Consider the following 1,141,725-nt stretch of genomic DNA (forward strand, 5'->3'; position numbering starts at 1 on the left):
AATAAATGAAAATAATCTAAACCAGAAAGAAAGAAGTAAAATTGTCTGTTTGCAGATGGCAGGATATTAAATATAGAAAATTCTAAATACTCCTTCAAAAACTGTTATAACTATTCAGTGACTTTAATAAATTCCAGGGTACAAAATCAGTTTGCAGAAATCAGTTGAATTTATCTCTGAAAAAGAAATCAAGAAAGCAATCTCACTTGTAATAGCATCAAAAACAATAAACAGGGGGGGAGGAGCAAGATGGCGGAAGAGTAGGGTCTCCAAATCACCTGTCTCCACCAAACTACCTAGAAAACCTTCAAATTATCCTGAAAATCTATGAATTCGGCCTGAGATTTAAAGAGAGACCAGCTGGAATGCTACAGTGAGAAGAGTTCGCGCATCTATCAAGGTAGGAAGACGGGGAAAAAGAAATAAAGGAACAAAGGCCTCCAAGGGGGAGGGGCCCCGCGAGGAGCCGGGCTGAGGCCGGGGCGAGTGTCCCCAGGACAGGAGAGCCCCGTCCCGGAGACGCAGGAGCTGCACCGACCTTCCCGGGCGGAAAGGGGCTCGCAGGGAGGTGGAGCAGGACCCAGGAGGGCGGGGATGCCCTCGGGCTCCCGGGGACAGTAACAGCAACTGCGCGCCCAGGAGAGTGCGCCGAGCTCCCTAAGGGCTGCAGCGCGCACGGCGGGACCCGGCGGGACCCGGAGCAGCTGAAGGGGCTCGGGCGGCGGCTCCGCGGAGGGGGCTGCGGGGCCCCGGGAGCAGCTCGGAGGGGCTCGGGCAGAGGAAGAGGCTCCGTGCAGAGGGGGCTGCGCGGTTCCAGGAGCAGCTCGGAGAGACTTGGGCGGCGGCTCCGCGGAGGGGGTTGCGCGGCCCGGGAGCGCGAATCCACCAGCGCAGGCTCCGGAGCACAGGGCGCCGGGACACAGCCCAGGATCCCGCCTCCCCCGGGACAGGCAGAGGCCGGGAGGGCCCAGGACAGCGAGGACGCTCCTGCCCCAGCTGAGCAGATCAGCGGCCCCGCCCCGGAGCCTCCAGGCCCTGCAGACGGAGTTCCTGCCGGAGCTGAATCCAGGTTTCCAGAGCTGCCCCGCCACTGGGGCTGTTCCTCCTGCGGCCTCACGGGGTAAACAACCCCCACTGAGCCCTGCACCAGGCAGGGGCACAGCAGCTCCCCCAACTGCTAACACCTGAAAATCAGCACAGCAGGCCCCTCCCCCAGAACACCAGCTAGACGGACAACTTCCAGGAGAAGCCAAGGGACTTAAAGAACACAGAATCAGAAGATACTCCCCGGTGGTTCTTTTTTTTGTTTGTTTGTTTTTGTTTTTGTTTTTGTTTTGTTTTGCTTTTTGATTTGTTTCCTTCCCCCACCCGCTTTTTTTCTCCTTTCTTTTTCTTTCTCTTTTTCTTCTTCTTTTTTTTTTTTTTCGTTTTTTTTTTCTTTTTCTTCCCTTTTTTTTCTCTTTCTCTTTTCTTTCCTTCTTTCTCTCCTCTCTTTTTCTCTTTTTCCCAATACAACTTGCTTTTGGCCACTCTGCACTGAGCAAAATGACTAGAAGGAAAACCTCACCTCAAAAGAAAGAATCAGAAACAGTCCTCTCTCCCACAGAGTTACAAAATCTGGATTACAATTCAATGTCAGAAAGCCAATTCAGAAGCACTATTATACAGCTACTGGTGGCTCTAGAAAAAAGTATAAAGGACTCAAGAGACTTCATGACTGCAGAATTTAGAGCTAATCAGGCAGAAATTAAAAATCAATTGAATGAGATGCAATCCAAACTAGAAGTCCTAACGACGAGGGTTAACGAGGTGGAAGAACGAGTGAGTGACCTAGAAGACAAGTTGATAGCAAAGAGGGAAACTGAGGAAAAAAGAGACAAACAATTAAAAGACCATGAGGATAGATTAAGGGAAATAAACGACAGCCTGAGGAAGAAAAACCTACGTTTAATTGGGGTTCCCGAGGGCGCCGAAAGGGACAGAGGGCCAGAATATGTATTTGAACAAATTCTAGCTGAAAACTTTCCTAATCTGGGAAGGGAAACAGGCATTCAGATCCAGGAAATAGAGAGATCCCCCCCTAAAATCAATAAAAACCGTTCAACACCTCGACATTTAATTGTGAAGCTTGCAAATTCCAAAGATAAAGAGAAGATCCTTAAAGCAGCAAGAGACAAGAAATCCCTGACTTTTATGGGGAGGAGTATTAGGGTAACAGCAGACCTCTCCACAGAGACCTGGCAGGCCAGAAAGGGCTGGCAGGATATATTCAGGGTCCTAAATGAGAAGAACATGCAACCAAGAATACTTTATCCAGCAAGGCTCTCATTCAAAATGGAAGGAGAGATAAAGAGCTTCCAAGACAGGCAGCAACTGAAAGAATATGTGACCTCCAAACCAGCTCTGCAAGAAATTTTAAGGGGGACTCTTAAAATTCCCCTTTAAGAAGAAGTTCAGTGGAACAGTCCACAAAAACAAGGACTGAATAGATATCATGATGACACTAAACTCATATCTCTCAATAGTAACTCTGAATGTGAACGGGCTTAATGACCCCATCAAAAGGCGCAGGGTTTCAGACTGGATAAAAAAGCAGGACCCATCTATTTGCTGTCTACAAGAGACTCATTTTAGACAGAAGGACACCTACAGCCTGAAAATAAAAGGTTGGAGAACCATTTACCATTCGAATGGTCCTCAAAAGAAAGCAGGGGTAGCCATCCTTATATCAGATAAACTAAAATTTACCCCAAAGACTGTAGTGAGAGATGAAGAGGGACACTATATCATACTTAAAGGATCTATTCAACAAGAGGACTTAACAATCCTCAATATATATGCTCCGAATGTGGAAGCTGCCAAATATATAAATCAATTATTAACCAAAGTGAAGAAATACTTAGATAATAATACACTTATACTTGGTGACTTCAATCTAGCTCTTTCTATACTCGATAGGTCTTCAAAGCAAAACATCTCCAAAGAAACGAGAGCTTTAAATGATACACTGGACCAGATGGATTTCACAGATATCTACAGAACTTTACATCCAAACTCAACTGAATACACATTCTTCTCAAGCGCACATGGAACTTTCTCCAGAATAGACCACATATTGGGTCACAAATCGGGTCTGAACCGATACCAAAAGATTGGGATTGTCCCCTGCATATTCTCGGACCATAATGCCTTGAAATTAGAACTAAATCACAACAAGAAGTTTGGAAGGACCTCAAACACATGGAGGTTAAGGACCATCCTGCTAAAAGATAAAAGGGTCAACCAGGAAATTAAGGAAGAATTAAAAAGATTCATGGAAACTAATGAGAATGAAGATACAACCGTTCAAAATCTTTGGGATGCAGCAAAAGCAGTCCTAAGGGGGAAATACATCGCAATACAAGCATCCATTCAAAAACTGGAAAGAACTCAAATACAAAAGCTAACCTTACACATAAAGGAGCTAGAGAAAAAACAGCAAATAGATCCTACACCCAAAAGAAGAAGGGAGTTAATAAAGATTCGAGCAGAACTCAACGAAATCGAGACCAGAAGAACTGTGGAACAGATCAACAGAACCAGGAGTTGGTTCTTTGAAAGAATTAATAAGATAGATAAACCATTAGCCAGCCTTATTAAAAAGAAGAGAGAGAAGACTCAAATTAATAAAATCATGAATGAGAAAGGAGAGATCACTACCAACACCAAGGAAATACAAACGATTTTAAAAACATATTATGAACAGCTATACGCCAATAAATTAGGCAATCTAGAAGAAATGGACGCATTCCTGGAAAGCCACAAACTACCAAAACTGGAACAGGAAGAAATAGAAAACCTGAACAGGCCAATAACCAGGGAGGAAATTGAAGCAGTCATCAAAAACCTCCCAAGACACAAGAGTCCAGGGCCAGATGGCTTCCCAGGAGAATTTTATCAAACGTTTAAAGAAGAAATCATACCTATTCTCCTAAAGCTGTTTGGAAAGATAGAAAGAGATGGAGTACTTCCAAATTCGTTCTATGAAGCCAGCATCACCTTAATTCCAAAGCCAGACAAAGACCCCGCCAAAAAGGAGAATTACAGACCAATATCCCTGATGAACATGGATGCAAAAATTCTCAACAAGATACTGGCCAATAGGATCCAACAATACATTAAGAAAATTATTCACCATGACCAAGTAGGATTTATCCCTGGGACACAAGGCTGGTTCAACACCCGTAAAACAATCAATGTGATTCATCATATCAGCAAGAGAAAAACCAAGAACCATATGATCCTCTCATTGGATGCAGAGAAAGCATTTGACAAAATACAGCATCCATTCCTGATCAAAACTCTTCAGAGTGTAGGGATAGAGGGAACATTCCTCGACATCTTAAAAGCCATCTATGAAAAGCCCACAGCAAATATCATTCTCAATGGGGAAGCACTGGGAGCCTTTCCCCTAAGATCAGGAACAAGACAGGGATGTCCACTCTCACCACTGCTATTCAACATAGTACTGGAAGTCCTAGCCTCAGCAATCAGACAACAAAAAGACATTAAAGGCATTCAAATTGGCAAAGAAGAAGTCAAACTCTCCCTCTTCGCCGATGACATGATACTCTACATAGAAAACCCAAAAGTCTCCACCCCAAGATTGCTAGAACTCATACAGCAATTCGGTAGCGTGGCAGGATACAAAATCAATGCCCAGAAGTCAGTGGCATTTCTATACACAAACAATGAGACTGAAGAAAGAGAAATTAAGGAGTCAATCCCATTTACAATTGCACCCAAAAGCATAAGATACCTAGGAATAAACCTCACCAAAGATGTAAAGGATCTATACCCTCAAAACTATAGAACACTTCTGAAAGAAATTGAGGAAGACACAAAGAGATGGAAAAATATTCCATGCTCATGGATTGGCAGAATTAATATTGTGAAAATGTCAATGTTACCCAGGGCAATATACACGTTTAATGCAATCCCTATCAAAATACCATGGACTTTCTTCAGAGAGTTAGAACAAATTATTTTAAGATTTGTGTGGAATCAGAAAAGACCCCGAATAGCCAGGGGAATTTTAAAAAAGAAAACCATATCTGGGGGCATCACAATGCCAGATTTCAGGTTGTACTACAAAGCTGTGGTCATCAAGACAGTGTGGTACTGGCACAAAAACAGACACATAGATCAGTGGAACAGAATAGAGAATCCAGAAGTGGACCCTGAACTTTATGGGCAACTAATATTCGATAAAGGAGGAAAGACTATCCATTGGAAGAAAGACAGTCTCTTCAATAAATGGTGCTGGGAAAATTGGACATCCACATGCAGAAGAATGAAACTAGACCACTCTCTTTCACCATACACAAAGATAAACTCCAAATGGATGAAAGATCTAAATGTGAGACAAGATTCCATCAAAATCCTAGAGAAGAACACAGGCAACACCCTTTTTGAACTCGGCCATAGTAACTTCTTGCAAGATACATCCACGAAGGCAAAAGAAACAAAAGCAAAAATGAACTATTGGGACTTCATCAAGATAAGAAGCTTTTGCACAGCAAAGGATACAGTCAACAAAACTCAAAGACAACCTACAGAATGGGAGAAGATATTTGCAAATGACATATCAGACAAAGGGCTAGTTTCCAAGATCTATAAAGAACTTATTAAACTCAACACCAAAGAAACAAACAATCCAATCATGAAATGGGCAAAAGACATGAACAGAAATCTCACAGAGGAAGACATAGACATGGCCAACATGCATATGAGAAAATGCTCTGCATCACTTGCCATCAGGGAAATACAAATCAAAACCACAATGAGATACCACCTCACACCAGTGAGAATGGGGAAAATTAACAAGGCAGGAAACAACAAATGTTGGAGAGGATGCGGAGAAAAGGGAACCCTCTTACACTGTTGGTGGGAATGTGAACTGGTGCAGCCACTCTGGAAAACTGTGTGGAGGTTCCTCAAACAGTTAAAAATATACCTGCCCTACGACCCAGCAATTGCACTGTTGGGGATTTACCCCAAAGATACAAATGCAATGAAACGCCGGGACACCTGCACCCCGATGTTTCTAGCAGCAATGGCCACTATAGCCAAACTGTGGAAGGAGCCTCGGTGTCCAACGAAAGATGAATGGATAAAGAAGATGTGGTTTATGTATACAATGGAATATTACTCAGCTATTAGAAATGACAAATACCCACCATTTGCTTCAACGTGGATGGAACTGGAGGGTATTATGCTGAGTGAAGTAAGTCAGTCGGAGAAGGACAAACATTATATGTTCTCATTCATTTGGGGAATATAAATAATAGTGAAAGGGAAAATAAGGGAAGGGAGAAGAAAGGGGTGGGAAATATCAGAAAGGGAGACAGAACGTAAAGACTGCTAACTCTGGGAAACGAACTAGGGGTGGTAGAAGGGGAGGAGGGCGGGGGGTGGGAGTGAATGGGTGACGGGCACTGGGTGTTATTCTGTATGTTAGTAAATTGAACACCAATAAAAAAAATAAAATAAAATAAAATAAAATAAAATAAAAAACAATAAACACAGAAAAACAATACAATAAAATAATTAAGTATAAATATAATCAAGGAGGTGACAGATCTATACACTGAACACTATACAAATTTGTTAAAGGAAACTGAAAACATAAATAAATAGAAAGTAAACTCATATTTATGGATAGTAAGAATTCATATTGTTAAAAAGTCCACACTACCCAAAGCTGCCTATAGATTCAATGCAATCCCTATCAAAATTCCATAGGTATTCTTACAGAAATAGAAAAACAATCATAAAATTCATATAGAACCACAAAAAGCTCCAAATAGCTAAAACAATACTAAAAAAGAAAAACAAAGCTGGAAGTCTCACAATTCCTGATGGTAAACTATATACTACAAAGCTATAGTAACCAAAGGATATTATACTGGCATAAAAATAGACAATGATTAATTGAACAGAATCAAGAGCCCAGAAATAAACTCTAATGTATACAGTCAACTATTATTTGGTAAGAGAACCAAGAATACTCAATGAGGAAAGGATAGTCTTTTCAATAAATAGTGCTGGGGAAACTGAATAATCATGCAGAAAAATGAAATTGGATTCCTATCCTGTACTATCCACAGAAATTAACTCTAAACAGATTAAGGATTTAAACATAAGACTTGATTGAACCCCTAAAACTTTTAGAAGAAAACATAGGGAGCAAGTTTCTTGATGATGCTCTTAGCAATGATTTCTTGGATATTATACCAAAAATACAAGCAACAAAAGCAAAAATCAATAAATGAGACTAAATCAAACTAAAAAGTTTCTGCACAGCAAAGGAAACCATTAACAAAATGAAAAGGCAATATAAAGAATGTGAGAAAACATTTGCAAACCATCTATCTGATAAGGACTTTTTAAAGAATTTATTTATTTATTCATGACAGACACAGAGAGAGAGGCAGAGACATAGGCAGAGGGAGAAGCAGGCTCCTCTCAGGGAGCCCAATGCGGGACTCAATAGCAGGAGCCATCCAGGGGTCCCTCATAAGGACTTAATAAACAAAATATATAAGGAACTCGTATAACTAAAACAACCAACATGATTAAGAAATCAGCAGAGGAACTAAGCACATATTTCTCCAAAGAAGAATACAAATAGACAATAGGTACAGGTAAGATGTTCAACATCACTAATTTTCAGGGAAGTGTAAATCAATAGCACAATGAGATACCACCTCACAACAATTAGAATGGCTGTCATCAAAAAGTCAAGAGAGAACAAGTGCTGAGAGGATGTGGAATAAAGGGAACCCTCATGCATTGTTGTTGGGAATGTAAATTGGTGTAAATAGTTTGGAGGTTTTTAAAGAAATTAAAGTGGGGCTACTATATGATCCAGCAATCCCACTTGTGGATACATATCAAAAGAAAATTTAATCAGGATTTTGAAGAAATATCTCCACTCCCGTGTTCACTGCAGAATTATTCACAATAGCCAAGTTATGGAAACAACCTAAGTGTTCATGCACCAATAAATGGATAAAGAAAAAGTAATATAAATACACAATGGAACATTATGTGACCATGAGAAAGAAGAAAATCCTGCTATTTGTGACAATATGAATGGATCTAGACAGCACAAATACTGTATAATCTTACTTACATGAGGAATCTAAAAAAGCTGAACTCCTAGAAACAGAATGGTGGTTGCCAAGGGTCAGAGGTTGGGGAAATAGAGATGTTGTCAAAAGATACAAACTCCCAGTTATAAAATAAGTAAGTTTTTGAGATGTAATGTATAGCATGGGTACTTAAGAATGATACACTTGAAAGTTGCTAGAACAGTAGATCTTAAATGTTTTCAACACACATAAGGTAATTAATTATGTGAGGTAATGGAGGTGTTCATTAAAGCTATTATGGTACACACTTTGCAATAGATATGTGTATCAAATCATCACGTATATATCTTAAACTTACACAATGTTATATGTCAATAAAACTAAAAAAATAAATAAATCTTTTTTAAAATTTTCCAAACTCTTCCCAAGCGGCTGCACTATTTTATATTCCACCTGTGATATAAGGATTCCAAAATCCCCACTTCCTTGCTAACAGTTTTTATTGTTTGTCCTTAATGATAGCCATTCTAGTGGGAATAAAGTGGTATCTCATTATGGTCTGGATTCACATCTTCCTAATGACTAACGATGTAGAGCATCTTTTCACAGGCTTGTTGGCAATTTGTATATCTTCTCTGGTGAAGTGCCTGTTCAGATCTGCATAATTCTTAAATTGGGTTATTTGTCTTACTTTTGAGCTCTAAAAGCTTTTTATTTTATTATGGATAGAAGTCCTTAATCAGATATGTGATTCAAAAAATATTTTCCCTGGGTCTATGGCTTGTCTTTTCATTTTTTTAACGATGTCTCTTGAGGCACAAAATTTTAAAACTTTAATGAAGTTCAATTCATCACTTCCTTCTTTCATGGATCTTCCTAGGGAAGTTTTTCCTTTTTATTTAAGAAGGAAGTTCCTTCTTGTGATATCCCCCAGATATCACTGACCAAAACTGCATCACATAACCAATCTTAGTGGTAAGGGAGTTTGACTAACAAAATTAGCCGTCAACAAAGTCAGGTTCTGTTATAAAAAGGACAAAACGGCTATTTGGAAGGCAATTAGCATTGTCAGAGATTCTTAAGCAAGATGATTAGATTCTACTTTAGAAAGTCTATTGGTTTTTCTATTGCCACAATAATGCTTCATAACAACAGGCAGAAAACTCTCATAGCATACACAATGAATGCCCATGTGTCCAGGGTCAACTGAACTTTGGCTAGGTGGCTGTGCTAATCTTGGCTGGCTCTCTGTCTCTCTCTGCTACATGCCTAGGACTGGGCTGGCTGTTGGTTGATCCAGGCTGGTTTCAGTGGGCTCACAGAGATAATAGCTCATCTCCATGTGTCCCTTGCCCTCCAGCAGGCTAGCCTGGCCTTGCTCTCCTGGTGATGGCAGAGGTGCAAGAGAGCAAAGTAAACAAGGCCTCTTGAGGCTTAGACTAAGAAAGGACATTCTTCCACTTGTACTACATCCCATTGTCCAATGCAAAGTCATGAAACCAGCCTGGACTTAAGTGGAGAAATAGATCGATTCCTCTCTTTAGTGAGGAGAATTGCAGTGTCATGTCAACTGTATCAAGAGGAATGAAGTTGTGGAGCCTTGAAATCAGTCAATATAACATACAAAACAATCACTGTCAGGCTAGGGCAGTGGGGAAAGGGAATGAACTAGCCCTAAGTAAGAACAAGCAAGACTATTTCAGTAACCCAGATAAGAAAATGGTAGCCCGAGCTGAAAGGGAGCTTGTGAGAATGGAGAGAAACAGACCAATGTCAGAGATATCTAGAAGCTAGTGAAGAAGACTTGGAATTGATTAAATCACAGGAAGAGGAGAACAGGTCGGGAGGCAAGGAGCAGTCAAGTACTCCCTGCAATATTTTCTCTTTTTGCTTTTCAGTGGGGCTCTAAGTCATCAAATATTTTTGTTATCAAAGAGAATGACAAAAGAGAGAAAATAGCATTATGTAAGAAACAGCATGGGGCATCTGAATTTTATTTATTACCAAAACTGACCCATTTCTATTACAGCTTTACTTTGATTTTACACTGATCTCTTGGGAGTGTTGCAAGGTACGATAACTTATGACACGTCTATCCCTAGGATCTAGTTTACTGAAGCATTATATTCTAAATGATATACCGTGGGCGAGGTGAGAAGAGAAATGTTTTCCCAGAGCCAAACGGATATGGCTTTTGGTTGATTAGCCCTGAAAATTGTCCAAAATAAATTAGTGCTTAATATAAGCCATGAAGCCAGATGTCAGCTTGAATGGGGAGTCACAAAGTAGCATGATAACAGTGACACATAAGAGCTGAAGGGGCCTGTAAATCAAATGTTGCATTTGCTGATACAAGTTCTGTGCATTCTCAGGGCTACAGACACCTGCTTTATTGAGAGTGAAAATTTCCAAGGTTCATAATCATGGAATATGGTATTCCATGGGGTTCATTTAGCCTTCAAATGCAGAAGTTGCAGCTGGAAAACCAGAGCTGGAAGCAGATATTTTGCTGGGTCTTGATGATTGCATTCTCCAGTGGAAATTTCAAATTGCATTCAAAATAAAAAATGCCAGTTTTCCATCACCCTTAACCAAAGCCCCACTAATCTCAAGAACAGGAAAGCAACAGGTTTTGACCTGATAAACCTGTCTGGGTGGCATAATCAACACATTGAAAGTTGTGCTTGCTGTTCTAGGGTACCTAGAAGGAGATTGGGAAAAAGGTAAGATTCCCTCTCCAGAGAGACCCCATACACTTCATAATTTGTCCCCCCCCAAAAAAGCAGAAGTGGGAGTGTGAATATCATACCAACCCCTATGACAAAGTCTCTAGTGGACACCACCTTCTGTTTACTTACACACTTTCTTTCATACAACGAGTTGTTATCAAACAATTAATATCAGTGACATCATGGAGGTTGAGTTCTGCTGAGTGATATGAAAATACAAAAAGTAAGAATATGGAGTGGGAATATGCCCTTCCTGAGTTGAGGTAAAATGATAGCAATCTTTACCGAGATCTATGTAGCAGGCATTTTGCATATTTATCTTATTTGTTTTTCTGAAAATTCCAAAATGTAAGTATTTGTTATCGTTATTTAAATGATAAAGAGAATGAGATTTAGAATGGTCAAGAAATATGTAGCCAAGCTCATGTATTCAACCAGAATTTGATTTTCTTCTATTCTGTTCCCAAATCCCTTCCCCTTAGCTATGCCTACCTTAGAGTCTAAAAGGAGAGATAAAACGTGGAGAAAAGTAAATAATCAGGGTAGATATAATGATCCTTATAATGCTTTCTATATGCCCAACATTTTTCTAAACACTGTACATGTTTTAATTCACTGAATCCCCACAGTGATGTCATAATGTAGGTACTAGTATTATCTCCATTTTAAGAATAGGAAAAACAGAAGCACAGAGCGATTTACCAAAAGTCATGCAACCAATAAATGACCATGCTGAAATTTGAGCACAGGGAAACTGGGGCTCCAAGAATCCATGCTGCCAACACCTTGCTTACACTGTCATTCTCAAAGGAGAAACACAGATTCAAAGCTAGAGGAGGGAATGATTTCTTGAGGCTGTAAAGTAGAATAGTATGTGGGAGAAAATAAGTTTTCAGGGGAAAATGAAACTTTCAAACTGGTTTTTGGAAAACAGGTGGACAGGTGGAAGGAGGGTGAGTTCCAAGGGGAAAATATTTTACCCAAATAGATTTCTCTCCACTACCCTGCCTTTATTCTCTATCTTTGGCATTATTTCCTTCATGGCAGTTTATGGTTTGTAATTATTCAGTTATACTGCCTTATATTAACACTACGAGGGCAGGGACTGGATTCTCTTCATCACTACATGCCTAATGCCAGGCACACAGAAGACACTCAATCATCACCAATGAGTGGGAGAAAGAAGAAAGGAAATTGGAAAAATCAGGTTGCCTGGGTGGCTCAGCAGTAGAATGTCTGCCTTTGGCCCAAGACATGATCCTGGAGTCCCGGGATTGAGTCCCACATCAGTTTCCCTGTATGGAGCCTTCTTCTCTCTCTGCCTACCTCTCTCTCTCTCTCTCTGTGTGTGTGTGTGTGTGTGTGTTTCTCATGAATAAATAAGTAAAATCTTTAAAAATAAAATAATTTTTTTTAAAAAAGTAAATTGGAAAAGTTAAGAAATTAGTAAGGAGTTGATAAATTCTGCAGGAATTCAAGAAATCTGTCCAAGATTGGTCATGGAGAGCTTCATGTGGTTGGTAGAATCTGAACCAAGCAGCAATTTTTAAATGCATTATATTGCATTGATTCTCAGATTTACATATTTCCTATGTGAAGTGAGTGACAGTGAAATTAGAATCCACTTTTAATCAATAGTATATTTTAGCTGAATTGGCATCACTTTTTCTACCTTAAGTGATGGTTTAAGATCATAGTACATTTTATAGCTGATGACATCTTAGATGTCAATACTTAATGAAATAAAGTATTGATGTAAAAATGGCTTGTCTGCCACCTATAGACAATGCCTATTAGGAAATGAATGTGGAGGACAAATCACACTATGGAGTGTCCTAGAAGCCAGTCTTATTGTAAGCCTGATATGAAAAATAGTCACAAAACAGTCAACAAAACTCAAAGACAACCTACAGAATGGGAGAAGATATTTGCAAATGACATATCAGATAAAGGGCTAGTTTCCAAGATCTATAAAGAACTTCTTAAACTCAACACCAAAGAAACAAACCATCCAATCATGAAATGGGCAAAAGACATGAACAGAAATCTCACAGAGGAAGACATAGACATGGCCAACATGCATATGAGAAAATGCTCTGCATCACTTGCCATCAGGGAAATACAAATCAAAACCACAATGAGATACCACCTCACACCAGTGAGAATGGGGAAAATTAACAAGGCAGGAAACCACAAATGTTGGAGAGGATGCAGTGAAAAGGGAACCCTCTTGCACTGTTGGTGGGAATGTGAACTGGTGCAGCCACTCTGGAAAACTGTGTGGAGGTTCCTCAAACAGTTAAAAATATACCTGCCCTACGACCCAGCAATTGCACTGTTGGGGATTTACCCCAAAGATACAGATGCAATGAAACGCCGGGACACCTGCACCCCGATGTTTATAGCAGCAATGGCCACGATAGCCAAACTGTGGAAGGAGCCTCGGTGTCCAACGAAAGATGAATGGATAAAGAAGATGTGGTTTATGTATACAATGGAATATTACTCAGCTATTAGAAATGACAAATACCCACCATTTGCTTCAACGTGGATGGAACTGGAGGGTATTATGCTGAGTGAAGTAAGTCAGTCGGAGAAGGACAAACATTATATGTTCTCATTCATTTGGGGAATATAAATAATAGTGAAAGGGAATATAAGGGAAGGGAGAAGAAATGTGTGGGAAATATCAGAAAGGGAGACAGAACGTAAAGACTCCTAACTCTGGGAAACGAACTAGGGGTGGTAGAAGGGGAGGAGGGCGGGGGGTGGGAGTGAATGGGTGACGGGCACTGGGGGTTATTCTGTATGTTAGTAAATGGAACACCAATAAAAAATAAATTAAAAAAAAAAAAAGAAAAATAATAGGGAGCCATAGTGATTTTCTGGGCACAGGAGTAACTTCACTGAAACAGTGTTTAAGAAAGAAGTGACTGGGACACTTGGGTGGCTCAGTAGTTAAGCAACAGCCTTTGGCTCAGGTCATGATCCCTGGGTCCCAGGATCCAGTCCCACATCAGGCTCTCCACAGGGAGCCTACTTCTCCCTCTGCCTATGTCTCTGTCTCTGTGTCCCTCATGAATAAATAAATAAAAATCTTTAAAAAGAAAAAAAAGAAAAAAGTGACTGGACTCCACATGAAGAAAAGCCAGGAGATGGAAGAAAATGTCATTAACAAATGCCTAGAATTAAGGAAGTAGAGAGTCACGTCCCAAAGTCAGGGGTGTTCCAAAGTCAACTGTATCACTAATACTGTGAGCTGACATGCATCATTTTGCCCTTTGGTTTTGGTGTCCTCATTAGTATGATGGAAATGTAACACAGAGCAGTTTCCAGGCTGCTGTGAGTTCTAAACCATGATTTTTGTTCCAAGTATGAGATAGTGGGACCCTGCTGTGGACTGCAGATAGGAATCTAAACCATGACTGCTTCAGGGACAATATTTTGAAGGAAGAATAGTGTATGCAAAAGCATGGGGAAAAAAAAAAAAGAAAAAAAAAAGCATGGAGATTGGACAAGAGATGGAACTGAACCCAGTACAGTGTGCTAAAGATAAAGTCAGTGATGCCGAAGCGCGCAATAGTACAAGCCTGAGCGGAGCCTTTGAAAGCCATGTTTGGCCTTATTCCAGGAGCAATAGCGAGCCATTGAAGACTTCATAAGCAAGCACAACTATCATAATCAAATATACACTTCAATAGGATGGTCATTCTGTCTGATTTGCTGAGGGAGAATCTGGTAGGGGTAAGCTCAGAGCCCTTCTACTATGAAGAATCACTTGAAAAAAAATAGAAGAGGCTAACATTAGAGAAAGAGAACTAGACAGGTTTCAAGATTCTTAAAAGACAGAAGTGGCAGGATTTACTAAGAGATTAAGTAGTGAAGGAGAAATTAAAAAAATAATTATAACAGAGGTTATATTTGTTTGCTAGGGCTGCCATAAGAAAATACCACAACTGGGTGGCTTAAATGAGAAAGATTTGTTTCTTCATAGTTCTGGAGGCTAGAGGTCCAAAGTCCATGCGTCAGCAGGTGTGGGTTCCTCTGAGGCCTGTCTCTTTGGCTTTCAGATGACCACCTTCTCACCGTGTCTTCACATGGCTGTATATCTGTGTGCATGCTTTCCTAGTGTCCCTGTATGCCCTAATCTCTTGTTATAAGGACTCAAGTCAGGTTGAATTATGACCCATCCCAACAGCCTCCTTTTACTTTAATTAGATCTTTAAAGGCCCCATCTCCAAAAACAAACCTCATATTGTGAGTTCCTAAAGGTTAAGGCTTCAACATAATAATTTGGGGGATACACAATTCAGCCCATAATGGAGTAATAAAAATAGTAATAGCTGATACCTAGAGGGCCTATGAGTTCTATTGTCTCACTTTTCACCATTCTGGACTATCTTTGTTTCCTTTTCCACCTCCCTTCTCTATCCTCAGCTATCCATCTGTTAGCCCATCTACCCTCCTACTTATTTCCCAGGGCTCTGAATTCACCACCATCACATTGGACACCAAATCCTGCCTCAGTGCCTCCCCTCCCTAGCTCCCCAGCCATTCATTAAGCCTCTTAGTTCCCATTGCCCTCCTGTGATCTTACCTCCCCTGATCAATAGAAACAAAGAAATAACTACTGAGCCTCCCCCCACCTCTTCAGCAGACACAGGGTACCCTGACCTCAACAACTCGACACACACCCTTAGCCTCCTACTGATATCCCCTGTGACTCTGCCTGAGTAGCAGTGAATGAATGCCCATCCCAGATTAGGTTCTCCAGGAAGCACCATGGAGGTGGTATTTAGTGTGCAGGATGTTTGTTAAAGAGTTGTCTTGGGATTGCTATCCACTGAGCTAGGGAAAGGAAATAGAAGTGGGCAGAGGGAAAATTCAAGTTGGCCCAGTGCACCAGCCCAGTGACAGCCTCCGCCAACCCTGTGGGGAGTTCTCGAAGCAAATTAGAGTTGTCCCAAGTTGAGTTTAGATGGCAGGCTTTTATATCCCCACTTCAATCAGCCATTGGATATGGGTCACCATGGAAGGACGTGACCTTGGCAAGGCAGGTTTCTGCACCTAAGGCAATTACTGAATGGGTAGCTGGATAGTGGAAGGCTATTCATGGGCAGACAACACACACTCACTGAAGCTAGGCAACAAGTCCTTTCCTAAAGGTGAGTCTGGGTGGTACCTCGTGGTGGCCCCCACAAGGTCCCCCAGCCAGCAGCCCTCAGCCAATGACTGATAAGGGTTGGAGAATAAGTGCCCCTTCTTCCTCATCTCTTGGGGTTGGGACTGGTGGGGAGATACCTCTATAGCATATTGCACACTGTCTCCCAGAATTCCCCAGTTGAGTTGAGCCTCAGTTGCCCAAAACAATAATCTGCTTGATAGCACACCATTTATTGGATTTCTTCCTTTCCCCATCGCACTTCCTCACCCTTTACTTGTGCTTCCTAAACAAACTATGTGCATTTAAATCCTTATCTCAGGATAAGCGGATAACCCTATACTTTGGGGATAACTCAACCAAAAATGCCTCCAAGAAGCTTCTTTACTCATTTTCTCTATATGATAAAAATAGACATTTTTTTTTAAAAAAAGGAATGACCTGTATCCCTAGGCTAAATTGCCTCCCTTTCATTGCAATTTACACTTTTTTTTCCCTGACTGAACCAGTTATTTGAAGTAGTCATGAGTGACCTTGGCATATGCTAATGCCTGTAAGGCGCAGACTGTTTGCAGAAAGTGCTGATTTCTCCAGCGTGGTGTTTATTGTTTATCAGAAGGGCCCATGCACTCAACAAGAAAACATCCTTAGCATTCTCTGTGACTTAATCAAAAGCTGGTTGGTGAAGCATATTCCTCAGTCATAAACCTAGCAGACAATAAAATCAATCTTCTCTGAATGGTTGTGTCTGGCACCCACTTATAGCAACTTGTTGGCTGCTCAAGTACCCACATCTGTATTCAGCAGCAGCTGTCCAGGGAAATGCTCTCCATCTACCTCAAGATTACCTGCTGTTAGCCTATTTGCATAGGCAGATATAACCAGAGAATTGCTCTCATGGCAAGGGATGACAGATGGGGCAAAGACCTCCAGAGGGTTTGGATGCTACGCCAGGAGTGGCAGTTCCAGGTGGTAGATGACTACACAAACACTTAACCATGAACAGCTCTCCTTTACGTGGGAAGGTTGTCTTAGATGACAGATAGATGTGGTAAGGGGCATGTTTGTATTCGGTCTTCTTTACTTCCTTTTAACCTGTGGCTCTTAACCATTTGGATCCATTTGAGTTGTCAAGAAAGAAAAGGGGAAAAATGAAAAATCTTTGGCTTTTAAGTTAAAAAGCTACAGTCCACTGTAGATGAAAAAAATAATTATAGTTGAAGGCATTTAAAGGCGTACAACTTCCTTCGCAGGAAATGTTCAAGAATACAGGCAAAGAGAATTTTGCTCCACCCATCAAAGAAATTTTTATCATCCTGAGACAATGACTTGGGTGCAAGTAGTTTATTTAGGAGGTGGTTCCAGGAAGCACAGGTGAGATGTGAGACAGAGAAGGAGGAAAGTAAATAAATGGTTGTTGATGAGCTGGTGTGCAGTGTGGGCAGTTGGAACAAAAACTGATGAGGGACCCACTGAGAAATTGTGGGAAGCGCCCCCCAGAATCTTCCCACTGAAAGACAAGCAGATGAGGCCTTTTTCTCCCAAATCCTCTCACGCATCTGGCCAACAGCTTCCCACAGAGATGTCAATATTGTATAATTCTGGGCTGTACCTGCTCAGCCAAGCAAGCTCCCATGAGAACTAGAGAGCCCTCAAGCAGAGAAACACAGAGACAGGTGCAGGTACTTTGGGGACCTGGCAATGTGGTGGCAGCGTTCTATCTGCAGCTCAGGTGGGTGAGGGGATCAGAGAAAATGGGGCAAGGCATGAACAGTGTCTGCTTTAATATGCTTGAGGGTTGAAGAGAAGACAGTAAGGGATGGAGAGAGGAAAGTAAGGCCCTGAGATACCATGTGACTCTTTGAGAAGGGCCTCAGGGCACCTGAGTGGCTCACTAGTTGAGTGTCTGCCTTTAGCTTAGGGTGTGATCCCAGAATCCCGGGATCAAGTCCCACATCAGGCTCCCTGCGGAGAGCCTGTTTCTCCCTCTGCCTGTGTCTCTGCCTCTCTCTCTCTCTCTCTCTCTCTCTCATGAATAAATAAATAAAATCTTAAAAACGGGGGAAAAAAAGAGAGAAGGGGCTCTCCCCCTTCAGTCCCTCAGCCTCCACTGATCAAATCCAGTGTAGGGAAGACTGATTGAGCCCCCACATAAGTTTTAGAATCTAAGGGCAATGAGAACCTGACTTCAAGTTCCTGGCAGGGCCCCTGAAAGCAAGCAGGGTCCTTGAGGTCCCCTATATCTCACTGGCTTAGAACAGCAACACAGAGTAAAAATGAGGTCAGCAAGGGCAATCTCAGAAAACAAAGAAATATAAGAAGGCTAGAGAGGTAAATCATAAAAGCCTCTAGGCCATGATGAAAAAGAAACAGAGTTCATGAACTGAATAAGTATTTATTACTAAATAAATAAGTCAGGTCAAGGAGAATACGGATATTTCAGCAAAGTCAGGGAGAAGGGTAGTGATGGCTAAGAAGAACACAGTTGAGACTACCGCAGCAGATGCTAGCAAAAAACAGAGACCAGAAACATTCCAGACTCCTCCCTCCAAAACCATGGCACTTTATCAATTCCCTGAAATCTTATCTGCTGCTTCAGGGAGGAGCTAGGGAGGTGATATTTCCCCTCTAAAATGCCTATGTGTCTTAGTCTGGGTTTCCCTAAAAGAAGAGCCTGAATTTGAATGTAGGTGCTTTGAGGGCGGGGGGAGGGGTGAAGTGGAAGGGAGATGATTTCAGAGAGCAGGAGTGAGGGACTGAAAGACAGAACCTGGGAAAGCAACAAAGCCAATGCGAGGGAGTGTTACTAAGGTAGCCCTTGTGAGCAAGAGGAACTCATTTACCTTGGGGACCTCCTGAGAATCAGTGGAGAACTGTCCACCTGAAGGACAGGAGGCTGAGGCATTTATCCGTTGACTCTCATCCCCAAATGGTCAAGGGACGCCCTCTGTGTTAGTCTGATTCACCAGAAAAACAGAAATAGTAGGGTGTGTGTGTGTGTGTGTGTGTGTGTGTGTGTAGAAAGAGAGAGATTCATAATAAGGAATTGACCACATGATTATAGAAAGTGACAAGTCACAAATTCTGCGGGGTGAATTGGCAAACTGGAGACCTAGGAGAGCTGAGGATATAGTTCTAGTCTGAAGGACAGGCTCGAGGCTTGGGAAGAGCCATTGATTCCATTTGAGTCTGAAAACAGGAAAAAGACAATGTACCAGTCCACTGGTCATGAGGCAGGAGGAGTTCTCTCTTACTTGAGAGACAATCAGCCTTTTTGTTCTATCCAGGCCTTCAACTGATTGGATGGGGCCCACCCACAGTATCCCAGGCAATCTGCTTTGCTCAGCCTACCAATTTAAACATTAATCTCGGGATCCCTGGGTGGCGCAGCGGTTTGGCGCCTGCCTTTGGCCCGGGGCGTGATCCTGGAGACCCGGGATCGAATCCCACATCGGGCTCCCGGTGCATGGAGCCTGCTTCTCCCTCTGCCTGTGTCTCTGCCTCTCTGTCTCTCTCTGTGTGACTATCATGAATAAATAAATAAAATCTTTAAAAAAAATAAATAAATAAATAAATAAACATTAATCTCATCTGAAAACTCTCACAGAAACACCCAGAACAACACTTACTATCCGGGAACCCTGCAGCCCCAGTCAAGTTGATACATAAAATTAACCATCACACCCTCAGAAGTGCTCATTCTTCTTCACTTCCAATCTGCCTGGACACTACAAGCCAAGCTGGCGCCTGCCAACGTTCGTGGGTTTGAACAGATCCATGGGCAAAAAAAAAAAAAAAAAAAAGACTCAGCACATAGACTTCAGTCCGGAGGCTGACAGTTGGAAGTAAGTCAAAGCCCATACAGAACTGTGCACACAGCCAAGCCTTAAATCAGAAGCAAGGCAAAGATGATGTGATTGGGGGTGCAAGGGCATCTTATCTGTTAGGTTTTTCAGAATTTATTAAGATTATTCTTTTTCTGCGATCGACAGAATAGGGATTCAGGGAAAGAGATTAGATTGAGTTACAGAAAGATTTAGAAAGCTATACTTTCTGCGCATCTGCTTTTTGTGGTCTGGGATATTCTTACCCACTTCACATACAGAAGAATCCAACCTCGATCTGATTAATCAAATCTTGGCAATCAATAGATTGCTGCCTGCTTACCTCATATCTAATGTGCCTGTAATGTATTTTTCCACATTAATTCATCCATTGAACATTTATTGAGTATATAAGCCATTTAGCTGTTTGGGAGCACAAAAAGGTGGAAAAGATGAATTTTCTGCTCGCTGATAGCTTCTCTACTACTTGCCTCCAAAGACAAAAGGTTGATTTTGTGAATACTGGCAGCTGTATCAGTTTATGACTTCAAGCCTTATTTGGGCACAGTGTCTCTGAATGGAGATTAAGAGGAGAAACAAATGTTTACCCAAACATTGGAGGTCACAGCAGTTCACATTTGAGTCGTTTCCATTCCAAAGCAAATTGTCTGACCTCAAACCTCTAGGCATGCCTGTATCTAAATTTATAAAGATTAAAAAATTCTCTTCAATTCATACCACCACCACTCTGTTTCTTTTACCATTTGGCAATAAAGAAGTCAAACCAAACCTATAATTTCTTTTTCTTTTTCTCGTTCACAAATAAGTAGAGGTATATGTCTCCACAACGTTGTTCCTCTATGGTCCTTCCTTTTTCCTTCTTATTCATTATCTTTTACCCTTCTTTAGTTTTCCTTCTCCCACTGTCTCCCCAAGTCCAGAGTAGAGGAGTAGAAAGCCAGGGTGGAAAGGAAGGAGCAGGAAAAAGGGTCATATTTAATAAAATGATTTCAGCAATATTTTCCTCCTCTTAAGCCCCAAACAAAAGTGAACTCTAGGGCAGCCCAGGTGGCTCAGCTGTTTAGCACCACCTTCAGTCCAGGGCCTGATCCTGGAGACCCAGGATTGAGTCCCACATCAGGCTCCCTGCGTGGAGCCTGCTTCTCCCTCTGCCTGTGCCTCTGCCTCTCTCTCTCTCTTCTCCTCATAAATAAATAAATAAATCTTTTGTTTTAAAAAAAAGATTGAGGATAACAATATCCCCAATTCATTCACTTGAACTAAGGAGATCCCAGTGTGGTCCACATGAATTGGTAAGCCACAAAGATTATCCTGAGAGGCCACCAAATGATCACCTCTGCAAGTTCTGTGGTTGTTACGTGGGTGATGTACCATGCTGGTGTGTATTTCACAGACTTTATTATTTTCATCCTATTCTAGCAATATGTTACCAATAGAAAATAATAATAATAGCTAGCATTTGTTGAGGGTTTATTATGTGCCAGGTACTCTCAGTAATGCTTTCTTTATATATATATATTAAGTCATTTATTTTTCACACCAAACCTAAGGGATAGATTCTTTGTCATCCCTATTTACAGGTGGCAAAACAGAAACACAAAGAGAAGTATAATTCATTGCCCAAGATCACATAGTCAGTAACCAGTAGAACCAGTCTGAATCCAGGCATTCTGGCTGGGGGCGCTGTGTTACCAAGCCTTTGTTTGAGCTATGGAGCAGTATTAAAATTGTCACTTATGAACTAAAATCAGCAGTTTGCTAGTGTTTACTAGGGACTCTCATTCAATATTCTAGTAGGCTTGTTGTTTACCATGCAACATAGCAAATCTCCTATAAGCATAAGCATAAACAGTACTTGATTCTAAATTGCTAAGTCCAATGGTCAAATTCTCAATCCTGACTGTACTTGATCAGTAGCATTTGACTCAGCCTCCCAGCTCTTCAGTATAATTTCTCTTCTTTTCTTCCAGAGTACCAGTCTCTCCTGAAAGGGGCATCCTTAGCCATTGCTTCTTGGTCTCCGTGGCTTGCTCCTCCTTTTATAGACTTGATAATTCTGGAAGCACCAGAGCACAGTCCTTCATCCTTCTTTCTTAATGTAATAGCACGTAGTTTTTGGTTAGATTATCCATTCTCACAACTTAGATACTATCTATTTACATGCCAATAACTCCTAAATGTATAACTCCAGCTCAGCCTTCTTTCTCTTTCCGGAGCTCCAAACTCTCCTACCAACTGCCTACTTCAATGCCTTCATTTAGATATCTAATAAACACTTGAATCTTAATATGACTTGAACAGGGCTTCTGATCTTTCCCCCTTACATGGCCTTCTTCATCTCCAAAAGATATTAACTTCTTTCTTCTACTTGTCCAAGATGAAAAACCTTGGAGCCCTTGACTCTTCTCTTGTTTTCACATGCTGCATAAAGTCCAAGAAGGCTCTACTTCAAAACATACACAATATGGCTGCTTCTCAACACTTCCACTGTTAGGACCCTAATATGAGCCACCATCATCTTCTACCAGGATGACTGTAATAGACTTTCTAACTGGAGTCCTTGCTTATATTCTCACCTTCCTACAATCTATTCTCAATATAGCAGCCTAATAGATTATAAGTTCTATCATATTGCTCTGCACAAAACCCGTCAACAACTTCCCATCTCACTCAGACATGAAGAACACCTCCCATCATACCAACACTTCTGACATCATTTTCCCCTGCTCACCTCCCTCCATGGACACTCTCCTGCCTAAGAGACTGTACATTGGCTGTGCCCTCTCCCTAGATGTCCTTCTCTTAGAAATTTATTTGGCAAACTTCCTCACTTGAAGTCTGTTCAATGACTCTCCTCAATGAGTCTTGCTCTTATCTCCCTATATTTAAAATTGTAACTAATCCTACACTAATACTCCTGATCTCTTTACTTGTCTCTCTATTTTTCTTCTTAGATAGTAATTGTCAACTACTGGCAGGTGATACAACTTACTTATTTTATTTACTCTTTCTTTTTAAACATTCTTTTTAAAATTTTTTTTAAAGTTTTTTTTTTTTTTTTTTTAAAGAGATAGGCAGGAGAGGGGCGCATAGAGGTAGGAGCAAAGGGAGAGGGACAAGCACACTCCATGCTGAGTGCAGAGCTGGATGTGAGGTGCAACATGGGGCTGAGTCCCACAACCCTCAGATTATGACCTGAGCCAAAATAAAATAAATCTTTATATATATGAGATCACTGATCTTAGAGTCACTGACTGTGTTTTGTAGAGTGTATGACTAGGTGATTAAGCACTCTGTCTCCTTAGGTGCCTGGCTGGCTCAGTCAAAGGAACAAATGACTCTTGATTATGAGTTTGAGGCCCCATGTCTGGTGTAGAGATTACCTAAATAAAATAAAACTTTAAAAAAGAAAAAAAAAGAACTCAGTCCCCAGAATCAGTCATGTTTAGGTATGAATTCCCAAATCACCAAGGACTAGTCATGTAAACTTGGGCAATTGATGTAACCTCTCAGCATCTCCAGAACCCACCTCTGAAAAATGGAGATAATATTAGTACTATTGAGAGGATTGAGATAATGCACTTGTCTCAGCACTTAGCACATACTTTGTGTTCAATAAGTATTAGTTATTATGAAATTATTGTTTTAAAACAACTGTGCACATAAAACTGTAGCATTTACAATGAATCATATCATGAGAAGAGGTGGAACTTTATACAGCTACAGAATCCGGGTTATGCCTTTAGGGAACAACATACACCAAATATTGGTTTCTTAGATTTTAAATGGGAAGATTAAAAAAAAAAAAAGCACGTGTTCATTTTAACATTTTTTTTCTCAAGGTCAAAATTAATTTTGCTTTGGGCTTTACAATCCCTCCTTTAATTGTCTAAACATCTTCAATTGAGAGAACTGTGTAAATAAGTTTATTTCCTCCAATGACAAAAAAAAAAAAATGAGGGCACCAAAATCATTTGCTAGTGCATAATATAAAGACCTAAATGGGGAAAATAAATCTTCAAAGACTTTATATGCAACCCCTTCATGATGGCCTTAAGATATATATTAATTTCCTAAACTAATAGAAAGAAAATTAGATCTCATCTATTCTACCTTTGATTTTTTTTCCTACCTTCTGAAGTTGCAATTTTAAATGGGCTACAAGAATCAATAAACAGTGTACATATAACTAGACAAGTATTGGGATCCCTGGGTGGCCGCAGCGGTTTAGCGCCTGCCTTTGGCCCAGGGCGCGATCCTGGATACCCAGGATCGAATCCCACGTCGGGCTCTCCCGGTGCATGGAGCCTGCTTCTCCCTCTGCCTGTGTCCTCTGCCTCTCTCTCTCACTGTGTGCCTATCATAAATAAATAATAAAAAAATAAAAATAAAAAAAAAAAACATAGACAAGTATTACAAATTTAGTATTTCTTGATTTAATGAGTACATAATTTTAAGAACTAATCTTATGCTAACACCTTCCATTTATTCTATTACAACCAAGTGATGCTAGTGAGAACAACTTTCAGCTGAGGGGACATTAACATTGCAGGCAAAGTAAAGCCACAAGTTTGACACTTTGACACTCTTCCCATTAAGAAGTGGTGCCTATATTCTCTCCCTTTGAAAATGGGTGAACTCTTAAATAGACAGTTTTCCAAATAAGACACACAGATGGCCAACACATACATGAAAAGATGTTCAACATCACTAATCATCAGGAAAATGTGAATCAAAACCAAATGAGATATTACTTCACACCAGTCAGATGGCTAGATCTAAAAGACAAGAAGAAATAACAAGTGTTTGAAAGGATGTGGAGAAAAGACAACCTTTAAACACTGCTGGTGGGATTACACTAGTGCAATCACTGTGGAAATCAGTGTGGAGGTACCTTAAAAATTAAAAACAGAGCTATCATATGATCTAGTAATTCCTACTGGATATTTACCCTAAGGAAATGAAAACACTAATTTGAAAAGTTATATGCACCCCTATATTTATTGTAGCATTATTTACAATCACCAAGACATGGAAACAACCTTAGTGTCCATCAATAGATGAGTAGATAAAGAAGATATGTTATGGGGTACCTGGGTGGCTTAGTCAGTTGAGCATCTGCCTTCAGCTCAGATCATGATCTCGGGGTCCTGGGATAGAGCCCTGCATCGGGCTTCCTGCTCAGCGGGGAGTCTGCTTCTGCCTCTTCCTCTCCCCCTCCCGCCCACTCATTCTCTCTCTCTCTCTCTTTCTCTCTCTCTCTCAAATAAATAAATAAATAAAACCTTTAAAGAAAAGAAGAAGACATGGTATATATACACAATGTAATTTTTAAGGATTTTATTTATTTATTTTCTGAGACACACAAAGAGAGACAGAGACACTCACAGAGAAGCAGGCTCCATGCAGGGAGCCCAATGTGGGACTCATGCCAGGACTCACGCCCTGGCCAAAGGCAGGCACTCACCCACGGAGCCACCCAGGTGTCCCTATACAATGGAATATTAATCAGCCAATTTTAAAAAGATATCTTTGGGCAGCCTCAGTGGCTTAGCAGTTAGTGCTGCCTTCAGCCCAGGGTGTGATCCTGGATACCTAGGATCGAGTCCCACATTCGGGCTCCCTGCTTGGGGCCTGCTTCTCCCTCTGCCTGTTTCTCTGCCTCTCTCTCTCTCTCTCTCTGTGTCTCTCATGAATAAATAAAATCCTTAAAAAAAAGATATCTTTCCATTTGCAACAACACAAATGGGCCTAGAGGCCCATTTCACCAAGTGAAATAAGTCAGACAGAGAAAGACAAATACCATATAATTCCACTTACAAAATTGGAATGTGGAATCTGAAAAACAAACAAAGAGAAAATAAAAATAGGCTCATAAATACAGAGAACAAACTGGTGGTTACTAGAGAAAATGGGAGTGGGGAGATGGAGGAAATTGATGGAGGGAATTAACAGGCACTAACTTCCAGTTATAAAATAAATAAGTCACGAAGATGAAAAGTACAGCATAAGAAATATAGTCAACAATATTGCAATAATTTTCTATGGTATAGATGGTTATTATACTTATCATGGTGAGCATTTCATAATATATATGTCAAGTCAATATATTGTATACCTGAAACTAATATGATATTGTACACCAACTATACTTCAATTAAAAATAAAAAATTGGGGAAGCCTGGGTTGCTCAGTGGTTGAGCATCTGCCTTTGACTCAGGGCATGATCCTGGGGTTCTGGGATGGAGTCCCGCATAGGGCTCCCCATGGGGAACCTGCTTCTCCCTCAGCCTGTGTCTCTGCCTCTTACTGTGTGTCTTTCATGAATAAAGAAATAAAACTCTTTAAAGAAAATACTGTTAAAAATAAATAATGAAAATAAATAAACAAACAAATATATTCCCATACTACCTCCTCTTCATACACCATAGTCAATAGTCAACTCTAGGGTTGGGTTGGATTGCTGTAATAATAGTTTCACTATCCTTTAAGGATTAATACATTCTTTTGTCTAACTAGTTTTGAATAATTCTTTTGTGAAACTTGAGAGTAGACAGTATGATGTGCAGAAACAATACCAGAACGTTAACATCCATTTAACCTGCAGTGTGGGAAAAATTGGAGTGTAATCATACTACTTTGGCTACACTGGTATCAGTTAGCCATTGTGTACTTTTGGGTGTGTATCTGAAGGACACTTGCTGCCCTAAATCTAATTGCATTTATTCATCAATAAATTGGAAATTATATTACATTTTGACTATTTTCCAAATGGAATAAGAGAGGTAGGTCTATAAAACGTAGGCCACCCATTTCCTAGTCATGTGCCTTGAACGTATGTACGTCACCTAATCTGCCCAGGCTACCTGTTTTTCCACTTAAACCTTGTTGATTCATGCGACGTCAGTCTTTATTTCACGTATAGTTTAGGGCCCATAGAACTCTTTCTTGGTGATGACACATAGCACAGATGTTTCTTGGTCTTCTTTATCAAAACTAATGCCTTTTAATTACATCAGTATTCCTATTGGAAGCACATTTGTTACAGAGACAGGTAAAATAGTAGGCATCCCTGAATGATAATGTCCAAAATGTCTTTATTCCCAAGGGAAAAGACTTAAAGCGGATTCCCCTTTCTTATATACACCTGAAATAAAAACGATGTGCATGTTTAGAGATAAATTACTTAACCCTCCATTGTCTATTTAGTATTAGAATGTTTTAACCACATATCTTTTTTATTATTTAGTATGCATTTAAGGAATCTCTACACCCCATGTGGGGCTCAAACTCATGACCCTGAGTCATATGCTTTCCCAACTGAGCCAGCCAGGTGCCCCAGCACATATCTTGTATCTTGTTTAAAATGATTATGCAAACTTCGGGGCATGAAAAATACGTAAGAGCTTCCTTGTCCAACTAGGGGCCCGGCAGAATGGCTCCCGCAAAGAAGGGGTGGCGAGAAGAAGAAGGGGCCGTTCTGCCATCAACAAGGTAGTGACCAGAGAATACACCATCAACGTTCACAAACGTATCCATGGAGTGGGTTTCAAGAAGCGTGCCCCTCGGGCACTCAAGAGATCCGGAAATTTGCCATGAAGGAGATGGGAACTCCAGATGTGCGCATTGACACCAGGCTCAACAAAGCTGTCTGGGCCAAAGGAATAAGGAATGTTCCATACCGTATCCGTGTGCGGTTGTCCAGAAAACGTAACGAGGATGAAGATTCACCAAACAAGCTCTACAACGCTGGTTACCTACGTACCTGTCACCACTTTTCAAAAATCTACAGACTGTTAATGTGGATGAGAACTAATCGCTGATTGTCAAATAAAGGTATAAAACTGCAAAAAATAAATAAATAAATAAAAATAAAAATACATAAGAGTATTTAAAAAAATAAAATAAAAATCCACAAAAAAAGAGAAAAGAAAATAGGTGCACACGCCGTGACAGTTTTCACATGGAGAACATGGCAGAAGGGACACTGTTTCAATGTCTGGGCCTAGCAGGTAAGAGACCGGTAGCCTCCAGCTCCTGTCTTTGGATCACTGTCTCTGGCAGAATTTGTTGGTTTGCAAACTTCCATGAAATATGAAACTGTCCCCTGTGCATGGAAGGCAAAGAGACTGAAGGAAGAAGCAGGGCCATTCCTGGTCAGGAGGTGGCAGGTTTAATAAGCAAGGACACTTATAAGGTTTGTCTTATGTGGCCACCCACCAGAATCCTAAGCATTTACAAGGAGGCCTTAGCTGGGCTCAGTCACAGATTCAGTCCAGATGATCCTAACAACATTCCTCGCTTTCAAGGCTGCATCTTTGAAAGTGACTCCCACTATGGGAATGGTGGGTAGAACATACATTCCAAGGATGGGGACAGAGGCAGGAGCTTCCAATTGCCCAGGTCCAGTTTCTTGGTCAACCAGAGATCACAAATCTTGATGACATCCTCCAACAAAAGTGAGGCTCCATTAAGGCTCCAGCTACCCTGAGACCACCATACAGTGAATAAACCCATGACAGCCACATGGCTAGTTTACAATGAGATACACACACACACACACACACACACACACACACACAACCAGCCTGCAGCTATTCCAGGCAGCAAATATGTGAATAACAAGTATTTAAATGACTCCACCAGCCTGAGCCACCATCTGACTTCAATCCTATGAGGGACCCTAAGCAAGAATCACCCATCTGTATCCCCAATCTCCAGATCAGTAAGAGTTTATTATTATACTGTAGATAACCTGAATACATTGTCTTTCATTTATTGATAGAAGAGTTAACTGAAAGAAAGATAAAATTTCCTTCTACTCCTGTTTTATGTATTATATAATGGTAGATCTAGAATGAGGGGTCTAATTCCACAAGCTTTATTGCAGATTCTCAAGCCAATGTCTTCCAATTAGAAATTGGTTCTCTGGGCAGCCCGGTGGCTCAGCGGTTTAGCAGCCATCTTCCGCCGGGCGTGATCCTGGTGACCTGGAATCGAGTCCCATGTCAGACTCCCTGCATGGAGCCTGTTTCTTCTCCCCCTGCCTGTGTCTCTGCCTCTCTCTGTGTCTCTCGTGAAATAAATAAAATAAAATCTTTTTTTAAAAAAAGAAATTGGTTCTTTTACTTTTAAAAGCATAACCACAGAACTACTTTTTATAGATACCATCCTCCAGTTTTCCTTTATGCAGAAGAAATGTTGTAATCTTCCTAGATCAGTTATATCTACCTAGTAGTACTTAAAAGTATTGTAAAAATACACTTTAATATTCTTACTAATGAGCAACAGATTAAATTAACCACTTCTAAGTTATGGGCTTTCATCTTTATAATTTTATATGCAAAATTCTAGAGGAGGAAAATGAACACTGTCTAGAAGGCTGAGCTGACAATGTATTGGGATGAGGATTGGACATCAGTGAAATGTAAAAAAAACAACAACAACACATGAAGTTTTCCAGGTCAAGCACGTTTCCTAGCTCAGTTCGCCATGACTTATTGAAGAAGATACACATTTTTAATAGCTTAATTAAACTTGTTCACAATTGAAGTATGGAAGGACAATATCTTCTACAATCTATTCTTACTTTCTGAGTGGAGTGTTTCAAATGAGTTGTCCATTTTTCTCATTCATTACATAAATTAGGAATTTAATATTTTCTCAAGGAGTAGCTCATTGATTGGTTGATTCATTCACTCATTCAACAAATTGGGTGCTATACTATTTGTTAGATACTATGTCAGGTCTTAATAATACCAAGGTAAATGAGACAGACTTGGTCACTACCATGGAGTTCATATTCTAGCAAAGAACATATTCAACCAATAGAAGTGTGGTAAGAGCTAAAAGGAGAAAACACAAGGAACTATACAAGCACATAGAAGAGGAATTTAACACAGTATGGAAGGTCTGAGAAGACTGCCTGTACATCATACAACTTGATCCCAATAAACAGCCCCATAGGGATGCCTGGGTGGCTCAGTGGTTAAGCGTCTGCCTTCTGCTCAGGGCGTGATCCTAGAGTCTGGGGATGGAGTCCCACATCAGGCTCCTCGCAGGGAGCCTGCTTCTTCCTCTACCTGTATCTCTACCTCTGTGTGTGTATGTGTGTGTGTGTGTGTGTGTGTCTCATGAATAAATAAAACCTTTATAAATAAACAAACAAACAAGCAAACAGCAGCATAATGCCCAGCCTTTGCACAATTTAAGGTATAAAGCAATGAAATGACAGAGGAGGCTAAAATAATCATCTTTTTTATTGCTAGAGCCTTAATTGAAGGACATTACTTATCATGAAAGCCAAAGAGACTAGAATTAAATATATTTATGCACCTACCCAGACCAAGTAGTGCTGGACCATGTTAAGCAAGAAAGGCAGAGCTGGGCTATGCATACCCAGTTATTATTTCCAATTTTACCAACCGAGCAGAGCAAATCATTCATGAACAACATCAAAAAGCAGAGAAGGATCAGAAGTGTTGCCTCAATAGAATTTCTTCCACTTGGAAGAAATCATAATGAATGGTAAGACACAGGAGCTTATTTACATAAGAAAAAGCCATTACTTCCTTCTCTAACTAGTTTCTTCTTATCCTGCTGTTCTCTTTAACAACAAAAGAAAAATTGTTTTGAAAGTCATCTCCAACTTCCTGATGGTTTCTATTAGCAGCAAAAACCCATTGCACAAACAGTTCAAAAATGTAATAAATGCCTTTGAAGTATAAATGATCCTTTTGCTGATTCGTCAATAAGAGTGAAAAATTCAGTCTGACCAGATTGGACACTTAAAATGCTTTCTATTATTACCGTAATGTTTTCCCAAGTGCAAAGCTGAGTGTCTAAGTAATTCCACTTAAAATACAGTAGATCAGTGTAATAAATGCCAATTGAAAAGCTGCCAGCAAAAGCTTCATGCTAATTTTTCTCTGTTCTATCTTCTGAAGAAGAGAATATTTATTTTAAAAAACTCAAGAAAAAAGGGATTAATAAAAATCAAGGATAAGTATTTCCAGATAGCTCACATTTCAGCCCCTGCTCTTTTACCAAACTCAATATTTTATTTTGTCCATCCTTCAGATAAGTAAATTTTGTTACCAAAATATAAGAAACTGGGCTGAACACTGGTAACTGGCAAAGTGGAAAAGTGAAATCATGCATCTAAAAGGATAAGTCGATGTAAAAAGATTTGTTGGATCTTGTGAAAGTGATAAGATCCCTTTAATAAACTAATGAGAAAATTTGTATTCAAAGAAAATCATAAAATAGAAAATGGGGATGATTTAATATTGTTTCTTTCCAGAAGTTTCCTGAAGACTTGTAGTAGTTATTAAAAAATAAAACAAAAAATATAAAATAAAATAAAATAAAATAAAATAAAATAAAATAAAATATAAAACAAAAAACTAGGTTATGGTCGGTGGTGGGCTCAGTGCAGAGAGGGCCCCAAATCTCATCATGGCTCCAAGTAATACTGCCTCTTCCCAGTCTCTGCCCGCCATCAGCATGAGTAAAAAGGAGGAGGTGGGGCTTGGGTTCTTGGCAGGTCTCTACCCTACCCGGGATACCATCACCGAACACTCACAGCCTCATCACCACTGGTCTTGGAGACCATCAACACTAGCTCCATTTTCCTCCGAATACAAAGACCCAAATCCCAGACCATCCTTCACAGTCCTTAAATCTGACTTAGCCCCAAATTCTTCCATTGCACTCTTTGGAGCTCATGATATAACATCAGTAAAACATTATTCTCCAAATACTTGCTGCTGGATGATATAGCACAGGGATTATGTACACCAAGATTCTGAGGCGGCCTACCTGAGCTCAAGTCCAAGCTCTGTCACTTACTACTACTGATCATAAGCAAGATACTTAACCTATGTTCTAATTTCCCCATCTTTAAAATAAGGCTAAAACTAGTATCCTCCTCAGACACCTTGTTTTGAGGATTAAATAATTAATATATAAACATCATAGAAGAGTTCCTGGCACCACATAGTAAGTACTTTGTAGGTTTTTTTCTCCTTTCTTTCTTTCTTTTTCTTTTCTTTCTTTCTTTTCTTTCTTTTTCTTCTTTTTTTCTTTTCTTTCTTTTTTCTTCTTTCTTTCTTTCTTTCTTCTTTTCTTTTCTTTCTTTTTCTTTCTTTTCTTTCTTTTCTTTCTTTCTTTTTCTTTCTTTTTTTTTTCTCTTTTTTTTCTTTTCTTTTTTCTTCTTTTCTTTCTTTTCTTTTTTTTCTTTTCTTTTCTTTTTTCTTTTCTTTTTTCTTTCTTTTCTTTTTCTTTCTTTCTCTTTCACCTTTATGCTCCCAATAAGCCCTTATTCTCCCCTGAGACCCTTCTTTCCCCAAATCTCTACTAAGTGGTATCTGTTTTCTCCCCCATATCCCTCATACTAACATGACTGAAGGTTAAATAGAAGTCTTTTTTACCTCTCATTTCCCCTTTCAGGCTGTTATCCTCCTCCCAATGACCCTCTCCAAATCTAAAGTTCATGCATCAAACTACATCACCCATGATTACTCCTTGTAGAATCATTTATAGAGTGGCAGACCACCTCTTTTATTCACTGAGAATTTCAATTCCTGCACCCTTACTACTCTAGCTCTACTGTTGCCATGCTTTCTGGTGATGTAAGTGTTGATCCTTTCAAATCCCTGTTTTTTGTTTTTGTTTTTTACTTTCTTCATCATTTCACCTCCAGTGATTTCTCTCCTTAACTTCAACTCAACAACTCCTCTCCCCTGGTTACATCCTGGTTATAGACCTTACCATTGCCAATAAAAATATCCCCCTCCTACAGCTTCATTCTCTGACCATTGTCTCGTATCTTTTAGCTCACGCCCTGACTCCAACAGTTATTTGCCTTACAAGTTATCTTAGTGTTTGGATTCTACAACCTATTCACTCATGTTCAGATTTCCTTGCACATTATTAAATGCCCAGTGCATGGTCTGTTATTATAGTCTCTTCTTTCCATGTGCCCTCAACTCCCTTGTGCCATTACCCTTCATTACACTCATCCGGCAAAACCCAACCCTGGTTAAATCCAGCTCTTGACATCTCTGTGCTTTCTTCCACAGAGCCTAATAGGGCCTGTAAAATACCTTCTGTGAAATCTTCACATCAGTAGAAGATTTCAAACTCATGGTGACTTATCTTATTGTACAGTCATAATTACTAACTTGGGAAAGCTCATTTGGGCCCAATAAGCATACTCTTTTTATCTACTCCTTTAACTCTCCTACATTATTCCAGAGCTGTTGAATACATCTTCTCTCTCCTCAAACCTTCAATATGTCCTCCCTAATCCTTATTTTCAGTTGGGAATGATCCCTTCTATTTCACAAGAAAATAGAAGAGGTCGGAAGCTAACATTTTCACCACCATCATGCTGGACATTTTCAATTTTTCCCTTCACATTCACTCTCCACTCTCATCCAGCCTGCTCTGTGCCTGAGAGGTTTGACCTCTATGGATTGCATCAGCTATGTTACCCTCTAGATAACAGTTGGTTCAGCCAATGAAAAGACTAGAGAATTGAAAGTAGGAGGAGAGTAAAATCCAAGACTTTATTCCCTTGACTTTCTCCCTTCTGGTCTATGGGTTGAACAGTTACTGCATTTCTTTTATTAGAGTCCCAGCTCCTATCATGAGGCTCTGGCTTCGGTTTATAGGTACAGCTAGAGCTCCACTAGGTTCCAATAACATTCCTTCCACTTGACTCTTCAGGCCTAGGGTGGTTGATACTATGGCTCACATGAGATACTTCAAAAACTCTTATTAGTTGTCCCAAACTTGCCCATTTCTTTGTAAGTAATTACTTTACTAACCTCTCATCAATTACCCCATTCAAATATGCTCTCAATTCCCTGTCAGAGTCCTTCTGACTTATTCTCATCTATTTCATCTGTGCCTTACTCTCTGCCAGCTCTCCTGTTACAAGGATGAACAGTCTGGTTCTTTTCTAGGCCAATCCCTACACTTGTCCCCAGACTCTCTCACTGATTAAAGGATAACTATCTAGCAATTAATCATTTTTGCTCCTGCTTCATCTTATTTTTTCTTTTTACTGGATCATACCAATAAGAATGCAAACATCCCCGAAGAGCTCAGTTATAAATCCTCCCTCTTCCTCATATCTCTTTCCAGCAACTGCCCCATTTCTCTGTTCCACTTTATTGGGTTTTTTTTTTGTTTTTTTGTTTTTTTGTTTTTTTTGTTTTTTATTTATGATAGTCATACAGAGAGAGAGAGAGAGAGAGAGGCAGAGACACAGGCAGAGGGAGAAGCAGGCTCCATGCACCGGGAGCCCGACGTGGGATTCGATCCCGGGTCTCCAGGATCGCGCCCTGGGCCAAAGGCAGGCACCAAACCGTTGCGCCACCCAGGGATCCCTCTCTGTTCCACTTTAAAGCAAAACCCTCCAAAGTGTGGTCTATTTTATCTTCCAGGCCTCCTTAACATTCCCTATAGATCTCATTCCAAACAAGCATCCTTCTCTAACACTTAACAAAAACAGTCATCCTCCAGTCACCAATGGCCTCCCCACTGGTAAGTCCAGTGGCTACCAACTAGTCAACACCCACAAGGACACAGCAGCAGCATTTGATGCATGTGATTACTCTCCTCCTTGAAATACTTCCTTTCCTTTCTTTCCTTGCCTCTAGGAAAACACTCTTTCTTGGTTATTTGCTACCTCACTATGTGCTCCTTTCTAGTAGATTTTGCTGGTTGACCCCCCAACTAATGATGGAATGCCCTAAGACTCAGGCTTCTACATTTGTGGATTTAAGTAACTTCATCTCACCTCATGTCTTAAATTCCATTTTTCCCTACCCTAACCTCTCCTTCAAGCTATAGGGGTGTCTAATATACCTGTATAGTCAATAAACTTTGAGGCATACGAGGCTCCTCAAATTTAGCATGTCCAAAATCAAACCACTGAACATCCCCACCCACTGTCTCTGAACCTATTCCACTAACCTGCTCCATCTCAGAAGGTAGCAACTTCATTCTTCCAGCTCCTCAGTCATCTGAGCCATCTTGACTTCTCTTTCTTGCACATCCTGTACCTTATTTTCAGCAAATCCTGTTGGTGGCACCTTCAGAATATAATCAAAACCTCACCTTTTCTTACCATCTCCACATTACTCCCCTCATCTAAACCAACATCTCTCTTGAACTTATTACTCTTTTACTCTTTTTCCCCTGCCATCCAATATAAATAGAGGAATTTCCTTATTCCCTTCACTCAGCTATGTTTTCTCACATAGCACTTATCACCATCTAACATAATCTATATTCACATATTTATTTTCTATCATTCCTTAAACTCTATGAGAGTAAGGATCTCTGTTTCCATTTGTTGCTATATTCCTAGTGCCTGCCAGAGCATGTAACCCACAGTAGTCATTCAACATGTATATTTCAAATATGAAATGAATGGCTGAATAAGAATAAGCCACAATGATATCATGATCTAAATTCATATCACTAGAAGAATGGGAGACCTGGAAGACCTGTATGACTAGGATATCATAGCTTGCACAGCCACTGTTTAATACTCATGTACTGCGTGGCCAACCTTAAACCCTTTTAAGGTATCAACTGGTGGATTGCTGTATCTTGCTTTTTCTTAAACCTGTACTACATTATACCATAACAAGCTTGGAAAACCAGTTCTTGAAGCATACACTGTTCCTTGAGGAAAGGAAAAAGACAACCTGTTCCAGCTGAGGTGAAGAGAAAATGAGGGAGAAAATGAAGGCAGAAGGTGCAGGCTGTGATAGACTGTTTGGAAAACAGGGCCACGTTGGAAGCAATGGAAGATAAACTTGTATACAGGGGAACTGACTGTGAAATGATATGCATCAAGCACTTATTAAATGCTTACTCCATGCAAGATACTGTGTTGGGTGCCAACACTGAGCTACATTTAAATATGAGTAAGACAGGTTCTTGTCTCTAGGTGTTCATAATCAAATATAGCAAATAAAACATGTGCTTAAATAACTCTAATATAAGGTACAGCATGAGGTGTCAGAAAGGAAAAGAAGGTGAGAAGAAAAAAGCTACTGGGTGGTATAATGACTGCTAATGGAAATGAAGCAGCAGGTGGAACCAAATATGATTCTAAAACTTTAAGCCTAAAGTTCCAGAAGGATTGAAAGTACATGAACAGAAATGAGAATGAGTTTGGCAAATTTATAGAGGATTCGTTTGAAACAACAGTGGACCATTGGTTGAACAATGGTCCAGGGGCTCCCAAACTAGGTGTTCTTGGGATCAAAGTATCTGAGGAATTTTCAAAAAATACTATACTCTAAGTCCCAGCCCACAACTACTTTATCAGAATCTCTAGGAGTGGGTGTATATTGGCTTATGTGTATTTTGTACATATAGATGTGGGCATTAATGTGATACACGCATGAATGTACATGTGTGCAATTTTTTAGGTAAATAATTTAATGACGATAGAACTCTGTAATTCCTTTAAACACAATATTTCAAGTTACTCTTTTTTGCCTGGAGTACACATCTGAAATGGTACAAATTGTGCCCAAATACTGAATCATAAATTAAGCAAATAGAATGAAAAAAAAATCCCCCTGATCTTAGGTAGCTCTGATACAGTCAATCCATGGACGATCATTTGGAATCACAGTTATTGAGAGCTGAAAATAAAGAACTAAAAAGAGGATGAGGAGTCATTATGGGGAAGTTATAATTCTTTAAACCGATGACCTAATTCATATGCTAGGGATTGGCACCACCTCTAAGAATGGAGGAAAATCTGGATGATTTACAGCTTTACAAGAGGAGAGTTAGATTGGCATGCAAGGGACAAAAGGAAGGCACAAATAGGCATTCTGTAAACAGACTGAAAATAGTTCTTAGGAGAAAAATAATGAATTGCCCCAACGCAATAAGCAAGTATTTCTTGTGCATAATAAAATATGGAGTCACGTCTCAGGTATAACCATCCTCACGTTCATATTTTCCCCCTTTTTTTTTTTTTGGTATTTTGAAGCCTAGGGATGTAGAATAACAGAGTAATTACTTCCTTCTCCAAATATTTTTGAAAAAGAGAATTGCCGTCTTAAAATAATTAATACTGAACTGAATGTTGCAGAACAGATGCAGCGCCCAAAAAGACAGGTCTTGCTAATTAACTCAGTACTCATTAAAGATGAACAACTCATGAAGCTAAACATAATTGTGCTCTGGCTTAAAATGTATAATTAATATGAAAGAGACTGTATTATTAAAATAAAATAATTTGTTAATGCAATGGTCAGTCTGTGGCCTTCTTGGAAATGCATAGTGTTAACTTTAACCATGTAACCTAATTTTTGTTCAACTACGTAACCAGTACTTACATGGCACTTACTGTATGCCAGGTACCCTTCTAAACACATGACAAATTTTAATCCATTTAATAATCTTATCAAACATTGTGATATATACTGTCTATTTCATATAGGAAACAGAGGCATAGTAAGGCTATGGAGCTTGCCCAAGGAACCACAACTAGAAAAGATTCAAATGCAAGCCGTCTATCCCCAGAGTCTATGTTAAGGCAAAGTAGTTGTCATAACACTGGGAATAGTTTTATGAACTTTAACTCCATTTAATTTTTATCTGAAAACAGATAACAGAAGTTAGTTTATGGTATTTTACCATTATGGCTAATGAACATATTAAAAGCTGACTGAAGTAACCAGAGTTACCCATGTATCTGATGTTGGAGTGCCTCTTATCCTATGAAAGTTACCCCAGAAGCAGATGTTGAGACAAAGATGTGAGAGCAAGCAGTTTGGGAGTGGTCTTGGGAAGCACCAGAAGGAATGCAGGTACGTGAGACAGCAAAGAGAGAAAAGCTAGTACAGTACATTCCTGAACATATGACTCCTGTGGGAAATTGTGGCTGAGTCTCACTAGGGAAATCCCGAAAGTCACAACAAAATAGTGGCTTTGAATGACACACTGGACCAGACGGATTTAACAGATATATTCAGAACATTCCATCCTAAAAGAGCAGAATACACATTTTTTCCAAGTGCACATGGAACATTCTCCAGAATAAATAACATATTAGATCATAAATAAGTCTCCACAGTTCAAAAAGATCAAAGTCATACTATGCATCTTTTCTGACTATAACCCTATAAAATCAGAAACCAACCACAAGAAAAAAACTGGAAAGAGCACAAATACATGGGGGACAAATAACATGCTCCTAAACAATGAATTAGTCAACCAAAATCAAAGAAGAAATAAAAAATTAAATGGAGAAAAAATGAAAATGAAAACACAAAAGTCAAAATCTTTGGGATATGATAACAGCACTTCTAAGAAGGAACTTTATAACATTACAGGCCTACCTCAAGAAGCAAGAAAAATCTCAAACAATCTAACCTTACACTGAAAGGAGTTAGAAAAAGATGAGCAAACAAACCTCAAAACTAGTAAAGAAAGGAAATAGAAAAGATTAGAACAGAAAAAATAATATAGAAACTAAAAAAAGAAAAAATACAATAAGACAGATCAATGAAATAGGAGAATATTATTTTAAAATTATGTCTGAACAAACTGGACAATGTAGAATAAATGGATAAATTCCCAGAAACATATAAAATACCAAACTGAAGTAGAAAGTATTAGAAAGTTTGAACAGACCAATTACCACAACAACATTGAATCACTAATCAAAAAATTCCCAAAACAAAACAGCCCATGACCAGACATCTTCACAGGTGAACTCTACCAAATAATTAAAGAGTTAATACCTGGGTCCTGGTGGCTTAGTCAGTTGAGCATATGACTCTTGATTTCAGCGCAGGTCATGATCTCAGGGTGGTGAGATTGAGCCCTGTGTCAGGCTTCATGCTCAATATGGAGTCTGTTTCTCTCTCTTCCTCTGATCCTACTCCTGTTTGTATTCTCTCATAAATAAATAAACAAACAAACAAAATCGAAGAGTTAATATCTATTTTTCCCAAACGATTCCAAAAAATACAAGAGGAAGGAAAACTTCCATCTTAATTCTATGAGGCCAGCATTACACTGACTCCAAAACCAGAGAAAGACACCACAACAAAAGGGAATTGTAGACCAATATCCCTGATGAACATAGATGCAAAAATTCTCAACAAATACTAGAAAACCAAATCCAGCAATACGTTAAAAAAATCATTACCATGATCAAGTGGGATTCATTCCCAAGAGGCAAGCATAGTTCAATATTTATAAATCAATGTGATACATCATATCAATAAAAGAAAGAATAAGAACCATCTGATCATTTCAATAGATCTAGAAGAAGGATTCAACAAAGTGCAACATCCATTCATGATAAAGCCCTCAACAAAGTAGGTTTAGAGAGCGCCGAATCCTAACCACTAGACCACCAGGGAAACAAAGTAGGTTTAAAAGGAACATAGCTCAACATAACAAAGGCTTCATATGGAAAACCTATAGCTAACATCGTATTCAATGGGGAAAAACTGTGAACTTTTCCCCTAAGGTCAGGAACAAGACAAGGATGTCCACTCTCACCACTTTTATTTAAGTCAGAGACACAGCATCAGACAACAAAAAGAAATAAAAGGCATCCAAATTGGTAAGGAAGAAGTAAAACTTGCCTTGTTTGCAGGTGACATGATACTACATATAGAAAACCCAAGGACTCCACAAAAAAAAATTACCAAAACTGATGAATGAATTCAGTTAAGGTGGGAGAATACAAAATCAATGTACAAAAAGTTATTGCACTTCTATACATTAATAATGAACCGTAGAAAGAGAAATTAAGAAAACAATCCCATTTACAACTTCAGCAAAAATAGGGCAGCCTGGGTGGCTCAGCAGTTTTGTGCCGCCTTCACTGCAAGGCCTGATCCTGGAGACCCGGGATCGAGTCTCACATCGGGCTCCCTGCATGGAGCCTGCTTCTCCCTCTGCCTGTGTCTCTGCCTCTCTCTCTCGCTCTCTCTCTCTCTCTCTTTCTCTCTCTCTCTCTCTCTTTTTCTCTCTCTCTGTGTGTCTCATGAATAAATAAATTAAATCTTTAAGAAAAATTTCAGCAAAAATAATAATATATCTAGGAATAAACTTTAAAAAGAGGTGAAAGGCATGTACTCTATGTATAAAACATAGATGAATGAAACTGAAGATACTGCAAAAAAAAAAAAGGAAAGACATTTCATGCTCATGGATTGGAAGAATAAATATTATTAAAATGTCTATACTACCCAAAGTAATCTGTACATTTAAGGCAATCCCTATCAAAATTCCAACAGCATTTTTCACAGAACTAGAACACACAATCCTAAAATTGGCATGGAACCACAAAAAACCCTGAATAGCCAAAGCAATCTTGAAAATGAAAAACAAAACTGAATGTATTGCAATTCCAGACTTCAAGTATATTATGAAACTGTGGTAATCAAAACGGTATAGTAGTAGCACAAAACATAGATACATAGATGAATGGAACTAAATAGAAAGTCCAGAGATAAGCCCACAATTACATGGGCAATTAATCTTTGACAAAGGAAGCAAGAAATTGCAATTGGAAAAAGTCTATTCAAGGATGATGTCTCTGAAAACTGGACACCTATAAGCAAAAGAATGAAACTGGACCACTTTCTTATACCATACACACACACACACACACACACACACACAAAACCACCTCAAAATGTATAGAAGACCTAATTGTGAGACCTGAAACCTTAAAAAGCTGTATAAGAGGGGATCCCTGGGTGGCTTGGCAGTTTAGAGCCTGCCTTCGGCCCAGGTCCCAGGATCAAGTCCCACATCGGGCTCCCTGCATGGAGCCTGCTTATCCCTCTGCCTGTGTCTCTGTCTCTGTCTCTGTCTCTCTATATCATAAATAAATAAATAAATCTTAAAAAAAAAAAAACTACCCTCTCTCAAAAAAAAAAAATTCTAGGAGAGCAAAAGCAGTAATTTTTCTGACATTGGTCATAGTAACATCTTTCTAGATGTTGTCTCCTGAAGCAAAGGAAATACAAGCAAAAATAAACTATTGGGTTACATCAAAAGGAAAAGCTTTTACACAGTGAAGGAAACAACCAACCAACAAAACTAAACAACCTACTGAATGGGAGAAGATATTTGCAAATGATATACCTAATGAAGAGTTAGTATACAAAATATATAAAGAGCTTATATAACTCAACATCAAAAAAAAACAAATAATTAAACTAAAAAATGAACAGAAGCATGAATGGACATTTCTCCAAAGAAGACATACAGATGGCCAACAGATAGATGAAAAGATGCTCAACATCACTTATCATCAAGAAATGCAAACAAAAACTACAATGATATATCATCTCATATCTGTCAGAGTGGCTGAAATAAAAAAATTCAAGAAATATCAAATGTTGGTGAGGATCTGGAGAAAAAGGAACCCTTTTGCACTGTTTCTGAGAATACAAATTAGTGCAGCCACTGTGGAAGACTATGTAGTGGTTCCTCAAAAAATTAAAAATAGAACTACCCTACCATCCAGGAATTCCACCATAGGGTATTTACCCCCCACAAAAAAAAAAAAATACAAAAAAAAAAAATAATTTGAAAATGTGTATATGCACACATATGTTTATTGCAGCATTATTCACAATAGCCAAATTATGAAAGCAACACAAGTGCCTATCAATCGATGAATGGATAAAGATATGGCATATACCATGAAATATTGAATATACCATGAAATACTATTCAGCCATAAAAAAGAATGAAATCTTGCCATTTGTAACAACATGGATGGAGCTAGAGAGTATAATGCTAAGTGAAATAAATCAGAGACAGACAAATACCATATGATTTCAGTTATATATGGAATTTACGAAACAAAACAAATGAGCAAAGGAAAGAAAAAGATGGGTAAAGCAAGAAACAGACTCTTAACTATAGAGAAGATACTGATGGCTAACAGAAGGGAAGTGGTGGGGTGATCAGTGAAATATGTGATGGGGATTAAAGAGTATACTATTTATGATGAGCACTGAGAATATAACACTGTATGTCAAGATCAAAAAAAAAAAAAGAATTAATGCCAATCCTTCTCAAACTTTTCCCAAAAAATGAAGAAGGAACACTCCTAAATTCAATTTACAAGATCAGTATTAATTACCCTTTATCAAAACCAGATAGAAAAACTATAAGAAAAGAAAACTATAGGCCAATATCCTTGATAAGTATACAGGCAAAAATTCTCATAATACCAGCAAACTTAATTGAACTGCACATAAAAGGATCATAGAGCATGATCAAATGAGATTTATCCCTCAGATGCAAAGATGGTTCAACCTATGCAAACCAACTGTAGCTGTGGTACACATTAATAGAATGAAAGATAAAAATCATGACCATGGAAAGCATTTGACAAAACACAACATGTTTTCATGATTAGAACTCAAAAAACTGAATATAGAAGGAATACAGTTCAACATGATAAAGGCCATATGTGACAAAGCCTGAACAATAAAAGATTAAAAGTTTCATCATACTGAAACTTTTAACATCATACTGAACAATAAAAGATTAAAAGTTTCTCCATTAAGGACAAGGATGCCCACTCTCACCACCACTCCTATTCTACGTAATACTAGAAATCTTAGCCAGAGCAATTAGGCAAGAAAAATAAATGAAAATAATCTAAACCAGAAAGAAAGAAGTAAAATTGTCTGTTTGCAGATGGCAGGATATTAAATATAGAAAATTCTAAATACTCCTTCAAAAACTGTTATAACTATTCAGTGACTTTAATAAATTCCAGGGTACAAAATCAGTTTGCAGAAATCAGTTGAATTTATCTCTGAAAAAGAAATCAAGAAAGCAATCTCACTTGTAATAGCATCAAAAACAATAAACACAGAAAAACAATACAATAAAATAATTAAGTATAAATATAATCAAGGAGGTGACAGATCTATACACTGAACACTATACAAATTTGTTAAAGGAAACTGAAAACATAAATAAATAGAAAGTAAACTCATATTTATGGATAGTAAGAATTCATATTGTTAAAAAGTCCACACTACCCAAAGCTGCCTATAGATTCAATGCAATCCCTATCAAAATTCCATAGGTATTCTTACAGAAATAGAAAAACAATCATAAAATTCATATAGAACCACAAAAAGCTCCAAATAACTAAAACAATACTGAAAAAGAAAAACAAAGCTGGAAGTCTCACAATTCCTGATGGTAAACTATATACTACAAAGCTATAGTAACCAAAGGATATTATACTGGCATAAAAATAGACAATGATTAATTGAACAGAATCAAGAGCCCAGAAATAAACTCTAATGTATACAGTCAACTATTATTTGGTAAGAGAACCAAGAATACTCAATGAGGAAAGGATAGTCTTTTCAATAAATAGTGCTGGGGAAACTGAATAATCATGCAGAAAATGAAATTGGATTCCTATCCTGTACTATCCACAGAAATTAACTCTAAACAGATTAAGGATTTAAACATAAGACTTGATTGAACCCCTAAAACTTTTAGAAGAAAACATAGGGAGCAAGTTTCTTGATGATGCTCTTAGCAATGATTTCTTGGATATTACACCAAAAATACAAGCAACAAAAGCAAAAATCAATAAATGAGACTAAATCAAACTAAAAAGTTTCTGCACAGCAAAGGAAACCATTAACAAAATGAAAAGGCAATATAAAGAATGTGAGAAAACATTTGCAAACCATCTATCTGATAAGGACTTTTTAAAGAATTTATTTATTTATTCATGACAGACACAGAGAGAGAGGCAGAGACATAGGCAGAGGGAGAAGCAGGCTCCTCTCAGGGAGCCCAATGCGGGACTCAATAGCAGGAGCCATCCAGGGGTCCCTCATAAGGACTTAATAAACAAAATATATAAGGAACTCGTATAACTAAAACAACCAACATGATTAAGAAATCAGCAGAGGAACTAAGCACATATTTCTCCAAAGAAGAATACAAATAGACAATAGGTACAGGTAAGATGTTCAACATCACTAATTTTCAGGGAAGTGTAAATCAATAGCACAATGAGATACCACCTCACAACAATTAGAATGGCTGTCATCAAAAAGTCAAGAGAGAACAAGTGCTGAGAGGATGTGGAATAAAGGGAACCCTCATGCATTGTTGTTGGGAATGTAAATTGGTGTAAATAGTTTGGAGGTTTTTAAAGAAATTAAAGTGGGGCTACTATATGATCCAGCAATCCCACTTCTGGATACATATCAAAAGAAAATTTAATCAGGATTTTGAAGCAATATCTCCACTCCCGTGTTCACTGCAGAATTATTCACAATAGCCAAGTTATGGAAACAACCTAAGTGTTCATGCACCAATAAATGGATAAAGAAAAAGTAATATAAATACACAATGGAACATTATGTGACCATGAGAAAGAAGAAAATCCTGCTATTTGTGACAATATGAATGGATCTAGACAGCACAAATACTGTATAATCTTACTTACATGAGGAATCTAAAAAAGCTGAACTCCTAGAAACAGAATGGTGGTTGCCAAGGGTCAGAGGTTGGGGAAATAGAGATGTTGTCAAAAGATACAAACTCCCAGTTATAAAATAAGTAAGTTTTTGAGATGTAATGTATAGCATGGGTACTTAAGAATGATACACTTGAAAGTTGCTAGAACAGTAGATCTTAAATGTTTTCAACACACATAAGGTAATTAATTATGTGAGGTAATGGAGGTGTTCATTAAAGCTATTATGGTACACACTTTGCAATAGATATGTGTATCAAATCATCACGTATATATCTTAAACTTACACAATGTTATATGTCAATAAAACTAAAAAAATAAATAAATCTTTTTTAAAATTTTCCAAACTCTTCCCAAGCGGCTGCACTATTTTATATTCCACCTGTGATATAAGGATTCCAAAATCCCCACTTCCTTGCTAACAGTTTTTATTGTTTGTCCTTAATGATAGCCATTCTAGTGGGAATAAAGTGGTATCTCATTATGGTCTGGATTCACATCTTCCTAATGACTAACGATGTAGAGCATCTTTTCACAGGCTTGTTGGCAATTTGTATATCTTCTCTGGTGAAGTGCCTGTTCAGATCTGCATAATTCTTAAATTGGGTTATTTGTCTTACTTTTGAGCTCTAAAAGCTTTTTATTTTATTATGGATAGAAGTCCTTAATCAGATATGTGATTCAAAAAATATTTTCCCTGGGTCTATGGCTTGTCTTTTCATTTTTTTAACGATGTCTCTTGAGGCACAAAATTTTAAAACTTTAATGAAGTTCAATTCATCACTTCCTTCTTTCATGGATCTTCCTAGGGAAGTTTTACTTTTTTATTTAAGAAGGAAGTTCCTTCTTGTGATATCCCCCAGATATCACTGACCAAAACTGCATCACATAACCAATCTTAGTGGTAAGGGAGTTTGACTAACAAAATTAGCCGTCAACAAAGTCAGGTTCTGTTATAAAAAGGACAAAACGGCTATTTGGAAGGCAATTAGCATTGTCAGAGATTCTTAAGCAAGATGATTAGATTCTACTTTAGAAAGTCTATTGGTTTTTCTATTGCCACAATAATGCTTCATAACAACAGGCAGAAAACTCTCATAGCATACACAATGAATGCCCATGTGTCCAGGGTCAACTGAACTTTGGCTAGGTGGCTGTGCTAATCTTGGCTGGCTCTCTGTCTCTCTCTGCTACATGCCTAGGACTGGGCTGGCTGTTGGTTGATCCAGGCTGGTTTCAGTGGGCTCACAGTGATAATAGCTCATCTCCATGTGTCCCTTGCCCTCCAGCAGGCTAGCCTGGCCTTGCTCTCCTGGTGATGGCAGAGGTGCAAGAGAGCAAAGTAAACAAGGCCTCTTGAGGCATAGACTAAGAAAGGACATTCTTCCACTTGTACTACATCCCATTGTCCAATGCAAAGTCATGAAACCAGCCTGGACTTAAGTGGAGAAATAGATCGATTCCTCTCTTTAGTGAGGAGAATTGCAGTGTCATGTCAACTGTATACAAGGGGAATGAAGCTGTGGAGCCTTGAAATCAGTCAATATAACATACAAAACAATCACTGTCAGGCTAGGGCAGTGGGGAAAGGGAATGAACTAGCCTTAAGTAAGAACAAGCAAGACTATTTCAGTAACCCAGATAAGAAAATGGTAGCCCGAGCTGAAAGGGAGCTTGTGAGAATGGAGAGAAACAGACCAATGTCAGAGATATCTAGAAGCTAGTGAAGAAGACTTGGAATTGATTAAATCACAGGAAGAGGAGAACAGGTCGGGAGGCAAGGAGCAGTCAAGTACTCCCTGCAATATTTTCTCTTTTTGCTTTTCAGTGGGGCTCTAAGTCATCAAATATTTTTGTTATCAAAGAGAATGACAAAAGAGAGAAAATAGCATTATGTAAGAAACAGCATGGGGCATCTGAATTTTATTTATTACCAAAACTGACCCATTTCTATTACAGCTTTACTTTGATTTTACACTGATCTCTTGGGAGTGTTGCAAGGTACGATAACTTATGACACATGTCTATCCCTAGGATCTAGTTTACTGAAGCATTATATTCTAAATGATATACCGTGGGCGAGGTGAGAAGAGAAATGTTTTCCCAGAGCCAAACGGATATGGCTTTTGGTTGATTAGCCCTGAAAATTGTCCAAAATAAATTAGTGCTTAATATAAGCCATGAAGCCAGATGTCAGCTTGAATGGGGAGTCACAAAGTAGCATGATAACAGTGACACATAAGAGCTGAAGGGGCCTGTAAATCAAATGTTGCATTTGCTGATACAAGTTCTGTGCATTCTCAGGGCTACAGACACCTGCTTTATTGAGAGTGAAAATTTCCAAGGTTCATAATCATGGAATATGGTATTCCATGGGGTTCATTTAGCCTTCAAATGCAGAAGTTGCAGCTGGAAAACCAGAGCTGGAAGCAGATATTTTGCTGGGTCTTGATGATTGCATTCTCCAGTGGAAATTTCAAATTGCATTCAAAATTAAAAAATGCCAGTTTTCCATCACCCTTAACCAAAGCCCCACTAATCTCAAGAACAGGAAAGCAACAGGTTTTGACCTGATAAACCTGTCTGGGTGGCATAATCAACACATTGAAAGTTGTGCTTGCTGTTCTAGGGTACCTAGAAGGAGATTGGGAAAAAGGTAAGATTCCCTCTCCAGAGAGACCCCATACACTTCATCATTTGTCCCCCCCCCAAAAAAGCAGAAGTGGGAGTGTGAATATCATACCAACCCCTATGACAAAGTCTCTAGTGGACACCACCTTCTGTTTACTTTCACACTTTCTTTCATACAACGAGTTGTTATCAAACAATTAATATCAGTGACATCATGGATGTTAAGTTCTGCTGAGTGATATGAAAATACAAAAAGTAAGAATATGGAGTGGGAATATGCCCTTCCTGAGTTGAGGTAAAATGATAGCAATCTTTACCGAGATCTATGTAGCAGGCATTTTGCATATTTATCTTATTTGTTTTTCTGAAAATTCCAAAATGTAAGTATTTGTTATCGTTATTTAAATGATAAAGAGAATGAGATTTAGAATGGTCAAGAAATATGTAGCCAAGCTCATGTATTCAACCAGAATTTGATTTTCTTCTATTCTGTTCCCAAATCCCTTCCCCTTAGCTATGCCTACCTTAGAGTCTAAAAGGAGAGATAAAACGTGGAGAAAAGTAAATAATCAGGGTAGATATAATGATCCTTATAATGCTTTCTATATGCCCAACATTTTTCTAAACACTGTACATGTTTTAATTCACTGAATCCCCACAGTGATGTCATAATGTAGGTACTAGTATTATCTCCATTTTAAGAATAGGAAAAACAGAAGCACAGAGCGATTTACTAAAAGTCATGCAACCAATAAATGACCATGCTGAAATTTGAGCACAGGGAAACTGGGGCTCCAAGAATATAATGCTGCCAACACCTTGCTTACACTGTCATTCTCAAAGGAGAAACACAGATTCAAAGCTAGAGGAGGGAATGATTTCTTGAGGCTGTAAAGTAGAATAGTATGTGGGAGAAAATAAGTTTTCAGGAGAAAATGAAACTTTCAAACTGGTTTTTGGAAAACAGGTGGACAGGTGGAAGGAGGGTGAGTTCCAAGGGGAAAATATTTTACCCAAATAGATTTCTCTCCACTACCTGCCTTTATTCTCTATCTTTGGCATTATTTCCTTCATGGCAGTTTATGGTTTGTAATTATTCAGTTATACTGCCTTATATTAACACTACGAGGGCAGGGACTGGATTCTCTTCATCACTACATGCCTAATGCCAGGCACACAGAAGACACTCAATCATCACCAATGAGTGGGAGAAAGAAGAAAGGAAATTGGAAAAATCAGGTTGCCTGGGTGGCTCAGCAGTAGAATGTCTGCCTTTGGCCCAAGACATGATCCTGGAGTCCCGGGATTGAGTCCCACATCAGTTTCCCTGTATGGAGCCTTCTTCTCTCTCTGCCTACGTCTCTCTCTCTCTCTCTCTCATTTCTCATGAATAAATAAGTAAAATCTTTAAAAATAAAATAATTTTTTTAAAAAAGTAAATTGGAAAAGTTAAGAAATGAGTAAGGAGTTGATAAATTCTGCAGGAATTCAAGAAATCTGTCCAAGATTGGTCATGGAGAGCTTCATGTGATTGGTAGAATCTGAACCAAGCAGCAATTTTTAAATGCATTATATTGCATTGATTCTCAGATTTACATATTTCCTATGTGAAGTGAGTGACAGTGAAATTAGAATCCACTTTTAATCAATAGTATATTTTAGCTGAATTGGCATCACTTTTTCTACCTTAAGTGATGGTTTAAGATCATAGTCCATTTTATAGCTGATGACATCTTAGATGTCAATACTTAATGAAATAAAGTATTGATGTAAAAATGGCTTGTCTGCCACCTATAGACAATGCCTATTAGGAAATGAATGTGGAGGACAAATCACACTATGGAGTGTCCTAGAAGCCAGTCTTATTGTAAGCCTGATATGAAAAATAGTCACAAAACAGTCAACAAAACTCAAAGACAACCTACAGAATGGGAGAAGATATTTGCAAATGACATATCAGATAAAGGGCTAGTTTCCAAGATCTATAAAGAATGTCTTAAACTCAACACCAAAGAAACAAACCATCCAATCATGAAATGGGCAAAAGACATGAACAGAAATCTCACAGAGGAAGACATAGACATGGCCAGCATGCATATGAGAAAATGCTCTGCATCACTTGCCATCAGGGAAATACAAATCAAAACCACAATGAGATACCACCTCACACCAGTGAGAATGGGGAAAATTAACAAGGCAGGAAACAACAAATGTTGGAGAGGATGCAGAGAAAAGGGAACCCTCTTACACTGTTGGTGGGAACGTGAACTGGTGCAGCCACTCTGGAAAACTGTGTGGAGGTTCCTCAAAGAGTTAAAAATATACCTGCCCTATGACCCAGCAATTGCACTGTTGGGGATTTACCCCAAAGATACAAATGCAATGAAACGCCGGGACACCTGCACCCCGATGTTTATAGCAGCAATGGCCACGATAGCCAAACTGTGGAAGGAGCCTCGGTGTCCAACGAAAGATGAATGGATAAAGAAGATGTGGTTTATGTATACAATGGAATATTACTCAGCTATTAGAAATGACAAATACCCACCATTTGCTTCAACGTGGATGGAACTGGAGGGTGTTATGCTGAGTGAAGTAAGTCAGTCGGAGAAGGACAAACATTATATGTTCTCATTCATTTGGGGAATATAAATAATAGTGAAAGGGAATATAAGGGAAGGGAGAAGAAATGTGTGGGAAATATCAGAAAGGGAGACAGAACGTAAAGACTGCTAACTCTGGGAAACGAACTAGGGGTGGTAGAAGGGGAGGAGGGCGAGGGGTGGGAGTGAATGGGTGACGGGCACTGGGGGTTATTCTGTATGTTAGTAAATGGAACACCAATAAAAAATAAATTAAAAAAAAAAAAGAAAAATAATAGGGAGCCATAGTGATTTTCTGGGCACAGGAGTAACTTCACTGAAACAGTGTTTAAGAAAGAAGTGACTGGGACACCTGGGTGGCTCAGTAGTTAAGCAACAGCCTTTGGCTCAGGTCATGATCCCTGGGTCCCAGGATCCAGTCCCACATCAGGCTCTCCACAGGGAGCCTACTTCTCCCTCTGCCTATGTCTCTGTCTCTCTCTGTGTCCCTCATGAATAAATAAATAAAAATCTTTAAAAAGAAAAAAAAGAAAAAAGTGACTGGACTCCACATGAAGAAAAGCCAGGAGATGGAAGAAAATGTCATTAACAAATGCCTAGAATTAAGGAAGTAGAGAGTCACGTCCCAAAGTCAGGGGTGTTCCAAAGTCAACTGTGTCACTAATACTGTGAGCTGACATGCATCATTTTGCCCTTTGGTTTTGGTGTCCTCATTAGTATGATGGAAATGTAACACAGAGCAGTTTCCAGGCTGCTGTGAGTTCTAAACCATGATTTTTGTTCCAAGTATGAGATAGTGGGACCCTGCTGTGGACTGCAGATAGGAATCTAAACCATGACTGCTTCAGGGACAGTATTTTGAAGGAAGAATAGTGTATGCAAAAGCATGGGAAAAAAAAAAAAGAAAAAAAAAAAGCATGGAGATTGGACAAGAGATGGAACTGAACCCAGTACAGTGTGCTAAAGATAAAGTCAGTGATGCCGAAGCGTGCAATAGTACAAGGCTGAGCGGAGCCTTTTGAAAGCCATGTTTGACCTTATTCCAGGAGGAATAGCGAGCCATTGAAGACTTCATAAGCAAGCACAACTATCATAATCAAATATACACTTCAATAGGATGGTCATTCTGTCTGATTTGCTGAGGGAAAATCTGGTAGGGGTAAGCTCAGAGCCCTTCTACTATGAAGAATCACTTGAAAAAAAATGGAAGAGGCTAACATTAGAGAAAGAGAACTAGACAGGTTTCAAGATTCTTAAAAGACAGAAGTGGCAGGATTTACTAAGAGATTAAGTAGTGAAGGAGAAATTAAAAAAATAATTATAACAGAGGTTATATTTGTTTGCTAGGGCTGCCATAAGAAAATACCACAACTGGGTGGCTTAAATGAGAAAGATTTGTTTCTTCATAGTTCTGGAGGCTAGAGGTCCAAAGTCCATGCGTCAGCAGGTGTGGGTTCCTCTGAGGCCTGTCTCTTTGGCTTTCAGATGACCACCTTCTCACCGTGTCTTCACATGGCTGTATATCTGTGTGCATGCTTTCCTAGTGTCCCTGTATGCCCTAATCTCTTGTTATAAGGACTCAAGTCAGGTTGAATTATGACCCATCCCAACAGCCTCCTTTTACTTTAATTAGATCTTTAAAGGCCCCATCTCCAAAAACAAACCTCATGTTGTGAGTTCCTAAAGGTTAAGGCTTCAACATAATAATTTGGGGGATACACAATTCAGCCCATAATGGAGTAATAAAAATAGTAATAGCTGATACCTAGAGGGCCTATGAGTTCTATTGTCTCACTTTTCACCATTCTGGACTATCTTTGTTTCCTTTTCCACCTCCCTTCTCTATCCTCAGCTATCCATCTGTTAGCCCATCTACCCTCCTACTTATTTCCCAGGGCTCTGAATTCACCACCATCACATTGGACACCAAATCACGCCTCAGTGCCTCCCCTCCCTAGCTCCCCAGCCATTCATTAAGCCTCTTAGTTCCCATTGCCCTCCTGTGATCTTACCTCCCCTGATCAATAGAAACAAAGAAATAACTACTGAGCCTCCCCCCACTCTTCAGCAGACACAGGGTACCCTGACCTCAACAACTCGACACACACCCTTAGCCTCCTACCGATATCCCCTGTGACTCTGCCTGAGTAGCAGTGAATGAATGCCCATCCCAGATTAGGTTCTCCAGGAAGCACCATGGAGGTGGTATTTAGTGTGCAGGATGTTTGTTAAAGAGTTGTCTTGGGATTGCTATCCACTGAGCTAGGGAAAGGAAATAGAAGTGGGCAGAGGGAAAATTCAAGTTGGCCCAGTGCACCAGCCCAGTGACAGCCTCCGCCAACCCTGTGGGGAGTTCTCGAAGCAAATTAGAGTTGTCCCAAGTTGAGTTTAGATGGCCAGGCTTTTATATCCCCACTTCAATCAGCCATTGGATATGGGTCACCATGGAAGGACGTGACCTTGGCAAGGCAGGTTTCTGCACCTAAGGCAATTACTGAATGGGTAGCTGGTTAGTGGAAGGCTATTCATGGACAGACAACACACACTCACTGAAGCTAGGCAACAAGTCCTTTCCTAAAGGTGAGTCTGGGTGGTACCTCGTGGTGGCCCCCACAAGGTCCCCCAGCCAGCAGCCCTCAGCCAATGACTGATAAGGGTTGGAGAATAAGTGCCCCTTCTTCCTCATCTCTTGGGGTTGGGACTGGTGGGGAGATACCTCTATAGCATATTGCACACTGTCTCCCAGAATTCCCCAGTTGAGTTGAGCCTCAGTTGCCCAAAACAATAATCTGCTTGATAGCACACCATTTATTGGATTTCTTCCTTTCCCCATCGCACTTCCTCACCCTTTACTTGTGCTTCCTAAACAAACTATGTGCATTTAAATCCTTATCTCAGGATAAGCGGATAACCCTATACTTTGGGGATAACTCAACCAAAAATGCCTCCAAGAAGCTTCTTTACTCATTTTCTCTATATGATAAAAATAGACATTTTTTTTTTTAAAAAAGGAATGACCTGTATCCCTAGGCTAAATTGCCTCCCTTTCATTGCAATTTACACTTTTTTTTCCCTGACTGAACCAGTTATTTGAAGTAGTCATGAGTGACCTTGGCATATGCTAATGCCTGTAAGGCGCAGACTGTTTGCAGAAAGTGCTGATTTCTCCAGCGTGGTGTTTATTGTTTATCAGAAGGGCCCATGCACTCAACAAGAAAACATCCTTAGCATTCTCTGTGACTTAATCAAAAGCTGGTTGGTGAAGCATATTCCTCAGTCATAAACCTAGCAGACAATAAAATCAATCTTCTCTGAATGGTTGTGTCTGGCACCCACTTATAGCAACTTGTTGGCTGCTCAAGTACCCACATCTGTATTCAGCAGCAGCTGTCCAGGGAAATGCTCTCCATCTACCTCAAGATTACCTGCTGTTAGCCTATTTGCATAGGCAGATATAACCAGAGAATTGCTCTCATGGCAAGGGATGACAGATGGGGCAAAGACCTCCAGAGGGTTTGGATGCTACGCCAGGAGTGGCAGTTCCAGGTGGTAGATGACTACACAAACACTTAACCATGAACAGCTCTCCTTTACGTGGGAAGGTTGTCTTAGATGACAGATAGATGTGGTAAGGGGCATGTTTGTATTCGGTCTTCTTTACTTCCTTTTAACCTGTGGCTCTTAACCATTTGGATCCATTTGAGTTGTCAAGAAAGAAAAGGGGAAAAATGAAAAATCTTTGGCTTTTAAGTTAAAAAGCTACAGTCCACTGTAGATGAAAAAAATAATTATAGTTGAAGGCATTTTAAAGGCGTACAACTTCCTTCGCAGGAAATGTTCAAGAATACAGGCAAAGAGAATTTTGCTCCACCCATCAAAGAAATTTTTATCATCCTGAGACAATGACTTGGGTGCAAGTAGTTTATTTAGGAGGTGGTTCCAGGAAGCACAGGTGAGATGTGAGACAGAGAAGGAGGAAAGTAAATAAATGGTTGTTGATGAGCTGGTGTGCAGTGTGGGCAGTTGGAACAAAAACTGATGAGGGACCCACTGAGAAATTGTGGGAAGCGCCCCCCAGAATCTTCCCACTGAAAGACAAGCAGATGAGGCCTTTTTCTCCCAAATCCTCTCACGCATCTGGCCAACAGCTTCCCACAGAGATGTCAATATTGTATAATTCTGGGCTGTACCTGCTCAGCCAAGCAAGCTCCCATGAGAACTAGAGAGCCCTCAAGCAGAGAAACACAGAGACAGGTGCAGGTACTTTGGGGACCTGGCAATGTGGTGGCAGCGTTCTATCTGCAGCTCAGGTGGGTGAGGGGATCAGAGAAAATGGGGCAAGGCATGAACAGTGTCTGCTTTAATATGCTTGAGGGTTGAAGAGAAGACAGTAAGGGATGGAGAGAGGAAAGTAAGGCCCTGAGATACCATGTGACTCTTTGAGAAGGGCCTCAGGGCACCTGAGTGGCTCACTAGTTGAGTGTCTGCCTTTAGCTTAGGGTGTGATCCCAGAATCCCGGGATCAAGTCCCACATCAGGCTCCCTGCGGAGAGCCTGTTTCTCCCTCTGCCTGTGTCTCTGCCTCTCTCTCTCTCTCTCTCATGAATAAATAAATAAAATCTTAAAAACGGGGGAAAAAAAGAGAGAAGGGGCTCTCCCCCTTCAGTCCCTCAGCCTCCACTGATCAAATCCAGTGTAGGGAAGACTGATTGAGCCCCCACATAAGTTTTAGAATCTAAGGGCAATGAGAACCTGACTTCAAGTTCCTGGCAGGGCCCCTGAAAGCAAGCAGGGTCCTTGAGGTCCCCTATATCTCACTGGCTTAGAACAGCAACACAGAGTAAAAATGAGGTCAGCAAGGGCAATCTCAGAAAACAAAGAAATATAAGAAGGCTAGAGAGGTAAATCATAAAAGCCTCTAGGCCATGATGAAAAAGAAACAGAGTTCATGAACTGAATAAGTATTTATTACTAAATAAATAAGTCAGGTCAAGGAGAATACGGATATTTCAGCAAAGTCAGGGAGAAGGGTAGTGATGGCTAAGAAGAACACAGTTGAGACTACCGCAGCAGATGCTAGCAAAAAACAGAGACCAGAAACATTCCAGACTCCTCCCTCCAAAACCATGGCACTTTATCAATTCCCTGAAATCTTATCTGCTGCTTCAGGGAGGAGCTAGGGAGGTGATATTTCCCCTCTAAAATGCCTATGTGTCTTAGTCTGGGTTTCCCTAAAAGAAGAGCCTGAATTTGAATGTAGGTGCTTTGAGGGCGGGGGAGGGGTGAAGTGGAAGGGAGATGATTTCAGAGAGCAGGAGTGAGGGACTGAAAGACAGAACCTGGGAAAGCAACAAAGCCAATGCGAGGGAGTGTTACTAAGGTAGCCCTTGTGAGCAAGAGGAACTCATTTACCTTGGGACCTCCTGAGAATCAGTGGAGAACTGTCCACCTGAAGGACAGGAGGCTGAGGCATTTATCCGTTGACTCTCATCCCCAAATGGTCAAGGGACGCCCTCTGTGTTAGTCTGATTCACCAGAAAAACAGAAATAGTAGGGTGTGTGTGTGTGTGTGTGTGTGTGTGTGTGTGTAGAAAGAGAGAGATTCATAATAAGGAATTGACCACATGATTATAGAAAGTGACAAGTCACAAATTCTGCGGGGTGAATTGGCAAACTGGAGACCTAGGAGAGCTGAGGATATAGTTCTAGTCTGAAGGACAGGCTCGAGGCTTGGGAAGAGCCATTGATTCCATTTGAGTCTGAAAACAGGAAAAAGACAATGTACCAGTCCACTGGTCATGAGGCAGGAGGAGTTCTCTCTTACTTGAGAGACAATCAGCCTTTTTGTTCTATCCAGGCCTTCAACTGATTGGATGGGGCCCACCCACAGTATCCCAGGCAATCTGCTTTGCTCAGCCTACCAATTTAAACATTAATCTCGGGATCCCTGGGTGGCGCAGCGGTTTGGCGCCTGCCTTTGGCCCGGGGCGTGATCCTGGAGACCCGGGATCGAATCCCACATCGGGCTCCCGGTGCATGGAGCCTGCTTCTCCCTCTGCCTGTGTCTCTGCCTCTCTGTCTCTCTCTGTGTGACTATCATGAATAAATAAATAAAATCTTTAAAAAAAATAAATAAATAAATAAATAAACATTAATCTCATCTGAAAACTCTCACAGAAACACCCAGAACAACACTTACTATCCGGGAACCCTGCAGCCCCAGTCAAGTTGATACATAAAATTAACCATCACACCCTCAGAAGTGCTCATTCTTCTTCACTTCCAATCTGCCTGGACACTACAAGCCAAGCTGGCGCCTGCCAACGTTCGTGGGTTTGAACAGATCCATGGGCAAAAAAAAAAAAAAAAAAAAGACTCAGCACATAGACTTCAGTCCGGAGGCTGACAGTTGGAAGTAAGTCAAAGCCCATACAGAACTGTGCACACAGCCAAGCCTTAAATCAGAAGCAAGGCAAAGATGATGTGATTGGGGGTGCAAGGGCATCTTATCTGTTAGGTTTTTCAGAATTTATTAAGATTATTCTTTTTCTGCGATCGACAGAATAGGGATTCAGGGAAGAGATTAGATTGAGTTACAGAAAGATTTAGAAAGCTATACTTTCTGCGCATCTGCTTTTTGTGGTCTGGGATATTCTTACCCACTTCACATACAGAAGAATCCAACCTCGATCTGATTAATCAAATCTTGGCAATCAATAGATTGCTGCCTGCTTACCTCATATCTAATGTGCCTGTAATGTATTTTTCCACATTAATTCATCCATTGAACATTTATTGAGTATATAAGCCATTTAGCTGTTTGGGAGCACAAAAAGGTGGAAAAGATGAATTTTCTGCTCGCTGATAGCTTCTCTACTACTTGCCTCCAAAGACAAAAGGTTGATTTTGTGAATACTGGCAGCTGTATCAGTTTATGACTTCAAGCCTTATTTGGGCACAGTGTCTCTGAATGGAGATTAAGAGGAGAAACAAATGTTTACCCAAACATTGGAGGTCACAGCAGTTCACATTTGAGTCGTTTCCATTCCAAAGCAAATTGTCTGACCTCAAACCTCTAGGCATGCCTGTATCTAAATTTATAAAGATTAAAAAATTCTCTTCAATTCATACCACCACCACTCTGTTTCTTTTTACCATTTGGCAATAAAGAAGTCAAACCAAACCTATAATTTCTTTTTCTTTTTCTCGTTCACAAATAAGTAGAGGTATATGTCTCCACAACGTTGTTCCTCTATGGTCCTTCCTTTTTCCTTCTTATTCATTATCTTTTACCCTTCTTTAGTTTTCCTTCTCCCACTGTCTCCCAAAGTCCAGAGTAGAGGAGTAGAAAGCCAGGGTGGAAGGAAGGAGCAGGAAAAAGGGTCAATATTTAATAAAATGATTTCAGCAATATTTTCCTCCTCTTAAGCCCCAAACAAAAGTGAACTCTAGGGCAGCCCAGGTGGCTCAGCTGTTTAGCACCACCTTCAGTCCAGGGCCTGATCCTGGAGACCCAGGATTGAGTCCCACATCAGGCTCCCTGCGTGGAGCCTGCTTCTCCCTCTGCCTGTGCCTCTGCCTCTCTCTCTCTCTCTCTCATAAATAAATAAATAAATCTTTTTTTTAAAAAAAAGATTGAGGATAACAATATCCCCAATTCATTCACTTGAACTAAGGAGATCCACAGTGTGGTCCACATGAAATTGGTAAGCCACAAAGATTATCCTGAGAGGCCACCAAATGATCACCTCTGCAAGTTCTGTGGTTGTTACGTGGGTGATGTACCATGCTGTGTGTATTTCACAGACTTTATTATTTTCATCCTATTCTAGCAATATGTTACCAATAGAAATAATAATAATAGCTAGCATTTGTTGAGGGTTTATTAATGTGCCAGGTACTCTCAGTAATGCTTTCTTTATATATATATATTAAGTCATTTATTTTTCACACCAAACCTAAGGGATAGATTCTTTGTCATCCCTATTTACAGGTGGCAAAACAGAAACACAAAGAGAAGTATAATTCATTGCCCAAGATCACATAGTCAGTAACCAGTAGAACCAGTCTGAATCCAGGCATTCTGGCTGGGGCGCTGTGTTACCAAGCCTTTGTTTGAGCTATGGAGCAGTATTAAAATTGTCACTTATGAACTAAAATCAGCAGTTTGCTAGTGTTTACTAGGGACTCTCATTCAATATTCTAGTAGGCTTGTTGTTTACCATGCAACATAGCAAATCTCCTATTAAGCATAAGCATAAACAGTACTTGATTCTAAATTGCTAAGTCCAATGGTCAATTCTCAATCCTGACTGTACTTGATCAGTAGCATTTGACTCAGCCTCCCAGCTCTTCAGTATAATTTCTCTTCTTTTCTTCCAGAGTACCAGTCTCTCCTGAAAGGGGCATCCTTAGCCATTGCTTCTTGGTCTCCGTGGCTTGCTCCTCCTTTTATAGACTTGATAATTCTGGAAAGCACCAGAGCACAGTCCTTCATCCTTCTTTCTTAATGTAATAGCACGTAGTTTTTTGGTTAGATTATCCATTCTCACAACTTAGATACTATCTATTTACATGCCAATAACTCCTAAATGTATAACTCCAGCTCAGCCTTCTTTCTCTTTCCGGAGCTCCAAACTCTCCTACCAACTGCCTACTTCAATGCCTTCATTTAGATATCTAATAAACACTTGAATCTTAATATGACTTGAACAGGGCTTCTGATCTTTCCCCCTTACATGGCCTTCTTCATCTCCAAAAGATATTAACTTCTTTCTTCTACTTGTCCAAGATGAAAAACCTTGGAGCCCTTGACTCTTCTCTTGTTTTCACATGCTGCATAAAGTCCAAGAAGGCTCTACTTCAAAACATACACAATATGGCTGCTTCTCAACACTTCCACTGTTAGGACCCTAATATGAGCCACCATCATCTTCTACCAGGATGACTGTAATAGACTTCTAACTGGAGTCCTTGCTTATATTCTCACCTTCCTACAATCTATTCTCAATATAGCAGCCTAATAGATTATAAGTTCTATCATATTGCTCTGCACAAAACCCGTCAACAACTTCCCATCTCACTCAGACATGAAGAACACCTCCCATCATACCAACACTTCTGACATCATTTTTCCCCTGCTCACCTCCCTCCATGGACACTCTCCTGCCTAAGAGACTGTACATTGGCTGTGCCCTCTCCCTAGATGTCCTTCTCTTAGAAATTTATTTGGCAAACTTCCTCACTTGAAGTCTGTTCAATGACTCTCCTCAATGAGTCTTGCTCTTATCTCCCTATATTTAAAATTGTAACTAATCCCTACACTTAATACTCCTGATCTCTTTACTTGTCTCTCTATTTTTCTTCTTAGATAGTAATTGTCAACTACTGGCAGGTGATACAACTTACTTATTTTATTTACTCTTTCTTTTTAAACATTCTTTTTAAAATTTTTTTTAAAGTTTTTTTTTTTTTTTTTTTTTTAAAGAGATAGGCAGGAGAGGGGCGCATAGAGGTAGGAGCAAAGGGAGAGGGACAAGCACACTCCATGCTGAGTGCAGAGCTGGATGTGAGGTGCAACATGGGGCTGAGTCCCACAACCCTCAGATTATGACCTGAGCCAAAATAAATAAAATCTTTTATATATATGAGATCACTGATCTTAGAGTCACTGACTGTGTTTGTAGAGTGTATGACTAGGTGATTAAGCACTCTGTCTCCTTAGGTGCCTGGCTGGCTCAGTCAAAGGAACAAATGACTCTTGATTATGAGTTTGAGCCCCATGTCTGGTGTAGAGATTACCTAAATAAATAAAACTTTAAAAAAGAAAAAAAAAGAACTCAGTCCCCAGAATCAGTCATGTTTAGGTATGAATTCCCAAATCACCAATGACTAGTCATGTAAACTTGGGCAATTGATGTAACCTCTCAGCATCTCCAGAACCCACCTCTGAAAAATGGAGATAATATTAGTACTATTGAGAGGATTGAGATAATGCACTTGTCTCAGCACTTAGCACATACTTTGTGTTCAATAAGTATTAGTTATTATGAAATTATTGTTTTAAACAACTGTGCACAATAAAACTGTAGCATTTACAATGAATCATATCATGAGAAGAGGTGGAACTTTATACAGCTACAGAATCCGGGTTATGCCTTTAGGGAACAACATACACCAAATATTGGTTTCTTAGATTTTAAATGGGAAGATTAAAAAAAAAAAAAAGCACGTGTTCATTTTAACATTTTTTTTCTCAAGGTCAAAATTAATTTTGCTTTGGGCTTTACAAATCCCTCCTTTAATTGTCTAAACATCTTCAATTGAGAGAACTGTGTAAATAAGTTTATTTCCTCCAATGACAAAAAAAAAAAAAATGAGGGCACCAAAATCATTTGCTAGTGCATAATATAAAGACCTAAATGGGGAAAATAAATCTTCAAAGACTTTATATGCAACCCCTTCATGATGGCCTTAAGATATATATTAATTTCCTAAACTAATAGAAAGAAAATTAGATCTCATCTATTCTACCTTTGATTTTTTTTCCTACCTTCTGAAGTTGCAATTTTAAATGGGCTACAAGAATCAATAAACAGTGTACATATAACATAGACAAGTATTGGGATCCCTGGGTGGCGCAGCGGTTTAGCGCCTGCCTTTGGCCCAGGGCGCGATCCTGGATACCCAGGATCGAATCCCACGTCGGGCTCCCGGTGCATGGAGCCTGCTTCTCCCTCTGCCTGTGTCTCTGCCTCTCTCTCTCACTGTGTGCCTATCATAAATAAATAATAAAAAAATAAAAAATAAAAAAAAAACATAGACAAGTATTACAAATTTAGTATTTCTTGATTTAATGAGTACATAATTTTTAAGAACTAATCTTATGCTAACACCTTCCATTTATTCTATTACAACCAAGTGATGCTAGTGAGAACAACTTTCAGCTGAGGGGACATTAACATTGCAGGCAAAGTAAAGCCACAAGTTTGACACTTTGACACTCTTCCCATTAAGAAGTGGTGCCTATATTCTCTCCCTTTGAAAATGGGTGAACTCTTAAATAGACAGTTTTCCAAATAAGACACACAGATGGCCAACACATACATGAAAAGATGTTCAACATCACTAATCATCAGGAAAATGTGAATCAAAACCAAATGAGATATTACTTCACACCAGTCAGATGGCTAGATCTAAAAGACAAGAAGAAATAACAAGTGTTTGAAAGGATGTGGAGAAAAGACAACCTTTAAACACTGCTGGTGGGATTACACTAGTGCAATCACTGTGGAAATCAGTGTGGAGGTACCTTAAAAAATTAAAAACAGAGCTATCATATGATCTAGTAATTCCTACTGGATATTTACCCTAAGGAAATGAAAACACTAATTTGAAAAGTTATATGCACCCCTATATTTATTGTAGCATTATTTACAATCACCAAGACATGGAAACAACCTTAGTGTCCATCAATAGATGAGTAGATAAAGAAGATATGTTATGGGAGTACCTGGGTGGCTTAGTCAGTTGAGCATCTGCCTTCAGCTCAGATCATGATCTCGGGGTCCTGGGATAGAGCCCTGCATCGGGGCTTCCTGCTCAGCGGGGAGTCTGCTTCTGCCTCTTCCTCTCCCCCTCCCGCCCACTCATTCTCTCTCTCTCTCTCTCTTTCTCTCTCTCTCTCAAATAAATAAATAAATAAAACCTTTAAAGAAAAGAAGAAGACATGGTATATATACACAATGTAATTTTTTAAGGATTTTATTTATTTATTTTCTGAGACACACAAAGAGAGACAGAGACACTCACAGAGAAGCAGGCTCCATGCAGGGAGCCCAATGTGGGACTCAATGCCAAGACTCCAGGATCACGCCCTGGGCCAAAGGCAGGCACTCACCCACGGAGCCACCCAGGTGTCCCTATACAATGGAATATTAATCAGCCAATTTTAAAAAGATATCTTTGGGCAGCCTCAGTGGCTTAGCAGTTTAGTGCTGCCTTCAGCCCAGGGTGTGATCCTGGATACCTAGGATCGAGTCCCACATCGGGCTCCCTGCTTGGGGCCTGCTTCTCCCTCTGCCTGTTTCTCTGCCTCTCTCTCTCTCTCTCTCTGTGTCTCTCATGAATAAATAAAATCCTTAAAAAAAAGATATCTTTCCATTTGCAACAACACAAATGGGCCTAGAGGCCCATTTCACCAAGTGAAATAAGTCAGACAGAGAAAGACAAATACCATATAATTCCACTTACAAAATTGGAATGTGGAATCTGAAAAACAAACAAAGAGAAAATAAAAATAGGCTCATAAATACAGAGAACAAACTGGTGGTTACTAGAGAAAATGGGAGTGGGGAGATGGAGGAAATTGATGGAGGGAATTAACAGGCACTAACTTCCAGTTATAAAATAAATAAGTCACGAAGATGAAAAGTACAGCATAAGAAATATAGTCAACAATATTGCAATAATTTTCTATGGTATAGATGGTTATTATACTTATCATGGTGAGCATTTCATAATATATATAATGTCAAGTCAATATATTGTATACCTGAAACTAATATGATATTGTACACCAACTATACTTCAATTAAAAAATAAAAAATTGGGGAAGCCTGGGTTGCTCAGTGGTTGAGCATCTGCCTTTGACTCAGGGCATGATCCTGGGGTTCTGGGATGGAGTCCCGCATAGGGCTCCCCATGGGGAACCTGCTTCTCCCTCAGCCTGTGTCTCTGCCTCTTACTGTGTGTCTTTCATGAATAAAGAAATAAAACTCTTTAAAGAAAATACTGTTAAAAATAAATAAATGAATAAATAAACAAACAAATATATTCCCATACTACCTCCTCTTCATACACCATAGTCAATAGTCAACTCTAGGGTTTGGGTTGGATTGCTGGTAAATAATAGTTTCACTATCCTTTAAGGATTAATACATTCTTTTGTCTAACTAGTTTTGAATAATTCTTTTGTGAAACTTGAGAGTAGACAGTATGATGTGCAGAAACAATACCAGACAGTTTAACATCCATTTAACCTGCAGTGTGGGAAAATTGGAGTGTAATCATACTACTTTGGCTACACTGGTATCAGTTAGCCATTGTGTACTTTTGGTGTGTATCTGAAAGGACACTTGCTGCCCTAAATCTAATTGCATTTATTCATCAATAAATGGAAATTATATTACATTTGACTATTTTCCAAATGGAATAAGAGAGTAGTCTATAAAACGTAGCCACCCATGTTCCTAGTCATGTGCCTTGAACGTATGTACGTCACCTAATCTGGCCCAGGCTACCTGTTTTTCCACTTAAACCTTTTTGATTCATGCTACGTCATTCATTTATTTCACGTATAGTTTAGGCCCACTAGAACTCTTTTCTTGGTGATGACACATAGCACAGATGTTTCTTGGTCTTCTTTATCAAAACTAATGCCTTTTAATTACATCAGTAATTCCTATTGGAAGCACATTTGTTACAGGAAAATATTAGGCATCCCTGAATGATAATTTCCAAATGTCTTTAGTCCCAAGGAAAAGACTTAAAGCGTATTCCCCTTTCTTATATACACCTGAATAAAAACGATGTGCATGTTTTAGAGATAAATTACTTAACCCTCCATTGGTCTATTTATGTATTAGAATGTTTTTAAACCACATATCTTTTTTTATTATTTATGCATTTAAGGAATCTCTACACCCCATGTGGGGCTCAAACTCATGACCCTGAGTCATATGCTTTCCCAACTGAGCCAGCCAGGTGCCCCAGCACATATCTTGTATCTTGTTTTAAATGATATGCAAACTTCGGGCATTAAAAATACGTAAGAGCTTCCTTTCCAACTAGGGCCCGGCAGAATGGCTCCCGCAAAGAAGGGTGGCGAGAAGAAGAAGGGCCGTTCTGCCATCAACAAGGTAGTGACCAGAGAATACACCATCAACGTTCACAAACGTATCCATGGAGTGGGTTTCAAGAAGCGTGCCCCTCGGGCACTCAAAGAGATCCGGAAATTTGCCATGAAGGAGATGGGAACTCCAGATGTGCGCATTGACACCAGGCTCAACAAAGCTGTCTGGGCCAAAGGAATAAGGAATGTTCCATACCGTATCCGTGTGCGGTTGTCCAGAAAACGTAACGAGGATGAAGATTCACCAAACAAGCTCTACACGCTGGTTACCTACGTACCTGTCACCACTTTCAAAAATCTACAGACTGTTAATGTGGATGAGAACTAATCGCTGATTGTCAAATAAAGGTATAAAACTGCAAAAAATAAATAAATAAATAAAAATAAAAATACATAAGAGTATTTAAAAAAATAAAATAAAAATCCACAAAAAAAGAGAAAAGAAAATAGGTGCACGCCGTGACAGTTTTCACATGGAGAACATGGCAGAAGGGACACTGTTTCAATGTCTGGGCCTAGCAGGTAAGAGACCGGTAGCCTCCAGCTCCTGTCTTTTGGATCACTGTCTCTGGCAGAATTTGTTGGTTTGCAAACTTCCATGAAATATGAAACTGTCCCCTGTGCATGGAAGGCAAAGAGACTGAAGGAAGAAGCAGGCCATTCCTGGTCAGGAGGTGGCAGGTTTAATAAGCAAGGACACTTAATAAGGTTTGTCTTATGTGGCCACCCACCAGAATCCTAAGCATTTACAAGGAGGCCTTAGCTGGGCTCAGTCACAGATTCAGTCCAGATGATCCTAACAACATTCCTCGCTTTCAAGGCTACATCTTTGAAAGTGACTCCCACTATGGGAATGGTGGGTAGAACATACATTCCAAGGATGGGGACAGAGGCAGGAGCTTCCAATTGCCCAGGTCCAGTTTCTTGGTCAACCAGAGATCACAAAATCTTGATGACATCCTCCAACAAAAGTGAGGCTCCATTAAGGCTCCAGCTACCCTGAGACCACCATACAGTGAATAAACCCATGACAGCCACATGGCTAGTTTACAATGAGATACACACACACACACATACACACACACACACACACACACACACACACACAACCAGCCTGCAGCTATTCCAGGCAGCAAATATGTGAATAACAAGTATTTAAATGACTCCAGCCTGAGCCACCATCTGACTTCAATCCTATGAGGGACCCTAAGCAAGAATCACCCATCTGTATCCCCAATCTCCAGATCAGTAAGAGTTTATTATTATACTGTAGATAACCTGAATAACATTGTCTTTCATTTATTGATAGAAGAGTTAACTGAAAGAAAGATAAAATTTCCTTCTACTCCTGTTTTATGTATTATATAATGGTAGATCTAGAATGAGGGGTCTAATTCCACAAGCTTTATTGCAGATTCTCAAGCCAATGTCTTCCAATTAGAAATTGGTTCTCTGGGCAGCCCGGTGGCTCAGCGGTTTAGCACCATCTTCCGCCGGGGCGTGATCCTGGTGACCTGGAATCGAGTCCCATGTCAGACTCCCTGCATGGAGCCTGTTTCTCCCCCTGCCTGTGTCTCTGCCTCTCTCTGTGTCTCTCGTGAATAAATAAATAAAATCTTTTTTTAAAAAAGAAATTGGTTCTTTTACTTTTAAAAGCATAACCACAGAACTACTTTTTTATACCATCCTCCAGTTTTCTTTATGCAGAAGAAATGTTGTATCTTCCTAGATCAGTTATATCTACCTAGTAGTACTTAAAAGTATTGTAAAAATACACTTTAATATTCTTACTAATGAGCAACAGATTAAATTAACCACTTTCTAAGTTATGGGCTTTCATCTTTATAATTTTATATGCAAAATTCTAGAGGAGGAAAATGAACACTGTCTAGAAGGCTGAGCTGACAATGTATTGGGATGAGGATTGGACATCAGTGAAATGTAAAAAAACAACAACAACACATGAAGTTTTCCAGGTCAAGCACAGTTTCCTAGCTCAGTTCAGCCATGACTTATTGAAGAAGATACACATTTTTAATAGCTTTAATTAAACTTGTTCACAATTGAAGTATGGAAGGACAATATCTTCTACAATCTATTCTTACTTTCTGAGTGGAGTGTTTCAAATGAGTTGTCCATTTTTCTCATTCATTACATAAATTAGGAATTTAATATTTTCTCAAGGAGTAGCTCATTGATTGGTTGATTCATTCACTCATTCAACAAATTGGGTGCTATACTATTTGTTAGATACTATGTCAGGTCTTAATAATACCAAGGTAAATGAGACAGACTTGGTCACTACCATGGAGTTCATATTCTAGCAAAGAACATATTCAACCAATAGAAGTGTGGTAAGAGCTAAAAGGAGAAAACACAAGGAACTATACAAGCACATAGAAGAGGAATTTAACACAGTATGGAAGGTCTGAGAAGACTGCCTGTACATCATACAACTTGATCCCAATAAACAGCCCCATAGGGATGCCTGGGTGGCTCAGTGGTTAAGCGTCTGCCTTCTGCTCAGGGCGTGATCCTAGAGTCTGGGGATGGAGTCCCACATCAGGCTCCTCGCAGGGAGCCTGCTTCTTCCTCTACCTGTATCTCTACCTCTGTGTGTGTATGTGTGTGTGTGTGTGTGTCTCATGAATAAATAAAATCTTTATAAATAAACAAACAAACAAGCAAACAGCAGCATAATGCCCAGCCTTTGCACAATTTAAGGTATAAAGCAATGAAATGACAGAGGAGGCCAAAATAATCATCTTTTTTATTGCTAGAGCCTTAATTGAAGGACATTACTTATCATGAAAGCCAAAGAGACTAGAATTAAATATATTTATGCACCTACCCAGACCAAGTAGTGCTGGACCATGTTAAGCAAGAAAGGCAGAGCTGGGCTATGCATACCCAGTTATTATTTCCAATTTTACCAACCGAGCAGAGCAAATCATTCATGAACAACATCAAAAAGCAGAGAAGGATCAGAAGTGTTGCCTCAATAGAATTTCTTCCACTTGGAAGAAATCATAATGAATGGTAAGACACAGGAGCTTATTTACATAAGAAAAAGCCATTACTTCCTTCTCTAACTAGTTTCTTCTTATCCTGCTGTTCTCTTTAACAACAAAAGAAAAATTGTTTTGAAAGTCATCTCCAACTTCCTGATGGTTTCTATTAGCAGCAAAAACCCATTGCACAAACAGTTCAAAATGTAATAAATGCCTTTGAAGTATAAAATGATCCTTTTGCTGATTCATCAATAAGAGTGAAAATTCAGTCTGACCAGATTGGACACTTAAAATGCTTTCTATTATTACCGTATGTTTTCCCAAGTGCAAAGCTGAGTGTCTAAGTAATTCCACTTAAAATACAGTAGATCAGTGTAATAAATGCCAATTGAAAAGCTGCCAGCAAAAGCTTCATGCTAATTTTTCTCTGTTCTATCTTCTGAAGAAGAGAATATTTTATTTTAAAAACTCAAGAAAAAAGGGATTAATAAAAATCAAGGATAAGTATTTCCAGATAGCTCACATTTCAGCCCCTGCTCTTTTACCAAACTCAATATTTTATTTTGTCCATCCTTCAGATAAGTAAATTTTTGTTACCAAAATATAAAGAAACTGGGCTGAACACTGGTAACTGGCAAAGTGGAAAAGTGAAATCATGCATCTAAAAGTATAAGTCGATGTAAAAAGATTTGTTGGATCTTGTGAAAGTGATAAGATCCCTTTAATAAACTAATGAGAAAATTTGTATTTCAAAGAAAATCATAAAATAGAAAATGGGGATGATTTTAATATTGTTTCTTTCCAGAAGTTTCCTGAAGACTTGTAGTAGTTATTAAAAAATAAAACAAAAAATATAAAATAAAATAAAATAAAATAAAATAAAATATAAAACAAAAAACTAGGTTATGGTCGGTGGTGGGCTCAGTGCAGAGAGGGCCCCAAATCTCATCATGCTCCAAGTAATACTGCCTCTTCCCAGTCTCTGCCCGCCATCAGCATGAGTAAAAAGGAGGAGGTGGGGCTTGGGTTCTTGGCAGGTCTCTACCCTACCCGGGATACCATCACCGAACACTCACAGCCTCATCACCACTGGTCTTGGAGACCATCAACACTAGCTCCATTTTCCTCCGAATACAAAGACCCAAATCCCAGACCATCCTTCACAGTCCTTAATCTGACTTAGCCCCAAATTCTTCCATTGCACTCTTTGGAGCTCATGATATAACATCAGTAAAACATTATTCTCCAAATACTTGCTGCTGGATGATATAGCACAGGGATTATGTACACCAAGATTCTGAGGCGGCCTACCTGAGCTCAAGTCCAAGCTCTGTCACTTACTACTACTGATCATAAGCAAGATACTTAACCTATGTTCTAATTTCCCCATCTTTAAAATAAGGCTAAAACTAGTATCCTCCTCAGACACCTTGTTTTGAGGATTAAATAATTAATATATAAACATCATAGAAGAGTTCCTGGCACCACATAGTAAGTACTTTGTAGGTTTTTTTCTCCTTTCTTTCTTTCTTTCTTTCTTTCTTTCTTTCTTTCTTTCTTTCTTTCTTTCTATCTTTCTTTCTTTCTTTCTTTTTCTTTCTCTTTTCTTTTCTTTTCTTTTCTTTTCTTTTCTTTTCTTTCTTTCTTTCTCTTTCACCTTTATGCTCCCAATAAGCCCTTATTCTCCCCTGAGACCCTTCTTTCCCCAAATCTCTACTAAGTGGTATCTGTTTTCTCCCCCATATCCCTCATACTAACATGACTGAAGGTTAAATAGAAGTCTTTTTTACCTCTCATTTCCCCTTTCAGGCTGTTATCCTCCTCCCAATGACCCTCTCCAAATCTAAAGTTCATGCATCAAACTACATCACCCATGATTACTCCTTGTAGAATCATTTATAGAGTGGCAGACCACCTCTTTTATTCACTGAGAATTTCAATTCCTGCACCCTTACTACTCTAGCTCTACTGTTGCCATGCTTTCTGGTGATGTAAGTGTTGATCCTTTCAAATCCCTGTTTTTTGTTTTTGTTTTTTACTTTCTTCATCATTTCACCTCCAGTGATTTCTCTCCTTAACTTCAACTCAACAACTCTCTCCCCTGGTTACATCCTGGTTATAGACCTTACCATTGCCAATAAAAACATCCCCCTCCTACAGCTTCATTCTCTGACCATTGTCTCGTATCTTTTAGCTCACGCCCTGACTCCAACAGTTATTTGCCTTACAAGTTATCTTAGTGTTTGGATTCTACAACCTATTCACTCATGTTCAGATTTCCTTGCACATTATTAAATGCCCAGTGCATGGTCTGTTATTATAGTCTCTTCTTTCCATGTGCCCTCAACTCCCTTGTGCCATTACCCTTCATTACACTCATCCGGCAAAACCCAACCCTGGTTAAATCCAGCTCTTGACATCTCTGTGCTTTCTTCCACAGAGCCTAATAGGGCCTGTAAAATACCTTCTGTGAAATCTTCACATCAGTAGAAGATTTCAAACTCATGGTGACTTATCTTATTGTACAGTCATAATTACTAACTTGGGAAAGCTCATTTGGGCCCAATAAGCATACTCTTTTTATCTACTCCTTTAACTCTCCTACATTATTCCAGAGCTGTTGAATACATCTTCTCTCTCCTCAAACCTTCAATATGTCCTCCCTAATCCTTATTTTCAGTTGGGAATGATCCCTTCTATTTCACAAGAAAATAGAAGAGGTCGGAAGCTAACATTTTCACCACCATCATGCTGGACATTTTCAATTTTTCCCTTCACATTCACTCTCCACTCTCATCCAGCCTGCTCTGTGCCTGAGAGGTTTGACCTCTATGGATTGCATCAGCTATGTTACCCTCTAGATAACAGTTGGTTCAGCCAATGAAAAGACTAGAGAATTGAAAGTAGGAGGAGAGTAAAATCCAAGACTTTATTCCCTTGACTTTCTCCCTTCTGGTCTATGGGTTGACAGTTACTGCATTTCTTTTATTAGAGTCCCCAGCTCCTATCATGAGGCTCTGGCTTCGGTTTATAGATACAGCTAGAGCTCCACTAGGTTCCAATAACATTCCTTCCACTTGACTCTTCAGGCCTAGGGTGGTTGATACTATGGCTCACATGAGATACTTCAAAAACTCTTATTAGTTGTCCCAAACTTGCCCATTTCTTTGTAAGTAATTACTTTACTAACCTCTCATCAATTACCCCATTCAAATATGCTCTCAATTCCCTGTCAGAGTCCTTCTGACTTATTCTCATCTATTTCATCTGTGCCTTACTCTCTGCCAGCTCTCCTGTTACAAGGATGAACAGTCTGGTTCTTTTCTAGGCCAATCCCTACACTTGTCCCCAGACTCTCTCACTGATTAAAGGATAACTATCTAGCAATTAATCATTTTTGCTCCTGCTTCATCTTATTTTTTCTCTTTTTACTGGATCATACCAATAAGAATGCAAACATCCCCGAAGAGCTCAGTTATAAATCCTCCCTCTTCCTCATATCTCTTTCCAGCAACTGCCCCATTTCTCTGTTCCACTTTATTGGTTTTTTTGTTTGTTTGTTTGTTTTTTTGTTTTTTTTGTTTTTTATTTATGATAGTCATACAGAGAGAGAGAGAGAGAGGCAGAGACACAGGCAGAGGGAGAAGCAGGCTCCATGCACCGGGAGCCCGACGTGGGATTCGATCCCGGGTCTCCAGGATCGCGCCCTGGGCCAAAGGCGGGCACCAAACCGTTGCGCCACCCAGGGATCCCTCTCTGTTCCACTTTAAAGCAAAACCCTCCAAAGTGTGGTCTATTTTATCTTCCAGGCCTCCTTAACATTCCCTATAGATCTCATTCCAAACAAGCATCCTTCTCTAACACTTAACAAAAACAGTCATCCTCCAGTCACCAATGGCCTCCCCACTGGTAAGTCCAGTGGCTACCAACTAGTCAACACCCACAAGGACACAGCAGCAGCATTTGATGCATGTGATCACTCTCTCCTTGAAATACTTCCTTTCCTTTCTTTCCTTGCCTCTAGGAAAACACTCTTTCTTGGTTATTTGCTACCTCACTATGTGCTCCTTTCTAGTAGATTTTGCTGGTTGACCCCCCAACTAATGATGGAATGCCCTAAGACTCAGGCTTCTACATTTGTGGATTTAAGTAACTTCATCTCACCTCATGTCTTTAAATTCCATTTTTCCCTACCCTAACCTCTCCTTCAAGCTATAGGGTGTCTAATATACCTGTATAGTCAATAAACTTTGAGGCATACGAGGCTCCTCAAATTTAGCATGTCCAAAATCAAACCACTGAACATCCCCACCCACCTGTCTCTGAACCTATTCCACTAACCTGCTCCATCTCAGAAGGTAGCAACTTCATTCTTCCAGCTCCTCAGTCATCTGAGCCATCTTTGACTTCTCTTTCTTTGCACATCCTGTACCTTATTTTTCAGCAAATCCTGTTGGTGGCACCTTCAGAATATAATCAAAACCTCACCTTTTCTTACCATCTCCACATTACTCCCCTCATCTAAACCAACATCTCTCTTGACTTATTACTCTTTTACTCTTTTTCCCCTGCCATCCAATATAATAGAGGAATTTCCTTATTCCCTTCACTCAGCTATGTTTTCTCACATAGCACTTATCACCATCTAACATAATCTATATTCACATATTTATTTTCTATCATTCCTTAAACTCTATGAGAGTAAGGATCTCTGTTTCCATTTGTTGCTATATTCCTAGTGCCTGCCAGAGCATGTAACCCACAGTAGTCATTCAACATGTATATTTCAAATATGAAATGAATGGCTGAATAAGAATAAGCCACAATGATATCATGATCTAAATTCATATCACTAGAAGAATGGGAGACCTGGAAGACCTGTATGACTAGGATATCATAGCTTGCACAGCCACTGTTTAATACTCATGTACTGCGTGGCCAACCTTAAACCCTTTTAAGGTATCAACTGGTGGATTGCTGTATCTTGCTTTTTCTTAAACCTGTACTACATTATACCATAACAAGCTTGGAAAACCAGTTCTTGAAGCATACACTGTTCCTTGAGGAAAGGAAAAAGACAACCTGTTCCAGCTGAGGTGAAGAGAAAATGAGGGAGAAAATGAAGGCAGAAGGTGCAGGCTGTGATAGACTGTTTGGAAAACAGGGCCACGTTGGAAGCAATGGAAGATAAACTTGTATACAGGGGAACTGACTGTGAAATGATATGCATCAAGCACTTATTAAATGCTTACTCCATGCAAGATACTGTGTTGGGTGCCAACACTGAGCTACATTTAAATATGAGTAAGACAGGTTCTTGTCTCTAGGTGTTCATAATCAAATATAGCAAATAAAACATGTGCTTAAATAACTCTAATATAAGGTACAGCATGAGGTGTCAGAAAGGAAAAGAAGGTGAGAAGAAAAAAGCTACTGGGTGGTATAATGACTGCTAATGGAAATGAAGCAGCAGGTGGAACCAAATATGATTCTAAAACTTTAAGCCTAAAGTTCCAGAAGGATTGAAAGTACATGAACAGAAATGAGAATGAGTTTGGCAAATTTATAGAGGATTCGTTTGAAACAACAGTGGACCATTGGTTGAACAATGGTCCAGGGGCTCCCAAACTAGGTGTTCTTGGGATCAAAGTATCTGAGGAATTTTCAAAAAATACTATACTCTAAGTCCCAGCCCACAACTACTTTATCAGAATCTCTAGGAGTGTGTGTATATTGGCTTATGTGTATTTTGTACATATAGATGTGGGCATTAATGTGATACACGCATGAATGTACGTGTGTGCAATTTTTTAGGTAAATAATTTAATGACGATAGAACTCTGTAATTCCTTTAAACACAATATTTCAAGTTACTATTTTTTGCCTGGAGTACACATCTGAAATGGTACAAATTGTGCCCAAATACTGAATCATAAATTAAGCAAATAGAATGAAAAAAAAATCCCCCTGATCTTAGGTAGCTCTGATACAGTCAATCCATGGACGATCATTTGGAATCACAGTTATTGAGAGCTGAAAATAAAGAACTAAAAAGAGGATGAGGAGTCATTACTGGGGAAGTTATAATTCTTTAAACCGATGACCTAATTCATATGCTAGGGATTGGCACCACCTCTAAGAATGGAGGAAAATCTGGATGATTTACAGCTTTACAAGAGGAGAGTTAGATTGGCATGCAAGGGACAAAAGGAAGGCACAAATAGGCATTCTGTAAACAGACTGAAAATAGTTCTTAGGAGAAAAATAATGAATTGCCCCAACGCAATAAGCAAGTATTTCTTGTGCATAATAAAATATGGAGTCACGTCTCAGGTATAACCATCCTCACGTTCATATTTTCCCCCTTTTTTTTTTTTTTTGTATTTTGAAGCCTAGGGATGTAGAATAACAGAGTAATTACTTCCTTCTCCAAATATTTTTGAAAAAGAGAATTGCCGTCTTAAAATAATTAATACTGAACTGAATGTTGCAGAACAGATGCAGCGCCCAAAAAGACAGGTCTTGCTAATTAACTCAGTACTCATTAAAGATGAACAGCTCATGAAGCTAAACATAATTGTGCTCTGGCTTAAAATGTATAATTAATATGAAAGAGACTGTATTATTAAAATAAAATAATTTGTTAATGCAATGGTCAGTCTGTGGCCTTCTTGGAAATGCATAGTGTTAACTTTAACCATGTAACCTAATTTTTTGTTCAACTACGTAACCAGTACTTACATGGCACTTACTGTATGCCAGGTACCCTTCTAAACACATGACAAATTTTAATCCATTTAATAATCTTATCAAACATTGTGATATATACTGTCTATTTCATATAGGAAACAGAGGCATAGTAAGGCTATGGAGCTTGCCCAAGGAACCACAACTAGAAAAGATTCAAATGCAAGCCGTCTATCCCCAGAGTCTATGTTAAGGCAAAGTAGTTGTCATAACACTGGGAATAGTTTTATGAACTTTAACTCCATTTAATTTTTATCTGAAAACAGATAACAGAAGTTAGTTTATGGTATTTTACCATTATGGCTAATGAACATATTAAAAGCTGACTGAAGTAACCAGAGTTACCCATGTATCTGATGTTGGAGTGCCTCTTATCCTATGAAAGTTACCCCCAGAAGCAGATGTTGAGACAAAGATGTGAGAGCAAGCAGTTTGGGAGTGGTCTTGGGAAGCACCAGAAGGAATGCAGGTACGTGAGACAGCAAAGAGAGAAAAGCTAGTACAGTACATTCCTGAACATATGACTCCTGTGGGAAATTGTGGCTGAGTCTCACTAGGGAAATCTGGGTAGCCATATGCAGATGCCTCCCCAGGGCATGAGGGAGCTGGGGTATTTACCTACCAGCTCTTGGCATTGGTGGAAAGCTAATTCTGGGGACTATTAGTATCTGACACTTCTCTGGCAGCCAGAGACAACCCTCAGGCAAAGAGTGGCATGTCTTACAGTTGGGAATCCCGGGGTCAGTTGTCACAGCAATGCTGAGAACTCAGAGGATGTAGAAAGGGCATCAGCAGTATCCTTACACATCTTGATGTGCCTGGCTCTCACTTCAAAGGATAAATGGTTTCCCATAAAGATAGCTGTAATTATATAAAACTGTAGTTCTATAAAGTTAATACTACTTTCCCATTTGTTTAAATCATACAGCCTCAGAATCAAAGCTCCTTTGAAAATATATTGCATAGTTAAGTACAAAGTACTCTGGCCATCATATTGCATTAGTAAAATTTTACCAAAGTTATAGTAAAGATAACAGTAAACTTCCATAAAATTATTCATTGCATGAACAGTTTTACATAGAGGAAAAAATAAGAGTAACATTTTAAAACCAGCTTTTTTGAGCTATGTGATTTAGGACAAGTGGCTTAACCTCTCTCCACCTATTCTATTATGTGGAAAATAGAAATGATGATATTTGACTCATGGATATTTGACTCATGACTCATGGATACTCAAGATGTGTATTCTTTACCTTTGAAGTATTTCTTTCTTTGAAAAAAATAGCCCTCCTTCATTTTGTGTGTCCATGGGGGAGCTATGACCATAGTAGCTGGTCACCCCCCAACAGAGGTGACTCAGGCAGGGCCAACTTGAGTTTTTCCTGAGGTTAAAATAATGATTCTGGTAGAGGAAATTTCTTATCTACTGCTTTGCTAAAATGACAGGATGAAGTTATGGAGAGGCCAGTAGCCATCTCAGCAGATACAAAGAGACAGCCTACCTGCAAAGACACCAAGCTGACACAAGCAATGCTTCAAGAGAGAACCAGATCCCTGGCACCATTGTTTGAGCTCCTGAATATTCATGGGTGAAGTGCACTTTATCTCAGAAAATTCCTGTTAAATTCCCTTTTATTTAAGCTAGTATGGGTTCACTCTCATACTAAAGAAGTCTCACTCCAGGCATATTAAAATCTTGCAACACAGTGTTTAATACATAACACGTGCTTGACAAATACCAGTTCATCCCTAACACTACCACTTCTAGTAGCTTCCTAATTCCTGCCTCTGACTTGAAATTTTGATTCACATATTACTCTTATGATAACAATTCCTCACTTACATTGGTATCACACTAATCCACAATGATATCCTCTAAAGAAGGTTGTATATCCCCCAATTATTAAATAATTAATAATTATAATTGGTAGATTAAATTCTATGTTTAATGTTGCTATGTTAATATGTTTCTTAATGTAATGTGCTCCTTATTACAGTTTAAAATTAAAATTCTGAAGAATTAATCTGTCCATTTTTAACCACTTTTGTTAGGAATTAATTTAAAATAAAAGTGTGCATGTGAGTGGTGGGGCAGGAGAAGGATAAAGAACTAAATATTCATCTTCTGAAATAAGGCTATGGGTGTTGTTCAAATGAAGAAAATAAAATAAAAGCCATAAAAGCAAAATATCTATTGCTACTGAGGTAAATAACACACATATATACGCATACTTAACATGTAAAATCTTACACATCTCAGTTAAAAGAGATGAAAGTGGTTGTTTCTGGAAAATCAGAAATGGGGAAATAAGCATAAGAAAAACTGCCTTAACAAACATTATATAACAGACTCTTTATGTACATTTATAACTTTGATAAAAATAAAACATAATAAAGTATAATAAAATAAAAGGTAATGGGTTACCAGTAGACTCACTTCAAGCTATTACAATACTTTACCTTCACTCACACTGCCTAGAAAATACACCACTTCTCACTCTGTTTTGTTTTTTTTTCACCAATGATGTCACTTCAATACATATCTGTAACTGAAGTACAATGTAATAGCTTCAGAAGCACAAGCTAGTTTGTGCCCACAGAACTGCACTGGGCTTCCAGGACTAACTATCCATTAGACTTAACGAACACCATATTACTTGTCTATAGAGGAAGAAGAAAATCACAAATGATATCAAAAGCCTAAAACCATAAACGTGCTTAACCATATTTTCTTACATAGTTTTTCATTTAACATATGTTACAACTAAACATTACATTTTATTCTTGATATTTGATATTTGAATATTGAGTTGCTAAATGGTGTTATAATTTTTAAAGAGTTACAACAATGGTTTTACATGCAAATATCAGAATCAGCAGGTAGCTATGTAATATTTGACAAACCACTTGAATATTCTGGACTTAATTAGCTGGTACATAAAAAATAGATATATGGATGGACTAAATAAATTCTTAATTTCCCTTCCAGCAAGACCATTATAAAATTATTTAAAAATTAGTTGCCCTATTTCAAAGAAAGAAATTCTGCTTTCTTGTAATAAAAATATAAATTTTAATATTCTAATAATGAAAGTAATATTGCCCAGATGTCATATCTCTGCAAAATAGAAATTGGTTCCCAGAGGAATGCAAAGCTTCTCACTACCACTCTACCACAACTTCCCACCCCATCTCTATCTCAAAGGTCAGAGTCAAGGAGAAATGACATCCAAAAAAAGAAATGACATCCAACCAAAGAGGAATACCAATCTTAATTGGTTGGATTCTGAAGCATCCATGTTAGATTTTCTAAATGGTTAAAAAATGGAATTGCAGGTTGCTACATGAGATCATAAATTCTTCTCTTTTCTTCTTCCTCTTAGCCTTGCACTCATACAGCTGAAGCAGTCAGTGAATTTAGGCTCCCAGCAAAATTCACACCAGGGTCTGGGACTGAGAATCTCGGCACAAGGCACTGGAAGTAGATGTGCTCTTTCCTGCCAACTGCTTCTCTTATTCCACCTCCTCTACTATTGGCCCTATGGCTTTTTGTTCAAAAGGGGCAGTAAAAACTGGCATTGAGTGTTAAGAGCAAATGAAATACTGGGACTTCAGGATATAAAGCCAGTAAAGGGTAGATCCTGGATCCAAACTCACAATTCTTGACTCAAGAGTCATGTTCCTCCTATTATATCCCAAGAATAGCAAAGGTAATTCAGAGAAAATAGATGCGATCTTGTGGTCCTCTTACAATTAAATGAAGTTAATAAAATCACATGGATCATCCTACTCTATATGTCTAACACAGTATTCATAAGAAATTCAATAATAAGTGTTGTGTCTCAGTTGGAAGCAGCAGCAATAATCTTTCAATAATTCACTGAGGAAAAAGTAGGTGGAAAGAAAATAAATTTGGTTTTAACACTTTTTAATAATGACTTAAAATGGAAAAATTATGAAAGAAGCATGAAAAATAGATGTGCTATTGTTCAGATGACTAATATTTTTGAGAGTGAAAAATCATTATACAAGAATAAAGAAGTTTTTGTTTGGTTTAGGATGGGATTTTTATTCTTGCCAAATACCTTCTAAATAGTTTGTAGAAATAAAATATGCTAAAGACATTTTATACACACCGTGTAATATTTTATACAGCACCAGTGAGTGCTACAGAAATAGGTTTTTATATGAATAATTCAGAAGGAAATTACATATTACCCCAGTAACATTCATCTACAATTACTTTCAACTTATTCAGGTGCTAAAACTCCTCAAAATGAATGCAGGATGACAGTATGGCAGGAGCAGCATGACCAATAACATAGGGATCAAGGAGAAAATAAGGAATCTGTGTTTTGTTCTAAGAAACACAGAATTAGTTCTGGGTGACATGCAGCTTTGTTAAAATTATTCAAGCCTGCTTCAGCTACATCCAAGCAACTACCACTTAAATGTATGGTGACCATAACCCAATCCACCAACTAAATGGCAGACTTTGAGCATTCAGTATAGAAAAATCTGCCTGTCAAGTCAAAAACAAAGCCAGGGAAATTCACAGACGTTAGCTGCCATTAACAGTATTCACGCTGCATGATGATAGGGCAATTACTAATTGAAATGTTGTATCATCATTCAAATTTTATCCAATCAAACTCAAGATATATAGCACCAAGACCAGAATTTTAATCTCTCTTTAACAATAAAAGGATAGGCCCACAGCTAATTTAATACATGGTAAATAACAAGCAACCAACAATTCATTCTAACAATGATAAGGCAGGAGGAGCTGAAAACGACCACTGAAAATTTATTAAATCTGTCCCACGCAGTAGCGTTGGTTAGTACATTTTTTTCTTTTTTTCTTTTATTTAAATTCAATTTGCCAACATATAGTACATCACTAGTTTCAGATGAATACCTACCATTTATATCAGTGTGGATGGAACTGGAGGTTAGTACATTTTTTAAAGTCATGCTCTAAAGTAGTATTGTGGTGGTATGGTATCCCTTGATTTTACACCTGCACTTGCATGACATAATGAGTTCAGTCAAGAAGAGTCAAATCTGAGGGCCAAGAAATTGAATAACTGTTCCAGGTGGGTCTTCAGTATCATAAATTGGCAGTGTGCTCTGAATTGAATGTCTGACTTCATACAACATTAATTCCATGATTGGTTTCTTTCTGACAGCATATTTATTAACTCATTGCCACTCCTACCTACCTCTCTCTTAATTTATAAATTAGAAGCTATAACAGAATTATTTCCTGTATCTTTTTTTAAAGATTTTATTTATTTATTCATGAGAGAGACACAGGCAGAGAGAGAACTAGGCTCCCTATGAGGAGCCTGATGCGGGACTTGATCCCGGATCCCAGGATCATGTCCTGAGCCAAAGGCAGACGTTCAACCGCTGAGCCACCCAGGTGTCCCTGATTTCCTGTATCTTAAGTTACTTTACACTTAGATTGCCAAGATTTTACCATACTGTTGGTGTAAGTGTGGTTCACAGTAATAATAATGAAATTAATTTCCTTGGGTCTTTCACTCACCTAATGCAGTATTGCACACTCCTGCAGAAATCCCTCTAAGAGAGTCATGTAGTTTCAAGAGGTATCTCACAAGGCTTACCACGAATTTTATGGTTTTTCTTCTCTGGACTCTTTTATTAATGGAAATTGCCCATAAAGCCAACTTACAACAGTACTTTACTATTTTTATTCATATTCTGGGAGGTTTTTCTATTAACACCCCCCAATACTGAAAAGCTGAATAGTCTGAACCAACTGGCAGAAAAAGGGGTCATGTTCTATGGTCAGTTCCAATTACTAAGGTGAACTTGAGGTGTAGAGGAACATAATGAAGCAAAGGGGAATATGTTTGGAACCCAGATGACTCCTTAGGATGTGCCTTGGTATTCTCTCAACCAATGTTCCTTCTTAATAGAAAACTTGAGCACCCAAGTAAAAATAGAAGTACCAAGGACTCAAATCCTTCAGGAACAAAAGTTTGATCACCCTCTAGGAAAGAACAGAGGCTAGCCAAAGTACTGGCAGAGGATTAGGAGAACAAGAAATGAGTTATAGAAAATGAAAGCTGAGGGGCAAGATGGCGGAAGAGTAGGGTCCCCAAATCACCTGTCCCCACCAAATTACCTAGAAAACCTTCAAATTATCCTGAAAATCTATGAATTCGGCCTGAGATTTAAAGAGAGAACAGCTGGAATGCTACAGTGAGAAGAGTTCGCGCTTCTATCAAGGTAGGAAGACGGGGAAAAAGAAGTAAAGAAACAAAGGCCTCCAAGGGGGAGGGGCCCCGCGAGGAGCCGGGCTGAGGCCGGGGCGAGGGTCCCCAGGACAGGAGAGCCCCGTCCCGGAGGAGCAGGAGCTGCACCGACCTTCCCGGGCGGAAAGGGGCTCGCGGGGAGTTGGAGCAGGACCCAGGAGGGCGGGGATGCCCTCGGGCTCCCGGGAACACTAACAGACACCTGCGCCCCGGGAGAGTGCGCCGAGCTCCCTAAGGGCTGCAGCACGCACGGCGGGACCCGGAGCAGCTCGGAGGGGGGAGGGGGCGGCTCCGCGGAGGGGGCTGCGGGGCGGGAGCAGCTCGGAGGGGCTCGGGTGCGGCTCCGCGGAGGGGGCTGCGGGGCGGGAGCACGAATCCAACAGCGCAGGCCCCGGAGCACAGGGCGCCGGGACACAGCCCAGGATCCGGCCTCCCCCAGGACAGGCAGAGGCCGGGAGGGCCCAGGACAGCGAGGACGCTCCTGCCCCGAGCTGAGCAGATCCGCGGCCCCGCCCTGGAGCCTCCAGGCCCTGCAGACAGAGAGCTCCGGAGTTACTGCGGAAGCTGACTCTAGGGCTGCAGAGCTGGCCGCTGCCACTGCGGTTGTTCCTCCTGGAGCCTCACGGGGTAAACAACCCCCACTGAGCCCTGCACCAGGCAGGGGGCAGAGCAGCTCCCCCAAGTGCTAACACCTGAAAATCAGCACAGCAGGCCCCTCCCCCAGAAGACCAGCTAGACGGACAAGTTCCAGAGGAAGTCAAGGGACTTAAAGTATACAGAATCAGAAGATACTCCCCCGTGGGTTTTTTGTCTTTTGTTTTGTTTTGTTTTGTTTTGTTTTGTTTTGTTTTGCTTTTTGATTTGTTTGCTTCCCCCACCCTTTTTTTCCCTTTCTTTTTCTTTCTCTTTTTCTTCTTTTTTTTTTTCTTTTTTCTTCCTTTTTTTTCTCTTTCTCTTTTCTTTCCTTCTTTCTCTCCTCTCTTTTTCTCCTTTTCCCAATACAGCTTGCTTTTTGGCCACTCTGCACTGAGCAAAATGACTAGAAGGAAAACGTCACCTCAAAAGAAAGAATCAGAAACAGTCCTCTCTCCCACAGAGTTACAAAATCTGGATTACAACTCAATGTCAGAAAGCCAATTCAGAAGCACTATTATACAGCTACTGGTGGCTCTAGAAAAAAGCATAAAGGACTCAAGAGACTTCATGACTGCAGAATTTAGAGCTAATCAGGCAGAAATTAAAAATCAATTGAATGAGATGCAATCCAAACTAGAAGTCCTAACGACGAGGGTTAACGAGGTGGAAGAACGAGTGAGTGACATAGAAGACAAGTTGATGGCAAAGAGGGAAACTGAGGAAAAAAGAGACAAACAATTAAAGACCATGAAGATAGATTAAGGGAAATAAACGACAGCCTGAGGAAGAAAAACCTACTTTTAATTGGGGTTCCCGAGGGTGCCAAAAGGGACAGAGGGCCAGAATATGTATTTGAACAAATTCTAGCTGAAAACTTTCCTAATCTGGGAAGGGAAACAGGCATTCAGATCCAGGAAATAGAGAGATCCCCCCCTAAAATCAATAAAAACCGTTCAACACCTCGACATTTAATAGTGAAGCTTGCAAATTCCAAAGATAAAGAGAAGACCCTTAAAGCAGCAAGAGACAAGAAATCCCTGACTTTTATGGGGAGGAGTATTAGGGTAACAGCAGACCTCTCCACAGAGACCTGGCAGGCCAGAAAGGGCTGGCAGGATATATTCAGGGTCCTAAATGAGAAGAACATGCAACCAAGAATACTTTATCCAGCAAGGCTCTCATTCAAAATGGAAGGAGAGATAAAGAGCTTCCAAGACAGGCAGCAACTAAAAGAATATGTGACCTCCAAACCAGCTCTGCAAGAAATTTTAAGGGGGACTCTTAAAATTCCCATTTAAGAAGAAGTTCAGTGGAACAGTCCACAAAAACAAGGACTGAATAGATATCATGATGACACTAAACTCATATCTCTCAATAGTAACTCTGAACGTGAACGGGCTTAATGACCCCATCAAAAGGCGCAGGGTTTCAGACTGGATAAAAAAGCAGGACCCATCTATTTGCTGTCTACAAGAGACTCATTTTAGACAGAAGGACACCTACAGCCTGAAAATAAAAGGTTGGAGAACCATTTACCATTCGAATGGTCCTCAAAGAAAGCAGGGGTAGCCATCCTTATATCAGATAAACTAAAATTTACCCCAAAGACCGTAGTGAGAGATGAAGAGGGACACTATCTCATACTTAAAGGATCTATCCAACAAGAGGACTTAACAATCCTCAATATATATGCCCCGAATGTGGGAGCTGCCAAATATATCAATCAATTATTAACCAAAGTGAAGAAATACTTAGATAATAATACACTTATACTTGGTGACTTCAATCTAGCTCTTTCTATACTCGATAGGTCTTCTAAGCACAACATCTCCAAAGAAATGAGAGCTTTAAATGATACACTGGACCAGATGGATTTCACAGATATCTACAGAACTTTACATCCAAACTCAACTGAATACACATTCTTCTCAAGTGCACATGGAACTTTCTCCAGAATAGACCACATACTGGGTCACAAATCGGGTCTGAACTGATACCAAAAGATTGGGATCGTCCCCTGCATATTCTCAGACCATAATGCCTTGAAATTAGAACTAAATCACAACAAGAAGTTTGGAAGGACCTCAAACACGTGGAGGTTAAGGACCATCCTGCTAAAAGATAAAAGGGTCAACCAGGAAATTAAGGAAGAATTAAAAAGATTCATGGAAACTAATGAGAATGAAGATACAACCGTTCAAAATCTTTGGGATGCAGCAAAAGCAGTCCTAAGGGGGAAATACATCGCAATACAAGCATCCATTCAAAAACTGGAGAGAACTCAAATACAAAAGCTAACCTTACACATAAAGGAGCTAGAGAAAAAACAGCAAATAGATCCTACACCCAAGAGAAGAAGGGAGTTAATAAAGATTCGAGCAGAACTCAACAAAATCGAGAGCAGAAGAACTGTGGAACAGATCAACAGAACCAGGAGTTGGTTCTTTGAAAGAATTAACAAGATAGATAAACCATTAGCCAGCCTTATTAAAAAGAAGAGAGAGAAGACTCAAATTAATAAAATCATGAATGAGAAAGGAGAGATCACTACCAACACCAAGGAAATACAAACGATTTTAAAAACATATTATGAACAGCTATACGCCAATAAATTAGGCAATCTAGAAGAAATGGACGCATTCCTGGAAAGCCACAAACTACCAAAACTGGAACAGGAAGAAATAGAAAACCTGAACAGGCCAATAACCAGGGAGGAAATTGAAGCAGTCATCAAAAACCTCCCAAGACACAAGAGTCCAGGGCCAGATGGCTTCCCAGGGGAATTTTATCAAACGTTTAAAGAAGAAACCATACCTATTCTCCTAAAGCTGTTTGGAAAGATAGAAAGAGATGGACTACTTCCAAATTCGTTCTATGAGGCCAGCATCACTTTAATTCCAAAACCAGACAAAGACCCCACCAAAAAGGAGAATTACAGACCAATATCCCTGATGAACATGGATGCAAAAATTCTCAACAAGATACTGGCCAATAGGATCCAACAGTACATTAAAAAAATTATTCACCATGACCAAGTAGGATTTATCCCTGGGACACAAGGCTGGTTCAACACCCGTAAAACAATCAATGTGATTCATCATATCAGCAAGAGAAAAACCAAGAACCATATGATCCTCTCATTGGATGCAGAGAAAGCATTTGACAAAATACAGCATCCATTCCTGATCAAAACTCTTCAGAGTGTAGGGATAGAGGGAACATTCCTCGACATCTTAAAAGCCATCTACGAAAAGCCCACAGCAAATATCATTCTCAATGGGGAAGCACTGGGAGCCTTTCCCCTAAGATCAGGAACAAGACAGGGATGTCCACTCTCACCACTGCTGTTCAACATAGTACTGGAAGTCCTAGCCTCAGCAATCAGACAACAAAAAGACATTAAAGGCATTCAAATTGGCAAAGAAGAAGTCAAACTCTCCCTCTTCGCCGATGACATGATACTCTACATAGAAAACCCAAAAGTCTCCACCCCAAGATTGCTAGAACTCATACAGCAATTCGGTAGCGTGGCAGGATACAAAATCAATGCCCAGAAATCAGTGGCATTTCTATACGCTAACAATGAGACTGAAGAAAGAGAAATTAAGGAGTCAATCCCATTTACAATTGCACCCAAAAGCATAAGATACCTAGGAATAAACCTAACCAAAGATGTAAAGGATCTATACCCTCAAAACTATAGAACACTTCTGAAAGAAATTGAGGAAGACACAAAGAGATGGAAAAATATTCCATGCTCATGGATTGGCAGGATTAATATTGCGAAAATGTCAATGTTACCCAGGGCAATATACACGTTTAATGCAATCCCTATCAAAATACCATGGACTTTCTTCAGAGAGTTAGAACAAATTATTTTAAGATTTGTGTGGAATCAGAAAAGACCCCGAATAGCCAGGGGAATTTTAAAAAAGAAAACCATATCTGGGGGCATCACAATGCCAGATTTCAGGTTGTACTACAAAGCTGTGGTCATCAAGACAGTGTGGTACTGGCACAAAAACAGACACATAGATCAGTGGAACAGAATAGAGAATCCAGAAGTGGACCCTGAACTTTATGGGCAACTAATATTCGATAAAGGAGGAAAGACTATCCATTGGAAGAAAGACAGTCTCTTCAATAAATGGTGCTGGGAAAATTGGACATCCACATGCAGAAGAATGAAACTAGACCACTCTCTTTCACCATACACAAAGATAAACTCAAAATGGATGAAAGATCTAAATGTGAGACAAGATTCCATCAAAATCCTAGAGAAGAACACAGGCAACACCCTTTTTGAACTCGGCCATAGTAACTTCTTGCAAGATACATCCACGAAGGCAAAAGAAACAAAAGCAAAAATGAACTATTGGGACTTCATCAAGATAAGAAGCTTTTGCACAGCAAAGGATACAGTCAACAAAATCAAAGACAACCTACAGAATGGGAGAAGATATTTGCAAAGGACATATCAGATAAAGGGCTAGTTTCCAAGATCTATAAAGAACTTATTAAACTCAACACCAAAGAAACAAACAATCCAATCATGAGATGGGCGAAAGACATGAACAGAAATCTCACAGAGGAAGACATAGACATGGCCAACAGCACATGAGAAAATGCTCTGCATCAGTTACCATCAGGGAAATACAAATCAAAACCACAATGAGATACCACCTCACACCAGTGAGAATGGGGAAAATTAACAAGGCAGGAAACCACAAATGTTGGAGAGGATGTGGAGAAAAGGGAACCCTCATACACTGTTGGTGGGAATGTGAACTGGTGCAGCCACTCTGGAAAACTGTGTGGAGGTTCCTCAAACAGTTAAAAATATACCTGCCCTACGACCCAGCAATTGCATTGTTGGGGATTTACCCCAAAGATACAAATGCAATGAAACGCCGGGACACCTGCACCCCGATGTTTATAGCAGCAATGGCCATGATAGCCAAACTGTGGAAGGAGCCTCGGTGTCCAACGAAAGATGAATGGATAAAGAAGATGTGGTTTATGTATACAATGGAATATTACTCAGCTATTAGAAATGACAAATACCCACCATTTGTTTCAACGTGGATGGAACTGGAGGGTATTATGCCGTTGAAGTAAGCCAGTCGGAGAAGGACAAACATTATATGTTCTCATTCATTTGGGGAATATAAATAATAGTGAAAGGGAATATAAGGGAAGGGGGAAGAAATGTGTGGGAAATATCAGAAAGGGAGACAGAACGTAAAGACTGCTAACTCTGGGAAACGAACTAAGGGTGGTAGAAGGGGAGGAGGGCGGGGGGTGGGAGTGAATGGGTGACGGGCACTGGGGGTTATTCTGTATGTTAGTAAATTGAACACCAATAAAAAATAAATAAAAAAAAAATAAAATAAAATAAGTACACTTAATAAACCCATTAATACACTCCAAAAAAAAATGTTCTTGGAAAAAACTAACAATATTGTTAGCATTGTTGTTTTTGGGTGGTAGGATTATTATTAATTTTTTCTTCATATTTTGTGTTCATTTTTCCAACTTTTCTACAGTACTCAAAATGCTAATATAATTGGAAAGAGAAAAACAAAAGTAATAAGAATAAAATAATTCCTTTGTAAATAAGCCATTAGCTCAGATGTTGTCAAGTAGAGTTTAATGGAGCTGAAAGGAAGATTGGAGAGCAATGTTCTCAGTCTTTCTTTCTACTAGTGAGGAAGTGAGACCAAGAAACATTTAATGGTTTGCTAGGAGTCATAGTGACTCAAAACAAGGTGGAGAACCCAGACTTGTCTGTATGGCTTTTCTACTGAACTTTATTCCTCTTTCAGGTAGTGCAAATTTTGTGCAAAATTTATATAACATAAACAACTAATTCTAAGAAAGTTACCTGAGCTTCCTCATTTGTTCCCAGCTTCAGGAAATGTTTAATTTCAATACAGAAATGTCTTTCATCAAAGTGACAATTTTTAGAGAACTGTGGCAAACATAGTATCCGCTCTCGAAAGTGACAGCAGATACCTTATGTATGTTGGGTTGAAATGGTCTATATGTTCTCCTCCTCCTCCATACAAATTTATATTTTATTTTTTTAAAAAAAAGATTATTTGTTGGGAGGAGAGAGAGAAAGAGAGAGCGAGCACAGGGAGTGGGGTGGGGAGGGGCAGAGGCAGAGGGAGAAGCGGACTCCGCACTGAGCTGGGAGCCCCAGGTGGGGCTTGGTCCCAGGACCCCCAAGATCATGACCTGAGCCAAAGGCAGATGCTTAACTGACTGAGGCACCTGGGCACCCTCAAATTTATATTTTCCCCATGTTCTTCTGGACATCTTGATCCATGTAGATGGCTGGAAGTTAGCAAAGTAGGCCCCTGACAGCTTTTAGGTTTTCAGCAGTAGATCCAACTCAATTCCAGGTGGAGGTGCTTTGTTGCCATTGTACCATGAAGAGGCTCTCTGGCTACATGCAGCAGTTCCCAAGGCAAGACCTCAGAAGTTCAGTGCTGAGCTGAAGTTTTCACCACCTGATTAAAATTTCCCCATTTGAGGCAATGTAATAAAAGTAAGGCTATATAGCAAGGTTTTTATGAAGCTAGGTTTATTCACTCTTTTGGTGTTAAAATGTTCATTGTTGAAATGATGCTGACAGGTTGTGTGTATGTGTGTGTATTTAATGTCTTAGAAGAATAAGTTAGTAATCTTATGTTGATCTCAGAATGTTCTTGAGATTTTACTGGTCTATGAAATTTCAAAGTCTGGGATGTACTGACTTAGTATTAGACATGAGAGTTTGAGCTTAGAAGAATCAGAGTTGAAATCCTGGGGCTGCCTCATACCTTGAGAACTTTTTAAATTTCTATGAGTCTTCCTTTCCTCAGCTGTGAACTAGCAAAGGTAATATTTCCCTCCAGAAGATTAAATATTCTCATAAAATATACAGAGAAATGGCTGGCACAGTTTCCTCCAAACACACCTGCTACCACATAAGGGCCTGAGAGAAGATAGACATGATTTGGACATTGATTGTATAAGATAACTTACAAATCAATACATGTTGGTTCCATTTCCCTTTCTTCTTACTTGGCACCATATAGCCATTTAAAAAATTTCATTAGATAGAGCTGAGCTGTCTTGAAGAAAATGATGGCTTTTACCATTTCTATAGTTTTTCTCACTATAATCATGTATCTTTAAAAAATTAGGTCTTAAAGCTTTCATTGTGGGTTTCTAGTAGTCATTTTCTAATAACTTATATTCTGAGAACTTGAGGTTTACTTCAAAAGGATTGTTGTTTAAGTTGTCATCATATTTACTCTATTACAGCTTGGCTTTCTGGCAAATGTTTCTGGAACAAACAATGGGCATTACATTGTCCTGATAGGCAAGCATAGAGCAGAAGCTGGCAACAATGTCCATATGTTTGCAGAATGATAGATAATATTAGATAGCACCCAATTTTTCCATCTTATAGCATTACTCATGGTGCTTTAACTTCCTTGTCTCTGACATTGCTTTAGTTCTCTCTCTCAATGCACTATTCAGTCTATGTTAGCTTCTTGCGTGGTTCAGCTGCTGGGGTGCTTTGCTGTCTTGACACCACATCATTCTCTCACCTTCTAGGTCTTTGAGATACTTTCCTAAGTCTTCATCAAACTTTTACTCCTAAGAAAGAAACTCTAAAGCCTCATTTATTCAAGAAATAAACCCTGACAGACTGCATGTCAAGTTATAAGGAGGGTTTTTTTTTTTTTTTGCCCATTTCTTTGTGTCCCAAAGTAAGAAAATTACACCTAAGCCCTTCAACTAGGAGCAAATTCTTTTTTATTTTACTATAGTTCAGAAACATTCTATGTTTTTGGAGGTTGTTGCTGATGGTGGCATTATGGTTTTTAGTATGATTTATTCTTCATTTTTCCTTATTTATTTTTCTCATTGGGAAAAATTCGTGTGAGAATCAGCATGTACTTGTTTGATATATAAATATAACACAAAGATATATTTATTTAATAACTCCCTTCTATGATATTAGGATAAGGTATCTCTTTAAGCAAGTATTTGTTTAGCAAGTGCTCATATCTACACTCTGTAGGGCTCCATGGTAGAAAGAGTTGAATTCAGCAGTGTTAACCAATGAGTAATATGGTATGGATGGATCCTGTCCTCAAAAAGTCAGAGTTAACAGTAAAGGAGATATTTTTCTTTTTATATTATTCATTAAGACACAAATCGCACATGGTTTTTAATACTAAACAACTGATTGTAAGTGGTAGGCAGTTAATATAGAAGAAACAGTTCTCAGGTGGGGAAGAGTCAACTCTTAACATGCACTGGGTGTAGGTACAGTAGCTAAGGTCATGAGGTCAAAGAGTACTGACACTGGGAGACAGGTGTACTTGGGAGAATATTTGAGGGTGGTCTTTTAAAAAAGAATATAAGAAAAGACTGAGGAATCAGTTAATTTATTAAGCACCCAGTCAGTATAAGTGAGGCATTCTGTTGCATATTGAGTATATAAGACAAAAATTAAGTTCCATCTCTCATATGCATAGGTGTTTTGAGGTAGAAAGAGATGTGTAAAGAAATAGAGAACTATGAGAACTTCTATAGTTGATGTCTTTATTTATACAATTTTCTTATCTAAAAAGCTGGATGCCATGTCCTGGGAAGATTTGATTGAAAAGAATCTTTCCTGACATCCATCTGTTTGGATTCCTTTCCTTCCTTCCTTCCTTCCTTCCTTCCTTCCTTCCTTCCTTCCTTCCTTCCTTCCTTCCTTCCTTCCTTCCATTTCTTTCTGGCTTTTGGATTTCTTAAACCTGATACTTTGGGCTTATTTTTGGTTTTATTGTTTGATTTTTTTTTACAAGCCTGATAAATCATGTATTTTCCACTGACATGAGCCTGAAACTATGTCCACAGGTACAGCATGAAATTTAGCAGTTCCTGACATCCAATGGTATGCTCTGATGGAGCCAGTGGACAAAGCCCAGAAAACCAGCAGGCATCCCATAAAACTTCATTCTCTGCCAGGTGGTCTAGTGCTTGCACACTATAGGTGTTACTAATTCCAGATACCCAAATTGAAGGAGCAGGACTATATTCTTTGATTCGAAGTAGGTGGGCAATTTGTTCAATCCCAGGGGCCTTTGGGCCTTGAGATGTAGGCTGAGGGAACCAGTTATTTGAAATGAAGGTGGTTGGCACAGACAGGCTAAGGGCCCAGCAGGGAGGGCAGAGAAGGAGCAGAAAGCCTTCCAAGAAGAAGCTGAAAATTGACCTAGTTATTTTGATGGCACGCTCTGTTGCATTTTCCCTTCAGGCCAAGTCCAGACTCCCTGACATGAAATTGAAGCACTCGATGCCAAGGGCTTAAAGTTTGGGGATTTTTCAAGTTTGTTTGTTTTTTGTTTTCTTTCTTTCTTTCTTTCTTTCTTTTTTTTCTTTCTTTTTCTTTCTTTCTGAATATTCTGCTCGTTTAAGAAATGTCTGTCTTTACGTTGAAATAGCAATGGTAATTAGGATTATTTGTGTCGCGTCAACAAGTCCAGAGGAGTGGACAAGCAGAGGGTGAGAGGCAAGGCCATCTGGCTTCTGTGCACAGCTCCCTTCAGGATCCGGAGAGCCTATGGGGACATATGGGAAAGAGCGTGGGTAGAATGTGGGGGCTGAAGAAATGGAGGCAGGTGTAGTTATTCTCTTGGGCTCTCTGCCAAAAGCACACCCCTCCTCCCCTCTAGTGATGAGGACTGTTTTTTTCCTATTTCCATTTTTCTTTGGGGCCCTTTCTTGGGCTTGTAGGCCAAACTATAGTGCAAGGTTTATCAACAGTAGCACTATGGACATTTTGGATCAGATAATTCTATATAGGGATGGTAGGGGGCTGTTCTGTGCATTGTAGCATGTTCAATGGCATCTCTGGCCTCTACCCACTAGATGAGGAGCCCCTGTTCCTTCTAACCTCCCCTCCTCTGATTTATGATAACCAAAAATGTCTCCAGACATTAACACATTTTTTTTCTGAGGGAGCAAAATTACGCATTTTGAGAACCACTGCTAAAGAGCTATGAAGCAATTCATCCTTTTCAAAGACTGAACATGGAGCATTGTTACCCTGCTGTCTGAAGCACAAAACCTTCCACATTCTTTCATCAGACTCTTAATGTCCTCTATATGCAGAAATGCTCAGAATGCAGAAATGTTCCAAGGACCCTTTATTATTTAGTATTGTTACTAAAGTCTCAAGAAATATACACACTTAATTTGGAGGTGACATTCTTAATAGCTTACTAATTCTGAATAATTTACCACATTATTTTGATTCTATAGAATCAAAAAGAAATAAAAGAAAATGAGACTAGAAAGTCAGGTTGGTGCTGGTCTCTGAAGGGTCTTAGCTCTTAGCTTAAGAGTTAGGACTTTATCCTGTAGACAATGGAAGACAAATCAAAGGATTCCTTAAATCTTTTGCTGCCATTACTCTGCATCAACTTTTCACTTTGGCTAAATGAATCTCCTTAAAGATATTTGACTAAGCTGTGTCTACATCTACTTTGTAGAGATTTACCAACCTCTTTGGTTCGCTGCTCAAATGCCTTGATGCTTTTGCCTCAGTACTTGCTTTAAATCCTTCTTCAGATACAACAAAGAAGTTTAACTGAAAAGGATGACACTTTTCAAGGTCTGGGGCAAGATCCGTGGAGAACAGTGGACAGGCGAGCTATTCAGAGATTACAAAATCAGAGCCAGATGAAGAAATATTCCCCACTCCAGAGTCTTGGTCACTCACTACATCTTCCTGGCTGGATTTCAGTCTCGCAATGGACCAGAGACTGCTGTGTGCTCCCATCCTTCTTCTTTGCAAATGAAAAGGTTTATTTCTGAATGAATTATTTATTGCAATTTTGTCATTCTTGTTTAACTGTTGTCTTTTAGATGTATGGTAACACGGATAATTTGTCCTTTTACTACCTGGGTCTCTGGATCAAGAAGAGGTGCCACATCTGGAAATCAGGTATCAGTTAGAGATTCTCGACTTTGGAGTTGATATCTTTCTTTCCTCTGTCTCTCTTTTTCTTCTCTTCTTCTCTCCTTCCCTCCCTTTCTCCTTCCTTCCTTCCTTCCTTCCTTCCTTCCTTGTATTTACTTCTTTATCCCCTTCCCTTTTCCTTCCTTTCTCTCTCCCCCCATTCATTCTCCCTATTTCTTTGTATTTTCTTTCCTCTTACTTTTATTTATTGATCTCTAGTCTGCTAATATGATTCTCATGATGCTTCATCTAGCTCCTAGTGTGTGCCATAACCAGAATTAATCTTTAGTTATAGTATTGATGAATTCTTGTTGACATTATTATTATTATTATTATTATTATTTTGGATCATAAACACACTTATTTTTCCTGAACCAGATTTTTAAACTTTGGTATTGTGTCTCAACTACTTTTCTCTGGCTTGAGATTTTGGGAGTTGGGACATGAAAAGAATCATTTATAGAAAACTAGGTTTTGGTCTCCTGATAATTCTGTTAAATATGCATATCACCCCTGGGGGATGCATACACAGATCATTTTCCACATTCAGCTTGCAGCCATTTCTACTTTTGCATTTTGTGCCATTAAATCAAGAACTTTTCTAATTGATTTCTGCTGATGAATTTTTTTGAGGGAAGTTGGGTTCTATTGTTTGTTGTTCATCTCATTCATATTAGAGATAGAGCCTAAGTGATTTAGATCATGTCATCATTTTTACTGAGAAGTTCAAAGCCAGCTTTTAAAATAGCCTCATTTGTTATTTTAATTAAATTTTTGAATTGAAGTGTAACATACATTTAGGAGCTTATAAGCATATAGCTCAATGAATTTTCACAACATGAACACATTTACCAGATCAAGAAGCAGGATGTTGGAGCACTCCCAAATTTCACGGCCCCTCTGGTCAGTACCCACTTTCAAGAGAACTGACTTACAACATCATTGATTTCTTTAGCCTATTTTGAAATTTATAGGAATACAGATCATATTGTATATTTTCTTTTGTTTCTGAAATTTTCCCAATGTTGTGAATTTCATGCATGTTGTTGTGTGTGTGTGGTATGTTTTAAAGATGATTAAAATTCCATACAGATCCTTCAAAAAGTATCATTGATAATAAACATTTCCTGAAAAAAATATGATGTTAAATATTGGTGATAGAAAAAAGGTGTAGGGGCGCATGCGTGGCTCATTCAGTTAAGCATCTGCCTTCCGCTCATGTCATGATCCAGGGTCCTGATATCAAGTCCCATGTCAGGCTCCCTGCTCTGAGGGGAGTCTGCTTCTCTCTTTCCCTCTGCCCCTCCCCCTGCTCATGCTCTCTCTCTTGCTCTCAAATAAATAAAAATATTTAAAAAAAGGTGTAAAATGATGAGTGTCAACCTTGACTTCATCTTTGAAAGGTCCAGGAAGCTTAAAAAATGTGGAAGCTCATCCCCCTTCCCCGAACCCCTGAAGTACTGGTTTAGTTGGAGTGTGTCCTGGACATGTTGATTTTCAGACCTTCCCAGGTGAGTCTCATTTGCAGCAAAGTTTGAGAAACACTGGTATGAAACACCATTACTGTCCTTGGAGGCATGTAGTCTGAGGAGACAGGGTTTCATGTAAAAAGATAAGTAAGGTTCTACAGAACATCCAGTGTAGAGATGAACAGTATTAAATGTGAACCAGATAGGGAAAGGCACATGGTGGTTTCCTTTATTTTGATTTTTCTTTTCCATAAAATTATAGCCTGTATTATATGGTGTATTTCTTAATTACAACATTGCTGTTGTTACAAAGCATATGTATTTTTATGATTTAGCATTTTTAGAATTGAAATACATCTTTTTTCTCTAAGAATTTATCTAAGAAATTGATGTGAGCTAAATTGATGTAAGATAATTAGTGACATCTCAGAATGGAAGACACAGCATAAGCTGTTTTCACTTGTTGCTGTTGTATGGGATGTGTTACTTTCATCCTGTCTGTTAGAATATAAGATCATTGAGGACAAGGATCAAGTGTTTTGCTATTTTTCTCTTCCCCCAAACATCTAGGACAATGCCAACATTTAAGCTCAACAAATACTTGCATATGATTGGACACTCTTTTCTACTTTTTATTACTCAACAGATAGAGATCCATGAGGCTGGGAAAGATTTATAATCCATTTGCAAAATTCTAGAGAGAGGATTGTAGGGCTTTCCACAATATACTTTTGTTGTTGTTGTTACATAAATTAATCCATTTATTATAGCTTAGCAGTGTTTCAAATGGTGGGGCTTCTATTGGTCTTTCAACTCCTTCAGTCTTCTGATGGCCGACTTTCCTGTGGTGGTAGAAGAAGCGATGGTGATGTAGGTATAGGTGCCACCAGCTATAGTGTATATGCAGGATGCACGGTACCAGATCCCCACAGCGCATCTTTTCATCTTGGTTTTGCCACAGAAGGAGCAAGTGTACTTGGCTGTGCTGGCTTATTTCAATCTTCTTAACCATTTTCCTGTGTGAGGCACATAATGGGTCTGCATTTACCTACAATTCCAACCTTCTTGGTGCTTTTGGCCATGTCACCACAAACTATATCTGAGCCCAGGAGCACGATATACATTTTAATCCATGTTAGTGTTTAATACCTTGGAACTTGTGCACAATTAAACTAAATAATTTTAAGCTTTCATCACAAGATGTTTCTTGTGTTCTGTTGTTTTTCAGGGTGGAGTAGGAAGCATCTAGATTACCTTTTCCCATAAAACTACCATATGTATTGTTGGAGCATATAAATACAGCTGCAGCACAGCATATTGTTGGCCTGAAGGATTAGGATTTTTATAAATCCTCTTTATTTAGTATGCTTTATAGCTGGAACCCACTAAATCAAGTGCTGCTCTTTCCCTTAACACATTTCTTATGAGTACTACTAGCACAGAATTATATTAATAAATTTAATCAACAAACCTCTCAATATTCCACATTCAATCAGTGGCTGGTGCATGAACCTGATAAATCCTCTTTCCTCATCGTGCATGCCACCAAGTTGTTGCTTTCTGATTATATTTGTTTTATTTAAGATAAAGAAATGGGAAGTTCTCCCATTAAGTCTTCCTCAACTCTGTGACCTGCTTTTTTAACACTCACCCTGAACAGATCCCACTTCCTTAGATTCTATGGGGGCATTTCTCACCTGATAATTTAGGCTTATGGGAGCCAGGCCTGCTATACAGAACTAGGAGGATACATGCTGAACTCCCCTGTGGCATCATACGTGGGGGGTCGGGAGGCTTCTTTTCCTTTAGTGTTGTCATATCTTTTTCTTTTTCCCTCTATAACATTTTATTTGCTGGCCAGAGGTAATATCTAGTTGCTCTCCAAGTCTGTCACTCTCTTTCCCCAGGTATCCCCTAAAGTCCAATTGCATAAATACAGGACTCATAGTTTATTCTGTTTTCCATCTGGGTTCATGACCCAGGCTGCATATTAGGATTATCTATGGATCTTGAAAATGCAGGTAGTTAGGATCTACCCAGGAAATGCTAAATCAAAACATTTGGGTATTTGGCTCAGGCATCTGTGTTTTTAAAGACAAGTCATAGGTGATCCTTGTATACAAGCCCCTTTGAAGGCCACTGTCTGAGACAACCTGAAAACGTATTTTTCAATGAAGCTTTATGTACATTGTGCAGATGGTCCTGGATTTACGATTTTTCAACTTTACGATGGTGTGAAAGCAATAGGCATTCAATAGAAACCATACTTCAGATTTTGAATTTTGATCTTTCCCCGGGCTGGGACTATGCAGCTCATCCTCTCTTGTGCTGATGATCAATGGCAGCCACAGCTGCCAGTCAGCCCCAGTCATGAGGGTAAATGACTGATACACCGACAACCACTCTAGACCCATGCAGCCATTCTTGGTTTCACTTTCAGTACAATCTTCAGCCAGTTAAATGAGATATTCAACACTTTATTATCAGATAGACTTTGTGTTGGATGGTTTTGCCCAACCGTAGGCTAATGTAAGTATTCTGAGCATGTTTGAGGCAGACGAGGCTAAGCTAGGATGTTCAGGAGGTTAGGTGTATTATGTGTATTTTCAACTTATGATGTGTGTATTGCGATATAACCCCATCATAAGTTGAGGAAGACCTGTACCTCATAAGCCTTCACTTCAGGCCAGTGTTGTTTATTCCTTTGCTCTATAAAATAAAGATTTTAAGTGTTAGCCTTTGCTCAAGTTTTTACTTTCTAACACATGAATTTTATTTTGCGTTTTCTTTTCCCAAGTTGCTTTCTTTCTGAACCAAGAGCTGTTCATTTTCTGGTGAGAGTTTAATCTGATCTGTGTACAATGAGATGATTCCTACAAACACAAAGATTCTAAGATGAAAGTAATGTCCCCCCCCATAAATAGCTGGCTACTTGAAAAAGGCAGTTTCTTGGGATTCTTGCTGTCACCTTCTCCCAGTTCCCTCTTCTCTCTTCTCACTCATGCTATTTTTCTCGACCAATTCACAGTGCATTGTTTAAGCAATCTGAAATGTCATCCCTCAAAGTCTTTACTGACTGTAGCAGAGTTGGCTTTGCTAGTATCTCCCTGACATTCACCTTTCCAGTTCCTGCAGATGGCATCCTATTGCAAGCATAGTTCATCCTCTGCCTACGGGCTTCTTCCCTCTCCTCTACAAGGTAGGCTGAAAGTGCTGGGGAATTAACACCTCCCCCCTTCCTCAGCCAAAGATGGATGGGTGCTGAGTGAGACAACTTTGTATATTTCATGATGTCTCCTGAGTTCTTAAGCAGGAAAGATCAAGTCAGTTGCCCTCAATGGTCAGCTTTGAGAGTGCCTTTCTGTTACTCATACTTCCTGATTTATGTAGTGTGCTTCCTGGGATTGCTGTTCAAATAAACTCCTTGTACTCAAAACTTTGTCTCTAGTTATATTTTTCAAGAAACCATTTAAGACACTGGCCATTTTCAGGATATCTGGGTGGCTTGGTGGTTGAGCATCTGCCTTCAGCTCAGGGTGTGATCCCAGTGTCCTTGAATCAAGTCCCACATCGGGCTCCCTACAGGGAGCCTGCATCTCCCTCTGCGTATGTCTGTGCTTTTCTCTCTGTGTCTTTCATGAATAAATAAATAAAATCTAAAAAAAAAAAAAAAAAAAGGACACTGACCATTTTCTGTTCTCTGGCAATTCAATTGAGTAACTTGATTCTCTGTGGTTTCTTATAAGTGCATCTGTTTTCCCAATCTGATCATGATGACATTCAGAGCTGGAACTGAGGTATATGACTCCTAAGAGTCAATCTGCAGAGTTTTGCACATTGCTGAGCCCTAGACTTACCTCTAAGTGTGAAGTAGGGGCAAAAGTACAGACTGGGCATATATCATCATTAAGCTCTTGATAAATGGATCCTGAAAAGAAAGCCAGAATAGGAAATAAAATCCTTTGGGGATTGTTTTTAAAAAATGTATTGAAGACTTTGAGGAGAAATAGTTCTGGCAGGTCTTAACATCATTCCATAAGAGCCAGGGGTAGAATGGAGGGGGAAGAAACAGGAAGGAAGAGGATGTAGGGACAGAGGAGGAAGGCATCCTTTGCTATGCATTTCAAAGTCATCTGTATTATATTTCATGAAGAAAGAGCTCATCTGAGTACAACAAAAAGGAAATGTTTTTATAATTCCAAAGCAGGAATATGTGAAAAATTGCTCTGAGGTTTCAAAGGAAAGGAAATGTGCTTTCATCCTAGTCTTAAGTGCAAGCCCAAAAATTACTTAGAAAATGGAGTAATTTTCAGAAAGTTGCAGTATATTTTACAGAGAGATCAATTAATGTGACCTCTTTAGGAGGGTGCTCTCAGGAAAGCATTCTTATTTGGCTTGTTCTACTGGTAAAAAGAAAAAAAATAGACATTGTTTAGAGTAGACTGACAGTTATCATACCTGGTTTGTCCAAGGATATTATGATAAGGATGGGCAACCTACCTTATGTGCCAGTATCAGCATATTGAGCAAAGTTTTATCAGCAGGCTGCCTTATTGTAGTCACTAATAATTTCTTCAGTATTTTGAAGATATGCTCCCACCATTTAAATTAATTTTGTAGTTGGGTATGAACAAATTCCACATCCTTCATAGCCCATCTTTATGAAAAAGATTAACATCTTGTCACATGATTTTGTCCCTATTTTTCACAAGGCATATTTATATACAATAAAATTCCCCACTTGTAAATGTACAATTAAATGTTTTTTAAAAGTAAATTTATAGAATTACGTAATCATCATTATAGTACAAATTTGGAACATGTCCATAACTCCAGGAAATTCTTTTTTTTTTTTTAATTTTTATTTATTTATGATAGTCACAGAGAGAGGGGCAGAGACATAGGCAGAGGGAGAAGCAGGCTCCATGCAGGGAGCCCGACGTGGGACTCGATCCCGGGTCTCCAGGATCATGCCCTGGGCCAAAGGCAGGCGCCAAACCGCTGCGCCACCCAGGGATCCCAACTCCAGGAAATTCTGTGAAGCTTATGTGCAGTCATTCTTTGTGATCACTCCTACCTCTAGGCAACTACTAATCTGCTTCCTGTCTCTAGAAATATGTATTTTCTGATCATTTCATAAAAATGGAATCATATATCTTTCTCTGATTTATTTCACTTAGCATAATAACCTTTAGATCCATTCATGCTGTTGCAAATGGCAGGATATCATTCTTTTTATGGTTGTGTAATATTCTATAAAATTCCATATATATATCTTTATATATGTATATACGGAATATATATATCTTATTTATACATTCATTTATTGATAGACACTTAGGTTGTTTTCGTATCTTGGCTATTATAAATAATACTCTGATGAATATGGAGTGTATGTAACTTTTGGATTAGTGTTTCATTTTATTTGGATAAATACCCAGTAGTGGAATTACTGAGTCATATGACATTTCTATTTTTTAATTTTTCTTTTTTTTTTTTATTTTTTATTTTTTAATTTTTCAAGGAGATTCCATACTGTTTTCCAAAATGGCTACACCAATTTACATTCCCACCAACTGTGCATGAGGCTTAATCTGCATATCCTTGCCAATCTTGTTATTTCTTGCATTTTTGTACTAGATATTCTGACCTGTGTAAGGTGACGTCTCATTGTGGTTTTGATTTGTATCTCCCTGATGATTGGTGTTGTTGATAATCTTTTCATGTGTGTTGGAGAACTCTATGTCTTCATTGGTAAAATGTCTATTCATTTCCTCTGCCCATTTTTTAAATTGGGTTATTTGCTCTTTTGGGTGTTGAATTGTATAAGTTCTGTATATAATTTGGATACTAAGCTCTTATTTGATATATCATTTGTAAATATCTTCTCTCATACAATAGGTTGCCTTTTTCATTCATGGATGGTTTCCTTTGCTGTGCAAACATTTTCTATTTTGTTTCAGTTTCAATAATTTGTTTTTGCTTTTGTTGTCCTTGCTGTAGGAAATGTATCTAGAAAAATGTTGCTATAGCTGATACCATATGATTTCATTTACATGTGATTCTAATAAACAAAACAAATGAATAAATAAGCAAACATAAAGCAGAGTCAGACCTATAAAAGGAGAGAACAAATTGATGGTTGCTAGGGGATAGGGGGATGGGCAAAATGGGTGAAAAGGAGTGGAGATACAGGCTTCCAGTTATGGAATGAATAAATCACAGGAATAAAAGGTACAGCCATAGGGAATATAGTCAGTGGTATTGTAATAACACTGTATGGTGAGAGATGGCATGTCTACACTTGTGGTGAACCTATGTAGATGTTGAATCATTATGTTGCACACCTGAAACTAATGTAACATTGTGTGTCAACTGTAGTCATTTAAAAAAAAAGGAATCACATGCAATATGTATTCTCTTGCATTTGGCTTCTTTTACTTAGTATGTTTTTTTTTCCTTTTTTTCCTATTTTCTAGTTTATTGAACTTTGCTTTTATCTTTTTTTTTAGCTTAAGTGAAGTATGATTGACAAAATTGTATATATTTAAGATGTACAGTGTGATGTTTTGATATACTAATACATTGTGAAATGATTGCTACAATTAAACTAATTGACACATCCATCACTTCACATAGTTACCGTGCATGCGTGTGTGTGTGTGTGTGTGTGTGTGTGTGGTGAGAACACTTGGGATATATTATCTTAGCAAATTTTAAGTATGTAATACATTATTAACTATATCTGCTATATTTTCTTTATTCATTTATCTGTGGATGGACACTTAAGAATGTTTCCATATCTTGCCTACTGTGAATAATGCTGAAATAAACATGGGAGTACAGATATCTCTTTGAGATAGTGGTTTTATTTTCTTTGGATATATACATCAAAGTATATATAAAGTTTTTGGATCATGTGGTAGTCTACTTTTAATTTTCTAAGAACCTTCATATTGTTTTTCATAGTGGGTACACTGATAGACATTCCCTCCACAGTATATCAGGGTTCCCATCTTGCATATCCTCACCAATACTTGTTATTTCTTGTCTCTTTGATAATAGCCATCCTAACAGGTATGAAGTGTTATCTCATTGTGATTTTGATTGCATTTCCCTGATGATTTAGAAATGTTGAGCATCTTTTTGTGTATATGTTGGCTTTTTTGTGTATATGTTGTATATATGTATATGTCTTCTTTGAAGACATATATACTTTATTGTATATATATATACTTTATTTATATATACTTTACAGTGTGTGTATATATATAATTTATTGTATATATTTATATATATGTAAACTTTATTATTTTTATGGTGTATCTATGTTGTAGAATGGATCAGGACATTTTTACTGATGAATAGCATTTCAGTATGTGAATATGTTACATTTTATTTATCCATTCATTAGTTAATGGACATTTGGATGGTTTTCAGTTTTAATACTACTATCAATGTTCATTTTCAAATCTTCATGTGTGTGTGGTATTCACTTAATTTGGGTGGGTTTTTAGAAGTGGGATTGTTGGATTATATAGTGAATTTGTGTTTAACTTCATAAGAAACTGCCAAACTGTATGCCACAAGGCTGCATCATTTTACCTTTCCACCAGCAATGAATGAGGGCTTCAGTTCCTCCAGATTTTTGTCAATATTTTAGATTATCTTTTTGATTACAGTCATTCTAGTAGGTGCATAGTAGTATCACATTGTGGTTTTAATTTTCATTTCTCTAATGTCTAATTTGCATGAATCATTAATGCTTTGCTCATTTGCATTCATATGTCTTTTTTTGTGATTTATCTATTCAAGTCTTCTGCCTATTTAAAGATTGGGTTGTTTGTCTTATAATTCTTGAATTACGAGTTTTCTTTTTGTATATTTTGGGTACATTTTTCAGGTGTATGATTTGCAAATATTTTCTCCCATTCTTTTGGCTTTTCACTTTCTAGTTGATGTTCTTTTTGTGCCAAAAAAAATTCTATTTATCTCTCTTGGCTTAAAAATCCTGTATTATTTTCTTTGTCTTTTTCCCAATCTTAGAGGAAAACCACTCAGTCTTTCACCAGTAAATATGATGTTATTTGTAGGCTTTTCTTAGATGCCGTTTATGAAGTTCAAGAAGTGCTCTCCTGGTTCCAGTGCACTGAAATTTTTAAAAATCAGGAATGAGTGTTGACTTTTATCATAAGATAATCATGGGGTTTTTGTCCTTTACTAATAGAGTGTGTCACATTAACAATTTTTAGAGGTTAACCTTGCATTCCTGGAATAAATATTGTTTGGTCATGGTCTATAATAAAATTTTGCAAAGATTTTATTTATTTATTTTAGAGAGAGAGAGAGAGAGCAGGGGGAGGGGCCAAGGGAGAGGGAGAGAGAATCTTAAGCAGACTCCTTGCTGAGCTTGGAACCTGATGCAGGGCTTGATCCCAGGACCCTGAGATCATGACCTGAGTTGAAATCAAGAGTCAGATGCCCAACTTATGAGCCACCCAGTTGCTTCTATAATCATTTTTATATGTTGCTGAATTTAGCTTGCTATTTTTTTACTAATGATATTTGCATTTATGTTCATGAGGAATATTAACTTATGGATTATTCTCTTAAGATATCTTGTCTTATGTTAGCCTCATAGAATGAGCTGAGAATTGTTTCCTCTATTTTCTGAAGGAGTTTATGAAATATTAGTATTATTTCTTTCTTGCATATTTGATAGAATTCACCAGTAAAACCTTCTGACCCTGAGCTTTTCTTTGTAGTAATTTCTCTGAAATTACTAATTCAGTTTCTTTACTTCTAAGTCAATTAAGATTGTATATTTCTTCTTGAATCAGTTTTGGTTATTGTGGCTTTTTAGGAAAATTTCCATTTCATTAAAGTTATATGAACTTTATATGTTATATGGTTTGTTGGTATATGTTTTATGGTTTGTTGGTATAACATTGTTTATAACATTACCATATAATCCTATCAATTTCTGTAGAATAAGAAATCATTCCTAATTTTGATAGGTTGTATTTCTTCTCTTACTTTCTTTGGCTAGTTTAGATAAGGGTTTGTCAGTCTTTTCAAAAAACAAGCTTTTGGTTTCATTGATGTTCTCTATTATTTTGTTTTCTTTCTCATTGGTTTCCATTATAATCATTACTGTATCTTTTATTTACTTGCATTAGTTTGGTTTGCTCTTCTGTTTCTAGTTTATTAAAGTGGGCTAATATCTTTTTTTTTAAGATTTTATTTATTTATTCATGAGAGAGAGAGAGAGAGAGAGAGAGGCAGAAGCAGGCTCCATGCAGGGAGCCTGAGGTGGGACTCAATCCTGGGTCTCCAGGATCAGGCCCTGGGCTGAAGGCAGCACTAAACCGCTGAGCCACCGGGGCTGCCCTCTTTTTCTTTGATAAGCACTTTAAGATATAAATTTTCCTCAAAACACTACATTAGCTGCATTCTGTAAATTTAGTATACTATATTTTTGTTTTCATTCATTATTTTATTTTTAGGGTATTTTACATTATTTCTGGCTCATGATTCATCTAGAAGTATTTTGTTTAATTTCCAAACATTTTGAGTTTTCCTATATTTCTTTCCATTATAGACCTTTAAGGTAATCGTATTATGATGAGAGGACAACATAATAGGATTTCAGTCCTTTGAAATTTATTAAGACTATTTTTTTCAATGACATAGATAGGGAGACTATTCCATACAGGCTTGTTCAAATGTTTTGCTCTCTCTCTCTCTCTTTTTTTTTTTTTTTTGGTTATTGCATTGTGTGCCAGTTTCAGTCCTGACAAGAAAACGTACATTCTCCATTAGGGTAGAACACATAAAAGAAGTATTTATAAAGATGTGGATATGGTAAAGATAAACCAATGAAAGATGGTATAGCATCCTAGGTCTAACAATAGTTAAAATGTTAAGAGTCATGTACTTGAAGGAGTAAGGAATGGAAGTAATTACTGGAATCTGGAGTGAGAACTATAATGTAGGAAAGGGCTACATACAGGGGCTGGGCTTTTGATAAAGACAGCTAAATTACAACAACCCACCAGATAAGTGCTGGAAGAAAAAAACCCTTGACTTTACTCGTCTTCCCTTCTAATTCTCTGCCACTGTCTCCTGTTGGTCAAACTTAATGGGAAGCCAGAGGGCAAGGGATCCCATTAATGTCTCTCCTGCAGTACATAATGGGTGGAGAAGAGTAAAGAGTAGATTTGAGAGGGCACAGAGTAAATATCCAACGTTTGCTCCTAAGCACTACCACTATTCTTTGAGTAAAAAAAAAGTATATTTCTTACATGGGGGCACACAAAATGCCATCAGATACATATGCTCACAAGATAATGTCAGTTAAGGTGCGCTTCCACCTAAAATCTAAAATATTAGCCATTACCAATACTTTATGTAAGGTAGCAGGGAATGAACATAAACACTGTTGCCAAAACTCCTGTATCTGGTCATGAAGTATAATTTGATGATCATAGCTTTCATTTTCTTTCTTTTTTTTAATTTATTTTTTATTGGTGTTAAATTTACCAACATACAGAATAACCCCCAGTGCTCGTCACCCATTCACTCCCACCCCCCGCCCTCCTCCCCTTCTACTACCCCTAGTTCATTTCCCAGAGTTAGGAGTCTTTACGTTCTGTCTCCCTTTCTGATATTTTCCACACATTTCTTCTCCCTTCCCTTGTATTCCCTTTCACTATTATTTATATTCCCCAAATGAATGAGAACATATAATGTTTGTCCTTCTCCGATTGACTTACTTCACTCAGCATAATACCCTCCAATTCCATCCACGTTGAAGCAAATGGTGGGTATTTGTCATTTCTAATAGCTGAGTAATATTCCATTGTATACATAAACCACATCTTTTTTATCCGTTCATCTTTCGATGGACACCGAGGCTCCTTCCACAGCTGGGCTATTGTGGACATTGCTGCTATAAACATTGGGGTGCAGGTGTCCCTGCGTTTCATTGCATCTGTATCTTTGGGGTAAATCCCCAACAGTGCAATTGCTGGGTCATAGGGCAGGTCTATTTTTAACTCTTTGAGGAACCTCCACACAGTTTTCCAGATTGGCTGCACCAGTTCACATTCCCACCAACAGTGTAAGAGGGTTCCCTTTTCTCCGCATCCTCTCCAACATTTGTGGTTTCCTGCCTTGTTAATTTTCCCCATTCTCACTGGTGTGAGGTGGTATCTCATTGTGGTTTTGATTTGTATTTCCCTGATGGTAACTGATGCAGAGCATTTTCTCATGTGCTGTTGGCCATGTCTATGTCTTCCTCTGTGAGATTTCTGTTCACGTCTTTTGCCCATTTCATGATTGGATTGTTTGTTTCTTTGGTGTTGAGTTTAAGAAGTTCTTTATAGATCTTGGAAACTAGCCCTTTATCTAATACGTCATTTGCAAATATCTTCTCCCATTCTGTAGGTTGTCTTTTAGTTTTGTTGACTGTATCTTTTGCTGTGCAAAAGCTTCTTATCTTGATGAAGTCCCAATAATTCATTTTTGCTTTTGTTTCTTTTGCCTTCGTGGATGTATCTTGCAAGAAGTTACTGTGGCCAAGTTCAAAAAGGGTGTTGCCTGTGTTCTTCTCTAGGATTTTGATGGAATCTTGTCTCACATTTAGATCTTTCATCCATTTTGAGTTTATCTTTGTGTATGGTGAAAGAGAGTGGTCTAGTTTCATTCTTCTGCATGTGGATGTCCAATTTTCCCAGCACCATTTATTGAAGAGACTGTCTTTCTTCCAATGGATAGTCTTTCCTCCTTTATCGAATATTAGTTGCCCATAAAGTTCAGGGTCCACTTCTGGGTTCTCTATTCTGTTCCATTGATCTATGTGTCTGTTTTTGTGCCAGTACCACACTGTCTTGATGACCACAGCTTTGTAGTACAACCTGAAATCTGGCATTGTGATGCCCCCAGATATGGTTTTCTTTTTTAAAATTCCCCTGGCTATTCGGGGTCTTTTCTGATTCCACACAAATCTCAAAATAATTTGTTCTAACTCTCTGAAGAAAGTCCATGGTATTTTGATAAGGATTGCATTAAACGTGTATATTTGTATATTGCCCTGGGTAACATTGACATTTTCACAATATTAATCCTGCCAATCCATGAGCATGGAATATTTTTCCATCTCTTTGTGTCTTCCTCAATTTCTTTCAGAAGTGTTCTATAGTTTTGAGGGTATAGATCCTTTACATCTTTGGTTAGGTTTATTCCTAGGTATCTTATGCTTTTGGGTGCAATTGTAAATGGGATTGACTCCTTAATTTCTCTTTCTTCAGTCTCATTGTTTGTGTATAGAAATGCCACTGACTTCTGGGCATTGATTTTGTATCCTGCCACGCTACCGAATTGCTGTATGAGTTCTAGCAATCTTGGGGTGGAGACTTTTGGGTTTTCTATGTAGAGTATCATGTCATCGGCGAAGAGGGAGAGTTTGACTTCTTCTTTGCCAATTTGAATGCCTTTAATGTCTTTTTGTTGTCTGATTGCTGAGGCTAGGACTTCCAGTACTATGTTGAACAGCAGTGGTGAGAGTGGACATCCCTGTCTTGTTCCTGATCTTAGGGGAAAGGCTCCCAGTGCTTCCCCATTGAGAATGATATTTGCTGTGGGCTTTTCGTAGATGGCTTTTAAGATGTCGAGGAATGTTCCCTCTATCCCTACACTCTGAAGAGTTTTGATCAGGAATGGATGCTGTATTTTGTCAAATGCTTTCTCTGCATCCAATGAGAGGATCATATGGTTCTTGGTTTTTCTCTTGCTGATATGATGAATCACATTGATTGTTTTACGGGTGTTGAACCAGCCTTGTGTCCCAGGGATAAATCCTACTTGGTCATGGTGAATAATTTTTTTAATGTACTGTTGGATCCTATTGGCCAGTATCTTGTTGAGAATTTTTGCATCCATGTTCATCAGGGATATTGGTCTGTAATTCTCCTTTTTGGTGGGGTCTTTGTCTGGTTTTGGAATTAAAGTGATGCTGGCCTCATAGAACGAATTTGGAAGTAGTCCATCTCTTTCTATCTTTCCAAACAGCTTTAGGAGAATAGGTATGGTTTCTTCTTTAAACGTTTGATAAAATTCCCCTGGGAAGCCATCTGGCCCTGGACTCTTGTGTCTTGGGAGGTTTTTGATGACTGTTTCAATTTCCTCCCTGGTTATTGGCCTGTTCAGGTTTTCTATTTCTTCCTGTTCCGGTTTTGGTAGTTTGTGGCTTTCCAGGAATGCGTCCATTTCTTCTAGATTGCCTAATTTATTGGCGTATAGCTGTTCATAATATGTTTTTAAAATCGTTTGTATTTCCTTGGTGTTGGTAGTGATCTCTCCTTTCTCATTCATGATTTTATTAATTTGAGTCTTCTCTCTCTTCTTTTTAATAAGGCTGGCTAATGGTTTATCTATCTTGTTAATTCTTTCAAAGAACCAACTCCTGGTTTTGTTGATCTGTTCCACAGTTCTTCTGCTCTCGATTTTGTTGAGTTCTGCTCGAATCTTTATTAACTCCCTTCTTCTCTTGGGTGTAGGATCTATTTGCTGTTTTTTCTCTAGCTCCTTTATGTGTAAGGTTAGCTTTTGTATTTGAGTTCTCTCCAGTTTTTGAATGGATGCTTGTATTGCGATGTATTTCCCCCTTAGGACTGCTTTTGCTGCATCCCAAAGATTTTGAACGGTTGTATCTTCATTCTCATTAGTTTCCATGAATCTTTTTAATTCTTCCTTAATTTCCTGGTTGACCCTTTTATCTTTTAGCAGGATGGTCCTTAACCTCCACGTGTTTGAGGTCCTTCCAACTTCTTGTTGTGATTTAGTTCTAATTTCAAGGCATTATGGTCTGAGAATATGCAGGGGACGATCCCAATCTTTTGGTATCAGTTCAGACCCGATTTGTGACCCAGTATGTGGTCTATTCTGGAGAAAGTTCCATGTGCACTTGAGAAGAATGTGTATTCAGTTGAGTTTGGATGTAAAGTTCTGTAGATATCTGTGAAATCCATCTGGTCCAGTGTATCATTTAAAGCTCTCATTTCTTTGGAGATGTTGTGCTTAGAAGACCTATCGAGTATAGAAAGAGCTAGATTGAAGTCACCAAGTATAAGTGTATTATTATCTAAGTATTTCTTCACTTTGGTTAATAATTGATTGATATATTTGGCAGCTCCCACATTCGGGGCATATATATTGAGGATTGTTAAGTCCTCTTGTTGGATAGATCCTTTAAGTATGAGATAGTGTCCCTCTTCATCTCTCACTACGGTCTTTGGGGTAAATTTTAGTTTATCTGATATAAGGATGGCTACCCCTGCTTTCTTTGAGGACCATTCGAATGGTAAATGGTTCTCCAACCTTTTATTTTCAGGCTGTAGGTGTCCTTCTGTCTAAAATGAGTCTCTTGTAGACAGCAAATAGATGGGTCCTGCTTTTTTATCCAGTCTGAAACCCTGCGCCTTTTGATGGGGTCATTAAGCCCGTTCACGTTCAGAGTTACTATTGAGAGATATGAGTTTAGTGTCATCATGATATCTATTCAGTCCTTGTTTTTGTGGACTGTTCCACTGAACTTCTTCTTAAATGGGAATTTTAAGAGTCCCCCTTAAAATTTCTTGCAGAGCTGGTTTGGAGGTCACATATTCTTTTAGTTGCTGCCTGTCTTGGAAGCTCTTTATCTCTCCTTCCATTTTGAATGAGAGCCTTGCTGGATAAAGTATTCTTGGTTGCATGTTCTTCTCATTTAGGACCCTGAATATATCCTGCCAGCCCTTTCTGGCCTGCCAGGTCTCTGTGGAGAGGTCTGCTGTTACCCTAATACTCCTCCCCATAAAAGTCAGGGATTTCTTGTCTCTTGCTGCTTTAAGGATCTTCTCTTTATCTCTGGAATTTGCAAGCTTCACTATTAAATGTCGAGGTGTTGAACGGTTTTTATTGATTTTAGGGGGGGATCTCTCTATTTCCTGGATCTGAATGCCTGTTTCCCTTCCCAGATTAGGAAATTTTCAGCTAGAATTTGTTCAAATACATATTCTGGCCCTCTGTCCCTTTCGGCGCCCTCGGGAACCCCAATTAAACGTAGGTTTTTCTTTCTCAGGCTGTCGTTTATTTCCCTTAATCTATCCTCATGGTCTTTTAATTGTTTGTCTCTTTTTTCCTCAGTTTCCCTCTTTGCCATCAACTTGTCTTCTATGTCACTCACTCGTTCTTCCACCTCGTTAACCCTCGTCGTTAGGACTTCTAGTTTGGATTGCATCTCATTCAATTGATTTTTAATTTCTGCCTGATTAGCTCTAAATTCTGCAGTCATGAAGTCTCTTGAGTCCTTTATACTTTTTTCTAGAGCCACCAGTAGCTGTATAATAGTGCTTCTGAATTGGCTTTCTGACATTGAATTGTAATCCAGATTTTGTAACTCTGTGGGAGAGAGGACTGTTTCTGAATCTTTCTTTTGAGGTGAGGTTTTCCTTCTAGTCATTTTGCTCAGTGCAGAGTGGCCAAAAGCAAGTTGTATTGGGAAAAGGAGAAAAAGAGAGGAGAGAAAGAAGGAAAGAAAAGAGAAAGAGAAAAAAAAGGGGAAGAAAAAAAAACGGAAAGAAAAAAAAAAGAAGAAAAAGGGAAAGAAAAAGAAAGGAGAAAAAAAGGGGGTGGGGGAAGGAAACAAATCAAAAAGCAAAACAAAACAAAACAAAACAAAACAAAAAAAAAAAAAAAAAGAACCACGGGGGAGTATCTTCTGATTCTGTGTACTTTAAGTCCCTTGGCTTCTCCTGGAAGTTGTCAGTCTAGCTGGTGTTCTGGGGGAGGGGCCTGCTGTGCTGATTTTCAGGTGTTAGCAGTTGGGGGAGCTGCTGTGCCCCCGCCTGGTGCAGGGCTCAGTGGGGGTTGTTTACCCCGTGAGGCCGCAGGAGGAACAGCCCCAGTGGCGGGGCAGCTCTGGAAACCTGGATTCAGCTCCGGCAGGAACTCCGTCTGCAGGGCCTGGAGGCTCGGGGCGGGGCCGCTGATCTGCTCAGCTGGGGCAGGAGCGTCCTCGCTGTCCTGGGCCCTCCCGGCCTCTGCCTGTCCCGGGGGAGGCCGGATCCTGGGCTGTGTCCGGGCGCCCTGTGCTCCGGGGCCTGCGCTGTTGGATTCGCGCTCCCGGGCCGCACAATCCCCTCCGCGGAGCCGCCGCCCGAGCCCCTCCGAGCTGCTCCTGGAACCGCGCAGCCCCCTCTGCACGGAGCCTCTTCCTCTGCCCGAGCCCCTCCGAGCTGCTCCTGGGGCCGCGCAGCCCCCTCGGCGGAGCCGCCCCCGAGCCCCCCGAGCTGCTCCCGCCCCGCAGCCCCCTCCGCGGAGCCGCCCCGAGCCCCCCGAGCTGCTCCGGGTCCCGCCGAGTCCCGCCGTGCGCGCTGCAGCCCTTAGGGAGCTCGGCGCACTCTCCCGGGGCGCAGGTGTCTGTTAGTGTCCCGGGGAGCCCGAGGGCATCCCCGCCCTCCTGGGTCCTGCTCCACCTTCCTGGAGCCCCTTTCCCCCGGGAAGGTCGGTGCAGCTCCTGCGTCTCCGGGACGGGGCTCTCCTGTCCTGGGGACACTCGCCCCGGCCTCAGCCCGGCTCCTCGCGGGGCCCCTCCCCCTTGGAGGCCTTTGTTTCTTTACTTCTTTTTCCCCGTCTTCCTACCTTGATAGAAGCGCGAACTCTTCTCACTGTAGCATTCCAGGTGTTCTCTCTTTAATTCTCAGGCCGAATTCGTAGATTTTCAGGATGATTGGAAGGTTTTCTAGGTAATTTGGTGGAGACAGGTGATTTGGGGACCCTACTCTTCCGCCATCTGCCCCTCCCCAGTTTTTTCCAAGAACATTTTTACATGGCTTATAAAATGTTGCACATGAAATTTTTCATCTGTTTTCTCTTAGTATTATATTAAGAATTTTTCAGGGCACCTGGGTGGCTTAGTGGGTTAAGTGTCTGCCCTGCTCAGTGGGGATCTGCTTCTCCTTCTTCTGCTCATCACCCTCAAACCTCCACCTCCCACCCCACACCCCTCACTTGTGCAGACACGTGCACATTCTCTCAAATAAATAAATAAAATCTTCTTTAAAAAAAGAAAGAATTTTTCCCAGTGTAATCAAATATTTTTCAGAAACATACATTTCAAAATAAATGGTTTTACTGATTTAAAAGTAATATGCATTTACTATAGGATGCAAACTAACAGAAAAACATAAAGAATAAAATTTTATATGTCCTAAAGGTTAATTCCTATTAATCCTTGGATGTAAATATTCCAGATATATATTATAAAAATTTTCCATACTAATTTTTTACATCAAGTAAGGGCTATGTAGTACTTGATCACAGGAAACTGCCAAACGTATTTATGTAATCTCTTATGCATGTTTAGGTTTTTAATCCAATCTGATTTTTAAAAATCAGCTGTTACTATTGCTCTTTTATTAATAATACTAGTTTTATTAATATATATTTTAACATTTCAAATTTAAAGCTGCTAGTTCACTATAATAATTACAATATTATAAAGCTGTTGACTCTGTCCCAGGCATTGTCCCAAGCATTTCAGTTAATCTTCATGACAATCCAATGTGATAAGTACTATCTTATCGCCATTTTATGATGAATAAACCAAGGCTTGGAGAGATCAATAACTTACCTCAGTTTGGTAAGATTAGTAAGTGACAGAGCCAGATTAAATCCTATCAGACATCAGAATCCAGGCTCTGAATCTGGAGAGTCCTCCAATTCCTCAGGATGCCGAATAGTGAATACTGTTTACTGACTTGTTTACATAAAGACTCACTTAGTCTTCTGAACAACGCAGGTTTTATTATTCCCATTTAGCAGACTGGATAACGGAAGCTTAACGGAGTTACAGAACAATAGTAAGAAACAAAAGTCAGCAAGTGGCAGAAACAGGAAAGAATGTAATATTAATGACACCGGATTTTTTTTTAACAATTTCACAGAGATTTTAATACCCTTTATTTATGGTTTAATGCACTCATTTAGTTTATTTAGCGTTTTTAGCTCCATTTTTAAACCTTCTTTGTTTCTATTTTTCTTGTTTTCTCTGCTTTTTGTGAAGGCACGTGGCCTATTTTTAATTTCATTAATAGTTACCTTAAGTTTTTTTCTAAGATCATCCTTGGACCTACATTCCTCAACTTCTCAGAATCAAGGGTAAAAGTGTGTCTTTTTCATTTGTTTATAAGGTGTGGAGGTACTCTTTTAACCACCCACCCACCATGAGCTCCTTCTACACGCACTTCTCAATCTTTATTGCTACAATCTAGTAATACATTCTAATCAATATTATTACATTAAGTTATTTATTAATTTGCAGTTAAACGCATTACTAATTAATAAATAAGTATGAAAAATATTAAGTTTATTAAACTAATTTTTTGTTTTTGAAGTACTCAGCTTTTCAAAAAACTAATTTAATAAAAATATTTGGTTACATAAGAAGATTTACAGTAATTATTTTTTAGATGTGTCTTGTTGAGCTAATTCCAGTGACACCACAGTCATCTTTCACACAGCATCCTCATCCATGAACTCCAAATTTCATTCATCATTCAAACGGTCACAAGGCAAATCCAGTTGTAGGGCCATCTGATTTTTATACCTTTGTAGCTCTCTCCTCCCTGGTTAGATACTCACAAGACTGTTTTTCCTTGTCATTTAATGCAATACTTATTATCTGGATAGTTTGAATATGGATCTCTTTTCACTTATTTGTCCAGAATCATTATGGAATCTTTCATATGCCTAAACCAGCCTTCTTAGCTCATTTATTACAATTACATTGTTGTCATTGTTATTATGTTCATCTTGTGAACGCAAATTATCCATTTGTTGAATTTTCTGTTTCTGCTTATATTATCTTCTTTCTTATTATTATTGTCAAATTTATCTTTTATTTCTGCATTCTGGGAGGATGTGTCTTCATATAATGCTAAATCATCACTTTTTTGCCTCCAAGGTAACTTTAGTTTTACTATTTAATTTTTAATGTACTTGTAATCCTTTTTAATATTATTATTCTCCCTTTTCATTTCACCCTCTTGTCTTTTCATCAGTGGCTTTTCTCCCTTTATTTTCTTTTTTAAGATTTTATTTATTTATTCATGAGAGACAGAGAGAGAGGCAGAAACATAGGAAGAGGGAGGAGAAGCAAGCTCCATGCAGAGAGCCTGATGCGGGACTCGATCCTGCCACTCCGGGATCACGCTCTGAGCCAAAGGCAGACACTCAACCACTGAGCCCCCCAGGCATCCCGCCTTTTTTCCCTTTATAATTTTTGGCTACTATTCCACAGAGTCCATGCTTCCTTGCATCCTATTGAGAATGTCTGCTTCTTCATAGTTTATTCTAAATCTACAGTTGGTCAGTTTTTAAAGTCGTGATCCTCTTCAAAGATTTCATGAGTCTGTTCTCTTTCCTTATTCTATGTAACTTTCCCATTAGCTCCAAATTGGTTGTGAGTTCAGTTCATGATCTTTCTTCATCCTTTCTGAGAAAATACTGCTTGTGGTAGGCTCAGTTCTTTGACCACTAAAGTAGTCGCCAAAGTTGCTAGTTTCTCACTGCCACTTGCCTGGAGCAGTGCTCTCTGTCCTCCTGAGATAATGTTCCTTTTCCCACCATCTTGCTGGTTCTCTGGTTCTCCAAGTCAAAGAAGACAAGTTACCATTTACAGAATGCACTCAATGTGCTTTTACACTCTGCTACCTTTCACATTTTTTTCCTGGAGATCCTATCACCCAGGGTGCCATTGGCCACTACCTGATACCCTGAACTACTTTGCCCTTAGTGTCTAAGAGTGGTTGCCTCTGATCTCTCAAATAAAGTTGATGAGGGAAAGGGGAGGGGGAAGAGTGACATGGCTGCCTCAAAAATCAGCACCAAGTCAGTAGACCAATGGCTCTCAAATTTTAGGTGCATCCTCCACCCTGAGTTTCTGATTCAGTAATCTGAGATGAGGCTTGTGAATCTCCATTTCTATCAAGTTATCAAATAATTTTGATGCTGCTGATCTGAGGACCATGCACTGAGATCCACTGTAGTAGAGGGATGTATGCCCTTTTTTCTGATTAAGAAGACCCCCAGAGCCAAATTAGACAGTGAGAGTGGAGAATGCCTTTTTTTCCCAGCTAGGTTCTATATCATGAAGCCAAGCTTGAATAAGTTTTCTCTCATTTGAAGAAATAAAAATTTCTAGTGTTAACTTATCTGTTGGTTTTGGCTTTCAGGAGAGGTTATTATAGATATTTTATTGAAAAAGGGTGTTTTAAGGGCTTCTAGCCAGATACCATTTTAAACTAGAAGTTTCTAAACATCATTTTTTTAAAACAACATAATATTCCTACCAATGGATGTTTCATAATTGCTTCATCATTCTCCTAATGTTGTGCTCTTGGGCTATTATCAATTTTTCAGTATTAGTATGTAAAGCCACACTGAACACCTTTATAAATGAAGTCATTTCTGATTTTTTATATTACTCCCCCTGATAAATTATGAAAAGAATAATTACAGGACCCCTCTCAGATACAAATGACCAAATTCTTTTCTCAAAAATGTACTGTAGTAATCAACATTGCATATTCTCACAGGAGGGAAAAATCACTATTTTCTTAATTTTTAAAAAATATCTATTTATTTGAGAGAGGGAGAGAAAGAAAGAGAGAGTGAGCACACAAGCAGGGGGAATGGCAGGCAAGGGAGAGGGGGAAGCAAACTCCCCTCGGAGCAGGTTGCCCAATGCGGGACTTGATCACAGGGACCTGGGATCATGACCTGAGCCAAAGGTTGACACTTAACCAGCTGAGCCATCCAGGTGCCCCATTTTGTTAATTTATTTTTTTTCATTTTGTTAATTTAATACAGGAAAAAAAGTATCTCATTATTGGTTAGGTTTGCTTTTCTTAGTTGTTGGTTTTTTGTTTTGTTTTTTCTGTTTGGTTTTATTTTTTGGTTTTGTTTTGTTTTGTTGTCAAGGAATAGTTTTCCTAATACCCTGCATACTCCAACATTTCCTGGAACCCAGGCACACACCAAAACTAGCATAACATAGGGGGTCTTTGATAATAAAATTCTGGTAGGAAGCAAGGCCAGAACATCCTTCATCATAATAATATACAGAGGAATGTAGAAAATCTGAAAGACTCCACCAAAAAAGTTACTAGAACTGATACAGGAATTCAGCAAAGTTGCAGGATATAAAATCAATGCACAGAAGTCTGTTGCATTTTTATATACTAACAATAAGGCAGCAAAAAGAGAAATCAAGGAATCGATCCCATTTACAATTGCACTGAAAACCATGATATCTAAGAATAAACCTAACCAAAGAGGTAAAAAATATGTACTCTGAAAACTATAGAACACTTATGAAAGAAATTGAGGAAGACACAAAGAAATGGAAAAACATTCCATGCTCATGGACTGGAAGAACAAATATTGTTAAAATGTTTCTGCTACCCAAAGCAATCTACACATTCAACGCAATCCCTATGAAAATATCATCAGCATTTTTCACAGAGCCAGAACAAACAATTCTAAAATTTGTATGGAACCAGAAAAATCCTAGACAAAGTAATGCTGAAAAAGAAAACCAAAGCTGGAGGCATCACAATTCTTGACTTCAAGCTGTATTACAAAGCTGTATTCATCAAGACAGTATGGTACTAGCACAAAAACAGACACATAGATCAATGGAACAGAATACAGAACCCAGAAATAAACTCTCAACTCTATGGTCAACTAATCTTTGACAAAGCAGGAAAGAATACCCAGTGGAAAAAAGCAAGTCTCTTCAACAAATGGTGTTGGGAAAATTGGACAGCCACATGCAGAAGAATGAAACTGAGCCACTTTCTTACACCATAGAAATAAACTCAAAATAGTTGAAATACCTAAATATGAGACAGGAATCCATCTAAATCCTAGAGGAAAACAAAAGCAGTAACTTCTGTGACCTCAGCTGTAACAACTTCTTGCTAGACACATCTCCAAAGGCAAGGGAAACAAAAGTGAAAATGAACTATTGAGACTTCATCAGAATGAAAAGCTTCTGCACAGCAAAGGAAATAATCAACAAAACTAAAAGGCAACCTATGGAATAGGAGAAGATATTTGCAAATAACATATCAGATAAAGGGCTAATATCCAAAATCTATAAAGAACTTATCAAACTCAACACCCAAAAAAACAAAAAATTCTGTCAATAAATGAGCAGAAGACGTGGACAGACATTTCTCCAAGGAAAACATATGAATGGCTAACAGACACATGAAAAAATGCTTAACATCACTCAGCATCAAGGAAATACAAATCAAAACCACAATGAGATGTCACCTCACACTTGTCAGAATGGCTAGAACTAACAACTCAGGAAATATCAGATGTTGGCGAGAATGCAGAAAAAGGAAAATCCTCTTGGTGGAAATGCAAACTGATGCAGCCATTCTGGAAAATTGTTCGGAAGTTCCTCAAAAGGTTAAAAATAGAACTACCCTATGACCAAGCAATTGCACTACTAGATATTTATCCAAAGGATACAAACATAGTAACTCAAAGGAGCACATACACCCAACGTTTACTGCAGCAATGTCCACAATAGCCAAAATACGGAAAGAGACCATATGTCCATGGACAGATGAATGGATAAAGAAGATGTGGTGTATATATATATATATATATCCAATGGAATATTACTCAGCTATCATAAAGAATAAAATCATGCCATTTGCAACAACATGGATGGAACTAGAGGGTATTATGTTAACTGAAATAAGTCAGAGAAAGACAATTATCACATTATTTCACTCATATGTGAAAATAAAGAAATAAAACAGATAAACATAGGGGAAGAGAAGGAAAAATAAGATAAAAACAGAGTAGGAAACAAATCATTAAGAGACTCTTTTTTAATATTTTATTTATTTATTCATAAGAGACACAGAGAGAGAGGCAGAGACATAGGCAGAGGAAGAAGCAGGCTCCCCATGGGCAGCCTGATATGGGAGTCCTTCCCAGGACCCTGGGATCATGACCTGAGCCGAAGGCAGATACTCAACCACTGAGCCACCCAAGTGCCCCTCATCAAGAGACTCTTCACTACAGGGAACAAACCAAGGGTTGCTGGAGGGAAGATGCATGGGGGGATGGAGAAATTGGGTGATGGGCATTAAGGAGAGTTCATTGATAATGAGCACTGGGTGTTGAATGCAACTGATGAATCACTAAATTCTACCCCTGAACTAATAATACAGTATATGTCCATTAAATTGAATTTAAAATAAATTTTTATAATAATAATTAATAATAATATACAGAAGATGCATTGGCAGAAAGTTCATTTCAGCATGTGAAAGGTCTTTTTTTGTATTCTATCCTAAAAGTGAGTCATGCTGAAGGCCTGATCTTCCCTATACACCTCCAATCAACCCACCTCCAGTATCCAAAGCCCTTTGATACTTCCAGGGTAGAACTGGACATAGAATAATGACCCAAACTTTCACAATGGTCTAGACATAAGAAAAGGTAGATTCCTGGACAGGAGACATAGAAGGAGGGAAGAGGAAGATTTAAAAAAACCAAAAGCTGGAAGAAAGGGGGAATAACCTATAGAGAACCAGAAGTTGCAAGATCCTTAGCTGACTTTGAAAAGGTGAACAGTAGGATGCCCTATAAGTAGGAAACTCAGACCCAGTATCTACCCTTTAGGGACCCTAAGGAGTGGAACAAATAGTTTATGGGCTCTTTCCGAATTCTTTCACAAAACACATGAAGCTACCACACTGGATATGGTAGAGAAGTGGCTCTCAACATTGGCTGCAAGTAGAATTAAAAAAAAAAAAAGCTGATTCCAGGGGCCACAGTTGGGCATTAATCTTGTTTAGAAATTCCTCAGATGATTTTAATGTAAAGCTACTAGTGATGAGAAGTTTGGGGAAAACCCTTCAAATCCAAAGTCAAGAACTGATTACCCTTCTTGTATGTTAAAGTCCTTGACCAGTGTGAATGGGAAGTTCATTTGGGAATGAACTGTGCCTCTGTGTTCCATAATAAAAGACTATAGTGTTAAGTTAGAAAGTAGATTTGAACATTTCTCCATAAGCCATTCTTCAGTCATTCAGATGGTGGGTGTACAGCTATAAATCAGGGTATTGTCTACCTATTTTCTGAGCCTCCCAGCTCAAAGCTGATTGCTGATCATTTGTAAAGTACCATGGAGCATGTCTTCTGGATGAGTTCTAAATACAGTATTATTGTCTCTCTTGTTCTACCACATGCTGGAGTGTATATTTAATGGTGTATAAACAGAATCACTGAAATGTAAACACTAACTTACAGAAGCAAAATTCCTTTTGTTTTCCCCCTCTGAACACTTAAACTTGCCTGTCCACAATAATAGCAAAGTTTATGGTGATGGACTTGAGATTAGATACTGTACTAATAAAGCTCCTTTGCTACTTTAAATTTTGAATAACTGAGGCTGTAGAATGCTAGAAGGAATCCACAAGGGCCCTTAAAAATGTCCTAAAGCTATCAAAGGACATACAAGTAGGATATATTTAAAAATTCTTCAAATCAATAGGAAAGAAGAGAACCCAATAGAAAAAAAATATATATATATGCAAGTGATTTGAACATGCCCTTCACAGATGTGGTTATCCCATAACATGTGAATAGATACTCAGCTTCACTAGTCAGCAGGGAAATGAAAATTCAGAACACAGTAAGATACCTATACACATCAACAAGGATGACTAAAATTAAATAGATAGAAAATATCAAGTATTGGTAACTGGACTCTTATACCCTGCTGGTGGGGGTGTAAACTGATACAATCACTTTGGAAAAGTATTAGAAAGCTGAAAATACATACCCTCTGTGACCTATTAATAGGTGCGCCTCTGTGACACAGCAATTTGTGATCCCTATAACCCAGCAATTTCACACCTAAATATTCCTCCAACAGAAATTTTTGTCCAAACATGAACAAAAATGTTCATAACAGCACTATTTATAATAGCAAAACCTGGAAATGGCCCAAATATCCATCAAGAGTAGGATAGATGAGTGTATTATGTATATTCATACTATGGAAAACTGTTGACAATGATAAAGAACTACTTACGACTTACTCATAACAACACAGGTAAATCTTACAAACAGAATAATGAGTGCAAGAAGCCAGATACAAAATCGTACATATGTATGACTTCAGTTATATGAAGTCCAAAAACAGGCAAAAACTTGTCTATAATATTACAAGTCAGTATAGTACTTATCCTTGGGTAATAGATCAGGAACAGTGACCACAAAAAAGGAAAGAGGACTTCTGAGATACGGCAATGTTCACTTTCTTGACATGGGGCAGAGAGGGGGCGGTTAATGGACTCATTTTGTAATAAATGCGCTATAAATGAATGATTAATATACTTTCTTCTACACATATAGAAAGTTCCCTTAAAAGTAAACTGAAGTTTAGGATAATTTTATTCCATAACTGTGAATTATAAAAAGCTAATTCATTTACAATTCAGAGAGCAGCAAGAAGAATTCTAATACCAACATTTGCTAGCAAGGTAGCTGTGGGGCAATTATTTCATGTCTCTGAGCCTCTGCTCCTTCAAGTGTATACATTAATTGTTACAATAGCTAGAGAAGCTAGAAGTAAATGGCATACAAGTTAAGTGAAAATGCCCACCATGGTGTCCAATATATAGTAGGAGTTCCATAAACATTGGTGGAATTTCTATGTGTCATACTATTCCCACGTGAAATGAACAAAGAAAAATAAGACTATAAGAAAGAGACTTAATCTACTTTCCTAGGAAACTCAACAATTTTCAATGATTCAGATTTATCTGTTTGAAATTCTTTCCACTTTCACCTTTGGTCACATGTTCTCTAGAAAATAATAGCTCTGATGAACTATTTGTTTGTTTCTTCCATTAGATGGAAGATGATAGCTCTGATGAACTATTTGTTTCTTACTAGAAAATGTAAGTCGCCATTGCAATCTTGGGAACCCCAAGTGTCTCCCATTATCTTAAGGGCTATAATGGAATTTTCTAAACAAGGCTACTTATTCTTTAATATGTAAGTAGATATTCTAAGCATAATTAGAAAGATACTTGTATAAGGTAAGGAGGTAATGTATGATATCATGAAACCAATGAAAAATCTTAAGACTTATTCATTTAAATGAGGGTTGGCAAACTTATTCTGTAAAAGACCAGATAGCAAATTTGGGGTGATACATCATCTTTGTTGTAACTACTCAATTCTGCCATGGTGCAAAAGTAGCCATAGATAATATGTAAATGGATGGACATAGCTGTGTTGTAATAAACCTTTATTTACAAAAACCTATAGTGGGCTACATTTGGCCCACAAGTTCTAGTTTGCTGACCCCCCGATTTAAATGTGAAGCCAAAAGTGAATTTTATAAATAATGATCTATCTCTCAACTCTTTCAGGCTTGTTTTAAAATAACTGGAGAAATATCCAGTCAATTGAATTCAAATCAACTTGGGACTGAGATGGAGGGCCTCTCTTCCAACCCTGAACTAATTAAGGACTTGTTTTTCTTTGACCTAAACTCACGACAACTCCACAAGGATGAGGCACCACATTTCCATTCATCTTCTAGCTTTATCACAGCTGTGCCATTCCTGTCAGCAAAACTCTGGGGCTGTCAGCATTTTCATTATAATGCTAGCATCTCAGGAGGTTATAAATCTGCCTAAGATAGCCTGAGCTAAAACTTGGCATGACAGCTTCTAGACCAAGAATTTTCTCAAGGATGAGCAAGCTGGCTCAACAAAAAGTAAGTTCATACTGAAAGCTAGGCCAAAAAAATTATCTTTTTAAAGTTCAGAACAAGTTTTGGTTGTGAAGATTCTCACACAATTCAATTTAACAAGCATTTATTGAGTTCCTACCATGGATAGTGTCTGTTATTTTATCTGCCCCACTTTACTTCCCTTGGGGGAACTACATCTCCCTTAATTTGTGGTAGCTTCTAATGGAGCTGTCAATCAAGGAGGCTTGCTTTGCCTTCCCCCAGAGAGTAATTCACATGACCCAAGTGAACCAATTATATTATTCCAACTCCCCAGGCACAGCATGAATCCCAGGACAGTTTGGGACTGTTTCCTTTTTCAAAAGCTATTACAATTTCTTGGAACAAGAGAACTTCTCTCCTTCCTTGCTATTCTAAAGGGGGCGCCAGGAACCTGCTGTGGGATGAATTTAAGGCATCCTGGGACATTCTGTTGGTGATATCCAGGAGGTGGTTAGATCCAGGTTGCAATTATGGATTTGGGAGTCATTAGTGTACTTCAAAAAACACTCTGAGGGGTGGCTGGGTGGCTCAGTCAATTAAACATCTACCTTTGGCTCAGGTCATGATCTTAGGGTCCAGGGATTGAGCCCTGAGTCAGCCTCCCTGTGCAACGGAGAGCCTGCTTCTCCCTCTCCCTCTCTGCCCAACCCCCTCCCCGTGCTCATCCTCTTTCTCTCTCTCTCAACTAAATAAATAATCATTTTTTTTAAAAAGCCACTTTGAAGAAACTTCTGGCATCCTCCAGTTCTCTGAAACGCAGCTTAAGAGTACTAAGAATGCAACAAAAAGTAAAAATAACTACTCAACATATATACTGTGCTCCTACCACATCATTCATTCCAGGCTAGGCGCTAGGGATATAAAGATGAATGACAATGATGTAGGGTACTGATAAGGAGATACAAATTTAATGCACTTATCAGTTGGGGACTCTTGGTCCCTCAAGACTTAGTTAATATGATACTCTGTCCCTATTCTATGACCCATGAAAGTTCAAAACCTTCCTGAAAGTTTCTGTGGAGTCATCACTGTCTCCAAGTTCCTACTTCCACATAATTTGCTTCTATTGAGAGCAGCCTACATTAAGAATACATTTATGAGCTCCAAGAGCATATATCATCCATCCGTTTGGCTTGTGTTTATGGTCTATTAATTTACTTCGCATTTGTGAATATCATATGCCTTCAACTACCCTATGACCTTACTGCAAACAGATGTTATATCATTATACCTCAGACTATACAATAGTGGTGCAGTGTCTTTGTGGATTAAGCTTTATTCTACTCATTCGATCTATACAACCCTTGAGAGGCCTCGCTCTTCTTTGTTTGTGTGAGTAATAGCTACCCAAGCCAACCCAAGAAAGCAGCCATAGGATTTTCTCTTGTGACATGCCAATAGAAAAGACAGGCAAGATTATATCAACTCAGAAACATAGGGTGCATTAGTTAGGTTACACTGAACCACTGTCACAAATAGATCCAAAAATGTTAACTGGTACAAACAAAATTGAAGTTTGTCTTTTGGTCACAAAACAATCCAAGTTAGGGGTTCCTGGTTGACTGTGACACCATGTAATAATTCAGGAACCCAGGCTCCTCTGTCTTGTGTTTCTAGAATACCTGTGGCCTCATCATCATCTATATCCAGCTTTCATAAAGAAAAAGAGAGTATGGAGGAGACATACACATCTTCTTAAAAGCCCTAGCCCAGAGGTAGCATGCATTTTGTCCCATGGACACACATACTACAAAGGCTGGGAAATGTAATCCATTCTATATACCTTCACAAATTCTAGTCACTATGTAGGGAGACCATAGATATTGGTGGTCAACTAGTTGACTCTAACATTCTTGGTTCATCTACTTTGGTTAAGATCACCCCAGCAGATAAAATAACAGGGCAGAGGGGCTGTGCATTCTCTTTTATCCTCTTCTACCTATTACTCAACTCTTTCTCTTACAGTATCAGGTTTATTCCTTTATATAACCTCCTCCCAAACTCCCCCTAATTCCATCTTGTCTCTTGTCAGAAAGATAAGAATTCAGTAATACTGCCATCATGATCATGGCTTTACTTCTAAGCATTGTACAAGCTAAGTCATGAATGTCGAATTTATTCATTTTCTCTAATGAAATATAACATGAAAAATAATTCCAGCCTTTAAAGACCAGGCCTAGAAACTCTTACAAGGCAACTTTTCCAAATATATTTTTTATCCTGACAAATCCTCCCTTTCTCTGAATACATCAAACTTCCCACCTGATCAAAATTCCCAGTCGCATCATATACATGTCTACATCACCAGCATCTAGCACTGCAGATGTCACTTTACCAACTGAATTATCTTTCATGATCCTTGTTATTCTAACCTGAAAATACATAGTATACATATTTAGTCAACAAATATTTATTAAGGGCCCACTGTGTGCTTAGCAATGCGAAAGACACAAGGAGATTTGAGAATAAAGAGAATATACTTGCAAGTCACCAAGAATTTACTGTGGAGTATGGAAGACAGGTTATAAACAAGTATTTATAGCCCGTTATAATAGAGCTCTGAACAGGTCATCATAGGGTAAGAAAAAAGGAAACACTCAACTCTGCTTGAAGATGTCAGGTTAGCATTATTCACCAACTCTTACTGAGTCCCCAGTCTGTACTCAGTGCTATGATAGGCAGTGTGAAGGCTACGAAAGAAATAAAATGTTCTGTCCTTGTCCTTGATGAGCATATCATCTTCATCCACAGAGCAATAATGTTCTTAGCAAGGCTGTATAGAGTGTTGCAACTCAGTTCAAAGGGATATTAATAATGCTGAAGATGAGATAAGCTTCCTGGGAGAGGTCAAGCCTTCAGTTGGACCTTAAAATTTGTTTTGATTTGGGTAGGAGTTGCATGCAAAACACTTAGCTTTCTGGGCAAAGTGTTCTTGTCCAAAGGAAAGAAATGGAGTGAGAGAGAACAGGGAAAAATATAGCCATTGTATGTCTGAAACAGCAAAGAAATTAATCTTTCTGGAATAAAAGGCATTAGCAGACAATAATGGACAAGAATGTGAGTGGCTTGCTGGAGTCAAACTTTATGAGTTGAGCAGACAAGATTTAACATATATATAAATTTTTAAGTGAAATATTCTACACAATAACATACCTCAGAGGAAAATTTCTGTAATTCCAAGTTGGGATAAACTTTGATGTAAAACATCAATCCTGAGTGAATGCAGCACTCCCTCAGATGGCAGAGCATCAGAAATTCCTATTCATGGAAGACACAAATAGTTCAACACTGTTCTTTCCCTAGTAAAGGCAGATTATTTGCCTATATTGGCAGGCATTTTAAACAACTTTGGGAAATATTTTCACCTTTCCTCCAAAAAAGAAAATCAGAATCCTAGAATCCTAAAAGGTATCTTGGGGATCAAATTTATTAATTACTCCCTTATACATTTAAAATGACCAGCTCAAAGACTGAAATCTGCAAATGGTCTTCTTTAAATTAGTTGGCACCCCATGGTTTGTAATTTTATATTTCATTGGATGCTGGTTTGTTTATATTGTAATTTTTGAAATACATTGTTCAGATGTTCCCTGAGTAATTATGTTTAAAGAAGCATTTTATTTTTTTAAAGATTGACTTATTTATTTTAGAGAGAGAGAGAGTGTGTGTGGAGGGAAGAGGAGAGGGGAAGTGAGAGAGAGTCTTAAGCAGATTTCTCAATGAGCATGGAGCCCTCCCTACGAGGGCTCAATCTCATGACTCTGGGATCATGATGTAAACCAAAACCAAGAGTCAGACACTTAACCGACTAAGCCAACCAGGTGCCCCAAGAAGCATTTCAAAATCAGATACATTAAGTAAAGTGTTATGTAACAGTAAAAAAAAAAAAAAAAAAAAAAAAAAGGATTTAATGCCTATACATTAGAGGACTATTGGAGCCTTATACAGAAGGGGACTATTTGATAGAAGCAGAGACCTTCACGCCAACAGTGGCCTGATCCATAAATACTCGTGAATTTTTAACCTATGCACATCTTCCACTATCAAGAGTTAGGAAGTAGTGGTGCTGCCATGCCATTCTGTATTGAGTGGGACAATTTCAATCCTCTGGGTTCATGAAGTCAATATGTAGATGAAAATTAGTTGGAGACATCCCAAGAATAGTGCAAGTAAATCTTCCCAACTTTGGGGGCTGCTTTCTGAACTCTTTAATGAGGTTTTCATGAGGGGATTCATTGCAGTCCTCCTGAAATCACTGTGTGTCATGTTTTTGCCTTACTGTTCTCATGTGAACAAGCTCGCTAACTCTTTTTTAAAGAAAATTTGATTGGGGGACACCTGGGTGGCTCAGCAGTAAAAACTGCCTTCACACTCTGGGCATGATCCTGGAGTCCCAAGATCGAATCCCACATCGGGCTCCCTGCATAGAGCATACTTCTCCCTCTGCCTGTGTCTCTGCCTCTCTCTGTGTGTCTGTCCTGAATAAATAAATAAAATCTTTAACAATTTTTTGATTGGGATTTATTTTGTTTCAAAAGTTGTGGGGTTTTTTTACTCCAAATCTGTCTTCTATTCTAGGTAGATGCAAATTGATTTCTCTGTCTTCTTTACCTTCTCCTGCTGGACATGACAAGTTGACATCTCAAGTCAAATGCACTACTTTTATATGATCTACAAACCTTAAGACTAAATGATCTGTTTAAAAGTTAGATTTTCCAGGAACCTGGGTGGTTCAGTTGGTTAAGCATCTGCCTTTGGCTCAGGTCATGATCCCAAGGTCCTGGGATTAAGCCCCGCATCAGGTTCCCTGCTCAGTGGAGATTCTATTTCTCCCTCTCCCTCTGCCTCTCTCCCTGCTTGTGCTCATGCTCTCTCTCTGTCAAATAAATAAATACAATTGATTAATAAATAAATAAAAATAAAAATTAGATTTCTCTTCTTTACAAGCAAAACTTTACATATGGATCCAAGGCCCAAAAACAAATCCCTCTGGGATGATTTTTTTCCTTAGTCCAACTGTTAAAGACAATTCAACTGAAATGACTACGGGGTAAACCAGACAACATGAACAAATGAAAGATTCCTCATATAGTAAAAACAACAAGGCAAACACAATGAGGAATGGCAAATAATGGAGTCTCAGTGATGGGAATAAAATGGGGAACAATGAGGCCCGTTGCAAAATCAGTTCTCATGCCCCACTCGGATGGAGCAGCTGCGACAGAGAGCTGGCTTCTGGCTTCCAAGCAAGCATCTCCAGAATTTCCAGATTTTCTCATTTTTCAAAAGGACACAATTCAGATTTTTATGTGAAATGTCTCAATTTTTTTTTTTTAATTTTGCCACCACATCAGAGATCTTACTGTTGTGGCTCAATAGTCATTTCTCATAAACATCTCCTGCTTTCCTTTCCAAAAGCTAAAAAACAAGGTACTCACTTCCCCAGACTCCCTACTTTTAGGAACTGCCGTGTAATCCAATTCTGGCCTTTTAGATGTAATGAAAATTCTTCTGAGGAGATTGGAAAGAAAAAATTTTGGAAAGAGTTTTTTTTTTTTCCTTCTCTGCAAAAAGAAGAAAACAGTGTGAAGAGAAATCATATTCACTGTTCTGGCTATTATGTAGCTTTGTGCCCTTAGTTAACAGCACTTATGTGATGAGATGCCTAGAGGTGTGGGAGCCATTTTATAAGCATGATGAGGACAAGAGAAATACAGAAATGTCAACCGAGAGCCCTGGATTAGTCTGCTCAGGCTGCCATAACAAAATACCATGGACTGGGTGCCTTAACAGAAATGTATCTCTCTGCTAGAAGCTGGAGAACCCAAGGTCAAGATGCACACAGGTAGATTTCATTCTGAAGCCTTTTCTGTTGGCCCAAAGGCAGCCATCATCTTGCTGTGTGCTCACATGATCTCTTTCTGTATGTGCCAGCAGAGAGAGCAAGCTCTTTGGTGTCATTTCTTATAAGAGCACTAATCTCATCATAAGGTTCTCACCCTCATGACTTAATCTAATCCTAAGTACCTCCCAAAGGTCCCATCACCAATATGTTAGTATTGGGGGTTAGGGCTTTGTCCCATGAATTTTGAGAAAACACAAACATTCAATCCATAACAAGTTCTGAGATTGATAAACCACTGATAGAACTCTGGGAACATCTATCTCTACTCTTTATGTCATATGAGAGAATAAAACAGGTTTATTATTTAAGCCACTATTAAGTAGGTAGTTGGTATACACCATCAAGAACTATTCCTAATTGATACAATTTTTTCATTAAATGCTGTGTAGAATTTGTTTATAATGCATTTTAGTAACAATAATCCAGAATTCCTGTGTATTCATGGGAATTGTTAGAGATTCAAAGTCTGATATCCTCCACAAAGCTCTACTACTTAGTATTGGTACTATTTGCTTAGAACTTTCTTGGTAATTGTGGGTGGTAATTATAAGCTGTTAGACAGCGAGTTTCTTCATGCCAATTTCTCTGGGAAGGAGCCATGAGTCATAGTGAGTGGAGAATCTTTAATCAGAACGTCTACGTTAAGTGATGATGGTATAACTTTGAGGGAGAAAAGTATATCCCTGGGAGAACCTAACAAGAGAATGGGAATTTTTCCTGAGAAAAATGCACTTCCACACTTTACACTGCTGTCTGGGTATACTTCCATGAGTTTCACGGGCCCCCTGATTCATGCCTTGGATTGTCCAAATTAAGAACCAATGATTTTGAGGTTGATTTAGAAGATGTATTAAAGTCAGACCCAGAAAACAGTGATTGGGAACTGACAATGGAATCAGAAATGACCATTTTGGGAATGGAAGATAACCATCCTCTGTAACCAAATAGCCCTGTGGCCATTTAAAATGAACTCCATGCTAGGTGCTATATGCTCAAGATCTGATAGCATCTCCTCTTCTGTGAGGAGCTGCTATGTCTCTGGACACAAATACAGTCTCCAAAAGGCAAACCTACATTACTTCACCTTCCCATCTGGATTATAAACATAGCACAACTGGGCAGAAATAAGCCAACATCAGATGGCATTCAGCAAGGAAGGAGGGGGAGGGGAGCTCTTGCTTTTACCCAATCTGGGCACAGACTCTTGATATATAATAACAGGTAATGTGATAATATGCGTCTATCCAGAAGGAATCTTTAACATGAACTTTTAAGGAGTGTTTTAGTGTTGCCAATTTGTCAGAACCAGTTTTCTTTCTGATTCTCTAGGTCTAAAATGTAAATTTCTATGTTGATTTGTGTCTTAAATAAATAGCAAAAATTTTACTGCAGCCCTAGTACAAGCGAGACTCTGCTCAGTAAGCCAAGGAATCTGATGGGCCAAGTTCCAAACTCATCTTGGCACAGCTGACCAGCCAAACAGTATGCAATTCTGTGAAAATTTTAACATTTTCCTTTTGAAAGCACATTATTCACAACACTGTTTTTCTTTATCTAGTTTTTATTGCTCTTGAATCTCAAATATGTTTTTAAGTGAGGAATATTTTGCAGTCCTACTAAAAAATGAGAAAGCTGGTCATCTTAAATTTTAAAAGACTAATTTACATTAGTACTAAAATTTCCTAAAGGAAAAACATATACATGCAGAAATGTCTTCTAATATCTGGAGACTACTTCTGCTTGAGTTTACCAAATTTTACTCTGAGTATTTTGAGTTTGGCTAACAATGAAAAATTGCCTCTTTTGGATAAAACCAATAAAATCTGGATCTTGTCACCTAGTGAAGAAAAAGGAGCCTTAGAGGAGCGGTGGGTACCTGGGTGGCTCAGTTGGTTAGGCATCTGCCTTCATTTCAGGTTGTGGTCTCAGGGTCCTGGGATCAGCCCCATTTAGGGCTCCCTGCTCAGTAGGGGGTCTGCTTGTCCCTTTCCCTCTGCTCTCCCCCACTTGTTCTCTCTCTCTCTCTCTCTTTCAAATAAATAAATAAAATTTTAAAAAGAAAAGAAAAAAAAGGAACCTTGGGTATAGCATTCATTTTCTATGGAAAGAAGATAATTTGCTAAGTAAGAAAAGAAATTTCAGGAAAGAAAGTACAACATCAAATTTGTTTAAATTGCTTTTAGACTTTTAGTTAAAGACTTTTTGGTGTCATGTATGGGCCAATGAGCACAGGATTAAATGCTGAGTAAATAAGAGCTGAACTATGCATTTTCAACTTTTACTTAATGCTTTTCGATTATTTGGAAGCAAAATATGACTTTTTGAAAAATAATTCATTAAAGTCACATAATTTAATGTGATATATAAGATATAACATAGAATGTTTCCCATAACCTTCACTTCAAACTTGGCCATCCCCCACCAGTGCCTTCTAACTAGTTCAGTCCTCATCTGATTTATCCTGTGTGCCCATCTTTCACAGAATCCCATGACATACAGAAGTCGCTTAGTTTGAGATCTCCTCAGCTGAAATAGTAATTGATGACATTCTGAGTTTTTTACTATGAAAGCCACTAAAGAATGTGAATCCTCAAAGATTTACCTGTCAGCGGGATCAGGTAAATACATTTGGAAGAAACATCCTTGCATACTGGATGGTTGCACTCTATTCTCATCTCTGCTTGGCTAATCATTATTATGCTTGCCTGTCATTGTTTTTCTAGTATCTAAACAATCAATTTAATATAATGTGTTTGTGGGTTTATAAAACCCAAATCAGTTAGATTTGGTGTATAGCGAACCATCCAAAAGTTTAGTTGTTTAGAACAACCCTTTATTATGACCCATGAGTTTATAGTCATCTAGATGGTTTTATTGATCTGGACTAGGTTTGACTGGTCCTAGCTAAGCTATTTTACGTCTGAAGCTTTGCCTGAAAAACTGAGATGACTCCACTGTAGTCCACAAAGGACCTCATCCTCCATCTGGCTGTCCAAGCCTATTTCCATAATGACTGGCAGTTTTCCAAAAGAAAGAGTGGAAGCCCATAAGGTTTCTTGAGCCCGGGCTCTTAATGCACACACAATCACCTGACACATTCTATTTGCCAAAGGAAGTCACAAGCCTGGCCTAGGTTCAATTTGAAGAAATGGACTTAAAAAAATTTTTTTTAATTAAAAAAAAAAAAAGAAATGGGCTTTGCCTCTTTATGGGAAAAGACATATTGCCTCCAATTGCAAAAGGAAGGGATATAGGTGGAGGTGAAGAATGGTCATTATTTTTGCCACAGAAACAAGATTCCTTCCATGTGAAAAACTGTTTCTGTATAAGGAGTTTAATTTGGAATAGGGAGAACTTTGTAACACGAAAGGGTATTCACAAATCTAACCACATTAAGCCAGGTAGAGCCAGGCCTCCAGTGCATTCAAATCCCCAGTGTGCTCCTCAGTTCTCAGTTCTGTGGCCACACACTGCCACGCCCATCAAACAATCTCTCAGTTCCCACCCAGGAAGGAGGTTTGGAGGACAATGTTAGTTGAAAAGTAATTTAAACAGCCTCTGGCCTGGAATGCATCCACTGAACTGGAAGATTCAGGAGCTACAAAAATAAAACACTTGATGGACAAATAAATGCTTGGCTCCTTCTAAAGGAGGGAGCTGGAGAGCAGAGGAACTGGCAGTAAAGGTCAGTGCAAGAACAAACATACCCCGCGGTGCTCGCCAAGGTACCATGAACTCCCAGGGAGGCTCAAAGCCCCTGGGGACAAAAGAGGGTAAGAGGGAAGACTCCTGACAGAAGAAAGCAGAATACCCGTAAAAACCAAAGACAGAGAAAATGAAAAACAACAAAGAGGCAAGAGAAATCTGGAAGACCAAAAATAAAAGGACTTGAATTCCAACAAAGTTCAAAAATACTAGTCTTTCTGGAAAATGAATCACAAACATGCATGCCAATTTCCTGAGGGCATACCTATGGTATTTGTATATACAGCAACAAATATAAATAGCTCCTTGATATTTAAAGAGTTTATTCCATGGGCACCTGGGGGGCTCAGTCAGTTAAGCATCTGCCTTTGGCTCAGGTCATGATCCCGGAGTTCTGGGATTGAGACCCACATTGGACTCCCTGCTCAACGGGGAGTCTGCTTCTTCCTCTGCTCCTCACCGCTGGTGTTCTCTCATATTCTCTCTCTCTCTCTCTTTCTCTCTCTCTCTCTTTCTCTCTCTCTCTCTTTTCTCAAATAAATAAAGTCTTTTAACAAAAATAAAGAGTTTTTTCCCAAGCTATGGATTGTCTGGTCCACTGTTTTCCCTTTTCCTATTTCCTTCAGCCTAGGCATTTGGGCAGGTAAATGGAGATTTGCAATACATGCTAATGGAAAAAGATAGCAGAAGATAATAAAAATTATTGACTACTATATAACAGAAACTTTATAAATGTTCAATGTTAGCATCCCAACAACCCAGAGAGGAAACTGTCATTTTATTCCTTTAAGAACGTCAAAATTCTAGGGATTAAGACAATAAACTAACTCACAATTTCTTACTTCTTACATGTGCCAGATTCAAACCCACTTTTGCCTAACTCTAAAGCCCAGTCACTTAACATGGTTCTTTAGAACTCTGAAACCAATTAAAGGCCTCCATTTGAGGAGTGCCTAAGTGGCTCAGTCAGTTAAGCATCTGACTTTGGCTCAAAGCATGACTCAGGGTCCTGGGATGGAGCCAGCATTATGTCAGGCTCTCCACTCAGCAGGGAGGGAGTCTACTCATCCCTCTGCCCCTCTCCCCTCTCCAATAAATAAACTGAATCTTAAAAAAAACTTCCATTTGAGTATTGGGCATCCAGACCAGTGTGATTGGTAGAGCTGCCCATATTAATTGGTGTCCTGGGTTAATGACAGATCCTGGGCTTGAAACAGTTCTAACACTTTCTGGTCCAGGGCTCTCTCTACCATCACACACCTAAGGGGGGAAAAATCAGTTAATGTATTCATTCATTTGAAGATTGCTCATTGAGCAGCTGCTGTGTTCCACGTACTGTGCCTGGGAGCACCATGTGAGCAATATACAGAGTTCCCAGCAGTTGCAAGATGAACACTGGATTATGAGGAAGCCTGGAATACAGGGCAAAGGAAAGTGTGGGGATGCAATTATGCATTGTTCCTACTTTTTTCTCCTCTCTTGTTCCTTTGATAGTTGTTCATCCTTCCCTCACTCACCGCATTCCACAGAGCTTTATCACAGCAGTACTTTATCCAGTATTAGTCAATGACTCAAAAACTGCTCCCCATATTCAGGACTTTTTTCTACAATTAAAGGATTGAAAAACAATGCAAACAAGAGCTCTGAAACTTTAGAAGTCCTAAATACCTTGACTATCTTCACAGCAGTCCCTAATCCCTCCAGGAGGGCAGTGAAACTATCAGGAGTTTTCTTCATAGGGTGCTTACTGAAATCTCTCCCTTTGCAGTAGTTTGATGTCTTTTTTTTTATCATTAGCACTGTGCTAAAAATGCCTTGAGGAAGTCAGCCCAGGGTAATATCTCCAGAAAGCGAAGTTTGAGACAAGCACCAGAGTGCGGGTGATTTTTTAGGAGTCAGTCCCTGAAAGAAGTGAGAGAGTGAGAAAAGCAATACAAGAGAGCTAGAAAAGACAATAAAATTGTGCATTAGCATGCTGGTTACAACTACCGCTCACTCCTGCTGACAATTCCCTAGGGAACTATGTGAACCATACTTGACGCTTGTCTCACCAGAAGACAAGCCTAGGATGTTAGGGTGCAGCCTTCCATCAGCCTCTGAGGCAGGATACTCCATAGGGTATTAACTTCTCTGAACTTCCAGGTCATGTCTGTATGTGCTTGATCATCCTTCTGTGACTTCAGAAAGGCCCTCTGAGGCAGCATAGTCAAAAGATGCCACTTCTTACACTTGATGAGGGATTCTGATAACTTGCATGGATCCGTCCACCTCAGTGACACTAAAATGGGCCTAACAGGATGTAGCACCTTGTATCCTAAGCATCTACTAGAAGTAACATTACTGGTTTTAAAATAGAAGTAATTACAGCACTTTTTGGGACCTTGTAATTTACAAAATGCCCTTCACATACACAGTTACATTTGGTTCTCATAGTAGACATACTATGAGACTGACCTTATTATTACCACATTTTCCTCATAAAGTTCTGAGGATCAGAAAAGCTGATAATGGTAACACTACTCCATCCTACTGAGAGTTCTAGTCTCCCTCTTCCAGTTAGAAGTGAATTAATCAAAATATCTTCATTTGAATAATCAATATACTCTACACCCCTGACTTGGAAATGCTAAACAAAATTTTTAATTTTTTTAAGATTTATTTACTTATTTGAGAGAGAAGGAGAGAGAGAGAACATGTGAGCAGGGGGAGGAGCAGAGGGAGAGAGAGAATCTCAAGCAGACTCCCCACTGAATACAGAGGCTAATGTGGGGCTCCAACTCACAAACCCAAGATCATGACCTGAGCCAAAATCAAGAGTCAGACACTTAACCAACTGAGCCACCAGGAACCTCAAAATTTTAATTTTCTAATTATTTCACAACCATGAACACCTGGCCTAATAATACTGCAGAGGACAGCTGTCAACAACTTATATTTTTCTTATCCTCCAGTACATAAATCAGAACTGTAAAGGCCAGGAAATAATTAACAGGTTTCAGTTGATCTTAAAATAGCCACCAATATAACTCATACGGCAATTCCAGCAATATGAATGTTCCTCCCTTGTGCCAAAAAATCCTCCATAGAAATCTGTTGCTGAAAACATTATGTGGCCACATTCCCATCTGCAGAGATGCTTGTTTTTCTCTGTTCTATGCCAGAGTACTTAATCCAGTCATCATAATAAATTGCTGTTTTCTCTGCCCTCTTTACACAATTATTAGTGTATGTATCTGAAAGAATCTTGAGGTCTTAAGAATAGAGGAAGCTCCACCAGAAATGTTAATAGAATCACTCCCACATTTCACTCCTCTGATCTTTTTGTTTTATCAAAAAGTAGGCAGCTAAGTATATTTTTTTTATGAAATGTCACTGTGCATTTTAACAGACTTCAAATTATATTTATTTTCATCTTTTATCTTATCTGTTTTCCAGTCTTACTCAACAAATTTTGTATTTGCTAATAAAAACAACCATATTATCATTTGCTTTTCCAACTGGCAGATAGACACAAACACTACCATATCATCTGGTTGTTATATGACACTATGACACGTAAGGTCATTGCAAATTGAGGAGATGAATTAACCTACAGAATGCAAGTTTATTGCCACGAACAATAAAATTATAATAAAATTGTTGGAAAAAAAAGAGAAAACAAATATAGTTTGTAGATCTGTCTATGTGTCATATAGTTAAAAGATAAAATTCTTCCGTTTTTCTTAATAATGAAATCTACTTATTGCAATTCCCAACTATTCCAGTCAAATGGTATGATGGTGGAAGAGTTCTACCAAAAGAAAACTATATCCATGCCACAGTTTTCTATTTCTTGCTTACAATAATTATTTCCTATTGCTGTCTTTTGACGTATTTTGCAAACCACATCAGGGCCAAAGAGCCTCCTACCAACTTCCCTTCAGTGTTTATAGAAGGGTTTACTGTGTCTCTCTCTTCATCCTTTGATATCAGAAAGGTTCATTCTACAAAACCAGAAGGATTAAAGGGTCACTTATCAAGAAATTATTAACAGCAAAATTCTGAGTAAAGTCAACACACCAAGTTTTGACAGATTTGTACATGCCTCTAATATATTTGCTCAACTACAGAGAAATGTTCCACCCAAGCAACCAAGAAAATAACTCATTAAATGTTCAAAAGACTAACTGGTTTTTATTTTAGGCTAAGCTAATAAGAAACAGGTGTTTTCTCACAGTATGTATGAAAACTCCAAGCATCACTTGAAGAAGGGCAGATTTGAATCTTCTAGTCTACCTCAAATCCTGCATGATAAAGAAGTTTCTAGCATTGTTGCAAACATCAAATATTATTCACCAAAAAAATGTTAAAGTTATTTCCTAATCATTACAAAAACAGGCATCTGAAATTGCCCTCCAGAAGGTACAACAATGGAGGCACCATAGTGTACTCTTCATGTCATTATAAAATGTTCTTCTTGAAATCATCTATTCCAGTTAGAAATTATACTTCATGCAATTGTATTTCTAAAATTTTCCGAGAAATAAAATTTCCTATAAAGGGAAAACTATAGAGCTCTATTAATAGAGTCAAAAATATCCCTACTCAATATTTTAGCTACATTTCAATAATAGATACACTTCATCTCTATTTGCATTCATTTATGTAGATATAATGAGCACCTACTCTGTGCCAGATACTCTATGATACACTGGGGAAAGGAGAATGAAAAATATACAGTTTTTGTTCTGGGAGTGGAGGGGAAATGGGATCACCTTCCAACAGTGGGAAATGTAAACAGGTAAAGAGTAAAACGTTCTATTGAAACTATATAGACTGGATGCTATGAGAGACCCAAGAAGATGATAACTCAGCCTCTGCCTAAGAGATTCTGGTTCAATAGGAGGTGACTTTTGTGCTTATTCTTACCTTAAGTGAGGGTATTTACCAGGGTAGGGATGATGGGGGTGGGAGCAAGGTGTGACTTAAGGCATATATACAAAGCTAAAGTGAAACATGTAGTCCAGGAGAATAGGGTATCTGGCTACAAAGAAGGTGGTAGCAGATGATGGAGAAAATTACATGCTATACTATGTAGGTCAGAATATAGAAGAGGTCAGAACTTCTCAGATTTGTAACAAATGTCCTAACAACACAGAATCAACAACATGTTTCCCCTAGAATTTAAAAGCTGAAGAGTAAAGGAACTTCCAGCTTGGTTCAAAATTATTTGAAATTCATATATTTCAACTTTAAAATTCATGCTAATTTATACCCTAGTCTATATGATATCCGCGTTTATTTTAACATTTTTTAATGTTTCAATTTCCATTAATGCTCCTGGAAGGGGCAGAGGAGGGGGCCTGCGTTTCTCCTACTCATCCTGGAGCTTCGCATACCAACAACCAATAAGTATTTATTGAGACCTCCCCTACCATGTGCCAGGCACTATTTGGATTGGCATACCACCATGTACTCTTGCTGAGAAGCTCTGGGGGCAAAGGGGCAACCATTTAAAGGATTAAAGATGGTGTTATAGGTTGGGTTCTCTGAAGCAGGTATTGAAACAGACTGTAAAGGGTGTAAGATGTTTATGAAGGATCAACAAATGTGAGGGGAAGAAAGAAAGATGAAGCACGAATGGGTAAAGAGTAAAGTTAACCTAAACTACAGGCCCAACCATGCCTTGGCCAACCCAGTAGGAAGCCTGGGAACAAGCATGGCTCTTTGAATTGACCAGGTTCCAACAGAAATAACCTTTATCTCTCTATCCCTCTAGCCTGGGTGTAGGCCTCCAGGGGGATGGTGTGATCTGGGTGAGCAGAGGAGGTGGGGGGAACTCTGCAGCTGAGGCAGGACCCAAAGTTGCTGAAAGCTGACGTTGCCTACTGACCACACTCTACTGTAGAGAATCAAGGAGGATCTAGGTGGCATGTCTCCATATCTAGCAGGGTGGAAAGTGATATAAGAAAATCTGCTTTAGAAGGATCAATCCAGCAACTACAAGAAGGGAGGCCCTTTTTTGATAGTATAACCCAGAGGTGATAAGTTTTCCTATTCCTCCTTTCCCTCTTCTTGGTTAGTACTTGAAATCAGAGGAAACTGGTGGAATGTAGACACGCTGGGGCATGCTGGTGGAATGGAGACATGATGCACCAACTTCTCTTTCAAAGTTTTTCTCCTGAACATTCACACACCCCTTATTAAATTACACTTCTGCTGGTTCATCTGGCACTGTCACATGAATCATCTCATTTGTTTGATACTCACAGCAAACCCACAAAAGAAGATAATAAGAGAAGTAAGTCAGAGTCCATTGGCTGGTTGCTCCCAGCTGTATGATACGGAACACCAGAGAGCCATCCAGTCCCCCCACGGAGAATCTTTGCCTAAATCCAATAAGGGGGTGGAAGTGCATAATACCATAGAGTATTATTGGAGCTATTTAGCACACAGAACAAATATCGCAGTGTTATATGTTTGGCTATTGGGTTAGTCGGGGTTCTTCAGAGACAGAACCAATAGGATGCATATACCAAAAGAAAAATGAGAAGTTTATTATAAAGAATTGGTGCATGCAGTTGCAGTGGATGGCAAGCCCAAAATCTGCAGGGTAGGGGGGCAGTTTGGAGACCTGGGGAAGAACTGCACTTGGAGTTCAAAAGCAGTCGGCTAGTAGATTATCCTCTTCATCAGAGCTGGTCAGTCTTTTTCTTAAGGCCTTCAACTGTTTGAATGGGACCCACTCACACTATGGAAAGTAATCTGCCTTAATCAAAGTTTACTGACTTAGATATTAATCTTATCTTGAAAAATACTTCACAGAAACATCTAGAATAATGTTTGAGCAAATGTCTGGGTAGTGTGGCCTAGGAAGGTGACACATAAAATTAACCATCACTACTATTAAGACATTAAAGATACTAGATGAACACAGTTCCATTAATAATTTGCACATTAATTTTCATATGATAAAAAATTAATGTCAAAGTTACACTGTTTTCATACAAAGTTTTCTTTTTGTTATGTTTTTTGTTTAGCCTTCCATCTCAGTTAAATTCTTAAATTCAATTACTCAGCTATTAGAAATGACAAATACCCACCATTTGCTTCAACGTGGATGGAACTGGAGGGTATTATGCTGAGTGAAGTAAGTCAGTCGGAGAAGGACAAACATTATATGTTCTCATTCATTTGGGGAATATAAATAATAGTGAAAGGGAAAATAAGGGAAGGGAGAAGAAATGTGTGGGAAATATCAGAAAGGGAGACAGAACGTAAAGACTGCTAACTCTGGGAAACGAACTAGGGGTGGTAGAAGGGGAGGAGGGCGGGGGGTGGGAGTGAATGGGTGACGGGCACTGGGTATTATTCTGTATGTTAGTAAATTGAACACCAATTAAAAAAAAAAAAAAAAGATGTGCTTCCTCAAAAAAATAAATAAATAAATAAAACAAATGTGTTATTTAAAAAAAAAATTCTTAAATTCAAGCAACAGAAACTGATTCTGGTTGTCTTAATCAAAGATAATTTATTGGAAGGACATGAAGAGATGATAGAATGAAGAATAACTTGGATAACCAAGCCTATAAAATGGAAAGGAACCAAGGTAACTGCGGAGGTTGGACAACCAGGAGCCCACACTACTGTAACATAGTGCAACTGCCCACTCCTCCATGTCATTGCCCCTGCCCCATGTCAATATTCCTGCTGCCTTTATTAATACTGCTGCCATTACCTTTGTGCTGTTCAACAGAGACCTAAGGTCACATGGAGACATTAGATTATCCAAGCCCGAGTCACATGCCCACTCTTTAGCCTCTGCTCCAGGTACAGAGAATATTGGATATTTTGGGCTTCCATAATGTAAGATAGCACCCTACATTCAACAAGAGAGATGGCATGATGATTCCCATAAAATGAAAAGAATGTTCAGATGGTTGTAACCAAAGAATAAGGGAAAAATATGAAGACTGAAGCATCAGATCTACTTACTCTAGCCTCAATTTATAATGCATCTTTTTTTCTGTTCTCAAAAATGGAAATTCCAAAGGGATTCCAACTGGGTGGCTGTGAGCCATACTGTCTGGCTCTCGCATCTGTTCCTTTATCCCTATCTTGAATCTTGACAGTGGTGAGGCCAGAAAATTCACTCAGGGGATGAGCAAGATTTGGACAGCAGATCTAAAGAAATTAATTTATTGTCAGTCATAACTGGTCAGCAGCTTATCTAGCAAGGAATTCGGGAAGTATCCAACATAGCTCTAGATATACAGGTTGGTCTCCAAGAGACATCATTATTTAATATGTATTTATTAAATATCTAATGTATGCCAGACACTATTCTAGATGCTGAAAATATATAGGTGAAAAGAAAAAAGGATAAGATCTCTCCACTCTACTGAAATGTACATTCTAATAGAGGAAGTTGGATAAGTAACAAACAAACAAGCAACTGTGCCAGGTGATGCTAAGGGTCATGCAAAAAAGAAAAGCAGGAGAGGGTGACAGAAAGTGAAAGAAGGTGCTGTTTAAATAGAGTGGCAGGGATGAGCTCTCTGAACTGGTGACATTTGAGTAAACAACTGAATATAGTAAGTAGCATCAAGGGATCTATAACTAGAAGAATATTCCAGCAGCAGATATGCCAAGTGCATAGGCCCAGAGTTGAAAATATTTTGCCATGTTTAATAAAAAGCAAGTAGATTTGTATAAGTGGAGCATAAGGAAGTATAGGGAAATAGTAGGAGATGAGTTTAGATGAGTAGCAGGAGTGTAGGTTGTGTCAAGAGGCTAAGAAGTTTGGGTTTCATTCTAAATTGGGATTTTACTTGAACATTTTTAGCAAAGAAGTGGTGGGATATAACATATTTTAAAGCATTACTCTGGCCACTATGTTGAGATGAAAATTCTAAGGAGAGGGCAAAAACATAATGTCTAATTACACTGGTCCATGAGAAATTATGGGGCTTGTACTAGGCTTTTACAGTAGAAGCATGTGGTGAGAAGTGGTCAGACCATGGATATGTTTTGAACATGGAACCAACGGGATTTTCTGACAGGATGTGGAACATAAAACAAAAAGAAAAGGCAATGATGGCTTCAAAGTTTTGGGCCTGAGCAATGGTAATGATAGAGTTGCTATCAACTGAGATAAGGAAGACTAGAAGGTGAGAGTCACTTGAAGAGTTTTAATTGGGGACATATTAAATTTGAGGTTTCTATTCGACATCCAGATGGAGATGTTAAGGTCATAAAGATGAAAAGGATCCAGCAAAGAGAATGGGGACTGGGTAGCCAGAGAGGTGGGTAGAAACCCAAGAGATTATGGTATCCACTGAATGCCAAGGGATGAAAGAGTTTAAAGGAGGAGAGACTGAGGAACTATGTCAATAAGATGAGGACCACTGGATTTGGATTTGATAGCATGGAAGTCATTGGCAACCTTGATCACACAGTTTCAGAAGACAAAGACTTATTGCACTAGATTCTAGAATGGCAGGCAATGGAGTAGATAAGGCAACAGACAAGTTTATTCTCAAGGAGAGCAGGGAAATGGAACAATAACTAAGTAAGTGGAGTTGAACATTGGTGAGTTGGTTAATTTGCTGGTAGAAGTATATTAATGTTCTCTTCCAATTGCTTCTAGTGTCTCAGTGATATAAACAAAATCTTAGTGGGAGGCAGGGCAGTGGGGAGAGGAAAGGTTAAAATCTGAGGAGAGAAGAAAAGGTATATAGCAATAATAATTTGCCTGATATCTATTCTCTCCATTTTCCTTAAAAGAGAACTCCTATTTTTTAAAAGGTTTTATTTATTTATTTGAGAGAGAGAGAGAGAGAGAAAGAGAGAGCAAGCAGAGGGAGAGAGAACCAGATGCCCCACTGAGCAGGGAGGCTGAAGTGGAGCTCAATTCCAGAACCAGACACTTAACCGACTGAGCCACCCAGGTACCCTCAAGAACTCCTATTTTTAGCTGGACCCTTGGTTACCCAGAAGAAAGACTATAATTTCCAAAACAAAAAACAAAAAACCCTACAATTAGGTGTGACCAACTGATAAATTCTGGCAAGAGAGAAATATGCAGAAATGTTATATGAGACTACAAGGAAGACTCTTTAAAGGAAAGAGCCTCTCTTGAGAGGTGCCTCATTTGTTTTTCACCTTCCTCCTTTCTACTTCCTGTAACTCAGATGTGATGACTGACATTCCAGCAGCCAACTCTCTTACTCACCTTGAGGATGAAAGTTAACTGCAAAGCATGAGAAAGCAAAAAAAGGGGAGTTTCTTGGACCTTTCATGTTTTTGTGTGACTGTCAAAGGAGCCAAGTACTACCTTTATGTGTTTTATATGAGAAGATCCATCAGGACTTGAGTCTAATTCCAACAATATATGGTATGAAATAATCATATGGGAGTATGAGAACGTTGAAAGGGGCAATGCCAAGAATGTGCCAAGCCAGCTAGAGCTATGCGGTTATATATTTAGAGTGATCTTAGTCATCATGGTTATATTTTTCTCAGTTGCTTGAATGCAGAGAAAGGAGATTTATCAGAGTTGGAGCCTTGCCAACCATACAAGTGGAGAGAGACACAAAAGTGTCAAGACTGTATGCAGTAGAGTGGGATCTAAATGAAGAAATAAAGAAAGTGAAGCCACAGGAGAGCTGAGTGACAGTGAAAATATGTTAACAATCTTGGATTAAAGGTACTGATGGGGTTGAAGAATTGATAAGAGCATGAGACGTTTGAAATTGAGATTACAAGAGGCTTGAAGTTATAGTCAGTATTAGCATGTAAGGTATGCCCATGAAATCAGGTAGCTGGGATGGAGTGCAGGACAAGATCAAAGCAGTTGAAGAGATCACTGAATCCCATGCACTGAACCTGGGTCCAGACCAGGATACCTTTAGAGATTGAAATTTAACTCAGTCACATGAAAATGTTGATGAATTTTCTAAATTTGTTTTTGAAAAATAGTTGATTTGGGATGCTTGGGTGACTCAGTGATTGATCGTCTGCCTTTGGCTCAAGTCATGATCCTGGGGTACTGGGATTGAGTCCCACATCAGTCTCCTCACAGGGAGCCTGCCTCTTCCTCTGCCTATGTCTCTACCTCTTTCTCTGTGTCTCTCATGAATGAATATATAAAAATCTTTAAAAAGAAAAAAAAAGAAAAATAGTTGATTTTGTACTTCATTACTATCACAACCTAATCATCATCACATTTGTGCTTACAGTCCTTTGGTTTTTTTTTTTACTTAAGATTTTACTTATTTATTTGACAGAGAGAGAGCACAACCAAGCAGAGCAGCAGGCAGAGGAAGAGGGAGAAGCAGGCTCCTGCTGAACAAGGAGTTGGATGAGGGGCTCTATCCCAGGACCCCAGGATCATGACGTGAGCTGAAAGCAAATGCTTAAACGATAAGATACCCAGGCACCCCTATAGTGCCCATCTTTTGAATATGAACTGATCGTCAGGTTATTACGATCAATTACTATTACAGAGTCCACTGTGAAAAGGGTAAGGATAAATATTAATAGCCCTCTTTTTTAAATTAACAACCTGAGGCAGAGAATGAGTAACTTGGTGAAGAACACACACACATAGTAGGTAATTTCAATGGCTTTCTATGTGGAGAAGCCTGGCTTTCTCAAGGGATAAGTGCCCCCATCAGAGTAACTTCTGAAACAGAAACTCTCTTTCCCTACTAACTTTATGACACCAAGTGAAATTCCACTCTCCACACCAATGGGAATTATACAACCCTGAAACAAAAGAACTGAAAAGAAGCCTTCCTGCTGTTAGCTTGGAGCAGACTCTTTAATCTTTTTAAAGCACTCAAGAAAACCTAGATGTACTTCTCCAACCTTGAAATCAGACTGGAATCTGGAGTTTTGTTGTTATTTCTTCATATGTACTTTTATGGATCACCAATATAGCAAACATAAAAGTATGCTTGGTTTGGTAAAGGCAAGAGTGGGAGCCAGGGCCCTGTATACTTGGGTTTTCCCCTTAGTCCTGTTGGGGGCAGGAGAGGGGATTTTTCCTACACCTTCTCAGGGTCCTTGGCTAGATCTGAAAATTAAACTGACAAAGATGGATCAACAGGAGAAGAGCATAATTTTTTAATGTAAGTTTTATTTGACATGAGAGTCTTCATAAGGAAATGGAGACCTGAAGAAACCATTAAGCCAGGGTATTTTTATGTTAAGTCTGATGAAGAGCGGACAGCCATGGGGGAACATGATAGGTCAAGGAGTAGGAGGTAAGTGTAGTACAGTGGAGGAAACTTAGCAAGGCCTGTTCCTTAGGATTCTTCTAGGCATCCCTTTGTCTTCAAAGATAAGGGAGTTCCTTCCCTCCGAGTATAGGGAAGGCATCTCTCATGTCAGGGTTCTATGACCTGTTTCAAGGGAAAGAGTTGGGAAGGGTAATGACAGGTCAGAGTAACCTTCCTACTCCTGCCATTCCCCTAAATTAAATTCCTTCCCCCTAAAATATCCAAAAAGCCAACATGCCATATTTTGGGGTAGCATTTCCTGAATCCCATCACATGTCAACCAATCATGGCAGACACCCACTCAAGGAATGACAGTTTGAAAATAGAGATCAAGTTCAGTCCCCATTTCAGAGGATGAACTGCCTGGCCCAAGTCTACACATTCAACTTATGGCATGGCTAAGACCTAAAGTAAAGTGTTTTTAAAATACCTACCTGTATGTATATATTTGTTATGACAAATACTCATTTGTTTACTAATTTCTCTATTTAATGATGTGTTTAAGAGACAAGGAAATAGAGGGAAGGCTGAAAGGTGCAAATCCTCACTGTCTTGGGCCTGTTGGTTTTTTTTATATATATTGGTTACTTTCCTTCTCTGAGAAATCTCTGAAACACAGAGGGGACTTTAAAAATAATTTAAATTATAATGATCGAAATTTGATTCAGAAACAAACATAGGAGCAATTAAAAGGAGACAAAATAAAAACAAAACAAAACTTTAAAAAGGAAAGAAAATACTTTTAAGTTAATAGTATGGCAGAAAAGAGCACTACATTTATAGAGTCAGCAGGCCTAGGTTCTATAACTGATTGCTTATTTGACCCATTTCCCCATGTGGAAAATGCAGACTGTAACTCTGCCCCTGCATGCCTCCTCTGGGTTACAGTGTCAAATAAATATTAATTTCAAAATGCTGCACAAAAAAGAGAGACTGGTAAAAGCATTCTATAATCTCTGAAAATGTTCAGATTCTCCACATTTTTTAATATGATTGTATCCACTATTACATAATAGTGGGTATAATAATAATGGATATAATAATACTCTTAATTAAGAGTACTGAACATCCCCCAATATGCCAGGCATTGTGCTAAAGTTTCACATCTATGGTCTCATAAAAATGAGTGTCAGTGAATCTGACTTGTTGAGGCCTTTGTAGGGCCTGGAATATCTTCACCAGTTTGAGGCACTATGCCATCATAAAGGCATATTACTTTCTAACAGTTTATACAAAATTTCTTTGCATCATTGCCATTTTGCAGAATAATAGAATAAACCCGGGGATACATGTGTTTTATTAAAAGGAGGCATGACAGAGCCTATAAAAATATCAGGAGCTTCAAGCTCCTAAGAAAAATCAAAGGAAACTTTGAAGGGAAGCCAAAAACAAACTTGTCCAAATGCACCAGATTCCCTAGTTTGAGGAGGTTTGAGTGGATGGTTTGCAAACTGAAAAAGCTAATGGGACCCCCAGGTTGGCCTGATTCCTTTCAACATACAGTCACTCTCTCCCTACACATTCATCACTACTCCATTTCCATTCTCGTATCTCTCCTAGGATTTCTATTTATTTTAAAGGTCAGAATTCTAAAAAAGAAAACTGAATGTATTCTTAATGAAGTCAATTAATCCTAAATATAAATTTGTAACTTGCTTTGTTGGTGTAGTTAAGAAGTTGTTCCTTTAGTTTGTGAATATACAACGGAACAGAAATACTGCATTTAAATCAGCAATATTGTGGATGTCACTCAAGTTTGGTTTTTTTTTTAAGACTTATTTCTTTCTTTTAGAGAGAGAGAGCACCAGTGGAAAGGGCACAGAGAAAGGAAAGAGCACATGAAAAAGGTGGGGCACAGGGAAAGGGTGGGGCACAGGGAGAGGGATAGAGAATCCCAAGCAGACTGTGGAAAGAGTGCAGAGGTGGATATGGGGCTCAATCTAGGACCCTGAGATCACCACGGAAGCCCAAACCAAGAGTGGGACGTCTAACCAATTGCACCACCTAGGCACCCCACATGTCACTCCGTTTGTAAGTGGGCAAACCTTTGCTTTTGAGAGTCAAGAAGAAAAAAAAATTTATTGGGTTGTTGTTAACATACGAACCACTTCTCAAGCAATTTTTCTTTTAAATTCAGGCCAAGGAAAATATAGGTGTCTATTCCTTTCTGCCGAAGGATCGCTACAATTAAATAAGACCATATACTGTCATGATGCAGGTAAGGCTGACTTTTTTTTTAGTTTAAATGTAATTATTTTATATTCAGAATAAATATGGAATTTAAACATTTCTGAGTAAAGCTCTAGATGATATATATTTTAACTTCAACATTTTAGCTAGTTGATTGGTTTACCTAGCAAAATGTAAGATGACTTATCTGGGTTACAAATGAGCTGAACTGTTGAATAATTTGAGCTTTAAAAGGATTTTATGCCTATTAAATTATGGAGAAAGCTGGGCAGAGTGTGATAATTACTGAGTAACAGTTTTATTTCCTCTACCACTGAACTGGTTATAAGAAAACACCATAATTGCTTTGTGTGTGTGTGTGTGTTGCAAAAAGTTTCATCCCCGAATCTTATGCTTAGCTCTAGGCTACAGTTAATTGGCAGTGAATGCAGGGATATTGTCTGCTGGAAATTAACTCTCATTTAGAAGTTTTTCTGACTATTCCCTGGCTTTGGAGACTAACTGGAGGAACTTTTAAATAGGACTTCAGAATCATTAATAGTCAAGGGGATCATTTAAAAGAGCCCACCTGCTTGAATACTGGAATGAGAGAAAGTCAAATGTTCCCTCTTTGTCTTTAGTGCCATAAAGTCCCATAGAATTATCATCGAGGTGTTGAAATATTTACTAAGTGCCAACAGTATGCTAGGAAAATATGAAGGAAGCAAAAGGAAAAGAAGGAAAGAGACTCTAGAATATTCTGAGGAATCTACTAGACCGCCTTCAGAATGTTATCTTTGTACTCCAGTGCCCATCATCATTGACAAGCATTTAGGCTACATATGTCATGAGCCAAAATACTAGAGCCAATATGCCCCTTTTCCACAGCGGGAAGTCATGTCTTCTTTTAAGATTCCACTTGATTCAAATTAACTTCTTCCCAATTGTCCATTCAATAATTGCCCAATATTTTGTGACTAATACCAATAGTTTCCACTTATTAAAAATGGGTGAAGACTTTTTGTTTCCTCTGCCCCCAAACTCTCTGCCAGATGCTAGGGTACAATGATATTAAGTCTCAGGCTAAATTGTGCCACTCATATAAACAGATTTCAACAAGAAGGAACACCAACAAAATCATTCAAACTGTGGTATTCAGAGCACTGTTACCCAAATACCTCAAACTATCTGCCTTCTGGATATATAATAGCTTCATATTTGCCAGTAGAAGACCCTCCAGGAGACAGCTCACCTTTTCCTTCTTCCAAGACAATGAGCCGTGTTTCAGGTTATGGCTGCTGTGTCAGACAGGCTCTCAGGATGATAGCCATGCAGAACAAACCCTCAGCAGACATGAATAATGAGTAAGAAATAGACCTTTGTTGCTTTAAGCTACTGAGATTCAAAGTGTAATTTATTCCTACAGCATCACCTAGCTATCCTGACTGATGCCCAGTTGTCATTGCAAGCCCAGTAAAGTCCCATTTTTTTGTCCAACAACTGCTTTGAGTAAAAATTTCATTCCGAAGTAATTGCAAGGTTATTACAATAGGACCACCTAGAATTTTCCATATTCAATGTGAGGGAGAGTAGGAAGTGGGGATGAGCCAGCTGTTGTGTCTAGGGAAATATGCTAAAGTTAAGTGGCTAAATTCACCAGACTTTGACCCATCCATGCAATGACAAGGTACCTGGTACCTACACAATCATCTTTGTCAACCACATATCTTAAAAGCCATTCATTTAATCAATGAAAAAGTATTTCTCTCCATTACACTAAATAGTGAACTCTGTGGTGCAGATTCAAATAGCTATCATCTATTTTGAAGTTTAGATTTCCAGTTAGGTTATCTTGAAATATTAATTAACCTCAAATATTAATTTAACCTTAGAGTACAAATTAAAGTTAATCTACATGCACATATATATCCCAGCCTAAACTAGCATATTATAGTTAATTATAGACAATACAATATCAGTAAAATAGATCAAGCTCTCATCTTACTTATCCCCCACTTTCCCCAAAAAAGTCTCTTCTATTTTCTAAGGACATATCTCCCATCAAGATCCTCAAAACTCTCTAGAATGCTCACACATAACTAAAGGATTAAATCAGATTTTTCACTGCCTTTTTGGAGGTGTTGGGACTCCACATGTGCCATCCCTGACACTGGAGAAAACTGTCATCAGAAGCAAGTTGCTTTAGAAAGAGCTATATAATTACCAAGCTGTAAAACATTTGTGTTTTTGTTGTTTTCTATATGGGTTTTTTTTTAAGATTTTATTTATTTATTCATGACAGACACAGAGAGAGAGAGGCAGAGACACAAGCTGAGGGAGAAGTAGGCTCCCTGCAAGGAGCCGGATGTGAGACTTGGTCCCGGATCCCAGGATCACGCCCTGGGCCAAAGGAAGACACCCAACCGCTGAGCCACCCAGGCATCCCAAACATCTGTTGAATATGACCCCTAAAACATCCAAAGAAAGCCAACACCTTGTGTTCTCCTTACTGACACTGTCCTTGGTTGAGACCCCTACCAAGTCTCAGATCTTCTAGATGCAAGACAAGAGGTTCTTCCCTCAACACCTTCCCACTCCTACCCCAGTCACTGCAACAATGAATCATGCTTACTTCTTGTCAACATTGGCCTGTGCTTCCAATTTCATGCCTTTAAATTCATTCATTCGACTTTTCAAAGTCCCACATATATTTTAAAACAGACAGCTATTGTTTAAAGGAGACTATTTTCAAAAGTATGGGCAACATAACAAGGAAATCTAAGGAATAGCACAATACTCCAGATAAGTAACAGTAGAGAACTGTTACTACCCCCATACCTGATGGGCCAAGGGGTTGGGGGAGTATATAATAAATCATAGATGGGACTCTGTGAAATGGGGCTAGGAAAGAGCTGTGATGTTTGGTTGAAGGACCGAACCAGCCTACAACTCCAGAGGAAGGGAATTCAAGGGAGGGGCATACCCAGCTTCACCCTTCAGCATCCTGAGTATCCTGCTAGTGTGTGCCATTGGCAAACCCAATCAGAAACAAGGGGGCAAGCGAGCCCTCATGATATAATCCAGACAGTATAGCACCCTAGACTGGGGAAGAGGAACAAGTGCATCTAGAGAGAAAAACTAAAAATATCCAGCCCTCATACAGCTACTTCACAGGACACAAGTCTGTTTCTAGCCTAGGCTAGAACCCACCACTTCAGAGATCCAGAAGAATCTTCCCCAGTGGCCCTATCACTTTCTACCTTCATAATAATTTTTTCCTGACTACCCTCTGATAGTTCATCGGTCAAGGACACTAATGTTCTCCCCCAAAAGGTTTCAAAACTCTGACCCTCAAGGTAGAGTTGGCAGTAAAGAATAAAATGTGTGTTTCAATGGAAAACTGTACATTGTCAATGTATAGCATATCTTTTTGGGTTATCAGACTGTAGCCTTTCATTTATTTGAGCTATTTTGTAACTTTTTGTAAGTTAGACATGCCAATTCTGCTTCTTCCAGTAAAGTTTCTGTTGACTTCATCCCTTTAGTTTAAAAAAAAAAATTCAGAATCCCTGGGTGGCTCAGCAATTTAGCGCCTGCTTTCAGCCCAGGGCGTGATCCTAGAGCCCCGGGATCAAGTCCCACATCAGACTCCCTGCATGGAGCCTGCTTCTCCCTCTGCCTGTGTCTCTGCCTCTCTTTCTCTCTGTGTCTCTCATGAATAGACAAATAACATTCTTTTAAAAATTAATAAATAAATAATAAAAAATTACTTCCATTTGCAATTTCAATTTCCTTATTTCATATAAATGTGTGCTTTTTAACTTTTTCTTTGAGGTGGCTTAAGATATTTTCTCATATATGAGTAAAATAAAATCTTGAACATATGTTAATTTCTGTATCTATAAGAAAAGTAAGATTTTACTTTTTCTGAAAACTATCTTTTAATGAAAGTCTCAGTCTTTTCCCTATGAGAAAGTACTTAGGATCCTGAAGCAAATTTGCCCTAGCAAACCCTAAATTTAGCATATCAGTGATTTATCTCAAAAGATTGAATAATAGATATCTGTTATGCAAGGCTTATAGAAAATAAAAAAGTTGATAGCACGCTCTGAAAATAAAGATTCTGATTATATTGTGAAATGTTAAAATACCCTGACAGTATTTTATAACTCTATCCTTCTGATTCATTTTGCAGATGTGACCATGACTCAGAACCACAATGAGATGCTGAATTTTATAGCAATAGTATTTGGTTTCACAATGTGATTACTATATTATTTTTCACTTCTCAAATATCTATTGGAGGCAGACAGGCTTCACTGTGTGTGAAAGCCATTGGGTGGGCAGTAGATGAAAAGGTGTAGTACTTCTGAGAGAATTATCAACTTGGGGTGGGTACCCTACCTTCAGTGAACACCCAGAGAAAACAAAATAACCGATTCTAGAACGAATTATTTTAAAATCACCTCCTTGCTGCAGGTTTGAGGAATTATTTCCAATTTCATTAGTCAATATGCTCTCCTTTCAAAATTGTGCCTTTCACTATTAAAATGCTAATACCAGCTGAATCGAGCTCTCACCTACTTCTCCTGCCGTAACTCCCACTACACCACAACAAAAGTCGTCCACAGTGTCAGACTTGATTGCCTTGAAGCCACATTCCTGGCTTCTCCCAGGGACTCACCATCACACCCATCAGGCCCCTCCTGACTGCCAACAATTCATTTCTGAATCCTCCTTGCACTTTTCTGCCAATGCAAATGAACTTTCCTTGCAGGATTAACTCAAATATCATCTCTTCTGCAAAGTTCTTCCTGACCATTCCAGCTGGAAGTGACATTACATCTGTATGTCTTTAACACTTACAGCTTCTCTTTGCCATCCATTCGGTGGTGCAAGGTAGGCTAACTCAGAAGGAATAAGTATTACAGGCAGACTGGATCTGCTATGAGAACAAATAACAAAATTGGCAATCACATCTCTTCCCTCTGTGAATTCTAAAACAATTAAAACAGATACAGGGGTCAGGCAGGGGTCAAAATGCCAGCTTTACTGCTTGCAAAGCTGAATTAAAAGGTACAGTTTGAACCTGAGGGTGAAACTACACTTTCTCTTGCCTCTCTCTGAGTTGGATAAATTTATTCACCTAGTATTGGGGCCAAGAAGCCCTACCAGAGCTTGTCTGCACACCGAACGGCAGCAGAAATGAAGAGAACATATAATATGCATCTCTTTAGACTGAGCTGTACATATTCAGTAACTTTCTGCCCATGAGTGTAGTTAACAAAGGAGATAGAGTAAGGGACAAAAGCCACTCATGAAGGGGTGGCCATCTCTAATTTATCAGACAATAGGAATACAAGATGAATGAGAAAGTGATCGTGCCTGCAGACGAAAAGTATAATTATGTAATTTATGTAATTTATAACGAGGAGTAGCCAGTTCATCATCACCTCCCCTCTGGGAATGTTGCCCCCCCCCCCAATAAAACCAGTACAGCCAGTTAATAAGATAAAGCAGAATTCACTGCTCAATGTTGGGGTGGGGGCGCTGCTGGTCAGGGAAGGAATTCAGAATTTATTCAGAATTGGGAGTTTGGTTTAAGGAGGATCTTTCACTGTGGGGACTTGATTGGATTGTACTACAACAGTCCAGTATTGGTGGGAACAGCAAAGGGAGGATTTTGTAGTGAGGGATTCAAAGAATCTTAGTGTGCAAATTGCCCATTGATGCTTTCCACTGAAGAGTTAGTGAGATTTGGGGACTGTTCTTATAATGAATAATCAAGTTGTGTGTCTGTAAAGAGCTTCTTAATAACATAAAGCTATGCTAATTAAAACAGCAGAATAACAAAGTCATGTTATTATAGACATTAAGTGGTGGCTTCTGTTCTAATTGTCCAGGCTGCATAGAAGTAAATGATTTTGGTTCTCACTTCATTCTGAGAAGAAAGATGAGTATTGCCAGAGCCAGACTTTAGAGACTCAAATCCCACCCCCATCTCCTTAAAATTCAAGGCATAGAAGCCATCACACACAAAAGAAACTGAAATCTGACTGTAGGTTCTGACCTTTACAAGCCGCAGCAAAACTTTCCTCAAATTTCTTGGTCTCCAATTCTCTCTACAGGCCTCTTGCAGTTGGATTAGTTAAGGTTCTACAGAGAAACGGAAAGAACAGGAGACAGAGATTAAATGAGAGAAACAAACTTAGAGAAAGAATCTATTTTAATGAACTAGCTCACATGGTCATAGAGACTGGCAAGTCTAAAATTCACAGGTGAAGCCAGAACCCTGGAAACTCAAAAGTTTGGGACATGGTGATGCAGTTGTTGACACAGAATTTCTTTTTCAAGAAACAGTTTTTGCAGGGGGATCCCTGGGTGGCTCAGCGGCTTAGCACCTGCCTTCCGCCCAGGGCATGATCCTGGAGACCCAGGATCAAGTCCCCCATCGCACTCCCTGCATGGGGCCTGCTTCTCCCTCTGCCTGTGTCTCTGCCTCTCTCTCTCTCTCTCTCTGTGTGTGTGTGTGTGTGTCTCTCTCATGAATGAATAAATAAATAAAATCTTAAAAAAAAAAAAGATACAGTTTTTGCTTTGAAAGCCTTCAATGATTGGACAAAGCCCACTCACATATTTAAGAGTTATCTCCTTATCTCCTGTCACAGAGACAAAAGGAAGATAAATGACTTGCCAGGAGCCCATAGCCACATAGTTTGTCATCTTCTGATTCCTTGAACACCATCTTCTGACTCCCTATCTCAGTGCCTCTGTCTCCATAGTTTGTGTGTTGCAATGGCCCTACCACTACATTTATGTTTGATTCTTTTCTAAGATGGGAAACAACCCCAAAATACCATAGCATCTCCATGCTAAATATTGTCTCTGCAAAATAATTCAACTTTCTAAAACAGTGATAATGTACATGTCATCCATTTAGTTCCAACAAAAACAATAAAAACGTATTTTTAATGAGAGCATTAGGAACATGGTATAAGTTGTACTTCTTTCCCTTTCCTTTGAAATCTTGTTCAATTCATTAAATAGACTGATTTTGTAATCTGGATTAGTGTTTAGGAAACGTAGGGACAGTGGTAGAGCAATTAAGGCAAAGAAATTTGTGGTTGGCAAAATAACAGGCCTCTAAATATGCCCATGTCATCATCTTTAAAATCTTGTCTATGTTGTCTTACCTGGAAAGAGGACTTTGTAGATGTGAGTAAATTAAGAATATTGAGATTGAGAGATTATCCTGGATTATGTGGGTGAGCCAATGTAATTATCAAGGTCCTTATAAATGGAAGAGGGAGGTAGAAGAAGAGTCAGTGTCAGAGTGATGCAGTGTGAGAAAAACTTAACTGACCATTGCTTGTATTGAAAATGGAAGGAAACCATAAGCAATGAATATGGGCAATCTCTAGAACCTAAAAGAGGCAAGGAAATGGGTCTCCCTGTAGTCTCCAGAATGAATGTGGCTCTGCCATCACTCTGACCTTAGCCATTGAGATGCACTTTAGACTTCTGACCTACAGGACTTCAAGGTAATAACTTTTTTGTTCTTTTAGCACAGTTTATGATAGTTTGTTACAGCAGCAATAGGAAACTAATACAAGATTCCTGTTATTCAATGTCATAACAACTAAGAAGGCCTCCTCTCTAGTAGTTGCTTCAACAACTCTTAAGGAACTTCTGCTACCTTTTCAGTTAGGATAATTTAGGTCTATCTGCTTATACCATCCTACGTGGCTAATCTCTTTAGATCAGAAGTAAGACATTCAAATGGTAGTGACAGCAGGTAATATAAATTAGAGAATTGGATGAATATAAGAAACTGGGGATCGGTGAAGACTGAGGCACACTAGAGAATGCATATACTATGTACCTCAGTGCCATGCAAGAGGTCTTCCCACTGTGATGGAAATATTCTATATCCATACTGTCCAGTAGGATAGCCAAATAGCCACCTGCAGCTATCGAGTATTTGACACATGCCAGTATGAATGAGAAGCTGAATTTTTAGTTATGTTTAATATTCATTAATTTAAATCTAAATATAAAATATACACATGTGGTATCTTGTTAGACAACACAGACATAAAGAATCCAGAAATAAAGGAGCTAGTGTGTCCAATCTTCTGGTTTTTCTTTTTTTCCCCCAGATCTTCTGGTTTTTCAAGAAAAACCAAAAACATATGTTTCCATGTGAAGTATCTTGGCTTTTATATGTTGGCTAAAATTTACTTTTTGTAAAAAAAAAAAGCAGCTTTGTTGAGCTATGATTGATATACAAAATATTGCACACATTTAACTGTATACGATATGATGAATTTGGACATATGCATCTGCTTGCAAAACCAATGTCACAATCAAGGTAATAGATATATCCATCATTTCCGAAAGTTTTCTTGTGTCCCTTTATTTTTTGTGAGTATAACACTTAACATGAGATTTACCCTCCTAACAAATTTTTAAGTGCATTATGCAAGCATTGTTGACTAAGGGTGGCTCCAAAATTCTCTTAAACAGTGTATAGACCAGGGATATAAAGGAGACTCTCTCTTGTCAGCAGACCAAACAGCATTTTCTCTGTTCTAGATTTAAACAATGTTTCTTATGGGAGTGGAGCTAGTTAGTATTAAGCTAAGCAAAATAAGTCAGTCAAAGAAAGACAAATACTATATGATTTCATTCATACGTGGAGTTTAAGAAATAAAACAGATGAACATAGGGGAAAAGTAAAATAAAGAGAGAGGCAAGACATAAAACAGACTCAACTACAGAGAACAGAGGGTTGATGAAAGGGATGTGAGTGGGTGGGTGGATGCATTAAATGCATGATGGGGATTAAGGGTGGCACTTGTGATGAGCACTGAGTGTTGTATGTAATCATGAAATCACCAGATCCTACATCTGAAACTAGTATTACACTATGTTTACTAACTGGAATTTAAATAAAAACTTGGAAGAAAAAAAAACCTTGGAAGAAAAAGTAAATAAATAAAATGTTATTTAATTGGGGAGGGGGAAGCATTTTCTACATGTAGAATTATGTTGTCTGTGAATAAAGATAACTTTACTTCTTTAAAAACATAAATAAATAATAAACAATCTTTCTTACTCTCAGATATTTACCAATTACTTCCGTAACGAACATTCCTCAGATACCAAAGAGACCTTAAAGAAGATAAATATGTCTTGCAGACTCGAGACACAAATTTTCAATCTCCTTGTCACTATTATCATCTTCTGACGTTCTTACACAGTCTCTAACCACAGAGTCTACCACAAACCAAAAATTTAAACTCCATAGGACCAGAGACCGGATCCTATACTCTTTTGAAGCTGTCATTGGTACCTGAAATAATGATTCTTTTCAAAGCCTCTTGATATTTGTTGCTATGTTATTGTATCCCAGACGGAAATTTTGTCACAGGCATGTTCCATTTAGAGTAAAATTAATGTATAAATTCCAGAATTATGACAAAAAATTAGCAGGTGATTTTGCATCTACATAGAGAAATCTTTTATTGGCAACTTTCTCTACCATTTTTAACAAATGATTCTAGAAGAAAAAGTAGTATGCAATTATTTGTGGACATATCAATTGTACCAAGCAGTGATGGTGTCTAAGTTAATGGTCTCAAAACTATTATCAATAAGACAGAAATATATTTGATAATCAAGCCTTCAATCAGAACAAAAAATAAATAACAAATTATTTTTCAAATTTCAGGTAAGAAATTAAACATTTACTACAACATTATTTTCACATGTATCATTTGGTCGACAAGATAACTCTACAATAAAGGAACTCTAACATACAGTCTAAACCAAATTAATAATTAAAAAGTAATTGCCCATTTTAAAGTTGGGTAAAGGACTTAGATAGACATTTCTCCAAAAAAAAATACAGACATGGCCAAAAAGTTCATGAAGACATGTTCAGCATCATTAGCCATTAGGAAAAAGAGTTAAAACTCAATGAAATACCACTTCAAATCCATTAGGAAAATAACCACTGTTGTCAAGGATGTAAAGAAATAGAACCCTTGTGCATTGCTGATGTGAATGTAAAACAGTGCAACCACTGTGGAAACCAGTTTGGAGTTCCTCGAGAGTTAAGCATAGAATTATCATATAATCCAGCATGCCACTTTTAGGTCTATATCTAAATTAAAAGCAGAGACTCAAACAGGTATGTACAATGTTCAATGCAGTATTATTCACAATAGCTAAAATGTAGACATGACTCAAGTTTCTATCAACAGACAAATGGATAAATAAAATGTGATTTACAAAGCTGTACTAAGCCTTAAAAAAAGCACAGTGCTAAGACCAAGGTCACAATTTCTTTGGCTATATTTTAGCAACTTAGATTTTAATGGAAATAACCACTGGATTGGCCTGATCAAAACAGAACTGATTTAGTTGATCAATGCTCAACCTCTAAGGTCCTCACAGTTCTAGTATGTTTTAATTCTATTATTGCAAAAATTGCTGAAATATTCAAACTCTTTGATCTAAAGACTATTAATTTGGGGACTATGAGTACTCACAGTCTTGAGTTTATGATTGACAGACTCACTGCTTAGGAAGACATTAGCAATTGTCAATTAAGCTTCAATGATAGTATTAAAATGCAAACCATGATAATTCATACACTTTTCTATGACTTGGAAACAGAACTTTTGTTCTACAGAACAAAATCTATTAAAACAGCCTTCATGCATAAATCGACTACAGAACAAAATCTATTAAAACAGTCTTTATGCATAAATGGAAAAAGAATAATTTGCATGAAACTGATAATAATTAACTTACACTTACATAGGGTTTTAAAATTTACAAAGTGTTTTAACATTTCCTCACTTAATCCTCATTAATATATTGTTTTGTGGACTGTAAGCTGAATATTCAAATTTCCAATTATACAATCTAAGATGAAAATAATGCAAATAGTAGTGGCTCTAAGAATGAATTGAGAACTACCTTAAATTTACAAAAGAAACCTCACAACTTTTTTCTTGATAAAACTAGCAAAAATTCCCTCAAGACTAGAATTATAATGCTTAAATAATTCTTGAGCCTAAATGACTGGTTTGAACCATTGAACAAAATTACAGTATGTGGGCAGATGAAGTTCAAATGCAAAGATAAAAATGAGTAATTAACTATAAGATTAGTCAACCCTTACTCACCACAGAAAGACAAATAAGAAAGGCTGAAAATCTGCTATTTAAAATAAATGCGAGTCCACCTTAAACTATTCTTAAAAAGATTTTAGTTTTTAAAATTAGTTTGTTCTTCTTGTCTCTTTATGTTTATGTTTTGAAGACTTTGTGTGTTTCAAACATATAACAATGGCAAGTTAAACATTTAAAAAGTATTTTAAAATGTGAATAACGTGGCAGCACCGGTGGCGCAGCGGTTTAGCGCCGCCTGCAGCCTGGGGTGTGATCCTAGGGACCGCGGATCGAGTCCCGCATCAGGCAAAAATCTTAAAAAAATAAAATAAAATAAAATGTGAATAATGTAAAACTGAGAAAAGCAACTCCAAGGAATAAATTGTACAGAGGCATTCAATATTGAGCAAAACATCAGGTTCTCTGCACATATAAGTAAGCAAAAGAGTCTTGGAATTTGGCTCCTATTGAGAAACAGGTTGGTATTGGATCCCTGTACTCTTGAAAGGAAGGGAAAGAGATTCTGCTAACCACTCTCTGTGGCTGCTACTTGTATGAGCCTCATGCCTAAAGAGGCAGATGAATATATATACCACCTGTAGCAAGACTCTGAGCCACAAACTACCCATGACTCAGTAACAAGTTCTGCAATAGTCTCATTATCACTGAAGGACAAGTGTTGGGAACCACCAATATGAGACATGGTTCTAAGTCAGAGGCCTGGGGGTAGTCAAGTGGAAAGCAGGTAGATATAACCTGAAAACTACTAATCAGGGAGAACAGAGTACAGAGCAAGAGATAGCCTTAGTACATGGTAAGCCTGCAAACCCTAAGACCAGAATACATAAATAAAACTATAGCAAAAAAAGATAGTCCATAAATCAGAAAATAGATTTATGACAAACAAATTGGTCAGCATGCTCAGAAATAAAACAGTAACACTCATAAAAACAAGCAAGAAATCCTAAATCCAAAGCAGTTGGTAATAAAATAAGAACAGATGATGGTAAATAGAAATTAGTAAGAGTGCAACTTGCACTCTTGCAAACACTAAAATACAATGAACAAATAAGATAACACCCCTAGCTGGACACAAAAGAGAAAGAAGGAAGACTTGCAAACACTAACACTAAAATACAATGCACTTGCAAACACTAAAATACAATGAACAAACAAGATAACACCCCTAGTTGGACACAAAAGAGAAAGAAGGAAGACCAAATTGGAAGGCATTCTAAAGAATTAACTCAGAATGCAGCACAGAGTGACCCAGGGGTTTTAAAGGTACCTATATCTATGTGGATAGAGAAAAGGAGCAAGAGAAACGTGAAGGCAGAGAGGCTCAAACAAATACCTAATAGTAGTGCCATAAAAATAGAATAAAGGACATGGTAGAAAAATAATATTCTCAAAGATAACTGCTCAGGTCTTCCAGAATTGATAAGAATATAAATAAGATTATGCCAATAAATATCCTTTAAGTTAAATAAAACAAATAATTTTCTAGAACAGCATAAAAACATCAAAATTGGCTCAAGGGAAAAAAAATGGAATTCCTAAATAAATAGCCATTGAAGAAGTTGAATTATTTTTTTTTAATTTTTACCAAAAGAGGATCCAAATCCCCTACAATTTTATAGACATATTTGCCCCATCTTCAAGGACAAATAACTTCTCTTCTACAATCATAAGTTAATATAAAGACTTATTAAGCTTTGGTAATTAAAATGGTGTGAGGCTCATGAAAGAATGGAACAAAGTGCTAATGAAACAGAAAAGGAAGCTCAGAAACAGACATATCTGCATAATGTTGAAACTTGGTATATGACAGAGATGTCCCTATAAACCAGAAAGGGCTAATTAATAAATGTTCTAGGATAATAACCATGGAAACAACTAGCTATCTGAGGGGCATCTGGGTGGCACGGTCAGTTAGCATCTCACTCTGAAGTTTTAGCAGAGGTCATGATCTCAGAGTCATGAGATCAAACCCCATCTCTGGCTCTGTGTTAGCAGAGTCTGTTTAAGATTTTCTCTCCCTCTCCCTCAGTCCCTCCCTGTCTCTCTCTCTCTCTCTCAAATAAAAATGAATAAGTAAAAATAAAGATAACCTAGCTAACTGAAAGTTAAAATTTTCAGAAGTAAATACAGGAAAATACTTTTATGTTGGACAGAGTACAGATCATTAGGGATAAAACTGATTTTTAAAAATCCACCAAGTTAAATCTCAATGTGCCTCTGTCTCAAACAGCATAATTTTAAAAAGTTAAAACATAAGCCTAGACTGGGAGAAGATAACATACAACCAATGAAAGATCAATATCCAGAATATCAGAGGAAATCCTCTAAATCAGTAAGAGACAAACCACCTGGAAGCAAAGGAAGTGAACAATTAATAGAAAACCACATATTTGAAAGGGTGCTCAGCCTCCCTAATAGTGGAGGCAATTCAAATTAAAACATCAACAGAAGATTATTTCACACTCATCAAACTAGCAGAAAGTAACAAGTGTGAAAATACCAGGTGCTGAAGAGCAAGAAGAAAAACAGGAATTCTGATACACACTGCTGGTAGTAGAGAAAACGGTGTGATGACTTGAAAAGTAATTTGGCAACATCAAATAGAACTGCAGATGTGATTTCTTTTATCAAGCAATTCCCTAGATATGTGCTTTGAAACTCATACATATGCACAAGAAGAGAGAAAAATAAGGTTGTGTGTCCACATATACTCTAACCTACTCCACATTTGGTCCTGAAGTTCAGCTGTTCCATACACACATACATGACCTTTCACTGCAATTTGACTCATAATAATATTTTTTAAATGAAGACAGAAACCATCTAAATATCCATAATTGGAAAGTGAACAAACAAGTCATTGTTCAGTAATACGGTATACTATAGAGCAGTACAAATGAATGAACAGGAGCTAAAGGTATTGTAATGTATAAATCTGGGAAACAAGGTTGAGAAGAAAAAGTCTGGTGGTAGAACTACATATACATATACAGTTTGATCTAACATGTTTCAAAACAGACAAAATAGTATTTTGTACAGATATACATCTTTTTGAAGAAAGCTGCATAAAAGCTAATGACTTAAGCAAAGTGTGTATCTCTGGGGAGTGAGGAAATAGTAATGCCATTAAGGAGCCACAACACATGGGACTCCTGGGTGGCTTAGTGGTTAAGTGCCTGCCTTCAGCCCAGGGCATGATCCTGGAGACCCAGGATCAAATCCCATGTCAGGCTCACTGCATGGAGCCTGCTTCTGTCTCTGCGTCTCTCTCTCTCATGAATAAATAAATAAAACCTTTAAAAAAAAAAAAAGGAGCCACAACACTTTTTTTTTTTTAAGATTTTATTTATTTAGACAGAGAGCGAGCAAGAGCATGAGCTGTGGAGAAAAGCAGAAGGAGAGGAAGAAGCAGACTGCCCTCAGAGCAGGGAGCCCAATGCAGGGCTCAGTTCCAGGACCCTGGGATCATGACCTGAGCCAAAGGCAAATGCATAAACAACTGAGCCACCCACGCACCCCAACACCTATTTCTTAAAAGAAAAGAACTAAACTAAATGCAGAAGATATTGGAGCTGAGTTGTTAATACAAGCCTCTTTTTTATGTACTTGTAAATTTCTTTGACTATTTTCTAATAAAAATGTTTTTTCAATAATTTTCATCAGAAAATTCCCCAAGAAAGCTAACTGGCTGAAAGGTAGTTGAAAGAGAACAGAACTCTTAGATTCACAAATAGTAGCAATAAAAATTGTTAGAACTTCTGGACAAGTGTCATCTTAGAAATAAAAATGAATGACATTTTATAACAAATTTAGTCTGTGTTCAGTGAAAAATGCCTATGGATGATTCTCTGAGCATTAAACTAGAAAATGCTGAGAAGAAGCACAAAATGAGATACAATCTTCTTGGAAATGTAATCAATAAATTTGTGCAACCCTCCATTAAAAAAGTGACAAATGTCCTACATAACTTCAAGTTTGATTCTTATGTTCCTTCAATAGAAATCACTCTTTGCCTTTCAAGTGTGTTCTAACATCTGTGGAACCACAGAAGGAACACCTAAGTGGCATCACAAAGCCTGGGTCCTGTATCTGCCATGTGTGGCTCCTTGCCTTAACTCATCCCACTCAGGTGCAGGGGCCCTTTGAGCCCTGCCCAGCCCTGAGTCAGTTGTAACCGAGGCATCCAGGATATTAATAGCCTAAGAAACATCATCTGGTGGGCTCTAAGTTTCATCTTACTGCCCTAAACAATCTGGCTTTCCAATCCACACCACACTTGGTCTCCCAAGTTTAGCTGTTCCTTATATACACATCACAGCCCCATTTACCCCATGAGAAGGAGCATCACATGATGCCGGCACTGTTGGCTATTTTTCTAGCCCTACCTTCCAACCAGAAGAAAGCTTCTGGTTTATCTATTCCTGTTGTGATGTTTCTGGTTCTTTACCCCCAGTGTAGGCGCTTACTTGGAGGCTCTTCCAGGATTTGACACCTTCCCCCACATTCCAGTGCTTGCTTTTTTGCCATAACCTGGTCCTGTTTCCAGTACTTCCCATTGTCTTAAGTAAACTTCCCTCTCTTGCCTCCAGCCTCTGGACAACCATACTGCAGTCCTTCCCATGCTCTACCTACTCAGCAAGTACCTTAAGCTATGGTTACAGTACACATGACACCTGGGCAGAGGGGAGCATTGAGGACCTCCCTGTCCACCAAAAATTGGGTCCACCACTCTAGTTTCTGACCTATGGCTAAACTTCCATTCTGGTTTCCACTCCACTTTACCTCTCTGGAGTAAAAGTCCTGCCTTGCAAAATTAATAATAATAAAAATAGTTACTTATATCTGTCAAGATGGAATAAGAAAAATAGAAGCTACTCTGTAGAGGTATTTTAATACAGAGATTTAGAAGTTTACACACTTGTTGGAAGAACTTCAGGAGAAAGGATCAGGCCACCAGCCACCTTGGCCTACAGCACTGATATGGCTGATTCTTTAAGGCTTGCTGGAAGGCTCTGGAAAATTCTCCGTTCATGTTTCCAAATGCACTGCCTCCAAAGGCTTCCTTCTCTTACCTTTCAAATCTCACTCAAGCGTTTCTCTTGGAAACACCCTAACAGATCTAGAGAGAGAAGGGAAGTCTGGAAGGTGCAATCCCAGCTTCTAGAGAGTGCAGAGAACTTTCAAGGGGCTAGTAATGATGCTGATTTGACAGCAGACAGGCAAGCACACTAAACATTTACTGAACGCTTGGAATGTGCCAAACACTATGCTAAATTATGTCGTGTACACTTTCTCCATTAACAGAAAGAGAAGCTAAATTCAGGAAGGTGGTGGAATATTCCCATGGTTACATAATTTAAAAGGGCTCAATTAATATTTGAATCTAGATTACCTGACTGCAAAATCCCACCACTTTACCATCATGCTATATGTCCCTGAACTCTACCCTATCAGAACCCTTCAAAGGAACTAATCCTCCTAGAATCCTCCACCTCCAGTTGGAGACTGATTCTGTATCTTCAGCCTCTGCTTGGGGTCCTATTTCAAATTGGACAAACCTACAAGGAACAAGGTGGTGCCTCCCAATTGATCCAGTTTTACTGCTGCCTGAAGTTTTCTAGAACTAAGTAAGGCTTTCTAAGACCAAGACATTCTCGACTACTTCCATTTGGTCTCTGTGGACCCTTCTCTCAATAGACCCAGCTCTATTTCCACACTAGTTCACCTAAACCTATACTTCCTCACTTCCTACCCTTTTCTACTAACCCAAGCTCCTAGCATCCTTCAATGCCACCAAGGCCAAACTATACATGCTATAATACTGCAAGATTCCAGCAAGCTAATTCTGCAACTACTCTTTGAAACTCCTGAAGCTCTCCACCACAAATGTACTGTGAACGCTCTTCCCAATATGAGTTAATTGGACAACTGGACTAACATGGCACAAAAATTTTCGGTAGCCATTACTGCTTAGAGAATAATATGGATACTCTCAAGGGATTCAAAGTCATTTTCAAATGGTTCAAATCTACCTTTCCAGCTTTACAGCCCATTATTTCCCTAAATATATCTTTTATCCTGTCAAAACTCATCTAGTTACCATCTTTCTAACAGAACCTGTGTGGCCCTGCCTCTCTACTTCTGTTAAAAACTGTTCTCTCCACTTGGAATTCCCTTTTTACTCTCTGGTCACCCCAGGCAAATTATAGCCTGGTTCTTAAAGTGCATTTCAAATGACCCCTAACAAAAATTATATTTCTCAATAACAAACATCAACTCAGTGCCTATATCCTGACTATTTGGATAAGCATATTATCTGCTCTATTGCTCTGCAAACCATCAAGGGCAAGGATTATATGTCTTAATGATGTTCCTCACCCACATTTTCACAGACTCCTACAGTACACTAAGACATGATAGATGATCAATAAAAATTTTTCAAATTTAAAAGCTGAAAAGAGGTCAAGAAAACTGTTATCTAATAAAGCAGGACATTTCTAGTTTTCCCAAATTGGAAAAGACATTCTATACAATAATTTCTGGGTAGACAAAATAGAGATTTGAGATGATGCAAGTAGAAAAAAATTTAATATGACACTACCAAAAGAAAAATTTCTGGGAGAAAAAAAAATCTAGTCTCTAGTTAACAATGGATTTTAACTATCATCCCATCCAAAAGTTGGAGACACATGAAGAGTCAGTACAGGTTATAGATTCTGACTATTTATCCAATTATGTTCCATTTGTATCAGTTATTTGCAGTCCATTGAAACACTTATTCAAACCCTTGGGATTTCCCCTACCTTCCTTCCTAAAAGTATTTCCATCAATATGTTAAAAGAGAAACAGAAGCTTTTGCTGAATCCTTGCCAAAACACACTAAATACCGAGACTAGAGAAAATATATCTTCTGCGTCATCCAAATACAGGAATATCAAACATCTGAAGAGAATAATAGCCTAAGTATATAGGAAGTGTCAAAGATTGAAGCATTAGGACGTCTTAAGGCCGTGATACCAAAGGTTGTGTAGTAAGGAATCTTTGTTTTTCAGTGAAAGGAGAACTTCAGATGATAGGCATTAGAACCTCCATCCTGAGGCATCTTCTGCCTACAGGCAGGAGCTACAGAGCCTAGGCCAGCAGTTGCCAAGTATAATCCAAAGGTCTGGAAGCCCAACATTGAAGACAGGTGTTAAGAGTCTGTTAAGAGCCATTCGTGGGAATACATAGATTCCTCTGGATACTAGGGATCAGGAGTAAGTCAAACATGTGAAACACAAAAATGCCAAAGCAAGTGAGGAACACAACAGGATTTGAATGGTCAAGATAGACATAAACACAGAATTGTGAATGTTATACTGATCAAGACACTGGCACCAAGAATAAGATTGCAAAAGTGTGATTTGTGAAATAAACATGATCATTTGTGATACGAATACCCTCTGACTCCCTCCATGCATTTTACTAATTGTGAATTATTCCATGTTCGCAGGTAAATGGAGAAAGCCATTAAAGTAGCTGGAGCCCAGGGGCATTCCCGATACAGGTGAGTTCTGTCGGCAGCTAGAACAGGAATAGATGAACTGAGTGTGGCAGATTATATTTTCCAAAGATGGCCACTGCACTGTCTCCCAACAAATGTGCTCCTCTGCCATGAGATCTGGCCATTTTGCCATCAAGAAGTCATCTCATTACTCTTCTGAGTGTGGCCTTAGTGACGTTCTTGACCTACAGAACGAAGCAGAAGTGCCGCTCTCGGACTTCTGAGATAGGATTACCAGAAGCCTTGCAGTTTCCACCTTGGCCTCTTAGAAGGGTCATTCTGGGGCCGATCCCTTTGAGAACTTGCTGCTGTCCTATGAAAACTCTAGACAACAATGAAAGTCCATGGATAGGTACCTGGGAGGCCCAGCTGAGCTCTCAGCCGTTGGCATCAACTGCTAGCCACGTGACATTCCAAATCAACAGAACCTTCAAATAAATGCAGCCTCAGCCTCTGTTTGACTTCAATTGCATGAGAGACCCCAAGCTAAGCCCAGTCAATCCACAAAACCACGAGAGATAATAATAAGTTGTTATTTTAAGCTGTATGTTTTGGAGTGGCTTGTTATGTAGCAGTAGATAATCAGTACCTGGAGTTAAAGGGATGATTTTTGAAATTACCTCTATCTATAGCTAGTAATATTGGGGCCATGTCATTTACAATTATCACCTCTAGCAGACTCAGAAATTCACCATTTCTCCCATCCACTGCCTTTGATGTTTTTACAAAAGGTTTGGTGGAGGGAGAACCTGAAAGTTAAAATTAAATTTGGTAGTATCTGGGGAGTCTGGCTTGCACTGTCTCTGTAATGGCTACTGTTGCATGTACTTGAGATTTGGCTGAAGCCTAGAACAATCAAAAATGTGGAACAGTCTCTATTAAAAATCCAGGATAGAGCATAAGCATTAGAGATAATTGAGCAATTACTGAACACCTTAGAGAATCCATACCCTGGTGATAATTGCCATTCACAGGGAGAAATTTTCCAGAGAGATAAATCAGAGCTTTCTCATACAATTAATACCAGCACTGTGCTATTTGTTATGTTGTTACATTTCCTCCTGAAATATTACAGGTGTCAGGCTATTTCGCTTACCTCTAAACCTTTAGTTATTCAGTCCCTGGTAATGCAGGAACATAATGCAGCACATAAAGTGATTCTCAGTTTACAGTTAATTCTCAATTATCCAAGGCTTATGGAACTGCAGTTCAGTCCATTAGAGCTCTGCTTAAATATTGCCTTCATTGACATTTGGGCACATCTGGAAATCCAATCTGTTTAATTATAATTTTGCTATCACAACTAAGTTCTTTCAAATCTAAATACCCAATCACTTCCCATGAAAGTTTGAGCTAGATAGAAGGAGGAAAAAAATTTTATAGATTGTCTCTTGTGTATATACTGCTTTGCCATACATTATTTAATTTAATCCCTGTAGCAATTCAATGAGGTGCTATTATCTTTCTTTTAGTGAAAAAGAAACTAAGGCTTAGGGATATCAGGTTTGGTTTGCTTCCTTCCCCTATTTTGCTGCTTGACATTAGAATTATAGACTCTAGAATCAAACAGGTTGGAATCAATCCTGTTTTCATCATGATGTGTTAACATTAGAATTGGTTTTCTAATGTAAAGTTCATCTCTGTTTTTATATATGGCCGTTTCTCTATGCCTTAGCTTTCAGAAAAGTTATATTTTTCTTAAATGACCTAACTTCTACTTTATTTAAGTCACATCTTTACTATCTAGGAGACATTTAGCCTTAGAGGTGAAACAGGGAAGCATTTAGCTCAAATAGTAGCAGCACCCTGCACTAAAACAGAATGAGAAGTGAGAAGAATATGATACATCATTTTAAAAGGTATAATGACCACATGACCTGGAATTTTTTTGATAGTTTTTCCTCCTTGTTCTCAAAACTACAATTCTACCAGGCACTGCATCCTGAGCTTTGTTTGGAAAGCACAGTCATCCTTTGTTTAGAGAGGAAAAGTAGCCCTAGACTAATAGCCTGTTAAAAGTTGGTTGGTGGCCTTGTTTTACAAATATGGGCCACTAGTGTATCCACAGTAATTAATGTGGAAACACAGATTCCTGCCACTATTGCTTCATCTTTTACATGTAACACAAGATGGACATATAAATGGTCTGCAATGCAACTTGTAATTTCGACTTATTAAAAAACCTGGTGTTGGTGACTTATCCATTAGCTAAGAGACTCCAGGCAGATGGTTCTAATTCTCTTTCAGTAGTGTGTTTGCCTGGTTCTTGGCTGACAGCTGGAATTAAAGAAAGAATTGAGTTTCCTTCTACGGTATGACAATCTTATGGGAACACTAAGAGATAAATTAAAAATTAGCCTGCAATCTCTCATATAATGAAATCATAAAAACATTTACAGGCATCACATAAGATGCTGCAATAGGATGCAGAGTGCTGTAAATCAGAAAGCACACAGACCGTGCTGAAGATTAAGTAATGACAATGCACAAAGTAATGTTAGCAGTAATCCTTGAGGAATGGGTTTTACTGGGGTAATATCAATCTTAGCACAGGCAGGCAGGAGAGGAAGAAACAAAACCAAAACTCAAAAGAGAATCTCTAGCAAGTATATATGGTTTTTGAAATGTAAGGTGAAGGAACACAATATTAGACCTAAGTTCTTTAAATAAAAGTGTAAAGAAATTAAAATTATCTATCAGTGATAACTAATCAGCCAGAATTGTATATCAACCCACAGAGACAGGTAAAAAACCAAGTGAAGGCACCCCTGCACAAAACACCCAGGATTCCCCCAGAATGCACATGCCATCACTCCAACTGCTCTGCCAAAGTACCCCTTGCTTGGAGTACAAGGATGTGCACTCTCACCACTTTTTTTCAACATAGCACTGGAAGTTCTAGCTGCAGCAATCAGACAAGAAAAAGAAATAGAAGTCATCCAAATTGGAAAGGAAAAATTAAAACTGTCACTATTTGCAGATGACATGATACTATAACAACAACAACAACAACCAAAAACCCTAAACACTTCACATCCAACAAAGTATTAGAACAATAAAATTAATTCAATGAAGTTGCAGGATACAAAACTAACATTCAGAAATCCGTTGCATTTCTATATACTAATAATGAAATAGCAGAAAGAGAAACTAAGAAAACAATCCCAGTTACAATTGCACCAAAAATAATAAAATGCCTAGGCAGAAACATACCTAAAGAAGTAAAAGACCTCTACTCTGAAGACAGTAAAACACTGATGAAAGAAATTAAAAATGACACAAATAAATGGAAAGATATTCCCAGTCATAGATTGGAAGAATTAATACTGTTAAAATATCCATACTATCCAAAGCAATCTAAATATTCAATATAATCCTTGTCAAAATACCATTTTTTCACAGAACTAGAGCAAATAATTATAAAATTTGTTTGGAATCACAAAAGACCTTGAAATGACAAAGTAATCTTGAGATAAAACAAAGCTTAGGTATCAGAATTCAGATTTCAAGACATACTATAAAGCTATTGTAATCAAAACATTGATACTGACACAGAATAGATACAGAGATCAATGGAACAGAATATAGAGTACAGAAGTAATCCCATGCTTATACAGCCAACTAATTTATGACAAACCAGGTGATATTATGCAATGGGAAAAAGACAGTCTCTTCAATAAACGGTGGTGGGAAAACTGGACAGCTACATACAAAAGATTGAAATTGGACCACTGTTTTGTATCATACAAAAAACAAACTCAAGATGGATTAAAGACCTAAATGAGGAGCACCTGGGTGGCTCAGTTGGTTAAGAGTCCAACTCTTGATTTCAGCTCAGGTCATGATCTCAGAGTTGTGAGTTGGAGCCCCATGTTGGGCTCCATGCCCAGCCTGGAGCCTCCTTCAGATTCTCTCTCTCCCTCTGCCCTTAATCCCACCTCCCCCTCTCTAAAAAGAGTGGGACCTAAATGACGCCTGAAACTATAAAACTCCTTAAAAACAATGGTAGGCAGTAATCTCTTGGGCATCAGCCTTAGTGACATTTTCTAGATATACCTCAGGCAAATTAAACAAAAGCAAAAATAAACTATTGGGTACTCAGGCAAAAGAAAAGGCTTTTGTACTGAGTAAAAGACAATCAACAAAACAAAAGGGCAGCCTACTGAATAGGAAAAGATATTTGCCAATGATATGTCTGATAAGGGGTTAATACCCAAAAATATAAAAATTACTTATACAAGTCAACACCAAAAATGAACAAATAAATAAATAATCTAATTCTAAAATGAGCAGAAGACCTGCATAGACATTTTTCCAAGGAACATACAGATGTCCAGTAGACATATGAAAAGATGCTTAACATCACTAATCATCAGGGAAATGCAAATCAAAACCATGATAAGATATCCTCACACCTATCAGATGGCTAGTATCAAAAAGACAAGAAATAACAAGTATTGGTGAGGATATAGAAAAAAGAGCACTCTTGTGCACTATTGGCAGGAATGTAAATTGGTTCAACAGGTGTGGAAAACAGTATGGAGGTTCTTCAAAAAATTAAAAATAGAAATACTATATGATCAAGTAATTCCACTACTGGGTATTTACCCCCTCCTAAAAAAATACAAACACTAATTTGAAAATATATATGCACCCTTATATTTATTGCAGCATTGTTTACAATAGCCAATATATGGAAACAATCTAAGTGTCATTGATAGGTGAATGGATAAAGATGTGGTATACCTATACAATGGAATATTACTTAGCCTTAATAAAAGAATGAGATCTTGTCATTTTTGACAACATGGAAGCACCTAGAGGGTATTATGCTAAGTGAAATGAATCAAACAGAGAAATAACATATGATTTCACTTATATGTGAAATGTAAGCAAGCAAAAAAAAAAGCCTAAACAGACCCATAAATACAGAGAATACAGTGATGACTACCAGAGGGAGGAGAAGGAGAATGGGCAAAATGGGTGAAGAGGAAAGAGACATAAAGCTTCTAGGTATGGAATGTATAAGTCATGGAAATGAAAGTCACAGCATAAGGAATATTGTCAATGGTATTGTAATAAGTATTATATGCTAAGACATGGTAGCTACACTTGTGGTGAGCACAGCATAACATATAGAGTTGTTGAACCACTATGTTGTACACCTGAAACATTGCATGTCAACTATACTCCAATTTTTAAAAAGTGAAAACAGTAGATTATTTCATATTGATAATCAAATAAACATGAAAGAAAAAGTAAGATATTTGAAAAGTTGGACAAAGCTCTTTAGAAAGGAAGATCCACTGATGAACAATTATCAGGGAAGATAATATCTAGATACCTAGTAGATTGAGCTCGTATGGGCCCCCTTCCCATTACACACTATAAAAGTTCAAGATATGGGTGAAGATACCTATACCTGGCACTCCAGCAGCCCAACGTGGTATTGGACCCAAATGTAGGCTCTAGGAGGTAACTGAACTGCATGGGGTTCAGGATAGGGATAGTGACCCTAGGACTAGGACCCCTACAGAGAACCAGAAACTAGACCCAGGCATCCAGTATATGAAATAGAAACTAGACTCTGTCCACATGGAAGACAGTGTCTGGGGAAACTTGGAAAATAAAGGAAGCCTCCTAAAAACAATTTAAAAACCCAATTGTGCCCTACATGCAGGGGTAGAGTCAAGAGATACTACTCTATGAGTGATAATAATAAATTGTTATTTTACTTCATAGCTTCTGGGATAGTTTGTTATATAGTAATAAAATCAAAACCTGGAGTTACAGGGATTCCTCCACATTATAGGAATTTCAAGCAAAGAAATTAACAAAAGAAAGCTGGTCTAGAAGTGATGAAACATGAATCACTATCAGAAGCAAACAAAATCATGGTGAAGTGACATTTCTAACTCACTGCAACTCAGGTATTAACACATGATAAAACCAAGTTAAAGATAAACTCACAATCAAAAATTGCAAATCATATAAGAAAATGAATGACCAGAGCCAACAAAAATAATGGAAAACTTTACAAACTAAAAATATTTATAGACTGTATTTAAAATTATTAAAGAAATTAAAAATAGAATAATGAGTATCTCAACTATTTCTTGATTTCTGAATTAGGTCTTCAGACATTCCTTTGGTAATGGTAGTAAACTCTGTTTTTGTTTATCTGAAAATGGGAGTTGGAAGATGTTATTAACTACAAAAGGCACTAGGGATTTTTGGAGGGATGATGGAAATATTTTATAATTTGATTATTGTGGGGTTACAAAACTGTTTTGTCAAAACTCATCAAACTGTGCATCTAAAAGAGAGAATCTTACTATATGCAAATTATAACTCAGTATCTGACATTAAAAAAAAAACAACAACAACAATCTTTTCTCTTTCAAGATCTCCACAGACAGAAAACAGAACAAAACAGACATATTCATTCGGAGAATAAGAATTTGTGCAGATACATTAAGCAATAAACTCACTCAAACAAAGCCATAGGAAAAAGCAGATTCAAATCCTACTAAGGGTTCAGTGATTTAAGTTAAGACTTAACTCAATACTGGTCCTCAAAAACAGACATGGATGAGGCAGCCTCACATGGGAAGCAGCTTCCCTGGTGAGGTTTGGTGTTAACACAAATGTGACAGCCACATCTATGGTTGAAAACTTTGTAACAGAAAATATTCACATTTTTTTAAAGATTTTATTTAAAAAAAATAGATTTTATTTATTTATTCATGAGAGACAGAGAGAGAGAGAGAGAGAGAGGCAGAGACACAGAAAAGGGAGAAGCAAGCTCCAAGCAAGGAACCCAATGTGGGTCTCAATCCTGGGACTCCATGATCCTGCCCTTAGCCAAAGGCAGACGCTCAACCGCTGAGCCACCCAGGCATCCCAATTCACATTATTTTATAGCACTGGAAAAATAGTAACTAAATCCTTAGTAAACAGGTTTGTCACTGGAAAGTCAGAATAAATTTGTTGACACAGATAATAAGGAAATTATTCAAATTCAGACTTTGCCACAAATAAGTAATATGATTTTGAGGCCAATGTCTCACTTTCCTGCTCCTCAGAGTCATTGTGGTAATAAATATGATCCCTCAGGTCCATTCATGTATTCACATTCTAAGAGTTCTATGACAATTTGGACTTGGATAAGGAGCCATTAAAACTTCAAAGTCAAAAAGCCAAATGGGAGAAAATTTTGAGGCCTGTAAAACTTAAATGCCATAGTAGATCAAGGTTGTACAGTTTCAGAGAGTAGTAAAATCATACTTTCCTCAAAAATCTCCATTGGGGGGATTTATCATAGAAACTAATTTCTCACTGATGCAAACAGGAGGAAAATGTGAATTACAAAATGTGAATTACAGTATTTGAAATTCAATACATGAAGTTTAAGAAAAATTAGCAAATCACAGCTTCATATACCGTGTCCCATTCCTTCAAAGTTCTATTTTCTCTTTCTAAGAGATTGTGGAAATAGCAGCCAACTCCAACCAGCTCAAGCAAAACCTGTAGTCTACTAGAAAAATACCAACAGATTACATGGAACTCAGGAGGAACAAGTGCTCAGAAGGTGCTAAAACAGAACATCGGGACTTGAAGTTCTTCTTCTTGATTCTCTGGGGCTATATTAGAGCTTATTCTGGCACCAACTGATAGACTGCAAATTAACTGTAGCACTAACTACCTGGAATCAGCACAGACCCCACAAGTTAAAGGCTGAGTCCTCCACAAGACTACCCTCATTTTAATGCTAGCCAGGCATCAGGGGTCCCCAGGGGCCACCTGCACTTCTGACTGACTGGCTATAAATTCAGGGGTTCCCACAAACCCCTCAAGCTTGCTAATTTGCTAGACTGACTCACAAGAACTCATAAAAGTGCTATGCTTATTATTACAGTTTTATTATTAAAGGATACAGATCAGGACGAGTCAAATGAAGAGTCACAAAGGCAAAGGTCTGGGAATTTTCTAAACACAGAGCATCCACACCCTCTTCCCATGGAATCAGGACATGCTACCCTCCTGGCACATTGATGTATTTATATATCAGGGAGCTCCACTGAGCTTCAGTGTCTAGAGTGTTTACTGGGGTTTCATTATAGAGTCAGGATTGATTAAATCATTGACCATGTGATTAAACTGCATTTCTAGCCCTTTGCTTCTTTTTTTTTTTTAATAATAAATTTATTCTTTATTGGTGTTCAATTTGCCAACATACAGAATAACACCCAGTTCTCATCCCATCAAGTGCCCCCCTCAGTGCCCGTCACCCATTCACCCCCACCCACCCGCCCTCCCCCTCTTCCACCACCCCTAATTCGTTTCCCAGAGTTAGGAGTCTATGTTCTGTCTCCCTTTCTGATATTTCCTACCCATTTCTTCTCCCTTCTATTCCCTTTCACTATTATTTATATTCCCCAAATGAATGAGAACATATAATGTTTGTCCTTCTCTGATTGACTTACTTCACTCAGCATAATACCCTCCAGGTCCATCCACGTTGAAGCAAATGGTGGGTATTTGTCATTTCTAATGGCTGAGTAATATTCCATTGTATACATAAACCACATCTTCTTTATCCATTCATCTTTCGATGGACACCGAGGCTCCTTCCACAGTTTGGCTATTGTGGCCATTGCTGCTATAAACATCAGGGTGCAGGTGTCCCAGCGTTTCATTGCATCTGCATCTTTGGGGTAATCCCCAGCAGTGCAATTGCTGGGTTGTAGTAGCCCTTTGCTTCTTCCTAGAGGTCAGACTGCTTAAGGTCCCAACCTTCTAACCATATAGTCAGTCCTTCTGCTGGCCAACCCTCACCCTAAAGCTATTTTAGAGGCTAATCTTAAGACATCTCATTTGCATAAACTCAGGTGTGATCCAAGGGGCTTGTGAATAACAAAGACACTTCTATCACTTGGGAAATTCTAAGAGTTTAGAAGCTCTGTGCCAGGACCTAGAACAAAGGCCAAATTCCTTATTATACAACATCTCATCTCAGATTCTCTCTGCATAGTCTTTTTAAATATTCTTTCTCAGCACACAGGCATTCCTGGCTCCAAGATTCTGGTCAATCACAGCTGTCCCAGCTACAGTGCTCCAGTCTGATATAACCATTCAGTTTCACTACTCAGCTCCAACTAACTGACTAATATCCCTGAGTTACCATTTTAAATCTCTAGGAGAGAAAGTCTAAATGCCACAGCTTGAGTCAAGAGATCATTGGTTTAAAAAGCTGTGATTAGAAGGACAAGCCACAGGGTGCTTCAAAATGGGCCTAACAATTCTCAGAGAGTAGAACACGGACTTGGCAGGCATCAGACAATACATCTAAATGCAAGTTCTACAATTATGAAAAGCACAGGTGCATAAAGCAAGACCCTAGGAAATATGAACAAGGATCTGCACACAGAGAACTTAAACATAATCAAGCTCCAAAATTGATGCCGTCCCTCCTATAGTCTCTTTGTAAAATAAGCACAGAAATATTTCAGTTCAACTTTACCCAAGAAGGATGTCATTAAGATCAATATTCATGGGAGGCAAACCCATGAATGGGTGTTCTTCTTGGCAAAACCATGAATGGACATTTTCTTCTTGTGTGCAAATGATTCTGTTTGGTTTTAGAGAATCATCGTAAATGAAGAAAGCAGTTTATAGGGGATGAGAGAAAGAGAGAGTCCATTTGGGAGTACTTTCTGGAATCAAAATATGGAGAGCTAATAGAAGACGTAGACAAGCCTAACCAAATAGCACATAGTTGAGCTAAAAGAGAAAAAGATAAAGGTCTCTTTAGCTACATATGAGGGAAGTTAATTAGAGCTAGATTAAGACAAATGAGACTTTGTCATAATCATGAAGGAGCAACTCATGAACTACAAATGCAAAAATGCAATCTGGCCTCCAGAAGGAACAGAGACCCAGTGTCAAAAGACCTCATGGCTTCTCTCTGTATGTTTGCCTCTCTCTCTCTGACATTCCCATTTTTTTTGTTTCTCGGGTCACACAACTATGCATGAGGGCCCCTTCACAACTCTGAGTTTACTTTCTAAAAAAGCTAGACTCTTTTAGTTCCAGGTCTTTAACTCCAAGAGACACTGTCTGATTGGCCCCCTTGAGAACAACCAGCAATGGATCACACAGTAAAAATGTGGCTGTAGGGACCCATCTTTGTGGGTCAAGGAGGCAGGTAAGGAGCCATTTGTGAGTTGAGAAGATGCCCCAAAAAGTAGCTCTGATACTGCTCCTTTTATTCAGTTTAGAGAAAAACAATAGCTGCCCTGAATAAATGACAATGTCTAAAAAAGCATCTCCCGGGGCTACGTGATAGTTTCTGCATTTAATATTTTTCTAAATTATGTGAAAAGTAAATGGGAAGAAAGAAAGAAAGAAAGAAAGAAAGAAAGAAAGAAAGAAAGAAAGAAAGAAAGAAAGAAAGAAAGAAAGAAAGAAAGAAAAATTCACATTTGCAGATAAACAAAGATCTCTGGAATATATAAGTAAGTTAAGGTGATAGGAATAAAATACCAACAGATAAATTTCATTGAGTATAAGGGTAAGGTAATAAACTCAGAGAAAAGCAAATCCAAATGATCTAAATCCATTGGTTCTAAGAAATCAAAAAAGCATAATCTTGAATGCACTGAAGAGAATTTCAAGCAGATAAAGACCTGAGATATTCTATGACCTAAAAGATGAATGGAGACTTATATTTATTGAGTAACTTTTAGTCTCAAGTATTATTTACTCATTTGCTCATGCAACAGGAATATATAAGGAAAGAAAGGGGGAAGGGAAAAATGGTGAGAGGGAAGGGAGAAGAAGAAGAGAAGGAAAGGAAAGAGAAAGGCAGACAGACAAGGAGGAAGGGAAGTAAGTCCTACCATGTCATACATACCTCATGAGGCAGGAATTATCAATCTCATTTTCAGATGAGGAAACTGGACTCAGGATTTCACAAACTCCTCAAGACCACTAATTAGTAAGTAGAACCAGGATTCCAGTTCAGGTGTGTCTGAGTCCAAAGCATATGTTCTCTCTACCACATGATTACCCCACATTTTCAAGATTTGGCATGAAATTCTTAGAAAAACATTGGAGCACATTAAAAAGCCATGAGGTACTGATTTTTTTTATACTACACATAAGTCTGAAGATGAAACAACAATACATTTGGAGGCAGAGTATGATACCAAAAAAATAAAAGTAAACATACTTTTCTCTACCCACCTACAGTTGTACCACCAAAATGCTGCCCTGTTTGCTTACTAAAGCCTAAAATTTCCAAGAGGAAAACTTTGGTGTCAAGTAAAATGAAATATTCAAATCTAAAAACAAAAAAGAAATAATGAAGGAGGGGAAATAAAGATATATCACATTACAGAAAAATTAAAAGTTATTTATAGGCAAGTAATACCAATATAAAGTTAAATTGGAAATCCTGAGTAACATTTATGATAGTAATGACTATTCTCAATATCTAAAGAGGTCATACAATAAGAAAACATTAAATGCTTCTATAGCAAAAGGGCAGAGAACTTAGGAAAAAATGTAACCCTACTATTTGTCTATCCAACTGCAAGTTTTCTCATGCTTTTTTTAGTAATAAGAACCAAGGGGACGCCTGGGTGGCTCAATGGTTGAGCATCTGCCTTTGGCTCAGGGTATGATCCCGGGGTCCTAGAATCAAGCCTGCTTCTCCCTCTCCCTATGACTCTGCCTCTCTCTCAGTGTGTCTCATGAATAAATAAATAAAATCTTTTTTAAAAAAAAAGAACCAGAGTTTTGTGGAGGATATACGGATATGGGCTTTCTTAATATTGCAAGTGAATATATAAATGGTATGCATTTTCTGAAACACATTTAGTCAATAGTATCAAAAAATTCAAACATGTGTCTGCCTTTTGGCCCAACACTTGCATATCTAGGAATATATTCTAAGACAAAAATTAGATCTCAAAGACTATAAATGGTACTGTGTTTATACACAAATATCAATAAAAACTGAAAACACGTAATATCCAAGAATAACTATTGCTTAAAGAAAGTTGATCCATCCATATATCATAATTGTTTACAACCACCAGGAGGTATGCTCTAACAAATAGTAATGCTGTGAATAATTAAGTGAAAAGGGTAAATTATGAGATTATGTTTACTTATCTATACAACTTAGGAATGCAAGTATTTAAAAAAAGGAAGGCAAGTATTATACATTATACATAACACATAATAGAAATAATTTAAAATATTCATCAGATACACACCAAACTATTAACAGTAGCTCTTTCTGCATTGGGTTTTAGGAGATTTTCACTTTGTACATATAGTTGTTGTTCTCTATTTTTCATAGTTTCCATAATAAATTAAGTTGCATTATTCTTATAATCAGAATACAATTACTTTAAAATAAAAATGCAAATTTTTCAAAGAAGGCATTATTTCCACTCATCTAGTCTATGTGCAGATTCAAATAGGTTTGAGCCTATTGAAGGAGGTCACAAAGGTGTCAGCTCATCCTGCATGACTATAAGTAAACTGTCCTATTTAGAAATTTGTGAAGCCTTTTTAAATATTCCTTCCTGGAGCAAAACACAATCGTACATTTCTAATAAGAGCAATTTGCTTTTGATGATGAATTCCTACCAAAATAATTAAGACATTATTCAGAGTCTTCAAAAGCAATAATACAAATAATAGCAACAGAATAAATACACAGTAAAAAGGATAAAATACAAAATCAAAACAAGGTCATCTCATTAAAAACAAGGGCTTACTGTTGAAAATGTCCAGGGTCTCATTGGGAGGACTTTATTTTCTTTAATAAGAGCTTTGATTTGAGAATGCCAATGCCAAAATGACTTCATTTTCCTCTCATAATGCTTTCATGACCGGAGGTAGATAGCTCTGAGAGTGTTCACATTGAGGAGTGTAATTGGTAGAAGAGGGAACATATTATTTGCAATTTTCAAAAACAAAACATACTATATGCAGATAATTACTTTTTAAATGTACTGGATTTTTTATTTCATAGAAACAGTAAAAACCGTCTTAGGGGTTTTTTTATTATTTGATTTTTTTTCAACGCGATAAGTGTACTCTTTAGTCCTCATTATCTATCAGACCCATCCCCCCACTCGCCTCCCCTTTGGTGACCATGAGTTTGCTCTCTATTACATTGAGTTAGGTTTAAGCAAATCTGGCTCCTCTCTTCCTGTTCTGCTCCCCTTCCCAAATATTTCTGCCACCTTATGCCCAAGGGACCAAAATACACCATTATTGAGTTATATCCTGGGGTCCTGTGGGGATTTACTTTATCAAGAATCATTCATTACTTGAAAGCAAATGCTCTATGAGCCAAATTCAACTAGTCCTTGGTTAGTTGCCAGTAAGAAAGTGACCAAGACAAACATAGCCGGGTGAGGAGAACGTGTACGAAGGGCATACATATGGGAAGGCATACAGTGAGCACAAGGCAAAGTGAAAAGATCATGAAAGCAAGCACTGCTAGGTATCCATATATAGATAATGCATATAATCATCTAATTCTAGAGAAAAATAACTGATACCCTTTTAAAATCAAGGAAGCATCCGCTTGATCCCATTCTATTAAGGCCCAGAAAGCAAACCACTCACTCCCTGAAATAAACTACTTCCTCTTCTAAACACAAGGTGGGGCTCTCCTTAGGATCTGCAAACTTGGATTGCGTGTTTAGAGCTGAAACAATGGGAAGCTTGCATTAGAAATCCCATCTATAAACCATGTTCCTCCAGTCAGTTCAGTGTTAAATAGGGATAGTTGCCATTGAAACACACTACGCACGTATCAGAGTTCTGTCCAATGAGGATCCCTCATTACTGATGCTGCATCTACAGGGGAAAAGTCTTCTCTAAATTTCAGCATCTACAGCCATCATTTCCTTTCCTCAAGCTGAGCTTCGTGCTAGGGAACTGAGCTCTATGCCTCCCCCTTTTTCTTCTTTCTTTTTATTTCTTAGATCTTGTTATTTTATTTTTGTGTTATGACAAGTAAAGTGAAATGTCATGCAATAGCAGATATGGAGATATGCCACCCAGATTATTCTTTAGGAAAAGCCTGGCAGCCCAGCTGTGAAGAGTGCAGTCATCAGAGTGCAGCTATCAGCTCCCTCACAGTCTCGGCTACAGAAAGCCACCCCATTCAAGCCCTGCCTTCCTAGAGCGGCCTGCCTCAGGGGTACAGGGAGGGTGGATAGGGATACGGAGACCCAACCACTTCAACCCAGTGCAGAACAATTGTGACAAACAATGCTTGTCCTAGAGCTTTGCTGGGCCTGCACTACATGTCACCTTTGTCCCCCAGTTAACGCTGCTTCCAGCCCTCCTTATTTCAAGATATCCCTGATAAAAATCTTGCACCCCAAACTATATGTCTATGACTACCTGTGGAGAACATAGTCTACAACAGTGCAAAAGCAAATTGCTCAGATCATCTGACAATGATAGGCTATTAAATAATTTGGAATACTTAACTTTTGCTTTTATATGCTTTTGTGCTTCAGATGTTTTTACTGAATCCCCATTTACTCATTTATTCAATAAATATTCAAGTGCCTTCCCTGAGCTGGGCATTGGCAAAGATAACCTGAAAAATATCTGGAATGCAACACAAACTGGAGGTGAAGCAGCCATGTTGCAAGAATGAAAATGAAAGCAACGATCCAAGGGATAGCAGAAAAGAGCCAGAAAGAGCCTTTGTGGAGCAGTAATGACTGCCCTGGATTACCTAACTCTGACCTTCTCATTGTGTGAGCAAAGGAACCTCTACTTGGCTTTCTATTATGTACAATAATAGAACCCAATTATCAACCCTAGCTGAGAAAATCTCCCCAGTTGGCACTTACTATGCCTGCTGCAAATACCACGCCTTGGCCATTGTATGTTAATTCATTGATTGAGTAAATGAACAAATGAAAGATAGTTCTTACTATTAGGTTACCCCCACATTCCCTGGTCAAATCCAGAAAGTTAGCCAGTAATAAGGCATAAAGCCCTAAAAGTAGTCTGGTCCCTGACTGCCCACTCCTTGGCTCAAATCTGCTCACTTCATCCTTCCCTTTTTCAGTTCAAAACTATATTCATGCTATTCCTTTTATAGTATTGCCACATGAAAATGAACAACAAGCAAAGCATTTCTCCAGTAAGATCATTTTTGACACTTTTTTCATCTGTGTCTCATATACAAAGGGGAGGAAAATTTGACACATAGGCTGTGGGGCTGTATAAACATATAGCATATTACTTAAAATGCTTCAGTTTCAGGGGAGCTGAGAGATAAATGGCATGTCTATAATTATCCCTCCACTATCAATAAGCTTCAAATTACTATCTATTCACAAAGGTAGAGAAAATGTTAAAGTATTTTTTATGAAACTTCAGAAGTTGTGTATTTGGCAATTTGTTATAAAATCCTAGACACAAAAGGTGTGTTGAGATTCTATTTACCTAAATGACGTTTTCACCTGTTTGATTGTGATGTAAGAAGACCCCAAGAAAAGCCTGACCTTGAAGCAAATCCACATTCGCTGAGGTTCAGGAAAACTTTCCACCAAAATCACCAGCCACTGGTGGTATGACACTCAATTCAGCTATCTCCCTATAAATTTCCTTTTTCCCAACAATGTCTCCTCCAAATTTACTGATTTATATATCTATTATATAAATAGATATAAACACCAATTACATGCAAGCGTAATAGAAATAATAAAAATAATAATAGGAAACCAAGTAGAGGTTACTTTTCTCACACAATGAGAAGGTCAGAGTTAGGCAATCCAGGCACTAGAAAGAAATAAGGCATGGTCCAGGATCTCGAACTACAGAATTCACAGACAGATACAAACACTCAATAGGGCATTTCAATACAATATCATGTGTCTAATAGAAGTAAGCATGGGCTGTTCTGAGAAATCAAAGAGAGAAACCTATCCTAGCATGATAGAACAACACAAAAAATTTTTCTCAGAGAAAATGGCCTTTGAGGTATCCTAAACAATGAACAGAAGTTACATCTACCTACTATAAATATATTCAAATCTAACTCTTCCACATACCCACCTCTACTAGCCAAGTCCATCATCCACCTACCTGGGTCACTACAAGAGCCTCCTAATAGGTCTTCCTGCTGTGAACTCATGACCCTACAGAGGCCAGAGGGGGTCTCTTAAATGGTAAATCAGACAATTCATCCCTCAAATGGCTTTCCTATATCCTTAAAATAAAAGTTTTCACCATGTCTATAAGAACCTCTATGATCTGATATCTGGCTACCTATTCAATTTCATTTCCTATAACTCTTCCCCTGGCTCACTGCTCTCCATCCGCATTTGAACCTTAGAAATTCCTCAAACACAACAAGAAAGCTACTTTAGGGTCTTTGTACTTGCTGTTCCCTCTGCTTAGAAATATTCTAATGGCCTACTCACTCCATTTGGGTCTCTGCTCAAATATCACTTCCTCAGAGAGGCCCTCCAGGACCATACCATTGAAACTACTATGTACCCTCCCCTTATTTGACTTGATTTTTCCTCCTAACACTTGTCAATATCTATCATTACATGTAATTATCCATTACCTATCTCTCCCTCCAGAATGTAAGTCCTTTAAGAGGAAGATTTTATTTAGTTCAATGCTGCAGCTATTCCTGTTATTCACAATAAACACTCAATAGACATCTGTTGAATAAATAAATCCTTTGCATATGCCCACATCACAGAAAAGAAGAAACAAAAGGATACTGTGTTTAGAAATTTTTACATGGCAGGCCCAGGCTCTCTGCTCCCATTCTAATTGAGCTAAACAGTCTGTCCAACTAACTGCATGAAACCAAACAAAGAAAAGATCAGCTTCAAAAGGGTACAAAGGTGGGGGTGGGGGGTGGGTTTGGGCAAGATGACTCCTCTGAAAAGTTTTGGAAACAGTATTGTTAGCGAATCAGAGCCATGGTGCTAAAAGCCTTAGTCCTTCAAGTCCTAAGTGACTACAGTGCCCCAAGTCCATTTGGAAACATGCTCAGTCACTTCAGCTTGGTGTCACACTCTAAAGATAGGGTTTTGTGATGAACAAGGGTTGCTGGAAAACTTTGCTGTACAATCTCAGTGGGAAGCTATGTAAGAATTTCCTACACACGGAAGTAAGAGTTCTTAAAATGGCGACCCAGAGGCCCATTCTGTATTTAGGGATCGGGGGTGGGGTCGGCAGGACATACACTGTATTTTTATGTATTTCAAACATTAGAAGATTTCATCCTAAAATCCATATTTTCTATGATCTCTTAAAAATATGAAAACTCCAGCAAAATATAATAGTCGGCTGGAGCCTAGTTACAGCAGCTGCCTTCACTCTGTAGCTTGCCACCATGCTTAACAAGACTCTTTATTACCTCAGGTGGGTTCATTCATTTATTTGACCCGCCTGGGCCAGGTAGGCATGTAAGTCTTGATTCCTGGCCTTAAACTTGATTGGTTACTTGTCCCCCAAAGTCAGGAAGATAATAAAAAGAGTAAAACATTCAATGCCATAAAGAACCACCAAGTATTAAAATGATACAAGTCCTTGTAGAAATGTAGAGTTGTACAGGGCCTCAGAAATCATCCAGTCAACTTTGTTATTACAGATGGGGGAATGGAGGCCCTGGTGGGTCAAACATTGAACAGATCAAAGACTGAATCTCCTGATGCCCAAAATGGGTCTTATACCTCCCAAAGAGTCGTTATCAGATCCTATATTTGCACGTTAGCAAACGCTGTCCTATAACCCTGGTCAGTGTCAGAGCCACCCACTGATCTTCAATCCTAATGTTTGGAAAACATTTTTAAAAATCTAAATATTAAGAAAAGACAACATTTATGTAAGGACAACTGAGAAAAATCTATGGAATAAAAATCTCATGAGGCCGGGACAAGATTTGGAGAACTGATCTGGCCTCTGTCAGAGACAAGTAAATTCTTTTGGTAAAAGGCCAGATAGTAAATATTTTAAACTTTGTGAGCCATACAGTCCCCATACAGTGGGCCCCATACAATGGGCCACAAGGTAACTCTGCTGCTGTAGTGGGAAAGCAGACATTTATTTACAATATGTAAATAAATAGGTATTACTGTGTTCCAGTAAAACTTTACTTATGGACACTGAAAGTTGGATTTCATGCAAATCTCATGGGTCATGAAACAATACTCTTTGTTGTTTGGGGTGGTGGGGAAGGTTGGAACCATTTAAAAATGTAAAAAGTACTATTAATTAGCTCAAGGGCCATACAAAAACAGGTGGTGGGCAGGATTCAATCCAGGGGCTATAGTTTGCTAATGTCTGGCATGGATGGTGAGGGCGGATAAGAAAAGCAGCTAATCCTGCTTGTCCTGGTATCCCAGGGCTTCTTTCAGTTTGAATGTAAGAGATCTCCTAACTCAGAGGTCTTGACTTTTTAATGATAGTATTTGAATTGTCTTAGAGTTTATCAAATTTATCCAGTAACTCACATTGTCTTGTTTGCTCTTCACAATCATTTTATTAGATACATAGAGCAGATACATGTGTATATTGCATTTCAAATTTGTTCACTTTTTGTACAGGTTATAATGACAATAATAGAAGAAGAATTAACCCAAAATATCACCACCTAAGGAAAATATATTTGACATTTTTCTTTATACTTCTCTATCCTTTTTTTCACATGTATGCAAACTTTTACCAAATCGGCATCATCATGTGGATAAAATGATATATTCCAATTCTTCACATAGTGGATCTGTGCATTACACCATATTACTAAATAGGCCTCATGGTGAATATTTAAGATTCTGTGTAACATGTCATTATTTATTGAATCCTTTCTGCTTTGGTGGACATTTAGGAACTTTCCAATTATTTACCATGATAAATAATGCTGCAATGAAGGTCTTTATTCAATTTACTTTTATAGGAGTATTTCCTTGATATTCCCAGAAATTAGATTACCAGATAAACAGTAACAGTCTTTGATTATTAATATGCTTTGGACCTTCCCTTCAAAGTAATTACACAAAGCAGTTTTCATTAGCACAGGGTTAAAAAAAAAATGGGCATGGAGCAGCCCAGCTCTGTCATAGACTCCAGTGTGACCTTGGGCAGTCACTTCTACTTTAAGCTTGAATTATGCCACCTGTCAAAAGAGGAACATAATCTATGCCTTCTGTGAGAATTTAAAAAAAGAAAAATCTATGTAAAGATGGCCCACAATAAGCAACTTCCAAACACCAGTGAAGATGCTATGAAATGATGATGAGATTGATAACAGTGGTGACGAAGGCGATAATGACAGTGATGCTGAGCTTCAGTTTATTTGTGAAGAACTGAGGTTCATATTTTAATGTCTTGCCTGATGCCATATATTTGGCAAAGAGCACTTCGAACTAAATTATGCCTTTTGGACTTTCACTTTGGTGGCACCCAAGGATCTCCTGGGACTTTGGGTATATAAATACTTTTGATTTCTTACTCACTCTTGGGGACATTTCATTTGCAGACTGACTTCTAAGTCCCAGATATCAGCCAATCTGTTCCTTCCAGATTCTTAGACCCTACTGGTCCATCTCTAACCCACTACACAAATCCAGAAGCAATGCTTTTTTCCTTTTTATTTTTTAAATTAAACAAGTAACAGATGAACATTATGTGGCATAATATTTGTGTCTTCAGGCCCTTATATCAGCCTGGTCACTAAATTTGCCACAGCAGTTTCCCTTCTGACAGTATTTAGATGGCTATTAAAGAAGATGTCGACAAGTTCTAACTGAGTTCATTTATATTCATAATCTTTTATGCACGTTCTGATATTTCAAGGTTAATGAAATCAGTAATCCTGAAACTGAGAATATCCATGAAGAATTCACATGAAAAAAAAATGTAATACTTCCTCGTTTTTATTTCTTCCTTTACAAAAACAATATACTCAAGAAAGAAAGGGGAACCCTCTTGCACTGTTGGTGGGAATGCAAGCTGGTATAGCCACTCTGGAAAACAATGTGGAGGTTCCTTAAGAAATTAAAAATAGAGCTACCCTACAACCCAGCAATTGTACTACTGGGTATTTATCCCAAAGATACAGATGCAGTGAAACAACAGGAGACTTGTACCCCAATGTTCATAGCAGCAATATCCACAATAGCCAAACTGTGAAAGGAGCCAAGTTGTCCTGTGACAGGTGAATGCATAAAGAAGATGTGATATACATATACAATAGAATATTACTCGCCAATCAGAAAAGATGAATACCTACCATTTACATCGATGTGGATGGAACTGGAGGGTATTATGCTGAGTGAAATAAGTCAGTTAGAGAAAGACAATTATCATATGATTTCACTCATATGTAGAACATAAGAAATAGTGAAAGGGCCCATAAGGAAAGGGGAGTAAACTAAGTGGGGAAAAATTAGAGAGGAAGACAAAACATGAGAGACTCATGACTTTGAGAAACAAACAAAGGGTTGTGGAAGGGGAGGTGGGTAGGAAGATGGGGTAACTGGGTGATGGGCACTAAGGCAGGCACTTGATGGGATGAGCACTGGGGATTATACTATATGTTGGCAAAATGAATTTATATGTTTTATATAATTTATATATTAAAATATATGTGTGTATATATTTGTCCCCAAGAAAGGTTACAATTAGAGGCAAGAATAATTAATGTCAGAATTTTGACAAACCCTATAATCTCTATTTTCTCTCTTCTATAATCTTATTCTTAATGAAATGCAAAGATAGAGTCTACAAACTTTCTAGCTGGTTCTTTTTTTTTTTTTAATTTTTTTTTTTTTTTTTTTTTTTTTTTTATGATAGTCACAGAGAGAGAGAGAGGCAGAGACACAGGCAGAGGGAGAAGCAGGCTCCATGCACCGGGAGCCCGATGTGGGATTCGATCCCGGGTCTCCAGGATCGCGCCCTGGGCCAAAGGCAGGCGCCAAACCGCTGCGCTACCCAGGGATCCCTCTAGCTGGTTCTTAATCACTCCTCCCAAAATGGTTTCTCTAAGTTTACTCATTGATGAAGCTGTGTTTCTAGGTGTTGGTTGCACAGGGTAGCAACTGTGATTTAAATTAGTTGAGGCAAATCTGGTTCTAGGAATTAAAGATACTTGTGGTTATAGATTGGGGGCATTTGTGGGTCTAGCGCATGTGTCCAGACACTTTTTTCTTAGATAGCCAGATAGTAAAGATTTTAGCCTTTGTAGGCAAAGGTCCCTGTTGCAACTATTCCACTCTGCTATTACAGCACAAAAACAGCCATAGACTTTGTTTAAAGGAATAGGTGTGGCTATGTCCCAGTGATACTTCATTTACCAAAGCAGATGGTAGGCCTGCAGGCCATAGTTTGCTAGCCTCTGGTCTAGAAGCTGATAGAACTTGCTCTTCTAGATGTTACTACCTTGGCACTTTGTAGCACTTGATAATACCTTAATGGCACATACAATCTTGATTTTGGTGTTTTCTGGTAGTTTGTGAAACTAACAAAGGATGAAGGCTTTTTGAGACTTGATGGCACTTGAGGTTTTATGCTTGATGATCCTTGTAGCTGTGAGTGCTAGTGATATTTACATTTCTAGAAGATGGTTATCTAGGAGCCTTACAGTTCACTTGCCAATCCTGAAGGCATAGGCCTCAGCCCATAGTAAACACTCAAAGAATGTTTGTTGAGTGAATAAATGACCTCTTTGGGGATCTTCAGGGTATGCTAAATATTGTATCTCTATTCCATGCCTTGTAGTCAACAAAAACTGGCTACTTAATTTGGAAAAAGTGACAGACTTTGGCCAACAGGTCCCTTGGGCTTTCATTAATTCATACTCATAGTTACCATTTTTAAAAAATATTAATTAAGAATCTACTATGTGCAGGGTATAGGACTTCCTCTAACCATTTCAAATGTTGTATCTGGGTGCACAGCTTTATAAATACCTCTTATTGAAGCTTGGTGTATCTTTCAAAGCACTATGTAGAAATTTCTGCAATCCCAAAGGAATGGGAATGGTATTATACTCAGATCCTACTGGTCTCGTTCTTAAATAAATAACTATATAAATATGGAATTTTATCTTTCTTCTGCACCACTATGAGAATGTGCTACTATGCATTAGAAAACTCCAATTTTAAGGGGCACCTGGGTGGCTCAGTGGTTGAGCTTCTGCCTTTGGCTCAGGTTGTAATCCTGGGGTCCTAGGACCGAGTCCTGCATCAGGTTCCCCTTGAGGAACTTGCTTCTCCCTCTGCTTATGTCTTTGCCTCTGTGTGTCTCTCATAAATTAATAAATAAAATCTTAAAAAAAGAAAACTCCTAATGAGAACAAAGTCAGCTTTACCTATTGACCTCAGAACATGATTAGAAATAAAACATTACTTTGAAAATTTTTCACTTATCTTCTGAATTTGCTTTTTAAAATGAAATAACTAGGCGAAGATGGCAACATTTATGCAGAAGGAGTTTGCAAGCTGATCTGAAAAGCCATACCAACTATCAAGGTTTTGGCACCATCATGTGGCCATTTAGATTTATCTGTTAAAAACTAAAACAAGTGCCACTGTAACCAGGATATTCCCATAACTCCAAACAAATCATAACCAACATCTGGAAATAGAAAGGAAACTCTTCAAAACCAGGTTTCAGTCAAACCTGTCCTCTGATAGGGGACAAAAGATTATTATAATCAAACTATTACCTGACTTAGAAAGTTAAGCCTTGTAGAATGTACTGGCTAAATGTTGCCTGAATCTTCTCTCTTGTCTCTCCCACTGCCCGCACCCTTGTCGGGTACCTACATCTGTTTCTCAGCCAGTCTGTCTCATAGGCTTCTAGACCTAGCTCCCTGCATACACTATTGATTCCCTCCGATTCATTCTCTCCTCTGCTGCCACAGTGATTTGTGTTACTACAAAACTGATCGTATAACTCCTAAACTCTACCTAAGGCCTTTCAGTAACATCCCACTTCTCCTAAGAAAAATGTCCTAATCCTAACACAGCCCACAAGCTTCATAGAGCTGTCCAAAGCAGTAGCCTCTAGCCATCTGTGGTTACTGAGCCTTTGAAATATAGCTGGTGCAAATTAAGTGTGCTGTCAGTGTAAAATGTACCCCAGACTTTGAATCCTTAAAGCATAAAAAAGAAATCTTGCTATTTGCAATGACGTAGATGGAGCTAGAGGGTATTAGGTTAAGCGAAATAAGTCAATGAGAGAAAGGCAATTAACATATGATTTCACTCATGTGGAATTTAAGAAACAAAACAGAGGAGCATAGAGGAAGGGAGAGAAAACTAAAACAAGATGAAGTCAGAGACAAACCATAAGAGACTCTTAATCATAGGAAACAAACTGAGAGTCCCTGGAGGGAAGCGTGTGTTTGGGGGGATGGGGTAACTCGGTGATGGACATTAAGAAGAGCATGTGATAGAATAAGCATTGGGTGTTATATAAGACTGATGGATCACTGACCTCTACCTCTGAAACCAATAATACACTATGTATTTAATAAATTGATTGAATTGAATTAAAATTAACTTTTAAAAAACAAGATTTTATTCATTCATTCATTCATTCATTCATTCATTCATGAGAGACATAGAGAGAGAGAGAGGGAGAGACATAGGCAGAGGGAGAAGCAGGCTCCCTGTGGGGAGCTGATGCAGGACTCCATCCCAGGACCCTGGGATCACAACTCGAGCCAAAGGCAGATGCTCAACCACTGAGCCACCCAGGTACCCCTCATTACTAATTTTTATAGTGATTACATGATTACGTTACATGAAATGATAATACTTCGGATAAAATGGGCTAAATACAATACATTTGAAACTTGTTTTCACAGGTTTCTTTTTACTTCTACAAATGTGGACCTAAAACCTGAGGCTCTGGTGAAGGCAATGGGAAAATTTCCTTCCCCTATGGTACTTATGATCTCATGGGAGAAAGAGGGCATAAACAACGTAAATCAGGGAATATGTAAGATAATGACATATGCTAACAAAAAGGGAGACATGAGGTACCCAGACCCGTGGCTGAATTTTACATAACCCATTCTAGGTAAGGCGTTATTGAGTAGGTGATTTTGAGTTGTAGGAAAAGTGAAGGAAGACACTAGGAGGAAAATCATTGTGGGCAGAGGAAACAGCAAGAGCAAAGGCAGGGGCAGACCTTGTTTATTTAAGAACTGGCAAAGAGGTCAATGTGGCTTGTGTTCAGCAAACAAGGAGAGGAGAGATCAGGGTAATACCAAGAACCAGATCATTTAGACTCTTAAAGGATGTAGTAAGGACTCTAGCTGAGGGAGTTAGGAAGCTACCAGAGATTGTCAATATCACATTTATGCTGACTCAGAAATTTTATCTCCAGGGACACCTGGAGGCATGGTCAGTCAGTTAAGCATCCAACTTGGTTTTGACTCAGGTCATGATTTCAGGGCCATGAGGTTGGACCATGTGAGGCTATGCGCTCAGCTTCAAGTCTGCTTAAGATTCTCCTCTCCCTGTAGCATGCTCTCTCACTCTTGCGGGAAAGAGAGAGCAAGAGAGAGAGAAAGGGGGGGGGGAGGAAAGAAAGAGGAGGAAAGAAAAAAAGAAGGAAACTTTATCTCCAGCCCTAGCTCTTTACCTGATTCGAACCTGTATATCCAATCACTCCACATCTTCCCTTGGTCGTCTAAAAACTCAGAGGCAGCCCGGGTGGCTCAGCGGTTTAGCGCCGCCTTCAGCCCAGGGCGTGATGCTGGAGATGAGATGCAGGATCGAGTCCCACATCGGGCTCCCTGCATGGAGCCTGCTTCTCCCTCTGCCTGTGTCTCTGCCTCTCTCTGTCTCTCATGAATAAATAAAATCTTTTTAAAAATACTCTTTCAGCTGTTACATCGACAACACTGATTCCTGATATGCCACTCCTCCCTGTCCTGCTAACACCTGCTCACCCAGGATTCCTTGTCTTGCTAAATTAGATATACACAAACCTATTTACCACTCAAACAAAAATGATTTACAATAAAAGGCCACCAATTGCAGCTCCAATCTGAAAAGACTCGAATTATCACTCTTAAATTCCAACAAGAAACAGCTGAACAAGGTGAAAAATCGATGCCTTTTCTAGGACCCATCACAGAACTGAGGTATCAAGGCAGATCACACCCTGAAATCCGGAGAGGCAGGTGCGCGCAGTGAGTTACAGCCAAGGTCTGCTTACCTGGAGGAGAAGCCGCTGGAGTGGTAAACTGGGAGCCTCAGGTTCCACATGGTTGCTATAATTACAGAGAATTTGACTCCTAGGCAACTGACAGGTGTCAAAGGCTTTTCCAAGCTGGAAATGAAACCCAGAAGTAAAATATTTACAGAAGCCATGAAATCTAAAAGACAGGTTTGACTACATAAAAATGGAGAACTTCTGTATGACAAAAGAAAAAAAGTTAAAAGATGACTAGGAAACTAGGGAATTATTTGCAGCATACGTAACAAAAGGCCAACGTCCACAATACATAAATAACACTCACAAATCTTTTTTTTTTTTTTAAAGAAAACCCAACAAATAGAAGCATAAGCAGACCTTTGGAAAAAAATAATTGTATTTGGGGAGTATATAGTAGATTGAGAAAAAAATGTTAAGAGACATATAACAGGGTCAAAGGGACACCAAAAAAGGCACTATAGAACAGCACAGGTAGGAGTGTATGTTGGAAAACCTTTCTTAGTGGACAACTTGACAACATTTGCCAAAATATTAAACGTGCAGATTTTTTGAGCCAGCTATTCCACTTCTAGAAATTAAGTGAATATACAGAAACATATGTACGAGCAACCTCTTGTTACATTGTTTTCAATGCAGAAAAATTGGAAACAATTTAACATTCACTATTAGGAACTGGTTAGGGTAGGTATATCCATTCAGTAAGGTTCTATGCATGTGATAAAGGCCTGTTGTAACTCACCTACTGTCTTAAGAAAATGTCCATGGTTTGTATTTAAATAACAAAAGCATGATAAATAGTCAGTCTTATCTCAAAAAAAAAAAAAAAGCACTTGGGACACCTGAGTAGCTCAGTGGTTGAGCCTCTGCCTTCAGCCCAGGGCGTGATCCTGGAGTCCTGGGTTCAAGTCCCACATCAGGCTCCCTGCATGGAGCCTGCTTCTCCCTCTGCCTGTGTCTCTGCCTCTTTCTTTCTCTGTGTGTCTGCTGAATAAATAAATAAAATCTTAAAAAAAAAAAAAAAGAATTACTTAATGTATTTATTCAAGACTTCTTTTATAGTACCACAGTGAAAGTTTTACAATTTCTCCTAGAAGGACCTTTACAGGTTTTGTTAAGTTAATTTCTATATAGTTTATGTTCTGTGATCCCACTATGAATGGAATATATTTTTCTATTATATTTTCTATATAAATTTCTATACGGTTGTATAAAATGTGTTGCTTTTATATAAGAAATCTGCTGATTTCATATGTTTAATTTATAATTGAACTCCTTATTGAATCATCTATTGTTTCCAGTAGTTTCATTACCTACCCCTTCTACTTTTTATATTTCCGTCTCTCCCCCCCAACAGGAGCTGTTAAATACGATTGCAGTTCAGGGGAATTTTACTGCTAAACACCTGGGGAAAGAGAGTAGGGAACCACAAAATTACACATATTTAGAAATAAAATTGTTTTGTAAAACAAGTAAGTATGTGGTTCCTGAACTAAGGTTCCTAATGTCATTCTCCATCTGGGCAGTGGTGTTGTTCACATACTTTTTAAGTTTTTTCCAAATGAAAACTTGGGGAGGAGCACAATATGTAAAATTGAGCTTGTCTGGTTGATGCTGCTCTAAAAATTACTCTTCTTCAATGTATGGGGGTCCCAAGATAACTTTTAGACACAAATAAATAGGGCATTTACTACAGTCCTAATGGAATATTCCATGACCATCATATTCTGGAATTTGATTTGGCTTTAAGGAACCAAAAAACAAAATACAGTACGTGGTGACTCTTTGCTTTAAAACCTATTTAGCTCCTTCTTGAAAATTCCTATCTCTTGACCTTAAAAACATACCACACTGAGTGATTAAAATACCAATGTTTCTGCTGATTTTATGACTTTATGAAGATTATGAATTTAACAAAAGGTCTCACTCTGTCTGCCCACAGCTGCTTAAGGAGAGACAGCTTCTCCAGAAGTCAGAAAAATTAAATCAAAAGTGGAAAGGAGGAAAAAACTTTTAAAACAATGTAGACTCAGGATGGAGCTTTACAACAATGGAGTTTTACCCGAAACTGTGCCTGGCACAAATCATTCTTTAAGTTCCATTTACATAATTGGCTAAACTGAGAGGTCTGCTGTCTGGCAAGCACTCACTTATAAATTTGGTTCTTCTAGCCCTCTGTCAGGTAGAGCTGGCAGCTGTGATTTGGAACTTCTCTTACTCTCCTGGCACACATCTATGTGTGCTTGCATAAAATTCCATCTGGTGGTATATGGAGGGATTTTAATTGCAAGACTGCATTTGGCGAGTGGATGAGATAATACATCAGAAGTTTTCCACATGATGAAATTGCATCTCCCAGCATTTTACTTTTTGAATGACTGACTAGGCTAAACTACATTGTTTTTGAGCAAAAGCCTTTCTCCCCAAACCATGTTTTACAGCAGAAGGAGCTGTCATGCTCTAAGCAATCACACTGACCAGAAGGCTTTCTTTAAAGCAAACCCTGTCAGCTGCTCAGGCTCTATAGAAAGTACAGTATGGCACAGAGATTAAATGAGTACCTTTGGTAACTGCTTTGCCACGATTGGTATAAAGAGAATAAATACACAATTGAGGAAAATTACAGCTATCCAGATGCACATTACTTAATTAGCTTAGCCACAACTGAATGCACTAATCATTTTCCCCTTAACATATCCTGCTTTTGCTTCTCTTTCTTACAAGTTAATTGTACCCTTATCCCCAGGCTTAGGCTACACTCTAGCTTTCTGTCTAGGTTTACAGAATGCAATACCTTCTCTCATAGCCAAAGGATGCATATATAAGTTCTATCTGTGTCCATTTCTTCCTGCCCAGAGAAATCTCCCATTGATCCTGAATGTACTGCACATTTGTTTTATGCATCAAGTATTGCTGATGAAAAGTCTGATATCATTCTGATTTTCTTTTCTTTGTAGGTAATCTAGTTTTTATAACTGGTAGCCTTTAGGATTTTCTTTGTATCCCTAGTGTTTATTAGAAGTTTCACTACAATGGGTTACTTTTTGTGAAAGGTATAATGCCTGTATGTAGGTTCATTATTTTTTTTTTTTTGCATATGGATTTCCAATTTTTTCAGCACCATTTGCTGAAAGATTATTCTTTCTCTATTGAAGTGCCTTTGCTCCTTTGTCAAAGATCTGTGAGGTCTATTCAGTTCCATTGGTTTACGTCAATCTATGTGTCTGTTCTTTCACCACCAAGCTATCAGTTTGCTCTCCAAGAAAGGTTTACAAATACATACTCCCACCAACACTGTTTTACATTGACCTTTTATCCATATCCCCATCAACACTAAATGTTATGTGTCTTTTTAATTATTTTTTCCAATCTACTAGACTCCCCCCTTAAAAAAAATCTTCCTTTTTTTCAAAATGCATGCTTATCCTTTAATATATTGGGTGATTAAAAAATAAAAAATAATAATTAAAAAATAATAATATATTGGGTGATATTTTTAATGTGTTTTTGGTACTGTTTACATATTATACACTGACCTTTTTACCAATTTGTAAATAGTTCCTTCCATTTTCCTACTTACCTTTTAACTTTTTGTTGTTGTTGTACAGTTCTTCATTTTTATGTAGACAAACCCATCTTTTAGATTTCACAGCTTGTAGAAGCATTTTACTTCTGAGTTTCATTTCAAACTTTAAAAAGCCTGTGACACCTGCCAGGTGCCCAGGAGTCAAATTCTCAGTTTAATTGTAGCAACCATGTGGAATCTGTGGTTTACATATTTTCATCTGAAATTTTTGCTTTCTCATCTCAGCATTCTAATTTTCTTAATATTATTTAATATTTCATTTAGCTAATATATGTAATGCTACTTCAATAAATGTTTCAGTCTTATAGGAAATTAAGTACTAGCACACAGTGGGTAAAAATAAATGTTTGTTCCTTCCTAGGTGCATACCCCAAAGAATTGAAACCAGATGTTCAAACAAAAACTCATACACAGATGTTTATAGCAGCACTGATCACAAAAGTCAAAAGGTGAGGGGTGCCTGGATGGCTAAGTCGGTTAGGCAGCTGCCTTAGTCTCAGGGAATGACCCTGGAGACCTGGATGAAGCTCCATGTCAGACTTCTTGCTCAGTGGGGAGTCTGCTTCTCCCCTCCCTCCCCTAGTTCCCTCACTCTCTCTCTCTCTCTCTCAAATAAATAAATAAATAAAATCTTAAAAAAAAAAAAAAAAGCCCAGAGGGTGGAAACAACCCAAATATCTATCACATGATGAATGAATAAATAAAATGTGGTATATCATACATTGGCAATAGTAATTCGTTCATTACTAGGCATGAAATATTGATACATACCACAACCTAATGAACTTTGAAAACATTATGTTAAGTAAAAGGAACCAGATACAAAAGTTCACATACTGTATTATTCCACTTATATGAAATCATCGAGAATAAGTGAATCCCTAGAGAAAGAAAGCAAATGAGTGTTGCCACAGACTGTGGGGAGAGAGTAATGGAGATTGATTGCATGGGTTGATGAAAATGTTTTGGAACTACATAGAGGAATGGTTGCATAACATTTGTGAATATACTAAATGCCACTGAACTGTACACTTTAAATGGTTAAGTTTTGGGGCACCTGGGTGACTCAGTGGTTGAGTGTCTGCCTTTGGCTCAGGCTGTGATCCCAGGGTCCTGAGATTGAGTTCCACATCAGGCTTCCTACTGGGAGCCTGCTTCTCCCTCTACATATGTCTCTGCCTCTCTCTCTCTCCATGTCTCTCATGAATAAGTAAGTAAAATCTTTAAAAAGCAATACATAAATAAATAAATGGTTAGATTTACATTTTGTGAATTTTACCTCAGTTTTCTTTAAATACAAATATATAATAAACATTTCTTTCTAAGGTGGGAACCTTAATCTCTACCTACTGCAAATGATTCTTAAAATTCTTAGATGATACACAGAAAGTTAGAGCATTGTACAAATACAGCATGATCCAATAGATCATAATCATGCTGTTTTCTCTTCTAGGACAGATTTTGCCTTCCTTTCAAAGCTTCTCAGCTGTGGTTTGTCATTCGTAAATCTGTTAGGACAACAAATTGCTTAGTTTCCACCCCTGCTCTGCTTGAATTTCAATAAAAGGAAGGTCATGGTTAAAATTCTAGCCCATCTCTGTCCCTGCTCCAATTAGGAACAGGCAGCTGGTGTTCCTACTGACTGGATTACAAACTGTGTGGACTCAAAAAAGCACAAAAGGCAACAACTGCAAGCCCCTTCCCTAAGGGCACAGTTCACTTTGGGGTTGCTGTTTTATTTTCTTATTCAGAAATTAAACATTGTTGAGCATCAACTATGTGTCAAGTACTTGGGATACATTTATCAACAAACCGGTCAAAAATACCAGTCCTTGTCGAGCTTGCCTTCTGTAAAGAGAGAGAGAGAAAATAATAATAAACTTAACAAGGAAGTAAATTTTATAGTATGTTAGAAGATGATGAGGTACTGTGGGAAAAGAGAAAGGTAAGGAGCATTAGAAGCGTAAGAGGGTTAACATTTCTAATAGGTGATCAAGCTAAGGCTCGTTGGAAGAGTAGCATGTGAACACAGGTGTTAAGGAAGAAAGAGGTAGATCTCCAGGAATCTGATACTTACCATGAAGAGTGCTTCAGGCGGAGCCTAGGCAAATGTCCTAAGGCTGGAGCATGTTAGAGGCTCAGCACCCAAACTGACCAGTGTGGTCAGAAAGGAGTAAGAATGGAAGAGAAGATGGAAATGAGATCAGAGGGCGCAAAGGGGGATACAGATTACATCAGGTCCTTGTGGGCAATTATAAGGACTTTGGTCACGAGCAAATAACAAGGTTCTGAGCAGAGGCCCTGCTCCGTGGCCAGCTTAACTTCTCATTATGCAAGCTGGGTTTCCCTTCAATGACTCCAGCTCAGCATAATACTTCCTGAATCACAGGCTTCTGGAGCACACTTCTGAATCTTCTTAACCCCACCTCTGACTTTAGTCACTATTGGAGTTACTAGTTTTTGACATCCTTTGTCCCCAAGCAACTAGACCATGCCCTGCTTTATGCTGCACTGCATACCACTTGCTTTCTGTCCAGGGATTCTTTTGAGGTTAAACCAAGATATCTTCCAAATCACTTGGAATTCTTCATCCAGATGTTCAGGGAAGTTAACATGAGAGAAGCCATTCATGACCATGGGGAATAGAAGTCAATGAGTAAATGCTTCCCTAATGCATCCCCACCAAGAAAACAGTTCTTAGATGCATTTCATAAGGCTTCTCATGAAGTCTCACTGGATCCAGTACAGGATGCTTCTAGCACTGGTTCAGCTCAGTAACACATCCTTCTATTGGCTTTTACTGCTCTCTAGTTTCACTCTTACATCCTGTATTCCTGCTGAGACCGTATCTCCACATAAATTGACTTCACAGAAACATATCTCAAGTTCTGTGGGAAATTAGGGGAAATACAGATTAAGACACCTCCCTACACTTTGAAACTGTCCCCTTATTCCTCCAGAATACAGCACCCTAGAATGTGGTACCTGCCTGGAATGTCACAAATTGTCATACTCACCTCGCCTTGATTGACTACCGGTTCTACTCTGGTTGCCCGTTTACTCCCTCTGTTCCTCACAGCCAGAAGGAGAAAATGAACCCAGAAAACAGGTGACCAGCAGATTGCCAAAGGGCTGGGATGCCATGCCCAGAGTTTGTAGGCAGAAGAGATTCATTAGATGTTTTTAATCAGGGGAGGAATATGATCTTATTTTAGAAAAATAACCAATGACCATGTAGATGGTAGATGGGAAGAAGAAAGTCTGGAGCCATGAAGATGAGGAGCAAAGTAAGTTGAAGAATATACCCTCTGAATGATTAGTCTCTCCTCAAAACTGATAATCTGCCAATAGTGCTGGGCCTAGGAGCGAACCAGGGCCCCAGGGGAATGGTAGACATGCCCCTCCTCAGTGAGGTCCTCATGTGGAGGGTTGGGTTGCCCTGGGTTGAGGGGCTGGCAGGATAGTTGCAGAGGAAAGATAAACAGATGAGGGAATATGGTGATGTGATGATGTGATTCAAGGGATAGATCATGGACTCATATTGAATGGGAAAGGTACAGAAGCCAGGCACAATGAATAGTCTAAAAGAATCAAGATGGTCAAAAAGTGGTGGGTTTGACAAGGGACAAAAAGGTGAAACTTTAAAATGTCCATCTTACTTCTTTAATTACAATTCTGAGTGGAAGGCTTGATATAGACTACATGGATACTAATCACTCAGATGAGGTTTAGGGATTATTGGTGGATTTCAAAGATAATTGGACTGAATATGCAATGAAATTCAATTCTGCTTAACTGATGGGAACTAATGATCTCATTTCAAAGTCTAAAGTGAGAATGGACAAAAACTTTCTATTAGTTCAGCATAAATATTAATATGGGTCCATGGATACAGAGCTAGAAAAATGAGGTCAGAGTACAGCCTTAAATTTACTTAGAATAATGGTCAGAACTAAATGCTATAGTATTTATAAGAGTTAACCACACTGATACCAATATAATAAATTAACAATCTTTTAAGCCACCTTTAAATATAAATTTGGTTTATCAATTTGGCGATTTTTCCTTTTTCTTAGTAATTTAACTTTTCCATTTTCTTTCTGTAATTGAAGAATTAATCATTCATCTTCCTTTTTACTATTAAAATGATTTTCATATACATGAAAAATAAACAGCAGAGATACATGTAAAAGCCATGATAAGAATGAGGTCTGTAAACCACCAAGGAGATTTTTGCTTGTTTGTTTGTTTGTTTTACTTTTACCTACGTTTAATGGTTATCACCTTAAGAAAAGGCCAAAGGCAAAATATATCAAGGCTTAAAAAACTACAAATCAATATATGTACCAATAAAAAAGTAAATAGCCAAATCCCACTGCATCAGTTATCTATTGCCACATTAATGCTTTGTAACAAACACCCACAAATCCTCATTGGCACACACAGACAATCATTCAGTGTTCACATCACTGTGGTATGTTTCTGCTGATCTTGCCAGGCTCATTCAAATGTCTGTGGGTTGGGTAGGTGGTTCTGATTTAGTCAGAGCTTTATGAATCCACTTAACTGAGCTAGTTCTTTTACTTTCTTGAAAACAGCAGGCTAGCAAGGAATGTCCTCATGGTGATAGCAGAAGCTCAATTGCAAAAAACGCTCTTCAAGACTCTTCTTGCACCACATTTCTTTTTTTCTTTTAATATTTTATTTATTCATGAGAGACACACAGAGAGAGGCAGAGACACAGGCAGAGGGAGAAGCAGGCTCCATGCAGGGAGCCTAATGTGGAACTTGATCCTGCAACCCCCGGATCACTACCTGAGCTGAAGGCAGACACTCAATCACTGAGCCACACTTCTAGCATCTCATTGACCAAAGCAAGTCATCTGAGCTCAAAGTTGGGACATTACATCCTGCTCACAGTGGAAGAGGCTGAAAAGTAACATGGCAAAGGGCACAGATACAGTGAGGGAAAAAACCCAGCCACTGGTGTAATCTACCATACCCATTTTTCAGAATTTACCCAAGGAAATATTTTAAAAGGATAAAAAAACAAAACTATTCATAGGACTGTCATTAGCATACTGATTACAATACGGAAAAATTAGAAATGTAAATATCCATGAATAGAAGCCTTGTGAAGCACATCGTGATATAAGAAAACGATCATTTATACTGCTATTAAAATTGATGTAGGGGGCACCTGGGTAGTTCAGTGGTTGAGTGTCTGCCTTCTGCTCAGGGTGTGATCCTGGGGTCCTGGGTTCGAGTTCCACATCAGGTTCCCACAGGGAGCCTGCTTCTCCCTCTGCCTGTGTCTCTGCTTCTCTCTCTGTGTCTCTTATGAATAAATGAAATCTTTAAAATCTTTTAAAAATAAAATAAAATCGATGTAGATCTTCTTCTTCTTCTTCTTCTTCTTCTTCTTCTTCTTCTTCTTCTTCTTCTTCTTCTTCTTCTTTAATATTTATTTATTTATTTGAGAGAGAGAGAAAGCCTGCCCAGGAGCCTGGCAGGAGCCAAGGTAGAGAATCTTCAAGTAGACTCCCTGCTGAGTGTGGAGCCCATCACTGGGCTTGATCTCATGACCCATGAGATCATGACCTAAGCCAAAATCAAGAGTCAAATGACTAAGCCATCCAAGTACCCAATTATTTTCTTTTTTAAATGGAAAGATGTCCAGGACACCTGAGTGACTCAGTTAAGTGTCTGCCTTTGTCTCAGGTCATGATCCTGGGGTCCTGGGATCAAGCCCTGCATCAGGTTCCCTGCTTGGCAGGAACCTGCTTCTCCCTCTCCCTGCACCTGCCCCAACTCATGCTCTCTCGCTATCTCTTTCTCTCTTTCTCAGATAAATAAATAAAATCTTAAAAAACAAACAAACAAATAAGTAAATGAATAAATAAATAAATAAAATCTTTTTAAAAAGTTTACTTTTTAATTAACAAGGTAGAAAGTACAAGGGTATTTGTTATATTATGCTTTGTACTCTTATGTGTCTTAAATATTTCATATTAAATATTTTTGAAAAATTCCTAAGCCAAATCTGTTTTACTACTCAGTGTATTTGTATTATAAATGCAATTTTTTATTAGTCTGAGTCTTGATGTCCAAAAAGGAAGATGTTCAAATTTGAGACTATTTTTAATAATTTGTTGGAATCCTCTAAGAAATAATCACTCATTTAATAAAACAATCATTTATTGAATTCCTACTGTATACAATATACTATATCAAGGGCTATGGGGGGCTTTTTTAACATATATGAGAAAGAGTTTACTCTCAAAGAGCTAAAAGTTTCATATTCTGAAGAATATTCTCCAAGTATAAAATGATATGAAGAATTTATACCTCTAAAATTATCTAAGTATCGAAGCTAAATTTCATGAAGAAGATACATCTCATTTATAATGTTCTCATGTTAGCATCAATGGCTTGAAATGACTACGTAGGTATTCTGGGTCCATGCTTCTACTGGCTTGAAACTGCTCCAAAAAACTGTGGGCAGTCAATAAGCAACTTTATGCCCCCAGTTACAGGCATTCTGACTACAGGGCACAAAAAAAGAATTTATGCTAAAGAAAAAGAACAAAAAGAGTGATATTAAGTAGTAAACCTAGTATGGTGATACAAAATTGGCCAATATCCCAAGGTGATTATTCACCAAAGACTACTTAAAGTTCCTGAATATAGTTTGTTGTCAAGAGAATCTAGTGTATATAACTCAGTCTGAGCTTAATATGACTGTGTAAACAAATCCAGCTGACACATTTTCAACTCATTGTCCTCCATTTTCCACCAAAAATAGGGATTCCAGCTGTCTGTATGTTAATATACATTGCAAGAGCTTTGCATCATTACCAAACATCATATTGCTGCCAGGCTTCCTAGTAGAATGCTGAATTGGTGATACACTCATTTTAGGTCTTGAATACTGAATACCAATAGAAGACAATACTTGCTTCTTTACTTTAAACTCCTATAGTTCAAAAAATAATAAATAAATAAATAAATAAATAAATAAATAAATAAATTCCCATAGTTCAGTTTTTCAGTACAATTGCATTTAGATGTTGATATGCATTTAAAGCACTTTCATTCAGGTGCTGCCATCCTTCATTGGCCATATATTCCTTCAAAGACAATAACAGTATCTATTAATCACTGAAGCCCTAGAACCCCTACCACATTGCCTGGTAGAGAGGACTCTCAATAAGTGGTTTCCAAATAAATGAATGAGTTCTAATTCTATTCTAAGCAATAAAAACAAATCTGATGAGATAAAATTAAAAGAACACTGGACTTTGAGTACAGAGATGTAGTAGATGCTGTTGGCTACCAAAGTACACATTCACTTTGCAATACTATAACCTTTTACAGCAAAATATGCCTCCAGTGAGAGAGATTAAAAATGCTAGCTATTTACTTTTCCTGCATTCCTTGTTACTAGGGATAAAAATATAACCAAGTGCTAGCCAAAGAGATATATAGATAAATGTTTGCAGAATTATTTCTTGGAAAGATGTATCTCCTAATTAAAGAAAGGAAGAAGGAAAGAATGTGAAAGATGAAAAGACAGAGAAAGAGGTAAACAAAATCAAGAAGAAGAGGGGAGAGAGAGAAACAGAATGACAGAAATAGGGAAGAAGAAAGGGAGAGATAAAAGAAGAGGCAGAAGGAGAGATTGAGAGAGAGAAAGAGGTCTGTCTCCTATCTTTCTCTTTCTGCTTAAGATTGATTCTGTAATGTGAAGATGTGATGTTTGGAGCTACTGCAATCATCTTGTGACTTTGAGGTAAAGATCAAGAGACTCGGAGACATCAGTCTAGCTCCCTGAACAATTTGCCTCCAGTCTTCTTTTAATATGAGATTATTAAATCTCTTTTCTGGGGATGCTTGGGTGGCTCAGCAGTTGAGCATCTACCTTTGGCTCAAGGCATGATGTCAGGATCCTGGAATCCAGTTCTGCATCAGGCTTCCGATAAGAAGCCTGCCTCTCCCTCTGCCTGTGTCTCTGCCTCTCTCTCTCTCTCTCTCTCTCTCTCTTTCTCTCTCTCTCTTATGAATAAATAAATAAAATCTTTTTTTAATCTTTTTTGTTTACAACACTGTTAGCTAGGTAGCCTGTCATAATGAGCCAAAAGTACCATATTTGATATAGAGAGCATAGGTTTAAGTTCCGTTCTTCCACTTACTATCTGCATGACCTTAGAAAAACTTCTTAGTATCTATGATTCTTCATTTCTTTATCCATCATGAGCTTCCTGACAAGGATGATATAATGAAAGGAGGACCACTAATAGCTATAAAAATTAATTTAACTGCAAGTTGAAACTAAAGATATTCTCATATTTTTTCAATCATTGTTGACAGACCATGTCCTCAAATTGCAAAATCAACAGGTAAAGAAAAGTATACCATAAAAACAAGATCAAAATTTGCTGACCAACAGAAGCAATTAAATTTCTTATATTTCTAGATTATCTTCCTATCAAGGAGAACTCTCAAGCCTCATTTGACCAACTCCAAGAATTAGCTTTTTCATAAAATACTACAACAATGTGATTTGAAACAATATGGATTTGATTCTTAAAATATGTTTAAAGTGGACCAAGAGAAATTTTTCTGGAACATAATTGTAGCAAATATGGACCAATTACAGGATAAATCCAAAGGCTGTTTTTCTATGACAGATTGCAAACTATAACCTGTAATGGCTCAGTCACTTACAACAGCATATAATTACTCAGCATTTACAGCTAAGTACTTTCTATGCCTTTGCCAAATGAAACCATAAAAATACTAAACAATAGATTTTAGAAGAGTACATGGATCAAGAAAAGCATAAGCATTTTACCTTCCAGTTGCCTAGTCTATGATTCAGGATGATTTGATATTCTTAGTTGCACACATTTGTATGAGTGAACTCCAGCCAGCCTAAACTCAAACAAGCAGAGGCACAGCTCAACCTGCCCCAGGTGAGAGGCTTAGGCTTGACTTCTTGCTGATCACAGCAGACCATAGGAAGTACTATTTTATCCTCTCAGCATACACACTTTCCTCTCTCTTTTCTTCTGGTAACAAACTTTCCCCACTAGTCATAGGCCTGGGCATGTGACCCAAACAAAGTCAGTTAAATGCATCACCCTCCTGTGACTGGTTCTGGAATGTGCATGTGACCCTTGTAGGGCCAAATAGAATCCTACTCTGGACTTACTATATGAACGTTAGGAAAAGGCTATCTTCACAAAATAGAACCAGCTCAGCATACAGAAATAACTAGTTTCATTGTTTGGGTCAGGCTTTTAGCTTCTGCATAACTGGCAGGTTGCCAATATAAATGACTTCTCACAAATATTCACTGGTTAACCCAAGGATGTGATTCAATTTTTCCTCCAGATGGTAGCAAGCAAAAAGTGAGCAATAAAATCAGCTGTCATCTGAATGCAGGTAGAATTCAGGAAAGACTTGGATTATCTATACCATTAGAACACTAATTAACATAACAAGCAGAAATAAAGGGTAATTAAGAGTACAGATTAATTGATCCAAGGAAGAATCTAGAGCAGCACCATCCAACAAAAACATCCTGTGAGCCAAATCTAACGTTAAATCTCCCAGTAGTAGCTATATTTTAGAAAGTAAAATAAAAGGTGAAAATAATTCTACCAATATATTTTATTTAACCTAAAGTAGCCAAAATCTTATCATTTTAACATGCAATTAGTATTTTTAAATTGTTAGTGACATATTCTTTCTTTTTTTAGTAGTATGTCTGGAAATCCTCTGTGTATTTTATACTTATAGCTCATCTCAATTCAGACTAGCCATATTTCTTTTAAGATGTACTTATTTATTTTAGAGAGAGATTCAGGAGAAGGAGAGGAAGAGAGAGTCCCAGGCAGACTCCGTGCTGAGTGCTAAGCATAGAGCCTAATGAGGAGCTTGATCCCATGACCCCAAGATCATGATCTGAGGGGAAATCAAGAGTTAGATGCTCAACCAACAGTGCCACCCAGGTACCCCAGCCATATTTCAAGTGCTCAATAGCCACATGTGGCTAGTGGCTACTATATTAGATAGTAAAGGTCTGGAGAAAAAATATCCTGGTTTTTAAGTTTCTATGGCAGCTCCCTATTACTCTTTGAGCTGGGAATCAGGGTGATTTTCCCTAATCCAAAGACTCACTTACCAATATGATAAATAAAAATTCCATCTTTGATATTTTAAAAGGAAAATTTCAAGATTACATGTGGATGTGGGTACATCCAGACATATGTGCCAAGAACTTGAAATACCCCTTGTGGACTATTATACCTCTCCAGGAGACACACAACTATAAGTCATCTACTCTGCACCTGCACCTAGATCATTGAGCTCTCTCTTGTAGAAAAATCCTGTAACTCTGAGCATTGGTATCATTACAAATTCAAGACTTCAAATCTTGAAACTTGAAACTCAATATTACCCAAAAAATCCTGTCCCTCATCCATTCCCTTTGCTCTTGTCCTCAAAAGCAATTTCATGTCTTCACCATTTTCTTTAAGTCCACTACCTTTGCACACCATCTTTTTCTGCCATTCTTCTACGGGCAACTTCAACCTTTCTTCATAGAGAAATGGAAGCTTCACATAAGAGCTCCATTTCCCTATATCTGTTTCCTCCTTCAAACTCCAGGCTTCAACCTTTATCCATCCTCTTTGGTTTCTTGTCTAATTGCAGTCACCGCTCACCTTTGTCAGGGCTTTCTCAATCAATTACACCACCCTTTGCATATTCAACCTTTCTTTTTTCCTTCCCTCTCTCTTCAGCATCTGAAGTTCAAACTTCCATTGTATTGAAATTATATAAATCTAATTATTGCTACTGCTTGCCTTCTCTGCAACCTTTTGTACAAATCTACCTTCCTTACTCTATTAAAACTGTAAACTCTAAAGTACCTCCTCTTGGAAAATCCAACACAGTATCTTCTATCTTTATATTACTGTTTCTCAGAAATATTTGGCCAACTTGAGTGTGTCCTCTACCTTGAAAATCTTTCCACACTTGACTCCATGACACCAATAACTTTCTGATTTATTCCTTTTCTGGCTTTTAACAATTTCTTTATAGTTTTTTTCCTCTTTGCCTATTATTTAAATGTTGTTCCTTAAGTGTCAATCATTTACCCCTCTTCATTTTCCAAGGGTGGCCCATGGACCAATAACATCACCACCGTCATGGAGCTTGATAGAAATTCAGAATCTTGGGCTCACCCCAGGCCTTCTGAGTCAGAACCTGCATTTTAACAAGTTCCCAGGCACAACAGGCATAACAAACTTACTATGATCCCACAGGCATATCTGATCCCATGTGTTTAGAAAAAGGAAAGATCATGAGGGGTGTAACTGTAAAAGAATATGTTGGTGTTGGAGTTGAATCTGACATGAGCCTGAAAGGATGGGGAGGACCAGGATTAATGTAAATAAAAAGTGTCAGGAGGCATAAAGCCCATTTATCTTCAAAACTGATAATGGAATCCTTTTCGCCAGGGAATATAAAGAAGAATAACTTAAACTGTTAAGTTATAAGAATAACTTATAAACTGTTCAGGGTTTCTTCAGCTGGTATGAGTATTCATTAGACCTCTCAGTCTCTATCCTCTTCAAATTTCTTTTCATTCATTGAACAGTTATTAATTGAGCTTCTTACTCAATAGTGTCAGATACTATTCCCACTGCTGGTGATAGAATAAAGAACAAAACACAGAAATTTCTGCATTCACATTCTTAGTAGTAATATTTATTTTCTCCCCTTAATGAGTTATTTTGAAAGAAGTCATCATGCAATTTGAGTCCCTTTGTGATCAACTCCACGTCAAGCTCAAAGGTTCATGAAGAATTCCAAAATACCACTTGAAACACTTTAAAGCAAAAACTTTATACTGGGAAAACTTACAAGTAAAGGTCTGTAGGCAAAGAAACCCTGGATCCTTCATGTTCCCATGGCTTCTACAAAGAGGCTTGCTGGAAGCTGACCCCCTGCTCATCCCAGAATGACTGATGCACCTACTTCATTTTTATCCATGCTGAGCTCTGATATTACAACAAAAAAAGAACATCTCTATCCTCCTGCAGGGATATGAGGTGAATGTCCATGAAGAATGGAAATCCATCACCACATCTGAGAAACTTTTTCCAAGTAGATTAATAGGCTTATCAGTCCATATAAAAAAGAAACAAAACATTCTATTGTATCCCTTAGTTTATACAAATTTCACTTGTGACATTCTCCCCTACTTTAATAGACTAATTAAAACTGCCACCATAGTTCAACTACAACAGTGCATCATAAAAATGAATATGTGACACACAGTCACAAATGTGAAAGTAAGTCTATTAGAGTTCCATATGAACAGAAAAATATTGATAACAAAACACTACACCACAGAAAATTCACAGTGGAATTATAGATTAAGTGCAGAAATAGAGCATTTCCCTGACATTTTCATAAAATAATGTGTTCTTCAAACCCCAAAGATCATGCCCTTCAATATGTTCTATAATTGTAAAAATTTCAACTGTAAGTCACCACACTTATCTCTACACATTTCTCTTTGTATACTGCATTTTAGTGCTGATAAAATAAAATAGGGGAGAAAAAATAGAGCTCTGATATCATGCCTCTTACCTTTTGATTTGACTTCAATCCCATTATCACATATTTCCAGAAATATACAATAGTGCCAAATAGCTTTCTCTATCTTGGGGTGGTTTCCCTGTATATTAGCTGTCACTGTAAAAATTATTGTGCCTCCTACATTCAGACTAAAATTCCAAACAATGGCTACTGACAAATTTCTCTATAGTTCACTGATTCCTCTAAGAAAATGGATTTTCTACCCAGCTAAAATTAATTACTATTGTTATTGAAATAGGAATGCATCTGTCAGCTTGAACACAAAACACTGTGTGTTTTGCTTTCCTTTTTATCATATCAGTAATACAGTCTCCAAAATCAATTAGCACCCCATAATCTTCCTAAAGAAATAGCTACCCCCTATACATACTTACTGCAGAAAAGTCACTGGGTTTGGGTCTCCCTCAGGCACAAGAATTTCATGACTGTGGAGACACAGTTTTGGGGAATAGGAGGTTTCAGCCAATTTTTTGTCACCTCTAGTCTGCTCCCAAGAATAGGTAGGATCTGGGAAAGTGACACTATCGTACTAGGTACCCAAGATGGAGCATGTCAGGGTGTTTAAGTTACTACTTCTGCCTACCAAGCCAGCTAAACTTCAGTGGCTCAAAACAGCAGCCATGTATTATTCCTCATACATCTATAGGTCAGCCAGGCAGGTAGTTAATTTGATTCCAATTATGTGTCTGCAGCCAGCTGGCAGGTTGCTTGTGCCTCAGCCATCGTTCCAGAAGGACAACTTGAAGGTCTCAACTCTCCTCCCTGTGGTCTTACCTTTCAGCAAGCTAGCCTGGGCTTATTCCCAGGACAGTCATAAGGAGAGAACAGAAGCATGCAAACCCTTTAGTGGGCTTGGAATGGTCATTCCGTGTAGCCCACAACATGCTGTTAGGAAGTCACCAGTCAGCCCAGATCCAAGGTGCAAGAAAGTGGATTCTACTTCTTGATGAGATTTTAAAATCACATTGCAAAGAGCTAAAATAGAGGGGTAGAACATTATTAAAGTGGTTTAGCCAGTAGCCATTAGACTAACATTCATGGACCCCTGGATGGCTCAATGGTTTAGCATCTCCCTTGGCTCAGGGCGTAATCCTGGAGTCCTGGGATCAAGTCCCAAATTGGACTCCCTGGATGGAGCCTGTTTCTCCCTCTGCCTGTGTCTCTGCCTCTCTCTCTCTCAGTGTCTCTCATGAATAAATAAATAAAATCTTAAAAAAAAAAAAACTAACATTCATAGGAAATCCCTGGATAGCCTCCTTGGGTATTACATCTCTAACTGGCACATTCTTGGGATCATGTTCATGCTAAGACTTTCTCTCACTGTGGCTTCATATTGCAGATTCTGTTACACCCTAAAGGGCAAGCCAGAGAAGAGATAGAGCCAGAGGAAAAGAAGAAGATGCTGCCTGCATCTATAAGACTTCATTGTCTCTCAACTCCTACCAGCACATCCAAAATACTTGCTATGGCTGCTAGGTGGGGGGTAGCACATGACAGAGCCACCCTTTGACTTTGGGAGACCCAATGTGCCTTGCTTTGGCCAATGACATGTGCCAACAGCAAAGGTTTAAAATGTGTTTGGAGTGCTTGGGGGTCTTAGTCAGTTGAGCAGCCAACTCTTGATTTCAGCTCAGGTCACAATCTTGGGGTCTTGGGATGGAGCCCCACGAGAGGCTCTGTGCTCATCAGTGAGCCTGTTTCAGGATTTTCTCTCTCTCCCTTTGCCCCTCCCCTTCTGCTCTCTCCCTCTCTCCCAAATAAATAAATAAATCTTTTTAAAAATATATAAATAAAAATAAAATTTGTTTATACATTGCTTATATTATTGCATTTAGGCCTGGGCCACAAAAAAAAAAAAAAAAAAAAACAGACCCGGAGTAGACACTGCCTCGTCAGCATGGAGCAAACCAGCCCAGACAATCCACAGGTGCGTGATCCAAAAACAAATTCTTTCCATTGTATGTAACTGAAATTGTGTGGCTGCTAAACAGCAAACATTGAATGAATTATTAATAAACTGAATTAAAAGAGTAAAGAAAAAAGGCAACAAGGAGACTGGAAATTCTGAAGGCAAGAAACCAGCAAAGAGGTGATGGATTCACTATCTTTAATCTGAGTTTGTTCAACACATGAATTTTCTGGAGAGAAATCATGCACAGTTTTTTTTCTTTACTGAGCATTATAATCATTGATCCAAGTACATCTTTCCTATTGTGTGTGTGTATATATAAACATATTTCTTGTTTAATTGCACATCTGGCTGTGGCCACTCATTAGGTGAGAATTTTGCATTATTTTTGTAAGTATAGCAGGATACATTTGTGTTTGTTCAAGAAGTATCTCACCTTCCCCCATCTGTGAAATGGAGATTAACATGCTAAGATGCTTCAAAGGGTTCTATTTTATGGGTTGGATTTTTTTCCAAAGAATAATGGAAAAAATAATTGAAAACATTTAAGAAATACAAAGCAATATAAACACTAAATAATAGTTACTTGTGAGAATTGAAATGAGAATTGCTTTGCCAAGAATCTTAAGTTAGATTATAGCTCCATTATTTGTGAGGAACAGCTAATGGGAATCTTCATTAAAATTTCTAATTTTCTGCTGACTGACTCTTCACCAGATCAAAACTATTAGCAAATCCGTATCAACCATTCATCATGAAACAAAATGATATTCAGGGCAACCAGCCTAATTTCCTTTGGGGATATGGTTGACCAGGGTTGTCAGAAGTCACACAACCATTGCAGAAGGATGTGGTACTTCCAGTTAAAGAGGAAAACAATTATTCCTCCTGGCAGATAAAGCTTCAAAAGAGTACCAGGCTGAGGACCCTACTTAGTTACTTGGAAGAATAACTGATGTAATATTTGTACTATTATCATTCCAAAAGACTCACTGCTGATTTAATTATGCACACTAATAATAATAACAATATTAATAGCTACCACTTACTGAACAACTACTATATGCCTGGAACTTTATATATATTATCTTATTCCCAACACCTATTATATATAGTTCTTTTTTTTAAGATTTTATTTATTAATTAATTATAAATACAAAGAGAAGAGAGAGAAGGGCAGAGACATAGGCAGAGGAAGAAGCAGGGAGCCTCATATGGGACTCATCCCAGGACCCCAGGATCATGCCCTGAGCCAAAGGCAGACACTCAACCACTGAGCAACCCAGGCATCCCCATACAGTTCTTTATATGTAATAGAAGCTAATGAATACTTAATGAATGAATATTACTTCTTACAGATAAGAAAAATGAGACTTAAAGAATTTAAATACTTTGTGTAGCATGTGACAGAGCCAGAATTGAAAGAAACTTTCTGAATCCAAACCCGAGCCTAGGACACATAGTACATTCTATTACAACTCACTCCCTCTCTAGTGTAGACACAACAGAAAGTAAACTAACAGAATCCTAGCTCTTTAGATATTTCTGATCTAAACCAAGGCAAGGGACATCTGGGTGGCTCAGTCAGTTAAGTGTCTGCCTTCAGTTCAGGTCACGATCCCAGGGTCCTGAAATGCAGCCCTGGGCTCCCTGCTCAGCAGGGAATCTGCTTCTCCCTCACTCTGCTCCTGCTCATGTTCTCTCTCTCTCTCTCTCTCTCTCTCTCTCTCATTCTCTTCCAAATAAATAAATAAAATCTTTTAAAATAAATAAATAAATAAATAAATAAATAAATAAATAAATAAATAATAAATAAGCCAAGGTGAAGTTACCCTCTGGAAGTAAGTTATCTTGGTATTTCCAAGCAGAGTGTCTACCAGTAGGGCCTCAGCTCCAGTCCTCACCTAGTTCTCTCATTGGTCAACCACCCTGCAAAACACACTGACCTGCCCTTGTACCTCTATAAAGATGACCCTGTTATCCAGCTCTAGGAAAACATATGGGCTAATTGGGGCTCCCAGGGACCCTTAATCTTCTAATTGTCCTCTTATCTACTTGGCTACTCAGAACACTCCCTGCATCCCCTTAGCTCACCATTTTCCTGTCCAGTGTTTGCTATAATATCATGTGCATAAAATTTGGAACCAGTAATCCCAGCTCTGTCATTTACTAACTGATTTTAAGAATGTCTTATAATTGGGGCACCTGGGTGGCTCAGTCAGTTGAGTGTCAGACTCTTAATTTCAGCTCAAGTCATGATCTTGGGGTAGTGAGATCCAGCCCCATGTGAGGCTGTGAGTTGAGTGTGGAGCCTGCTTAAGATTCTCTCCCTCTCAAACAAACAAACAAAAAAACTATTCTCTCCCTCTCCCCCTTCCCCTTCATTCTTGCTCTCTCTCTCTCTCTCTCTCTCTCTCTCTCTCTCCCCCTCAAAAAGAAAAAAAAGAATATCTCATAATCATCTTAAGCCTTGGCTTTATCATCTACAAAGTGAAAATGAATCTAAGCAGAGAAAAAATGTACTTTAAGTCAGGCTTTCAAATCTCACCAAAAGTACTATTACTTCAGACACTTCAGATAAAATATTATGACAAATTGAGATGAAGGACAGTGATTTTAGATGAGGGAACTTTGTCTATGACCCTAAGATCATGCTGCCTAGGAGGCTACCTGATTCCTCCTTTACATTGGCCCTGAATCACAGCTCTTAAAAGAAGTAGTTGTAATAAAAAACTTAGTGAGGGCAAAGTTTTTTGTTGGTTTATTAACATATCCCAAGGACCTGACACATAGTTGGTATTCAGTAAATATTTGTTGAATGAATGAATACAGAAATCACCATAAATGGCCAATTACCAAGGAAGTAATTGGTCTAGTGGTTTACAGCAGTGATTTAGGGGTCTGACAGATTGAGTTTTGAGTTCCATTTCTAGCTCTGCATCTTACAAACTATGTGAGCTTGGGCAGGATCTAAACTCCTAGGCTTGAATTTCATCATCTGGAAATGAAAATAATTATAGTATATACTTTCTTAGGATTGTTTGAAGGATTACATGAGATAACACATGGAAAACATTTAACACAGTACCTGGCACATAGACCAATTGCCGGGAGGAAGAAAAGCTATGAGTATTGCAAGGGTGGTCATGTAAATCAGAGGTCCTTCAGTTTATGTACTGCATTTGTGTTCTCTTTACAGGTATAAGTGACAGCAATCCATTCATTCACTCAGCAAATATGTTGTAGGCACTTTCTATGCACCAGACATTGATGTATACATATGGGATGCTTCAGCGAACAAAACAAAGAACGCTACTGTCAGAAAGCTTATAAGCTTTTAGCAGAAACAAATGTATAAGCAACAGATGAAATATATAAATAAAGTATAAGATACGTTAGAAGGTGGCTATTGTCTTGGTGGTAACATTTGAGCAATGACTTGAAGGAGGTGAGAGAATTGGTCATGTAGGTATCTGGGAGAAGAGCACTGGAATTAAAATGGAACAGCCAGTGCAATGCCAGGTGCATGATGGGTCTGAAAAGAGATAATCAGGGCCAGAGTAGAGTGAGCAGAAGTGGGTGCAGATTATTTAGAAGCTGGTAAGCCATTGTAAGGACTTCAATACTTATTTTGAGTAGTACAGGTATGATAGGAAGGGTTTAAACAGAGAGGAGTCATTTGACATGGCCTGGGCCCATTTTAAAGGGGTTATTCTGGCTGCTGAGTTGAGAATATGTCATAGGAAAGCAAGTACACAAACAGGGACACTTGTGAAGAAGCTATTGCAGTGATATGTACAGGAGATGATGGTCACATGGACCATGGTAAGCAGGGGCCTGGGAAATGGCAAGAAACAGATAGATTCCAGCTATATTTTAAGGCAATAGAGGTCAGAGATTTGCCCCAGTGAAGGTCTGCTCACCTCCACCCATTTACAAATGCCATGATGTCCAATTGGTAAAGATAAATTTGAATAATTTTGTAAAATTACAGGGGGTGGGCCTTGCCCTATTCAAAGAAGCATTGCCTCTACTGCTGATTTTTATTCAGAATTACAAAATTTGGCCTGTCTGTTAAGATGACCAAAATATAGTTGTTATGTGCTGACCCATGAAGGTACATACTACCCTTAAACAGTGTGTGTTATGAGCTTGGATCAAGTCAAGCCCTCAGTTCTAACCACTAATTTTTAGGCAAAACAGAGGATACAGGAACATGTTAAATAAAACCATAGATCTGCAACCAGAAGAATACAAATGCATAAAATTCTATAAAACAAATGATCTGTTTCTTTAACAGATAAATTGCAAGGGGAAAAGAGAGGAAAGAGACTGACTCCTTTAGATTGAAAATGACTTAAGAGCCACATCTTCTAAATGTATTAACCTCATTTGGATATCGTTTTTCAATAAATCTTATTTTTAAAAGTTTATGACTTATTCTGGAAAATTTTAACACCAATTTGATATTTGATAATATTAACACACTATTGTTAATGCTTTTAGGTGTGAAAAATGGATCGTTATGTTCTTAAAAGAAAAAGAGAGTATCCTTGTTTTTAGAGTAGAAGTTGACAGTTTCTAAAAAGAGTCAGATAGAAAATATTTTAAGTTTGTGTATCAAACAGTCTGTCACAACTACTGAACTCCACTATTTAGCACAAAAACAACCATTCACAATAAGTAAATGAATAGGCATCACTCTTGTTGAGGAGGAAAATCTTTTCCTCTACCCTCTTAGATTCACTTGTTGGGGGAGTGTGAGCTAAACTGATTGAAAAACAGATCAGGAAAGACAGATTTTTATTCATGTACATGCATAAGAGTTCACACACATAAAAAGTGATTAGAAATGGGGACTTCTATACCACCTTAATAAGAGAAGGAGGGGACAAAGGACACTTATGGGAAACCAAATGACTTTTAGGGAAGATAAATGGGCCCTTAGGAAAATAGATGACAGATATGATGGTTTTGTGACAATGTCTGTTTAGATGTGGTTCCAACTTCTTTGTGATAAGAATCAATCTTTCAAAGTCCTGAAATTCCTTTGGGAAGGGATTTATGACAATTGAGTTCTTTTGGGAAACTCTGCTCTTAGGCAGATAAGGGAGTAGATAGAAGAAAAGCCTATTCTCAAATGACTTCAGCTCAAAATAATCTTTATGCCACAAAATAACTTTTCACTATATTCCAATTAAACTTTACTGTAAAACAGACATTGGGCTGTAATTCGCTACCTCTATGTTAGAGATACATTTGGAATATTTATACATGAAATAATATGATGTATGAAATCTGTTTGAAAATCATCAAGCAGGGGAAGTGAGTGGACATCTAGGTAAAACAAGGTTGCCTATAAACAGATATCTGCTGATGAGTACATAAAAGTTTATTATACTTCCCTATATATTTTTAAAATATTTTTACTATTTCCCATCATAAAGGTTTAAAAAAAGTAAAATAGAAGCAAAACAAAAAGCAAACAAAACAAAACACAATAATACTTAATATTTTGAATTTATCACTATTATTGAACACATTATACTCCAGGAACAGCGCTAACCACTTTATATGTACTAACTTATTTAATATTCAAAACAACCTGAAGAAGTAGATACTATTATAATTCCCATTTTACAGATGAGGAGCACGAGATACAAAAAGATTAAATAAATAGCCAAAGTCACAGAGCTCATAAAAGATCAGAACCTGTATCTGCCCCAGGCAGGCTGGCTCCAGAGCCGATTCTCCTAAAATACTACACAAGTCACTTATTAGGTATAAGACGCTTATAGATTTGTAGAATTCTCTTTCTGTTCTCTGCTAACAATGACTCTTTTCTAGTTAATATGCTGCTCCAGTAATGTCTAGTCTGGGAGGATTACCTCCTGGATCTTTGCATTCTACATTATTATTCATTCATCTCTCTGAACTGCAATATGATAACTAAGCTTAGTTATTAAAATAATCTAAATCCTTCTGTCTCTGAATGCATTTTTTATCAACCTTCTCCCTCTTGCTTTCATCCAAAATACAACAACAAAAAAAATCTTCTTGAGAAAAAAGACCCAATGGCTTGTATAAAACATGAGCATTTGAGTCCTGTTAATCTCAAGTATACAATTTTAACCAGGCAGGCATAGATTCGGGTCAGGAGCCAGTATTTTCAACCATCACTGTGTACAAAGGATTTCACATCAGCAGTATTAGCATAATCTTTAAATAGACATCAAAAAACAAAACCCAGGCTACAAGGAACCTTGAGAGGTCATCTAATCCCCCCTGCTGCTAGAAAGGGGTGGGCCTGAGCCAGCCAAGAGAGGCAACCTTTCATCCCTTCACCAGGAATTTCATAAGCTTCTTTGTTAACATTTCTATGCTTTAAAACGCTTATTTTAGGGAAAATTCCTGAAGTCTGGATATGGTGCTTTTTACCTTGACAAAGCTTTTCTCCATTTAATAATAGGTCTCAAGAATGACACTATGATAATAATAATATATATATAGTATAAAAATAATGATAAAATCCAAAAGCAATTGAATTTTCTGGACATAGCAACAAATCTCCTGGAGAATTCATTAATATGGAAAAGATCATACTGTCTCTTAACATATAAGCTGCTTACATGATGCTTATATGATATATACAGATGCTTACATTCAGTGTATTATTGATCAACCTATTTAAGGCTCAAAATCACTGTTGCACATGTAGTATTACTGATCCATTTACAGATGAGAACACCAAGGCCCAGCAGCAGTGATTTCAATCTAGGTCTACTGAGGCCAATCTCCCACTCTGCCCACCATCCTACTCTTGGAAAGCAAGGAGATCTTCAGGTGGGTTGTTTACCACCAGACCATGGTTAACAGAGCTTGGCTAGGGTAGAATTAAGCAGTGAAAGGAAAAAGGAAATTCTCATATGCTGTTTGCTAAAGTCAGGCCAGACCAAAATGGCAACATACACTTCAGTTACTTTGAGGTTATAAAACATTACTAGCCAGTGGTGAGGGGTGTGGAGAAAGGGTTGACTTATATTCTTTCATATTGCTTTAATTTTTAAAAATGAGCATATATTGGGGTGCCCGGGTAGCTTAATCAATTAGGAGTCTGACACGATTTCAGCTCAAGTCATGATCTCAGGATTGTAAGATGGAGCCCCACACCAGGCTCTGTGCTTGGCTGTAGAGTCTGCTGAAGATTCTCTCTCTCCCTCTGCCCCTCCCCTGCCCTGCACTTGCTCGCTGCTTTTTCTCTCTAGCTCTCACTCTCTAAAAAAAAAAAAAAAAATGTGGGCATATATCACATACCGTCTGTGGTATATGAAAAATATATCAGTGTTTTAACCTATAAATTAACAGGTCCTTCCCCTAAAATACAACGATGAATTTTAAAATTCTAAATAAAGATATACAAATATTGTACATGGAAAGAGCAGAATATTTACACTTAGAGAAGGATTATTTTGATTTTCTAGTTGGGATTTGATTATCAGACTTTAAACATTCTAATTTAATCTACCAATATCTGCAAAACCCAAATAGGCCACATCATTGTTCTTTTCCAAACAGACAAAAGAAGATGTTCAATAATTTTTCCATCGTTCCTTTCCCCAATTCAAAACAGGATCCAAAAGAGTTATCTTCACCACTTTCTGTATGATTTCTCCTAGTAGGTAGCTTCAACCCTTGCTCTTTAGGCAGGTGGTATATACTTGAGGTTAAGAAGATGATCTTTGGGTTCAGAAGATACTCTTGAGCCCCTGCTCTGCCACGTTTTGACTGTGTAACTTTAGGCCAAGTTTTTAATTTCATGGAATTTCAAGTTCTTTTTTTAAAAAAGATTTTATTTATTTATTCATGAGAGACACAGAGAAAGAGAGAAAGAGGCAGAGACACAGGCAGAGAGAGAAGCAGGCTCCACGCAAGAAGCCCAACATGGGACTCGACTCCGGGTCTCAAGGATCTCGCCCCGGGGCTGAAGGCGGCGCTAAACCGCTGAGCCACCGGGCTGCCCTGTGATGAGGATTAAATGAAAATATATTAAGAAAGGCTTTTGAAACAATGTGTGGCATATTAAGCATTAGCTATTGTTCTCATAATAATAATAATTATTATTATATAATGTAATTACATATGATTATATATAATATTAATTATATAATATTAATATTATATAATTATTATATATTATGTAATAATTATTTTTTATTATTATTACTCTGGAACCAAAATCCAGCTTTCTAAGGTTATACTGCAAAGTTTCTGGACACTTTACTGATCCAGAAAGATTATATGGCTAAACATTTCAAAGAATGTGCTCCCTTGAAGAGTTAGGACAAGAACTGTAAAAATATAGCCCATTGACCAAATCTGCCCCCATCTAAGCCAAATCCTGCCACACCTACCCACTCATTCATGCATTGTCCATGGCTCCTTTTGAACTATAAGGGGAAGGTTGAGAAGGTGTAACTGAGACCATATGACACACAAAGCCAAAAATATTCTCTATCCAGCCCTTTACAGAAAAAAATGGGTTGAACCCTGAGTTAAAGGTATTTTTGCTCAAGACAGCATATTTAGTTTCTTACAATTCAAGATAACATTACTTGTGAGCAATTCTAAAGAACTACCTAGATAACCATGAGCTTTCCTATTTGATCCCAAACATCAAAGCTGAATCTTGAGTAACTAAACAAAGAAAAAGCATGACAGCTTCCACTAATTATGGTCATGAGGTCCATCCCATCTACTTACCCTAAATGTGCAACTTTTGCCTTAATAACAACTCTTTTGGTTTCCTAAGACCATGGATGAATGGTTCTTCCTCATTACCTTTCTGGAACAAAGGTATTTTTAGTCACTGATGGGACTAATATATTTGTTTTTGTGTATGTGTTTGTGTAGATTAGTGTGTGACACCTGTGTGTGCCACACACTTTGCTGGATTCTGGAAATACAATTTTGACAGAGGCAAGGGGATACCATTTTTGTTCCAAGGATTGATAAGATTTCTTTTTCCATAAAGCTTATATTCTAACAGAGATTTTTTTTAAAGCCCAGAAAGTATATTGTTAAAAGGGGATAATTTCTGATAGTAACAAGAGATAAAAAGAAATACCATAGGGCTCTGGGTTGAAGAGGGATTAGTAAGGAAGAGAGGGGGCCACTTTAGATTGGATGACCAAGGAATACCTCTCCCAAGAAGAGGCATTGGTGCTGATACCTGAATAACAAGAGGAAGCCAATTTGCATAGAAATCTTTTAAAAGTGTTCCAGGACAAGGGAAGAGCAAGCATAAAAGCAGAATTGAGCACTGCACATTTGAGGAAGAGAAAAATATCAGTGTGGCTTGAACGTAAGTAGTATGAGGTGAGATTGGATAGGGATTTCAGGGCCAAATCACAAAGGGACTCAGGCCTTGGTAAGGTGTTTGAATTGCATCCTACATCAAATGGGAAGCTTTTCAGCAGAGAAATGACATGATCTGATTTATATCATACAAAGATCAGTTTGGCAGCTATGACAAATATGTGAATAGTGTTTGGGAAGCATTAGAGAGCAGAAGCAGGGAGACCACAAAGTTGGCTCTTGTTATTTTGGGGGAGAGATGATAGTAGTGATGGATATGAAGAGCAGTGACTACTCAAGGTATATATTGGGTATATAATCAGTTGGAACTGCTGAAGGATTAGAAATGGGAAAGCAAAAAAAGGGGAATCGAGGCCGACTCTTACTAGTCTTGTGGTCTAAGCAACCAGGTAATTGATACAGCAATTTTCAAAATGTACTGATTTGTTCACTCAGCAAATGTTTATTGAGGACATACTTTGTGTCAGGTGCTATTCTAGGCACCAGGAACTCTAGCAATAAAATAAGCAGCAAAAATTCCTGCTCTGGCAAAATTTATATTCTAGAAGGGAACAGAGAATGCAGAGCATTAAGGGAGAAGCAAAGAGTCTGAGGAGGAAGATTCTGAGAATCAGATCCTCCTGATTCTGTCTTCTAAATATTTCTTGTAGTAATTCCAGTTGAAAAAGATGGCAGCTGCATTAAAGCCACATTCACCTTGTTAAATTAATTAAATGAGGAGGCTATTAGCCTGAGGTGGCTCCAATATTGTGGCAGCTGATGTAAACAAACCAAAATCTAAGCCTGTCTATGGCTCAAAGTTATTAAATAGAAACCTAAGGACAATGAATCACAAACAGCCAGCTAGGATTTAAGCTATAGCCAATCAAAAATTGCTTTACTTTACTGCTGCCTTTTCTCTATAAAGTCTCTCCCTGAGCTCTTGCTGGTGGAATGCTCCTAACCATGTCTGGTTTGTTACTGGCCAATTTGAAACAATATATTTTCAGATAAACTCTGAAAATGTTTAGTATGCCTCATTTTTATCTTTTAACAAGGAGATTTGAAAGACATTGGTGAGGGGAAGTCCTCCCAAAGGGCAGAGCTGCAAACAACTCAACTGGCCATCTACTTTGTACAAAAGAAGCTCAAGAAGTGAGAATATACAAAGATTCCTAGAAAGTAGCCAAAGTCTGGAAAGAAAAAGAAAGAACAGAGATAAGAATATCTGGTACAGAGTCATGCAGATGGACAGATAGACACTTAGTTGAAGAATAATAACAGTTATAGACTTTGTGTCACACATACCCACCAGAAAACATACACTGCCATATAGGAACTGAACAACCAAGTAGACAAAGGGACTCTGCCGACTGACATTAGTCAGCCTTGTCATTAACCACCTCAGAACTTGCATGAAAGACCCATGAATGAAGTAGTCGCAGTGGCAGAAATGGAGGCTACATATGGGCAACCAATATGGACTCCCACTTACCAGATGGACCTAGCTAATTTACTCTGCCTCCATTTACTAATTTAGCTACAGCAGCGCCCCCTTGTCTGCAGGGGATGCCTTCCAAAATCCCCAGTGGATGCCTGAAACTACACATAGTACAGAACCCTACATGTACTATGTTTTTTCCTATACATACCTATGATAGAGCTTAATTTATAAATTAGGCACAATGAGAGATTGACAATTATAATAATATATAACAATTATAACAAGATGCTGTAATAAAAGTTATGTGAGTGTGTGCTTTCAAAATACCATATTGCCCTGTACTCACCCTTCTTGTGATGATGGGAGATGCAAGATGGCTACATGAGGAGATGACATGAAGCGAATGTTGCCAGCGCTGTGACCAAGCACTGAGCTCTTACTGACTTTCTGACCATCCATCAGGAAGATGACTGGCTTCTAGAATTGGGTGAGGGTAGGGAATTTAAACCACGGAAAGCCAAACTGCAGGTAAGGGAGATCTTCTGTACCGTTGCCTCTGAAAGTGCACATAGCTCTGAAGGAAGCATCTGTGTTTCATCGTCATAGGTATAGATATCTACTTCAGGAGTGGGTGCACCTTTCCTGCCCACAGAGCCTCAACCAGCACCACGATCTGCAGGCTCGTGGAATATCTGACCTGTAGGCATGGAGCCCCGCACAGCACAGCATCTGAATGGTGCTTCACAAACTCCGAAGCTCCCCTGACAAAACCTGAAACTGGTACCTTCCACCAGAGGGCAAGGAAAGACAAGAAAGAGGCTGGTCACCCCTGATTGGTAGGTGGCTGTTTTAACAGGGAAGAGAACTTTATGACACCTGTTTCCAGTGGATCCCTAGATGAATAGATCTCTGCATCCGCTACAAGAATCTTTAAAGTTTAGGGGTGCCTACGTGGCTTAGTTGGTTGGGCATCTGCCTTTGGCTGGGGTCATGATCCCAGGGTGCTGGGATTGAGCTCTGCATCGGGCTCTCTGCTTAGTGGGGAGTCTGCTTCTCCCTCTCCGTGTGCCGCTCAGCCTGCTTGTGCCCTTTCTCTCTCAAATAAATAAATAAAAATCTTAAAAAAAATCTTCAGAGTTTATATAGAGACCTTAATGAGGTTCAGTCATGTAACTGCACACATTGCTCACTCAAGGCTGTGTCCTTTAAATTGCCTCCCTCTATAGAAACTGAGGGCTGACTGTACATTTCAAGGACAGGGGAGGGTGTCAGGAGCTTCTAATTGCCTGGGTCTAGCCCGAGGGTCAACTAGTGTTTCCGTCCTCTGCATGACCTCCTCCGACACTTTACCCCTGGTGACCCGTCTTTCCAATCTTACATGGCCCCACCCCCACCCCAGCCTCTTCTGCAAATTACCTTGAGCAGGCAACAAGGAGTTTCACTGGGATGGAGGTGACTCACTTGACGACTACCTGACTGCATTGGAGGCAGATACCATAACAATGTAAGAGAACACAGATTAAGAGAACGATTCCCAAAATAAAGAACAAGTTTTTCCACCAAGACCCCATGATCCAAACCACCAATTTATTAACTCACCTAAGAAGAATGTCAGATCATTCAGAACATTCAGTTGTATCCTGACGTGACTCTGCTCATACATTAGAGTTATCAGGTATGAACACACAGCATTCTCTTGAGTAAATGGCATAGGTGACTTCTTTTTTTTTTAAAGATTTTATTTATTTATTTATTCATGAGAGACACAGAGAGAGAAGCAGAGACACAGGCAGAGGGAGAAGCAGGCTCCATGCAGGGACCCTGATGGGGGACTCGATCCCAGGACTCCAGGATGATGCCCTGGGCTGAAGGCAGCGCTAAACTGCTGAGCCACCAGGGCTGCCCAGCATAGGTGACTTCTTGCAAGTCAGCAATAACATTCAAGGCCATCCTTCTTTGGAGAATAGGTTTTCTCATTAGAGACATTTTAGTGTTTACTAAGGACAGGCTTCGTTGGCTATCACTTAAGTCTTCCTAGGTGAATTCAGTAAGGCCTTCTATGTGAGCTATAACGTCCTCCAGGCCAATGGTGGGAACAAAGACAATGGCCAAATGATTGTACTGGTGGAAAACAGAATGTGTCTTTCTGGCCTAGAGGAGAGTGAGGTTGGCAACATTAGGAATTTGACCTGGCTATAATCCCATACATGTTTCCTGGGGGAAGCAACACTGTCAGGCATGAGGAGATGAACTGGGGGTTGGATGTGCCAGACCAGGACCTCTATCTTCTCCTCTTTTACAATGGTGCGTGCTTTATTCCAGGTATAGTACATTTCAAAGGTCCAGCTTTCTGCAGAACAACTGAATCTCAGTAGAGATTAAGTAGTTCCTACTCACCCAAGGGTGCAAAGTAATTATTCATCCATTCTAGTGGAGCATCCCATTGGAAATTCCCATAGGTGACACCTTTCCCAGGCATCATAGGACTTGGTATTCTCAGCAGCATAGCACTTTGATCCATGGTGACAATTGAGGGGAAAGGGGACTATTTCCCACAATTCCCATACCTTTGTGGTATTGGGTATCTCAGCAGAGTACTCAGTCTGGTATATGGAGCAATAAGTGCTACTGGCTGATCATTCAAATGTATTAAAACATGGGATAGTTCCTTAACCTACCCAGCAAGGTGGCTTTACGCTTTAGTAATTTAATTTAGTTCTTGCAGGTTATAGGGAAGATGGAACCTCCATTCAAAGTCATACTCTTTTGCCCAGTTTTGTTCATCGTGACGTTTGAAATGTGATCCCTGGTCACAGTCTATTTGATGAGGTATCTACATGGTACTCCGCTTCTCTAATCCCCTAATCCCCTAATGGTGGCAACATGGTTTGTGTGGTGACAGAGGAATACTTGAGTTAGGCCAGATAGTGCCCACACAAACCAAGGCATATTTAGAACATTCACTTGGAGGGACAGGGACAGGGTCATCAACTTGCCAATCCCTCATCGGTTGGAACTCCATTGAATGGCTCTAGAGTGTTTTGGCAATTGCCTTGGGCATTGCATAGAACACACAAGACATGTTACTTCACTAACCAAGTCACTGTATTTCGAGGGCAATTTGGCATCCTTGGCAATATCCCATTCCACATGGGCACTAAGGTGGGTCTACTAAAGTATATGAGGGCCAGTATAGAGAAATGGCATCAACTTCCTGATTGCCAGGAGGTGTCAATGTCTTATGAGCTGGGATGTAAAAGGCAGTGAGAAATGTCTCAGCTCTTGCAGGTGAACCTAAATGTCTTTCCACATATCCTGACCTCACAAGGGCTAATTCATTATCATCCACCTCTCAATTTCCTACTGGTTTAAGCCATTGGGATAATCCCTTTAGAAAAGTCCAACTGAGGGTCCAACAAAGGGTTAATGTCCAGGGCTCATGAGTGATCATCAACCAAAATGCTCTGAGTTCAACTCACTGGCTGCTGTGGTTCTTTCCTGTTACAAGGAAGACAGATTCTTATCCAACTTATGCAAATAACTATATGAACATGAAAATAAGAATACACACTAAGAGTTTCCAAATTCTGGAGGGATCAGATAAAGAGGAAAAGATAAATGTTTCAACTTTGTTGGGTTTTTTTATGTTTTATTTTTCCAGACTTAAGAAAACCTTTTTCAGGACGCCTGGGTGGCTCAGTGGTTAAGCGTCTGCCTTTGGCTCAGGGTGTAATCCCGAGTCAGGGGACCGAGTCCCACATCAGGCTTCCTGCATGGAGCCTGCTCCTCCCTCTTCCTATGTCTCTGCCTCTCTCTCTCTCTCCCTCTCTCTCTCTCCGTCTCTCATGAATAAATAAAATTCTAAAAAAAAAAAAAGAAGAAAGCTTTTTTCTTTCTCTGTTTTCTTAAGCTATAAGCAGTTTGCCAACATACACCTTCATGAACAATTCCCAATAAAAAGTCATGGAAATTATAGTCATCCTTATCAGTTTTTCCATTAGAATTCTGTAAATTCTTATTCAGTCCAGTAGTATGCTCTCAGTTATCAGACAGCTGTACTTGTCAGTCTGTTCCATGAATCTCCTTGAAGATGAAGTACTTTTGCAGGAACACCTTTGCAAGGGCATCAGAGCACAACAATAACTATCTGTAAATGACAAAAGACTTAAAAGTAGCTATGGCTAAAGATCTGGTAAGAGTTCATTACAATGTGATTAACATGGAAATTTGGTTATTCCTGTGACACATATCCTCTTTTTTTAAAAAAGATTTTATTTATTTACTCATGAGAGACACAGAAAGAGAGACAGAGACATAGGCAGAGGGAGAAGCAGGCTCCATGCAGGAAGCCTGATGTGGGACTCGATTCTGGGTTTCCAGAATCACACCCTGAGCCAAAGGCAGACACTAAACAGCTGAGCCATCATGCATCCCGACACATCCTTTTGATGACTCCTCCGATACTGAGCAGGGGGCTTCCCGCATAGAAAAGGAGATGGACCATGAGAGCAAGTCAAAGACATGGGATCTAGGAGTTATATCACGTCACACCATCCGGAAGCAGCCAGCCTCAAAGAATGCTGGAACAGCCTTCCAAAGGCAAACCTGAATCAGCAGGTCAGAAGCAATATTCTGAATGTGGTGCCATCCTCAGGTTATGGTATATGCTTAAATCAAAGACTTCTGTATGGGGCTAAGTCCCCAATAAGAAGAACACAAACAGTGTGGGGAACAGGAGCGGCCCCACTTACCAACACTCTCAATGATCCAATCACAACAGGGAATTTTGTGCTTCCCGTCCTTGTAACTCTGGGCTCCGCAGTGTTAAAAGTTCCGGTTTCCAATGGGTATACATCCTCTTGGCAGGAAACACAGAAAGTGTCTCATTAAACAACAAACTGTAGTTACCACTAGGACACTTTGGACTCCTTATGCCCAGAGCCCAGAAAGTCAACATACTGGCTGTGGTATTTGACCCTAATAAGCTGAAGAAAGTGGCACTGCTTTCTTTATAAGGAGGACAGAGAGAATATGTGTGGAATCTAGGTGGTGTACTTGGGTGCCTTCTGGTATTTCCTTGCCTCCTGATGCCAGTGTTGTAGATACAAACAGCAACTGCCATCTGAAAAAGTTATGATATGATTGCCTAGGCCCCAGGCTATCGAGAATGAAGGTTTGAGTCACACCACCAGGGGAGCAAGCAAGTCCTGCCAAGATAATAACTGAGTACGAGGGGAATTTAGGATGAATAGCAGATTAGAGGGAGGCTGAAGACCAATGTGACCCTGAAACCTACTGCAGCATTAGGAGCTACTATGTGTCCTGCTAAGCTTCCTCTTCTATGAGAACTGGTTAAGCAGTCTCTTTTAGGCTGTTATGTTCACGTGTCATCCTCTGATGCTAAAATCTGAAGTCCACAGGGCAGGCAGTTGGAAAGGGAAGATGGATATAAAGTTTCAATAACAAGCTGGAACCCACAACCACAAAAAGAAACTGAAACCACTCAGACCTTGCCGCTTCTGATATTGATGGTATGGGGCAAAGCTGGGGCCCTTCACTGTCATGGCACTAGACACATACTTGGTCCAGGAGCCATGGAAACCGAAGGAAGATCCAGCAGAAGGGGAAGAAGTTGCTGGCTCAGCCACTGCCTTCTCATCAAGGTGATCCAGCAAAGCCTCAACATGTATCTGCTACAAAGTGGCTGCTACCCTCCAGATCTCCCACAAGAATTTCTTATGGCTGGTACTAACCAAAAACATACAGTAAAGAGAATTCTAGGAAAGGTAGCTCAGCCTAGCCAAGTTGACACCTTACAAAATCATCATAACCTTACCTTAAATGACTTCCTATTACTTTTATACTCTTAAAAAAACTTGCGAGATTCTTGGGACCTAACATCTGCCAGACGTTCTGGCTTTATCTCTTATCCTCCCACACACACACCCCATCTCAGGCTATATGTATTTATGTTTAGTACAAACGTTCTAAATTTTCTAATCTTTCCACACTATTCCTTGTGGCTGGAATATTCTTCCTTCCTTTCTTCTCTTTCCCTTAACCTGGCTGAAACCTATTCACCCGAATAGGTGAATGGGCTCAGCTTCTTTTTGGAAACCTTCCCTGACACATCTCTTTATCATTGGTGGCCAGTACAAAATCAGGTCCGTAGTTAGCATCCAACAAATCTTGGTTAAATAAATTAATATATGCCAATGACAATGAAAACTGATTCTAAGTGAATGAACATAGCTGCAGTCTTAGTCATACAGCAGAGAAAGTGCTATAGTCAAGGTCAGTGAGTAGACAATACATCCAGTCTATTAAAATGTGTGGAACACTATTCAGTACTGCAGAAATATACACATTCCATTTATCCACTTATTCACTCTATCCCTTTGCTATATAAGCTGCCATTTCAACACATCCTGCTTGCCTTAGTTTGACTCTCCCCCAAACAGAGCCTAACACAAGGTAATTTATTTAGAAGGTGATTCCTGGGAGCAGGATTAAAAATCAGGGAGGGAGGAAAGGGAAGGGGGAAAAGGCCAGTAAACAGGGTTATTGAGCTGGCTACTGCCCTGAGCAGAAGTTTTATCTGACCAGAAACCCTCTGAGGACCTGTGGAGAACCTTAGATATCCCTCTGAGAGGAGGCTGACACACTTAACTACTAACCCCATCCTTCACTATTTTTGACTGTTGCCCTAGGAACTTGTCCCTGTCTCTTTCCCAATACTTCCAGCCAGGTGGGGATGAATGAGATCTCAAAAGATCTTTAGAAAAGGCCTCAAGATAGAAAACCAAAGGCACCACCAGCACTTGTGGCAGGATATTAGGCAAAAACTATCTACCATGGGATCCCTGGGTGGCGCAGCGGTTTGGCGCCTGCCTTTGGCCCAGGGCGCGATCCTGGAGATCCGGGATCTAATCCCACGTCGGGCTCCCGGTGCATGGAGCCTGCTTCTCCCTCTGCCTGTGTCTCTGCCTCTCTCTCTCTCACTGTGTGCCTATCATGAATAAATAAAAATTAAAAAAAAAAAAAAAAAACTATCTACCAGAGCTGCAACAAGGGTGGGCAGGAGTGATGCAGCTTGAGTCACCAACAAGTTCTGTTCCACTTCCCAAGGATTTTATCTCCATTAATCACTAGTTGCCACAACAAATGAGGTAAGAAACACCAAGCTAATTTTACCTCCTTCTTTCAGAAAACTCATGACCTGGGAGTTTAGGGAAACTCCACTCATTTATTACATCTCGGTATAATAATATGAAGAAAAAAGAGCTAGCTAGCTAGAAAGGGTAAGTAGCTCATTACTGGCTGACTGCTTTATCCAAAGAATGTTGATCAATGATGCAAACTCCCAGTTATACTTGTATTCCTTCTCCTCCTGTTGTATGGGAATGGTATACCTGGAGTTGTACCCTGCAACATTGCCTAGCACCGAGCAGCTACTCACCAAATGTTGGTAGAAGGGACAAGAGCAGGTGAAATATCAAAGAGTTGTTTGACCTAGAGTATTAGGAAAATATAGATCAGTGATTCTCAAATAGGGACTATTTTGCCACCTAGAAAAGACCTGGGAATGTCTAGAGACATTTTTGGTTGTTACAACTAGAGAAGAGGGTGCTTCTGGAATCTACCGGGTAAAGAAAAAGATGCTACCAAGCATCCTATGATATATAGGACAGTTTCCCTTAACCCAACAAAGAATTATCCTGCCCAAAATATCAATAGTGGCAGGGTTGAGAAAACCTGACACGGATAAAGGGTATCTGGGTGTTGATAATAGATTGATATATAGTTGGTAAATATTGATATATTTATATAAACATTTTATTTCTCTGCTTAATATAGTCTATAACATTTTAAGAAATCAATGTTTAATTACAAATGATTTGTCCTACATGCCAGCAATACAAAGTGTTGCATTAGTACCGCCAAAACCAAAGGAATTGGTGAGTCCAATACATCTTTTCTCAATTTTCCATTCCTGTGCCTTTAGTGGAACATAATTGAGATCAAATTCTGGTTCTGTACAATCCAGGTTTAAAGTAGGTGGTAGTTTTTGATAATAACAAGCCAGAGCTGTAAAAGCTGCCTCAACCGCCCCTGCAGCTCCCAACAGATGTCCTGTGGCTCCCTTGGTTGACGAAACTGCAAGGGCAGGTGCATGGTCTTTGAAAAGATGTTTGATAGCTTTGTTTTCAGCAGCATCTCCCAATGGGGTGGAAGTCGCATGTGCGTTGACATAGGATATCTCTTCAGGTTGTACACCTGCGTCTTTTACAGCTGCAGCCATACATCTAATAAAATAAGAGAAGAAATTTATCAGAACTAAGTCTAATTTTAACACAGGAGTCTTTAACTATATAGCTTATGAGAAAGAAAGGAACATATATCCTGGATGAAGAGAATCCTTTGCTCTAATAACAGAACCCAAACTTGGATTACCATATGAGTTAGAATGCTACCTGCATGGAAATAATGAGTCACCCTCAATACTCCAGACTGATTCAACACCATGAGATAAATATACAGGCCTGTGGGTTTTATCATCTCTAATAAAATGCATTTCCACTTTTTTGAATTGATACTGTTCCCTGGGGGCAAAACCATATTGACGCAAGCCGAGAATAGTTCTTCTTCTAGGAATTTTTTTTTTATCAGTGGAGTGTGTGTGTATATGTGTGTGTATGTAGTGATTCCAAATGTGGAAAAAAAATAACTATGTTTTAATTTTTTTCTCTCACATTTAAATGTAAAACTTGGCATATTTCCCAATAATCTAAAAATGTCTGCACCATTACTTTGGTGCTTCAAATAACCTTTCAAAATTCTATTTAGGTTTTAAGAATTCTAAATAAATGAAGTACACTAAGCCAAACAAAACAAACAAACCCAAAAATAAAATACTTCTCTGGAAGAATGTTTGAAAATGTCATGAATGTCAACACCTTCTTTTTTAGTTCCCGATCTCTGGGTTGCATATATTTCCTAAAGAGGCAACTTAAGGGTATAATTTGAAGTGTGATGAAAAGTCTCACCTAAACATAACTATTTCCCCATCTAGCTGGCTACTATGTTCAAACCTTCTAGCACCAGCAACTATTTACTAAAACTCAAAAGCATAACTCAGGGGTCAGTAAACTATGGCCCTGGCCAGATAACTATTTTCACTAATACAGCTGACCCTTGAATAATATGGGTTTGAACTATGTGGGTCCACTTACATGTGGATTTTTTATAGTACTGTACTGTAAATGTATTTTCTCCTCCTTATGATTTTCTTGGTAACATTTCTTTTCTCTAGCTTACCTTATTGCAAGAATACACTATTAATATACAGAACATGTGTTCATTGATTATGTTATCAATAAGGCATTTTGTCAACAGTAGGCTACTAGAAGTTAAGTTTTGGAGGAGTCAAAAGTTATGTATGTTATTTTTGACTGCACAACGGGTCAGTGCTCCTAACCGCTGCATTGTTCAAAGATCAACTGTAGTTTCACTGGAGCATGCCCATTCATTTATTTATAATATCTGGCTGCTTTCACACTACAAGACAGATTTGAATAATTGTGACAGCAACCCTATGGCCCACAAAGCTAAAAAAACTATTTGTCCCTTTACAGAAAAGGTTTGCCCTGGTCAAGTTAACTGGTTAAAACATAATACAATCTAGGGCACCTGGGTGGCTCAGTGGTTGAACATCTGCCTTTGGCTCAGGACATAATTCTGGGGTTCCGGATTCAAGTCCCGCATCGGGCTCCCACCAGGAGCCTGCTTCTCCCTCTGCCTGCGTCTCTGCATCTCTTTGTGTGTCTCATGAATAAATAATAATATCTTAAAGAAAAATAAAACATAATATGATCTAAGCAGGCTAGCCTATTAGCTAACACATAAGCAGGGATTTTTTTTTTTTTTAACTTAACTATCTCTTCTGCAATATCAACTTGCTTTTCTAATCGTGGTCCTCAGACCAGCAGCATCAGCATCATGGGAGCTTGTTACAAATGGCAGATCTCCAGCAGCATCCTAGGCCTAGAGTCAAAATCTGCATTTTAGTATTCCTGGGTGGTGAAAAGTTAGAAAGTACTGATTTAAGAACAGCAGAATCCTGCTGAAATGGCGCAGGGCCCAGACACCACTAGAAGAAAGGGTTAATTATATTGTCTGAGTCTGATGAAGGGCCAAAGAGAAGAACTGTGGGAGGGAGCACTCAAAACAGTTGTTACAACTGGAAGTATGAAAAGTCGGAAAAAACACACATGGCCTTCTCCACAACTTTAAAATCCAATTTTTGTTAAGAATATTCAAATGTGGTGCCTGGGTAGCTCAGTCAGTTAAGCCTCTGCCTTTGGTTCAGGTCATGATCCCAGAATCCTGGGATTGAGCCATGTCGGGCTCCCTGCTCAGCGGAGAGCTTACTTCTCCCTCTCCCTCTGTTTGTGCTTTCTCTCTTTCTATTTCAAAAAATAAATAATCTTTTAAAAAAAGGAATGTCAAATATATCAAACATGTTAAAGCAAAGAATTCAAAGCCATTTTGTTTAGTCTAAAATGGAAAAACATCAAAGATACTGTACACCAAGGGCAGATACTACAATACTGGACTCCCTAGTTTGAAAGTCTAATAAAACGTCTTATTTGGAGAAATATTTTAAATAAAACAACAAGTCTTGGGGCACTTGAGTGGTGCAGTTGGTTGAACAGCCCACTCTTGGTTCCAGCTCAGACGGTGATCTCTGGGGTCCTGGAATCAACATGGATTCTGCTTGGGATTCTCTCTCCCTCTGCTCCCTCCCCTCCACCCCATGGTCTCTCTTTCTCTCTCCTTCTCAAATAGATAAATACATCTTTAAAAAAAAAAAAAAAAAGGTTTACCTTAAGGCTCCTTCTCCTTCAGGGTCAGGTGCAGTTATGTGACCAGCATCACCTGAAAGTCCATAGCCCAAAACTTCTGCATAGATTCGCGCTCCTCGTTGAACAGCATGATCATATTCTTCCAGCACCAGCACAGCTGCACCTTCTCCCATGACAAACCCATCTCTCTTTGGGTGAAACGGTCGACATGCCAACTTAGGATCAGGGTTTGTGCTCAGAGCACGGGCTCTGGAAAACCCAGCGAGAGACAGAGGACTAATGCAAGAATCTGTCCCTCCAGCCACCATCACATCAGCATCACCTTGGGCTATAAATCTAAAAGAGTCTCCCACAGCGTGAGCTCCTGTGGTACAGGCTGTAGACACTGCATGATTGGGGCCCTTGAGTTTATATCGAATGCTGACCTGGCCTGCTGCCATATTGACCAAAATCTTAGGGACAAAGAATGGGCTGACTTTACTGTAACCTTTTGTCTGAAACATCAAAGCAGTTTCAGAAACAATTTCAAGAGGAACCATCCCCATGCCAATTGCAACTCCAGTAGCGGCTTGATCAGCTTCTGATTGAGGGAGCCAGCCGGAATCTCTCATGGCTAACTCTGCAGCTCCAATGGCCATAATGGTGGGAGAAGACATGGACTTGATATCGGATTTGGACACAAAGTTTTGTTCATTGAACTGACCTTCATCACAACCTCTTGGCACATAAGCAGCAACACTGCAAGGGATACTCTTATACTCCTCACCGACCAGTGACATAATTCCACTCTCTCCTCGGATAAGACGATCCCATACCAGCTGAGTTCCAACACCCAGAGGAGTCACTAAGCCGATGCCTGTAATGACAACCCGCCTACGAAATCTGGACGTCGGCACGGTTCCGAAAAGCCGCCTTTTGCCTCCTCTTAATGGCTGGCATAATCTTGAACCTAGATGAGGGCTTGTGATTTTTAAGAAATTTTGCAAGCAGTCTGACAACATGGTTGAGACTCAGATGATCAGAAACCCATTCCTGTAACAGCTCACGATACTTGAGGGCCTAGGACACAAGAGCCGAAACCTCCACTCGGGCGCTGTGTGTGAGCTGTTGATGAACGCAAGGAAAATAACGTTAACATCACTACAATTTATGCTTATCAAACCGTTTGGAGTTCCCTTTTTAGGCTGAGTACCCTCAGACATTCCGAGACAAAGGTGAAATGATGGTTCATTCAATTCACAACAGAATTACGCCATGAAAAATAGAAAGGCACTCCCGGCCTTTTAGGCCTTTTACGGGCTGCAGAGAGCATCCTCGTTCAGCATCACTGAGGCCTTATTCTAGGGAGTATTTCTGGCGTCAGTGTGACAAAAAATCCTTCAGGGCCTATTCTTTGAGTTAGGGGTGTGAGCTTTATTGATCATCAAAACGTGGAGATCATTTGGTTTTTAATCCGGGTCGGGGGGGGGGGGGGGGGTGAGACGATGTGGCCACCGCCTCTAAAGCACCACCACACGCGCACACACCCGAAGGACGCCGAGGGAGAAGGAAACCAGGCCCGGGTCGTCAGACCCCCCTTTCCCGAGGCAACCCCCACCCGGTCCGGCGGTGGCGGGGCGGGAGGAAGAGAGCGGCAAGCAGCAAGCAGCTGATACCTACGCGAGGCCCGGCGCCGGCCGCGCAGCCGCCGTCTGCGCGGGCACGTCCGCGCATGCGCGCGCGCGCACGCACTGCGTCTGAGCGGGGCGTGGCCAGCGGCCCTGCGTCCACGTCACCTTGGTGGAGGTCAGAGCGCGGGAGGCGGCGGGCCCAGGTGCCGGGGACGAGCGGCCCCGCGCGAGACCTCAGTGACTGGGAGACCGAGAGCGTGCGGGGAACGCGATGAGAGGGCCGGGCCGGGCCGGGGAGGGGGAGGCGGGTAACTATGATGTCCAAATCGTTGCGCCTCCTGGGAGAAGGGACGCCGTCATCTTCCACCGAAAGCTTTGGAAAGCATTAAGGAAATTCCTGTAGCCTCACAGTTACTACGGTTCCTCCCATAGTTGCTTATAATGGTAAAGTAGGACTAACCGAAGCGCCCAACATCAGGAAATGGCTTATTTTGTAGTATACATAAAGGCTGTGCCGCCTTTTAAAATAATTTTGGAAAAAATAAAATGATTTTGTAAGTGAATGTTCTATGGAGAGATGTTGAAAGCACATCAGGAGGTAACAGGTTACAGAATAGCATATATACCTTTCAAAAAGATGTTTATGTTGAGATCTGCAGGGATGTGCAATGATTGTGAAGTTCCTTTTCCCATTTTTGCTTAGTCTTCTTTACTATCGTTTCTACAATAAATAATACTTTTGTAATGATAATAAGCTCTTTTTTTACTTTTCAAAAACTATTGGATCTGGGGCAGGGCTCAAAATGCCAGACGCAATGTCTAACAAGGATGGAGACAAGAAAAGAGATTGTAGACCTTTAAAAAACAAGAAGGCAGTAAGGTATGTATTTGCTCAGATGCTATCCCAGGTGTCAGGTTTGTGTCCTTTTTATTCTTTTTTAGATAAAAGATTGATGATGTAATGTGCATTTGATCCTCCCAGCCCTATTGTGTCTTTCTGGACAGTGTCTCTTGAAATGATTGTTTCCGAGTGCTCTGCCTTCTTTCCCAGCTCTAGAGAAGTTTGGTCAAGCTTAGCTTTTCCAGGTTACTACTGGATTTAAATGAATTTGAAAGTGTGCTTTGCCTAAAATAGTTTAGGAAAGCTAAATATGACCTTGAGTCTTCTGTGATCAAAGGCCTGTTTAGTTATTTCTTAGTATGACTTATCATTCATTAACTATAAGAGAGATTAAATAAACACATGTGGTAATAACTAAAATTTGGTGAGTGAGAAATACCCAATATTACTGTCCCTTTTCATTGTAATACACTATGTTGAAATTATAATGTGAGAGACTTAAAATATACTTTTTGAACCCAAACTCTATGAAACAGTTTTGTTTTTTTTTTAAAGATTTCATTTAGGCACACCAGGGTGGCTCAGCGGTTGAGCATCTGCCTTCGGCTCAAGGGCGTGATCCTGGAGTCCCAGCATTGGGTCCCACATCGGGCTCCCTGTAGGAAGCCTGCTTCTCCCTCTGCCTGTCTCTCTCTCTGTGTCTCTCATGAATAAATAATAAATTAATTAATTAAATAAAAATGTCTATGATATTCCAATAGCTGTAAAATGATTTAGTACCATATTTCTTGCTAGTGATGCTGATCTAGCCACTGCTGTAAACTCATTATGACTTCCATGAAAGAAGGGCCCATGCTTATAAGATTCCCTGCCTCAAAAAAAAAAAAAAAAAAAAAAAAAAAAGATTCCCTGCCTCACAGTACGTAGCATAGTGCCTGGCATTTAGTAGCCACCTCACAAATCTTTGGTGAATGACTGAATTATGAAATGAATGAATAAACATACACTTCTATCGGTTAGTATATATACATAATGTTTTGTGTGTTTTTACCAAATGACTTATTTTCTTTTCACAGTACCTGTTTCATCAGCATAAGGGCTATTTGTATGTAAGGTATGATCATCGATTTTGTCTTTCCTAGTACATTATAAATCTTTTATGTCCACCATCAGACTGCTTTGTACACAACAGGTGCTCAATAAATAATTGTTGGTTAATCACTTAAGCAATCACACAGTAGTGAATTACCATACCAGTTCGTGAAAAGTTACAACCTCTCTCCATGTTACAGTCTTCACTGAGGTCAGTGTTTTATTTTTTATGTCAAAACTGATCCTGGGGAAATTTAACAGGTTATTTCTTTTTTCTGTTCCATTTAAGAATAGTGCCACCATGTGTCAACTCTAACCTTGGTGTGCTTAATAAAACTGGAATCCTGAAAAAAAAAAAATCATTATTTTGTAGGAAAAAAAAATCAAGTAAAAGAATGGAGAAACTTCAATGCTGATTTAATAGAAGAAAACCCTTTAGTTGAAGCAATTGTACGTATAAAGAGGTTAAGAGTAGCTTACTATCTCCAATTTTTCTAAAGGAACTGGAAAATCAAAATATTTTCAACTTAGTGGAAGAAGCAGACAGGGAAAAGAACAAGTCAAAGTCCCTTATAATAAATTCTCTTCACAACACATAAATGGTGGTATCCAAGAGAGATTGTACTCAAGAACTTCAACAGGAGTTTTGGTAAACAGGAATTTGGAATGATTTAAATTTCAGGTGATTTAAAATAAGCAATAACTTACTGAATTACCCTTGAAATGATGATTTCTATGATTTTTTTTAGACTTTGCATTATTATCACAGTATTAACTCTATGGCATTGGTTTTGACACTGTGTTTGCATGTTCCCCACAAAGATGCCTTCTAGTCGTTATCTCTTTCAGGAGACAGGCTAAGCTAATGGCATTCTGTCCCTCCCACTCCCCATGCTCTCCTGCTTCAATTCTAGAGCATCTCTCCACTTTGGTGTTTTATACATACTAGGTTTCCTCCTAAGAATCTATTTGAAAAAAAAAAAAAGTGTCTTGTTACTTTTAAAAAATCAAAATACTATATAGTATATAATAACCTTAAGCTATTCTAAGGATAAATGTGAAAAAAGAGACTCAAATGAAGGTGAATATAGTTGGTGATTAGAGACATCTAGCTATAATTTTATAGCCCCCCTCCCCACACCTTTCCATCCTTTGAAATTGTGGATAGTACGTGTCTAGCTAGAGACTACATTTCCCAGCCTTCCCTCTTTTATCTAAATGGGGCTTCATTTTCTCCAATTATATGGTAGAGAAAATGCTGTATGTCATTTTGGGCCCATGTGGTTGAATAGGTATGCCTTCTTTCTGCCCAACCACCAACTAAATGCAGAAGCCTTTGTGGCTCAATGGCAGGAGTTAAACTACAGGCCAAATCCAGTGGGCTGCCTGTTTTTGTAAACAAGAGTTTCATGGGAATGTAGCCATGTCCATTCATATGGAGTACTGTCTACAGAACTACAGATGAAGAGGCAGAATTAAGAGTTTGAAACGGAGACCCTGGGTGCCTGGGTGGCTCATCGGTTGAGCACCTGCCTTCGGCCCAGGGTGTAATCCTGGAGTCCCGGGATTGAGTCCCACATCAGGCTCCCTGCCTGGAGCCTGCTTCTCCCTCTGCCTACATTTCTGCCTTTCTCTCTGTGTGTCTTTCATTAATAAATAAAGTCTTTTAAAAAAGAAACAGAGACCCTATGGCCACAAAGTCTTAAACATTTACAATCTGGCCCTTTACAAAAAAAAATGTTTATTGACCTCTATTTTACAGGATGGAAGGAGCCTGGGAGCCTGAATGGGGGAAAGTTGTCCAATGACTAAGGACACCTGCTTTTAAAAACTGTTACGTGAGCAAGAAAGATTTCTGTTAAGTCACTGAAAATTTTAGTGATAGCAGCTAGTAACAGCTATCAGTTAAACACTAGTCTTAGAAGTTGGTCCCCAAACCAACATATTAAAAACTTTTCCCATGTATCCAGCAGATGAATGGTAATTGAAGTGCATGGCATAGTTCAAGCACTTCCTCTGAGATACTGGAAGAAAACTTCAAATTTAAAAAGCAAACAGAAGATAAATCATCAAGAACATTTAAATAAGCTACTTACGCAAATAATTTACCTTAAAAACATAAGGTCAAGAAAAATATTTGTTGAGGTTTGGAAAGATAAGTCTGCAAAGAAGGAAGCCATTGGTAAATTACCTTTTTTAAAAAAATAAGAGATTTTATTTATTTATTCATAAGAGACACAGAGAGAGGCAGAGAAATAGGCAGAGGGAGAAGCAGGCTCACTCCTGGGAGCAGGACGTGGGACTTGATCCCAGGACCCTAGAATCACGCCCTGAGGCAGGGGACACGCTCAACCACCGAGCCACTCAGGCACCCTGGTAAAGTATACTTTTAACATTGAGAGGCAGAAAATGGATTAAAGAAGTTAGGATTCATCTTCTAAAAGTAATAAAAAACATTAATCACATGATCTACCTGTGATACAAAGTCATAAAATAATAACCTACCCCCTTACTATGCAAGATGCGTATTTTTACTACTCCCCCTCCCATTTTATCCTATTTTGTCCTTATGGTATGTTTTATGCTGGTCACTACATGATAAATTGAGTCCACAACCTACTATGTTGCAACCTGCGGTTTGAAAACTCCTTCTCTATAGAGACCTCATACTATTTGAACGGGTACTTATGAAAAAGATTTTTTTATTCATGAGAGACACAGACTGAGAGAGAGGCAGAGACACAGGCGGAGGGAGCAGCAGGCTCCATGCAGGGACCCCAATTTGGGACTCAATCCCAGGTCTCCAGGATCACGCCCTGGGCCGAAGGCAGGCGCTAAACCGCTGCGCCACCCAGGGATCCCCTATGAGAAAGATTCTTCATACATCATTCATCTATGTACCAGAAACCCAGCAGGGTCACAGACACCCATTCGGTTTTGAACATTTTGTTGCTCCTAGCTTCTGGGGTCTTCCAACTACACGTTATCTCGGAATGCCTGGCAGTCTGCGAGGAGGGGTCCTGGGGGGAGGGGCGGTTGTACCAGGGGGTCCCCCCACCTTCGTAGCTGGATGAATCGAAGGCCAAGCTGGCGCGCGTTAGGCTCCGGGTTTCGGGACACGCGGGCCAGCACAGGGCGGCATCCCCGCTCCCAAGGAGCCAAAGCCCCCGGCCCTACAACCAAGCATCCCCGCCCCCTTGTTTCCGAGCGGAGCCCCGAGGCCCTGGCGACGCCGCCCCAGACCCTCCAGGTCCAAATCCCCGCCCTTCCCCGCCCCTCCCCGCCCCTCCCAGGCCCCGCCCCTCCCCTCCCAGCCCCGCCCCTCCCCGCCGGGCCCCGCCCCTCCCGGCCCGCCGCGGACTCGGCCGCTCGCTGTGGCGCCTGCTCAGTGCGGCACGCGGCGCGCGAGGGGCGGCGACGGCCGCGGGCGCTCAAGCATGGCGGCGGCGGCGCTGGGCAGCTCGTCGGGCTCCGCGTCCCCGGCGGTGGCCGAGCTGTGCCAGAACAGCCCGGAGACCTTTCTGGAGGCCTCCAAGCTGTTGCTCACCTATGCGGACAACATCCTCAGGTGCGGAGCTGAGGAGTCGCACCGGGGCGCCAGGGCGGGCGGTCGGGGCGCCTGGTCGGCCTGGGCTGGGGTCGCGGGGCTCGGGCCCCTCAAGGGTGGCGAGGCCCAGAGGGGCCGGGGCCGGGGCCGGGGCCGGGGCCTGGGCCTGAGCGCGGCGCAGCGTCGGAGCCTACCTGCCAGGGGCCTGGCGGCGCGGCCGGGCCCTCGCTGCTGAGAGGAGCAAGTTTCTTTGCACTTGTGACTTGGCACCTGATGTCGGGGTGCTCCGGGGGTGAACTGGAGGGCGCGAGGACGCGCAGGGCGGAGGCAGGTGAGGAGGCGCGCCCTGAACGCTGGCCTCCGTCGCGTGAACTGTCTTCCTGTCGGCACCGAAACGGTCATAGTTCAGCCCCGCTGCGTGGCTTTCCCCGAACGTGGTGCTTTAAGTCGCCGCAGGATTGTGAGAAGTTAGTCCCCGGCGGAGTCCGCCCCGCGCTCCAGCGTTTTGTGAAGACCTTGAGAGTAAAGCATGCTGCTCAAGTGGTGGGGTCCGGTCTGGTCCGGTCTGGTCTGGTCTGGTCTGGTCTTTTCATGGTCTTTTCGTGCCCACTGTTACTGACTGAAATATTATTAACCAAATTAAAGTTACAATTTTCATATTAATACCTGTAATTCTGCTTTTCAGCGTGACCTTTTAGATAAGGATTAGTGAAGAGTACCTTGGCGGAGAGTAATTTGTTTCCTTCTCCTGCGAGCAGAAGTACACTTGTAGGTCCTCAGATTTGGGGAATTGGGAGACAAGTTTGGTTATTCATTTTGAAGCATTATCCACTTCAGTTCTTAGATCAAATCATGTAGTGGCTTGTGTCGGGGAGGGAAATGGAGCCAAAGTTAAAGGACCTCCAGGTGCCAGGTACTTGAGTGGGGTTACCTCATTCATCAGGTCCCCATGGTTACTGTCTAGGTTCTCTCTCCCACCTTACCCCTGGGGTGCACTTGTTCTCCTACGTGGCAGGTATATTGACATGAAGTCTAAAAGGAAACTCTTGGTTGCAAGGTTATAGATTTAATGTGGTCCCATTTTAGTGACCCTGGTTGCTAGTGTTTTAACTCATAGCATTTCATTGTTCATGGCAATATATTGTTCACAGAGATAACATTAAGGATTTTAAAAGTAAGTTGAAGGAAAAATGAACCTTTATTATTTACCAAATGCTATAAGGGATTGTACAGCATATGCAGTGTACACAGTTACACAATTGTGACATATGTAGAGACTGCCTTTCTCCTCTATGACACCATCTCAACTCACCTCTCCCCTTGAGTCTAACAGCTCTTCAAAGTACAGGATTAAAAAACAACAACCACAACAAAGTACAGGATTGCCGATGGACTCTGCATAAATGAACTCCTAAGCTGAGTCCTCCAGATCTTATGAGCTGGGACCTTCAACCTGGAAAGCCACCAAACTATTTAAACCCTATTATTCAGAAAAGGGAAGTGGCCTTGTAATAAGATTCACTTCTGCTTTTAATTTAGCGAAACCCAAAACGCTAAGATCAAGGTGTTTTGAGGAAGGAAAACCTTTGCATGCAAATAATGACCTGGCATCATAATCACCATTATGAATATTTATCAAACTCATAGAAGAAACTTCGCATGCTGTCAGTTCATGTTGCGGTCTAACTATGGCTTGTTTCTGATCTTGAAAAGTGGTTTTTTTTTTTTTTTTTTTTTTTGATCTTGAAAAGTTTTTAATCTAAAAAGGGAATTAGTGTGGAACTCATAATTCGAGATGGTATGAAAAGCTACCCTTGTTAATTTAAGTACAGGTATGCCTTGTTTTATTGCTCTCCACTTCATTGTGCTTTGCAAGGACTGTTTTTCATAGATTAAAGGTTTGTGGTGTTGAGCCAGTCTGTCAGTGCCATTTTTTCCAATAGCTCAATTTATATCTCTGTGTCACATTTTGGTAATTCTTGTAATATTCACACTTTTTCATTATTATATTTGTTGTGATCTGTGAGCTCTTCTTTTAATTGAAATATAGTTAGACACACACTGTCACATTAGTTTCAGTAGTACGATGTAGTGATTCCACAAGTGTACATTATGCTCTGCTCAGGAGTATAATTATCTCTCACATATAATTCTGTTATAATGCCATTAACTATATTCCCTATATACCTTTTATCTCCGTGACTTTTTTTAAGTGAGCTCTGTGCCCAGTGTGGGGCTTGAACTCATGACCCTAAGATCAAGAATCACATGCTCAACTGACTGAGCCAGCCAGGTGCCCACCCCCACCCCCATGACTTATTTATTCCATAACTGGAAGCCTATGTCTCCTACTATCCTTCACCAATTTTGCCCATTCCACACTCCCTTCCCTACCCCCACAAACATCATTTGTACTCAATTTGTTTGATTCTGTTTTTTGTTTGTTTTGGGTTTTTATCCATATATAAGTGAAAAAATACAGTATTTGTCTTTCTGTGTTTGACTGACTGACTGACTTGTCATAATACTATCTAGGTCCATCAATGTTGCAGGTGGCAAGAGCTAATTCTTTTTTTATGGCTGAGTAATATTCTGTTGTATATACATATACCACATCTTATTTATCCTGTGACCAGTTATCTTTGATGTTAATATTGTTTTAGGGTGCACCAATTGCACCCACATAAGATGGCAAACTTAATCTATAAACGCTGTGTGTGTTCTGACCGCTCCACCCATTGGTCTTTTCCTGTCCGTCTTTTCCTTAGGCTTCCCTGTTTCCTGCAACGCAATAATAATTGAAATTAGGCCAATCAATAACCCTGTAATAGCCTAAGTGAAGTGAAAGGAAGGGGTGCTTGTCTCTTACTTTAAATGCAAAGCTAGAAATGATTCAGCCTAGTGAGCAAGGCATGTCAAAATCCATGCTAGCCCAAAAGCTAGGCCTATTGTGCCAAGCAGCCAAGTTGCAAATGCAAGAGAAGTTCATGAAGAAAATTAAAAGTGCTACTGCAGTGAACACACAAATGGTGAGAAAGTGAAACAGCCTTAACGCTACTAATATAAAAAGGTTTCGTGGTCTAGATAGAAGATCAAGCCAGCCACAACATTCCCCTGAAAACCCAAAGCCTAATCCTGAGCAAAGCTCAGGCTCTTCAGTCCTGTAAAGGCTGAGAAAGGTGATGAAGTTGAAGAAAAAAGTTGCGGGCTAGCAGAGGTTGATTCATGAGGTTTAAGGACAGAAGCTGTCTCCATAACACAAAAGAGCAAGGTGAAACAGTAAGTGCTGATGAGGAGCTACAAGTTATCTAGAAGACCTAGCTAGGATAATTTGTGACTATGGCTACACTGCAATAGATTTTCAGTGTGCACCAAATAGCCTTCTATTGCAAGAAGGTGCCATCTAGGATTTCATAGCTAGAGAGGAAAAGTCAATATCTGGCTTTAAAGGACAGGCTGATTCTTATGTTAGGTGGTGGCTTTAAGTTGAAGCCAGTGCTTATTAACCATGATGAAATTCTTAGGGCCATTAAGAATTATGCTAAATCTATTTGGTGTACACTTTATAAATGGAAAAAACAAAGCCTGGATGGCAGCACATCCGTTTGCCATGTAATTTACTATTTTTAGGTCACTGTTGAGATCTACTCAGAAAAAGATAGCTTTCAAAATATTATTGCTCATTGACAATGTATCAGGTCACCTAAGAGCTCTGATGGAAATATGCTATGACATACTGTTGTTTTCATGCCTGTTTACACAGCATCCATAACTGCAGCCCATGGGTCAAGGAGTCATTTGGACTCACAAGTCTTTTATTTTAACAATTATATTTTATAAAGCTATAGCTGCCATAGATAATGATTCCTCTGATCAATCCGGGCAAAGTTGAAAACCTCTTGGAAAGGATTCTAGATGCCATTAACATTTGTGTTCATGGAAGGAGGTCAAAATAACAATAATAGGAGTTGGGAAGAAATTGTTTCCAACCCTCATGGATGACTTTGAAGGATTCAAAACCAGTGAAGGAAGTAACTGCAAATGTGGAAATAGCAAGAGAACTAGAATTAGAAGTGGAGCCTGAATATATAGCTAAATTGCTGCAATCTCATGATAAAACGTTCATGGATGAGGAACATTGCTTTTTATGGATTAGCAAAGGAAGTGGTTTCTTGAGATGGAATCTACTGGTGAAGATGCTGTGAAGATTGTTGAAACAACGACAAAGAATTTAGAATATAACAAACTTTGTTGATAAAACAGTGGCAGGGTTGAGAGACTTTATTCTAATTTTTTTAAAGATTTTATTTATTTATTCATGACAGAGAGAGAGAGGCAGAGACACAGAGGGAGAAGCAGGCTCCATGCAGGGAGCCTGACACAGGACTCGATCCCAGGTCTCCAGGATCACGCCCTGGGCTCAAGGCGGCGCTAAACCGCTGAGCCACCCGGGCTGCCCAGTTGATTGTAATTTTGAAAGATGTCTGTCAAGCAGCATTGCATACTACAGATAAATTGTTCATAAAAGGAAGAGTCAATTGATGTGGCAAACTTACTGTCTTTTTTTTTTTAAGAAATTGCCACAGCCACTCCAACCTTTAGTAACCATCAACATCGAGGCAAACCTTCCCCCAGAAAAAAGATTACAACTCACTGAAAGTTCATATAGTACTTAGCATTTTCAAGCATTAAGATACTGTTTAATTAACGTACAACTTTTTTAAACATAATGCTATTAAATACTTAAAAGACTACAGTACAGTACATAACTTTTATATGCAGTGGGAAATTTTAAAAATTATTTTGACTTGCTTTACTGCAATTTTCTCTTTATTACAGTTGTCTAGACACAAACCTATAATATCTCAGTGGTATGTTTGTAATAGTATTAGTCCCTATTCTCATATTAGAATGAAAACTCCTTTAGGCTTCAGGAAGACTCTTCTATTTCTAAGTCCAGTGACATATTAATCTCTTAACAGAAAAGCTCCTGATGTGGTTTATTTAAAAGTAGAGAAAACCAATGTTTCTGTTCCTTTTGCTGTTTTGGGAAGTCCATCAGTGTTAGAGATAAGGGACTATGTCAGGGATGTCTTGATATGTCTTGTTCCTGCCTCAGAGTTTGACATGGTATTTTATGAAATGAGAGCTGAAATGAGAATTTTATTAGTAGTTTTTGTTTTTATTTTTTTAACAGCAATACTTGTCACTGCACTCAAGTGAAGATAATACTTTTGTTTACAGTTCAATTTTCTGCTTCAGGTAATGTTTACCTATTTCCCAATTAAGAATCAAAAAGCTAATGAAATTATAGAATAAAATATAAGCAACTTATATGCACAATATGCTACGGGATTGAACTTTTTAGTTTTTTTTTCAGTTCACTGACTTCTGGATAAAAATGAGCTGTCTTCAGTAGTATCTGCTTTTCAAAGTTTATAATAGTTGGACTAGCATTCCACATGTGTTCCTTAGATAATTTGTTCTTTTCATTCTTTAAAAAATAAGTTTGATGTCCCACTAATTTCCTTGCAAACTGCACACAGTTATTGGTTACAAACTACACTGCGTATGATTGGGAAGGGCCAAGAATGGAAAGTGGTTTCTTCCAAGAAAATAAATATGTTTAGGAGAAAGACACAAGTATGGAAAATAGCCACAGCATAAAATCTAGAGAACAAATGCAAAATATTGTTCAAGCATGTTTATGTCTGGAGATAGCAGGGGAACCTAGTGTGGAAGAATTTTGAGAATGGAGATTTTATAAGATGGGATGGGTTGATGGAATAGCAGAGAACATATATTTGACATAAGAGGCAAGAGAAAATGATTATACTTTCTAGAATCAAAGAGAAACATAATGAAAGAGTTTCATGTAGAATAATGATATAAAAAGACACAAGGCATGGGCCTCATTTGTAAAGCTGTTACAGTAATCACAAGCATAAATGGGGTTAGAATGGAGAGAGAACAATTGGAGGCAGGGAATGGCAGTCTTGACTGAATGCAAGGAATAGAACCAGTAATGAAAGGAGACAACACAAATAACTTCAGATTTCTAATCTAGGTAACAGTTGACAACTGGAGAAATTGAGAGAGGGTAGTTACTGAGATTGGTGAGTTAGTTGGCATATTGTATGATGGAGAGTAAGCTTGTGATCAGACCAGTGGGTTTAAATCCATTTCCTAAGATTGTGGTTATAGGCAATTTTATGTAAAGTCTCTGAGTTTCAGTTTCTTTTCTTTTTTTTTTTTTTTCCATTTTTGAGAGGAAAGCAAAATGCCTGTGTTATAGGATTGTTGCAAAAGAGAAATGAAGGCACATATGTTATCTATTATTACCATTATTCAGTTTTTCATGTTGAACAAGCTAGATTATGTGTATGTTTCCCTTTTTGTCAGCTACATAGAATGGTAGAGTTAGAGCCAGAGATGGTTCCCAGATGGTTCTAAAGATGTTTTTGAAAAATTTACATGTTTCTCAGAATAATAGGTTTTCAGAAGGACTAGAAATAATTTTTTTAAATGTCCTACAAACCAACTTTTGTGATTAGTAATAAAAATACAAGACTATAGGATCTCGCTCATATACTGAATTTCCATTTATATAAACTCTTTCTAGGATTATGTATTCTAAAGAGAAAGAGGGCTAGTAAATGGTTAGATGTACTCTCATCATTTCTGAAGTTCTGAAATAGAAACATTTACATTTTTCTTTTTTCTGAGTCTGTGACCTCAGTGGGACACCTACTTGTTGACATGTCTTAAGATCTTTTTTGGGCACCTGGGTGGCTCAGTCGGTTAAGTGTCTTGCCTTTGGCCCAGGTCATGATCCCCCAGGGTCTGGGATCCAACCCCGCATCACATCACTGCTCAACAGGGAGTCTGCTTCTCCCTTTCCCACTTCCCCTGGCTTGTGCGCGCCCTCTCTCTCTTTTTAAAATAAATAAATAAAATCTTTTTAAAAGATTTACTTTAAAAATGATTTATTTAAAAAAATCTTTTTTAAGATTTTATTTTTTCATTTATTTTAGAGCAGGGAGAGGGGTGTGGATTCAGAACGGAGAGAAACAGGAAAAGAATTTCAGTCAGACCCCTGTGTTGAGTGCGGAGACCAACATGGGGCTTGATCTCACAACCTGAGATCATGACCTGAGCAGATACCAAGAGCCACACCCTCAACTGACTGAGCCACTCAGGTGCCCCAACATGTCTTAAGATCTTAAGTATAGGGATCCCTGTGTGGCGCAGCGGTTTAGCGCCTGCCTTTGGCCCAGGGCGCGATCCTGGAGACCCAGGATCAAATCCCACATCGGGCTCCCGGTGCATGGAGCCTGCTTCTCCCTCTGCCTGTGTCTCTGCCTCTCTCTCTCTCACTGTGTGCCTATCATAAATAAATAAAAATTAAAAAAAAAAAAAGATCTTAAGTATATGGTAGATTATGACTTTCAAGGTGAAAAGCATGACTTTTTTTCTACCATTCAGTTGTAAAAACAAAGACAACTGGGGGGGGGGGGTGGGTAAGACAACTAGAGATACACCAAAATATGTTCAAAGTGATGGTGAGTGAGATGCAGGCCATTTTGCTGCCCTTTCAAGATCCCATTCATTCAACATCATCCAACAAACAACCAAAAAAAAAAAAAAAAAAAAAAAACCCTCAAGTAAAGGTGCAAGATTATTGCTAACAGCAAGATAAATATTACAAGTTGCAGAAATAATTAATGGTCAGCAGAGGTAGAAAAAACACATTGAAGAATTATAGCAAAAAATACTTGAGAAAAGTCTGCAGAGAAAATTTAGTGGAAGAAGAGGAACAAAAATAAAGGTGATCCTTACGGGCATTTTAGACACTGTAAGATAAGGAGAATAGTAGTAATGAGTTCAAGGATGGTGGATACACTGGGATGACACTATGAAGTTAAAGATTTAGAAAGTGTTGGTTTGGTAGTTTTCCAAGGTCAGGAAATGGGATGTGATGGATTTGAGCTCTAATGGCCAAGTTCTCTAAGCCTTTGAGGGCTTCAGGATGAACTTTGGCATTATTATATGTTCAAGATTATGGCTGGTATGCTCAACATACTTAAAAAAAAGAGGAAGCTAGGATTTGGGTAACTGGACATTACTCTTGGTTTTTTTGGTTTGTTTTTGTTTGTGTTATGTTTTTAGTGAAAAAAAACATAAATATTATGTGAGGCCCATAGATGTTAAAACATAGAAAATTGCTAACTAGAGCAGAAAAGCTGTATCAAGTTACTTTGAAACATGTATCAAAATAATAAGCTGTATCAGATCACCTAGTGTAGTTTTTATAAGAATTCTTAAAGAGTGGTGAAATAGGAAAAACTAGGAAATTAAAGCCAGAGAAAGACTTTGATCATGTAAAAATCTGGAAGCTATTGGGGAAAAAAAATAGGTTAAAAAAAAAAATCAAGCAGTTTTGTACCAGTAGGTTATATCATCCTGGTGGTACTGATATTTATGACCCGGTGAAATGTATTGAATATCATGAAAAGATGCTTCATTTATGTGTAACTGGCCTTGATAAATGTAAGAGTGTTGTATGGTTTAATTTTTTTTTAAGATTTTATTTATTCATGAGAGACAGGGATCTCAATATTTTTTTGTTTAAGTGGTAAGAAAAGGAGGCACTTAGGATACAGTGTGGCATAAAAACAGGGATGCTAAATCTCTTGCTGTGCCCAGGGCAGGCCCCTACAATAAAGACTTCAAATGCCCCTACAACAAAGACTTCAAATACCAAAGTTGAGTAATTCTCATTTAAAACACAGAAAAAGGGGATCCCTGGGTGGCTCAGCAGTTTAGTGCTTGCCTTCAGCCCAGGGCGTGATCCTGGGGTCCCGGGATCGAGTCCCACATCAGACTCCCTGCATGGAGCCTGCTTCTCCCTCTGCCTGTGTCTCTGCCTATCTCTCTCTCATAAATAAATACATACATACATACATACATACATACATAAACTCTTAAAAAAAAAGATAAAACACAGAAAAAAAGAGTAGAGCATATATTTTTCTTTGTGTTTTTCAACCACCTATGATACTCAAATGACCTGGGTAAAGAATAATGTTTGTTTTTAATTCCAATCTTTTGTGGAGCTACAACTTTGTAAAATACAATAAAAATTTCATGGCAAATCAAATTGCTATAAAAATTGCTGAGTACTCTCAATTTTTGCACTTCTCATGAATGACTAGGAAGTTTATAGATGGTCACTGGTCTGTGGACATTTTGAATAACACTATATTAGAGCTTTGTCTCTGAACGTTCTGTAACAAACTTGTATAATTTTTGAAATTAAAGAAAAGTTTAAAGAAGATTAATGTATTTAATACAGTTTGGCAATAGAGAGTTGCTTGATAAAAAACAAATGTGAAATATGTTGAAATTTCCACAATTAAATTAGGACAAAAATGGTTAATGAGTTGCTAGCTGTTGCCAGCATTTGTCCACCATCCCCATTCCATACCCCAAGCAGATGGCCTCAGCACTCTTTCCTACGGACCCCTGACGCAACCTCAGAATCCTTCTTAAAATAGTGCTGGTGGAGTCCACTACCATTGGAAGAGAATTTATATCAGATGTGAAATCTACTCATCCTAAATTATGTTCTGAGGTTTTTTGAGTATAATACTGTGATTATCTTTTTTTATTTTTTTAAGATTTTGTTTATTTATTTGAGAGAGAGAGCGTGCATCAACAGAGAGGAGGAGCATAGGGAGAGGAAGAAGCAGATTCCCCACTGAGCAGAAACCCAACTCAGGGCTTAATCCCAGGAGCCCAGGATCATGACCTGAGCCAAAGGCAGATGTTTAACTGACTGAGCCACCCAGGAGCCCCAAACTGTGATTATCTTAATCTTGTATTTTTTTTTCTGATTTTTTTTTTTTAAACAGCCTTTCTGATTTATTGAGGTTATTAAAAATCTTGGGATGCCTGGGTGGCTCAGTGGTTGAGCGTCTGCCTTTGGCTCAGGGAGTGATCCTGGAGTCCTGGGATCGAGTCCAGTGTTGGGCTTCCTGCATGGAGCCTGCTTCTCCCTCTGCCTCTGTCTGCCTCTGTGTGTGTGTGTGTGTCTCTCATGAATAAATGAAATATTTTTTAAAAGGTTATTAAAAATCTCAAAGCTTTTCATATGCTGGTCTCATCCTATGTATGCTATTTAAAATCTTAATCGTGGTAAAAAAAAAATTGTGGCAAAAATATACTTTGAGCTGAAGCAGAATTTAGAGTAAAAACAATCATCTAGGGAAGAAAGAAAATCAAGTGACTATAAGATATATCTAAATTTGTATTTGTCAGAGGTAAAGTCTTTGAGGAACTCAAAGACCCATTTTTATATAGCTTCTTAGTTTCTTTTATTCATCCATTTCACAAGTATTTATTAACTATCATATATGCATCAGGCACCATTCTTAATGATTGAGATCCATCAGAACAAAATAGGCAAGGCCTTATGCACCCATGTCTAGAGCTTACCTGGATTTTTTTCTTAGCAACCTAAAAACTCATAAAGGTATGTGGCTTTAACAGCACAGAATTAAAATGTCACATGGATTTCCCTTATGGAAACATTAATATTATCAGCTGTGAAATGGTAGGTGGTGGTAAATGTATATTGAGGTAAGAATCACAAAATCAGGCTATTTTTCCAGACTGTGCTTCCTTTTTCTTTAAAGTAGGGAACTATACTATCTTCTAGCAGTATAGCCAATATAAAATGTAAAAAGGAGTTAAAAAACACTGCGGAAAGTATAAGTTGTTATATATAATCAAACTTTTTTATTTAAACCAGAAACCCTAATGATGAAAAATACAGATCTATCCGGATTGGAAACACAGCTTTTTCTACTAGACTCCTACCTGTCAGAGGAGCCGTTGAATGTTTATTTGAAATGGGCTTTGAAGAGGTAAGTATGTTGAAGGATTTCTTCTCCCCAGTTCATTTGTAAAGAGTTTATTATAATGTTGTTGGATAATTACCTAAATAAGATAATATTTTTAAATTAATGGGTCATTTTGGAAATCTGTGGAACTAGTTAATTCTTCGCCTATTGGACATTTAAAAGTCACAGTAAATGTATTTTAAAATCACAATAAAAATATATTATATATATCATATATAAAAATATATATATATATTTTTCCCCCACAGGGAAAATTCTTACAAATTTTAATCCTTTAGAATAGGGAGATCGGACATAAAACCCAAAGACCAAATTGTGGGTCACTTTAGACTTTCCGCAAAAACTTAATTTGTGAGTACCCATGAATATTGATAAGGTCTAACTGCCTGTCTCCAGTAAGAAATGAAAAGAGTAAATGCAGAAAAGCTGAGTTCAGTTGCTGCATGTAAGGAATTTATTCTGTGACACAAGAGGAGAATATCAGTGTTTTTTTTTGTTTTTAAGTCAAAATAAGTTTGGTAGTTTCATCTTCTGGAATCTTGTGGCATGGTTTAATTTTATGACACAATGAAAGTAGTTATCAATATTTTCAATTTTCTTTATGTAATATATGCTTAACCATTTCTAGTTTATGGAATACTGAAAGAAGTTGAACCAGGTTGTGGATACATAGTAATCTATAGCAGTTAGAATTGTCAAGGCTGTAGAAATGATCAAAGAGATATGCTGAGTTGCCATGAAAAGTACTTTCCTTCCGGCCTCCCCAGATTGTGTTCAAGCCCTTGGAGGGTATAGTAGTGAACTAGAGAAATAGATCCCATTTCACATGGAGCCTGGATTCTAATAGGTTGGACAAACAGTAGACATGTAGACATGAAAGCAAAGATGAATGCAAAGAAGAAAAGAAGGCATGGTAATATACTAAAAAAGCACCTGTAGAGGGACAGCTCTAAAAGAATGAGTGGTATGAGAAGGCCTCTCAGGAGAAAACATTTGAGCTGGGACCTAAATGAAAAGCATTTCAGGTACCTGAAACCCTCAGGTAAGAGTACTTCAGAGAGAAGGATTCAGGTGTGCAACAGACTTCTGGCAGGATTAGCTTTGACACAGAAAGTAGCTACAGAGGCAGGCAGGATCCAGGACATGGGGTTTTGAGGATTCTGATAAAGACTTGGATTTCATTCTAAGTGAGATGGGAAACCATAGGAAGATTTTAGGCAGGGAAGAATATTTAAAAGATTACCGGTTGTAAAGAGAAATGTTCTGGATATTCTGGGATGAGAGCAAGGGATGAAGCAGGAAGATCAGTTAGAAAGCTTTTCTCAGCCTAAAGGAGAAATGGTAATGGTTTGTGTAAGTTCCATGTGGACAGAGCCTTTTGTCTAAAAAGCCTTTTGTCCCCTCTGTTGCTAGCTCCTAGAATACATTGAGGCACTCAGTAAGCATATGTTGAATTAACGACTGATAGCAGTGGAGATGAGGAAAAAGTAGAGGCATCTAGAATTTTCTTTTTAAACAGAGCCTGCAGGACTCACTAATTAACTCAATGTGGAGTATAAGGGAAAGGAAGGAATGAGGGATTCTTCTAGGTTTTGGTTTGAGCATAGAAGCGGATGCAAATACCATTAATTCAAATTGAGAAACCTTGGGAGTATAGCAGATGATGGGAGAAATCACTACTTACCTTTGGATAATTATAAGTGACATACTGCTAAACTTTCAATAGAGATAGCCAGCAGGCAGTTGGATATTTGAGTCTATAACTCAAAAGGAGAGGTCAGGCTGGAGATAGAAATTATGGTGTCATCTGCTTGTAGTTACAGACATCTGAACATAGAGAACTTAAAAATATAGGAGGCAAAATTGTAAACATTGCCCATTTTGTTCAAGGAAATACAGATTTTTGAGTTAAATGACAGAAAAATGTAGTAAATGACAACTGGAAACTGTACTGATTTCTCAGTTTTGAAGTGTTACACATTTTGTGGAGTCATATTTGTCTTTCATTCAACAAATATTTGAGTGCCGGGTGTGATGACCAACCATCCCAGTTTCCCTCAGGCTGTCCTGTTTTGTTTTGTTTTTAATGTATTTATTTTTATGGGGTTTTTTTGTTTGTTTTGTTTTGTTTTGTTTTTGCTGTCCTGGTTTTAGCACTCAAAATTCCACATTCTAGAAAACCCATCTCAGGCAGACCGAAAGGTTGGTTACACCAGTGCCAGGTAATAAGCCAGATTAAAACTTGCAGAAATATTTGACACAAATGGAGCAACAGTTTCAGAAAAGATTACCATGTTTTGATGAGACTAATTTATACTTCAGGTTTCCGATTGTCTTTGGACTTCACACCTCAGGACCTGTCAAGTAAATGTTCTATCACTGGCTAAGTTGCAGAAGCAACCAGTGGAACTGCACCTGAACTCTATCATTAGAAAGAAACTGAATCGGCTTTAAGATGAAGTGGGAATCTCAGATCCATCCCAAAATGTTCAGTTGTATATTAAAATCCTGGGCACTTTTGGGCCTCCTTGCCTCTGAGGCTATAGTCTTTGTGAAAATTCTGAGAAGAAGGTTGAGAAAGACTGGGATCCACATGGGTATATATGTGACTCATCTGGCTTGCTGAGTGCGGTGGTTCTCACCAGACACCATGGGAGGAGGGCAATTTTGGTTGTCCTGATGACTGGAAGATATTACCAGCATTTAGTGGGCAGGAGCCAGGTTTGTTTAACATCTGGCTGTAAGAATTGTCTTAGCAAAAATATGTTGAGAAATACGGATTTTGCTAAATACTACAGTTCTCATTCATAAAGTGTTATTGGATCTGGTGCATTAAGCCTGTGATTTTGTCTTTTTGTGAAAATACAGTGCTGCTGATGAAACTTTTTGGCACAAGCACTTTGGCCATATCATATGTTCTTTTAGGACTAGTTTTGAAAAGTTGGAAGGGAAGGGAGCAAGGCACAAGCAGCATCTCTGTCCTATAAGGGCCTTCTCTAAGGTATAGACTGAACAGATCCAGACACTTGGTTTACTGTATTTCCACCTCAGCCCATGGTGTCTTCTGTCTCTCTCAGTGCTGCTCCACTAACAGTATGAGATGGGAAACCTCTATATTTGGTTTTAACCTAGATGTCTAATTTCTGAAGAGAAACTTCATCAGAGATGTGAGGTGGTTCCTTTCTAATGTTAGAAAATCATTGTGGTCCGAATTGTGTTAATCATATATGTAATCATCTCAGCTGTAGAAATATTCTCTTTTTGCTCAAAATTTCCATCCGTTAGTACAAGCTTATGGTTTTTGGTCTCTGTTAGTCTTAGATGGAGTCAATTATAGCTTAACAATTAAGTTTTGTTAAGTTTGAATCTTTACTCCCAACAATTATTCTGTAGCTTCAGGCAGGTTAACTTTTCTGAGCTTTTGTATTTTCATATAAAGAATAGGGATAAATCTAATACCTACATTTCAGGGTGATTGTGAGAATTATTCTAAATAACATACATAAAATGTTTAGCATAGCACCATAAACACAATAAGTGATAGTTCAGTTTTGTTTTTACAGAATATATAGAGCTTAATGGCCTCTTCTAGCTTTTTAAAAGGGATTTATTTGGAACTAATTTTCATGTCATTAGTGAGAAATGTGTTGGTCAGTTGATTCTGATAGGTCTGCCATCACCAGTGAAATAAGATCATTCTCAGTTGTGGAGCTCAACTTAAATGCTTAGAATCAACAAGTCTGTCTTCTGTATATTAACAATCATTGTATCTCACATGCAGTTGGTGGAATTACTATTTTAACATTGTTGCTTCTTAACACTTTGAAATTTAATTGAAGATCTTTTCATTTAACTTGTTTTTTGTTTTATAATTTGCTGTTTTGCATTGTGAGCTTTGTTGTAATGTTTATTGCATCTTAAAGCACTCTGATTAGGAGTATTCATTAAATGAACTACTACTTAAAAATGGGATTTTTATTGTTTGTTTGTTTTGTTTGGACCACCTTTGTATTACTGTTAACAGTCCATAGTTTTGAACTGACTATCAGGGTGTACTTTTTGTTTTCTTGGACAAATTAGTGGACCCCATATCCAAACTTCTAATCATGTAGCTATTCTTTAAAGTCTTAGGTTTAAGAGATTCAAAGGTTATTATATAACTTCTTGGTTTTATGCGACCCCAGATCATTTTGTATGGCTGCATCTCTACTAATTCCTATTATTGCATAGGGAATTTCACAGAGAATAGTAGTAATACATACTTTTGCAGAGAAAGTGCATTTTTATAATTCTTATGAGACTTTGTGACCTCTTATTCCTAAAAGAAAATATTTTTTCTAAAGGCCTTTGAACCACTCAAATAAGCTAAGCATTAAATGCAAAGAAGGAGACCAGTTTTCTTAACTTCCTAGTTCATATATAGGCACTTTTTACCTTTGACCATCTAAAAGAAAATACTTATAATGGTATGAAAATAGAATGTTAAAGAACTATGTATTTTATAGTATTGGTTTCATTTTATAGGTATGCATATGAACGTCAGTAAAAAGCAAAGGTTAAAATTTTCCCCAATTTTATAAATTCCAGGGAGAAACACATCTTATCTTTCCTAAAAAAGCTTCAGTGGAGCAGCTGCAAAAAATTCGCGACCTGATTGCCATAGAGAGAAGTAGCAGATTGGATGGATCAAATAAGAGTTACAAAGTAGAATTATCTCAGCAACCTGCATCCAGTACCCAGCTTCCTATAACACAGTCTTCAAATCCTAATGGGTTAACCCAGCAGCATGCAGGGAACAGTGAAGGACAGTCATCAAACCCACCGTCTGCTCCAATGGTAATGTTAGAATTAAACCATTTTTAACCATTCAAAGTATGGAAATAACAACAGCTTTGAAATATGTTGTGATTCTTGAATTTATGCCATCATTTTCTTGGTTCTTAGAACTGTAATATATCCATGGGGATCGCTGGGTGGCTCAGCGGTTTAGCGCCTGCCTTTGGCCCAGGGCGTGATCCTGGAGTCCTGGGATCAAGTCCCACATCGGGCTTCCTGCTTCTCTCTCTGCCTGTGTCTCTGCCTCTCTCTCTGCGTCTCTCGTGAATTAATTAAAATAAATAAATAAATAAACAAACAAACTAATATATCCAGATTTCATTAGCTCTTTAAAAAATTGTCAAATTTATAACAGTAGGGGAAAATGGTTATTTTTTTTATATACTTTTAAATCTTTTGGTTTATTGCTTCTTAGGCATTTCATCATTGTATCATTGATAAATCTACCCATTGCCTTGGTAGGTAAATCAGTAACATAAATTAGAATATGTCTCTAACCTAAAACAAAGTAACAGATTTGCCAGACAATGGCAGTCATACTAGATTTCCTCTGCTACACCAATACTACTTTTTACCTGTTGCCATTCATTATGAAGATTATTAATTCCAATAACCTAATCATTATCAATCCCTCAGTTTAGTAAAAGAAGTCAGCTTCTTCAAGGCAAATAATAATATATTAATTTTTTGAGAGGAGTGTGCTACCAGGTTAGTTAAGTTTTGCTTTAGTTTAACATACACAGATAAATAGATCTGAAGAACTGCAGTCAAACTTTTTGATTGCTTACAGGCATCCTTGGTACACTTAACTGATCTCATTTAATAGGAAACTATCCTGTTTGCAAAACAAAAATGCCTTTTGATAGAGGTCCTTAAGTTTTCCTCTGAATTTTCACTTGGAAAAACTTCATAATTTTTTTCTGTAGTAATTTTATTTAGTAGCCAGCTTCAACTTGTATCCTCTTAATTTTGGTAAAACATCTTGTCACTACCCTCCATAAAGCAGAACTTGTATATAGAGTCAGTTATGAAATCTACCCTTAATCTTCTCATTGAGTAATTCCAGAGTCTTTAACTTCACTTCCCTGGTGGTTATTTCTTTGTTTATGCTGAGAAGACCCTAAGCTTGTCTTGAAAAAATAAAGAATAAAGGTGGTAAAGGCCATCAGGGGAAGTGACAGAATGTTAACTGTCCTTTTATATAATTCTTATTGAGTGGTTTCCAAACTTTTTTTTGTGGAGGATTAACTCAACTTAAACATATTTCTTTGTGCTTCAGTTTACTTAGATTAACCTTTAAGTGATTAAAATATTTTCTCCTCTCATCAGCTTCACAGCTGTTTGCTTTTAATAATAATAAATACAACTAGTGTTTAGGAAGCTTTTGAGAAACTGTTACTGAATATGTCAGATCAACTAGTAAAGATGCTAAATGGCTGGGTATTCCATGAGATAGCATACATGAAAACTTAGTAAACTATAAAGGACTTTGTAAACTATAAAGGTTTGCCCATGGTAATAATAATTCTTTTTGTAAAGTATCTGAGCTGCTGCATTCCCAGAGTAATGGAAAAATGTGACTACTTAACTTTAATGTGACTTAATAGTAACCCTAGTCAGTCCATTCCTTAGAAGAGTGGTTTCTACTCTTTTGATTACACATCTTAACAGTAATAAAATGTTGAGTATATAACCCAGTGTTTATTTCCTTATAAATTATGTACTTCTAATATGTACCTTATACAGCAATTGTGTAAAAATGGTGAAATAAAAAGTAAATCTGAAATGTGCCCCAGGAGATTCTTTTGTGCCCCTCGTGAGATGAGCTGAGGCTCTCTTCGGTTTTGTGGTTAAGGTTGATATAGAAGTACACTTAAGTTCTTCATTTTGAGCTCTATTTCTTGTTTTCTAATTATAGTGTTAGAATATATCTTTTAAGATTCCCTACTTCATCCTTTGTGGAATCTCCGTGTTACAGTTTAAAATGCACAGTACTAACCACTCTTAGAGAAAAGCATATAATACATGAAAACATTTTATTTTACAAAATAGCTTTTTCCTGGACTAAGCAGTATTTTGTTAGTGTTCTGACTCAGGAGATCCATTCATATTTTTTGACTCTACTGTAACCTCTTTCCTTTTTTTGATTCTTAACCTTGCAATTCAGATATAATTTGAGGCCTTTGAAACTCTATAATCACCAGAAAGCCTCTGGATACTAAACTAAAAAAAATGGAAAAGGTCATTTTATTGACACAACAAATGTAGAGTTTAAAAGAAAATAAACTTTCTTACAGACATATGCTTTTAGTAGACAATCTGTTACCAATTCTTATTTCTCTAGTCCATGAGACACAGTATCTTTTTCTGAGTTTCTTAAGGGAATTGGAAGAAATTAGAATAAATCTTGTTTTTTATCACCAAGTCTTGGTTATCCATGGATCACTGGAATACATAGTTTAAAAAAGTATTTTGTTATGTAAGCATTCATCACTATTATTTGTTATACTACAGAATTTGACAGCTATGTTCCCCTGCCTTGCGCATTTTGAGTGGGGGTACTCAGTTGATAATTAAAGATCAAAGTCAAGCAGCAAGAGAAAAATTTAAAAAGTATTGAATGCATTTAAATAGACAGATCCTGAGCATTGATACCTTCATAGCTATTATAATATTTCTTTGGTTGAAACTACATCAAGTAAAATTTTGAAATATAAATTAAAGTGATAGTCACTAATGTTGAAGTTTGCCAATAAACTTTTCCTTTAAGATCTAAAGTACTGAAGTATATTGGTACTCAATAAAAGGTGATGTTGTTAGAAACTTACTTTGCTGCTCTCTCTGGATATTTTATGTAAATGGAATTACACAATATGTAGTTTTTTGCTTTTGGCTTCTTTATTTTGTATGTTTTTGAAGTTTATTCATATTGTAGGATATATCAGTATTTTATTCCTTCTTATTGCTTGATAATATTCCATGATGGACATTCGGGTTGTTTCCCATCTTTGCAAATTATGAATAATGCTGCTCTGAACATTCACATACAAGACTTTGTGTGGGCATAGGTTTGCATTTCTCTTGAGTTGATTCCTAGGAATGGAGCTACAGGTTGTATGTTAAGTTTATGTTTAATGTTTTAAGAAATTGCCAAGCTGTTTTCCAAAGTTGTTGCACCATTTTACATTCTCACCAGCAGTGTGTGATGTTACGATTTCTCAGTACCCTCACTGACACTTGTTATTGTCTTTTTTATTATGGCAATTTTAGTGGATATTAGGTAATATCTTATTGTGGCTTTAATTTGCATTTCCCCAGTGACTCAATTGACTTTTAAATTTGCTGGTTATACATGCTGAATGTTTAGTGTTCCTAAAGGACATAATTTCCCAATAACCCTTTATGTATCCTTTGCCTTCGGAAAGCATTTCAAAACAGCAGAGAGTTTTTCAAAGACAAAGAACCTTACAATGTTAAAAGCATTATATTTCCAATTTTGCAACTTCATCTAGGTTGAAAACAGGTGATTCTGAACTATTATTTGCTTAAAATAAGCCTGCAGCAGTTATTACACAGCTAGTTTAGATGCATACCTTTATTTGGCCCATGCCTACTTTTAGAATGTGTATAGAATTGTTAAGGACTTTTCATCAATTCTAATCACTCTAGAAATTATTGCCCATTGTGTATATGGGTATGCATTTATTTAAAAGAATTATCATTTGAAATTATTCTGTTGAAATTATAAATATACTATATTGTTAGACAATGGTAAACAATAAAATGAGTTGGTTTATTTATGTTTTTAGGAACTGGTTTATTTTTAAACTTAATCTCATAAGAAACCTTTCAGTTTGGATCTATATCTGATCTTTATTAGAGAAGAAATGTTCTATTTGGACATAAGATTTAAATGTCCAATTTCTTGTTGTGAACCTACAATTCTTAAAGGTAAAATATACTGCATTCCCTTCATTAGGGGATCACTTAAATTATAACACATCTGTATACCGGAATTCTTAGCCTCCATTAAAAATGATGATGTCTATTTTGGCATTACAAGAGTTATTATATGGGAGAAAAAAACAGTAAACTACTAATTCCAAAGTTAAAACAACATATGTTGTGTGTGTGTGTGTGTGTGTAATATTTCAATTTTCTTATTAAAAATGTACGTTCGGGCATCCCCAGTGGTGCAGCGGTTTAGCGCCGCCTGCAGCCCAGGGCATGATCCTGGAGACCCTGGATCAAGTCCCACGTCAGGCTCTGCATGGAGCCTGCTTCTCCCTCTGCCTGTGTCTCTGCCTCTCTCTCTCTCTGTGTCTCTATGAATGAATAAATGAAATCTTAAAAAAAATAAAAATATACGTTCATAAATACGTTCATTTTAAAATGTCTAGAAAGCTATACATAGACAGCCATAATTTTATCTTAGGGTGAAATTACAAGTGATTCCACATTATTTATACCACTCAGTATTTCCTGAGAATTTCTTGCAACAACATTTATTACTTTTGTAAATAGAAAAAAAAAGGGAAGGGTTTGTAAGAAATAAAGTGATAGAAGTCCCAAGTTGATTAAAACTATCATCAAAAAATTATTAAACAGAACTTTTGTGTTTAAAAGCAGGTTCTAAATTTAAAAGGCTGCTTAAAGGCAAAAGGAAGACTGGTGGGCTTGAAGACCTATGTTTTTTTTTACTAAAGAAGTGAATTTGATAATCCGTCTTCCACAGGTTTTATCACATGATTTAGCAAAATATACATATTATATAATTTTTTCTTAGGAGAGTCTTGAATATTTTTCACATTAGAAACCAAAATAATTGAAATCCAGGTATGGTCAGTGAAGCAAACTGCCTATTTATTTGACCTAAAACCAGACAGATTGCACCTTTTGAACTTCTGTTCCTACTCCAAATAACTTCAGCTCACTCAGGGAATTAACTGCTGCCTTGTGTCCCTGGTTGCCCAGCTGCTGGAGTCGCCACGCAATTGGCAGACTTCACTCTTATCACTTAGTATTTATGGAATTGTGCCAAAGAGTATGTATAGAAATAAGGCAAGAAAATAAACTCTACTGTTCAGAATTGTTTGAGTGCCATACAAACTACAATGAATGAAGTAATTTCCAGATTGGAAGTATTAAATTGAAAATAAAAATTCCCTAAATGAGTTCTTATCCTCTCAGTATATGAAAACCTACATTTAAGAACAACAAGAAAAAAAAAATAAGAACAACAAGAATACTGCTGTGCCTCATTGTTGTAAGAATCCTTTAAAACAAAAATGGAGATCTTTATTTTTGTGTGTTTCTGTATCAGTTCTGGTAAAGGAGCACATTCCTCCCTGCTGGGAATACCCTGGATTTCTCATCACTGGATCGTAAATTTCTTCAGTCATCTGTTCACTCATCCCTTCCGTAAATGGGAGAAACATGTCTGCTCTTAATAAAAGCCAGTTCCTCCTTTGTTCCTGCATCCCTTCTCTGCTCACTGTGGAATCTCACATGGACTGTGCAGTCTTGAACCTCCTCTTCTCTTGGGGATTCTCCTTGTTGTCATTTAAACCTTGCTTTAGGCCAGTTTTTGTCTAAGGTTAGACTGTTAGCATCAGACTGAGCTGGACATTCAAATTCCTAGGTGTAACCCCAGACTGGCTAAATCAGAAAAAGAGGGAAGGAATTGGGGAAATCTGTATTTTTCACAAGCAGATTAATGTTTAGGGACCTTTCCTGCAAACTCTTCTACCTTAGAAACAGGCAGCATGCTGGTTCCTATATATCCTGGATCCTATATGTCCTATAGTTCTCATTTCTTCTTTACAGCAAGTTTCTGGAAGGGCCTCTTATACTCATCCTTGTACCTTTACTTCTCACACACCTGTCTAGCAAGCTTCCATTCTTTAATCATGTATCCTATCAGTAAAATATTTGAGCATACTCTTTCAATATACATTTTGTTTATATATTCTATAATGTACTGTTAAGCCATTATGCTGTTCAACTTTCTTATAACTTTTTTTTCCTTATTAACACTATTACAAAACTTCTAAGATCATCAAAGATCTCCATGCTGCTAAATTTAACGTACTTTTTTCCAGTTCATTTGTACTTGACTGTTCATCATCTTTAGCTCAATCATTTCCTGGTTTTTCTTCTAGTTCAACTATTGAGTCAGTTAGTTGTTCACTCAGAATCCACAGATCATTCCTAATGTATTTTTCTTTCCTAACTGCCCCCTGACTCCACAATTCAGTCTTCAAGACTTGTTGATCCTATTTCCTAAATTATTTTTTATTCACTTTTCTACTGCTACTAAGCCATCTAGTTGAAGCCACCAACTCTCTTAGAGTTCTGCAGTGGTCCCCCCTTGGGTCGTCTGTAACGTCCTTTCTCTAGCTAAGTTAGAGTGATACTCCGAAAATGTGAATCTGACCATTTTACTCTCTTGCTTAAGTATCTTTAATAGCTTCCCATTACAGTGAAAGAGACCAGAAAGATCTAGCTGCTTATCAACTCCGCTTCATCCCCAGCTTTCTCTCTCCACCATTTCTTCTGGGTTCTCCATGCTCTCTATTCTGATCCTACATAATTTCCTAAGTGTGTCCCCATAGACACACACTCCCAGGAAATGAACATTGTACCAATATTAGTTTCTGTATCCATAGACTACTTTGTGAAGATATTGACTTGACTATTTCAGTCTATTTTTCCAGTATGTGACCCACACACATACTTAAATATTTGTTGACAGTACAGTGGTTTTGTCGTTATTTAATGCCTGTCCCTCCCTTAAACAATAAAGTGACCGTGTCTGTCTCATGTACCCATCCGCAAGCTTTTGAAAGTCCTGAACATTAAAGAGAGTGTTTGATAATGGCTTTATTTTTTAAATTAATCTATGTCTACCTTTTAATATACGTATTTAACCCATTCGTATTTACCATCATTGTTAATATTTTTGAACTTTGTTTCTGACATTTTATTTTTGTGTTGCCTGTGTCTTTTTGCTTTTTCCCCTTTTTTCTCCTATTTTTGTTTTATATTGAGAACAGTTTTCTTCTATTATCTTCCCCTTAAAAATTAGAAAGTTAAATATCGGGGCACCTGGCTGGCTCAGCTGCTGGTTAAGCGTTTGCCTTCAGCTCAGGTCATGATCCCAGGGTCCTGGGATCAAACCCCACATCAGGCTCCCTGCTCTGTGGGGAGTCTGCTTCATCGCTCCCCCTCCTGCTCCTGCTCTCTCTCTCTCTCTCTCTCTCTCTCAAATGAATAAATAAAATCTTTTAAAATAAAAAAGTTAAATATTTTTTTTAGTCTTCTATTATTGCCCTTAAATTTTTAATGCAAATATTTACTTTTATATTTTTTTACTAACATAACAAGAACCTCAGAAAGCTTTTACTCTTTTTCTGCTCCCTTCCCTGCTATCCTGTTTATGAGAAAGTTAGAGATTTTGCTTTTTAATTATGATTATAATAATCAGAACTTAGGTCTTACTAGTTTATTTTTCTAATGCACTCCTGCTACTTTTATCTCAATTTCTACTCCTGGGTAATCTGTTTATTTACTTTGGTTATATTATATTTTGAGGGGACAGTAACATCTCTAAGAATTATTTTAGATTTTGGAGCAATATACTTTCTACACTTACATATACACACATCTTATTCTGTGAGATTAAGTTTGGCTGGGCAGGAGTCCTGTGTTCCCAGTCATTTTCCCTCAGAATTTCGGAGATTCTGCTTCATTGTTTCTGAGATGTCTGATAAATAAAAGGCTTTTAGGATTTTTTTTTCTACTTACTGTTATGAAATGTCACTATTATATGCCTAGTTTTATCCCCCCATTCATACTGGCTCTTTCTTTAACTCTGAAATTGGCTTCCATTATTTCTTTGAGAAGTTTCTCTTTTCCACTTTTTTCTACTCTACTTTCTAGACTTTCTGTTAGCTGAATTTGGAAACTTTTGGATTTATCCTCAGTGTCTATTTGGGTTTTTTGTGCCACATTCTCAGAAAATGTCTTGGCTCAGTCTTCTAATTGATCACACTTTAGCTATGTTTGTTCTACTGTTTGACATCTTCTGTACTTTCTTATTTTAGTGTTTAAATTTTTAATTTCCAGGATTCATAGTTGCCTTTCTCTGAATACAGTATACTGTTGAATCTCTGAAGATAGACTTGCTGCTATGGCTACAGGGTTAGTTCTTCTGATGTTGATTCTAATGTATCTTCATAACAGTATGGGTCTGTTGCAGATCTAGTGAGTCAGAAATCTGCTAGCCTACCTTCTATGAATGCAGCAACTGTGGGGAGGTGTAGGACATGCTTCAAGATGGGCTATACCAGAAGCAACTGTTCTGAGGTTGGACATTTCTCTTTCCTTTTGGGAATCTAAGCAGCCTCCCTCACTTCTCAGAGGCATAGTTCTTTGTTGAGAAGGAATGATGGTGGTGGAGGGGTGAGATTTGTCTAGCGGTTCCTCCTGCAGAGCCCAGCCAGGATCACTGTTTATTCAAGGCCCTTTTCTGCCCTGTGGATTCTGTGGCTCCTCTGCCCTTGGGATTATTTTGAGACCCTTTTTTGTGTTAGTATAATCACTCTTTTGAAGGGAGCATATTGCCATGGTTTTTTCCTTTAATCCATATGTATCTATTTTTCCTTTCAGGAATTTATCAAAAGTCCTGATCCCTTTAGAATGTTCCTCCTTTGCTAATGCCATGTAGAGTGTTTTGGGTTTGTTTGTTTTTTTTTAATTATGTTACTTATAGGGATTTGAAGTGGAAAGGCTGTCAGATGTGTTGCTTAGAGCACTCTATTTTTTTTAAGATTTACTTACTAGAGAGAGACTATGCGTGCACACGCACATTTACACACAGGAGTGTGTGTTCCCCACTGAGAAGCTGGGGGAGATGCAGAAGGAGGGGGAAAGAGAATCCTCACGCAGACTCCCCACTGAGCGTGGAGCCCAACTCAGAGCTCAATCCCAGGACCCTGCAATCATGACCTGAGCCAAAAATCAAGAGTGGGGTGCTTAACCAACCCCACTCTTGATTTTTGGCTCAGGTCATGATGCAGGCGCCTCTCAGCACTATCTTGATCCAAACTTATAATCAAGAATTTAGCATATCTCTGTTTTTGTTTTGTTGAAAGACTTTATTTGAGAGAGAGAGAGAGAGAGAGAGAGATCATGAGCTGGAAGAAGGGGCAGAGGGAGAAGCAAGACTCTACTGAGCCAGGAGTCCAACAAGGTGGGGCTTGACCCCAGAAAACTGGGATCCCGACCTGAGCTGGAGGCAGACACCCAACTGACTAAGCCACCCAAGCGCCACATATCTCTGTTTAAATATATCCTCAATAGTACATTCAGAGGAAAAGAATAGATATATCTTAGACTGTTAGATATGAGTATCTCCTAAAAATAATATTGTACAGGCTTTGAGTGATATATTTCAGTGAATCCATATATTCTTCTTTATGTATGAAATCATAGAACCATCATATTCTGTTATGTGTTATTTTTGTAGCATATGGAGAAAAGCTAATCAGTATTTTTTTTTATTAGGTTACTACTGATTCAGTCATTCTAAAAGTTCTTCGGTCCAACATTCAGCATGTGCTGGTCTATGAGAACCTTGCTCTCCAGGAGAAAGCACTGGCTTGTATTCCAGTCCAAGAACTAAAAAGGAGATCTCAAGAAAAGTTATCTAGAGCTAGAAAATTGGATAAAGGTAGTGGTTTTATATAACCATTCATTGCTAAGAATACATCATTGCAGAGAAACACTGAAATGGTGCCTTTTGCTGTATACATCATAAAATCCTAACCTATTTCTATTTTGATTTTTAAGAAGTACGATAGTAAAATTTTACTGCATGTACCTCATAGACACATCTATTAACACATCTTTTTTTAATATATATATTTTTTAACCTCAGTATATGTGTTTGTAATTTAATCATTGGTATGTAGATTTTGTAGGTATAGTAGAACTTAAGTCTGTGGGACATATGATAGTATTATGAGTGAATTTTAATGTGAATTGGACAGAAACCATATTTAAGATCAATCCATATGAATAGACCATTAACTCACTTTGGCTAATAAAGAGATCGTGTCCACTGCTATCTGGTTCTTCCTCACCAACTGCTGTCTACTGTCTGGGGATAAATTCAGCTCTGCCACTTTACTGTGCATCACTGAGCAAGTAATTTAATCTATACCTCAGTTTCTTCATTTGAAAATAGGATGATTTTTAAAAATAAATGAAATAGTACATGTAAATGGCTCAGAATGATACCACGTCCATCAACCAATAATATTTGTGTGTTATCATTAATAGTCTTAGGATTTTAGTTGTTAAATTTTCCCAATGTCAGCATTTTTACTTTAAGTTTTTATGTAATTAGCTTTTATCTAAACCATTTCTTAGTACTATATTTTCTAGGGGATTATGTAATTTTTCTGGCAGTTACTGTAGTTTGCAATAAATGTTTTAACTAAATCCACCTTCAAAAACACTGTTCTGCTTCATGTATAGTATAGATAACATTTTAACAGAATTATTCCAGTTCTTTCCTCTCATCCTTATAACATTGCTATCATATGCTGCAGTCACCCAATACATTGCTATTGTAATTATTTAAAGAAGTTATTTTAGGCCAAGAATAAGAAAAACGAGATTCTCTTTTTACCTTCATATACTCCTTTTTCTGACAGTTTCTGTAGATCCATATTTCTGATCTATATTATTTTCTCTCTTCCTAAAGATCTTTTAATATTTCTTTCAGGGCAGATCTGCTAGAGATGAATTCCCTCAGTTTTTTTCATTGCATGAGAAAACCTGTATTTCTTGTTTACTTTTGAAGAATAATATCACTGGGATATAGGTTCTAGGTTGGTGAGGTTTTTCTTTCTACAGCACTTTAAATATTTTACTCCGCTGTCTTCTTACCTACATTGTTTATGACAAGAAGTCTGCTATAATTCCCATCCTTATTCCTGTATAGTTAAGGTTTCCCCCCTACATTCCCTAGCTTACTCCCTGTCCCCAGCTTTGTTCAAAATTTTGTCTTTGGATTTCTGCAATTTGAATTATGACAGGCCCAAGTATAGTTTCTTGGTTGGTGTTTTCTGAGCTCCTAGATCTGTGGTTTTGGAATCTCATTAATTTTGGAAATTCTTGGCCATTATTGCTTCAAATATTTTTGTTTCTCTTTTCCTTCTGGTATTTCAAAATGAAGGTATCCTATTTTGCTATCATGTATCTCTGCCTAATTTCCCACAGTTCTTAGATGTTCTGGTCCGTTTTGAGATTCTCCTGCAGTCCTTGGATGTTCTGTGCCTCCCTCCCCCCGCATTTTTTTTTTTTTTTTCTCTTTGATTTTCAGTTTGGGAAGTTTCTATTAACCTATTTTCAAGCTCACTGACTGTCCCTGGCTGTGTCCCATCTACTGTGGGCTCATGAAAGGCATTCTTCCCTTCTGTTACAGTGTTTTTGATTTCTGGCATTTCCTCTGGATTTGTTTAAGGTTTCTAAACAAACAAAAAAATTGTATTTACATTATCCATCTGTTCAACATGTTGTTTACTTTTTTCATGAGAGCACCTAATATTATTAATCATGGTTATTATATTATTAAGATTATTATTAATCATAGTTATTTTAAGTCCTTTGTTGGTTAATTCCAAAATCTTTTTTTAAAGATTTTATTTATTTATTCATGAGAGACACAGAGAGGGAGAGGCAGAGACACAGGCAGAGGGAGAAGCAGGCTCCATGCAGTAGCCTGATGTGGGACTCAGTTCCGGGTCTCTAGGATCATGCCCTGGGCTGAAGGCAGGCACCAAACTGCTGAGCCACCCAAGGATCCCCGGTTAATTCCAAAATCTTGAGTGGTTCTGATACTTGCATTATCTCTTCAGACTGTGTTTTCTTGCTTTTTAACACATCTTGTACTTGTTGGAAGTTGGACATGATGTATTGGGTAGTAGGAGCTGAGGTGAATAGGCCCTTTATATAAATAAGGTCTTATGTCTTTAAAGAGAAGTTGGGCTGTGTTTTTGTTTTTGTTTTTTTTTTTTTTAAGATTTTATTCATTTATTCACGATAGACATAGAGACAGAGGCAGAGACATAGGCAGAGGGAGGAGAAGCAGGCTCCATGCCAGGAGCCCAATGTGGGACTCCATCCCGGGACCCCAGGATCGGGCCCTGGGCCAAAGGCAGGCGCCAAACCTCTGAGCCACTCAGGGATCCCGAGTTGGGCTGTGTTTAATGTTAGCTGCAAATGTTAGGAACTTCAGCATTCCTCTGGTATTCTTCTTGTCTCCCCCATTGTCTTTGGGGTTTTCTAAGAACTCCTCCTTAGATATGGTCTGCATCTCTTATTAGACTCCATTGTTGTTACATCAGAGCCAGCCTTGGTGTAGTGGTAGGGCATGGGGTGCAGAAGGCCTCTGTAATCTTATGATTAAATCTCAGTGTTTTAGTGTGTCTGTGACCTTCCCTAGTCTTTCTTAACTTCCCCTGCCCCTCCCTTAAGCAAGATAGGAAGGCTAGAGGTGGCTAGGGTCAGGGAAGTTCCTTTCCCCACTTCAGAAAAGGCTCTGGTAAAATCTCTTTCCCTGAAGAGTAAGGCCTTAATTGTAGAGAGCACCCTGGGCATACTTTGTATATCTTAACCTTCTCCTCTCCTTCTCAGACCTATTAGGGGATCTTTTTTGATTCTTCACCAAGAAAATCTGATTCTTAGAGGGAAAACAGACAAAAATGTTAGGAACCCCTCCTAAGATTGTATTTCTTACTCAAACTAGTCCATATTCGGCCTCCAGCAATTTGTCAAAATTACACTTTAAGTGTTTCTTCGAACTTATGACTCCAGTGGCTTCTGTTCCATAAAGCAGATGGCTGGTTGTGATTTTCTGTATTTGGCCAAGATTCTCTGTATTTGTCTGTCTCTTCAGATTTCAGGAGATACTTTGCCCTGTGAACTCTAAGGAGCTCAAGAAAAGTCAATGATTTTGGTTTGTTCAGTTTTTTGTTGTCATAATGATGGGAATGACAACTCTAAGTTCTTTACATGTCAGAGCTAAAACCAGAAGTCTCTCTGAGGGATTAACTATGTATCTCTTTTCCTTTTTTTTTTTTTTTTTTGATTATTAATCACTTCTTACATATGTCATTTAGGTATTTAGCTGCCCATTGTATTTTGGTAGTTTTGTTTTTATTATAGTATTATATTGTGTCATTTCCTTGTATTTGAAGACCAGAATGGGCCTTAGACTTAATTCAATAACATTGTTGTGAGACCTTGAGACAGTTCTTCCATCTTCTTGGATTAACAGTTTTTTTACTATTTATGAAACGAGAATGCTTATTTATGTGATCACAAAGGCCCTGTTCACATTAAAGTACTGTGCTCCTTTAGATGATCCCTCCATAAATGCCTATTTAACAGGTACTTACTGAAGCATGTTTTATATGTGAGTCATTGGGCTGAGCCCCATAAGGGAAACACAGCAGTGTCCCTGTTGATATTTGCCTGGCATTTTTTCCCTCTATTTATAAAGGTAATACATGGCTGTTTTGTAGAAAATTTGGAAAATATGGGTAAGATAAGCCATCTATAACTTCACATCAGAGTATGATTTTTGATATTTCTGTATATATCCTTTCATACTTAAAATTAAAAGCACTAGGGATCCCTGGGTGGCGCAGCGGTTTAGCGCCTGCCTTTGGCCCGGGGCGCGATCCTGGAGACCCGGGATCGAATCCCACGTCGGGCTCCCGGTGCATGGAGCCTGCTTCTCCCTCTGCCTGTGTCTCTGCCTCTCTCTCTCTCTCTCTCTGTGTGTGACTATCATAAATAAATAAAAAACAAAAAAACTTTAAAAAAAAATAAATAAAATAAAATAAAAGCACTATAATGGAGGTTTAGTAGGAAAGAAGGAACATCAGGTTGGTAGAATGGTATTGTGAAAATCAGTTAAAGATTGAGCTTATTTTTTTTAAAAAGGTTTTGAAGGGTAAGTTGGAATAATAACCTGAGATGCCAAAGGACTTATTAAGGCAGGGATAAGGGATATTATTACGAATGTAGTGAACAGCATGTATGAAGGCAGAAAAGTTACAGGCTCTATATGGGGAACAATGAGTAATACAGCCTGGCTGTGTATAGCATAAGGAGTGGGTAAAACAGTAGTGAGAGATCAAATAGGCTGAGACCATATTTTGGTTGACACTGAATTTCAGGCAAAAAAATGTACACCAAAGAACTAGAGATAGGATGCAACAAAGAATACTTCTAATAAAGTTTTGATACAGAAAATAAGGACCAAAGAACTTAGGAGGATGTACATGTCTTATTTGTAAGGCTAACATTGCAATGCTAGTATGATTGAACATTAAGCAAAAATATCATGTAACTGTACTCATTAGCAAAGAGGCAATAAAGCAATTGCTCGGAGAAGCCAAGTATTCTTGATTACTTAATTCAGCAGCATTAACCATTGAAGCTTTAAGCAAGTGAGTGACATCAGAAGTGTGCTTAAGGAAGATTGATCTAGCAATAAGTTGTAAGATGAACAAGAATACCGGAGTACAAGGAGAAAACGGCTGAAACAGTAGTAATAGAATTTCTATAAGAGGAATTAGGGTGAATGGGGTATTGTGGCAGCAGGGAAGAAAATGGATGTGAGTTATTGGGGTGATAGAATACGTAATGTTTGCAGGTGATGAGTATGTTTGCTGTGATATGCTTAAGGAAAATCTCAAGAACTGTCTAGTTTTGAATTCAGGAAACTAGAAGATTAGAGGAGTCAATAGGAACGGGCTTTGAAAAGAAATGGTTTAAAGTACCTGCTGACCATTATCTGGGACAGGTGAAAATATAAGCCTGGAGTTCTATTAAGAGGTCAAGCCTTGATGTACATTTTAAGATGATAGGTAAAGCTGTGCAAGTAAATGAGATTTTCTAGAATGAAAAGGCAAGGGGGAAAGGAGGGATTGCAGAGGTTCTAGAAAACAGCATTACTAGAGACATGTAGATATAATGGTGATTTTCTTTCATTCATTTTTTTATTTTCATTTTATCCCCATGTAAATCTTATTCTGGCTTTCTGAACAAAGAAAAATGTTCTGGTTTGAAGCAGAAGCGAGGACCTGACAATCCTACCCACTGAGATACCGTTAGAGATAGGTGAGGCTCAGAGAAGCATGATTTCATAGTTCTAGCTTGGAAGACAGAAGAAGATTTGTCATGATTGAGTGTTCCAAATATAGGCGAGACACCTTTTGTAAAGAGGAAAGAACCCTGTCATTTTGAAAAAGTGAAATAAAATATATGTTGGCCTACTAAATTGAATATGAAGACATGGGAGGAAGAATCTTGAGTATTAAGGTGTATATAAGGATGAGACTACCTGTACTGATGTTTTTACTGGTTTTCTTCTCATTTCCTCTTATGCACACTAATGTGTGTAATTTTCATAGGATGAACTCAAGATGTACATTTTTGCAGTGCCTGGGTGGCTCGGTCAGTTGAGGGTCTGCCTTTGGCCTCAGGTCATGATCCAGGAATCCCGGGATCGAGCCCCACATCGGGCTCCCCACTCACTGGGAGTTTGCTTCTCCCTCTCCCTCTGCCTCTGTTCATATGCTTCTCTCACTCATTCTGTCTCTCCGATCGATAAAATCTTTAACAACAACAACAAAAAGACCTTCATTTTTGTCACTGAAAGTTAACCAGAAATCTATTTGCATGATATTTTTGAAGATGATAAATGTATTAATCTGAAGTCTTGTTTATAATTTTAAAATGTACTCTTCACACTCTGATACATTGTCCATACTCTCACAGAATTTAGCATCTAAAAAAACCAAAAAGCAAATAAAAAAAGAATTCAGTATCTAAGTCAAACCTCCCTTTAAGCCCCGTATCTGTGAGCTTTCTGAGCTCTTATCCTCTACAGACAGGATTCCACGTGGGTTTCTCTGAGCCATAATTAAAGATATTGCTTGATCAAGGAGTACTGATCCTCAGATGGGCCTCATTCTCTGTCCTACTTCTAACTGGGAGGCCGCTAATGTATGTCTGGAGCACATATAATACAGAGAAGTACAAGGATGCTGTCTTCCTTTCCCTTCTTTTCCCAATTTGATAATGACTATTTGGTGAACAGTATTAATTCTAATATTATGAGACTTATTTTTTTAGTCCATCATTCATTCAGATATTTACTGAGCACCTGTTGTGTGACAACACAGCTCGAGGTGTTAGGAATACAGCAAAGAGCAGAACAAAAGTCCCTGCTGTCATGGGTAAGACAGATTAAAAAACCCAAATACTCAAAGATAGCAAGTAGATAAGTGCCAGGAAGAACAAATAAGTCAGGATAACAGAATAGAGAGTGGTTAGGAAGGATGCTAGTTGGTACAGGGTTGTCAGAAAAGGCTTCTTGGGAAAGCAATGATTTCCATTCCAGGTAGAGGCACCAGCAACTGAAAAGGCTCCTCTAGGTGAGAGTGAGTTTGGCATGTTTAAAGGATGAGGACATGGTGCCTGTAGCAGAATGAACAAGATCAGAGAAATAAAGGGGGTATACTAGTTTCCTGTGTCTGCTGTAACAAATTATCACAAACTTGGTGACCTAAAACAACAAAATTTATTCACTCCCAGTTCTGGAAGCCAGAAATCCATATTCAGTATCACTGGGCTGAAATGACATTAACAAGGCCACGCTATCTCTCTCTGTTCTGCTATCACGTTGCCTTCTGTGTGTGTGTTTGTGGGTATGTGTAAAATTTCCCTCTGCTTCCGTCTTCTAAGATTGTATGCATTTAGGGTCCACCCAGATAATCCAGTATAATCCCCCGTTTTCAAATTCTTAACTTCATCATAGCTTTAAAGGCTGCGAGTGCTTCTTTTTTTTCTGTATTTGGTAACAGTTATAGACTCCAGGGGTTAGAATGTGGATAACTTTCGGTAGACCATTTTTCAGCCTACCAGAGGAGACCAATTGTGGTAAGAAAGAGTAAGAGTAAAGACTTTGGATTGTATCCTAGTGAGATAGAAACCCATTGGAGGGTTTTGAGTGATACAATATTGCATTTTTAAAAAGATTACTCTGCTTTAGGTACTTGATGGAGAAGAAGGGGAGCAGTGCTGTATTTCTAAAGTTCATTTTTAATCTAATATAAACCTTAATTTCATGAGAAAAGCTAAACTCTTCCTGCTAATCGGTACTACACCTCTTCCGTAGGTAACAGCTATTATCGTGTGAGATGTTCCTTTTCATATATTTTCTTATGTATTTACACCCATAAATAGTTACCTGTAAAAATAGTGTGAGTTTACATAAAACTAATCGTCACATATATCTTCAGTTTCTTGGTGTTTTTCATTTACTAATTTATTTTAGAAATCTTTGTAACTCTCCATAGTGTTCTATAATATGCATATACTGTTATTTATACAGTTCCTTATTAATACACATTAAGATTACTTACCGTTTATATCTGTTTTAAATGCTTCTGCAGTGAGAATTCTTGTACAGCATGTCTTGTGGTATATATGCACAAGCGTTTCTGGGAGAGAAACATAAAAATGTCAAGGGTATGTGGTATTTAACACTGTAAAGGATCCTGTCAAACAAATTGCCTTTCAATTTACATCAGAAGTGTCCGAGAGTATTTATTTCCACTTAATGAAATTATTGGACTTCTTTTATGGATTTTGAAATTTTCTAATGGGTTTGCTAATATGCTTACCAATTTATAGAGGTTCTTTATATTCTGGATCTTTTCTTTGTTAGACATGTTACATTTTTTTTTCTCCCAGTGTTCTTCGTTTAATTTCATTTAGTGTATCTTTTGAAATTTGTAAGCTTAATTTTAATATAAGAAAGTGTATTTTTCCCCGTTATTGATTTCACAGTCTGCATCTTGCTTAAGAAGGCCTTTCCCTACCACAAAGTCATAAACAGATTCTTTTGTAACTTCTATTACCTTTATACTATTCCTTCTCTCAATATAGTATTTTATATTGTCCCTAAATCATTTATTGAACAGTCCATCCTCTTAGAACTACTTTGAAAGGCTAACTTCATTAGATACTATGTATCACTCAGAAGTCTTTCAGGAGTCATTCTTTTGTTTCAGTGATCTGCTTTGTTCTTCACGAATATCACAACTTCTAATTATTAGAATTCTTTAATGTATTTTACATGTACTAGATGAATTTATCGTATAGTTCTTAGTCAAATTTTATGAAAAATTATTTTATAAAGTTTTAATTAAATAAATTTATAAATTAAATACTTTTTAAATTGCTTTATGATTGTTATGGGGTTTACATTAAATTACAGATTAATTAATAGAGAATTAACTTTAGAATATTGTTTTCCCATCCAGGAACGTAATATATTTCCAGGCTTTATATTTTCTAGTTTTTTTCTAGTATAATTATTTTCATTTTGAACTATATCAAAAAAATTGAGTATGAGTATAGAAATAGAGTATAATGTATCAAACACCTATGACCAGCATTAAACTTTACTAGATCTTAACATTATGCCATATATTTCCTTCATATATATGTTCTATAATCACCTCTTAATAATAAAACATGAAAGAGATGAGAACTCCTGGTATCTCCTAGATTCTTTTCTCCTCTCCTTCTCTTCTTCCCAGACATACCAGTCTTGAATATGGTCAAGAGACATCTTTTTATTTGATAAATAGATACAATATTATAATATTAGAAGCCACACTTACTTGCTAGGTTGTTTTATACTGTGCAGACATTGTTGTATTTTAGGTGATTTGTGGTGAGTATTCACAGATGGATAATATTGTATAGTTAAAAAACTGATAGAAAACCTGATAGGTTGATTTTTTTTAGGTGTTTGGAATTCTGTGATTTCTGTTTGTGATTTCGTGATTATTTCTTGTTGTTTATATACCTGGTAACAAGTTGACTATAGTTCTTTTTAAATATTTTTAAAAATTAGACTGATTTTTTTAACCTCCCTGTGTTTCAAGATCAATTACACATTGACCATAGTTTCCCAAGAGGTTATCATATTCAGCTCACTTGTTAGTATATAATGTTAGTTAGAGGTTAGAGAGTGGTAAATGTTCTACTGCTATAAATGTGCAATGTATTATGTCGTATTTCAGCCTGGTTCACAATATGCTTACAGTTTTTTTTTTTTTTTTTGACAGTTCTTCTCTTGCATCATATTTGTGAAAACCTTTTAGATCTTCTATTTTCATATATTTCAGTTCCATAGTCAAGAATAAAATATGTGTACTATTTTTAGCTTTTGTCAGCTTTAGATCTTAACTTGACTGTGCTTTAACTTCTCAGGTACTAAATTAAGTGATGAGGATTTTCTTCTGCTGGAGCTTTTACACTGGTTTAAGGAAGAATTTTTTCAATGGGTGAATGACATTTTGTGCAGCAAATGTGGTGGCCAGACTAAGTCTAGAGGTGAATCATTATTTCCCAATGATGATGAGATGAAATGGGGTGCAAACAGAGTAGAAGATCATTACTGTGATGTGTGCCAGTTCAGCAATCGATTCCCAAGGTGGGTGTCCACTGGACAGTAAAGTTAGAGTGATCTCTTAATGGAATGGTTAGAAAATGATTTTTATTAAATGAACTTTTTAATTATTAGAAATGTATTTCTCGGGATCCCTGGGTGACGCAGTGGTTTAGCGCCTGCCTTTGGCCCAGGGCGTGATCCTGGAGAACCGGGATCAAATCCCACGTCAGGCTCCCAGTGCATGGAGCCTGCTTCTCCCTCTGCCTGTGTCTCTGCCTCTCTCTCTCTCTCTGTGTGACTATCATAAATAAATAAAAATTAAAAAAAAAAAATATTTCTCTAGGACAGAGGTCAGCAAGCTATAGCTGGCAGACTAAATCCAGCCCACATCCTATTTTTGTAAATAAAGCTTTATTGGAACACATTTATGCTGATTTGTGTGCTTATTATGGTCTATGATTCTTTTTACATTCCAGTGGCAGGGTTGAATACTGGTAACAGAGGCCATATGGCCTGCAATCTCTAAAATAATTACTGCCTTTTTATAGGAGAAGTTTGTTTATTCTTGCTGCAGAATATAAATTGAGTGTAGTCTGAGCACATTTAATACTGTAAATCCTGTATTGCTCTTTTAATTATGTAACTTTTAACTTTCTGGTAACTTTAACAATGATAGCACATAAAAATAACACTAGACATTAATAATATTGATAAATCATGATAGTAAACACAGTGCTGTGCTTAAAATAATCATTAAATGGTAATAAGGAAGGTAGAAGTCTAGTACCATCATATTATTTTCTTTTTAATCAGGTGCCTCCTCCACCCAACCTATCTTCATTATCTAAATTTTATTTGTCTTTAATTTTATTTATTTATTTGAGAGGGAGAGAGAGAATGAGCAGGGAGGAGGGGCAGAGGCAGAGGGAGAAGCAGACTCCTCGCTGAGCAGAGAAGCCTGACCTTGGGCCTTGATCCCAGGACCCTGGGATCTTGACCTGAGCTGAAAGCAGAAGGCAGATGGCAGACGTTTAACCAGCTGAGCAACCCAGGCACCCCATTATCTAAATTTTAAACTAAAGAAGTTTGAACTTTTCAATTAACGTTTTTCATATTTTAATTCATAAGTCTCTTATCAGATTTTTTCAGTTGACAATATTTAAAAACTTTGTATCATCAGTCAAGAAAAGATACCAAGTATTTGAAATCCCTAATTTTTGGAGCTCAGGGACTCCCGTTTTGTCCTAACTAGGACAAAACTTGGTACCAGTCCTGTGACATATACAATATAGAATATACAGAATCCAATATCCAGTAATTATATAAAATTAGTCCAAGTTGTTTTTTTCATTCAGCATACATTTGCACAGTAATTTTGCAAAGATTGGAAGGTAAAAATATATATATATAAATCTCTTTCCTCCTAAACTTTTTTACGCAATTTTTTTTTTTAATTTATTTATTAGAGACAGAGAGAGGCAGAGACACAGGAAGAGGGAGAAGCAGGCTCCATGCAGGGAGCCTGATGTGGGACTGGATCCCGGGTCTCCAGGTTCACACCCTGGGCTGAAGCTAAACCGCTGAACCACCTGATCTGCCCCTTTTTTAGGCAATTAGATATAAACTGATAATGCACTGTGGAGGAGCACAGGCTAACAAAGATACTTGTTTTACTGTTAGCTGTTCTCTGTATAGAGTTGGGATAATGAACGCTATTAATTCTAGGCTAAGCTGGTCATTCAGCTTGGCACACGTATATAGAAGAGGCAAAGGATGCTCTAATTCTGCCATTATTACTTCTTCATGTAAATTTACATCTTTTTTCAATTACTTAACTACTTTAGTTATAAATTAATTTAATTTAGCTAGTTTAAGCAATAGCATCTGCTTAAGACAAACTTGTCATTGCCAAGCCAGTTTATTCATGTAATGGTTTCCTTCTAGAGGCTCACGGCCAACATCTCTGCTCAGCTGGGGCACATTCCTTGCTTAGCCTTATCAACTGAAATCCTCCTTAACACAGTATGCAAAATTTGGTGTTCTCTGGTTTTATGATAATTTTTTAATGAGAATAACTTTTTTAAACGTCACTGTAAATATCTTTCAAAAAACAACTTTCAAATTAGCAAGCACCTTTAAGTAGTTAAGGAAAAAGTTTTAACCAAAAAGATCATTAGAAAAGTATTTTAAGTGGAATTGAGTTCAACTAAGTTTTAAAATCTTGATTGAGTAGTTTGTTAAAGTTGTTTACCTTTTAAATGCATGAGCTAATTATACCACTTGTTAGAATAATACTAATGCTTTAAGCAGATTTCCTAGAGAATCTCTACCTGTTCAAATCTAATCTGTCCTGAAGGGCCCACTTCAAATATAAGCTCTCCTCTCAACCACTGCCTCGTAACACTACATCTGTGCTATTGTATGGTTTGGTTGCATTCTGCCATATATTATTAGTTATTTGTGTTAATTCCTTTTTCCGAAAACTGTAAGCTCCTTGAAGACTGTACCACTGATTAATCATTTTTCACTAAACATTCTAACGTAACACCTCATATATTCTAGACTCTTTAATCACTACTTAAGAATGTGAATACTATATGTCAACTGTATTTCAGTTAAAAATAATTTTTTTAAATGTGGAATTAAGAAATAATACTATTTAGCACAGAGATCATATGAAGTGTTTAAAATTCTTAATTTCATTAATGAATCAAAGTTTTTTTGTGGCTATTTTAAAATAGGTATAATAACCCTGAGAAACTTTTGGAAACAAGATGTGGACGGTGTGGCGAGTGGGCCAATTGTTTTACACTGTGCTGCCGAGCCTTAGGGTTTGAAGCTCGCTATGTTTGGGATTATACAGGTATAAAACATGATGTGGGCAGACTTACCCTAAATCCCAGTATGTATGTATGTATGTGTGTGTGTGTGTGTGTGTATATATATATATATATATATATATATAATAAAAGCCATGTGAAATTTATATTGTCCTTATTTAGAAGTGACTCATCATCTAAATGTTAAAAAGTTGTTTCCCTTGTTCTCAGATTTTTATTTGTGGTTCTGTTGTTTTTTTTAGGATAAAATGAAACCTTCATTTAAAAATTACTATTCTCTTCCAATCAAATATAGAACATCAATAACCAGAACATAATAATCTTTATTAGACCACCTACTGGTTCTGGGTCTTAAAGGTCAAGAGAGACTGCAGTTTCAAAAGTGGCATTAGCTCCTTCACATTAGCAAAGACTAAACCTGATGTTTTTGATGCTACTATTCAGTATTTCACCTTAGAGTTATAGCTCACATTATTTTCAATTAAGCTTAAAACTGACTACATTAAAGGATATATTCCAAAAACATTTTCAAGGATTTCAAAGAGACAAAAAATTTAAAACAAGTATTCTAGAGTCTTGTGTGCCCCAAAATACTCTGACCTATGAATTAAATTTCAGACTGTTACAAATTATTATAAGATCCTTATCTTAGGAGTTTGTGTGTAGTTGTTGGAAATCATTCGGGTTTTATAAACTTAACTTTTATTTCCTTTCTTTCTGTTGCTCTGTTATCTGTTACTTGAGTAGACCATGTCTGGACAGAAGTCTATTCTCCTTCTCAGCAGCGGTGGCTGCACTGTGACGCATGTGAAGATGTATGTGATAAGCCACTCCTTTATGAAATAGGGTGGGGCAAGAAGCTTTCCTATGTCATTGCATTTTCTAAGGATGAGGTAAGTCATAAGCAAAAGAAAAATTTTTTTCTAAGAATGAAATATAATTTCTTTGCTTTTGGACAGCTTTGAAGGTATTACTGACATATAGCAAGCGGCGTCTATTTCAAATGTATAACTTAATACATTTTGTCATTTGTATGCACCCATGAAACTATCTTTGTAGTTAAGGTAGTGAACATACTCACTATCCCTGGAAATTTCCTTATGCCCTTTGTTATCCCTCTTGCCCCTCTCTAGGCAACTATGGATCTGCTTTCTTTCATGATAGATTAATCTGCATTTCCAGAACTTTACATAAAATGGAATCATACAGTATGTGCTCTTTGGTGCGTGTGGTCTGGTTTCTTTTACTTCTTTTACTTAGCCTAATAATTATTTTGAGATTCGCCCATTTATTCTCCTGTATCAATAATTTATTATATGGGGGTGCCTGTGTGGCTTAGTTAGTTAAGCATCTGCTTTTGGCTCAGGTCATGGATCTCACAGTCCTGGGATAGAGTCCCAAGTCAGACTCCTTGCTGCTTCTCCCTCCCTCTCCACCCCCCTGCTCATGTTCTCTCTTGCTCACTGCACTCTCTCAAATAATTTTTTAAAATATTTTTTAAAAATTATTTTTATTGCTAGGTATTCCATTGAATTCATGTACCATAGTTTATCCATTCTCACCTGTTGATGGGCATTTGGGTAATTTCCAGTTTTTTACTATTTGAAATAAAGCTGCTGTAAACATTTAGGCACAAGTCTTTATATCGCCATATGCTCCCCTTTCTCTTTGAAAAATGCCTAGAAGTAGAATGACTGGATCATATGGTAGGCGTATGTTTAACTTTTTAAGAAACTGCTGAACTCTTTTCCAGAGTTATGTGCCATTTTACATTCTCACCAGCAATATGTGAGAGTTCCCAATTTCTCCATATCCTTGTTAACACAGAGTATGGTCATCTGTTTTGTTTTTTTGTTTTAATTTTAGCCCTTTTAATAGATATGAAGTAGTATCTCATTATGGTTTTCATTTACACTTCTCTAATGACAAATGATACTGAGTATCTTCTTATGTACTTATTTGCCATGCACATCCTCTTTGCCAATATTTTTTCATTGGGTTGTTCATTTTCTTATTGTTGAGGATTCTTTATATATTCTGCATAGGAGTCATTTTTCAGATAAATCCTTTGCAAAGATTTTCTCCCTGTCTGTGGCATGTCTTTTCATTCTGTCAGTGACTTTTGAAGAGATAAAATTGATAAAGTCCAGCTTATCAGTTTGTTCTTTTAAGGATTGTGTTTTTTTCTTTTTCATATGACATATAAGTAACATACAACATTATATACTTGCACATGTACAACATATAATAATTTAGTATTTATGTAGATGATGAAATGCATTGTGCTTTTTGATGTATCTAAGAAATTTTTCCATAGCCCAAGCCATAATGATTTTATCCTGTTTTCTTTAAAAAGTTTTATACTTTAAGTATTATATTTGGATCTATCATCCATTTTGAGTTCATTTTTATATATAGTACACTGTGTATTTTGAAATTCATTATTTTCCATATGGATAACGAATTGTTCTAGCATCATTTGTTGAAAAGGTTGTCTTTTTTCCATTGAATTGTCTTTGTACCTTTGTCAAAAATTCATTCTTTAATATAAATGTAATATAATAAAACAGAACAATGTTTTATTTGTTGAATTTTATGAAATCAACTCTGGAGATAAGTTTTAAAAAGCTGAGTGTTCTGAAAATCTCGTTTTATCACAGTCTTTCTTGGGAGTATACCTGTTAGAAAAAATGAATAAAAAGTACATTCTTTTTTCATATGTTTTAAAATTTTAAACAAAGGATACAATTTTAAAAATCTATTTAAGGATTACATACATTCTAGGTAGTTAGCAAATTAAGGTTGATTTTTAAAATCTTGTTAAATACTGTATTCTGTCATTTGAGGTGGTTGATGTCACTTGGCGATATTCTTGTAAACATGATGAGGTAATCTCCAGAAGAACTGAGGTTAAAGAAGAATTACTTCGAGAAACTATTAATGGACTTAATAAACAGGTATGGGCATTTGGCACTTTTAAGAAGAGATTTGAAGTTTTTATATAATCAAGAATGGCCAGTTTTTAACCCATTGAAATTCTGAAAGTAGTAGCATTATTTTGCAAGCAAAAGTATTCTAATATCATAATTTTTTTTTGTTCATTGAAAATTTTGAGGACTCATTTTAAATATTGTGGGGGTTTTGTGTATTGAATTGTCCCATCTCTTTTCCAAAGTTTAGAAACAAAATTTTAATATATGTAATACTAGACATATATAGTATGTTTTACTTTTCAAAGAAATTATCTCTTGAATATAATTATACACACTTCTCCAAGGGTGGAAATTTTTGAAACAAGGCACAGGAAATTGTTAACAATGAGTACTTCTAAAAAGAGAAACTCAGAGGTTCAAAAAGGAAAATTCAGTTTTTATTTTATATCCCTTTGGTAGTATTGAAATTTTTTACCCTTATACATGTGTAAGGGTTTTTATAATTTAAAAGCCAAACCTAATTTTGCTTCTGGCAAGCAATTAGAATAGGGCAGATCCCCTTAACTCAGTGATTGAGATTCAAGGTGAAGTTTTCAGTCTCTTTGGAATTTCACCTAATGTGCAGCCCTTCAGAGATCCTAACCTGAAAATCTGGAGTATTTACTGGAGCCTCTCACCTTGAAAGGCTCTGAACTCCAGCTTATTTACTCCACAGTACTGTGGTTCTATAAAATTTTGCTGTTTTTCAGCACGGCAGCCATCATTTTGTGCTTGCTTTCTCACCCTCTTTTGCTCATACCGGTTAATAATTGGCAAATGCCTGGAAGGGAAAGAGTCAGAATATGTTCCTTTCATACAATTCATTTCTTTCCCTGGGATCATAGCTTCTTTAGTTCTGGTTACCTTGGTAGCTTTCTGTTGTATTTAAACAGGTGTGGTGTGTATACATGGGTGTTTGCATTTAATGTTTTGCACGGCTTTTGTACTTCTTTCTTGGTAGGGTAGTTTCTTTTTTTTTTTTTTTAATAAGATTTTATTTATTTATTCATGAGAGACACAGAGCGAGAGAGAGAGGCAGAGACACAGGCAGAGGGAGAAGCAGGCTTCATGCAGGGAGCCCAACTTGGGACTCAATCCCACGTCTCTAGGATCCCGCACTGGGCTGAAGGCGGCGCTAAACTGCTGAACCACCTGGGCTGTCCAGATAGTTGTTTCTGACATAAGTTAGTCTCTCGTAGCTGGAAGCAGATATTGCTACCTCCATTTTAAATCTAGGTCATGAAGAGTTGGATATGGTTGTCAAATTATTTTTTTACATAAAGCTTATAAAATTATTTTAAGTTTTCCATAGTGTCTTATTTTCCAAATAATTACACATGAACAAAAAGTTAGTTATCTTTCAAGATCCTGTTAAAATACAAATGTTTTATGTATATTCTTTCTTAGAGACGGACTTCTACATTTCCCTAATATTAATGGCTTTTTTTAAAACATGAATTACAGAGGCAAATATCTATGTCAGAAAACAGAAGAAAAGAACTTCTCCAGAGGATAATTGTGGAGCTTGTTGAATTTATATCTCCCAAAACCCCTAAACCTGGAGAACTTGGTGGAAGAATATCTGGGTCAGTGGCTTGGAGAGTAGCCCGAGGTGAAATGGGTCTAGAGGTATTTAATTCATTATAGCATGATAATCTTCTCACTTGACTGCTTCCAGTACTGTGCTCTGTACCTACAGAAAAATGCATTGGTTATGACCTTTCAATTAACTTTTTAGAGTAATTATTTTAAAAAATAAACATTTGAAAGAACCAGTAACTGACATATTCAAATGCAGGACTTAGCAAGGCATTTTAAAATGGGATTTTTCTATGTGAACTTTCAGTACAGTGTAACTGTAACTGAGGTACATACAGAAAAATGCACAAATCAGGAATGTACAGCTTAACAGATTTTCACAGATTTGTGAAAGCACCCACAAAACCACTAACCAGAGTGAGAAATAGACCATCAGAATCCAAGGAACAATGAAGAGTTTCTTTTCAGTCACTTCTTACACCACTAAGAGTAACCATTATCTTGGTTTCTAACATCATAGATTAGTTTTGCCTGTTATTATGCTTGGTTAAATGGAATTGTAATATATATACTCTTGTAAATATTTTTTTCTCTTAACATTATTTCATAAAACTCAGACGTTTTGCAGCATGTTTGTGGCACATTTATTCCCATTGCTATGCAATATTCCATTGTATAAATGCAATTTGTCCATGCCACCATTGATAGGTATTTGAGCTGTTTTTAGGTTTTGACTGTTAAAAATTGTACTGTTGTGAACATTTATATACATGTTTTCAGTGAATGTATTTATGCATTTGAGTTAGGTTTGTACCTAGGAGTGGAATTGCTAGGTGATAGAGTAGGAGTTAGGAGTATGTTCAGCTTTGGTTGATACTACCAAGCAGTTTTCCAAAGCTGTTGTGCCAGTTTACACTCTCACCAGCAATGTATGAGAATTTTGCACATTTTTGCCTTTAGTTGGTATTGTCTTTTTCATTTTAGCAGTTCTGGTGGTATATAGTAGTATTATATTGTGATTTTACTTTGCATTTTAGTGATGACTAATGAAGCTGAATGCCTGTTCTTTAAATTTTTGGATATCCTCTTTTGGGAAATGCCTGTTCAGGATTTTATACATTTTAGAGAGCCTTGCTTACTTGTGTGTGTGTGTGTGTGTGTGTGTGTGTGTGGTGTGTATTTATACATATGTATATGTATAGGTTTTATGAAGTACAGTGAGAAATATAATAGAATCTGGATAATTCAGTGGATGAAAATGTTTATTTCTTATATACTTGTTATATGCATCGCATCTAGTATTGCCTACAAATTATCATTGCTGGTGTGATTACTATTATATTGTCAGATTTATATTAAGACATTATCTCTTTTTTTTTAAGATTTGTTTTTAATTTATTTATTCATGAGAGACAGAGAGAGGCAGAGACTTAGGTAGAAGGAGAAACAGTCTCCTTGCAGGGAGCCCGATGCAGGACTCTATCCCAGGGCCCCTGGATCATGCCCTGAAGCAAAGACAGTCAACTGCTGAGCCATCCAGGCGTCTCTAAGACATTGCCTCTTGATTAATGTCCCAAAATTAAATAATGAACAATGGAAATATGCCTATAGTTAGGGGCTAGGTGAAAAGTCATGTGCTCTGTAATGGACGTTAAGAAAGACCTGCAGTAGACCTGTCCCTTGTCCTTAGGAAACTTAAAGTTGACTCACTAAAAATTATTTTATATAAATATCTAGATATGTAATGAAAAAATGCTTGGAAGGAAAATAACCCACCACAGTATCATATCAAACAGTTCCAAAAAACTGGAGTTTTATATCTGCTTTTTCTAAATTTGCCATTGTTGCAACTCTTATCTCCAATAAAGGAATATGTCCAAAATGAGTGAATTACCCCCCAGTAAACTTTGTTTGCTTTTTTGCTTTTTAATTTACTTCATCATCTATAGGAAGCAGTTGAAAGTGTTGGTTGAGCCATAGAATTACAAGATCTAAATTCAACAGATAATTCAAATCACTGCTGATGCAGTGCAAGTTACAAGTTTAAATCCAAATGAAGCCAATTTAAAGAGCTAATTTAATTCACAGCTGTGTTCAATTTAAATAAAACATCGATATTAGGTCTTCATTCTTTTTTCCTTTTATGGTTGGATGTGCTTCCTCTTGTATGGCATATAAGTTGATTAAACTTTAAAAATATGAATTGGGTCATATGCCCAGATTGTCTTCCCTTTTGAAATTTTTTTTAAATTTCTGAGTTAGTGGAAACTATTATGGCCATGGATTTAAAGAATCACTTTCTTCTTTAGAAGTTGATGTTTGTTTTAAAAGTAAATTGAATAATGAAAAATGTCAGTCCTAAAAAGTTATGGAGCTATACCTTAAAATCATTTGGAAAGAGAAGGAAACATTGGTGATATTATTTCCAGAAAGAAAAGTTTTATATCCTAATCTTATATTTTAAATATTTTATGAGGGGCTCCTGGCTGGCTCAGTTGGTTGTGCAACTCTTGATTTCAGCTTGGGTCATGACCTCAGGATGGTGAGATGGAGTCCCACATCAGGCTCCAAATTCAATGCAGAGTCTGCTTGTCCCTTTCCCTCTACTTCTCCCCCCACTCACTTGCTCTCTTTCTCTCAAATAAATAAATAAAATATTTTTTAAAAAGGGTTTTTTATAAAGATTTTGTGAAATATTAATGTTATTCTTACTCCAGATTATTCAGTTGCATACATGATTATGTTTGGTTGCATAAATATCTTTCTTTTCCCCTTGTAAATTAGTTATCCTTTGTAAATTAGTAGATAATACTACTTATAAATTTTATTTTCATTTGGTTTATGTCAGCATCTTTAAAATATCTTCGATAAAGAAGAAAAGAATTGGGAAATTTTGTTATATGCTTGTTTTGAAATGATCATAATTATAAATCATTTTCTAAAAATAAGCTTTTTTTTTGACAGTATTATTCACAAGTTCTAGGGAATTATCTTTTTTCATACATTTAATGTTACTATTTTAATAATAGTGACAGTGATAAGTACATACACATACTTTTTTTCTTGTTTCTGTTTTATGTTCTGCTTGTTGATTCTTAGATATTTGAAATTTTCATATTGTTTAATACCTAGCACCCAGTCTTTAACAAAAAAAACCCTTGCCTACTCTTTTAATTGATTAGCAAATACTGTGGCAAGACATTGACACAGACTAAAGCAGTGTTTGTCAGTGGAGGATGATTTTTGCCTTCCAGGGCATATTTGGCAATGTCTGATAAGACACCCTGCAATGCACAGGGCAGCCCCTATAACAAAATGCTACTATGCTCATGTTTAAAAAACAAGGGACCATTGTGTTAGTGGCACATAAAAACACAGGACAAATCTATTATCTTCTCATTCAGTGATTTCAGGATTTCTGGGGACTGATTTACATTACAAGAAACAGGGATTTATTTGGGGCTAGAGTGCAATTTTTTCCTGGAATTTAAGTTGTAAAACATAACCTTTTGTAGTAATTTCACACATGTAGAAGATTGTTTCAAGCTATGTGTCCCAGGCACTCTCCTAGTTTAGGGTATCAGGAAAAGACACTCTAGTGAAATGGCTTTAAGTTGAGGCCAGAAGGATGAGAGAGAATCAAGTATATGAAGAGTAAAAAGAACAGCATTCCAGATAGCAAGAACAGCATGTGTCAGGGCCCTGAGGCAGGAGTTAGCTGGACCTTTTTGAGGAGCAAAGGGAATAGTAACATGATATTGGTTGGAGAAGTAAATAGGGAATAGATCATTTTGAGTCCTAGTAGCCTTGGTAAAGGTTTGGAGTTTAAGTACATTAAGTGGAAATCATTGGAGTGAGTTAAGCAAGAAAGTGACATATCCCAATTTATCCCAATTTCTAGAAAATCACTTTCATTGCTATGTGGAGGATGGATAAGAGAGGTAAGAGTTGATAGCTGGGAGTCAACTTTAGGAGACAGAGTCCAATTTGGAGATGTTGGTGGTAGATATGAAAAAGAAATGAATTTAGGTTGAACACAAAGCACAAAAATATAAATCAGAGCTATATATAGTTTATATTTCTCATTTTCTGTTTAGTAATGGTTGGTGTTTTACCTACATCATATTGATCATATTTAACCTATAAAATGCTTTCCAAATTTTTTAATGGCACCAACTTTTTCATTTTCAAGTTGAAGGAATCTTTACTACTGTACATAGCAGTTCCTCATATATAGTCTTCCATATGTTGAAAAACTAATTCTGCTTTCTTTTTAAGAGAAAAGAAACCCTGTTCATTCCTTCTGAAAATGAGAAGATTTTGAAACAGCTCCACCTTTGTTATAATATTGTGAAAGATCGTTATGTCCGAGTTTCAAATAATAATCAAACCATTTCTGGATGGGAGAATGGTGTGTGGAAAATGGAATCCATATTCAGAAAAGTTGAAGCAGACTGGAACATGGTAATTTCATGCATGAAGCTAGTTTAAAATTTTGTCATTGTTTAAGCAAATATAGATTGCTTGAATTGTGTATAATGTGAAAATTGATATATCAAAATCACTTTTATTAATCTTCAGACCTGTAAAAGAAAACCTGCTCCCACGTTTAATCAAAAGTCCCTAAGAAACGTGTGCATTTGTATCAAGGAAGCATCCATTTTCATCAAAGAGGCTAAACTTAATTCATTCATGGGGAAAAATAAGTGTATGGCCAATTTCGTGACTAGTTTTTGCATGAATATATAAAATATACTGTTAATTAATTCCTTCACAGATACTTACTGATTACCTACTAACTGCAGGCTATTGGGGACTCTAACATTTAATCCAAAGTCCCAAGAGCTAACTGTTTAACACACTTTCATTTCATAAGAATGTGGATGATTAAGCAGCAATACTGGTGTTTTCTTCCCTGCATCCTATAAAAGAAATGGATACTAGGACTATAGTAGTTCACTTATACCAACTTGTACATTGTTATCACAGGTTATCTGTTAAAAGTGAGGAACTTTGCTTTTAAACTGCCCTCCCTTGGATACACACCAAAAATGAACACAAAACTATTCACATGACCTCAATAAATCTAACCATATTGTTACCTTTCATAAGGTAATCAACTTATAGGGAACTTTTAAAGTTGATTTGCCAAGATGTTTTAGTAGGAAGAGAAGTTGCTCATTTGTAAGACGCATTGGCTAGATTTAATAAATGAGTCACATAATTCTTTTAAAAATAAAATAAAAAGTGAGTCACAGATTAGCAGCTGCTAGTGTTTATGAGCATCTCCTAAATACTTATCACTGTCCTAGGCATTAATCAGAATACAGAAGACATACAGAAATAAGATCCCTGTGGGGTTTTTTTTCCCCCAATCATAAGTTTTTGTTCTAAAACTTACCTCGGTGCTTATTTTGGTGATCTTTTTGTATTAAACCAAGAATAACTTACAACATTATTAAAATTGTAGGTTTAGGAATTTTCTTCTTGAGTTCAGATCAAATTGAAAATTTTATGTATATCTGTAGTTGATCATATAGTTGATGACAGAGGATGAACTTCTCTGGAAGACAGACTATCCTTAACCTAAAGATTCTTCTGAACAGAAAGCAGGATAGGATAGACATGTCACTTATTCAAGGAAAAAGCTGTCCTTGTGGAACTAAAGAAAGAGTATACCTTTCTTTTTCACCAGCAGTGTTAATGTAGAAAGTTAATGGAGAAAATAATGACATTCTGCAGAAGATGTGGTGTGATGAGAAACAGATCAATTCTATGACATGTTTTTTTCTCTGTCTTGCTCACTGAATGCCTGTTATGTCCAGTGTTGTTCTCAGCTACATGGATAAAAAGATAGAGACACAGTTTCTGCCCTCACCGTCTAACAGGGGAAGCTGAAGCATAAACAGCCATCTTACCCACGATGCAGAGTGCTATAATAAGGATATCAACACATTGCTATGGAAACACCGAGGAGGGAGTAATTAGCTCTGGGCTGTGGGAGTTGGGGAAAGCTCCGCAGAGCAGGCGACATTTGAGCTGGACGCTGAAGGATGAGTAGGTGTTCATAAAGCAAGGGAACAGTAGGGGAAAAGCATGGAGTACATGGCATGTTTGGAGTTCTCTAAATAGACCATGTGGCCAGAAGGTGTATTCTCTGAGTAAGATTTAAATGTAAATGAGATATGCAGAGCCAGTAAACAAAAAACAGGCTCCTACTCAGAGTTTATGCCTTGATATACCTGTACAAAGGGCATCACTTTTAAAAGTTAAATGAATTTGTTTTGAGTTGTAATATGTAATATCAAATGAAAAATATTAGAATCTTAATTATACTTGCAGAGCTTAATAACTCAAAAGTAATGTATTGCCATTGAACATTGAATTTTCCACCCAAGTCAATATTTTTAGTTTTGTATTGGCATGTTCCCAATTAGGGAATCTCTAGCTCCACTAAAAGAAGAAGCCTATTTCCCACCACACCTTTCCTCAGTAACTTCTAGCTTTGAATCATGACAGATCACATGCAGCCTGCCCTCAGATATTTAAAGCAGATTTTTGACAATTGGGAGAGTTAGCCTCCCAGGAACACAGAGACTTAATAAACGTTACTACTTAACAAATACACAGTTCAGTGATGTCTGATTCGGAAGAAATATAAAAAGCTGAATCAAGACCAGTATATCTTTTAGGAGGCAAATGATAACACCTTGATAAAAGTGTTAATAGCCTCCTGATTATTCTGCCTGCATCTCACAGTTGTTTTCCATGCTGTTAAGCCAGAAAAGCATTTTCTGGACCCCAGTTGTTACTGAGTGCTCTTAGGGTAAGAAACAGCTCAAGTCTCTCTGAGTCTGGCCTCTGCCTTCTCTGGCCTCACCTTGCACTGTGCTACCACCTTGCTCTCCATTGCACTGCTCTTCTGCTCTCTCCATTGAACCTCTTTTTACTTTCCCTTTTATTAGATTCACTTATTTCTTTGCTTAGAACTTGGTGTAAGCCTCACTCCCTCTAGTCCCAACTAACTGGATCCCTTTCCCCCTTTATTCACTGTATCATGTACCTCTTCTTCATGACATTTATTGAGCAAGTTTGTGTAAGAATAGATTGTCTCTGTCCTACTAAAATTGTAAACATTCTCAAAGAAAAGACTTTGTCTTTTTCTACTCACTTGTACTCTCAGTAGCATATATCTAGCATAGTGCCTAATGTTTAATAAAGATTGCTGAATGTAGGAAAGAATGTTTGACTGCATATGGCGTAAGTTCTATACCACCTTCAGGCTGTGCAGAGTGTCATAGGTACTCATCTTCATTCAGACTATGCCTTGCATGTTAAGTACATTGCATTTTTGCAAAGTATCATCTTTGTCACTACACTTTCAGTGTGTAGCATTATGTCAAGAATTGATTCATTTAGCCATTCAGTAAATGTGCATTGTCAGACCTTGTGCCTGGCACTTTGGATCATAGTGGTCAATTATGAGTCAAGCCTCAAGGTGAGAATAGACTAGTAAAGGAGAAGGACATGTGGACCAACTGTTTAGGTTAGTGAGATATATGCCAGAAGATATGACTCTTAACATGACTCTAAGAGAGAGAAGAGAGAAGGAAGAGCCACTGTCCTTTCTTGGATCAGAGATGATGACCTTGCAGAAAAAGTGAAATCTGAAAAGCTTAGAGAAGGAGGCAGAGGGAGAGTTTCTCATTGTGAAGACAGGATGTAGAAGGGAGCAGGAGAGATGGCATGCCCAAAAGCACTGGAAGGGGAAACATCTGGTATGTTAAAGGAAGAGTAAGTAGTAGGGAATATAGGGGAGAAGAGTGGGAAATGAGACTAAAGAGGTGAACAGTGGTCAAGTCCCAAGACCTTGCAGTTATATAACAGGAAACCATGAAAGATTCCAGGCAAGGGAAGGACATGATCACACTAATGATTCAGAGGTAATTCCAGAGGCTACAGATACAAGAAATTAGCATAGTATAGAAAGATGTAAATACAGTGCAGACTGACAATGTCATGTTTGGTTTCAGTGATAGAATGGAATAACCAAAAATGAGATTCATGAGCAATAGCAGTTTACCAGCATTAAATTAAAATGTTGAAATACAGTCGTTCGGCTAGATATGTTCAGGAATGACTACAGAGTGTCTGCTGTACAGCAAACTTCATTAAGCTAATCTGTTTGTTTGTTTGTTTGTTTGTTTTTTAACTAGAGTTAATCTTACCAGGCTAAGCAGAAGAATCATTTTAAGAGCATAGTAAAGGGACTACTGGGTGGCTTAGTGGTTGAGCATCTGCCTTCAGCTCAAGGTGTGATCCTGGAGTCCCAGGATCAAGTCCCACATCAGGCTCCCTGCATGGAGTCTGCTTCTCCCTCCCCCTCTCCCTCGCCTCTCTCTCTCTCTCTCTCTCTCTCTCTCTCTCTCTCATGAATAAATAAATAAGAAAAACAGTCCAGTAAAAACCAAACCTCCAGGAAACCATAGCAGTGGACAGAACAGCCTGTCATATAGTAATCAAAAAATCTTGAAGCGAAGATCTTTTGTAGAATGTGAAAAACCTGAAGCATTAAAGAAGCTGAAGCATTAAAGAAGCTGACATGCAAATTGTTCTCAGTCTTGAAAATAGTGGTTACAGCCATAACCCAAAGGACAAGTTTCCATTGTGTACATTATTAGTGACATAGCTTAGACCTTAAGCCATAGACATACTGGTCTCCTTGGCACCCACAGGCTGTGATCTGCCTGTACTATATGCCTTACAGTTGCCAAAAAGGGGCAGGGATGAGTCCCTAGAGGGAGGGGGTGGGATGTTGTATGGATATCAGGTCTGTAGAAGGAAAACTCCATGACTTCTGATTTTACTGTCCTTGCTGCTAAAGTAAGGTAGCTCTTGGTAGCCCCTGAAATTGCAAGAGTGAGCATGTATAAATGCACATGGTAAGTGACACCTGTGAATTAAAAAGCCGACAGCCAAAAATCTGTGTAAGACAACTCAAGAAGAGGAACATCCAATAGTAAAAAAAAAACAGAGGGGGTGTGGTTCTCTAGACCAAACAACTGAATATTTGAAAGCTTATAAAGTTTTTTGTTCTCCTAAATAAATTATAATTACTGGTTCTGTTGCTATTACACATAGAAAGGATTACAATGGAGTGTTTATATAATAAATGGTATTGTTTTGGCACGCTTCAATTATCAAACTGTTATATTCTTAGTAACTTCCACCTATAAAAACACTGAATTAAAATTAGTATATTGTGAGAAAAATATGACATGAATTTTCAATATCAATAGTCTATTTTGTTTCCATATACTGTTTCTTTAGCCTGAGAGACCTTTTATTTTCTTACAATGTTTTGAATGTTTATTTAAGCATTTAAGAATTCAGTGATGAATTCTATCCTATCCTTTAACTTTTTAGAGTCTTAAAGCTGATGCCTTTAGGACTGAAAAATGTAAATTTTAGAAGAAGCAATTCTCTCAGACGTGTTCAGCAGCTATTATAAACCTATGACGGTTAAAACCACAGTTGTGGCCTGGACCCATGTGGTATAATTAAGACAACTCTGAGGGTAAGCTAGGAATTTGAAACTAACCTGACTTCAATCTGTCATATTTTATGCCCACACTTTTTGGGGGAGGGGATCATTTGAAACTACTGAGTTCTAAAAAGACAACAAGGCATGAAAAAGTATATACTGAGACATAAATCTGAATGTGTTGGTCTTTGGACTACTTTTCCCCAGTCTTTTAGTTTCTTCCAACCACCTTTCTTCCAATAACCTACTGTTCAGCTCATCTTTTCCAGTTAATCCCCTATACTAGCCATGTCTTTGAAGTAGTAATTAGGTTATAGATAATCCCCAGATTTGCCAGTAGTTTGGGATAGATGGAACCAATGACTCCCAGGGAGCATTGGTGGAATTCTCAGCCCCAGGTTCTCCTTACCCACAGGTGTAAGAGGAGCACTGCAGTAGGAACAGGTAGGTATTAGAGGAGGTTATAGTGAGGTCGTCCTAAACTTAAGTGGAGCAATCAACACCATATATCTAGGTATGCCCTCTAGTGCAATTGTTGATTATACATACGTAGTCTGAAGAGATCAAATAGTTTTCCTTGGGGAGTGATTGTTTTTAGTTGATAACCTCCAGCTCACTGATTCTAAAAAACTTTCCAATTCAATTAGCTGACATATTTAACCTGGAAGAAAAACTATAGGTTGTGAAATAGAATATCAATAGACTGCTAGCAGTGATTGATTTTTTTTTTTTACTTGATGACTAAAAACAAGTAGTAGGACATTTCCATGACATATGTGTTATATGGTACTTTTGTTGCTCTCAACAAGTAAGTTTGATGTTTCTGGAGGAATATATGTATATGCAGACTTTTAATACTTAAATACTATTTATTAAATCCATGTGAATCCAGAACTGGTGACCCCAGAAAAGTTAAGATTTGGTTAAGATCATACTAAGTACACCTGAAATAAAATAGTTACATTTGGGTAAAGAATTATTGGCAGTTCAAGGTGGAGTGAAATTCTGGAGGACTGTTAAAGATGAGAGTTTAGATTTCAACCCAGTTACTTGCTATACATTCTAGACCATGCAAATGACAGGAACAAAGTGGGCTTTCAAAAACATTAATTAGGCAGTTGGTGAAAGATGAGCATGGAGTCATGACTGTAGTGGTAAGTGCAGTATAAATGAGGAAAGGGTTTTTTTGAGACTTACTTCAAAGAAATGCATGAGTTGTTTTGTGAGTTTGAGCATCTGGGATAACTGATTAAAGAGTCAGATTCTTGGGGGTTTGAGCCTGGGTGAATGGAGTTACTTGTGAAAGGCCAAGGCTGTGGATGTCAGCGTTCACGTCCACATCTTCAAGAATGTGGATGAAACTGAGAGAAGATGAGCTGGAAGTAGCCAGTAAACTTGGATGCCTTAAATAGTATACATTAAAAGTGGTAAGGGTGACTAATAATGAAGGAATGGGAGCATATTATTTAGAGAGGCAAGCATGAATACTATATTTTAAACTACTAGTTAACGATGACTTATTTTCTTAACTTAGAATATATAGCCCATCTCGCTCTAGGAAATCTTATCTAAAAATCCAGATTTAGAAAAGAAGATAAAGAATAATTGTATTTAAAAGGATTCTTCATTTTCACCAGGATTCATCCTAAAGGTCATATGAGATAGCTGGACTTAACTAATTTAAAAGAAAATTTGATTTACCAAAATTTGGTTAGCATGCCCCCCTTAGGGCTATACTTACCAGTGCACCTGTATCCAAGTATTTTTCTTCCAAACCAAAATATACTATAGGAAAAATTGCTGATGAAATGCAAAATGTTCACAGTGAAAATCTTCTCAGTGAGGAAGAAATTAGATTTTTAATAATTTGTATATAGTACCCTACAACAGTAAGACTTTGACTATATGTGTTTTCTGCATTATTTTATTATTTATAACAATTCTTTGTTCCCCTCCTCCTTTGTAGGTATATTTAGCACGAAGGGAAGGATCATCTTATGCTTATATTTCCTGGAAGTTCAAGTGTGCATCAGTTGGCCTAAAAGTAGATAATGTTTCCATTAGAACAAGTAGTCAAACCTTTCAGACTGGAACAATACAGTGGAAATTGCGATCTGAAACAGCCCAAGTAGAACTATTGGGCGGTAAGCATTTGACTAGAGAATTAATCGTGACGTGTATTTAACACTCTGAAGAATAATTGTACTTGAGTTGCTCATACCCAAGATTCATTCATAGTACTGCAAGTAAAAAAAAAGAAAAGAAAAAAATTAAAACTTGTATAACCTTATTCTAATAAAACCACTTCTGTTTTTTATTGTGAAATACAAATGGATAAAGAAAAACCATTTCTTTTGTTTCGAAGGACATATTTCCTCCATAAGGGATAATTTGTATTTATCTTTTTAAGGGTTGATTTTACCTACAGGTTAGGTATATAATATGTATTCCAAAACTATTTCTTTATATTCTTTAAGTTACCAAAAGCAAAGTATTAATTATTTTTTTTCCTCCAACAGATAAAACTCTTCGCTCATATCATGATTTTTCTGGTGCCACTGAAGTTATTTTGGAAGCAGAATTAAGCAGAGGAGATGGTGTTGTTGCTTGGCAACACACCCAGCTGTTTAGACAAAGCTTAAATGACCATGAAGAAAATTGTTTGGAGATAATTATAAAATTCAGTGACCTTTGAGAACCTGAACATTATAGAAAATCTGGCAAAAATCATGGACTTACCGTGTTACAAAGTAGTCTCTTGGTTCAGTGCATGCTTAGTTAGCAATTTACTACCCTCTGCTAGCATTATTTCTTCTGCTGGCTATCCATCATGTACCCCCTCATGAAAATATATCTTTATACTATGGACCATAATGAAACCTTGAATTAAAAGCTCCCTTCCATATGTGACTGTAATTTGAAGTAAAGTCTTGCCTCAATATGAGATTTTAATCTAAAAACCATAAGTATAGTTTTAAAAGTAAAATGAAGGTATTCATGATGAAGTGCTATTCATGATTATGATATAATCTTAAGCTAATAATAATTTGACATTTTTTGATCAGCCATTAATTTCTTCATAAGTAATTAGATTTCCTAATATTTTTAATTTTTAATAAATGTGAAAGTATAGTATCTCCTAAGTTATAAGCGTGAACATTTTTATGATTGTAAATACATAGGCATTTAAGAAATAAAATGAATTATTTTGCCTTATATCATTTTAGTGGTTACTTTGGCTAAATAAGAATCTGATAAGTATGCTGAACATTGAAAACTGTTGGAATAGATAGGAGTTACGAAAATAACATTGCGTATATTCAGAGATATATTATAAATTCATGTGTGGATGGTTCAGAATATGCTTTACTTTTGAGTTTACTTTTGAGTATTTCTATCTACCTCATCGAATAAAGATCTGATCTGTTCTTGTCTTTGAAACTATGTAACGAGGTTCTACAGTATATGTTAATCAAGAGTTTTTGGTGTGTCCATATAACCCCTCCAATTGAATTTAGTGAACATTTATTAAGCATTTGTGTGCAAGTGTGGTGATAGCACCAAAGGAGGCAGTGGTGAGAAGGATACAGCTCCTGTACTCTCACTATCTTTGTGATGTTCTGCAAAGTTCTCAACTCTTCATACAAGAAGAGTACATTCTCAGAGATTCTCACCCTGTGCAACTCAGTAGGACATTCATATGCATTATAAAAAATGCACTAAGATCCTGAACAAAGGTCTTATATTTGCTTTTTAATTGTAGTCAAACTGTTGAGGATCAGTTTCTTGCTAAAAAGTTACATTTCAAAAAATTTTTCATATATCTCAAGGTATGAGTCTTGAATATTAGAAAGTTTTCTGGAATTTTCTTGGATTAATCATAGTTTCATATAGTGGCCAAATACATAAATTTGGAGAGCCTTGACTCTTACCTGTCTTGAAGTTTCTGGTATTGGCCCATGAGTATTGTGATGAGCAGATCAACCAACCAACCCTCTTAACCCTCATGAGAAAACCTAGAGATGATAAGAAAAATGTCAGTCTCAACTGAATGTATCTCACCCATGAAAAGGATACATTCTAAATGTTACTGTGGCAGTAAGCAGAAGAATGATTAGAGTTCAAGTGTCTTATTTTTATAGAGGTGAAATGTTGAGGAAAAGTAGTTGCACACTTTTCTGAAAGGTATTCCACGAGACTCTCAACCCCAAGGGTACCTGATACATAATAATATTCTATCCTACAGAAATTTTTTGGCAATAGTACAGAATTAATGAAGCAAAACAATTCTCCATAATGAGTAAAGCTAAGTGACAGTAAACTGGAAAGGCAAAAGTAACAGGCAAGGAAAGGTTAATTAATAGGACACTCTTCCTCAATAAAGTGGCACTAATCTTAGAGCACAGTTTATGTAAGCAGCCCTTTAGTATCTTCTTACTTAGAAATACATGGTGTTGTGCCTAAAGTGAGTCCCAGATCACTAAGAGGGTACGTCCACCACCACCTTGAAACAGGCTCTGGTTGACCAGCTTTCTACTGCCATTGCTCAGTGTTTAAAAAGGGTTTCTACTTCTGCTTTAGGTCAAGTCCCATCATGACCATTTTTCAAACATTGTTACAGTGGGTTTGTATAAGGGCGGTTTAAAAACGTACTTGTGCTGAAATTCACATCCTCAAGATGAATAAGAAGCTACATCTGATAAAATTGTAAGCCTTATCAGTTTGCAAGGAAAAGAAGTGCCTCGCATTAAAGGAGGATTGGAGAATAGTTTATGGTGGACTTTTGGGATAGGAAGCGTTGCTGGTGATAACTTCACCCGGACTCCTCACTTTTCAGAGGAAACTCAAACCCAGAGAACTTAAATGACCTGTCTAAACAATGAGTTGCTGTTTTAGTAGGTGTTGGTGAATATAGCTACTTTGGATAGGAATGTTCAAGTTTGAGGTGTTAAAATTGTTATTAGAACCAATGATTTTTCTAATTTATAGGTAAGCTTTCCTGGAGAACAAATTGATTGTAATTTGATGATAGATTGTTCTAGATATGGATGCTTTGGTGGTTGTGTAATAATTTTTTAAACATTTTTTTCCTCTGTAACAATAAATTGTATGTTGATTTTATAGCCCAAGTGAATACACTCTTATAAACTAATAACTCTGACTCAGGTGGCATTCCTTCCTTAAATACTCTTGGGGGAAGAAGAATAAGAATAAACCAACACAAGTCATGATTAGTTTTATTCCACTTAGTATGTATTCCAGTCACATCTTTATATGGACCAAAACAGTGCTTTATTTCTGGTATGAAATTTAGAACAGACATGAACGAATGATGGTCACCTTTGTAGTGTGTATGAATGCCAATGACATCAGTGTCTCATTCGATCATAGTGGCATCATATCTAAGCCTACTGACATTTTATGTATTTTGAAAGGGGTGCCAGCAGTATTTTAATGCCATTCCCTATCATTATGACACCACAAGTGAATACAGACTCAGAAGTTGAAACCTTGGGACGCTTGGGTGGCTCAGCCGTTGAGCATCTGCCTTTGGCTCAGGGGGTGATCCTGGAGTCCCAGGATCGAGTCCCACATCAGGCTTCCTGCATGGACCCTGCTCTGCCTATGGCTTCTGCTTCTGTGTCTCTCATGAATAAATAAAATCTTTAAAAAAAAAAAATTGAGACCTTGCTCTCATCACTTAATTTTCTAAAGATTTGCTCTGAGATCAACACAATTAATTGTAGCAACAACTAGAAATCTATAAGTAAGCCAGAAAGGACCTCTGAAAAACTGAAATAAATATAACGTCTAACCACTAAAGTCCCTATTCTTTTTTGTGAGAGCATTTTGGGTAGTCACTCAAAGTCTTATTTACTGATTTTAAATGTTTGAATTATTAAAGCCATTTTTTGTTGTTAAAAACTCAATAAAGTAAAAGTGCTCTCCACACTAACCATTTACAGAAGTAACTGCCAAAATGTTTGCATGTGTTTTTCCAGAACTTTTCTGGAGATTTTTGTATTCATACATGTACATATATGCAAAATCAGTTTTCATGTATTCGGGGTTTTTTTCCTTTTTTATGTAAATGGAAGCTTATTTTCTCCTTGCTTGTTTTCTTAACAATGGGTCTTCAAAGGAAACTTTCCATGATTAGCCAAAGATCTGCAACATTCTTTTTTAACTGCCCCGCAGCATTCCTTTATCTATTCCCTTATATACATATATTTTAGTTCTTCCCTTTTTTGTTATTTCAAATACTGCTGCAGTAAACATCGTTATTCATATTTCTTTCACACAGAATATATACAAAGATATGTGGATTTTTTTTTAAGATTTATTTATTCATTCAGAGAGAGGCAGAGACCCAGGCAGCGGGAAAAGTAGGCTCCATGCAGGGAGCCTAACGTGGGACTCTGGGACTCAATCCTGGGTCTCCAGGGTCACACCCTGGGCTGCAGGCGGTGCTAAACCGCTGCGCGCCACCGAGGCTGCCCAGATACGTGGACTCAGTCTTACCTGTCTGCCATCCCGTCATTTCCTAAAGGAGGTACACCAATTTACACACTCAGTGATAAGAGTATAAGGGCACCTATTTCCTCTCATTCTTGCCAAAACCAAATATTTGGTAGCCAGCCTCCAATGATCCTCAACTTCTGGGTCCCATGTCTTTGCGTTGTCACTCCCACAGTAAATTAGAGCTGGCCTGTGTGCCCAGTAGAATACGGTAAAAAGTGACCATGGGGTATTTCTGAGGCTTTGTCATTAAAAACAACAACAACAACAACAACAACAACAACAAAAACTGCTTGTTTATATTGCTTACTCTGAAGGAAATCAGTTGCCATGCCATAAGACCAGTCAAGCAGGTCTGCAGGGAGGAAGAGGCTCCCTCCAAACTAGCACCAATTTGCCAGCCATCGAAATGGATCCTCCAGCCCCAAGCAAGCCTTCAATGACTAGCTTCATGAGAATGAGACACCTCATGGTGGAAATGCCAACCAAACCACTCTGAATCCCTAATGCCCAGAAAACTATTAGAGCTCATTGATTTTTTGAAAAGACAATTTGTAACGGATTTGTTTATACAGCATTAGGTTACTGTCATGGACTAAATGTGTTCCCCTTTCCAACCTCCCTACCAAGGCAGATGTTGAAATCCTGCCCCTCAAACTGTGATACTATTAACAAGTGAGGCCTTTGAAAAATAATAAGTTATGAAGGTGGAGCCCTCATGAATGGGATTAGTGCCCTTGAGAGCGCTTGCTACTACTTCTTTATACTTACCACCACGTGAGAACACTAGGGGTCTATCTATAAACCCAGAAGAGAGGAGGGATTTTACCCAGAACCCAACCTGATTTCAGACTTCCAGCTTCCACAACTGTGAGAAATAAATGCTGTTTAAGCCTTTTGCCTATGGCAATTTGTTACTGCAGCCCAAATTAAGACATTTAGTAAAACGGCAATGTTATATTTGCCAATCTCATGAATGAAAAATATCTAGTTTTAAGTTACATTTCCTTGATTAGTTGTTAGGTTAAACAATTTTTCACGTGTTTGCCATTTTTGCTTCTTATTTAAATTTTCTATATACAGGCATACCTTGTTTTATTGCACTCCACTTTATTATGCTTTGCAGACTTTGCATTTTTTTTTTACAAATGGAAGGTTTGTGGCAACCTTGCTTCCAGCAAGTCTATCAGCACCGTTTTTGCTCACTCTGTGTCTCTGTGTCACCTTTAAATGATCCTGGCTATATTTCGAGCTTTTTCATTATATTTGTTAAGGTGATCTGTTGATCAGTTGAATTTTTGATGTTACTGTTGTAATTGTTTTGGGGTGCTATGAACAGCACTGGTATATAAGACAGCAACCCAATAAATGTCTATGTTCTGACTGGTCTATCAAGCCCCTGGTCCCTTCCTCTCCCTCTTCTTGGGCCTCCCTTAATTCCTGAAACACAATATTGAAATTAGGCCAATTAATAACCCTGCAATGGCCTCTTCAGTGTTCATGTGAAAAGAAAAGGTACACATCTCTCAATGCAAATCAAAAGCTAAAAATGATTCAACTAAGTGAGGAAGGCATGTCAAAAGTAAGGATAGGCCAAAGCCTTGGCCTCTTATACCAAACAAATAAGTTATGAATGGTAAGAAAATTTCTTGAAGGAAATTAGAACACACAAATAATAAAAAAGCAAAATAACCAAATTGCTGACCTGGAGAAAGTTTGAGTGGTCTGATAGAAGATCAAAGCAGTCCTATAGTATATCCTTAAGCTGAAGTCTAATCCAGAGCAAGGTCTTAGCTCTCTTCAATTCCATGAAGGCTCAAAGAGGTGAGGAAGCTGCAAAAGAAAAGTTTGAATCTGGCAGAGATAGGCTCATGAGGTGTAAGGAAAGCCATCTCCATAACATAAAAGTGCAAGGTGAAGCAGAAAGTACTGATGTAGAAGCCACAGCAAGTTCTTCAAAAAGACCTAGCTAAGAGCATTAATGAAGGTGGCTACACTAAACAACAGGTTTTCAGTGTAGACCACACAGCCTTCTATTGGAGGAAGATGCCACCTAGGACTTTCATACCTAGAAAGGAGACACTGTCTGGCTTTCAAGCTTCAAAGGACGATCTGACTCTTAGGGGTTAATGCAGCTGGTTGCTTCAGGTTGAAGCTCATTGATTATTCTGAAAATCTTAGGCCCTTAAGAATTAGGCTAGATCTACTCTACCTATACTTTATAAATGGAACAAAGCCTGGATGACAGCACATCTGTTTACATCATGGTTTGCTAAACATTACAAGCCCACTGTTGAGACCTACTGCTCAGAAAAAGAAAAAAAAAATATATATATATATATAGATGTTATTGCTCATTGACAATGCACCTGGCCACCCAAGAGCTCTGATGGAAATGTACAATAAGATTAAGATTGTCATGCCTGTTGACATCCATTCTGTAGCCTGTGAATCAAGGAGTCATCTGGACTTTCAAGTCTTACTATTTAAGAAACATTTTTTAGGCTATAGCTGCTATAGATAATGATTTCTCTAATGGATCTGGGCAAAGGAAATTGCAACCTCTGGAAAAGATTCACCATTCTAAAGGCCATTAACATTTGTGATTCATGGGAAGAGGTCAAAATACCAAGATTAACAAGGAGTTTGGAAGAAGTTGATTCCAACTGTCACAGATGACTGAAGGTGCAAGACTTTGGTGGAGGAAGTAACTGCAGATATGGTGGAAATAGCAAGAGAACCAGAATTAGAAGTGGGGCCTGAAGATGGGACCGAATTGCTACAAATTCATGATAAAACTTAAAGGAATGAGCTGTTCTTATGGTTGAGCAAAGAAAGTGGTTTCTTGAGATGGAATCTACTCTTGGTGAAGATGCTGTGAAGATTGTTGAAAAGGCAAAGGATTTAGAATAGAACGTAAATTGAGTGGATAAAGCAGTGGCAGGGTTTGAGGGAGCTGATTCCAATTTTGAAAGAAGTTCTTAGGATAAAATGCTATCAAACATCATAGCATGCTACAGAGAAATCGATTGTTCATAAAAGGAAGAGTCAATTGATGTGCAAAACTTCATTGTTGTCTTATTTTCAGAAATTGCCACAGCCGCCCCACCCTTCAGCGATCACTACCTTGATCAGTCATCAGCCATCAACATCAAGAAAAACTCTCCACCAGAATAAGTTTATGACTCGCTGAAAGCTCAAATGATGGCTGGGTTTTTTGTTTTGTTTTTTTTAGCATAAAGTATTTTCAATTAAGGTATGTAACTTGTATTTTTAGACATAATGCTATTACACACTTAATAGACTATGATAAAATGTAAAGACAATTCTCATATGCACTGAGAAACCAAAAAATTCATTTGACTTGCTTTACTGTGGTACTTTATTGCAGTGGTCTTAACCAAACCCGTAATTTCTCCAAGGTATGCCTGAGTGTATTCTTTGATAATCATTGCTATATCCCTAACTTTTTATGATTGCTTTCCTTCATATCATCTTGTGCTTGCTTAATGATTGTAATATTTTATTTCTATAAGATTACTAATCAGAACTTTTCTAGAGGTCTCTTTTGTTAAATCTATTTTCTTCTGGATCATATATGGTTCATTCTGGTTTCTCTTTCATGCTATTCATTTTCTTTAAATGTTTGTTTCACTGTATTTATGATTAAGAAATAAACTCATAAGAGGTAGCTGGTTTGAGGTGTAGGGTATTTCTTCACCACTCCCCTGGTTAGGAGGTATAATTGCAGAATCCTGTAAGTGATGGGTGTGGCAGGCCAACAGTGAGCTTCATTACTGGGTGCCTGATCATCAAGCAGACAGACATGCTAGATAGAGACTCTCACACCTAGTCCCTCCCTGCTCAGTATTCATAGGTTCATTTGTTTCAGGGGTTTTCTTTTTTTTCTTTATGATCTAATTTTATGTTTTTCTTAAATTAAACATTTACATAATTTCAAAGTCAAAACTATACAATAAGTTGGAGGCAAAGAAGTCTTGTTTCCATCCCTGTTCTCTTCTCCCACCCACCCTACCCTCACAGGTATCCATATTACTTATTTGGGTTTATTCTATTGTTTTTTCTTTTTTGAAAATGTAAGCAAAAAACAAAAACCTCCCCCTTCCCATCACAATAGACACTCTACTATTCTACAGACACTGTTTTGCATCTTGTGTTTTTTTATTTTATCACTCTGTATCAGTACCGTAAGGGCTTCCTCATCCTTTTTATAGGTGTATAATATTTCTTTGAGTGCATGATAATTCACATTTTGGGCTGTCTCCAGCCTTTTACAACCAACAATTTAAGATTATGTTAGTAGATTTAATAAGAAATCTGTATTCCAGCTTGTACTATAAAATTGGATGAGGGATCCCTGGGTGGCGCAGCGGTTTGGCGCCTGCCTTTGGCCCAGGGCGCGATCCTGGAGACCCGGGATCGAATCCCACATCGGGCTTCCAGTGCATGGAGCCTGCTTCTCCCTCTGCCTATGTCTCTGCCTCTCTCTCTTTCTCTCTCTGTGACTATCATAAATAAATAAAAATTTAAAAAATAAAATAAAATAAAATAAAATTGGATGACACAACAACATGTCCATAATGGAAACACTTAGCTGTGCCTGACTAATAGCTGTGCTTCCTTTAAGACAAGACCTGCATTCCCCATTATGGAGGTTTTAGGGACCTGTATCCCCTGCCCCCAGCTCCAATGCTAAACCCCAGCATTAGTCACTATTTACTCTAACACTTGCACTACTAGTCTTAGAGAAATATTCCTCCATTGTCATGTCTGCCAAAACTGTAAAATCAAAGACCTATTGGGTTGCATGGTTTTATTTATTCATTAACTCATTTTTACTTACAGTCACGTATAAAGTTGTCTGCCTATACATTTTGGAGTATGTCACTGCCCTAAAGAGAGGTACTATTTTATTTGTGCGTATTTCAGTCAAGTTTGAAGTAATTACTTCATAGTATAAGTTGTTTAAAGCAAGATAATTGACATATTGAATAGCTTTGGGGAAGGTTGTTGACTTTGAATTTTCAGGAACTTCAAATTCATCAGTAAGTTACTTAAGATTGTTATCATTTTTTTAAGATTTATTTATTCATGAGAAACACAGAGAGAGAGGAAGAGACACAGGCAGAGGGAGAAGCAGGCTTCTTCTGGGGAGCCTGATGCAGGACTTAGTGCCAGGACCCCAGCATCATGACCTGAGCCAAAGGCAGGTGCTCAACGATTGAGCCATCCAAATGCTCCAAGATTGTTATCATTTCTGTTATCAAAAGCCAAATGTAGGAAATGTACCAATTTTTATATCTTTATTTCTATAATTTGCACCTTTCCCCAGCTTCTTTTAATTTTCTGTGAAGCAAATATACTCCCTTCTTTAGTTGTCTTTGGATCTTGCGATTAATGCTCAGAATGCTTTGTAAATTCTACCGTTTGCATTTTGGGAGACTGGCTCTGCTGAGTGGCCAGTCCCACCTCAGCACTCTCACAGTTTAAAGGGTACCTGCAGTGGTTTTCTTCCAGTTAAGGCCCCATATTACTTGTTAATGTTTTGGTTGTAATTTTTTTTTAATATACAGATGTGCAAAGAATGATATGACAAAAAACAATGTACTCTCCACTCAGAAGTGAACTACACTAACATTTTATTTTATTTGCTTTATCTTCTAATGAAAATTAAAACAGCACTTCCTCAACTGAAGTCCCCAAGGACCTCTTTCTCAGTCCCAACCCCTTTTTCTCTTTCCCCAGGGGTAGTCATAATCAGAACTTTAAAAAAATTAGAGTTTATTTATTTTATGATTTTTTCCTTGTACTTTATATATTATTTAATTACATTGATTTGTATAGTTTTAAATCATTATAAATAGTACATAATGGTTCTACAATTTGCTTTTTCCTTTCTCTTCTTCTTTTAAAAGATTATTTATTTGACAGAGAAAGAGAACAAGCACAAGCAGGGGGAGAAGGAGAGGGAGAGGAGAGAAGCAGGCTCCCTCCCTAGCAGGGAGCCTGATGTGAGGCTCTATCCCAGGACCCTGAGATCGTGACCTGAGCTGAAGGCAGATGCTTAACTGACTGAGCCACTCAGATACCCCTTTCCATTATTTTCTATATGCATGTTGATATGTATAGATATTAACTATCTTAACCGTGCATACATTCCGTCATTTAACGGTAGCACAATTGATTTCCCCCTTATCAGCCTGATGGATAGTTAGCTGATGCTCAGTGTTTGTGACAAGCAATTATTATTACTATTACAACCAATGCTATCTATAGCTCCTTGTGGGAAAATGCAGTTTCTCTAGGATATAGTCTTAGAAATAAAACTCCTAAGTCATAGGCTATGCACATTTTCGAATTTATTCCCAATTGTTCTCCAAGATGTTTACTGCCAACTTAACAGTGCTTTGGTAATTTACCCAAATTTCTGCTTTTCTACATCCTGGCCTGCACATTAAGCTTTATAATTTTGCCACTATGAACTGTGTAAAATAGTATTTTGTTGCTTTACTTTGTATTTTCTTGATTACTGGTGAATTTGAGTTTTCTTTCACATGTATTGATCATTTGGGTTCCCTATTCTGTAAATGCCTGTTCAGATATTTTGCTCCCTTTTGTATTGGGTTCTTTGTCCTTTTCTTATTGACTTTTAGGTCTTTATGTATTGGGGCAGTAATCGTTTGTCTATGATGTGTTACCCTTTAAATGTGATCCATCTTTTAAATTTGTTGATTATCCTTTATTAGACAGAAACAACATAATACAGCAAAAAGCCATCTTCTCGACAAGATCTGCTTAGGAAGATAACAATCTTTGACTTAAATCTTCTTTAAGCACTGAAGCCAGTCTTATTAGGCACAGGTCTTTGTGCAAAGTAAAGAGACAAAGCAGAATCTGGTGGCAGTATAGAATAATGTGTTATATTCCTGGCGTTCTCGAAATGTAACACTGAATGAAATGCCATGTGTGATGGCAGCATGCTTATAATTTGGAGAACATTTAGGCTTAGAAAGAGGCAAATGGTTGAAAATGAAGGCATTCTTTGGTGGAAAGAAAGACTGTCATCTGAAATGTTATGTCATCCCTCACAGATGTAAAAGACTAAAAAAAGCAAAGAGGGCCTTTGATCTTCATTTAATAAATATGGAATCATCAAAGCTCTTGTACTCCTTGTAAACTTAAATTTGAAACAGATTAAATGCTGAAGGAGAAAGACGGTGGGAGAACTTTGTAAAGTGAATCAGAAAGTAGTTGAGTTTCAAAACTTCATGGTTGAAAAAAATGACTGCTGTAATTTCAGTTAGATTCCAATCACCTCACAGGATAAGGGGTGTCAGCACCAAACGGTCAGGCAATCAAGTCAACCATCTTTGCCGCTAAGGAAAAATATTGTCAGCCTGAAAGCTCCAGGTGGGAGAACAGCTGCACAAAAGCTACGGTGCAAACCTGGGTGCCATTTCCCCTTTATCCAGATGTATGGGAATGTGTGCCTCCACTGAGGTGTCACCAAGTTCCTGTTCTGTCTGAAGCGCCAGCCAAGAGTGGGATGCTTTGCCTCCTGCTCTCCTTCCACTTCTCCATGGAGTATTTCCATGCCAGTTCCTGGATCACAGAGGAGCTGCAGGAATGCCTGTTAACACATATGCATGCATATTAAACGATAACTACTAAAACGTGCTTGCAGTGGGAGAATGGAAATATTCTACATCGGACTTCTCAGATGCTACTCTCCATATCACAAATCATAACTCATGATATTTGGGAGAACCTTTTCATTTTGCTCTGTGTGAGAGCAAGTTAATTATTTTTCTGAGTTCGAATGCACTGTTATGTTTAAGCCACATTTTCTGATAAACCATAATTTTGATTTCACTCACTGCAGAACAAATTGCATACAGATTAAATTATACTACTTATGAAATAACTCCTAAAGTATCTATAAATGTATTACTATGGGAATACATAAATAGAAACAGGAAGAAAAGAAATTATAAGATGTGTATTTAATATTTCTACTAGTTCCCTTTTGTAATGGTGATGCCTCACACAGAGTCTCTTTCGGGTAGGATCGCTCAGGATTTTTCAGACTATTTCAGGCAATGTTTCCCAGAGTGTGGACTGTATCACACCGTCTGAGTTCACTTAAAATGCACATTCCTGGGCCTCTTGCAGGAAATTTTGAATCAAAACTCATAGGGTGGAATCCCTGGATGGCTCAGCGCTTTAGCGCCTGCCTTTGGCCCAGGGCGTGGTCCTCAAGTCCCAGGATCAAGTCCCACATCCGGCTTCCTGCATAGAGCCTGCTTCTTTCTCCCTTTGCCTATGTCTCTGCCTCTCTCTCTCTGTGTCTCTCATGAATAAATAAATAAAATCTTTAAAAAACAAAACAAAACTCATAGGGTGAGACTAGTAGATTGGGTTTATTAACCATTCCAATTCTTAAACGGACAAACATTTGAGAACTACTGTTCTAACCTAATGCTCTTACACGATGAGGAAATTGAAGGTCAGAGAGGTTAGATACTGCCTCCCTTCCTCCAAAAAATACATCAGCCCAAGTCACACAAGTTAGTGATTCCTTGTTTGGCGCCTAATATTTGGAAGCCTCTACTATTGCTAACCTGATTTGTTCTCATTTTTTTCATTCTCATTTTTATAAAGATTTTGCTAACATTGTGTTTGTTTTTTCTCCGCATTGTTATGTGTAGCTGCCTTTTTTTTTTTTTTTTAATGGAAAAGTACTCAAATTCTTTTCTGGTTCTTGTCTCTCAAGTCTTAGAGTAGATGAAGATAACCTCCACAGGTAGAGGATGAGAAAGGAAAAGAAAGAAAAATGGTGTTCTAGATTAACTGAGCCCATTTATTCATGTCTTATTTCACTTTGAACACACTGCATTTTGTTGTTCTATACTCCGCTGAAAACATAAAATGGCAAGCCCCTTAATACCAGGAACCATGCCCTATTCCCTTTTTTTGGTTGTCCCTATGATACCTAGGACAGCATCCAGAAGGGATCTACAGTTGACCCTTGTACAACATGAGGTCAGGGGCACTGACCTCTCATGTGGTCGAAAATTCCTTTTTGATTCCTTACTGACAACATAAATAGTCAACACATATTTTGTATCTGACATGTGTTATATCCTGCATTCTTGCAATAGAGTAAGCTAAAGAAAATAAAATGTCATTAAGAAAACCATAAGAAAGAGAAAATACATATATAGTACTGTACAGCAATAATCCCCCCCAAAATGCACATATAAATGGACCCATGCAGTTCAAACCCTTGTTTTTCAAGGGTTAACTATAGTAAGGGGCAGCAAAGGAAAAAGCAGGTAAGCTGCAGAGTAAAAGGAACCCAAAGTGGCTTCTCTTCCTCCACAGAGGACTGGTACTCTTTGGGAGTATGTTTAACTGTTTTGCCCCAGGACATATTTTTAAAACTTTGCACCCACTGTGATTCTTGCATAAACTTGTGAAGTGTCATTGCAGATCTGCTCTGGAACTCTTCTCTACCTTTTTTTTAGGTAGTAGCCTCAGATACATAGGTATCTTTTCATTCTTCTTTAGTCACTGGGACCTGCTCTCTCTCAATCCACATCCTGGTTCTTTTTCTGATTGTATCTATCAGCATAATATAAATTGACTTCCTGTTACTCTAATCGGTTCAACAAGTAGTTATTAAAATTGATGTATTATTTATTTATTTTTTTGATGTATTATTTAAATTAAAATCTATGGTTAAAATAATCACTGGGACACTGGGACAGCTAGTGGCACATACAACATCTTTCTCACAACTGTGTTTGTCATGGTCAGTTCTTGTCCACCTTTCTGTTGGAAGCTCCATTTGATTCGTCTTTCTAATGCACTATTTCTCTTACAGAAGTGAACATATAGTTTCACTGATCAGTCTAAACATAGACAACTCCCACAGCTGAGCCTCATGCTGACCTCTCAAAGATGTCTGAGTTCCATGGCTCCAGCCACCCGTTGTCAGTTTCCATGGATATCTCATTGCCATTCTCTCTCTTTTTTTTTTTTTTCCTAGATTTTTAAAATTTATTCAAGAGAGAAGCAGAGACACAGGCAGAGGGGGAAGCAGGCTCCATGCAGGAAGCCCAATACAGAACTCGATTCCAGAACCCCAGGATCACGCCCTGAGCTGAAGGCAGACGCCCATCCGCTGAGCCATCCAGGCATCCCTCATTGCCATTCTCAATCACAGCCCTGCCTCCACAGTGGCAACCTTCTGGTTAACCACTGCAAATGCACCATCTTGATGTTGATGACACATTTGACTCAGTTATTCAATAAATATTATTGGCATCCTATTCTGTGTTAAAAATTGTTTTAGCTACAGAGAATACAACAAATAACAGACAAAACTCCCTGCCCTCATGGAATATATACTGTGGAGAAGGAGATGGATTTTTTCTTTAAAGATTTTATTTATTTATTCATGAGAGACACACACAGAGAGAGAGGCAGAGATACAGGCAGAGGGAGAAGCAGGCTCCATGCAGGGAGCCCGATGTGGGACTCGATCCCGGGATTCCAGAACCATGCCCCGGGCCGAAGGCAGGCTCTAAACTGCTGAGCCACCCAGGGATCCCCAAGGAGGTGGATTTTTTTTTTTTTAATTTATTCATGATAGTCACACAGAGAGAGACAGAGAGGCAGAAACACAGGCAGAGGGAGGAGCAGGCTCCATGCAGGGAGCCCGACGTGGGATTCGATCCCAGGTCTCCAGGATCGCGCCCCGGGCCAAAGGCAGGCGCCAAACCGCTGCGCCACCCAGGGATCCCAAGGAGGTGGATTTTAACCAAGATTCACACACATATTTTTTTTAAGTTTTATTTATTTATGTAATCTCTACACCCAGCATAGGGTTTGAACTCATGACCCCAAGATTAAGAGTCATTCTTAATCTCACTCTTCTGACTGAGCCTAGCCAGCTGCCCCCACACATATCTTTAGATAGCAATAAATTTGTAGATAAGTATTTAGAAAGTGATACATTCCAAAGAGAAAAAAAATGTGATTATTATTTTGCCAAAACAAAATCAGGCTGTTGAAACAGGAGTGATTCATTTAGCTCACAAACCTAGCCAACTGTCTAGCCTCTGAATACAGGACTGGCATTTTGGTGTGGCTTTATTGCCTACACTCACCTTTACCTGACAGGTGATGGCTACAAAGAACATATCAGCATCCCACTGTGATTCTTGTGTGTCTCTCAATGCAAGCACTGAAGAACTTAAATAAGCTATGGATTTTGCATAATTCCTTGAGCTGAGTGCAAGCATCCCCTTTTCTTTGATGCTGGGTTGCCCATACATTACCTTTGTGATCATGCACCTTTCCTGTCATTTGTAATGCTTTGCTCTTCTATCTGTTAGTGATGTTGTGACCTTACCTGTTAAAGGACCAGCCTTTGGCCTAGTGGTGGTGGACAAATATTGATTAGGAGAAACATGGAAGTGAAACTTGGTGCTTATCAACATCGCTCCATTTCCACCTGGATCAAATTTGCTGTCTTAATTTGGTCTCACAGTATCTTGTCAGCTCTAGTACAGTAACCTTATTAAATCATGTATAGCTTTAAGTAATTTCTTTCTGTGTTATTATACAATACATAGGGATAATGATTTCAATCTTTCAAGAAGACAAAGCATAAGCATAAAACTTGAATATAGTAGGACTCAATGCACAGTAGTGATCATTGTGATTGATCTTCCGTCTCCTTAGAGGGCCAGGCCTGACCAAACTGTACCTTATTCCAAAATTTTGGCCTTGGCCATTTCTGTTTAGATATTTTTCTTCTCATTCGTAATTTTGCTTCACTTTTCACATCATTTTGTAAATTTGCAGTTCTTGTTTTCAAAAATGTAGCAAGAATATTAGAGATATTGAAGACATTTAATAGCATGCAGTGATGTTTTTTATTAACTTGAAAGCAATTAAATTTTTGGATTTTTTCTTATTTTTTTAATTTTTATTTTAATTCCAGTTAGTTGACATAAAATGTTATATTAGTTTCAGGTGTACAATATAGTGATTCAACAATTCCATACCAGACTTCATCACAGTCAGTGCACTCCTGAATTTCCATCACCTGTTTCACTCATCTCTCCCCACACCTCTGGTAATGGTCAGTTTGTTCTCTATAATTAAGAGTCTTCTTCTTGATTTGTCTCTTTCCCTTTTTTTCTCCCTTTGCTTGTTTGTTTTGTTTCCTAAATTCCACATATGATTGAAATCATATGATATTTGTTTTTCTCTGACTTATTTCACTTAGCATTATACTCTCTAGGTCCAACCATGTCCTTGCAAATGGCAAGATTACAAGATTACATTCTTTTTATGGCTGAGTCATATTCCATTTTATATATAAATACTACATCTTATTTATCCATTCATCAATTGATGGACACTTGAGCTAACTTTTACTTATTATAAATTCTTTCACTACAGAAAAAATTAAAATACAGATGAAAAAATAAAAAATTACCTAAATTCCATTACTCAGAGATAACCACTGTTAGATTCTAATATTTGTCTTTTTATAAATAAGGATACCTATTTTAAAGTTTATATATCTATTTTTTCAAAAATAGAATTGCTCTATATATAATGTTCTATAAATATATGTGTGAATATAAATAATGTGCTTTTCATCATTTTTTATGATTGCATAGTAGTCAGTTATACAGCATTCCAGTTTCTTGTTGGGTTTTTAATGATTTAGTTTGTTTTGTTGTGTTTTTTGTCAATTTTTTTTTAAGAGGTAAAGGAAGAGAAAAGGCAGCTCTCCGCAAATATTTGAAAAAAGATCATGGGTAGCCTGGGTGGCTTGGCGGTTTAGTACCGCTTTTGGCCCAGGGTGTGATTCTGGAGACCCAGGATCGGTCCTGCGTCGGGCTCCCTGCGTGGAGCCTGTTTCTCCCTCTGCCTGTGTCTCTACCTCTCTCTCTCTCTCTCTCTCTCTCTCTGCATGTGTCTCTCATGAATAAATAAATAATAAAATCTTTTAAAAAATCAAATACTCAGAACATGTCTTGAGATGATATAGACTCAAGTCTAGTTTCCAACACTTCATTTAGTTACCTCTTAGAGACAATCACCAATTCACTGTGACCATCACCAAGGCACATAACTTCTTCCTTCCTCCTCCTGTCACTGCTGGATATCTCTTGTATATCAAATGCTATAGTGGGACTCAGGATCCCAGCCCAGGCTTCAAGGAGCTTCCTGACTCCTTAGCCTAGGACTAATACTTTTGGGAGAGAAATACTTAGGCAAGGTTTTCTTTTATTTTGTTTTATACATATATGTAAATGTATATATATATATAACATAGATTATACATATTACATATTTTTCCATTGAAGTGTAATTGACACACCTTGTTATATCAGTTTCAGGTGTACAACATAGTGATCTGGTAACTCTATATGTTATCCTGTGCTCACCACAAGTGTAGTGACCATCTGTCACCATACAGCACTTACTACAACACCATTGGCTATGGTCCCTATGCTGTATCTTTTATCCCCACCGTTTATTCTTTTCATAGCCTGTACCTCCCACTCCCCTTCAGCCATTTTTCCCCTCCTTGCAAACTCTTCCCTCTGGCAACCATCAGTTTTTTCTCCATATTTATGGGTCTGTTTCTGTTAAACAAGGGTCTTAGGAAGACATTTTTGGTTTACTCTAATAAAAGTTAAATCAGCCAGATTTAGTGGAACATGCATGATTGGTACAGAGATATTTTCTAAATTTTAATCTCAAATGTATTAGCTAATCTAAACATATAGAATATCAAATATACCATTTTCTAGTCTTCTTGTTTCTTACTTATGTGCTTAAAAAACAAAAAACAATCTTACTGCTTATTCTCATGTAACATAAAGATTAGCTGAATATCACAAGAATTGGAAAGGGCTCCATAATCAGTGGCAGATATGTTTGGCATTGCAGAATGACAGTAATTTTGAAGAGGAAGTGAGATTAAAATAGAGTCTGATGGCTAAGTATAGGCCTGGGGAGCTGTTGCCTGTTTACAAGAAATCATAGATATGGAGACTCCAATTTCTAGAATTCAGAGATCCACATTAAACACACTGGCCTCTGTGGGCTGTTTCAAAGTTAATGGCAAGCTATGATTAACTCAGTATTATGCAAGACAGGTGTAGTCCCCAATCTCCTGACATGGGCAAAGTATGAAACTGTTGACTGTATATAGATAAGATGTAGGCAGTGTTCATTCTAGAAGAAAATATGGCCTCAAATATACAGTTAAATCTCAGCTTTCTGCAATAGATGTTATATGTGACTAGTATTAGTCAACAGAAGGTAAATGTGTAAAAATATAAATAATAGATTGCTTCTTTCAAAACTAATCACCATATACATTGTGGTAGGCACCATTGGGAAGAAATTACAGATAGTGTGGATTCTTATAGTCAATGAAATTGATCCAGCAACCATTTAGATGAGCCACCATCATCTTAAATTGAAGGTATTCTACACCAACCCCAAATGCAGCTCCACATCTCCAAGCAATTCCATTTCCCATATTTCCCCTATCAATAATGCCACACAAAACTATCAAGTCCTTTTTGTTGATTATTCCTTTAAAATGTTTCTTTCACCCACTCCTTTCTAATCCCACAACACAATCCAGGCCCTCATCCCCCCCCACAACTGGTTTCCATGCTTCTGGTATCTCCCTTCCAAGATATTCCACATACCATTGTTACCATGATAGGTGATCTTTCTAAATCATTCATTTCATCAGATCAATCCCCAGATCAAACTTGCCCTTTATTCCTCACAAATTGGATTCCTGGAACATAGTAGGTTTTTAAGAAATGTTGAATGCCTCATGAACTAACTCATTGGTTGGTTTCCAAAATGTGAGGTTACAGTTTTGTTTTAGCTTAAATGTGCAATTCATTAAGATTGAATTCATAACTATAATATTACACTTCTTTCAGGTTATTTTCATTTACAACTAATAAATGCACCGTGGCATTGTAAAATGATTGTTGACAGTGAAATGGACTAAGGAGATTAAAGTTTTAAGTACACTTCAATCTCATGAAATAATTTGGAGTCACAATCTAACTTGTGGTTCATTAAAACTTGAATCATTCACAATGTGTGTCTTTAAGGTGAAGATACTGATTTCCATAATCCTCACTTGCAAATCAGCCTCATTATTTTCTATGTCTCTGTGTATGCTCAATCCTTTTTTCTCATTCTTTTATTTTTAGACCCAGCCAACCTGCCAATCATCTGTCTATGAGCTGCTCGTGAGCAAGACCATCGCTAAACAGGATTGTAATGTTAGGGTTTTGGGCTACTGCATAAATGTTTGTAAATCAGTTGAATACATTGAGCATGTGGAGTTTAATTATTTTACATTGAAGAGAAGTTTTACATGAAATGTTAAATGTTTGCATTTGGAGTGGAAGTGCTTTCCCCTCCCACCCATTCCCCCATTTCAGATTTCCAAAGGTGGTGTTAATCTAACTTTAAGCAAGGTTTGGTAAGAACTTTAGATTAATCACATAGTCCAGCTATGTTCACAGTATAATCAAAGTTCACAAACTGAAAAAAACCAACGAGTTGGTTTAAATAGTTCATAGGGTGATCGTGGCTTATTGTTTCCTCTCAATCACCCCAGTAGATAACCATTGCTATTCTTTATGAAAATTAGATTTTAGAATATTAAATATCAACTGAAGGGAGAGTTCCCTTTTTTCTCAGCTTAGTTTTTGTCACTATTTCTGAAAGATGTACAACTTGCTGACCGGTGACTGAAAATGAGGGAGAAGAAGTAGATTAGCCAGATCCATTCTGGCTAATATGGAGTCATTCTGGATAATTCACTCTTCAATAATTGACTGGAATATGCATATTTCTTTGGTTCACAGTTATAAGCTCTTTTAGCTCTTTTGATTGCACACTCCAAACTTTCTAATTGTAGGCTGAGTGTCAAGTTGCCCATGTTCCAAGCAGACTGGGGAGAAATGTGGGAATTTAGCTTATGTTTCAAAGTTATTTAAAACATGTATCACTCTTTGAAGCTGCCTTAGACTCTTCTTGCCAATAAGCTAAGTTTAACATTTCTCTCAATGTGCTGAGATGATGTTGCTACTGTAAATTGCTATTGTGTAGATTGGAACTTTAGAAAGTAATTATATGTTCGGAGGGCTTTAAGCCAAATTCTACTACATGTTTCTTGACAATTTTGCCTCTAGCCAGTGTGATAACACTAGAAGAAGCTACTCATTCTTAAGGACAAGACAATGCCTGTAGCTAAATCCGAAAAGACCCACCAGTGACCACTAAGCAAGTTATTCCCTGCTGAAGTCGGAATCAGGAATATATAATGTAATACAGCAAAGATGCAGGGATTTCCTTTGTGTGTCTGATGGTGGGTATTATTTTTTTAATCCTTCAAAATTCTTTTTACACAGGGAGCATTGTCTTCTTCACAGCACCTTTCTATTTGAGTATTTTCAAGGCTGTTTTGTTATTTGAATTAGAAAATGTTCAAAAAGTGCATATTATTGATTTGATTCAGTTCACACCAAATAATGAAGAGCACTGAGTATGGTGATTTGAGGCACCACAAATAGAGTTTTGGAAAAGTTACAAATTACTAAGGGTTCTTTTCTTCTTTTTTAAACAAATCAATGGTTCTAATATTGATAAATACAGGCTCTAGTTTATCAGTGGGTTGTGTTCCATAAGTGTATTTTAAAGTCAGCCAGTCACGGGGCACCTGGATGGCTCAGTCCATAATCTCAGGGTCCTGGGATCTAGCTGCCAGGGCAGGCTCAGCTGGGAGTCTCCTTATCCCTCTACCTCACCCCCTTCCTCCCCCTGCTACTCTCCTTCCCCCTCCTCCTGCTCAGTATTCATTCTCTCTCTCCAATCAATCAATCAATCAATCCACATAGTGGAAAGACCAAGGACTTTTAAGTAAGTCAAGCCTGGTCAAATCTTGATTGTATTATGTACTGGCTGGATGAAGTCCTTTAACTTCAGTGCCTCTTTTTACATGTGTAGAAAAGGAGTATCTTCCCTACTGAGTTGGTAGAAAGCTTTAAGAGAATATATATAAAATGCAAAGTGCAGAGCCTAGGACATAATAAGTATTTAATTATTAACATAATAGACTAGCAGTGATAGATAGAGCTGCAGTCTGTTGTCAGAATTTAGGATTGACAGCAGGTTACTACACTGTGCACTAAAATGAGCTATTGTAGAATAGCTTAGAAACCCCAAACCCCATCTTACTTTAAACCAAGGTGAACATGTTTTCTGAGATCCAATTCTGAAAAAAAAAAAAGATGTTTTAGAGCATATTTTTAAAAAAATTTCATAATGAAATTAACTTTTAACCTATGGGGAAATATATGTTTACAGGCCAAAGAAACTTTCTGATCAGAAGAAAGTCATTGAGAATACTGGTAGTGGTTTTGAGACTGAAAGTTTAATATCTGCCAGTATCTGAGAAGAGGAAAAACAGAGGCAACTCTAATTCTCCATCCTTTTCATGTGCACAGAGCTTTAGAGTTCATAAATTTGTTCATGGGTGTTATCTTAGGGGCCATCCCCACTTTACAGATGGAAAAACTGAAGATCAAGCAAATTCACTTTCCTGAAGTCACAGCAAAATGGCAACTAGAATTAGTTTACTTTTTTTTTTTTTTTGCGGTAGTTCACTTATTTTATGGAAACATGTGCCAAGTATATACCAATAATAGGGATATGGAAATAACTATAATCCCCCACCCTTACCCCCTCTCCCAAAACTACACACAATACAGACCTTCTTCCCCAGGATTTTCCTCTCTGTTTGGACCAAGTAAGGCCCTTTCCTTGCCTTAGTCTGTTCACTGCTATAAAAAAGATCACACTTGGTGATGGGCATTAAGGAGGGCACATAATGAGATGAGCACTGGGTGTTATACTATACGTTGGCAAATTGAATTTAAATTTTAAAAAAGATTACACACTGGATACCTTATAAACAAGAAACATGTATTGCTCACAATCAATGATAGCACAGACAGGTGCAGACTGTCTGGGTTGCAGACTTTTCTGTTGTGTCCTCACATGGCAGAAGGAGCTGAGGAGTTCTCTGTAGCCTCTTTTATAAACGAACTAATCCTCGTCCTCATTCTCATGACTTCAGAGCCCAAAGTCCCCATCTCCTAATACTATCACATCAGTTATTAGGATTTCAACATAGGAATTTGGGGGGGAGGCAAGCATTCAGATCATAGCACTCTCCCTACCAGTCTACACAGATTCCAGAATGTCTCAGAACCAGAGAGGTTTCTTGTTATACCAAGGCAGAGCAGTGCTGGGAGTTCCAGAAAGTCCTATTTTTTGTTCTTAACTACATAATAGTTTCCACAGACAAACTCTTGGTCTGGTCAACTTCTTGAAGCACCGAAAGTCAAGGCATCTTATTTTCTACAGTCCAGCGACATTCTATGATTATTGTTATCTTTACAAAGGTATTTTAAGTTCTTTAAAAATTAAAAACAAAAACAAGAAAAACTTTGCATTCCAGGTTTGGAGCGCTCTCGCACAAGGTTGAAACAATATACAGACAGATATCTAGGATAGATGTCTTTGTTTTTAAGAGTAGGAAGTATGGCTTTACTTCCCCTCCTTTTGCAGTGTTCACAGCATTATAAGAACAGAATCTATGATTAAATAAATTGGGAATTTTGAGCTTTTTGGGATTCAGATCATGAATGGGTTTTATTACTTTTCTCCAAAGCACAATATATTACCGGGTTTCTCTTCCAATATCCAAACAGCTAATAGCTTTGTTGAACTGTGTTCTCTTCCCCACAAAGGAAATCCTAATTAACTCGAGCACTTTGATTCAACCTCTGAGCAATTTAAAGATGGGGGTTGTGTTACAGTTGGTCTCAGTTTTTTTCTAATGTCCTTTGTTGGCCTCATAAAAACGTCTATGGATATGAATCTTAATAGATTTCAGTTCTGTTCTATTTTCACATTCCTGCTTGTCCTGAGGGAGTAGTATAGTTTGGTTATTGTTGGTCTGGCATGCAGCTGGAGGAAGAATGTGGAGTTTATGGGAGTGAGGGGCCTCTCTGCTTGTTGCTGCTGCCAGAAATGTGTATCTTGCAACTCCTAGGCTTTGTACAGGACATGTTATAAATGGAGCCATGCAGGTTAATGGGTGTAAGCGAGCCCACTGAGGTTGGACTTACTCGTGTGTAACTTATTTTGTCAGGGTGGGGTAGGGAGAGATAGAAAGATTATCCATATTCTGGGATATCTTCTCTCCTTTTTCCTTCTCTATTCTTTTCAAATGGCCTGACTTCTACCCTTAGAAAGAGTTACTGGTTTGGGTTCAGGCACTGTGTTTTGAGGAGAACTCCTAACATGTTGATCAGAGAGCTTATTCGTCATCGTAAGGGCAGAAGCTAGAACCTTGGCACAGTTGCATATGGGAGGTACAAATGATGAGAGGGATATGAAATGGCAAATTCAAGGTTACACAGCTGAGAGCTACAACCAATCCTCTCCCTTTTCTGCAAGCCTTTCACCCTGCTCATGGCTTTGCTTCCTTTGTTTCTTTTCCTTTCAGCTTCTCCATCACTCTCTCTACCATCCCTCATCTCTCAACTGGGCCATGCTTCCCTGCATTACCTGCAGTTTGTTGGGCTGCTGGTGAAATCCATGGAGTCCGCCTTACAGCCTCCTCCCACTTTGTGTGCTCTTCCTGGACCTATGCACCTACCTTCCCAGTTTCCCCTAGTCGACCTGTGTGGACATGTTGCAAAAATTGTATCTGAAATGTTTATACTCAGGGCAGTTCCAGACCCATCTCCTCCAAGTTACTGGAGATATTCACTTAACGAGTCTCAGACAAAGTACATCTTCTCTCTCAAATCTGCTTTTCTCCATATTGTCAGGATCTAAGATCTCTGGAGGGGGAAAAAAAAGCCAACAAATCAAAAGCCATGAAAGTGAAGACCTTTGTCTCTTGCTCTCAGCCAAAGCTAATTAGAGCCCAGTGCATCAAAAAGTGCGGCTGGCATTGCTTCATGCCTTCATCAGTAACATTATGATCTGAGGCATTCTGTGCACAAGTTCAGGGCTTCAGGATGGGACATGTTCATTCATTTATTAGGCATCATTAATGATGCCAGATATGGGGCAAGGATAAGAAGAGTTATTTAGATAAATAATGCCTGGGTGTGCTGTTTTCTTTATATGCGCCGGGGTATTTTAACCATTTCTTGAATAACCAGTCTCTCTGTGATATACACACTCCTTCTAAGTCTGTACACTGCCCACCTTCTCTCCTGCTATGTGCGTGACTTGTATTTAAAGCATTACCCTGAAGGAAGACTTTTTGAAAAGACGACCAGGAAGAAGGCCATTGGTTTCCTTTGTGAGTGATATAACATAAATGCCATACTGAATAGGGGGAAACCATATGCTTCAGCCAGGAGAGAACTAAGGGATGAGTATGATGAATCCTTGCCTAGGGGCTGAGTAGTTTGAGAAGTTTGGAAGTAGTGGGAAAGGTTCCAGGTTGTGACTTGATGATCCCAATTGCTGGGACCTATACCCTTCTCCAGGGAGGGCCCAAGGACTTCTGAGCACACTTGACCTCCTCTCTGCAGTTAACATGTCTTGCCATCCTCTCTCAAACAGAACAATGTGACGATTTGGTTTTTGCTTCTTCACAAGGGTTGTCAAAAAATAAAGGTGTACCTGTTGCAGTTTGGCTTTCCTGCAGAGACATGGTAAAGTGGAAAAAGCAAGGAGCCAGGAGACAGTTTATATTCCCAGGAATTGTGAAGTGTGAACCAGGTCACCCTGTTTTCCCAGCTTCAGTTTCCTTTTCTGTGAAATGATCATTTTTGTAATTCATGGCAAAATCCTCTGGGATCTCTAATAGAACACTTTGGGAATGTACTGCTTTGTGATAAATACATTCTTATAACACAGAAAGACCAACTACCTTACTTCAAGATTTCTATTATTCTAATGCTAAAGTAATTCATGTGTTTTCTCCTTTTAAAACAATCCTTAGATTTGAAGTCCTTTTATTACTTGCTGGATTTGGAAAATTAATTTTCAGATTAATGGCATTATGTGGCACGTCATTATAAATTGTGAGCTCTAAACAACCAAGACCCTTAATGCAGAATAATGGTTTTTAAAACTGGAGTATTTTATTGGGAGCCCATGAAGCTTCAGAAAGAGAATGAGAACTAAGAGTCAAGATGATAGGAGGTCCTTTCCCTGGGACGGAGGACAAGGAGAAGAACAGGTTGGGGAGGGTGAGTCTGGGTAGATATGAATCACATCAGAACATGCCATTCTGTTGCTCAAGTGGCTCTTGCTTCACTAGTGTAAAAGAGAAGTCCTTCCCACAACTCTCTGGATTCTGGACTACATGGCCCAGCTTCTCCAGTTCACCTCCTGCCTCTTTCCCTTTCGTTCTGTTGCGCCAGCCTGGCTGGTTCTGGAACATACTTCCACCCCTGGGTGTCTGCACCTGCCCTTCCCTAATCCTGGAATATTCTCTCCCCATTGGCTCCTTGCCTCCCTTCCTTCAAGTTCTTCTCAAATGTCAGCATGTCGAAGAGCACACCACAAATCAATGAACACACCTTCTCTCACCTGGTGTCCTTTCTCTCCCTTGGCGGCCTTTATTTTTCTCATACCCTTACCACCTACTGGTTTGCAACCCTCCTAGAAGCTTCTTGAGTGAAATCTGAAACTGGCCCTGGATGGAGGGCAGGCCTAGAAGGAAGAAAGAGTCCAGCCATTCTAGGTGGGCAGGTAGCAGGTTTAACAGCAGAGGAACTTACACATGAGGCCTCTGTTGGATGGCAGCAAGATGAATGGACCTCCACACCCACCTGCCAAACTTCAGAAGTTCATAAAGAGGCCTCAACTGGGTTCAGTCACATATGTATGCTAGTGTTCTGAACACCACTTTGTTATCTAAAGGCTGTGTCCTTAGAGCCTCTGGGAGCAGGAAATGCAAGCAGAACCCCCAAAGACAGGGGTGGAGATAGGAGCCTCCGAATGCCTGGGTTCAGCTCACAGGTCAATCAGCTACAATGTCCTTTCAATGGTCTTCCCAACACCACCACCCAGTGTCTATTTATGTCTATACATTTCCCTCATAGAAACTTCAGACTGAGGGCAGAGGATGTGCCTAATTATTACTATATCTCCAGCACCTAGAATTGGCTCAAGGTAGATGCTCCATCAATAGTTCTTGAATGAACAAATGACATCAATTTAGGATGTGCTGAATTAGAGTTGGCTCAGTTACAGCTCAGTGGAGGTACACACAAGCAGATGGATAATGCAGGTTCATCAGGGAGGTCTGGGCTGTAGACTGGGAATCAGCAGCATATGGCAAAGTGGATGAGATCAGACAGTGAAGAAGGAGAGAAGGGAAAAGTGAAGGATGTGTCTCTGGGAACACCAATCTTGAGGTCTGGGTAAAAGAGAATGGATTTTTGAAGGGAATATCTTGGAAGGATAGTGAGAGATTGCAAATCAAAGCCAGGTGGAGAGGTATCCCAGAAGTGAACTCCAGAGAGGGCCCCGATGAGAGAGTGGCAGTGTCAGATGCTGCCGAGTGAGACTGGGTTCTTGGAGTAGGGTTCCCTGAATAGTGAAGGGAAAAGCCAGATGGCAACGAGCTGAGGATTGAATCAGAGATGAGACAGTGAGGGTAGAAGCTGGAGGCGAAAGAATGGAGTTAGTTGAGGCCGTAACAGAAGCCTATTTGAATGAAGATGGCGGATGAAATTTGTCTGTTGATGGAGTGAAACCCAGGAGGTGGAGGGAGAAGATGGATTTGAGGCTACAGAAGAAGATCTGACTATAGGAGGTGGGAAAGCACCTCTTCTATTGTTGAGGAGAGGAGGAAGGAGTAGGCATGGAAGTGACACTGAGGTGGGATTTAGGTAGTTGGGCAGCAATGGAGGACTTCCTGCCTGAGGTGCATACTCAGTCTGTCTGTCTCTCTCAATAAAAGAAGAGGTAATGTGAACTGCTGACAAAAGGGGAAAAGTAATGGGTAGATTTCTAAAGGGAGTATCGAGTTTGAAGTCCCAGCTCCCGGGAATGGGATGGCATGCCGCCTAGGGAAACCTCTCGAGGGTGTCTGGAGGTGGCCGAGGCCAGTTGGGACATGAGACCATGATTCTTGTAGCAACACTAGTGTCCCAATCTTAATATGCATAAGAATCACCCGGGGACCTTTGTACACTACAGATGCAGAGTCAGTGGGCCTGGGGCAGGCCTGAGATTCTGCAGTTCCCAGAAATGCCCAGGTGATGCTGATGCTGAGGACCATTGAGTCAAAGGTGGTTTGGGGTTTTTTTCCAGCCACGCTCAGCAGCCCCAGGGTCCCAGAGGACCGGTGGAGGGTAGGAGCCAGGGCTGGAGCTCCATAGAAGGAAAGGGGGGAAAGGAAAGCTGAGGAGGTTAAGAGGGGCCATCAGCCAGGGGCTACAGGTCCAACGAGGAGGACTTTGAAGGTGGAAGCAGGCATTTGAGTAGAAGTAACAAGCTGACAGAACTTAACGTAGGTCCGAGTTGTTTGATTTGTTTGGCAAAGCAGAATAAAAACAAGTCATGTAGTTTCCAGAAGCTGATATATGAGCGCACCTAATATTGCCATGCTCTGCGGGAAAAATCCTACCACCCACAATCAGTTCATAGTACTTTCTAAATACACAAAAGCTAAACCAAGTGCATTAAAATTCTTATCTTCTTTCCTTTTAAATAAATGTCTCCCCTTTCCCTGTTATCTTTGCTTTGGATTTTACATTTCTACTGGGCAGAGATTTTACTTTGGGATTTGCATTTACACAGGCGCACATTGCATAGGGAGCTGGGCGGATCAGCATATTCAAATACTTTAGTTCTGGGCAACCACATGGACTTAAATGATCCATGAATCTAATCATTCTTCATCAGGGAAACCTGTTACCAGCTTTCTTCGTAAAACGGCATCATTCCATTATTTCACTGTTTACTTTTCTTTGGAATAGGGCATCACTTACATTCTTAGAAACCTAACCCTTTCAGTGAAAGATTAAAATAATGTGACAAGCCCATAGCTTACTATTATGCTGTCCAATTATATTGTTTCTATAACAAGGATCTTTCATATTTGAACGACATTATTAACAAACTTTAGGATATGGTGCTGCATGATGGGGAATACAAAGAGGCATAATGTAGGGCTTCCGTCCCTTGACTCTATTCAGAGACCAAAATACACATGTGTAAAAGTCTTACAAACAACACTGGGCATCATGTTCATTAAGTGTCATTATGAAGGAAGAGTTCATAAAAAACCCACCTTGAAAGGAAAGGCAAATCCAAGTCATTCAAAGCAAAAAGGAGTTACCAGATTATTTTGGCTGGGATAATTTGAAAGCATCATTTCCAATTAGTGTTAATCCTAATTCTGCCTTGAGTGCTGTATTTCTTTTTCAAAACCTGAAATTTAATACAGCAGTTGTTAGATACCAATACTCATACTGGACAATTTAATTACTGCTTTAAAATCATCATAAATTATTTTAGACATATAAGAAGACATAAAGAATAATATAACATATAAAATATTCCTTCATAGTTCAGCAGCTCTGTAGGTACTCAGTCAATGTTTGTTGAATGAATAAATGATTCTCATTTATTATTAAATGCCTTGTCTCCATATTTATAGTATCCTTGGAGTCAAGGACAGTGTTTTAAATTTGTCTTCTTTTTCACGGTACCTATATAATGATGGTTACGTGGTTGGTATTCAATAAATGCTTGTAAATTCGTTGATTATTTAAGGCCTACTTTTCCTATGTTTGTAGCTATCTTTAAATTTAACCCTAACCCATAGATCTCTTGACTCTAACCCAATATTTAGCCTAATAAAATTATTTTAATTGTAATGCATTATTGAAGTATACCTCTACAAGTCTAAATTGAGAAAAGCTGAAATTCATGTAAGCTATAATTTTATTGTTAATTCTATTATTACATGCTAACATCTTTTATTACTACATCCTGCTTTTTAAAAAAATTTATTTATGAGAGACACAGAGAGAGAGGCAGAGATATAGGCAGAGGGAAAAGCAGGCTCCCTGTAAGGAGCCCGATGAGGGACTCGACCCAGATCCTGGGATCTCGGCCTGAGCTGAAGGCAGAAGCTCAACCTCTGAGCCACCCAGGTGTCCCCTACATCCTACTTTTAATGTTTGAATTAAAAATCGGAACTTGTTTAAAATTCTGATTTATAAGTAGAGTAAGAATAAGTCAAAAGCTTATATTGTAAAATGGCTAAGGATAGATTTTTCTTTTTTTTTTTTTAAGATTTTATTTATTTATTTATTTATTTGAGAGAGAATGAGCAAGATTCAGAGAGAGAGAGAGACAGCACAAGTGGGAGGAGGAGCAGAGGGAGAGGGAGAAGCAGACTGCAAAGCAGGAAGCCCAACATTGGCCTCTATCCAGGAATCATGACCCGAGCTGCAGGCAACCACCCAACAGACTGAGCCACCCAGGTGCCCCAGGATAGATTTTTCTTAAGATGAGAGCAGAATTGTTTTTTGTTTGTTTGTTTGTTTTGTTTTGTTTTGTTTTTTGAGTCCTCCCATGACTACTAGGGATTTCATAAAATCCCTGAAAGTATTCCTACATTGCCCTGCACATTTATTTTCTGCTCCTTCCTCTGCTTCACTGTTTCAACGTGGAGCTCAAGGACAGCTTGAATTAGAATTGTCTGGAGTGCTTGTATAGATTCCTTACCCTCACCTCAGGTTCTTCTATATCCCAACCAGGGCAGTGGGGTGGCAGCTTGGCGCTCACATCTTTCGCTCTGCAGGTGCTTCGTAAAGAAGCTAAGTTTGAATAAATTGCTGTTGCTGTTGCCTTAGCTCTGGTTCTCCTGTCCAACTTTCCCTCTTGGAATTATCTTTGTATTTCTGTTCCTATTCTTTCTCATGCCCTTGGTGATGCATCTGCCTGCCAGTATGAAAACTTTGGAGTAGTCCCTCTTACAGAATCACTTGACTTCCTGGCTTCCATCTCAAGAGTCAGAGTCACTGGAAATCCTTCTGTTTAACATGTGAGGTGCTGTAGGTCAGTGCTACTCAAAGGAGCCTGTCTGTGAGAGAAGCAGTTTGTGCTTGGTTAATCAACGCACTAATTCCTTTTGATAAAGTATTGTTACAATTTTGTATTCTGGTGCAAGCTCCTTAACTCTTCATGGACCAATAACACAGTTCATGGAAGGCACTAGTTCACTAACCACATTTTGAGTATTTATGTTACTGATGCATTTTTAAAGATTCATAATTAATGAATAATTATTTATCATTAATATAATGTAATATTTATAATTATAAATATTCATATAAAGATTTATAATTAAATGAATAATCCATTCATTTAAGTACACAAAAAGTAGATTCAGAGTTGTGCAACCTTTACTACAACCAACTTTGGAACATTTCATCACCTCAAAAAGAAACTCAATACTTTAACTATCACCCACCAGTCTCCCCAGCCCCCCTTCCCTCAGCTGATCATGGTCTCCTATCACTGTATACTTTCCTGTTCTGGATATTTTATATGAATGGAATCATGTAACATGTGATCTTTTGTGGCTAGCTTCTTTCACCTTGCATAATATTTTTAAAGTTTATTCATGTTGTAGCATGTATTAGTATTCCATTCCTTTTATGGCCAAATAATCTCTCATTATATGGATAGATTTTATTTATTCATTTATCAATTGATGGACCTATGGGTAGTTTTCATCTTTTGGATATTATGCATAATACTGCTATGAACATTCCTATACAAGCCTTTGTGTGGACGTATGTTTTGAATTCTCCTGGGTGTATACTGAGGAATGGAATTATAGAGTCAAATAGCAATTCTATGTTTAAACAGTGAGGAGCTATTAGGCCGTTTTCCAAAGTGGGTGGAGCATTTTGTTTCTATCTGCAGAATATGAGAATTCTGATTTCTCCACATTCTGTCAGCACTTATTGTTATCCAACTTTTTGATTATAGCGCTCCTACTGGGTCTGAAGTGGTATCTCATTGGGATTTTAATTTGCATTTCTTTCATGACTAATGGTGACGAACATCTTTTCATGTGCTTATTGACTGTCTTTGGAGAAATGTCAATTCAGATCCTTTGCCCTTTTAAAAATTGAGTTGTCTTTTTATCATTGGAAATTAGGAGAGTTCTTTATATATTCTGGAGACAAGTCACTTACCAGATATATGATTTGCAAAGATTTTTTCCTGTGGTTTGTCTTTCCAGTTTTGATGGTATCTTTTGCAGCACAAAAGTTAATTTTTTAAAAAAGATTTTATTTATTTATTCATGAGAGACACAGAGAGAGAGAGAGAGAGAGAGAGAGAGAGAGGGGCAGAGACACAGGCATAGGGAGAAGCAGGCTCCACGCAGGGAGCCCCAACGTGGGACTCCATCCCAGGTTTCCAGGATCATACCCTGGGCCGAAGGCGGCGCTAAACCGCTGAGCCACCAGAGCTGCCCACAAAGTCAATTTTGATGAAGTCCAAATTGTCTATTTTTCTGTTGATGCTCATGCTTTTGGTGTTACATTTAAGAATTCCTTCCAGAGATGCCTGGCTGGCTCAGTCAGTAGAGGATGTGACTCTTGATCTTGGGATTTTGAGCTGAAGCCCCACATTGGGTATAGAGATTACTTAAAAATAAAATCTTAAAAAATTTTCTTCTAAATCCAGGGTCATGAATAATTACCCTATGTTTTTGTCTAAGAGTTTTATAGTTTTGACTCTGCCATTTAGCTGTTTGATCCACTTTTTAGTTTATTATTGTATATGGTGTGAAGTCAGGGTCCAACTTCAGTTTTTTTGTATGTGGCTTTCCAGTTGTTCCAGTACCATCTATTGACAAAATGATTCTTTCTCTATTGAATAATCTTGGGACCATTGCTGAAAATCAATTGACAGTAGATATGGATTTGTTTCTGGACTTTCAACTCTATTTCATTGACCAATAATGTTTATACTTATGCCAGTTCCATATTGTCTTTTAAAAATTAATTAATTTAATGTTTTAATTCTAGTGTAATTAATGTACAGTGTTATATTAGTTGTAAGTGTACAATATAGTGATTCAACAACTCTATACATTACTCAGTGCTCATCACAATAATTATACTCTTAATCCCCTTTGCCTATTTTGCTCATTCCTGGTAATTGCCAGTTTGCTCTTTATATTTAAGAGTGGGTTTTTCGTTTGTCTCGTTTTTTTTTTGTTTGTTTGTTTTATTTCTTAAATTCACATATAAGTGAAATTATATGTTTTTTGTCTTTCTTTGACTTATTTCACTGAGCATTATACCACTAGATCCATCTGTGTTGTTACAAATAGCAAGATTTTATTCTTGTCTATGGCTGAGTGATCTTCCTCTGTGTGTGTATGTACACAACATATCTTCTTTATCCATTCATCTATTGAAGAACACTAGGGTTGCTTCCATAATTTGGCTATTGTAAATAATGCTGAGTGGCGCCTGGATGGCTCAGTTCATTAAGTATCCAACTCTTGATTTCAGTTTAGGTCATGATCTCAGGATTGTGAGACTGTGCCCCATATGGGCTCTGCACTGGATGTGGAGCCTGCCTGAGATTCTTTCTCTCCCTCTCCTCTGCCCCTCCCCCTCTAAAGACCTTTGTCTATTTTAAAGTACATAATCCTGAATGCAAATGATTTTTCAGATCCTTATGATGTGATAAGATAGAGGATTTATGTGGCTGAGGTCTTAAAAGATAAAATCAAACTATTTAATAATTTTGCCTAGAGTAATTATTAATAGTTGTTCATGATAGTTGTTGTAAGCTTCATTAGGTACCAGTAAAAATAGTTCTTTTTGAAAGTAACATTTAACGTTTGCCAGTAAAATACTGCCTTTTAATTTTTCCCTTGGATTAAGTTTTCTGAATAGGTTTCCTAATAAATGTTAATATCAATACTTGATAATAAGAGTAATATACTTAAGACTTGGAAGAATGGGGCCTTTGGGAGTAATTAGATGAATAATAAGCACACAGTAATTTTATTTTTATTTCTTTAAATTTTATTTACTTATTCGTGAGAAACACAGAGAAAGGCACAGACATAGGCAGAGGGAGAAGCAGATATATATATATATATATATATATATATATATATCCCTATCCTTCCAATTTGATTTGAAGGAAAACTGGAGTTTGAACTCTGGTGCTAATCATTCTAGGGCCTTGCTTAAAGAGTGGATCCAAGTATTCCACCCATCTGAACTACATTCACAGCTGGCTCCAGGCAAAATTTGGAACTGGGAAATTTATCATTTGCGTTCCACATTATTCTTTCATCTTCTTCTTTTTGTTTATTCATGAGAGACACGGAGAGAGAGGCAGAGACATAGATCGAGAGAGAAGCAGGAAGTCCAATGTGGGACTCGATCCCAGGACCCCAGGGTCACAACTTGAGCCAAAGGCAGGTGCTCAACCACTGAGCCACCCAGATGTCCCTCATTTTTCTTTCCATCTGCTTTCCCTGTAACTCATTCCCTTCCTTTCTCAGAAATACCAGTCTGTCCTGACACAATCAGCTTCCTGGAAAAAGTAATGTGTCAGTCTGTCTGAGCTGCTATAACAAAATTCCAGAGACTGAGTGAGTTATAAACAATAAACATTTGTTCCTCACAGTTCTGGAGTCTGGTAAACCCAGGATGATGGCACTGACAGATCTGGTGTCTAATGAAAGCTCTCTTCTGGGTTGCAGACTGTCAACTTCTTGCTGTGTGCTCACGTAGTCAGGCCTCTTTTCTTTCCTTTTCTTCTTTAATTCTTATTAATTTACCTTAGCAACTAGTTTATTTCTGAGGAACATCAGTGCACCTTGTCAATCACCACCCAATCTCATTTATAGTTTAATTGAAAGTTATTCTTTTTAAAAAGATTTTATTTATTTATTCCTAGAGACACACACACACACACACAGAGGCAGAGACACAGGCAGAGGGAGAAGCAGGCTCCATGCAAGGAGCCTGACATGGGACTGGATCCTGAGTTTCCAGGATCATGCCCTGGGTGAAGGTGGCTCTAAACCGCTGAGCCACCCAGGCTGCCCTATAGTTCTTGTATAAAATAGTTTCAATGGCCTGATATACCAATGGATAGTAGGAAACAATTTGTATATCTTTTTTTTTTGTTTGTTTTGTTTTGCTTCAAATTTTTATTTAAATTCTAGTTAGTTAATATAATATTGATTTCAGGAGTAGAATTTAATGGTTCTATAGTCTTTCTTCTTATCATAAACATACATATTAATATTATAGCTTTGTAGATCATTCTCCCCTGGTTTGCCCTTTCCTCAAGGGCCGTATTCAGTTTTTATGAGAACATTAATTTCACTTCTCCCAAGGCATTAATCTCATTCAGGAGGGCTCCACCCTTATGGCCTAACCACTTTCCAAAGGCCCCACTCCTAACACCATCTCACTGGACATTAGGATAAATTTTGGGAGGACACTCACTTTCAAACCATAGCATAATGTAAAATTGAGCCAAAGGATGCCTGGGTGGCTCAGTAGTTGAGTGTCTGCCTTTAGCCCAGGGCATGATCCCGGAGTCCCAGGATTGAGTTCCACCTCAGGCTCCCTGCATGGAGCCTGCTTCTTCCTCTGCCTATGTCTCTGCCTCTCAATCTCTCTCTCTCTCTCTCTCTCTCTCTGTGTGTGTGTGTGTCTCATGAATAAATAAATAAAATCTCAAAAAAAAATATTGAGCCAACAAGTTACCTCCAGCAGGGATATTTGCAATTTTTCTGTTCCCTCTGTGGACTGAAAGGCATTATTTCTAGATTAATGTTGGAACTTTGTCATGGAGGCCATGAGAGGGTATGAATTCTATTTTGAACAGGTAATCCTTTCCTAATGTTTCTGATTTTCTTATATTTGCCTGATGACCAATTCAATTACACCTCTTCTGCTTGGTTATCAATCACCAACTGTCTGGGAGAGGAAAGCATCAATCTTGGCTATTTGATGCTTTCTTGGCTTTATGTCTAATGCTAGGAAGTTGGGGGTAGGAGGACGACACAGAAAAGCTATCTGCAAGGAGACTAGACAGATGGAAAATATCAATAGAATTCAGACCTAACAATAAAGCATAACTATGTGGCTGCTAGTGTTTATTATTAGTCTCCAGAATGGTTGGGGTTTTGGAAGGGTTTTTCTTTTTGTTTTGTTTTGGTTTTGGTACTGAAAATAACAATTCTCCAAACATATCTGTTGATATGAAGATAGAATTATAGCAAGTTACTGGGAGGTATGGCATTGATTTTTTTTTAATTCTTGATTTCCCTACAATTTAGGTTTATTAGCAAATGATTTTGTGACTTGTTTTAAGCTGATGATTAAAATTTAACATTAAAAAAATCAGTCAAGGAATAGAATAAGAGAGCTTCAGAAGTAAGAACAAATCAATTTAACACAAATTTCCCCAGTCCATGTGGAGGCCTTTAAGGAATAGGGAAAATGTAGATGGCTTTTCTTGGGAGAAGTAAAATGAATGGTTAGCTCTTTCAGGACCCAAACAGCCCTAAAGCTAAGATATTTCTTAGCTCAACTCTCAGAGTGGAAAAAAAGTTGGATGGTGAGATAAGGTGAAACTAGACATTTCCCAGAATCATGACTTTTTCCCCATGACCTTTGAAGAGGATACCCTAATAAAAGGGCAAGATATCAGAATAATTTTCTAAACAGTGGAAAGGCATTTTTGACATTGCCAAAACCAAGCACAAAATGGATCTAGTCGCAGGTCTTTCTCCTAATTGTTATACTAGAATATTTTACGCTTTTTGAGCCTTACTGGCAAACAATGGATGCTCTCATTCAGTCCTGTTGAAAGAAGCCTGGCTGCATTCGTACTTTCAAACGCCAACAGTGTAGGCAAAATATGAAATGTTTAGTATCAAGTTGCAGAAAAGAAGGTTCTCCAAAGCTGTGAAAGGGAGAATGTGACTCATTGGTCATCTATCTCAAATTACTACTCTTATATTTGAATAATAGTGAGAGTCAGATCATAGAAATATTTAGCTAGAAGGGAGTACTGAATCTAAATTCCTTATATTTTACAGATGAAGAAACTAGAGACCCAGAGAAATTCGGCTTCAGAACAAATGATTTAATGAATAAAACCTGTAAAACCAACACCAAGGAATCAAAAACAGCTGTGAAAAACATCATTTGAGATCAGTTTCTGGAGACAATTGAACAAACGAGAATGTGGAAAAAGTGAAGGTGGGAGAGAACTTAATTAAAAAGCAAGAATTTTGCAGTGTGTTAAATTCCTGAGAGAAATTCATAACCGAGGTAATGGCGAGACACTTGACACTTGATGATTAAAATTTAACATTAAAAAAATCAGTCAAGGAATAGAATAAGAGAGCTTCAGGCTTTTACTCTTCTGTATTATCAGATCTCCATAATCAGGTGAAGCAATCATTATGTGGTTGTCAGAGACCCTCTGGGAAGGGTCAGCTCAGCTATTATAGAGATTACTTCACCACCAGTAACAGAAGAAAGCCATGAATTTATGGATGAAGTGTTCAGAGAGACAGATTTTTATTTATTTATTTTATTTTTAAAGATTTTATTTATTTATTCATGAGAGACACAGAGAGAGGCAGAGACATAGGCAGAGGAAGAAGCAAGTCCATACAGGGAGCCCGATGTGGGACTCGATTCTGAAACTCCAGGATCACACCCTGAGCCAAAGGCAGAGACTCAGCCACTGAACCACCCAGGCGCCCAAGAGACAGATTTTTAAAATGACAGCCTGTAAATGGTGGTTGCCCGAACCTAATACTGGAATCACTGGGAATTTTTTTGTTTTGTTTCTAGAACTCTACTAGCCATAGCTCTTTATTCATCATGTTATTCTCCATCAGGTTGTTTATTGGAAGGGACCTTTTCATTCCATAGGTATGAAAATTAAGAACAAAATAGAAGCGGAGAATCAATAGTAACATGTCCTCTCTTAAGCTTCCAAGGCCTTGATTCATTGTTTAACCAGAGGTCCCATAATCCTCCATCAGGGGAAAATGTCAAGGCCAAAACTGTGAAGGAACCATTACTTGTTAGTGAGAGGGAGACAATGATAACCCTGACCCATTTTATCTCATTTTCCTAGTAATGAAAGAAGGTATTGTGTTAGGCAAGTTAGTATAATTTCCAAGCCATGGTCTCTAAAACCCTTTTCTGTAAGAATGAGATAATACTAATAACATTAGAGCAAATAGATTAAGAAATGTCAAATGTAATCATGACACTCCACAGCCTAAAAATCCTTCAATGGGGCAGCCCAGGTGGCTCAGTGGTTTAGCACCGCCTTTAGCCCAGGGCCTGATCCTGGAGACCCCGGATTGAGTCCCGCGTGGGACTCCCTGCATGGAGCCTGCTTCTCCCTCTGCCTGTGTCTCTGCCTCTCTCTCTGTCTCTCATGAATAAATAAATAAATAAAATATTAAAAAAAATCCTTCAATGTTTTCCATGGACTTTTTAGGGCCAAAGATAGAATCCCTATTGTATACTCTGCTTGATTGGCCATAGTCTACTCTCACTTCCTCAACTATACCACGATCCATCCGACCTGACAGTTTCACACATGCTATTGCTTAGTCCTAGGCCTCAACCTATTTTCCTGGGAAAACCTTCCCTCCCCCCTGTCCCTCATTATTTTTCCCCCACTAATCAGTTATTTAAGCAACTAGTTAATGTCCTTCACACCCTTTCTTTTTTAAAGATTTTGTTTATATGAGGGAGACACAGGCAGAGGGAGAAGCAGGCTCTATGCATGAGAGCCCAATGTAGGACTCGATCCGGGGAATCTGTGATCATGCCCTGAGCTAAAGGCAGACGCTCCACCGCTGAGCCACCCAGGGACCCCCTTCGCACCCTTTCATGGAGTCATGATCTCTGCCTCCTATTTACTCCTATATCTGGTGTCCCATCTGGCACATAGTAGGGCTCAGATTGTGGAATGAAAGAAGATAACAGCTGATTTCAATACTTGATATTTAGTAAGTACTGAATATTAACAACTATGTTAATTTTGAATTTGTTTTACTTTCCCTCTGTTGCTTGATATGCCTTGTTATCAGTTGTTGGGTGTTACAAGATGTCTACCCAGCATTGGGGAGGAAATCTGGAGTACAAGGGACTAGCTAGCAGTGTGCTACCATATGCAAAAGGAGCCTGATACACATCTGTACTCATGAACGATAAAGACAGAAAGGTTGTCTGGTCCAGAAAGATCTAGAATCCCGATTTTAGGCCTACTACCAATATAAACTAGGTTAGCTTTCAGGGTACTCTACTTCATCATTGTTAAATACATTACCTCTGGTGATACTATATTAGCTATCTGTTTAAAAATTCATAAGGTTTTCTTAATTTAAGTGTCGATTACAAATCACTTATCCTGCAATGGATACCTTTAGAAAACAGAAAAGTTTTAACTCTTGGTTCTTTCAAAAGAAGCTGAAGAATGTTTATCAGAAATAAGATATTTTTAATATCTTTTCTCAACAAGTAGTGATATTACCGTTCTGATTATTTCCTTTAGAGTGGTCCCTAAAACAACCTCCTGGGTAGTAAAATTATAGTAGCATTTGGAGGGAGATTAAAATCATACAATCTGGAGGAGACAGAATTGAGTTCATATCTTTACTACTTATAGCAGCACAATGTATCATATCAACCTTGGGCATATCAACCTTTCTCACCTCCATTTGTTCATCTGTAAAATGTGGTTTATAATAAGCAATACGGATATTTGGCAAATCCATTTGACATTTTTGAAAATAATGACATAAATATCCTTCTCTACTAATTATTTCTTGACAGTGGTAGGAAGGAAGGATTTTGTCTTCCAGAGGACAAAATATCTGGAGACATTTTTGTTCCCGTAGGGGTGGGTGGGGAGGTGGATGAGTTGGGGAGAAGTGGGATGTTTCTGTCTTCTAGTGGGTAGAGACCAGGAACGCTAATAAACATCTCAAAATGCATATGACAGGCCTCGAAAGAATATTCCAGTTCAAAAAGTCAATAGTACTCTTGGCTGAGTACCTGCTTATAATGAGACTGAAAAATCCTGTTTATAGTAAAATGGTTAAATAATTACTATAGTCATTAAAAGAATGAGATGATCTATGGACAGACATAGAAAGATTTCCAAGATACATAGTTAAGGTAGGTAAAGCAACTCACAGAGTTGTGTTTATAATACAATGCCATTAATAAATGATCTCTCTTCTGTGTGCCTATGTGGGTTTCTACATAGATATAAAAGATTTGGGGGCACCTGGGTGGCTCAGTGGTTGAACATCTGCCTTTGGCTCAGGTCGTGATCCAGGGGTTCTGGGATCAAGTCCCACACTGGATTCCCCTTGGGGAGACTGCTTTTCCCTCTGCCTGTGTCTCTGCCTCTCTCTCTGTGTCTCTTATGAATAAATAAAATCTTAAAAAAAAAAGAAAAAGAAAAAGATCTGGAAGGATGCACACCAGCTTCTTACCAGTGACATTTATGGGGAAAAGACATGTTAAGGACTGTTTGCATTTCTTACTCAACACATTTTCAATGGATTTTACAACCAGAAGGTATTACATTTATAATTTTGATAACTTTTAAAAATAAATTCCAAACCCATGCAGTTCTCATGAGGACTAATGTAAGTAGATAATGCAAGTGAAATGTCAGCCAAATGCCAATATATAGTAAGTGCCAAAAAATAATAGTTACAGTTATTGTTTGTTACTAGAAAAAGTCTATATTTTTTTTCTTGAAAATTGAAGGAGTTAGTTTAGGAAGTGAAGGTGTGCAGGTAAATACAGTAGTTAAGAGATTTTCATTTATGATTTTGCAGAACTTCGGATGTAGCGGCATTCATTAGTTTTTTAAAAATTACGTAAGTTTCATCTTGTGCTTATTAAAATAACTCTTCAATCTCATGTCATTTTGTGCACATAGAAAAGGGAATACAGTCATGAAATACATAAGGGTATCCCTACTATTTCACATTCAGACTACAAATCTTCTAATTACTGATGACCTCAGAGGCATCGAATCGGTCTTTCCATGCACTTATCCTTTCTTGTCAAGTGTTCGTGATAGTGTTTTTTAAAGTAAACTTTTGAATCAAAGCATAATATTCATATAGAAAAGTGTACAGCTGGATGAATTTTCAAAATGAACAGAATCATGTATTCACCACGTAGTTCAAAGAGTAAAAATTACTGGTACCCAGAATCCTCCTCCCACGGGTAACCACATCCTGACTTCTAACATCATAGATTAGTTTTGCTGTTTCTAAACTTTATAGAAAGGGAATCACACAGTACATAGTCTTTTCTGTTTGACTTCTTTACCTTATACTGGAGAAATTTCTATGTGTTAAGTGTAGCAGATCACTCATTTTCATTGCTAAACAGTAGTTCATTCTATGCATATACAACATAACCATTCTATCACTGATGGATATTTGGATTTTCTAATTTGAGGGTACAATGAATTTTGTTGCACTGTGCATCTTATATATATCTTTGGTGTATATATATATATAAGTATGCATTTCTTTTTTAAAATTTCTTTTTATTTTTTTAAAAAAAGATTTTATTTCCTTATTTGTTTGAGAAAGAAAGTGAGAGAGGACAAACAAGGGGGAGCTACAGAGGGGGTGGCAGAGAGAGAGGGAGAAGTAGGCTCTCCTTTGAGCAGGGAGCTCAATGTGGGGCTGGGGCTTGATCCCAGGACCCTGGAATCATGATCCCAGTCAAAGGCAGACACTTAACCAACTGAGCTGACCACATGCACCATAAGTATGTGTTTCTACCTGCACCTACCTAGGAGTGGCCTTTTTGGCTCATATTCTATATGAGTTTTTAGCTTTAGCAACTGCTACTAAACAGTTTTCTAGAGTGGTTTTTTACTAAGCTATGTGCTACCAGCAGTATATGAGTGTTTCTCTTGTTCCACATCCTCACCAACAGTATTTTAATTTTAGCTCTTCTGGTGGATAGAACTCATTTTTAAATTTTAAGTAACTTGCTAGAGCCTATTGCTCCCTTAAAAAAAAGTATATGTTTTTGAATGTATGTTATTTGTTTTGGTGGAAAGCTATTCACCAAATTGTTAATAGTAAAGATCTTGGTGGTGGAATTATGGGTCATTTTGTTTCTTTGCTTTATATTTATTTCTACCTTTTAAATTTGTAAAATAAATGTGTTGTGATAACAGAAATAACATAAAAAGTGGCAATATTTCCCAGTCTTTTTATTAAGCCATAAATTCCAAGGATGCTAATAGATATTCCTGAAAGTAGTTTCAAGGTTAAGTATGACTTGTTCACCACAAGATTGCTCAGATTTTAAAATGCTAACGTGTTTTCTGAATCCTGTATGCGTGGGGATTGTATAATATAGAGTGCCTGGTTTCTGGGACTTTAATTTCCAAAATATCCCTTTTTACCTCAGGGAGACAAACATTATTTGAAAAAGGTCCAGAAATGTAATGCGTAAAAGTAGATTACAATAAAGCAAATGATCCTTATAATAGAAGAAGTAGTGTCCACAAACAAGTCTTCCCCATGTGACTGAATACTTTAAGAATTTTTATGCTGCTGTCAGTGAATCAGAAATTATCCAAAATATCAATCTAAGAGCCTAATCCCATGGTACTTTTCTGTTTTTCCTCCTATATTGGAAAGTTAGCTATTTTGAGGAATATGACAATCATTATACTGGGTTTAGATGAGAAGGTTTATTTATTTATTCATTTATTTGAAGATTTTATTTATTTATTCATGAGAGACACAGAGAGAGGCAGAGACACAGGCAGAGGGAGAAGCAGGCTCTATGCAAGGAGCCCGATGTAGTACTCGAACCCGAGAATCTGGGATTACACCCTGAGCCAAAGGCAGACGCTCAACCACCGAGCCACCTAGGCATCCCCTAGATAAGAAGGTTTAAAATCCTATAGCTGTCACAGAACCCACAGCATGTGGGGCCTCAGGTTTCCTTTGATGACACTTTGTGGGTTTTTTTTTTTTAATTTTTATTTATTTATTCATGAGAGACACAGAGAAAGAGGCAGAAACACAGGCAGAGGAAGAAGCAGGTTCCATGCAAGGAGCCCGATGTGGGACTCGATCCCAGGAATCTAGGATCACATCCTGAGCCAAAGGCAGATGTTCAACCACTGAGCCGCCCAGGCATCCCAGTGATCCTTTGGACTCCAAAAACCAACTTATTTTGTAAGAAGGTAAGACCAAGCAGTTTCAGGCTGGTTTCAAAGAGAACTTCTAGTTGGTCATGCAAATCATAGATACTTGTCACCCTAGTCCAAAAATAAAATTTGACAACCAAAGAGTTTTACTAAGGGCCAGAATTATTCTCCAGTATTGCCAAGTTTCTAACACACTGCCAGATATGCTATATTGCCAAGTGTGTTAGCCAACTTGGCAGTGTTACAAAAGGGTGTGGTTCAGAGTAAGAGACTTGGGTTTGAGTTTCAGTTCCACCACTTACTTCGTTCTGTGACTTTCTATGACATTTAATTTCCTTGACTATGAAATAAGAATGATAGTATCTCTTTTAGGTTATTGGAATTTAGTTAAGCTGATATTTGTGAAAGCGCCTGCCCCGTACCAAAGACAGCAGGGTTCTCAATAAATGGGGTTTCCTTCTTTGATGAAATGAAGTGTAAGCATTGACAAGGCTACAACTGATCTACCTCCATAGCCAAAATGTCTTTATTTCTCCACTCAGTTTCCACAATTGGATGCTTTTGTGATCACTCTGACTTCCCCCACCCCCAATTCTTTCTGCTGGTACCATAACCTCTTCTTTCTCTCCTCACACCATCTTGTTTTTCATTCTCCAAAAGGAACAATGCTTCAACCAGTTCTTGATAATGTTAACTTAAAATTTAAGGTACTTTACTCTCTCTGGTATTCAACCAAGAACACTTGAAAAAACAAAAGACTTAAGGATCCTGACCAAGTTTTAGGACCATCCTTTATGGTGATATTTTGCTTCAGGGAATTTCTTGATATGCCTCAAATTCATTCTTTGAGTAGTTATTGAACACCTACCTACTACAAGCGAGATACATTCTAGGCTTAGCTAACACTGTATAGTAGACCCTTGACTGAATAGACTGGTCTTGTTCTTTCAGTTTTCTCAAAGAATATTTAAACCAGAAATCTATCTCTTAACGAATCAGCATTCTTGAACCTTCTAGATCTTTCCACGTTCAGACAGCACTCTCAAAGCAAAAAAAAGAAAATTAATAGACACAGATATCAGTGACATAAGATATCTGGGCTGATCTGTGCTTAAGTATTTTGGAAATAGGGGAAAATTGCATTTTTGTTGTTAATTGGTACACTAAAGATCTTTTCAAAGTTCTGAATTTACTTATCACCTTAGGTAACTTGCAGGTACTTCTTTTGTTCTGTTTCAGATACTCCTTTAACTTGTAGGCTTTATATCTTAGATTCTTCTGGTGTAGCTATTCCTTATACTTCCTGGGTTCCCCTCACCTATGACAATAAGTTTTTAAATATACTACAGAATGAAAACAACTTGGCAACTCTAGCTTTAGAGTTCCCAGCTCTTCTGAAATGGAAACAGTTCAGTTAGGAAAGCCACTTTTATCTTCTTTCTTTTGATCTGAGTCTTCTAAGTCTACTGAGTAACTGAATCAGATGCCTCTGGGCAACCATACTTTAAATGCAACTTTGCAATACACATGCTAGGATCCTATAATATTCTTTTGGTGAAGATTATGTAAATGATGGCATCTAATGTCCTCCAAAGCAGGGTTTTCTTGGAACAAAATGCTTCTTTGGAAGTCGCAATTTTTTCCCAAATCCCTCTTAAAGCCTTTTTAACTAAGGTGCATGCTAATTATATTCTCCATATTATATAATTCAGTAGAGTACTTAAGAGCCCTGAATTATTGCTGACCTATATTATGTACAATAACTGAAAATGTCCCTTCTGTCTGTGTAAGTAATTAGAGACCTCACCAGAGGATCAGCAGATGCTGACAGGATTGGCCAAAACCAATCAAACTCCTCCAAACCAAAAAAAGTCAAACAAAACAAACATCCTATATTTATTATAGATTAGAAATTGGAGACCTTTAGCCTTTATCTGTCTTCTCAGTGGTGATAATACACAGGAATGTGGTGATTGTCGATATCTTCATCCATTCATAAACATTTATTACTTTTGGTTCTTAAGTACCCTTAACTTTTTTTTTTAGGTTTATTTTAGAGGTGGGGCAGGGGGACGTGCAGAGAGAGAGAATCTCAAGCAGACTCCCCACTTAGCACAGAGCCCAACATAAGGGCTCAATCTCACAACCCTGAGATCATGACCTGAGTGGAAACCAGGAGTCTGACACTTAACTGACTGAGCCACCCAGGCATCCCTAAAGTACCTTTTTAAAAGTAAAAATATAAAATATTTGGAGCAATCACATACTTTTGAAAATCAGTTCATAATCTATTATATTTATTATAGAAATGCTGAAATCCCAAAAGCTATATTGATGGTAGCTTTCTTCTTTACCTTAAGTTCACTTCTATTTTTTTTTTTTAAATTATTCATGATAGTCACAGAGAGAGAGACAGAGGCGCAGAGACACAGGCAGAGGGAGAAGCAGGCTCCATGCACCGGGAGCCCGACGTGGGATTCGATCCCGGGTCTCCAGGATCGCGCCTGGGCCAAAGGCAGGCGCCAAACCGCTGCGCCACCCAGGGATCCCTTAAGTTCACTTCTAAAGCAATACAATCATGCTAAATTACATTCACAACATTTAGTACCTGGACAATATCACCTGGACAACCATTTATTGGGTTTATTGTAGGCCACAAATGAATATAATAGGGAAATGTAAAATCTAAAATTAAAAATTCTTAAGTACTTAGGATAAGCTCTCATGGAAGCTACTCAAAAAGTTTGGTTAAAGGCCTTTATTTTTGATTTCTACAATTTTTTATTTTGGCTGGTATTTGCTATGGGGTAAAAATTAAGTCTTTAAGTGTAACATGCATATATTGCATAAAGTAGAATTCCAAACAAGACAAACCTGATCAAAGAAGCTTCTTAATGTGGCAGTTATTGCCATAATCACTCTGTACATAAATGCAAAGTATTTATGTACAAAGCCCCAGAAGAGAAAGCTGTGCTCAAGTTGGGCATAATCAATTTTATTGTAAAGACGCAATATTTAACTTAATATTAAGTCTGTTGCACTCAGTTAAACAAAACAGTTCTTCAGGAGCTGAGATACTTTTGATCTAGATACTTTCTCCCATTCTTCATGAATATCTGCTTTAAGTTGTTGATTTGCATGTGTACGCAACTATTTTATTTGTGATTCTTTTAGGTAAGTCAGTATTTTCATAAGAATAAAATGTTACCTTTACCACGGTGTCTTCACCCTTAGGAGGCAAAAGGCTCAGTGCTTTACCTATGAGGCAAGTGAAAAGATAAACATGAATTTCCATGAATTAGTCTGAGTTTTGAGTATATTGTTTTGTTCACTCAAAATCTGAGGCTGAAGAGCTCTGAAAACTAAAGTTCAAAAAAGGAGACGGTTACATATTTTATAGCTTGGCTTCTACTTAATGCATATATCTTTATAAAAAAAAACCTCACAACTTTTAAAATTACTTGCCCATTTCAAACTTATAAAATAGATGTTTACTTTGAAGTGTAAAGTCACAGTTAGCAAAAGAGCAAAAATCCTCATTTTAACAAGGCACAGACAGGCTCAGAGAAGTCCAATAACAAGGCACACGAATACTTAGTTGGTCAGGTTCAGAGCCCAGATTAGCCCTGGTCTGTCTGATTTACAAGCTTGCACCTCAAGTTCAAGGTAAAGAAAGGCTTCACTGTTCTAAACCCAAGTCCCAAAGATGCCAGAATTACATGGCCACTAGAGAGCTAATTAAGAAAAACTGTTTAAATTATTTCCATGTTTCAGAGTTCCCCACCTCTCTGGACTCAGCAGGCAGTTAAAATATGTGACCTGAGACATTTTTGTTTTCCCTTGAGAGGAAATGCACAGTGGGAAGAGAAGTTCACAAAAACACCTTTTCCACAAAGCAGCAATAGGGCTTTTATCTTTTTTTTTTTTTTTTAAAAAAGCTCTCTTGTTATAGCTCTTTGGTGGCAATTCATGCCCTCAAGTGCTCGTTTTAGTGACAGTCACTCCCTTTTAGACTGTCTCACCAGCCGCATTATAAATGACTTTGGAATCAGGGGCCCTGTTTTTATTTTGGACCCATCGCGGAGCCTGGCACAGAGTGGCAGAGTGTGCATCCAATCAATACTTGTTGAACGGAATTCCACTGAAAAGCAGGGTGAGGTGAAGCCTTCTTCCATCTGCCAAAAGACTTTGGTGCGGCTCTATGGGTAATTCTCATTCTTAGAAAGCTTTAATGTGAATGAAATGATTCCTTCGTGGGCATTTAAAAATTCCACTGAAAGCAGTTTTTTTTTTTTTTTTAAAAAAAAAGAAAAAGAAATTAAGCAAGCCCTCGTAGAGGTAGCTGGACACCGGAGAATGCAAAGTGACAGCGGCAAATCCGCATTGTTCAGAGAGGAGAGAGAAAGGTCAACAAAGAGCAGAGAAGGAACCCTGCGCCCACCCCGCATTCCTTCCCGGGAACGTTCCCTGGGCATCCCTTGTCCTTCGGGTTCCTTAAACGCAGCTCCCTTTTAACCGCCCTGATCCCATTTGAGGGTGAGGGGACGACCGGGGAGGGAAGGAGAGGGAGGAGGAGGGGAAGGTCTGAGCAAGGACTCTTTGGACAGCAGCGTCCGCCTGGGGCCGCGGGGAGCCGGGGTCACAGGGCCCTCCTTGCACCAGTGATCGACAACGTCTTGCCTGCGGTTTACAACCGCTCTTTAAAAATACTTTCCCTTTGGGACTGCCCTCGGCTTCTTCCTGCCACCCCTCCTTCTCTGCCTCCTCCCCACCCCGCCCCCCCGCCGCGGCCCCGGGCGGAGAAATGCCTCGGCCTCGCCGGCAGGGCTCAGAGTAAACAGCACGCTCGGAGGGTTACCACCGAGCCGAGGCCCACGCGACCCTTTCCTTCGGCCGCCCTCAAGGGACCCCTGACAGCGGCCCCTGCTCTCCCCTCAAGTGCAAACCCCCCCCCACACACACACACACACACAAACAAAAAAACCCCAAGTCTTCCCTTCGGTTGCTACCCGCAATGACGTTTCCCCCTCGGGCCCCGCCCCTCCGGGGGCTTGGAATTTTGGGATTGGCCGAGGGGCTGCGGCGAGAGGGCCCCGATTGGGCGCCGAGGCGCTGACTGACAGCGGGGCGGCCGCCGCGCCCTCCCCCCCGCCCGCCCTCCCCGGTGTGCGAATGTGTGTGCGCCGTGTTATGCCGGACAGGAGGGAGGCGACCGCGGCGGCGGCGGCTCTGTTTATTGTCCCTGTCGGTGTGTGGATGTGAGGAAGCCGGGGGTGCGGCGCGGCCGACGGCGGCGGCCTTGGAGGCGGCGGCGGCCTTGGAGGCGGCGGCGGAGGCGGCGGCGGCTCCGGCGACCCCGGCGGCGGCCGGGCCTCGCCGAGCGCGAGGGAAGGACGAGGCGCTTTGCGTCCGCGCCACGTCTGGACGCCCCGGGGCTCTCGGCGGCGCTCGGCGAGCGCACCCCCGGCTCGGCCCGGCCTGCTGCGGCGCCCGCGGGCGGGCGGGCGGGCGGGCGAGGAGGAAGCGCCGCCGCTCTACCGCCGCCGGCCTCCCGCTTCCTTCTCCTCCCCCTCTTCTCGGCGGCAGCCTAGGCCCGGGCGACGCGGCCGCCGCGCCTCGAGTTTGAGGGCGCCGGGCGGCGCGGCCTCCTCGGCGGGCTCGGCCGGGCGTGCGTCCCGGGTCTCGGCGATGGGGCGCGGGGGGCGGCGCCGCTAGGAGCACGGCGGGCGGAGCGGTCGGTGCGGCGCAGAGGGCCCGGCGGCCGGCAGGGAGGCGGGAGCGGCGGCGGCGGCCGCGGCCTCGGGGCCTGTGAGCGGAGGCACCCGCCATGGCCAAGGCGGGCGGCGGCGGCGCGGGAGCCGGCGGCAACGGGGCGCTGACCTGGGTGGTGAGTGGCGGGCGGCGGGGGGCGGGGGGCCCGGCCGAGGCATTGTTCCCGGCCCGCGGGGGGGCAGGGGGGGAGGGAGTCCGCGGGCCCGTCCGGGGGGGGGGCGGGGGGGCAGGGAAACGAGGGGGAAATCGGCGTCCGGAACGGGCGCCCGTCGGGGCTCCTGCCCGCAGAACCCCCCGCTCCCCGCCCCTTTTCTTTCTTTGCCCTCTGTGGAGGCTCCGGCTGCGGGAGCGTGACGTGCACTGGAAACTTAGGGGGACAAACCCTGAACCTGACGCGAAGCCCTCGCTTCAGCTTTTTGTTTTGTTTTGTTTTTTGTTTTTTGCCCTCTCTCAGACTCTTCGGGGCAGTCGGGCGTGAGGCGGTGGGTACCCGCCGTGACGCCTGTGTGGCTCTGTGGGTCAGCACTTTGGTCTACATGTGCTTAAGAAAATCCCGGAGACAAGGGTGTGTGTGTGTGTGTGTGTGTGTGTGTGTGTGTGTTGTAAATGCAGATGCACCCAGTTCTGCTGCTCTAACCTCTCAAAGAATGGATTTGGTGTGTGTGTGTGGGGGGGGGGGGGGGGATCAGTCCAAGGCAATTTAATTTAACACTTGGGTTCAGAGTCTCGTTCAATTGAAAGCGCGTTCGGACGGCCGTTTCGCAGCAGTTAGCACACGGCAGGTCGTCCATCTGTCAGGGTGGGATTATTAAAAGAAGCGTTCACCTGCGTCAGCATCCCAGGTGAGGCGGGGTGGGGGCCGAGGGGAGAGTGCCCGAGAGGTGACTGAAATGCTTAGTCCTGGAGTTAAGGGACCTCGGCGCTCCGTTCCTGCTGGGAAGTAGTAGAGGAGGGAAGACCCAGAGAGATCCGATTCCCACGGCCGATCGATAATTCACCAGCGTTTTACTTGCTCAGCATAGAGTTCAGAGCAGGGTCATTTCCTACACACACACACACACACACACACACACACACACACACAAAGCCCAGCTCAGCCGACGTACTTGGTTTCCAGGAGAAACATTTTAAAACGCATTACATTTAACAGGTACTTTCGATGGATCCTTCCTTTTTCAGAAGAACACTCAAGGAAACTTTCGTATTGGCGTTTTTATTACTAATTCTTTCTTTTCTCTTTGCTTGGGCGAGGTTTAGGGGAGTTGAGTAGCAGTTCTGCTGAATTAACCAGACTTCCTTGAGAAAAAGCATGTTATAGCGGGAAAACATTTTAACCATTTATGTTTGAGTGTCAAGTTCGCTTTGCAAAATAACTTGCCAAGCTCTTCATGTTGAATTTTCCGAATTTTGTTTGTTACTCCACTAATGGGGTACGAACAGACTAGAGCCAGGATAGATAAAATGCCACATTATAAACTGGTGGTCCATGTGGACCATTCTGGAAGGGGGGGGGGGTTGCGTAAGTGAAATATAATCATTTTTAAAAAATGGGTGGCCCTCCCCCCATTACTAAAATCAAGCAACTTCTGAAAATTAAGTTAGCCAGATAAGTTCTCGTTCACTGTTTGGAGGTGTGAGAGGCCTGATTTGAGTTTCTGAGGACCTCTGATTCTGTAATGGTAAACATTTTGCTTCAGGATTGAATTGGTTGGCATTTGATAGCAATATTTTAATTTACTGTTATTTAACTTTGTACATAAATGACTGCTTTTTCGTTTCAAGCTCAGTAGGAAACCACTTACGTAAAAAATTTCCTGAAACTTAGATGGTCTCATTCAGTATCAGATTCATTTGATAATAAAATTGACTTATTTAGTAAAGATTTTTTCATTATAAGACAAATATGGGAAATACAGTAAAATAAAGTAAAAATCACTTAATATTTACAGATTATATCTGCGTGTTGAATTCAAAGTTTATTAAAATATAATCACTCCATAAGTCTGCTTTAAGATTTGATGCTTGCTTTAAATTTGTCAGGGTATATGAGCATCTTTATGTCCATGATTTACATCATTGATCATAGACTAATTTTATGAGAGGCAATATAGTGAAGTGAGCATGGACTTCGATGTCAGATTGATGTAGATTCTGATCCTTTCTCCAACCCATATTGCAAAAGATCTAACCTTTCAAAGCCTATTTTCTCACCTGTAAAATAAGGTTGCATTGAGAATTAAATAACACATGTAGCCAGTGCTGGACTTGGTAAATATTTTTTGTTGGTGGTGGTGAAGTTCAAGAAATGTACACTCAGAATAATGAAGTGGCTCTTACATGAGGTGCTTTTAAATCAGGGTGAAAGCAAATTATTTCTTTGAAAGAATTCAGGGATTTGTTTCAGTGGTCATCTATTTCTGCAGAGGGGTAACTTTGCCTGCTTTGTTGAATGAAACTGGTGTTATGTTGCCACCTGCTTGTGGGTAACAGGAAGAAATAAAAATGGAATTAGTCCCTGATAGTGTTCTTTTGGGAGGGGGATGGGTAATGCCATGTGTTGCTAGTATTAACTTCTGTTGGGATGCTTGCCAGCATGTAGTATTAACATCGTCACTGCATGAAAGTTTACATTTTAATACCTAAACCCACAAGGCAAAGTGGTTTAAGATTGACATTAACTTCTCCTTTTAATGTTTGTGTTTTATTTGCAGGGTCTTAAGCAGATTTTTTAAAATTAGAAAAGAAGTGGAAAACATAAATATAGCAAACTATTTTGAGTTAACATTGACAACAGCTATGAAGGCTTCCTGAACCAAGCAGTTTCTTGAATTAACTTTTAGTTTGTAAAGCTTTGATTAGTAGACCCTGTAGTCTTATTTCATTAAGCCATTTATAATTTTTAGGTGATTGGTAACACTTCTGTGGAAATATTAGAAGATAGTTAATTACTATGTGAATATTGATCTTTTTTCTTGAATACTCTAATTTGGTAGATTAAACTATATTATAATTAAAAACAGTAAGCATATAAAAAAGTGGTGGCTAGAATAATATAAGGAGCCTTTTCTCCATTTATCAAGTCTCACCGATTACCAACTCAAGATCACCCACCTTGCCCCTTCTCTTTATTTTTTATTTATCTATTTTTTAAAGATTTCATTTATTTATCCATGAGAGACAGAGACAGAGAGAGAGAGAGGCAGAGACACAGGCAGAGGGAGAAGCAGGCCCCATGCAGGGAGCCCAATGCGGGACTCGATCCCGGGACTCCAGGATCACGCCCTGGGCCAAAGGCAGGTCCTAAACCTCTGAGCCACTCCGGGATCCCCTATATGTCTAATTCAAACCATCATTGTACATTTAGATATTTAAAGATTTATATTAAGAACCTTGCTTTAGTGGCTTATTGTTGCAAGTCTGAACTCCTCAACCAGACTTTCAAGCCAGTTCTCTTATGTCTCAGTTGAAATTTATTTTGTATAGTCATCATAGTTAAATTTATCTCTTCACTGTCCCCTGAACATCGTGGTTTTTGTCATGTTGCTATACATGCTTACCTTCCATCAGGAATGCCTCTTTCTCTTCTCTTTATAAGTGTAAATGTTAATTACTCTTCAAAGCTAGCTCAGAGTCTCACCAAACTTTTATCCTCCAGTTTTCACTCATTTTTTTCTGTTACCCCTATGGATCAGAAAACATAAATTTCTTTTTATGTAACTTTCATGCATGATAATTTAGTCTTAACAATTAGATTATAGGGATCCCTGGGTGGCGCAGTGGTTTAGCGCCTGCCTTTGGCCCAGGGCGCGATCCTGGAGACCTGGGATCGAATCCCACGTCAGGCTCCCGGTGCATGGAGCCTGCTTCTCCCTCTGCCTGTGTCTCTGCCTCTCTCTCTCTCTCTCTGTGACTATCATAAATAAATAAAAATTAAAAAAAAAAAATTAAAAAAAAAACTATTAGATTATAAACTAAAGCTAAGGACCATGTATTATACCTATTTGTATCTTTTATACAGTTTAGCAAAGAGCTGGATTCATAATCCAACCTCAGTTATTTTAACAAATTGGACAGTTGACATGCTAACTTCCTGAAAAGTCCATCATCATCATTATTTTTTTTAAAGGTTTATTTATTCATTTGAGAGACAGAGAGGCATAGGGGCAAAGGGAGAGAGAATCCTCAGGCGGACTCCCTATTCAGCTCATAGCCCCTTGCAGGCTTATCAAGGGCTGGATCCTAGGACCAAAGAACCACAAAAAGTCATTATTAAGACAAGTGGTCAGGTAGCAATGTTCTTTAGGCAACGTTCTCAAGTAACATAATAGCAGTACTTAGAAACTAATTATATTTGGTGCTAACTTTTCTGAATGGGAGTGTTTACTTGTAGTTTTAGATGTTAATTTCTTAGGTGTCAGTAGTTGCATTTTACTAAGTACTTTAAAAAAATAAGCCTCTTTTCATAGTTTTTAAAAATAGAACCTCCTTTAGACCTCCTTTTTGAGATCAGAATTATTTTCATTTGCAGAAAAGAAAACAGGTTTAGAGATTAGGTAACAAACTGTTAATTACCTGGCTAAAGCAGAGGTGGGATTGAAACCAGATTTATCTTCTTAACCATGATTTATACGGCTCCCCACTTTAAAAAAACATTGAAAACCAAAAAACCTTGGGGTGCCTGGATAGCTCAGTAATTTAAGTGACTGACTCTTGGTTTCGGCTCAGGTGATAACCTCTGGGTCATAAGATCCAACCCTCTTCAGGGTTCTACCCTTAGTGTGGAGTCTGGTGGAGATTCTTTCTGCCTGTCTCGTACCTTTCTGTCTCCTACGCACCACCCTTGCTCTTGGTCTCTCAAATAAATAAATCTTTTTTTTTTTTTTTAATACCACTCATCTTTTATACCCTGATGTGACAAGATTAAAAAAGCCTTCTGGGATATACTTGTATATTTTTGTATTAACCTTTCTTTTTACAGAGAAAGCTAGGAAATACATTTCCTTTTCAGAATGTATGTATCTGTGTAACAATGCTTTTTTAAGATAATGAGCTATATAAAATCAGATCCTGTGGGTTCCTAATTCAGCTTCTTTAAGTACTAACTTTGTTAGCTTTGGGGAACCACTTCTTCAGAGTTCTATTTCCTCATTGTAGAAAGGAAATCATGGCAACAGTGCCTACTTCATGGAGCTCTTATGAGAATTGATTGAGATTGTCCATATAATTCCCATGATGCTGCAACATAATAAGCTCTCAGATGGGTATATTTGCATGTATTTTTCTTCAAATAAATTGAAAAGAATTTTCATATCTTTTGTCTCACAGAAAGGTTTTTTTTTTTAATATTGTGAAATTACAATAAGTGAACATCTGTCACCACACAGTTACAATTTTTTTCTTGTCATGGGGACTTTTATTTACTCTCTTAGCAACTTCTAAATATACAATGCAGTATTATTAACTATAGTCACCATGCTGTACGTTACATTCACAGGACTTTCTTATTTTTTAACTGGAAGTTTGTACCCATTGGTCACCTTCAACCATGTTGTTGCCTCTAGCCCCAAATTCAAGGGTTTTGTTTTTGTCTTTAGATTCTACATATAAGATCATACAGTATTTGTCTTTCTCTCTCTGACATATTTCATGTAGCATAATGGTCTCAAGATTCACTCATGTTGTTGCAAATGGAAAAAGTTCCTTCTTTTTTTATGATATTCCTCTGTGTGCTACATTTTTTTTTTATCTATTTATCAGTGCTTGTGTGTCTTGGCTCTTGTAAATAATGATGCAATGAATATGGGGGTGCATATATCTTTCCAAGTTAATGTTTTTGTTTTCTTTGGATAAATACCCAGAAATAGAATTTCTGGATCATATGTTAATTCTGTTTGTAATTTTTTTGAGGAAACTCCATATTGTTTTCCATAGTGGCTGCACCAATTTATATTCCTACCAACAGTGCATGAGGAGTCCCCTTTTTCCATTTTCCTGTCAACACTTGTTGTTTCTTGTCTTTTTGATAATAGCCATCCTGACAGGTGTGAAGTAGTATCTTATAGTGGTTTTGATTTGCATTTCCCTCATGATTGATTAGTGATGTTGCATGTCTTTTCATGTGTCTGTTGGACATCTATATATCTTCTTTGGAAAAATGTTTATTCAGAGCCTTTTCCCATTTTTTAATTTAATTTTTTTTCTTGCTATTCAGTTGTGAGAGTTCTTTATATGTTTTGGATATTAACCCCTTATTAGATTTATCATTTGTAAATATTTTTTCCTATTCAGTAGGTTGCCTTTTCATTTTGCTCATGGTTTCCTTTGCAGTGCAGAAGCTTTTTAGTGTGATGTAGTTTCACTTATTTTTGCTTTTGTTGCCTTTACTTTTTGTGTCAGCTTCAAAAAAAAAAAATATCATTGTCAAGACCCACACCAAAGAGCTTATATTCAAGTCTATAATTCATTTTGAGTTGTTTTTGTGTATGGATAAGATAGGGGTCCAATTTTGTTCATGCATATGACTGTCCTTTATTTATTGAAGAGACTGTCCTTTCCCCATTTTATATTATTGGCTCTTTTGTCATAAATTAATTGACCACGTATGTGTGGGTTTATTTATGGGCTCTCTATTCTGTTCCATTTGTCTTTGTGTCTGTTTTCCTGCCAGTACCATACTGTTTTGATTAGTATGGCTTTTAATATAGTTTGAAACTGGTGACTGGGATGCCTCTCTTTTCTTCTTTCTCAAGATTGCTTTGGCTATTTGAGGACTTTTGTGATTCTATACAAATTTTAAGATTGTTTTATTTCTATAAAAAAGGCTGTTGCAATTTTGATAGGGATAGGGACTTTTATTTTTTACTTTTTATATTTTTTTATTTTTATTTATTTTTTTTTAATTTTTATTTATTTATGATAGTCACACACACACACAGAGAGTGAGAGAGAGAGAGAGAGAGAGAGAGAGAGAGAGAGAGTCAGAGACATAGGCAGAGGGAGAAGCAGGCTCCATGCACCGGGAGCCCGACGTGGGATTTGATCCCGGGTCTCCAGGATCGCGCCCTGGGCCAAAGGCAGGTGCCAAACCGCTGCGCCACCCAGGGATCCCCTTTTTATTTTTTTTTTTTTTAAGACAGAATGAGAGTGGCAAGGGGTAGAGGGAGAAGAAGAGAATGTTAAGTAGGCTCTGTGCTCAGCGTAGAGTCTGTTGCAGGGCTGGATCTCATGACCCTGAGATCATGATCTGAGCCAAAATCAAGCATGGGACACTCAACCAACTGAGCCACACAGGCTCCCCTGTAGTAGGGACTTTTAAACAATGTTAATTATTCCAGTTCATGAGCATGGAATGTCTATTATTTGTGTCTTCCGTTTCTTTCATTAGTGTCTTAGTTTTCAGTGTTCAGGTCTTTTACTTCCCTGGTTGAATTTATTACTAAGTATTCTTTTTGATTCAGTTGTACATGGGATTGCCAATTCCTCTTTCTGGTAGTTGTTATTGTACAGAAACAACAGAGTTATGTGTATTGGTTTTGTATTCTGCAACTTTATTGGATTTGTTTTAATCGTTTTTTTGGTGGAGTCCTTAGGTTTTTCTGTATATACTATATCATCTGCAAACAGTGACAATTTTATTTCTTCCTTTTCAATTTGGATGCCATTTAGGGAAAGTGTATTTTTTATTTTCACGGTGGATGTTTAAACATTCCTTATGATCTTAAGTATCCCTCACCTTCTGTCTTTTTCCTTGTTCCTTGGTTTGGGAGGGCATTTCTTGAAGAGCATAGATGGAAGGCAAAGTGTTGGTTTTGTTTTCATTAATGGTAGATAGATACATGGCCCTCTCTATGGTTACATAGATGAAATATGAGTGAAAGGAACATCAAAGCATGGTGGGTTTGAGGGAGAAAGGAAGGGGAGGAGATAAAACAAAAGGGTAATGTGAAGTCTGAGGGGGTCATTTATAGAAGATAGGAGAAAAGGCTTGTTGCCAAGGTTTTGCTAGTGCCACTCTTGTTGGCTTGGTGATGGTGAAATTTCTGTGCCGATTATGTGAATGAATGGCTCAGTTCCTTTTTAGCACCAACTGGCAAACCATCTCCTTTCCCCTCTTTGGCAGCAATTCATTCTCTCACAGAAAAACAGGAACTGGGTGATTGCCCCAAATTGCTATGTCTCACGTGACAACTCTGTGTATGGAAGAATCTTTTTTTTTTTTCCTTAACAGAATGATCTTGGTACATACTCATTCTGAAATAAAAATTTGTTTTAAAACAAACAAAGAAGAGGAGGTGGGTGGGGGGATAGGGTAACTGAGTGACAGGCATTAAGGAGGGCATGTGATGTGATTAAAACTGGGTGTTATATGTTGGCAAATTGAGTTTAAATAAATTTATTTTAGTGCAGTATTTTTCTTATGATTGAGGAATGTTCTTGATAAAGGTTGAGTCTGAGATAAGTATTAGATCTGTATTCTTTCACTAGGAGTTAGCAACATTGCAAAAGTGTTATAAAATAGATTGATATTTTAGTATAGATTTTATGTATTATTTTGATGTTTTGTTATAATTTAAAAATTCTGAACAATGCCTTGTTTAATTTGGCAACCCTCTTTTGAACTTCAGAAAAAGTCAGTTATGGCATCATATGTATAAACCACAAAGACTAGAATTAAGATGTTTTTAGATTTGCAGAGGATATTTTCATACAGGGGTTTCTTTACATTTTCATTGTCTTTATGAAAATGTTGCTCTGATTTCTTCTATTCTGCTGTTATTAGATGCTGGAATTATTTACTACTATAAATAGCTTGGTATTTCATCCACATAAATTTAGGCAGTGAAATAAATTACAAATAAACTTAAATTGTACATTTTTAATTTTTATCAAACCTTAAAGTTTATTTAGAATGTTTTTTGGTAATTGGTTATTTTTAAGGGCATACTGTGAATTTTTATTTAACGTGGAATAGTCACTGTTGTACAAGATATTTTGCTACTATAAACATAATAAAAGGTTAGATTATTATTATGAATCAAAAGTGTTTAAAATGAGTGTAATTAAAAAACTTAAACATTAAAAAATTAGTGAAACAAGGACTTGAAAAGCAAAAAAAACTAGTAAGACAGCAACAACAACAAAAATTTAAAAATCAAACCTCTATGCCAATGTATACCTGCCTCAATTAAACATGAGGATGAGGAGATGATAATAATTCAAGAATTTTTCAGCTTCTCAAATATTGTTAATCACACAAAAGATTCACTGGGAAAACTGGTGGATTTACAAGTAAACCAAGTGAGTTGTGAATGAAAACCTTAATATACTGACACAAATATGGAAAGTTTAACACCCCTCCCCACCCCAAATAAGCATTATTCTTTTAGCCTGCAAGTATCAGATATATATCAGTCTCCTTTATTATTTGTGGGATTGAGAATACTTTTATAAATGTGTAGATGGGAGTTTGCTGATCTGTTTGTGTTCAAGCTAATTTTATGATCTCTTTTCTCTGAATATTATTAGTAACGGTGTTAAAACTGAAGAACTACTAGGGATGATCTTTCTTTCTTTCTTTCTTTCTTTCTTTCTTTCTTTCTTTCTTTCTTTCTTTCTTTCTTTCTTTCTTTCTTTCTTTCTTTCTCTTTCTTTCAGTGGTAGTAAGAGCTGGAGGGAAGATGATCAATAGATTTTTCTCATTTTACTTAGTTCTCAGGCCGAAGGTGTTTATATTCATACCTATTCTAGGGATGAGATATCCCTTTGAGGGGGGCAGAGTAGTTGCTGTCTGTCCCTTCATCAGCAGATTTTGATTTTTCATGGTCTGGACATTATTCAGGGAGCAACTTTCTGCTAATAAAGAGGAGCTAAAAGAGATCATTATTTCAGGTTTCTGTGAGAAAAACTTACAGACTTCTCAGGAGAGAACTTCCTTTTTCTCTTTGCTGCTAGTGAGCCAGTGAGCAGTGCAAACTACCATTTATTGAGAATGGGAAAGTAAAAGACAATGTGTTATTTTCTGTTTTCTGCTCTGCCAAACTCGCCAGTCTTATCTGTTTATTTTGGTTTCAATTACCTTTTTGGCTAGATTCTAGTGAGAAAGTTGGGACTACAGAAGTAGTAAGTAGGTTATTAGCAGTGCCACTAGGAAAAAAAAAAAAAACCAACCCTTTAGTTTTATTCCAGCGTAATGACATTTTCACATACATGGATTAACACGATCTTAAAATATATCCATATATGCTCATTGTAGAAAACTAGAAAATGTGTATCAGAAAAGAAAATGAAAATAACTTCTATTTCTACTTCTCACAGATAATTTAATGATTGATATTCTGTTGAGTATATTTTATATTTTTTCCTACGTGTATAATCTTTTTTTGATGAAAATGGGCTCATTTTTATACTCTTGTAATTTTGTTCACTAAAGAGTATATTTTTAATAAGCTACTAATTTAAAAATACTTGATTACATAACGTTTTTACATAAAAGTTATAGCAATAGAAGTTTATATAGTCAACACAAATAAGTTTTGATAAAAGTAACTAAAAATATTTACTTAATAAATATCCAGGTTTAAAAGTTTATATGTGAGTTTTAGAAATTATTTAATATAAATGAGAGTTGACTTAAAATATTGACAAAATCTCAAAACATCTGTTTTATTATGACATTCTATAAATAATGTGTGTTCCTTAATGCTTTTCATTACTTTAAATAGAATGGTACCTTTTTTACTTAATACCTGTCATATATTTAGGAAAAAATATTTTGACATTAAATATTTTAAGTATTGCCAAACTTATTTTTGACATATATTATTCCTAGAGAAAATTATAAATAGTAATCTGACAAAGCCAAGTACATTTTACTTGTTCTTTGAATTTTGAGACATTATGCTAGCAAGCATGACAACTTTTGAACTTGATAGGGGTCTATCTGTTAGGTTAAAGGGAGGGAGGAAGAAGTGATTGGTAGTGAGGGGATATAGGAAAAGTTGTAAATTCTTGAAAAAGGAGTGATGAAGGACTTTATCCTTATTTTCCATACTTGTGTGCCCTTTTAGTTAAGTATATAACTCATCTGGGTCAAATGTGGAAGCCCCAATTAGGTGGCTGTGAGTCTCTGGTTAAGTCTAATCTTAAAGATATTTTCTTTGTTCTGGGATTTGGAATCGTAGCCTGGGATCAGAAAGCCTTTATTGCATGGTTACTGTAAGTTCCTGACCTTTGTGCCATTGATTGCAAACAGTTCTAAATTAATGGTAAGAAGTTACCTCTCTTTGATTCCATAGCATTTATTGTCTTTAAACACTTTCTAAGAATGTGATCTTAGTCCTTACTAGCTATTCTGAGGACCTATTATATTATACACAGTTATGTTTTTAACTTTGGATTTGTTTCGGTAAGTTAATCAGCTATCTCATGAAAAGCAAGGAACATGATTAGAAATTTGGAGACTGGTATTTTTAAAATGCAATGTATTTTTGGCTAGTTCATCATCTACTTGAGAGAAATAGTCTATGAAGATTTTATAAAACTCTTTTGTTCAGAGCTATTTTTAATTAACTCAGAGCAGTGTTAATAGGTAACCTTATAAATGAAAGAATATATAAGAATATAATTAAAAATACAGAAAATGAGTTATTTATAATACTTTATTTTGCAATTTTATTTTTTATTTTGTAATTTTATTAAGTTTCATTAATTTTATGTAAAATTTATGGCACTGGAAGATTATGATTAATGTTTGAATTTCCATAGTGTTTGTACATTACAGTTCTGGTTTAGACTGCTTAGAGGTTATGTATTTGATTTTTAAATATACGTTGTTTAAATGTAGATTAGGTATACTGACTTTTTTCAAGTATGAACATTAAATATAATGATATGGCTATGTATATGACCTGAATTGAAGTGGTTTGTTGCTTGTTCAAATTCATAAAATCTCTTCCATTGTCTTCTGACTGCTTTATTTCTACTAAAGTTCAAAAACTTGTGAAGATATCTCAATTTTCATTGTGTCTTATATGTGAATTATTTTTTGTGAAAAGTATGCCACTATAATACCTTTCTTTTAGTGGGATGTCTTATTTGTCAACATCAAGGAATTCCAGAAGGAGAGAGGTGTGTTTTCTGTCATTAAGAAATCTCTAAACCTTGGGAATTTGAGTTTGCAATTCTTATCTACATAGGAATGATTAGAATTAAGATCACTAACCTCTATTTACTTGAAACTGGCACAGAAACTGGAATTAGCGAGTGCCTCAGTAATGGAGCATCTAGCAATGATTTATAAGGAATTATTGGCATGACCTATAAAAGTGTGAAATTTGAGATTTCATAAACCATGCTTAGTATTACCAGCCATATCAGTATATATTTTTATTTTTTAATTTTTAAATATTTTATTTATTTATTCATGAGAGACCCAGAGAGAGAGGCAGAGACATAAGCAGAGGGAGAAGCAGGCTTCATGTAGGGAGCCCGACGTGGGACCTGATCCCGGGTCTCTAGGATCACGCCCTGTGCCTAAGGTGGCGCTAAACCACTGAAGCCACCCAGGCTGCCCTGCCATATCAGTATTTTAACTACATTGTTTACTGTTTTGCATAGGTTACTTTTGCCCACTCTCTTGACTAAATCATCAGTAGTTTAATGGCAGGGAACTGAAACGTAGATTTGAGGATTTCTGCAGGTATCCAGGTTTAGTTATTGTGAACCTATAACCTGACCAGAACTCATATTCCTTGGAAAGTTTTGAAGACTATAAAAATTAACTGGGTAACTTACATAATTGGGAAATTTTTATATTTCTGGATTGAACAGATGTAGGCATTTCTAGCTATTCTAGTGATTATGTATACCTACTTTTTGGGCTTAGTCAAAACAATAGTTTTACACTGTACTATAAAAAGAACTGGACTGTCAATAAATGGACCTCTGTTTCTTCAACACTGAAAAATCAGCCTAAGAGGTCATTTTGTCATTAAAAAGAAAACCTGTGGGGGATCCCTGGGTGGCACAGCGGTTTAGCGCCTGCCTTTGGCCCAGGGCGCGATCCTGGAGACCCGGGATCGAATCCCACGTCGGGCTCCCGGTGCATGGAGCCTGCTTCTCCCTCTGCCTGTGTCTCTGCCTCTCTCTCTCTCTCTCTCTCTCTCTCTGTGACTATCATAAATAAATAAAAAAATTTAAAAAAGAAAAAAAGAAAACCTGTGACATGTGTCCATTTGCATTTTAGTTTAACCTCTGGTAGGTTATTTAAATTTGATTTTTTGGTTAATTTTAGACTCTTTTTGATCAGAACAATGCTGCCAAAAAAGAAGAATCAGAAACTGCAAACAAAAATGATTCTTCAAAGAAGTTGTCTGTGGAGAGAGTATATCAGAAAAAGACACAACTTGAACATATTCTCCTTCGTCCTGATACATACATTGGGTCAGTGGAACCATTGACACAGGTAATTATTTGTTAAATTTTGAGATTAGAAGATACGTATCTATATTTACTTTTTAATAAAATTTTTGTGATTGTATGCTTTAGAAGTACATGATTTCATGGCTTGATGCTCATAAGGCAAAGTAGGGTAAGAGATCTAAGAGAGGTAGAAATGCCTTTAGTTTTTGCTAAAGATAAAAAACTAGGAGATAGAAGCTATCAGAGTTAAGTATAGAGGAAGATGGTAGTGTGTGAACTTTTATTTTAAAAGTCCTTAAGTTTATGCTGTGGTTTGCTTCCAATCCTAGAATGTGTACATATACAGTGATGACTATTTGATGCTTACTGTGGACTTGACTTACCTATATTATCTTGTCCAATTCTAACAATTTTGGAAAGTAGGTACTATTATCCCTATTTTATAGATGAGGAAACCGAAGTTTAAATAAATTTAAATAACTTGCTCACATCCCTTAACTGCTAAGAGCTGAGATTCAAAGCTAGGTCTCTGGCTCCAAAGTCATGGCTATGTTCATATTATTTTACTCTGTGAGCCTTATAGAAAAATATAAAGAATGAAGTAAAAGTGTAAAGTAAATATAAAATATTTTTGTATTTTTCTATTTTATTTAAATATAGTTTTAAACAATTATAGTGTATAAGTAAGAATATAGACTCAATACAAAATGATTTCTCAATTTTGAAGTTATTTAAATTGAATATGAATATAGTGAGGTTGAGTGCCACTAAAATGGTATATGTTTTTCTACTTTGGTTTTTTTTTTTTTAATTTATTTTTTATTGGTGTTCAATTTACCAACATACAGAATAACCCCCAGTGCCCGTCACCCATTCACTCCCACCCCCCGCCTTCCTCCCCTTCTACCACCCCTAGTTCGTTTCCCAGAGTTAGCAGTCTTTATGTTCTGTCTCCCTTTCTGATATTTCCCACACATTTCTTCTCCCTTCCCTTATATTCCCTTTCACTATTATTTATATTCCCCAAATGAATGAGAACATATAATCTTTGTCCTTCTCCGATTGACTTACTTCACTCAGCTGTTTTTCTACTTTGAAGATCTAAGTATTTACAGAGGAAATGACAGATGTGGGTTTATAATTTGCAAAACTGATGTTAAATGCTTTTTTACCCCATAAGTCCTTTTGAATTTTTCTTATAATGCAGCTAATGTGGGTATATGATGAAGATGTAGGAATGAATTGCAGAGAGGTTACCTTTGTGCCAGGTTTATACAAGATCTTTGATGAAATTTTGGGTGAGTACTTGCTTAAGATTTAACTCCTCTGTGTCCATTGATACGTATGTGTGTGTGTGTGTGTGTGTGTGTGTGTGTGTGTGTATATATATCAATGTGTATATAAAGCCAGACTTACAGTATACATTTTAAGGGCATATCTTTGGCTTCTGTGCTGAATATAAATGTTCTTCAGGAAATTTTGTCAGTATAATATTTTCATATCTGTGCACATCATATCTTTGTGTTTATCTGCAAAATATATGTATTGTATTTGATCAGAAGTCCAGTTGGTTTGTAATCTTGGATGTGTAGTTATCTGAAGGTTGCATACATACCAGTCACCTGGGGGGGCATGTTAAAAATAGAGATTACAGCGCTTGATCTTTGTAGATTTGGTGAGTTTGCTGTGAGACATGTAAAATTGTGTTTTTTATCAACAAATCAGAAATTTCTGTTGGGCAGCCACTTATAACAACCATTGTTCTGAATGATCTCTGTTTTTTCCAAATGACATGATAAATGAAATCAAAATGAAGTGTGGATGCTTAATTGATTCCTAGAGAATGCTTGCACTTTGGTAGTATTTTTAGCCAAGCACTTTCTAGAGACTCTGGATTCTGCTACCTCATTAGTGCCACTTGAAATTTCCTAGACACCTGGGTTGTATGTCTTTCTGAGCTTGTTCTGGTCACTCTTTGGGGAAAGGGTAGAGGAGTAAAACTGGTTACTTGTATTTTATACTTTTTACTCTTGCTTCCCAGCTGTCCACTTGATTTTATTTTTATGTTACATAGTGTTTATCAGGAACATATGTTTTCTGTGATTGAAGTTGAATTTGACAGCTAGCTTGTGTTCAAATTTGTGTAGTCATGTGTCTAAGCACAGCAGTGGTTAATGTATGCAAGTATGTTATCAATTATGTGCATAGAATTTAAAATTTTGATTTCTAAAATGCTGAAGATTTTGCCTTTCTAACTTAAAAATAACTGATTTTAGCTCAACTTGTATATAAAACCACTAGTTTTTTGAAGGAAATCAAGAGAAAGTAGTTGTTACCAAAGATAAAATATAATTAAACTCAATTTTTTTTTTTCTTTTAGATCTAACCTGGATTAGGGGGTTGCAACCTGCAGATGTTTGTTTTTATTTTTATATATCACAAAATCTACCCTTCCCCTACCCCCATTTTGTAGTAAAGGAAATAGCAGTAATTTAGTGTGATTTAAAATTTAAGAATATTATTTAGAAAATAAAATTTTTATTGGCAGTTAGTAGTAATAATTTCATTAACTATTACCATATGTGAGTGTTTATATTAAGTAGGGATGCACATGCAGTTGTATATTTATTTATATAACTTTATTACTCATCAAAATATTTAATTTGTAGTTAATGCAGCTGACAATAAACAGAGGGATAAGAATATGACCTGTATTAAAGTTTCTATTGATCCGTAAGTATATTTCAAGTTTAATTTTTTATGCTAAGTTGTTTTATTCTGATAGTCCCCAACTTATGAATACTGTATATAATTAGTACTCCTAAAGTTTCCCTGTTGCTTGAGATCTTGTTATTTATGCCTCTTTTAGCCAGAATATACTATACTTTTATAGTTTTTTTCTGTAATTCATGATCTTTTCCACCAAAGTACTTCCCTATCGGAGCACTTGGAAACCCATTTTTTTCTCTCTTTGATATTGTGGGTATTGTTGCAGGTGATAGAGTGGTCACTAAATCTTTTCTACTTGTCTTTGCTTTGGGAGTCAAGGCTAAGTGCTATTGCTAGTAGTATTCCAGTTATATTGTGGGTTACATTTATTTGTTATGGGCAATATTTGGGCTTTTCCATTATTTATAACATTATTTGTAAATTAGGAACTGCTGGTATTTTAGAATATATACCAGGTGTTCAGCTAATTAGATCTCCCTATGATGATTTGTTTTGGAGAGCTGAAGGCAAGTGAAAATAATACCGTTTTAAGTTAGAAATATTACTGTTCTATTTATTCTGTTTTCAATGGAATGCCTTTTGTAAACTATCACATTTACATTTATAATTTTATTAGTAATTTAGAATGATGTTAAGAATTTTCTTTAACATGAAAATTCAACCAATTCAGGTATAGTCTCACTGTTACTAATCTAATTTTAGATGGTATGGTTAAGTATATATTTATATATGAAAATATAACATATTTGCTTATAACATGAATTAACCATATCTTATATTAAAATATTACCACATAACTACACTGTTGAAATTCTAGATTTTTCTTTTTCTTTTTTCCCCATTTGGATCCTTTCGATAATGAATACATTCTTGAGGATTTATGTGGTAAGGTGCATAAGACACTTATAAATTGTAATATATGCAGAAGCTTAAAATAGTTTTAAGGACATTTTAGCTTCAAGATTCCTTTTCTGTATTTAGGAAATTGTCAGTTAAAAACAGTATCATTTATTATGCTTTAGGAGAGATAGCTGGTTAGTAGTAATGGATGTTGAATGTTAGATATCTTTAAGCTTTTTAAAATTCGTAATGGAAAGATTCTGACTAAAAACTAAGGAAGGAGGGGCTCTCAAATACATTCTTGATGAACATGTTACAGTAACAGTTGGTTCTTTTTATCTTAATAATTTTGGCCATATTAATCCAACAGCATGGACGTAAACAGCTTACATAGAATCCCATCATAACAAAGTGAGCTATTATAAAACAACTCTGTAGACTGAATAGTGGCTCTTGGTGGTGTGCTTTGCCTTTAAATTCATTATAGGTTCTGGACAGAGTAATTCTGTATAACACTTTAGTGAGTTCTTTCTACCTTTTTAATCAACATTTTTGTATGGACATAACAGTGGCGTAGGTTATAACTAAATTTATATGGTTTTTAACGACAATCAGATACTAGTTTTTTTTTTTTATTTATCTCTGTTATTTACTTCTGCTAGAAAGTTCTTTTTTTTCCACTGTGAGACAAAAATTCGTAGCTACTTCCAAGGAAGAAGGTGTGAATTTTACTTTTTTTGTTTATAAATCATTAATGAGAGACTATTGAATCTTTCTCCTGCTTTTAATTGAAATATATATTGTATATTTTAATATATGTTTAAAATATTAAAATATATATTTAAAATTGGCAGTAGACAAGCATTTTGGGAGATGTTGCTAATCCTTATATTTTATTATTTATTTATATTGTATTTCCGAATTTTAACCATAACATTTTGTCTTTTGTGAATTTCCTTTCACAAACTGATTCCTTATTTTTCTTTTACTATGTATAATACTGAACTAATGCTGTTGTTATAAAAATGAATTTTATTTCAGAGCTGTAATTTTAGATTTCTTATTAAGAAGTTAAAATTTAAAAGCAAAATTGAAATGGGAAAACATGCTATTTTGCTGTTTATTTCATTGGCCCAGCTTTTTTTCTGCTGTCCATTTTTTATATCCTCTGAGTTTCATTTTTTCTAACATTTTGTATAGCAAAAGTTTTCTTTGTGCATGAGAGTACATGAACTCTGTGTAAAAGGTTAAATTTTGATAATTAATGGATTAAGTGTGGAGGCTAGACAGCACAACTTGCCTCTTATTCTTTCTTTTTCAGCATAAGGGTAAAATTTAAATAATAGCCATGGTTGTAAAAGGCATAAGAATATTAGCAAGGGGTACCATGCAGAATTTGGACAGGTCTTTTAAAAAATTAGAGAATTTGAAGCAACTTTTTACAAAGGAGCTTAAAACTCATTAAATAATACAATATGATGTTTAGTATTTGCTGGCATCTGTCTGATTAAAAACAAATGTGAAGGGTGCCTGGGTGGCTTAGTTGGTTAAGCATCTGCTTTTGGCTCAGGTCATGATCCCAGGGTCCTGGGGTTAAGTCCCACATCGGGTTGAGTCCCACATCGGGCTCCCTGCTCAGCCAGCGATCTGATCCTCTTGTCCTCCCTCTGGCTTGTACTCTGTGTGTGCATGCCCATTCTCTCTCTCTTGCTTACTCTCTCTCAAATAAATAAAAAGTTTTAAAAACAAAACCCAATGTGGAAAGCACATTAACCAGAGTTCTAATTATTCCCTCTAGTTTAAGTATTCTTGCTTACGGTTAAAACTCTTAAATCTGTAGCTTTAAAAAATAGTACACATTCATATTGAAATATGTATACAGATACAGTTTTATTTTTTAAAAAGTGGGATTATATACTTTTTCTATTTTTATCTGACATTGTGGACAGCCTTTCTTATTAACTTATATAGATCTGCTTAAATAAAGAAAAATCTGCTTAAATCTTTTTAACTATTATTTTATTATGTCACTAGATCATAGTTTAACCTCTTAATATATCATAATTTAACCTCTTAACAGTTGATGAATATTAGATATTTAGATTGCTTTCCAAGTTTCTTTTTTTGCTTTAGTTATTTTGAAACTTTATTTGTAGCTTATTCAAAAGTATTCTTTTTCCTAATATTTTTGTGAAGATTATTGATGGAGCAAAGAAAAGAATAGAACTCTGAAGCACTGTTTAGAGCTTACAGAACTAAATACCAGATCTTGGAAGTGATAGAGATTGAAATTTTTCAATAGAGGACTTTGATAGTTCAAATTTCATACTCATAGAGACTTACTGAATGTAGATGTCAAGCCTTATTTTTTAAAAAAACATAAAGCTAATGAGTTTACAAAATTCCCATCTTAATTATAGTACCATATATGATATGCTACAGTGGATGAAAAATTTTTTAAAGGTTTACTCATGAGTATATTGGCTTTTGTATCATTCTGAGATGTTTAAGATGTGTAATTTTCCATTCATTGCCTTTCTTTATTTCCTTCAGGATTCTTCTCTATTAATTTTGAGCCTAAGCTAAAAACTATTTGAAAGTCTAAGAAAGCAGTATCTGGTCCTTGTTTCTAGGGCCCACTGTTTTTACCTCTGGAGATAGGAGGCACAAGTAGAAGTGCAGTAGGCAATTTGAAACTGTTACATTCATCTGTGTATTCTGTAGAGTATGTTTACTCATAAGTGAGATAATCTAATCATCTAGTCTTGGTATATAAGGAGGGTTGGGAAACATTGTTATAGACTGGGTAAAAGGCTTAATGGAGAACTGAAGTCATAAAACTGACTCTCAAAGTTAGGGTAAATTTTGGCTAGACAAAAGAATAAAAAGACCTTAAGGCAAGGGAAAAACCAATAAACAAAGAAATGGAAGAACTGGGAATGAAGATTCAGGACAAGTAATAAACTGACTTGAAGAAAAAGCAGGGTACATGTTGCCAAATAGTGGCAATTAAGTTTGACTGTAATTAAGGATCTGGATAATGGACTGTGAAAGTGCAATAGAGGACTTTTAAGCTTGACCTAACAATATTTCAGGTGATATCATTTTAGACTTGTATATTGGCATTTGGAATGAAGAAAGGATTGAATACTGATAAGAAATGTATCTAAGAAAAAAAAAATTTAAGAAAGAAATGTATTTAAGGACAAACAAGTAAGTCTTGATGACTAAGGACTCTAGAGAATGACCAGGAGATCTGAATTAAAAAATGGGTGCCTGGGTGACTCAGTTAATTGAGTGTCTGCCTTCTGCTCAGGTTGTGATCGCAGGGTCCTGCTTCTCCCTCTGTCTGCTGCTCCCCTTGCTCATGGTCTTTCTCTCTATTAAATAAGTAAAAAAACAAACAAACTTAAAAAAGAATGCTGTCAAGGGATGCCTAGGTGGCTCAGTGGTTGAGCGTCTGCCTTTGGCTCAGGCATGATCCCTTGGAGTCCCAGGGTTGAGTCCCGCACAGGGCTTCCTGCATGGAGCCTGTTTCTCCTGGCTCTCTGCCTGTGTCTCTGCCTCTCTCTCCATGTCGTTTGTGAATAAGTAAATAAAATCTTTAAAAAAAAAAATGCTATCAAGGACAGCCCCAGTGGCTCAGTGGTTTAGCGCTACCTTCTGCCCAGGGAGTGATCCTGGACACCTGGGATCGAGTTCCCGCTTCGGGCTCCTTACATGGAGCCTGCTTCTCCCTCTGCCTGTGTCTCTGCCTCTCTCTCTCTCTCTCTCTCTCTCTCTCTCTCTTTCTCTGTGTGTGTGTCTTCCATGAATAAATAAATAAAATCTTTTAAAAAATGCTATCAAAATTTGAGCCCAGGGCATTTGAAGAGCTGAACCTGTATTGTACAATGAGGGAAAGAAAAGTTGGTTGCTGATTTAGAGAGAGAAGATATGCTAAAAATTATGTTAGTTTCCCTTCCTCTCTCCTTCCCTCCTTTCCTGTTTTAATTAGTTGATTTTTCCCTGAATATATAGTTTTAATTTTGTCTCTTATAACAAACTTTAATTGTAATAACTACTTCTAATAATTCTTCAAAGGTTAAGGTGTATATGTGTGAGTGAAACTGTATATCTAAGAATGATTATAGATCAAATTGTCAAATGGTAGCTTTTTAGGTCAATTCTAAGTGTTGGTTATGAAGCTGTGTTTCTTTGCAAATTTGGCGTTTAAATGGGTAAAGGCATTGTAGTATATACTACTCGAAATGATTGAATAGGCAAGATTTTCCATTAGGACTATTGCCTCTGTAAAGTTACAGTTAGCTATAGGAGCCTCTACTGCATACCATTCAGGGTTTAAATGGATGGCTTTGTGATAGGAAAACTTAAAATAGGTATCTACATATTTAAAAACCATTAAAATTAATTTATGACAGTGATTGCCACAATGTAAACAACCCTATAATATTTAGGGTGAGAATGGAATACATTTCACACTGTTTGTTGTTTTCCATTTGTAGTGTAGTAATGGTTAGGTAGGAAATGAAAATGGGAATGGCAGCTGACTCTACAAAGCTTGTGGTTTACAGGTGGTATACTGGTAGAAGGAAGCAGAGGTTCCTGGCTCATGTATATGAAGAGAAAACAGAATCTGGAGCTGATTTTGTAAAAGCTTCACTGCTTTCCTAGTTTTTGGGAGGTTGAGAAGAGTTTCTTTTCCTGAGAAATTTTTCAGTTACCTGTAGTGCTTAGTGGTCCTATTTTGAGTTATGATTCAGGTAGAAGTATGTATTCTCAGCAAGTATTTTCTTGAAGAATGAGTGCTGGCCAATTAGGAATGTTTGGAGTTTTGCTTATAATTATTCATGTTTATTCTGGATTACTTTACTTTTTATGGAAATTAATAGACTGTTAAGTCATTTTAAGCTCTAAACTCTGCTTGTTTATTTACAGTGAATCTAACATTATAAGCATTTGGAATAATGGGAAAGGCATTCCAGTAGTAGAACACAAAGTAGAGAAAGTTTATGTTCCTGCATTAATTTTTGGACAGCTTTTAACATCCAGTAACTATGATGATGATGAGAAAAAAGTAACAGGTAATGTCTAAATGGCTGATCAGATTTTTTTATTGAATTTTTTATGCTTCTAACATAAAATTTAACTATTCCTATACAAGATATTACAAAGGAAACCTGTGTAGCTTTATTGTGAGAAAATTCTTTTCAGAATAGTATCTATTAAAAAAACTATCATGTGTAAGTAATATCTTGATTATAGTCTGACATAGACATTTTAAAAGCTTAATTGATAGTACATGGGATTATGCTACAATTCCTAGAACTCTAACTTGGCTGATAGTTGGAGTTTTGAATTAGAGTACTGATGAAAGTGAGATATAGGATTCCTATACATGTGAATTTCTTATTACATAAGCACCATGTCTTATGGTATCAAATTACTTCTAAACTGTTTTTTTTTTTTTACAAGGGTCAAGAATGCAAATCTAGGTTTTAGAAATAGAATCGAAGTACTGTGATCAAAATCAAATGTTTTCCCACTTATTCCATTGCTTAAGGGGGCCAGTGGTTTTTATTTATTTTTCAAAACCAAGGCTTAAAAAAACAAAACAAAACAAAAACAAATACAAAAACAAAAACAAAAAATGAAACCAAGGCTTTAGGAAGATATGTAGATTAAAATTTTGTAATCGAGAAGTAACTGATAGAAAGCTCAGATTTCATACTCACATAGATTTACTTGATTATAGGAGTCAACAAGCTTAATTGTTTTTGAATTTTAAATTGTGATGAAGTTAATGAATCTACAAAATGCATGTTAATTTTATTACTATATGTGCTATGTCTTAATTGTATTTTTCTTTAAATAAAAAAAATCTAAATATACTCTGAAATATTCAATTGGTGATTGTTAAGATAATGCAGTAAGTGGAACTATTTGCAACAGACCTGCCACATGGTGGGTAAGTTAACAAAATTCCTAAAATCCTTTTCATTAAACCTTTCACATTTTATTGTTCTTACAGGTGGTCGTAATGGTTATGGTGCAAAACTTTGTAATATTTTCAGTACGAAGTTTACAGTAGAAACTGCTTGCAAAGAATACAAACATAGTTTTAAGCAGGTATGAAAGAATTGTGTCTAATTTTGTGTGTGTGTTTTGTTCCTTTGTGACGATAATAGAACCTTAGGTAAATGGCAGTGATGCCTACATCCCACCCCCCACCCCACTTTTTTTTAAAAAGCATTGACCATGTCAGCAGAGTATAAAGACTTCAGAATGCCTAGGAGATTTTACATAAACCTGTCTTTCTCCTGTTCTTTCAAAACAAAGAGCTTTATTTAATAGGCTTGAACCTTATAGACTCATTGAAATGTATCCAGTTAGCATATTTGAAAAAGTCCTCATTGATTCATCAAATTCATATTTTAAAATTGTTTTATTTTACTTTGGTGGTAGGCCTTTGAAAATAGTTTGAAATTTTACATAAGCTAACGTAATTTGGTCAGGAAAGCATCATACTTATTTTTTTCTATAAAATTCTAAATGGTTATGTTGAAGAATTTAAAAGTTATTTTACTAATAGTGTATAAAGTTGTGCAGTTCATTTTGCTTATTTTCAAATGAGGTTATTATAATATAGTAGTGTTCCCCCCACCCTCCTTATCTGTGGTTTCACTTTTCATGATTTTAGTTAACCGCGGTGAACCGCGGTTCAGAAGCAAATGATCCTCCTTCTGACATATTGTTGGAAGGTCAGTAGTAGCCTAATGCTCTTTCACAGTGCATACATCATTCACTTCACTTTATCTTGTCATGTTGGCATTTAATCATCTTACATCATCCAAGAAGGTTGAGTACAGTACAGTAAGATATTTTGAGAGAGAGAAAGACCACAATAACATAACTTTTATTACAGTATAATTGTTCTATTTTATTAATTGTTAATCTCTTACTGTGCCTAATTTATAAATTAAGATTTATCATTGGTGTGTACAGGAAAAAAAAGTATGTATAGGGTTTCGTACTATCCATGGTTTCTGGTCTTGGAACATAGATAAGGAGGGACTACTATATTGTTAAATTTTTTTCATCTTTAATATCAGTTTTAAGGATTTGTTTGGTTTGTTGGGAAGCTGGAAAATGGATATAGTTGTGGTAAGTGAATGTATTTCATGAACTGAGTATGTATTATAAAATATAGAAGCGTTATAGAAATATTTGAGTATCTTTTCTTTTAAAGACATGGATGAATAACATGATGAAGACTTCTGAAGCCAAAATTAAACATTTTGATGGTGAAGATTACACATGCATAACATTCCAACCAGATCTGTCTAAATTTAAGATGGAAAAGCTTGACAAGGATATTGTGGCCCTCATGACCAGAAGAGCTTATGATTTGGCTGGTTCATGCAAGGGGGTCAAGGTCATGTTTAATGGAAAGAAATTGCCTGTAAGTGTCTTCTAAAATAGTAAATGCTTTGTTATTTTGTGGGCAGCTTATAGTAAAATCTAACTGCTTTAAGTAGTCAGTTATCTTTTAGAACAATTAAAAATACAACACAGGATTCTATTTTACTTCATTTATTCCATTTTCAGTACTCCTAATTTCTTGGTATAGATCTGAGTTTCTGATCCTAATCATATTCCTTCTGCCCGGAAATTTTAATTTTTTATAGGTAGGTCTGGCAAATTCCCTCAGTCTGCTTGAGAGAGTATTTTCCTTCACTTTCAAAAGATACAGAATTTCACTAGATAAAGAAATTATGGTTTTACAGTATATTTCTTTTAATGTCATCCAATTGTCTTGTTTGTATGGTTTCTGATGAGAAGTCTGCTATAGTTCATTTCCTTCTTCCTCTTTTGGTAAGGTGTTTATTTTTCTCTCTCACTGCTTTGAAGATTTTGTCTTTTTCTTTTGTTTTTTTGAATATGATATACTTAGGTGTTTATATGGGGGTTTTTTGTTTTTTGATGTATTTTTTTTTCATTCTATTTTCTGAGCTTCTTGGATCTGTTTGTTGTCTGTCACTAATTTTGGAAAAATTTTGGCCATTATTTCTCAAATATTTCTTTGCTGTTCCTTTCTTCTGGTATTCCAGTTATGTATATCTTATGTAGTTTGCTATTGTCCTAAGTTCCTGGATGTTTTGCTCTGCTTTATTCATTATTTTCTATTTGTGTTTCAGTTTGTTAATTTCTGTTGCCCTATTTTTAAATTCACTAATTTTTTTCCTTTATATGTCGGGTCTGTTGATGAGAGTCTGCCAGGGGCATTCTTCATATCTTTAACTGTGTCTTTGATTCCTAGCATTTCCATGTGATTCTTTCTTATAGGCTCCATGTCTCTGATGAAGTTGTATGTTGTCTGTCTTTTCCAGTAGAGCATTTAACATAGTAATCATAGTTATTTTATTTTATTTTATTTTATTTTATTTTATTTTATTTTATTTTATTTTATTTTATTTTATTTTATTTTATATTTTATTTATTTTTTAAAGTATTTGATTCATTTATTCATGAGAAACACAGGAAGAGGCAAAGACACAGGCAGAGGGAAAAGCAGGCTCCATGCAGGGAACCCGATGCGGGACTCGATCCCAGAACTCCAGGATCATGCCCCGAGTCAAAGGCAGACACTCAACTGCTAAGCCACCCAGGGATCCCAATCATAGTTATTTTAAATGTCTTATGTGATAGTTAAAAATATGTGACATATCTGAGTTTGGTTCTTTTTTTTTTTTTAAGATTTATTTATTTACGAGAGACACAGAGAGGCAGAGACACAGGCATAGGGAGAAGCAGGCTCCATGCAGAGAGCCTGATGTGGGACTCGATCCCAGGACTCCAGGATTATGTGCTCTGGGCCGAAGGCAGGCGCTAAACCACTAAGCCACCCAGGGATCCCCTCTGAGTTTGGTTCTTATGATTGCTTTGTCTTTTCTGTTTTTTCTTGCCTTTTGGCACGCCTTGTAAGTTTTTGTTGACAATCAGCCATGTTGGATAGTAGATATGGAGTAAATAGGCTTAGTAGTATCAGGATTTATGTTTAATCTGTACAGAAAATGGCTGTGTTTGCAGTTTATTGTTGTACTTAACTAGCGTTGAAGTTTGTTGTTGCTCTGGGCACCGGGAACTTCAAATTCTTCCTTGTTTTTGTCTTTTGTTTTTGGGCCTTGCCTTGGAATTGCCCCTTCAAGAAGGGTCTGTCTCTGCAGCCCTTCCTGCTGAAACCCACAGTTACTATTGAAGGCCTATTAACATGGTGGTAGGTTGTAGGATATTTATGTCTGATTGAGTCTCAAGACTTTGGACTATATACTGTCCCTGTGTCTTGGGTTTGGCCTTCACAAGTGTTTCTGCCTCTCTTTTAGAGGTAGAGATTTTTCCTCTGCCCTTTATTTTCCCCTAGCTGTAGCATGTATCCACCAGTATTCTCATTTAGTATTCTTCAGGCTCCCTTCTGTGTAAAATAAACTTTTTTTTTTTGTTAATGAAATGGGTGTGGGATGAGGTAGTAGGGCTAAGATGTAATTATTTTATTCCAGCTATAGTGATATTTTACCAATACACTTTAGCAGTATCCCCCCCCCCCCCCTCCAGAAAACTAAGCATTTATTTATTTAGGTGGATGGGTTGGGTAAGAGAGATGGGTCTGGGTGGAATTCTCAGTGGCTGCTATTATTCTCCCCGCCCCTTCAACCAGCAGCACCATGGTGGGGAGCTTCTTCTAGGTTTTCCCTGACCTTGCCTGTGAGAACCTGCTGGAATTTCTGGAGAAAAAGCCTGTAAATGTAGCAATTTATATGATGACAAGTCCTCAGGTGCTTCACACACCATCTACATTTGTCCTCTAAGCATCTTGTCAGAATTTCTAGTTTAATGTTCCTTTTGGCTTGTATAACATTAGGCAGCTTCTGCCTCACTTAAGCAAACTGGTTAGTATTCTGTGTCTCCCTACAGACACCTGTTTCTCTTCATATTCAGGATGACCAGCTGTCCTGTGAATTCAATTTTTTGAGCGTTCTTAAAAAATCAGTTTGCTGTCTGACCAGCTGTTTCCTTGTAAAGGCAGAAGCTTCTTATCTTTCATCCTTTTTTAAAGCCTTGTACATATCTGAACTCAAACTGGAAGTCTTTGTCATTTTGAAACTTAAACTTTAAAGAGTTTATAATTTACCTGTCCAGTTGTTCCTTCATAACCTCTCTTTATCAGGTACATATAAAAATGAATCAGGGATCAAGGAATAGAATGGGGGAAGTCTTGAAATTTTGGATCTGAGAAGAGCTGTTGTACATGAGGGGAAGTGTGTAAGAGTACCTGATGGCATTCACCTGGTTGAGTTGCTAATATTAGATTACTCATGGGTTTTGGTTTTCAAATTAATAGGTGAATGGATTTCGTAGTTATGTAGATCTTTATGTGAAAGACAAGTTGGATGAAACTGGAGTGGCCCTGAAAGTTATTCATGAACTTGCAAATGAAAGATGGGATGTTTGTCTCACATTGAGTGAAAAGGGATTCCAGCAAATCAGCTTTGTAAATAGTATTGCAACAACAAAAGTAAGTGTACTACTTCTTTGTTACCATGTCAGTGATAAAACAATATTTCATTAAAAACAAAATAAGAAACACTAACGATAACAAAAAGCCCCAAATCTTCTTTTGTGAAATCAAAATTGGCTTATGAAGATGAAAGCTTATTTTCTATGAAAATAACTTAAAATTTAAACATCCATTGAGCATTGAGTTTATATTAGTGTTTATAGTTGAATACATTTATATTTTATAAATTTAGAATCTAATATTTTATTGAATTTAGAATTTAACACATTCCTTATTCTGTGTTCTGAGTTTAGAGTGTAAAAAAGACTAAAAGGAGAGGAGTCTGTTTTGGGTCAGGTTGTGGAACTTGTTATATGCCATTCCAAGGAGTTTGAACCACTCTTCTGTGGGCTTTTTGGATTTCAAAAGCAAATAAAATTTTTCTCGTCTAAAAGCATTTGTCCACTGATCATAATAAAGTCTTAGGCAATACAAGCATATGTCTTAGGATAATCTAAAGCAGTGGTTTGATAATTTGTCACTCTTATTCAAATTTTAACTAATTTTTTCAAGACTCAATTGTTTTCTATAATCTAGCATCACTTTCTCAAGTCAAAAAATTTTGCATCAATTATAATTGCATCTTACTATATGTAATAGAATACAGTGGCATAAAGATGTAAAAGTTTTGTTTTGTTTTGTTTTTCTTCTAACTGGGAACTGGGACAGTCCTAGTTTGGTATTGTGACTCTACAGTATTATCAGGGACCAGGCTCTTCCTGGCTTTCTTTTCTGCCATCCTTAGCATGTGGCTTTCATTCTCATGTTTTTACAGTGCCTGCTGGCTTCTGTATGTTTTAATTCCAGGTTCTAGGAAGAGAGGAAGGGGTAAATGTGTATACCAACTAAATCACTCCCTTTTGATCAGGGATATAGTAGTTTTCCTGGAAATCCCATCCAGTGTTCCTTACTAACATCTCTGGCTAGCACTGGGTCAAGTGGCTACCTCTAGCTGTAATGGTGTCTGGATTGGTTAATGTTTTCAAATGGGCATGTTGCCAGGTAAAAACCATAAAGGTTTTTCAATAAAAGGAGGAATGGACATTGGATGACCAACTGGTAATGGCTGCCCCATTCCCTAAGTTTAAATCTTGTGTCTGCCAGTATTCATTCTCACTTCTTTGTGTTTTTATTCTATTGTTTTTACTTTGTGTAGAGTTTTATGCAGTCGGCTAATTGGTCCTAGAGCCAAAAAGACCCTATTTTTAAACCCAACTCTGCAATTTTGAGATTCATATTATGCCTCTGTGTAATTGGGTTAATACTATTGACTCCACAAAGTTGTGAAGATTAAATGCTCATTAAAAAAAAAAAAAAAGACAACTATGTAAAGTATTTTGCTATCCTAACTATAGAAGATTTTATATTCTATTTTTTTGTTCCTCTTTAGGGTGGACGGCATGTGGATTATGTAGTAGATCAAGTTGTTGGTAAACTGATTGAAGTAGTTAAGAAAAAGAACAAAGCTGGTGTATCAGTAAAACCATTTCAAGTAAGTGGTCCTTTATATATTCTGTTGAATTATTTAATGATATCAGTTCTGATGTTGATCTTTTTTGGTTATGTTTTTGACAGGTGAAAAACCACATATGGGTTTTTATTAATTGCCTTATTGAAAATCCAACTTTTGATTCTCAGACTAAGGAAAACATGACTCTGCAACCCAAAAGTTTTGGGTCTAAATGCCAACTATCAGAAAAATTTTTTAAAGCAGTAAGTAAAATTTTTTATTATTTTTCAATGTGTTTTTATTGAGAGTGGATTAAGTAGTTTTCTTTTTTCTATTTGTGATTAGTTTCTCTTATATTGACTATGGGCATAGGCATTTATACTGTAAACTAATAGACTTAATTCTGAGAACTACTAAATATAGACTTTGGTAAAACAATGGATTGTTTTGCCAAGAATAAAGTGTTTTTAGCTTTTTCTTGGCCATTATACAGCCCAATTTTCCTCTAACAAATTTACAGATCCTTAAAGGACTCCAGATTTCACTTTTTTTACTCCTTTCAACTTTATTGATTTTTACTTTTGCATATTTTTTTTTGAAATTTTGGTAATCTGTGTATAATGTAAAATTTATCATGTTCTACATATTTTAAAATTACATTTTACTTTGCACATATTTCTTTGGACTGTTTTAACCTTTTTGAAATGAGGTGAGAATACAAATAAATAATCTTAGATTTATAACTGAGCCATGCAGTTAATAATTTCTCATAATCTATTGTATATAAGCAGGATTTACTTCACTTCCCTTGTTCGGCAGTACCATTACTGTACACCAATATTAAATAAGCATATGTAAAGTGCCTTTAAATATATTTGCACTGATAATGTAAAGATGAATAAATCATAGCTCCTCCTCTGTGGAAATTTATAGTTTGGTGGAGGAGTGTTGTATAATTGTCAGAAATAACTTGTCACATTCTGGTATTGTAAATTCAAAGATACATTCTCAAAAACAAAAACAAAAGTTTTTTTTCAGGTTCTAACGTAAAGCCTATAGAAATAGTATTTTTGCATCTAATAATGAATTCTGAATACAAAGGACCCTACATTAATGGTTTTGTAAGTTTCTGCCCTCATCGGATTCATTATGAAGTGATTTGATTTTAGATTTTGTACTTTTCCGTTTTGAATGGATTAAGTTTAGATTTGGCAATATAGTCCACCTCTTTTTATATCTCAAACATTCCAGTAAACGATTTCTCATACCTAAAATCAAACTACCCAGGATAATGGAAAATAAATGGCTCCAACTCAGAGATTCTTCACTCTTCTTTTGGGTTAACATCTTGTCCCCACTGCATGCTGACACACAATATATAAGTTGAAGTTCTTATTATCAAATTTAAGATTTGTATTTTTGAGGAATATAAGAAATGCCAATGTCTAGAATCTCCAAGCTAGTAAATTCATGAATGGATCAGCTTTTACCTTGTTAATTTTAACAAAATAAATTTGTAACAGAAGCTATGTGTACTTTTCATGGAGTTTATTATAATAGAGTTTTTATTGTATCTGGAAAGTTGCTCTTTATTCATATGTTTGCATTTCTGTACAATAGGTTATTGTATATAGCTGCCTGAGTTAGCTTAACTGTAGTTAGGGTAAAATTTACTAGAGTGTATCATTATTATTATCATCACCATTAGCCTTTGGCCATATAACTGCACAGATTCCAAGTATTACATTAATTTTAGCTAAGTGTATGAGCTTACAGCTTGTTTGTATATCATTATTGTTTGATTTTTAGGCTTCTAACTGTGGCATTGTAGAAAGTATTCTGAATTGGGTGAAATTTAAGGCTCAGACTCAGCTGAACAAGAAGTGTTCATCAGTAAAGTATAGTAAAATCAAAGGTATTCCCAAACTGGATGATGCTAATGATGCTGGTAAGATTCAGATTTTTTTTTTTCAAGATTTTGATTTAAGTTTTTATTTATCAAGTTACAGAAAATACTCATTTTCCACATAGAGTTTATAATTTTATGTTCAGAGAATAATTTTTCTTCATTAAATTTGTCACATGCATCACATATTATAAATTTTTAAGGGATAGGAATTCAATAAAATATACCTAACATTGAAACTATGCTGAGCATAATGTTAATCTTATATAGTCTTTCACTATTATCCTGTGATTACTAATTTTTCTGGCTTTGTATTTCTCATTGGTAAAGTTGAGGAATTTGGAATATATGTCATTTTTAATATCTCTCAGGTGGCAAACATTCCCTGGAGTGTACACTGATACTAACAGAGGGAGACTCTGCCAAATCGCTGGCTGTGTCTGGATTAGGTGTGATTGGGCGAGACAGATACGGAGTCTTTCCACTTAGGGGAAAGATTCTTAATGTACGGGAAGCTTCTCATAAACAGGTATGTAACTTTCTCTCTCATATATATCTCCCACTTTATTAAAATTGTTGAATTTTAAAAGTAAATTCTGACTTATTTTTTATGTATTTCAACCCTTTTTTAAAAAATTCTACTTTTAAGTACTTTCTCCACCTAATATGGGGTTTGAACTTTCAACCCTGAGATCAACAGTCACATACTCTACTGACTAAGCCAACCAGGTACCCCTCAACACTTGTAACATACTTTGAATTTCTCTTTTTGTACAGATCATGGAAAATGCAGAAATAAACAATATTATCAAAATAGTTGGTCTACAATACAAGAAAAGTTATGATGATGCAGAATCTTTGAAAACTTTACGCTATGGGAAGATTATGATTATGACTGATCAGGTTGGTTTAAAGGTTGCCACATATTTAAAAGTTATCTTTTTCAGAGTGCCCTTTTGATATTTGTTTCATGCAACTTGCTTCAAAAAAGTAAAAGGGAAAATAATTGTACATCAAAGGGAGGAGTAGAAAACATTCAGTGGCACTGTTTGTTTGAAGCTCATTTTATATTATCTTAATTACGGCACAGCCATCTTTTTGGCTATTTTAAAAATGTTTTTAAATGTAATAAATATGAGAAGAGTAGAACATATTATAGTATTATGGGGTAGAAGCCTACCTATAAGTTGAAAGGAAATTATGAAATTTATAAGCAAGAAAGATTAATTGATAGGATAATGGTCAATGTTTGTATATGATGGCATAATTTGGGATGTGCAAAAACTAGGACTTAAATAGTAAAATGATAGTAATTAGGAAAGAGCTAGAAAACCGAAAAGGAAGAATTTCATATGCATTCACCTGCATGTCTCTTGTACTTAATTAAAAGCATTTGTAGAGAAAATCTTCCCCTGAAAAAGCTGCTGTGTAGTTTTAAGCAGAAATTTAGCAGTTTTTATATCAAGATAAGACTTGTGAATACCTGTATTCTGTGTATTACTCCTTCCCTTGCTAAGTGAAGTGGCATTATAACCATGTTTTATGTATTTCCATTCTTAAATCATTCTTTTAGTGAAATCTATATAAAACATATAATGATAGTGTATTTTGAAATGAGAGGAAGATTTAGTCTATCACTAGCTGTATTCATTATTTGAATTTTAAGAAAAATTCCTTACTGTGATCCTCCAAAGGATGGTCTTTACTGGCTTGTAAAGTGCAGTTCCAAAATTTGAATGGAATTTTGCCTGTGCTACATTTCTACTTTTTAAAAGTTAGTTATATAAATAAATTATATTTCATAAAATTATAGCACTTTTTACTAACATTTATTTAGGATCAAGATGGTTCTCATATAAAAGGCCTACTTATTAATTTCATCCATCACAATTGGCCATCACTTTTGAAGCATGGTTTTCTTGAAGAGTTCATTACTCCTATTGTAAAGGTACTATTTACATTAATATATTTTTATACTGTTGTCTTAAAGAATAGCAGAAAACTAATTTTTTTTTTATTAATTTAAGGCTAGCAAAAATAAGCAGGAACTTTCCTTCTATAGTATTCCTGAATTTGATGAGTGGAAAAAACATATAGAAAACCAGAAAGCCTGGAAAATAAAATACTACAAAGGTTTGTATTTTAAAATACTTAAATTTTGTGAAGTTTACCAGTGACATAAATATGTTTTTGAGATCATAAAATATTTTGAAAGTTTTAGATGACAAAAACAGCTATTGCTGATTTTTAAAGAATTTATGGAAAATTTTATAAAAGTAGAGAGAGTGGTATGATAGGCTTCCCATGTACTCTAATAATAACCATTCCACTGCCAATCCTGTTTATCAAAATGCTTCTCATCTCCTCCTTATTAATTTGAAATAACTTCTAGATGTTATATTATTTCCATAATACTTTAGCATGTAGCATGTTTTAAAAATGCCCATAATTTCATTATTGTATCTTTTTTTTTTTTTAAAGATTTTATTTATTTATTCATGACAGACAGAGAAAGAGAGAGAGAGAGGCAGACACACAGGCAGAGGGAGAAGCGGGCTCCATGCAGGGAGCCTGACGTGGGACTCAATCCTGGGTCTCCAGGATTACACCCCAGGCCGGAGGTGGCACTAAACCGCTGGGCCACCAGGGCTGCCCCATTATTGCATCTTTTTAAAATAACCTTATATATTCTAGTCAGTGTTAAACTTCTCCTGATTATATTAAAATGTTTTTTTATTTGTTTTGAGTCCATATCCAATCAAGGTCCACACAATGCATATTCAGTTTGATAAGGCTATTAAATCTTAATATACTATTTCTCATTTCATATTTTTTTCCTTCCAATTTATTTGTTCAAAAAGTTAGATGGTTTGTCCTATATAATTTTCCACATTCTGGATTTTGCTGATTATCCCTGCAATTTCACTGAATATATGATGTATTCCTCTGCCCCTTGTTTTCTATTAACTGGCAGTTAAATTGGAGGCTTGATACAGATTTGGATTAGATTTATGTGGCAGAAACATTTAACATTTAACAGATGTATTATATATTTATATTGTATATTTACGTCAGGAGGCATGTAATGTCTGGCATTTGTTGTTTACTAAAACTGATTCATTGGTACAGGTGTGGCCAGCTTGATCTATTAGCTTTTCACCTAATGGTTTTAAATAGCTATTAATGTTCATAATTCATCTAACTTTTTTCAGCTTTATCAAATAATTGACAAGTAAAATTATACATATCTAAAGTGTACAACATGATTTGATATATGTTTATGTTATAAAATGATTACCACAATCAAGTCAATTAATATATCCATCACCTCACATAGTTAATTTTTTGTGAGTATGGATGGAACATTTTAAGGTCTACTCTCTACAGTTCTCAAGTATACAATGTAGTATTATTAACTGTAGGCACCATGCTATGCATTAAATCCCCAGAATGTATTTACCTTATAACTGAAAGTTTGTACTCTCTGATTGACATTTCTGCACTTCCCCCTCTCCCTAGTTGCTGGCAACTACCGTTTTTTCTCTTTTTTTGAGTTCAATTTTTTTTATATTCTGCATGTAAGTGAGCTCATATGGTATTTGTCATTCTCTGGAGTTTTTTCAGTTTTATTTTTTAAATTGTGCAGGGTTGGGTACCAGTACAGCTAAAGAAGCAAAAGAATATTTTGCTGATATGGAAAGACACCGCATCTTGTTTAGATATGCTGGTCCTGAAGATGATGCTGCCATTACCTTGGTAATCAAGTTAATTAAAAATTTTGTTCCTAACACCCATCCCCCTTCCTGCCATACCTTTCTTCCAAGTCTTGGTTTTCTGTAAGTCTCCTTTGAACTCTAATGCCCAAACTAATTAATCTTAATGTTTCTTCACCTCAGTCTCTCACGCAGATTATGCTCCGCCTTTAAAGTTCTTTGTAAGATTTCTGTTCAAGTATATTTTTGACAAAAGTCTGTTGGAAAAAAAACTCAATTTCTGAGAAATTAATAATTGATTAATTGCCTTTATAAATTTTAATTGTATAATGAAATTAATTTAATTTTTAACATGTGAAATTGTTACCTGGAATCTTTCAGGCATTCAGTAAAAAGAAGATTGATGACAGAAAAGAATGGTTAACAAATTTTATGGAAGACCGGAGACAGCGTAGGTTACATGGCTTACCAGAGGTTAGTCATAAAAAGCGGTGGTCTGGGGGAAGAAAGAGATAAAATTCATGCAGGAATAATGACAATGTTGCTATATAACTTTTCTCTTAGCAATTTTTGTATGGTACAGCAACAAAGCATTTGACTTACAATGATTTCATCAATAAGGAACTGATTCTCTTCTCAAACTCAGACAATGAAAGATCTATACCATCTCTTGTTGATGGTAAGTAGCTTTTATTTTAAAATCTTCTCACTTTTGTATGTAGTTATTGAGTATATTTTAATTTCATGTACTCAAAGCCATTCTTATAATAAATTTTAAAATTCTGAATTTATTTTTGAGATCTTTTGGTAGCAATGAAATCTTTTATATTTCTTAATTTGAATCTCTTAAACTCTTTTTTAAGTTTTTCAAATTTTTTAAGTTTTGCCTCAGGTTGATTGCACACTTTATAAAGTAAAAAGTATTTTGATAAATTCTGAAATAACCATCTAAGAATAAATTTTAAAAATACCTTTGTATCTTAGTACCCAAACCTAACTTATCAAACTTGCCAGAAAAAAATGCTTAGAAACTGGTACCCACTAGTTAGAGCAGATTTTTGCCTTCTATCTAGAAATATGTAATTTTCATTTTATAACTTTTAGCAAGTTGATCTTTGGGTTCCTTGGGTTTTCAGCCAATAGCATATGGTTCTACCCATCCGTCTGATTCAGCTTTAAGTTACATCCCTTTTATGAAGTCTCTTCTAACAGTTGCAGTCTAAATTGGTTTCAGATACCTAAGCTTCTATTCCAGTATTGTGTGCCTCTTAATTTACTTATGTCAATTTTGCCTCCTCAATTAGATTATAAAATTCTCAAGGAAAGTGGCCATATTTTGTCATCTTGTTTCTACCATGCTCTGAGCCCACGATGATAGCTAGCATATACTGAAAAGTTTATTACTATGCTCTTTGGCCTAGTAGAATGATTCTATCCAGAAGAATAATAAGGGAGCAGAATGCTTTCCTTGCATTATCTCATGTAATCCTTATGATCACCCTGTTAGGAAGGTAATTACTTCTATTACACTGATGAGGATGCTGAAACTGTTGGTTTAGTAATTTGCAGAAAGTCAAATGGTAGATGGCCAAGTTGAGAAGAGTATCCAGATTGGTGAGATTCTAAAGCCTGCATTCTTAATTGCCACACCACATCTCTTCCTTATAAGGATTTTCTGATTTGGGATACTCTAACAATATACTTTTTAGACTCATTGATGGTTTGCTGCTGCTTTAGTTACATCTAAAACTTTGGATGCCTGAATGTCCAACAACTCGGCAACTCCTGTGAAAGGTATTTGATGCCACTTAGCAGTTCTTTAAGACTGGAAGGTGGTCTTTTACCTGGCACCTTACTTTTGGAATAGACTGAGATGGTATAAAAACATGTTACTATGTATTTACTGTGTTATAGAATCTCAAGTAACAATTTCAGTTATTTTTCAAAAGCAAACTGTATCTTTGCTTCTTCGGTCTCTTGAGTATCTAGGACATTGTTGTCATTAAAAGAAACATTGCAGCTGTATCTGGAGTAATATTTTTAAAAGAGGGTTGTTCTTTTTAAAAATAGGTTTTAAACCAGGACAACGAAAAGTTTTATTTACCTGTTTCAAGAGGAATGATAAACGTGAAGTAAAAGTTGCTCAGTTGGCTGGATCTGTTGCAGAGATGTCTGCTTATCATCATGGAGAAGTAAGCATTAAAACTGGAATCAGTTGAAAACTATACTTACTGGCATGAAGAATGATAATTAAGCATAATAAAGTGTTTTTCTTTTTATAAGTTCTTTGGAAATGTAAGAGAATCAAGAATTTGGGTTTTAATAAAAATTAGGGAATATGTATAGTAAATTTAGAATGTTAATATTATATTTTTGTGTTATAGCAAGCATTGATGATGACTATTGTGAATTTGGCTCAGAACTTTGTGGGAAGTAACAACATTAATTTGCTTCAGCCTATTGGTCAGTTTGGAACTCGGCTTCATGGTGGCAAAGATGCTGCAAGCCCTCGTTATATTTTCACAATGTTAAGGTAACAGTTTGCTGATATGGTGGTATAAAGTCTACTTGAAGTATATTGGAACTAACTAAATGTTTAATAGAATTATAAGTAGGGAGAGATGATAGGGTACTCTGTCGAGGGTGTGTGTTCCAAATTAGTTGATTGCAAATAGAATGAAGTTTGTTGATCTCAGTGTTTGTGAATTATTGATGAAACCAGTCCTAATTAAGGATTTTTTTCTGATCCAACTTTACTTTTTAGGCTGAAGAAGGGTTTTGGGATTAAGTGAGAGTAAAAGGAAATCCATAAAATGTAATTTATCAATACTAAGAAATTATTAAGTAAGCAACATAAGTACAATAAGGCTATTTTATTCTGGCTTCCTGCCTGAGAGAAATGTATTCGGTAATTATTTTAGGTAAATTGTATTGTTAAGTACATGTAATCAAAATTTTAAAAAACATTTTTCTGAATTTTTAAAATGTAAAGTCTTCTATGTATAATGTTTTAATTGCTAAAACCAGGACATTTTCTTATCTTTATTTCCTTTCACTAGCTCTTTATCAAGACTCCTTTTTCCTGCTGTGGATGACAACCTGCTTAAATTCCTTTATGATGATAATCAACGTGTAGAGCCTGAGTGGTATATTCCTATAATTCCCATGGTTTTAATAAATGGTGCGGAGGGCATTGGTACTGGATGGGCTTGTAAGCTACCCAACTATGATGCTAGAGAAATTGTGAACAATGTCAGAAGAATGCTAGATGGCTTGGATCCTCATCCCATGGTAATTATTTAGAACTTACTGCTTATATAATATTATATTTTTTATTTAACAAATAATGTGTAAGCTACAACGTACAGTCATTTTATAAAGATAATGGAACCATTTTCATTTTGGAACATATTGCAGACAATAAAGACCTTCTTGTGTAACTTAATATGTGCTTATAGTAAAAGAGATTAGCTCTAGAAAAAGCCTGGAGATAAGGATTATTGGGGAAAAAATCACATTGAAAATGAAAAATCTCTAATATTTCAGGTTTTTAAGTAACTGAATTATATAGAGAACAATGTTCTTATGGCAAAATTATATGCAACTTTGTTTTTATTCTCTAAGTCATATTAAAGTTGTAAGGAGTCTTAAGAAATTGTATATATTTTAATGTATCCCCATATTTTTTAAATTTTTGCCCTTATGTCATCCACTATGCTTGTTTTTGCCCCAAACTCCCTCCAAGAAAAACTTATCAAAAAGTGACCTCCTCTTTTCTACATGATTTAAAATCATCTGGAAATTCCCCTTTATCATGATACACTTTAAGTAAAAGTGTATTTGTATAACAAAAATGGTAGTGCTCATTGTAGAAAATATAAATAAGCAAAGAGAAAAAATGCTTCATAAAACCAGCACATGAAAACAAACTTCATATTTTTACATATTTCTCTCCAAGTTTTATTTCATTCTTATATTTTAAAATAAAACATGGGATGCCTGGGTGGCTCAGTAGGTGGGTGTCTGCCTTCAGCTCAGGGCGTGATCCTAGAGTCCTGGGACTGAGTCCCAAATCGGTCTCCTCACAGGGAGCCTGCATCTCCCTCTGCCTATGTCTCTGCCTCCTTCTCTGTCTCTCATGAATAAATAAAATCTTTAAAACAACAACAACAACAAAAAACCCCATTATGTTATGAATATGGTTTAAAATCTTTTCTTCCATAAATACTTTAAAGTATTTTAAAATATTTGTAACGGAAGCATAAAATGTTTTATGATTATAGTGTTTTAATTATTTCAGATGTGTTTTAGAATATTAAGACAATCGGTCAATACATGCTTTTCATGTGCTCAACATATATAGGTAGATACATATATGTGTATATAGAAAGATGGAGCTAAGTTTTTTTTGGTTTGGTTTTTGTTTTTTTTTAAAGATATATTTATTTATTTGAGAGAGAGAGAGTGCGTGGGCATGTGCAAGAGTGGGGGTGTGGAGCAGAGGGAGAGGAAGAAGCAGATTCCTCACTGAGCAGGGAGCCTGACATGGGACTTGATTCGACTACCCTGGGATCATGATCTGAGCCGAAGGCAGATGCTTAACAGACTTAGCCACCCAGGCACCTGAAGCTAAGGTTTGGAAATTGGGAGATGTTGAGATTAAGTTAACGGAGGTTGTGAATCCAAGATTAAGTGACTATTTGGAGACGGACTTTTGACGACGGGGAATTTAGTTTCAGTCATACTAATCTGTCAGTAGCAGTAGACCATAGGCTAAGGGACATTCAAATACCACACTGGGAGTTAGGAGAGAAGTCGGGGCCTTAAGTTATTTTTATTTTTCTCTGCAGCTTCCTAACTACAAAAACTTTAAAGGAACGATCCAAGAGCTTGGTCAAAACCAGTATGCTGTCAGTGGTGAAATATTTGTGGTGGATAGAAACACAGTAGAGATTACAGAGCTTCCAGTTAGAACTTGGACTCAGGTTAGTAGAAGTATTTTAGCTTCCTGTCAGAAGGGCAGTGCAATACTTTCCGGTAAGAATATGATTCCATCATTGTTTGTCCGAAGTCTATATAGTGTTCAAAAATTCCTATATACATTTTTGACCTATCCAATTGAATTTGTGCCTTGAGTATTCAAATAGTAATTTAAAAGTTTAATTTCTCTAAATGTAGAATGACTTACACTAATTTGCAACCTTTATAAATATGGTCAGTAAATTCATGTCAGTATCAGCTCTTCCAGATCTAAAAGTATGCATGTCATCTCTTGTCAGATGTAGTTGATGTCATCCTCTTGATATGCTCAGACTTTTCCTTGCCTTTGGTGTATGAGCAGATCAAAACTATTACGTTGTATATCTTCTTTCACCATTGAGATCCCGGTATTTTGTCCTCTGTGGTGACTGGACAGATGACAGTGAGGGAGGTTTTTCTTTTTATCCTACCAGAGTTGGGAATATTTAAAATTTTCATGACTTGTAGTATGAGAACATGTGTGTTTCAGGAAAAGAATTACTTATTTTTAAATCTTTTATAGGTATACAAAGAACAGGTTTTAGAACCTATGCTAAATGGAACAGATAAAACACCGGCATTAATTTCTGATTATAAAGAGTATCATACTGATACAACTGTGAAATTTGTGGTGAAAATGACTGAAGAAAAGCTAGCACAAGCAGAAGCTGCTGGATTGCACAAAGTTTTTAAACTTCAAACTACTCTTACTTGTAATTCCATGGTAATTGATTAGATTCATTATTAATTTAATGTTTTTTCCATGCCATAAGTAGAATTTTTGTAATTGGTTTCATGATGGTTGTGGCTGTAGTAAGTCTGAATAGTTTTCCCCCTGTATATTTGATGAAGAATCTGATGGTTCATTCCTTTAGATTCTTATCCACTACTATTATCCACCACCCTCAATCCCAACTCTGCATTTATGCATCTGGGCTTGAGCACACAGGATACACACACTGACCAAAATTTATGGGAGTGATTGGTACAGGATTTTCATGTTCCTTATGCCTGTGTCTTTTAGCATTTTAATTGTGGAGTACTTATCTCCCCATAATTCTAATCTGCTTTATTAAACTTGTATATTTGTGTTTTTATATAATCGAGGAGAAAGGTAGAAAGTGAGCATCATATATGATTACCTTCATTCCATTCTCAATTAGCCTTTAGACATAAAGAAAAAATCCAGTAGCACAGTGGTTGAGACAGACTGCCATAATTTGCTAAGAAAGACAGAAAAAAGGAGAAAAATGATAGAGAAGAAATAAAATTTTCCTCCAAGTTGAGAAAGTTTGTATTATAGGACAATTAAAAACAAACAAAAAGAGACAAATACACATCTATTGAGTATGTGGGGTAGAGAGAACTTCAAATTTAACATTTGTAAACTTAGATATAAAAGGTTTTGGGTTTGAAAAAAAAATTTCTTAGATGGTTTTATGGCCATTTTGAATTAGAACCTTTTTTTTTAAAGTACCTATTTATCTTTCAGAATTATTTAAAATATTTTCATAGTTTTAAGAATTGAATGGATTCAGTTCTTAGAGCCACCAAAAAATATTTAGCAAAATATACTTAATAGTTTTGGTTCTTTTCAACAGCTTTTAGGGGTGATGTGTGTTCATTTAAGTGTGTCATAGTTATTTTCAATACTGTAGATGTCATACAAGTTAAAAATACCAATACAGGTTTATGTCATCTTTAAAAACTGTGTGTTTTTCTTAGGTACTATTTGATCATATGGGATGTCTCAAGAAGTATGAAACTGTGCAAGACATTTTGAAAGAATTCTTTGATTTACGATTAAGTTATTATGGTTTACGTAAGGAATGGCTTGTAGGAATGTTGGGAGCAGAGTCTACAAAGCTTAACAATCAAGCCCGTTTCATTTTAGAGAAGATACAAGGAAAAATTACTATAGGTAAGATGCAACCTTTAAAATTTTAACATTAGTTAAAATGGAAAAAAAAGTTTATTAAATAGAAGACATTTTTATCAGTAGAATATAAACAAATACAAATTGAATCTCTTTTCTTGATCCTAACTTTATTTTTCCCTCACATAGAGAATAGGTCAAAGAAAGATTTGATTCAAATGTTAGTCCAGAGAGGTTATGAATCTGACCCAGTGAAAGCCTGGAAAGAAGCACAAGAAAAGGTAATCATTTGCAGAACAAGATATTCAGAGAAGCTTTTAAAAGCAAATTCCAAAACAAAAAACCCAACCCCTAAATTTTAAATTTAGTACTGCTATAAAGGTGCCAAGTTGTCTGTTTAGAGACTGAAGTCTTCTGTTTATCCACAGAACAGATACAGTACAGGAATTTGCAGTGCACACCCACCACAAAGCACTTTGCCAGTGTGACTCAACCAGGGCCTGGAGAAATGACTCCAGGTGTGAGAAGGTAGCTCAGTCTCCTTGGCCTTTTTTCTGAGCCTGCCATTAAAGGGTGTTAGTTGTGGTGGTGGTTTTTGTGATGCATGTGAACTATCTGGGAACTACACTGGTAGCACATAAATCATTTCACACTGGTCTTACTATGGTCATAGTATGGTATCCAGTCACAATTCACTTGGTATGTTTCGGTTTATGCTGGAAAGACTAGAGACAAAATGTTCAATATTATATAGTATGTATTGAGCACCAAGTATATGTTTTGTCCTGTGCTTAGATCTTGGACTAGAGATTTAAACCCTGGAACTTCAGATTAAAAGTCTGATGTTTTATTAATTAAATTGTCCATTTCAGATTATAAAGTACTAGTACTTGGTGACTGGAATATTGAAACTTTGAGATTCTTCTCAAGAATTAGTTTCTTGCTGTTGTGTAATAATTAAAAGAAAAATTTAAAAAGGCAGTATAACATTGTGATTGAGAACACAAATGTATGAAAGGAAGAAAATAGTGGAAATGACTAATTTTTTATTTAGAATGTTGTGTATATATGATACTGATAATATTACTATCCTTAAAAAATACAGTTATGATTATATGACATAACTTAAACTGAAACTTCAAACTTTCCAACATTTATGAATTCTCAACCCACAATGTTTTCCATATTTTTTATCAACTACATTGATATGCTGCTTTTGTTTATATTATTTAAGCTTTAAAAAATTTTGGTCAATAGAATGCCAGATATCAGAGCAAGTAAAATTAGAATAAATTATATACTTAGCAATTACATATTAAGATAATAGGCTTATTTACCATTTGGGGAAAATGGGGTAGTAGGACAAGATGGGGAGTGTTCAAAATTAAGATGATCCAAGCACTTTGCTTTCCTTTTAATGTGTTTTACTGCATTTTTGAATCCCACAATTATGGTTTATACACTGCTTGCCCTCTGTATCATTGTTGGTTTAAACTATATCTTTAAAAAAATTAACTTAGTAAGCTAGTAAATTTAATGCTTAGTTAAAAAAGATAAAGGTATTTAGGATTTGAGAATGCCCTTCCAGTGGAAGTAGACTTCATGGGTAAAACTTAGTGGTTGGTTTTAGTAATTTCATTGTCACCATCAAAATTTTCTCAGTATCTTGGCCATGTGTCCACTTTGGGGGTTAAGGTAACAAAAGGAGGTACTCTTCCTATTGTATAGAGTTGGAGGAGACAGAATTATAAAGCAGATAGTTATGAGATTAGAGTTTTTTTTTTTTTTTTAAACATAATAGAATTCTGTTATTGGAACTTAAAAAGTTTATTTTTCTTGATTTCTGATAATATCCTTAGTTATCTTCATGTTAACAAGGATAGATACACATATATTCATAGAGTGTTCATTTACAATACTTTGGGTGTCATCAAAACCTAGAACAAATAAGCTTCTAAAGTATGGATCTAAACAGGATTTTATGACACCCTAATATTTTAATAGTAGTGTAACAACTTAAATATTCCATACAAACACACTGTTTCATGAAGAATTTTTAAAATGGTAGAATTTGTTGTAAGTACTGTTTGTCTAGGTACTTATTAATCATTGATCAACTCAGCAATAGCATTTCTAATTTGGCTATTGTTGCTTAATTTGAATTTATAGTTTTGTTTATGTAATGAAGCATGTTGCTTTGCAATTTTTATTTTTATCCCTTTGAAAGTACACTAAATTTTACTTTGTATATACACATTATTTTACTGAAATTTTAAACTAAAATGAAAACAATTTTTTCTTTTTTGGTTACCAAAAGTGAACTTTTTGTTTCATGGAGTGTCATGGTTAACTCAGTCATTAACTATCTGAGTGCCTTAAACAACTTAGATGCAGTTTTATTTAATGGCTGTTGTTATTTTTAAAATCTGAAAAGTGATGTCACCTATAATAACTTCTGTTAAATTCATTGAATTTTGAAATTTAATACTAGCATTAGAGGATTTTTTACTGCAATCTTTTCTATGATAAAAAGACCTTATAAATAAAGTTTCAGAATAGCCCTCACAATTCTTACTCTAACTTACCAGCTTTTAAATTCCTAATTGAACCTTTTGTTCATTCTTACATGAGTACTCTTGCTTTAGAAATTTTATTAAGAAATCATACATAATGAGTGACTGTACCTCAGCATATTTATTTATATTACAACTGTAAAACATTCTTCATAAGTGATACTTATTTTGGCTTTCAAATTGTTCATTCACTCACCAACATAAAAATCTGACAAGATACAGTGATAAAACATTAGTTCTACTCTATTAATTTCAAGATGTGGTATCTTCTCATTTCATGACTTAGTGCCTGGGCAAAGCAGTTAATTTTTCATCACATTCCCAGATAAATGGTGACTGAATATACTCATTCCTTTTGAAGATTTATTATTGTGTATTTTTAGAATATTTTTATAGGAAATACTTTTTTTTTAAAAAAATTTATTTATTTATGATAGTCACAGAGAGAGAAAGAGAGAGAGGCAGAGACATAGGCAGAGGGAGAAGCAGGCTCCATGCACTGGGAGCCCGATGTGGGATTCGATCCCGGGTCTCCAGGATCGCGCCCTGGGCCAAAAAGGCAGGCGCCAAACCACTGCGCCACCCAGGGATCCCAGGAAATACATTTTTATAGGTAATCCTGCAGATAACCTAAAAGAATCCCAACCACCCTTAAGATAGACTATTAAAAGTATAGCATTTGTGGAATTTTTAACTCAATATTCAGTAAAATTCAGCATTGATTTGATACCATACAGGACTTTAATATAAAGTTTATTATTTTTTACAGGCAGCAGAAGAGGAAGAAACACAAAACCAGCATGATGATAGTTCCTCTGATTCAGGAACTCCTTCAGGCCCCGATTTTAATTATATTTTAAATATGTCTCTGTGGTCTCTTACTAAAGAAAAAGTTGAAGAACTGATTAAACAGAGAGATGCAAAAGTATGAACTTTTGTGGGTTAAATAATTTGAAACTATTTCAGTATTATCCATTTCTTTTTCCAAAAAGAAGTATTTTGATTTACCCTTTGTACATTATTAAGTTACTGAATGTTTAAATTATACTACTTTCTTATTGTAGGGGCGAGAGGTCAATGATCTTAAAAGAAAGTCTCCTTCAGATCTTTGGAAAGAAGACTTAGCAGCATTTGTCGAAGAACTGGATGTAGGTTAAGTCTCCATTGAAATATATTTGGAAAAGTAATGTTTATGAAATAAGAATGAGAATTCTTCTTTAATTATTTTAGTTTCTTTTAACTCTGTAAAGTTGAATGTGTTTATAAGCCACATTAGGATTAAGCTTCTAGCTACATGAAGTTAAAAAGAAACGTTAGGTCTAATGTAAAAAGCTATAGGGAGTAGGGATTTAGAATAAATTGAATTCTGATACTTTTTGTTAACTTTCTTAAAGGACTTCAAAATAGCTTATTGATTCAGTTTCTTTTCCCCAAAAGAGGCAAGAGAGAATATATATGATAGGTACTTTGATTTTTATAATGTAGAATAATAGTGTCTTTAGGTTTATAATAGAGACATTTTGATTTTTTTTTTCTTTATAACTTAGTTTTCTCCAGGTAGAATTCTAATTAAAAAAAAAAATGTAGAAAATTTAAACTTTTTCTAAAATTGCCCAATACATCATGGGATCGTAGAGTTAGAAGGGACCATATAGATCGTTTAGTTACTACCTTTTTGTTTTACAAATGAGAGACTAGTTAGGCTTAGGACTACAACCCAGGTCTTTTGATTTAGAATTATTGTGGGGTTTTTTTTGCATTTATTTTAGATTAGATCAGTTAAAAGGAAAGGTTTATTCCTTACTGAATGCATGATATTAGTTTTAATTTCTTATGCAGTAGTGATTGTCTTTTTTTAATGAGTTATTTATGTACCCACCCTCTTCCCCTTGCCCCCTTTATAATTATACTTTAGAAAGTGGAAGCGCAAGAACGAGAGGATATTTTGGCCGGAATGGCTGGAAAAGCAATAAAAGGTAAAGTTGGCAAACCTAAGGTGAAGAAACTTCAATTGGAAGAGACAATGCCCTCACCCTATGGGAGAAGAATAGTTCCTGAAATTACTGCTATGAAGGCAGATGCCAGCAAAAAGTTGCTGAAGAAGAAAAAGGTATGACATATCTCTTGTTTTAACTCATTGGGGGATTCCATCCTCATCATGATGTATATATGTATTTTAATTTTACTGTATGCTTAAGTCATGCTTTCTTTATTTATTCATGAGAGAGACACAGAGAGAGGCAGAGACACAGGCAGAGGGAGAAGCAGGCTCCCTGCAGGGAGCCCGATGTGGGACTCGATCCCAGGACCCCAGGATCACAAGCTGAGCCAAAGGCAGACACTCAACCACTGAGCCACGCAGGCATCCCTCATGCTTTGTTTCTAATATATTTCACTATGATAGGAAATAATTTGTTCTATGAGAGCATTTGGTGCACAGAAAGAAAATGTAAACTAGGGATCCATATATATATTTAAGAGCTACTTAGTTGATTACATTTTTAAAATAGAAATACTCTATTTAGAAGCATTCTACTTTAAAATCATGGAACAAAAACCAAAAAAATATATCAGCTTAACAGTGAAACTTTAGTTCTACATTATGGCCAATTAAAGAAGTCTCATAAACAGAAAAAGGTCTGTGTAGTTTTTAAAGTAAGCTATTTTTTACTATTTATTTGTTATTACCCTTAGTTTAAAAATTACCAGGACTACCTCTTCTGTCATTAGCATTGATTAGAGCTATTGAGGATTTAAAAGTATGGGGCTTACCTACCCTCCAGCATGTTGGGCAAGAGTTAGCCAGAAGAAGGAAACTCCTGAGAGAGCTGTTCAGAGTTGAGGAAACAGGAGGCATGATGGTCTAAAAGAGAGAGGCAAATGTTTCTGGCAGGTTGATTTTAGAACCCAGGGGATGTGGATATGTAGATAAGTCCAGTAGTCTTATTAGAGCTCAGGAAATGAGCCTTGGAGCTGGAGTAAGAGATTGGAGAGTTCTCTATACCGAGTTAATATTTGAAAGCATAGGAACATGTGACACCAGAAACATTGCGCTCTTTTACTGTTCTGATAAATTGACATCTATACTACTTCTTTTCTTTTTTTTTTTTCTTTTTTTTTTACATCTATACTATTTTCCCTTTTACCTAGCTAGCTTCCTAGCTACACACAGGTTCCTCCTTAGGAAATGGCTTGTCTCCTTTTCAGTTGGTGTTTGTTCTTAGCATTCTTCTCTTAACCTTACACAGTCTCAAGTAACCTCATCTATGCCCAGAGCTTTTTTTCACTCACACTGATGACTTTTTTTTTAATTTAAAGATTTTATTTGTTTATTCATGAGAGGCACACACACACAGAGAGGCAGAGACACAGGCAGAGGGAGAAGCAGGCTCCATGCAGGGAGCCTGATGTGGGACTCGATCCCAGGTCTCCAGGATCACACCCCAGGCTGAAGGCGGTGCTAAATCACTGAGCCACTGGGGCTGCCCTCACACTGATGACTCTTAAATCTAGTCCCTAACCTGTAATGTTTTCAGGAGTGCCAGGGTAATATAGCTACCTGAATGCCCAAAGCCCCTCAAACTCCACATATTTGAAGCTGAGCCCATTATCCTGATTTCAAAAGCTCTTCCACCTCTGTGCCTTATCAGCCATCATCAACAATTTCAAAACCAGGGACTTCCTCATTTAATCAGTAACTAAATCCTGTTAACTGGGCAGGCTGGGTGGCTTAGCGGTTTAGCGCCACCTTCAGCCCAGCGTGGGATCCTGGAGACCTAGAATTGAGTCCCATGTCGGGCTCCCTGCATGGAGCCTGCTTCTCCCTCTGCCTGTGTCTCTGCCTCTCTCTCTGTCTCTCATGAATAAATAAATAAAATCTTAAAAAAAAAAAGATAAAAATAAATCCTATTAACTGCCTATGAAGCAATTCCAAAATCCACCCTCTTTATCTTCGTCCCCATTGATACTGTCTTGGAATTCCATGAGTTTTCTTTGATGTAAAGTGTTCCTCTTAATTAGTTTTCCTGTTTCTAGTGATTTTATCATGATTCCTACTTTATTCCACTTCATTTATCTCTGTTTAATTTCTTACTACCAGATGATATTTCCAAAAATAAGTCTGATTATCGCACAAATGGTTTAAAGTTTTCAGTGACTTCCCACTGACTACACACAGATTCTGGTATTCAGTGTTTTAGCAACTGCGTGCTTCCCTATGTTTCTGTGTGGGTACTCTTTCCTCTTACGTTTCCTTGAATCCTAGCAGACTATTTGTGATTCCCTAAATAGTGTGGCGATCATGCTTCTCTGTGTTTTGCTTGGAATGCTCTTCTTTCCCTCTGCTCACCTAGCAAACATACGTAATTCTTTAAAAACCCAATGAGAAAGGCCCCTTCTCCATGGAATCTTTCCTGGCCCTGCTCTCAGCAGAGATGCTCACTTCTTCCCATGGGTTACTTTTATACCTCCCTCCATATATGTTATTTGTATTGTGATGACCTGTCCTTGGGTCTTTCTTTGTCTTAATAATCTCAGGGTAGGGATACTTTGACTAATGCCAAGCAGTACATGACATGTGTTGCTTATCTTCCTTCAATAATCTGATTTTTTTCTAGTACGTAGAGGCCTGAACATATAGAAACTTATTTTGCAGGTACCCTTTGGTGTAGTTTGCTATTGGTTTGAAAGTCCCTTTGATAATCAAAAGCTGCCTTATTTTTTTACAGTTGCTTTTAAGTAGCCATCATCTCATAGAATGTATCAGAATATTAGAGTGGTAAGCAGTATCATTTGCTGTAGATAAAAAGAGTAAAACAGGTCTGGTCAAAATCCTCTATTTGGACCTCAGTAGAATCATAAAATAAATAATTTTATTATTTTATTTTTACTTAACTGATAAGAAGTGATCTATAGCTAGAAATGTATCTCTAAAATGTATGATGTTAATTTTTATTTTCACTTCTGGTTATTTGTTTGTTTAATGTGTAGGGCGACCTTGATACTACAGCAGTAAAAGTAGAATTTGATGAAGAATTCAGTGGAACACCAGTAGAGGGTACTGGAGAAGAGGCATTGATCCCGTCAGCTCCTGTAAATAAAGGTCCCAAACCCAAAAGGGAGAAAAAGGAGCCTGGTGAGGATTGTTACAAAGTTTTTTGTGAGAAAACATATATATATGTACAGGTTTTGTTTGTTTTGTTTTTATGCTTTTTCGTCAAGTAGTTGATGTAATGTCTTCAGTTTTCGTGAACACTTGTTATAATTAACTGTTCATTATTAACAGTTTTATTTTTACTAATGACATTTGTGCAAGTATTGATACATATCGTATTGTTGTTGTTGTTAGGTACCAGGGTGAGAAAAACACCTACATCATCTGGTAAATCCAGTGCAAAGAAAGTGAAGAAACGGAATCCTTGGTCAGATGATGAATCCAAGTCAGAAAGTGATTTGGAAGAAACAGAACCTGTGGTTATTCCAAGAGATTCTTTGCTTAGGAGAGCAGCTGGTATTCTGATACATTTTATATTTATTTTATTGTATATTGTATATTGACCAAGTTAGTATTACTCAGATATGTTGGTGTTATTAGTATTATCAATGCTATTAAAGTACTAAATTATTAGTATTTCAGAAGTTATAGTTCACAAAATTAAAAAAATTGCTTTACAGAATGATGTTTTTAAGCAAAGTTGAACATAATTGCTATAAAGTGAATCAAGTTTTATTGCATTTTATTAGAAAGTTTGGGTTATATTCCTTCAGTGGTTTGAAGATGTTTGGTAAAAGTGTATCTTAGAACACCAACAGTGATAGATCAGAAGTGCTTTGTAGTTTAGTTTCATTTTGTTTGTTTTCATGAAAAATTTCCTCCTACTTAAGGAGTCTGATTCCATGCACATAGCATAATTTATATAATTGCAAAGCTAGAATTAAAATAAAGATATCATTTTGTTATTCTTTCTGAATATGCAGCTTTATCCTTTCTGAATATTCATTAATTTGAAGTCTTCAAATAACTTAAAAATTGAGTGTCCTATTTTATAGATTTTTCTCAAGTTTTATTAAGTCCTGATCTACTTAAAATGAATGATACAATAAAATGGTTGTTTTAACCTCTGGGAGATACTTTTTAAATTATATGTCGGGAGGAGGGCAGGGGTTGGGGGTGAATGGGTGACGGGCACTGAGGGGGGCACTTGACGGGATGAGCATTCTGTATGTTGGCAAATTGTGAACACCAATAAAAAATAAATTTTTTGTAAAAAAAAAATTATAGGTCAGGCCTTAAAATTCTTTGGTTCTCTAATCACCAGCGATTGAATTTATTTTCCTAATGTGCAGAAGTAATAAAATGTTGGTGAATTAACATGAGTAACTTTTGAAAATTAATTTATTAAATTAGATGCTTCAAAATTTATATAGGCATTTTCATACATCTAAAATGAAATATAAAATTATTTAGCACCCAAATGTTTAAAAAATTTTATTCCACAGTAGATGTTAGAAATTCTAAAAGTTACTTGCATTATCCAATGTGTCTTCCTCTGTATGCTTTATATTAAATTATTTTTTAGTAATATCCTGAGGTCTTATCTCTACTTTTTTCTCATTTATTACTGTTTGTCATTTCATAGTAAAACTACTGTGAATAGAAGATAGAAGCTTTTATGCACTCTTGTTAAGAGAAAGTTGAGCTCTAAGACTAGTAAGATTGGTCTTTTGTAATTGTAAAAGTGGGAAATCTTAGTAGTCACTTTTACAATAGCCTATATTCCCCACTATTTCTGAATTGATATTTGAGTATGACAAATAGCTCCCTAGTAATTAATCTTATTAGTATATGCTCCCCTGTACCATATGCAGCATTACCACATTAGCCTCCTGGGAAGTCTACGATGAACATTTAACATTATCAAAGTCATTGAGGCCAAAGTTGTTGGCTTTTTTTTTTTTCCTGAATGCTTTTCTTTCTTTTTCCGAGTTTTAGAGATAGCTGGAATATTTTTCAAATGTATTATTCATAATATATCATGGGTAAAACTGGATTTAAGTTAACCTTCACTTTTATTTTTCTCCTAGCTGAAAGACCTAAGTACACATTTGATTTCTCAGAAGAAGAGGATGATGATGCTGATGATGATGATGACAATAATGATTTAGAGGAATTGAAAGTTAAAGCATCTCCCATAACAAATGATGGGGAAGATGAATTCGTTCCTTCAGATGGCCTAGATAAAGATGAATATACATTTTCACCAGGCAAATCAAAAGCTACTCCAGAGTAAGTAATGAAGCAACTACTATTCAGTTACATGGTGCAGTTAGTTATTTACACAGCTATCAGAGATCTCATAGCAAGCTGTGTCTTAAGAATTTGTCTTCCTCACAAAGGAAAAAAATCTGGGTAGTATTGTGGCTATTTACAGAACTATTGCTATATCTTATCGCATGGACAGGGTTTTTTCCCCGTAAAGGGTTCTATAGAAAATATTTTTTGGCTTTGCAGGCCATATCATATCGTTTCTGTTCTAACTACTCATTGTTGCCGTTGTAGCAAGAAAGCAGCCATAAGCAGTATGTAAATGAATAAATATAGCTGAGTTCCAGTAAAACTTTCTTTTTTAAAATAGGCAGCAGGCCTATGGGACACAGCCCAACAACATAGTTAAAAGAAGTTACTAAAACTTTAGAATTGGGAGGTTTAATTTTCTTTCCTAACTTTGGCCTTGATTGATTTTTTTTTCTTTTTTTGGCCTCCAGAGAGTATTGAACACCAATGTGTAGGATGTGAAGTTTGTGAGCTATTCCAGATTTTTATTTTTTATTTTTTATTTATTTTTTTTTATTCCAGATTTTTAAAGGAAGTGCTTTACTATGTTAAAGAAGTGTTTTATCGTATGCAATCTAAGATCAGAAATAGGATTACTGATGACTTATAGATTCAGGCTTTCTCCTTCGGTTTTTGGCAGTAATTTACTGATGTTGGATTCTGGAATAGTTCTATTAATCATAAAATTTAATGTAGCAGTATTTTGAATAACTTTAGCTTTTGCTAGTTTCCATTGTCTTACATTAAATCATTAGTTTTTCTGGTGTCTCTGTGTATGTATGCATTCCTGTGCATATGAGACAGAAAAATAAAGTTTGGTTGACCTGTCTTTACAGTCCTCTCACTGGTTTCTCTTTGTTAATTATAATCCTGCAGTACATATTATATAGAATTTACCAAGTTGAAACTGTGTATTTAAATTATATTGTGGTTAATTTTTCTTTCTAATAGAAAATCTTCACATGACAAAAAAAGTCAAGATTTTGGGAATCTCTTCTCATTTCCTTCATACTCTCAGAAGTCAGAAGATGGTACGCTCACTCAGTCTTTTCACCGGTTACTTACTGTACTATCGCTATGGATTTTTTTATGATAGAAAACTTACCTTCGTTTTACATTTTCCTCAACATAATAAGTTTTATTTGCTTTTCCTGAGATGAGTACTTAACTAATTAATCAAAATAGGCATTATGGAACCATTTAGGTGGAAAGGTAGATGTGTGTATGAAGTATATGGATGTGGGTGTAGTGTTTTGATAGAGAAAAAGATATGGAAAGAAATTTTGAAGATGAAATTTGATTTTTATGGCAATGTGAATATATATGTGACAGTTTTCTAAAAACTACAAGGGGACTAATATTCAGATTTGCTGTATTAAACTGTAGTAGCTAAAAGACTAAAACCTTCATAGAAACAAATTTAATCAGGGTATGTATTTTTTATTCTCTATATTTTTGTGTGTAGAATTTTTAAGGTCAAAACTAGTTAGGCATAATTGTCTTGTATACACCTAACACATATAGGCAGACAGATTTGGTATATGTTCTATGTATATAGACAAGCATTTTTGACAGCATGTCAGAACATTTATATAAAACTATAATATCAAAGTAGACATTTTAACAAACCAAAACAGTTCCAGTTTTGGTTTGACAGGGGGCAGGAGGGAGGGAGAAATGGAGGGAGAAATTGATTAATTAATTGAGTGTAAAAGTAAATTGAAGGTAAGCCTACCTACCTTTTAAATTGATTTTCAATGATTTAAAATTGCTTTTTAAAAGATGAAGTTACTACTCTCTTAGATTTGACCATTACTGATATTCCTCAAATGGTTAGTAGCATTAGATGTGTAGATACTAAAATAATCAACAGTGAGAACTTTTTAATATTCCATTTTAAAATAATATTTTTGAGTTGGTCAGTATGTTTTAAATGATTAGCATTTGGGACTATTAAGAATTTTTATTACTCTATTACTCAATATTTGAGTAATAAAGTAAATAAAAATTAAGAATACAATACAATATTTGTATATTGTTTTGTAACAGATTTAACATTTAACATTTAAGATTTAACATTTTTGAAATGTAACATTTTTATATTGTTTTCAGCTGTTGATACATTATGGACTATATGATCACAAAGTAGAAATTTATAAGATTAATTATCTAAAGAGAAGCCATTAGTAAATAGAATCAAAGTTTAACTATTAAGTGATCCTTATAGAATCTCTTAACTGAAAAAAAGCTTTGTAATTTTTAGATTCAGCTAAATTTGATAGCAATGAAGAAGATTCTGCCTCTGTTTTTTCACCGTCATTTGGTCTGAAACAAACAGATAAGGTTCCAAGTAAAACAATAGCTGCTAAAAAGGGTATGTACTTCTATTTGATGTTGTTAAGCATTGCATAAATGATATATAGTTGATATTAAAATAAATTTAATATAACTTAAAACTGCACTTGGACTTTAGTAGAAAATAGTATAAATGCATATAAGGAGAATCCCTCTTGTTTTCTAACCATATGAGGTAATTATTTAAAATGTGTATAAGATATCATTTTAAGGGGGACCTGACTGGCTCAGTGGGTTAAGCATCTGCCTTTGGCTCAGGTCATGATCTCAGAGTCCTGGGGTTGAGCCCCGTGTTGAGCCCCATGTCAGGCATTAGATATAGCAAAACAAAAACAAAAATCCCTCCTTATTTTGAATTCACGGACCATGGTAAGAAATTAATTAACTGCAGAAGCTTCTGTGGCCAACACAGCAGGTGCCCTGCCCATATCCCCTCGCCATACTACTTCAGTACACATTGGCCAGGGACTATATTTCTTTTTGCCTCAGGACTTTTTGTTACTATGTTGGAATGTTCATATTTCCCCACCCCAGCCACCCTTTATCAGTGATTGAGGAAAGCTGGTTTGCAAATATGTTAGTGCTCTTCTCTCAGGTAGGCTAACTCTGGGATGTGTGTTTTACAGTGGCTCAGAGATTGTTCATGATAAGAGATAATAAGCCCTGAGTGATGAGAGGCTTCTCTCTTCGTGTCTCATTTTTGTATCTTTTTTTCACCTCCCAAATAAGTACCTATACTTTGTTTTGGAATGAAATGGGATCTGCTTCTGGGGAACTCAAACTTTAACAGGCCCTACAGCTTCCCTTTATGCATCTTTTTTTAAGTTGTCTTCATGTGAGCACTTATAACCACCCTGAAAACTTGGGAGCCATATCACTTTTTTGAACATATTAACTTGTTTCCTTTATCAAGCTCTTCACTCTTATTTAGAGTTGAGCATTGACTAAAAAGCTAGCACACTACACCACCTATGCTATTTGGTTGTTTCACCAGTAGCTGAACTAGCCTTGTGTCAGTTGAATGGATGATGCCTGTGTGAAATAGTTGAAGCCCCTAGTCTTCCAAAACTACAGTTCCCACAAAATACCATTTTTTTTAAAAGACTGTATTTATTTATTCATGGGAGACACACAGAGACTCTCTTGGGGGAGCCTGATGCAGGACTTGTTCTCAGGACCCCAGGATCATGACCTGAGCCAAAGGCAGATGCTTAACCGCCGAGCTACCCAGGTGTCCCTCACATTAGTTTTTACTAATCACACAAGTAAAGACTGACTTATCATAGTTTTCACATAGACTTTGTTTTTCAGCTCTATTTACAGTCTATTTTAAAAGCAAAATTCATAAGAACAAAGGCCTTTGGATCTATTGTGCACTTATTTCTTTCCACATAAAAGTGCCATGTCTAGATTTCAACTTTTGACTGGAAGTGAATCAGCTTCTATTCAGAGTATTTGAGGGTCCCATAAAAATGTTTTTTTTTTGAGGGTCTCTAAAATATTTTAGAAGTTAGGACTTCTAACATGTGATTAATACTTGACTTGTAATTAATGTCCAATAGTTATTTTTCTGTCATGACTATACTGTATCTTTCCTACTGCTTTTTAAAAGTTACTGCTTAGGGCAGCCCCGGTGGTGCAGCGGTTTAGCGCTGCCTGCAGCCCAGGGCGTGATCCTGGGGACCCGGGATTGAGTCCCACGTCGGGCTCTCTGGGTGGTGCCTGCTTCTCCCTCTACCTGTGTCTCTGCCTCTCTCTGTCTCTATGAATAAATAAAATAAAAAATCTTAAAAAAAATAAATAAATAAATAAATAACGTATGTTACTGCTTAATTCACTTTTATGGCCTTTGTATAAAATAATCTCACTTGAAATATCAAAAGGCAAATTATTAATAATAAAAAGCATTTTGTCATCTATGAGAAATTGTTTGCCTTTTACACTGGCACCAAGTATCATTTTGTTATTTAAGGCTACTCAATTTCATATCAGCAGTAAGAAATTGTATTATAGGATTGATTCACTTGAGTGTGGTTTGTTAGTAAGTATATTGATTTATGAAATGGAAATTTGCTTCATAGGAAAGCCGTCTTCAGATACAGCTGCTAAGCCTAAGAGAACCCCTAAACAGAAGAAAGTAGAAACTATAAACTCTGACTCAGATTCAGAATTTGGCATTCCAAAGAAGACTACACCCCCAAAAGGTGAGGATTATTTTTAACCCTCTAATGTATGCTATGTGGAAAAGAATCTCTTCTACTTACTGAATTTTGGGAGACCAGTTTTGTTTTAAATTGCTTTGCTCTTCAATAAGTAATGTGTCTTAAGAATCAGTGCTGAATTGGAGTTCAGAGGAAGTCTAGCACTTTGTTTTAGAAATTAAGGAATTGAGACTCAAAAAGGTTAAGTAAGCAATTTGCACCTCTAAGAATGGATCAAAAGACCTCCTGCCGCAGACTCACTGAAAGTAGTTATTAGTCAGGTGAGGGTTCCTCACAACTAGAGAGTGACTCTTGTTGGAGCTAGGACTCTGAGACAGGAGCTTTTTGCTCATCTAGGAAATGCAATCACTATACTTAGGGATCTGTAAGGGCAGCAGCATCAGTTCTTCTCCCTGGTACTCCTCTTTGCCCCAGAATCTATCTAGAAAGTCTTCAAAGGTGCTTTTTAAAAACTACATGTAAGGTGTAATTTTTTTTTTTAAGAGTAGCTGGTCAACCTTTTTTCCAACCAACAGATGTTACCATCAGTGTATTTAGGTCTTAAAGTGGTGGTTGGGATAAGGAGATACCTACATGAAAACAAGGGAGAATAGGGGCAAAAAAGAAACAGTGACCGAGGAGATCAGTATGTATGGTATGCATGGTTTGAAACTTTTATACGTTCACAAGTGCCATTTCATTGATTCATTTGATAAATATTCCAAGTTCAACCTGGTTAGTTTTTGGTCTTAAGGAATTTTTAAAAGTTGTAGTTTGGTTCCATTTTCTCTTTCACTGACATCTGGCATCATTGTAGGATGGAGAATATTTTGGCACCATTTGCATATTACCTTTCCCTCTTCCTCCTCCAACAAGAGTAAGAGGTTAGGTAGATGGCAACAACAACTGCTGCATGTGCTGCTTCTAAATCTGAGAAAGAACGTGGATTTGACAGATCATTGCATGATTCATGCTGGGAGTTTATTCTAATACTGTGCTCCTTAAAGTGGTTGTTGCTAATATGTGATAAGTAAAATTTAGAGTAAACGTTCAAACATATAATTTGTACTAATAAATATGTATTATTTTTCTAGTAATTCATACTGTATTTTTAAAGGTACTAGCCTATTACAATTTAGAAACTAAGATTTTTTTTATCATCACATACAAGTTAAAAAAGCGCTCTTCGAAGACATTTTCTTTTCCTGCCCAAGGACTACATGTTCAAAATGCAAATATTTTCTCTTGTATATCAGGGACTTGGTTATTAAAATTTATCACCAGGACCTTTCAACTAGTTTTAAATGTATTTGTGAAATACTCTTCAGTCATATCAATCCCAGAACTGAAATGATGCTGCCAAAACGTTGCTTCATCATTTATATTTAGAGACCAGGATTGCAGTACTGATTGGGGCATGCCAAAGAAGTGAGGTATAATGTTGTGGCATTTATTTTTTCTGTCGCACTTAACCTTGGAGAAAAATATCCTTTGTATCATTTTAAGGTAAAGGCCGAGGGGCAAAGAAAAGGAAAGCATCTGGCTCTGAAAATGAAGGTGATTATAACCCTGGCAGGAAAACATCCAAAACAACAAGCAAGGTAATTAGGAACATCTTTTTAATGCATTGTTTTATGATGATCTATAACTGGCTTAGTTGGCTTATTACTAAAATGTCTTTTAACAGCTTTAAACCTAGCCTGTCTTATGCATAGAGGGCTTATGGATGGTTAAAGAATTATCCAAGTATAAAACCCATATAATCAGGACTATTTCTTGGATAAAACTATGGGCATAAATTAGCCTACTTAATTAAGAGTATTCTATTTCACCCAGTGAGCCATAGAACTTATATGCTACCTGTCTGAAATAATATTTTCCAGACCAAATAAAGGCTATTTCTTTTTAACTTGGATTTATTTAACTAGGGCTAACTTTTTTTTTTTTTTTTGGACTCTGGCTAATTTTGACAGTCTGACCTTTCTCCAGAAGCACACAATCTTTTTAAGGTAAAAGAAAAGCATCAGGTGTCCCTCTTTTTTTCTCTCTCTCTTCGTATTAGAACTTAAAAATACAAACATAGATGATTTCAGCTTTATGCTGCTTTCCATCTTGATTTCGTGCCTCTGGTCCATCTTGGTGACTCTTCCCTGCATTTTTATAAACATAGAGTGCACTCCATACTGTGCATAAGTCTTGTTTTTCCTTTCATGAATTTCTAGGTACTTATAAATGAGTACTTTTTACTAATCTGGGCACTTTGTATATTTGCTTGGCGATATAGAAGTTCAGAACAAACAGAGCACCAGGGTGGTAGATTATTAGACTTATTTTTACAAAGCGGATAAAGGATTAGGTAACTGGCCTTACACTTAAGTCAGCATTACAATTCTGATTTTAGAAACCTCATCATTTACAATATTTCTCGAGTGTAAGGAATAATTCTATTTTAACTCGGATATTTTTAAATCTTTTTTTTTTTTTTCAACCTGTCTAGAAACCGAAGAAAACATCTTTTGATCAGGATTCAGATGTGGACATCTTCCCATCAGACTTCACTTCTGAACCACCTTCTCTGCCACGGACCGGTAGGGCTAGGAAAGAAGTAAAATATTTTGCAGAGTCTGATGAAGAAGAAGATGTTGATTTTGCAATGTTTAATTAAGTGCCCAAAGAGCACAAACATTTTTCAACAGATAAATTGTGTTGTCCTTTTGTCTTTTCTGTCTCAGACTTTTGTACATCTGGCTTATTTTAATGTGATGATGTAATTGATGGTTTTTTATTATTGTGGTAGGCCTTTTAACATTTTGTTCTTACACATACAGTTTTATGCTCTTTTTTACTCATTGAAATGTCATGTACTGTCTGATTGGCTTGTAGAATTGTTATAGACTGCCGTGCATTAGCACAGATTTTAATTGTCATGGTTGCAGACTACAGACCTGCTTTTTGAAATGAAATTTAAACATTAAAAATGGAACTGTGTACTCGGTGTCTTTACTAAAGATGAAAGTGTAGTAAAATCTCCCATACACTTTTAAAATAAATATATTTTATTCTTTGCCAGGAGACTCCATGGAAAAAGGTAAACAGTATATGAACATAGAAAGCATTGTTAAACAATCTCAATGTACAAACAGAGCCAGTGAAAGTACATCACAGACTTGCTAATATATCAAAAAAAAAAAAAAATTCCACTAGTGCTTAAATGAGAACTAAGAAACTGACACTTGTATCTGTTAACCACTCTACCACAGCTTTCACTCTGCTTCATAGTGATCGAACAAGGTCAAAGGATGCAGATTCTCTGTCCATGCCTTTGGGAGTCCATATTTTAGCCCCTGGGCGTCAGGGAGGCTGGAAGAAAACCCTCAATACCAGGCACGAATCAGAAAGGACACTGGAGTTACATGGTGTAGGTGGTAGACCAGTCTAATTATCCCATGAATTATCCCATGAAATTTCCCTAATGGCTTGTGACTAGGTAAACAAAAAACTTATTAACACTGAAAAGTGTTTCTGCCTTTGAGGCTACCATTACTGTAAAAATGTATTTTTTTTAAATTGTGTAGCTATGCCATTAATAAACCACTGTTAAAGTGACATTAACAATTGAACAAATGACATCTGATTAACTGAACTGGCAGTTACACGGATACAGAATTCTCTTCTGCTAGTGCAGTGAATTTGTATCTTTTTACTGGGCAACATGAAATAGACGCAATTTGAGAGCGTCAAAAAGAGCAAGGACAAGCTTCCATACTAACTAAATTAGAATTATCTCTAGCTTTATCTTGTCATACTGTACAACAGTCCCCTTTCCTTACCTTGATGTTCTGATTGCTCTGTGAAAGCAAGACAGTTTTTTGTTTTTTGTGTTTTTTTTGAGCCTTTCTGAGCTGGACACGTACAGTAGTCTGTTTCACAACCTTGGTGTCTTGGTTATTCTGAGTATGCAAGGCAAAAGGAAAGCACCAAACATACAGTATAGAAAGAACAGAGCCATACTTCTGTATGTACAAAGTCTTCAGAAACTTAACCAGGGTAAATCATTTTGACTGGGTCTTTGCCATGCAATCTTGAGTGTTCAAAGAGGAAAATAGAAGCTTTTAACTAGTTTCTGGTTGCATGAAATGGCTGATTTTTAGAATTTAAAAAGTCTGTACTTCTAGGTAAGTTAGACAGTGAGGAGTATATATTGATACATATGAAAACTTCTTGGTCCTTCTTGAGTTTTAATATATTTTCAGTCCAAAAACTAAGCAGCAGTAAAAATGTTTTTCTTTTTTCTTGCGTTTTAAGTCCTGGAACTGAAAGTCTTGGGGAATGTTTGAAGTAGCTGGAAAGTGTCTTATTGCACCAGTGGTGATTGACTGACACCGCTGTTTTCCACTGAGCTAGGTGAGATGCTGGGACTGTGCTCCGCTGGGTTCCCACTTGAACTTGGGGTCAAGGGTTCATGTCCTTCAGAATTCTCCAGCATTTCCTGAATGAGAGGTGGCATTGATCCAGGAATTTCCATTTTCAAGGTAATTACACGTTCTGCACCTTTTAAAGAGAGATAATAGAAATCTGGTAGAGATAAGGAGTTAAGCTGAATAATGAGGGATCGTCTTCCATTTACTTTAACAAAGGTGTAAACTGTGCCACCAGTGGCCGTCCTGACTTTACAACATTTAAATAGTCTTTCTTACTTCATGTGTAGGAAAGCAGCACGGGTATGGCAACTTGCTTAAATTTGAGGATATTCCATGCCTGAGTCTGTTTTAGGCAAGGTTAGCAGTATATATTTACTTAACATAATCTACAAAAAGAAGTTCCTGATAAAAGACCAGAAAGAGCCTATCTTAAAACGAGATCGTTGTAAAGGATACCAGTTACCCACAAATGAAGGAAGTGACTTAAGTAATGAATGTGTAGTGATTGATTATCAAGTTGATGTAGCTCGGCACTGTCCAGCACAGGAGGCACCAGCTACATGTGGCGATTTAAATTTAAATTCGTTAAATTAAATACAATTAGGAAAAACAGTGCCTCAATTGCATTAGCCACTTTTTAAGTGCTTGAGAGCCACGTGTGGCTAGTGGCTACTTGTATTGGACAATGCAGATTATAGAATATTTCCATAATCACAGTAAATTCTATTAGCACTGGTCTAGCTAGATATAGAGAATGACAGTATTAAGTTAAACAGCCTCATTGTTTTTAAAATCATCATAATTATAATGGCCAAGCACTGGTATCTGCTGTTTGCAGATACTCTTAATCCCATGTTAGGGATGAACTCAGAATGGCTCACTGAGGAAATCTCTTAGAAGTAGCTCAAGAACGGAGACTCCTTGTCAAGCAAGTTCACTCTGTTTTTAAAGCACTTTCTGAGATGTAGAGTTTGTTCCCTGGCACAGCGAGATCTTCAGGGACAGAGCATGCTAATGGGGAAGGAGAAGGACAACAGCACACTCGGTACCACGGATGGCTGCTGAGTTTTCTCTCTACACAGAAAAGCCCTAATGCTAGCACTCAACTGTCATATGGCTCTAGGCACTCCTGTAATTGCTTGAGTTGCCACACAAACTAAAAATCACTAGGCAGGGGATATTTATACCTTACAGGACGGCAAGAATTCCTTTGCTGAGAAATGTGCAGAAGCAAATTTGCCTATACACAAGAGAGCAATGCAACATTAATTGAGAGAGAAACTTCACCAATAACTGTTGCCTTAATTACTATTCATTTTCTGAGGTTTGGATGGTCAGAAAAAATTCAGTCAAGTTTATATCTACCAGAGCATATGTGGAAAGGAATGAAATGGATAAAACTATGAAATTAAAAAGCCTGTCAATATATAGTATGTTCTCTTGAAAATACTTTTTCTAGCAGCTCCCTGGGTGGCTCAGTCAGTAAAACGGTCCTGTCTGACTCTCAGTTTCAACTCAGGTCGTGATCTCAGGGTTCTTGCAATCGAGCCCTCAGTAGGGCTTGGCGCTCAGCAGGGAGTCTGCTTGCAATTCTCTTCCTTCCTCTGCCCCTCCCTATTGCCTTGCACTCATGGGCGTGCATACTCTAAAATAAATGAATCTTTAAAAAAAAAAAAAACAGTTTTTCTGTTCATGTAGTCACCTGAATTATAAATTCCTAATCTATTAAGATCATTGAGTAGGGTAAGATACAAGGTTTTTTAAAGGGTGGACACTATTCATTTTGATTTCCATGAGAAATGAGTTCCAGACCAACAACAAATAAGCTATTATCAAACATCCCGAATGAAAACGTCGAGTTTAAAAAAACAAGTCAGAACAAAAAACAAACAAAAAACAAGTCAGGACCACTTCGTAAATACCATGTAGACTCTGAAGACATACCTTTAGCACTGATGCTGCGGAGATCTGTGATTTTCATTAAGATCTTTGGAAACATGTGAGGCTTGCTGGGTCGTCTCTTTCTGATATAAATTTTTAGTGCTTCCAGCAGTGGTTCCTGTAGCTTATCTACTTTTGTTGGTTCCTCAAGGTCCTGGCGGTCTAGTTTGCAGGAATAAAGTATTGAACAATTAGTATCAGGACAGAGTTACATGCTTACCAGGCAAAAGGGCTGCCACTCATTTCCCTTTCTTGTTTCCTTGGTCCTCATATATTATGATTTTATTAATTTGATGATTCAAACACATATACAGGTTTGAAGATACATGCGACTGCTTTAAGCAGTGATACTTGAAAATGTCCCTCTTGCTGGTCAAAAGCACATTTTGATGCCTGGTAGCTTTTGTTCCAGGGAGACCATTACTTCTCGTGACCAGGAGGTGTCACTACTGAACTGAATTCAAACCAACTTCAAGCAGCCGCCTGGTTAGAAAGGCAAGGTAAAACGCCCCGTAATTAAAGCCATTACTTTTTAACCACTTACAAGTCAACCTCCTGTGAGCCAGGAGGAGTCAGTACAAAGAAGAAAGCCATATTTTATCCCAGTCCTTCCAGGGCTGGGGGTGGGGTGGGGGCCAGACAACCCAGTGACTTGTAGTCCCAGCCACTAAATTCACAAACAGAACAGCACATGGCAGTCCCTTACTTATCATTAAAATGTCCTTAGGCAATTTATTTTACAACAGTCTGATCCTGCTTGGAAAAAAATACTGGTGGCAACTGGAGAAATAGCATTTTGGTATTTCAGAGCAAAAGGATCCCAAATAGCTTTATTTAACGTACAACGATACAGAAAGATGCAACAAACCCCAAACATGCATGCCTGGCTGTTTATTCACGTGTCTTTTTCCATGCAAAAGAACTCCAAAATGGAGATAGGAATTCCCCATAAATTATAAGTGTAAGCTGCTTTTGATGGAATCTCATGAAGGTTTTCTAGGTGGTTGGTACCTCCACAGATTAAGCAGATGGCACTGAGAAGGCCTGTTTCTGTGTCATCCATTTCCAAAGGCAGGAGCTGGTTGGCAAAGGTGAACACAAGGTCAGTCAGAGGACCAAATCCAGCATTGTGCATCTGAGTTCGATTTAGGGTAAGGCCATCTGAAAAAGTCATGGTGTCTTGTTCTGGGGTATACCTGGTGCAAATTCTAAGAATCTGGAAGGGAAAAAACAAACAAACCATATTTGATGGGGTCATGAAAGCCAGCCTGTCCTTACAGCATCAACCAGATCTAGGCAGGAAATAACACTGAAGATTTCCAAGAAGCTCTTGCATCCCATGAGGCACACTGCCCTCCTGGCCCTCTTTGAACGTGGAATGTCTTCAGCCCTTTCATTAAAAGACTGTAGAAGTCAAACATGGGCTAAACTTTATTTAGGGAATAATAAATAGGACACAAGAAATTGTGAGAAATATCTGTGCTGAAAGTAATTCATTTGACTCAAGTAAACATTTACTGAGTACCTACTTATGTCCCAGGCACTGTGCCAGGTGCTGGGGATAGAAAGAAAAGTATTTTTTTTTAAGAGCTTACAGTCTACAAAAAGGAAAAAAAAAACATGGCCTACGTTCAAGCTTTCAAACACTTCAGTAAAGTGAATGTTACTCTTATTTTACAGATGAGGGACTGAAGCTCAGAAAGGTTAAGCCACATGACCAATGTCACACAGTTAACATGAGGCTGGATTTAATTCAAACCCAGGTGAGGCTCCCTGACCCCACAGTTCACAGACTACTAGAATACAAGCAGCACAAAGGGAACTGCAAAGTGCTTGGGCATTTGGGAGGAGGAAAGCTCTGACACAGCCAGGAGGATCTCAAGGGCAGATTCAAAAGAGGCAGCATTTCAATTAAGCCCAGAAATATGGTGGGGATTTCTGTTAAGTGAGAAGCCTGGGTCATGAGACCTGTGATCTTCCAATGCCACCTGGCATGCCCTTGATTTAAAACTCTGACACATCTGCTGCTAGGAAGTTGCCTGCTTGGTGCTCTGGACCTTCGGGCCTTGCTCAGCATGGTAAACTCCAAAATGCCCTCTGTATATATATAGTCAAGCCAGCTGGTATTCCCACTGCCCTATCAGTCCACACTGCTGGCAAGAGCTCCATGTAATCCAGAGCCCTCATCCACCCAGAAGCTTATTTCTGTACCAACCACGATGAGGGGCCTTTCTGCCAGCCAGGTTTCTTCTACATTTGACTTATCCCTCTAAAAAAAGCCTCAGAGCTGCATGAAGCACAGACAGAAATTTATTCCATCTGGACAGGAGTGAATAACCCTAATAGGCTGAGGTAGCGGAGTGTTCTTTCCAGATGCTAGTGCTCAGTTTGGGTGTGGTTGCCATGAATGTCCACCTTTGTGTCAACATAGAGGATGACAGATGTGATCAGAAGGGTCTGCGATTTTCTTGTGACCCGGCCATATGCGGAGGGCGTGGCTCTCTGACAGAGCCACAGGACTCCCAGCTAAGATGGAAGTCCCTGTAGAAGAGCCCCCTCTCCACTCCATATTCCCACCAGGACTCCTAAAGCAAGAACCAGGTCAAGTTTTTCAGTGCCAGGGGTTTAGGGCAAGGACATTTCCTGTGCAGAAGACCATCCTATCTGACTGGCTAAGTTACCACATTAGCTGGGGGACAGGGCTGTCATGCTGGAAAAGTCACATGCTCTCTGAACCTCCAAGACAGTGGGCTAGGAGCCAGCCGTCCTCTTACAGTCAGGACTCCAGTGTGAACTTGGAGAGCATTAGGACACCCTGTAAAGTGAGGGCATGGGACATCGGCTGATTAAACAAAACAAAACAAACAAACCAGCCCGACTCCAATGTCTTCTTGGTCAGAAGAACATCTGAGAGGAGAAGGGTGAATGATTCACACTCCCACCTCTAATGGGTAATAGCTAATGTTTTTTGATCATGCTAGGTGCTGTGCGAAGTGTTCTAACATATTACTTAATTCTCCTATCAACTCATATGTTAGGTACTACTGTTATCCCATTTTACAGATAGGGAAACAAATGCTAGAAGCTTGTCCTAGGTCACATAACCATTAGGTGGCATGATTGTTTCAGGCAATCTGTCCCTAGCACTTAGCACTCCACTCCACTGTGCTCTTAACCTCTGCTTCACAGCTGCGTCCTCCCCCTTCCCACCACTCTCCACACTCAGCTGCCTATGGTGAAACGACATCTAGCCTAGCATTAATTTGGAGGTTAACCTCAGTTGTCTCCTTGGCTGGGTGCCTCTGTGCAGTGCACAACCTGAACAGTTATTCATGGTGACCTACCTGGTATATAGGAGTGCATGGCCAGCAGCTTGGAAATGGAAAATTTTGCAAACTTCACTTTAACTTAACATTCTTATCATGTGATCAAGTGACACAGTGAACTGGAAAGCAACTGAATGTGGGTAGTTACTAAAACATTACAAAGATTCCTCTTCAGTGGATGGGTGGCCATTTTTGCCTCCCAGATATTTGCCTGGGGACCTCTCTGAGCCAGTCCAGCCATTTCCTCTGGGTCCCCGAGTGGCTGACCTGTTGCACTTCATCTTGGTAGCTAAGGAGCTTGTACAAAGCCATTCCCAATGTCAGAGCAGCAAAGGAACCAACAGGTGATAAACCTTAGTTCCCCTGAAAACCACAGGAGCTGAAGTACAGTGTCCAAGATCACCCAAGTAATGGTGCCGGGACAGAACACAGGACTCCTAGCCCCCAGCCCGTGTTCCCCTCCACCCGCTGGAGGATCATGGGGAAATATGCCTGCCTGGGGAGGTGTCACGGGACGGGCAGAGTCAGATGCTCAGTATTTATGGGCTCAAAATCCCCAGACACATTTCCAGTTTGGAATCAAATAGGTACTAAATAAGTCTTTGCAGCTGCAGCACGCTGCCAAGAAGTGAGTGCACTAGATCTGTCCCTGCAAGAATGAAAGAAACCAGGATTTGCTGGAAAGGAACAGAAGACCAAGATTTAGGCATTTGCAAGCTGTCAACAGATCACTTAGAAATCCAAGTCCGAACAGGAACGCACAAATGTCTCTTTTGAACGATTCTATTCTGAAGGGTGCCCCTCCTCAAAAGTCGGAAAACATTTGGATTCTAATGAAGCATTTAAACTATGTTCTGTTGCCTCTCTCCCTCGAAAGTTCAAAACCCAAACCAAGTATTAATGGGCTGTCCAGAGAGGAAGGCACATGGCGTGAGACGGGTGAATGGTCAATGTCTTCTTTTATCAGGGGAGCCTGCACTCCCACCCTGCCCTGCCGGGCCCAGTGGGCGGCAGGCGTCCCCCTCGAGGTTTGTGGCTGGGCCTGCCGCTGGACAGGAACCAAGGAGTTCCATTCCGTGAAAGTCAGACACCAGCGGCAACTACCAAATGCCTCACCAGTATTAAAACGCCCTTTGTTTGAAACGGGGGCTTCTCATCTGCACAGGGGAGCACGCACGCCCCACGAGAGGGGTATCAACAGTCCAGGCGAGGCTGACTTCCCCAAGGAGGGCCCCGTTGGGCGGCACAGGGCTCTGCTGATGGGCAAACCTGATGCTCCTCAGAGTGAGAAGGACCCGCAGCCTTCCTGCCTTCAGCAAGGACAGCTGAGTATCGTACTACGGCTTTGGGGTGCCCTCTGGGAGCAGACCGCCTGAGACTGGAGCCCTGGGAGGACCCGAGCATGTGGGATCCCAGGAAATAGAGACCTGTCCCTTTGCTCCTTGTCCCTGGGGCCACTCTGATCCAAGCCACCATCACGTCTCCTCTGGTGAGGGCCTCCGCTCCTGCTCCTACAGCTGGAGCATGGTGTTCAAAATCTCCATCACAGGGGACCTCGCTCTTGCTAAAACCCCTCCAGGGGCTTCGAGCTGCCTTAGATCCGTAACATCCAAACTTCTTCCCACAGCAGCCTCCACGGCCTCCACCTATCCCATCACCGCTCCTCCTTTCCCCTTGCTCCTTAACTTCTGGCCACGTCGGTCTTTCTGAATCTCTAGTAACTCAGCGCCGCAGCAAAGCATATTTGCACTTGCTGTTCCCTCTGCCTTTGATGCTTTGCCCTTGATCTTCATGATTCTTCCTCTCAGAGCTCAGTTCAAATGTCACCTCCTCAGAAAGCACGGTGAACACACTTCCTAAAACCTACTGCTTTCTACCCTATCACCCGATTATTTTTTTGAAATATGCAATAAAATGGTTTTAAAACGAGGTACGTACAGCATGTACAGTGGTTTTAGAATATGCCTCTGAATTCTTTGCTACTACTCTCTGAAAGGAGTAAAGTTTCATTCCCCTCCCCTTGAGTGAGGGCAGGACCCAGTGACTGGATTCCAACACAGAATCCAGGGGAAGCAACAGGTGTGACTCTGGAGAGTAAGTCACAGGAGGCGAGGCACCGTGGACTCCTCCTTGTTGGCTCTCTTAAATCTCATTTTGGGGGAAGCCGGTTGACACATCATGAGGACACTCAAGCAGCCCCATGGAAAGGTCCATGTGGCAAGGAACTGAGCCCTCCTACCAGTAACCAGCTCTTGCTTGCCAGGCACCTGTGAGGAGCCACCCTGGAAGCAGCCCTTCTATCCTGATAAGCCTTCAGAGGATGAAGCCCTGGCCATGCAAACTTTTCAGCAACCCTGATCCACAAGCACCGGGCTAAGTCACTTCCTAAGGCACGGGGACCCTGCAAGATAGTAACACTTACTGTTGAACGCTGCTAAGTTTCGTGGCAACTTGATATACAGCCACAGATTAGGAGCACAACGTACTGGCCTTGAGCTGTGCACATGGCTCAGGTGTACAGCTGACTGCATTTTGCCCTAAGCCTACACCTGTGTAACTACTACTCAGATCAAGACACCAGGGATCCCTGGGTGGCGCAGCGGTTTGGCACTTGCCTTTGGCCCAGGGCGCGATCCTGGAGACCCAGGATCGAATCCCACATCAGGCTCCCAGTGCATGGAGCCTGCTTCTCCCTCTCTCTCTCTCTCTGTGACTATCATAAATAAAAAAAAATAAAGTGTTGAGATCTTTAAAAAAAAAAAAAAAAAAAAGACACCAAGACTTCCAGCTCCTACAGGCTCCCTTGACCCCTCCTGATCCAATCCCCTCCCCCAGATAACCATTATTTTGACCTCAATTCCTGCCGATTAGTTTTGCCCGTTCTTGCACTTGAGGTCAATGCAATCACACGGCATATTCTCTCCTGTGTCTGGCCTTTATGTACTCTGTGTCCTATCCGAGATTCCGCGCGGGGGTGCATGAAGCCATGGTACTTTTTCATGGCTGGGTAGTATTCCGGGCTGCCCACGGCCTGCTTTGCTTTCTGCAGGGCGCCGTCACTCTCTGAGCCTGCTGACCACTGCTCCTCTAGGAGAGGAGCCGGAGCCTGCTCTTCATCGGCCTCGCTCCCTCCCTGCGGTATCTCTAGCATCTAGGGCAATGCAGTCCACACAGCAGGTGGCTAATGAATATCTGTTCAATTATTAATGAGGCGGGTTCCCTCATCAGAATCTCTCCCACCTCGTAGCAACCAGGGATTTCAGAGTTTCTAAGCAAAGGAGAAAAGCTCAAATTGCTCACGCATCTCAGTCCGTGCACTAATTGTATTTGGCAACTTCGTGGGCAGATCCTGATCTGATGTGACTATCCTCCAGCGCTTGTGGGAATGTTGAAGTGGTGACAGTAACAACAGTAACACATACAGAGCTTCACGTGGCTGTCCTCCCTGGCGGTGCGGAGCACCTATGATGCTGAGCTCATTGGAACAAAACGTTGTCCCCCGTGGCACCTGCCGCCAGCCTGCCTTCCCTGGGGAGGGAACACACGTGCTGGGAGCAGGACCTCCTTGTACTGCCACTACTCCCTAGACTGGCACTCTAGGGACTGTCATTTTAACATGTTAAGAGAAATGTGGGGAATTAAATCTAATATATTTTATTTAACGCAACATATTCAAAATATTTTTGTTGCAATATGTAATCCATATAAAAGGTCTTTAAGGAGGGCAGCCCCGGTGGTGCAACGGTTTAGCGCCGCCTGCAGCCCAGGGCGTGATCCTGGAGACCCTGGATCGAGTCCCACCGTCAGGCTCTCTGCATGGGGCCTGCTTCTGCCTCTGCCTGTGTCTCTGCCTCTCTCTCTCTCTGTCTCTATGAATAAATAAAAATATTTTTTTAAAAAAACGGTCTTTAAGGAGATCTCCGAGATGTTTAACTACTAAGCGTTTGAAAGTTTTATTTATTTTACAATTAGAGCATTTCAAACCAGGCACATTTTGGGCACTCAACATCTGCGGGTGGCTGTGGCTCCTGTACCGGACAGCACGCTCCAGCCTCTGTGTGGGGGGGGGGTCCATGTGCTTGGTACCCAAGAGCTCATGGGGACAGTCTGACCTTACTCGTTCCTGATACTGGTGATGATAGCTAATTTAAAGAGCACTTACTACGTGCTGTTAACCTGAAAAATTATCCCAACAGCCTTACGAGGGAGGAGCACTATTCTCCCCATTGCACTGAGCAGTAACCGAGGCTTAGAGGTGACACATTACCTCCCCAGTTCACAGAGCTTCTGTAGGGCAGAGCTGGGATTTGAACCCAGGGAGTCTGGCTGCAGAGCCCGCACCCTTAACCACCACCCTGACTGCCTCCCTGCTGACTTCCAGTGACAGCCAGGCAATCGCTGGCCCCGGGCGTGGGAAAGCTGAGTTTCAGAGAGACACAGGACCTCCTCACGATGGCGCGGGTGGCCATGGTGATGCTGGAGCCAGAACTCAGGCTGTGGGCTCCGAGGCCGGGGCCTGCTCCTCTTCAGGCTGGGTCTTGTCACTACTGAGCTTCTGGAAGGGAAGGACAGGTTCATGTGGGAACGGCCTCCGCGGCTGCAGAGCCACACGGTCCCCGGGACCTCAGGAGCCGCATATCATGTTTTGAAGTCACACGGGGCGGCCGCTTCTGCGTCACCAGAGCAAGGCGCTGCTGCCGCTGGCGTGGGGACGTCTCCTCAGGGCAGCAGAACCCAGGACGGCCCCGGGTGAGCCCCGCGCGGGCCTCCTGCTCGCACCCGCCCAGATGCAGCACTCGGAAGGGGCTCAGGCTCCGGAATTCCGGCCGTGAGCTCACTCGTTGGCTCCCGCGTTCACTCCGTACGGCGAGGGCCGGGTGTCTGGTCAGGAAGGGCTGCTCTGCAGAGGTGGCCTCTCAGCCGAGATGAGGAGTTGGCCGGGAAGAAAGTGGACGGGGGGACCCAGATACAAGGGGCCTCTGGCGCCCACTTGGGCTGTGGCTGCCTCATCTGCAAGACGGAGACGGGAACAAAATCCCTGGAGGGTGTACAGAGGCCTAATAAAACGTGAGGTGACCGGAGCCGACAACGTCCCGGACACTGTCCAGCCCCCTGAGGACCACTCATCTCCCGCTCTCCAGAACCCGAGAGGAAGCTTCTCTCACCCCCCGTCTTCGGTGTGGGGAGGGACAGGAGCTTGCCCAAGGCCACACAGCGGCAGGCGGCAGCGCGGGCCACAGAGCGCAGGCCCAGGCCGCTGCTCCAGAGCCCGCACGGGCAGGGCAGCCACCAGGGGCCGGGGCAGGGCCGGGAGCTGGGCCGCGGGGCGGGGGCGCCGGGGAGACACGTCTGCGCACAGGCAGGGGCAGCGCGGGAGGGCGCGGGGCCGGTGCAGGGCCGGGAGCAGGGCCGGGTGCAGGGCCGGGAGCAGGGCCGGGTGCAGGGCCGGGAGCAGGGCCGGGAGCAGGGCCGGGAGCAGGGCCGGGCCGCTGGAAGGCCGAGGCGTCCCCAGGCCCCGCGTGGGCGCCTCCTTGCCTCGTGCTGCGCGCGGGCACGTGAATGGCACCGAGAAGCCTGCGTGTGGCGCGGCTCCCGCCGGCCCCGGGGCTCGGGCCGAGGAGGACGATCCAGGGCATCTCGGCGCGTCCTCTGAGGCCCAGGCCCTCCCCCTCCAGGGCACGCCGGACTCTTGGTGTCCTTTCGCTCAGGCCTCTTCCGAGGTCACCTGCCTCCCCGACCACACTGCAGAGAGCAGCCCAGGCCCACCTGAGTCACGCTCTTGGGCTGGATCGTGCCCCTGTGGTCCTCGGCGCCCGCAAGATCCTGCCCGCCCGCATCTCCTCACCCATCGCCGCAGCAGATCAGCTCCCAGCGCCCAGAGCAGTGCCCGGCACACGGCAGGTCCCGGGAACATTTGTAACAGGGAGAGAGCAGAGGGGTGAGCAGGGAGTGCAGGGGACACGGAGGGAAGGTCAGACGGCCCCAGGGTTTGTTTTAAAGGAGGTTTAAGTTGAGAGAGACGTGACCCTAATCACCCACAGAGAAGAGGCAGTTGAGAGGCAGGAGGAGGAGGAGAAACAGGACAGGGAAGGCAGGAGAACAGGGGCACAGAGCACAGGCGGGGGTGCTCCCGGGGCTCCCGTTCTTGTCCTGACCACAAACCGAGGCCGCCACCGCTCTGGGGTGAGGAACGGGCGCAAACTTCTACACACAGTGGTTTGGGAGATTTGGCCCAGCCTACGAGGGACCCTTTGGCGACTCGACCCTCCTGGGACACGGTGAAGCTCAGGGCCAGGTCCCAGCCCCGACGGAGGCCTGGCTGCGGCCTCCACACCGAGGGTGCCCACCGGGCAGCCGCCAGGACCGGACACCCCTCACCCCTCCGGAGGCACAGACTCAGGGCAGGCTCTCCCCTCGGGCCTGCTTCCTGAGGGGCTCCCACCTCGTGTCATAAAGCAACCCATGGCCCGCGCCGCCCGTGACGTGCCATCGCAGCGCCGGCCCGGCGGGCAGCCCCGACTCAGGCCACACACAGCACGACGCGTGGGTGGCTGTGAGCGCGGTGCCAGGCCAGAGCCGTCGACCCTTGGGACGCCGGCAACTTTCCTTTCCGGGGGCGGACAACAGCTTCAGCCTGTGTCTGTCTGTCCTGGTCTTTCTGTCTCGCTCCATCCATACATCAATGGCCTCGATAAGAAGATTCTTCTAAATGGCTCAGCCAGTTGACATTCTCATCCGAAAGATGCTCTTTGAAGTTGTGCATTTCTCAGGCTCTTGTGATTAATTGCCTCTGCTACAAATTCTTGGAAATGAGCTCTTATCTGGGGCCAAATAAGTACGCCTTCTGCTTCGTCTCATATGACTGGAGGTCTCTGCCCTGCCCTGAATTGAGGTTTTTCCTTCTGTGTCTACTGCATCCCAACCCCAGCCCCTCAAGCCTGGGAAGCCAAGAAGGAGTGGTTGAAAGAGTTTCCTGAGTCCTGCCACAGGGGCTGGAATTGTCCCCACACGCTCATGACAGCTGTGCTCCTGATTTCAGCACCACTGACCAAGCATCGCATCTACTACATGGTCCATGCTCACACCCACGACTATATTTACGCACATTTAAAGAGTTACTTTGGTGAATACCTTATTGATTTATATTCCTGTCATAGAGATAGGTAAACCGAGACTGGGAGAGGTTAAATAACTTGACCAGGGTCACAGAAATTGGCTCCTGTTCTCCCCAATTCCACCAAGGGGCTAGGGGCCGACTCTTGGATCCACGGGCAAATCAGAGGAGTGCTTAGGTTTCATTGTAAACGTGGGATGTGGGAAGACAGCTGGAGGTTGGAGGAGGATGTTAAGGAGGGAATCTAAGCACCTTGACCATGAAGCATGGGGTGTGGTGGAAACAAGAAGCTTCCCTGGAGGATCTCAAAGCGTCCTTCTCATCTCTCCCAAAGGACTGAAGTTGAAGGAACCCCAAACTGACACCACCTGGCAGCCAGACAAGAGGAGGACTAAGAAACAAGCAAAGAACCAGAGTCAGAGCCCAAGCATCGGGAAGGCTCCAGGCCTGCTGGGTGGCCGCGTGACGCAGGGAGTCAGAATTCCACCACCTGGCCTGGTGCAGACACCGGCCTGCTTGTACCACCTACGGCTCCTTCAGCCACCCCAGGCCTCTGGGGCACCTCTCACCACGTGCTGATAACTCCGGTCTCTACTCCTATCTCGGGGATGTACTATACCGTAAGGAATTGTGAGGAAAGGATAAGAAAGCCCGGGCTTTGTTGTGAATTCTTCCAGTAGCTCGTTGTTAATGACATTATTGATTTGCTTGGTGGCCTCTATTAATCCCTGGTGGCCTGGCTAGTTCTCTGCCCAGGGCCTACCTAATACTGTCCCCTGTTTATGCTTCTAATCCTCTCATGGCTTTTGGAATCGAAAGATGTGGGTCTTGGGTTTTGATTCCAGCATTCACCTGACCCAGGTGACTGACCCCGTCTCTAGCTCCTCGTCTGTAAACTGGGCTGAATCTCCATACCCAGCCAGGCTCACTGAGTTGTGTGAGGCTCAAATGAGCTGAGGTTTAGAGAAGCTATAGGATGCAGGTAGGTGATAAGTGAAAGCTGCTGTAAGCTTTCATTTTTTCTGAATGTCCCTAGGTTCATCCCAGACCGTCTGATTTTATGAGATGAAAAAATACTATATACACTCTCAGGATCCCTGGCACTTGTAGGTTACTGAGTAACCATTACCACCCCTCCTAAGATCCAACCAGTGAGCACATAAACGTCCAAGTGTCCTGCACAACTGCCTCATATGGGGTCCTTTCTCCTCCTGAGGATTGTGTGCGTGTGTGTTTTAAAGATTTTATTTATTTATTCATGAGAGACAGACAGAGAGAGAGAGAGAGAGGCAGAGACACAGGCAGAGGGAGAAGCAGGCTCCATGCAGGGAGCCCGACGCGGGACTCGATCCCTGGTCTCCAGGATCATGCACTGGGCCAAAGGTGGTGCTAAACCGCTGAGCCACCCAGGGATCCCCTGTGTGTGTTTAATTACAGTGAGTAACTATATTTGCTTTGCAGAATTGTTTATACCCAAAGCTAGGAAAGATGTCATAAAAAGAAACATCTATGCTTTTAAAGCACCTCAAAAGCTAATTTTACTTTCTCTATTTTCTGATACTTCCCTGGGGGCCAACGTCCCCTCCCAGTTCCTCCAGAGGCCCTTAGCACACCCCTTCCACTCCCCCAAGGCAAGATACATCCCTGTCACCTGTAATGGGGGCTGTTTCTCACCCATGGAAACCAACCCCCCAGCCAGAATTAATCACACCATCCCTGAAGCTCCAAGCAGGGAGAGGGAGGGCAGGCATCCGGCCAGTAGACCCACAGAGGACAAGGTGTGACAGCATCCTTAACCCCTCTAGAGCCCTAGGAGCCACAGTGCAGGAACAGCAGAGTGAAAAGAGGCAACAGGGATCCATTCTCTTTGCACAGACAGGGACCCTGAATCCTATGGAAGGAAGTGATTTTCCAAGGCCACCGATAGAGGGTAGAAGCAGGGCACTATGTGCCACCTCCAGTCGGTGTAGCTTGGAGAAGCCTGACGGCCTAATCAATGACTTACAAGGGGGGCCCATGGAAGGGGCTCTAGGGGAGCAAGGAGGCCTGTGACCAAGACAGCCTGGGTCCGTCCCGAGGTCATGCAGGGAGGCTCCCACAACCAGGTGGAGAAGGTAGGAGGTTCTGCTTATTTCCAGGGGGTCTCTGAACCTTTGGTGGTGGAGCCGAGATTCAGGCAGGGAGGATGGGGCTCAGTGTGCAATGGAAGTGGCAGGAGGAGGGGCTGGGTGGACCAAAGCCTCTGGAGTTCTTCAAAGCATCTCAGTCACCTCCTCCCCCCATCCAACCTTTGACTATGAGTTCAGCAGGGCACCTACCAGAATGTCCAGGCAGGCGGCCTTCAGCAGGGTGATTTGGTCCGCGATGGTCAAGCCGGTGAAGCCTGGCAGACGTTTAGCAAACTCCACAATCTTAATAATGCACTTGGTGGCCAGTTCACTGAATTTGTCCCAGAGGCCCAGGTCCAGTCGGACTCGATGGTCAGCACTGGAATTCTAAGTGGGGAGAGAAAACACTGTCAGGAGTAGTTTGTGGAAAGCTCGACAGAAGACAGGAACTCGGCGCATTTCCTCCTGATGTGCTAATAGTTAAGTCTTGACCAGGGAGCTTCCTGTTGGGGTGGCTGAGTGTTTAGCTTGGATTCTTTTAAAAATGCTCAACATCCTATCCCTGAACCACTGGAACATCAAGTAACAGATAAAGGGAGTTTCTCTTTATGCGATTATCCCAGCTAGTGAGCGAAGGAACGATGCAGTAAGGAGTCACCATTTTGGAACACCGATGAATTAGTGGCTCCAGGCCCTGACCAACAGTGGCTGTTAAAATCTTAAAAACGGGTGATGTCATGGAATCACAACCATCATCTACAAAACAGTCAAAGCAGAATGAGAGCGGAGCTCTAGATGGAACTGCTGGAAATCCGGGAGTCAGAGGAACGTGGCAAGCTACACCACGGGGGAGGAACCTGTCACCATGCAGAATGCTGGAGCTTCCATCGAAACAGCAAATCAGGGTCTTCAACAAATACACTGCAAGAGGGTAACGCGAGATGGAAGAGAAACCTACAGACTAAAAGCAACTCCACCTAAATGCTCATTAACCAGTATGGATACATCCGTGGCACCCCACGCGATGGAATGCCGGCCAAGAGTAACAGCAAAGGGACGGCCAACGTGGGCCGCAACGTGGGTGAGCCTCAGACGCACCATGACCACGCCAAGGGATGCCAGACACCTGCACACAGAACGACTCCACGTACAGGACATTCTGAAAACAGCAAAGCTGGAGGGAGAGAGAGCAGATCGGGGGCGTCCAGGGCCAAGGTAGGGACAGAGGCCCGGGAGGGAACTAAAAAAAAAAAAAAAGAAAAAAGAAAAGAAAAACTGAGGAGTCTTACAATTACAACGTGTAGATCTTATGCGAATTCTCATTCAAATAAATCACAGAAACTGACACGTGTGAGAAAAGTGGGAATGTGAGATATTAAGGTGTCTGAGATGCTAATTTTCTGCGATGAAAACACTGCTTTTGTTGACATTGCTTTTGGTGGGAAGTTCCCACCATTGAGAACATTAAACATATTTCCAGGCCAAATAGCACGTCTGTAATTTACTTCCACGTAACAGATGATGGGGAGAGAGTGCGCCGGCGGGAGGGTGCAACAAGGTGGGCGGGGAGTGATCGCCGGGGGCGTCGCTTCTCTACTCTCTCCGCTCCACGCCGCATTTGCAGTCGTTCACCATAAAGATAAAAGACAAGCCAGAGCCAGAGTGAATTCAAACAAAATGACAACAACAGAACATGGACTCTCTAGGCGACCTCAGTGCTGTGAGGGCCACAGGCAAGCTTCTCCGGGCGCCCCTGGTCCCAGCGCTGGGCGACCTCGGGGCCCCGCGCAGCACGATGACACGGTCCCACTCGGGGTGGGAGGGTGACACAGCTGCTCCCCTGGGGAGGGCCCGGCCTTCTCTCCCCTCGGTGCCTTTAATCTTGGACCCCACGCCCAGCTTCCTGCAGGAGCTTCTGGAAGCCACAGAATAAATCAGGGGGAACCCTTCCTCTGGCACCGCGGTGACCTCAGATTTCTGTCCACCTACTGGCCGGGTTCCTCCATCCATCTGCATACTCCTTCATTCATTCACTTCTTGGCCTGCCTCTCTCATCCCTCCCTCGCTCCACGAACTTTCCTGACCCACTCGCACACACGCACGCACGTGTGCAGCCAGGGGCTGAGCGCGCACACACACACACACGCTTCCAGCCCCGATGAGCTGACAGCCGGGCAGGCCAGGCACCTGCTGCTCCCTGGGACTTGCCACGACAGGCCCCGTCCAGGGCCCCGCTCGGGACCTCACCCAAGCCCACTCGGCAAAGAAGGCGCTGGCTGTTCTGAGCTCCATCCTGAGACACGGAGCTAACTTGCCCCCGAGGGGCTGGAAGTGGCTCCCACGTCTGCCCGGCCGCCAGGTGACAGGTGTGCCCTCCAGTAAGCAGCGCCTCATTCTCCCCTTTTGTAAAGTGGGCGACAGGCCACCTGCCCTCAAAGGCTGCCAGGAAGATTAAGTGGGACCCCAGGGCACAGAGGGGGCCTGGTGTGTTCCGGGGGTTGGCCAGTATTGCAACCCTTTCCTCGGCACCCGTTCTTGCCCACCGCGCCGCCCGAGGGTCCAGACCACAGCCGTGACCGTCTTCTCCACGAGCAGAGGTAGCACGGCCAGCAAGGTCCCCATCCGGGTCCGCACTCCGCCGCCCATCACACTCCTCAGCCTCGCTCTCTTCAGTTAGTCCATAAAGAGGATGCGCACAGTACACACAGGAAATAGGGTACCACTCGGTAGTTGCCAGAACGTACTGACGGTCTCAGCTTTCAGCTGCGGTTACACTAAAACATACCCAGGAAAGTGCCTTTTGTGGGGTTTTTCTTTTTTTTTTTTTCTTTATCCAATCTCCAGAGCAGAATCTCTGGTGTGAACGCAGTCAAATGACTACCTTGTATTGCTTGCCTTTTTGTCATCCCCTTGCTCCTCCCTCCCTCCGAGCCCTCGGGGTTTGGGCAGAGCTCTGGGACCCCCTCAAGTATAGGAGGGCACTTGACCGTGGTCTCGCTAATCGTAATAGGCCCTCTTCCTGGCCTACAGGCATTGGCTCCGAGAGGAGTGGGTGACCGACAGCAGGCCCATGAGGCTCACTTCTGGGACTCGAGTTAGAATAAAGGGAAGCAAAGCTGTCAGTGTGGGTGGCCAGGGGTTTTCAGGGGCTACCAGGTGGAGAAGGCCTCTTAAGAATGAAGCCAACTCAGAGGAAAGCTGTGGTGAGTGATGGAGAGAGAGGAAGAGTGAGTTGTCCTGAAGGTACTGAAACGCTGGATCCAGCCACACCTGATCCACACCATGACGTTTTTGGAAAAAAAAAAAAAAAACAAAAAACAGACCAAAAGCCATAGTCCTCTCACTGGCCTGCGAGGCCCTCCCAGATCCAACCCCAGATCTGACTCCCTACCTTCCCACTCCCTCCTAGCTCACTCCCGCCCCCAAGCCTCATGGGTCTCTTGCTGTCCCCGAACAAGTGGGCACGCACCCGCCTCTGGGTCTTTGCACTGGCTGTTCCGTCCACCTGGATTCCTGTTCCCCTCACTACCTACGTGGTGCACGCCCTCATTCCTTCAAGTCTTTGATCAAATGTCATCTCTCTTGAGCCCGCACCAGCCCACTCTGTCGAGATCTACAGGATCCTTCTGCTGGCACTGCAGCTGCTCCCCATCCTGCTCGGTGTCCACGGCACTTACCGCCTACCGCACTATAAGGCCTTACTAACACGGGCCTTCTTGTCTCATTTCCCCCTGCTGCATCCTCAAGGTCTAGAACAGTGCCTGGTACATAGCAAGCAGGGGCCCAATAGACATTCGTTAAACGAACCAATGAGGAACGATGTTCCCCCAAGTCTTGGCTTGTCCCAGACGTCTCAGGACAACTACATCCTGAGGATGAGGCTCCCCACGCTGCGGTCTAGGCCTGCTCAGGAGCCTCTGCTGCCTGTGGAAGCAAAGTGGAACCACCCAGTGAAAGACAAGGCTCACGGGCCTGGCGTTTAGGCCTCTGACAAATGTCAACAGTTCAGTGAAGGGAACTGTGCGTCCCAAATACCCATCCTTAGTTCCTCACCCCAGTGAAGATCAGCCCAGAGCCAATAAAACTTAGCTTTCATTTTAAATGCCGGGGAGGAGAGCCAAAAAGGAAAGTGGGCCTAAGGGGTGCCCCGGAAGGCCTTCAAAAGTTGGGTGCCACCGTCGCCTCCTGCAGCACCCTCTGCAGGAGCGAGGCACTCTTTGTCCAGATTTATTTTATTCCTTCCTCAAGGACCTTGGTGGCATACAGTACACCCAGGGGAACAGAGGATCAAGATGTGCGGCCATTCGGGCTGTAATTAAATTTAATAGGCAGTTTATCCAGTTTGTAGGAAGATGACACGGAAGAGAGGCACACAGAGGCGAGCTTACGGCGGGAAATCATTTGACAATGGAGTATCCATCTGGAAAAAAAGACATTGGCCCGACCCAGCGAGTGTGAACAAAACCTTCATCAGCATCCTATGAGGTTACTTCATCACACCCCGGGCTGCGGGAGAGAAGCCTGTCGCACCTTCTATTAAAAATAATGCACAGCCGTCTTAATGGCATGTAAATCTAACTCACTATTATGCAAACCGAAGGGAAGAGGCAGTTAATAAAACACAAAATAACCCGGTGTTTTATTATACCGGGCGCTCGATTCATAGGCATGAGGTTTAAAATGGCTTATATATTATCTGCCGGCGGCAGCAAATGGAGAGCCCTGCTTGTTTGGGGTGGCAAGGAAGGCGGTTCGGGGAGCAGGGAGGGAAGGGTGGGGTTGGGGAGGCCCTTCTGGAACTGGTGGAGGAGTGGGAGGCCAGGGCGGCAGGGGAGGCCTGGGGAGGAGCACAGCCTGTGGGGAGCAGCGGGCCCCCCTCAAACCCTGGCTCTCCTCCCATCCCCTGCTCCTCCTAGGGGGTGGGAGCCCCCCTCCAGGTGGGCACCCCACTCTGCCTTCCCACAGGGCTGCGCGGGCACCCCTGGACACCACGGTGGTCGAGCCGGGCTGCCTGTTGCTCCTGCTCAGCTAAGGGGGAAACGCAGCTCCCCCTCAGCAAGGAGCTACGCTGCCCAGGGGGTGCTGGGCGCACCTGCCCGGTGCCTCCTTCCCTGGGCCTGATCTGCCCTCGGCCGCCCGGACAGGCCGACGCCCCTTCCAGTCGCACCGCAGACTGTTCCTGTCATCCGCCTTCCGTGTCCCCGTGGCACACGTGTCCCATGCCACAAGCCCTGGGGCCAGGCCCCCTCCGGAGGGCTTCACAACCAGCTCCCTCTAATCCTCACAGCACCCTCCTTCGGGAAGGCTGTTCCCGGCCCATCCGGCTGGGGTGGAGGCTGAGGCCCAGAGACGTGAAGTCACTTGGGCAAGACGCCCAGCCGTTAGATGGAGGGCACGGGATTCGCACAGGGCAGTGCGGCCGCACAGTCCATGCTCCTGACCCCCATACTGTGCCACCCACCCTCCTGCTCCTCGGTCCAGCTCGGGTTCTGCTTCGTGGCCTGTGGCCTGAACTTTCTGCCTTCTAGAACCTGCTATTGCATTTGTGATCTCCCTCCTGGTTGGAATGCTGGATGCTTCCAGAAGGTGGCTGAAAGATCCCCAGGGTCATCATGAAGAGAACGTTATGTGCCAGGCCACATCCCTCTGTGGTCAACAAACACGTATCTAGGCACTGTGACAACACGGCCTCAGGAATGTGCCAGCTGGGGTACGTTCATCAGCGGGAGGAGGGCAGTGTCGGGGCCCCCGGCACACTTTTAACATTTCCCTTAAGACCTGCTTCCAACAGGTGGGGACAGGCAGGTTGGCAGCCATCCTGCATTACGGGTGGACAGACAGGCATGGAGCAGCCCATGGGCAGAGAGGGAGAGGGCTCTGAGCAACGGGCCATGGGCAACGGGAAGGGAGAGGCAACAAGGGTCTCGGAGGACCTCCCCAAGAGTTTCTGGGAAGTCTGGCTAGAAGCAAACACGATATCCCTGAAGGTAATGTTTTAGGGGTGCTCCTGTACCCCCATTAACCTAAGATTCTGAGACCCACACATGAGACTAAAAGGGACGGCCGCAGCCTATTCATTGCTGGCGATCTCAGAGATTCAGGGACCTTGGTGGAGTGCAGGGGTATAACCTTTGGAATAGATCGGCTGGAAGGTACAGATCAGTGTTCCAGAGGATGTCCAGGAGGTGCTAGATTTTGGGGTGGTCTCAGCTGCTCTGAAAGTCCACGGATGGCTTCTGGAGTCCCAGGGGCACGTCTAAGGATGAACGAAAGCTCTGCCCTGCTGACCTGCCAAAGCCGGTGGCCGGGCACAGAGCACAGGCTCACCCCCTTGGCCCTGCTTCTTCCGTCTGGAAACCTCACTTGGCCCATGTTCACACACAAACCTTACCCCAGCTCACAAAGGCCCCGCCTGCCAGCCCTCACCTATCTCCTCAGGCTCTGCATCCAGCCCCTCCTCTGCCAAACTCCTGGCCACGCTCATGCTATTCCCTTGACTGAAAACGTCTTTTCCTTTTTCCACCGCCCAGTAAGATCCAGGGAATGTAGCACAGTACCCAGAGGGCACTTTTCACTAAAAGCCAAACATAAGACGCGTGATGTATACTGCCAGAGGCTTCTAAAAGCTCACAAACATGTGACAACATTTGCTTTTCAGCCAGGCCTCAGAGAAGAGCTGCAAGCCCAGGAGGGTAGGTGTCCGCGCCCTCCGACTTTGCACTCTGTGGGTGCTAGGGTTGAGCTGTGTACCTCTCCTGCCACCGTCGCCACAGAAGACACGTTGAAGTCCTAATCCCTAGTAACTTCAGAGTGTGACCTTACCCAGAAATGGGGTCCTTAACACAAGTTATCAACTGAAAATGAGGTCATTAGGCAGGGCTCATTCTCGTATGACCGGTGCTCCTATAAGGGGACATTTGGAGAGAGACAGAAGCGAATGGAGAGAAGATGGCATGAAAACACTCAGGCGGGAGAAGCCATGTGAAGACACAGGATTGGAATGACACTTCTCCAAGCCGAGTAGTGCCAAGAATGGCCCCCAAGAGCAGAAGCTAGAAGAGGCAAGGAAGGATTGTTCCCTAGAGCCAACGGAGCGAGCATGGCCCTGACATCTTGGTATTGGGCTTCCGGCTTCCGGACTGGAGAGCAATAAATTGCTGTTGACTGAAGCCACCCAGTCTGTGGTACTTTGTTACGGCGGCCTTAGCAGACGAATACAGCAGGGACACAGTCTATGCGTGCTGGAAAATGAAAGAATAGTCGACGTGATACAGGCAGGGCAGGTATGTTTACTGACAGGAAACAGGCTCACAAAAGATAAGAACTGGTTCAAGGTCAGCCAACAGGGAGGCCGGTCGAGTGGAGACTAGAACTCATGACACCCCGTTCATCTTCCCCCCAACCAGGTGCGTCTCTCCTGGGAGGGTGACCTTCTGAGTGTCAGGTTCTGATTCTCTGGTTGATCCCAGTGTTAGTTTGCTAGAATGAAAGCCAAGTGCACCGTGGCCAGAACTACTCACAATATCCTTCCTTTTCTAAAGCAGTTGTTTCCTGGAAAGTCTTTTGGAGGTTTAATGATTTTGTTGGTGGTCATTTTTCTGAGTAGATGAAGGGCTCCTTAAATCTCCATAGCTCAACTCCACGAGCCCCTTGGAGGGCAGCTTATGTGCCATCAAGCTCTGCAAGGAGACGAACAGCCCCCACACGGCGTGCCGAGCAGCGGGATGCGGGAGCGGACAGCCCAGGCTGGGGTCACGCTGCCTGGAGACTGCCTCGCTTGCCCACCTACCACTTTCCCTTCCCAGAACCTGTGTGTGTGACACAGTGTTCCTAACACGATCGAGAGGAGACTGGCCCGTTTTGCACATCCCTCCGCCAGAAACTACACAAGAGGCTGACACAGTTGTTTCACTTAACCTCTCCAGGAACCCCACGAGGTGGGTGTCATGCAAATCCCATTACACAGAGGACGGGGCCGAGGTTCCTAGGATGAGTCCGAGGTCATGCGATCTTAGGTAGCACAGGCCAGATTTAACCCTAGGTCTACAAAGTCCAAAAACGCAAACTACATTGTTGCTGGAATGTGACCTCTGGAAGCAGAGTAAATATCCTCAGAACTGGGATGCTGCTTCCTTTGGTTTGCTTCTTCATTCTATTTTGGAGACTCATCTATAAATAGCCACTGGCTTGCTTTCCACTCGCTCCGTGGAATCCCCCTCCAACTCTCCTCGTTTGTGGAGAGGTGATCACTGGTTAGGAACCTTCCCAAAGAGACTAGCTCTGAAGTTTGGAGGTGAGCACCCTGCCCAGGCCTGGGAGTGGAGGGCAGAGGAGTATATATTCCTGCCTCATCACCCACTTCTATGCCCCCTGGGGCTGGGCTATGTGTCCCAAATCTACTGTAATGAGAAAAGAAAAGGGAAGTACTTTTTCAAAGGTCTATAGGTGGGTGGCTAGCTGCCTTTTTAATTCCTCTCTGCCCACTTATTCTAAAGGCATCTGACAGGGAGGCCAGGCTAGTGAGGATGGCAGGAAGTTTCCTTGCAGTGGAAGCAACTGCCTGTCTAAAAAAAGCTCTTAAAAAAAAAAAAAAAAAAAAAAAAAAAAAAAGCTCAACTCAGAACTAAGAGCTTGCCGAGAATGTGTTATGGCTGCTGTTATTTATTTATATCCCCACCTACTTCCAGAAAGGATTTGAAGTTGCTTACAATAAAAACTGAGCTACATCTGTATACAGAGTAGAAATAAAGAGAAAAGCCGGATGAGAGACTGTTATCAGAGCAGATGGGATCCCACAAACGGGCAGCGTGCTTCTGGAAGGAGGTTGGCTGTCCTGTAGTTAAGGATCACCCTCTGGAGAAGGGAGGCTGTATTTCCATTTTCCTTGATGGATGAAAACAGGTGCAGAAAGGGGCACCTGGGTGGCTCAGTCGGTTAAGTGTCCAACTCTTGGTTTTGGCTCAGGTCATGATCCCATGGGTGGTGAGATCGAGCCCCACGTTGGGCTCTGTGCTCAGCAGGGAGCCTGCTGGAGGGTCTCTCAGCCTGCCCCTCCCCCACTCACATGTGCTGGCTCGCTCTCTCTAAAATAAATCAATCTAAAAAACTAGGGGCAGAAATCCCCACAAAGTGCTTAGGATGGTGGACCCCATCTGGGGATGGATGGTGTCTCACCCAAAGAGGGGTGGGTGGGAAGGGGCCTGGAGGCCCTCAGGAACTACCCCCCACCCCACCCCCTGCCACCTTGGGCCAAAAGCAGACCTTGAGACTAGGATTTGAATGCAAGCAGCTTTCTGGGAATGAGTCCCAGGAAGCACCAGAGGAGGGCTGGGGAGGGGAGGCAGCCAGTAAAGACCATCCCTGTGGGCACCTGGGCTCATCTTGCTGGGGACCCCTAAGAAATGGTTTAGAGAACCTAAGAGGTATCTTTCCTAGGGGCAAGGGAGCTGGGGCATTCACCCATCAGCTTCTTTTTGTTCTTGGGTGGGGGATCCCCCAGGAGTGTCAGTGCCCCACATGTGAGCCAAGCGGCTCTAGCAGCCCTCGAGAGCCCTCCCGCAGGTCCCTGGGACTTGCAGTGTGAGCCTCGGGACAGGGCCCTGCCAGCCCCTGCTGCATTCTCCGGGAAGGCTGGGCAGGTAGCCCCACAGCCTGGAGACATGTGGAATCAGACCTGTGATATAATGGGAACCCAAAAGGAAAGGGAGTCCTGGGGGAGGGAGGGTAGTAGAGACCCTGGTGAGCCTGGCCAGAATCCCTAGCTGCCTTTTGGGGTGGGAGGGAACAGGGGGAGGTCCAGCCTGAAAGACCATTTGGTCTCAGGCCCTGTAGGAAGCTGGGTCACAGCAGGGCGTACGTTCTGGGCAGAGGCGATGCTATGCCTTGTGTTTGCCCAGCCCTCCCCTGGAGTACGGCGGACACCATCCAGTTACCAGGTGAGTCGGGGCCTGGTGGACTGTCTAGGCCACACTAAGAAAGCCCCGTCTGGGGAAGAGAGGAGGAGACCCCTGAGACCATAGCAAATGATCCTAAGGATTGTCATAAAATGTGTCTCATCTGATCTGGCTCCGAAATTTCCACTTCCAGGAAGTCCTCCCTGCTTTGTCTCTTTTACTCTTTTCGGGAGCTAACAGTTTGATTTATTCCTGGATAACAGCCACTCCCTCCTAACTAGATGCCCAAAGGCTCCTGCTTCCATCCTGCTTCGTCAACCTCCCCCTTGATGTCTCCAGTGTATGGTGTGGCTACAAGGGCCGTCCCTGGACTCAGGCAGTTCACGTTCAAGTCCCAAGTATTTGCTATGAGACACGGGGCACATTATTTGGCCTTTCCACACACCAGCTTACTCATCTGTAACATGGAAGCAACAACACCTGCTTTATAACGTCCCATAAGGAGGCAAAGAATGAATATTCACAGTACTTAGCAGGGTCCCTGGTACAGAGTAAATGCTCAGTAACTACTAGCTGTAATAATAATGCTGATAACGATAACAAAGACTCCTGAGAAGACTTCCTCTTTCTCTCCATTATTTACAGACTAAAGTACAAATTCCTCAGTCAGTGTTCAAGACTCTGCAAGGCTTTCTTTCGTTCTTTCTGATTTATTTATTCACTTATTTTAGAGAGAGTGAGCACAGGATGAGGGGCAGTGGGAGACAGAGGATTTCAACCAGACCCCCACCCACCTCCACTGAGCAGAGAGCCTGATGTGGGGCTCGATCTCATGGCCTTGATGTCGTGACATGAGCCGAAATCAAGTCAGACACTTAAACCGACTGAGCCTCCCAGGCACACTTGCAAAGCTATTTCTTACTTCCCACTCACTCCCAACACAGTCCCACTAATCCGCTCGCCTCCTTCTGTCCGTCCCCCTGAGCCCATCCTCAGTTGACTTCCTGATTTTCCTAGGTCAGGGTGCATCCAGTTTGATCCTTAGCCCAAAACAGTGCCTGCAGCAGTCGGCAATCGTTAATATTTCTAAAAGGAATAAATGATATGCTCCTCGGCACTGGTTAATCATCTTACTTCTCTGTGGCATCAGATGCACCCAGCATGGGACTAGCTCCCCGGACTATCAGTTCATATCCAGTGGGTGGATGTGGGGTAGATGGTCCTCTTGCCACATCTCTGTTGTATAGGTATTTCCCATCACAGAAGCTTCTCATGAATTGTTGAATTTTTCTGACCGTTTTATATCCTCCCCATTCAACAGATGGGAAAAATGAGGCTGAGAGAAGTTAATAACTTGCACACAGTCACTCGGCTGACTGGTGTTAGCTAAGCAGGATTTAAGCTTCTAGCGCTCTTGCTCTTGATAAAAAGCATTACCTCCACCACCTCTTGGCTCATGGGCCTGCTTTACCTCCTGGGTTAAAACAAAGCTCCCTTATGGCGTCCAGCCTTGCCTGCTCTGTGTCTCTCTGGGCTAGGATATGCTCCCCAAGCTCAGGGGGGGCCTATCCACTGAATCAAGCCTTTCCCGTAGCCTGGGAGGGTAGGTCACCAGCTTTCCACACTGGTGGGTGAAGCACACCCATGTCTCTCCTTCTCCTTGACACCAAGGGCCTGGCTGGGCCCAGCAGGTCATCCTGGGTCCGGCTACTAAGTACGCTTCACGGCGTCTGCTGTTTAGAGTGTGGTCTGCAGCCCAGCCGCAGCAGGTCACCTAGAAGCTTGTTAGAAATGCTCCCCCTCCCACCCCGGCCCCCAGCACCGCCAAACCTGCGGAGTCAGAACCCGCATCTCAATATGATTGCCAGATGCTTCAGAAGTGAGCACACGGAGGTCTGGAGAGCGCTGCTCTAGGACGGTCTTCTGCTTTCTGAGCTGGTCTTCGGCTTGGCGCCATCTAACTCCCGGGCTACCCACCAGCAGCCTTGGGCTTAGCTGGGATGCCGCCCCAGCAGGTTCTAGTACAAATCTGCGCAGCAAACCCCCTGGGCCCGCTCCTGCTTACCATTCCCATTGTACAGAAAGAGCTGTGGTGACAACACCCGAATGCAAGACGCGGGCTCCCTCGGAGCAGCTTCCCAGCCCTGCGCTCACTGTCCTCCTTTCAGCACCAACACTTCAATTCTGGATCGTCAGGAGCTTTCCTCCTGTTCTTTTTCTAGTACGCGAGTCACCAAGCCAGCAAATACGATAACTTGGATTATTTTTTTTTAAAGATTTTATTTATTTATTCATGACAGACAGACACACACACACACACACACACACACACACACACGGGGTGGGGGGGGGGAGAGAGAGAGAGAGAGAGAGAGAGAGACAGACACAGGCAGAGGGAGAAGCAGGCTCCCTGCAGGGAGCCCGATGTGGGACTCATCCCAGGACCCCAGGATCACACCCTGAGCTGAAGGTGGCGCTCAACCGCTGGGCCACCGGGGCTGCCCATTTTGGATTATTTTAAAAGTACATTTATCAGCCTTTTAAGCAAGCAACATAAGCTACTTAGGGAGGCCAGAATAGCATTCTAGTTATATTCATTCATTCATTCATTCATTCATTCATTCATTCAACAAAATCTTATTGACTGCCTACCACGTGCCACACACTGCGAATTGATGTCAGCAAACATAATACCCGCAAAAACCAGTATAAAAGACTGAAGTACCTTATGCGTCTCCAGCGACATATTTCAGACCAGTCATCATATGCCACCTGCCCTTGATCTCCCATCCTCTCCCGCCCTAGCTTCTTTATTTCGACCTGCAGTGAGAGCTATTTCTAATGGAGCTCTGGGAAGCACAGCGGGACCTCCACCTCCCCAGGGAGGAGTCACATCTGTGCTTTTTCCAGCCCTGGCTCAAGGGCTTGACATCCTCTCTCCAGCCGGACCTGGGGCCAGGTTGGACCTTACAGCTGGATGGGTATTTTTAAAACACTGCCTCGTGTCCCCTCTAGGTCCCCATTGGGCTCTGTACAGATGTCTGTCATGACTCCTATAACACCTTATTGGCTTCACGTGTCTCCTTTGCCAGACTGCACGTCCCTGCGAGCAGAAACCTTATCTTATTCACCCCTGTCACTGGCACCCTGCACGCGGCCTGGCACATAATGAGCGCTCATGCTCAGTCTGTGGTTCTTGAGTGAATGCACGCATGCATGACTCAATCGGAGGCAACACCCATCTGACTGTCCACAGATGGCCACATGGAGGGAGGTGGCCACCATGTAGCCCCACTCAGATGTCCTGGGCCATGTCTGGGTGGATGTCCCCTCCGGGTCTGAGGCCAGGGGACAGGGAAGAAGGGAGGGGGCATGAACGCAAGGGCCTGCAGCCCAGCCTGGGGTGGCAGCGTTTCTTACCGTGGTGTATTTGCCCAGCTGGCAGAGTGAGGGGAAGGTTTCCTGGTGGGCTTTGCGGATCTTCTCCGTGAGATCGTCCAGCTCAGCTGTCATTTCATAGCTTTCTGTGCATTCCTGCTTCGAAGGCTCCTTCTTCTTCTTGTTCCTATCATTCCTGACAGCTGGAAATGAGAGAGAAGGCAAGTCAGTGGTCACTAATGGCCGGGCCTGCGCTGCCTGAGCTGGAAGTTTCCATTTCCTGATGCTGCCTGGACTCACTTGACACTTGGAACAGGAACAGTGGGAAAAGTTGCCATAAACACATCTCCCAAGAAGAGAGGTTTGGTGGCCAGAGGACCCCAGCAGAGAGGGCAGTTTGTCCTTCTGTGTGTATACCTGCCAACCCATTCTTCAAGAGAGGTTAGGCTCACCCAGAAGGCTGAGAGCCTCTGTTTGAGTGGAATGGTCCTCGAACAGACGATTTTTCCAAGCATGTTCTCCCTGGTTCCAGAGGGGCTCCCTGGTTCCAGAGGGGCTCACGAGGCATTACAAGGGAACCACTTGGGCCTGGGAGACATGTCGCTGAACAAAACCTTTGTTGTATCATTAAGATTCCTGGCTAACCCTTCTGGTTTTTGTTGTTATTGTTGTTATTTAGTTTTCTGAATTAACTAACACTTTTGAAGAGATTCATCTTAAAGGTGATGGGATGATAATTTTTGTTCCTTCATGCTTTTTCTGCTTCCTAGACTTTTGGTACTAATCATGTAGTCTTTTATTATTATTTATACAGATTACTTATTATATACATTATATATAATATACAAATGAAAAATTATTTGTTGTTATAAAAAGTTATTTTAAGATAATAATCTATGCATTAGGAGCTTTTGGCCTGAAAAGCTATTTGTCCATTCAATATTCGCTTATTCATCTGTAGCTGCTCGACTCCACATCTCATCTGGTCCGCCAGCCCCTTGGCGGGTGTGTGTATTTGCCTCGGCACCTTCCCAGCTGCGGCTACTGCCAGGGAGAGTCCGGACCGAGACCCTGGGGCTGTGGAAGCCCATGCCTCCCCTCACAGTGCAGAGCTCTCAGATGACTTCAAACTGAGTGTAATGCAAAGCTCTGGCCTCTGGTGAAGATCTCCTGGGGAGGGAAACTGAAACCCAGAGTCCAACAGGTAAAACTAGACCACACCAATCCCCTCCGGGCAGTCCACATTCCCTGGGGACCCAGGGGTTGGCAGGCTGGACACCACCTGGCCGTGTATGCCACCACCATGACCTGAGAATCTGTGTTACAAAATGACCCAGGTCATAATCCGATCTGCCCTAAGAGGATTTGGCCTGCATGGCCTCCCTGAGAGCACCCAGGGTGATCTGAGAACTAGCAGTTCCCTGGGTCTACACCGCGAGGATCCCAAGGCCCCGCACGGGGCAGGAGCTGAGGGCAAGGTAAAAGGCAGGCCTGGGGAGGGCAGTAAGGTGAAAGGAAACAGCTGGGAATGGGGAGGGAGGGAATGAATGGTACCGAACAATCCCAGTGTCTGTATAAGTCCCGGACTCCTGGCTAGGAGGGAAGGCAGTCCAGGAGAATACGCACATTTCTTGAATGTCTTAAGCGCTGTACTGGGAACTGTGTCCACAGTATCTCCCTTAATCCCCTTATCGGGTAGGCAGTTGTAAACTCATTTTACAGATGAACAAACTGAGCATCAGATAGACCAAAGAATGTTTACACAGTTGCCAAATTCTTTCTTCACTTGGACTCACTTATTCCTAAGGGAGTGGACCCGTTGGAGAAGAAAACAATACCTCTCCAGTTGATTCTCTTCCCCCAGGACTCTGAAACAACACTGTTCTTTGGCTCAGAACATTTCCAGATCGAAGGTGAGTGGGTAAAGACAGCGCGAAGTTACTCGGCCTCAAGTGTATTCCTTTCCAGTGCAGCCTGGCCAAGTGCCCAGACCACTCCTAGCAGGTGCGGGACGCCGGGTGAGGGCAGCATGTGGTTTAAAGCAGTGAGAAAGCAAAGAATATAGTCAGCAGGAGAGGACGACGGGAGAGGAGGAGGGTAGTGCTTGGCGGCAGGGATGCCCCGGGGGCTCTCCAGGAGGGCAGAGCCCGGGCCCAGGAGGGGAGGCGGTGGCCAGAAGCCTTGGTGAGAACAGTACGGGCTCTCGGTGTATGTTAGCAGCCCTCTCCTTCCCTGGCTCCTGTTCGTGACCCTTTTTGTTAGTTAACACAAGAATCATCTCGAAGCAGTCGGGGTCCTTCTAAAACAGAGCCCTGAGGGAAGCAGTCTGGCAGTCCCTTGGAAAGGTAAACACAGACTTACCATATGACCCAGCAGTCCTAAGCCCGGGTCCACCCAAGAGAACAGAAAATAGATGTTCATGCAGAACTTGCGCACAAATGTTCACAGTGGCATGACTCAGAATAGCCCCAAAGTGGAAACAACCCACATGCCCATCAACTGATGGACACCCAAATGTGGCAGTGCCACACAGTGGAACAGTATTGGCCATAAAGGAAGGACTGACACATATTACAACATGGATGAGCCCCATAAACATCATGCTCCGTGCAAGAAGCCGGTCGCCACAGGCCACTTATCATATGATTCCATCTGTGAGATGTTCAGAGAAAGCAAATTCATAGACACAAGACAGATCACTGGTTGCCAAGGGCTGGGGTGTGTGGATGATAGGGAGTGACTGCTGACCGGCATGGGGTTTCTTTCTAGGGAGATGAAAATGTTCTGGAATTAGGCAGCAGTAATGGCTGTCCAACCTTCTGAACATACTACAAACCACTGAACTGAACACTTAAAAATGAGGAATGTTACGCTATATGAATCATACCTTAAAACCAGAATAACAAAACCCCGACCCCTGAGGGAGGCCACAAGTCACTGAACACTAGGAGCTGCTCTGACTGGAGGCAGAAGCCAACATGGCAGCTTGGACCACTTAACACAGCAGTGATACACCTTATAGGTTGCTTAGCAAGGGCCAGCCATCACCATAAGCAACACAGAGTTCTAGTTCCCTAAATTCCACAGTGAACTGGATGAGGTAGGCATTAAAATTCCACTTCTGTACTCTCAAAGCTTGAGGCCCAAGATCACCATGTTTGAAAGTAGTCAAGCCAAGATTTCAGTGGGATATACAGAATGGCAGAGGGAGGACCCGCACACACGCACGCGCGTGCACACACACAATTACCCATAGTCCCATCCCCAGGTATGTCTGGAGGACTTGTGTCCACGCTTGCCAGCATTCTGCTTCTCCGTCCACCATCCACTCACAGCCCCCTGGAAAATCACCTGGGAAACTCATGTGAGGCAACACAGCCCCCCAAGAGGTTACCTGCAATGTGCGAGGGGCACTCTGTGAGCTGCCGCCACTGAGCATCCACGCCAAGCCAGATAGGGACAGATGAGGTCAGGTGGGAAGGTGGCCCTGGAGAGCTGTACCAGGGCACCCAGTGGGGGAACTCGGTTGGGTCGTGTAGAGAGCACCCACCATTTACAAAAATAACAGCTGTAAAGCCAGAGCTCCATCTTCTGTGCTTTGAGGCCCAAACTCTGAGCACGCTTTACCAGCTGACTGGTTGCCAGGGGACCCGTGCGTAACCGCAGGCTCCCTTCCAGATAGATCCTGACCTCCCAAGGCAGAGTGCCTCTCCTACTGTCGCCATGATCAGAGGATTCCTGAGTCTTTCGGGAACTCCTCAGCAACGGCAAGATGCAATGACCCCTCTGGTGATAATGCCCCAATTATGTAAAGGGCCAGAAGTTGATGGATGAGTCTTCTAAACACATGGCTTCAGCAACTGCCTTGCTCAATGGTTTTAAACTGCCATGGATTGCAGACAGGGTATCTGGGCGAGGCACGGGACACCATGAGCTTGCCTGCATGTAGGGTACCAGTGTGGGGTAGGGGTTGACACAGGTGCTGCAAGGGGACCAGGGACTCGGTGCAAACACTGGCTTCACCACCCTTTCAGGGGATCCGGCCCCTCTCAGAGCCTCTCCGAAAGCAGCAACATGCTCCCAGAGACATGTGGACACCCTGCTAGGTGGGAAACAGTGAGTCTATTGTAAAGGCTTATGCAGGCTGGTCATACAGGAGGAAGAATTTCAGGCCCTTCCATGTGGAAATGGTAAATCTGAACATGAGGATCTGTGGGCTTTATCATGAGGTTCATGGCTGCAAGTGGCAGTGATGCTTCAGAAGAGCTGCCTGGTAGCGGCCCCAAATGAGCAGATGGACTCATTTGTTCCTTCATTTTCTGTCCATTCATTCATTCGGATATTTTTTGAGCATCTAGTATGTACCATCTGCTGCAGGGATGAAACAACGGGTGAGCCACACAGATGGTTCCTGCTGCCATGGAACTCACTTATGGTGAGAGACAGACATTAATCATACAATAGCAACAGTAACAATAATAATATTGGCATCGCTGTTATGACATGTACTGTGACTCACACTGGCGCATTATCATAATACCGGAAATGTTCATTACGGCTACCGCAGCAGCAATGGGCACCGATAGAAGCCTTCTATTCACATTAGACCCTTCAACAACCTGAGAGCGAAGTATTGTTATTATGCCTGTTTCTCAGATGAGAAAATTGAGGTGCAGAAAGCTAAGTAGCCTGCCCAAGGCCGTGCATCCTGTCAATGACATAGTTGGAATCTGAATTCAAAAGACCTGGCACCGGGCCCCTCACTCTGAACCACTGTGCTCTGTCCTGTCACATATATTCACGATCCTGCTGCATGTTGAGTGCCGTGAAGGCTGCTGTGTATGTATTACCGGCGTGTGCATGTAGGGGCAGGGGGGCAGATCCAGGATGGGAAGGCTGAGGCTGGGGAAGGGGGAAAGCGAGCTGAGAGGAGGGATGGGAAGGTGGGTGGGGAGCCTGGGGAGTCTGGGCTGTCTAACTCATGCCTGGCCCCAAAGGCTGCCTGTGATGTCGGCGGCTGGCCTCTTCTTCCAGCCCAATGGAAGTGATGCTGGCTGGCATGAGCACCAATATACCTGTGACGGATCAGGGTGTTGACAAGCTGCTCTCAGGCACAGTGCAACCCTGGGAAGGCTTGGGCAATGAGATGCGGAGGGTGGGGGGCCTATACTGTTACCTCTGCATCAGAGCGCCTATCAACAAGTGGAGGCCAATGACTGTTCCAAACAGCTCTCCTCTCCCAGTCTGAATAGGCAAGGGTCCCATTTAGTCTGTGTTTCCCCGGGGCGTAATACAGTGTTTGGCCCACAGGGGGGTACAAAAACTGTTTTGTGAAGGATGAAGTGAACATGTGACAAAGTATGGAGTTTGGTCAGCCGCCAGGGCCTCTGTGCGTAACATGGAGCTCACCTGAGCCTCTTTCTTCCAGCCATTAAAGGTCTTATCACCACCTCAAGACCTGCAGGGGATTCAGGAACCACTCTCTACTCCTGCGGCACGAGCCGGCAGGCTGATAAAGCAGGTGAGGCATCCAAAGGGTCATGAGCATGATTTACACACCTGGGAGAACCGGGCCTGATGTCTGCAAAGCGCCTCTTGGACGCAAGGTGCTCCATAAAATATCAAGTATTCTCCTTGTGAGGGCCAAGTGCCACAAATCAGATTTGGTGGCATAAAAGTAACATATTTATGATCCACTATCATATTGCAAATGAAATGAATGTAATAAAAGTGTCACTTATACAAATACCTCTGATGTACGGATCTCGACCTATGAATATGAAAACAGACACCCAAGCACTTTTATTTGAATGTCTAATCATGGAAATAAATGAAGTCATGTTCATTTTAATGTGTGCACTTGTGCATGTATCTAGAATATTGATTTCCACGCACACAATAAAAATGTAATGCAGGAAACATGCAAAAGATGTGGATTTCACTTGGATTCAGGAAGAGATGAAAACAATGCTTCACTAAAAATTCCCTGACATCAAAGAAAGAAGGAAAAAAAGAAAGAGAAAAGGGGAAATACAATTGGCAGAGTTTTGTCCGTAAAGTTCTCTATATTCAGTTTAGCAAAGGAAGCATAACGGTCTATTTATTCTTGCTTGAATATTAAAGTCTGGAATTCGTTCATCTTGACTCTTCATCTTGCTAACTACAGGAATAATGGGTCACAGTTGGTGATTTGAGTTATCTGGTCACCCTGCGTCGGGGAGAGCCTGTAACTAACACACCAATACAATTAAAGGAAAACCACCAAAACCAGAGTTTAATCTTAGTATGAAGAAGATTTTCTGAACTAATTATGGAAATGAACTGGAAATGAATGGACCCAAAGGCAGGCAGATCTATGAGTAACAGAGATACCTTTTCCCATAATTTCAGGACTTGGGGGTTGGTGCTCAAGAGCAGAGCAGGTCCCACAGCAAAGCTGGGTGGAGTCGGGGTGAGCCAATCCTGCCTCGAGATCAGAATCACCTCAAAGGTACAGACTGTGCCTGCACCAAGAATAGAATTCCATGGAAGCCTAGCAGAAGTTTGAATGAGATGTACCGAGAGGGCAGCCCCAGTGGTGCAGCGGTTTGCACCGCCTTTGGCCCAGGGCCTGATCCTGGAGACCCGGGATCGAGTCCTGTGTCGGGCTCCCCGCATGGAGCCTGCTTCTCCCTCTGCCTGTGTCTCTGCCTCTCTCTCTCTCTCTGCCTCTCGTGAATAAATAAATTCTTAAAAAAAAAAAAAAAAAAAAAGCAAGAAAGAAATGTACGGAGAAAGGAGGTTAGTGAAGGAGGCTGCGGCTCAGGGTCCCGGCCTCGCCCGAGAGCGCGGCTCGCTGAGCGCCGCGGTGACCTGGACGGCTCTGGCCTGCCAGGCAGCGGCGCTGGGGCTAAGGACTTGCCAGGGCGATGTGACCCCCTCCCCGCTGGTGCAGAGTGTGAAGGATGGCCTAGCTTTCATGGGGCCAGTAACAGAGCAGGGAGCATACTTAGAATTTTTACGGAATATTAAATATTCAAGTCATGGGGGAAATCGTCTGGACATAGCATTCTGAGAGTTTAACAAGGATCTACCAGCCTGGCTCAGCTGCTTAGAGTTATTCAAAGCACTTACAGAAAATCCCTGAAATATCAGAACGCACCAATGCCAAATACCTCTTTCTAGTCAAAGTGGTATATTATACTAATAAAACTTTGAAAACAGTTTTAAACCCATTTCCCCCCTCACTGGTTGCTTTTAGGTCTGAAGATTGTGCCTCCTTTCAAGCGGTGAGCCTTCCCCTTTTATTTCCCAAATATGTTCTCCTTCCTCTGTCCGGCCTGCTGTGGCCAGCCCTGCCACGGCCACTTACTTTTCTGGGCAGGCCCCACGTGGTGGCTGTCCTTGCAAGGCAAGAGATACGAAGTTTAGAGGCTATTGCTGGTGACAGATCCTTTCCTTTGGACAAGAGTCTTGTGTGAACTATAGGAAATATCCTAAGTTCAACTCCAGAGATGAGACACAATAAAACATTCCTGTGTGATGTTTAAAAACAGGAACTTTGACAATGAGCAGCTGAGAAAGTGCATAGTGCCTCTGAGATGCCCTCTTTCAGAATCAGTGCAGCTTCTCTGCACGTTCCCTCCGGCAGCAATGGGCTACTGTCGGTGATGGCATTCCCTAAGTCCTGTCCATGGGAGGAGGATGTGTCCTTGGCTTTGTATTTATGGCAGTTATCCCACATGACTGAGGCTGAGATGAACGTCTTAGAAAAAGGAGAGTTTGGCATCTATTCCCATAAGCCACACTGTGGGCAGCAAGGTCTTTGTCATGTCAATCTGAAGTTCACCATATTCAAGTTTGTTGAAGTTCAACGTGCCCTCATGTATCTGAAAGACTGTGGTCGTGTTTTTTTCTTTTTTTTAATAAACTTTGTAAAAATGCAGCCAATCTCAGATTTGGGAATCTATCATTTTCAAGTAAGGATCCACATATGTAGGGTAAATGATTGAGCAGAGATCCAGGCACAAGGACAGCCTTTCAAAGCATTATCTGCCTGGGGGGTGGGAAATGACAAAACGAAATTTCCCAGCAGCAGACTGTTCCAGATAAACATGTATCCTGCTCTGTGTCATGTATATTCTTCATGGCAAGTTACAGGCTTTCAAGCATTAAACAAGAATCTTTATCATGGTAAATTCCAATGGTCAGAATTTTCATTGCTACTGTTCTCTAAACCCAATTAATTTTCAAAAAATGAATTGCAGTTTTCCTTGACATTCTTATATTTTCCCCTCTTAAATTTTTTTTTTAAAAGATTTTATCCACTTATTCATGAGAGACATGGAGAGAGAGGCAGAGACATAGGCTGAGGGAGAAGCAGGCTCCATGCAGGAAGTCCAATGCGGGACTCAATCCCGGGACTCTGGGATCACGCCCTTTGCCAAAGGCAGAGGCTCAACCACTGAGCTACCCAGGTGTCCCAAAATGTTTTTTAAAATAGAAATGAGGTACTTCACTTAGTCTGGAGGCTCAGCAATTCCTCTTGGGGAGTATGACACTTTGACAAACCCTGCGGAACTGGAGGGTCAGGAAGCTCTAGAGTGCTAGAAATTGGGGTGATGTTTGCATGTGGTTTGACCGCCATGGTGGCCCTAATCTGCTGTGTCTTCTTATTGTACCCTGTTTGCACTGACTTTGCAGCTCCTCCCATTAACAAGTGGAGACTATTCCACAGCCCATTTATCTGGGATGGCCTGTGACTCACTTAAACCAACAGTATGCAGTGGTAATAATGTTATACCATTTCCAAGCCTAGACATCAAGAAATCTTGCACACTTTTGCATGTTCCTCTCAGAACCTCATCACAGTGTGTGAACAAGTCTAGGCTAACCTGCTGGAAAATGAGAGACCATCCAGAGGAGAGCCCAATTAGTCGAGTTAAGACCACCTGAGATCAATCTAGAGCCAACTTGCCCATGAACCTGGGAGAGCATTCAGGAAGATGAGTAGAATGCTTACTCAATCTGAAGCTGACCACTGGCTCAGGAGAGAGCCCAGTGAACCCAAAAGTACCACCCAGCTGATCAATAATTTTGTAACCAATAATAAGTGCTTATTGTTTCAAGTCATTGAGCTTTGGGATGGTTTGTTATACAGCAATAACTAACTGATATGGTCTGTGTAAGGAGTATTTATGCAACAGTAGCACATGCCTACATGTTCTTTTGCTCCATAGTATGTCTGAATCAATGGTTGCTTTTATTCAGTGGTTAAGGCAAGAAAGAAGACAATCTGTCATTCCTCCAACTCAAGGTTCAAGATCTTACCCATATCTGCTACAACACACAGAAGTTATGAAACTGTTCTCCATGGTCTCAAATAATATGAAAGGTACAACAGATAAGTGGGAAGGACTGGGCTAAAATTCCAGTGGCCTGCATTGAGTTCATCATTTACTACCTGTGAAAACTCTGGATAGTCTCTAAATGGTCCCAAGCCACAGCTTCCTCATCTGAAAAATGGGGACATTCATGTTTTCCATTATATACAGGATTTTAACATACATTTAGATATGTAAATGATTGCATCACAGTGTAATATGTAATAAAATAGTGGGAGCCCCACACCAATTTCTTATCACCAAACAGTTACTGAATCCCTGTAGCTACTGAGGATACTAAGTCAAATAAAGCATGCTTTATTCCTCAAATGAAATGCACATGATATATAATATAAACTATGACGGTTTAATATACATGTAATGATTTGAAATGATATGTTAATGCAGCAGTGGAGAAAGAAAAGAGAAAGAAACAAGGAAAATAAGGAAGAAAGTAAAGGAGAAAGGAAGGAAAAAATTTTTATACAAGGCAAGACCAGTGCCCCAGCCTGGAGATTAAGGGGAAGATGGAGGATAGGTAAACTGAACAGTTTTTAGACTTTCAATGGGTTCATCTCAATGGCAGGGCTTTCCATGTGAACTTGACTTAGTAAATGATGTGACCATGTTCACCTACTTGGGATCCAACTTTTCCAGATACTCCTTGACACACTTGACGAACCTCTGCCTGCACCACCCATGTGTCAGTGAGGCGTTCAAAAGAGATAGACAAATGTCTGCATGTTTGCCTAATGTGTGCCAAATACCCTATTTAGGATATTACTGTAGAGAACTGCCTGCATGTTGTCAAATCAATTTTAGAAACCCAAATCCCCAGAGGAATGGTCTACATGTGAATGTGTGGTTGTATAAATTATATACCTAGTTTAAATGAAAAACTCTCACTTTAAGGCATTTCAATGATTTATGCCAGCCTATATATCCCTAAGTGATTCTCACTGGTATCCCTGAAGCACTAAGCATTCTAAGGCTTTTAGGAATCACCAAATAAGTATATTTCAGTTCAGCTTTTATTCTAAATGCAATCTATTAGTTTTAATTTTTAGAGAATTGGTAATCCATGTATGAGTATGTTAGCCTACTATTGGATATAATTAGTCAATTAGCCATAACCTCCTTTCCTAATAATTTGAATTAATTTAAATTTACTGTTGACATTTTGGGAGGCTATCTTAGTTCTCAGTTATTTAAAAAGGCATGTTTACAATGGGTGGGAGTGTTACCACTAAAGTTTCTCTTAACTGTAGGGTTTTATTCATCCATCCATCCATCCATCCATCCATCCATCCATCCATCCATCCACCTATCCATTCATTTACACAGTCTACCTGTCCATCCTTCATCTATCCATTTGTCCATCCACTCAGCTGTTCATCTGTTCAACTGTTTATCCCTCCCTCCCTCCCATTGTTTTCTTTCATTGAACTGTCTATCCATTTATCCATCCATTTGTCTATACTTTCATCTATTTATCTATATACCTACCCACTCATCTATTCATTTATTTAGTTCTTCATCTGTTCAAATAATAACTATTTTAAGAGATTCACATTCTAGTAAAAGATAGTCACCTAAACAAATAACTATCATGCAGTGAGCTAGATGCCAGAACATTCATTCGCTGATTGGAGCAGCAGGAGTATAAAATCTGAGGTGTATGTTGTGAGATGGAACTTAGACCCACAGATGAAGGAGCTACTAGGTTCAGTCTGTGGGAGTCATGAAAAATGTCACAGTACAGAGGAATTTTGAGCTGAGTGTTCTATAGGAGTACCCTAGGCCTTATTCATTTGGGTGTCCTCAGAGCAGTGTGTTTTCCAAGGACACTCAACAAATATTCCTTAAATGAATAAGGCTTGAAGGGGCAGGAGATACTCGGGATGATGAAAGCAGTATGTGAAAGGCCTAAGGGTCAAAACAACATAGTTATATGAAAGGGAAGTTAGTTTTCAGATGGCTTTGAAAGGATGGGTCTCAGTGGGGAGGTAAAAAGAGATGGGAAGAACATTTTGGATGGGGAGATAGGAGGAAATGTTTCCAGAAATGTCTGCATCAGGTCTGTAGAAGAGCAAGGTGGCTGATGTGCCTAGAGGAAAAAGTGGAGACAGGGGATTGGTGGGAAGAAAAGATTAGATTGGTATAATGAGGACGGGGAGAAAGGGGATTTGTAGGGATGCACTCCAAGGAAGACATCTGCTGGGCTTGTAATGGGCTAAATATGGGGGTTGGAGAAGACCTGAAGGTACCAATAATATTTTAAGCCTGGTACTGGGATATTGAGAGTTTCCCAAATAAAAGTGGGGAAGCTGGTAGGAAGACAGTATTCGGTTTGGGGCAGGAAAATGATAAGTGTGGCTTGGGGGAACGTGAGACAGGAATCCAGGTGGCAAGCCCAGAGGCTCTTTGAGAGATGGCACTATGGATCAGACACGAGAACAGGAAGTTAGATTCTTTAGGAGTTGAAATCTGAGAGATGACTGTCCTAAGTCAGGAGGGGGGGGTGAACAGTATGAGAGAGAGGAAGGAAGAAAGGAGGCTTAGGAACTGATCCTGGGCAGCTGCTGGCAGTTGGTGGGGAAGAGAAGACGACACGATGATGGAAGCAAATGAAGGGCGGGCAGGAAAACGGGGATCCTAACAATTCACCAAAGCCAGTGGGGAAAAGGACTGGAAGCAGCAGCAGCAGCCTGGCCGAGCATCCACTGTAGCTGACAGTCAGAAGGAATGAAGAGGAAGCAAAGTTCATTGGTTTTGGCAATGGGGAAAGTGGCGACTTTCGAGAGAACATTTACAGCAGAGCCACAAGGATGGAAGCCAGACTAGGGGCGGGGAGGGTTAAGAGGAGGCCAGAGGAAGCCCTTCAAAACTGAACCTAGGAAATAAACTTGAGTCCAGGCACTTGAAAACTTGTTTTTCTATAATCAAACCTGTAAGAGAAGGTCAGTAGAACCACCCGTATTTACAAACACGAAAAGCTGTACGGATCTCCCAGAGGATGAGAAATTGTTCACTCGTAGAGGCTCCCTGGGAGGTCAGCAGGAGCAGAAAGATCCTGGAAGACGCACTCACTTATGTTCTGTCCATGCAGAGAAGGAAAGCAAGGGGGGGCTGCAGCCAAGCCGAGGCTGCAAGGCGGGGGGGCTGTGCAGGCAGGGGCAGAGCAAGTCTGGCGGCGTGGGGCCTGGACGGGAGCGACAGGGCAGCCCTGAAGCTCTGCAAGCGGGGCCCGGGCTCGAGGTCAGACTCCGGCTGGACCACAGCTCACGTGATCCTGCGGATCTCACCAAGGAGACTTGGGTTTCGGCTTCCTTTGGGGTGCTAGTGGCAGTGATGTTAGCAGAGTTGCCTTTGAGAAAGGCCCCTCGGTTCGTGGTGAAGAAATGGGTGGCGGTGGATAGAATGCTGAGTTGGCTTCGAGAAGTTCCAAAGAGGGCGAATGTCTGAACCGGGGCAGGACTGTGGGGACGGGTCAGGGTAAGAGACGTGGGGCGCCGGGCCGTGGGAAGGGGAAAGCGGAGCCTGGCTGGTCCCCGGTTTGGAGAATGATGGAGGGACAAAGGAGGAGGAACACGATGTATGGAATTCTCAGGGCCCGTGTGCCTTAAATGCCATGTGGCCAGAATTCAAACCGGGTTCTAACTCTGAACTCCACATTGCTCATGAAATAACTCTTGAATCAGTTTCCTTTTATTTTTTTAAGATTTTATTCATTGATTCATGAGAGACAGAGAAAGAGAGACAGAGGCAGAGGCAGAAACTGGCTCCATGCAGGGAGCCCGACGTGGGACTTGATCCCGGGTCCCCAGGATCAGGGCCTGGGCTGAAGGCAGGTGCTAAACCGCTGAGCCACCCGGGCTGCCCATCAGTTTCCTTCTAAAAAGTTTAGTGTTAGGTGCCTGGGTAGCTCAGTGGTTAAGCATCTGCTTTTGGCTCAGGTGGTGATCCTGGGGTCCTGGGATCAAATCCTGAATTGGGCTCCCTGTAGGGAGCCTGCCTCTCCCTCTGCCCATGTCTCCGCCTCACTCTCTCTGTGATAAATAAAATCTTAAAAAAATAAAAGTAAAAATAAAAAAGATTAAAAACAAAAAAAAAAACAAAAAAAACCAAGGACTATAATTAAGGAACTTTCCTACTTGGCCTGGGTTGCCGTGAATGCTATGGAGAGGTCACTTTCAGGCCACATGTGTGACTAAGAGAAAACGTTAGAAATCAAACAGCAGACACAAGCCACAGCCCCCAAGTCAATCTCAGTACGTGAAGTGCCGGACAGATTGGAGCCAACTTAGCCTTCCCTCGAGTGAACTTATCAGTTTTTCAATATAAATAGATCATCCTAAATTGTCCTCATCTGTGAGGGATTGCTAAAATCTTATTTAGTTCACAAAAATCCTTTTTCTGGCCTACACAACTTTAATTCTCAGGTATTTATTTCTCCAGAGCGTCGTTTGGAAAAGAAATAAAGCCATCTTCCCCATCCTCTCTGTTGCTCCCAGCCATGTACTTGGATGCCTGACATGAGCAGAGAACCGAGTCTCTATTCCTGGGAACGCTTCGGCTGCGGGGTCAAAAAAAAAAAAAAAAAAAAAAAAAATTCCAAGAAATCCAAGAACTGACACACGACGTTCCTGCCAGACCTGCACAATTCACTTCCTTCTGCCCTTCCTTTAACACCCACACCCACACCCAGAACACACTTTTCTTTCCTTTTAATCAAAAAGACATCTGCCCAGGCCTTCTAAGGTAGACCCAGCTGTCAGGGCTCAGGGGAGAGAGGGGAGCATCTAGAACAGAAAGCAGTGGAGGATCCCCACCTCCCACCCATGGCCACCTATTTCTCACCAATCCATATGTTGGGGTGTGGTCATCAGTAAAGACAGCATCTGGGACCTATTGGGAAGAGAGCTCCCCATCCAAGAAACCATGAAGGACACACAAGGAGGTCCTGGGGTGCAGGTTGTCAATTCTAAACATGGTCATTAATTTAAAAATATTTACCAGGTGCCTGTGTTTCAGGCACCGTTCCAGGCACCGGGGGCATAACTGAACAAAACAACGTTCTTGGCTTCTCAGAGTTTATTTTCTTCTTGGGGGAAGGCCATCAATAAGCAAATGCAAATGCCATATAATGTCAGATCATGACAAGTGTCATGAAGAAAAATCACAGAGGGGACAGAGAAGGAGCAGGGGATGCCGTGTAAGGAAGCGTGGGCAGGAGAAGCCTCTTTGATGAGCAGTAGCGTGGATGGCTGGAGGCGGAAAGGATCGCGTGTACTGGGGCAAAGAGCTTGTCATGTAAATTAAAACTCCAAGCTGGAATAGCTATTGGTTAATCTGCTTATTCACTTATTCAATAATTTAACTCAAATCTTTATAGGGAACCTATGCCGCCCCGTGCCTGGCACTGTGGCAGCTGCTGGAGATGTTGACAGTGAGGGAGGCCACGGGTTCTCTCATCAAGTCTCAGTCTAGACCAGGGGTGGCAAACTTTTTCTGTAAAATGCCAGGTAGCAAATAGGTAGTAGGCTTTGCAGGCCTTAGAGACTCTGTTGCTCACTACTGTGCCATTGTAGGGCAACAGGAGGCAGGACTGGACGTCAAGGAAGAGCACGGCGGTGTTCCAATAGAACTTTCTATTCCCAAAACAAGCAGGGAAGCCGGATTTGGATATATATGCTGAATGTAGTTTGCAGACCCATACTTTAGAAACTGTCCTTGACTGTTAAGAAGTTGTTTGTGCAATAAATCCAAATTAGGGAAGAAAGTACATTTAACAAAAAAGAAAACATTTTAATACCCACCTTCTCCCATGTCTGTCTTCTGGTTTTATTTCAGTTATCAGGCAACATAACAAGTGCCAATTGTTTTTTTTTTTTTTTTTTTTTTTCCTGCCCAGCAACAAACCCGTGCTCCCACAGACAATTTCTTCTGGGAAATCTCCCTTCCCTTACCCTGATAATGGCCTGTGGTATTTCCAGACCCCTGGTCCAGGGGAGAGGCAGGCTATTCTCAGCTAACCCATGTGTGGAATAATGGCTTATTACACCCCAGAGCAGTAAGGGTAACAGAGATATAGGACACTGGCTTCCACCCAATGGGAAGTGGAGAGGGGAGGGTGGCCAGAGAAAATCTTCCCATGATAAGGAAGATCTGAGCTGAGTAGCAGCCAATTAGGTGAAGAACATTCTAGGCTGAGAGAAAGCAGGAGCAAGATCTTGGGAACATAAGGAGACCCAAGCACTTGAGGCTGTGGTAGCTGAGAGGTGTTCTGGAGATGTGAGTGACGTTTCAGTTCTCATCAAGCCTCATAAAAAGCATGGCCTCCAAACCTGCCAGGTTATAGTGGCATCCGATGACATTCTCTGCAAATACAAATTCTTCTTCAATAAGGAAGTGCTCATAGTTTCTCTCAAGTCCTGGCACTACCAGCTGCTGTTTGGGAAGGTGGCTTAGTCCAAAAAAGAATTTCACGGAGAGCTAAATCCATTTCACACAGAGCTGGCGGGAAGATGTAAAGATTCTGGGAATTCTCCAAAGAAAAGTTATCTGCTGTCCTGCCTAACCTTCCTCTTGGGGATGTTGAAGGGTGCACCTGGATCCTGGAGGCAAAGGCCACCCCCTACCAGCAAGTCTCCCATCCCATGAAGACTCAGTAAGGTTCGGACACTGGAAAAGTCTACAGGCTGCAAACCAAAGGAGTTCTATTTTATTTACCCAGGTCCATCCTGAAAAAAACCCAAGACAAAACACACAAAAGATGGCAGAAAAATATTTCCCTAGGAGTAAAATTTTAAAATATTTAAAAATGATTTTATATTTAAAAATTACTGAATTTTAAATTGTTTAAAAATTAAAATTTTAAATATTTTAATTGAAAAATAAAAATTTAATATTGAAAAATTAACACTGTTGCTTTTCATGTGTTTCATATAATACACCAAGTGAATTATACTTTGCACATCTCCTTTGTAAGGTTTCTGTTTTTATATTTTAAAGCTTCAAATCACAGAATCGTACCTTAAAGGGTCCATCATGAACTTTCCCTGTCTTGACAACTGACATACATGTTTATATTCAAGCACATCTATTACAGAAAATTTCAAACAAAAAGCAGAAAGTAGAGAAAATAGTATAAGTAATGAGCCCCCATCCACTCAAAGCCCACAATCAATTATCACTTTACTAGGCCTATCGTCTTTCCTCTCTACTCCCATCCCTTCCTCCAGATTATTTTGAAGCAAACTTGATGTTGAGTGTTTTCATCTGTACATATTTCAAACTCCTTTCTTTCATAACTTTTTTTTCTTTTTTGAGAGGGAGAGAAGTAGAGGGAGGGACAGAGGGAGAAGGAGAGGGAGCTCCTAAGCAGGCTCCATGCCCAGTGCGGAGCCCAAAGCGGCCCTTGATCTCATGCTGAGATCACGACTTGAGCCCAAATCAAGAGTCCATGCTTAGCCACCCAAGGTTCCCTGTTTTCATAACTTTTTATCACATTCTTGCTTCACTCTGGGGGAAAAGGTGAAATATTTTCTCCTTTATTTATTTTTATTTATTATTACTTTTAAAGATTTTATTTATTCATGAGTGACAGAGAGAGAGAGAGAGAGAGAGAGGCAGAGACATAGGCAGAGGGAGAAGCAGGCTCCATGAAGGGAGCCTGATGTGGGACTCGATCCCGGGTCTCCAGGATCACGCCCTGGGCCGAAGGCAGGCACTAAACCGCTGAGCCCCCCAGGGATCCCCTATTTTCTCCTTTAGATAGAATTTAGTAGGGAGAGAAGTCAAAGGTGAGAACTGATGGTCTAAAAACACAGGAGGGGAAACCCGAATGAAAGAGACAGTGCAGGTGCCCCCCTGACCTTGATGTACTCAAAGCAGAGGCAGCTGGAAACATCCAGAGCATAAGCAGAGGGAACAAGTTGTCCTAAGCAGCCACCGACATGAGGGGTGTTGCCCTCTTCTTCACCAAGTCCCTTCCACTTAACGACCAAGTCAATTTCAACAAGAGTGGGCAGTCCTGCCCCCAGCCCTTTCCCTACCCCTGCTTCACCACTTTCATTATTTTGAGAAACATATGGCATGACTTTGCGTGCATTTAAGGTTGGCCAGACCTGAAGCTGGAAAGGAATGCTGGGCTCTAAAGTAATACTTTTCTCATTAATGCCACTGAATCCCTTGCCCAGCCTGTTCCCCCACTTACCCCGTGATCTTCTGACTGAATTCAGGAAATTGCACAATGATTGGTCAGCTCCAGAAACTGCCATTTCCAATCATATAGATTGTTCTGGCTACCATGCATCTTAACTGCAGAGGGGCTTATGGCCCCCTGTGATTATTCGCTTCACCTTCTTGTCCTGAAACTCTCATTGATGTCCACATTTATTTAGAAACAGGGAAAGGTCAATGGGTTATGGGACTTTCTTAGGATGTGTCCAGACTTTACAAAATAGCAAGAATTATGAAACAGGGTTATTAAAAAGTATCTTGGGCTAACTAACTTCAAAACGAGGAATGCTGGTGGATGGGGACCAGGTTGTGTTCTCTGAGAACTGCTGTCAACTCCCAGCTTGATAAAAAGGAAACTGAGGGCTTGATCGAAGAAGTAAAGAAACACTCCATTGAGAAACCTTCATCCTGGGAGCCCCACAAAGCCAATCTGGCAGTACACTAGAAGGATTCCTACACCTCTGGAATCCCTAGCCCTCCCTCACTCTTCATGGGTCATGCAGTCACACCCCAGCCCTCTCCTATCAAGGGGATCCAGAAGGCTCAGATCCCGGGCCCCAGCCCTGGCCTTTCTCCTAAGCCAGGAGATATGTGTATCTGATTTCTCACTAGACATCTCCTGGCCCCAATTGATTGTCTGATTGTGTCTTAAAAAGACTCCTTAGCTGTCCTGCATGGCTCCTCATCCACTGGTGCTGTCATCTCTGTGACCAGAACCACAGCCCACTCAGGGGCTCAAGTCCTAGTGAGACAGGCCGACCCATCCTTCTCTCCTCCTCATCCTATGGGTCTACCAAGGTCCACTAAGTCTACCTGCTTTACTCAACTCCCTTCTCTCTCTGAATGATGTTTTGCAGACATCAGCTCATCTGTGAGTGGTAGGAAAATACAATGCAATTAGAAGTAAAAGTACTAATATTACTGTTAAGAGCGAAAACAGGCGGTTTCCACAGATGTGTCCTTACTCTCTCTTGCTGGGCCCCAATAACATCCTGTGAACTCAGATAACCTTCAGTCCTTACCACAGAGACATCATCTAAAGCATCTCCTTCCCATTTTAAGTGCCCTGCTCAGGCTTTATCCCTAAAGCCTTTAAAAATGATTTTTTTTCTCATTAACTTTTTAAGCCATCTCCTTCTCAACGTAGACACACAGACACATACACTCCCTTTCCTTGAGGCTCCAAGAAAGTCCATGGTGGTAAGCCAGCATCAGGAACTGTCATTTTCAACAGTGTAGAGGGTTTTACTGCCAGTGTAGACAGCTTAACTGCAAGGGTGTCTATACTTTCTCAACCTAAATTTATTTAAGCAGCAAGCATTCTCAGATGAACCTCATCTTATTTTGGGTCCTATGAGAGAGTACTTCCTCCTTATGCTTGAAATGTTTCTAAATATCAGGAAATGATTTTGAACTTGTCTTCTGAGTGGAAACCTACCAAACTTAGAATTGAGAGGGACCTTAGCCATCCTCCAGTTATGGCGTATCACAAGTGACCACAACTGTGATGGCTCGGTTACGGTGATCACGAGAGCTGGGTTTTTATCTCAACTCTGTAGCTTAGTAGTTGTGTAAATTTGGGCAGTTTACCTGGCCTCTCTCAACATTAGTTGCCACAACCATTAAAAACTGGAGACAATCTAACAGAGGTGTTGAAAAGATCAAGTACCCAAGAAATGTTAATAAACTTCTCTTTTCCGCTTCTAACCTTTCAAACAGGTTAGAGCAATTACCTTTTCCCAACATTGGATTTTCTCTGCCCTCTGAATTTCCAGTGTGTTCACTGATATCTCATAGCAGAGAGCTTGATGATCTCATGCCATCCTAGTCATCCTGGTTTGGATAATGTGCAGTCCTAGATAAATTAACTCTTAAAATAAGGTGCTCAGAACAAAAACCAATATGTCCCAAGATGTTCTGACCAGCCACAAATACAGGTGGTCTGGGTGGTCTGTCACAAGGCTTTTAGGAAGGAAGACACAGTAGCACCCTGAGTTAGATCACACTGGACCATTCAATCCTTACCTCTGGTGTCCCCAGCCGGTCCTTCCACTACTGACCTGGCTGAATCTGAATCAGGACTCGACACACATCTCTGTTAAATGGTAATCTTGTTTGTACTGGTCCCTCAGTTGAGCTCCTGTTGAGATCTTCTGGAAGCATCGGACCTTCTGAGGTTCTCACTCTACTAGGTTCATACTTGGGCTGATTTTAGGAGTGAGTCTTCTGCTGGAAGCTCCTCCATTTAGCCTCTAAATGTCTTGAGGCCAGACAGCTCATTGGCCTCCTTCATTCCTCTTGCTGCCCCTGAATGCCCTTGCCAAAGAGTACAGCATCAAAGGGGAAGGTCCTGAAAGGCTATTGCCTGTTAGCTTATCAGGTTTTGATACCATTTCATATATACCAGATCATCAAACTGAGCCACAAGTTGTCACAGAGGAATGCATAATTCCCTTTTTAAAAGATTTTTTTTTTTTTTATTTGAGAGAGAGAAAGAGACAGCACAAGCAGGAGGAGAGGCAGAGGGAAAGATAGAAGCAGACTCCCCGCTGAGCAGGGACGCCTCCCCCAATGTGGGGCTCGATCCCAGGACCCCAGAATTATGACCTGAGCCAAAGGCAGTTGCTTAACTGACTGAGCCACCGGGCACCCCCCAAATTTGCAATTCCTAACTCAGATTTTGACATGACTAGAACTAAACAGAAGCCACATATATAAAAAGCACAACTTATATCCCAAAGTGAGTCAGACCTCTCACAAGGAAAACAACAACACAACAACAACAAAGTAAACCCCATCAGGTAAATATTAGGCTCTAAATATAGATCCAAACCTCCTCAAAATTAGATATCTCGTGGCTCACTGTGGAACATCTGTAATGTCAGCTGCTGCTACAATGGATATTGGAAAAATATTTAGAACTAAAATATGGTATTTCTCCTGGGCATGTATATCAAAAATGGGGGGAAAGCAGAAGTTACCAAAAAAACTCAATAAATAACTTGGCAACCTGTCACTTTTCTCCAGGTGCACCAATAACATATATCAAAAAGACTCAAAACTTGTGGTATCCTCCCAGAAATTTCTTTTCTTTTTTTTTTTTGGGGGGGGGGGTGTTTGTTTGTTTTTTGTTTTGTTTTGTTTTTTGGTCAAGTCTGGCAGAGTTTCATTCAGAGCACCAGCAGGAAAAAAACCCCACACCTTTATGATGCAAAGACTTGGAATGTACATCACATTTAAAGGAATGGGCTTATCTGAGACTTTCCATTGGCACTGCCTTAAAATCCAGGGAATCTGAATGCTGGTCCTTCTGTATTATTCATTACATAATTGCTGTGTTTTATTAGAAATATGATCTATTATAACCTTGAATACAGTACATTAAATGACATTGAAAATTAGATTATTCTGATTATTAGAGAAGTGAGAAATGTGCTAAACATTTGTAAGACTGATAATCAATCAGGGTATCCATTTGTGTGTAATAAAAATCAATCTGGAGCCAGTGTGTTTAAATCTAATTTTTTAAGCATGACATTTTCCTCAGAGTTTCTTTCTAAAATGTCATCATCTTCTGCAACAGTGATTGATTCTGTCTCTAGGGAGAAGCACTCACTCCAATTACTTCATCCACTGCACACAAACCATAGTCCACTTCAAAAAAAAAAGCCAAATGAATCACGGCAATAACAATATATATGATGGGGGGGCACAGATTTATGTCACTCAAGCCAGAAAACCAACCCCTTCTTCCTCCCTCCAGCTCAAATAGATAAAATATGCTACTTAGATCATAATGTGGCTCTTTACTTTCTTCCAGCAGAAATGAGGGATTTTCATAATGGGTTTTTATTTCACCTGCAAAATGGAAAAGACACTGGCTTGTGTAAAAACATTATTCCCCTTTCATCTTTTCAGGGAAAGAAGAAATAGATTATAAATGACCATCTTGATTTACTCTTCCTTCAATCATCCACCATCTTTCCTTTCCTTCTTTCCTTCCTTCCATCCATCCGTACATGTACCCATCCACCTCTTCATCCATTCATCAATAAACAATTATTCAACTCTGACCGAGGTCACTTAGAAACCAGTCAACTTGGGGTTCTTTCTTCTCTTGAGGCGATTCGAATATGCCCAAGGGGAGAAGGACGGCTAATGACATTACATCCAAGGGAGAGTTACCGAACTGATCCTACAGTCCGTAGAGGGTTCACTAGGTTGGCACAAATAGGAATGACTGTCCACTAATTGAGCTTATGCCTTTACACTGGCACATTCACTTTATGGAATTTTGGCATTTCCCTGAGAGTGGTAGGGGAAGGGATGAGATTAAGCAATGGCCATGACCAAGAACTTGACATTTATGACCCATTAAATCCTCAGTGGAAGGAGGGTACCTCTGCTTCCCTGGCCTTGGGTTCCCATGTGCAGGTCTTCAGTAGGGTGACACTCTTGCCCTTTCTCCCTACCTCTCTTTCTCCTTTCCCCAAAGAAGCACAAGGGTTTTGTCTTGGTGAGTCTGAAGGAAGACACCTAGTGTTACAGGTTCAAGCCCCTTGGGCCTTCTTGACATCCACTTGCCTGCCTGCCTGTAGGGAAGGGCACCAGGCCTGGGTTCCATCATGTGGGAGTTCCCACGAGCAGGCTCTGCCATGGTAGGAGACCTTTGGGGAGCAACACTGCCGTTGAAAGTGTGGTTAAGTTTATCTGATTTGGGGCTGTAGTTTAGGAAGTCCGTCTGGGCACATAGGTAAGCAACATCCTCCAATAAGCAAACGGCTATTTAAGTTAGTTTATAATCATAGGGAGGAACATTATGTTGCTGTTAAAAATACTGTATCGAAGACTAATAACAAGGGGAAATCATCACAAAGTTGATTTTAACTAAAATAATAAATGTACACACCTATGGGCATAGAACCAAGGGGAGAATAAAATAAATCAAAATATTAATAGGGCTTGTATCTGGGACATGAGATTATATTTTCATCTTTATAAATTTCAGTACTTTCCAAATTGTCCGCAGCAAGCCTGTGTGGTTTCAATTATTTTTAAAAATGCAGGGGTTTTTTTGTTTGTTTTTTTCTTTTCTTTTAAAACAAAACAGCTCTGCTCCAGTGCTCATAAGGTTCTCTGACTCCAAGGTGACTCTTGGAAACTAGTGGCAGACATTTTGATCTTCTGATTTATGTAGTGATTTCTTAACTGGGCCTGAATCCATGAGGGAAAGAGAGGCTTGTGATTCCCAGAAACCCTACCCCTGCCTCACCACCCCCACCTGGTCAGAGCCTGCCAACCATTCTCTCTGCTTCTGCCCTCACTTCCCCTGTAGTCTAGTTTCAGGCTCATGGTCAGCTAGGGCCTACTAAAGCCCAAGATGTCAACCTTCTGCCCCAAACACCCAATAGCTTCCTACCATACTTGGAGTAGGAGCTGGTCTGTGCAAAGCCCCCTGGGGCCTCTCGGATTCTATCTCCTTGTCTTATGCCCATTTGTTTATTCCCCTCTTGACACACTGGCTTCCTTGTTGGTCCTCAAATAGAGGAAGGCTCTCAAGTTAGGGCTTTTGCACTGGCTGGGCCCTCTACCTAGAGTAACTCTCCCCTCCGATAGCCTCACCTTCTGAGTCTCTACTCAGATGTCATCTTCTCAAGAGGCTTTCCTCAGAGTAGAATTTAAAAACCAGAGAATAGAATATCCATAGACGGCTGCCATCAGACCACCATGTCCAAAATTGCAATGCCCTGCCTCTAACAATCCTATTGCCCTTCCCAGTTTTATTTATCTCCTTATTTTATTTGCCTCCTTTCTTATCTTTCTCCTCCCTAGAATTAAAGCTCTAGGAGGGCAGGAATTTGAGGAATTCCTCCCATGGTATCACCACCATCCAGAACAGTGCCCCGTGCGTCAGGTCCTGGATGAGCCTTGGTTGTGGACAAAGGCTCTGGAATGGGAGCCTCGTGCTGGGCAGGGAGGGGAGGTACCACTCAGTCTGGGGGCTCACAGCTACCCATGTAGGAGCTGCAGTGGAAGTGCAGGTGGCAGAGGACATTCTACCCACCTTGGAAGCCCTGAATCTAAGGCTGCCTCACTCTTCCAACCTTACCCTACTCAGAATGGTGCCAACTATGTGCACAGGAGGATGGTGGCAGTGAGGGTGACGAACATGGGAACATCTGATTGCTGGCTGGGCCTGTGGAGATCAGTCCATTCAGGTCACACAGCGTTAAATGATCCTAACCCAGGCTCTCATGCGGGCTTCTGCTTTGGGAAAGATGGACACAGAAGCCACTTCTGTGTCTGAAGATGTCTGAGCCACTCAGGGCACCATTAGCAGGTGATGTGTACAAAACAGACAAAAAAAAAAAAAAAAAAAGGTGGTTTAAGATTGCCCATCACTGCTATCTTTCCTAAGAGAGAGTGCAAAGGTATGTCGGGTAGAAATGTAGAGAGAATGAACAAAATTCCTGAGACTTCTACATCCTCATTCTTGAAACCAACAACTTGGGTGAACTCAATGCAATGATGACAATCATAGATCTACCACAGGCTGCTGCTTGGAAAACTGCCTCAAGTTTAGAATGAAAATCTAAATACTGCCGAGAGAGGGCAAGAAGAAAGGCCTTGGAAATGCTTGGGAAGGTAGCAGCCCCCTGAAAATCCTATCCACAATGTAGGTAGGTAGGCTGGCAAAGCATGTCCAGGATGACCAGGTCAAATAAGTCAAGCAACTATTTTCATCCATTTTCTAAATTCCAGACAGGCAGGGATGTAATTTCCCAGCAGGAGCAAGAGGAAGATTCTCCAGTGTTCAAATAAACATCGGTATTGAGCCCAACAAGGGACAGAAGGCATGAGATGTACTTACTTAATTTTCCAGGTAAAAAAAAAAAAATTTTTTTTTTGGGTGAAAACAGCTGCTAAACTAGATTTAGGGCAACTAGTTTCCTAGAGTCTTCATACAATATGAGGACCTGATTCCTTCTTTTTTGGGAGGGTGGGGGAAAGAGCACCTTTTAAAAACAACAACAACAACAAAGCAACAGAGAGGTTCACTGCAGATTATCTGGAAAATAATGAAATGTGCAAAAAAGAAAATATAAATCAAAATTAATTTGTGTTCTAGAAGGAAGCCCTTATTATTATGATTTATTTTATTCTTCTCTTTATGCATTCATTTTTTTTATTATGGATCACAAAATATCCACATTTTTTAAATCTTGTTTTTCATTTAAACTTAACATTATGGAGATAGCCCCCTATCATGAAAATATTGCTTTCCACGGCAGCAGAATGTTTCCTTCTATGGGTGTGAATTAATTTATAGAGCATTCTTTTCTTGTTAGTCCTTTATGTTACCACCTGTTTTATATATATAATGCCGCAATGAACATCTCTATATTATCATCACTGCACACATATATATGTATATAAATATATATATTTACTTTATTTCTTTAAAACAGGTTCCAGGAAGGAGACTATCAAGGCTTTTGAAATACATGGTCAAATCACAGGCAGTTTCTAATATTAACCTTGGGTTATTCTGCCATAGGCTTCGCTCTTGCCCTCCTCTGCAGATCATGGGATACATTCTAGAAAAGGAGGTGAATTTTGCGTTTCTGATCTCATTCACCTCTATGGGGAGCAGACAAGCCCTACTCCTGTCAGAAAGTCCCATCTGCTAAACCCTGTTAGCAGGGCTATTACACAGTCTCTCTGGTCATTCCATCGTTCCAAGGAGCATTGCTATTGTCCGTCTCACTTAGGCCAGCGCTATTGGCTTAATAGTGGCCTTTTGGGCCACAGATGGCCAATGATCAGATATAGCAACATAATCTGATTACAGGACAACTGTGACCTCTTTGGCCAACCTCCCCCTTGCTTTGCAAATAGCCACTGCTCAGAGGGAGTATATCTGCCAGGCTGCCCGTCCCTGCAGAGCTATTGAGACACTCATAGAGGGCAGGGCTCATCCTGAAGCACAGGGCTTCTTCAGTGTCACTGCCTGAGCAGACCCACTGACCTCTGTCCTCTTGGGAGGATGTGTGTCAAGGGAGAGCAGGAGCTGGTGGGACTCTAGGTGAGATTTCTTCATGGCAATTCATAGTTAATTAAGACAGCATTAGTAGCTGATTCCCACTCCCAGTGAGCTTTATCTTCTAAGAGCTAACCCATGTGTATGTTCAGACGCCACAGCACTGTGGGGACTTTGGGCGATCACAAACCACATATCCATGTGTGTATTTCAGGCTTCCTCAGTCTCAGCATGACTGACATCTGGGATTAGATGATTCTTTCTGGTGAGGGGCCTGTCTTGTGCATGGTAGCACATTTCGTAGTACACCTGGCCTCGACCCACTAGAAGCCAGTAGCACCTTCCCCAGCTGTATGTAATAACCAAAAATGTTTCTAGACACTGCCAATGTTGCTGGAGGGTAAAACTGCCCTGGGGATTGAGATCCACTGGTGTATATGAATGTCATCATCTTGAATTAATGAGGGATTACAGCATAAGCATAGGAAGCAGACCTATCACCAGCACTATGTGAGCCAGTCATTTAGCCTTCCTTCCCTCTGATCCTCATCTGCAAACAGAGAAAATAACATATATGTCATAGAGCTGTAAAGATTATGCAAGAAAATGCTTGGAAAGTACTTGGAAGGGTCCTTGGAAAGCACTGCATAAATGGTGGCAACTAGTATCATGGGCTTATCTGCAGACACTCTCAGGGAAATGATGACAGGTGATGGCTGCAAAGCTTCATTACATCAAATTCTGTCATTTGGCCAAATTTCACGTGTTTCAGCCATTCTTAAATCAATCAAGATCCAACTGAACTGCTTTTTTTTTTTTTTTTTTAATGACTACAGTAGAAATAGGAGACTCTCATTTTTTTTTTAAGATTTATTCATTTGAGAGAGAGAGAGCTTGCACATGAGGTAGGGGGAGCAGAGGGAGAAGGACAGGCAGACGCCCCACTGAGCATGGAGCCCACGTGGAACAGACCCCATGACCCTGGGATCATGACCTGAGCCGACAAAACCAAGAGTCAGAGGCTCAACCAATTGAGCCACCCAGGGTGCCCAGAAATAGGAGACTCTTGATTGCATCCTGGAGTAGACATTAGAGCTAGGGGGTGGGGGCAGTTCTGAGTATCAATTTCTCCTCCTTATCACTATCTTAATTTCCTCTGGGGAAATCACCTCTACTGCACTGGGTACAATTCCGATAGGAAGGAAAATCCAGGTACCTGCCCCATTTGTTTATTAGAGAGGCTGAGGAGACCCAGTCATCCCCCCTTTCCTCTGTATGGGCAGGGGAGACTGGTCCCAGTCTGCCAGGGGGCTCTCTCTCTCGGAACTCAGAATCTGGAGGATAAAATACGTGACTTAGGTTCAGTCTTTTAAATGGCAGCCTTCTGGTCAAACCACCCCAAAGGAGACTTCTTTCCCAGCCTCCCAGAGCCACTTGGTTCCAGTTCTTTTCCATGTCTGGTTCTCTCGCCTCTAGTCTATCCAGGGAGCCCCCACTCTCACTGAGCCCCATAGGTTTTCAATTAATTCCTCTTTGCCTAAGTTGGCCAACTTGGTTTCTGTTGCCTATGACCAAATGACCCTGATGGATACATGCTCACAGAGACTTCTGAGGGGAAAAGAGAAAACCAGAGAAATAGTCAAGGTGAAAGAGGTTCAGAAAAACTCTCTGCACAGAGGAGAATCCACCGTTAGCTGGCTTAAATGCAAACAGAAAATGGGAGAGGCACAATATTATGAAGAAAACTCTCGCTTTTGCTATTATTATCAGTCTCAAACTCCACAGCTGTGGAGACAGGCATTTGGCCCACCTAGAACAGAGCCATAGCTATACTCTCAATCAGTGATGTTTGCTGTTCCTCTAAAGATTAAGATTTCCGTAAGTGGGCAGTTGGTCACAACTTCCAAAATTATATACGTATTTCTCTAAGGCGGGTAGCAGAAATATAATGACTTCAGCCCCCATGTGGCTTCTTCTGTTCCAGCTCCAGTGGTCTCCTGGCCGTTCCCTGACCGCACCAGCATCCTGGGACTTGCACTTCCTCTTGCCTGGAAAGCTCTTCCCTTGGACAATGCACATGGCTTACTTCCTCATCTCCAGGTCTTTACTGAACTATCATCTTCTGAGGGAGGTCTTCCTGAGATACCTGGTGTGAAATAATAATGTGTCCCCTCCTCCAGTGCCTACACTGTGTTCACTTTCCCTCTTGACTCTTTTATTTTTCTGGAAGTCACAACTTCCTTTCTTTCACACGCATGCAGACTTTACTAACTGATTATAGTTCTTCTCACTGAACTTGAAGATAGCCTCAGAATCCTTCTCAACAGTGACTGAAGTAGATCCCAGCAACCACTAATGGATCAGTGTTAACAAAGGAAATGAAACCTCTTTGCCAACCCTTCCCTTAATAATAAAAGACTCAAGTTAGCTTTCCTCTCCCCTCCCCTTCTTGTTCCTTCCCTTTTGTCCTTTTCCAGATGATAATTTATTTGAAAGCAAAATCTCAATCAACTATGCAAAGAGGCAAGGGGGGAAAAAAAACACCTTCCACAAAACGAATGGCAGAATCCTCATCTATTATTACGGTGGTGGCCACAGAGGGAGACCCAGGAGTCCGTGGAGAGAGGGGCCCGAGAACCTTTTTATGACATCCTCATTTGTTTTAGTTTCTTTCCTTGGGACTCTTACAAGTTCTCAGCTACTCTCCTTTGTGTGATCTAGGAGACTAGACCAAATGTGGAAGTGAATAGAGGGAGATTTACAGAAGCACCACTGCCTTCATGCATCACACACATGATCTATCAGAATAAAGGCTTGAGTGTTGGCACCAATGAAATGGAAAGCAGTGGGGCAGGGCCCCAGAGTCTTGGCTGTGTATGGGGGAATGTTCATGACTCCAAGCTAAACTCACCTCTTGAGACTATTACAGATACACCTGTTCACCTGTGAAATCCAAACAGGATTTTCCATTAAGGGGATGTGAAAGGAACAGCTCTGAGCAACCTTCCTCCAGACAGTTAAGAGTCACTCATCCAGTCACTACACACGTGCCAGGCATTTTCTAGCCATGAGGGTGACAAAAGTGAACAAAAAGACAAAAGCCTTTGCCCTTGCTTATATGCTTATGGCTGAAGGGTCAGGATGGAAGACAGGGAAAAAAAAGTGGAGTGACACGCAGAGGATGATGAGGATTCACTGTCACAGGGGTTGAGGGGAAGAAATCATCAGGAATGCAGGTCCTGAGAGCCAAAGGTAGCTGAGATGCTGAGGAGAGTGGGAAGGGAATCGGGACTGCCAAAGTGGCTGGGTCAATGCATTTACTGACACAGGACAGGGGTCAGCAAACTGAGTTTTCTAAGGACCCCAGAGTAATACCTCAGGCTTTGTGAGCTATCCCGTCTCTGTCAGCATTCCTTAGTTTTGTGCTTGCACTGGGACGGCAGCCATAGGCGATCAGTATAAACAAATGGGCATGGCTGTGTTCCAATAAAACTTTATTTACAAAAACAGGTGACCTGTTGGATTTGGCTCATGGGCTGTAGTCCGCTGACCTCTGAATTAGGTCATTAGTAAACCTGGAAGAAGCATTTACTCCCTCTCTAGGTTAGGGTAGAGGCCAGAATGTGAGGAGTCAGGAAATGAGTGGGTCATGAGTAAGTTAGGCAGCCACTGAGGAGGAGGGTTCTACTGTGGACTGAACTCCAGCCAACAAGCAAGTAGGGGCGATTTCTTTCTTCTCTCTTTCATCTTTTCTATTATTACTTTTCTTAATTACAGAAGTCATACATGCTTATTATAACATGTGAAACAATGACATTAATGATCTCCCTCCTACTCCTCTTCCAACCCCAAGGCCCCTGAGGCAACCACATAAAATTTCTGGTGTGGTCCTCAGATGCAGTGACTGTGCCATCAGAGACCAGGATGCTGGGTACAATCAAAGGCACCACCTGGATGTCACAGAAGCAGATATCATAAAGGTCATGGCAAACAGAGCTCCTTGATCAGATATTCTAAAAGGGAAGAAGGATGAGGGAGGCAGCCAAAACCAATGAAGTGTCTACCTGGGGAGCCCACTAATAACTCAGGTTCTAGAGAGCTCAGCAGCTAGTGGGGATTTCATTAATTAGCTAACCATGCCCCGAGGTGTGGACCAGAGGGCTGATGCCTACGCAGACACTGAGGCTCCAGATCAAATTAACCAGGAAGATGAAAAGACCTAAACTGCTTTCCTTCCGCTGATCAGTAGTTCATCCCAAAATAAATTATAGGATGAAAACCCTAAAGCAGGTATTACAGAATGCCACTGGTTGGCTGGCTGGATGTTTGGCTGGACGGTGGGTGAAGAAAGAAATCCATCAATTAATAAATTAGTGGGTCAACAAAGAGAATAACTGCTAGCCAAACGCAGATGTTCATATCAAAAAGACTTAGTACCTGTACCTTATTATAACACAGCAATGTTATGTGGCTGCAAAATAGGTAATGTAGCCTCAGATTGCATTATATGAAATAGCGTGTGGATGGAGGGAAATGATCCATTTCCCATAATCTCAGCAGGCCACCTTTGAATGTGCCAGATTTAGTTTGGTGGGACTCACCCCCCTTAGGACACGCATTGACTAAAGACAATACAGAGCATGGCTAGGACGAAGAGCCTGGGGTGGGGTATTCTTGAAGCCATACCAACCTGGGGACCCTTCAAAAAATGAGATTTTTTTACCTTGGGTAAAAGGCACAATACCTATGACTAAACTTTGGGACTCATTCTTAAAATCTTGAGGAGGTAGATCTAGGGCCAACAGGTCAAAGAGAGAAGGGTGGGCATGACAGGAGGAAGACTTTCTAACTGTCCTTTTGCTCCCAAAAGTATGCTATCTAGCATGGTGCATTCCTCCCACGGTGCAGGGGCTGTCCCAGGTAGGGTGGAGACCAATGCCACAGGGCTGCATGGTCCCCTAGCTGCTCTTCCAGACCTTGACCTTCTTTGCAGTTATTATCTTTTAACTGTTTTGCAAAGCACAGGGAATTAGCCAGTCTGTAGAAGTCTAACTGGTTTTCTGAATTAGGAGAACTCCAATGTTATCAAAGGTTATCTGTTCATAGATCACTCAAGGTCACTTGTACAAGAGATACCTCCTAAAAGAAAAAAAAAAAGAAAAAAAGGCCCAGGCAAGAGTGTTTGCAGATGAGCTTCCTTTATTTTGTCTATGATTAGCAGAGCAATACCTTGGAAAACTTCTGGCTCCGGGTAAGAGGAACTAGATCACAACACTACACATGTGATGGGCCAGGTGTCTTTACCTCTTTGAGCCCGGCTTTATTTATTCATAACATGGACCTTAACATGCAATCCCCATCTTCCTCACAAAACTGCAGGCAGCATCAAACGAGATGATCGATGCTGTCATCATCGTTTTTGTCCAACGATCTTTGGGGAAAGACCAGAATTTTGTGTCTGTGGTTGGGGGTGGGGGGGCATTCATTTCTAGTCTACTCTACATAAAGACTGTAATAAAATAAAGAGAAACTGCTAGAAAAATAAAATGCTGTTTGGATGTTACAGTGATAGCACAATGCTAAGAGTTTCTAAATTCCTATTCTTAACTTCTGTACCTATCTTCTGGGGTCTGGTAATGAAGCGTTTGTGAGCCAGCTCTATGAGTGACACTACTCTAAAATGGTGGAAAGTATTATTGTAAAATGGCAATACTATCATGTTAAGACATTAAAAAAAAAAAAAAAAAACCATGATTATAAAAGCATCTATCCCTGATGAGAAAAGAGAACTCAAATGATGTTTAGCAACCAAAATGATCCCGGTCTCATTTGATAACCAGTTTGGGCTTAATGATATTTACTGGGTCCGGTTACGGGAAGAATAAGGAAATTCTGTAATTATGAAATGGGTCTAAGCCTCCCATTCTGTCAGGTGCATTCCGATCTTTCCGGACATTGATGCAGTGGCACTGGCAATTTCACTTACAGCCTTTCCACAGTCCAAAAGGCTGAATTGATTTAGTGTCTGACAAAACAGTTAAAGAGAGAGACATGTGTTACCGGGAAACACCATTTCTAAAAAAAGAAGGGTTTTCATTGTTTGATTTTAAATCTAAGTGATTACTTGGAGGCCTCTGAAAACTTCCAGAGAAAATGCCCCGGACACAAGGGACTTTGTTTCTATAAAGCACTGAGGCAGCAGTTTGCACAGAGTTAACTCAATAAAATAACACTTTCTACTTGGATAAACTGACCTAGATTCTCTGACTTCCACGCAGAAACACAATAGGCTGGCTGAGATCTCGGGAGCTGTGAGGAGGACAGAGGGGGTAGGACAGCAGGGATGGGGGACAATCCTGTGTGAAGAACAGTGAGACTCTTCATTTGGATTATAAACTAGAACTTTCATCCTTGGCTTTATTTCTTTTCTTTTTTTAAAAAAATATCTTATCTGTTCATGAGAGACACAGAAAGGGAGACAGAGATACAGGCAGAGGGAGAATCAGACTCCCTGCAGAGAGCCCGATGCAGGACTCGATCCCAGGACTCCAGGATCATGTCCTGAGCCAAAGGAAGATGCTCAACCACTGAGCCACCCAAGCGTCCTGTCACCCTCAGCTTTATGAACCAAAGGGGCCCCCGCCAAGATTTCCAGAAGGGATTCATAAGTAAAAAGGAATCATCATCCAAGGCTGGCCAACAGAGGAGAGCCTCCTATGAAAGGACTTAGAAATACACACTTGTCTGTGTGTTCCCCCCACCCCACTGCATTCTCAGGACATGGTGGCATGATCACCACAGCCAAAGAGCCCTGCAAGAGCCTCAGTTTCTACATCTGCAATATGGGGATTAAAGTATCTGCCACAGTTGTGAAAAACTGACCAATCTGTGCACAGTCCCAGGAATGCAGACTGTAATCTATAAACCCTGTGTGTACACACACAGCGACAGCCCCCTCGGAGTCCATTCAAACACACAACCAATCTTGAACTGCAGGGTAAGGCAATCTCAGGGGAAGAACTATATGCAGTTGAAATAATTTACAAGAACATGTGCTCACATTACTCAATTAGCTTGGCATGAGTTTAAAGCATTCAACGGCCCTTTCCAGATGCTTCTTGTTTTCAGCCGCTTTTCTATTAGCAGACCTCTCTTGACCAACCTTCTTTCTTTTCCACTAGGGCCAAACCACACTTTCAACTCCCTGTGTCCCAATGGGTTTGGGGTCTTTTCCTGACTCAGTTCCAAGCCTCCAACTGCAGCAGCGCCACCTCCCCCTCCCACCCCACCAGCAGCAAACTGCAGGAGATCCCCGGGGTCACTGTTTGATCTGGGTGCTCCCCAGGGAAGTCCTTGACTAGTTTTTCCCATGCTTCTGGGAATTTCGGCTCTTACTCAATTCTCTGAACTGGATTGGCCATCCTGCTTATTAACAAAACGTGGATTTCTTTTCTTTCTCAATCCAAAATTTCACCAGAAAACTCCCCAACTTTCTTTTTCTAGGGCTTTAAAAGTTCTTGTCTAATGGTGGTGCATCTCCTCTCCCAGAAGCTTATGAAACTTCCATGGACAGGTCCCTACCATTTACCTCATCAACCTTGCCCTTTAGGCCTCCAGCCTCCAATGAATTTCTGAGAGACTATTTCTTCCAGAAATACCCAGCCGCATTTGCTCAGAACAGCAGGACATCTGCATTTTATTTTTCACTGCGCTTCTACTTTTTTAGTTGTTCCAAATGAAGTTCCCCATATTTGCCAGAGCCCAAAAATTTTTTTAAAAAATCTGTGTTTTCGGAAACCACAAATGTTACCTAATTTTGCACTCCACTTTGTGAGGAATAGTTTGACCTGGAACCCATAAATGTTTCAATTCCATTTTGTCTTTCTCCCCTCATGGGCTTTTCTATAAGTTAGCTATGTGGTTGAAAATGAATGGGTATAATCTAACTTCCACTTTAGTCTTGAAAAAACTGGACTTGCTAAGTCTTCTTGGGCATTTACACTTTAAAATGCCCCATTCCAGTGGGACTTCGGCATGGCAGATGTGATCAGCACTAGAATGGTATTTTGCAGTTGACAGTTTGGAGCCTGGCTTTGTTTCTAACCAGCTGTGTGACTTTAGAAAAGACACTTAACCACTCTTTATAGTTTCATGTCCTTAAAACGAGATTAGATGCTTTTTTGTGTGTCCCCATTGACTGTAACATGGATGAGATAGCAGATAGGAAAAAAAGTTTTGTGTAGTAGGGGTGATGGTGGATGGGGGACCCTGGCATCACTGTCTTCATCTTCAATTGTCTCTTCACTTTGGCTTAACATTTATGGAGGCTTCCAAAGTGCCCAGCACCCCAGTATGCACTTCTACCATCTGCAGAGCAACCTACTGAGACAGGAGTCCCTACCCCTCCCATTATAGAGATAAGGACAATGAGGCAGGGGTAGGGTTTTTTTGTTTTTTTGTTTTGTTTTTCTGTTTTGCCCATGATTGTATGGTGGAGGCAGGAGCTAAAGCTAAGTCATGCTCCTAAAAAACAGACAATAATGTCCCCTCTGACCTCATCCCAACCAAATGACCACTTGACCTTGACCAAGAGATCTCCAATTCGGAACTCATCAATACTCACTGATTGATAGAGAAACAAAAAGGAGGACCGAGTTCTACAGTTACTGACCCAAAGCACTGAGAAATTAAGTAACTCCCAGAACATTCAGTTGGCCCAGCTAATGACTAAATTAAACAAGTCTGCATCATTGCCTTTTCTCTTCCACTGGGAAACCCAAATCTGATTACTTTCAGCACCCCCTACTCCATATGAATACAATAAATCCAACCTGATCTTATTTTTTTTTAAAGATTTTATTCATTTATTCATGAGAGACATAGAGAGAGAGAGGCAGAGACACAGGCAGAGGGAGAAGCAGGCTCCATGCAGGGAGCCTGACATGGGACTCGATCCCGGGACTCCAGGATCACACCCTGGGCCAAAGGCAGGCACTTAACCGCTGAGCCACCCAGGGATTCCCCCCAACCTGATCTTATTTTATTTCTCCCACAGTCACATTGATATTTTGACCATTTCATTCATATTATTAGTAAGCCTATAGAATATGGTTTATGCTTCAGAGTAATACAGGTGACCCTCATGGAAGAGTCTTTGAAGGGGCTAAGAGGGTACCCTCTCACCCCGTGTCAGCAAAAGAAGGAACTTCTTCAAGTTTTCAATGCACTGGTAGCCCTATATTTGCCTGTCCTTTTAGTTATAGATGATCAACTCAGCCAAAGCAATCTTGAGAAAGAAGAACACCGCTGGAGGTATCACAATTCCAGATTTTAAGATATACTACAAAGCTATAATGTCAAAACAGTACGGTATAGGTGTAAAAACATACTCATAGATCAGTAGAATTGAACAGAGAGCTCAGAAACTCACACATATTATGGTTAATCTACAATAAAGAAGCAAGAACAAACAATGGAGAAAAGACAGTCTCCAATAAATGATGTTGGAAAAACTGGATAGCTACATGCAAAAGAATGAAACTGAATCAGTTTCTTATACCATACACGAAAATAAACTCAAAATGGATAAAAGACCTAAATGTGAGACCTGAAACCGTAAAACTTCTAAAAGAAAACATAGGTAGTAATCTCTTAGACATCAGCCTTAGCAACATACTTATGGACGTATCTCTTCAGACAATGAAAACATAAGCAAAAATAACTATTGGGACTGCATCAAAATAAAAAGCTTTTGCACAGCAAATGAAACAATGAACAACAAAAAAAGGCAACCTAGGGATGCCTGAGTGGCTCAGCATTTGAGCGTCTACCTTTGGCTCAGGGTGTGATCCTGGTATCCAGGATCGAATCCCACATCAGGCTCCCTGCATGGAGCCTGCTTGTCCCTCTGCCTATGTCTCTGCCTCTCTCTCTCTCTCTCTCTGTGTCTCATGAATAAATAAATAAAATCTTAAAAAAAAAAAGGCAACCTAACCAGTGGGAGTGGGAGAAGATATTTGCAAATGATGTATTAGATAACGGTTTAATATCGAAAAATATGTAAAGAACTCATATGACTCAATAGCAAAAAAAAAAAAAAAATCCAATTAGAAAATGGACAGAGGAGCTAAATAGACATTTTTTTTTTCCAGAGAAGACATGCAGATGGCCAACAAACACATGAAACAATGATCATCACTAATTATCAGGGAAATACAAATCATAACCACAATAAGATACCACCTCACACATGCCAGAATGGTATTATCAAAAAGACAAGAAATAAAAAGTGTTGGCAAAGATGCAGAGGAAAGGGAACCCTTGTATACTGCAGGTGGGACTTGAAAGGTATTATACTAAGTGAAGTAAGTCAGACTGAGAAAGACAAATACAAATGATTTCACTTAGATGTGGAATCTAAAAGATGAATGAACAAACAAAAACCAAACAAACTCTTAAATATAGAGAACAAATTGGTGGTTGCCAGAGGGAAAGTGGACGGGGTGATGGGCAAAATAGATCATGGAAATTAAGAGGTACAAACTTCCAGTTATAAAATAAATAAGAGAGATGAAAAGTACAGCATAGGGAATATAGTCAATAATATTGTAATAATGTATGGTAAGCACACTTATCATGGTGAGCACTGAATATAGAATTGTCAAATCATTGTGTTGTACACCTGAAACTAATGTAACACTGTATGTCAATTATACTTCAATTAAAAAAAATATAATCCACTCCTTACCTAAAACAAAATGTTAATGTGAAACATGGCTAGATGTGTTTACTTATAGTATTTTCTCTAAAAAGAAATATAGCTTCTGATAAGAAATAAGCCTGAATCCAAACATGTGTGTTTAGCAAAGACTATGCCAGAAGGACCCAGGAAAACCACTGCCAAGGACACTGACTATGCGCTTACACTCAGATACTTAATGGAAAAGGGGAAGTGGAAAAGCACATGTGATATTGTTATAGGATTTGTGAAGCAGGGACCCTTCTCTGCTTTTACTTCAGAAACCTGGAATACTCAGATTTAGAAACTGAAGTGAAGACCCATTCTTAAAACTAAGAACAGTAACAGTCATAATAAGTAACATTTATTGAGTTGAGTAGTCACTGTAAACTAGGTCCAGAGAACCTATGCATTGTACATAGGTTCCCATTCAACCTTCTCCACCCAGGCGGTAGGTACTATTATTCTAATTTTACAAATGCTTTGATTACTTGCTCAAAAAAGGCCAGCATATACTGAAGTTTGGTTTCTGACTCATTCCAAAGTCTATACCTCAATGTTCTTGCTTTCTGAAAATTAGTTATAAAAGGATAAACTGAACACTTAACACTACAAGAGGTTAGAGGTGAGTTAAACATAATCTGGGGGGCTTGAAGTACCAGGTGTAAGAACATTTAAATAAATTAAGATAACGTGGAAGACATGAGGAAGGACTCAGTTCACTTCCATGGAGGAGCTGTGAGAAGCTCTGGAAGGACACTGGAAGACTCAGTGGGAGTCAGTGTCACTACCACAAGAGAGGAAACCAATGTTTAATTTAAAGTTAATTTTGAGGGGTGCCTGGGTGGCTCAGTGGTTGAGCATCTGCCTTTGGCTCAGGTCATGATCTCGGGGTCCTGGGATCAAGTCCCGTGTCAGGCTCCCCACAGGGAGCCTACTTCTCCCTCTGCCTATGTCTCTGCCTCTTTCTCTGTGTCTCTCATGAATAAATAAAAATCTTAAAAAAATAAAAGTAATAAAAATAATAAAAAGTAAAATTAATTTCGAAGAGTTAAAGTGTTAGTAAGGATGGCACTAATTTTTGCCTATGAGTTCCCATTTCTTTAAATCATGCTCTCAATTATATAACTTAATAACTTTTATTAAATAAGACAGTTCCTCCTTGGGGTACTTGGGTGGCTCAGGCGGTTAAGCATGACTTTGGCTCAGGTCATGATCTTGGGGTCCTGGGATCAAGCCCTGTATCAGGCTCCCTACTCAGCAAGAGTCTGCTTGTCCTACACTCTCTGCCCCCTCTCCTCCCCCTGCTCTCTCTCAAAAAAAGAAAATCTTAAAAAACAACAACAGTTCCTCCTTTTAACCTAAACCTTGTAATTGGTTTAATTCATTTAGCACTTATCAAGCCCTATAGGTAACTTTTTTTTTTAATGGGTTACCTTTTGCTCCTTTTGTCAGATCACTTTTTGATTTCTGCCAATGACTGAGCAGAATCAAACCAACCAAGTAGAAACCTGGATATATCATTTGCAAAGTAAATGCTTATTTTATTTGCTGGCATATGAATGCAATCTCCCCTCTCCTCCTAATAAAATATATTCAAACATTATCCTGCATTTCATATGCATATACTACCTATGGAAAACCAAAAGCACAGATGTAAAATAATAATTTTATCCTCTTGTGAAATAACAAGCCACAAGTCAGGCAACTCATTAGACATAAAGTTTGGTCCATCATCTTAGTATTTTAGATTTACTTTAGTACTATTGTAATTTTCTATATATTATTTACTGATACTAATATATTTATTTTATCTATGGGATTTGTTTTTCAAGGTTATTAAAACATACCGTATATCCAAAACTTGATATGTCTTGTTGAACTGCGGTAGTGAGCGTACTGTGTTTACATAAACACAATAATGTTCTCTCTATAAGACCACAGTATAATTAAGCTCAATATATTTATAAAAACAGGTAAAGCTGCATATTCACATGACCTTTACAATGAATGCGTTCAATTTAAAAGTGGAGGTGACCTCTGGAGTATTTTTAGCAAGTGTTACTTTTTTATAAAGAACTCTCTTTTGTTCTTTGATTCCTCAATATCTTTCAACTCATTTGCTGCACTGAAGAGAACCTTGCTGTGTCTAATAGGAAATCTGGCAGGACCTCAGCACTGCCTGCCACCTGGTGTCAGCATGCTGAAATTGCAAGCATAGGACTCCAGCAGGTTCAGGAGTCCTCGACATGGAGAAACAAGCCTCTACAGTGAATTTTAAATGTCCTGGAGAGCAATGCCTTTTTCCAAAATACTTAATTGTGTTCCCTGGGAGGAATTCCCTCATCTTGTGGCTCAGTGCCACAAGAATGAAGTTAAATTCTCACTTCAGAGACAGTTATAGGAAGTCTCTTCAGGGCTTCAGCCATTTGGACCACGTTCTTAATCATCTGAGAGCTGGATCATTAGCTCTTCTTCCTGGATCTTAGCCAGAGAGCATTACTAACCAAATCAGTTGGTCAAGCATATTCATGTAATATACGGCAGACTTCAAACACACTGCTCTTACAAGGTAAAGTGCTACAAAAATAAAATAAATTGTCACCAGAGAAACTACCAAAAGCCTCTAAGCACCCTTTCCTCTCTTGTCAAGGGAAAACAGTATCATAAACAGGAGACATTTCTTTTAAAATGAAAAATACTATTTGTTTTTTAACAGCTCCTCTCTCCTTGCTCCACCCCCCTCTGCTGTTAATAACATCTGATCTTACATTTAAGCAGGAAGAAAATGTAGCCACATGATTTAAAAAGCGTGTGTTTATGACTTGCCATGTTTAAGCACTGCTGAATAAATGTATATTGAAAACATATTTCAAGTGAGAAGCCATAATAAGAGGTTTGGAGATATTCAATATTACTCTACTAATTCATAGCACACCATAATTATGGAATATGTAGACTTTCTAGATGTAAATTATAATCCATGACTCAGTGAGAGCCTCTTGCAGTTCCCAACCCCCTACCCTGCAACATTACAGTCTTCAGGCAAATTGACACAAAATAGAATAAATTATGTCAAAGGCTACATAGAACCATTATTTCAGCCTTAAACATTTCATTAAAACTAAACAGCTCAAAATCTCCCCTCCTCACTCCTACCTCCCAGCCTGTGTTAAAATGAGTAAGTCCAAAGATCCTGAACAATGTAGCTTTTCACATTTTTTTGTTGGAAAGATTATTTTTACCAACAAAACTGAAACCAGATTTCTGTTCTTGTTCCTTCAGCAAAGACCCCAAGGGAAATTAAATTGTGCTCTTCTCTGCTCCCCAAATTCCTACCTGGCAGAAAAGATCCCTGACACACAATTTTTGTCGTTTGTAGGCCAAGAAAGTGGCTTTCTTTCTTTCTGGGTTTTTTTTTTTTTTCTTTAAGTGTCTGTATCTTTCCTTTCTCTCAAACAAAATCTATCGACATAGAAAACAAAACAGGAATGCCTCTGGTTGAAGCATGGATAGGCTGGGGACTTTCCTGTAAGAAGCTGTGGGGCTTCTTTGTATCCTCTTTCACAAAACAGGTTGGAAAGTTCCATGAACTGTCACTAAAAAAAAACCTATTTAGTTACTCAACACCATGATTTTACTACATTCAGATTTCCAAATTCCAATGCAAGTTTTAGTGGACATTGCTGGTGCCCCCGTGTGTGTGTGTGTGTGTGTGTGTGTGTGTGTGTGTATTCCTTCGGCCTTGACTTTTTCAGTGTATTCTAACCTGACTTCCAATGCCCAACACTTTGCTTGAGTGCTTTCTTTGGCCTGGAGTGCATGTGGTCCAAAGGTCTTAGAATTAAATTTCCCCAAGAGCAGCCCTCCACAAAAAACTAATGCTTGTTGAGGGATAACTCTGAGGCTCACATTTTCCACTGCCTCTCATTGATCCTAGTTAAATTCTACTGCGCAGATGGTAAGTACCTTGGTAACACACTTTTTATTGCTGTCTTCTCCTCCCCATCTGCCTTCACTGCCCACCAGTGTTCCAGGGATTATCCAAAACAAAAACAAAACCAACTGTATGCACTCAAATCCTCTGGGTCTGCTTCTGGGGTACACACACTAAAAGTTCAGTCCAATGACATCCCAAAATCAAGAAGCAGGTGCTTTGCTAGATGCTGTCACTCTCTTAAATTTCAGCAATTTCATTAGTTCTTTACTACATATGCTGCACGAATGCTGTCCCTCACCAAACTCCCCAAAATGTCTACATCCTGGGCCCCAGAATGTGTGAATGTATTAAATTACATGGAGGTGGGGGTGGGAATTAAGGTTGCAGATGAGATTAAGGTTGCTAATCAAGTGACCTTTGAATAAGGAGATTAGGCTGGATAATCCAGGTAGACCAATCACAAAAGTCTTTAAACTTGGAAGATGGGGCCAGAAGCCTTAAGGACCAGACTGAGAGAGACCAGCCTTTGCTGGCTTTAAAGACAGGGAAGGGGGGATCCCTGGGTGGCTCAGCGGTTTGGCGCCTGCCTTTGGCCCCGGGCGCGGTCCTGGAGTCCCGGGATCGAGTCCTGCGTCGGGCTCCCAGCATGGAGCCTGCTTCTCTCTCTCTCTCTCTTTCTCTCATAAATAAATAAATAAATAAATATATATTTAAAAAAATAATAAAGACAGGGAAGGAAGGCAGGCAGCCTCTAGGAGCTGGGGAAGACAAGGAAACAGCATCCCCTAGAGCCTCCAGAAAGGAACACTGACCTCTGACTCCTTAGTTTGAGCTGAGACTCATTTCAGACCTCTGACTTCCAGAAATATAAGATAATAAATTTGTGTTAAGTTACTAAATTTGTGGTAGTTTGCTATCAGGGCCATAGGAAACCCATTCACCATTATAACCTATAGAACTAGCAACTCTGAAGTGAGTATCAGTCATGTATCATTCTCATTCCCCACCCATTTCTTCGCACTGCTCCTGCTCCAACAGCATCAATGTGGATGGATGTCTATGTCTTGACAAAACCGTGCAAATCTTGGAACTCCTATTATGTATTAAGCCATGTGCTATGTCTCTGCCTCTCTCTCTCTCTCTAACATAAAAAAAAAAGAATATAAATTCCATATGAGATATTTTTTTAAAAAATCACAATATAAGGGCTTCATACTCAGAGGCAGATCTGCTTGGAGATTTCTCTCCCTCTCTCTGCCCCTCCTCCCACCTGTATGCTTCCACTCTCCCCACAAATAAATAAATCTTTTAAATAAAATCACAGTATAATAAACATACCATGTGCCTACCATACACTTTCCTTTCAAAGTGTTGTTTCAACTGAGCTTTCATTTACATACTACAAAATTCACCCTTTTAGGTGGATAGTTCTAGGAATTTTAACAAATACATAGTCTTGTGAACACCACCAAGATCAAGATACAGAATAGTTCCCTTACCTCCCAAAATTCCATTGAGTATTTTAAGACAAAGCACACACCTTGTCTTCCTTCGAAGTCTCCTAGGTTCCCCTTCCCATTTCCTCATCCTTCAGAAGCGACTCTATGATAAATTTGGTGTTTATAATTTCTGTGGTTTCCTTTTTAATTTCACCACATTTCCATCCATAAAGAAAAGGCAGTTTTTGTTTTACATTGTTTGAAATTTATATATATGAAAACATCTAGATTTTTCTGTGACTTAATCCTATGGCAAGATGCACCTAAGATCATTCATGTTCTGTACTCTACAATTTATTGCCGTATAGTATTTCTTAGTTTGAATTTACTTATGTATTCTACTGCTGCGGAAAATGGACTTATTTCTAGCATTTTGCTACTTTGAATACTGCTGACCAGGAACATTCTTATATACATTTTTTTCTAGGAGAAGAAAAAAAAACCCACACATATATATTCAAGAGAGAATATGGGTAGGTCACCAGGTACACATATCTCCCACTTCACCAGATAATGCTAAATTATTTTTTCAAAGCTGCTGGGTCATTCACCATCTAAACAGCTGTGAATAAGATTCCAGTTACTCATCTCGTTGCCCTGCTGAACAATTTTCAGCAAGAGAGTGCCACCATAGTTGCATTTTTTTTTTTACCTCAGAAAGACCACTATGACCCAAGAGAAAATATGAGAAAATGAACGTGGCCGAAGAATGTGTAGGACAGAATATTCTAACCTGAAAAGAGCAGATCAGATTCATAGAACGGTTCCTAATGAGGTGGCTCTTTATGGTTCTATTTTATTTTATTTTATTTTATTTTTTATTTATTTATTTTTTTTTATGGTTCTATTTTAAGAAGAAGGGAACCTTTTCAAAGCTGCCGGCCCACTTCTGGAATTGCACCAGTTGGGTGATTCTATGTAGAGTGGCCTATCAGAGATGTGCAAACAGAGAAGTAGAAACCTTTCTCCTCCATAAGGCCGCTCATTTCCAGCTTCACTAGCATAGGGAATAGGATGGGTGAGTTACCTCAGCTGAACCCAGAAGAGGCCTGCTCCTAGACTCCTGACCCACTACCCTTGATTGGTGCCACTAAACGCTGTAACGGGGGTCTCAGGCCATTGTTGCATGGAGTTGTCTGGCCTCAAGAAGGCGCACCCGAAACTCCACTCATTTTCCTGCCTCACCCCTCCCGCGGTCTGACTCCATTAGAGCTAATGCTGGAAACTTAGGCCAGCTGTCCTTCAGGGGTTTAATTGACCATTTCAAAACAGTTTGACAAACTTCCTTGAACTCCGTGTTGGCCAAGCTCTTTCTCCAGAATCTTGATGCTTGGCTTCAAGTCTCTCTTTCTTCCTTCCTCAACATCTACCAGCCTCTATATTTTCTTTTCTCCTGGTGCCAACTCCCCAGACATTACCAATTAGTCAAACATCAGTGTTTGGCAAGCATTTTCCTCAGGCTTCTGGCTCGGCCTGTGGAGCACCTCATCCATAGGCCTCCTGCCTGGCTTTGTGAGGGGGCCTTGCTGGATGGAGCAAAGGCAGTGCTCATTATGCTCTGAATAGGAGACACTGAGGGGAAGAAACAAACAGTAAGAAATCTGGGGGAGCAGGCTTTTTTTCTGAGGTTTAAAGAGTGAACTGTTTATTTTTCCTCTTAAGTTCTGTGGAGGCAAAGATAATTACCTCCAGTTAATTTTTATTCACTGAAGGAGAAATAATCACATTTAGGTTTGTCAGAAGAATGCCAACGACATCTAGTTACCCTCAAAAAAAAAAAAAACAAAAAAACAAAAACCCTCCTTGCCTTGAGACATAAGGGTAATAGTGGTCCTTTGTTCCACTTACTCTGTGCTTGGAAGGATCTGGACTAAATGCTTCACGTATAAGCTAATCCTGTCACACACTCCTGAGGTTTGCTTAGCCCTATTTTATACTTAAGGAAACTCCAATTCATGGACGGCTTGGAGCTGGAATTGAACCGACAGCTAACTGCCTTGAAAGCCCAACTTTCTTGACCACTACCCTAAGGGAATTGGTTTACTGGAAACATGCAATGATCATTCAACGACCAACTTAGTGCTCCTCAGCTGAAGGGACTCCTAGCTAGGTCTCCCTGTGGAAGAAATTGAGTCAGAGTGCCCACCACTGGGTCTACATTAGCAGTGGCTCATGGGGATTCCTGGAGCCTTTGCTTCACTGAGGAATGAAGCTAGAACACTGAATGTTCAGGGCTGCAGTTCAAAATCATGGTCATTAAATTACCACAGAAAACCAGAATTTGGAGGGCTAGTAAGTTAGAATAGATACTCGAGTTTCTCAACTACACATCTGAGTCACACAGAGAATCATTCCCACCACTGACCCTCTGTGACCTCAAGTGAGTGACCTGCCTTCTTTAAGCTTTAAGTTTTTTAACCTGTGTAAGGGGCTGGATGGTGTCAACCTCATAGGGCAGTCCTAAGGATTAAACGAAGTCATGTATAAAAAAACAGCCAGCATACTACCTGGCCTAATAAAGACTGCAAAAAAGCTGGCTCTCTACAGACCCTGCTCCCAGGTAATTACACACACATGATCACTCATCCAGTTGCATGCTTAACCGTAAATAAGTTTTTCTGGCAGGATTGCTGGTAAATAATGTAATACCTTCACCAGCAGAACTCCATCACTATAATCATGAGTGAGCAGTCATGGAAAAGTAGAGATCCACCCGAATAAGGGGAACACTTCTAGAAACCAGCATAAATATCATTCTGTCCTCTTAAAGGTTGAGATTGGCTATCAGAATTGTACTGAAGCCAGAGAACTAGTAACTAGCCACCCATCTATCCATCCTTCCACCCATCCACTCACCTGGCTATCCAAACACCCATCCATCCATCAACCCACCCATCTATCCATCCATCCAAACCACCATTTATCCAACATTCCCTGTGTGCCTTTTATGTGCTATATCATGTCGGTTCCATCTCCAATTTACCAAAATCCTTCCACCTCTCTTTATTTTCAGATTTTATTTTTCATTTTCCTTTATCATCACTGCCACCATCTCAGTCCAAGCCATCAGCAACTCTTGCCTGGACTTCCTAACTGGTTGTCCCACTTTCATTCCAGCTCTGTCCCAACTCATTCCCCACACAGTAGCCTGAGCAGTGAATATTTTAAAGCCACAGAAGTGATGTCCCTCAATGTTCAGCACTTATCTGTGGTGCCACATCACAATAAGGATAAAATCAAATTCCTTCAGGTGGGCTACAAAAGTCTGCTAATCTGGCCCTTGGCTTCCTCTCCGAGGGCATGTGAGACCATATCTCCCCACACTCATTAGCCCGGCCCCAGGGATCTTCTTTCATGTGGGTTCCCAGAAGCATCAGATTTATTCCAGCCTCAGACCTTCTCACATGTGGTTCCCACTGCCTATAATAGCCTCTCCCTTCTAAATACATGGTCAGCTCCTTTTCACACTTGCCTCACTGAGTTCTTCTCTCATCAACCAACTTGAAGTCCCTTTTCCCACTTATTTTCTATCATAGTTTGATTTTTTTAAAGATTTTATTTATTATTTATTCATAAAGACACAGCTAGAGAGAGAGGCAGAGACACAGGCAGAGGGAGAAGCAGGCACCATGCAGGAAGCCTGATGTGAGACTCGATCCCAGGTCTCCAGGATCACACCCTGGGCTGCAGGCGGCGCTAAACCGCTGCGCCACCAGGGCTGCCCTCATAGTTTGATTTTTAACTACACAGTTGACCCTTGAACAACATGGGTTTGAACTGTGTGGGTCTACTTACACAAAGATTTTTTTCGGTAAACACAGTACAGCATTTTCTTGCCATTTTCTTTTCTCTAGCTTACTCTACTGTGAGAATACAGTATAGGATACATAGAACATATAAAATAAGTTAATTTGTGGCTTATGTCACCAGTAAGGCTATTACTAGTTAAGTTTTTGGGGAGTCAAAAGTCATACATGGATTTTTGACTGGGTGTGGAGCCGGTGCCCCTCATCCTGCATCGTTCAAGGGTCAACTGCATATGTATTTCTTTGCTTCCTAGTTTTACATCTACCTGACCTGAAGAGTGAAAGGTCCAAGGGGACACACTATGACTGTCTCTCTCGTTTACCACCCAACCTTCAGCATACAGCGCAGAGCTTTGCACCTGCTATTCCTCTGCTGGGAACACTCCCTGATATCTACCCCGGCCCACTCCCCCATTTCCTGACTGAATCTTACCCTGCCAGACAAGACCTTCCTTCTCCACGCTTTATTAAATAGCCACCATCAACTCCAAATACTCTGCTTTATGTTTTTCTTCATATTTTAAGTGCTCAGGAGTCATATGTATTGGCTTCCACATTGCACAGCCCAGTTCTAAGCAGTGATGACCATCTGATGTAATATGTAAAATTGCTTACTAATAGCATCTGTCTACTCTCTCCCCACCTCCAAGCAAAAGCTCCATGACATTAGGGACTTTCTTCAAAGTTGATTCTCAGCACGCAGAACATCTGACCTATATAACAGGCACCCAATAAACATTTTATGTTGAAAGACCAAATGGTAAATACTCAAGAAATATATGAATAAATGAGTGAACTCATGTTGTCATGAGCCAGAAACCATATTTGCTAGAGGCACAGGGGGAGGTTTATGAAGACAATGAAGTTAAAATTTCTGACCTCAAGGACCTTACTCTTGAGGACAGGACAGGGGCAACTTGGTGACACATAAATATTCACCCATCAGCATCCTATCTATAGCCCTTCTCTGCTCCTTTCAACACCAGCTCTCTCTGCCCCTTCTGTCCTCTGCCTCTCCCCTCCAAATGACACCTGGCTTTAATTTCATCTTGTTTTTGCCTTCAAGTAAATATTGGGTGTTTTCACTCCAAGATAGGAGAAAACAGCCTCCTGGGAATTCTATTTTCATGAAAGATCTGTGAGAGTGCTTGTTCTGGGCCCTCCATTTAGCACCACAAGCCTGGGGATTTTTGGAGAGCTTTGTCAGAACATTTTATGAGGTTGTGAAATAAATTGAAAGCTGAAAAACTTCCACACAAAGCCTAATTTCAGATTGTATTCCCAGAGCCATAAAAGCAAACCATTCAAAATGGAGGCAAGCAGAAGGGACAGTGGGGCAGGGGGGCAGAGGGAGGAGAGAGAAAGAACTTCTTTTGAAGGTGTTTGTTAGACTGAGGTTTTAATGCTTGCCTTTATGAGATGAAAAAGATTTGCACCAAATTACTCAGGAAGCCTCATCTTTATTCCAACCAAGATGGAGAAGATGGCAGTAACAATGGGGCTGCCGGCACTTTTCAAATCTAACCCTAATTCCTACTGGGAAAAGGTTCCAGTTAAATTATCCTTTGATCTTCCTCCTCTGACCAACACCTTGACTAAAGAGAGCTGAAAAAAAAAACCACTAATGCACCTCACCTTTTGTTCAATCTGAATTTTCAAGGAGCTCAACGTTTATGCCGGGTGCCGTGGTAACAAAAGTAGGTCACCGTGATTGGGTTGCGTGTCTTTCCGACTCCATTAGGACTGTCAGGTGACTCTCCAAGCTCAAGCTCCTCAGAAAACAAGGGTCTGCCTCAGCCACATGTTGTTGCTGAGGGAAAGGCAGCGAGCCATTTAGCTCCGACTTCAAAATGCTTCTCAGCTCAAGAATTCCCTTTACTTTTTAAACAAATTCCCTCCCAGCTGCAGTGAGCAACCTATTCCATATTGAGGGCACCATAGTGAAAGCCCACAGAAAATTAAAAGTGCACCAGCCTGAGGCCTTGCCCATAGGATGCGATGCTACAACTTTGTCAGAGGCACTTTTCAAATCATACTTTATATGGGAATGGGAATGAGAGGCTTTTTTTTCTTACTTCTATTGCTAAAAATGGCCCATTAAAAAAAAAAAAATATGTGATGTTACTAATACGTCCTGTGAAAGAAAAAGAGTGTAAAAAAAATCACTGCAGAAGTTTTATGGTTATTCTTCCCCCCTTCCCATTCTGCAGGTGTGAGCGAGGGCTGGTTTTTTTATTCAAAAAGGGAAGTGATAGGTAAGCTTTCTTTCTCATCATTTTCCAGAAGCACTTGTTAAGAGGTTTTTGAGGAAACTGTATAAAGTACACGGGGTAGATGTGATCCCTGACTTCTAGAGGCTCCCAATTTGCAGCTGATTCAGCTCAGCTGGTGAGATGCTCCCCTAGGAGCAGGATGCTAAGCGATTAAGGGCACTCCCCTCAGAATCAGGGCACCCACGTTCTATTTCTGGCACCACTGCTATCAGCTGTTGACACTGGTCAAGTCATTTAAGTTGTATACATCTTATATTCCTGAGTCTTACAGGATTTTTCAGTATCTCCCTTGCTTGTTTCACATGATACCTGCCAAGACCCCACTACCTGAAGGTATTGATTGCTCATGTTGAGGACTATTTGCTCTGCAAAACCTTACCCCACACCTTCTTTAAACAGTGATCTCCCTACCTCAACTGTATATGTGAAAACAAAGTTTCCTATTGATAAGGATTTGATTTATCCTGTAAGAGGAAATCAAGAGATCAGAAATCAAGTAGAAACAAAGGCAGAAAACCATTCCCCTGGGAAGACATCCCTCAACTTCTCATATGTGAAGAGAAAATGCTTCTGATTGTCAGCAGAACTTACTGGAAAACAGTGATATTTTCAATACATTCAGGCACATGTTTATCGTGATACCACTACATGTTAGGCCCTGGGCTTCTGAGCAAAGTTGTCACCAATTGAAACGTGTAACCAAGAGAACTTCCTAGATAGCACCACAAAAATGATGACCATTCAAACTGGATTCTGATCATGCATCCATTTGTTCCCTATCCAGTGCCTACTGAGGCCGTGTCTGGATGGACTCTTGGAGACCAACCAGCCTGGGTCTCCTGCTCTATGGACAGAACCTGAGCCAAGAATGTAGGGCCATAACCCAAACACACCCCAGGTCTACTACCGGCATAGGCATGGAGGGCAGGACAGAGGCTCCTCAGGAATGGGGGCTGCTGGGGGAGCTCTCTGAGGATCTGTAGACCTCTCACTTCCCCAGAGCCGGGGTTGTGCCATGGTTGATTCTGGGCCAGACCTCCCCTGTGTTCTCCATCTTTACTTCTCCCCTAGAGTGCCCCCAAACCTTTTTTCCCTCTTCAAAATGTGCTCACAGAATAAGAGCCAACACTTGTTTGCTCTAAAATACTAAAAAGTGATAAACCTGCCACCTTTCCCTGGGAACTTTATTTTCATGGAATTATAAAGAAAACCTTCCTACTAAGTGAAGAATCCTTCAAAGTCAAGGTGGGAAGTCAGTGATGAGTGGGCTTTGCCTGGGACTTGGGGTGGAAGGAATGGGTGAACACTGCCACCTACTCATAGATATGCCCGGCTCCTCATGTCTCCTTGGGGGTTATTTACACAAATCCTCTTAGTTTCTACCTTCCCAACTATTGACTAGAAACAATAGGATGGAGCAAATACACATCTCATGGATTTTTAAATTTATTTAAAAATTTATTTAAATTTATTATTGATATGTTATTTAACATATCAATGCTGAAGCCCTAAAAATCATAGAGTGCATAAGTACAACTTTACCTCTCTTATGCCAAGCCTATAACTCCACCTTTCAACTACTACTGTTTAAAGTATTTTGTATCATATATCTTCTTGGACAAAATAATGAACCGCTTTGTGTCTCAGGTATTTCATCTCAAAGACAGTCCTACTCTTTCATAGCTTGCCATGGCAGGAGTGTTCAGAGATCCCCACATAAAGAGGTGACATATGAAGAAAAAGCAGCAAGAAAAGTCAATTTTGGCACATCATATGTTCCAAAACCACTTGAAAATTTTCTATTTTATTAGGAGCAGAGCACAATAGGAATTAGCTTTCACTGTAATTGTGTCCTGGAAGTAAAAATGGTTTTCAATGAAGAGGTCTTACCAATTTTAATTAAATGTTATAGTCTTTTGTTTCAGATGGGGCAATGTCTGGAAAGGATGGTACCAATCATTGCCTCAATGGCCCTGAGTTACATATGTGTAAGGCCCAGAGAGGTAACTTGCACATGGTTACCCAGCTAGCTGGGGGCATGGCTACTCCCTAGGTCTCACCTTTGGGACTCTCAGTATGCTTTTTTTGTTTTTCAAAGATTTTACTTCTTTATTTGAGAGGGAGCATGTGTGTGTGAGAGAGAGAGCACAAGCAGGGGGAGCAACAGGCAGAGGGAGATGGAGAAGCAGACTCCCTGCCAAGCAGGGAGCCTGATGCAGGGCTAGATCCCAGGACCCTGAGATCATGACCTGAGCCAAAGGCAGACGCTTGAATGACTGAGCCACCCAGGCACCCAGCATACTGCTTTTTAACAGACCATGATTAAAATAGGCTATGGAGGGTATGTTCATGCCTACTGCACAGATCTCTTGTCCATTTATTAATGAGTTACAGTGCAGCGGAACCAAAGCCCCAGTGGATCTCTCTCTCTCTTTTTTTATATACATCCTAGAAACTGTCAGACGCACCAGGAATAATTTAGGAGCTGTCAGCTTCCTGCAGCAGCAAAGTGCACATGTTGATTCACCCTTGAAGCAGAAACCTCTGTGATGAGTTCGGATGTGAGGCGATGTTTGGCGCACCCCCGGTTTCATATAATTAGATTCTAGGAGGAAACTCGAGGAAAGATGAATGTATCTTTTAGATGAGCGAAGTTGGAAGGCTAAGTAGGTCGGAGAAGTTCTACCGGAACACGGATCTGCAGAGAGTACCTTCCCCCACTGGAGCTGGGCTCTGCGCTGCGCACATGGGAAGGCATGGCTGATGGGATTTCAGGACCCAAGTGCTGCCCTATCCTCTATCATTGTGGGCCAGTAAAATGAACCACCATCACATCTCCTGTTTCTCAAGCATTTTGTTTCATCAAAGTTACTTTCACAGCTTCTTCTTACTCTTGATAATTTATTCTCAAACTCCTTAGATATCTAGCAGAAAGGGTAGGAATGTGTATCTTCATATTATAAGTTATAAAACAGAGGTAGTGGCTGTTCTTCTGCCTTGGAGTTCGTCTTTACAATGGGCCAGGACACCATGCTAGCTTATTTCATGTGTTTAAGTTCCTCCTTGGTGGAAGTTTATAAAAGGTGCCGGTATACAGTAATATGTTTGTGACGAGTGCATGTAAGAATTCAAGCATTTCATTATACATAATGTATGAGGTTCAATATAACATGTGACCATTTAGACAAAGAGAAGTCATGGGATGCTGTTCCAACTCTGGTGCTACCGCTCACAACATTACTCTCTCTCCACGATTTCTGGACAAGAAAATCAAGCTCGCTTATTCAGTCACTACTTAGTTTACCTTAAAAAGAGTTACCAGTTGGATGCTTAAGTTCTCATGTGTGTATGTGTTTAAAGGAGAGAGACGGCTTCAGAGTTAGCTGCATTTCCATCCAGAACAAAATCCTTTTAATTTTCCTCCCTTTAACATGAAAGGATTTGGGGGTGATGCTGGAAAAGGATTTGTTTATGAATTTCCAGTGCAAAGTTGAAATTAGACATGGTCCCTACTGAAGTACAGAGATATGATTGTAAGGCGCATAACCACTAGTAGCTTACATGAATTGGACAGAAACACAGGTGCAGTTACAAATTGCGCATATGTCTGGCATAGAACTAAACTCTTATAAACCAGTGCTTGAATTAAAATAGAAAATTTAAAGAGAGTGAATGGATTATGGCAGGGGTTGGCAAACTCCTCCTGAAAGGACCAAACAGTAAATATTTTAGACTTTGCAGTCTGTATGGTCTCTATCCCAACTACTCAATTCTGCTATTAGAGCAGGGAAGCAGCTGTAGATAATATATAAATGAATGTACATGGCTATATTCCAATAAAATTTTATTGATCAAAGCAGGAGGCAGGCCAGATTTGGCTTAAAGGTTTAGGTTTGCTGACCCCTGATTTATGGTCTATTATATTTATATTTCTAAGATTTTATTTATTTATTTATTTATTCATGAGAGACACAGAGAAAGAGACACAAGCAGAGGGAGAAGCAGGCTCCATGCAGAGAGCCTGGTGTGGGACTCGATCCCGGGACTCCAGGATCACACCCTGGGCCAAAGGCAGATGCTCAATCGCTGAGCCACCCAGGTGTCCCTGGTCTATTATATTTTTAAAAAAGATTTTATTTATTTGAGAGAGTGAGCAAGAGAGAGTGTCTGCACAAGTGGAGGGGAGAGGCAGAGGGAGAGGAGAAGCAGACTCCCCACTGAGCAGGGAGTCCAATGTGGGGCTTGATCCCAGGACCCTGGGATCATGACCTGAGCCAAAGGCAGAGGCTTAACTGACTGAGCCACCCAGGTGCCCCTGATTTATGGTCTATTAAATTGAGATAAAAATGGATGTTATCCTCAGAAATCAAGATGTCTAAATGTATGGAAATGGATTTGTCTTTTGCTGGGGAAACAAACAGACAAATGCAAAAACAGTGTTGGCATCTATTTCCTCAACCATTTTTGCCTAAAGCACTGTCAATACCCAATGTTCCTAAGCCTAAAATGTTAGACAACTAGGAAAACAGAAGTTCTACCCCAATCTAAGAGCTATCCTCTTTTTCTTAAACAAAACCAAAACTAAACAAACAAAAAAACCAGCTTTTCTTCTTTATCATGCAACTAACAAATGTGCACAGGGGTTAAATAATAAAATGAAAATACAGATAAGTTAAAAAAAAATAACAGCTTTTAACATCGTGAGATATATCTGCAAGGCTTGGTTTTTACAACTATGAGATCAAACTATGTATAGTTGTGTTTTATATTTTCTCATTTAACAAGAGGTCGAGTTTTTACTAAATTAAAAAGAAATGCATGTTACCAGTTGTCAGGAAGATTCAAATGAAAACCACAATGAGATACTTTTAGTTTTACAAAACTCAAAGACAACCTACATAATGGTAGAAGATATTTGCAAATGACATATCAGATAAAGGGCTAGTATCCAAGACCTATAAAGAACTTATTAAACTCAACAACAAACAAACAATCCAATCATGAAATGGGCAAAAGACATGAACAGAAATCTCACAGAGGAAGACACAGACATGCCAACATGCACATGAGAAAATGCTCTGCATCACTTGCCATCAGGGAAATACAAATCAAAACCACAATGAGATACCACCTCACCCCAGTGAGAATGGGGAAAATTAACAAGGCAGGAAACCACAAATGTTGGAGAGGATGCGGAGAAAAGGGGACCCTCTTGCACTGTTGGTGGGAATGTGAATTGGTGCAGCCACTCTGGAAAACTGTGTGGAGGTTCCTCAAAGAGTTAAAAATAGACCTGCCCTACGACCCAGCAATTGCACTGCTGGGGATTTACCCCAAAGATACAGATGCAATGAAACGCCGGGACACCTGCACCCCGATGTTTATAGCAGCAATGTCCACAACAGCCAAACTGTGGAAGGAGCCTCGGTGTTCATCGAAAGATGAATGGATAAAGAAGATGTGGTTTATGTATACAATGGAATATTACTGCAGCCATTAGAAATGACAAATACCCACCATTTGCTTCAACATGGAGATGGAACTGGAGGGTATTATGCTGAGTGAACTAAGTCAATCGGAGAAGGACAAACATTATACGGTCTCATTCATTTGGGGAATATAAAAAATAGTGAAAGGGATTAAGGGGGAAAGGAGAGAAAATGAGTGGGAAATATCAGAAAAGGAGACAGAACATGAGAGACTCCTAACTCTGGGAAACAAACAAGGGGTAGTGGAAAGGGAGGTGGCGGGGGGGGTTGCGGTGACTGGGTGACGGGCACTGAGAGGGGCACTTGACAGGATGAGCACTGGGTGATATATGTTGGCAAATTGAACTCTAATGAAAAAATATACAAAAAAAAAAGAGATACTGTTTCATATCCTGTAGAATGTCAAAATTAAAAAGACTGAAATATCAAGGTTTGGCAAGGATGTGGGACAACTGGAATTCGCATACAGTGCTGGAGTGTAAATGGTACGTAGAACCTTTGGAAAACTGGGCATCTTTTATAAAATGAAATGCCCATTACTGCCTCTATGACCCAGTAATTCTACTCCTGAGTATGTACCTAAGAGGTGTAAGCATCTATGTCCCCCACAAAGCATGTACAAGGATCTTCATGAGAGTTTTCATTATAGTAGCTCTAAGCTGAAAATGACCTGAACATCCATCGAGGTGAGAACTGTGTACCTATAGAATGAAATACTACTCAGCAAAAAAGGAACAACCAACCCATACTTGTACCACTATCGAAAAATCCTACAAACACAATGACGAAGGAAAGACATGGAACACAGAAGAGTGCAGACTACATGATTCAATGCAGATGAAGTTCTACAGGCAAAACTAATCTCTGGAGGTGGACATCAGAACAGTGTACCTTACAGCATAACCACCACCAAAATCAAGATAACGAACATTTCAAACCCAGAAAGTTCTTAGTCTCTTTCTAGTATTTTGACTTGGAAGGTAGTTAGAAGGATGTATACATTTATCAAACTTATGAAACAGTATTCTTAAGGTCTGTACCATTAAGATATGTAGAGCATACCTCAATAAAGAGAAAAATGTTCTAGAATACTATTGATTTTTGCTGTAAAAGGGAAGATCAAAAGAAACTGAGGAAATACCTGGAAAGGCATTATGTGAAGGAGACAGCTTTTATTCATTTATTTATTTATTTTAAAGATTTTATTTATTTATTCATGAGAGACACACAGAGAGAGGCAGACATAGGCAGAGGGAGAAGCAGGCTCCCTCTGGGGAGCCTGATGCAGGACTCGATCCAGGGACTCCAGAATCATGCCCTAAGCCAAAGGCAGATGCTCCACCACTGAGCTACCCAAGCATCCCAGGAAAGAGCTTTTAAATGATAAAATTTGAAATGGAATGAGGAGGAGAGCCAACCGGTGTTTTGAGGGGACGATCTTTACGGACTCTTCAGTTTCATATCTGTAAGTATATCTTTTGGAGTCTAAGGTGATAAAGATTGTCTTCCTTTTCTATGCTCTTTTTATTCCAATTTGGAAAACAGATGAGATTTAACTACATGGAAGTTCCGTCCTAAGGAAGAACAATGAAAAATGTCAAGGACATCCTAAATGACATCTCCCAGTACTCTCTTCACAAGGACTCACGAGAGACATTCATCTCCAACATCGGTGTCTGGAAAATCTGTGATTCTTCTGCACAACAAGGCAGATGCAAACAGCCAGAATCCTGCCACTGACTTCATCCGTTTTGCCCTACCAAGAACACAAGAACACCAGACCCAAATGGGATCCTTATCTAATATATATATACACCTTAGTGACCATATCTGACTTCGAAGTTCATTTTCCTCTTTTCCCCTTAAGCCAATAAGTTAACTTGTTTTTTAGTTCTATGGTGTTTTTTTTTTTAAATTAAGATATAATTCACATGCTACAGACCTCATACTCTTTTTTTTTTTCTTAAAGATTTTATTTATTTGTTCATAGGAGACACAGAGAAAGAGAGAGAGAGGCAGAGACACAGGCAGAGGGAGAAGCAGGCTCCATGCAGGGAGCCCGACGTGGGACTCGATCCCGGGTCTCCAGGATCACGCCCTGGGCCAAAGGCAGGCGCTGAACCGCTGAACCACCCAGGCTGTCCCAGAGCTCATACTTTTAAAACTGTGTGAAATTCAGTGGTTTTTATTTCTGAAGTAATAATACCATCTCCCTCAAAAGAAACCCATTAGCAGTCACTCCCCATTTCCAATGTCTCCAGCCTCTGGCAACTACAAATATATTTTCTGTCTCTATAAATCTGCCCATTCCGGATGTTTTACATAGGTGAATACATAGTCTGCAGCCTGTGTGTCTGGCTTCTTTCACCTAGCATCATGTCTTCAAAGGTCTTCCATGTTATTCTACCTGTCAATACATCATGCCTTTTTATGGCTGAGTATTCCATTGCATGGATGCACTACACTGTCTTTGTCTCATCCTTAATTGGCATTTCGGTTATTTCTACTTTTTCGTTATTATGAATAATGCGCTGCTATGAATAGCCTCTCAAGTTTTTGTGTTGGTGTATGTTTTTATTTCTCACAGGTAAACACCCTAGGAGAACTGATGGCTTATACAGTAAGCTCTATGTTTAATTGAGGAACTGCCAAATTATTTTCCAAAGTGGCTTTACCATTTTACCACCATTTTACACCAGCAGTGTGCAAGAGTCCAGATTTCTGCTTATCTTTGCCAACATCTGTTAATGTCTCTTTGATATGGGTGCGAGGTGACATCTCATTGTGGTTCTGATTTGTATTTCCCCAATAACTAAAGATGCTGAGGATCCTTTAATGTGCTTATTGACCGTCTATCATTTTTGCTATAATGTCTCTTCAAATCTGCTGCCTGGCCATCTATTTTTTTTTTAAGATTTTATTTATTTATTCATGAGAGATACAGAGAGAGAGAGAGAGGCAGAGACACAGGCAGAGGGAGAAGCAGGCTCCATGCAGGGAGCCTGATGTGGACTCGATCCCGGGTCTCCAGAATCACACCCTTTGCTGAAGGGGCGCTAAACCACTGAGCCACCCAGGGATCCCCTGCCTGCCCATCTTTTAAATGGGTTGTCTTATTGCTGAGTTGTAATCTGTTTAAAAAGTTTTTTTTTTTCAGAAACATTTTTTATATATTGATTTGAGAGAGAGAGAGAGAGAGAGAGAAAGTGAGAGCAAGAAAGCATGCGCAAGTGGGGGGAGGGATAGAGAGAAAGGGAGAGAATCTTTTTAAGCAGACACACTGCTGAGGGCAGAGCCGGATGTGGGGCTTGATCCACAACCCATTAGATTACAACCTGAGCCAAACCAAGAGTCAGACACCTAACCAAATGAGTCACCCAGAGGCCCAGAACAATATTTTTTTAAATTCTTTTGAATTCTTCAAAGATGGCACTGAGAGATAAATATATCTCTCTAAAAAGGGCTGGAGTTTATATTTATAAATTTACAGAAATGCTGCTTCTGTTAGTTTTGATATGTTTAAAGTCATAGTCTATATCCTAAATTAACTCTAATATACTATCCCACAAAACCTGTTTTTGTGTCTAAATTTCTGATGCTGAATTAATTGTTCAACTGCCAATGGGCATTAGGAAAGGACTGCAATTTTCAGTGCCTTCTTCTCTGCTGTCAGTATATACTAAATACTTTTTTTAAAATACCGAAAAGGACAAGGAAACTAAGATAGATGTTCTGGAAATCCAGAACCCTTTCTTTGAATGTGAACAACCTCACGGAGAAATGACTCTGATGGCTGAAAAAAAAAAGAAAAAAAAAAGGAAAAAATTAATGAAAAGAAAATTCTGTCAGTCAAACCTTCTTGTTAACTTTTCTAAACCAGTCTCAATTTGGTCACTTACTAAATAAAGTCCCATTTGCCTGTAATGAATGAATCAAAATGAGAAGACCTTCTCATTTTGATTTTTTTTTTGCATTCTGGGAAAACAGGGAGGGTTGGCTAATTATTAAACTAGAATCCTGGGGATCCTTGGGTGGCTAAGTGGTTTAGCACTGCCTTCAGCCCAGGGCATGATCCTGGAGTCTGGGATGGAGTCCCGCATCAGGCTCCTTGCATGGAGCCTGCTTCTCCCTCTGCCTGTGTCTCTGCCTCTCTCTGTCTCTCTGTCTCTGTGTCTTTCGTAAATAAATAAATAAAATCTTTAAAAAAAAAAACTAGAATCTACACAGGCTCATAAATCAATTTTGGTCATACTATATATTTGAGAGGAATTACTGACACTACTGCTAATTTAACATTTAAAAATAACAACTCTCATTTTTTTTAAAAGCCGTTTTATTATTTGATGGCTGAAACAGTTTTCCAAAACACAACAAGCTGTAAATGGATCCATGGGCTATTAATTTGCAGTGCATGGCACCAAAGGGAGAAGCTCTTTAGGTGCGTTGATGGGATTACAGGTATTACATAACCATCCTCGGAGAGCTCAGAGTAAATCAGGGATAACATCCCCTCTCTGGTGCTCCTTATGCATTCAAAGCTGCAAGTGAGAAAGGTCCCAAATGAGAAGAAAAGGCAAAGGCAGAAAGGTCAATACATTTTCAGGAGATAATTTAATGTGTTGAAAGGGAGGGAGGTTTTCTTATCGAAAGGATGTTACACTTCTCGTCTGTGATAACACAGTTTCTTTATGCACAGGATGGCATGGTGCTCTCCAACACTCCACATTTCCATCTTTCTTTTTTCGTTTTGACTGAGGTTAAGACATTAGACACAGTTAAGTACACACCAGTTAAGGATTAGAATGCCCAATACGCCACAAGGCTTCTAGGTGTCCCTTTCAAGTCCCAAGAGTGACCACCACACTCACTTCTATCAAACTGATTAGTTTTGTTCCTTTATATGGGAATAGAATTATAAAGAATGCTCTCTTTTATTCAACATTATGTCTATGAGATTCATCCATGCTGCTGTCCTTGGCTATTGTGAATAAGCTGCTGTGGACATTCTTGTATCTATCTTTTGGTGGGCCTATGCACTCATTTCTTTTGAAGATGTTCCCAGGACTAGAATTACTGAGCCACATTCATGTTTAGCTTTAGGAGATAGCACCAAACTCTGGCTTGATTTATACTTCCACCAGCCACATTCGAGAGTTCCAGTCACTTCACATCTCGCCAACACTTGGTATTGCCAGTCCTTTTAACGTCAGACTTTCGGGTGGAGTAAAGCACCACATTTTAATTTCATGGACATAATTCTGTTATTCAGGAACACAGAGCTACGTAAAAGGCATTATTTTTAAAAAACGAAATGGGGCTTTGCATTCTGTAGACCTGGATCCCATCATCATCATGGGGAATGTGGGGAAAGCCATCTCTAAGATTTGCTCGGCCCCAGGAGGCAGGAGGAAGTCCTGATGTCTCTCTTCCAGAAATAACTCACTGGGCCACATCCACTGGGGGGGGGGGGGGGGGGCGGTGGAGGGAGGAGTACATTCTGAGCCTGCATATTTTCACATTTCTGAGAGCTCAGAGTCCAAGGGCACCTCAGCCAAGTTTCCATTTAGTCTAAAATTGCTCAAGCGTTGTCCCGACACTTCTAGGACACGAAGTGGGAATCCTTCACTCATTACATTTTGCACTGGATTCCCTTCCTGTCCTCATTAAATCCCCTGAGTTGACAGAGTTTACTAGACGCAACTTTCATCTTTCCTTTTGGAAGAGCCATATCATATGACCGGATCCTAAGCAGGTCCCTTTTGAAATGCCAGTGGAATTCCTTCGTGCTATTTTAAAACAGATTTAACCAACGTTGCTGAACCAAGACACTGCTTTATAAGCCTGACCACGTAATGTCATAAAACACCCTGCCCCCCTAAAAAGACGAGAAAAACGGGGGACTTGCATTCTCCAACACCCAAAAGGAACATTTCTGTCCTAAAATTATTCTGAAAGGAAGGCAATCAGAAATTTTTGGAAGTCGTGTAGGTATTTCACGTCACTGAGATGAAGTGCTAGAACGATCAAGTGCAAAGTTGGGACAAAAACATTCTTTCTCGTGAGGAAACGGGGTGTTGGTGCTCCTCGGCCCTGGTGCTAAAAAGACACCTGTCTCCATTAGTCTAGTTCATCGGATAATTGCTCAAGTCTTTGTTTGCTGGCTTTAAGGGGAGACAGATGAGAGAAATAACCTAACTGTGAGAGTTAATATTTTTCGATGGCAGGGGGAGAAGAAAGTGGTTTAAGTGCTCAATGCCACTCCAGGAAGAGCAAATGCAGAGCGTACCCTATGCACGGATTTATTGAGCAATTTCGGCAGCCACCTCCGGAGACCGCTGTCACTGGGACAAGGTACTTAAAGGGCCACGTTCATCGCCCCGGAACACAGGGACCGCGGGGACATTTCGGGTTGCTATTTTCACGGAGACATTTGTTTCCAAACAAAGGGCTCTCTGCCAGCTATTCCAGAAGCACTTGCATATTTATTCACTCAACTCTGTGCTGGGGATTGTCTTTGGGCACGGAGGTTTTATCAATGTCTATTTAAAGCAGAATGAAAAATAGCTCAAGATGGAAACATAGAATATTTCCAGCCCAGAATGTGAGATGCCGCCTTTTCTTAGGGCGCTGGTATCTGGTTTCTCCCTCTCTCCGTCTCTGAAATTGCCACCTGTCTCACAATCTTTGGCGTGTCCTCGTTTAATTGCTGCTGTTTTGCTCTCAGTGGCACGTAAAATAACAGTGCGCCTTAACAAATTATAGATTCGATGAACTATGGTGTGCATGTGTGTACGGTTTTGAGAGCGAGCAAATCTTCCCCGTCAGGACCGATTTACAAGCTCCATCTGGCTGTGTCCACCACGAACCAGCCAACGGTGAGACTCCTTGTCATGCAAGGGATTATATGCTAGAAATCGTATGGTGCAAGTTTCGGGAAGGACGCACAGGGGAAAAGAGAAAAACAAGCTCATTATGTCAGTGGGACTGGATCTAAATCTCGAACTCTTGGAAAGATCAGATGAAAGTTCCCAAATTCAGATTTCTACTCCTCAATTGCTCTTTACCTCCAGTTCATTCCAGAAATATCTATCAGGGGGCATCCGGGTGGTTCAGTGGTTGAGTATCTGCCTTTGGCTCACAGTGTGATCCCGGGGTCCTGGGATCAAGTCCCGTATCAGGCTCCCCCAGGGAGGCTGCTTCTCCCTCTGCCTCTGTCTCTGCTTCTCTGTTTCTCTCATGAATAAATAAAATGTTAAAAAAAAATAAAGAAAAGAAATATCTATTAGGTACAAGGCACTGGGCTTTCAGTTGAGGATTCAGATAGGAAGGAGACTCTGTGCCTGCCTTCAAAATGCTCACAGAGTGTAGAGAAAACCTGTGTATGTTTTCTTTCTTTTACACACACACACACACACACACACACACACACACACTCCTACCTCCCTCCTGGACTCCAAAGCAAGTCTGACTTTCAAAGTCACCCAATAGAGGTGTTACACTGGAATATGTCACACTGCTGAGAGGTGAGGGTGACCCACACCTCTTATTAGAGAAATGTGGGTGCATACTTAGGAAAAAGGTGGCTTGAAAAGGAAAAGGAAGATGAGTGGGAGGGCAAGCTGGGGATGGGCATCACAGGCAGAAAGAGCAGCACACACACCCTGAGACTGCCTCACACGACAGGCATGCTGAGTAGTCAGCAGTGACTAGTTCGGGGTGGGGTGGGGGTCATTTGGGGGAACATGACAGAAGGTCAGTGTCCTGGGCAGGCTGGGGCAGGCTGAGCCAGCTGTGCAGGGCCCTGCCCATGCTGATATACTTGGAATGGATTCTGTAAGTGATGAAGGGCCATGAATCCCAGCATGGGATTATTTGGCTCAGTGATGACATTTTGCTTTGTGGGTGTTAGGTCTGAGCCCCAAGGATACATGTCAAATTTAAGAGTACCGGGGATCCCTGGGTGGCGCAGCGGTTTGGCGCCTGCCTTTGGCCCAGGGCGCGATCCTGGAGACCCGGGATCGAATCCCACATCGGGCTCCCGGTGCATGGAGCCTGCTTCTCCCTCTGCCTGTGTCTCTGCCTCTCTCTCTCTCACTGTGTGCCTATCATAAATAAATTAAAAAAATGTTTAAAAAAAAAAATTTAAGAGTACCTTTTGTTTTGAGTAAATGGACCACTGGACCATAAGGAGCATCAGCTGTTCCGTATAGTCACTAAAGACTACACTGATGATCAAACAGGCTGATTTCTGGAGGCCAGAATGGATCATTAGCATAGCAGGGTGAAGAGTAACAAGAGCTAACACTTAGCTAAGAAATGTCTTTAGTTCCTCCCATAAATTAATCCATTTACTCTTTACAATAGCCATATGATGTAGGCACTATTTTTTTTTTAAAGATGTTATTTATTTTATTTGAGAGAGAGTGCAAACAGGGCAGGTGCAGAAGGAGAGGGAGAAGGAGACTCCCCGCTGAGAAGGGACCCGCCCCTCCCCGCCCCCGCCACTGCTCCCCAGGACACGGGGACCATGACCCTGAGCCCAAGGCAAATACTTAACTGGCTAGGCCACCCAGGCAGTCCATGAGGTACTATTATCATCTTGGTGCCACAGACAAGAAACCAGCGGCACAGAGATGCTAAGTAACCTATCGGAGATCACACAGAGCAACATGAGTGGTGGGCTGGGATCAGAATCTAGACTGTCCCTCAAGTCTGTGCTTTAAGCCACAACACTACCCTGCTGCTCTGAGGAAGGGGGAGTGAGAGATGCAACTTGAAATCTCCCCTGTTCCTCATATTCCCTCCACCAGGTACACCTGATCCTTGAAACCCCACCAAGACAGATCCACCCCTTTACTGACCCTCTGTTACATCAGGAGAGGAGAGGAGATAGACCAAACCTAGAGGATCCCAGAAAAGTAAGACCTAGCTGTCAATCCTCAAACTGTTCTCAGCTCAGAGGCCTGAGTAAACCAAAGGCAGGTCAGTGAGCTGCTGACCAACAACTGAAGCACTACACAGGCTCTGGAAGGGGCTGAGGTTCCTCCGGAATCTCCTCTAATCTTGCCAAGATATAGGGGCACCTGACCAACTAACATAAAACCAACTTCTGTGCTTTCTGTACTCCCTTCATGATCTTTCACACACAGGCCCCTATACTCTTAGGATTTCTATCTAAATTGATTTCTTAAAAAATATTTTATTTATTCACAAGAGACACGCAGAGAGAGGCAGAGACATGGGCAGAGGGAGAAGCAGGGTCCCTGTGGGGACATGGGATTCCGTCCCAGGATCCCAGGATCCCAGGATCACAATCTGAGCCAAAGGCAGACGCTCAGCCACTGAGCCACCCAAGTGTCCCAAAATTGATTCTCTTTTTTTGGCTTAAATAAAATTTACTGAATTTTATATTACTACTATAAAGGTAAAAGCAGTATTGTTGGACATCAATAGGAGTGAAGAGTAAAAAAATAAATGGGGTTCTCAGGTTGACTGCCTCAATAAAGTTTTACTGGAATAAAGCCACGCTCTCTCATGAAGCGTTCATGCTGCAACAGGAGGGTCAAGCAGTTGCAACAGACACTGAATGGCCTGTGAGGCTTAAAATAAGTGCTGTCTGGCCACATCAGAAAGTTTGCACATCTCTGAAATGAATAGAACTTAGTCCTAACTAGGTCCAGTTGCCTGCCCGCCCTCTGTAAAAAAGAGGGAGTAGCCAAGGTTTAAGAGGTATTAATTAAGGATGGACTGGCGTCAAACTGATATCTTCTCATTAGCAATATAAAGACTGAATGAATATTGAAAAGGGAATGACGTTATCACGCTCTGAGTTGAGATTGTTGCTTGCTAAGTTTAGGACTCCCCCAATTTAGATTTCATAGGCTTTGTGCAGAACTTATTCTGGGAAAAAAACCATACTGAACTTGTACATATTTGACATTAAATCATACACCGTAGAAGATGTGATTAGGGAGCAAAAATGGGTGAAGATACTGAAACTGTGTAGCATTAAATTCACACAAGACCCATGTCTTTAGAGAAGCAAAGAGTAGTTGAAAAGCTCACAGAAACTAGAATGAGGACCCAGGGCTTAGGGCTGGCAGCGTGCCGGCAGGCAGGTCGCTTGGCCTCTCTGGATGTCGGGACCCCTGGGATCCAAGTACTATTCCTGATCCACCTGCCACGTAGGATGACTCGAAGTCTTGGGAGACTCTGCTGCTGGTAAAGCACTTGGTGACCACTGACTGCCATATTACCACCCATGTCCTCTGCAGCCTTCCTGCCACATGACTGACTGCTAGAGCAGCACCAGGGAACAGGACAGGGTAAGATTTGGTTGGGAGGAGGGAGATGGACTTGGAGAAGTGGGCCTCAGAGTCCCAAATAAAAGCTGGGGAGAGATGGGAGGTACCATAAGGATAAACAAAGGAGGAAGTGGGGAGTGAAAAAGACTTAGCCTCCTTGGTGAGCAGGTGCCAAGTGGATGTTGCCCAGGACACCCCAATGGCCTCACCCTGAGCTGACTGATGCTGGGAGGGGCCCAGGAGTCCTCTCTAATACCCCAGTTCGGTTTTCCCCATGGAGTTGGGTTCCATGATACCAGGATCCCATCCCATTCTCTGATTACACATGTCCCAGCATCTCCGGGCAAATGAGCCATCTGCCCCCCAGTTTACAGCAGCCGAGGAAGGCAGATATTTCTTTTAGAAATGAAGCCTGCAAGCTTTATTTTTAAGGCTGTGACATAATATTTGGGGCTATAGGTCTACACTGTGGTGTTATAAACAATTCAAACCCGGTAGAGCCTCTGCCTTTCACTTTTCTCCTGAAGGAGGAGCCGGGCTGTGCAGTTATTTATATAAAAAGCAGCTGTGGGAGAATTGAGGCGAGCAAAGGATGGAGCCCATGTCACCAACCAGAGGAAGAACCCGAGAGAACAGCTATCATTATTTAGCAGCTACTGGGTGCCAATCAGGGTGCTAAAGGCATCACCCTCATGAGGTCCGAGGCACAAAACAATCCAGCAAGGCTGATCTACTGGCCAACATTAGCTCCTTCCACTCGAAACAAAATCACAGGCAGCCAGAGGGCAAGGTCGGATTTGAACCCAGCTCAGGCTCACTTTGAAGCCCTCTGTTCCTTTGCTCTGCTCTGTCCTATCGTGTCATGGAAATTTCTCCTTTTTCTGAGGTGAGAATGTGCCAAGCGTCCCTTATTCTAGGAGACAGGCTGCAGGGAGAAATGTGTTAGTAAAGCTGAAGGAATTTTAATACTTCCTCTGCAGTCTGAGTGTTAATGGGCCTGAAGTCCCACAGTGGCATTGACATCACCGGGCTGCCAGTGCCCAAACGGAATTGGGTTTTTTTTAATCTCCCGAACAGATGCAGGAAAACATTAACATTTGGCAAGTGGAAAGGGACAGCAGATTTTTACTTTCCAGCTTCCGTGACATTTTTAGATACAAAAATATAAAGTTTCCAGCCTTTCATTGACTTTTGGGGGGCTCTTTGAGGAACTTGTGTGTGGCGGGGCAAAAAAGAGAGGTGCAGGGTTAATGCTAACTCTGTTGAGCAGAACAAAACGATCCCACCGAACCCTGGGAACACAGTAACAGGCTGGGATGCAATATGGGGACAAAGGCAGAAATAAACTAAAATTAGAAAGACATTAAATGCCTGATGATGATTTTTATGTAATTTCCCAAGTACACAGGGCAACCTACAATGTGAATTTCCTCATTCTAAAGCCAGTAAAATCCATCCATAGAACCAATGAGCACATAGGTAGAATTTGTGCATCAACAGAGGTGATTTTAACTGAGGTTAAGTGCCTTTAATCCAAAAGGTTTGTTTTAATGTAAGTTTAACAGTAAAGGGAAAACACAGAACAACAGAAGCCTCTCGTGGAGGTATCAAGGCATCCATGCAAAGCACTTTCCTTCTACCCAATCGACCCATGAGGGCGTTCATGTCCAAAGCATAAATCAGAATTTGGAGACTTTATAAAAAGCTATTTTTTGCTTTTATTTTTAAAAGATTTTATGTATTTATTCATGAGAGACACACACAGAGAGACAGGCAGGAACATAGGAAGAGGGAGAAGCAGGCTCCTTGCAGGGAGCCCGATGTGGAACTCAATCCCAGGACCCCAGGAACACCACCTGAGCCGAAGGCAGGTGGTCAGTCACTGAGCCACCCAGGTGACCCTAAAAAGTTTTTAAGCTCAATATGCCCTAAATAAGAAGGTGTCAATGAGTAGGGGGTTCCTAAATTGAGATTATTCAATTGCTTTATTCTACAGATAGACTTACGCAACTGTCATGGGGGGGATGCTGTGAAAATAAGCTAAGCAGCATTCTCCAACAAAATCCAAGACAACTCTGGCCCACCACTCAAAAGCATGGCCCACATAAACATAAGCTCAAAGGCAATATGAAGATGTTCCTTTGTGAACCAGTGGCCAATGGTTTTCAGAAAGAAAAGAAATAGCATGGAGGGTGGCAGGCACAGTAATCTCCAATGTTTCTGTCACAGACGTGAGGTGAGGGCATCCCATCTGGAAGGCCAGAAGCCCAGGGAATCTGGTCAAATGTCAGAGGCATCCAGAGTCCACTACTTCCCCTTTATCATGGTACATGAGTTTTGATTCTGATCTCCTTTTTATCTTTCATTTTCCTATTGGCCTCCTGACCCCAGGGTCTAGCCCATCCTTGGATCCCCCTTCTTGTCAGCAAGCAAACTGATGGCCTGGAACTGGCTCAGTGAGTCCCAAATCCCACCACTTGTCCATGTTAGCCTCTCCCCCTTTGTGGGATTTTGTCACACACAGTTGTACAAGATGCCCACTCAGCTCAACCATTTTCGAGAGAAAATCCACTAGAAGATCTCGGGTCCTCCAGAGGGGAGAGAACTGGGCAAGAGGAAGCTGATTGGAGAAACACTGTTGGCTAAACAGGATTAAAAGCATCAGTTTTCACATCATGCTCAGGCTGTCCTGCCAATATTACTGTTCCCATTACATTGAAAGAAAACACACCTTGTTCCTGGGCTCGCAGCAGGTAAGTGAATGTCTGAGAGATGAATACCAAGCATAACCAGAATAGTTTTTTGCATCTGACAACTTATCAGAAGTAAAGCTGGGGAGATGTCGGATTTGGTTGCCTTTTAAAAACAGCCACTTTCGGGGGCACCCATCTGGCTCAGTTTGTGGAGCATTCGACTCCTGATCTCAGGGTCATGATTTCAAGTCCCTCATTAGGGGCAGAGCCGGCTTACACTTTAAATAAAATAAATAGCTACTGTTAACCCTGTGACCAATCCAACATCACTGGGCAAAGCATCTGCTAACCTCAGAGCTACAAAGGTGAGGAGGACATGACGCTTTTGCCTTAACCTGTAGGAATTCATAATTGAGCCAGGGAGCCTCACCGGTGTGTGAATAATCACACTGTAAGAAGTCTACAGTTCATGGAGGGATATTCGAAGTGCTAGAGGAATATAACGAAGAACAAATTAAGTAGAGTGCAGGGCTGGGGTTCATGGGGGCTTCCCAGAGCAACTGACTTTTCTGCCAGTTGCTGGGGCTCATCTGAAGAAGAAGGAGGCAGAAACTCAATTCCAGGGCACAGCCCCTACAGAACATGGAGTTGCAAGGTTCATGGGTCAGCATGGCCCAGTGTGGCTGGAAGCTGGGATGTCTCTTGGTAGGAGGGAACAGGCGGCAGTGGGAGGTGAGCCGAGCATGACATCACAGAGCAGCCTTAAGTGGCCTATCTGACCACTGGGTGAGCCTCCTACCGCAGAAGTAGGCAAAGTATGGCCTTGAGCCAAACCTAGCCCTCCGCTTGTTTTTGTAAATAAAGTTTTATTGGAACACAGTCTTTGTGTATGTACTTTCTTGGCTCCTTCTGGGATATGGTGACAGAACAGAGATCACACAGCCCACAAGACCAAAAATACTTGCTATTTGACCCTTTTAAGAAAGTTTGCCAATCCCTGGCTTATGGATTTGAACTATTCATTTGGACTTCTGTAACAGACCCAAATGCACATGGTCAGGCTTTATGTACTCCTACGGTCTCTAAGTGGCATCGTTTTAAATCTTCTCTTTCTCCATCATGGACAATTAGTGGTTTATCTGTATCATAAGCTTGTCCTGACATGTCTTTCACAATCCCAAATTTTATGTCTTCCTTTATTCTCTTTTTTATTTCTTATTTTAGGGCCACATACTTTCCTTTGCTGACATCGTTTCAAGCCTCCCACCCCACCAGCAGAAGCTCATCACTCAACTTTGAGTCACTTTGCTTCCTTTGCCTCCTCCCTAAGTTCTTCATAAATTTTTGTACCACTTTTAGAATGCTGCTGAAAATCGATTTTTTTCACTTGCTGCTACCGCTTTCAAATCCCATGCTTTGACAAATAGCTATTCCTCTGCAAAAAGGCTCCCCTAGTTTTACAAAGCCCTTGGAAAATACACGGTATACCCACCAGCATTTACAGAACAGAAATGTGAAGAAATAATCATGCTTTTCTGATCCGCCACACTAAAGGATTTCTTTTACGAGGTAATCCCCTTATACATTTTAAACCAAATTTGAGCTATAAAAATTAAATTTACACATGATTTTCTAGGGGGTACATCTCTCATATACAATAAGCAGTGCGAGTACTGTTTAATTAACCACTTGCAATAGCGTCAAGAAGGGAAGTCAGAGTTTTAAAAGCTGCTCTTTATGGCATATAGTGTATATTACTACTGGGATCCAAATCCCCACACTGCCCTTACTAATTGTGTTACCCTAAATTAATCAACCTCTTTGTACCTAAGCTTCCACATCTGCCCCAAAAAAAGGGGAAGAAAGGGTTTATAACTGATCTGTCTCATAGGGTTATTGTTAGGATCGAATGGGATAAAGTATTAAAAATAGTTAAGCAGTGCCTGGCATATAGAAAACACGGAGCCTATGTCAGCTACTACTATCCTAGGATTCTTAGGTGTCTTCCTTTCCTTCTACAGCATGAAGAATAAGCAAGAGCACCATGGGGACTGACAGGGCTTTGTGAACATGGAGCATTTCTACCTTCTGTCTTTCTGATTCCCTACCTAGGAATGCTGTCCTCCGGGACATGACACTCCGGGCCCCCTGGCTCAGGTGGGGTCAAACTCCATCCCCTGGCTCCAGGGACTAGCACATGATCCAGATCTAGCCAATCACAGTGGTCTAACACCCCCAGCCTCCCCGAGGCCAGGTAGTTATAAGGGGCGTGTAACTCCAGTTAAGCCAATGAGAACCAGTTCCCTGACACCAATGGGATGATGGGGATCCAAGATTCTCTTTTTGTCAGGTAGACTCTCAGCCACAGTGGTTGGTGGTATCTTTACACTTAGCCATTTATAAAATCTTCCTGGAAACCAAACCAACACAGTAAAAAACAGCTGTGGGACAGAAAGGTGAGACATGCCCCCCTGAAAAGGAACGCAAGCCCATGCACGCAGGTGTGTTACTCTGGACTGTCCAGTTACCTGCACTGATGTTTAAAGCTTATGCCAAGTTTGAGCTGAGTTCTCAGAGTTCACTTGCATCCAAAAATTCTGATGCATACTAATGAATCCTTATGACCCACATAGGCACCTGAATGCAAATCTTGCTGATCTTGATACTGCAGAGAAAGCATGGAGAGAAAAGGCAAGACCTGAACGGTAATCTTGCTTCTGTCTTTAGCCAGTTGGTGATTGCTGGGAAAACCGTTTCATCTTTCTGGGTCCCAGTGTGCTTGTGTGTCAAGTGAGAGAGGTGAGTGAAAATCAATCTCGAAGATCTTTTTTCAGTTCTAACATTCTATGAGTCTCTATTATGCCTGGATTCGTTTCAGTTGTGAATACCGTGGTATAATTGGTTGATTCTCATAGTTTCCTGCTTCTTTGGGTTTCACCTTAAAAAAATACCCTATTAGACCCTCAGTCTCTATATTCCAAGTGTTTATTCCTTCCCCTTCAATTCCCTTCTAAGGAAAATATATTTATTTTTGTATACTTGGGCATAATGATCCCATTTTCTTCTCATTTCTATATTTTTAAATCTAATTAAGGTGATAAGTTCCTTGAGGGTTGAAACTAGAGTTTTCCTGTGGGTGTAAACATTATTTTTTTTTTAATTGGCAACCAAGCTGCCAGTTTTTACAGAGCAGCAGGATATGGGTTTTAAGTAATGTAAGCAGGAAATGGGTCTCCAGCCCACACAAAATAAATGCAAAAGTACTGATTTACCCCGAGTCCACATCTGGCTTACTCATTTATAATTTCAGCCTAGACTAAAATTCTCCCACAGAACTGCAGTGTGACATCCATGTCTACAGAATGTCAGACCAAAAATGGAGTGTCAGGGGATTGCTCTGCGAGTCTCACTTAGACATATAAAAAATCCAGTTATTTCAGGGGAATGTCACGCTGTTCTCTTCAATGGTGGCGTTGGGGGCCTGAGCTAAGTAAATATTAGCTCTATATCTTCACATTCATTGATTTTAAGTAATTTAATAGCTCTAAAGTTTGGAGGGATCGAAGACAACTGGCTGAACTGTGGTCAGTTGACCCAACATCCACAGATAGAACTTTCTAGAAGAAAAAAGACCCTCCTAGGAGAAATGGTAGGATGCTTGCCTGTCCAATGACCCAGTCCATTTTTGTTCATCAGGACCCTAAATATGATCAAGCTCCAACCTCAATTGCTTTAATGAGCATCTCTTGGCAAATATAACAAAATTAGCTGGAGGCAGAGGTTTTAGGGTCGGTTGGTTTAGCAATTCAAGAATGACATTCAGGGCCCTATTTATCTATTCTTCCACCCTTCCATCCATAGTGTCTGCTTTGTCCTAGAGGTGACTTCCCTTGGAGTGGGAAGCTAGCTATTAGGGGCACTTCGGGCTACTTGTTTCCCTGTTCACATGCATCAGGAATTGTCTCAATATCCTAAGCATGAGTCTTTTGTTCTGTTTGGGTAATTTTATTAGGATAAAATTTCAAATTTGCTCAAAAGTTACAAGAATAGTACAAAGAACCCCTTTACACGCTTCATCTAATTCACAATTCTTAGTATGTAATAATATACAACAGTATATTACAATGCTATAATCTATAGTCCATATTCCGATTTCACTCACTGTTCCAATTATGTCCTTTATAGTTATTTTCCCTCTGACCCCAGGATCAAGACTGGATTATGCACTGCATGTAACTGGCATGTCTCTTTTAATCTGGAACAGTCTTTCAGTCTGCCTTTGCCATGTACTCTTGGCATTTTTGAAGGGCACTAAGGCTTGTTTTTTTTTTTTTTTTAAATTGGGTTATTTGCTTTCTTCTTGAGTTTTCAGAGGTTAGTATATTCTAGATACAAGTCCTGAGTCAGATGTGCAATTTGTAAATACTTTCTCCTACTGTGTGCCTTGTCTTTTCATTCATTTTGTAGTAGAGCAGACATTTCCTATTTTGATGAAGTTGAATTTATCTTTTACTCTTTTGTGGATCATAAGCCTGAGTTTCATTCTCATTGGACTGGCCTAGATTACAGATTCACACCATGAACCAGTAACATGACAGGCTGGAACACAGAAAAGGATGCTCGGCTTGAGTCAACTGAATTATTCCCAATCCTGCTGTTTCTCCTCAAGTATAGAAACCCAAGGAGGGGCAGACGGAGAGAGTGAAAGAATCTCAAGTAGACTCCTTGCTGAGCACAGAGCCTAATGCAGGGCTCCATCTCACAACCCTGAGATCACGACCTGAGCCGAAATCAAAAGTCGGATGCTAAACCGACTGAGCCATCCAGGCACCCCAGTACCTGGCTTTTTGTCCCATATTCTTAGAGGGGAGGGGCCATGTCTCATGCATCTCCAGCGTCCCCTCATACCACTAGCCCAGGACCTCACTAACAGTCTTCCTTCACCAAATCCCCAAGTAATGGGATGAATGGAGAAGCAGCAACCACGTGAAGCACTTCACCTGGCACACAACCCTATGTCTTCCTTAGGCCTGCCTTAGTCAAGCCATTTGCCAGTCACTTTCTTGTCCTAACTGAAAGCACCAAAGAGAGAAATATAAGTAGTGCAATTTTTTTGTAGTGTATATACTATCTGTATTAAATGATATATATTTCAAGTCCCCATTATCCGAGGTTTACAGACCACTAATTATTTACTAAAATGTTCTCTTTTGCATTAAAAAAAAATGTGTAATTATTTGGAGGAGGGGGTGGCTGGGAGGGAAAAAAAAGCTAAATCAAGTTTGGAAAATTGCCAATGCACCAAGTTTCTAAGTATTTCTTCCACAACAGAAGTTTTATGCCCCCTTCTGTCTGAAAAAGGGCTAATTATTACTACTGTTAATATTCACACCTATCATCTCATCTTGTTCTTGTATAAGTACCACGCACTAATCAATTGTGCTACTGGAGCTCCTCATCTTGTTCTCATCGATACAGGCAATACTTTTTGTTCCCATTGTCAGGATAGGGAAATGGAGTCTCTAAGTGACTTTGTGGTATGTTTGAGCTACCAATGGCTGTGAAACATACAGTGAGCGAGTACTGCTCAGGAATACAAATCTGCCAGCCACAACACACAGCTCCTGTCTTTTCCCCAACAGCCACTCAAGTTTTATCTGAAAATCCCCACAGGTATTCTGTTGTCCTACTACCTCTGTTTACACTTAGCTTTGGCAATATATCTTCAGTGTCATGTCTGAATTCCACATAATGTGCCCTCCACAACTTGATTTTGGAAGCTGAGCAAATCATATTTATAGATAAGGCAAAGACAGAAAAAAAGTTTTTGAGACTCCACTTACATTCTTTGGACATTCCCACTTCAAAGCACTTCTGGAGTCGACAGTACTGGCATCGATTCCTGGTGACTTTATTAATAACACAGTTCTTATCTCGGTGACAAGTGTAAATCATGTTCTTCTGAATACTTCTGCGGAAAAACCCCTGCAAGCAAGTGAGAAGATGAGAAAACTAAGTAAAACTACCAAGTTTCATGAGAAATCAAAACCAGCCTTATCAATGCATTGATTGCTTGGTCTGAGTAATGAAGTGATGGCAGTAGAAAAGTTCACTTATTTAAGCCTTAAAAATCCTTGTGAGATATTAATAGTCAGCTCTCCCTTTGTTTCAAATCAGAAAGCCCCTTTTAATCAAAACTACACATGACCGTTATCATCTTGCTGAAGGAAAATGAACACGAAGCTGATTCACTCAGAAAACATAATGCGGAGCTGGGTTCCCTCCAAACAGGCTTAGCTTCATAAGCAGCTAGAACAATTTTTTTTAAAAAGAGAGAGGGGAGAGAGAACAATTTCAGGTGAGCCCACTCTCAAGAAACTGGATACGAGAAGCATCCCATTTGTAAAAGAAATGATAAGATTTGTGGAAGAATTAGGTCTGCTCGAGAAAGTCTCTTCCAATTTTTTCCCCACATATTTAGCTTGTTACAGTATTTTAAAATGTGATTTAATTTACAGAGTGTTTTAAAAAAAAGTATTATCCAAGATTGGAAGCAAGGCATAAAAAGGACTGCCCATTTAATGGCACAAACGAGCGGCCACTGTCCAATACGGCAGCCCCTAATCACATGCAGATATTTAAATCAAAATTTTTAACAATGAAGTAAAATTTAAAATTCGATTACTCAGTTGCACTGGCCATATACAGCTAGTGGCTACCCCACTAGACAGCACATATATAGAAGATTTTCATCATGGCAGAAAGTTCTGTGGGGCAGCACTGTCCTGCAGCATTGGCTTTTTGACAAGCTTACCTAAGAGTCATCTGACACTCTTGGGAAATGTAACTTTGTTTGACTTACTATTTGCCATTGATTGGACACAGACTCTTTTAAAGACTGTAGAAGGCTGGTAAATTACAAATCTATTTGTTAAGGATAAGTGCAAAGATTTCTGTCTGGCTGAAATATAACCAAAGAGCATGGCTTGGTTGCCTTGTAGGACATTAACCAGTTCTGTATCTACCTCTGCAGTCTTATTCCAGCCACCTCGATATTTTGCTCCAATCCCTCTCTGAACCAGCTCTGTCATCTTACTTCTCATTCTCAAGTTCAATGAATCTTCGACTACATGCTTACTGAATATTTGAGTGCGTTGTTACTTCTCAACTTTTGAAAATTATATTTTGGCAAGAGAAGCAATTTATCCCGATTTTTGTGAAACACCGATGGGATAAAGCAGATTATAGGCTCATGAGCACATGGTGGCCACTTTGTCCTCTTTGTTCTCCTCATTCTCCCACATGGTTTTGCAGACAATGGATAATCAAGGGATGCTTGTTACTACACAGATGAATGAACAGTGAGTGAAGGGCATACCTGCTGTCTTTTCTGTCTCCTAATTGCCCAACAAAAACATCTATGTTGCTATGAGTATTAAGAGTAGGGAGTTTTACCTTCTCCACTGTGATGTGACTTTTACCGACACTAGCAACAATTCTCTTGGATGTAAGAAACACACCACTGAATGTGCTAAACAGCACATAAGACTCACCATCTGAGTTCAACTTTCCCTGTAGTACATTAGCACTCCAGGAGCCAGAACTAAAAACATTTAAAGTTAAAGTGCATTAACAAAGGAAGCTCATGTAACACACATTGTTTAGGATATTTACGTGGGCACCCTAGGATTCTAATGTCTAAATAAACATATTTTTACTGGTATGGTTCAACTGTAAATGCCTGAAAATCTTGTTTAAGTTTGCAACTCCTGTCACATCCCAGACACACACATTTTCCAAGAAAACACTGCTTATTTTGGTACCTCTGGAGCTACAAATATGCTCCAAATCTAAAATAACAAGTTACCAATGCTCCGAACCTCTAATAGAATCTGTGCAGAGTGGTCACCTCAAACATATCTTTGCATGCAAAAAATATACCTACGGGACGCTTTTGGTTGCCAGATGTACAAACTCAATTTACAGAAACTGCACTGCTCTCCTGCCAAGAAACACTGACACGATGGAAGACCCAGTCTTTTCTGCATGTGTGAAGCAAGTGAGGTATGGGCAAAGGTGACCTGCTCCGTTTATTAAAAACCAAATACTCAGTTCAGCAAATTCTTAGTGAGTGACCAAGAGGGGGAGAAATACAATCTCCTGATACTCAAATGAAGGAAGATTTTATTCATGAGAGACACAGAGAGAGGCAAAGACATAGGTAGAAGGAGAAACAGGTTCCCTATGGGGAACCCAATCCAGGACTCGATCCCAGGACCCTGGGATCATGACCTGAGCCAAAGGCAGATGCTCAACTGCTGAGCCACCCAGGTGCCCTGAAGAAGAGAGAATTAAGGAACTTTCTGTGTCATTAGTTATCCGCTCAGCCTGGTTCAGTAACCATGTCGGCAGAAACTAAATAGGACTTCTTGGTTTCCCAAATCAGATTTTTGGCTAGATATCAGGAGACGGTTTAAGTTTCAGCAAATCATTTCTACCATAGTAGAATACCTGCTGACTAACATATATGCTGGGAGGTATTTTAATACATTGACTGGGTTAAACAGAAAAACCCTCTGAGGCCAAAGATAGGTTTGCATTCTATAAATCCTCCTCCCCAGTAGATGTTATTATTTAAACTTTATTTCCTTGCAGACCACCACTTTGAGGATCTAGTGTGTGCCTGTATGGGAAATGGTAGCCACATGCCCCCTAAGTTCCATCTACTTAATATTTTTACTTAGGTTGCCTCTTCCTTTTATTTTTAACATTCCTTAAAATGGAGACCTTTAACCTCTGGCTTCATTTGAAAACCAATACCTACTGTCAATATTAAAAGGCAAATGTAACACAAATAAAATGAAAGTCAAACAAAATGATAATCAGATATTATCTCACTCTCACTGGATCTTGGATCTGCTAAGGGCTTAACACCCAGACCGTGTCACTTCTTACTGAAAAGGGAGCTAAGCAAGTGTTAGATCAGCCCTGACTGAGACTTTCTCTTTGAGGAATTCAGAGAAAATGTGTCTCATTATGTGGTTCACTGAAGTATAAAGCCACAAATCTGTGCCACCTAAAATTGGAAGCCTCATGCTTTGAGAAACAAAACTGCAACCCAAAACCTGTCATACGTAAAAAAAATGGGCTTAGAAGTGCTGAATTCAATGGGTGACAGTCCTTGAAGCAAGTGGATGGATAGAGACACATCTAGAGGAGAAAACACTGAAAAGCTGAGCATATAAAAGGAAGGATTTGGTCCCACTTGAAGGAGCAGTCCCAGGGTGAGGGTTGTGGGGTGGGAGCAGGTACAGAGAGACAGAAGAGGTAGGAAGCAGTAGAGGCAGAGCCCAGGAAAGAAGTCCAGGAAAGGCTGGACTGCAGCCTCATTACCACTGTGCAGCCTTGGGCAAGTCAGCTCAAGGAGGCAAAGCTCTCTTACCTCCTCAGTGAGGGGTTGGGGAGCTGATTTCCCAGATCCTTTCCAGCTGTACATTTCTGGGATTCCAAGTACATTATCATACCAGAGAGTGACAAGGTGGGACACCTCACAAGTGAGGATGAAGGAGTTTCTGGGAGCACAGAAATTGGCCAAGGAAGAGGTGGTGTTTGAAGACTAAGGAAGAACGTGTTGGTCCTCTGCCTATACAGGCAAATACTGCAATTTGCAGAGGATTAGTCTAGGGTAACTGAGATCACAATTTTATTCTCTTTTTTGGGGGGTGGGAGGGAAGGGAGGGGCTAGGGGAGGGGCAGAGGGAGAGAGAGAGGGAAAAAGAGAATCTTAAGCAGGCTCCATGTTCAGCATGTGCTGGACACGGGGCCAGATCACACAACCCTGAGATCATGACCTGAGGAGAAATCAAGAGTTTGACGCTAAACAGATTGAGCCACCCAGGTGCCCCCCCAATTTTATTTCTTCTTTCCTGAAACATACTTTTCCCCATAAACTCAGAAAAATTCTGTCTTCAAGATGTATGTCACCTCATCCAGGAAGCCTTCTCTGACTAATCCAATCCCACATAAATGCTTCCTTTCCTAGGCGACCTTGGTATTTTGCTTATCTTTCTATATTATTCCAATTCAAGTATAATATTAAAAATAGTAAACAATAGTACCATTCACTTTAGAGGATACATGGGTGACAGGGAGGAATGCCTGCCTGTGGCCAGCAGTCACAGCTTCGGGGAGCCAAATGGGCATCATAGATATCCACAACTGGATGTAACAGTACTACCACCCAGTGTGACATTCTCCTTGCTGATACCCTGACAGATAAGAGGCAGGGACGTGGAGACCAACTTTCTTGGAACTAAAATGGGCATGTTGTTGGGCTCCCACATGGCCTCAAAGCAGTATGTATGTATGTATGTATGTATGTATCCATTCGTTCATTCATTCGAGACACAGGGAGAGAGGCAGAGACATAAGCATTGGGAGAAACAGGCTCCCTGTGAGAAGCCCAATGTGGGACTTGATCCCGGGAACCCCAGGATCATGCCCTGAGCCAAAAGCAGACGCTCAACCACTGAGCCATCCAGGCGCCCCTTGAAGCAGTGTTTAAAATGTCTTCCCTGGAAGCAAGACAGTGGACTTGGGTAGAGAGGATCAAAAGACTGGATGCAATGGTTATTTGACAGATGGTAGGGAAGTATTTCAGTATTTCAACACCTAATAAAACCGTATTGGTGCATATTAGCTGAATATCCTCAGTAGTGGGACAGGACTTGACACACGGTAGAGAGTTAATAAATAGCTGTTAAATGAATGAGTGAGTGAATGATGATATCCTCAGCTCTAAGCAGAATCCAAGTAAGAGTCCTGAATGTATTAAAACTTAATTCCATAAAATATTCCTCCACAGTCATGCATTCGCTGAAGATGATACTGGGTGTACTTAATAAAGTGAGCAGCTGGATTTCTCAGAAGTTAGTAGAAGATCCACCGGTTTGAGATGTAATCAGATTAGAAAGTCAAGAGTTCTGTTGGTTAACCATGATTCATGTTGGTTAGTTATGTTTTCTGTTGGTTAATCTCGATTTCTCTTATTATGACTTTTAGTGGTTAATCAGGACTTCCGTGGTTTGTGAGAAACACATTTAACACTCTAGCCACTTAAATCGACAGGATAGGTCTTCACCACAAACTGAGTCCCGTGTTTTCTGACCAGTTTTTCCGACCTTTCTTAGCTCATGCTCTTCTATTCTTGCTATCAAGAAATTGGAATAAAAAGAAACTACTTCTATGGTGGAGAAGGTCACATATGCATTGGGGTGATCTGCTTCATGTCTTAGCAATAATCCTGGAATTCCCATTGCCTACTCAGATTACTTCTGTCTCCCCTTGGGGACACGAGGTACCCTCTACGTACCTGTAGAGGTTCTACGTAATCCTGTCTTATCTAGAGTACAGACACACTCCTCAATCAAAAGGAAAGGCAACCATCTCTTTTAAATCTGAATATTCTCTGTCCCTAAGTATCCAAAATTCATAATTACCTGAGAGACCAGTTATATGGCCCAAATCTATCAAGGACATGAAGAAATGTGGCTCACTGTACTCCCTGCTTCATGTTTTGATCTGAGAGTAACTTGGGCCACCTTCTCTCCTCTAATACTCTCAAACCATTGCTCTAATTCTGATTAATTTTTTTCTTTTCTTTCATGGACCACATTTCAACTTCTGTTTTTCAGATTTCATCACACATAATATTCCCCACTGTCCCCCAAATAGAGCACTTTTTGTTGGTTTAGATACTAGCCTGGTGATTAAAAACTGGAATTTAGCTTGAGTACCTGTGGATTTGAACTCTGACTCTGCTGCTGACTATCTGTGGGCCATTAAGTGAGTTACGCGAAGGCCTGTTTCTTCATTTGTAATGTGGGGATAATGAACATACCTACACTTCATGGGATTACCTACTGTACCCAATTAGGGGACACGTATGAGGTGGGAAGCCAATGCTCAACACATAGCAAGTGCCCAGGGAATGGCAGCTTTTGTTATGGATGAAACCTCTTCTCTCCAAAGCTTTCTTCTAGAAAACTTCCAATAGACATTTTATATTTAAAATAAAGATTCCCGAAGAGGAAAGAACACTATTCTGAATCTCTGAACAATACAGACTATTGTGGGTAGACAGCCTCATGATTCCAACGGCCATCTTTATATATATATTCATTTCCATACTGATTCATTTATCTAATGCCAATTAACTGGAGTGGATGTGGTGGGCTCCCTTAAGTGTACAAAGATAGATCTCCTGCCCTTTCTCAGCTTACCAGGAACATTAAATCAAGTGAACACCTTGGAGCAGATGCCACCATGCAGTGTGATAAGAATTTAATGGACGCACAAAGTGGAAAAGTGCCCAGTATAGTACCTGGCACATAATAGGCCCACTTAAAATATTTAGAGTAAAGGTCACAGGAATTCAAAGGAGTTAGAAGGGAATCAGCACTTGATTCCAGCTCTAATGAAGGAGGAGGATTTGAACAGCAAGTCCCCCCACCCCCCTCAGGAACATCTCAGCTTTGCCAAGATCACAGGTGCGATCATACAGGGAAGGGGCTATGGTCCAGGTTGGCAGAGATGTAAATAATGGACGGTGTGTGTGTGTGTGTGTGTGTGTGTGTAAAGCACAACTGAAAGAGCAGGTTGACAATCAATCAGACTGAGCAGGATCTTGACGGCCACGCCAGGTATTTCCTGGGAAGGCACTCACTCTTCTGTACAGGAGAAAGCTAGGGTCTGAATGCTAATCTGCCAGGATCTTCAGGAGGTCCTGAGTCACTGGTTTCATCATGCATTAATTTAACACCTACTCAAGTGGATAGTGAGCTCTGGGTATGAATATAAATACCAATACCCCTGAATTTGCCCTCAGGTCTGGTCAGGAAGGTAGCCCAAGAATCCTTGATTTCTGAAATAACAGTGCAATCTGCTGATTCATAGTTAATCATAAAGCTACTTGTGAGAATTCAAAGCGTGGTGTTTTGAATGGAAGTAGCTTTTTAGGCCTAGAGCTACTTTATATCAGGTTCAACATGTGTGAAATGTGTCGTGACTGAAGAAAAGCACTAAGAAAAAACTAATTTCTATTATTATTATTTTTTAAGGTTTATTTACTTATTTATTCATGAGAGACACACAGAGAGAGGCAGAGACATAGGCAGAGGGAGAAGCAGGCTCCCTGTAGGGACCTTGATGCAGGATTCCATCCTAGGACCCTGGGATCACGCCCTGAGCCAAAGGCAGACACTCAACCGCTGAGCCACCCAGGTACCACACTTATTTCTATTATTAAAAAAACAAAACAAAACAAAATGACAACTTGGCGCAGAGTTAGTCATAAAAAGCACTGGATCAGGAGAAATCCACCCAAAAAGTAGTGTGGGAAGCACATCTGTTTGCACTAGGCTTTTGCAGAGTTAATTTCTATCCCATGCAAAGTTCAAAAGGGTAATTTTTCCTTCTAGAGTGAAAGGAGAGAGAGAGACATCAAGGAGTGTTACTTAGGCATTTGCCCTCGGTCATTAAAGGGAAAATATTGCAACCCCATCTCAATCAAAAAGTAACCAGGTGGCTGCCTGGGGTAGTCCTTCGCCCTGGCCAGCAAGGCCGGGCCGGTGACGTGCAGCCCCAGGCCAGCATCGAGCTGTAATTCCCATTTCCAGCCAGAAGCAAAGACGCTGCCAGTGGGAGGCGAGTATGGAATAATCCCATCGCGGCTACTTTGGGAAACACGGTTTTCAGACCAGGAAACACGTTGCCTTAAACAAACAAAAAACACCCTCCGGAGTGAGTGGAAGTCTATGCGTGACAACGTCTAAAAAGTTATTAATAGCAAGATTTGTGGGGGAGAAAGAGAAAAGTGAAGACCTTTTCACCCCACTGAAAGACAATGGGTGAGAGGGAGGGAGAAAGTAGAAAAACAGCCTACTTTTTTGATGACAAACAGAGTTTCCTCCTAAGCAGGGAGGGTGGGCATGAATGCAACTCAAAGGATGCTGATCAAGTTGGGGGAGCCCCCCCCCCCCGCCGGCACTTGGAGCCACGAAAAGGGAAACAACCTAAGGTTCATATTCCAAACAAGAAAGCGGAGTTGTCCCAAGGCGTAGAGGCTTAGAGTTGTTTATTTTTTATTTTTTTTTGTTTAAAAAATTCCTGACAGGACAAGGTCCCACTTTTGGGAATTTAGTAAAAATGAATGAATGAAAATAGTGAAGTCTGAGTGCTCTACTGTTTAGTAACCGTGGCTTCTAGAAGGTCTGTCATTCCACACTGCCTCTTGCCTGCTAACCGGGAAAGTGTCTCCTGTCCCTTCACTTAGAATCTGACCATAGATAGGATGCCTGGGTGGCTCAGTGGTTGAGCATCTGCCTTCGGCTCAGGTTGTGATCCCAGGGTCCTGGGACGGAGTCCTGCATCAGGCTCCCTGCATGGAGCCTGCTTCTTCCTCTGCCTATGTTCTCTGCCTCTCTGAGTCTCTCAAGAATAGACAAATAAAAATCTTAAAAAAAAAAAAAAAAAAAAAAGTGACCATAGATTTTAGGTCTGTCTCCTTTCAAGTCCCTTGGACCAGTAGCTTCCTTGGCGTGTATGCTCTTCCCTAGGTTACCAAGGCAAGCCTTAATTTTGGAAAAGCTCTAGAAAGATGGTACTCAAAAGACAATGACGATAGGTTTAGCAAAAACATCACCTCTGTGGGAACCAGTCATTCTGGTAGAGGGTGATGATGGCATCTCCCTGGACTTTGTCAGGTGAACCCCTGAAAGCTCAACCCCTGGAGACCCAGAGGCCAATACTCTCAACCCTTTTAATCCCCAATTAATGAAAACTCCCTGGGAAGGAATACCAATGAATAGACAACCCATGTTCTTAACTGAGAACCTGAACTCACAACATCAGAAAATCACGGTCTAAACTTCCAAAGTGTTCAATGTTCCAAGGAGGGCACTGAGCCAATACATTCAGTTCACAGTGTTCTTTATTTTAGAGTAACATGATCTGGGGAAGAAATGCTACAAGGTAATATAAACTGGAAACCAACAGTAAGGAGAGATTAATCAGTTGGATAAAAGGTCTTTTAATTTAGGTGTCTTATTATGTCTTATTATTTTTCAAAAACATGACCTTGGATAATTTTTTTTTATGTGACTAGCTATCCTATGGGTCTGATTATTAGAACACCATTTTCATCCACCAGGTTTGGGGGCCAGTAATCTCAAAACACAATTTTGGGATTGAGGTGTACACACCTTTGATAGGGTATGTACACTGCTAGTTAAACTGGCTGTTTTCAAAAACTGAAAGGATCTGTTCTGGGCAGGGCCAATTTCACAGGCGTGTGACCTGGGCACACATGGAGCCTGGTCCTTGGAAGGGCTTCATGCTTAGTTTGCTGCCCCACTGTCACTGTCTTGAAATTCTGAATAATTTTTGGTCAAGTGGACAGTACTTTTCATTTTGTATTTTTGTATGGGGTCCTGCAAATTAAGTCGCCAGTCTGGGCTTTAGAATACCATCTACAGGAAAGGTTTCCAACGCGTTATGTTAGTGAGGATGAGTAAGTCTTGGGTAATCTCTCTTCTCTGGTTGACCTCGATGCTAGTTTTAAGACTATAGATCAGATAGAAATGCTACCACAGATAGAAAGTCTACCACGGTCACACTTCATCCAGGATCTCTCAGGGGTGCTTCCGAGCAGTCCACAACCCCAGCAAGAGCCAGAAGGGAAAACCATTTGGGAATCATCTTATGTTCTACTATTGGGCTTTATTTTCCCCATGGATAAGGGCCTTTGGAGGGAGCTGAAGGAGGAACATGAAGACTGAAAAGAACTTTTTCAGAATGTCATACAGTTGGACACCTGGATGGCTCACCGGTTGAGCATCTGTCTTTGGCTCAGGGCGTGATCCTGGGTATGGGGATCGAGTCCTGCATCAGGCTCCGGACAGGGAACCTGCTTCTCCCTCTGCTCCTTCTCTATGTCTCTCATGAATAAATAAATAAATCTTAAAAAAAAAAAAAAAAAGATTGGGATACAGCATCCTCCCAAATAGCATATATATATTTAGTTGTGAGTTCAAGAGGGTGCCCAGAAGCTCACTCATACACCTCCTAGATGACTCTGATCCCTACTTGGAAGCTACTGAAATAAAGAGTGGATTAGAAGAACGCAAGAAATATGAGGTCAAGCAGTTTATCTGTTACCCAAAGCATTTCTGCACAGCGGGTTAAATATTATCAACACTGTACCTTGGGGACCACTACCCCTCTTCTCAAGACTTTGAGTTGAGATATGGTAGTAGGGAAAAGAACCCTAAGACAGGAAAAAAAAAAATCTGAAATGGAAGATTTCACTCAGCCCCATAGAGCTTTCTTTAAATTTGGTCTTGAGAATTTACTTTAAACCAACTAGAGACATCTGTTTTCTAGATTACTTGGGTCAGTTATTTTGTGCCCTTCCTCAGTGAAACCCATAGTTACCGATTTATTATCAGGATTACTCTAAATATAACTGGGCAAGAAGCCAATGCATTTTAAGGTTTCTAATTCTCAAATATTTCACTGAGAAAATGCACCAAAATAGCTCCTCAGCTACAGCCCAGGAGTTAGGAGACCCCAGGTGCTTTGTACATTAATTACTAAATCTCATCTGGACCTAAATTCAAGATCCTCAATTGTACTGAAGGGGTGGTGGGGAGGCAGGCAGAAGGAGACAGAGCCAAAACATGCTCAAATATGCTTAAACCCTTTGCAGAGGAGCATAAATTTTTAAATCTCTTTTAGAAGTTTGGTATGCAACATTTCACCATCAACAAAGCCAGGTCTTAGGTCTGTCATAACATGTGGGTTGATGACAACGTACATCACCATGGCAACTCTACATATCACATGATTCAAAAGCCTTTCACAGAATCCAATGATCATCATGCACTTACATTATTTCATAATGCTAGGAAGGACCTAAATTGAAAAGAAAAAATGCTTGTCCACAATGTGTTGCACTCTTTCCAAGTAAACTTAATTTCCAGGGCCATTCTGGGACCTTCTCACTGGAATCTTTCCTGCTTATTTTATAGGTGGTTACATCCTGAATCTGAATTGAAAAGGAAGAAATCACAGAGGATGTGGGAGCAGAAGGGAAGCCAGTCAGGCATTTACATTTAGGTCTTCAAGAGCCTGACAACTGTAAAATAATGGGCATTTATCGGATGCAGCCTTCTGCTTCTCCTCAGCACAGACACTGCTCAGACAGTACAAAAATCTTGCTAACAGTTTACTGAGAAAATACTGCCTAAAGTTCTAGCTCTCAAAATGCATTCTGTCCTTGTATGGAAAAACCCTGGTGGCTTTAGGCAAAGAGCTGATGTGCCATGTTATCCCAAACCCACAGCATCTGAACAACGACACCACTGGCGAAATAGTTGAGAGCCTAGCGGCCTTCAGTGGCACCTGGGCCCTTTGTGTACTCATACTTAGCCAGGCCCCTCAAATCTAGAGTGTTCTCTTTTGCCTTTGTACCTTTACACATGCTGTTCCCTAGGCTTCAAAAGTCCTTTCCCTGCCTTGTTCACACCTACTTACGCTCCAACATAGCATAAGGCACCTCTGAATCACATACCAGGGTACCAGCATACCCTGTTTAACATTCATTGTACAACGCTGTAACCGTTGATCTTTGTGTCTCTTTCTTCCTCAAAGCCAGAATCCTTTGAGGGTATCTTAATTGTCTTTGTGATGGCGCACATGCAACCTTTATAATTAAAAAATAACATGTTGCAAAGTTATTTTGCTGTTTAAAATCATATGGAGATTCAGTAGAGAATGGAAGAAAAAGATTAGCAGAGAACCCTAACTTCAATAAATACAACCACCACCTAAATTCTTTCAGTATAAGGAAAAGAAAGAAGGAAGTTCTATTTTCAAGAGCGAAACTCCAATATCATAACTCAGACAGCAATTCTAACTTCATGATTTATCCCAACCTCCCTTCTTTCTTACTCCAAATTAGCAAGAAATAGGCTCAAATTTCACCCATAGCTCCTCTTCCTTGATCTTTAAAATTAAAGTTGCTGTATAATGTCAGCATAGTTGCCAGGATTTGAAATTAAATAGGTCCCCAATGTAAAAGGTAAAGTTCTTTTAAACAACACGAACTTGCCTGCAATTAAGCACGTTATAGCCTCCACCTCAGCACCGCGCTATATAAAAATCCACTCCTGGAGCTACTGCTGTGTTGAAGACCTGAACTTCTGTGCTTTCTGTTCCTATTTTATAAGAGAAAATTTTGCAGAATACACACAATTAATTTTTAAGTGTTACTTCTCCGCTTTTCCATTCATACCTGACTTTGGTTGATAAAAAAAAAAAGGAGTTGTCTTCTGATTACACTGGAGAGAAGGGGGAAGATAGGCCCAGCAATAAAAGAGGTACCTGCCAATTAGTTAGATTGTTCTCCAGTTTTCAATTAAAGACAGCCTAATGGATGCAGGGGGACCTGTTTTATTTTCCCTAACAGAGCCCTTATTTTTAAACTCTTAGCTTCATTTTCCAAAATTGCTGGCTTTAGACAGAAGAAACATCTATCTTGAGTGAAAAGCTCTATGATTTTCTTCTATTTCCTGTATTGAAATTGTATTTCTCTCCTCAGTGGCTACTTCCCATTTGGCTTCACAAAGCTCTGCTGCCCACGATGGGTTTGCTAATGGACAGCAAGCAGTCCCTGATCTTGTACCCCACTCTGGAAGATGGAGGGGTCAGGCTGACGTGGGAGTTTGGGGGTGCTTTGCCCTATTTTTGCTCTCTTCAGATGATCATCCGCTGGAACTTTACCGACCCTCCTTCAGTTTCTTCAAAAAGCCAAGAATAGAGAACTTAAGAGGGTATGCTTATGTTGAACCCATCTGAAAGAACTTGCCTCCCTTAAGCATTGGCCTGTGCATGGAAATTGGGAATTATTTTCCTTAGATCAAACGGGAGTAAAAATATCCTTGGACATGCTTGGCCTTCTTTTTGGAACACACATGTTTTCAGGATTGAGAGTTTTATCCAGTGTTTTCTCAAATGAATAATTAGGAGATGTCCATGGGCAGGTGTAGGAAAAAGAGCTGGGCCTCCATAAATCATGATCAAGCTACATTTAACCACCAAAGGACTGAATGCAGTTTTGTAAACAGTTTAGCAGTTTTGTTTCTGTGGGAAATCACTGTCCCTAGACCTCAGGGATCTGTGGGCGCAATTCCCTTTACTGCCAACAGGAGTTAGGGCAGCTGGATAAATCCTTCAGGATCCGACCAACCCTTCAGGGCTAGAAAAGGAGTCACTAATCACATTATCCTGGTAATTTAAGAGTTAACATATCTATGGGGAGAGGAAGACCTAATGTATCATATACTAATTCCTGTTTGTTTTTAACATCACCAGAAGTTTACCTGGTTCAGACCAAAGACACATTAGGACTGAGCATTCCACCTTAGCGGGTGTTAGAACAGACCTTGTGAAAACACCAGGCAGTGACACAAAAGTAATGTTTTCATCCTGCCAAGAAAACGGAAAGGGCTTTTAGGAGCCCCTCAGAAGGAGATTCTGAATTAATTTGTAATTCCAGGTTTCCTAACAGCTTTTACGAGCTTGCTTACCCAAAGTATTTCAGAGCATCATCTTTTTTAATTTTTAATTTTTATCCACACGTTGCTCCAAAAACATGCCGATCTGATCGTTGCCCCCTCATCTTGTTATCTTAATGGGGGAGGGATAGAGTACCATGCTGGCTATTCCGCATTAGGTGTCCTCATTTACAGATTGGGGGAAAAAAAAAAAGTGCCGGACATAAATTATTTAAAATCTATTGTATCAGTGTGTGTTCTGTAAGCATTCACTACCGGCAAAGCAGACAGATTATTTTTCACTTTTAATTGTGTTGATACCTTATCTGCTTTGTTGAAAGTGGAGAGTGGTATGTGAAACCACCTCACACGCTGAGGACCAGAAGTGATGGGGTCTATTATTTAAAGCCAAAGTAACCCATTTAGTGGAAGTACCTTTTAACACACTGCTAAGGAAGAGAAAACCTGGAGCTGCTATTTATGTTTGTAATGTGTGTCTATTACTGTGTCAAACACGAACGAGGGTAGGACAGAGGCGGCTTCCATAAAGAAGCTCTTGGGTGAGGGAATCCGTGACAGCATGCACCTCACACCAGCACCCAGGCACAAAGGCACCCATTGTGTGTGAGCGACAAGGGGGATCACCCTGCATTCCTCTGCCCTCTGCCCTCCACTTCCCAGGTATGTGTTAAAAAGCAACATAAATAAGAGGAGATCATCTCTAGGTACGCTTGAATACACTGTCCTAGAAAAAAAAAATATTCAGAGCAATGACAATATATTTAGATAATTAAATTACTAATCTGTGATTTGAACCTGACTGCAATGAAATCATACATAAGATATGAAGATTCATTACTAGAAATTCAAAATGAGTCCTAATGCTTCCCTTCTCTTTTGACCCACAAAGACCATCATCAAAAAATAACCACAGGTAGGGGTGCTTGGGTGGCTCAGTCAGTTGGGTGTCCAACTCTAAAGGTTTCAGCTCAAGTCATTATCTCAGGGTCCTGGGATCGAGCCTGGAGCTGGGCTCCACACTCAGCGGGGAGTCCACTTGAGATTTTTCTGCCTCTCCCCCCCCCATCTCTACCCCTCCTCATTCTCTCTCAAATAAATAAATAAATAAATCTTAAAAATAAAAAAAATGATCACAGGTACTAGGTATGTTAGTGTGCTCCCAAAAAGTACCTCACCCTTATCTGAATTTAAAATATTCCTTCAAAAAAAAAAATAAATAAATAAATAAAATAAAATAAAAATATTCCTTCAAAAGACAGCAACTCGGAATTCATTTGGGTCAATCTCCAGATGAGTGGTAGAGTATATATAGATAATGACTAGCATCATTCTGATGTAGCTTATTAAGCCAGAGACTTGTCAACACTCTTTAGCTTTTGTATCCTCCACAGCAAATCCAGTACCTTACCCAGCTTTCAATAAAAATTTGCTCATATACATGGGCAGAGGGTTGCATGGGGAAAGGACTCAGTTTGCCAAATATTCTCTGGCAGATGGCTGAAGAGAAAAGCACGCAAGTGTAAGTCCAGAGGGTAGTGGGCTGGTTTATGCTCTGCCTTTATGTGGCTTTGGGCCGTCAGAGCAAACTATTGAGCTGTCCTTGCAGTTCCATTTCACACATTTGAAGTTATCTCTATACCTTCTAGTGCTGACAACTGAGATTTCCATGTGTCTGAACAAGGAAAAACACATTCCTATGTTCCCAGTATGAGCCTCAGGTCTGCACGTTTTGTGGGACGTGTCTGGTGTGGTAAGAAGCAGAGAGAGGGAGAGGGCCAGAAGTCTCCCAAATATGGGTCCTTTTCACACAGGGTCAAAATCCAGCAAACAAACAACTCCCAGCAAAATCACAGTCAATACCAGTCTACAAAAATGGACCACATCACATGTGATATTTGTGAGTCTCATTTCCATGCTGTCAAGTATAATTGGTGACAACCCACATCAGTGAAAGCCCAAAGTTAGCCACCACACCACACTTACTCTCCAAACCCCACCACTCCGATCCGGTGTGTGCTTCAAATTGAACTCCTGACCTTTCCAGCAATTATCCCCAGAATCTAGACAGCCCCGTCATCACCTCAAGTCAGTAGATGAGAGGAGCAGAGCCAGGAATGTTCCGCCTCTGTTCCCGAAGGGAACCAGAGTGAGGGAGAGGTTCCTGCCTTCCTTTCCATCTGGTTTCTCCAATAAAAGGGAAAAAAATAAATGGAAATGAAAAGTATACAATTAAAAAAAATTACATTTAACTTCCTTTTGCTAATGTCTGTAAGATGATTTTTGGCCTGGCAGGAGATTCCAGATGGGCCGTATAATGAATATAATTTAATACGAAAAACCGGAGTTCAAAGAAACACATTTTTCCAAGTCAGAAGGTTGTCTCACACTGTTTAATGCAAAACACCGGGACAAGTCTTGCATTTCTTTTCTTAGTGCACACTGGCCTTTAAACCTAATATCAGTGTGGCCAGATCCGAAGCCATCAAAACCAGAAGCTGTCACTCTCTGAGATGGGGCTGGCACTGGTGTATGCTCAGCCCAAGGGCCAGAGACCACTAACCATTAAGTGTGTTTTCCTCCGGGGTCTCAGAATTTATACCACCAATTAAGGCCATAATGAGTGCCCCAAGTTGACTTCCTAGGAGCAAGAATTAATTAAGCACAGTATTTCTTAGTAAAGAATGACATTTTTCCAGATGAGTTCTATAAGGTAGCCATATTTTCCATGTACGATCCTTAATTGTTAACGCAAATAGAATGATCCAGGAACATGGCTTACTTTATGTTTTTAATTTGACAATATGAGAAAACAATCTTTATTTTTCTCCTGATTTGGGGCGCGAAGAGAATGTTTTGAGCACATTGTGCGTATGCGAAGCACAAAATTATTCACATGAGGAATATGGTGTCACTTCTTTGAATTATCAACGTGGCCACAAAGAAGGAAGCCAGCACTGGTATTATAATCTCTTTCTCACCTTTCAAAAACGAAGAGTCGTGTTTTGAACCTATTTGTTCCCCAAATGGCTTATGTTCCGATAAATTTTGTAGAGTTAGAAAAACAAACCCACACACAAAGGTTAAGGATGCATTTGTTAAAAAAGATTTTTATTTATTCATGAGAGAGAGAGAGAGAGAGAGGCAGAGACACAGGCAGAGGGAGAAGCAGGCTCCATGCAGGAGCCCAACGTGGGACTCGATCCCAGGACTCCAGGATCACACCCTACGCTGAAGGCAGGTGCTAAACCGCTGAGCCACCCAGGGATCCCCAAGGATGCATTTTATAAACTACACCTTAGATAGTCTGATCCAGAGGCTGGCAGACTGCTTCTGTAAAGGGCCAGATGTAAACTTTTTAGGCTACGGGCCATATAGTTTCTGCCACAAACATTCGACTCTGCTGTAGCAGGGTGAAAAGAAGCCATGGACAATTCATAAATGGATGGGCCTGGCTGCGTTTTGAGATAACTTTATTCATAGTTACTGAATATGAATTTCCTATAATTTTTATGTGTCATAAAATACTCTATTTTTTAATTTTTTTTTTCAAGTTTTAAAATGTAAAAATTCTTCACTTTCGACTCTACAAAAAACAGGTGGCAAACGAGATAAATCTGCCTAAAGCCCGTGGGCCATAGTTTGGCAACCAGTGGCCTCACACAGGTGTATATTTTTTAAGTCATCAGTAAGGTTGGAGAAAACTCCATTTCTCTCTCTCAGGCACAGACACACACGTACACTGTCACACACAAATACACCTCAGCTGTCAACATCATGGTCTCTGAAACCACTGATGTAGTACAGCAAAAATGTGGCTTCAAGCATGTGTCTAGACCTGTGAACCAGAACATGAAGAAAATCTCAGCCTTGAAGAAACATTAGCAGGGTGGTAGGGAAAAAGAGACCTCGCCCCTCCCACCCTTTCTCATGGAGAGAATTCCTACTCTAAATTACAAATCATGCCCTTTACTCCTTTAAGGAGTTAACGTAGACAGCGCGGTTCTGGAAATCCCTGCAGCCTACTTGCCAATTAATGTATTTAACTCTAAAGAGCAGGGGCTTTTTAATTTACCTCATCCATCACCAATAGAACATTTTGGTAGAAAATATTAGGATTTCCAAATAACTTTATAGCTCTGTAAATTGCCAACATACCATCTGCAATTGAATTAACATTTATAACCAAACCGAAATAATAAATAAAGCAAATTACGCTGCAAATATTCGAGAGTGCCCAATATGCACTTGAGGACGATAATTAGCATTTTATAATCACGCTTCATTTTCTTTATCCAACTCCCTGTCACATTAATGATAAAATATTTTAAACTGTGCTCTATCAGCAAACGGCAGTACAATCTCTAGATTAGCCATTAACTAACATGGGAATGAAAACAGTTTGTGCTGCTGGCATTACATATCTAAAGAAGTTTTACTCATAATCACATCCTCCAGTCTCCCTGGCTCTTATCTGTGTGATTTTTTTTTCCACACTACTTAAACAAGGCCTAGAAAGCCAACACTTTATTTGTACCATCCGAACCCAAAGTGACAAGAGAGCTGAAGGTGCATGTTCTCACCAGCAGGGAAAAAAAAGGAAATATGATTTAAACACTCATTATGCTCATCTGATCTAGGAAGCTGAAAGGGTCTGTCTAGAGGTCAAGAAGCTTAAGCCATTCAAATGGAATAACTCTGGTCCTCAAGTCATTCTTTCTGAAGTTCTCTCTCATTATGATCCAACGTCCTCAACTATGGCATGTGTAGTTTCTTTCCCTAGCTTTGAATAAAAATCAACTTGACTAAATCAGTGAGGAGCAAACACATGTATTTTTTTTTTCCAACTAGACTTTCCAACAATTAGCAAAATTTCCCCAAAGTTTCTCATTATCTTCCTCCAAGGTTTATTTTAAAGTTTTTTTTGTTTTGTTTTTAAGGTTTATTCTAGAAACAGAGAATGAGAGGGAGAGAGAGAGTATGAATAGGGGCAGAGGGGCAGAGAGAATCTCAGACTCCCCACCAAACGTGGAGCCCGATGCCGGGCTCGATCTCATGAACCTGAGATCATGACCTGAGCCAAAATCAAGTCAGACCCTTAACCAACTCAGCCACCAAGGTGCCCCACAAAATTACTTCTTTATAACTGTATCCAGATGCTTTCTTGATTTTCTTCTCTTCGGCTCCTCTCCCATTTGCATTTGACATTTCAGGAATTTCTCACTGTATGATTTCCACATTTCTTTGGTACAGGGCTGTTCTAGTTAATACCATAACCAGTGCTTGTGGGGATCCCTGAATGGCTCAGCGGTTTAGCACCTGCCTTCAGCCCAGGGCGTGATCCTGGAGTCCCGGGATCGAGTCCCACATCAGGCTCCCTGCATGGGGCCTGCTTCTCCCTCTGCCTGTGTCTCTGCCTCTCTCTGTGTGTCTCTCATGAATAAATAAATACAACCTTTTAAAAAATAAATAAATAAATAACCAGGGCTTGTGTCCTGCCCTGGTTAGTCTGGATTAAAGGCCTCTTCCTGCTATTAACTGTGTGATCTTAGACAAGTCACATAACCTCTCTGTGCCTTGTTTCCTTACCTTTAAAATAGGAATAATATTTTCCATCACGTGGGGTTGTCATGAAGATTAAATGAGTGAACACAGGTGGAGAGCCTAAAACAGTACAAATGCTCACAAATATGAGTGAGCTGTTGTCATTGTGACTATTATTAGTCTAACCAGAAGGGCAAACAGAAGCTTTCATAGCACAGATGGGAGTGGCAAAAGGTGCAAGGGAAGCTGAAACCAAAAATAAAGTGAGATCCGGAAAGCCAGCAAGCTGATTGCAGGGGGAATTCAGAGAAGAGTCTGGGATGTACCCCGGGTAGAGCAAGGTGAGGACGAAAAAGCCAGGGATCCCTGGGTGGCTCAGCGGTTTAGCGCTTGCCTTCGGTCCAGGGTGTGATCCTGGAGACCCGGGATCGAGTCCCATATCGGGCTCCCTGCATGGAGCCTGCTCCTCCCTCTGCCTGTGTCTCTGCCGGCCTCTCTCCCTCTCTGTCTCTCTGTCTCTCATAAAAGGAAAAAGCTGCTACCCTGCTAGGGTCTCTTGAGTGAGCCATGCCTGTCACTAGATGATAGGCTCACTTAGTGGCCACAACTCACAGGATGCGTATGCCTACTGGAGGGGATGATGTGTTGTTCATTTTAATAGTTTATAGATTTCCGTCTCCTGTTATAAAAGCAAAGTACATGCGGTAGGTTTCTACACTAGCTTTTCTTTTATTCTGTGGAAGTCTCTCCTAATATTTTTACTGACAGAAATTCTTTAAAAATGTAATTCTTTTATGACACCTGGGTGGCTCAGTGGTTGAACGTCTGCCTTCAGCCCAGGGCCTGATCCTAGAGACCCGGGATCCAGTCCCACATCGGGCTCCCTGCATGGAGCCTGCTTCTCCCTCTGCCTCTCTCTGTGTGTGTCTCTCATGAATAAATAAATCTTTTAAAAAAATTATTTTATTCTCATCCATGGTGTCTCCTAAATTTCTAAAGCAGAAGTTGCAAACTGTTAATCTATAAGCTGAATTGAGCCAAAAGACATGTTTATTTCTGGCTGAGGCAGTGGTGGCCAGCACGGACTTAAAAACTTTTAAATGTGTTGCCAACATTTAAAAAGTAGATTTCAATTACAGAAGAGATTGACTTGATGTTTCTCCCTGTTTTTCTTGACAAATCACTGTATGGTCTGAGTGTTTTTCAGTAGTAAAATGTCTGGAGGACTAGAAAAGACCTTGAAAAAGTCACAGTGCTCATGTAACAAAGAGATTCACTTGAAATATCGGAAAACCTGGCAATGATAGTTCCACATTCTCACTGAGCAGGAACTCTCAAAAAGTGGAGGCTTGGGAGCATCACATGGGAGCAGGTTAGACATGCAGATTCTCAGGCTCCACCCAGAGCTCCTGAACCTGAAACGCTGGTGGTGGGCCCCAGCAATCTACAGTTTGACAGGCCATCCTGATGAGGCTGATCCATGCTAAGGCTTGAACTCCACTCACCCAGAGCAGCAACTACTGGGAAGATAACCTTATCTTGGGCATACTCTCCACCCCTCCCTATTATCCCAAATTAGCCTGCATCATTCACTTCCTTGCCTGGCCCTCCTGATAAGGCACCTGAATTCTAAACTCCAACTGTAAAGCTAACTCCAGTAAGAAAAAGTAAACATAACTTCTTAATGAGGTTACTTTCGGTAGAAAACAATCAGGCCTCGGGATGCCTGAGTGGCTTAGTGGTTTAGCGGCTGCCTTCAGCTCAGGGCCTGATCCCAGGATCCTGGGATCGGGTCCCACATCAGGCTCCCCAGAGGGAGCCTGCTTCTCCCTCTGCCTGTGTCTCTGCCTCTCTCTCTGTGTCTCTCATGAATAAATAAATAAAATCTTAAAAAAAAAAAAAAAAAAGAAAAAAGAAAAAGAAAACAATCAGGCATCATTTTTATCCTAACCTTAGACAGATTGGAATATGAACTTTCTACATCTAGAAATACATGAAACATGACCAAAATGCATCCTTGCCATACTTCCAGGAAGTAATGAATCAGAGAATTTCAAAGATGAAAGTTAGTAGCCTCAATTATCATTTGAGCCTAACCCGGCTCATATCACAGGTGGAGAATCAGGTCTCTGAAGGAAAAAAAGGGAAATAAGCCAGGGGCCCACTGACCTGGCCCAGGGGCTATGCCTCGCCTGGAAAATGAGAGCAGTGACAGTGTCTTCTTCATAGAGTTGGTATGAACATTAATGGAGTTAAAATATATGTCCAGCATGTAGAAAGTGCTAGACAAGTCCTCTTCTCGCTAAAGAAACATTGGGTATATACACTGTAGTGTTTATTCCTCAAAATAATTCTAGCGTCCTGATGGCAAAGGGATTATCCTCATTCTACACAAGATGAAACTAGGTTTCAGGTGCAGAGTGGGCAGGCTATGAACCAGGCCACCAGGTTCCCAGACAAATGCAAATGACCAGCTCAGGCTGAGGGGATGCAAACCATCAAGAGGAACACCACGAACCACAAGATTGCAATATTCCATCTCACCAAGACTGAGCCTGCTGCAAAGGATACAAATTTCTCTTTTCTATGGGAATACAACCAACCTTTTGTTATTCAGGGATAACTGTCAGTCTGTGGATCATTCAAGTTCTTTACTAGCTTCCTGGTCACTGCACCGCTGGTAATGAAGCGGGGACCTGGAGGAAGCTGAATCAGCCTACTTCACTTCCATGCGGCTTTTATTCAAAACATCCAGTAGGGGAGGAGCTGAAACAGACAGGCATTAATAGGACCTGGGGATTCTGTGATCAGTGATAATCCAGCCTCCCTCTACAATAGATAGCAGAGGCGTGGCAGGTGGTAACCAGAGGAAATGTTTTGGCTAAGAAAGAGATCTGAAGACTTTCAAGATCTCACAACTGCCCAACCAACCAACAATGAAAAACCCTTCCATCGTTCTACAGATCTCAAGATCCATGAAACTTGCTACTTTAAAAAAAGTAATTGCAAGTATTTATTTATACAGACTTGAACAAAATTCACATTTCACAGTTTTGTGTTTAAATTTTAAAAGGGAACAAATTAATAAAGTTGGAGGGGTTTTAATCTAATTTGTAAAAAAGGAAAACAAAACGGTCCAAGACGGGCATGGACTGCCTAATACTATGTATGGCAAGGCATATAAACATATAGTATATACTAAATAAACATAGTAAAACACCTCTCATTTCAGGATATGGTATATCATACTAAAACCAATGAACACACTGTGATGGATTTACTAAGTAATTTTTAAGTAAATACCCGTGCATATTTTCTCACTGCCCTTCCCTTGACATACTGTACTTTACAAAAAAATCCATGTCCAAGTTCAAAGAGGGGGAAAAAAAAAAGAAGAAAGACAGACAACATTTTTTAAACAGGCCAGCCTTGGAAATATGTACAGAATTTATGCATGTTTCAAGCGCTCTTTCTCCTTTGCCAGAGGGTGTAATTAAAGGCCCACAGACAACTTCTAAACTGAGGCCAAAGAGAACTGCAGTAGAAGTCAGTGGGAGTTCAGCACTCTGACCATGCACAAGAATAGCTCACCCAAAAAGGAATAAATAACTATCCTGGCAAGAAACACAGGGAAGCACAAGGATGAGAGCATCAAACAATAGAACCCACAGTTAGTAAAAAAAAAATTCATTCAGTGGCTTAGAATCAATAAGGTAATAATTGTATGATGTGACACAAGCCAGGGGAAGGCAGGGGCCCTGAACTGGAAGCCATTCCCTGGGAGATGAGCTGGCCGTCTGTTTTGAGATAGCTGGCAGAGCTGAGGTCTCACTCGGGCCTTCTGGGAAATTCTTTCCCTCTCTGTTGTCACAGACATTATTACACCCTATGTGCATTTCATTTTTTTCTAGTTATTTGGAAAGCATGAAGCCACTCACAGCAGCAGCTTAAAGGGGGGTGGTTGGCAAATGCTGATCAGCCTGTTAACTCAGGGAGTGCACGTCCTAACACGTAAGATTGGTGGTGGGAATCCATAGGCCCTTTGCTCTCTCTTGGTTCCCATCTATTTTTCAAGGTGAAAAATACCAAAAATACCAAGATGCATGTTTTCCCTATAATAAGGTCTGAAAAACACTTCACTTACTCCTTCTGGCATCCAACTAAAGAGCGAGCCTGTGGTTGGAAATAAAACCTAAGGTGGCCACCTTAGGTGACCTCTCCTTTCCCAGAAGATCTTCCAAAGTGACCCTCGCTCAACCACTGAGCCACCCAGGTGCCCCTTGTGATGGTCTGTTATACAGCAAGGGTAACTGGAGCACATGGTTTGGATGACTCGGGGTCATTTCAACCCTATACAATTTTTCCCTCATCTACTTATTTTAGAAATTAAGCCCTAAATGGAAAGGGACTGTACTCTCCTGTCTTCCCTACATGGTAAAGTAATATGAAGCAAGGAGATACTGCACTTATAAATCCTCTGTAAACTGCGGTATGTCCTGTGCTTATTATTACAAGATTTATCATTTCACAATGAAAAAAAGGTATCTGTTATTTCACTGGTGTATATGACAAGTGGGGAAAGACCCATATTTGAAATTCAAAACCAGTTCAACTTGAGGCCAAGAAGTGACCTTAATAATTGATAAGAAAATAGTCACCCTTGGCAGACACCAAAGGGCCATCTCATCAGGTGGCAAAACGAACCTGAGTGCTGTGCTTGCATCATCTACCTGATGCCAAAGAGCAGCATGGCAATGGAGAGTGGGAAAGAGGGAGTGGGACAGATGGAGCAGATGCCCCTGTATAACTTGGGAGTGCTCAGAGGAGACCTCGCCTAAAAATAAAAAATGGAACGGAGCAGGATGCCTACTGAAATTGTCATTCTCCCTTTCTTGCTTGTTTGGACATGTTCAGCCAACATCATCCTAAGTATTTTCTCCTTCATCCGCCCCTTAGCCTCTGCCCTGTGCTAACTTGGACCTAACACCATCTTTGGGCACGAATGCACTCTAATCCAGTTTGTCTCCTTCCTATTGCTTCTCATTTTACTTATTACATTGATTCAACAAACATCTATTGAGCGGCTATATCATGCCGAGTTTGTCACAGGCACTGGAAATGCACAGGTAAATAAGACTCGCATGAAACCCCTAATTTCACGGTACTCATATGCCAGTGGGAGAGAAAACCAGTAAATCAGTAGATGATGAAATAATTTCAAAGAGTAGAAGTACTACAAAGAAAGCTCCACTTCACTACGGGAGCCCTGGCATGTCAGGATGGCCGCCAGCACTTTTATTTCATTGAAGACCCAACAGACCACACTGGAGAAATGTTGAGTGCACAGCAAAGGATAGTTGTAAGTTCAGGACTGGGTCTCTCATATAAAGACAGGGAAGGCAGCTGCCCTTTAACTTCTTGGCGGAGTTTCCCAGAGGGGCAGGGATTCATTTAAAATTTTTTATTTAAAATTTCTTTAAAAATAAAATGACAGAGGGATACCTGGGTGGCTTCAGTGGTTGAGAGTCTGCCTTTAGCTCAGGTCATGATCCTGGGGTCCTGGGGTCGAGTTCCACATCGGGCTCCCCACAGGGAGCATGCTTCTCCCTCTGCCTAGGTCTCTGCCTCTATATATCTCTCATGAATTAATAAAATCTTTAAAAAACTAAAAAAATAAAATAAAATGACAGATATGTTATGATCAAGTTCAGTTCAGAGAGGCAGTTTGGGGTGGAACACAATTCCTTCCCTAAATCTCTCCTATGAACTATGCTTAAGGAACTCTTAAATATTTTTGGCAAGAAAAAAAAAGCTTTTTTTTTTTTTTTTTGGCAGAGACTAATGGTATAAAAAACAGAAAGCACAAACTCATAAGAGTATTTTTACCCAAGAGGTCTTCTGTAAACCCCTTGCTAAGGGCCCAATAGAGTTTGATACTGATGGGGAGAGAAATCTCCCATGGCATGTGAATGCAACCATGTGTATGTAACAAGTGCACCGACAATCACAAGAATACGGAGAAAAGAAATAATCTGTGGTGATTCTTGAAGGAGAGGGAGGGGGTAAATACTGGCAATATTGCCCATCCTCCTAGACACACAGTATGGTTGCATCTCTCTATTCCACTTGTGTTGGGTAGGGCCATAAAAGTTATTTTTACTCAGTACAGTTGTACATATAAGTGACAGCCTCAACAAAGAGAAGGCCTTCATGATGGGGAGAAGAGAGGTGGTTTGTGTTTTAGGTTACGTTTATTACAGTATTCAGTATTTTAAAAAGATTTTATTTATTTATTCATAAGACACAGAGAGAGAGTGGCAGAGACATAGGCAGAGGGAGAAGCAGGATCCGTGTAGGAAGCCCGATGTGGGACCCGATCCCGGGTCTCCAGGATCATGTCCTGGGCCAAAGGTAGACACTCAACCACTGAGCCATGCAGGCATCCCAGCATTTAGAATTTTAATAACTTATTTTAAAATAATAAAGATGAAATTCCTACAAGGACATACACAGCAATTTAAATTGGTTAGAAAAAATGATTTTTTTGAAACATGATGTCTTTGAACACTTTCTTCTTTTATTCAAGCCACCTAGGAGTGTAAAGTGGTGTGGCTTAATCTTAGGTTCTGAAGCCTTGCTAGAACACAAACCACCTCGGTGTGCCTAGAGTAACTAACAATGTCTTGATACGATACAGGTAAAGATTAGTTCCTTGGAGGTCACTATCATCAGTGCTCTTTTTCTCCAGTGATAGTGGAGGAAAGGAATACTGTTTCTGAGGCCTAGAGCTCATGAGATGGATGAAACAGAATCAAATAATAAAGGAATACCTGATCTAGACTCACTAATTCAACAATACTCTTTTATGTTTCTTAAACCACCAGATCCATGATATCAGTCTTGTTTTTTTGTTTTGTTTTGTTTTGATATCAGTCTTGTGAACTCTCTCATAACAAACATCCCACATTTGGGTATAGCAAAAGAAATGACTTCATTAGGAGTTTATGTTAGAAACAAGTACACTTGAGGACACTTGGGTGGCTCAAGTTGGTTAAGGGTCTGCCTTTGGCCCAGATCATGATCTCAGGGTCCAGGGATGGAGCCCCACATCGGGCTCCCTTCTCAGTGGGGAATCTGCTTCTCTCTCTCCCTTTGCCCTTTCTCCTGCTTGTGCTCTCTCTCTCTCTCTCAAATAAATTAAATCTCAAAAAAAGAAAAAGGAAAAGAACAAGTACATTTGGTAGTGACAGACTCACTTAGGTTTGCTATGTAACTCACAGTTTTATTCAGATCCTACCTGCCACAAATATTTACAGACATAAATACCATATCCGTATGTGTGATATGTACATGAAATTCAAACTGTAGGTCAACAGGCAAGAATTTGCATGACATATGCACTGAAACAAAACCTGTTTCCCACATGACTCTTAAATCAAGCAATAATCATGTAAGACCAAAACACCACTGAATGAGGAAGTTTACATTTAATTCCATTTTGGGGAAGTAATCAGAATTTGCGAACTCAGTTTCTAATACCCTCTTCCCACAATTTCTGGCATTGGCCTGCTAACTTTCCTACTTTTTCTGTCACAATTCAACACAACACATATACTGAAAACTATTCGAGCATTTTAGCAAAATGTTTTGATCCTATCATAAACATAATACATTGTACATTCAAATGGAATAGATGCCATCAAAAATATCTTATGGAGTACTGTGTCTATAAATTTGTTAACTTAAGGTACCAACCAGTTGAAGGAGCATCTAACACAGCAGGACATGCCTCTGGAAACTAATAAATATCAAAATCACGCAACCCCTCCCCAGTTCTCTTATTCTAAAACTAATTCTTTATGTTACTGAGGAATAATACAAATTAGGACAGCAGCTTTCAGAAGTACTTGTTGGTTAGAAGTATGCCCACACTCCCAAGGTCCCCAGATATAGCATAGCTCATCTACAATTTGAGTTTGACATATGGATGTGAGATCCAAACTAAAATTCTCATTTCCCTGAGGAGCAGTCAGATGATCCCTGCTGGGTTTGACTGATAAGGATAATTTTCATGATTTGGGGGACTTTCCAGGCCCGTATGAATAGTGGTGTTGTATAGTTAGAATGCTGCTATTTTCAGATTCAGAGGCACAGAGTTGCCAGATCATTCTAGTTTCTCCAAATTTGTGTAGCCATGAAAATCCTTTATAAAACCAAAGTACACTCCCCCTCACTGACCTACCTCAGAGTTTTCTAAGGCTCATTATTTTAAGGCTCACAGATCCTGAGAAGTACATTTTACATGCTCCAGTTCAGAACTGCAGCCAATAGAAAGGATTTTTCTTTTCCAGACGCAGAAAAAAAAAGCCTCCATAGAAGCAGAACTGAGAGGGTCACTGAAGATTTTGCTTTTCCTTATTGGAATATTTACTTTGCAAATCCACCAATCTCTCTTATAAATGAAGCATTACACTGAAATCATGAGAGGGAGGAGGTGGCCCATGGTAAAGCCCAAAGGCTGCCTCAGAAACACTTGAGAACAAGTTAGTAAGTTAAACTTACTATATACGCCCTTTTGCATTGTGACACTAGTGAACAGGAAGCAGACGCCCTGGCAGATGGGCCGCTTTGCCTCTCCTGACAAGTTCGATGACAAGCTTTATAAAAACAGTTCTACCTTGTACACTTATGCAGCTTGCACTTTGCTACTTCTGAAATAAAACAAAACCAACCCAAACAAAAATGCCCCAGGCGACAGTGCTGGCCACAGAACTGGTGCCAGAAATCCGGGCAGGACGTTGCTAGCAAAGGAATGTCATCTTTTCAATACGGAACAAGGAACAAGGCCCTAATGGGGCAGGCCTGCCGCCAGAACCCCGCTTTTCCTCTCCACCCCAGACAATGCTAGCATTGTACAGGCAGAGAGGCGCACAGAGTTTTATTCCCCGCTCTAGAGTTTTTTTCAGGGATGAGTTCTAGGGTCCACAGGACAAAGTTTTCCCCATTCTGGCACTGCTCATCCATATGACACATCTAGCTGCCTTTCTGAAGTGGAAAAACACTGAACAAATACAGAAACAAATCAAAAAAAGAACCAGTTCGTATAGGGCACAAGAGAAATCCCAAATCCCAAAGAAACTATTATGGTAGAGGCAGTTCACTAACAAAGACGTATCTAGAATGATGTGGGATTTTCATGACATGAGTATGATTCTTGTGCTTAAGGACACGTATGTTTGGTACAGCATGAAAACAAAGCAACTGTTCCATCTGGTTTCCAAAGCTGGAGGAAGAACTGGCTTTGTAGGTCTTAGTGACAAGACACACGCCAGTAGTCTCCAAGAGCCGGCTTGCCGAAGGGATTTTCTGGGGTCATTCTGGTTACCTGTGATTTTTGCCTTGTGGAATCTAACCCCTGCTAGAGGTCTAGCTGTACAGGGTAAGTCTCTCAAAATATCAAAACGGAACATGATAGGAAAATGGAGATGTTTAAGAATCATACACTTTGAAAAGACAGTTTGATAAGATTCGGGGAAAATTAAATGCAGAAACGTATTCAAGTTGGTTTCCACAATAAATCACTTCAACTAACCGAATTAGGTTATAAATCAAGAGTGTGGATGGTAGAACTTGGTCCCATAGACTCTTAAAAGTTTCCTCAAATATTGGAGGGGGCAAAGCCCATGCCACCTACTTCTCTAATTGGTATAAAGATCAAATAGAAAAAAACCTAAGGCAGAAACTGTTAGCTCTCCATTGAATTCATTATTTCTTTCCAGAACAATCGGTCTGTACCCAGGCATATGGCTAGACTACGTTTCTTGCACTTGCTTTTGGTCATATGAGCAGTTCTGGCTGAATGATGCATCCCACTTCAGGCCCTTGCTTCTTCCATGCACTCTTTCTCATTCCACATGATGCTAAGGACCTAGTGGATGCCAAGCTAGAATGCTGGAGGGAGCCAGACTTCCTAATCTCTGTGTGGAAGAGAGAAGAAATCTACCTGGAATACATACCTTGAACTGTTATATGAAAAGGAAAAAAATCTGTATGAGGTATCACACATTTTAGTGTGGTTTCTGGGTTATTCTGGTTTGTTTTTGGTACCGCAGCTAAGCTCAGCTTAATTCTATATGTGAAAGTGCTCTAGAAACATTAAAAGGCAATAATCAACGTAAGATATTTTTATTGTTTCTGTGGGCTTACCCTGGTCTGCAGATGGGAGCGAAGCAACCAAAATAGAGGGGAAACTGAGAGCTCACAGTTGTGCCCTCATGAAGAGAAATAAAGGGGCTGCTACAACAGGATGCCTTTGCCAATTTCACTTATTACTTTTTTCTAAGAGTTCACCTAGGAGGAGGAAATACCGAACTGAAAGCTCTCTATTTAACCTCTCTAGTAAAAGGTTTAGAAAGAGAAAAGGCTGAAAACACTCATTTCCCAAAAGTAACTAAATCATCACCTAGGATGGTGTAAATTTGATTTAAACAGAAATGATTTCAGTCATAATTTCTAGCACTCTCAGGAAACCCTGGAAGTATACTTTTATTTCTCTGACAAAAATATATTTTTGTTTTTGTTTGGTGTAATTGTAAGACATTGTCACAATTCACTTTTAGATGACGGTCCCTAGGAATTCTGTAAAAGCAACTTCTTTTGCTTCCTCCCACCTTCCCACCATTTGCTTTAAATCAGAAAAAAATAGTGTTGGTTTTTGGTGATTTTTTTTTAACTGACCAAAACATGAAACAGGCACTTGAGACATCCCTGGGAGGTAAGCCATTTTCAAAGCAACAGGTTAACTATGACATGAATATTGGGAACTGCTTCTCTACTGTATGACGGAGGTAAAACTCTCACCAAAAATGTTGGACCTTTACCTTGTTTGATGTAACTAAAATGGCCAATGAAAGTGCTCCAGATATTTTTAAATACAAGCAAAGTGAGCATTTCAACAGCATTTATGAACTTTTAACAATTAGAAAATGTATGAACCATTTAAAACCACTAAATTAAATAAAGTATTTTACCAATACAGCAGGAGCAAAGAAAAATACAGAGTTGCAGGCTAATTCAAAATATACCCTCCACTTCCTGTTTATTCATATGCCAGGAAAAAAAAAAAAAAAAAGACCTTTCTGCCTTTTCAAACAAAATGATTTCTCAATTTAGAACATTTATCCAGAAGAAGAAAAGTGTTTTCTCCTTCAGTAGGATCTATTACTGGGAAAAGCCAGATTGCCATTTCAGTGGTCTTGATGTTTCTCCACATGGGAGCAGATTCTAGATGTTGAGATTTTTATTTCTTTTAAAGCACTAAGAGCCCACGGTGTTCTTGAGTATATCATTCTAGTTGCTAGCCGTAACAGTTTGCTTCCGGATGGCATCAAAGAAAAGATAAATCTTTTGCACAGAAGGGTTAACTCTGAGGTAGAAGGCAGGAATTATTAAGAAAATGAGCTGCACTCTGGTCGTGAAAAGCTTTTTCCTGTTTATAAGTTTTATAAAAGTTTTCAATAACGCATCATCAACCCTATATAATTAGATGCAATTAATTAGATAGGATGTATAAAATTATACTACTATGTGCATTACCATAGAATTATATACCTGCTTGATTATGTCATATATTACTGTATTACTATATAATTAGAACTAATTGGTGATGAAAATCCTTCATGCACTGAGGCCCTACGAGGTGCAGAGCACTGTGCTAGGCACTGAGCCCAGCCCACTTCTAGTCTGAAAGAAGAGGCTGGTATCAAACCAATGACTCCATAAATAATAAGCTGCTTCCAGTTGCAGTGAAGTGCTACAAAGGAGAACAATAAAAAATATCGAAGGGGGTTTGGGAAAAGGCTTTTTGAGGAAATGATATGCAATGAGTCCTCCAGAGTGTCTTTAAAGCCTGGCTGAGCAATTGCATTATAGGTTAGTTACCCCAAAGATACTGATGTAGTGCAACCCTGGGACACCTGCACCCCAATGTTCACAGCAGCAATGTCCACAATGGCCAAACTGTAGAAGGAGCCATGATGTCCTTCGACAGATGAATGGATAAAGAAGATATGGTATATATGTACAATGGAATATTACTCAGCCATCAGAAAGGACTAGTACCTACCATTTGCTTTGACATGGATGAACTGGAGGGTATTATGCTGAGTGAAGTAAGTCAGTCAGAGAAGGACAATCATCATATGGTTTAACTGATATGTGGAATACAAGAAACAGTGAAAGGGACTATAAGGGAAATGAGAGAAACTGAATGGGGAAAAATTAGAGAGGAAGACAAACCATGAGAGACTCCTAAATCTGGGAAACAAATGGTTGTGGAAAGGGAGGGGGGTAGGGAGATAGGATGACTCGGTGATGGGCACTAAGGAGGGCACTTAATGGGATGAGCACTGGGTGTTATACTATGTTGGCAAATTGAATTTAAATAAAAAATTAAAAAAAAAAAAAAAAAAGCCTGGCAGATCCCCAGTGGCTTGCACAGGGCTATGCAAAACTGATGTCAACAGAATGGATAAATTTCATTTTCCACATAATTCTTCATAGGCTATTCCAAGTACTCTTGTCTTCAACCTGTGCCTCGAACTCTTCTCTCCCTTTTCCCATCTAGAAATTGCCTCTACATCTATAAAATCGTCTCTTGTATAAAGTCTTCCCTGAACGTATCAGAGGGATGGGAGGCTCTGTCTCTGCACTCACCAAACCCCCTAGGTGTCCCGGCACATGGTACATGCACTGTTTGTCTCCCTGCTTTTCATTCATCCATTCAGGCCATAAATATTTACCATGTACCCAACAGGCACTGACCTATGTACCTTATAAACACTGGGATACAACTTTGGGAACAAAATACACCTACAGCCTATCTCAGAAGTTGTTTAATAGATGTCTGATTAATGAGAGAATAAGTCAATTCTCCACTGTTAGCCGATGTTAATAAGGAGAATAGCTCTTTGGGTCTACTAGAGGACCTACTTTGTGCAGTTCAAGAACTATGATAACGAACTTAATGGCAAGCTTCACAATTCACTTTCAGCTATTAAAGCATGCAGTGCAGACATTGTCCAGATTTTGTTCTTGCCTTTAGCATGGTATATCGTTCTGGGGGCTCAATACTGCAGGAAACTCTGAACAGAAGCAACTCTCAGGGCAGCAAAGCCAGAAATGGTCTCCAGACAGAGCACAATGTTCATGTTTATCCATGCCAATTAAAACCACAAAAACGGAAAAAACGGGAAAAAAAAAAAAAAAAAAACCAGGAAAAAAAAAGTTGTTTTAAATGCCCTTGGTCAAATAAAATCATTAAGCACATTTGTAGTATTTAATAGAAGGTCTAAAATTAAGTGCAGACATCCATCTTCCTGATTGCAAAACTTTTTGTGACAGAGCATACTACTTTGCTGTCTGCCAGGAAAAAAACAGCCCAGCAGCCCAACTGTCATGGAGATGAGGGCCTCCCTTCTTCAGCAGCAAAGAAAACAAAGGCAGATGAGAAAATGGACAAAATTAGCCCTGAGGGACTGAGGGGGCTAGTGGAGTCTAAACTCTTAAAGGCGGCTTTAAATAGAAGGCTACCAGTGTGACCTTGAGCAAGCATTTCCTCTGTGCCCTTGTGGGGAAGGCGCACCATCATGGCGGCACCCGGAGGCTCTCCATGGGAGCTGGACAGAGGCTCCCCAACGCCAGCTTATGGATGGGAAGTTCCCACCCATCAATGGCAGAGCAGAGCAAACAGGGACAAAGCAGCATTTGGGACTGTGCCCGTGGGTGGGTCATGTCTGTTAACCATCCCTTCTTGGGAAAGACTGCCTTGTATGCTCTTCTTTCTTTTACTTTTTGTTACAGAAATGTCATTTCTTTTATGAAATGATTGAGACGATACTCCCACCTGTTTTTAATGAGACCCCCCACTCCAGAACATAACATATCACTGCTTCCCGCCTTCTGTTTCAATGTGGCAAAAGCAGGGGAATGAATGTCTTCCAGCAGCCCTAGGAGTTCAATCCCTGCCCTCGAAAAGACTAGCTGTGTGAATTTAGCCAAGTTCCATTACCTCTCTGAAACTCAGTTTCCTCATCTGTAAAATGGGTATTATTGAGCCTACCCCCTACTGTGCTCTTGTGATAAATAAATAAGAGTATACAATGCCCCAATGCCTGGTATAGAGAAGGTACCCAACAAGGGCAGTTTTCTCCTTCCCCTTACCCACCCCTCAACTTATAAATACCCGTATCATATTAGCCATCCCTAACAAGAAATGAGTACAATACTGCACATAATTAATTAGTCAGAAATAACTTTACCACTGTATTTGGCGTAGGACTGGGTTCAAACTTGTGAATGTGAGTTTTATAAATCTGTTGAGGCCCAGAGCAGCAAAGAAAGGAAGGCAAAGGATACAGCAAAGAAAGGAAGAAATAGTCCTGGATTCCAAGTACTCAGTTTCTGCCCTGAAACACTTTTCCCTGTTACTCACAAAGCTGGTCATAAGACTTCCTCTGACTCCCCAGTAAATCAGGTACCTCTCCACTGTTGTTTACCAGTCTTTCTGTCCCTTTTCTTCCAACTCAATACAGATATCATCTGTATGTCATTTGCACGAGACAGTAAGGTCCAGGAGGAACATGTCTCTGGCGTTGTATCTCCAGTGTCTGGCAAAGGCCCTGGAACTTAGTAGGTGTTCAATAATTATCTGCTAACAGATGAAGGGATGGTGAATCCAGCTGTCAGAACAGACTTACACATGAAATCAGGAGTTGAGGATGGTATGTAATCAAATGCCAGCTCTAATATACTCACTCTTTTGCAAGGTCACTTTGCCACTTTCCCCTTCAAAGGTGGAGTCAATTTCTCCACCCATCAGACCATGTAACTTCACCACATAACTTGTTTCACCAATGGGACGTGAGCAAATGTGATGCAACCAGAGGTTTGCACGTTGGTGCTCATCCTCTCTTACTGATGGCAACCCATCCACCACCATGTGAACAAGTCCAGGCTAGGCTAATGGATGAGAACTGATAACATGTGAAGAGGATCCAGTCATCCTGCCAAGGACCCAGTCATATGAGGCCATCTAAACCACCTGACTCAAGACAAGCCCTCCAAGATAAGAAAACCTGCACAGAATTGTGACCAACGATTCATGCCTATTGTTTAAGCCAACAACATTTAGGTTATTTTTTTAAGCAAGAAAATCTTACCAACACCGTAGTTCATAGAATACATCCCACAAACCTCTCCAAAGTAAGATTCTAGGTGTTTCTGGAAGCTAATTTCTCTGACTTTGGATGATAAAGAAGTAGGAGCTGAGTTGGAATGAGGGGATGGAGTAAAAACAGAGACTAGTCTTAAAGCTCCCACTGGGGAGCTCTGGGCAAGTGGACATCAATTTTTGTTAAACACCATTTCTGAAGGAAATGGGGAAGAAGTACCGCATTCCCTGTGCTGCAGTCCACAAGAAACAACTGGCCTGGCTCCTCTGGCATGAGTGCTTTGGACCATCAGCTTCTGAGTTTTAGATACTGTAAAAAAAAAGAGCATATCACCATGTACTTTAGCAGAGCTCAGGAAACCAGGCCCAAGGGCCAAGTGTGTCCCACAGCTTATTATTATAAATAAAGTTTTATTGAAACATGCCCATGGCCATTCTTTAACATACTATCTTTGGCTCCTTTCATACTATAATGACAGAGTTGAGTAGTTGTGACAGAGACCAGATGGCCTTCATAGCCTAAAATGTTTTGGTTCTTTACAGAAATGATTTCCCAACCCCTGTAATGGAGTAATCAGGGTAAGTTCCATGAAGTGGTTGGGTCCTAACTTGAGTCTTGAAGAAAAGCGGCAGTGTTTATCTTTGGTATAAAGAAATGGAGAATTGCTAAAAGAGCTTACAAGAAAGTATACTAAGAGTATAATTGATGTTACATCACTGTACAAAAGTCATTAAGTTTATGATAACATAAACCATAACCGAATGTATATACCATTTACTATGTGCCAGGTACTGTCTGTATGCTTCATAGTAACTCACTTTATACTCACAAGATTATGAAATATGCAGTATTATTAACTCTGTTTTTCCAGATGAGAAGAGAGAGACACTGAGAGTTAAAGATGTTTGCCCAAGGTCACAAAGTTATTAAGTAGCCTAACTAGAATTTAAATCCTGGTGTTCTCACTCTAAACTCCATAATTAATATAAAATATGATGAAGGCCAAAAGTTTGCATAAATTCTAGCTATGAGCAATGAAGCTGTTTCTCAAGGACACATGAAAATCAACTTTATCACTTTATATTGTTGAACCCTCTTGGCTAACCACAACACATGTTCACTTTATGTACTCTGTATCTCTTGCAAAAAACTGCCATTGCTTAGCTGGAAATCCCCTAAAGGGGACATCCCAGGGGCGCATTTAGTGGTTATGTTGCCATGGTAATATTATGTCAATGCAGTAGCCACTGGCCATTCCCAGAGATGGACCATAACCTATTCATTAAATTGAGTCTGAAACTGCCACCTGTTCCTTAAGAAAGTGGAAGGTTGTCTTCTGCAAACAATAGTCAATAAGGCCATCCTGATCATGACAGACTGAAGCCACCTTGGGCATTACTTCTTATAGCTGTCAACTAGGTTCTGTTGGAGAGTCCTATTTTAGAGCAGAGGCTCTGGGTTGGGAAACCCAGAAGAGTGATCTTTGATCTCTAGCCAAAAAAGGCCAGCCCTTATAGGTCAATCAGGCTCCCATCTGCTGGGAGCCCAAAATGATAACATGTATTAGACTCATTATAAACAACCAAAGGAAATATAGGCATAACTCCAGAAGAGAAGTTGTTTCTTGATTCATTAGCTTATTATCACATGGGATAGATTCCTAATAGATAGTCTCTAAAATGATTACCTTTTAACAGACTAACAGAACATAAATTGATATGTCTCTTTTAGAGGGCATTTTGGCAATGTGTATCAAAAGTCTTTAAAATATTCAAAGCCAATGACCTAGGAATTCCAATTCTTATAATTTATCCTAAAAAAAATTATCACAGGTATACCTCAAGGTTATGTATTAAAGTATTATTTATAACAGAGAAAACCTGCAAACACCTTAAATGAACAACAGGGAATTCATTAAATAAACTATGATATAACCATAAATTACTCATTAATGTTCTAACAACAAACACTTAAGCAGTTATTTAAATTTTGGTCATGAAAGATTATTAAATTTAAAAAGCAGATTAAAACCGGCATGCAGCCCAAAATTCTTTTATATATATATATAAAAACCAAAGATAACAATACACACACACATATATTCATAGAAAAAATAGACTTAACAGAGGTTTTCTCCCAGGGTAGAACTATGGTGGTTTTAATTTTCTATTTTTTATACAATAAATTTTGCACTGTCTTAGTAACTTTCAAAAATGCTGTTATATTTAATTTTTTAAATTGTATTTCTTCTCCTTCATCTGTTACGTTATACTTTGGCCTTAACGGTTTTCAGTTCTGTGAATTCTACAATTATATTTTCCCAGTAAGCCAAAACGCAGACCAGTCTTTCTCAACAAACCCAGGGGAAAGGCAGTCCACGTTTTCAGAGACGTACCCACAATACAGAACCCCTCAAACCTCAATAAGTCTGGCCAGCCTTCTTGGCCTCTTACTCTGTTACAAAGTTATGCCATAACATGACTTTGAACAGCTTCACCAAGTTTATCAAAGTTGCCTGTGCTGGTACGGACTTTGTTTTTGTTGGGGTTTTTCCTAAAAAGAATCAGAGTTCAAAATTAAAGCAAGAGGTCAGGGAATTAGCTGACTAAGAGCTGATTAAAACAGTGTGTACTGTACAGACTGTGAAACAGCTGAATATTGTAGGGCCTGGAATCTGGCAGGGACGAGAGATGCTGGATAATTTCTTTTTCCTAGGACATAATGGGAGCAGGTAAGCTGAGTTAGAACATAACTGCATTCCAATTTCTGGACAGGACATGACTTAACATTTTTTGAAATAAAAGAGTGTCTTTTGATTTAACTTTCAAATGATCACTAGGAAAGGGTTTATTTATATGTTGTACAAGTGGGCAAAGTAAACTGGTGTTTGGTTGTGGCTTTCTCAAATCTCAAGATACACTTAAGCAGGTTCAGCTAGCAATCAATAATAAAAGTAATAATTAGACACACAAATGTTTTGCTTTTTCTCCAGCTGCCAAGTGGCAGTTGTGTGAACTTTCCTGACCACCTTATCTGAAGCTACTAGAGGAAAAGACACTCCTTTAAAACAACCAACACAATCCCAAAGGCAGAGAGAGAGATGCTCTCTAAATTAGCCTTCCTCAGTACAGTAATCCATGTTTATTCAAGTGGCTTGAAAAGAAGGGAAAACTCACATCATTTCTTTTAGGAGCTGAGTGACATTCCTGTGTTTGTTCAGCCTATATCTTTAAAGTACCCACTATACGCCAGACTGTGTGTGAGGCTCTGCACACTCAAGCTAGGATTCCAACTCTTCGTCACGGACAGTAAGGCATTCAGTGTGGTAGACTTCATGCAAAAATGACCCCGTTTCTCCTTTTCCTATATTCCTGTCTTTTAAAATGTGACTTTGCGGCACCTTGCATTAGAAAGTTGAGTTTATATTTCTACCTTCCCAAGTATCACTGGCCTTATGTCTTACTTTGGCCAACAGAATGTGTCAGCGGTGACGGTGTGCCATACATGAGCCTAGGCCTCAGGAGATCTTGGATGCCTCTGTTCTTTCTTCTGGAACCCTGCCAGTGCAAATAAGCCAGTACCAGCCCAATAGGCATGAGACACCATATGTCATCAGCGCACCAAGAGTCATCAGCCAACAAGTGCCCTCTGCAACCCCCAGAAACACATCCAGCTAGTGAACCCACAGCTGACCAGAGATAGCATGGCTGAGAGCAGGTGACCATCCAGAGGAGGCTGGCCTCAAGTGCTACCACATAGAACTGTAGGCTGAATGAAAAGTGGCTGTGTTAAGCCATTCAGCCTTAGGATGGTTGTTACATCACAGTGCCTAACCCAGACATACAATGACAATGAAGCTAGCTCTGACAAGCCAAATACAAAATGCCACAGAGCACCTGAGGGGAGCACCTGTAATGTTATTGCAACATGTTTACCACTACAAAGAATCATCCAATGGAGCTATATAAAGAACAGGTCTGACCAACTGTAGGACAGACCATAAAGAAGCTATCTATCTAGGGAAGGGCTAGCTCTAGACAGCAATAGTTCCTTTGAAAAACTATCTGTGGATGAGTTGGACTTGTCTATGAAGTCATTCTTTGTTTCTTTTCTCTCTTTCAAAAAAAAAAAAAAAAAGCAGCTCTCTCATTCAATTAAGACTGTTGGACTCGATAGCAATTGTCTAGCTTGATTCAAAGCAGCCATACCCTCTTTGACACATGTTCAGCCTCCACTACTCTGCAGGCTGGAACGTTAAATCCAGCTCTCCTGAATTTATGACATGCACACAGTAGCAAGTCCCTACAGGCTGAAAATCAAACTGTAATTCAAAGGCCACAGGGCTGAGGAAACAGCCAGAAGATAAATCCCAATTTCAACCTTGGATTCTCAGCAAGTTGATTTAGTGGATTGTCAGTCATATTTAAAAATAAAATAAAACTACAAAGACAGCAGACGGCACGTTTTAAAGAGAAACAGGATGATGCTTTTCAGGACTCCTTCAAAAAGCTCTTGTTACCTGCAAAGAACTGTTATGTTATTTTAAGGGCCCCAGAACATTTGGCCCCAATCAGTCATTTGCAGAAGTTAAGGAATTTTTAACTCATGAGATATAAGGAAGAAATTAAACCATCAAGTCCAGCTGAGACCATCACACCAGAGGTGGCATTACAGGTGGCAAAGCAACCTGCTTCTGGAGCTGAGCAGGTGACCCCCACAGGACACAGGAGCGTGGATACTCACCTTACAGCCCTCACAGGCGCTGACCCCATAGTGGTACCCCGATGATTTGTCCTGGCAGACGAAGCAGGGTTTGTACACACGAGGGGGAGGAAGTGGAGACGGAGGGCTTGGGACCAGTTCCTCGGAGCTGGTGCTCTGTGTTTCAATCGCTGTGGTGTAGACGGGGTGGGGAGTAAGGGGAAGGAGAGAAAAGAGAAAATGTGTCATTTCTTTTTCACCAGCGGAATCATAGGTCTCTGCTCCCAATCCAGCAAGAACACCAGCAAGGATAGGCCCACAGAAACAGTCGTCATTGTAGGCACAGCAGTGGGGATATGGACATCGACGTGGTGCTCTGTAGTTCACAGAGCAAGCCCATTCACCTCTCTTCTTCACAGCGTACCTCAGCACTGTGAGGGAGATAATTTTAGGACCCTGCTGCCCTCGAGAGAAACAAACTCAGAGGAGTGCCAAGACTCCTCCGACATGAACAGGCCCAGTGGTAGAGCCAAGACACAAAGTCAGATCTTCACACTGCAAACCCCAAGCTCTTTCTGCTCTTCTGTTTCCCCTAGCTTCTGAATCATGTAGTCTCTGAAAGGACTTCTTTGACCCTGTTGCTCACTCAACCAAAAGTAAATTTCCTAGGACAAATCAAGAAAATGCCATAGCAGCCATGTGACAAGCATATGAGGAGGGCCTGTAGCATGCAGCCATGACGGATCTCCACTAATAACAGCACCCGGAAGACCTCTGCTACTACGCCAGGACTGCTCCTTGGACCAGCAGCACAGCATCACCTCAGAGAGTATCAGCAAACATAGCATCAGGACCAGCCCAGGCCGAGGGAATCAGAATCTGCATTTTAACAAAACTCTCAGATTGCCAAATATACAATTAATGTTTGAGAAGCATATGCTGATGACGGCAGAGTCACACTGCTCTTTGTCCTAGATTTAAAAATATAGTATTCCCCATTTCGTTTTTCTAAACACCCAAATAGGAATACATAAAATTTAAGACCCAATGGCTCTCCCATCCCTTCTCTTCAGATTTACGTTCCAAGTCAAAGCAAGACCTGGCCCTTCTCCAACCACAGGCAAAAATGCAAATAAAGTTTGAAGGTAATGGAGAAGGGAGGGTGTGACTCAAAGTCATCAAATAATGTTCCAGAATATTCCAATCTCCAAATTTCTCTACAATATACAGGATAGTCCCCACATTATAAGATTTCCAGTTGTTCCATTACTCACAATCTCCAGACTAGGCATTCCACTGACTTTATTGTCCTATAGACAAACCTTCAGGAAGTCAGGGCAACTCTACTCCTTACACACTCTGTGAATCCATCCTCATCTCATAATCCTGCTACCATGCTAGGCTAGCAGGCCACCATCACCTCTCACCTGAGCTACTACCACAGCCTCTTCAATGGTCTCCCTGTGTCTGTGCTTCTATCCTAGGATCCCTTCTTCAAATACATAGTCAGATAACTGTTCAAAAAGTTAAAAGCAATCCCTCTCCCTTACATGTCTAAGGCCCTCCAAGAGTCACCAGTTAGGTCAAAGTCAATCTCACTGCTGTGTTCAATAAGGCTCTTTAGGATATGGCCCCTCGCAACATCAACATCACTGAATTCAATCATTCTCATTTATCAACTTCTAAATACTTGGCTTCTATGCCAGCTCTTGGATAGGCCAAGATCTCATACCAATGTAGGCTGCTTACCATTTCCCCCACCTGGATATCCTCAGACTTCACACATCTGGTTCCGTTTCATTTCTTAAATCTTAAAGCAAATGTCACCTCCTCAGAGATGGCTTTTCTAAGTAAAATGCTCCTCCCCGCTCCTAATCACTACACATTATTTTCTGCAAAACCCTACCTAGTATCAAAGTTTAGAAAGTCTATGTACAATTTTATTTTATTTTATTTTAAAGATTTATTTTTATTTATTTATTTATGATAGACATAGAGAGAGAGAGAGGCAGAGACGCAGGCAGAGGGAGAAGCAGGCTCCATGCCGGGAGCCCGACGCGGGACTCGATCCTGGGACTCCAGGATCGCACCCTGGGCCAAAGGCAGGCGCGAAACCGCTGAGCCACCCAGCAATCCCCCTATGTACAATTTTATATTCTACCTCTGTTACCTTCCAACTATGGGTTTCATGAGGCCAAGGAACTTAACTGCATCATTTACAACTATGTTCCAGGCCAAGAAGAGATCCTGGCACCTCTTCTTAGGTGCCAGGTAGGTTATCGATAAATGGTAGATAGGCTATCGATAAATATTTGTTGAATTAATACATGAACTTTTCCCTATTCCTTATGCTTCTTCATTCTAAGTACCAAGTGCCCCTCTAATGTGTTAGGGTAACACAATTACAAATCAAAGAGCTTTCATATACTCATTTGCTTCCTTAAAAAGTTAATTATCCATTTTGGAGTAGAATCAACTATAATTACAGTATTTTCATAATTCAGAAGTATCTTGGAATGAATTCATTACAGTAATGCAGGTCTAGGAGATAAATCTATTACAGTCCTTACTGGTTAGAAGCAAGACATCCGGGACGAAGACAGTCCTTACTCTGGGTAGTTTGGCACAATTATGACAAGTATGCTACATAAAGGTTGGCATCTGAGATGTCACTAAGGCCTATCAGATCAGCTACCAAGCTGTAAATGCAAAAGCAGTCCACACACTAATCAGCTTCACTGAAAGCAAATTAGTAATAATGACATCAACAAGAAAACAGTACTTGTTAAAAGTACAGAATAATTTATCGCTCTTTGTTAAAATGTAAGAAAAACAAACATGCAGAGAATCACCCCAAACCTTCTGCTTAGAGAAAAACATTGTTATCACCTTAGCATACATCTTTCCAAACCACTTTTCTATGCAGATAAATGATTTTGGTGTGTTTGTTTACTAACGTGGATTTATAGCATAGATTTTGTTTGGGACTCTGTTTAACTTATGTCATGAGTTTATTTCTATGTCCATAAATATTTTTCCTGCAAAACAGTTTCCATTATGATGAAACTCTTTGTAGCTAATCTCAGCACATGCCTATTTAAGATAGATTCTCAGAAGCCGAATTACTAGCTCAAAAGGTATGGTTATTTAGAAATATTTTGTTAGTTTTTAATTCACATTGATAAACTGACTTCTAGAAAGGCTATGTCATTCCCAATACATCAACATAAGGAGTCCTTCCCTAAATGCCTCCCCAAACTCTTGGATTAGTTTTATTTGTATGGCTCTGCTTCCACCCAAGTGTTTCAACAACTCTGAAAGAATTGTGTCATCACCAGCATGATCAATCCTGCATTGTGTTCTCCACAGAAGCAATGTGGGGTGTGTGTGTTTTAATGTTCTACTTGCTCGTGTATTCGCTCGTGTAGAACAGCTAATCTGGCTTGTCTAGGAAAGTTGTAAATAGAATTCTGTTAGGGCTGGATTCAGCTGTCAGAGTTATGCCCTGAATTTCAAAAGTGGGTGGTAATTTCCATAAATATGTCACTTCAAATACATGTCCTAAAGGGAATCCAGCATTTCACCCTCCCAAAGAGAGGAAGCAGAACTTGGGCAATTTAATTCCCAAGAAATTTAGGGCAAAGCACACTTTTGAAAAACGGGGAGACCTTAAAAACCCCAAAACATTTTACAAGGTTTGGTAAAAGCCTTTTTCTATGGATAAGAGTTGCTTAAAACAAACAAATGAATCCAGAATGCTTTTCCTGAGCAGTTGCCATGAATGGAGAAGTTCTGTTGTAACCAACCAATAGTGATGGCTCTAGACTTTTATTAAAGCTGTGGTGAGGGACGCCTGGGTGGTTCAGTGGTTGAGCATCTGCCCTCGGCCCAGGACGTGATCCTGGTCCGGGGATGGAGTCCCACATCAGGCTCCCTGCCAGGAGTCTGCTTCTCTACCTCTCTTTGTGTGTTTCTCATGAATAAATAAAATTTTTTAAATAAAATAAAAAAATAGGGATCCCTGTGTGGCACAGCGGTTTGGTGCCTGCCTTTGGCCCAGGGCACAATCCTGGAGACCCGGGATCGAATCCCACATCAGGCTCCCGGTGCACGGAGCCTGCTTCTCCCTCTGCCTATGTCTCTGCCTCTCTCTCTCTCTCTCTCTCTCTCTCTGTGACTATCATAAATAAATAAAAATAAATAAATAAATAAAAATAAAATAAAATAAAAAAATAAAGCTGTGGTGGTTTCAGCAGTAATGTTTGTATGAACCTTTCCATATTTGTGCAGTGGATGTTCACGTGTTCAGTCATTTTTGGAGTGACCAGAGTATGCCAGGCATTGTGTTATATTCTATGGATGGTGCACGGTATAATGGGTATAATGCCTTAGCCTTGATGGTTTCGCCTGATGGATAGTAAACCAACAATGAGAATATGATACAGACAGTTCTCTAACCTGATTTTACATTAGACCCATGTAGGGAGCTTTTAAACATTTTAATGCCCAGGTTGTACCCCAAAACTATTATGCCAGAATGTCTGAGAGTGGGAGTCAGATATCGGTGTTAAAAACAAAAACAAAAAACATCCCAGGTGAGTCCAAAACGTAGCAGTTTGGGAACCACTGATAAAATACAATGACATGGAGAGCTAAAAGCCTTATTGAGCCCAGAGAAATCACAGGAGACTTCCCAGAGGAAGTGACCAGGCTGTGTTTTGAAGGATGAATGAATTCTTTCTATTGAGGTTTGTAATCTGAGTCCTACAAATGCCATAAATGAATCCCATACAAACATAAATAGAAAAGACATATATGACAAGAAATAATCATCTTCAGAAAAATTGTCCCACTGGTGGTAAAGAATTCAATACTGGTGCTATATATACACTCAAATATCCCCTCCAAATTGATAATCGATGGTCCTGTATTTCCTTTGTGTGGTCTATACCACAGAGAACAATGCAAAGCAAAAACAGAAAAGCAAATCTCTGTGGTATGGTTGAATGCCAAAGCTAGCCTTAAGCAAACTCGTCAAGACAAGTTCTAGAATTACAACCAGGATATGGCATCAGTATAAACGCACATTTGTACTTTAACGCAACCTCTGGACTTTTCAGTAAAATATACTTTGGCAAAGTTTATCAGCGATCCCCTTCCCCTCCTGTCCCTACCTCCTCCCACCCCCCACCCACCCCTTAGCAGCACCACCAATAAAGACAATGGGAAACCAGGGAGGGGGGGCAGCCTATAGCTTCCCTCTCACTAGCCATTGTTGGTATTTAAGAGAGCTACACAGTGCTTGGCCATTGATCTGTTCACTGTCATCCTGCTTAAATCAATAATCTATTAGTCCCTTTAAATTAGAGTTAGATTCATCAAATGCCCTTGAGAGGTCTCAAACATTTTGTTCCTTATTCCAGGCAAGCACAATCAGTCTATGGAATGATAAAATTTTTGCTCGAAAACTCTGCAGGCTCAGCAGACAATGTGTCCTGTATTAGCTCATTCAGCGATCTCAGGCAGGCCAAAAAAGCAGTTTTTAGACTTCCCAGGGGGAAAGAGGCTTGTGTCATTCAATAAAACAACTGCACTCCAGCCATCCTGATGTGATTTCAGTTTGGGGAAGCAGTCTTTGAGGAATAATTTGGATCTGTTTTTTTGCCTCCTGCTTTTATTTATTTCCTTGCTTACTTATTGACTTACTCAGTCTGTCTGGTGAGTGCATCCCCAGTAAGCAGCAGCCTCCAATGTGGCATCCAAACTGCTAACCAGATGGGCTGCCTTGCTTTGTCAGGGAATGGCCAAGACACAGGAACTTCTGCTCCTCGAGTGAGATGGATGCTTGGCTCCGTGGGTCCCTGCCCAGAGCAGAGTCAGCACCAGGGGTGCTGAGGGGGCTTCTCTGGGCTGCACACATGCAAAAGGAGAGAGTGAGCTGAACTCAAACCTGCACTGACAGAAGCTTCTAGCCCCTATTTGAGACCTTTCCATCCCCGCAATGTAAAGATGGCTGTCACTGGGGAAACAAAGCTAGAATCACCTTCCTTCTGGAAAAAATTCATTACAGGTCTTGTTTGCCTTTAAATTATTGTTCCTTGTGATCCCTGGGTGGCTCAGCGGTTTGGCACCTGCCTTCAGATCACGGCATGATCCTGGAGTCCCGGGATCGAGTCCCACATCGGGCTCCCTGCATGGAGCCTGCTTCTTCCTCTACCTGTGTCTCTGCCTCTCTCTCTCTGTGTCTCTCAAATAAATAAAATCTTTTTAAAAGAATGAATGAATATTCCTCAAAGTGTGATCCAGATCAGCAACCAGCAACAGCATTCCTGGGCGGGGGGAGGCATTTGCTTTAAATTAGTGACTTTCAGACTCTCTAGGTAAAGGACCGTTTCTAACTCCCTCGCCCCAGCCCCTTGGGGGGTGACAAAATCCAATAAAAACACGTCCCTAGGAGAAAAAAAAAAAAAAACATATGCACACAAAGTGAATTTTTGGAAAAAGGGAATAAAGAATAAGATGCTTGAAACGCAAGCGACACCTTAAAGGAAAAGGAAAGCCGGACTCGACATAAAACTACTCTGTCAAGCTGCTGTAGAAGTTTCTAACCCGGGCTGTCCGGCCGCTATGCCTCCCTTCCTGGGAGCAGGTGGCACGGAGGAGACCCACTCTGAGGGCCTTCGACTCCAGGGCTCGGCAGACAAAACAAAAACAAAGTAAAGGGAATCTCCACCGACTGAGCCGGCGTGAATGCACAATACCAGCGCTCCCAAGTGACTGCCCCAACCCTGGGAGTGAATTCATGCCCCCAAAGAAAAGAAAACCAAAAAAAAAAAAAAAAAAGAAAAGAATTAACGCTGTTGCCTGTTTAAAAGGACTTGGCACTTGCGAACCTAACTCACCTGAGAAAACACAGTATAAATGTCCTTGTTGTTACAACACACCTGAGTGTCATTTAAACACACAGAAAGTCTCCAACAATAGCTCCCTTCACGATTCCTAACATGCTTGGCATTTTTCTAAAGGTTAGATTAAGTAGCAGATAACATTTTTAAGAGAGAGCACAGTATACTATTTTTTTTTCCCCTTTGTGAGAACTAATTTAGTGCTGCCTAAACCATGTTGACAGATTTCAGGATTTTATGTGGGGCCTGATTAGCAGCAGGCAGGCATCAAACGTTATGAGAGCCCTGCCTCTTTACTAGAACCTTCGGATGATTAAGACAGTATTTTAATGCACTCTCTGGGCAGCTGAACCTTAAAAGAAAAAGGAGTTGTAAAGCAAAAGGCATTTCCTGCATGGCCCCGGGGGAATTTTGAGCCCAGAGCTCCGGGACCCGGTGGGAGGGAGTAATTTCAGCTAATTAAGGGAGAATAGCAAAGTGTTGCATTTGGTCAAAACATTCAGTGGGGCTTCATTTTTGTTGGCACCAAAGAGAGCCGGTCTGGATTTTTTCCCCCTTTTTCTGTGGATTCACTGCAGGATTGCAGGGCCCACAGCTCACATACATTAGGGAGAAAGTCAAAGGAAACGCCAAAGTTCAACTAAAGTACAAGTAATTAGAACCAGATTCTCCGCTGCCTGCGTGTGCGCATGCGCGTGCGAGCGCGGGTGTAGACGTTTTATTAAAATATAATCTGCACGCCTCGACACGGTAGAATGGGGGAGGGGGAAAAAAAGCTCCTCCAAACTGTCGCTCATTTAATTTTCCTGTCGCCTCCTCCTGGCGGTGGCGGGGGCTGGGGGGGGGGGGGGGGGGCGAGGTCAGCTTTTGATCGTCTTTCAGTAGAAGCGGTTTGTTTCCACACGCATGGGATTTGCAAATCTGTGAATCGCATTGTGAAGTTAGGTAACTGCCAAACAAGAAAACCTTTGCTTTCCAATGGTCTCGCCTCACTCTGCTGCTGGCTTTGTTATTATTAAGCAGCTCCAAGATTAGTCCTGGGTTTGGGGCTGGCAAAGGGGCGGGGGGGAGAAGGAAAACATCAACGCGGGGCTCTGGCAGTCTTGACTCAGTAACCTGCCCGTGACCCTGAGGAGTGTGTGTTTGCCCGGGTCACCCGGGATCCTGGCCGAGGGCTGGAGCTGGGTTATGAGAATCCCTGCTATTCTGACCACACATGCAACAGGTGCTGAACACAGGCAGGGGACAAAAGCAGGGGCGGGGTGGGGGGGTGGGGAAGGGGGGTTGGGGGAGACTTTGATTTTGGAGTCCTTATAGAAAAGCCTTGCTTTTCAAAGTTTTGTCCCGGGACCAGCAGTATCGGCATCACCTGGCAACTGGTTAAAAGGCAGGCTCTCAGCTCCACCTGCGATAGGCCTGCCGGATCAAAACAGGCATCTCAAAACAAAACAAAACAAAAAAATTTTAATTAAAAAAAAATTCCTATGCGTGTGAACATTTGAGACACCGTGACATGATAATGTCTTATTACTGCTCTAATCTTCCGAGAATCCCAGTTTGCTGAGTCAATTTGGCGTGGAAACTCTGTCAGCTTCCCCCTTGCACAGGTCCTTACTAAATACCCCACCTTGTTAAGTACTTAATACATTGAGAACTTCAGGCGGAGTGTTTATGCTCACCAGAAGCCAGAAGCCTTCCTTCTCTCCCACAGAATCCTGGCAGTGGACTGTAGTTGGCAGCGGGTTCAAAGTTGCACAGGAAGAGCCTGAACTAATAGTATCTGCTATTTACTGAGCACTTACTAGGTGCCAGGGGCGGTGCTAGTTGCTTAATACCTATTAACACATCTGACTCCTCCCCAAAACCAGGGGAAGGGAAGGGACCAGGAACTCCGCACTTTAGGATTAGGAATTTAAAAAAACACCACTCTCAGCCTTTACAAAAGAGGCGGAAATGGCTTAATATCTATCGCTATTACTTTATGAAGATCCACAGCTTTTAACCTTCTCATTTATTTTCTTTGCTAGAAACGTCACTGGATCTGGTCTGGTCAGGCCTATTGACTAAAATTGAGACCTGCAGGATGTGTACCCCCCTTTCTTTTAAGTCATGGTGATAATTTTCCAAACACTGATCTGATTCCAGACATGGCTAAATTCGACAAGATACTTTGGGCTTTAAAATGAGTGAGAGAGAGAGAGAGAGAGGCTCAGCATCCACTAATCACTCTATATTATAGCTACACCTGCCTGGGCTCACGGCCAGCAGTAGAAATTACTCCTGGGACTGACTTTTACCATGGGAAGTGCTGTCATATTTTCATAAGGGACCATGACACGTTCAACACCTACCTTTCATTTTGATAATATGCTTTCTTGCTTCAAGGAACATAGTCGAAAATTATCTCATAGGTTGTTTTGGGTGACGTTTTTAACAGACGATGCTTTATATCACTATTTTCTAGGACATACTAAGATAGCTTATGACAGGGTTCAAATAAATTCTCCCTTAAAATCACTTAACGGGCCGACACATCTAACTACTTATTAATGATCTGAACTGAGAGGCATCAGAAATGGAACTGCATTAACTGAGCAAATGCTGGAACCAGTCTCGGGAGTCATGTATAGATGAAGCTAATTGCATTGCAATATTAAGGTCCCCCTGAAGAGTTTATCTCAACACCAAATGATTCAGTTCAATATTCTACTTCTAATCAGGATTCCCATAATTTCTAAAAAAGCAATTATTGCACTAATAAATGACATTCTATTATCTGTTCAAATTTCCTGCACATAAAGTTGATTAAAACTGTAGCACTAAAATATATATCATCTCACATACAAAATTCTTTGCTTATGTATTGCTAATATATACTAAAAACCACGGTGATATCAGCCTAACAGAAGAGTTATGAAGGGATAGTTTTTGGAATACTGTATTTAAAGGAGAGGGTAATGAAATTATGCTGTATCACATGGGGATTCTTGCTATATCCCAAGAGCTGAGAAAGCTCAAGTTTGGTGGTGACACCAAAATTGAGCCCAAACTACCTTTCTCAACAAAATGATGATCTGCTTACTTGGCTTGTAAGTTGGCTGCAAAGAAGGTTTTTGGTTTTGTTTTATTTTTATAGGTACACACTCATGAGTGGTGTCAAAATAACTTTGAAACCCACATAATCCTCACGGGGTGGGTTTTCTTGGGTCCTAAGAAGAACTACAACACAGAAGCCTGCAGAAAACTGTGCGTAGGAAGTGATGGGAAGGGCATGGGCTTCCTGCCAGATGAACCTGGATTTGGGTCCCTCTTTAGGCACTTACTAATTTAATGGCCATACAGTTTTCTCTATTTTCTCTACTTTTCTGAGTCCAGTTTCCCTTTCATGAAAATGCAGATAATCTTAAAATTCTTGTGGGTGAAAGGGAGACAATATTTGCAACTTCCCTGGCACACAATAAGTGGTTAATGAGTGACAGCCAACCCTTACCTCCATCACCCTCCCCCAACATTTCCCTTCTCTTTCTTAACCCAAGGAGTGGTTCTTAACCAACATTGATTTTGCCCCCCAAGAGATATTTTGCAATCTCTGGAGACATTGTGGCTGTCATGATTGGAGGCTGCTACTGGCAGCTAGTGAGTGGGCTGAGGCCAGGGAAGCTTCTAAACATCCCACAATGCACAAGACAGCCCTGCACCCTCCCTCTCCCCCAAATGAATTATCTGGCCCAAATTACAAGGAGTGCTGAGGCTGAAAACCTCAATCTAGGGTAAGGATGGTACTTGTGGGGAGACTTTAGGACAAAGCTGTGGAACAGCAAAGAAGATGATTTCCTGCAGCGCCAGAGAAGTGGGCCCAGCATCCTAGCCGACAGAAGGCCTATACTAGGTTCCTAACCCTGTCACATACCAGCAGTCACTTTAGTTTCCAGAGCCTCAGGTTCCCGAATCTGAAACGTGGAGATGGCAAGCATACTTACTACATGGCAGGGCTAACACTTTGTGAACTCTATACAAATACATGAAAATAACAGTCAGAACTTCATTATTAGGGTATTTAGGGAAAGGTGGATAAGTCCTATCTGAATATGACTAATATTGTTACCTGAGAAGATGACAGAAACATCTCTAGAGTCTAGTCAAATAGTAACATAACAATATTAATAGCTAACATTTATAGAGCATGTACTGTGACCTAGCCTCCAGCCCCCATTCTGTTCTAAGAACGTTCCATATAGTAACCGGCTTGATCCCCATAATGACCCTAGGAAATAAGCAGTCTTAGTATTTTGTCTTTACGGGCAAGAAACTGGGGGCACAGTGGTTACGTAACTGTTTAAGGCCACACAGATGGGAACCCATGGGCAGGGATGGGGATGCAAATGGTCTGGGGTTCATGAGAAGGAGTGTGACCATGGTGTTGGCAGAAAATAATGACGCCCCTACGACCACATGGAACTTCTCCAGCAAGAGGCTGACATATTCCCTGCCAGCAAGTTTGAGAATATACAGACTACATCTAAGATACACACACACACACACACACACACACACACACACACACACACAGTTATCCCAGCATAAAGACTAAAAGTAAAACTGGAAAATAAAAAAGAAACTACGCATAGAGAAATAATGCCCTCTTTTCTTTCCAGTCAGAGCAATAAAGTAGGAAAGTCCCCCAGAAGCAAACACAGGAATTAGAAGGCGCATACACACCCACACACACCCACAAACCCCTCCCACATCTTCCCTGCCCTGCCGAGAAACCAACCCCCAGCAGGCAGAATGGCAGCAGCTAAAACCAAGGTTGCAGAGGCCTTTGGCGGTGCTCCAAGGGCGTGTGACTACACACTGTCGGGAGCAGTCACTCAGGCCAAATGTGACCTGCACAACTGCCAGCTTTGGGGGCCAGGGGTGGGGGGTGGGGGGCAGCTCTGGAAGCCCCACCCTGAGCTGGTTTTTCCCCCTCTCTTGCCAGTGGGCCATATATACTCCTCTAACCAAAGCTTAATTGGCACAAGAAATGAAGGCAACATCCAGAGTTCTAAAGTTGTGCCGTGGCTTCTGGGTCACTGTCTACAGATCTGGAATTCTCCATGTTAGGGGCTGCATTACTCTCTTCCCAGGAGGACCAGGGTGGGTCAGAGAATAACTAGAAGAAGGATGATAGAGAACATACTCCCTGCACCTTCTACTTACCTAAGAAGATTTTAACACATCAGGTCAAGAATGATGCGCTTGGGGACATTTAAAAGAATCTGAAGTTTCTATATGGAATGAGGTTTATGGAAATGCTGTAACTGTTGTGTTTCTCTTTCATAACTGATTTTTTTTTTCAATGTTTCTTGAGAAGAATGACAGCTTCAAAGTGTTTTAATTGTAGTTCTTAAAAACAAAATGGCTAACTCAAAGAAATGTTCACCAAAGTTCCCATCATGAGCAGTCCCCAAGGTCGAGTCTTTTTTGGATATTCCTTCCTTTAGGGAACTTTCCAACTTTACAGATAAGCCAAGGCATGTGGTTGGAGATGTGTCTGGGTTCAAATCCTAATTCTGCAACCTGCTGTGTGACTGTGAGCAAGTTACTTAACCTCTCTGAGTTTCAATTTCTCCTTGTATACAATGAGAGTGTACTCCTCATTGGGTCATCGTGAGCATTAAATTATAAATCACTGTAAAGTGACACAATGACAAGCACAATGCCTGTCACATAGTATGGTGCAGTTAACATCACTAAGGTATCAAGAATACACTTGTGTTGATGAATCTCAATGTCCTTTCCTTCCTTTCCTTTCTTTCTTTCTTTCTTTCTTTCTTCTTCTTTCTTTCTTTCTTTCTCCTTCTTTCTTTTTTCTTTTCTTTTCTTTTCTTTTCTTTTCTTTTCTTTTCTAGGTTTTATCTTTAAATAATCTCTACACCCGACATGGGGCTAGAACTCACAACCCTGGAGATCAAGAGCCACGCTCTACTGACTGCACCAGCCAAAGTGCCCCTACCTTCCCATCTTTCTTCTACACTACACTTTCATGTCTTGATTTGCTGACTTCACTTCCATTTTCCCATTTTCCTTGCCCAAATAGTTGTCCTTCCTCACAGAAGAGATTCTTTACAAGCTTATACCAGGAAAGCAGTTATGTGTCAGCTCTATCTCCTTATGATCTCTCTCAACTCCCTTTCTTCCTAGCCACTTGGGCATTAAGCCCTACTACAATCCTCTCTTCATGGGTTCTCCTGGCTCTTCTCCTGGCTCATCCCTTTTTTGTAAGCACAGCACCCTCAGAAACATCTTCCTTGAATACCTCCTTACATGCCACTTGGTGCTTAAAGGAGTGCCTGGCACCCAGGAGGGACTCAATTCACATTAGTTGAAAAACCGAGTGAGTGAAAGAAGAAAATCTGTGCAAAAATTCTCATACGCAGGGCACCTGGGTGGCTCAGGGTGTAATCCTGGGGTCCTGGGGTTGAGTCTTACATGGGGATCCCCACGGGGAGCTTGCTTCTCCCTCTATGTCCCTGCCTTTCTCTGTGTGCCTCTCATGAATAAATAAACACAATCTGAAAAAAAAAAATTTTCATATGCAGTATCAAACCAATGATGATTGTTGTGGCCAGTTCAGGGGAATGTGCCAACAGCACCCATTACGTGGCATCGGATGACTCGCGATGTGTTTGCTCTCACGTTACCCCCTGTGTGCTCACTTGTGACTAGAGCATGAAGAAGAGCAGGCTTTATTATCATTATCTGTGTGTTAATCTCCATTATTCACAGGAGGAAACTGAGGCCCAGAGAAGCTACAAGACTTGGTAAAGGTCACACAGGGAATGGCTCGATCTAGAATGGGCTTCCTGAATCCACGTAGGGGGTTATTATAAATGAGAAACAAAGCACTCGTTTCTATTCCGAGGCCTCTTATTAATTTGTTAATGTTTTAGGACAAGGTCAGCAAACTTTTTCTGTGAAGGGCCAGGTAGTAAATACTAGTCTTGAGGACCATATGGTCTCTGTCACAGCGATTCAACTCTGCCACTGTAGGAAGAAAGCAGCGCTAGACAAGACATAAATGAACAGGCGTGGCATGTTCCAATAAAACATTATTTATAAAAACATACTACAAGCCAGATTTGGCTTAGTTTCCTGACCCCTGCTTTAAGATAAAGGAAATTAAAACTATCCCTTCTTATAGTAACTGTACTTGTTACTATAAAATCCGTGCTTTTCTTTGCTTCCAGGGTAAAGATAGAGTATGACAGCCATATGTCACAGAGATGTGGGAAGTATTTTAAGGATGCTAACACTATAGTGCATATAGTATTTATATGCACTATAAATGTGTAAGGTCTGCACATTTCCTTCAAAACTAACCTCATGTACACATTTTTATTAGTTAGGGAGGTCAATATGTCTATCATAAATACATTTTAAAATTCCTTCCTACATATTCTGTCTATTGGGATTATTTATCGTGCCTTGTTCCCTGGCCCAGAGCCAAGCAGAATATGGGAGTTTTAATACCTTTAATCCATTACATGGATTTTTTTTTTAGAGCTCCATAAGACAAAATAAAATGCACTCTCATGGTCATATATGCAATAGACCTAATATAATATACCACTTAATATTTCATGTCCCATTTTATATTTCAGTTGTGATGGTTTCCAGCTTTTTCAATGTGCAAAATGACATATTTTTCAGCCATCTTTTGCTCCAATTTTTTTTTGTTTTTTTTTTTTTTGTTTAGAGACCGGACAAATCATAAACAATAAATCTCACTGTGGACTCTCAGGGGTGACTATTGTTGCTCCCCGATATTCTGAAGAGGTACTTGAAATGACTGTCCTCTGACATATGCCACCCAGTCCACTGCGATGTGAACTGGTCATGCTTATTTTCAATTAGGCCGTGTTGCCTTGCATTGACAGAGGTATACATTTATTTTTACAGCTATTTGTATGGTAAGCGGCCTCCACAGATGGCCTGCTCAATGAACCACACCTCCAGGAATCCATGCCAATGTATAAGGCCCTTCCTCTTGAATCTGAGCTGCTACTGTGATTTCTGTCCGACTGACAGAATGTAGCAAGAGTAATGCTGTGTGACACATGAGGCTAGATCATAAGAAGCCTCGCAGCTTCCATCTGGGTTTCCAGGAATGCTTATTCTAGGGGAAGCCATATACAGAGCCCTGTGACCACCATGCCATAAGGAAGACCACATCACGGGAGGAGGCCACAGGGAGAGAAAGATGCTTATGGGGGTTTCTACCCATTCCAGCAATTTCAACTGGGGAGCTGGACACATTGACAAGCCTTCTTGAACATCCAGCCAGCTCAAACCCAGAGATGAGTCCAGCCCTGGTCACTTCCGAATGCAGCCATGCGAAAGAGCCCAAGTGAGACAGAACCTTGAAAGTTAATCAATTGTATTTTAAGCCACTTAAGTATTGAGTTGGTCTGTTACATAGCAATAAGTTAATTAACTCTATAATTATTAATTAAAGATAATTTTGGCAGAGTCATAAAGAACCTGCAGAAAGGGCTCACTTCAACTCTTAGATTCTTTAGACAATAACTTGACATCTCATGTACTGTGCGCTTTGCATGCATCCCTGTCAGGTACAAGAGCAACGGAATAATTCCATCTAAAAAAATTATTAAGAAATTCTGCATGAAAAGGAGTAGGATAATTGCTCAGCTATAAATTCCAGGACAGTAATGACTAAAATATCATAGAATAAGGCTATTAATTTTTTTTTCAAAAGTTGACTGTAATGCAGTGGGTCCTTTTTTTTTCTCAAACTGCTTATAAAACTCATTCATATCCACCTGAGCCCACATGTGAACACCACCTGCCTCTCACCTGCACACACCCTCTTTTATTTTGAGATGCAGATGTCTGCTTATAGGGTCGTTGTATTTTTATTTGTTCCTCCAGGGGACAGATTGAATTCTTCTCCCCACACTGGACATTGTGGTTCAAAATAATAGCAAAAGACCTGCAGGTAATGGGCTATAATACTCACTTGATACCCACTAAAGGAGGGTTTAGAACACTTGCTCTCCGTTACCTTTCGTGAAACATCTGTTTCATATGAGCCAGTTAAAAGTGCATACATCTGTAAATAATAAGCCTGTGTGTGCACATAATTTAATGAATTAGGACATAAAAAGGAATTGAACAGTAGGGGCACAGCAATTAGAGTAACTGCCCATTTTGTTAAAAATGTATTGTTTCCAGCTTTCACTTGGAAACCCTCCTATTATTCTGTGGGTTCTGAGGCTTCCAACTTTCTTATTCCCCCTCCCCACAAAGCAAATAGGAGTTTACTTTGCATAGCTGGCAGAGGGAAGGCAACCCACATTATGCAAAGCTAGGATGGGAGCTTCCAACTGTTTGCTCCTACTTGGGAGACCTGAATTTGGTCCCAGAACCGGCCTGTGCCTGGGAACTCTCATCTGTAAGAAACAAAAGAGCGGTAACAGGGCCCTCCCCAGGTGACATAATTCATTTTGTGCACTTGGCAGAGATAATATGCACTTAATAAATAATTACGATGATGGTAGTTTTGCAGTCTCATGAAAATCAATCACAGCTTGAAGTCATTTGGGGCCCAGGTGGGTGGAATAGACCTTGCTCAAATTTTCTCTTGATTTTTGATTTGGTCTTATTTCTCTTTACCTTCTTGACATCATTTCCTAGGATAGACAATAAAAAAATGGGGAGGAGAGGAATGACCATGTCCTGGGTAACAGAAAATCCATTCCCAGGATCTGAAAACAAGTGCCAGAAGTCCAAGAAAACATCCCATGCCCGTTCAGGCCAGCTTTTCAGCTAACACATGGACTAAGGCTCATCCTAACAGCCAACTTGTACTTCCCAAGTTTTGACAGCTCTCTGCAAGTTTACTTCGGGTCTTCTAAGAGACCCCAAAATATACACATAAATCAGAAACCACTTGAGATGTTCTGAATTTTATGTTCGTTACTACTGAACTCTTCTCAGCATATTTCCTGAGCACCTACTGTGTGCCGGGCACTGGGTTAGGAAGTAGAGTATGCCTACGTGAGCAGGAGAAGGTGCCTGTGGGAGAGACAGCATGGCATTCTCTAGAACACACAGTGAGCCTTCCCTAGAGTGTAACCTGTTCATCTCTGCCTCCCTGCAGTTGAAGATTTTCAAATGAGTTGAACATAGCTTGAAAATGTTGGAAGACACTGTGTGTTCATTTGAAAGCCAAGAGGGCACAGAGCACAGGAATAGAATTTGATGTTACCTGAGATATGATTGCTACAAGGAATATAATTGAAGTCCAGAGCACCGGGATTCTGGGAAAATCTTGGTTTAGCTCTATAGTTAGTCAATAAGTGCTGCTCTGCATTTGCCAGGCCCTAGGAAAACTAGTTCCACCCAGAAGGAAAACAAGTTAAACAATGACCCAAATCACCACCCTAATATTCTGTTTACATTCCACTCCCCCAATCTATTCACCATCTACATAAAGAGATAATTAGAGCTCCTTAATAGCAATAGGAAAGAAGAAGGGCTAAAGGAAAATTGAGAAGGAACAAATACTGGGAAAGTATTAATAGTATGGAGAGCTGCACTGTTCAATACAATAGTCACCAGCCACATGCAACTACTGAAACCTTAATAGATTAAAATGAAATAAAAAATTCAGTTCCTCAGACATATTAGCCACATTTCCAGTGCCACACAGGGCGAGCAGCTACTATATTGAACAATGCAGAATTATAGATCATTTCTATCGCTGTAGGAAATTCTATCGGACAGCACCGATAACTAGTATACCAAGTGGTGGTGTGCTTGAACATATCTATTGACTTAACCATAATCCATTCAGTACTGACCAGGTACTAAGTATTAAGCTAGGACTGGAAAACAGAAAGACACAATACCTGACCTCAAAAATGTGCCAGCTTAGAAAGGGAATACAACTGATAATACAAAACAGAAAAAAACACAAGCACAAAAAAGGAGAAACGGGTAGACACACAAGAGTAGCTAGGTGTTCCCTGTAAAATTTTTCAGCTTTTCTGAAAATATTTCAAAAATACTTTCTGAATAAAATATGGGGGGAACATCTATTTACTGAGTACTACAGGGTCTTTATATACATTTTTATTTAAGTCTATGGTAAGCTTTCAGGGTAAGTAGCCTGGATCCATTTTACAGATGGAAAAATGAGGGAACCTGGAGTTCTAGCTCCCATAGCAGATGCACTGCATAAAGAATGTCCAGCTCCACTGCATCACACATGAGCACAGGGACACAGGACAGCGCTGTATTCCTATAACACAGGGCAGCATTTCCAGATTTAGATCCACTTCCATTCAGAACCTACTATATGATCCCTTGATCTCTCTCTCTTTTTTTTAAGATTTTATTTATTCATGAGAGACACAGAGAGAGACAGAGGCAGAGACACAGGCAGAGGGAGAAGCAGGCTCCATGAAGGGACTTGATCCTGGGACTCCAGGATTACACCCTGGGCCGAAGGCAGGCACTGAACCACTGAGCCACTCAGGGATCCCCAAGAACCTACTATGATCTCTAGTAAGTCACCTCATTGCATCCGTCTGTCTCTATTTCCTCAACATAAATAATTCAACAATAGTTTCCAAACAACCGAACAAACAAAACCCCAGGTAGAACATGGCATATAAAAATCCAAAACACAGAGCACTATAATGCATTTCAAATGTACCTGAAATCACTGAAATAAGAGCATTATGGGAGAGGCTAATAATCGTACTTATTTATGTAAATTTCATTAAGCAGTAATAGTTTTGTGAGGTTTGGGACCCTCTACAGAAAACACATACTTAGGGGAACCCTGGGTGGTTCAGCGGTTTGGCACCTGCCTTCAGCCCACTCCAGCTGTGATCCTGGAGTCCCGGGATTGAGTCCTGTGTTGGGCTTCCTGCATGGAGTCTGCTTGTCCCTCTGCCTGCGTGTCTCTCTCTTTCTCTTTCTCTGTGTGTGTGTGTGTCTCTCTCTCATGAATAAATAAATAAAACCTTAAAAAAAAAAAGAAAAAGAAAAAGAAAACACATACTTGGGGCACCTGGTGGCTCAGTGGTTGAGTGTCTGCCTTTGGCTCAGGTTGTGATCCCAGGGTTCTGGGATGGAGCTCACATCAGATTCCCCACAGGGAACCTGCTCCTCTCTCTGCCTATGTCTCTGCCTCTTTTTCTGTGTCTTTCATGAATAAATAAAATCTTTAAGAAAAAACATCCTTAAGACAGATGGCAAATCCCAAAATGGCGATATAACTTCATCATCTCCTAGGAAGCTTTCTTGCCCGCCCTTTCCTTTCAAGTGATGGAAGTGTACAACGGTGATGCTTCAGGCGGAGGTATCACCAGTAGGATTGCCAGTAGCCATCCCTACAGGAGGGTAACCAATGAACCGGAATAACACAAGAAACCTTACTCCTCATCTCTCACCTTCCTGTGACTCCTCCATAAATACAAGACTCATCCTGCCCCAATGCCTACGAGCTGTGGAGGGATAAGAACCATGTGGACTTGAGCCAGACAGGATGGAAAACAGGACAAAAGAGGAGAAAATGGCCTCACACTTTCTTCCACAACATAAAAGCCTGTGGCTTCTGTTGGAGGAATAATGTCAGAGGGACCTAGGTGAGTTACAGTTCCTTGACTTCTCTCTTTTTCACATTTCCCCCCAAACCAAAACACGCCATGGTCTTTTCTCCGCATGATGAGGGCCTAAGAAATTTTTCCAGGAATTCTTCACGCAGCTGACAGAGATGAGATTTAAACTGGAAGTGAGGACCTCCACACGGAGGATGGAGGCAAGACCTTCCCGGGGTTGACAGTGCAACTCCCTGTCCCTGTGCCTTCGGCCACACTCCTCTCCTTGTCTGAGTGACAACTGCCTCCCCTATACAATGAGGAGAACTGCACCTTCCACATCGGATTGTTTGCGAGGATCAACTGATGACAACGTTCCCAGAGTTGTGAGAGTAGAATTTTGTGAAATACATAACCAGACAATAGCCAAACAATAACAAACCACAGCCCACCATACTGCTTCAATTTAGCCTCTACTGCCAGAAGACAATCATTCCTTTCCTAGAGAAGGTGTGCCTCTTCGAGAAGACGGTTGTTATGGTGGACTAAGGATGTATGCACTTTCTTTGTCAATCTGCATTCAGAGGCGGATTTTTGGGGGATCTGGGCTGGCCCCGGGGCACCTTACCCAGCAGAATACTGTGCAAGTGACTTGTGCCAGCTCTGCATCCAGCCCCTCGGAGGACTGGGAGCTTCCGTTTCCTCCTTGCCTCTCAGAATACTGCTGCCATGCTGTGAGAAGCGCCGGTCACATGCAGCTACTCCAGTTGACAGCCCCAGCTGAGCTCTCTGCCAACGAGCAACATCGTCGACTGCCAGCCATGGGAGTGAGCCTTCCGGGACTTGCCGCCGTGCAGCCTCAGCTGACATCATGTGGAGCAGAAGACCTGCCCAGCTGAGCCCAGTCCATCCACAGACTAATGAGATCGTAAATTGTTAGGCCACTAACTTTGGGGGGTGGATGGTTACATAGCAAGAAGTCATAGAAACAATCGTAGAGAAGGAGGTGATTTGTTAAAAAGCTAAGCTAAGGGCAGCCCCAGTGGCCCAGCGATTTAGTACCGCCTTCAGCCGGGGGGTGTGATCCTGGAGACCCGGATTGAGTCCCACGTCAGGCTCCCTGCATGGAGCCTGCTTCTCCCTCTGCCTGTGTCTCTGCCTCTCTCTTTCTCTGTGTGTCTCTCATGAATAAATAAATAAAATCTTTAAAAAACTTTTTTAAAAATTAAAGAAAGCTAAGCTAATGAGACGTACCCCCAAAGAACATTATTTAACAAACACACTAAAAATATCCACACAAGAGTCTTCATGAAGCAAGTTCAGAAGGTATACACTTACTCTACTGCTCAAGTGAATTTTAAAACACTGCTACGTATGCCACATTTAGAAATTACCTATGAGGCCTACACACAGGAAAACCTCTGCTTGCTCCTGTGACAAAAATGTTTCACCCGCCTGATCCCTCACCTGATGCACCAGCTGCAGTTACAGGAGTTTTGAGTTCTTTCCATAATCAAAGTCATGTGCCAAGTCCCGAGGAGATACTTGTGTCTGTGTTATAAGGGGGCTGTGTCACGGTGACTTGTGTACACAATTTCTCCCACACTTTACGAGTCCAGAGAGAGCCAGAACCGGGTAGGAATCATCTTGGTGTTTGCCCATAGAACAGAACATAACAGAGTGCCTGGAACATGGCCAACCCAAGAGGTGTTTGCTGAGTAACAATGCAAGATCTAATCCATCGCTGAGCAATAAAATGGACTACACCCCTGATGCACCTTTGGGTGAAGTTGCGTTGTAACAGTGCTCACATGTAAAAAAGCAATCATTTGTTCTAAATCTGGGGGTTTGGTTCAATGGATGCCACTGAATCAGGGCCAGGGCTACCCAAACAGCAACCAGTGGGAAGAACTGTCACCTAGTTTATGAGCCACAGACAGAGGAACCATTTCACTGGGGACAAGAGATACCAACTGAAACAGCATGTTTGCTATTAGCAAAGACACATGAGCTACAGGTGTCACGCTGGAATCAGAGCAGAAAGTCTGTCTCCTCGGTGGCTTCCATATGCTTTCTGGGCGAGAACAGAATCCTCCTTTACAGGATCTCTGATCTTTCTGCAAATCCTGCAATGTAGACATTATTATGCCCATTTCACAGCTGCAGAAATTAATCCTGTGTCAAGTCAGGCTATTCCCAACATCTCAGACCAGCAGGCAGTGGCAGGGCACACGGGTGGAGAGATGCATGGGAGGGCAGTCAACACGAGTGGGCACACAGAGGAGAAGTGGTAAAACTCTGAGAGAATGGCAACTTTTCACAGCCCCTGGTCTGGGGGCAAGAAAATCATTCTTTGCCAGAGAGCTCTAGAGGGACAGGTAATAGGATAACCTTTGTCAGAATATAGGCAACTTCTGTCCACTGTAAGCCCAACATGGGTTTCTGGAAACTTGCCCAAGTAGCAGAGAGATGCCCTGTTCTACTGCATCCTCCAACTTTCTTTGCAAATCCAAACCTGTTCATCCTATCTCTAATTCCTATTGTTCCCTCTGATAAGCAGGGCCCCAGTGAACAATTAAAGCTTTCAATAAATAATCTCTAAGCACATTCATTTGATTGACTGTTATTTGATACAGCAGTTAGTTTCAATGGGGCAGTTAATATTGATCACATAAAGTACTCCAGACAAACATGAAACAGTTCCAGAACTCCATGGATTATTACCCTTTATCTGCCAGTCATCTGGGTTACTTGTAATGGTCACGGAATTTAAAATCAATAATAACAATTAGTGTTCTGTACACCAAAACGGATGAATCATGTGAAATGGGTTTTCATATAAAATCAAAGGTAAGGCAGCCTGCAACATGGAAAAAAGGCTCTGAATTTCCAGCACACATTTGGCAAAGTACCTTTCAGGCAAGTCTTCCTAACAGGCGGCAAGAGAGACAGAAAGGTATTTAGGAGAAGATGTGGCCATAAAAACGCATGTGAAACCCCTGACAGTCTTAACCCAAAAGGATAAAGCATAAAAGATAAAAAGTGATCAAAGTGAGTGCTAACAAACGTAGTAAAATTAATGGGACTGGCAATTTGCTTCCTCTAAGATGCGCTTCTAGCTACCTTTTTCCGCTTCTGATTCATAGGCATTAATTGTGATTTTTTTGTAATAAAATGGCAACAACAGTATTTTAACTCCATGGCACCACTACTGTAATGTCTGGATAATTAAAATGCAAAGCAACAGAGAAATGTTTCATCATTAAACTGTAACCAGCGCACTATGTGAAATCATCCATTCCAAAGACTTGTTTTTCATCAATTATTTGTTATTTATCTGATGTAAATATAAGAAGGACTAATTAAAATGTATGCCTTTTTATACAGCTTCTTGTCATTAAAGCCAATGAAAGCATTCTGAGGACCATAATGAAATAATTATGTTTGCCTTTAAGAATTCTCTTCAATAACACATGGCAGTACTGAGCTAAATTAAAACATCAGGAACTAAATTTCGCTTGCCTCCATTTCCATTTTACTTAATTATACCCCCAAGCTTTCCAATAGACCAGACCCTAAAAAATCTTTTGAAGCTGAAACAGCCTTCAGATCATCAGCCTTTTTATAATTATGGACTTTGATAACAAGACATAGGTACTGTAGCCCCGAAAGCTTTAATATTTCTGAGAAGAGGCATTTATTAGGTGAGGTCTTCATTTGCTCTGGAAATTAGAGAAAAACCGAGATAAACGTCTGATCCAAATTTTCTACCAGTTAACAGACATACTCGTCTTATGGTCTCATCTGCATTACTTCTACCAGAGAGTATTTTGGAATCAGCAATTTGGTCTTTCCTGATGTGGTCAAATGCAATCTGTGGCAAACAGTAATTGGTCAATAATAACAAAAAAAACATTTCACCATATCTGGGTCAAATCAGGAGAGTCACCCTTTATTCCACACTCAAACTTGAAAACAACAACAACAGAGCAATCTTTGAGAAAAGAGTAGAGTCTGGAGAACCTGTGAACTTGGGAAAAAAAAAAAAAAAAAAATAGGCTCTTTCATTCGAGATTCCCCTCCGGACCTCAAATCACAGATACTCGCGAAGGCAAAAATAATCTGTGTTTAAGAGAAAAGACAGGAGAAAGGAGAGCAAAAACTGCTGGACGCTGTCAGGGCTGGTGGCAGATGAAATGGTTTTAGCAGCGCTGTCATATGATGCGGATGGGGGTGGGAACTTGGTACTTGGGAAAGTAAATAGGAGTCCCAGGGACTGACTGACAAGGTGAATTCCCTCCCATTTTGTTATACAGAGAGTTGGCGGGGCTCAGGGATGATGGGATTTGGTGAGTGCTGGATAGACCGGCTCAAGACACATCAGAGGAAAACTGTGGACAGCTGGAAAACAAATACCTATTCTAGGACAACGTAAAATTGCAATTATATTCTCAGAATCTGCTTTTAGAGAAATCACTCCCTTCCACCCCAGTGATTCTTTGTTCTATTTAGAGGAATCTCCTTTGGGGAATAGGGACATGGTCACCCACCATCACTCCTGTGGAAAGTAGCTTTCTTCATGCCCCCCCCCAACCCCCACCCCCAGCTGGTTCAGTTCAGCAGCAGCGGGGGGAGGCCTGGAGACTCCTGGAATCCATGGGCCCTGACTAGAGGAAATGCTTGGCCAGCCTGGGTCGCCTGGCTGACGTCAGTTCCTGTTATCCTCGCCTTATCGTACAGGGGACCAAGAGTCTTATCTTACTGAATGGCCCCCTTTCAGCTCCCCACCCTGCAAGTCCAAAGAAAAAGCAAGTCAGCAGTTCCATTGCCTGTTTGAATTCTCATCTAAGAAGCTCTGAAAGCTCAAGATAAATAATAAAGCTCAAGATAAATGATACCTGCAGACTCACCCTTACTACTTCCCAGGTGGAGAGAACTTGGGCAACTTTTTTTTTATTATTCATTTAAAGGGGTTTAGGGGTGTGGGGTGAGGCGGGAATCATAACTTCTTAACGATGAGGTAAGGAAGCCAGAAAGGAAAAAAGAATTCAGGGCAACATATTGACTGATGAGGTTGTGTTATTAGATCTTACAGATGGGGAAGGTTATCTCATCTCCTATTTAACAAGAGGTACTTAGGCCAAGCCACTTACAGACAGGATACTGATAAATCTGGAACCTGAGTTAACTCTGCTCTCCTCTCCCCATCACCACCCATTTCAACTTTTTAAAAGAAGCTGGCCGAGAACTGATACAGATTTGTTCCTAGTGATTCCATTTAATAAGTCGACCCCTCCCCCACTCCCAATACACACATGTGCTGGAATCAGAACCACAGCCATAATACTTAAATCCATTTTGCAAGGGGTGCTATTTACAGATCTACAGTTTGCCACAAAAGGAATTCGTGTTCAGAAGAATGACCCAGAAGCACAAGGCAGTGTTCAGTCATAATGGAAAAATTAAACTGCGAGCGCTCTAGCTATATTGACCATAGAATCCAAACAAAGACTTTCTGTGCCACTCCTGGGTTCAAGGGGCAGCCTCAGAAATGTCGTAATATTGAAATATCTGGCGTATTTCCATGATTTATGTGGGAATTGTGGCAGTATATCTGGAAGTGGGTTATTCTAGAAAACCAGAGATGTACGATTGCCCTAACTACCCTATAATTTGAAAGGCAAGATTCTACATTAATATCTTTTGGAAAGGTTTTTAGCCAAGATTTTTCTGATTAACCTTCATCAAAAGCTCCCATTTCCAAAAGAATGTATTTAATTGACAGTTAACTGAATCTATAGTAGAACATTTAAAATATAAAAATGTCATTTAAAGATAAATTTATTAGCACTTACATGTAACTCAAACTCTGTAGAAGATTCTTTTTAAGATGTTCTAATATGAATACTGCGTTTATTGTTTAATAAGTCCTGTGTGACCTGAAGAGAGTTCTGTATTTTGCATCTCGGTTTCACATCTCTATTTTCCTCCTAGAGAGTAACTTTCTCATTTAAAAATTCCTAGCCTTTTGTAAAAAAAAAAAAAAAAAGAAAAGAAAAGAAAGAAACAAAAAAATCTGATTTTAAAGATTACAAATTCCTTGAGAGCAGAATTTACAATCTTAATCATTTCTCATGTATTCCGTTCAGAGATAGTTTATTGATGCTGGGAGAATGTACAAAGGAGAAAATGTATGATTTTCTTCTCTTTTCATCTCAGAGACTTAACATGTTGAAGATAAAATTACAAGCATCTGATATCCAGAAGAACGTTCTTTTACTTTTATGTTTTAAAGTTCATGACAGTACTGACTGGTTATATATGGTCAAAGCCAGGCTTCCAGAAATAAGAACAAAACTTCTGTTTCAGGTCAGTTATCAGAAACGGCAATTCTGATTATTTATTCAACCAACCTTATTAGATAAATGAATAAATGAATAAATAAATAAATAAATAAATAAATAAATAAATATTTTTAAAAGGCCTGTTTCAAACCAAAGGTTTTCGCGTTTGGGCTGGCGAATCGAACGCCAGCTGGAGCTTCCAGATCAATTCCATAGCCTAAGTTTAAGAAGACAGAGGTCTACTTCTCCTATCTTATTTTTTGGAATCCACACTCTATGGTGAGAAAATTTAAAACTTCTGCGTTGGTTTTTTTTTTTTTTTCTTTCCTTCTAGGTTGCTCATCAACTCTTCCCTACCCAAAGTACCAAGTTATCAGCGTAATGACAAAATTTTAGTATTTTTTTTCCTACAGGGGAGGAAAACTTTGTGAATCTTCTGCTTGTTTTCAAGTGACCCTATCTTGTGTTCGGGAGATGTAAGCAAAAGTTCCTTTTCTTTTTTCTTTCTGATGGTATTAGTTACCACTGTCATGTGGCTGAGAAGCAGAAAATTATGTCCTACTTTAGAAAAACAATTGAGCCTTTTCATCGAAATATTTATTCAAAACCCCATTCAATTCATACGGTGGCTGTCAGTCTTTATTTCAGTCTTTATTTCGTCTCTTTCAGAGAGTATCTTTGATTTTGCCACTTTGACCCCAATTTATATCTCACTAGGAGAGGATTTGGATACTGTGTAATACTTAAAATTCAGGTCCCAGGGCTTTGAGAAGGGGACTTTTCTTCCTTCCTTGATCACACATCACTGTTTGTTTTTAAAACAGATGATTTATCCTCTTTAAATGGGCAAAATACTATTTCAAAAAGAAAATATTTTTTCCTTTTTTCTTTTGATGGGCTGAGTATGGAGATGACGGGGAAGAGGGCCAAGAAGTTGTCACACTCAGGATTTCACCGAAAGCAACTATATTTAGACCACAAATATTAGGATTTATCCTATGCCCACTGAGCAATGAATGCTGAAAACATCTGGAGCAGCCCTAAAACCGAGATAATCCAGGAGGCATATGAATAGAAACTTTGTGACTATGATACCTTCCAGGGGCAGTCTGAAATCGTATTATTTATACCACATTCCCTTAGAGCCCGCTAATCCTGACTTCGAATTTTTATAACAAGCCATTTGCAGGCCCTACTCACTCCAACCGGTAGCTGGTTGGCATATCATTTATCTGTCGTTAAAATTTTAAAAAGAAAATAAAAAGAATATCCTGACCCCTTTCAAAGACCGCTTCTGATGTGTTTTTTCATTCAAAGGGTTTACTCCAATTACTACACATACACACACATACACACCACATGTCAAAAATAGAATCTCAAAGCAGAAAATACTTTTGGTAGGAATCAGTGCTATTTTTTTTTCTCCTTGCCCACTGTTTCCTCTGTGTGAAGAGCGCAAACAGATCTGCTTCTCGTCAAAACAGTCATTAAGTAAAATGGAAAAGGTTGTGGTTTTTATGTTCTTACTTATCCAAATGAAGCCCTAATATGCTTTCATTTCAAAAGTCCTTACTACCCATGCCACCCCGAACCAAACACCATGTGGCAGACATTTGTTAGAATTTTTATTTACGCTTAAAAACCTGAATCTCTTGAAGAACTAAACTGACCGTCATAAAGTGGTTGATGGAGGATAAAGTGCTCTGCAGGGGCATATGCAATTTTTACAATTTATTCATTTAACCCATAGCTGGGGGGTATGCGAGTGGAACTCTTGTGAAATTGACCACAATAAGCTCTAATTGCCCTGCTTACAAAAATAAGACACTGGAATTTCTGAAATCCCTTTGTCAAACGCCTTTATTTACTTTTTCTAATGCAAGTTTCTTTGATTAGCTGAACTTTGCTGTTATCAACACTTCTTGCTTATCGGCTGGCCCTAGGCGAATGACACATTCACCACTCGCTCTCCCTAGATAAGGCAAATCCCTTGTTTAACTTGTTCAAGAACAAACAAAGCTTTTCCCCCTACTCCTACAACTTAATAGGCATGTTTGGAGGGTTAATTACAAAAGGGAGAATGTCTACTTGTGAAGGCTCTGTTAGGTCTAATAGCTTTCCGCCAAGGGTCCCGAGCATTCCCCCCCCCCTTCATTAAAAATATGTTTCATAGAACTTTCTCTTATAAGAAAAACTTCTGGAGAGCCCCAGTTCCCTGAGATCCCGAGTGAAACTGTTCACACTCTTTTAACTGCTACGGAGAGGACAGGTCTGAAAGATCTGTTAGTGGATTATAAAAATTATTTTGTAACACTGAGTTTCTTTGAATTCTCCAGAAAGAAAACAGGCACAGCAGGAAAGAAAAGGCATTTGGGGAGCCGCTGAAGATGAAGACACTTTCTGAAAACTATATTCTTTTTGCCCTGGTTATGGCTCTACGAAATATTAAGTCAGACAGCCAGACTGTTGGCATCAAATGGTTATTGATTTTTCAGCTACAAACCTGTTGATTTCCTGGCCCAAGAAGCGAGTCTTTATTGCTAAGACAAAGTTTCAGAGAGAGCAATTTAAATCTGGTCACTGTCCACTCTCTTTCCCTTTTCTTCTCCCTCTTTACATAAGGCACCATGTTATTAGGAAAACTCAATTTCTTCCAGTTAAACTTTGACCTCTTTGAAAACAAAGATTTAAAATGTCATTTTCAGGCTAATGCTCCAATGAATTGTCAAATAAAGTACTAAAAACATTTTGATAGATAGCTGAGCCATTTATCTAAATCACTGTCAGGGCAGCGATGCATCCTGCAGGCTCCCACCACAGCCACCCGAAGGTGGGATTTTCTGGGGCTCCTGGTCATTTCTCAAGCCTTGCAGCCACACTACTGTTGACCAGATGCGTGCCTCGGCATCATGTCAGCATCAGATAACCAAATAGTCAATATTAAAAAAAAAAAAAACCGGGCTACTCCACTTATATTTCCTTTCCTTTAAGTGATGTCCAGGTTCGAGGATGAATTGCAAGATATGGAAATAATGGATGGCTCAGCCCAAGGGGTGTTCATTGCCAGTAGTTTTCTAGCAAAACAGCAACTTCTTAGAGCAACAAAGTGACTCGGAAAGGTGGCAGCAGGGTCAATGCTAAGAAATATTGCCTTTCCTTAGCAAGGAAAACATTGGAAGCAGCAGCTTTAACTGGTGGTTTATGAACTTCAGGAGCAGCAGCCACCCTAATTAGGCTAAATTCCTTGCAAGGACGATGTCATATTTTAATTACTTGGGACTGTTGAAACACACAAGGGGGGAATATATACAACTAGCAGCTAATCCAAAGAACAGCAAAGTTAAATTCCCCTCTGCATACATTTTAGTAAAAAACTGCACAATGTGTCAAACTGCCTTACTTGAAGAATGTTTCAAAGTCCTGTGGTCACACTCTACTTTTCACCACCACCCCCTCCATGCATATTTTTAAAAACCGTTTTTCGAGAGACCCTAAGGTTGGTTAAGGAGAGGAGCGGGGTTCGGGAGGGGTTGTTTGGGAAGAAAACATCTAACAGGAAATTTTCAGCAGAGGGAATCAATATGCACGCCAGCATATCACACCCTTTCAGCATTAAATCATTAAATCCTTTGTCTTGCTACCAATGCAGTTTGTTTCCAACGTCTTTATTGCATGCAAGAGAGACAATTCATTTTTTTTTTTTCTTGGTAGAAGAAGGGAAAAAATAAACCTACATTGAGCAGTGTGCCGATGCTGCCATTCGGTTTGGGTCAATCCACTGAAGCATGCTTTGAGAGCTTTCTCCTGGAGCATGCAGGAAGACGGACTCGCAGTGTAGAAATCCAGGATTTGCCCAGGACTCACTGACAGAACATCCATACAGTCAAACATGATCTCCCCTGCACCGAATGTCTGCAAAAGTGCTTATCCTCTAGGTGTGGAGGCAAATGGCATAGAAAAGTCCACCCAACTCCATCAAACTCTGCCCCTTTTTTGGCACGTAGGCTGTTGGTCTTTTTCCCAGCCCCGAATCATGAATTATGACAGACAAGCCAGCTAAAAGCCTGTAATTGATCCAAATGATCATTTACCATTTTCCAGGCTCGCTCGGCCAATCCAGCCGGGGCGGGGGTTCCCAGAAAGATCCCAAGTTCTCCTTCCAAGCAAATGCCTGCAAGAAGCCTTCCGAAGGCGGTCCGGATCCTAGCCCGACGGTGCCCAGACAGACCCTGCCCGGCTCGCTCGCGTCCTCGGCATCCCGGTCCTCCAGCAGCGCGCTTGGGGGATTCTGGTCCCCCCTTTGGCAGAGAATAGACCCTCCTGCCTCTGAACAGCTCACTTCCTACTACTTCTGTCACACAGAATGAAAGATTGAATTGCCTAATATATGCGAGTGAACTTTCGGTGAACCCTTCCCGGGCTGCTAACCTTCAAATGACCCAACGAGTCTGACATCACCAACTCCCAGGATTCTCACAGAGCTTAAAAACTCCCAGCAGCCCTGCAAAAGCAGACAGCCCGGGAGGCAGGCAGCGGGCGAGCGCGCGAGCCGCCTCTTTCTTTCCCATTTCTCACCTGAAAAACAATGCAAGGGGTGCTTGTGCAAACGGGCGGGGGAGGAGCCGGGCCCCCGCCGCCGGCTCGCGCCGAGCGCCGACTCCGCTCCGGGTTCCGCCCTCGCCGGCGCCCTCGCCCTCGCCCTCGCCCGCGCCGCGGCGGCCCGAGCCCGGGAGCGCGCCCGCCCCGCGCCTGCCCCGCGCCCGCCCCGCGCCCGCCCCGCGCCGCCCGCCCCGCCCGCCCCGCCCCGCGCCCGCCCCGTCAAGCCCTCCGAGCGCCCGCCGGGCTGCTCAATCCCTCGCAACCTACGGATTTTTCCACTCGCGACAAAGCGCGTGCAAGCCCTAAACTGTAGAGCAGGGGAGAGCTGCTCCTCGGGGAAGCCTTGGGTCGAGAAACTTTCCATTGGATGGAGAGCTTCCCCCCCCCACCCCCACCCCACTCCTGCATCTCTCCTGCAAAAGCCTCGGGCCTCCGGAGGGATTGCATTTGCTCCGGAGTAAAAATCCAACTTCGTGGATCCATTTACTTTTTTAAGCACTCTCTCAAGTCTGGAGGCGGCCGTCAAGGAAGGCATGATTCCTGCCCCAAACACGCACACACACAGAAATCACACAGATACACAGGATTTCAGGTCCTGATCAGAGGAGACAGACTGGTCAGGAGTGGATGTGGGGCTGAAACTGAAATCGATTCCAATTCCACTTCTTTTTTTTTTTTTTTTTTTTTTACCAGCGGTGTGATCTGGGATGAGTATTTAATCTCTCCTAGCCTCAGTGTTCTCATCTGTAGAATGGAGATAGACTACTACCCACTTGGGTGGGTTGCTGTGAGCCGCTCCCCTCCCCCAAAGCGCTTGTATGGCACTCAGTATGTACCCTGCAACAAGTACTAATTCTCATTTCACCCTCTTATTTTTCACTGGGGAAACAAGCCCTGCGACGGGAGGCTGAGACCTGTCTGAGGCCGCAAAGCTGAGAACTATGACCAGACGCAACTCCCCGGAATCCCAGCCCAATGTGAAAATTACTTTGCTGTTCCCACAGCCTTGCACCCTGAACAGCATGTTGGTGACCTCCATCACCTCATGCACGTACATACACACACACACACACCACCACCACCACATAATTAAACACATATTTTGAAAACTGGCTAAGTGTGAAGGTTTTATACCTCCAAAGGCCTGTTTTCACCAATATTAGCCCCTGCCCAATCTTGGTTACTTATTAGAATAATTTTAAGAGAGATTCTTTTTTATCCTTCCCATATTGACCCACCTAGAGGAAGGAGAAAGCTTGTAGCAGGTCCTAAAACCCTGAGAAGGACAGATGCAAAATTTACAAATAAACCCGGGCAGAGAGCTTTCAAAGGGAGAGCCGATCCACATTGCAGTCATTTTGTACAACTTGCTTAAAGGATGCAAAGTACATCAAAGGAAGGAAACTCTGCAGATGATTTAAAACACCCTATCTCCTCTACTACCTCTCCAGGATTTACTTGTTGTAACTCTCCCACAAAACAGGGCAGTCAAGCAAGTGGGCATGAGGGAGTTTCCTTGCCCCTTGCAGGGAAAAGTGCTGCCCCAGTCTCCTTTCTGTGGATAATGCTGGAATGCTCATTGGCATCCAGGCCCTTTAAAAGCCTGTCAGGGGGCACCCCGCCCCATGCTGAACGGCTGCTCTGTCTTCAGGAGTTGCTAAGTGGCACTCATGGTGTAACATGAAAAGTATGCATCACACACACTTACTAAGTCAAAGATCCTTTTATGAAGGTACATTAAAACAATTTTCAGCCCAGCAAGCTCAGTTCTTGCTATTGAAAAGTCCAGGGCAATAGAAGGGTGAGATTTTGCTGAGACTATGTTTGTTATTCTCTCTCTCTCTCTCTCTCTCTCTCAAGTGGCCATCATTTTGTAACAGGGGTTTATAAGAAACTCTTTAACTACAAAGAAAACACACGACTTAGGTTGCACAGAGGAATTTACAAAACATTTAACACACTGTCATTAAGATAGTTGTAAAGATACACAAAGCACCACATTATGTACCAACCTCTGCATGTGTGCGTGGACTTACAGCTCAAATGCTAACTTACGGTCCTTACGGTCCTTAAGAGTTCCTTGGAAACTGGACTCATCTTATATGCTGTAATGGAAGCCACTGAAAACGTGTTTCGGATGAAAGGAGGAAGGAGCTACATTTAAAGCACAGCAGGAGGCATCAAGAGAGAAATCTCCCCACCCCCAAACTCCCAAGTGTGTGTATTCAGGTATCTGTTGGGGTGGGGATGCATAGCACTTCCTGCTCAAACATCTTTCCAAAGGGAAGGGTGCACTGGTCACAAGGAGGTAAAGATGGGGATGGTGTCTCCCAAATTCTGTTTACTCTCATTTCACAAGCTAGAGGACAGCCTAGGAAGGGAAATGACTGCTCCCTAATTTCTACCCTGAATACCATGTCATGACACAAAAACAATAACAAAGTGTGCAGGGATGGGGGGAGATGGTAGGAGATTGGATATTTTCTTTCTTTGCAAGAGAACATTTTAAATTTATAATCATCTTGGGGTTCTCTTAACTGTAGAGGAATAAACTTGGGCTTTTGAATACTGATCTTTTATTTCAATGCGTGTGAATAGAATAGTATGGGTTTCTTATAGTGCAACAGCATTCACTAGTCTATTCATCATTTCTCATCATGAGTTAATTATGCTGATGGCAACTATTAGAGCTATTATTTAATCCAAGTATTAATTTATAAAGCAGCCCCCAAATTTAGCCACATGTTTCTTATCATTTCTTCATCAGGAAATCTAATTCTTATACTTCTGGAAAACCTGTCTTCCCCCACATTCTTCATCTTAAGTAAAATTTAGGAAAGACAGGCAAACAATCCACACTTCTTTAAAGAACATATCCATGTACCATAAAGATTAATGAGTAGGTAGACGGCAAAAAATGGCCTAGTTAATTTGGGGATAAATGAAGTTTAAGTTATCGACGCCTATTTTAAACATGAATCCAACAGTTGGAAGGAACCTTTCACAAATATTCTCTTGGTGTGACATAGAATAACAATCTGATATGTGTCATCTCCTCTGTTTTGTATTTGATCAACGATAAAAGAAACTCTAATAAAAGTATTTCCAGCCACAAACAAAAAAAGCAAAAGTTTGAGACCAAAATCCATTTTGTTTCGGAGTAACTGTAGATTTGTCAGTGTGACACAGCACATTTGAAACCCATAATCATAAAACAAAAATTTATAGCCAAGGTTCACGGTCTACATCTGTTTCTCTGGTTTTCGTATAGCAATTACCCACTGGACAATCCAGAAAGAAACACCATGAATCATGCTCTGCAAACATGTTTGAACTGGAGAGGTTTGTGAAGAAAGAGCAGGCGTCTCTGTGTACCCGTACTGAAGCCGGCCGTGTTCAAAATTGGTCAAATGCCTTGTGATGTCTAAATAAAAAGATTCTCACAGGCGCAGACATACCCACCCCAGGCACAAGTCATGCAAAGTGCAGGCAGACATGGGGGTGGGCTGCAGGGAGGTAGACACGGCTCATTGTAAAAAACACACCTGCCTCCTCCATGGTTTTTGGTTTGCTTTACTTTTATTTATTTGTGTGGTTTTCTTAACCGTTAATCTCATACAAACTCCTCTTGCCACAGTTTTGCCAGAAAAAGAGATGACTAGCACTGAGTGCTGTGTGCATTTTGGTCTGGGAAGCCAAGGCAGGGACGTGCTGCGGCACAAGGCGAGTAGGGAGGCACTTCCCAGGGCTTCCCCCCACCAGGCAGAGCTGCTTGCTGTGTGGGGGGCTGGGGGAAGTTCTCACACCAGTCAACACAGGGAAACTGTTTCTGGCCCTTCCATCTGAACACCTGATAACGTACCAGGACTGTTGATGGCCATGGATCCTAGGCCAGAAGACACCAAAGTGCTCTGCAAACATGAATTTGTGGAGTGGGTCTACGCATCTGTGTAGAGACTGGGTCTTCTCAGAATCCCAAGGAACATCTGTTCTTCCTCAAAAATGTTTCTCCATCTTGAGCATTGGCCACTGTGTCCTTCTTTCATTTGGTTCCTTTCTCTCCAGCTTCCTGTTTTTTCTAGTTTCTTCCATGAAGTCTTCCCACCCGGGGAACTTACAAATGCCATTCCTCAAGACAAGGGGAACACTTCTCCCTTTCCACCCTTGACTTGCTTTCTTTAGCACTTTACTTCTCTGCTTTCGCTGCACAGGACTCATAAAGACATCTCTTCAAGTCTGACAGTTTCTGTTGGTCCCAACTTGGCACTTACCCTCCTGAATGAATACCTCAGTATTGAATTTTTCAGTTTGGGAGAGACCTAGCTTTGTTTGTTTTCTTTTCTCCCTCTTATTTTTCACTTTTTTATTTTTAAAATTTTTTTATTTTTTTTTAAGATTGTATTTATTTATTCATGAGACACACACACACATACAGAGAGAGAGAGGCAGAGACACAGACAGAGGGAGAAAGAGGCTCCATGCAGGGAGCCCGATGTGGGACTCGATCCCAGGACTCCAGGACCACACCCTGGGTTGAAGGCAGGCACTAAACTGTGGAGCTATCCAGGGAATCCCATTATTTTTCATTTTTTTAATTTAGATTTTGTTGTTTTTTTTTTTAGAGTAATATACATTCTGCAACAACATGGATGGATCTTGAGAATATAAATGCTAAATGAAATAAGCCAGTCAGAGAAAGACAAATACCATATGATTTCACTCATATGTGGAATCTAAGAGACAAAACAAATGAACAAAGGGAAAAAAGAAAAAAGAGACAAACCAAAAAAATAGACTTTTAACGATAAGAGAACAAACAGATGGTTCCCAGAGGGGGGAGAGGGGTGAAAGAGGTGATGAGGATCAAGAGCACACTTATCTTGATGAGCACAGGGTGATGTATACAAGTGTTGAATCACTATATTGTACACCTGAAACTAATATAACACTGTATGTTAACTACATTGGAAATAAAATTTTTTAAAAAGTAATACACATTCATAAAAACTCATACTTTGATCTGGAAGATATAAAGTGAAAAGTTGCTGGGCATATATCTGTATATCTCTTGGGAGGGTTGTTGCTTTTACACAAATATGATAAAATAATACATATTCTTCTGTAACATTTTTCTATTTGGCACATTTCTTGAAATTCCTTCATAATAAACAGTACATATAGAACTTGCACTAAAAAACAAAAAGAAGGGACACCAGGGTGGCTTGGTGGGTTGAGTGTTGGACTCTTGGTTTTGGTTCAGGTCATGATCTAGGGGTCCTGTGATCCAACCCCCATCAGGTTCCACACTTGGTGCGGAGTCTGCTTGAGGATTCTTTCCCTTTGCCCCTCCGTAGACTTTTGCTCCCACATCATGGACACTCTCTCTCAAATAAATAAATCATTAAAATAAAAATTAAAAAAACAATAACAAAAGCTGAATAGTATCTCTCTACATTAATACATATAATTCATTTGGCTAGTGCTCACCTACTGGACAGTTAGTTTGTTTCCAGGTTTTCAGTGTTTAAGAAGACCTACCTGTATATGTAGCCAAACATCTGCTGGATAAAATTCTAGTAGCAGTATTGCCAGGTCAAAGATGATGTGCATGTTAAAATTTGATGACCACACAAAATTGTACTCCAAAATGGTTGTGCTAATACATTCCTCATTTGTTCTAAAATAGGGGTCAGTAAATTTTTTCTGCTTATGGTCATAGGAAAGATTTTAGGTTTTATAGTATATATAGTTTGTTGTAACAGCTCAGTTCTGCCATTGTAGTATAAAGGATATAAATGTGTGTGTGTGTGTGTGTGTGTGTGTGTGTGTGTATAGGCATGTTCAATAAAACTTTATTTACAAAAATCAGCAGTGGACTGGCATTGACCTATGGGCTACAGTTTGTCCACCTCTATTCTAAACCATTCCTTTAACAATTGCACCAAATTTTATACTGTCTTGTTTCTTTCTCTCTTCAAAACCCAGCTCTATACATTTGGGTTCTGTTTAATCTTCCTTCTCTTTTAAAAGCTTTACCCAGTTTCAACTTGTATACCAAGAATGATATGGCTCTTTTATCATATTATTTCATCTAGAATCCTCTCTTCTTCTCTCTTGGCTCATTAATTCCCACTTTCCTACTTCACTCTGCACGTCCTTAGGAAGGGGTGCAGGATTGCATATCTCCTTCACATGAGCCCAGATGCCCTTGTACTTTCTTTCCTCCACCACCAAACCCTGCTTTAAAGTCCATTATTTCCATCAACCCCTTCTCCCCCTAATATATGATGGCAATATTGAGGAGATGGAAAATATAACAACGACTCCTGAGAATAAATGCCAATGGCACCACCACGCTACAACTTGCCCATGACGTCCCTGTATTATTCTGCCTGAATTACTTTTTCTGTCTCATCTCAATACATCTTCCAATGAGCTAAGAGTAGATGTGCCACCTAGTTGGCAGAGGGCTTAAAAGAACAGCGAGGCTCTTTTCACTGATGGAAAGAAGCACAAAGGATTCTAAGAGTGCTTTGTAATTATTTCACGTTAATATTATTAATAAAGGAGAATGTCTATAACTGGATGCCTACCTTAGTACCTAATTCAACACTTCATTTTTTTTTTTTTTTTTTGGAGATCAACTGTGCTGTTTAAATTAATTAAAATTCAGTGCAACTAAAAACTTAGTTCCTCAGTCAGACTAGCCACATTTCAACGGCTCAAAAGCTTCATGTGGCTAGTGGCTACCATGTTCATGGGACAGCACAGATATAGAGCATTTTCACCATCACTGAAAGTTCTATTGGATCACAGTGCTCTGAAAGCTCAGTTTAGTGATCAGAGACGTTCATGGTGGGTGAAGCCATTGAGTCTGGACACAGACTGCCTGTGTTAGAACCCACGATTTGCCTCATATTAGTTGTGTGATCCTGAGCAAGTTACCTCACCTCTACATGTCTTAATTCCCTCACCTGTAAAATAGAGATATTAATGGTAAATACATTAAAATATTGCTGTAAAGATTAAATGAGGTAATACAAGTAAAAAGCACTTACAACATTGCCCAAGATAGAGTAAGTAAAACTTTTTAAGTGTTAGTGGAATGTTTGCAAGAAGAAAATAAAGTCAGGACACATAGCTCAAATACTACTTCTATTAGGCACAGAGACTAGTCTGTCAGGGCAGTTAATTTTCAATCAGGATGCACATTTCAGGGTCTGGGGGCCAGGCATATGCAGTTAGGGCAACTTCTCCAAGCGATTTTGCTGTATAGGTCTGGTTAAGTATCACTACATTGAAACATTTTTATAAATTTCAGAAAAGAGAATGATTTCTTTCATTGTACAAATTGGACACTGAGTCAGAATAGCAATGAATTATTTGACAAGCCCCACCCTGTTCTTGCCATATCACATGACTTGCTGTTTTCTGCAGAAATGGTATTCAGCCTCAAGAACACCAAGACCAATTATGGTTAATTAGATGGCAAGGATTGTACAAAACAGAAGACTTGCATTATTTATCTATCTTGTCTTTCCATCCATCCATCCATCCATCCATCCATCCCATCCTTCTTCTCATTCATCTACTTCAACTATCTGCCCACCCATCTATTTACCCATTTAACAATCCATCTGCTTTTCTAGTTACCCACCCAACTACTTGTCCATCTACTCATGTACTCATCCATCTACCCATCTATCCATGCTCTGACTCATCATCTACCCATGATCTAAGGATCAAAAGTGAAGAAGAAAGCATGGATTGGCTTTTCAAGCAGGCAATATAGAGTAGAGAGAGGGACAACAGTAAAGCTTCTCAGATTATGCATGTGTCTTTCCCTAGACTCCTTGAAAAGGATTTCCTGATGAGATGTGCTGGCAGAAATAAGGTCAAAGGCACAGGCCACTGGAGATTTTAGTTAAACAAGTTTGATAAATCAGGTTGTGGCTGGGGAGCCCCTCAGATCTAACACACTGATCTCTAAGAGCATCTTAGGATTTGAAATGCTAATGAGGCTGGGTTCTATTAGCAACACAAAAGTTTTTGACTCTGAGGGAAAGCTAAAGGCTCCAAAGGAATTTCCATCAGACTCTACAGGGAAAGGGAATGTAAAAAGTAGCAAATACATCAGAGAGGCCATTGGAAAGGGATTGGAGTTTAAATTCATCCTGGTGTCTGACAGAGAAAAGGGCAAATAAAAAAGCCCAATGTGATTTAATGGGAATTGAGGGTAACACGAAGTCAAGTAGAAATCTCTGTGAAATTTCTGTTGGGGAAACAATGATATGTATATGTGTACCTTACACACACACACACACACACACACACACATACACACACACTCTGAATACATTATATAGATTTTTGATGAAAAAATAATTTTCTCTCTCTTTCCTTTCAAACTGCAGAGTATAAAGCCCCCTTCTGAACATCTACTTCAACCAAGGGCTTTGAAAACTTCTGTTTGAGAAGATACCATGGTGGCTTCCCAAATTAGTTTTTGACATTTTGTCATTGTTTGCTTTTTCATTCTGAGTTAGTGATGCTTCAAAAGAGATTAGCAAAGACTTTTCAAAAGCAATTTTCCAAAATTTAAGGTAATGCATATAAGCACAGGAGGGCAAGAAAAGAAAAAAAAAGACAGAAATATGAAACATCTCCTCTCTCTGTTCAAGCAAATGCAATGATAAAATGCAAGATCACTGCAGTGATTCCCAAAGCACTGCAATTTTAGGGCCTCACACCTACAGGTACCTCATGAAAATTTCTCAAGTTCTGGTAGAGTAATGGGTATTTTAATCCAGGTGCTTAGGTACTTACCCAGCACACTGAAGTATCAGACCTCTGCTATGATGGAACATTCCATTTGGTGAATGCCAAGGAACAGGAAACCCTCCAAAGGATTAGGTATTAAGAAAGACTGTGAGGACTGGAAATGGCAGAGCTCTGAGCCTGGACAAAAGTCTTGGCTCTGTCCTCTGCAGATACGTGGGTTTGAGTAATCTCATCATCTTTCTGAACCATACTTATTCTTCACATCTAGGAAGATTAATGTCTACTTCCAAAGATAATGTCTAGTTTAAAGGAAGCTAACGTTAAAGAATTAAGCAAAATAATGTATGAGGAAAATTATAAATCTCTAAAGTATTAGGTAACATTAGTCATTACAATTCACACATGTGGTAGAACGAACAAAAAAAATTTTCCACTCTTTTATAAGCTCTGCTGAAAACTGCTAATCTAGCATCCCATCTAATTTGTAATCCCCTTTAAAAATCCACAGTAAAAATAATAAAATAAAAAAATAAATATCCAGAGTAGATTATTATCTGAGCTTAGGACTTCACAGATAGAGGCCACATTGCCCAGCGTCCTTTCCAGCTAGGTGTGGCTATCATGTGACCTCATTCTCAGCAGCAAAATGTGATCAGAAGTGCTGTGCCCTACTTCTGTATCACTTCCTTAAAAAGTAATTTCCCAGCTTCCACTTTCTCTTTCCCCCCTTCCATGCCAACTGGAATGCCACAGGACCCTGTACAGACTGGATAGATGAGGACAGCAGCCCAGGGGAAGGCAAAGCCATGAAGATGGAAGCAACTGGAGACTGTGAACATCATGTGAAGCACTGCCACCCTACCAGCTTGGATTATTTCTCTCTAGACAGTTACAGGAGAGAGAAAATAAACTTCTATCACATTTATGTTGTCATAGTTTTGGGTATCTCTTAAAATCAGATTTAGTCTATATTCTAATTAATTGAATCTCATTTGAAGTGCTTAACATTTAAAATAAGAAAAAAAATAAAATTGAAAATCAGAGAAAGGATCATCTTGGTATTCCCTTATGCAATTAATCGCCCAACCCCTTTGAGATCTACCTTGTATTAAAGGCCTGTTCTTCTTCCCTCACTGAGCCAGGCTCCCCTCTCCTTTCCCACTGGGATGACTGGTCAGTGGCAGGGGGACACAGCTGATTTCCACTGTCCTCTGTGCTCCGGATCCAGAGACAAATGGCAGAGTTTTTCATTTGTATTTCTGCAGCACAGACAAAATGAGAGAAAGCTCTGCAGAAGCCTTCATTTCTAACTCTGGACATTACCAGCAGCTTCCCAGGAAATACTGCCATTCAGGCTTTGGCTGATTTGGGGAGGTAACCCTCAGAATTCTATTACTGTCCTATATGTAAAGTAATTTGTGGCAAATCTGAAGGAGGAAGGGCAGGGCTAGTGTAACAAAACTGAGCAGTGAGGCGGTGAGGCCAGAAATCTAACTTTCCACTAACACCTTGTGAGAACTTGTCTGGTCTAATCAGTAACATGAGGAGGCTGTTGTTAGTCACAGTGGCAAGTACATGGCTCAGGTACTTCCCAAAAGCCTAGGGCAGACTTGGCTAAGGTGCATTCCTTGGAAAGATCCCAGCAAGGCTGCTCAACGCCACACTAGCCCAGAGGCTGGTGGCTTCCTGGGCAGTCCAGGCTACCTCCTCTGGTAAAATTAAAGTTTGCTTGGAGCACAGCACACTCATGTGTTTGCTTACACACTGTCTATGGTTGCTTTTACAAAACAACAGAGTTGAGTGAAACATTATGTCACACAGAGCTGAAAATATTTATGATCTGGACCTTTATGGGGCGGGGGGTGGGTGGGGGGAAGGCTGAGTGCAGCTCCAGGCATTTACTACCAATCCATTTGAAGGGGCTTTGAAGATGAAATCTACTGGCAATCCTAGAACTGGATAGTAGTACTGAGGGCTTTCTCACGGTCTAAGATTCTTAATTCAAATACCTAAGAACCCTCTGTGGCTATTTCTAAAACATGCCAAATAGACCTCTTTAGTGTCTAGTTTAGAGTTTATTTTTGCTCTGTCTGGAATATTTCATTTAGATATAAAAGTGACTTATTCCATCCCTTTCTTTAAGTCTTTTTGAATATGTTGCCTTGAGATACTAATGATCCTAAAAATCAAGACCTCCAGGTCATGACCATTACTTTCTTTCCCTTGCCCCTATGTTTTGAAATTTATAGCCTTTATTATTACCTGCCAAACACTTATTTTTTATTATATAATGGAAAGTAATATCACTGAGGGCAGCAACTCTATCTAGTTCACTGCAATGACCCTCATAATAAGAACATTACATGATATATAGCAATCCTTCAACAAATGTTTGTCAAGTGAATAAATGAGTGAATGAACAAATAGCCCCTCTTGGCAGACACTGCTTAGTAGAGACACATAAAACTTGGTAAAAATTTAAAATCGGCACCAACAATAATCTATTGCTTCCAATCGATTAGAATGGCCCTGCTACAACCAAAACAAAATTAAGACTAATTATTAAATGATCTCATTTTAAAAATGAAATCTATGGCATAAGCCTTATTCTTTTAATTCTCTGATAAAGAAGTTCAACCTCTACACAGAGCAGAAGAAAAAAAATTAATTGTCTTTTCAAAAAATAGAGCAAGCACACTTAGGTATCCATTGCAAAAAAACAATAAACAAAACAATATGATTTGATCCATAGCTGACACTACATACAAAAGTTAACTCAACATGGATCATGGGCCTAAATGTAAAACATTGAAATATAAACTTTTAGAAGAGAAAACAATAGGAGAAAGTCTTGTGACCTTGAGTTGGCACAGGTTTCTCAGAAATGGCACCAAAGTATGACATAATAAGTGAAATTAATAATGTGGATCTTATCACAATTAAAACTTCTATTTTTTGAAGGGTGCCTGGCTGGCTTAGAACACAGAACTCTTGATCCCGGGGTCATGTGTTCAAGCCCCACGTTGGGCATGGAACCTACTTAAAAACAAAACAAAACACTTCTATTCTTTGAACGATTCTGCTAAAAGAATGAGAAAATGAATAAAAAACAAGAAGGAAACCATGCAAAACATATATGAGATAGTGAGGTGATATCTAGTATAAAGAAAGTCAGGTTCAAAAATAACAAAGCTAACCCCTTACCCTCACCCCAAGAGAGTGAGCAAATTTAACAAAAATGTCATCAAATATATGGATGGCAAATAAACACATGAAAAGGCATCAATATTATTAGTTATTAGGGAAATGCACACTCAAACCACAGTGAGACACCATGACACATCTACTATAATCACTAAAGAAAAAGACTGCCACATAAAATGTTGCTGTGGACGTGGAGAAACTGAAACTCTCATCTAATAGTAGAACTGTAAAATCATATAACCTTTTTTTACAGCCAGGAACTGGAAACAATCCAATTGCCTCTCAACAGGTGAATTGACCAACTATGGTATATCCATACAATGGAAAACTCTTGGCAATAAAAAGAAATGAACTGGTGATAAATGTGACAACCTAGAATGAATTCTGTAATAATTATGCTGAGGGAAAAAAGATACAAAATAGTATTTAGTGTATGGTTCCACTTATGTAAGGAAATTCTAGAAAACTCAAACTAATACATGGTAGCAGAAAGAAGATCAATGGCTGCCTAAAGATGGGGTTTAGGAAAATAAGGCAGAAAGATAGGATTGAAAAAAAAAAAAAAACACATGGGAAAACTTCTAGGGGTGGTGGTAGATATGTTCATTTCTTAAAAAATTGAAAGATGATTGACATAAAAATTAGTTTCAGGTATACAACATAATTATACAATTTATGTATATATTGTGAAATGATGACTACAATAAGTCTGGTTAAGATTTATCATTACTCAACTACAATTTTTTTTTCTTGTGTTGAGAACTTTTAAGATCTACTCTCTTAACAACTTTCAAATATAAAATACAATATTGTTAACTATAGTCACTAGGCTATATGTTACATATCCAGGATTTACTTTACAACTGGATGTTTGTGCTTTTTTTTTTTTTAAGATTTTATTTATTTATTTGAGAGAGGGAGCAAGCATAGGTCGGGGAAGGGTGGGGAGAGGGAGAAACAGGCTCTCCCCTGATGCAGGGCTTGGTCCCAGGACCCTGGGATCATGACCTGAGCCGAAGGCAGACAATTAACCAACTCAGCCACCCAGGCACCCCTAAAGTTTGTGCTTTTGATGACCTTCATCTATCTTTCCCACCCACCACCACCTGACTCTAGCAATCACCAATATGTTCTCTGTATCTATGAGCTTGGTTTTAGTTTTTAGATTTCACATATAAATGAAATCATATGGTATTTGTTTTTTACTGTCTCACTTGTTTCAATTAGCATAATGCCTTCAAGGTCTATCCATGTTGTTGCAAATGGCAACATTTCCTTTTTTTATGGCTGAGTAATACTCCACTGTAGATATATATATACCATGTCTTCTTTATCTATCCATGGACAGACAATTTCTTCCAAGTCTTAGCTACTGAAATTATGCTGCAGTGAACATGGCAGTATAGGTATCTTTTGAAGTCCGTGTTCTTGTTTTTTTTTCAAGTTAATGTTTTTATTTCCCTTTGGATAAATACCCACAAGTAGAATTGCTGGATTATATGGTAAACATATTTTTAATTTTTTGAGGAAACTTCATTCTTTTTTCCATGGTGGCTGTACTAATTTATATTCCCACCAACAGTGCACAAAGGTTCCCCTTTTTCCACATCGTCTCCAACATTTATCGGATGTGATAATGCTAGTTATTAACTTGTCTTTTTTATAGTAGACATTCTAACAGTTACAAGGTGATACCTCATTGTAGTTTTGATTTGCATTTCCCTGATGATTGGTGATGTTGAGCACCTTTTTATATGCCTATTGGCCATCTGTATTTCTTCTATGGAAAAAGGTCTATGCAGATCCTCTTTCCATTGTTAAATTAGATCATGATTATTATTATTATTTTGCTATTGATTTTTTGAGTTCTTTATATATTTTGAACATTAACCCTTTTTTAGGTACACGATTTGCAAATATTTTCTCCCATTTGGTACATTGCCTTTTCATTTTGTTGATGGTTTCCTTTGCTGTGTATATTTATTACTTTGAGTATGGTGATGGTTTCACACACATATATACATATGTCAAAACTTACCAAATTTTATACTTTAAATATGTAAAGCTTAATGTCAATCATACCTCAATAAAGCTGTCATAGAAAACAGTATTTAAAAAAACATTTAACAAGTATAGTACAGACATTAATCCTTGAAGATAATATTGACCATGCTAGCATGTTGCGACTGAACACCAATCAACCACTTGTAGCCACGGAGGTGTTCATCGGTTTTTCTGGGAAACAAAATTTAAGACCATAATGAAATAGCACAATATACCTATCAGCATGGTTAAAATTAAAACAAACAAACAAACAAGCAATGATACCAAGGGTATGCAAACATATGAAGAAATCTAGATAGTCATACATGGCCAATGGGAATGGAAATTTGTGTAACTATTTTGGAAAATCATTTGTCAGTATCTACTGAAATCTGACATTCTTTGAATTCTAGGATGTGATGATTCCATCCCCACATATACACCCAATAGAAACATATCCATATGTTTATGTAAAAGACATGTAGAAGAAATGGTCATAGCAGCACTCACTATAATAGCTCCAAACAGAAAACTACCCAAGTATATACCAATGGTAGAATGAATAAATAAAATATGTATTCATGCAATAGAATTCTATCCAGCCATGAGAATGAATGAAGTTCATTGTATTCGAATGTGGGTAATTGCCACAACATAATATTGAATGAAAAAAAGCCAGAAACACAAAAAAGTACATCCCTTATGATTCTATTTATATAAAGATAAAAAATAGGCCTTATTAATCTATGCTATTAGGAGTTAAAACACCTGTTACCATTGTGTCAGGATTAGTGAATAAAAGAAGGTACAAAGTGGCTTTTGGTGTTCTGGTCACATTCTGTTTCTCGATCTGAGTGCTGGTTAGATATTCAGTTGTAAAAAAAAAAAAAAAATCCCATCACACTGTACACTTGTGATTTATGCATGTCTATGTATATTGCAATAAAAATGTTCACTTAAAAAAAATAGGGGCAGCCTGGGTGGCTCACCGGTTTAGTGCCACCTTCGGCCCAGGTTGTGATCCTGGAGACCCAGTATCAAGTACCATGTCAGGCTCCCTGCATGGAACCTCCTTCTCCCTCTGCCTGTGTCTCTGCCTCTCTCTCTCTCGCTCTGTGTCTCTCATGAATAAATAAATAAAATCTTTTTAAAAAAATAGAGTGGATGGGACACATGACTCACAGAATTTCTAAATAAAAATCTTCTTAACTGATCCTTGTATTGAACAATTTTGAGAACAACTAATCTAGTCAACAATATTGAGAAGGTAATGTGTTTGTACCATAAGCAGGTCAAATACAGGGGTGAGAAGAAGAGAAGAGGCTAGGAGTCACTAAAGAACTACCTTTGAATATTTAACTCTAAGGTACAAAGAGCGTTTTGATGAAAACTTATGTCAGCATCTATATAACTAGATCCCTTGGTTAATAGCAACACCTAATGAATACCAAAGCCTTAATATATCAGTACATAATTTTTATCTTTTAAAATAAATATCTAAGAAATTAAATGTAGGAGAAAAAAGGGAATGAGGCATATAGGACAAAAGATAAAGCAAATATCAATTTTCTTCTAGTAACTGTCTGCTATCAATTCTCCACTAAGATGCACCTTGACCACAATGTATTAATAGGAGCCAAGAGCCATTAGATAATTCACAGTTATTTCTAAGGAGTCCTCAGGTCTGTAATGACCCATACTGACTGTTTCTTGTGCCTTCTACAATTCTTTGCTAACAGACCATTTCTAAGGCAGAACTGGCTCTTCCATTTGCAGCTTACCATTTCCCCAAAGTCAGTAAGCAGCTCCCACCCTCTTCCTCACCCAGTCTCCTACTTCCTGGGCTCCTGCGACACTGCCCCTGCTGGACAGGAGTCTTTTCCATATTGTTCCTGTTCCTCAGAGCCCCCCAGTTATCTCTCCCAGTAATCTGTACCTGTTCCATTTGCTGAGTTTGGATACCTTGGGACTTCCTCTCCAGATGCCCAGGGGTCACCATCCTTTCAGCCAGTAAATTTTCCTTTTTGATATCAATGCATCAAGACAAAGGGGGTATAGGCCAGGCCCTCGAGGGCAGTTCTTTGGCCTTGATTTAGAGTACTGATTTCCAATCATGGCAGTACTACTCCTTGGCCACTCTGTGAATCTTTGGGAGATATTTTTGCTTGCCTCTATAATGGGGGTTACTGATGGCATTTGGTGGGGGTGCTAGGATGTCAGCTGTTCTATGCAATCAAGAACTACCTAGATCCCACACAACTTTAAAATGCAGGTAATTCATAATAGTAAATAACCTGAACCTAGAAATGAATTCTTTCTTATACATACACACAAACTGTTTCTTTGTTGTAGGATCTTCAAACATGCAAGAACCTTGTGCATTGAGGGATTATATTTTGTACCGCACAAAATTTTACCAAGTGTTTATCATTACAGAAAATCACTCTGATTTACCAGGACTTCACTTCCATTGGTTTGCACTGTAGCTCCTGCTTTCATACTGGTTCTACATAACAGCATGAGCATTTGGCTATCTTATCTTGTCTTCCAGTTTAGTAATGCCCAGATATTTACTTATTAAAATACAAAGTAATATATTATAAATAACTTTTATTTTTCATTTGTACTGTCATTGGATATTATGCTGATTTATTTTTAAAAAGTTTTGTGTAGATAGAGTGTATTATCTATGAATTTCATTTCAGAATGGTATAGGACGTGTTATAAAATATTTTGTATATCAAGGAAATACTGGGCCTGAAAGGGATGGGATCCATGGATTTAGAGAAACCGCTCCACTTTCCTCTGAAACATTTGAAAATGCTTCTATAAAATCTTGACTCTTAATGACAAATATGGGCTGACCTTTGCCCAGTGGTGTGCTAGTAAATATTTAACAACTGACTCTCTGTGGGGGAGAAGCCCTGATTTGCAGTATTTGCTGATTTCCATGGTGTAAATACTCTGACCATAGCCAATTTCAAGAATTACGTAACACGACATCACTGGACACAGAATTGGGTAAAGATACCAAAAATTAGCTCCTGCAAACTTCTACAAGTAAGAGAACCCCATCACCCATTAGTAATCAAATTTCTGCTTAGATACCACCCCTGATTTTTTTCTAGGTTTTCTCTAACAAGGCGCAGAGGACCACGAAGCAAATTAGCAAAGAATAAATGAAACAAACATGTCAGACCCAATATGGGTAACAACAGATACCTGTAGGCTCAGGGAGTTCACTGTTCCAAAGAAATAAAGACAAGCATGAGTTAAACAATTCTTTAAAAATCAGCTGTAATCAGTTGAGATTCCAGGATAAAAAGAAATACCCTGTTCAGATGAGAACTAGGGGATATGGCAATATGTTACTAGCATTTATTTTGCTGCTGGTTTGAAAGAAAACACTGGAGACAACATTTGTGAAACTACTTAAGGGAAGCACCTGGGAAAGCATCCTTTAATTAGCCAGGCAATGGAAATCCATGGGCTATAGACTAGGTCTACTTGGTCATACCTTAGCTCGTAAACAGGTGCTAGATCAAAGAAGGGCAGCCTACTGTGAGCAGTGGGATAACCCACGTTCAGTTGTCCTGTTGTTGGTCAGTTTAAGGACTAGGGTATCCAGGCAGTTTTGGCCAGAGTACAAAATCTCACCAGGAGAGAATGGTGGATGGATTATGGGCTAACCAAATGGATGGTAACAAGAACTGGATTAATGTAAATGGTGCACCAACATGAAAAAGTGATCAAGATCTGCAGCAATGGGAAACTGCCCAGTGTAAACACATGCATGTCTGATTTAGAATTTGTCTAGGACCCAAGTTAGCAATACTTCCAGTGTTTCTGCAATTCCTGACAAAGAACACTGAAGAACTATACAAAGAGCACCATGAAAGTAAGACCCCATTGTATAAAAGGCATTAAAGTATTTTCTGTATACAAAGAGACATGCGCAGTGAAATTTCTGGAGAACAGACATGGGGAGATGCTCAGGTGGCTTGGATGTGCACACCAGGTTCTACTGGCAGCTTTAAAGTCTGCTTATTACTGGAAAAGGACAGATACCACAGAGTCCATTGTAATAAAGAGAGCAAAATTTTGTACAGCCTATACTCTGTATACCTTTTTAGTGCTGTCAAGTGTTCAGAGATTTCAAGCACAGTCCCAATTTAAAGACTCTGATGGCCAATGTTAAAAATACACAATTCTGGGGCTTCACATCTATGAATCCTGAATATTCAAGTCAATTGGAAGAGGTCCTTGTACTGCACGGCACTATAGAGTTAACACAATTTTGAATAATGTCTTGAGTTTATGATGAATGTGTTCCAGACATGCAGAAGTTTACGGTGACTGTCAACCGGGAAAATGTGCAACCCCAGCAGATAATGGCATATGGTGTGTGATCTGATGAAGGGGAAGAAGGTTTGCAGAACCTTCACTAGCAGATGCTCAATGACAAAAGCAAAGTCAGTTGTATGGCCTCTCAGGGAAACAACAAGAAAATAAAGGTAAAAAAAAATTTTTTTTTGTCATGTCAGTAGAAGATATTTGTGAGCTACACATTTTTCCTCTGGTCTCAAGGAACAAGGGAGAGTGAGCTCATGGCTGTGGGCTGAGGCCAGAGGGCACCAGGTCATCACAATCAGAAAGAAGTTGCTGCACCAGCACTCTCACCCCTAGTTTTTGGTGTCGTATTTTATATGCTGTGGTGGCATTTATTGTGTCATGGCTTTGCCTGCTACATAGAGCCAATAGGGCTTCTCTTAACAATTCGTTAATGGTAAAAGAACTTCTGATAATGCTAGGATGCATGAATTCCAGCTTCCTTGTGGCAACTGTCCAGAGTGAGCACCATTTGTTTGCAGCCTGTAAAGGGAGGTGCTACTGAGTAGTCAAGAGATGAAGGACTGAGCCTATTCTACACAGTTGACCAAAAGGGACAGCTGCCATGTTTGTGTCTTAGGTTGGGTTCTCTCTGAGGCAGATATTGACAGGTTTTCAGTGCATGTAGCTTCTATGGGGGAATCCCAGGAAGCAGTGATAGGGAAATGGTGAAGGGGCAGAGAGATACAGGGTGTGTTACTGAGAAGGTGCCATTGTGGGCCAATGGAGTTCGATCTATCTGAGCATCTTGGAAAGAGTGTAGAATGCACTTGAGAGTTATCCTCCCAAAAGAGCAAGAAGGCTCAAGGATTTATCCACCAACTTCCCATCTGTTTTTGCTGAGGGCTGTTTAATTTTCTGCCACTTCTAGCTTGTACTGCATGAGAGCCAAGAACGTTCTCATGGCCAGGAAAAATGCCTTCAGGCAGAGAACTGCAGAAATTCACATAAGCAACCTCTGCTGTGCAGAAGGGAGGATGGAAGGATACAAATAGGACTCTGACCGTTTTTTTTGCAACTATATGTGTGTGTGCATGCATATGTGTGTGTGTGTGCACATAGATATAAAAAAAGAGATGGACCATGAAGAATGTAACTAAGATAGGCATGACAAGGAGAGCACTCACAGGCAGCAGGTGGAGTAGTATGCTCAAAGGTACAGAAAGAAGGTATTCAAAGGAGAGTCAGGAATGATAAAAATTATTGCACCCTTAACTGAGAACATTCTATAGTCAAGCAAGCACCTTGTATATATTATAAAGGATCTTCTCCAGCAACATTCAAGATATTATTATTTTCACATTAGAGATGAGGAACCTCTGCTTCACTTGACATGTCTCAAATGTCAGTGAGCAATTTGAATTTGAATCCGTTTTTACTCTAAAGACTGTTCTTTTGACTACCACATTGCCTGGGAAGCAATCTGGGGGGCTTACTGGGAAGCTTACTCACCTGTCATGAAGCCTGTTGTGGCAGATTAGGTTGTTGGTCTCTACTGAGAAACTTCTCAAATACTGGACCACCGGAAGCCGGAAAGCACTGAAGGCATGTTAAACAAAGAGGCACGTGACGTGGCCAGCAAAAAGATATTGAAAAGATGATGGTGGAGGCACCCAGTTAGGTAACTGTCCAACAGTGTGGATGGGACAAAAAAGAAAAAAAATAGCTGAGAGAGACAGTGTTTACTCTAGAAAATCTCATGGGATTGGTAAACTACTCCACAATAAAGGCAGACAGAGGGAGGCAAAGCTAACTTAGAGATGTCAAGACAAGGGGCTTGGGACGCCTGGGTGACTCAGTGGTTGAGCATCTATCTGCCTTGGCTCTGGGCATGATGCCGGGGTTCTGGGATGGAGTATCATGAATAAATAAATAAAATCTTAAAAAAAAAAAAAAAAGACAAGGGGCTGGTGGGGTGAATAGCAGCCATCACCAAGCCTTGTCTGGAATGAAGAACTCAGTTGTTACTGCTGTGAATCGAGGCAATGCAAAATATTTGAGCATAAAGGTCCAGTGTGACAGTGGTGGCTGTGGCCTCTGTCACTCTGCTCATTGCTGTTGCTGATCGGGCTGTGGGGCAGCTGACCCCTGTCCTGCTTCACTGCTGTTACGGGCTGAACTGTGTCCTTGCAAAATTTACAAGTTGAAGTCTCAACTGCCAGTGCCTCAAAACATAACCATATACGAAGAGAAGGTCTTTAAAGAGGTAAATGAGTTAAAATGAGATTGTTAGGGTGACACCAGGGGTGTGTGTGTGCACAGAGGAATGCCCACATGAAAAGGCAGCAGGAGGGTGGCCATTTTTAAGTCAAAGACTGAAGCCTTGAGAGAAACCAATCCTATGATCACCTTGATTTCATACTTTTAGACTCCAGTAGTGTGAGACAATAAATTTCTGTTGATTAAGCCACCCTTTTGTGGTATTTTGTTATAGAAGCCCTAGTAAACTAAATTCCTGATGAGCACTATGTTCATCCTCAGAGCGTGTGCTCCCACACACAGGGCAACTCTTCTGACTCACTGTTATTCTCTTACTCAAACCTCCAAAGAAGGGTTTGAACGCAGACAACACGTATGTGTATCTGTGTATCTGCGATCTGAGTGAGGCCAGTTCAGGATATGGAAGGATGCCAGGACATGTTGGTAAAGGTTAGTCATGGAAACCGGTGGCAACCCCCTGAAAAAAATTATCAAGAAGGGATCCCTGGGTGGCGCAGCGGTTTGGCGCCTGCCTTTGGCCCAGGGCGCGATCCTGGAGACCCAGGATCGAATCCCACGTCGGGCTCCGGGTGCATGGAGCCTGCTTCTCCCTCTGCCTGTGTCTCTGCCTCTCTCTCTCTCTCTGTGTGACTATCATAAATAAATTAAAAAAAATTATCAAGGAAAAAGAAGGAGCACCAAAGATCATAAATATTCCTCATTGTTAGGTTAGTGGGATCCAACCAAAGCAAGAAGAGAAGGAATACAGTCAGGAGAGTGACTATATTATTGCTACTAATGCTACCACCAAACATGCTTTAACAGGTTCCTTGGCTTACACCACTCTTCTGGGAGATCTTCCCTTTTCTTGTCTCCCCTCTGCCAAAAGCTGCCTCCTATGTCACATCTGCCATGAAACTTCCCATGACCAGCCTAATAGAACCGCCTTCTCATCTCTCTGAACTTCTAGAGCAGCACTACCCAATAAAGCTTTCTGTGATGATGGAACTATATCTGTGCTCCATAATACTATAGTCATTACCCACATGTGGATACTGAGAACTTGAAGTGTGGCTAGTGTGACTAAAGGACAGAAGTTAAAATTTTATCTTGTTATTTAATTTAAATTTAAATAGCCACATATTGCTAGTAGCTAACATGTTTGGCAATACAGATCTAGAGTGTTTACTATACTCCTGGCCTCATCCCATATTGCCTTCGGTAATGGATATTTCTGTACCTGTCTCCATTTGTTCACCACACTCTCTCAAGCCAGATGAGACTTGGGGTTCTCTCTTAATTATGCATTCCCACAACAACAAGCTAGTAATGGATTACAGTAATACTTTTATCATGTTTGTGAGCATACTGTGGTTGCCATTTTATCTTTGATCACTGATATAGATTACTTATCAATCTTGTGACTCAAGAGAATAAACTTGTAATGGTTTTCCTGAGTTCCACTGGATGCCAGGTCTCTGCTGCAGTCTCTGGGAATTAAGACATAGTTACAATATAGCCTTAGCCTGGAAGGGCTCAAGTCTCATGGAATAAGCAGAGAAGTGAATGAAAATACAATTTAGGCAGACCTGTGGTTTGCCTGAAGGGACTTCAGATTAAACTCCTAGTATTTTTTCTTAGATCCTATGGAATCAATTTTCTGTTTCCTCAGATTGAAAAAAATATATAGACTAAATGGTGATAGGACATGAAACATGTTAGGATCCTTGACAAAATGCAGTCAGCACATTATATTCTTTGAGAGGCAATCAACAACTAGAGGGTAGAAGTAGAAGAAGAATGAGGGGAGGTCTTTCAGGATAGAAACTTTGAAAAACTTCACTTTGTCTTATGTAACTATAACATTGATATATCATCAAAGAGGGTCTTTCTCTTTGTGGGTAACCCTTGAAATACAGACACCTTGCCTCAATTCATTTGGTCCCCTTCTGTTTATTGCTTAAATAATGTCTGTTAGAAAATAAAAGGAAGAGAATGTTGAGGGATATTTATTCTTACTTTCTATCCGTTGGGTCAATTCTCTATTCCCTAGAACCATATCCTTTATAAAAATGGAGGACACTAAGTCAGCCATCTGGTCTTCCTTTGGTCTAATAAGCAGAAACTCTTGGAAAAAAAAAAAAAAACAAAAACCCAGTGGCACTGGGGAGTTAAAGGCGGATAAGCAATAGCAAGTCAGCTTTCTACCAGGGAGCATGTTACTGTTGGCTATGCAGTACTCCAGGCCGGCTAAGCTAACCCTGTTGGAATGTTAAACAGAGTGCAGCCAACCCCTTGTGAATGTGGAAGGAAACCATCAGGGCTTTGCCAGGACTACTCATCAGTGAGAAGAGTCCTCTGGAAAAAATGAAGTAACAAAGATCACTGAAGAAAGTGGTAAAACAATCTGAGAATCCAATGACATGTTGACAAATATCACTCCTCCCTGCTTTCCTCAAATCAGAATCAAGCAGTGAAAGCATGAGTAATTTCTAAGTAGAGTTTTCATAGTCCAAGATTAGGCTCTTCCTTGCCATATCAACAGCCTCTGAAAGACTCCAGGTGGATTCTGTCCAGGAAAAGAAGAAATCTTGAACTATTCAGTAAAAAGTTATTAGGGAGGCTTTGCCCTTCAACAGTAAGCTTCTTGGGGAAAAAACGATCTAGGTGTTTTTTTCTGAAAAAAGAATCCACAGCTTGTAAAACTTGGCACCTTTTCTAAAAAGTAAAGATGATGGCTGACTTTATACAAGAATAAGAAATGGAAATAAAAGTGCTAAATACCAACACTCAAATGTCAAAACGACAAGATTTTCCAGGCAAATATCAGGGCTGATTTTTAAAAAGAAAAAGCTGAGAAAGGTTATTGGGATGGCAGTAGAGTTTGGGACCCAGTCTCTTCTTGCCTCAGAACAAATTAAACCAAATAAAATCACAGGGCTGAAATCTGTATTTTTGTTCTGGTTCTAAAGTTAAGCCAGAGTAACTTGATCCTAGCCCGATCTTCCTAGGTTCACTCTGGTTTAAAGGCAAAGTCAAGGTCAAATTAACACTAGTATCTTATTCTTTAGCTGAAATCACATGTACTCAATGAAGCTTCAAAAGATTTTACTTCTAAATCATAAACAAATCAATAGTGTTGAATGAAACTAGCTTTAAGTAATTGGGTTTTATTTAGCTTAGGGTTCAAATTATGTTCTTTAACTTGTAGTTAATATCTTCCATCAATTTTGAAAAATTCATGGTCTTTTTCTCCTGGGATTTGCTTCTGTCCTATCATCTCTCTTCTCTCCTTCTGGGAATCCACATGTATATGTTCAAACTTTTCAGGGTCTCCTGTGTCTCATTTCTGTGTTTTCTATACATTTAGCTCTCCTCTGTGCTTCAGTCTGAACACTTCCTCCTGACCTATCTTAAAGAGCACTTACCCACTTTTCAGCTGTATCTAATCTGCTATTAAATTTTTCTACTGGGATATTCATCTTCATTTAATGAATGTAATGCATTTTTCATTCCAGAATTTCTATTTCATTCTTTTTTCATTCAGCTTCATTTTCTGGAGAAATTCTTCATCTGGTCATTTATTTCTTGAATATACTCATCACATTTATTTTAAAGAGAAGCAGAATATTTGGATCATCCATGGGTCTGCTTCTAATATCTATTGCTTCTTGGTCCCATTTCTCAATATATCTGGTAGTTTTGTTAGAATGAGAGATGTTGTATATGAAAAATTTTGGAGGCTTTGGATGATATAATATTTCTTCGGAAAGCATTGACCTCTCTGAAAGCAGTAGGTATCTAGATATCTAATGCTGGGCAAGTTTACCTCAATCTAATTAAGGGCTCAGTTGACCAGAAAGTTTTGCCCTAGTCAGGGTGGGTCAACTGTGGGTTCACCTTCTCCTGGGGTATTGTCTTCTAGGGATCCCAAGAGGAGCCTGGGATATTTACAAGAGCCTCTCCTCCTAAATTCTAGTTTTTATCTTTGAGGTACCATGAAATCCTGAAAACCCCATTCTGCTTCTTAGAAGTTTTCATTTGCTTGGGTTTTTAACTCCTTGCCCTATGCAATTAAGAACAAGAAAATTGTTGGGGGGGAATTGTTTGGGGCCTTCCTTTCTCAGAGAGCTTGGGCCCTCAAGTCTTGAATGCCATAGTAGATCTCTGATGACTTCAAAAAATTCTCTGGTATTTCTTGTTATCCCCCCGGGACCATTGGTGTGCTATAAGCTACTTCATTGGCCCCATATGTAGAAATGTTGAATAACTGTGGTTTTTTGCAAAAACAAAATCCTAGAGGCAGAAAACTACCAAAAATCCAACTGGGGAAATTCATTCTGTGTGTACTTGTACTGGGGCTTTAAAATGAGTAAGATGATATCCTTACTCTGGGGCATTCACATCCTATCAGACCTCTTCTAAGGCACACTTAATTCCATTCCATTCTGATCCTCCCTTTTTGCTCATTTTTAATATTTAGTTCAAGACCACCAATAAACCTTTGCTCGAAGACTCAGGCAAATATTCAAATATTCTTTCTCTGAAACCTTGTGCTATTTATTATCAGCACCTGGCAGAGCAACATGCCACAAAGCCCTAGTTAATAAACTGTCCCCTATTCCCTCCCCCACATCAGATTGTGTGTTCTTTTAAAGAGAACTAGGTTTGATATTTATGCTGTAACCTCCAAATCACCCAATGTATATTTCTGGATTTTCTTTTTTAAAATTATGATTACTCTCTGAGCAAGCTTTCCTACTTCCAGTATCTTTCGTATGAGAAAAAATGAGGAGAAGAAATTGACCCTTTTTATAGGTTCCTGCCAGTATAAAAGGAAGAATTGCTATAACTGGGTCTCTGGAAGTTAGATCTCACTTATGCAGAATCAATAATGATTGGCCCCTCCTTTCTCAGATTTTAGGATGGCGTTTACTAAGTGCTTCCAGTGTGCTTGGCATTATTTTAAGCACATTACATCTATTCTTCCATTCAACCTTTAGAACAATCCTAAGAGGTAGGTTTTATTATCATCCTTATTTTCCAAGTAAAGAAACAGAGAGACCCAACCCTAAGGCTCACTTTTCTGGAAACAGCAGCTGAGACTAACTCAAGGCATTACTGGTGGTGGATCCTGGTCCCAGCATGAGGCATCCCTGGTGATGGCCTCTAGCCACGGAGAGTTGGTTGGATAGTTGGGGGGAGACTTGCTAATTGTATACAATGATCCTTGCCCAAGAGACATGCCTTGGGTTTCCTTCTGGTTCCATCTAACATTTTCTTCTTCCCATTTTTAACTCTTTTAACTCTATCAATGAGGACAAAGTTCAGTCACAGCAACTATAGTGGCTTAATGAGATAAGGGCCTATATTTTTTCCCAGAATAAGAAGTTTGAAGGTAGGCAGATCGGTTTCTGATGTGGCTCAGTAATGCTCTGAGGGATCCAGGCTCTTCCTACCTTTCTACTCAACTAAATATGTCGCTTTCATTCTCATGCTTGCAAGGTGGCTGCTACCTCTTCAGCATTGTGTTTGTATTTTAGGCAGGAAGAAGAGGATAAGATAAAGAGTGAAGCCAATAATTCTGTTTCTATTTAAATAGCTTCTCCAGAAGCCCCATCTGGGGACTTGCTCCACATCTAGCTGGCCAGGACTGTGTCACATGGCTACCCCATATTCATGGGCGCTGGGATATTTTACATGGGTACCATTGCTACACTGAAGGAAATTAAGGTTCTTTTAATAAGGAAGAAAGGACAATAGCAATCCAAAGTGTTTGCCATTATTAATAAAGTCCTAGCTGAAATGAGAGGAAAGAACCTCATCAAACATCAGCATGCCCCATGGGCCATATTTCTTGGGGAGCATCACTGTGATACATGGGGCTTGAGCAACAAACCCATGTCCCCCTGGATCAGGTCTATGTGTCTACTATCTGTAAATGATCTCGTGCTACACAGCCAGGATAGTGTAGTAAGAAAAGCCTTGAATTCAGAAGCAGAAGAACAGGCATCACATTCTGCTTTTGCCACATAGAATCTGGGAGACCATGGGCAAGATAAAAACATTACATTCCTTATCAGTAAAATGGACATCAATGCATGTGTCCTACCCACTTCACAGAACTGGTGTGACCAAAATAATGGACATGGAAAAGCTGTGAAATCTATTGACCTGTGCATCTGATTTCTCACAAGGTATTTAAAAATTGGAAATAGAGAAGTATGAACGGAAATGAGCTAATTATTTCAATAACCTTTTCGTAAGTTCATCCAAAATTATATATGCATATAAATCTATGTTTTAACATTTTGTATATATAAATAAAATGTTAATGTAAATAATTTTATAACATGATAGCATATACACACAGTGCACACACACACACACACACACACACACATATATAGTCGTTTGCTTAGGAAATTTTGTGATAACTTTGTATTGGAATGTGCCAGAATTTATGATGTTCAATTTCAGTACTTAAGCTTCTCAAACCCACCTAGATGCCTAATCTTCTTTGGTTTATCCCATATTGGGGAGGGGGGGCAAAGAGGGCTTGGAATTATCGGTGTATCTCAACATTAAAACTGTCATCTCTCCCATTGGAAATATGGCAACTGTGTTGTGTTTTCCAAGATATATGCCAGCAATATTTCAAAATATGATTAACAGTGCCAATACCTTGCAAAGTCGGGCACATCTTTTCTTGTTTTGTCTTAGTGATGCCGTCTATCTTTGTGAAAGCTGATATATTAAATAGCTTTTTAAAAGCCTTATTGTGGCCTTTCTCTCCCTTCGGAACAGTAGTGTAACTTTTATCGATAATAATGGGAGCTATGTTAGAGCACATGGGCTGGTTATGGGGCTCCTGTAGTTTATGGTGATTGACCAGCCTTGAAACCATGGCTTGGAGTTCAGGAGCTCGTCTCAGTTATGTAAGCTCTCAGAGGGGAATGGATGGGAATGGAGGGGGCATAGTCATTTCCTGTTTTAGCTAACCCCCAAACTTGGAGCTTTTCTGCCTTTTTATTTAGATAGAAGCTAGTGCATGGACACATAAAGGGAGACAGAGTGACGATAAATTTCATGTAAGGCTGTGTGATAGCCAAAATCCAAAATTAGGGGCATTGTCACCCAAAAGATGTAAATTGGCATTAGCCTGAATTTTAGTTAGAGAGTATATGGAAATTTTTATCATCTTCAATTAAAGTTCATATAGAGAAAAAATGAGTGAAAATATCAGTGAGGATGACGGAACATGAGAGACTCCTAGCTCTGGGAAACGAACAAGGGGTAGTGGACAGGGAGGTGGACAGAGGGTTGGGGTGACTGGGTGACGGGCACTGAGGGGGGCACTGGATGGGATGAGCACTGGGTGTTATGCTATATGTTGGCAAATCGAACTCCAATGAAAAAAAAATCTGCCACTGATGTTAATAAAAAAATAAATAAATAAAATAAAGTTCATATATGGAGATCCGCCTTTGAGATTTATACAAGGAGATACATTACTTCCTAATCAAAAGATCCCACTCATTTTCACAATTCACACTTGTTTTTGAGATGGACTAATTTTATAGAAAAGGAAATTGAGGCCCACTGAGTTTAAATGAATTACCCACAGTCATACAGTTAATTCTAATCCCTGACCATGAATTTTGAAAAGATTATAATGTGGAACCTGACCACCGAATAAGTATATATATGCAGACTTGGAACAGAATGGTTATTCAAGAAATACTTTTTAAATAAATTCAATATCGGGTTCTTAAAATCCAAAGAACAGTGCTAAACGGATATAAAATTGTCAAAATTCTTCATATTTTACTAAAGAGGACTAGGAGAAGTCAGCTAATATAGTCATGCAGGGCTTAGCAGGATGCCGGCACATAATAAGAGCTGAATAAATATTTGGTGAGTGAAGAAAGCGTGTTAAAAGCTTATCATGCATGTGATAAAACATTCCCAAAGAGTAATTTCTTAGGCTATATCACTTTTTCCTTTGACGACAACTATTATTGTGAAGTCTAAACTTGATCAATATAATAGGATATGCATTTGGTTATTCTTTTTGGAGTAGATTCCCACTACCTATTTTAAAACCTGTGCTAGGGAATCCCTGGGTGGCGCAGCGGTTTGGTGCCTGCCTTTGGCCCAGGGTGCGATCCTGGAGACCCAGGATCAAATCCCACATCAGGCTCCCGGTGCATGGAGCCTGCTTCTCCCTCTGCCTGTGTCTCTGCCTCTCTCTCTCTCTCTGTCTCTCTCTCTCTCTCTCACTGTGTGCCTATCATAAAAAAAAAACAAAACAAAACAAAAAAAACCTGTGCTATATTTTTGGAGAGGAAAAATCAATGTGCCCACTACTATACAGGTACCTCTGGCATTTCTGCATCTCACAGGTGCCTGTATCCAGTAGATCATCCCAGGCCCTGCTGAGCCTCCGGACTCCTCTGTCACCAGCCTCACTTTGCCTCTTTAGCTCTAACCAACTCCAGTTCCTTGGAGCACCTTAACATCTGTCACGGAAGCTTCCTTCTTGCTGTACTATCTGCTTCAGAACTCTTCCCTACCTACTTTGCCTTTGTTCAAAACTCTGAGATTTATTGTCTTCTCTTTCAGGCCTTCTCGAGCTCTCTAAGGCTCTTCCTTTGGTGCCCCCGTGTAACTCATGCACAACCACTATGATTTGCATTATTTTTATGCACACAATTTTCTTTTCTATTAGATTGTGGATTCCAAGAGAGCAGATACGCTTACATTCTATTTATTTCTGTATCCATAGCAAATAAGCTCTACTGAAAACAGAGTGGACAGACAATCAATATCTGTAAGATGAATGAACGAACAATGCCAAGCCCTCCCACAAACCAGACACCCGGTCCTCTGAGCTGGCCCTCTCCTCCGCGCACTGTGATGGTGAGCTTCCCGGGAGCTTGCTGAGCGGGGGTTAGCACGCATTACGTTTTATCCTCGCTGTAATGCTACTGTGGATTCTGTTAGTAGCACCCTTTCATTGAAGAGGAAAGTGGGACTTACTTAAGAGCTACGTAGTGACTTTCTCAAAGTCACACAGCTTGACAGAGAGATCGTGCCATGGAAACAAGAGGGAAGAAATCTGAAGCAAAGGGACCCTGTCTGGGAAAAGTCACAGAAGTCAACAAGAGCAATCCAAAGCAAGGTGACCACTAGAGAAGCTGCAGAACAAAAAGCCCCAGTTCGTTACCAGGTAAAACAAGGAAGGCAGGGCAGACCTTGGTACCTGGGGTCTCATCGGGAAGATGTCCAGATGAACAGTTACTGTCACCTCCCCCGGGAGGGCCCTCCATGTGGAACCGTGCTCTTTAGCTAACCTGCGTTTGGCATGCTGTACTCTGAGCCCAGCTCAGAAGCTACTTTTGCCCTCTTCTCCTTTTTCCTGGCAACCAGCAATTTGCTTCTGTGTCATGATTCCTCAGGGTCATGTGTTTCTTTATTCAATAAAAGGGTTCAGCGGCATTTTTCTACCACTAAATCAAAAATCTCCCTCTTCCTACAACTTCAAAGAAAACCCTGGTAATATCTAAAACAGCTTCTAGATTTCTTTTTTAATGCCTAGAAATTCACATGACAAAGGAAATAGGAAAAACCCTTCCCCACCTAGCCCATGTGTTTGTGAGTGTTTACAATGCCATCATTGTTTATGTTGGGTTCTATTCATTTTTGTCTGCAGACTTCCTCTGTACAGTTTAACTACTTTCTCATGCTAAGCTCTCTGCAAATTGTCACAATGGTTAATGGGAAATTCTGTACCAAATACTATTTAATTTTAAGGCATTTCTGTCTGCTAATTTATTACCAACTGCAAATTTCATTTTGCCAGGGCAAAAAACAATTTGTTTGTTTCATGTTGAAAATAGTTTTTCAAATAAATTCTGATGGTACACTTATCAAGCCCTCTTATCTTTCATTAAACTAATGCTTTCAAGCATAATTAAGAAGGGGCTGGAAAACTAAGTATAATGTAATGCTCTGATATTAAAGAAGACATATCAAAATAAATTTGCAATTGTATCATCACATCAATCTCTACTATGACTGCAATAGTATTATAACCATAATTAATTAGCTACGGTACAAATTACCAATAAATCTTTAGAAATTAAATGCCCAATTTTTCAAAACCATATGTCTTCATAAATTGATTATTTAGAATTTAGAGGCTTTTTAATTAGGAAGAAATTTATGCAATGCTGTATGTAATAATTAGGAATCAGCTTTTCTGCGATACTTTTGAACATCAGCAAAAAATTAAATCTTAGGAAAATAGTCTGGGTTAATTATAGTATTTCACTGTCAAAAATCAACATATAGGTAAAATTTAGAGGTTAATGTGGCTTTCCATTTCTTTAACTTCCACCTAGTCTTGTGTTCTCAGTGCTGGAATCATTAGCCGAGCCCAAAAATCAATGAGAGAGGGGGAAATCTCCCCAGTGATTTATGCCTCGAAGAAAGTTTTCATTTTATCCAATAGTTTCAGCAAACCTCATCAATCCAGGTTAAACATTTAACACTCCTTTTTTTTATATTCCCTAAGGTTAAAGCAGGGATGTTTCTGAGCCTAGCCATCATTTTGGGTAAGTGATTATTTTGACATAAGACACAAAAGCTGCTCTGTCAGGAGGGTGGGAACATCATTTGGGGTCGAACAAAGACATTGCTGAAGTGCGACCTCATTATGTGTGTGGTCAAAACCCCCAAAGAGACGTGGGTTGGGACCTGATGGTGAGCCTCTGGGCACTCACAGGGACCTGCTATCAAAGCCAAGGCCCTCCTGTGTCCTGGAGCCTGGCTGGGGCTGGCAGGTGCCCTGGGTCGCCTTGTCCCTGCCTACCTAAGGGCCTGTAGGGAAATGCATAGGCAATATCACAAAGAGAATTCTACAAAAACTGGAAAGACTGCCCACACAATCTGGAAACCAATTATTTTCTTCTTGCTCGTTCACCTTCTCCCCACTTCAGTTCACAGAACATAATCTGGCCATCGCGTTTTGCATCTATAGGGGCCACAGGAATCAGGCCAACCAGGGTGAAATTCAAATTTTGCTCATCTAAGCACTTTCTCTGATGTCTTCCATTTGAATGTATCTTCCTCAATAAAGAGTTGGCTTCTGCCTTCTCCCAAAGCCAGTGTCCCTTTGTCTGCCCAGGAAACAAAATGATTCTTCCCTGCTCGGTCCAAAAGGAGCTAAGTCCCTAATTTTTTTTTTTTTCTTCCTTTTGGGTTTTCTCTGTATATCACCGAGCCTTTTTTTTTTTTTTTTCATCTGCAGGTCTTCCGGCAAAATAGTGAAGCTCCTGAGCTCGTGACTCCAGAGTGACAATCACTAACAGATGCATTGGTACTTGGGCAGAATTGGCCTTTAATTGTTGCTTGTAGGAGAAAGGAAAAGCGACTAGCAGCGCCGTTCTCTGTTGCTGGCAGATAACAAACTCAAGATGAAGCCACATTTACAGGGGAGAAATTGCTTACGCCCACAGAATGAAATTTCAGGCTTTGACAGCTGCTAGGTAAGTAAATGAGAATCATTTTATTCTGGGTAAGTGCAACACAGCACATCTTGAACAATGAGGAGTTGATGGCCCGAGGGCGGTGACACCCAGGTTGTGCGCATTCAGAAGAGTCTCCTAGGAGAAGAACCTGGGGAACAAGTGGCCAAACAATTGTCCCCTTATCGCAGCGTGGCTCCTCGAGATCTGAAGTGGGAGGCACAAGTCCCTTCAAAGGAGAAAATGGCTTCAATTTTCCAATTCACAATTCGACAGACAAATACTGCACACCGACTCAGGAAAAAAAAAAAAACCCCGTTAGAAAGCCTCAGGCCTCTGCCAGGACGCAGGAGCCCTTCATCTCATGCCTGGATGCTTTTAACAGCCTCCCAACTGGTTTTCTGACCTCAATGTCCACCCTGCGGCCAGAGAAGAAAAGGGCTTCTAAAAGGCTGCTACTCCCCCGCTCAAAATCCTTCCAGGGCTCCCACTTGCCATCAGAAGTCCTCCTTTGGGCTGACTCGCAAGGTCCTCTCACGCTGGCCCTTGACAACTTCCCAAACTCACTTCTCACCTTGAGCCCCTGGCCTCCACCCCTTGGAGAGGCTGTTCCCTTTTCTGAGCCTGTCCCACTCATCCTGCAGACAGGAGGGAAATTGCCTCTTTCCCCAGAAGCCTTCTCTGCTGCCACCAGCCCCGGTGGTGGAGGCCCTTCCCTCGGTGCTCCCATGGCCCTCATTCTCCTCCCCCCACCCACCTCAGGGGATGATAGCTGCCTCAGGCTGAACTGCCTCTTTATTTTGTCTCTGGTGTTTTCGAGGTTGCAAGAGATAGAAACTCGACCCAAATCAGCTTAATCTGAAAAGGAAATTTATTGGACGTTAGGTTAGCTCACGAAGCTGAGGGAAATACTGACCGATCAAGTTTTTTTTTTTTTTCTTTTAGGATTTTATTTATTTATTCATGAGACACACACACACACACACACACACACACACACACAGAGGCAGAGACATAAGCAGAGGGAGAAGCAGGCTCCCTGTGGGGAGCCCCATGCAGGACTTGATCCCCAGACCCTAGGATCATGACCTGAGCGCAAGGCAGATGCTCAACCACTGAGCCACCCAGGTGCCCCTTGACTGATCAAGTTTGAGGAAAGCTGAAACTGGGGAGCCTCTCAAATCCCAGATGTTGCGTCAGGGCTTTGACAACTGTTCTTAGTATGCTGGTCTGTTTATTCTCCCTGCCTCTGTCTCTTCTCTGTCCCTTTTCTTCTGTTGATGATGTACTGGCTCTCACCAGAAAAGTGGAATCGTGGAATCGTGTCTGCCAGGTGGGCAGAGGCTCACATTTTCCTTGGTTCTAACATTACAGGTCAAACGGAGGAACTCTGATTGCTCCTTCCTGGGTCACGTGCTTGCCCTAGACTGAGGACTACGACTCTGGTTTGGGGGAGATAGGAAGATGGCCATCCCTTGAGATATTTCAAACTCTCAGGTAGAGCAAAGAACATGAAGGAGGACAGACAATTAGAGCAGGAGCCAGTGTTTGGACCACCTACTACCACGAAATCAACAACCGCAAAATCTCAGTGGCAAAGTATAATAAGCCTTTATTTTTTATGCGGTTGTAAGTTGGCTAGAGGTTGACTGATCTAGACCAGGTAGCTCTTTCAGTGGCTTGTCTGGCTGAATAGTTCTTGTGGCCTGTTAAACTCAGGCATGTGCTATTAATATGCCTCATTCTAGTGACCAGGCTGAATGAATGGGAAAACTCTTCTTAGAGCAGTTATAGAGGTGCAAGAGAAGAAGGGGAAGCCCATCGTGGATCTTAAGACCAGGCTCAGAAGTGGCACATTGAATTCTACACTCTTCTGTTGGCTAAAGCAAGTTATATGGCTGAGCACAAAGTCAAAGGGTGAGGGAGGTACCATACCACTAGGTGGGAAGGACCAGAACAGTCACAGGGCTAAGGGCATGGATCCAGAAGGGGGTGAAGATAAGAGGCCAATGATTCCAGTTACTACAGGAAGGACTTTTTGAAGGAAGGATGATATAATTTCTGCAAGAAGGAACAGGTGCTAAGCAAACAAAAACAATAATTCTCATTATGTTCTCCCTGGTAAGGCTATAACTTTTATGCATTCAGAAAATGTGATTATATACCTGTTGCCATAGGCCCCATCTAACACCGTGCTTGGCCCACAGAAGGCAGTCAAAAATTATATGTTGAATTCAACGTAAGCAATCAACGAGTTACAGAGGACAGACACCTGACGCACCTCCCCTAAAGACTTGAAATCTCATTTTGGAGGCTGAAGTTCATGTAAATAACTGGTAGAAAACAGAAAGAAATATGTGCTCCTTTCATTCAGCCAACATGCTATGGGTGTGACAGAGAGGGAGAGATGAATTCCAACTTGGTAAGCTCAGGACGTGTCCTTGGAATGGGTGGGACTGAGCAGAAAGTTAGAAGGATGGAAGTGACAATGAAGACTTAGCTCACACACAAGCCTTTCAACTAGGTGGAGGCTCGTGATCTCATTCCACTGCGTCAAGAGGAAAGCAGCATTCTCGTGATTTTACACATGGGGTTTATTAAGTCAACTGTCCAGAGCTATCCAGCTAGAAGGATCACAGAGCCTGATGTGGACACAGAAACCTAGCCTGTCATCTTCTCATTGTCTGGGTCCCACTCAGTGACTGACAGTCCAGATGTTCTATAAATGTGAATTGAGGAAGTATGTGAATATCTGGAGCCCAGGTCTCTTTTTTCAAACCTTTGGCAAGTGAAGGAGTCAGGAAAAGGCACTTGAGACAAAGGGAACAGTCTGGGTCCACTGTAAGAAGAGAGGGGGCACAACTCAGAAATAGCCAACAGATGCGTGTGACTGGAGTGTCGCATATGCAGAATGTGTGGCACGCCACAAGGCCAGGAAGATAAATTGGAGACAAGCACAGAGTGAAGGGTGTATGTGTCATTCTGCCTACAAGTACCTGTTCGGGCCATGGGTGCTACTCAACATACGACCTCACAGGTAAAAGTTTATGATGCATTAAGGCAAAACAGATTGTAGATGCTACGCAATATGTAATGATTTGGAACAAGTGCACCTTACAATTTTTTTTTTTATCATCAACATGCTAATGAAGGAAAGAAGTGTGCTGAACTGGGAAAACAATTTATTTCTTATTCCCTTTACGCTTTCTGAATGAACAGTTTGGCTAGCTGGTCTTCTACACTAAAAGCATAAAGAAGGCTGGACTTTCTAAAAGGATCTCTGACACGGAAAGTATGTAAAGAGCTGAGATAAATTGCAACTCACCACTGCTAAATGTATGGCACATCAGCCCACCTCCTGCCACTGCCAGCTCCTCACAGAGAAAAGAACAGTCTCAGGTGAGGAGGAATGCCAGCCTCATTGTAGAGAAAGGGGAGCCAGTCCTGTGTGTAGGTGTGATTACACAGCTGGGGTTCTGATGCTTTAAAAGAAAGAGAGAGAGCGAGAGCGAGCTGAGGAATAAGTCCCTATGCCAATTTCTAACACTCTGTCATCAAACAACCATGTAGGCACATCACCATCCACGCCTTTCACTGCCCAATGCACAGAATAGCATGTTCATTGTTAGTCTATACATGACTCTCATCCTACTGTTGGTTAATAGGAAACGACAATAAACAGAATTTGCTCAAAGAGAGAGAGAGAGAGAGGAAGAGAAAAAGATATATATAGAGAACCACTGTACTGATTTTGCAGATAACCAGACAATTTAGCAACTGATGCAGTAAGGGGTTCTGCTGGGGACACATGTCTAAATAGATAGATATTTGGGGATAAGTGATTTTGTTTGAGAGATTGAGGGGATGGAGATTAAATTATATTTTTGTTTCTTATTTCTCCAGGTAGAACCTACCCAGAACCCAACTAAAAAATGATCTTATAGATGTATGTTGTCTCATATGGTAGCCACTACCTACACTGTGGCTATTTAAGTTTATATTAAATCAAATAAAATTAAAAACTCACTCATCTAGCGGTTACTATATTGGACAGCATAGATACATAAATTTCTCTAACCACAAATGTTCTCTTGGAAAGTACTGCTATATACCAATGGTGCCATCCTTTCTAGCACTGCCCAGCCCCCTAGTTCTATCAGGTTAAAATCTGGGAAAATTCTTGGCAGATAGCAGAGGTTGTCAACACAGGGGCTGCCAAACTCCGGAAGCAAATCACCTCTTCATTTCTAAGATATTAAAAGGGGCTTTCCCATCAAGAATCCATGTTCTTTTTATGCTAAAGACCTACAGGCCATCCTATGTTATGGGCTGGCAGAGAGATGCCTCATGGTGAAGTGGAAAATGCCCTGGATTGGGATTCAGAGAACATGGGCTCTCACTTTGGTTATATGACTAGTTTTGTGCCTTTTGTCCTTACAGCCTCTCTGAGCTGCATCTGTTGCTGCATCTATAAACTGGAGATAACCAAATCAATGTGTCCAGTTAAGTAAACAGAAAGGTATAATATCCAATCAAATACAACAATTCGTGCTTGCACAATGACTGCATTGGTACCACGCATTCAGGAATCGTGGCTCTGAGACTGTAGTGTAGACAATGAGGCTTCTGCACTAGATGCTTTCACTCTGGTTCTTCCTCCTCTTCTTTTTAAAAAAATTTAAAAGATTTTATTTATTCGTGAGAGACACACAGGGAGACCTAGGCAGAAGAAGAAGCAGGTTCCCCGCAGGGAACATGATGTGGTACCCAATTCCAGTACCCTGAGATCACGCCCTGAGCTGAAGGCAGACCCTCAACCACTGAGCCGCCGAGGTGCCCCTTCTCTTTATTTTTAAAGGATTTATTTATTTATTTTGGGGAGAAGGAGAGAGAGAGAATGAGAAGAGAGAGAATGAATGGGAGGGACACGGGAGAGAGCATCCTGAGCGACTTGATGCTAAGTGTGAAGCTCCACATGGGGCTAGAACTCATGACCCTGGAGATCATGATCTGAACCAAAATCAAGAGTTGGACTCTTATCCAACTGTGCCATCCTAGTGCCCCTCATTCTGGTTCTTCTATGAGGATTTCTGGGAAGTCTGCCTATGGATGAAAGCCATGGCCTCTGAGCTACTGTCTCTTTGAGGATGTCAGCAGATGTCATCTGTCAACTTGATTCAATTAAGAAGAAAGATGTATGTGACCTTCCCTCATATTCAACAGAGAGCTTCACAGGTCCTTAGGGATCACCCAGTGCTCACAGGACATAGGCACTGCCACACACAATCACACCTATGGATGGGGCTACCTAGTCCACGTACCTGAAAGGGGAACTTCAATCAAGAGGTTCCTGAAGGAGAACATGGTGATTTGTCCTAAATATTAACTTCAAAATTTCCCAAACATCTCCTAAAATGAACAACTTAGAAACATCAAACAGAGGTCACTGAGTATTTTTTGCCAGGCAACCTGATTATTTTGAGAAATGAAAGGCACTAATCTTTGAGTTTATGTCTGGACTACCTAGTCTTGCTTGCCTATTCAAGCAATAGTGCAGTCAAGGACATTCTTTGTCCTTACCCACTCTATGATTTTGGGGTCCTACTTTTTAAATCCAAAGAAATAGGCAGTTCACTACTGTATGCCAAAGGAAGATATGATGCTAATATTTCTCAGAATATAGTTACATTGTACCTATTGCTTGCTTGTCTTCAAGTTGCTCCAAGAAGCATGACCATGGACCATACAAAGGCTCATCATATTGCTGTAGGTGGTGGGGTGGGTGGATACAGCTATACTGTGTTTTGGATGCTCCATTAGAATAGAGAGGATACTTGCCATAGGGTCATGGTCCTCAAACTTTAGCATTAGCAGAATTACTTAAAGGGCTTGTTAAAACTTGAACTGCTTGACCCCACTAAAAGTTGATGATTCAGTTTGGCTGGGGGTGTATCATTGGTAGAGCTTAATAATTTGCATTTTTAACAGGTTCCTAGATGCTGCTGCTTCTGGTCAGAAAACTAAACTTTAAGAATCACTATTTTTAAGACTTTTCAAACTTGATCCCAGGTGGACACATGCAAGAGAAAATATATTTCCCCAAATTTGTATTTTCTTATACCTGATATAAACTCAAGTGACGTAGGCAAATAATGGTAACAGTTAGGACTTACATAGTTTTACTGTGTTACAGACATGGTTCTAAGTGCTTAAATATGTTTATCTCATTTAATCCTCACAAAAAGTTGTCTAAGAGTTGTATATTTGGCTGGGGTTTGAACACAGGAATTCTGGCCCTAGAGGCTAGAACCACTATACAACACGTCCTCTCCCTTCCACTCCCATTCCTTTTTTTTTTTTTCCACTCCCATTCCTTTTCCATCTTTGTCCTCATCTCTGGGCGGATGAGGACATCTCTTCCTTTAAGAGAGCACCACTTGGGAGCCTCCCCTCCCTACATGGCGACCTGTTGGGGGTAGCCTTGGTCAAGTTTATTTTGGAAACCTAGTAACTCTAGGAGGGCACAGTTTCTTATCTGCCTACACCTTGACGTCTTGGGAGTCCCTTTGATTCAATCATTATTTTACAAGGGATGTAGAAGGACTTGAAAAATAGAAAAATGGAAACGTGAGTGAAGGAAGAGAAATGGTAAACAGGAAAGCGAAAATAATAAAGCAATAGGAAGAAGGGTAAAAATAACCAGATGGAAAGGTCAGGGTGGTTAAAACATGTGGAGTAAGGGCTCTACAGGAGAAAAAAAATCCTAAAAACGAAACATGCATGATAGGAAAGTCAAACTCTGGGTAGATATCACACTGAGAAAATAGAAATATAAAATCTAAGAGTAGAACCAGTCAAGAGGAGGGAATGCAGGAAACAAGGAGGGGAAATTAGGAGGGGTGGGGGTGGGAATGAAAGATGCCATTAATTGGATTTTGAACTCCAGTTATTATAATTGGGCATTTAAGCTATATCAACATTCTTTTTCATCTTTAGAATATTTTGCAATCTTTTAAAATACAGGAAATGCCATTTGATTTTGTCCCAACTCTGGCTACTCAAGTTCTGGTTGCTTGTTTATTTTTTCTTGAGCAAAAGAAGTTTCACTAAAGGTTGGCATGTGGGATAAATCTTTGAGAGGAAAGAGGGGGAAATAATTCAGTGGGAAGGAAGGATTCATTATGACAAGGGCCGGGTCAGGGAAATGGCCACATAACTGCATTCCTGAGAGGAAAGGCCTGCGGAAAATGAAACCTGCAGGAAGGCTGTTTGCTCTGCCCTGGGATCGAGTTGGGGTCGCCTCAGAGGCCAGTCACAGAGCCTGAGACTCTGAACGTTCTGTTTTAGATTAAGAGCTGGGTTCACTCAAGGGGTACAGCGTGGGGAAGAGCGTGGATGATGTCAGCTCGTCTGAAGGCCTGCGTCCTGCATGGGAGCATCTCACCACTCTGGAACCTCTCTAGAAGGTGGCCGTTCCGTTAAATGGGGGCAAAGGATGGGTGGGGAGCAGCATCCACCTGTTACTCTACCTCCTGTCATCAGTTGTCCAGTTCTTTTCCACACATTTCTCTTTTGATGTAATAGGAAACTCCTGACTTTGAAAACGAAATGCTTGCAAAATTTATTCTCTTTTCCCCTAAAATGAGCTCCTATCCAGCCCTGCAGTTTACATAGCCACGTTTCCTGCAAAGTCTTGCAGAAGCTGTCCTCTGGGGATCCATCACCCTCTTCCCCCAGAGCTCCCTTGATCCTGGAGGAGAGTTATCTGTGAGCCATATTACTATATCTCATTGCATCTAAGACAACACGAGTTTTACAAAGAGGCATCATTATTTCATCAGCCACTAAAGAAAGAAAAAGCCTGCTAATTCAACCACGATCCATCGTTAGTTGTGAGATTTATCTCAACTGCAGAGAAGTTATGTTAAATGAACACTGCCTCAAAATCCATGAAATGCGGAATCTCCTCTGCTAGATTGTAAGCTCTCTGCAGGTAGGGACTATACTGTAGTCTCTTATCTCTGAAGTCACCCCAAGGCAGAGATTGGCTTTTTGTATTTCCAAAGCTATCTTGCTAACAGCTTTAAATTGAGGGAGATGGGGTGGGGGGGCAGGCAGGCAATGAGGGAGAGAGAGTGTGTGTCTGTGTGCAATTATGCATTTGCACAGCACATTGCACCCATTTTATACTTAAATTTTCCCAAGAAATTCAGGCACCAGGCAGGTACCGAATTTTGCCGGTCATATAGCTGGCCAGCCCAGAGATGTGACATAGTATACTCACAGTCACATTGCCAGCAGGAGTAGGACGCAAAATCAGATCTACGTCTCGCCTTCTTCTAGGCTTTCCATGTTCAAGACAGTAAAAAGTAGAAAGATACTGACTGCTCACCTCTCATTCCAGTTCCTGAGAAAAGCCCTGCATTTGAGTGGAGAAAAATGAAACTTCCTGTGCCTCCATGTGTTCTGGGAGGGGGTCCCTTACTCTAGCTCTGCGGCAGCTACCTGCTCGGGGCTGATGGGGGGGTGGGGGGAGCCTGTACACACCAAGACTATCTAAACAGGCCATTAAGTGGTAGTAAAGTAACACATGTGAACGACAGGTCAATAAATCCCAGACAACTTATGTTGCCTCCAAGGAGCTGGCTGTTGCTGAGTGTTGTTGTGTTTACATAAAATCAATTTTACAAGCGATCTTAAATAATTAGGGAAGACGCCATCATAGGGTAGTCTACATTCCCGGTAAGATCTTTGGCATTCATCTCATTGATCCCTTTTGTTTGATATTGTGTGTGTGTTTCCAAAGCAGCTATCTTCTCTGATGACTTCTTTATGAGATGCTGAGATTCTATCCTAGGAGGAACCAGGACACACATTCTTAGTATTTTACAGACTAAAGACCCTGAAGATTCCCATTAGCCGAATCTTGATGAAGATCAGTTTTTTGTTTTTTTAAGCTCAGCTTTGTATGTATTTTCCCTTAATTCTCTCATCTTGGATGCTTAAAACATTTGGGGGCAGATGAATGAGGGAAGGAGGTAGGTACCACCCATCCTAGACAGAAGTTGGAAGGAAAACAAAAACTAGGTTAGGTTTATGACAATGAGCATTTAGACTCATGCAGGTTTACCTCTTAATCATCTAGCCTTCTGGGGGATGTTCATTTTCCCTTTATCAAGTCTAAATAAAAAGAATCTTTCATTGACATCAAACACCCATTGATGATTCACTGCATGGGCACAGGATGGAGACAATGTTACCACTAGGGACGAAATTTCCTTTGGGGACTCCTATGCCAGTGATTCACTGATTCACAGGCCAGAGGCATCATATCACTTCAGCTGCTCCCTCAGGTAGAAGAGAGCCCCTCTGGCTCGTGACGGTCGTGCTATAAATCCACATTTACCATGGGATGCCATGGGTTCCATCTGTTCCCTAAAGTGCCTATATAAACTAAGTCTCTGCACGCCATCTGCAAAGTGCCCTGGCGCACGCATGCTGGAGTCTTGCGCTAATGCAGTGTGGTGATTTTGCAACTTCAAATAAGGCTCATTTTAATTGTCATTGTTAAGATCAAATGCTTTGCAGCTGTCTCTGTGCTGCAGATGAAAAACATTACTTTGATGGCTGACGTGATGAACTCTCACGTTCTATTTTCTCATCGGAATTACCACACTTCAGTGCCCTGTGTCTAGTATGTGCTTAACAAATATTTTTGAACTAAAAAAAATATATATGTGACTAGGAAGAGGTGTGGGGCAGCAATGTGGGGAAAACACAAGACTGACAGCTAAAAAAGGTGGGTTTTGGCTATTGCTCAGCTATGGAAGAGCCATATGACCTTGGCCATGTGACTTGAACCCTTTGGGTCACCTCCCCCTTGGTAAAATGGGCATGTTGGATGACTTAATCCTAGGTTCCTGCTGGCTCTAAAATTTGGATTTTAAATTTAATGATTTTTCACTCAGGGGTAACTCTAATCATGTTTGAATTTTCTTATCCAAGGAACATGACTCAATATGGAAATTCTGTCCTTCCTTTTGCTTGACAATCCCAGCTAAACCTTTTTTATAAACCAGCCCAGAGAGTTTAAGTTATCATTTATCACCTATTTTAAATGAAACCACATACTATAAAAGATGACTTAATTAACTCTGGCTGGTAATTTTTATCTGCTTAAGAAACCCTATTTCCTATTACCACACTTTAAGTAAAAATAAAAAGCAATTTAAATAAAGAAATATCTGACCTACACAGTCCATGCCTAGCACATAAGAAGAATGCTTCTATTCTGTTAGGACTGTTTATATGACCTCCTCATCTGCTTATCTGCACATTTCTCCTTCTGTCTGCCTCGGGGAGGACAAAAGCAATACACAGCTCTGAACACCGTTTTGTCCAGTCCTCTTTTCAATATGGTTGGTATTTAGTCTAACAAGAAAAGCAAAGAAGGGACAATTAGACAAAGTCCAGGAATACCTGTCCTTTCAGTGCTGAAAAGCTCAATTGCATGGGGCATGTCTGAGCGGAATCTGTCATTAACACAATGTACTATTTGTCCAAACATCTGTAGGTCACATTATTTCTCTACAAGCCAGTAAAAAGCAAAAGCAAAACCAAGACGGTTATTAATCACTTACTTAGTATTTCTCAAACAACGATGAAAAAAAAAATGAACCTAATGGATTGAAAGAGGATAACACAGAATAAAAACAAGGCATTCTTCACTATTGTGAAAAGAGCCCACCCAGGTCCCACTAAGTCCATGTTTTACATAGAGTATTGGGGAGACCCTGAGGGACATAGGGGGTTGGAAATGGGACCAATGCCCAACTAAGGACACCCTGGTAGTTCTCATTTCCTCCAGAAGAAAACGAAAGTTCAGGGATCACTGGGTGGTGCAGCGGTTTGGCACCTGCCTTTGGCCCAGGGCGCGATCCTGGAGACTCGGGATAGAATCCCACGTCGGGCTCTGGGTGCATGGAGCCTGCTTCTCCCTCTGCCTGTGTCTCTGCCTCTCTCTCTCTCTCTCTCTCTCTGTGTGACTATCATAAAAAAAAAAAAAAAGAAACGAAAGTTCAGATTTGCACGTCTTCAATATTTGTGTTAGAATTGCTTCCACCAGGAAACCCAAGTGGATGCAATGAGCCAAACAATCCTTGGGACAGCCTGATATCATCAGATACAGGTAGACCTGGGAAAAAAAATTCAAGTGTCCATTAATGCCAAAGAAAAAGAAATAGTGCAGTTTCCTGGCTATCCACAGCTGTCAAGCTGATACAGAATTGTATAGGTTGGTGCACTTTTACACATCTATCAGCAGAAGCCTGTTTCCAAAAAACAAACAAACAAACAAAAAACCCCCCTACTACTCAGGAACAGCACATTTATTGTTGGCTTTCCCAGGAGGACTTTAGTTTTTGAGTAAAGCATGGACTACAAGGTGACATGAAGACATGATTGTATCCGGGACCACAGGGGCTGGTAATTACTCAGAGACAAAAGTTTCTTTTTCTTTCAGTGTTCTCTACACTAGAGATAATACTTTGATACAAAATAGAAGCATGTTTTATTGGACTACATGCATCCTACAAACCTTAGTGGCATCCCTACTATATGTTATGCATCAGGCACTCTTCTGGGTGGTTAATATGGGTTTATGGAGAGGTAGGAAGATAATATCGTGGTGAGTAGGGGAATGGTAACATATGCAAAGTGGAGTGAGAAAAATGCCATTTTGTGTGGCTGATTCTACATACAGAAGTGATAACAGCTTATCTTTGAGGTTTTCTTAATAAACAGTGCAATACTTTAGACCTGCAAAAAAAAATAATACTCTAAGAGCTCACATTTACGGAGTACTCCCTATGGGTCAGGCATGGTTTTAAGAGCTTTACATGGATTAACTCATTTATTCCTCATTAATCCTGAAGAGGTAGGGGTAACATTATCCCCGTTTCACAGATGAGGAAATTGAACCACAGGGAGGTTCAGTAACGTCCCTCTAGGCCACAGAGCTAGCAAATGGTTGGTAGAAACTTGAATCCTGCGAGTCTGGCTTTGGATTCCATGCTTTTAATCATGCTTACTAAAAAAAAAAAAAAAAAAAAAAAAATGTCTGGCTCAAAGATTACAAAGATTATAGCTGATCACAAACAGAACCTCAATTTTGATCATGACACATGTGTCCCAGCATCCATCTATGTTTTTGCATAGAGAATTTAGTCATAAAATGGATTGTACAGATTTTCTCACCCAATAGGTAGTGATCATCTATTAACTGCTGGATAACAAAATATAGGCCAAGAAAGGATCCAGGTTTGCTTCAGATGAATGTATTTATTATTTAACTAATATGTGACAGCCCCTTTTAGCCTTCTTTTCTAACGGAATTTTATTTTTTAAAAAGATTTTAGTTACTTATTCATGAGAGACACAGAGAGAGGCAGAGACACAGGCAGAGGGAGAAGCAGGCTTCCTATGGGGAGTCTGATATGGAACTTGATCCCAGGACCCTGGGATCACACCCTGAGCTGAAGGCAGATGCTCAACCACTGAGCACCCCCCCACCCCAGGTGTCTCTATCCATCAGAACTTTAAAATGGTACTTCTTCAATTTCAACAGTTACAAGAGCCAGAGGACCCAAAAGTAACCAATCACCTTGTCTGACTCAAAAATCACTGTATCACTGCGGAGCTCCTCTGTAAGGTGGTAACCATTTGTATTAAATCAACGACACTTCATACAAGAAACTTCACAGTTGAGGATTGATGGCTGTGATGTTGCCTACAACACTTATGGTTCTCTAGACATAAAATAGATCATCATTATGAGCCAATTCAGCTCCAACAATAGAAAGGTAGAAATATATCCTTATTATTGAGAAGGCACCAGCTCACCTACTATGCGTAGGGTTCTGTATTTATTCCCTAGTTTGAAGCTAATGGTTTTTCAGAGGTGGAATATGCTGATGGAGAATAATTTTCCAGGCTTTATTTTCTTCCTGGCAGATATCCTGTATCAGTTTTGGTGCCCAGCACCTCAGAGTAATGATTTTTCATGTTTTTTTTGACAACCTGGTTTATTTCTCTGTGCTTTAAGTTTTCAGTAAGGCTACTCTCATTCTCAGCCTGGAAGATAAGCAGTGCTTCCTGCACTAAATAAAAGACATGAGTTTTAGAAAAGATACTTAGGAAAGCACAAGAAACACAACATGATCGTAGCATCTGTTCTCCCTTGTGGGGTTTTTCTGGATGTTGTCTTGAACATCCAGAGCAACTGGATGTTGTTTCTTCCCCAGGCAAAGTCAAGGTTAGCACTGCTCGGTGTAGCTAAATTTCTATGAAAGTCATTAACACTTGAAGACAGACACCTTGTTCACTCTGAAGAACAAAACATGCTTGTTAGGTTGACCTCACTCATCCCAGAAGGCATCTGTCGGGGACATCTTCTATTTGTCCCTCTAGATCCCCACCCTACTTTTCATGCCCCCAGAGGCTAACATCTACTCTGGCTTCTGGTTGGAGATGGATTGGCAGGTAAAACGAGACTGAAGTTGAGATGCCCACTCCCCCAGTTACCTCCCAGGAACAGCAGGTTGGCAGTGTTCTACCTCAAAGGCCCCCGCTCCGATAGGGGTGGCTCTCTCCCACCCACTCTTTAGGTCCAGGAAGGATAATAAAGCCCTGCTATTGCTAGTACCAGAGTAGTTCTTCATCTCTTGTTGATCTCTCTTAACCCTATCCACATCTTTGTATTCTCCTCAGTTAACCTGCTTTCTGCAGGGAAGATATCTGAAACAAAGTCCTGGCCTGAAACAACTGATTCTGAGACTTGCTCATCTGGTCCCAGTCGTCAGATCTTGTTTTCTGCTGTCCACTGTTTCTTCATGCATGATCTAACATGTGAACATATCTTTGTGTCTGACTATACTCTTTATTTTATTTTAAGATTTTATTTTATTCATCCATGAGAGACACACACAGAGAGAGGCAGAGACATAGGCAGAGGGAGAAGCAGGCCCATGCAGTGAGTCTGATGCAGGACTCAATCTCTGGACTCTGGGACTACGACCTGAGTCAAAGGCAGATGCTCAACCACTGAGCCACCCAGGCATCCCTCTGACTACATCCCTCTTTAAATGCTGACCCCAGTTCCTGGCTTCTCCATCCCACTGTGTCCACTCAGCCTTCCTACTCTGACCGTTCACGCTGCCTGTGCTTCTCATTGTACTTCTGAAAGGCTGAGGAAGATTCCAATTCAAACTTGACTTTGTTTGCCAGTGGCTTGAACTATCAAAACACACCTGAAGACTTAATATCATCATGAGCCTCCTTCACTGTTTTTGGTGTGTGTGTGTTTCGTTGTTGTTGTTTTGTTTTTTTGTTTTTTTCTGCAACTTAAGATAGAATGGTTTCCCAACAATGTGCTCTATCAATCCATACATTGCTCTGGCTTCTCATCTGTGAACTACTCTAGTTTCTGGCTAATTTTTTTCCTGCCTGTTAGTCCACCAACACCTGAGGTGGGATGTCAAACCAAGACTAAGAAAAATGGATTTTCTATCTGGATACAGTTTAAGTCCCTGTTAGGTATGTAACACTGACTCACAAGTTAGAAGGAACTGTGAGAGGTTATGTGGTCCATCCTCTACCATGGTAGTAAAAGGAAGTCTGTAGTCCCCTTTCAGTTTATCAGAGAAGAAGAAAAACCCCAAAAATACAGATCTTAAGACTATGAAGCAATTAGTTCTTTAAGTGCTTCAGGATATTGGGTAATTAGCTTATAGATGGGACTTTATAACGAAAAATGATTAGAAGAGAAAAACATTTAGGATCTCTCAACACTAATAGGATTGTGTATTCTAGCTTCTAGCAGCTGTTTCTTACCCTTTTTCTTTCTAGCTCCCCAAAAAGCAACACCTCAAAAGTATTAGGTCTTTCATATGCCTTCTAGTGGCCTTCACTGTTTTATGGGATTGTTTTCTGCACTGTTTCACTGGGCTCTTTCTCTTGAGCTTTCTTTTCTTTTCTTTCTTTCTTTTTTTAAGAGTTTATTTGTAAGTGATTTCTATATCCAGCCTGGGGCCTGAACCCACAACCTTGAGATCAAGAGTTGCATGCTTCACCAACTGAGCCAGCCAAGCGGCCCCCTTCTCTCTTGATTTCTTACCTTGACTTCTCCTCGACAGAACTTCAAGCTCAGTCTTGGGACCCCCTTTGCCTCTGCTCTACTCTTATTCTCTCTCTTCTCTCCTTGTCTCTTCCCTCTTTTTCTCTCCCTCCAAGAAATCTCATCTTGACCATGGCTTTCAAAGCCATCTACATGCCAAAAACTCCAAAAATTATACCTCTAGGCTGACCTCCCTCCCGAACTCTAGACTTGTGTATCTAACAGTCTACTTGAATTCTTTTCTCCCCTGGATGTCTAATAGGCATTCCAAATGCACATATCCACATCAGAACATGCCATATTCCTTCCTACCCAGTGATCTCCACCCAACCTTGTTCTCTGTCACTCTTCTTCATGTCAGCTAAAGATACCACTAGTCAGCCAATCAGAGGAAGGCCATAAACCTTCCTCTGGTTCTTCTCTTTCTCTTGCACCCACACTTCTAAATTGTCAGTCAGTCCTGTGATTCCACCTCTAAAGCACATTCCAAATTCACTTATTTCTCTCTCTTGGCAATTAGAAACCATCATTTTCTCTTGCCTAGAGCATGTTAAGCCTCTTAACTCGTCTTTTAGCTTCCACTATTATCTTCCCTACAAACATTTCTCCTTGGAGTAGTCAGAGAGTGATTTATTTAAATCAATGGTTCTCATCTGGGGCTGATTTGGTCCTATAGGGACATTTGGCAATGTTTGGAGGCATTTCTGGTTGTCACAACTGGGAGAATGGGTTCTATTGACATCTAGTGGGTAGAAGCCAGGGATGCTGATAAACCTGCACATGATGGCCCCCCAAACAAAGAACTGTCTGGCCCCAAATGTTAAAAGACTGCCAAGGTTGAGAAGCCATAATTTAGATGGAAATCAGACCAAGTCATACATCTCTCTCTCTCTTTTTTTTTTTTTTGAGATTTTATTTATTTATTCATGAGACACACAGAGAGAGGCAGAGACATAGACAGAGGGAGAAGCAGGCTCCCTGCAGAGTGCCTGATGTGGGATTGGATCCCAGGACCCCGGGACCATGACCTGAGCCAAAGGCAGATGCTCAACCTCTGAGCTATCCAGATGCCCCCATACATCTCTCTAAAATGCTCTGATGACTTCTGCTTATATTAAAAATACTTTTTACCAGGGCCCCTAATGCCTTGAATGATGTGGTCCTTTCATGCTTACTGAGCCTTATTATGTAACCCTTCTCCCTGTTCTTATTGCCACTCATGCAGGCCAGGCTTGCTCCTCAAATTACCAATGAAGGCTAAAATGCCCATCACCCAGATTTTTTAGTGTTCCAGGTCACATGTCACCTCCTTAGCAAGGCCTTCCCTGACCACCCAATCTCAAATATCATCAATATCTTCTTTCTTTGTACTTTCTTTTACATAATCGTATGTTATTTTATTTTTTGCATTTATTACTCTGTTATTTTTTCTGGTTTACATATTGCCTATGTATTGATTATTAGCTCAGGATAGCTGGGAATCTTCTTGCCCTTTATCTATAAAAGCCACAGTAAATGCTCTATAAATATTTGTTGAATAGATTAACTTGATGTTTGTACAGTAAGGATCCTCTGGCTTTGTGTGTCTGAGTGACCTCCTAAAGAACATCTATCTGCAAGAGTAATTTTTGCTCCAGGAACAACATTTTTCAAAACACTTAATGAGCACTTCCCACAAGACAAGTACTCTTCTCATCTCTAAATGTTTATATGTCAGCTACACCTTTTCTTCTTCACTGGTCTTGCATAATTTATCTATTTGCTTATTATTTCAATAATCAGCATGTCAGAAATCATGGTAGGTCCTTTGTTCTTAACAACAGACAAAAAACATCTCTTGTCCTTGAGAAACTTCTCAGGCTTGGCTTGCCTGCATCACCTTCCAAGAAATCAAATATGATAATATTATTTCTCCACATTTGATTTGCCCCATCAGCACTGCTGTGAGCTGGATGGTGTCCCCCACCACATCTCCTCCCACACCACCAAAAAGGATTTGTCCACATCCTAACATAGAGAACTGGTGAATGTGACCTTATTTGGAAAGAGAATATTTACAGATATAATTAAGGATCCATGGATGAAATCATCCTGGATTATCCTAAATCCAATGGCTAGTGTCCTTAGAAGGGACACAGAGGAGAGAGATACAGATAGAGGAGGAGCCTGGGGGCGCCTGGGTGGCTCATTCGGTTGAGCATTTGACTCTTGATTTCCTCTTGAGTCATGATGTCAGAGTTGTGAGATCGAGCCCTTCATCAGGCTCCCCACCCAGTGTGCAGTCTGCTTGAGATTCTCTCTCCCTCTGCCTCTACCCCTCCCCCTGCTCGCAGTCTCAAATAAGTAAATTAAAAAAAAAAAAAAGAAGAAGAAGAAGAGGAGAGGGTTCTGGGGATGGAGGCAGAGATTGGAACTATGTAACTACAAGTCTCAAAAGCTGGAAAAAGTAAGAAAGATTCTCTCTTAGAAACCCCATAAGGAGTGTGACCCTGCTGAATTTTGGACTTCTGGCCTTCACAACTCTGAGATATTAAATTTTCATTGTTTAAAGCCACCAAGTTTTTGGTAATTTTTGGGGGGAGCCATAGGAAACAAGCACAAATACTTGCAGCGACATACAATTAGCACTTCAGCTTGTCACTGAGGTTCTCCTGGTTCTGGCCTCTGCTTTTACAGTCTTTTTTTTTTTTTTAATTTTTATTTATTTATGATAGTCACACATTGAGAGAGAGAGAGAGGCAGAGACACAGGCAGAGAGAGAAGCAGGCTCCATGCACCGGGAGCCCGATGTGGGATTCGATCCCGGGTCTCCAGGATCGCGCCCTGGGCCAAAGGCAGGCGCTAAACCGCTGCGCCACCCAGGGATCCCTGCTTTTACAGTCTTATCTCCAGGTCCTAGAACTGCTTTCCATAAGCCACAACTTTTTGCAGGTACACAAGCTCTGCTTGAGTCAGGATTATTCATGTTCTCTAAAAACTCCCTCTTCTTTTATGCTTAATCTAGTCTTTTTGCCTGTGCTGCTCTTCCACCCATTTCCCACTATAGTTATGCTAGTAAACTCCTACTCATATTTTAAGGCCCAGTGTATATTGCCCTGGTTCTTCACTTTCACGTAAGGCCAGCACTCTACTACTGTATGCTGCCAGTTACTTCCCTATGAACTCTCCAGAGCTTGGAATTGTTACTTTTACTGGAAGGTACTTGGAAGTGTTACCTTTACTGTAACACTAATTTTTATGCTATTATATCTTGATGGTTACATTTTATTAATTAGTTTTAATGATAAAGCATTTCATGAATAAAATCTCCTTATTTAAAAAGAGCATTATAAAGCTAAAAGATCCCTTTAACTACCCCCTACTACCCCTACCCAAAACCTGTTGTTCTCCCCAGAGATATAGCTTGCATTTTTCCAATCTATTTTATTTGTGTACCTAAATCTTAGAAAATGTATATTATTATTTTATGTGTTTTTAAAAATTACACAAGTTATATGTATGTATGTGTGAGTGTATACCATCTAGGCACTTATCAAAATCAGAGTAAGCAAAAGAAACTGCTATTTAGTTAAAAACATGGAAACTCTGTTCTCCACCTACTTCCCTACCCAAATGAAAATAATTATAAATGAAGATGTCACACATTCAGTCAAAAAATGCAATCAGCATTTTGAATACATAATCAAATCTATGTATAAGTAGGACTTTACAAGAGCACATAACCATGGCGTATCTCTGCCTCCTCACTTGTATTTATGAAGCAGCGCATGTGGACAGCTGATTCCTCAGTGAGGAATTACTCGTAGGGGCCTACATTATCTGCAGGAATTCGCAGGTAAGAAAAGGAGGCCAGGGAGAGAAAAGGAACAATGGATCCCACTGGCTGACCCCTGGGCTAGCACCACATACAATTAGGCAGACTGCATTTAAATCGTAATGAACACACCTGGAAATCTGCTTGCAATTAGAAAGGGATAATGAACTCATCTATCAAGGCCAGGTCTGTATGTCAGAGGCTTAGGCAGCAGGACTAGGAATGCCTTGAGAAGATGGGAGTTTTCAATGAAAACATATACAACTCCTCATAAGCAGAACGCCGCCCTTAGCATTTGTGTGCTGATATATTTTTGGTCTTGAACTATATGAAAGAGAGTATGTGTAAGTAAACAATGTATAATAATGAACATCTCTGAACCTGTCCTTGTAATAAGTGCTGTAAACATACTATATGTCCTAATTATGGCCTATATGAATGATAAATGCAAATTTTTTTCTCACATAAGGTGGTGAACTATTTCTTACTACTTTGTTGCCTGTTCTGTTTAAGGAATTCTTTAGTTTCTCTGAAATGCAAGAGAAAAATTCTCAATTGCCTGGTCTACAAAAGTTCCCCAATCTTCACATTCCATGGAATGATTAAAAAAGCAAACCAATAAACAAATTTGGGGTTTGTTACAGCTTGCCAGCTTTTCATTTTGACAAGGAAGGAAATTCAGAAAGAAAAACAAGTTATTTACTACCATCTCATTTCATAAAAGGAACAATTTTTAAGTTCCTACCTCCCCTAAAAGGTCAGAGGGACATTCTCAGAATAAGGGGAAGTGTTTTAGCTTAAAGAAATCAGGTTTGTAAAAAAAATTTAAGTTTTACAAAAATATTTTCTCATATTTTCTTGTTGCACGGAGGAGCACCGAAAAGTGGATTGTCTTTATGCCTGCAGTAGGAAATCACCTTTCCAGTTTGGCTGCTTTCATAGTTCTTTTGATCTGAAATTCTCCTATGAAATCCAATATGGCCACTGTTTCACGAGGCCATATTGGGGGCTGATGAAATTCTACGAGCATGTGTTGAGGCCCTACTATGTGCTCAGCCCTGACGTAGATGCTTTGCCAAAGGACAACAAAGCAGGAATGCCATTCTATAAGTTGTGTTCATTCCCATGCTCCCTTTTGTCATTTCAGCCAGATGAGTTTCTGACAAAAACCAGAATATGGGGAGAAAATTCTTTTTTTTCCTAAGATTTTATTTATTTATTTATTTATTTGACAGAAAGAGGAAAGGCAGAGGGAGAGAGAGAAGCAGGCTGCCCGCTGAGGGCCCAGATCTCAGGATGCTGGGACCATGACCTGAGCCTGAAGGCAGACCCCTTACCAACTGAACAATCCAGGTGCCCAAGGGGAAAAAATTCTTATGACTGAGTAATGGATGCCATTATGCTAGGTGTTGAAAGACAGTGTTCAAATGCTACCATAGCTTGGAACTATCCACCAAAATGATGCCCATGCCAATGCTAGAAACACAATTTTCAAGTATGCATTAATAAGCAAGTCTATCTTTTGCTTTTCCTGGGGCTTATTACAACCTGAGAGAATGCTAGTCTTTTTAGATTTCTAGTTCTACTGTTCAGACTGACAAGAAGATAATGATGGAGTATGAACTCTTGTCTGGCATAAAGAGAGTACCAAACAGGCTGCCAATTTAGGGTCATCCTCTCCTTCCCCTGTCTCAATCAACTTTTTTTTTTTTTTTTAATGACATTTTGTTGCTATAATCCAGAGGATTCTATCACAGAAAAGGCAAAAATGACTAAGTCTGGACCTAACTATGTGCTCACCACTCTGGGAGTAGTCTGCTCACTTTATGAGTAAACTCAGACCTGTGAACTATTCCAGATGTGAGGGTAATATCTGGGAAATGCTCTCCCTGAAGACCCTTGAAATAACCCATTTTCTCTGTCCTACAGAGAGTTCATTGGCAGAGATCCAACACATGTAGGCAATAGAACAAACAACTCTCAATATAGATTAATAAGAACAAGTCCCCTTAGAAAGGTGAACTTCTAAAAAGAGTGGTTGACAGGTGTTTAGGAACCATAAGCTATAAATAATTTGTGCCTTGTAGATTATTTCATTTATTTAGTGATCTCCTCCTCCTCTCCATTTTTAAATGGTTTCCAACCATTTTCATGAATCTTAGTACTGTCTCTGTAGATTCTACAGCCCCTCAAAACATACGTTGTTTCTGTTAATCTGATAATTTGCTTCACACAACTAGAACTTAATTGTATTTTTGTGCAGGTACTGGATTAATGGTGAATTTAGTTGTGTCTCATAGGAAAATGTCCAATAATCTGTCCTACATTCTCCATAGGATGCTTACATTTCTAAGAGTGTGGTGTTTAAAAAATTGGCCACACTAACAATGAGGTCTTGCCACCTATGACAACATGGATGAACCTAGAGACTATTATACTAAGTGAAATAAGGCAGATTGAGAAACAAAAATACCATATGATTTCACTTATATGTGGAATCTAAAAAACAAAATGACAAATAAACAAAAAGCAGAAACAGACCCATAAATGCAGAGAACAAACTGATGGTTGCCAGAGGTGGGGGGGCGGGGAGAGGGGATGAGCAAAATGGGTGAAGGGAAGTGGGAGATATAGGCTTCCAGCTGTGGAATGAATAAGTCCTGGGGATGAAGGTATGACACAGGGAGTATAGGCAATGGCACTGTAATAAGATTTCATGGTAACAGATGGTAGATACACTTGTGGTGAGCAGGGCATAATGTACAGACTTGGTGAATCACTATGTTGTATACCTGAAACTAATGTAATGTTGCATTTCAAACTATACTTCAATTGAAAAGTAAATAAATAAAGACTTTCAAATGGCCATAATTTTGGGGGACACTTTTCCCATAGAGAGGTGGTGTCTCTGTTCCTTCTCTTTGAATAGAGGCACAGTGTGGATATTTCAGTATGGCAGACGTGTTGCCATGTGATTTCCAAGGTTAAGTCATTAAGCTATGCTATTTCCACCTTGTTCATCAGAGCTGCCACATAATAAATCTGATTACCCCGAGGCCTCTATACTGTGAGGAAGATCAAAACACATGGAAAGTGAGGCACTTTGGTCCACAATCCCAGTCCTTAAGTTATATATATATTTTTTAAGATTTTTATTTACTTATTCATGAGAGACACACACACAGAGAGGCAGAGACACAGGCAGAGAGAGAAGCAGGCCCTATGTAGGGAGCCCAACGTGGGACTCGATCCTGGAACCCAGGACCACTCCCTGAGCCAAAGGCAGGCACTAAACCGCTGAGCCACCCAGAGATCCCCTCCTCAAGTTATTCTATCCCAGGTTTTACACATGTAAATGAGTATTCCTCTACATGATTACAATGTCCAGCCTTCCAATCACTCCTGGTTTCCAGGTATTGTCAGCAGAAACTCTAGACATAGTGGAGGAGGGATAAGCCACCTTTGTCCAAATTCTTAATTCAGGATCTCTGAACAGAATCAATCGTTGCTTTAGAACACTAAGTTGTGTGTAGTTTGTTGTTTTATATCATTAAGTTTTGAGTGGTTTGTGACATGGCAATTATAACTGAAACATACTTTCAATTTGGGGAGATAGAAAGCATAGATGGCTTATTTAGCCTTTTTTTTTTTTTTTTTTTTTTTTTTTTTTTTACAGAGGACATACGGAGTCTAGGAGCATAGATGGCCTCCTTTTACATATCCTCTCATTCAGAGGGTTTTTTTAGGGCCTTTGACTTATGGAAAACCTCCTTCAGGTAGCCCCCAAATCATAAGCAAAGCACGGCAGGAGATGGGTAATATCAAATTGAACACTTAGTTCTTAATGAATCAAATGACAGTGATAATAATCAGATACCTGGAGAATGACAGAACTGATACATATTCTCAGAAGTGTAACGAAAGCTGATAACTAAAATAGTTTTAATAGGAGCATGGATGCATTTTAATTATCATAATGATAAAGTACTTATCTATACCTTTTATAAACAGAGCAGGCTTGTAAAAGTGTTGCAGCAATTCTATTAATTTCACTTACTTAAAAGCAAATGGAGGGTGTTCAGGTCCATGTCGAGTTAGAGGTGACCACAGGGCAAGATTACCAGGCAACCAGGCATTGCTCCTCATGGCTCCCTCTCACCTTCTATATCAAATAGAAATAACCCTTACTCTGGCATTCTAGGCCCTATCCAGTATAGCTCAAACTTATCTTCCATTACTCTTCTCCTTTACTACCCACCCAAGCCAAATGGTTCCTGCTGAGCCTCAAACACCTCAGAGCCTTTGTGCATGTTGTTCTTTCTGGCTAGGACATGGGTCTTTCAACTTGGGTTCATGGATGAATCTGAATATGTAGAAGTGAATTCAAAATTATCCTGAAAGTGAATGCAAAATTTTGTGTAAATTTGCATATGTGTGCCATTCTTGGAAGGAGGTTTATTAAGACTGACCAGATTTACAAAGGGGACTGTAATTCAAACCTTTTTAAAAACTACTATTTCTGGGGCACCTGGGTGGCTCAGTGGTTGAGCATTTACCTTTGGCTCAGGTCATGATCCCGGGGTCCTGGGATGGAATCCCGCATCAGGTTCCCTGCATGGAGTCTGCTTCTCCCTCTGCCTGTGTCTCTGTCTCTCTCTCTGTGTCTCTCATGAATAAATAAACAAAATCTTCAAACAAAAACAAAAACAAAACAACCCACTACTTTTTTTCTTTCTTCTTTCTTTCCTTCCCTTTTTTTTTTTTTTTTTTTTACAGAAAACCCTAATTCCCCCATGAATTCACTTATTCACTTATTGACAGATGTCTGTCTAGTGCCTATTATGTGCTAGGCATTATTCCAGGCACTTGGGATACAGCAACAAACAAAACAAATGAGGATCCTATCCTCTTGGACCTTACATTCTAGCAGAAGGATGTAGAAAATAGATCACATAATAAATAAATGAAAAACAGATATATAAATTATATAGTATGCAAAAATTTAAGGTCCTATGGGAAAAGAAAAAAAAAGTGTATAAAGAGAATCAGAAGTGCTGGAGGGGAGGAATTCAATTTTAAATAAAATGCTCAAAATAGGTCCCATTAAGAAGACATTTAAGCAAAGCACTAAAGATGGTTAACAAGTGATCTATATGGATATCTGAGAGAAAAGCACTCAAGAATGGGGGAAAACCAGTGCAAAGGTCCTAATATGAGAGTCCATCTTGCATGTAAAAGAAATAGCAAGGAGGCCAATGTGCTAAAGCAAAATTAGGGAAGGAGAGAAGAGTAGGAGACAAGGCTGTGAGGTACTGTTATAGAAATGTGGAGCCTAGGAGGATTCTGGGAAATGAATGATGGAATCTGATCTGTGCTGTGTTGAGAAGAATCTGTAAAGTATTAAAACAGTGAAAGCAAGAAGAACCACCCAGGAGGCTACTTTGATAATCTCGGTGAAAAACAATGGTGGCTTGGACCAGAATGATGGAGTGGAAAAATCATCAGATTCTGCACATACTCTGAAGGCAAAGTTGATAGAATGTTGTCACAGGTCAGATATATGTGAGAGAGAAAGAAAGGGGACAAGGATGATGCCAAGGTTTGTAACCTGAACAACTGGAAGCATGGTTGCCATCAACCAAGTTGGAGAAGCCCACAGGAGAGTACTTTTTTGGGAGCAAGGCTGGGAATTGTACTTTGGATATGGTAAGTTAGATATCCAAGTGGGGATGTCTAGTTGGCAGCTGGATGAGTCAGAAATTCCAGGGGAAGGTTCAGCTGGGGATAAATGATTGGGAGTCATCAATTATAGATAATAAGGAGAGCAATCCTCAGTGGCCTGCAATCCTTCTCTTATCCTCTAAGACATTCTGCTATACTTCCCTAGTGAAAACTTTTACATTTTTCTTTGTACTCTAGTTTTCTCTATGCTTTTCTCATTCTCCTTACTAGACAATAAAGTCCTCAAATTGTGTTCTGTCCAGCTTTGTATCCCTTGTTTTGCCTCCAGAAAACACTGGTTTAAGCTCCTCTCCCTTAGGCTTTCATATTTCAATTGCCAAGACGTTGTACATGGACTAAAAGTAATAACTTCGTTTTCTTTTCTTCTTGCTTGGTATTTGCTATAAAATTCAGGGTCTGTTTTCATTTTCTCTTTAGTGTAAATCATTAGCAAACCAATTTTCTCTTTAGAAGAGATTATTAAAAAAAAACCCAAACACTAAGAATATTTGTTGTAAACAGAACAGAAAATATGTCAAAAGGCAAAATGCAAACTTAAAAAAAGTTTCCCTGAAAATTCGCTATTGTACTCTGCTCTCACTTAGCTGGGTATAATTAGTGGCTTGGTGGGTCTCATGTTTCTTATCCAAAAGATAAAGAAACTTGGCTAGAAGATTCTAAAATTCTGCAAATACTTCTTGAAAAAACCAGAATGGCTCTATTAAATCACTCAAATTGCTGGCAATACACAATTTGCTCTGCTTGAAATTATATGTGATCAGCATAAATATGAGTAAGAACTAGATCTTGCAGTGAGTAACCTTTACTACAACTCTTTGCTATTACCTTGCAAATAGAGAATTTTTTTTTTTTTAAATAAAAGAAAATTCTCAAGAATGCTATTGGGCATTTTCTGTGTAAGGATTAAAAAGAGTCTTTTTCTGAGTTCCTGTTTATCATTTTTTTCCCCAAATAATAATAGCTAAGTCTATTGTAGATGCATCCCATAAAAAATAAACCTAATCACGAGGCAAACAAAATTATTCTCTGTGTTCTGGCCTGAGTGTATTTCACGAGACTCTAGGATCAACTTGCATTACAGAACTGAATCTTGTGATTCTTACATTAAAACTATTTTAGCTGATTATGAGGTTTTGAAAAGTTACCGTGTCCAAGAGTCTTGCTTTTCTTTTCTGGTCAAGCCTACTAACAGGGGGTTATATTTAATCATGAACATCATGATTAATTGACACATGGCTCCTCTCAGAGCTGGTTGGAAGTTAACCACAGGTAAAGAAGGGGCACAAAAAGAAAGAAACAAACAAAACCCCCTCCGGCCAAAGAAACTCCTGACAAGAATAATGAAGTGGCTTTGATTGAAGCACCTCACTATGTGACAAAAGAGTTAAATGACAGGGATTCATTCCATCAGATTATCTCAGATTTGAAAGCCCTTGGAGCATGGTGGGGGAGGCTGGTCAAGGGAAACCTTGCCCTCCGAGGAGTTGTGAGGGAAAGAAGGAAATCACAAAAAAACCCACCACCACTATAACTGGCCTCACAGTAGCAACTGGCTTCTGAGGCCTGCTCTGAGTTCAACACATCCACACAAGCTCTCATGTTTCCCTTTGTCACCAGACTGATTTTTAAAAGACATAGGCAGGGCATCTGGATGGTTCAGTGGTTGAGCATCTGCCTTTGGCTCAGGTTGTGATCCCAAGGTCCTGGGGTCGAGTCCTGTATCAGGCTCCCTGTGAACCTGTGTCTGCCTATGTCTCTGCCTCTCTCATGAGTGAATGAATGAATGAATGAATACATAAATAAATAAATCTTTAATAAAATAAAATAAATAAAGAAGACCTATGCAGCACTTGGCTCATGTCAAGCAGTATTCTAAGAGTTTCACAAAGATCTAATTTTTCCACAAACCTTATGAGGTGAGCAGTATTAGTATCTCTAGTCTCTAGATAGGGACTGTAGATGCAGATGACTCTTTAAACCTGCCCAAAGTGGCCTGATTTGTAAGTGGCAGAGATGGGATTCAAACCTAGACATTCTGAATCCAGAGTGTGCGCACATGGTCACTATGCTGTGCTGGAAGGAAATGGAAAAAACATTGCCAACGAATTTATGTGACTCGAAACTCCTGTTTTTTCCACTTCATGAAACTCCTAGGGAACATCTTTCATCCTTCAACAGTTGAGTAGTAGCAGAGCACAGGCTGTTTTTTAAGTATTAGCACCTCTATGTTCCCTAAGAGTGTACAACTCTGTTACCAATAAATCAAACCCAGCAAAGGCAAAACAAAATAACTAGGGCATTTAACTCAGAGTAGGCTATCGGGGATGAATGGTTTAGTTTACACTGAGTGGCTGAAAGGCAGGCATTGGAGGGGGCTAGCAGGTTTAGCTTTCAGTTCTACAATACATGATGAAAAATAATAATCTGGTTTGCTTATACCATGGGAAGGTATGCCATGGTCTATGGTAGTTCCCTTTCTCCTTTGTACAAAATAATACAACATAAAATAAATTAGTAGCTTACAGTTCTGTGTCCAAGAGGATGTTGATACAAGTTTTGGAAACGAGAAGAACAGACCACCCCCAAGAGGAAATTCCAGAGAGGAAAAGCATACTATCAGGGCACACACGATCATAACCTGATTTCGCATCCTTTAAAACCACAGTCTCCTCAAGGATTTTCCTGATTACTGTCTTCAGAAGCATGAAAAAGTTACACGGGATTTTCCTGATTATTGAATGCAAAAGCATGAGAAAGTTCCATGAGTCACACGATAGACTTGTCTAATTTGAAGTCTACCACCGGGCAGTTTGGAGGGTTACAATTTTATTACTGCTACATAGCAGTTCTGGGAAAAGGAAAATATTTAGTCATAAAAAATCACATTCTCCAAGTGGACCAGAATCTTTCAATCAATCATTCTTAAACTTTTTTTTTTTTTGGTGGTGGAAATGGGGAGGGTCATGGATCCCTTTGATAATTTGAGGAAAGGTGGGGAGGATGCATGTGCTCCCCAGAAAAATGCATGGGTATAGGGGTACCTCGGTGGTTCAGTTGTTTAAGTATCTGACTTTAGCTCAGGTCGTGATCTCAGGGTCCTGGGATCCAGCCCCGTGTGGAGCCCTATGTCGATCACTGAGTCGAGCCCCTACCATGGGCTCCACACTCCACTGGGGTCTGCTTCTCCTTCTCCCTCTTCCTCTGCCTCTGCCCCTGCTCATGCTCTCTCTCTCTCAAATAAATAAATAAAATCTTAAAAAAAAGAAGAATGCATGGGTATCGAGTTATAATACACTGCGTTTTATTTCATTGGGGTTCACAAACCTCTTAACTCCCTGTCCTTAGAAAACCATGTTATATGTTTGGCTACTAATGGAATTCCACTGACGGTTTAAGATGAAGGTATGGAACTACTTGAGCAAGGCTTATTGTTGCAAACAGGTCAAAGACCATTGTTCCAAACTCCAGCAACTCTCTGGTCTCCACACAATCACCTGGCCAAAGGAGGAAATGTAAGGGTAGGAAGTATGGAAATATTCAGCTATGGTTGCCCACTTCCAATGTTATGAGTTATCAGAGAGGTTGGGGCACCTGGGTGGCTCAATCAGTTGAGCATCCCACTCTTGGTTTTGGCTCAGGTCATGATCTGAAAGGTCATCAGATCAAGCCCCGTGTTGGGCTCTGTGCACAGGAGTATGCTTGAAGATCCTTTCCTTCTGCCCCTCTATCCTTGCTAAAATAAGTAAATATATCTTTAGAAAAAAAAAAAAGTTATCAGAGAGGCAAGGGATAAACTGAATTTTGGTTTTAATCACTTATTTTCACAAATATTTCTGAATCTACTTTGGGTAAGATAAAAGAATCTCAGCAGTAGTTTTACCCTAGAGAGAATCAATCTTACAGTTAAGTTTAAGAAGAGAGAATCAGTTTCCAGTGAAAACCAGCTGGAATCAGATAAAGAAAAAAAAAAAAATAAGACTTTCACAGTGATCTTCATTGATACTATCAAGCATAGGAAGCAAATATAAATTTCCCAGGGTAAAATTTAATCATTTATTCACTCATTCATTACTTATTCATTAATTAATTTAAGTGAGTTTCCATTGAGACTCTAATAAGCGGCAGATTCTAAATTGATTCAGCAGCCCCTGTCCAGAAGTAACAATAAAGTACTGTGGATATTCAGAGCCAGGTTTCCTGCCTGCTGATGTCAACTGAATCATGAGAACAAAAGCCAAACTGTGGGCTCCATGCTATCATGGATCTGAACACAAAATAAAGGCAGTTGTGTGTTGGTGGTGGTGGTGGTGGTAGTGATGATGATGATGATGATGATGATGATGACAACACCACCTCCAAAGGGCAGGAAGTGTCTTCACTTTACTTCTATAGTCTAAGTGCCTCACTTAGTGCATAGTAAGTGCATGATTAGTGCTCACTGAGTAGATGAAAGTTTTGCTTCTTACTTGTTTGTTCAATGACTCCAGAACCGGCAGGGTAGTCACGATTATCCCTACTATACAGATGAGAAAATCTTAGTTTTAAAGAAGGTAAGTGGATGTCTAAAGGTAGCACAGCTGACACACTGGAGATCCATGTCTAGAATTCAGGACTTTTCAGCTCCCAGTTCAGTGTTCCTCCCACTACATACATAGCCCAACGGGATGGTAGAGAGTAATGAGTGATTTGTCTATACTCCTGAAATAGATGCAGAAAATCATGGAAGATGAGGGTCTGTAAACTTGCATTTAGTTCTGTTCAGAGCTGCCTGGTAATTTTGCCCTGTTGACATTAAATGGGCAAGTTTGGAGGGAAATGAGCAATTAGCTAATTAGTTACTAAACTGGAACCACGCAGGAGAGAAAGAAAAAGAGAATAAATGAAAACATCAAGTTCCTTAAAAATTGGGACACATTAAGCACATAAAAAAATCAGACATGAGCAATGCTAAAGGCAGACTTACTTGCCAAAGGTGAAGAGAGAAGGTAAGTGGTTTTACTCTAGCTTTAGGCAGACTTTAGGCAAGACCTGAGCCGAAACCAAAGGCTTTGAGGCTTTGCCAAACCCAAGAGAATCTGGGCTTGTTTTCTTCCACTTTAGAAGAGCCGGAGCTGGAAAGATAGGGATTCAAATGGAGAGAGAGAGAGAGAGAGAGGAAACTGGGATGACTCCAAAGGAGCTGGAGTTCACATTCTCTCTTTGCTGAGGTCCCACCATGCCCATGGCCTGGACTGGATTTGCTTTCAGGAGTTCAACTGGACCATTGCAATGTACAATTCCAGATTCATAAACTTAAAGCTGTGTCTTGGTAAGTGACATGGAGTGGTGTTTTCATACAAGGTGCAAACTCCACGGGACGTGAATGGTCTCTTATTTGAACTTAAGACACACAATTGTGTTCATGCATCTCTAGGCCTAGAGTCTAAAATGCCAGAGAACTCTGATGCACAGCTTTAGCATGTTTGAAGAATTTGGGTAAGGTTAACATAATCAGAAACAGCACTCATATTAGTGCTTCTGAAAGACCGTCTTAGCCAGATGCTCTCCTATTGCAACTATACAGGGCTGAGGCTCCCATGGAAAGAGTTGACACACTCTAGTACTACAAGCAGAGCCAGGAATGTGTGTGTGTGTGTGTGTGTGTGTGTGTATGTGTAAAAAGGGAAACAAGACAAGGAGGAAAATAACCAGGATACAGTCCAAGGGAAACATTTAAAATGGTTTTCCAAAGAAATTTTTTAGCCTTGTTAGAAAACACACAAATGTTCTGGGGCTTGTAAGAGGGTTGAAAGCCACAGCCCTGATAAAGACTCTTTAAAGGGTAAGAAATAGACAGGGCGTTCCAATAAGAGTCTCTACAAATGACAGACCTAGGTGACCTGTAAGCAAATCAGATGCAAGCACGTAAAATTCATTAAGGAAATCTGATGTGTTTTTCTGTGATCGATAAACAATCAAAAGAGTAAATGGACAGGGGAATGAGCACAAACAAGGATTCTCACCAATAGTACCAACTTTTCAAGGGAAAAAGAAAAATGAGCAAAGAAAGAAGGAATACAGATTGGTAGAAAGCAGAAAAGAGAGAAAGATAGAACGGAAGAAAGAGAACCCCTCACGGTAGCCTAGTAAAAAGCAGAACATAAATGAAAACCTATCTGCTTAAGCCTCTTTTTAGGAATGAATAGCTAATGCTCACCAACCAGTTTTAGCAAGGATGAGGATATCCACGGTTTAATTGGAAATAAGATAGCATTGCACCAGAGGCTATTCCTTAAAACTAAGGCATTAGATAAAGCAAGGTTCGGGTTTCTCCTACCTCTGTATTTGGAAACAGGAGCATAAAGCCTAATTGGCCAAATAAAGGAGCTGTAGGCTCCATAGCAAACCCTCTAAACCCATGATTGATGCCCCCTGACACCTCTGAACAATGACACCATGGGAACTGGCAGAGGGCACACACCGTACGCAACCAGGATGTGCACTGCCCGAGCCTCTGGAGGAGACACAAACCCTAGCTGTAGCCTCTGCAGTAGAACAACTTCCTGTCGGGTTGTCATTTCTGCCTCGTAGGCATACTCTCAAATACCACGTTTCTATACCCATTCCTTCAATCGAGGTTTTTGCGGAGCCTTCTCTGTGTCAGGCAACGTGGTGAGTGCCCGGTCCCCATCCCCAGAGGGTTTTGCATTCCATAAACATTTCTGTAGGGGAAGACAGAAAATAACCATGCAAACAGCAACCTGATAAAGTATTAGGCCGAGGTGAGCCTTGTGAAGGAAGAAAAGACAACAGGGTAAGTAAGGGAGTGACTTAGAGGGGAAGTTTTGGCAGGAAGTGCAACAGAGATGCCTGTTCAGCAGATACACATCCTCGTGCTTTGAAAACTCTCTGGTAGATATAGTCAAAGCCACTTCTATCTTTGGGAGGCACTGATGTCCACCTGAAATCGATGCTTTGCTCCGGTTTATGCTGAACAGCCTGTACGTGGGACGGAATGCAGAGAGCTCCAAAGGAATAGGGAGCAGAAAATCCAGCCATTGTGAGTGTGGTAGACTGTCTCCTTGGTGGCCCCACTAACCCACGCTTCCTGCTGTTTATGCCTCCTGTAGACTGTCCTCTTGAGTTTGCGCTGGCTCTGTGACTCCTTTTAACCAATAAAATGTCATGGAAGCAGTGCGGGTGCCAGTTCCTGGCTTAAGCCTTAGGAAGGTCTGGTGGTTTCTGCTTTTGTACATGGGGCCTTGTAAGAAGCCCTACTACTCTGAGACCACTGGGCTGCCAGAAGCCCAGCCTCACCGCATAGTGACACCACAAAGAGGAAAATCCAGGTGCTGGCCAACGGCCCTGATACCGTCTTGTCAACAGAGGTGAGGGTGAGTGATGCTGACCTGGAAGTAGATGGTCATGCACCAGTCAAGCCACCCTAGCTGACCCCAAGGAGAGTGGAGATGAGCTATTCTACTGAGCAGTGCACAGCATGCAGACCCATGAGCAAAATAATAAAAGGGTTGTTGGTTTCAGCTATTAAATTTGGGGGGTAGTTTGTTATTCAGCAATGATTAGCTGGAACAATGATTTTTAGTTTCAGGTACTAAAGATGATAACTTTAAAAAAATATATTTTATTTATTTATTCATGAGAGACATAGATTGAGAGAGGCAGAGACATAGGCAGAGGGAGAAGCAGGATCCTCGAGAGGAGCCTGATGCAGGACTTGATCCCAGGATCCCAGGATCCCAACCCAAGCCAAAGGCAGACACTCAACCACTGAGCCACCCATAATGGCCCATAAAGATGACAACTTTTTATGTACAATTTTGACTCGGAAAAAAATTCCTTTTTTTTTTTTTTGGTTTAGGTTTTTCTTGGTTTTGTTGTATATGTCTTTGATTTTAAAATATCTCATTTGAGGACAGGAATTGCTGGATCTCAAATAGGGGGAAAAATATGTTCTGACTTAAGGCTTAAAAATAGAGTCGTCTGCTATTCGGAAGACAAGAATACGTTTCTGCTGACCTATTCATCTCACGCGGGCCAAACTTACGTCCTGCCATAATTCTGTAGGTAGGAAACTGAACTAGAATTGACCTCAGTTAGCATTTCCCAACTCAAGTGACAATACCCCGCCCTGGAATTCCTGACAACACTATCAACCTCATACAGCAGCCACTTTCTGGCCATCCTCGGAAAGTGCTAGCAGCAAGGTCTCGTCCAAACAGGGGACAAATCTGCTTGGCTTTATGCAAAGGAAAAGGAAAAGCAAAGCAATTAATTCACTCTAGGGAAACATGCTGAGGCCATGAATTCACCAGGTAGTGCAAACTGTCAGCTGCCTTCACAGAGAGGATGCATCATCCTTCCCTTGTCCCCTGAGCCCTTTCCTCCTCCGTTGTGGGGGAAGGGCCAAGGATGAGATGCAGGGTAGGGAAACGTAGGCCACGAATGGGCAAACCAAAATGTAATGGGAACATTACTTCTTGGTGGCATTGATCTTAACTACATTTGTATTATATATATCAAAAGTCTGGGACAGGATACAGCCCAGGGGGTCTTCAAGGTGATCTATGACAGTGATTCTCAAAGTACGGTCCTAAGACCTGCGGCATCAGCAACACCTGGAAATTTGTTATAACTGCAAATTCTCGGGCCTTGCCCCAGATCGAATGAATCTGAAACTCTGGGAGTGGGGCCCAGCAATCTATATTTTAACAAGCCTTCCACTTGATATTGGTGCACACGCAAGCTTGAGAACCACTAAATGTACTGGAATTCAGAAAGAAAAAAAATGAGAACTTCTATGTATATTAATTTATAATTTAAAAAGGAAAAACCTTAAGTTTTACTAACATCTAAGAGCAACAGACTCTCCTCTTCTGATTTAACCCTTAAGTCTCATGTCATATGTGATATGAAATTTCTACAACCCAAAGGGTTTAAGATTATTATCCCTACTTGTTTCATTTGCTTGCAGCTTATTTCAAAATATCACTCTTTGCTTATGCCCCTTGGTGGATTTACAAATTATATTACCCAATTTTACTTTTACTAACCTGTCTCAAATGGCCATGTGGCTTCAAGGATTTCTGCAAAGAGACCACCAAGCTGAAGCAAATTTAAAAAATGGGCAGAGTTGACACTTTTACAATCTGCTCATACTTTTACAAGCTATGACACTGTCCCCATCATAAATATTAAAAGACTATTTTAGCGAGTACCAAAATTTTAATTTTATTTAATATAATGGAACTCTTTAAGATATTATATACTTTACCTACATCATCTCTTAACATATATTATTATTATATTTGACAATATAAAAATACATTAATGCACAGCATATATGAATATATATATACCTGTACATATTTTGGGGACTCAGTCTTAAATACCTTTTTATTTATTTATTTATTTTTACTTTTAAGGTTTCATTTTTAAGCAGTCTCTATACCCAGTGTGGGGCCCAAACTCACAACCCTGAGATTAGGAATAGCACCCTTCATCAATTGATCCAGCCAGGCACCTCTCATTGATAGAGTATACTGATACATATACTCTATTGTGCTCTTTTAAATTGTATTTCTTGGGACACCTAGGTAGCTCAGTCGATTAAGCCTCTGCCTTTGGCTTGGGTCATGAGCCCTGGATCAAGCCTCATGTCAGGCTCCCCACTGAACAGGGAGTTTGCTTCTCGTTCTTTCCCTCCCTCTGCCCCTCTCTTCTCACTCAGGTTCTCTCTCTCTGTCTCAAATAAATAAAATTTAAAAATCTATACAAAAATGTATTTCTTGGTAGTATATGAACAGGTTTGTACAATCAGTTATGGAGACTCCACAGCCAAGTTACATTTTTAATCCAAGATAAAAATCCAAGATTTTTAATCCAAGGAAGGTATCTACTAGAATAATCAGAGACTACTTGGGAATGAGACACATAGGTACCTGTATGTGGTATACAAATATGAAATATTTTAAAATGGTTAAATTTGGCAGAATCAATGCCACAAAAATTAGTAGATACCACTATACAGAAATGGTCACAGTTAAGATTTAAGATTTTTTTTAAAGATTTTATTTATTTATTCATGAGAGACAGACAGAGAGAGAGAGAGAGAGAGAGAGAGAGGCAGAGACACAAGCAGAGGGAGAAGAAGGCTCCAAGTAGGGAGCCTGATGTGGGACTCGATCCTGAGTCTCTAGGATCATGCCCTGGGCTGAAGGAAGGTGCCAAACCGCTGAGTCACCCAGGCTGCCCGATTTAAGATGTTTTATAAATAAGACTTGATACAGCATTTCTCTATCTCACATCAGTATTTGATCAACCCTAGTTGACAGATGAAGAAATTGAGGATCCAAGAAGTCACATACATTTATCAAAAAGTCTAAGAGAGATGGACCTTGAAGACAATATGCTGAATGAAATAAGTTAGAGAAAGATAAATACCATTTGATCTCATTGGCATATGGAATCTTAACAAACACAAATCAAAGATACGGAGAACACACTGGTGGTTGCCAGAGGCGAGGGAGGAGGTGGGCAAAATGGGTGAAGGTGGTGAAGAGGTACAAACTCTCAGTTATAAGATAAGTAAGTCCTGGGGATGCAATATACAGCATGTTAGTAATAATACTCTATTGTATATTTGAAAGTTGCTAAGAGAGTAGATCTTAAAAGTTCTCATCACAAGAAAAAAAGAGTTGTAGCTATGTGTGGTGATCAATGGTAACTAGACTTACTGTAGCAAAGATTTTGCATTGTAAACATAAATTGAATCATTATATTGTACATGAAACTAATATAATATTATATGTCAATTATGTCTCAACTTAAAAAAAATCTAGATAGATTTAAACTCTAGAGCATCCGTTGGATCCTACAAACTGCTGTTATGAGGTGACTGCCAAAATGTGGTCTTTCAGCCCATGAATCCCATGATGATCACGACAGAAGATACAGGTGGGCCTTACAAATTGGAGTCAGGTTGGAGACTCTCTGTGTTAATCAGAGAACCTGATGGATTCTGAGAAGACAGGGCCAGAAGTATTCTCATAGACTAGTTGATAGGAAGGTAGGAAGGCCAAAGGAGGCAGAACTTTCTTGAGAAGAATCTCATATAGCATCTCTGGTGCTATTAATGGGACTTGCCCTGTGTCTTGCAGGCAATGAATGAACACACATGATTGAATGCCATCATCATTGTATTAACCATTTCACAACATCATACAGATATACCCTTCTTCAGAAAATACAAATCCTGGAAACTGGTGTGGACTTAAAGAGCACGGGCTTTCAGGCCTTCTGCTGATTTTACAAGATGTCTACACATGCTGCAGGTTTTCATTACTATCTTATCTTCTACTGCTTTGGGCCACTTACATGGACTCCCTTGTCACTGTGTTTGGAAAAATAAGTTTGAAAGAAGGGATTTTATAAACAAAAATTAGGTTTTTCAATGAAGTTTTATTCTAAGTGGACCTGTAAGATAATAATCTTTGTTACCTACCATTTCTCATTTTTTTTTTTAGAATACTTTCAAGTGTCATTTTCAGTTGAGTGGCAATGGTAGCCTTTAGATGGGATGGACACTCCAACAATCAGGCAACTCTTTACCTCTTTACAGGCTTAAGATCGCTAGTCAAGTCTTCCACTGGAGGGGAGGGGAGTCTCATCATTCTTCACTTACATGATTGAGCTTACATTCCACAATTCATCATTTCTGAACTTTCTTGCCTATGCTTTGAACTCCCTTGTACCTTGATAATTTCATCATATCCAGTTTGCATGCATCTGGCCATGGACATATCCAACTATCCAGTTTCCCATGCTCTGCACCCAGGCAGCCAAGCCCTTTGGGAGAAAATCCATGGTATTTAGGTGTTAATTTTGCCATCTGGGAATCTGGTATGTCTTCGTGGTCAATCTGCTCTTTCATACTCTACAATCACAATTTTAAATGTTCCTCCCTGTCCTCAAACCTTCCTTTCCCAATGCTTTTTCTTCACAGCAGTCATTCCAACTTGTACCTTTTTGGAAGATTACTAATCAACCATTCTCTCACCAATTTGACTCAAGCCTCACAAGGGCAGTGTCAATATCAATTTTGCTCACCGTAGTCTTCTGGGGACCCAGCACAGGGTAGGTGCTCTGGTATGCATATGAATATTGACTTTGTTGAGAGATGAGTGACTGCTTTCAAACCTTGACCCTTGGGCCATGTCCCCTCCCAAATGCCAGCAAGCCCTGTAGGGGGCCTCAAACAGCCTTGTCCAAACAGCTGTGTCAAAACATCCTGTGTTGATGGAGGCTGCAATCAGTCACAAGCTTCCTGATTAATTAGTGAGGGACAACTAGGGCACATTCTGCAGTGGCTGCAGAGTTTATAAGTGGTGTCCCATGTCAGCCATAGGATGAAATTTCTAAAGGCAATGTTGTCAAGGACTGGTGAGCTTCTCTGAGACATACAGGAAGTAGGAAGTAGAAATAAAAAGCAATAAATTCCATAATAATGCTAATTCATTTACTCATCAATTTTTAACCATTTAATCATCTTATTAATCAATTTGTTTTGTTTAGATTGTGGCTCCTCCCTGAAAGCCTTGGGGCTGATGACCAACCAATAAACAAACAAACAGAACAACCCACAAATAACCCTAAAAGTTACTGAAAATACATCAGAAGAAATGTTGCCTTTCTCTTCATTCCCTATCTCAAGAAAATTTAGGCAACCATGCTAGAGGGTGCTGCCCTTGGGGATGTTCTAATAAGATACAGGTTAAGGACATGAGAAAAGGAATTGAGAAACATGGACAGATTCTAAACAAATGAAAGAAGATATGGAATTTTTATCTGAATAAGGACCAGGCTGAGAGACCACAGGAAGAGAGGCCTCAGCTGTCCTTGCTTTGGCTATCCTAGAGCAGAAAGTCCACAACTAACCCAGCATCTGGCCACAGATGCATGAGCAAACCTAACTAAGATCAGACAAGTCCATCCAGATCGGGAGAACCACTCATCTGAACCCACTCCAAAATGCAAACTTCTAGAATCATGAACAATTTAAATGGTGGGGTTAATAGTAAACTACAAGTTTTGGAGATGTTCCTTTTATAGCAAAAGCTAACTGATACAGTTCACTTCACATATGATCACCTTTTGAGAAACAAATGCTTATTGGCTTCAATCTGCAGCTATACTAAAAGACAAAAATCTTTTGACGTTTCCTCGAAGTCCATTTAAATTTAATCCTTTGATGGAATTTCATGTAGCTTAATCCCATCTGCCAATCTCATGCTTACTGGACATGGGTGGAAAGTACTATGAATTTCGGCTCAGGAGCCTCAGTTGCTTCTTTTTCATGACAAAAACAACAACAAAAAAATATTCTAGATGGGCAATTTGACTCCTATAGCACTAAACAAGGAGCTTTGGCCAGGTCTGTTTGTTTCGGCTTTTTCGGCTCCTGGGGATATTACTTCTATTGATTTTGGTTTGAGAAACCTTTTTCTCTTTGGAAGCTTGAATCAGGGGCTAACCTAGCAAATCAACACCCACAGATATTTTTACAAGGTGGTAAGCCAAACATCAAAACTTCAGCGTATCGGCTCTCCCAAATTAAGATGGTCTCTGTGAACCGAACAGATGAGCATAAAGGGAAAAAGAAAGAAAATGCTTCAAAACACAAATGTATATCTTAACTTACAAACACAAACATGGCAAATACTTTTCAGAGAGCATGCATGAGAATGACAAACAATTTAAGCTTAATCCCTAAAAGCTTTCTACTCTCTCTGGCTCCCACATGTATATAAAAGGTTTAAATGAACAAGAAAAACATGTTGGGATTAGGATTTGATTCCAAAAAGCTTTTATAGTCATATAGAATAACCAGGAGTCACACTAGCTTCAAAAGACACACCAAACAAAAACTGATTTTTACTAAATAGCATTAATACTTTATGGACCAAAGTTGTTTTCACAAAGTATTTACATAATGAAGAGCTTGCCAAGCTGTGTAAATGTTTATGGCTTTCGGGTTCCCATCTTAGAGCTTTCAAATTCAGTCAAAAGGAAAAACCACATGCTTGTTTACTTGAACTTTAAAATTCACTACCAAGTATCAGACCCAATACTTCTGAAACATGAATGGTGGGCCCACTCCTGACTCAATTTCCTACTTGGACAGTGCTCACTACACACACCATACTATGATAAATTATTTCATTTATTTGCTAATTGGCCCAACCACTTGTAAGTCTCTCTCACATAGACATTGCTCAGAAGTTAACCATTCCTGGTTCATTAATGTGAAAACTTGCCCAAGATTCTCAGAAACTCAGAAAAAATTAATAAACGTAACGTTTTCACAAAAGACCAAGTCTTTTATTCATGTTATTTGATCCTTCTTTAACTAAATAAAAAATTCACCACCAACTTGAGCTTCAACTCATTTCAAACATGAGTATGTGAAAGAAGAAATGAAGAATTTTATCATCCCATTATCCTTGAGGCAATTCATTTACTGAGGTAATCCAAGTTATTCACAGGAAGTTTCTGGAATATACAGCCAGGTTCCTGATTTTTGGCTTAAAACTTCTGCCAACATTCTTTCCTTGATTTCCATACTAAGCTATATATATAGAGACTGTCACGGCAAGAATGAAACTCAAACTTGCCTCTCCTAACTTCTGGGTCTGTCTGCTTAAATTTTCCTGTTCTATCCATTTGGTCCTTTCTTTTATGCTCATTATCCTCATGATGTTAAACAGCAGTTCCCAAACTTTGACACAAGTGAGCAAGTGACTGGGTGATCATTATTTTATGATCTTCTTGTCCTAGAACACTTTTTGGGTTATATAAATAGGATTTTGAATGGTAGCAAACCACATATCTCTTGGAAAGACACAGCACACACTGGCATATCAAAGGCAGTAACCATTAGACACAGTATTTCCTAAAAAATGCTATTTACTCATTTATTTAAATAACTGGGTTCTGAGGAATTTAATTTGGGAAAATTTCCTTTTTAAAATATTCTTTTTCTGAATACATTTTTTTTTACTGTCAGGATTTTCCTTAATCTTTCTCTTCAAAATATAGGGACTATCGCTTGCAATTAAAAAACAAGAGATGGGAGTAAAAAATGAAATCTATCTCCTTCTCCAGATTTTGTCTCCACTTTTCAAAATTTTTAAAAAAGATTTTATTTATTCCTGAGAGACACACAGAGAGAGGCAGAGACACAGGCAGAGGGAGAAGCAGGCTCCCTGTGGGGAGCCCAATGTGGGACTTGACCCCAGAACCCTGGGATCACGACCTGAGCCAAAGGCAGTCGCTCAACCATTAAGCCACCCAAGTGTCCCTTCTTTTCAGATTTATGCACTTTAAATACCAAAGAGGGGAAAACTGTTTAGTTGGGAGAGTATTGACTGAGAATGGCCTGTAGGCCTGGCACTCTGCTGGGACCAGAAAAAACTGAGATCAAGAAGACATGGTCCCCATCTCCAAGATTCTCAGTCTAATGGAGAAAAAGGAGCAGAATGAGGTAGAAACACTCTGAAGCCTGGATCCACGAAGATTTGTAGGATAGCTGCTTTATCCTAAGGGCTTCCCTTCCATGCAGAACTTTTAAATCTGCATCTGAAATTCTCATCTAGTCACCCACTCACAACCAGAAAAAAGAAAAGGTCTGCAAAACGTAAGTAGGAAATCAGCCAGGTACACTTTGTATTCTAAGTATATGATTATTTTCCCTCTTAAACCATGAGCTCTGGCATTTCTCCTTGCTGTACTCACTATTCTATAGACTGGACCCCCCCATTAATATTTCAATGCCACAATCTTTGTAACCTCAGATCTTTTATTTACTTCATACTTTGGATGAGATTTAAGCCCAGGGCAAACTATGATGGCTACCATCTTTGTTTCTGCTCTTACATCATTAAAAAGACCATGGAGAAAAAAAAAAAAAAAGACCATGGAGATAGATTGGCTGCCAAGGCAAAAGAATCTATCATCAGGTCAAGCTGTGTTTAGCTGCAGGTAAGAGAAAAACCTGACTAACTGTGGCTAAAAACAAAGCTGGGTTACTCTTCTCACTTAATAATTAGTGTCAGGGTTGGCATTTTGCTGTTCCATCCAGGAGAAAGAAGTTTGGTGCCAGTTTTACCTCTCCCTTTTGTGAGGAAAGCAAAGGCCCTTCCAGAAATTCTGTCTTAAAAGATCCCCTTTTTGGGATAACTGAAAAGCACCATGTCTGCAAGAGAGAATGAGAAAGTGAAGTGAACCTGAATGGGTACTGTGGGAGCCAGTGAAGAGCTTTTGCCACAAGATCAATCCTCGTTCAACTTCCAAACATTTTTTGTCATAGTTGATATGCCAGTGACTTTACCGACAAAGAGCTAAATTGTGAAATACTGCATTAAATCTATAAACTAAGTGTATACACAGAGGAGTTTGAATATTAGTTCTACTTTCCCCTGACACCAGAGATAAACTCATCAGTTTCTTGAGGTGAAATAGAGGAGAAATCCAGGACCACCTGAAAAGCTTCAAATGATTGCTACAACTACAATTCTACTTAATGAGACTATATATTTTGATTATTTTCTACTATTAGCTGTTTGTTGATTTATTCATTCAACAGACATTTGTTGAGGTCGTACTAAGTGCCAGCCATTGTGACAGGTGCTGTCATGTTGTGGTGAATGAGATACCCACTATTTCTTTTTCCAGGAGGCTTGGGCTGTAACAGAAGAAACAAATAGGATGCATTTCATTACAATTGTGATAAACACTACAGAAGGAAAGTAAAGAGTGAAACGCAGGTATCATAGGAAGTTAACATAGTTTGAGGTAAAGCTTCCCCATAGTACACAGAAGCTGCAGTTTCTAAGCCTGGCACCACTGACATTTTGTGTTGGATGATTTTTTGTTGTGAGGGGCTGTCCTGTGCATTGGAGGGTATCTAGTGGCACCCCTAGCCTCTACTCACTAAATGTTAATGGCTCTTCTCTTCCAGTTGTGACAACCAAAGATAGCTCTAGACATTAAAAATTATTCCTGGGGATGGGGGAGTGGGTGGGGGGGAGAGGAGGGTAAAATCGCCCCTAGTCTGGAAACCAAGGATTTAAACAAAGACACAAATATTTGAAAGGTAAATGAGAGATTGACTCAATCGTACCAAAAGGGAGAGGTAAAAAATTTGTGTTCACCTTTCTGCCAAACCTCTTCCTTTGATAACATTTGGAAGCTTTCTTGCTTTATTCAAAAAGCCTTAAAAAATTACTTCTTCTTGGGACGTCTGGGTGGCTCAGTGGTTGAGTGTCTGCCTTTGGCCCAGGGCATGGTCCTGGGTCCTGGGATCCAATCGTGCATTGGGCTCCCCACAGGGAACCTGCTTCTCCCTCTGCCTATGTCTCTGACTTTCATGAATAAATAAATAAAATCCCTAAAAAAAAAAAAAAATTACTTCTTCTCATCAAAGTGTTTGTTGAATAATTAGAAAATTGGTGCTAAATTCCCTTTGTTCATACCCTGAATAAATATTAAGTCCTGTGATCTTTTCCTTCTCAATATTCTGCAAACTACAGGGTACCCATGTAGTCTGAAAACATAATGTTATTTTACTTTTTCACAAATGGAAGCTGTCTTGAGGACATTGTGCATATTCACCTGTATTTCCAGACCTTATGGATACCCTGGATACTTATTTCTTTCGACTACTCCATAGACAGGCACCAAGGGCTTATTTCATGCCAGGCACTGTTCTAGATGCTACAGGATCAATATGCATAAGGAAAGAGCTGTGATCTCCGAGAACACCTTCTCTTAACTCACTCAGTACAAAACTAATTGAGTTGTAGAGGCACACCTTTTGTGTGCAATCCCTTAGTTTCTGTTGTCCTCATGTTCTTTCAAATGAAAACAGATTGAGAGGCAAGGGCAATGCCTATTTAGTTCACAATTCAGTATCTATGACATTATAGAGAGAATATCAGCGGAGGATTTGATGGAAGATAATTCTGGTATTAAGTGATTAATGACAATGATTTTACACTCACGAAGACAACCTGCAACCAAAGTGGCAATTCCAGTAGGTTTGGATCTTCATAATTATTTGCTGAACTACTGACACTGGTTTTTATTTGCTTCACATTTGGTTGATAACTTTCCCAAAGTGAGAGTTCTCCTAAAATTCCCTGCTAGGTTTTTTTTTTTTAAGATTTATTTTTATTTACTTATTTGAGGGAGGGAGGGAGGGAGAGAGAGAGAGAGAGAGAGAGAGAGAGAGAGAGAGAGAAGAGAATGAACACATGGGGGGAGGGGCAGGGGAGAGGGAGAGAGAATCTCAAGTAGACAACCCACTGAGCGTGGAGCCCAACATGAAGCTCTATCTCATGACCCTGAGATCATGACCTGAGTAGAAATCAAGAGTCAGATATTTAACTGACTGAGCCACCCAGGCCCTACTCTACTAGGATTTTGACCTAGTTCCTTCTCGTGTCTTCTTCCCAAGTCAGAGCTTCCCCCTAATATTTTGTTTATCACCTGTCTAGCCAAGTCAGGTTGCCAAGGACAGGAAGGCTGAAAGGGAGGCAAAGTATATCTTTCCTGCTTTGAGGAACCAAAGAAAAATGAAGTACTTTTTTTTTTTTTTTTTTGCTTTCTAAGTCACACTTTGTTTTGGTCAGTACCACACATCAATTTACGTGTCCAGGCTAACTTATAAAATCGGAGGCATGATGACTGATACCAATCTGCATTTCTATTTCTTTTCTCTACCAAAAGGAGCTTGATGGTGGTGGCTCATCCCTCGTGCACTGAAGAATAGACTTGAAGTTTTGAGGAAACCAGGACCCAAAATAGAAGGATGGTTAAATCCAGTAGTCAAGTAATTGGACAGTTAAACTTTTATCCCATGGAGGTGAAAGCAACTCACAAAAGGAACTCCCTAAAAGAATGAATATTGCTAATATGGTGTAATGAGGTAACTGAGGCTAATCTGCAGCTGTAGGTTAAAGACAGCCCACCCCCACCACCACCCCTTTTTCTTCCGTTGGTTCTTCACAATCTTTGGAGTCAGCAGAGCAAAATGAGTGGGGAGGTCAGCACCTAACACTCTTCATTCTTCTCCAGAGGAAGAAAAATGCACTTTAATGTCAATGATATTTGGTCCCTAGTGTTCCATCTTGCTTTATGTGTTCCTTACCAATGGCTAATAGGCTGAGGTCTTGTTTTTCATTTGCCTGTTTAAGAGTCTTTAAACCGATTCAGGACCTCCTGCATGCCTGAAGCTGCTGGTCATCTTCACAGTGGGGCTCTTATTAATTTATTTCTGAGAAACTGTCTAAATCACAGCACAGAAACTGGCCAGAGTTATGTGGAATTCAAGCAGTGTTATGTGGAAACTACCAGGACAAAGTTCCTTTCCAGAAGACGAACAGGTTGCCAAGCATCGCAATATATGTTATTGGCTGGATCCAGTCCTCAGAACTTCTCTGGAAGTGCAACGATAGAGTCTGGGAATCTAATACTCATCTATCCCAGCCATGGCGGCAAATGCAGGGACAGAGCGGGAGAGGGAGTGGGAGAGCTCGTGTACTCATGGGTGGACATGGTAAAACCAGAATGTCCTTTCTTTGGAAAGGCTCTCAAATTAGGCAATGAGTGTGAGGTTTGTTTTGGTAAGGCAACAGAAATAGAACCTGGGAGACTTCTCTTTTAGTATGTTTTGAATCCAGTTAATATTTTCAGGTTATGTGAGCTCCATCTCTGTTAAGCTGTGCTTGGATTGTTATGAAGTAAAGGACATGGAACTTTCAAAGGAAGGTTTCATTGCTTACAGTATTGGGCAGGGAGATATTAAAATATTTATCAAATGGAAAGGTAATGGGCACTGCTACTCAGAACAGATCCCAGCTATTTTCTCAAATACCAGTTCCAGAAGGCTCCCTGCTGTGAGGCAGTCACTTTTAGTGGTGGTTTGGGGAAGGTCTAGTAACAGGTTTTTGTAGGGAAACCCAGGTAACTCTGGTGGGGGGCAGAGTGCTCAGGGTAATGGCTATTTACCATGTGGTACCCAAGTATTTCTTGTAATAACCAGAGCAGCTGTATTGCTGCGAACTGCTAAATGACAGCCTTACTCTCCTAGATGAAATTAAATGAATCAACAGATGACTGACTTATCCTCTTAGAGATAATCAGGTTGTCTTAAATTCTTCAGAAATCCATTGAAGCTTCTAAAGGGTGAGTTCAGTTTGCTGAGTTTTTCCTAAGAACTTTCCTGTGGATAAGGGGTTGGTGAAGAAAAGGCAGGCTGACAGCTGCCTTTTGGCCATATGTCAAAGTAACTAGAGAGGGTAAATGACTCCAGCCAAAGCCATCAATAATTGACAGCGGGTAATTCAGTACATATATTCCCAGCCGCCTTTCTACAAAGGTGGCAAAGAGAATGTCTTTCTGTTTCTCTTCACCCATTCAATTTAGACACTAGCCCACCCCCAAATAGTGCTACACATTCCAATCATGAAAAACAAACAGTGTGACAATAGCCAGGGGACCTACAGACGAGAGCATTCCCTTGGTAAACATAGCCTCTAGATTCTATCTCTAGCTCTCCCATGGGATGCCTCTTGCAAAATAGGCTGGATCTCAAAGTTGAGTGGGTTTGGAAATTACAGGTTATGTCATCTTCTATGATCAAAATAGAGCAAATAAGCCCAAGGAAACTTTAATGTTTTGGTACTTTCCTATTTCTGTGTGTTTTGGGGTGCTCAGTAATGGTGATTTTATTCTTAAAGCCTATGATTCAATGAATGACATACTATTAATTATTTGTAGAGGTAACTTATAATTTTTAGATCTCATTTTCTTGAGCTTTTAATTATTAGCCCTAGGTAAACTCAATTCAATTAAATTAATCCATTTATTCATTCAACAAATATTTATTGAGTATCCACTGCATCATCTACTCTTTTAGGCTCTGGAGATGTAGAAGAGAAGATGACAAATAAGAAATTTATACTTATGGAAATTACATCCTAGGGAAAAAAAATTGAAAATAAATAAGCAAATAAATACTTATAATTTCAGGAAAGAATAAGTACTCTAAAGACAATTTAAGCAGGATAAAGGCTGGGGATGTCATAGCTAGCATGGTTAGGGGAAAAGCCTCTGTAAGGAGATGACCTCTAAACAAGAAATTGAACAATGAACAAGAAAGAGTGATAAGTATTCAGTGGGAGCCCTTTCCAGGCACAGAGGACAATAACAGCAAAAGCCTTGAGATGGGAAGGATTCCTGATGTGTTCAAGTCACATCAAGAAATCCAGTTTCTGGAGCAGACTGAACAAGGTGCAAATGAAGGAGATGAGATTGATTGCTCCTCTTGCTAAAGCCCCAGAAGAGTCAGCATTCCGTCAGATTGGGGGAACTTTTCAAATAAATGCTGTAAGTTCTCTTTGAAAAACAAAATGCTTCCTAAAATAGCTAAACTGGTGGTGATTAGGATCCTGAATTGGAGAATCATATTCCTAAAAAATAAATATTTATGACTGTTGGTACATGGTATGGAATGATTTCCCATACAATTCTATAGCAGACATGTTCTGATTTTTTCTTTTCTGCATGTGGGGAAGAGTAGGGTGCAGGGTGGTGGTGATAGTGGTTGACACATCCAAACTGAAAACTATGAAAAACAACAAAGTACGCCTTTCCAATTCCTGCCTCTTCTCATTTAGCACCCAGATCCAAAGCTCCCTCTATTCCCAGTCTCACTTGTCAATGGTATCCCTTTCCAACAGACTGGGATCTAATGGAGCTTCTCTATTAGAATGTAATTTCCATGAGGGCAGGGGTGTGTTCATCACTGCATCCATGATGAGTTGCAAATAGTTACTGATGATATGTTCATACTCTGTCCAGTTTCATTTACTTCCCTGGCATTTTGATTTCCTCTCTTAAAGCCTCCTAGAGTAGAACAGTACTTGGAGAGAAACACCACAGGACACTCCGGGGCTTCCAAGCGGACAATCATACTCTCTCAGCCTGAACATAATGTGCTACAGACCATTTCTTGGGAAAACCCCAATTCTCCTGGTATTGCTCAGCACATTAACCTTTAGGTAATTGGCACTAAACTTAGGAACAGTTCAGTGGAGTTCCAAGTAATGAGAGAGGTGGCCATATTCCAGTGGTTCACATCATTGTCGAGAATCTGTTCCACGTATCTTAACTTGGTGGGAACATCACACTCCTTCCTTTCTTCTCCAAGACTGGGGTATTTATAAGTGCTTGATATCAGAAGAGAACTGGGCCAGGCACCTATGTTACAGAGAAGTCTAACAATTGGTTCCTGCCTGCAAAAGTTTTAAAATCTGAGGAAAATGGCAAAAACAAGATACCATTAAACTAAATACTAAATGAATAAAATAAATTTCATTACCAAAGTGTACTGAATTCTAAAAGCATCTAACGGGGTATTAGAAAATAAGTACTCAAATATTTGTGGAATTAAATTTGTGTTATTTATCTTGAGGCTATTACTACTTATTTGTAAATCATATATATATTTTTTCATGATAAAGTAATAGACTTCCTAAATAAAAACAAAAAAGGAAAGAAAAGGAATAAGGAAGGAAATAAAAACTATTCATAATCTTTGAACTCAGAATGACCTCTCTTAACATTTTGGTTTATTTCCTTCCAGTTGTTGTTGTTGTTGTTTTTTTGTCCTCTTCTTACATAGATAAGATCATATGGAATACATAATTTTCTTTCCTATTTTCCTCCTAAGGTCACAGTATGTTTAGCATGTTTTAAAAATCTCTGTCTATTGGGTAAATAATAATCAAATAAATGATTTATTGACTTCACTTTGAAAGTTTATGAATGGCTATATTACTTTATACTCCAACAAAATTTCCATATTTGGATGCTTCCCACTCTCTGTGGTGCTTTCCTTTGGTCTGTTCCCTGGTTGCATAGGTGACAAAATCAGTTCAAGAAAAGAATATAGCAGAGAACATATAGATAAGGGCCTCAGAAGCACAGGCTCAGTATTTGCTTGCCTGCCCTTGTAAAAAGTAAACATGTGGGATTCTGGCTATTTGGCTCGGTTATCTCTTCTTCAGCAGAGCTCCTCTCAGGAAGTAAACTCTCAGTGGCCTTTCAGTTGACAGCCAGAAGATGGGATGAATGTTATTAGCAGTTATGCTGGGGCAGAAACCTTAAGAGGCAACTGCCCCGATGGACCTAGTGGAGCCAAGGCAAGGTAATGAAGCGCCAAACCTGGCCTGACGTGCAAAATGCAGGAGACAGAGGCCAAGCAATTACATACTGACACGCTGGGTTCTGGAAATCTGTCAAATGATGGATTGCTTTTGCAAAGCTTTTCATTTCACAATCAGGGCCCTGTAACTAAATATTGTCTTTATCAGTGAATATATATTTATATTTATATATATTTATAATATGTATATTATATATATTTATATATACACACACACACATTTTTTTTTTAATCCATGGGTTTTGTTTCCTAAGCATTTTGGGTGGCCTTTTAGCACTGCACTTACCAGTTCATGATGTGTGTGTTATTAGCTAAAATCTAGTGATAACTGCTGCTTATTGAGCACTTACTATGTGCTAAGTACTGAAGCACTCTATATCTGCTCACTTAATCCTCTCAACAAATCTACACAACAGGTTTGTTCCATTATCATTTCCATATACAGATGAGGAAACAAGCACAGAGGTTACTCGGAATCAGCTACCCACTAAGGGTGGAGGCTAGACTCAGAGTTGGTGCTCTCCATTCACTACACCACTCCCCTATTTTCCTCCCTCTGTATGCCAAACCCTCCACGGGGAAAATGGTTGGGTCTCATTTTTACACTCTCCGCAACTCATACTGATTGGAAAAAAGGTGACCAAAAAATAATATTGAATGATGAAATTGAATCAATCCACTTTGGATATCCTTCTTTTTGTTTCCTTTTAATTTCTTTGCCAAAGTGACACACATACATTGCTAAAAAAAAAAAAAAAAAAGAAAGAAAAAGAAATATAACATGCAATCCCTCCTTCCCCATACCCTGAACTCCCATCTCTTTTCCTGAAATCTCCTTTGAGCAATTTATTCTGGTCACCAGATTGCCAAATTCCTTATATTAATATTTATTAGTATATTAATTTTATAGTTTATATATTGATATTCTTTATGAGACATGAAAATATAGTTTTTACATCATTCTCCCCATTCCATTTTTTAAAAAAATATTTTATTTATTTATTCATGAGAGACAGAGATGGAGAGAGAGAGGGAGGCGAGACACAGACAGAGGGAGAAGCAGGTTCCTTGCAGGGAGTCTGACATGGGACTCGATCCCAGGTCTCCAGGATACACCCTGGGCTGAAGGCAGGGCTAAACCAATGAGCTACCTGGGCTGCCCTCCCCATTCAATTTTAAGTGTATATTTATAATGATATAGCAGGAATATTTATAATTCCTAATAAAGATTTGTGAAATCAACAGTGTTTTCAGGACTATTATTTATTGCAGAGCCAAGTAGTGTACTATGATTTATTTTCATTTCTTGTACAGATGAGTTCAAAATTGCTTCTTTTTAAAAATTTGCTAGTTTTCTACATATCCTTAATTTTCTTTTAAATGCCCTATTATAAGTATTATTTTCCAATAGTCAAATAGACCAGATAATATATCAACTTCTTTTCACTCCCTCTTTGGAGAACCCATTCCCAGAGCACTTTATTCTCTTGATCTATCTTGAACCCCTTTCTCTACAGACTAATGGTATAGCCTGTCATTTAGTACCTTATCTTTCCCATTGTCTGGATATTGTTTTATATTTCTGATTTCCTGTGTTGAACACTCTATTTCGTGGATCCTTTCTATTTTGGAGTTAATTGCCTCATTTGGCTAAAGTCAAATCCTGAGGATCACATTAGGAAAGTGTGCAGGGGAAATATTCTGAGACCATGCATATCTGAAGATGTCTTTATTCTATGCTCGCACTGGATGAAAAGTTTAGGCAGGTGCATCAGATTATTTTCCAATCAGAATGATAAAAAATACTGGTTTTATGTTTTTCTCTCTTCTAATGTGTCTATTAAAAAGTCTTATGTCTTTCTGATTCCAATCACTTTCAGTATGACTTTTCCCCCTTTTTTGAATGCTTTCTGAGTTTTCTTTTATGGATTATTTTGAAATATCCCAGTAGCATTTCTTGGTGTGGATCTTTGTATTTATTAATTTTTCAATTATTGTACCTAAGCATTTATTGTGTCCTTTTAGTCTGAAACTTCATGCCCTTCAGATCTTAGAAACTTCCTTTTTTTATTTCCCTCCTACCCACCTGTTCTCTTTTCTCTTTCTGGAGTTCTACATAGTCAAATGTTAAACTTTCTGGGTTAATCTAACTCTTTTTGTTTCTCCCTCTTATTTTACAATCCCTTTGTCTTTTTATTCTACATTTTTTGGAAATGTGTCAACATTCTCACTTAGTCTACTGGTTAAATATTTTAATGTTTATTAAAGGATATTGTGACTTTCAGATTACCTCAGACTTTCAGAAGAGACTCAGGGGTTGATAATAGGAGCTACTGATCCTCTAAGGGCATGCTAAAGGATGGTGAGACCACAAATGTAACTACTCTGTTGAAAAAAAGTTGGACTTGGAAGGCTGAATTCAGGAAATAAGGGCATTGTTTTTTAATACCATAGTCTGCTGACCATATTATTTTGAATATTTTCATCCTGCATTTGAAAGAAACTTCAGCCTCTTCCAGGTATTGAAAATAGACTCAATTAGGCAACTGTCTCAATTGACAGTTGGGGACATTTTGCCCATCTAGGGGTCCCTTTGAGAGTGACTCCATTTCTGCTCCTTTTCATAATTTCCCCATGTGACCCATGGGAAGCACAAACATTTGTTCAAGCACCAGTGGGATGCACTGTGCAAAGTCTTTTCTCCCTGTTCTCTTGTTGGAGTTAGACACCATTCTGTCCTCCTGCATTTTAGGAAGATGTGTGGCAACATCTCTGATGTTTCTCTAAAAGTTAATTTCCTTTCCCCAGGGTAAACTGAGCAAAAAAGACACCAACTCTCTCTAGAAAAATTCTCAATACTGCCCTTCCTCCATAGATCTCCTCACCTTCTCTCACATATGTTTAAGGTGAGTGATGATAAGAATGAAAAATCATCTCGCATTTCTTTTGAATTCAGCTAAAACTGAGACCACAAGAAAATGTGGAGTTGACATTTTTTTTTTTACTTTAGCTATTTTACATTTATTTCCAAGAGCTCTTTCTTGTTTCTTCTTTTCATTTTTCTGATCTTTATTAAAATAGCTTCAAATTTATCAGAGACTGCAAGCAGTAATTTTCATGGTTTTCTTCTCTTTCCTTTATCATATTTTTTTCAAGTTCCTCTCTTGTTTGTTTATTCTGGGGCCTAGTTTATATCAGAAGCTTTCCTCATATGTCCAGTGATTCTTAATTGTCTGTTGTCATTGAAAAGTGAAGTACTAGTGTGTGACTGGTGTTTCAGAAGGAAGATAAACTTGTGGCTCAATTTATCATACTTAACTAGAAGCTCCCTTGGGCTTTGGGGCCATAAATTAGCCTTAATTTTTACATCTTTTCACTATATTAATCCACTCTAAGGCCATGGCTTGTGTTTTTTTGTTTGTTTGTTTGTTTTGTTTTGTTTTGTTTTGTTTTGTTTTCCAGTTCTTCCCCTTGGTGTGGGCCTAAAGGTCCAGCATTAAAATGCATGACCTTTCATTACCCAGGACAGCATTAGTTTTCTGAAGAGCTTCCAAACTAGAAAGTGGAGTTGTCAAGTTATAGGCAAAATATTTTTATATCAAAATGGGTGAAATACATTATATAGCAGCTAAACTTATGGCATCTACTTTTCCATTCCATACATATAGTAATTTTGAATAAGCTACAAAACAAAACAAAACAAAAACCCAACCAACCAACCAACCACCACCACCACCAAAAATCTTGGGTATTTAAATTGAATAGATGACCATTGTAAGTTTACAGTCACTCCTAGATCAGTTTTGTTGAATATGAATGTTAGGTCACAGACAAATTCATATGTTGGCTAAAAGTACCACATTTTCAGAGTCAAACTGTGGGAGCTTATTTTCAAAAAATGGTTACAGCAATCCCAACCCTACCTCGAGTCCTTTTGCAGGATGACTATGCTGTCTCTGTCTGCAAAAAGACTGTGAGTCTAATTCCCCTCACCTTGAATCTGGGGTAGCCACCACGGCTTGCTCTGGCCAATAGAGGTGGTGAAAATGATGCTGTGTAACTGCCAGGTCCAGGTCTCCAAAGATCATGTAGCTAGGTCAGGGGACTTTGTCAGACAGAAGCTGCATGGAGCAGTACTGAATCACCTCAGGTGACAGATAGGACCGAGGCCCCAGACCAAGGCCTTAGTGGATCCTCACAACCTGTTATACACAGCCAATCTCACCTGAAGCAGAGATAAGCTGCACTTGGCTGTATCCTTCCTGCCTGAATTTCTGATCCACAGAATCATGGTTCATGTTTTAAGCCACTATGTTTAGCTGTGGTTATATAGCAATTGTAACTGTGACTAACTCACTTTAGGAGAATCACTTAGAGCAAGGATTCATAATTTAGGCGGCATTTGGAGTGTCTATATTTTTGTGCCCTGTCAGGAAATGGAACTCATAGCTATCACCTGACTCTTAAAGGAGTCTTTATCTCCAAAAGGAGTAAGAACCACTGATTTATGGGTCACTCAAAGTTAAACACAGTATCAACAAAGGTTTTCATTTTCTTTTTAAAGATCTTATTTATTTATTCATGAGAGACACAGAGAGAGAGGCAGAGACACAGGCAGAGGGAGAAGCAGACTCCACGCAGGGAGCCCAATGTGGGACTCCATCCAGGGACTCTAAGATCACACCCTAAGCCAAAGGCAGACGCTCAATGGCTCAGCCACCCAGGTATCCTGGTTTTCATTCTTTGTAAAAATAATGCATGCTTGTACTATTAGAAGAGTAAGATTCCAAAATTATATTCAATGAAAGATTATCCAAAAAAGCAGGGTAAAAAATTTGTGTGTATCCTCCCAGAGCACATAAAGATCATGAATCTATTTGGAGAAGTTAAACTGCTACCTGTGTATTCATACATCATGTGTCTCTATCTGCATATGTATATTCATATATAAGTGAATTATTTTGCTCAGTAAAGAAGTCAGATCTTTGAAATATGTATTGTAAATATCTTATACTAATTTGTTGTTTGGCTTCTGATTTTTGATGAGAGCCTAATTTTGTTTTGTAGTCAGATGTATCAATATTTTATTTTACAGCTCCTGCATTTCATGTCACTCCCAGAAAGGTTCTCCCTTCTTTAGCATAAATACACCTATGCTTTCTTTTAAAAATTTTGTGTAGCAACTATATATTTTTTCCCATTATGATCATTTGTCCCTCTGTGAGTTACCTGAAGTTTATTTCAGGTGGAAGGAATGAAATAGAAAGCTTGCTTTATTTCTCCTCCAACATGTATTAAGTGATACACCATTTCACCATCTAAATGGCCACCTCATGTACTGATTCATATACTTGGGACCACCTCTCTTGCTACTCCTACACCACTCATTCACTGTTTCAATTGCCACTGCTTATAATGTATTTTATTATACGGAAAGGAGGTCTTCTCTTCTTTGTCTCTTTTCATAAACTTTTTTCTTTTAACTTTAATTGTCTTTAAATTTTTCCAGATGAGCTTAAGAATCCTCACATCCATCCTCCAACTGCCTGCCTCCATACATTCCTCAAACAACTATTTTTTGGTCTAGAAGCTATCCCACTGAATTCAGAGTTCATTCTATAGAGAAGTTACGACTTATTAACACTGAGCCCTCCAACTCAAGAATAGGGTCTGCCTGTTAACCTGAAGCAGATTATCATACAGATAATATAACACTTAGAGAAACAGAGCTCCTACAAAGAAACCCAGAGCTCATTTGATGAGTTTATACAGCTTGTCATTTGAAGGAGGATAGAGATTAAACAATTTTTAAATATTAATGATGGGTGGATATTTCAATATTTCTCAGGTAGAAGTCTCTATTCTGTAAATCAAAGTATTTTGAGGGGATTAAGTAAAGAACATCGAGGGTTTACCTGGGTTCTTAATATATGATTCAGGATTGAAAGAAGAAATAGTGGAAAGAATTCACTGGGAAAGAAGTCAAATATCACCACCAGTCAAAATATGGATGCAAATCCCAGGTTTTAGAAAGAGCTCCTTTAGCACTTTGAAAAACACATTTAACATCAGTAACTCTACCTATGGACCCACAGTAAAGGGAAGCCTGGATTCTGAATATTATCATGGCACTAGATGTAAGACATAAGAATTTAGAAAGTCAAGTAGACATTTGCCTTGATGAACAAGTGAAAGCAGAAGACTATGTAGGTAGCACAGTATGAAGGGGCAGTAGGAAGGAGAAGGCGCTGGGAACACTGGGTGGGGAGGTAGGGTAGGTTGCGGCACTGGTAATGGAGTCAGAGCAAGAAGGCCCTTCAATGGCCAATCTCTAGATTGTGTGTTTTGGCCCTGGTAAGCTCCTTTTCTGTAGTTGTAATACTGTGGAACCATTCCCAAGACGATCCGATAGGGATTCAATCTGAAGATAGTGTGGGTGTATAATGCGGAGAAAACAAGGTCTTAGGGGGCAGTGGTAAGACCTTATGAACCATTTAAAGGTACTACAATATTTTGAGGGAAAATAGTGAAGGTGTGAAGAAAAAAAGAAAAAGCCCTAATATGCATTATGAAAACATCCCGGCAATCTTTGATGACAGTGCAGAATTTATGGTGGAAAAGAATCCTGAGGTTTAAAAATGGAGGATGGCCAGGTTACAGAGGTCAAGAGGTCTTTTGGGGCCAGAAGTATCTCAGCACCCTTTGCCTTGGTCTTTTCTAGATTAATGTATCAAGAGATCCAAAAGCAACTTGACCATTAGCAAAAAGATAGTCACTAATCACTTTCGTTTTTAGTTGATGACAGAGAAAACATCCACAGTGTTCCAGAAATAGACTGCTTTACCACAAGACTTTGACCTCCCAAATTCACTTAGGATATCAAGATATCCCTAGTCACTCTTTGCAGTGAATAGCTCTAGGCTATGTTTGTTACCTTTTCAAAATAATAATAATAATAATAATAATAATAATAATAATAATGCCCCCAGAGTGTATCCTGAATAAATAAATGCCTGAAATCCACATAGTGCAGATCCACTGTCAATATTATGTTTCAGTTCTGGAATGTAAAACTCCTTAACTCCACACACAGTGTTCACCTCACGGTCTTATTAACTTCTCTTTGTGACCCATGTCTTTTCAAGCAGTGGTGAAATCTTCTGTTGAGGAGAAAGAAACCCAAACTGCCATGGAATGCATGGCATCATGTTGACCTGTGTTCTCTGGCCTGCACGAGCTCCTGTGGCACCTGACCGCGCCTCAGTTTTGGCTGGTCAGATGAGCTTGTCTGGGCTGAGGGATGGAGGATGGGCACAAGCTCAGAGCATGCTGGGGGAGGAGGGCACAGGTAGTGAATTTGTGAGAGTCCAACCCAAAATATAGCAGTTTGGTTCAAAATATTCCAGTTCCCTCACCCCCAAGAACAACATGGCCATGCCAGAGGAGGAAAGCTAGTTATCCTTTCCATGAGAGATGGACACCATTAAGAAAGTTCTATGAGGATAGAATTATTTGGTGGGAATTGTCTACATCATCACATCAGACCCCAGGAGAATCATGGGGCTCAGAGGGCAGCATCACAGATCACAAAGGGGATAAAATGTTCATATCACTTCACTTATTCTTCATGTCCCCCTACTTTTTGGAAGATAGACCTGTACCATTAATTTGAACCTGCTACCTTTTATAGAAGAATTTCCTTTTATTTGCCAGGCCTGAGAACACACATATATTGGCTCAATATATCACTGAAAACTATCTTTAATATCACAGTTAATAAGAAGTAACAGCTCACTCAGGTCTTCTTCAGTCTACCTCCTTACTCAGTGTTCAAACACAAACATGGGGTCGCAGGGAAAGACACACAGCAGGAGTTCCTGTAAATGGCACTGTAAGAGTTAAAACAAAAGGTTGGCGAATGGACACAGAAAGGACATTAAGGATATTGCCTGAGGACAATGGTGAAAAAAAAATCAAAACCTCCCTGAAATTCGCTTCTGTCTCACAGGTTACAAGAGAGTCTTAAGGCGATAATTTTTAAATGTGGGGGCCACTTACAATTCTGCTAAGCACTGTTATAGTTGCCCGGCGGTTGGGTGGACATCATTCTTTCAGGAAGACCAAAGAATGGCTTTTTCTCCTGAAGAGTCCCTTCTTAATAAGGACTGGAGCAGATCCCTGTCATTGTTCTAGATAATGGATTACCTATACATACATTTTCAAGTGTAATGACACTCTTGCTTATTAAAGACCTCTCAGCTGAAAGGGCAGGATATTATGAACTGGCCGAGCCATTCATTTTCTTGAATATGTTATTCAGTATTTTATGCTAAACCAGCAATACACCATCCATTTTAGTACAATGATCCTTATGTTCAATAAAATTGAAGTGTCGCATCATAAATCATTATAGTCATTTATTTTACATTAGACACATTAGCCACTATATTCCATAATCTATTACAATAAGGTGGATTTAAATGTACCCCAAGGAACTGCAATAATAACTCGAGAACCAAATATAGCAATTTATGGATAAAATATGCTTAACCTAAAACTGCACCAGCGATCGTGACGGCTGTGAACTCTGAGCAGAATTTAGTGCTGATGGTGACTGAATTCAGCTACACACAGAGGAGAAAAGAGGGAGAGAAATGGCAGACGGATTTTCTGTTCATCGGTTTACAAAACGTAGCAGATTAATAATTACACAATTAATCAGTGAGACAGACAAATCTTACGAGGGGAAGGCACGTTCAAATGAAACTTTCTCTCGGCAGCGCATGGTCCAGATCTCTAGTGGACTATTCAACAGGATGCCTGTTGTTACCAACAATAGTGGTGTCCTGGAAATCATCACTAATGCAGAATAACTGTGTTAATTCCAAACTTGGGAAAATTCAGACAGAGGCTGGGGTGGGGGTGGGGGGGTGTGAACAGAAAAGTTTGTGTATCTAATTAAGAGTGTAAAAGAGGTGCCAGGAGAATGTTTTTATGCAGAGAACTCCCTAAAAGCATCCTGAAGTTTGTAGGAGGTGCACTTTCACTTATAAGAGATGATAATTACACATCCTTATCAATTAATGAAGAATTTTCCCCAATGATCTCTTCCAGATAATATTTTATGAGCTGCCTCCATTTTCCTGTAGGTTTCTAGAAGCAATAAAATTGTGCTCTGTAATTCCGATTCTTTACTAAGTTGGTATTCCTCCACTTAGTCACAAATAGTGAGGTCTTGTTTGTAATTTTAGGCAAATGATTACTATCCATGCTATTGACACTCTTGGGCACCTCTCTCGGAAATCTCAAGTCTGCTGATGATGAAAATGAGACTGACTGGCTTTATTATTTTACCTGATATGAAGTCCTTGCCATTTAGGATTATTAAAAAATGTGTTTATTGCTGTGTTCATTCTGAGATAGCACGGCCCAGAATTGCCAAGGTCACTTGTTCCTCAGGAAATGAGAGAATAGATTAAATTTCCCCCTCGAAGGTCACACACCTATCCTTCCAACCATCCTCTGTCCCTCCCTCCCTCCCATTCATCCAACCACCTAATAATCCACTCATCAACCAATGATCCAGCTCATGAATATCCAACATCTACTTAATGCCTTCTCTGTGTCAGACACAAGGAAGAATACAAGGAAAGAACAAGACAGAGTAGCTACTCTTTGATAACAAGATATTTTCAATGATTATGTTATTTTTTTATCTATGCAAACATGTTGTATGGTTTTTAAATACCATTTATAATCCTCGATACTTACGATTAGTTCTAAGTTTTCCTTCATTCAACATTTATAGAGTTGTAAGTTGCTATAGAAGTAAAATTCTATGGGAAAAGAGAGGCCCTTGTTTGGCCAATATGGCTAACCCGATGTGAACTATTTCTCTCTCTGGTCCTCATTTCTTCCTCTGTTTAATGAGGGGGTCAACCAGATAGTTTCGACTATTCCTTCTCACCTTCTAGGTTTTGAATAATTTGTGCTGTCTCTTACAATAATGTGTTCCATTTATGAAAATGTCTCCGATATAGAAAAAGACAAAGAAGTACAAAATCTCATCATTGTTGTATTGGCTAGTCCTCAGTAATGCAATTTGTACCATTGCATCTTTTCTTTTTACCATTTACTAACAACATCAGATTTGCTGTTCCTGCATCAATTTACAGTCCAGTTTATGGTCCTAAAAAATTCTTACTATCTGATTACAGTGCAGCACCAAATTTGTTGTCACTACGATTCATTCCTTTTTCGGTACCAGCACTATCCTGGTATTCTCTTCTACTGATATATCTGAATTATACATTATTTCCCCCGGGCACGCTTTTCCAAATGAAATAAAATTTAATTTTCCGTTTCTAGTTCTAATCCCACTAGATTCCTTGGCTTAAAATATTTACAGATACCACTTTGTACCATTTTTTATAATTTAGTCCTATCATATGTATTATGTCTGGTGCTTGTAGGGGTTCTGAATTGTGCTCACCACAATTATGACTTCCTTCTAATATAGTATATGTCATCTTGTATGTATTTGTCAATTATGGAGAAAAATGACACTTTATCTCTGAACAGAGTAGAAATTATACAAAAAAAGTGCATATGGATATAATGGCCCTCAGATTAACCTGTGGGCTCAACCAGGTGCCACGTATAAAAAGTTTATTGAACTCTGGGAAACAAACAAAGGGGAGGAGGGTTGGGGAATGGGGTGACTGGGTGACAGGCACTAAGGAGGACTCCTGATGGGATAACCATTGGGTGTTATACTATATGTTGGCAAATTGAATTTAAATTAAAATTTTTTTTAAAGTTTATTGAAGACAATAAGCATCTATTTATACAAAAGTTTTAGGTCAAATTTAGAAATAGACATTTTCAAGTATCTTTTAAGCAGAAAAAAGAATATGGACCAGGGCCCACCTATTCTAGGTGATCCAGTAGAACAAATCTAATACAATTACTTTTCACAAATGTTTTGCCATAACTGAAAATCCAGTGGAACAGTGACAGAGGTTAACAGGAAGGAAGCCACTATCTACCCTTCCTAGAACTGGAGGGGTATAAAGAAGAGAAGGTGTTAACAAAGGTCTTACCAATGTGAGCTTTTGGCCAAACCAGGCTAGAAGAAGTAGGTTGAGAGCAAAGTTAGTGAGACCCAAGCTTAAGGGCTTCTCATTTTAGTACAAGGCACGAGGAGGGTTCTAGCAACTTGTGTGCATAGTTCTACATATAGAATTTGAAAATATGCCATTATAACTCATGGTTCCGACTGCTGTCTCTGTGCTCTGACATCCCCTTCCCCATACTTCCTCTCCAGTTAGTGGCCTGGGCTATATTTAAGGGCTGGCTAGGGGAAGCTGATTTAGTGGGATGTATATATGTGGCTCACAGTTATTTCTGTGTAGAATTGAGTTTGGTGTGGTTGCCATCAGGACGGAGCTTCTACTGAGTATGTAGAGGCTGGAGTTGCCTGCAGATATCAGACTGTCCCACACCCCTGAGAATTTTTCCAAGTCTTTCATCAATCCCAGGATGGCCTGCAGTAAAACGTGAGTGTCCATTATGCCATTTCTTCTGGCTTTCACCTCAGACGTCTCACCACGAGGATGCCAGTGACAAGCCATTTGGTTGCAACATAAGAAACTTCAACTGCCTTAAAATCTTACAGCTCTTCTCTGAAAGCAACTTGCAGAGGCTTGCCTGCAATTGAAAATGATCCTAAAAATTTCCTAACCACATTAATTAGGAGAATGGAAATTTTTTAAAGCTGTCAATAGTAAAAAAATGTCAATTCCATTAGCATACTGAGGAAAGACATAATTATATTTTTGTTTTTTTCTTCAGAAAATTATTTCCTAGGAAGAGATAAGCAAATATATAAAGTAAAAAATTCTCAGAAAAATGTATGAGAGAGAGATCAACAGTTCACAAATAAAAATGTGATCTTATTTTTCCAGCTTTGAATTTTTTATTTGTTGTTTTTTCTCATTCGAAATTTTTAAGATTTGTAATTTGTTAAAAAAGATTTATAATTTGTTGTGATTTTTTTCTGATTTAAAATAAACATTCCCTTTGTACATAACTTTGTATTTATAATTTTAAATTATTTTTCATAAAAGAAAGCTCCCAGCGTGCATAAACTTTAGGCCCTACCTGCTGACATAGGATCTTGGCAAATGTACTTTATAGTGATCACCCTGTGCAACTCATATAGTACAGGGGAAGGGTGGGGAATGGATCTGAGAGCCAACAGGCAAGAAATAGGCAACAGGACCTTACAGGGCTCACAGCTTCTCTTGGAGGATCAGAGAACCAGGCTTGGAAGTTACACAACCAGAGATAATGGCTAACATCATATCAGAGAATGGAGGAAGCCCAGATGCTTCCTATAATGGGAACACACATTCCAGTTCATACTCCACCAACATACTGATGATGAGTTTTGAATGGTACCACTGACACATCCACTATGGTTATCCTCAGACTCTTGCAAGATAAATAGCACACATGTGTTCCTTTGGGTCATGAGCTGTCAAATCCATTTGGTTGGAGTATCAGAGTTCCTCATTTGTGCCCCAGGTGTTAAGGATGCTTGGAAAACGTAGGTTTCCTCATCTCCATAAGATGGGAACTTCTAATGGAAGAAATAATGTTGAAAGAAAAAAATGACAGTGACAACAAAGTCCTAAGTATCCACTAGCATGACACCATTATCATTCCTTTTCCAAAGGAATTATCATTCTTTTTCAAAGAATGGAAATAGAAATGGAAGCATTTCCATTGGGTGAAAGTAACCTGCCCATGTTCACATAGTCAAAATTGATAGAGGCCAGAAGCTGCCTCCAGACCTGAGTACGTACACAAATTCAAATGCCTACAGAACTCAGTGAGTGATGTAGATGGGTAAGTGAAAAATAACAACATAGATGTGATGAAAAACATCAGCGAATCCTTGGTTTTGAGGGCAGGCAGCAATAGGGAGTGGTGGGGACTGTAGCAAACCAGAGAGCTCATGTCCATCTAAGAGAAACAGCAGCCTCTAGGCTCCTGATAGTTGTGCTCATGTGGAAGCACTGGCCAGTGAGATCAGGTATACTGATTTTGATTTTAAAAGAGAAGACAGATATCTAGATTTTAGTATAAAATGTCCTAGTTTTTAAATCTTGTCAAAAATGGAAGAAACCTGTAAATATTGTTTGGGCCATAGCTGTGCAAGCTCATCTGCTTCCAGATTATGACTTCAGGCTTCTCTTTGCAATTTCAGTGAGCCCCTGCCCACTAAACTACATTGATTGCTACACCATCTCTGTGAAGTCAATTGCTTTTAATAAACCCGCTGTTAGCTCACAGGTTTTGCTTTCCTCTATACTTGACCAGACTAGAGTTAGGGCTGAGGTTTTAATAAAGCCCTGACTTTCCTGCTTATTAGCTGTGTAATCTAGAGTGAGTCCTTTAACTTTTCAAAATCTTAGTTTCTCATTTATAAAATGTAGGTTAAAAAAAAAAATCTGCATTCCTCCTGGGTTGCATTCCTCCTGGGTTGTTAAGGGAATCAAATGAAATAATGCATCTCAATGTATTTTGAAAACTATCAAGATCTATAGAAAAGTTAACTTATTATTTTTAATAACCTTAATTTTCCTAAAGGCAATTAGCTAAAATTCCCCCTTCCCATTTATAGAAAATAACACATTAATTTTTCACTGTTTCTGATTCTACCTCCATCCTCCTTGGCATTTCAAAAATGATTGCCTTGGATTCAATACATTCATTATCCACTTCCTATTACACAGTGGGAAACAACTCATCTGCCTCAACTAACCCACATTTTGAACATAGCATCTATTTTTTCACCTCTTTTTTTTCAACCAAATACAACATTTAAAAAAAAAAGATTTTATTTATTTATTCATAAGAGACACAGAGAGGGAGGCAGAGACATAGGCAGAGGGAGAAGCAGGCTCCCTGCGGAGAGCCTGATGCGGGACTCAATCCTGGTACCCCGCGATCACAACCTGAGCCAAAGGCAGATGCTCAACCACTGAGCTACCCAGACATCCCAACCAAATACAACATTAATGAGTTTTGTTCTCACTTGGATGTTTCATAGAGATTAGAAACTAACTTGAATGAGAAGACGGAATGACTTAGGGCAGTGGAAAGGCAGAGCAAGGGCAGCTTGAGTGTGTGTCATTCCATGTGTTTTTTGAGTCTATGTCATGAGCCTGAACTGTCTATGTACCAGATGTGCCCGCAGAGAAAGCCATTCTCATTAAAAGGCAAAATAAACCCATCACTCATATAAAGAATGGAACTCATTGGCAAAGGTATTCCTTTCTATATTTCTCTTCTCCAAATGTCTTGTTACAGCCCAAAGACGGGCTTAAGCCCCACCCTGCATTCCCACGGAGCTCTTGACTGACCCATTTATAATGACATGACAAAATCTGCCATCAACACAAGAAATGTCCAGAGAAATACATCTATAATATGATACAGTTGCTGGTGTTAATTAAATAACTGTGGAGAATCTGCGATAAAAGTAAGTCTTATAGTGGCAAAGATTTTTTTTTTAATAAAAGGGAATTTAAGACATCTTTTACAAAAAAAAAAAAAAAAAAAAAAAGACATCTTTTACTATATACCTAGATAGCATGGTGGTTGGTTTTTGGGCTGGTCAACCCAAAGTCACATGATAGGTAAGAGACAAAGGTACGCTATCTTTCAAAATTCTTGTCAGTGAATTCTTCTAAAATTTGTCCACACAGAGCTGGTCTGAATCTAGTGCTCGCTCCCATTCTCTGTTCTTACCATGCGGGACGTCATTCTGTTTTTGCAACCCACCATGTTCACCCTCTTTTTGCATTCTCTAGAGTCGTTCCCCCTGTCAGATGTGCCTCTCCCTGATGCCCTCTACCTACCTAGAACTGGCAGTCCTTCCAAGCTGAGCATAGTCCAGTGCCCTCCAGGAAGGCTTCCTTGATTACCCTTATCCCTTCTACACCTCCTTTGTGTCCAACTCTGTCCCACAATGTAGCACAATATGCTGAGCCCTAGTATCTAAATGCTGCTCTTATCTGATTGAACTTTAAGTTGAAGGTCATCATGTATACTTCTCTACCCTCCAGAGTGTCTATTCCAAGGCTGTGCTTGGCACAGAATAGGAATTCAATAAAAATTTATTTACATGCAAATTCGGACATTGGGGAAGGGGTTCCATAACAAAAAATAAATCAACATATTTCCAGGCTTCTAGAACATAAGAGCTTCAGAGGAAAAAACATTGGAGCAGACACAGGTGCTTAGAGATGTAACACTGCCTTGGGAAGTGGCAAGCATCATATCTTTGAAAGCCTTAAAGTAGAGACTGGACAACCATTGGCATGCATGAACGGTATAGAATGAAACTAAGCAGGAGAAAAAAAGAAAGAAAGAAAGAAAGAAAGAAAGAAACAAACAAACAAACAAACAAACAAACTAAGCAGGAGTGGAAATGGGTAGAGGAAATAGTGGCCTAGACAGGTAAAGTGGTCAACCCAACATCATATGGTAGGTAAGAGACAAAAGTGGCTCTCCTACTCCCAGTGAGGTCTCTCTCTAACCTGTTCAGTGATCATCATACATCTGGAGATGGCCTGAATGTGCTACATTCTATCTGCCACACTGTTTATGGAGGAGTCTGGTCTAGTGCGGCCATTGAACCAAAGGTCCAAACCCTGTATTTCTACAAGGAGAGAGATTTTTAGTTTGCTCACAGTTTAAGTGCTTTGCACACAGTAGGCACAAAACAAAGAGCTGACTAATGGGATATGAATCAGTGACCAGAAAACCTAAGTATCAGTTAGATAAGCTATGTTGCAAGAACAACTTCTAAATCTCCTCCACTTACAGAAAACAAAGGATTATTTCTCATTCAGGCTCTGTGTCCGTCCTGAGTCAGGATGGGACTCTGCTTAATGCCACCTTATTCTGGGAGCCAGAGAGATAAAACAGCCACCATCTTAAATGCTGTTGGTCACCATATCAGAGAGAGAAAGAGACAGAGAGAGAGAGAGGGAGAGGGAGGGAGAGGGAGAGAGGGAGGTAGTGTTTTGAATTGGCCAGAACATATCACGTGGCTGGCAATCCTACTAAGCTGACAAAAGGAGGAGAGTCAGAGATATGTGTAGAGCAGCATCTGTGATTTCCATAAAGTAACTTTGCTTTTAACCACTTCCCTTCCACGTATAGAAGATAAAGTAGGTTGGAAAAGAGTAATTAGTCTGGAAGACATCACCCTTCGCATGAATGGATAAGGGAAGGAAGAATTAAAGACATTTATTCCTTCCCAATTAAGAGACAATTATCAGATATGAAGGGATCAGGCTCCATTGTAAAAATAAGGATGTAGTTCAGCCAGGTATGATTGAGGGCAGAAAGAGAACAAAGGTAGGAGAACAGCAGGATAATTTCCTATTTATCAGCAAAGGTAGTGGAGTTAGATTTGGGCTGAATGTTTGTGTCTCCCCCAAATTCATAGAGTGAAGGTGATTCCAACACCAAAGGTGAGGCCTTTGGAAGATAATTAGGTTTAAATGAGGTCAGGAGGGTGGGATAATTAGGTTTAAATGAGGTCAGGAGGGTGGGATCCTCATGATGGGATTAGTGTCCTTACAAGAAGAGGAAGACAAAGAGGTCTCTCTTCATGCATCCACAATGAAAGACCATACAAGAACATGGTGAGAAGGTGGCTGTCTACAAACCAGGAAGTGGGCTGTCACTAAGAACTGAATCTGTCAGCCCTGGTCTTGGAATTCCCAACCTCCACAACTCTAAGAAACACATGCGTGCTGTTTAAGGCACCCAGTCTATGGTCTTTTGTTATAGCGGCCTGAGCAGACTAAGACAGTTGATTTCATGCATAATCTAAATCAACAGTGAGATGTGGTCTCCCCAAAGGCAAATTATTGTTTACAGTAACAGAAATATTACTTCTAGAATGATGGAGGTGATGATTTTGACTCCACGTTGGTAGAACCCCATTTGGAATTCTGTATTAGTACCTAGTGATGGATTTATGCGTCCAGAGAAATGTGAGTAGGTTGATAAAGGGCTCAAAAGGAACAAAGGGAATGAACTGGAATACTTAATTTGAAGAAGAAAACACTCTGGGAGAAAATAGAGGTAGCTTTCAATTCCTGAATGATTCATACTAGTTTGTATGCCTACAAAGCAGAGGAATCTGACCAATGGAGAGAACCTATGAGGGGATACAAGGAAGAATTCTTAACCGAAATATCAATATACAGAATGGCATGTTTTAAAATAGTTTTCCCAATACTGGAAATGCTATTGAGGGTAATTCAACATCAGTCAGTTAGGAAGTAGAACCATGTGACTTCTAATTAAGATTCCATCTCATTCAAAAATCCAGACACCTGAGTGGCTTAGTGGCTGAGTGCCTTTGGCTCAGGTCATGATCCCGGGGTCCTGGGATCTGGTCCTGCATCAGGTTCTCCGCAGGGAGCCTGCTTCTCCCTCTGCCTATGTGTCTCTGCCTCTCTCTCTGTGTCTCTCATGAATTAAAAAAAAAAAAAAAAAATCCATGATTTAAAATTCCTGATTTCACCTACTCTTAAGTTAGCTGCTTGCGATACAACTCTGAAAAGCAGCCACACCTACTCCTGGTCATCATAATATAGGAAAAGATTTTGGAAGAATATCATATTTAGGCCAGAAATTTGCAAATCCCTATCAAGGGCCAAATAATAAATATCTTAGGTTTGTGGGCTATATGGTCTCTATCACAACTATTTAACTCTGCCGTGAAGTGCCAAACCAGTCACAGGTAACACATAGACAAATGGATGAGGTTGTGTTCTGATAAAACTTTATTTACAAGCTTTATTTACAAAAAACTTTATTTATTTACTTTCTCGAGGCATCCCCATGTCCACTGAGAGACTTTTGAGATTGGTAGTAACTACATAACAAAATCAGGACTATGTCAGGGACTTATGTGGCTACATTACAATTCTTAACTGGAAAGAACAACTAATCATTACCATTAATGTTTCCTGGACTAGGGTAAGACCAGACGCAAGTCTCTGACCCTTGTAGAATGTGAAGGAATGTGTCTTGGTATCGGGTGGACCTTCACATGCCAATCCTTAACAGGCCTTGACAATCAGAGTGTGGACATCCATGGCTCTCACCAAGGATGCAGCCATGACAAGCAGACAATTAAAACTGACAAATGGCTTTTGATTTGAACTAAGAAAAATGTTCAACCCACCCTACCAGCAACGTGCTTAGCTCATAATCAGGCATTATTATAATGGTATGCAAATTGTAGAAACGGCAGACATTCTTTCCAACTATGTTTTCATTAAAGATTCAGCTTTTTTTTCCCCCCAGAATAATAGTAAATGACATGCGAACTTCATATGAACTATAGGTCATGAAAGGATTTAGTATTGGCATTTTTAATCTAAAAAGTCTGGTGCCAGAAAATCAATATGCTTGCAGCATTCGGATGCAATTTTCCTCACGTAACAGGGTCGCTTTCTTTCCTTCTTTTTTCTTCTTCGCCCTTTTTTTTTTTAAGAATGAATAATTCCTGGTTTTTCTATGAAACAAGCCGCTGTATTATAAGGTAATGACATCAATAACACATTACATGTAAACAGAAAATGAACAAAAAATCATTCAAGGCCCTTTTGAAAGTGGAGTGCTTTTCATCAGCACTATTACAGGTTCCATTCACATTATCGGATTGAACCATCCTGCATAACCGAGGTGCTGACAAGTCCTGATTACCCAATAACTCCTGTATCCCTTTCAAGCAGGTTCACGGAGAGGACAGGAATACCAGGCCTTCCTGGGGGGCAGCCAGCTTGCCACGGAGACCCAATCAGGGAAACCCAACCGCCTCTCACTCCCCTCCACCAAAACCAGGGTGCCGGCAGCACTTCCTGAGGGTGACTGGCCTCTCCTCCTGGGTCCTTAATTGTTCCAGATAACAACTGTTTAGAATATAGCCAAGGGGGTGGGGGTGGGGGGCAGGCTAAGCCTCCTCAACTCTTTTCCCCCAAATACTTACACAGGGCTCCAGTAAGGTCACCTGTGTGTCACTAAAGTGCCAGAAGCCAAAGAGCTTGGGCACTTGGGACAAGGCTGAGTCACTTGAAATGTTTGAATGTTTCAACCAACCAGTCACTTGCCTTGGACTCCTCATCATTCTTTGGTTTAACTACCAGAATATCTGAAGACCCTTCTCTCTCACTGATTTGCATACCACTGGGTGACACTTTACTCCTTCTGAGGAATTCCAGTTACAGCCCAAGGGCTCTCTGCTGCTCAACAAATGGGACGCCTCCCTCTTCACGAGGTAGAGGGAGGTGGTAGTGGACACTGTTGCTCAGATGCAGCAGGGAGCAAGCCAGCAGCCCGGGGGGGTTGACCCTCTAAAGGCTCAGAGCCAGCAGCCCTGGGGGATGACCCTCTAAAGGCTCAGAACCTCTGGGCTGGGAGGACCTCAGTTTCTTTTCTCTTGAAAACTTTTCAACCCTTGCCTGGCAACTGCGGCCTGCTGCTTGTGGTACGGCTCCGGGCAGCAGCCAAACCAACCTAAGACAGCCTTTAAACAAGCAAACTGTGGTTTTGCCTTTTGGGTGGTATATCACCCTATATTTTACATCATCTCCGGCTTGGGAGAGATCATATTTTTAAAACAAATTTCTTGGCTCCCAGCTTGGCTCTGGGGCATTGGTGTCTGAGCAACTTGGGTTTCCCTAATGAATTCAGGCTCCAGCCCTCCTTTTCTCTTTGTTCTTCCCTAAAACCTTTCCTTCTACAGTTAAAGTCACACACTGATACATCCACGAATGTAAGAAAACAAATAGAGTGCCGGGCTTCTTGCTGAAATATTTGAAATGAAAATGAGGGGTTGATAGGGTGGGTTGTGGCACATCTTGGTGTCTCTTGTGCCCACAGAGGAAAGGCGGGACAGTGGTCAAGACTGTGGCTGAGGTTTAAATCCGAGCTCACCACTTCTGGGCTGTGTACTTTGTGAAAGCCTCCTGACCTCTTTGTGCCTTGGTTTCCTAACGTGTAAAATATGTCAAAGGCTCCCACCAGTGCCTTATAGAGGGTAAACGCTTGTCAAATGCCAGCTGTTGTTGCTAATACGAATAGTAAAACTCCATGGAGAAAGTCTGGATTGCTAGCTAGTGTGTTGGCAGAATTTGGTGAGTTTTGGATTCCATCCTCAGGCTGATGGGAGTCACTGGAGGGCTCTGGATAGGGGATGTGACTGGAATTACTATCTGAAAGGGTCACCTTGGAAGCCAGTCCATAAGCGCAAAAGTAGAAGCAAGGAGGATATTTGGTGATTATTACAATAACCTAGGTGGGATCATTTGGTGTCTTGAATTTGTGGCAGCGGTAGGTAGTGGTTAGATTCTGGGTGACTTTCAAGCTAGAGCCCATAGGACTCATGGGAGGATTAAATGTTGGGGATAAGAGGAAAAAATAGTCAAAGTTTATTCCAAGTGTAGAATGACCAATTGGAATTGATCGAGGTCAATGAAAAAGTCCCAAAGAGTGAGGATAAGAGGCAAGCTGAATAATGAAGAAATAGGCCACGTTCGGCACACTCAGGGAGCAATACTAGTCACCAATGGCACACAGAGGTTGGTAGGTTTGGGATAATGGACAAGTGGAAGGCATTTAAAGGACCAGAGAGCAAAGCCTGAACAAGATTGTGGGAATGGAATGAACATTTCATGTCATGAAGAGACTAATAGAGCTGAATAAAGCAGCTTTTCCAGGAAGCACTGCAAATAAGGCTAGAGCAGCCAGGTGAGCTGGATTTTAGAAGGCCTCGACTCTGCAAGACTTGCTCTGGCCTCCTAATGGGCAAGGAGTCGGGACTGGCTGGCTTCTAGGTTTAGCATGATCTGTGCATCACAAGAGAATGTACTTTGTTTCATGAACCCCAGTAAATCTGTCAAACTACTACCAGAGACATGTCATGAAAACCCTCAGATCTTAAAATTGATATCAGGTGACCTAAAATTTAAAGATTAATCATTTATACAAACACTACTTTGACTCCACATTTGGACAGTGATATGCACCATCCGTAGATTTTAATAACCCGAATTCAACTCAGTGTGTGCTTTTAGTTATGTAATTAAAGCAGAGTTATATTTTGCATATGTACCATTTACTATGCTCTACATTTCTAGGTGCATTAAGCATTTACACATATTAACCATTCAGGACTGTAGATGCAAAGCCACTTTTACTCTACTCTGTGGGCAATTTAAAGGATTTATCAAGATAATTTTTTCTGTTTTCAATCTTGGATTTTAAAATGTAGGCCTTGAATAAGATGCAAATTTGTTCAAAGCACTGCTTCCCAGTCTTGACTGCATACTGGAATCACCTGGGGAGCTTTAAAAACTCCTGCTGCTTGGTCAGGCCCAGGAGATTAGGATTTAATTGATCCAGGACGAGGCCTGGGCATCAGGATCGTTAAGATCCTTTGGGGTGATTCTAATGTGTGGCAGAGTTTGAGATCTACTGCTTTAGGTTTATTTGGCTTATTTTAAGATTATTTTTAAGATTAGCAAAGGCAAGGTATGCTCTTATCACTGAGGTCAAGGAAGTTAAATGTGTTTGTGTCGGGTGTGTAGGTGCCTGTGCTGGAGGGAGAGGGATCTAGGAAGAACTACTAGGTGTCCAGGTTTTGTTTTGTTTTTTTTTCCTGGAACTTCTGAGCTGCTCTGTGTTCTCTGTCATACCTGACACCCCTAAGCCTCAGGACTGCATGGACTATGACCTGGAGGTATTCACAAAGCTTGTTAAACCAGTGGGCATTGGCAGTTATGCTTCACCAGGGAACCCTGGTCACTGCAGTCTGCAATGAAGAAACAAACCAACTGGCACCTGGGTGGCTCAGTCCGTTAAGCTGACTCACTGTTTCAGCTCAGGTCATGATCTCATGAGTTGTGGGATCCAACGCCCTGTTGAGCTCCCTACTTAGCACAGAATCTGTCTGCTTGGGATTCTCCTTCTCCCTCTGCCCCTCCCCTGGCTCACACATGCACATACTCTCTCCATCTCAAATAAAGAAATCTTAAAAAAAAAAAAAAAAAAAAAAAAAGAAAAACCAAGACCAAATCAGACAAAATAAAATAGAAACATTCTGGCAGGCTGGTGGTGGCTCTATGGGGCTCAGAAGCAGCTCTGTCGAAATTACGCCAGTGATCGTGGTAAGGTGTTACTACAGCCAACTTCCACAAAGACGGGCACCTGAGGATCTAAACAACCCAATTACCGAGGGAGGAGGGATGATGAATACCGCCATGAAAAAATCAGTTTTACTTGGTGAGGTTTCAACAGTGTTGGGGGGAGCCATGGTGAGGGGGGGTGGTGACTGCTGGTATCTGCCCAGCTGAGGGTCATGGAGAACCAGTTAGATTTGAAGTCAGGGGGCACCTGGGTGGCTCAGTGGTTGAGCGTCTGTCTTTGGCTCCGGTTGTGATCCCATGGTCCTGGGATCGAGTCCTACATTGGGCTCCCCGCAGGAAGCCTGCTTCTCCCTCTGCCTATGTCTCTGCCTCTCTCTCTCTCTCTCTCTCTCTCTCTCTCTGTCTCTCATGAATAAATAAATAAGATCCTTAAAAAAAATCTGAAGTCAGACAAGGGTGTGTCTGCATTTTGCACCCATTTGTTCATGGCCCTTTGTTTTACTAACTCTCTGGGCTTGCTCCGAAAAATTAACTGAAGCTCAGCTTTGCCACTGTTGTCAAATGTTATGTTCTAGCTTAATTGTGGTTATTATTGAGCAGAAAGGCCTATGACAAATTTAGTGAACAGATTCACACACGGTTACAAGCACTTGAAGAATCCAGTTAAAGGGGGATGGGGAGGCTCAAGAGGTTAAAATCAGTGTCTGTTTTCTTTGCTTTTGGGGTCACAGTCTCTCTGAGCTCGGGTTTTCCACCTGGGGTCCTGCAGAACGCACCAGGCTTCCGAGCTAGAGCGGCTGCACTGGCCTAAAGGCTGCTCCTGGAAAAAAAAAAAAAAAAAAAGGGGATCCCTGGGTGGCGCAGCGGTTTGGCGCCTGCCTTTGGCCCAGGGCGCAATCCTGGAGACCCGGGATCGAATCCCACGTCGGGCTCCCGGTGCATGGAGCCTGCTTCTCCCTCTGCCTGTGTCTCTGCCTCTCTCTCTCTCTCTGTGACTATCATAAATAAATAAAAATTAAAAAAAAAAAAAAAAAAAAAAAAAAAAAAAAAGGCTGCTCCTGGGAAGGACCAAGGAGCCTGCGGGGAAAGAATTGAAGGGAATCCATGCATCCATGCACAGAGGCCTGGAGCCATCCTCAGGACAGTGCGAGCCCGCCCTTCACAGGATCTTCCTGCCCAGTCCCCTTAGAAACAGATACTAAGGTGTCAAGAAAAATACAGAAAAGGCCATTTCTCCCTCTCACACACACAAACAAGTTTTGTGACAAACAGAGAACAGTACTTTAACACCCAAACCACAAAAGTATGGGGTTAAAGGAATTATTCTCACAGGACCAAGTATGACCTTGACACAGCACAGCCCAGCTTTGGGGAGACTTCTTTTTTAAAATAGTTTGAGACATAATTCACAGAACATAAAATTTATTTTTATTCATTCATTCATTCATTCATTCATTCATTCATTCATGAGACACATACACACACACTGAGAGAGAGAGAAGCAGAGACATAGGCAGAGGAAGAAGCAGGCATGCAGGGGGCCCGATGTGGGAGTTGATCCCGGGTCTCCAGGATCATGAACTGGGCTGAAGACAGCGCTAAACCGCTGAGCCACCCGGGCTGCCCATATTGGTCTATTTTGGACATTTCATCCAAATGGGATCATAGGATATGTGGCTTTTCATGACTGGCTTCCTTAGCATAATGTTCTCAGGGTACATGCATGCTGTGGCACACATCAGTACTTTCTTTTCATGTCTAGATAATACTCCATTTTATGCTTATCCACTCATCCACTAATGAACATTTGGATTGCTTCCACTTTTTGGCTGTTGTGTATAATTTTGTTTTGTTTTGTTTTGTTATATATAATTTTGTATGAACTTTTGTGTTCAAGTTTGTTTTTTTTGTGTGTGTGTGTGTGTGTGTGTGTGTGTTTTCAAGTTTTTACACAAATCTGTTTTTAAGCCTTTTGGGTGTATCTGAGGAATACACTTGCTGGTTCCTATAGTTTACTTGACGTTTAACCTTTGGAGAACTGCCAGACTACTTTCCATAGCTGCTGCACCATTTAAAATTCCCACCAGAATGGAGGAGGGGTCCAACTTCTCCACTCATTGCTAACACTTTTTATTGTCCAACTTTTTGGTTTTAGCCTCCCTAGTGACTGGGAAGTAACATCACTGTGCTTATGACTTGCTTTTATTCATTCAGCTTGGCATTTGCGTAAACGTACTCAGAGGACTCATGTCCTAAAAAAAATGATGACCATTCTTCTCTTTTTCATGCTATTTTCCCTTTTTGTACAATGTTTATGGTTCTTTTGCTAATCCCTATCTCATTATTTATCTTCCAGCTCAGGGAGTGACTTTCCACTTGAGTCCAGGATACAATCCAGCTAATCTTTGGAGTTTTAAATTTTAATAATAATGTTTTTTTCACTTTAAGATCTCTCTCTCTCTTTTTTTTTCTTCTAACAACTCTGTTCTTTTTACATGACTTCCTATTCGTACTTTAGTGATAGGATTCCCTCCTTTGGCTCTCTGAGGCTGATTCATTCATTCTTTCTTTCCTCCTTTCTTTTTTGGATTTTAAAGTCCTTTAAACATTATTCTAATATTCCTATTTCATGTGGTATTAGTTCTTGCACTTGTTGAATCTTTTCCTCAGGATTCGTCTCCCTTGGATATTTGGGGACTCTCAGTTCTATGCTTACCTTCCACGGGTGGATTTTCCCTTGCATGTCCTGCACTGTCATGGCCTGGAGGTGAAGCAGCATTGTGATGTTGTTGGCTCTCTGGAGATGGTGAGTTATTCACAGCTCTGTGCAGGGGTGTGTAAGCATGGGATCTTCTGCTTATAACCACGGGGTCTTGCCTGCTTCCTTCATTTCTCCTTAGTAGAAAATATATCCCTTTCATGTTTTGGTGCTGGGTATAGAAATAGATTTGTTAATTATATTTCTTATTTCTGCATCTTGTTTGAGTGTGTTAGGAGTCAGTGTTTGCATGTGTTCCAATCTTGAACTGGAAATTCAGCAGAGCTTCAGAACATTTAAAATTCCAGAATATCAGGCAGTCTTAAGGTCCTGGTCTCAATGAGGACAGAGATCCTGGTGCTGTCCTCAGCATCTGCGGCTCCTGTGGTAGGAGTTGCTGTCACCAGTGGCTTTAACCACTTTAACCAGTGGAGGTAGTACTAGATCAGGGAAAGTATCTTTGGCACAGCACCAGGATCATGGTGTTGGAATAAAACCCTCTAGCAGCCCCAGAAGCAGCAGAGGCCTCGGCTACTGCCATGATTCAAGACAGCCAAGGAGAAGAGAAGGCAAATGGCTCAGCAGGCAAAGTTGAGGAGCAAATGTGAGATATCAGGAAGCTGTTTTGTATGTGAGCCTGGGGACTACTGGAAATAGTTGGCATTAAAGAGAGGATTAAAATCCTATGAAGAAATTCCAAAATGGGATTGATGTCACAGAAATATTGGCAGGTGCAGTGTGGGGGAAGTCTCAGACTAAACGAGACAATATACCTAAAAGTTGCCTAACACAGAGTCACACATGTAAAAGACCCTTTTGTGTTCCCTGAAAATATAAAGAACTGTGAACCGGGATCCCTGGGTGGCGCAGCGGTTTAGCACCTGTCTTTGGCCCAGGGCGCGATCCTGGAGACCCGTGATCGAATCCCACATCGGGCTCCTGGTGCATGGAGCCTGCTCCTCCCTCTGCCTGTGTCTCTGCCTCTCTCTCTCTCTCTCTGTGACTATCATAAATAAATAAAAATTAAAAAAAAAAAGAACTGTGAACCTCTTCTTTGTGCTCAGGTCTCAGGTCACTCAGGGCCACAGAGGGTATGTACAGTCAATGCTCATGGGCAGGGATGCATACAGTCTTGGCTTCCCTAAGAAGCCTTTATGGTCTCTCCTTTTTAAGTCCCTATGATCCCATTAGAGAAAGCTCTGGCTCTCTCCATTTTCTCAGAGATCTATCCTCTACCTACAGGGGTCCCTGCAGGATTGTTTGTACTATGGGACCTGGTCTCCTTGGTTCCTGAGTGGGCCCAGAGGACATCAGACTTGGACAGTCATATTGTTCCTTCTAGAATTTGGACTGAATGATTCAGAGACTAGATCATCTTTGCTAATGCTTAGATGAAGAGACCATGTGGGTTCAGGAGCTATAGAGAGAGACTGTGTTTTGCATGTGACCATCTTGCGTACTTAAAAAAATCAGAGTATTGCTCAGCACACATTTGCTGTCCTTCCTCCACAGAAACGCAACCTAAAAGTTGTGACACATTTTGCAGCATCTTAATCATTTTTCCACATTGAGGAGAGCACGTATTTATGTTAGACATAATGCAAGGACATTTTGTCAAAAACAGTCATTTTTTGTTATATAAGAGAGTGTCTGTCAGACATCACAGCAGCAATCACACAGCACAGGTTAAATTTAGAGCAGTGACTCTCAAGTGACTTCATGTGATATCTTCTATCCCTTAACCTGATCTTTCAAAGGCACAAACTACGAAATGATAGAGACTACTAAAATGACTGGATTTTGGTGCTGAAATCCAATCAAATGAACTGAAGATCAATTGGACATACATTATATACCATACATCGTTGTAATTATACTGCATGGCAATTAGACACAAAAGGCAAACTGTTCAGGTGAACACACACAATTATTATGACTGTTCCCCAGTTTTTTTGGCAAGGGGTGGTCAAAGGATTCTTGAAAAGGAGAGATAAGGGACGCCTGGGTGGCTCAGTGGTTGAGCATCTGCCTTGGGTTCAGGGCGTGATCCTAGGGTCCTGGGATTGAGTCCCACACTAGGCTCCCTGCAGGCTCCCTGCTTCTCCCTCTGCCTATGTCTCTGTGTTTCTCAAGAATAAATTTTAAAAATCTTAAAAAAAAAAAGGAAAGGAGAGATAACAGTATTTCCTATTCTTGTACTTTTTTCACAAAATCTCTTTGTATTTAATTAATTAATGTTATTATTATTATTGTTATTGTTATTATTTTGGTGACACAGACTCTTTCATAGGCTGGTGAGTCTTATAAACCCATTCTCAGAACAACGTTTCATGAGATAAAATATACAGGATTAACACGGAAGCCAATTTTATTAAAAGACAGTTAAAGTAGTTTTAAAAACTTTTGTGATATAATAATAGATGTTCCTTTTTATTAACTTGTTAAATAGCATATTAGTTGTGGTCTTAACAACTAGCACAACTTTGAAAAAGTGATGAGCATGAATAATATTTTGAGATATTGTGATAATTTAAATGTGTTATGAGAAAAGAAACCATAGGCACTGCTAATAGTATTGTGGTTGGCATCCCCATTCATAATCCTAGATTTCAGTTAGGAGTGAGTAATAATGGGGATACAATTTGTTTTCCTATCAAAGCTGACAGATCCTCTGAATGTATATTAAGAAGCCTGTTCTAAGGGGAGAGGTCAAAGCAATTAACCACCATTATCCAGTAAATGCTCACTAAATGTTAGCTATTTAACATGAAAACTGCACTAATAAGTTTTCATGTTACCTAAAACTGAGCTAATACACTGTTACCTTAATGCTGTCTGCCAGAAAACGGTTTTAATAATGACACATCTATGATATTGAGGATGTGAACTGTGTCCTCTCAGACGTGCTGCCCTTGTGCAGTGCACATGAGTGCAACTGGACAAGGCAGGCTTAATAGGAGGCCCTGCACAGCTGTGACAGCAGTGACTCACTCATATTCTCCAGCTGTCTTCTGGCATTTGGGATCAGGACTAGCCCCTTGCTTCCGAGTAAATCCCTGGTAGTCTCTGGACAATTTCGGGGTAGAGTTGAATAGGTCTCCAATCTCCTATGTAAAGTTGCCTACCTTAGTTCTCAGAGATCCTCCAGAATTTTCCAGTTTTCCTTCCCAAGCCCCCAGAAAGAAGCTGCAAGGTATTGCTCCCCCTTGGAACAAGCAGACCCCAGGCAACCATCCTTCTAGGGTACCCAAGCCCAAGACAGGTGAGGAAGGCTATGGACATTCCCAATGTTGGTGTCATACCTGGGTCGAGAAATCAGAGACCAGTCTAAACTTACCACTATGCAAATGACTATCCTGACATTCTCTTCTTAAACAGTCACACAACGAACTATTGAAATAAAGGAACGTGGGAACAGCCCATGCTGGTTCTTTATCACTGTATCTAAGCCTAGTTTTTAAGCATATACTGGATGAAAAGATTTGGTAGCAATTCTTAATACAATTATATGAGTGTTTACATAGTCAAAATAGTCCTTTTCTAAGCTGCACAAATAAATACTATTGCCCCCTCCCTCCGAACCTTGCTTTGAAGAAAGAACACAAGCTTAGCTGTCCTTTGTCCTATATTACAAAAGAAAAGCCCCTTTTTGTGGAATATCTGAATCATCCGCTGGCAGTTTCTCAAGGTAAACAGAGTAAATTAAAAATTAATGTTTCTCATATGTACATACACACACATAAGTGAATGCTTGCCTCACCACGCATTAGAAGCAGTGGAGTCTATCCGTCATTATGAAAAGCCACTAAAAAAGTGGAAATGCCAGGACAACATCAAAAAATTCTGAAAACAATCTCCTGGATAAAGATAAATGTTCTCTCAGTGATTCGTCTTGTCTAATTAATCCCATGCGTGAGACTAGACTCGAAGATGAAGGGAAAAAAAATCGGATTGACTCTTGCTTTTAATAGGAAAGAAAACAAAGGAAAAAAATATAGTCCTGATATCTTAAATGAAAGGAAAAAGACCCCCACAAAGATCTGCTTTTTCCTGCACATGATTATCTTCTCCTCATGAATTAGGTTTTTGATAAAAGCTGTTTCAGATTACAAGAAAACAAACAAACCATGATTCTTGTGAGTTCATATTGTATTACATCTCTGCAGAGAAAGCAGGAAAGCCTTTGACCAGTCTAAATCCAAAAGAAAATTAAAAGTAAACCAGAAGTTGGGAAAAAGAAAAGTGGCTCTGGGTCCACCGTTTTTTTCAACTCTGCAGCGAGTGGGATGGCAGGGAGGTGCTGGGGATAAATGAGTTGATTATAAGCTCCTTCCTTTTCTCTACTATACAATGCTGCAGTTATTGGTCTGACTATTCTGCTGGTAGGGAATCTAGACTGTAATTCCCTTGCTTTATCATAAGCCAGTCATTATTATTTTCATAATCATTTGAAATATGAAGAAAGCCATGAATCCTCTCCTAAGAAAGATGTACATTCATATTAGGCACATATCAATTTGCATCTCATCACAGAGGCATATGAATATTCTAAGGTCTATATATGCAGAACTCTTAAAAGTTTACAGAGGCCAGATAAAGGGACTGGACCTCGAGCCACTTTGTAGTCCACTGAATTCTTTGTCTAGATGATAGATACAAAGGGAATAAGAGCCCTGTATCAAACTCAAAGTCTCTAAGAACTATCTTGGTTCATGGGCCTCAGATATCTCCCAGGATACTCAAGGAACATGTCCTTGTTCCTATAAAACATTCTCTCCAGAATAGCTGGGAAGGAAAGCACTACTAGGGATGGCATTCTAATGAGAAGGCTGGTTCTCTTGACCAATCTCATGATCCAGTCAAAAGCACAAAAGTAGTAGGACTTCCAACTTAAAACAATAATAATGACATGGATCAGCCTCATGGGTCAGGTGGGAGATCACCCTGAGAATCATTGAATTAGACAGTAAAACAATTTGGACAGGGAAGAAGACTACCTTCCTAAGTAGAATGAGATTATTTCCCCCACAGCGATCCAGATCATTCCCATCCTTTTTTTCCCCCCTTAAATTTATCAGACCTTTACCACCAAATACTTGTAACAACTGAACTAAGAATTTTGGATGTTTACTACCTGCCAGGTATCATGCTAAGCACTTTCACCTACAATTTCATCTTAACCTCACATCAAGAGGTAGACACAATTTAAAATCAGAATTTTACAGATGATAAAATGGAGGCACAGAGATGTAATTTGCATGAGGTCACCAAGCTAGAAAATGGTGAATTTATTCCTGACCCTTTTCCCATGGATATAGCTATCTTGGTTTTCCTTTGAAGGGTATCTTCCAATGAAAACCTTAATTCCCAGCTTCTTTGGGACAGAAAGAGTCTTTTTGGAGTACTTCAGATTGCCTTTCCATTCATATTTTCTACTGTGAATAAGAGGACTTTTCCTTAATTCTGGAACATTTCATGATATGTTTATCTCCTGATCCTTTCCCAAGTTTCTTCTTTCAAGGCTCAGCTCAAGTTTTGCCTCTTTTGTTATCTGACTATCCCCTGAGTTTATAATATTAAGTTAGATCATGTACCTTTGAATGTACTTTCTCTTGGACAAACACCTCAACCAGACCTAGTCTGTGATATAAAAAGCCTTGGAAATTTGTGGAATTAGTCAGCAAGACAATGTTTTTAGAAACACCTTAAGTACATGAGGCAAAGCTCTCCTTTTTGTAAATCCATCACAAATACTTGTTCCCCTTCTTGATACTTCTGAATTCTTGTGGCTGCTGGTGGTGATGGAGTTGAAGAGTCATAGAATTTATTCTCAACATGTTCTTTCTTGCTTTTGATGATGTGCCTTACCCTCAGGTTGGTATCTAATATCTAGCAATACTGGTATCAGAACCCAGGCAGAAAGAGTCCCATTTCATCATCCTATCACAGTAATAAAAACAGGCTGCTGGTGTGCCAGAACTTAAGGCAGAGCCTGGGAAATTTTTTGGTTAATACCTGGGAGAACACAGCCCTGTATCATCAGGTAGATAAGAAAGAAAGAAAGAAAGAAAGAAAGAAAGAAAGAAAGAAAGAAAGAAAGAAAGAAAGAAAGAAAGAAAGCCATGAGGTTGGGACTGTTCTTAATTCCTCTTTATAGATGAGAAAACTGAAGTACAGAGAAGTTCAATTGCCCAACATCACACAGCAGGCACAGCCAGGGTTTGAACGCTATATCATATTGCTTCTCCAGCAGAAGAAAGTTATGTGGTAAATGGACATGTACAAGTCTACCACTTAGGGCTATATATGGTCCATCAGGGAAAATGAACAGATGAAGACTGTCTTTGGAGAGAAACACATAGAAATATTTTCTGGTATCCCATGAGATTACACATAATATTGGGTTAACGGCCCATTATTATCCACCTATATGCCTCAGTTCCCTGATGAGCAGCAGAGCAGGGAAAGGGCAAGGAATGAATCTGAGAGCAAATCTGTGCCTCCCCCCCTTCAAAAAGAAAAGAAAAGAAAAGAAAAGAAAAGAAAAGAAAAGAAAAGAAAAGAAAAGAAAAGAAAAGAAAAGAAAAATATTTTCTCTTCTATTTTTATAGCAACAGATGGAGAAAGACATTGGGAAAACATGAATACATGGCCAACTGGCTTCCAGGAAGTTCCTACCATGGGGGGCAGATGAGAGGAGAAGCTAGGACATTTCTTTCTCTGTCTTAGGGGTTTCTCCTGTGTAACTGAATCCTCTCTGGGGTTCTAGCTCCCACTGTCTTAAGGTCTTATGCTCTGGAAGCACCACCTCTTCCCGTTGTCTCTTTAGTCTTGGAGTCAACTTTCTGTTGAAGTGAATGTCTGAGTTGTCCTAGCTTTGAGCTTCCTCTTTCTGCTCTTCATTAACTATACAATCAATTCCCTGTATTCAATTCCTTCCGTCAGAAATTGCTGGAATGGTGTTTGTTTTTCCTTACTGGATATTGACAGATGGCCAGCTGAAATGAGGTCAAGATGTGGCCTTGCCAAAGGCCACACCATAAGTACAGAAGTTGAGTTCCTGGGGTTCAACTGTCTTCAAAACCTAAATCCTTTCCTTTAGAATGTGCTGTTCCTTAGTGAGTATCCAATGTTTACAATTCTTAAATTAGTGACAAAATCGCAATTAAAAATAAGATCTCAGTCATTTTGTTAGGTCCGTTGATCTTTTTTGGCAAGTTCTTATTTGCTTATGGAATTCTTATAGATGTGGGGCTTTTTTTTTTAATTAAAAAAATTTATTTATTTATTCATGAGAGACACACAGAGAGAGGCAGAGATGCAGGCAGAGGGAGAAGCAGTTTCTTCAAAGGGAGCCCGATGTGGGACTCGATCCTGGGACTCTAGGACCACACCCTGAGCTGGAGGCAGAGCTCAACCACTGAGCAACCCAGGCATCCTAATGTGGGGCTCTTTCCTGGGAGTCAGGCTGCATTTTCCTCGGTGAATCCTTTGGTGAATATCCCTTCTTATCTCTTCTGAAGTTATTGTTTCCTTAATACTTGGGCAGAAGCTGAATGGGCTTAGTGAAAGGAACAAAGCCCTTTAAACAAACAGGCTGAGGATGAATGAGCTCTGATAACCACTCCTGGTGATGTTAAATTGGGCCCCGGCATTCTGTACTTGAACTGCAGAAATGCAACTAGGTCTTCATGTTGGTGGCAGAGAACAGATGGGAGACACACGGACACAACCTCTTGAGCCAGAACTCCTAATCTTGAGATAAACAGCCAACAGTGGAGATATCAGGTGATAATAGTTTTAGGCAAGTGGGATGAATTATTGCCACAGACACAACCTGATTCCTATCTCTGGATTTTCTTAATGGAGTAACTCCAGCCTTGAGAAATTATTTTCTTCTTGGTCAGTGTTCTGCAAAATGTCAGCCGAACTTGGAAAACATTTTATGTTGGGTAATGTGCATTCTTCCCGTAGTCAACAATATCAACATTACAATAGCATCAAGTACAACAGAAACATTAAAAGTGTGAGAGCAACTAACATTGGACTTATGATAGGCTGGTCACTGTTCTAAGTCGCTTATTATAACACATTGAATCCTATTAACAACTCTATGAAGTAGGTACTACTCTAACTTTCTCTTTCAAATGAGGAAACTGAGCCCAAGGAGGTTGAAGTTACTTGACCAAAGTGACAGAGCCTTGTAAGGAGCAGAAATGGAATTTGAACACTGATCATTTGGAGCCTTGCTTGCCATTTTGATTACTGTACTGTGTCTCCAAGATGTGTCAGAGCATGGATAGGGGAATGTGGTGGAATATTATGCACAATGTGTTTTATCTGGCCAGGCTGTGAATAACTAGGAGAGCTACCTTTTGGCTCCATGTGACATCCAGACGCAGAAAAGAAAATTCAACTCCCTTCAGTGAGCATCTAAGATCTTTTCCTGCCTTTAAGAGGACCTCAGACACACTGTTCTTATTTTGTGTTACATTCTGGAAGGCCCTTCGGTTTCACAGACCCCAAAGGTATTTCCAGGCTAATGCTAAGGCAAAGCTATTTCTAAGCAGTCAGCCCTACATAGCAAAGGGCGACTTTTTTTTCTTTCTTTTTTTTTACTTACACAGTGCTATGACTATAATAAAGGGCACGTTTGAACACGCAATTTTGAAACCAACCCTTTATTCTCCTCATGCCAGTGGGGACAGCTGACCATATCAAAGGGAAGAGAGCTCCTGAAGAGTCTGGTTTCTCAAGACTCTGGTTTCTGAAGATTTAAGAAAGCCAAAGAGGGAGGCATTAATATAAATCTTTTCTTGCCCAACTCCATCTGTGATATGAAGCTACACAGAGCAATGCAAGCTCCCTCTTGTTTTAGAAGTACCTTTTCATCTCATAATCTACTTTAAAAAAAAAAAAAAAACTACAAAGGTTTGTTTCTAAAGGTTTTCCTCATCTCCTCTCCCTACCTCAAAGGAAGAGAGGACCCAGAGTTTGGCTCTCCACTTGCGAGAAAGCATACCATTTACTTAGTGACGTGCCCCTGCCTATATGAAAGGAGGAGCTAGTGTGTGTCCCCACTTCACCTTTACTCTCTATGACATCGGGGAAGACTGGCTCAGTGTGAGGCATTTCTTGGATGCTTCTCCAAATTACATTTTGGTGGGATGGGGTAAGAGGGGCCAACTCACCAACTGATCAAAGGATGGCCCTTCCCTTGTTCCATGAAGAGGGGTGAGGAGCATCCCTTGTATTTTTGTTAATAGCCAAATTCTTCTGTTACGGACAAGAGAACCAACTTTCCTCATCAGCAATCCCTGAAGTATTCTGCATGCAAAGGGCAGGGAGTTTGAGAACAATTAATCTCTATCAAGGTTTGGCAAAACAATGGGAGGAAGGTTTACTCCCCCTTCTCTTGGTATTAGAAACAAAGTCCTATTAAATTGGTAAAATTTTAATGAGAGGATGGTCCTGTGGAACCCTCCATTAGAAGGGGAAAGTTAAAGTCCTAGGTTAAAGATTAATATTCCAAGTTCAGAACAAAAGGATGCTCTTTTGTGGCTCTGTGCTTATGCCTCTGAATGTAAACATTGTTCTGAGAGCCATTTTTTCTTTGCCAGATCTTTAAAGGGTAATAAATTAGCCCGTGGACAGCCATACAAGCTGCTACTAGATGTGAATGTGAATGTGTCTGAAGAAAAGGCTGACTTTCAATCAAAGTCTATTGAAAGAATGGTTGGATTTTCTAAAGAAGCATGTTGTGCCTATTAACCAACTTACAAAAGGGGCCATTTCCTTGATTTATGTTTGGTTGCTATAGAGATCTTGCAGCCCAGACTGGCAGGTGAAGCTCCCCCTAACAATCTCAGAGGTTTTTCTTAGTTATCCTCAGAGGCCAAACTGCTGCACTGGGTAAAAGGCAGTGTGCAAACAAGCTGTATGTGTTTAAAAAAAAAAAAAATCAAACATCTGGCTCAAGCATTTTCACACATCTTTCTTAAATTATGACTTATTATATGCAAGACTTAGGGCAAGCATTTTAACAGCCCTTAAAAACACGAGTACAAAGAAAGTTCATTTTCCTATTTGGGGCTATTAATGACTGGTTTCTGCAAGGGCAGCTTAGTGCTTCAATTATTTTAGAGGATGCACAGGATTCAATATTTGAATTCAAACTGATCTTCCGATACAGTTGTGCCTTTGTGATCTAAGTAGAGAGAGATGTGTATATCTGTGTGTGTATTGGTGTCTACTTTTGTTTTTGTTTTTGTTTTTTTTTTGGTGTCTACTTTTGTTGAGTGGGTGGATTAGAGGCACTGCGTGTTAACTCTAGAAGGATCTTAAAGAAAAGTTAGCCTGGACCCCCTGTTTTTCAGGAGAGGAAACTGAGGTACTACAGAATCCAGGGAATATACCCAGTGTGACATAGGTGATCTGAGGTAGAGTATACACTGTTTCTTTATCAACACCCTTGCCACCCATCCTTACTGCTGAGCAAACCGTAGAAAACCAGAATCAGAGGTAAGGAGATGGCTTGGATATTGATGATGGAGTAATCTTGCATTTAATTCCTAAGGAATATATTATCACTGGATCAAAGACAAACTATAATTTATGTTCTGGGGGAGAGCAAGGGAAGGGGGGAGGAGGAGGAAGCTGAAGAGCAAGCAAGAAGCTAAGTACCCTCTTCACTATCAAAGGCCCTTATAAAGAAAACAATGTCCTAGAGAGAGGTCAAGACAGCCCAAGAGGCTGGTTATCAAGTAATAAAGTGCAGTCTCTTCAAGGAAGTGAAGCATGTAAGGAGGGTCACTTCTGAGTCCTGAACCTTCCTGCCACGTGCTCAAATGGAGCCTCCTCATCTCAGGTGTATGACTTGTAAAGTCTTATGGATGTTTTGGGGGAGATCATGAAGGAATCTCCTTCGGTCATGAGGGGATGCTATGTGTGTCCTTTAACACATGTATCAGTTTGCCAGGACTGCCATCACAAAATGCCACAGGCTTGGTGGCTTAAATGACAGTCTGGAGGTTAGAAGTTCTAGGTCAAGGTGTTGGTGGGGTTGTTTTTTCTCAGAGACCTCTCCTTGGCTTGCAGATGGCCATCTTCTCATGGTCTTCTGTTTGTCCTGTCCTAATCTCTTCTTCTTATAAGGAAGATCCGGATCCTAATCCAGATTGGATTAGGGCCCACCCTAATGACTTGATTTAACCTTAATTATCTCTTTTGGACTTATCTCCAAATATAGTCTGATTCTTAGATACTGGTGGGCAGGACTTCAATACAGGAGTTTTAGATAGACACAATTCAGCACAAATCTAACTACGAGAAGAGTCCAACACTTCATCAGTCTGAAGAAGAGGGGAGCTTTCTGCAGAAGGTTCTCTTAAATCCCCCAACCCCAGGTCCCAGAGGGGGATTTCCACAGGCCCTACCAATACCTGCCAGAGCCTTTTCCTGATTTCCAGTAAAGCCAGCATTTCTTCACAGTTCTGAGTCGTGGTGACAGCCTTTCAACCATTAGGAATTCCTGGTAGCCTCATTCCCCACAAGGTCTTGGAGGCTTTTGGCTAAGAACTATTTGCTAGTGGCTGAAAAATGAATCCTTTGGTTTAATTCCAAAAATAATTTATGGCTTATTCCTCTGCTCTCCAGTACTTCCAAGAAACTAAAGGGAATGGCCCAGACAGGGGAAAAAAAAAAAAAAAAATCCTTTCCTCCCTCCCACTCCTTTATTATGCTATAAACATTTGTTAATAGAGCAATTATCTTTTGAGTTGTAAAGGCTAAGTAAGTATGAGGAAGAAAGGGGTGAAGGAAAAGTGCAATTCTTCAAGCTTAATGAAGTCAAGGGAAATTATTTCAAGTGGATATGAGCTATGGCTAACAGAATCTGTTTTTGCTAACATTGGATGAATGAAGACATGCCATTCTGTTGATCTACACCTCCTTGCAGCTCAGTTTTGTTAGACAACATGCACAAATACACAATAAAGACATCTGTGGACAATCCTGGCATTCTAAAGCAGTAACTCTTTGTGGTTGAGAGGTGGTTGGTAGTAACAGGGACTGTAGATACTCTGTCTCTTAAAGAGCCTGCAGTTCATCAAGCTGTCTTCATGGAGCATTGGCCCAGTCTCCACCACGGTGCTTCCTACTTTACAAACATATCTCATTTCCACCTTACAGTATCCCCATAAGAGAAGCCTTATTCATCATTTTTGGCAAATGAAGAAATAAGATCAGACACACTAAGGAACCTGACCAGTGCTCCACAGCGTGTGGGAGATGGAGCTGATATTTGAATTCAACTTTTGCTCTAACTCTGGTCTCTTACCTACTACATGGCACATATGAACATCTCTGCTGGTCCAGGAAACTGCATGCACTGTGACGTCATGAAGCACTGCCCCAATAGTGGGACATTATAACTGAGCTAACACTTCTGACTCTTTGGATTATTATTCCAGAAGTTTAGGCTTCCAAATACAGGTGAAGTATGAGGAATAAGGAATAATAGAGGTTTTCTGCCTGTTAGAAAATGACCATTGAATGGGAACTTGCATAAAAATGATCAACTCTTGATTTCAGCTCAGGCCATGATCTCCAGGTCATGAAATTGAGCCCCGCATAGGGCTCTACACTCAGCATGGAGTCGGCTGGCCCCTCTCCCTGCTAGCTCTTGCTCTCTCTCTCTCTCTATCTCAAATAATAAATGAACAAAATATTTTTTATGGACAGGTTGGGTAAAGATCAGTGTCTCAAATTTCTGCAGGGACAGTTAAAAGCAGAAATTTCAATCTTCAGGAGAGAAGGAGAGAAAGAAGAGAAGAGCACAGCTCCAAAGGATGGCAGATTCTCTTTGAAGAGGGCAACTCTGGGATGAAATTGCTTGGCTTTCCTCTTTCATTGTTTCTGCCCTAGGAAATTCTGCTGATGCTCAGGAACAGAAGATTCTCCAGTGGAAAAAGGCAGTCTGTAGCCAGGTAATCATTTACCAAATGGCTACCACCTGGGGTAAACCCTCACACATGCAAATTGGCCCACATCAGGTCCTGGGCTCAGGGGTGATTTCAATGGGCACAGCTGGGATTTGATATGGAGTGGCAACAACAATACTGAGAATATTCTGCACTAAAGACTTGGACCAAAGAAAATAGCATGTTGACTTGTGTCCTCTCAGCTTCAGTTAGTTCCAAAAGTCTTACAGTAATTCCCCCACCAGCCTGGTGTGATTAGGTGAACAGGCAGTGACCAACTGCTTTGTAGTCCGCTTTTGAACTCAGTTCCAAAGTCTCTCTAGATCATTTATTTTGCTGTTTGTTTATTTTTATATTCCAGAGCATCTTAGCCATTACTGCCTCTTCTTTCCAAGCTGGGGCTACACTACAAACAAAACTGACCGCTAAATGCAATAGTGCCTATAATCCACTTGGACAAGTCCCTGTAATTGCTTTATAGTATGCACAGCTTGAGTCTCTTTGACAATGTTTTGCTGGATTTGCCAATTCTTATTAACACGAAATTAGGTATTTTTAGTTGTGTCAACAGATTTTTATTAAATATGAATTTTTTATATTTTAAAAACCTACCAGCTTCAAGGAAAACTAAATAGTGGGAAATTATGCTCCTCCCCCTTTTAATGCACACTGAATGTGTAAGTTCATGATTCTACATGAACTGCCTAAATTGTTTAGGATCACAGTCCATCTGCTTTATTTGAGCTCTAAGTGAATATGGACAACAATAAATGAAGAGAAATGCTTCTATCACAGGCTACAATCATTTCTCAAAATGTTTATTTGCATCCTTCCCGGATTTAGTTTCCAAAAGAAACTGAAGAGTGGAAAAAAATATGAAATATGGAAGACATTATATTTATGTAGAACATTCTGTAATTTACAAAAGATTTGCCATGCATCTTATTGGCTGACAAAGGGGCAGAACCCTTAAAATGTTTGCACTCATAAAGAAGGCAGCCAGAATTTGCGCGATGACTCCTAATGCCAGGGAAGGCTGCTGGCACAATGCTAAGGGAAGCTCAGGGTGTCTCTGTGTGGACCAGGATAGATGGAAGCATTTACCTTCCATGCTTCCTCCTTCTGCCCTGCTGATGACCTCAGCCCTGGCCTGAGGGACCAACATCCCTTAGAATGAGAGGTTATTTAGCTTTGATATGAGTGCAGCCTTGGGACTCTCCATAGAGAAATTGCTTATTCCAAAAATTTAGCTTCTTTTTTTTTTTTTCCTAAGTGGAAACATAGGAAGAGATGTAATTTGGAACACAGAGTACATGGGAAAAACAAAGCCAAGTCAGAAATGAATTTTGGGTGGAGAAAGGAGGATATATTTAATGTTTGCTAGAAAAAGGAGAGCACCAGAATCTACAGAATACCACGAGTTGTTAACTTTGTTCAAGATGATGTCCATTTCAACAATGCATTTCCACCCAAGATGTGAGACATGTGTCACTTGTTGGATGCAGATTATTTTATGTGGTTCACCAATACAAATGAGAAAACAGAGTCACACAGCTTGAAACAAATGGCGTCTTCGATTTCTCCTAATCACAGCCAGAAGAAAGTCTTCATGTGTTGCAATGTGTCTTTATCACATCTCTTATATTCCCTCAAGAGAGGGAATATCATGAGTGATAGGGAGATTTTCATTTATGGTCATGGTGTATAATGTTTCTTGCAAAAGAAATGCATTTAAGTACAAATATAGGCTTAAAGAGAAGTGTTGAGAGAATAATAGTAATAGTACAGGTGGTTAGTCACTGTGGTAGAATCATCTCTCTGAGCCTCAATTTACTCCCCTGTGTAATGTGGAAATGCCAACCTTGTAGGGTTGCCCTGAACATGAGAAAGAACTTTGTTAATTCTTAGGTACTATTAAAATATTCAAATGACCAGTTAGATGTGTGTAAAGATTAATCCACTTTGGGGGAACCAAAAATCATAAAGAAGGGACGCCTGGGTGGTTCAGCGGTTGAGCATTTACAACATGCTGTGTTAGGTGCTAGGGATACACTGATGAGTAAGGACAGTTGTGATCCTTTTTCCCTGAAAATAATAAATAAAGACCCTGAAAAAAGGGGTAGTGCTGTGAAGGAATGGAACAAAGTTCTGTAGAATTATGCAACAGAAGAAACTGACCTAGCCTGAAAACAATAGGAAAGGCTTTCTTGAAGAAATGAGACAAGTTAAAAAAAAAAAAAAAAAAAAAAAGAAATGAGACAAGTTGAGCTATTAAGAAGGAGTAGAGGTTAGTAAGGTAAGGGGGATGAAATTTTCCTGAGAGAACAGCATGTAGTAAGACGCTGTAGCGGGAGGGAATTTGCTATTTGACATTGAGGAACTGAAAGGAGCTCATGATGGTTGGAGGGGAGTGGTATGAGATGGGGCTACAAGGTAGACAGAGACCACATCAAGTCAGCTGTGCTAAAGATCCTGGACTTTTGGGACACCTGGGTGGCTCAGTCGTTAAGTGTCTGCCTTCGGCTCAGGGCGTGATCCTGGAGTCCCAGGATTGAGTCCCACATCAGGCTCCCTGCATGGAGCCTCCTTCTCCCTCTGCCTGTGTCTCTGCCTCTCTCTGTGTGTCTCTCATGAATAAATAAATAAAATCTTTCAAAAATAAAGAAAAATAATTAGGAAGTTTCCTAGAGAAGGCATAAAGGGCAGACAAGGAGTTGGGACTTTTAGCTTGGGGAGCACCCGAAATTTTTTTTAACAGGGTGTGTTAAGAAGAGATCATCGAAAAGAAAAATCAGGGGATCCCTGGATGTCTCAGTGGTTTAGTGCCTGCCTTCGGCCTAGGGTGTGATCCTGGGGTCCTGGGATCTATCTGGTCCCGCATCGGGCTCCCTGCGTGGAGCCTGCTTCTCCCTCTGCCTGTATCTCTGCCTCTCTCTCTGTGTCTCTCATGAATAAATAAACAAAATCTTTTTAAAAAAAGAAAAGAAAAGAAAAGAAAAGAAAAGAAAAGAAAAGAAAAGAAAAATCAATCCAGCTGTGCTGTAGGGGACACAGAAGAGAAGAAAGAGGCTGGAGAGGAAGCATGAAAAGGTTATTGCACTACTGCAGAGGGATAGCAGTGGAGACAGAAGAAAACAGACTCAAGAGAGCGTATGGGAGAAGGATTACTAATTAGCAATTAACTGAATGCGGTTCAGTAGCTGAACAACAGCCATTGCTTGAAATAGAGGGATTAAGGGAAACACGGAGAGGGAGGGCAGAAAAATGGCTTTGAACAGTTTGAATTTGCGTGTGTGGTCCTGCGGACACCCATGTTACTGGGCACGCATGAGCCTGTGTAGATGTATTTGTATGTGCGTACCAGTGGTTATCTAGGGATGGAGACAGAAAAAACCTGGTCTTCTCAATTGTCTAAAGTGGAGTTTAGTATATATAATCTTACTTCTTTGGCTCTGCTGTTGACTTTGGACACGTTGTTACCTTCTGTAAGCCTCAGTAAGAGCATCATCTCTAAGATGGAGATAGTCATGAAACCTCATCTGCATCACCTCCAGTTCATCACTCAGCCTGTGTTCACCAGATAGGTCTCTCTTAAAAATGCTCTCCAGATCTCAGCCACCACCCCAGTGGAAAACACCATCCTTTCATCAGGATTACTGCAGGAGCATCTTAACTGGTCTCCCAGGGTAAACTCAAGATCCTCTTCAACAGGTTTCTACACTGTAGGCAGAGTGACCTTTCAGTGGATATCTGATCACATTCCACCAACTGCCCTCTTCAGATGGGTTCCTATCCATGTTTCCTACAGACCCCAGCAAAGCCTGGCCTCCACCCACATGTCACACCTATGTCTTCTTCTCTCTTGAGTGCAAACAATGGGTCTATCCAACATGTGGCCTAAGTATATACTATTCCCTTTAGCTGGATTGCTTCTATTTTCCCACATCACCTAGTTAACTCATACATCAGTGTTCAAAGCATCACTTCGTAGAGAAGCCTTCCCTGACCACACCATGATATGGGTCAGTCTCCTTTGGTAGGACTATGCATTTACTTTGGGAAACATCTTAGGTCTTAATCACACATTCATTGTTGTGATGATTGAGGCAATGCTGCCCTTACCTATTAAACTGGAAGGTCCATGAGGACTCTCCATTCAGCTAACGCAGTACCCAGAGAGGCACAGGTGAATAAATGAGGGAATAAAGGAATACATGAATGAATATATGAATTAATGAATTTGGGGACACCTAACTCACAGAGCTGCTCTAAGGACTCTAGGTAAACATAATTACTATTCAAACATGAGTCACGGTTTTGATTTATAATTCTGAATATTCCTGAATGAACATCCAAATGGCTTCACTAAGCATCTTGAAACCCTCCTTTACTTTTCATCTTACAGGGATTTATGGAGCTCTGATTATCCATATTTTAGAAGGCTGTCTCCTTCATAATATCTATTTCTGCTTAAAAAATTACTCCGAGCTTAGTGGCTTACAACAACAACATTTATAATCTCAATAGTTTCTTTTGGTCAAGAATCTGAGCACAACTTAACTCGGCTCTCTACTCCAGGCTTACTGGCTATAAACAAGGTCTTGACTAGGCTACAGCTATCTTAAAGCCTGATTAGGAGAAAGATCCACTTTCAAGTTCATCTGTACCTTTGTAGAATTCAGTTTCTCAGGAGATGTTAGATTGAGGGCCTTAGTTCTTCAGCGAAGAGTGGATGAAAGCTACCCTCAGTTTGTTGCCACGTAGGCCTCTCCAACATGGTAGCTTACTTTGTTGAAAAAAGATGCTAGTAAGAGAGTGCCAGCAAGACAGAAGTCACAGCAGCCTTTTATAACCTAACCTTGGAAAGTACATCCCATCATCGTTGCATGTGCTATTTATCAGAAGGAAGTCAGCAGGTCCACTGTACATACACAGGAGGAGGGAAGTTATATAAGGGAGTGAATGGTAGAAGATGGGGATCGTTGGAAGTCATTTCAGAAGGCTGGCAGCCCCACTCACACAAATGAGCAAAAGTAGGGTTTACTCAGTGACCACATCCCTAATCCTGTTTGAATGGACCCTAACCCAGTACCATCCACAAATTGTCCCCTTAGGAAGGCTTGCGGGTGTTTCTGATGATGGAATAATCCTGCTCAGTAGGGCAGCCCCAGAGCAGATGACCTACTGATCTGCAGCTTAAAATTTCCTTGTTTCTTCACAAAGTATGTCAGGGAGAGAAACAGTCAGTTTGACCCTGCAAGGTCACACTTACCCCATTTCCATTAAATAAATATTCACAGACTCTAGCGAGCCACCTCCAAGGTGTCAGGTATTACGCTTTAATTTCAGCAATTATGTGGCCTTCTGTCAGATTTATGTGACACCAGTGTTGAGATACAGAGCAACTGAAGAATTTCCACTCGGGGTCAGGCCCAAAATAGAGAGGAAAGTCATTAATGTTCTTCCTCCTTGAGTGGACTGTGTATAATAACAAAGAACCTACCCAGGAAAAGGCCCACGCTTTGAGTCGCTGTGCTCAGGGCTCTGCCTGGTGTCCATAGCCAGCTCTACGTTCTGGTCTGGTCTATGTTGACAAAACTTAGGGCTCACCGCCATGATTCCAGGATACATCAAAGCCTTTGTGGACAACTAAACTCTTGATTTTGGTCTTACGGGTATTTTGCGGTGACAGAGGAGGTGGAGTGAAACAAAGGCTTCAGAATGAAGCTTATCTCTTGCGGGATAAGCCTGGTTCTGAGACAGGTGGGCCCTACAGCACATTATGCAACCATGAGTCTCGGGCAGCTCACCTGAAAGGGGGCACAGGGGTCCTCATTCACGTGCTCACAAGGTCCTATGACAGCTGAATTGTTTTCTCCACTCCCTCATCCCTCTTTTTTTTTCTTGGAGAAGTTGAAAACTTAGATACTGCATTTGTCAGCTTGTCTTCCTTGGGCTTGGAGTGAAGCAGAAGCCATCTTCCTGTGGCCTGAAATAATCCCAATCATGGGAGCGGCTGCAGTACAAGCTGCCTCAGTGTTGTGCCGGCAGGACATCAGCAACGGTTTCCTGAACTATGGATCCCAGCTAGGGTGGTGTGACCTTCAACTCATCAGTCCAGTAGCAGTGCCATGGCTTCCTCTCCACCAGCTCTTCCAGGGATACTATAGGCCCCCATTCACTCAGTAAATATTTCTCAAACACCATCTACATACCAAGTACTGCCTTGGGCCCTTAGGACTCATCAGTGATCAAGAGGCACAGGATCCTGTCTGCGGACTTTGCACCCTACCACATACATGGGAATAAACATATTAAGCACATGTTTTGTACTTAAAAATAATTTAAGGGCTAGGCAAAATATTGTAAAGGAAACCAGGCAGCTGGGGTAAGCCTTGCTGAAGAAGTGACATTTGAGGACAGCTTTGAAGGAAGAGGGAATATTCTAGACAGAGGGAAAAGTTGCTGCAGGACCTCTCATTGGGAGTGTGACTGGGCAACTCAAAGAACAGGAAGGAGTTCACGTGTTGAAGCAGGGCAAGGGGGAGAGAGGGCGGAATAGGTCAGTCAGGTGGTGGCAGGCCAGACCTGCTACTTAATTCCCCTATATTAAATCCCTTTCTGCTTGAAACAACTAGACTGGACTTCTCTTTTCTTCTACTAAATGGTTACCAGTACATGCATACCCTTTGCATAATTTGATCCCAGTCTTTATCCAGTTGCCCTGAAACTATGCTTTCTTGTTTGTACCTGCCACAAAGGTGGTGCCTTATTTATCTCTGTATTCCAAATGCCTAGCCCAGGGTCTTACTGAGCATACACCTGATATGTAATTCTTACTACTATTTGAGGAGAACTATTTCCAAACCACTGCCTCTTCCAAACAGGAGACTTCTTTGTGGAAAGATGTAGCCTCCCAATATGGCTGGATGTGTGGGGGATAAAGATCTTCCTCCTTGAAGTAATACATTTAGTATTCTAATGAAGTAATTATAAAAGTAAGTAATTATTGAAATAACCACATCAACTCCCAGTCATTAAAATCCTCCTAAACAGAGCTGGCATGATGGCTTAGGCCATTAGAAACCTTGGCAACCACCCAACGCCTACAATAGCTTCTAATTAATTGATCTCACCTCTAATCTGCTATTGTTAGCTCAGTGCCATCATTTGTTTGGCCTACAGATCCTATTGCCCCTTCCTTTTGATTGTATTTGTTACTGTACCCTCTCTATCTCTTTCAATTAAGCACAGGTTAAGTGGTTCACCCGCAAGAGAATAGGAGATAATGGCACCAATCAAAGTAATCTCTTTAATTTGCTAAATGGATTACAGGGAAACCCCAGCCAAAGTGAAGTCATAGCTAGTGGCCTTCACTTGAACTATACACAAAGAGTATCTAATTATTAACCCACCATAAGCCAAACTTCATTGTGGATTAAATGTCTACAAAGTTAGCCAGGTATAAGCAGTTTTCCACAGAAGAGATGGCTCTCTGGGAACTAAATTGTTCCCATGGTAAAATGTCCCCACTGGCTCCTTTCCCAAATTTCTCGCTTCCCTTAACTTTCAAGTGCAACATACACGCTCATATACCAATCAAAGTACTGCCCAGCACTCCAGTCAAGAGAGTGGATTTATAATCTATTTAAGGACATGCTCTAGCTAGAATTCATTTTTCTTATTTGTACTATAAATGCAAATGCAGTTTCATAGGCACGATGGCTCTGGCTTTTGCTGACTCTGAAAAAAAATGTATATTTAAGAGTAAACAAGTTTGTACTTAAGCTGGTAAGCGATCTTCCTTCTCCTGGTGACCCTGCTTATTCCCTCCCTTAAATACACACACGTGCGTGCACACACACACACACACACACACACACACACACCCTCTGAGACTCAGGATGGGGTAGAGCATACAAAGATCCCCATACCACCAGGATCCTGGATTTGCACATGACCTTGGTTTGTCATGTGGTAAGCAAGCAAAGAATGTTAAATTAAGTCATTTCCCAGTGAAATAATAGGGGTGGGGTGGGTAACAACAAGAATAAAATGGAAGGTGAAAAAGTGACAATTTTATTTTAAATTGTAAACTGATCATAGAATGAGGGACTAGATCTTAATTTGAATCATTCAATAAATACAGACGTACCCCCTTTTTGTCTGCAAGTCTTCCAGCTTTCTGAGGTCAATGCTTTGTTCAACATCCAATTAAAATGATTAGCCCCACTATCCCACATTCTACAGTGAATCTAGAGACCTTTCCCACATTTCTAAGCATACCTGAGGAGGTTCACATCCCAGGTTATTTCCATTCAGCACTCTTGCTCTTGACCTATCTCTCAACCTCCTTTTTCTGTCTCACCTTCTGGAGCAATTGGCCTCTATAATGTCTTCCCTCTTTAGAACAAAGACTGATCTAATCCTTATTTCATTTCCTAAAGCATCACTAACACAATATATATAATTTTACTGAAGCTCAGGGCAAAATTGTCCAGTGAGATCTTATAACAAAGAGCAGAGTCAGAAATACCTAATAGTTAATATTAGATATCGCCAGCACCAACCTTCCTCACCACAGAGAATTTACCACAGACCACGTTTCTCTCATGGGCTCTGGCTATCCACCATATTTTCTTTTTTTTTTTTTTTTAAATTTTTATTTATTTATGATAGTCTCACAGAGAGAGAGAGAGAGAGAGAGAGAGAGGCAGAGACACAAGCAGAGGGAGAAGCAGGCTCCATGCACCGGGAGCCCGACGTGGGATTCGATCCCGGGTCTCCAGGATCGCGCCCTGGGCCAAAGGCAGGCGCCAAACCGCTGTGCCACCCAGGGTTCCCTATCCACCATATTTTTGAGAACTTCTCTCATCTTTCCTCCTCCTCTCTTTTGGTACCAGGCTTCCTCTCATGGTGTCAGGGAAAAAAATACCAACTTTTTTCACCCATAGGTGAATAAAAATCTGTCTCTTTTCTAGATTTGCTCTGAGATCTCTCTTTGCATAGTCAAAAGATTCTTTAAGATATTTTTTTTCACTCAAGAATGCCTTTCACTCTTGGGGCACCTGGGTGGCTCAGTTGGTTAAGCGTCTGCCTTTGGCTCAGGTCATGATCTCGGGGTTCTTGGATTGAGCCCTGAGTCAGACTCCCTGCTGAGCAGACCTCCCTTCTGCTTCTCCCTCGTCCTCTGCCCCCACCCTCACTCATGGTCATGCGTGTACACTCTAATAAATAAACAAAAAACTCTTAAAAACAAAAGAATGTCTTTCACTCTCTACTAGCAATTCTTAACTCCTAGAGCAACCTGTTTAAATTGTAACTAGCTTATAAAGAAGCACATGTAGTTCCAAGTACTTTAAGCATCCACTCTGCTGAGAATGCAGAAGAGAACAGAACACAGGATAATGGGTACCCTCTGCTTTCTGGGCATTTATAGTGTAGCAGGGGAGGTGGATATATACCCAAGAGGCTGTGCAGAACATTAGAAACCAGGGAAACCCAAGGTTCAATGTTGGCTTCTACTGCTTTGTAATGCTGTACTCATGGACAAGATAAGCAGCCTGAGTTTCAGTTTTAAGTAATACAGGGATATGAACACTCCATTCCCTGCCTCATTTCTGGGTTGGCTCTGAGGATAAAAGGGAATGATGTGTAAAGAAGCATTATGGAAACCATAAAGCATGGTACAAGTGTACAGCATTGCTATGATCACTATGTGAGAAATAACACACATTATTTAGCTATAAGTGCAACTCCCATTGGTACACAATCTTTTTGGGTTCAAATGTTAAAAAAGTTGGTGTCATGGTTGAGGGACTAAATAAACTAGGGGTGCCTGTGTGGCTCGGTTGGTTAAGTGTCTGCCTTTGGCTCAGGTCATGATCCCGGGGTCCTAGGAAGGAGCCCCACATTGGGCTCCCTGATCAGTGGGGAGTCTGCTTCTTCCTCTGCCCTCCAACCAGCTTCTGCTCTCATTCTCTCTCACTCCCTCTCTTAAATAAATAAGACCTTAAAAAAATAAAAAAAAAATTTTTAAAAAGAAATCAAACATAGTAATCAAGAATTGTTACAATAAAACCACAGCCACGTATCTCAGTATCTCCCTAAATCTACAAAAATATTCTTAGCTCTCATGTTTGATCTTTAATAGTGGTTCTGGTTGAGTAGAATGTCGCTCTCCAACTATGTTCTCTTATATGTTCCTAAGGCTAACTTCACATATAATCTAATCAATATGCAAATTGCCTTGTAGATGGGTTGATATTTTGCTATCTCTCTTTCCCTTCACTATGAATAAGCTGTCTTGGTTGCCATCTGTGTATATAACCTACTCAGTGTTTCTTTTTGACAGAGGCTATTATAACCTAATGGAGTTTCAGTTATAGAAATAAAATCTACATGTCGACAGGTATTTGGCAATGGCCCCAGGTAGACATTGGTGTACCTACATATTTTGGCCTAGACTTGAGCACCACTGCTATAGATGCCATGCACTATATGGGTTTGGAAGGCCTGAGAATGGTCAGAGAATATTTCAAGAAATGTGTTGGATTTTTCAATGGGTACAGAAAAATGGTAAAGGTTCTTTCTAAAAGTGCCAACTCCTATACATGCCTCACATTTAAATTCAAAGTTTCAAATATGTCATCTCATTGAATCTTTACAATAAACCTGTGAGATGAATATTCATTTTCTAGCTCTAAACAGGTGCTTAGAGGTGTAACCACACAGAAATGTGAACATATGTGTCCCAAAAGGCATATACAAGATGAGTAGTAGCTACAGGATTCATGATAGCTCCAAACTAGACACACCCAAATTTCCATCCTCAGGATGAAGAAACAAACATGAACAGAACACTGATTTCCTCACAGCAAGGAGAATGAACCAACTACAATGAGCTGCACAAAAGAGAGGAATCTCTCAAATGTCATGCAAGTGAAAGATGTCAGACACAAAAGAGAAAATACAGTATGATTCCATTTATATAAATTACACAAGCAGGCTGTCAGAAGTCTGGCAGTGGTTATGCTTGGAAAAGGGTTATGACAGAAAACGACAAGACAGGGGCCTTCAGAGATACATGGCATGTTCTGTTCTTGATCTAGTTTCTGGTAACCTGTGTGTTCACTTTGTAAACATTAATCAAGCTGTGCACTTATGTGTTATACTTCAGTAAAAATTTACACATACGCAAAAGGCAGAGGGACCCACACAGGATAGCCAACTTCTATTTTGCTAAGGGCATTACAAAAATAAATAAATAAATCAACCAACCACCAATTACCCTCCATTACCACAGTCTATACATTTTTTTTTTAAGATTTTATTTATTTATTCATGATAGACAGAGAGAGAGAGAGAGAGAGAGAGAGAGAGATAGAGGCAGAGACACAGGCAGAGGGAGAAGCAGGCTCCATGCTGGGAGCCTGACGTGGGACTCAATCCCGGGACTCCAGGATCACACTCTGGGCCAAAGGCAGGCACTAAACTGCTGAGCCACCCAGGGATCCCCCAGTCTATACATTTTAAGAAAGGACAAGACAGCACTAAAAAGTAGGAAAGACATACAGTTGTTTATATTGCATAAATTTAGAAAAAACCCACTTGTATATTGGCCATATTTTTGCTCATTTTGCTCTGGATCTCTAGACTCTAGACCCTTTCCAAGATCAATCTCCATTTACAAACTGTTATTTGAAAGCTGCTGTTTTGGGGAATCTGGATAAAAGCCAGGATAAAGCTCAGTCCCTGGGTAGGAATTCTTATTGTTTCTGACCCATGGGAGATTTAATGTGCATCTGTTCTCCTTACTTCTGCAAGTGAGAAGCTTAGGTTAATGGTGACCTCCTGGGGTTGAATGAGTGAATCAATATGCTTTTTGGGCGGCTGAAAACATCCTGGACCCTTCTGACCAGGCTGCTTTTCTAGGTGACCCAAGTGACTCCAATCAGCCCCCTCTCTACTTCTAGCAGTCTCCACAATGCAGTCTACTAATTCCTTGACACCTGCCTAGAGTTCTTCCTCACCAGCTCCACCTTAAAACAAACCTTGCAGCTTTATGTTTTTGCTCTGCTCCTTGGTCAGCTAGTCAATTAACTTTTGGAAGTTCCCCAGTAATGTGTGGATATAGGCTTTACCATTATTATTATTGTCAGCCTTGAATGGCAAAACCCTTTATCTGTATCCTTTCAACCAAGCAAATATTCATCCATCTATCCATCTAATTCATTTATTTTCCTTTTTTCTCCTCTCCTGTTCAAACTCTTAACCAACCAGAAAAGATGACCAGTGCTGGATCTAGGACACAAGTTTCCAGTTTATGCAATGTTTATAGTACGGACTTCTGACAGCCAAGATATATTGTAGTAGTCAAGTGCTCTTGATCCCTAAACCTGATCTGACAAAGCTTGGTCTTCACATAGCCATGTGGCATATTACAAATGACTCTGCTCTGCCAACTTCCAGGTATCTGCAAATGGATTTTGAGCTGGCTTTGTTTTTTCTCCCAGATCTTTCTTATGCTAAGTGTTCAGCTTATCATTTCTGTGATCACCTCAGCCCTACTTTGAAATTAGAGAGACATTATCTTCTGACACTTTTTCTTTTTCCCAAAACTTTGTTAAGTAGCAGCCAATGTGCTGTGGATTACTTTGACCAGTTCCCTAGTTATAAGAGAGAGCAAATGAGGTGTAGAATGAGTCTAAATGAAATTCCTTCTATTATATTTCACTTCATTTGGTTTCCTATATTCCCATTCCACAAATTACCTATTTATTTATTGAGTTTTTATGATGTACGTGTATTTAAAGGCATTTACATGAATTATCTCATTTAATCATTACATCATCCCCATGATGTAAACTTCATATTATAATAAAATAAAATTTACTAGAAGAGGAAACTGAGTGGTCTAGAGATGTCTTGGTTTTATATGAGACGCTTTATGTAGTTCTAACTTTGCTGTACATTTTAGGATAATTTCATTCAATTGAATGAATACCTATTAAGAGTCTATAATGTGCTAGTTACTGAACTTGGCATTGGAGATTCAGTCTGAACAAGGGAGCCTGGTTATCATCCTCATTGGGTTTGTAAGGCTGTAAGGCATACATAATATTGAGTATGTGTGGTTCTGAGAGTGGTACATAGTATCAAAAGGGGCAGAGCAGCGAGTCCTCCTGTGGCTGACAGTGTAAGGAGGGGGGATAGTTTCAGGAATAAGCTGGTTGCTAAAATATCCGTTAAGTGGATGAGTCAAGACTCTGAGTTCCTAAGAGTACCACATGGAGAGCCTGTGACTATGATAAGGTAATCACTATTTGAGAAGTGTGTGGGCCCACTGAGCGTACAGGGATAGGAGCACATGAGAGCATGTGGCCAAAGGAGAATGGTTCTTATTTTAAAAAACTAAACAAAATGTTTCAAGCTTCCAAGCGAAAGCTGGCCAGCTAATCATCCTTAGATAATATCTGAGGGGGATTTTTGGCTCAGACCTTTTCCTTTCCTGCCCCTGCCACAATCACAGTGGGTGCAGAACACTTCACCCCATTACTGCTAGGGGTAGTAGCATGCTAGGTTATCAGGCCGAGTCATTGACTTGCCTTGGCCAGTGGAATGTGCATAGAAGTGACAATGTACCAGTCCCAAGCCTAGGCCTTAAGATGCCTTATGTGTTGCCTCCTGTGTCCCTTCAACCCCTGCTGCCATCTTGTACTTCTGCTACCACTATGGGAAGAAAATGTGAAGAGGAAGCTACTGGTCCCAGAACAAGGAGACATGGGGAATACACCTGAACCCAACCTCCAAGCGAGGCCAATCCTTGACTCCAAGGCCTGCAAGACCCTGCAGAATCTGGCTGACCTATAGAAAAAAAAAAATGTCTGTTGTAATCATTGAGATTTGAGGGTTGTTTCACAGCATTATTATAGCAGCTACACACAGGATGTACCTCGTGTCTTATTTCTAGATGGTTAGGATCCAGAAATTTGTCCTGGTTTCCCCATTGTCTCAGTAGCCCTGGGTAAGACAGGCCTTCCCCAGTTACCTGCTATAGAGAGGCAAGCACCCTGCCCCCAGCAGTCTCTGTTCTTTTTTTCCTCTGCTTTATGTTTCCATATTGTATAGATAACCATTTTATATGTGATCTACTTATTTATTTCCTGTCTCCCCAACCCTCCCTCTTTCCTCACCCCCAAACTAAAGTCTGGGTCCCAGAAAGATTCTGATCAAATTGACCCATAGTGAGACCTGGTCTTCAGCCTTTAAAAAAAAAAATCCCTGAGTAATCCTAATATGCAGTAAAAGTTGAGAACCACTGAACTTGGGTGATGGAGGCTGGAGTCAGACCTGGCTTGCTAAGGGCCACAGCTGATTGGAATCTTACAAGAGGAGTTGGGATAAGGCTGGTGACAGGGATGGGAAAGTCTGGAAGTACACAGTCCAGGAGGGGAGCCTGCAGCAACCAGCCACATGTGAGCACCTGAAATGTACCTAGTTCAAATGGAGGTGTGTTGGAAGTATAAAATACACGCTGGATTTTGAATACTTCAGTATGAAAAAGGGAATGTCAACTATTTCATTAACAATTCTTGTATTTGCTATATGTTGAAATAGCATTTTGGATATGCTGGGTTAAAAGACATTGCTGAAATTAACTTCACCTGCCCGCCACCTTCCCTTCCGTTGAAGGCCGGAATTTGGATGATAGAAGGAAGACTTTCTTCCCGACATCCGACCGAAAGAAAGAGGCAGGCAGGGTAGGGGCTGTTTGGCGTCCTTCTTTAGGCGTTACGGGATTAGTTTTTCTTTCTTTCCTGTCATTCCTTCTTACTTTCCTTACTTCATCCTTTCCTTCCTTCTCCTTCCTTCCTTTCCTTTCCTTTCCTTTCTTTCTTTTCTTCTTTTCTTTTTTCTTTTCTTTCCTTTCCTTTCCTTTCCTTTCCTTTTCTTTCTTTTCTTTCTTTTTTTTTTCCTGTAGTGATGAGAAAGCTTAAAAATGCATAGGTGGCCCAGAGTACATGTCTACTGGAGAGCTCTGGGCTCCAGAGATTCCCAGGACAATGAGACAATGTGTGCAAAGCCTAGCATGGAAAGTGGGGGGGTGAGGTGGGGTGGAGGTTAGATTATCCCATGCAGCCTGGCTGGGGCATACAGGCTAAGTAGTGCAGAAGTAGCAGGCCAGGAGGATTCACAGCTATGGAGGCCTGAACACCACACTGAGGGCCGCAGCCATTTCCTAGAGGGGCCTGAAAGAGATCTTTCTAAAGGCAGAAAGGCCAGGCATTGCAAAGACATTAGGTGGGGGATCACAGGAGGAGACTGGCCGGTGCTGAGGAAGTGAGATATTTGCAGTAGTGGAGTCAAGTGCTAGCTAGCAACTGCTTTGCTATTCTAAGGCCCTTACAGGTTGATTCATGGGCAATTTGAACCCATAAGCAGTTACGGTGATGAAACATGGACACCAAATGATATCACATTTCTTATCATTGCCAGTGAGCACACGCTCCCCTCTGCCTGCTGTCACATACACTGTCACCTTGAAAGGTGTTATCCCATCACTGTCTCTGACGGCATGAGCAGGGAGATGTCACTTCCAACAGCACCATGAGATACGGGAGCATGTGAAGATAAATTGGGCAGCCACAAACAAAGCCAGCCCTGCTTTGGCAAAAAGGCAGGAGGGAAGAAACGCAAGTCGTAACCATATTAGAATGTCCTATAAACACAACTTTCACCTCTGTGCCCATTAGGTGAAGATTCTAAAGGTTGGCTGTAAAAACTTCTAGAGCAGAAAATACAATGGTTGTACAAGTGAGGACCTGGAAATTCCTTGGGACATAGAAAGAAACATTAGCTTCTCACGCACAGTAACAGAGTCCAGTTAGAGACCTTTTGTGAGCTACACCAACATCAGTGATGATTCTACATGGACTACAACACAGAAGCCACTAAATATTCCACTGGATTCTAATCACAGTGGACAGAACTGCTTAGTACAGGTGACCCCCATTCCCCCAGTACAGCAGGACAGCTGAGGCTGTCTGGGAAGCTCAGGGCTATTTGAGGCTGACACAACATCAGCTTATACTGGATACAAAATGCATACGAACTAGTTCGGTGGCAAGAGATAAAAAAATATTTCTTCCTACAAACGAGTATGAAGAATTCTATTTGATCAGGTTGAGGAGGAATTGGCATTTCATAGACTAGTAGAATTCAGGTAAAAGTGACAATCAGCCCTATTCATCAAACGGGGAGATACCGAGACCCAGGCAAGATAGTGACCCACCCAAGGGCCACAACTTGTTCAGGTGCAAGGCTGGAAACCCAAACGGAGTCTCCTGTGTCCCTGTCCTGCTCAGAGTTCTTGTACGACTTGCTACCTGTAAGCTGACCCAAGAGGCTGAGATGTCTTGACATAAAGCTACTTGAGATGCTCGGATCTGGTGTTAGGTGATGGTTCTCAACTCTGGCTGCATACTAGAATCCCTGGAGGAATTTTGGAAAAATCCTGGCTGCAAACCAGAGCAATTAATTCAGATTCTCTGGGTATCTTCATTTAAAAAAAAAAAAAAAAAAAAAAAAAAAAAAACGCTCTCCTGGTGATTCTAATTTGTAGTTGAGAATTAGTGCCTAAGGGGGCACCTGAACAATTTTAGAGAAGACTCAGCATTCAAAGCAGGCTCTTTGAGAGGACTGAGAGAACTGTCATGTCCAGGTTGAATCTAGACGATTCAGCTGTATAGGAGGTGGAGATAAAGCTAGCAATATTATCTTTACCTCAAGACTTTTTTTATTAGCCAGACTGACACTGGTGAGTTGCAAAGTCACCTTATTGGTGCCCAGAAAAAATTAAGGCACATCTATGAGTCCTGACTGGGTGATGCCAGCTTTGTTCTCAGTTGGTGCAACAGTAGACTCTTCCACCCCACTTGCATGTGACCAGGATGGTACCCAACCTAAGATGAAAAAGTTTTTAAAGCAACACAGAACTGTCCATAGAACTTTGTGCAATGATGGAAACATTCTCTATCTGCACTGCCCTATACAGTTGCCATTGGCCACATATGCTACTGAGCATTGAAAAGTTGCAAGGAGAATGAAGAAATTCTTATTTCCTCTTAAATTATTTTATATGTTAAATTTAAATATCACACATGTTTAGTGACCACTGCATTGGACAATGAAAAAGTCGTCTTAGAACTATCCCAACCAGGTAGGTAACATAGAAATTTGTAGATGAAGAAGATAAATATTTTAACTTCAAACCATGTTGTCACTTACTCATTTATACGTCAGTAGCTTGCTCAGCAAGATTGAACATTAATAATAAAAAAACCTTAGTTTTTTGACAATAAAGGCACAAGTAACATTAATTTTTTAAAGTACTTTTGTGTGTTTGGTTTTCCTTTTAAACAAAATCATGGAGTTTAATAAGAACGCTCTTGCTGAATATTATAGTATATGACAAGTTTTAGGAACAGCAAATGTTTTATAGCAACTGCCTTGCTCTCAGATGCTTGAGAGTCAGGTTGCAGGAATGATGGAGCTATTGTTTCATGTAATGACAACCTTTCCATGGAAACTCTTCCAAAAGCAAGTTATGTGAATGCCAATATCAACTTACTCTCCCAGTTACACTTAAGCACCAAATTCTCCTAATGCAGAGACCCTTGGCCAAGGAACGTGACTAAACTTTTTTGATTACTTCTTTCAGTTCCAGCAACAGACTCTTTTGGGCCTGCACTTGAGATGAGATTCCTGGGAAGTTGGTATGCTTCTCCCATGAAACATTCCAACAGTCAGTTATTTTTGGTCAGCACTTTATTTTTCATATGAAAAACCACCTCATGCCCACGGAAATGCAAACCTGCCGTTATCTCTATCTTGATATTTTATCTCATCCTTAAATATTTGACAGAGTTACTTAATTTATTCTAAAATCTGAAGGATAATGAATTCAAGCCATGGTCCATCACACTTGGTGGTTGTAATGGGTCTGGCCAACCTCATTTCACTATTGTAAAACCAGTGGTTATGAGCGATGCCTGATTCTTCGCCAGCCAGAGGATAAGCATTCTTTGTATTTCATGGAAAGGTGGGAGAGGCCATTCATTTATGGAGTAAAAGAAGATCTAGTCAAGAGGTAGTATAATTTAGAGGACAGTGCACAGGAGTCGGTGCCTGTAGGCTAAACTTTAAGCCCTGACACCAATTTACCAATAATGTAACCTTGAGTAATGCATCACTTAATTTTTCTGAGATCCGTTCTCCTTATCTGCATAACAACAATATTAGCCCACGGGGGGCTGTGAAAACATTATAAGGTGATACATCTTTATGGGTTTTGTAAACTGAAAGTATTATCTGGGTTTGAGTTATCAGGATGGGATAACGTGGACATTTCTTTTCCAAGTCCTGCATATAGCCCTTCATTCTGGGGTCCATGGTAGATTTGACCCTATGTGTATAGGTTTCATTTGGCTCAGAACTGATATTCTTTTGTTTGTTTTTATGTAAAATTAATATTCTTTAACAATTTTATTGTGGTAGAACAGACATAATATAATTGACCATTTTAACATTTTTTTATGTGAACTGTTGTTCAATGGCATTAAATGCATTCACAGCTGTGTAACCATCACCATTGGCTAGCTTCAGAATTGTTTCATCTTCCCAAACCGAAACACTGCACCTAGTAAACAACTGCTCCGCCCTTCCACCCACCTTTCCCCATCACAGCATCTGGCAACTACCATTCTACTCTATGAATTTGACTGTTGTGGTATCTTACTATAAGCCGAATCATACAGTATTTGTCCTTTTGAGTCTGGCTTCTGTCACTTAGTATAATGTCTCAAGGTTCATCTGTGCTGTAGCGTATGTCAGAACTTCCTCTCTTAAGGCTGAGTGATATTCTGTTGTATATATACACCATATTTTGTTTATCCATTTTTCTGTCCATGGACAGCTGGCTTATTTCCACCTTTCATCATTGTGAATAATGCTGCTATGAACATGTGTATACAAATAACTGTTCGAGTTCCTGCTTTCAATTCCTTGGGTTTATACTCAGAAGTGAAATTGCTGGATCATATGGTAATTTTATTTTTAATCTTTTGAGGAACTGCCACATTGTTTTCCATAGAGGCAGTGCCATTTTACATTCCTACCAACAAGGCACAAAGATTCCAATTTTTCCACAACCTCAGTTATTTTCTGTTTTGTTTTTTGTTTTTGATAAGAGCCATCCTAATGGGTATGAAGTAGATCTCACTTTGGTTTTGCTTTGCTTTTCTCTAGTGATTAATGATTTAAATATATTTTCATTTGCTTGTTGCCATTTGTATATATTCTTTGGAGAAATTTTTCTTGAAGTATTTTGCCCATTTAAACATGACATTCTTAATGTCAATGAGAGTATTACTCATTTTGTCAAAAAAAAGTTTTAGGATCTAACAGCAACGTCATAATGTCCTTAAAAGTAACAGTTAAATGAGTCCATATTGTTATTGTTTTTACTGTTATTTTAAACTTTATCATTCTTACTGCTATTTAATCTAAAATGATCAAATACTGGCCATGTTCCAAGCACTGAGCTAAATTGTGCACAAGTATAGACTTATTGGATCTTCACACCCATTCTACAAAGCAAAAATTATTAGCACTCCCATTTTACAGTGGAAGAGACTGAGGCTTCAAGAAGCTAAGCAATGTGGTTGAGTTTCATGGAGTTACTAAGTGGAAGAAGGGGAATTTGAACTCAGATGTCAAAATCCTTGCTCTTAACCACCATACATGACTACCTCTCCATGATGAATGCTCCTCTATGATATACTGACAAACCTTATGGGACATGTGTGTTAGAGGAACAATAAATAATAGGTTATTGCTCATGATCTTTCATTTCAGAATACTTAAGGAGATTCATGGACTCATTTCTATGACTATTCTATGTTCTTCTGAAGCAATCCAGCAATATGGCTATCATCTGCTCTTATTTAATAGCCCAAAGATGAGATGTATTTTGGAATATGCCTGAAAAATTATATTCCACAACACCATACTGTCATGGCTTAACAGTTTACTAGAAGGATAAAGGTAAGGCATAATTACTTGTGGTGTTCAGTATTTTTATAGACTACTGGAAGAGCACATTTTCACCTTATCCATTTTCCACACACTGGAAACACCACAAACCTTAATTGAGTGCCTATCATGTGCTAGGAATGAGTCCACCTCCTAGGTATACAAACACATAATGGGTGCTTTAGTAGGTGTTGAAGGAAGATACGACAGGCAGTGAACATGGAATTGCATAACAATTTCTGCATCAAGTAATGGTGAGTTCTAGGAAGAAGAATAAAGCAGGATAAGAGAAGAGAGAGGGTCTAAGGGTGTGAGGAGGGACTGACATTTTAGACAGGGCTGCCAGGGAATGTGTTTATGTTGAGATGATGTTTGAGAGAAGCCAGAATGAAATAAGAAAACGAATAATGGGCGACGAGAATGTTAGGCAAAGGGAACAACTAGTGCTAAAGCCCTAAAGCAAGAGTCTCCCTGGACTGTTTGTATAATGAGAAGTAAGGGTGAGCAGAACAGCATGAAAGGGGAGCTGAAACTCACTAACTCTGCTGTTCCTTGAGCTCTATTGTTAAATTGACAAGAGCAGAATTTATCAATGGCAGTGACCCTGGTGGGGACCAGAGCTGAAATACACCACATCTAAGATCTGTGTTGGGAGATAAAATACAAAAATATAGACTGCTCTTGTAGAGCACATGACACCTGGATTATTTTTCTCTCACCTGGAGTGGGGGGTGGGGCATGCATCAGAAGCATTATGAAAAAGAATTATCCAGGGAGTAAGACACTTCTTGGTCTGGATTAAAAATACTATGTTCTACATGTACACATACTCAACAGGAAGTTAAGATTAATTTCTTCTATATCAAATGATGAGCCCTTCAATATTGGATTCATTTGCTCTTTCAAAAAACCAGTGAGGGTCACCAAATCTTCTCTACTGGAGAAAGGAAAAATAAGTCTACAGTTGAGATTTGTTAAAAGATTCAAAGAAGAGGATTCATGTGTGAGGGTTCATCTGTGTGTTCAAATATAATTTTCTTACTATATACTTTTGTTCAAAAAATTTTGCCATACAACTAGATGTTCCAAAAAATTTGACATTAGAACCACAGATAATTTAGGAAAAATATAACCCTTCTAGCATTTATAAAAAGCTTGAGAAATCAAAATTAAGAAAATGTATTAGTTTCAGCATTACGTGTGTACATCTGCCAATTTTCCGTATTAGATTTCTATAGTTAATCCTGAATATCTCAATCCACATATGCTGGACAATAACAGTACTTAATTCTACGCCATTATTATATATAATGGTCTGATTTTTGCTGTATATTTAAGAAAATATTGGAGTAACCACAAATTTCTTCAGCTCATATAGAATGAACTCCCACCTAGAAAACTCCCAAATTGGAACAATGCAAGTGACTGTATTTTAGAATAATTTAGGGGTGTCTGGGTGGTTCAGTGGTTCAGTGGTTGAGCATCTGCCTTCAGCTCAAGGAGTGATCCCGGAGTCCCAGGATGAGTCCCACACCGGGCTCCCTGCTTGGAGCCTGCTTCTCCTCTGTCTTCCTATGTCTCTGCTTGTTTCTCTGTGTCTCTCGTGAATAACTAAATAAAATCTTTTTTTTTTTTTAAAGAATAATTTGCAAACATTCAAAATGTCTTTCCAAAAAGAGCCTGTCATGTTTGTTATAGAATAAAAATATCCTCAGTCAAGTGCAGAAAAGAAAGGGTCCTTTAGGATCACAGCTGCCAAACACCACTGCCAAGCATGGAATTTTATTCTTAAAAACAAGAGGACACTAAACATAAGAGGTGATAAACTAAAGGCACATCAAGGAGTAAGTGGAAGAGTTGGGGAAACAGTTTAAACATACAGAGAGAGGCTAAAAATAAAAACAATGAAATCATCCAGATAGAGAATTGGCAGCAGCAGTGTGAGGTGGAAGAGAGGGCCCACTATTTGGTTTCTAAAAAGAGGCCTTCACTGCTTGAAACATTTGAAACATTTCAAACCATCCAAAACATTTCTGTGCTGCCACCATTTCCCCACATGGTCTAATATACTGTAGCTACTCAAAATTAATAATGCATTCAATAAATAAAATCTGAGTAAAATGCAGGTACTTAATACTGAATCAGAATGGGGCACCTGAGTGGCTCAGTTGGTTAAGTGTCTGCCTTTGGCTCAGGTCATGATCCCAGGGTCCTGGGATTGAGTCCTGTATTGGCTCCCTGCTCAGCAGGGAGCCTGCTTTTCCCTCTGCCACTGCCTGCTGCTCTGCCTACTTGTGTTCTCTCTCTCTGTCAAATAAATAAAATCTTAAAAAAGAAACACCAAATCAATTGAATCAATCTTGGGGCAAGAATATAGGAGGATTATGGCTTTCACTATAACTTTGTTTTGTGTGGTGTCTCAACTTTATAAAAATTGATATACATGTTAGTTTTCTATTTTAAAAAAGACACTGACATCAGATTGCACTAAAACAAGTAAAATGTAACTATGGCTCCAAAGTAACTAAGAGTAAGTTCATCGCAAGCAAGTTGTTCAGTTAGCTCTTTCAAACTTTTCGAAGATGCTAGCAACAGAAAACCGAGAGAAGGACTGAATTCACATGGCACTGTTCAAGTTTTATCAAGAAGGCATGTCTCAGCCTGTCTCCCACAGAAGAAAACAGAATAGTGTCTCTCAAACACCATGCCTATAGAGTGGAGGAAAAACAGTCTCCCCTTCACCTCAGGGTTCTTGAAGGCATACTGGGATGGCGGCCACCCCGTCAGGTTGTGCACATGGTCCTCCCCACTTTCTCAGATTATAAATCGACCAGGTTACAGTTTAGCAAGAGCTTTGAATTCAGTGAAAAATGCCATTGGCTTTCTAAAGTTGTTTGCAACAAAACAGAATCAACCTCTAAAAAACAAACAAACAAACAGTACGCAAACTAAAAAATACATATTATTAGTTTACCAGGCCTCTAATTGAACTGCTGATAGAAGTGAGGAAGTTGCCTGAAAACATGAATTTTGTTGCCGTCGTGCAAAACAACCTCCTAATATCCCTTGCCTTTGATGGCTTCTATTACATTCTAGAGCTCTAAGAGAAATAAGCTTGTCAGTACAAAATGCCTTAAAGGGCTCTCCCCCTTCAGAACTGCTGAGAAGACGTAGAATTTGTTGACTGAGAGGAGGCGATCAGTGTGTCCCCCAGAGACGGCATCAAAGGCAGATGCTGTAAGCAACTGCAGATTTAATGCGCTTCTTCCTCCATCCTTCCTCCCTGGCACACTGGCCTTCCCTTGGGACCGACTCTCATCAAACTGACAAAATGATCGTGTGTGGACTCGTGGTTAGGCCCACGGATTTTCCCAAAGACCAAGGTGGCTTTGAAAGATAATACACAGCTCATTTTTACACTTGAGGCCTTAGCCTATGTGCCTTAGAAGTTGGCTGGTTGAAAAATCTCATATGGAGCCAGCTAATTCACTCAGTTCTTTCCTTAAACCCAGGAGGCTAAAGGCTATTGAGTTTCATGAGAAATAAACAAAATTTCAAATTAACTACACCGACCTCCCATTTATGTAGACCAGCCATAGAAGGGATTGTTTGGGTTGGCAGGATACAGTGGTTAACTCAGAGTTACTGTCTACTAAGCTGGCCGACACCAAGAAAGTCATCTAATCTCTCAGTTGCCACATGCATAAAATGGGTGACAGTAATTCTACCTTTACCAGGAGATTGTTGTAAACCTTAACGAGTACGTGGAAAGCACTAAAAACAGTGTCTGAGATGTACTGAGAGATACAATAAATGTTTGCTAGCTATTGCAACAAGAATAATGCAACTTATATTATTCATATCACAAATTGGTGGACCAATGTCCAGAGAAACTCAATTATTGACACGAATAACTGTAATACTGTGAACAGGCCAAGCCCTCTTGTGTGTTGATCCTTAAAGGAATTTTCAGTTATCACTAGGGATTGGAATTATCTACACTGTCTCAAAAACATTTACTGAGGGTCTACTATTTGTTCTTAAAACAGGAATTCAAAAATCAGTAAGACTCTAAGATCAAAGTTAGGTCAAGGAGACTGACAAATGCACAAATGCTGAAGCAGTATATAAATGTATCACATATGTTGGACACCTGAAACTTGAACAATGTGATGTGTCGATTACATAGCAATTGAAAAATAAAAACCCAGAAAACAAAACCAAAATTCTATGACAATATTTATTATATGGAATGATAGAGACACACATAGAATTTTATGGGAATGTGGGAAGGAACATTGTGGTTAGCCTAACAACAGCCTGTCCAGAGATACATATGTTCTAACCCCCAGAAAATATGAATATGTTACATATATGTCAAGGAAAAATTAAGATTGCTAAATAGCTGACCTTAAAATAGGGCGATTGGGGATCCCTGGGTGGCGCAGCGGTTTAGCGCCTGCCTTTGGCCCAGGGCGCGATCCTGGAGACCCGGGATCGAATCCCACATCGGGCTCCCGGTGCATGGAGCCTGCTTCTCCCTCTGCCTATGTCTCTGCCTCTCTCTCTCTCTCTCTGTGTGACTATCATAAATAAATGAAAAATAAAATAAAATAAAAAAATAAAATAAAATAAAATAAAATAAAATAAAATAAAATAGGGTGACTATTCTGGATTTTCTGGGTGGGTCCAATATAAACAGAAATATCCTTAAAATTGGGGGGTGGGTGGAAGCCAAATGAATCACCAATGTAATGTGAGAAATACTCAACCGGACATTACTGGATTTGAAACTGGAGGAAGGAAACCATGAACCAAAGAGTAGAGGAGGCTTGTAGAACCTGAAAAAGGATATAGATCTATTTGAAGCCTATAGAAAGGGACAAGACCTATAGAAGCTTTGATTTTAGTCTAATAAGACTCATTTAGAAGGACAAACAGTAGTTATGTATAGTGAGAACATTCTGGGCCGAGGCTTTAGTTTGGACAAAGATGCAGATGTGATAGTTTAATTCACCCAAAATTAAGAGACTGAATATTTTTAAATGAGGCTGCATAAATCTGCAGAGGCCCAGGGGTACCTGGGTGGCTTAGTTGGTTGAGTGTCTGACACTTGATTTTTGGCTCAGACGTGATCTTGGGATCATATGATCAAGCCCCACATTGGGCTGTGCACTCAATGGGGAGTCTTCTGGAGATTCTCTCCCTTTGCCTCTCCTCCCACTCTCTCTCTCACTCGAAAATAAATAAATAAATAAATAAATAAATAAATAAATAAATAAATAAATAAATAAATATTTTAAAAAAATTTACAGAGATCCAGTCATAAAGAATATGGCATAATAGGGAATATAGTCTTCAGCCAATAAAAAAGGGGGCATCAGAGGGCTTTAATTTAGGGAATAATAAGGCCATCTCTGTCTTAGAAACGTTACCAGAGTATCAAGATGGAGAACAGGCTTGAAGAGGGCATGCCAAGACAGAGGAGATCATGTACAAGGTTCCAAGTGAGGGTTGGTAGAGTCTGCATTAAGGCTGTAGGAAGCAGAAAGGAAAGGAAGAATCATTTGAGGAGATATTGGCCAGCAAAATTGGCTGCCTAATCATAATGCTTTGAATGTGAGGTATGAGGATAGAGATGGAATCCAGAACAACTTCTGCATTTGTAGCTTGGGGGTCTAAGGAGATGAAGGTGCCCACAAACAAGATATACAATGGGAGAGAAGAGGGGTTGATTTAGGGGAAGATGATGAGTTCCTTTTTTAAAGTGTATAGAAGACAATTGAACAGTAAGATAGGATGACATCACTCCAGAATGAGAACAGTGGGCTGAAGGCAGGGTCCTGGGAGATAGTAGCATGTAAGAAATGCTGGAATAAAAAAAGAGATGCTCATGAAAAAAATGAAAGAGAAATGAGCAGGAAATAGCTGCAAGAACTAGCAAGGATAGCATCCCAGAGTCAAGGCAATAGTTTCAAGAAGGGAAGGGAAGGAGACATAGGGTCAAATGTAGCAGGATTTAGAAAGATGATGATGGTAATAGTGGTGGTGATGGTTCTGATCATCATATAATAATAACTACAATAGCAACCAATACATTATGACATTTATTTAACCAACACACATGTACCACATATATCCTACCAGAAATTACTCTAAGTGCTCAATAAGTTTGAACTTACTTAATTCCTTTAACAATCCTATGGGGAAGGTACTACTGCTAACCCTATTTTATATATAATGAAATAGAAACACAAGAGATTAAGTAACTTGTCCAAAACTACTCAGTAAGTGACAGGGCCAAGCCTCTTTAGATGTGACTCTTAACCACTAAGCACTGCTATCTCACGTTCTATCTCATTTATTTTTCACCATATATAAGCCAGTGATTAGGTTCCACCATCATCCTAATTGAAGAGAAAGGAGCCAAGGATCAGCAAAGTTAGTCAACTTTGCCCAAGGTCAGCCAGCTTCAGCGGTGGGCTGAGATCAGGCTGAATGAACTGACCTGTGTATTGTAACTAATCAGTACTAGCCTAGTCAGAGGGAGGAGGCCCCGGATTATGTCCCTCATAAGACATAGGTTCCCCCTTCCCTCTGTTTTAAGACATGAGTTCTCTCTTGTCTCTTAATTGGGAGATAAAGTGAGGGGCTAATCTCATCCAATCAAGAACTGATCAGTTTTTAAACTTTAGTTCAATTCTGCTTTGTTCTTATCCCTTGGGCATAGACTCTCAGGCTTCTGACTAGCAACGTGGAGAGTCTCTGTCTCCTGTGGGATTGTGGGAGATTCCATTCTGCCTTTTGGGGGTTTGTTACTTTTCCCCCCCTCATGATAAAGGAGTGTGAACAAATTCCAAATAAATGAACTTTTAGTCATTTGGTTCCTATATAAATGGAATGCTACAAAAAATACTGCAGCTTTTTTCTCTGTGAACAAAGTCCTGCATAGCCCTAGTGTTCTTGCATTTGCTGTCTTCCAACTAGGTTTGCAGGAATGCAATCAGGGTCCTCTATTCCAGGGAACTCTGACCACCGGGTATCAGAGGCTGATCTCTGAACACAGTTAGTACAAACAACAAACAGAACTGAAACTCAGCTGGGCCTTGTGCCCAAGAAAACCAGCCACACATGAACTCACACCACGGGGGAAGGAGAAAGGGAAAAAAGTTCCAAAAACAAACTGAGGAGAGAAAAAGGCAGGCTGAGAAGCTGGCTCCATCCTGACTGGACCCCACATGAATGTGTGAGAGACAGGGCTTGAGAAAGAAAAGCTTCCCTAGACTTGCCTAGAAAGGAGCTTTAATCTTTTGACTTGCTTGGAAAGCAATGACAGAGACCAAGAGCTCTGACTCTAATGAGAGAGGAAATGGTTTTGGTTCATGTATAAAATAAAGTAAGCTTTGTTTAAAATGAAAAAAAAAAAAAAACAAAACCAAAAACAGAAATGCTTTAACATCTTCTATATTATTTACATGTAGAGCTATCCTAATTGAAACACTTATTTGGAAATGTATTGATTAAAACAATAATAGCTATTTGTAACAGAGAAACTTGAAATTTCAGTGGCTTAACACAACAGAAGTTTATTTTTTGGTCATGGAATGTCCAACCAGTGGATGGGCACAGCAATGCTCTGCTCTAGGCAGTCATTTAGGGACCTAGCATAAAGATAGCGCTGTCATCTGACACATGTAGCTTCCTAGGTTGCTCTGGATCCAGCTAGCAGAAAGATAAGAGAGATAAGAATTATACAGGAGATTTTATTCACCAGGTCAAGTGATATATGATATTTTTGCTTATATATCACTGACAGACAGAACTTGGTCACATGGCTGCACCTTAAATACTGGGAGTGTTGGGAGATGTAGCCTTTGGCTGGGCAACCACTTTCCAGCAAAAACTCCCCATTGTGGAAAGGGAACACCACCATTGGTGGAAGCAAGATGTCTATTTTCCTATGGATTTGCTGATCTTTACCACATCTGCTTATTGTAGGGGTTTGGAAAACAATAGAGGAAGAGAGGAAGCAAAATCACAAATTAATACCCTGCTCTGTTTAATTAGTGTTTCTTGAGAAGAGAGCTATTGTCACTTTAGGTGAGACACTTCTTCAATTGCTGGACAGTGTCTCACACTGTGGTAAGTTCATATCTCTGACCCCTGCCCACTAATGCCAGAGTAATTCCAGACACTATGACAACCAAAAATGCTATACATTTCCAAATGTCTTCCTCAGGGTTGGGACTACGATGGCTGAAAACCACAAAAAGTCAGAACTTCAAAGTATCAGCCAACTGTTAACTCTTGCTGGATCAGGATATCAGAATTATCTCATCAAACAAACCTTCCAGTGGGTTCCACTCTTATTAACATCTCCCTAGAATGTCATGTGTTCTTCCTACTTTACCATAGCAGATGTGACCATATACCGATGTGCCTGACTCCACTGCAAACACCTCAGGGCGACTAGCCATTTAATGTAATAAGGTTACCATTTCTTTAAATGTTTCAGAACTGTCCTTTTGGAATCATCTTCTGTGACAGCACTATGTAAAAACGTGTAGTCACTGACCTTCAGGGAACCACAGAGGCTCCTGAGTTCAACGTTCTGTCTTGTCCATACTTTTTATTATGCCTCTGCCAAGAGTTCCTCAACCTTTATTCATTCAACATCATGTGTCCTGAGCACAATGCAGTGAAAAATAAGTTAGTGACCTCATAGTTTAATAAGAAAGACTAGTACATAGGTGGATCTTTACAATGGAAGTAGGTAAATGCCAAGGCTCAGGTAGGAAGGAAATGCAGTGGAATACAAATGAGGGAGGGACTAGACTGGCTTCTTAGAAGACATTGATTTGTGTGCTTCAATGGAAAAGGTTGAGTTTTCCAGATTGAAACACTAGGGTGGTAGTGACAGTATCAGTAGGCACATACTTGGGGAGACTATAAGTATTATAAGGGACTTGGGGATGGAAGAAGCCTAGGAAGTTTAGGAAAGAATAAGGAGCCTGGGAAAGGTAGAAGGGAAATGAGATGGATGGATTGGTGTAAATTGGATAGAAAGGGAAGGTCTGAGAGGACTACTGTGAAACAGAGGGTGAGCCAAGTGTGAGAGGGAGTGGAGGCAGCAAGCATCCTGATAGACTTGAAGGGACATGGAGATTGGGCCTTTGGTGTAAACATCTCTAATGATACAGACCTCCTGAGGAAACAAACCTCACATCTGACAACTTTAGATGTTCCAAAGGTCTTCTCAATACTTAGCCAATACCTGCCTTAGTTCCTACCCTATGCCCTGGTTCTATTCTCCTAGACACAGAGACGGAGCATAATCACTATTCCATAGATCAGCCCTTTTAGAGTCCAAAGACAGTTATTAGAGCTCCATGAGTATCTACTCTTTTCCAGGCTAAAGTCCCCCTTCATATGTGTTTTTCTGTATGTTTTTAATCTTCTTTTCATCCTTATCATAGTCCTCTGTCCTGGGCATATTCTATTTGGTCCACATTTCCCTTAAAATATGGCACCCAGATGCAACATACTATTTCAGTGTGGTTCACCCACATAATCTTTGATCTGCATTTGAGCATCAAATGAAGTTACCAAGCAGGCATACCACATTACTGAGTCATGCTGAACTTCCTGTCAACCACTGTGAGTGTTGCTGGTAAGCTCATTCCCTATTCTATTCACAGGCAGATGTTTTTTTAAATGTGAGTGTGTAACTTTACAGATATCAGTTAATGTTTCCCTTGGTAAGATTTGGTCCATTTTTCTATGTTGTCAAGAGCTTTGGAATAGTACTCATTTTATGATGTCTTAGGCAAGTATGATAAACATGACACCAATGTCCTCTTTCACAGTCTTGATAATGATGTATATTGATTCAAGGCTGAGACAGAACTCCATAAACTGCCACAAAAGACCTCTAAAAAATAAACTCTTTGTATCACTCTTTGTCTTCATCCTTTGGTCTTATGTTTTCCCATATTTTAACATCTTTTATTTTCATATCTGGGTTAATCAGAGAAGTCCATGAGCAGCGGCCAGCTTAGTTCCTTGCGTTTCTTTGTCCTTGTCTGCTTCACACATTACACAATCAGAATTTCATTTCTGACACCTTCCTAGTCTGTTTGGGAAGACTATACATTGGGCTGCTATTCATAAATTTCTTTTTTTAAGATTTTATTTATTTGAGAGAGAGAGAAAGAGAGAGAGAGAGACACCAAACATGGAGCCCGACATGGGGCTCAACCCCATGTCCCATGAGATCATAACCTGAGCCAAAATTATCAGTTGGATGCTTAACTGACAGCCACCCAGCACCCTGCTGTTCATCTATTTCTACTAAGTTTGCCCAAATATTTTTTTTAAAATTCTCAAGTCTTAAAAAAAAAATTCTCAAGTCTTGGTTATACGTCTCATTATGAACCATTTCTTAGTACAGTATCTTGCTTCTTTTTCTGTATAAATTCATGGACATCCTTAGAGAAATCTACCTTCCTAATCAATTTCTTTCTCATCCTTCAATCTTCCTCACTTAATGATTAAATAAGCTTCCCTTGTTGCTCTTGCATCCTAGGAGATTATGTCAACAAAGGTGGTATGAACAAAGAAAATGGATTTTCTACAATGAGGGAACCACAAGAAAAAAGAAAAGTAAAGATAACAGCGTATTCTGCAGATTTTCCATGTATGTATGTTTGGTTCATAACCTCACAAGTAGAGAGGAAGAAGCTACATCTTTTCTGTAGAATACTACTTCTTTTTCTTTTATCACAGAGGAATAGCAAATACACAATAGGGGATCGACAGATGTTTTTGAATAACTATCAACAACAACAACAACATGGGTTAATGTTTAAATGTACACAAATTTCCACATTCTGGTTGAAGCAATTAAAATCTTGGAGCTTAGAAGACCGTTCCTCATAGAAATATCTATAAACACAGGCATTTACATGATAGGTCAAGAAATGGTCATGAATAAATAACAGCTTACAAGGAAAAAAATTACCTTTAGAAACGTCTCACTGAAAAGTCAGTAAATGGGTAAGAAATAAATGTTATAAATGAATTTATAAGCACACACAAACACACATCCACAATGGCCATTATTTGCCCAGACGGCAAGTATAAAAATAATTCATTTTTAAAGTTCCCCCCACCCCCCAAAAAAAAGTTATATAAGACTTGATTCTGGGGGGCTGTCCAAGATGGTAGCATAGGAAGCTCCTGAACACACCTCCTCTCAAGGACACATTGAATGCACAGCTATATATTGAACAATTTCCTCTTTTTTTATGGAAAAAATCCTGGAAATTAGCTGAACAAATCCTTCAAACAAATGATAAAAGGGTCACATTGAGATGAGTATGAAAAGTAGGGGCATGGTCCCCCCCAACTCCTCCCCTCACCCAGGGTGGTAAATCACTATTGAGAGGGATCTCACAAACTAGGAGCTTCTGAGGAGTGAGGGGTTCCTGTCCCAAATAAGCCATTCCAACCCTTGGAACTTGCAACAGAGAGATGAGTCCCCAAAAGGTCTGGCTTGGAAAACCAATAGGATTTATATCCAGGAGACCAAAAGGGCTGTAGGGAACAGAGGTACTTCTCTTAAAGAGCTCACATGCAGACTCGCTTGTCCCCAGGACCAGCAAAAAAAAAAAAAAAAAAAAAAAAAAAAAAAAAAAAAATTTGAAATGGTACCTAGACTATATATGAAGGAGGTTCATTTGCTAATCTTACACATCTGTAAGAGGGACAGGCCTATGTTGGGACTTTCTTTAGGGACTTGAGACACTGGCAGGAGCCATTTCTGCACTCTTCCTCTACCTTCATAGCACTGGCAAATGCACCTTAGCCCTGTAGTCTCCCCATGCCTTACTAATGCCAGTGGATGTGCCCAAGCCATGCATTCTCCCACAGTTTTGCTAAGCTAGTGTGCATATGAAGTCCACAAAGGGGTGCCCCTTTATCATCTGGCTCTGGTAGCAGGAAGGGCTTACATTTCTGGGTCCCAAAGGACTGTAACAATCAGAGACAGCTTTTGGTAGGCTACTGCTCCAGAGTTTAGACAGCAGTCTAAAACATATCCCAAGTCTTCCTATAAAAAAAAAGCGTTATTTATTTCTCCTGGACCTTCATTCTGAGGAAGAGAGTTCAGATTTGCCACACATTTAGAGGTTACAAAGTTGTCAGGGAACATGGGCCGAAGAATGCCATCTATGTGCTCTTCCTATCCTTTTCTTCAGATCACCAGTAACTTGTAGGAAGGAGCTCATACACTTGTCTGGAGCCCCTATATTTGCAACAGTCACCAAGGGCATACTATATCACCTGGTTTAAAGGGCATTAGGGTATAACAGTTCCAGTCACAAAGGACTGCATATTTATATTTGCATACTTTAAAAGCTGCTGCCTGAGGATCTGGCTTACAATCAGAATGAAACTAAAACTGATTAAGATTCCTCCCCTTGGAACACTTACAGGTCTTGGCACACCCTCAACAAATGGGACCTATCAAGAATAAATCAAGAGCTAAGGCGAATGTGAATGAGAAGGTTTATGTCCTACACAAGGCTACTCTTTCAGGCCTAGAAGTAACTGTTTGACTAGTCTATGGAAGCAGAGAGTCAAGCAAAATGGGGAACAGTGTAATATGTTCCTAATGAAAGAACAAGATAAAACATCAGGGGGAAAAAAAAAGACCTTAATAAAATGGAATAAGAAGTTTACCTGATAAAGACTTTCAAGTAAGGTCATTAAGATGTTTACCCAAATTGGGAGAAGAATGAACATAGCAGAAACTTCAACAAGAAGAAATAAAATATAAGAAAGTACCAAACAGAAGTCACAGAGCTGAACAACATAATAACTCAACTGAAAAATATACTAGACAAGTTCAAGAGCAGACTAGATGAAAAAAAAAAAAAAAAAGAATAAATGATCTATAAAACAAGGCAGTGGAACTCCCACAAACAGAGAAGCTAAAGAAAAGAGTATTTTAAAAAGTGAAGACAGCATAAGGGACAATGGGACAACATCAAGCAGAGTAATTTTTGTGTTATGAGTTCCAGAAGGAGAAGAGAGAAAGAAAGGAGCAGAAAACTTGTTTGAAGATGTAATGGTTGAAAACTTCCTAATTTGGGGAAGGAAACAGGTATCTAGATGCAAGAAGCCCAGAATTCCAAATAAGATGAGACCAAAAAGACCCACACCAAAGCACATTATAATTAAAATGTCAAGAGTTAAAGAGAGAATCTTAAAAGCAGTGAGAGGGAAAATAAAAAGAAAAAAAAAAAAAAGAAAAACAACAACTTATTATGAACAGAAGAACCCCACAAGACTATCAGCAGATCTTCAGCAAAAACTGCCAGCCAGAAGGGAATGACACAATATATTCAAAATGCTGAAGGAAAAATCTTCCAACTAACCATATCTGGTAAGATTATCTTACCACCACTAAACCAGCCTTAAAAGAAAAGTCAAAGAGATTTTTTTAAGCTGAAAAGAAAGATCATTAATTAGTAACAAGAAAACATAAGAAAGTATAAATCTCTCTGGTAAAGGTAAATACATAGTAAAAATAGTGAATTAATTAAATGAGGCTAGTATGAAGGTTAAAACAAAAGTAACAAAAATAACTATAACTGTGATAATCAGGGGATGCATAAAATAAAACGATGTCAGATGTGACATCAAAAACATGAAACAGGGACTCCTGGGTTGCTCAGTGGTTTAGCATTTGTCTTCAGCTCAGGGCATGATCCTGGAGTCCCAGGATCAAATCTTGCATCGGGCTCCTTGCAGGGAGCCTGCTTCTCCCTCCGCCTATGTCTCTGCCTCTCTCTGTGTGTCTCTCATGAATAAATAAATAAAATTTTTAAAAAATGCAAACAAGGATCCCTGGGTGGCGCAGCGGTTTAGCGCCTGCCTTTGGACCAGGGCGCGATCCTGGGGACCCAGGATCGAATCCCACGTCAGGCTCCCGGCATGGAGCCTGCTTCTCCCTCTGCCTGTGTCTCTGCCTCTCTCTCTCTCTCTCTCTGTGTGACTATCATAAATAAAAATTAAAAAAAAAAATGCAAACAAAACAAAACAAAACAACTCCAAAAACATGAAGCATAGGGTGGGGGTAAAAATGTGGGGGTTTAGAATATGTAAAATCTTAACTTGCTATCAACTTAAAATACACTGTTATATATGGGCTGTTATATGTGAGCCTCATGGTAACCACAAAGCAAAAACCTACAGTATATACACAAAAGATAATGAGAAAGAAATCTAAGCATAACACTGTAAGTCATCAAACCACAAGAAAAGAGAACAAGAGAAGAAGAAATGAAGCAAGTAGAACTATAAAATAGCCAAAAAACAGTGAACAAATGGCAATAAGTACATACGCATCAATAATTACTTTAAAGGTAAATGGACTAAATTCTCTCATCAAAAAAGAGAGCATGGCTGAATGCATTAAAACAAACAAACAAACAAAAACCCAAGGCCAATCTATATGCTGTTGATAAGAAGATCATGTCACATCTAAGTACACACACTGACTGAATGTGAAAGGATGGAAAAAGATTCCATGAAAAAGGAAAACAAAAGAAAGCTGGAGTACCTATACTTATATCAGACAAAATGGACTTAAAAAAAAAAAAAGATTTTATTGCATCCCTGACAAAATAGACTTTAAACAAAAATTATAATGAAAGACAAAAAAGAACATAGCATAAAGACTATGCAAAAAATTGTCTCTTCAAGAAATGGTGCTAGGAAAACTGGATAACAAATGTATAAAAATGAAGCTTTCTTATACCACATACAAAAATAAACTCAAAATAGATTGAGGACCTAAATGTGAAACCTGAAACCATAAAAATCCTAGAAGAGAGCACAGGCAGTAATTTCTCTGACACTGGCCATGGAAACCTTTTTCTAGATAGGTCTCCTGAGGTAAGGGAAATAAAAACAAAAATAAACTATTGGGGTTACATCAAAATATAAAGCTTCTGTACAACAGAGGAAACAATCAGTAAAACTCAATAAAACTTAAAGGCAACCTACTGAATGGGAGAAGATATTTGCAAATGATATATCCAATAAAGGGTTAGTATCCAAAATGTATAAAGAACTTGTAAAAAAATTTAAAAAAAGAACTTATACAACTCAACACTAATAATAATAATAATAATAATAATAATGCAATTCAAACATGGGCAGAAGACATGAATAGACATTTCTCCAAAGAAGACATTCAGATGGCCAAAAGACACATAAAAGATGATCGACATCACTCATCATTAGGGAAATGCAAATCAAAACCCTGGTAATGGGACCATACCTGGGTGGCTCAGAGGTTAAGTCTGCCTTTGGCTCAGGGTGTGATCCTGGAGTCCCAGGATCGAGTCCCACATCGGGCTCCCTGCATGGAGCCTGCTCCTCCCTCTTCCTATGTCTCTGCCTCTCTCTGTCTGTCTCTGTCTCTCATAAATGAATAAATAAAATCTTAAAAAAAAAAAACCACCATAACATATTACATCACACCTATTAGAATGGGTATTATTAAAAAGTCAAGAAAAAGGAACCCTTCTACACTGTTGGTGGGAATTCAAACTGGTGCAGCTACATGGAAAACAGTATGAAGAAATAAGTAGAATTACCGTATGATCCAGTAATTTCACTACTGGATATTTACTAAAAGAATATGATTTAAAAATATTTATGTACTGCTATGTTGATATTTACAATAGCCAAATTTTGGAAGCAGCCCAAGTGCCCAATGATAGATGAATTGTATAAATAAGGTGTGGTATATATATACACAATGGAATATTACTGAGCCATAAAAAGAATAAAATCTTAGCATTTGCAACAACATGGATGGATCTAGAGAAAGCAAAAGCAAGACAGCAGACAAACCAAAAAAACAGACTCTTGACTATAGAGAACTGATGGTTACCAGAGGGGTGTTTGGTAGGGGGACTAGTGAAATAGGTGAAGAGGATTAAGAATACACTAATCACAATGAACACTGAGTAATGGATTCAATGATTGAATCACTATATTATACACCTAATCTAATGTAATACTATGTTAACTACACAGGAATTTTAAAAACAACAAAAATTTTTTAAAGATAGAAAAAAAAGAAGGGCATTGCATAATGATATATATCCCAACAAGAGGATATAACATTGATAAATATTTATGCACCCAATATAGGAGCATGTAAACATATAAAGCATATATTACACACCTAAAGAAAGAGTACAGCAATACAATCATTGTGGGTAACTTTAATTCCTAACTTATATCAGTGGATAGATGTCTCAAATAGAAAATCAATAAGGAAACATGGGTCTTAAATGACACATTGGACTAGATGAATTAATAGATTTATACAAACAATTCCATCTAAGGGCAGCAGAATACATATTCTTCCTAGGTGCACATGGAACATTCTCCAAAATAGATCATATGTTAAGCCATAAAACAAATTTCAAAAGATTTTTTCTTTTTTTCTTTTTTCTTTTTATTTTTTTAATAAATATTTTATTTATTCATTCATGAGAAACACAGAGAGAGAGGGAGGCAGAGACACAGGCGGAGGGAGAAGCAGGCCCCATGCAGGGAGCCTGATGTGGGACTCAATCTGGGGTATCCAGGATCACACCCTGGGCTGAAGGTGGTGCTAAACCACTGAGCCACCCAGGCTGCCCTCAAAAGATGTTTTAAAAATAGAAATCATATCAAGTATATTTTCTGACCACAACTGTATTAAACTAGAAATCAATTATAAAAAAAAGAAACTGGAAAAAATCACAAATAGTTGGGGATTAAATAATACACTACTAAATAACCAGTGGTCAAAGAAGAAATCACTAAAAAATTACCTTGTGATAGATGAAAATATAAATACAATTTACCAAAATCTGTAGAATGCAGAGAAAAAAGCTCTAAGAGGGAAGTTCATAGCAATACAGGCCTACCTCAAGAAATAAGAAAAAAACTCAAGTGAACAATACAATGTTATACCTAAAAGAAGAGAAAAAATGAGAATAAGTGAAGTTCAAACTTCATAGAAGAAAGAAAATAACAAAGATCAGAGCAAAAACAGAGACTAAAAAAACAGACAAGATCCATGAGACTAAGAGCTTGTTCTTTTAAAAGATTAAATTGACAAGCATTATAGCTAGATGCACCAGAGTTTAAAGAGATAAATAAGAAATCAAAGAATTTACAACTAACACTATAGAAATAAAAAGGATTATGAAACTACTATAAACAATTTTACATCATCAGATTGGATAATACTGGGAGAAATGGATAATGCCTGGAAACACAATTTTCTAAGACTGAAACATAACTAGAAAATCTAAATAGATAACTAGTAAGGTGATTAAATCAGTAATCAATATTTCCCAACAGATAATGTCCAGGACTGGGTAGCTTTGAGGATGAGTTTTACCAAACATTAAAAGAAAATTTAATTCTTCTCAAATGCTACTAAAAAATTGAAGAGGGGGAAATTTCCCCAAACTCATTCAATAAAGCCAAGTCCAGATAAGGACATCAATAAAGGAAATTATAGCCCAATATCTCTGATGAACATACATGTAAAAATTGTCAACAGAATATTAACAAACCAAGTTAAACAATATTATTAAAAGGATCATACACTATAATCAAATGGGATTTATTCCAGGGATGCAAGGATGGTTCAACATCCACAAAACAATTAACATGACACATCATTAACAAAATGAAGAAAAATCATATGATTTTAATAGATGTAGAAAAAGTATTTGATAAAATTCAACCTGCATTTATGATAAAAACAATCAGCAAGATAGGTATAGAGGAAATACCTCAACATAATAAAAGTCATATATGACAAGCCCATAGTTAACATACTCAATGGTAAAAAGCTGAAAGCTCTTCCTCTAAGATCAGGAACACAAGAACCACTCCAAATATTTTTTACTCAACACATTAGAAGTCCTAGGTAGAGCAATTAGGCAAGAAAAAAGAAACAAAAGGCATCTAAATTGAAAAGGAAAATGTAAAGCTCTATTTGTGAACAACATGATTTTCTCTCTCTGTCTCTCTGTCTCTGTCTCTGTCTGTCTGTCTGTCTCTCTCTCTATATATATAAAATCCTAAAAACTCCATAATAAAGCTGTTAGAACTAATACATTAATTTATTAGAGATGCAGGGTACAAAAATCTGTTGTGCTTTCATACACTAACAACAAACCATCCAAAAGAGAAATGAAGAAAAAAATTCCATTTGCAAATGAATTAAAAGAATAAACCATTGAGGATAAATTTAACCAAGGAGATCAAAGATCTATACACTGAAAACTATAACAGAGTGATGAAAAAAATTGATGAAGACACAAATAAATGGAAAGATATTCCGTGCTCATGAATTGAAAGAATACTGTTAGGATGTCCATATTACCAAAATAGTCTATAGATTCAAAGCACCTCCCACCAAAATCCAAATATCATTTTTCACAGAATTAAAACAATCTACAATTTGTATAAAACCACAGAAGATCTCAAATAGCCAAAGTAATCTTGAGAAAGAAGAGCAAAGCTGGATACATGCCTCCTGATTTTAAACTATACTACAAAGCTATAGCAATCAAAACAGATGATACTGACATAAAAACAGACCCATAGATCAATGAACAGAATAGAGAACCCAGTAATAAATCCATGTATATATATGAACAATTTGCAAAAAAGGAGCATGAATATGCAATGGGGAAAGGGTAGTTTCTTCAGTAAGTGGATTTTAAATGGGACAATGGTGTAAACTGGAACATATACAAAAGAATGAAGCTAGATTGTCTTCTACCATACATAAAAATTAACTCACAATGGATTAAAGACTTAGACGTAAGACCTGAAACCACAAAATTCCTGGAAGAAAACATTGGTGGTAAGCTCCTTAACATCAGTCTTGTTATTTTTTTTTTTGGTCTGACTCCAAAAGCAAAAATAAATAAGTGGGATTACATCATATTGAAAATCTTCTGCATAGCAAATAAAGTCATCAAAATGAAAAGGCAACCCACGGAATAGGAGAAAATACAAATCATATATCTGATTAGGGATTAATATCCAAAATATATAAAGAACTCACACAACTCAATAGGTGAAAAACAATCCAATTTAAAAATGGGCAGAGGATCTGAACAGGCAATTTTCTAAAGAAGACATACAGATGGCCAGCAGGCAAATGAAAAGATGCTCAACATCCTTTGTCATTAGGGAAATGCAAATCAAAACCACAGTAAGCTATTACCTCACACCTTTTAGAAAAGCTATTATCAAAAAGACAAGAAATAACAAGTGGTAAGGATGTGGAGAAAAGGGAAATTCATGCATTGTTGGTGGGAATGTAAATTGGTGCAGCCACTGTGGAGAAAAGTATGAAGGTTCCTCAAAAAATTAAAAATAGGAACAGCACAGATCTGGCAGTTTCACATATAGGTATTTGAAGAAAATGAAAACACTAATTCAAAAATATATATGTACTCCTATGTTCATTGCAGCATTATTTATAATAGTTAAGATACAGAAACAACTAAATGTCCATAAATAGATGGATGAAGAAAAAGTGGTGTACACACACACACACACACACACGCACGCACTAGAATATTACTCAGCCATACGAAGAATGACATTTTGCCACTTATGACAACATAAATGGACCTTGAATGTATTATTTCACCTTGAAGGTGAAAGAAGTCAGAGAAAGACAAATACTTTGTGATCTCATTTGTATTTGCAATCTAAAACCTAAAGGAATCGAACAAAACAAAATTCAGATACAGAGAACACAATAGTGTTTGTCAGCAGGGAGACAGGAGGGGGGTTGTTAAAGGAGGTCAAGAGGTACAAACTCCCAGTTTTAAAATAAGTCATCAAGATGTAATGACAGTGTGATGACTATAGTCAATAATATTAGAATGTATATTTGAAAATTACCAGGAGAGTAAATCCTAGCATTTCTTATCTCAAAAAAAAGTGTCACTTTGATGAGATGGTAACCAGACTTACTATGGTGATCATTTCCCAATGTACACAAATATTGAATCGTACCTGAACCTAAGGGAATTTTATGTCAATTCTATCTCAGTAAAAAACAAAACTATGACTCTATGCAGGTATATGCTCTGTATCCTCAATTTCTCTATCAGGCCAACAAGGAAAGTTTGTTCCCATCATATCTCCCAGTAATGGTACTTAAAATAACCAAATGAATGAAGGATCTCATGTTATTAATACAAAAAAAAATAAAACAAAAACAAAACAAAAGACCAGGTTTTGATAGCCTATGGACTTTAGAAGCTCAACTGAAAAAATAAATAAAACTATACTGCACAAACGACTCTAATATGGTATAAAATCTGTACAATCAGAATCTCAAATTACAGCTTTTTTCTCCCAAAATTCAGCTCTGTGAGAGCCCTTCATGGCAAGTACTGATTCTTACTCGTCAAGATAAATTTTATCTTTTTTAGCTTTTATTTTTTCACTTACAAGGTGCATAATAATTAAGGATTTTGGTTGCCAAGGGTGAAATGCTGTTTCAAACTCCAAGTTCAATTGTTTTGTGAATTTGTAATTGCACCCTTTCTGAGGGATGGGGAAGGCAGAGGAGGAAATTCACAAAAGTGACACAAAGCAGATAATAATAGAGTCCCATGAGGAATTCATAATGATATTCAAGGTGTGAGGGAAAGAAATTGTTTTTGGCACAAAGAATGATCTCTGATCACTCACCGCTAATCACCACTGAGATGGCTAGAGATGTAAGGACCTGCTTTGTGTCCTAACAACAGATTAAACATCTAGGTCTTGATCTCCAGAGAAAATTTCTATTTGTCTTAATCCAGTGTGTCTGGGAAGTTGAGGGTACAGATATTTGAGAGAATTCAGCAGGCATTTCCTTTGTGATCATGACTGGTAACAAAAAAAAAAAAAAAAAAAAAGGGTGGGTGGGTGTTACCCTAAAGTGAACTCCAAATTTAAACTTGTCAGCAAACTTGACCTCTTCACCAATATCAAGGGCAGTGCCTAGGTTAGATGCAGAGAGAGCTAGGATGCTAACATTTGTGGAATCTGCCAAGTATTCGGAATGGTTCTGGTTGTGCCTTAAACGTTCCATGTCAAGCAATTCAAGTAATGATACACAGGCCCAATTTATGGATGAGCAGATGAGATCACCAAGCGTGACATAAACATGTAAATGGCCCAACATTGTAAAGTCAGTCAGTGGCAGGGCCTAGAATCTCTCCAAATACAATTGCATTGTCTTCTGCTTTACCCTACCTCGCCTTTTTTTTTTTGTCACAGGTAGGGTAGTTGCTAAGTACTTTTACGTTGTGGCTTGATAGGCTCCCAGGTCATCCAGCATTCTCCTTTCCCACATACACCCTAAGGCCTTTCCTTGATAGGACACATTCTAAGCATGCTTTTAATGCTTTAGGTGCTACATTTAAGGAAAGCTATCAGAGAAGGAAGAACCAGCCGGCCATTAAGTTGAGCCCTCAGCTACAGCATTTCTGCTATCTTTAATCAGGTTCTCAGCTTTGCGAAATAGAAGTGGGATGTCATTTGTTGATTCAGAGATGATTAGGCTGTAGGTAAACTCATGTTTGTCAAATTTGGAAGAAACTGATTATTAGCACGGATGCTCATTTACTAGTTAAGGAGAGAAGCTACCCATGCCCAGAGATGCAAATCCTGTTCTACATGGAACTGCCTCTCTATGTAGGGTACCAGAGAAATTAAAGAGGAGGGGAAATATTCCTGAAGCCTACTATCCAGGCTGTAGAAAAACCTGAAGAACTACTTCCATTCTACAGTCAATGCAGTCAATGCATATCTTTGATGAACCATACAAGCTACATATAACTCTCCTTTGGATAACACTCAGGAAACCCAGACAAATTTATAATAGTGAGTCATTACATGTCTCATGAAATGCCAACCAACTGAATGGGCTGACATTTTATTTCAGATCATTGCATCACATTTTCCTTAGAATATGCAATTCTACAGGGATCCCTGGGTGGCTTAGCAGTTTAGCTCCTGCGTTCAGTCCAGGGCATGATCCTGGAGTCCCGGGATCGAGTCCCACATCGGGCTCCTTGCAAAGAGTCTGCTTCTCCCTCTGCCTGTGTCTCTGCCTCTCTCTCTCTTTCTGTGTCTCTCATGAATAAATAAATAAAATCTTTAAAAAAAATGCAATTCTACAACATGTTTGCAACTGTTCTTTTAGGCTGTTTATTCTGGATTGGTGAAGTTCATCCATTATAAAATGGATGATGGGACAACTGGATATCCATTCATATGCAAAAAGAATAAGTTGGACCAAAACCTCACACCACATACAAAAATTAACTCAAAATGGATCAGAGACCCAAACACTAAAACTGAAACTAGAAAACTGTGAAAAGAAAAATCACAGGTCTAAATATTGGTGACGTTGGATTAGGCAATGATTCATAAGATAGGTCACCAAAATCAAAAAGAAAAAAATAAATTGGATCTCATTAAAATACAGACTTTGAGGCTTCACATGACACCATCAAAAAAGTGAAAAGAAAAGCCAAAAAAATAGGAGGAAGAATTTGCAAATCATATATCTTACAAGTGGCTTTTATTCAGGATATATAGAGACTTCTTAAAATTCAACCACAAAAAGACAAATAACCCAAGGGAAAAGTGGCCGAAGTTTGAATAGACACTTTGCTAAAGAGGATATGCAAATGTTAATATGCACATGAAAAGACATCATCACCAAAAGTCAGGAGGGAAATGTAAATCAAAACCATGCTGAGTTTCCCCTTCAACCCTATCACATAGAGCTAGAATGAACAAGTACAGGGGAGAAGGTAGAAAAATGGAACCGTCATACATTGATAATGAGAGTGTGCAATTGTGCAGCTGCCTTGGAAAAGTTTGTCCCTCAAAAAGTCACACAGAGAGCTACCATATTACTCAACTATTCCACTCCTAAGTATACACCTAAGGGAACTAGAAAAATACATCTATATAAAAGCTTGTACACAAATGTGCATAGTGGCCTTATTTACAATATCCAATAAGTGGAAACAACCCAAACATTCATCAAGCAAAAAATGAATAAACAAAGCATTGTATATGTAGACAGTGGTAAATTATTTGGCCATAAAAATGAATAAAGTACTGATGCCTGCTACACCATAGGTGAATCTTGACTACATCACTGTAAATGAAAGAAGCCAGTCACAAAAGACCACATATTATATGAGCCCATGTATATGAAATGTCCAGAATAGACATATCCATGGAAACAAAAGGAGAACAGTAGTTGCCAGATGCTGAGGGAAGGTGGAATAGGGAGTGATTGCTAATGGGTTTGGGGTTTCTTTTGGGATGCAAAAAATGTTCTGGAATTAGGTAGTGGTGGTATTTACAGAACTCTGAATATAATAAAATCCACTATATTGTACACTTTATAGTGGTGAACTTTGTGACATGTGAATTATCTATTAGTAAAGCTGTTATTAAAATAAGTGTACTTTTTTCCTTTTTTAAAAAAAATTATATCTGAGTTACTGGCCATAAAACGTATTCATTACTTTTGGAGAATGATTTTTAAACAACAATTACCAGCCCATGTAAAACAAGACCCAGTAAAATGCCACACGGTATTTGGAATGTGAAAGCGACAAGAGGAAAATAAAAGACGAAAGGGAAAAGAAACAGAAAATGTATTAAAATAATATTCTGCTTACTTTAAGATCATTTTATAATGCTGTTTTGGAAGTCATTCTGAGCGATTGTCTAATAAATGGCATCAACTTATTATAAGATCACTTTAGTACTTTAGTAACCAAATTCTCTAAATGGATTGCCCAAAGTATACTGAATATTGTTCTATATAGAATCCTTCTGTTGTGAGGTATTAATGCAGGAAAGCTTTTAAGTATTAAAGGAAATCTTTTCAGATGAAAAAGTGAACTTTATTAAATGGAAAGATGGCAATTATGATAATAGCACAAGATGCTCTCTTTCAAGCAATACCAAAAGTAGAGAAAAATATCAAATGTGGAAAGTGCATAGTCTGATTAGCTCAATATTGGAACACTTATAACCTATGCTTAGAGTTTCAGAGAGAAATAAAGGGATAAAAAGGGACATAATTATCAGAATTATGTACATCTTACAATCTCTAAGGTTTTAAGTGAAAACTTTAATATTGAAAAAGTATATTAACCATAAGAATTGATCTTCCAGATAAATAACATCTAAACTCAAAACTGGTCCTAGAACTTTTTGTAAGAAAAATAATTAATGAGGAAGAGTTCTATTCTATTTTTCTTACATTCTCTACCAAATTCACTATGAAATGCTAGGTCACCAAACCAAAAGAAGAGTGTTGATGTAAAATTTAATGTTCATTTTCTCTATTATACATGTATATATTAGTATTAATAGTTTAAACCACCAGTTCTTTCATCAACTAGAAAGCATGTTGAGGGGAAAAAATATTCCTTTCCTCCTCTCTGACTTCCTCCCTCTTTCTTTCCCTCTCTTCTTCACTAGATCCTACACTTCAGTCTTTCCTTCTGTTCTTCTTTATTAGTAATATAATGGCCATTTAGATATTGTTCATAGTTTTTGCTTTTGAAGGGTGCAAGGCATTTTAGAAGAGGCCTTTTCATTCTTTAGAAAGCCAGTAGAATAAATATTTCAGCAGAGAAATGTAAAGAAAAAAATTGCCAATCTGCTGTTTTGAGGTAAGAAAAAACAAGGTATCACTCTCTTTGAAAGTATGTGTAGTTTAAATGCTTCTGATTATTAAAATTAGGTGGATGTTCACCTAACTCTGTTATATCTATTCTTTTTATTTACTGTGTAATTCTAACAGCATTACTCTTGGCACAATTAGTATTTGCCAAATGAATATAGCAGGGCAAGAAGCTATAGCTACAAGTTCATTCATTCATATGAGAAAACTGTACTACAAATATATCAGAAACATGAGTATTTCTGAGGGATACACAAAAAGGGTATCTAGAAAGGCCAAAGAAGTAGAGTTAAAACTAAGATCCCCTGAAACAATTCACATGTACTCCTTTCTCAGGCTATGTAGACCTGGGGCTGTTGATCTTATAAGATATCTAGAGATATTTGATAATATGGAAAACAGAGGTGATGAAAGTCTCTAGCATTTGAACACATTTGGAGTGGTTTAAAGCATTTTTTATTCCCAGATACAAATGCTATGGGAAAAATCAGGACATTTCTATTTTTATTTTAAAGCACAAATAAAAAAGTAATAGTCAAAGAAGGACTTTTTGCAACAAAACATTCCACTCCATGTGTATATCTGTGTGTATGTTTCTTCAGTCTGCCTTCTTACCTTGTAACCTCACACAAGGGCTGTAATAAGTAAGAGAAAAGTGATCCACCACATGAAACAGCAGACTTGCTTATTACATCTATGGAATGTTTTGTCTGTGATTTAAGTGAGTAAAAGGCATGATGGCTATTACAGACACAGAGGAAAGAGGCCAGTTGGACTTCACTATAATGAAGAATGAACACCCTTCACCTTTGCTGGAACTCTGAAAATATATGCAATCTCTTTTCAATGAGGAGAAAGATGTTTCTTCTAGAGTTTAGTATCCTAACTTACCTCAAATGTCCCTAACTTTTTAAATTTATTATTACTTGATATTCAACTTACAGAACCTTCTCTGGTCTTCTGAATAAAATTTCCCTTATAATATTTGATGGAGAGAATGGATGGTACTTGCCAAGATGAAGGAAGTCAGCTGGAGATGTTCTCTCTATGTTATAACCAAAGAGTTCAGACAAAATAGAAAAAAACAACTGAGGTTTCTAAAATGTAAACATTCAATTGCAAGCCAATAGTGAGGAAAAGAAAAACTTGACAAATGACCAGTTCCATTGAATTTTCTGGTTAGGATAGCCCAATGGTTTAAGTTGTAGAATTAAGCAATGGCTATGGAGAGAAATCCATCTTTGTGGCCAGACAACTGGGGAAGAGGGGATACTGTGAGCCAGAAGTTATAGGGGAAATACCTGAAGTTTGGAGGATTTTTTGTTCTCACTCAGCCCTGCCCTGAGAACAGTCCCAGTCATGAGCTATATTGATGTGGTAGGGACAGTAACAGTGGCAACAGTGACAACAGTGGCATGGGTATATAAAACACCAAGAGAAAAACCTCTCTCTAGCCATAGAAACTAGAAAAAGAGGTCTCTGAGGGCTGAAGCATGTGGGGAGAATCCCTGTAATTTTTTTCTTCCTTCTTTTCTCTTGTTGCTTTACTCCAAGGGTGGATATAGTCACTTAGAAATATGAAAAAGTTAAGGGAAGAAACAACCATCTGGCCAGAGAAACCAGTATAAGTTCCCTCTGGAACCAGACAGTATGAGAAAATCCCAGGGAAGAAAGGATTGGAAAAATTAATCCCCTAATTCTATATTATAAATTAACACAAATCCCAGGCTTTCAATCCATGCATGCAAATTCTGGGGTTCAGAACATGCTACTCCAAAATATAGTGATTTGGCATACTAAATACGTTATGCTAGAGCAATTTGAGAAATGTCAGATACAGAAAGGACTCTCTGATCTCCTCCCACTCCACTTTTTTTTTTTTTTTTACCTAAAGTGGATCATAGAAACAGAAGGTGGTAGGACTCTGACCTCTGCCTCCTCTCCTGAAGGAGGTCATAAGAACCCCATGTGAGAAGTGCCCTTCTTATAGTTGGAGGAAAGGAACATTCTTATCTCTGTGAAGATGAAAGTGTACAGAGTGGAATCCAAGTGAACAGGCCTTCTTGCTATGTTTCTTCCAATTTATTATTCTTAGCTCATATCTTTTTGTCCTACCATGTTTACTCATGATTTTTCACTCTTCATCAAACCTAGACTAAAGGGGGATCCCTGGGTGGCTCAGCGGTTTAGCGCCTGCCTTTGACCCAGGGCGGATCCTGGGGTCCTGGGTTCGGGTCCTGCGTCGGCCTCCCGGCATGGAGCCTGCTTATCCCTCCTCCTGTGTCTCTGCCTCTCTCTCTCTCTCTCTCTTTCTCAAATAAATAAATAAATAAATAAATCTTAAAAAAAAAAAAACCTAGACTAAAAAGGTTAGGTTTAATTATTCTTTCCACTATTCATTTATTTATGAAGGCTCCTGCATCATGTGAAACTTATTATAAATAAATGGTGTGCTTTTTTCTTGTTATCTGTCTTATGTCAGTCTAACTTATGGAAGCCCAGTCAGAGAACCTGGGAGGGTAGTAGGAAAGACTTTTTTCTTCCCCTACACAAAGAAAAAATAATAAAGATAAAAGCAGAATAGAATGAAATTGAAAACAGAAGTTATAAAGAGAAAATAAAAGCTAGCTCTTTATATAGATCATTAAAACTCATAAGCACCTAGACAAGTAGACCAAAAAAGAGAAAAGTCACAAATTACCAATATAAAGAATAAATGAAGAATATCACTACAGACCCTACAGACCTGAAATTTGATAACTGAGATGAAATATACTATTTTCTTTAAAAATCTAGACTATCAAAACTTACTCAAGAAGGAATACATAACCTGGATAGCCTGTAGATATTAAAGAAGTTGGAAAATTCCAATAAAATTCCAAACCCATATGGTTTCCATGGGGAATTTTAAGACATACTGAAAGAAAGAAAGAAAGAAAGAAAGAAAGAAAGAAAGAAAGAAAGAAAGAAGCATTTCTATCCATTTTCTTCTAGAAAATCCAAAAGGAAATAATATTTCCCAATCATTTCATGAAGCCAGCATTACCTTTATAGTAAAAACAAAGACATTACATATAATGACAACAACAAAACAAACCCAAAACTATAGACCAATATGAAAAAAAATCTCAAAATCCTCAACAAAATATGGGATACTGAATATAGATATATCACAACAAAGTAGGGAAACAAGGTTGGATAAACATTCAAAATTGATTTAAGCATGGTATTTCTAGTTAAAGAAAAAGAAATGTGATTCTCTTAATGAATACAGAAAAATCATTTGACAAAAATTCAACATCCATTCAGGATTCAGAAACAAAAATCAAACCTGAAACAAAAGAAAAACCTTCCAGCAAACCAAGGACAAAAATAAATGCACCTAGCCTAACACAGGGCATCTAGAAAAATCTATAGTTTACATTGAATTTTAGGGTAAAAGACTGAATGCTTTTTACATAATATTGGGATGAACACAAGTACATCTGTTCTCACTATTTTTATTCAATATTATTCTAGAAGTCTTAACCAGTGCTCTAAAATAAGTAAAATAAGCACAAATAAATACAGATTAGAAAAGAGGAAATACAAGTGTCTCTATTCACGAGATGATGGCCTGCATGAAAAATTCCAAGGAATTAAGAAAAACATACATAAACCTTCTAGAATAAGTGATATTATCAAGATATCAGGATACAAGTTCAATATTTTAAAAAATCAAATGCAAAAAAAAATCAAATGCATCCCTATATATCAGCAATGTAAAATTAAGAAGCAAAATTTTTAAAGATACTCTTCACAATAGCACTGATAAATACACATAAATCTAAAAAATATAAAATGTGTATGCTGAAAATTATAAAACACTGGTCAAAAAAGAAAAGAAACCCTAAAGAAATGAAAAAATATGCTATGTTCATGGATTAGAAGTCTTGATATTGCCAAAATGCTAATTCTTCCTAAATAGACGTGTAGAGTCAACAGAATCACATTGAGAATTAGTTTGTAAACACCATGAAGTTGATTCTAACAATTACATGGAAAGTCAAAGAGACTAAAATTGTCAAATAATTTTGAAAAAGAGGAACAAACTATCAGCAACCATATTATCCAATTTCAAGACTTATGATAAAGCTACAGAAATAAACACAGTATGTTATTGATAAAAAGATAAATACATAGATCAGTGGAATACAATAGAATCCAGAAATAGATCTACACAATATGGCCAGTTAATTTTCTACAAAGGTACAAACACAGTTAAGTGAAGAATTGCTAGACTTTGCAGCAAATGGTCCTTGGAAAATTGACATCTATACACAAAAGGAAAATGAATCACAAACAGTATCTCATATATTTAAATATAATGCCTTAATTAAACATAAAGGCATAGGACTTTTAGAAGACAACAAAGAACAAAGTCTTTGTGACCATAGTCAGGCAGTGAGATCTTAGATAGGAAACCAAAAGAAAAAAACCTGATAAATTGGACTTCATCAAAATGGAGACCTTTTAGTCTGTGAAAGACAGTGTTAGGAAAATGAAAATCACATCCCCAACAAAGGCCTTCTAACCAGAATAAATAAGGAACTCTAAAAATTCAACAATAAGAAAGCAAACAACCCAATTAAAAAATGCACAAAAACCTTGAACAGATCCTTCAATGAAATACATTAGGTGACAAGTAAGCAAAGAAAAGATACTTCAAAAGTCATTCAGGAATTGCGAATTTTCACCACAACTACGTATTGTGAGATACTAGAATGGCTAATATTAAAAATAAAAAAAATATTTCCGACTGCTGCCAAGATTTAGAGCATCTGGAACTCTCACACACTGACAGACAAAGATGCAACTTTAACTTCTCCAAGGAATAACCTACAATGTTGCAGGGTACTGATTGTTTCCTAGTAGTGTTGCTTGGCTACAAGGAAGAAAAACTAAAAGCCTACAAAGACTTCTGAAATTCATTTCATAGGAGCTGAGGGATACCCAGGAGTCAAAAACAATTTGCATTTGTGCTTCTAAACAAGGACCAGGGGATCCCTGGGTGGCGCAGTGGTTTGGCGCTGCCTTTGGCCTGGGGTGTGATCCTGCAGACCCAGGATCCAGTCCCACGTCAGGCTCCCGGTGCATGGAGCCTGCTTCTCCCTCTGCCTGTGTCTCTGCCTCTCTCTCTCTCTCTGTGTGACTATCATAAATAAATAAAAATTAAAAAAAAAGCTTTAAAAAATAAATAAACAAGGACCAAAGTGGGTGTAAGTCAAATAAAGGAAATCCTTCTGTTTTCTGAGAAAAACAGGCATTTCCTTACTGCTCTATGTCTTGACCAACAGGCTTTTTATTAAATTTGCTGAAAGTACTGAGTTCTTACTTTCAAAAGTTTCTTTGGCATAACCCTTTGGCATAACCCTTTGTATTAACAACAAAATGTAATTTTGTTCTTAGATACTGGGTTTTAAATACTTGTTTGTTTTAAGAAGGAGGTATTCCCAGGAGCCAAGAGCCAAAGAAACAAACATGTCAACTTTTGTATTTTGATAAGATTTTCTTATTTTCTTAATTTTAGATACAGGGATTTTTATAAGATATCATACATAGTCAATGTTCAATGCATTGATCATTTCTGCATAACAAAATTTAAAAAAATCTTATAGAAGACTGACTAAATCTGTATTGTTTAATATGGTAACTCAATGTGGCTAATTAAATTCAAAATTAAAGTTAAAAATTCAGTTTTTTTTTTTAAATCACATTAGCCATATTTTAAGCGCTCAACAGTGACCCGTGGCTAGTGGTTACTAGAGTGGATAGCACTGCAACAGTAGAGTATAAAGACTGTGGGCTTTGGGAGTCTGAAAGGCTGTGGTTTCCATTCTACAGTCTTGAGCAAACCTCAGCTTTCTGTAAACTGAAGAAAGAATGCTTGTTATCTGGGAAGAGGAAACGAGACGATATTAACAATAATGATAGTTATTATTGGACAGTTAACACCAGAAAAATATAACTTAACTGAGGAATTTAACTTCTCTTTGAAATAGCCTATTCCAGTTTTGAGAAACAATTTATGTTGGTGATTGGACTTTACTTTTATTTCTTCCTATCACTCTATCTTCTAGATATTTGCAGATTAGTAGGAGAAGAGGCAAGTGTCCCATTTTTATTTACAATTTCATGAAATATGGGAGGACAGCTTGACCACTATCTAACTTCATTTTCCATGTATCTCTGTGTTCCCAGAGTGTGAAAAGGCATGAGGAAATGCTGGTTGGTTTTGGGGGGGATGCTATAAGCTTACTGTCTTTAATAATTATAAAATCCTTCTTCTCTAAATAATTATTATGAAACTAAATTATTTGGAATAGAAAGTGTTTATACATAAGAGAGAATGGCGGTAGGAATGTGAAAGAGGGAAGGGGGATCTTAATACCAGGGATTCCTAGGCTAATACTTCAGGATAAGCATACTTTATTCATTATTTGTTTTTATTCCTTTGGTGTCACTAGGCACCATCACTCATAATATATTTACTCAAGATCCTTCCCCACTCCAGAAATAGGGTTTACAATACAAGTCTTTGATGATCTGAAAAACTATAGTGCACTTCATTACAGAGTATACTTAGGGAGAGGATGAGCTTTAGTTGGGGTGACCTGTCACACTAGCTCATCCATTACATCTCTTGTCACAACTGTTTACTTTTTCACACTGTGCTGGAGCCGTTAAGAAGAAACACTAAGGTGGGATTGGCTACATGCTGTTCTCCTCTTGACCTGCCAGAGAATTAATCTTGAATGCTCAATTTAATGCTTTCTAACAATGACTGCTGGGGGTGAAAAAGTCTATTTAAAAAAAAAAAGGCACCCATTTAAAACAGAGATGTATATATGTCAGTGAAATTAAGTTCTCTCAGTTTATCTTTGATAAGGAAATAGTAGCAGAAGATCCCCACATCTCTTAACCACTTACAATACAGCCAAGGATTACTGGGATAGGATGTTTACTTACCCATTAAAGTAGACAAAAATCAGTAAAACATATCTATTTGTAAATGGCACTATAAATGATAGTTATTTATGGAAAATTATTATTTTCTACCAGGGATTTGGGAGAGGATTTTTATTTTTAAAATACTTATCAAATTTAATTTAGAGATCTTTAAATTTTGTACTTTTTAAAAAGTCACATGAAATTCACACAGAAAAGATTAAGTAAAGGTATGTAGAGTCCCTTTACTAAAATTCATGGAAATGAACAAAAGGAGAAACAAAATAGAATTCATAATTAAGTTATAAAACAACTGCAAATCACAGATAGGAAAATAGTTTTCCCAAGAGAGTGACTTTTGTTTTAAACTGAGATTTAAAAAAATGCCAATAAATGCTGGCAAACTTTTCTAGCAAGGTACAACTTAAAAAAAATATTTTGTTTATTCATAAGAGACACACAGAGAGAGGCAGAGACATAGACAGAGGAAGAAGCAGGCTCCCTGAAAGGAGCCTGATGCAGGACTTGATCCCAGACCCTGGGATCACGCCCTAAGCCAAAGGCAGATGCTCAACCACTGAGCCATCAAGATTTCCCTAGCAAAGTACAAATTTTTCTAAAAGTGAATTGGCAGGTTCTGAGAGATCCAAGGAATAGCCCCATCCCTAGAAGACTGAGGCTGTTAGTTAGTGGACAAGGGCATCAAGAATATAGAAATGTCCTTGCAGAATTCTGGCTCCTTATAATACCAAGATAACTTAGGAGAAAGGAAATAAAGGATAAATGAGAAAAAATGAAGAGAAACAAATTGCAGCTTGGTGAGGAAGCTTCATGATGAGTCATCCTAACCTCTTTGCCTTCGTAATTTGCTGTACCAAAAGAAAAATATTCTTCTAAAGCAGAAGGTACATTAATTAGTGAGAAAGTGTCTTTGTCAGTCTCAATTTACTCTCCACCTGCATATTTTTGCTTATACTAGTGGTAAGCAAACAGAAAGTCACAGATAGATGACTATTCAACAATGATCCAACATGACATCTGCACATAGTTACCATTATAGTGTCCTGTCTCCCATAACAAGAAAAATCAAAAGGTACATAAAAAGCATTCCATACGTTTCAGAGAATTGGGAATGAAGAACACTACAGACAAACACTCCCTCATGCTCTTAAAAAATGGAAAGAAACATGGAATTTTTGATTGGTGTGGAGAATATTGAAAAATCATTACAGGAGATGAAAGAAGAGATACTTAAAGAGATGAAACATAATCTGGCCATGGTGTGGAAAGAAATTAAAGTAATTAAGCCATTATTAAGAAAAAGAAAGCCAATCAGAAGCAGCTAGAAGTAAAATGGATACTGTTAGAAATAGAGGCAATAACACGGAAAACAAGCATCAGAAAGTAATCAATATAAAGGAAGCCCAAAAATCAGTCAAAGTTGTATTAGGCATGGCAGATTTGTCCATTCTTTGCAGTAGAGCATCCTTAAAGTAGAGAATTGAACAAATGATCAACTCAAACAACAATCACTATCACAGACAAGAGACTCTCACAGACACACTAGAAGAAAAGTTTCTTATGAAAAACAAAGTTCTGTATCTGCAGATCCACATGGCATGGTAGTTTTTCCTAAGAAAATTTTTACAAAATAATTAGTAAAAGGATATATTCCAGTCACGTTTTTGAACTGCAAGGATGGAGAAAGAAATCTAAAGGTATTGAGACAAAGTGTTACATTAACTACAAGATATAAAAATCAGGCTGGCTTCAGATTTCCCCATAGTAACACCCACTCACAGAAGGCACAGAAACAATCTCTCCTGACTGTTAAAAGAAAAATAAAACTGGGGCACCTGGGTTGCTCAGTTAGTTAAGCATTTGCCTTTGGCTCAGGTCATGATCTGGGGGTCCTGGGATTGAGTCCTACATCAGGATCACTGTTCAGCAGGGAGTCTGCTCCTCCCTTTCCCTCTGCCCCTCCTGCTCGTGCTCTCTCTCTCAAATGAATAAATAAAATCTTTAAGAAAAGAAAAGAGAAAAAGAAAAATAATATACCCAGCCCAGATTTTGGTCACTTTTAATGACATAAAAAGTCTTTCTAAAAATAAGTGAATAATTGACAAAGTCTAGTTGAGAATGGAATCCAGACCAACAAGAAATGAATGAAAAGGATATATAACGTAGGGAAGGAAAACTATAAAATAAAGGGATGGTCTGTGGGAACTGATCCCACATAAATTTAGAAGAAACTTAATGATCAACCATTATGAGAACTAGGATTATAAAAGAGAATGTAAATATTATAAACACTCACAATGCGAATCTACTAACATAACAAATAAAATGTAGTTGTGATGGGAAGAAATGTACGTAAGCCATATTCTTCATCTCCCAAAGCAATGTGTCAAAGATTACTTTCTAAAGATATCACTGTGTGTCTGTATGGAAACTATGATGAAAAGTGGAAAAAAAAAAAAAAAACAACACAGTAGAGGTATATATGTAGCATGATTCTAACTGTGAACTGGAGGGTGTGAGAGGGTTAGGATTGGCAAGAAAGAAAATTTTTAGTTAACACCAACAGTATAAAATTTCTGCAGTGCTTTTATAATTAATACCAAATAAACTCCCCTTTTGAATGGATAAATGTTTTATCTTCCATGCTTAGTCAAAATGTCTAGTTGATGATTTCAGTGATTCTACTGCAAAACTTAATCTTCTGAAAATATTTCTTTTGTTTTAACTCAAGGTAAAATAGTCAGACTTACATCGATTTCTCTTGTTTAATTTTTAAAAAAAATTATTTCTTTATTTCAGAGAGAGAGAGAGAGAGAGAGCGAGAGCACAAGCATGAGCAGGAGGAGGGAGCAGAGGGAGAAGCAGACTCTTTGCTGAGCACAGAGCCCCAGGCATAGCTTGATCCTAGGACCCTAGGATCATGACCTGAACCAAAGGCAACCACTGAACCAAAGGCAACCACTCAACCCAATGAACCATCCAGGAAGACCTCTTGTTTAAATTTTAAATATAGTTTCAGCACACATATTTACCTGGTAAGAGAGCTCATGAGCCCATCAAACAACCATCTTTTAAATGACCATGCTCTCTCAGTACTGGGAATCTCTTTGAGCAGTATCCTTAGAGCATCCAACCATCAGCTTCTGGAATAAAAGGCTACAGCTTGAAACAGGAGCCTGGCTAATAGGGCTCATCGAGAAAAGCAAAGCACCTAACCAAATTAATCGACAATAATCTCTCTAATGTTAAATGTTGTGGGGTGTCATACAATTGGTGTCTTACAGTATGACATGTTCTAGATTGTGAGAAAAATCACAAAATTAAATAGTCCTGAGGTATTATGGATAATTATGGGTCTTTCCAAAGTCCCTACACTCAGCCTTTCAGAACCTGTCACATCCTGATCAGTTTCTAGTGTGTCTCCTTGTGTTTGATTCACAGAGCAGTTTGATAAGGAGGGACACAGAGCTTGGGAGAACCTGCCAGAAAAAGTGAAGGGAAACACTATTTTTGATTGAGTACCCACTAGCAATTCAGACAGCAGCCAACCTGCTCGAAGAGAAGTTGAATGTAAAATCAAATTTATGTCCCTCAGCAGATGTTGTTCATGTTCACCTGTCATAAATGTATATAGATTATATTAAGACATAAGGATTGACAAGTTTGCAGGTTTTAGTCTGAGAAAACTAGAAAACTTGTATAGAGAGGTCTATAAAATGCTTGAGAAATTCATCGTGAAGCTGATTTTAAGTTCCTTTTTAAAAGAGACTGGCCATGGTACTTTTTTACTAAGAGAAATATTGCAATAGGGCTGGTTTGGGGGCAAAACTAAATTATCCTGAAGTCAGAGCAAGTTCACTGCTATTTTAAAGTAATTATGATCTAGCTCCATTGTTTGTTTAATAAGGGCTCTTGTATTACCTACTAAAATAAACTATGATAATGTAATAGAAGTGCCTAATTTTATAGAGTAAACATGAAGTTGAATTGCAGATATTTTGTAACTCTGCGGATTATCTAAATGAACAAGGAAAATACAACATTTAAAACCAAAATCTAATGGCAGATCTTCTAGAAAAGTGGACCTCCATCCTTTATGCATCATATGAAACTGAATGTTCATGTTGGGCAGTTTGCCTAAAAAGGCTACAGTTGTCTTCATCAATTACAGTTATCCATGAACATTGAAACCACTGGGGCCTTAAAAAATGACTTTTATCATGTATCTATTTTCTGGTTTGGGGGTAACACACACATCCTTACTTGGAAGATGACTGAAGAACTTTGTAACACAAAAATCTATAATGGGTGCTAGGATGTTCAAATCTAACTTTTTCTTTTTGAAAGTCCAATAAAAGATATCATCATACTATTAAAACAAATTAAAAATATCTATCAGAAATGACTATTGTCAGTAGAGGTGTAGTTATCTCAATTACAAGAATATGTGTATATGCAAGTGGATCCACATCTTATCATTTATATCTAGTTGTCATGTTGCATAAAAAACTTTTTCTTACTTTTAATGAAACATGAAATATCTCAAAAATGCAATATTGATAAAACAGGATGTTTTGACAATACCATAACATTTGTTATAGCATATTTATTATTGGAAATATAAGGATTCCAGAAAGTATGGGATCTTAAATGAGTGAGTTCCATCTACTTGGTATTGAAATATGGCTAAAGTCATTTTGGCCTACTGATCTACACCTCCATTTGAAAGCATCATATTCTTCCAAAATGAATCCAGGGAAAAGACACCCTGCTTATTGCTTTTAAGTTTTTATTTAATGTCCAAGTCGTTAATGTACAGTGTAATACTATTTTCAGGTGTATATTTTAGTGATTCAACACTTTCATACAATACCCTGTGTTCATCACAGCAACTGCACTTCTGAATGCCCATCACCTGTTTAACCCGCCCCCAAACCACCTCCCTCTGGTAACCATCAGTTTATTCTCTAAAATTAAGAGTCTGTTTCTTAGTTTGTCTCTCTCTCTCTCCTTTTCCTTATGCTCATTTGTTTCTTAAATTTCACATATGAGTGAAATCATATGGTATTTGTCTCAGACTGAGTTATTTCACTCAGCCTAATATTCTCTAGCTCTATGTTGTTGCAAATGACAAGCTTTCAAAAAAAATGACAAGCTTTCATTTTTTTATGGCTGAGTAATATTCGAGTGTGTGTGTATATATATACACACACACGTATACATATGCCATTTCTTCTTTATCCATTTGTCAATTGATGGACAATTGGGGTATTTCCATAACTTGGCTATAGTAGATAACACTGCTGTAAACATTAGTGGCACATATTGCTTTGAATTAGTATTTTTTCCTTTCTTTGGGCAAATAGTGGTGCAATCACTGGATCATAGGGTAGTTCTACTTTTAACTTTTTGCGGAACCTCCATACTATTTCCCAGAGTGGGTGCACCAGTTTGCATTCCCACCAAGAGTGCAAGTGTGTTCCTCTTTCTCTACATCCTCTTCAAGCTGTGTGGTTTCTTGTGTTGTTGATTTCAGCCATTCTGACAGGTGTGCCCTGATAGCTCATTGCAGTTTTGACATGTATTTCCCTGATGCTGAGTGATGTGGAGCATCTTTTCATGTGTCTGTTGACCATCTTCTATAGGTCTTCTTTGGAGAAATCTCATTTCATGTCTTCTGCCTATTTGTTGTTTTTTTGTGTATTGAGTTTTATAAGTTCTTTATATTTGGATGGTTACCCTTTATCAGATATGTCATTTGCAAATATCTTTTTTCCATTCTGTTTGGTTGTCTTTTTTTTTTTTTTATTTTTTTTGTTTGGTTGTCTTTTAGTTTTGCTAATTGTTTGCTTCCCTGTGCAGTGCTTATTGCTCTTTTCATAGATTCCCTTTGTACTCCCAAGAATTATCATGTTAACCTTCTGAAATGCTTTTCTTCATTCAAAGCCCAACCCACAAGCTGCCTTCTCTTGAAGTTTTCTTAAATTCCCATCCCACATTGAAATCCTTTGATCTTCCTTCACACCATCAGAACACCTTACTTATTCCTGTGTTAAAGTGCTTAGGCATCTGACAAGCATTTGATAAATATTTTTTGTATTAATGGATGGATAAAACAAACCAAAATTTCATCTAGTGGGAAGGGGACATCTCAAGTACTGGTTTGAATATTATCTTGCTGGATTTATAAAACCAATACAATTCAGTCATATCTTAATTTTTCACCAGATCTATGAAATTCAGAATATTACAGAAGCCTGAAGGATTTTTATCTGATGGATTCAAATCCTTATGGATGTTAAGTTGTATAGATAAATATTGACAGAGGCCAAAAGTAATTATTAAGATTTTAGATGAACAATCCACCTGAAAACCTAATTTCTGGAATATTTAGTGGTTAGGCAGAGAGAATAAATCTTAAAAGATGAAGAAAGGTTTCATTTAAGTCATATAATTAACAGACTTTGCCATCTACTGAGATGTCCAATTGAGGTGAGGTTCAATCTGCTTCATATAGAATTTGGCCTTCTTGGGATGTCTGGGTGGCTTAGCAGTTGAGTGTCTGCCTTAGGCTCAGGGCATGATCCCAATCCCATGATCGAGTCCCACATTGGGCTTCCTGCATGGAGCCTGCTTCTCCCTCTGCCTGTGTCTCTATCTCTCTCTGTGTGTCTCTCATGAATAAATAAATAAAATAAAATCTTTAAAAAAAAGAATTTGGCCTTATTTTATCTGTTTTTCTTACCTTGGCATAGATTGTACTACAAGCTATGTAGCTTCTCTTTGAGTACATTATTTTTTCCTTGACATGCTCTAAAGTACCACTCAATAAAATACAGACAACACATTCCCAATTCCCCTTTTGAATATGAACAAGCAAGCAAACTAAAATATCTTCCTTTTGTTTTCAGTTCAATTCTGCAAACTATCTATTTGCTTATTGGGATTAATCAGCTATTAATGAATTTATCTTCAGTTGCACACTTCCCATGAAATGTGTGTGAATTGGAGCAGCTCAGTCTTTGAGAGTTGTTTCTCTTTTCTAATGAGGACATTAGTCTAAACCACCTTGAAGTATTAATATTCTATGGTCTTCTGTTTCCAAGTACACCATTCCTTGATTACACTTTTATATCTTAGAAAAACTCTTGGAGCTGAAAAGTGCATGATTCAGAAACTTACTAAATATTTATAAATACTATTAGGGCAAATAAAAGGACAAGGCATAGTAATATATGCACTTGATTATCCCAAAGCTGGGAGTTCAGGATAAAATACACAAGATCAAAAGGTTTTAAAAATGCACAAGTTATAGAGCTTAAAATAAGGAACCTGAAATATGTACGAAATACTCAGTCACTTTACAAGCACCTCTATGATAAGTGCTCAATAAGTGGTAATGACTGTAACTTTTCTTTCTATATTTTACTGTTCCTTATCTTGAGGGACTGTTCTCTTCACATGACTGTTGTGCATGGATGATGAACATCTATAATGTCTTCATTCACTCATCTAACAATGATTTATGAAGCACCTAGTAAAAGCAGACACTGGGCTAGATATTGCAGATATAATGGCAAGCTGTAGAACATGGTTCTTGCCATCATTTAGCTTTCAAGCTTGCCATTGTAAAGTATTAAAAAATATATTGGAATAGAAGGCATTAATTCTCTTTTTAAGCGAGAATACATATTGCCATCTTTATGCTTGTTATTAAATTCATATGGATATTCTTTCAGCAACTACTTTTAATATCCTTTAAGCTTTTTCCTTAGAAATATAAATCCTAATGACATACTACTCAGCAATAAAAATGAACAAGACAGGAGTACACACAACAACAGAGAGGTGAAATAAAATAAGTCAGGCAAATGACTTTTGAATCTTCCATATGTATGGAATTCTAGAAAGGGGAACACTATGATGATGGAAAGGATGTAAGTGGTTGCACAGACCTGGGTGTCAGGTGATGGGAATCACCAAAAAGGAGCAAGAAGGAACTTTTCAGCAAAATGGACCTCTCATTCAGTATCTTGGTTGTAGTAGTTTTTACACGATGATATGTTTTCAAAATTTATCAAAATGTGTATTTATGGAGGGTAAATTTTATCGGTTTTAAGTTATAGCCGAGTAAAGCTTAAAAACATATTTTTTAAAAAAGATTTTATTTATTTGAGAGAGAGAGAGAGAGAGAGAGAGCATGAGCACAGGGAGGGGCTGAGAGAGAAGCAGACTCCCCACTGATCAGGGAACTCAACCCTGGGATCATGACCCAAGCCAGACAGATGCTTAACCAACTGAACCACCCAGGAACCCCAAAACCCTTTAGCCATTTCCTAAAAAATATTCACAGGAGAGAAATTATATTAGAGAAAAATAGTACAAAGAAATGGTCCCATTTGTTTCTATAGGCTTTCTGATTTTATTCCCAAGGTAAGTTATATGCCTGAACCACATTCTCTTTGTTTTGCAAAGAAAATGTCTTAAAAATCTATACCATAATTATATGCTTCACTTTATCAAAGGATGGCAATAAGAAATCACTATGAACAATATTTCTGTATTTTCAGGGATCTCACTATTGAAGGCAAAGTCTATTAAGTTCTTTAAAGTTCCTTAGATATCCATCCAAATCATTTAGTACTAGAAAGTAAGTTTCCAAACAAAATGTTTTTCATTCTTTCAGTCCATCATCCCTTTTTGAGTTTGCTACCAGGAAGCTCAGAGATACTCAGTTGCATCATCCTTATTAGTCTTTATTTCTGCTTTTTTTTTCCATAGAGAACCTTTTTAGACGTAATTAACATGCAATATTATGTAAATTTAAAGTGTACAACATATTGATTTGACAGATTTATACTGCAATATGACTGCCATTGTAGCATTAGCTAACACCTCTATCATGTCACATAATTATCATTTCTACTAGTGGTAAGAACAATTAAGATCTAGTTTCTTAGCAAGTTTAATTTTATAATACAGATTTGTTGTCTATAATCTCTATATTGTGTATTAGATTTCTAGGATTTATTTATCTACTAGTTGCAAAGCCTTGATTTTTAGTATCATTATCACCTACTTTTTATTGGCATTATATCAATGTGTGTCTTTTTAAAAAAATCTTATACCCTTTAGAATAAATAGGGTAAAAATCATAGAAATCCAGAAGTGCTCTGACAAAGTCAGCTATAACACTGAATTTTCTCAAAGTAGAACTCTTCAGGAAAGAACAAAGTGGCTCCATCATATATGCCCAAAGGAATTCAAGTTGGATATCCCTGGGCCAGTAAAGGATTCTGGGAGTAGTCAGAAAGGAAAAATTAGAACAGTCCGGGGACAAATGGGCATTAATTTGGATAGCTTAAAAAATAGCTAAACTTCATAAAGTAAGAAGAAGGGTAGGGGGTCAATCCATTACATAGAGCCTCTTGGGCCTTAGGCTGCAGCCATCCTACATCTGCCCCTGGATGCTTTCTGCACTGGATAGCCCTGCCTCTGGAGTAACACCTTATTAGTGGGATTCACCCTGTTGATGAATTACACTAATGCATCATTAGAATGACAGGCCACACTGGTGATGTATTGCCAAGTAACTTAATGAGAGCAATAGCTCATTTCGATTATGCTCCCATGAAAGGAGGGCTCTATCTTCAGAAGAACTCATCTACGAGCCGATTCTGCTTAATTACAGGATACAACATATACTAATAGTAATGTCAAGATGTTCTTTGGCACCAAGTTTTTGGCACTGATCAAAATATAATTTATGGCTCTACTCTGTACACTTGGAAACACTTACACAGGATATGCAGTCTCAAGTTGTGAAACAAGACACCCTGGAATCCACTTGGTTTCTAGGCTAGAAAAAACCAAAATTTTACCGTAGATCTCTAAATAGGTGCCTGAAAGATACAAGTTTGAGTGCTTTTGTCGATCAAGTTATCGTGGCAGCTGTATTTGTTTCAAAAGAAATGGGTAAAAGAGGAGGAAAAAGCAGAGTGACTTCCCTTTAAGATTGACAGGGGCTGTTTATTATACAAATTGTATCTTCATGAAGACAGATTACCTTCATATGGGTTAGACCTAAAAATAAACCCACCAATGTCTTGGGCGTGTGTATGCCAGGATCAGCCTAAGAAAGCAATAAGAACATGATGAGGAAGAGGAAGAGGAGGCTTATTTATTAAGCTGCTTATAATGATCATTACTATGAATTATGAGTCTACTCTGTGTCAGGCAAGGTGCTAGACACTTCAATACTGAAAGCAACACCACAAAGCTCAATTATCTCCACTGTGCGGATAAGGGGACTGAGGGTCTGAGTTTATATCACTTGCCTAAAATCTAATCAAGTGGATAATGTAGAATTTGAACTGGGCAGGCGTCATCCATGGCTCTTCAGCCATTAGGAAGATACTGTCTGGGGCCAGAGAAGAGGATGCTGATCATCAATGGGTGGAAACAGAGTTTTCAAGACAAAGTTCATAAAGTTCTTAATTCTGGATAACATATGTTCAATGACAAAATAAAGAATAGGAAACTGACAAAGAACAGTTAGAAAAGGCCTGGAAGTGGGCTGGATAAAGACTGGCAACAGAGAGTGCAACTGTTTGTCTATGAAAACAAAACTAAACAAAAAACAAGACTTAAGGAAGAGCAGAACTCTTCTCAAATATTTGAAGGGCAGTCACCTAGAAGAGTGAGCTGACTTATCCTCTGTTTCCTCAGCTCTGCAGAATAGGCATAAGTAGGAGAATTTATTGAAAGGCAGAGTTCAGCTTAGTATAAGAAAGAACGTTCTAACTACTAGATCAGGGAACCAGGCTACCTATTACCAAAGTACCAACCTCCCCCAAGTGAAAAAAGCACAAAATGGATAGGGCAGGCCAGGGAGAGGTTAGTGTGCATTAGGGATGCAGAAGAGATTTCTCCTCTTGGTGCATGCTCTGACAAGCTAGACATTAAGGAAATTTGCAACCCTGGGAATAAAATAGGTCATCAATTCTTATTTGAAACCACTGGGGTTGGATGTGTTTGGGAATTCATAATTTTTTAGAGTTTGGAAAGGTAATTTAGTGCATATGCCATTCGTTATGTATGATCCCCAACAGAGTCTGGGGCAGCACTCCATAACCAAACGCATAAATACTTCTGCTTTTGTTTTTCAATTTCTCTGAATAGTTGAAAGACTATGAATATCCTTACATCAGTTCAGGTCAGGTTACACTTGAGTTTCAGGGGAGACATTTTTGTCAAATGACTTAGGAGAAGAATTTTCAGATTCTGGAAATTTGGGGATTTTACAATCACAGATAAGGGCTAGTAGAAATGTAGTAACTGATATGTGTTGATTTCTGTCTCTATGGCAGCTGCTGCACCGGGAATAGAGCAACTCTGCAAGTTGGAGTTGGTCATCTCATTTTACAGACAGAAAGACTCAGGATTGGAAGTACCAAGTGAGTTTCCTATGGCCATGCAGTAAATGCCAAAATTGGAAATAAACTCCTGTCTGTGTGGCTCTCTGGTGAAGGAGGCACCCTCTAAGACTTCATGGATCTTTAAGGGTGGACTTTTTGCCTCAACTGGAACCCAACACACATTTGAATTTGGAAATAATCTAGTTTATTTTCCCATTTCTTAGTGGCCTCACCTCTGAGGTCCAGATGCCACTAACAGAATCCAGAACAAAAAATTAAAGAGCTATTAATAAAACTCAGGGCTAGGGTCATTTCTAGAGTATACAAAAACAGACATGTCAGGGACACGTGTGCCCCTCATGTGATATAGAAATGTTATGAAAGCAATGGGACTTCATTTTTTAAAAAAGATTTTTAAAAAGTATGTATGTTTGTTTGTTTATTTAGTAAAGATTTCTTTTATTTATTCATGAGAGGCATAGAAAGAGAGAGAGAGTCAGAAACGTAGGCAGAGGGAGAAGCAGGCCCCTTGCAGAGAGCCTGATGTAGGACTTGATCCCAGGACTGTGGGATCATGCCCTGAGCCAAAGGTAGATACCCAACTGCTGAGCTACCCAGGCATCCCTAAAGTTTTATTTATTCATAAGAGACACAGAGCGAGAGGCAGAGACATAGGCAGAGGAGAAGCAGGCTCTCTGTGGGGAGCCTGATGCGGGACTCGATTTCAAGACCCCAGGATCACACCCTGGAGCTGAAGGCAGATGCTCAATCACTGAGCCACATGGGCGTCCCAGGCCTAAATGCTTTGAAGGACATTTTCTGTTCACTCAAAATGTGGACACAGCACTAGAAAAGTGGCTTTCATTTAACACTGTTCTAAAAGAGGTTTGACAAACTTTAGATGCAGTAACAACATTTTACCAAATGAAGTACCTTAATAATGAAAGATCCTGCTTTCCTAAAAAAAGTATTTGGTAATGATCTCCGAAGCCTATTTTTTAAGTAAGAGTCAGTGTGAGAACAAAAAGAGTTTTCACAATCAGACTAGGAGAACCATGCAAGAAATGTGTTTTTCCTTTTGTCCTGACTGCTCTGCAGCTAAATTTTCTTGCCATCATTATCTGGTTGTTGTTCATATATCATTGTTTGATCGATTCTATTATATCGGTGTCTTGTATCATAAGACAGTTTAAAAATTTTTTTGGAAGTAGACCATAAATTACAACTAAAAAAGTAAATTTGTGAAGCTGTTGAGTGTCTGTGTATTTATGTGTGGAGCATAAAAACAAAACCTAAAGGACAACAATGTCTTATTATCCATTGCTTTACACTCTTGCAGGTGCTAAGTACTCATCTCATTTGACCTGCGTCAGTGACCCCATTAGATAGTCAAGACCACGAATGACCATCCCTACTTAATAGATGACTGTCTGATACCACATAAGGTGTAAGCGGAGGGGTTAGTTTTTGAACTTGGATCCTGCAATCTCAAAATCAGTTCATTCTCTTTCTCTTACACAGTGCTTTCTCCAAATTAATCACAATACTAATCAAAAGTCTTTAGGTGACTGTTAAGTAGATTGGTTAAAACTGTAACAGCTAAGCTGTAGCAAGATGAATTCTCGTATACAGAAAAGAACTCTTCTGTTTTTTAAACAAAAGAAAATTGTCTCTTAGTCAGTGTGTGTTGAACCATGCAGGGAGGGCAACACAGCTGTCAAACTGACTGGCTGAGCTGGAGTTACAGTGAAGGAGTCCAAAGGCAGTGCAATAACAATATTCAATCATTGGTTGCATATGAAGGTTTTACAAAACATGTTAAGCAGTAGATTATTTTTTGTATGTAAGATGATTACAGATGCATTCTTTATGATAATACTATATATACGCCTATTCGATAATTCTCTACAGAAAAGGATTCAAATCAGCACACTTTTCTCAAATGTCTTACTCTGAACACAGCAATAATAGTTTCATTTTTTTATTTTTTAAGATTTTATTTATTTATTCATGAGAGAGAGAGAGAGACAGGCTCCATGCAGGGAGCCCGACGCAGGACTCGATCCTAGGTCTCTAGGATCTCGCCCCGGGGCTGAAGGCGGCACTAAACCGTTGAGCCACCCGGGCTGCCCAGCAATAATAGTTTTAAAATGAGGTATGTGCGCCATGATATTACTTCTATTTTTTATTTCAGATTATTTTTTCTCTACTTCAAGGATCACATTTGACTCTCCTTGTATGAGCCTAAAAATCTTCACAGAGCTGGCAGGGTGAGTCTGTAGAAGCCTGCATTCCAGAACCATTTAGGAATACAGTTCTTTGATAAACCTAATGGGACTTTCTGAAAACTTCAAGTTATGATTCATGATCCAATACAATTGTCCTGAAAATGCCACTTCTGAAAACAAGAAGAGTGAGCATATGCTTTATCTGAAGATTCTGACAAAACAGAGTTTGGTCCTGGGAAGTTGGGGGAGGGCAGCTTACAGCCTGTCAGCAGGTGTGATGAAAAATAACGAAGGGTCAGCCCCCTCCGCCACCCCATAGATCTCTGTCTTGGCACCAAAAGGTGCATTGCGTTCTAGTAGGCCCCAAACAACATATTAGTGTTACTTCAAACTGTCAAGACAAAACGGCTTAGGTACAAGAGCAATTCAGAGTGATTAGGTGCTTATTCTCAACTTTGTGCTTGTACATTCTCTTCCTTTTTTTTTTTTTTTTCTCATCAAAGCAGCCAGGAAATGTGAAGTTACTTTGAGACTTCCCTCCTCTTTACTACAAGGTGATATATGGACACACATTGGTTTTTTTAACCTGGAGATGGTTCTTTTATCAATTTCAATATAGATAATCACTCTTCCCCCTGACTGTAAGCACTCTGAGAGTGTTTGGTTCTCTACTAACAGGGTCACAGTGCTTGATATATACTAGGTGCTGAGTACATACTTACAGGTGAATGAATGGGCCTCTTCAGGACAAGCTGGCTACAAGGGAAATTGATAAGATTCAGGGCCTACATTAGTTAGAAGTTCAAGTGCAGAGGCCAGGAGCCATCCTGCTGGGAGAGCAAGGTATGTGTGGAGGTAGGAAGTCACACTGCCTGAGATAAATGGACACCCAGGTTAGGGCAGCACAGAGACCACTGGATAAGGAGCAAGGATACCTGAGTGTTAGTCCTGACTCTAGCAGCTCTGACCTTGAGTCACCTTTTTGAGCCTCAGTTTCCTCTTTTATTAAAGGCGAAAGAAACATCTCCTTAGCTTTCTTCAGTATTATTGCATGGTCCACAGGCACAAGTGGTCTCGAACATCCCTTCACTGATACAGTCAAACCCTATAGCAACATAAGGTCTTAGCAAATGACTTCCTGCTCCTCTCCTGAAAAAACATCTATGTGTTGATAAAGTTTTAAGTTACTATGGCAGAATGCCCCGGAATCCTCCTTGTCTGCTGGAGAGGTCGTCCAGGCTGGGTAAACCACTGGTTGGGATGTACCTAGCTGCATCTGGTTTCAGTTATAGCTTTCCCAGAGAGACGTTCTTTCTCTTTGGAAATAAATGGCAATTTCTAAGCATGTTTACATTTTATGATGATATGTTCTCACAAATGAAAAGGAATAACTTAGGAAAATGTTGAACAGCACCCTGAGAATTTAAAGGGGCCTGAGGGCAAAACAAAAAAGCAACATAAGTAGTGACTGTGGTGGTGGTGGTGGTGGTGGTGGTGGTGGTGGTGTGTGTGTTGGGGGGTAGAGGGGTAGGGGGTAGGGGAGAGGAAGTGCAAAGCTGACAACTGTCACAGCACCTCTGAAATGTAGCCAGAGAAAACTGCCCTTCCTAGAAGCTGGAGTCCTTCCAACTAGACACAGGCCGGGGTGCCCATGGTCTGCCTGGGAAGCCCATGGCGCTATGGTTAAGATGATCCTTTTCAAAGCTGGAGAGGCTGATTTGTGTTATAGTAAAGGGCTCCTAAGAGTTACCAGTTAATTTCCTCAGAAAACACAGGGAATTAAAATAGTTTTTATCAAATAATGAAAAGTCTCTTCAGGTAGAAGCAAAAAAAAAAAAAAAAAAAGACAAGAAGGAGAAAAAGGAAAACTGCATGCACCGATGGGCTGAAATCTCTGAACAACATGTTCCAAAGGGATGACCCCATTCTTCACATGCTTCCATTCCTGATAACCTCAGCCCCAGCTGGGCCTCTGCTCTTAGACTCAGTACATCCCCAGAGCTGTGCTTTGCAGAGGGCAGGAAAGAGAAAGAAATTGTATCCTATCCCTACCACCCGTTGGACACTGGGCCTGGTGTGTGTGCACATTCTCAATTAATGCACAAAGCTAAGGCAAATGCTGTTACTCTCACTTTCACAGATGAGGAAGGAGAGTCTCTGAGAGGCTTGGCGAGAGACCCAAGGTCACACAGTTAAGAAATGACACAGCTCAGAGTCAAGCCCAGGTCTTCTTCCAGTGACTCTGAAATGAGGTCTTTCTTTCCCTAGGTCCTATAACATTCAGGGTTCAGAAAGGAAGGGGAGAAACCTTCAGACTCTCTTTATCTTCCAGCCACCATTTCTGGGCTGATGGCTGTACAGACAGGATTGCAGCCATTGTGCAGCCATGAACACAAGCTCCTAATGAGATTATAAATCACAACCATGATAGATTGAAACAAATAATGTATGTCTATTTCATGAGTTCCTAATGACACAAAAAAATTAACTGACCTCTTTTAGAGAGGATGTTGGGGAACTGACTCTATTTTGAACAGTGGTAAATAAAATGACATAGTCAAGCACTTGTCCTATTTTGGTTTTACAAACTATACCAACTGATAAGCAAACAGTAGATGAGTAGAAGTTTCTCTGCACAGAAGTATTTCAACAAACAAAGAAGGACACAACTGGAAATATCACCATTTACTCCTCACGAATTAAGGATGTAAGCACAGAGAATCAGTGGCTACTTCCAAGACAAAAAGAAAAAGTCAGACAGTACATACCTCTTGATGAAGAAGATGTCACCCATCACCTAAGCAGATATCCTCCCCACAAATGTCCAAATGTGAACATGATTGATCTCTTCAGAGTCAGCTACTGTTTTGCAGGGAGTGTAGAAGCCAAAGAAAGATGTGAAACCATGAGGTAGAAACACAACCTGCAAAGTCCAGGCTGAGGCAAACCATACAGATGTGAAATGTCTGCTTCTACAAATCAACTGTCATGCAGTAAAATTTTTTTAAATAGATTTCTACAGATTAAGAGAGATCTAAACGAATAATTAAAAAAGTAGTGTTACCTCTGGTGTTTGGAGATATAAATTTGGATAAACAAAATATCTGAAGAAAACAAATCATAAAGTTGATCATCAAAATGAGGATAGTGGTTTCTCTTGGAGGAGGAGGGTTGTGTTTGGGAAGAGACAGAGAGCTCCTGTGGTATTTGGCAAAGTCTAGCTCCTTCCATGGGTGGTGGTTATAAGGTTATTCACCTTTAATAACTATGCTATATATTTGTGTTACTTTAGCAATTACTTTTTAGATAAAACTGTGTGTGTGTGTGTGTGAGTGTGTGTGTGTGAGAGAGAGAGAGAGAGAGACTGTGCCTCTCTGACTTGCCTCAAGTATGCATTTTCACATGGTAGCCTAGGGCTCTGAGCTCTGAAACAGTTAGGCCATGTCCTCTAGTGCAAAATGCACTTCTGAGAAGAATCCCTTTTATTTTATTTATTTTATTTTATTTTTTTTGAAGAATCCCTTTTAAAACCTGACTAAAATGAGGGGTGCCTAGGTGGCTCAGTGGTTTGGGCTCAGGTGGTGATCCCGGGGCCCTGGAATCACGTCCCACATCAGGTTCCCCATAGGGAGCCTGCTTCTCCCTCTGCCTATGTCTCTGCCTCTCTGTGTGTCTCCCTTTGGTACAATGGCTGCTCTGCACCCCATGTTTCCTTCCCACAGACCATGGGCCAGAGGGGCTGTGAAGGTCCAGTTACCATGAAAGCCTGGCTCCCAATCTTGTTACATAAAAAAAAAATTCTCTCCTTGGTAGCCTTCAACACGTCCTGTTTCCCCCTCCCCCTTGCCACCATGGACCAGGTGTCCAATTACATTCATACATTACATTCACCATTTATCTCTTCATTAAAGTGCCATATGTAGAACAGTTTGCAGTTTGTCAAGCCCTTTCGCATATATGCTTTCATTCTCATGCTTTCTTTAAAAAATTACATTCATGATTTAGATTTAATTGCTCAGCCTACAAAGGCATTTAATCTCAATCTACGGTTCTCAACCCTGGCTGCTGAGAATCACCTGGGAAGCGCTTCAAATATACTCCTGCTGGGGCTACATCCTAAATCTCCTAAACCTAAGGAAACAGAAGCTTGGCTACTGGAGTCTGGGCCTTGGGTGATTCCAGATGCAGCCGAAATTGACAACCACTGGCTGGGATCTTTACAAATTTGGCTGAAATCAATTGCCTCATGTGATAGGTTGGGTTTTTTTTTTTTTTTTTTTTTCTTTTCTCTCTCTCTCTCTTTTTTTTTTTTTTCAGAGTTCCCATCTGGTATTCACTGTGCATAGGTTCCACTTGCCATCCCCTTCTTCCCAGTCATTCCTATTGTGGTTGTTGTGGTTTATAGGCACCCCTAGAAACAGCCCCTGCAAACCCCTAATTCAGGAGGGGGATAATGGGAAGGCCATTGATGAAGGCCACAGCTCCTGCTACTTTTTAAGTACAGGACATTGGATCTATAAAATGGGAACAATGATGTTATCCTTTCAGGGTTATTGTGAAGATAAGATAAGAAATGGTAATCAGAAAGAACCTGGCCCATAGTCGAGGGCACAAAACATGGGAACCTGGAATCTCATAATCTCCCTGGAAGCCATGTAACTTGCACCAGATGCGCTCAAGTTCTTAAGTCCTTTCATGTGCATTTTAGGACATCCTGACAAAATGCTCCGGGTTCTTCAACAGGGAGATAGATTTCTTTTGCAGCCATGTGAATTTAATGTGAAAAATATATAAGACCTACATGCACAAATATTTATATTTCTATTCATATCTACTTAGATATTCTATTAAATGCAAAAAAAGTGACTGCCACCCCATTTCCTCAGAGACAGTCTCCTATGCATGTGGCTGACATACATATTATAAGCACTAATAGTCCTCTGAGTTAACACGGTGCTCTGCATTAACAGGAGCCCCTACCAGTGGGGAATACCTCCCATGCAGTCCATTTGCTCATCTCACTCTAACACCTCCAGGGGCACTTCCTGTACCTGGTGAGAGGCTCTCTCTTTGAAGTCAGCAAGAGCTCTACCAATGAAAAGAGCAAGAAAGCAAAGAAACCAAGGATAAAGCCCCATTAAAGAGCTTCTTCCCAGTAGTCATGGCACAAATCTTTACACCATAGTCTAGAGTTCCAAACTTCTGAATTTCTTACATGCTTGGAGACCTTAAAACTTTTATAGATCAAGGTCCTCTATCCTGACTATGAAATTATAATCGAAATAGTGCAACTTCACAGAAATATAGGAAACACTCTATGCATAGTTTTGCTGAGTTGGCTCCTCTGGCTTACTAAACAGTCACAGTTTTTACTAGTATATCTGTTCTGATAAGCCAATAGTTTAGAAATACATCATAGAACTTGTTAATTTATTCCCCAAAGAAAGAGTGGGTCATACTGGACAATGAGCGATAGTAAAAATGACGTTTCCAAGAGGCATTTATCAGTATAAAAGTGGAGACTTTAAAAATGATGTTTACAAAAAAAAATGATGGTTACATTATCAAAAATGTCCTTTCTTGCTATTTAAAACAGAAGTGATTGGGCTGCCTTCGTGGCTCAGTCGGTTGAACATCTGACTCTTGATTTCAACTCAGATCATGATTTCAGGGATCATAAGATCAAGCTCTGCCTTGGGTTCCATGCTTGGTGTGGACCCTGCTCAAGATTCTCTCTCTCCCTTTCCTTCTGCCCCCTCTCACCTCCACTCAGGCTCCCTCTCTTTCTCTCAAAACCAAAACCAAACAAAAAACCAGAAATGATTAACCATGGTTTAACATTCTTGGTCAGTCAAGGTCAACTGAATTAAAATCAATTACCACTACTTTGCCATAGTACAGCAATGCTCCTATGTAAAGAGACCTGGTTCTGAGCACTCTTTAAATGTCACTCTAGCTTTTATCGTTGCCAGTCGCATGCCTGCCTGTAGCAGGACTGACTTCCAATTTGTTTAAGAATGGCTGTGAGCTTCAAGAAAGAGCTTGGGAAAAATGACTAAAGCTGAGCATATTCCTGTAGCATGACTCAGCAGTGTCACTTGTAGGAGTATACTCAGTGGTGATGTGCTTAAGTGGTCACCAAAAGACATGTACTAGGAAGTTAAACAGTGGCCATACAGGACAGAGTCCCAGACTGGAAAATTCCCAGAGGCCCATTGTCAATCAAACAGGTAAATAAACCACAGTGCACTCACATACAACTGAGTATCATACGGAAATGAAAAAGAAATAATAGTTATGTGCAACAATATGGATGATCTCCCAAACATTGAGTCAAAGAAGCCAGGAACAAAATGGCCCAGACTGTGTGATGGTAGCAGGCAAAGTACAAGAACAGGCTATACAAATTCATGCTGTTAGGAGTCAAGATAGTGGGACTCCTGGGGGCAGTGATAGTGGGAAGAGAGGAGAAAAGAGGCTCCAGGGCACTGGTGATTTGGTTTTTGACCTGGCTACTGTGACTTGAGTGAGCTGTTTAGTTATGATATATGCACTTTTCTGTATTTGTATCATGCTTCCATAAAAAGTTAAAAATAAAAAGCTGTGTGAGCAAGGAAAAAAAGGCAAATAATTCTGTTTAAATTAAAACTATGTGAACACTGAGGAGAGCCTGGGAGGTTGGCTGATGAGCCAAGAATGAAAGCATCAGTTGTCATGATGCTCGGGGACATCCCTTATTTCCTTTCTGTGCCCTAGTTTGGGTTCCCAAGTAAATAATCCCCAGTAATTAAGATTTTACTACACCTGGCTTAACCTGGAGTTTTCTAGTTAAGTCACCTTGGTCTTTCAGTTTATTTGGATATGGACTTCAAGCTGATATGGGTTCAAGACAATGCATATCCTCAGAACCTATAAAACCAACTGATATGGACTTCAAGCTGATAACCAGAGGTTTTAATTCTTTTTCTCCTTCCACATTCATAAAAAAATGAGAAATCAAATATTTGGCACATTCATGAAAATAGCATCAGACTATAATATCTAATTTGATAGATGCCATGAAAATTTAGTGACATGATGCTCTGGATAGTACACTGTCTCGTAGTTAATAAGATACTCATTTCTTTAGAAATAAAACCAGTATCTTGAATATTTGTACTCCCATGTTCACTGCAGCATTATTCACAGTAGCCAAAATATGGGAACAACTTCAATGTCCATATATGGATGAAGAGATTTAAAAAGTGGTATTGATATACACATAGCACACACACACACAGAGTAATATTATTCAGCCTTCAAAAAAGAAAATCCTGCCATTTCCAACAACAATGATGAATATGAAGGACATTATGGCCAAGTGAAATAGGCTGGATACAGATAGATATCACTGTCTGTCTTCCACATCTATGTGGAATCTGAAAAAGTTGAACTTATAAAAACAGAGAGCAAAATGGTGGTTGCCAAGGGCTGGGAGGTCAGGGAAATGTTGGTCAAAGGTTACAGAGGTTCAGTTATGTGGGGTGAATAAATTTTGTCAATAGAATGTACAGTATGGTAGCAATCATAATATTGGATTGCATACTTGGAATTTTCTAAGAGGAAGCATTTTAAATTAAATCTCACCACATACATGAGCACACAGATAACTGTAGAAGTGATGGATAAGCCATTTAGTTTTATTGTGATCTTTCATAATGTATGTGTATATATAAAAACATCAAGTCGTAGCCCTTAAATATACACAATTTCTTTATGTCAAAGCTATCTCAAGTGGTTCAAAAAAATACACATTCCTGCGTATAACATAGGCAATGTTAAACAGCAAGATGCTATTTAATAGCTGATTACTGATGATGAATTGGGCAGAGTCTATAATATTGAATTAATTTCTGCCTTAGGCTTAACTTATGTAATTTGCCTATTCTCCTTTCAGTTCTATTCTCAAAATATGAAACTAGGGAATGGAGTTTAAATAAACATTCCAGCCTCATTCTACTACTGGCTCTTTGTTCATTCACGTTGGACAATCTCATTTCAACTTACTAGAAGAAAACAGCAAAGCTCATCCTCACTCCTACCCTAACTGCACAGAAATATCTGACAAAATAAATTGAAATTCAGAGAGCATAATATGCTTCTTTCCTTCAGGTAGACCTTATAGTCCCTGAAAATGAGACTACTTGAATGGGGGGAATAGAGTATACAAAAAAATGAGAGAATGACAGAAGAGAGAAAAGAGAAAGAAAAAAGAAAATATGAATTGTAATTGTTTATAATCATAGGTCTGAAAATCATGGCCCTTGGGGCAGATGTTGTTCACCTACTTGTCTTTAGAAATAAAGTTTTAGGGATCCCTGGGTGGCGCAGCGGTTTGGCACCTGCCTTTGGCCCAGGGCGCGGTCCTGGAGACCCGAGATCGAATCCCACATCGGGCTCCCAGTGCATGGAGCCTGCTTCTTCCTCTGCCTGTGTCTCTGCCTCTCTATGTGACTATCATAAATAAATTAAAAAATATATTAAAAAAAAGAAATAAAGTTTTTTTGGAACACAGCCATGCTAATTGATTTATGTAGTTCATAACTCCTTTTGTGTGACAACATCAGTTGAATAACTGTAACCAAGACCACATGATACCTAAAGCCACTTGCTATCTGTTTTTTTACAGAAAAAATTGGCCAACTCCTGGTTTAGATGACATTATATACACTTAGATTTCAAATTTCAGATTTGAACCATGAGAAGATGAAACTTGCAGCTATTTTATCCCTTGATGCTTTAGTTCTCAGCTATGGTAAAATCCATACATCTTCTCCTATGTGCCAGTGATCATTATTAATAAATTTCCACTAGACCATAATGGCTTCTGTAATATATTGCAAAATATAAGTATATGCAGGGCACCATGCCTTCTGCTGCTTTGGTTATTAATTGCCAAGGCACTGTGATGATATATATTCAGAAAATCTTATTTGTCATGTTTTTGTAGAAATGGCTCAAATGTACACTAAGAGAGCTTATAAAATTCCTTCCCTCCACTCAATGCCCATTCTGTTGTCAGGGAGTTTTTAGGACCCTGTCCTGTTTCATATTCTTGCCACACTGAAAAAAATATTATCAAATGCCTCGAATCATGTCTTGATCCTTGGTAATAGGGACATATCCTCAGAACCTATAAAACCAACTGATTTGATGAGTAAGAGCTAACATTTTCTGAGTGTTTATTATGTCCCAGGTGTGGCTCTGAGGTTTCACATTTACTACCTAAATTCATCTTTGGAACTCTATCATATAGGTGTGGTTATCTTCATTTTAACAAGATGGGGAAACTGGTACAGAAACAAAATTTGCCTGAAGTCACACAGTTAATTGGGGTGTGGGCCAGAAACTGAATTCATGTTAGTATTAAAAATCAATGTTTATTGCATGGACTTTTATGTGGCAGATCTAGGGCAAGAGTGTACAAACTTTTTTTTCTATCGAGGGTCAGATAATAAATATCTCAGGCTTTGGGAATCAGATGAGGTCTTTTTGCAACTTCTGACCCCATAGTATGAAAGTAGTCATAGAGGGACACCTAAGTGTCTCAATGGTTGAGTGTCTGCCCTTGGCTCAGAATGTGATCCTGTGGTCCCAGGATTGAGTTCCACATCGGGCTCCCTGCATGGAGCCTGCTTCTCCTACTGCCTATGTCTCTGTCTCTCTCATGAATAAATAAATAAAATCTTTTAAAAAAAGAAAGAAAGCAGTCATAGACAATGCATAAGCCAATGGGCATGGATGGCTGTGTTCCAAAAGAACCCTTGTTTTAAAAAACAGGATGCAGACTAGATTTGGCCCACATCTGTGCTCTGCCAACCCTTGGTCCAGATAATTCTGCTAACCCACAAATATTACTCTTTTCTTGTGCTTAGCACTGTGCTGGGTGTATTGCATTGGAATGAGGAAAGGTGTAATGATAATTATCTCTGGAATCAGTTGCTGACCGGTATACCCTGAGAATCCATCCTGAGCCTTCTTCCTTCACAAATCTTATCTGTGAGCTAGCAGCAGATTCTATTATAATCTGGCCCACACCGATCACTTGAGAAGTTATGGAGCCTATTCTGAAATCTCATCTTTTAGATTTCCAAAGTGAAGCGGTGGGGAACAGATCTAGGGATGGAGAAGTAATAGAAGTCCACTCTACACAGTTGTGCATGTTGCTACCACCAGAAGGGGGAGTCTAGCTAAGGGGGTGTAGGGGACTGAAACACACCCTCCAAGTCATGAATCCATGGGTATGCCTCATGCCAGCCTGCTTCCTTTTTCAGTGCTCACAAAGGCATCCTATGGTTTACCCACAGTCTGGTATACAAGGGACTTTAGTAAATCTGTCACTGAATCGTGACTACATGGCCATGAAGGGTGCTATCACCCTAGGATCACAGGTCCTCATTGCGTCTAGAAACATGTCTGTTAGGAACAAACTTCAGGGATGCCTTGGTGGCTCAGTGGTTGAGCGTCTGCCTTTGGCTCAGGGTCTGACCCGGGGGTCCCGGGATCGAGTCCTGCAGTGGGCTCCCCGCAGGGATCCTGCTTCTCCCATCAGGGATTCTGCTTCTCCCTCTGCCTGTGTCTCTGTCTCTCTTGGTATCTCTCATGAATAAATAAATAAATAAATAAATAAATAAATAAATAAATAAATAAAATCTTTAACAAAAAAAAGAAAAGGAAGAAACTTCAAGGTGTCTTCAATGCCCACTCACAGAATGACTGTGCACCTAAAAAGGCACTCACGCTTTCAGACAGAGAAATTAAATGAGGAAATAGTGAGCCAGAAGCAACATAGTGAGAGGTTGATCATTTTTTCTTCGTCTCCAGCGATCTTTGCATAAGTAACTTGACTCTGCTGCCTGCAAGCAGGATGCCAGCTGACTGATGAAGGGGTCAAGTGGCTGGGATACACAGAAATGTGAAGCCAAGAGTGGACTCACTGGTCTGTGGACTCCCATATATTTGTGGTTACTCGTCACAATGACAGTGAGAATAGGTGACACGTCCTTAGCCTTCTGTTTTCCTTTTAACTTAAAGCCCTCATCTCAACACAGGGAGCAGTTATTCATGTTTGTTTTCAAACACTAGACTGAACCCAGGGTACTTCATTGCTTACGCATTCTATGTGGGACACTTTATTAAGTGAAGGGTTTCTTTTGTTTCTTTTTTTTTTTTTTAAAGATTTTATTTATTTATTCATGATAGACATAGAGGGAGAAAGAGGCAGAGACACATGCAGAGGGAGAAGCAGGCTCCATGCAGGGAGCCCGATGTGGGACTTGATCCCGGGACTCCAGGATCGCGCCCTGGGCCAAAGGCAGGCGCTAAACCGCTGAGCCACCCAGGGATCCCCAAGTGAAGGGTTTCTTGATAAGAAGGAAAGACCTCTTCATGAACCCCAAGGATAATGAAGCAGGCCAGTGCCTCCCAGGAGGGTGGCTGGCCCTGTGTCAGGTCACCTTCCCTTCCTGGTTAAGAGAAGGTACAAGTTCAGCAGGTTGGGGAACTGGCAGCCAAAACTGAACGGTTCAGTATGATCTCATTGCTTTGTTTAAGAAAGGAAATACAGTTCTTCTGTAAAATAAATGAGGAAAAGAAGATAAAAATGTCAGGTCAGAGGGCTGAGTGAAATGGATGGTCCAACAGACATCTTGTCTCTTTTCTAAGAAAAAGAATAAAACAAAATGGGAGAGAACAAGAGAATGGGAGTACAGACACAAAGGCAAACTACTAACAAAATGGAAAGGCAACTCATGAAATGGTAGAAAGTATCTGCAAATTGTATGCTGATAAGGGATTGATATCCAAAATCTGTTTGAAAAACTCATGCAACTTAAAAAATTCAATTAAAAAATGGGCAGAGGCTCTGAAAAGACATCTTTCCTAAGAAGGACAGACAGATGGACAACAGGTACATGAAAAGGTGCTCAACATCATCCATCATCAGGGAGATGCAAGTCAAAACGACAGAGATATCTCACATCTACCAGAAAGGCTATAATACAAAAAAGACAAGAAATAATGAGTGTTGGCCAGGGAACCCTTATGTACTGTTGGTGTAAACTGGTTTGGCCACTATGGAAAACAGTATGAAGATTCCTCAAAAAATTAAAAAATAAAACGAACTACCATAAAACCCAACAATTCAAACTCTAGGTATTTACCCAAAGGAAACATGATCATTCTCTTAAAAGACACACATACCCCGTGTTCACTGGATCATTCTTTACAATAGCCAAGACATGGAGACAACCTAAGTGTCCACTGATGGATGAATGGATAAAGAAAATGTATACATGCACACAAATAGTATTTAGCCATAAAAGGATATCCTGCCACTTGACACAACATGGATGGACCTTCAGGGTATTATGCTAAGTGGAATCAATCAGAAAGAAATACTGTAATGATCCAACTTATATGTGGAATCTTAAAACAAATTCATAGAAACCAAGAGCAGAATTGGTGACTGCAGATGCAGGGCAGGGGGAAAGGCAGTGGGGAGGTGGAAGTGAAGTGAGTGAATTGGGTGAATATGGTCAAATAATATAAATTTCTAGTTAGAAGATAAATAAATCCTAGGGATCTAATGTATAGCACAGTGACTAGAAAGAGGAAAAAAAAAAAAAAAAAAAAAGGAGTCATGCTGATATTTAGGATAAGACTACATTCCAGACTACATTCTGACCATCCACTGGGTGGTCAGAGAGCAGGGGGGAGCTCTCAAGGTGGGCCTTATTTGTAGAATTTTTAAATATAGAAAAGAAACGTCAAATGAGAGTAAATGACTTGCCTGAAAAGTCAATAGCAGAAATTCAACTCAGTCACTGGAATAAAGCTGAGCAATCAGTATTTAACTGTCAATATGTGGGAGAGCTTTTTGATGAATCATGATCTCCAAAGAGAATTTATTCTGATAGTTAATAATTCAAATATTCAAAGTATTAGAATAGGAATTTCTTCTGATTGCAAAATTAGCTTCATCTGATAGAAATACAGATCTTGGGATCCTTAGGATTTAATTCAAAACGATAAAATATACTATCCTTATGAAGAGTCTGGATCCCATACATTCACTCATTCAACAAATATTTACTGAGCATCTTGATGCAGTTCTAAGACTGGAGTACCCTTAGGGAATAAAACAGACAAAATCCTTATTCTCTTTGGAGTTTTTCTTCTAGCAGAGCCAGAGAAACAAAATAAATAAGCAAATTATCTGGTATATTAAAATGGTTTAGTAGTACGGAAAAAAAATAAAGCAGGTGATAAAAGGAATACTAACGTTTTTATTTTTCTTTTGTAATTTTACTAGTTATCACCACTTGTTAACAACAAGTAGTTTATTTTTTCTATATGTTTGGTAAGTATTTTGTGGACTGTGTGAGAACACTGAACTAGGAAAGAGGAAATGTGAGTACATGTCCCAGACGTGCTGATTTCCTCAGGCAATCTCAGGTTTCTCATTGTTAGGATAAGGGCATTAAACTTCATAACGTATTTTCAAAGTTCCTTTTCATTTTAACTTCATGATTTTGTGACTTAAAGAATGAAACGTGGCTTTATTAAGAGAGAAGCAAACACCCAGGAAAAGAAAGATGTCAGGGGCAGATCCCTTCCTTTCATGGAATTCATTGTGATTGACTTTTATGCGGTTGAATAGGTCTGAGCCCGAGAGCTGTCCCATGCCACATGCCTGGGACCAACTACTGCAAAGCCATCTAAAATTGATTCCAATGCTCAGGGTATCCAACAGTCAAGGTAAGTTTGAAATGTGAGCGAGGAAAAGTAAAGCCAGGGTTTGGGGAATCTCCTGAAAGGTATCAGGCATTAGTGGGGGTGGGGGGTTCAGGAAGAATAATTGAATAATTAAGGTCTCTCGCATCTACAGTGATTCCCATCATAATTTTTGTCTCATTAGGCTATTGTGCTGCATCCGAACACTATTAATGTGGTGATGCACTTTCATTAAATGGTTCCTGAAACACATACGAAGCTTAGAATGGAAAGTTTTCTCGATAGGCACAGGGGATGACCCCTAGAGATTTCTTCGGTTAAGGCTCAAAATAAAAAACATACTTAGTAGACCTAAGCTGGAACTATGTCCGCAGGCAAATGACCTCATTATTCCCTGACCAACCAGCAAAATATTCAATATAGCACATCAGCAGTTTATACATCATTTTTACCTGCATGTTAAAATGTGACCTGAATGATTTAGGAGTAAAAACTTGAGTGAGTCATAGAGATTGCCTCTCTAGAATTAGAAATTTCACTTGGAGAAGCCTTAAAATATCAACTTAATAATAAAAGGACATCAGAAATTTAAATTCCAGAGGATGGGGGTCATCCAAGATGGAATATTTTCAGGGCTGGTAAAGTAGAGTTGGGCAAATATTTAGCTGTAGTATTAGCCTATAGAGTATATAGATATTTGGGCAATTAGATACATTAGAAAAGGCATCTGAGGGTAGGTATTATCTATGCTGTTTCTAAAATGTTTAGTGATGGATTCATTCATTTTACAGGGAAATGGCAATATGGCAATGTGATATTTCTCTAATGATCAAAAGGCTAGGTGGCCGCGAATTGATAATTGCTTCAGCAGATGCTGTCCGCAGGGGTAGGGGGGCTGATCAGAGCGTCTCAACAGCCAGTAACTGCAACTCTTTGTGACAGGGCTTTCTCTGGCCACAGCGTCCATTTTCAAGCAAGGGTGTGGGGGCAGGAAACACTGGGCAACGAGGATCCTTACCTGAGAACCTCAGTCAGTGGACTGTTGGGTAAATAAGCAAGCTGCTTGCCCCTGGGTAGGGTGACTCAGATGCAGGTTCTACATTGTCTCCCAGAATCCTCCTGAGGGATGAAGTGCCAGTTGCCCACATGGTAGTTTGCATGATAATACATACTCTATTGGCTTAATTCTCTTACAATCATATCCTCCACTCCTCTAATTTCTTGTACCTCCTAATACAACTAGTTGTACTCAAATCTTTGTCTCAGAGTCTGTTTCAAAGGGAAGACAAACTAAGAACCTGACAGATGCATCTGGAATTCTTTTTTTTTTTTTCTTTTCTGGCCTGTCAGAGCTCCCCTTGAGTAATATAATAATAACAAGGTATAAGAATGTCCCACTTAAAAGGCAGGCACTAAGGAGAAAATTTCACCTACAGATATAAGGGATTATGCAAATCTGAAATTCTGTTAATGGTACACCTGATAACCTAACTCTACAGGTGGAGCTGACCATGATGAATGGTTTTGAAATGACTTGAAAGCAAACAGAAACAAGGAAGCATAACCACAAAACTCCCCAACAGCCTCATTGGCATTAGTCCACTGACAAAATATTTTATTTAAAATCGAGTCACGAATACTAAAACACTGATTCTAGGAAATTAACAAACTGCATACACTTCAGATATATATAGCTTTGGGTATTTTACAGGAGTTGTTTATATTTTGATATTCTCTCACTACCCATGTTTTATGAAAGCATTATGGTGTTTCTTTAAACATGTGATTAGATTCACAAAATTTCTATATATAATTGTAACTTAGATTTATTTAGCACCCCCCCCCTTTTTTTTTCATTCTGGGAGTGAAACTAATTTCACAATAAGTCAGTGGTAAAATACAATTCACTGAATTGAAATTCACTATCAAGTTAAATTTTTAATGCACCTTTGTTCCATAAAAAGCATTTTAAACTCAATGAACTTTATAAGGTGTTAAGAAAATGCTTGGAAATTCAGTAGAGATGAGAACAGTAATAGGAATGAAACTTGATGGATTTATCTGGAATAAATGCAGAAACTGAATAGAGTATTAGGGGATAACCAAGCTAATGCCACAAGTCCTTTTTTAAAATCATATTAAGAAATATTACTTTAGCATGTTACTACTGAAACCTACCAACCAAATCCAATGATGTTAAAAATCTATTTCCCTAGCCCATGAATAACTAGAATAAAGCTTTTGACAAATGATGGTATCAGAAATTGGGCATAGAAGATACTGCATATTTTTTAAGTGACCTGATTTCAAGAATAAGGCCCACATTGAAAAGTAGTTAATTAGTAGGCGCATAAGAGATAAATATCTACAGGTGAAACTGTTTGGCAAAGAAATTCTCCCATCAAGAATGACAAGGAGAACAATCAACAGTTTGTGTGATGCCATTTCAGTGGTACTACAAAGATCTTTTATATCAAGAAATATCTCCTGTCTTCCAAATACTGACTGATGCCAAGCACATACATTTTGAGTCACATTTTAATATTTTTGAGTAAAACTTGTGTTTCTGTTAAAATAAATATCCACAGGATATTTAAGATAGTAAATTGTATTAGTCACCTACCCTTTAGTATAAATTAGTATACTTTCCCACCACACTCCTTCAAGCATGACTGAATCAAGAAAAGAAGAGAGTGCTACTGAATGTTCAAAGAGGTCCAGACCAGTGTAAATATCTACTGGAGTTCACAGATACCAACAATATCCAGCAGTCTGATCTTAATACACAAATATTTTCATTCAAACTGCACAGCTAAATAATCATTTTACTAATTGGTTAATCACATAGTTTTTAAATGTTGATTTTTTTAAAAAACTAAGTGTATAGTGTGCAAACTATACATGTCATATAAATATATAAAATGTACACACTGCCCATGTTTCATATATTCTCCATTTCCCCTTTTCCTTTCCCATCTGATCATTTCCTTTCTTACTCTGAAAAGCAATAATCTACATATATAACTGAAAGAAAATTAGAAAGAAAATTGTTAAAATAGCTCCCTATAAAACATATCACAACAGCTGCTAGCAAAAGAATATATTCCAAAGTAGCAGAAACAGATAAGGGGAATAAACACTGAAATGATGAACAATGAAATTTGATTATTTCTACTCTTTTTTATGACAAATTTATTGCTTAGAATGAAATGCTGACAAGCAATTACAATTGAGTTAATTGAAACATATAAAACAATAAAAAGCACAATCAGATTGCAATTCCATAGAACAAAGAAGTGATTTCTGAACTTTTTAGGGTCTTAATGTTTGAATGTTCTTATCTTTTCATCCTAGTGCTGATTTATTTTTTGCTTTAAAATTAATATTCAAAAGATTTCTTTCTACTTTGGAACAGTCTGGGAGGTGTCTAAACGCCAAGGGAAGATGGCTTCCATTCCATGAGAGATGAATTTTCTGTGGTTTAGGCAGAATGTAAAACCATGTGTTTGGTGAAGGTGGGATCAGTGGGAGAGAGAGACAAACAACTAAGCCAAAATGGTCAAACTCAAAAGGGGTGGATAGATAGACCAAGTGACGTGCTTTTCTCTTGAGTGGAATGTTAGCTACCACTGTTGGCCCTTCCCCTAACTCAGCTTCCTTTTGCATATTTGGTGATAGAGTGAATGAAATTTTACATATTGTTTTTTCCATCTTCGTGGACTGAAGCAAGATTCATGAAGAGTCCCTTTTTAGAATGTAAGTTTCATGAGGGGCTGACTTTGTTTCATTCACAGATGTATATCCTAAGTGCCTTGAAGAATACCTGGTACATAGGTGGTGCTCAGCAAGTGTTTGTCTACAATGGACCAGGCACCAACTCAACCATTTGCTCCCAATGTTCAGTAAGACCAGTTTATAGACACTTGTTTTTCTCAGTGGAGGCTGCTGACATTTTGATCAGAACCATTTTTTTGTGTGTGGTACAGGACTGTTTGGTCGCAGTAATATGTTGAGCACACTTGGCTGGCACCCATAAATTGCCAATGGCAGCCCTCAGTTGTAAATGACAAGCCAAGAAATTCCTACACATTTCCAAATGCTTTTGGGGGACAGTTATACCTCCAGTTATGAACCACAGATGGAAAATCTAGGTGGTAAAGGAAGTCACTTAACGCTAAATCACTAAAGAGCATGACAGCTTCTTTATACAAAGCTTTTAAATCATATTATAGGCATATTAAAAGTTCACATTTAGTGTCTATGTTATATTTTGCTGAGTAAATATATTTTATTTTTTGTAATTTCTCTTCTGCTAATCAAGAAGGAATGTTGAGACTTGAAACACAGATTCACTTTGGCCCATTTCCACACAAAAGCAAGATATTCACTGAGAAGATCTGAATGTGAAGTTTTAACTACTTCCTATAAAAAGTAAATTTTCAGCAATAAATGACATCCTTTAGTCTACATGTAAATACAGATTTATCATGGATTAATTCTTGCCCCTATCTTCCAAAAAGGGCAAATTAGATCAAGGTTATCAGAGTAAAATTTTTGAATAAGCCATTTCATCCTTGAAAATTTATCCAAAGAAAACAATTTTTAAAAATGGACATAAGAAGGAGCATCTAGGTCATTCAGTAAGTTGAATGTCTGACTCTTGATTTAGGCTCTGCTAATGAACTCTGGGTTGTGGACTAAGCCTCACATCAATCTCTGTGCTCAGCACAGAGTCTGTTGGAGATTGTCTCTCTCTCTCTGTCCCTCCTGCCACTTGTGTTCTCTCTCTAATAAATAAAATTTTTAAAAAAATAGACATAAGAAAAAAACTTGGATGTGAAAGTTATTATTTTCTCCATCAGTAGGAAAAAAATAGAAACCACTTAAATGCTAAAGATGCATAGAATCATTTACCTCCACTTCATAGAATGTCATACAGAAACTAAGACAATAATTATGAAGCATATAATAATAAAAGGAAAATTTCTGTAAAAAGGATTTTAAGTGCTTTATATAATACACATAAAATGAACTGAAATAAAACAGAAAACTGGTTGAACAGAGTAGAACTGGATGAGAAAGAAAAAATGTAATGTACAAAGGTGGGTAAATCTGGAAAATGTTCACCATTAATCTTGTATTTGATGCTAACTGTCACAGTGACTCTAAGCCTTCTGAGAAGCAACACCAAAAGGGAGATGTGATTGCCAAATGAGTCTTCCTGGCCATACAATAATTTTTTTTTTCTCACTAGAAACATGATTGCATGACAGAAAACAGAAAAGATCTTTCCCCTATAATGGTTCAGAAAGACAACATTGTTGAATATAGCAAGCAATATCCTCAACAATATTCATCAGAGTGACAAGCAACAGCATGCACTTGTAATGGAAAGACAAATAGAACCACAATTAAAAATAGTCTTTGCTTCATGCCTGGAATAATATAAAACCATGTCTGCATATGGATCAAAACCAAAATAGAAGTGAGGAAAATATAGTTTAACTTTCTAGAGCCATACTTTAGATAGATTACACTCTGATGTTCCAATATTGGGACATTTATAAGCTATTTCTATTCAATAAACACATGCACTAAAATAAATTACAGGCTAGGGTATCAATTAATATGAGAAAGTCATCAAAGTTGTAGTGGCTAATGTCTATCTTCATTGTAAATATAGTCCTTGAAAACATAGCTAACTCCCAATATTACTGGCTAGTAGTTTTAAAACAATTACATTCATTTCTACCAGTCAAAATCTTTTAAAAGGGTAGCAGGAAATCTGGAGAATAATCAGTTTATGAGGGGCCCCAAGAGGCTACAGTGCTTCCCTTTGTTTGATCTATAAATTATTCAACTATGAGAGGTTATTTAGTTGTATTGACAGAATGATATCAAAAAGGTTTCTGACTCCTATTCTGATATTTACAGTCAATGGGCAAAAGATACTACCTTTATGTCCTAGAAGAGCCAAAGATGAAGAATTATGTCAATATTAGATTTTGAACATTCAAAGCTCTCCGTCATGGGTGCACTTTTGCAAAGCTGTTTATTTATTTATTTTTAAAGATTTTATTTATTTATTCATGAAAGACACAGAGAGAGAGAGATAGGCAGAGACCTAAGCAGAGAGAGAAGCATGTTCCCCCCCAGGGAGCCAGATTTAGGATTCTATCCACTGAGCCACCCAGGCATCCAGCAAAGCTGTTTAAATAAGCACCGCCAGGCATTGAGATGAGCACTGGGTGTTATACTATGTGTTGGCAAATTGAATTTAAATAAAATATTAAAAAAATAAATAAGCACCTCCAGACTTTGAATTATGTCAATACTCCGCCTATTCCCCCAAAAGGACTCCACGTTCCCCACCCCCCTTCCTTGCCTGTTTTTACATTAAAAGAAAACCTATACATTAGCAAATTCACAGGATTCCTTGACTTTGTAATTAGAGACAACATGGGGAACTTTGTCCCTAAAGAGTCGTCAGCAAAGCACACTACTATGCCTTGTTGCACTGGATTATAGAAAATGTAATCTCCATTGTGAGAATTCCTGGTTGAGAAGGTACCATTTCAAGTCCTTGGGTAGATGGCATAAGCTGATTTAAAGTCCTCGACTGCCCAGCTTAGTTACTATATGCAATCCAACAAGTGGTTTAAGAAACACAATACAGATCTTTCCATTTACTCCTTCATGGGTTGTGGGATAAAAATTCACAGTCATCCACTTAGGGATTCTTTCCTTCATTCACCAAAATTAGTTAGACTCTCCCTGGTGAAAGATATCATCCAAAGTATACTTGGAGAAAATGTGGGACTCAAACTTAACAAAATGACAATTTCATGGGAGGGAAAAATGTTTAAACCACTAACCACTTATAAGGTGGAATACCCAAAATTCTTTTTTAGAGATATAACACTCATGTGGTGAGGGTCCAGATGAAGTAAAGATGAATTGAGGGGGAACTTTCATTCAAAAGAGGAGAGTATTAGAAACATCAGCATTGTGAGGGACAGAAGGAATCTATGTGAGAAATAGGATCCCCTAGAGTTTTTCACATTTCCCCCTCCTATCCTTTGGGCTAAACGTCCTCTTACCACATGAGAGAAACATAAAAATTGTTCTAGGGACTTTAATAAATGCTAACCACCTCTCAGGAACTTTGTATTCACAGAATTCTTTTTGTCTTCTATACACTTGAACGAGGGATAAAGAGAAGAAGATGGGCAAAGCCCCAACACAAATCCATGCAAACCAACCAGTTGCCTTCAGGGAATTAATGGATTCTGACTCAATTTATCACAAGTTTCTGAACCGGATGATTTTTTTTTTTTTTTGATGGCACATCTGGCAACATCATAAAACCGCCAAGTCCCAAGTGATTAGACAGGAATTACTTTTGTAAATCATTTATGACTATTACTGATGTGAGCTCATTCTGAGCACCAAGCGACAGAAGTAGCCAAGGACAAAGAAAAAAAATCTGGGGGTGGGGAGAAGATCCTTTCTCTTCAAGATGCCTTTTAGAAAGGGCTGCCATTTATCATCCGAAACTAGAAAATTGCCGTCATTAATAGATTGGAATTAATTAAGCATACCTCAAGGAATCACCCAGCAGTCTCTTTTTCATTTGTCTGTTAAAGAAACACATTCTTTAGTTGAGCAGTTGAAGCTTTCCATGAAAAAATGTGGCACACTGTGACCTCGGAGAGAACTTGCCAGTTAAACATCTCCTGCTGTGCTCTGTAATGCAAGTCCACAATAGGATTAGGGAATACTTCATATTTTCCCCCAAATAAAAGGAACATATTATTGCACATATCAGGATCTTAATGACCACACAAAAGAAGGCTTAGACATTTGGAAGCATAAAATGTCTCCTCCAGTGGGTGTTTCAGTGTTGCAAGTGTGTGTCTGGGGGATGTGGCTGGGTGGGGAGGGCTGGGTGTGTGGGAGTGCATTCGCCGACTATTCCTTCCAGTGGCCAAAGAAAATTAATCCAACTGAGGAAAATGCATCCTTGAATCCAGTTGCTTCTGCTGAGGTAGCTGTCCTGTGAGAAAGAGGCTTCGCTCTTGATATTATCATTTTCCATTTCACTTTCTCCTCTTCACATTATTCCTCTTCTCACAACTCCCCGCCTCCTTATAAATATCCCACGTTGAGGGACAAATCAGGCCTGACTGAAGCTCTATGTAGGGCACCTCCAAGCATTCTTTCACTCAGTCCTAATGTGGCCCTATTTCCAGGCAGATAAAATTTGGACATAGCAATGCCAAGAGGACAGTCCTAGGGGTGCTGATTTATCCAAGGATCTTACAGCTGGGTCACACGGAGGTTTTTCTGACTTGAAGATCTATGCTTCTAAATGTGCTGCTCTCCATTTTCCATGATCTGGTGCCCTTTGGCGTGGATTCAAAATTGTTCTGTGAGGGAAAACCCTGTTCCTATGGGCCAAGCAGGCCTTGGGCTCCTTGGTCCCTGTCAAGGGAGTATAACCTCAAATTCATGGCTTCTCAATGCTCACAAAAATCCTTCGCTGAGGAAAACAGTTTTTATGGAGAACTGCCGGAAGGCTATGAAGACCATTTATTTATCTTGACACTCTAATATTTATTTTTGGATTAAGTTTGGATTGTGAGAGAGCTGTGTACCTGGAGACATTGTTTGGGACTCCCGCAGGGACCTGCTTTCACCGAATGAGGTTTGGAATGATTAATTTGGCCTACATTGAGGGATGTTATTAAAAACACAAGCACACATATACAGAGTTGGATTTACTGTGTCTTTGGGATGTGCTTCATGATTCAGTCATCTGTGCTTCTTTAGATGGCCAGGTGACTTCATTTTACGAATTCTATCAACTATATGACTGTGGGGACCCTCTACTTGGGACTGGCTTTTAGGTTGTCTGAGCAACGTTTATTATCTACCTCACAGGACACATTTTAACACACTAGCCTCAAGATGGTTTCCACCCATTTTCCTAATATTTATTTTCCCCTTCCCCAAATAAACTTCTTTATAATTTTTAAAAATTATATATATAATTTTTATAAGTTGTCATGAAAAAATTTTCCCCAAATGAAATAGGATATAAATGAGTTAATTTAAAAAATGCTTACCTATTTGTTGTGAAAAAAATGAGACAACGTATATAGTTTCTCATAGGTGGTAATTATGATTTTTATACATAGTGATGCTAATAACATTTATAATCTATCTAGAGTCTATTAGCACAGAAGAGGCCTTGGGCATGGGTAGAGTATATGGATACCATATGGTACAATCTTTGAAGAAGTCGAGAGAATAAATTTCATACCCTAAGATATTTCCTTGGAAATTCTACCAGAGTCTCAGTGAAGTCAGGATCTCAGCTTAAAAGTTACTATTCCAAAGTGCAAATATCCCTCTGAAAGGTTAATTCCTTGGAAATGAAATGGAATCAGTCATGAACACCTTTAATGGGATACTTCAAATATAAGGATACTAATGGAGGTAGGATATTTGTTTCAGTTAAATTTAACTGAATTAACACAATGAAAAGTGTCCCTTCTTTTATTTAATTCCAGAAGCTATTATTCAATGCATTCATGCACACAAGAGGCATTCAGTGAGTGTCTACTATGAGGGGCCAAGCACTGAACAGTGAGGTGATTAGGGTAAGCATGACCCCTGAATACAGATAAAAAAAACATTATGGATCCAGAAATAAAAACTATGAGTATGTTCCCCAGTCTCTGTCCTAAACTCACAAAACACCCCCAAATATACACAATATACATCTAAGATAAAGAATATTAAATATTTTGAATATCTTAGTTTTTAATAGTTAAGACTTCGTTCTATTAGTTCTGTAACTTGTGTTTTCCACTGAGCATTTTCATGTCAATATATTCGCTTCTCCATCAACATTCTAACAGTCTGCTTATTATTTTCATTCTCTATTATAATCAGTCACATTTTATTAGCAAGGAAGGTTGTCTCCAGCTTTTAAAAAAAAATAAACAAGTCTGTGCTAATATCTGTTTTCCCAAGCACACTAAAACATTTACTTCTCACAAATAAATTCACAGGAGCAAAAATGCAAAGCCGTCAGTATGAATATTTTAAGGCCCTTGTCATTTACTGTAAAATTATTCCATAGAAAGGATGTATCAATTTTCATTCTCCCTATCAAGGCTGCACTGAGTATGCTGTTCTCTGTAGCCTGAATAACAATGGGATCATTCTTTTAAATCTTTGGTTTCTAAGTAAGAAATAAAATCTTAATTTGCATTTTTCTTTTAAATTTGCTTTTGTACAATTACTTTTAAGACAGAAATTAAAAAAAAAATATTTTCACTGGCCATTTCCCTTTCTTTCAGTATGTGAATTTCCTGCTTCAGGCTACTGCTATTTTTCCTGTCTTCTAGTTCTAGCACATAATAGATATAATCATAGTTTATCTTTTTGATGTACCTTTAATAACTACAAAAATAAACCTAACATGTGCATGTGTTATAAAACATACTAATAAATATTTAATAATTAGAACTCTATAACTTATGCTGCACACACCCATGTGCTCCTTCTCTATCCCATCCACTTACTTATCTATTCTGTTTAACCTCTCAGAGGTATATATTACCTTGAATTTGGTCTTTATTATTCCCTTGACTCCTTAATGCACAGCTTTATTATATATATTTCTCTAACCACTATTTCTCTTGAATTTATAAAAAATATTACAATCTTATACATAGCCAAAAAATTTGTTCAACTCAACACTATGTTTTTATGATCTATCCATGTTGTTGCTATGACTTCATTTTCAGTGATGGGTACTACTGAATTTAGCGACCATGCCACCATTTATTTTTGCATTTATCTGTTCATAAATATTTGGCTGGTATCTAATTTTTTACAATTTACAAACAGTGCTACTATAAACTTTCTTAAACATAAATCCTAGTATTCATATTAAAGAGTTTTTCTAGGATAGTTACCTACAAGACAAACTGCTCAATAGTAGGAAATCTGAATATTCAATTTTATAGGATAATGTGAGCCATTTCCAAGAAGATGATAGTAATTTAGGCTCTCACCAGGAATATATCTCAGAGTATCTGTTGATTGACATTCTCTCCAACACTTGGTATTGTCACCACACTTAATTCATGTAACTTTTATGGCTATAAAAAGGCATTGCATTTGGTCTTGAATTATACATCCTTATTATTAATGTGAAGTTGATACGGTGTATTTGAATTCTTTTTGAGTAGAATGAAATCTATTGTATATTTTTGGTTTGAATTATTTGCCTATTTTTCTGTATTGGACAAGTTCTTTACATATTATTTACATTCTGTCTTTGTCCATTGTGTTTGCAATGGAAGTGGTGGATTCCCAGTGTCAAGCCTTATCTTCTTCTGTTATTCCATAGCACTTCTCTGTTTGCCCAAATACCAGACACATATCGTTGCTTTCTGTCCTCGAAGCAGGGATTAAAAAATTGTGGCAAGTACTAAAGAACATGTTAACTGGGACGCCTGGGTGGTTCAGTGGTTGGGCATCTGCCTTTGGCTCAGGGCATGATCCTGGGGTCTAGATTGAGTCTCACTTGGGGCTCCTTGCAGGGAGCCTGCTTCTCCCTCTGCCTACATCTCTGCCTCTCTCTCTGTGTCTCTCATGAATAAATAAACAAAATCTTTTTATTTTTTAAATAAACAAAATCTTAAAAAAAAAAAGAACATGTTAACCTTTGCAGCAATATGCGTATACTTAACCCATTATGGGATTCAGAACTGAACAAAACAGTATTATTGATAGTGCTACATGCATCTTTTGATTTTTTTTTTTTTTTTTTTTTTGGCTTTGGTTCTGGAATAAGATTTTTTGTGGAAGAAGAAAGAAATCCCAAAACTTTCTATAGGAGGTCAGAACAAGAGTCAAGGATGATATGAAGACCACTTCCTAATTCAGAGATTTCCATCAGAAGTCAAGGAAATCCCTAATCCTTGTTTTGTCAAATATTCCTTTAAGCCATTCTGATAAAATGCTGAAGAGTAGCTTTCTTTTGAACTATGTGGTCATTATTAAAGCTCTATTCACTTGTATGAAATGTCAAGATAACTTTTTCCTCTAAGTACTTATTTTTGGATTGGCCAATTTCACAACCATTAAATATTAGAGTAACTTGGTATTAGTAGAAGCAAAACCATAATGCTTGAGAAATGTGCATTATTATACACATCACTGAAATTCAAGCAAGCATTATTTGAGATGGTTTATAGGAACAAAGTGACCTGCAGAGCCTGCAGGCCCTAAGAGGTCAGGGAGGTTCAGCTTTTGCTTACGTTCTCTGACTCTGAGAGGAGCTCATCTGTGAAAGAGAACCCGAATACATGTGTATTTCTTGGATGTGGCCTCTGTGATAAGTACAAAATTATTAAACAGGCCATGGTTACTGATGAAAGAGAGTCCTTTCCAATACCCAAGTGTAAAATCACCCTCTGGAGAATTCTGGCTGAAAGGAAAATCTTGTAGGGTACAAATTCTGGAAAGTGAAAACTTCTACATGCATAATATGGACTTCTAAGAAATACAGAAAAGTACCCGTGTGTGTAGAACAGCCTTTATATTTTGGAAGCAATCATCAGAATGTCAGTCCTATGACAGCACAGGTGTTTGCTTCTCTGAGTGGCCAGATTTTGAATGCAGAGCATTGATAACAATGATTGCTACTACTGATATGGTTTTTACTGTTATAGCTCTATTATAAACAGTGTAAGCACTGGTAGCTGGACAGTGCTAGTAGACGCTTCCATGCCTTAACTAACAGCCATCTCACTGTGGTGACCCTTTGAAGGTACTGTTATTACCCTTATTTCACAAGCTGAGGAAAATGATGTACAGAGGTTCAACTATGTTCAAGGACCCAGTTTGGGGGTTGAAAATAGTAACTCCCCCATTTTTAAACATCCTCCTCCATCCCCCAAAATTATCTACATGAATACCATTTTTGGTTCAACGGGATGAAGCTTTCCTAATTAGTACATTTGTCTTTGTAAATTCCCCAAGGTTAAAGGCAATATGGAGGCAGTACGTCTCACTAGTGCCACATTTTGTAGCCCACCACAAAGCAATGGCTACATAACTTGCTACTGTCATTAGTGCCCACAGGGCTACAGATAACTACTGTCCTTGGTCCCAGAACTCCCTAGAAATTTTGTTTTGTCTAAACATCTGCAAAACTAACAGATATTTGATAAAACACCTCAACACTAAATTAACAATATGCACTCTCATTAGAAAGGGGACATTTTCATCAATATGATGACTTTTTGAGATTTTAGCAAACTGAAAAAAAGTAACTTTATATATACAGATTTTCATATTATTAAATGTATCTTATTATATAAGAAAACAATGGCCCAGGCACCCACTTTACAGAGGGTGAAGGTAACCAGACAAAGGTTTAGTGAGGCCCAGAATCATGAAGTTTATACATGGTACAACTTTATTTGGCTTCCAAAATATTTTAAAAGGCTTTTGGCTATAAGTAACTAAAAAAAATCCCAGATACAGAGAAGTAATGGGAATCGATGTAAAGACCAGGAAACAAACAGAACTAACCATAAGACAAAAAAAGAAGAACACAGTATTAAAGAAAGAATGCCCAAGTGCCCAGGGCTGTCAGATGAACCAATAATGATGTTTGAGATAATCAATGACCAATAATTAGAGTAAGATCACAGCCACCAATAAACCCCCAGGGACTGCAACTTGAAATATGAATTTGTTTTGTTTTTGTTTTTTATAAAGATTTTATTTATTTATTTGAAAGACAGGGAGAGAGCACAAGTAGGGGGAGCAGCAGAGGGAGAAGCAGACTCCCAACTGAACAGGGAGCCTGATACAGGGCTCAATCCGAGAACCCTGAAATCATGACCTGAGCCAAAGGCAGACACTTAACTCACTGAGCCACCTAGGTGCCCCTGAAATATGATTTTGTTAAATGAAGGACTCTTCTGGAGAATTCTACAGGCTCCAATACAATAGTGATGAGTAACCCTGCAGAGTCATGAGGCAAAGGGTTTAAAATTAAGAGTAAAATAGATATTAAAGACATGTGAAGGTCAAGAAAGGGAGTATAAATTTAGTATCCAAGGATAAGACCAAAATAAAGCCAGAGAAATAAAGACATATTCATTAAAAAAAAAATTGACCATTGTGATTTATGACCATGGACTTGTAGCCACCAGAATCAAGGGAGATTGGCTTGGAAAGGAAAGGAAAAAAAATACTTTCCTGAAATATTATTCATTATTCCAAGCCAAAGCAGCCACATATTGCAGAAGAGGTCTTTGTGAGCATAAAATTATGAGAAAAATAGCTAAATTACTAGATACTTTCAGATGGGGGGGGGGTGGGGGGAGACCAAAAGCACGATTTTTCCTCCTTCAGTAGTAGGAAGGTATAATTTCGAATTAGAGTCCTGATTAGTTAGTTTCCTAGGACCACTATAACAAAGTACCACAAATAGCTCTGGATACGAGAAGTCCCAAACCAAAGTACATGGAAGGCTTGCTTCCATCTGAGGACTATGAAGGAATATCTTTTCCATGCCGCTCCCCTATTTCTATTCATTTGCTGGCAATCTTTAGTGGTCCTTGCATTGTAGAAGCATAACTCCAACCCTTACATGGCACTCTCCCTGTATCTCTATTTTTGTGTCCAAATTTCTCCTTTTCATAAGGACACAGTTATACTTGATTAGGACCCACCCTAATGACTTCATCTTAACATGATCATCTGAGAAGATTCTAAGTAAAGTTACATTCATATATAATGGGGGTTCAGACTTCAGGATATTTTGGGATATGCAAACTCAATCTAGAACAGTTCCATACGTTTGTCCTGGTAAATCCTAAAATGATGTATCATTGAAAGTGGATTTTTTTTTTTTTTGGAAATGGATTTTTTTTAATGCAAGTATAATTAATACAGTATTACATTATTTTAGGTGTACAGCATAATGATTATATAACATGATATAATGATTCAAAAACTCTATACAGTACTCTGTGCTCATCACAATAAGTGTATTCTTAACCCTATTTACCTATTTCATCCATCCCACCCACTTTCTAACAACCACCAGTTTGTTTTCTATATTTAAGTCTGTTTGTTTTTTTGTTTCCTAAATTCCACATGTGAGTGAAATATTTGTCTTTCTCTGACTTATTTCACTTAGTATTATACCCTCTAGATCCATCCATTTTGTTGCTAATGGCAAGCATTTATTCTTTCTCACAGCTGAATAATATTCCTCTGTGTGTGTGTGTGTGTGTGTGTGTGTGCGCGCATGTGTACATACACACTACATCTTTATCCATTCATCTATAGATGGACACTTGGGTTGCTTTCACATCTTGACTATTGTAAATAATGCTGCAATAAACATAGGGGTGCATATATCTTTCCGCATTAGTGTTTTCATTTTCTTTGGGTAAGTACCCAGTAGTGGAATTACTGGATTATGGGTAATTTTCTTCTTAAAATTTTGAGAGACCTCCATACTGTTTTCCCACAGTGGCTATACCAGTTTGCATTCCCACCACCCTGCACAAGCATCCCTTTTTCTCCACATCCTCCTGGATCCTTGTTATTTCCTATGTTTTTTACTTTAGCTATTCTGACAGGTGTGAGGTGATAGTTCATTGTTCTGATTTGCATTTCCCTGATGATGAGTGATACTGAGCATTTTTTGGTGACAGACTCTGACATGACACACAAGTAAGAACCAATTACTCTGATAAATTTACCCAGTAAACCATCAGAGAGACTCAAAGGTGCCTATTTCAATACTTAACGCATATGTGTCAAATAAATATTGAAAGAGTAAATTCATGAATAAGAAAACATTTGATTCCCTCCTGTATACCTTGGAGACACTGTTTACACATCAAGAAATAGGGGCAAGGGCTGGATGGCTCCTTGCCAACCCCACATGCCTTCCAAGATGGGAAACTTTAAACACTTTCCACAGGTCTTCTGCATATGACTTCCCCATGCCATATCACTGCCCCATGCCTGACATGATCATCAGATTTGGTTTCACAAATCTTTTCCTGTCCATGACCCTTATTGACTTTCTTTCAACGGCTAGAACATTTAAGTTCCAAGCAGTTTAGTTGACACTGTTAACTATTCTTCACTCACTCACTCACTCATCCATCCATCCATCCATCCACCCACCCACCCTATCATTCCAGCAATCTTCAAGATATTGAATGTAATACTTCTTTTAGTAACATATTTTATAACATGTGCTTTACTATCTTAAAATGACAGTCATAGATAATATAGCCCACCTATACATATAATTTCAAAGAAATCAATATATGGCCTTCACTGCAATATAAAGAATGAATTCAAAGAAAGTAAGTTGTAATAAAATAATAAGTATTTCAATGTATAAATGCTCGGGAATAAAGAAGCAGTAAGATGATTATTGTGCAGAATTACAGTGAATATTTTACCTACAAATGCAGACTGATAAAAACATGTGGTATGGGTTAGTCAGTGGTGACATTGTAATCTGAAATTGTAAATGACTCTTAGGAACATTCCAAACAAAATAAAGATCAGCCTACTCTCCATCTACACAGCAATTATAGTTCTAAATAATTCACGGTATAATAAAAGCACATAGTATTTTGCATTTATATGTAAAATGGAGTTATAGGTAAGTTCAGTTAATCATAATTTATTTGGGGGGGAGTGTTCTTAACATGAATGTCTGGTGGGACAATGGGAAGTCAAGGAGGACATGAAATAATTCTGTATTATTTGCAACTCTTGTGCATAGTGCAAGACATTCAGTCTCCCAGCCCTTACCCCCTAAATGCCTATAGTGTTGCCAATCATGGTGACATCCAAAAGCACACTTGCAAATTGTCAAAGTCCCCCATCAACAAGAACCATAAATTTGGTCATTCTGTGAACCTTAAATGAGTTTTCACTGTAGCCAGGCATCAAGTTAACAGATGAGTAAAGGAGGGAAAGCTATGAAAATTACTGAAGACAGCAGAACAGGACATGTAGAGTAAATTACCATATGCATAGCAGGTATGTGGGTGGGAGGGGTGTTATAAGCTTTATAAAATCAAGGCCTTAAAGAATAGAGAACAATCAGAGTTTGAGATCGAAATTATTTTAGGCAATTATGATTTCCCCATAGGAGTGCAAGATCCTTAAAGACAGAATGTTTTTAAAACCTTTGTATCACCTCAACATCCACATCTAACATACAGGTGTGAAAAGATGACTGGCCAGAGCGAAGAACTGAAACCCAGTTCCATCATTTTTGCCTGAGCAATTTTAGGAAAGTTGGTTATATTAGTCTTCCTCTATTTCTCTTTTCCGGATGGCAGATAGAGATAATGTATGTAGCACACTAAACAGATGACAGCTCTTTTAATCCTTATTCTAATGGAAAGTGAAAAAAGCAAGAGTGCTGATGGTACCACTGGCTGTTGGTTGGTTCAGCAGCCTCAAGTTCTTGGAGGTGGCATGGAGGGAACATAATAGGGCCAGAATGTCTCTTTCTCCTGTCTATCTTTTCCTCCTTCCTTCTTTCCTTTCTTCCTTCCCACATTCCCTTCCTCCTCTCCCTCTCTCTTGTTCATTTAAATTCCTAAAAACAGGGGCACCTGGGTGGCTCAGTGTTTGAGCATCTGCCTTTCTTTGGCTCAGGTCGTGATCCTGGGGTCCTGGGATCGAGTCCTGCAGCAGGCTCCCTCTGGGAGACTGCTTCTCCCTCTGCCTGTGTCTCTGCCTCTCCCTGTGTCTCTCATGAAACATAAATAAAATCTTTAAAAAATAATTAAAATAAATAAATTACCAAAAACCATTCAACTGTTTGAGGGATCCAAAATAGAAAATAGAGAAAAAAGACATAATAGGGGGCTGTATCACTTTGATAACACAGCATAAATCACCAGAGCTTCTGTGGTACTGCTTGAGATATATCCTGAAGATGGCCCAGAGGGCAGCCATCTGGTGGCAATTTTACCTGTCCTCATATTCATCTACCTTGTATGGAGGTTAATCTCCTATCACTCAAGGTTATATGAATGAATTTTTCATCATTAGGACCAAAATAATTCATCTGAAATGTACAGGAGCTGCAGATTGATGATTTCATCAGTACAGAAATTTGGAACACATGGAAAGTCTCATATCTCATAGCCAACTCGGAGCTGTTATGGCTATTTTCAGAAGTTCATCTTCCTAAGGTCAAAAATGCTCCTTTAAAATGTCTCTGTTTATCTAATAAACAGAGTATCTAAAGGAACCTAATATTACGTCTAAACCACCAATCTCTCTCTTCTCTCCATTTTGAGTCTTCTTCTTTTTTTATTTTGGTATACTTTCAATCATGCTCTCTGTAGGAATAGTCATTGGCAAAAGTAAGTCAGAGGAAAATCCATTCCTGTTTTTACAATTGTCTCTTTAGACTGAAAGCCTATTTCTATTCAAGAACACACTTCCAGAGTTGAGATTCTCCTTTGGGCATTGTAGTTAATTTGATGAAATTGAACAATAATCTTTCTGTTTCTAATTCATGTTCACATATTCTTGATCCCTTTGGGGTAAAGTTCAACAAACAGAATGAACCCAGCTCCTCATTAGAACTATTCAAAGGATTACATGTTGTACTCGACCAGAGTCTGGAGAAATTGTAAAGACATCAAGAAGAAGACACAAAGATTCCTTTATTATTGGGGAAGAGAGGCACTGCCTTCCAGTAATCAATACCTGTCCACCTTTAAGGAATAGACTCTTACATACTGTACATGAGGCTGTAGGCCTACACAAGACCACTGAAAGTGTCTGATCATGCCAAAGACTTAAACTATATATAAAGCATCCAGGTAAAAGTCTTTGACCTCCATAAACCTCAGAAATTCAGAGATCCTCAATGACCAAAGACAGAAAAATGAGCAAAACTGTTATACTCAGTTTACTGGAATTCCTAACAAGTTTCTCTTACTTTAACTTAGTTTTATCTGGCTTCAAAAAAAAAAGGTACATGGGACACCTGGGTGGCTCAGTGGTTGGATGTCTGTCTTTGGCTCAGTGCATGATCCCAGGGTCCTGGGACTCCATCCCACATCATGCTCCCCATAGGGAGTCTGCTTCTCCTTCTGCCTATATCTCTGCCTCTCTCTCTCTCTCTCTCTCTCTCTCTCTCTCTCTCTGTGTGTCTCATGAATAAATAAATAAAATCTTTTAAAAAATGTGACAAATACATGCATGTGGACCATATTATTATATTCACTGAATACCAATAATATACTAAGCTCCAGACATCTTAAAACTAGAAATGATCCCTGTCCAGTGGGGTCATTGTGTATGTTTAAGGACAAATACAACTTACAGTAGAAAGAAGACAAGAGTATAAAGCAAAGAGTGCTGGACAATAGGAATTAACAAGTTGGTTTTAGTTACTATCAATCTGCATGTATTCAAAACATGATCAACACCTATGGGCCAGTTGTCTTAAAGGCCCAACATGAATTCCAGTTTGGCCACATACACTGCTTTAGACAAGCTGCATATACATGGCTTCTCTTAGCTTAAGACAAGAGATAGAAATAATACTCAGTTTATGTCCTGTCATTGGTAACTCTGAGACTCTCAGTCTGTCTCTCCAAAAGGCTGTTGATTTTTTTTTTAAGTCAATACCCTATTTTGTGATTTTGACAGGAGAGCACTTTCTGATCATTAAAGAAGCAAGGAAAAGAACTCTCATTTTAAGATTGTAGAGTTAAACGGAGATCATTTTGAGAGAGTCTCTGAAGCCAACACTGTTAATAATATTTTCCAGCTTACAACAACCTATAAAAAAGCACATGTGTGGCAATAAAACAGAACAAGCAGCCATGAAAGGAACCATAAAGAGAGACAGACAGACAGTTGTCCAATTTTCACAGAGAGCTCTGGAACATTCAATTTTGAGCATTCCCTGGCATAGTATATCAGGCTTTCCTCCTGTGGGGAGTCATGCTTGCCTGGAGGTGACAGGATCTCTGCCTTTAGGACAGAGACTTCCTAACAATGTTAGTGACTTCCTAACAATGGGGCCCACCCTCAATGCCTCAAGTGGATGAAAAACAATATCTGCTTCCACAGTAATGGATGGAACTAAAGAGGTTGTGAATTCCTTTAAATGTCCTTCATTTCCAAAGACTCTGAAGCATCATGGGAAAGAGACAGCCATGGTGGAGTTGATTAGCTGAGCAGTTAAATTGGCCTCGTTACCCAACACATTGGGAAAAATATTCACTTAGGGGCTCCAAGATTTGGCCTTGGAATCTGGCACCAACATGAACCAGCTGTAATTGTTCTTTGCGTTTTCTAAGCCTCACAGTCTTCGTCTGCAAAATGGGACTGTTACTAATGGTTTAGCAGTGGTATTAGGAGGCTATTAAAAAAGATTAAGAATGGCATACATGAAATGCTCAGTGGATTATATACTGATGCTCAATACATGCTAGTTTTTCTTATTACTTATCTCAACTTCCTCTTTTCTTACTGTCTCCAGATTTCTAATCTCATAGAGACTCTACAGTATAGAGATTTAAGTCAGAATTCAAAGACAAGGACATTCACACATAGAAAATTTTTAAATCCACCTCTCCCCTGCAAATATTTATTTTCCTTTATGTTATAAAGTTCTGGAGAGCAGATTTTCTGGAAAGCGGTCACATCTTTCACTCATAATTGTGAGTTGTCATAATTGTGAGTTGTCACAAATGTTCATACCAATGGCCAAGTGCTCCATGCTACAGAACAGAGTTCACCATTGACACACACCAAAGAAAGATGGCATGTTTGGCTGCAAAGGGCATGAAGACATGGAGAAAATCAGAACTGCCATATATAGAATCCTCACCTGCTACAGTTGTAAAGGCCTTGGAGATTATCTGAATTTACCCCTTTATTGGAACAACTTTTCTTTCAAGTTCATACCTCATCTTTATCTTTAAAAGATTTGAATACGATTACTATAGAAGACTATTCTTTAAATAAAAATTGTTTATAGTTGATGTAAGAAAACTTTAGAGAGGTTTAATGACCATAAATGAGATGGCAGGTCAAGGACTTTTTCTATGTGGGAATGGGGATATGTGTATTACCCGAAGGAAGAGGTTGATGTACAGATTTCAAGCTGTCATCTGGGAGAACAGGCTGACTAGAGAATCAGAAGTGAATGGTGAGAAGTGTCAGGAATGGGGGTAGTATCAGTAGCTGCTACAGAAATTGTTCTCACTAGATTTTGAGGTAGAAGGTTCTTGGCCTTCTGTAATTCCATGGTGCTGAAAGAACCTTGTTACAGGGGTAGCAGAATTTATTCTTTCTGGCTGAACTACAGGATCTGGATGTGTATGGATTAGGAAAGAAACATCAGCAAATCCCATAGTTCAATGACATGACCCTCTTTATGGAGTCATTCCCAACACCCATTCCAGATTAGCTGGCTTTTCCACCCAAGCATGTGTTCTGCTAGTTATTGAGATTTTATAGAATTCAGCTACCTCCCTAAATAACCTCAATACATGAATAAAATTTGATGGTTAATTTTAGCCAAGAGAAAGTCTACATTTAACTTTTAAGACCTTACCCTTGTTCCTGGTCTTTCTAAACCTCAGACTATAACAAAGACAAAGACAACTCCCTGTTTAAGGGCCAACTAACAGCTTGCATATTAACAGCAGCTTCTTTTAATGATTTTCATCTGAGCAGCTTTCATGTACTTTGTCTGTAGCAAGAAATAATAAAATAAGATATTAGCCAGCATATAAAGTTAGCCAATTTCAATGTTTCCAGCCTGAATTTTCAGTTCTTCATCCTTTTTCTGCCACTTTCCAGTCATTTTTCAATGTACTCAGCACCCTCTCCCCAAGGTCCTCAAAAAAACTGTAATTATCCTCCCTCTTCTGAACTGCAAAACCTCTCCTATAGGTTGGATCATATAAAATTGCCATCATTTGATCAACTCTGATCTAGAACAATGACAACTGCATTACAGTTCAACCTGGTAGTGACAGTCTCTGTGCCTTATTAGTAACTGTGAAATGAAAACAAACAAACAAACAAACAAACCAACCAACCAGCCTTTTATTTAGAGGTAAATGGAGTGGAGCCTTAGGTATTATATAGCCCAGTTCATTCAGGTATAGGCCTAGCTACTGAGACTCAGAATAGCATAAGGAATTAGAAGATCAAACATCACCACTTAGAGAACAGAGCCTGATTACATTTGGGATGACTTGACTTCTTATCTCCATGGCATGGGTCAGAAATTTTTTTCTGTAAAGGGCAAGAGAGTAAATATTTTAGGATTTGTGGGCTATTCGGGGTCTAACACTGTAGCATGAAAGTAGCCATAGACAATATGTAAACAAATGAGTGTGGCTGGGTTCCAATAAAACTTTATTTATAAAAACAGATGGCAGGCTGGATTTGGCCCACAGGCTGTAGTTTGCCAAGCACTGCTCTATAGAATTCTTAGACCTAAAAATATCTGCAAGCAGATGGGTGAGGGATCTGTATATTGAAAGTGTGTTCAAGTGTTCATGAATGCTAATTCAGCACAAAGATCTTACTAATAAGCACCTAAAGTAGCCCAAAGTTGCTGGGACCTCGGGTCTACAGCTGCCTAAGGGTTTGCCATCTGCAAGATTACATCATTCAGGATGGGAATAATACTGCCTTAACTCCTTAGCTACATCTACAAAATATAGTTGTGATCTGAGGAAAGAAATACATTCAAATGTGCTATCCATTAGGTTGGCTGACCTATGGAATTGGATACAGGCGCTTCTGGGTGAAATTTTAATAGCTTTAACAATCATGTTGTCAGACTGCTTCGTGTGTTAGCTGAAAGTAACTTCATTTTATCATTTGCATGTTGAGTGAACAGGGTTTGAACTGGCACGTGGGTCAGCAAGATATTTTGAATACAGGCTCTTTTTCTACTTCTCCTGACAGCCAAGAAACCACTTTGGCTGTATCGACTTTCCATTTGAACTTGAGAAGCATGGGAGAATGTTATTAAGCAATTTCAAAGACTTTACTGATCACATATTCTGGTCAGAAATCCAAAACACAGAAGGGAAGAATTATGATCAGGTCATACCAGGAAGGAAAACCAGTTAGTATATATCAGGCATGATAATCACTGTGATTGCAATCAGCATCCCTGTAGTAAAATTCATTCCATCTCTCTGTCCGTCTGTCCATCCATCCAAACATCTTCCCAAACACCCAGACACCTAAACATCCTACTAGTTCTGAAGGCACCCTACCATTTGCTGAGGAATCCGAGTTAGGTGGAGCAAAATTCCTGTTCCCAGTGAGCTAACAACATAGTGGGAAGAAGAAGTTAAGGCACAAAGACCAAAATATCAAAACAATTAAGGTAATACTTCAAAAGAAAATCTCTTAAGTACCAAGCCAATACTGGTAAGAACTCCTTAAAGAGCAGTAAAATTTGAAATAATCACCAGACAGAGCTCTCAAAAGTTATTGTTGAGCTGTGAAAGAGTCTGGAGAAGGCACTATGGCACCCTGATGCATCCCCATAGGATAAATGTGTTTTGTCACCTCCAGGTGTCATATGGCCAACCTATTTCTCAAAGGCGAAAGAGCTCACTGGCTAACCACAGCTTGTGCGGAAATAGGCAGGTCTTAAAAAAAAAATCACATAATATGTATGTTTTCTATAAGTAAGTCGTATCAGTCTTGAACAATTCTAACTCTATTTTTATCTTATAATACTTTATACCCAACATTCCAGTTAAGAGCAGAGGTAAGGAACAGCTTAGTACAGAACCAAAAGTGAATGAAGACACTCACAAAAGCTTATGTGATATGAATTAAACAATTAAAGATACTATCTATACCCAGGAGCAGAGTTAGAGATTCAAAGAAGACCTCACAACCAAAATTGATGTTAAGTCCAGCATTATTGTTAAGTGATTTTTATGGAATCATCTTCTAATCCTCTGTCCACATTATTTATCAAGCGGCCAATTTCTTCAGGAATGTTAGTCATACATATCTGCTGATTACTTTTTAGGTTTACATTTTAAGAAATGGAGCAAAATAAAACAGAGTTTTGAATGGACCACATTCTAAAACGCATCATTTGTCAGGTTTCAAATTAGATTTCTGCAATAGAACTAAAAGTACAATTGCAGACCAAGAGAAACCAAACCCCCCCCCCCCCAAAATAAAAACTTACCCAGGGATATGAAACACCTTGTTTTCTGACATCCATTAAGCCAGCCAACCAAGAGAAAAGACCAAATTGCAGTGGTACTTACTTGCAGGTGATGGGGTACTGCATCCACTTGGAGGAGGGTGGCCGTGAAGGCCATGGAGGGGAGGCAGGGAAAGTCCTCCAATGACTGGTGGAAAGAGCAATGGGTAGGGTGCAGCTGGATAGTGAGTCATGTGTCCATTCACTGCTGGGACGGGACATGCGTGGCTACTGGTGGTCATGTTTCAGGCCTCACAGGATGAAAGGTGCTCTGGGGCTGGAACACATCACTTCAGGTCTTGAACCAAAGTGAGGGAGGTAAATATGGGGCAAGGATTGAGTCTGAGCTGTCTTCTGGGCAAAAGGCAAAACAGTTCAACATATGACCTTGCTTCTTCTCAGCATGATTTTTCCACCTCTCATCTTGTTGTGTTGATTTACAAGAAGGATGCCTTTTTTGTTGAGCGTCTCAATTTAAGGCTGGGAAATGCTATTACTTTAATGATTCAGAGCTGCTAATTCTGTAAGGGAAAAAAAAAGATAGAGTGATAGATAATAAATAAATAAATAAATAAATAAATAAATAAATAAATAAGTAAGTAAGTAAGTAAGTAAATAAATAAATATCACAAGTTAAAAATATCTTCTTCTTTATCAAATTATATGAAAAATCTCAGGTATTAATCTAGCTCTCCTAGCTCCTGGCTATTCCCCTATATTGACTATTCTTAAATTCTTATATTCTAATATAGAATCAAATTTACAAATAATTTCACAATAGCCACAACTATCCTATATTAAATAGCCATGTCCCCCCACTCTGGGGTAATCTTTCTCCATATTCCTCATCCTGCTTTAAGTTTTCTCCATGGCACTTAAGTTTTTGTGAGAGTGCTTTGTCAGTCTCCCATTAGAATGAACTGACCAGGAGGGGAGAGTTTTTCTGTTTTGTGTACCACAACGTTTTAATCTATTAAAAGGAAACCAGATAGGCCACAGATACTCAATAAATATTGATTGAATGAATGAATGAATGTTTTTTCTTGCTTCTTTTAGAGACACATTGTTTTATGATGTCCTAACCTAGGTTCTTTCAAGATGTTACATACGTTTTATAAACAAATTCGGGATTTCAACCCATTCTTTTGGAATGAGATGCCCAACGAGATAAAATATAATTCTAGGAGACCCCTAGATCCTAAAGAAAGGTAAGTAAGAGATATAGCCAAAGACCCATGAAATATATCAGTTTCTCATTGTCAATAGTATATACCTTTCTTGTAAGAACACCATCCGTAGATCCACACAACTGCTTTGTGGAATAAAGCAGTTGTGAAATATTATTGTGGAATAATAGTGGAATGCTAACTACTACTAGACACCTGGTGCTGATGTAGGCTGTAGAGATACAGTATGAAACAATGCTAATGTGGATCCTGCCATCACAGAGCTGTTTAGTTTTAACAGCTTCTAACTGAGATCATGTTGTTAAAGAGGGTTAAATTGCTCTGCCCTCACAAAAGACATGCAAGGGATGATCGAGACCTAGGACTCCTGGTGACCAGGAGTGGAAAAAGCCTGAAATCAATTATAGGGTGGGCTGACTGTAGACTCCATGGGCTCATTTTGGTCCTGAAGACCAATATTCAGCAAAAGTCTCAAACTCTAGACTCCACTGAAGGAAAGCCCTGAGAGTAAACCCACATGACACAAAACAAGAACAATATCTCAGGGCCAGCACAGAGTCACAGTCAAGAGCATGATTCTAGAGCCAGACTGCCTAGGTTCAAATCATGGTTCCATCCCATGGGCAGTGATCTTACTTCTCAACATAGCAGTTTTTATTACACAATGGGGATGATAATAGAATTTACTTCAGAGGGTGGTTACGAGGGGTACATGAGGAAATGAAGTAACATCAAGAGAAGAAGAGTGCCCTGTGTGGAGTCAACACTAGGTCAAGGGCAACCCGGGTGGCTCAGTGGTTTAGCACCGCCTTCAGCCCAGGGCCTGATCCTGGAGACCTGGGATTGAGTCCCACGTCAGGCTCCCTGCATGGAACCTGCTTCTCCCTCTGCCTGTGTCTCTGCCTCCCTCTCTCTCTCTGTCTCTCATGAATAAATAAATAAAATCTTAAAAAAAAAAAAACAAACCACTAAGTCAAAGTTCATTATTCACATATGTATTGTCTCATCAAATGATATGCTTCTAAGAACAAGCTCACTGGAATAGACAAGAGGCTTTGGGATCAGGGCAGGGAGGAAGTCACAGCACAGTTGTTTGAGGAAAACATTAGGACTAAAACTTTTGTCATGGAAGAAGGAAAGGTGGGATCCGGGTACAGTGGAGAACCAAGACATATTAAGGCTTCCTGACTTCTCAGTCTGTGAAGCTGGCCAGCTTGATTATGAATCCCCACATTTTCTAATTCATAGTAATTTCCATTTGTTTACTGTGTTGTCAAGCACTTGACTTAGGGGCTTTAAGCTCTGGCCCTTAGAGCTGTCCATAGGCAGTTATCCTCATTTTCCAGGTGAGAAAACTAAGTCTCAATGAGTTTGTTTGTTTAAAGAATTTATTTATTTATTCATGTGAGACACAGAGAGGCAGAGGCATAGACAGAGGGAGAAGCACAGGCTTCCTATGGGAGCCTGATGTGGGACTCGATCCCAGGATCCTGGGATCACGACCTGAACCAAAGGCAGATGCTCAACCATGGAGCCACCCCCTCAATGAGTTTAATTGACTTAACAGCAATGTCACAGAGTCAGCCTGTGGCTAAGTCACAATCTGAACCTAGATCTGGCTACATCTCTGTGCTTTCCCCTCTACCATGCTGTGCTTTTATGTCACTGAGTGCCTGAGGTGTCCTAGTTGTACCCTACAGGAAAAAGTCCACAAGCTGTTGTGATGTGAGTGGCTGGCCTCACTCAGATGACATTCTCCCCAGGGCCTTGAGTCCCTGGCCTATTAATATTACAAATGAATGTCATCAACAGTGAGACCATCTGGTCCCAGGTTCCCCAGAACTTCGCTGTCCCTTACAAAGGAGACCGTATTTGCTATTTGCTTATGTAACACATTTATCCCTAAAAGTGATGCCCTCCCCAAATATCATTGTCCTTTTCACACTTTCAAACCACAACTTTTTTCTCTGATGAAAATAAAGTAAATGGACTATGAGAGGTGAATGTTTTCCCCGCTTTCTCTTCTAAAATATCACACACCATCTAATATATTTAACACTTTTATTTTGTGGTTTGTAGCAAATTAATTAGAAAATAAACAATACCATTTCGTATTTGCTGCATTTCCACTCAATTTGATTTTTAAATCACACACACAAAACCCAGCATTGTTAAAAATGGTCTTTTCTATCTCCATTAGACAAACTACCTCATTAACTGGTAGAGCTGACAGTTCAGCAAACCCACCCCCGCAGGGCACAATTCTTAGAGTTTTAAAGCTGTTTGTTTGTTTTTACCAACCAGGGACTATTTCTACTCTCAATAATCCTTCATTTCTCTTTGCTTTCAAACACTGCAGATTTTCAGCATCCTGCCTGCCTGATTGAAAAGTGTGGTATCATGCCTAGGATCCTGAAAAATAAAAAATAAAAAAAAAGAAGAAAAAAGAAAGACAAAAAAAGAAACATATTGATAATAGGGCAAAAGGAAAAAAAATCGGTGCGTTGGGAAAATCCTGTTATGTTGCTGGAAAATTGTTTGAACAGTCACTGGGTCTATGTTCACATATGTGACTGATTAAGGCTATTTCTGGAAGCAGAGAATTTCCTTTGTTTTAGGCTTCTCGAAAAAAAAAAAAAAAGATGGTTAGCGGTATTAGCAGTGCTTCTTTTTTCCCTCTTCATGCTTGATTTGAGTTTGGGTTCATTCAGTTTGGGTTTGGGTTCCTTCCTTCACAATCTGAAGCAAAGCAAATGGGAGCTGACTGAAAAAGGGGAAGGAAGTGGGCAGCAGGTCAGCAGATCATGGATCTACCACCCAGGAGATTCCCTGCTGTCAGTTTCAACGTCAGTGAAAGGGGTACAGGGAAGAACAGGTTTTATTTTATATATATATATATTTTTAAAGATTTATTTATTCATGAGAAACAGAGAGAGAGTGGTAGAGACACAGGCAGAGGGGGAAGCAGGCTCCATGCAGGGACCCCGACGTAGGACTTGATCCCGGGTATCCAGGATCATGCCCTGAGCTGAAGACGGCACTAAACTGCTGAGGTTTTAAACCAAGTTTCTAGACTCTGCTGTCCAGAAAATAAGTGCTTTCCTAAGACATTAAATGGAAATCCTGAAAATATTTAAGAGGAAATAAAAAAGAAAGGATTTTTCCATAACTGTATGCATAGCTGATTTTGTTCTGCATAATCTGCCTTTGATAAACAGCAGAATGACAGGAGGTAGTAGAAGAGGTCTACCTACTAACCACTTGGATGAAATGTGCCCATGCAGTGACAGGGATCCTGGGAACTGTTAACATCTATGCCTGCATCCGTGAGATATTATTTTAATAACACACAGCATATTTTCTCCAGTTTAATTTATTAATGTTTTTGTTCCATTAAAAAGATGTTTTTTTAAATTAAATTGCATTTCAATTTCTTGTCACATTTAATTTACCAGAGGTCGTTTCTGTATTTATTTTAGCCTAAATTTGCATGTGAGTTTTCAAGCTTATATTTCTAAACATTTAAAATTTGTTTTATAAACATGGTACTTATGTATGATTTTTTTTTTTTTAATAGGTTCCTTTAAACCAGTGGTTCTCAAAGCACTATCCTGTCCCTGAACCAGCTGTCTCACCATCACCTGGAAACTTGTTAGAAACACAGATTCCCCAGGCCCAAGCTTGACTGAATCAGGGTCTAAGGAAGACCCAGCAATCTGTGTTCTAAGAAGCCCTCTGGATGATTCTAAAGTACCTAACATTTGAGATGCTCTAGATGTGAGGTTGGCACATTTCTTCTGTAAGGGACAGAAAGTAAATAACTTACATTGCAGGCCATACAGTCTCTGTTACAAATACTCTACTCTGTTTTTGTACCAATTTCTTGTGAGACAAAAGCAACCACAGATAATCTGTAAGGGAGTGGACATGGCTGTAATCCAATAAAACATGATTTACAAAAATAGGCAGCCTGCTGAACCAGGCTCATGGACCATAGCTTGCTGACCTCTGCTTTAGATTAATTAAGAAAAACAGCAGCCAACTTTCCCAATCCTTTAGCTCCCCTCTCTATATGCAATTACTTGAAACTATTTTAGTTGGGTTTTTCCTGTTACTTGTATTTCTAGATAATGTGCTTAAACTATTTTTTTCATAATGATCTAAGATTTCCTTTACTACCTATTGGTTTCTACTATAAATATGATTAAAGTTTCTTCAGCTATTGCTAACACATGCTAAACCTTCTTTTCTCTCTTACTCTCCTCACAATGTCATCACAATTTAAAAAATGAAAATCATTTACATTATATTGACCTAATTATGAATAGGTAAATATTGTTATAGCTGAGCCACATGACATACTACATTTTCAGTTCTTACAAATAATTTTTGTTTTTCCTGGAATTAAGAGTTGCTTTGTTTATATAATTGGATTATTTTCCATCTACGAATAATTTTTCCCCAACTCCCAGACATGTCCTATGATATAGGAGTTCCATAATTAGAGACATTCTACTTGCCACAAGGCTGATTGGTGTTTTCCTAGCCTCATGCATGGATGTCAAACTAAGACTTCAAATTAGCACATCTCTCTCTCTCTCTCTGTCTTTTTTTGGAAACTTCCCGGATCTCACACCCTTCTCCTTCTTGGTTTGCTTCTTGATCTTGTGGGTTTTTTTCCCTAAGATCTTTTGGAAAGATGGTATGTGGGATGTAATTTTTTGAGACTTGGCATGTATTAAAATATTTTATATCTCACACTTGTTTGATAGTTTGGGTAGGTATAAAATTGTGGATTGAGAATAACTTTTTTTTTTAAAGATTTTATTTATTTATTCATGAGATAAAGAGAGAGAGAGAGAGAGAGAGAGAGAGAGGCAGAAACACAGGCAGAGGAGAAGCAGGCTCCATGCAGGGAGCCTGACGTGGCACTCAATCTTGGGTCTCTGGGATCATGCCCTGGGCTGAAGGCGGCGCTAAACCACTGAGCCATTCGGGCTGCCTGAAAATAACTTTTTAAATTAGAGTTTGAAGTATGTTACACCACTTTTTCAGGCTTTCGACATTTCTTTGGAAATTTCTAAAACCACTCTGATTTCAAATCTTTTGTGTGTTACTTTTTTTTTTTTTTTTTCCTTTTCTGGAAGCCTTCATAATCTTTTCTTTATCCCCTATGGATCTTTTTTCCTCCTACACTGTGCTAAGTTCTGGTAGACTTCTTCAGTCTGGTGACCCATATCCTTCTGTTAGAGAAAACTTAATTTAATATTTCCTTGATAATATCTCCCTCTCTATATATTATGTTCTCTCCTTTTGGAAATATGAGATATTGCACCTTCCTAATTGATTCTCTATTTTTATTATATTTTCTCTCATATTCTAACTTTTAATCCATTTTTTTGCAAGATAACCTTACCCTTAACTTCATTGAATTTCATATTGATTGAATTTTATTAATAGTGAAGAGTTTTCTTATTTTTTCTTCTTTACACATTCTGGTTCTTGCCACAAATGGCTTATCTTTTCTTTTAGGATATTAAGGATAGTTCTTTTTAATGTTTTACTCTGATTTCTACATTGATGAGAGTTTTATGAGAAAGTGATCTAAGTGGACATTTCTTTGGGAGATTTCCCAAATGTTAGATTTATGGACTTCTTATTTGGGGATTGAAAGTAGCAGAATAAACCACCCTAAAACATAACTGTAGGGATTCAGGACATGCCACCCCAACATATGATTTGGTATATTGATTATTTGAGTTGTAAGTACTTGAAAAACAATAAAAGTAGGGAGGGGCTTTTTAAAAACTCTCCTGATATGCCTGAAGACATAGCCACCAAAAGGAACACAATTATAAATCCCCTCCATGGGAGTTTTATCAACCAGCAAAGATGGACTCTTGCCACAGGAGAGGAAGCTAGAAGTCAACAGCACCCCCAGACAAACTTTGTCACAAGCTATCATACTTCCAGTCTATTCTAAGGACCCACTCAACTTCCTTAGACACTGCACCCACCCCTTCCCCTTTCCCTATCAAGATGGTATTTAATTCTGAATTCTAAGCCATCTCAGGGACTTACTCATTTTTTTCTGGTCTATCCCATGTATGCGTGAAGTATACATGTTAACAAACTTTTGTTGTTTTTTCCTTCTTGATCTTTTATTACAGTGGTCTCAGCCAAGAACTCAGAAAGATAGAGGAGAAATGATTTTTCATTTTCTATAGGCTCTTTGGTAAATTCACTGAGAAATTCTCTAAGATTCTACCCAAAATGGGGAAAAAAAGAAAATGCCTGACAGAAAACACTTCTGGTAGATGAATGGAACAGTAAGGCTCAGGCTGACTGTGGGCTTACTATTAAATAAGTAGTCTTTCACTTCTTCCTCCTGTGTTCAGTTTAACACTACACCTCCCCACTCTACATTTATGCCTGGTGTCCAGAACTCTAATGTCTCTCATTTAATTTATTCAAAGAGGAGACTTATCTTTCCTACCAGGGTTGGGTTACAGTAATCACCAGAATGTAACAGGTGGAGAAGTGAATTTAACTACTCCTTGTTCAGAACTCCAACCAATCTTACTATTTCAATCATCACTTCCATCTTTCTGGACATCTGGTGCTTCTACTTTCTGGGACTGACCAAAATCCTATAGCTTGCATTTCCTTGCTTCTTTGTGTCTCCTTCTTCAGGCATTCAGTTAGCATTCTACTCTCTGCACTTTACTAATTTACTCATTACTGCCCATTTACTTTTTGTCCTCAAAAAAGTTACTACTGTTTCTTTTTTTCTTTTTAGTTGTTGCCATTTCTTATCTGCAATTAGCATCTCTCATATTCTTGTTAATTTTAATGGTTTATACATTTTATATCCCATTTCTATAATTTTATTTAAGATTTGGGAGGGAATAGGTAAAAATACATGTTATTACCCATTATATTTCCCTAGAAATTCACTAAATTTTCTTTTGTCACATATGATATTTCATGATAATTTTACTGAAATATAATTAACATATAATTTTATACTAGTTTTAAGGTACAATATATTGATTTGACAATTCTATACTCAATGCTTACCATAATAAATGTAGTTACCATCTGTCATTACACATTATTACTGTATTATCAGCTATATTCCCTACACTGTACTTTTTATTCCTGTGACTTATTTATAACTTGAAGTTTGTACCTTTTAATTCCCTTTATCTATTTCATCCATAACCCCTCCCCCACTACCCTTCTGGCAATCACCAGTTGTTCTCTGTATTTAAGAGTCTGTTTTTTGTTTGTTTGATCTCAATCTGAAATTGAACAAAAAAGTGAGGTTTGACTTGCCATCATGGACTTTGCCACAGGGCTGTGTCAAAAGCCTTCTACTAATAAATAAAATAAAAATGGAATTTGACCTGTCTTAGCCACGGACCTACACACATACTGGATAATTAGAAATGTCATTTAATGCATTGGTGATTTGATATGTGCTTTCTAGAAGACTCCAAATTGGAGAGAGGACACTTGTTGAGAGTCTATCTTGAGACACAGGAGCCAGACACTTTAACCTGGTGAAAAGTGTTCATTTCACACCATTCTGCCTTTGAGTATAATCTAAGTGACAGAAAAGATTTCTGTAGAAAACATTGTATCCATTTCCTTCCATTGAAATTTAGTGACACCATATTGATGTGGCTAACATAAAACACATGCAGAGATGAACAAAAGATAGATTTTTAAAATTCTCATGGTGGAGCACTCTAAACTCTTCTCTATTTCTTCACTTCATTTAGAATTTGTTGTGGGGGATATTTTTGCTTCAACAGATACTACATGTATATTGCCTCTTCTTCCAGTTTATTTTAGCTCAAACCTCCCTATTTATTTAAGGCATTGGTTTCAGGTAATGCCACTTAAAATTTCTCAAATGCATTCAGCCAAAAATACCTGTTTTCAGCAAAAATGCCAAACTCAGCACAAATTCTGTCAGTTTCTTTTGCTGCTGGTCTTGATAGAAAAGAAACACGGCTATAAAGAAGTCAGGTTTGCCTGCCTGGTAGTTTTGCAGCCTTTCTTATATACACCGTCTCCACTGTAAATATTAGTGATAAAATTATGGTCAACTTAAACCAAGAGGATGACACAATGAGTAACTTGAATTTGGCCAAAAAGAGAAATCTTACCACTCTTTACTTTAGAAATGAAAGAGAGGAAATTTACTTAGAATGATGCCTTCAACGAGTCCCTCAGACCACCAAGTGAGCAGAGTGAAAGCTGAATCACTCTGCTGCTTTAGGAAGAGGTCATGTGGCATATTGAAGACATATTTTTAAAGCATACACAAAATGTCCTGCATTCCTTTTTGGGCCATTTTTATAAGATTCCATCTGCTAAAGAAATACAAAGAGAAAATATGACTCAGAAAATGATGAGGGAATACACATATATTAGAAAGCATAAAACTCTAAGATTTTAATTTCATAAATTATAGGAGGAATAGTGTATAGATGAATTTTTAGGGAGTCAACACTCAAACCAAAGTTGTTACATACACTAGCGTTGCCAAACCTACCTCCTGAAGAGCCAGCTTTCTCCTAAGTTCTTTTCATATGGATTCCAAAACAGAAAGGTGTAGAGAATGTACTGAATCAAGTATCTGTTAGTACCATGGCTTGTTTCTTTTTTTTTTTTAATATTTTATTCATTTATTCATGAAAGACACAGAGAGAGACAGAGAGGCAGAGACACAGGCAGAGGGAGAAGCAGGCTCCATGCAGAAAGCCCGACGTGGGACTCGATCCTGGGACTCCAGGATGATGCCCTGGGCTGAAGGCGGCGCTAAACTGCTAAGCCACTCAGGGATCCCCTCATGGCTTGTTTCTAAGAGAAGCGACAGTAGGCAACTCCTTCTACAATGGTTCCCATGCTTTGCATCGTGGAGTTCTGCCATATTGGGCATAATGACTGGATTAGGATTTGATTCGAGGAAAAGTCCATGATCTGGAGGCAGGCTAGTAGCCTAGGAGGCAGCCTAGAAGATGCAGTCGGACCCTAGAAGATTCTCTACATTGAATGATGACCTGTCTATCCTATCATTCTTACTGTTGATTCATTTTTGAATGCCTAACACGCAAAGACAGATGCAGGTAAAAGACTGGCATAGAAATGGAAAGATATACAGGAAAGTAAGTTCACAGAAGCCACGAGACTAGAGAAACCTAGAGAAAGAGAAATAGGAGATAGAGAGTACATAGAACCAAAACATTTGTAGAAAAGGGGATGAATCAGGTCACAATAGTTATGACTGTGCCTCTAGGTTACCTTTAGTGTTAAGAACATAATTCTGACTTTTTTGAGGCCCAAGTTTCACTTGTTTAGTTGTTTTGTTTTTTTTCCTTCTCTTTTATCTGACAAACTCTCAAATTATATCGCTAGACCTTAACTCCAAGAAAAACTTTACTATCCCAGTACTTAACTCTGTCTCTTTTGGAAGGATAAAGTGGCCAATCTTTTTCTTTTTTTCTTTTCTTTCTTTTTTTTTTTTTTAGATTTCATTTATTTATTCGTGAGACACACACACACACACACACACACACACACACACACAGGCAGAGACATAGGCAGAGGGAGAAGCAGGCTCCATGCAGGGAGCCAGATGTGGGGCTCGATCCCAAGACCCTGGGACCACCACCTGAGCCAAAGGCAGATGTTCAACCACAGAGCCACCCAGGTGCCCAACTGGCTAGTCTTTAGCTGACTGTGGTAATAGACCACTGATGGGATGTCAACCTATATGTTAGGATTAAGACTGACACAACATTATCAAGTAGGATTTGTAAATGTCCATTCGTAAATGGCAGGCTGCTGGAAAATCACTATGGCAAGGGACACATTTGAGGTCTCTAGAATCTTGCAGTTTGAAATAATATGGAGATCATGAAAACACATACAATATACTTTGCTATAGTCAAGTTCAGTATGTATACAAATTCACTGATATTTGAAAATAAATTCATCACACATTTATTCTTTTTATAAAAGAATTCATACAAAAGAAGTCAGAGTCTCCAAAATAGTATAGTAGGGAGGTAAAGCAAAGCCTTTGACTCAATGTATTTATTCATCCATTAGTGACTCCTTTGTTTACTACCATGGGCCACTCAAATACGTAGTTGTATGGAAAAAAGGTTAAGAAGCACTACATTAGAATTACAATAGTACAAAGAGAAGGTCAGATCAAGCAAGCAAATATATATTTTTTCAAATGTAGAAGGATGCCTAATTTAAATTATATTTGAATGGACTCTAAATTTTATACTACCTGATAGTGGGAAGATTCAATCTGTTAAGATTTTTCTTCTTTTCCAGGGTTATTAAAAGGACCTGGGGTCTCATGCAACCAAAACATTGGGGGTGGACTACAAGAAAAAAGACAATAACGCATGTTGGAGAGAATTTGAACCCTTTAGTATTGCTGGTGAGAATATAAAATGGTCTGGATTCTTCGGAAAACAGTTTGATAGTTTCAGAAAGATGGATGGATGGATGGATGGATGGATGGATGGAGGGAAAGAAGGAAGGAAGGAAAAAAGTTACATGGAGCTACCATATGATGTAGGAATCCCACTATTGAATATATGAGGAAAGTGAAAACATATCTAAGCAAAAACTTGTACATGAGTATTCACAGCAGCCTTAATCATTATAGCCAAAAAATAGAAACAACCACAGTGACCACGAATTAATGAATGTATAAGTAATATGTGGTATACCTGTAGAATGGAATATTATTTGGTCACCAAAAGGAATGAAGTACTGACACACGCTACATCATGGATGAATCCTGAAAACATTGTGCTAAGGGAAAGAAGCCATAAAAGCCTTAGCTATGAAGGCTGCATATCATATGATTCCATCTATACAAAATGTCTAGATTATGCAAATCCCTAGACAGAAACTGGAAGGAAGGAGGAAAGAGTGACTCTTAATGGGTATAGGATTTCCTTTTTGGGTGATGAAAATATTCTGGAAGTGAGTAATGATGACAACGGCCTAATTTTGAGAATATACTAAAGAACCACTGATCATATAACTTAAAAGAATGAATTTATGTTATGCAAATTATACCTTGATAATTACAAAAAAGAAATAGGTACATAAACCAACAAACCTCCAATGGGTAGACTCAGTCCACACAGGTTCTACTGATAGAGCCTAGATTTACCCAAAGTCTAAGCCTAGATTTACCCATACATGTGGCTTTCTTGGCCTTGGTGCCCGGGCACAGGGTCCAGCCTTTGCAGAGCATCACACAGCCATTTACCCTGGTAAGGCCCTCTGTTAGGATCAGGTCTGGGTCCTCACCACTCCCAGGCCTCATGGACTCCTGCTCTCTACTTACCTCTAGGGAACGTTTACTCACCTTCTCTCCCTCCTTATTTCTTCTGTCTTTTCTTAAATTCATAAATTCAGTTTTTTAAAATGTTCTTATCTACTTTTATTCCCCCTGGAAGAGATTTTGTCAATAAACCTGCATTTGTTCCTTAAAACACAGTCAACAAACATTTTGAAAAAAAAAAAAAAATAGTAAGAACTAGCTCTGCAAAAAAGCATGCCCCAAAATATGTTCTAAGACAAGTGGGAAGGCAAAAGAATGCAAAGGTATGATGAGGGTTTTACATTTCTGAGCCAGGGCAGACTATGAAGAAAGCGTAGAGGAGCAGAAATGTTGCCAACTTACAGTCCTGCAGTTGTAATGAACATGAATAGGACACTGTCTCAATCCATTTGGGCTGCCCTAACAAAGTATCACAAACTAAGTGCCTCATTAACAGTAGAAACTTACTTCTCACAGTTCTGAAGGCTGGAAGTCCAAGGTCAAGGTTCCCACATAGTCCTGCTCTGGTGAGACCTCTCATGGTGAGTACCTTCTCAGTGTGTGCCCACATGTGGAAGGGGCAAACTAGCCGTTTGGGTTCTCCTTTCTAAGATCACTAATCAGAAAGGCTCCATCCTCATATCCTAATCACTCATAAAAGGCTTCACCTCCTTACACCATCACCCTGAGGGTTATGATTTTCAACATGAATTTGCATGGGCACCAACCATTCAGACCATAGCAGACACAGATTTAGGCCTTTGTGGTAGCTGAGCCACCTAAGGTAGACTGAATAATGGCTTGCACAGGTGCCCAGGTCCTAATTTCTGAAACCAAGGAATGTAATCTTATATGGCCAAAAGAACTTTGCAGATGTGATTAAAATTAAAGATCTTGAAACAGGGAGATTATCTTGGATTCTCGGAGTCTTCCAATGTAATCACAGAGGTCCTTATAAGAGAAAGACAAAGGGAAGTCTGATTACAGGAAGGGGTGGTATGATGACAGAAGCAGAATTTGTAGTGATTTGCTGTTAAGGTAAAGGTGCTAAAAGCCAAGGTATATACTCAGCCCCTAGAAGTTGATAAAAGCAAAGAAACTGATTCTCTCCTCAGAGCCAGGAGGAACTCTCCCTGCTGACATCTTGACTTTACCCCAGTGAAACTGATTTTGGACTTTTCATCTCCAGAGCTGAAAGGATAAATCTGTGTGGTTTTAGAACCACTAAGTTTGTGGTCATTTTTTATAGAAGAAATGGGAAATGAATATATTGGTCCACTCTGAGCCTTCAAGGACCTACTCGAGAACATAAACCACAAACACTGACATAATACTTATCCTGAAACCAGTAGCCAGTTTTGCCAAAATATAATTTTTTTCTCCTGGGGAAAAACCCAATGTGTGGTGTTGGTCAGGGCGAAAATCTCAAAGTTGATCAGCACTGGCTTCTAAAACTTCCTACTGCATTAAAGCAGAGGTGAAGCCAAGTGATGTCAGTTCTGAGGAAGACATGGGCTCAAAAAGAGGCCAGGGGTCACAGTGGTACCAAGAAAAGATGCAAGACTGTGCTATCTTTGACGGCAATGTACAGCTGTTCCTGAACAAGTACATAGAATATTTATGTAACTATTTTTGCCGTTCTGCTATGTCATGTGACATAGTTTTTATTTTTTAATTGTTTATCAGAAGCTTTAGAATATCCCTGAAAATTGCTAGAATGTTCTATTTCTATGAAAAATGCCACTGGAGGGATCCCTGGGTGGCGCAGTGGTTTGGCGCCTGCCTTTGGCCCAGGGCGTGATCCTGGAGACCCGGGATCGAATCCCACGTCGGGCTCCTGGTGCATGGAGCCTGCTTCTCCCTCTGCCTGTGTCTCTGCCTCTCTCTTTCTCTCTCTCTCTCTCTGTGTGACTATCATAAATAAATAAAAAAAAAATTTAAAAAAAAATGCCACTGGAATTTTGATAGGGATTGCATTCAATCTGTAGATTGCTTCAGGTAGTATGGACATTTTAACAATATTAATTCTTTCAATCCATGAATATGGAATAACTTATCATTTATTTACATCTTCAGAAATTACATTTTTAAGGCAATTCCAAGGATAAACAGCCACTTCTTAATAAATTAATGCTTGCTACAAATGAAAAAAGAAGAAGAATTTCAAAGAAATTTTAATCTTTAGTAGCACTATTAAAATATGTCTATAACTTCTTTAAGGATCATCTTTGAAAACCAATAGCACTCATTTGAATACAGAGCAGAGTTTATAAGAAATTATAATAAGAATTCAAGCATGGAGATCATTGTATGAGAATACCTTAAAAGATTAACATCTTAATAATCACAGCATTCTAATAATTGAAGCATGGTTTGGTTTAACATATGGTATAAAGTGATGGTTTGATCTCCCAGGTGAAATTACAGTAGCCCAGTCCCCAGAATAAGAGTAAGAGAAGGGAAGTTTGTAAGAAATAGAACAGTATTATCTTAACAGCTTGGCTAGTAATACTTGTGCTGTAATGTTTCTTAGTTGTTTATATGTTGGGCAGGAAATCATGTTCAAAGCATTTAGCTTCAATTGTGCAAATATCATATTCTGGGATAAAATTATGTTTATCAACTGTTGCATTCTTTCAAAGTCAAGATATCCACATTTTGGAAAAGTTATTAGTTCAGAATGTGTCAAATTATAGACATTCTGGATAAACAGTAGTCTGCTGCATTTGTTCTGGCATGTTTGATTTAAATTGGTAGGCACATTGCTTTGTTAATTCACACCTCGCAGATAAAAAGGTGAATCTCATTCTAGGAATCAAGTGATAATAAAGCTAATATTAGAGACAAAGGATAAAGTCTCAGCTTCATTGAATCTCACTTTCCTGATTTATAAAATGGAAATGACAGCAGTAGTTCACAATTTTGTGACAAAGATCAAATGAGTTAATGTACATAAAACACTTAGAACTGTGCCTGGCACCTAGGAAGCAATGGTTAGTTATTCTTAATATTGTTGAGTCCATGAAAAATGTCTGATACCTTTAAACATATTTGAGCGATTAAGCCATTTATATGCTTACAGGTACCTGGGGGGGGAGAAAAGCACTTTTCCTCCATATTTATTTTTAGCAAATAATCGATTATCTCCTATGTTCTTTATCCATTCCTTTACTTCTATCAGATGCATGTTGAAATACATAAAGCATACACACAGATACTCTATTTTAGAAGTCAAATTTCTTGACTTAAAAATCAATTTAGGGAATTTCTTAAGGAAATGACAAAATGTATGAAAACGGTTGTAATTCCTACTGACCGTGATTTTACGGGCTCCTGCTACAATTTGTAGCTGGCCTGGCTCCAGCATTTCTGCTAGCCAACTAGCCAGGAGCAGAACTAGAAGGCTTGCCACATTCTTAACTATTGTGTCATTCCAGCAATCTATAAGAGACAGCAACTCTTTTACCCCGTTCTCGTTAACACTCATCCTGTTTCTCTACTGCTTAAACTTTATATTTTCAGGAGAAAAAAAAAAATCAGCCTAAAAATTCCTCTGGGCCAAAACACAGCCTTGGGCATCCTATGCTAAGAGGGACTTGAAAAATCTGGCTGAAGCATTTTTTTTTTTTAAATCTGTTGTAGGGATGGCAAGCATCTCCATTTAGACTCTGTGCATATTTTTATAACTGTTTAATTCTCTCTTGTGGATGAGCACTTAAAAATCAAAATAAAAAATTAAGTGAACACTCTAAACACTTTTTTTTCAGTTGGTATAAGAAACTGTGTGATTGGAGTCACTTAAAATGAAAGGAAATTAATAGTGAGAAAGCTCTCACTGGTGATGTGAATGAATGGCCACATTTTCATGACATTTTACTGCATCCACTCAAACAGATGGGATTCCAGAGCTAACTGGCCTCTGTTGAGATGAATGAGATTCCACAACTATTAGCACATTGGCATAGAAATGGGCCGGATTCGGTTGCAGAGGCATTCTTACAGAAACAAAGAGGATCACAAAGCTATCCTGTCTCCAGTGCCCATCAATGCAGACCCATTCGTTATTGAATCCCATTCATTCCAGTTAAAGCTACATTCAATATCAGATGACATTCTTAAGGCACTACATGGAAATCCTAAGGATTTGATCAGCTATTAACTACTGCTGGTGCTGATGTGGCTGATTTGGCTACAGAAGACCCAACAGCATTCTCACAAGTGGTGATACAAGTCAAAAAAAAAAAAAAAAAAAAAAAAAAAAAAAGCACCAGGCCAAAAATCAAACATGCAGAAAAAAAGCAGACTCCCTGATAAGCAAATGAACTAAGGCCTCTTGTGTTGGCAAAGGTCATCCAAGACATTGAAATTCAATGAAGGGGGTTTTAAGTTCAGGAAAACAGGCAAGCACCAGGGAACCTATCATGTAAAAAGGCTGGGGACCAATGCCCCCTTGTCTATAGAAAGAAGCCAGCATGGGGTAGGCTTTGCAGATGGACTGGGGTAGCACACAGGCTGCAGAGCACATCTGGCACACAGGTGTATGGTCTTGTATTCCTAAACCAGCCATCAACAGTCATGTGCAGAGTGTCCCATTGCTATGTTGGGTGGAAGCAAGAGGAATTACAGCTGAGAGATCATAATGCTTTAAAAAAACAAAACAAAACAAAACCACAATGTATGGGTCCCTGCCAAAACATTCTTTCTCTAGCAGATTATATTTTTAATCCACCTACTTAATTAACTAGCTCCTCAGTGGATCAAATGATATTAGTGAGTTAGAGTAATATTGCCACTGGAGCAGCCATTTAATTCTGGCAACTCTAAAGCAAATTATTTCATAAATGGTTAGTTTATTCAATTCAGTTCAGTTCCAATTCAATTCTGAGCCCCTTCTATGACCAAAGCACTGAGCTAGACCTGTAGGGGAACAGAGCAAGGGAGAAACAACAGTCTCTACCCACAATCTAAGGAAGGAATGTTGACCGCTTTGCCAATTACAGCAATGCAATGTAAATAAAGTGTATGTGTGCTGGGGGTTGCGGTGGGAGTGAAGAAGTGCCCAGAGGAAAGAGGGATTATTTTCACGTGCAGGAAAGCAGAAAACATCTGATGAAGCAGACAGTTTAGAAGATGAATACTGAAAGATACCAAAAGGGTTTCAGCATATAGAGATGAGGGGGAAACAGATATCTTCCAGGAGTAATATTAGTCTGAGTTAGATAGAATATAAAACATGCAGAGGCAAGAGAGTGATACCCATCTAAACCAGAAGATGGCTATGAGAATGAACAGGAGGGGACAGACATGAGAATAATGTAATTTAACAAGTGGTTGAATGACCTGGGTGAGTTTCGTAAGTGATTGCTTTACCCTACACTGGATACGGGGACACAAAAACCAAAAGACATACTCCTGCCATGCACACCCCTCCCCAAGTAGCTCACATCCTGGTGGGTAAAAAGCAATCTGTCATGGTTTATTGTATGTTTGATGGAAGTATGTGTCCAATATTATGGAAGCACAGAAGGTGAATACCTAGTCAAACAAGGGCTGGTAGAGGAAGGATGACAGTTGAACTGGAAGAAGGGCCTTCCACAACACAGAAAATGCAGGCAATCAGCCAGGGAATAGTGCCAGACGAGACTGGCAAGGAAGGAACCAGATGGAGAAAGACCTTGACTGCATCATTACAAAGATTGGGATGCCTGGGTGGCTCAGTGGTTGAGCATCTGCCTTCGGCTCAGGGCGTGATCCCGGGGTCCTGGGATGGAGTCTCGCATCGGGCTCCCCACAGAAAGCCTACTTCTCCCTCTGCCTATGTCTTTGCCTCTCTCTGTGTGTCTCTCATTAATAAATAAATAAAATCTTTAAAACAAAAACAAAGACTGGGTCTGTTCTCCTGAAGGTAATGGCCAGTAAGTCATTCACCAGGGGGTTGAAAGTAGGAGAGTGATGTTTATTGGATTTGTACTTTATGACGCGCCTTTGGCAGCTGGGTGGAGATTGGACTGGACTGGTGGCTGGGAAACTACACAAGAGAGTATTGCAATGGTCCCTCTTAGAGAGCCTGATACTTTGGTCCATGGCCATGATTAATCCCAAGGATATTCATAAGGTAGCATGGGTAAAATATGACATGGATTGGATACAGGGTAGAAAAATATTAAGGATCACTCCCGAATTCTGGTTTTAGAAATGAAGCAAATGATGGTGCCTTCCATCAAGACCAGGAATAGAGAAGGAACAACAAGTTTCAAGGAAGAATGAATGCTCTGGATGACATAATTTCAAGTGTCTGTGCGGCAAACTAGCAGACATGCTCATTAGCACAAATCGATGTTGAAACAAGTCAAAATGTACAAGGAAAAAAACAAGGTATCTCTAATTGTGTACATCAACATAACCGGCTCTTCAAAAATCAGCCCGATCACAGAACAGAGTAATTTAGAATGAATACAATAAAAGTGAAAAGCATAAAAAGATAACGCCTCAAATTTAAAAGGCTTTCACATAGTGTGGATTCTCTGCATTCTTTTAGTTATCTCTTTAGAGAAAATGGTCTTTAGAAGGCTCAGGAAATGTCAAGGGGTTTGGAGCTCTAATTTGCCCAGCCCTCTGATGTAACCAGCACTTAGGGAGTAGCTGCTATGTACAATGCTGGGTAAAGTGAGGAATACCAAAACAGACATGGCCTTGCTATTCATAGTAATATATCACCCCTGCGGACAACAGGACATAGAAGCAAGTGACCATAACACACAATAAAACCTGCTGGGAATTCTGGAGCAACCAAAGTGCTCTTGGAGTTTAGAGTAGGGTGGGCAGGGAAACATAGTCCAAGTGAACAGCGAGTGACAATAGAGCACTAGTCTGTATTCCATTTTTGGTACTTTTTTCATTACAGATTTTTGTGCATTAATTTTTAAAAACTGCTCTTTTCATTAAAATATTAGCTTGATTGAATTTTTCTGCATGCCCTTAAACTGTGTAACCAAGGTGAGTGCCCTACTTGGGTCATCCCAATCTTGGCTCAGGAAAGTTTCAGATTTTGGATGAGGCAGACAAACAAAGGGTTCATCATGGCCAAATTGTAGCTTCCTACTCCTAAATTACTCGAGCATCTGAATTATTCTTCACTTTTCTCAAGAGTAGACTGGCCTCCTCAAAACAATTTAACCACTAGCAATGATTATTGCTTTCCTTTGGGGCAAATCCTTTACAGTGAATTACCAGGAGATAGATGATATTATTAATTAGCTCAGATTTTATGGTTTTGTTTCTTCTAAGGGTAATTTCCAATTTCACATAAGGATGTATTTTGATTTCCTTTAAGACTATTCCTTCCTTCCATACCCCAAAAGGTCTATGCATTTTAGAGTCCAACAACAACATTTTGAGCATAAAAAGAAAACTGGAATTTTCGGACTCCTTTATTACAACCTAAACTCCCTCGGGAAAGAAGTTCTTTCCAGAAGGTGCTCTGCTGTATCCTCAGTGCCTCAGATATGTCCACATCCCAGTGAATACTTAATATCCATTTGCCTGAATATTGTAAAATGGAAGATTCTTTGGAACTACAGTAGCAGCCACTCATCAAAACAAGTTAGAAGATATTCACATTGTTTAATTGTAGCTGTAGATTCTATTACTGTTGGGTATCAACTCAGTGCCCACAAACTTCAAGGCATGACCTTTAAAGCCAACTTCACCCAACTGGTAGCTATTCATCAGTCCTTCAGTAACAGCAGAAGTTGCACAAATAGACTTGAGGCAGGGTACTTTATACTGATTCTCCACGAATAAATAATCTCTCTATGTTCTTAGTAGTGAATGAAATTTTGAACCACATTTTGGCAGTTTATTAGTGATACTCTGATGACTAATGTTATTTGGAAATGTCTCATTAAGAGTCTGGGAATGATGTGCACCGCATAAAACATGTCTCTGTGTGTGCCTCTGTGTTTGTATGACTCCTGTTCACATTTCCTAGCAAAGGCTAATTCAAGATACCTCTCTTCCCCATGTGCGTGCACACACACACGTACATGCACAAGCCTCAGGTCTATAATTTGAATGGCTTGGATTATGGAGGTTAGGCAATTAGTGAGGAATTCCATGAAAGTAGTAATGAATAGCACCCATGAACAGATTCAAAATTCTGGCTACTTCTCCCCTAGAGAATTTCACTCCTCTTCTCCCCTCAAAATGGTCGGTCACAGTTCCACTCAAAATTATGGGTAGTAAAAGCTCCAGTCTACTTCTAGAGCTTACATATTTTTAGAAGCTTTGGCTGTTCTTAGAAAGTGTCATCCAGCTAGTGGCCCCACCTGACCTTATTTAGTTTATGAATTCTGATGAGCACATAGGTCAAAGTGTTACGGCTCTAAGTAGCATTTTAAGTGATATTAATATACTCCCATAAAAAGTTAGCTGCCAAGACCCACAACTGTAGATTCCACAGTATAAAGACTACATAGAATCACATATTACAAGTAGTTTTAAAGTACCAGGCCGGTAGGTATTTCTCTCTCTCCTTATGTGTGTGTGTGTGTGTGTGTGTGTGTCTGTGTGTGTGTAGAGAGATAGTTGTATAGTAGTGTGGAGTAACATATTTGTTTCCATCCCCAGGTATGGTGTAATTCTACCTAATAAATTATAGTTTACTTTTTCCCACTTTTAGTTCCATATAAATCAAAGACAAAGTCAATGATTATTTTCCCCTCTTGCTTTTTCTTGTAATGAAATAAAATCTCTTTGGACCTAGGAGGAACAAAGGTACCAAATACTAGTCTACTTTATAACATACTATTTCGTACCAACTTAAAAATATGTTAAGCAGGTTTACTGTGGAAAAAGGCAAGATCTTTAGCTATGTTATCCTAAAATAAAATGATAAGTGAGTTGAAAGCACAGTGATTTGAAATCAGAGGGAAAAGCGGCTCTATAGACATCCACACGTCTAGAGAGTATTTAAACTATTTCACTTTATAAACTTCAACGGGGGATGTGATTTCTGGTGTTCTGGCTTATAGAATCACTTGGGAATGAATAATTCATAGGCTTTTTACCAAGTCTCAAGTGTAAATCAGTCAAATATAGCAACATGATATTCATGCTGAATTTTTAAGTACTTAAAACATTTAGATGGAAACTTTAAGAGAGCGAGAGGAAGAATGTCATTTTCCCTCTGCGCACGTCGGCCAGGCATATTTGCATTACGTACTCTAAAATATCTATACAAGAGGTTTTAATTAAACAATAAACCAGTTACAGTCGCAGAAGTGAAGAAGAGAAAAGCAACAAAAAACTTTCTCTGTGTTATGTTTTCTTTATTAACATACTGATGTGAAACAGAAAAAGCAATCTAATAACAAACATTCCTTTGAGACATGTTCTGGGAGCAAAAGGACATCCACTTATTGTTCTGCCCATCCGATTGGTCCATATATGGCAATAAAGGTACAATAGACGGAAACAGGAAACAGACTGGCACATCTGTAGTATCTTATTAGCAGCTAATGGATATCTGAGAAGAACACGCATATAATGCTGAATCGTCGGCACCAATCTCCTAAGCAATCACTCTTAATTAGTGGGTTCTGTTTATAGATTCAACTTAGTGTACCCTTATGTATCAAAGAGATGAAGGCAGCTGGAGAAAAAGAAATGAAGCTCTTAAAAGAAAAGTATTGCAAGATGTTGGAGGATTTCTCTTTGATGAAGTGAAACTTAATTTCTTGCCTTTCCCTGTCTGGCATAAAGGGGCTTTCTCCTTTGTGAACGATTAAAGAAAACATAGGGGAAAAAAATGTCCAAAGCTGGCTAGGTGTTAAAGTTATTCCTGTTATTTGCCTTAGGAAAATGTAAAGAATGTCAGTAAAAACAAAATAATCATGCAGGACAAAAAACGCTCCCTCAAACTGTAAGTCTAAACATTTCCAGGAGGTGCCATCCTCCCCTCTCCAACCAAACTAACGCTTCAGAGATGCAGCACCTGCATTTTGTGTCTGCCAAATTGGAAGCCATGGGGCAAAATGGGTGATGTGACCAGCTGTATCTCCATAAAAGAGAAAACACAAAATGTTTTTTTTCCAGGCCAATCTACTCAAAAGAGATCTGAGTAGATATACAGAGCCTCTGAGCCAATCGCCCACTGTCTGTAAATGGAAAAATATTATGCAGATCAGCGTCCTACTCAACACATACCATGTACCTGCCTTTAAAAAGACAGAGGAAATTCCTTCTGGGTAGTGGATGCTCAATTTGTACATTGCTTGTTCCCATGAAAACAGCTGTGCAGGCATCTTTCTTAGAGAGCACCGCCACCAGGATCCTGCCTCTTGTGTTATTCTTAAACCACTGGAAGGCTTGAGTCTTTAAGCATTTCTCATTATTTTTGCAACATACTGTTCTGTTCCCATGAAAGTCAGAGAGGTTCTTTCCTGCTCTTGTGGAATTCTGTTTAAAAAGATCATTTTGATCGTATGAGTAGTGCACTAATGTACAATACGTGACTGTTTTTATCAAATGCTTGTACTCTGTGCATGTGTAAGAAGACTGGGCAGGGGATCTTAGGGAGGTAACGGAGAAAACTTCTTACTTGTCCAGAGTTTGCCACAAGTCAGGCTGGGCATGATTTCTTTGCATCTGTCTTCCTGAATGTCCAAGAGTCTGTACATGAAACTCTCCCTACCCAAAGTATCTAAGCCAAGAGAAATAAAATACTTGGCTTTTCCCCACTGTGTTGAGTGTCCAGAGAATACGCTGAGCAGTGTCAGCTGCAGGCAACGGGCTCTAAAACAGGGGATCCAGGAGTTGGTGCTTGAAGGCAACTGGGGCTACAGACAGGAGCTGTTTTCTCTTGGGGAGGCTCTTCTTCCTGAAACCAGCTCCAGGCTTGCTCTTCTGTCAGATAAACCAGCCTCTTTGTCGAGTGTTTGCTCTGTGTTAACTTGCTATGCTAACAACTTTTCAGATCTAGTTTAAGATTCCTTGCAAATGGTTTTAATGCTCATGAATATAGGTGAAGCTGTTATAATTAAACTTATAAACAGCCAATTTTTGATAACCTACTCTTTCAAGGCCTGCAGCGGAGTTGTAGACAAAGAATGACATGCACAAGTGGAGACCTTCTTCATGGGAGAAAGAGAGAGAGAAAGAGAGAGACTGCATCGTACATGCATTCATTCATGCACAGTTAAATTATATGGACTGTGGATGTGGGAGGTAAGTGGGAGGCAAAAACAATCAATTTAAACACTAGATGGTGATGGTCTTCCCTATTCTGAGTTTGTGTTCCAACACCAGTGTGAAATGGGGGCTTTAAATGTCAATGTGTTCAGTTGGCCTATTTTCCCAGGCAGCTTTCATGGCATGTGTATGAGCATTACCACACTTAGCAGATATTAGAAATGGCTTAGAGAAGTAACTTGTCCACCAGCAAAATTTCTGGTAAAATGATGGTCAGCATATATGCTTCTTATATATAAATAAGAACATATATATAATAAAGAGCATATATGCTGTAGGTTATACATTTATATGCAAGTATTACTATGAGGGATTGTAGATACCAAACCACACATGATTGGTGTTTATAAATAATTTAACTTTCTAGGGTAATTTGGACAATACTCAATTGTCAATAGAGGCATTTTTTTTTAGATTTTAGAATTTATTCCTGTGGAAGACCCTACAGAATGCCACTCTATGTATTACCTACATACTAAATCATCCTCCCCATCCCTCCTGTCTCCCTCCTCTCTCCCAAATGTATTCAAGTGGCAATTAATTTTCCTCCCTGCTCAAGAGCTTCTGGATGAAGTCCAGAGAAAGGTAATAGGAGATGGGTTTTCAGTCCATCTCCACAGCATTTCAGAATAAAATTAATTCTTTGGTCCCATCTTATATCTTTTTTCTATGCAGAGACTGCAAAGATAGACCAGATATGGAGAGGAATGTTTGAAATGAGCTGAGATGGATATAAAATTGAAAAGAAAGTAGAGGAAATAGCTCACAGCCCCTTACTTTCAGAGGCTAAGCTGTGGTAGGCTAGATATCCAAGTTGTGTTTTAAAAAGGGTAAGAGAGGGCAGCCTGGGTGGCTCAGGGGTATAGCGCCGCCTTCAGACCAGGGTGTGACCCTGGAGTCCTGGGACTGAGTCCCATGTCAGGCTCTCTCATGGAGCCTGCTTCTCTCTCTTCCTGTGTCTCTGCGCCTCTCTCTCTCTCTCATGAAAAATTAAAAAAAAATCTTAAAAAAAAAAAAAGAAAAGGTAAGAGAGTATCTGGCAAGTACTTCATAGGTAAAAGAGTCCGGGATTACGATTTATAATAATTTCACTCAATCCTTTTTGGTAATGCTGAGAGCCAATGAGTTATTATCCATACTTTCTAAATGAAGAACCAGAGGCACAGAGAAATTAGAGAGTATGCTCAAGGTCACAAACGTAGGAAATTTTTAAACAGGATCTGAACCTGCATTATCCACTGCACTGGCTCCTTTCCTAAGAGAAAAGTCATAGTCATCACTGAGTAATTAGTGATCATTGCGGTGTAGACTTTAGAAATGGCCCTTGTTGCGAGTCAAACTAAAGGAAGATCCAGATCCAAACCAAAGGAAGGGCCAGCTCTCATGAATCCAACCTCACTGATTCAGTGGGATCTACTCTCCCAATAATTTTGGAATGCATGAAAGTCATGATTTGTCAAAGCATTTAAAAACTACTTTTGAAAAGTAACTGTTGTGTTAGTAAACAACTACCTTTTCTTTTCAAATTTCTGCCCAAGATTAACGGAAGTAATCTTGCCTCTGGCCAAGGCAATTTGTGTGTGTGTGTGTGTTTTTTTTAAGATTTTATTTATTTATTCATGAGAGATACAGAGAGAGAGAGAGAGAAAGGCAGAGACACATGCAGAGGGAGAAGCAGGCTCCATGCAAGGAGCCTGATGTAGGACTTGATCCTAGGTCTCCAGGATCACACCCAAGGCTGCAGGCAGCCCTAAACTGCTGAGTCACCTGAACTGCCCCAATTTGTGCTTTTTAAATTTGTCAGCAAAGGGACTTCCCCGCTGGTTCATTCAGAAGGCTTACATCAATATATGAGGGTGTTAATGCCTATTAAACACTGCATCTTTTGTAAGAGAGAAAGAGGTACCTTACATATGCCTGTTAGGAATTCTTTTGGCTCCATGTAACAGAATATGTGAGTGGTCAAAGCAGTAGACGTGCTTGACTTTGTTACATACACAACAGTCTGGAGAAAAGGCAAACCAGAAAAGGAGTTTAGTTCAAGGAAATCCTGAAAGATCCCAGATCCCCCTGTGTTCTTTCTACTTCACTAACATGTTCACTTCCTGCCTCATGGTCATAATCTCTACAATCAATGCAGGAAGAAGAGTTGTAAAAAGGTATGTCTACCTTTCACTAGGATAACCAAAGCTTTCTTAAAAAGACTGAATATTTCTGCTTAAGTCTCATTGGGCAGAACCTTGCTGGATAGCAAGCTAGGAAAGTGAGTAGCTTTCTAGCTTCTTTAGTGAAAGCCATATGGGAGAAGAGGGTTGATGTGTTGGCAATGAGTGCTATGTGCTTTACTGATGTGCTGACTTGAAAAGAGTAATTTGTTTCAGACTGTTAATGTCACATGTTCTCTTAGTACAGATTTCAACACACATCTTACCATATTTCTGTACTACAAGAATTTGCAAAGCCTGATATGAAGTCTCCTCTAGACTCCCTTTATAATTATTTTTTCAACTTTGGATGAGAGGCAAGAAATAACCAAACACTGCTGATTTCATACTAACAGTACTTTCCAAGCACTCATAGAATACCTGGGTATTCTACAGGCTATAGTTAGTGTTACCTGCACACAAATGTTAGGTCTTACATAATTTCTGGTTTCCTCCATACTTGAGATGAAATGGAAAGACTTTCTGTCCTTAAACTATCTCCTTATTTGGTACAGTATCCATTTTTTACTTTTTTTTTTTTAATTTATTTTTTATTGGTGTTCAATTTACTAACATACAGAATAACACCCAGTGCCCGTCACCCATTCACTCCCACCCCCCGCCCTCCTCCCCTTCTACCACCCCTAGTTCGTTTCCCAGAGTTAGCAGTCTTTACGTTCTGTCTCCCTTTCTGATATTTCCCACACATTTTTTACTTTAATATAAAACTGGGACTCTTCTTCTGGAAATAAGACCTATCACTTCAACTCAATTCCCAGGAAAATCCATATCATATAAGGGTCATACTTCCTAGACCAGAACAAACTTCAAAATTCCTACTCTAGAAGTAACTCTTCCTTTGGCCTCTATATGGCCTTCCCAAAATGTAGCCATGTCCCAGGACTTCCCTGACATGGATCTCCTATCCTAGGTGTTGTAAGAAACTATAGGACAGGTAGTATTTAATGGAGGAAACAGGAAAGGAAGGACAAGTTTCCCAAACTTGCCTAAAGATCACTTGGAGTGCTTATGACAAATATAGATTCTTGGGTAACTCAGAATGGGAATCAGAATTTGCTGACAGAGGTCTGAAAATCTATTTTCTTTTTTTCCTTTTTTTTTTTTTATAAGTGCACTAATAAATGTTATCATCTATGATTCTCAACTCCGGCTCCTCACTAGAAGCTCCTGGAGAGCTTATATAAAACACCAACAACTGGAACCCGATTCTAACCCAAAATATCAAAGCATGTGGCCCAGAATTATATTTTAAGGACATCCATGTGCAGATCTGACAAAGGCAGGGGCTATGGCATAGAAATCCATATGTAAGTACAACAGCTTAGAAGAGTTGAGGCAGCCATAGGAATGTGTTCAGGGGTCAAACCATGGCCTATAGGCCAAACCCTGTGCTCTTCCTGCTTTGTAAAGTAAGTTTTATTAGAACACAGTCATGTCCATTTATTTACATATCTTCTATGTGTAGCTATTTTCTGACCTACCATCATAGAACTGAACAGCCGTGACAGATCTTATATGGCCCACAAAGCCCCAGATATTTATATGGATCTTTATAGAAAAAGCTTACCAATCCCTGAACTCCATGAACATCTGGATCATAGGTAGTTAACATATCATAATACTATAGTCACAATAAACTCTGATTATATATAAGACATGGTGCTGAGTGCCCTGTACCTATTAATTCAATCTACATTTTCCTAATAGGGAAACTGAAGATATGAGAGGTTGAAAAACTCATATAGGGTCATAGAGCTAGCCAAGGACAGGGTCAGGATTTGAGTGCAGGCTGTATGACTCCCAGACATCAGTATGTCCCTTCTAAATTGAATTAATATAGTTCTTAGGCATGACTTCTGTGACAAGGTGTAAGAAGAGAAAGGGTGACTCAGGAGGACAGATAGCTGAAAAATCTAAGCCACCTCTTGTCTTTTTCCTTGCACCTAATGTCCACTGGAGCAGTCAGACTGAAAAGGATTCATTCTTTTATCAAGCTTGAAAAATGGTGAGTGCTGAACTGTACAATTTCTTTTTCTTTTTGAAATTTACAATGTTCAATATGACTAACTCTATAAGCTAGAGCTCTAAGAATCACTCAAGGCTCCCAGACATATGGCATTATGATCACTTCCTTGGCTGCATTAAGCCTCACACCCTTAATTTGTTCTGTGATATATTCAATATGTTCCTAGTTTTCCACAGGGTCAGCAGGATAGACAGTTTGCTGCTAAAGATTAGACATTATTCTGGAATCTCCATTTGCTGTGGCTGTTTGTCAGGGGAACAGCTAAGCAGTTGGAAGAGAAGAACATGTAGCCATTAAACACAGAGGAACAAAGATCATGCAGTGGCTGGTAAGACAAAAATAGCAATTTTATTGTCAATATTTTGCTTTACAGGGATCCAATAAAGCAATTGAAACATATAAATTATATGCTGAGATAACCTAGCCCACAAAAGAGCCTTGGGGGTAGTTTCCAGATCATCTGCCACTCATAGTAGAGCCCACATCATCTTAGGAGCAAGGGTAAAAGCCACAAAAGGTCTGTGTGTTTCTCTAATCAATTTGGATTCCACAATTTTATATTCCTAAAATTAGGCACAGTATATGCCAAAATGCTAATCAGACAAAGTAAATGAAGGGTGAACAGAGTCCTGAGTCATACTGTGTCACCAAGTTCCCTCTGTTGGTTTAATTTATTGTTCATTGACCCATATACCCTTGAGATGCCTGGCCACATATTCTTGTTGGCTGGAAATCACACTCTAGCCTTATTTGTTATCACTGCAGACCAGACATTTAAAATGCAAGGCCATCGGTAAGGCTGATAGTGGTCTTACTCACTAATCAAAGGGCTGAACTAGGTGTACCTAATGTTCATAACAGTTCAGACAAGCCTGTTTAGCATATGGCACTATGCCAGATTCCCAGCTATTATTTGAAGCTTTTTCAATTTAGTCAATGAAACTTTTCTTTTTTGGTCTTGCTATGTCACACTGTTGTTTTGTCTTTTTTTAATGTTTACTATTGATTTGATCCGAATTCTTTAACCAGAGAATTCCAGTCTCAGATTTACTGATGGCCTTCTCCTCTCTTACCACCCTATACTTCGGGAACAGCTTTCCTTGTAGTACCTAACCCCTAACTCTGCTGTAGAACCTCTTCCAGGATGCTTCTCTCTCTCTCTCTCTCTCTCTCAGGATTCAGAAAGGACTACTGACTCCTCTTCACTCAAAGGGTGGCACCCTCTTTTCTACATTACAAGGGAGAAGGAATTATTCATCTGAATGGTTTCCAAGTGAGGTCACAAGCATAGATAACAACCAAGGACCTAAAACTTTTAACAGCTGATGTTATAATCTAGAAAGTCCAGATTTAGCTGGAGAGATTGGGAATGGGATGTTCCAAGGTTTGGGTTATTATTTCTTATAGCACACAGAGCCCCAGAAAGGCAGAGAAGCAGAGTGCACCCTCTCCTAAGAATACATTCAAATTCTGCTCTATATTCGGCAGACTCCTTTTCCCAGTCAAATGGGGAAACCAAAATGGGCTAGGCCAAACGCTCTCCAAAAACCTTTCTTTCCCTTTTTGCCAATTAACCTTGGCTTGCCTCATCTTTTTCTTCTGAAACACTCTTCCTAATTTTAGCTGGTTGAAATCCTAATATACCATTAAATTCCCAATTTGAATACCTCATTTCTTCAAGAAGGCTCTTTGAATGATTCGGTACCTATACTGTTTCTTAGTTCTGTACCATTTATAAGTCTCCTGACGTTTTCTGCTTTGTTTTAGCTTTCTAGATACTTATGTTAAATCACCCCTCCAAGTACTCCTAATCCTGAGACTAGAAACTTTGCATAGTTGACCAACAAAGTTTGCCGAATGTATAAAGTGAAGGTGGTCAATGTCAGGTGATTCTACCTGGGTAGCTAAAGAGGAAGGAAAATTTGTTTTCTGCAATAAAAATTTCTGTTCTGGGACTCTTGGCCTCTGTATGTTCATATGAATACTTACACTGAAGGTGAACTAGCATAATTTCTCCTATTCAGGACTGGAGGAAAAGGAAATGAACATTTATAAATTCATTGCTTGGCTTTAGGCACTGTGCTTTTTTTCCCCTCTTAGTATCAGGCTTTGTGCCAGGCACTATATATATGTGTGTGTGTATATATATGTGTGTGTGTGTGTGTGTGTGTGTGTGTGTGTGTGTGTGTGTGTGTATAAGTTACCTTAGCCCTCACAATAGCAGTCCAGTTAACAGATCGGGAAATTGAGGACCCAAAAAAGGTAAGCCACATGCTTTGAGCCATGTAATCCCAAGGGCCAAGGCAGCATTGCAATCTTGATGGTCAAATTCCAAAGAGAGAACTCATCGACTGAGTTATACTGGTAGGCCTGAAGGTGGGAGAGTTCTGGGTTACTCTGGTTCTCATGAAAGGAAGGTAAAAACCTAAAGAGGCTAAAAGGGCATTCTGTGGACAACCCTGGGCTAAGGAGAAGGCCAAAAAGTACAGCAAGGATGGCAATTAGCTGGCTAGGTCACATAATGAAGTGCCCAGGGACACAAACCTAACCTGACTTCATGTGGCACATGCTTTTGGGAGGCTCCCCATGGAGGCAGCATCATCATGGATTGAATCAGGTAGCCTCAATCTAAATCTAAGGACTAGGCCAAACCCAATTACACAGCTTAGCGAAATTGCATTCTGTAGTAGTTTTAGAAATGTTAAAGAGAGAAAGAAAAAAAAAAAAACATACAAAATGGAAGTCTAGTTGGGATTTATACAAGAAACCCAGTTCTTAAAGGGCTTTAGCAATTCACTTTCCCTCATCATCCCTCACTGTCAGAGAAGCTCAGTAGGTGCCCCTTTCCATTTGCCTCCATGCATTAGCAGCTGCTAGCTAAGTTATCACCTCAAGAAACAGCAAGGTCCTCAAGAAACAGCAAGGTCAGTCAGGGAAGTGTGTTTCTCTCGACAGAATGGCAGAGTGAGCAAAGAAGTCATTGGCAAGAGACAATTCACCTATCAGTGGACACTCCACACCAACTTTTACTCAGAGTAAATGCCATTCAGCTAAAGACTCAACCTAGCAGCATGTCCCAGCATTCACTTAATCCTTCAGGAACCGTCCAAAAGATTCCTATCACTAGTATGACTTAAAAAAAAAAAAAATCACAAGGTTTCATGCATATGTCATTGTCTCTGAGGTTGGATCCATCCAAGCAGCAGCCTAGACATAGAGACAGCTCTGGTTTTATTTACTAAACAGCTAAAATCCCCCAGTAACCCCATTTTCTCTCTTATCTTGACCACAGATCCTGAGATAAAACAAACCAGCCAGCTTTGGATTATAGCCCGTTTGCAGACTTTCACGCTCTGGCTCTGGGTTCCTGTGGGCTCTTCCGGAGGAGGCATTCCCTCTTAGAAAAGCAGAAGCATTATCTGCCTGTTAACCCAAAGTTACCTTCCCTGAAAGCTAATGATAATGGCAAATGTCTGTACTCAGATATGCTCTCAATTAAAAAATACTAGCAGCGACCTGCAACAGAGAAGACTTCCAACCTCAATGCCGAGGGCACAGAGATCATAGCTTTGCCTCATGGTATCATTGCGAGGGGTACAGGAGCTAGTGCTGAATTTACAAAGCCGCAGGGCATGACTCCTCAAACCTTAACGTGCCTGCCAGCCCCTTGGTGATCCCATTAAAGTGCAGATTCTGATCCAGGCTTTCTGGGGCCAGATATTCTCCATTTCTAAGAAGCTTTCAGGTCAGCCTATGTGGCTAGTCCCAGGCTATCCTTGGGAGGGTCAAGGCTAAGAATTCTGTGTCTATTCTATACATGTCATCAGAAATATTCATATTTCCAATGCCCAATCTTACAACCTGCAAACCCATCACATGCATACACCTCGCTCATCTGACATCCATGTCACCATGCTGCCTGTAGAAGCAGAGAGAGAGACACACCTCAATTATAAAAGCAACTTTACTTGATAAAAATCTGGATTTATCAGATTTCTCTTAAAAAAGAACTCGTTTTAGGATTCCTGTAAGTAGAAAGCTCCTCTATTAGGAAAATAAGGACCAATTTTTAAAAGATCTACTTAGAATGTAAAAACATAAGAAATCATTCATGATCAAACTGGTAAATATCTAAGGTGAGATATTATAAAATAAGTTAATTGCTTATTTGGCTAACCAAATAAGTGGCTAACTCTGTCAGAGTCTTCAAGCTTTCAGCTACTCTCAGACAATTGGCAGAAGGATTCTAGTCGATACTCCCCTCCAAAGAGTCTCCAAAATTGGCAAATCATTCCACCTACGAGTGGCCACCTGGGAAGTGAATGAATTGGGTCAGTAAAAATAGGTCAGGTGCTTATTTGAAAGCCACTAGAGATACAAGGTTAAGCTGAAAACAAGTGAAAGGAACCCACAGTTGATTCTGTTCCATCCTTACGCATCTAGTATATTTAATTCAGATACTGGCAGAATGTGTAACTGTCAGTGTCAAAAGTTATCCAGGGAAAAGTAAATATCTGTTGAAAACATTTATTAGTTGCCTGGTATTATAAATTTTGTCCCTACAGCATTTGTGCACACTCTCTTAAAGAACCATACTTCCCTTAAAAAATATAGAACTCTTATTAATTAATAATTCTAATACTAATTTAGTCAGGTTAAGGTTGAAACTAACTCTTCTTTTTGTTAAAAATAGTGATGTGGACTTAGTTAAAAATAGTGGTCTATTACAGAAACATCATTTATGTGGAAAATTTCTGCAGATCATTGATAATAAGTGTAATAACCAAATAATCTCAAACAACCACCTTGATTTTCTTTTCTTAGAAACGAATATTTTTTTATAATAAATTTATTTTTTATTGGTGTTCAATTTACCAACATACAGAATAACACCCAATGCTCATCCCGTCAAGTGCCCCCCTCAGTGCCCATCACCCATTCACCCCCACCTCCCCGCCCTCCTCCCCTTCCACCACCCCTAGTTCTTTTCCCAGAGTTAGGAGTCTTAGAAACGAATATTGTTTTTAAATGTCCTTCCTGCTCTAACATATCAAGAATGACTACTTACATTGCTAATTAGAACAGTAGGCTCCAAGCTTAAATAAAAACAGTAAGACACAAATGCAAGTTGAATATTTGTCTGTTTTGCACTATCCTGTACACCTTGGTTCAACAAACCAGGGGCAGGGACTGAGTGAGTGGTCCCATTTCAACCAATGTTCAATCTAAGAAACTGGAAACATTTTCTTTCTTTTTTTTTAATATCATAGTTATGGTGCTGCTTTTAAAAGGATGTATCATAGCCTGGGGGCAAGATATAAACAGCTAACTTTTGGTAATTTCTTCACGGCTATGTCTGCTTTCATCTACGCACAACTGTAATTTGAGCATTCCCTAACAGTCTCCAATCACCTCCTGACTCCTGGCCATGCCAGATGTTGGGGAATTGCTTGAAAGAAGGTCTTGTAGCTCCCTAAAGACTGGAATTCCCTATAACCCTAAGGTATATTATCTGAAGTCAAAACAAAGCTTTTTTGACTTGTTCTGCTGGAGTCTTTTATCTCTTCAGTTGCCTGACCGGGCATCCCCGTGAATGAGATCTCAAAATTGATCTTAGGTGAAAAGGATGTTTTCAGTACCTTTTTACTTCTATGTAGACAATGGCTACTTTAGTGACTTCTAGTCTTTCAAACGCAGAAGCTTCTTTTAAACTCAACTACGTCTTGCTTTTAGGTCTTACAAAATGTTCCACCTCTCAGTCATGGCTGAGAGCTAAAAAGACAGAGGCAATTAAGGATTAAAATGAGGGACTCTTTGGCCAACATTCTTTTAAAAATGCCAGTGGGACCTTAACATGAGTATAGGGCCTCATATTACACAGGTTATTTAAATGGCAATAAACCAAGTTTCAGCTAAGAGGCACTCATAGGTCTGGTAAATTTTGCTCTAAGGAAAAAAAAATTGCTCTAAGGTATTAATTTCCACTGGAAGTACAGAATCACAATCACACACACACACACACAAAATCAAAAGACACATTTTTAGTTTATAAAGCTCTTCAAACTTCAACACCCACATGGAAAATATGAAAATTTTCTATGGAAGCCAAAACTTCTTTGCTGACTTGTTATCTGACCAAACTGATTTCACTCAGTTTTTCTATAAGTCACTGTAAAATATTAATAAGTAAACAAGCAAAACCAAAACCATGCTGTATACATGATCCAGTACTTCTGAATCTCAACATTACCAAGTCGTTTTAAAGGTAGGGAAAAGGGAACAGGAATCATACTTTTTGCAGAAGCTCACCTCATGGTTGAAGCAGAAAACATATCTTAAAATACTGAGCTCTATCTTATGTGAGAAATGAGAAATTATAACCATTTCAGCTGCATTCAAAATTCCTTAAGTTTTAAGTTCTTATAGCTTGTTTTCTTTGGCTATATAAACCCATTCTTTTAAATCCTACTCTTGGTAAAAAAATAAATAAAAATAAAAAATAAAATAAGAAAACAAGTATTTTAAAGTGGTGGAAAAAAATTCAGCATTTGAAGAAAATAATAGGACTTTGGTTGACATTAAAAAGTCTGAGACTAATGTACCTTCATCTGAAAGCAATGTTTGAGTACCTCACTGATTACACAGCTTCAAAATCCACCTGCTATTCCTTGCTTAACACTTTCTGTTTCAACAATCTAGGTGCAAAGAAATTGTTGGCTGTTCTGTGCTCTCAACAAATTTATTAGGATTTCAGCACCAATAACAATCTCAGTGCAACCAAACTCATCAAATATATATTCCTCTACTTCCCCACTGAATTATCTGCACAAGACACCACCAGTTCCCTTGTCCAAATTCCCTGAGCCCAAATTCTAAGCTAATGATGGTTTTCCCAAGGTCCTCTTTTTCATCCCCAAACTCTCCCCGCATCCTTCAGCATTGAAATGTAGTCCCATCACATTATTCTGTCTCTTCCCAGTTTAGTGCAGTACCTATTAATAGATGTACTATTAATTGGAGTTATGAGACACATATTATATTCTGTTTTGTGTGGGTTTTTCTATTGAGGTCTTTTATAGCCATGTCCATCACTGTCATTAATTGGTCATGTATAATATTTTCATGCTGTAACCTAACAATGCGGAAATCCAGATATTTATGAAAGAAACCAATTCAACATGCTCTATGGGTTATGTTTATCAAAATCTAGATACACTAATTAAGGTTAAAAATCAAGCAAAGTTTCCCAATAAGCCATACATTTAAAGAGGAACCACACATAATGAATTTTTATACAACCATCTCTTAATTTAAAACTAAGGGAATTTCTTTTTATATAAAGGTATAAAGACAACAGCTTATCCAGATGCATCCTCGACCTGTTAGTTAAGTATTAATCATGCAGTTGTACCTACTATCTTTAACAGATCTTTTAGTAAGTCCTTGGGATAAAGCTTTCTCATCAGGACAAATGTCCATCAAGGGTTCAGTCTATTTTCCTGGCATGCTAAGAGACCAGTGGGCCAAAAATACTGTATATTCTGGTGATTTTAGATTGCATATTACTCCTGTATTCTAAAAGGAGTCAGAAATAAAAACTGCTGATTCCAAAGAGGTTGGGCCAGATAAGGAATGTTTCCACATATGAATATTGCTTATCCTTCGAAAAGCCAAGACTTTTCTTACACATGTTTTCATATAAAATATTTAAAATTTTATACTTTACTCTCAGGAATTTTTCAAAGATAATAAGCTCCCCCCACCTTTTTCTTTCCTCCTGATGAATTAGTTTCAGCATTATGACTACTGTCCCCGATACTATGACATTTTCTGGAGTTTGCCCTAAATTGAGCTTTTCCCCTTGGTAAACGGCCTCAGACAGATATGCCCTTATAGTTCTACTGTCTACTTTTTCTATTTTATTTCATTTTTATTTGTGCTTCATATACTGCCTGTCTAAAAAAAATGACTTAATGCAGTAGTTGCTTTTAAAAAAGTCTTTGCTCTCTTTTCTTTCTACCATTTAGCTTTATCTTCACACTGACATCAATGTGTTCTTGGCTTTCCTGGCTGTCTTATTTTATGCACTGTTGTTTAGGTGAGAGTCCCAGTGTGACTCAACCTATCCTCAAAGTGTTGAGTATAACACTTTGACATCACCAAGAATCATTTGTAGCAAAGGCTAATATTTGTCATTCTAGGTTTTTTCTACTTACCTCTGTGCTTCTTCAGCTAGCAATTAGATATACACTTTCTCTAAAAATCAGATGTCTAGATAAGTGGGTTGTATCTCTGATTCCCATGAAAATAGAAACGATATGAAAACACTTTAAAAATGTGCTGTCCAATATGGTAGCCACTAGCCACATGTATCTATTCAAATTGAAATGAATTAAAATAAAAATTCAGTTCCCCAGTTGCACTAACTGTATGTGCTCAGCAGCTGCATATGGCTAGTGGCTACTTTATCAGATGGTGTAAAAAAACATTTCCACCATGACAGAAAGTTTAGCTGGACAGTGCTACCTTAGAGGATTAGGAAAACATGTTCCAAGGACTATAAAAATTATAGACTATTTAAAGTAAAGAAATGATGGACTCCAAAGGACCTTTATCATGCCTGTACTAAATTCTCATTACCTTATTTCTAAGCAACAGCATCATAAGCTACAGTTTAATCTTCATATAGTATTAGTAACTTTAAAGTTCACAGAGTAAATAATCCACTTATGGGGAAAACGTCTGTGAAACAGCAAAAGTGCTTCAGATGTGATGTTTTTATAATTCAGACTAAGGGAGAGGCAGTGATGGTTTAGGTGGGATTGATCCCTAGCTATATTCTAGTTCTTCTAAGGTGGATGTGAGGATTTTTAAAAAGCATAAATCTGGTTTTAAAAAAAAGAGGAAGAATAGAAAGAAAACTCAATTCTAATATAATATGGACCTTTTAGAGTTTGGGGGCTTTTTGCTTCTAAAGTAAAACATGGTCGACCCTTGAACTATAGTACAACACTATAATCATATTATCTCTTCTTTTTGATTTTAACATTTTATTTTCTCTAGCTTACTTTATTATAAGTACATAACACATGTAGCATACAAAATACGTGTTAATCCACTGTTCATGTTATCTGTAAGTCTTCTGGTCAATAGTAGGATGGTAAATTTAGGGGGAGTCAAGATTTTTACATGGATTGTCAACTGCTTGGAGGATCAGTACCTCTAACCCTTGTGTCCTTCAAGGGTCAATTGTTTTCTGTAAATGGGAAGGATGGAAAATCAAGTTTTCAGAGAAATAAAATATTTTAGTTGACAAAGAGTAACCACATATATTATCATACTAGCTAATACCATTGAGTGATTACTATGTGTCAATAGTTTACACACATTAGCTTATTTTATTCTTACAACAAATCTTTTAAGAAGGTACTTGTAGGATCCTCAAAAAATGGAGGTACACAAAATATAAGAACCCCGGTGGCAATTAATAAGCAGTAAAAACCTGGGCTGAAACCACGCAGGCTGACTCTAGAACCTGTGTTCATCTTTTGAATTCTTGGCCAGTTAAGAGATTCCATGATACACAGTTCTAAAATTCCACTAAGTATCATTTAATATTTCTTTAGTGGCTCAGAAAACAATTCAGATGTTACCAGATCTCCTGATTTTTAGTATGAGCAAGAATTTTTACTAAACTAATGATCTCTACAGTGTTGGTGCCAAAGAGGTTTGTTAATAAAATGTAAGGCAACTGGTTTACTCCTCTACCTTGGCAGTAGTCAGAAAATAGAAAATTAGAGCATGAAAAGCAGGATTGACAGGAATTGCGGCAAGAAAAGGAATGCTCTTTTAAATAATGGCAAAATGTCTTTTTTTTTTTTTTTTTTAAACAAAAACAGTACTCCCCAGGAAATCTCAGTTTTTGTTTTTGTTCAACCAGGACTGTAATATTTAATTAACTTCACAGCTGGATCAACATATTGATGATATTTTATACTCATTTTTCTTAAATGTTTCAGTGGTAATGATCTTGCCACAAACCTTCCCCCCATTCCTTCCAATTTACACACACACTTGTTTTCATCAGTACTGATCAACCTTTTATTTTGAAATATGTGGTCTTATCTTTGCCAAAAACTCTCTTTATCTTGTCTTCATGCCTTTGTTTGAATTCTTAAAAGGCTGTTGTGTTGGAGAAAACAAAACCAAAAACATCTAAGGATAATGTGTAGTTACAGGAAACAATATCCTTAAAAATTGGTAGAAGTTAAAAAATATAAGCTGACTTGCATGATTTGAGTGAATTTTTCGGCTAACTTAAGAGGTATACTAGATACCTGGTATTTATTCTCAGCTTTACCTTAACCCAGGAGGCAGCAAACCATAGGTCATTGATTCTAAACCACAGATTTTCTCCCTTTTGAACATTTCTGCTTACAATTTCTGTCTTTACGGGTGCTGTACCTCAAAACATGGGGAGTGGGGAGTACCAGAAACTTGAAAAAAAATCCTAAAATAGTGGAGTACTCATTTAAGATATGCCGTATCACCAGTGTTGTTGACAAAAGAAGGTATGATACTCTTGGGGAGAGACAATTGGTAGCTCTGAGTTGAAAAGTAATTATAAAGAAGCAATCTCTAAGTGTAGAGATGTTTAGGAAAATCTTATCCAGTTTATTTCACTTATACTTTCCCTCTTTCATTTGGCTAAAATTTATATATGATAAGAACCTATGACTAAATTAAATCCAAAAGAACTCTTTCAATTAGTTAAAAACAAAAATTCTAAGAGGTAAGAAGCATAGTCCTGTAGTTTAATTAATATTTTTTTCTTTCTTAGTGGACCTACACAAAAAAATGATGTGTCTTACAGTGATATCATCTTAGATTTGACAAAATACTGTAACACAGTGGCTAGAACATTAGTCAAAGCCAAGATAAGTCCTCAATCCTCTACTTTTCATTAACTATGAGTCTGTGGATGAATTCCTTTACATCCTTGATTTTTAATTTCACCATCTTTCAAATAAAAATAGAAAAATACTTAACACAGTATTTTGGGAAGATTAATGAGATAATGCAGGAAAAACAATGAGGACTCTATAAATGTTAGCTCTTGTGAGTATTATATGTGTTAATATGGCAAAGTCACAACATTTTTGGCTGCTGAGTTTTCTTAATTGTCAAGTTGAGTCTAAAATTTTCTGTCTGATCTCACAGGGCTGTTGTGGTGTCCAAACACAAGAATACTTACGAAAGCACAAAATGGTAAACTGCTATGCAAATACGCTATTATAGTTTGTCATTATAATAGCAATTGGTTCCATTGAATGACAAAGCTATCACCTCCCATCGTTATGAGTACCTTAGTACAAAAGGGATTTACGTGAGTACCTTGGTACAAAAGGGATTTACCACCTGGTTCAAGCAGAGGTTGAAAGAAGGACTGAAACTTTTTCTGGGGATTAGAAGAGGAGAACCTGAGATCAGATCATCTCTTCCTTCAAGATTTTTTGAAAATGATTATCAATAAGGTTTAATGCGTTGATCTAGCATAATGTGTCAGACTGAGGAAATGTGTGGCAGGCAAGTACCTGACTTTGGATGGAGCCATAGACCTTAGGTCCCTGCTCAGCTCCAACCTCTCCTCGTCTCCAACCTCACCATCTTTTGCACCCTTAATCCCATAGCCTATCCTTTCTCCCGTGAGCCTGTGATTTCCTCTGGTTTCCTTCATCCTAAATATATCTAGTACTGGTAATGGTAATGGTAAGAAACTACTCAGCTCCATATTTTGTTTCCCTTAATCCTGAGGAGGGGTGGGGTGGTGGGAAAGGGAAGGAGTGTTGATCTCTGCACTGATTCTCAAATTAGAATTGCAAACGTGTTTGGGGCCTTGTCTTCTCTCCCACTGGCTACCCTGCAATGGCTATGCCATTTACCTCCCTTGAAATGTTTCTTATGGTGACCAGGATCCATGATAGACTTTCAATTCCTGAAATCCAAAACCTTTACAAATCTATTTTTCTTAGCAGATGAGGAACTTCGAAAAATTATAACATGCCAGACGGGTTTAAACAATTCATCTGGTATGTTGAAGCTAATTAGACATGCAACATAAACACTGCCATGATAAAAATGTACAGAAAAGGCATTTTACAAACAATATGACCATAAAACCCTACATCTGATAAAAAATGTTTAAAAAGAAACAAGGCTATGCCAAAATTATTTTCCAAAGCCCATTATTTTGAGTGTGATATCTGCAGAAGGAGCCAAGTCACTGGAGAGCTTGATGTTAAAGAGTGAAGGACTCAAGCTAAACACAAAATGATTAGGAGCTCAGGAGGAAGGCATGGGTCTGCACTGGGTCTGGTTGTCCTTGGCTCTAAGCTTGTGAACTTTTCTCAACACTTGGCTTATTCTGTAGGCACCTCATCTTGCATAACTTTGGGTCTAATTTCTGTGCATGTCCTAAGATCTCAATCAACATTCCCTTCAGGCTTGCTTTTCAGCAGACAAAGAAGTTGACCTCATATAAATCAATACAGAGGTTTGGAAGAATTAATGATACATATTTCCAAGTCTGTTGAGACACAGTGGTATGGGATATGAGGTAGAAGCAAGGATGGGCAATTTGTTCATTCCCAATTTCCAGAGCAAGTAGTTTCTACAAGCAAAGATGGCACTGTTGGATATAACAAGATGAATGAGACAGGATTCTGGACTCTCAGAATTACTACAAGAAAGTCAAGACATTTATAACAGTAATTGTAACGGATGACAATGATCAGTGTTGATTTTGAACAGAAAAATCAAATCTCCTCCATCTTTTAAAAAATATAAGGCTTAATAGGAGATGTAATCCCAGTACAGCAAGAATGAGAGAAATGCAGTGAGGCAGAGAGGAAGGAGAATAAATACAAATCCACATATCACTAACCTGGCCACAATTTTTTAAAAAATATCACAACATGCTCAGTCTTTCTGCAAAAGTCGTCCAAGAACAGAGCACCTTAGAACAATTCTTTACCCTCTAATTGTCAAAGTCAGTTGCAGAGGGCGTTATTTACCTAACACAAAACATTTTCTACTAGGATTTCAGCTGAAACTATTCAGGGAAGGCTGTTGGAGGTGAAGTTTCAGCTGAGTTTTGCGAGATGAGTAGATTCTTGTATCGTCTAATGAAGGAGGACATTCCCAGACCAAAAGTGCTCAGCAAAGACTCCTACTAAAGGAAGAGTTGGCTTTCTTCCCCTACTTACACTCTAACATCAAGCTCTTCCCCTCACTGGGCCTTTCATGTGCCTGTCTGTCCTTATACAAAGACCATTTTGCCACCAGTTTCCCATAGGGAGTTGTAAAGTCTCACCGAGGCCTTGATGTTTTCAGCTGGGTTATCAAATCCAAAGATTTTATTTTAGGGACTAGATAGAGGACAGTAAATGCAAGGACTTATAAAGAAGAGCTTGTAAAATAAAAACGTAAAAATCAATTTTTAATGGGCAGGAAATACTGCTAAACACTTCCTAATCATTTTCTTCCTTTGTCAGTTTGTGTCAAAAGAGTGTGTAATTAACACCAAGAATGATGACAAATGGTGACACTAACATTTAGGACAATAGCCAATCCAAACAAATGGAAAAACATGCTTTGATTTAAAAACGTTTTTAATCAACCTTCCTAAAATTTGATATTAACTTCCAAGTCATTAATTCAGTTATTTGACAAATATTTACTAAATAGCAACACTATGCTAAGGATTAATCTTAGCTCTGATTTTTTATTTACAATTAAATATTTTCTGGCCTATAATCTGGACAAATTCAGGAGTTAGAGCAACAGTAAGTTTAAATATGAAGACTCGGATTGTGACATTAGTTCATCTAGGTCTTAATATTAGTTACTTTAACACAAATAGAACCTATATAATCTGATTCTAAATGTGCCAGTTATAGGTTTATTTATTTATTTATTCTTTAAAAAGATTTTATTTATTTATTCATGAGAGATGCACAGAGAGAGAGAGAGAGAGAGGCAGAGACATAGACAGAGGGAGAAGCAGGCTCCATACAGGGAGCCCAATATGGGACTCGATCCTGGGTCTCCAGAATCACACCCTGGGCTGAAGGCGGTGCTAAACAGCTGAGCCACCCAGGCTGCCCCAGTTTTAGATTTATACTGGAGAGGGTTTTAAAAAGTGGAAGCTCAGGAAACAGAGACCATTTCTCCAAAAAGACATAGTCTATTGGTAGTTTAAAATATATATTGAAATGGTTGAAAAAAATCCATCTTTGTATGAAAACTCAAAAATCACAGGTTCTAATACTGACACACAGGAAAAATATTTGACTAAAATATGTGGAGACATGAATCTAATTTTTTTTCACTAAACTTGCCTGCTGTTTTAATAGTTTATTACCTACATCCAACAAAATAGCAGGACATACATCTAGTGAAATAGTAAAAGGAAAAAAAAATATTTTCCAGAACACTAAATTCTAATTCACTGTTTATATTATGGGCTAACCCCCTGCTCCTAGATTGTCTCTTCCTCATTAAAATATATGTTAGGCTTTCTCATTGTATCCTATCTAGATTCTCCTCAACAATTTTTTTCAGCAGGGTCTAATCTGTTGATTACCTCTTCCTGAGTTTTTATTTTTAACAATTTTTAAAATTTTATGTTAAAATTTTAACAATTTTATTTATTTATTTGACATATACACACAGAGAAGAGAGAGCACATAGGCATGAGCGGAGGGAGGTGGTGAGGGAGAGGGCAAGCAAGCTCCCCACTGAGCTGGAAGCCCCACATGGGGCTCTATCCCAGAACCCTGGGATCATGCCTGAGCTGGAGGCAGATGCTTAACTGACTAAGCCACCTAGGCAACCCTATTTTTAACAATTTTTATTTTGATTTTTTCCCCTAAATCTCTCATAAAATGTCTTTAATTCCCCCTCCCCCCCCACTTTCTCTCTTCCTCCCCCAGTAACTGACGCTTAACCTCTCCCAACATACTGAGTTGCTGTTAATGAGAGGACTGTTCTGGGTGTCTAGTTCAACAAGGCCTGCCTCCTTCAATAAATCTGGGGCTACCATTTGTACCAAATTCCATACGAAATTACATTCTGAATTGGCACTCTGGGGAATCATTTACATAGAGAGAATGTAAGTGGTGGTGCCATTTACATGGATGTAAAATAAAGGCTGCCTCCTGGAATTGCAACATTCCCACAGCCTCCAGAGATACAAGCCCAGGTTCCTTAGTGATTTAAAAACCTCACAACAGACTTTTCTTTCATGATACAGGTGAAAATAAGGAGGCTCCGAAAGGCTAAGGTAATCTCTCAGAATCACAGGACTAAGGAGCCAAGATTGGAATGTCAACTTGGTGGACTCCAAAGTATACATTCTTTGCCTCATCCAATGGTGGGCTCAATTACTCTAGGACAGGGATTCCTGATCCTTTGGTCCAGGGTTGCAGAAAGTTTCAAATACCCTGCTAAGAAGGCCATGGGGAGGGAAGAAACACCAAAGTGAACCAGAGAAGTACATTCTGCCCTATGACCACAGATGGCCCCAGCCTCAGTTGACCATGTAGCAAGTGTTTGCCTGATATCCTGAAGCAGCAGGTAGGCCTAGAGCTCTGTCAGCACAAATGCACTATCCATAGTGGAGAAGAGTGTCATTCTCATGTAAATTTCCCCAAATGGTGCCTTTTCTTAACTCATTTGAGTTTCTGGAAATAAAAGTTAATGATGTTACTAAAACTCAACATAGAAGTGAACTACTCTTTATATAGAAAAATATTTTTAAGCCTTTCAATTACATATGATAATTTCTGTCTTTTCTAGAACATGAGAGAAAAATAAGTTCTAATAGTACTCAGTATCAAACAGAAAAATGGGTAACATTTGATCAAAGGAATTGGGATTGCCTGTCTCCCTTCTTTCCTTCCTCTCTCCCTCCCACCATTCATCCCAACCTCCTATGAAATGCCAGGTCCTGAAGGAACTTATGGTTTAGTGTGGTGGTGTAAGCCAGAAAATAAGTAAATAAAGATTTTTTTTAATAAAAATACTTTCAGATAGTGATCAGAGCTAAGAGTGAAAAAAAAGCAGGCAGATAAAACACAGAAATATGGGGCACAGCTAATTTATATTGGGCCCCTAGGGATTGCCATTCAGAAGAGGCAACCTTGGGATGTGTGAGTGGCTCAGCGGTTGGGTGCATCTGCCTTGCATGATCCTTGAGTACCAGGATCGAGTCCCACATCAGGTTCCCAGTATAGAGCCTGCTTCTTCCTCTGCCCGTGTCTCTGCTTCTCTCTTTCTGTGTCTCTCATGCATAAATAAATAAAATCTTTCTTAAAAAAAAAAAAAAAGAAGAAATAACCTGAAGATAAGGCACAGAGCCTCAGGAAAAGCCTCCCAATGAGAGAGACACCAGTGCAAAGCTCACAGGAAAGAAGGAGCTTAGACTGCTGTGTTCAGAGAGTAAACAGGAGGCTGGTGGGAGGGAGTAAGGCTCACTGAAGGAAAGGGGCCTGGACTAAGGTGTTTACAGGGTCGGATCGGGTAGCTGGCTCCTACATGCTATGGTCATGGGCCTGGGTCTTATTCTGAGTGTGTGGGAAGCTACTGGAGGATTTTAAGCAGGAGGTGACAGAGTTTGATTTATACTCTTAGAAGATCACCTAGCTTCTATGGGGCAAGAGTAAAAGTAGGAGGAGGAGTCTGGGGATTCTCAGAGCCCAGGTGAGCAATAGCAAAGGATCGGACCGGAATGGTGTGGTGGAGATTATGAGGACAGGATGGCTACAGGTGTATTTTGAAGGTACAGCTGACAGGACTTGCTGACCCACTGAATGTGCTGTGGAAGAAGAGGGAATCACAGGTGACTAGAGCTTTGTCTCGCCTTGTAGTTGCTTTAGGACTAATTCAGATGAAAGAAGCAACTGCTGAGTAACTCAACCAAGCAATCTTGGCAAGTTATCCACAAGACACTGTCCCAGAACATGGAAAAAATGAGAAAGACTGTAAAGCGTGTTGAAATGACAGATGATGTAGTTTACCTTTCAGGAAACATGAGTCAGCACTTAGAGCTTCGATACTCAAGTGTGGCCTGAGGACAACACGACTGAATCATCTGGTTGGAAATGCAGTGTTCACTCCCACTCCAGCCCCACTGAATCCAGATCTGCTTCTAGCAAGATCCCCAGGGGATATGTGTGCATACTAAGGTTGGAGATGCAGTGGGATGGAGAAGTTCAAGCTGGAGGCCAGATCCCTTGCTTTAAGAACCATACAAAGGTACCATGCTAGTTGAGCAACAGCAACCGTAAAAAAAGAGAAAGAGCTTTCACTGGAACAACAAAAATACTAAAACAAAACATAAAACCTAGCTTCTATAGGCTTGTTTCAAATCATCTTGCCTACCAGATTTCTTTCCCTTGCCAGCGGTCTTACTTTCTCGTCATTTTAGTGATTACACACCAGAGGATGAAAATCTGCACAAATCTGGTTAGCAGACTTCAGGTCTTGTGGTCAGGAATACTGCTCTCTAGTAATATTTTAAAGAAAACATTACTTTCTTCAATTATAAATAGAGGTCACAGCAATTTCTGCACAGACCCCTAAATGTTTTATGATGTTTTTAATGAAAAAAAGGCAAAGAAGCCAACACTTCAATATATCACACACACCAGAGCAGCAAATATTATAATAAAACTCTATGTACTCAACTACATTTCCAACCGGCAGTGAATCTACTGAGAATGGAACCATTTATACAGAGTTCATTTCTCATTGGAGGTTAGGGGAACCTGAGAAGTTCCCTCAAAATCTGGGGTTCCTTCCCGGAAAAAGTCACCTAAAAATTGAACACAAAAGCCATCCATTTCAAAACTCAATCAAGATGTTTTCCAGAGCTGAGGTGCCGATGTCTATGTATTGGCTTGTGGAGATATTATTAACCAAAGTTTGAAGAGAAGTTTCCATGCTGACAATTTCAAAGACAAAAGGAGTGAACTTTGCTTAAAACGCTAACTGTGCCGAAGATTCAGTTCTATTTTTGGAGTATGAAATTTATTGGGTCTTCTTTTCCCGTTGTTTTTATATATCTGAATCTCATGATACTGCTGAAATGGCCCCTACTAAGAGAGATCTTTCCTGCCCACCCAACTGCATAGCCATTTTTGTTCTCTCCGGTTACTCTCTCACATAATCTAGTTCTTTCCTTTCTGGGCATTTAAGATATGCTCTAATTTTGTGTATCTTTATTTGCTTTTTGCTCTGTCTTCTCACAAGATCACTCCTCCTGAGAACAGAGGCTGGTCTGATTTGCTCCCCAGAGAATATGAGCTGCCTACCAGAAGATTCTTCATGGCAGACAATAAATATATGTTGAGTGAATACATGAAATTATTAACTGCCAAATCTCTGCTCTGCTCCACTGATTACCTCCTCTTCATTTCAGATGCCCTAAGTAAACCTCATCTATTCTTATGTTTCTTCCTCATCTGCTTATTCACTTGAAACACAACGTGTATCTAGGTAGATATGCATATCAGGTACATTTATCTAAAAGAGAATGGACACGATCTTTGGAGACCTCTGATTCTAAATCTCAGCTGACCTAATCATCCAGCAATCATGAAATATTAGCACATTTTTATTGCTTTCTTTAATTCCTGATTTTTCTTATTTGGATCTACATGTGGAAGCCAGTAGTAAGCTGCATGACCATAGTCAGGGATTTTCATCCATTACTAAAAGCTAAACAATTAAGCTCAACATGTAAGTCAGTAGTAGCAAAATTCTCATTAAGGTTACGTACCTTTGGCTATGTTAGCCAAATGAATAATGTATTTCAAAGAAGAAATCTAGAAAGATCGATCTATTTAGAAAATATGTAAGGAACACAGACCAATGTGACACAATGGAATGGTCCCTGGTTCATACACAGACAGCTACAGGTGGGCTGACTACAAAAAGATGACGAAAAAAACTGATGGGCTACAAATAAGAAACATCAATCAAGTGAAAAGACAAAGCATACCTCTACTTAAATTTGTCTCTAGGTCAAAACTTCAAAACTGCATTTGAGTAAATATGCTTAATCAGTTCACAGGGAGGAAGACAGTGAGATTGGGAGAAATATTTAGAAAAAATTACTGAAGCAGTTCATTTTGCTTCCAAAATTAAAAAAAAAAAATTCTACAAGTTGATTTTAATTCCCAGGTCTATTATGCCCATAAAGGTAGAAAAGAGGGACTCTCATGTACATTACATAAAATTCCCAGTTCAGGCTCCAATATCTATTAATTTTCTCAGTGTACTTTTCATGATAAAAAGAATAACGATTATTAAAAAATAAATTGAAAGGTAAGCAAATTAAAGGAAGCCTCCTACAAATGCTAGTATCACCGAGGCTACAGATTATTTTGCTGCCCATTTTTACTAGCATCTTAAAGTTTGTCTTCTACTCAACAGTTTAATATACTTGCCTACCAAAACCACTGAAAGAAGCTTAGTATATTGACTTAAAAGGGGTGGCCATAAATATATCTGAGAAAGAAAGGAAAGCTTAATTATATTTATATTCTCTAGCTTTCCAAAAATTTCATTGCTAAATAGTCAGAGGTCTGGAGCTAGGAAAACCTTTGAAAGGCAGTTTAGCCCATTATGCTGACCATATTAGGCTCTGTCAGCAATTGCAAGTCCTGTGTAGTGGACACTGTGATGGACTCAGGTCTTCAATACTCATTCCACTCGTCCCTGCTTGACTCAGGTCTTCAATACTTATTCCACTCGTCCCTGCTTGGCTCAGGTCTTCAATACTCATTCCACTCGTCCCTACTTGAGTACTGGTTATGTAGTTTGAAGAATTTACTTCTACTTAAGAGATGTTATTCCTGATTATTCCAAGTTATGCTTGGTACTAATTAGTTCAGGACTGAGATATCTGGTCAAGAAGTTATGAGAAGATGTCTGCTACTGCCTTTTTGGGAAGTCCCAGAGAAAGCCACAGGAAGCAAGCCTCTTGAGTAGTCATGTAAAGCAACCACCTTAAAATTAAATCAATATCACTGAAGGCAGAGAGATTAAAAAAAAAAAATCCTAGATGATGGGGTTGAATAGATGGATTTACAAAGACTAAACCCCTAAATGTAGAAGAGTCATTTAAAAGAGCCAGAGTTTTAGTGAATGTTGGCTTGCTTCCATTTGCCAAAAAATGTTACAAGAAAGAGATGAGCTCAGAGAAGTTGCTGGTTTGCCAGCACAAATATGAGGGGAGGAAGTAGTTCAGCAGCTAGGTGCTGGACTGATATGACTGGAAAGGGGTAAACAACTGTGGATTTCCCACCAAAGTCTAACGTTTCAGTGGCCTCAGAAGAACCACCATCAATGTGAGAGAAATGGTTAGAGCAAGGTAACAAAGAAAGGGGGGAAGTGTGCCTAGCACAGAACACTGGGTATAGTTACTGGCATGAGAAGCTCCTGGACATAAATAGGTGAGAAGGCTACTATGATTTTGAGGAAATTATATTGCCAAAGAAATCACAGAACTCATCTGCAAGAAAGCCCTGTGATGATTCAGGCCCTAGATGGATGTTTTCCTCCAAAGTGACACAAGCAGAAACTGGATTATGAAACAGGATTATGAAACAGATGTCCCAATTTCCACGTAAGAGAAAACAATGGCAGATAATGGGGGAAAAAAAACAAAACAAACCAACCTGTCAGTGGATGGAGCCAGAGGCCACAGAAAATAGTGGACAAGAGAGTTTTACCCAGGAAGTAGAAACACACTAATCCTCCAATTACCACCATCCCTCACCAACCCTCTCCTGCCAGGTCCAAGTGTATCCCCAATTCCTGTGTAAGAGAACTCCATTACTACTATGCACCAATTCTTTCTTTATCTAAATGACAATTTTGTTATGCATTATACTGTCCTTGAGGCACCACTGTGTTGTGTGTCTTATATGTGTGTGGGTGGGGGGGAGGGTTCTGTGTAGACAACTTTTTTTTTATTATTATTTAAATGCGCAGAACAGGAGGGGCCAACACAAAACCTGATGAAAACAACTGAATGTTATCAGACATTCTGGATTTGAGCTCGATGCCGTAACTGGCTGGGGACTTACAAGGGTTCAGAATACCCAGTTCCAATGGAGGTATGTGGGCAGTGAGGGGTGTGAAAGAGGATTCCAAATAGAGTAAGCATGGCTAAAAGAGTCATTTTAAAATGGAGTCACAAGGTCATGGTGGAAGTGGGACTTATGTACGTCTCTTGTCTCAGATTCTTGGAATCGATGCTGAACTCAGTCGAAAGCCAAGGCACCTGCTGCATGTTAAAATGGACATAAATGGGCTTTCTGCCTAGTAATAGCCCTAGCAACCAATCATGTATAGATCAGCCTAACTGCAGCTATACTAGCACCACTCACATTTCGTTCAAAACAACTTACATAAATTCCCTCTTATCTCTTTAAATAACCCTAAACTCCTTTGTCTCTCTGACGCATTCGTCGATTTTGGTCCACTCTGTGTCTCCCAACTGCCAATCCCTAAGACCTCAAAATAAGTGTACACATTTTATTTTTCAGTCTGCACTCTTGTCTCTTGTTGGTCAACAGGGGATTTCCCCCCTACACACTATTAAGAAATTCTCCAACACCATTTAAGAATCCCATTATTTACTTCCATTCTGACACTATGTACACAAGATAGCATCAGATTTCAAAAAACTGTTTCTCCACCTTTAGGCACCTGACCCAAGTCCAGGCTACCATCTGTGTTTCTGGCCAACTGGCTATAGATTGGAGGTTCCAATGGCCCTCTCTTTGGGTTTAATTTGCTAGAGTGGCTTACAGAACTCAGGAAACATTTTGCTTACTAGATCATCAGTTTATTATAAAAGATACAACTTAGGAATGGCCAAGTGAAGAGATACATAGAGCAAGGTACAGAGAAAAGACATAGAGCTTCCTTGGACTGCTCAAGGGCACCACTCTCCCCAAATCTCTATGTATCCACTAATCCAGAAGCTCTCCAAACCCAGTCCTTGGGGTTTTTATGGAGGCATTATTATACAGGCACGATTGATGATATCATTGGTCACTGGCAAGTGATTCAGCCTGCAACCGCTCTACCCTCCCCAGAGGCCTAGGGGGTGGGTATAAAAGCTCCAACCCTCTAATCTCCTGGTTATTTCCCCTGGCAACCAGCCTTATACCTTACGTGTGGTCCAAAACCATTAACATAACAAAAGACACCTTTGTTGTTTTCATCACTTAGGAAATTCCAAGGGTATTAGGAGATGTGTGCCAAAAATGGGATGAAGACCAAATATATATTTAATATAAATCACAGTATCAAGGGCTCTGGCTATTGTTTTTTTTTTTTTTCTTATGAAAAGTGAGACTATTCTATATGTGGCTAGAGGAGTGAACTGTACAAAGACTTAGCTGTCCACCAAAATTTATTCTCCCCTCTAAAGTAGCTTCCTGGATCACGTCAGCTGGCTATGTTACATTCCCCAGCCTGCCATTGTTTATGATCATTTAAGACATCACTAATCGAATATGAGTAAAGTGATATGAGAGTACCCGGTGGAAACCTTCAAGAGAGTGGACATCTCTTGCCCTCCCTTCCCTTGCCTTAAGCGTCAGCACAGACACACCTGTAAGCGGGCTTTAACCTCTGCATTTCACCTGCCAAAATGCCTCAGAAGAGAGGTTCCAAAACCTCACAGGTCATGGCACTCTATGTCTAAGTAATCTTTTCACAGTGCCCCAGGCCAAAAAAAAAAAAAAGAATATCCTAAATAAATTTCATGTAAAAGCAATTAGGTTAAAAGAAAAATACTCATATCCTAATGAATCTACTGGTCATTTGAAAAAATAATACATGGAAGTCAAGAAATAATCTTGTTCTTACATAATCATAATTACTGATGGGATTTATGTTTAACTTTGTACTTTTCAAATACCATCAGCCTCATTTCCTATTCAACACTGACTTTCGCTCAATCCTTGCATTTAAAAATCACAATTTCTAAAGAAACCAGCTTTGCAAAGACATGGCATCTCCTAAAGGAATGTAGTGTGAAATTTTATGTTGAAATTGATCTGTGTTATTTGCATTTGGGGCTGCTCTGTTGTAATAATTACCATTATTCTAGCTAATGCATTGACTAAATTCTTGGAGAGCCTTCAAACAAATGTAAGAAAGTTTCATGCTGAATCAGAATGAGACATGGATTTACCAGGCACACTACTGCTTGTTTGAGGGCTTAACCAAATGTAAGAGCAAGAACATTAAAGAACAAGTGCTCTCTGGGATGTAACCCTCCAAAGATCATGACCAACCACCAATGGCCTCCAGACTTCTTTTTCTTTTTCTTTTTTTTTTTTTTTTTTTTTTTTTTTTTACGCCGGGCGGGAGTGGGAGGTGGGGGGGGAGCCGGGTGGGCCCCGGCCCCGGCCCCAGCCCCGGCCCCAGCCCCAGCCCCGCCTGCGCTTCCAGACTTCTAGGGCTCTCTTATTCCTGGCTCTCTTATCAAATTGTAATTCTGGAATGTTCACTAGACAAAGTTTGAGGAATGATTAGGAAATGAATAAATGTAAATGATTTTTGAATAGCTTGCCTACTAATTCAGTATTTTCTAAACACTATGTATACTTTACTGCTGAGTATTAAAATACAAAATCCACACTACCACTCTTCAAAGAATATATTCGTTGAATAGTATCTGTAGGAAGAATGAATCCACAATCATTTCACAGATTGGATTCTAGTATCTCAGTAAGCCAAAAATCAAAGGTCCACTGTTTTCAACATTGTTCCCTGAAAAAAAAAAAAAATTAGATTGGTGTGGTAAGACTTTTTTCTTATGGACCATATTCATTGTCTATCTTTACTGGATAGTTCACACTTTGATTAGTCCTGCTATGCTTGGTTACTTTTCAACTATTAAAGTTGACTACAAGGAGTTATTCATTAAATAAACTGAAGTAAAGACCTAGAGAGTATGAGAGCTGAAAGGGATGTGAGCAAAGTTCTTTTTTGCTTCCCTGACATATTCCTGGGAGTGTTAAGCCCTCTTTTGCCTCCTCTCTTCCACAAGCTTAAATCATTAGCTGTGATTCAAACATGTCATAGCTTAAAGTTCTACCTTCTGCACTTGAGGAACTCTTGTCCTGTCCTTCAAGACTTAAGTCAAATATTACCTTTCCAGTGTAGCCTTCCACACCACCTCCCAGAAGGAATGGATCCCTCCCCATCTTTCAGGCTGTTCCAGCACTTTACACACGTGCATGAATTACTATATATGTATTTCTGCTATAGTACTTTTGGGATTATACAACCATTTTTGGTTGATGTGTTTATTTGGATGAGTGGTGAGCCAACTTTTTCTGAAAAGGGCCTGATGATAAATGTTTTAGACTGTGTAGGTGATAGGGTCTCTGTGGCAACTACTCAATTCTCCCATAGCCATGGGAAAGCTGCCAGAGACAATAAGCAAATCATTGGGTGTGGCTAAATTTTGGTAAAGCTTTGAGTGAAGGCCAAAGGTCAACAATTTATGAACCTCTGATCCAAATCTTCAAGACAGGAAGGCCCATATTGCTTATAAGGTCTCCTAGATCATTTATCGTCATAAAACATGCTAGGTCTTTAACCATTTCTTCCAATTCTGTGAGGACACCTTACCAACGGGATGGGTTTTCAACTGAGAAATTTTGGAAAAGGTTTTAGGTAACATAAGTAACTCACATCCAATGTGAAGTAGGTAAGCTACCTGTTCAAGAAACCACATTCAAGTATGCAGACAAATGTGTTTTCTTTGGCCTATAATGTTGACCCACACAGTGCCTTAGATTTCAATTAGCTGATAATATTTTAAAATAGTTACTGAAAATATTAGAACACTGTTTCCTGACAAATTGGAAGATGTGGCCTTACTCCATCTACCTTCACCAACAATCAGTTGGATCTGAGAAGTAGCTATCTTTTAAAAGGAACACATAAGGGGAGCCTGGGTGGCTCAGTTGGTTAAGCGTGACTCTTGATTTTGGCTCAGGTTGTGATCTTGGAGTCATGAGATTGAGCCCTGCATCAGCTCTGTGCTGGGCATGGAGCCTGCTTGGGATTCTCTCTCTTTTCTGCTCCTCCCCCTGCTCACACACTCTCTCTCTCTTTAAAAAAAAAAAAAAAAAGAATAAAAATAAAAGGAGCACATAATCTCCAGGTCTTCAGTCACACTACTCTCTATTATTCTCCAGCACTGAGTGGGAGTGTTTGCTGCGATTTATCATCTTACATATGCCTCGCCTCTTTCTTTATGTTATCTTTCTGGTTCCTCTGGTCATTTGAGTTTGCAACCTCTGCTATAGGCATTAAGAATCCTTGGATGATTTCAGAGCACAAGCCCTCCACTTTTCTTGCACCCATTTCTGTTTTTTCTTTCTTGTACACCCAAGGTAGGCTTACCAGGTTTTGTGATGAAATAAATTCTAAAACTGTGTGCCCCAAACTGGGGAGGGGCCTAAAATTCTTTGTGCTGTATTCAAACCATCACTTTTCCTTTCCTCCAGCTCTGATTCAGCCTTCACATTGCGCAAATCTCTCCTGTTAACTCATTTATGTACTTATCAGATTCTTTTTTAAAAAAATGCAAATGCTCATGTACTTTTTAATGATAAAATACAGGTACCAGCTAATAGGCATCTAAAGTTCTAGTAAAAAGTGCATCTGAATATGGTAGTTACTTGCTATATCTGAGCGAATCAGCAGGTCTTCAAATATGAAGATAGCCCCCTTACTTTTGGCAGGAGAGCACATGTCCTTGGGATCACTGCCTCACTAGAAGAGCTGGGTTGAATGATACCCATTCATCTAGCTTGCCTCATGTCCTACGGTCTGCATTTGTGATACAGATGGAATGGGTCAGTGCATATAGTTCAACTAAGACCTGTAACAACAGTCAATGTTTATGGAGTATCGTCTATATCCAAGGGTATCTAAGATCTCTTACCTGTATTATTTTGTTTTCTCCTTACAATACACTCACGAAGTATATACTATTATATTTATCTTATAGCTGAGAAAAATGACACAAAAAGTTAAGTAATTTGCCAAGATCAATGGAAGAGCATGGATTAGGATCCAGGAAATGTAATTTCAAAGTCTATTCTCTTGGGATGCCTGGGTGGCTTAGCAATTGAGCGTCTGCCTTTGGCTCAGGGTATGATCCCAGGGCCCGGGATCGAGTCCCACATTAGGCTCCTTGCAGGGAGCCTGCTTCTCCCTCTGCCTTTGTCTCTGCCTCTCTCTCTCTGTATCTTTCATCCATAAATAAACAAAAATCTTTTTAAAAAGTGTATTCTCTTAATTACTAACCTCAACAGCCACCTCCTCCTCATACTTACTAGATGTTCTTTTAGCAGAGCCAACACTTTTGTTCAATCAACTTCAAACTGAAGGTAGTGCTAGCAATAGACTAATTCAATTATAACACTGAAATCTAATGGTAGTAAGACTACATTCTAGAACTATTCATATTCTCCTTTAGTTACAACAGCAACAAAAATACAGATTTACTATTCCTATGCTTAAAGAAGCTGGGATATTGGTAAAAAAATTTAATGGATAATTTAAAAATTGCATTATAATTTTTTTCAGTGTATACTAGGAATGACATTGCTCAAAGCTTGCTATTCTCTGGATACTCTATTTGCTGAGATTTTTATTTTTATGACCAAAGTGGGCATTTGGTTACAGCTGCTTTAAAATTTTTCTGAAATAAAGATTAAAGTTGTACCTTAAAACTGGGAACTCTGGGACTTCCATTTCCCATCTGTCTGTGTTATAATGGACTCAGAATGACTTTCTGGGGAAGGATCTTGGGTTGCCTGGGACTACTCGAGTGGCTCATAGCTAAGCAAAACCAGGTACCTTCATACTGAGGCATATCTCATTGTTAAACACCCTGACTTCCACAGGAGGGTATTAATTCTACCCCCAGCTTGACTAAAAAAGCACATGGCTTAGCACTTGCTGACAAAATAGAGCAGCTGTTCTCCATGTACCTCTCTAAGAATATACCTTAAATTCATTACTGATCCAGTAATGTCTTTCAAAAATTTGGTTGAGAGAAAATGTACTTTGGAGAACTCCCCCAAACCTAGGTCTGTCTACTTCTCAGAAACAGGCTCTTTCCTGTTTTGACATTCAAAACAATTACACAGAATGTATATTTACTCTTTTTTAATAAAAGTTCAGGGACCTCACAAGGTGAGAAAAAGGTACTCCACATTCCACCCCCAGGATTGATGGCAGATCATCAGAGAGTGACAATCAGAACCGTGTGAGGTTAAATCTGATGGAAGTATTCTCTTTTTTCATAGCATGGATTTTCAATTACTTTTGCCATGGCAGGTGCACTGGTCTATACTGAGGGACCACATAGGAAGGAGCTTATGAAGGCTATCACGGTTTCTGATGAAGATGTTGTTCGTGACATTATATGATGTCTTTCAAGAAAGATTTATTAGAGAAATTCCTCTTTGGCCTCAGTATCAGCCAGAATGGGGCTTCTCCAAACAGAGGGTTTCATTTCACTTATGAACACTATGAATCATGTTTGCCCCTTCTCTTGCGCTGCTGAATGCTCAGTGTGAATTATATATTTCTTCTTTACAAAGGAAGTTGGAGATCAGTGGGCTGGGTCTCTTCCTCTCAACTATTTTTTCTTGTTATTCTGAACAGATAATAGTAATTCATTTTAGTAAGATTTTTTTTAAAAAGGTAAAAATGCAATTATTTTGCTTTTTTTCCCCCCCTACTGACTAGTTCCAATATTGATCCAGTTGTTACCATGAAACCCTGAAAGCTAAGCTTGACTTTCTTCTCCCTCATGCCCATATAATTAATTCTGTTTTAACTCCATCTACTTATAACTCCACCCCAGTATTGTAACTGGTCTGTCTTCCTTCTTGTCTGGTCCACTTCCTTACCCAACCTATTCTCTGGGCTTCAGCTATGCTGGAAACTCTATATTGGCTTCCCTTTGGCCTTAGGTTACAGTCTAAACTCCTTAAAAGACCTTTAAAATCCCTTAAAAATCTGAAATGAACACTTTTTCACTTAACCCATGAAATCTCTCTTCCTCCAAATACAATGTTTCCTCCTCCCTCTTTTGGACATTTGCACTTGCCACTCCGTTTCCCTGAAACACCCTTATTTCACACCCCTGGCTTTTACCTAGTTTCCAGTTCTCAATGTAAATGCTATTTTTTTTTCCCAGGGGGAGGTTTTCCTAGACTCTTATGTTGGGTTACCCATTCCCATTACCCTCAAAAATACTTACTATGTGGGCTTATTACATTTGACTGCAGTTACTAGCTGGAGAGTTTGTTTTCTCTGCTACACCACAGGACAGAAAGTATCCTGCATCTGTCTTGTTCCCTGCTCTAGTCCCAGTGCTTGGCACATTATAGGCACTCAATAAATACAAGTTGATTGATTGAATGAGATGACTCACCATTAAAACACCATAATTTATAAATTAGGAAATGCCAATATAAGATTCCTGGTGAGTGTATCCTTAGTGAGCCCACAAATGTAATGAAACAACCTGCAAAATTGCTCTTATTTAATATAAAAAAATTCATTATATTTGACTGGTCCTTTTCTATCTTCCAATATTTTCACTTTAAAATAGAGAAGAGGAGAATTCAAACAAGCATGTCATTCCTGGGTTGACAGGACTACTGTCAACCCAGGATTATTGACTGATGACTTATTCAGATGCCACAAATCATCCAGGATAATGGAGCAATAAAAGGCAAGGTGTATCTTCAGAGATCTTTCTATTTATCAAAAGATACTGTTATTTAGATTTAAAGAAAGGCTTTGGTTGTCTGAGAGAAATCAGAGAAGAGAGTTAATTAACAAGTAATATAAAGATCTTGTTGGGTTGACAAAGTCACTGGTAACTTCACATTCCCCTGCACAATCCATATAAAACAACCTGCTCATCACATCAGTAGTTTCTGCTTTCTGTTAAAATAAGTTGTACTGTTACCTTTTTTGGGGCGTGAGGGGCCACATACTATAAAGTCAAGCAATATCACAGGCTTCTATTCTTGGACTGAAAGTATATAAATAGACCTAGCATTGTCTATCAGGTGCTTGGCTTCACTTCTTTTACTTCCTGCATTCTTGACTCTTGCTCATTTATAAATTAATGAGACTCCTGTTTGATATACATGAGGATCATGTAGGTTATAACTGCCATAAAAGTCAGACAAAATGATTACTCTTACCTGTGCTAAAACAAACATTTAAACTCAAGGATGTACATCTTCAAACTAGTTAAAATGCTCAAGTAATGCTAGTTACTTGTAAATGAAGAGGGGGCTTCTGGGTTGCTAAAGTACTCAATTTCTGACTCTGCTACATCTTGGGCCTTGGGTTCTCTCAGATGCTCTGTGCTCCTCTTCAGTAACTCTGTTAACTTGCAACCAAGAAAATCTCAACTAATGGAGCAAGTAAACTCAATCAATAAGATACACAGATGGTATTAAATAACAGATTCTTAGAGGAAAAAGAGAATTACTTCTTGAACTTCTCAATGTAGGAGAGAATCTGCACTCCCCTTAAAGAGAAATGATTATCTTCAAAAATGAAAGATTGAAGAATTCCAAGCACAGTAGGAAACACTGGCTTCTGCATCTAGATTCAGCACAATTAAGTAATCATCTCTGCACATGTGTACACACTGACCAAGGTATTATCTGCTCCTTTCTAACAACTGAGTTCTATAGACTTAAAAAGCCATTCGCAGTAAAAAGCACATTGTTTTTTACATACTACTAAAAAACAAACAAAAGTACTGTGAATTAAATGGTTATAAGAGACTTTCTTACCACTTGTTTTTTTATTTGATACTCCTTGATGTCGCTCTTTTCAGATTTAGCACATATTTTTAGCACATGTCATTCTTATGCATAAACAAGGGAAACCTGTACTGGCTAAGGTACTCCTAACATGTCTTTATACTCAAGAGTTCAACTCATACAAGTCACTTTTCAATTCAGTATTTGATAACTATGCATTTCTGAAAGAGAGGGGTGTTTTTTTTTTTAAGATTTTATTTATTTATTCATGAGAGACACAGAGAGAGAGGTAGAGACACAGGCAGAGGGAGAAGCAGGCTCCATGCAGGAAGCCCGATGCAGAACTCGATCCCAGAACTCTGGGATCATGCCCTGAGTTGAAGGCAGACACCCAACTGCTGAGCCACCCAGCATACCGAGAGGAGTACTTCTCCAAAGAGTGGTCCACTATTATCTCTAAACTGCCAACGAGTCGGCAGGTTTCATGCTAGAGCTTTTTTGATCTTACCAGGTGTCAATAATCTAACCTGCCTTCATCAAATGGTCCTTGAATGGCTATCTTAAATGTCAAGACATTATGGTTGTCTGGTCATGCAATTAGAAAGAGCAATCATGGTCATACATGCAAAGAATGGCAATTATGGTATGGCTGCTGCCAACAATACCATCAAGATGCCATAAAGTATAAGCTGAATCCTGATTTTAGGGATACTAAAATGTGGATGTGAGGTGGAGAGGGGAATATATTTTAGAATCAGTGAAATACAATCTTAGAGAGTCACTCTAGAACACAAAGTAAAATCCCTTTAAAACAGGCTTGATCATTTTTACCTCTGCCAGACCAAGTATTTTAACTCAAAAACACTTTTAGAACATTTCCAAAGTAGTTAGAATCTACACAAACTGATAATAATTCCAGCTAGTCAGTTTGGGCCCATGGGACTTCTTTAGTGAAAGGAATTTCACCACGAGCTATCCTGATCCAGATGAAGCAGAAGTTTCATGAAGGGGAATACTTTTTACTTCTCCCAGCTACACAGAGATGGAGTGGGTGCAAAAGGACAGACTTGAAACACAAACGGCTTAAACATATTATTACCTACCTCACCCCATGCTTCCTTTTACACATAATGATGATACAAAGTGCATACCTTCAAACACCCAAGAAACCAAACTAGTTAATCAGGGGTCTAGGTTGACAAGGCATGTTTTTTTTATATACCATCTTCAAATCACTTGAACTTTTTGGTTAATTCACAAATGCTTCCACACACAAATCCAGGAATGACACCAATCATTTCCAGGGGAATAGAACAGGCCTTTTTATTCTCACAGTTCTGTACACACATGCTCTCAGCCTCTGCCTTCCAAGGAAGAATGGGTACTGCCAATGCAACCAAGCTTTCCTGTTGTCCGCTCAGGGACCATTCTTCCTGCTTGGTGGCCATTATTTATTGCTGGGAAACTTTCCAGCCAGAGTTCTACTTACCACTGTTTAATTCCAAAGTCTTTCCTAAATCCAGAGTCTACATCCCAGCTGGGTGGCAAGACTATTACCTGTGAAACCTTGGGTCCACAGCTTTCTCTAGTTGAGAAAGTTCCAAGGACTTGAAACTAGCACTGGGTAGAGATTACCAGAATTTGAAGAATTAAATGTCAGCTCAATTATAACCAGGAAGTTGTACAAAAAGAATAATGCAAGTTACTCTCTTTCTACTAAATAGAGTAATTACCATTTTTTTTAGCCTCTGTATTTGAAAGATGACTTTATTCTCCAAATAAGAAAACAAGCCAAAAATATTTTCACTGGACATTTATTGTTAAATTAAGAAAGGATGGGTCTTAGGGTTGTCAAAATAAATGCTGTATGAAAATTTAGGCTTTTAGGAAATTTACAGTGTTGCTAGAAATGCATCACAGCAGCAGTAATTTAATTTCCTTATCAGTCTCCCAAGAGAAATGGGGAACAGAATGTGCCCAAGTCCAAAAAGAATTCCTGAAGGGAACACAGAAAGAAGCTAATTGCAAGCACTGGTACCAGTCTGTGTCAGGTCAGATAATGCAAATACAAAGGAGCAAAAGCAAGGAAATTATCAGTGAGGAAAGGAAATAAGAAGAAAAAGATCAGAACAAAAATAAACCAAAAGACAGATCACTTTATAACAGGATGTGTTTTAAAATAAATGGCAAGTCAAGACAAAGACACAAGAAAAAATACTGGCTTTTAGTGATGCTGATTATCTATCAGAACACCACAAAAAAATAGGTATTTACTAGATAAATAGAAAAAACCTTAACATTCAGAAAAAAACAGAGGATATATCTGAAAAGAACACAGGATACTTTACAGTCCCTGTAATTTTTATATCATGAGGCTGATAGGACTCTGCATGAAAAAAAAAGTACACTGAACATTAATTTCCTATGGACCAGGGTTAGAAAAACTATTAGTCCATTAATTTTTGGAAGGAAATATTATTTTTTTAATACACCATAATACAGATAGAAAGAAAGACTAGTATACAGGAATGCCTATGAGGTTCAGTTGGTTAAGTGTTCTACACTTGATTTCAGCTTAGGTCATGATCTCAGGGTCATGAGATAGAGCCCTACATGGGGTTCTGGGCTCAGCAGGGAGTCTGATTGGGATTGTCTCTCTCTGACTCCTTCTGCTTCTCCTCCCTACTCTCTCCCTCTCTCTCAGAACAAAACAAAAACAAAACCTAGTATGTAAGAAAATGTCTCTTTAATTTTTATATTAAAGTAAATATTTAAATTATCTTCTAAGATTCTCGAGAAATTTTGTTACTAGTGTAGTGTAATAGTTCAAATGGATTATGTTTTCAAATAGGATACTTAATTGATGCTTATACTAAACTGTAAATCAGTTAATAGATCAACATATCTTCTAACATCAATAATTCTCAAAGTTTTCAGTGTATACAAATCACCTGAGGATCACATAAATGAAGAATAATTCAGAGGGTCTAAACTGGGGCCCAAGAATCTGCATTTCAACAACTTCTAAGTTAAAGATGTGGAGGCTACTGGCCTATGGACCCTGATTTAAATAGCAAGACTTACCATGTGGCCCCTGTTTGTGGTGCAGTCTTTCACCAGCCATATGTAAACCAAAAGGATGACTAACTTCCAGCTTAGAACCATGTCTGGACTCAGTTATTTATTTTGGTTTAAGATCACCAAATAACTGTGAACTTCTCTAAGAGGATGATTTCCCTTTTATTTAAAATCATTATCATAACCAAAACACTGAACAGCTGCCTAATATCTGTGGAGTGCCAGGCTAGGTTATAAATGGAGAAAAAAAGACTCCTGACCCCTAAGAGTTTATAGTCTAACACAAAGTCATTGGTATTGGGGTGTATACGATACTCCAAACCAGAAAACCACACCAAAGCAGATGCATGTTATTAAACCACATCCAACTCAAAGGTTTCATTTGTTTTTGGAGTGAAAGGAAAGAAAATGAGTATAAAATTTGGTGGAAACAGAGATAATTTCACTTAGGGAGCTCAAACTGCAAAACATATTATTGAGCTGTGAGTTTCTTTTGCACGATTCCCTAGGAAAGAGTGTGGCATTTCAGAAAGGATAAGAAAGCAGTTTGATAGGCAGCAGGGCACTTCCACACGCACAATGGCAAATACATCTGTAGGTGTCAACACTATTTTGGTGGTTAAAATAGATATTTACTAATAGTGATCAGGGATATGTAAATCAAAGCCACAATAAGATACCACCTGACATCTGTTTAGATGGCTATTATTAAAAAAAAAAAAGTGTTGGCAAGGATATGGAGGAAAGGGAACCCATGTATACAGGTGGTAGGAATGTAAATTGGTACAGGTGTTATAGAAAACAGTATGGAATTTCTCAAAAAAGAAATTAGAATTTTAGAAAGAATTCTAAAAATAGAATTAATGTATGATCCAATAAACCCTCTCTGGGTATATATTCAAAGGAAATGAAATCAGTACCTCAAAGAGATATCTGCATTCTTATGTCCATTGCTATTATTCTCAATAGCCAAGATATGGAAACAACTTGAGTGCCCTTGATAAGAGGACTAGTTAAAAAAATTGATTGATGTGTGTGTGTGTGTGTGTGTGTGTGTGTGTGTGTGTGTGTACCCACATGATTATACACATATAATTTCTCTGTTTTTCAAAACAGGAGATCCTGCCATCTGCAACAACATACATGAAACTAGGGAGCATCATGCTAAGTAAAATAAACCAGGCACAGAAAGAAAAATACTGCGTGATCACATTTATAAGTAGAATCTGAAAAAGTCGACTGCATAGAAGCAGGGAGTAGAGTGGTAGTTGCAAGGGGTAGGGAAATCGGGGAAAAGCAGGGAGATACTAGTCAAAGGGTACAATTTGCCACTATGAAGGATGAACAAATCTACAGATCTAATGTAGAGCATGATGATTATTGTTAATATTATACTGAATACTGGACATTTGCTAAGAGATTTCAGGTGCTCTCATAAGAACAAAAAAGGAACTATGTGAGGAGATGATATGTTAATTAGCTTCACTGTAGTAATCATTTCGCTATGTGTGTGTATGAAATCATGATGTTGTACACCTTAAATATATATATTTTTTATTTTCAAAAAGGTGGTAGAAGATTTAAGAATAGCAGCTAGTAATTAACAACTAAAATTAAATATAGTTTTAACTCTCAAATATAATCGAAGCATTTCCTAAAATTATGCCACTAACTTTTCCTCCAAAGGCTTTATAAAAACATATCTCTCAGTAAATGAAATCAAAACAGTATTAGGATTGATTACTTGCATCTGAAAAAACAAGATGGATTTGTTATGAATTCTAGACTTTCTTGCTGCCATGGCCATACAAGTGTTTAACTGGTATGAAAATAATCCTGCCAAGCTTTGGAAAAACTCAACAGGCCGGAAAAAGAGCCAAGATGTTACAAATATCTCCCCATTCCACTGTCTCTTTTCTGTCAAACTCATAAAAATGTACATAATCCGCACACATTTGTAAGAGCACACTCTATTTATGTCAAAGTAAACTTAAATTTGGAGCTTTATGTGTCTTTCACATAATGTATCTCATTGTTTCCCTGAGAAATGAGGATGAGAGATTTTGATACCTGGGGCAACACTGAGATTATTCAATTTGAGTTGGGTAATTAAGAACAGATTTTTACTACTTGATCAATTTAAACTGTTACAATACAGAAAATACTCCTTCTTCCTGAGATTTTGAAACTTAATATCTTTTAAAATGGGAAAAGCCAAAAATTATTTCTCTCCTAGAACAAGACATAATTATAGCTGTCTAAGGCTGTAGCTCCACGAATCAACTAAGCCAATTTTTTTGGATTATCTTTCCCCTTCACCATTTCAACAGGCACTATATTCTCTCACTGGAAGAAATCTTAATATTTAAAACACAAATTGCTCTTAATGAAGAAGTTGGTGCTTTTAAAGCATTTCTAAAAGTTAGCTTTATTACAGACAAAAAAAAAAAAAAAAAAAAAAGCACTGAAATATCTGATTTTGAGTCCCTGGCTCTTCCACTTACCAACTCAGTGATTTCAAACAACTCAGAAGTTGTGTCTCCTCATTTTTAAAGTTCCTTAGAGATATGCAGCGAAGACTGAATAAGATAACACAAATGAATACCCTTTGAAAACTGAGGAATGCTTACAAATATACTAGTTTGTTATTTTAGGTCACATCAGGAGCAGGAACCATGAAAACCATAAACTGAGACATGTTGACACATGTTTAGCCTAGACATGATAAACTGTCAATTTATGAGCACTGTCACCCCTACATCTCATCTTTAGGGGATTGTTTCTGGGATCGGTCCTGGCATGAATTTCTGAGTCAGGCAGGAGACAGGAACAATACTGGTAGCTTAACAGGATTTAATGTCAAGAATTTTTAACCAGTTATGGTAAAACTGAAAATTCTCCAAAAAGGGAAAAGGGGAACAGAAGTATTACAGATAATAATTACAGGAATCAGCTTTCACTCACAGGCTGGAGAAACAAAGGGGAGAGGTTGGAACTGTCACAACTTAAAGCTCAAAGAAAGGACCCACATCTCAGAGGAGAGGACACTGCCTGACAGGTGCTTATGGCTTCGAAACCTGTTCTGGGAGTGCTGGGAAAGCTACAGACTGGAATTAGCTGAAGCTACTGAAAGAAACTGGTGCTTCCTGGGTGAAGAGGATGGCTGAGGTAGGGCTTGAAGGAAGGAAAGTAAATCAAGTGAAGTGTCATATCCAGGATTCTACCGCTGGTGTGTGGCAATGCAGGGATAAAATATGGTCTGGGTGGTGCCAACACCCAGGATCTATGCTCTATATCTCATTGTTTTCATATAAAGATTAATTCCGTATGGAGTTGCTACCTGGAAACTGGCAGAGAATACCTGAAGTAAAAGATGCAGAAATACTGCTGACATGGTGAAGCTAATTTTAAGCGATACCAGTTTTAGCAAAGTAAGTTTAAAAATCAGCTTGTTTGTAATATATATATTAACGTTAGCTCATATATAGTTTTAACGTTAAAACCCTGCACAATTTGAACATAGTAAAAACTGCAGAGAAGAAAATTGTTAAAGTGAATGTCACAATACATACATAGGGAAACAAAACCAAAATATCCTAGCGGAGACTGAGATCCATCAAAACCTCCTCCTCTTTCTGGGCACTGACTGAGACTACACTACCCAGATTCCCTTGCAGTCAGGTCACTTGACTGAGTCCCAGCCAATAGAACTATGAGTGGGCACGTTGTGTGGCCCTTCAGCATCTGGTCCAGAAAATCTCCCACCCTCACATCTTCACACCTTAGACCAGAAGAAGAAAACTAGAAAACAAAGAGAAAGATTTATCTGTAAGATAAAAAAGACCACCAAGAGAATCAAAAATGGGCAGCTGATAGCTTGATGGCAAAGCAAGAGGTAGAAGGAATACAGAAACCATGTAAGAAAGAAGTATGCAGTGTGGGGCCATCTGGTATAGGGCTATAGCTCCACTAACCCTTAGAGTTTTCAGAGGAATCACAGTATAATTGCTCCTTTCAACAGTAGATGTTTATAATGATGGCTTAGTGATGAAAAAGTCATGTTTCCTAAGTTCTGTTTAAGAAAGCAAGAAAGTGTTACAACATGCATGTGAATATTTTTCAACTGACATGGTCAACATTAAGAAAAAAAAAGGAAAAGGAGAAAGAGAAAATCCTGCTGCTTAAAAGATGTGTTTTAGCTGGCTGGAAAATTTACTTATATAGAACAATAAATTTGCAAAAGCAGTACATCAGTGTGCATTTGTTTATCTAAGAAACAATCCTTTGTAACATCATAACTGTAAATCCTGCAGGAAACTCAAATGGGGTTTAGATTTGATAAACCACAGAGTATCAGGAAGAGTCTCCATTTTTTTTTTTTTTTTTAATGCAGTCCCATTTTATGGGAAACCAACCACCTCCTTCACTGATGTGAATCACAAGAACTCATTCTCCCAAGTTGTTGCCTAGGCTCACATTCCCTATTATCCGGTTATCTTTCCACTGCTGTCATTTTGGGACACACACTGTAAACTGCAGAAGTGGTCTTGGTGGCATTCCTGCTGGGATTAATAATAGCCACACTACCACATATTACTGTGTAATCGACCTGGGGCTTGCATTTAGATTACTTTTGATTTCTATACTTGGGAAATGCATGCTTTAATTTTCCTATTACGTTAAAACTGATAATGCATAAAAAAGAAGATACCTGTTCATGATTCTGACTTTATAAAGTGGGTATGATTTGCTTTATAATAGACATGCTTGTACCACCAAATGTGCATTTATGATTTAGACCAAGTGGCCTATGGGGGTTGGCGGGGGGGAGACTGACAAGTAAAAACACTGGAATGGGAAACAATCCCAACTGTGAGGCAGTTAATAGAAGGTGCTTCAATCTACATACTAGAGAAATTTCAGAGAGTGCAAATTTGGTGAGCACATTCTTCCAATCTCTCCCTCCAAATGTATTGAGGCCTATAAACGGCCAAATCCATTATTCACAAGATAAAAGCAAAGAGGAAACTAAGACTATTATGTCAGAAGCAGCGCAGTCTTACTTGGCAAAACATATGACTGATACCCTTTATGGCACCACAAATCTTTTGTTGTTGTTGTTGTTGTTGTTTGGGTTTTTTTTGTGCATGTACACACTAAACAGCTGTCACCTCTTTTTATATCTGTTATGAATTTTTTAAAAGTGCTATCAAAGCACTTGTTTTACTATCTTTTTACTGTCTTTATTTTTTTTTCTTTTACAGTAGGTCTCAGAGAAGCCTGGATACACATCCTAAAGCTCATTAGGTAGGAGAGGAATAACGTCCAGCAAGTGTAGATTCTCTATGGGGACTCAGGATATTTGTATGTGGTGTAAACTGTAGGGAGCCAAAATAAAAATTCTCTAACATACTGAAAATAATGTAATTATGAAAAAATTTTACCTTTAGAATAAAAATGTGAGAAATAGAATGATTTTCTTCATTAAGAATTTTCAAAATACTTTAACATATAATTCAATTATACATACTTAAGGAAAAGTACACAAATTCTAAATATATAGCTCAATGTATTTTCGCCACTCACAGGACCATCAATTCAGTTTAAGAAGTAGAACCGGACCAACAAACAGAAACTCCAGTCATTACCTCCACTCTACCAGGAAAACCACTCCCAGAACTTTGAACGCTGGAGATTCGTTTTGCCTATGTGTATCCACACCCTAGAATCAGTTTGTACTTTTATATCCGTGAACTTCATCCATACGTCATATGCAGTGTACTTTGTTTATTCTCATTGACATATATGATATTCCATTGTTGCCAATATACCTAGTTTATTTGTCCATTCTAATGTCAATGGGCCTTTGTGTGTTGTCCAGTTTTGAGCTATTAGGAATAGCATTAGTATGAGTTTTGTGTACATGTGTTTTGGTGTACACATGCTAGTGCTTTTTACTAGGTTTATATTTCTCTATAGAATCAAGAGGTCAGTAGATGTATGCATGTTCAGGTTTAGTAAATACTGACACCTTTTCCAAGGTGGTTTACCGATTTGTATTTCCAGGGTGGTTGTACCGATTTATAAGTCTACTCGCAATGTATGGGAGTTCTGGTGGCTCCATATCCTCAACTAAAACTTAATATTACCTGTGTTTTTCATTTTAGCCATTCAGGTAAGTGTGCAGTATAATTACACTATGATATTAATTTGCATTTCCCTGCTAATAATATTCAACAGAATGAGACTTTTTGATTTATTTTTAAATAAATGTGTATTTTACAGAATCCTGAGATAGTAAAGGATCTCAAAGATGACCCAGTGCATGAATAGCAAATGTATGGCACATATGTCCCCACTAAAGCCCATACCACCCCTTCTCGTAGCTTTGGAATATAATGCAATGGATCACTGACCTGGATTCAGCTTCAGAAACTTTCCAGATACAACTCTTTACACAGTCATTTCCAAGCAAACAAAGTAAACTCACAAGAGGAATCTTATTGACCAGATAAAGTTTATCAGAAGCAGAAAGGAAGAGCTAGTAGAAAAGGCTAAGGTAGATTGCTCTGGGTTTAAATTTCAGATCTGCCATTCACCATGGCAGAAAAGATTTCTCTTTGTGACACTGTCTTTATCAGGTTGTTATGACTTGCTTTATCATAGCAATGTTCAATTGAGCTGAGTGATCCTGGCAAGTTACTTCATCCCTAGAAAGCAGTATCATGAAGATGGACTAAAAAAAAAAGATTTGTACCATTTCCAATTCTCATCATCCCTCCCCTTGTTCAAGGACAGGTTTCTACCAGGCACAAATCTTTTATCATTTCTGTGAACCTACTGGCTCTTGAATTAGCATACTTCTTAAAAGCCTGCTGAGGATACCAGGAATTTAGGCAATGACCATGAGTCACTGAGGTCTTTCCTGATTTTTGTCTAAATCAAGACATTTACTTTTTGGGTCATTTTGTTTGTAACTATGGAAAAGTATGCAGGAAGATTCAGTGCTGGAATTACCAGAGGGAGAAGGTCACCTTCCATGACACTTCAATGGTGCCCATTGTATCTGAGGCTTTGTAGAGTTCTCAATTTACTCACCTCATCTTAGCAGAGGTCCTCACACGGATTCTTTAGGAACAATGAGATCAGCCACTGGCCCAGGGTGCACACCCTAACCATAACTCCTGCCCAAAGGAAACTACGAAAGGAAAGGAAAACCATCAGACCCCACTGCTGCTCCTTTTGGCCACCTTTGCATGGTTTCAGTATCTTTGGTCTGCCCTCACAGGCAGGTAATGAATTCCACTTCTGTGTTGTCTACTCATCCTACTCAGGCTCTTTCCTTCCCTATTTATGAAGCAGTTGTTTACACAACCTCACAATATTTTGATGGCAATTCTGAAATACAAATCGCTCTGAGCCCTCAAATTTCATTTTTATAACTCATTTGGGAGCAAGATCTTACCTAATCCAAATTTATTTGATGGCAAAAGCCTTTCCTAAACTAATGTGAGGATATTTATTACCTTTACTTGGTCCACTTTGTGGGGAGATTTATACAGTTTGCTGTGTAAGGACTGCTAGACTGGCTTAGGGAGTCCTGGCCCAGACTGGGTTGGGAGTGGTACTGATTCACTGCATCTATACATAATACCTTCCAAGCTCTGAAAAATTTTGAATTTTGAAATAATTCTGACTCCAAATGTGTTGGATTAAAAACTGTAGACATGTACCACGTTCCTAACAGACCTAGTTTTCAAGCTGTATGTCCTGTTGAGTGTTTACACTTTTGTTTGAATTATTTTAAAGAGAAGCAAATCAAAACAAGAGGACACAGGCTTTCACCTAAAAGAATGTAATAGAATAATAAAAATTTGAAAGTATCCAGAGTAGAAGAGGATGTGGGGGAGCAGAGACCCTTATACACTATTGGTAGGAATGTATATTGGGATAAACTTTGAGAGGTGATGTGCAGTTTTCTCACGGAATTTAAATTGGATTATGTATTTTGACCCAGCAATTCTACTGCAAAGTACTCTGCAGAAAGAGTCAAAAGAGTATGTCAGGAGTATGCCATATTGAATATTATATAAAAATATTTTTAGGGATGCCTGGGTGATTCAGCAGTTGAGCCTCTGCTTTCCGCTCAGGGCGTGATCCTGGGGTCCAGGATCGAGTCCCACATCGGGCTCCTTGGAGGGATCCTGCTTCTCCCTCTGCCTCTGTCTCTACCTCTCTCTGTGTGTCTCTCATGAATAAATAAAATCTTAAAATTTTTTTTTTTTTAAAAACGGTTTATCAGTAAGGACTGGTTAAATAAATTTTGGTGTAACTTCACAAAATGATACAATGCAACATCTAAAAACATGAAAATGAAGTAGACTTGGATGTAATGATATGGACAAGTCCCCAAAATAAATCTGTAAGGGAACCAAGCAGTTTGTAGTATAGTAAATATATAAAAGACATGTATATATGATCTTTATAATTTCTAGGGATATACTTATATTCTAAATAAGCCAACTTTTCCCTTACACATATGTTTATGGGAAATGACAGGTGGTAATGATTAGGGATGAAAACAAGAGAGGGAGGCTTTCACCCTTCATTATGTGTGTTTTTTAACCTTTTGCTTTGCCACGTGCATATGTGGCTCTTACTGGTTGACAGGGAGCTTGTGGAATTCTAGAAGGCCCAGGTATAGTACAGGTCACCTAGCATCTTTCCTGAGACTGCAAATGGCATGAAAGGAAGTCTCCATCCACCAAAGACACCTATCACCCTCCAGTTAAACTTGACCTCCATCGACCCTTAAATATAGACCAAAGACCTACAGTAATAAGAAACTCCACAGATGACATCATGGAATTCCAGAGATGACCTTCTGCCAAATAAATCCAATAATCACCTCTACCTACCCCTTAAATGTGCCTTATGTGAAGTATATTAACTATATAGCTGCCTTTCTGATCTAAGAGCATGATCTGTGCTTCAGCTCTGGATGTGCTACTAAGAGCCAAGAAGAGGTTGTGATGAATTGAACTGCAACTTAAGTGTACTGACCCAGTTTTTCCACTTTCCATTGCCCACCTCACAAAGCATGTAAAAGATGGGTTACATATTGATATACAGCGGCCTGTGTGATCTCCTCTCTAACACCTGAATCTCCTGGTTTAATCAGAACAGTAATCTCAGGATGAATATTTCTATGGACCCATTCGAAAATTTGACCCAATCCAAAAATTCAACTCTGCTCTAAACTTACCTGGAATTGCAATTGGATTAGAAAGACAATAAAGAGCAGAGTTACCTTTCATTGCTGGCACATAAGTATTATGCTTAATAGTACTCCTTTTGTCCAGTAAAAACATGTAAAAATAACCAACTTAGTTGGTCAAGCTACTGGCAGATATATGTAATCTTAAGAATCAGATGCCTGATTAGCCTTCAGGCTTTATTATTCTGAGTTAATTTCTTCTCTACTTTTCCTAAAACATTCATTTTTTAAAAATATTTTATTTATTTATTCATGAGAGACACAGAGAGAGAGGCAGAGACATAGGCAGAGGGAGAAGCAGGCCCCCTATGGTGAGCCTGTCGTGGGACTCCATCCCAGGAACCTGGGATCATGACCTGAGCCAAAGGCAGATGCTCAACCACTGAGCCACCCAGGCATCCCTAAACCATTCATCTTCAAATATTTTTTTAAATAATCAAAGTACACCCTCAGTCTTCGGCTGATCTTCTACATAGAACAGTCTTTTCCATGATCTTGGCGAGGCTGGCTCCTTTTTTTATCTAAATCACAGCTTCCATGGCACCTGTGTTTGTTTCTCCAAACAAGTACTGTCACATTTTAATTCTTTGCACGTTACTTATGATTATTCTCTTTATTTGCTATGTATTAAAGTATTATTGGTTTGTTTTCCATCTCCCAAAATATAAATGTTGTAAAAACAGAAATGATGTCTGTTTTGGTTGTCAGTATATTCCCTGGAACACAGTAGTATTGGGTAATCATTTTCCAGTGAAATGAGTGAACACTCTGTCACCTTCTATTCCCTAGAAAGGGAAGCCAGGTGTTTTGGGGTGGAAAAGGCAAAGCAGGTACCGCTTTTGTTTAGTAGGAAAAAGGCTAGGTAAAACCAGGAAATGGTATTTTATGTTTTTAAAACATTTTATTTATTTGAGAGAGTGTGAGACAGAGACATCAGAGCAGGGGGAGGGACAGAGGGAAAAGGAGAAGGAGACTCCCTGCTGAGAAGGGACCCTCCCCCCCGCTCCCCATGCAGGGCTTGATCCCACGACTCTGGGACCATGACCTATGCCTAAGGCAGGCCTTAACAGACTGAGCCACCCAGGCATCCCAGGAAATGATATTTTATTAACAAAAATTTTTAAATTCAATTTGCCAACATATAACACCCAGTGCTCATCCCATCAAGTGCCCTCCTTAATGCCCATCACCCAGTTACCCCATATTCCCACCCACCTCCCCTTCTGCAACCCTTTGTTTGTTTCCCAGAGTTTGGAGTCTCTCATGGTTTGTCCCTCTCTAATTTTTACCCACTTAGTTTCCCTCCTTTCCCTTATAATCCCTTTCACTATTTCTTATATTCCATGTATGAGTGAAATCATATGATGATTGTCCTTCTCCAATTGACTATTTCACTCAGCATAATAATCTACTGTTCCATCCACATCGAAGCAAATGGTAGGTATTTGTCCTTCCTGATAGTCAAATAATATTCCATTGTATGTATGTGTACACACACACACACACACATATATATATATATATACACACACACACACACACACACACACCACATCTTCATCTGTCGAAGGACATCATGGCTCCTTCCACAGTTTGGCTGTTATGGACATTGCTGCTAAAAACATTGGGGTGCAGCTGTCCTGGCATTTCACTACATCAGTATCTTTGGGGTAAGTCCCCAGTAGTGCAATTTCTGGGTCATAGGGTAGCTCTATTTTTAACTTCTTGAGGAACCTCCACACTGTTTTCCAGAGTGGTTGCACGAGTTTGCATTCCCACCAACAGTGCAAGAGGGTTCCGCTTCCTCCACATCCTCTCCAACATTTGTTGTTTCCAGTCTTGTTAATTTTAGCCATTCTCATGGGTGTGAGGTAGTATCTCATTGTGGTTTTGATTTGTATTTCCCTGATGGCAAGTGATGTGGAGCATTTTTTCCTGTGCTTGTTGGACATGTGTTCATCTTCTTTGGAGAAATGTCTGTTCATGTCTTCTGCCCATTTCATGACTGGATTGTTTGTTTCTTGGGTGTTCAGTTTGATAATTTCTTTATAGATCTTGAATACTAGCCCTTTATCTGATATGTCATTTGCAAATATCTTCTCCTATTCTGTAGATTTTTAGTTTTGTTGACTATTTCCTTTTCCTGTGCAGAAGCTTTTTATCTTGATGAAGTCCCAATAGTTCATTTTTGCTTTTGTTTCCCTTGCCTTCATAGATGTGTCTAGCAAGATGTTGCTGTAGGTAAGTTCAAAAAGGTTGTTGCCTATATTCTCCTCTAGTATCTTGATGGATTCCTGTCTTACATTTAGACCTTTCAACCATTTTGAGTTTATATTTGTATATGGTGTAAGAGATTGGGGGAAAAACTGAGAGCCTTTCCCCTAAGATCAGGAACATGACAAGGATGTGCACTCTCACCACTGAGTAACACTGTTATTCAACACAGTACTAGAATTCCTAGCCTCAGCAAACAGACAACAAAAAGAAATAAAAGGCATTCAAATTGGCAAAGAAGTCAAACTCTCCCTCTTCGCCGATGACATGATACTGTACATAGAAAACCCAAAAGACTCCACCCTAAGATTGCTAGAACTCATACAGCAATATAGCAATATGGCAGGATCCAAAATAAATGCACAGAAATCAGTGGCATTTTTGTACACTAACAATGAGACTGAAGAAAGATAACTTAAGGAATCAGTCCCATTTACAATTGCACCCCAAATGATAATGTACCTAGGAATAAACCTAACCAAAGAAGTAAAGGATTTATACTCTAAAAACTAAAGAACACTTATGAAAGAAATCGAGAGGAAGACATAAAGAGATGGAAAAAGCATTCCATGCTCATGGATTGGAAGAATAAATATTGTGAAAATGTCAATGCTACCTACCCAGGGCAATTTACATATTCAGTGCAATCCCTATCGAAATACCATGGACTTTCTTCACAGAGTTGGAACAAATCATCTTAAGATTTGTACAGAATCAGAAAAGATGCTGCCAAATAGCCAGAGGAATATTGAAAAAGAAAACCAATCCTGAGGGCATCACAATGCCTGATTTCAAGCTGTACTACAAAGCTGTGATCATCAAGACAGTGTGGTACTGGCATAAGAACAGACACATAGATCAATGGAACAGAATAGAGAACCCAGAAATGGACTTTCAACTCTATGGATCAACTCATCTTTGACAAAGCAGGAAAGAATATCCACTGGAAAAAAGAACAGTCTCTTAAATAAATGGTGTTGGGAAAATTGGACAGCCACATGCAAAAGAATGAAACTGGACCAGGAAATGGTATTTTAAACTGAATGAAGACTAAAGGTCTAGGAGCCAAGGTAGTCCATTAGGCAAAGTGTTTGCCAACAGCCTGTCATATCTTCCTCCAGCTTTCCTGCCTACTCTGAGTCAGGGGAATTAATTTAAAAATGGCAAAAGTATGGGACACCCAGGTGGCTTAGTGGTTGGGCGGCTACCTTTGGCTCAGGTTGTGATCCCAGGATCCCAAATCCAGTCCCGCATTGGGCTCCTGTGAAGAACCTGCTTCTCCCTCTGCCTATGTCTCTGCCTCTCCCTCTCTGTGTCTCCCATGAATAAATAAATCAAATCTTTAAAAAAAATGGCAAAAGTCAATGGAGGGTAGAGGTATATCAAGCTCTCCTCGAGTACTTCTGAGATACACCATGTCCAGGTCTACCGATGATCACTAAACACTGGAGAATTGAAACAAAGGCAGCAAAGGACAAATGGAGAACTCCAGTGGCCTTCCACGGACAGACTTACATCAATAAAATCCTATCATAGATGTTTAGCCATCATCTGCTGCATAATGAAAGCCTTTGTGCGTGTGTGTCTGTGTGTGTGTGTTTTAATTCCGAAAACACTCCTGAAAAAGTTAGAGGAAAATTGACAGTAATGGAAAAATGTTAATAATATAATAATATCTTAGAAGATATAATTTGATTCAATGATACATATGCATCTTAATCTTGGTATTTTTCAGATGAACTTTTTCCCTGGTAAGTTTTTCTTTTCTAAGACATTATAAATGAAATGCTTCACTCAGCATGTTCATATTCTGTTGTATTTGTATATTTTTCCTTTCAAAGTTTGTTCTAGCCCTCCTCTTTATCCAAATGCCACATAAAAAAATATCTACTATCTGCAATATGTCCATGTCTTCTCTGAAACAAGGATGGACAAGCAACACTGGACTTTGCTCAAGAGCACAGAAAACGGGGATCCCTGGGTGGCTCAGCGGTTTGGCACCTGCCTTTGGCCCAGGTTGTGATCCTGGAGTCCTGGAATGGAGTCCCACATCAGGATCCCAGCATGCAGCCTGCTTCTCCCTCTGCTTGTGTCTCTGCCTCTCTCTCTCTCCCTCTCTCTCTCTCTGACCCTCGTGAATACATAAATAATTTTTTTTTTTTTAAAGAGCACAGAAAAGTGAGCAGGGTACGGGCAATTTTCCTTGGGAGTGGATAACAACCTGAACTTTCTTTAAAGCCCAGGGGTTTGAGGAGTGCCTACCTGTTTTACTACCATCTTTCTTTTTATTCTTCCCAGCTCCCATCATGACTACAAATCACTTCATCCCCGAAGAGTCATTCTTGCATGACTTCTCTGTGCTAGACACGTAACCAAACATTGTGGTTACAGCACTGAAAGGAGCTCATGGCTTTTATGGGGCTGAGATCCTAGTCACTCAAAGCAGGTATGCCACAGAGTGGTAGTATCTTAAATATCTCAGAGAAAACATTTCTAAAAATTCCTTAAACAATAAGCCTAATAAAATGAAGAGTACTTATAATTTAAGTTGGATGTAGGGGTAGAGTATTGGTGTTGAGGAGGATACACTTTAAAAAGGAAGCATTAAAAATTAGATTTATCCAAAACTAACAACCACCACCACCAAAACAAACATAGGCTGACAAATAAGCACAGGTTGGTGATCAAATAGCTTTTTCTGCAAAGGACAAGACAGTGAATATTTTAAGCTTTGTGGGTCAGTCTGTATTCCAGCTACTCAACTTTTCCATTGTGGCACAAAATCATCCAAAAACAATGTGCAAATACATGACCACAGCTGTGTTCCAATAAAAGTTTATTCATAAAAAGAGTCTGCAGGCTGGACTTGGCCCACATGCATTGTTTGCCAATTCTCATCTAGGTTCGTCTTTTCCCAACAATCCTTTATGATGAAGAAACTGAATTTATACTAGATAGAATCCTTTACCTAAGGTTACACAGGTAAGAATTCCCCTAACTCGGTCTGCATTCCTAACTTCCTGTAGTTGGTGAATAAAACAAACAGGTCTGGGAGATACTGCGTGTTAGAGGTCTCCGATTTCCAACTTAAGTGCTATAATCTGGGTTACTAGGTGCAATGACCAGACGTTGAAGCAGTTATAGAAATCCTTCTGGAGGAAGTTGGCTGGCAGCATTCCTGACCTGAAATACCCACCCTTTCTTCCCCTACCTACCTCTGCCTGCCTATAACTACTCAGTCTGCAGGTCTCACTTCCAGCTTCACCTCCTATGGGAAGCCTCCCCAGAATCCTCAGGCATAGTCAGATGCTCCCTTTACAGTGCTCACTTTGCACCTGGTGAAAGTCCATAGCCCTATGTGCACATTTTTCGACATTTATATAATACTTATTAAAATTAAGACCAGCAAACAAAAATTGACAATGCTTATCACCTGGCACGATGGGCTGGTTATCTCCAAGTCTGAATCTCCTGAGGACAGTGAGCAACTCAAGGGCAGGAACTATTGTTTTACTTCTTGGAGTCTAGCCCAATGTTTGTGCAGTAGATGTTCAGGATTCACAAGTTGAATTACCAAATTCATAAATAGGGGTAAGATTTGGATGAGCCTAAAGGGAGGTAAAAATTACATTCTCTAGAAGAGGAATCACTGATGGCTTGGGACGTGGATATGAAACTGAGCTTGAAGAGGCAAGAGGAGTGAGTAGGAGAGCACAACCTGGATGGGATGATGCCCAGGAGTTTACTGTCACTTTACTGGTGACAATGTCCTCCCTGAAGTAGCTTATTTTTCATTACAGAGTTGGAAAGTATTTTGATTGCAGACATTTTCATATGCAATTTCAGTGAAATTGATTTCCCTCCCCTCCCTTGATGAAGCTGTAGGACTTTGTTATAAGAACATTCAAGTAACACCCTAAATGTTTTCATATTACTCTTTTTTAGTACCTGGGGATATGCTTTGGTTAGATTTCTATTCTAACTTATGCTGCTTCTTGGTCTTTCCTTTTTAGCTTCTCTTCCAGTCTCTCTGCTTTCAATTGTTGGGTGTGGTCACCAAATAGTCTTTGGTTTATGTCCATGAAGAGTTTAGAGTTCAACATCTATCAAGCCACATGTCTTCTTGTTCCAGTGGGTCTTTGAGTTATGGTCCAAAGATGTCAACATGATGGACAGAATCTTGACTACACTGTCACCGTTTGTTCTCCTCTCCCTTTTTTTTTTTATTAATTTTTTAAAAGATTTTTTAAATTTATTCATGAGAAACAGAGAAAAAGGCAGAGACACAGGCAGAGTGAGAAGCAGGCTCCCCATGGGGGAGCCTAATGCTGGACTTGATCCCAGGACTCTGGCATCACGCCCTGAGCCGAAGGCAGACGCTCAACCGCTGAGCCACCCAGGCGTGCCTCTTTCTACCTTTCAAATCACTTGTACCCTTTTAGCTCAACCACTGCAAAGAACTAGAAGAAATAACTTATAAAGTAAGGTGTTATTAGGATGTGCTGAGATGCTTATTTCATTCTTAGTGCTATGAAGGTTTGCCTGTCCCTCCCTTGTTCAACCCCACAGGCTGGGGAAGCCTCTATTTGAGAGGTTTCAGGTAGCATAAGATAAAACATCATTTCACATCCCATATCACTTCTTTGACGATGAAGTAGTTACCATTTTTTTCCTGAGGGGCCTACTGCCTTTGTCAAGGTTTTGTCTATGAATAGATTAGTCTTCCCAGGAGCCTTAGCTGATGGATGATTAATATGCAGGGTCCACCCCCAGATTAATCATCTTGAGATACTAGGAGGTGAAACACCCACCTACCCCAGGTAAGAGCGGCTAAGCTGTCCTCTTTCCCTGCACCCTTTCTTGCCTCCTCTCCTTAGAATTTTCACGACATTTTAAACACAGGTTCCTCACTGCAGGATGAAAACAGAACAAGTCAAACGATGCCAAAGTCAAAACTTGAAGTCACTTACTCGTTGAAAAAGGTACAACTAAAAATAATAAAAAATTTACTAAATTATAGGGGAACATTTTGCATATATTATAAAAGCATTGTAGGATTGGTAACTAATGACTGAAGTCTAACAGCTGGTTTTTTTTTAAGTCTGTATTAAATTTATTCATTTAGATACAATCTCTCCCAACTCTTCCCACAATCTCTGCAATGGTATCCAGCCTTACATAAATATTTCCCTTTTACTATCCCCTCCTGGGGGAGCATCATACAAATTCTCAGTTTAAACAATTATATCCCATTAACACCTTCCTCACTCCAATATTGGAGTGCTGGACCCTTAATTCTTTCATAAACCATTGTCCTAAGAGCCCATCTGACCTAACCCAAGCAGTTACTGAGTGAACTCCAGTTGGGAATACTTAGAAAAATATGACAAAAACCAGCTACATTGAATGAACATGCAACAAAGGGCATTAGGGAAATTGGCTAATATACTGAATTACTTAAAATTATAATGTTGAAAAAAAATTGCGGTAGCAGGGAAATGATGCCAATTAGTGGCCCAGTAATGGGAAAGAGGCAGGGGAAAAGTCACTTTGCCATCCATAACTCAGCCCTTCACTTCTCTGGCACTGAATGCCTGCTTTCTGCCATTAGCACAGAACTAGAAGACGGAGGTTTCAACTGCATTGAGATTTTCAGGAGAAAACAAGAGATGCCAGTTAAGACATCACCATGAACTTCAAAGTTCAGGAAGGAAGGGCTGTAAATGACTAAAGTGAAATCAGATGACAATACTTATTGCTTTCATTTTTCTCCAGAGGCCAATTTCTTCCTTTTCATTTTTTTTTTTTTTTTTGCTTCTGATGGTACAGTATTCTGCCCACCCCCAGAAAGATTCCAGAATCTTTCTTCAGTTTTTTATTCCTGCAGTTGGCAACCTACACTACCAGGATATCCATCTTTAATATAAATCTGAATGCCTTGTACTGTCATTTGGGTTTAAATATATTTCCCCTGAGCTCTGGCCTCAGTAAAAATAGCAGACAGCTGGTCACCATGTTCCACACCATAAACCTGTTGGGAGGAAGTATGGCCAAGGAGCTTGGCTTGCATCAGAATCACTTGGAAAGCTTGTTTAAAACACAGATTTCTGGACTCCACCCTCAGAATTTCTGATATATAGGTCTAGTGTGGGATCCAAAAATTTGCATTTCTAATAAGTTCCCAATTGGTACTGATGCTGCTGGTCCGGAAACCATACTATCAAAATCGCTGCTCTAAACCAATCCCAAACCTACTATCTCTAAAGATAAAGAAGAGGTTCTCAAACACCACAGCATCTCAGAATCATCAAGTAAATCAGAATATGTATGCAGGCATTCAGGTTTCTAAGCCAGGCATCTATATTTTCAAAGATCTCCAGGTAATCACGAGATACATCCAGATTTGAGAACCACTGAACCTTGGGATGAGGCTTGGAGATGATGAGAAAGAGCATTAGATCAGAGACCAGGAGGAGGAGGAGAAGAAAGAATAACCCTTATTAATTGTGACTTTGGGACCATCCTCTTTACCTAGTCTCTCTTTTTCATCTGTCAAACAAGGTGACCACCCCTTTACTTGCCTCTCAAGCACCAGTAGCAAGAAAAATATATCAAACAAGTAAAGTGGTTTTGAAAATTAGGAAGGCGCCTACAGATACAAGGCATAGCAAGGGAGGTGGTGCTGCCCAGGGTGATGCAAAGACTGCCAGCAGGAAGCCCAGGTCAGCACCCCAGTTCTGGTTAGCTCTGTGACCTGAGCAAGTGAATTTAACTGCTCTGTGCTGTACTTTCCTCCTTTGTGAAGCCAGAATGTCACTACCTTCCTGATGGTGTTCCTTCAGAGCAATTTTGCTATTTGCCTGGAACACAGTACATGCCCCAGAAATGACTGTTATGGCATATGTGATGGGTATATATATATATTACATATGTCATCATCCCTTGATATGGAGAAGGCCTCCCCTTGGGAAGACATCCAAACAGAGGTTAGTGAAATTAACAGTGGAAAGGCTGAAAAATAGCATCAAATAGACCTCACGTAAGTGGACAAGAGATAGTTGTGGGTGTATGAAGATTCAACTCAGCAGCATCCTTAAAATTAGGGAGCACCATGTCCTTTCCCCCTGCATCTAGACAGTACCCATTTATAAGGTGGTTTGTTCTTCAGATTCCCTATGTACTAGTCTGAACTTGAAGGTGCCTTCAGATCTTGTATGTGATATTTTGTTTTGTATATACAAGTTCTTCTGTTGGACTAGCCTACAAGATCCTTGAATTTCATGAGGTTTGTGTTTTCTTAGAGCATCCATGGGCTGATAATTTTTGGTGCTTACCAGTCATCAATTTCTCACCTATTTCCACGAGGCCCCCTTAATTACCCCTACATGGGCAATTGAGTATTTTTTCAACAATACAAATTTTCTCTCTCAACTTAAAAGTATTCCAAGGTTTCCTATCATTCATAGGGTCCAGTTAAAAGTCCTTAGGGCAGTTTGTAAGGCTCTTTCTGATCAGGCCTCTGCCGAATTCTCCAAGCTTGGCAGGGGGGGATATAGCCAGGGCTTTGGTGTTATTAAAATTAGGAGTTAAAATCCAGCCTGACCTCTTACAAACTGTACATCTGCCAGAGTTCCACAATTGCCCTGAACTTCAGTTTCTTTATCTGCAAAATGAGAAAAATATTACTTCCTTTCAAGTTTGTTGTAAGATTAGGACTAATAAGTGTGAAATGTCTAGCACATACATTTTCTTTTCTTTTGTAAAGCTTTATTTATTTATTTTAGGGGCACCTGGGCAGCTCAGTCGGTTAAGTGTCTGTCTTTGGCTCAAGTCATGATCCCGGGGTTCTGGGATCGAACCCCTGCTCATCAGGGAGCCTGCTTCTCCCTCTCCCTCTGCCTGCTGCTCTCCTTGCTTGTGCTAACTCTGTCAAGTAATTAATTTTTTTAAAAAATAAAGATTTATTACTTTGAGAAAGAGAGAGGCTTGGGAGGGACAAAGAGAGTCTTTTTTTTTTTTTTTTTTTTTGGTGGTGGGGGGAGAGTCTTAAGCAGATTTCCTGCTAAGGGTGGAGCCTGATGTGGGATTAAGCTCATGACCCTAAGATCAGGACCTGAGCTGAAAATCAAGAGTCTGACACTTAACCAACTGTGCCACCCAGGAGCCTCACAGCATATATATTTTCCTGATAAACATGAACTACCTTTCCGGATACATGCAGCCCTTGCCCTAGGAAATGCAAGTTCCCTCTGATACTCTGTGCTACACTGTGCTTCTTCACCTTCACAGACATCTCCCATGTCATCAGCTTGGAAATCTCTCACCCTTCGAGGCCCAGATGAACAAGTATCACTTCTGCGAAGCTTCCCTGACCCACATTTGCAAAACTGCTCTGTTCCCTTGGTGCCACTGCCATCTTGGTACAGGGCTCTGTCTGTCACAGTCTAATGAAATTAGTGATTTATATGCCTGTCTCTCAAACATATAGAAGGTGTCAAAAATACAAAGAACCACACCATAATCAGCACAGCACATGACTTGCAAGCAATAGGTGATCAACGTCAGCTCATTGTGTCCTCTTCACAGTTTGTCCTGTTATTTGTGCAAGGTCACATAAAGCCTGGTACAGTGTAAGTTCATATCCTAAACTCTTGATACCCACAGACCAGGAGCATTGACATCATTTGGCTACTTTTCAGGACTGAAGAATCTCAGCCCCCCTGTCCCAGAATTTCTGCATCAGAATCTCATTTTAACAAGTCCCCCTGTCCCCAAAGGATTTGAAAGCACACCAGCATTTGAGAAGAGCTGTCCTAAACATCTCTGCACTCCCACCAGATACACAAGTAGGCACTTGATAAGCGAAAGCATATGGACAATTCATCATGTGTTAGCTAGGAAGAGGAAGGTGCTCTAAAGATATTTCAACCCCAGCATAATGGTAGCCATGGGAAGAATCCTGTATTTTATCCTGAATAACACTGTGGTGATGATTTACAAACTCTGAGCCCCAAAGGGGGTCCTGAGAAGTAGCATTCCTTGCTTTCATGGATAAAAACTGAAGTAAAAAGAAAGCGAAATCCATCCAACCCACATACTTGTACAAAAGAAAGGCAAAAATCAGAAGTTTAAGGAGTGCTGGATCACATAACTAAAAATGAAAACAACTAAAAGCTAACCTTCCAGTGGAGAAGGTAGCAAAATTCATGAAGAATAACATGTCCACTAGGAGCAAGAGGGTTCTAGTTTACCACCTGCATCAGAGCAAGGGGCCATCAAAACATGAGACTAATCCAGAGTCAATACCGTGGTGAACAACACTTGTACAATTTAGGTTGGACCACCATTTACTTGAATGTGGCGACCAGAACACTGTAAGTGAATATCCCTTCTGTCACATCCCTGTCATGCTCTAAGGAAAGCCCTAGTTGTTCTGAGCTATAGGCTCAGGCCTCCCCCCTCCCTCAGTTACTATTACAGATGGACTAAGGGCATAAGGAAAAATAATGCTTGCATCGAATATTCTCCCTCACACCTAGAACTCACATTAGGTGACATTATTGTCTGGGAATGTATTCAGTGGAAAACTATTCCGATAGCCAACAGCAATTACATAGCAGGACAACATACTTCACAGAGACATATTTTATTATAAATAAGGGAGGCACAAAGCTTCTGCACAACTGTAAATATTGCCTTCCATTCTTTTTCTGGGAAAAAAGAGCAAGGATGCAATCGGAGTCACAGATCGCCATTTCCAGACAACAGCCTGTCTTCGGTGGTGTGGGGACGGGACAGGGCAGGGAGCCCAGACTGCATCTCATCTCTGCACACTGGGACAGAGGCTATTAGAAACAGCAGCAGAAATTAAAGTGAGAGACACTCACTTTTACTTCAGTTTTTTTTCCCCTAAGTTCTGGAGGAATGCTTGCCCACAAATTAAGACTGGGATGCTTTATTTAGGATGCAACCTCACTTTTTTTTTAAGATCTTGGGCAAACAAATGAACTAAAAGAAAGTCCTATATGAAACTGAGAGCAAAAGGCATTTGGGAGTATTTCTTTGCCCTCCTGGTCTCAAAAGGGCCCAAACATCACAATGGTTTGCAACCTTTTTGGTTGGATACTTTTTCCCCTGTCATTTAACAGATGGGAAAGATTTTGTGAACTTTTCTAAGCAACCGACAGGACCGCCTCATCTCTCCTAAGTGCCTCGTCAGCAGATTCCTAGAGTCTGGCTGTAAAAGCACTATTTCCACTTTTTCCCCCGATCCGAAAGATGCCTCTTAAGCTATAGTGAGGCAGAGCATAGCCATTCAATTATCCAAATACTAGAAGTCTATAAAAGAACATTGTGCTGCAATTGGTTTCTTAATTTGAGTGAAACGGCGTGCCCAGACACATCCCCAGGTCCTGAAAATAAATCTCCACACAACATCTTCTGATTCAACCATGTTGCAGGATGCATTTTTATCAATTTGGAGTTAACTTAGAGATTATGCAGACTAAACCAATATGATCACACCATCAAGGGGGAAAAACAAACCCCAAATTAAACCCTTTAACAACCAGGTTATTGATGGTAGCAACAGCTCATCTGCCTTTTTAAAAAATTACAGATGTTCAGACTTCAATTTTCAGAATGCTTTTAAATGTATTCAACTGTTTTAATGTGATAAATGCCTTTTAGTGCCCACTCCACAAATAATCCAGTCCTACTTAGCTGCGTGCATTTATGTCTACAACCACTCAGAGAGTAAGTGGGGGGGAAAAAAACCAACCCAACTAAAAGATAATTGTCAAGTCTATAAAATTTACATCTACTCCTTGTGAAACAGATGGTGGATTCTGTAGAAAGCATAAAGCAATGAGCTGTCCAGTTTCAGGCTCAGAAGCAGTGATTTCCTGAAAAAGAAAGGCAAGTCACAGTCTCCGTACTATTTTCCTGTTTGCAAGGACTCACCTGTGCTTGGAAAGAAGGTAGGAGCTTGAGAATTCATTTTCCTAAGGAAGCCACACAATCCCATGGATAAAGTGAGTTCAGCTTCCAACCTTTGCCATCAGGAGACTGTGTACCCTCAAATCTCGGAAAGCATCCAGATAACCCAGGGCACATTCAAGTCTCTGTACATGTGTTGCAAAAAAATACCTCTCCTTCACTTGTGCAGATCTCTTTATCGCAGTTGACATGGGCTTGCCCAGGGGACTGACTTGTTGTTCCATAAAGATCCTTAAATAGGCACTACTGATGAAACATTTAATCCAAGCCTCGGGATCAAATGGCTGCTACTGCCAGGGACAGTGATAGAAAAATCTATTCCCCAATTAAATAATTGCACACGAAGCTATGACTGTTCATTATGTCCTTTAACGGAGTTCAGCTTTTCTGGAACACAGCCAATGGCCTTCATATTTTATTTTAATAATATGTATCCAGTACTTTTGAGATCATGGATTATTTTAAACATTTTTTGAAGGAAGCCATCTCTTCCCCCACATGAAAAATGGAGTGTGAGTTTGAACAAGAGATGCCTGTTATGATCACCATACAGCAATTATTTATTTAAGTGCACACTGGCTGTTTCTGAAAGTCTTCTCTGCTATAGTTTAAACTCTATCCTTTATTTGGGGGCATTCTTGTCTCTTTAGTACCATGGCATGAATATTTTATTTTTGCCTAATCTGAACTGTTTATCCAGGACGTGAGAAGAGATTCATCGACTGTCTATTAAAGGGGTTATATCCTGAAAGTCTAATAAAAAATCTTGTCCCCCAAGGCAAAAACATCCACATTATATGAACAGCATAAGACAACAGGAAGGTGGTTCAGTGGAAAAAATCCAGCGTGATATTTTGTTCTGAAGCTTTAACTTCTTAAGAGCATAGGGGATTGTGAGTACAGTGACAAGATTTTTTTTTTTTTTTTTTGTAAGGGAGGGAAGTTACACATTGAACATGGGTAGCGAAGTAATTCGTAAGATTAGAACACTCGTACAAAACAAATATTGGTTTTGAAATGCAAAGCTGTTAGAACAAAGAACAAATATCAGAAGTTTGAAGAGGCTTAAAAGTATCCCCTAATACAGTCTTTCCTCTAGCACTCATTTTTCTCAAGAAAGAACTAAAAAAACACTCCCATGCATGCGTCTCATCTCTACAGGGGGGTTATTTTGAACAAAGCTTTCCAATGACGTGCAAAGGTACCTAGTTCTTTTTGATGATAAGGTAGCTCAGAGCTTGTCTCTTGCCCCTTTCAAGGAGTGGATTTTTAATTCTTCAAAGTTGTCCTATGTCTGTGTTATTTTGTGCTTTCATTCAGATTAATTATGGATTTTAATTACTGCTTCCTGTCATTTGGTTAATGAATATTTTTCTGATAAGTCACATCAGTGGACCTGGATTGAAGTTACATCCCACATTGGGTCAATGTTAAGGCATTGTTCTCCAAGACCCATTGATTCTTATGTCATTAAGCGGCAACTCTGAGTGCTAATGTACCAACATCTGGGAACAGTCTTTCTCCTAATTTCAAAGGATTCTGATATAACAAGGAATAGAATCTAGGAAAAGCACTATTTCCATTGCGACTTTAACATCCTTCACATGGGAACTATTTATCAGTTCAAATGCCTTTAAGGAGGAAGAAAGAAACTGAAAATATTCTTGGCTTCTCTTCCAAGGAGAGGCTTGCTATTGCTGAATCTGACTGAAATAAAATGATGCAAAATAAAAAAAAAATAACTTCAAATAATGCCTATATCAATAGGTAAGTGAAAAAAGTAAACTCCACCTTTGTTGCTTCAGACCACTGTTAAGTGCCACTTCAATGATAAACACAGCTTAATTAGTAAATACAGTGACCTGACATTAAGCAGTATTTCAATGCAGTTTTTGGTCACAATTTGGGATATTTTTGTGGGATATGATCCAGTCCCATTGGTGCTTATAACTCTCTTTGATTTTGTTACTTCCTTTGTTTATCCCTGCTGGATCAACATTCTCAATCACTAAAATACTTTGTGTAACTAAACCACCTAAAATTTACTGTATCTAGTGATGCATTACTGTAATTTTGGCATTATAATCCATTTGGCAAGAATACATGTAAAATCTTTTTTCCTAAATAGGCTATTGAAATATCATGAAATATCTTTACCAGGGCAAGACAATTTTTACAGAAGAACAAAATAAATCACAAACAAATAATAAAGTCTGATATCTTCATGATGAATATTAAAGAAATAAAACTGGTTTACTCTATTCCTTCCACCCTTGAGGATCTCTAATTGCATTTAGAAACTTCATAACAATCTTTGCACTCCAAAGAAATGTGCAACTTAGAAAGTTTCTCTCTCTCTCTCACACACACACACACACACACACACAGAAACTTTCACAGGTTCTTTTTGAATTAGTAAAACCTAAAGGGGGCAGGGTGAGGAGAGAACAAGGCCTTAAATTCAGCAAATTCTAGAATGACAGGTACTGCAAGCTACATTGTGATGCAGCTGCCAAAAAATTACAGTATTTTCCCTTTCCTCTTTTTTTCATTATTAAAAAAAAAGAGAGAGACTTGTGCCTTTAAAAATGAGCTTTCAACTGCTCCCCAGTCAATGACTGAGCGACTCCTCAGGCACTCCGGAGTGGCTTTTCAATATTAATAATTTGAAGTACTAATGTCAAATTTCACTTTTGGAGTAACAAATATATCTGGTTCACCAAATAGCTCAGCTTTCCTTTATAAATACTCTACAATGAATACATTAGCTTTAACATCTATTCTTTTGATAAGCCATCTTGAGGTGGCCTGACTTTTGTTTTCCTTACTTTCACAAACACACTCCTCCCCATGATTAATGGCCTCCCATTGGGTATATGGAAAATTTCCCAGCCTGGTTCCCTTGAGAATGCTCCACTACATGGATTTCTAGGCAAAGCTAGATTAAAAGAGGAGGAGCATGAGCTATGGTCCCCCCTACCCCACAGCCATCAATTATATACAGTTATAAATCAAAGTTTTCAGTCCAAACAAAGACCCGTGTGGCAAGCAAACAAGGGCGTTCACGGCAAATTGTTTTGAAGCCGAATAAAACTCTTGACAGGAAACAATGGAGTTAGCAAAGCCCCTGTCAATATCACTCTAAAGTTTAGCTGATTTATGAAGAATTAGACATGGTGTATCAAGTCGCTTAAGGATTGATTGAGAAAACAGCAAGGAGAAGTGTGAATAAGCTAATATGAAACCAAATGAAGCTCTTCCTTGATCAGAAAAGTTTTGCCAAGTACTGTTTTTATCCATATAAATTGGACCCTTTGCCCTAGAGCCCTACTGCGAAATCTCTAATTATCAAACTTACTCCCATCTTCCCTCACTTATTTTTGGGTTCTCTGTAAGCAAATTTACTGGCCTTTACAACTTTCCTGTGAACCATGGTGTCAGGCTCATACTTTTCTTTCTATTTTGAACCTTCACTTGGGAGAATTTAATTTCACTTGTTTCAGATACTGTTTACATGCCCCACATAAAAATCTATTTTAAAAGGAGAAACAGGAAAATATTGACCTCTGTGAAAACAAATAGAAATACCATCAGGAGGCAAAGCAAGTGCAGAAGGCATGAAATTAAATAAATAATACTGTAAGTTTTCTAGGTTTTTTTTTTTTTTTTTTTTTTTTAATCTTTGAGTTCTAACATCTGTCAAGGGCTTTCTCTATCAGAGACCCAAACTGCTAGGACCTAAAAAACACAAACTTGAGTGAGAGAATAATAATTCTAGTAACAATTATAACATTCATTGAGCATTTACTATGTGCCAGATAGGCTTCAAAGCAATTTATGTGTATAAGCTCATTTATTCTTTAGAACAAACATATCAAGTATTGACTATTATCCTCTCCAATTTATGGCAGAAGAAATTGATGCATAAAGAAGCTAACCTGTTGGAGGTTGCATGGTTAAGAAGTTATACAAGTGGGGCACCTAGGTGGCTCAGTAGGTCATGATCTCAAGGTTCTGGGATCCAACCCCACATCTGGCTCCCCCTGTAGTGTCTCCTCTTTACCTCTGCCCACACCCCTTGTACTCTCTCTCTCAAGTAAATAATATCTTTTAAAATAATGAATGAATGAACAAATAAATGAATGAATGAAGTTACATAAGAAAGATATGGTGGATCCTGGCTTTGAATCCAGGATGTAGGACTTCTTAAACCACTATGCCAATCCTTGTGTTTGGAATAAAAAATTTAAAAAAATATAGATCTCCCTTTGAGACATGTGGGTGCCTCAGTCAGTTGAGCGTCTGACTTTTTGGCTCAGGTCATGATCTCAGGGTCATGGGATCTAGCTCCACATCAATCTCCATGCTGGGTATGGAGCCTGCTTGCGATTCTCTCTCCCTCCCCCTCTGGCCCTCCCCCTCACTTCCACTCCCACTCATGATCAAGTATGCCTGTGTGCTCACTCACTTTCAAAAAAAGATAAATAAAACACTTTTTAAAATATTAAAAATAAAAAAAAACATAATTCTTCCTTAAATCACTAAAAATTGATTCAAAATCTTCACTCCTGAGGAAAGATATTCTCACTTGCCCCACTCCTCTTACCTTAGTGAGTTGTGAAAATCAAATGATATTGTATACAAATATAGAAGGGAAATGTTTTAAGTTACATAGAACATCTGAAATTACCTTGCCTGTGACCACTTTGTCTGTGTTAATAACAACTACTTTTTCCTGTAGATCTACCTCATGTTCTTCTGGTAGGAAATGAACAAGTGGTGGGCGGGCATATGACTCAGGCCTAATCAGAATTCATCACTCCCACAGTCAGAGTGTAATGAGAGTGGGTATGATATGGGCCCTTTCTGGGCCCAGACCATTAAGAGGTGAGTGACCCTCTTCATTTCTCTTTCCTCTTCTAGCAAAAAAACCTGGATGTGGTAAACCAATCTTGAGCATGCTGACTCATCAAGGGTATAGGGGATGGCAGAGCCACAAGATGGAAGGAGCCTGGATCCCTGAATGATTGCACAGAAAAGAGGTACCTCCAATCTACATACCTATGGTAGGTCATTATATAAGAAAGAAATGAACTTCTCAGGTTTAAGCATTATATATTTTGTTTTATTTATTACAGCAGGGTAGCCTACCTTGATAATACAATAACAATGTAAGTGAATACACTTTAAGTTCAGATTATTTCATTATATAATTTGGAATGAAGACCATGAAAATGAACTCAGAACAAATTTGGACAATTATGAGACTTCTTTCTATTTTAGTAAGGCAGAAAGAAGATGCAGTAAGATAGAAAGATGATGATGAAGCCAACTGTTTCTAATTCATTATTTGGGAGGAAGAGGGCCCTGATAAAGACTAAGAAATTAGATTCTTAAAATTTGACAATGTTCATCTTTCCATATTGTGTTTGGAATAAAAGGAAATGAACTAAATAGGTAAAGGTTTAAGAAAATTTGGCAGGGGGCAAATGAGATGCTAGAATAAGGAAAAGTTACAGAAAAAGAAGGGAAGGAGAGAAGACAGAAATGTGAAAATGGTAAAACAAAATTAAACCAATAACCGCCCCCCCCCCAAATATACTTCTTAGCAAAATCTTACAAAAATCCTTCAAGAACAATTTATTTCAATTTTTTCCATTCCATGACATAATAGACAAAAGTAGATCCATTATTTAAAAAGAACAAAACCTGAAAACACGTTAACCTGAGAATGATTTTCCCATGCTTCTCAGTAGGGTATCTAATCATTCTGTTTTCTGTGACTTTTGCTACATATGTTAAAGAAATCTTTTGTTTTCCTACTTAATGAAAGAGAGGACTTTATTTCTTGCCAAAGAATCAATCCCAAATGATAAAATAATCCAGTATTTTTGAACTTCAGATGACAAACCTAGAGTTGTAACCTCTTGGTATCCTGCTTTTGGGATGATGCATGTCTTGTGCCATATTCAAAATAATAGATTCTAATAATCTGTAACCTATGGAACTGAAAGAACTATAAGCTCTACCTTATAATTTTCTATTGAGAAGACAGTACACAAATCATTTATTTTTCATGATTCTTACGTAAAAAATGTATCATTCAGTGAAGTGGTGGACAAAATGCTGATATTTAGCAGATTAAATTGATTTATGGTTGGGGTCTATACTGGCAATTGCCCTCTTAATATATGTACTCAAATTAACTTTAAAATCTAATTAAAATTTTAGATTTAAATAAATAAATAAATATATATATATATATATATATATATATATATATATAGAGAGAGAGAGAGAGAGAGAGAGAGAGAGAGAGAGAAAGAGAGAAACAAATCCAAAGATCTGGGAACAAACATTTAAAGACCCCCAAAACAATGGAATATGAAAAGGGGAGAAATACAAAAATATAATTAGAGCCAGAAAAATAATAGTGAAAAATGTCCCCTTGCATTTCCTTCCCTCCTTCCTTCCTTCCTTCCTTCCTTCCATTCTTTTTTTTCTTTCTTCTTCCTTTCAAAATTTTATTTATTTATTCATGAGAGACACAGAGAGAGAGGCAGAGACACAGGCAGAAGAAGAAGCAAGCTCCCTGCAGGGAGCCTGATGTGGGACTTGATCCCAGGACTCTGGGATCACACCCTTAGCCAAAGGCAGTTGCTCAACCACTGAGATACATAGGCATCCCTTCCCTTGCATTTTCTGATGAATTCTAAAAAAATGGTTTACACATTCCTTTTTAAACAGTATTTTGTAAAACCCTCCAAAATGCTAATACTTTTCTAGTTGTAAAAATATTTAAGAATAGTTTATTCTACACTATAAAAGATTAATTAATGAATGAATAGTCAAATACTGTTTTCATCCTGAAGTCGAAATTAAGGGCTGGCAGAGAATAGCTACAGTCAAAGGAGAGATGAATGAAGATTCCAAAGGTCACACAGTACTGGAAGAATTTCAATTTGATTCAAAGTGGGTAGACTTTGTTGAATATCTAGAGTACCCAGGTGGGACTTTATAAAGGCATGCCTTAGAAGTATGGCAACTCTAGACCTAGAAGGAGAACTACTATAGATCTGTCCCAACCAACAAAGACTAAAATAAACCTAAAATTCCAGTTTAAAAACTCCACATAGGGATCCCTGGGTGGCGCAGCGGTTTGGCGCCTGCCTTTGGCCCAGGGTGCGATCCTGGAGACCCGGGATCGAATCCCACATCGGGCTCCCGGTGCATGGAGCCTGCTTCTCCCTCTGCCTGTGTCTCTGCCTCTCTCTCTCTCTGTAACTATCATAAATAAATGAAAATTAAAAAAAATAAAAAATATTAAAAAAAAAGAATTAAAAAAAATAAAAAAAATAAAAACTCCACATAATTGCCTACTAGAGCAAAGCTATCTTTAAAGGGTATAATATAATCCAGAATCTCAACAATAAAGCATTCATCACATGTAGCATATATTCAGTAATTAATAGATAATAAAAGTGGGGAGGATGACAATGAGAGATAAAACAGAATATAAAATACAGATATCACATCAGTGTTAGCAAATAAGGATTTTGAAAGTTATTATGAATATTTTCATTTATTTAAATAAAAGATGGATATAATAAGTGAACAAGTGACAAATCACAACAGAGTGATACAAACTGTAAAAGAACCCAAATGGAAATTCCAGAATTGAAAAACAGCATCCAAAAGGGAAAAGAAAAGAAAATCACTGAATGAAATCAATAGCACACTGATAATGGTGAAAGAAAAGACCAGTGAACTTGAAGAAATATCAACAGAATTTTTCTAAAAGTAAAGCACATAGAAGATTAAAAGGAAAAAAAAAAAAAGAGCCTTAGCAATACATGGAACCAGAGTCCTCAAAAGAAAGAAGGGACAGATTAGGGCAGAAGAAATGTATTTAAACAAAAATTGGTCAATTATGTTCCATGTTATTCCAAAACACTACACTGTTTAAAACTATCAAGATTCTAGGTGCTTAATGAATCTCACACATAATGGTAACAAACATTAAGTACTTATTAAAAATACCGAAAACAAAAGATTGATAAGTCTTAAAAGCAGCCACAGGGGAAAAGACATATTACATAGAGAAACAATAATAGTTGTGTTGATTAGAAACAATGCAGGCAAGAAGGTAATAGAACATCTTAAAATTCTGCAACTAAGAAAACAAAACAAAACACAACCAGACACCCTATAAACTAGAATTCTATATCCAACAAAAATATTCCTCAAGAACAAAGGTGATACAAAAACACTTTCACATTAACAAATTTTAAAGATTCCAGCACCAGGGAATATACTTGCATTATAATAAATGTCATATAAAGTTATTCTGGTTGAAGTGAAATACTATCTGAGAGAGATTTAAGCCTACACGAAGAAATAGAGCACTTGTATAGATGAATGTGTGGGTAAACATAAATAATATTTTCTTTCTTGTTTCTTAATTTACTAAAAGACAAATGGTTGCTTAAAATAAAAATAGCACTATGCCTGGGGGTTCACTCAATATATAAAAGAAATGAGAGCAGTACACAAAGGACAGGAGGGAATAAATAGAAAGATATTACTGTAAGGTTTTTAATATTATACTTAAAGAGATATAAGATTAAATCAAAGTAGACCAGCATAAATTAAAGACATGTATTATAATCCCTAAAACAATACAAAAGTAGAATATAAAGAAGTATAGCTAATAAACATATATTAGAGATAAAACAATACCAAAAATCTTCCAAATTATCTTTAAAAAGCAAGAAAGGAAGAAAAGACAAAATGGGAGAAATATAACATAAATAGCAAGACGCTATACCTAAATCCAAACATATCATAATTACATTAAATGTAAATGGATTAAATAATTAAAAATAATAAATTGACTGGATTTAGGCAAGAAACCCAAGTCTCACTTCTATGCTCAGTGACACATTTTAAAAATAAAGGCATAGAATTTAAAAGAGAAAAATACTGAATATGACAGAAACAGGTATTTTAAGCTGGAGTGGGTATATAAGTATCAGCAAAGTAAACTTCAAGATGAGCATTATCAGAAACAAAGAGGTATAATTCATAATGATAGAGTATGTTTATGCAGTTTCAGTTCCATTTGAAGATGTGGGAGGCTCCTGAACTTACCTCCTCTCATCAACACACTAAATCTATAGCTCCATACAAAACAACTCCTTCTGAAAGAAATCCAGAAACTAACAGAGAAACTCCTACACATTGGGAGAATAAGACAAAAACTTACCAAAAACTGAGTATGACAATCCGAGACAAGATCTTACCAAAAACCCCTTCCCTCCAGTTCTATGTACAATGACATACAACTGGAAGGGAATTCAAAACTCTCCACTTCTAAGGACATAAGCGTTTGGACCCTCTATCTGGTGACCCAACTAATAAGACTTCAGATTGAGGGATAGGATCTTAAAACATTCAGCTTTGAAAGCCAATGGGGTTTGCAACCACAAGACCCACAAGGCTACAGTGAAGTAAGAGATAGTTCCCAAAGGACTTGCATAGATTCACCATGGCTAACCAACCAGCAAAGAGGCAACAGACTGAAACGTGCCCAGGCTTTCAGTGAAAGAGGCCTATTTGTTCATCTCAGAAGCTTCTGCTGAGGAGCAGGCTTCTAATTTAACTCATCTAAAGTCTGACTGTAATATTCTCCAGGTTTCTAATATCTTCTAGAAAAGTACTTATGTACATTTCTGCTGTCCCAGTTTTGTGGCTGCCATGCAGGGGACCCCACTTGATCAACTGGCTCTGGTATCCTACATATTTCAAATCTTTGGGTCCTACATGACTGTAACAAATACATAGCTCTTAACTGGCTATCGCCCTGGACACAGTATAGAAACAGCAGATGAAATAACCCAATCTTTCCCTGAAAGAAGGCTTTTTGCTTATCTTGAAAGCTGTGGCCTGAGGGGCAGGCTTCTAATTTAACATATATCCAGAGGCTGACTACAACCCTCTCAGAGATAGGAGATGCTGATGGGGCACTCTTTGTACTCACCTGCTACCTTACCTGAGACTGTCACTGTCTCTGAGAAGGGAGCTAGGTACAAATCTGGTGCCTCAGCTTTTGTGGCTGCCACCCAGAGGACATATCCCTTGATAGCCTGCCTTTGGCCACCAGGGGGGCTTATGCTTACAAGTTCAATAGGATAGCAGCCAAAAAGAAAGTTCTTAACTGACTACTCTTCCAAAGTTCAGTGCAGAGGGAGCAAACGGAAATGTTCATCTCCCAGTCTTCTGCTAAAAGAGGTATTTCTGCCCACTTTGAAAGCTGCTGCGATAGGGTTCAAATTCCAATCAGCCTACTTCTAGATGCAGCCTGATATCCTCCCCTTTGGGACACAGACAGTTCTTGGAACACCTTCAACTACTTGGAGTCACTAAGAACAAAGGAAGCTGCTTGGACAATCACAAAGATTTGAAAGACAACCAAGAAGTAGGGCAGGATTGAAAAAGAATTTTCATCTCCTACATGAGATCACTTTTTCAAGATTTGGAGAGGAGGCTTTTTTAATATAATGTATTGAAACCAGCACAGAGAGTCAAGAAAAATGAAGAAACAGAGAAATATACTCTAAACAAAAGAACAGGACAAATCTTAAAGACTTTAATGAAATGGAGATAAGTGATTTATCTGCTGAAGAATTCTAAATAATAGTCATAAATATGCTCACTGAAGCCAGGAGAACAATGCATGAACAAAGTGAGAATTTCAACAAAGAGACAGAAAATGTTAACAAGTACTGAGTAGAAATCACAGAGCTAAACAATACAACCGCTGAACTGAAATAGTCAGTAGAGGAGTTCAATAGTAGATGGGATGAAGGGAAAAAAAGGATTGGCCAACTCAAAGAGCAGTGGAATTCATCCAGTGAGAAGTGAAAAGAAAGGAGGATAAATAAGAGTGAGACTAGATTAAGGGGCTTATGGAACAATATTCACATCATAGGTGTCACAGAAAAATACGAGAGTGAGAAAGGGGCAAATAACTTATATGATGAAATGATCATTGTAAACTTCCCTAATCTGAGAAAAGAAATAGATTTCAAGAGGTACCTGGGTGGCCCAGTGGTTGAGCATCTGCCTTTGGCTCAGGTAGTGATCCCAGGGTCTTAGGATGGAGTTCTGCATCAGGCTTCCCAGAGGGAACCTGCTTCTCTATCTGCCTATGTCTCTGACTCTGTGTCTCTCATTAATAAATAAATAAAATCATTGAAAGAAAGAAAAGAAAAAGAAAGAAAAGAAAAGAAAAGAAAAGAAAAGAAAAGAAAAGAAAAGAAAAGAAAGAAAAGAAAAGAGAAGAAGTAAAGAAGGAAGAGACAGACATCCAGATCCAGGAAGTTCACAGAATTCCAAATTAGATGAATCCAAAAAGATCCATAGTGAGGCACATTATGAGTAAACTGTCATAAGAAATGGGGAGCATCTTAAAATCAGCAAAAGAACAATTTATGACTTAAAATGGAATACCAATAAGACCATAAATAGATTTTTCAGCAGAAACTGCAGGTCCGAAGAGAACGGCACAATATATTTAAAGTGATGATGAAAAAAAAACCCCACAAACCTGCCAGCCAAGAATACTCTATGTGTTAAAGTTGTCTTCCAGAATGGAAGGAGAAATAAAAAGTTTTCCAGACAAGCCAAGCCTGAAGGAGTTCAGCATCACTAGAAAGACCTTACAATGGTAAAGGGATTTTCTTAAACTAAAACAGCAGGGTTCTGATTAGTAATAGGGAAATATATGAAAATATAAATCTCACTGGCAAAGGTAAAATGTAGTTAGTTCTATTCAGAATAATAGAATGTTCTTATGGTGGTAAATTAATGTCTTACAAATCTTAGTTGAAGGTTGAAAGACAAAAATAGTAAAAAGTAATTCTAAGTACAATAATATCTTAATAGATACACAAGATAAAAAGACAAATTGTGATATCAAAAACATTAAACATGGAAGAATATAGTGAAAATGGAGAGCTTTAGAATGTGTTTTAACTTATTAATTTAATATAGATTATTATAAATATAAGAGGTTTAATATAAGCTTCATGGTAATAACCACAAAGCAAAAACCTATGGTAGATATACAAAACATAAAGGAACTAAGCATACCACTAAATAAAGTCATCAAATCACCAAGGAAGAGAGCAAGAAAGGAGCAAAGAAATTACAAAACAACAAAAACAAATACCACTTAACAAAATGGTAGTATGTCCATACCTAATGATAATTACTTTACATATAAACAGACTAAATTCTCCAACCAAAGACAGAGTGGTTGAATGAATTAAAAAAACAACAACAACAACAACAACAACTCACCAGACCCAACTGCAAACCACATACAAGGGACTTACCTCAGCTTTAAGGACACACAGACACTTAAAGTGAAAAGATGAAAAATGATATTCCTTGCAAATGGAAAATGGCTGGGGGAAAAGGCTGGAGTAGCTGTACTTTTACCAGGCAGAATAGAATTAAAGACAAAGATTGTAATACAAGACAAAGAGGGTCATTGTAAAATGATAAAGGGGTGAATTCAACAAGAGGATAAAGCATTTGTAAATATTTGTGCGCCTCACATATATAAAGCAAATATTATAAGTGTAAAGTGAGAAATAGCAATACAGTGATTGGAGGGGATTTTAATGTCCCACTCTCAACAATGAATAGATCATCCAGACAGAAAATCAATAAGCAAATATTGGTGTTAAACAATAAGTTAGACCAGACAGACTTAACAGATGATTATGAGACATTCAATCTAAAAGCAAGAGAACTCATACATTCTTCTCAAGCACATATGGAACATTCTCCAGGAGAGATGATATTTTAGGACACAAGATAAGTCTTAGTACATTTAAGAAGATTAAAATCACATCAAGCATCCATTCCAAGCACAACGTTAAAAAAATAAATCAATTGTAAGAAGAAAATCAGAGAATTCACAAAAAAGTGATTAAATAACACCCTAGCGATCAATGGGTTAAAATAGAAATCAAAAGAAAACTTGAAATATACATTGAGATAAATAAAAATGAAAATACAACATACCAAACCTAACGGGATGTGGCAAAAGTAGTTCTAAATGGAAAGTTCATTGTGATAATCAACTACACTCAGAAACAAAGATGGAGCATGTGAGTGGCTCAGTAAGTTGAGCCTCTGACTCTTGGTTTCAGCTCAGGTCATAATCTCAGGGGTCATAGTTTCCAACGCCTCCTCAGGTTCCATGCTCAGTGGGGAGTTTGCTTGAAGATTCTCGCTCTCCTTCTCCCTTTGCCCCTCACCCCACATGTGCACACTCATTCTCTCTCAAATAAATAAATCTTCAGAAAAAGAAAGATCTTAATCTAACTTTACACTTTAACAAACTAGAAAAGAACAACATGAGCCCAGACTTAGTATAATGAAGGAAATAACAAATATTAGAGAGGAAATAAATGAGACAGAGATTAAGAAGACAATCAAAAAGGTTGATGTAACTAAGCAGGTTTACTGAAAAGATAAAATAGACGACCCTTCAGCTAGATTCACCAAGAAAAAAAGAAGACTCAAAAAATAAGAGATGTTGCAACTGATATCACAAAATTATAAAGAATCATAAGAGACTTCAAGAAATAATTATATGCCCAAAACTGGACAATAGAGAAGAAATGTATAAATTCCTAGAACTACAAAACTACCAAGACTGAATCATGATGGAATAGGAATTCCAAGCAGATCAATTCCTGGTATGAAAATTGAATCATTAGCAAAAGTTGTTCCAACAAAGGAAATTCCAGGACCAGATAGCTTAGTGAATTCTACCAAACTAATGAATACCAATCCTTCTTAAACTTGAAAAAAAAAAAAAATGGAATGGAATGGATCACTCCAAACTCATTTGTTAGCCTGATACCAACACTGCACCAGAACCTCACAAGAAAATAGCAGACAAATATCCCTGATAAAAAATAAATACAGGGATCGCTGGGTGGCGCAGCGGTTTGGCACCTGCCTTTGGCCCAGGGCACGATCCTGGAGACCCGGGATCGAATCCCACGTCGGGCTCCCGGTGCATGGAGCCTGCTTCTCCCTCTGCCTGTGTCTCTGCCTCTCTCTCCCTCTCTCTGTGACTATCATAAATAAATAAAAAAAAATTAAAAAAAAAAAATAAATACAAAAATCCTTCATAATCAGTAAGGTAAACACCAGACACAAGCATCCAAAGCAATCTTAAGAACAAAGCTAAAGGCATCACAACTCCTGATTTCAAACTATATAATAAAACTATAGTAATTAAAATGGTACAGTATTGGGATGCCTGGCAGGCTGAGTCAGGGGCCTGTGTGACTTGACTCACAGGGTCATGAGTTCAAGCCCCATATTGGGTGCAGAAATTATCAAACATAAATAAATAAACTTAAAAAGAAATGGTATGGTATCCACATAAAGCCTGACACAAAGACCTATGAAACAGAGAACAGAAATAAACCCACACATATGTGGCCAAATTGAGGTATATTCATACAATGGAATATTCCTCAGGGTAAAAAGGAACAAACTGTTGAAAATGCTACAATGTAGATGAATCTAAAAAGCATTATACTAAGTGAATAAAAAATGGTAGATTCATTTATATAAACTTTGAAAACAGACAAAATTAACCTATGACAATAGAAACTAGAACACAGGTTGACTTGGAATTGGGGAGGAGAAGAGTTTGATCAAACTGAGAGAACTCTAGAGGGATGGCAATATATCTTGACAGGGATACTGCATACAGGTACACATGTCAAACTCACTGATTTCTACACAGAAGATCTGCATATTTCACTCTGTGTATGTTATACCTTGATTAATAGAAATATTTAAAATGTTGCACAAATTCAGCTGGTTCATAAGGAATAGTTTAAGAAAACAAAAACTCTTCATTTGAGGAGCACATTAATGATCAACATTGGGTTTGAGCATGTGAGGAAGACCGACACACACACACACACACACACGGAAAAGTGGGGAGAGGGAGAGAGAAGGGGAGAAAGAAAAAGAGAGAGAGAAGGGAGGGAACAGAGGGAGAGAAAGAATCTTAAGTAGGCTGTATGCCTAATGTGGAGCCCAAGGTGGGGCTCAGTCTTACAACCCTGAGATCATGACTTGAGCTGAAATCAAGAGTTGGATGCTTAACCAACTGAGTCACACATGCACATGTTCCCTCCCACCTTCCTTTTTTTTTTTAAGACCAACATATTTGTTTTTCAGCCTAAGGTAGAGTTGGCTTACTATAGATGATACAAAGTAAATGACAGAAGTGGCTTTCTCACACAAAGATCTAAAAGACTAGGAAAAAGAGATCTGATGTCTTTGGTTGTCATGATCCCCATTTATAGTTCTCATCACACTAGACCAGAGTTTTCTTAGAAATCCCAGCCTCAGAACCTCTGCCTCATGAGAAGCACTGCAGTTCATAAGGTAGCTTCCTTCTCAAAGCAGGGTGAGAATCTCTTGTTCTCCCACATGGTAATTGATTTGATTGGAATAAAGATTTCAGTGGCTTAGTAGGTTTTGGGAACTCTGTTTCACTAAAAAAAAAAAAAAAATACAATCACAAACAATAAAAACAAAACAAAAAACAAACTCAAAATATTTAATTTATTGTAGGACCTCTTCAAAATCTTTGATATGCAAATGCTCAGAGTGACTCTTCAAAAATGGAAACCCAATGAGAAAACTTTTCAAACCTACTTGAGCATGGAAATCATTTATTCACTAAAAATTTCAGCAATAAGGAGTTTTGGGGAAAACACACTTTGTATGCACTAGGGCAGAGTAGTGTTTGTCATTCTCTTAAGGGCTCAAGAAATGAAAACAACATGTGGGTAAATTCATGTCTAAAAAAAGCCACAGAATTCTAGTAATTGCCATTCCATGTATAAGCCATATATAATGCTCCCAAGTTAAAAAAAAAAAAAAAACTTGTATAGACACTGTTCAATGTGGGTTTATTACTATGAGGGCTTAAATCCTGAATAGACTGTTCATCCTAATAAAGTATGTTGAGAATACAATGCAATTAACTGTATCTGAATTAATGGTCAAAAATTTACTTTGATGACCAGATGCTGACTGTGAGTTTTCCAGCACTCTCAGACATCTAATGGCACAATCAAACAACTTGTTGGTCTACAAACCAAAGTGTCAAGAGAGTTAATTTGTCAATTTGTTGATTGCTCATGGTCATTAGTCAGTGGATGGACCTGAAATTATTATTTCACATACCAGTTCTTCTATAGAAAATTCCCAAGTTCATCTTTGTTATTCCCTGCCAAAAAAAAAAAAAAAAAAAAAAAAAAAGCCAAAACATTGTGCTAATATAATTATTGTATCCAGGGATTCCACCACAAATGTCATAGTCATTTGCTTTTCCAGTTGTTTTTATTCGAGGACAATTCTCTCACTAAATGATCGCCACCCTCTACCCCATCCTTTGTATAGATAATAAGAGGGTTCTTAGCAATTAGCAGAGTTCCAGTAAAAACAAAAACAAAAACAAAAAACAAACAAAAAAACCCCTAGCTATAATGCAGTAATAGCCCAGAGAAATTGGTGCAAGCATTTTTCCTTTCTACTTTAATAAGTGCACATCCAAAGTAGGGACATGCAGGGTATCTGCTCAGGCATGCCCCAGGCTCAGCATCCATCTTTCTGCTGCTTTACCACTTCCAGACTGACAGCTAAATTACTGCACAGAAAAGGTTTCTGTGGGCTGTAACCATAATGCTGCCACTGAAACTAGTTTGTTGGCTAAAGGATAAACAGAGATTGAAGGACAATTTTCATTAACAGAGAAAGATGGGGTAGAGGAGAGAACAGAGCTGGATCTGCATGGAAAACAAGTGGAGCAAACTCGAGGACAAAACACAAGTAGACACACTCTAATTGAGTTGTAATTTTCTTGTCAAGTGGCAAGCACTTGCTGAACTCTCGGAAGAAGCCACATCTGCATCTTATACAGTCTCTATGCCTGATGACTAGGAACAGAGGAGATCTTTACCTGTAAATGGAATTGAAATTACAGCAAATAAACAGGGGTAGTCAACAGCATTTCATGATGAAACAGACATGTGATTTCCAGGAAGATGAACTTTCTTCGTCGAAGCATTATCAAACCATAGCAGTGAAAACTAAGACTGAGGAATGAGGGAATAATCAAGCCCATGCTTAGTAAACTTTTTAGCAAATATGTATAAGCCACTATACTCCAGATAGGAGATGAAATCATTCATTTAGTTAGTGATCCTATAGCTTCAATTATGCAGAAGGAGACATACTCAAATACACAACTGCGTTACCAGTGTCAGGCTGGCTGGCGATCATCTATCTCATTCACCTTGACGTCTACTTCAACCCCAATTGTCAGCAGTACAGTCCACACAATAGGCCCTTAGTATACATTTGCTGAATATATTATTGAATTAATATTTCTTACCTAAGGGAGAAAAGAATCACAGACGTAAGAAAGTTCTAGATATGAATGATGGGCTTCCAATCTCTGGTGGGAAGATCCAAGATGACTCTATGGACATGTGGCATGTGGCCTTCAGTATTGATAAATATTTGGGGGTTCAGAATGACAGAGAGGAAAAACAAAGAACAGAGCCTGAACACACACGTGGAGGATTCTTAGGAATTAACAGGAAGGGGAAGTGGTATTTTGTCCGTAGGAATCATCCAGGCTAAAGTGAACACACTCCTATCATTCTGATTATCAGCATCTGATGGGGAAGCAAATATTGTTCATAGCTATTTATATAACTACAAACCAAGTCAGGTCATATTATGACTCGGTAATGGCTGTGAACCGAGCTATTCTCTTTCCTAATGTCAGAAAGACCCTGAAGGAAAGGAAACAGTATTCCTTTTTGTGTTTACACTTTTCCATTGTGATAAATTATGAATTGAAAATACATACTTTAATTTGATTCCTGGGTTTAGGTTAAAACTGGTGTGGGCGAGACCAATAATTTAATCCCAGACTCTACTCAGTGCCTGGCATATTGCCTGGCACACAGTAGGGATATGAGAAATAATTTGTTGAATGGGTGACTATCAGAAGTCAAGATTTCACCAAATTCTGCAGAATAGATTATCCTTTATCTCCAGTCTCACTCTCACTTCAAAACTCAAAAACGCAAACACTCCATTGCTGACAAAGTCTAATTCACAAAGTAGCTGATAACAAAACAAAACAAACAAACAAAAAAAAACACCATTGTTTCCCCCATCTACTCCATAGCTTGAAATCATGGTTTCCAACTTGTCAAGGTCACTTACAGGCATCTTAATTTTAGCAGGGCTGTTTGTTTTCTGCATCTACAGTTTCCTCTTGCATTTTCACTTACAGGAATTACACTCACATTATTTACTGCAAAGTAAATTACTGCATGGTCCTTCAAAGTACATTGATGAAGTATCCACAGCAAGGGGTCCAAAGGTCAGAGCAGTTTGGGAAATGATGGGTACCCTGAACTTCCTCTTGAAGGTTCACTTTATAAGTAATACATTTAAGGTTCTGAGAATCCCTGCAGTCAAGAAAGCTAGTTAACTGTTTAACCCAGTGTTTCTCAAACTGTTTTGCCTAAGGAACCTCACCACTCACTTTCAGAACAGCTGTTCTGAGATGCAACCTTGGGACAACCACCTAAGGCAGAGATTGCAAACTGATGGCCTGTACAGTGTTTTAAATTTGAGTGATCCCACACACTGAGAGGGAGGGCAGGGAGAACAGTTAGTGCATCCTGGCAGCCTGGGGCCACATCCTGACCTAGCATCAATCCTACTATCCCTGGGATGCCTGGGTGGCTCAGCGGTTGAACATCTGCCTTTGGCTCAGGGTGTAATCCTAGGTCTCTCATCAGGCTCCCTGCTGCTCCCTCTGCCTGTATCTCTCATGAATAAATAAATAAAATCTTTTAAAAAATCCCACTACCAAAAAAAAAAAAAAATCCCACTACCCCTTTATAAGGAACATAGACTCTCTGCTTCATTATGACTCTGGCATTCTCTTATTATTCCCAAATCATCTCTCACATGTACATCACTTGCCTGGTTCCTGCTGATATTTGACTTTGGACCTCATATCCTGAGGTAGCTTAATCACTCAGTTGTCCCTCTTACTCTTTTGGGATAAAGGAATGCCAGTATTTAAATGGCAGGGAAAAAAATAGGTCAGAATAATATGAAACCCCCTTCTTAGCTATCCAAAGTAATTTCTATGCCTGCTAAACTTCGAGGAAAAAATAAGAAGGTACCTGTATCAGTGTCTTGGCTTCTAAATGGTATTAGTCCCTTTTTCTTTTGTCCTTTTCGTTTTTGCATCTGCAAATCGATAATCCACTTAATATAGGAATCTTGGGATGTTATAAAACATTATTACTATGAGGTAGTTCACTTGTACCCCCCTAAAAGGGCTCTTTGTTTCTGAATGGGATCATTCCTTATTTATTATTTCAGATCTTTTTAGGCTCCAACCCCAACAACTGGCTGTTCTGAGGTAATATGATAAACTGCTCAGTGGTATGACTGAAAATGTGTCACTGAAAGGGGTGCCTGGGGTGGGGGGCATAGTTTAAATGTCTGACTCTCAGTTTCAGCTCAGGTCATGATCTCAGGGTTGTGAGATTGAGGCCCATGTCGGGGTCCATGCTCAACACAGAGTCTGCTTGAAACTCTCATTCTCAGTCTCTCTCCCTCTACCCATCCCCTGTCCCATCCCACCCTTCAGCTCTCTAAAATTCTTTTTTTTAAAGGTGTCACTGAAAAAAAACTCCCACATTTTTCTAGATTTTAAAATTAAATGTACTTTAGTTTGTAAACTGTACCATAGAGGCAGGGGAACTGGGAAAGATATACACACACACACACACACACCACACACACACACACACACGGGCCACTTGACACATAATCTTCATGCAGACTTCTTCTAGCAGGAGATATAAACACAGAAATAAGAACTTTTCAAAGGAAAGCATTTACAGAGAAAGGTGAGAGGCAGCTTGTTCTGCTCATGCTCCACTTGTATTCTCCAAATAGTATATGTTACTCATGGCATGATTTATCTTGAAAACAGTAGATCCCAAAAGCATGTGAGACACTGTATCGATGGCTCCCAAGCACCTTTGGGAATTTGTTTTTGTTTTTGCTTATTACCCAATGTCCTACCATTTATTTTATTCACCACCTTAGACTGAAAAGTGATTTTCAGCAAGATCTCTTCTTGTACTGTGAAATGTATTTCTTCTCTAAATATTTTCCAACTCACACCTTTTACCTTTTCAATCATGCCAGACATCAGCATCTCATAATTCCTTATCATCCCTTTAAGTCAACTAATTATATCGCCAGCAAAAAAGGAGGTAATCTGTGGTCCAGAGGAGAAGTGAAAGGAACTAAGGTTGTAAAGGAGCTTCCTGTTTATTTTCCTCCTTTGGTGTGAAGCAGTTAAAAGAAGGAATGCCACACAAACTACCCACTCACTGAAGTCAGACAAAGTAATGGATTATTAATGTTGGTTTAGGTGTCTGGGAATGAAATATTGCTGGCCTTTCTAGTGTGGTTTTGTTTCAGTAAATCAGTTATCCAAAGTAGCATAATATATAATTTCAATTTTACAGTGGACATTTTGTTTGTAAGTACCAAAAGCCAGTAACACTGTTTTCCATGGTATGATTTAAGCTTTGGGTTTCAAATGCCTGCTAATTACTGCCATCCATTCATTCTACAAATATTTATTGAACATCTTCTAACGGGCCAGCTACTCTTTTGGACAATACAGAAATAGCAATGAACAGAGAGAAATTCTAGCGGTCATGGAGCTTACTTTCAAATGGCCATCTTTTATTTTAGTGACTGTTTTACTCATTTCTGTCTGCAACACTCAAAACCGCAAACAAATATGGCGGACTCAGTCTGGTCAATGTCAACTCAGCGACCCAAGGCAAAGAAATTTCAAGAGTGAAATCCATTCCAGCTATGTTTTAAACACTAAAACCCTCTGGTGCCTGCATCTTCCCAAAACTACAGCAACTAAGTAATGGAGACAACAGTACTAGTGCACTAGACATGCACGAAAGGATCCTGAGGTTCATTTAATCTCATTTCAAAGATGAAACTATTCAGACCCACAGGGACTAGAAAACAAACCATGAGAATATAAGTTCCGTAAGAAAAAGGCTTGACCTTATTTGTACACCCCATACAAGACAGTCATGGAGAGTATACGAATGTAAAGCACTTAGAATTGTGCCTGGCAAATGTTTTTGTACTATATAAATATTAGCAACTATTATTAATCACTATGATATCCATTTTGTCCTGTGTATTAAAAGTATGAAAGTTTTCATATAATTATATCTCTGTCTGAAAGATGTTTAATAATGCAATACTGCTGTATTCAGGTACCTAGAGGTTGTGGATGTGTGTGTGTGTGTGTGTGTGTGTGTGTGTATGTGTACAGGATCTTATATTGATCATCTCATAGAACTCAAACAGCACCTAGTACAACCTTTGATACCAGTGATTTCTAGTTAATTGTGTATTATATTGAACTAGAAATATGTCTAGATCTATTTGGTTAAGATTTCAAACAAACATTTCTTGTTGTCACAGGTTAAATTATGCCCCCGCCCCTCTCAAAAAAAAAAAAAAAGTTTTAATCCCTGAATGTGATCTTATTTGGAAATACAATTACTGCAGATATAAATAGGTTAAAATCACTGTGGAAGAAGGGCCCCAATGCAACAGGACTCCATGTCTTATAAGATGGCAGTCATGTGAAGACATAAAGACATAAGGAAGATATGGGGTGATGGGAAAGGTGGAGACTTGCCCCCTATAGGTTTCAGCATGGCCCATGGATACTTGAATTCAGACCTCTAGCCTCTAGAAGTGAGAGATGATAAATTTGTTATCTTAAGCCACCCATTTCATGAAATTTCATTTCAGCAGCCCTCGGAAACTACAGACATACTCTGCCTCACAGTCATTCATAGCAGTAGTTAGATGGCATGTGCTTCCTAAACGGAGGACACACCAACATATAGACTGTTCACTTTTAGCTCAACATTTATATATGGAATATTTGCCACTGGGATCAAAACAGAGCCAGCTGTACCAGCAATATGATGCTTCATTCATCTAACCTTCCTCCTCACACCTTTTTCCAAATATTTCAGATGTTCTTGATATCTACCAGATAAAACATTGTGACAGTGCATACACAGGGAGCCTCAGGGGACCAATCTCTGGTGTCAAAGAAGAATCCTGCTGAGATTTAGAATGCCCTCACCATTTATATCCAGGTGGGTAGGCAGTGAGATATAGGGGGTGGGGGGTGTTCAAGGCAGACAGGTGACTTCAGAAGCAAGATCACCCTAGAAAGTTTCCAGAGTTCTCCTAGTACCCCCCAAAACTCTATTCAGCATAAAATCATTACTTGCTTGGGTGGAAAGATGCCACATATAAATTTGGTACAATATATGCCAGTTAATTCAACAAAATGTCAAACTGTCTGGGAAAACCCTTAGAAAAGGTTTACATTCTGTGTCACCAGGGAACTGAGTGATAGGAAGGGAAGCTCATGAAAATGAGATTTTCTCTAACTTCTGCCTACAGTGAATAAATCAATGAGATTTTTCAAGTCCCTTCAATATCAATGAGTTAATCTCATAAGCAGGCAAGGATTTACAGACTCCAGAAACATCTCTCTTTAGTCTTTCTTCTTTTTCTTCCCCTTCCAGCCTAATAGTTTTCCTTTCTCTCTACCATTTCCTTCCTTGCCCTTCCTCTTCTTGTCTTTGCGCAGCTATAGGAGAGATGATTTGTCTGACAACTGCTATCTCTTATCTCTTTGCTTCTAAAAGCCTTGATGAGTGTGGGGGTCTTGACTTTGTCAGGTTTTGTTTTGTTTTTTAAAAAGAAGATTTAGTCTCCCTGCCCTGAACTGGGTTTAGGGTAATTGTGTATCTGCTTGAGGGCTGAATGCAATCTCTAGCCTTTTTCATAAAGTTTATGGCCCTGGTGCCCCTTTAAAAGTCTCATGTGGCTGATTGATAGGCTCATTTCTGATACTAACCATAAAGAATTGGCCATCCTGAAGATAAGCTGCTCCTCCCCTGAGCATTACAGGAGGTAAAGGCGGGCACCATTATAGATGAGGCCACCATTATAGATGGTGCTTCTTGCCTCAATCAGATTCATCCTTCAGCAGCCCAGGCAGTGCTCTGCGCTGAGGGACTGCACCACCGGACACAGAAGCTCAGTCAAATCCATTTAGTTAATGGGTGCCTAAGGATTAAAGCATCGCCATGGATGGGACAAAGAGAAGAAGAGCTAATATCCCACTTCCTAACTTCTGTTTTCTCTTGGTGTCATTAACCAAAGGGGAAGTTGGCACACACAGAATCACAGAATCTTCATTGTTCAACAATTTGAGACTTTTTATTTAATCTAAATATTCCCCAAATTTTACTCCTTTAAGATTTGTTCTTTTAGTTTTCACGTCAATCTCTTATGGTCCTCAAACTAGCTTTCAAATATCTCTCCATGAAACAAGTGTGGTAATTAGTGATTCTTCCCTACTTCCACAACTTGTATGTTCTGAGTCAAAACGGCATTTAGGTTCTCATAAAAAGGTAAAGATGAGGGAAAGGATGGACAGGGAGGAAAAGGAGTTGAAAGGGAGGGAGGAGATACATACACTTACTCCGGGGAGAGGAGGGGAGGAGATGGAGGAGGAAGGAGATACACATACAGAGTGGGAGGGGAGGGATTTTATATACATATAATTTAATTTGGGGGTTATAATTTAATTCTTAACTGAAGATTTGATTTCTTGGAGTAAAAGGAGTTAATGTGCAACTAACCAAAACTGTGACATCAAGAGATGTTGCAGAAAAATGGATAAAACCTGGCAGTCTATCAAATGTAGGAAAAGCAAGGAGAAAGAAGAATTTGAAGTCCAGAAGGAGGAGCAATTGTGGGAAACAAGATTTACTTACCAAGTATTTACTGACAACCTTGTATGTGGTAAGTATAGTACTATGACTAGGGTCATCAAAGGTAAGACACAAGGAGCCCACATTTTAATTAATTAATTAATTAATTAATTAATTAATTAATTAATTAAAAAAGATTTTATTTATTTTTTCATGAGATACACAGAGAGAGGGAGAGGCAGAGACACAGGCAGAGGGAGAAGCAGGCTCCACACAGGGAGCCCAATGTGGGACTTGATCCCGGGTCTCCAGTATCATGCCCTGGGCCAAAGGCAGACGCTAAACCGCTGAGCCACCCAGGGATCCCCAGAGCCCACATTTTAAATAATGGAAACATCAGAACCATATACCAAATAATTACATTAACATGTTAAAATGTGATAAAAGGCATTTAGGGATTCTGCTAATGCCTCTGCACTTACTCCTCTCTGGTTTCTTGCTAACATCTCATAAAACAGCTCTTGTCAGTGTCACCAATAACACTTATGTTGCTGAAACTAATGATCATCTTTCATACCTTATTAACAAATAGCATTATATCCAATGGACCGCTTCCTCCATTTTGAAACGTTCTCTTCTTGTGCCTACTGGATACCACATTTTCTTGTTTTTCAGCTACTTCTGTTTCTTTTTCATTTCTTTCACAGCTCACCTCCTCCTGCCAACCATTAGAGGTCTCCAAATTTTGGAACTGTGTTTACTTCTCTTCTCTATACTTTTTTAGGGAATATAATTGAGCATATGGTTTTGATCATCTTTCATATACCAAGAACATTCAAATGGTCTCTCCAGGCAGACATTTCCCTCTATAAGCTATGTGAAATGCTTGCCTTTCAAGGTTAGCCAGACCCTTGCTAGGGCACTTCCTCAACACATTCATGTCTATCTATATCTGCTAGTTAGGACCTATGAATTATTCACCTGTGTGTCCTCACACGGGTGTCTGGTGTGTGTTAGGGGTTCACTATTTGCCCAGCTGTTGACTGGAATTAGGGCAGGGCTTAGGGGAAGGATGGCACAGCATCATACTAAGGTGCTGGATTCCTCTGCCTTAGCACAATGAATACATGACTGGATAAGATAAGATAGTTAACAGAAGAACTTTTCAGATATTAATCTCTTAATTATAAGAGATTTAAATAAGATGGGGACAAAGAAGTAAACAGGGATTTAACAGATGATTTTAACATTTTTCTGATATTAGAATTTTCTACAATGTATATATACTACTTTCATTTATTTCTTTTTAAACTAAAGTTCTTTTGAGGTCTGCTTTATGTATTGATACAGCAAGAGAGAAAGGTATGTATGTCCATACACACAGTCAGGGTAGTGACGTAAAGAAGAGGAACATGAGCCATTTGCAGGAATTATAGGAGTTGAAATTTCCAGGAGTTAGAACCCATATCTCTTCAATAAACAGCACTGTGCAAATTCTTGAATAAATAGTTGCACAAATTGTCTTTGTGTCTAAGTGACTTTTAGAGAGAAACAGACCAAGAGAAATTATTTCCTCAAATGAGTTGTCACTCCTGATTTTCAAGAATTAAACACAGAAAAGCATTTGTACATAATAAATTTGAGAGTAACATATGCTCTCCTGAATTATAACTCACACTACAATCTTTACTGATGAGCACTAGACACTGACATCCTAGTCAACCAATTCAAGCCATCAAAATAAACAATCCCTTATGAAAATGAAAATTGAATTATTACACTGGAGAAATTGAAAGCATGTTTTATCAAAGGCAATTTGTCTATTATCTGACAGCCTTGGAAAACAACAAGAAAATTATGTCTCTCACATTAAAATGAAAAGGCAGCAGCTTCTTTAGACATCACAGTAATGAGGGAGCTGTGGGTCATTCAGAAAAAAAATGTTTATTCTATAGCTGGCACTGTCCAACTTTTTCATCCTTGTGTTCGGGTGGGGGTGGCGAGTAGAGCACATTGCCAGACTAGTTAATGGATCATAGAGGAAAGCAGTACCAATTTCTTCCTTTTAAAAATTATTCCTTAAAAATATGTTTCCTGGGATACCTGGATGGCTCAGCAGTTGAGTGTCTGCCTTTGGCTCAGGTTGTGATCTCACGATCCTGGGATCAAGTCCCACATTAGGCTCACCGCAGGGAAACTTCTTCTCCCTCTGCCTATGTCTCTGCCTCTCTCTCTGTGTCTCTCATGAATAAATAAGTAAAATCTTAAAAATAAAAAAAGAAAATGTTTCCTTTATTGTTTAGAGGGAGGGATTCTACAGAATCCTTTTTGAGAGCAATCTCAAAGGCCAAAGTGTGGATACCATGAGCTGTACCAAGTAACAGTAGCTCCTCCTCCTCCTGGGTCAAGCTACCAATGTCTTTCATCCATGAGCCAGCCTTGGCATTATTTTTCACATATGTGGCTGATTTATACAGGACATTCACAACCTAGAGCCTCAGGTATGGTACTGAATATTACCTAACTACACATTTATTTAAGGGACTTTTATTTTCTATCCACCATGATAGGGAAAGTAGCCAGGAATTCTGGTCATGCTTTGGCTGAAACAATCATATTCATGTCTATATGTTGGTCATGGTTGTTAATTGATCATAGGTATAGCAACAGAAATTGATCAGAATATGTGGCATGCCTAGTGAAAATACTTCTATAATGCTAGAATCAGTGTAACACTATCAACACCAGCTAGTGCTGCTAATCTACTTCAAAGGTTCATTTATGTTTTTGCTGTAATTTAACACATTCTTTGTGTAACAAAGCATTCATCTTTTTTTTAAAAAAATGGACCATCTAGAGAAAAAGCATGGTTATTAACCCAATGATTAATTCTCTAATGCCAGTATTTCAAAAAGCTAAAGTTTCCGTGAAGTAGTATTTGATGTAGATAGGAGTTATATGCAAACCAGGTGAATGTCAGATTCTTCGCAAGGGGTTTTCATAAGTAACATCCTAACAAAAACTTTATAAGAATGTCAGAGTAACTCCAGAAGGGAGAAAAAATTAAAAGTAAAGTGAGGTTCCAGAATGGTACTTAAAATCAAGCATACTTAACCGATTTATTACTTTCTCCAACTAAATGATCCTCATTGATCAGTACCCTTATAAGTTAACAGTTTTGGTGGGTGAAAGATTTCATTCCTGGGGCCTGGGAAGGCTGACCCCTGTGGATGTGGTCTGCAGTTAACTACGTGGACCTATAAGCATAGCAGGATAGAGAGATTCAGAACTCTGGCATCCAGTTGCGTGGTCTCACAACTTCCATCTCTTAAACAGAATCTGGGAAAACACGACCTTTCCTTTAATACAAGAAATACTAATATGTAAAAAAAAAAAAAAAAGTATTCCTTCCCTCCCTGTATACCTTACATACATTTTAGAATAGTAGTGGGCAAGTTTGCCTCCCTTCATGGATGGTATTTTTTTTTCCTCCTCTTGGAAGAATTAGCTGCATTAACCAGAAACATCTCTTGATAATACCAGAAGGATGTTTCAGTGAGCACTAAGCAGGAACTCTTTCTTCTTCTTCTTTTTTTTGGATAACCTACAACTATATGTGAAAAAAACTAAAACTAATGCCATTTTTGATTGCTGATGTCATGGACATTGGAAAGAATATTGAAGCTGTACATCAAAAAGATATTTTAGGGATAAGTCAGCATAAGAATAAAATAGGGCTCTCATGAAATTGAGAGATCTCTTTTGTATCAAAGTATATTTATGAGATAATATTTCAATAGAAATGGAGAAAAAATGGAAATCCATTGCCATTATATTACTATTTTGTTGAAATGCCAATCTTATAATGAAATCTAAAATTCCAGCTCTCATATCCTAAAGTGGATTCCTGCTTGCTTTAATCTTGGTTATCATTATATCGCTAAAGCAATCATTGAAATTAGCTTTGGCATTTACAAAAAGGCAAGATAGGCCTGCCCTTCCTCCCCACTGGCTTTCATAACCCCCCTCCCTCTGTAGTTCTGTGGCTGCGTCTGACAACAAAAGTTCACAAACACCCAATGCAACTAGAAATAGGGAGACAGTTGTAACCTGGAATTTGGTAATCACAGCATTCCCTAACTGAGCATCGCTAAAGCATGGAGCAGTTAACAACACTGCTTCAGTTCACCCAACCCACACCTTCTTCTGAGACCTTGTCTTAGTTACCAGCACTTTTCTTATCTTGAGGCCTGGTCTGAAAATGTGAACCTGTGTAAGTCCCTAACTTGCCAGGGTCTGTGTTACCTCATTTATAAAACAAATGTCTTGAACTCAATCATCTACAGACATCTTTAGACTCCAAGATTTTATGACTGCTTAGTCTTTAAATTGTTCCTCAGACTTTAGGTAAACTGATTCCATTAGCACACATTTTGACTTTTTAGGTCAACAACTTTCATTATTTCTCTTTAGGTTAGCACACTCGTTTTTTACTTGAATAAATGTGTTTAAGATGGACGGTTATAATCTTCCAAAAGCCATAAATCAGCTTCATGGACCTCATGTAGAAGATAAAAAATAAAAAGCATGGAAACAATTTAATTGAGTCCTGGTTAGATGGTGTGATCTGAGGTTAGCTCCGAGAGTCAGGACTAGTCTATCTTTGTTAAAAAGGGCCACAGCAGATGAAATGCCATCAAATAGCCTCTCTTATCAAGAGAATCAGAAGTTTTGGAGGAGAACTGAAAGGGGCATAAAATACTTTCCTTTCTGTAGGGCTTAACTTATGGCTGGTACAACCACTGTGTGATCCCAGCTTCTGGGAAATCTTCTGTGGCTATTAAAAGGTTATGTTACCTTTCAGACTCAACTGCAGATTACTGAAACACTCCATTATTCTTAATCTTTATTACTCTGAGAAAGGATCTCAGAAATTGTCTAAAATATCCAAGGGAAGTTAGGTATTTTGAAAAGTCATTATTAGGATAATCCATAGACCATAAAGTTCACCTATATGAAGTGCACAATTCAGTGTTTCTAATATGTTCAAAGTTGTGCAGCCATCACCAGGACCTACTTTTACAATAATTTTATCTTTCCCCCAAAAAAGCCCACACACATTAGCAGTAGCTCCTTCTCTTACTACTTCTAGCCTCAGCACCAGGCAACCAATAATCTACTTGCTGTCTCTATATCTACATATTCTAGACATTTCACATAAATTAAATCCTACATGTGTTCTTTTGCGACTGGCTTCTTTCATGTAACATATTGTTTTCAGGGTTTATTCAGGTTATGGCATGCATTGGTACCTTACTTATTATTATTGTAATAGTCCATTGTATGGATGTACCACATCTATCCATTATCATCATTGAAAACCTGAGTGGTCTCCATATTTTGGCTAATTATGAACAATGCTCATAAACATGTATAAAGAAATTTTGTGCAGCCATATTTTCATTTTCCTTGGGTATATACCTAAGGGTAAAATCTCTTGAAGATATACATTTCAGTGAAGATAACTCATTTTATGTTATATATCAAAACATAATTTGGGGGGCTCCTGGGTGGCTCATTCAGTTAAGCGTCTGCTTTTGGCTCAGGTCAAAATTTTAGGGTCCTGGGATCGAGCCCTACCTTGGGCTCCCTGCTCAGTGAGGAGTCTGCTTCTCCCTCTGCCCCTCCTCCTGCCCATGCTCTGTCTCTTGCTTCTCTCTCACAAATAAATAAAATCTTAAAAAAACAAAAATTGTAATTATGCAGTGAGTTACCACAAGACTAAAATAGATTCGGTACCCATTATTTTTATTGTTCTACATTCACTTTTTTATTATTTTCCATGTTTATATGCTAATTATATATTTCATTTGAAAAATATAATACATTTAAAAGCACCTTTAACCAGAATACATATTAAAAACAGACAGTAAGATAATAACCTATTGACAGACACTTAGGTTGCTTCTAGGTCTTAGCTATTATAAATAATGCTGCAATAAACAAGTGCATTTACAGGTGCACATTTATCTTTTTTAATTACTGCTCTCATTTTCTCTGGGTAAATAATAGTGGAATTATTGGATCAGACGGCATTTATATATATTTTTTAAAATTTATTTATTTATGATAGTTACAGAGAGAGAGAGAGAGAGAGAGAGAGGCAGAGACACAGGCAGAGACACAGGCAGAGACACAGGCAGAGGGAGAAGCAGGCTCCATGCACCGGGAGCCCGATGTGGGACTCGATCCCCGGTCTCCAGGATCACGCCGTGGGCCAAAGGCAGGCGCTAAACCGCTGCACCACCCAGGGATCCCCGGCATTTATATTTTTAATTTAAAAAGTTTCTTTTGGAAAAATCTCCATACTGTTTTCCACAGTGGCTGCACCAATTTATATTCCCACCTAAAGGGAAAAGGGTTCCTTTTTCTCCACATCCTCACCAATACTTGTTTCTTGTCTCCTTAATTTTAGCCATTCTAACCGGCATGAGCAGATATCTCATCATGGTTTTGACTTGTATTTACCAGATAATGAGTGATACTGGGCATCTTTACATGTATCTGTTGGCCATCTGTATGTCTTCTTTGGAAAAATGTTTATTCAGGTCCTCTGCCCACTTTTTAATCAGACTGTTTGGTTTTTTTTGGTGTTGTATTGTGTGGGATCTTTATATATTTCAGATATTAACCCTTTATAGGATATATTATTTGCAAATATCTTCTCCCATTTGGTAGGTTGTCTTTTTGTTTTGTTGATGGTTTCCTTTGCTGTGCAAAAGCTTTCTACTTTGATGTAGTCCCAACAGTTTATTTTTGCTTTGTTTCCCCTTGCCTTAGGAGATATATCTAGAAAAATAGTGCTAAAGCTGATATCAGAGAAATTATTGCCTGTTTTCTCTTCTAGGATTTTTATGGTTTCAGGTCTCATGTCTAAGTCTTTAATACATTTTGAGTTTATTTTGTGTATGGTGTCAGAAAGTAGTCCAGTTTCATTGTCTTTTTCTCACTGTACATTCTTGTCTTCTTTGCTATAGATTGATTATATGTGGATTTATTTCTGGGGTCTCTATCCTGTTCCACTGATCTATGTGTCTATTTTGTGCCAGTACCATACTGTTTTGATTACTACAGCTTTGCAGTATATCTTAAAACCTGGGATTGTAATACCTCCAGCTTTGTTCTTTTTTCTCAGGATCCCTTTGGCTGTTTGGGTCTTCTGTAATTCCATACAAATTTTAGTGTCACTTGTTCTAGTTTTGCAAAAAATACCCTTGCCATTTTCAGAGAGATTGTATTGAATCTGTAGATAGCTTTGGGTAATATGTACATTTTGACAGTGTTAATTCTTCCAATCCATGAGTGTGAAATATCTTTCCATTTCTGTCATCCTCAATTTCTTTCATCAGTTTTTTCTAGTTTTCAAATAAGGTCTTTCATCTCGTTGGTTAAATTTATTCCTAGGTATTTTATACTTTTTGACTCAATTGTAAATGGTATTATTAAAAATTTCTCTTTCTGCAACTTCACTGTGTTTAGAAATCCTACTGGTTTCTGGATATTAATTTTGTATCCTGCCACTCCACTGAATTTGTTACTTCTAATAGTTTTCTGATGGAATCCTTAGGATTTTCTATGTGTAGTATCATGTGGTCTGCAAATAGTGACAGTTTAATCTCTTTTTTATCAATATAGATAAAGAAAAGGTGATATGTATGTTTACACATACACACAATGGAATATTAATACAGCCATAGAAAGGATGAGATCTTGCTTTCTGAGTCAACATCTTGGACCTAGAGGTTATTATGCTAAGTGAAACAAGTCAGACTGAGAAAGACAAATACCATATGATTCCGTTCACAAATGGAATTAAAAAAAAGAACAGAAAGCAGAATCAGAACTATAAATACAGAAAATAAAATGATGTTTGTCAGAGGGGAGGGTGGGGTTGGGCAGAAGAGGTGAAAAGAAGAAGGAGATACAGGCCTCCATTATGGAATGAGTATGTCATGGGAATAAAAAGCACAGCATGAGGAATACGGTCAATAATGTTGTAATAACAATACAGTGGGACATGTATAGCTATACTTCTGGTAAACATAATGCATAAACTTGTCAAATCACTAAGTTGTACACCTGAAATTAATATACTGTGTGTCAACTATATATAAATGAATAAGTAACCTACCTACTTCTCCAATTCCATACCCAGAGACAAGTACTTTTTAAATTACAAGGTACTATTTTAATGAAACAAGATTATGCAATGTATATAGTATTTATCACCATCAACATATTATCATGTCATCTGATGTCAATTTACTGTATTTTCATAAAAACTACAGATCATTTCTGTATTTTGAGGCATCATGATTTATTTAGCAAGTCTTCTATTTTATTTTTTTTTTCCTATTACAAACAAAGCACAATGAACATCTTGAACATCTACCTTTGGAACTTGAGTAATCTCTAAGAGTTATTTTCTAAGAAATTAGACAGTTGAGTGATAGGATACCTATTACTGGAATTTTAGTAGATAGTGGCCAATTTCACTTCAAGAAAAGTTGTTTCACTTCACATTTCCATCTACAATGAAAGGCAGTAGACATGTTCCTATGGTCTCCCCATTGCTTGATGTTTTAAGTTATTAAGCATACATTTTGTCAGTCTAAAATAAAAATACTATATATATATATATATATATATATATATATATATATGTATTAGTATCCTTGTGTCCTTTTTTTCCATTTTGTTTATTGGCCATTGATATTTCTTTGGGCAATATCCAATTCATATTATTTGTCTATATTCCCACTGAATTGTTTATCCTATTTTTATGGATGTGTCTACATGTGTATGTTCCCTATTTGTTGACAAAAAAGCTTTAGCTTTGTCTTTTGTTGTAAAGATATTTTATATTTTTAGCTTTGTCTTTTGTTGTAAAGATATTTTATATTTTTATGTTGTCTGTTTTTCTCTTCGCTACTTCACCCTTTTGTCATTTCTCCTACTAAGTTGAAATATCACTTCTATCCTACATGAAATTCCTATATTTCAGATTTCATTCTAGACTGTTCCACCAATCTCCTTTACTCAAAAGCCAGTGCCAAAACGTTTTAATTATTTCAGTTTCATTATAACATATACTGTGATTATCAAGTTGGAGAAGTTCATTTTCTAAAATGTTTTGACTTTATTCACATACTTATTCTCAAAAATGAACATTATATCAGCTTGAGTCATTTTAACTTTTTTCTCTAAATTATGTGCCATAATCATTAGTAATAATCTTTAATAAGCATAAAATGCTTTGCTCTCAGGAATATAAAATGAAAGAGATCAATATATTGGTGTGAAACTGCAGCATTATTAGAATTATTCCAGTTTACATTTAAATTTGGATGAAAGGAGCTGGCTCCTAATAAGAAAAAGCAACAACAAAATAAAGCAGAAGAAAGCTGCGTTCAAATCTTAAAGTTTATAACTAGAATATGTAACTCCATCAAGTAGAGAAGAAAACAAAGTTATTAAAGTCATTAAGAAATGCATTAAATAACTCTACCAACTAGAGAAGAAAACAAAGTTATTAGGTCATTAAAAAATGCATTAAATTCCAAATGAATTAGAAAAAGCAATGAAGTTATTTGGAACTGCTATAGGAATTCTGTTTTAAAATAACCAATTGAATTTACCCAATAGGTTCACTTGAAGATTAAGTTAAAATATGATCACAATATGAGAAATTCATAGTTAAATAGCATTCATTACATCAATTCCTTATTTTTTCCCCAGTACACTTTCATGTTTCTCTTTGCTCTTCCTTGTACATACTTATCTTTCTAATGAATAATGGAGGAAATGATGGGCAAATGAAATTTTATTTTCACCATAATTAGATTTCTTCTCTCAAGAATCTTCCATCTTCTTAAATCACTATGAATTAAACTATAGTGTTTCCTTTATTGCAAAGTTCCATGCCAAGGATGTTAATCTTTTCTTGAGGAATCTCAGGACCATTCTAGCACAGTCATGCCTAGCCAAGCTTTGCTAAACATCTGAAAACATGAATTTTAAGAGGATCTGTGTGATGCAAGTCTTTGACTTGTCAGGGTAACAGTAAATTTGGTCAATTCTTCCTTGCCCAAATGCTTCATCTATGTTCATGTCTGTACAAAATTTCTGCTTTTTCCCCACAGCTAGTAATGGAAACCCAAATCTAGTTCTCTATCTACACCCAGGACATTTATCATGTTTACTTGATCAAATTCATTTATTTCTTCTTTCTTTACTCACCAGGTATGGCTCCTTGGGCAAATCACATCATCTCTGCAGTACTCTATTTCATCTGTAAAATAAGGAGCTGGGTTAGACAATCTTTCAAATTCCTTTTAATTCTAACATTCTATCACTGTATTTAACATGGCAACTCAATTTTCTTTGTATCATTTAATTTCGATAACTACCAGTCATAAGCAGAGATGTTTGCAGGAGAGCCTATTTACTATTTTTGTTAGAATATAGTCTTCACAGACCATTCACACTTCTCAGATTTTTTTCACTATAATCTCTTTAAAGAGAATAGTCACAGGAATTCTAAGATACCATCATATTTTCAAAACTCCATCTAGAAGTAAATTTCTCATCAGATTACAAAACAAATTATAATTCTTGGGGATAAAGATTCTCTACCCTGATTCCAAACTTGTTTTCTCTAAGCAGGACTTCTTTTTTTGTTCCCATTCTATTTATGTTCTTATTTGTAATTTGTTGACTTGCTTTTGTAAAGATCATCACCTTGAACTTTGTCCTCGGAATGCTCAGATCCCATTTCCTCTAAATTAGATTTTGTTTATAGTTTTATTTTAAAACAACATTACAAATCCTAAGTCATTAAACATATATTTAAATATCACATAAGATAAAAGTAGTCATTCTCACAATCATTTTGTGACTGCTTCAATGACAAAAAGTTAAAAATCAAAACAAGAATCCAGTTCAAGCGATATATGGAGAGAGGGGACACATTTCCAGCTAGTGAAGTATATGCATCAGTATGATCCTTTGAGGGGATATTGTTAAGCATATATCCAAAGCCTTAAGAGTTTAACCATGAAATTCCATTTTTAGGAGTATGCCCTGAGGAAATAATGAAAGGTAAGGAAAAGGACAGGCATCCCATTATTTAGAGAAATAAAAACCTGGAATCTTAAATGTAAGTAAATACTGGCTGGGTGAGTGCAAGTGAGATGCAACGATGTAATGAAGTACCATGTGGACATTAAAATTATAATGTAAAACAATATAAAAGATCATGAGGAAATGTTCATTCTAAAAAGTAGAAAACGGCTGTAAAATAATGTATAGTAGCATTCTATTTCTTATAAAAATACGTATGTATAAATATTTACACATGTTAGAAAGTGACTGGGTGGATACCTGCCAAAACGTGAATTCTGGTTACCTCTTGTTGAAAGATTTATAGGTAGATCTTTTGGTAATTTTCAAGATTACTGCATGGATCACATATTATGTTTACCGTAAGAATTATTTAGGAGTAGTAAATTATAGTTATAAAAATAACTTAAATGTCTAGATTATGCCTAGCTATATAATCAGACCTTCAAGGAGTTGGTCATTTCAAGGATTCAGTATGTGTTTCCTTTCTACTGAATCTAATAATTTTGATCTGGTGCATAATCAACTGAATTTTTTCTTTGTATTGAAGAAAATGAAAACTAGTGATAATGAGCAATAAGATCATCAATCCCTTCACATCCCTCTCATTCTCTGAGGTCTTTAATTTCTTTTTTTTTAAGATTTTATTAATTTATTCATGAGAGACACAGAAAGAGAGAGGCAGAGACATAGGCAGAGAGAGAAGCAGGCTCCATGCAGGGAGCCCGACGTAGAACTCGATCCTGGGACTCCAGGACCACGCCCTGGGCTGAAGGCAGGCACTAAACCGCTGAGCCATCCAGGGACCTCAGATCTTTAATTTCCAAGTTTTTTGTTTGCTTACTCTTTTTTAAAACAAATGATAACAATTGTGCTTATTTGCCTTTACTTGGTTTTGTGTCCATCCAAGCTCTAGTTTTCTCTTTTTGCTTCATTTAGCACAGATCTCATTAAATAGTTCAGTGGGACTAGATAAAAGAACAAAGCTACTTAAGCTTTATAACATCTTAAAATCAAAAGTCCTTAGACTGGTTCAGTTTGTTCCTGGGACCCATGGGTTGGCACAATATTCCCAGAACTTAACCACTTGGAGCTTACATAACCTAACACACAAAAGCAAAGTATACTATATCAGCATCTAGTATATTTGTGAAAAACAAGACCATCAATCTTGATGATTTAGGAAAAGTTAATCTTCCTTACATGTACTGCCTATTATTTAATTTTATGCCTTTAAAAGATTACATCTGATAAATCAGCCATAATCAAAACTTTGAACTCCAAATATAATTAACCAAATGGCACCCTAGTGCCATTTAGGTGAAAGTTAATGGGCAGGAAGTTCATGCTGAAAGCCATTTTTTTTACAACCTGAACAAAGTGAAAGTACATGATTAAGCATTAGCTTGGGTGATATCAAGAAAGAGTTTAGTTTAAAAAAAAACTATACATACTGATTGATACATTCTGATTGTTCAGAAGTCTATCTTTATATTACCTATAAAGACAGGCTTCCAAAGCAACATGTTTTTAAACCAATTCTAGAGAAACTATTCTTAGCTAAGCAGTGATTCCATTTCAGAGCTCTTCTAAAAGGTCTGTATTGGTCAAGCTCCACAATAAAAGTATGGTTCACAGTAAAAATATTCTTTCTTTTTTAAAATAATTGACAGTTCAGCTTTCTCCATCATTTGGACTAGTCTTCCTCCAGTGAGTCTGAAACAAAAGTTCATCATCTTCTTAAAATATAAAAGCATGCACAAATATAATTCCAAGATGAAGAAGCTGAAACAAAAGAAGTCCTTCTCATTTTTCCTTTGAAGCTGTTCTCATCCCATAGGATCCGTGAATGAGTAAGCCTCTCCTATGCCAAGTCTTCAAAGCAAAAACTGAAGTGGAAAACTACTCAATTCTCTGGCAAATCCAGGCAGTGAGGCAAGCCAGCCTAGACTGAGGCTTTATTTTCATACTTATTTTTGCTTATGATTTTTCTAAAAGAGTCGAGATTTAAAATTCAGTCTCCAGGATAAATATTTTTGTTTTAAATTTTAATTGGGGGGAAAAGTAATTGGGCTATCAAGAGCCAACTCCTATTCTCAAACACAACTGGAAAGATTATGATGGTAACCCTAAGTCCCTTAACAATGGAATATCTTACTTCAAGTCCTGATCACACAAGAGTGCTTACTGCAAAGCATTCCTGAAACGTCTATCCCCAACTGGTTTGTAACGGTCAATAGGACCTAGTGTCTGTGTTGAATGCAATAAGCACAGAAGTCTCTGGCCAAAACACTTGCAAAGCTTAAATGTAACAGTGGAATCATTCAGACTAGCTCATAAGCTTTAAGGTTAGAAGCTAACATTTTAGTGACCTGCCTGATAATTGAGGGTAAATCACTATGGAAACCCAAAACTGTCCTGGTATGTCGGATAAACACTTGAGAATGCCATTATGAAATACAACCTGGTGCAGATCTAACAACAAAGGCTTATACACTGATGGTGTGGTTTACCTCCAGGCCTAGTAATTGATTTACATGGACTTTAGCGGGTTATTGGCCATTAAGGAAATCCTGAGGATTAACAGAAGCTCTGCATTGAGACAGCATTTTGTCTTTAAAAGACAACACCATATTTTGTGGAATAATTAAAAGAATCCTATCCTGCCAAAATGCTGATGGCAAAACCCTCAACCAAGATAAAGGTTTATTTTCCCTGAGATATATGTCATTATTAAATGAATAAGCAAGTGTTAGGCATATACTAAAGATTTTATTACAATGGATACTAAGAGCATCTATTACTCTGTCAGAGTAATAGATGCTCCCAACTTTTAAACAGGTGGCAGGACTCTAGAGGGTTTGATAGTCTTTGCTTTTTATGCCTGGTTTCTATATTCTGGAAAGTCTTCTATCAATGTCCAAACCATAGTTACACCCATATTAAGACCATTTATTTTAGACATTTGAATTTGCAAACTAGTGGCTATAGGTCTAATTGTGCACTCTAATGTATTTTTGAGCCAGTACTCTTGATGGCCGAATATCAATTCCTTTCTAGATGAGCCTATCTCTGGCTATTCAGAGGCGTTCCTCTTCTAGTTTGCATACTCTACTTTCAGGGCACTGTGCACATCCCCTCACATCCCTTCCCATCTTTGTTCAGACCAGTTTCCTCGTGTGCTTTCACATCAGCAGGCAGCACCTATAATTTTGTGGGCTGATCATCAGATACAAGAAGTATAAATATGCCAATGGAGTGCTCCTGGTGATGAGGACTCTGGGGTATGTCCCACACTTGTTCCAGAGCTGCCTAGCAAGATAGGACCTAACTTCCTCTTTGGAAACTTTTTCTGATACTGTCCCTTTGTTGGCTGCTTCTTTTTTCCAGTCCCGCTCTGTTCCAGCTCTTCCTAAATATATTCCTCAATCCTCATCAGCTGTGCTGGGGGAAGCCTACCTAGGACAGCTCATTTCCCTGAGCCGGGACGAATAAGAAAAATGGGTGACCAGTTCTCATCAAGACCCTATACTATTCTCCCAAAACAGTGGTTCCAGTTGGACCTTGTGTGACTTACAGTATATGTGCCATCTCTGTACACACATGGTACTGTCAGTTCTTAAGGGCCCTCAGTATATAACTCAGTGACACAAGATGCTTGAGGTCATGACAGCATCATCCATCAAATGCATCCATGGTACTTGGCAGTATATACCGCGTGACGATGCCAAATTTGCAATGATACCCCAAAATGACTGTTAACTAACTGTGGGTATACCTTACAAGTTCAGGGTTGTTCAGATTTTGTGTTTGTGTTTTTTGTTGTTGTTGTTGTTGTTGTTTTGTATTTAATACACCAAAAGCCAGCATTAATTTACAAACTGAAATCCCATACCTCAACATGGTTGTGAAGCTTACATTTGGAATAACACTTCTGAAACTTTGGCTTTTAATTTGTGACTCTTGAAAATCGCTCTCTGGCAAAAGCAGAGCGAATAAATGCTAATAATGTTGAGGACCCCAGTTCAGAGACTGGTGTTACAATTTTCTAATACATGAAGTATTTAAAGACTGATGAGACAGTACATTATATCTGCATGGTAATTTAGTTCAGAAGTTCACAATTATTTTATTTTCAATATTAATTGCTTTTGTCTCTCAATAAATGACTCTGTAGGAAGTGGAATTCAATTTCATTCATTTTCAATAATCGAGATTGCTTTGAACTAGCTCAATAACTCTCCGTTCCTCTTGGCCTCCGACGTATTGCCAGTGGTAGCACATAAATAATCTCAGTTTTCTTTTCAGATTCCTAAGCAGAGCTGCCCTTTGGCAAAATAGCTAAGCAGACACAGTTTGCCCCCCACAGCCCATTTGCCAGAGTCTCTTTAGCACATACAGCCCCTCCTACTTCTCCAGATTTCTCGTTACCACCCCTGCCCTCTTCTCCTCTTCTCTCCCACTCCACCCCAGAGGCAAGTGATAGGAGAAAGTCACTGACACACCCGAGTTTTCTAACTCCTTTGTCTTTTTAATCCTGTGCCCTCTGCCTGAAGTAGCCTTCAGCCCACATATCCAAATACACCAGGAAGTGAGCTTAGGGTTCCCATGGCAGCCCACCAGATCCAGAGAGACTCTGGGATCTCCTCAGGTAAAAGAAAACAAGTGGTTCCTTGCTAGGTTCCTCTTTGCCTCTTCGAGACTCCATCTCTTCTTACTGATTTAGAGGTTTTCACATATCTCTCTCCTTCACTAAACTATCAGCTTCTCAAGGTAACAAATGACAAGCCATTCGTCTATATTTCATGCAATGCTTAGCTGTGTCCCTTGTCAAAGAAGTCTGAATGAATAAATAAAGTAACGGGGGGGGGGGATTAATGAGTACTTGGGGTAAGAGGCTTGTCTCTCTCTTGTTAGCCACATGAATCCACATTACTTCCTCCCACATAAGTTTGGTCCATTTGCCTTGGTCTCTCCACAGATGCCAGCCCTGATCAAGTTGTACTGGTGCTGCGTCCATGTGGGTCCCACACAGCCCCCACTAAACTGAGAACTCCTCAAGGGCAAGACAAGGGCAATGGTGCACAAAACCCCCAGTAGGAGCTCCAGTTCATTTCGGGGCAACGTGCAGGATCATAGCATCCTAGCATTTCGTCAGTTTTTCTTTCCGAAGTTCACATTTCAAAAGATGATTACAGTCAGGCACTTCATGGATCAGGGTGCTTGAGGGTCTGTAGGGTCCGTGAGGGAGAGAGATAGGGCCCTTACCCACAAACTCTAACCTTGCCCCGGCGCCCTATTTGACTGAACTCTTCCGCAGAAGCTTTGGAAGTTTCTACCTAATGTCGAAAGCAAAGGGACCTCCAAACCCACTGACCTATCAGTACTCCATCAACATTGAGGGGACACAACACGGGGGCTTTATTTATTGATATGGGATTTCTTTTTATTGGCTTGCAAGTCATTCTCAAGAATGTTGCAGACACTTCCCTCCAGGGATCACAGGTTCCTAAGAGGAAAGGACATCAGACTTTCCTGAAGGGGGCTCTGAGCTGGGATGCCAGAACAATGCTCTGTATTTGGCTCTTACAGTCTGCTGTCAAAGATTTAGTTCAGTTCAGGAAGTGCTTACCATGTGCCTGCTAAAGCAAAGGAAACTGCACTTGGATGAAGAATGAGGATGGATAAGGATATGGAATAAAGCAAATATAAATACCTAAGGATAAGGATAAATACATATAAGGATGGGAACCACCTCTTAGCCCAAGAAAGCTTACAATCATATGAGAGGGAAAGAAAGGTTTGAGTAATTCCGTTGCTACAGGGCAGAGGGGGCAAGCTGTGGCAGCTTGTAAGAACAAGACACCCAGTGTGACAGTATAAAGGGATTCATTTTCATTTCATAACTTATATATTCAAGAGCTGGTAAGAGTTTTGGATATGTCTCTGGTGTCTTTCCCTATAACCCACAGAATGTTCAGGAACTAGACCCAAGGGTGTCATCTGGCCCTCACCTTAAGTTCTTACGTGTACACCTGTGTGTGTGTGTGTGTGTGTGTGTGTGTGTGTGTGTAGGGGGATGCTTTCATCATGGTTTCCCAGTAGGCTTGTCACCACCAAACTGTGTCATAAGCCCTACTCCCAAGTGGCCCAGGGGTGCTGCTAACAGGTCATATGTGCCTTCATTTGCTTCAGAACTCTCACATCTTCCCCCAGCCTGCTTTAGTTCTTTTTGCCTTTCCTTATTGTGGCTACTTTCCAATTTTAAAGGATATCTATCTACCCATTTATTTATTTATTTGTAGCAAGAAAGCGGGGGAGGGGTAGAGGGAGCCACAGAATTTCAAGTAGACTCTGTGCTGGGCACAGAGCCCCATGTGGGGCTCCAGCCCACATCCCCAGACCATGACCTGAGGCAAAATCAAAAGTCAGATATCACTCAGGTGCCCCAGATACTTTCCAATTTTAATTACTTTTGATGTTCTGCTTTGAACTCATAGCCCAATTAAGTAGAAATACCCCCAAATTATAAATAAGCATTAAAAATTGAGTCAGGCAACATAGAGGCAGGACAATCTCCTTGCTTCTGCCCAGTACTTTTCCTCAACATCTCCAAGACCTACATTTTTTTCTTTAAAAATACATGACTATTTCACATCTTAATTGTGGCCCCATCCTCACTAATCCTGGCTTCTTTTTTCTTGTCATGTCCAAGAACTCACTGGTTTATATATTTTTTTCTAGATGGAGAGCATAAAACTACTCCCAAAACTACTGTCAAAATGGCTAAATTAAAAAAGATAAGAAATCACAAGTGTTGGTGAGAATGTGGAGAAAAAAGAACTCTCATGCACTGTTGCTGGGAATGCAAACTGGTGCAGTCACTGTGGAAAAGTGTATGGAGGTTCCTCAAAATATTAAAAATGAAAGTGCCATATGATCCATTAATTCTACTACTGGATATTTATTTATTTTAAGATTTTATTTATTTATTCCTGAGAGACACAGGGAGAGAGGCAGAGACACAGGGAGAGGGAGAAGCAGGCTCCATGCAGGGAGCCTGATGTGGGACTTGATCCTGGGTATCCAGGATCATGCCCTGAGCTGAAGGCAGATGCTTAACTGCTGAGCCACCCAGGTGTCCCTACTACTGAATACTTAGACAATAAAATCCCCAAAACACTAATTTGAAAAGATATTTGCCCCCTGTATATTTATTGCAGCATTCTTTACAATAGCCAAGACATGGAAGCATCCTAAGTGTCTATCAAGAGTTAAATGGATAAAGATGTGGTATATGCACACAATGGAATATTATTCAGCCATATGAACAATATGCAACAATATGATTGAACCTAAATGATATTATGAGAAGTAAAATAAATCAGACAGGAAGACAAATACCATATGATTTCACTTATATGTGGAACTTAAGAAAAAATTTAAAAAATGAAAAAGAAAAAAAGAAAAACAAAACAAAACAAAACATAAACCCAGACCCCTAAATACAGAGAACAAACTAGTGGCTGCCAGAGGGCAGGGGTATGGGGACATGGATGAAACACATAAAGGGGATTAAGAGGTACAAACTTCCAGTTACAAAATAAGCTACAGAGATGAAAAGTACAGCATAGGGAATATAGTCAAGAAGATGATAATAACATTGGTGACACATGGTGACTCATTTATTGTCATGAGTGCTGAATAATGTATAGAACTGCTGAATCATTATGTATACACCTTAAACTAATAAAGCACTCTATTAATTATACTTCAACTTAAAAAAAAAAAGTAAAGCCATCATGACAAAAATTAAGAAACACATTTGAATTCCAGATAAATAACAACTGAGTATAAATAAATATGTCTCAAATATTGATTGCATGGGCATACTTATACTAAAATATCTGAAATTCCAATTTGCCTCAGTGCTGTAGATTCTTATTTTCAATATATGGCAACTATACTTTTTTATATCTCAAAAACGAGTTTTAATGGGCCTACAAGAGGATTTGGGAGGCAGTTTTTAGTATGCTGGTCAAGAATAAAGCTTCTACAAGCTTCTAAGTCTTCTCTTCCTTTTAAATAAATAAATCGGTCTTTTTTTAAAAAAAAAAGAATAAAGCTTCTACAATCAGACAAAATAGTTTGCATCCTGTGTATGTCACGTATTGTGATAATAATTATGACTTTTACGAATAGTTTGATACTCATCTCCTCTGGAATATAAGGCCCGATTCCACTTCTTCTGTCCAGTGTTAGCTAGGTGTGGCCAGTTAGCTTTGGCCAATGAAATGAGAATGGAAGCCCCTTTTCTCTCCCCTTCTGGAGTGATCATGGAGGCATATACTGAAGTAGAGCCTCCATTAGCATGGGTCTCTAAATATCTACAATAAGCAGGGTATCTTATAACAGGCATGTAGCATGAATGACAAATACATTTTGGGGGGCTAAATTAGCAAGATTTGTAAGGTAACAGCTTTTTTGAGAGAAAAGGCATCAATCTGAAGTCACAAGACATATACCTCAATCTTAAGAATGTTTTACTGATTAGCTTTGTGATGTGTGGCAAATTGCGCCACAGGTCAAGCATCAGAAACATAGTGTTGATGATTCTCTGTCAACCTGAGATTCACTATAATGAGCATTGACTGCATGTTCACAGTATGCCCAATAATGCTGTGTATTTTACTGACTATCACAGTCCTCAATCACTTCATCAACAACAAAAGCACACGAATGAGGAGCCACAGAACCTTTATTGGACTAACCACGTACCAGACACTGTTCTAAGTACTTTACAAATATTAACTCATCTGATTCTTACAACCACCCTTTGGGGTAGGTGCTATCACTATCCTCGTCTCTTCCATGAGACAGGCACAGGGAAATTAAGTGGCCTACCTTAGCTAACTTAAAAGTTTGGTTATGTGATCAGAACAATTAAAAGGGATAGCAGATGATGAGAAAAGGTGTATACGCCAATATGTAAATCAGCACATCGCTTTTTTCACTGATAAAAGCTTTTAATTGGATGGTGGTGCATTGGAAGGAGGCAGCTAAATTAAACAGTAGGATGAATGATCTACCCATGCTCTTTACTTTCATTGCAGACTCTTTCAGCTGTCATATTCTTTCTGAAGTTCAATCCACATTTCCAGCATTCATTCCCTTGGACCATTTCCTATGGTTGGCCAATTGATAAGTTGAAATTATGATCCCCAAACAACGCATTTCCTCTGCAGTTTCTGCTTCTAATAACTTCTATGCTTCAATGAATGGAATGGAGTCCTTTTGCTCCATGCTTCCAAATGTCCTAGAGTGCTCTTTCTATCCCCTTCCTCAACTTTGGGCTCACTTTTCTACAGCCCCTGTCAGTGTGCTGCTCTACTATTTTCCCCTTCCTTTTATTTCCACTGCTGCTATCTCAGCATCATATCTTCTCATCCTGCTTCTCTTTCCATTGTATCCTAAAATATTTTACTTACACAATTGCTTGGTTTTTCTTCCTACAGTGTAGCTCTACCACTCTTGTATCATAATCCAAAGTTTGTGGTGGCTCACCATGCACGAGTAACTCCACACAAATTCTCCAACTTAGCAGTCAATGTGTTGGTGGACACATTTAATTTTCCACATCACATTTCTAAAGAAGGAATCTCACTTCCAGGCCCTCTTCCAGAATAGAGAAGCTTTGGAGAGAATATTCATATCCTGAAAACCCTGATTAAGACTGGGATAAAGAAAAAAAAAAAAGACTGGGATAAAGATCATTGTGTATATGTGATGTAGCTGAGCTTGGCTGATTTCTTTGGCAGTGGTCTGTTATGACAGGTCCCTATTTTCCCTTCTTCAACTAATTCCACCTTTGGGTCCAGAGGCTTGTAGTTATCTACATGCTCTGTTGGGACCAAATGGGCAAAATTTACAAAGTCTGACTCCGTTCTTTTCCATACTACATTCCTCCATGCCAGGCCTTTTTTTTTTTTTTTTTAAGACTTTATTTATTTATTCATGGGAGAGAGAGAGAGAGAGAGAGAGAGAGAGAGAGAGAGAGAGGCAGAGACACAGGACAGAGGGAGAAGCAGGCTCCATGCAGGAAGCCTGAGGCGGGACTTGATCCTGAGACTTCAGGGCCCTGCCCTGGGCCTAAAGCAGATGCCAAACCACTGAGCCACCCAGGGATCCCCTCCATGCCAGCTTTACTGGCAATTCTGTTGGTACCTAATCTGTCTGGTTTTTATTTCTTTTTGTCAAAATGCTAAGAACCCATAGGTGAAAGAAGATGGATGATGCCACCAAAACCCTGATAAAATCTGTTTGCAATTTGGTATCAGTATATCTCATGAGTCTCTTAACCAACTTTTTTGAAACATCAACCTGAGGGTCTTGTCCAAGTTCACTACCAGTTGTCCTCCATGTAAGGACATGGTAAGGCATCAAGCCCTTACATCATCATGCATTTTAACTCTTCAAATAGAATTCATTTTCCACCATTTTGGGGGATGGAGGGAGGCTGAAGAATTGTGTATTTCAGAGCCGTTATGATGCTACCTTCTTCAAGCATAAAGGTAGTTTCTCATTTCATAAATTCTTAACTCAATCCGGTTTCCTTCTCTCCCTTTTCCTCTCTACTTAGGTTTGTTCATCTTGCACTATTTTATTTATACACTTGCCTCATCAACTTTTCTGAGCTATAACTTACTCAAGGTATCTGTTAACTGATAGCTCACACTCACTAATGCATTAATATCTTTAAAAATATTGACTGAATTGAATGTAAGATTAGTTTTCAACAGGTTAGTGACCAAACAAAGCTCTATTAACAATAAAACTTTTTTCTTTACTAATTCAAGGATTTATATTACTTTATTTTTGCAAATATCCTTATCTTCCTCTTGTGCTTCTCATATTTATATGCACTTAAAAATTCAAAGAAGCTGAACTCTACTATGGTTTCTGGTATGAGGCATCTTGAGACAGTTCTTTGAAAGTATTTGCAAGCTTTTTTCTTTCTTCATAACCCTCAGTCTTATTGCTGTAAATACTCCCTCTCTCCTACATTTATAAACAGAATGTTCATAACAATTATACCTTTCTATTCCTCCCCCATACATGTACTTCATCTGTGTCTTAATATTTCTGACAAATAGTTTAAATTTTGCACTATCTCCACACCTGTTTTTCCTCTGTAAGGATTAGACATTTTCACGTAAGATTCTACTCCTTCCTTTTCTGTAGCCCCACATAGAGAGCCCTACTCCACTTTTGTTTAACATGGCATATCAAAGATAACACATTCATCTTTACCTGCTCCTCAATGGCATCAATCCATAAGGTCAAAGAGAATGGGAAGAGGGGACAATAGCAGGTGAAACACATTAAAAAAATTCAGTAACTGAAAACTATATGGGAAACTTAGTAAACCACAGAGAAATACAACATTTAACTGTGGACTGAGTCAAAGAGGAGCAGACGGTCATCAAGAACCAAATCAATTCATATAACAAAAGAAAATGCAATCATAGCAAAGGACATCTCCAAGCAACACTTGCACAATCATACGCACAACTGATCAAAAGCAATGATATAACTATAATAAACAATGAGCACACCAACGTAATGGCAAAGAGTTAAACCTTTATCTTCTATAGTTGTGTGTCAGAAAATGATTGCTCCTTTTGAATAACCACAACACAAAACGTGAACAGTTAAATTAGAAATATTAGAAGAGAATAAAAGAAAACTGCTGAAAAGTTGGAAATGGTAGCCTCAAGAGAGTAGGAATCTCTGCTGGAAAATGGTAGATCATGGAATTGCTGTATTTTGTTAGGTTTAGAGAACTACTTGACTTCTTGAATACATGTGATACTTTTCTTTTAAAATGACATCATTTAACTCAAGTGTAATGATGTAATTTTAATATTTCTGAAATCATGAGCCTTTTGACAAGTAAAGGTTTATTTAAAAAGTATTAAATCAAGGGTTCCATTTGTGAGATTATCTCTCGTGTAAAATATTGACCATATCATGATGGCATTGGTTGTTAAGGAATGAAATGTGTCTCATGTGTTCAAAGAAAGCTAACCCTCTGGTGGCAAACATGCCACCTCCAAGATCCCTTTCCATAATCACAGTCTAAGAGTGGGCGGGGGCAGAGCTTTCCAGGCTTGATTCTTCCACAGTCATCTCAACCTGCCATCTAAAGGCTGCTACATGAAACTGTGATTCTAGAGACTAGATAGCCATACTTTCTTACATAAGCTTGGCATATGCTTTTCAAAGAGTTGGAAAAGCAACTTTTCCTCTCCTACCTAGAAAACACCTACATAGTTTTAAAAATTCAGAGCAAATGCTCCTTCTTCTTTGAAGCTTTCCTCCTCAAATAATTAATGGTGCCCCCTTCCTGTTTGCTTGATTATTCATTACATCACACACAGCCAATTACCTCTTTACATACACGCCTTCCCCTTTTACTAGACTTTGAGGTACTTGAGGGAAGGAGCTGCAGTTTTTCTTTTTTAATTCATAGTGCCAAAATATTATCAAATAAAAAGATTCAGGAAATTAGATGGCTCCTATTAAATATCTGAAATTTCATTAATTTTACAGGAAATCACCCATAGCCCAGCATCTGCTTCTATCTGGAAGTTCAACCAATATGAAGATGGTAAGCTAAGATAACATATTTTAATTCTTAACACTATACAAGAAGTATGCTATTTAAATATGCCTACAGAGCTAAAATGTTCAAAGTATGCAATCTTGCATTCATGAATCTCACAGCCTATCCTGGAAAGTCTCCTAGCTTTTTCATGACAAGCATCTAAATTGGAAAAAAGAAGGGTCAGAGTGATGGAAATAAGCAAGAAAAAAACTGCTGGTGTGAACTGTACATATTCCAATGTCAATGCTGAAATTCTTGAAACTCTACATCAATATTTGGCAGAACTTTGACAATTCTCAATCAAATCATATGAATGCTAGAGTCTATAGTGGAAGATGACAAATTTATCTAGAATTGGCAGCAGGATAGGTCTTTTGATGAGCCTCAGCCTGCCCTTCCAAACCTAGTTCCTTTCTCTCAGTTCCTGGGATCTCAGGGATTCCACAGGCACTCCTGAAGAGCCCCACTCTTGTTCTGAGCTACCCCAAACTGGCCTGGTCCACAAGACTTCTCTAAATCAGCTGAAAAAATATGCCTGGTTATATTTCTGTACCAGGGACAATTATATCATTACTGAACTAAAAAGCAGCAGCCTGAATTTCTTTCTCTGCAGATCTTTTTTGTCCTATAAAACCATGAAAGCATGGCTGGATGAAGTAAAACAATCAGATAAAGAATGAAGAAATCTGAGAGCAAGTGTCTGGCAGGAGAATCCACTAGTTCACTGCCACCATAAAGATTAATCAGCACATACACGATGTTTCAGAAATGCAGACACCATTATAAACATTTTTTAACAACTTGAGTGAATGTGTATAAGCAAAACTTGTACAATGAAGTAAGCCCTTTGACATCATAACAATACATTCCTTCAAAATATCAACATTCTGCTTTTACTGACATGCATTAACATGGGAAAGTTGGATGCACTGAATTGGGATATTATACACTGGAGGGGTGGGTGGAGCTACTTTGTATAAAGTATTCTACAATGTACAGCTATTCAGATAAAACATGTAGGAAATACAAAATGGTAATTTGGATGGCCCAAATCACCAACTGAACTGTTTTTCAATCCTGTGTTTTTCACTATGTAGACAATACTTATACAAAGCAAAGGGATGAAATAAACAATGATCTTGCTAATCTTTATGAACAGAACAACCTGCATAAATCAGTTCAGAAATGCTAGTAGAGAGCATGATGCAGTGGGAAGAGCAGGGATTGGAACCCAAAGGACCTAGATTTAAATTCTTTGAGCCTCTCCGTTTACTTATCTACAAAAATAGGGCAAACAAAAGAGCCATTATATTGAATGATTAGGAAAAAGGACCCAGCATAGGCTTAATAAATAGTGATGATTTCTCCAAAATAAACCACAGCCCTTCATTGTATTTTACCCACATACACATGGTCATATTTGAATATGAAACTCTTTGATGTTTTGTTATGCTACTTTACATATGGTATGAAAACTGAGTGAATTTTTTTAAAAACTCCTTTCTCTTCTTCTAGCAGGTTCTTTTACATAAACATAAACATTTTTTTTAATGAATCCCTCCCCCACACCCCAACCAGCCTTTCCTTATGGATTGCACCCCCGACCTAATTACATAAGTACCTGATGGGCTGGAAAGCTTCCAAAAGGGCCTCTTAGGAAAAACAATCTGAAGGGTTTTCTTCCCCTTCTTTTGTAATTACATAATTACTCAGCTGACTAATATGAGTCACCGTGTGCCATTCTAATCTCCCAGGCACAAAATAGTTTTATTATTTTCCTTGGAACTACCTAATTACCCAATGGATAGCAATAACTCCCAGGATCTTTTCAGTAAGTAATCTGTAAAGCTCAAGGCTGAAATTCCTCCAGAAGTCTTTGAAAATGGAGGAGAACTTAGAATAATATTATCATTTGCCACATGAGACCCTGATGTTCTTGGTGACTAGAGTGGTCCAATGATATGCTACAAATGAATTTGGAGAAAAATTTGGGCACGCAATAAGTTAATGAGGCAGATTCTCCCTGCTGGCTCTTAGAAAAGAAGCACTCCTGAGCCAGAACAGCAGTGGCTGAGTGTACATCTCATCAGTTAAGAAATTAGTAAGCAGTCCCAAAATATGTGCTATTTATTTATACATTATAGACATCTGCAGATCTATAATCTGCTATAATTGAGCCACATATTAACCACCAGCAAAACTTGATTACTATTCTGATAAAACCTCGATACCAAACCAAGGCAGGAGAATGCTGCCATGTGGAATACCAAAGTCTCCAATATATTCTAGAATTACTCTACGATTAAGTTGTAGTTGTTCAGTCTCTATTAACTTAGGGAATAGACTAGGAGACTTCTTATATTGATTTTCCCCCCTCTCTTTTGAAAAGGAATACAGAGGAAAGTCACACAGGCCCCTGGATATTTTCCAGGGGATGCTCAGAACCAAAAGGCACAATAGACTTCTCTTCATTCCTTTCCTGACCCTCTGGTTCCCCTAATTTCTTATCTGGCCCCAGGAATGGTGGATTTATAAAAGCCTCTTTCTGGTCTACAGTCTAAAAGGTTGGGCAGACTACATGATTTACAAAGCCAACATGTTGGCCTATGCCCTGGATATGATAGATTTCTAATAAAAAGAAATGCATATTTATCCAAGCTATTGAACAGCTAGGTCTAATCGATATTAAATCTGATCAAGGCATTTTCCAATGTATAATAAAATACTAAGTCATGTTCATAATTCAACTGCATTTAGAACTGTCCTTTATAGTTCTAGTTCATTAAAACATTTTAAGAAAAAAGCCACATTAAATTCTGTTTAGAGTAATATTGAACCTAAAGAACTTCAGAAGCTTCACTAGTGTGGCTGAACCTAGTAATACACTTGTCATTTACTGAAGTAATTATTGATCTGAGTCCATGACAATGAATTTTATTTTCCAAATATTCACAGCACATATTTTATAAAAATTTCATAGGTTTTAGGAAAAAACTAATAAATCAGAAAAACCACTCAGTCAAGTCTGATTGTTCTGATTCTTTGGTATGTAAGCCAAAGCGTACATTGTAGAAGTAGCAACACTGAAGTCGTTTTGACAGTTAAACACAAACAGAGCCCCAAACAATGAACACACAGAAACAGTACCCTCCCCTAGAGGGAGGTTCCTCTGGCTCTGAATGTCTGGAAGGGAGCCAACAGGCTGTCCATTAACTTAAACCTTCCAGAAAAGAATACTTACCTCACCGTCTCTCCTGGAAGGGCCTTCTGATCAACATTCCTGTCCCCTACCTTGGATCCCTATTCTTTCTCGATTTTGTTCATTTGGGAAGAGCAGAAAAGGGGCCAGAAAGCTCAGGGACATCTATAAATGACAAACTCTCACTCTCTCTTTCCAGCCTTGAAGTTTAAGACTCTCCTCCATCAAACAGTTGGGAAAGTTGCTTTTGCAGGGATGCACTCGAACTGTGCTTACTCATGCTTTTAGACCACTGATTTCCTAGAAACACCTGGCATCTTTCTTCTTCTTATACCTCTTGGTGCCACCAAACTAGAGCATAGTTTGGGACTTTGTCCTTCGGAAGTCTCTGGCTATCGTCCACTTCTCCAATTACAACAGAAATGCTCTGACTCCCCTGCAAGCTACAAACTGCTAGAGGCAAATGGAGCATTCACTGAAAATAATGGAGACAAAGAGAGAGACGACTGCTGTTTTAGGTGCAGGAACGGTTCAAAGATTCCAGGACTAGCCTTAGATAGTTGGTTAACTATTGCTTCCTGCAGATCCCATTGTTACTAGAAAGAAGTGTAAAAATTGTAGAAATTATTTCTACATTAGAAAGACCCTTAGGTTCAATTTACTATTCAGTTAGTCTACAAAAAATGGGGTACCTACTATTCTCCAGACACTATTTACAAGCCACCGAAGACACAATTCATTCACTTTCCCATCTGAGTGTTCATTACAAGCCAGGGACATGCTGGCCACACACACCACGGGTCCCAACACAGGGAACCTCGATGCACCAGTTCAGGGCTCTGATTACTATAGTAGGGCCTGATAAGGAAGAACTTAAGGATTATTTGGAACTTTAGAATCTATATAAGTAGGCTTCCTGCCTCCATCCCTCCCTTCCATCTTTTATTCTAATACATATGCATGAAGGATAGAGAGCCCTACACAGGATACAACAGTGGGAGACCTAGGTATGGTTCCTGCCTTATACTTACAACACTTGACACAAGTCCAAGTTCTCAAGTTTTGCCCAATTTGGGATTAAGATATTAATGTGAGAATTATACAAATGTCTAAAATTTCAACTGTCTTTCATCCTTGGTATATTTTTGTCCCCCAAATTTATTGAGGTATGACTGATGAAATTTGAATAAACTTAAGTTATACACAGTATGATTTTTTTAGGGTGTCTAGCCTAATGATTTAATATGTGTACACACTGTAAAATGATTAACACCATTAAGCTACTCTTTCACTTCACATACTTATCATTTGTGTGTGTGTGGTGCCAAGTCTCGAGACCTACTTTTTAGAAAATGCAAGTACATAATATAGCATTAATTATAGTCACCATGCTGTACATTAGATCCTCAGAACTTACTCATCTTATAACCGGATGTCTGGGTCCTCTGACCGAAATCTCCCTATTTCCACCATGCGCTACCCCTGGCAATCACTGTTCCGTAGTGATTCTTAGAGCTCAAACTTTTTAAATTTCACTTATGAGTGAAAACATAAATGTCATTAGTCCTTGAGTGTGTGGGAGGGCCATGAGGCATTAAATACAAATTTTGTCAAAGAAAAGGGAAGAGTCTCTTAAAGGACTGACCGAAAGGTTTTGTTGTCTGAATTTCTTCCCTGAACTTGTTTACCTTCTGTTGATCTTTTCATGTACTTTTAAAAATTTCACTGGATTGGAACAAGAAAGAAAGAAAAGAAAGAAGAAATGGGAAAGCCGGAGAGGTCTGTAGAGCATCAGGTCCCCAGTGGGGATGGCTTGTGCTCCATGTCCTTACACACACACGGTTTCTATTAAAACCATTGAGAAGTACTCCTGAACAGTGTCAACCACACGTTTCCTCAGTGAGCTACAAAATAAAGTGTTATTAATTCTCACCAATATTCATGAAATGATTGTCTTTTATTGCACATGTCTAACCTCCTACCATGGGCTTGAGATTCCCTATACTTTTCTGACCCATGGGCGAACCTTTTTCCATCTTAGGGAACATACCGAGTAGTCATAAAATGGTCAAAGCTGCCTTTAGTTATAAGGTTTAATAGGCTATTCAGACAGGAATCATATTGATGTAATTATAAGTAGCTTTTTTTTTTTTTTTTTTTTTAAAGAAAAGTTCCCTAATGCTTACTTTTCCTTTCCTCTCCTTGAATTCCCTATTAGGAATAAACTTTCTTTCTTTCTGGACAAAGACCTTCTTTTTGAATGTATTAATACATCACTCCAAATTTTCCTTTTTCTTTTTCTTAAAATTTTGATTCACTTCCAAGTTCCGATGAAAGTGTTTCTTTTATTTTTTTTTTTAATGTAATTTAAAGAAACACATTACATTTTACATCTACTCTGACCATGCTCAGGTTACAAGCCTCTGAAGTGTGCTTGGCCTGTTGCCGGGTGTATTTATTACCATTAATAAATGAGTCGCTGGTGTAAGAATGCAAATTTTATGTGGCCCATGTATAAATGAGCCTGTTAAGAATGACCAGATACACATTTTATGTGACTGCTAAATAATTATGTCATAGAAATACAGCTTGTGAATTCAACATTAAAGAAAGAAATGGATTCAAATAACGTTAGAGTATTTGTCAAAACAGGGTTTTGGTGAGTTAAGGACATAAAAAAAGGACAAAAGAAAATGCTCAGGTTACAGGAAGAGCATGTAGAAGCCTAAGTTTACTACAGTGGCCTCTGAAGCCCACTCTTCTACTTTCATTCATTATATTATGCAGGCACATCCAAGTCACAACATCGCTCTTGTGTTTTGAACACTGTCATCTGTGAAGACAGGTATTAGATGAGGGACATCTGAAGTTGCGCCTACCAACAGCCACAACATGTGAACCATCAGAATTGAGAAAACGGTATCTGATAATGGGGACATGGTAGTGAAGGAGACAGATATGATCTCAGAGCTCATATTCTGGGGGTTATGGACATTCAATAACCAATCATGCAGTGTATTAGAGTGTCATACACGTATTATTTGGTGTCTGTCAAGTGGCATAAACCAGAGTTCTCTGAATGGTCCTTTCCACATCAAGCTATTCCATCCAATTATAAATCTCAGTGTTAATTTAGTATCATTTCTCTAGTCTGCCCATTGAGCAGCAGCTTAACGTGGAAGGGCTAAATCGACTAGCCACAGGGAGTCAAGGGCAGATAGTAAGGCATTCCGCAAACCAAAGGAGCATAGCACCAAAGACTACTGGGTGTTAAAACACAGATACCATTCTAGAACATTTGAATGAGACAATAGTTACTTAATTTTGCCTTAGACACAATCTGAGAACTTAATCTACATTCCCAATGCCTTCATTAAATATTGTACTATCCTCTCTCTTTATTAGTCAATCTGTTGGTCAGTGAGTGTGGCCTGGGAGAGCCATGCAATGTTTTACAATTATTAGAAATCACCAGCCAAGCTTAAATGTGAGATTTTGTATAACCAACCACATGATCTAGTTGAGTGTTTTTCTTTTGTTTTGTTTTCAAAGAATGGGTAACACCAGCAATATTGCCATATTAGCATCAATCAACAGGATCACAGTAGTGCTTACCTTCCCTCTGAAATGGTAATGTGCCCTCCATCTAGGATAATCTCTTTTACTGCTAACATTATTAGACTAGAGGTAGAGGAGGTTGGCAAGGTGGGCTTCAGTCATTGACTTTATTATATGCTCTGCATTTGGGGGCAGCTGCTTTGAAAATTTCGATCTTTAATTGCACAATTAAAACAATCTAGGCTTTTCAGTATTTTGCCTTACTCTGTTCCTTGGATGCTATATTATCACCTCTGCTTAATACCTTTATTCATTCATTATTCCTGCATTTCTGCAGCAACTCTAACTCCATCCTCAACCACTTGCACATACATTTATTTATTATTCATTTATTTATTCATTTATTTATTTATTTTTAAATATTTTATTTATTTATTCATGAAAGACATGATGGGGGGGTGGGGAGACATACAGAGAGAGAGGCAGAGACACAGGCAGAGAGAGAAGTAGGCTTCATGCAGGGAGCCCGATGTGGGACCGGATCCCGGGTCTCCAGGATCACGCCCTGGGCTGAAGGCGGTGCTAAACCGCTGAGCCACCCGGGCTGCCCACATTTATTTTTTCAATAGGTATTTACTTATTATTTTATACTAATTGGGTATTAAGAATGGGCAAATAGATGTATAAGGCATAATCTATGACTTCAAGAACTTCACAATCTAAAAGAGGACTTCAGAGTGGAGGAGCATAGCAGGGATTAAAAAAAAAATTCTTAGCCAGAGAGCCTGTGCCAGACCATAAATTTTGATCTTCTACATTTTGTAGGCGGACAAGGTCAAGACCTTTAATTTTGTCATATGTCCTCCCTCTCAACTAAATTCTCTGTCTTTACCACCCTCAAGCCTTCTACCCCCACCCCCCACTGCCTTTAAGGATATCAAGCATGTTATTTGGTCTGGGGGGGGGGCGGTGGGGGGAAGAACAGAATATATATTTGAGAGCCAGATCCATGGACCTTGTTCTTGAAACTTTAAATGCAACCTCTGAATGATGCTGTTGAAAGATTTAATTTTTTAAAAAGATTTTATTTATTTATTTACAACAGACACACAGAGACAGGCAGAGACATAGGCAGAAGGAGAAGCAGGCTTCTGGCAGGGAGCCCAATGCAGGACTCGATCTCAGGACTCCAAGATCACAACCTGAGCCAAAGGCAGATACTCAACCACTGAGCCACCCAGAAATCCCAAGATTTAAGTATTTAAATACTCCATGGCAATCTTGAAAAAAAAACTTATGGAGAAAATATATTGAAATGTAGAAAAATTACTCTAGCATAGAATATTAGAGCTGGGAGAGATGTTTCATTTTATAGATAGGGAATTTCAGACTGGGTAAGTGACATCTCTCAGGTCTTGGAAACAATTAGCAATAGCCAGGAATCAATCTCAAATTTGAATGTCCCTAGAATTTTTGTTATTAAACATTTAACAATATAGACATTCTCATAATCTCACTAACTACCACCCCATCCTTTTTTTAAACCTCTAAGGAGCAAGTAAAATTCATATCAAAATTTTAATATTCAATTCAAAAGATAATTATTGAGTTTGTTTTCTATGCCAGGCACTGTTGTGGGTGCTGATGATACAGCATGAATCAAACCACCAAAAAGTCCTGCCCTCAAGGAGCTCACATTCCAGTGGATAAGCTCTGTTTGAAGCCAATCCAGGCTACAGGACACTACATAAATATTAGACCTACAGCCCATTTACCTTCTAAGACTGTTGAACAGTCTACTGAGACAATGGCCAGGAAAAATGTTTTGGAACATCAAGGGGCTCTACAAATGTTTGTTGTAAATTCTAACATGTCAATGACCGATTCAGTTCATATGGCCAGTCATGATATGAAAAAAAAAACCATAGTAATGGATTCTATCCTATGAACCACAAAATACTGCCATTGGTTTTACCATAACCCAAATCTGATGCAACTCTCTTAAAAGAATGGTAACTCCACTGACCATATTAAAAAGGCCAAGCAGAGAACCTGTCTAAATTCCGTCGCATAGATACATTCAAACTAAATAATCTGCTCCCCAAAGAACTCCACTTTTTTCTCCATTTCAATTTGTCTCTGATTTTTTTCACTGTTTCCACATTTCAGACCAAATAATAAAAATGTACATGACACTCATATTACCATAAATGCCCCTGGCCTGGCCAGGAGGGCTCATCTTCAGGTCATTGGGAGAATGTCACCATTAAGTTGACTTTCTCCAGTTAACATCTCTTTCTCATTTCTAAGCCAAGCAAAACCATTCTGTGAGCAGTTGCTTCTCCATTTTCTATCCTAATCTACAAGACCCTTTGTCTTCTATTCAGCTAAAAATGGTATATAATTAAGTTGCCCAGCAGTCACATCTAATTTTCGGCAAAAAAGTCAGCAGTGATTCTCCCCATTCCCGACTCCTCCCCAAAGACATCCTGACATCCATACTTAACACTCGTTCAGGTTGGGAAATTTATTAACATATGCAAGACTCTAGAAGCCAAAATCATATACAGCACCCAAGTTCTACTTTCATATTAACCAACCATAATGAAAGTAGCAAACAAAACAGATCATTATCCTCTAGGTGCTAGCTTTCATCCTCATATGGTTTCTTAGCTTTCCATACCTCTCTGTAATGCATAAAGCAATTATACCAATATAATCCACTTATAGTGCTTAGTTATTGGACGTTGTTGTCCACCAAGAACGGAAGCTCTGAGTTCCAATCTGACTCTGTGCTACTGTGTCTCAATTGCCTGATATAATTCTTGCCACAATGGAGGTACTTACTATTTGTTGAATTAAACCATTAATAGATTAGGGAATGCATCATTTGAACTGTAGACTCCCTCTGATCAGGCTTACACAAAATCACCTTTCTATTTCTCATCAACAGAATAGAAAGGCTTTACTAATCTACTAGACCACTGTCTTCATTCATTCTGGTCTAAACTTCAATCAACTCCTGCTATTGTCAACAGGACTCCACACTCCTAGCCTATCACTTCCCCCTCTACCTCACCCCATTTTGTCTCATGTATGCTTCTTAATCAAATGCAGAGTGCATGAAATAGGATATGGGATCACATTAGCACAGCGTTATTCTGATGTATTTTTGTCAAGCCTGTACAGACAAATGGGAAGAGGACTGAAACAGAAGCTGGGAAAATACTGCCAGAAATGAGGTCAACAAATAACTTCAGCATTTACCTTCCTATTAGTTCAAAATCCTTTAAGCAAAGTAGCTGCTCCTTTGTCTATAGGTCAAAGCTTGAACCTGAATTAGGGGGGAAAAAGGCAAAGCAAGTCCCTAATAGAACATTTTTCATCCTATGGTCTCAGAGATTAGATTTCTTTCTATTCTTACTTAAAACAACAGAGGTTTATGCCTCCTTGTCTTTCCAAATCATACCCAAAGGTTGGCAATAAGGCTCTGGTTGGTAGTTAATAAATCTCAGGTAATGTATCGATCACTCTTCATGCTTTTTTCTATTGTTCTTAACACATAAGAACTGTCTCATTATGTTAAGAAAAAAAGGACAAGTTTCCACACTTAAATGCCAACCAAGGAAAGAAATCCCTGGGAAGCTAATAATGAAACAAAGGTGGTTTTCTTCAGCAGAACTGTGTGCGCTAAATTGCACTTTTATGTGATTTTTAGGGCAATTTGCCACTTTCTTGGCACCACTTCATCACTTTCCTTCAGCAACGAAAAGAAAAAGAAGGACCACAATGACCTATATATTACAGCTCTAACAACGTGTGGGGGTTGGGCTCTCCAAGCTTAGGAGTTCGATTTAATAACGGATAATTCATTTTCTTATCTAAGAAAAACTAGAGGGTACATTCTCATGCCTCCAAGAATTTTACTGTTCTTCTCAGTCTCTTTATCCAAGAGTTTTTTTCATCTTCAAATGCTGTGACCAGCACTGTTTCCATCTGTATCTGTTATCCATGTTACATACTACTTCCTTGACATAGATGCCTTGTCTTCCTTGAAGGTTCAACTCACAGAGCATCTGTAAAGTTCCCCTAATCACCCAAATGGAGAAACTGAGGCCCAGAGATGTAACCTGACGTGCCTTCACCTATGTGGACTACCAGGGCAAAGGGATTAAATGGCTTCTAAGGTAGATTATAGTGTCCAGTGAGGAAGGCAGTTAATAGAGAAATTGGAGAGGCGAGAACCAATTTGAGCCTCATATTTCCCCTGTCTAAATGAGAAAAATACTTCACTGAGGTGCTCCTTGTCATCTCTAGAGGTTTAAAAATCAAAATCCAACCACCTCCCCCTCAGAATGTTATTTCTTCTCTCTCCTTCGACTTGCTTTTCCAGTTAAGTATGACCCTTTCCTGTCTTGTCTACAAATTTCATGTCTTTCCAGGAGGACGTCCTTGATCCCTCTGAGTTAGGTCCATAGGCACTCAAGGACACCTGTACTTCTCCACTGTTATTTCATCACAAAAGTGATTAAATAATGTGTGGGGAAAGTGCTGTGTCTGTCAGGTCTCTGTTTTGACAGAGCAGAAGCTCCATGAGGGGAACAAGTCTGTCTTCATTTTTGCTTGCTCCTACTCTGTCACCTAGACCACAGTGGATGCAAGGAGATGGTGTCTCATAAGCACTTGCTAAATGAACAGCATAGTACATTTTCCATAAATGAAAGTCTATCTTCCTGCTTCTTCCCAGCCCTTCTGGTAGTTGAGCCAAGTGACACATACTTAGCTATTTTCACCTCTCTTGGGTCAATCTATTCTTCTCTTTAAAAACGACTTAGTTCATGGTTTCTGTGTAGTGATAGCAACTTCCTGGTGTCTGATCTTTTATCTCTCATTTCAGTGTGAACAAAACAATCGAGGAAAAGTCACTTCTGTGTTTAGCTCTTTTGGCAAAACAAACCTGCCTCCTTTCTTCCCTCCCCCCGCCCCCCCCCCCCCCCAGCATTTGCCCTGAATTTGACTTCACCACCATCTACATTAAGAACAGCAGCTAAACCTTCTTTGAAACTTTATTCACCATGGCCAACAGAAAAAAAGAAAAAAAAAAAGAAAAAGAAAAAAAAAGAAATTCCTTTAAAACGCTCTTTAATCTAGCTGGAATGCCATAGATTGCTTCCAGATGTGCACGATACAAAAGTCAATCAAAGCTATTTATACTGACACTCTACAGTCCAAACAATCTGAAGCCAAATGCCATGTCTCCGCTTCAACGAAGCTATAAATGTCAGTTTTGTTGAATTTGGAGAGGTGTTGAAGAGTTCATGCAAGTTTGAGTTCTTGACTCTCTTAGAGCCAGCGGTAATCTTAAAAGGGTGGGGGGATCAAACCACAACACACACCAACTTTTGTAAATCCTTGTCCCCGCAGAGCCTACCTGACACCTCTCATATGTGATCTTAAAATTACCAGAGGTTAGAAGACAATACTTAGTTTATAAGACAAAAGAATGTAGCTCTTGGACAAGACACCAAAGAATCTGGCCAGATCCCCATACCCCACCCTGAACACAAACAAGCACACTCGAGAGTCAGTTGGCCGTATGGCTTGTAGTGATACCTTTTTGACATCCTAGCAATCCCATTGCTCTCCAGAGTGGCCCTGTCCACAAAGGCAGTTCATGCTGTCCACACCATAGTCAGGTACCCATGTGAGCCTGAGGTCCAGAGGGCTAGCCGGGTACTGTTGTCACTTAGAGATATTTGCAATCTCTCTTTCCACTGAAATGTGATCTCCAGGCTTGTTTTCTACCTCATTCAGCATCACATTCCCAGTGCCTGGCACCCAGTAGGCCCCCAATAAATAATGTTGAAGAATATCACATTTAAAAGAAAGGATGAACTGTGGGTCTGCCTTTTTCAGGGAAATACTTAATAATGCTGAATTCAGAAAAGGTACACCAGATGTTGACACAGTAAAATAAAGACAGCTTGGCCCACAGGACCAAAAACATGCAGCTGCAAATTCCACCTTGCGGACGAGCAGTGTGACTTTGTACATGCCTCCAAACACCGCGGAACGTCAGCCCTCTGTACAGCAGAGGCCACTAAAGACACCTAACTCATGCAGCTGCCACCAGGAGGCTGTTCTGGTTTCTCAGGAGCCCTCTGGTATTCGTGCCTTTCCTTTGGCCCCCATGGTTAGGATTTCATGTGTTTGAAAAACAAATGGAGCCAGAAACAACTCAAATTTGGAACCGTACGTAACAAAGGGTTCAAAGCAAACATTAGTTCAATTTTCATCCACAGATTGGCATGGCACTGGTGCTTCATGAAATCTCTGATGTTTCCCAACAGTAATTTCATACAGTTGCACCTACTGTGGAGGGTTATGCGGAGGACCACGCAGCAACATCCACCGCCCCCTGTGGTAGAACCATCCTTAGTGGTGACGTTCACTCACAGGTCCTGTGTAGATAAACTGGTCTCCAGTTCAAACCCAGTTCCTGCCTGGTTTTGTAAATAAGCTACCCCCTTTCCTTGATGTACTGTCTGCACCTACATTCACATGACAAAGGCAGAGCTGAGAGGTTACAACAGAGAGCACAGGGCCCACAGAGCTAAAACTGAATGATGTACTACCTTGCTCTTTACAGAAAAAGTCTGCTGACCCTACTTATGAACCTGGGTTCTCACATAAGACTATTTTCCTGTTACCTAAATGCTGGCTATATTCTTCCTTTTGAACTCAAGGAAGGCCCTTAATTTTAGTTTTTCATCCATAAGATAGAAATAATAGCTATCCTGAAAAGGTGAGGAAAATTCAAGAAAAAATTAAGTATTAAGGTATTTAGCAGAGTGCCTGGCACACGGTAAGAATTAAATAAGTTGCAGCAGCTTTATCATTGACCCATCAATATTTCTACACTTACAAAAAACATATGGCATGTGAAATGATAAACAGCAAAGGATGTGCAGCCTTTGCATCAAAGGATGATTCAAATCAGCGGGGGCCATGGCGATCAGGAGAGAGCAGGAGCCACTGAGGCCCAGTCAAAATTGTCACATGGAATTAGCAGACCAGCATTTCCAGGTGTTCCAGATTCCAACAGACACTGGAGATTTGCATACTTATGCACAATCTCCCATTTTTAAAGGTCATTAACTATAATGCCAAGGTCCTTCCAACATGGCCCCTTAGGTGTGAGATACAGCCACACATCCATCCTTTGACCTGAGTGTGAACTAGTGAGCAAAGGCTCATAACACCCTCAGGGCGACACAGCATCTTTTAGAGTCCTGCACCTCTTGGCCTCAGTACACCTGAGAAGGCAGATTTCAACCAACATTTAAATGGTCTACTCTTAACTTCCTTGTGAGATGAGGTCTGAGAGAACACTCTTCTTGAATAGAAGCTTTTCAGTAATGTGAGATGGAAGGCTTAAGCTCACAAATGTTTATTGTGGCATTTTGTATTGAGCCAAAGCCCCTACGCTGAGATTTGTTCCCCAGAACCATCTTCTCTGCATGGGTTCAAGTTAGTCGGTCAAGAGTAATCTGCCTAAGGCCTGGAAGGCAGAAAGGAAGCCATGGCCGTTCCTTTCTGAAGGCCTTATGTTTATTTTATTTTGTTTTATTTATGATAGTCACACAGAGAGACAGAGAGAGAGAGAGGCAGAGACACAGGCAGAGGGAGAAGCAGGCTCCATGCACCGGGAGCCCGACGTGGGACTCGATCTCGGGTCTCCAGGATCGCGCCCTGGGCCAAAGGCAGGCGCTAAACCGCTGCGCCACCCAGGGATCCCCAGGCCTTATGTTTAGATGCAGTCCTGGCTCGTCCTTGCTCTCCTGCAGGTTCACCTCTTGCTCTTCCTGACTGTTCAGCTGGTTGCCAGGCAGCGTTCCAAGGCTCCTCACTGAAGCTTGGTAGTGGTGCCACAAACTAGTAGCTGCAGAGAGACAGCTGCCCTAAGTCCTCCCGTGCACTTCCTCTCTCAGTCCCATTTTGAAAAGTGGAACTGCTTTCATGTCACTTTTACTGCTTGGTGACTTCTCTGATTCACCACCTTTTCCTCTTTCAGACATTTGCTTTCCTGCTCCTCCTACAGTTACGGTCCAATTCCTAGCATGAATCCCTTATCCTACACTAATTGCAGGCTCTGCTTTCCTGACTTAACCCAGGTCAGTGCAATGTTCTTCTATAATAGCTCAGCGATGACTATGTTGTGTCTACCTCAATGCTTGTGACAGGACCCTTTTCCCCTTAAGTCTCCAGAGCCTCATAATAGTGTCTGGTCAACAAATATTAACAAAATATAAGCATTAAATGATCTGTATCATCAAACTATCCAACTAATTTGAAAACAAGAGCACAAAGTTTATTAGTAGCAAAACTCCAAGTGAATTCCTGGCAATCAAAACACATTTTATAATTCAGTAAATGAGAGGGCCTGGGTGGCTCAGTCAGTTAAGTGTCTGACTCTTGATTTCAGCTCATGTCATGATCTCAGGGTTGTGAGATCAAGCCTCATGTCAGGCTCTACACTGGGTGTAGAGCCTGCTTAAGATTTCTTCCCTCTGCCCTTCCCCTGTCCCTTGTCCATGAGCACATTTTCTCTAAAAAATAGTAATAAGGGACACCTGGGTGGCTCAGTGGTTGAGCATCTTACTTTGGCTCAGGTCGTGATTCCAGGGTCCCAGGATCAAGCCCCAAATCAGGCTCCCTGCAGGGAGCCAGCTTTACCCTCTATGTTTCTGCCTCTCTCTGTGGGCATTCATGAGAGACACTCATGAATGAGTAAAAAGTCTTTAAATATATATAATAATAAGGGCAGCCCCGGTGGCGCAGTGGTTTGGAGATGCCTTTGGCCCGGGGTGTGATCCTGCAGACCCAGGATCGAGTCCCATCGTCGGGCTCCCTGCGTGGGGCCTGCTTCTCCCTCTGCCTGTGTCTCTGCCTCTCTCTCTCTGTGTCTGTCATGAATAAATAAATTAAAAAATCTTTAAATATATATATATAATAATAATAATAATAAATGAGTAGAAGGAATGAATGACAAGCTGATGTGTGATGAGTGACTTTTCAATTCAACTTAACAGGTTTCACTGAGTGCCTATGGGTTACAAAATACTATATCCATGGCATGAGGTAATATATTCTTTTATGATTGACCACTGAGTTTTCTTTTCTAGCTTTGTTAGAAAACAAACAAATATAAAACAACCACAACATAACCTTGAATTACATCTTTGTGAACTTCTGTGAGATTTGTAAGATAAATTCTGAGGTCAAATTGCTAGAACAAAGGGCAGGGAGGGGGTAGTTCAGTTGTAATTTCTGCTCCCTGCTGAAACATCTTCCATCTACGTTTTATCAGTTTATACTTTCACCATTGGTGTATAAAAGTGCCTGTTTCCCACATACCCTGAGCAAACCTGTATAGGATCAAACTTTTCTATCTGTGCCAATCTGATAGGGGAATAATGGCCCATCAATGTTGTTTAAAGTTAACCTTCCTTTTGACTAGCCAATAGTGCCTTAAGTTCTCACCTCTGCTTCTCTTCAGATCCACGTAATCAATAAACCAGTCTCATCCTGGGATGGGATTAACTTTACAAACCAACAAGGGATACTTAGCATTTATGTAGCACTTCAACTAATGACTGGAACTGGCTTTGAGAAAAAAAGTGTTTTTGCTAATTATCATAGCCCATAGGGACATTAGCTTTTACTGTCTTTGTTTTACCATTCTTGCATTAGGTAAGTGGAAGGTGTAGAAAGGCAGGCTCTATTATGCCGACTATAGGTTAATTAAGATAAATAAGACAGCTCGCTGTTTGCGGATGTCTTTTACAATGCAATCTCAATGCTATTGTTGCCAACATTGGCTAGCTAGCGTTAGCAGTGAGAAAAACAATTAGTACGTTTGTGAATTATGGTCCTATTAATAGTTTTGGGGGGGAAAGAAAATATTTTTAGCTTGACACTCTGCCTTGATTACAGGATTAGTAGATGGGTGTGGATGCTTAGGGGGGGAAAATCTTCTAATGGCTTTAATCAGGACAAGATCTCCCAGGAATAAGAAGTTACTAATTGTAACAATAGCATGTTAAGGAAAGTCAAATTTATTAATTTTCTTATTGTATTTTTTCCTGATGCTGATTCTACGCAGGCGTTTTGGTTTGGTTTTTGGTTTTTATTTTTTGGGCATTAACAATCCCCTAAATATGTATTAAGAGTTAGAAAAGTATATAAAGACATGGAATTATTTGCAACTATCCTTTTTAGTTGTCCTTCAGACCACGGTAAGGCAAAAAGTTTGATATTCACAGGTGTGGCTAATGGAAACAAGCCTGTCCATGGAGGCTTCTTTTCCTGATCACTAGCCCCCATGTACTTGCTACATAGGAGGGGGAGGTGGGAGACAATCTGTTAGCTAAGAGGAAATTAGAGGTCACAAAAGTAGGGGAACACCAACGAACTTACTCAGTTTTCACTGCATTCTCTTTGCAATGTATCTTCTCCCTACCTTCTTACCCAAATCCCCTACTCCAGGTATCAGCAAAACAAAGGCACTTTTCAGGGGGTTTATAACAAAGCTTATAAACCATCCTTTCCTTCAAACAATTAGCCCTCTTCCCCTGGGAATCTATAGGAAATGTTCATGGGTCAGGAAGAGGATGACTAAACTTGCTCAGAACTTGCCCCATATATTTATGCTGTTAACTTCATAGTGTGAGAACTGATGCACACTTGTGTGTGTATGTGAGGGAAGTGGCACTGCCTGTGGTTCTCAATGTAAAGGTGGGGAGAGGGAAGCATTTGTACCCCTGAGGCACCTCTGACAATGTCTGAGCTCATTCCAGTTGTCCCAGGTGGTGGTAATAAGTGTTGTTGGTCCTCAGTGAGTAGAAGCCAGGATTACACATCCTACAAGGCAAGGGACAGTCTTTCATAGCAAAGATGATCATGCCCCAAATCAAAAGTTGATTAAAGCAAAGTTTCTATATTTCTATGAGAGAATATGACTGGAAAGAAGCCTCCAGAATAAAAATCACAGGAGAGTTGTCAGACTGATTTTCTGTTGGATATCTCTGTTGAAAGGGGAAAGAGAGGTTTTTTTTTATTTGTTTGTTTGTTTAAAGTTAACTAATACTAGAGTATCTAAAAAGCACTGAAGACAAATGAGAAGAAAACACTCCAAGACCTTTTGCTCTTGAAGAACATACTTTTAGGATTATAAGAAGCAGACAGACACATTTCATAGTTTCGAGAGGGCTCCAGAACATGATACAAGTAAAAGCCTATGTCCTCAACAGGGCCTGATATTCTCCACAGCTTTTCCAGAAAGCTGTAGGACTTCTTCAAAGTTATGTGACAAAATATTGAATGTTCCCTCAGGTCCTCCAACTGAAAAGAGCTAAAGTTTTCTAGCCCAAATTTATTTAATAGTTATCAGGAGGAGGCATGAGATAATGTAATACAATTGCAAACATTTTTTCCTCACTCAATTTTTTTAAACATCTTTGACATTATTGTGATTATCTCAAGTTTTTAACCAAAATTAAATCTATGGGAGAATACAGAATTAAATATTGGTAAGTCCAATACTCTTTCCTTAATTATAAAATTCAGTATCACATTCCCAACCTAGCTTAATGACCACAGAAAAAGACAAAAGGGTGATGATTTTAAAAATAGAGAGTCATCTTCACCTCACATTGCTGGCTGAATTAAAAAAAAAAAAAAAAGTGGAACAATGCAATATTTCCCTCTCCCTGATCTTTCTCAATCTCACACAGGCTCGAGCAGAAGAAAATAATTATTTTCCAGTAACATAATAATAAAGGTATTGACCAGCAATATGATCTACTTGATCACCCTGCATGACTCCATTCTTAGCACTGAAAGCTCAATTTGATGGCATGAGATATCTGTCTCTCAGAGGAATAAAAGGGCTTTCCAACTGCACTACAACTGAAGGATGTGATTTGTCTTGCCTGACACCATATTCTATGCATCCCCAAATTCAGGTGCCCTGCCTCATATATCAAGCAGATATTTTCACTCTGGTAGGATTTCTCGGACCTAGCGTTCTATGGCAGCTAAATGCAATGAAAGGATTTCTGCCTTCTACTCTGTACCATGTTAATTTCCTTTTCCCATTTAGATGAAATAGTAGCATGACCCTTATTGCCCATTCCTGAGATGAAAAGCAGCACTGCTGTGCCACACGTGACTTATTCACTGGTTTATGGACCCAGATCTCTCGAAGGATTATCTTTAATACACAAGGTATCCTGGAGTGCTAAATGGTGCCTCGGGGTGTCGGTGAAGTGGTTGAGAAATGGGTCAGAATCACATGGAGAAAAGTAAACTCCCCACTGGCCACACATTTTAAAAAGCTAAGAAGGCTCATCAGTGAAGACCAAGAAAAAGGCTCCCGTGAGCCATTTATCTATAAGAACTTGGAAATACTTACCACTTGGAATTTATTCCCAGGTCACTAGTTTTGAAGCAGTTATGCAAATCAGAGTTGGGCCAAACTCAAGACCAATTCATTTAATTTATTTCTTATCCTTGCGATTTTTTCCCTTTTTTGGGGGGTGGGGGGGTGGGGAGGGCCCCCAGAGGCTTCTGCTTTCTAAGAGGAGAAAATGTATCAGTCACTTAACTCTTGGGTTCCTCAATGCTGACCTATGGTTTTATGAGAATTGGAAGGATATTAGTGAGAAAAATACTGGGGGACAGAAGGGTTGCATTTTAGACTCAGCTTTCAGACTGTGAGCAGGTCTTCTCCGAAATACTTTCCTCTTCTGCAAAATGCCCTCTAAGTATAGAACCCAAGTGCTGAACAGCACCATCTCATTAAAACAGGTGCAAAAGGAAAGATGAAGTGAGCTAGTATACACAGCAGTCAGGATTTTGCCAGGGACCCTATCCAAATGTGCTCCCCTGGGCTTTCCTCGGGGGAATGAGAAATAACCTCATCCCCAGGATGGTGTTGAAAATATGTCCTGACTCCCCCGTACCAGTGACAGGCCAGAACTGGAAAAGGGGTGGAGTAGAGTGGAATGGGGACAGTAATATCAGGAAGAGGGGGCAGCCAAATCTACTTCCACAAGAAAGGCTCTCTTCTTGGATAGCTTTCATCTCTCCCAACTCACCTTTACTCCGACATACTTGAAACCACAAAATCATTTCTCACCCCTCCTCCTTCTGCTTCTACCTCCACTCTATCTCCAAAACAGATGTGTTTTTTGCCAGACTAATGTCCTCCTTCCCCAAGTCCAGTGGTGCTATCCAAGTCCACCATTTTAAGTTACACTTGGGCAATAACTCTCCTCTTGCTGAACCCTGTCTCCCAAATTCTCAATGGAAGAAGTATAAAGGAGGTACAGGAAGCTGCAATTCTAGCAGGTTCCCAGGTGATGCTGATGCTGCTGGTTCAAGACTTCACTTTATGCATCACGGACCTAAAGAGATGAAAAATGTGATGAACAAATGAGAGGAGTTTTGTACAGCAGAGCCTCCTCTCAATTGGCCTATATCAGAGTCACCTTGAGAGTTCATTAAAACACAAATCCTGGGGTTCACTCTTGGAGATTCTCATTCATCAGTTCTGAGGGTCTGGGAGTTTGCATTCCTAACAAGTTTCCAGGCACTGCTGCTGAGGCTGCTGTCCAGGAATATGTTTTGAGAAGCACTGGCGGAAGGATCACATCACAAAATGAGGTGGGTGGAGTGACCAACATATTATAAACCTGGTTGTTTTCATTTCTAGTCAATATGTAGCTACTTACACAACAGTTTTGAAATGATGATGATGGCATATTTGCGGGAGAGTCTGAAAAATCCATGAGCCAAAGAAGACCTGTTTTTTCCCCCCAGAGGGTCTTAAGTGCATAAAACCCGTTTCTTTTTAAAAAACCTTTTCAGGAGTACAGCAACGAGACACCCTGCTGTGATGTAGTCAAAACATAAACCATATACTGAGGCTTAACTATTGAACTGAAAGGAGAATCCCTCTGGGGTTGCCTGCATTTCTGATACAGTTCACATACTGGTTCTTCTAAGCCAAAGGTACATTTAAATAGGTTACTTATATTTGCCTCTGAGGGTCATAAGGAAAAAAAAAAGTTTCAAAAGAAATCTTTTTGATAAAAATCGTGCTAACTATGAGAGACAATAGAATTTTTTTTCTTTATATTAAATTTATCTTTTGGGTGACTGTACCATATGTAAGAGATAGATACATGCCTATGTGTCTCTGGCTTATATAGACAGAAATGAAAAGGACTTGGGGCGCCTGGGTGGTTGAGTCCATTAAGCATCTGACCCTTGGTTTTGGCTCAGGGCATGATCTCAGGGTTGTGAGATCCAGCCGTGCTTAAGATTCTTGCTCTCCCCCACTCTTAAAAAAAGAAAAAATGAAAAGGACTTGTCAATTATATAAGTGATAGGATCCCAGGATTTTAGAGTTGAGAGTCACCTGAGAAATCATACAGAGGGGATATATTTTAGAGCACAGAAACTGAGACTCAGAGTTGTTGTCCTTGCCACCAAGTAAGACAAAGATTCAAGTCAACTGACTCTAAGGCTCTCTCTTTCCACGATGCTCTGTGAATTCACTACCTCATCTAAATAGCTTTCCCTTCCATTTCTCCTCTAATTTATTTTTGATTCTTCCTGCTTACTTCTGCCCATGTCTTATCATTTATGTCCAATTGATTCTCCCTTTAAAATTTGGGAGGAAGCTGTTCTACTTTTCCATTCCTCATGATAGAATTCTACTTAACTATGGGAGTCAGTGGTGTGCTAGAGCTAGTTTGTATTAGCTCTTGAGAACTCTGTTAAATTTTCAGAAATTTTGCTACCTGATTATTAAACACAGCCATTAAAAATTAAGTTGGGTTATGATGCCTGGGTGGCTCAGCAGTTGAGTGCCTGCCTTCAGCTTAGGGAGTGATCCTGGGATCCAGGACTGAGTACCACATCGGGCTCCTTACAGGGAGCCTGCTTTTCCCTCTGCCTGTGTCTCTGCCTCTCTCTCTGTTTCTCATGAATAAATAAATAAAATATCTTAAAAAATTAAATTGTGTTACCTTGCAAAAAACCAATGAGCTTATCATAGAAAAGACTAAAACCTCATCTCTTATTTTATTACATTTTACTATTATCTATGGTCTTGAGGTTATTTATATCTACTGCATATGGATGGTGGAATTTCTATGGAATGGTATGCCATCACACTTCTGGTCCCAAGTCAGGTTCAGTGAAGTCCTATTGGTAACCTGAAATCAGCCATGGTGGAAGTATTTACACCACAGAAGTTGGCAAATGCTACAAGTAAGGATTTTTCTTCCCAGAGAGATGTTTGTTAAAAATGTATCAGCACGCTACTTGTCATAGGCTGAATTATGCCTCCCTCAAAATGTGACTATATTTGGAGATAGGCCTTTAAAAGAGGTAATTCAGATGAAAATTCATATTGATGGGCCCTAATTCAATCTGACTGGTGCCCTTCCAGGAGAAGAAAATTTAGATACATAAAAGGACACCAGGGACATGCACGCAGACAAAAAAAGTCCTTGTGAGCTCACAGCAAAAAGGCAGCCATCTGCAAGCCAGGGTGAGAAGCCTCAGAAGAAACCAATACCTTGATTCTGGACTTGTAGCCTCCCGAACTGAGAAAATAAATTGCTTTTGTGTAAGCCACCTAGTCTAGAACTTCGTTATGGTAGGCTGGGCAAGCTAGCACAACTGTATTTGGACCTGCTCACAAAGAGTTTCTAACTATGAAATCCTTGACTTTGAGGTTTTATAAATCCCTTCTCCATGTATCCCACAACATTAGGCAAAAGTGCAGATGTCTATGAAGGTCCACAGCTTTTAACCAATTCATCAGTGAAGAACAAGAATAGGTCCCTTAGAAACTTAAAACTCACTTTCTGTTATTCTTCTATTTCATCTAAATTGCACATTAGTTCTTACAGTACAAACTACCAATTTCAATATTTTGGAACTGCCAACTATTAAGTTCAACCATAGGAAATTGCTAGCTTTGACCTTTTTTTGAGTTATGAAAATGACAACATCCTATGGTTCAATTTCATAGAATTTGTGCTCCTTGGGACCTACCTAAGTCAGGTAACTTATCCTTGCAAGGCTTTAGCAAACTGAAGATTATGAGTAGGATTCCTATGATCCACAGACAAATACTGTTTGTCCCACAAGGTGTTTATTTGCACTTCGAACTAGCTCCCAACATTTAAAAACTGAGCAAGTGCCCGAAGAACTCTGAGATTCTGAGTTCCTTGAAACATGAATGATCATGCAATACTGTGTCCACGTCGCTCCTGGCAACCAATGCCTCAATCTGGACTCTCCAGACAGTCTCAATCCCTTATACAAGCCATGTTACCCATGTCACCATGTATCTGTAATACCTGCCTGGTCCTAGACATATCTATGTGGGTAACTCTGAAATATATCCTTCCTATTATTTTTACTTCTTTATGTGGTTCACACTTCATCAGCCAGTAGGATACATACAAAGTGAGATAACGAATCATCTAAAGTTAAGATGGTAAGCCTAGAAAGGTAGGTTCCCCAGGACTCAACACCATCCTACAGAGTTGTTTGACATAATAAAAACATCACTTCACATTTGCACCTAAGTGGAGAAAGGCTCTGAGGCCCAAAACCAATGGATACCAAAGTTATTAATGAAATATTTTCTGACAACTCCCATGAGTATTTGGTATCATCCAAATGCAATTAAATGACACTTAGAGTTCACCTTGGAAGTGCTATGAAGATGCAAATGTCATAATTACTGTATTTCAAAAGGACAACCTCAAAGGAAAAATGTCAAATCTTTATTCATGTAAATGCTTAGAACTTTTATTGGCAGATACAGCTCTCTCTAACCTATTTTTTTAATATCAAGATCTCATTTCATTTATCTTGCTGCAACTGAAATCTCTGGCCTGCTAGTTGGTTTATTTCTAGTATTTAAGGCCTATTCTAAGTTGCTTTATTGATAAGAAAAGATGCCTAAAAGAAGTTTCTTATCTGCAAGGAAAATAAATAGAAATTGATCTCAAAGGCACAATTTGTTGCTTAATTAATGTTTATGATAGTCTTCATAATCACACTCAAATGTTATTACTTTTAATCATGTCAATTTATATGGATTGAAAAGCACAACACAATGTATCTCTATGGTCTCAAAGTTTGGAAATATTTCTCAGTGTGAATTGGCCTAAGTATTCTCTGATAATTTTATTGACTAAGAGTCAATAAATAATATTAACCAAATCACTGCATTTTGGCTATAGCCACTAAATCACACAATCATTTCAAAAACTAATGAAGGAAAAAAAAAAAAAGAATAGAACTGTCTACGTTTCCTCAGGCTACAAATAAAAACCTACAAAAATCTCATGCATTCCATGTTGTAATCATCCTAATTTTCTAATTTGAAAGTAAGGGATTAGACTGTTACAGAGGGCTCATTAGAGAGCATGCTCCTATGGCTGATTAATAATGGAAGACCCAGACATCAGAGCTTGATAGTCCTTAAGGATTACCTAAGGCCAATTCTTTCATTTCACAGATGTACAAACCAATGTCTGATGAGAAGCAGTGAATTGTTCAACAAGACTAAATAATAAGCCTCAGTCCATGATAATAACACACGTACATGCAAACATACATATCCTACTCAGATATATCCTTCATCTATATCCCAAGACATCCACATCCAGATTTCTGCATGTTACCTTTTAATTTACTCTTAATTAATTCCTCTAGATTATGTTGTCATTTTAATAACTATTTAGATAGCTATTCTAATCTATTGAGGTTTCCCGAGAAAAATTCACATAAAGAACTTCCACTCTATCCCTTCATAGTTATATTGTATATACATAACAATGTATCACATTTACATATTTCATATTCTCATGACTAAGCACAGTGGCAAAAACTCATCCTAAATCTTTAATAATAATGACCCCTGGCCTATAAACCCATACTATAGTTTTGACTGGAATACAAGAAAGGTAAGTTCCTTCTGTCACAAAGTCTTGTCATCTACCTTTCCTTTATATTGGAGTAAACGTCGGCTGCATCAGTCTATCTGGAGTGCTCATCAATGCATACTGAGATAGTAGTCCCAGGCTTTCATTTCACGAATAAAAAAGCAAAACCAGCTTTCATCTCAACTACAGTAAATGAAGAAAAGACAATGGAGCCCATCACTTTAACTGTTAGCCAATTAATAATCTCCCTTTCTTGTGCCTAGAAATCACAAAATAGATTTCTGGATTAATCAGACCCATGGTAAAATTGTGACTGGATTTTTCTTACAATTACAGTAGAGTGTAATCTAGTCCTTATTCTCATCACCTCATGGGCCCAGATCCCACTAGTATCTGGTTTTTCTGGTCAACTTACAGCTTGTGAGGTAGGTTGTTAGCCCACTTACAAGGAGACACTTTAGGACACTTCTGACTTAATTGGAGAAATAGGTAATCAACCAGGGCTTCTAAATGATGAGACTGTCAATCGTTTGTGGTTGTTGGTTTTTTTTTTTTTTTTTTTTTTCCCCTAGGCCAGTAACACTAGAAAAACTTCTTGACTGATTTGAACATAGAAAGGATGAAGATTGTTTTTAGGGATGGAGATTAAATGATTAAGTACAGATTTAGGGTATTTCATCTCTTACTTTAAGATGTAAAACTATTATACCCACAATATACTACCTTCAGAAGTACCACTCGTCTTTCAAACAATATTATTGAAATTCCACATGCATCTTTTAAATCTGTCTTCACTATCAAGAGAACCATACTTTCATCAGCTAAGAATTTTCCAGAGTATCATTTTATTTCCATTTGAGATGCTGACTTTTTGAGTCCCTGTAAAATGATACCACTGGAAAATTTAAGTCAAGCCTTAAGCACTCATTTGTAAAATGTTAGGATTCATTACTTATTCATCCTTTAAGTGTTTGTGACTCCACAACACAAGCACTTGCTCCATGTTTTTGCAAATAATCTTCAAAAGTCTTTTAGCCAGCAAAATCCAACAGCGTGTTAACATTCATCTCTTTTTTAAAAGATGAATTCTTCTCACGTGGCTCTATAGGTATTCAAAACCAGCATCAATGGAGGATGTATTAGGCTGATGTGTTTCACCCAAACAGGATTCTTGGTTGTTTAAAATGAAGTGACCATGACACTGCTTTACATGTGAAACATTTTATAAAGACCTCAGGATAAATTCATACCTTTTATTCTGAGGGCTTGTTGTGGGCATAATCTCCAATTTACATTCAGTCGAGTATGAAAGGCTGCATGATTTATGGATGTTGGAGAGGTCCCAAAGGGACACAGCTACCGCTACTACCAACACCACCACCACCATCACCACCACGTGATCTGTTCCCCAGAGGTTAGGGCATGAGGTTTGGGTTGAGGGATGGGGTGGATGGACAGCTTCTCTGGGGCAGGCTTCTCAAAACCTATAATAACCTAGAATTTCTTTAATTTCCAACTTTTAATTCTGAGTGCTGCCCTTCTGGCTACAAAGCAAAGTTCCCCATTGGAGACTTCACAACATGGAACCAACTAAAGTTCAAACCACTTATCATGGGTTGGCCTGAGGTGGAGAAGAGTGCTTCCTACAATATCCTTCCATTCTCCTTGAGTATCTTGCTAGGTATTCTCCTAAAAAGCAAGAGAATAATCATGCTATGCCTCAGCCTCCTCCATCCTCCTCCCGCAGCAAAGGGGAATGAAAATGAATGCCCTACCTGTCTGTCTTTTGAGCTAGTTATCGGGTTTGGTTATTGTTTCTGCTTCCCTCTCAGAGGCATAGATAAAAAGCTCTGATATTCACATTCACCACACATTATGTATTAATGCAAATTAAGCTTTCTGAACCTTGAGCTACAAAGAATTATTTTTAGAAGGTTATAAACCTATGAAGAAAAAAAAGTAAAAGGGATCTGGTATCACTGGTACTGTCACATACACAGCTAGGTTTCATATGCCAATCCCCACCTGGCCCCATCCACAATTGCAGAGTTTGCTTCCCTCTATACAATCCTTCACACGCTATGTCATACTATTTCTCTTTTGGGCTTCTCTAACAATCATGCTGGATTTTTGACTAATTTTTTTTTCTTGAGTTTCTATTGTACTCAAATATAGTTCTAAATTTGATTCCATATTTTTAAAACATTTAAAAAAATAATCACTCAACAATATAAGACATAAAATTCTTTCTACTTAGTATACGTCAGAGGATGCTACAGTCCAACATTCAAACAAGGTATGATACAGGAATTCCATGTCTACATTGAAAAGATGATTTCTCAAGATTCATCTCTCTGTTCAAGACATTTACCTTGAGGGTCATCTGGGCGGCTCAGTCTCTTAAGGATCCAACTCTTGATTTCTGCTCAGGTCATGATCTCAAGGTTGTGAGATCGAGCCCCATGCTGTTGGGCTGGCACTGGGTGTGAAGCCTGCTTGAGATTCTCTCCCCCCTCTTTTTGTCCCTCCTCACACGTGCATGCTCTCTTTCTCAAAAAAGGGGGCAATTAGCTTCAAAAGAAGCTCAGTATGTAAACAAGTTTTGTTTTTCCTTCTATTCATGGTATAAACAGGCAGTACTTTTAAGCCATTATAAATATGAGCATGTTTAATTTGAAGACTTCAGGTTTCTTTTCTTTTCTTTTTAAAGATTTATTTATGAGAGACACAGAGAGAAAGAGAGTGAGAAAGAGGCAGAGACACAGGCAGAGAGAGAAGCAGGCTCCATGCAAGGAGCCTGACGTGGTACTCAATCCCAGGTCCCCAGGATCATGCCCTGGACCAAAGGCGGCGCTAAACCGCTGAGCCACGCAGGTTGCCCAGACTTCAGATTCCTAAATGGGTTTATAGCATCAACTTTTGAGCTAAGAAGGTAAGGGTAAAATGACTGAGAGTTTAAAATTATGTGTGCCCAGGGGCTAGTGCTGGTGAGCATTTCTTTCGACATTAATCACCAAGAAGACTTGCTATGTAAGGACAATTTAATAGGGGTAGAACTTAAGAACTGGAAGGGATCAGAGTTTTACATAGGCAAACTGTAGCTTGGGTAGGATAGGTGCTTACCCAAAGTGAATGAGTTGCAAACTCCAAGCCAGGCTTTCCAAATTTTCTAACTTCACATATAGTGGTTTTTCCAATTACAGGTGACCCTTGTAGAACACTGGGTTTAGGAGTGCTGATCCCCTGTGTAACTGAAAATCACTGTTTAATTTTGATTCCCTTAAAACTAAACTTCCAATGGCCTACTATTGACTGAAAGCCTTATGGATAACAATTATTAATACACATTATGCTTTATGTATTATATTCTATGTTCTTGTAAGCTAGAGAAAGAAAAACATAAGAGAAAATACATTTATACTACTATATTTACTGAAAAATAATCCACATATAAAGGGACACATGCAGTTAAACCAGTGTTGTTCAAAGGTCAACTGTACATGAAATATTATCTTAACTTTTTTTTATAAAGATTTTATTTATTTATTTATCTATTTACTTACTTACTTGAGAGAGAGAGAGAGAGAGAGAGAGCGAGCAAGTGACCGCATGCACATGAGCAGGGGCAGCTGCGGAAGGAGGGGGAGAAGCAGACTCCCTGCTGAGCAAGGATCACAACATGGAGCTTGATCCCAGGACCCTGAGATCATGACCTGAGCAGAAGGCAGACATTTAACTGACTGAGCCACCACCCAGGCACACCTCATATTAACTTTTAAAATAAATGTTATTTGCTTATTTGTCCTAGGTTTTGAGGTCAAGGAGTAAATAAATGTCTTAACAATTGCCTATTATTAGTGATAAAATTCAAAGAGAAAAATAGTTGTGATAAAGAAAATACCATTTAAGACTCTGAGACATATTGTCAAGATACTGAAATTCTTGACAACTCTCTGAAATAATGTTTCTAAACTTACTTGTTGGGACGGCTGGGTGGCTCAGTCATTCAAGCATCTGCCTTCAGCTCAGGTCATGATCCTGGAGTCCTGAATCAAGCTGAGTTGGGCTCCCTGCTCAGCAGGGAGTCTGCTTCTCTGTCTGCTCCTCCCCCCCACCCACTTGTGCTTGCTCTCACTCTCAAATAAACAAAATCTTAAAAAAAAAAAAAAAAACGGACTTCTCTTTCCATCCTCTGCCTATTTGATTCCAGCCTATGATGACCAGTTCAACAATTAGTACTCCAGTTTATAAGAGAACAGAATAAGAAGAATTATTATACTTATTGTTTTTTTTAGCAATGCATTTACTGACATATGATAGCCTACAGCTATAGGAAGTAGATTTGACTGTATTTGCTATGCTCTGGGCATAATACGTTGGTCTCCTGCAACATATCTGTGCTTGTAGTAATTATGTCATCCATTCACTTAAATGTCGAAAAATAAGCCTTCTAAAACTTTAAATCTACCTACATATTAAGGGTTGAGGCTATTCTTTATGATCTTCTGTTTAAAAAGGAAATGATTGGCCCTGATTCAGAGTCATTAAGTTTAGTAGTAGTTATTAAAAGTGCCTTTTATTTTACCTTAAAAGAAAAAGAATTAGAGTTGACACAGTATTAACAAGCTGTCTTCCTGTTTCTATCTCATCTCCTGTCATATAGCTATTCATCTTTAAACACAAAGGTATTTGATCAATCAAATAGCTGAAGTCAAGATAGTTAGGTGTACTGCTTTCTTAGAAAATTATATAAAAAAATGCTACAGATAAGCCAATGCTCTAGGGGAACCCTGACCTTCAGATTCCTTTTAAATTTTATATTTGAATTAATTGTTGACAGTAGATTCATCAAAATGGCAGAATTTTTCTCCCCCCGCCCTTTTTTTTAAACATGATGAATGACTTGTTTAAACTTTAGGAAGGCATAGCCTGGGTTATGTGGTGTCTCTGTAGAAACAGGAACTTTTTATTAATAGGAGAGAAATTAGTTATAATAGAGGTTAACTCTCATTTTAGAGATTTGGGTGCTTGGGCTCTGAAAGGAAAAGAAAACAAAATAGTCAACTAGCAAACAACAGGGCCAGTATCCAAACATGGATGTGGTGAATGCTTTTTTCAATGATGGTGGTAACAGAATCTCTCATCCCATATGCTCTTCTGTAGCATGACTCTGCCACTCCCCAGCAAGGCATGGAGCCTAACTTCCCTCATCTTATATGGAGTGCTCATTTATAACCAATAAAATGCAGTGAAAGTGATGTTGTGTGACTTTTAAGGCTAGGTCAGAGAAACCTTACAACTTCTGCCTTGGTCTTTTGCAATGGATGTTCTTCTTAGAAGTCAGAGAAATTAGGGGATCTACTGAAATAACAAAATGCTTGTGTCTGGCTAGCCACTATCAATTTTTATTACTTGTAAATACCATCCAGAAGGGTGAGGATGGGGAATAGGAATTCTAACAGAGATACTTTAGAATATAGACAAATGTCAAGAACATAGTTGGGATGGAGAAAGGAAGGGGGAAGAGGAGAAGGAGGAGGGAAAGAAAAAGGAGGAGGGGTAGAGATGAGGTGGGAGTGGATAGAAAAGGAAGAACAGACTGCGGGCACAAGAATTCATTTAGATCTGATTTAAGAATAACTAAACTAGATACCCTTCAGAGAGAGTAGAGATAGTAACTTCCTAAAAGCTCTGGTTATAGAAATTTATTACAAAATAAAAGTGAAAACAACTCAAAAGCCAGTGTTGACGGAGGAAAAAAGAAGGGAAAATCATATAGAATATGGTATTAGTCCATCTTTAACCAAAAGATTCTTAGAACACAAAAATGGCCCCTAACTGTAGCCATCTTAGATAACATTCACCCTTTATTCCAACTTTCCCAATTGTTTAGAATGTGAAATTTCTCGTCTTTCACAATAATGTAAAAGCATCAGAAAGACTTCCTTGTGTCTAAAAATAGCAGAAGAGAAGAGTAACAGAGTGACTAGCTAAATCTTGAGGAGACTTGAGGATGGGGAATAAGAACAATTTAGCATGGACCAACAAGGATCAATGGTTGAGATCCAGATGGAATGATGGACATCTCAAAGGATATCGGTAAAGGCAAATGATGTTGGACTCCACCCCTAATTCCTGGGCACTTGGAATATTCTGGGTGGGGGTTGGGGAGGATTGTCAAATGGCCATGATTAAATTTCTGCCACCCTGATGGAATAGGACTGGAGGAAGTTATCATAATAAAAATAGAATAAAATCGTCCCCCTCCAGGAAGTTTTATTTCCACCACATCTAAGTGTATGGTCAGATGATTATGCCCCCTGCAATTTCTTCTGAGCTCAGCGTTGTAGGATAAATGATGAATTTTATTGATGTTCTGGTTAGAGTATTTCATGACAGGTGATTGAAAGCTACATGTGTGGTATCTGTGATAGTTTCAAACCAGTGGTTCTCTGCCTAGGATTATCTTCTTCTCCCATTTTGCACCAGTAGAAATTGGTCAATGTCCAAAGACATTATTAGTTATCACAATTGGGGGAGGAGAGGGCTACTGGCAGCTAGTGTGTAGAAAGTCAGAGAGGCTGCTCAACTTCCTACAGTCCATGGGGCAGCCTCCCACAACAAAGAATTATCCAGACTAAAACATCAATATCACTGGAGTTGAGAAACACTCTTCAAATTCTAATGCCCTAAGAACTTTCTCTGAACATGACTTAGTTGAATAGGGACTCATGTGTACCAATAAAAATATCCACAAAATACTTAATCCTGTTTCATTTCTTTCATGTGTAAATTTGCAAGTACAGTGTGCTCTACACATTACTCAGGAATGTTAGCACTTTCAAAAGTTCTTACCAATGACAGGTAGTTGACTTCTGTCTTACTTAGGCTGAATTTGCTCCTGTTTAACTTCAAATGCTTGTCCACTTACTAATTCAACCAACAAAGAGCAGGCACCAAATCTTTCTACCAAAGGTCTGAAGATCTTATCAGGAGATAATTAAAGAAATAAATACATTCTAAGATTTTGTACAATGTTTTGCTGTAAAAAGAGTCAAAGCAAAATCTTAGAGAATAATCCATGGGGGTCCTTGAACTGTGGTGGGAGGAGTCAACAGGATATGGCTAAATTTACTTATAAGGCATCAAAGAGCCTTGGACTGGTCCATATTTATAGTATTTACAATCTGCTGTTGGTTCTCTATGTGCTGGTCTACTGACTTCTTGAAATGTCTTGCAGTTCATATTCATGTGACTTTAGTCTAAAAGCACTAAATCTATTTCATCTATGACCACAAAGAGAAAATATCTCTGTCCTTGGAATAACTTAGAGGGTATAGAGGAATAAATGGCTTTTTAGAAATTTTAAACTGCATCAAGAGGGAGGCTGTGGGAACCAAGCTCATTTTGTTGTCTAAACATTCAGTAGATGAGTTTTTTATATCAGTTTGGAATTATCAACATATCCTATTAGGGAGTTTCCCATTATGCCTAATTCAGAAAAAAAAATATTTCTTACACGTAAATGAGGAAAGGTGTCAACCAGCCTTTCCACTCCGAAGAAAATAGTCCATTTATTTCACATTTTAACAAGTTGTAAAGATAATATTCTCTCCCCATGAAATATTTAGTTTCTCGAAAGTACAAAGCATTTCTCACACCTCCTCACAAAACACACTGTAATAAGAAATTTAGAATGAACTTAAAAAACCCATGAATATTAAATTCTTTGTGTTTAACAGCTGCCATCCTATATGTACTTTAATTGCCTCCCGTTGCTTTTTGATTTAATGTAAGTTACTGTGGCAAGTATTAGTGGGTATTTTTGAGGTGAAGTCATACCATTGTGGTTTTTTGTTTTGTTTTGCTTTTTGTTGCAGAACAAAAATTCAATTCTTGAGCGTTTATATGAAGCCATCTGCTTATATGCACACTCTGAAAGCCAGATTTTTCAAAACAGGAGAACACAAAATGTGGAAAGTTCCTGATTATAAGCATTTCAAATCTGTTTGTATATAAACAATACTCTTTCCCTGATGTGTCATACTCATAGAAAAATGCAAAAAAAGTAGAGACGGTTTTATTCTTTAGATGCTCCATGAAGACAGTAGTATAGATGAAGTTAGGGAAATATAACCAAAGTAGAAAGAGAGGTGAGCATCTGAGGATTTGTCTGCATAATTATTCCTATAATAACATCCTAGTTTCCCATGGTCAAATAGCCCTAATTCTCAGTCCGCATCTTTCTAGGAGGGTTGATCTCACCCGATACTTCCAAGAATGGCACCAGCTATTGCAGTCTGCCATCAAAAACAAAATGTGGGGCAGGAGTAAAAATGCTGTGTTTTATAATGTGTTCAAACTTAAGTTATCAACATAAAATAGACTGTTATCAGTATAGGTAGTTGTCTAAGCCTCATAGTAACCAAAAAGCAAAAATCTATAGATACACAAAAGATAAGAAATAAATCTAACCATAACTCTAAGAAAAGCCCTAAAGCTACAAAAGAAGAGAGCCAAAGAAGAAAGTAAGTAACATAGAATCACAAAACAGCCAGAAAACAATTAACAAAATGGCAGTAAATACACACCTATCAATAATTACTTTAACTGTAAATGGACTAAATTTTCAAATCAAAAGACATACAGCAGGTGACTAAGAAAAAAAGAACACCTATATGCTGTGTGTAAGAGATTCACTTCAAAAGTAAGGACACACACAATGTAAATGGATAAAAAAAGATCTTCCATGCAAATGGAAACCAAAAGAAAGTTAGGGTAGCTATACTTACATCAGATGAAATAGTCTTTAAAATCAAGACTGTAGTAAGAGAAAAAGAAGGGCATCATATAATAATAAAAGGATCAATCCTGCAAGATTATATGACATTTTTAAAATACTTATGCATCCTACATCAGAAAACCCAAATACATAAAGCAATATTAACAGATTTAAAGGGAGAAGGTGACAGCAACATAATAATAGTAAGGGACTTTAATACCTGGCATCAATGGACAGACCACCTAAATGGAAAATCAATAAGGAAATAGCAGCCTCAACACACTAGACCAGATAGACTTGATATATATAGAACATTCTATCCAAAACCAGAATACACATTCCTCTCAAGTATACAAAGGACAAGGTCTAAAACAGATCATATGTTAGGCTACAAAATAAGTCTCAATAAATCTAAGACGGAAATCGTATTAAACATCTTTTCTGACTACAATGGTATGAAACTAGAAATTAATTACAAGATTAAAACTGGAAAAATCACAAATATGTGGAGATTTAAAAAAAAAAGCTACTGAATATCCAGTGAGTTAATGAATAAATCAGGGGAGATATAGAAAAATACCTCCAAAAAAATGAAAAATGAAAATATAACATACCAAAACTTATAGGGTACAGCAAAAAGCAGTTTAAAGGGAATGTCTTTGTGATAGAGGCCTACTTCAAGAAATAAGAACAATGAACAATTTCAAACAATTTAACTTTACATCTCAAGGAACTAGAAAAAGGAGAACAAATGAAGCTAAATTAGTAGAAGAAAGAAAATAAAGATCAGAGAGAAAATAAATGAAACAAACACTAAAAAGGCAATAAAAGATTAATCAAATGAAGAGCTGATTCTCTGAAAAGAAGCAAAACATACACCTTTAGCTAGATTCATCAAGGAAAAAAAAAACAGCTAGATTCCAATCAGAAATTAAAGAAGTTGTAACAGATATCACAAAAATTCAAAGGATCATAAGACTACTATGAACAATTATACAGCAACAAATTGAAACCTAGAAGAAATGAATAAATTCCTAGAAACATACAGCCTTTTAAAACTGAACCATGAAGAAATAGAAAATCTGAGTAGATGGATTACTAATAAGGAGGTTAAATCAGTCATCAAAAACATCTCAACCAACAAATGTCCAGGACCAGACAGCCTTACTAGAGAATTTTACCAAACATTCAAAGACGAATTGATATCAACCTTTTTCAAACTATTCAAAAACTTGAAGAGAAGCAAGTGCTTCCAAACTCATTCCCTGCAGCCAGCATTACCCTGATAATCAAAATGGACAAGATCCATAAGAAAATTATAGGCCAGCATCTCCAATGAACATAGATGCAAAAATATTCAAAAAGAGATTAGCAAACCAAATTCAACATTGCAAGAACATTTTGACCAGGTGGGATTTATTCCAGTGACTAAAGGATGTTTCAACATCCACAAATCAATCAGCATGATACGCCATTTTAGTTAAATGTAGGATTAAAATCATGTGATCTCAATAGATGCAGAAAAAGCACTTGACAAAACTCAACATCCTTTTAGGATAAAAGCTCTCAGTAACTTGGTATAGCAATAAAATACCTCAACATAATAAAGGCCTCATATGACAATACCACAGCTAACATCACTACCAAGGATACCCACTATTACCACTTTTATTCAACATAATATTGGAAGTTCTATCCAGAGTAATTAGGCAGGAAAGAGAAAAGGCACCCAAATTGGAAGGAAAAGAATAAAACTGCTTAAATTTGTGGATGGCATAAATTTATATGCAGAAAACCTTAAAGACTGCAACAAAAATTTAATATAATCCAATTAGAATAAATGAATTGTTCCAGGATACAAAATCAGTAACAAAAAATCTGTTGTGTTCTATACACTAAAAACAAAATATAAAATTTCTTTTGAAAATTCCATCTACAATTGCATCAGAAAAAAATAAAGTATCTAGGAACAAATCTAGCCAAGGAAGTAAAAGACCTGTACACTGAAAACTAAGACATTGATGAAAGAAATCTAAAAAGACCCCCAAAAATTGGAAGATATTATGTGCTCATAGAATGCAACATTATTGTTAATATGCCTACACTACCCAAAATAATTGACAGATTCAATGTAACCTCTACCAAAATTCCAATGGCATTTGTCACAGAAATAGAACAATCTTAAAATTCTAACCATAAAAGACTCCAAATAGCTAAAGCTATCTTTAAAAGCACAAAGCATCACACTGCCTAATTTCAAACTATGTTATAAAGCTATTATAATCACAACAGTATGGCATTGACATAAAAACAGACAACTCATTCAATGGAATAAAGAGCCTAGAAATAAACCCACGCATATATGATTAATTAGTTTTTGACTGAAGAGGCAAGAATATAAACTGAAGGGAAAGGACAGCCTTTTCAATCAATACTGCTGGGAAAAAACTGCACAATCATGCACAAAATAATGAAACTAGACAACCTGCTTACACAAAAATTAACTTGAAATGGATTAAAAATTTGAATGTAAGACGTGAAAACATCAAACTGACAGAAAACATAGGTAGTAAGCCCCTCGACATTGGCCTTAGTGATGATGTTTTGGATTTGACACCAAAAGCAAAGGTAACGAAATTAAAAAGTGGGACTACATCAAACTAAAAAGCTTCTGCACAGCAAAGGAAATCATTAATGAAATGAAGTAACCTACTATATGGGAGAAAATATTTGCAAATCATATATCCAATAACCCAAATAGAGAGAGAATACATATAATTCAATAGCAAAACAAATCTAAAAAAAAAAAAAAAAAAAAAACGCATCCCCCCCACCACCACCAATAATCCTATTTAACAAATGGACACAGGACCTGAATAAACATTTTTCCAGAGGAGATACACAAATGGTCAACATTCATGTGAAAAAATACTATCAATGATTACCAGGGAAATGCAGATCAAAACTACAATGAGATATCATTTAACACTTATTAGAATGTCACCAAAAAACAAGATATAAGAAATGTTGGGAAAGAATGTAGAGAAAAAGAAATTCTTGTACACTTGTTGGAGGGAATGTAAATTACTGCAGCCACTATGAGAAACAATATGGAGGTTCTTCAAAAAAATCATAGCACTACCATATGATCTAGCAATTCCTCTTCCAGGTATTTTAACCAAAGAAAACAAAAACACTGATTTGAAAAGATATATGAACCCCCATTTTCAAGGGAGCATGATTTACAATAGCCAAGATAAGAAAAAAAAAAAACCCTAAATGCCCTTTGATGAATATAATGGATAAAGATTGTCTATATAATACTGACAGATAAACACACACACACACGCATGGGGGTAGAGTAGTACTCAGATATAAAAATGAACTGAATCTTGCCATTGGTAACAACATAGATGAACCTTGATGGAGTCAATCCTCCCAGCTCAAAAAGGGAGTGAGCTTAAGTCTCCACAGTATTCTTTAAGCACCTGAGCACAACCATTCCTGAGTCAAGTACTACCCTGGATGTTCCAATTTTTTGAGTCAAAATCTTCCCTCTTATGTTTAAGTCAAGTTTTAATAGCATTCTTATTGCCTATAATTAAAACAATCCTGAATGGCACAGACAGCCTAGGTTAGCACAGAGAGGAGGAACTAGCTCAGTTCACTCTGCTTGAACCTCAAAGCTCTGAGTAAGACAAAAAGCTGTCTGAACAGCATATGGTTCTGTTCTTCTCCAGCTCTTATTTTGCTATTAACATTTAGCAAGTCTACACTCAGGATTTAGATTATATTGTTCTTGATTATCCTAGATTAGAACTGGATGTGTGTTGAGATGAGAGGAAGAAGTGGGTAAGGGCCCAAGTCAGAGGTCAGTACCAACTGTGAAGACTTCATGGCAGCATCAGGATGGAAACAGAAAAACCAACCTCAAAGTTACAAGATGAGATGAACAGAAATAACGAGGAAAATAAGTTAGGACAATGGTTTGTCATGAATTCAGTGAAACCAAAAGCAGGTTCTGGAGGCTTATGTGATGACAGCAGAATGGCCTAGGTATGTGCCAGCTAGGTGAAAGGAACCCCACACAACCAAACGCATCTTTCATATGGGACATTTCCCAGGGGACAAAAGTATGTTCCTGGTTGACCTAAGAATGTGCAATAGTTCTGAGATTCTTAGCAAAATTAAACTCTGGTCTTCATGCCAAAATTGTTCTTAAACCCTGACCTACTCCAAATCTAATGTAACCACTTGGTCATTTCCTTAAGGCAATACTGTTTGCAATGAACTGCCTAAGGCTATGCTGATTCAAATAGGCTACAACTTGAGCAGAACCAACAGGTTTGCAACAGTAAAATGGTCCTTAGCAAATGAGACCCTGAGCAGAACCAACAGGTTTGCAACAGTAAAATGGTCCTTAGCAAATGAGACCCTTTATTTCACCCATCTATCCTTCCTCCATATATACATATTATTTTATGTATCTGGTCCAGTCAGGTCTTGATGTCTGTGGAAGACATTAAGGAGATTCTTATATAATAATAGTGAGCACTATTATTTAGAAATCCTAACTATATACCAGAAATTATACCAGATGGCTTACAATAAATCTCTTACTTGATCTATGGAATTGGCCCCATCATTACTCTCATTTTAAAGAGTGTACCATCGTATTGCTTATATACACTAAAGGCAAAAAAATCAAGTTTTTCCATCTTATGAGCACAGATTTTGTATATCACTTTATTTGTGTAGATTACTTTTCCCTTAGAAATAAAAAAAAGTGTCTAATTTTCTCTACCTAAAAGAAAAGAAATCTAAATCACTTCAAACAACATTTACAAGCTCACTTATTAGAAAGTCAAAATATGCCAACCTGAGGAAGTAATGATACAGGACACTTTACTTTTCATTCCTAAAGTGTAATAAGACAGTTAAAATTGAAATCAGTATATCATTCAAGTTTCTAACATGTAGATGTGAGCAGCTAACAGACCTGTGTAATGCTGAGCCCTCCATTACAGGGCATTTCTGAACCTGGCTGATTATGTGAATTCATGTGGAGCTTGTTAAAAATACTCATTCAGTTGCCCTATTCAAGACCTTCTGAATCAAAACATCTGGGTGGGGGACCAAGGAATAGCTTTTTAAACACTTCCCAGGTGATTCAGCTTGTCAGCTAGATTTGTGAACCCCTTTCTCATCAATAAGAAACAAACTTCTTTAAAAATCAAAGTGGATTTCCTACATTTTAATAGTATTCTAGGATGTTATTATCAGCTTGAAATATTTAGCATACAAGTCCAGACAACTTTGAAGTACCTTTGATTTCCTGTTCAGTGTTGAGGCTGAGCCTATTTAATTTAGAGATGTGGAGACATATGGACATTTTACTCTGTCCAAGTCAGAAACTAAAAGAAGCTAAATTGTTTTTTTCCCCACTGCTATTAAATTTATATGTTATCTTTGAAGCATGTGCCACTATTTCTCAGTGTGGGATTTCCAATCCCACTTGGGAGATAGCAGTCCTCCTTACCTACTAACACTGTAGGGTCCTATGCCCTTGCTTGGGAAGAATGACCGGTCTCCCCAAAAGGTGCTTCTTTTCTTTAGGTACTGGATCAAAATGCAACACTCTGACCAACTCCACGTCCTGGTGATTATGCTCTTAATTTGAATCCATACTGTTTATATTTTGCCTTGGACTTGATTCCTAGTTATGGGACAGGTCTTCTATGTGGATTAAAGTCCACCAAGGACATGCCAGTTTCTTTTACATTGTTTTCAAGCTTGAAGTACTTGGAAATTACCTGGAAATTTCCAGAATAGGTGGAAGGTAAGAGCTTACTAAGAAAGTGGATGGATGCAAGAATGACCTGGATGTTAATGTTCAACTGGATTTTCAGCAGGATGCTAAAATGTCATTGGTCAATCTAAAGGCAAGGAAAGAAAGACACTTGACTTCTCTGTCCTTCAGCTTTCTCACCTACAAAATGGAGAAATAGGAGGAATGTTTATAGCAGCAATGTCCACAATAGCCAAATGATGGAAAGAGCTCAGATGTCCACTGAGAGATGAATGGATGAAGAAGATGTGGTGTATATATACAATGGACTATTACTCAGCCATCAAAAAATGAAATCTTGCCATTTGCAAGGATGTGGATAGAACTAAAAACCAGAAGCTAAGTGAAAAAGTGAGAGAGAGACGATTATCATAGGATCTCATTTATATGTGGAATTTAAGAAACAAAACAGGATCATAGGGTAAGGGAGGGAAAATAAGACAAAATCAGAGAGGGAGACAAACCATATGATATTCTCAATCATAGGAAAAAAACTAAGTGCTGCTGGATGGGAGGGAAGTAGGGGGATGGGATAACTGGGTGATGAATATTAAGGAGGGCACATGATGTAATGACCACTGGGTGTTAAATAAAGACTGATGAATCACTGAACTCTTCCTCTGAACCTAATAATGCACTATATATTAATTAATTACATTTAAGTTTAAAAATAGTTATTTCAACTATGATGATGGACACAGATTGAAAACAGGGGAAATGTTGTGCTGTATAACAAGTCCGCATGCAAAGTAAAAGCTCATACCTTCCAAGCCCGACATACTTCTATATCAGGTTCACTGTATATTATACAGGTTTTAAAAAAATCTTGTGTATACACAGCTGTAAAATTGACTATCTCAGCAATTATTTAAAACCTAATTTAATTTTAAAAATTTATACTGATGTTAAACAGGACAGAGAAAGGAATGTTTAAATTTGGGGAAGGCATCAAATCCCTGTAGGAGAGGTGGTTATTTAAGATACGGAATCTGATGGAATAAGAATATAAAACTAATCAGATGTGACTCTTAAGTTTTTCTTTAGCTCCTCTGTCATTTAGTCCTCCTACTGGAGCCCTATCTGACAAGAGAGAGAAAGGGGTAAGTAATCCTAGGAAAACCTTCACCTGAACTAAGGTTATAAAGAACAATCCACCAAAGGGTCATGACCCAGCACTTTGGGCTGGAAGAAGGTAAGAGGGGCCACTTAAATCAGACAGCTTGGCTTTTATAAAATAAGAAACAGCTTTGACGTCAGTGGTGTCCCTGAAGTGAACTGCTTAAAGGTTCAAATTGGGTTCAGTTAAATTATCCCTTCCTTCCTGCCTGTCTCCCGTGCACCACTTCCCCTAACCCTGACACCACAGCCAGTCCACTCTGACCTTTTCCAGATAGAACAAGGCAAATGAACCTATTTTCCTCTCCCTTCTAAGCTTTCAAAGGAGGTTTATCCCAATTCACAATCCCAGAAGTTGACCAGAGAAGCCTGGTGAAAAAAGGTCAGCTGTGGTGGGGTTGGGGTATAGATCTCTTGGGATCTCCAACTGTAGACTGTACTGCCAGCAGTGAACCCATGGTGTGAATAGGGACTTTTCTCCTGCCAGTCAGGAGCCCCTATTCTTAAGGGGTGACGTGAAGTCAGAGATCTTAACTCTGGAGTTTGAGCTGCTTACTGGAGCCGCAGTGTTTGAATTTTTATGCTGATAACAATTACCCATTTTTACATGTGAGGAAAATTGTAGGGTAAGAGAAGAAAAACTGAAGGTTACAATAACTTTAAGTAGGATTGTGGATGTGGTAAATAACTGGCATAGTTTCAATGTGAAGAAATGAAATATATTAACGATTATTTTAAAAGAAAACTGCTCTATTAACTCAGTCACATAATTCTGGATCCAAGTAGATAAGGATCTTCTGTCTTTCTATCTACCTTCACACCCATGGTCTTTTTCTTCTTAGAGACATAGAATTTTGGAGATTTTACAGTTAGCCTAGTATACTTAGAACTAAGTGATTCACTCAAGGACACTAACAGATTGTGACAAAGCCTATATTTGGTCTTCTGATTCATTTATCAGGGCTTCCTAACAGGTCATGTTGCTTCTTTAGGCAAGCAGATTTCACTTCATGACTTTGAATTCTGAAGCCAATTCAAGACTACTAGAAATACTATATCTTGAGAAATTAAAACTAATGAAGATACTGCTTCCTACAATTAGGATTTGACTATAACATCTTCTACTTAAAACTTCCATATAGTGAAAAGCCTAGAATTGATAAGAATTTGGAAAGCATACAAAGGATGAAGACCACTGTTCACCTGACCAAACTACAATTACAATTGGCTACATTAAATTGGAAGTGTCCATATCAAATACCTTGAGGCACAATCTGGTAATAAATGTGTGAATTGGGGTTAGAGTGAGTTGGCTGCTTCTGGGAAAGGTAGACTTCTTTGGAACAAATGAAATTTTTTGTTGAGAAGGTCTCAGAAAGTTGGATACAATAGTGATAATGATGATCATTACCACTCTGTTTCAAGGCATTAGAGAATACCAGCCAAGGCAGCCAGGACTTGGTCCAAAAAGGAAGCTCACTGAAGCAAGCCCAATATTCAGCACTAATTTTCCCTGCAAGGCATTCCAAGAGTCTTCAGCAGTGCCCTTGAGGAGCTAAAATATGACAGCTCCTCAGACTGTGTTCACCATTCTCACAAGATGGAATCAGAGTTAAGAGCTGCTAAGACACTAGGACTTGGGAGGCCAAACTCCCTTGGAAAGACAACTCTTCAGCGGTGATCTGTGGGTAGGAGGAAAGGATAGGGTCAGGACAGCACAAGGTAGGTTCCTACTCAAAAGTAAGACAGTCACAGGATGATAGGGTTTGTTGTAAACTGCCAAGATGAGCACAGAGTGTCCAAAGACACTCAAATTCACTTTTTAAAAACTCTGTACTCGCCAAACAAAACACTTTCATGAGCCATGTATCAGCCTGTGGGTCAAGGTGTCTGTGTATACACTACATATTACAGGAGCTTCAAATGCAAATTTCTGTGTGAGTTTATATGCCAAAAGTTCTGTTTAGGACTTATATATTTTTTCTTAGTTTAACAAATCCATGAAAACCTTATGACTTTGGCAGACAATGTTCAGCATGGTATAATTGCTCTAGTTCCATCATGCACCCAAAGCTAACACCTGGGTATGTCATGGGATTGAACAGGAATCATCTAACCTCAATTCCAGACCATTCTGTACCACAAACACACAACACATAGAGCATCACAGAGCTTGAAGTGTTAGATTCCAAAATGAAGATTAAGCATCTTCAAGTCTTAACCCATTTATTGTGCAGGAGACACTTTAGGTTTACCAAACCAGAACTTATCAGAACTTTTTAAAAAATTTTCTTCCCAATGTATTTATTTTCTAACAAATGCATGCACTTCTTTCAGAAAAATACCACTGCAATTCTGGCAACTAGCATTGAACCCCACATTTAGAATGGCATCCCTTATTTATCAGGTACCCCTCAGTGACTTCGACTGACATGGATAAGACCAAAGGGACAAATGTTTTATTTTCCTTCATCTTCCTATGTGTAGTAATCAGAAGATTCAGGTCCCATGCTCTTTTGCTTTATTGCAGATTTCTTAAGTATCACTGCATTTATGTTGTATCTTTGAGCTGTGCAGATGCGAGAAGTTTCAAGTTTAAGTCAAATGCAGGGCTGAAATTCATAGTTCCTTTCAGGATTCCCCACAATAACCATGCTCCTCATTCTTACTTGGAAGACACAGAACATCGAAATATGAATTTAAATACCATAAATTATTACTAGGTATTACATTGGAGGTTATTAACTCAGTGGCCTTCTTCTTCCACATAAGGAGTTCCACGACATAAAAATATATGGTTCTGTTGAGAAAAAGGTCTATTTAATGAATTTATCCATTATTATATACATCAAACAGCAAAACACAATACACAACTCCAAGGTGTAATGCCTGCCTCTGGAGTAAGAGTGGTCTCAACTAGAGGAACATAGATAAGAGTAAAAATCCATGTTCAGTACTCATTATTTTTTTAATTATCTAAGATATAAGGCCTTTTATAACAGGCTTTGATTAAACCAGAAGTAATCAAACCCTGATTCCATTTTTTATGATTAGTTACCTTTTTAATTTTTTTTGGAAGAGTAGTTTTAAGTCCACAGAAAAATTGAGAGAGATGTGCACCTCCTGTCACCAGACTTGCACAGCTTCTCCTACCATCAGCATTCCCGCCCACAGTGGTACAATGGTTACAACTGCTCTAATTACACATCATAATAACCCCAAGTATACGGTTTACCTTAAGGTTTGCTCCCCATATACACTTTAGAATCAGTGTGTCAATATCCACAAAATAACTTACTGGGATTGATTAGGATTACATTAAATCCTTGGCAAGAATGGACATCTTGACAGTATTGAGTCTTTCTATCTGTGAACACAGGATCTCTCTCCATTTAGTTCTTCCTGGATTTATTCAGTTTTGCAGCTTTCCTCATATTGATCTTATATGTATGGTTATGTTTATACATAAGGATTTCTCTTTGGGGGGGTGCCAATATAAATGGTATTGTGAGTTTAAGTTTTTTTCTTATTTTAGTTGACACATGATGTTTCAGGTATACAATGTAATGATTCAATAACTTTATACATTACATACTATATGCTCACCATCAGTGCAGCTACTATCTGTCATCGTGCAACACTCTTACAATGTCACTGACTATATCCCTTATGTTGTGCCCTATTCACTCCATAACTGGAAGTTTATAACCTCCATTCCCCTTCACCCATTTTGTCATACCCCCCACTCTTTCCCCTCCATCAAATATTAGTTTGTTCTCTGTATTTATAGGTTTGATTCTGCTTTTTGTTTGCTCATTTGTTTCTATAGATTCCACATAAGTGAAATCATATGGTATTCATCTTTCTGACTTATTTCACTTAGTGTATACTGTTGCAAATTGCAAGATCTCATACTTTTTATGGCTATGTCATATTCCATTGTATGTACTATGTATATACATAATACACCACATCTTTATCCATTTATCTATTGATGGACACTTGGGCTGCTTTCATACGTTGTCTATTATAAATAATGCTGCAGTCAACAGGAGGGTGCAGAGACCTTTTCAAATTAATGATTTCTGGGGGTTGTTGGGGGTAAATACTCAGGAGTAGAAATACCCAGTAGTGAAATTATCTGGATCATATGGCATTTCTATCTTTAATTTTTTGAGGAACTTCCACACTCTTTTCCACAGTGGATGCACCAGTTTACATTCCCACCAACGGTGCACAAGGATTCCTTTTTCTCCACATCCTTGCCAATACTTGTCTTTTTTATTTTAGCCATCCTGACAGGTGTAAAGTGATACCTCACTGTGGCTTTGATTTGCATTCCCCTGGTAATTAGTGATGTTGAACTTTTAAAAAAAGTTTTTATTTAAATTCTAGTTAGTTAACACACAGTGTAGTATGATTCTGGTGTACGATTTAGTGATTCAACACTTCCATACAACACCTGGTGCTCATCACAACAAGTGCACTCCTTATATAACAAAATTAATATACAAAAGTCAGTTGTTTTCCTGTATACCAATGAACAATATTAACTTTGTTTCTATTTTTTAAGTGACAGGACATACAAAGAATCAAATTTACCTCCAACTATGACATTTCCAAAGTCTTGTGCAACATATATTATAGTGTTTCCTAACTGGAAGCCAGAAGAGGATGTCAAAAGGTATTTTTTTTAAGTTTTTTAACAACATCAAAGTTTTAATTCCACAGCCATTCAATACAAAATATGTGGTTTTCCTTATTTGAAAGCCTACAGTCAAGATTTTATCTGCTTATACGAATGAAGGATGAATCACATGGCAATTTCTTATGGTTCCAATCTATAGTATACCATGCATATTCACAAGTATTGAGACAGGGCAAGCACAGAACAGATAAAATGTCTGCATTTATAAGATTTGCTTGACTTCGAAGAGGTTGACAAAGTGAAATATCAGTATTATGAATGCAAACGAAGCAGCGCAAAGGGAGAGAGCATACTGAAGGAAGACTAGTTTGTCAGGTAGTCAATAAAGGCCTTTCTAATAATGAACCCTTTGGATGTCTGGAGGAAGACGGTTTCAGGTAAAGGATACAGGGAGTACAAAAGCCCTGAGGTCGGATTACCATTTTCCTGTTCCACAAACTGTGAGGAAGCTGGAATGTCTAGTGTAAATGGGGAAAAGGAAAAGAGAGAGAGGGGGAAGTCAGAAAGATGGTAATGGGCTACATGATATGGGACCTTCTAGAACCTTGATTTTAATGTTGAATGAAATGGGAAACCACTGGTCACTTTTTAATAGACAAATGATACAATCTGATTTACATTTTTAAAAAGACTGTCACTGCTAGGAAGAGAACAGACCACAGGGAGGATAGTGGCCTATAGCCATAATAGTGCCAATGTTTCTTGCCTCAAGTATTAATGGTCTTGTCTAGTTCAACTAGGAACGTAGTGGCCTGCCTGACTCACGCAAACAAAAAGACATTGTGGAGAGCACAATGTGTGAGTTCCAAGGCCAGCTTATAAAAGACATTGTGATTTCCATTTTTTCCTCTCTTGAATCATGTGTTCCACCATATGTTATGAGGACAACACATGGCCCATCAGAGAGACTCATGTAGCAGGAACTTTCTCAGCCAGCTTACACTAACTTGCCAACAATTCAAGTGAGTCTGCCTTGGAAGCCAATCCTCCAACCCCAAGTAAGACTTACAATCCTGGTTGACATCTTAACCATGACCTGATTGAGATACACTGTGGCACAGCCACCAGATAAAGTACACTGGAATTCCTGACCCACAGAAACAGGGAAAGGGTGTTGTTTTATAACACTGAGCTTTGGGGTAATTTTATACACAGTAATAGAGAACTGATACAAAGATGGAAACAGTGAAGCAAAGGTGGAGCAGAGAGATAGGAGACTATTTCAGGAATGCAGGAGACCTGGTGGTCTGGACTAATTGGCAGCAGTAGAGGCACTGAGAAGTAGTTTGATGATGAACATATTATGAAAGTAGGGCCAGAGTTTGCTTAGGGATTTGAGATAGGGTATGAGAAAACAGAAAGGAATCGAGGTTAGACTCCAAGATTTTGACCTCGGTGATGAATGGAATTCCCATTGGCTGAATAGGCAAAGCTGCCAAAAAGAACAGGAGTGAAGAATTAAAATGTAAAATAATCAAATAGTCAGAATTTCTCTATCACTGAAAAATTATAATGATAAAATTATATTTTATAAAACTCTAAAAATACTACTCAATAGTTGATTTTTACAGATACTATCATAAAACTTCTACTTAATGACTTAAACTTTTCAGTTGTCTCATGTCTTACATCTCAAAATGCTGAGAGTGAACAGAAGCAGGACAGTTTAATGGGAATCTATGTCATGAAGTGAAGTGACAATATGATGTTTTTCACTAAATTCTATTAGGGGGCAGACAGAAAAAAAAATATGTTCTCAAGGCTCCTGATATTAGGCTGGGGCAAGTTACTTCATTCTGGCCTATAAGATGGTTGTGAAAGATGTCATAACACAGAGCTCTGAATTTAAAAACATCACATGCAACCTTCATCGTCTCTCTTCCCTACTGCTACAATGTCTTGAAATGGTGGCATCATAAGACATAAAGCTTGGATTCCTGAAGCTCCATGTGGAGGAACTTGCATTAGCCTTTGTGTGATAAAGAAAATTTTTATAGGCTCCACTGGGATTTGGAGTTTGTCATCACAGCAAAATCTACACTATGCTGCCATATATGATCTGGCTCAGAGATCAAACTCATTTCTCAGGGAAGTTTCATGGCCAGAAGGTAGTCCAAAACTGCTGCCAAACCATACCCTCTACCAACTATTTGGTCCTATGTGTATGGAGCCCATCAGTGAAAGCAGAGGTTAATTTTCCTGAGTCTTTTCCAATGGGTTTTAGCTGTATATCCTTCCATCCCTATGCCCCACCAGGCAAGGAGTGGTTCCTTACTCCCTTACCTCATAAAACTTTGCTTAGTCAATACCTTTATTCTAGTACAGATCATATTTTAACTGATTATAAGTCCCTTCAAGGAAGAATCTTTGTCTTCATTTTCTGCTTCTACAAGTGCCTAACATACAGACACAGACAGTACCCAATAAATTTTGGACATATTAATGAGGCTAGTACTTGTATCAAAGAAAACATTCAGCTACTCTTTGTGTCATAATATATAAAGTATCTATGGAATTGACCAAAATGTATACCAATGCTACTATATACTTGACTAAAGTAGAAACAAGAATCAAGATCATCTCTTCATTTGACTAGTAGACTTCATTTTGTAATTTCAGGGCTATAGTCACTTGCCCTTGGTCTCAGGTCCACTGATAATGCTGAACTTCCCCTGACAAGGTGGTCTGACTATATAGCTCATATCTGTTTTGTTTTCTTTCCTAAATGAAATACTCTGTAATTGTTCCTAATAAACTTCATTTCAATAGCATCTTTTTGTTTTTCTTACATTATAGTCTTTAATCCTTAGAACAATTCACATAGTTATAAAAGAGAAGCAAAGACTGTGAGGAATTACATCAATGATGACCATTATAGCATTATATGTGATACAGAAGAATCATAAATGATTGGATGTCCAAAAACTGAATAAATTTCATTATATCAGTTCAAAGGATACCTGCACAGCAAGTTTATGCACAAAGATCTTTTACTGCTGTAAAGCCATCATCAGCACAATCATAACAAACTTATATAACATTAACCAGGTACTAGGTCTTTTCCAAGCATTTTATATATAGACTCAATTGACCTTCCCAACAACTATGAGACAAATATTCCTATTGATCCCATATTATGGATGAAAACAAAGCATTAAGTGATTAAGTTACTTGTCTGATCATAAATTGATAAATTATGGAGCCAGTATGCAAAACAAAAATGCAGAATGCATGCTCAATTTACATATATATTTCACATACAGTATAATCTGGTATCCAAAGCATATATATTATATATTTTTTTATTATTTTTTTAAAAATATTTTGTTTATTTATTCATGAGAGACACAGAGAGAGAGAGGCAGAGACACAGGCAGAGGGAGAAGTAGGCTCCATGCAGAAAGCCTGACGTGGGACTTAATCCTGCGTCTCCAGGATCAGGCCCTGGGTTGAAGGCAGCACTAAACCGTCGAGCCACCCAGGCTGCCCATATTATATATATTTATGTGTATAGATTCTTCATATATGCATACATGTATACTTACAAACCTGCAAATATATATGTAGCACTCAAAGAGCTGATAGAAAATATGCCCAGGGGATCCCTGGGTGGCTCAGCGGTTTAGCGTCTGCCTTTGGCCCAGGGCGTGATCCTGGAGTCCTGGGATCGAGTCCCACGTCAGGCTCCCGGCATGGGCCTGCTTCTCCCTCCTCCTGTGTCTCTGCCTCTCTCTCTCTCTCTCTCTCTCTCTCTCTATCATAAATAAATAAATCTTTTTTTTTAATAAATAAATCTTTAAAAAAAAAAGAAAATATGACCAAATATTAACTTTCTGCTTATTTTTAAAACTATTCTGTTTTTTTTTTTTGTAGTAGACTTTATTATGTAAAAACAATGATTTTTAATCCCTAAAAGAAGATACAAGCACTCTAGACCTACTGAATTAACTCTAAACAGCATCTTAGTCTGAACAATGCCCGGTGTGTGGTTGCATGATTGTCATCTGCTGGTTTCATGAGCACCTGCTTTGTGTCAGGTACTGCTCTAAGCACTGGCAGGGAGACAATGTGTGAACACTTCAGGAGGACAAGGTTATATGTTTCACAGTGAGCTACAAATTACCTTGCTGATTTCCTAAAGCAGACAGGAACCCTGCTGAAGGTGGGAACTGGGCCATCTCCACTGCACCCTACCACAATCACAGTCAAGAGAGGGTGGTCAATAAATGTTGAGAATCACTGCATAAAACAGATTTTAAATTTCAACTTCAGAAGCCCTATATTAAACTGAGACTCCTTCCCTAATCACCAGTCTGTGAACCCCATGTATAGACAGTAGTAATAGGATCCAATAAACACACTCCTGGGATGAAAAATAGTACAAGAGAATTTGAGATACAAAAAAAGTATTGTCCACATGATTTCCATTTACAACAAATGAGATAGAACAATATTTATCAATGTTTCTCAAGTCAGGCATACTGATGTAAGTTGATTTCTTCTCAGTACAACAGGAGTAGAAGAACAAACAATTTGGGGAGAAAACTGAAATACCAGGCTAATAGCTAATCTTTCAGCTTACTTCGAGGAGGTCAGGCCTGCAGTCTATCACCGAGGTGCTTGCCAACATCAATGTGTAAAAGAAATCTCTCTTACCACTCCCATTTTGTTCCTGCTGAGGGAGGGGAGACAGTTGAGAAGGAAGGTAAAAATATCCATATTACCTTCTGCTGAGTGGTTTGAGGACCTATCAAAACCTCTTAAGAAAGACATTTATTTGTTCCTTTGAATAAATAGGAATTCTTGATGGAATGTCTTCACATTCTTGAAACATGGCCACTGCTAAAAAGTTCTGAGGCTTGGCATAGGTGTTCTTTAAAAATAAAAACCACAGCTGGTTTTATATTATGTATTTTTGTTAGAAACACATTAAGGTTTGCCTTTATTTATTTGTTTTTAGCAGTGTTAGTAGAAAAACTGTCATCTACCTAACATGATTTAGCCCTTCCTTTGTCTCTCTCCCTCCTCATTCCCACAAATTTCTAAATGTTAGACAAAACATTAAATAAGTTGTTACTGACTGAAATTTCAGAAAATGTTTATAAACATCCTCTTTTTTTAACGGCTCAAGTCCATGTTTGGGGAGAGTCACTGTTCTAAATTCTACTCATTTCAAAATCAGGTTTATCAACTTCAATGTATAAATTACATATAACTGAAACACTCCCTGCTGGAAAAAAAAAAATTTTAAGATTTTATTTAGTTAATCATGATAGACATTGGGCGGGGGAGGGACGAGACACAGTCAGAGGGAGAAGCAGGCTCCATGCCGGGAGCCTGAAGCAGTACTTGATCCCGGGACTCCAGGATCACACCCTGGGCCAAAGGCAGGTGCTAAACTGCTGAGCCACCCAGGGATCCTGAAAAAAAATTTTTTAAAGGTTTTCAACAAATACATACATAGACTCTAGAGTTTATAGGAATAGAATTTTACATTCCCACCAGCAACGAGTGAGAGTTCCCCTTATACCACATCCTCACCAACATTTAGTGTTCTCAGTATTTTGGATTTTCACCATTTTGATTCATGTCTAGTAGCATGTCACTGTATTAATTTGCATTTCCTAACACAAGATATACACCACTTTTTTCAATGTGCTTATTTGCTATCTGTAGATATTTTCTTCAGTAAGGTGCCTGCTAAGCTCTTAGTCCATTTTTAATGGAGTTAATTTTCTTATTGTTGAGTTATAAATGTTTGTATATTTTCAATAATAGTCCTTTATCAGATATACTTTTGCAAAAAAAAAAAAAAAAGATATACCTTTGCAAATATTTTATTCCATTCTGTGGTTTGTCTTATTCTCTTGACATTGCCTTTCATGGAAAAGTTTTTAGTTCTAATAAAATTCAGGAGCGTAACTTGCATTTACCGGTTAAAAACAAACAATGAAATTGTTTTAAAGTCAGGGGTAAGTTGAAGTTCTTAAGGGAAAATTTAGGATTTCCATGGGGTTAAAAAAAACCCTCCAAAAACAGATAATAAAAACTGGGAGGGGAAGGGGACTTTTCTCTTTAATTAAGAGAAAGAGGTATGCCTGGGTGGCTCAGTGGTTGAGCATCTGCCTTGGGCTCAGGTTGTGATCCCTGAGTCCGGAGATGGAGTCCCACATCATGCTCCCCACAGGGAGCCTGCTTCTCCCTCTGCCTATGTCTCTGCCTCTCTCCCTGTGTCTCTCTTGAATAAATGAAATATGAGAGAGAGAGAGAGAGAGAGAGAGAGAGAGAGAGAGAGAGAGAGAAATTAGCCAAAATAGCTGTGGTCTATAATTGAGTACACACAGGTATCTGGATAGTGCCTATGGTATTGTTGGACTTGGATCTCTATCCGTCCCCCTGCCACCCTACCATTAGTAAGGTTCATGAAATACTTGTATTACTTTGTATTGAGATTAGATGGAGCCAGTGCTTATTTTGGCAGCATTATATACTTAAAAAAAAAAAAAAAAGTAAAGAAAAGAAAGAGATTAGATGAGGCCAATCTAAAACTTATGTTTCAGAAATAAGTATAGTACCAGGTACTTTAAATTCATGAAACTATCAGAACCTTTCTGTCATTGTACCCATGTAAAAGTAAAAATTTTGTAGTTAGTATCTGTCATTTTGACTTCTCGGCATCCTCTCTTCAGGAAATAGAATCTTTTTTTCTTGTATAAATTGTTCCTCTGTCATTCTAGTGTTTGAAGCCACTGCCACCAAACTGGGTATGTGACTCTGGACAACATAGCCTCTTTCTCTTATACATAGATCTCAGGAGTAAGCTGAAGATTCAAGCAGGGCAGAGCTAGTCAAAGGGTTTTCTTGGATTAATGTAGCTGCTGGGAAAAAAAGGGGGATCAGTCTTTTCTTGTCTCTGTTTTTCTTGCATCAAAGGCTATAAAAAGTAGTAGTAATACTGGAGGTGTCCAGGGCCATCTTTGCTACTTGGGAGAATATCCCTAAAATTAAAGTTCACCCAACAGACACAAGAGATGGAGTGGGAGAGGCACATCACCCTGATCAAAGCCCAATCTACCTCTTAGAGAGCTTAACTACAGGAGCTAACAAGTCCTTTGTGCTAAAGCAAGTCTCAGTTGTACTGGGAATCCTGAGTACCAGCTATCATCTTCATTATGCCATTTTACTGGTCCTCAATTTGCACACTACAGTCCAGGAAATGCCCATGTTTCTTTCTTCTCTGCCTATGTCTGACCATTCAATATCATCAACTACTGACCTTAAATACATTTAAGGAGATGCACCCCTGTAGGCTTTGATTACTTAACTGGAAGTGCCTTATAGCACAACGTTCATGGCTTGTGAGCTGTGAGTGATGAGAAGATGCCTTTACTACTGTCCTGAACTAGTAGAATCTGCTGCTGCAGGAAATAGATCACTTTTATACAAAAGTATAGGGCAGAAAAGGCTTTTGAGGGTATTTATGCATGCTACATAAAGTGTAATGCAAGCCATCTCAAATTTCACACCAGGAAATGAACATTCAATGAACACATAAAGGACTTCTGACTCTAATATATCATTCTGAATAAATTTGAGGCTATTAATCAATGTAACAGAAAAGGAAAATATAAAGAAACCTGATGCAATCCAGGAAAGTGCTCTGTACATTTTAGTTTAACTAGCCAAAATTCCATCCCTTTTGGGATAGTTAGGATTCTAGGTTATTATGCACAAGCTGTATCCGAGATCTCTTCCTTGCAGGGTCAGGGTAATACTCACAGATGACCTTTACAACACAACAGAATCAGACATATGGAAGTTCCTAGCAGTGTATCCAGCCTGTGGTCATTATGTATAAATATTGTTTTAAGAATCAATGTCAATCAAGTTTTTAGGAACTTGTAGGATTCTAGAGTTTTTGTAGGACTGTTAGGACTTCAACCTAATTTACATACCCATGTGCAAACTAGTTGAATTTCTGAGGAGAATAACAAGAGAAACCCTCTGGAAGATAGAAGTCAAGAAGAACTGTAAAGTCAGAGTGGTCATCCCCAAAAGACTGTAGAAATATCAAGGACATCGAACTAGATAAAACTCCTTCGGATAAAAGGCAAGAAACAGACCTATGACCTTAGGCCCGTTAAGGCCTAAACCTTCAAATGACTTCCAGAACACAAAAACAAGCATTATAAAAACGGTCTTTAAATGCAGTTAGTTTCAGTCAGGAGTCTCATTGGTGAGAAAAAAAATCTTCCATGCAAACCATGAACACCATAATTCTGTCACACACATAGAAGGTTTCAGCTTTAGTGGTGGAAGATCCCACTACAACAAATTTAAGTTCTTTTCTGTTATTCAAATTCCTGGGGTACCAGAGTCCATAATACGCTAAAAACACCCAGCAAAAGTCACAAATCAGAAGAAGATGAACCCTATAAGTTGGAGTCAACTGAGGATAACCACAGGGAGAATGAGTATCCAATGAGTTAAAATAATCTATGAGCACCTACTAGAATGTTTATAATTCTTGAAAAGCTGAAAGTGAAGACTGAAAAACATTCTCTCTCCTTTTTTTAAAAGATTTTATTTATTTATTTGACAGAGAGAGAGAGTACAATCAGGGCAAGCGGTCGGCAGAGGCAGAGGGAGCAGCAGGTTCCCTGCTGGGACACACAGGCGCCCTGAAAGACATTCTCAAACTGCAAGCAACTAAGAAAAAAACCACTATACCAGTTTGAAAAAAAAGTAAAACCTCTAGAATCAAGGCACACATAAAGATCAAAAGAATGTTTAAGTATCCTGATGTTGAAAAACAATAACAAAAAATATCACAAGGCTAAAAATACTAAGATAATACTAAGATACTTAGATAAAAATACTAAGATAAAAATACTAAGATAAGATAAGAAATACTAAGATAAGATATGTAATGATATCATTACATAGTGATAAAAGGAATCATTCACTATTAAGATTAAAATGATTTAGAATATCTATGCATTTATTACAATTCAAAGAATAAGGGGGATTCTAACAATTCAACTAAAAAAATATAATGTATGTAGAACATTAATCCAATCTTTAGAAAATCTACATTTTACATATATACACAATATTTTAGAAATTTATGCTGAATAGGCTGCAAAGTTCTCCAAAATCTCCATATTTCAAAGGCATATAAAGCAATAAATTTAGTATTCAATTCAATTAAATTAGAAATGTTGTTGTTGGCAATAAATAACAAAAAGAGCAAAAAAAATCCTTATGTTTAAGCATTTTAAGATACAGTTAAGTTCTATAAACCCAACAATGAATCACAATGAAGCTTCACCTGAGTAAGAATGAAACTACCATATACAATAATTTACAGGCTGTGCAGAGGCAAATTTACAGCTTTAAATGTATATAAAAGAAATAAGAAACACTAAAAATTCAATGAGAAGATTCTTCAACTCAGAAATTGCTGGAAAAATAAGTATAAAACCAAAGAAAGTAAAAGGAAAAAATAAGCAGAAATTAATAAAACACAAGAATAAATAACAAAATTAGAATGTAAGATAGCTTTTGAGTCCTTTTTATAAGGGCACTAATCCCATTCATGAGTGCTCCATCCCTCATAACCTAATTGCCTCCCAAAGGCCCTACAACCTAAAATCCTCCCATTGGGGAGTAAGATTTCAACATGAATTTTGGGGAACACAAACGTTTAGTCCCTAAGAACTGTCAATTTACAAATTCAAGAACATCTGCAGACAATAGGAAATAAGATAATTTATCAAAACCGCTGGTTACAGGCCAGCGTACAAACAAGAACATTCTTATACAGTAGAAACTGCCAATTAGAAAATGCAACTTTTAAAATAAGCATATTAAAAAAATAAAATAAAATAAGCATATTCATAATAGCAAGAAGAGCCTTGATGTACTTAGAAATCAGTTTAACAAAATTATAGATTAAAAGATTTGATATTTAAAGATGTCAATACATCTTATTCTATAATTAAGTGTAGTTCCAAACCAAAATCCTATCAGGGATTTCTTGGATGCTTGTCAAATTAATTTGAAATTCCTATGATAGAGTTGAGTGCCAAGAAAAAGAACATTTTGAAGAAGAGTTAATAGGGAGATGAGACAAAAAAGAACAAAAAATGTAACATAGAGGCAATATAATAATACATGGTGGTACTGATACAGAGCTAGACAAATTAGATATAATGGAACTAAATAGAGGGGACAGAAAAGACCTATGTATGTATTTAAATTTCACCTATGTTTTAAAAAGATAGCAAATCAGATACCTCTTTGATACATTTTAAAATACCACATGAGTTAAAAATAATTAAAAAACAAAACTTCAAAATTCTAGAAGTATAACTGAGATCATTTATGATGTTAAATATGATTTTTTAAAACAAAATACAAAAATTCAACTATTTGATATGCAAAACAAATATGACAATAAGCAACATATTAAGTTGAAAATCAAACTATAGGCAGGGCAGTTATATTTGCTTTGCATATAATTCATAAAGAACTAGTATTCAACACGATAAAATTAACTACTGTCTAAATAGAAAACGAGCAAGTAAGTAACTCACAGATGGCATATGAAATCTTTAGTAAGCATATGAAACGATGTTCCCTCTCACTGATAATCAAAACAATATATCTATTAAGCATCAAGGAGAAATTATACTTCAAATGCACAGCATGTAAATGTTAAAATATGTTGCAATAACAAGAATTCGTGAGGTTGTAGGGTAGTAGAAACTCTAATGTATTGGTAGAAGGAGTACATTGATACTACATTGTTAGAGAGCCAGTTCTAATTGAGTAGTTGAGTATCTCCCTGTGACACATTCCTACTTTAGAATATGTATCTAAGAAGAACTCTAGAACACAGGAGTCTTGCTTAGCTGGCACACCTGATACAGCTTTGACAACTGTTGATGGCTGGCATCCACACCTACAATTCAGTATCCCATTCTGCTGGGCTGGCACTTATGCTGTACAGACTGTTTAAAATTTTGACTATTACATGACAGTTACATGGATTAACAATTTGTGCATCTAAAAATAATTTGATATATTTTTTAAAGATTTTATTTATTGAGAGAGAAAGAAAACTGAGTGGTGGGGAGGGGCAGAGAAGAAGGAAAGAGAAAGAGAGAGAACCTCTAGCAGACTCTATGCTGAGCACAGAACCCAACACAGGACTTGATCCCACGACCCAGACCATGACCTGAGCCAAGGCCTAGAGTTGGAAGCTCAATCGACTGAACCACCCAGGTACCCCTAAAATAATTTGGTATTATTAAGTACAAAATACCAGATTTTTAAAAATCAATCTGTAAAAGGAAAACATAATGTGATAATATTAAAGTAAAATGTCCTAACAGAAAGACCAAAACTATGTATTTTGTTTTGTATGTTTAAGGAAATAAGCATACGTTACCAAAGGACAAACACATGAATACATGATCTAGAAGTACATTTACCAAGATCAGGGCTAGGATTACCTACCTGCAGAACAAAGGAAGGAAATGAGATTGAACAAATCTTGCACTACACATGGAATATTTACATCTTCTCAATTAACATTCCTTAAGTCTGGTAAAAAGGAAGATATACGTCTCTTCATATGTCCTAGTACATTTGAAATATTTTATAAAAAATGAAATATTTTATAATTTAAAAAACATGGTACACAGAAAAAAAAATGGATCAGCAACCTTGCTTTTTTTTTTAACTAATTTTTTTTTTTTTTTACCTTTATTGAAAGAGAGATCCATTCCAGGATTTCAATGCCCATAACTACTCATACCTCCCTAGCTCAAAGAAGGGCTTTGACTTTACATTCAGTCATTCTTAATGGTAAACAAGTAGAATTGTGTTAATCATAGTATTAAAATATATAGTATAACACAAATAATACATGGTAACCATGGAGGATACCATCATGACCTGAGGTACTCCGAGATCCAGAAATTGGAATTATGTTTAAAATGCCTTAGTTGGGCAGCCCTGGTGGCGCAGCGGTTTAGCGCCGCCTGCAGCCCAAGGTGTGATCCTGGAGACCCGGGATCGAGTCCCACGTCAGGCTCCCTGCATGGAGCCTGCTTCTACCTCTGCCTGTGTCTCTGCTTTCTCTCTCTCTCTCTCTCTCTCTCTCTCTCTCTCTCTCTGTCTCTCGTGAATAAATAAATAAAATCTTAAAAAAAATAAAATGCCTTAGTTAAGGGCTTCTCATGGAACAGTATGAGATCTAGCATCTAGCAACTCAAGCTCATTCCAAAATCAAGAAAATTTCTCAAGTTCTCTAATGTTTACTGTAGAAAGTTCCAATTACGACTAAGGGTGATAATTATGTGAAAAATGAGCAAAAGTTCTTAAACTTTGTGTAAAAGGAGAGAAGTCAAGAGCTTTATTTTTTTTGTTGGTGTTATTTGTATTTTGTTTTGGATTTGTGTGTGCACGTGCATATGTGTCTGAAACCTTTGTCTGTAGGTGTTTGGGGAGCAGAGGGGCTCAGAGAGGGGGGCAAAAGACAGCTGCATGGCTAAAGCTCAAATCTATTACCTTACTTTCAATTTACCCATTTCAAAGTATGTGGAGTCAAATTTGGAAATTCTTTTCCATTTTCCACAAGGATTCAGACCTAAATAATCTTTCCATATATTTTTCTCTCAAAGCCTGGCCTTTAGCTGTGCGGTACATTCCCTCAGGAGGGATATAAGTCTCTTGTCTTAAAAATGGAATATATTTCTCACGTTGCCCCAAGGCAAGTGAATAGTATAACAACTTCACATCAGAGGAACCGTCTCCTTTTTTCTGACCCCCTCTTGCAGGGTGTATTTAAGATAAAGATTCCATCTGCCCCTCTGGGGTTCATCATTTTTCACACATCATTTCTCCTTCTTAAGGCCTTTCTTCTTTTCTGGTCTCCCTTTCATAGCCACTAAACGACTTTCCTGTTAAAGACTTCCATCCTGTTGACTCTTCTGTAGGTTTTCATTGGTGTGAGTCCTTAACTTGAAATGTTGTATTAAAAAAAATGGGGCAGGGGAATAAAAGAACAAATGTTGATAAGGAGACTGTTCAGGTTGTAGTACAAGAGAAATAGAAGATTGCTAAGGGCTTATTTTCCTGAATAATTTCTTCTGCATTCTGTGCTAATATATATTCCACTCACTGCCCAAAAATTTAGTCAAGTAACTTCCTGAAGGCTAGTAAGAGCTATAGCACTAAAAGCTGGGTGGTTAAATCAGAATTTTCTTGGATGAGAGGCATTTTGTTTTCAAACCTTTAATTTTCTGAATGAATATCAGATTTCTGAAAATGGAAAGATGACCACAGTTGTATTCCAAACGTTCTTAGGTCATAAGGTTTTGATAGGCTACTTTTAGTTTCTTTAGCCCAGCTGAAGCATAAAGCCCCCACAGAGAGGTAAAATTGTTGAGGTTTGCTTTTCTACTCTTTTCGGCAAAGGGGCAGGAGTTCACTGCACAGCTATCAGGAGATAACAGGGGAGGGCTGCCATGTGAATCACCATGCTGACTTCCAGTGAAGTTACAGTACTGCTTAGCCTCTCCAAAATAACATCTGTTATTTGAACCATAAAACACACACGCTGCAATCTCCCAGAAATTAACTACAAATTGTTTTTATTCTCTTGTTTAATGATCTTTATGAATCAATTAGAACAAAAAATAGCATTATGCAAGCAGAATCCAAAGAAGACAAATTAAATTTCAACAACACAACATTAACTACTATTAATATTTCTTTAACTAAAACCACAAAACCCATTTGGACATTAATCCCAAAGTAATCAACAAACAGCCAAGACTAATTTTGGGAAAAAGTGAAACTCTGGCAAGAATGAACTGCAGAGATGTGATTTTTTTTTCCAATGTATCTAAAATCACTTTCATATTCTGGATCTCTGATCTTTATCTTACAGAGAGGACTTGGGCATATGGCTAGTAATACTGAAGTAACTACACACGCACACAATATATTTAGCTTTTTTGCTACACGGGAAATGTTTATGAGAATTGAACATGTTCTGTGTAATTTTAAAGTCCCACCTTATTCACCTCTGTATTTCTAGCCCCAGCACAGGGCAGGTACACACAGACATTCAATAAATATTTCCCGAGTCAATGAACTGTACCGCAGTGTTCGGAACCAAACAATTTATAGTTTAAGCACTTAAAACCAGCTTGTCACCACTCTAGGTGATCTTACCCATGCTTCTTAGAATTATATTCAAATATTCCAAGGCCGGGGAGAAAAGTGTGCTCATATTTAATCCCATAAATATTTTATGGTATATTTAATATGGACACAGATGAGCGCTAAGTCTCTATTCTTAGTTTATTATTTTCCTCATTGTGGTCCGCCCTGTCCTTTCTGTTCGTCTGCGGCAACATACTGCCATGCATGGAGGCTCCTGGCTGCCAATGTGGCAGCAGGCACCGGCCTCAGAGCTGTGACATATCTATTTAATTAACACAGCTGTTGTAGCTACTGTGTGAAGTACAAAAGAGTGGAAGTGCTCTGGAAAAAGCATGGCTCGTAAAATGGGGGAAAAACATTGAACAAAATCTCTGGGAACAAAAGACCCACATTTCCCCATTTGCAAAAAGGCAAGCTTTCATTCTTTAGATTTCGCCCATCTAGAGGGATCGAACTGAAAGGCACTGGACGTGTATTTCGGATTTCTTGAATTATGATTTTTGTTTAAATTTTTCCCATAAGGAAAACTTGTAAGATAAAATTGCTTTGTGTAAAATCACACATTAGCTAAACTGTTGTGCCAAAGGTTTGTCTGTTGTTTGTTTATCCCCTTCAGGTTTAGCAAAGTCATATAAACTGTCTCCTTGGCTTAACCCAAATATAATATTGTTCAGTTGGGAAATACTCTCATCAAAAATAACCACGAGCAAAATGCTATGGCAGTGATGAAAGCAGCATACATCCAGTTGTTGCTTTTAAGGTTTTAAGATGTTCATATGCAATCTCAATGCCTCATTAAATTTCATGGTGAGGAAGGGAAATTCTTATGATCTATTACAACACGCAATATACGGTAACTACTAAGCTAAAATGTGAACAAGTAAAAGGCTATGAATTGAAAGACATATTAACTACTGATATTTGGGAAAGAGCGTCTCCCCATTTCTACACAAGAAGTACTAGAGATGAGGTGGATGTAATAGTTTATGATATGATGGAGACGGAAGAGCCCAATGTTTGTTTAAGGCATTTGCAGAATCAGTGAACCAGGTGACCCCTCTGAATTCTGAAAGTCGAACTCCCCACTTTACAGATGAAAAAACTGAGCCTCAGAAGGGGGAAGGGACCCGCCCCATAGCACTCAGGTGGTTAGCAGTAGAGTTCAAATCAGGAGGTCATAGGCTATTGCTTTTTGCACTTACATTTTACTGAGCTAACGATGCCATGTGAATTTTTAAAAACCCATCCTCTTGCATATTATTATCCTCTTTTCTCCTATTCCTTTTCTAATATTCCCAGGACCTAATATAATGCTTCTCACTAGCATATACTAAGTAAATGTTAATTGAGCCAATGAAAAAAAATGAGTAAATAGTCACAAACATATTTCTGGAGTAAATATAATTATTTATGCCTGTTTTGCTAATTTCCTGTATTTATTAACATTTCCACCTATGCTTATTTATATGATTTTACACTGTGATGGACGTATCTTAATTCTTCCCTTTTGCTTGGCTTAACTTAAGTTTTCATGAAAGAACTGCCAGATAAATAGGAATGCACTCTGTAGTGAACTCGGCATTATATAGCCAAATTGCTTACCCAAATAATTTTGTTAATCTATAATGATACCAAAGGTAGCAGCAGAATGGCTCTACTACAACCTAAATTGGAATTCATGAAAATCACCAAAAATGAAAACTAAATAGAAATTAATTGGAAATTGCTTGTGCTTCTCATTTTACTTGTATTGCATTGTCTGTGCCTACACGTCTTTTATGATTGTATTTATTTTGTGTTCTTTGGTATCTTAAAACTTAAGTGAAGACCACTCCCTTTACCTCTATGCTATAAGCTAATCACTTTCTTCCCCATGTTATGATTCAGCCAAGAAGCTCAGGTCATGGAAAAGAAGTAGGGCAAACTAAAGATAATCTTTAACATTTTATAAAATGGCCTGAAATGAAATTCATAGAAAAATACAACCTATCTACAAATATAATTCAAAAAACTTAGCAGTTTCTCTACCACTAGCAGAAGTGATAAACAAAAGGAAAGTGAATGATAAAGATGAAATATGTATTTCAGTCTGAAAGTTCTCAGGTAAATTTCTACTGGAAGATATAATGAGGTTGGCAGATGTGTACACCTATGTGCAGTATCATCAGGAATGTGATGTTACAAATTCTGACTAGCATATGTGTGTTTTATTGGCAACTGAAATGTCAGGAGTGGCACTGCTATCAGTGATGAATAGAAATTTACAAACAAAATAAAGTAAAATTCTTTCCATTTGTTTGGTTGTTACATTCTTAGAAAATTCAACATCCTACATATATGTGTTTGTGTAGAAAAAAGGGAGGGTTATAATATAGGCTCCGATCATTTTTAACAGTGTTCTCATTTATGTGAATTTCTGCAAGGACACTTGAAGGTCATACAGACACAAGATGTATGTATGAGTTGCTGGATAGGAGTCCCATGCTTTGAAGGATGTTCGACATCCCTGGACTAAATGTTCATAGAGTCTCTCAATTATTATGATACCCCCACCACAAAATACTGACTGGCACATTTCTAAAATCCTCCCAGGATGGTGTAACTATTTAGACACACTGACAGAAAAGCTGGGGCTGAGCCAAGGGGGAGAATTTAAAACTAACAACTAATAACAACTCCAGAGAATTATGGGAAGAGGAGAAAAGGGAGAGGTTAAGACATTTGCTCTCTGATCTCTCTTCTCTTCTTTTCTGCCCAGAGAAGAAAGTTTTTATCACACAAATAGACAGGAAAGCCAAGGATGGACCTAGCTGACCCAGGACTATAATTGAAGAGAGTCTCCCACCCTATTCCCCCCTCACAGAAAGGCTGCACCAGAGTAACTAAGCAGCTCAGGCTGGGCAGGCGGAAAGAGAGCCCATGCTTAGCTCTCCTCAATTAGCCTTGGTTCTTCTGGTTTGGAAGGAAGCCTGAAACCCCCACACACTCTGAGAGGGGATGTACAGATTAGCCAAGGTTCTGGATAAGGATTAAGCTCGAAGAAGTGACTGCAAGGAAAACAAAGTGGCCTTGTGCAAAGAGCTGCAAGGGGGTCCACCTGGCCAGAGTCACAGCCAACCCAGGGAGCTTGTGCAGCCAGGGAAAGCAGAGGTGGAGCCAAGGCAGCAGGAAAATCAGCTGGGCCCTGACCAAGCTGACAAAGAGCCCAGGCTACGAGTGCCACCACCTGCAGATATCATCTGACCACACATGGCAGGGCACACACCGACCCGGCAGACATGAGACAGTGCCGTAGCAGAGGCCAGCTGGGGCCCGGAGCAGCACACAGATAATTCTGGGCACTGCCAGGATTCCCTACCTCCCCTCCACTGTCTTCAGTTCACAGACAAACTACTTGTCCAGAGGCTCCTATACCATCTGAGAGTTTAGGAGCAAAGAGGTAAAACTCCAACTCTGTGTATTTTTTTTCCCTAGCCTCTCCCCAACCAAAAAGAAAAAAAAATTAATTATTCCATTGGACTCCGTCAAAATTGCTGGATAGAAGCAAGTATTTAAATTCTTCCTCTTCCCCATCCCACAGGACTGGGAAAGATAGATCTAATGATAAGAAAATGGAACCTATGTGATCTCTGCACATCTCAGAGTAGCACAAGCAAAATTCCATCTCATGAAGTCATCTAAGTAGAATTTAGCTCAATAATAATTCACTAGAATGGCAACTCCATGAAGGCAGGGATGTTATCTGATTTCTTCTCTGTTGCATCCCCAACACCAAAAACAGTGCCTGGCATGTAGTAGGTGCTCGAAAAAAATCTTGAATAAATTTTAATTTAAGTAATAACACTAATAACTATAATAGAGGCTGTCACTTATTGAGCAATTAACATTGAGGAGAGAGAATAGCAATCGCTTATCCATGCTACCTCTCACCATGAAAACCAAGTTTTAACCTTAACAGTTCAACTGATATTCAACAGATTCTAAACTAAAATCCTTATGCTATTCACTGTGGAGTAGAAATGCACCCCTGATTTATTTTGGCAATTCAACTCCACTGATTAAAACTAAATAAAATTTAAAATTCACTTCGTCAGCCACGCTAACTACATTTGAAGTGGCCATTCAGTAGCCACAGCAGACCAGGTCACTCCATCATCTATAATGACACCCACAAAACTGGGACCAAGGATGAGATGGGGAAAACAAATGAAGGGAGGAGCTATAATGTCAAACTCTTACTCTCCATGTGAGCTTTTTTAAAAGAGGACTTAATCAAGATAAAAAGCTTCTGCACAGCAAAAGAAACAGTCAACAAAACTAAAAGACAACCTACAGATTGGGAAAAGATATTTGCAAATGCCGTATCAGATAAAGGGCTAGTATCCAAGTTTTATAAAGAACTTATTAAACTCAACAGCAGGGATGCCTGGGTGGCTCAGCAGTTGAGCATCTGCCTTTGGCTCAGGGCATGATCCTGGGGTCCTGGGATTGAGTCCCATATCGGGCTCCCTGCATGGAGCCTGCTTCTCCCTCTGCCTGTGTCTCTGCTTCTCTGTGTCTTTCATGAATGAATAAATAAATAAAATCTTTTTTAAAAATAAATAAACTCAACAGCAAAGAAACAAACAATCCAATCATGAAATGGGCAAAAGACATGAACAGAAATTTCACCAAAGAAGACATAGACATGGCCAACATGCACATGAGAAAATGCTCCGCATCACTTGCCATCAGGGAAATACAAATCAAAACCACAATGAGATACCACCTCACACCAGTGAGAATGGGGAAAATTAACAAGACAGGAAACAACAAATGTTGGAGAGGATGTGGAGAAAGGGGAACCCTCCTGCACTGTTGGTGGGAATGAGAACTGGTGTAGCCACTCTGGAAAACTGTGTGGAGGTTCCTCAAAGAGTTAAAAATAGACCTGCCTATGACCCAGCAATTGCACTGTTGGGGATTTACCCCAAAGATACAGATGGAGTGAAACGCTGGGACACCTGCACCCCGATGTTTATAGCAGCAATGTCCACGATAGCCAAACTGTGGAAGGAGCCTCGGTGTCCATCGAAAGATGAATGTATAAAGAAGATGTGGTCTGGGAATCCCTGGGTGGCTCAGTGGTTTAGCGCCTGTCTTTGGCCCAGGGCACGATCCTGGAGTCCTGGGATCGAGTCCCGTGTCGGGCTCCCGGCATGGAGCCTGCCTCTCTCTCTGCCTCTCTCTCTCTCTCTCTCTCTCTATCATAAATAAATAAAATCTTAAAAAAAAAGAAGATGTGGTCTATGTATACAATGGAATATTACTCAGCCATTAGAAACGACAAATACCCACCATTTGCTTCGACGTGGATGGAACTGGAGGGTATTATGCTGAGTGAAGTAAGTCAATCGGAGAAGGACAAACATTATATGGTCTCATTCATTTGGGGAATATAAAAAATAGTGAAAGGGAATAAAGGGGAAAGGAGGGAAAATGAGTGCGAAAAATCAGAGAGGATGACAGAACATGAGAGACTCCTAACTCTGGGAAACAAACAAGGGGTAGTGGAAGGGGAGGTGGGCGGGGGTGGGGAGATGGGGTGACTGGGTGACGGGCACTGAGGGGGGCACTTGATGGCATGAGCACTGGGTGCTATGCTATATGTTGGCAAATCAAGCTCCAATAAAAAAATACAAAAAAATAAATAAATAAAAGGCAGGACTTTGAGGGCACCTAGGTAGCTCAGTCAGTAAAGCTTCTAATTCTTGGTTTCAGCTCAGGTCACTATCAGGGTGGTGAGATCAAGCCCCATGTCAGGCTCTGTGTTCAGAGCAGAGTTTGCTTGAGATTCTTTCCCTTTGTGTGTGTGTGTGTGTGTGTGTGTGTGTGTATACACATATATAAATATATATATTTATATATATATAAATTTTTTAAAAAATAAGGACATGACTTCTGAAAGTTAATATTTATTCATGATTCATGATTTTGAGAATATTTTAACATTTGACATGAAATCACCAATTTTTTTAATAATCTGGATATAGGTTAATAGGGTCATTTGTACCCCAAATAGCCAACCATGCCAAGCCCAAGTTATACTAATAAAAACACCGATTAAAAGTCAGAAGCATGATACCTTACTTCCCTTGGAAGTTGAAGTCATCATTCTGATGTTTACCTACTTCATTAATGCTCCCTTAGATAGGTATGTGCAACTTATTTTAGAAAGAGCTTTTTAAAACACTTCAAATTTTTTTTGAAGTTTTGGCAGTTAAAAAGTTTTAATTATCTAGAAATATCACTTACAGAAATACTCTGCATAAATACTCAGATGCATAACAAGTTACTAGAATTGGTTTATTTCTGATTTATAACACTAATGCTATTCTAAATCTATCATTAGAGACATATCCATGTTCAAAAAACTCTAAGGATTATCATCAAAACACTATGTGTACAATATAGTTTTTTTTTTCAAATAACGTTAAGCTAGAGTCCAAACAATAAGCACAATACAAAAGTAAATAGCAAAGGATTAAATGCCTAACCTCTTAACTTCAGATTCCTTGTCTGTTGGAATGATTGTATCTACCTCTGACTTGTCATGAAAAATAAATGACATAATGCATGAGAGCAACTAGCATGGTACTCGGCACAGCGTAAACCTTCAGGAGATGTCAGGAGTGACTTCATTATATGACCTCATCTTGAGGTTCTGATTATTGCTGCCATCTTTTCAGTGATGCCTTGATCTTCCTCACTGAGCAAGTCCAGATAACAAATGCAGTGGACTCTAGAATAAGGATACGGCGAGTACCAAAGTGCAGAATTTGTCAGCAACAGAACGTGTCCAGCTCTGAGCTGATTCACAGTATGAAGGGCGCATCACCACTGTGGCTGCTGGGGGAACGGAGCAGGAATAGCCAAAGAAACACATCTGGCCTCAGAGATATGGGTTCAAAGCCCTGGCTTAGGCAAATTAGATTCATGAAGTTAGACAAATTCCACAGTTGCTCTGAAGCTTGGTTTCCTCATGCTTCAATTAGAAAAATGAATGCCTAGCTCACAGGATTCTTATGATGACCCAGTCAGAATCCTCAAGAAAGCAACTCGCAGTTGTAATTGAAAGGGGGACAATTCTTGTGCATGTTGGTAAGCGAGGAGCTGACTCATTAGAGCAAACAGTTTGGGCATCCAGTGCCAAGTTATTCAACTGACATTAAAGCCACAAAGCTCCTAAGAAGTCGCCCTATTCTGACTCACAAACAGGTGGAAACAGCAGTCTTCTGACTCAGTAGTCTGAAATAAAGTTTATGAACTGAAATTGTTCCATGACAAAGTATTTATAAGCAATGAAGAAAATATAGGCAATGTTTTACACACCATGCTATTTTTCTAACTCAAAGGAATACCCTTTCAGTGTTCTCTGTGTGTGAAAAACAAACGCCTTTCCTACAGGTCTGAGAGTAAATGATGGCAAAGTGGCTATATGAGTTTAAATGAGTTAATGACTTACTTTAATAAAAAACTATTGGGGCACCTGGGTGGCTCAGGTGGTTAAGTGTCAGGCTCTTGAATTTGGCTCAGGTCATGATGGAGCCCCACATCAGGCTCCATGCTTAGTGGGGAATCTGCTTGAGATTCTCTCTCCCCCTCTCCCTTTACCTCTCCCTCTGCTTGCATGGTGTCTCACATTCTCTCTCTTAAAGCAAATAAATCGGGACCCCTGGGTGGCTCAGCAGTTGAGCACCTGCCTTCAGTCCAGGGCGTGATCCTGGAGTCCCAGGATCAAGTCCCACATCAGGCTCCCAGCATGGAGCCTGCTTCTCTCTCTGCCCATGTTTCTGTCTGTCTCTCTCTTTGTGTCTCTCATGAATAAATAAATAAAATCTTTAAAAAAATAAAAGCAAATAAATCTATAAAGAAAAGAAACTATTGGTCCAACACTTATTTAAATTTACTGCTCTGTGAAATTCACAAGTCCAGTTAAACACACCATTATCAATATCCAACTACAAATTTAAAAGACACATAGAGATGACCCTCACCCCCAAATGGAATCATTCATTATAAAGGAAACAATCTTCTCTGGTTATCTTAAATGTTTATTGATGACATCACACTCCAGAAGGAAGCAGGGACACCAGTACTGGATTTAGTTCTTACCACCATAAAAATTATACCTACATCTTACACTTTCTTGAAAATACATGTTCTTTTTTCTGATTGCTTGAGAGATTACATTTCCTTCTAGGTTGAGGTTGGGTTATCTATGGTCACAGACCAAATCTGGTTGTTATTTTGCCAGATAAAATTTTATTGGAATATAGCTACACCCATTCATTTACCTACTGTCTGTGGTTGCTTTTGCTACAAAAGCAGATTAGAGCAGTTACAACAGAGACCTTACAGACGACAAAGCCTAAGCTACTATCTCTGGCTCTTTTTTTATCAGCAAAAAAAAAAAAAAAAAGAAAAGAAAAAGTTTGCTGACTCTTATTTTGAGTGATGGTTTTATTTTTTCCTTTAAAATGAGGTCATGGTATATTATATCCTGTCCAATACAAGATTTACAGACAGCTTTAAGTATTGTGTGGTAGACAGAGCTCTTCAGCTATATATTAGGTTTGGCTGGGAAAGAAATGCATACCTAAAACTATATTTAACAATGAAACTGTAATGCTCTGAATGGACACACCACTCTCTGAGGAAACATCTTCTCCACATCCCCTATTATCCAAAGCTCTGAAGCAGAACTTCGTGTCTCATCACAGTCATTGGGAATTACACAGAGGGCTTAGTGAGGAAACAGTAATTGAAATTCAACCCACTTTCTATCTCTCTTCTTCTTCTTAAAACAAAATTAGTTGGAAATTTGATGTATTGAGAAAGACATAATGAGTATCCAAGCTCCGGTATGGTGAAATGAAATGGCACATAAATAAAAGAGAGCCAGGGAAAACTTACACACAATTATGCAAAGATTGAGTCCTCACATCTGAAAGATGTGATATGTGGCTTTTATAGGATCAGAATCTCTCTTCTTAGAATGTCACTGTAACTGACTTTATTACTGCTATTTAACAATAATAACAGCAGCAAGGCATCACTGTAGTTCCATATTGCCCCTCACAGATAACATCAAGAAGGTGCTTACTATGTGTTGGGCACTACGTTAAGCTTTTAATTTCACAGCAGCTCTACAGGGAAGGTACTCCTGCCATATTGTTTTTAAAGATGAGAAAATTGAGAATGACAGGGAAATAAACATGCATAAAAATGACAAGTATTCTCATATTTGTGTAATATTCACATACATTTACATTTCAGAAGACTTACCATTCATGCATTTTGTAAATCATTGACAACGAATACTACATCAATATCACAAGTCAGTATATCCCTCCCTCTGCCTTAGTTTATCCCTAAGGTAATTTCTTCATTATATAAATTCTTATTAAAAAAAAGAAGAAGAAAAGAATGGCCAAATATATTTAAGATTCTCCAGAAATGTGCTTGGCACATAAGAGGTGATTCATATTCAATAAATGTGAATCAATTTCAATCTGAAAAATTACTTGTAGTAGCTGGTCAGAATAATGGCATTCCATTCATCCATCACTCCCCACATCCATGTCATAGGGTAGACTGCTTCCAGCCTGACTCTGGGCTTACCCATGTGACTTGCTTTAGCCAATGGTTTAATAGCAATTGTGAGGGAGAATTTAGTATGAGCTTGCACACAAGGGCTTGCCCTCTCTCACTGTTCTTACAACCCCATGAACACCATGTGAATGAGCTCGGGCTAGCCTGCAGGGGAAAGAAAGATAATGTGATCCAGCCAATAGCCAGCCAATCACCAAATGTATGAGTGAAGCCAATGGAGGACCAGCCAGCCCCCAGCTGACATGTCAGTTGACCACAGAAGTAGGAGGCAGGCCAGTTAAAATCAGGTGGATTCAACTCAGCCCAGAACTGTCTGGCAGAGGCCTGAGTTAAATAATTGGCTGGTATTTTAAGCCATTAAGTTCAAAGTTGGCTTATTACATGGCAAAGTTAACGGATTCTCTACCCCCAAAAGGAAAGTATGTTATTTTTGTCATGGGAAACATGAAAACCATAGTCTTAAAAGAATGAAGATCTTTTACCCAGTCATTATAGGGAACACTGCTTCAGGGAACCCTTTTAAACTGATTTATGTGGTAGGTATATAAAGACAACTAGTCAAATTGGACAATGTGGCAGATGGTATTGGATTTATGGCTATTTACGTAGCACATGTTTAATTGTCTACTTTGCTGTCCATCTTTTGCCCCTCTAGTAGATGGTTATTTATAATATTTGTAATACTTGAACTGGCTGACATTCCAAACACAGCTTCTGCCTTTGGATACACTAGAAAAAAAAAAAAAAACCCAAACCAAACAAACAAACAAAAAAACCCACCAAAGCTCCAAAGAGCTATTATAATTGTTTTACAGTTTCATTAGAAAACATCCTGTCTGTTATGCTTGCTTCCGGAAACTCTAATGATAATAGTGTTTGTTGCTACTGCTTAATTCCCCCTCAGGGTGTCTGCCTTTTACAGTTACAATTACAATTGGAAAGTCGTTCAACCACATGTTCACATCAATTTACCCATTAATTTATTTGACCTGTTAATCCATTAGTTACTCTCCCAGTAATCCATTAAACTGCTTAAAATAATATTTGCAGTCTCTAGTGTGGGATGACTCTGGGTCAAAGATGAGGAATCCAAATTATTAATGATGAAGCTATTTTATTCATTTTGGAAACTTTGATAGTGCTATAAAGCAAACTGTGAATGCCTTCTTAATTACATGACTGTAGAGGAGCTCATAAAGTCCAGTGATAGGGTAATAACTCATTCCTAGGCTCTTACTATCATTCAACCAGTTCATTCTACCTCTAGGAATAGATGCTGAAAGACACATGTACGTTGGCAAAATACTATACTTGGTACTGTAGGAAACAAAGTGGGAAGGCACCAGATTCTCTCATAAAAGATGACCATTTGTATTGATGAGATAAATTTACAAAGCAACTACATATAAATCTAAAAAAGAAATGAATGCTACTCTACCAACCTGCTAAGGGACACCCAGAAGCTTGAGCAAACCCAGGAAGCAATGAGGGAGGATCTGGCTTCTACTTCACAGTCCTAAGGCCAAACCTTATAGGAGACACAGAGATACTTTAGGGACTCAATCTAGCCAGGGGAAAGAAAAGCAAACGGAAGTGCTGGCAACCGTGACCAATGAGAGAGTTTGTACCCTGTCAAAGTTAACATCTACCACACATTTCTGACTACTGCTACAGAGAATCATGGGCAAAGTTGCCAGATTGAACTTTTTTAAGGTAATATGGAAAATCTGTATGGAAAATCATTTACTCCTTTTGCAACTAAGTCTTATTTAATAAATGAAAATAACTGCACAAAGCAGGAGTGCCTGGGTGGCTCGGTCAGTAGATCATGAGACTCTTGATCTCAGGTTTACAGGTTCAAGCCCCATGATGGGTGTAGAGATTAAAAATAAAATCTTAAAAAAAAAAAAAACTACACAAAGCAAAAGAACCCTATCATAGAGTTTACTTTTGAATATAAGCAGCTGGTTGTGATATCCATGACAGAAAGCATTCCAGTATATATGAGCAAAATATGGAGGAATTAAAATATATGGTGAATTCAGGCAAGAGTGTGAGTCAATATAATTGGAAGGTGCAAGGTGTTATTAATGTATATAATGGCCATCTGAACCATATTAAGGATATCTATGGAATATTTTAAGCTTTTATAATCAAAAAGGTAAAAGCTGAGTCTGAATTTTGTGGTGGTTGTTCTTTAAAGTGAGTTAGCCATTATGTTAGACGTTCCTGGTCTGCTAAGCATCTGCCCAATATCTTCACTGCTCTGCTTCTTGTTAGGGACTTCAGAGAGACAGACAGAGACGAGAGTAAACCAAGGTCAGACAGAGATGATGGTAAAGTGACCCTTGACATTCCTGTACTTAATCAGACCAAGGAGTGTGCTAAGAAAAACACACACTGAGGTGTGGAAACCATAAAATATCACTAGGGAAATGAGAAAGCCGGGTTGGTTGGAAATGCAAGCCACCTGCTGATATTGCACAAGTGATAGTAAGTGACAAATGTGGATAGAAATCCCCAAGTTTTAAAGCAACACCCAATCCCCTCCTTTTAATTTCCAAAATTGTTTCTCTTAAGTGATTAGGTACAGCTCCCCCAAAACTCCCACCTCCACCATCCTCAATCTTACTCCTTGCTGACCTAACAGTCTCTTTCTCCCTCCCACCTTGTTTCCCTCTCCTTCTGATCTCTCCAAATTCAATCATAGAGATATGTCAACTCTCTACTTTGGAACGCCTTTCAATTAAGTATTAAAAACTGCCAAAGGTCAGTGCCAAAGAAAAATAATTTAATGACCATCTAAAATAACAAAGAAAGTTTTCAACAGGGCAGCCCCGGTGGCTCAGCGGTTTAAGTGCCGCCTTCAGTCCAGGGCGTGATCCTGGAGACCCGGGATCAAGTCCCATATCAGGCTCCCTGCATGGAGCCTGCTTCTCCCTCTGCCTGTGTCTCTGCCTCTCTCTCTCTCTCTCTCTCTCTCTCTCTCTCTGTGTCTCTCTCATGAATAAATAAATAAAATATTTTTAAAAAAAGAAAGTTTTCAACAATAAAGGTGCCACTTCAGCTTGTATTTTTAACTTTTCTGCATAAGTTACCCCAACTCCTCTACAGAAATGAAGCTAACCAGGCCTCAGCACCTGTCAGAGTTCAGCTGCATATTCTTTTCTAATACCAAACTCAGACATGCACAAAAAAGGCAGTACTAATACCACATTACTTTTCCCCATTGCGCTGCACCTACAAATTCTTTCACAATTATCTTCCTTAATCTTCACAAGTAGATTATATCTGTTGCTGTTGTTATTGGGGGCAGGGGGGGTTACTGGGACTCTCACCTACAGTCATAGCTCCAATCATGTAACAGAACCAGGTAACTGTTATTGATGTTTTACTATGGAGCAGACACCTTCTAAAGTGTTTTACCTGTATTACCTTCAATTAATCCTTACAACCCAATTTTATAGGTGACAAATCTAAGCTATAAAATATTGCCTCCTCACAATGCAAATTTTGGTTTCCTGGTTCTAAATCTACTCTTAACTCTGCCCAATTGATTTGCTCACAAACTTGCAATAAAGTCTACCGGTTTTTCCATAGATTAGGAGAGGATAATTCACTGGCTTTCCTCAAAATGATTTCAACCTAAGTATTCCCTGTCCTTAGCATTTCAACATTTTGTTATGCTTTAGCATGACCATTCTGCTCCAGTATTGGTATTTCTATATTTTTATACTCTCTTGGGCACTCAACAGGATCCAAGTACCTGAAAAAAAAAATACATTCAATACAAGAAAGTATGTGGAAAAAATGAGGAGAGCATACTTGTTGTCCTAAGGTCCTGTATCCTCACTGGAGCTGAGTCTAGTAAATGTGGCTGTGAAATTTCCAACCTGCCAACATGGAAAGAAGAATTTGTTACATAAGACAGAGTTTCAGTAAATCCAGAATTGAGCTCCAGTTCTATTTTTAGAAACAAAGTGCTTCACCTTCACATTATCTTTTGTTGGCAGTATTTCCTATCATCATGAACAGCTCCTAAGTGAGATTAGCACACATAAGCATCCAACTATGTGATGCCCACAATTTCACCACAAGGCTGAGGGTGCTCTAAGTGCCTGCTCTTAGAGAACTCTCCTGAGGGAAAACACCAAAGGAGGGCACTACCTTCACAGGACTTCAGCAAAGCTGTGCAGGATGCCAGGCAGAGAGCTGATTACTAGGGTGTCCCTTCTATACTTCCTACTGTTGGCACTGCAGAATTCATCATATTAGCCAGTGGTCACTTCTGACTTCACCAGCCTACGTACATGGCTGGGAGGCTGGGCATCAACATCTTTGAACTTCCTCTGAATCTACCCCTATGTTCAGAATGTACACCAATCTTTATGAGCCTTGGGTGTGTTTTCAGGATCTCAAGTTTTCTGGATGTCAAAAAAATTAGAATATAAAATAGGGAGTAGAAAGCAGTGGTCTGATAAAATAAGTTCTCTTTGGCAGCCATGTACCAAAGCACAGATTCCAGAACAGTTGCTAGAGACAAACACTCACTATATTCCAAAGCTAATGCTTCATGTGATATATGTAGGGAAAAAAAGGTATTTCTCTTAATGAGGGTTAGCAATAAACCAATTCTTTTGAATGTATTTGATTTGCAAATTCCTAGAAAATCTCAATCATCCTAGGAACAGCCTTTTATCTAACCAAATAAAGAGAAAACAATTCCTGTGATTCAAACTTTAGTTTTCACAAAGGAGAGCTGATTATACCCTGTACAATATGTGCTGGAAAAAAAAACACCAATGTGTTATATTTCAGGAAAAATCTCAACTTTAAAGGACTTTGGTAATAACAGCAGCAAAAAAACATGTTAAAATGCTACGAACTTTTCCAAGTCCCTTTTGTTCTGTTCAGACATCATTTGTCAGGTATGGAAGCCCTCTGCTGGTCAAGACCGTATACAAGGCAATATACTAGAATCCTGGAGATGACTTTTTTTAAGGTTCCCTCCCAAAATTGCATTGGATCTGTCCCTAAATTTTCTTCTGAAGATTAATTAAATATTGATTGAACCTAAATAAATTGTCTTTTGAAGAGGAGTCCTTTATTCTAGATTCCTAATTTTGTTAGACACTTTCTCGCAGAAGGATCTCTAAGATAGAAAACATGAACTATACGCTCTGGTAGGGACTCTATGTTCATGCTGACTGGGTTCCTCTTCACGTGATGCTTGGGAAATGTTTCTCATCTGTGTGACTGGTGAGATTTAGCCAGTCTTGTTGAATTCTCCGAGGCCATCATGTTTTTGAGGATTTTGAGGGTTTTGTTCTAAAGTTATTCTCCTTCCTGAATTTGGTTCATTAAGCAAATAACAGTCATAATGCAATAGGCAATAATCTCATTCTCGGAGGAGGCTATAGTAAGGCCAAAGCAAGCACGAGAAGGCAAACTACATCAAGAAGCCAAGAGCGTGACAACAAGGAGGGGAAGCCATTAGACCCTAATGCTTTGGATACAGCACAGCTGACCAAGGAGGAAAATAGATGAGTTCCCAGTGTTTCACCCCGAGAGAGCCTCTTTAATTCTCTGGCAATTACATTCATGCGCTCCTTTGTTTGCTATTGCAAAGGAACTTGCCTAGAGGTTAACCCACTTCAAATAACTAAGGGATTAAGGAGAGATCTACCTTACTTCTAGAACAAGACCCAACTTCTCTGTTTAAAAAAAGCAGAAACTGGGGCACCTGGGTGGCTCAGTGGTTGAGCGTTGGCCTTTGGCTCAGGTCACGATTCTGGGGTCCTGGGATCAAGTCCCACATTGGGCTGCCCACAGGAAGCCTATTTCTCAACCTCTGCCTATGTCTTTGCCTCTCTGTGTTTGTCTCTTATAATAAATAAATAAAATCTTTTAAGTAGAAACAACATTTAAAACATTTAAGTTTTTTAAACAATGCTTTTTAGGATTTTGAAAAAATTATAGTTGGGTGATCTCTGCAAGCTACTTACTAACTTTTCTGTGCATCAGTTCCTCATTTGTAAATGGGCATGATATTAGAATCTATTTTATCAAGTAACCATGATAATTAACTAGTGAACACACATCAAAGGCTTAGAAGGGTACCTGATACATAATAGTCATTTACATCATTTAGTGTACCAGCTAAGGGAATGGTTTTTAACCAGAGGTGATTTTGTCCAGAAGCAATATTTGGCAATGTCCAGAGACGTTTTTGATTGTCATATGACTGGGGTTTGTCACTGACATCTAGTGGATAGAGTCCAGGAATGTTGTTAATGTATCCTATAATGAACAAGATAGCTCATGACAAACAATTATCTGGCCCCAATTGTCAAATGCCAAGGCCTAAAAACCCTGATTTAAGAACAGACTTTCAAAGACGCTCTGAATGGAACACAGTATCTTCTATAGATCTCAGTATCGTTCTCTCTCTCTCAAGCACATCCTTTTAGAAAATCCAAGTGCTTTGTTTTTCTGGACATTAATTACATGGTGTTCTCAAGCTTAGATTAGGAAACTCCAATTAACCCAATGTGTCAGTCATGTGCTTTGTTGGTGGTCAAAGGGCCTCTGGGATCCTGTTTCCTGACATCTTGGTTATTTGGTTTTGAGTTGATCCTTCCTTTCCAACACTAGGAGACACCTCGATCATCATCAAAACTCCATGTCCCCTCCTTCTCACAGTATGGCAAGCTTCACTGAATTCATCTCTGCAAATGACCTGAAGAGTCTCAGATGACCCGTCACAAAGAAATCATGAGTTATTACCTTTATTAGAAGATTGCTTGATCTAAAAAAAATTAATTCTGCTTTTACAAACTCTCAGATATAGAAAATGGCCAATTGTAATGTGATTTATCAATTTCATCATCAGTTAATACCCACAAAGCTGAGCAATGAAGCCATTAGTCTGTTAAGACGATTTCAATGAGAACGTGAATGTTATTTCCAGTTATTCATTGCACAATATTTGCACAATATTTATTTTTGGTTTGGAAAAGGAGGGGGAAATTAGAGCTGTTGTGTGACTACCCTAGCAGGGTGCCTAGAACGGTAGATGCTTAGTAAATATTTATTCAACAATAGACCCGAGGTTCCCATTTATCATCAATATTTGTAAGAACAAAGTAGCTTACAAAGATTTGAACAGTGCTTTGTGGTTCTCAAAAATGCTTTCCCAGTTCTTCTGTCATTTAATAACTTCAACAAGACAGATTGCATTAACCAAATCTGACAAGAAGAAAACAGACTTAAGAGAAGTTCTCCTCCCTTTCCACCAGCCTCCCAGCACTTGTTATGGTCAGAGATTTCCTAATCTGCACTTTCCTGGTCAAAGTTCCCATTCCCAAAAGTATCTTATGTTTGTGTCAAGGGATAGTCTGCTATCATCATAGGTTTGATTCTAAGTTTTATTCAAAAGAGGAAAATAGATTGATAAATTTATATCATTAACCCACAAATATGTAGAAATACAAGTATTACATGTCACAAAGTTGGGGAAAAAATCTGAAGGCCCAATTCTCAACTGGAAATTGCCATTTTCTATTCTTAAGATTTTATTCATTAGAGAGAATGAGAGAGTGAGAGCACAAGTTGGGGGGAAAGAGCAGAGGGAGAGGGAAAAAGCAGACTCCCTGCTGAGCGTGGAGTCTTATATGGGGTTCCATGCAGGGCTTGATGCTGGTTCAAATATAAAGAATGGAGTTCATCATAGATTGGACAAAAATCATTTCAGTGTTATTTTTTCCCTGGAAGTTAAATTATTTTTCCCAGGACACATCTCAACGTTTGTAAAAGCAGGTGTAATGCATAACTTACTCACATCTTACAATATGTTAATTTCATAACATGCATCTAAATAACACTTTGAAAGAAATCTTCTAATACCCAAAGATTTATTCACTAAAAACTCCAATGTAGCTATGACATTGGTTTTCCCCCCTTCAAAATAGGCTATCACGCCATTATAACAGAAGATATTCAGGTTTAGAACTTGAGGGGAAAAAATGGTTGATAAATAAAAAATGGTCTCCACACATCATCCTTTCTTCTGTTGTGATTTATTGATCTTTCAGTTTGTGTACCATTTCTTTCAAGGATAAGTCACTGTCTTGACCTCTATGGATAGACTTGGACCCCAACCTTAAACCCAATTACCAACTGTCAGATCTTGAATTAGTCTAACTTCTCTGAAACCATTTTTTTTTCAACTGTAAAAGTCTATGGTAATAATGTTGACCTTACAGGGTTCTTTATGGGGATGAAATAAAATGAATATAAACAAAGGGCAGGAGTAGGGCACCCTGGGTGGCTCAGCAGTTTAGCGCTGCCTTTGGGGTCGAGTCCCATGTCGGGCTCCCTTGCATGGAGCCTGCTTCTCCCTCTGCCTGTGTCTCTGCTTCTCTCTTTCTCTCTCTTCTGTCTCTCATGAATAAATAATAAACAAAATCTTAAAAAAAAGGGGACAGGAACATAGTAGGCACATTTTCCTCTGCCTCATTCCCCCTGTTCTATAACTTATAACTTTTTTCAATGAGCATTAAAAAAAACAAAGATCACTGCCAAATTATTATTATTTATTATCCCAGCCACCTTTCAGACTTAAAATATTGCTAGAAAAGACATGAAAAAGATCAGGTGCAATTCCTGGTCTAAGTACAAGACAGTGACGATACAGTGTTCATGGCCAAAAGGTCTCATCCCACCATGCATCAAGAAACATCTTCTTAGGAAATATCAATTTGATCAACTCCAGAACTCCATAAATTTTCTTAAAGACATGCTTGGCATCTTTGCTTTTATCACAGTGGCAGTCTGGATGAGGTTTACCCCTCATTGCATAATGCAAACTTGCCTACGGTCATTCTAGAAGGAATGAGAATGAAACTTCCAACCAATAAAAAAGAAAAACAAAAGAAAATCCCAAAAAGAGCAGCATGTATTTCTAAAACTCAGGGTGTGAGAGAATTTAAATGATTCTTTGTTTTTTTTGTTTAATTAAATTGCCTTTATGGTCGCTTTGGCAGACGTCTGGGAACCAAATGGCTAATTAAGAACAGAAAGCAGTTTTCTCTTTGCCTTTATTAGAGGGCATATAAGGAGAATGAGTTTTGAGTAAACTATTAATTTTCAAGTTGCCTGGGTGCTTCCTGATTATTTAAGAAATCTTGAAATTGGCTGGGGAAGAGACAAGTCATCTTCACTTTCTTTGGCGTTTTTAAAAAAGTCCAACACCAGATACCCTTTGCTGTGAATGCTCAAGTTTAAAAAAAAAAAATGACTATCAGAAGCTAGGGAGCAAGAGCTCTCAGGGTCGTTCCAGGGGTGTGCTGAAACTTCTGACAGCCAGGTGTTAAAGTTTCAGGGACTTTCGTGAGCAAATTGTTAATAAAATTAACACCAATAAAAGTTGCAGTATGTAAATTTACAGTTAAATGATATCCAGACCAAAGTAAACAACTCTCAAAGTTCATCATTTTCTATTTTTGGTCTTTTATGTTTATGTTTTACTATTATTTTGGGTTTACTTACACCTATTTTTACCTGTAAGGTATGAGCATATATGAAAAAATAAGGACTCCAGTGGTTATACTGGAGAGAGGAGTCATTTTTTTTCCCCACCTACCCACTCTTTGCTAAGGGCTTCTAGTCTGCTCACATCATGGGTCACCTCAGCAACCATATTTTGTCTGTCACTGGACTCTCATACAGACAGAAGACTAGATAGACTTCAGGAGGGCACCTGATCCAATAGTAGCTAATCCACTGAGTAGTCATTGACTTGGGTTATGCTGGCAGAGCTGCCTTGGTCCAGAACTGTCCTTTGCTTCATACTCTAAGTCTGCAATGCACAGTGGCTCTTACTCTGGGGGCCCTGTCTCCCCAACCCTTCCCCACACATATTCCTATGATTAAATGTTTTCATCTCTGATGCCCTTTCTTTTCATACAACCAGACACAAATTGAGGCAGTGGCTCTATAGATTCTGGGAGAAAATAGACCTAACAAAACCATCTAGAGTTTTAAAATTATATTAAATTCTAGAATGAACCACGTAGGGAATTATTTTGATAGATTATTCTTCCTGCAGGGAGTGGAAGGTAAAAAAATTAATATACATCCATAGCTCTGAGGACTCCAAGCACTTAATTAATCTGATCAGAAAATAATTTTTATTTTAGGTTTCATTTGACTAAAGAATGAATACTGTATTATAATTAAAAGCCTAATTTCTCTGTCTTTAAGGAGCTAAAAGCATTTTGTACAACATCCTCATCCACTGAAATGAGAAACTGGTAACACTTGCTGAACATGTATTAAATGCCAAACTCTATGCTTGACACTAAGTACAGAAAAGGGATGTGGGTTGGGAGACATCAAAGGAACGCTATGAAGGAGACAATGCTTAAGTGGAGTCTTGGGCAATGAAGAGCTGTTGGCCTGGGGGTGAAGGACATGTCTAGCTCTGGAAAGTGTCTCGGGATCATAGGGGAAAATAGTTTGGAGTGCATGGAGCAAGAGTCCATGAAGGGAATAATCTAATGAAGCAAGGATGCCTGAGTGGCTCAGTTGGTTAAGCCTCTGCCTTTGGCTCAGGTCATGATCCCAGCCAGGTTCCTGGGATGGGGCCCTACGTCAGACTCTCCTGCTCAGCAGAGCCTGTTTATCCCTCTCCCTCTGCTGTTCCCCCTGCTTGTGGTCTCTTTCTGGCTATCTCTCCCAAATTATTTTTTTTTAATTGAATGAGGCAGATAGGGGCCAGATCATGAAAAACTGTCTGACATTCATGGGGATCCAACATCTACTCTAGGCCGTTAAAAGGGCAATAATGAAGGACTTGTTTGAGATCATCCTTACACTGGTGGAATGGAAGATGGTGGGAGCGGGCCAAACCAGCTTATAGGGATTTCCCTAATACTGTAACTAGGTAAGAGTCACCTGGATCAAAATAAAGTAGAAGGAGAAAACATGAAGACAATACAGATGAGGTATCTAGAAAAGAGAATTGGCAGTACTTGGTGACATAGCAAATATATAAAGTACAAGAGAAAAAGAAGTTTAATATTTCCTTATTCTGGCTTTGGCAACTAAGTCAAACAGGTGCTATATTCTGACTGGCACAATTAATGGTTTTAGCAAGTGTTTAAGTTTACTGCTAGGCCTAAGCAGCAGCAAGATCAGATGAGCTGACAGTGGGGAAGAAAGGTGGGGACCTTAACTGTTTCAGTTATGTTCAGTTTAGTTTTCTAAAAGAGTGGCTATTAGGCAAGTCAGTCGTCCGTGGAAAAAAGAGGTTATTAGTAATATTTCTGGTAAAACTATTTTAGTCTCAAGAGCAGAGTTAAGGTTGAATTATCCAAATTGTCTTTGGAGATCAACACATTAGTTCATACAGGCTTTCACTCATCCACACCAAAAGCTTTGCTTTAATCTCTCTATGCTCATGCAATGGATGAATGAGTTGGACTAACACCATAAAATTTATGTGGAAATTGCTGACAAAGAAATTGAGACCAGACTTAACACAAAGAACTCTTAGGAGATTATCAACTGTTGATGAATATGCAAGAAGAATATGGCTTTGTTTAAAACTACAGATACTGCAGCAATGCTCTTAACTCTGTGTGAGCAAAATGAGGCCAAAGTTCTTACAACCGGCACACAATTTTCCTGGGAACCTCCAAATAATCAAGGTAAGAGATTAACTTTCAATCTCCTACTATCTGAATAAGAATTTTGTCCCATGAGTAATCATAGCTATACTCAGAACCTAGTTCATCTGCTTCCTTTTCATAATTCTGATGGTACATACCGGGCTCTCTTCTCTGCCATTTAGTCTCTCCCAACAGTATGCTGAAGCAAACTGGGAGAACTTCCAAGGTGTTCTCTCCAGTTCCACAGACTGACAGCCCTCATGGGGCCTGTTTTCAAACAAAGTCCCCAATTAGTGTCCAATTAGTGATATTTTTTCAATGTTTGTTAAAACTTCAAGGAGCTCTGGTTATAGACTTCTCAAGGAAGGACAAATGTTTCCTTGGGTTTCAAGAGACCTTAGTCATTTTCTTGGGACTCACAATACCTTGAGAATAGCAAGCTACCACTCTCCAAGCTGCTCCTGCCTACTGAGAAGATACCTTGTGTTTCTGTCTTGGCTTCTGTAGTGCTGGGTCCAGATCCTACTTCAGAAGAGAGGTACTCATGTCCCCTGCTGCCTGCAGTGTTGGTTGCTCACCCTATATAGCTCAGGCCCTGTGTGACAATTTGTTTCAGAATACAGACACCTTGTTCAAGGTCACTCCTATACAGAGGCAGCCAGCATTGAACAGCTGGTTGGTGTGAAGTACAAAGATCTAAGCCCTTTGCCTCAATTCTGGACCATTCAAAAGAACAATACCAACTCCCTAACTCCTCAAAGGATGGACTGGGAACCACAGTAACTACTAAAACTATATTGAATTCCTCCTTGCATCTACTCCAATTTTCCCCATTCTCTCACAGGTATAAATCCCTCAGGCACTTTCCAATAACCTTCCTGTGCATGAGTATACAGCTGACAGCCCATCTCCTGGGGAAGTTGACGAGGACCACTACCCTAAACCTTTGTGTGACCTATGACCATGCTCTGTCACTACAATGTTAAGAAGATCCACTCTATCAGCCCCCAGTAATGCAACATCAAGTTAAAGATATTTTCATGCACATGGCATCAGTTCATCCTTTGTGACAAACAGCAGTTTTTGTCCATATATTAGCTTCCCTGGTTATGGTTGTAAGCCACAAACTTTGGCTGGGATTACAGTGACAAGAAGCAAATAGCTTGAAGCCAAGTTTCAGATTCTGGTTTCGGAACTAGATGGAAGGTTTAAAAGCAGCCTCAGCGACTCTAGAACAGTAAGACTGCTATTCTTCACGGGAGGGTCATTAAGAAGAAAGTTTAGTCTTAAATCCAAAACAGTAATGATTACTCTTTGCTGACTGCCTTCTATAGATCACCACTCTAAATTTCTCATGTAATAATGACAACCTGCTTATGAAAATATTTTCTACATTTGACAAATGAGAAACCACAGATGGGTAGAGATTCCTGATTATCTTCTTTGTCCCCACTTCCCTCATCTGCCTCAGAAGAAACATTAATGTCTCTCTTACTTTAAAATATTTCAAAAAAATATTTTCTTCACTCATCTCCAACTTGGAGAAGGGCCTCAAATTCTACTCCCTTAGCAATAATAACTCTTCCTTTCTATCTTCTCTTGCACCTGTCCATAGCAGGGTGGGCTGAAATAGTCACTTCCCACATGTCAGAATCCCCAGGTTCTAAAATCTTGGAGTTGTCAGTTATAAAAGTTTGAGCAAATTGCAAGCCCTCTGCACCCCAATATTTTTTCATCTGTAAAATGATGGAACTGAACTTGCTCCATGATTTTCTAAAGCCGCTCCAAGGAATACATCTTGATTTCTGATTTCTTCATGATTTCCCATGGCTTCTAGCAAAATCCAGGCCTCTGTCATCATTTGATGGCCTATAAAATGGGGTCTGACTTTTCAGGCTGTCAGAGTTATACTGCAGAGGACTGCACCCTCAGTCTTCCCTGTTTATTCTACAAAGTCCTTCCCACCAGTGGGCACACGCTGAATTTTAAGATGAGTTTTTCAGGGTCCTATCTCACTATCGCCTTACAAAATGTTTTGATCTGTTGAAATTGCCCTTTGTCATTTTAAGAATCAAGCAGATTCACCATGTGTTAAAATGTCTGGAATTAAAAAAATACATAGAAGTAACATCAAAAAAGCAGAGATGGAAAACAGGGAGGCAACAAAGACAGGAGGACATGGAGGGAGAAACAAGAGATAGGGCTCAGGGAATACCAAAAAGTAAAGATAAGCAGAAAGGAAGAGACAAGTAACAAGAAACAAAGAACACAAAGGGGGCAAAACTGGTCTAAGTACAGAAAAAAAAAAAAAAAAAAAGGACAAAGGAAGGAGGAAGGACGAATGAAACCCCTATTTATTGTATAACGAAGAAACCTTAGCAGTCAGCTCTCTACCCTCTTGCCCCCTAGCACTGGTAGTACATTCAACCCTCTGAAGAAAGTTAATCTCCCAGACAAGAAGTCAGGTAGGAAATCGAATGGGCGTAACACATCATAAATGTGATAAGAAAAAAGCCTGGAAGAGTAAGAATGCATACAGAGTGGGAGTACTGCAAAGAAGAGTTCTATTTTTGATTTTGACAGAAGAATTGTTTTGGGAAAAAAAATCTGTAATTTCCTAGGCACAAAGGCCTCTTCTGACATATGAGATCATTTATCTACTATCTATTCAGTGTCTATCTATCATCTAGCTATCTATCATCCAGTTATCTCTATGGCAACAATCACCATTGCACGTAGGTGTTTTGACACCCCAGAACCGAGCTTCCAGTTCATGGGATCTGTCGCCTAAGGTGAACACAATGCAGAGAAAGTGTTCTGTGTCCTTCCTGAAATGCACTGGTGTTTCAAAAGGAGTGTTTCCAGAAGACTACATTGCTTAGCAGTGTAAAGTGAGCCCCTGGCCCTTTAAAGTAATTGTAACCAAGATGTTCCAATTTATTTTAGAAACTGTATCAGGTATAGATTGCTTTTTCAGGTTTTTGCTTCCTGATTTTCCCTTTTCCCCCCCATCTCCTTTTGAATATGCATTTCTTCCTCCCACTGTGCCTGCTGGCAAACTTCCAAGGATTTTTATCAAATGTTCTAGGGAGTGAATTACTCATTTTAGGTTATTTAAATAAAAGAGATGCATAATACCACTTCTTCAAATTTCATGAAACTCTGCCCGTGAACTCATTTATCTACATGCATCTATGTACTTCCCTGCCCCCACACTGATTCCCAGCTCATACTTTTTGTTAGCCTCTCCCTGGAAGAGGCTACAACTAAATGGGAGTCCATTTGACACTAGACAATCAAAAAGATTTTTTTTTCTGCTACAATGTTTAGTGTCTATAGGATGTACTATACATTCTTTCATAATTAACGTGCATGGTGAATTACCTTATGTCCCTAAATTATACAGCTTCTGGTGCAAAAAGGAATTAGTTTTACTGTGGGGCTTTGTTATCTTTTAATATAATTCAATGAGTTGCATGAACAATTCAGAGAAATTGAGGACTGAGTTTAATGTCTTTGTAATGAATCCACCAGGGACAGGGGGAGGAGAGAGGGCAAGAGAAGACAACGGAGAAAGAACAGCTTCAAAAAGCAGGTATGTAGAGCAATCTTTGATGACAATTGGTTTAATGAATGTTTACTGAGCACCTACTGGGCCAGGCCCGTGCTAGAGGCTGAGGCCAGCCAAGCCCATACTATCTTGCCCTTACAGAACAAAGAAGGGAAGCCACTTAAATGCCAAGGGTGAAATGCTGTTAAGTGGTTAGGAGTGGTGGTGGAGGATAGAATGAATTTTAGAAAAGGAAAATCTAGAAAATATTTCTAGAAAGGGTCAAAGACAAGTTGAAAAGCTCAGGAAATCTGTGTACATTTAATTCTGTAAAGTTGGGGAAAAAACATCCAATTAACACACAATGAAAATAGTATTTAAGATACATTTTCTGTAATCATTATTTAAATTTAAACACTGAGAGAAGCACACACTACTTTTTAAAATGGGAAGTTACGGACAAGGCTGAATTAGTTGTTTCTGTCTAAACAGATGGTAAAATATTTTGATAATTGCCCCTGAATACAGAATTACAATGCACCACATACAGCAAATATATTTACCATGTTTCCCATATTCCAAGTTTTTGGAAATTATTCTCTGTAAGAAAATAAATATGAATCAAACCCCTTTTTTCATCATCTCTAAGATCTAGTGATAAATTGTTTATCCTGAATACTCTCATGAACTTGAAAGAAAGAACTCAATGTCTTTTTTTTTTTTTTAAGATTTTATTTATTTATTCATGAGACACACAGAGAGAGGCAAAGACACAGGCAGAGGAAGAAACAGCCTCCCTGTGAGGAGCCCAACATAGGACTGGATCCTAGAACTCCAGGATCACGCCATGAGCTGAAGGCAGACGCTCAACTGCGGAGCCACCAGGCATTCCTGAGAACTCAATGTCTTAAGGAGCAGCATCTCTACTCTTTGCATCTTCTGCTTCTTTCAGAAGTTGGTATTGGATTTCTACTGACTTGATGATTTTCATTCTCTCAACTATCTATAGACGAGTCCCTTTGGACCAGATCACAATCAGGTATTCCAGGGATGAACCCCATAGCCCTACAATAGGTACCTATGGAGGGTTGGGGTTTGGGGGAGACTACAGATTCCCATTTCCCAGGGGACCCAAAACTTTGTCCTGGTAATATTAATCTCACAAAACTTCCACAAGCATTTTACTTCACTCATTTAATTCTCTAAGTCCCAAGTAACCTAATTTTCTTCCTTGGGTGTCTAAGTACTCTTAAACCTTGACTCTGGCCACAGCCCCTTCACGCTTTTATGCTCTGGATGCCCTGACTCCCACCCAGTAACCCCCCCCCCCCCCCCCCCCCCCCGCCACATACCTCTCACCTCCCACCCAGTACCATGACCTTCTCCTTCTGCATGGGCTATGTCTTCTGCCTGGATCCTCCTTTCTGCCACTCCTCCTGAAGGACTGCCTACACCATGAATTTGAGTCTCACCAAAGAGGATTAAGAGATGGAAAAGGCCATCACTGAGTGCTGTGAATGAGCACATAACCCCACCCGTAGGCCAAGATTGCCTTCATGCCTTTAACATGGTTCCTTCAACTGTCTTAACTCTACCATGACATCTATTACTTCCTAAGTCACTGAAAAGACATTTGCTCCAGAAGGAGTAACCACTCCCATCCAGCTCTACTAGCTGTGTTCTGCTCTTCAACTACACGGTGTTCAGGTCTCTGACTTCCCCTTCTTGCAAGTGCACTTGGTGTCCCTCCTACACACAGGCGTAGTGCCTGGAGCAGCACACCGAACGGAAGCTCTCAGAACCCTCCAGTGGACTGGTAGTGCTCAGTCTTAAATGTGCATCAGAATCAGCTGGAGGGCTTATTAGCACAGATTCCTGGACCCCACCCCCATTGTCTCCGATTCCATATGGGGATGGGGGTAGGGCCTGAGCATGTGCATTTCTAACAAGTTGCCTGGGGATGCTGATGCTGCTTGTCCAAGGACCACAATGTAAACCACTGCTGTACACTATGCCTTCTCTGTATTCATTGCCTGTGGCATACTCAAGCTCTCATCTAAGTCATATAATCCCTTTTCATTTTCTCCCTTTTGTCTAATTATCCACCTTTTCCCCAAAATTTCTTTTTTCTGCTTCTTGAGGAAGAAGCCCATGCCTACACCTTCCTGTCACCCAGCTGGGCTTTGTTCAGCCACGCTCACAGCAACCAGGACAACAATGGCTTCCATCTCTGGCTCCATTATGTTCACCTCTAACATACCAGATATAGCTGCACATTCCGCCAGGCAAACTCATCTGTGATATTTCAAATGCATTTCATGGACCAGAATAAACTAGCATATTTGAGCAAAGCCGTGTTCTGGATATATTAAAGTGTAAAAACTGGCATGAAAATCAGGTCTCATGTAAACAGGAGATTATTATTACTTAGAATCCTATAATGTGCCCATCATATGGATCTCTAGGGCATTTGCAAACCCATTTTTACATAATTATGTGAAGAACATGTATTTTATATGAGATGGTGAAATTAAATACAAAATAGGGCATTTTGAAATGGCTGTAATGTTTTAAATGAAGAAATGAAACTGTTTCGAGACATATGTAGGAGAGAAAATTTATAGACAGCCGTTTTTAAGAGGCTCTATTAATTCCAAAGAAAACACAGGATGAAAATGAAATACCCCAAGAATAAAATAAGAGGTCTCCCATAAAAATCAGTCTATGTGATTCAAGTGGTTAGGTTTGCCTTCTAACAATGTGAATTTTACAATGTGATGCTCACCCACATTAGCATCTCAATGGCACAATATTTTTGTTACACACTGTTGCAACTGCTGCAATCTGCCCCTTCCCTCTTCTCTCTGATCTTGGGTGCATTCCAAAGGTACGATAATATGGCTGGCTGGTGACTCTTGCATCAATTTCCTACACCTGTGCCAACTAGGCTAGTCTTTTCTACCCAGTTGCGGATATCAGAGGAAAAATTAAAGGAACAAATCAAATGCATCATGTGTCCATTCAGAGGCATCCAATTTATAAACTGGTTTTTGGAATGGACAAGTACTTCATTCTATCTCAGAGGCTCTAGGGTAATGTCCTATACAGAGGAAAATCCCAGGCATGCTTCAAAAGAGCTAAGTAAAATTTCGAACAAGAGTCAAGAATATATCCTCATGCCTATATTTAATAGTAATACTTTATTTTTCATTTTCTAATTATTATGCACCCTCGTGGAGAGTATAAAAATACATAAAATCATTTCACAATCTTTTAATAGCCAGACGTTATGTATTTTGACAATTTGCCTGCAATCCAATTTGACCCTCCATTTCACATACACCCTCTTCCAAGTAGGTGAACTTGGAGTCCACCTCTTACACAATCTGTGTAGGGAGGAAAGAGCATTATGTATATTTTTCCATATCCTAGAAAAAGTTCTTCAGGTGTGTTCTGTGACACTTTTCCCTTCTGTGGTGCCATCTGCAACTTGGCTGTCCCTTCTCGGGGAGCTAACCTGCCACCTACAGTCACCAGCAGGAAAGAGCTCTACTCCCCCTTCTACAGTGTGAGTTATTCTATTGCTTGCATATTGGAAAGCTATGAATGTAAGCGACAAGGTGAAGGAAGTACAGTGAGATTTCCCAGGTTTATAGGCAGTTGAGAACATGGGGCAAATGTGGCCCTGGGGCTGGGAAGGTCTTGATCTTTCAGTAGGATCAGGGCATGTCCTTTTGAACTTGCTCTCCAAACTGATGACAATTAAGATGGTATTTTTCCTACAGAAATAGATGGAGAGTTAATTATAGGGGTTATATGGATAGGATACTAAATAATACTGAGGTACAGAATTAGAGTTATATTTTCTCTCCTAAATTTTCTTTCAGCTTTGATTAAGCAAATCAAAAAGAAGCTCTAGAGAAGAGATCCAAGGAAAACATCATTCCAGCTTCTTTTCATCTGTACTCCATGTGGTCAACTTTCCACATATAACAGATGAAGAAAGTGAGGTCACCCAGCTAGAAACAGAGAAATTAGGATTTGAACCCAGAATTTAGGTCATATCTACGTTTCTCTTTCTATCTCCCTCTGACTTTCCACTGCCTGACTTTCCAATCATGGACAAAGAGGCCTGTTTCTATAACTGGTGTTCCTCCAATGACACATCAAGACTTTAAGCCCTAAAGGGATGCCAGTGTTTCCTGCTCAAAGATCCTTTCCACCATCTTTAATAATCTGAGCACAACTCCCCAGGTCAGCTAGCCTGAGAGAGTAGACTTGAGTCATGATCCAAAGGAGATTGTCCCATGATCCAAATATGGGATTGTTTGGACTACGGTAAGGATATCAAATGAGTACATGTCATTCCACACAGAGAAAAGAATCATGCTAAGGAGATTTATATGCATACTACTTATCACACCTTCTGAAAAAATAAAACATAGTCATTTTGTAATGTTTAAGGATTATACTTTATTAGGGTAATGAAACCAAACCCTGCTACTCTAACCCCACAAGACTAAGTGGAAAATTTTTGTCACAAACCACCATTAATGCTGGTTTAAATATACTTCTCTATACGTGTGAGTCTACCTTGCAGCCATAAAAGCACAGTAGAGATGTACATGCTTTCATGGAGTAGAGATGGTGTCAGTTTATAGCCTGAGGTTCCCTTTGCCTGATTTCATGGTTTACACTTGTTCTACTTCTCAACATGAAGCAACACTCCTCTTCAAACATAAAATGCCTGAGATTCAATCAGGTGGATTATTGTCCATATATCCTGATAAACTTACAGTCTGATTTGCTACAGATGTGCATCTGAAAAAGAGATTAGCATTATGGAATTGGTAAATAGAGGGATGATGTCATCTTAAGGGAGAAGTTATATAGGGTCATATATGACTTTTCCCAGTACATTAATACTTTTTAGCACATAATAGCAGTTGAACACAAGATACCCCTGAACAGAAATTGTTGATTAATATTGTACTATACTCAATTCACTCATGTTTCTTCTTCTTGGCTCAATTTAGCCACATGCCTTGTCTTGGAAAGGCTAATCACGTGGTTCACCCCATTAAATCTAGCTCCTTAATTCAGCAGTCTCAGCCCTACCATCAAGTTACTTTCACTTTTTTCAAGATAACACTCCATAAATAATTCATTCCTTAAAGAAGAGGAACGAAGTATGTCTTTTCAATAACATGACTAATTTTTAATTAGGTTTATTTATGCTAGGATTACAAAGCTGCATGTCTTTTGAGTGGTCTAACAATATTTTCCCATGAGCCTTGCCATTATTAATGTGTCATTTCCCATAACTCCAGGTTTTTCCAAGCTTGCATATATTGTATTATAGCAGAAACATCTGTGTTATCTTTAGCTTGGTGACCCTATTTCCAACAACATTCTTCCAAGAAAGCACATAGCACTTTCTTTACTATGTGTTGACTGTCCCCGACTTCTCACTACTTCTTAATTTTTAAAGGCAAGGGACTTGGTTATATAATTATCACTCTGAAATGGCCAACTTTTAGTAAAAACATTCAGCTCTGGAGAAGATATTGTCCACTAATGATAGAACCACTTCAATTACAACCATGCTTAGGGATACATTATAGGGTTCTCAAGATGGCTTGAGAGAGTAGAGTCTGAGTTCCAAAGAGAACAGTAGCAAATAAACTTCCAAGGATGAAATAGTGTCCACTGGAAAGTAGAATATTAACTACTATGAACTGGTCTCATTGGTCACCATCCTTAAGCCCCTTTGATGCCTTACTGACTTTCGAGATAAGTAATACCATCAGGCATTGTTTCAGGCATCAGGAAGAATAAGGAATACATCTTTTTTTTCAGGTTTGTGGTCTGGTTGGAGGCCAGGATATAAAGATATTACAGTGACCAAGTGTGCCAAGAGAATTTCCTTTTAGTTCTTGGCAAAGGAGGGATCACGAAGAATAAGATTCTGGCACTATCCTGGCCCAAAGAAGGCATCTTCCTTTGATACATTAGAAATTAAAAAAAAAAAAAAAAAGACTCCCAGAAGAGCTTTATGGGAAAGGAAAGGTGTTTCAGGAACATTGCTTGTATCAAGGTCTAAATAGTTGGGCCCCAGGAGATGATAGTCAACCAACTACCCCCCTCAAACTTCTGGGGCCACCACTTGTTTCATGGAGATTAGCAGGTGTGCATATGCGTATGTACACACATAGACACATATACAAACACCAATTACCCTGATCTAGTTTCTTTCCAATCCCTGGGGATCACATATTACCCAAAGTATGATACAAGCACTCTATCTCAAAGAGTTTACAGATCCCTTTGAAACAACCAAATAAGAAAAACTATGGCAGAAACATTTCACTATTACATAAATAAGCACAAACATGAAAGTGTAAATTCCTTATGTCTGAGATGCTATATGATCATGAAACCAAAATTTCATAAAGAAAAACCTGTAGACTGTAAAGGAATTAAAATATAAATGGATAATATTAGTCTACTGAAACTCTATCACTGCGCCCCATGTGAAGGCAGCCAGACTGGAATGGCACAGTTTCTATGTATCACCAATGCTTTATGCTCTGTGGAAATTATTTTGTATTCCAGTTCTCTATTTAAACCACTCCAAATCCTTAATACCACTCCAACCTCCATTGGCACAAATACATTATCATTTCCAGATTTAGCCTGCCTCTGCTCCTCCCTGAATAATGTTCTACAATTAAAGTAATACTAGTTGGCACTAACGTGATAGTAAACACCATCACAATATGGTCATCCAGATGATCAAGAATACATTCAGATCCATTCTACTTAGATTACCACTGCAATAAAAACAAACAAAATACAGAACAACTCACCCAAGGAAACTCAGCAACTCTCTAGAATATAGCTAGAGACCCACATTTGAGGACATCAACTTAGCAAGGAAGTATCTAAAAGAATCCACAACCTTACAAGAGTGAGCAACAGACACAGTGTCAGATGTTCCTCAGTTCCATCTCTCTCTCTCTCTCTGACTTACTTGTGATTTTTAAGCAAGCTGTTTAATCTCTCTTAGCTTCAGTTTCCTCATCTGCAAAACCACAAGAGTAGCACCCATCTAAGAACACAGCAGTATGTGGGATCCCTGGGTGGCGCAGTGGTTTGGCGCCTGCCTTTGGCCCAGGGCGCGATCCTGGAGACCCGGGATCGAATCCCACGTCGGGCTCCCGGTGCATGGAGCCTGCTTCTCCCTCTGCCTATGTCTCTGCCTCTCTTTCTCTCTCTGTGACTATCATAAATAAATAAAAAAAAACTTAAAAAAAAAAAAGAACACAGTAGTATGGATTTAATGAGATAATGCCAGTAAAATATTAATACATACTAAGTCTTCAGTAAATGGTAGCAATTTCTATGAGTTTGCCAACATTCCATTCAGCAAATATTTGTTATTTGGGACTTTGTCTGGGGACCCAGAAAGAAAAGGTGGAATTTTCATCTTCAAGGGGATCAAAGTCTGTGAAACACATATGAAAAGGCAGGACAGTAGAATATGTGTCATGCTAAAGAAGATGCTCCAAGTATGCTTACTGTTTGGGGATTTGTTGCCAACCAGCTCATTTCCCACCACTTTTAAACAACAATCCAATCCGATCTTAAGAAGTCTAGGAGTGGAGGGGCACCTGGGTGGCTCAGCGGTTGAGCATCTGCCTTTGGCTCAGGGTATGATCCTGGGTCTGGGATGGAGTCCCATATCAGGCTCCCTGCAAGGAGCCTGCTTCTCCCTCTGCCTGTGTCTCTCTCTCTCTGTATATCTCTCATTAATAAATACATAAAATTAAAAAAAAAAAAGAAGTCTGTGAGTGGGGGAAAAAAAGTCTGAGTGAGATCAACAAGGATACTAGTTAGGTTTACCAAGGGCTCTGAAATAGGCAATCATTGGCACATCCAAGACTTCATGATTTCCAAGTAAAGATGTGTTGGAGTTCCATCTGGACACTATTTAGGATCCCAAAGTCCCCCTGACCACATCAATCAACATGTATCATCGCACTATCTTTCTTAATTGTTAGACACAGAGTTTTATTTTTATTTATTTTTTGACAGAGTTTTAAATAGTCTGTTATTCACTTTTGCTGTTATTCATTACTGTTATTCACTTTGCTTGGAATCAGAACTACATTCCCCACCCCAACTATCATTTTGAAAACTAAAATTCACGAATGCCTGATATTGAAATGAAATGCCTTTCTAGAAGTTTCCAGTTTCTGTGCCATAATGACCATAGCAAGTGAGCCTAATGAATGCTAAGTTTTCAAGACTCACAACAAGAGTCCAATCTTTGATGTTCTGTCATCCTAGTCTGCTTATTCAGAAAATGGATCCATCTGTAGGTACAAAACGCAATCTTCAGGAAAAAGGCACCTTAAAATATTCTGACACAATGTTCCATCAGCGGTCCTTGTAGTTAGACAAATAATGACAATGAAGAGCCATGCAGACCTGTTAACATCTGCTCAAAACCTGCGCCGGCATTTCCTTGCCTCTGCTAGCACTAACTCAAGCTAGAATTCATTTAGATAATTCCTTAAGCTCAGAATGCTTAGCATGTCACATTTCTACCAAGTCTCATTTATATAATTAGTGCTAACATATGGCCCACAATCAACACTGGAGATTTGGAATCATTTTTAGCATGCCGTTAGACCTAAAGGGGTATGGATTCAATATGGAGGGAAGAGAATTAGGCATGCAAATTCTATTTGCGATAACAAGAGCGTAGCAATGGAAATTTACCCCCAAAAGGTTCGACTGCTAATCACATAGCAAGCAGAAAGAATTACATTCTTAATAACTTTCACCAAGTGCAATAAAAGGAAATAGAAGTTTGTTTTATGTGATGCTTTTGGTTACTAATTCTCCCCCTTCAACTCAGAGAAGTATTTTACAAACTAGCATGAACTGCTAAGATTACCCCAAAAGAATTCTCCCTTGCAGGATTTGATTTAGGTACCTAAGTCTAGAAATTCTTTGGCATCATCCATTAAAGAGTTCATCGTCAACACTATGGCATCTTCGGAGATCACTCTTCCCCTGGACTGCACTAGATGGTCTCCCTGCTTATTTTCAGTGAATCTTTGTTCCAAATGCTGGCCTCATTTGGAACAAATGACTAAACCTTGGTAGCCCAAATTGACTTATTTCCTTAAGATTATTTTAACAATTAAAAACCCTTTAGATGGAAGGATTCAAGAAAAACAAATAATGGCTAAGTGATGGAGCTGGTTTCTAGGGGCTTCACAAGTGAAATCCTGAATATTTAATAGAGTAAGAATCCCCCAAAACCAACACATCTCATTCTTCTCATAAATCAGTATCACTCATGCTCACAAAACCCCTAAAACTGAAATAATTATTTCACAAATAAGTTAACTGAGGTCACACAAAGGCAGAGAACCCCATAGTCCCTGTTTTTAATTACTATGTTATTCTGCTCCCAGGTTCTAAATTCCATGTATATTTTTTACTTCTCTTTCAGCCTCTATGGTTAATTAGCCATCATCATATTGATGCTTCCCACCAAAATTACTCATCTGTCTGTTCATCCTATGCTACCCTCATTAGATTAGAGCCTCATTATCTCAAATATGAATTAGAATAAATAAACCCAAAGGTCCACTTCAAATTTAATGTGTGATACATCTATAATTACTGCTTCCGGGATGACACCTTCCTATTCCAACAATTCTGAACACAGTTACAAAATATTTGGTTGATTACCCTTTCACAGAACCTAGTGCTATGATGGTACCCAGGAGCTGTTAAAAAAAAAAAAAAATGGATCAGTGTCTAGATGAACTGAGAATCATGAAACCAGGTTCAGTATCACTTTTACCACAAAATAGCTGTTTTACCTTGAACAAATCACTTTGCATTTCTAAGCTTCAATGAAAACATCATAAAATGAGGATGTAGGACCCCCCCCCCAAATCTAAAAAATCTTCCACATCAATATGACCATATCATTCCCATACTGTGGAATCTTTGCCTTCTCTTCAGGGCAAAAAATATTTATATCCATCAGCCTGAGATCCTGATTAGCCACACTTTGCTCTCATGGGAAAGTGTGGTAAGACAAAACACCACAAATCCAGAACATGAAATTACTCCTAAGGTTTGAGCCTCCCGACCATGCAGATTGGGTAAGCTATTTTATATAAATGTCAGTCTCCTGAGCTTTAAAAGGAGTTAAAATCTAGACTCAAGATTCTCAAATGCTGGCCTACAAATTAAGAATTCAACAGTCCACAGAAAAAAAATGAGTCAAAGATGACAATTGAGTGAAATTTTCATAAAGCTATATTTATTCAGTTTAAAGCACTCTCTTTTGTGCTCTTTTCTTACTCTTTGGTATTGAAATACGATTTAAGAGTAATTTTTTTAAACGTTCTTGGACATGTTAAAAAAAATAGCAATCTAAAGTTAGTCCCACCTCCCCAAGAATGCTCAGGAATGGTCCATTTCCCCCTACTAATCACTTAGATTTCTGTTTATGAGGACTTCCCCATCCACCCTAGATCCTTCACCTATGGCTGTTCTTTTCTCTCTGCAGGCTCTGTTAGTTCAGAAGTAGAACCCTCTTTAACTCATTCCCATTATTTTTTTTAAGATTGTATTTATTTATTCATGAGACAGACAGACGGACAGACAGGCAGAGAGACAGGCAGAGGGAGAAGCAGGCTCCATGCAGGGAGCCCAATGTGGGACTCGATCCTCGGTCTCCAGGATCACGCCCTGGGCTGAAGGTGGTGCTAAACCGCTGAGCCACCCGGGCTGCTAACTCATTTCCATTCTAAAGTATCAGCAATATTTTTTTCAATAAGATGTTAGTAACGGAATAGGAGTTCCATTACAGCATGGGATGGTAACTTAAAAATTTAGTATTGCCTGAATTTGCTCTTCAAAGTCCCTTGAACAACTCTACCTCAGAACCACCTCCTCTTCCTCATTCCTGATCTTCATTTTCTGAGTTCGTACATTTCTCATGAAGAACGTATCAGAGGAGTATTTTCAATGCTCCAAGAATTGACTTGCTAGAGTTTAAGTAAGGGACAGAATGAGGCCTCGAACCCAGAGTCCCTACCTTCCCTGCCTTTCATCACTGTCCAATAGCAGGATGAAATACTATGGTCTGTCTATGCCTTCCCCAGAATAATGCTGAGTCAGAATGACTGGCTCCTGGGAACACGCATGGATACGCACTCATTGTGGTCCCACTGAAGGAGGGCACCCTATGGGATATTGCCATAGAGAAGTCAGACAAGAAAAAAAAAATCCAGTAAAGGAATTAGATGGCAAAGCAATCCAAGTGGTTGCTTAGCCAGGCAGTTCACTTGAATGATCACTTGGAAAACTGAAATGGTATCAAGTCCTTCCTATTCCCTGATCCTCCAGTAAGAAGTGAGAGCAAATGGAATTTAGATCTTTCAACCAAATATATAGCTCCTCCTTTCCACACTGAATCTCCCCCCCCCACACACACACACACATTGTCAACATCACAGAACTGTGTCTTAGTCCTCAGACCTTTTTGAACCAATGAAGAAACTGCCACCCACTGAGCTGCTTCCATTATTTCCATGGCTGAATAGAAGGACTATTCGGTATGAAATTGTCAAATGGAACTCCTTTTGTACTATGGAAAGATAAAACGATCTGCTACACCTTTGAAAGCAGACACAGACCATCGCCACCATTTAAAGGAGACGTGTTGAGGTCATTGCCAGTATTGACATATTTTGCCACTAAAGTAAACAGTAAAGGATTTCAGAGCTCACTTTGAACCTACATAGTCATTCCCAGAGTCCATTTACATAATAAAATTAAAGTGCATTTAAGTGAGTGAGAAAATTGTTTTGCTGAGAACCCTGAAATTTATCTAAAATGACTGGCATTTTTTATAAGAAAAAATATGGCACAAACTGCCATTTATGTCCATAGATTGCATCATGTATAACTTCTTCCTCAAAGTGTGTGTGTGCACCTGCATTAGTTAAATAAGCAAAACACAAGTGTTCATATGATCCCATAAAGGCATCTGTGTGGAATGTGTTATAATGTGCTAACAAATTAACTTCTAATGTTAGAGAGTTAACTTTGCTGGTTGTGCAAAGAACAGTCTCATTAGCTATGATGGTGAGGAAATTTAAGAAGTCATTATCAAAATAGTTAAGGTGAAACCAAAAAGTACTTCTAAGAGGCTTGAAAATTGGAAACAGTAGAACAAAATTTGACCCCCATGAAATTCTGATTATTTAGGAAAAATCTGCCTTTTTCTCTGACCAAATATTTTCTATGGCAAAAGATAAAAGACCCCAGTTTTATTTTAGTTTAAAAGGGAATAAATACTTGGATTTAAAAGGACCAGTAAGGCAGTTTACCTTTGTCACCTCTATAAAATTATTTAAGTTTGGCAGCTCCACAAAAAGTTAAACATAGATTTAACATATAATCCAGTAATTCCCATTTCTAGCTATATATCCAGAAGAACTGAAAGCAAGGACTCAAACAGATACTTGAGATCAGTGTTCAATGCAGCATTACTCTCAATAACCAAAAGGGGGAAATAAACCAAGTGTCCATCAACAGAAAAGTAGAAAAATAAAATGAGATAAACACACACAATGAATTATTCAGCCTTTAAAAGAAATGGAATTCTGGGCACAACACGGATGAGCCTTGAGACATTATGCCAACTGAAATTAGCCAGACACAAAAGGAAAAATATTATAGGATCCCACTTGAATGAGGTACCTGAAACAGGCAAATTCACAGAGATATAAAGTAGAATGGGGGTTACCAAGGATTGGGAAAGGGCTGAATGGGGAATTACTTACTTGGTATAGAATTTCTATTTGGGACGATAGAGAAGTTGTGGAAATGGATCATTTTGATGGTTATACAAGATTGTGACTGTACTTAATGCCATTAAATTGTAAACCTAAATGTTTAGAATGGTAAATTTTGTTATGTGCTTTTGACCACAACAAATGCATATAATACTATTTCTGGGTTTAAAGTTATTAAAGCTGAGTTATCACAAGGCAGTGAGTCTTTCCATCAATTACCCCCATTTTTTTTAGAGAGAAGCAACATCTACTAGGCTGAGTATCAAAAAATAAATCTATGGTGGGGATGAAGGGTCAGCTCACTCCTAAAACAAAAGCACCTCACACTGAAATCCTAGAGGTCTAAAAGGAAAACATACCATCCTGTAACAAACCCCACAGAGCAATGAAAATTCTAGGGGTCTCGTGGACTTTTCTTTAAAGAAAGGAAGGGAAGGTGGATTGAAGATATGAAACTGCCAGTATTTGATTGGTTTTGAGCTATGAGGAGGTCAATTGCATTTGGTTCAACTTGACACCTGAAGGCTACCTTGACACTCTCCTTACTTTCAGGCTAATATTGGCTCTGCCAACCTGATCCCCTCCCAAGTTCTCTATCTCTCCATCCAAAACATCACCCCGAACCAGCAAGTCAGTAACTGGGTTATGTGGGTGTGAAGAGAAAGGGGAGGGGAGGTCATGGACTCCAGTCCACATAGGGGCCAAGGAGTGATTTAACCGATCACACAGTGAATACGATCACCCTATGACCCCCAGTCAGCTCAGGCTCTGAGAACACAGATGCAAGGTTGCCAATCCTCTAATTTTTCCAAAAAAAGCCAAAACTCGGGATTCAGATGGGAATATTAATTTTTAAAACGTTGGCTCAATTCTTTAAAACACTACACATGCCAAAGAAAACATCTGTAGGCCCAGCTCCCTCCACCCAGCTGCCAGTATATATCCTCTTCTGCTGTATACTGAAGACCCAACTGCCTGAATAAATGTTTTAATGCAGCCCCTGGACAGTTCTAAAGTTTCCTTTCTCCATCAAACCACAGAGGAATGAGAATCTTCCATCCTCCTGCCCTCCCCTTCTCCTCACTCCCTCTTTTTAGATGGTCTGGGTCCTAGGATTTGTTTTGGGGATCTTGAAATAGAAACAAGTTCCATATCATCTGGGGCATATGTGCATCTGGGTGGGGAGGTGTTGCTGAAAGTGGGCGGTAGGGATGGAACGTGGCATAAAGTGGAACGTGGTCTTAGCCTAGTCCGGGAGTTATGGCAATCTCTGGCACCTGGGTGGGTACTCTGGCTAGGAGCTGCTTGCCTTGATAAAGCCCCTGTCCAGCTTAGAAGGAGTTCTCAAACACATCGAATCAAATAGAGCAGCAACTAGTTTCTTCTGGCTGTGAATGGAGAATCATTACAGAGAAACACAAAAAGGCAAAAAATAAAGAGGAAGGAAGACAAGAGTTTAATTTTTGTTTCCAAATAATTTATGTGTTACCAGTTATTAAAAACCAGGGTATGCCTCAAATGACACAATTACTTTTTGAAATGATATCCTTTAATTACACAAAAAGATGAATCTTACATTTTTTTACAGACAATAGTCAAGAAAAACTCCTTTTTACCTCTCATGTCACAGAACGCTAGCAGAAAAGACTTATCCAGACTCCTCATAAATATTTAACCCAAGGATGGCCTTTTCCCTTGGAATTTTAGCAAAACACACCCTACACACTCCACAGCATTTAATTAACCAGAGACCATTCTCAAGTACACTTAATTATAGGTCAGTTTTCTGACTATATAAATCATGGAAAAGGAAATGAAATGACACAAAAGCCCTAGACTAATATAATTTATAGCTATCTGAACTAACACAAGGAAAGAATGGTACTGTGCTATAATTAAAGATTAGGTTAGTGCCAAAAATCATAATTTTCTGCCTGGCTTTAAAAGCAAATGTCATGTTAATGACAGTTAACTTTTGATTACGCAAGGATGATTATATATAGTTTGTGGATTATCTATGCCCTCATTTTCTTTCCTTCTTCCTCATGTTGCTTTATTGCTAATTAATCCCTCTATCAGAGTTCTGATTAAGGAAAGGAAGAGAAGTAGAAAATCAAATTAGTCATTTGGGCTGATTGTTCGCTGCCTCAGATAAGACTCCTGGTTAAGCTGGTGTGAAAAACGCCTTTCTGGCTTTCGATCCTCTGCACTACTCCAGGACTTTTAACAAAGATTATCTGAAGTTGGGTATCCTGAGAAGGTTTATTATTATGTTATAGTCTATAGCCTTGGGATATTCTTATGTTATTGTGTGACCTGAGGTGCCAACACATACAATTCAGAAAACTTTATTCAATGTATCAATGTGTAACATAGAATTTCAGTAATAATCTTGTGACCCCTTCACTATCACACATGCTATTTACGAAGCACTTAGAGGCACTCCTCTAAGACTTTGTCTTTGAGACCCTGAGAGGGTTTCTGTTTTTGTTTTGTTTTTTTTTTAAGGCGCAGTTTGGCTCTTCAGCAACTACACTGTTTCCTGCAGTTAAGTTCCAAAAGCCATCCAGATCCTCTCAAGTCAATTTTTTAATTTATATATTCTCCTAAAATACCAGGAAACAAAATTCACCTACTCTGTGCCAATTTATCGGTGGTGAAATCAAGAGAAGATTAAAAATGAGTAGCAACAATGAACAATCAGAGCTCTCTGCCAATGAACCTGCAATAAAAACAAGCCAACAGACTGCCATGTTGCTGTGATTCTGTTATGATTATGCCACATTAATCACGTAAGAAAGTGAAAACAAACAATCCAATTCTTGAATCTAAACAAGATTCCCACATCCTGCCAGGCCTGCTCAAAAACACTCTACCCGATTTCCCATCCTAAAGTCTTACCCTAACATATGGCAGTATATTCCACAACCCAAGGATTGTGAAAAATCAGCACAAAACTAGTTTTCCAGTATCTTCCTATAGAATTAGAAGTGTGAATATTTCAGAACATTAACAGATTTTTAAAATTAAACTCATTTCTGTGAAATCAGAACAGACTACAGTATGAGCAAGGATTGAAGAGCAAAAAGGGAGTGGGGGAGAGAGAAAGAGAGAGAGAGAGAGAGAAAGAGAGAGAGAGAGAGAGAGAGAGAGAGAGAGATGAACATGGAACCATAGCTTAAATAGGACAGGCTACCAGGCTCGCCTATATTGCCATAGTGCTTTGGGGTTTTTTTCTTGTGTTTTTTTAAAGGCATGATGGTTTTTGTTGGTTTGCTTTGGAGGTTGTATGCCTTTCATTACTAGAGGGAGAAAGGAATTAAGTCCTCTTTCCTTTAACTATGGGAGCTCAGTGGGATGTATACATATAGAATGACATAATGCCTTTGTTCTATCCTAAATATAACAAAGCAATTTGACTTCTGTTTAAAACCTGCAACAGAGTATGAAAGTGCCTTATGGATTAAATTAGCCAGCTACAACCCATTACTGAGCTTTATGAAGAAAATGACAAAACATTAATAAACAGCCGCCTTTCAAAAATACCCACCTCTGGAAAACATAAGTTAATGCGATCATGGTCCAAAAGGAATGTAAACCAATATTATAATACCACATGATATGGTTCGTTAAACACTTCAAGTCTTTAGGGTGCTTTTCGGAATTGCAAAATATTTCTGTCATCTCCCCACTGTAATTTGGTACTCCAAAATACCATTAACTTTTAAATGTACCAATTTGCTTTTTGCTGCTTGATAAATCTTATTCGTCATTCATAGGCTCTAAATTCATTTTATGCTTTATGATAGCTCACTCAAAAACTTTTTCCAGTGTAGCAAATTCCTCAATAAGAAAGTTTGAAATAAAATGATATTTGGTCCTAACAATATAAGGAATATAGCCAGGCATTTTCCTCCTTGATGTTAAAATTGATATATTCCTGACAGGCAAAATTCCTATTTTGATTAGGAAAGCAACCACAACACTTACTAAAAATAGGTCTAGCTATAGCACAAGAGGTATGAAATTATTAGTTTCATGCATTAGACTGCAAAAGGACAGAAGATTCTATCAATGGAGACTTCAGGCTTATTCATATACAACTTACAGACCCAGACCAAATCCAACTTAACAAAAATAAGAAATTCACGGCGTATGGTATGATCCTCAGCAGATGTGTAAGTAGGAAAGACAAAAGCAATTTAAATCTTCAAAGTCATCCAAACAATACATTAGAAAGAGCTATTCTTACCAGAAAGATCTGCTAGATTATCTCTGGGTTAACAATGATTCAGACTGAGATGCGCTGGTAACTTTTCCACCCCACAGCCAGAATGGCAGGCAAGCAGTTATCAGACTAACAACCATTAAACCATGGCATTTGATTTTTCACTCTAGAGAGAGCCACAATGGAATGGCTTTGCCTTTCCCTCCTCTGGTTAGCTAGGAGGACCAAGGACACAGCTGAATTTCACAAGTCATGATGAACACAAAAACTCAGACAATACCTTTTGGCAAAATAACAATTGAAATCGCTCCATTATTTATCATTATGTCCTTCAAAGGGAACTTTATTGAGAAGCTGGGAAGTCTGCTTAAGAAAACAAAAACGTCCTTCTCTAAAGGTTCTAAGGATATGAAGAAAGGTTTCTATACTTTTATTAGAATGTGTGTAGTTTATTACCTTATTGGAAAGCACAAATATAAATGCATATATATTTTTGTGTACTTGAGTTTATAATGCCAGTGGTTTAATATCATGTCTGATGTTTCTTACCACATCTTATTCACTACAATAGAAATATGAAAGGGATGCTGGGAAACATGATCATGAAAGACCTAGTTACTGATATTTTATTTCTCAAGTAAATTATTTTTAGAAGTCTTAAAAGGGCCATTTTATAATGAATAAGGTTTCTGACCTTGTCGAGCATCTGTTGCTCAGTGTTCTAACCATTTCCATTCCTGATGAGCTCAGCTGTGGTTCTACATGCACAGCCACCAAGTCCCAGCTTGCTCTAACCATCGGAGCATCCTACCTCTCCTGGCTGCAAGAGCTCACGCTCCATACACATACACTTCTGCTCAACGACAAAGTGTGGAAAGTGAGCCATTAACAAGCCTAAGAAAGCCCCCAAATTTCAATACTCAGGTTTATTTGAGTTGGCTTCTCAAAAAATTCCTTCCCAGAGTTCAAGTGTACATTTAGGGGCTTTCAAAAAATAAGCTTGGGAAAAAATATGTAAAAGATGTAAAATGCTCTTTCCTGATACATTCAGATTTTAGAACACTTTCATCAAGATCTATGAAGGAAATTTTAGGTGAAATATTTTTGTCTTTTTCCTCAAGTAAAAAGTCAACAGTACTCCTTTAAGAGACTGAAAAAATGCAGAGAATCATCTGAAAGAATACTATACAGGATTTACATGTTTTGCCATCATTTTTTCTTTTTTAAAGCAGATTCATATACAGGGAAATAACCTTAAGTCGTTTATTCAATTACGTGTCTTCATTCCTCCGAGAAAATTATTTACCTTTTTTAAGAGATTATGGCCACACACTGAAATGTCACAAATCTGAATCATATTTTATTTCAGTTTTCTGAAAGAAGATTGATTTCTTAGGCCTATTTAAATGAAGCTGCTAGTTCTCTCATTTAAGGATATTTTATTGGTAAACAAATTATATAGGCTTCCTCTCTTCCATAATGGTTAATTACTTTCTCTAAAGCAGAGAGAGAAATAAAAATTGAAGAGAGATTAGCACCTCCATGAGTTCTGTCAGTCATTGGTAGTTTTTCAACCAAAGTAGCAATTAATTATAATTTAATCCTACTGGATGTTTCCTGATTAATAAATAATATTTTCCTGGCCACATATCTAAGCCTCTAACAAACAGTCTCTGAATAACTTGAATATAATACTATTTGTCTCTATATTTTTTCTAATTATTAAAACTGTCACATTAGATAAATCTAATAAACATAGCTCATGATCAACATAGAAGACTTGGGTCCTTGAGAATTTAAAATAGTATTCAGTATCTTCATTTATCTATGTAGATGTATACATGTGTACGTGTGCTTAAAACACATTAAAAATGCATGCTTAATGAGCTTGTCAAAGTTGCTATTTAACATGAATTTAATATTGATTGAAATGATGGACTAAAATAAACTTATCAGCAACTTCACCAGTTCTAGCAGGTAGAAGTCACTATACAAACAAGAGCTAAAAAAAAAAAAAACAAGAGCTACTGCACCCACCACAGCCAGATCTTTCCACATCTCTCGTTCTGGTGCTGGGGTGTTTATTTTTCAAGTTTTTATTTAAATTCCAATGAGTTACCAGACGGTGCAGTATTAGTTGCAGATGTACAATATAGGGATTCAACACTTGCATACATCATCTGGTGCTCAATACACCAAGTTGGTGCTGGGATAGTTCAAGTGGGAGAGTTTCAGGACTAGGGCTATGACTGTCACTGTGACTTTGAGACACTCTTGGTGTTTACTGCCTTCCTTCTTTTTCCCTGTGCTTGTCATGTAGATCAAGAAACAGGCATCCACCACCCTGGGTGAGAGGCTCAAACTCCAAGGCACAGCAGAGGATATGGTTCATGGAACAGGTAAAAGAAAAGAAGAAAGAAAGAAAGAAAAGAAAGAAAGGAAAGAAAGGAAAGAAAGGAAGAAAGGTAACTCTTTCAAGCAGATTCCAAAATTCAGGAATTTTTGCTTATTGTGGAAGTCAAAGGTATCTCAAGATATAGTTTGGTATTCTGTTGGAATCCCATTAGTTTTTCTACCAGATAAAATTTTGTGGAAGAAGGTATGAATTTAGAAACAAATCCAGATACGTCCTGAATGGTCAATACTCCCCAAACTACTCGCACAGTCTCTGATCTTGTGATAGAAAAGAAGTGCCTAACTCATTGTACAAAACCATACTGAGTTCCTACTACTCACCAGCAGAGTTGCCCTGTACTGTTGTGCCAGCATGCACTGTCCAATCCAGGGGTCACAATTCATATTGTAGACTATGTGAGCGAAGGCATGTGTGAGGATGCCTACAAACACATGTGTGTAGTCTGCAGGAACCATTCAGTGCACACTTTGTGTTTGTACCCATCAGTTCCTTTTACCAGACATGGTGCTAGACTCTAATTTGATATATGCAAATTAGATAGCTCCTGCAAACTTCATAGAACAGAGGACATTTCATCTGGTCTTGACAGATCTGTAGAACTGAAGTTGGGCAAAAGGCAGTCATGAGCATTGAGGTATAAAAACAAACAGCCTATACAGGCCATTGGAATATTTCATGCTCCTTTCCATAGAGGAGGACAGAGAAATAAGGTGAAATATAAACAAGGTCAAATTAAGAAAAGACACAAATGATGTGCCAAGAAATTTAAGCTCTTCTGGTGTTGTTGGAGAGTGGGAGAATTTTCAGGCAGAAGAGATAAATAATTGGGTATACACTTAAAAATATAGGAAAAATGAAGGCATTAATCATATAAGTCAGTGGCTCTTTCCAAATTATATTCAATTCAACGAGACATACCTGGTAGTTAAAAGCATGGAATGTGGAGCCAGACTGCCTGTGTTTGAATCCCAACTCCACTAATTACAAGTTGGGGGATCTTGAACAAATCACTTAAAATTCTGGCATGTATTTAATTTTCCTCACCTTTATGTGGATGCATAGCTTATAGTGTCACTGTAAGAATCAAACAGTTCCTGTTTGAAAAGCATTTAGAATGGTGTCTGGCACACAGTAGGCACTGTATAAGTGTTGGATAGTAAACAAGTATTAACTGAATTTCTATCATGTACCAGGCATTGAGGATATAAAAATAAAGAAGACAGACAAGAAACCACCTGCTCTGACATAATTTATAAAAAGGAGCATTTAAGACCCTATTAAGTGGCTTTCATTGGTTTTCTTTAATGACTGAATTAAGATTACTTTGGTTTAGGGAATTTTGTTGATAATTTTAAGACCACAGGTACAAACCATATTTTTCAATTCCAACAGGATGCATAGATACAAAGTTAATGGTAGTAAAGCTTCAGTCTCTAGATGTATACCACCTCCTACCCACTTTCCTTTCATTCAGAATCATAAAGGGGAGGACCCCTAGCACATGGCCCCCAAAGGAGAGCTCTTTGCACTCTGCCTAAATTCAGACAGCTGTTGTGTTGCAATTTTACTTTATACAGAATCTACTGAATAGATCTCCAGAACACTGTCATTTACTTAAAAATACTAGATTTTAACTTACTAAACTATCATAAACCATGTCAGATTAACAATGAGGGCTCAAAGGACAAGAGAATGCATATTAAAATAAGCAGAATGATATACATTATTCCTCATAATTAAGAAGCATTATTCATATTTACTTCTTTGTAGTTACTGTTTTCCATACTTATTTTTTTTAAGATTTCATTTTTAATGTCTACACCCAACATGAGGCTCGAACTCACAGCCCTGAGATCAAGATTCACATGCTCTACCCATTGAGCCAGCCAGGTGCTCCTTGTTTTCTATAATTATTAAGTATATATTTGGGATCCCTGGGTGGCGCAGCGGTTTGGCGCCTGCCTTTGGCCCAGGGCACGATCCTGGAGACCAGGGATCGAATCCCACGTTGGGCTCCCGGTGCATGGAGCCTGCTTCTCCCTCTGCCTGTGTCTCTGCCTCTCTCTCTGTGTGTGACTATCATAAATAAATAAAAATTAAAAAAAATAAAAGAATATGTTTAAGGAATCAATTCCAAAGAAGCAGCATTGGTCCAGGTAGCAGTACTGCCCAGGTACTACAGGTGGCCATATTGACAACATAAATATTGGCATTGAATTGAGTTTGGAAGTTTTGTTTCCTCTCAAAATGCTAAGGAACAGTTCTTAGAGATGGGGTAAAAAAGGAGAGCCAGCAGTAAGCATTTAACAATCTAGCTGCTGAAAATGAGCCATAAATTACTGGGATTTTTTTAAGCCAACAACTTCAGAATCTAACATGGTGTTTATAATTATGTTAGGGACTCAATAATTATTTGTGTAATGAATGAATAATGACCAATGTTTTATTGGCTTTTTTTCTGCCTGAAATCATATTTTCAAACAGCAAAATAAAATTGCTCTTCTTTGCTCTTTCATAAGTGATGGTTCCAAACCATCATATTATAAACTACAGCTCATGACATTTTTCCCCTTAAAATGCATTTTTATTAAAGACCATCGGTCACTTTTCTGCTTACTCTCAGAGCATGGTGAGATCTTCCTATAATTTATCCATAAGAAAAGCTAGTATAATGTGCAAACGTAGAGATTTCACTATGCACTCTAACTTCCAAATCATTTACTAAGATATCAAGTAAGGCTAGGACCCACGTGCATCTCTTAGGGGATTACATTAGTGACCTATTGTCCTCACTCAGTTTTCTTTCGAAATACTTGGAAATATTTTCTCTTCATAAATGAGCATGCTAATTAAGTATCATTTTCAAAGGATATTTTAAATTCAGCAAGATACTTAAGAGAATATTCCTATCACTGCTTTTAGGTAACATATTTTCTAAAGCCCTTTTTCTAAACAATAGGCATTTCAATGTATAAAATAAAGACTAGGGGAAAACATGATCCAGATACTAATAGTGATCATTTCAGAGTGTTAAGATTTTTTTTTTTCTGTTTCAAGATTTGCCATGTCCAAGCACCCAGCGGGGTTCTTAAAATCAACCCAATTTCTAGGCATCACTAATGCAAAACAAGGAAAATCTGTTTTACCAGATTATTCAGACTCACACCCTGAGCTCTACCAAACAAGAGATTATCTCTATGTGGAGGAAAAATGCTTGTATAATTGGAGGAAACCTGAGAATTTAGGGGCTGAGGATATGCACTAACCACCAGCATCCACCTGTGGAGGGACAGGTGGATGTTACCTGGCAGTCTAGGAGAACTGGGAAAAAAAGCACATGCTGATAGTGAGACAACACAGATGCTGACAAAAGCACACCTTGCATGGAAAAACCAGAACTGCAAAAAAAGTACTTTCAGAGGTTGAGTCTAGATAAAAACTGATTAAGACTGTAAGAAGAGAAAGAACAATCACTTAGCTGAAAGAAAAATCCTTGCAAATTGAAAAAGATTCTTTTAAGTGGTAAAGCATTTCAAGAATTAAGAACTATCTGGTGCCCTTAGGTCTTTTCGTCTTTCTATTTAATGATGCGCAGAAAGCTGTTCAAGTGTATTTAATAAATGGGTTATGCTTTGGTTGGAGTACAGATTGTACTGTGAGTACGTATAGCAGATGGACTGTACTCTAGCTACAAAAAACATTTGATCTTTCAAATCCTGTCCCCTAAGACCAGGGTTACTTTTGTAAGGGGTCAATTAACCCCTTCATTGGTAATACTGTATAAGCAACAGAAGTATCTAACAATCCACATCAACTCACTGACTTCCAGTAGCTTAAATCCACTTTACCCCTCAAAATTCTACCATAAGGTGAATTTTGCTTTTCCAAGTTGCTTCTCTTCTCAATAAAGATGAACCCAGACTTAACACGCTCCGTGCAAAAATATTCATAACCCCTCAGGGCTCTCCTGTCCCTATTAAGCCCAGCAATAAAACTATCATCTTGTACAAAGTTGGTGAGGATCTGGTTTGCCAATGCATCTACACTACAGGAAACAAAGTAATCCCTCAGATGTGTTTGTCACTTCTGCTGCAGAACACTAAGTTTTACCTTTTTTCTCTGCAGATCCACATTAGTGTGTATTGAAAACATGCAAAATTGCTAGCACCTCCTCAAACCAACTCATCTGAATGCATATCAAAATCAGCCTAAGGGGTATACTTTCAAGAAATAAAGTTTAACAAGATTACATTGTTGAGGCAAAAACACAGGTTGGAGAGTCTATATCATAATACACAGATCAGTTGTGGCTAACTGCATTTCTTAGTATGTATTCAGGGAATAAATGATCCTTGACTACAGAAACTTTCAAAGTCACAGTATCCTTTGCATGTTTCTGGGCTCTGACCATAGATCTTTAGCTTATATCAGAACAGCTACAGACACTCAAGTGTTTAAGGCCTGATAAATAAGCAGATGTTACATAAAGCTTTCAACCCAAAACATCCTCCAACCAAAAACAAAGATCACGGTCACCACATACCATGGCTGTGTAGAAGCCATGTGGCCTGCAAGACTGCCTTATAAAAACCAGTCCACTAATGCATTTTTTAAATTATTCTTTTAGGGCAATGGAATACATACTTACTTGAGGATTCAGAACCGAAGAATTCAGAAAAAGGTAAGGTATTACTATATACTGCTAAGTAGATTTAATGAAAATTAAGCTCCTACATGGCAATTTCCAGGTTTTTTTTTTTTTCCTATATAGATCCAAGAGTCGTTAAATATCACAGACATTGAATGGAATATTTGACTTGATAGTGGAAGGATAAATATGGTTCTGCGAGAAAAGTATAACTTCAGGATGAGGGCAGTTAGGGTAACAGCATTACTGGATCAGTTTACCTCATTGGTGTAGTAATGGACAGAAGTCCATCCTTATCGTTAAGAGTCTTGTGTGTACTCTGTAAATTAATGCAATCAACCCCCCATGGCTCTAAGTTCAGCTGAGTTCTGACAAGAAAACAGTAAGACTGGCCTTTTCACTTAATTTCTCAAGCCAAGCACATTTGATTGGAGAAGAGGTTAATGTTAGGAACATCATATTAAGCCTCATTTGGGTAATTTATCCTTCATCTAACAATACAACTCTCTCAATAGTATAATTTGTTCTTATAGCTGCCTAGAATATAACACTCAGGGGCTTTGGTTTTCAAAACGCATACAACATGTTTACTTATGCTTGCCCTGTTGCCTTCTCCTGCTCTGATAAACCCAAAACCAAACTTGTTGTTCTTGTCACAAAAATAGCTCTTGATCTCCACTTTCCTTGGTAACCTCATTTTCTCAATCAGGCTCAAACACTAAGTCTTCCTTCTTATGTAATAGCTATACCCTAAGTCACCAAGTGCTGGTGACTTGCTCACATTTCCAATGATATTTTAGCACCATCCACAAATAATTATTCCACTCCTCAGTACCTATGTACCTGGGGGTCAGTATTATTTCTTCAGTTGAACCTGTATTTGAGGGCAAGGACATTATAATCTGTTTACAAAGCACCACAGAATTTAACAAGTTGTAGAGAAACCATGCTTTGATTCCCACAATGCAAGGTAACCTATACTCTAAAAATAGGTTTCAGTTTTATGTTTTTCACTGGAATCAGTATCAACTTTATTATCATCCTTTCTGCCTATCTTCTAATATACTAATATCCTACTACTTTTGCCTCATTCTCCTTGTTGGAAGACAACATGGGGATCCCATAGTACATGAAAATGCCAAGACATATCTTTTTATTGGTAACCTACTACATTCCCAAAACAGTAGAGGCAGCTTTCATAACTATACACCATGAGGAGATTTCTTTTAAAGGGAGATACAAAAAACAAATATAGCAAAATATTAACTGTCTACAAACCTAGTTATGGGTAAGTGGAATCTGTCATGTTTTCTGTGTGTGTGTGTGTGTGTGTGTGTGTGTGTTTTTAAGATTTTAGAGGAAGAGCACTTGAGTGTGCATTGGGGGCGGCAGAGGGAGAATCTCAAGCATCTCCCTGCTGAGTGGGGAACCCGACTTGGGGCTTGATCCCATGACCCTAAGAGACTCTGAGGTCATGGCCTCTACCCAAATTAAGAGTCAGATACTTAACTGACTGAGCCACCCAGGCACCGATTTTCTGTGCTTTTATATTGTTACTAGAATTATACAATTACAAATAAGTGAGAATGATAGATTCTTACATTTAGCAAGTATATAGATGTCTTGGGTATACAAGGTAGAACATGAGGTTATAGGGATATAATTTTTGTTTCAGTGATTAATGCACATCTGACGGCTGGAGGAACAAAGGTGAATTAGATCTTTATTATTTTGCCCTCATTCATGCCAAGAGGATCCTGAGGCAGGAAGGTGGAGGACAGTGGTAGTGTTCAGTCCAGTGACACGTGTTACGGGGTTGCTTTACCTGGAGAGAATTTTTAAATAAACACTGAATAAAAGTCTGTCTGCATTTTATGATTACTGTGCTTCAGTAATTCTACACAATTTCATTGATAAAATATTCCTTGCCACTGGGGCTAACTGCCACCACTGTCCCTTCTCTTCAGGACATAAGTAGTCTGTGCAGCTAAGTGCCACTGTTCTTTAAATACCTAGAAAGCTGTATCTGAGTCATAGAAGTCAAGGTGTATTGTTCACCACCATGGATTTTTCATAGGTAGTGTTCATCACCATCAGCACTTTGCACACACCAAGTTCTGTTGTAAGTAGTTCACACTATTAATTCCCTTACACTTCACATCATGCCTGTAGGGTAAGGATAGTACCCTGCAAGAAGTTAGGATACTGTTCTAAATCACACCCTGCTGCTAGGTTTTGATCTCAGGTCCTGTAAATCATGTCCTTTAAAGCACAATGCTATGCTCATTCCAAAATACAGGACTTGGACTAGAACATGGACATATTCACATGCCCTTGGCAATAGGGTTGTTATGTGGCTTTATATATTGAATAAGCAAAAATACAGAGAGCTATGCTGCTCCATATGGCATCCAGCAACCACTTGTGTCTCAAATTTAAATTAAAAAGTCACTTCTTCCATCACACTAGCCTCCTTTCTCTAGTGCAGCAGCCATACATGGCCAGTGGCTAAGGTAATAGACATAGCAGATAGAGTATTTCCATCATCACAGAAAGGTCTAATGGATTATCCTGTTCTAGGCTAAGGCTTCTCAACCATGTTTCCTCAGTGAGTCAAAGAATGCAAAAGTTTATTTGGATGACTCTCTTCACAATTTTCTCAAAGACAACACATGTTTACTCCCATTCTAGAACCAAGAAATGCCTTAGGACATTGAGGCTTGCTTCTCTCTACTAACTCCCATTGAACAGATTCTGAGATGCTACAAAAACTACAAACCTCATGATGAGGAAACCATGGCTACTGTAGGGCAGACAGTTGGGAGTCTAGACCTGGCTGGATCACCAGATTTTGGACCTGAACAAGCCATACACCTCAATGGGCCCCAGCTATAATGGAAAATAATACAATTTGGCCTGTTGATTTAATCAGATCTCTTTCTGTTGAAATTTTTAAATAGCTACAACCACAGAAACCATCTTCCTTACCTCTTCTCACTCCAAATCATTAGTGCTTTCAAGAAAGAGAAAACATTCACTCCAATCTAGGAATAGGGATCTCAAGTCTCCTTTTCTATTCCACCAGTCTTTAAGCTTTCTAAATTCTTAAACTGTAGGTCTGTCCACACCCATTTATTTTCTCGAGGCTCCTTAGTAATTCCACATGATTTGGGCGGCTATCTTCAGGATTAAATAGTCTTCTTTCAGACAGTTTTTATACCTTGCCCTTAGCAAGGGGCCTCTAAGGTTAGAGCCAAGTCTACTAAGGTTTATTCTGGATACCCATGGCCAGTATTTCAAAAAGCAAATTGTCAGAGCTGAGACTTTGCCTCTACATGCTGCACATTCAAAACAGGGGGGGAACAAGAAAAAACGAATGCCTATATAAGGTTTTAAATAGCGATTCTATAATTATTGGTAGATCTCAATGGATTTAGTACATCACTAATTATACTGCATTACTGTCAAATGAATTCTTTTAGCATGATTAATGTTATTATGCCAAATCCCAAATTAATTCACAATGAGTATCTTAAAGTCTCAGCAATGCTTTAAAAGGAGGGGAAAAAAAGATGACAAATTAAGCTGGGCCATTATAGTGAAATAGGGAGAGGGTTGCTATCTAAGCACTTCAAATATATTGCTAGAATTAACCTATATATTTATGAAGCACCCTTTCTGATCTTAGTTCAGTTGTGCAGTAGATTTCCCAGCTGGGAAAATAATGTACTAAATGAATAGCTCAAATACCCAGTCTCTTGACCTTTTACCCTTGTCTGAACATTTCTATTGTTTGTGTGTCTTTTGTTGTAACCTGCCGCAAGTCATCATTTTGTAAGTCAGCAGGATATAAATAAAGAATCCAAGAACAAAGAAAATATACTCTCTACATCAATTTTTTTTATTTATAACTTCCCAGTGATTTTTCTGATAGATTTAGCCTTCTCCTGTTGTCCCAAGATTTGATTTTCCCAAGCTGAGTTGGCCATGGAGACCCTAAGGGTTTATACTCTGAAAACCCCTCCTCCCTACCCCCTTTCAGCAAGAAATTCTCAGCAGAGCTAGAAACAGCCAGCTGTAGCAATGAACATTTAATCTTCCCATTGTGAAGGGAAGGCTTTGTATCTTGGACTCAGATTCCACCCATCTTTTTTCCCCACCACCTGTGAGGCAGCCTAATGTAGGGGTTGAAAGAATAGATTTGGAGATAGGCTCTTTGCATCTAGGTTCTCCCAAGGTATGTAGGAATTTAGACAAATTATTTCTGCTAAACTCAATGTCTTCATCTGTGAAATGGGAATAAGCACTTCCTATAAATAGCTACAGCATAGGATTGCTGTGAAGATACAGCAACTTAAAAATGCTTCCCAAATCACAAGGATCATCTTCTCTAATACAGAGTTCTGTGTATCATGTTTTGTGCTGAGAACTTAGCCAACTATATATTTTTTTTCCACCATATGTATCTTTAGAACTTAGCCAGCTATATTTTCTTCACCATATGTATCATCATCTTACAGGCTGACCCAGACTGGCAATGGCAGAACCAGATCTGAACTGATTGTTGTACTCTGAAGCCTGTTATCAAACTCTGACACAAGTTCTTTTACAAAATACTTTCCTTTAAAGAGGAAGGTGGTGGTATCCTCATTTTACATAAGGAAACGGCACCTTAGCAAAATTGCCTCAGCTCATAAGATCATAGCAGGTAGAACTAGGGATCTCACTGCATCTCCTGACCCTAGGGATACAGGCCACAGGATAGGACTGTGCTGAGGTCTACGAGGAAAACAGCAAGGTTGGGCAGGTGACAGAAGGCTGCATCAAGCCAAACTGTCCTCGTCAGCAAATGCATGAGTCAATACCAGAATCAGGGCATCAGAAATGTATAATTTTTGAGAATTGTAGTATTATTTAAGAATTCCTCCATAGGGTTATTAATTGTGATTATTCTGCATAAATTCATTCTTTTCCTGCTATTTTTGTGTTTTGGTCTAGGTTCAGAAGTATTTCAGAGAGTCTCAGCATCAGGAAAAGGCAAGATTTGTTGACACAAAACTCAAACCATAACAATGCACTCTTAATTCTTTTCACTAGGACCTGAGGAAGTGTATCTTAGTGGGATTAGAGTGCCAGAGTGAGGATGAATGGGGGGTGGAGCATTTGGCATCATGAATGAAGAAAACTAGAGTAGTTTTTTTGGGACAGATCATATAGTCTACACTAGACTAGAAAGGGTGGGGAGAGGGCATATGATTGGGTACTGAGAAAGAGCAAGGTAGGGAACTCACTATCAACATGTGCACATGGTCAGCAGGATCAGAGACAGTTGTGCTGATGCAAGGTCACAGGAAGACTTCATTTTCATCTAACCAAAATGTGCTCCAAAGTCTGAGTCAGGGCTGAACTTATGAGAAGATGGAAAAAAGAGGGGAGAAGGATAACACAGACTTCCAGGAACTGCTAGCTTCAAAGAGCAGAGGGATGCAAAGAAGTTCATTATACCAGGGAAAGCAGTATTTTTCCAACCCCATCGGCTACAGAATAAAAGTATGTAGCACAGCACTGGACACATAACAGGATCTCAACTGAAACCTGGAATGAAATCATGAACTCTGTAAGTCATCAATTGATAGGCTCATTAGGTTATACTCACCAATTGCTAGGGTTACCTGATGTTTAAAAACCTAGGAATTCCCTCCCAGCATTTATTGATTGGGATACTTTACATAGAAACTGGACTTAACATATCCTTCAAAATCAGCAATCTGACAACATTGGCAGATGTCATCTTGACCTGTTTCTACCTACTTGGCTTTGGAGGCATCTGCACTAGCAAGCCTGCACCTGAATGCATGGCTCTAATAGTGGGAATTAAAGACCACAGGAAGTAATGTGATTCCATAGATGGCTTCAAAAAGCTAATTAGGGGTGAAGGGGACTCTGACTTACCACTAGAATCATGTCACCTAGGCAGGATGCTCTCACTGGGCTTCTGCTGGGCATGTGCTATAAATGCAGTGTCCAGTTAAAAAGATGATTGACAAAGATGAGCATGGCTAAGGGGGACTGATCAAAGCTTGAGCCATGGGCAAGAGCCATGGGCAGAAGTTGGCTCTGGTGTGAGCTTAGGACACATGGATCTGAGCAGAAGGAAACAGACTATTGTACAGTCACAGATGGAACTTAACACAATGTGTGGGACAGAAAACATAACTGGGTGTCAGGAAGGAAGAGTTCCTGTCCACTACAGCTGCCAGCCAAGTATTATGACCTTGTCCAAGATGACATCACCTTCCCCTTAGTTCTTTATCTGGAAAACGAGGCAATGGAATAGATTTTTATTTTTTAAATATTTTATTTATTTATTCATGAGAGACAGAGAGAGAGAGGCAGAGACATAGGCAAAGGGAGAAGCAGGCTCCCTACTGGGAGCCTGATTCAGGACTGATTCCAGGACCCCTGGGTCATGACCTGAGCCAACCACAAGCCACTCAGATGTCCCTGGAATAGATTTTTAACCTCCAGTTTTAAATTTACCTGATAAGGCCACAGAAACTAAATGCTAAAGCTGAAATGTGTGACAGAGAGCTGGAAAGGGGGAGATAACAGTAGGTATAGGGAGAAGAGGACCATTTTTGGTACAATATTTAGATCTGTCAATTCCAAGTTTCCCAATTTTAAGTCTCTGATCATCCTTTCTACATTAGTTCTAAGGCTATAGCTCTATTTTAGATTTAGGAAATAACTGTTCCACAAATAGAGGAAGACTTCTTTTGGCTATTGCCTTAATTGGGGGTGGGGATGGACTGTTTAAGGACTTTGCATTCTTTGTTTGTATGTAAATGGTACTGCTAATTGCCAAATTAAAAGAAGTCCCAGCAGGACCTCTTCATGAAAACACTTGGTTAACAGCTAGTTCACATTGTTAGTGTTCTTGAAAAGTAATAAAATTGCTTTTTATTTTCAAATAATCTTAAATTCAGCCTTCAGTTTGTATGACTGGCATTCTCCCAAGTCTGTGAACAGAAATTTAACTCTTAACTTCTCCCAGATCCATGGGCTCCCAACCAGGTTTAACATTATCTTGCCAGTTTTCTTAGCTAAGACCCTCTCTCTGAAGGAGTCAACCAAAAATTGCATTATAAAACAGTAACTGTTTCTAAACAAAGTCATCACAAAATGAGTATTAAAACCCATGCACTATACTTTGTAGGTGAAAACCTTAGACCCTTATATAGCTAATTCTGGACTTTTCTTTCATACAGAGTGCTATCAAGGCTAATCACAGTTAGGCAGCACCATAGGAAGCCACAAATGAGGAGGAATAAGCAGAAGCTCCAGTTAACACTGAAAAATCTGATGAGAAGAAATTAAAGGCACTGTGGCCAAGAGGGATAGAGAGTAAAATTAAAAGTCAGGCCAGGAACTAGAGAAGCATACAATTCTAGGCTCTACCAAATCTTGGGAGTAAATATATTAAAATCTTGGAGCCAAAAAGAAACCGGGAAATTATGGTCAATCCTCCTAGATCACCATTACCATGGTCATAAGAGTTGACATTTATTAAGCTCTCCATGTGCTTAATGCTGTGCTAAAGCACTGTTTATCTAATTTAATGTCCTTACATTAACATGAAGTAGATACTATTGTCATTTAAGCGGGGGTGGGGGGGGTGGTGGTGGAATAAATCAGGGAGGTTAAATTCTACAAGTCATCCAGTAAGGATGAGGGAAAGCCTATACCAGATTCCATTCTCCTAGCCACAAAACTCAGTCACCATTGAACGAGAACCTATTTTTTCAGGTTTCATATACCATTCTTAGCTGAGAAATTAATATGCAATTCATCTGTTTTAAGGGTATAACTCAGTGATGCTTTTTAAGTGAATTTATACAACTGTGGCCACAATGCAGCTTTAAAAACTTTCCATCACTTCTAAAAGATACCCCTGGCTCATTTTCAGTCAATCCCTGTTCCCTCCTAGGAACTCACTTACGTGTTTTCTAAGTTTGGCCTTTCGAGACATTCCATATAAATGAAAACTTATAATATGAGGTCTGTTGGTCTCTGGCCCCCTTTACTTGGAAGAATGTTTTTGAGGTTCAGCTGGGTCAGAGCATCTATTAGCTTGTTCCTTTTTATTTTTTTATTTTTTTTTTATTTTAAGAAGTTTCTTTTTTTGAAGATTTTATTTATTTATTCATGAGAGACACTGAAAGAGAGAGAGAGAGAGAGAGGCAGAGACACAGGTAGAGGGAGAAGCAGGCTCCATGCAGGGAGCCCAACATGGGATTTGATCCCAGGTCTCCAAGATCACGCCCTGGGCTGAAGGCAGGCGCTAAATCACTGAGCCACCCAGGGATCCCTGTTCCTTTTTATTATTGAATAATCTGTTGTATAGCTATGCCACACTTTGTCTAGCCTTTCACCAGCTCGACATTTGGAGGATTTTCAGTTTTTGCTACTATTAATGGCACTACTCTCATCATTCCCTTTCAAGTCTTTACATGTGGTTTCATTTCTCTTGCATAAAGTCCCATGGGCAGACTTGCTGGATCAAGTGGTAAATTTACAGTTAGTCTTTTGGAGTGTTCGCTTTGGCAGCACATATACTAAGGTTAGAACATTTAGCCTTTAAGAAAACTGCTCGATTTCCAAAGGAGCTCTACCCCTTTACGTTACCAGCAGCAATGTATGAGAGTCCTAGATTCTCCATATCTTGACCAGTATTTGCTTTGTGTCCTTGAGTCTAACCATTCTAGTGGCTAGGAGGTATATGTGGTTTTTCCTAAAGTCTCAGAACACTGAACATCTTTGTGTACCTCCTTCAGTAAAGATTATTTAAATCTTTTGTCCATATTTTATTGGGTTGTTCTACTCCGCAGTTTCATGCGGTTTTCTATATTCTGGATACAAGCACTTTCCCATATATCTGATTTGGAAACATTTTCTTAATGTTTAATCATCAAAGTTTTGAACTTTATTGAATTTATCAGCTCAATGATTTATCAATTTATCCATTTTTTTCTGTGAATAATTTTGGTGTCTTATCTAAAACCTCTAACCCAAGGGTCATGAAAATTTGTCTATAAGTTTTATAGTGTTCTCTGTTATATTTAGGGTTGTGCTCCATTTTGAATTAGCTTTTGTCTATGGTCTGAGATAACAGCAATTTGTTCCCACTGACGTACCAGAGTTTACAAATAATCTTGTTTCCCTATCTCCCTCCTCAAGAATTTTGAAAGTTGTCAAAATCCAGAAAAGTTGGGAAAATATGTACATAGATCACTTAGACTCTAATTGTTAACATTCAATGTAGTCATTTTAGTCATTTATCCAGCCATCTGTTAGTTCATCTTTCTAATGCATGTCAAAGTAAATTAATTAATTTATTTATTTATTTTAAAGATTTTATTTATTCATTCATGAGAGACACACAGAGAGAGGCAGAGATACAGGCAGAGAGAGAAGCAGAAGCAGGCTCTCCTCGAGGAGCCTGATGAGTGACTCCATTCCAGGATCCCGGGATCACAACTTGAGCCGAAGGTAAACACTCAGCCACTGAGCCACCCAGGTACCCCCTTCTTTATGCTCTTTCAGCCCTATTTTCCAAATACCCACAGAAAGGCAGTAGGAGAGCAAGACTAACAATATCATGTCACTTGATTGGTGATGTTTTATTCCAGGGCTTGTGCTAAATCTTAGTGTCCTTTAGAGGACCTGGGGAGAAGGTTCTGATCTCCCATTTATAAAATGGAAGGCTAATCTAGTTAAATTACACATTTCCCCAGGTCATACTGTACAAGTCTTTTTCCTCTGTGTGACACTGATGATACCTGATGATCTAGTGAGTAACACACCCTCTCTGAAAATGGGGTTTTCCCTCACTCAAAGTACGTTGGTGGTGACGAGTAACAACTGGAATCTCCTATGCCACTGTGGGAGTATAAGATGGTACCACAACTTAGGAAAAAATCTTATACTTGCTCATAAAATACACATCTATTTTATGACCCATCAATCTCATTCTTAAGTGTTAGCTGTGCAAAAAATTGTATAAGAAGGTACATAGCAGGTTTTTCATACTTGTTCAAAATGGGAAACAGCCCAGGTGTCCAACAGAAGAATGCATGAGCAAACTGCAGTACGTACATACAATGAGATGCCATTAAGGAGCCATGTGCATGAATGTCAAGAATACTTTGCTGAGTCAAACAAGCATTGCCCAAGAATATATATTAGATCATTACATTTGTGTGAAGTTTTTATGAAGATGAAGAGGAGGAAGAACTAATTTTGGGGGAAAAAAATCAAAGCATTGGTAGTTGGAGCTGGGAATTGAGGGGGGAAAGGATATAAGGAAAACTTAGGGGGTGATAAATATCTTTTCTCTCTTGATAAGATTTCAAGCTAAAACTGAATTTTTCAAAATACGGGAAACCATGTCAATTTTTTTCAACTGGTGTATCTAAAATGTGTGCATTTTGATGTATGTGAATTTTACCTTAAAATAGAATGGAAAACAATTGTGATCTCAGACATATTATTAATGTGTTAAATTTTAATGAAATCATTAAATTTAAAGAAAGTATAAAGGTTGCTTCTCCCTACAGTTCTTTCCAACTGTTTCTCTTCTGTGCTGTGACTGGAGTGGAGGAGCATACAACCATAAAGCCAGCTCTCTCTTCACTGTGACCTACTGCTGCTTTCTGGGAGTACTTTTTTCCTCTCTCTTAACTCAGACGTAAACACAGACATCTCTGCTTGTACTCTCATTACAGAGAAGTAAACTGATATTGACAAGCTCGGTTTTTTATTAATTCTCCTTGTCAACCAGAGTCAACAAACCTCCTTGGAGCTTCCGAATGCCTTGCACTTCTGATGTGCATTAACACTCTGCTCTGGCCTTGCTTGTAGCTGCCTCTCTCCTCTAATCCTCTGAGCTCACTTCAGGCACCAGGGCTTCCTTATCCAGGTTGGTTAGCATCCAGTAGAAGGAGTAGGATTTTGAAGCCATCTCCACAGGTTGATCATTCAGCTGAATGCTCTACCTACCCACCTGCGTTTGTAGAGACCAAGGCTGAACTGATTGCATTTCCAGAAGCATATTGTTTGGCGAGGTCACCACAGCTGAGAGAGTCACAGTATCTCACCTGTCAGCTGGAGCAGATCCAAAGTCACATATCACAGACAATGCTGCGTGGCAAGCACATACACAAAGCCCAAAAATGTTTTTCCCTTTCTAAAGGGCTTAAGCTCTTTCATAAAACAAAATTTGGGCATTTACTCTCCAGCTGGAAATTGCTCCAATGGATCAGCCATGATTTCCTAGCAATTCAGGAGCGTAGCCTTCTGTCTAGAGCGGCCTATATGTTATCATAGCCATTAGCCATATGTGGTTCTCCACCAGTAGAATTGTGGCTTCTCAGAATTAAGATGTGCTGCAACTGTGAAATGTGCCCTGGATCTTAAAGATAGGGCAAAAAGGGTAAAATTTGCTCATTTTAAAAAATACTGATAGTACACCCAAAATACGTCAACATCCAAGGGAAGTAAAATTAAAATTAACCTCATCTGTGCCTTGTCTTTTCTCAATGTGACCATTGGAAAAATTAACATACTTGAGTTGCACCTCATTTCTACTGGATGGCAAGGCTCTCGGGCATTTTAAAAGAAAGTCTTTCAAAATAGTTTATCCTTGTTGACTTCAACTTCAGCATTTCTCATCTAAAGGCAAAAGAACAAGCACTTTAAAAATATCTCTTACAGGGCACCTGGGTGGCTCAGTTGGTTAAGCATCTGCCTTTGGCTCAGGTCATGGTCTCGGGGTCCTGGGATCGAGTCCCGTATCAGGCTCTCTGCTCAGCAAGGAGTCTGCTTCTCCCTCTTTCTCTAACCCTCTTCCACAATTGTGCTTTTTCTCTGTCTCAAATAAATAAATAAAATCTTTTTAAAAATATACCTCTTATAGAAAGTCTTTTTTCCCCTTCCCTTCACTAGGGGCACAGTTTTAAATGGTCACTTCAATCTTTCAAATTAGCTTTTTAAAGGTAAACATTATGGATCTCCATAGAGCTACATACACAGTAGCTGGGTCTCCCATGGAAAGCAAAAGTATTATATCCACCTTAATAAGTTAGACGACAAATCTACAGTATCAGAAACAGATCGCAATGAAGTGTATTTGTAACATACATGTGGTTAAAACAGGCTAGTTGCGCCTCTGATAGTACTGAGAATACCACATCATTCTGGCCACTTTGTTTTAAATGTCATTGGTATAAGGTATTGTAGGTACCAATTCCAGAGGATTTGCCTCTTCCCATGGACAGAGTGAGGTCCATCTGAGAAGGCACAGTACCTGTCTTGCCCTGCCTCAATACTGTGGCATCATCTCCCACCTTCTCAAACTTTGATGCTTCGGGGAGTGTCAATATTTCAGCAATCCAAGGCCCCTCTCATCATTGAGATGTTACAGGAAAGCCTGGGAAAATATTACTGGTCAAGAGATCTGAATATATATGAATCCTTTCAGTGCTGCTAAGGAATGTTAAAGCATTTAAGCATTCCATGCCTCAGAACCCTGAGCTATGCCATGCTCGGGCCTATAGAATGTGGAGGGCAAAGGATTTGGGATGATGGCATCTCAGATTCCCTGTTTAACACTGTTTAACTAATGTCACAGACTACACCATTCACTGCAGTTGGCACTATCTTGGCCCTGCCCATCTATTTCCCTGTGGTTATAACTACCTTAGCATCTGATGGACTTGTGCCTACTTCTGCTGCATAGATAGAGACAAGCTGGTATTACAAAGAATTCTACAAAGTGGATTAAATTTCCAAAATAAATTACTCTACTGCTAAGAGATAATAAGTAAACCTCTAATGTGAATAGGCAATGCCAGAGTACTGTTATAGACTGGACATCCATTATTCTCTTATGTTACTTCTAGGCTTATTTATGAATTTATAATTACTGACCTGATCATTAAAATTAATCTTGAAACTTCCTTCTCCCAAAAAAGTAAAAAAATATGGGACCATGAAGACTAACATCCATGACGGGCTTAGTTTCTGGGAGTTTTTTGTTTTTTGGATTTTTTTTTTTTTAAAGAATTCATTTGAGAGAGACAGACAAAGAGAGAGAGAAAATGAGCAGGGAGGAGGGACAGAGGGAGAGGAGAAGCAGACTCCCCACTGAGCAGGGAGCCCTGATAAGGGGCTCTATCTACTCCAGGACCTCGAGATCATGATCTGAGCCAAGGGCAAACACTTAAGAAACTAAGCCACCTGGGGAACCCCTTTTGACTGATGAATAAACATTGATTTTCATCATCTTACTTTAAAACATGGGATTTCATGAAGAAATTCTTGGCTTATTGTTTTCTACTAAACATGATTGACAAGAAGCTACTTTTCATAAATATTTTCTAATGAAGTATTTCGTTTAATTTCAACTTTGCTCTTCTAGAAAGAGACTAAGGCACAAATTCTTTCTGAAGTATATTTTTCACTCTGCTCTAAGAGACGTGTTAAATAAATTTCTATATTTACCACTATAGATGATCTCTGATTAAAATAAAATAACCTATCACATTTGCTATATCCCTAGAGTTGTCTGTAAATTGACGTTAATATCAGTGAGGGGAAGAAAACTTCTGTTAAGCCAGTAACTACCTTATGTATGTACTATCACTTCAGATATTCAACAATTAAGCATTTTTAAAGAAGTTATATCTGTATGGGATAAATTGCCTCTGTGAAAACATGTTTTTCTTGGAGAAGCTCAGAAATACCACCTAAACTAGATTCAAGTTCCTTCTATAACTATCATTGATAAGATAGTCATTGAAAACACGAATGGGATACTAATTATAGAAGAGATGTCAAATGCAACTTAGTTTAATCTTGTAAAGATTTTCTCATCCCCTGAGAAGTGGCAGCTTCTTCTATTTAAATACTCTGTGTGACAGACCTCATTACCCTGTGCCCTGGTTCTTTTTTTTATCCATTTCTGTAATTATTAACAGATTCCCTATGTTAAGCTGAACTGGGTCCTATAACTCAGCTTCCATCCTATCTATAGTATCACCCCTAGTAAGTCTAAATCAGTCTTATACCTATTAGATACAATATTTAAAAGGACATCAACTATACCACTCGTTGAGATTTTACTGCGTATGGGCCACCACATTAAGTATGTTATGTGTATTATTAATTTACTCTTCTTAACAACATAAAGAAATAGGTACATTCGGCCTCCTTTTATAAAAAACAAATGGAAGTATGGAGAGGTTCCCCAACTACCCAAGATGATATAGATATTAAATCAAAGTGGCCTTTGAACCCTTGGATGCCTGATGCCCACACTTGAGTGCTCAGATGCTAATATAGAGCCCTGCTTCTTGACCACTCTAATTTAAAATTTTTTAGCAACTTTACCTTCATCCATTAGAATATCTAAGCATAGCATGAGGCATGGAAAAGGCACTCAATATCTGATGAATATGTACATGAGTAAATGTTACTAAAAATGGTTCTAAGATCCCATGTTCATTCTATTTAGCATTCTGTAATATCTTCTAGGCCTGTAGATTTGAACTTCTTTAAAGCAACCATATGCTCTGTGTTTTTGCCAGTCTTAAGATTCAAGTCTTCTTATTTCAGCAGGTTCTAAGCATTTGGGGGAGTATCACAAGATGCTTTGACAATGTAACAAAGACATGGACTCTCTTTTCAGGAAAATGCACCCCAAATTACACATTTTAACCCCAATCTGGTACATAGATCTTCTAATACTATCCATAGAGTGATCACAGGATCTAAGTGTATTCAAAAAAATTTTAAAGATTTGAAAGGGTAGGGAGAAAGAGTTCAAGCGCACACAGGAGGGTAGGAATAGAGGGAGAAAGAGAGGTAATCTCAGGCAGACTCCTCCCAATGCAGGGCTGATCTCACAACCTGAACTGAAACCAACAGTTGTACACTCAACCAACTGCACCACCCAAACATCCCTCAAACTTTTACAATGTTAAGATGATACTACCTTTTTTAAAGATTTATTTATTTATTCATTGAGACACACACACACAGAGAGAGAGAGAGAGAGAGAGAGAGAGAGAGGCAGACATAGTCAGAGGGAGAAGCAGGCTCTTTGCAAAAGCCCAATGTGGGACTCAATCCCAGATCCCAAGATCACAACCTGAGCTAAAGGCAACTGCCCAACCGCTGATCCACCCAGGTGTCCCAAGATGATACTACTTTAGAAGTACCTAGGTGGCTCAGTCAGTTAAGCATCTGCCTTCAGTTCAGGTCACAATCCCAGAAAGCTGAGATCAAGCCCTGCATCCGGATCCCTGCTCAGCAGAGAGCCTGCCTCTCCCTCTGCCCCTCACCCAGCTCATGCTTGAGCATTCTCACTCTATCCCTCAAATAAATATTTTTTAAAAAGTAGGCAAATAAATATACTCCATAGCAAAAACAAAAATGTTAAAAATGGGTAACTCTTTAAAATTAGGTAGTACCTATGCTTGATACTGATCCAGGGGACTATTCCTTCTCCATCTTTCTCAAATTTGCATCAGAAATTGGTTGCTTCTAAAGTTCTCTTTGGAACATGTCAGTTTATCCAAGGGTTTTAGTATTCCCACAGTTATTCTTAAAAGTTCATACCGCTCATTTTTTAAATTTTATCTTAGTAAAAAGCTCCCCCTTATATTTTATATAAGTTACTTCACTAGTAAACAAGCTGAATAATCCTGTCAATGTCACTTATTGAGAAGTCATTCAAGAATTCTTACACTGAATACTGTAGCTGTGAACAAAGCCAAATAGATTTCTTCCAAGAGAAAAATATGGTTTTATCCTAGAGATACTTTTAATTATTAAGCAGTCCAACTTAATTCATCATTAGTGCCCATAATGAAACGCAGTAAGGCAATTTAGCAGGAATGGAGCAGAGGTGCTATAAAATAAAATATAAAGTCATAACATTTATCACAGCTTGCCGTGGAGAAATTTATTCTGCTGGAAGCAATAGTTTTAGACGTAAAACTTGAGCTATTAAAGAACTTATGTCGACCCTGTGGCAGAAACCAGCTAGCTGTTCACAAACTAGCAGTTCTTCCTCCTTTGGGGCACACGGACTATATTCCTTGTGGTTAGAAATAGCCACATGAAAAAAAAAAAAAAAAGAAATAGCCACATGACTGAGTTCTAGCCATTGTCGTGGGGCAGCAGTAATGTCTGTCATTTGGGGTCTCCACATAAAACTCTCCCATCTCTCCATGGCCTTTTCTGCCTCTGGTTGGCTATAATGGAGGTGATCTCCATCTCCATCTGAGACCTATACATTAAAAATTGTAGGGTTACAAAATGGCAAGAAATGGAGGTTCTGAATTCAAGCTTGTAGAAGAGCTGTCAGACCAAGAGCATATAAGTTGGACTGTTAGGTGAGTGACAAATCTTTCTTACATTTCTCTAAGATTTAGATTTGAGGAGATCAGAGGAGTATCTGTTATAGCAGCTAGCGGTTTAACCAACACAGCTCCCATTTATAGAAGCAGATGCACCTGTGTCCCGAGAAACTGCAAAGGTTATTTACTCTGTATTGTATATTTATCACTTTATATCATATGGCCATTCTTGTGTTTATCTTTGAATGAGTTTCTGCTAAGTAGTTTCATTATTAGAAAGTTTAGGATAAAAAGAATTCAACATTAGTGTTAAAGAGACTGGACCTGAGGGAGAAAACCAAAAAATTACTAAGAAGTCTTTGAAGGGATAGTAGAAAGGCAAACAATTTAACTTTTTTTTGCTAGCATCTCTTCCCCGGTTTCTAGGTTTAGGTAGAATAATTTTTATATTATAAAATTCAATGTTCAGCTTTTTAAGAAATGGAAACATGGTGTTTATAGGTCATAAAATCAAGGGTTATAGAGTCAGACTGCGATAGGTTCAAATCTTTTGTCAAAACTGGAAATCAAAAGACCCAGATTTACATTTGCTGTGAGAATTAAATGATGAAGTACCTAGCACCTGGTAGCTTTTCCATAATTCCTACATAGAGTTGAAAACATATATATACTTTTGTGAGAAACATTTTATGGAAAGCTATGGAAGCTAGATACTTTACTCTGGTGAATACATACATCTACAGATATAACCATATACATGCATATTCATTATTTACTCTACAAATACAGCCATTTAAGGAAATATGCCAAATACATGTTATTTAAATCCTTCTGCTTTATGAAATGACACACTAAGAATAGAGGGTATAGAACAAAATAGGTCAGGAGAGACCACTCCATATGCATGCACCTTGTATCCAGAGCACATCCTAATAAAAATACTGTTGCAGTTAAAAGACATGATGAATTTCTAGTAAGTAAAACTGTATATAAAAATGATCCTTTTATATATAAAAGGACCTCAACTTACAAACATAAAGAGAAAGTAGTAGCTTGATGGAAGTAGGTTTAAGAAAACTTTAAAACTGAGCCTTGGGGTACCTGGTTGGCTCAGTCGGTTAAGCATCAGTCTCTGGATTTCGGCTCAGGTCATGACTTCAGGATCAGGAGATTGAGCCCTGTGTTCAGCTCCATGCTGTGCATGGAGCCTGCTTAGATTGTCTCTCTCCCTCTACCCTTTTCCCCCACTTGCAAGCATGCTCAGACTTTCAAAAACAAACAATTGAGCCCTGGAGACAAAGTAAAAACGCGAAAAGATGAAGACTAAAATCAATGCTTCCCAGCCAGAACACATAGCCACCCCAAGCCAGGAACAATATAGGAAATGGGCACCATGCGCAAAACCCACTTGCTCGTAGCTTGTTGCATTCAACGGGTTTTGTCAACTTTAAAATGTTAAGCGTGTATATGCTTTAAAAAAAAAACAAACAAGGGATCCCTGGGTGGCGCAGTGGTTTAGCGCCTGCCTTTGGCCCAGGGCGCGATCCTGGAGACCCGGGATTGAATCCCATGTCAGGCTCCCGGTGCATGGAGCCTGCTTCTCCCTCTGCCTGTGTCTCTGCCTCTCTCTCTCTCTCTCTCTGTGTGACTATCATAAATAAATAAAAATTAAAAAAAAAAAAACAAGATTATCACCATGTTTCATTAATGTCACTCTTTCATTTTACCAATTGTGTATGTGGTGCTAATTCCTATTGCAGAAACATGCATTATAGTAGAATCAAGTAGAGTAGTTTTTTTCTTTAATGAATACATGGAGAAATAAGTACCTAGAGATCAGTGAGGACAGACACAGGAAAAGAAGAGCAGGGAGTATAAAATTGGTAGCATAAATCCTGACTTGGTCCTAACTCTATAACTTATTAGCCTTTACTCCCTTGGAAACTTGGTACCTTCCTCCATCAATACACCATCGCGATAACTTGCTTTTCAGGGTTATCATGAAAAATAAAGATACTGATTATAAAAATGCTTTGACATTTCAAACGTATCATACAAGTGACAGATGCCAATATTAATAGCATGCATTTCTGTTGAAGCCCTCCAAGAAACACTTAATAGAAAAATTAGGATTCAGCTACATCAGGAAGGGGGAAGCACACATAGAGAGGTGAAGGGTATGGAAAGGCAAGGTCGGTCAGAGTGGACATTGGCAAAAATTTTATATTTTACTCAAACAATAGCAGGTCAACTAGCTCTTAAATGCTGATGGTTTAGATGACTAGAAAGTTATGCTAGAGCTAATATACTAAGGGCCAGTATGGAACAAAGCCTTTCCTTTTTTTTTTTTTTTTTTTTTTTTTTTGCCTTTACTTTTTCATATTTTATCCCCCCTCAATCTTCCGTAAAATGTGAATTAACTGTTTTGTTAGCCAAAAAAAAAACACCGATCTGGTTACCTGTCAAGAATTACAGAATTTTTGAGTTAGTAAAGTCCTGTTTATCTAGCCAATTTATCCCTCCTCTCAGAAGGTCTTTGATTTGACCTTACTTCTCCTCTTCAAAAAACCATTTCCAAACCAAAGCAGCTGAATTTTGTTCATTATGTTGAAGCTGCACACCAAGAAGTATTAGTCTTATCAATTAGAAGATCCTGCTTCATTGATTTTCCTTGACGGAAGCTGTGTGTGTATTGGCTTTCAATGTACAGAGCATATGGTAACTGCAATCTCTTCTAGTAGAGATTCTGCTACAGCTTTTAAAGAAAAGAGATGTTTGGAATAAATAATTAACACCAAAATATATAGCTACTCTATGTTACATAGAGGTTATCGTTAACTTCAGGTACCTTTCAGAAGAATTTAAGGGAAGATATGCTTTCAATCATTCTGATGATAAAAATCCAAGTATACCTCCAGGAAAACAAATACCTGGCCAAGAATGTGTTTTTTTTGAAGTTGTCTACCATCCACTTAAAGACTTAGAATATACTGTGATACTGCACAGATAGGATGCTTGATACCTGTGACTCGTGCATAGTCCTGGGTTCTGAAAAGGGATCCCACTCAAATCCCAAGCTTTTATGGGAGGTTGATAAAGATAGGAGACCTTCCTCCCCAGGGACTTCTATAAACCATGGTCAGCCTTAAAATTGCAGAGAGACTAGTTCCAAAGGGTGTTCCTGGACTGCTTGCCCCCAAAGTCAGCTGTACAAAAAATTACTTCATTGTCAAATAATTTTGGGAAATATTGCTTAGTGGATTCCACTGGCAATGTGCAAAGCTCATTTGCATATTAATAACATGAAGAAATGTTGCTATATTCATATCTGTTTAGCTTTACTATGGACAGTATCTACCAGGTATTTCCCACAGAATCTTTCCATTTAAATGCAGTTTATCTACCTCACCCAAGCACTTTGGTGATTAATGTGCTCAAAGTCTGTTTATTTAGGAAAAAAGCAAATTTCTAAAGTTGACCAACCACATCATCCCATATATCTTTACTACTCACACTCTTTGGTTCCTACTCATCAACTACTTAGCTTCTCTTGTCTGATTTACTAAGTACAGGAGTGGTTTTAGTTTGACTTTTTTTGTGCTTTCAGCAATATTTAACAGATCTATTGCTTCCTTCTTAAAGCTTCCATTTTCTAGGCTTTTCCCTATATCCCCCTTTAGCTCTTCCTTCTCAGTCCCCTATAGCCACTCTCTTTCCTAGTCTACTTCAAGTGTGGCCCTAAACCAGCAACATCGACATCATAACCTAGGGCTACTGTTAAAATGCAGAGCCCCACACCTTACTTCAGATCTATTATATCCAATCTCTGGGGTAGAAACCGCAACCTATTTAATAAGCCCTCCAGATGATTCTGATGCTAAAGTTTGAAAACTTCCACCCTCACTCTCAAATATTCTGTTTCATCAGGGGCTTGCCCACAGTCATTTTCTCATGGCTTCAACTGCCATTGGACACAGCAGTGCCTAGTATAATACCCATCACATGGTGAGTGTTCCATAAATACTGGCTGATTCAATGAGAAATTCTGAGTATCTCTAGCTCAGCCCCAAATCCTCCAATTGGTTTTCTACATGTGATGATTTTTTAGCCTCTCAAATTCACTCTGTACAAAATTGATTTCCTTCTCTTCCTTCACTTAACCAAATCCAACAATAATGGTTAATACTAAATGTTATTCCCATGCTCCAAGGTTCACATGAGTGGTCTGAGTGGTAGTGATACCATTTTTGTCAAAGTAAAAAATCTAGACACATTCTGGTTTTTCCTTCATTTTCATTCTGTTCCATCATTTACACCCTGTCAATCCAAACAGTAGTACTCACCCACTTTTCTCCAAACCCACTCACATAATTGCATCCCCAAACTCCAGTATCTCTCCCTGATATCTGACAAAATGCTCTCTACTAGACTCCATCCTATTGGCCATCTATGAGGCACAGCAAGCTTTTTTCAACAGAGATAGGGCCACAAAGCCCTCATTAACCAATCCCTGCTGAATCCTCAATATTTACACTGCTGATAAACCCAAACTCTTTCTCATAAGCTGCAAGGCTCCCTTTTCCTGTTCTTCTTCATCACTTACCACAGTTTTCTTCTGCTCTCACATTGGCTATCCTAAACTTTTTCCAGTTCCTTGAATACAGTGTGTGCTCCCTCTGGCTTCGAGGACTTTGCACATACTCTTAACCACTTTCACTCATACTCTCCACCTGGCTATTTCCCACTCAGGAATCCATGATACCTTCTCTGCCTTGGTGTATAGGCTATTTCAACATTCATTCCTTCGATGTAATTTTTTGTTGACTTGTACCTATTTTCTAAAAGTCATTGGGAACTTCTGTATTTCAGGGATTAACACAATGCCTTGAATATAGTAAACTGCAAAAAAAGTTCACTGTCTCTTCTAGACAAGGAAACAAACAAAACATCACATCTTAGATGCTTTGATACATGAAATACTTCTATGGTGAAATAACAAGATTACATTTGTAACATAAAAACCTTACTGACCAGTATAGACAGATGTTAACTAGATTCATGTAAGAAATCTGACAAGGGGGATCTCTGGGTGGTGCAGCGGTTTAGTGCCTGCCTTTGGCCCAGGGCACGATCCTGGAGACCCGGGATCGAATCCCACGTCGGGCCCCCGGTGCATGGAGCCTGCTTCTGCCTCTGCCTGTGTCTCTGCCTCTCTCTCTCTTTCTCTCTCTCTCTCTCTATCATAAATAAAAAAATAAAAAATAAAAAATAAAAAATAAAAAAAAACACTGAGAAATCTGACAAGGGGTGTTTTTGTCTGGTACAACTGTTCAATGACACTTTTAAGGATCCAGGTTCTAGCAATGTCTGTAGTGTACCATATGGCTTGTTTCTCATTCTTGTTGCCTCTCTCAAGATGAATGCTGCTTCTCTAGGTTTCCAGTGGGAAGAAGGAAAGAAGGGCAAGGAACAAAATGCTTAACAGCTTAAAAATATCTTTTTTTTTTTTTAATTGGAAAAGAGATAGTTTGTCCCAAGGCCCACCCTAGTAATCTCCCCCAGCATTGCTCTGGCTAGAATGATGTCAGTTGGCCATCCCCAGAGAGCAGGAGGCTGCAGAGTGGAGTGAGTCAGTCTATGAATGCTGAGTACCATCACCACTATCACTGGAGCAGAAAGATGAACAAAGTGAGAACAGATGTGGTTAGACACAGAGTAAGCAGAGAGATTTTCATAGTGTGCTACAAGATTGTACTTAGCCTTAAGATGATGAGAAAGAGAAAAAAACATAATTGGATTTGTATTTTGGAAAACTCATTTTCACTACCCATACAATCACATCTGAAACTACCAAATCAGGAACTCTCAAGGGTCTCATGTAAGGAAGAGATGGCTTTTCACTCTACCATCTGTGAAGTGAGTACATCACAAACTCACCATCCTTTAAGGCAGCACCAGGGTAGGGGCTTTGGTTAAATTCTTAAAAATGGAGGAAGGCAAAGTACAGCTTAAGAAAATAAACTCAACTGAATCCATGGGGAGAATGATTCAAACTATAAACAGCAATGCAAACTAAATCCAGGTACCTGCCATGTGTCAGATATCTTCACATATTCTGAGCCACTGAATGCACCTTATAGACTTCCAACAATATAGGAAACCTCCTGTCCCAGAGCTCCAGCAGCTGTGAACTTTCCTGAGACTGCAGGAGGTCTAAACGCTTTCCTCCCTCTGACCATATTGAGGTCACTGACTTGCCTCACTGCAGACTCTGGCTCTCTTGGTGTTCCCTAGCTCCCTCCTCACATGTCCCCCATTCATACCTTTACACATTTTTTTTTTTTAAGATTGAGACATAGAGAATGAGAGAGAGGGTAGGGGGAGGAGGAGGAATAGAGAGAGAGGGAGAAGCAGACTGCCCACTAAGCAGAGAAACAGTTGAAGGTGAAGACAGTTCAAGAAATGGCTCAACCAGGACACCTGCACCCCAATGTTCATAGCAGCAATGTCCACAACAGCCAAACTGTGGAAGGAGCCATGATGTCCTTCGACAGATGAATGCATAAAGAAGATGTGGTATATATGTACAATGGAATGTTACTCAGCCATCAGAAAGGACGAATACCCACCATTTGCTTTGATGTGGATGGAACTGGAGGGTATGATACTGAGTGAAATAAGTCAATCGGAGAAGGACAATCATATGGTTTCACTCATACATGGACTATAAGAAATAGTGAAAGGGACTATAAGAGAAAGGAGAACTGAGTGGGAAAAACTAGGGAGGGAGATAAACCATGAGAGACCCCTAACTCTGGGAAACAAAGAGTTACAGAAGAGGAGGTGGGGTGGGGAATGGGGTAACTAGGTGATGGGCACTAAGGAGGGCACTTGATGGGATGAGTACTGGGTGTTATACTTATGTTGGCAAATTGAATTTAAATTAAAAAAAAATAAAGAGAATACTTATATTATTTACATGATAAAAAAAAAAGAAATTGCTCAACCATAGCCCCCGCCCCTCCCCCATTGGATTAGCAAGGGCCAGAGTAAAGCATTCCAGTATTTTTTTTTTTTTTAATTAACATCCAACTTTCTGCCACCTTAAGGAAAAAGACTGATTCTACTAGACACCTGGAAATTGAGGCTAACTTTGTAATTCAACTTCAAACATGATCTGGAAAACTAATTACAGAGTAGTAGCATTCCTTCAGAAATGTATTCCTTCCTTCTAAGACCTGTGACTTCAGTAGTTAGATAAGTCATGTCTCGTAGTTGATCCTACTAGAACTATTTTACATTGTAGTGGCAAAATTTTTTTTTCTCCAATTAAATCCAAAGCTTCTTTTAAAAGTATGGTGCATATATTTCAGGGTTTTTTGTTTTTGTTTTGTTTTTTGTTTTTTTTTTTTTTATAAAACTATTTATTTATTCATGACAGACAGAGAGAGAGAGAGAGAGAGAGAGAGAGAGAGAGGCAGAGACAGAGGCAGAGGGAGAAGCAGGCTCCATGCAGGGAGCCCAACGTCGGACTCGATCTGGGGACTCCAGGATCACACCCTGGGCTGAAGGCAGCGCTAAACCTCTGGGCCACTGGGGCTGCCCATATTTCAGGTTTTATATTACCAAACACAAAATATTGATGTTTCTTAAAATATGCTTCCTTTTCTGCTCATTATCTGAAAATTAATCAGAAACAGGATGTATTCCACTTGAGTATCAAGGGCCTGAACAGATTTAGTATAAAATTCTCTCATCTTAAGAGTTGCATCATTAATATATTGACTTTTTTTCAAAGGATCTGCCACTATTGGTAATTTTCAGTTACTTTATGCCATTAAAAAAAAAAAAAAAAAACTGTGTACCTTTCCCCTTTATTCTTTCTTTTAAAAAAAAAATTTATTTACTTGTTTTAGAGACCACACAGATGCATGCACAGGTGGCGGGTAGGGCAGGAGAGGGAGAGAGGGGGAGACAGGCAGACTCCCAACTGAGCACATAGCCAGAGGACTTCCGAGGGCTTCATTTCAGGACCTTGAAATCATGACCTGAGCCAAAAACAAGAGTTGGCCTCTCAACCAACTGAGTCACCCAGTTGCTCCTATTCTTTTATTAAAAAAAAAAAAAAAAAAAACTGGTTTGGGGGCTCCTGGGTGGCTCAGTCTGTTAAGCTTCTGACTTGATTTCAGCTCAGATCTTGATCTCAGAATTGTGAGTTCAATCCCCACATTGGGCTCCACACTGGATGGTGAGTCTACTTCACAAAACAGAATAAAGAAAACTTGTTTTAGGAGAAGGACTAGAAGAGCCTGAACGCTTGTTTCTAATCCTGAGCTCAATCACAAAGCAAATCACTCTGGTCAATCAGGGCATCCCTGGGTGTCTGTGGCCCCTTCTGTATAAACCTGGTAATATCACCTACCAGAGCATCTGAGGGATTTTTGACAAAGATGAAGCATATATGAAATCATTTGAATGCTTATAGAGATCTGTATTATTCACACAGAATACAATGTATTCTAGAAAAGCTCTCGATCAGTGGACCATGGTTACTGCACTCCTGTGACCTACATCACAGAATTTTGTCGTAATGTATTTGTATGTTTATAGCTGCATTCTACTTCTCACCATAATGCCTCATTTTAATTGTATTTCCTATGGTCGAAAAGCTGTCCTACAGTGAAAAATAAGAATTATTTTCGATTGAATTATTACAATTACTGTTTTTAAAATTAAATATTAAAAGTTCTTATAGCCATTGTACATAAGGAGAAATTTTATTAGAACATTTTAATGATGTGAAGCTGAGTTTTTCAGTAAACTTTGGAAGCATCTCAAATGGTTTTTCTAAGACTTAAATGACTTAATTATCCTGTTACTCTTCTGCTTCAAGACATCTTATTTATCTCAATACACTTTGAAAGATTTGTAAGTTAATTAAAAACACCTTTCCTAATGTAAGGCTGATAAGATACTTTGATCCTATCCTGTTTTTAATTTTTACTCAAACCTTTCAACTACAGATTTAGTGTATACAATTTCTGTAAAAACATCTACTATATAACCCAATTAGCACAGTCAGTCCTCAGTGTCAAACCAAAAGGTAAAATTAGATTTACCAAAGGTAGGACTTCGTTTTCTTATTTCAAATAAACATGTCACACAGTCCTTTGATGACCATGTCATTTTCTATTAGAGACATACAGGGAGATGGACAGGGAGACAGACAATTCTTTTTATCAGAAGACAAAAAAGGGGAAGTGCTTGAATCATCAGCATTCTCAGTTGACTCTACAACGTATTTAAATTCAGAAATTCAACACATGACCTAATTCAATCATCTCTGGTTGCCCTCAACAGAATAGGTCTAAATCTCAAAGCCCTACCAATGAGCCCTGGCACGACTTGGGAGGGTGAAAGGTGTTTCCTTTGCGAAGTGGACAAAAACTGGGAAAGAACTGGTTCCAACTGAAGGTGGGTGTGAGACTCGAAGTGATTCATTTACTTTCTCCTGAAGGGTTTACAGGTTAAGTAGGGAGGCATGCCACATACATAAAAAACCTACCTAAAATAAGGAGATGTGTTTTGGGAAGCAGTGCTCACACTCTCTGGGGACAGATCGATCAGTGCTCCAATTTTAGATGTTATTTGCCAGCTGTAGGAATTTGTGCAAGCCACTTAACCCTCCTGCATCTCACTGAAACAGCAGTACCTAGCTCCTCTGAAGAGTGTGGAATTGGAAGAAAATGTAAGTAGAAACACTTAGCACCTGCTGTAGCAAATGCTCAATAAACCCTCAGCTATACACAAAGGCCTAATGATTGTATAGTTTTAAAGTGCTTCTATGCAAGAAAGAGATCTAAGAGGAATCACTCCCTCCCTCTGCCAGTCAGAAACGGCTCCCTGCAGGAAGCCGAACTAGGCATCCTGAGATTTAGGTGAAGAGAAGAGGCAAAAGACATGCTGGACCACTGCTTGGAACCTTATTCATTATAATAAAACAGTAGCATGATATATGCTTTATGTATGTTTTTAAGAATTGGTTATCACAGGCTTCGGTAACCTTGTACTTGGCTTTTTATTTTTACTACCCTCATAGGCTTGGACTTCTGTTCTCTTATGGTTCCCCTCTTTTCAGATTGGAGCCCTGTGGTAATGCCCACTACTTCTGTCTCCTTTTTATATTCTTTAAAGAGATTCCTAATTCCACTGTTGTGTCTACCCATAATTCTCCTGGGCTCAATTAAATGGCCAAGCACACACTGGCAATTCTATTCCCCTGCTTCCCAGGAAAGGACAAGTCTTTGAAATAGTTATGTGGCTGACGAGCACAGTCATGGTTCAATCCTGTTCTTTCCTTTCTCATGCCATCAATTCATGCAAACTTTTTCACCCAATTTACAGAGTCATATATGTAACTAACATTTAACAGAGCTAACATTTCTTCCCTACAGGTGGAGAGAAGAAATCAAAATGAAACTAGAATAGATTTTAGGTCTTGGGTTATGCGAAATCTATCATATTGTCTTCCAATACTGGATCAATGAACCTTGTATGTATGCATTCCAAATTATGTAAGTTATTATTCAAAAACCCAAGAATTACATTTATTGTTTTGTATTCCTTTCTGTTACAAGCAACCAAGTATTCTCTATAGGTTTATTATGCCTCACTGTCACAGTATCTGCTCAAAATAAATGTGCTACTTTGCCCAAATTAGACATGCTTAGAAACACTTTTAAGAACAAAAATTGTGCTTAAGTGCATTTACATCAGCCTCTCATCCCATCTTTAGAGAAATAGCAAACAACTCTATTGTGCCAGTTTTCAAAAAACATTTTTTAAAGCAAGCTTTGGCAAATTAGATAATTATTAAGCAAAACAATACGGTGCCCAACATGATGCATTAACAGTTTCTAATGTTATTGAACCGAACGACAAGAGAGGCACTTTGTTCTTACTTACTTGGCAGACAATTATTCTTTGCTCCAGCAATACTTCATGTGCATACTTCCAAGGAAGACTCATGAATGCAAAGGTTCATTAAGGGAATGAGAGAATCGATTGTAAAATGGAAAAGGCCGGGTGAGGTCATATTTCAAAGAGATGAATATGGTACACTCCATTATGTTGTAATCAGCCTCTCTCTTTCATTCCACAAACTGTAATAGTTTATCCTAATTTTTAAAAAATCAAAAAAAAAAAACACACACACACACACACACACACACAATTCTTGCAGCCTTCTGACTACCTTTGTCCTAAAGCCAGTGAAGGAGTCACACACGCTGCAGGCATTTTCCATTTACCATCGTCCTTGGAGTCCACCAAACCAATGTTACTGACCATTTTTCTCCTTAATAAGAAAAACATTCAAATGCTACTATTATTGCTGCCCTGGCAAACCACACTTAATAGATGGCACTTGCCCTGTACATGACACTTACAACATCAATCAAGACTGAATTTTATTTCAATTTATTATGATTGCTGCCCAAATGAAAAAATGCTTATATCGTAAAAGTGTCTTACAATATAAATGTGCCAATGATGTAATCACAGATTTCAGGCAAAAAATCCTGATTTGGGTTAAACATTTGGCCATCCCTCCTCCTAAATTTTTCATTGAAGTTAAACTTAACAAAATAATGTGACTATTAAGAGGTGATGTTGGTACAAAGCAGAAGTCACATGTTAAATATTTTATATCTTTATGAAGGAGCTTTATTATATTTTCCTTCTTTAAGAAGGGAGTTGATATTTCCAAATGATCTGGGATAAATGACTTTAATTTCACTTTCATTGAAGGCTCATCAGCAATTTTTTTTAACCCCTTGAAATAACCATTCATCAGGAGAGCAACACTACCCAGCTTTTTCATCTAGAATTTATCCTTGGCCACAGCTGTCGGCTGCCAGAAACTCCTCCAGGTCCTACTCAGTTCCCACTGGGCTTTTGTCCCCAGATGTCAGGAGATGCTTTTCACCAATGGCAAAGAAAATCATAGGACATTCTGCCTCCCATAGGACTGATCGGCGAGTGAATCTTTCTACAAATAGCCAGGCAGTTTCCTCAAGAAGTAGTTAGATCTGGGAAATAATTAAGTACCTATTCTCCGTACCTCTAGAGTGGTTCTCAAACCTGAGCATACCTCAGAATCACCTAGAAAACTTGTTACATTTTCTGTTACATATGGTAGGCCCAGTTTCATGGGTATGTAACCTTTGACATTGCACAGGACCTCATGCTTGATTTTAATGTTCTGCTGTTATTGTCTTGAAAATTTTAATCATTTCTGAACTAGGGGCCCCACATTTTTATTTTGCACTAGGCTGCACAAAGGAAGTAGCTAGTCCTGATAAAGAGTCAGGGGTGAGGCAGAAGAACTTGCATTTCTAACAGGATCACAGGTGATGCGGATGCTGGTCTAGGGACCACACTTAAAGCACTTTGTGCAGGAAGTCAGAATGCTAAACGCTTGATTTTCCAAGCCACCTCAATCGAGAGGTGGTTCTAAAACAAAAGTTTGGCCAGTGGATTGTGACTAGAATTTTACTGAGAAGGGCCTCCCATCCTGAGTCTGCACGATCCTTCCAAAAAGTAACTTCTCCATCCCTCCCATTTAGAACACACTAGTGGGGCCAACAGAACAGCCATCTTGTAACGAGGAAGACAAAAGCAAAATGTTCAACGTAGTACAGCAGAAAGCTAAAAAAGTGGCCATCGTAGTATGAGTTTCTACTTCAAGGGGAGGAAGAATCCTAGGCAGTAGAACTGATAAGAAATCTGTACTTCTATTATACACAAGTAAAAAGTAGAAGTACTGAACCCAAACCCTTATCAAAACAAAACACGGTTAACATCCAGGCATCTTGTCTTCCAATGTTATTTGTTTCATACATAGGGTTATTTTTGGATGTTGCTGTGCTCAAACCATGTAATCATACTACGTATCAAATTCATCTTGATATAATCAGAAAAACCATTAATACCAGAGCTATCGTCTAACTGTACTTATGATGACGGTGATCTGCAATTGTGCTTAACAATTTGCAAGGCTACTTCAAAAGCATTAAATCTACAATCTTTTGAGTGAGGCACGGGAGGGATCAGTGCCTCAACCCAGTCAGGACACATCAGAGTTACAGAGATGTCTGAGGGTATCCAGCCAGCCAACTCAGAGAAGGGCCTCAGATTCTAGCTTGGACCCTCAGCTCATGCCTTTCCACTCCAAAGTGAAAACTAATCTATTTTTAAGGCCACAGAATACCAAATAAACCATGAGGCTTGAAGTCTTTACATCCTCCATTTGTCCTAGGTACAAAGTTTGACTTTCTCAGAGCCTATTTTATTTTCTCCTACTTCTAACAGATGCCTTTTGGAAAGCAAAGTTCCATGAGTATGTTTTGGAGGACTGAATTCCATACATTTCTTCTCTGCAACTCACAGTGTAAACACTAGGAAGTTAAGGTTCTTAAAAGTCCTGTAGTTTTTGTTTGTTTAAGCTTTATTTAAACCAAAATTTATCACAGTTACTTGACAAAACAAGACTTTCTTAAACAGGAAAACTAGTCAACAGCTCTCAGAACATTGTATTCTATGGAGCACACTGAGGTATTCTCTAGATAAAAGTCCTTCCTGGTTTTAAGGTTTTATTGAGTGAAACAAATGGAAGACCAAAAAAGAATGACATCCACAAATTATCAAGTATTAATCTCCTAGCCAATAATATTTAACCTAAGAACCTAATTTATATTTTAAACTATAGCCTTATATTTTTAATGCCCTTCTAGAGTATGTAGTTATGGTATTTGCAAGGATTGAAAAACTTGGTCACTTCGATGAAAATTTTTTTAAAGGAGAAGTAGGGTATTCAAGTCAGGAGCAGTCTTTCCCTTTGCAAAAGGATAATTCAGACAGAAGAGATTTCTTTTGAAAAATGTCATGATCAAGAACTGCACATGCTGCCCAAAATTAATAGCTTCAACTTGAGTTGCAGAAATCACCCTGAGCATTTCACTCCATATATTTATTTTACTATTAGGTTTCTCAACACAGTTTACTTCAGTCACATTTAATTGAGTTAAACAGCTATGCCTAAGGTTAGAAATTATGAAATGATGGATACGGACAACTACCCAAAGTGGCAATGCCCTGCTTTATGGAAGAGGAGAGGCAGGGCATGGTGCTGGCTTTACACGTTTATTTAATTAGCAGCAGTGTAATTTAGCCCTAAGTGTCAGAGACAGACATCAGGGATGCCAAATCAGACAGTCTCTGACTTGCAGCCATTTTCTATGAGCTAAACTTACAGACAATGGCTTCCCACTCAGACAAATTGAGACTCATTTTCCTGGCAGTGTGGCCTGTAGTTGGATATGAAGGGTTAACCTCTGGGCAAGTTTAAGGTGCACGTCGTTTTTCTAGGTTAGTTTCCATAACAGCTCAAATTTGGTATTAGATGTATCTAAAAGAGGTCTGTTTTCCACTGGGGGAGTAGATACTGCCACACTCTACATCTCAGTCATTCAAATGAGATGGTGTAGACTATTCAAGCATGCTTTGGCAGATGAGTCAGAGAGGGAATGTGAATCCTTTTTTTACAGTCCCCTTTTTATTATAGTAAAATAGGCATAAAATTTTCCAGTTTTAATGAGTTTTTAAGTGTACAGTTCAGTGACATTAAGCACATTCACAATGTGGTACAACTATTACCACCACCTATCTCCAGAACTTCCTCATCCCAAACTGAAACCGTACCTGTTGAATTTTAACTTCCCATCCCCACTCCTCCTAACCCCTGGTAAACACTGTTGAGTTGTTACTACCTTTTGGCTAATATTAATAATGCTCTTATGAACATGGGTGTACAAATAATCTGAGACCCTGCTTCCAATCATTTGGGGCATACCTAGGAATTGACTTGCTGGATCATATGTTAATTCTATGTTTAACTATTTTGGAGAAGCCTACATACTGTCTTCTAATACAGATGCACCATTTTACATTCCCATTAGCAATGGACAGGCATTCCAGTTTCTCTATATCTTTAACAGCACTTATTTTCTTTTTGTTTTTTTTTTTAATAGTTTTGTTACTGTGGAATGGTAGTTTTTTTTTTTTTAAGATTTTATCTATTTATTCATGAGAGACGCACACAGAGAGAGAGAGAGAGAGGCAGAGACACAGGCAGAGGGAGAAGCAGGCTCCATGCAGGGAGCCTGACGTGGGACTCGATCCAGGGTCTCCAAGATCAGGCCCTGGGTGCTAAACCGCTGAGCCACCCGGGCTGCCCAACAGCACTTATTTTCAATATCCATCCTAAAGGGTTCAATTTCTTTTGACGGGCCTAACTGTAGGGATCAAATGGGAAAGAGAGAATTTGCATACAGAAAAAGAAAAATGGTGTACTTGTCACTAATGCACAAATGCATGGTGTTTTTTAAAGATTTATTTACTTGGGGAGAGAGAAGGGGCAGAAGGAAAGAGAGAGAGAAACTAAAGCTGACTCCAAGCTGATGCAGGGCTCAGTCTTACAATCCTGAGATCAGACCTGAGCCAAAGCCAAGAGTCTAATGCTTTAACAGGCTGTGCCACCCAGGCTCTCTTCTCGAGTGCATTTTTTTAAATAGATTTTATTTATTTATTCATGAGAGAGAGAGAGGCACAGAGACACAGGCAAAGGGAGAAGCAGGCTCCATGCAGGGAGCCAGATGTGGGACTCCATCCTGGGACTCAGCAACTTTTGAAAAATGCATTCCCAATCTACCTGGGAGCTGCCTGTAATCTAAGTAGATGGATCATATCTCCATTTGCTCTACTTATTTAATAAATTAGCTGTGTGATATTAGCTCACAAATGTCTTAGCTTCAGTTCCTTTATCTTAAATGGTTGAGTAAATCAAATAATTCTTAGGAAAGCACTTAGCATATCACCTGGTAATCAATAGTCAGTTTTACTTTTCCTAAGTGTTATAAAGGGGATTAAGTCCTATATGATTCATTTTCATCTTACTTAACTCAGTAAAATAGATAAATTAAGTACATCTTCCTGGCTAAAGGAAAGAGAAAAACTGGCCTCTCCATCTATGTTCTTCAAGTTAATTGAAAGGATACTTCTTTGAGAACCCTCACCGACTCTCTTCTTATCCATTAACTTAGCACAAACCTCTGCCAGAACTTGTACTGCATGTTTTGTTCTCACTGGATACCGGCCTCCATAAGGGCAAGTACTACATCCTTCTTACATGTTTCTCTGGCCCCTAACACCTATTTGATGTTACTCTACCAATATGCCCAATAATTGAATTACTTTTCTTATTGATATAAATTCATCACTGCTAGCCAAAAGCAGATGAAGGCCCAGAACTTTCTGAATAATTATCATCGAAAAGCACAGGTTTACATTAAGTAGACTAAAACTGTGATTGTTCTTAACCTTTTGGAGTCACTGGCTTGTTTGAAAAGCAAATATGTTCAGACATTCCTCCTAGAAAATGCACATGATGGCATACATAAAACTATTGTATACATGCATTTATTTTTATTTTGCTAGGGTAAGAGCTTTAGAGTCAAAAGCCCTAACTTATTCATCTCTCCTAGTACCTTACAGAGAGTGTAAAAAATTAAACTGTGAATAAGATTTTGAACATTTAAAGTATTAGACCATGTATTCTGAATGCTCATTTTATTCCTCTACTTCGAGGACTCTGTTTACTTAGCAAATCCGAGTAACCATACATTAATAATGTCCTTTCAAATAAAACAATCTTTTCCAATGGGGCTACCTCATTGTCTGCCAAGGTCAAGAGAGCAAACGGGTTTACACAATCTTTCAACAAGGTTCAGATGCAAATTAATCCCATGCAAATGGGGAAAAACCTTTGTGAAGTTGTCGTTAAGTGGTTGTCCTTACTGCAGCTCAAGGGGTCTCCCTCTTTTGGGTAGATATGTAAAGGACTCTAGCCCTTGTTGACTGAATGTCACCCTGTTATTACATGTCTAACAATAGAAAATACTTAGAATTTTATCAATCAGCTACTCTGAATGTGACCACTATGAAAACACGAAGAATACCATCCTGATTGGAAAGCAACTGCCACAAGATCACTTATCCCAGAGAAAGCCTCAGATCTCTAACATCTGTCCCTTTATTACAATGGGCCAACTGAGGAATGCCTGTGTGGTTCAGGGGTGGAGCGTCTGCCTTTGGCTCAGCTCATGATCCAGGGATCCTGGGATCAAGTCCCACATCAGGCTCCCCACAGGGAGGCTACTTCTCCTTCTGCCTGTGTCTCTGTGTCTCTCTCTGTCTCTCATGAATAAATAAAATCTTTTTAAAAACCCTAAAACAATAGACCAATTGAACTTAACATTATGCTTTCAGTGTACATCTTTTGAATTACTTTAAAGCATACAGGATATGAATATATGCTAGAATTTTATCAATAAGAAAACAATCAAATTCCCTAGGTAAATCTTTGGCAAAATCAAACTCTGGGTTTTGAGTCACTGACTACTTTAACAAGGAAAGGATTATGTCTTTGTCATTCTCCCTGGAAAATGCTCATAGGAAAATTTCAAAAAGCCACATATTTTGCCTATCAAGATTGCAAAGTTTAATTTGCAGTTTAAGTTTAAAAGCAAGTTTCTTTTATTTGGTCTCAAGCCTTCTCCATAAGTTTCCTCCAGCTGGTTTATTTGGTCTCAAGCCTCCTCCATAAGTTTCCTCCAGAGGGAAATAATTGACCAGTTTATGCCATCAATTGAGCTAAGTTTTAACCTGTTCCCTTGGATAAAAACGTACCATCTCTAAGAACCCTCAGCCCTCCAACTGCAACTTATTTTCTCTCTAGGACAGCAGCAGGTGTAAGGTTAAAGAAGGCCACCCACACTGTTCTTTTTTCTAAGATCGCAGTCAAGGGAACTGGAGAAGGGGTGTCCATCTCTAGGACCTGGTCCAGCTGACTACTTTCAGCAGGGATGGCTTTCCCCACCTTCTGTCTCCTCATGACTTCTTACTCCCTCAGCGGTCTAGCAGGGCTACTTCTGGGCCTTGTAAGTCTCCTTGGCAGCCCTCCACTCTCCTCACACCAGTGATCCCCTCAGGCAGGCTCTCGGCCACTGTCTTATCTACTTCTTTAGATGCACCTCCAGAATCAAAGGTAACTCAAAAGCACTGAAATTTAGGGGTATGCACCCAGCTGTGGGCAGTCTGAGATGGGATGCTCCCCAGCGTCAATTGTAGGTAAAGAAGGTAGCTGTTTTTAATTCTTCAATTAACCTAATTCTAGAATGTTTGACTGCTTTGTTCCTCATTTCTCCTAAGCCAGGAAATGGTCAGACTGTTCTTTGCTCTCCCCTGTGTCCTTGCCTGACTTATCTTCCACCCACCCCCCCGCCCCATTAATGCCTAATGTTTAATTAGCTGTACAGAAAAATTCTGATTGAGGCAAATGTTCATTAGCATTAACTATATACTTATAGTGGGGGGCGGTAAGTAAGCAGCAGGCAACATTGACTGGATGTTTACCATATGCTGAGAAAGGCAGGTAAAGCACTTAAATCATTATAATACAACTAACTTCTAAGAGAGCTGTTGTGATTCTTATCATTTGGGAGATGGAAAACTAAAGCATGGAGAGCCTAAGTAACTTGACCAAGACCACTCAGTAAGCCCTCAGAGAAGACAGGCAGCCTGGGCTCCAGAATCCATGGTACTAACTGACACATACACCATAAGGTACCTCTTGCAGGACTGACCCAGACAGAGCCTGGCTTCAAAGGCACTCTAGGTGAAAAACAGAAATGTGCAGATAGAGACTTCTATGGCAAGATGTCACCGGATATCATTCAAAATGGAGATTTACAGTCCTTGGTAAATTTTTTTTTTAATGTCCAGGACTTCATTTGCTAAAAATCAAATTTTATGGACTGTATGGTCACAACTTTGCAGACAGATGTAACGGCACTAAACCTTCCCATGCCCTTTGTAACTGGGTTACTTTACTCAGAAGTGTTAAGCCACAGTTCACAGAGGCTGCTGATGGGCATGCATCCAATACCTCAAGAATTCCCATTTCACAGAAGAAATGGAGGCTTAGCAGCATTAGGTAATTTGCTCAGGTCACACAACTGATAACTAAATCCAAACTCAAACCACATCCATCAGATGTGAGAGCCTCCATCAATGCACGAAACACTACTGAAGCATTTAGGCAGCACTAACACAAACAATTCTTCACCCAGGAAGACAGAACACAAAACTCCCTACTCAAGAACTGGTTTAAGGCCAGATAGTCCATTTTTCTGTTCAGCTAGGTCTTCCTACATCCTACAGGGGCTCACATTTCAAGGCTATATTAAAATGGAAATATAGATAGCAAAGTCCCATTTCTCCTTGGTGCTACCCAAAAACCCCAAGTCTAAATTCTCAGAGTGTGAAATCTGATCACCAAGAGGGTAGGTCCTGAGTGTCCTGGAATCTACCATTAGTTACTGTGAGAGAAATATCTAAGGAACTTCAATGCCAGGGACTTGACAAGTTAATAGTGCATGCAGGTTGAGGCTCAGGACAAACTGGAAATAAAGGAGTCAGCATAGTTGTCATTGAGCCACGAGACACCCCACTAGCAAGGCAACTACTTATAGAGGACAGAAAAACGTTAACCTCAAAGAATGAAAAAAGTACATCATTGTTAACACAAACAGAAGTAAACCAGTCACACTTGGGTTACCTGAATTCTTCACTCTTTTCATTTGGTACCGCAGGGCGGTGATAAATATAATTGTTGAGTGTACTGCTTACCACATTAAAATACCAATGTGCTATACAAATACTCATTATTAAAATTTTCTAAAAAAAAAAACAAAAAAAAATTTTCTTTCATGGCAATCCAAACTTTTCAGAGTTTTTTTCTTTTACATTCTTACTCTTAATCTGAAGTTAACTTTGAATGGTTTGCCAAAAATCTCAACTCCTTTACAAGGTAACTAAATACATTTGAAGAGGGGAGAAAGTAGAAAGTTAAAATTTAAAAGCATTCCAAGCCAGTGCTTGGAAGATCACCAAAACTTGTCAACAACTTCTACCATATAATGTCATTGATGTAAAAATTTATTTTGAAATAGTCAAATTGTGATTGGTTTCTGATGTTTCCTGAGCTGACTATCCCTCCTTTAACAAATAAAAGGTAACGAAAAAAATGTTAACAGTGTAGTAAGGAGATGTGGCAAGCACATGGTTTTTCCAAAAGTCAAGATTTCTCTCCCCCCTTGGTTCCAAAAGTCAAGATTTCTCTCCCCCCTTGGTTCACCAGTGGAAAAACCCTGATTTGAATACATGAAGTTGACAATCATATTGGTGAAATTCATCTGCCCCTAGAGGAGTTAGTGAAGAAAAGCAGAACTACTAAAAGAGATGATGGGATCCCTGGGTGGCGCAGCGGTTTAGCGCCTGCCTTTGGCCCAGGGTGCGATCCTGGAGACCCGGGATCGAATCCCACGTCGGGCTCCCGGTGCATGGAGCCTGCTTCTCCCTCTGCCTGTGTCTCTGCCTCTCTCTCTCTCTCTCTCTCTCTCTCTATCTCTCTCTCTCTGTGTGACTATCATAAATAAATTTAAAAAATTAAAAATAAATAAATAAAAATAAAAAATAAAAGAGATGATAATGCTTTGTGGTAACGGACCCACATCAGCAGTGTGAGAAGAGGAAGTAAAACGAAACAATACAGCCGTTCCGTGGATTTTGATGAATCCACAACACGCGGCTTGGATTGTGTGCAGTAAGGTTTTATATAGTCCAACACACTGCTATCACTTCCTGCCCTCAGCAGATTGTCTGATTTTCTATTTGCAAAATTCCCAATAATTCTATTATCCAATTAGAGAAGGAAATTTACAAAATTATCAGGAGGAAATTAGTCTGACAGTTGCTGTTTTCTAGTTAAATAAGATCCAGGACTGTCAGCTGTAAAGTAAAGTGAACTTACTATAAATGAAGTTAAACCAGAGGTCTGAGGTAAAGTTTCTCCACACACACCGGTGATGGTAACCCTGTGGAGATTAACCTCCGTGGTCCAAAACAAGAATATGGGCACCCCCCACCTCCCTCACTTCTGGCTAGTCCCTTCTTCCTATCACTGACCGTTCCTCCCTCATGTCAGCCCATAAAACATGGGATATATACACAAGACTGTTTTATACCTATCAATGGATAACCCTTCTATTTCCGTCACTATAAATCATAAGGCCAACATTTATTGAGCACTTTAGATGCCAGAGATCTCATAATTTCCAAACCATTGGAATTAAATTCTATGACCATCCTCATTTATTATTTATTTATTTATTTATTTATTTATTTATTTATTTATAATTGACATAGAGAGAGAGAGAGAGGCAGAGACACAGGCAGAGGGAGAAGCAGGCTCCATGCCAGGAGCCCGACGCGGGACTCGATCCCAGGACTCCAGGATCACGCCCTGGGCCAACGGCAGGTGCCAAACTGCTGAGCCACCCAGGGATCCCCTATGACCATCCTCATTTTACAGACTGCATAAACACATCAACAAAAAACTTGATTGTTAAATTTCAGGTTGTCAGTACTTAAATCTGACTTCGACAGATAACTGGGCCTTAGCTTCAAACCACTATGCATGACTGGTAAAAGAAGAGGCTATGACTGCCCAGGTTCAGATTTCAGCTCCACCACTAGGATCTGTGTAAGTTACTTCTCTGGCTTTTTTTTTTTTTTTTTTTAAGATTTTATTTATTTATTCATGATAGTCACAGAGAGAGAGAGAGAGAGAGAGAGAGGCAGAGACACAGGCAGAGGGAGAAGCAGGCTCCATGCACCGGGAGCCCGACATGGGATTCGATCCCGGGTCTCCAGGATCGCGCCCTGGGCCAAAGGCAGGCGCCAAACCGCTGCGCCACCCAGGGATCCCTACTTCTCTGGCTTTAATTCTCATAGGGTTATGGTGACAGCTTATCAATATATAGGAAGTATTTACTTAGCAGCTACCCAGAACTACCCAAGTATTTGCTATTCTACTTAAGCTTCATTACTGTTATTATGGTGTAAAAAAAAAAAAAAAAAAAAAAAAAAAAAACTTCATATCCTATGTAAAACAGCCTATCTTTCAGGTTTCAGGGTGTGGGAAAAGGATTATAGATGGCTATTCTGGTGATACCACGAATAAAGCTTTCTTATCCTTAAAAATGAAGACTCATGGTAGTTTAAGCACTAATAGAGTCCTATAATATAGTATCCAACATGTGCCTGTATCCCATGGGCACCTAACAATGCTGATGAACCAACTAGTGATCTAGCACACGTGGACCAAGATCTAGAGAAAAGCCACTAGGGGTATGTACACTGCCTAAATCTGTACTGCACTGGCCTGTCCTCTGTAGTGGTCAGCCTTCTCCTACACATTCCACAAGTACTAATGCCACAGTCAAAGCACTGCTGGCAGAACCAAAGCCTACCAGAGTTGCTACGAGTCAACAGTGTCCTTTCTCCCAAGTAGCTAGCTGCAAGGTTATATTACAATGCAAAGACCAGAAGGAAAAAAGAAGCTTTCAGAGGTCACAATGCATAGTCAACCATAATATTGAGCATCATATCCAGAAGTAGTGGCTGTGCCAGTTAGATTATTCCAGAGGCTGGCCTGCACAACACAGACTTTCATTACAGTAAGTGGAAACAATCTGTTGTTCACTTGTTGCTATGTCTCTTAATTAAGTACTTACCAGTACATAAGCAAAACCATGCATTCTTTCATAAAATAGCATTGAGCCTCAAAGATGCAATTATTAATCTAAGAAGCAAGGGTACTTGAAGTGAGGTTCAACATGCCCATTTATGAAGCATTGCTCAGTTAATACACTACAGAGATGTGCTACAATAAATTGGCCTCAGCCAAGATTTACCTTCCAATACACTACAGATATAAATCATACGTTGAGAAGATAGTTTGTAAAAAAAATTTTTTCCGTTGTACTAGAAGTGCCCTTTTGTCTCTCCCACCCCTAAAAGTTCTCCATATATCATTTTTTCTCATGCATACCAGTTAACAGAAGAAATCTGACTTTAAATCCTCTTGCAATCCCATTATGCACAGAGTATTTTGTAATTGATGGTCCTTACTTATGAAATCTAAACCTGCAGGTGTTCAGAATATGCCAATTTTCATGCCTCCATGGCAATAATTCGAAAAAGCAGGAATTAAAGAAGTTCAAGTTACAGTTCTTATGTGAGGAATACTTTTCAAACTATTAACACAGCATTTTATGTAAAATAGGAATCCCAAATATGAATCCCTAACTATGAAATCAGCCAGTTTGTATGTGTAACTCCCAAAGGGAGGGAGAACATTTAAATATAATTAGAAACGTTTTGTGATCCCATGGCCTAGACACCACAGACACTGAAGTCTAACATAGAAAAGCAGTCTAAAATTGAATTAACAAATAAAATCTCCTTCCCATGATTGCCCTTTAGTCTTTCTGTATGGATCAGGCTGCCCCCAGAGTAGCAAGCAGTATCTCTAGATGTTTCCACTTGGGAGGTCAGGCATCATGAAGCTCCTGCAACAGTCTCTTCAATTAAGGAGAGGGAGCCCAGCTCAACTGAACAACCATCCACAGGGTACACCTCATTCTGGAGGATTCCAAAGAAATGAGTGACTCAGTCCCTCCAATAAGAGGTGTGGAGTCTAGTTAGAGGCCAGGTGTACCCAAACTACAAATAGAGGACAACAGAGCCAGGTATAATTCAGTGCAAAAATCTGCCTTACAGACAGGAAATGCCACCAAAGGCTAAGATAGGTTTGCCCATGTGTAGCCATGGCTAGCAGGGAAGGTTTCTCAAAGAACACGAAGCTACAGCTGACCTAGAAAAATGGAATTGTTGGATAGAGATCAGGAGTACCTTAGTACAGGGGTTCAGAGCTATGTTGGCAAATGAGGACAAGATCATGGAGTTGAGATCATCTTTGAAAAATCTCTAAATCATTCTATGAAGTAGCATATAATATATAAAATCCATGGTAGGCAAAGTACATAAATACGGAGGACAATTTTATAGCACTAATATATATCTCTACAGCTCAAATTGCATAAATGCACATATGATACAACTTCCTTGTATAAAATTTCAGAGGTGCTATTTGAAACATCATCCTGGTGCCTCACAAGTCCAGTGGAAGAGCACTGTAGGGATCACACACCCTGCTTTGGAGGGAGTTTTACTTCATGTCTCAAGGCCTCCAAACTGTACCTTAATTTTGTGTCATACCCAGTTCAGTTTACTGGTCTTAACAGTAGGTCCTACAACCTAAACAGTTTCTGTCCAGATCATTCTTGACAAAACTTTAGTTCATTCAGACATCAGTGACTCAGAGCTACACTCCTGCCATACTAGACTGCACGCATTCCAGAATACAATTCTACTAATGGATCTTAAGACAACTTGAGATAGAAAGTACATCTTTCCACAGAACTTCATTTAAAATTTAGAACCATAGATTTTCAAGGTTTGCAAGAACATTCAAGTTCATTTGGTCCAACCATAATTCTGATGCTCAAATCCCCACAAAACTGTCCTTTTTAAATGGCCTCATGATCATATTTGAGCAATACCACTGACTACCTGGAATTCTTGGATAGGCATCCCATTTCAGCCAGTCAACTGTTCCTTACCAATCCCTTCCTTGACAGCAATCCAGTGCCTCCCCCTCACACTGCCCTCTCTCCTTCCCATTGATCCTACTTGAAGAACGCTTTGAGGCTAGTAGTCAAACTCTTCAAAATTAGGATGACCACACAACCTGTCCAGTGCAGTCCTTGTATGTGATGGTTCTCCCAACCTAATCATTACTATTACTTTCCTTTTTTTCCTCAAAGGTTCCCCTTGTTTGGTAAATTTTATGATCATCCTAATACAACAGATCTTGACCAGCTGGTAGACCTGCAATCTACTTTTTCTTTATGCCTAGCACAATTTTCCATGACCTTCAAGTATTCTTCATCTGGCATAAGTTCTGTAAGCATCTCATTTTCCTTTTTGGAATACACAGTAGTTGGTCTGTGTGTGAGCTGAGAAAACAAGGTCAGGTCCCAAGTTCCTTGTACTCTGTAAATATGTTGCTACATTGGTCACTTCACATCTGGTATTCATCTTGTAATATTTTCTTTCTTGTGAGGGGTAACTTCCATTTCTGACTATTTTTTTTGTAGTGAATTTTTTTGCATCTGAGTATCATCTACTCTTGGATTCCATCTACATCAAAATGAAGTTCCTATGAAGAGTTACTAGTCTGCTCTTGAGGGCAAAGACAACAATAGATAGCAAATAGTCAAATACCATTGAATCGCCAACAGTTAAAACATTATCTGAATACCTTCAAATAGGTTTTATAAAGAAATCTAGAAAAAAAAAAAACGATAGACTAAAAGACAAAATATAATTAGTTATGAGATGTGAGGAAACAGCATTCAAACAGAAAAATCAAGCCAAAATCAATCACCACTACATCACTACTACTTTATCTTTAGACACCATCCTCGGAAAAAAAAATTGTGCTATTTAACTTTATGAAGTTTGGGATGCCTTTTGAAAATTCTACCCTTTCTCTTTCCACCCCCATCCTATGTATGGCTTTAGAATAAATTTATGTACTTTCCCTCAAACTAGTCCTTCATAAAATGCTCAATGAATAGAGATCCTAATGGTTTTCAGTATTTCAGTCTAACAGATAACATGACATTGCCCTTCCAACTCTGTTTTCCGGATAATCAACAGTTCACAGCCACATTTTTATCTCAGCCAGATCCTGTATCTAGATTGTACAGATACAAGTAATCAAGATACTGGCATTAACATTAAATAGAGTTCGTAGGCATAAAGCATTTTCATGTACACCTGCTAGAGAGCTTTATTTTCCTTAAAAATTTTATTAGAGTGGTTACATTTTTTCCACAGTTTTATGTGATTTGCTGTACATGATTACTGTATTGCATTAAACATAACAAAATCATTGGTATCGGTCAACTAAAAAAAACAAAACAAAACAAAAAAAACCTATGTGTCACCTATTTAAAAGAAGGGAGAAACAAATCTAACATTACACAAAACAACCTAGTTCTGCTGATGAGGATAATGAAAATTAAATAACCATATAGGGCCTAAATGAGAAATCTCATCAGATGATACATAGATACAAATGAAATGTAAAAATACTAGCAACTTACACAAAAATCAATGATTTTTTTTCCTCTTGATTACTATTTCAGTGATCGGAGTATATTAGGTACTTGTTTGCTTGCAATGCGTTTTATTAATGCTGTATCTGACACCCAATTTGGAAATCAATGCTTATTTCATCATTTTTCTCTGAGGGGTTCTATTATTTACAATTGATTTAACAGGAATGAAAGGCTTACCATTAACAAGACCCAGCTGCTGACACTTCACAGATGAGTTATTGAACTTCAAAAAGTGAATTAACTTAACCATCGCCAAGACTGATGGTTTGATGATTTTTTTTGCACCAAGTCTAATGTATTTATAATTAGAATGTCAAAACAATAGTGATCCTGCTTTGCCCAGTTTCTCAATTCTTGCACTTTATAATATTTAAAAGTTTATTTGCTTCTTAGCCCACCATTCTTTCAGGTTTAAAAATGTTCCTTTAGTGGAACTAAAAAAAATCCCACATGAACACTGTTCAAAGTCTGGCTTCACACAGGTCTATGTAAATGAGGATCTTTCACCACTGAGTATCTAAGGACTGATGCATATAGAAGGATGTAATTATTCTATATCAACGGGACTTTATAAAATGCAACTAACTTTTGGGAAAATGTGAGAAAGACTTCGGTGGCAAATTTTTAAAAAGTCAGATTCAAATGAATGGCTTAAATAAGGAGATTTATAAAATCTAAGTTTAGAAAAATAAAATTAAGAGTTAGCATCCAGGGTTGATGAATTAGTGGTTCCACATTGTCACTAGGACCCCTTGCTGTTTCTCTTTCTGCTTTGCATCAACTTTAGCTCCATGCAGTGCTGCATGCAGAGCCAGGCATTACAATCCATCCCCACACCATCCATCCAATGAGAAAACTGCCCATCCTATGTGTTCTTTATTAAGGAAGGCTTTTCCAGACACTCTGCCATTACCAGTGAAAACTCTCCCTTAAGTCTCTTTGGATAGTTTTCTGTCACATATGCATTTGTCAACCCATCATTGCTCTGAGAATGGGACTGCCAGTGTTGGCTAAACCATATTCATGGGAAGGAGGAGGAGAATGCTGAACAAAATGGATCTTCTGCCAAAGAGGACACAGAGGATGAGAGGTGCCTAGGTGGCTCAGTCAGTTAAGCATCTACCTTTGGCTCAGGTCATGATCCCAGCGTGCCGGGATTGAGCCCCACATTGGGCTGGTTGAGCAGTAGGGGAGCCCGCTTCTTCCTCTCCCTCTGCCATTCCCCCCAACTCATGTGCGCTCTCTTAAATAAATAAATAAAATCTTTTTTAAAAAATGGAAGAAAAAAGAAAAAAATATTTTCAACCAGGTCTTTATAGGTAGGAGATAGTTTCTTTTTCTCTCCCTGGCAAATCCTATCAGTCCAAAAAGAGCCACAGAAATTGGCACTGGGAGCTCCCCACCAAATGGTACATGTAGATCATCTTACAGCAGTGGTTCTCAACCGAGCTGATTTTACCCCCCTACTCCAGAGAACAGATGGCAAAGTCTGGGGATGTTTTTGGTTATCACAGCTACAGAGTACTAATGGTATTTAATGGGTAAAGACCAAGGATGCCTGCTCAATGCCCTGCAACACACAGGACAGTCCCTGACAATGATCTGGCCCCCAATGCCAGTAGTGCTGGTACTGAGAAGTCCTGCTTTGCAGTCCTTATCATGGCTATGTCCCATCTACCTCTCAGAGCCTCCAGCCAGCTTTTCCACTATTCTATATCCAGAAACAGTCAACCAAGACTATGATGAGGTATCTGAAGAAAGAATTTAAAATGGAGGATGAGGGGGCACCTGGGTGTCTCAGCGGTTGAGCACTGCCTTTGGCTCAGGTCATGATCCCAGAGTCCTGGGATCTAGTCCCACATCAGGCTCCCCACAGGGAACCTGATTTTCCCCTCTGCCGATGTCTCTGCCTCTCTCTGTGTGTCTCTCATAAATAAATAAAATCTTTACAAGAAAAGTGGAGGATGAGGAAAGCAAAAAAAGAATTTTTAAAAAGCAACATGAAGGAGGGACACCTGAGTGGCTCAGCGGTTGAGCATCTGCCTTCAACTCAGTGTGTGATCCTGGGGTTGCAGGATCGAGTTCCACATGGGGCTGCCTGCAGGGAGCCTGCTTCTGTCCTCTGCCTATGTGTCTGCCTTCTCTGTGTGTCTCATGAATAAACAAATAAAATCTTAAAAAAAAAAAAAGCAACATGAAGGAAATATGCCAAGCAGGAAAAAAAATTCACAAAATTTAACCATATGCTATTTATGAGGGGCCCATAGGAAGCACAGAATAGTTAAAGATGATAAGAAAAAGACATGCCAGAAAAGTACCAACAAAAAGAAAATTGGTCTCACGTAAACCAATTTGGTATTAATATAAACCAGAGATTTTAAGACAAATGTTTTCCTAGAGGACAATTGTCATGCAATGCTAACAGTCCATTCACCAGCATAAAATTAACAACTCTCGACATGTATACGCTAAAGATCCAGCCTCAAAGCACTCATCTTGTGTCCTTTCCTGTTCTCATTTTGGAACCTTGCACCTGTACCACCTTTATTTTCCCTTTCTGTAAGAAAGTAGTCTCTGTGGGTGGTAAGCAGGGCCTTCTCCACCACACCACCCATTCTGACAGCATGTCTGTGTTGTAAAACCACCTAGGAAACAATATATCTTGAAAGGTAAGTACAAAGGAAAGTGTATGAATATCTTTACAGGCTGCTTAGAAACTTCATGTGCATGTTGAAGGCCTATAGATAGGGCGTGTTCCCATTCCATTAACAGGCCCTCAATTATCACTACCTCTGGGCCTTTTATTTTCCCTCAGAGATCTTAAATCTCCCTCCTCAGAAGTTTCTGTCCACCTGCCACTGTTCTCAGAGGTAAGTGGAGGAACAGACCTGGAACTCTCCATCTTGGTCAGGTAGATTTTCACTGTAACTGGCAGCCTTTACCATGGTACAGCAGTCACAGCTGTACCGGATGGCTTGGCTGTGATCGTGTGACCGTGTTCCAACATCTTCACAAGCAAACCTTGGGAATTAGCAAAGGAGGCTGAAGGCCTTGCAATTGTTTTTCACTGACTTACAGACAAATCCTATTTCAAGTCACATCAGCACTCCAGTTTTTGAAGGTTCTTGGGCTTTCTATTACTAAGCCTTTCTAGAGTTTTAGAAAGATTGTGAATTTTATATTTAAAAAGTATAGCTACTTTTTTTTGAAAAAACTTCACTGTATTAATATATACTTTTTTAAATTTTTATTTATTTATGATAGTCACAGAGAGAGAGAGAGAGAGAGAGAGAGGGGGGGCAGAGACATAGGCAGAGTGAGAAGCAGGCTCCATGCACCGGGAGCCCGATGTGGGATTCGATCCCAGGTCTCCAGGATCACGCCCTGGGCCAAAGGCAGGCGCCAAACCGCTGCGCCACCCAGGGATCCCAACTTCACTGTATTATATAAAATTTCTTAGAACCAATTTCAGATGCACGAAGCAAATGTATTAAAATTTCTGATTTTAATCTATCTTTTTTGAGAACAACACTTAAATAGCTAAAAGACAGCTTCTAAGAATCACTGTACATCTAAGGAATGCTTCTATTTAAACTGGAACGGTTTTCAAAAAGTTACATTTGGGTATCACCTTGACATACTATCTACTACATCTGACCACTAAACTATTATTCAATTCAGGCACTGCTAATAAAATTAGAGGAAATACACAGGATAAAAAAAAGATGTGTCTGCCTTTAGTAGAGACCCACCATTCCAATTTGTACTATTACCTCTCAGCCCTCAATATTATTATTCCAGAAGAGCCCCAGCATTAATAAAATTACATTTCTGTTGCTACTATTTTATGATAAATTGATGTAACTGTTGCTTCTGAATATACTGAGGCCTAGGAATGAGATTATATAGTACAGTTTTACATCAGCCCATAGTAATAGATACTTGATAAATAAAATGCCACTAAATTCCATTTTTCTCATTGGTACTATGCTTTTACACATGAGAAAATGCTGTTTTCTCATACATGCTTTGGAATAATATAACATGGCAAGTTTTATTTCTCAAAGCAATAAATATACAGCACATCTTTAGAATCACATAATTGCAATATAATTAAGATTTTTGGTTTATATCATTAGGTTTGAGAAATAAGACATGTAGTTCATAATACCTAGAATTCCAGTGTATTATGGCTTTAAAAATTAAGTTTTTGTTTTTAAGATTTTATTTATTTATTCATAGAGACAGAGAGAGAGGCAGAGACACAGGCAGAGGGAGAAGCAGGCATCATACAGAGAGCCTGATGTGGGACTTGATCCAGGGTCTCCAGGATCACGCCCCGGGCTGCAGGCAGCACTAAACCACTGTGCCACCGGGGCTGCCCTAAAAATTAAGTGTTAAATGCTTGCTAATATGTTCACATACTCAAACATTTCTGATTTGATTAACATTGATTACTCCACAATTCTTAACTACCTGTCTGCAGTTCTCTCCTCCATACCAATACTTTAACTTATTTTTATTGGATTATAACCCATAATAATTTAATTAAATAAATGAAAAAGGAACAACTCTTTCTTCTAGGGAAAAAATTGAATTATTAAAGAGAGAATAAGTGTGGGAAATAGAAAGTCACCATTAAGCAAACACTCTCATAATGACTGTTTGAGTCAAGATCACCAGATACTAAAATTTGTTGCTCAAAGTTTGAAGGAGAAACAAGTTACTTCCATAGTCTCAGAAATACCTTGGAGGTATTTATTATTCACAAAGGGAACAATTTCACTTTACAGTGGAGAAACCCAGCAGTCACCACACCTCAACAAGTCATCAAAGTTAATATCATCAGTAATAGGATATATTGATGTCATGGCCCCTGGTATGATATACTGAGAAGGGCACATCACTGCTGTGGTATGCTAGTCAAAATAAGAAACCTCAATCTAACTTTCAGTCATCAATAGCCCCAACATTAAGAAGTGTCAGGAGGGTGCGTGGGTGGCTCAGTTGGTTTAGTGTCTGCTTTTAGCTTGGGTTGTGATCCCAGGGTCCTGGGATCAAGTCCCACACTGAGTTTCCTGCTCAATGGAGAGCCTGCTTCTCCCCCTGCTTGTGCTCTGTCAGATAAATAAAATCTTTTTATTTAAAAAAAAAAAAAAGGGTCAACGTTTTGAAGGACAAGGAAAGAATGAAGAAGTCACAGATGGGAAGAGATGAAGACAACATGCCAACTGAGCTGGAATAATATAGGATGCTGATTTGTATCTACAACAGGAAAAGGAAATTAGTGGGATAACTGGTGAAATCTAAATAAGACCTGCAATTTCATAAATAGTATCGTACTGATGTAATTTTCCTGTTTTTTTTTTTTTTTAATTGTACTATGGTTACATAAGATTTTAACTTCAACCAAGGTCTGTAAGATGTATGGGAACTTCTCAAAATATCTTTGCAAATTTCTATAAATAGACAACTATATCATAATAAAAACATTTAAAAGTTCTAACAAATGTCAGTTAATCCTATTAATGCATTTGTTTACATTTCAATGTTCACTTTAGCCAAAGTAGTGATCTGAGCACTGTGAATGCATTAACTTCATCCACCATCATGATAAACCAGTGAATCAGTACCATAATCATCCCTACTTTAAGGACAAAATAACTAAAGCTTAAAGTATAGAAGGAATTGCTCAAGATTGCACATTTGCCATGTGATCCCAGGATACCTGAGCCCAGAGCCAGCATGCTCACTTGGCACACTGCATCACTGATCTATAGTATGCCCTAAGCCTGCATCCTGAGTAGCTGGCCAACGTCTGGATCTGACCCTGCCCACAGCCCAAGGTTCCTAGATCTACATTCAGCTTGGGCAGCCAACACAGCCTTCAGCAGAGACCTGCAAAACAATGTACATCAAGAAGGAAAAGGACTCTGAAAGGAAATCTAAAATGGAAGAAAGGAGGAGGAGAAGGTGGGGGATGGGGAGGATAAGGAGAAGAATGTTAAATTCCTGGGATTAAAATAAATAAGATAGCATTAAAATCCTGCACAACAAAAGAATACCAACTGGGAAGACATTTATTCCTGTTAAGGTATTTGAAGGTTTGCATATTGTTTGGGAAGAGGTAAAGATTTTCATTACCATTAGATTTTGACTTAATAGTATAATTATTCATTTCTAAAGCAATTATTAAGAGAAGGGCAATGAATATATCTTCTAGTAGAGTATAGAAAAAAATGCAAAGAAAATTTTAACAAAGGTGAAAAAAGATGAAGACAAATATAAAATATGCTAGAAATTTTATAGTAATTGCCATCAATAGAAATGAACTAAAGTTTAAGATAAAGACAGCCATAAAAAAACAAATCCAGCTTTATAATATTTACCCCTAAAATCACCTAATATAAAAGGACAAAACAAGATTATAAGCAGAAAAAATGTTTCAAAATCTAATCGAAGTGATCTATACGGACATATTAATAGATTTCACAATAGGTACCACTTGCAATAAAGAGCATCACAGTAAAATGTTAAGGCAGACAACACAAGTTGTAAATTTATCTGCTCCTATTAACATGACTTTGAAGTATTTCAAGGGCATTTTTAATATAACTATGTCAACAAAAATTTTAAAAATCACCATCATCCTGGAAGATTCCAACAAGTCTGCCTTAGTAACTAATAAATTAGCAAGTGAAAAGAATCAGTAATGAGGAACACTATCAGTAGGCTTAATTTAATGAACACTTCTAGCATGAAACATACTACAAATTTACATAAACACCAAAAACTCTAAGGTTGAACTGCTGCTAGTCCATGAAGCAAAGCTCAATTAATTTTAAAAAGTCGGTATTTCCTTACCATCCTAGTCTCTGATGAAAAAACAAGTTAGTTAAGTGTTAATAATTTTTTAAATTATACTTAGAAACATACCTTACCCAAGTATCAAAAAAAAAAAAAAAACAAAAACAGGCTAAGCAAAAATGTTAATATCACATATCAAAGCATGTAGGATGATTTAGAATGACTTGTTTGAGGGAAGATGATAGCTATAAATTCTATGGGGGAAAAAACCTAGTAATTAATGAGCTAATTATTCAAAAAAAGTAAGCTCAAAGAATAAAGCATTAAAAATAAGAACAGAAAATGATAAATTAGAAAATCATACTATAGGAAGTAATAAAATCCCTTTGATCCTCTGAAAAGACTAAAAATAGTAAAATCTCTGACACGAATAATCAAGAGAAGGAATTTATTAATATTTAGAATAAAAGACATGACCAGAGGTAGAGAGATTAAAAAGAAAACTGAACAATTTAGTATAGTAATATAAACTTGAAAAGAACCGGAATACCAGAAAGATTCTATAACAATTAATGAAATAGAAAAGTACTTCCACCAAGAAAATGCTAGGCCCAAATGGTTTTATAAGCTAATCATTCATGCAAGATACTATTAACCTAGAAAAAGACAAATGTAATAAAATGTAAAATATTAAATAATAATGGCCCATGGGCCAAATTTGGCTTGTCATCTGTTTTTGTAAATAAAGTTTTACTGGAACACAGCTACTTTAAAAAAAAATAATGAGAAAACATGTTTTCTATGCTGTGACAGCTTTCATGCTAGAAGGGCAAAGCTGAGTAGCTATTCTGCTTTGTGGACCAATGGAGTCCACAAAGCAGAAAATTTTACATCTGGCCCTCAGAGAAAGTTTGCTGTTAATAAGTTTCAGAAAGGAAACTTCTGAAACAGAAGGCTCAAAAGTAAAAGCTATGACAAAAGGCAGATCAGGGTATAGGAGAGGAAGAGGTCTAGGAGGGAAGGACTGTTCATGGCTTAGAATATTAAATAGAGTAGAGCACCTTTACACAGAAGGTAAGATTTGAGCCAGGACTTGAAGGGGATGTGGTCATTAGCTAAATGAATAATTGGTTGGAACAGCATTCCAGGTAGGAGGAGGAAGCAAGGAAAAGGTTGCAAGGTGGGAGTGTGCCTTCTGTGGTTATGGGATAGCCATGTGATGCTGGGACACAGTGCAAGGCGAATAATGCTGCTACAGAGGAGTCAGAAAGATAATACACATGTTACGGGAAGGTGAAGGAAAACAAAGTCTGTAGGTCCTTGTAGGCCACTGTAAGGATTTTGGCTTTTATCCAAGTTAAATAGGGAACCATTCCAGGACTTTGAAGAGTGTCAGGACCCACATTACTGGAACACCAATGGTTGTGTTAAAAATAGTCGGTAGAAGGGCAAAAGTACAAAGCAGAGGTCCACTGGGAGGCAAGAGAGGACAGTGGATCAGACCAAGGTAATAGCAGTGGAGGGGGTGAGATTCTGTATATATGTAAAACAGACCAGGAGAAATAGCAAAATGAAATTTGCATGTTAAAATGGAGAAAAAAATTACTGATATCTAAATCGAATCAAGGTTATACAAGAAATGCAAATATATTCTAGTAAATTATTAAAATTATAAACATAGTCTTAACAAAATGAGTAACAAAAATAGTCACAAATAATTCTCTGAAATAAAGGCAGGTCCAAACCAACAAATGAAAAAGGTCTATACTATGTCCTAGCAGGCAGGAGGGAAGATAAAGAATAAGTGATTAATAAGGCGGCACCTTGGTAAAGTCATCAGGTTTCCAACATGAAAAAAAATATATGGATAACCATAGAAGTAAGCCAATCACTCTGGATTGGAGAAAGAATACCGCACTCAAAGTCTCCCTGAACTATACAAATGTGAATCAGACCATCAAATAAGTAGGCAGGTTTGACCATGAAAATTCTGAAAACAACAAAAAGAATAATGAGAGGGACTGACTCCCTCAATTATTAAAGGCTATAAAATTATAATAATTAAGGAATCAACAGATGCACCCATGGAATCAAATACAGAAACCAGGAATAGACCTAATGACAAAGTATCTCACAGCAGACGGCAGAGATGACTTACCAAATGGTATTTTTAAAAATTATAAAATCTTATACTGGCAAACTAGTAAAATGAATAATTTAATTCACTGATAGCAATGTAAATTCATCTACCTCCCCTGAAAAACACTCCGTCGGCATGAATAAAGACCCCCTTTGACTTAGTGATCTTATAGCTCCATTTCTAAGAACTCACCCTAAAGAAATAATGATGATAAACGTATGTTGGTTTTTCATAAGATGCAAAAATTAGAAGTATTTTAGGTCTACCAAAAGGAATAGTTAGTATACACTATCATGTATCCATACAACAGATAATTATCTAGATACGAAAAAAAAAAAACCAATTTCTGATATTTAATGACAGGCAACAGGTTATTGCTTAGAGAACTTTTGACTTATATAATGCTAAATTTAGAGGAAGGACATTAATCCATATGTGTACATTCTAGAAAGCTGGAATCTTTGAATAATTCATCATTATTTTTCCCTTTTCCAAAGTTTTGATTTTGAACGTAATTATCCAATTACAAGAAGTGTTAAACTAAATTTTATAAGGATCATAAAGCATTATTTTAGTTGGTTTAAGTTAGTTTCATATTTGTATAAGAGCCATATATTCTGAACTCTATAAATCCACTCTGTACCTCATATCAGATTTTTTCTTCTGAACTCTATAAATCCACTCTGTACCTCATATCAGATTTTTTCCAATATAAAAATAAGGCACACAAATAACAAAGTTGATCAGATTTACAAGCCAACTTAATATTATGAAAGAATCATATACAAACAACTGCAACGAGTGATTTTAAGTGTACGTTCACTGTAAGGCATTTATAACACCTACTTAAGTGAATAAAGAACTACACTGTATTAAGAATTATTCAGTTTTTTTTGTACAAAAGGGAGATAGACTGTTGATTTCTTGCTTCACAGAAACAGAAATGGAAAGTAGCCACAAATGATATTAACATATGAAGTATTTTGACAGTGATTTACTTTTTAAAAGCCTTATCAGTCTTCAAAGTGGATTCAACACTAAGTATGCTATCATGCATTATAGATGTGCTTCTGAAGTGTCTTCTATTCTTGTTGTATATTAAATGAATTATTTTGATTTCAAAAACCTTGATTTTCTACATCCAGACAGTATCAGGATAGATTTTAAAAGAAACTAACACCCACATGTAACACATGCACTTTATACTGTTACCGAATCAGCATTGAAAGGATTTTCAGTGCTAATGTGGCCCAGCAAAATTATTTTAATTTGATAGTTCTTACAACACACATATCAAGCCCTATTTTCTGTATAACCCATCCAGAGATATAGAATTGCACTTTCCTTGGTAGAAAGGAGTTGTCAATCTCTGATCACTTCAATAGGCACCTATAATCTCACCGTAACTACTTTGCTCTCAATGGGGACTCATTATTTGACACTTGACTTGGAAATCTGCCTGGTGTTCAATTTGATTTCAATGGTAGTCAATGGAAAAATCCCAAGCCTCTACACATTCTTTTTTTTTTAATTTTATTTATTTATTTATGATAGTCACACAGGGAGAGAGAAAGAGAGAGGCAGAGACACAGGCAGAGGGAGAAGCAGGCTCCATGCACGTGGGATTTGATCCCAGGTCTCCAGGATCGTGCCCTGGGCCAAAGGCAGGTGCCAAACCGCTGTGCCACCCAGGGATCCCGCCTCTACACATTCTTTTGTTATTTTTGTACATTTTTCTTAGAAGAATTTCCAAAGTTGCTTTTTCAACTTAATGGGCCACTGAAGACCTGACAGGACTGGAACATTATGAGGGCAGAGGAGTGTGCAAGCAGATCTGAAAAGAACACAGAGGTCCAATTCCAAGTTGCCTGAACACCGAAGCAGTTCCCCCTTTAGCCATTTATTGGGACTGCACCCAAAGTCAGCCTCCACAGGGACCAATGACCCAACCTCAGCAGGCTCCCTTCCTCCCACAGGACGGATAAGCAACTTTCGATGGGTTTTAAGGTATCTAGATGCTGGGCAGCTGGTTTTCCAAGACAACTCTATTGAATAGCTGCTACTCCAAGACCCAGTCTGCCTGCTGCCAAGCAGGTCTGATTATCCCTCCACTGAGAGAGATGCTCCCTCAAGCTTTCCCTGGAAAAGGAAGAGAAACAGAGGGAGAATACTTTACATGTGGAACCTAAATCCCCCAGTGTGAGTGAGGCCAGCAAGTACTGGGACCCAGCAGCACAGTTTGCAGGGTGAGGGGAAGTTAGTGGACCTACAAAACTGCTTCTCTTGCTGCTTCTGGCTTTTTCGGTGTTCTCATTCTTCACAAAGCCTATTTCTTAAAGCTTGCTGTGACACTGTGGAGCTCACCTCGAACCATAGTGTAGGACAGGAGGTAGCTCACAAGGACCTTGCCGGGCATTACTGAGGCATTAGTTTGTTCTGCTACACACAGGCCATTTTGTGGGTTGCTGAGAAGTCTGTGTTCAAATGGAATTTTACAGGATGACTAGGGCTTGGGAGTACACTGGATTTGAGGGGTGGGCTTAAGGATTGGAGGAGTCATTCAGAGGAGAGTTCTTACCAAAGCCTGAAAAAATGAAGCAATTCACTGGACACCTAAGCTTACATGCAGTTTAGTACTGGTGAAATTTAAAAGACAAGAAAGTAGTAAGAGGAAGTAAGGAAGGGTATCCTGGGATCCACTGTGAAGGGCTCTAGATGTCCGCCCAGGAGCTACACTTCAGATTCCTCAAACGAGGGTCTGTGACTAACCACCTGAAAGCACAGAACCCCTCTAGGATTCAGAGCCAACACTTTTCTTTTGATGGCATGGGTGGCAAGTCTTACTACCTAGAAAGTTTGATGAGGGGAAATGAGGTCAACACAATATTTGTATGACACATTCAGGCAAATTATCATTATATTACTGTGTAAAAATGGTTTCACAGGAGTTTGAAAAAGAAATGCAATAACAGAACATGCCTCAGGCTGTAGTTAGGTTGAACCCACAAGAGCCTCACTGTAGCAAATAGATACCAATTCATGTTGCAAAAGACAATTAATATTTAGTAAAATATTCAGTATCATGTGTAACATCAATTTAATGTTAACTTAGATTTTATTGGAATTGTGTCTTTGTATTCACTTTGGTTTGGTTTTATAGTTGTACAGGAACTATTAGCACAGGAGAATGTATCTAGGTTTCTAATTGTACCTATTAAGGTAATACTGTAACAAAACTAAGGGGGGGGGGCACTGAGTAAGGGGTTATAAAGAGATTCAGTGCAGCATAGATAGGCTCTGCATCCAGACTGCTCAGGTTCAAATTTTGATTGTACCACCTTCCTGCCCCATGACCTTGGCACTGAATCTCAGTGTGCTCATCTGGAAAATGGAATTGATAAAAGTTCCTACCACACTGGGTCATTGTGAGGAATCCATGAGTTAATGCTGTCAAGGGCTTGATACAAAATAAAGACCGCTCATGCGGTTAACTATTGTGGTTTATGTCATTTTCCTTTTACTGGGATCCATACTTTGTTCAAGGAGATGAAACCTACCTGTAGGTAAGACGAAGTCCCTGAAAACTTGTCACGTTTTAGATGAATGTGTATTTCTAAAAAATCATTTCAGTATGTAGATTTGATGAGGAGGATAAATTTAAGCTCATTTGGAAGATCGAAGTGAATGACAATGTAATTGAGAACACTGTTCTGGGAGTCTGTTCAATGGGTAGCTCCCAGACCAGCATTACCTGGGAACTTGTTACAAATGCAAATTCTCCAATCTCTGAATAAAAAAAAGTCTGGAGATAAAACCCTTTGGTGGGTACTATCAAGCCCTTCAAAGGATTTTCGCGTTCCAGGACAGGGGTTGACAGATTCCTTCTGTAAAGGCTCAGATCTAGGGATGCCTGGGTGGCTCAGTGGTCGAGCACCTGTCTTCAGCTCAGGGTGTGATCCCGGGGTACTGGGATTGAGTCCTACATCGGGCTCCTGCAGGGAGCCTGCTTCTCCCTCTGCCTATGTCTCTGCCTCTGTGTATCTCTCATGAATAAATACAGAAAATCTTTTTTAAAAAGTGGGGGGGGGGGCAGTCAGATATAAATATCTTACATTTTACAGGTCACTCAGTCCCCTTGAAAATACTTTAAAAAATGGGTAGGGGTATGTTCCAATAAATCATTTACAGAACTGTGTACAGGCTGAATTTGGCCAACTGGCTACAGCTTGTGGACCCCTGCTCCAGGATGTGGAGGACAGCAGCTGTGCCTAGCAGTAAAGGAGGACAATGTTGAAGTCTGGCTTTGAGATGGTGAGTTGGAGGTAGACGTGGATGATTATCAGTTGAGTATCTGGCTCTGGAGCTTAAAGGAAAGAGCAGAGCTGAAGGGTATATACATTCAAAGGCAGGGTAAGATGCTTATGAAAAGTTGGGTGCAGGTGACACTGCCCATGATGAGCATGGAGCAGGAGCAGGAAGGTAGACCACCAATCCTGACCAAAAAATAAGAGGAAACACTGAGAAAGATGAGGAGCCAGACAAGAGAGCCAAGAACATGGATGTGATCAGTTGCAGCCCCCGCCATGCCATAGGCATGCAATAGTGGCTACCCCAGGAGCAGCCAGGGTGTGACTGTGCACAGCTCAAGGTTATGTGCAGAGGGTAACACAAGTATGTCCAAACAGCCAGGGAGCTTTTCTAAGTGAAGGAAAAAGAAACAATCTGTGAGCAGAAACAGATGGAAGAGACTAGGAGAGAGAAGGGTAAATTGGAGCAATGATGTTCCTGAATGGGGAAGAGGCCCCCTTGAGAGGCTAAGGGTATAACACTGGCCCCGAAAGGCAGGGACCACACCTCCTCCTTCCACAAATGCAGCAAGAGGAGGGACACAGCAGCTTCAGGACAGGCAAGAAGTTCAGCTTCTTTATTGTGGTAACCTCAACCTTATCAATAAATTAGAAAAGCATTACGCAGAGGACAGGTGAAAAACAGACAAGATAATAAAGCATCACTTCTTTAGAAATAAGTCAAACTTTTCACCGATTCAGAGTGTATTTCCCATTTGGTAGGTATTAGTGGTGTTCTTTAATTACACTGGATTTATGAACAGGCTAGGCATACAAGAGATTTTATTCCCTATTCTCAATTTTAGCATTCACATCTTGATGCGCTCCTTCACCTAACCCAAGTTATGCTGACATGATCTTTGACTTCCCACAGAGAAGCGTTCATTTTAACTGGCAGGCAAATGATATTACACTCCAAAGGCCCATCATGCTAAATGACCATTAAACCATTACACTTAAGAACTGCCTCTCAAGATGGAGATTCCAAATGCTGCACAGAGTATCACTGTTTAACTATCAGCATTTTATAGACAGGGAAATGTCATCACCAACCTCACATGAATTCCTCCGGTTATAAACAAAACATCTGTGGCTAGTTAGCTGGGTTGGTTCAGTGATGGGAGTTTCAGGGCCAAAAGCTTGGATGGAATCCTTTGTCAAGCTCCAGGTAAGAGCCACTTACCTGCCACCCCTGTTAGATGAAGCATCTAACAAATGAAAGCTTGGATTCAGAGAGGGTGTTGCTACCACCACCCCATCTGTCAGTCTCCTTGCTCCTTATTCCTCAGCAACTGTTCCCCTCACCCCTGATCACCACCACCTCTCCACCAGCCCATGTTCACAAAGCTTTTCTTTCTGGCCACCTGCCCCTATGCTTTTTTTTTCAAAATTCTTCCTTTCACTGGGTTAACCTGTTCCCATCCTACCCCTCCCTGAATTTCAAAGTTTGCCCCAAATCCACTGAAGTCTTATTATTTTTCTCTCTTGACTCCAGTCTTCGGGAGTCTTTATACAACCAAATGATCACCCTTGGACTCTATAGTCTCTGATTTAGTTCACAATTACATTCAGCTTGAGTTGCTAAGCTGGCCGAGGATAGTAGTATAGGTATGGCACAGTACCATGTAAAAACAAGGTCTTTCCTATCTCAAGTGCTGTATTTCTTGGTTGGGTAATCCTGGGCAATACATCCAGCCTATGTGGACATTCATTTCCTCATTCATAGGATGAAAAGCCATATAGCTCAAATTCTCTGCCTTAGATTTTCTAATCACTGCAGTCTTTAGTAGCCGTCAAATATGTGACTGATGGAGACAGATCCTATGCATAGGTAAATGCAAATCTAAATCAGGTGCAAAAAATTAACCAAAAAAACCCACTATGCCTTACAGGCCATGTGGGTTACAAGCAACAGTTCCTCTTTGCCTTCATTGATTTTCAGCCGTACCTTTAAATTGTGCAGGGCCATTTGTGCCCTACATACGAAGTGGTCCTAATTTTGAGTTGTTCAGTTACATGTTTACAAGTGTTCCACTGACAACCATTTTAGACATAGTTTTAAAAAGGCAACTACGAGGAGAAGTTTGTGCCTGGTCAACAGGGCAGGCAACCAAGTCTTACTAGAGAAACCATAAATCACCTTTTTCTGGGTATATTGCCCTAGCAGAGGTTCTCAAACTGATCTCACAAGTCCTGATAGGGCTGTGCAGGACATCCATGAAACCTCAAGTACTTTCCTCCTGATGCCAAGGTGGCACTTGCCTTTCTCATGCTCTTGCGTATACTGCAGTTCTCTGAATCTAGTATAATATGTGATATCGCAACAGTTTGAAGGCAGAAGCAGATATGCCAATCCAGCTACCTTCTACTAGGCTAGACACTAAAAAACTTACAAAAATGTGGAGGAAAAGGTTCTGCTCTTCACTGTTTTTGCTTTGGGAAAATCCCTTTTCATAAAAAATGTTATTTGTGTTAATAGGCTTATTCTAAATGAAGCAATTAGCAAATTTCTCATTTTTACTTTCTAATATATAAATATCTATAGCCATACCCCACATATAAAAGCTTTGAAGTCCTGTAGGACTGAAGGGTATGAAAGAGACAAAAACATCTGAGAATGGCTTCTCTATATCAATAATGGTATGAAAGCAGTATCTGGCAAATAAGAAGTTTAACTCTGAATTCTCACTAAGACATATGAAAAATATGCTGCTAACAGATTAAGATTTTATCTTTTATTGATGTTCAGAACCCTGAAACTTTTCTCCAAAGAAAGCCAGGAAGGTCCACACAATCCAATGATCTTTCTTTCTTTCCTTTCTTTCTAAGATTTTATTTATTTATTCATGAAAGACAGAGAAAGAGGCAGAGACATAGGCAGAGGGAGAAGCAGGCTCTCCATTAGAAGTCCAATGTAGGACTCGATCCCAGAACTCCGAGATCATGACCTGAGCTGAAGGCAGACGCTCAGCCACTGAGCCACTCAGGCACCCCTCACCTCTTCTTTCAAATCCAACCCCACCCTGCGCTCCAGACCAGGAGTGGTTAGGTGGAGCAAGGAATGGGGAGGGAATCAAGTTCACACTACTCCTTTGCTTCATGAGGTCAGCTCAAGGATGGCACTCCTACACACATTCTTTGCAACACTACGTATATTAGTGTGCTAAGGCTGTCATAACAAAATACTACAGACTGGGTGCCTTAAGAAATTTCTCGAGGTTCTAGACAAGGCTAAAATATCTAGGTGGTTGCAGTTCTGGCTTCTCCCTGAGGCCACTCTCCTTAGCTTGCACGCAGCTTTTTTCTGTGTCCTCACATGGCCTTCACTCTGTCCTAGGGCATCCCTAGTAGCTCTCTAAAAGGCACCAAAGGCTGTCATCCAATGGCCCCAGCCTACTGTCTCATTCAGTCCCCTCTTTGAAGGCCTATCTCCAAAGACTCTCACCTGGGTTAGGGTGCACCCATGTGACCTCACTTAACCTTAATTGTCACTTCAAAAGCCCAGTCTCCAAACCTGGTCACATTCTGAGGTACTACAGGGTTAGGACTTCAATATATATTAATTTTGGAGGAACATAATTAAGCCATATAACACCATGGTGAGAAAATAATGCTCTTTTACTCAGTGGTTATGAGACACCTACACTCTATATTCTATTATTTCATCTTTTTAGGTATACCCAGGAACCCTTTGAATTCATATGCCTCAAGTTCCTCATTTTATTTAACTCAGGTACAGAGAAGTGAAGTAACCTATCTAAGGTCACACAGCACATTATTAGCTCACACAAGGAAGGAAAGCTTTTCATTTTTACATATAGTCTTATTTTCAACATTCAGCAAGTGTATTATTTAGAGAAAGCTTCAGTGATTTTAAGAAAACATTTGAGAACTGCTTACAATTATTTCTTTTGCAAAGAATTATTTTTATTCAATCATCATGCCCCAATTGATCTATTTATTTGGTGTAGAGAATAAAGGATGGGAGGGGGTCCACGGGTTTGTTAGTTTCTTTCACTTGAGTTTGCCTACACTGAGGCAGATCTATGTTCAAACAACTCTTGTCAAGTGTTTGAAATCAAACCCTTTAATCACAGAGAAACAATAAAAATGTAATATAAAGAAACCTTCTGCCTTCTGACCTTCTGCTATGTTGAAAAACAGCTGCCAAACTTCTAGCTCCCTAAAGTTCTGCTAACTAGCTTAAGAGCTACAAGACTAAAGTTAAAGCAGGTGGAAGGTCACTGGCTGGGAAGCAGAACAGCCCAGGTGCACAAGGTTTGTCCACAGACTTCTGGCAATAAACAGCCAGACCAGGTATCGTCAATACCTGACGCTCCTTCCTCCTCCCACAAGGCACAGCTTAAGATATGCTGTCCGGCCCCGTGAGGCACTAACCACTTCTGCCTTGGGCCTGGGTCTTTTTGGAAAACTATAACAGGAGTGTAGCATAAGGTCTCTGCAATGATAATGAGTACAAAGTATGCAGAGATTCGCAGGAGGCTTTGCCTTGGTTTAGGATCTAAAGCAGAGGCAAACTACAACCTAAGGCCAAATCTAGCCTTTGAGCTAGAAAACAACGTGAAACAAAACACACAAAATAAAATTACAGGGGTGCCTGGGTGGCTCAGTTGGTTGTGTCCGCCTTCTGCTCAGGTCATGATCATGGAGCCCCAGGACTGGGTCCCCTATTAGGCTCCCTGCTCAGTGGGGAGCCTGCTTCTCCCTCTCCCTCTGTCCTTCCTCTGCTCATGAGCAACCTCGTGCTCTCAAAGAATATCTTTACAAAAAATTCTTGAGGATACATGAGAATGTCAACATCAGATTTCAGTGTCTGCACTCCTTCACTTGTATGTGGCCTAATACTGCTTTCCTTCTACAATTGAGTAAAGGCCAAATTGAGTAAAGGAAACCGTAAGGCCCACAAAGCCTAAAATGTTTACCATTTAGTCCCTTTACAGAAGTCTGCAAACCTCTGATCTAAACTTTCAAGCACTCCCACTTCCAACAGCAAATATATAAAGCTTATGTTTCTGATTTTGTTATCTTTGTGTATCTCACCCCGGGAAAATATAATGGTCTAGCAGACAGTTATCAGTTGCGTTTAGGATTTTGTAGGACATGTGAAACCCAAAAAATTTAGAATTCTAAATCCTTTTTAGAACAGAATATCACAGTTTGAAACTCCAGTCCTCTGAAGTGAGAAAAGGCTGTTTTGTTTCACTTCCAGGTGAGTACAATAACAGGACGCCTGCAGTCATTTTGATGTTAAACTGTTTATTATAACTACGTGGGGGTTTTAGGAGAAACTCTGTTCCTATTTTACCACATAGCTCTGACACAAATGCCTCCCCTCAGCATCCATCCTCACTTTACCAGTGGCCACTCACCTCCCCACCTTCAACAGACTTAGAGCTGTTTAACCCCCAGAACCATGTTCCTTCAGGAGATACTTCAACATAAAACAGCACATCATTTCTTTCCTCAGAGCTTTTCCTGGCAAGAAATTATTACCATGGATCAAAGTGATTAATCAAAATAAATACTCCAGAAGCCAGATAAGGCGGATTACAAAGGGAATTACTGAACGTAGCTTCTAATAAGAGTATTAAGGAGTTTAAAAGGAGTAAATCTGAGCATACCTCTCTTCTGTAGATCCTGAGAACAGTTCTCTAGATGAAAAGGAGGGTGACTGTCACTTCATAGTAATATTCAGAATCCTGTAATAACAAATACCTTGAGTTAGTGGTCTTAAAAAAAAAAAAGTAGATTTGATTATTCCGGGTCTTTGCCTCCTTCTTCGCAATACCTCGTTTTCCACGACGTGACAAGTTCATCCTTGTCATAATGAGAAGAAACCACCAAGCCCCTTTGCTAAATCTCAAACTAAGCTGGACTGTGTCCACTGTAGCCATGATCATCGAGAGGAAGAAAAGTGAGGAGGCACAGGTTTCTTTGTGCTAAGCTTTGTATTAACGGGACTCAGATGTAACTAGGTATTTCTGTATGCAAAAGGATTCACATAGATGATAAATGTGATAATGGTGTAGCTACCTTTAGGATAGACCTTTGATCCCCTAACAAATTGAAAAGTAGATTGTATAAACGTTCAGCTGTGACCCAGATCCATGAAGACTTAAAAGAGAAAAAGACATGTTGTGATCTTCTTGGGTTCTTCATTTTTCACATGGTAATATTCACCCTAGGGCCTAAGGAGAAATACCTCTAATTCCTGCTTCACTCATCTTAGGGAAACATGACAGTGGCTTTTGACCCTAGCTGTTTCTCAAAAAAAATGAAGTCTTAGGTTCTAAATTGTCTTTTCTTCAGAGAATAGAATTTGGTCCTAATTTCCTTCTGGTAGAGAAGCCAAATAACTTGTCTCCAAGATTCCCTTAGGTTGAAGCTTAATGATCACAATTGGATATTCCTGTAGTCCAATAACATCAATCCCAAGAGAAGCCAATAGGGTGGCCTGATTTAACAAATCACTACAAGACTCCCCAATTAATGTTGTTTCAGACAGACCACAAATAGATTTTTATATCCCAAATAGTGCATGGAAAATATGTGCACTAAAAATGTACTTGCTGTTTATCTGAAATTCTAATTTAACCAGGTGTCCTTTATTTTTTCTGATACTCTTAGGAGCAACTTTAATTGAAAATGTCTTTTGGCGGACACTGCAGTGGGGAAAAGGTTTGGTGACTGTGATGTGCCTAATCCTTGAAGGTGAAAGTTCATAAGAGCTTTGGAACAGGCGAAAATATCCTTAATTCTCAATTCTCTAGTAGGTGAAATTGAAGGGGTGATAAATTAAATATTGCAGGGGCCTAAAATGAGAAGTTGTTAAAAGTAATGTAGTTCAGTAGATAGAAGACAAACTGCAACACCCTTGCTTTTTTAAACTTCCTTAAATTGCTTGGGTATATATCTTATGAGTATTATAATTAATTTATAATATTTATAATGTATGTGTGAATTAACTGAACAAAAATTGGGTGCTTTCACTTATACTCTTGGCATCATCATGAACTCTCAGGTGCAGCTCAGCAACTAAATAATGAGAAGGCATTTCCTCTTCAGCTTTGGTGCATTTTATCTCCAAATAAATCAATTTAAAACTCATCTTGACACTCTCCCACCCCATCATTTCAATGTGGAAAAAAAAAAGGAAAGAGATTCAACCCAACTAATCCAATTGCTTTTTCAAGATACAGACTCCTTAAGTGTTGCCTCAAACTACGTCTGACCTCTTGAACTCACAGAGGGGAAATTAAGGCAGAAAAACCTAGCAGTTCAAATCATGGCAGCTTCAAGATTTGGTAAGATTTAATCTCCGAGGTTCCCTAAGGCAAATAAGGTGGAGCAAAATAACCGGAGAGTAACATATTGAAGAATAGCTTATTTTTAAAAACTGAAAATGGCCCCAAACACCGAGCCTTTAAGAGGAGAGGTGTTTACAAAAGTTCAAGGTTATCATATTAAGTTACCAAAGCATAATGATAAAGACAGGCAACTCATCAGGGAGAGGTGGATTGAGTACAAAAAAGAAAAGAAAAGAAAAAACCAAACAAACAAAAACTTACATAACTGGGTACAAGGAATCTTTTGCTTGGATAACTGTACCAACCTTAGGGACATCATAGTCGACATAATACCTTATTTACCTCACAGTTATTTTCCTTGCACAGTGGATCACGAAGTATTTCTATTTCTTAGTATTGTTGATTGGCTGGAGCAAACCAAAAAGGGTCAGTTCCCCTGGAGTCCTCTTCTGAATGTTCACCCTAGAGAGCTTCACCCGGAAGTTAAAAGCCTCTCAGTGTAATCTCCTGAACTTGCCATATTGATCTACAATTTGGTTCCTTCTTAGGAAAGCCTTGGAATCTCATATGTTAATATTCACACCTTAAAAATTCTACTGACAAGGCATTTCAAATAATCAATGGGACCAGGATACAAATACTGTATATGAGCAGAATAAAGAGTTTCAAAATAGTGTACATATTCAAGAATCATTTTGCGGGACTTATTACAAGCCCAGATTACCAGTCTCCATCACAGAGATTCAGACATGGTAGGTCTAAATTTTCCTAGGTTTAGTTTTGTTTTCTTATAACACATATACAATTTATTGATCACATACTATAAGCAATGTAATCTGACAAACCTCTTGAAAGTTTACCATCATTTGAGCATTTTATTTTTCAAAGCAGACTTCTAGGGAACAAGTATTAATCCTGCTTTATAAAAGAAAAAGCTGAGGGATCCCTGGATGGTGCAGCGGTTTGGCGCCTGCCTTTGGCCCAGGGCGCGATCCTGGAGACCCGGGATCGAATCCCACGTCGGGCTCCCGGTGCATGGAGCCTGCTTCTCCCTCTGCCTGTGTCTCTGCCTCTCTCTCTCTCTCTCTCTCTCTCTGTGACTATCATAAATAAATAAATAAATACCTTAAAAATTAAAAAAAAAAAAAAAAAAGAAAAAGCTGAGGTCTAAAAAGATCACAAAATACACTCAAAGCCACATAACTTGCATATATAGAAGTCAAGGTAAACTTGTTCATTGATTCATCCATGTATTACTTCTCTTACTTGTTTTCTAACTACTTCCAGACTCCTCTACTTGATCACCCTGGGCTACCTACTAGCCTCTAACCTACTAGACATACATCTGCCCCAGGGCCTTTGCTCTTTCCCTTCTCAATGCCCGGAGCATTCTTCCCCATTCTCTCTTCACTCCTCACTTCCTTCACTCTTTGATCAATCACCTTCTCAATGAAACCTTCCGTGACTATATTATTTAAAACTACAACCTTTCTCTTCCTGGGAACACCCTGTCCTCCTTCCATATCCTCCTTATCCTTCTGAAAGGAGATGTTGAATGGGTAAAGTGAAGACACTCCTTCTTATAGATCTTATGTGTAGCACACTACTCATTCTGAATGGTTTGCACGTGTCTATCTCTTCCACTAGGATGGTGGTTCTTGAACCTTAGCAGCATCACAATCACTAGAAGGACTTTTTAAAACGTGGATTCCTCACTCATCCTAGAGATGTGATTGAAGTGATGCTAATAGTACCAGTCAGCAAGCCATCTTGAACAGCCTTGCCCTAAGGCACTGGTTCTCACCTGGGATGATTCTGCACCCCCAGGAGACATTCACACTATCTGGAGACAATCTTTATTGTCAAAACTAGGGTAGAGAGCTACACGGCATCTCTTGTGCTAAAAATCTTACACTGCTCAGAACAGCCCCACAACAAAGAATTTTCTAGCCCAAAACGTCAACAGTGCTAAGGTTGAGAAACCCTGCCCTCGAAGAGTGCTTCTCAAACACTTATCCCACATCAACACTTAGAGAGCGTATTAGCATTTGTATTGTCAGGCTGCCCCCTCAAAGTTTCTGATTTGTTAGGTAGGTCAAGTGCAAGGCCAGAAACTGTACATGTCTATGTACCCAAGCAAAGGAGATGCTGTTGGTTCAGGGCCTACAGTTGGAGAACAATTTAGTAGAACAAGTACTCCATGAAGCAGGGACTTTGGTCTCTTTTATGCACCACTGTTTCCTCAGAAACAGAGCATGGCATAGTACAGCCACTCACGTAGATTGTTAAAATAAGATACTCACACTTCTTGCCCCCTACAAGGTTATTCTGATACCAGTGATCCTCATATTATACACTGAGAAATGAGTTGTTTTTGTTTTTGCTGTTTGGGTAGCAACTTTGGGACACCTTCTATTCCTATTACTCACTTACTACCAACCAAAGAAGGCTGATAAAGTATATGTGTTAGTCTATCCGATCAGGAGAATGCTAGGATTGCACCCCCACAATGAGATCCCTACAAAAGAAACAAATAGAGACACACAGAGAGAGGCAGAGACATAGGCAGAGGAAGAAGCAGGCTCCCTGTGGGGAGTCCGATGCAAAACTTGATCCCAGGACCCTGGGATCATGACCTGAGCCCAAGGCAGACGCTCAACCACTGAGCCACCTGGGTGCCCAAGCTATTCCCATTCTCAAAAATAAGGCCAGAGAATTCTCTCTTTCTCTCTCTCTCTCTCTCTCTCTCTCTCTCTATCACACACACACACACACACACACACACACACACGCATAAACACACACCTAGTTCTTAAATCTGATGCTTGAATGAGGTCCCTAGCATTTTAACACAATGAGACTCGGTGCCTCTTCTTAAATGTACTTATGCTTCCATAAGCACATCTATGGCAGTTGTTCCAAGATGGTATCTTCCAGGTGCTGCCAATTACCTCTCCTTACATCATTCTCTGGGGGAATATTCAACTCAGTTCCTTTTATCCTGTGCCCAAGGCCAAAAATGAAGCAGGTGATCTCCATAACTCAAAAATGTCTGATATCTTAGACTCAATTGCCCTGGTTAAGGCAGGCATTTAATGAAGAACTGGTGAATGAGAAGTTTAATGGCTAGAGTCAAGACACTCCATCTTAAAAATCTCTCTTTACTTACGTGGAATCATCAGCCAGTGTTATTGATTTGCATTTACTGACTGGACTTTCTATTGTTTTCAGATGTTACGATCCTCAGCTGGTGCCTGCAGGCTATTAGTTTCAGGGTTCAGTTTGCTGTCCTGAAAAACCAAAGCGTTCCCTACTGAGTTGAGAAAGCTGAAGCATTCACGATAGCTCCGGAATCCACCTCATTTCAGAAAGCGAAAAAGTATTTCACTGATTGTCCTCATTTTATGACAATGAGAACCTACACAGAAATAAGCAAAAATTTAAAAAATGAACACAGTTCACACTTTATTTAAAAAATAGCATTACTGAGTTATAATTTACATGCTATGGAATTCACCAGTTTCAGCATTCGATGCAATGCTTTTTGGTAAATTTACAGAGCTGTGCACTTATCATCACTATCTAATTTTAGACCATTTCTGAAGAGAAACCTCGAGCCCATGTGCAGTTACCCACTGGCACCCCCTGCCAGAGCCAGTCAACTCCTAATCTACTTGCTGTCTCTACAGATTTGCCTTTTATGGGAATGCTATATAAATGAAATCATACAGTATGTGATCTTTTGTGTCTAGCTTCTTTCATTTAGCATATTGTTTTTGAGGTTCATCCACACTGTAGCATATAGCAGTACTTCATTCCTTTTTATTGCCAAACAGTGTTCATTGTATAGATATATTACGATTTGTGTATCCATTCACTGGTTGATGGACAGTTGTTTTGTTTTGTCTATTAAGAATAATGCTGTTATGAACATTGGCACACAAGCCTTTTGTAAATATATTTTCATTTCACTTGGGTAGATTCCTAGAAGTAGAATTTCTGGGTCATATGGTAAATCTATGTTTAACATTTTTTAAAAATGCCAGACTGTTTTCCAAAGTGGCTGTACTATATTAAAATCCCACCAGCAATGTATGAGGGTTCCAGTTTTTCCATATCCTGTCCAATATTTGCTGCCTATTTTTTTTTTACTATAGCCATATACATGGTTCACTCTAAATGTCGAAACAAGAGTGATTTCAATTTGTATCACGAATATAAAAAAATACAGCCAGCATTCACTAAGGACCTACTCTGTGTAATGTCCTTTAAATACATTACTGTTAGCTCTGGAGCACCTGAGTGGCTCAATAGGTTAAGCATCTGCCTTTGGCTCAGGTCATGATCCCAGGATCCCATGTTCTTACGAACCACACGGAGCCGGTCAGGCTCCCTTTGATTAATTGATACATATTAATTGAAGCAGAGGTGTTGCATGTGTCAGGGCAGAAACTGAGCCCATGCTTTGAGGTGTGGTGGAGTCATTTGGACCTTGATCAATGTTAAAGAAACCATAGCTTCCCTGGGAGCCCAGGGAGCAGGGCCCACACACGTGAAAAGTTGATAATTTCCTTTACTGTAGTAGTTATTGTACTGACTATTTATTTAAAGTGCTATTCAATGGTAAATGTCAATCTAGGATTGGGATACAGTGAGAACGTTCTAGGATTCTGAGGTAACTAAAGCTCCCCGTCAAGGACTCAATGTTCCAGTTCGATGCAGAGATAGGCAAGGAAGCAAAGAGTTATGAAGCATGGCACTGGGGTGCCTGGCTGGCCTGGTTGGGGGATCTTGATCTCAGGATTGGGAGTTTGAACTCCATGTTGGGTATAGAGAGGACATAAAAATAAAATATTTAATGGATGAACAAATAAAGCATGACATCAAAGGTAAAAAAAGAAAAAAAAAAAAGAGGACTCAGGTCATGATCCCAGGGTCCTGGGATGGAGCCCCATATCATGGGGCTCCTCACTCAGCAGGGAGTCTGCATGTCCCTCTGCCCTCTCCCCCAGCTCATACTCTCTCTTTCAAATAAATAAATAAAATCTTTAAAGATAAATATATTTAAATATATATAGAAATACATATATATCTATATACATATATATCTTTAAAGATATATATGTACATTAGTTAGCCCATCTTTAATGCAATATCACCTATAAGACACAAATAAAGAAATAAGGTTCAGAGTTTAAATATTTGCCCATGGAATCCTAGCAAGCAGGTAGCAGTCTGAATTCAATGCCAGATGTGTGTGACACAAAACCTAAATACAACAGCAATTCATGCAAAAACCATGACATATTTGAAATATACGCATGGGCTTTATCTTGCTAATCACGGCCAAAACACTTCTGTCAATGTCATTAAAAAGAGGAATCAACAGACAATAAAATCAATTGTTCCTAATAACTACAGATGTTCCTTTGAAGGAACAATGCTAAAGTTCTGAAGAACCATTTCACCTCAAAATATTCTCTTCAAACATCAAATCTCATAGTTATAGTCTTGCTTCAGATTTAACTAGCAAGATATTTATGACAATCAAAACTCAAATGAAACATACTTCATAGCATGAAATTGCTGAATGGCTTTTATTAACTGTACTGAATCCTCTGCCACTATCTAAAGTTATGAATTCTGACAAAGCTGCTATTCATGTTTGAGTGCTCAAAAAACATTTATTGCTAGTTTCTAAGTCCCATCTGCGACTAAAAATATTGATGTTTCCTTTGACCCACATTCCACTACAAAGAGGGTGTTGATAGAATGGTGATAGCCAAAGTCACTGGGTGGAACTGCTCTAGCTCAAAATCTATAACTAATAACTAACTCTTCTCTGGCCACACTTCTTGGCCTACCCACTGCCCTACCACCAGTCATGACTCCAGGTGATCCTCTCATCATCATTTGAAACGTAATCCTGCTCTCAATATCTGGTTCTTCTCTGCCTTGGAGATGTTCTGAGCAATGACCAGAAATGTTCAACATTTCAGATTGGGTACTTTATTCCCTTTGGATTCATTATTTCACCTTTTTGATCCAGATAGTTTGTTAATGAATACCTGTTTCTGGTTTGGTTTTAGAACATCTGGTGATGAAAATCGTTGTTACTACTCAAAGTATGGTCCATAGACTGGTAGCATCAGCATCCCCCAGGACCTTATTAGAAATGCAGGATTTTTTTTTTTTAATACAGGATTTCAAACCTCGTTCCTAACCTACTGATCAGAATCTGCATTGTAACAATCTCCCCAGAAGATCCCTATGTGCTAGATCATTAACTTGAGCTAGTATGGACTACCAGGTCTGACCCACAGACATAGAAACTCATAAAGCCCAGGTGAAAAACTTCCCCTACCATAAGTAACAGCAGGGGATATTAATTATTCAGAAAACACTCTGTGTAGGTTTCTTCCCTCTTCCTCCAAGCACAGTGAAGCCATGCTCCTTAAACAATGACAAAAATCTCTTGACAGTTTTGCCTTGCAAGGAAGAGTGCACTACTGTTCATATTCATCTGCTTCCTCTCTCTGGAGGAGTGTTAAAGATCCTCATCCTGGTGAACCCAGGTCTGTCCGCATGACTTGCTTTGGCCAATGAAATCTAAGCAAAGGTGATAAGTGCATTTCTAAGCAAGAAGCTTTAAGAGTTGGTTAATGTTTTGTCTCTCTCTTTCTTGACTATCACAAGCCTGTTAATAGCCCAGATGGTGGAGGCTCTATCACCTGAGTCCAGAGAGGACAACATGGAGCTGAACCAAAGGTGACCTATGGAGGACAAGCAGAGCTGCTGTTGAAAGCCACAGGGAGGGATCCCTGGGTGGCGCAGCGGTTTGGCGCCTGCCTTTGGCCCAGGGCGCGATCCTGGAGATCCGGGATCGAATCCCACGTCAGGCTCCCGGTGCATGGAGCCTGCTTCTCCCTCTGCCTGTGTCTCTGCCTCTCTCTCTCTCACTGTGTGCCTATCATGAATAAATAAAAATTAAAAAAAAAAAAAAAGCCACAGGGATTTGGGGTCCATTTGTTACAGCACAGAATAGCCTAAGTTGACTGATGTACCTTGAATCACTGTTGCTTTTCCCTTTTTCAATTAAAGAAAGAATGGGGGGGGGGGGGGGACAACATACCTTAGAAAGGAATCTTATTTAGAGGTGCATTTACATCTGAATTCTCTAGAACCTAGGTTATCCCACTCTCCTCTGTCAACTCTGCCAACTTTTTTAGTTTGTTTTCATTCTTCTAATTTCCAGATCTCTCCCAGTCTGCATAGTAATTTTTATTTCTTTACCTCAGGGATCAGCAAATGTATTCTGTAAATGTCCAGATAGTAAACATCTTGGCCTTTTAAACCATATGGTCTCTACCATAACTACACACCTCTACCATGGCAGCATGAAAGCACGGTGAGAAACTACTACAAATGCATGAGTATGGGCGTATGGCTATGTTCCAATAAAACCTTCTTGGCCCAAGGTTCAAAACTTAGGGGTTACTCTTAATTTGTCCCACATTCTAACCCCTGTAACTAAGCCAGGCATTAAGTTCTCATAAAACCACAGAAATTTCACCTGAAAGTTTACCCAACCTTATACTTTTATGCATAAAGAAACTGCTACCCAAACAAATTAAAAATTCATATCCAGAAACATATACAGAACTCTAGCTAAAGTTATGCAGGCTGGATGAACTATTGAGGGATGAATGCACTGATGTCTTCAATTTACTTTGAAATGCATCAAACAAAAAAAAAAAAAAAGAAGATGAATGAGAAAATGAATAAGTAAAGGTATGGATAGCTAGGTCTGCAAAGCAATGAAGTAAAATGTTCATTGTAAAATATGGATGGTGTACATATATATGTGTGTGTGTGTAATCACTGTAAAAATCTTTCAATCTTTCTGTATATTTGATTTTTTTATAATAAAATGTTTGGGGGGGAGGATCAAACTAAATACAGAATTTCAAGCCTCATCCCTAACCTACTGATCAGAATCTGCATTGTGATAATCTCCCCTAGGTGATTCCTATATGCTACATTGCTAAAAGTCTACAAATGCTAAGTATAATCAATTGATTTGTGAAATGTAATTCTACTTGATAAATATCCCATGGAAATTTATCAAGTAGAGTTTGGAAAACTGACCTATGGAAGGCCCCAAGACATCAGCTCAAATACTTTCATTTTCATTTTCACTCAAATAAATAATTTTGAACCCCTACTATATGCTAGGCACTATGGTAAAAAGGCAGATGTGGAACTTTGGTCTCGCAGGAAACAAAAATTAGCCAACCTGTGGTGGTTTTGAAATTCTCTAATACCCGTTATCTGTACTATTAGGCTCTTACTGTTTACTGTTATAGTTGATCCTCTTTTCTCATGGACATTGCAAGCTCCTTGAAACAGAGATCCATGCACTGGCCTTAGTGCCCTATACATGGTACCTGGAAAAAGCCTGATACCACGTTTGTTCATAAATGAGGGCCCTGGATACTGTATTATGCTAAGATGCTGCCAAAGTGATGATATATCTTTATATAACAGGCCTCTATCAACATGCTTCTAGAAGTTTTTCAATAGTTGAAGGCAAATGCCTTTACTCCACTAAGTAGAATCATAGACTAAATAGAGCCAGCTATGAAGAGTATGGTTATATGACAACATACATCAATCTTCATTATTCACAGAGTCCATATTTGTGAATTTGCTTACTTGCTAAAATTTATATGTAATTATAACCCCCAAATCCTAACATGTGGCACTTTCATGGTCATTTGTGAATATGGCCAAAATCTGGGTCACCCTATGCATACATTAGGTGAGGTCACACATGCAACACTCCACCTTCTTGTTTCACTTCTCACACAGTGAACAAATGCACTTGTCATACCTTTTTAGTGCCATGATTTTTTTCTGTGTGGTATTGGTTGATTTTGCTGTTCTAAATGGCTCCCAGGAATGCCTGGGTGGCTCAGTGTCAAGCGTCTGCCATCAGCTCAGGATGTGATCCCTGAGTTCTGGAATCGAGTCACGCATCGCGCTCCTGCGTGGAGCCTGCTTCTCCTCCCTCTGCCTATGTCTCTGCCTCTCTCTGTCTCTCATGAGTAAATAAATAAAATCTTAAAAAAAAAAAAAAATGGCTCCCAAGCCCAGTGCTATGTGCTGTCTAGTGGTCCTAAGTACAAAAAGGGTGTGAAGTGCCTCACAGAGAAAATACACATATTAGATGAACTTTGTTCAGGCATGAGTTATAGTGCTGTTGACCATGAGTTCAATGGTAATTAATCAACAATATATATTTAAGGTGTCTTTAACAGAAGCACATGTAACACAAGTTTATGCATTTAATTAGCTGATGAAAATGTTGTGACCATAAGACCAAGAACCTAATCCTGTATTTCTCCTAGGGGTAATTGTTCAGTATTCACTAATTCAGGATTTGAGGTATTGTTATAGACCATAACTACCATGAATAATGAGAATTAACAGTACATCAAAACAACTTTATATGTTACCAGAAACTCATGACCAGCAGCTTCTTAAGAGCCATTACTAAGCTCTGCCTCTCTGTCTTCATCAATGAAAAGATGAAGTGTGTAGACAAAAAACACTAATTACACAGGATATAAGCAGAATGAAGAAGACATAATAAGGCAAAAAGGCTCAGTGCACAGCTCACTGTGACAAGTAAGGAGAAATCACATAGTCAACAGCAAGTAAGTTATTTCTTGTGCTTTGGGTGGTCATAATGTAGACCAGTATACTTGGATACAAACACAATTTATGATGATTTTAAAGGTCGCAGTGAAGTCTGATTTTTTTCTTAATAACTCTCCAGGACACTCTGAAGTAAAAGACAATCAATCATGGAAACAGATGGGATATAGAATGTGCTGCTGTGCTGCAATTAGTAAAGGGGGATATGGATAAAGCAAAACTCATTATGCTGAAAAGCACTAACCCTGCAAATAGCAAAAGACCCTGTGGTCGACCACAGCTGTAAACTGAAGGACAAATGAACCATTTGTGAGGCAAAGACAAGACCAAAAATGACAGATATACCCAGGTCATCTGCAGATGCTTAGCCTAAACTAGGAAAATTATTAAGTAATACTCAAACGCAAACTGAGAAAACTGTAGCCTTAAGAATGTTCTACTCTACTTTATAACGGAAGTCACCTGCCCTTATAAGGGACAATTTTTAAGGCATGTGTTGGATTGGATGGGTTAAAGAACCACAGCCCCAAAAGGTAGAGATGTGTTGATACCATATATTTGTAGGTAAAATTCACAATTCTAATGCCTGTAGATGGCTCAAAAATTTTCTTTGACTTTGTCAGGGCCAAGGAGCCAGTCTGCAGTATAAGTGCCTATAGATACCCCGATTTATCTGCATATAGGCCAACTCTGTATCCCAAGATTGGCATACTACCTTGCTGCCCAACTGTGGTCCACAGACCAGCAACAGTATGTCACCTAGGGGCTTGCTGGAAATGCAGACTCTTCAGCACCAAACTGAAAGTACTGAAATCAGCAGAGCTTGCATTTTAACAAAATCTTCAGGTTATTCACACTTTAAAGCTGGAAAAGCAACATCCTACAATTAGGGTGACCCATGGTCCCAGATCTAGTGTAAACATGGACAGTCCCATGCTGTGGGAATCCTCAGTCTCCAACAAACCTGGACAACTGGTCCCAATACCACAACCAAAGGGAGTTCTCAGCAGAGACTTGAGACTCACAGCCACTTAGTGATCAATGAACCCTGAAATAATTCCCAGGCTTTATTTTGGAGGCACATTTGCTTTTGTGTGGTCCCCACATAAAGAATGCAGAACAAGGATGGAAGGATTCATATAAAAAGCTAAGACTTTGAAGAATGTAATAACCCAAGGAATCCAGTTTGAAACTGAGCAGAAAAAGACCAGGATACATGGTTCAGGAGCCTACAGCCATTATATAGGATTGCTGACGTAACCACCAAACCTTTCAAAGCCATTGTCAGCTGCTTTCCTGCAATGATTCTCAAATGTTTACAACTCAGAGTCACCCCCAGAGCTTGTAAACAGACAGCTGGGTCCCAACCTCTGGTTATTTGCTTGAGGAAATCTGGGGAGGAGCCCAACATTTTGCTTTCCTAACATGTTCCCCAGGGATGCACATGGTGATTTGCTGGGCTCACACTCAGTGAACCACTGCTCTGAAGGGCCCAGCTTTTCCATTCTAGGAGAACAACTACTCTTATTCCATGCCCTGTTCACCAAACAGAACAAAACCCCAACAATAAAGCAATGTAGCATTCTGCTACTTAAAGTGTGGTCCCAGACCACCAGCATCCAAATCAAATGGGAGCTTATGAGAAATGCAGAATCCCAGGCCCCACCACAGATCTGCTGAGTCAGAATCCAAATTTTACCAAAATCTCCTAGTGATTCATTTGCACAATAAAGTTGGAGAAGCACTGATATAGGGGCTGTCAAGAGGTTGTTAAATCTGCTTCCTATATATAAATACAACTAAATGTTCAATGTCCTCTGGGCCTGTATTCAATGCCCTTCTCTTCCTTTTATTTTTTAAGTTTTTAAAATTTCAACCATAGAAGAAGAACGTTGGTTTTCTCACAGCTGCTTACATTCATTGGTCAGAATGGCTAAAACAGCTTATCTTCAACCCCAGGGACAGAAAACTCTATTGCTTATGGTGATGGAGCATGTACACTGGCTCAAGCCACAGCAGGTCTTCTAGTCTTTCCAGGGATGCAGCCACTTGGTTGCCCACCACAGCCCACTAAGGAAGTCTGGACACAGTCAGTGCCCATAGGCCGACCTAGGAATCCCTGCTCTTTGCAAAAGTTTCTGTACTTCCCAAAGGAGGGACAGGATTTATTGGTTGTGGCTCATTAGAAGGTTTGATTCCTTTCTGAAGAACTTTTACTTTAGTAAAAGGGCAGCATGTTCCCTTCTGCAGATAGGTAATGCTGCTGTCACACTTTGTATCTCCACTTCACTTTTGCCAGGAACAAAAGGCCACATACTCTATCATTTCTTTGGATTCCCTGTACTAGGTACCTATTCTCCTGGAATTAATATATATATATATATATATATATATATATATATATATATATATGCATTCATGCACTTTCTTTCTCTCAAATAAATAAATAACTATTTTTTAAAGATTTTACTTATGTATTTATTTGAGAGAGAGAAAGAGCAAGTGAGCAGGGAAGAGCAGAGGGAGGGGACAAGCAGACTCTGAGCCCCACAAAGGGCTCAATCTCACAACCACAAGATCACGACCTGAGCCAAAATCAAGAGTAGGTTGCTAGACTGACTGAGCCACCCAGGTGGGCCTAAAATACATAAATAAATCCTAAAAAAAATTTTTTTAAAGAATATGTCTTTTGACCTATGTGCATCTCCACTTCCTCCTGTGGTAGGTAGGATAATAGAAAAGCACTCTGCCTCTAACTGAGGTACTGTATAAGTCTATGCCTGCATCACATAAACTATAAAAGCACAGGACAAAGACAATGATCAAAGGGATGATAATCACCTAAAATAATTCATTAATTCTCACAACACCCTTCGGAAATACAGGAAGTTGAGTCTGGATTAACTGCTGGCAACCATCAAAATGTGGCCTGCCAAGATTCTAGTTTTGTTCTTCAGGTGGGTGGAGGGAGGCTTTCTGCTGCAGAGAACTGACTCTCAAGAGGGGGAGGGAATGTCAAATCTCTCTAAGGAGTTGCAGGAGAAAGAGAAAAAGGAACAGGGCACTTCCTACGCCCACAGCAGCAACAATGAATGGATGATCACCAAATCCAGCACCCAACTAGGCCGCATATCCCGGCCTCCTTTGCAATTGAGCATGCCATGTGATTCAGTTTTTAACAATGGAAAGTGAGCAGAGGTCATGCATACCTCCTGCTCTTGTACCACATGGATGCCCCTATGCATGCTCCTTTCTCTCGTCCCAACTGTCAAATGGATGCCAATACCCAGGGCAACCCGCCAAACCAGGCATAGAAGATGGCAGAGCCTTTGTCAGCCTGGGTCCTTGAATGAATGCATGGAGCAATCCTCTTACCTCCCCAGTCCAGGCATGCTGCCATTACACTGTTACCTTCATATTATATAAAAGTAATTTTATTAAGCAACTGAAATACAAGCATTTGTCTGTTACTGTAGGTGGTATTAGCTAAAGATGATATTGATCAAAGTTCTCTTTAATCTGTTATAGACTACTTTAAATGTCATTCAGATCATTGCAAATTCCCTTGAATAAAGATTCCATCCAAGTTAAAAAGGAAAGCTGTCCTTAAAAGGATTAGGGGAAATTTTACTCTTGAATGTATATTCATCTCATTGTTTTCTTCCTAACTCCACACTGGGATTGGCCACACTGGGTAAATGAGAGTTTGATGGCTGGATAGAAGAATAAGGAGAGAGATTTTGCAGCAAGGATGAGGAGGAGTTTGCTGAAGAGGAAGACATTTGTCATTCTGAGTTCACCAGATTCCTAAGACTGAGCAGAGTCAGAAAGTGAGGTGGGATGACCCCCAAAAGAAGCCTCCTGCCTGACAATTTTGCCAAGACTGGCCTTGGGAACAGGAACAGAGGAGTGGTAGAGCACTAACCACTAAGGAAGCAGGTTCCAGATCTCAAAGGTCCAGGAACATTGGTGTGTGAACTTCACGGAAATATACTCTGGGTTTAGGTGGACAAAACTCAATCTCAATATATTTGTTGCAATTCGATAGGCTTGGAAAGCACCATGTTTGATTTGTTCAAGACCATGGCAATGCAAAGCATTTGCCAAACTTTGAAGAGGTCACAGCTTCCTGTGTCTCACGGTGCCCCAGAGAGAAAGCTCATGTCCAGCCATTTCATTGGCTTCCCAGCTTCCCCTAGGCCAGCCATACCCCATGCCAGCCTGTGAATCAGCAGCTTCATGATTTGAAATAGAGAAAATTTGAGACACAGGCCAGTTAGTCACAGGGGTAGGAAAATATGACCATGGTGTGCTGCCACTGTACCCACTCCATTGTCCCTTATGAGCAAGAAAAACTACCACCAAAAGATAACTGCTCCCAAAGAATCATGGCATGAGCTTTGCCAAGCAAGGGAAATAAAAAAGAAAGGAAGCCCCCTGTCCTTTGTTCTGCCTACACATATTTGACAGGCTTTCAGAACCTCAGCAGATCTCTTGGCAAGAACAGCAGTGAGCAAACCCCTCCTCCCCATTGGGTATGGGTAATGCCTCCTGGCAAAGACCTCAAGCACATTCATCTCTCTCCAGGCCCTTCTAGGGCTGCTGTGAGTCTGTGGAACAGATGGGAGAGTCTGCCTATCTGACTGTGGACTGTTTTATTTCACTCAATAAACATTTATTGAGGTCCCACTTGTGCCAGGCCCTATGCTGAGGGATGTTCCACTGACATGTATGGAGGTGAGCATGCACAGATGTGCCCCAAGGTACCAGTGCTGAGGGAACACCTATGCCCCCCGCAAACATCCCCAAAACAACACATGAAAAGTGAAAAAAAAAAATGAACAGCAAATACCACAATGGATCAACTTTGCCAGGAGAGAAGTGACACAGTCAATAGGAGTGCTTCTCACACTTTGCCTGTGCACACGATTCCCCAGGAGACATGCAAGTTCTGATTCAGCAGGTCTGTGGTGGGGCCAGAGTGTCCACATTTCTAACAAGCTCCCAGATGATACTGATGCTGCTTCCATGAGGATCCTACTTAGAGAAGTAAAACATGTACTTACTTTCCATGTTGATGTGATCTATCAGCTTGCCGTTGTATGAGCAGGCAGGAGGTATTATTTGACTTAAATCTACATGTGCCCATGAAGGAAATGGGTGTATAGCACTCACAGTATAAAGAGCCTATAGGATACCAGGCACTTTGCCTTTGTAAATTCGAACAATTGTCACAGGCAGGCACTACTACATCATCTCTTTCATAGGTGAAAAACTTAAATTCAGAGCAGAGAGGCAAGCCACTTGTCTGTATCCCACAGCCTGTAAAGCGTAAAGGTAAGACTTGAAATGAAGTCTCCCTATCTTTTAAAATACATGTTTTACCTGCTGCCTTCTGTTGTCCCCTCATCCATTCAAGCTGACTTTTGTCTGGAAACAGATTGTTTGAAGTGTCAAAGATTTAGAAATGGGAGTTGCCTTCATGTGACCCTTGAAACTCAGTGAAAAATAATATGTGATTCTCTGCTTAGCAGTATTGCTCAATTAATCCAATTTTTAAAACACAGCTACCATTAAAACCTCTGGATAGAGATTTAAAACACACATAGACACCCCCCCCCCCAAATTAGCTAGTTTTCCCCTTCTGGCAATAACTTGACAGCAATGAACGGGTATCAATATCTAGAAGTGATGGATTTTTGTTATGTCAGAGCAAAACAATAATAGTAAAGGTCAAGGGTGAAATTCCTTCCACCGTAAGAAGAAATACTGTGAGGACTGTTTACTAGGAGGCCTTTGGCACAGCCCAGCATTCTCCAGAGAATGGCTGCTTAGGCTGCTATGGTGGCCCGGCCCAGTATTCAAAATATATTGAGTTTCATGCCTAAAGAGTTATGTTTATTGTTTCCTCTAATCAATTTTACTTCACAAAATAAAGAGTGTGATATATCACTCTTAAGTTCTCGGAAGAAAGGAATGTCAGAAACCTTACAAATAAAGTATGTGTTAAAGAAAATGGGTACAGAGTGGATTCTTAACTGAAGAAAGGATGGATAGCCCACTCTTTAAGCTCATAGGAAATCATGACCTCGAAAAAGCACCCATGATTTCTCAAGAGAACTATTACTTAACAAAATTTCCATGATAACAGTGAATGATAGCCTGCCAAAGAATATAAATAGAAAAGGATTTAATATATATCTCATAGTCATGAGATTATTGGCCAAGGAATTTCATGCTAATAAGGTCACTCCCTCAATCCCCAAATCAAATGCCCCCCACAAAATAATATTCATATTACTAACTCTTAAAAGAAGAGAAGATAATCCTCTATAATTTGCAGCCCAATTGGCATTTATTTTTCTATAAGGAAAATAAAGAACTCAAAATGATAAAATAATTTCATTTTGAAGTACTCTTTAATACGCTGATCTAACTATAGCTTTGAATTTATAATGGGATGGTTTCCATGCTTTATATCTAAATACAATGAATCTCTGATAAGAACTAAAAATGAAAATAACATGAATTATTTCCCATCATTTGCGTATTTCCATAACTGTAGCCAGTCTTGGGCATCTTCAATCTTGTCCCTCCCTACTTCATTCTATTACTCTCAGGAATGCTGCTCAATAGAAAATCGAACCAACAAAAATGGACAATTGTTAATGCATCATTAGGCCTCTGGAGCACAAAAACAGACTGCATCAATTAAAAACAAGGGTCCTGGAATGCCTTCCGATTATTAAAACTCAGAAAGTGACATATTCTAATAGGTTCTTTCATATAGAATTTTACGTATTAGCTCTACATAATAATATAACAATCAATAGATAGAAAATTCTCAAAATATATGCATTAATAAATTCAAAATAATAATTTCTAGAATTTCTGTACTTTCTAATCCTACTGCACAACCATTATCATGAATCAATATAAAACTCCTATTTGTGATTACAAAATGTTTGCTAATGATCTCATTAATAGTAAACCATTGTATTGTTATTTGCTATATGAGAAAAGGCTATTAGGATTAGAATTACATAATTAACTTGCCTCCTGTCAGTCTAATTTTCCTACTCATCTAAAATATGAGCATGGCATCCAGTCTTGATATAACGGGCTACTATAAATTTGGTTTAATTTTTTTCTTTCAAATCTAGCTCTGAGCTTCACCTTACTAAAATCCTGTACAGTATTGTACAGTCCTCAAAACTATCACGCACCTTCTGGAATATCCTACATTAAGTAAGGATTTTCTGATTTGCTATTGTAGCTTAGCAAAGTTACAGTGGTCCTCATCCAAGCAGCAATTCTGACCAATGACACAGCATTTGTGTTTGCATTTTTATGTACAATTTATGCTGATGTTATCACTAGGGCTATGGTAGGTAAATTCCTTTTTTTTCCTAATTGTATTTTTAAATCTTATGTAATACTTTTAGAAATACGACCTTGAGTGGAAAACTAGGACTATGTCCATGGACTCGTTCAATTAAATACACAGTATCTGAAGTTCAGGAAAGCAAATAGGGAAAAACGTGGTCTAGTTTGGCTTAGTTTTTATCTTTTAGAGTATCTCTTGTAGGGGCACCTGGGTGCCACAGTCAATTAAAAGCGTCAGACTCTTCCTTTTGCCTCGAGTCATGATCTCAGGGTCATTAGATCAAGCCCTTATGGGTCACCATGATCAGCCTGGAGTCAGCTTAGGACTTTCTCTCTCTCTCTCTCTCTCTCTCTCGCTCTCTCTCTCTCCTCTCATTCCCTCTGCCCCTCCCCAGTGCTCACTCGCTCTCTAAAATAAATAAATAAATCCTTAAAAAAGAAAAAAAAAAAAAAACATCTCCTAGATACCGATCTCCAGCCAAAAAATATTGTAATCTTTCATTTAGGGTGTCTTCTTCGATTCTCTCCCCACACTACTGCCCTATTGATCTCCAAAATACTTGGCAAGAACCTGAATCAGTATATATTATGATGTTTATCTTCCTAGCTAGAACATGACTTCCAGAAGGCACTGTGTAACTGGCTTGCATTTGTTTGTTTTTATCCTCTGCACATACTATAGCTGAAACAGAATAGATGCTCAACAAATATTTATTAAATGATTCAGTAGTGGCTGTGCTGGGTGTCCTCTTCACATTTTTCTTTCTTCTCTCTCATGCCAGATCAAAGAAAGTGGCCCAGTAGGGATAGTAGCAAATACTAACCATTCAGATTCCAAATCTATAAAAAGTATATATTCTTCAAGCAATCCTTTGAAACTCATTGTGAGTTAGGGAACTTGAATTTCTCTTTCATACAAAGGGAATGTAAAGTTCAGAGGATGTGTGTATATTGCCCATTTTCACATGGCTTGGCTGGGAAGTTGTAAAAGCACTACTTGCATCCAGGTCCTTAGGCCTCTTCATGCACTTTGATACACTGTAAAATAAATTCTCTTTTTAAATCAGATTTTTAAAGGTTATGCTCCCTATCTCTTGTAAAATTCAATAAAGGGAAACCTCCTTAAGGGGGATCAGAAGGCTAGAAGAAGGGGTCAGACCACCCAAGGTCAATTGCAGGAAGCATTGTCAGCTGTAGGCCCTTACAGACCAATCTCAACAGGAAGAATCAGCAATTCTAGGCCCCAAAATATACATTGCATCTCCTACAAGAAATCAACTACCCTGCACCTCAGCCAGTATAAAATCATCATCACCCTGAACTCTGCTTTTCTGCAATGGATTTTCACTCAAAACAACCCCTCACAACTGTCTCCTTCTTCTGTATAAAATAAAGTTCCTCTCCTTTGGTTGTTGGACCTGCTTATGGTTTGCCATAGCCTCCGTGTCTCAAATTGCAATTCTCTGTTACTCCCCAATAAATCTATTTTTACTGGTAAAATAACCGACTTTTCTTTTTAAGGTTAACACTAAAGATAAATGCAATTTTGTCTAGATTGAGATCTGTGCTTGAATTATCCAAACTGTTTCTTCACACTCTTTAGAATTCAATCGATAATTTATCACACCTCTTCCGGATTCCTTTCGCTTGTGCAAACTTGAAGAATATAAATCAAGAAAAAGTGGTATTTAAATACTTGTGTAAAGTCAAACACTCCAGAAACAATATTATTGCATTAATTATTTTCCTCCCCTCCCCAGGTTAACAAAGTAGGACATTAAGTCATACTGTCACGTCCAAAAGCGGCAGCCAAAAAGTTCCTCATCTTACTATATCAGAGTATTTTAATATCTTTGTCAATGACAATTCCTAAATTGAATATTTTTTCATCAAATTCAATAGTTTTTTACTCAAACATGCACTTTACTTAGTATGAGTAAAACCATGAATTGCCAACTGGTAGCCCACAAGGAAAATTTAATTTCAAATACATTAGGTTTCATGCTCCATTATTTTTAATTTTGATTTTGTCAGCATAAAAAAAAAAAAAAAAACCTGGATATTTCACACAGATTTCCAGATTCGCAGAAAAATCTAGATTTCTAAACTCTCATTTCAAGTCGGGTATTTGCCATTACCGGCAGAAATTGCTTGAGGGGTGCCTGGCCGGCTCAGTCAGTGGAGCATATGACTCTTGATCTCGAGGTTGTGAGTTCCAGCCCCATGTCAGGTGTAGAGATTACTTAAAAATAGGATCTTTGAAGAAAAAACACAAAGAAAGAAATTGCTTGAGAGCAAAACAGGTACCTGGAGCTGAGTTAGCACTACCTTCTTTTACATTCTTAGTCTATACTACTATATTGTCATACATCTGACTACCTTCCTTTCTGACTTCTGACCCTTGTAGGCATTTGAATATTTTACCCTATGAAACAAAGTTCCCTTATTTATTCAAGCTTGTTTCTTGGAGGCCATGTCTTTCAAAATTAAATAATCAATTTTTGTTTTGTTTAATACTATGAGTGTTTTAAATCTGCAGTGGCTCTGTTACAGGGTGTGCTAAAAGAACATCACTCTCACCTTCACCAAAAGTTAGAGGTTTCCAATTAATACAGTCAGATCATTTGGTCTGTCCCAGCTGATAAGTACATTCCCAGAGGTAGATCTCATAGGCCCTGTGGTGGGCAAAATTTTGGCCTCCGTATCTTTTACTCCCTGAGGTCATTCTGGTAAGTATGTTACCCTGTTTGGAAAAAAAAGACTTGGCAGATGTAATGATGATTACTAATTGGTTTGGGGTGCCTCAGTGGCTCAGTCAGTTAAGCATCTGAATCAGGGCATGATCTCAGAGTTGTGGGATCCAGCCCTACACAGGGCTCCAAGCTCAGTGTGTGTGAGTCAGCTTGTCCCTCTCCCTCTACCCCTCCCCTAACTCCCAAATTCTCTCTTGCTCCCTCAAATAAAAGAATAAAATCTTCAGTAATCTTTTTTTTAATCAGTTTACCTTATAATAGGGAGATTATCTTGGAATTATCTGGATGAGCCCAGTCTAATCATGTGAGCCCTCATGAAACAGAGAACGTCCTCTGCTGGAAGGCAGATGAGAAGTAGGAAAAGAAGAAGTCAGATATTTGAAGAGACGGGCTGAACTCATTGTTGTTGGTTTTGAAGACAGAAGGGTCCATGAGCCAAGAGCTGCCTTAAGAAGTTGAGAACGATCTCCAGCTGACAGCCAGCAAGGAAACAGGGACCTCAGTCCTACAGCCAATGGAAATTAATTCTGCCAACAACATGAACGAGCCTGGAAGCAAATGCCTTCCCAAAACTTTCAGCTAAAAGCTCAGGATGGCCAAAATCTTATTTTTTTTTTTGTCTTGTGACATCCTAAACAAAGTATCAGTCATGCCTGCATGCCTAGACTTCTCACCTACAGAAACTGGCATAATAAACTGGTGATGTTATAAGCCAGTAAGTGCGTGTTAATTTGTTAAGGCAGTGATAGAAAACTAATACAGGTCCCATGGTCACTAGTGACCCCAGTAGATAGTATCAGAAAGGGTCTGAATGCTTCATCCATAGCAATCATTATTTCTTTGTTGATGTGACATTGTCATTAATCATTTATGTTTCTAAGCCAATCATATTGATTTGGAGCCTGTATCCATTTTCTATCCCTGCCACAACAAATTAACACAAACTGAAAAATAAACGGGCTAAAATTGATACTGAGAAAATTAAGTAAGTAATGTATAAATCACATGGAAACTGAACCTCTTCAAATTAAATTTTTCAGAATTATCTCTTTTAACTATAATGTTGAATGTATTGATGTGTTTGGCAAGAAAGAGCTCTCTACTCTAAATCTGACTTCTTTATTAAATTATTTATCAAAAGAATACCACAGTTGCCATTGTATCAGTGAGACATTTGCTACAGTTTTAAAATCAAATGCAGAGCACATTCATAGACCATCAATTTGGGACCTTCTTTTGTCAAGCTCTGTTTTTTAAATACCTTAAAAGTAAGCCTTATTTTACTAGTGAAGAAAATCTTAAGGAAGACATTACAATATAGTCACTCAATATAAGATTGTTTAAACTGTATTCATCTCGGAAAGCAGTACCATTTTCAGCGCAGGAGAGAGGGGGACAGATGACCACATTACTCAGTGTTTAAAGCCAGGAAGATATGGGATCTGTAGAACATATCTTCCTGTAACTGTATGCTAATATTCTTCATAGGATGTATTGTTACCTAAAATTATAGTTTTATGTGTCCACTTTATTGTAATATATGTCTCTTAATAGCATGTCAGCCACACATTCCTGTTCATTGATGTACATGTAGCCTTTACACTAGTGCATGGTATAAAGTAGATGTTCAATAAATACTCGTTAAATGAATGAAAAAATAAGTGATAAAAACTCTTAAGTCAGGATCCAGCTGTTCTGATATACTAATTTTTATCTTTATTTACCTACTCACTAGATTGTTCCTATGCCTTTGATTTCTAACCTTAATTTCCCTAGTGTCCCCATTAAAACAGGAAGTCCCTCCTTCCTTATCTATTCAACAATATGACTGAGCACCTTGGATAGCCCCTGGCTTACTCAAGTGTCATTCATTCATTCACTCAACAAAGGAAATCAGCAGATGAAGTCAGAAGGATAACAGAGGGCTAGATCATGAAGTCTCCTGGGCTACTGTGATCTTGGGCTTTTAGTAAGAGTGAGAGGTCGGAAGCCACTGGAGGACCCTCACACTGTGTCATATTCTGAGTAACATTTGAAAAAAAGGGTAATCTATTTACTATATGAGGCCTGGGAGACACAAGGTCAGCAATCAGGAAGTTACTGGGATACTAATGTTTTCTGACTGCCCGTGTTCTCCATGTAATTCAAACTAAGTTGCCTAATGAACTTTGTTGGAGCACAGGATTCATTTTAGAGTCCCTTGTAAGACATTCAACACCAAATGCCAATGGTTGTCTCCTTTATACTCAGTCCCTCTCTGTGTATAACATCATGGAGCATGGTTTCTGCAAAGAATCAAAGAGAACACTAACTGCAATCACCTCTGTTTGATCACTCCTTGATCAAGGCTCATTTCACCTACATAATGATCTCTTATTTCTCCTCTGCTCAAACCTAGTGTTTTATAGCATTCATTCTCACTGAAGACTATGTGTACCCCAAAATGAACAAGCACATTGCCTTGAGAGTGACAAAGAAAAGCAAGGAGCCACTTAAATCTCTTAAGATTCTTCCAAAGCCTGTTGTGCTAATGTTATCTCACTCTACAAATCCCACTAGTTTTTAGGCTTCCCCACTAATCACACTAGAGAGACAGATTATGATGAGCTGCTTTTACCATGCTTTCCTGTGAAATATCTAACCTTAAGATTTACCCAACTGATCTATACCAGTTGCACCCATGGGACCAATGAATGCCACACCCCGCACACATCATCTCTTTGATATTATGGCTTTGGAGCATTCCAGCAGCTCACTCAATATGAATGTATTCATAGATACAGGATCTGGGTGCTGCTGAGGAAGTGCCTCTTTTGCAGTATAGAGCACGACAGCTCAGAAGATCTGAGTTGTCAATCCCATGCTTTTAATCCTGAAATCTTTGTTTAAGTAATTTAACCTTGTTTAATGTTTCCTCACCTATAATACAGGCCTACTGAGAGTGAGGAATAAATAAAACCACACATATCAAACATTTAACACAGAGTCTGGCACATAGCAAACACTCAATAGATATTAGTCACTGTCATTTAGGCCATTATTCTAGCTGTCATCATCATTGTGAAGATGGACATGCATCTTCCAAAATGGTACCTGGGCTCAGGAAGCAGGCTTTGCTACCTTTCTATCACCTGGTAATAAAGACTACTTCTTGAGAAAAGGTCACTCTAGAATGTCGTAGCATGGATCCACAAGGTAATTTACCAATCCCTTTCTTCCACCTTACATGTTTATTTGTTGACAGAGGGGAAACGGGGCAAAAATCTTAAGATACCTTAAGGTATCTCACTTATTCTGGAGGTAAGTCTGAGGTAATGGTTGCAAAGACCGCCAAGTACAAAAGGCAGGGGCAACGTGGTAAATTAAATCCTATCGTGATCATAACAGCTGGGACAAAAGCTCATGTAGATCTTTCTCTTCTGTTTGGTGTTGCTTATAAAAAGAACATGAAAAAAGACAAAAGATGAGGGAAAGAGGAAGGAGAGTAAGAAAGGAAAGGACTAAGAGAAAGTGAAGTAAAAGAGAAGCACTGAAGAGGGAAGGAAATACTAGTGAGAGAGAAGCAAGAAAGAAGTGAGTAAAGAAGATTCCTAGAAGGCCAACACTGCAGCCCAGTGTCATCCAAAGGTTAAAGGCAGGGCCAGCACTGTAAAACTACCAGAGAATATGAAGTGCATTTACAATTGAACCAATTCTTGCATCCCTGTCTCTCTTTTATAAAGGGAAATGCCTCTACCTCTAGAAAATTAAAACTTAGACTTTTCTTGATCTTTGAGTTCCAATGACAGCATGGAGTGATCATTTGAGTCTTGTTTACATGGTAACATGGATGTACATCATTGCCACCCCTGTTGAAGTAACACTTTATAACTCCAAAGGGAATGAATACAGAGTGAAGAGTACTCAAAGATGCTTGTTTTGCTAAGAACACTTGTAAGTGGACCAAAGTGGACAAGGCTGGAATTTCAAACAGTTCTGGGGTGAACTGACCATACACCTCATCTCATCCAGTTATTTTGCTTTCATTTTCTATTTGTCAAAAAATCTGTATATCCACAATTAACATGCCATTTATACTCAGTCTCTTAGGTTTCTAGATTAGCTTTTTGATTAAATCTACTCTGTTGGCCAAACACAAAGAAACGAACAGAAAGACAGACCATTAAAGATTACAATTACTTAAGCCTACTTAAAACTTTATCTGACTTCCCTTTCCCAAAATTAAATGCAGGAAAGGTATTCCAAATTTGGCAAAATGTTGACAACCTAAAATTCCATAATTTGTCATGTCAGTATAGAATCCAACCAAGGATATTTGTCTTCCCCTAAAGGACTTTCTCCTTATAAGGTATCCTACCACTTAGCATTAAATTGATGGGATACCTTGCCAAGCAGATGCCTTTCTTTATTGATGTCCAATGTCCTAACACTCAATTGTTTAAAATGTATTTCATACAACATACAAAATGCAAGTCCGTTTAACTTTAAAGAGTGATATTAATCATTTACAACTCTATCATATCTGGATATCTGGACACAAATATAGGTGAGGGGTGTTATTGACCTGGACCCTATAGGTTGAAATGGGAATGGACATAGGAAGGTAAATACAGGAATAACAGTAATATATATATCTTAGCTGGTATGGCCAGGGCATTGCATCAGAAGAGTTACTCACTATAAACTATCAATACCATCAGGTTTATCTGTGTGTATCAGGTAAACACCCACCCAGAACACAAAGTACATGATGAATTAAGAAATACGTTGGTGCCATGTTGGTGGCAAAGGGGTAAAGATCCTGAAATGCACAACTGGATGTATGGTAGTACCATTCCCCCAAATGAGAAAGATTGAAGGAAGAATAAATTTGGTGTATTGTGGTAGAAGTAATACAGATTTAATTTCTAATGTAAGAAGTTGGAAATGCTTAAGAAACATCAGAGAAGCAGACGGCTGAATAGATGCTTCTGGAGCTCAGAGGCCAGGAATGAACAAATAAACTGAGTCAGCATATAGATAAGAGTTAGAGCCATGAGAATGGAAAAAACTACTTAAAGGCAGGAGGAGGCTGGGGAGCTAAGAAGAGGGCCCAGGGTAGACTCCCAAGATTGGAAGGATTCCCATCTTCATTTGGAGACAGAAAGAGGAGCTAGCTGAGAAATAATAAAAGCCTAATGAGGAAAAATAGAGATGTACAGTGTGACAGAAGCCATACCAGAGTCACCGGTGCCAAGAAAAGATAACTTTTGAAGGGATAGGGACCAGCCAATTCTTTCAAATGCTCCCAGAAATTGAATAAGAATACAGCTCACTGGATCAGACCACATAGTGGCCACAGCTGATCTCAATCAAAGTTGTTTCTGTAAGTGGTGGAGGCAGCAGTCATTTTAGAGTGGGATGCACAAAAAAGGAGAGAGAAAGTGAAGACGGCTTAGACAGACAAGCCTCATCAGAAATCTGATAAGGACATAGAGTAAAGAAGTGAGGGATGTTGAGAAGTGTGGGATTCAGGGTTTGTTTTCAAGATGGAAGACAGGGCACCTGGGTGGCTCAGTGGTTGAGCATCTGCCTTTGGTTCAGGTCGTGATTCCGGGGTCCTAGGATCAAGTCCCCCATCAGGCTCCTCACAGGGCGCCTGCTTCTCCCTCTGCATGTGTCTCTGCCTCCCTCTGTGTCTCTCATGAATAAATAAGGTCTTTTAACAAAAAAAGATGGAAGAGATTAAAATATGTTGACATGTAATCTTCCCAATGCTGGGGTCTAGAGAGGTATTATTTCCCTTCATTTACCAGATAATAAAATTGAGGCTCAGAGAGGTCTAAAAACTTGATCAAGGACTCACAGCTGGTATGAAGCAGAGCTGAAAGTTGAGCCCAGTCTATCTCATTCCAAAGCCCTAGGATAGACTGCCACTTACTGCACTTTATTACATGTATTTATCCAATAAGTGCCTCCCTCACTTTCTAAGTACCAGGACGGAGTCTAAACTCATCCTTGAATCCCTGGCACCTACTGCAATATCCGGTAGTTAATAATAGGGACCGAGTAAATGTGTCATAGAAATGAATGAATTAGGAGTGCGTGGGTGGCTCAGTGGTTGAGTATCTGCCTTCCACTCAGGTCATGATCCTGGCTCCCAGGATCAAGTCTCACATCAGGCTCCCCATAGGGAGCCTACTTCTCCCTCTGTCTATGTCTCTGCCTCTCTCTGTGTGTCTCTCACGAATAAATAAATAAAATATTTAAAAAATAGAGAAATCCATGAATTAACCAAAAGTCAGACTTTCTAGCCTTTAAAACAGAACTTCTCTACAGAACAGGGATTTAAAGAACAATAGAAATATAGAGAAATTGGGGAGCCTCTGAAATATTTATCATATAAAAGTGGTAATAGAGGAGTAGTGACTTTCTTTAAGAGTGAAAAGAGTAATTAAACCTATACTCAAAATGTAGTTTGTTCACAAAATTGCATTTGCCAAGTTTGTAACCAGCAAAACTGATAAGAACTTGCCCTAATCTTATGCAACCACCCGTCCCACCGTAATGAAAAGCTTGCTTGTCACTTACTATTTTATTTCCCCAGAGCTTAAAATACATACAAGGTCCTTATTCCCACATGGAATCCCTTCTCAGGTAATACGGATTTTATGTGCTGTTCCACATGATACCAGTGTATCTGTATGGAAAGGGAAAAGGGCATTCAATCATTGTGATATTCTCTGTGCCTCACAAAAATAAATGGATTTTTTTTTAAAACATTCATGTGATTGACTGATCCCTCCCAACCACTACATGTTTTGCTCAGCTGTTTTGCTGGCATGTTACTTCAGAGCCTTTTGAATACAGTTATTAATTGTTCTCTTTATCATATGAGTAAGGCACTTTTAGCAAAGATCCTAAAGTTAAAGTAATCCAATCATTTTAAGATGTGTGAACTCTGATGTTTATTTGTCTCAAAATGTTAATAATTTAAGTTTCTGCTGAAAGAATTTTGTTTTTGAGCTTCCTCCAATAAATTCCTTCCTTCTCAATTTTAGAAAATTTACCCTTTGGACATAGAAATAGAAAAAAAAAAGAGTTTTTCAGGTTAACAAAATTGTTGCATGATGTAAGGTACAGTACTTTGGTTTGGTTTGGTTTGGCTTGGTTTGGTTTGGTTAAGATTAGCTAGGAAAGAAGTCTAAGGGCTGCCCACTGACTAATTACATATATATTGTTAAAAACTACTTGCACCAAGTTAAATAAAATAAGAATGCCTAAAGTAGGCTGAATTTGCATTCTGATTATTTCCAGATGACTTCTAATCCCACAAAGTTTTTTTTCTATCCCTTTCTTGCTCAATATAAGGGTTACCTACTAGTCTCACCCGCCAGTATATCTATAAGCATCAAGTATTTTTTTTCCTAAAAAGGATATACTATACAATTTAGCTATTCATTTATGCAAATGATGGTAAACAGAATTATAAAGACAGATAATAAACAGCAAATGAGGTTATTTTGTTTCACGCTTTATGTTGTCAGAGTTCTGAGCATGGTTTAGTGTTTTCTATTCATGACTTTATATTACCAAATTACTCCCTGATGGTGTCTCAGATGTGCTTTTGTCTGCAAATGAGAAGGAATAAAATACCAGGACATTAACGTTAAATTACAATCGTTAATGGCGTAAATACGAAAATAATTACTGCATCATACCATCAATTGTTATGTGTTCATTACGGAAGTTCTTGTAAAGCCTTCATTTTCTTGTTACAATTATTTTTTTCCTTTATTTTTGCCTGGCTATTTTATAGCCCTGACAGTACTTTAGCAACATTCAGCAGTTACACAAGCCATTTAATCCTGCTCAAAGCTTCATTTAAACTTCATTTTAGTTGCATTTTATTTGTGTATATATGCCTTTTACTTCTTTCTGACAGTCAAAAGGTACTTCCAGAGTAGGTGCTGGAAAGATGTGTCAAGGAGGTTAGCTAAAACCAGCAATAAACTTTGGCGCTGGTTTCAGACTTCCTTGAACACCGCTCACCTTTATTCATCAAACTAAATGCGCCCCCATTCTCTAAAATTTTAGCTCCAGGGTCCCCACCCGACATCTCTTTTTTAAGATTAACTTATAATTTTACAGCCCATCAGGCAAGATGCTTTCAGATCCCTGCCCTCCTGCTTCCTCCCGTTGTTTCTTCTCCCGTGCTCCATCTCACCTTTCTCCCTTCTGAGCTCCTCTCTCCGCTACCTGCTTTCTCTCTGGCTGGCAGGAAGGGGATGCCCTCCACACACACACACACACACACACACACACACACACACACACACACCAGCCGCCTCGCCCTCGGAGGGTGCACCAAGTGCACCCTTTTGTCTGCTCCACTCCGAGACCATCGCTTAGCCTCTCGCCTGGCAGCCTCGGGCGAGGAGGGACAGGAAAACTCAGCGCAGTGGCGAGCTGGGGGCGGGGGGGCGGGGGGGGCTCCACGGGCGGTCCAGCATCCCCCCGCCGCTGCGCGCGCGCACACACACACAAGCACACACACACACTCAGAAGTCTTCTGTCACCTGTTCGCTTTCAAAGCCAGTAGCCCTAGAGCTAGGTGAAACTTATCCCTCCCCCCATCTCCGTCCCCCACCTCCAGGAGTTCAGGTTCAAGAAGGCATCCCATGGCACAGGGTTTGTTTGTTTTTTGTTTGTTTTTTTTTCCCAAAAAACACCTGAAAGGGGGGGGGGTGCACACTAGGTACACTGCAATTACGTCTATCCCTAGTACAGTTCTCTGCCTCTTTTTCGCCCACCTTCTCTGCAATTACACCTGGCCCCGCGTCTGCGACAGTCGAGCTCCTAAGCCCGGCCTCCAGGGCTCCCCCTCCGTCCGTGTCCCTCTGCCTGGCGCCAGCCCCCGGCGCTCTCTCCAACTCCTGCCATGTGCAGCCCAGCGCTGCCGGCTCCTGAGCCCCAGCCGAGGCTCCAAACTTTTTCTCGCCCTTTCTCCAGCCCCAAATCACGCGCCTCCCAGAGGCTGCACGCCCTAGCGGGTAACCCAGACCACGCCGGGGAGTGGGGCGAGCACCGCGCCCCCGCGGGCGCCACGTCTCCCGGCGCGCAGTGCAGGGCAGCCCTGGGTCTCCGGGGATGCGAAGGGAGCCTGGGCGGACCCGGCTGGCAGGTGCCACTTGCCAACGACTCCCGGGTTCACGCCCTGGGGGACCGCGGGTTTGGCCTGACGAGAACAAAGCTGGAGTCCGGGGAGACTGTCAGCCGGGAGGCGCTAAGACAATAGCAATAAAGGGAACTTGGGAGAGGACCGCTGCGCAAAGTTGTCTCCGAGTCCCGGTGTCCTGGGATGGCCGCAGGCTCCCGCTGCGGACCCCGAGCCCCCAGCCCCGGCCCCGCCGCAGCACACGCAAAACCCTGGCTCGGCAGCGGTCCCGGGATGCTGTGCAAATACCCTGCGAGCCCAGACGCAGCTCGGGGCGCCGGGGACGCTCCGGGACTCGGACAGCCGCTGCCGGCAGGAGGCCCCGCCAGCGCGCTCTCCCGGCTTTACCTTTCCGCGGGCTGCCTGGGAGTCCGCGGCGCGCCGCCCGCTGGCTGTGCCCTCAGCCCCTGCCGCCGCCGCCGCCGCCGAGAGCAGGCAGCGGGAGCCGGCGCCGGGCGCCCCGCCCCCGAGCGCCAGGCCCCGCCCCCGAGCGCCAGGCCCCGCCCCCGAGCGCCAGGCCCCGCCCCTCCACGCTGGCCGACAGCCCCCCAGAGCCACGCGGGCCCCGTGCGGTTTGCACGCGCGCTGTGCCGCCCGCAGCTCCCGCTGCCCCTGGCTCCTGCCTCCGCTGCCGGAGTGGCCGCTGCTGCTGATGCATTGCATAGACTAGGAAGCCCCGAATTGTCGAGGGGGATCCCCCCTCACACACACAAACGAGATGATTGAAACGACCTCTAGAACAGGGCAAGTATGGTCCACGCTGGAACAGAATCAGCACCTCCCGAGAGCTTGCTAGAAATGCACATTTCTGGGCCCCATCCCAAATCAACGGAATCAGAATCTCTAGGGACAAGACCTAACAGTAAGTATTTTAGCGAGCTCCTGGGACGATTCCAAGCACATTAAAGTTGTAGAAGCACTACTCTTTTGCTCAGAGAACTGAGGGGTTGATCAGATGCAGTCCCTAGCATCCAGGAGCCCACTCGAACTGAAGGTTTAACTTGGCAGCATTTGCAAAGCCCGAGAGTACGCTGTCTGCGCCCTGGATGTCATTCATCTTGCTTTATTGACTGCGAAGTCTTTAGAGATAAACAGAGGGGGGAACACATTTACTTCTGATCTGACAGCTCTAATGAGCTCAAGGAAGAATTATGTAAACATTATTAAGTGTAATAAACACGTGTCGGCATCAGACAGTCTTCTCAGAAGAAGAGTTGGCAAAAGCCGTCATGAGCCAACGTTTTATTCATAATGTCTTTTTAACTTTATGTTGCCTGTGTAATAAGCCTTTGGCTTTGCTGTTGCCCAGATGGAAAATCATTACCCCAGTAATGGATGAGCCAGTTCAAAAGGAGAGCCACTGGGATGCAGAGCACTTTCATTCATAAGTGCTATGTATCAGAGACAAGGGGAACCATCCCCTGCCAATGTAGCCATTTTAATCATCCCATTGTTGTCCAGGCTTCTTCTTTCAACTTCCTGAGGCATCACTTGGCTCAAACTCTAAAAACCAAATAAAAGTTGGCTGTTTAGTCACCTTACCATTTTATTTGTCATGTCACTCTACCCTTTTTCTACTCTATTTTCCAGAGCTTCAGACATTAGTAAATACTAATACAAGCCATCAGAGAAACTGCTGATGGCTTGTCAGAAGGAGGAAAGGAGGGGACTGCTTTGGTTTCCACCGCTAGCTCTAGAAACTGATTCTGGCTTTGAAGTGTTCTTTTGGGTAGAATTGGAAGCCAGAAGCTTGGGCCTTCAAGGAAGCCTGATCATCTATATCCAGAACAGGTGGACCTTCATGAAACCTCTTTTCCATTCCTGTCACGTTCTGTTTTCGTCAAAAATGGCAACTTGCTCCCAGCACTAATAACATTACCATTTTAAGTAATGAAAGGAGAGCATCACTATCAAGACAACCAGTCCATCAAAAACTTGAAACAGTTTAGCACCCGCCCCCAATTGTATGAGTGTTGTGAGAGAAAGAACTAGAAATCTGGCATCACAGGGCTTATTCTAGATGGGAGTTTGGAAAGGGGAAGAATAACACCCCCCCCCCAAAAAAAAAAAGAATTAAAAAAAGGAAAGGAGGGAGGAAGGACCAATAACTGCTGCTCAGGTCTCAGAAATTAATCAAAAAGAACATTTAAAAGAGATGGCAGGGGGCATCTGCGTGGTCAGCGACCGACTCTTGGTGTCTACTCAGGTCATGATCTCAGGGGCCTGGAATTGAGCCCCATGTTGGGCTCCATGCTCAGCGGGAGTCTGCCAATCCCTCTCCCTCTGCCCCTCTCTGCCCCACTCCACCCTGCTCACTCTCTCTCTCTTTCTTTCTCAAATAAGTAAAAAAAAAAATTTTAATAAAAGGAAAGAGATGACAGGGTAAAGAGAGGAGGTGTGTTAAGGTTCTGCAGAGCAACAAAACCAATAGGAAATAAAAGGAGAGAGATGAGATAGAGAGCTAGAGAGAATTATTATGTTATTGGCTCACATTATTATGGAGGCTGAGAAGCCCCATCTCCTGTCTCAAGCACCCAGTGGCATACTTTGAAGTCCTGAGAATTAAGAAGGTGACCATGTACATTTCATCCAGAGTCTAAAGGCCTGAGAACTAGAAGCACTGATGACAGGAGAAGACCGACATTTCAGCTCCAGCAGTTAAACAGAGAGAGGCCAAATCATCCATTCCTCCACCTTTTGGTTCTGTTCAGGCTCTCATGGGATTGGAGGATTCCCACTCCCCCTGGGGAAGGCCATCTGCTTTACTCAGTCCACCCCTTCAAATGCTGATCTCTTCCAGAAACACGGTCACACACATACCCAGAAGTCATTTTCAGTCATAAATCTGGGCACCAAGTGATCCGGTCAAATTGACACATTAAAATTAACTAGCATGGGGCAAGGGGAGCAGAGCTCCATCCTTACCGAACTGTTTGTCAAGGGTAGGTTTCTTGCGTCAGGTTCCAAGGAGCAGGATTTATGTGCAAGTGATTTATGAAGAAAGCACTCCCAGGGGAAACCACTAAGGGAATTGGGGAGAGGGGGAAGCAGAACTGGAAAGAGGAGAAAGCCAAACAAGGGACGGGAAGTCCCACAGTGAGTAGGGCTTAGACACATTCTGCAGGGAAGCTCTGGAGTTTTAGCCTCTAATTCCTCTCAAACTGAGCTAAAAGAGCTGGGCATTCATATTCCTTTGCTGGACAGTTTATTGGTTAACAACCTCCCAGGGGAAATAAACTCCTTGGTACTTAAGTAGGCTCCAGTAGCTTGAGGGTAGTCCTTTAAAGAAAAGTCAGCGTTGCTATTGAAAGCAATGGAACTCAGAAATATGGAGGAGGTGGGATGTCACACAAAAATACTAAAAAAGGATTTGAGAGTATCTGAGGTGAGCACTGACTTTGTTTCAATACGTGACTTTTGATATGTGAATTTTTCCAGCTCTTGTACCAAGCATAAGCTGAGTACCTGAAACCCCACCCAAGAGGGGTCAACACTGGGAAAGCAGCAGGTAGCTATGGGATATCTTATGGGTTCTGAAAGTAGGGGTATTGAGGAAGCCTGGACAACCTCCTTTCATGGAGCTGAGTTATCAGCTGATTTGGCAGTGTCCAACTAATATTGTCACCTGTGAGAGCCAGCATTTTGGATGCTGGCATGAGAATATATGGATGGCCAGCCCATCTTAGCCAGAGAAGCTGTGACAAGCCACACCAAAGCAGTTAAATTTTGAGAATTTGCCCTTCCTATACACTTCCTCCCCTCCCCCCACCTTCCAAGACCAGAAGGGAAGGGTTAAAACAGAATAAAAAGAGACATCCTAAAACCAAATATTGAATCTTAGGTGCTTAGAAATAAGCACAAGCTAGGCCCCCTCCCATTTAGAGCTCCTTAGACCTAAGCATGGCCTGTGATTAGGGACAGAGCTCTGAATTGGAGATACACTGGAAATGTAAACTTGGTGGATTTTTTTTTTAAGATTTTATTTATTTATTCATAAAAGACATATGGAGAGAGGCAGAGACATAGGCAGAGGGAGAAGCAGGCTCCCTGTGGGGAGCCTGATGTGGGGACTTGATCCCAGGACCCCAGGATCATGCCCTGAGCCAAAGGCAGATGCTCAAACAATGAACCACCCAGGCGCCCCTTGATGGATTTTAAATGGGTGAAAGTGAATACCTAAAAGTGATCCAGAAGTTAGGGAATCTACCTGAAGTCCTGTTAAGAGGTCTCGCACTTGGTAAAAAAGAAAAATTTGACATACGCATTTGGGACCAGTGGTTTGAGAAAAACATAATAGTTTCATGTTTACACTTCAGTTTGTACAATAAATTAGCTATATTTGGAATTATTTATTTTCCTGGCTGCCTCCTGCCTCCTGTGATGTGTCCTCAAGTAACTTCTTCTACCTTAGGTGAGCCTCCACACCAGTGTTTGCTGGGATGGTTGTGGCCTGGCAAGGCTCGTCCACTGCCTGAGGACATATCCTGCCCAATTATCACATGCGCTGAAATGTTGGAAATATTAGCAAGGCAAGGCACAAAGGAAAAGCTATAATGTAAGTGGTTAAATACCATGTGTAAGTCTAATTATTTTCCTTTTTTAACAAAGATATTAGTTTAGAAATTTGCATAGGATGGTTTCTCTTCTTACTTTCATTTGTAATTTCATTTAGAATGTCTATATAAACACTTTTTTATTTTGCTTAGAATGTTTGGCTCTGGTTATATGCACATGGGTTCAACGCCTGGGGAAATTGTTACAACCATCAGTTGGAAATTGATTCAGATGCTAATCTGAAGTTGAGAGGATTTCCGGTTTTGCAGACATTGTCATTTTGCCACCATGCAGATGGTAGGAGCCCACTGTTGGTTTTCACCAGTATTTGGCATGCTCTGCAAAGCCCAGCTGGACAATCCAGCTCAAGTTTTCTCTCTTCCTCCTTCCTGTCAGAGTTCCCTCACCTGCCTTCTAGCTGATTCTATTCCCATTTGTTGCATTTCCCACTTGGACCATGACTCTAAGAGACACAGTACATCCTATGGAAAAACTGAGTGTGATAAATATGATTCATTAAACACAGTGTACATCAATATCAGGTCAGGGTAGAAAATATACAACATAATGAATGCTCTACAGTTTGAGATTCAAGAAAGTATAGTCATCTCATGCAGGGTGCTCAGTGGTATCATCAATCATGAAAGTAAAAGTGGAGTGGTTCGTGGCATTACTAAAATGCCATAAAGATAGGCTGTTTTCTACTTCCTTCTTAATCGGACACTAAACCTTAAAGATATAGAATTTGCAAATCATATATCTGGTAGAGTCTTGTATGCAGAAGATATAAATAACACAACTCAACAGAAAAAAGACAAATAACCAAATTTTAAAGTTGGCAAAAGGTTTGAGTAGACATTTTTCCAAAGAAGATTTGCAAATGTACAATAAGCCCATGTAAAGATGCTCAGCATCATTAGTCAAGGAAAATTCAAATCAGAGCCACAGTGAGATACCACTTTGCATCTACTTGGATGGGTATAATAAGAATAATAATACTTTTTATAAAGATGGACAATAGCAAGTGCTGGTAAAGATGTGGAGAAATTCAAACCCTCATACATTGCTTATGGGGATATACAGAGGCATGGCCATTGTGAAAAACAGTTTGGAAGTTCCTCAAAATGTTAAACACTGAGTTACCAAAAGACCCAGCAAATCCAATCTTAGATGTAAGCCCAAAAGAATAAGAAACATATGCTCTCAAAAATGTGTACATGAGTGGTTTTGAAAGCATTATTCATAATAGCCAAAAAGTGAAAACAAATGTCCATAAAGTAAGGAATGGTAAACAAATGTGGTATTTCCATACAATAGAACACGATTCAGCTATAAAAAGGAATAAAGTACTGATACAGCCTATAACATGGATGAACTTTCAAACCATTACACTAAGTTCAAGAAAGAAGACACCCAGGGCTCACATTTTATGGTTTGATTTATATAAGAAAGGCCCAGAACAGGCAAATCCATGGAGACAGAAAGTAAATTAGTGTTTTCTAGGGGCAGGTGGTAGCAGGGAATGAATGGGGAGTAATTGCTCATAAGTTCAAAGTTTCTTTTTCTTTTTTTCTTTTTGTTTTTTGTTTCATTTTTTTTTCAAATAGACTTTTTTTTCCCTAGTTTTAGGTTCACAGCAAAATTTTTAAAAAGATACATATTTTCTTTTTTTTTTTTAAGATTTTATTTATTCATTCATGAGAGACAGAGAGAGAGAGAGAGAGGCAGAGACACAGGCAGAGGGAGAAGCAGGCTCCATATAGGGAGCCTGACCTGGGACTCGATCCCAGGACTCCAGGATCATGCTCTGGGCCAAAGGCAGGCGCTGAACCGCTGAGCCACCCGGGCTGCCCACATATTTTCTATATACCTCTTGCCTTCACATATGCATAGACATTCCCATTATGAAGATCCCACACAAAAGTGATAACGTTTATTAAAATTGATGAACCTACACATTGCACATTACTATCACCCAAAGTCCATACTTTTACATTATGGTTCATTCTGGTTGTAGTACATTCTATGGGGTGGGCAAATGTACAATGACACATATCCATCATTATAGTATCATACAGGGCTGTTTCTCTGTTCTAAATATCTTTTATGCTCCCTTCCAGCAGTCTAACCCCTGACAACCATTAATCCTTTATTGTTTCCATAGTTTTGCCTTTTCTAGGATGTCATATAGATAGAATAATACAATATGTATCCTTTCTGGATTGACTTCTTTCATTTATTAATATGCATTTTAAAGTTCTTCCATGTCTTACAAGGTTTTTCAAAGTCTTTTAGCACTGAGTAAGAGTCCACTTTCCAGATGAACTAGAGTATATTTATCCATTCACCTACTGATGGACATCTTGGTTTCTTCTAAGTTTTGACTATTATGAAAAAAAAAAAAAACTGCCGTAAATATCTATGTTTGGTTTTTGTGTGGCCATCAGTTTTTAACTCCTTTGGGTAAATACCAAGGAGCAGAATTGCTGGATCATATATTGGGGTATTTTTTGTTTTATGAGAAACTGCCAAAGTGTTTCCTAAAGCACCAGCAATGAATGAAGAGTTTCTTTTACTCTACATCCTTGTCAGGATTTGGTAATTTTAGTGTTCCAGATTTAGGCCATTCTAATAGGTATGTACTGGTATCCAATCATTCTTTTAATATGCATGTCCCTGGTGACCTAAGATGTGGAACATCTTTTCCTACGCTGATTTGCCATCTGTATTTCTTCTTTGATGAGATGTCTGTTCAGACTTTTTGCCCATTTTTTAATTAGGATTTTCATTTTATCACTGAGTTTTGAGTTCTTTGTGTATCTTGAATATCAGATAAATCTTTTGCAAATGTTTTCTTCCATCTGTGGCTTGTGTTTTCTCTTGACAATGTCTTTGACAGAGCAAAAGATTTTCAGGGTTTCTTTTTGTGGGTGATGGAAATGTTCTAAAATTAGAAGTGGTGATAGTTGTCAACTTTTATGATTAGTTTATAAAACACTGCAGGTTCTGCCTTGGGCTCTCTTACTGTGGTGGGGTATGGAGGCATGCCATGAGCATTCCCCTAGAGATACCTATTGGTAAGAAAATGAGGCCTGCCTACAACCCCCTGTGTAACCTTGGAAATAAACTCTCCAGCCATGGCCCTCTTGAGATGACTGCAGCTTTGGCTGCAACCTGTGTTGGAACTACCCATCTACCTGATATACTTGACTCTCAGAAATGGTGCAAGATAATAAATAATTTTTGTTTCAGCTGTTAACTTTCACAGTAGTGTGTCATGCAACAACTGATAAATAATACTGTTAAGTTATTAAATTGTTTGACTATTTTTATGTGTTTGTTTTTAAAGTTAATTTAAAGGGCATATTGATAGTTTCAAATCCCAATAAATATTTAAGAAAGATTTCTAAAATGCAAAGCAATCTTTGGAATTCAGTGTTTTTCTAACTTAAAGAATGAGAACAATATGGAGAATCATGGAGATTTAATTTTTATATTATTATCTGTTGTATTTGCTTCTATCTGTCTTAGAGCAAGCTCACAACAGAATGCATGGAGATAAGTGGAGAGATGATTACTGTTAAAATAGAAATGTCACATGGAAACTATGAAAAAGCAGAGAACATAATATTGTCAAGGTTTTTAAGCCACAAAATTAGTTTTGAGCTTCCTGACAGGACAAAAAGGGAGATTTTTCATCCTCTGGAAGAAACATAGCTATAAGGCATAGCTAATAAAGTAGCAATTCTTTCCCCTCATATCCTTGTATTAATTATGAGTAAAAACTGAGATCATAATATTTATTTGTGATCAGTCTGTTTCTTCTTTGCTTCATAGGATATTAAAGTGATGAGGTAATTAAGCCTACTGATTAAATGGTTGTATCAGTGTTAATTTCTTGATTTTGATAATTATACTATAGTTATGAAAGAGGTTGTCTTGTTTTTAGAAAATGTACACCGAGTATTTAGGGACAAAGAAGGAATATGTACCCTCATTACCCTCAAATGTTTACATAGGTATAGGTGTATGTCTGTGTGTGTGAAAACTGGTAAGGCAAGTATAGTGAAATATTAACTATTAGTTAACCTGAGTATATATAGGAATTTATTTTTTAATTTTTATTTATTTATGATAGTCACAGAGAGAGAGAGAGAGAGAGAGAGGCAGAGACACAGGCAGAGGGAGAAGCAGGCTCCATGCACCAGAAGCCCGACGTGGGATTCGATCCCGAGTCTCCAGGATCGCGCCCTGGGCCAAAGGCAGGCGCTAAACCACTGTGCCACCCAGGGATCCCAGGAATTTTTTTATTAGTGCAGCTTTTCTGTAAATTTAAAATTATTTCAAAATTTTAAAATTAATAAATAAAAAAGAAAAATGATCGAAATGGCTTTAGAGAAGATAGTCAGGGATAACCTCTCTGAGGAGTGACATTTAAGCCAGGACATGAAGTTTGGGAAAGAGCTAGACACACAAAAAGCCAGTATTTCTCAAACTTTAACATGCATCATACTTGCCTGGAAGCTTGTTAGAATACAGACACCTTTAGACACCTGGACTCCACCCCAGAGTAGGGTGGTTCTAATTTAGGGTAGGTTCTAATAATTTGCTTTTTTTTTAAGATTTTATTTATTTATTCATGAGACAGAGACAGAGAGAGAGAGAGAGAGAGACAGGCAAAGACACAGGCAGAGGGAGAAGCAGGGTCCATGCAGGGAGCCTGAGGTGGGACTCAATCCTGGGTCCCCAGGATCACACCCTGGGCTGAAGGCAGCGCTAAACCGTGGAACCACCCAGACTGCCCAATAATTTGCATTTTTAACAAGTACCAGATCAGGTTGATGCTACCAGTCCATGAATCTTGCCGATTAGCACTGTCCTGGCCATAAGAAGCAGTAAACAAAAAGCACCAGAAAGGCCTTATTATTTATTAAAAACTATTTATTTACTTATTTATTTACTTATTTATTTATTATTTATTTATTTATTTGTTTATTTATTTATTTATTTATTTATTTATTTTTATTTATTTTTTTTTTTTTAAAGAAAGAGAGAGAGAAAGTGGGGGAGGAGGGGCAGAGGGAGAGACTCTCCAAGGAGTCTCCCTGCTAAGACAGAGCCAGAGGCAGAGTTGGATCCCAGGACCACCAAGATCATAACTTGAGCTGAAACCAAGAGTCAGATGCTCAACTTACTGAGCCATGCAGGCACCAATATATATATATTGGTTTTAAGCAAAGAGTGAAATTAAGTCAATTTCAATTAACAAAAAAGATGTATCTGAGACCATTTGTCTGTCAAATTTCTGTAAATTATATGCCAGTCATGTAACTGATTTCTATTACAATACTCAGGTAATTTAACTTGAGTTTTAGAAGACCATATCCAATTCCTGATGATTCAACTTCAAGTGTCTTTTTCCTTTTTTTCCTTCTTTGCTTCTCAAACATCTGCCTACAATCAAATCAAGCCTCCTTGTGAAGTATTTAATGATCTGTAAAACCAACACATAAATGCACTTGTACTCACCAATTTAAAGGGCCCCAGGAGTAAATTCTGTTTTAATGTTAATAATCACTTCTAAATTATAAACACTTTTCTGCTTGGATTTCAAAATGGTGTAAGAATCACAAATCTCCAATGATTCTAAACTATATATATATTTTTTGCAACATGTGTATCCACAAGGACTATTACCTTGATTTTACATAAAGCTATGAACAATCATGCACCTTTGCTTAAATTGGAATAAAGGAAGGTCATTTCAATTTAACATTCACTAAGTGTTGGCCGTGTGGTATGGCTATTAACACAAAGATGAAAAAGGACAGTCCTCCCTGTTCACTGTGGACTGAGGACCTTAAATCTAGAGTGTATAAACTCTTACACAGATGGTGGTGATAATTCTTCATAACTGTCATGTCAAAATGATACATATTTTTTTCTTTACATTTACAATTATAATGACTTTGTAGGATTTTTTTTTTTTACTGAACTTTAAAGATATAACTGTAAATTGCCAAAAAAAGTCTTTGGGAATTATAAATAAAATTCCATTTATTAATTTGTTACAAACACAATTTTGACATTAAAATATTGCTTGATTTTTAAAAATTCCTATTTTTTTAAGATTTTATTTATTTATTTAGAGAGCACATAAGCAGGTAGAGGGGCAGAAAGAGAATCTCAAGCAGACTCCATGCTGAATGCGGAGCCTGACATGGGGCTCAATCTCACAACCCTGAGATCATGACCTGAGCCAAAATCAAGAGTCAGTCACTTGACTGACCCACCAAGGCTCCCTAAATTCACTAGAAGGATGAAGTATTTCCCTTCTTATTCTCCCTAGGGATCTGGAAGTAATAATGACCAAGTTTTATTCTACATTATTAATTGACATCTTAACCTATATTTCTTTTTTTTTTTTTTTTTTTTTTTTTTTTTTTTTTTTTTTTTTATTTTTTTTTTTAACCTATATTTCATTATCTTTGCCAGGAATTAAATATCTCTATCAAACATAGAGATGATTCTGATAGATTGATAATTTTGTACACCTTTTTCTTCCCCACAAAATATTCCAAGCAAAAACCAAAAAATTTCAGAATGTGAGATCCAGATATTATTATGTTCTGAACTCTGTACATGCTCTTCTAAGAAGTACATTTAACATCTGTTTTGATTTTCAAAATCCTATTGTAGGGACTGGCAGCTGGGAAGATGGTGGAGTGGGAGGACCTTAAGCTTACCTCATCCTATGGATGAAACTTGATAACACTTAAAGAGGGTAGAAAAGGCAGAGACGTTGTAGGGAGTGAAATAAACTGTGGCCCTCTAGGTGGGGGAGGGAACTGTGGGAACAGAGAAGGGCAAAAAATGGGGATATTACTCCAGGGAGCCCACAATGGGAAGATAAATCCCCATAACATTTGGTGTTGAGAGTAAGAGGGGCTGATTTCATGAATTCTTATAATCAGTGGGATTTAAATCCTGGAATTTTAAAACTCAGTGAGCTGGGGTCTTGGAGAGCCCTAAGGTGGCAGGAAGCTAAGCACTAGCCCTTAAAGAGATAGCATGACAAATAGCTCCCTAACATAAGGCATAGAAGGTGTAGTTTGAAAAACACCCAGGGCATATGGAAAGACGAGTTATTTACTCATTTCAGAGCATGTCCAGAGAGGCAGGGGTTAAAGGGAGATCTCTCCAGGAAAAAGGAGCTACCCAGGTGCCATTTCCCTCCCCTGGCTATCAACATAAACACACAGCCACCTGTAAGAATGATCATGGTGCCTGTAATTACTACCTAAATTGCTTCCACCAAGGCCCACAACCTGCATTTCTACACATCTGCCCTTCCCAATCACACCTACACCTGCCTCAGTCCTGGGGCTGCAGGTCCCCTTTCCCAGAAGACCAGCATAAACTTTGTCAACAAACACCACATCTCCTGATTCATGTGCTTTGTGAGGCATTGGTCTCAACAGTGGCAGCTGGTGACCTCCCAAAGAGGACAAGTACATCTTGTTAAAACTTCGCCCCCTACACCTCAACTACCTGGCCAGCCTTGGTCTCCACAGCAGCTGCCCATCCCCTATAGAAGATAAGAAGCCCCACCTTGTTAAAAAATATACATCCCAGAAGTGCCTGACTGGCTCAGTCAGTAGAGCATGCAACTCTTGGTATTGGAATGATGAGTTCAAGCCCCATGTTGGACATTGAGCTTACTTTAAAAAAGTGTGTGCCCCATTCACTCCTTTCAAACAGAAGTAGCAGGAAACATAGCTTACTTTCCTAATAAACAGAAACAGACAGATCCCTATAATAACATTATAGGGATCCAAGATTCCAGAGAAAAAAGGGGGCAGAAAACTTATTTGAAGAAATAATAGTTGAAAGCTTCCCTAATCTGGGGAAGTAAATAGATATCTGGATCCAAGAGGCACAGAGATGCCCCCCACCCCAAATCAACCCAAGGAGGTCCACAATAAGGCACATAGTAATTAAAATGGTAAAAACTAATTAAAATGGAAAAAAATTAAAGCAGTAAGAGAAAAGAAGACAGTTACATACAAGGGAAACCCCAGAAGGCTATCAGTGGATTTTTCAGCAGAAACTTTGCAGGCCAGAAAAATGTGACACAATATATTCAAAGTGCTGAATGGGAACAATCAGCAGCTAAAGGCAGTTAATCCATCAAGGCTATTATTCGGAATAGAAGGAGAGATAAAGAGTTTCATAGACAAGCCAAAACTAAAGGAGTTCATTACCATTAATCAAGCTCTACAAGAAATGTTAAAGGGGACTTTTTGAGTGGGAAGGAAAGACCATAAGTAAATGTATGAAAAGTAAGAAACACAAAACCAGTAAAAATAAAGTATATCTGTAAAACTCAGTTAAAGAATTCAAAAAAGAAAGGATGTAAAGTGATATGCCATATACCTAAGACACAGGGCAGGAGAGTAAAGAATTGGTTCAAGTTTACTCAATCATGTTTAGTATAGACTGCCATATGCAAAAAAAATGTTGTATATAAACTGATGGTAACCACAAATCAAAAACTAGTAATAGATATGCAAAGAATAGGAGGAAGAAATCCAAGTATATCATTTTAAAAAGCCAGCAAATCATAAAAGATAGCAAGAGAAGAGTCAGAAAAAAACTACAAAGAACAACCACAAAACAAGTTAAAAAGGGGGGGGGGCAATAAATATAGATCTATCAATAATCGCTTTGAATGAAAATGGACCAAATGCTCCAATCAAAAGCCATAGGGTGACAAAGTAGCTAAAAGATAAGACTTTTCTCCATGCTACCTACAAGATATTCATCTCAGATCTAAAGTCATCTGCAAATTGAAAGTGAGGGGATGAAAAATCATTTATCATGTAAATAGATGTCAAAAGAAAGCCAGGGTAGCAATACTTATATTGAATGAAATAGCCTTAAAACAAAAACTGTAATAAGAAACAAAGAAGGAAGACATTATGTAATAATAAAGAGGACAATCCAAGAAGAAGATAGAAGTATTGTAAATATTTATGCACCCAACATGGGAGTACCAAATACATAAAACAGTTAATAAAAAAACATGAATGAACAAATCAATAATAATACAATAATAGTAGAGGCCTTTAATACCCTATTTACATCAATGGATAGATCCTCCAAACAAAAAATCAACAAGGAAAATTGGATTTGAAAGACACACTGGACCAGATGGATTTTACAGATATATTCAGGATACAGCATCCTAAAACAGCAGAATACACATTCTTTTCAAGTGCACATGGAACGTTCTCCAAAATAGATTACATTTGAAGCCACAAAACAAGTCTCAATAAATTCAAAAAATCAATCATATGATGCATCTTTTCTGACCACAACATTATGAAAGTAGAAATCAAACACAAGAAAAAAATCTGGAAAGAGCACAAATATATAAAGGTTAAATAACATGCTCCTAAACAATGAATGGGTCAATCAGGAAACCAAAGAAGTAAAAAATTACATGGAGAGAAATGAAAATGAAAATACAATGGTCCAAAACCTTTGGGATACAGCAAAAGTGGTACTAAGAGGGAAGTTTATACCAATACAGGCCTAGCTCAAACAAACAAACAACTTAAACAACCTAACTTTACACCTAAAGGAACTTGGAAAATAAGAACAAACAAACCCAAAACCATTAGAAAGAAGAAAGTAAAAAAGATTAGAGTAGAAATAAATGATATAGAAACAAAAACAAAAACAAAAGCAAACAACTTCCCCCCCCCCCCCAAAAAAAAAAAAAAACAAAAAAACAATAGAACAGATCAGTGAAACCAGGAGCTGGTTTTGGAAGAAAATCAACAAAATTGATAAACTTTTAGCCTATCACCTATCTCATAAAAAAAAGTGGGAGGGGGGATCCAAATAAACAAAATCACTGAAAAAAGAGGAGAAGTAACAACAAACACCACAGAAATACAAACATTGTAAGGGAATATTATGAAAAATTATATTCCAACAAGTGGACAACCTAGAAGAAATGGATACACTCCCAGACACATAAACTACCGAAACTGAAACAGAAAGAGATATAAAATTTGAACAAACTAATTACCAGCAATGGCATTGAATCAGTAATCAAAAAACTCCAACAAAAGTCCAGAATAGCTAAAAGATAAGACCCACAGATAGCTTCACAGGAGAGTTCTACCTAACATTTAAAGAAGAGTTAATACCTAGTCTTCTCAAACTATTCCAAAAAATAGAAGAGGAAGGAAAACTTTCAAATTCATTCTATCAGGGCAAAATTACCCTGATACCAAAACCAGATAAAGACACCACAAAAAAAGAGAACTACAGGATAATATCTCTGATAAGCATAGATGCAAAATGTTTTTTAAAAGATTTTATTTTTATTTATTTATTCATGAGTGACACAGAGGGAGAGAGGTAGAGAGATAGGCAGAGGGAGAAGCAGGCTCCCTGTGGGGAGCCTGATGCGGGACTTGATCTCAGGACCCCAGGATCACACCTTGAGCCAAAGGCAGATGCTCAATTGCTGAGCCACCCAGGCATCCCTAGATGCAAAAATATTCAACAAAATATTAACAAACCGAGTCCAACAATACATTAACAACAAATCATTCACCCCAATCAAATGGGATTTATTCCTGGGATGTAAATATGGTTCAATAGTCACAAATTAATTAACATGATATATCACATCAACAGGAGAAAGGATAAAAACCATATGATCATTTGAATAGATGCAGAAAAGGTATTTGACAAAGCACAACATCCAGTCATAATAAAATCCCTCAACAAAGTGGGTTTACAGGGAACATACCTCAACATAATAAAGGCTGTATATGAAAAACTCACAGCTAACATCATACTCAATGGAGGAAAACTGAGAGCTTTTCCCCTAATGCCATGAACAAGATGGGATGTGTAGGCAGTTCAGTGGTTGAGCATCCGCCTTTGGCTCAGGGCGTGATCCTGGAGTCCTGGGATCAAGTCCTACATTGGGCTCCCCACATGGAGCCTGCTTCTTCCTCTGCCTATGTCTCTGCCTTTCTTTCTGTGTCTCTCATGAGTAAATAAATAAAAATCTTTTAAAAAAAGACAAGGTTGTCCATTCTCACCACTTTTATTCACTATGGTACTGGAAACCTTAGCCGCAGCAATCAGACAACAAAAAGAAATAAAAGACATCCAAATTGATAAGGAGGAAGTAAAATTTTCACTATTTGCAGATGATATGATACTACATATATAGAAAATCCTAAGTATACCACCAAAAAAGTGAACTGAACTGATGAGTTCAGTAAAGTTGCAGGATACAAAATCAATATACAAAAATCTGTTGCATTTCTATACACTAATAATGAAGTAACAGAAAGAAAATTTAAGAAAACAATCCCATTTATAACTGCACCCAAAATAATAAAATACCTAGGAATAAATAGGAATAAACTTAACCAGAGACATAAGAGACCTACTCTGAAAACTCTAAAACATGGATGAGAGAAATTGAAGATGGCACAAAAAAATGGAATGACATTCCATACTTATTGATGAAAAAAGAAATACTATCAAAATGTCTATATTACCCAAAGCCATCTACCATTTAATACAATCCTATCAAAATGCCAACAGCATTTTTCACAAAACTAGAACGAAGCATCCTAAAATTTGTATGGAACTACAAAAGGCTCCAAATAGCCATAGCAATCTTGAAAACGAAAAACAAAACTGGAAGCAACACAATTTTGGATTTCAAGCAATATTGCAAAGCTGTGATCATCAAGACAGTATGTACTGGCACAAAAACAGACATAGATCAATGGAACAGAATAGAAAACTCAGAAATAAACCCACAATTATATGATCAATTAATCTTTGACAAAGGCGGCAAGAATATGTAATGAGAAAAAGTCAATATCTTCAACAAATGGTATTGGGGAAACTGGACAACTACATGCAAATGAATGAAATTGGACCACTTCTTACATTATACACAAAAATAAACTCAAAATAAAGGCCTCAATGTGAAACGTGAAGCCATCAAAATCCTAAAAGAAAGCATAGGCTATATTTTCTCTGACATGGGCGATAGCAAGATCTGTCTCCTAAAGGAAAAAGAAACAAAAGGAAAAAGAAACTATTAGGACTAGTTTAAAATAAAAAGCTTCTGTATATCAAAGAAAACAATCAACAAAAGACAAATTACTAAATAAGAGAAGATATTTACAAAAAACATACCTGATAAAGGGTTAGTGTCCAGAATATGTAAAGAACTTACGTAACTAAACACCAAAAAGCACAAATAATCTAACTAAAAGTGGACAGAGGAAATGAACAGACATTTCTCCAAAGACATACAGATGGCAAACAGATACATGAAAAGATGCTCATCATCATCATCAGGGAAATGCAAATCAAAACTACAATGAGAGATGCCTGGGTGGCTCAGCGGTTGAGCATCTGCCTTCAGCCCAGGGCATGATTCTGGGGTCCCAGGATCGACTCCCATATCAGGCTCCCTGCATGGAGCCTGCTTCTCTCTCTGCCTGTGTCTCTGCCTCTCTCTGTGTGTCTCTCGTGAATAAATAAATAAAATCTTAAAAAAAAACTACAATGAGATATCACCTGACACCTGTCAGAATGGCTAAAATTAGAAACACAAGAAACAGTAAGTGTTGGTGAGGACGTGGAGAAAAAGTAACTCTTGTTCACTATTGGTGGGAATTCAAACTGATATAGCCACTGTCAAAAATAGTATGGAAGTTCCTCAAAAATTAAAAATAGCACTACCCTATGATCCAGTAATTACACTAGTAGGTATTTTTCCCCAAAATACAAAAACACTAATTCAAAGGGCTACATGAATCCTTATGTTTATTGCAACATTGTTTATGATAGTCAAATTATGGAAGCAGCCCAAGTATCCATGGACAAATGAATGGCTAAAGAAATGTGGATACATATACAATGGAAGATTATTCAGCCATAAAAAAGAATGCAATCTTGCCAATGATGGAGCTAGAGAATAAAATCCTAAGAAAAATGTCAGTCAGAGAAAAACAAATACCACATGATTTCACTCATAGGTGGAATTTAAGAAACCAAATAAATGAACACAGGAAAAAAAGAGAGAGGAAAAAAACCTAAGAAATAGACTTAACTATAGAGAACAAACATGGTTATCAGAGGGGAGGTGAGTAGGGAAAATAGGTGTGGGGATTAAAGGCTACACTTATCATGATGAGAACTTAGTAATGTATAGAATTCCTGAATGGTTTACATTGTGCACTTGAAACAAATATAACAGTATATGCTAACTATGTATATATACATAGATACACATACAAATGTTTATAGAAATGTTAATATGTACTGATTAGTATCTTCTTGCTCTGTCAGGTGAGTGGACCTGGAGGCAAACACCCCAGTAGCAATGAGCACACCTAGCTCCCGTATCTTGGTTTCTAATACCAGTCCCCTATAAACAGAACCAGGGCTTCTTGGAGAAATTGATGACTCTAGGATTGGGACAGAAAATACAGAAGATAAGCCTGGTGTATCTTACAGTGCCAGAAAGTAATGAAGTGCTAGAGGGGAAATAAAGCCTGTAATGTTGGGGGTATATAAAAGGGACACAGAAATCAGCTGAAAGAATTCCAAAGCTAGAACAACCTGAACAAAATAAAGTATTATTCGATTATAATAAAAAATCAGCATATAAAATAATACATATATATAAATATAAATACATGATAGAATTAACAAATAAATAGAGACACAAGCTCCCATTAGGAAAATTCTAAATAACTTGTGTAGATCAAAATTTGCCTCTAGAATAGAAGGAAGAACATTATCCCCACTCTAAAGGATGGGCTATTCATAGGGACTTTCTTTCAAAAAAGATAATAAGAAAATGGGCTGTAGAAAGAATGACTGTACAGTGGGGAACCCTGGCAAACACTGTCTCAGGTGATCAAGGCCAACGTTAACAGTCATAACTCATGTTGATACTATATACCTTAATGAGTGTGGCACTTTGCTTTTGTGGTTCTTTTCCAAAACTCATAGCCTCTGTCTCATCATGAAAAGAATTCAGAAAATTCCAGTTGAGGAGGATTCTACAAGATACCTGACCAACATTCTCAAAATGCTCAAAGTCATCAAAAATAAAGAAGTCTGAGTAACTGTCATAGTCAAGAGAAGCTAAAGACAATGACAACTAAATGTAATGTGCTATCCTGGATGGCATCCTGAAACAGAAAAAGGGTATTAGATATAAAGTAAGGAAATCTAAATAGTATGAACTTTAGCTAATAATAATGTATCAGTATTAAAAAATATTGTATCAATATTAGATAACTAATTGTAATATATGTACGTACTAATAGAAGATGTTAATAATAGGGAAACTGGGTGCTTCCTTTATGGGAACTCTATACTGTCTTCATAATTTTTCTGTAAACCTAGAACTTTTCCAAAGAATAAAGTTTATTTTAAAAAACATATTAAAACTATTAAAATAACTAGCATTTATGGAATCACTCCTCATTCCTGGAAGTACTAAGTTTTTATTATGAAAGATAACATTTTTAGAAAATGATCAAAACATGAATGTAGAGTATAATAAATTGCTGTAAAGCAAATACTACTGTAACCACAACTTTGGTCAAGAAATAAAGCACTGCCAACTACTCTGAAACCTCAGCATATCACTCCAATATGACCTTTGTCCTTCCCCCACCCTTGTCAGCAACCACTCTCCTAACTTCTATGATAGTTATGATACTCACTAATTCAATGATACCCACCTTTTTGCTTTTCTGTTTAGTTTTTCCACTTATGCATACATACTTAAATAATGTAGTTTAACTCTTTTGAATTTAAATGATCATAAATATACATACATATTATTTTAAGACTGCTTCCTTTCAGTCAATATTATGTTTGTGAGATTTATCCATGTTAATCTGGGTAGCTACAGTTAATTTTTTAATTGATCTTTAGTATAGTATCTCAATGCATGTATATAGCAAAATTTCCTTACCCATTGTGCCATGTATAGATAATGAATTGTTCCCAAGTTTTGCCTATTGCAATCAATGTTGCTATGACTGTTCTGATATATGTATCCTGATGTTATTATCCATCATTTTTCCAGGGATATGTACTTTAAGTGGATTTGCTAGGTCTTGGGTATGCATACAGCCAACTTTATTAAAAAAAAAAAGAAAAAGAAAAAGAAAAGCCAAATCATTTTCCAAAGTGATTTACCAATTTATACTCCTCCAAGAAA

At 39.2% G+C, this 1,141,725-nt stretch overlaps 4 protein-coding genes, 1 long non-coding RNA gene and 2 pseudogenes across 18 annotated transcripts; 5 read left to right on the plus strand and 2 right to left on the minus strand.

Annotated features, from left to right (window-relative positions):
- Window positions 1-27,305: 27,305 nt before the first annotated feature.
- On the plus strand, window positions 27,306-27,686 carry LOC119877419 (annotated as a pseudogene).
- Window positions 63,496-63,925, plus strand: LOC610034 (ribosomal protein L31 pseudogene; annotated as a pseudogene).
- On the minus strand, window positions 224,437-235,517 carry OXSM (3-oxoacyl-ACP synthase, mitochondrial). Of its 4 annotated transcripts, XM_038570681.1 has the most exons (4): window positions 235,297-235,517; window positions 234,772-235,196; window positions 227,509-228,591; window positions 224,437-224,928 (listed from the first exon to the last, which is right to left on the minus strand). In XM_038570681.1, the coding sequence occupies exons 3-4, from the start codon at window positions 228,486-228,488 to the stop codon at window positions 224,526-224,528; spliced, it is 1,383 nt and encodes a 460-aa protein (XP_038426609.1). In that variant the 5' UTR covers window positions 228,489-228,591; window positions 234,772-235,196; window positions 235,297-235,517; the 3' UTR covers window positions 224,437-224,525. The 4 variants fall into 4 exon arrangements, with proteins under 4 accessions (XP_038426609.1, XP_038426607.1, XP_038426610.1 ...); XM_038570679.1 differs by lacking the exons at window positions 234,772-235,196; window positions 235,297-235,517 and adding an exon at window positions 229,147-229,207; XM_038570682.1 differs by lacking the exons at window positions 234,772-235,196; window positions 235,297-235,517 and adding an exon at window positions 229,143-229,176.
- On the plus strand, window positions 234,431-291,940 carry NGLY1 (N-glycanase 1). Of its 4 annotated transcripts, none has more exons than XM_038570675.1 (12): window positions 234,431-234,598; window positions 245,391-245,505; window positions 250,090-250,338; window positions 259,906-260,071; window positions 269,710-269,932; window positions 272,632-272,753; window positions 273,478-273,623; window positions 275,577-275,687; window positions 277,167-277,331; window positions 281,520-281,705; window positions 288,752-288,929; window positions 289,305-291,940. In XM_038570675.1, exons 1-12 carry the CDS (start codon window positions 234,468-234,470, stop codon window positions 289,478-289,480), a joined length of 1,968 nt encoding a protein of 655 aa, XP_038426603.1. In that variant the 5' UTR covers window positions 234,431-234,467; the 3' UTR covers window positions 289,481-291,940. The 4 variants fall into 4 exon arrangements, with proteins under 4 accessions (XP_038426603.1, XP_038426606.1, XP_038426604.1 ...); XM_038570676.1 differs by lacking the exon at window positions 234,431-234,598 and adding an exon at window positions 235,130-235,150; XM_038570677.1 differs by lacking the exon at window positions 234,431-234,598 and adding an exon at window positions 236,391-236,409.
- A 45,548-nt stretch (window positions 291,941-337,488) lies between these two features.
- On the plus strand, window positions 337,489-396,506 carry TOP2B (DNA topoisomerase II beta). Of its 4 annotated transcripts, none has more exons than XM_038570684.1 (36): window positions 337,489-337,603; window positions 350,795-350,950; window positions 352,115-352,205; window positions 353,577-353,640; window positions 359,416-359,561; window positions 360,509-360,606; window positions 361,727-361,939; window positions 364,877-365,050; window positions 366,483-366,584; window positions 366,668-366,805; window positions 368,352-368,490; window positions 368,820-368,977; window positions 369,226-369,351; window positions 370,286-370,396; window positions 370,476-370,581; window positions 372,095-372,204; window positions 372,543-372,635; window positions 372,726-372,840; window positions 374,232-374,353; window positions 374,546-374,694; window positions 375,221-375,452; window positions 377,012-377,146; window positions 377,704-377,904; window positions 378,906-379,101; window positions 379,246-379,337; window positions 382,399-382,554; window positions 382,694-382,777; window positions 383,545-383,739; window positions 386,619-386,763; window positions 386,977-387,138; window positions 388,713-388,914; window positions 389,914-389,993; window positions 391,226-391,336; window positions 393,399-393,521; window positions 395,025-395,119; window positions 396,016-396,506. In XM_038570684.1, exons 1-36 carry the CDS (start codon window positions 337,544-337,546, stop codon window positions 396,181-396,183), a joined length of 4,848 nt encoding a protein of 1,615 aa, XP_038426612.1. In that variant the 5' UTR covers window positions 337,489-337,543; the 3' UTR covers window positions 396,184-396,506. The 4 variants fall into 4 exon arrangements, with proteins under 4 accessions (XP_038426612.1, XP_038426611.1, XP_038426613.1 ...); XM_038570683.1 differs by having other exon boundaries at window positions 337,501-337,603; window positions 350,780-350,950; XM_038570685.1 differs by lacking the exon at window positions 337,489-337,603 and adding an exon at window positions 349,558-349,614 and having other exon boundaries at window positions 350,780-350,950.
- A 47-nt stretch (window positions 396,507-396,553) lies between these two features.
- On the minus strand, window positions 396,554-907,443 carry RARB (retinoic acid receptor beta). Of its 5 annotated transcripts, XM_038570687.1 has the most exons (9): window positions 907,392-907,443; window positions 789,536-789,992; window positions 537,237-537,385; window positions 497,932-498,073; window positions 425,742-425,902; window positions 412,639-412,815; window positions 400,892-401,096; window positions 399,884-400,042; window positions 396,554-398,069 (listed from the first exon to the last, which is right to left on the minus strand). In XM_038570687.1, the coding sequence occupies exons 2-9, from the start codon at window positions 789,711-789,713 to the stop codon at window positions 397,873-397,875; spliced, it is 1,368 nt and encodes a 455-aa protein (XP_038426615.1). In that variant the 5' UTR covers window positions 789,714-789,992; window positions 907,392-907,443; the 3' UTR covers window positions 396,554-397,872. The 5 variants fall into 5 exon arrangements, with proteins under 5 accessions (XP_038426615.1, XP_038426619.1, XP_038426616.1 ...); XM_038570691.1 differs by lacking the exons at window positions 789,536-789,992; window positions 907,392-907,443 and adding an exon at window positions 567,633-567,757; XM_038570688.1 differs by lacking the exons at window positions 789,536-789,992; window positions 907,392-907,443 and adding an exon at window positions 566,792-567,632.
- Window positions 714,481-718,585, plus strand: LOC111091903. Its single transcript, XR_005376951.1, has 4 exons — window positions 714,481-714,603; window positions 715,371-715,564; window positions 716,480-716,590; window positions 718,389-718,585. It is a non-coding gene; the product is annotated as an uncharacterized LOC111091903 (long non-coding RNA).
- Window positions 907,444-1,141,725: the final 234,282 nt, after the last annotated feature.

Source organism: Canis lupus, chromosome 23 (genome assembly GCF_011100685.1).
Source record: "Canis lupus familiaris isolate Mischka breed German Shepherd chromosome 23, alternate assembly UU_Cfam_GSD_1.0, whole genome shotgun sequence".
NCBI classification, from domain to species: domain Eukaryota; kingdom Metazoa; phylum Chordata; class Mammalia; order Carnivora; family Canidae; genus Canis; species Canis lupus.

What these genes read in the sequence shown, in the direction of transcription:
- OXSM (XM_038570681.1), bottom strand. Translation starts at nt 228,488, where the DNA reads ATGTTGTCAGACTGCTTGCAAAATTTCTTAAAAATCACAAGCCCTCAT. An exon ending in GAAGGAGAAGGAGCCTTAAG is followed by an intron (nt 224,929 to 227,508) that starts GTAAACCTTTTT and finishes TTATTTTATTAG; the next exon opens with ATGTATGGCTGCAGCTGTAA.
- NGLY1 (XM_038570675.1), top strand. Translation starts at nt 234,468, where the DNA reads ATGGCGGCGGCGGCGCTGGGCAGCTCGTCGGGCTCCGCGTCCCCGGCG. An exon ending in ACCCACCGTCTGCTCCAATG is followed by an intron (nt 250,339 to 259,905) that starts GTAATGTTAGAA and finishes TTTTTTTATTAG; the next exon opens with GTTACTACTGATTCAGTCAT. An exon ending in AGCTAGAAAATTGGATAAAG is followed by an intron (nt 260,072 to 269,709) that starts GTAGTGGTTTTA and finishes TTAACTTCTCAG; the next exon opens with GTACTAAATTAAGTGATGAG.
- TOP2B (XM_038570683.1), top strand. Translation starts at nt 337,544, where the DNA reads ATGGCCAAGGCGGGCGGCGGCGGCGCGGGAGCCGGCGGCAACGGGGCG. An exon ending in GGATGATGCTAATGATGCTG is followed by an intron (nt 368,491 to 368,819) that starts GTAAGATTCAGA and finishes AATATCTCTCAG; the next exon opens with GTGGCAAACATTCCCTGGAG. An exon ending in CTGCTTATCATCATGGAGAA is followed by an intron (nt 374,354 to 374,545) that starts GTAAGCATTAAA and finishes TTTGTGTTATAG; the next exon opens with CAAGCATTGATGATGACTAT.
- RARB (XM_038570687.1), bottom strand. Translation starts at nt 789,713, where the DNA reads ATGACCACCAGTAGCCACGCATGTCCCGTCCCAGCAGTGAATGGACAC. An exon ending in CAGTACCCCATCACCTGCAA is followed by an intron (nt 537,386 to 789,535) that starts GTAAGTACCACT and finishes TCTACACCACAG; the next exon opens with CGATTGAAACACAGAGCACC. An exon ending in AGCTGGGCAAATACACCACG is followed by an intron (nt 412,816 to 425,741) that starts GTAAGAAACGCT and finishes CTCCCCACTTAG; the next exon opens with AATTCCAGTGCTGACCATCG.